The sequence below is a fragment of the Cavia porcellus genome, unplaced genomic scaffold, assembly GCF_034190915.1.
Source record: "Cavia porcellus strain 051 isolate PalLab524CR breed Dunkin Hartley unplaced genomic scaffold, mCavPor4.1 scaffold_10, whole genome shotgun sequence".
Taxonomy (NCBI): domain Eukaryota; kingdom Metazoa; phylum Chordata; class Mammalia; order Rodentia; family Caviidae; genus Cavia; species Cavia porcellus.
The window spans coordinates 8,784,774-9,843,855 of NW_026947493.1; the positions used below are offsets into that span (position 1 = coordinate 8,784,774).

At 36.1% G+C, this 1,059,082-nt stretch overlaps 2 protein-coding genes, 3 long non-coding RNA genes, 2 other non-coding genes and 2 pseudogenes across 25 annotated transcripts; 7 read left to right on the forward strand and 2 right to left on the reverse strand.

Moving 5' to 3' along the window:
- Nucleotides 1-580: 580 nt before the first annotated feature.
- On the forward strand, nt 581-21,004 carry LOC100724627 (protein S100-A10-like; annotated as a pseudogene).
- Nucleotides 21,005-53,373: 32,369 nt separating this feature from the next.
- Plcl2 (phospholipase C like 2) lies at nt 53,374-248,918 on the forward strand. 11 transcript variants are annotated; one of them, XM_063256985.1, is made up of 9 exons: nt 85,171-85,346; nt 87,061-87,226; nt 88,885-89,102; nt 170,574-173,060; nt 175,196-175,399; nt 200,897-200,972; nt 222,467-222,576; nt 230,269-230,352; nt 248,066-248,918. In XM_063256985.1, exons 3-9 carry the CDS (start codon nt 89,094-89,096, stop codon nt 248,243-248,245), a joined length of 3,150 nt encoding a protein of 1,049 aa, XP_063113055.1. In that variant the 5' UTR covers nt 85,171-85,346; nt 87,061-87,226; nt 88,885-89,093; the 3' UTR covers nt 248,246-248,918. The 11 variants fall into 11 exon arrangements, 9 of the variants coding, with proteins under 9 accessions (XP_063113058.1, XP_063113059.1, XP_063113053.1 ...); XR_010050064.1 differs by lacking the exons at nt 85,171-85,346; nt 87,061-87,226; nt 88,885-89,102 and adding exons at nt 53,376-53,831; nt 231,674-231,771 and having other exon boundaries at nt 248,066-248,229; XM_063256984.1 differs by lacking the exon at nt 87,061-87,226.
- Nucleotides 56,894-83,369, forward strand: LOC134477828 (uncharacterized). Its single transcript, XR_010050066.1, has 4 exons — nt 56,894-58,077; nt 63,850-65,283; nt 76,639-76,765; nt 77,464-83,369. It is a non-coding gene; the product is annotated as an uncharacterized LOC134477828 (long non-coding RNA).
- Nucleotides 231,384-239,591, reverse strand: LOC134477830 (uncharacterized). Its single transcript, XR_010050067.1, has 2 exons — nt 234,014-239,591; nt 231,384-233,345 (listed from the first exon to the last, which is right to left on the reverse strand). It is a non-coding gene; the product is annotated as an uncharacterized LOC134477830 (long non-coding RNA).
- Nucleotides 248,919-331,010: 82,092 nt separating the features above from the next.
- Nucleotides 331,011-946,875, reverse strand: Tbc1d5 (TBC1 domain family member 5). Of its 9 annotated transcripts, XM_063257826.1 has the most exons (25): nt 946,514-946,655; nt 909,562-909,600; nt 905,042-905,104; nt 845,867-845,918; nt 718,176-718,307; nt 629,458-629,527; nt 607,871-607,979; nt 606,325-606,414; nt 606,146-606,220; nt 604,831-604,898; nt 574,227-574,329; nt 564,402-564,490; nt 562,053-562,103; nt 561,895-561,964; nt 560,418-560,590; nt 478,269-478,411; nt 467,611-467,717; nt 429,867-429,952; nt 414,241-414,497; nt 410,206-410,271; nt 399,377-399,540; nt 369,651-369,750; nt 363,110-363,189; nt 361,544-361,687; nt 331,011-334,334 (listed from the first exon to the last, which is right to left on the reverse strand). In XM_063257826.1, exons 5-25 carry the CDS (start codon nt 718,270-718,272, stop codon nt 334,041-334,043), a joined length of 2,436 nt encoding a protein of 811 aa, XP_063113896.1. In that variant the 5' UTR covers nt 718,273-718,307; nt 845,867-845,918; nt 905,042-905,104; nt 909,562-909,600; nt 946,514-946,655; the 3' UTR covers nt 331,011-334,040. The 9 variants fall into 9 exon arrangements, with proteins under 9 accessions (XP_063113896.1, XP_063113893.1, XP_063113895.1 ...); XM_063257823.1 differs by lacking the exons at nt 845,867-845,918; nt 909,562-909,600 and adding an exon at nt 946,739-946,875 and having other exon boundaries at nt 946,514-946,627; XM_063257825.1 differs by lacking the exon at nt 909,562-909,600 and having other exon boundaries at nt 946,514-946,660.
- On the forward strand, nt 335,408-346,242 carry LOC134477963 (uncharacterized). The gene is made up of 3 exons (XR_010050303.1): nt 335,408-335,840; nt 343,981-344,018; nt 345,029-346,242. It is a non-coding gene; the product is annotated as an uncharacterized LOC134477963 (long non-coding RNA).
- LOC111754713 (U6 spliceosomal RNA) lies at nt 725,434-725,540 on the forward strand. The gene has a single exon (XR_002789382.1). It is a non-coding gene; the product is annotated as a U6 spliceosomal RNA (small nuclear RNA).
- Nucleotides 757,333-757,438, forward strand: LOC111754633 (U6 spliceosomal RNA). The gene has a single exon (XR_002789315.1). It is a non-coding gene; the product is annotated as a U6 spliceosomal RNA (small nuclear RNA).
- A 24,836-nt stretch (nt 946,876-971,711) lies between the features above and the next one.
- Nucleotides 971,712-972,154, forward strand: LOC100720675 (ubiquitin-conjugating enzyme E2 C-like; annotated as a pseudogene).
- Nucleotides 972,155-1,059,082: the final 86,928 nt, after the last annotated feature.

The window sequence follows — 1,059,082 nt, forward strand, 5'->3', positions numbered from 1 at the left end:
AAATGGATAAATGAATTCCACTAAAAAGACACATATTGACTAAAGATCAATGCCCCTAAAATCAGGGAAAAGGCCACCACAAAAAGTGGCACAAATCCTCTGGCACCTCCAATATCTTAGAGATGTATAACACAGTTTCTAGTCAGTTGATCTGAAGCCAGATCATATGACCACATGTATCTTGTATGATTTAAAGTGGCCAGGTGATCTGTAATCTATCTGTAGTCTGAGAAAATAACTTCAGGTACTTCATAGATTTTACAGATTTTGTATAACTTGTACCCACATCTATAAAGATAGTGTACGGTGAGGAACCAGATACGAATTACTTTTAAAAGTCTTACTGAATTTCTAGCAGTTTCCAGGCGTTTGAACATGGAGATCTCTCAAAGTAAAACCACTTGCACACCAACAAATATCTTTTATTCCTTTTTGACTCTTGCTGCCCAGTACAAGAGAGGAAGCTCTTGCCTGGCCACCGCCCTTGGCTTCGTGGAGGCCCGCCAGGCCCACAGTTGCTGGTTCTATCTGCAACACTCCCCCGCCCCAGCTGTCAAGATTGAAAGACATCCCCAGCTGTTCCCATCTAGCTGAGCCTCAGAGGGAGGCTCTTGGGCCTGCCTGTGTTTGTTTCTCAAGCTTTGAAAGTATCACGCTTTGTAACTGCATAACAAGCGGTTTAATTTAAATCTCTGTCACTTAAACTTAGCTCTTTCTTTTTTTCTTTTTCTTTTTACCATCTTGTTGCTCTTTCTTTTCTTGCTGGGTAGTTTTCGTTTTCTCCAGAATGCGTGGTTCCCAAAGCATCCAGCAGATCTAAGGTAATCTCAGTTTTATTTCTAATAATCTAATTTTCTGTCTTGCTCACGCTGTCCTTTGTTTTTGTACAATGTGTGTATTTATCCACATCACATGTGAAGAATTTCTTCCCAATGCTTTATTTAGTATTACTTGGACAATATATAAGAGAAAAATAGTCTTTTAGCAGTTTATATCTCTAATGTGAAATCTGATAAGTGGGTTAAGATATACAATATTACATGAAGTAGTATGGTGGGCTACTGTAATTTTGGGTTCAAGAAACAAATCATGGTGCCGGATTTTGGTAATGCTCTCCTATATTCTTAAGCAAACATCTGATAGGATAACAACTGTTATCTGCCAAAAGACTTCACATTTTAATACTTTGTACTTCCAGCATGACTACTTACGTTTTCTGGAAAAATTCTTGCCTTAATTTCATGAAGACATCCATTACTTCTTGCTATGGATACCTCAATTATGGCATAATCACTTATTCTCTGACTTTATGCTTTTCCATTCTCAAGGAGTCCTGAAACCAGCTCAATACATTAAGCTGGTTATGTTGTTTCAGCTAGATTTACTAAATTGCCCTATCAAGTACTTTGCTCTCTTTTCATGACATGCAGCTTCTATTTATAACCAGCAGATGATCAGAAGCCAGAGTCAAGCACAGTTGTTGTGTGATCAAGCCCAGCTGTTGAATGCTGATTGGCAACTGGCAAGGTGTGGCACCTGCCATCTGGCCATGCTAGGGGTCCTGATAGCACCATCAGCATTTACTTCATTCAGGCCAAAGAGGTTAAGATCAGCCCACTTCATAGAAGGAAATCTAGTTAAATGTTCTGGACACCTCAGCCAGTCAAATTGGTTTCTGAGTTTAGACACAACTGAAAATTAAAAACAGCGCTGAGTCAAAGGATCTGTGATGACACACTTGGCCTCCCTGCCCTGTTTAGGATTCAGGGGCAAAAGTGTGTGAATCTCAATTCCTTTCTGACAGAAAGCACTTAGTGCTTTTGCAGAACATGAATGAGAAAACCAATTTCTGTAGCTCAGAAGGATGAATATTTTCATATCTCTTTAGGTACTAGAAGAGAGAGATATATTAAATCAATTATATGGATTAATGTGGCAAAATGGATCCATACTTCTAAGAAGTTGGGTTAATCCTAAAAAAAAAAATCAGGCCATGAATAAGTTAAATATATGTTTCAAGGGGAAAATGGAGCTCAAGTCATTGTCTTTAAGTGAAGGACTATAGGTAACACTATTGAACAGTTTGGGATTGTAGGGACTGAGAGATTGGTGGAGGAAAGATGCCTGCTCTAGGAGTTAAAATTTTATTGGGACTGATGTTCAGAACCCTTGGCAAGATTTATGCAGATCCTTCTTTGTGCTTGCTAATTACTTTCACAATGATTTCAGTCATCATTAATCAGCAAGCATTGTGTGAATGACAGATGCTATACATTCTCTATAAAACATTCCTCATCACTGATAGTCTGCAGTCATTTTCTTCTTCCAAGGACCAGCAAAGTGGTGTACCTTCACTCTCTTTCTGAGAAAGGGTAGTGTCTTCAATTCAATTAGAGAAAGTTGAGCTATGGGAATAATAAATGCCTCTCTAGGAGGCAGGATAATCCCTGACTTTAGTTTCTGTCTTGGAAGTGAATGATCTAAGCAAGTAGTCTGCCAGGGATTCCTCCATCCTTCCCGGGAGGAGGTCATGGGGAAACATGGCTCCTTCCATGCAGCCAGCAGCATCCACCCTTGGGCCAAAGCCCAAGACTGAATCTGAGTTGTGCTACTTATGCTGTGACAGTATGCCAGCTGGGAGAATTGAGTGTGTCATCTTGGAGTCCTGAGCTTCTCTCTGCCTCTGGCTCATATTTTTACTTGGGGGTGTGTGCCACCAGGATAGGATGTGGGTTATGTGCACTGACTACGTTCTGCTGTAGTGCACCATTTCTCTCTCACTCATTCTGGACAGAATCTGTGGTAAGAATCATTATATGATTATATGTAGTGGGTCTTTGCCAAATATTTATTAATTATGTGACTAATCTTAAAGACAGATCTACCAAAATGCCAAACAGGCTTCCTGTTAACCTTTCCAGCTGTGTGTAGAAAGCGATTGTATTTCTGATGAATTTGTATATGCGAGATATCATTTAAAAAGAGGACCCAAACTATTAGAGTATCTGGTTGATAAAACATGTCACTGTAAGAATCACAAAGAGATATTCATAGAAGAGTCAATACACAAAGTATCAAATGAATAGCCAAATATTTTTATTTTTTATTAACTGTTAAAAATACAAATTCAATGATGATATTTAATCTTAATCCATAAGTTTGAAAATTTAAAAACAGGACTTACTGCTAGTAAAAATGCAGAAAAACAACAATCATAATCATTCTTTATCGGAGGTTTGATACAATTTCTGGGTAGTTGTCAATATATAACAAAAAATACTTTAAAATGTTCACATCCTTCAATGTAGCCATCCATTTCAAAGAAATAATCATTTTAAACATGAACAGAAAGTTATATTCAAAAATATCTACAGCAGTTCTATTCTTTTAAATAGGTAAAATTATAAACACTCAGTCAGGCATGTAGCACATACCTGTAATCCCCACACTCAGGAAGCTGATGCAGGAGGATTGCAGTGAGTTCAAGGCCAGTCTGGGCTACACAAGTGAGTTCAAGATCAGCCTGCAATATATAGCAAGATTCTATCTCAAATAAACAGACAAAAGCAAGCTCAGCAAAATAAAGAGGCAGTTAAATATACTACTTAGAATGAAATATTATGCTGGCATTAAAATGAAATTTTACTACTAATCTATGACCTCTTATGAAGTGTTTACTATATGTTGAGCCCCTGGCTAAGAGCTTTGAACAACATGTATTATTTCAATTAAACCTTACTATGATAGATTAGTAACTGCCTAGGTTCCCAACAATTTATTATCTTATTTAAACACATTTGAAAAATTAGAAATTGAGAGTAAAGTTAAAGTGCTATTCTTTTAAGCCAAAAAAATGAGGCAGACAAAATTGACTTAGTTTTAGCTCAACTACATAAGCACAATATACTTACCCATTGTTCTAAGGAGAAGTGGATGCTCCAAAGTGCATAAAATGTTTGTATTACAAGGTTTCTGAAGCAGAATGGGGACTGGAAGAGAGATGGCAGCCAGTCCCTTGTCCTGGTTTATGGAAAACCACACTATTCTAGGACTGGGGACTAGTGAGAAATACACCAAAATGTTAAAAGTAGTTTTCCTCGTGTTGTGACATTATGGGTGCTTTTCTGTGTCTTCTCCAATCAGCAGGTGGAAGTATTACATAAAAAACAAAACCTTTCTAAAGTAAAAAAAAAACCTTAAAATGTAATGTGGGAATTTCCTCTAATTCTTGATTCTCCCTTTAGATCTGATAGCTCAATAAATGAGACAGGAAAGGGGAAAGACAAAACCCAGGGGTCAGAGGGAAAGGAGAGACGCCCCGCCCCCACCTCTGCGAGGGAGTCACGTGACACCCGGCGGTGGCTGTGGTCACACGTTGCATGTGAAAAATATCCCGACAGGTTTTGCAAACTCTGGGGCATTGCTCAAGCTCGTGTAACTACTGACAACACTAGAAAAGAGAGACACTGTTGAGGAGTGCAGTGTTTCTCCTGTGTCCTCCAGGCGGCAGGGAGCTTAGTGGGAACAGCCCCTCTGAGCAGAGGTGAGGAGGAGGCTCAGCCTGCAGCTGCTGCAGAGTTAACTGTGCGGCCGGTAACCTGCAGGTTCTGAAACTGCCCCCATGGAGGTGTGTTGTCAGCTCTTGCAGAAGCCCAACCACGCAAGGAAGGTGTTGGGGAAACCCCGGCGGGTGGAGTGGCAGGCCTAGCACAGGGCCCCACAGGAAGCACCCAGCTTTGTTGAGGGAGCTGTGCCGGGGAGCACAGGCCCGCCCTTGTTGTTGGGCTCTGTGACGAAGTGGCTAAAAGCAGAAGGCTGAGAGAACTGCCAGGCCTGCTGCAGGCTTGAAAGCTCAAGTCAGTGTGCTCAGAGAAGTCACTGTGGGCCCAGCAGGGTGACCCCAAGCAGCTGGGAGCACAGTGTTTCAGGTGGGCTTCTGGTAAGGCAAGGCTAGCTTTCCAAAGAGCGCTCTTGCCTGTTTTCAAAGATTGTCATACAGATTGTTTCTCAAGATTGTCATAGAGAGGGGAGAAGCCGAGAGAAATAAGACCCTGTTGCTGCCCTGTTGGCTGTCAGGCAGGACACAGAGAACCATGGGACATATTTCAATGCGGTGCGTGCCTTCGGGGGCAGAAAACTAGGGGACTCTGGGCCGTCTCTGTGGAAGAGTAATGCCCAAATGGGCCCAAGGAAGTAACATGTTAAGCTATGAGGTTTGTCACACTACAAACGGTGCAAGACTCACCAGAGGATCTCGTACAATATAGGCTCGGATTCAGCAGATCCAGATGGAGCCTGAGATTCTGTGTTTCTAAGTCCTAAAGGATTCAGGGGTTGCTATTCTGAGAGTCGCACTCTTAAGTGCCAGAGTCCTAAGTGATGTCTAAGAGTAGTAGCTGAGTAGACGAGTGAGACACGGTATTTGTATGAAAAGGCACATCGTACCATTTAAAGGAGAAGAGAAAGTTAAATCTTGAGAAAAATTGGAGTTTTTCTGGGTAGCCCAGAAATTACCCTGGGTTTGCCTCTTTGCTTTATTAGGGATTTATTTCATTCTTTAAAACTCACCCTTGAACCTGATACTCTGAAACACTTCTTCCTAACTTCTTCCTTTTTCACCTGACACATGTCCTTAATGGTACTGATTTCCTTAGTGATCTTTTCCTGTCATTTAGATGAGAGGTCCTCAGCAAACCCGGGGTGGTGACTGGTAAACTCCACTGACTTCTCTGAGTCCTGGGCTGTAGCTCTATAAGAGAAATCATTGCCTTTGTGTCCCATGGGTAGCATAATTCCTGATTAGCATAAGCAGCTAATGATTATTACATACTGACTTTGAAATGAATCAGTGAATGAATGACTACCTTAGATTAGGCTTAGCAGAAGAATAGCAGAGTAGTCAAAATATAAGGACCAGAACTAGAAAGCCTGACTGCAAATCCTGGCTCCAGCTACATTAACTTGCGTATATTGTACATTTCTGTGCCTCAGTTTCCTCATCTGCAAAATGAAGAGCAAAGTAAAAAATAGACAATAGAAAGTAGAATAGATTTTCCTTAAATGGAAAGGACATCAAGAAATGAAAGAGAGGAGGGAAAGGGGTTCAAAAAATTATTATGTGTTACGTACATATATGAACTCCACACAAGGAATGCAAACATAAAAACTATATGAAAAAATGAGGATGAGAAATAATGATTCCTTGCTTTAAATGGTTGTTTTATGAGTCACATAATGTAATATATTACTTCCACCAATCATAAAAATTCAATAAATTTGATCTAATTTTTAAGGGCTGAAGTTGACATTAGCCAACTCAACCACATTTTAACTGGTATTATTTGGTAATGATGGAGAGATGTTTGTCTAAAGTAAGGCTTACGAGTAAACTTGTTTATATCTTCCATACCTGCCTCTGTTTAACATACATCTATTTTATTCTATTCATAAAATGTTTCTTTGAAGATAAAACAGGAAATGCATGTAAGGACAGAAGCCATGATCTTGGCAGGATACTTCAAGTGGGAGCCTGAGGTCCGAGTTGGGTTATGAGATAACCTCTAATTATTAGGTAGTGCTATCTGGAAGAATTTCATGTTGTCTCCCTGTGAGATCACCTGAGCTGGGCTTCTGAAATTCTAGAAGAGATCATAAAAATAGGAATGTTCGATCAGCAGATATGCAGTAGTTATAGACTTAACTGAAACTGATATGTGGTGAGAAGGGTGTGGAACCTGGTGACACTGCTTAATAATGTTGCAAGTTATATTTCACAAAAGCTCTGAGATTAGTGTTATCTGTCTTCTTTTCTTTATCAGTGTATACTTAAAAGTGTACTGTTGCATACAATTGCCACTACCCATGTGTGGCTAATTAATTAATTAATTAAAATTAAATTTAAAAAATTCAGTCACCCTAGACAACGTTCAAATGCTCGATGGCTACATCCTCCTAAGTGTTACTAAACTGAATAGCACAGGTATAGATTTAGAATTCTCCATTAGATGGGACTAATTTGAAGTGTAATTTTTAGACTTTCAGAGTTGCAGATTGTAACATACACAACTCATACAATGAGGCTGTTGCAGAATTGAATATAAAAATAAGGAAATGTAAAGGACAATTTTGTATTGCTTTTAGGCAATTAAGTTTGCAGTTTTTTGTTCAATGGCTGTTGGATAACCACTTACTCTATGTAAGCTCTGAGCTAATGTTCTTGCAAAAGAAAGCAATGTGTCAGATGGAACTGCTGATCCCAGTCTGTTTGCTGTTGAGTAGGAAAGATACTTCTTGGGCAGAAGGGCATTAAACAGCATTGTCTATGGAGGTGTGTGAATACAACCCAATAAAGTCCTGGGAGGTCATGATTTTTTTTTTAAATTTAAAAAAAAGAATTAAGATAAAAGAGAACATAACAAAACAAGTCAGGACAGAACAATTTAAGCAACATAGTGTTTCACCACAAGACAACCCGACATAACAGTAGTTGCCATAGTGTCTCTTTCCTTGAAATATTTGAGTATACCTTCATATATTATACTATCAAACATAAAAAGACAGTGGATTTCAAGAGAATGAAAGTATTACAGGGTATTCGGAACCAACTAACAGAAAACGAACAAAGGTTTCTGTATTATCTCCTTGTCTATAAAAATTTTTGTTTATATTATCACATATAATAAAATCCAATAAGATACAACATGATAAAACCAGTGGAGACAGAAGAACAAAAGCTTGGTGGGACTTCAAAACAAGATGATATTAAATCATCACTAGCTATTATAATGTCTTGTTTTCTTCAAAATAGCTGTAAATACCATCACAGACAATAAAATCAAACAATGCAGAATAAAACCATTCCAATTAATGAATGAAAACATTGTAAGGGTTCAAAGCAATATAATGGGGAATCATGATTACCACATACTTTTATGTATTCTTACCATTTCTCACACTAGGGAAACTATTCAGTATTTATACATGTGAGGCCGTGATTTTGATAAAGAAGGTGCTGTTTGACTTGACGTGACAAAGAGGCTTGCTGCAAGTCTAGGAGAAGGAAATAGGGATAGCATGCTGGGAATAAGAAAGAGGTAACTTGAAGAACTAAAAATATTTTTAAGAAGTCATATTGGAAATTGGGCTGAAATCAGATTTTTGAAAGAAATCAAATGCTAATTTAAAACGAATAGACTTTCTCCTAAAGACAGTGGGAGCCACAGAAGGTTAGGCAAAAAGGACTGCTTCTAACCACAAAGACAAGTGGCAGAAATACAAAACAAAGATGGCTTACCTATTTTGAATGTTTGCAAGATTCAAGAAATACCTGTTAATTTGGAATTTGAGAGCTGGCCCCCTTCCTAAAACTTCACTGATTCCTCTCACGCACCTCCTTGAACTGCTACCTGATGTTCAATGCACTGGGATCCATCTAACTCTAGATCAAGTGATTTGAGGTTATATTCAACAGGTTTGCTTCTTTCTCCAGAGCTCTTGGTTTAGTCCACGCGTGGAAAAAGTACTGTTTCTTATGTTTCTAAACAGAATGACGTCAGTTTACATCTTGCCCCTCAATTCATATCATAAGAGCTCTGTGACACTTCAAAATCCTAACCCTCCAATTTTTTCCAGTTTTTGTTTTTAATCGTACATGTTTTCATTGCATAATGATTGCATTCCTTGTGGGGAATTGGTACACGTACATAACACATCTTAAATCTTTTTATCATCCCATTCCCCACCCATCCCTACATCTCCTGATTCCCTTCATATTTGAACAAAATCTACCTCCCTACTTTGTATCATCTATCTTTTGTTTCATTCTTTATTTATATTTTGAGTTTCTCGTATAAGACAAATCATGTGATATTCATGCATGTGTGTCTGGTTTATTTCAATTAACATTATGGTCTCAAGATACATCCATTTTCCTGAAAATAACTCAAGTTAATCTTTCTTTATAATAGGGTAGTACTCCATTGTGTGTAAATAGCAATTTTCCTTATTCATTTATCTGTTGATGGATGTATAGGCCACTTCCAATGTCTAGCTATTATGAACTGTGCTGCTCTAAACATGGGTGTGGATATATCACTGTAATATGATGTCTTTAGTCCTTCAGGAAGATACCCATAAGAGGATAGCTGGGTCATATAGAATTTCTCATTTTAGTTTTTTGTGGAATCTCTCTACTGATTTCCAAAATAACCTCATTTGACCACATTGCAAAGATTTCCATCTTTTCCCTCCTCCCTCCACTTAGTCCCAACTTAGGCTTCTATCAGGCACTAATTTTTAGATGTTTTACATATTGAGTACCTCAGTCATGTGTTTGAAGAATAGGTTCCTTAGTTAAACTTGAGACTGCAGGTCCCAGGCTGTGAAGAATGAAAGTGAGCTGTTGAGGTAGAGCATTCTCAATTGACCCCTTCTCATTCGTGAGCATCTGGAAGCTGCCATATGCTTGGGAGAAGTACAGAATAGTACATACCTGGGGAGACCCATCTCTCCACACAGAAAAAGTAATTTTCTCCTTGTCATGCAATTGGAAATTTAGAAAAGTGTGAAGAAAATAACAATCACCTTTAATTTCACCACTCAGTGCATCATTGATCTTTGTATATTTTTCAGTTTTCCAATCATACATAATCACATACATATAATATCTCAGTCGAAAGCATCTTCTATGTTGAGTTCTGTGTCCTTTTAATATTTATATCATAATTAAATAACATTTAATTGTATCATTATCACTAAAAGTTCTCTTAAATGGGTTTGTGAGGGCTCATTATTACAGGTGATTTCCCCTGAAAGCAGACCAGGAGGTTGGATATTGGCAGGTAGGATATTTATGAGAGAATGCACTCCGAATTAATAGCTGCTAAAAGGAAGAAGAGGAAGCAGGGTTAAATAGAAGAGGGTGAGGTGTATGTAGGCACAGAGAAGACCTTGGCCAACTACACGGGCAATCTCTGGCACTGTGGTGGCCCTTCCCAACGTCCTAGACTGGAGCAAAGGAGCAGAAACTCTACCACTGAGAAGGAACACTCACTGGTTTCAAGCTACTCCTAGAAGAATGCATCATCTGGGCAAGACAGTCTCCAAAGAGGGCTCATAACCAAAGACTGTCTTGGACCACCAATTCTAGCAGCTGTGAGAATAACCCCTTTATTCTTCAAAGGGGATCCTGACAGCACATCACAGCCTCTACTACAATCGTAATAGTATATGATATGGCCTAGGATTGTTGAAATCAACTCTGCCATATGGCAGCTTTTTACTAGCTCATTTTAGACATACCAACTGTCCGTCTGGGTGTTTATTAATGGTATCCCCTGTAAGATAGATGAGGAAGTAAGACCAGACACTGAGTCTCATCTCTGATAAGTAGGGAATTAAGGATATGAACTCTAAGTCTTTACTTTGTTTGTTTTGGTCGGTACCTAGAAGAGTGTAGACAGGTAAAAATTTCAAGTTTCCAAGCAAAAATGTTAGCACATATTGAGATGAAAAAGGTATACACTACATTTTCCTCTCATCTTCAGGGTGGACTTGTAAGCATGATTTTCAGAAATGGTAAAAATGATCACTACTAACCTGAGTAAATTAGGAACACTTGCATCATGAGGACACATTTTTAAAAACTATGAATAAATGACAATAGGGACTTGAAAGTTACTTGTAGCATGATTCAAATTGTTTCATATGAAACAACAGCGGCTCTCTCACGTGAAACAGACTGGACTGTCCCCCTTGTCTCCCCTCTGCAGATGAATTATTATTCATGTGGGATGGCAGAGGAATGGGGGGGCTCTGTGTGGCCTTCTATATGTATTATATTTAGTGTTATTTTTGAAAAGCTATTCCAATGAAAAAGTGATCACAATGAACATTTTATTCTCTATAGTATTACAGATTGTAAGGTTTTTGTTGTTAAATTCACTTTCTATGCTTACCTTCATAAAATCATTTTATTAATTTTCTTCAGCCAACATACCCATTTCTTTATGTTCTTTAAATAAAGTATTCTAAAAGAAAGGAAGGTCTCACCACGTTTTGTATCGCTCTATTTGACATTATATTATCTTCTAAATATACAGCTTATTAGTCAAAATGAATTCTATTTCAGGGTGATTTTATTTATTTAGCCCACTTAAGCATTAATTTAAGAAAAATTAAAATTCATGATCAATTACTGCTGGAGAGTATTTTCAGCAATGTAATTTGGTTGTTAAGCAACCTGTGGGAGGGCATTAGCAAGAGGAAGGAAAAGTTCCTCAGAGACCCTGCAATATTGGTATTGGCTTTCATTTCAAACACACTCAATAATAGGACCCTACAATTTTCCTCTCCTAGCCCAAGTTGCTTGCTTTTCTTCTTGAATGGAAAATTAATCTGGTTTAGTGCTGGTAATATCTGCAACCATACTTTCTCTGCCAAGCATTAAAAAAAAGTGTTTCCAACTTTGGTAAATAAAAAAATTGTGTCTTCCTTTATGTTTTATCCTATCTGCCCCTTTTCTTTCTCTTTCCTTTCCTTCCCTTCCTCCTCTCGCCCATCCTTCTTCTCCTTCTCCTCCTTCTCCTCCTCCCTCTCCTTCTCCTTCTTCTCCTCCTCTTCCTCTTCCCCTTCCTCCTCCTCCTCCTCCTTCTTTCTCTTTCTTGTTAGGAAAATGCATCATTTATAGTCCATTAGCAAGGATCAAGGAAAAAGATGAAAGAGCTCAGGAGAGAGTTCTGGGTCACAGGGTGGAGTTGAGGCAATCCTGACAAGCTTGAGAAGATTAGAGAACCGACCTGGGCAATAGGCAGTACTTGGGGAACTAGGCAGGAGACAAAACGGAACCACATTTCTACTATCAGCTTCGGGCCACCACTTCCTCTACTTGACTCTTGTTCAGATGAAAGGCTGAACACAGACCTATCATAGCACCTTGCACAGAGCGAGTGCTCAGTAACAGTACGTGGGTGATGTATAAACCCTAACATACTAAGGCCAAATGCAGGAAATTCTACTGGATCAGCCGCCCTCAGCCATTGAGTTGTAGGGAAGTATATCTGGGGCCTCATACAATTTCCTGTCTTAGGACAAAAAAAGAGGACTAGCAGCCAAGGCTAGCAAGCTGTTCCTGACTAAATGTGCCCAGGTTTCATCCTGAGTTTCCAAACATTCTCCTAAGCCTTTTTACCCTTCAAGCAAATTAGTTTCCATTTTCCTACTGTAAGTTTGCAAGAACTATTCAGAGTCTTCAGGGTAAGATGATACCTTGAGAAGAGATTTCACACTTTTGCAATTTTATAAAACCTGCTCTAGGCTAAGAATTCAGAGATTCCGACTTGAGGCTCTTTAGAAATATTTTTCCTTTCCCTTTTTTCTCCTGCTGCAAAGAATTTAGATTCTTGTTGTTTTAGGGCTGGAACCCACCTGGTCTACTTACTTGGCCTCTTACTGGGAGACTGTAGCTTCTGCAATCTCCCATGATGTTCTTGCAGTCTTTTCCTTAAGATACAGTTCAAAATCTTCTCTTGTTGTTCTCTCTGGAACACCATGTGCACCCACTATTGCTCTGCACAAACATATTAGCTACTGTCACAGCCACAGACAACACAACTGTCAGGTCAGCATGTCTACAATGGAAGCCAAGCCACCTTGGCCATCTTTGGAGGTTTTCTCTAAGATCTAGAAGCTGTAAGTGTGAGAAACAGTAGCCTTACAACTTTCTGCCTAAAGAGCTCACCTTGCATGCTGGAACTTTTGAACCAAAGATAATGTTGTGCATTGATCTAGTAATGGGCAATGACAGGGTTGAGTTACTACCAAGCGCAAGAAGGAAGAGAAAATCAAGGGTTCAGTTTTTAGGGGCGAGTATCCAAGGAGAGGGGGAGGAGAAGTGAAGATGGAGCCATAAATATCAAAATGAGAAAAAATAGGAATAAAGGAGACCAATTAGGGCCCCCAAGAGGGGACTTAGTGATTTTAGAGCACAAAACAAGTATTCATTTGCTTAAGAGGTAACGGGCAACAGAATAAAGCACTTGGGAAGGCCCCGAAGAGGTGAATCCCAGAGCAGCTGAACGTGGTCAGCTTCTGGGGGAGACGTGCACATTAGGAGCAATGGACCTTGGTCAGGGCAAGACAGATTATAGGATTGGGGTCTTGCTTTTTTCTGTTTCTCTCACTTCTAACATTTTCCCTTTCTTTCTTGACTATCTTATGTTTCTTCTTATTTTTCCTGAGATCAAATCATTTTTCTCCCTGATTTTCTTTGTACTTGCAAAGTGTTTTGTAGCCTGTAAGTCTTGACCTATTAATCATTGATGAGGTCAATGTTGTGGGTTGCAACAAGCATTTTTAAAAACACTGCAATAGAATATATAGAATAATATGCAACCAAATGGAAAGCATTACAGCACATCATCACAAGCATCATTCCACCCGCGTGTGTGGATATGGATATGTGTGTATAACATTTTTGTATTATACACTGCAGTTTTAAAAAAAGTTTGAAGACTTCTAGGATATAGTTTATAACTAAAGAAGTCTCTTTCTTATTTAATATAATTAATAATGTTTTTTCTGATAGTGACTTTTAAGAGGATAATTTTTTTTTACTTTTTTTTTGTACCCGGGATCAAACTCACGACCATGCCCTTACAAGGCAGATGCTTATGCCACTGAACTAAATCCCCAGTCCCTTAAGAGGAAAATTTTGATAAAATTTTAATGATTTTAGCTCTTTAATTCTGGCTCCCCTAAAATAATGTGGAATTTTCACATTATTTTTCCAGAACTTTTTTCTTTGTAGATTAGCTTCCCTAGAAAGGAAAGTATGTTCTTCAGTCAAAAAACATAGGAACGCTCAATTTTCATAAAACATAGGCTTCAGTTAAACATAGGCAATCTCTATTTACTGGGTGGAAATTAATCTAGAAGGTAAGGTTGTTGGCTTGGAGAAAGTGAGTTTCATTAAACACTCTTGGATGCTGTAATAGCAGGTAACAGCATTTTGAGACAACTGGTTAATTAATTTTTTATAAAATATGGTAGACATTCCCTGGCTAGAGAGGTAAGAACAGAGGAACTAAACCTACTGCAAGAAAAGTTCCTCCTTGACTGTAAGTCTGTTCTGCTTTTGGTTTACCTGATATGCTCTCCACTAAACATTAGAATTATATAGGCCAATGTTGCTAAAATTTTAATGTGCACATGAGTCACATGGAATCTTGTTAACTGCAAGTTGTGATTCTGAAGGTCTGGAGTCAGAGGGCCTCACTTAGACTCACATTTCTAACTGATGTGGATGTTGCTGGTTTAGAGACCAGACTTTGAATAATAAGGAACTGGACTATAGCACTGTTCAAAATAGTAGCCATTTACCACATATGGCTATTTACATTTTAATTACTTGAAAAGGGACAGAAAATATTCTTTTACAGAATCTCTGATTTTTCCTGATTAAATCATGTATCTTACTTTTAATCTCCCTGAAGAATTTTATTTTATTTAATTTATACAGTAGCGGATAATGGTGGCAAGGGATGTTAAAGCTAGGTATGATTTTGGGGGGTGTACCTGATGAAATGTTTATTTATAGTGAGAGAAGGATGAGGATCTGCTTATTTATTCACTTCCTTGTTCATTCAACACCATTTGTTAGATACTTTCTACGATCCAAACAAAACACAAGCCTCAGTGCCAAAGTACTTTCAAATTGTTAATTGAGAACACAGAATTTTTAGCTAATCTTCTCCAAATCAGTAGAACTGTCCACAAACAAACCATGACTAATAATTGACTATCCTTTTTAAAAGATACGCATGCGTGCATGTGCGTGGACACACACACACACACAACACACACACACACACACACACACACACACGCACGCACGCACGCGTGCGCAATAAAATCCCATAGTCTAACAAAGATAAATTGAACTTAAACTCATGTAAATTTACCTGGATACCACATCCTGATATATACTCAGGCAAACTCACTTTAACTTGCTTTTTGAATGTTTCTTTTTTAGACAGAGCCTCACTCTGTAGTTCAGGCTGGCCTTAAACTCACACCCAGGCTGACCTTGAATTTATAGCAATCCTCCTGCCCCAGCCTTCTGAGTTCTGGGATTGTAGACATGTGCCACCATGCCTGGCAACTTTGCTTTTATGAAGGGAATGTTCTTGCTGGTTTTGATTTGGAAAGTGATGCACATTTTCTTCTGAGAAAGGGAATATTTTTAATTGTCATTAATTGATTCATTTACAGTAAAATGCACATATTTAAGGTATACTATTTGATGAGTTTTGACAAGAATAGACACTACTCATCATGATGTTGAATATTTTTATCATTCAAGGTAGTTCCACTCCACATTTTTGCACTCAGACATGCTTTTCATCTCGGCCCTAGACAACCACTGTTCTGATTTTTATAATTATCGATAAGTTTTGCAGGATTTAAAACTTTATATAAATGGGATGATTATACCAGTGTATTCTTTTGTGTCATTCAGCATAATGAACTGAGAGTTACCCATGTTTTAATGTATTTCTCTCCTATTTGCGTATCCACACATCTGCGTTGAACCTTTGGTTAGCTTCAAAGCGGAAGCTGAAATGAACAAAGCCACTATGCACATTCACATGTTAAAATGTTTTTACACCTCTCAGATAAATATCGAGGAGTACAATTGTAAGTCATAGGTTAGGTAAACATTTAGCTTTGGAAGAAACTACCAAAGTGCTTTATACCACTGGCTATGTACCACAGCACCAGCTTTTCCACGTCCTAAGCAACATTAGCCATTGCCAGTCATTTTAATTTTATCAGTACTGGTTAGTGTATAATGGTATTATGTGATTTTAATTTGAATTTCCTCGATAATCAATAGTATGGAGTCCCTTTTATTTCTGAGCTGTTTGACTATATGTATAACTTTCTTTGGAAATGGCAACGTCAGTGTTTTGCTCTTCACCCCCATATTGCCTCTGTTGTACTGCTTCTTATTGGTTTTTAAGAGTTTTTAACTTAATTTGGATGAGATATATGTGACATACATGTATTGCTAATTATCTCCATTTGTACCTTATTTTTTCATTTTCTTAATGGTGTGTTTTGAAGAGAATACTTTCTTAATTTTAGTGGAGGATGATTTATCATTTTTTTTCTTTTGTGGCTAAAGCTTGCTATTTTAAAAGAAATCTTTGCATACTCCAAACAGCAAAGATTCTCCTGGAGATCTTCTAGATGTTTCATAGCTTCAATTTTTACAGGTGTAAAATTCATTTTGAGTTAATACCATGCTGTGGTGTGAGGTAAGGATTGAGATTCAGTTTCTTCCTCATGGCTAGCCAGTAGCTCCAGCACCATGTATACAACTATCCTTATCCTTTCCCTATTGAATTATCTTAGTACATTTGTAAAAAAGTAATTGATTGTATAATGTGGCTTAATAAGTGTAGCTGGTCATTGGAATATTTAAGCACTGCTAAGCTTTTGTATTGTTTTGAAACTAGATGTGTAGCAAGATTTTAAAAAAAGAAAGCAAGATTGTTTTTTTAGTAGTGAAAGGAAGTTGAAGTGAAAATCTTGACGATTCATCTCCAGTTGAACTGGCTGACCCTGAGTATTTGTGGGATTTCTTGCTCTGCTAAAAAGACTAAAAAGACAACAGGCATAAGCCATGACATTCAAATAGTTACATACTGTGTATTTGTACGCTTACAAATAAATTCTGCAGATTTTTATTTAATAATGAATCTTTTGAAACAACATAAATATGTATTTTTTGCATAAGCTGTTTTTTTCCTTAAAATATAGATTTAGCCAAGTCATCCAGAAAACACAGACCAGGATTATTGCTTCTGTCTTGAATATATGGAAGTCTGAAATGGGGATAGGAACTGATCCACAAAGTGATAGGTAGCTCAGCAGTTTGCATTGCGGCACATTCCCTACCAAATTCTCCCTTCTGTCACATTCTTCAGTGTATCCACGTGAATATTCCACAAGAGACACTGCTCTCTGAGCCTAGTCTGAGAGTGACTTCCTAAAACCTGGTAGTCCCACCCCCTCAGCATTTAGCCTATTCTGCACCCCCCCAAGTCATGAGAGATTTGGAAGATAAGCTCCCTCATGCTTTGAGGCAGAACTCAAAACACTGGTGATAATAGTCTGCATGGAAACTTTTTCTTGGACCTGTAGACCTCCACCTGAAACCTCTGAGTGGCACTTTCTGGGGCCAAGAATATAGGAGAAAGTAGGGGTGCATTTGAACGCTGTGACAGACAATTGTTTCAGTTGCTCTACTCATGTTTAAAATACTTACTTATTCCCTTCAGTAAGGTGGAATGATCCAAAGAAAGAAGGAGACCCAAACTTAGAGGTGGATTCCAAGGCTTGTGTCAGAATCCCAGTTCTTTAACTTGTCTATGATGTACTTTAAATATAAAGAAGAAATTCTATTAGTGATATACACAGTTACTGTGAATATCAAATAAGATCACTATAGCAACTGTGTATTTAAATAATATGTATCTTCCCTTTAGTATCTTCAAACTTTGCTATATTCAACTGTCATTACTTAAATATGTTGTAGAAACCAAGTGCCTGACTTGTAGTCTTTTGCAGAATTCCCTCTTCTAAAAACTTAATAGCAAACATTTGTTTGCTAAATGGTTCCCTTGTAACCTTGAAATATGGGATGTGTGATGAAAAAATACTGTGAATATCCCTGCTAAATGTCAGCCAATGGAAAGGCAGGGATTTTCAATGAAGAAGCAGCTCACTGAAACTTTAAGTGTGTAATAAGTTTCAGCTTGTTTGAGGTAGTCATTTGTGAGCTGCAGCTGACAGAACATGTATTTTAAAGTGTGCTGTTAAGTCGTGGATCATAAGCAACACAGTAATATGAAATCTTGTCAGTTTCATTGGAGTTGCAAGATCCTGCCACTTCTGATTCTAGATTTTTAAGAAATGTCATCAAAGGAGATTAAATTGAGATATCTTGTTGTGATCTGAGACTAAAGTTCAGAGTTCCAACGGAAATCACCCAGTTTTCCTTGTGCTGATTGTGTTTTTTTACCTTGATGGAACTATGTGAGTTGAGTTTGTACTCATAAACACTACGGCAAATACTCAATATTATAAGCGCTTATAGAACATTTAAGCAATGATGTGGGTAAGAAAATAGCCTGAGAAATGGGCGACCAGTTTTATCCTCCTTCATGACAAGACTCCATATCACATGTGGCTTCTGGTACAGCAATTTCTGTTGGATGAACACATTTTAGTGAGTCCTCACCTACCTTATTCACTGGATCTGGCACTAAGCAGCTTCCAACTCTTTCTCAAAGTAAAAATGAGCATAAAAGCTAAACAGTTTTAGTGAATCCGGAACATCAAGGCAGCCTGACAGGACAACTAAAGATATTCATTGAAGACTTCCGTAACTGCTTTAGAAAGTGGCCAGAACGACAGGATAAGTCTGTTTGAAGTGAGGGGAATTTTGAGGGGAATTAATGGCAATGTGTCTTTTACTTTAATATATCATTTTAAAAATTAAACATTTACCATATTTTTGATCATATGTGAAACACTGGGGTTCTATAGAAAGATAATGTCTAGCAGCCTGGGTCATAGTCAACTTGGGATTTATTAAGGATTAATACTTTATCCTTGCCAAGTGTGGTAGTGCACTCCTGTAATTCCAGCACTAGAGAGGTTGAGGCAGGAGGATCAAACCAATTCAAGGTCTGCCTGGTCTATATAGTAAATTCAAGGCTAACCTGAATCACATAGCAAGACCCTATATCACAAAAATCTATATCCTTTATTCCCTTCATGTATTGAGGGAACATATACTGGTGTAACCACTATGAAAATCAGTATGAATACTCTTCAAAAAACTAAAAATAGCAATGCCACATGACCCAGCTATTCCCTTTCTAGCGATCTTCCTGAAGGGTTAAAGATCATATTACAGTGATTCATGCTTACCCATGTTTAGGGCAGCTCAATTCATAATAGCTAATCTTGGAAGCTGACTGTACTTCTATCAATAAAGGAATGGCTAAAGAAAATGTGGTATTTACATATAATGGAATAGTATTCTGTTATAAAGAAGGATAAACTTAAATCATTTACAGAAAAATGAATGCACTTGAAACCATAATGTAGGGCTGGGGATTTAGCTCAGCGGCAAAAGTGCCTGCCTTGCAAGCAGGCAGTCGTGAGTTCGATCCCCGGTACCAATAAAAAGGAAAAAGACAAAAAAAAAAAAAAAGAAACCATAATGTTAAGTAAAATAAATCAGACACACAAGCTTAAATACTACATAGTTTCTATTATGAGAAAATCAAAATATAAATAAAGAACAAATTAAAGAATAGATGGTTGGAAATAAGGAGATAGAGCTTTCTCAAAGTAAAAAGTAATCAAGAGGAGGATGAAGGAAGGAGGAGAGAGAAAAGGATTGAAAAAACCCGGAATTACTATGTATTATGCACTTTTACCAACTTTCCACAAGGAATGTAATCAGTAGGTAATGCAAACATGTAATAAATAAATAAAAATTTTAAAAAATGCTTTAATTTTAACCTCGATCTGCTGGCCACTGCTCTGCAGGCCTCAGCGCCAAGGTTTCAACACATCTCAGCAAAATGCCCTCCCAGATGGAACATGCCATGGAAACCACGATGTTTACATTTCACAAATTTGCTGGAGACAAATGCTACTTAACAAAGGAGGACTTGCGATTACTCATGGAAAAGGAGTTCCCTGGATTTTTGGAAAATCAAAAAGAACCTCTGGCTGTGGACAAAATCATGAAGGACCTGGACCAGTGCTGAGACGGCAAAGTGGGCTTTCAGAGCTTCTTTTCACTAATTGCAGTCCTCACCATTGCGTGCAATGATTATTTCGTAGTACACATGAAGAAATGCAAGAAGTAGGCAGACATGAACATTAACTCCTGTCCTGATGACAGGTCTCCCGAAGGGCCACCTAAGGCATCTGCTCCTCAGTTTACCCTTCTATAAAAATTTCATGAGCAGATCAAGACCCTTAGAAAATGTACAAATAACATTCAGCTCCCACTGGACAAGTAGAGAATGGAAAGTTAATTAAATGTTAAGTAAGCTTTTGATTTTTATATTGTTTGCATCCTTTTGCTCTCAATAAAGTCTTTTTTTAGTTCCAATTTTTTTTTTAATTTTAAAGAGTGTAAAACAGAATAAAACCCATCAAAACAAATCAGTGTAAGAGGTACAGGCCTAAAAGCATTATGAAATCGACAATAGTTACCATAATGCCTTTTGATGGCTTCAAAATAGCTGCAGATAATTTCAGAGATAGTAAAAATCAAACAGAACACAACAGACTAGAAACAATAAAAACAAGACAATGAATGCAATAAAGGACTTCAAAACAAGCCAATAGTAAATCCAAAATTGCTACCATAGTATAGCTTGCTGTCTTTGAAATAGCTGTTTCTGCCATTGGATTTGACATAATCAAACAAAACAAAAGAGAATAAACCCCAACCCAACAAAACAATGGAAACAATATAGCACTTCAAAACAAGACCATAGGGAATCATCAATGGCTGCAACCTTCAAGAGGAGATCCTCCCTAGATGTCACACTGTACATCACTATCCTCTGAACCTATGATCAGACCACTGGCCCTAGACCCGCAATGTTAGTGAAACACCGAAGCACCACAGGTGTCCAGTTGCATTTCACCTCCATAGCTATTATCACAGCCTGTGTTTCTCCGGATCAGACTGTTGCTTGGGAGCGGGGTGGGCTGTAGGATGGCCCTTCCAGCCTATGCACTGGAAGGAGCTGGGGTCTGGCTATTCCAGTCTGATGGGGCTCTGTGCCTGGTGCTGCTTTCCAGAACTGGGTTTGCTCTCTGATGTGTCCTTTGTTTTCTCTACCCCCAGTCAGGGCATGGTGCTGACTGAATAAATTACTCTTAAGTTAAACTCCTAAAAATAAATTTTAACTGCTTAACTTCTTATCTGGTAAATTTGTTAAACTAATTTTAAATTCTTTTTACAAAATGAAAAATAAAAAGTATACACTCAAATACACACATGAATTTTAAAGGTAGACTGAGTTTTAAAGGTGAGAGTGATAATGCTCAAAGAGGGGTACAAAGTAGTTCTGGGTGGGAAAAAAACACTTTTCTATAGATATACATATACTACATAAACATTTATAGTGTTTCAGTAGTATTAAAATTTCTTGGGTTTTTTTGGGGGGGGCACGCTCACGCGCGCGCATGTACCCACACACACGCAGGGAATGACTTTGCACTTGCCAGGCAGATGAGTATGCCACTGACCTAAAACTGCGGCCCCTAAAATTTCTTGAGTGAAAGGGGTGATTAGGAAACAATTGTCTCAAAAATATGACTTAAGACATGATAAAAATAGATTGATAAATGCTTAGATAATCTGACAGAGTTGAAATCTTGCTGGGCAATTTAATAGTTTTAAACCTAAGCTTATTTCTTCTCTTTTCTTTCTTTCTTTCTTTTCTTTTTTTTTTTTTTTTGTACCAGGGATTTAACTCATGATCTTGCGCTTGCCAGACAGGCACTTATGCCACTGAGCTAAACCCTCAGCCAACCTAAGCTTATTTCAAAGAAATGAGTTTTCTCTCTAACCTACAGATTCTTCTGATGTAATATAAATCCTGGTACTAAGTTGTTATTTGTGTTTGAGTATGAGATACAGAGGGAAGTTATGTTGCGTAAAGCAATAACATTGCTTACAAAACTGTTCATTGTAAAACTATTCATTTCACTGCACCCTAAAACTCAAGAATTAATCATTTACCTCTTAAAAGAAAGGATAAATTACCTACTTTGTGTTTTAATTTGACAAACTTCACTGATTTTCCAATAGGATCGATTTCTCTTTCATACACAGGTGTAATCATTGGAAAGACACCATCATCACAAGAACAAAAATGGTAGCAAATGTATTTATTTTATTTTTATAACACTACTCACATCCATAGCATTCACCCTTCTGGAGTATAATTCAGTGGTGTATATCTTTGCATCACACAGTTATTAACACTGTCTAGTTCCAAAAACTGCTCAGCACTTGAAAAAGAAAGCTCACTCGTTACCACTCAGTTCCCCTTTTCCACAGCCCCTGCCCTGATCAGTCTATTTTCTGTCTCTAAAGACTTTCCATATAAATGGGATCATACAATGTGTATCCACCTTTGTGTCTGGCTTCTTTCACTTAGCATAATATTTTTAAGGTTCATTCATGGTGTAGCAAGTGTCTGCACTTCATCTGTTTTTATTCTTTAGTAATGTTCCTCTGTATGTGTATGCCACGTTTTGTTTATTTGCCAGTTGAACATTTGGTCTATTTCCACATTTTAGCTATTATGAATAATGCTGTCATGAATATTCAAGTGTTAGTTTCTCCATGGATGTATATTTTCATTTTTCTTGAGTATACACATGGAAGTGAATTCAGAGTTGTATTGTAACTCAGTGTTAATATGTTGAGAAACTGTGAAACTGTTTTCTCCAAAGCAGTTACACCATTTTACAATCTTTTACCAATGTGTGAGGGTTCCAAATTCTCTATATCCTTGTCAGAATTTGTTATATTCTTTTTTATTCCAATCATTCTCCTGGGATTAAAGTTTATCTCGTTATGGGTTTAATTTACATTCTCCCAATGAATGACAATGTTGATCATCTTTTCACATCATTTTTATGTAGATTGTAGAGAAATTTCCATTCAAGTCCTTTTCTTGTTTTTCAATTGGATTGTATCATTGAATTGTGGGAATTTTTGTAATTTGTGAATTCAAGTTCTCCATCACATAAGTGATGTAGATGTATTTTCTCTCATTCCCTTGATTATCTTCCAACCTTTTTTTATGAAGTCCTTTGAAGCACAGAAGTTTATAACTCTGGTAAAGTCCAACTTATTGTTTTCGTTACCATTTATGTCTTTAGTGTTATATCTAAGAAAAGATTATATAACTGGTTCACAGAGATTTACTTCTACATTTTATTATAATAATTTGATAGATTTGCTATTATATTTAGACTTTTAATTCATTCTGAGTAAATATTCATAACTCATAAGGTAAAGATCCAATTTTATTCTTTTTCATGTGAACATTCAATTTTTATAACAGTAGTTGCTAAATGACTTGAGTTTAGAATCAAGAAACAGTAATGTTTGATTACAGATTAAGATCTTTGTCTAGAGCATTCTTTTTCCTATTCTATCCCCTCTTTTTTCCCTTTCCTTCTTTGTAAAGTAGTATGAATTATAGTGATGATATCTGGAAGTAATGATTTTTACTGAGGACTGCATTATTGTAAGTGGAGCATTCTGGCAGGTTGTATCACCAGTCATAAAATACAGCACTTAGAACTAGACTGTTGAGGTCTCTAGGATTTTGGTTAATGGGAATTTGACATATATCTCATCAGTGTATTTTCACTTTTAAAGTAATTTGTATTTCACGGTGTTAAGATTGTTCTCAAGTATTACCATATTTTATTTAAAACTGGAAAGAGCATTTAATACAAATAGAGTTGCCTATATACTGCTGAGAGAGTTTTTAAGAAGGAGAGGAATAAACTCTCTGCACTGGATTTAGCAGCCAGGCTACTGCTGGTGACCTATGAAGAAAATTTCAATAATTGCTAAATGTAACAATTTTATGTGTTGTGCAAATTGGTTTTAGTTGTCAACTTGACTGTATTAAGAGATAGATGGATCACGGGCTATCTTGAGAATTCAAAGAGTTATCTAGATCATGGGTACTACATACTCATCAGGTGTTAAAGCACCCATCTTCATCGCTGAATGAGCTGTTAGGAGATGAAGCCCATTTGGAGGAGAGCTATTGGATCATGCCTCAGGAGTACATATCCTTGCTGGAGTTCCGCCTCTGTGTTGTGCTTTTGGTCACTGTGAAGTGAGCAGCTTTGCTCTTCCATGTTTTCCACCATGCTGTTTCTACATTACAGCAAACCAACCATGCACTGAAATATCTGAAATCATGAGCCAAATCTGCTTCTCCTCCTCTGAGTTCTGGGTACCAGGTATTTTGTTTAGCAACAGGGAAAACTGACTAATACGGAAAACTGATACCAGATAAGTGGAATTATTGCTATAACTGTACCTGACCATGTAGTTCAGAAGCCTTTGGAACTTGTTTACAACTTCATGAACATACAAGCATCAATCCTGGCCATTTTAAATGAAGTGACTTCCATCTTTCTAAAGTTTTAGGTATGATGTGTCATGCTTACTCCTTAGTATAAGATCCTTTGTTAGGAAGATGATTATAATGAAGTGCATAGAAGCCTTCGGCTGATTTTAAAATTTGTAGAAAAAAACCACCAATTTAGTTGGACTATATAATTACCATTCACAGTAATCTGATATCTGTACTGTCATTTTCTACAGTAAGCATCATACAAGTCACTAAATAATATACATTACAGTTAGCTGAGAGGTTAATGCCTACTTAGGTTCCATCCTACTTGTCTCAGTGTAACTGTTTTATGTTTTATATGCTTTTGATATGTTGTTCTGGCAATTAATCTGTGTTTATGACAATTATCTTGCTAAAGATTTAAAAATGAATAAATCTTATACTGGCAAAAAAAATGTAGGATTTCTCCTTTGGGAGGACACATTAAATATTCTTTATAGAAGCCCTTTAGAAGGAATGACTCCCATTGTTACTGTTAGATGTATTAGATTTTAACAGAATAAATTTTGTTGCTACTTGATATTTTTTAATTGTGAAAATTGGTATGAAAATACATATGGTCTCCAATTTATGACAGTTCAATGTATGATTGTTTAATGAAATGAGAGCAAGATCAGTTGAGTAGAAATTCATACTTGGAATTTTGGCTTTTGATACTTGCAGTGTGATATTCTCTTAGAGTGCTGAAAAGTGACAATGAGCCTATGCATTCAGGACAGGAAACAACCAGGATCCTGTAGGAAGTTGTATTGCTAAAATATGGTTATCAGTAAGTTAGATATGTTAGATGCATTTCTAATATATTTTTTAGTTAAGAAAGGTTTTTGAAGACGTAACACTTGTGAATCTAAGAGCACAATAAATAATATAAAATTCACAAAATTATATTAAAACATAAATGTTTAATCACTCACCAGGAAAATTCTTTACTGGAGGGTTTCTAGCTTATTTACTGGTTTTGGCCACTGATAGCACAGAGAATGTTACATAATATGAATTTGAAAATGTTTGATGAATCAGTCAATTAATTGGAATAATTGTTGATGAATTTTTATTATGACTTAACATCTAAGTTTTTAATAAGTTGATGAATTATATGACCTCTGGCCTTCAACTATATAACTAAATATACTCTTGACTTCAAAGTTCATATCCAAATTTAATCTGACAGAAACTTAAAGACTAGTTATGAGGTGGTGAGAATAACACATTTAAGAATTAGTGTGTCTTTTTAGCTTTTGGTTGGTACCTGTTATGATTTGGTACTAAAATATCCTCCCCAAATCTCATGTGTTCAGAGGATGGATTTTTGAAAAGTTATTGTACCATGAGGGACTAACCCATCCATGACACTGATTTGATGACATTGTTGGCAAGTGATGGAAACAGGAGGTAAGGCCTAACTGAGGGAAGTGGGTCCCTGAGCGTGCTCTTCACGGCTGTATGTGGTTCCAGGCTTTGTCTTCTCTGTCTCCTTCTGTCTTTCTCTCTGATTTCTGGCTAGTATGACATGAATAGCTTTGCTCTCCCATACGTTTCCACCAAGATGTTCTGCGTAAAGTCATGGAGGTAGCTAACAATAGTCTGAAGTCTCTCAAACTGAGAACCAAGATGAATCTTTTCTCTTTTAAGCTGTTTATGTTACCTGATTTTTTCACAGTGAGGAAAAAGTGACTAATTCAATAAGTCATTGAAGGGAAATTGCCCAATTTTTAGTTACAGTAGACCTAAAATTCCAAAACTTGCCTCAGATATGTTTGTCTAAAAGCTGTTTAGTTTTGCTCTTCTCTTGCATGGGAAACCTAAATTATAAATAAAGAGCAAAATAAAGAATAAGTATAGAAAGTAGGGAGGTCTTTCTTTCTCAAAGAGAAATGAGATCAAGAGATGGAGAGATTTTGTTGTCTCCTACTGTAATCCCAAATATTGAGTATGGTAATCCAAGTATTGTAATCTCTTTCTTTGTCTTCCTCACAAGCCCAGAAATTATATTTATAATCCCATTGAGATGTTATTGGAACCCCAGCAAGTTAATTCAAATTTACCACCTCCAGTGCACTCACGGAGAGAGTAAAGACAGCAAGACATATTCCAAGTTAAGGGCAGCAAAGGAGTCCTAAAGCCAATCTCTATGAGGATGTGTGGACAAAGGCCCTCATCCTATGCCTCTCCCAGAATTTATTATCTTTTTTTTTTCTTTTGTACCAGGTATTGAACTCATAATCTCATGCTTGCCAGGCAGGCACTTGTACCACTGAGTTAAATCTCTGGCCAGAAGTTGTTATTTTGTGAAGAAGCGGGTGGCTCAAGGATGATAACAATGAGGATGGCAGGAACTACATGAGTAACTTGAGCTGGCTGGCCAGGTGAGGAGAAAAACATCTTTGCAAAATGCAGAGAGAGTGATATGGAGAAGGATCAATCTACATCCTTCTTAAGATAACATTTGAATGGTTTTAGGAGGCTGTTGCTTCAGTTTCTGTGAACTCTTGTGTCCTAGGGAGTCAGAGCCTCTTGCTTTGAGGCTTCTACCCAGCTGACATTCCTAAGCTGAGTAGCCCTACCATCCTGCTGAGCTCATTCTTTTATAAAGAGTACTATGATAGGAAACAGAAGATTGTCTGATGGCTTTGGAGATTATATATCAATACGTTGGCTAGGTTTATTTGCAATGCTTAGTACCAATTGGAGAGAGAAGGAAATACCACAGTCAACTCTGAAGTATATGGACATAAGCTTTGATATAATCAATGTTGCAGCAAATGTTCTGTATTCAAGGGAAGTCACTCAAATTGCCTCCTGTAGTCTCCTATAGTAATTATCTTAAGTTATTTTTCTCTCATTGCTGAGACAAACACTCAAAGTTAAAGGGAGAAATGTTTATTTAGCTCACAATTTGTGGAGATTTCAGTTCATAATCAACTGGCTCCAAGGCAGGTTGGCACATGGCAGAGGAGTAACAGTTCATGGCAGTGAAAGACAGAAAAAGCAATAATCGAAAGTGAGAATGAGGAAATAAGGCTCTTCGTCACTTTATGCTCATCGCTGAGACAAAATACCTGAAGCCCAAGCACTAGACAATGAATGAATAACAAATGCACAATTCAAACTCATGAGGCCTGGGGGACACAGACATGACATTCCACCCCTGGCCCCCAGGACTCATGTATATCCTTTATACAAAAGACATTTAGTCCACCTCCAAGAGTTGCCAAAGTCCTAACAGCTTCAGCATTGCTGAAAAGTCCAAGTCCAAAGTCTCCTCCAAGATCTATGGCAAACTCTTAACTGTAACCCCTGTACAAATGAAACAAGGTTAAACATTTCTGAAATGCAAAGGCACAAGATAAACATTACCATTCCAAAAGTTACAAACAGGGGAATATAAAGTATTGGAAACAAAGCAAGTCCAACATCCAGCAGGGCAAACATTAAGTCCTAGAGTTCCACACTCAGCATCTGAAGCAGTCTGGTTGCAAGCTCCAGAAGGCTTGGGTGATTCCACCCCCAGGGCACTTCCAGGGGTTTCAGCTCCTGCAGCTTTTCTCTTAAATCCTCTCTGCTCACTTTTTGCAGCTTTCCTTGGATCACCCACATTCCTGGCTTTTCCAAACTTCTGGGGTCTTTGCTGCACCTTTGGCTTCACCTTTTCATCTTCACAAATTGCCCTCCCAGGGGCACACCGCTTGGCCTCCCAGGCCCTTTGCAATCGAGGTGGAAGCCCTCTTACCCTGAGAATACAGGCATTTTCCTTGCACCTAAAATCAGCACCTTGTGGATGCTGCCAAGTTTGCTGCTAGTTGGAGCAGTAACCAGGCTTTTCTCTCTCTTGGCTGTAGGGGTCAGTTGCCTGGATCGCAGGGCTCTGTTTACCTGATTGTGAGAAAAACTTCTGTGTGTTGCCGCCATTCTGGAACCTCATGTGGTCGCTGTTGCCATTCTGGAACATGGCGTTCTGCAGCTTTTCCCTCTGAGCAAATTTTTTCACCTTTGCTATGAAGCTGCACAGGGTGGGGATGGTTTCCTGGGATGCCCTGGGACCATCTTTTTTATCTCTTTGTTTCTCCTCAGGAATCAAAATCTCAACTCTGTCTTTACAATCCACAGCCTTCCCAGAATTTTCCTTCTGGCCAAACTCACAGCATTGTAAATTATCCTCCTGGGCTCTTTGCTTTCCATTTGAAACATAAAACTGGCCAAAAGCCCCTAACAATAGCCATGCCACAGCCTCAATGTTTGATTGCTTTTTAATTTCTTTTTCAAGATTAATCAGTCCATTGCTCTTTGTCTCAGTCTCAGGCAAAGTCTCTGGGCAGGAGCAAAATACAGACAAACTTTCTGCCAATGTAGTCCTTCCCAGCAGAAACCTCCCAAGCCTGTTTTTTTCCATCTGACTTTCTACCAGCCTTCTGATCTCCTGAGCTCTGACCAGAATCTCCTCTACAGAACAGCCTAAACTGTTCCAGCTCTATGCATCCAGGTGACATGTCCAAACCTTTCCAAACTCTGCCCACAAGCCATTTCCAAAGCCTCTTGAAAAATATGGCCAGGTATAGTCACAGCAAACGACCCCACGCCTCGGTACCAAATTCTGTATTAGTCACGTTATGCTTGTCACTGAGACAAAATACCTGAAGCCCAAGTTGGGAAAGGAAAGGTTTATTTCTTAGAATTTTTGGAGGTTTCAGTCCACACTCAGTTGGCTCCCAGGCAGGCGGGCATGGCTGGGCCGCCTTTCATGGCAGCTGCAAACAGCAAACAAGAACCAGCAAATAGCAAGACACACCTTCTTCCTGCCATTACCTCATGTCCTGGCTCCACCCCTTTGTGGGTGGAGCACTGACACCACCAATCCAAGCACTAGACAATGAATGAATAACAAATGCACAATTCAAACTCATGAGGCCTGGGGGACATAAACTATGACAGACTCTTTCTGCCCTTATATTGTATCTAGTCTGCCAGGATTAGGGTGGTACCAATCCAATCAGCAATTATCCACTCTTAGTCCCAGCACCCTTATTTCCAGCCTTGAACCATGGATCAGTTACAAACTCTGATTCAACTACTTCTGAAAAAGTCCAATCTAACAGTACATGAGGCTTTGGGGGGAACATTGAGACACAAATCATAACATTCTGCCTGTGGCTCACAAAGACTCATGTATATTCCTTTACACAAAAGACATTTAGTCTGTCTCTAAGAGTTGCCAAAGTCCTAACAGTTTCAGTATTGCTGAAAAGTAGAAATCCCAAGTCTCCTCTGTAAGTTAAGGCAAATTCTTAGCTGTGAACCTCTGCATAAATAAAAAAATTAAACACTTCCAACATTCAATGGTACAAGATAGATATTTCCATTCCAAAAGGTAAAAATAGGGGGATACAAAGGTATGTCACCAAAGCAAGTCCAAAATCCAGTAGGGTAAACATTAAATCTTGTAGTTCCATGTGCATCATCTAAGCAATCTTTGGCAAGATGTGAATTCCAAAGGGCTTGGGTGGCTCTGGCCCTCTGGGACTGCTGGTGGTCATGGGTCCCATGGCTTCTATCTGGGGCCTGCTCTGTTCTCTCCTTGCAGTTTTCCTCACAAGATTCATGCTCCAGTATTATTTGAAACCTGGGGTCTCCACTGCACCTTTAGATTCACACTCACAGCTTCACACACTGCCCCTAATGCACACAACTGCCTGGCCTCCGAGGCCTTCTTCTAAAATCTGGGTGGAAGCCTTCTTAACTCCACAACTCTTGCATTCTGCATGTACCTAAAACCAGTGCCACATGGATGATGCCAATGTCTGCTCTCAACTGGAGCAGTAACCAGGCTTTCCTCTCTTGTGGCTATAGGGATTGGGCACCTGGATCACTGAGCACTCTGAATCCAATTCCAAGAAACACATTCTCTAGGACATGGAACATGGTGCTCTGTGACTTTATTCTCAAAGCAAAGTCTTGGGGCTGGGGATATAGCTCAGTGGCAAACCTGAGATCTTGAGCTCAATTCCTGATACAAAAAAACAGTTAAAAAAAAAAAAAGAGAAAAAGAAACCAAAGTCTTTCATTTTCACAGTTTTGAGGCTGCCAAAGATGGAAGCCTACTGCTCCTTGTGATGCCCTCAAGCCATCTTTTCTATTCTCCTATTCCTTCTTAGCAATTAAGATCTACTAGGATAGGGTGGTGCTAACCCAGGCAGTGGACTGATCGAGCAATCACCCACCCTTAACCCTAGCACCTTTAATTGCAGCATTGAATCATGAATCAATCATAAACTCTAAATTTAGCAACTTCTGACAGTCCATGAGGCTTTTGGGGGACATCAAGACAAAACCATAGCTGTAATATTTGCAAAATAAGCAAAGTGTAGTTCCAGTATACCAAAATTAATCTGTGGTAATAATGATCCACTTTTCAAAAAAATGTAATTTTTATTTGGTCTTTCAATTCACAGGTACAAATAGCAAATGTGTTTGACTAAGTCCAGAAGGAAATACAAAGTACAGAATTACCTCAGTTCACAAACACTTTCATTTGCATACAATGTGGTTCTCAAACAGAAGCATTTGGCAAAATTTCACTTTTGTTTACAAACTCTGCAACCCATGACAAACACAATTGCAGCCATCTTTCCCACACAAACACAAACATAGCCATCTTTCCTATAATCATGGAACAAATTAGGTTCATTAACCACTGTATAAGGAATAGTTTTTATTATTAAGGAATTAAGACTTGATTGATTTCTCTTACCTTTGAGAAATTGGGATAATTTCATTGTTGACAATTTATTTTGGCAAAGACTATCAAAGACATATAATTCAAATTTGAAAATATGATTTGCAAGGAGAAAATGGGGAATAATTTAAGGATATTTGTAATTGCTAATTTACATTATTGTAGAATTCTAAGCCAATGTAATAACATAAGAAATAATATAACAGTGTGATTTGTAATAACTAAATCATAGAAGCAACCTATAATATGTACATCAACAGATGAGTGGATAAATAAAATGTGGTCTTTATACACAATGAAGTACTACTCTGCCATAAAAATAGATATACTTGAGTCATTTGTAGGAAAATGTACTTCAAGACCATAATGTGAAGTGAAATATATTGGACATACAAGCTTAAATATCACATGGTTTCTCTTATATGGACAACCTAAGTTCTAAATAAAGAGCAAAATAAAAAATCAGTAGTAGAAAGTAGGGAGACAGATCTTCCTTAAAGGCGAATGGGATCAAGAGATGGGAAGGAAGGGGAGGAAAAAGGGATGGAAGGGAATTGGCACACATACCTACTCCACACAAAGAATGTAAACATTATGGTTCTGCAACACACAGGCTAGTAAAAATTGTAAGAAAGAAATAATATAGTTTTTAAAATGAGAAAAATAGAAATGTACCTATAACGTTGAACATGGATAGGAAAATATCTGAATGGATACATGCTAAATGATCAAAAGTAGTTGCTTTGAGAAGTAGGACTATGAAGTGAAGAAGTTAACCTTTATTTGTTCTTCTCTCCCTGCTTCAGTGTAACTTGAATTTATATTTTATCATAAATATATATTGATCTGTTGCATTTTAAAGTTAAAAATACCAAGGAATCTGTATAATAATGAAACAGCTTCTTAGCAAGCCAGGAAGAGAAAGTAGATGAGTCAAAACAGAAGCCAAATCAAAAGCAGATTTTAATAGTTGTAGGGTGGATTAAAAGATTGAAGAGTAAGAAATTATGTATAAAATGGAAAAACTGTTCAACCTCTTGTGACAATGAATTATTACATTCACTGTGAAGTCTGGAGTGTCTGTCTGCTTAAATGGTCAGCATAGGCCTGAAAATATGAATGTGTCTGAGTAACATCTTTTTAGCATTTAAGCAAGAAAATTACCCAATTTGACTTATTTTTTTTCTTCACCTTTTTATTTTTAAAAACTCATCTATGACAAATTTGAAAAATATAGAATCAACATCTATACATACTTCATCTAATTTTGCCAATGTTAACATTTTGTTCACGTTACATATTTTTATCAACAATTTAAAGGTCAGTCTCAAGATCCAGGGCTGTAGCTCAGTGGTAGTGTATGTGAGACCTTGGGTTCAGTTCCCAACACACACACACACACACACACACACACACACACACACACACACAGCAGATATCAAGACACTTCATGTCTAAATGCTTCACTTTGTATATAACATACAACTATCAAATTGTAATAATACCTATTATTTTTAGACCATACCATGAGCCTGGCTATGTAGGAAATGTTTTGCTTACATTAGTTAATCAGTCCTTATAACAATCCTTGGAAAAAGACCAGATTGATGCCCATTTTATTGATAAGACCTTATATGGAAGTGTTATCAAGCTTCCCTATGGGAGTCAAGCTTACCTCTGACTGATCCAAAGGCCATAAAACACAAAATGGATATAGTTTAGGGTACGAATAAGTGAAGCAATGCTAACTTTCCGTTGAACTTCAGAGCAGGGAGCAATCATGGAAAACTGGGCCAGTTTAGAAATGTTTCCCAGAAATCGATACTTTTGAGCAGGACTGATGGAGATGGTTTCTCTTCTGTATTGATGTCGTGGACACAGCTCCTAAAATCACTACCATTTGCACAGCCATTTTTCTTTTTTTATTTTCAGAAACAATATTAACTTAGCAGCTTTTCCTTATGCCTACTAAAAGTTGTTATAATGTGTAAAATTTATTTTACCTTGACAGCATTAAGTATTTTTCCAGTGGAAGAAATAGATTAATATAAAACATTCTATGTCTGGCTATACAGAGACTTTTAAAATCATAGGATCTGTCATAGCGGGCCTATTTCTAATGCATGGAAAGATGTTGCATGTGCAAATAGATCACCCGAAATGCACAATATCGAAAGTGAGAAACTAAACATGGCTCATAACTCAACAAAACAAGGGTGCAGTTATGCCAAAACAATCTTGTTCTTCACTCTTCCCAGTGCAGCACCATTTAAATAAGGATTATTTCTGAAAATGTACATGAGTCAGAAGCAGGGAATGAGTAATATTGTGCTTTGGACTTTATTAATGTTTCGCTGCTGAAAGGACATTATGTAGTGCTTTTTTTCTTCCATCAGTGAGGTGTGAGTTACTATTTCATCTGCAAATTCCTAACTGGCTTCTTTCTAAAACCTTGAAGATAATTTCAACAACCCAGTTCTTCACTTGCCACTGAACTTTCCTAACATGTTCTAATTCTGTGAACAATAATCTCATTTTTACCTGGGTGGAAATGACCACCCAGAACTGAGGGTTATAATAACCTTAGAGCAGGTCAATGCCATTCTTAAGCAAATAAAACACAAAGTTAGGTTGACTCATTCTCAGTCAGAATATACATGAAAATATATTAAATGACTTGTTAACATTTCAACTTTTTTGGTGGCTTCAAAAAGTCTATCATGATGAAAAGGTCAGTGAAAATATCCATGAGGCTCACAGAGAGGATGAATATTATATTTCATAATTTGTACATTCTAAACAGATTTGCAGGTCTCTAAGTTTCATTCTTCTGGATATTGCTTATCCCCATTCCAAGATTTTCCTCATACAGTATAACTTTTTTGACTCTCATTATGGAATTTTTGAAAAATCTCACTCTAAATTCTATGTTTGTTATCATTTGTGTTTGGACGCCCCTCTCCAAGTCTCATACAATCATGGACACAGCTGAATCTAGCATTTGTGACTGGTCCGTTGTCTAGCCCTGGAACTGGTGGTGTGAGTGCTGCACTCACCCAGGGGCAGAGCTGACCCGGAATGCTGGACTTGTTGCTTTCCCTCTTTTGCCATGTTTGCTCTTACTGTTTGCTGCTGCCATGAACAGCTGCCCCTCAGCCATACCATCCTGCCTTGGAGCCAGCTGAGCATGGACTGAAACCTCCAAAAACAAAACAAAACAAAACTGTAAGATTAATAAACCTTTCCTTCCCTAATTTTGAGCAGCAGGTATTTTGTCTCAGCAATGAGAGAAAAGTAACCAAGACAGTCTTTTAAGCTACCAGGATGATTTTATTTTAATTTCACTAAACACATTACTGAGTAGCAGTTTCCAACAATGGAACTGGAAAAGGAGTACAAATCAGTTGTTCTCCAATTTTACCACCTCCTGCCTTTTACTTCTGAAGTCTTCCAATTGAAACCTGTTTTCCCACTTGACATGCTGACACTTCAGTACAGTGATCTTGTTTTAGACATAGCAATGGAGGACCTCACTTTTAAGCTGCTGAAAGAAAATAAGGATGTGTATGTGTTAGAACAAGAAGCTTACTCTAAATTGCATGCAAGAGTGAGATTTAATATAAGCCTTGTTTTTGTTATGAGGGGAACTAACTCCCCCAAACCTATCTTTTTTAGTAATATTAAGAAAAGCATGTTTTCTCTTCATTTGTACAACTTATGAAAGCTGGAGTGGGACAGGGGTGCTCATACATCACAGAGATCTGCTGTTGAGACAGAAGAGCTTGTTCCCCAGCTGTTGGGACTGCTATGAGTATCTGGCTCTCAAATCTCTTCAGAATTTGGAGAAAGCCACCTCTCTTAGTAGTGCCTTCTTTCTGTGCATCAACTAATAACTGGTTAATGGAGGAGTGCAAAACCTGGTTCCATTTGCTTGCCTCAACTTTGGACAACTCTTCAGGGCTAGGCCAGCTGCTAACTTCTTCACAGGGCTGGCTGAGGCCTATCTTGTGACTGCATCAAAGTCAAACGTTTACCTCTCCCAAGTCTGCTGGTTTCTCTTATTGTTAAGTGTTGATCTCAAGAACATTTCTAATAAACCTTCTACGCATTAATCCCAGCTCAAAGTCATTTTCCCTGGGAATACCATAAAAATGAAAATTCACTCAATTTTCAAAGAATTGTGTAGAATGATAGTAATGGATTCTTGGCTATCAACCACTTTGATAAATACTTTGTCATTCAACTTTTTTGCCCTGAACATTTTCATTTTACTCAAGTTGAATGTGCATGTGAATGTGAATGTGAATCTTCCTGAAGTAATGCTGTCACCACCTCTATCTCCTATCTCCCATTTTCTTACATTTTTCAAAATGTTAAATACTGTTTGATGCAAGAGGCAAGGCTGAACTTCCAGACTATGTGATAATTTGGAACATGATTTACTGCTCTTTGGTCCCTTGCTTTGTTTCCATTTGATTTCAGAGACTGATTAATCTTCCTAGGAAAGCCTCCCAGGGGTCTGTGGTGCTATGGTCCTTCACTGTTAAAAGCAAAATTATTCATATATTTATGTATCTTCCCCTTCTGACAATCTTTATTCTGTTAATGTCCCAAAATGTGGCAGTATTTAGGAGGAGAAAAAGAACACTGGAGGGTAGGAACATGATTGACTGAGGCTTACCAAAACTATGTCTCTGGGTCTGTGAGTGGTTTGTTGGTAAGATGATATGGAGTCTTACTGACAGATGGTGACCTGAGGCTAGGAAAAGACACTTCTCAGCGGGTACTGCACTTGCTTCTCATCTAGCAGACCTCGCAGCCTGTGGCCCTCAGACTGTTGATGTGCAGGCCCTGGAATCATACTGGTGCCCCTCTAGGCTTTGTCCGCAGAGATACTTTTACACTTGGACATGACCAGAAATATCTAGAGACTGGAGACTGGGAACCAGGAATAAACCAGTATGCTTTGAATAGTTAATGGAAATTTGTAGACATGACAAAATAATGTAGCAAGAAGAACATTCAGTATGGAGATGAGGTCATTAGCCCTAGCTCTAGCAACAAGTCCAGAAGTCTCCACTGACAGACTCTGACAACAAAATACAATATATATTGAATGTGGGCCTAAATATTCAAAATTCCTGTAGTAGTTTTAATAAAATAGGACTCCAAGAAATAATTCAAGTGGAATGGTGGATGTGTGGAGCACACTAATGTTGGCAAAATGGCTAAATTTATGTGATAGTAAAGTTAGACTTTAAGAAACAAAAAATGATGACACCAAAAATATGAATTTTCAAGACTACTAAAAAGACCAATAGACAGTGACTAAGTTTAATGTATGTCAAGTTTATCTTATACTAGTGGTAGCAAACTTGCGGCACACATGCTATAGCAGCCATTGGTGTAATTGAAACCTCTGTGATTGTGTTTTTCTTTTAATGTATGATAAGCTTTTTAAAACTAAAACCTCAGTATTCAGATTTAATTGAAGTATTGTCACTTTGTGATAAATAATTGAGCTTTGGGTTGCAGTTTGGTTGCTCAGTCTCTGAAAGTTTTTGCTATGACTGCCTTACATACTCTTGTTAATGGTGTGAGTATCATGGTGCCATTTACCTAGCAAGTAAACAATCAGTAGTCTCATCTGGTACAGCTGACCTGGATGGATATATGAATATATTTCATATATGTGCACCTGTAACATTTTTAGACAAAGAAAGGAAAATGAAGCACACATTTTTTTCTCCTTTTCAAACCATCATTTAAGCAAAACTCAGAATACTCCATTTTGGGGATTATAATGTATAAACATGGCAAAATATGTTGGCAAATATATATTTCTGACAATAAATCTCCAGAAAGATGTTAGTGTCTGCCCATGTTATCCTTCTTGCCTACTGAAAGGACTATATTTAAAATTATTGAAACAGAACATATGATGAATGGTGCTATGTTAAGGTTCATGTTAAAATACAAATAAAATATGGACAGCAGTCTAGAAATAATAGCAAATGAAGAGACCTCTATGGTCAAGTCAGGCCTGAAACCTGAATATTCCCTGTGTGCTGTGAGAGGGCCCCACTCCTCATCATATTAACTATGTTAAAAACAAATTCAGTAATTATAGCTTTTTTTCTGTTGAGAACAAAGAGGATTTTTAATCAAGTTTCTATGAAAATTTCATTGATTTTTGTCTTTTTCTTTTTGAATTTTTGAACCAATGCTTTGTTTGTTTTCTGTAGCCTTTAAGAAGCCCCCAGGGTTTGCACTTTGAACCTATGGAGCCTAAGTAATAAAATTACATAGCAATTAAGTTATTTGGGGGTCTCATTTTCCTCAGCTGTAAAGGAAGTGCTTCCCAACCTGAAATACAAAGCAACTGATGGAATTTAAATTCTCTCTCATGGGCTCTTGATGAGGTGTGGGTAGGGATGAAAAAGAGTTGAATTGGAGTTTGGCTTCTAAGGGACAGTAAGGGGACCTCAGTTTTCGTCTGGGGAAGTCATTGTCTCTAAGATTCCACTATAGCCAATATTTTCCTGAAAGGATTTCCAGGAGGTTGACTCATCCCTTGTGAGTATTTTTGGTGCATCTCATGATAATTCTCTGTGGCCACACTATCCAAGACAGTAGCCACTGGACACATGTGTTTATTTAAGCTTAATTAAAATCAAATCAGATAAGAAATTCAGCTCCTCGATTACACTTGGCAAGTTTCATTTGGCAAATAAGCAGCCGGTGTCACTTAGGTAACCACTGTCTACAGTATTAGATAATGCAAATAAAGAACATTTCTATCACTGTAAAATATTTTATTGGACAACAATAAACAAAACCTAGAATATGTTAGAGAACGTACAACGATCAACTGCAAGAAAGAGTTTCATATGTGCATGCGTTGGTGTCTGTTTTTCTTTCAAAGGAAGCCACTTGCTTTTCCAATAGCCAGTGTTTTGGTTTAAAAGAGTAACTTCACTGAAGTATATTTACACACCCTAACATCCATCTATTTTAAATGTACAATTCAACGATTTTAAAAACTATATTAACAAGGATTCCTCTTCTGAACCACAGAGCACAAAAATGATTGGAGTGATTGTTCTCTTAATTTTTCCAAAGATGGTACACACCTAACAAATTCCAGATGCCAGGGGGAGAAATTAATGCATCACAGTCTACAAATGAATGCTTAGTGAATTGGGACTAAATTTCTTCCAGAACTTCAAGTGAGAAAGACAAAACATTATTTGGGAGTATTTTTAACTGCATCAAAGAAAGTTGAAGTCTAGCTGAATTTCCTTAAGTCAAACACATGGTACAATTGCAATGTATAACCAAAATTTTGTAATTATTGTGGTCATGTTGCAATACAGTAGAGCATTTCCTTTCTTTTCTTCAAAGACAAGAGTATATAAGAAATCCTAAATCCATTAAAACATGAATGTAAAACTTCTCTAAAACATTTGATTAATGTAATAGTATAGTAGTCTACACTATAGTTCATTTCTATAACCAAGTACAATTTTACTTCAAGTAATTTTACAACTTTGTGTGTGTGCATATATATATATTGGTGTGTGTGTGTGTGTGTGTGGTGAGTGAATGTGCGGTACTGAGTATTGCCATGGTCTTATGCATGCTAGACCAGTACTCTACCACTGAGCTGTATCTCCAACCCTTCATGTATGTGTTAACAATATCTCTACTTGTTGTTGAAATTTACATTATTAATTACACGTTTTTCTTGCTTGACCTCTAGTTAGTGCTATTTGGATTAATATTATAAATAATACTACAATGATAATACTTGTACTCATATCTTTCTTTAGTCATTTACATCTATGTATGTGTATATATATTTTCTGTATATAAATATATAAACAATTTTTCAATATTTTTATTACCTATTTTGCATTGTTTAGTATGCCAGCAACTAACCACACATAATGTGGGAACTCTCATTAAATATGTACTGTATATATAAAATGCATTTTGAATTTTGAAGATTAGTATGATCAAAGGAATATAAAATATTAATAATTTTGTTGTTTATATGTTGAAATGATATTTTTGATACATTGGATTAAAAATAAATCCATTGGTTTCTGTGTGCTTCCAATGTGTGATTACTAGAAAATTTTAAATTACCTATATGGCTCATGTTATATTTCTTTTGGACAGTACTAATCTAATTCCCTTTATTTTTTCCTAAATGTTTTATTCAACTAATTATTTTTCCTAATTGTTTGTGCCTAATTCCTGTGTTTTTGACAGTTAATAATATAAAATATACTGGAAATATTGCATGAATATAATTATGTGTCTAAGTAAAATTGATTTCTTAAAAATTCAAATGATATGTGTAATCCATATATAAATTTCTATTTATTATGTTATGGGAACTTTATTTAATAATATGTTGCATATTTTTATTAATTTAAAAATATTGTCATTGTACTTTTAGGCTTTCTAGATGCCTGATTTCTGCTTTATTTATTATATAGTCCTTTGTTTTTCCAACTAGGTTTTACAGTTTTAAAAAAATGTTCTGAGTCATTAATGTTTTCTTCTCGTTTTAATAGGGACTCTATTTTTCAATGTTATGTCATCTGTATAAAGCATTGTCATTGAATTTTGCAACTCTTAAATCCTCTGATCTTTTCTAAACTCAATGGCTTATTTTATTTTTCATATCTGGATATAGCCACCTTAATTTTCTAAGAAACAGCATTTTAAATTTCCTTCTGCTTTGTGTTTCATCCCTCTTCCTTCTAGAACACATTGTGCTAGAATTTATATGTGGCTTTTACTGTTAAGTACCTGTGCTTATTTTGTGTATTGCTTTAATTAATTCTATTACATGGTTTTTAGAAAATATATTAACCTTGTATTCCTTGAATAAATCCTGCTTCTTCCATGCTGGACAATCTTTTACTCTATTGTGTTTTGCTTGCTAAAATTTTCTAATGTCTTTGGGTCTAAGTACGATTGCCTAGCCATGACAAGTCTGAGGGCTCAGCAAATTGACTTTGGAAATGAAGTTCCTGTAGGAAACACATCATACTTAAAATAAATTTTGGGAGCAATTTAAGTAGTACAAGGAGCCATTTATTTTTTTCAAGCTTAGATAAATCTCCAGTTAATGCCATAGGGTCATAATGCTTAATCTTTCTGTTTATATGTCAGGCATTAATAATATTTTTGAGTATATATTTTTACTACATATTTGTGGGAAATTAGCTAAACACAAATATTAAATAAGTTAGCCACACCCTTACAGCTAAGAACAATGCTCTTTACACAACAAAAATCTATGGTATTTTTGTCTTTCCCAGATTACATTAATTTGTAATTTCTCTTTTTCAGTTAGTCAATAATTTACCCATTTGGTCAAAAAGAAAACTACTGTTACGTTGTTTTATTTTAATACTTGTTTTATTTTCCTACTTTAATTTAGCTTATTACTTCCATTTTAGGGATTTTTAGGTACAAAATTCATTTCTATTTCTATTTTCATTTTCATATATATATATATATATATATATATATTTACAATACATAGATTGCTGCCAGAATCTTATGCAATTTAAAATTTTGTTACTATAGTTTTTCTCTATGTAAATTAGGATGTAATTTTTAATTTATTTGTGTCTGTAAAGTTCTATTTTCATTACTTAGTTATACTTGTTATGTTGTGGTGTGAGAATTTATTTTCATAGATTTCATGACACAGCTTCTTGCAGTAACTCAAGTGCATTTTTTGCTGCAATATATGATTAACTGTACAATTAAAATGAATCTTTATAATTCCTTACCCAATGATTCCATACTTTTCATATATCTATGTTTATGCTCATGCCTTATATTTTTGAGCTGTACAATTTCCATCTTGGTTGTCTAAACACTCTGCCATATATCTTTAGAGCTGAGCTCTAGAATTATACTTTTGTTTTTATGAGAGTCTTTCTGTATTAGGTCAGCTCCTCCTGTTTGTGCCTTGATGGAGGACAGGTTTCAAGAATGTGATGACCATTGCAGTCGCACAGGCTTCTGCTCTCAGAACTTGGTTTAGTGCCCTGCTGTTGCTGTCCTAAAATTCTTAATAGTTTCTGAACAAGGAGCCCCACTTTTCCATTTTGTAAAGAACCCTTACCAATTAGATAGCTGGCCTTGCTTATTTTTTACATTCTGTGGAGGTTTTGATGAACTCAATTTTTTTTTAAACCACGACTGATTGGAGATGATATGTTGAAATTTTTAGATAAATTATTCCACCATCTGAATGAGATTCTCTTCCAGCCAGGAAGTTTCATGAAAGTCTTCTGGTCAGCTTGTCCTTCTTTTCCCTCCAGGATGGGATCACTGTAAAAACTCTTTCGTGTGTCTCCTTCACTTAATGTCAAATGTTCTTCTATAAATTCTAGAGGAGCTTAAAGCCAGGTGTTCAATGGATGGGACTCAGCTCAGTCCTCACCAGGGCTTTTGTCTGGAGCAGCAGCAGGAGCAAAAGTAAGGTCTACTTGTAGTGTCCCTTTGTCCCCTCCCTTAGCCACACCTCTTACGATCCTGGGATACAAGACTCAATCTTTTTAGAGGAGTGAAGAAGGTAGTAAACATCAGTGCATACTGGGGAACAGAGCTGCCACAGGCCGGGCGGGGCTAAAACACACAGGAACATCTTTGACAGCTTGACTGTGAGACTGGTTTGTCTCTCACTTGTGGTTTCACGTTGGGTAAGTCACTTCACCTTTCTGAGCCTTCATAGTGCTCCCATTTGTAAAATGGAGAAAATAGCAGTGGTAATGTATGAGAGTTTCTGTGAGGGCCAAGGGAAGTGGGGTACAAGAAGCCTTGAAAATAGAACCTAATGCACAATAAGTGCTCACCAGTTTTCCTCGGAGCCGCATGACTAATGCACACAGTGGACCAAGATAGTGGTGTTGTTTGAACATTCTGAGATACTGTCTGTATGAGATCTTGGGAAAGGAGAGAGTAGAGCTTGGCCTGGGGAGGGTGATTTCTAAGCCTTCGGTACCTCTGCAAAGAATGGCTAACCAGGTGACTGACCTGGGTCTCGATCTGTCGGAAACAAGAGCAATACAGGTTTCCCCATACCTAGCCATTCTCTTAGTCTATACTTTTGAGGAGGGCACCCCTGTCACCTCAATGTATATTGCAGTAATTTGGTTAATGGACTTTGGAGCTGCACTAAGTCCTTGATGTGCCATACAATTTTTGGTTGTGCCTTAGTGTCTGACCTGCAAAATGAGAATAAATGTGTGCTAACTTCCCCTCCTCCTGCTCTTACCATCTTTCTCTTTTACTGACTGAGGAAGGGTATTGGTTCACGAGATGAATATGTTTTGTTATCTGCCTATGGACTCTAATTCTGTGGTGGTCCAGTTGACCCTTCTTTTTTAGTACAGCTAGTGCTGTACTAAACATTCTGTAGTCAGAATCTTTTTTTTTTTTCTTTTTGAGACAGAGTTTTCCTATGTAATTCAAGCTAGCCTTGGACTCACTATGAGCCCAAGCTGGCCTTGAACTTGCAGTATTCTTTCTGCCTTAGGATACTGAGTACTGGAGTTACAGGTATACACCACCATGCCTAACTTGGAGGCAGAATCTTGATGATTAAATCCATAAACCCCGGATCTCAAAGATCCTCCCCAGAGATCTGTGTGCCCTATTTTGAAGGGTCTGTGTTCAGACCTTGGCAGAGAAATGAGCCACTCTCAGATACTCTGCTTAGCCCACGATGCCTGTATATCTCATACTGAGGCCTGGAGTTATATGGACTTGCCATGGAAAATGAACTAGAAAGTACTTATTAGTTTTCCCCCAGTGTCTTATTTGAAATACCAGAAGCAAGCAAGTCATTTGAACTAGTCACAAAGGAAAGCTCTAATTCTGCTCATGCTTTCTTTCATTTTGGTACTTGGGAACAATCCTCTTTGCAATTTATAAGCTACATTACTTGCTCACCTTTCTGGTTTTATGAATGGATTTCCCCCGTCTTTGGTTGCTGAGATAGCCCCTTTTTTCAGTGAAATCCCAGTTTACATGCTGTGCTCTCAATGCTTCGTGTTTTCTTTCTTCAGAATTATCACCTTATATTTAGAAAAACTAACAAGTTTTTATAACATGTTGTGCGTTGATGGATGAGTGGGTGTACAATTTCCAAGTCAGTATAATATGGAGAGATGGGTTGCTAATAGCTCTGCAAAAGGGATGTATATTCCAACAAATATCCAGATTTTATGATTCAACTGACATTTTATTATATTCAGTGTGGAAATAAGGGAGAGAATGGCTGGGACTGGAATTTGAGTCCATGGAAATATTTATCACAGAATATTTATTGCATTTTAAACTCACTTATTTTAAGGGAATCAGTGAGAAAGGGGGTATATTAATGTATAGATGAGATTAGGCTTCCTATATGTGTCAGAGATGTCTTGTGGATTATGGGGGAAATTATTTACGTATTGTTACCTTTGAAATCAGTATTCATACTATTCTTTAAGTCTTGCAGGTGTTGCTGTCCTACCTACCCTGGAAGCCAGATAGGAAGGCCTGTCACCTTTTTTATCTTTGTGTGACCATGGAGGAAAATGAAGTCCTCAAAGCTTAAAGGATTTGTTTTACATCAAGAGGTGACCAAACACCAAGGATTCTGGTTCACACTCTGAGCCAGAATATCTCAGATCTGGGGGCTGAGTCACACTGCCCAAATTAGACAGGAGGTTCAACTTCCCCTTCAAGTAAAAGTGGGAACAGTAGACGCTTGGGCTGAAATATTTACACAGTACCGCAGAGAAAAGGGCTTATAAAAGATCTGCGAATTAAACTGAGTGATTAAAAGGAAAAGAGAGACATAGCAGAAATGTTTGGACCATTTTTATGACTGAAATGTCAGTGCAGATTAATAAGGTCTTTGTAGAAAGACAAATGGATAAAAGAACATAAAGATGGTTCAGTTTACGAAGTGCAATAAAGCTGAGCTGGACACTGGAGAATACGGTGGTAAAACAAATCAACACAAACAAAAGCCAAAACTTTATTTTGTGTACAACATGAAATTAAAACCCCAAGGTACCCATTTCCAGAACTGAAGATTGAGAGTAATTTAAAATTACACCATGTACTGGAATCATATTAACATTGTACTCTACTGGACGCTTTAATTACCTCTGTTACAAACAGCAAGTACACAGCATCAAAGAAGTTACCATGTTAGGGAAAAAAAAGGCCATTTTAAATTTACCAAATGAAGTCTCCTTTCAGAGGAGGGAATGTCCCGGGATAGCTGAGTCAGTGATAAAGAGAAAAAGGCAATGTTTAAAAGGTAGGGGAAAATGGACCAGTGAAATATTTGAATCAAACTATAGAAATATATGATGATAAAGAGATTCAATTATGGGACAGACAATGATAGGCAACTGATCATTCAGGTGAGAAATATATGTGTTTGGAAGAGGATTTAAGCATTTCACTGAATCACAACAAATTATAATTTCACTAAAATAGAGACAAGGAAGTACTGAAAACAAAACAAAACAAAATTTAAAAAGTTGAACACCAGGAATGAGCAGGTCAAAGGGAATCATTTATTATGACCTTTTACCTTCAAGACTGCTCAGAACATCCTGGTAGATAATTGCCTACTCTATTCTGCATGTTCTTATGAGAAGGAAATTCCAAGGCCCGGTTTTAATGCATCCCAGTGCCTGATGACAGAACAAGGGAGATTTCTTTTCTGTGTAGCCTAAAATTCCTGTGGCCAAGGCTTTTCTATTTTTTGTTCTTGTGCTTGTCTGGATCATGCTCAAGATCTTCAATTTACATGTCACATGATTTTAAAATATCATTTGAGGTTTCTTCCACATTTGTATTTTAGCAAATGTTTAACAGTACAAGAAACATTTGCAGGAGAACTGGTGACCGGAAAGGAACTTGGACATGTCTTCTTAGCTTGTGCTGTCCGCTCTCCCCAGAATGACCTTCTGATCTCCATGTAGCAAGCCAGCCCCATCATTTCCTCCAAGGTGTAGATTCACTCCAGTCTTACTGCCTTTCCGAATCTCTTTTTGGTGTTTCTCTGTCTTTAGGCAGACACTGAATTAGATGATAAAAACCACACTGGTGGCTTTCAATCTGTCCTTATTTGGCCTAACTTCCTATCCTCCAGACTCCAGTCCTCACAAATATCACAGGGGTGGGAAGGCAGTGTATTAAGCCTTCTCTGTCACCTTCTGAGTAACAAGATTAACCTGCCTTTTCTCTTTTGTGTGGGTTCCATATGTTTCTGCCAAAAAAGGACAAAGTGACATTTGGCTAATTTTTGCTAATGTGCCTAAGTGGGAATGTCTAGGGAAGCTTCCCTTTGCCAGGTAATTTGTACATATTAACAGCAGCCTTTTGGAGATTTTGTCCTCTCTTGTGTTGTGTATTGTTAATGGTAGGAATTTGTTATTAATTAAGAAAGGAGCTGGGCGGCTTGCCAGGCTGAAGAGGTGATACTTTTGGTCTGGTAGGGTTTTGCTACATCCTACCTCTCAGAGCTAGATCATAATTTTTACCTACCCATGACAAGCCAAAGAATGCTCCCTTAATTTAAAAAACTGGAACTATAATGCATACACAATGGAAAATAAACTTTTTTATCCTAAACTCCCAGTCCATATCAGGTAGTAAGGAAAAATAGGAACAAATATAAATTAAGTCATATATAGCATACCCAAGCAAAGAAAATTTATGACATAGTAAAAGGGTTTTTAACTGTAAGGAAAAAAGATAGATTTTAAAATAATTTTATTAAATAATATCTACAAATTTATTGAGGATCTATGATATGTTGAGTCCTGAGCTATTACAGAAAGGTTAAAGATGAATCCTAGATAGTGTCAACATCTGACTAACTCACTTGGTATGGAGAAAAGACTTCAAAATGTACCCTATTGAACTTCAATGCATTGGGGCAAAAGATTTATAAATAAATGATTGCAATGTATTTTGAGGACCATTATAGAGGTAGATACTAAGTGTTTTAAGAGCCCAGAGGAGTAATTAATTATGTTTTTTGGCATTAAGAACATATTATGAAAGAAGGAAACATTTGTGCTTTCTTGAAGGATGCCTCTTAGTCTTTCTAATGCAGGGAGGAAAAAGGAATCTACGAACATCATAAGCAGAAGAGGCAAAAGTGCATGGCCTTTCAGGGATGCAGGCCACGTGACCAGCATTTAGGAAACATCCAGCAAAAAGGTGACGCTAGAGAGGCAGCTGAGGGTTAGGCTGCAATGGGCATTTATGTCTCCTAAAGATAATGATGTTTGTCAAAAAGTGAAATGGTGTGAGATTTAAAGGTTGATCAGTGACCCCCTCAGGACAATTGTGATGGTAGTCTGAGGAACAGATTGAAGCTGAGAGGAACCCAGGCAGGCAGGGATAGGAGGCAACTACAGAAGTCCAAGCGAAATGAGCTAGGACAGTAAATAAGCTATTTTGGTGACAGTGGGTTTGAAACACGTTTCTAGGTTGATTTACAATGCCTGAGTAATTACTGGAATAAGGAAGACTTGATTGAGGCTGATGCTGAGCACCTTAGTAAAGGTTACCATGTGGGTAAAGTGCTACTAAAAGAAATACTGAATATTGGGAAACAGATGCATGGAATTTGTGATCAGTGAATTAAAGTCAAGGCAAACTGAATTTGAAATTCTTGTGGTACAGTCGGTCCAAGAATCTCAGCATGGGAACAGAGAGTTTCACCAGTGGAAGGAGAGTCAGCAGTATCATATGTTCCACTAAGGTCAAGAAAGATAAAAACTAAAAACTAGCCAGAGTGCATTAATTAGGATGTCAACCAGGATCTTTGGGAGAAAGACAGTTTTAGTAGAAGCCAGTAAACATAGACTGTTAAAAGAAAGAGAATCAGAATTGGAAGATAAATTTTTTTTAAGACAGAAAAGTTTGGTGAGATGGTAAGAAGAGCAAGCAGGTGTAATTTAAAAAGATGGTTGAGGGATGTCAGGAACATATTTGTGTGTGGAAGGAAAGTAGCTAGTGGGGGAGAGAAATGGACCACATGGTATGACAAAGCAAGGCAGAGGAGATGAAAAAATGTCCCAGTTCTGCAGCATCTACAAAAACAAGAGTTGTTCCCTGTGGGAGAACCACCCTACCTCTTCAGATTAGCGAGTTAGGACATACTGGCTATGGGGGTGGTGGAAGAGTACTCTTAGACCACCTTTTTATCTGTGATGGTGTGCTGGAGGTAGCTTAATGCCTAAATCCCCTCCATCCCTGCTTTATGAAAAGACTGAGGGAATTATAACACAGAGTAATTTTAAGATGGGTGTGCAAGGTTCTTATCTTTATAGGCCTAGCCTCATAGTGTTTCTGATGAGGGCAGCATAGAACCCAGAACCTTGTACATGCTATGTAGGTGCCAACCACTTAGCTGCTCCCACAGCCTCTTTTGAAGCACCTGTTCTCCATGCCTTGATACACTAGACCCAAGATGGTCTAAGGCTGCCCTTTAAACTTCTAATTCCTTTCTGTTTTTGAGTGGCTGATATTGGGACCAGTCACTCATTCAGGGAAGATTATACTTTGCCTTCTACCCATAAGAAGGCAAAAAATAAAACAAAACAAAAACCAACTCTTGGGTCTCCGAAGATCAATCATGTTAGAATAGAAGAGACCAGTGATATATACTACAGCATACACCGAGTGTTTCTGATTTGAGGTTAGCCATAGACAGCAGAGGTGGTGAGTGAGATATGGATCAGCCAAATAGAGGAAGAATTAAAGAGGTTTATTTTGGACAGCTTATTTTCTGTAGAGTAGAACCCTAAGATTGAGGCTGGGGATTTAGCTCAGTGGCATAAGTGCCTGCCTTGGAAGCATGTGATCATGAGTTTGAGCCTCATAAAAAACAAAAAAAAAAAAACCCTAGGCTTGAGAGCTGGTGGATCATTGGATGAATAATAGTTTGGAGAAGATTAATGCCATTTAGCAACAGATAAAATATTGTATAAGAACACCAAAGATCCCCTGAAGACAGAAATTATATACAGAACCTGTAATACAACTTAGCTATATGATTTTTTTCTAGCAGAGTGGTAGCCTAGGGTCCTATGTAGGGAAAGCCAGGGTTGGATACATGCAGTCCTAGATTGGAAAGGTGAATACCAAGCAACAAGGATGAGAATGGTTTAGATGCTGGTTGCAATGTGTTTTAAAGTCTTGGTTAAGGGGCTCAGGCTAGTTGGGGGAAAAATGCATAGGCAGGCTGATGGACTGAAAGAGTGGGATGGGGCTCAGGAAGCACAGATTGGACTAAGACTGGAAGGCAAGTTTCAGGGAAGAAAATTTCTAGAACTGATGAAATATTAGTTTTTTAGAGAGCGGGTCTATGAGTTTTAGATTTAGAGATGAAATAGTTCTAGGGTTGGATTGTGGTATCGTAGATAAAAGGAAGTAGGTTTGAACAATACTTTATATACTGGGATATGTGAAATGATATGGTTATCAGATACTTGATTTCTAAAACTCATAAAAATAAGGCTGTAAAAGTAGTGTGTTCCTGTAATCCCAGCATTTAGGAGGCTGAGGTAGGAGGACTGTTGTGAGTATGAAGCCATTCTGAGCTATATAGTGAGTTTAAGGCAGCCTAAAGTACATGGCAAGACCCTGTCTTGAAGTAAAAACAAAACAAAAACCAATAACCTCATAAAAATAAATCTGTCCTTTAAAATGGATTGACAAGATCCAAAGAAAGGCAGAATTTAGAAGCAGTTTGCTAATCTTTGCTTAACATGTAGTTTGCAGGAAGAATAGGCCTTTCTGAAAACTTTATGAAGAATAATACCTGATCTTCTCATCTTGTGGCTTTCTATGAATATAATGAACTAATAAAATAGCAAGTTTTATACTCTAGGCTTCTTGTTTTTCTGGGAAAATAAAATGACCCAGGCAGCACTGGGCTAGTGGTCCTTGTTGGAAGCAGCAAGATGCCTCATCAGTTTATTCAGTCCCCTACCACATTGCTTCCCTACACAGCTGAATGTCAGCTGTCAAGTTCACACATTTTTCTTAGAGTTAAGAGGAACATGAAGTGTTTCTTTAACAAATATTATTAAAATTAGAAAACCAAAGATGAATCAGAAATTATATTCCTCTGTATCTGATGTACAGAGCATATCACTGTTAGAAAATAACACCTTTAAATTTTAATGTTATTTTGAAACAAATTGCTTTAGCTTCTTATCACCTACCTGGACCCCAAGTGCATTTGAGTTTGTAATGACCAAGGCTTCCTGTCAATATAATAATGCTATAAATATACACAAATCCATGAGAGAGACTTCACAAAAGCAGTGTGATAAATAAGTTATTTTTAGAACAAATCTTATTAGTCTACCACATTACTACTTTTGCTGATTGAATAATGTTATTGGACCCCTAATAATTAATAGATTTCCTCAAAGTGCTAATTCAATATTTACTGAGAAAATTTAATGAATTGATGAAGTGGTTCCTCACTAAGCTGGAACACACTGATGTAATTCTCTGAGCGCCTCACTTCTTGGCAGCCATATACACTTGTGGAAGATGGATCCAAGAAAATCGGTGAAGGATCTTTAGTGCCAAAGGAGATTCAGAGTATGGAAAAGAAAGTTTTTGGCAAATCTAGGTTGCCGTATTAGTACCCAGAAAGAAAGATGATCACTTCTTCTTAAGGACCATTATAAAAATAAACAATCTAATCTGTAGGAACATAGTAAATTAAAATTGACATCATGTATTGACACAGGGCCACTACATTTATATAAAATCTGCTATTTCCTTAAGTCATCTTGACCTAAATTGTTATAGTCAGCTCTCACATTAAGCACATGGAGAGCAGTCAAATACGAAGTCTCAGAGATTGAACTGTCTCTTTAGGGAAATACAGGAAATAAGATGAGATTGAGGCTTGGGAAATGAAAATTGTCATACTACATGAGGGAAAAAATAATCTGAAGGCCAAGCTCCCAGTGGTTCAAAAAATTTGGAAAGCTGTACTAGTAGAGAGTGTTTGTGAAGTAGAAAATAGATATGAATTCATAACCTACAAGGGTATAAATGACGGCAAGAATTCAGTAAACTGTGTCAGTGTTATTTTGGAAGGCTGAAAGGTTAATATGGAACAGAGAGCCCGAATAACAAAGTTCTAGGCATCAAATTAATGATGCAAACAAATGGAAGACTGGTTTAGGGTGGCAACAATGATGAAAAACAAAGATGAATTGACACATGAAGAATGACTAACAGAGATAAAGTTATATATTACTGACATGATTATAAATATATCTATCGACATGAAAAAATTACTCATAAAACCCAACAGTTAGTATACAATGGAATAAATTGGCTTAGGCTCGGTGGATTGTTCAGAGAGACATTTTATTGATGTCTTACATACCTTTTATTGCCCTGCTCTGAATATTAGTCTGAAGGAACAATTAAATGGTATTTGCTAAGGAATGACTATATTTGGCTCTTTTTCTGATTCTAACTTCTATGAATTTTACAATGCTACCAAAACACTTCGGCAAGAATTTTGGTAATTTATAATTTCTTTAATAACATTGCTCATGAAATAGGACAAATGCAAAGCTGCAGAGACACAGAAGAAGAAAAAGTTGCTTACTATGCAGTTTTTCATGAAAAAAAAAAAAAATCCAAGTTTCACTTATTAAAAAGGCTGCCGGGTGCCTTCTGCACATGTCGGAGGAACATGCTGCCTATCACCAGATCCCAGAAGTGGTAACTACCATTCTGGTGTTTGTGATAAAGAAGTACATGCAGCTATCTCACCAGTAGGCGTGTGACCAGCCGCTTGTGGGAGACAAGCACTTAGGAGGATAAAAAGGAACCTGGCACAGGCCTTGGGCTTCTGGCATCATTAGTTACAGGTCTGCCAAGATGCTTTGGGAAATGTTTTAATTTAAATGCCACATCTATTTCAACGAAATCTCCTTGGTTTGACTTGTTGCCAGTCTACAGTGAGATGGAGAGGTGTTTGCCTTGGAGGACATTGGTGAATTAGATAACAGTTAAATAAAAACCACAGTGGGTGTTTAAATCTCAATATATTCCTACTCAGCCTAGGGACCTCATGAGGAAAGTTGTAGGATCTGTCACAGCAGTTCCTTACTGACTTGATAAATGCAGAGATTAGATACTACCACAGAAAGGCAGAGATCTCATCAGATGACTTTCAAAATACTGTACCAAAATTAGAAAACTTCAAGAATAAAGGCCACAGCATGCTTGCTTTCGTTCCTCACATCACACTCAGATATTTGGATTACAAATTTGATAAAGCAAAGGAACTGGATTTGAATTATGAGAGTGTATCCAGGTCAAAGAAAATACTATTTTGAAACAAAACTAGAAAAGCAAAAAAAAGAAAGAAAAAGGATGAGACTGAACAACATATTACATACTGTAGTAAATCAACATGAAAATATTTGTTAGTGTATGCTCAGGTTGGCAAGAGATGTATAAAAGCTTGTCTGATGATTTGTAAAAACACTAATCCAGAGGATCAGAATTTAAACACCCCAAGAAAAACACAAAAGTATTTCATGTTGTTTTAGGGTAAGGACCAGTACATGCAGGTATGTAAAACCCATTTCCTTAGTGGCTTGTTGGCAGTGTGTTATGACCCAGTCCTAATGAACGCAAAGTCTTTAGTTCATCCCCTTGGGAATCTTTCTCCCTCCCTCCCGGCAAGGAGAGAACTCACAGAAAAGGAAGCACAAGGAGGGAGGAAGAGCTGGGTACAGAAGAAGGACAGGGGGCAGGCGCCCTTAGAGCCAGGACTGGAGAGCTGGGGCCCCTGGAACCAAGTTGTGGAGTTCAGGCTCTGGTTCCAGGGATGGAGGTCCAAGGAGGTGTCTTGCATAGGGGTGCAATACCATCATCCTTGATTCTTAGGCCCATCACTTTGCCAGAGACGGTATAGGAGGACCAGAGAAAGGTGAGACCAGATGTGGCACTGCAAGTAGGAGCCTGCACTGGATCTAGGATGGGGTCCGTGGGGTGCCTGACCAGCCAGCATACCTGTGGGTGAAACCAGGAAAGATACTGAAAGAGAAGCACGACAGTGAGGAATCAGCGGGAATCAGCAGGGCACGACTTGGAGGGCACAGAACAGCCTCTGGCTTTTTTACCCCTGAAAGCTCGCCAGATACACCACTTCTCACCCCCTGAGTCAATTTACTGTTCAGGAGCCCAAGGGAAGAGAACGGATTGGTTTCCGTGTGTAAAATGTGCCTGGCCCGCTGGGGAAGTCCAGAGGGAGCTTCCTGCAGGCCGGAGCGGCCTGGGTGGGAAAGGAACGAGTTCCGCGTGTAGGGCTGGGGGTAGAAGCCGGGCGCTGGGCCCTGGGACGTCCGCTCCCCTCCTCACGGCAGGCGATCGGCGCCCCTGGGTCTCTTAGCGGATAATAAGCAGCTGTGCGTGTGTATATCCCACGAGCTGCGGACGCCGAGGTTACGGTCCGCAAGGCTGTGAGGTCCCTGAGGCCAGATGACCTGGCCGCAGCCTCTACCGCCGCGACGCCGGCGACTTCGAGCGCGAGCCGAGCAGCTCGCGGTGGGTCCGGGGGCGGCCGAGAAGGGTCCCGGCGGCCTGTAGGGGGCAGAGCCAGGCTGCAGCGGAGACAGCCGCTGGAGGGGTGGTGGTGGGCCTGGGTTGCCCCCGCCTGCAGCCACTCCCGGGTCCCGCGGCCACTGTCGCGGCCCGGCCGCCCATTCCCGCGGTGCGCTTCCCCCCCTGCGGGCCTCGGCGGGGCCTGAGGGAACATGACGGCCGGAGCCGGGCGCGGCGGCCGCGAGGGAGTCCGCAGCGCGCTAGCCCCAGGCGAGGCGCTTCCGCGTGGCCCGCGAGCCCTGGGGCGCCGCTCCCCTCAGCCCTGCTCCGGAGGCGGGCGCGGGTCCCCGCGCGCCCTCCCCGCGCGGCGGGTGCTCGACCCCCGGAGAGCGCCGCAGCCCGGGCCGCCGAGGTGGGCGCGCGGTGCCCAGGGTGGGCGCCCGGCCCGCGCGGTTATTTTTGGCGCCCGCAGCGGCGCGTGTACCGGGGCGTGTTTTACTTCCCCAGGTGCCGGCAGCCGGGGCTCCGCCACCGCCAAGCTGACTGTGTTCTCTCCTATCCTCCCTGCAGGGACCTTCCGATAATTCTGCCATCACGACTTCAATCGTGCGCCAGGCGAGCTCGAAACAAACATCACAGATAAATTAAAAAAAAAAAAAAAAAAAAAAAGCAAGAAAAAAAAAAAAAAAAGAAAAGCGGAAGAAGCGGCCGAGGCGGCGGCGGCGGCGGCGGCGGCGGGAGGAGGCGAGGAGGAGGGGCCGCGCGCGGCGGTCCGAGGCGGCGGCGGGGACGCGAGGACGCGAGGACGCGGCTTTGTGCAGGCGGGTCGCGGGGCGCCCATGGCGGAGTGCGGCCGGGGGGGCTCCGCCGGCGGGGCCCTGCCCACCTCCCCGAGCCCGGCCCTCGGCGCCAAGGGCGCCCTGAAAGCCGGAGCTGGGGAAGGCGGTGGCGGCGGGGGAGGTCGCCTGGTCCACGGGCGGGCGCGCTATGACAGCGGCGGGGTTTCCAACGGAGACTGCAGCCTCGGCGTGTCCGGGGACGAAGCTCCGGCCAGCCCTGCCCGGGGACCTCGCGGCGTTGCGCTCGCCCCGACCCCCAACCCGGCCGCCTGTCCCTTTCCCCGGGAGAGCAAGCCTGGCGGCCTGCCCCGCCGGAGCAGCATCATCAAGGTAGGTGGGAGAGGGGGGCTCATGGCCCACCCCCATTCTTTCCTGGGGTCTGCTTCTCTCCTGAGAAGCGGTAGTGGAAGGAAGGGACGCTATTGCTAATGGGGGTCATTGGTGCACGGTTGTTCGGAGTGGTTGAGCGGGGACTGGGTGCAGATGACATTTGGGAAGAATGGAGAGGTGAACCCGAGTGTGCAGGAGAGCTGGGCTCAGGCATTTCCAGTGCAACTTGGGGCTGTCACCTCTTCCAGGATTGGTTTGGAATTAGGGCTTGTACCTACCTGGGCAGGGCATGGTTTTCAGTGGTAACCTAGACTGGCAACCGATTTCTATTGTATTTTAAAGATAGGAATCCTGTGAAAAAGATAGGAATCCTGTTTTCTTAAAAACCCCAGGCAACTAGCTGAGATTCTTTAATAGATATCTTTCAATCTGATCTTTCTTGTTTTTGCAAATGATTGTACTTAGAGGGTACAAAATCTCCACTCAATTACAGGGAGAAATGGAGTAGGTTTCTGAACATGCAGATTTCCGCTTTCTTAGGCTCAAAAGCTCTGAGAGATTACAGTTCCGCACGATTTAATCTTTTCCTTTCTGCAGGAGGCAGGCCTCCAGATATGTGGAAGTTCTTTCGGACAGTTTGTTTGATTTTGGTATGTTTTGCATGGTGTTACTTAGCAGAAGAAAGCCAACAATTGTGTTTTGTGTTTTAAACTCAAGAAGTACCATTAAGAGTTTGTGGTGGTTTCATTCTAATCCTACAGTTAAGTCTGCAGTGTAAAAGTGTTTCTCATGACACAAAGTGGAAAAATAATACTTGATGATCTAAGAAGGGCAGCGCCTTAGGCAAGACTATCCTATTTGGCTTGTTGAGTTCAGAGCAAATTCGAAAATATGCTTTCTGAAAATCAAGGGGTTATCAGGACAGTGAGCAGCAAAGCACGATGACAGGGCTGCATCCACCCTTCCTGTGGCAGATAACCCTTGAGAGGTCAGAGCGAGCCGTAGTGAAGAGAGTTGGCACTGTTGGCATTTGAAATTAAATGGGACTGAAATCTTACCATGCTGTGAAAATGTCACGTGTATATCAACTTCTATAGTAATATAATGAAATGTACCACCTTGCTGCTCTATCTAAGAGGCAGTTGTGAAACTGAATTTCGCTTTGTCATCTGTTTGTACAGTTTAGGTCTGGGCAGGGGCACAGTGAAGGGTTTAAAGATCAAGTGTATAGCTACCAACAGTTCGCTTTTAGACTGAGGAAAATAAAGTGTCTTTTTGCTGCATGTGTAGCCTTTACTGACATATATGTCCTTTTATTTTGTAGTTAGTGTTACTGAAAGTTACTTTCAACTGTGGGAGAGAATCGTGTTGACAGAGTTAGGTGACATTTCTGGGTTTCTTTGGTCACCAAATATTTGTGGTGATTTTTCATTGGGATGTTAATGAATTCTGAGGTGAAAATTTGAGACACGTAACAACCTACCTAATTTTAACAACTCTTTCCATTGTTACAAGGGCTTTTAAGCGTTTTAAAAAAGGTTGCGTTTATTAGTGTCCATCTTTGGATTCACAATGTAGTTTAATGAATGACAGCAGCTTTTGTTTTACACTGAGAGATAAGAAAGAAGGATGATTTGTCAATATTCATGGGTGGAGTTGAGAACTTATTGGTAGATATTATTTCTTTGTTGAAGGCTGTTGAAGCACTTGGGGAAATGAATTGTTCAAAAAGCACGGGTTTTGGAAATGCTGTCGATACACTAAAATTTTAAACTTTCAGAGATTTAAAAATTTTTTCTTTATAGTAAAGGCAATTGGTTTCTTGTTTACTACTGTGCCTATCCATAAACAGTGACACAAACTTAGTAGGTATATAATATTTTATTGCATAAATGGAAAAATGATAAAGAAGCACATGTTCTCTTTAAGTTCTTTTTGAGTTTACTACTTTCATATTTATTTAGTTTTTTGTTTGTTTGGCACCTGGGATCGAACTCATGACCTAGCGCTTGCCAGACAGGTGCTTATGCCACTGAGCCAAATCCCTGGCCCCTTATTTAGTTTTTTTGTACCTCCTAAGATAAGTTGACAGACTCCCTTTCTTGCCTTTATTTTCAGCTTACATTTCTTAACCACTCTTGAAGATTATGGAAGTTGTGTTGAAATTTGATCAGGTCTGAGTTATAACAAAGAGAGGATGCTATATTTTAGGTGGTAACTACTTGGTATGTTTCTCCTTGAATTAGTGCCTTAAAAGGCAAGATTTTAGGAATTTAGCTTGATGTTTTCTAAAGACATAATATACAGCTGCAAGATAATATCTTAAAAAGAAGTCTTTTCTTTAATGTCGTTTTATAAGCAGTGAATACTGCACAGATATTTTTGTCACATGAATGGCAGAAATTATATTTCACTTTTGTTAAGAAATAACAAAAAGCTGAAGCAGAATCTCAAGTAGAAAAGCAATAACTACATCTTTCCTTGTTTTTTTTTTTCTAAAGGGTTTTAAGGAGTGAATATAGTCAGATGGTTCCTCTATGCATAGAGGTAGGAATAGGTGGTAGTTGAGGATTTGAGGGACTAGCGTGTAGTGAATGCTAGAAAAGAGAGGGCAGTATTTATGGATGTATTAGTTGAGGAAAATTAGGCTCATACATTTTTTTCCCTCTGGTTTCAGTCTTCATTACAATCTTGACATCCCTGTTGGGTAGCGATTCCTATGTTAGAGGAAGGAATAAGGGCCTAAATGTGATAAGTGGGAGGTAGAGAAAGGGGACTGTTGTTAGTATGCAGGACAGATGCAGAAATCCACTGTAGGCTGACCAGAATTATGTTTCTTGTTTAAAATCATTTCTTTGGTACTCCCATCTGTTTTGCAAATATGGTATTGATAAGAAATTGTTGTAAAACTACATTTTTCTACCAAAACAGATGCATAGGTCTATGTTAAAAGAGCTCCTTGGTTACACAGTGTTGATGAAAATTTGGAGTGAGCAGCCTCGTAGAAACTTTTACAGATACCTTGAGGTAAATAAGTTATGGAAATAATAACCAGACTTTTCTACATTTCCTTAGCTTATTGAACATAACAATGTACTTCTGACATTATTCACAAAAGCCCATTACTTGATTTTGGGGAAGAAGCTATTATGATTTTTATCTTAAGTAATCTAGTAAGTGAAAATAGCACTTTCATTTTCTCTTTCCATTATTTCATCATACTATTCAGTATAATCTATGCTTTATTTTAAAACAGTTAATTTGGTTAATTGTTCAGATGGCTTCCTATGCACCTTTTTCCAAATAGCATCTTTTAAACTTGGTCTAAAAATATGAAGTAGCATTTTAGGCCTTAGATTTCTTCTTAGTTTCAGAAATAAATGACATTTAAAATGTCTATAGTAGTTTGTATGGTGTATTTTAATCAGAAGTAATTAAATGTTGATACTTTCAAAAATGGTTGGATTTCATACAGTAAGATTCACCCTTAGTGTCCAGTTTAGTGAGCTTTGACAAACATAGAGTCACATGGTCACTACCTCAGTCAAGATACTAAGCAGTATTACCACCTCCAAACCTCTACTTTCCAATCTCTGTTTAGTCTTCCCTTCCCCACTTTCCCAAATGATGTTATCTATTGATCTTGGACCTTTTTTTGGTATTTCTAAATTTCAAAACAAGCTAATTAGATGGTAACAATGGTTAATACATCGTGTATTGTTATCTTTAAATTAGTTACTCGGAGTACCAGATACCTGCATTTACTTGTCTTGGGCTATTTTTAGAGGTCGGAAATAAAGCTATTATTGTAGTAAGAATGTCTGATACTTACTAAGTACTCCCTATGTGCAAAATGTGTGAAGAGTACTTACCATAATTCTCTGACTTGGTCTTGTACAGCCACAGAAGCTGTGGGAAACCAGAGCTCAGAGAGTTCAGCCATGCATCCGAGGTACTGGGGCTGGTTGCTGTACCTCACTTGACTATGGCTAAACTTCCCCCTCCCCCAAGTTACACTGACCTCTTAAATGTTCTGTGTAAGTAAAGGAGAATTGATGACTTGGAAGCCCTGATTTGATCTTCTCCTTTGAATGTGAAGAATGTTGGAGGGGGAAAGAGAACCTTTACTTCTGCTGGCAGAAGAAACTGACAGATAATACAGCTCTGCAGCTGTCTCATCACCTGTTATGACTGCTTGCCCAGGCCTTCCAGCTTCACAGTGACTAATAGTCTGACCTTGTCCAAGGTGAAACTCCTGATCTTTTTGAATATCATTCTCATTATTATGGTGGCATCGTGTTGTGTAGGAGAAACACTATCTTTATGCCAACATACATGTTGATGCTGAGCTCCCCAACATAAACAGCAGATAGGATTTTCATATCTACTATATAATCAAACAAAGTAATGAGAACATGCACTTGCATATTATATTGCTGCATGGTTTAAATAAAGTAGACTCTTTGTGGGCAAAAACTGGTATGCACTTACCAGTTCTACACAGGTATCAAGTACAGTGGCACTTTGGTTCACGAATGCTTTGTTTGAAAAAATTTGGTTTACAAACAGAAGTGTTGGGCAAATTTTGTTTTTCTTTGCATTGGGTGTCAAACATAAACATGGCCATCTTTTCCAGAATCTTGCAATGAATTAAATTTGTGAACTGAAGTAGCACCCAATAACTATTTTTTGTATGGTTACTTTAAAATATATTAAAATGAATTTTTAAGAAATGTTCGTATTCTCCTTTAGTCTTTCTTTTGATGGGAATAAATAAAGACAACTGTGTGTTCAGTAAACTCATGGTTATGTGATATATATTACACATATAGTAACTGGATTAAAATAAGTATGTTTAGATAGACAGGTGCATCCTAATGGTTATTTAGGTTGGGAGAGTCTAATGGTCAATCGGTAGCTTCACATTTTACTTCATACTAATGCATTTTAGAACGCACATGATAAGCGTTGAAAGATCAAGGCATAGTTGCTTATTTTAGTCCACTCAAACAGCTCTGTCACAATTTAGGGTTCAGGTTTTAAAAGTAATCACAGTGTATTAATTCTTATGTACTAAAATTATTTGATGCTTTTTGTTTTTCTCTTCCTCTTTTCCATCCTCTCCTTCCCCCAATAGTAGTATTTGACTTGTATTGTTTTTCACCAAATCCATACAGCACATAGGAAATTGTTCTACTAATTACTGCTATCAGCTGCTTAAGTTATTTTCTTAGAGTGCTGTCTCCTAGAGTCAGTTCACTTCCTTTTAGAGTTCTGTTGCTCTGTTAGGAGTCTAAACTAGACTTTTTATACTTAAATTATTCATTCCTTTATATTTAACAAAATAGGACCCTGTTCTTTGAAACAAATACAAGTGAAATATCATAGTTTCTCTTCCAATGTCATACATGCATACCCCAAAATAGGTTCTGTATTTCTTATTAGTACTAAATTTTGTGTGTCATAGTGGGATTCAGATTTTTTTTTTTTTTAAACCAGTGGGCCATAGAATTTGGAACTGTTTGCAACTGACAAACTTTTCTTTACTGGTAATAATGGTGACTCAGGAGGGCTGTGCTTGGCATAGGAGTGTCAGTCACAGTGGAGGCATGAAACTTTTAGTTAGATTTATTTTCCTTGTTAGAAGAATTCCATAGCTTTTAGGTGCCTAAAGCATATAAATGATTACATTGAGCTTCACACAGTGATGAGAATAGTTCAGTCTTCTAGCAGGGTATTTGTCACCTGTGTATTCTAAAATGGTAGCTGGACTCCCTGGCCACTAGCATTTGGTTATATGGCAGGGTTAGTCAAGTAAAATGTGTTCTAACTAATTCTTGGTTTCACTGTTCTCTGGAGTTGAGGGCTGTATGCAGGCCACACATTGCGTATTATTCAAGAGGCAGCTATGCTCACCACTATACCATCAATGCCGCATAATGTATGCTCCTCTTTAATAGATCCTGTCATGAAGTTTTTCTAACTAGTTAGATCAACTTAAGTAACCATCAAGTAATGTGAATTTCAGTTGCTATAAATGCACATATTTGGTGTTTTCAGAGGTGTTTTTTGTTGTAACCAATTTCGATGGCTCTTGATGTCACCTAACTGAGGCTTCGGAGATGGATTTTCCTGATAACTGATGATATTGAGCACCTTTGCATATGTTTTGTAGCCATGTGGATGCTGTCTTGTAGAAATTCCTGTTCAAGTCTTTTTCTCACTTAGAAAAGTTTGTTAAAAATTGATTTGGATGACTTCTTTACATTTTCTAGATAATGTCTTTTGGGTGTTATGACTTTGAAGATGTGTCGTGGTACCACTTCACCCTCTTAAAGAGTACTTTTTAATGAATAACTGTTTCTAGTTTTAGTGAAGACCATTATATCAGTATTTCCCTTTATGGTTATTATTTTTGTGTCCTGTTTAAGAAATTTCTACTTAAGATGATGAAATACTCTTTTATTAGTTTTACTGATCACATTCAGAGCTACAATCTACCTGCATTTTACAATATACCTGCACCTGTATAGCCTAAGATAGGAGTCAAGATTTTATTTCTTTTTTTTTTTTTTACCAGTACCGGGGATCGAACTCACGACTGCCTGCTTGCAAGGCAGACGCTTATGCCACTGAGCTAAATCCCCAGCCCCCAAGATTTTATTTCTATATAGATATTTGATCAATTAATTCAGCACCATTTAATTGAAAATATGTTCATTTTCCTACTGTACTACATCAGCCCTTTGTTATGAGTTAAGTGACTGCATATGTGTGTGTTTGTGTTGGTTGTCTGTTTTGTTACATCTGTTTGCCTGTCCTGTGTTTGTACCACAGTCCTTCCTTCTACTAGGTGTATACCAACAGAAATTATTCTAGATGTACATTGAAAGACAGGCACAGACTCCTTAAGGATTACTTACTGTAAAAGTCCCAAGTTGGAAACAACAACCCAACTTATAGAATAACACATTGTAAGAAAAATTCTGTGAGAAGAAGAAAACAAAAAAAAAAAAAAAGAGAGAGAGAGAGAGAGAGAGAGAGAAAGGAAAGGAGGAGGGATCTAGGAAGGAAACAAAGAAAGGAGGAAGGAAATAGAAGTAAAGAAAGCTAAATGGGTAGGTGACTATTATGTGTACCACTGAAGTCTGTTAAGTATAATGTTGAGGGAAAGAAACTCTACACAAAAGAATATATATTTTAAATTCATTTATGTAAAGTTTAAATGCAGGTAAACTGATTTGGGTGATAGAAGTCCAAGCAGTGGTAATATTGGGGCTGATGACTGAAAGGGGGAACAGAGAAGCCAGTAGTGCTTGGTTTCTGGATCTGAATTCCAAGCATGAATTTGCTTTGTGAAAGTCTATCAAACTACACACTTTTGGTTTTTCTGGAGGGACAGCATGCTTTGGCATATAAGATGACCTAAACAGTTAAATTACGGACATTAATCAAATTCAAGTATTTATCAGTTATTTCTCCCCCAACTACTCAGGGCAAACAGCTTTTACGGCTTGCTGCTGCCTGCAGGTCCGCAGTGGACGGTGCTGGTGTGTGGTGAGAGACTTTGAGACGTCGCAGATGTGGAGGGAGGGAGAGGGGCTTGCTGACAGCACATGAAGATAGGACCTTTCCTGGGGTTTACTGAGGACATAGAAGGAGCTGGGTCTGGTTGGAAGTTTGGCACTTGATCATTGTAGTTATTGGACACTGTCATTGCAATTGCTTGGAGGTTTATTTTTAATTTTTTTTAATGATGTAGTTAGGATAGTTCTGAGCATTCTAATCCTTTCAAGTGTGCTCATAGTCTTAATATTAAAAAATATGTTGCTTATACAGAAATTTTGCCAAGTTCTCTAGGCCTATGGACAAAAGTAAGAGTTGTTGGATCACCACCGAACGGCAGTATTTCTTGGATCTCATGTGGTCAGCAGAGTGTTAGTAAGTTCTCTCTGCATATTTTGTCCCATCTAAATATTCTTTCAGGTAGGGAAGCAGGGAAGGAAAATGTGATAATTCAGCTGAGTCATTTCAGGACATACTTGAATTACTTGTATTTTAAAATATACTAATGTGCAGATACTACCCCAGTCCATTAAATCAACCCTTTTCCCCCCTAAAGCAGCTGAGGAGCGGTCAGAGGGTCCCAAGTGTTTTTTTTTTTGTCTTCTTCCTTTTTATCGGTACCAAGGATCAAACTCATGACTGCCTGCTTGCAAGGCAGGCGCTATATGCCGCTGAACTAAATCCCCAGCCCTGGGTCCCAAGTGTTAAGAACAGCTCTGAAGTCTTTTTACACGTGTTGGGGTCCTTGAGCACTCCTGAGGGCTCGTTTTATATGTGGCAGGGACTAGTAGTCTAGCTTTAGGCTTTTTGCTCTCTCTGAAGAACAGACCTCTGAGGTCTTACCTAAAAACAGCAAAAGACCGTTATATATGCAAGGAGACGGAACTTTCTGCATTTCTGTGCAGAGGTTCAAACCACAGACCTAGACATCAGTTCTGGTGCCTGGGGAGCTCTGTGTTAAGGGGTGTACCTCTGCTTGGCTAAAGCGTTAAATACGTTCTCTTTGTTGTAAAAATTGTGTGAAATTCTTATCTGCAAGATTTTTAATGTGTCTTTTGGGTATCTGAGCAAGTGCTTTTTGCATGACTGATGTGTTAAGTAAAACTTGTATAGACTTTGGGAGGGGCATGTTGTCTGAATGATGGCATTTCTGCGATGCTATTGTTGATTAGATTCTTTGCATCAGAAAGATCTGTGCTATATTTGTCAGTTTGCTAATAAAATCATTAACTACTCAGTCTCCCACCAAAACTTTTTTGGTAGTCACATCTAATTTTTCCCCACCTCTTAATCTATAATTCAGTATTCCTACATTCCTCTTAATTGAATATCATGTTTTGGTTTGTTATTTTTTATTTCTGTTCACTATGGCTTAGGTTTACTTATCATTTCCGGTAAAAGCAAATCACTACGGGCTCCATGTGTTCTCTCCTAGTCCATAACTTTTATTAATTTTCAGCACTGTACACTAGTTGGTTGGCATAATTGCTTTAGTTACTATATCACTAAACTCTTCATCTCAGAGTCTTGAAAGATTCTGTTACTGAGGTAGCAGTGACCATGACACTAATGAAAATAATCAATTTCTGACACAGAAATTTAGAGAAAAATTCAGGAATTCTGTTAAAGAAATTAAAATAATTGTGTATGGTTTATATTTTTAGTGGACTTGAAAAGTCAGTAAAAATTTTAATAGATGAAATTACAAATTATATTGTTTCTCAGACAGAATATCAAATTTAGAAGACAAATTTAGATGATCTACACTTTACGTATGATATATTTTGATTTCTAAGAAAACAGCCTAATATTTTACTATAGTCTCCATAAATCAAAATAAAGCCTTATGTTGATTTGTTCATTCCATAAAGATGATTATCCTGAAGCAAAATGTTGAGAATGTAAAGTGGCAGCTACACTACTTTATAATCACAAAAATCTATGAAAGTTCATTTGTGTGCTAAGTGTACATAGTTCTTTTATCTCTACCAGCTACTTTTAACATCAGTTTAGCATGCTGTCACAGTGATCCTGTGGTCACCACAGTATTGGTGACCCCCACTTTAGAGATGAAAATTTTGAGGCATGTGCATACAGAATTATACAAATTGGTTATGCAAATTTTCAATAGGGTTGGCCGTGCCAACCATGACTTTTATATCAAGGTGGCATTTTATACTTCATCTGCTTGAAACATACAAAAATAGAAACCAAGTGTCATAAAAAGGTAATCTTAAGGCAACACCCATTTGAGGTAGTGAACTCTTTGTTTGAAAAACCAAAAAGTTGTTTTTCTGCTGTAAAAGGAACTGAAGTTTAACGCCTTGGTTGTGTGTCCCTATTCCACCGTTATTTAGAAAAATTAACTGCTCCACTGCTTGTTCTGATAAGGCAGAACATTTATGTGTTCTTGAAGTTTAAAACGTTCCATATTTCCACCAAATTTATTTAGGTGCCTACCTGCTTGTTCCAAGACTGTGATAGTATGTTGCAAGCCACTCTGGAAGCTACCTGCAGCTGTAAGAGTTGTGCGAAAGATCCTGTTCCTGGGTGACTAAAGACTCTTCAGAATGTGAGAGGTTCATGCTGGGGCAGTTCACTGGACCACAGGATCAGGCTGAGATAACAGGCTGCCCTAGTATCAGCAGAGAGAAGGATTTCACTCTGCATACAGTTAACTCCTAACATCCCTGACTTGGGCAGTATCTGCCTCCACAAATGGGGTGACTTCTGGCAAGGGAGTAGACAGAAGTCCAGCCTGTCACTTTCCTTGCTATCCTTAGTAGGTCATCTTAGCTCTTGCTTTTGAAAAGTGCTTGAGCCCTTACCTGAGACTTGTAGAGTTGTCCTCCTGGTACGGTGTTGGGCTGCCTCTCCTCCTTCTTGTCCTTGTACTGTGAATGCCACCCTCTCCACTCTTTTACATCTTTTACTTTCTCCACCCGTTTGTGTCCCCCATCAGCATATAAACATGCTTAGGTTCTTAAAACCTAAGAAAGATAGCACACACTTTCAGCTCTCTGCTCAACTTGCTCCTCACATTCTCTCCATTTGCAGCTGTATCTTGAAAGCAGAGCTATAAGCCCCCTTTTCATCTCCTTTCCTTCCTTTTATTCTTTACCCTCTCCTTCTAGTGGATAGCATCAAAGCTCTCTTGCCACAGTTATAGGCCACCTTCTCCATTCTGCGTCTGGTCCTTGATAGCCTTTCCTTAGTCATGGCTATATTATCCACGGATTCTTGATGATTTGGAAGTTGATGTCTCCTACTCAGATTTACTTGCACTGCCTGAGGTTCAGGTGTTTACTCAGTGTCCCTTCTAACATGTCACCTGAACACTTCCCTGAAACATGTTCAAATCTGGCCTTTTATCCTGATCCTACCTCCTAGCCAGTCCTTTTTTGGAGTTAGTTTTGCAACTGGCTTTCTCCTTTGTTTGTGACCTTTGCATTGATCTGTATGAAAGAGTATTCTTTAAAAGGAGTGACAAGCTCTTATTTTGTAAGAAAAATTTACGTATTTATCTTTTTAAAGTAGTATGATTAGTTCTGATATGTGCTTCTTGCTAGAGTTTAGATGATGAATGTCTCCCCAAGATATTAAAATCAGCATTACTTCAGTACTGCTGTTGGGAGGTGAGATAACCTTTAAGAGGTGGGGCCCCGTGGGAGATATTTAGGTCATGGAGGGTGTTCCTCTGAAGGGCATTGTGGACTCAGCCTCTTCTCCCTTTTTTACTTGCCTTGAAATGAGCAGTTTGCTCTGCCAGGATGCGTACCTGCTGTTGCCATTGAAGTATGGCCACCGGAATCTCAAAGCATTGGATTCTCCTGATCTTGAATTGGAACCTCCAGAAATAAGAGCAGAAAAACTTTAGTTATATCAGGTATTTTGTTTTAGTGATGAAGAGCTGACTAATGTACTATTATTTAAATCAAACAAGTCAATGGTTTCTATAGTGAGAACACGAGATGAATTAAGTTAGTGTAACTTTCAGTCTAAAATGGCTGAAAGAAATCGTACAAATGTCTAGGTGCTGATCGCCTCTAGCCTCAATCTCCATTAATCTTTGAGAGCCTCTTGTAATCATTTTTCATGTATTTTTTCCACTTTAGATTACAAAGCAAAATTTAATTGGGATCTAGCTCAGTAACATCTGTTTATGTGGAAGGTGTTATAAGTTAGTGTTTTCATGCCAGAGAGGGACACTTGAGCATTTGAAAAGGAGTAGTCCCAAGAATTTATTTTCTTTTAAGTTTCTATTTTAAGTTACACCTGTAAACTGAGACAGCAGTTCTTATCTAGGGACCTGTGAATTATAGCCCCTTTTTTCCCCCATTGATTTTTTTTCTTGTTACTTTGAAATTTATTTCTTAGAAAAAAATTATCTTTTATGCCAAAGATGTTACTAACAAAGATGTTACTAACCCTTTTTGCTACAGGCGTTAGGTGGAACATGGTAATGTTATGTGTGGTCTGGAAGTCAGCAATGGGAATGTACCTTCATGTTACGATCTAGTTTAGTTTTCCTTAATAAGCATTGAGGCAGGCCTGCCCTATAGATATCTGTCACTTCTTATATTGGAAAAGAAAGCAAAGTATACCGGACGTTCTACCCTTTAATTTTTACTTTTTATTGTTGAATATGGTGATATACAAAGCCTCTGTGGTGTTTTTGTTTTTGTTTTTCTTGGTGGTAATGGGGATTGAACCCAAGGCCTTTGCACTGGGTTACATCCTCAGCTGTTTGGTTTTTTGATACAGCGTCTTGTTAAATTGCCCCGTCTAGGCTTGAACTTGCTATCTTCCTGCCTCCTCACACTCTCAGAGCTAGGATTATAGGTGTGCACCATCACACCTGCCTCCCTGTGCTGGTTTTACAGAAGAGGTCGAGTTTGACCATTCAGCAAGATTGTTTTGTGAAACAGTGGGAGAAGCTACACCTTGTCAGAGAGACCCTGTATCGTTTTATTTCTTGGAAACAATCAAATTGAGTTTGTTGGCTCAATGTAAAAGGAAAGAGTTAAAGCAGCATTTCTAACATGACACGATACACTCAAGATTGCTGATATTTCTTCTAGTACTCTTAAGCAGTGTTTTGCCAGGACAGGTCTCTTCAGGCTGCACCTGCATGACCCAAATGGGTGTTCTTTGTTATAACCAGTTGGCGGTTTTCACCTTTTATGTGCATGCAGAGAGTATCAAAGAAGTATCTATTGTACTCTGTTTTGGGAGAGTACTGTGTCCACAGACACCTTTAAGCTGTAGAACTGTGATGGCAGAAAAACACTTATTCTGTGAAAGAGGTAACACCTAGATATGAGGCAACCAAGCTGGCTTTGCATGAAAGAGTCCCTTGTATCCTGAACACTTGCACCTGTCTAATGTTCCTGCTCAATTTTCTCAAGCCTACTGGATAAGCTTATTTGTTAGCTTTATGTCTTTCTGATGAAGTCTTTTATTTATTTTGAGTCTTACCATTATTACCATTACCATAGATGATGGAATGCCCAAGTCCTATCCTGGAAGCAGAGCACCTCCTGACAAGTTAGGCAGGGTACTACACCGGCAGCGTTTTTGCAACCAGAAGCCTGTAGATTCCAAGAAAGACTATTGAACACTTTAGAAGGTTATTTTGGTTCTGACAGCTTCCGTTGAAGTTCAGACTGAATCTCCTCCTTCATGACACACAGAGAGTATGGTGTGATCCTAGCCACAGAAGGCCCTGGTGTGTGTGGGTGTAGGTAGTGATGCAAGAGACTGTAACCAGAAGTTTGAGGGATTTTCACACTCTTTCACACATGTTGTCCTATCCTACCCAAGAGATCTGTGACTCTCCACTTAGTACCACCAATCTCTCTTTTGTCATTGACACAAAAACTAGAAGTCAAAGACCAGGCCCCAAATTCAACTTCTAAATTAAACCAAAGTAATAGGCTTCTATGGAAATTCCTTTTTTTGTTTACAGTATACTTTCTCTTTTATTTGCACAATTTTGATTTATTGTATCTGAGAAGCAGCCAGTTTATTACAGATTTTAAAGAATTCTATGTGAAGGAGACGGATTTTCATCTATGCAATTGTGTGCTAAAAAAATTACTTTTGTGCAAACCTTTTTTGGTGCATGTGTATATTTCTGAAAAGTTTTCATTTGAATTTCAGAGGAATTTAAATCCAAACAGTTGATTTAAGTAAATTTCTGTAGTTGTGGCAGCTCCAGCTCAATGTTTAAGTCTCTTTTGAGTATCAACAACATGCAGGGAGCCTCTTGGTTTTATACCCCTGTCTTTAGAGAGACTGGAGGAAGGTGAGAAGGGTAGGGCCCTGAAAATGGAGGGAGGCACGGATGGATGCCCATAACTCACCAGGTTCAGCCAGATTACCCCGAGCTGTTACTCTGGTGAGACTAATCCAATCCACCTAGAAAAGCTTCTGAGATAAGGACTCTATATGTAGCAGGGCTGTATAATGACTTTCATAAAACAGTGCCTTTTTCTTTTAGTGAATCTTTTCATGCATTAAAAAATTGTATGATTTGGCATAGAGTCACATCTATTAATGTTACATATTAAAACACTGTATTTACTTCAAAGTCCCAGTTTTGTTCTTCTAATTTGAAAAGGAGTTAAAAAATTTTCGTTGACTCTTAAAAATATTGTGGGCTTTCACTTAGTATTGTGTCAGCAGTGCTGATGGATAGGTAGGCCCTGATGTGTGCAAACCATCCTTTCATTTTTGTTCTAAAATGTATGGGGAATATGTGAAATATATATATATGAGTATGTACCTTTTACTTGTATATTTTCAAATAAAGTTGAGAAATATCATTAAGCTACTGGGAATTTAAATTTTAAGAGAGATAATTTTGTAGTCAGTAACATGTAACTTTATTTTCAATTTAGATGTATTCTTAATTTATGCCAATACATTAATTTTCAAAATTTTAATTATATTTAATTTTGTAAAGTTAAAATTCATTGTATTAACTTCAGTTATGACTAGCTGATAAAGTTTGAGATTTATTCTTCTAACTGCATTTCCAATGGCAAGTATTTTAATTACTTTACTTTATGAGTATGTGTTTTTTACACATAATTATTTTCTAAAATAAATTAGCTTCATGCAAGAACTTATGTATATCTCTTCTTGATTCAGAGATGATTTCTATGAATTCTTTGAGTAAAAATCTATTTTAACAGGTAGACCATAATTTGTGACTAGGAAATTTCAGAGTAGCAAGGAAAGGATGCTAAGAATAGACTCTGTTTATTTACTCTGCTCCACCCAGTCTAAAACATAGCCTCATGGCTGCAAACATTGAGAAGGCCAGTAGTGATTAGGAAAGTGGTTCCCTCCTCTCCACCTTCACGCACACCCACATCCCAAACCTCTATACTCCTGTCCCCAACTGCAGAGTTGAAGAGATCATTCTTATAGTTTGTGATCTGGTTTCCTTTCTTTAGCAACTTAGATAAATAATCGTTATAAGCTGTTATCTGAACAGGAGTTTGACTACACTATTTTAGTTTTCAGTTCTTACCATCTTTTTACTTTGATCTTTAAGCTTTGTCTCATGGAAGGAAGGCTGGATGTTGTGGATTTTACTAATAACTATACTCCCCAATACTTGTCAGTTTATAATTTTCAGTTTTCCTGTATTTTTCATGATAGTCTAAAAAATGGCTGCTAATTAGTTTGTGCTTTAGAAAAAGAGTCTGAGTTATGAGTTAGTTTAGTTATTGGATAGGCCTGTCACCTAAGAAAGATGTAACTTTCACAGGAATGAATATTAATGAGACAGGCCTGTCATCCCTGAGAATCCTGGAGAGGAGGTGCACAGCTAATACAAAGTGGTGACCACCAGAAAGGCAGCCCACTGATACCAGTTTGAGTCATCTGCATATTTTATTAGGTGCTTGAAGCCTCAGTCACTATTCAGACCCCTTCTCCATGCCCTGCTGCTTTAACCTCTGTTGTGTTAGATTAGGTGCAGTGGGGCCCTGTGGCACACATGTTACTTGCTTTTCGTTCAATACAAAAGATGTTAATGTATGAGTTGCTTTTTCTAGACTGAAACCTCACTATTTGGGTTTAATTAATTTGCTGTATTGTATTTCAGTTCATTTTACTTCAGTACCAATATAATGAATCTTTACTACATTTTTTTTATCCTGACTTCTATTTGTTTCAGTATTTTATTCCAAATTATATTTAAGGAAATGTAAGTAAATATTTAATATTGTGGGCTGATTTGGTACTCTCAGATTGTTATTCCTATTGTGTTTGGTTCTCTTCCCTTTTTTGATATTCTTTCCCTTTTTAAATTATGGAAAATAAATGATACAAGTAGAGAGAACAGTGTAGTGAACCTATGCATACCCATCACTCAGCTTCAGCAATTTTCAGGTCAGGACCAATCTTGTTTCCTCTGTACTCCTATCCACTTACGCTTGTCCTGTGTTACTTTAAAGCAAATTTCAAGCAGTGTGTTATCCATAAATATATTTATAAATGTGACATTATCATTTTATCTAAAATTAACAACAGTTCCTAAATATCATCAAATATCCAGTTTTAAATTATCTTTAAAAGTCATAGCTTTAAAAGATTAAAGTTTATTTAATTCAGGATCCAGAAGATCCCATACATTTCTGCTGGTTGATGTCTCTTACATGCGTTTTGAGCTACTTGGGTATCAGTCGTTGCCTGTGGGGAGGAGGATATCAGATCCCTGGGTTAGTTGAAAACTGTTATTAGCCAACACTCAGGGCAAGTTGAGATTGGGCAGGGCAACATTATTGCTGTGGGAGTTGGATGGGAAACTTCCAGGCAGGGGGAAAAGAGTGACCCTTCCCCGGCACAGAGCAGCATGGGTCTTTCCAAAGACCCTTCCCTGGCACAGAGCAGCATGGGTCGTGACTCGTTTGGGGGAAGGAAACCTTAGGGGAGGATGTTGAGGCTATGTCCCATGCTGTGGTTTATTATGTTTGACGATGGCTTTAAAAATAGTTTGTTTATTTATGTGTAGGTGACATTAATAAACAAACTATAGGAATGACATAGTATATCAAGTTATATTTATTTTCTGATAGTGTCTGATTTGGAAAATTATGATAATGTGTGTGAAACATTGTAGCATCTTAAGTTTACTAGAAATCTGAGCAAAGTATGTATCTGTTTTTCATTTTATTATCAAAGTAGTGTTAGTATATGATGACATCCCAGGGGAAGACCACAGTGTTCACCAGGTCCCAGGGTAATACGGGAAGGCTTATGCTTGCTGTACTTGGAGTAAGAGTAGAAATATTTTTTTAATTCTAGAGATAAGTATGTCAGCCTTTTATTCCTAATACATTTAAAATATTTGAAGAATTGTTATAATTAGTTGATGTTCTTGGGATGAGTTCTTTGTGTGGTAGCTTAAAATATATACCTCAATGTACAGAGTGTTGCTGTTTCTTGATGGCTCGGGCCTGGTGTCGTCAGTTACTGTTTATTAGTGAAGCCATGTAAGTTCTTGCAGCTTCCCTATCTACGGAAAAGGGATGAGTAGTGTTCCTTCAGAGTGCTGCTGTGCTGAGTAAATGGGAACAAGTACAGGCATACTGCAAGAGTTTGGCATACCAAAGCACTCAGTGGCTTTACATATCATTGTTTGTATTTTTACTGATGTTTTCATGCTTATTAAATATTCTTGAACTCAAGTACTCTGAGCAGACCGTGACTAATGAAGAAGAATTAGGAAATATTGTGTCCTGGGCTTGAAATCGATACACTACAACTCTGATGTTCTTCTTTTATGTTCTTTAACTTTCTTTATATTATCTAACAAATTTAATGTTGCTATGGACTCTCCATTCCTGCAAAGCCAAGAGTGTGTCTAAAATAATTCTATCTTTTCTGGTTTGAAATAGCCTATACTGGGTTAAATGTTATTTCTTTTTGATAATTAGGAAACTCAAAGTTAGGATAGCTCATTTCTTCTTTAATGAAACTTCTCATTCTTTCTTTTCATCTGTAAGAGACAGTAGAATTGGTCTGACTCGTTCCTGTTACTGTTATTGGCCATGGCCCACTATGATTTGTACTGACCCATCAGCACTGCCTTCCCTCCTGTTCCAAGATGCACTAGCCTGGTTCCCACCTAAAGCCAGTTTTTCCTTTCAACCAGACGTCTCATCCTCACTTGCCTAAATGGCTAATATACTCAGCATTTTTCGACACCTCCCTGGATTGTTCCCATCAGCATTCTGATGTTTCTTCTTTGTTCTTAGTGCTGTTTCTTCCTTTGGCTCTTGCCCAAATTCTTAGCCTTACTTTGCAGCAAGAATAACTTGACTCAGCTAGGTTCACTATTTTCAATTCCTTGTTTTTGCTTTTCTTATAGTTACTCTATTTAGATTCTCACCACCATTATTTACCAGAACTGGTCTTGTCAAGATTGCCAATATCCTCCAGATTCTGAAATTCATCATTCAGTTCCCCTATAAGGAGCATCAGCATCCACATCAGCATCAGCATGATATGGCTGATCATTAACCATCTCGGTTCTCTTACTTGGTTTTCAGGGGTTCCTCTCTTTCCCAGTCTCCCTCCTATCTCATTCATTGACTTTTTTCATTCCCTTTTGCTGATTCCTCTTTTATTTCTTGACCTTGTGATGTTGCAGTGCTTCTGTCTGGCTTCCTTCCTGCCTCCCGGCCTCTGCCTCTGCCTCTGTCTCTGCCTCTGTCTCTGTCTCTCTCTATCTCTGTCTCGGTCTTTGCCTCTGCCACTTTTTCTGTTTTTAATGGTCTCGTCCTGTCTCAAGGCTTTAAGGGCCCTTCATATGCCCACCACTTCTAAATGTGTACCTCAACTCCTAATTCTCTTTTGTGGTTCTTGCATGTGTATCCAACTGCCTACTAATCTTCCAGTTTTCATGTCTGAAACCTACTTCTCCTTTTCCACACCCAGCCTGCTGCATCTGTAGCCTTCCTTATCTTAATTTGATGACATCCTTCTAATTGTTCAGCCCTTAGAGTCATCCCTGACTCTTCTTTCCCTCAGATCCCACATTCAGTTTATCAACAAGTCCTTTTGGCTTTTTCTTTACAATATACCTAGAATCTGACCCTGATAGTATTATCCTTAACGTTGGGTAAAGATGCAAAGGGAATTTAGAATCTCTGTCCCCAATTAGCTAATAACCTATAAACTTCACTTTTGTTATACATAGATGCAGGACTTCCAGAGTTCATGTAGTTGCCGCTTGGACAGAAGAAAACCTGAGCTCTCTCCAGAGACTGATAGATTTTCCTTCTGAGCAAGTTTCATGAAAAATGCACATTATCACTTGTTTATTGCTTTGCTTTTATAAATAGCACATGGATGCCTTGCTTCACAGGCAGCCTGCCCAGTGGTTAAGTACAACAACTAAATTATTTTGTTTTTAAATACTTGGTCTTGCTTTGAATTTATGGAAATATTTTGCTTGTCAGTTTTTAAAAATAGCCATATGCCATTTAAAATTGTATCAAGACTGTGATTGATCTTCAACCTTAGAAGCAAAAAAGCAGACATGGAAAGATTTATAATGATGAATTTTGGTATTGATATGTTTGGACATCTGCATCCTCATCAAAACAAAAAAATGCATCCAGTTGAGTAAAGTCGAAGGTCCATCTGGTATCATTTTGAAACTATTACTTGTTAGTGGTTTAATGTTTGTGTAGTGACTTTGTTCTCACGTGCTTTATTTCACAGATTTGTGTTTGTTTGTTTCTCCCTAAATAGCATGTCATAGGTTGTATCTGTTTACTTTACCATTTTTCTTTGAAGAGCTCTGAGACCTTTTCTGTTGTACAAAGTGATGAGCAGCATTGCTCAAAATGTCAAAAATAGATTTGCAGGCTTCTGACAGTGAGACCAGGTGCTCTCTCCACAGAGTTATTTGGCTTTTTTTTGAGTTATTCTGCTGTCTTCGTTTTTAAAAATATTAACACAGGGGCTTGAAGTATAGCTAGCATATGTGAGGCCTTAGGTTTCGTCTCTAGTACGATGGAGAAAATAAATAACAATAAAAATGTAGCAAATATAATATATAATTGTGTTGACTTCTAGATGAATCCTACTTAAATCTGTAAATAGTTAGCTTCCTAATCGAACCAGACCAGACCAGAATAAGCCAAAGGAACCAAAAAAACAAGCTTCTTGAGACAATGGTGTCCCCACCAGCCAATGGTGTTTTCGTTGTCTCTCACATCTATCCCATCATTTCTGGTTTTTGTTTTTGTTTTTTGAGACAGGGTCTCACTATCTAGTCCAGGCTGGCCTGAAACTCATGAGGATCTTTCTGCCTCAGCTTCCCAGGTGCTGGAGTTACAAGTATGCACCACTACACATTATCCCATTGTTTTTGGTGCTGCTACCAGGTTTCTGCAACTACCAGATGCTCAGATCATTACAAGAATTAACCTTCCCCCGCTTCTCTTTTCCCCACATTTTCTCCTTTTGAAAATTTTTAAAATTTTCTTTTACATTTTCAGTGTTAGTACCCCTGTTGGCACTACTTTACACTATTCTTTACTTAGCAGTTCTGTGCTGCCTTTTGCCCTGAGGCTGAGCCTGGAGCTTCATTTTGGTCTCCAGAATATGTACGCTTGTCTTTCCTCGCTAATCCTCCAGGATCCTCTCCTGTTTCTTACCACCCCTTGTCCTGGTGAGACTAACCCTGCAGCTCTATTAGTCCCTTAGTCGTGTACAGTAATTTGATGCACTATTCCAGAAATGCTTTTTTCCTCCTGCTAACTTGCAAGTCCTGCCCATCTCTGGAGGCACTTCTTATTAGCTAGACTTTTGGTTGTAGGGGTGCCCTGTCTCCTTTGTCTGGGAAGATACTTCTGTGAATTTATAAACACTTTCACTTAGAAGTAGGATTGTGTGAGATATAGTGTAAAGTTTTTCATAATCCTCTATCAGATTATTGCTAGAGTTCTATTATAAGCAAGTAAATGAATATTTTAATGCTTGATGTGTTTACTTCAAATAATGTTGGCTGTAAAGAAAATCTATATTTAAATGTAGTCAAAGATTTTAGGAAATAGAAAGTAACCTTGTTTTGAGAAAGGAGAATGAAATCCAATTATTGAATAGAAATGTGTAAATGTATTTGTGAATATATACATAAAATGCCTTTTCCGTAGTCATTTTTTGTATCATACTGTATTGCTTTAAAGAAAGAAAACCTATAATCATTTAGAACAGAGTGTCTGAGGTGCTGGATTTTAGATGCTTATGACTTTGTGTAAGAAAGAGCTCCGTATGCATTTTGTTCCTATTATGGAAAAGTAAAGGGAGATTCCTACTTCAAATTATTAAAATATAGTCTTAGTGTAATATTTGCCTTGGTGTTTTTGTTTTTAAATTGTTTTCTTCAACACTCTGATATATGTTAACTTGCCAGATTTCTCTGATACTAGGAACTTTTAGCATCCAAAGTATGTGTTGTCATAATGTTTTCAATTTTACAACTGTGCAGTGTAGTTCAATTATATTTAGCCAGTGCTGAGTTTTTTTTCTTTTTTCTTGTTTAAGGTAGAACTTTTAGGGTATGCTATTGCTTATTAGAAACTGTTTTAGTGTGAGTTGAGGAAAGAGAGCAGAATCAGAGCAAAAATTAAGGTACTCAAACATAGACCTTAACATATTGAATAAAATTTTCATGAGATTAAAGTAAATTTTATATATGGAGAAATTGTATAATAATGAGCAGAGGAAGGAGTCATGGCACAATATATTCAGTTTATTTTCTTAAACATTAATATTTTCGGCCAGGGATTTAGCTCAGTGGCATAAGCGCCTGCCTTGTAAGCGTGCGGTCGTGAGTAGGATTCCTGGTACAAAAAACAAAACAAAACAAAAACGTTAAGATTATCTAGAAGAAAGATTAGCTTTTAAAAAGTACATTTCTTAAATTCATTCATCTTTAAAATTAGTAATTTGAATTGGATTCTGAGCTTATGAATGAAATACTAATAATATGAAATATTAATATTTCTGATAGTAAAATATTATCAATACTTTAAATTGAATTTAAAAATCAAAAGTCTTTTCTCATTCCTATCCAATTTAACTAGATTAAAAATGTGTGGATATCTCTTTTTTTGGTATGAATTTGGTAAAATTTGGTTCTCAGGAAGTTACACTGTAGTAAAAACAAATGCTAGAGTCTTAATAGGATTTAGGGACCATGTGTGTTTTAAGAATTTAAAGGTAATTTCAGAAAATATCACTACATTTTAAAACAACACCTTCAGTTTAGGGGAATAAAGATTTGATTTGCTTGTAAAGATGTCTTAGTGTGGATTGTAGAGCAAATCAGTTAAAACATCTTTTGTAAAGTGATAAAGAACAGTGACTAAATTAAACAATGCTTGTAACATTATGCATTCTTTTTTTTGTGACATTAATGTTTTTGATTTAAGGCCTAGATTTTGCTTCAGCCTTCACATTGATTCTGACCTTGACTTTTTTATTTTTAAAATGAGAGATTCTGATATGATTGTATACTTTGCTAAAACCTCATTTAAACCAGAATATCTTTGCTGTTAGAATTAAAATGTTCAATATGTACTTCCTGTTGGAGTCACTCATGTTCCATAGTTCATAAGTTTTCTTGACACTGGAAGTAGTTACTTCCCTGTGGTTTAGATCTATTCTCTTGTTGTTTATGAAGGATTCTTTGCTGCTCTTGTATTTTTCCTTTTAATTTTATGGTTTTTTTTCTCTTTTTACGTAGATGGTATTTCATCAGTGTCATTGGGAAAGCACTTGTTGATTTATTTTTTGTGGCATTCTCTCTTACAAATTCATCATTTGAACAACTGGAAATTCTGATTATTTCCAAAAAGGTTATTTTGGAATTATTTATATAATTCCAAGGTTTGATGTAGGGAAAAGGACGATGGCCTTCCAGTGTCTGCCCATGTACTACTTAACAGCTTTGTGAAAGGAAGAAACAAGATAGGAGAAAAGGTTAGAGTGAAGAGGAGAGCCATTACATTTCAGAAGCTGGTAACACTATAGTATATAACATGAAGACAACCCACGCACAACTTGCTCACAACTCAGGAATTGATTCATGAGCATCTAAATAAGTCTGCATATTCTTAATGAAATCAAAGCATACTTAGTAAAGACCTATAATCTTGAAAAGCATTCTTCGTTTTGATCGAACTGAAAGTATTTTCACGTTTTGCAGATGACAGTCTAAACTGTGGAACTAACTTTAGGAGAGGTACAGTTGACTCAATAAACCTGTCATGCTGAGGACAGACCTGAGGAAGGAAGAGAAATGTGGTTAAAGGTTATTCAGCTTTTTAAAACAGGTATTCTCTTTGATAACCAGGTATTCTCTTTTTAAACTGGTAGTTTCTCACATATTTTGATCAAGAAAATTTAATATTCTTTGTTGAGTGCTGGATTTTGGTGGAGCCAAAGAGTTTTTAAGTGAACTAATTCCTTTGTCTGCTAAAGTTTTTATTGCAGTGTTGGAAAGGGGATATTTAGTGACCTGTAAGGTGAAAAAATGGTCAAGGGGGAAAGCTGCCTCTTAAATTATTTCTGATGGAAAAATGTACTGTATTTGAGAGCTTGGCATTTGAACTTGTTACTATCAAAACTTAAGGGATAGCTACCTTCAAAACATCCAGTATATTAAAGAAAATCAATACTATTCACATAAGTAGTTAGTGGTATTGAGGCATCAAATGTTATGTGCTTTGTGTAACTGCAATGACACCTTCCTCAGTTTAGAGGAAGAATTAAAGTTGATGATGAATATTTGGAATTATTTTGACATCTACTTAAAATGCACATGTATTAGCAATCTAATTTAAAGGATGAAATTAAAATGCTTGATGTTTCCCCCCACATTGATATTGAAAGCTATATGGTAATTTATATCTTAGGCTTTCTTCTCTTTTTTGTGGTCATTGTTATCTGTGTGTCATCAGCTAGTGAAAGAATGACTTCTGCATTCTTTATTTCCTCCCCCCTTTTTCCTTACTTGTGTTCTTTGTGTTAGGAGCCCCTTGGAGACTTACAGTTTCCTCAGTAGATTGCCTGGAAGTAACTGAAGAGTGAGATAGGTATGCTATAAAAGGCTCTTCCTTCCCTGGCCCAGCCTTTTCCTGGTGCGTAACCTCTCTCTGTCCTTCTCAATCCGGATATGCATACAGCATGGTCCTATTTTGTTAAGAGCATACATCCTTTGTGTACTAATGGATTTATCTTCTTTTCAGTTAGAGTCATGTCTGAAGGGTCTTTTAAGTTTTTTGCTCTATCTAGCTACATAGCCAATAGATACAAGAATTTCTTTTACTAGGCACAGCAGTAATACAGAGTTTTAATGCCCCCTCTTTTTGGTTATTGTTTGTTTTTGGTCACAACGCGCTCTTCTGATGGTATAAAAATGTAAAAACATCTCTAAATTAGTGGCATAAACAATGGCTATTTTATTATGAGTGGATTCTGTGGGTTGGCAGTTTGGACAGGCATATTAGAGATGACTGATCTCTATTTGCCAATGCCTGGGGCCTCATCTGAGAAAATTTGAATAGGTAGAGTGACTCAAATGCCTGGGAAAGGGGCTGGAGGGTCCACTTCCAAGATGGTTTTGTCATTTATTTATTGGCACCTCTGCGGGGATAATGGAAAGGTTGGATTCAGCTGGGAAGCAGAGTGCCTGTATGTGGTTCTCCAACATGATGATCCCAGGTATTTGAATGTCCCCTATTGTGAGCCTCTCAAAAAAAAAAAAAAACAAAAAAACAAAAAAACAAAAAAAACAGATGAAGGCTGCCTGGCCTTTTCTAACCTACCCTTAGAAGTCACACTGAGTCACCTCCACTGGTTCTTTACTTAGGCGTAAGTCGTCGCCCAGTCCCAATTAGAGGAGAGGAGAGTAGGACCCCCTTTGATGAGGGAGTGGTAAGTTCACACTGAAAAAGATCATGTGGGATGGGGGGACAGTATAGTGTTCATCTTGGAAACTTACATAAAAAGGAAATTGCAGGCATCTTGATTTTCAATTTCATAGCAACTGATTGCTCTTTTCTTATGTGAATCATTCAGATGTTTCATTGTTTAAAATTTAGCATTAGGTAGAAAAAATAATTGGATGAGCACTGGAATAGTCCACTCTTTACCTGAGTGTATTTCTACCTAACATAACTTATATAACTATTTGAGTCAAAGGCGAACTGTTCATCTCAGACTTAGTTCAGATCCTTAGCCAGAGAAACTAAAATAAAACTGTAAGATTATAGCAGAGTACTGTTAAGAAGAACAAATTGTCATCATGAACTTTGCAATCAACAAGATATTTAAACTAGGAATATGTGTAGTATGACAATCTCATCAATTAAGTAGTTTGCTTGAAAAGTTGTATATTGATAATTAGAGAAGACTTTGCTAGTCACAAAATTTAATTTTGGGGCATAGTGATGAAATAATTTCTTCCTTTCCTATTTGTGACAGATCACTCTTATGAAAATGCAGTTGATTTACAAGAATAATAGATAAATCTAACAACTAAATGGATTAGATAATATATGAAATTGCCCTTTAACATTAACAACTGTACTGACTCTAAATAGTATTTCACAGAGAGAGATGCTTATTGAGTTCTGAACAACAACTCTGTATTACTTTAGTGAAAGGGAATGTCCACAGGGTAAAAGTTACATAGCTTTGAGTTGGAGGAAAAAGACTGAGGTATTATTACTACCCAGGCAAATTATTTCACCTTGTTAGGTCTCAGTTTCTTCATATGTAAAGCTCAGGGTTTGAATCTCTTCTACCTCTATAATAATTCTTTGACAGTTGCTCTTTGTACTCTGTGTTGCACTGGAATAAGGCCGTTATATGGCAGCTCAGAGTTAATATTAAATATGGGAATACAAGGGTCATTTGGTTAAGTTCCAGAAAGTTTATAAATCCTGATCACTTTATGTTTGGTGGCATATTAACCAAAAGTTAAATGGAAATACTTAAGAAAACTGAATTAAATAAATTACTTAAAAAGTCTACATATTTAGAGTATTTACCAATGATCACACTTAGAAATGTTTTAGTTAAAATTGTTAGCTTTATTCATTTGAACTCTAAAACTATATTCCACTCATTTGGATCCAGCATCTAAATTACTAAGTGATAATTGAGTAAGAAATAGTATAATTGCAGTTCTGAGGCTTAAGCTTTTCTGAGCTTTAGTGATGCTTCTGCATACCAGAAGTCTGGAGTCTAGACAGTGCATTATTTTTGTATAGTGTGGCCGTAAGATTCTAAGAACTTGTGCGTTTTGCCTCAGTTTTCAAATTTACTGTCATCGTCTTGGTCATATTCTCTGACTTTTTTCAATCCACTGCGTATATAGTCATGTTTCTGTTTTCATTAATAGTGTTACTTGTTTTCTTTTGTTGTTGTTAAGGTGTGTCAGACTCTTAACAGTTTCATAACCTTTTTAAAGAACCAGTTTGTGGTTTTGTTGATCTTACATATTGTTCTACTCTGTTCCTTATCTGTTTCATCAGTTTCTGGTTTTATCTTTATTATTTCCTTTATCCTTTTTCTTTCTTTTTTTATTTTAAAGAGGATAAAACAGAATAAAACCAATCAAAACAAACCAGTTTAAGAGATACAGAACTTCAAAACATTATGAAGTCAACAATAGTTACCATAATGCCTTTTGATGTCTTTGAAATAGCTGCAAGTAACTTTGGACGTAGTAAAAATCAAACAGAATAGAATAGAAACAATAAAAGCAAACAATGAATACAATAAAGGATTTCTAACAAGTCAATAGTAATTCCAAAATGGCTACCATACTATATCTTGCCATCTTTAAGATAGCTTCTCCTGCTATCAGATTTACCATAATCAAACAAAACAAAGAGAATAAAACTCAATCCAACAAAACAATGGAAATGATTGAGGACCTCAAAACAAGACCATAGGGAATCAACAATGGCTGCAACCCTCAGAAGGAGATCCTACTAGATGCCACACTGTGTACCGGTATCTTCTGAATCTATGATCAGACCACTGGCCCTAGACCCGCAATATTAGTGAAACATCAAAGCACCACAGGCGTCCAATTGCATTTCACCTCCATAGCTATTATCACAGCCTGTGTTTCTCCAGATAAGTTGGTCACTTATGATGGGGTGGGAGTGGGGATTGGTACTTCTTGTTTGCCAGCCGGCACTGGAAGGGCTGGGATCTAGCTGTTCCCAGTCCTGTGGTGGCCTGCACGTGGTGTTGGTTTCCAGATTGGGCTTGCTTGTTGGTGTGGCGTTGTTCTCTCTCCCCCTAGTCCTCCAGTGGTACAGACTCACGGGGAGAGGGACTTAAGTCTAGCTGTTTGCAGTCCTGCGGTGCCCCGTGCGTGGTGCTGGTTTCTAGTTTGGGTTTGTTAGCTGGTGTTCTCTGCCCCCCAAGTTGGCCACTGGTGCTGACTCACGGAGAGAGGCTTGGCTCTAGCTGTTTACAGTCTGGTGGTGGCCTGCATATCTTTTTTCCTTTTTCTTTGGTTTATTATTTCTGCTAATTTTTTTGACTTTTTAAGTTTTATGCTTAGCTCTTTAATATTTAAGGCTTTTTAAAGGTTATACTGCCCCTCATACGTTTGCCTTAAAGGAAGTGTACATTTTTATAACTGACTTTTACTGGCATCTGCTTGAGGGGGAACCAACTTACTCTTGTATGTATTTTCCTCACAATGAAAAAGAATCATCTCAGGTAATGATTGTTTCCTGGGACTCCTTATCAAAAAGATTCTGTGGATATAGATTTTAGAAGTCTGTTTTAGAAGCTGTGAAGGCAGAGCTAGCAAAGCAATTGAAAATTCATGCAGGCAAATTATAAAATAATGAGCATCCATTTTTCACCCATCTATAGTATCAGTCTAGGGTAAAATCATTAGAATATATTCTTGTTAACCCAGCCCTCTACTCCTGCCCCTGAAGAGGCATGAAAACCATGCAACTGTTTTGTGTTTTTAAACAAATAAAGTGATGTGTTCATAATATTTTAACTCTGCCATTTGTAGTTGAGTTACTTTGTTATCTGTGAAAGATCTTCCACAAAGTAGCCTGTGAATGTGACAATAGGATTGTGAATCATTAGGTTATGGGTTCCAAATTCTAGAGAGGCATTTCAATTCCCAGTACTACCATCACAGCAAAAAATAAAATAAAGTCATCCATGAGACAGTTACTTCTTATTGATTGGATTGCTTCAGAATATCATTTAACTTATTAATACATTTATTACATGTAATATTAATCTTTACATGTTTTTCTTTTAGTGATGATATATTATGGCATTACATTACATTAACTACTACAGGCCTTCCACATAAATTACTTTTGTTTATGTGTAAATACAAATTGATTTTTACTTACTATGATTATATGATTAATTGAGAAGCCAAATAACTGCAAAGGTCAATAAAATATTTAAAAGTAGATATGAAAACTAGATAGAGAGAAAGAGAGAGAGAGAGCACATGTGCAAGAGTTGATCCTCTGAGTGCTGCAAGTGGCTGTCACCACATGCTGTTTTGGCTATTGCTGAGGGTAGAGAGGACTGACATGCAGGGAAGGCATGCTCACAGTATGTAGAAATGGCAGTGCTCATATGAATTTTGTTTTGCAGTACTGGAGAATTGAAACCAGGGGTGCACTATCACTGAGCTACATCCTCAGCCCTTTTCATAATATTTTTTATATTGAGATCTGCTAAGTTCCCAGTTTGAACGTGAACTTGAGGTCATCCTGCCTTAGCCTCCTAATATGCTGGAGTTACAGATGTACAGCACCATGCCCAGCCTTGTATGATACTTTTATTAATGTTTAAAAACAGATTTACTTCTCATTTAACAGGAGGCCATACATTACATATAAATAGAAATTTACTGTATAATAAAACCACTGTATCATAACTACTACTAAATGGCAGTCTATAGATGTGTTTTGATAATCCATTATTGATAATTTGCTTTTATCCTGGCCCTTTTGAAGAAGTTTGTGGTGGAAAGTGACACTAGAGTTATATTACATGTTTAGTTGAGTTAGAAAATGTATCTGGATCAACAGATCAAGGCCGTTTTTAAAGAAGCACTTAGTATTTTGACTTACCATCTCCTTTGTGTGCGTGCGTGTGTGCCTGATGCTAGGCATTAACCCAGTTCCTTGAAGTTTTTTTAACCAACCCTAGATCTTTAAAGCATCTTTAATTATTATATGTTTTTTCTTATTAGTGGGTCTATCCATACAGTAAGTTTTCCCAAGGGAAGGGGCTAGCGATCTCTGCTTCTTGAGTGTGTATTTATAGTAACCAATGCTTGCTGTATGACAAATTAAGGGAAATGCTAGTCAGATGTTTAGTTTTATCTTCTAAAATGGATTGTTTCAATTAAAGTATCTTGAAGGGAATCTCTCTTTTAAATAATACAGGCCAAGCAGATTGTTTTATTTTAATTTAGTCATCTGCCTTTGTAATGTAAGAAGCCTTAGCTGTATTGAAAATGTGACTTGCCTGCCCAGTTGTACCAGACAGTTTGAGAACTGTGTCCTGGGGAGTCTCATACCTATTCTTGGCAAACTGATAGAATATCTAGTAAAGGGTAAAATCTTCAAACACAGGAACTGGGAATAATCTTTTGAGGAAATAGCATCTGGATGTCTCTGAGAGGGGATCCTGTTTCACCAGGCTTTCTTCAAAAGCTGGGTCACAATGAAGAGACAAACAGGAGATGAACTGCTCCCTCTATCTTCGAAAAATGCAAATCAGAATTGTTGCATGTTTTGAGAGAACAGGCTCCAAATTTTTAGAATATTTTTACTTTTAATTTTAATATGCAAACACAAGATTTTTTCCTCCAAGGATGTACATCATCTTGACCTTATTATTAACCACTGCCCCTTTCTGTTAGTCATCAAGAAAGAATTTGATTATGAAGTGTCCAGATAGAACTATTCTCTAATTACGACACAAGAAATATTAAAATAACTTGGTGGAAGACTGTCATCCAAGAAACTGTTTGGACGTTGTAAGAAAAATAAAGTTGAAGATGTTTTGATTTTTTTTTTAGTAAGTTGATGTTATATATGTCTTTAACAGGAAAAGAAAAAATAAATTGTTTGCAGCTATTTAAAAGAGATGTAATCACTTTTAATCTATGTCACTTTTAATCTATGTCAAGGTAGGAATAAAATTTATACTTTTCAATATTTATAATTTTTAAAAATTTAATTCCTATGAAGCAGAATCTTTACTGCTAGAAGAATTTGGCTCTGCAGATTTTTGTAGTATTGAAACTTAGGAATTTTAGGATTCAACATTTGGTTCTACAGTTGAGAGTTTGTAATAGAAATACTACACAAAGCGTATTTTAAGCATGTAGTATCCCTCAAAGCTTTCAGACAATTCTGGAACTTTATAAAGATCTAAAAAGTGGTAGCTCTACAGACTTGAAATCTCTTTATACTGTTCCAAGTGGGTAGAAGTTTCTTTGATAACTCATTGTGTCTTTGTTGAGAGAAATGATTTCAAAGGTATCATATTCCACAGTGAAGCTTTTTAGGAATCCTGTCTATGCATCTGTTTATAGTCTACTGGGTTCAGCAGAGGGCTCAGAAGTGATATTAGGTGCCAATTCAATAATTCCCATAGTTAACACTTTTGCCATTGTATCAAACATCAAAATTGACAGTGGGCAAATGAGATGGTCTCTTAATGGTTGCAGAATCCTTTCCTAGCCCACCATAATTAAAATGAAAATGTTAATGTTTTACGGAAAAGCAGTCTTTGACAAATCTAAATACGCTACCTTAACAGAGAGTAGCCAAAGTGTAGTGTTGAGTGAAAAGCAGCCCTTGCCTCACCTGCCCTCCATCAAGACATCCATTAATATTTTGAACAAAGAAAAATGCTTCTGGAGGCAAACTATTGCATATTGAAACCCAATGTTCCTATTAATGCCATTGTAAAAGTGAAAAAAAATTGGAGAAAACATTAACCTTTCTATACTAAATATTTATAGTATAGAAGTCTCTAAGAATGAGTAATACAATTATAAGTATAATAAGTATAAGAAAATATTTTAAATGTCAAAATAAGTTTATCCCCTTCCCATCCCTACTACCACTGATTGTGGTGGACTTTCAGAGCAGATTAGACTCTGCAGTACCTGTGATGCCATTCTTAGCCCTCAGTCTCCTGCTGGAGAGAGAAGAATCTGCAGTACCTGTGATAGAATTCTCAGCCCTCTGTCTCCTGCTGGAGAGAGAAGGCAGCAATCAGTCCATGTGACAGCTCCTTACTACCCTGGTGATTGAAAGGCAGTGGGGGCGGGAAGATGGAGGGCACCATGTCGGGTGTGCTGGTAGGAAGTGGGGAAGACCAGGGAGGACACACAGCTGTGAAAGGGGCAGGAGAGCAGCCGAAGGCAGGAAACTGCATACCACCAAGAGTTCCAGGCTTGCACAGCTGAAAGCCTGGATTTCTGCCTGCTGTGTCTTCTTTTCATGTTATGTGTCTTTGGCACATAGTCCTATTAATTTTGCCACAGTACCCATTTCTTATGGACTTTTATTCACAGTGAATTCTGTTGGGCTTTATGTTTGTATGATAGCATCCCACAAATTTCTTATATTGTGTTCATTTTTCTTCTTCTTCTTCTTCTTTGTCGTCGTCTTCATCTTCTTCTTTTTTTTTTTCTCTACAGACCGGATAAACTCAGTCAACCTATCTTCCAGTTAGTTGATTCTTTTTTCTGCATGTTCAAATCTGCTGTTGCTGCTTATAGTGATGGCGAACCTATGGCACGTGCACCACAGTGGGTTGTTTGTATCATGGAAAGCCCTAAAAGGTTCAACATCACTATTCTAATGAAACTTTCAGGTATTCTGATTTCAACTCTATAATTTCTATTAAACTCCTTTTTAAGAAATCATTTTTCTCTGTATATGTTCTCTATTTGATGAGACAGCATTCTCATTATTTAACTTAGTTCTTTGTTTTATCACTTTTAGCACATTTAAAATAGTTTTGTTTAGTAAATCTGATGTATAGGCTTCATCAGGCATAGTTTTTTTTGTTTTGTTTTTTTGTCTTTTTCCTTTTTATCGGTACCTGGGATCGAACTCACGAATGCCTGCTTGCAAGGCAGGCACTTATGCTGCTGAGCTAAATCCCCAGCCCCATCAGGGATAGTTTTATTAGTTTCATTTTGGGGGGGGGGCAATACTTTTTTTTGGCACAGTAAATTTTTTTTTGTGGTTGAAAATGATATTTCTAAAGCTAAAAGGCAGCCAAAATTTTTAGTGTCACAGTAAATATAAGTGATATGTAAAAAATTAAGTCTATAGGAAAAATACTGTGTAAACAAATGGTTAGTGTCATTTTTAAAAATGTCTTTGTTTACTTTGTACTATCTCTCTGAATTTGCCTATTCTGAATATTTCATGTAAGTGGAATTCTTCAATATATGGCCTTTCTACCTGGTTTCTTTCATTTTTAATGCTTTGAAACTTATCCATGTTGTAGTGTGCACCAGTACTTTAAATTCGTTTTTGTAGCTGAATAATATACTATTGTATGGATACACCAAAGCTTATTCATTCATCGTTAATGAACATGCAGGTTATTTATACTTTTTGGTTATTATAAAGTTTCTATGAATATTTGTACACAAAAAGTTTTTATTTGGACATATGTTTTCATTTGATTTCATTTGACTTTCTTAGAATTAGGAATTTATATGTTATATGGTAACTGTTTAATTTTTAAAAAACTGCCCAGTATGCTTTTGAGGCAGCTGCTTCACAATCACGGAGCAAAGGAGTAGGCTTTATAAATTCACATTTCTGTAAATGAAGTATTTTACATGCTAACAGTTTGCAGAGAAAGTGTCTACATGAAAACAGTTAAAATTATTTTCTTTTGATTACCCTCTTAGGGCCTCTGATTGTTACTGCTATGCTCAGCAAAATTAAGTCTTTTGCTGATTCTTCATGATAAATGGGATTTCTGTTTAATCAGCTTTAATTTGCTCTCAAACAAACAGAAAAACCCATTATTCATAATCAAATACTACAGAACAGACAGATCCATGGGCTGACTCTGCTGTTTCCTGGTTTAGAAGTGTCATTTTGGGGACTAACTTCCTTTTTTGAAAAACTTTAGTTTCTTCCTCTGTAAAATGTGTTTAATAATACTATCTAACTCAAGGTGTTCCTCAGAGAGATCATGTATGCCCGGCACTTCCCAGCTGCTCTACAAGTGTTAACTGTTGTTGTCATTATTATTACTATGACTCTAATGTTTTAAAGTAGTCTGATACTACTTGGAGATGAAACTTGTATTAATATAGCAATCAGTTTTTTGCTGTAGCAAAAAATAATTTTTAAGGTAAAGGAAGAATGCGGGTGACTGAAAAAATCAATTTGAAATTGCTCTTTGGTAGTTATTCATCTTTTCCTTGATATGTATTAAAACTGAAGCAGGTTTTCTTTTTCTTAATCAAGGGAAATAAAATTTAAACAGACTATTTTTTGCTAAAATGAAATATTTTAAAACATCATTATCCCTTTTTGTGCTTTTTTTTTTTTTAAAGGAAGAACTGTTACCCTTCACAAAATACTTGCAAGACATTTGGTTGTACATTGGTGTCAGCTGTCACACTTTTGTTGTTGTTGTTGTTTGCCAAACTATGTACTGCATCAGGCGCCACTCATCTTGGAGGGCCTGGGGTACTCCAGGAATTGAAGATTCTGTAGTCAGTAAGTTTAGGAAACCTTATTCAAATAACAGCAGTACTGTCAGAACTTTAAATATACTGTTAATGTGAATTACCAAGAGGAGAATATGAAACGTGTCTCAGCTTATTGATCACAGACCTTTTTTTAAAATCACAGGTTGCAGAATGAAACAAATTCCATTCCAACTGTCCCTTTCTGAGTGGGGAAACTGAGGACTAGTGAGGTTATGTAGCCAACCAAAGACTCTGCATTACTTAATTTTACAATTGCCAAGCATCTACCTCATGCTAGTTGCTGTGTTAGGTACTGGGAAAACAATGACAATTCACTAGATATGCAGGAAAAGATCAAGTAACTACAACACAGTGTGGTTAGTGCCATAGGATTCTGAGACAACACTGATTTTCAGTTAGGTAGATGAGCTGTGTCCATGTTGGAACTGCTGAAGCTGAGATGGCTATGGAGGCATCAGTAGCCATCAGTAGCACACTAGCTGGAGAGGTTGATTTTACATTCTATTGCACAATAACTTAGGCCAGGGACTGGATGAGAGCATCTCTGGGGTAACGAATGAGTCAAGGATAGAACTTGGGAATATCTGTGTAAGGTTTCACCAAGGAAGAGCAGTCCCAAATAGGAGGTAGAGCTGGTGTAAGGCTTCAGTCTAATGCTGTGAAGAGGAAGCAGAAGCTGTACTGGTTGAGGGTTTTGGCTGAGGAGCTGAGCTTGTGTTTGAATTGTCTCTGCTTAGCTTATAGGTTATGTGGCACTGGGCACATGTTACCTTACTTCTCAAATGCCCAATTTATAAAACAAATTTAACTGTTAAACCTACTCTATCAACTTGTGAAGCCTAACCACAGTGTGCAAAGTAACAAAGTGTGCAAAGTAACAACGATGGTGGAGTGCCATCGTTGTTACAGAAGTGCTCAGTAAATACTGGGTGATACTAGCATATATAATGAGGATTCAGAAATATCCATTGCAGTGAATATCATGGAGGTTGTGGATGATCATGGCAAAAATCCATGGATGGATGACTTGAGAAGTGAATAGGAGGTGCAGTAGTGGAGGCTGTGAGTTCAGAAAGTTTCTTAATTAGTTATGAATGGCATGGGGAGGTTTGTTGCTTAAGAAATTTGAAGTTTTTGAGTGTGCAGGTTTAAAGGAAAAAGGAGAGGCGTGAGGTTAATTGTTAAGAGTAGGAGATCAGGAGAGATGGAGGTGGTGAAGCCAAGCAAGAGGTGGGAATTGAAGAGGAATTGGGAAGGCCAACAGGTAGGGATGAGAGTTGGAGACCAGGAAGGAGACTACTCTGCTCTAGGATTTGCCTTGGAGAGTACAAGGACTGATGGAATTGAGATTTGTAGTTTTCTGGAAATTGGTTTCACTCTAGTGTTGTCTCCATAAAGATAACATTTTCCAGTCTCAAAAGACAAGAAGAGAGGAGTTTCCAAGGAGCACAGGCAAGAATCAGAGTATGTTTATAAAATTAACAAACACCATGGGAGTCACCTTGAAATGCAAGTTCACTTGGCAGTCATAAAAAAAAAAATTCCCCAATCTAACTGTATTGAGCTGTAGCTACTGACTCTTGCCCTCATATCTCTGTGCACAGATATATCTGGTAACTTTTCTTCCTTTTCTACTGGTCATTGATATGTTGTTTTTCTGATCAGGAGTAGCAAAACCCTTCTTTCCCAGATACCTATATCAGCAAGAGGAATTTTTACCATTCTCAAATCTTGGAGGCCTAAGGAAGGAAAATGCTAAACTTGAAGAGAAGAAAGTGCTGACTTCTATCTGACATGGGAGCTGAGTAAGAGATGGTACTCTATGCATGAGCCTAAGAGAGCCGAGGGACAACTGATGGGCACTTTGATACTGCATGGGACCTGTAAGTAACTATGAGTCCTTGGGGCCTCTATGCCAACTTCTTAGACCCTTTAACTACATTATGTTACCTTTTTACAGGCTCCCAGTGACCTCTGGAAGGCAGAATCCACTCTATAGATGGAGAAGTATCATGGGCAATGACTTGTCAATGGACACAGTTGAATCATATGACTCTTTAATTTAGAGTGGTATTTGTATGGACAGAATTTGCCAGGAATGTCTTTTTTCTCTTGAGACCTAGAGCAGTGCTTCTCAGCAGTAAATTTTCATAGTTTATTTTCTTTCTTTCTGTCCAAAAACTATTTAATGTGGGTGAGAGTAAGCTTTGGATTATTTCTCCATTGAATTTGAGGAAGTACCCTCCCTGGGTTCCTATTTTTGTTTCCTTCATTTTGAAGACAAACAAGATTTCGTAAATAAATGGAAGAACACCCCAATATGAGGGAGTGCTCCAAGTATATAAGTGCTTTGGCAGAGAGGAAACAATGGCCCTCCCTTGACTACTTCAGGAAGAGCCAAAGAGTGTTTGAGTCTCCTAATTGTTATTTATTCTGTCTGTGGATCTATAGTTCAACAATTGTATGAATAGGACCTTTGCTGATCATATCTCTGTTTTGATCAGAATTGCTATAAACAAAGGAGCTGTAGTGTACTGTTTTTTAAAACTCCTAGGGCTTTTAGCACAACGTACTGTTCCTTTATACAGCTTTCTTGAGCCTCTGTTCCTTTCTAAGAAGTTGAATTGAAAGTAGTAAACAAATGATACTTCTGTAAACTCTCAGAGACTATTCAGATCTGTGAACCTTATCATCTCTCTAAAATGCAGCTCACTGTTTTCCTTAGATCTTATTGAGCTCTTCTACAACCTAACATCCAGCATGTATCAAGTGTTTTCTTGATTTTTCCTGGAGTATTTCCTGTGTCAGTTAATGATACTCTTTATCATGCTCACAAGAGACCCTGTAGAGCAATCTTTATCCTTTTTTTTTCTTGCTTCCAATGTCTACATGATTGCTCCATTGTGAGATTAGATATTCTAGGAAAGTTGGTCTACTAGTTTCTCTGTACATGTAGATGGTACAGGGTAGTTACTTCTGATGCCTTCTGCCTGGAATGCTCTTCCTGCTGCCAGGTTTCCATTTCTTACTCTTTTTTTCTAGTAAGTTGTGTTTACTTCTTCATCTAGATTGCTTTTTTTTTTTAAACACTAATACTCATGAGATTATTTAGTGATTTTCTTTTTAATTAAGTCTGGCTATTCTGGTAGATGAGAGTGGGAATCATTAGGTCTGTGTCTGGCACATATGTAAACAAAAATTCAGCCTAATTTAGTTGACTTGAAATATGGAATAATTTATGCAGAATAGAAAAGTAACTATTAAACAATGTTAATTAATTTTTTGTTTGATTTCTTTTTAGGCTTTTTTCTGTTTCTGCTTTGATTTTCTTAGAAAAAAGTACATGAAGGTTCTGTTCCTATAAGAACAATTTAAACATAGATTTTCTGTTTTAGCAGATAGAATAAACTGGTTGTGTTATCTATCAGTGTTCTGCCTAAATGCAGTATAATTTCTGTTGATATTGAAGAATAAAAAAGAAAATCTTACAAATACTATTTAAGGCTCAAAAAATTTAACTTTGGTGTTCGAGAGTCTAGGTTTCAATCCTGTTCCTGTCATTTTTTACCCAAGTGAACCCAAACATTGGATATGAACACATCTTATATAGTGTAAAATATCGAGTAAGTATTGACATGTAATACTTACTTTTGTGGAAGGTTGAATATTTACATCTTTTCAAATTGAGAGGTTGAAATCTAATCCCCATTGTGGTGACTTTGAGGTAATTAAGTCATGAATGAAATTAGCACCCTTACAAGAAGAGGCCACTTGGTAGCTTGGTCTCTTGGAGGAAGAGAGGCCTCACCAAAATCCAACCGTGGAAGTACTCTGAAGTTGGAATTCACAACTGTGAGAAATAAATTTCTGTTGTTTAAGCCACCTAGTCTGTGGTTATAGCCACCAGAAGTCTCAATTAATGTTTAGTTGAATCTAAATTTGTATATGTGTGTTAGGCCTGGATTTGAAAGTCATTATTCTAAGTGGTTTGTGGTTCATCTGCTTTGAGCAGATATGATATCAAAAGACTGGGTTTCCAGAACATATCTTTATTTCAAGTTAGTAACCTCCTTCTTTGCCAATAACTTCTGAATATTTTAGTTAATGATTTTTTAAGATGACTACATTTTTTTTCTCTTTAAAAAGTTTGGAATACTCATTAACCCTATCCTGTATTTTGAGAAATAATAAAGTTTCTTTTTTAAAAACTTGGTAATTAGATTTAGTGGTTTTGTTTTGGAGATATTCTATTCACTTTAGGCTTAAGGCAAGTAATAGGATGTTTTAGTTCTCATTATTTTGTTTGAAACATCTGCTGGGATTTGCTGTCTCTGTGGTGATTCTCCTTTGGGAAAGGACCTTCCTATATATCCTGTACTAGCTTAGATGGGGAAAGGATGATGTGTGATACCTGGGCAGCACTAGAAAATGTAAAGATTCATATTACCACTTTGCACACACTTTTAAGACATGGCAAAAACAAACCTCAGGCATACATTATAACATGGTGGTTATGGATGAAGCCCAGTGCTAATCAAGAGGAAAAGAGTTCCACCAACATGGCCACTCCAAGTCAAAACCAAGGAGAAGCCCCACAAGAGTGAAGTTCTCTCTTTTGTTTTTATTTCTTGTTTCCTTTAGTTCATCCATTTTTTAAAATGATGATTTTAGCCATAAAAATATAATTTGTAGTTAGTGTATTTTCCTGTATAAATCCAGTTTTGCTTTTCCTGTAAGGCTGATTCCAGCACCACTTTCTGAGAAGAGGCAATCCTAGTTTCATAGTGCCTCCAGAAAGATAGAATGTACTAGGTATTGTTAGACAGCAGGAGTATTTTACAGTGTCCTCTGCTCTGGACATTGTGGCGAGGACTGAGAAGGAGAAGCAAAGCATACCCAAGAGAGAAGGAAGCAGTGCCCCATGAGATACTTTAAATCAGCTGGCAGATAAGATGGCACCACTGCAACCACTTGGCAGCCTTATTCAAGAGCACTGGGAATTGTAGGATTTGTGTTTGCTGTTGGAAGGAGAGGATTATCCTTTGTGCTTTTCATCTAGAGAACTTTATTAAACATTTAAGGCTTCTCAAATAAAAAAGTAAGCTATTGTTGAATTATGTAGTACACTAACAAGACTGGTGAAAGATTATGCAGAGGAGGTGGGCAAGATAAGTGGGTCAGCATCTGTATAACTTTTCACAGTTGTTAAAGAGTTTGGACTTAGGACTTTTTACCAGAAATGTAAGGTTATTTAACTTGTGTTTTTAAAATCTTACCCTGATGGCCAGTTAGAAAATGAACTAACAAGGGATAGGGTGCTATTTAGAAGGCTGCAGTAACCCGTGGTCCATAGTGGCCTGAATCGATGATGGCAGTGTGGGTGGAAAGAAGTAAGCGTTGAAGAGCCATTAAGAGAGTGGAATCATCAAGAGTTAGCATTGTGGATTGTTACCCAAGCTTTATGTCAAAAACTCCACTCGGGGGTTCTGCCTGACCAGGCTTGGTCAGTCACCCATCCCCTAATGCCAGTCAAGGAGATGAGCAGTAGTGGAAGGTGGGAAAGGAGCTTCAGGCAGTACAGCCATGCAGGAAAGTACAGACAGACGTTCTAGATCTGTCTTCAAGGAACTAACTGAAGCTTTGGGGGTTTACAGAAAAGGGAATCAAAAGCAAGGGTTGGGAGTTTGCATGGCTGGGGAATCTACATAGCTGGCAGTGTTGGTAATAGTAGCTAACCCATGATCTGATTGATCAGTATCTCAGTACTGCTACTGCGAGGGTTCTAGGAGACTCATCAGTGCTTGAGGAGGCAGATTGGCCCCCATCATAAGACAGTGGTTCCAGTTTAGCGGAGCAGCCTTAGTTCTCATCATGAAATAATTGCTTCTGCTGCCTGGGTGACCTCATCATGAGATGATCTGTGAAGTACTACTTTTGCTAAACTCTGAAATGGCTGCAGGTTTAAGATAATGATTTCGGACTTCTAGACATTGCTCCAGGGGCTCTGGAACTGGATGTCATAAAAACTGGCTCTTGAATGTCCCTGCAAATCTTGAAAATTAGTTACCCTATCTTGGTATCCCCAGCAGTACAGACACCGTAAGTCAATGGTGGCAAACCTATGGCAAGTGCACTCCAGCAGGCATGCAGAGCCCTCTCTGTTGCTACGTAAGCCAAATGTATGAGTTGTTTTTTTCTAAAGTAATGTCAGTGTTGGTGTGCTTTGTGATAAATAAGTGGGCTTTGGATTGCAGTGTGGATCCTGGTTACCATCACTGACTTAAGTGATTAGCATACCTGAATGAAGAGCTGAAGAGGGATCTGACATAAAGGTTTAAGATCATAAAGGAGAAATATAAAATAATGACAGAGATGCCAACCTTAATCCTGCATAGCAACTCAGACATTTGCAAGCCCAGCCTCTTGTTCCCTGTTACAGAATGATAATATAGACAAAGAATCTCAGTCCTTATGGTATTCACTTTTAAAACAAATATTATAAGTAATGTATATGGCATTAGTATTCATGCATGTTTATGAGGCTTTTCTGTTATTTCTTCGGGATAAACTCTGAAGGTGGATTTTTTGAGTCAAAACACATTTTGAAATCTTTTTTTAAAATGACATATATAAAATTATTTTAAAAACAAAGCAAAAAGGTAACAGTGCAGAATTTCAAAACAAAATAATAGGATACTAACACTAGTTAATGTATTACATGTTGTTATCTTCAAAATAGTTGTTCAATTTATAAGATTTAGGCATGAAAAAATGATTGAACAGTCAAATAGTGAAAATACAAACAGTGAAATAATGCAATACAAAAATAGTGAAAATATGTTCTTTTTGATGAACTAATAGATATTAGTAGTATAGTTATCAGTGTTATATATCATCTTTTCCCTTTTTCTCCTTTCTACTGTCCCATTTGCTTTCTTTCCCTTTCATTTTCACAATGAAAATGTACGTTTTGTATTTTATTTACTCTTTCATTGTTTTTTATTAAACTAGGGAGACAATGTGATATTTACACATGTGAGTCTGATTTATTTCACTTATGAGTATGCTTTCAAGTTGCACCTCTTTCCCTATAAAAGCCTCAAGTTTATCCTTCTTTGTAACTGAGTAATACTCCATTGAATAAAAACCCCACATCTTTTTAATTTTCTTATTTTAAAAATAATAAAATCCAACAAAACAAGACAGAACAAAGCTAATCAAAACAAAGCAAAATTGGTACAGAATTTCAAAGGGGATACTAGGAAAACACCAATAACTACCCTTGTATATCTTGTTATCTTCCCATTAGCAAAATCAAACCAAAACAAAACAGTAAAATCCCACATCCTTTTAATCCTTTTTGTGGTTAATGGGCATTTGGGTTGTTTCCAAGATTTAGCTGTTACAAATTGTGCTGCTATAAACATGGATGCACATATATTGCTGTGGCATGATGTTTTCAGTTCTTTTGGGAAAACATTCAGAAGGGGAATAGTTGGCTTGACTAGAATTTAAAATCCTAGTTTTCTAAGGAATCTCCACACTGATTTCCACAGTGGTGTAACAGTCTACACTCCTATCAACAGTGGAGAAGCGTTTTTTTTGCATAGCCCTGCCAATATTTGTTATTGGTTGATTTCTTGATGATAGCCGTTCTTTCTGGAGTGAGAAGGAATGTTGTTTTAATTGCATTTCTTGAATGACCAGTGATGTATTTTCTTCATGTATTTATTTGCCATTTGTATTTTTTTTTTATCTGAGAAGTGCATATTTATTTCAGATGCTCATTTTTCAGTTGGGTCTTTGAATTTGACAGGCCTGGTATTTTTCAATTCTTCATATGTTCTACATATAAGTACTTTGTCTGAGGGACAGTTGACTAAACTTTTTCCCATTCTGTGGGTTTTCTTTTTGTTCTGTTGGTAATTTCTTTTGAGGTAAAAAAATTTTTTTAATAAGATGAGATCTCAGTTGTTGATTCTTTGAAGTACTTCCCATGTGATTTGCATTTTGTTCATAAATTCTTTGCCTACCCCTGTGTCTTCAAGATTTCTACCTACCTTGTTTTCCAGTCGATTTAGTGTTTCTGTTTTAATATTTGACTTTAGTGTATGGTGATAGACGTATGTCTAGTTTTAGTCTTTGATACATGGAAAGTGAATTTTTCCAGCATCATTTATTAAAAAGGCCATTTTCCAGGGAACATGCTTGACCCGTTTATCAAAGAGATGATGACCGAGTGTCTTTGTAGTTGTATCTGTGTCTTCTAATCTATAACACTGTTGCTCAGGTCTGTTCCTTTGCCAGTACCATGCTGATTTTTATCACAGTCACTTTGTAGTATAATTTCAAGTCAGGGATTGTGATGCCTCCGGCCTTGCCTTTGTGGCCCAGATTGCCTTTGCTATTCTAGGTCACTCCTGTTTCCAAATGTATTTTAGGAATGTTTTCTCTAGATCTTTGAGATATATTAAAGGCATCTTGATTAGCATTGCATTAAATCTATAGAACAGTTTTGAGAGTAATGGCCATTTTCACAGTTTTAATTTTTCCTATCCAAAAACAAGGGATATCTTTTGATTTTCTGATAGCTGCTTTACTCTCATTATTCAGCATACTATAGTTTTCAATGTAGATCTTTTACATCCTTTGTTAAATTGATTCCTAAATATTTCATGTTTTTGGATGCTATTGTGAAAGATGTTAGTTATTTCCATAATTTTTCTCTCACTGAGTTTGTTATTTGTTTACAAGAATGCTATTGATTTTTGAGTATCAATTTTATATCCAGCTATGCTGCTGAACTTGCTTATTAACTCTGGTAATCTTTTGGTGGAGGTTTTGGGGTCTTTTTAAAGTATCATGTTGTCTACAAATAATGATAATTTTTTTCTTTCTTGTCTATTATTCCTTTTATTACTCTCTCTGGCTTTACTCTGGCTAATTTTTCCAGAACTATATCGAGTAGGGGTAGTGACAGTGGACATCCTTGTCTTGTTTCTGATTTTAGAGTGAAAGGTTTCAGTTTTGTCCATGTAGTATGATGTTGGCTATTGGTTTGTCATACATGGCTTGTATCAGATTGAGGTAGACTGTCTATTCCAATTTTCTGTAGGTTTTTGTTTTAACATGAATGAGCATTTGACTTTATCAAAGCTTTTTCTGCATCTATTGCAATGACCATGTGATTTTTGTCTTTGGCTCTGTTGATATGGCGTATTGCATTTATTGATTTGCATATGAACCATCCCTGCATTCATGGGATAAACCTCATTTGGTCATGGTGTATAATATTTTTGGTAATTTGCTACATTCTATTTGCTTGTATTTTATTGAGTTTTTTTTTTTTTTTTTGGTTGTTTGTTTGTTTTGTTGCTGGGACTTGAACTCATGACCTTGCGCTTGCCAGGCAGGCGCTTATGCCAATCCTCAGCCCCTTTACTGAGAATTTTTGCATTTATGTTCATTAGAGAGACTGGCCTGTAGCGCTCATTCTTGGTGGGATCTTTCTCTGGCTTTGGTATTAGAGTAATACTTGCCTCTAGGAACAAGTTAGGGAGAATTGCGTTCTTTTCAGTTTCATTAAAGAGTTTGAGGTGTATTGGCATTAAATATTCTCTAAATTTCTTTTAGAATTCAGCTGTGAATCTGTCAGGACCTAGACTTTTCTTTGTTAGTAAGTTTTTTATTACATTTTCAATTTCAGTAATTGATACTGGGTTATAAAAAAATTTGTCTTCTTGATTCAGCTTTGGTAATTCATGTTTTTAGGAATCTGTCTATTTCGTCTGTGTTTTCCAGCCTATGCGAGTAAAGATTTTCGAAGCAGGTATTGATGATGTTCTGAATTTCCACAGGATCTATAGTAACGTACCCTTTTCATTCCTTATTGCATGAATTTGAGTTTTTTCCTTTCCTTTTCTTGATAAGGTTGGCAAGGTGTTTATCAATTTTGTTTATTCTTTCAAAGAACCAACTCTTTGATCCATTAATTCTTTGTATTCTTAGTTTTCTTAGTCTCAATTGTGTTAATTTCTGCTTTAATCTTTATAATTTTTTACCTTCTATTAGCTTTGTGCTTGACTTGTTCTTCTTTTTCTAGAAGTTTGAGGTGCAACATGAGGTAGTTTGTGTTTGCTTGTTCTATTTTCCTGATGTGAGAATTCATTGCAATATATATTTTTCTTTTAAGATTACTTTCAGTGCATCCCACAGGTTCCAGTATGTTGTATCTACATTTTCACTGAATTGTAAATACTGTTTAATTTTTTAAAAATTTCATCTGTGACCCATTGGTTGTTCAGGAGGCTGTTACTTAATTTCCATGTGTTTATGTAGTTTTTGCAGTTTATTTTTCTATTAATTGCCAATTTCAGTGCACTATGGTCAGATAATATGCATGGGATAATTTTAGTTCCTTTGCATTTACTTAAACATGTTCTGTGGGCTAGTTTGTGGTCTGTTTTAGAGAATGTCCCATGTGCAGTTGAGAAAAATGTGTAATCTGATGTTGTTGGGTGTAAATGTCTAGTAAGTCCATTTGTACACATGTTTGATTCAGTTCTGTTCTTTGGTGACTTTTTGTCTAGTTGATCTATTTCTTTGTGACAAGGGGTTATTAAGGTTCCCCATTACAGCTGTGTTATTGCATATTTGATTTTTTTATGTGTATTAGTGTTTGTCTTATATAGTTGGGTACTCCTATATTTGGTGCCTATATATTTATGATTGTTATCTCTTTCTCTTGAATTTTTACCCTAACAAGTGTGTAGTGACTTTCTTTATCTCTTTTGATCATTTTTGGTTTGAGGTTCACATTGTCTGCAAGTAAAATAGCAACCCCTGCTTTTTTCTGGGTTCCAGGTTCATGGAGTGTTGTTTTCCATCCTTTTACTTTCAGTCTTATGAATTTCTTTTTGAGTAAAATGTGTTTCTTGTGTACAGCACATTGTTGGATCTTTTTTCTTGATCCATTCTGCCAATCTATTTCTTTTAATTGGTGAATTGAGGCCATTTATATTGATGGTTCTAACTGATAGGTATTGGCTCATCTTTGTCATGTTGTTTCCTGTTGTCAGTTCCCTGCTTTTCCCGTTTAGTTTCTTGCCTTGTCTGATGTCTGTTTCTGTTGATGTTCTGGGAATTGTGGGCATTTTCATCTATATCTCTGAAATCTTTTAATAATATAGTCAGATTTTCTGTAGAAAGACCAGTTTATCAGCTTACTAGCCTACTAGCAATTAGGACACTACTTCACATTTTAAAAATTGTTATATGTATTTTTGTATGTACTGGTTTGGTTGGGATTTTTCATGTATTTCTGTGTCTCTGAAAATTGTATATTTTTGCTTTTCAGGTTTAATTTTCTCTTGAGCTATTTGTCTTTTTTATTTTGAAAGACTCTGTGAATATTTAGTTGCCTCATCCTTTGTCATTTTTTTTTGCAACAGTGCTTTGCTTTGTTCCTTGTGCTTTCATTTTTGTTATTTTATTGATCAGAAAGATTTTGAAGTGTAGTAAAATGTTTTGCTGATGCTTCCTGCCCTTAGTGTCAAAAGTTCTTCTTCAACACCTTGCTTATAAATGTTAGGAAGTATATAAATATTCATTTATTTTCATCTTTTACCTTTAAATATTTAATTCATCAGTTTTGTGATACAATCAAATCAGGGCAACTTAACCTAACAAAAAACTTTTATGCAATTTCTATGGAGAAAGCAGACTCTAAGTTAGTTTTCTGAGACATATGATATTGTATATGGTCAAAAGGATAGGATGTTTGAAATCCAGGATATTTGAGAAAGTCCAGGTCATAAATATTGTCAGTGGTTTATGTGGTTGCAACCTGTATTTCACTTTAAGTTCAAAGTTATTGTTGTGGGTTAAGAACTGGTGGTCAACTTAATGCCAGCTGGATTACATCAGCATGGCATTGAGTGAAGATGCTCCACCTGAGGAAAGTTGCCAGGATAAATAGGTGGAGAAGAAGGGAGGTGTTGAGGGTTGAGGCATTAAGGAGGCATTGTGGGTTCTCCTATGAATTGCTGTCTGAGCTGTTGGTTCTCCTGGAGAAGCTTTGGTCCTCACATCGAGCATTGCTTCCTGGCTCTGGAGGGGAAGACGTATGCTGCTTGGTCTCCAGGATGAACTCGTCATGCTGCTTCCTGGCATGTACCCGACTATGCTTGTCGGAGGAGGAGCTCGGGGCCTCTGTGTCGCTGAGGACAGCTGTGGTGCCTTTCAGGACGGCCCTGGTCTTTGTTGTGAGTGTGACTTCTTGGCTCCAGCATAGAACCCTCATCCCACTAGCACAGCTCCTTCATCCTGCTGGCATAGACTTTCTGGCTTCCACCACTGACCCTTGGGTCTTCCTGGCACGGAGCTGTAGAAGAGACTGGCGTGAGTCCTTCTTGTGGGCTCTGGACCTCCAGGTGCACTCGTGGGAGGCATTGTCCTGAGCTCTGGGTTTTTATCTGGATCATGTGGGACATTGCTGTGGGGTTTAGGCTCTTGACTAGTCTGTATCTTTGGTGTTGTGGATAGATTTCCTATATTTTCCTGTGTTAACTCCCGGTGACCATTATAAAAAATATAAACTCTATGTCATGATCCTAATTGTTCTCTGTGTACAACCCCTGACTACAATAGTTATCTTTCATGTTTGAAACATAAATTATCACTGAAATGACCTTTCAGGTCCATGGTGGCTATAAGCTTTGCATGTTCAAAGATTCTTTTCTATGCAGAAGATTCAAGACAACCTTCTCTTGACTAGATGGAGGCAATCAGAACAAGACCAAAGATTGTGAATCTTGACCCATGTTATGCAAGCAAAACCTCAAAAGTACTTAAGAAATCTTAGGAAATAAAATGCCCCAGTCTCTCATGTTTATCATTTTGGCAGAAAGAAAAACATTTCTTAAGCTTTTAGAAATAATTTAGAATAATGGGATTCTTTGCTTTCTTTTAAATTATAGAACTTTATTGACTTTTCCTGAGAGAAAGCATTGCCCCTTTTTGCCTATTTATGAGAAGTTTAGAGATTGGTGTCCAATGATAGGACCTTTGCATGAGCATGATTCAGAGGGGCTGTCTTGTGTGTACTGTTGGCTCTTCTTTTTTAAAATTTTTATTTTTCCTAGTATATATGTACAGTACATAATGGTCACATTCATCCGCAGGAGTTAGTACATAACATATAACACATCTTAATTCATTTTTCATTCCTTTTCTCTTCTCTCTTTATACCTTCCCTCCATCTCTTGGTTCCATTCCCTTTTGCAAAAGAACTTTCTCCCTGTTTCCTATTATCGACCTTGCATTTTGTTCTCTATTTGTACTTTGAGTTTCTCATAATGTGGTAGTCTCTTGAATGAACCTTGGTTCCTAGTATAGGCTGATTGCAAGAAGAGGGTGGAGCTGTGTGGCTTTCAGTCCACCCAGTGTGCCTTGTTTATGTTTGATAAACTCTGTGGTTTGTTTGTTCTGTGTTTTTGCCAGCTCATTTAAAAATTTTTAAGAGTGAAAAGAAAGAAAAGCAAGCAAGCATGATGTGTTAAATGTTTACCTTTTTACATGAAATTTTGGGAAATTTAAGTGTATTTTCGCTCCTGAAAGAACCAAAGAACAAAAGGTGTTTTCCTGGAGAAGTGTTTTTTGGGGGATGTAGATTTTTAAAAATAAGATTATTGGTTAACCACGAAAATGAATATATTACTTTGTAAGTACATTTTTCTCAGCAGACTAATCATATTTTTTCAAAAAGCAAGTTGATAATTACTCTTGGTGTACAGAGATCAGGAAAATAAGTTTGTTGGGAATCATTGTCTTTTTGATGACGCAAGTTTTCTCTGATGTTATTCCAGAGGACTTCATCCTTAGGCTTCTTAACATTTTGGGCTGAATAATTGTTTTTGTGGGGCACTGTCCTTTGTATTAGTAACATCCCTTGTTTCTACCTATCAGTGAATCCACATCCAAGCTATGGCAATAAAAAAAAAATGCCTCCAAATACTTCTGAGTGTCCCCTGAGAGACAGTCAGAACCAATTGAAAACCTCTGGTATAATGAATGCAGAAGAGGTAAGACTGGTCAGATCAGAATTTATCTTTGGCTTTCATATGATCTACCTTCGAGTCAGATAATTTTATTGAAGGCAAGATAGAAACACTTTACTTAAATTTCAGTGAAAATACAATTACATTTCATAGCACTCATTGTCACTAAATTTGTTAAATATGAAATCAGTGAACTGAGACCTGAGGATAGGTTGAGAGTCTAGGAGGAGGTGATTTTCTAAAATGACTGATCTTAGTTGATTCCGAGCGAAGGAAAAGAATCCTATGTCACTTCTATGGTGAACCGGTTATGGTTGGTACATTTAGCTATTTGCTGTCTAATGGTATAAATCAAAGAACAGGAAGTTTCTTTCCTAAAATATCCACCTGCCATTCTAGACTCTGTTAGCTGTGTGAGATTTGTTGGTTGTGGATGGTTGACCTCTTCAAATGAAACACCCTCCACCTGCTGTGGAAAATCTGGAAAATCAACCAAAGTCTATAATGAAAAACTTAATTACTACATGTTCTAATGACTACAAGTTATACACTTGACTAGAAATTACTGGTGTGCATTTTCCTTACTTGCATTTCAATTTCCTCCTCACTGTTCCTGCTTTTAAAAATTTGCTATCTTTTTGTTAACAGTAGCAGTACAGATCAAACAAAACCCAAAAGAGCCATGTCAATGCATTTTTTAAGGGCTATAAAAATAATTAGGATTTAAATTATAGTCAATCTCCAGTGATAATTTCAGTGATTACTGTTAAAAAGGAAGAAGAGTTATTATAGAAAAAAATAAAGCATTGGGAAAAATATATAAGAAATTTTAGCTGTCTCCTGTCTATCTACCTTAATATTTCACTTGCAGGAGGAGTGGACTAGCCCTGTAGGAAGGGAAAGCCTTAGGCTTTAAAGGGAAGGCAATACACATTGGATAGTTGTATATAAACAATTATTTTTCTAACACATTTTCATTTCAATTCTTTTTCTAACACATTTGTTTGAATGCCTTTCTAATGCAGCTAGGAAGTAGTAGTCCATTATTGCATAATAGCACGAGGCCTGTAGATGCATCTTGATGGGATAGACACAAGATATATTATAGTAAGCTGACTCTTTAGAAATGCTTGCAACAAAACTATGTTTTGTCTTGGCTTCATAAAGGTCATTGGAAGCCCATACATTTTGTACAAGTGTTGATGTAGATAGCTATATGTGAGTAGGTGATTACATATTCTTGCTTGTCATGTTCTTTTAGAGCAAAAATCTAATAGTTGTTGGGATTTGGTTGGATCCATACTAGTAGTGTTTACTTTTCCAGAGATTCTAGATCTGTTGATTTAAAAACAAATATAAATCTTTAGCCTTTGAATTTTTATTTTTAAATGCTTATTTTAGAAAAGTCTGTTGATTCAGTTTATTGGTATATGCAACTAATGAGGTCAAAGTCATGAATTTGAGCTCAGCTTTGTCTACTCAGCTTTGCCACATTACATGATTACAGTGTATTGCCTAAGAAGAGATGGTCTCCAGGACCCAGGTCCAAAGAGAGCATTTTTGCATTCAGTGATTACTTGTATCTATTGTGTGTTGGGCAGATACCAGTGAACAAGAGAGATCACAAATACATAAATTAAATAAGGAATCAAATGAGTGCATGCAGAGAATTAGGACAGAGTAAAGCAAACAAAAAGTAGTTATTTCTAGAATAGTCAATAAAATGGATTGGATTAAGCCTTAATGAAACACAAATTATGATAGAATTTTAGAACCTCTGAATACAAAAACGTCCAAGGTCTCATTCTATTCACATTATGTGAAATATGGGAACAGCTTTCATTGAGGTGATTCTTTCATTGTTTTCACTCCATCTGTTTTTCTGCAAAGTAATGTACCTTAGAAAAACCTCTGCAGAATAATTGCTATCAGGAAGTATACAGGGAGAAGAAACAGACATTTATTGCCATTCCATAGCGGAGGAGGGTGCACAGGGAATACAGAAGCAGTGGGTTGTGGGCAGAATCTGAGGCCTTTACATCTGTAAGAAAAAGATTCATTCTTTAAAAAAAAAAACTTTAAAAATCATATCTGAAACATTAGCAATCAGATTTCAAATGAGTGGGATTTGGAAGAGGAAAATATAAGAAAAGGACTCATTAAATGAAGAAACGGGAGATAGCTGAATTATTCTCCTGTGCATGATATCTAGACAGTGCACTGCTTCCTTCCCTTCCCTCCCACCTCCTGACAGGTCAGCACCTCCGTCTGGGTTCTGCCCCTTGTCTGACCTCTTCATGTCTTTGCGCGTTGCTTGAGTCTTTGAGTGTGTTTGCTTGCTTACATCCTAAACCAGCCCACTCCTCTGTTTAGCTTCTCTCCTGTCATTTTTATTGAAAAAAGGCCAACTATCTCCTTATTGTCTCTCTTCCTGTGTCCTCATGACTGCCACAGTGTATTTGCTTTTGCAAAGGCCACAACTAAGCATCATGATGTAAAACTCAGTCCTTTAAAAATAGATCTTAGCTTGAGATCAATGGGAGATTGAATCTTGTCTGTGCTACAAAGCTAATTGAGTGACATGAGGTAAATTATTTCACTTCTGTACGCCTTACATTAAGAAAACGGGATAATAGCTTTTTAAAATAAAAATCAAATATGATAAAGGATATAACTGTGTATAGTAAGTACAGATTAAAGAGTATAATGCATTTAGCATTATACCAGTCCGCAAGATGTGCTTTAGGAGGGATGGCTGTGCTGTTTTTCTGATGGTGCTCTCACTGCCCCTATTGCTGGGCAGATCTTGCTTTTGACTTTGTAGGCTGCCAGCCTTGCCATATTCCAGTCCCTTGCTCAGTGTGTTGTATAGATTTGTTTATAATCCCATCCGTATCTTACTGTCCACTCTGACCTCAGCCTTTTCTTATTGCTGAGAAGAGGAGCCTCCTGTAGTTTCAGTGCTTGGCCTCCCGTTCTCTTTACTTTGTCATCACAGTTTTAACTATTCACTCTGTGCTCATTCCTCAGTTTCTCTCTGTTATATGTTGATCTCGTTAACTGGGATGCTCAGTGTCTCCTTAACTGCATTAAAAATCTTGTCACCTCTCAGTTCTGTAATGGAATGAATTCTTTTTTTAAACTTTTTATTAATTTTTATAAGTTAAAAGGACCAATTAAGCTATTAGATCTATTTGTAACATTAATGATATGAGCCACTCAATAGGATATATATATATATGTAATATATATATATGTAATATATATATATATTACATATATATATATATGTATATGTGGTTTGAGCCAGTGGAAATGTGTTAATCTTCTGGATTTCTAGTTGGAGCCCTTTTATGGACTCTAATGGTTTTCTTTTTTCTTTAATACTTATTTTTTAAAATTTAAGTTTATTGGTACAATTTGAGTATATACAGTGATCACTTTAATCATAGGGCATTTGTATCTGTACATGATTGTCTTGGTTACTTTTCTTTTGTTGCTGAGACAAAACCACCGGACATTCACTGTTTGTGGAGGTTTCAGTCCATAGTCAGCTGGCTTCAAAGCAGGGTCGTGTGGTACTGGGGTAACACTTAAAGACAGAAAGCTGCAAAGGCAGCAAGAGCATAAAAAGAGAACAAGCCTCTTCTCCTCCTTTATACTGTACACAGGCCACCATCCTCCCTCCAGTGTGGGTGTAGTACTCACAAAATCTCTGTGCCTTCCTCCTGCACAGGATGAGGATATTTACAAAGTAAAGGTGCTGGCTCCCTGCTGAGTCTGTCAGTTAAACTTCTAAAGTTCTGAAGTTGACACAGTTTATCAACTATAACAATGGTATACCTTGATTTGTCATTTTTTTTCCTTCCCATTCCCTTCCTCTCCCTATAACTCCTCTTGTCCTCTTATTTACAAAGATCTGTTTCAACTTTGGTCCTTTTCTCATTTTTGATTTTCCCCCTGGTCCTCCTTCCTTCTCCCTAGTTCTCCTTTCCCTTTGAACAGTTTCTTCCCATCTTACAATATGTATTGTACAGTTTTTTCTGCTTATACTTTGTTTCTCACACTTTGGAGACAATGCAATATTTAAACTTGTGTGCAATTTATTGCACTTGAAAGTGTGGTCTCAGAGTCCATCCATTTAGCAATAAATGTCTCAAGTTTATACTTCTTTATGACCAAGTAGTACTCCCATTTTATTTTAAAAAAACTTTTTTTTATCTATTACTTGGTTAATAGGCATTTGAATTGTTTCCAGTTCAATTCAGCTGTTACAAATTGTGCTATTCTAAACAGATATCACTGTGGTATGATACTTTTAATTCTTTTGGGAAGATACCGAGAAACAGAATAGCTGGGTCAAATAAAACTTCTAGTCCTGATTTTTTGAGAAATTTCCAAACAGATTTCCACAGTGGTTGCACCAGTCTGCAACCATCAACAGTGGAGAAGGGTTCAATTTTTCTCCCTGCCAACATTTCTTTTTGGTTGTTTTTTGATAATAGCCATTCTTTCTGAAGTAAGATGGAACCTTTTGCATCTCTCAGATAATGTCATTTTTTCATGTATTTGTTTTCCATTTGTATTTCTTTATCTGAGAATTGTGTATTCATTTCATATGGGCATTTTTGGATTGGGTCTTTGAATTTAGGGAATCTGATTTTTTTCTCACTTCTTTATATGTTTTAGATGTTAGACTTAAGTCGAAGTAGTAACTGGCTAAAATTTTTTCCCACTTGGTGAGCTGTGCCTTTTCCCACTCTGTTTGGTGATTTCTTTTGTTGTGCAAAAGCTTTTTAGTAAGACAGGATCCCAATTGTTGATTCTTTTATACTGTTTCCTAAGCAGTTGGGTTTTTGATCATGCCTACAACTATGTCTTCAAAATTTCTACCTACTTTTTCTTCCAGTTTAGTGTTTAATATTTAGATCTTTGATCCGTTTTGATTTTAGTTTAGTGCATAGTGATAGACATATGTCTAGATCTAGTCTTTGGCATGTGGAAAGCCAGTTTTTCCCAACTAAAGCCATTTATTTAAGAGACTTTCTCCCAGTGAACATGTTTGGTTCATTTGTCAAAGATAAGATGACTTGTGTGTATTTGGAGTTGCTTCTGTATCTTCCAAGCTGTTTTGCTTATCCTCAGTTCTGTTTTTTGCCAGTACAATGCTTTTTTTTTTTTTTTTTTTTTTAATCATAGTAGCTCTGTATTGTGATTTCAAGTCAGGAATTGTGATGCTTCCTGACTTGCATTTGTTGCCTAGATTGCTTTTGCTGTTCTAGGTCTCTTCTAGGTCCAAATGAATTTTAGGATTATTTTCTCTAATTCTATGAGGTATGTTAATAGTATTTTGACTGGGATTACATTAAATATGTATAACAATTTTGGGAATGTGACCATTTTCACTATGTTGGTTCTTCCTATCCACAAGCAAGATATATGTTTCCATTTTCAGACATCTTAAATCTCTTTTTTCACAACACTGAAGTAGATCTTCAATGTAGAGAGAGATCTTTTACTTCCTTTGTTAGATTGATTCCTAAGTGTTTCATTCTTTTGATACAATTGTGAAAGGTGTTGTTTCCCTAATTTCTCCCTCAGTTAGTTTGTTATTTGTGTACAGGAATGATATTGATTTTTGAGTGTTGATTTTGTATCCAACTACATAGCTGAATTTCGTTATTAAATCTGTAAGTCTTTTCATGGAGTTTTTGGGGTCTTCTATGTAGAGTATTGTGTCACCGGCAAATAATGGTAATTTAAGTTCTCTTTTCCCTATCCTTATTCCTTTTATTTCTCTCTCTTGTCTAATTACTCTGGCTAATGTTTCTAGAACCATATTGGATAGGAATAGTGATAGTGGACATCCTTGACTTGTTCCTGATTGTAGAGTGACAGCTTTCAGTTGTTGACTTTTAAATTTTGTTACCTGTTGGTTTGTTATAGATAGCTTTTCTCAGATTGAGATAAAGACCATTTATTCCAATTTTCTGTAGAGATTTTATCATCAATGGGTGTTGGACTTTGTCAAACAGTTTTTCTGCATCTATTGAGATGATCATGCTTGTCTTTGACTCTGTTGATATGGTATGTTCGTGTATGTTGGACAATCTCTGTATTCTTGGGATGAGTCTCATTTGGTCATGGTGTATAATCTTGGTAATTTGCTGCATTCTGTTTGTTATTATCTTATTGAGGATTTTTGTGTCTGTGTTCATTAGGGAGATTGGCCTGTAGTTGTGTTTCTTGGTTCTTTACTGGTTTTGGTAATACTTGCCTCCAGGAATAACTTAGAGAACACTGCTTCCATTTAGTTTGAGGAGTAATGGCATTAGTTTATGCTTAGTCAGGGGTTGTGAGGAGAACAATTAAAATCAGGACATGGAGTTTATAATATTATTTTATGATGGTCAACCAGTATTAACACAAGAGATTGCTGGAAATCTATCCACAGCACTAAAGACATAGAATATTTAGCCAAGGGCCTGAATCCCACAGCAATGTCCCACATGAGTCCAGATGAAGACCAGAGCTCATCACGAATCCAACTGGAGGTCTAAAGCCCACAAGAAGAGCCAGTCTCTTTTACGGATCCGTGCAGGGAAGCCTCAAAGTGCCAGCGGGGTGAAGGAGTTGTGCCAGTAAGTTGAGGGTTCTGCGCTGGTGCTGAGAAGTCACACTCAAAACAAAGATCAGGGCTGTCCTGAAAAGCACCACAGCCATCCTCAGTGTCATAGAGGTCCTTAGCTCCTCCAACAACAAGCACAGTCGAGTACATGCCAGGAAGCCAGTGTGACAAGTTCATCCTGGAGACCAAGCAGCACACATCTTCCCCTCCAGAGCCAGGAAGCAATGCTCCATGTGAGAACCAGAGCTTCTCCAGGAGAACCAATGGCTCAGACAGCAACACGTAGGAGAACCCACAATGCCTCAATTCCTTAATGTCTCCTTTCTTCTTCTCCAAGTCTCTGTTTATGCTAGCAACTTTCCTCAGATGGAACATATACGCTCAGCACTATGGTGATGTAACCCAGCTGGCATTAGGTTGGCCATCAGTTTTTAATCCGTAACAGTTTCTCTCTAAATTTCTTGTATAATTCAACAGTGACTCTATTATGACATTGGCTTTTCTTTGTTGGTAAGTTCTTAATTACATTTTCAATTGCATTTGCTGATACTGGATTATTTAGAATTTTTACATCTTCTTGATTCAACTTTGGTAATTCATAAGTATCTGGGTATCTCTCCATTTTGTTTGTGTTTTCTTATTAGAGATTCTCAAAGTAGGTGATCTTGTGGATTTTCTCAGAATCCATAGTGACTTCACAGTTTTCATTCCTAATTGTATAAATGTGAATCTTGCATTTACTTTTTTTGATAAGGTTGGCCAAGAGTTTATCACTTTTATTTAATCTTTCAAAAAGCTGACTATTCAATTCATTAACTCTGTGTTGTTTTCTTAGTCTCAGTTGCATTAATTTCTGCTTTGATCTTTATACTTTTCTTCCTTGAATGGACTTTGGGCTTGCTTGTTCTTGCTTATTTGAGTTTGTTCTGTTTTGCTGGTAGGAGAATTTACCACTATAAATTTGCCTCTTGAGGCTGCTTTTATTGTGTCCCATAAGTTCCAGTGTGTTATACTGGCATTATTATTTAATTGTAGATATTGTTTAACTGCTTTAATTTCATTTGTGACCCTTTGGTTATTTAGGAGGGTGTTGTTAATTTTCATGTGCTTATGGAGTTTTTGAGGTTTCTTTTGCCATTGATTTCCAATTTCGTTGCACACATATAATATGCATAGGATAATTTCAGTTCCTTTTCATGTACTTAAGCATATTCTATGAGCTTATATATGGTCTGTTTTGGACAACATCCCATGTTTAGCTGAGAAGAATGTGTCTTCTGATGTTGGGTGGAACATTATGTGAACATCTTAAGTCAACTTGTTCCCAGGTTTGATTCACTTCTGATATTTGTTTGCTAATATTTGTCTGATTAATCTGTCTGTGACATTGCTTATTAAGGTCCCCCATTACAGTTGTGGTAATTGCATATTTGATTTTCCATGCCCATTAATTTGTTTTATATAGTTGAGTGCTCCTGTATTGATGCATATATATTTATGATTTTTATCTCTTCTTGAAGTTTTTCCTTAATCAGTATGTACTGACCTTTTTTAAAAATCTATTTTGATCAGTTTTGTTTAGAAGTTGACATTGTCTACAAATAAGAGTAGCTATCCCTGAGTTTCTGTTGCATGGAGTATTGTTTTGTATCCTTTGACTTTGAGTCTGTGAATTTATTTTGAGTTAAATGTGATTTTTGTATACAGTATATTATTTATCTATTCTGCCTGTTGGTTTCTTTTGATTGGTGAATCAAAACCACTTACATTGGTGGTTATAACTGATATGTAATGGCTTATCTTTGCCATATTATTTTTTAGCTGTAGGCTCCCTGTCTTTTTCCTCTGTTTAATTGCTTTCCTTTCCTGGTAGTTTCTCTGTTTTGGTTGTTCTTAGAAATAACATGTTTGTCTCTTTCTAGAATATCTTTCAGTACACATTGTAGAGATGGTTTGATGCTTATGAATTTCTTCATTTGTTCTTTGTAATGGAAGTATCCTATTTATTCATTAATTTTGAAAGATAGTTTAAGGATACATCAATCTGGATTAGAAGTTGTTTTCTTTTAGGACTTTTACCTCTTATTGATTTGAGTGTTTATGTTGAGAAGGCTGCTGTGATTCTGATGGGCTTTGCTTTATATGTGATGTTTTTCTTTAACAACTTTCAATATTGTGTTCTAAGGCTAAATGTCTGGATCTTGATTATTATATGCCTTGCTATAGATTTTACACTTATCTATATTTAAAATTGTTTGTCCATGCTTTTGAAGTTTTCTGCTATTATTTCTTGTGGTGATTCTTGTTTTTTTTTCATTGATTCCAATTAATCTTACATTATTCTTTGCATTATCTAGCATCTGCTGAATTGTTTTTTCCTGTTCTCTTATTTTTTTATTTTAAAAAGAATAAAACCAAACAAAATAAAACAGAGTACAGCCAATCAAAGTATAACAATGAAAGTGATACAGGACTTCAAAACAAGACGATGGGAAATCAACAATGACTACCATAATATATCTTTTTTATCTTCAAAATAGCTGCCCATGAAAGCAATATAGGTCTTTACAACAAGATAATAGGAAATTGGCAATGGCTAGCATAATACATCTTGTTATCGCCAAAATAGCTGCCCATACTTGCAGGCATAATAAAATCAAACAAAACAAAACAATAAAATTAAACAAAACAAACCAGTGAATATTATAATGAACTTCAAAATGATATAGTAGAAAATTAACAGTGGCTACCACAATACTTCTTGTTATCTCCAGACTAGTTGTCCAGATCATCAGACATAGGCATGCAAAATTAACCAGTTGATGCAGTTTAGATTTTATATCAATCTAAACTGCATCTGAACCTCAGTTGTTATTTATTCAGAAGTTTCAGGTATGTGATTTCTAATTTCTACCTTGTTTGTGTCTCTTGACCTTGTTGTGTGTGTCCTAGAGGTCTGAGGTTATATTTTGGTTCTTTGTCTTGACATTTGCATGTGTTGCTCCAAATCAGCTCATTGTTGCATCCTGGGTGCTTCCTGCCTTTACTGCCACTTCCTCATTGTAGGTGATTTGGCTAGGCATCTGGGTTCCTCTTACCTGGTAGTGGAGATACACAGGGTGGTGGTTCACTGGTACTTTCCTGATGGCTGTGGGACCTTGAGGTGTGGCTTCTTCTCTGGGCTCACTGAATCTTTTTGTGCTGCTGGCATGGGGCCTTGTGGTATGGCTTCTTCATATTAAGTCTAGATTTGGTTTGGTTCTGACCTGATATTTCTATGCTCATTTTCTATCTAGTTGGTCTTTCTCTCAGTGACAATGAAGTATTGAGGTCTCCTGTTACAATTATGTTAATGCTTATGTTATTTTCCATGTCTACCAATAACTGTCATATAGTTGTATGCTCCTGTATTAGGTGCATATATATTTATAGTTGTTATGGCATTTATGCTGTCTCTAATTGTCTCATTAATCATTGATTGCAATCAATCTTTTGTTATTCTTTGCTTTGTTTTGTAGATGTTGGATTGATTTTTCATAATCCCTTGCTATTTTTAGGATATCTTTCTTTTCAGGATCACTAGCTGTAATTCTGTGTAAGACCTGAAATTCTATCCTTTCCTTCAATCTGTTGCATATACTTTCAGTGGAGCTTTTAATTTCCTGGACCCTTTTTTGTATTTGTTTCATGGAATCTATTCTCTCCTTTATTAGACATTTTTTGTTTCCATCTTTTTCTAAGCTCATTTTTATTTATGCCTTCTCTAGTATCTTTAATTTTAAGGAACGTTTCTTTTTGTACCTGAGAGATTATTTTCTCTGTACCCTTTTCCATTTGTTTTTTCACTTCTGTTATCATTTCAGAAAGTTCTGCAGTTTGACTTTCACCTTCTTCTGTCTTACTGAGTTCCAGGCTGTACTAGATGGGCTGGGGTCTGGGACTGCCCCCCCACCCATCTTGCCATTCTCCCCCTTCTGTTTTTTCTTTTGCCTTTTATGTTGATGCCCACACCCTCCCATGATATATAAAAATCTACCACTAGCACTGAGACCTCTCTCAAGGAAGAAGGGAAATGTCTGTTCCTCAGGGATAGTCTCCAGATGCAATTGGTTCTTTATATCTATCCCAAGAACCTACTTTCTTCTGGTCTTTATAGTTCTGTGATAAAGTTCATGTTGCATCCCAGAGATGTGCTAGGTATGAAGCCAATCTTGGCCTCCGCATATAGGGGCTAGGACTATTTTGTTGGTGGAATTCTCTAGAATCCAACTGCTGTCTCCTCGCTGCTGCTTCAGATGATTCCACGTTACTGGGCCCTGATTACTTTGCCTTCCAGAGGTGTGTGTCATTTGTGTGCTGGGCTGTTGTCCTGAGTCTTGGGGTTCCCATCAGTCTTACATTCTTCTAGGTGGCCCGACTTCCAGGATACAGTGGAGGAGGCCCTGATTGTAAAGTCACTGACTTTTAGCTAACCCCAAACTCCAGGATGTGGTGGAGGGGTGCAGAGCACAGACAGTGCCTTCTAGGCTGCCTGCCCTCCAGGATGTAATGGAGGGTACAAAGCATGGACTCACTGTCTTCTAGCCATCCTGCCCTCGAGGATATCTCCATTGTTATTTTTAAGAGATCTTTCCTTTTGTGATTGCTAGTTGTGATCTGTCTTCTAGGTCTGATATTCTAGCTTCACTTTCATGCATGCAGTTTTATAAAGTTTCAATGGAATTTTTAATTTTCTGGATTTCTATTTGAATCTGTTTCATGCATTGCATTTCTTTTCCATGTTAGGCATTCACTGTTTCCATCATTTTCATGTCTCTTCTATTTTTTTTAATGTTTATGTCTACATTTGCTGAACAAGTCCTTCGTTGTGGTTGTCATCTCTTCTTTTTTATCTAAGAGATTATTTCTGATATGATTTCCTCTATAGCCTCATGGATTTGTTTCTTCTCTTGCTATTATTTCAGAAACTTTCCGTGTGTGCCTTCTATTTTCTTCTATCTCATTGTCTTAACTTTTTCTGTGTGGGCTGTAGGTTTGGGGTTCTGTTTTGCCTTTGTGACTTATCATTTTCTATTTCTTAAATTTTATTTTGTTTTCTGTGTTTATTCTTGTTATTTTTTATAATAGATAGCTTTATTGACAGTATCAAGGCCTCCCGAGGCCATGTCTGTTCTCAGAGATACTTTCTAGTTGTTAGAAGTTCTTAGTTTTTGTATCTGTCCCAAGATCTTACCTTCCCAATTTATTAAAGGTGAGATGTTGGTATCTATTTGACTCATTTCACAGTCCTTTGGTACTGTACTGTGGTGATAGTTATTACCCTAGATCTTGCCAGTGTTGTTATATTAGAGAGAACAACTGATTACAACAGGTATGACATCCCAGCTAAAGTAGCAGTTTGCAATAATAATAGCATCAAGCCTAGTTTAGAAATTGACAGACTGTCATAACTATTAATTTGGTACCTTTAACCACAGGAGCAAGATCTACAGTTAATAGCAGAACCTAACATAAATTGTGAACTTGTATGCAAAGTGTTTTCCCTTGGTAGAGTGGTTTCACCCTGTGGTAGGGAAATTTAAGACGGATAGCGAGTAAAACAGAGATAAATTAAGAGAATCTATAGTAGTAAAAGCAAGGCTGGAGGACAGATGATGATTTGAGCTTTCAGAAGCTAGACAGGGGAGACAAGGAAGAATAAAGGAGTAAGGAAAGTATTATTGAAGCTAATCAGAATGACTAGAGAGAATGCTCATTCATGTGAAAATATCATTAAATCAAGAGAGATAATTGAGGAAAGATGAATAGAATCAAAATATAGATCAAAAAGCCTAATGAAAACCCCAGCAAAGAAGAAGAAAAAAAAATGTAAATATACAATTTCTCTGGCAGGGAGTCAAAATTACTGCGCAACTCCACCAAGCTTGCAGCAGAACTAGTGCTTGATGTGGGGGCTGGGGCCAGAGGCTTAACCCTGCATCACTCTCAAGTTGTCGTGCCACCCTCACACAGAGACAAGAGCTGCTCCTGTCCCTGTGTCCTTGGCTCCTCTGAGTCCTTGCACAGCCTCTTGTGTTCCTCTACCACTGCTATGTCTCCATCCTCTCAGGTCACTTGTTGCAGAGTAGGCGCTGTGATGTGGGCTCACCCTCTGCTCCTGCAGCTGCTGTCCACGGTTGCTCAGTCCCAATTCTGTGTTCTGTCCCAAGAGGAGGAGTGCTAACCCTCTCACTTGTTATGTAGCACACAGTGCCTGTTAAGTCCCGCAGCTCTCCAGCTACTGACGGCAGGGAGGGAGGGGTCAAACTTTTCCTTTCCATGCTTTCCCCTCTGCCTGCCTCTGCAGTCACCACCACCATTTGTGCTGAGGTTAGTAGCCTTGTTCACTCACTGCTCCTGCCACTGCTCCTGCATGTAGCAGTATAGGTGGGGTGAGGTGCTCTGGACTGACTTTCTGCTCCTGCTACTGCTGTGGGGACATCCCAGGGTTGCTCAGTCCGAAGGCTGCTTAAGTCCACATCCCTCTTGCTGCTGGTTGCGAGGCAGGACAAGTTGTGCTGTGCCATTCACTGCATGTCCCTTCAATCTCTAATCTTGTCCCATTTAGCCTTGTGGTGGTGGAAAGGGAAGGAAAGGAAATGGGAAGAGGAAGGGGAGGAAAATGCGAAGCACATCTGGCCCCTTGTCAGGCGGGAGCTGTTCACTCACTCCTGCGTGTTCAGTGGAATTTGCCACCAGGTTGCAGTGTCATCTCTTTGGAAGAGGTCAAAAGAAACAGAGGACCTTATATCCCGGGTCTATCCTGTATGGCTTGATTTAGCTGTATTCTTTTAGTCTATCCATTTTTTTTTTTCTTCTTTAAAACTTCCTAGTATGGTGGTCCTGTTCCACCTGCGATTGGGTGACCTGCCAGTAGCCCTGTGGGCTAGATTGCCATTTTACTGAGTCTTGTATCTGTGTTTTGTTTGATATACAAGTCTCTTATTTTTTATTGATCTGGACTTCAGGATGTATGTCCCTGTCTTTCTTCCAATTACCTGTGTTTTTAGTGGATTTTCTCTGTGTCACTGATTCTGGCTTCTCCTCTATTTGACCATGTTTTCTTTGCATTTTTTTTTTTTTTTTACTTTTTTTTTTCTTTCTTAAATGTAGCCACCATATAGCCAGACTGGATTCTAGAAAAGGCAAATCAGATGATTCTCTGTTAAAAATTCCGTTAGCTAAGCATCTGTCTCCTCTATGCCCTGCAGTATTGGTTACAGCACCTCTCCATGACAACACCTCTGCATGCAGCTCAGCACAGTTCCACACCTTTGCTGTGTCACAGTATGTGTTCTAGAAATATATAGTGCCAGTAGATTCACTAAGTGGGTTGCATGCTTTTTCCTCTGAGTTTCATGATATTTTCTCTACCTGAAATGTCTTTCCTCCTCCCTCCACGTAGATTCCTCTCAGCACAGACTTCATCTCCAGAATACTATCCTGAATCCCAGCAGGCTCTGCCCTACTCCTTCAGTCTCTCACAGCACTGAGTGTGTCTCAGGCTTGCCTGTGACCTATTTAAAAAAAAAAACAAAAACTGAACCAAATGCACTAGCAGAAAGAATTGTTGTACATGAATGTATATAGAGAGTAAACTCTTATATTTTACCCAGATTAGAAAAAGAATAGGTCTATAAAACATGGATTTGCCATTCTATACTGAAATGATCTCTTTGTAGTTCCTCATGTATTTTAAAGTGCTCAGGAGAAAGGACTTTTCTCACCTTTACCTTTAGTATTTAGCGAAGTAATTAGTCAAGAAAAACTTGTTAAATGGAATCTGCTCATTCTTGAAAAAGCAAAGTCATGAGGAAATGATGTAATTCATAAATTCCTATTATGAATTAAGCGAGTACATGAAAAGGTGCTTTTCTGAGTCTCCATTAATTACTGTGGGTCCCAGTCTGAAGCTTCATTGTCCTTTGGTCCAATTGAGTCCCATATAGGAAATCTTGAGCAAGAATATACCAAGGAGAGTACCTTGTTCTCTTTTGTTCAAATGTCTATGAGCAGATTCTGCCAACTAGGGGAAAGCTGCTCTCTTTTAATTTTGGAGACTGAGCTCTTATTATTAGACTGTCAATGGCTTTCCTGCAGTCAGGGTAGCAAACAAAGGAAAAGCCTGCCGGGATGGTGCAAGGTTATGTTTCCCTTACATTTTGGCTGCTGGCAGGCCAGAAAAGAACACTGAAGAAAGAGGCGTGTCCTTCCTTGCCAGGGTCACTGATGTCGCTCTCAGAACGAAAGCAGAGCTGGACATCAAGATGGTCCTTCGTCAAGTCCCCATGTTTCCTGTTGCCTTCCTTTGTTGTTTGCCAGGCCGCTAGACAAGACTTTATTATTGATGCCAGTTTTACATTTTCTGGGTTGTTCTGCCTTTTTCAAGGTCAGTATTTATTTTCAGTACTTGTATTGCTTTTACTCATATTTTCACAGATTTTTTCTCACTATGCCTTTTGCTTCCTCTTTTCATTCCATCTCTCCTCTTGATTTTCCCAAAAGCAAAGAAGAAAACTGTAAATAAAACTGGTAAAGAGAAATTATGCCCTCTTCATTTGGGTATGTCTACTTAATAAAGAGAAGAGTTATAGTATTATAGACCATTCATTAAAAAATGAGAGTGGTCCTGAAGGGATCTTGCCTTACTTATCTTCATCAGGAGTTAGCATGGCATAATGAGCACAGTAATGGCTTGCTGTCCAGCTAGATTGAATTAGTAAGAATAAGTAAGTATGATGCTGCAGCTACTTTTTAGTTGGTTTGCCCTTAAGCATTTACTCTGCTCTCTCTCATTCATGTCCATATCTGTTCCCTTCTTTCAAACATTATTATTGATACTTTATTTTATATTCGAAACATGTTGACAGAAATGACAATCCTGACAAATGTGATATTGTTACTGAATAATATTCTTGTACTTCTTGAGGTCAGATACTTCATTTGTGAAAACTTGATTCTCTGGGTCTCAGTGGGTTATTAACTGTGAGAACAGTTAAAATCTGAGCCAGCCTTAAAGCTCTGCCATTGGCAGAAGCCTTATGAGTGTTATATGGGATGCCACTGCAGCTGCTTGAAAGAAATATCTCTAAGAATGCTTCAATGTCAGCTGATCTTGAGAGCCCTAAACTTGACAGGAGTTTGAACAGAAAGTGATAAAGGAAATTGCTTTAAGAAACTTATTAGATTGGCAATAATGTTATTTTTCAGACTTTAGAAAGAATGTATAGGTACTATAAAAATATAACAGTGCAGAAAATAAAAGGGCTGGGGTTGTAGGATTGGGTGTATAGCTAGCATTCATACCCTGGGCCCTGGGCTCAATTCCTAGTACCAAGAAAAAAATTTTAAAAGAAAATAAAAATTACTTTCTGTACTTTTTGCATTAACATATACAGTTGAAGGATTGTTTGAAAATCTTATTTTGTCACTTGCTTTAAAAATTTAGCACAGATATCTCTGTGTGTATTCAGAGTAGCTGAACATCATTGTTTTAAGACTTGCATAGGATTTTTATAAGATTAATCTGTAATCTAATCAGTGGTGTTTAGGTTTGTTTTATTTTAATAATATAAAATAAAATAACTTCTAATTAAGATCTGTTCCATGTATCTTGAATTGGACAGATAATTACCTTTTAGATCTATGCCTCTTTCTATAAAATCATGACTATTATTGCTTGATGATCTCTTGGGTATCAGACTTGAGGTCAGTTTTGACTATAATTATGGTTTTGTGCCTTCAACCCTGACTTTGTCTCAGAATCCATGCTGTCACTTAAGTGGATGACTACTGCAATCAAAATGTTTGGATCCAAATTTTACTTGTTCCACTAAACTACTTATGGGACTGTGGGCAAATTGTATAACCTTGTTAAGCCTCAGCTTTCTGATCTGTAAATTCTGATCTGTAAGTTAGATAATACTGACGTTACGGTGATCCTATAAGGATTAAATGAAGTAATCCAACATAAAATGCTTAGTATGATGTCTTAATGCACAATAACTCAATACGTGTTAGCTGATCTTCCTAGTGTTATGATTTCTTTTTTGATGTCCTCCTTGCATCAGCACTCTATCTGTCATTTAAAAGTAGGCTCAGATAGCTTTCCCTCCTTCCAGGTGGCCAGGAATATAGATTTATAGACCTAATCTTCAGTGCCTCAAAATTTGACTGTATTTAGAGTTAGGCCTTTGAAGACATAAATAGATAACTGAGGTAACTGCAGTAGATCCTAATCTAATATGATTGGTGTCCTGTAAGAAGAGATTAAGACAGAACAAAAATGTCATATGAAGACATGGAAAGAAGATAGTCATCTGCAAGCCAAGAAGAGATGCCTAAGAAGAAAACAACCTGCCAACACGTAGATGTTGATGTTGCAGTTTAGCTTTCAGAACCATGAGACATTACAGTTCTCTTGTTTAGACTACTCAGACTTTTTTTTACAGCAGTCTGGGAAAACTAACACAGCACCTCATGTGCTCTTGCATCTTATGTCCTGTACACTAGAAAATACTATCAACTCTCTTTTCAAAATATATTCAATCTTGCTATTTCTTATCATCTTCCACTGCTATCACCTTGATCTAAGCCCATGTTATTTGTAACCTGGATAGAGGCCAGATGGTGTGGTGCGTGTAAGTCAGATTATATTAGTTTCTTTAATTTATACTGTGGTCCATCAGTCATTATATCACCTGCCCACTTGTTACTTTCAAACTTTTCTCTACCGATTTGTACTATCTCAGTCTGCTCTGCCACCCATGCCTTTCTGGCTATTCCCGCACACTGCCTTGTGCTGGCCAACTCCCTGTGCCAGAAACAGGCTGCCTGCAGATGTCCATGGTTCTGTCTCAACTTCTTCCAGGTCTTTACTCAGTATTCGTATTAGTGAAGCTTTACATGATCACCCTGTTTAAAATCATACTCACAGAGACACACAATTTGGCTATGCCTTTCTTGCTTCATTTTTTCCATAGTATTTTTATCATATCTTGTACTTTATTGTATATCTAAGTTAATTTGTAAAGTTACAACTCCCATGAGAATTAAAGTTTTCAGTGTATCCGTAGATTCTAGAACTTTGGCTAGCATATACTAGATGTTCCAAAAATAGCTTTGGATGAATGGATTTTTTTGGCTCCCTTCCAATCTCTTTAATATCTCTTGTATATCTTGTGACTATTAATATGTTCTGGATTTACTGCTGTTTGTCTGTTGATTCTCCCCCCATTGGCTGTTATAGAGAACTCTTTCCCATCCTCATCACAGTCTGGGAAGTTTGTATTTGTAATCCCATGGAAAAGTTATTGGAATTATAGTGAGTTAATTTCAGTCTACCACTTCTAGTGTGACCCACTGTGAGAATAAAGACACTAAGACGTATCTATAATTATGGGGAGCCAAGGGGTCCTAAGTCTGGTCAGGATGAATGTTCATCAGAGCAAAGGCCTCGACCCAGGGCCTAACCTAGATTTATTAATTTGTGAAGAAGGAAGTGGCTTGAGCATGTGAGAATGGTGGAAAACATGGGAGTATTTTGAGCAGGGCTGTGTAGAAGACCTGAAAGCACCTCTGCATTATGCAGAGGGAGAAGGAAATACAGAAAGACTAATCTGAATAATGCAATTGAGATAGAATTTAATATTTAGTGGGTGATGCTTTAGCTCTAATGTGCAAACGTTTCTGCCCTGGGAAATTATAGCCTCATATTTCAAGGCTAGAATCCAAATGACAGCCCTGGAGCTGGGGGCTCTGCTATACTGCCTGGACTCCACCATATTTTGGGAGTCATGGGTTAGGGAAACAGTGACTGTCACCTGGCTTCAAAGATTAACCATCAGCGCTTCAGCTAACCTCAGCTAGCTATATTTACATTGCTTAGAGCAGGTTGAAGGGCTTAGCCAGCTCTGTACATATCATATGTGGAGACAGGGCCAGGTTTAGTCAAAGTGGAGGTAATTGCTCTTTGTTCAAGAAAAGTCATTCAAGTGTTCCTTCACAGGCTGTACAATCCTTAAGCAGAAAAATTCCTCAAATCCTTTCTTTTGTCCAAGGGTACATGGTCTAAGGTAGATGCTCACAAATGAATGTGTGTTGATATTAACATTAACAACATTTGTGTAGCCATCCTGGCTACTTAAAAATTACCAGCCAGGCATGGTGGTGCACACCTCCTAGCACTCTGGGAAGCTAAGGCAGAAGGATCCCACGTTTGAATCCTCAAAAATGAGAAAAAGACTGAAGATACAGATCAGAGCAAAGGCGCGGACTTCAGTTCCCAGTAGCGCACCTCCCCCAAGTTATTGGTTTTTTTTTTCCTACTCAGCCTTTTAATTGGCTAACAATCTGCTAGAGCCCCTTTTATATTAATGTTTCCACATAAGAATTAAAAAATGAGCGTAAGATTAAAGTTTTTATATTTTGTATGGGATCTCAACCAGCTTTGCTAACATAGCAGTAGATAAAGATGTTCCTAAACACTCGTGTTTGTGGGGTTGAACTGTATAAAACATGAGTACCAAAGGAGAAGTGATGCTCTTGTCCTGTCTGGCAGCCTTGGACTGCTGTGTCCTGTCCGCCTGGCATTTGTGTGCTTGTGGAAGGCATTTCATTTCATCAATGGGGAAGACGTGTGTATAAACAAACTAGTCTCTGCTGTTTGATAGTTTGTCTCCAATTATTTATTCCAAATAATTATAAAAATTAATTCTGAGTATCTTCACTCCTAAAATGTTCATAATTATCCTAGTTATTGGCAAGATTTTAGTGTTTCTTTCCCTTACTTCCTAACCCTTTTTTTCCTTTCTCTTCAAAAACTCTAATGAAAACCTAGTTGCTAATTTTTCAGTTGCAGAAATTTATTTCTTAAATTTGGTAGTTAAGAGGTTAATTTGGAAGTAAATTATGATTAGAATATCAATGATTTACTTCTTAATATCTATAAAATAAATCATTTGATTCATTGAAGATTATTTGTTACGGGATGAATAAAGAAAAGCATATTTTAATTTTTCTACTTTGCAAATGCATTTATGTAGAATTGTTCAGTATTTCCTAAGCATTTTAAAGCAAGGGCATGGAGGTGCCATTCCTATAATCCCAGCACTCGAAGAGGCTGAGACAGAAATATCACAGGTAAAAGCCTAGTCTGGACAATTTAGAGATTTAGTGAGAGACCCTGTCAAAAAGGAAGGAAGGAAGAAAGAAAGAATGAACGAGCAAGCAACAGACAGAAAGAGAAAGAGAAAGAAAGGGAGCAAGCAACTGGAAATGCAGCTTTGTGGAAAAGCCCGTAGTCTCCAATATGGGGGGTGGGGAGGGCATTTGCCATATGTGGAAGAGTCTATGGCAGTATTACACATAATATCCTCAAAGTAAAAACAAATCCAAATATCCATCAGCTGATGAGTGGATAGATAAAATGGAGTAGAGCCATCCTGGGGACTATTTGACAATGAAAAGAAGTATTGATACGTACTAAAGCATGGAAGAACCTTCAAACATTATACTGAATGAAAGAAGCCATACACAGAAGAGTGCATATTTATGGTTTCATTGGTATTAAATGCTCAGAGGAGGACAAATCTATGAAGACAGAAAGTATACTGGTGGTTGCCTGGGGCTATAGTGAAGGTTGGAGTCTTTGCTAAGAGTTTAGGATTATTTTCAGGGTGTTAAAAATGTTCTGAAATTGAACTGTGATGATGATGATAATAGGACTGAATGAGTATACTAAAAGTCATTAATTTTAAACTTTAAGTAATTGAATTATGTAACTTGTGAATTGTACCTCAAAAAAGCTGTTGTTAAAAAATTGTTAGTATTCATTTAATGTAATGAAAGAGACATTAGAGATATATGCCATGTTAGAGAGAAATATAGTCTCTAGCAAGTAAATGAATTTATTACCAACCGGGGAAATTCTCTTTGTGTCTTTGAAACTATTCAAGTGAAAATGAAAAGAGAACAGATTCCCTTTTCCATAAATTTGAAGTATCATTGTATTTGCATACTGGGAATCAAATGCTGCTGGTTGATTTAGAGATGAGATGATCTTGCTAAGCAATGTCCAGACTAACTCTGTAATGGTTTGCCATAAATCATACCAGGCAATTCAGGCAATGCAACTATTGGATGGATTTGTGATATTCAAGTCACTTGATAGTTCTGCTTATATGGAGAGGGAATGAGAAATAATCATACTACAAAAGACTTCTTTAGAGGTCTCAAAAAACAAGTATTTCAGCTGCTTTTCCTCTCTGAAATGGACAGCCTTGCCTTGGCATAAGAGAATTGAAAATGTTTAGTGCTGTATTAGCACAAAACTCATCTTCGGAATAAGCCATTTCATGCTTACATACTTTAAAAGACAGTTTAGTTATGTAATTTGTGAATATATGTCATTATAAAAAATCACATTACAGACTGTGCTAAAATTCCCTTTGACTGCCAACCACTCATATTTCTCTCCAGAGTAGGTTTGGTGGGTGTTGTGCTAGGCCTTGTACAGCTTCTATGTCATTTGTACGTATATGTTCCTAGGAAAACAGAGTATGTAGTTTTTCAAAGAAAATCTTAGTAACATATTCTGTTTTTCTGTGCTGTTTTTTTCTTTTTAAAATATGACTTGGAAAGCTTTTCGTGCCAGTTTGAATAGGAGTCTACATCATTCTTTTATTTATTTGTCTTTTTGAGATAGGGTTTCACTACGCGGTTCAGGCTGGCCTGGAACTCATGTTCTAGCCCAGGCTGGCCTTGGATTTACAGCAGTCCTCCTGCCTCAGCCTCCTGAGTGCTAGACACCAGGCCTTACATCATTGTTTTTAACTGCTAAGAACATTTGTCATATTCATGTATTGCAAACATAGCTTTTATATTGGTGTTTGCTGTTAAAAACAGTTAAGCAGTAGAATGCCAGCATATGTCTTTTTGTAAACATTTATGTGAAAGTCTTTTACTAGGCTAGAAAGCAAGAGTGTGAATTGAGAAGTAGAAAGGTGTGTTTTAATATTGCTCGGTTGTCCCCTCAGGTGTGCCGTTATGTCCTGCCCCAAGCAATTTCTCTGTGCATTGCCAAAACTTGGTATTGTTAGTTTTATCTGGTTAGAATGTCTCTTTTGGCTGGGCTTGCAGTTCTGTGATAGCATACTTGCCTAGACCGAGTAAGCCTTTGGGTTTGATGGTGGGATGGTGTTGGGGGGGGGGGGGAGATTGTGTTTTGCTTTGCATTTGCTTTTGCATGAGTATTAGTGAGCTCAACCAGAGTTTTCCTATTCAATGACACTTTAATTTCTTCTTCTGCAGGTTAACCTTGGAATCCTTCATTTATTTTAAAATATTGAATGTTTCTTTTTTCTTATTTATTAGTAGACATTCTTTATATTTTTGAGATGTTAATCTTCCATCTCTTGGGTTGTGGAGGTAGTCATAGTCTTTTAACTTTGGTTTTGGTGTCTTTTGTCCGGCAGATGTTTTAAACTTAGATGTGGTCAAACTTAATTTTTCTCTTACTAAGAAGCTCCATCATCTTCCTCTACAGTTTAATTCTCTGCCATTGCCCTCTTAGAAGTCTTGAATTTTCATGTTATGCTACATTGTTCGAATAATTTAGTCAGGCCTGTTTTTCCATTATTTTAGGTTCAGGTCTTTAGTTATAAGGAATATTTTAGGAATATTTAGTTTAGGAATATTTTATGAGTGTGAGATATGTGTGAAGAGACATTTTTTGTATTTTTTAGTTTTCACAAATGGCTGCAAGCTACCTTATTGAGTAGTTCCAACTTTTGGGGATGCTCGACTTTTGTCATATTTTGAATTCCCTTGTATTTATTGAACTATTTCTGGAGTTTCTACTTTGGTCATCTATCTTGCACTAGTACTGTGCTATTTGAATTACATCTTCACACATGTTTTGTTTTTGGAGAGGGTTTGTTGGTTTTTGTTTTATTTTGTTCACTATCTATTTGAGCTTTCTTTTTAATACTGACTCAACTATTTTATATTCATTTGCTTTAATTTTTATATTAGCTTCTCAAATTCCTTGCAAGTTGCACTGAGATTTTATTAGAGACTACTTAAAAATTTAATTTAAGGAAAATTATTTATTGCAAGTTAATAAATTATTATAAAATAAATTATAATATAAAATAAATTTACTATAAATCATAAATTTGTTATAAAATATTTATGTTGAATCATCATATATAGCAAAAAGCTTATCTCTTCCTTAATTTATATCCTTCAGAAAAATTATATAGATTTTTTTTCATGACAAGATTGCATATTAGGGGTATTTTGTTTTTTGGGGTTTGTTTTTGGTACCACAACTGCATGCTTGCAAGGCAGGTGCTTATGCTGCTAAACTAAATCCCTGGCCTTTATATTAGGTATTTTAAATTATTGTTCTTGAATAGGATTTATTTCTATCTAATTTTTTTCTAATTGGTTATTGCTGATATGTGTAAGAATTAGTAATTCTGGTTTCAAACCTTGTTAAATTATTATTCATGTGCTCTCATTACTAATGAAATCATGTGCCTTTACCATTTGCTATGTACCTTGAGCTCATACCAAAAATGATGGAAACTTTAGGACTTAGGACTTAGTATTGCAATATATTTGTTCATTATTTAAAGAACTAGTTCTAACCACTTTTATGAATCTCTTTGACCATAAAAAAATTTAAATATAACCAGTGTTGCATTATTTGTAATAATGACGTCAGAAGTAAATTTCCAGTATTATCAGCTAAATAAAAAGCCTTTTTTTTCCAATGACAAAATTTATTTGAAAAAGTAAATGTGAAGAGTGAAGGAGAAACTGGCTCTGCAACAGTGAGCGTGGACTGAGTGAAAGAGGAAAAAGCAAGATAAAAGTACACTCTGGAGGAAACAGGGCAGGCTATCATGAGGAAAGCTGTGATAGCCAAAAATCATGATTTAAAAAGAGTATTTAATGAGCAAAATTATTCCTGCTATTTTTATTCAATAAAGCAGAAATATAAAGTTGCATGTGGTATGATCACATTCTGAGACATTTTAACACATCTATATTAAATAGAATAAAAGATTACATTATCACTTCAAAGATGGTATGTGTTAATTTTTTTTTCTTTACATTGGCTGTTTCCTAAATTTTTACAGCAAGCCTTTGTTTTATAACGAAGTGTATATCTTTGGGAGCATCTTTTGCCTGATAGTTTTTATGTGTGTTGTACAGATCCTAAAAGCAAATTATGTTCTAATGTGGGATATCTAATTATAGGGGCAAAAGTGCTTTAAACTAATAAAGCAGATTTAATCAAATTTAAATAATGTAAAATGGACAAAGTTTTAAAATACTAATACATTTTGTGTGGGAGAATGCAAGGGGTATTAGGTGTTCCTACTGATTGTCAGTAGTGGTATTAGATAATTTACTAAGGGCAGTTTAGCAATGTGTAGGACATTTGTGAATATATTGATCTTTTGTCTCAGAATGTACTTTGATATTCCTAATTCTTTAAAAATATAAAAAGATTTCACTGAATCATGTTTAAAGACTGGAAAAATTGAGAAACAGTAAACTCAGTATCCACTGATATTGAGCTGGTCAACTGCATTGCAGTATATCTAAAAAATTAACATCAAAAAACCCTGAAAAGAAAAGTGACCTTTATGAGTAAGGAAATGAAAAATTGTCCAAGATAAAATATTGAATAAATAAAGCAAATTGCCAAACACTATGTGTACTGTATGATCCTACTTCTGTAAAAAAGAAGAGTGATTTGTGTGTACATGTATATTCACACACAATGCTTTACAGTTTTTCTTGGAGAAATATATATGTAATAGTTAACAGTATTTACCTGTGATCAAAAGATAGAACATGGATGATTTCACTTCATGTATTACTATCTTTTTAAACTTTTACAGTACACATGATAATATAATGGTTTAGATCTAGGACATCCCTTCAAAGTTCCATGTGTTTGGAAACTGATTAGGATGATATACTCCCTGATAGAGTAATACTGTTAGGAGGTGGGGACTGGTCAAAAGGGTTGGGTCACTGAGGGGAGGTGACCTAGCAGGGTATATTCTTCTTCTCAACTGCTCCCTGTCTCTCTACTTCTGGCTGTCCTGGGGTAGCACTTTTCTCTCACTGTGTTCTTCTGCCTACCGTTTCTACCTTGGAGCCAACCAGCCATGAACTGAATGCTCTAAAAACTGTGAGCCAAAATAAAACTCTCCATCTTTAAACTCTGAGTTTCAGGTATTTTGTCCTAGCCTTGGTAAATCTAACTGACACATACTTTACATAAATTTTAATAAAAACAAAAATTTAAAGGTAGAAAATAGAATCAGTCTAACCTGGCATTACTTATATAATTTCTTTCTGTGTGTGGTATTATGCCCAGTTGGATAATAAGCATGTAAAATGGATAAGATCTGTGCCCAGGAGATTATTGTCTGAAATTGTTTCTCTTCAGTTATGTGACATTATTTTTAATGGATGGTATCATAATTAATTTGCCAGAAGTCAAATATTTGGAATTTATTCATTTATGACTTTAGTGAATTAGTGCTAATTTCATTGAAATTTATCCCAATAGTGAGTGTTGAACTTGTCTAACCAAAGAATTCTGTGGGAGAATTAATAACATTAGAGCTAACTTGAAAAAAACAGCATTTCTTATGGTATGTAATGAAACTTGTGATGTTTGCACCATTGTATCTTTCACAGTAGATATTTAAATAAGTTTTAGGAGAATTTGATATTTATGATGGTTCATGAAAGTATTTAACATTGGAAAGATTTAGTATAAATAGTTAAATTTTAAATTGGTTTCTCATTTTTATGCAATATACTGATGTATATTATATTTCATGTAATAGATTTTAAAATAACTGTTACATGAACTTTAAAGTACCTGTTACTTCATGCAATTTTAAACTATAATTTTCATTTAGTGGCATTTACATTTCTTGAGTAATTTCTGTTACCTCTTAATACTTAGCTACTATAAACTTTAAAATCCAAGCTGAGAAAAGAATGAGCAAGTCATTAATTATATATAATCATGCAGCTAGATCTTTAAACAATGTTTATAGAAATGTCATATCAATTCAAATTTTATACTCTGTTTTCATGTTTCTACATTTTATTTCTGGTTTCTGAAAATGTACTGTGTGTACTATAAATGTGAATGCAGCATTCAAAATATGATTATAGTAAAGCAAATTAAAAGTGTAAGCAAAATAATTCTATCTGCAATTTATTACCTGAAACTTAGTAAATAGTTTAATACACTGGTTTCCTTTTTAAAAAGTACTGTATTTTCACATTCCTTGTGGGGAGTTGGTACAGATATGTAGCACATCTTAATTCTCTTTTCTTCCCCTTCCCCTCATCTCTCCCTATACTCTGGATTCCATTCCCCGTTCAGAAAGATCTGTCTCCCTGCTTTCTATTATCTTTTATTTTGCTCTTTATATTTTGCATTTCTCATATAAGAGAAATCGTGAGGTATTTAAACTTATGTGTCTGATTTATTTCAGTTAACATGCTCTGAAGGTAATCCATTTTCCTACAAAAATCTCTTTTATCTTTCTTTATGGTAGAGTAGTGTACTGTGTATAAAAGACCACATTTTCTTTATCCATTTATCCGTTAATGACGGACGTACAAGCTGCTTCCAAAAGTTAGCTATTATGGAGTGTAAAGCATTATTTTCTTTACAATCAGTAGCATGTAATAAAAATAAGTGACATTTTGAATAATTGAGCTAAATTCGTGATATAAAGATTAGAAAGAAGAAAGAATGCCTGCTGGCCTATAATAGTATGTCATACTCATTTTAAAAAACATAAAGTCACTGTGGCAACTTCACCATTTCAATCACTTTTCAACTCATAGATAGGTTTTGCCTTATATGTGTCAGTATTTTGTTTTTAATATGTGTTTGCTTATTGAGTTCAGAATTCTTATCTGTGCCAGGACCCATGAAAGCCAAGTTTTTCAAAGTGCCAGACAAGGAAGGCCCTTTAGCATTCTCCGTGGAGCTTGATACTTCTTGGACTGGAAATTTAGCTCAGCGGCATAAGTGCCTGCCTGGCAAGCATGAGTTTGCAAGTTCAATCCTGGTACCAAAAAGAAAAAAGAAAAGAAAAAAAAGAAAAAGAAAATGAAAATATTCTAGCTTGCTTTCTTTATTAGGTAAAGACAAATTAGGTATCTTTGTACTCTTGTTTTTTTCTACTACTAGATCTTATTTTACTTCTCCACTTAGCTTCATCAACACCTTAGGTCATCTTTGCTTCATCAGAACCTCCAAGTTCTTTTTTTTTTTTTAAGAAATTTTATTTCTTTTTTATTTAAAGGAAAAAAAAAACAGTATAAGGGTACAAGTAATATAGAATTACAAAAAAAGGTAAGAAATCATTAGTCAATAGATTACATATTGTCATCTTAGAAATAGTTGTTCAAGTTACAGAATTAAATCATACAAAGTGGACATGCAGACAGTGAGACTGCAAACAGTTTTGTTCAGTGATCCAACAAAAACTCAGTAATATGGCCATCTATCCTAACACACCTAAACACTTGCATTTGTATCCTTTAGAGCATATTTTTTTCCTCTCTTTTTTACAACAAAATTTACACATTTTGGGTTTTATTACTCCCATAGTTCTTATTACTTTTTTTTTGAAGAGAATAAAACCAAATATGACAAAACAAAGCAGTCAGTCAAAACAAAGGATAGACGTAGCACATGATGTAAAACCAGAATACAGGATTATCAACAATGGTTACCATAGTGCCTCTTGCTTCCTTAAAAAGAATTGCCTATATCATTAGGTATAATAAAATTGAACAAACAGTACAGAACAAGACCAATAAAACCTAAACATTGGAAACATTACAGGACTTCCAAAGAAGATAATAGTCAAACCAGAATGGGCATCCTAGTGAATCTTATTGCCTTCAAAGTAGTTGCCTATACCCTCAAACTTGATGCTATCAAACAGAACAGAACAGATCTAATCAGTCAATATAAGATAGTGGGAGTAATACAGGGCTTCAAATCAAGTTAATAGGAAATCAAAAAAGTTACTAGAATATATCCTGCTAATTTTTTTTTACTTTTCCCTTAATTAAAAAAATAATAAATAAATAAATTTTTTATGAATAAGGGGGAGATTGAGATAAAAGAGGACATAACAACATAACAATACGGGTCAAAGCATGACAATTTCAGCAACCTAATGCTTCACCACAAGATAACCCGACTTAATAGTAGTTACCAAAGTGTCTCTTTCCTTGCAATATTTGAATATAACTTTGTATACTATAGCATTAAACATATCAAGACAGTGTGAAACCATTCAAGTGGATGAAAGTATTACAGGGTATTTAGAACCAGCTAACAGAAAATGAACAATGGTTTTTGTATTATCTCTTTGCCTATAAAAATTTTTGTTTATATTATCACATATAATAAAATCCAGTAAGATACAACATGATAAAACCAATAGAGCAGAAGAGCAGTTTGGTGGGATTTCAAAACAAGATGATATTAAATCAGCACTAGCTATTATGATGTCTTATTTTCTTCAAAATAGCTGTTCATTTCATCACAGGCAATAATACCAAACAGCCCAGAATAAAGCCATAACCAATTAATGAGTGAAAACTTTATAAGGCTTCAAAGCCACGTACTGTGGAATCATGATTACCACATGCTTTTATATAGTCAAATCATTTCGTACAATAGGGAACCGATTCAGTATTCATACATCTGAGTTTGATTTATTTCACTTATGAGTATGGTCTCAAGCTGCATCCATTTATTTATAAATATCTCAATGTGATCCTTCTTTATAGCTGAGTAGTACTCCATTGTATAAAAACACCACAACTCTTTTATCCAATCCTGTGTTGATGGACACTTAGGTTATTTCCAAGATCTGGGGATTACAAAATGTGCTGCTATAAACATAGATGTACATAGATCACTGTGGTATAATGCTTTCAGTTCTTCTGGGAATATGCCTAGAAGTGGCATATCTAGAACAAATGGGACTTCCAATCCCCAGGTTTTTGAAAAATCTCCAGACTGACCTCCACAATGGTTTCACCAGACTATACTCCCACCAACAGTGCAGGAGATTTCCTTTTTCCCCACAGCCTCTCCAGCATTTGTTGTTGGTGGTTTTCTTGATCCTGGCCATTCTTTCAGGAATGAGATGGAATCTCAATGTGGTTTTAATTTGCATTTCTCTAATGACTAATGATGAACATTTTTTCATATATTTATTTGCCATTTGTGTTTCTTCATCTGAGAAGTGTGTATTCATTTCAGATACCCATTTTTGGACTGGATCTTTGAATTTTGAGGGTATGATTTTTTTTAACTCTTTGTATACTTTAGACAGAAGTCCTTTGTCTGAGGGAGAGTTCACTAAGATTTTTTCCCAGTTTGTGTGTTTTCTTCTCATTATGCTGGAGATTTCTTTTGACATGCAGAAACTTTTTAATAAGAGGTGGTCCCAGTTATTGATTCTGGGAAATATTTCCTGTGCGATTTGAGTCCTGTTCATGAATTCTCTACCTACCCCTATGTCTTCAAGGTTTCTACCCAATTTGTCTTCCAATAGATTTAGTGATTCTGTTTTAATATTCAGGTCTTTGATCCATTTAGATTTTAATTTAGTACATGGTGATAGGCTTGGATCTAGTTTAGTTTTCCGCAAATGGAGAGCCAGTTTTTCCAACACCATTTATTAAAGAGACTGTCGTTCTTCCAGTGCATGTTTGGCTCCTTTATCAAAGATAAGGTGGTTGAGTGTGTTTGTAGTTGTGGTTTTATCTTCTAATCTATTCCATTGATCTTCAGCTCTGTTTTGATTCCAGTACCATGTTGATTTTACTACTGTTGCTTTGTAGTATAACTTGAAGTCAGGGATTGTGATGCCTCCTGCCTTGTCTTTGCTGCTTAGAACTGTCTTTGCTGCTTAGCACTGTCTTTGCTATTCTAGGTCTCTTCTGGTTCCAGATTAATTTTAGGAGTGATTTCTCTAGATCTAGGAAGTATATTGATGGTATTTTTATTGGGATTGCATTGAATCTGTATAAGAGTTTTGGGAGAATGGCCATTTTCACAATATTTATTCTTCCTATCCATGAGCAAGGGATGTCTTTCCATTGTCTGAGAGCATCTTCAATTCCTTTTTTCAGGTATTATAATTTTCCCTTTATAGGTCTTTCACTTCTTTTGTAAGAGTAATTCCTAAATATTTCATTTTTTTGGTTGCTAGTATGAAGGGTGTGGCTTCTCTATGATTTTGTTGTTAGTGTATAGGAATGCTATTGATTTTTGAATATTGATTTTGTATCCATCTACGTTGCTGAATTTATTTATTATATCTAAGAGTCTTTCAATGGAGTTAGGGGATCTTCTATGTAGAGTATCATGTCATCTGCAAACAATGATAATTTAACTTCTTTTCCTATCTTTACCCCTTTTATTTCTCTCTCTTATCTAATTGCTCTGGCTAGTATTTCCAGTACTATATTAAATAGGATTGGTGATAAAGGACATTCTTGTCTTGTGCCTGATTTTAAAGTAAAGGCCTTCAGTTTTTGGCCATTTAGTATGATACTGGCTGTTGGTTTTTCATAGATGGCCTTTATTATATTGAGGTAAAGACCTTCTATTCCAATTTTGTGTAAAGTTCTTATCATGAATGAATGTTGGACCTTATCGAAAGCTTTTTCTGCATCTATAGAAATGATCATGTGATTCTTACTTTTGGCTTTATTGATATAGTGGATTACATTTATTGATTTACGTATATTGAACCATCCCTGCATGCCTGGGATGAATCCACTTGGTCATGGTATATAATCTTGATGATTTGCTGCATCCTATTTGCCAATATTTTATGGAGGATTTTTGCATCTGTGTTCATTAGGGAGATTGGCCTGTAGTTCTCTTTTTCAGTTGGGTCTTTCTCCGGTTTTGGTACTAGAGTAATATTTGCTTCCAGGAATGACTAAGAAGGATTGCTTCCCTTTCAATTACATTGAAGAGTTTGAGGAGTGTCGGCATTAGGTCTTCTTTGTATTTCTTGTAGAATTCTGCAGTGAATCCATCTGGGCCTGGGTTCCTCTTTGTAGATAAGACTTAATTACATTTTCAATTTCATTAATAGAAATTGGGTTATTCAGCAGTTTTACATCCTCTTGACCTAGCTTTGGGACTTCATATGTTTCTAGGAATCTGTCTATTTCTTCTGTGTTACCAAACCTTTGAGAGTAGAGGTTTTCGAAATAGGTGTTGATGATCTTCTGTATTTCTAAAGAGTCTGTAGTGATTTCACCTTTTTCATTTCTTATTGCATGAATTTGAGCTTTTTCTTCCCTTTTTAAAATAAGGTTGGCTAGGGGCTTATCAATTTTATTTATTCTTTCAAAGAACCAACTCTTTGATTCATTGATTCTTTGGATTGTTTTCTTAGTCTCTATTGCATTGATTTCTGCTCTGATTTTTATAATTTCCTCTCTTCTTTTAGCTTTGAGCTTGACTTGCTCTTCTTTTTCTAGCTTTTTGAGGTGTAGCATCAGGTTATTTATTTGTATTTGTTCTGTTTTCCTGATGTGGGAACTCAGTGCAATAAATTTTCCTCTCAGGACGGCTTTCATTGCATCCCACAGATTCCAGTAAGTTGTATCTCTATTATCATTTTCTTGTAGGTATTGTTAAGCTCCTCTTTAATTTCCCCTGTGACCCACTGATTACTCAAGAGTGTGTTATTCAGTTTCCATGTGTTTGTGGGGTTTTTTTCAGTATCTTTTATCATTAATTTCTAATTTCAAAGCGCTATGATCCGATAACATGCAAAGGATAATTTCAACTCTTTTGCATTTATTTAACTATGTTCTGTGAGCTAATATATAGTCTGTTTTAGAGAATGATCCATGTACTGCTGAGAAGAATGTGTATTCTGATGTTGTTGGGTGGAACATTCTGTATATGTCTATCAAGCCCATTTGTTCACATGTATGATTCAGTTTTGTTATTTCTTTGCTGCTTTTCTGTCTGGTTGATCTGTCCTTTGGTGTCAGTGGTGTGTTAAGGTCTCCTGTTACAATTGTTTTACTGATAATTTGATTTTTCATTTCTGTTAATACTTGTTTCATATAATTGGGTGCTCTGGAATTTGGTGCATATATATTTAAGATAGTTATCTCTTCCTCTTGAAGTTTTCCCCTAACTAGTATGTAGTGACCTTCTTTGTCTCTTCTGATCATTATTGATTTAAAGTTCACAGTGTCTGAAAACAGAATGACTACTCCTGCTTTTTTGGGGGGTTCCTGTTGCATGAAGTTTTGTTTTCCATCCTTTGACTTTCAGTCTGTGAGTATCCTTCTGGGTTAGATGGGTTTCTTGTAGACAGCATATGGTTGGATTTTGTTTCTTGATTCATTCTGCCAGTCTGTTTCTTTTAATTTGTGCATTGAGACCATTTACATTAATGGTTATAACTGTTATATATTGGTTTATTGTTGACATATTATCTTTCTGCTGTTGCATATTTATCTTTCTGTTCTGTTTAATTATCTGCTTTGCTTAGTGGTTTTTTCCTAAGTGTATCTAAACTGTCTTTCAATATTTTTTGCAGGGTTGGCTTGGTGATCATGAAGTTCTTCAGCTGTTCTTTGCCATGGAAGTATCTTATTTCACCATCGATTTTGAAGGATAGTTTTGCAGGGTACATCAGTCTAGTTTGGAAATCATTTTCCTTTAGGATGTGGAATACTTCACTCCATGCTCTTCTTGACTTTATTGTTTGTGCTGAGAAGTCTGCTGTGATTCTGATAGGTTTTCCTTTATAAGTGATCTTTCTTTTCTCTCTGACAGATTTTAATAATCTATTCTTGTGTTGGATTTATGGGATGGTGATTATGTCTGGATGTAGTTTTATTTTGGTTATGACTATTTGGAGTTCTATATGCTTCGCTGAACCTGATGTCGGTTTCCAATCTCATGCTTGAGAAATTTTCAGCTATTACTTCTGTAAATATCCTCTTGACATCCTTTATGTCACCCCCTTCTTTTTTTATTTATCCCTATCAATCTTATGTTGTTTCTCTTTGCGTTATCTTGCAGTTGTTGAATTGTTATTTTCTGATTCCTTGTATTTTTAAAAGATTTTTCCTTTCCTGTTCACTAGCTGCAATCTTGTCTTCAAGGTCTGAAATTCTATCTTCACTTTCACTGAGGTGGTTTTTACAGCTTTCAGTGGAATTTTTGATTTCCTGTGTATCTCTGTGCATCTGCTTTATATATTCTGTTTGTTTCTTATATTGATCATCTAGGGATTCTATCTTTTTGTTTGTTCCTCCAATTTTTTAACTGTGTTTTTTTTTAGATATGTTCAGCATCTCTTTCATTTCTTTTATCATTTCTTCTTTTACCTGGGAGATTATTTCTAGTTTGAATTCCTTTAAAGCTTCCTGGAGTTGCTTGTTTATTTCAGTAGCTATTATGTCTGATATTTGAGGCATATGGCGTGTATTTTCTTCTATATACATCGCTCCTAAGGTTTCTTGGGATGGGCTGGAGGTTTGAGATTGTAATTTGGTCTTTCATTTTGTCATTTTCCTATATTTCTGTGTTTCAAGTGTTATTTAAAAGCTTCCTCAGTGTCTGCTGGAAATCCACTTCTAAGCCTGTAGCTCCTGGCACTCTGGCACCCAGTTCCCCCAGGCCACCGGGCCTCTGGAACCGGTGGCGCTTGCCTATTTGCTTGGAACTCCACAGTCCCAAACAATCTGGGCTTCAGGGAAAGTGGGTGCCACGGGGAGGCACCCGCCTATGTCTTCCAGTGCACCTGGAAGGCTCGAGGGTCTCAAACAAACTTGGCTCAGTGGAAAGTGTGGGGGGCACTTACGCCAGGTCGCCTGGCCTCTGGAACCAGTGGAGCTCGCCTGTCTGCTTAGAACTCCACAGTTGTCCAAACACAGCCTGACCTCGAGGCGAATGCAGGCACCTCAGACCCGCCTAGCTCTTCCAGTCTCAATTAGATTTTCAATGCCTAGTGGTGGGTGGATTTCACCAGGCTGCAGCCTCCACACAGCTTTTCTTTTGCTGTACTACAGAGGCGCCATCTTCTCAGTCTTAATCTTCACGCTACTCAATCCTTTTCTCTATACCCTCCAGCGCCCGAGCCATCCAGGCGGTCAGTGGAAGCAGTGCCAAACTAGGCAGCATCACTACCCTCGCGCCGGGCACTGAGTGTGCTGGCTGCAATATGAATGCGATCCAGAACCTCCAAGTTCTTATCTAAGATGTAGAGAAAAACATTCCCCTGCTCTGCCCTATTGCTAATTTTTGGCTCTTACCCATCCACCTTTTGCATCAGTGTTTGTCTTTATTGTCTCCAGAATATTTGGTGGTTCTCCCTAAATTCAAACTCCCTACCCTATTTTTCAGTGGCTTTTGACTCCTATTCTTTTTGTAACTGTTTACTACATAATTTGTAGTAAAATTATGTAGTAAATTATGTTGAATAAGTAGGTCATTCCCACTGTCTCCAGGCTTTCCAAATGATCTTTTTTTCTACTAGTCTGCTATACAACTCCTTTCTTCACTGTTGCCTTGATCTTTAAACTCAAAAGTCTCTTTTTCATTATTTCTTAAATTGGCCTTTCTGTGAGAATTGTTTTCTTTGCTGATTTTCCTCACATTGTCCATCTTAATTCTCTTCGTAGCTCATTCTTCCCAGCTTCCCAGCTTCCCAGCTCACCCCGCTCGTTACTTTTCCTTCTGCTCTCTAGCTGTAAGCTTTTATCACATGTTGGTATTCATGCTCATACTCTTCTCTGTGGGTATTTTTCCCTTAGACAGTTCTTATAGGCAGCCGTTATCACCTTCTTCATTGTGGTCCTAGCCTTGTGTACTTAGTTTGCCTGTCTTTACTGTGTCCCATCTGTGTTCTGAATTTTTAAAATTAGCTGTCCACTACAATCTTCTGTCTTGAGCATCTGTGATTCTTCAGGTGAAAGAAAGTCATCTCCTCCATAAAACTAGCCTATTAGATTCCTTTGCTTCAACAAATCACCATCATCATTGTGATCTCTGTAAATAATGTCAAATGTAAATAGTGATTTAGCTGAAACATCTAGATATTGCCTGTAAATCAATCCAACATGTTAACATTTAAGAGTCATGTGCTGTTTTATGTTAGCTCACCCAGAACAGTGTCACCACTCTAGTCCATCTCTGCTTTGCTGGACTTCTGGCTCCTCTTATCCTAGTCCCTCAGATAGTACTGTCTCATGACACTTCCTGAACACCAATGTACTGAACCATTAATCATCCAGCTATTCCTTGTTTGCTTTAATACTGTTTGTAGCTCCTGTACTTGACTCTCAGGACTCCTGAGAGCTTTTCTTTCCTTTTGTTTCCCACTCACTCATTTCCAGCTGCCTGAGATCCAGTCAGCTGCACATCTTCAGTTCCAAAAGTCCTTGTGTTGGCTGCTCACTCCATTCTAAGTCCTGCTTCACTTTCGGGGACCACTAGTCTTTGAATTAATGACTTGGAAAGTCAGTGTCCCACAGCTTAATTGAATACTATATATACATTTATCTCTTGTGTGTGGATAAATAAGTAATCATCTGGCATAAGACTCATCTTCCCATAAAAGCTTTTGCTGCAGCTTTTCAATTTTCTACCATTTCTTAACATATTTTAATCTTAGTTTCTTAACTGTACTTTAAGCTTCCCGAGTCTGAAAATCTATCTCACTCCCTTCTCTGTTCCTTCTGAAGCTAATATACAGAGGATAGTTTCAATAAATACTTATTAGTTAGTAATTTTGGGGCATTACAGTTTGGATACTTACCAAGTTGAGAAAAATTAAAAGGAAATAAGATTTCAGACCATTTAATCATCTATATTAAACAAATCAATCTAGGGTTTCTGCTAATGACATTCACCAGGACCTAATGTTCTTGGAATTATAAAGAGAAAATTAGGTTTTCTGAATAAAATATATGCCATTAAAGTATATGGTGTTCTGTTTCATTCAGTGGAGGTGAGAGCCTGCCACTATCCTTAGGATACCTTCCAACAGTTTCAACCTAATGTTTCATGTCATGAAGTTCTGGAGTCACTGAGTATTAATGCTAAGGGGACCTTGGAGATAACCCTGGCAGAACTTCTGACACTTCACAACTGACACTAACAGGAAATTATGGACTGTTTATACTCCTAGTAAATCTTGAGACTGGGAGTAGCAGCTGGTGTTATTATAACAAATCCCTTCCACTCCACATTTCCATATATTCTACTCAAATGAGTAGAATAAATATTCAGTACTAATTTATACAAGTGTGGGCCATGCTAGGCAATGAGATATGACAAGGAATAAGACAGTCACTAATCTTCTGAGAGCTTAGTTTACTATGGAAACAGGTCAATATAAAGTTGAAATGTGGGCCATGAAGTCAAAGAAACTTTGTTCAAGTGGAAAAAAGATTGGAGGAAGTTTAATGTTGAAGGAAAGTGCTGGTGGCAAGGTAGAAGATAAGGACTTGGAAAATTGAGTGTCAAAAATACTTGACTGAGTGATGTTTCTTTGAAGGCTGTGTGAAGGGAACGATGTCCAGAGCACAAATAGGGTATTAGCTTCAGACTACTGTTGGGCTAGAGATTTAGCTCAGTGGCTTAAGCGCCTGCCTGGTGCAAGGAGCTCCATCCCCAGCACCAAAAAGAAAAAGAAAGAAAGAAAGCATTCCTGTCAAGTAAGAAAGTCATCAGGTGACATCGAGGGTGGTAAGATGGGGAAGGAGGTAGAGAAAAATAAAGAATACATGAAGCGCAGTGTAGGAATTTGAAGAGTCTTGGCCTTCTTGGGAGTATAGGAAACAGTTATCTGTGGCTCAAGACAAATAAGGTGGCTGGGAAAGACAGTGCTGGTGGCACACAGCCGAGGAGCAGCACTTGGTTCAGATGGGCTTTGTTTGCTTGCCATCTTGGTAGTACTGTAGGGTGTGCCTGACAGGCGAATCTGGGACTGGTGAGCAGGGTAAATGGCAGTCAGCAATGATCCAGGGTCCACAGGCTGTGGGATTCTCAGGTCACATGGAAGCCTGGGGCAGATAAGGGTCGCAGTTCCCTTGGGGGTGAGTGTACGTGTTCCTCTTGGTGTATAAGGAATGGAAGGTTTGTTGTTTAAAAAGGAAGGGCTTATTACAGAAAATATCATTTTAAAGAAGATTTATTTTGAAAGATTATTCCCTGGATTTAGTCTTGAAATGGAGTGTGGGGCTAGCAGAGATATGAGGCAGCTCTCTTCTTAAATGATGGCTGACCTGAGCTGCTCCATATGCTAGCAGTTGTCTGCAGTTAGGAGCCCCGTCCGAGAACTTTCTGTTTTCCCAAGTTTCTTTCATGTTTATGTCTTATGTTTTATAGTTCCTCAGTGTTAATAATTCAGTCAATTGTTTTTAGTAATCTACCATAAGTGATTAGTAGAAGACAAAGGAGCAGGTCTATTCATTGATATTTTTATTACCCTTACCCTGCCTGGTGGCATTGCATATTACTGATGAAACTTGATATTGTAAAAATTTTATGTAATGAAGTTCTAATGTGAAGAGAGCAAACATAATTAAAACTGTTCTAAAAAATAAAAAGAAAAACTGGTGTGAAAAAGAATTACAGGGCTATTTCTAAATAAAAAGAAGTTCAACCTGAGTCACTGCTGCAGTCACTATTGTAACTTTGGGCTTGTAACTTTCATATATGGATTCATTCAGCAAATTTTATTTAGTTCCTGCCAAGTATCCTACTCTGCAGAAATTGTCCTGATCTTGCTGTCAAGGAGATTATAGCTTGGTGGGAGGGACAAAAATCTATCACATAATAAGAGAAGTAAATGTAAAATTGCAACAATGTTAAATGTCAGATAGGACTGATACATAGTATTGTGAAAACATGTAAACCTTCCTATAAATACACAGGTTTTGACAATTGATCTGAACCTAAGCAAAGTGAGGAAAAGGAGAAAAGATATTCTAGACAAACAGAACAACATAGACAAAGGGCCAGTAGATGATGAAGTTTGGAAAGTACCAGAGTGAGTGTTGGTGGGGAGGATGAGGCAGGACATGAGGTACGAAGCAGTGGGGAACAGTCTTCACAGACCTAGAGAGGGAAGGGCTTTAAGCAGACAGGCATCAAGATCAGATCCCATGGCTATAGTGGAGATGGATTGCAGAATAGGGCTGGTTCTTGGAGAAACCCCAATATGTTGATGGTGGTGGAAAGGAAGAAGTGGGTAAGTTTGAGCTTTAGGAGCAGCATCATTGGAAGGATGTGTTAGAAATGTTCCTGGGCTTCTGGCAAATGCATAATGGCACTTTTACTGAACCAAAATAAATCTTTCACTTAAGTTACAAGTATCAGATATTGAGTTCCAGTGACAAGAAAGTAACTAAGACAGAGGGCATAGTCCAGTTCACAGTTACATTAGGTTTCTCCAGAGAGAAACAGAATGGGTGTGTGTGTGAGTGTTAGTGTATACGGAGATTTTTTTGCTTTTGTTTTATTTTAAAGAGGGTAGAATTGAACACAACAAAACAGAACATAAGAAAGCAATGTAAGAGACATAAATTTCAAAGTAAGAATAATCAGAAATCTTCACTATCATATTGTCCGTTTTCTTCCAAATAGTTGACTATATCTTCACATACAGAGAATTCACATGAAACAACATAGTATAGAACTGATCTGAACAAGATGAGAAAGGCGTTTTAGGTCTTCAAGATCAGACAACAGGGAAGTCAACAATGGCTGTCATTGTGTCTCATTCTCTTCAAAATAGCTGTTCATACTTTCATGTATGCTAAGATTAAACAAAACAAAACAGGCTAAAATCACTCTGAACAAATAATAATAATATTGCTGGATTTTACATCTTGACACTACAGGATCAGCACTGGGTATAATTTGTGTCTGTTCATCTTGGTAGATCCATGGTATCTCAGACTTTAGTACCAAATTTGTTACATTATAGACATTATTCATTCAAAAAATACTAAAGTCTTCACAGATACACTGTGGTAGGTGTTGGACAAGCCACTGACTGTGTATTTTTTGAGAGAATTGTTTCACACTGTTTTATATTATGATTTGTAACCTTCCCCCCAGCTCAGGATTAAAGGGAAATGATTTCAAATTAGCTCACCGTAAGACATAGTCCTTTAAGTGCTTACTCCCGCTGGCATTCAGAGTTCCTGTGATCAGTTGTCGCTTACCTTATTTATACCACCTTACCTTTATTTATACCACCTTAGTTCTCTCTGTTCTCCTCCCACAGCCTGCACTGAAGCTGCACTTTATAGGATGTTTTTACTCCAATGATGTTCCTACCAGAAATGTCCTTTCTTGTCAGTTCCTTCCATTTTTACCCATTTGGATCCATTATTCCATAGACTTTCTCTGTGTTCAGAATAGCACAGGCCTCCAGTAAACCTCTCTTCAGACTCAGCGTTTGTATATTTCTTATAACCTCAGTCTGTGAACTGAGAATGGAGACTACGTCTCATTCCAGATTATATCCCTGCTTAGGTCTTCACAGGCTGTCATGAAGTAAAATTTGTGTTGTGTTTGGTCCATAACTTAATCCATTTGGGCTCCTATAACAAAGTGCCATAATCTGAATGACTTCCATACTTTCAAATTTTATTTTTCATAGTCTGAAGGCATGGAAATCCAGGATCAAAGCATCAGCAGATTTGGTGTCTGATAAAGGGCTTCTTTGAGTTTCAGAAATAATACTGTTTTTTGGCTGCTTACTCAAATTTAGAAGAGCCTTTCATGATTCCCTTGGTTTCTTTTATGTGTACACACACACACACACACTTTGTAAGGGCACTAATCATATCCTCAGAATGTTTCATTGGGGATTAGGATTCAGCATCTGAATTTTGGTTAAACGTATTCAGTGACAAAGCCATGCAGGTGTTAGAAATTTATTCAGCCAATGAATTATTCTGAGCTGATTATCCAGTTTCTGGATGATCTTAGGCTTTGAAGTTAGAGGACAGATCTTTACTTATTAAGAGAACAGTTTTGAAAAAATGGAATTGAAGGTTTAAAATGAGTGACTGCAAGACAGATTAAAAATTATTCAAGCATACAGTGTTTACCTGTGAGTCCTATTTTCATCAATACAAACTGGTTAAAGTTTTTTTGTTTGTTTGTTTTGTTTTTGCTCTGATATCCAATAGCCATCTGAAACTTTATTATTTTTCCTGTTATTCACAGTTCTATTTAGGTGAGCTTTCACTTTGGAACTCCTAGTCACAGAGGATGAGAGCAAGACAGAAGTAGAAAAGACATAATGGGCAGAATAGAGACCTGGAGCCTGCCTTTGTTTGTTTTGCAGTTCAGTGAGTTTGGGTCTAGACTTTACTATCACCTCTGAAAGGGAAAAGAATGTTCTGACTGTGGAGAGTACTGGCAGCTACAGTGTTCTTGGGGATATAATGATGTAAAGACATTCTTATAAGCTCATTAGTTTTTCTCACCATAGAGGCATTGGCATGCTCAGATGCCAGAAGACATTGTGTCAGTGCAACAAGCCCAGAATCCTAGCAACAAATGTAAATGATAGAGACTTAATGAAAATGAGTCTTTCACATTAGGGAAGTTTTGTTGGCGATGAGCAAGAAGGCGTTTTGCCCTTTGCCAATACATAAGAAGCTCGTGTGCAATTTTCTTTTAATCGACCCTTTTTGTTTTTTAGAATTTTCAGTAGAGGCAGAAATATTTGCCAAAAGAGCGTAATTGTCAAGAAAAATAATTCTAAAGAATAGTGAAGTCTTAATTTTGAAATCTTTTCACATTCACAGCCCTAGCAGTTTGTTTTGTTATCTTCCTGCCTCTTCCTGCTGAGCTCAGGGATTATAGGCATACAGTGACACACTTGGCTTTGGGACGTGATTTCTTGACAGTACTGAACATACCTGCTCCATCCTCAAACTTCTTTTTCCTTTACTCAATGGAGAGAAGTTGTTCTACAGCTGTAGATTTTATTTTAAAAAGAAAGAAAGAAGCTCACATTCTTGGAGGTTTCTAGAAGTGAAATTTGTTTTTCGTTAATGACAAAAATAAACTTTACTTTGTGGGTATATTTTTTTTCAGTTTTACTATGGCTCCACACAAATCTTCTTCTAGTTTATATAAATAACAATTGGTTAACGTACTATTAGAAAGCTCTAGCTTTACTTGTTCTTCCTTAGTAGCAGTATATTTTTGTCTTTAAATTTTTAGTACATCAAAGAACATTTTGTATATGTGCTGCCCAAGTGAGCACTCAAAGAACATTTTGAGAAAGCTCTCACTCTCATCCCTTGCACCTAGCCTTAGTACATATAGTTTTTTCCCTTCGAACATGTATCTAGCAGAGCTAATGTTAAAGGACTATTTTTGGGTTCTTCAGGGTTCAACTTGTCATCATTTACCCAGTGTCTAATCTGTTCTCTTTTGGATTTATAAAATGACTAACCAATTTGAAAAGTCTATAATTTGTAGCCATGGTTCCAAGCAGAGCCAAGTGATTTGTAGAAATGAAGCCCATATGGGCTAAGAGCATCAGTGTCTATGCTCTAATCACATATGGTAGCAAGAATTCTGCACTGCTAAATTTACTAGCTTTATAAAGCTAATTATGATGATTTGAAATTCAAGGGATTTTAACAGAAGTGTTCTCATGTGAAGATCTATTCTACTTTATCCAGGAAAGTATCCTGAAACATTGACGACATTTGAGCAGATTCTTGTTCCTTATTTAATGGGGACATGACTAAGGCCTTAGTTTTTATAGTCATATTTTCAAGTGTAATGATTTTGTATTTCAATGTGGGTCAGTAGCGAACTATACAGAAAAATACTGTATGCTTAGTCAAATATGAAAGCTATTTATTTGCAGCTGTTTAAGTAAATTATTATTTATACCTAGGACAGGACATGAGATCATTCTATTATTCTGCCAGCTTTTTGGGGAATTACACTTTTGGTTCTTGAATATGTAGAGTATATCTCATTTCTTAAGATGGAAAGCTTAAATAACCAGCCTCTTCAGACAAGTACTGATTCCTGTTTTAGTAAAAGGTAGTTTCTCTAAGTAGACCTAATTTTTTAAAAATAATGATGTGTTTAAAGATGAAATAAGAACCTAACAATTTTTAGACTAGAAATAACTTACCACTAGCTATTTTTATGATTTTGTCATCTCTTCACTTAGTGATTCTATGTAGTAGACTTGACCTTCTAGACTTTAAGAGAAGTAAAATATTAAGTAATAAATAATTTCTGGGCTTCTTTGGTTACGAGGTTTTCATTGTGAGTAGGAGTGTTAATTTTTGTTTTTATGTGGATTTTCTCAGGATTTCCCTCTTTCAGTTAATCTACTTGGCTTCTGATCTCCATAAAATAGAAAATGAGATTAATTGATAGTTTATAATTGATGTGGAGGATATCACCAGTAAAATACAATAAAGGTTTCAATTTGAGATTTACTACTTAAGAATCAGACCCATCCCTATTAATTTTAGGGATAAATAGATTACAGGTACTTAAAAGAAGTTAAGATTAACTTTTCCTGAAGTACAAATGCAAGAGGGTTAATTTCTCTGATTTCTAAACATAATTGCATGGTTTGCAGAAAACTTTTTATGAGAGTCATCTCATAACTTCTCTTTGTTAGAGGGTGTAATAACTTGACCTCTGTATAATAAATCTCAAGAATTCATGACGATTTCTATGAACCTCTAGGCTGGGAATTCTGGCTTTACTCAAGATGTCCGTAGCTACCTGGTCACACTCCTGTATCAACTTCTAATCATGTAGTTTTGAAACTGTTTATTTCTGCCATCTCTGCTCTATACTAAGCTTTTTTGGAACAGTACTTTCATAGTATCTGGCTCCCAATGCTTAATAACTGTTTTTTGAATTAAAACTAAACACTACAGTAGAAAACATAGAATAGGGCTTGGAATTTAGCTCAGCAGCATAAGCACCTGCGTGGTAAGTGCACTGTTGTGAGTTTGATCCCCGTACCAAAAAAAAAAAAAAAAAAAAAAAGCATAGAATAGGCTGTTGTAGCTCTGAGGTAAACAGTATACTTGGCCAGTGCTGGCAATGTTGAGCTCTTATCTTTGTTACTGTGGGCAACTTCCCTAGCCTCCCCAGTGCTGGGTGCCTTTGTAGCAGATGGGAATTAAGGCCTACAGGGAAGTGGCATGGGATTCAGACAAGGTAATGCATGTGATCACCTTTACCTGGGCCTGACATGTTCAATAGGTCACTCTGCTGGTTCCTTCCTCTGGGAACCCCAGCAGATGAAAAGGCCTCATCCCTGGGCTTTAGCTCCTGTTTTGAGGACAGTTCTACTGGTGGAAAAAGAACAAATGATAACCTGATATTTGACTAAAAAAGGCTCACCTGTCAGAAAAAGTCAGAATGGTGGCTCAAGCTGACGATGGCCCCTCAGGTTACCAAGATCCCTTATTATACAGAAGTGCTGAATATTTGGTAAATCTAACACATGTTTAGGATTTGAGGTTATCTGTATCTTTTAGAAATAGAATGGTAGTTTACCTTAGAAAACTGTCTGTTTTTAAGAGGAATGAGAGGAAGAAGTCTGAACATTTATGAAGCCTGCTTGACAGATTTTTTCCCTTTACCTTCATTATTTAATTTGACTCTCACAGAATCCCTGCAGAATAAATTACTACCATATGTTAAAGAAGATATTAATAACCCCAGCAGGCAAATCTAGTAGTCTAAAGTCATATGCTTCTAGCGGGCAGAGCTGGCATTAAGGCTGGTCTATTAGACAGGTGTGGCCCTGCTCCTTGTCTTCCTGTGTTCATTTATTCAAATGCAGAAAGGCTGCCCTAGGAGGCTCCTGGCACTGTGATGCCAGAGGCATGAGATAAGTTCTGCTCAGTAACTTTAGGCCTTATAACATCGGGTATGTGGCAATTAGTCAATAAACATTTGCAAAATGAATGAAAATTATGTGTTAAGGTAGAACTTAATTATTTTGGCAAGTGGAAGGTTGTCAGCAATATGAGATTTGTCATTTTTATTACTGCTAAATTACTGAAAAACATTTATTAATACAGACTTCACTCAAGTGGCTACATGGTAGCTTAAGTATCTGTGATTAGAATTAGACAATATGTGAAAAACTGACACAAAATGTAACTTAAAATATATCAATAAATTTTAAAAGACTAAAAGGACAAATGCTACCTCCAGAGAAAAGTAAACTGATTGTTAGTATCTTTTAAAAAGTAATAATATAAACTTTGACTCATGTACACTGTATTTCTTTTTCCCCAAAGCCTAAATGTTCATAATTACCAATGTGAAAAGTTTCTAAAGCACTATTTAGCATCGTGTAAAGGACAGCACAAACAGCTTTCATTCAGATTGAAAATTAAATATAGTAATTTTGCAAGCAAGCAACATAGTATGCCAGTTGACACTATTAGCTGTGTTTCATAAGGATTTTGATGATAAAAATGTAAAAGAGTAGCAGAATGTTGATATTTTATTATTAACCCACAGGACCATGTCTTTATCAGGCCTGGGATCTAACAGAAGTTCCACAAGGTTGAAGAAATCAAGTTTTAGTGAAATAAGGATTTTTCATTAAAGGCAAAAAGATAACTACTGCTATTGTGTCTCCTTTCTGCACTATGTTGGAATTGATTGAACTTAGTTCCCCATTTCTTCAGTACACAGAGCTTGCGCAGCAGATTCAGGCACACTGAAGAGGAAAAGGTGCTTTTTTCTTTTAATCCATTTGGCCACAGTAAATTTAAAACTAACAAAAAGCCAATCTGATCATGGAGGAGAAAGCTCTCCCTGCCCCACCCACCCCTAAATCCCCTCTTAAATAAGAACCTTTAGGACAACTTGACTTCCTTAGAAGATAATTTCACAACCTTAATGAACACATGCCAAGTATTTTGCAACTTCATACAGTTTTTGTTGAGGGTGACCATTTCCTTTTCTTGAGAAGAATGGACTGCCTTTTGATTTTCATGAGCTATCCTTGATGGGTAAGTGTTGTTTGGTGGTCTCTCAGTAAATAGCAGCCTCCACTGCCCCAGTAAACTTAGTATTTATTATTTCTGTTACATAGGTTGAAAGGAGCTACCATCTGTCCTTTGCCTTTGCCTGTAATATAGTTCTACAAACAGTATAATTTTGTGGGTTTCAAAACTATAAATTATTTTCAAGTAGTTATCCTGACTCACCAAGCTGATTTGTATCAACTAGGTAAAAGCAAAATGTAATTTGCATTTGCTTAGCCTTTAAAGTTTCAAGCACTGTAGTAACACTGAAGGAAAAAAAAGATATCACCTTCATAAACTACCTACTTGTGATACTAGTTTTTGACTTCTTTCCAAGTTATGTCAGTGCCCTAGCATACGTTATAGCTTCTTACATAATATCAGACATCTGAGGTCACTTAAATATAGAATATGATAATTTATTATGGTCATTAGTAAAGTAGAAATGAATCCTTTTTTTATTTTTTCCTCTCTCTTTTTTTTTTGAAGATCGGCCTTACTTTCTCTTTACAGATGATGTGACTTTGGAGGGTGATTTGTGGAGTGTGAGATTTTAGCAGTGGTGTCCACTTATAATTTTTTGAAATGTAAGACTCACAAAAATGTTATTTTTTAAAAAAATGTAGATTTGCCTTATAGCTCTTCCAAACTCTTCTTACTGAGTTCAGTGAGTTTTTACTGGGTTCTTGCTTTGGGCTAAGCATGGTACTAGAAACAAGGAGAATTTGGAATTAAAATGTTGTAAGTTCTGCCCCTAAAGAGCTTATCATCTAGACCTGCACTAGCTGACACATTAGCCACCCCTAGGGTGAAGTGTGATTGGTCCAAATTGAGATATGCTAGGGCCTGAGAAGGTAACTCAGTATACAGCACCTGCCTGGCAAGCACAAGGCCCTAAATTTGATTCCTAGTACCAAAAAAAAAAAAAATTGTTTTAATTAAAAAATCAAATTGAAGTATACTGTAAATGTGAACTATTGTGGATTTCAAAACCTTAATATCAAAAGAAAATATCTCCACTGAATATGGGTCTGGGGATTTAGCTCAGCAGCACAAGCGCCTGCCTTGCAAGCAGGCAGTCGTGAGTTCGATCCCTGGTACCGATAAAAACGAAAAAGACCAAAAAAAAAACCTGAATATTTTTAATGTTGATTATATTTTGGAATGATAGTATTTTGGCTTTTTGGGGTAATAAATTATTAAAATTCATTTCACCAGCTTTTTAAAATAATCTCTTTAAAAACGTGGATACTAGAAAATTTTAAATTACTTATTAGTTCTTATACTTTTTTGGATACAACTGATCTACAAGGGTATCTGAGTATTGTCACTAAGGGAAAGTATTTACTCTAAGATAAATCAGTGTTTTCTCCATAAATACATATGTTAAAACAACATTAAGAGATCATCTCAATTAGAGTATAATGAGATAGAAGATCAGAGCTTAGAATTTCTTAATAGCTCTCTAATTATTCCCCTATTAGGTAAATACATGGCTACATAGTACAAGTTTTCCTTTCACAGTTTGATTTAACAGAAAGTTGTAGTGATGCTAAAACCAAGATTCCTAGGTTCTCAGACAGGATAGAAGTCAGGAAAGAAAGAGGCTATAAGAAAAGAGAGCCATCCCAATGTAGTAATGATTGCTTAGTGTGTAAAGCAGTCAGGGAAACATATCTGAAGTTGTCATTTGTGGGCATGACATAGTCAGAAGAGATAGCTTGAAATACATTAAAGGAGAAGATGATAATAAATAATAGTAATAATAAATGCACATTAACTACATTTGATGTTTATTAGGAGAATCATGACCTTCAGTAGGCATTTCTATATTATCTTGTTTAGTACTCCACACCAATTCTAGGAAGCTAGTCTGCATTTAGGGCTAGTCAACTGGTAAGTGGTGGTGCCACAGTCAGAGTAGAGCTGGGAGCTGAGTCTTTTTCTCAAGGTCCGTGCTAAAGGGCTGCCTGAGCTCACTCAGCGTAGCTTCTGCTGTGGTGGTCAGATGTGCTCCTACGCAGCGTTACAGATCATCACCAACTTCCCTTTTGTTGTGAGAGAACAAAGTAAACTTGCAAGGAGCCCTTAACAAGCAGCTTTATGTGGTTTCTGCACAACGATCTTTGCGATTAGATTGAGGGTTAATTTCAGGTAAACATCTTTTTCACTGCCCAGTAATTATAGTAAGTGAGACTTGAGGATTTGTAATATGAACACTTTAGTAAAGGGAGACTTTCTGTTACTTTCACATTTATCTTCATATCTTACCGAACCCGTGAAGGCAAGTAGTTACTGTCCTTATTTTACACAATTAGACCCTGAGGTTGTAGGATGTTTGTTAACTTCCTGAGGGTACACATCCAGTAACTAAGGATCTGGAAGGACTGAGGTCTGGGTGGTGGTGGGGAGGCCTGCATTGTGGGATGGACCAAGCTGTACTTGCTTGAGAACCTGACTTGGCTTGTGGCATCTACAGTGTTGATCACCAAATTGCTGAGGATCCAACAAGAAAAGTGGTACTGAAAACAAAGAGGTCTTAGTTAAAGGAATCAGTGGAGCAGAAGCAGTGGATGCACCAGGAGACCATATGGGGTTACTATAGTCATCAGAAGTTGTCAACAGCAAAATCTTTACCCAAACCAAGGTAGGCACACGAGAGTTGGGAGGCCCTTTGTTAGGGCTCACTTCTGGATATCCCCTCAAAGCCTCCTATGTGGGGCTTCTCAGAGCTGGTTGGACCTAGGGTGTGTGATAGTGAGATTGAGGGTGTGTGGTACTAAATTAGTTCTCTGATTGGAATTAGCATAATTTTGGGTATGGCTGAGTGGATTTACTGAAAACAGAAGCCCCACCCTGGCTGTGAGTGGCACCGCCCAAAAGGTCTGTAGCCTGGATGAGATAAAAGGAAAAAGCAGCCTCACTGCTCTTGCCAATTCTACCTGTCTTGCTGTGGACTGTTTTTGCTCTGCCATGTCCCTGTGCCAGGCTGCCCTTCCTTGAAACTGTGCGACTGTGGACTGAAATCTCTGCAAACGGTGAAATAAACCTTTTCTCCTTTAACTTTGGGTGTCACTTTTGTCTCAACAATAAGAACTAAGAAACCGTGGGAAGCTCAGAGAGAAGCTGCTGAGAGACATTCTCTTTCTTGCTCTGCTGGGGTTGAGGGCCTATACTGTGTCACTCATTCCCCTGCCTAGGCCTCAGTCCCCTGCTAGAACCTCATGGACAGCACCCAGCAGGCATCCTTTGGACTTGGGAGCTGAGGAAGTCTGCTCAAGGTCCAGCTTCTGCCATACAGAGCAGAGAGGGGAGGACTGGAGGATATAATCTCCATGAGCAAACCAGTCTCTGAAATGGGGTCAGATGGTGGAGCCTCTTTCTCAGAGATAAGGACTCAAATACTTATAAAGCGCTAGGATGTAAAAATAGCTCAAAAAAACATTAGCCCACCCCCCTTTCCATGGGAACAACTACAGTTAAGCAGACAGTAGTTACCAAGTAGCTTGAAACACATAAGCTATAATGCGACCTGTCCTACTTGTCTGTCTCTCCAGGAGCAATCATGAGTTTCTCTTAGACTTTCTTTTTAAATGTATTCATAAAAAAATTAATTTATAAAGAAAATCTATTACATTTTCTAAATTGAGAAACCTGATTTTGTCAGAAGATAGTAGACTTAAGAGCTAGGACTTCTCAGAAAGAATTGTTACAGGCCTTATGTAAGGTTGATTTTTCTCGTATTTCTAGTCCTATCTTATTTTTAAAAGTCCTTGGTCTCAAGTTTAATCTTATTAAATTAAAAACTGCTATACTGTAACACTTTGAAAAGTACAACTAAATTACTTTAAAAACAAATTTATAATTGAAATAAAACAAGGTTTAGGTAAAACTTCAGCTCTTTCTAGAGAACAACATGTGATTTCTATGTTGCCATTCTAAATAAATCTGAGTGAATTTTATATTCTATTTGGCTTGGAGGAGAAAGGAAGATGCATGAAATTAAATTAAAAGATAAACTTTTTGTTATTCTAACTTTAGATGCATTTCTTAAATGCCATAAGCCACAGACTCAATGTAGAAATCTTTCAAAGATTTCTGAACTTGGGAGTGTTGAATTTTGAGGTGACTGAAGGTTATAGTAGAGTCCTAGATTGTCAGGAGTTACATGGCAGTAATAATACCACACATACATAATGTTTTTACATTTTGATTTAGAACAGAGCTACAACACACATATATGACCAGAACAGGAAGGTGAGAGCTGGTTATGGACTTGATTTGATCTGTAGAAAAACTCACCAATTATAGGGTCAAGAAGACCAATTGGAACAGTCCAGCCAGTAGTTCTTTGATCCTGTCTGACATTGCACTTTCTTGCTTCAGTTTCAAGAACTCATATATGGCCTCCAACATCCAGCTCCTAACAACTGGGTCCTTTTGTGTAGGGCTTCCCTGCATAACCTTCACAGTGTTCATATATGCCTCTATTATCACAACTAGCAGATCCTAACTCCCCATTTATGAACCATCCAGGCAAAACTTCACTGAGATATTTGGGAAGATCAGATTGTGGGAGAGTTATGAGTTTAGAATAGAGGATCTAAATTATAATGTTCAGGGGTGTCCAGTGTACCCAGTGTCTGCCAGGCTGTATTTCACGGGAGCCATTCAAAAGCAGGACTGCTGTGCCAACCAGCTAATCACAGTGTGCTACCCATATGACCCATTCCAATCATAAGAGAATTACAGAAAGGAGGTGGGTAAGGACTCTATTCTAGCCAGGCAGGTCAGAATTTAGTTAAGGGTCCATACTACACAGGGACAGAGCAAATAACTGTAACAACCTCAGGAAACAAACAAAAAACAAGACATAGAGTTACCTTAATACTTAGTTTAAGGCAGCAAGACTGAGCCAGGCCTTGTGAGCAGATGTAGGTTGGTTACTGACCTGAGTGGGATGAGCTTCCAGATCATACACTATGTGATCTGCAAGTTGCAAGTGTCCAGATAGACCAGAACTGCTGGCCTGCCAATCAGGGAACATCCCTGTAGTGGAGATTACACTTAGATTGCACCTGAACTTCCTATGGTTGGTGCTTAGTAAGGACTTACTTATATTATTAATAATGTCACTTTCAAGTAGGATGTCCATTCATTTCAATTTTCCAAGAACAGTACCTCTTACGACATATTGTTAATATCCATTTGAATTCACATCACCATTGCTGATGGTCCCAGCATCCCCATGGGTGCTCAGGACCTTGTGTGTCCTCCACCTGTAGAGCCTTCTGCTGGTGCACTATTTGATTTCCAGTGCTCTTTATAAAAGCTTGCACTCTAGTGAGGTAGTGTAGAGTTGCATGATAACCAAATGCTCAACAAACTTGAGGGATCAAAGACCTACTTAGGGTCAGTAGATGGAAATGATAATCTGATACTTAGAGTAAGGATGGCATTCTGCTTACTAAGGGGTTTTGGTTATTAGTTTTGTACATGAACTTAGAATTTGCTTTTACTTCTGGGAAGTTCAGTTAGTTGAAAGTAAAATACACCATAGTTAAATGTGGCATTTTAAACTCACATTATAGTATCTTTATGTAAAATCTAAGCAAATCTTATACATCCTGATATTTTGTTTTCACCCAGCTTCTTGAAGCATATTAATGCAAAGCTCTTAATACTATAATCCTAACTCTTAAAAGTTTGTAGTTTTTCTGAACTGCTTGGTTTTATATATCAAATGGTATGGAAACCTTATTAAATTGCGTTATGTGTTACAGTATTTAAAACATGAAACATATATAGGAAGATGTATTTAGAATGAATTATGAATTTTGTATCTGCTCCATGGAATTAATTGTGCAATTTTGATAAGAGATTTTCTTTCAGAAATTGGGACTTCTAGCAACAAGGGCTGGAAATGATGGCACAAGATTCATTGAAGCAGTTAAATTGCTTTACTCATTGTCAGCATATGCCATTGAAAATGCATTAATGATGAGATTTTGCTGGTCTTTAAAACTGCTTTTTGTTTTAGTTTGATGAAGCTAATTAATTTGGAAGAGACTCGTGGTTTTGAAAAGGTATATGATGATTCAGAAAAATGGCAGAACTAGACCTTGCATAATCCAAATTGGCATTGCTTTATTTTGCAAATGCTTGGGATTGTTTGAGTCTTCTGAATTTCTGCCATGTAAGCATTGACATTTTTATTGATTTCTTAACTGAAGTGATGCTTTTAGTTTTACTAACAAAACAAAACACCTGGGCTTACTGTGGGCATGATATCAAATGTATTTGATGACTTAGCCAAGTAGATAAACACAGTGAAGGCATGTCTGGGCCACTTTAGTAGATAAATTGTGATAAGAAATCTTTTTTTTGCACATAACACCTGTAAATAAACAGTGAATTTAAACTACATTACATTAGATTTACTGTAATTTTTAATTTTTTAATAGGGAAATTATATTGTAACTATATATTATAACATTTCCAGAATTTGCAATTTTTTAAAACTATTTCAAAAGTATATAGATTTCTCTGGTGTTTTAAGTGATGATCCTTCAAGTAGTAATCTTTGATTTCAGTCATTCAAGGGGGGTGACACACTGTATAACATTTAAATACCATACATCCTTTCCTTCAGTTTCTTTTTTGAGCCCTTTAAGACAGAAATAAAGTGTCTAGAGTAATGGGATGTTGATTCTTGAAGCTATAAAAAGAATGGGGATTTATGCATTTGTTGAGTTTTTAAAATAAGTGAAGAGTGTTACTTGTACACTTTTGGAAAATGTCACATTATCATCAGTTTTATACATATTCGCGTTTGTTCTGTCTGTGGCATAGGAACATGTGCTCCAGGCCTCAGAGGCCTTCTCTGGGGCAGTGCTGACTCCTCTCCCACAGAGCTTGTCTGTCGGGGTCTATGTGTAGTGTGTCCTGAGCTCACATCCAGCCTCCACTCTCCTGCCCATCCTCTTCTTATCCTGCCCCAGGCTTTTGAGCTTCTTTAAATATCAGAGTCCTTTTTCTTATCTCCTATATTTGCATTTGCTGTTCCATCTGATTGTTTTTTTATATTCCCATTAGGATCCATCTCAAAAGTCACCCTTTGGGAAAGGCTAAAGGTCTTTCTGTTAGCTTGCACAGGAACTTCATTCCTTCAGAGATAATCCTTTTCCTACATCTTTCTGTTTCCTTTTTTTGAGGGGAGGAGGGGACTCAAACTGAGGACCTTAGGCTTGCCAGGTGGGTACTGAGCTTTATATCCAGCCCCTTTTTCCCATCTGTACTGGGTAAATATCTTCAACATAGTGATCTCCATTATCTCTAATTTAAACAAAGAGTCTCTCTCTCTCTTTCTCAGCGACCCTTCTTTGTGCAAGGAGTGATCTGTACTCAGCTGTCTTCACCCCCATACTCCTTTTCAATCTTCAGCTTTCCCTGTCACCCCAAACTCCATGCTGTTAGATTTCAAGCACACCTAACTTAGTATAAAAGACAGCCTGAAAGGAAATCAAAGGAACAAAAGAACATGAGATATACAGAAAAGAGAAAGTGAAATGGCAGATGTGAATCCTGTTATATCAATAATATTAAAGATGAATGGATTAAATAATCTAATCAAAGATAAAATTCAGAATAGATTTAAACAGAAAAGTTTCAGTTACAGTATACACTAAGATATGTTGTGTGTTTATGTTTTAATACTGCTGGGGATTTAGTTCAGTGGCACAAGCACCTGCCTGGCAAGTGTGAGGTCGTGAGTTCAATCCCCTGAACCAAAAAAAAAAAAAAGCAAAATGTTTTAATACTGTGTATTTTACCATTAAAATTATTTTAAGTTGTTATGACTGTATGCCACATAATACACTGAAGTCAAGAATTGAACTTTTGTATTTTTAAATCACTTTGTTGTAGACTTTGACAGAAAGGTCATGTTACTAAATTGGACTCTTTCAGCCAGTAAGCATAACTTTGTTCTTTCTGTGATATATTAGACAACTGTATGTATAGTATGGCATTAGGTTCAGTAAAGGACTAAATGAGGAAATAAATGATTTAAAAGTAAATTCCGCTTCTTAGAGGTAGATGTTTCCATTGGAGAAGGAAAGTTTACAGATTTTATAAACAAGATTTGTATTTAGTTACAAAGATACAAGCTACTAAGAAGGGTCTAGAAAGCACGATAAAAAGTCAATACACAAGAAGTTGCATGAGATGTAGGTGTGGATTTTTGACAAAGTTACTGTTGAAGCGAAGCTCTGGCTGCTGGATTCTGGGACTGTGAGCAGCTGGAAGCAGCAACATGTTGGGGCAGCAGTGTTACAGTACAATTGAAGGCCTTTGGGGTTGCACAAACTTGGGTGTGTTTGCATTCTTTACTCTGCTTCTCAGACCCATGGTTCCCTCACCTGTGGCATAATAGCAACCTCACTACTTCCAATTTGTCCTGAGAATTAGAATTAAGACAGGGCAGTGCTTACTACATGAAAAACCCTCAGTAACTGGCAGAATAGCAGTTGACATACTTGAATGTGGTTGGAGTTACTGCTTAAGATACGGAGATTTAAGCTTTCCTGTGGATGTGTCAGTACCCAGATCTGCCTGGATTCCACACTTTCCTGATTAACTGCTCTTCTAGCCCACCCTCCCTGCCTCTCTCTGAATACCCATAGGCAAGTTCCTCCCCCTCTGTGGGTAGAGGCCATGATAATAATGCTATAAGGACTGCTGAGTACATAGCTACTGTGTAATTAATAGACTTGAGCTATGTATAAGTGATGAAAAATTCCTAGGCCAGTTCAGATAGTGGAACCACAGGTGGAAATGGACCAGAGAAGTCAGGAAGCTGATCAAGGAAACAGTGAATTTGGTTTTAGAGGAATTTGATGAATTCGATAGAGAGCTACTTTATAAATTAAAGCACAGAGGGTGTGTTATGAAAAATAAGTTTCCTTAACAGTTTTTCTCTTCATTGTAACCTTTTGGTAGTCAGTGAGCATTTTGTTACTTGCTAAAAGTAGTTGTTTAGATACGGACTAGTGCTGTTGTACTACTGTAGTTACTTGATTTCTCAACAAATTTTATAGGTGAAATTTTAATAGTAAAAGCTAAAACATCTTACATCATTGACCTCTTGTATACTTTAAACTTCACTGTCTGTTTTGCATCCCAAAGACTTTTTGTACTGAGATTTTTGAAAAATTCCTTTTTGAGATGTTTGACGTAAAGGTATATTATGTGTATATATACCTTTATATTTGTATATTTTTTGTGGAACTTTTTTTTGATACAGAATCTTGTTCTATTCCAGGCTGTCTTTGGATTTGCTATGTAGCCCAGGCTGGCCTTGAATGCTTGATCCTCTTGCTTCGGCCTCTCAGAGTGCTGGGATTACAGGTGTGCGTCACCCACCACAATCTCTGATTTCACATTTTTAAATTGAAGAAACAACAAAATGAGATCTACTTTTTGCGAAAGTGCACCTAACATGAACTCATTTTGATTAAACTAACTATATAACTATGTTAACTGTCTTGTGTATAAATATATTTTTTTCTTTTTCCCTTCCTTCTTTTCCCTTTTCATAGTTTGTCTTTTCTTTTGAACAATTTCTTCCCTACTCACAGTATCTGTTGTACATTTTGGATCTTATTTACTTATTCAGTTTCTCACATTAGTGAGACAATATGATTTTTATACTACGGGTCTGATTTATTTCGTTTATGAATATAGTCTCAAGTTGTATCTATTTACCTATAAAAGTCTCCAATTTATCCTTCTTTATAATTGAGTAGTGCACAAGTGTATAAAAAATACATCTTTTTATCTATTTCTCAATTGAGACATTTGGGTTGTTTCCAAGATTTAGCTATTACAAACTGTGCTGCTATAAACATGTGTACATATATATCATTGTGGTATGATGTTTTTAATTTTCTTTTTTTGTACCTGAGATCAAACTCACAACCTAGCACTTGTAAGGCAGGCATTTATGCTGCTGAGCTAAATTCCCGGCTTGTTTTTAATTATTTTGTGAAGATACCCAGAAGGAGGCTAGCTAAGTTGAATGGATTCTCTAATCCTAGTTTTTTTGAGGAATCTCCGCACTGATTTCCACAGTTTACACTCCCACTAACAGCGGCGAAGAGTTACTTTTTCCCCACAGCCCCATCAGCATTTGTTCTTCGTTGTTGTTTTTTTTTTTTTTTTTATAATAGCCATTTTTTTCCTGGAGTAAGATGGAATCTCTATGTTGTTTTATTTTGCATCTTTGGGAAGACCAATGATGTTGAACATTTTTTCATGTGTTTATTTGTCCTTAATGTTTCTTCATCTGAGATGTGTGTATTCATCTCAGATACCCATTTTTGAATTACATCTTTGTATTTGGGAAGGTTTGACTTTTTTCAATTCTTTATATATTCTAGATATAAATCCTCTGGCTGAAGGAAAGCTGGCTATAAATTTTTGTCATTCTGTGGGTTGTCTTTTCACTCTTGGTGATTTCTTTTGTTGTGCAAAATCCTTTTAGTAAAGTGAGATCCCACTTGTTGATTCTTTGTAGTATTTCCTTTGCAGTGTGGGTTTTACTTCATGAAGTCTTTGCCCATATTTGTGTCTTCAAGAGTTCTGTTTTCTATTTTAGTAAATTTAGTGTTTCTGGGTGTTTTTTGAAATTTTTTAAAAATTGTTTTAAAGAAATTAAGACAAAAGAGGACAGAACAAAGCAGATCAGAACAGAACAATGTAAGCAGCACAGTACTTCCCCACAAGACAACCAGATATTAACAGTAACTATCATAATGTCTCTTTCTTTGAACTAGTTGAGCATCCCTTCACATACAATAGTATCAAACATAACAAAAATAGTATAAAACTATTCAAGAGAATGAAAGTATTACATGGCTTTTGGAACCAAATAACAGAAAATGAACAAAGGCTGCTATAATGTCTTATTTTCCATAAAAAATTTGTTTATACTATCACACATATTAAAATCCAGTGAGACACAACATGATAGAACCAATGGAAACAAACAAAAGCATGGAAGGACTTCAAAGCAAGATGATTTTAAATCAGCAATGGCTGCCATAATGTCTTGTTTTCTTCAATATAGCTGTTCATACCATCACACACAATAAAATCAAACAAAACAGAATAAAACCATTTCAACTAATGAATGAAAACATTGTAAGGCTTCAAAGCAATGTAATGGGGAATCATGATTACCATAAAATCTTATGTATTCTTACTATTTCTTATACTAGGGAGATTATACGGTATTTATATATGTGAGCTTGATTTATTTCGCTTATAAGTATGGTCTCAAGTTGCGTCCATTTATTTATAAATATCTCAATGTGATCATTCTTTATAGCTGAGTAGTACTCCATTGTATAAAAATACCACAACTTTTTTATCCATTCCTCAGTTGATGGACACTTAGGTTGCTTTCAAGATCTGGCTATTACACATTGTGCTGCTATAAACATGGGTTCACATATATAACTGTGGCACGATGTCTTCAGTTCTGGGAATATGCTCAGAAGTGGAATACACGGATCAAATGGGACTTCCAATCCCAGCTCTTTGAGGAATCTCCAGACTGACCTCCACAATGGTTGCACTAGTCTACACTCGCACCAACAGTGCAGGAAAGTTCCTTTTTCCCCACATCCTCTCCAGCATTTGTTGTTGGTAGTTTTCTTGATCCTGGCCATTCTTTCTGGACTGAGATGGAATCTCAGTGTTGTTTTAATTTGCATTTCTCTAATGATGAACATTCTCTAATGATGAATCTAATGAGTAATGATGATGAACATTTTTTCATGTATTTATTTGCCGTTTGTATTTCTTCGTCTGAGAATTGTGTATTTATCTCAGATGCCCAGTTTTGAATTGGGTCTTTGAATTTCAGGGGTCTGATTTTTTTTTTTTAATTCTTTATATGTTTTCGACAGAAGTCTTTTGTCTGGGGGACAGTTCACTAAGATTTTTTTCCCAGTTTGTGGGTTTTCTGTTCACTGTGCTGGAGATTTCTTTTGACATGCAGGAACTTTTTAAAAAGACATGATCCCAGTTATTGATTCTGGGAAATAGTTCCCATGCAGTTTGATTCCTGTTCATGAATTTGCAACCTACCCCAATGTCTTCAAATTTTTACCTAATTTGTTTTCCAACAGATTTAGTGTTTCTGTTTTAATATTCAGATATTTGATCCATTTAGATTTTACTTTAGAACACAGTGAAAGGCATGGGTCTAGTTTTAGTTTTTGGCATATGGAGAGCCAATTTTTCCAGCACCATTTATTAAAGAGACTATCGTTCTTCGATTGAACATATTTGTCTCCTTTATCAAAGATAAGGTGGTTAAGTGTGTTTGTAGTTGTGGTTGTATCTTCTAATCTATTCCATTGATCTTCAGATCTGTTTTTATTCCAGTACCATGTTGATTTTATTATAGTAGCTTTGTAGTATAACTTCAAGTCAAGGATTGTGTTTCCTTCTACCTTGCCTAGGTCTCATCTGGTTCCAGATGGATTTTAGGAGTGATTTCTCTAGTCTATGGGATATGTTAATGGTATTTTCATTGGGATTACATTGAATTTGTGTAACAGTTTTGGAAGAATGGCCATTTTCACAATATTTATTCTTCCTGTCCATGAGCAAGGGATGTCTTTCCACTTTCTGAGATTGTCTTAAATTTCTTTTTTCAATGTATTATAATTTTCCATGTATAGGTCTTTCACTTCTTTCATGAGAGTAATTCCTAAGTATTTCATTTTTTTGCTAAGTATTTCCTAAGTATTTCATTTTGCTAGTGTGAAGGGTGTGGCTTCTCTTATTTCTCTGTCAGGGATTTTGTTGTTAGTGTATATGAATGCTATTGATTTTTGAGTATTGATTTTGTATCCATCTACATTACTGAATTTCTTTATTATATCTGAGTCAATGGAGTTTTAGGAATCTTCTATATAGAGTATGATGTCATCTGCAAACAATGATAATTTAACTTTTCCTTTTCTTATCTTTACTTTTTTTTTGGGGGGGGGGGCTTTTTTCGTTTTTATCGGTACCAGGGATCAAACTCACGACTGTCTGCTTTCAAGGCAGGCGCTTATGCCACTGAGCTAAATCCCCAGCCCCTCTTTTCCTATCTTTACTTCTTTTATGTCTCTCTCTTATCTAATTGCTCTGGCTAGTATTTTCACTACTGTATTAAATAGTGGTGATAAGGGACATCCTTGTCTTGTGCCTGATTTTAAGGTAAAGGCCTTCAGTTTTTGGCCATTTAGTATGATACTGGCTGTTGGTTTGTCATAGCTAGCCTTTATCATAGCTTACCTTTATTGAGGTAAAGACCATCTATTCCAGTTTCTAATTTCATGGCGCTATGATCCGATAACATGCATGGGATAATTTCAAACCTTTTACATTTATTTAAATGTGTTCTGTGGGCTATTATATGATCTATTTTAGAGAATGTCCCTTGTACTTCTTAGAAGAATGTATATTCTGATGTTGTTGAATGGAACACTCTGTAACATCTATCAAGTCCATGTGTTCACAGATGTGATTCAGTTCTGTTATTTCTTTGCTGATTTTCTGTCTGGTTGATCTGTCCCTTGGTGTCAGTGGTGTGTTGAGGTCTCCTGTTGTAATCGTGTTATTGCTTATTTGATTTTTTATTTCTGTTAGTACTTGCTTTGTATAGCTGGGTGCTCTGGAATTTGGTGCATATATATTTAAGATGGTTATGTTTTCCTCTTGAAGTTTTCCCCTAAATAGTATGTAGTGACCTTCTTTATCTCTTCTGATCATTCTTGGTTTGAAGTTCACGTTATCTGCAAACAGAATAGCTACCCCCGCTTTTTGGGGGGGGGTTCCTTTTGCATGAAGTATTGTTTTGCATCCTTGACTTTTAGTCTATGAGTTTCTTTTTGGGTTAGATGGATTTCTTGTAGACAGCATATGGTTGGATGTTGTTTCTTGATCCATTCTGCTAGTCTATTCCTTTTAATTGGTGAATAGAGACCATTTACATTAATGGTTATAACTGTTATATATTGGTTTATTGTTGAGATGTTATCTTTCTGCTATTGCTTCTTTATCTTTCCTTTCTGTTTGTCTGCTTTGCTTAGTGGTTTTTTCCTATGTCTATCTAGAATGTCTTTCAGTATTCTTTGCAGGGTTGGCTTGGTGTTCATGAAGTTCTTTAGCTGTTCTTTGTCATGGAAGCATCTTATTTTTCCATCCATTTTGAAGGACAGTTTTGCAGGGCACATTAGTCTAGGTTGGAAGTCGTTTTACTATAGGATCTGAAATACTTTGCTCCAGGCTCTTCTTAACTTCATTATTTGTGTTGAGAAATCTGCTGTGATTCTGATAGATTTTCCTTTATAGGTAATCTGTCTTTTTTCTTTAGCAGCTTTTAATATTCTATTCTTATGTTGGATTTCTAGGATGGTGATTATTATATGTGTGGTTGTCGTTTTATTTTGGTTATGGATATTTGGAGTTTTATATGCTTCACTAATGCTAATGTCAGTTTCTATTCTCATGTTTGGGAAATTTTCAGCTGTTACTTCTGTAAATAACCTTTTGATATCATTTGTGTTGTCCCCTTCTTTTTCATTTATCCCTATCAATCTTATGTTGTTTTTCTTTGAATCATCTTGCAGCTGTTATTTCCTGATTCCTTGTTATTTTTAAAATATCTTTCCTTTCCTGTTTACTAACCTCAATCTTGTCTTCGAGGTCTGATATTCTATCTTCATTTTCGTTGAGGCAGTTTTGACAACTTTCAATGAAATTTTTGATTGCTTGTATATCTCTTTGAATCTGCTTCATGTGTTCTGTTGGTTTCTTATGTTGTTCATCCAGAGATTCTATCTTTTTGCTTGTTCCTCTAAATTTTTAACTGTGTCTTCTTTAAATGTGTTCAGCATTTCTTTCATTACTTTTATCATTTCTTCTTTTACCTGGAATATTATTTCTAACTTGAATTCCTTTTAGCTTCCCAGAGTTGCTTCTTTATTTCAGTTGCTATTTTTTCAGGTATTTCAGGTGTATGGCGTATATTTTCTTCTACGTACATGGCTCCTAGGCTTTCTTGGGATGGGCTGAAGGTTTGAGATTGCATTTTGGTCTTTTGTCTTGTCATTTTCCTATATTTCTATGTTTCAAGTTAGGTTCCAAGGCTTCTCCTGGGCGTATTGGAAATCGCCTTCTACACCTTTGGCTCCTGGGACTGAATGGAGGTTGCTGAGTGTGGTCCAGTCAGGCCCGCAGGACCTCTGGTGTTCCAGGAACCTGGGCAGGCTCGTAACCACTGTGGGTGATGGTTCAAAGCTCACCCTGGGCTAGCACTGATGCACTAGAACTCACCTCATGTGCCCTCAGCTCTCTTGATTGAAGAAGCTCTCTGGGCATGGTCTAGTGAGCTGGGAAACCTCCTGAGCCTATTCTAGTGTGGCTGGAAGCTGGGCGGGCACTTAACGCCCTGGGAGTGATGATCTTAAACTCTTCGCGGGCCCACATCAGTGTGCTGGAACTCACCTCTTGCAGCCCCAGTTCCCTGGATTGAAAGAAGGTCACTGGACATAGCCCAGTTAGGCCTGCAAAACCTGTAAATCCCAGTCTAGTGTGGCTGGAAGCTTCACAGGCATTTAACCACTGGGAGCGATGATCTTAAACACTCCCTAGACCCAAGCTGTTTTGTTTTGTTTTTTGGCAGTGCCATGCTGATTTTATCACAGTAGCTTTATAGTATAATTTCAGGTCAGGGATTGTGGTTTCCTCTGACATGCCTTTGTTTCCCAGAACTGCTTTTGCTATTCTAGGTCTCTTCTGTTTCCAAATGAATTTTAGGAATGTTTTCTTTAGGTCTGTGAAGTACACTAATGGTATTTTGATTGGGTCTGCAATAATTCTGTATAGCAGTTTTGGGAGTAGGGCCATTTTTATTATGTTGGTTTTTACTTCCATGAGCAAGCGATATCTTTGCATTTTCTGGTATCCTCTTTAATCTGTTTTTATAGGGTATTATAATTTTGTTGTCCAGTTACATCCTTTCTTACATTGATTCCAAGTATTTTTTTATACTACTGTAAAGTGTGTGATTTCCCTTAAGTTCTCAGTGAGTTTGTTGCTTCTATTGGAATAGGAATGCTATTGATTTTTGAGTGCTGACTTTGTATCTTCCACTATACTACTGAATTTGGATATTAAATCTACAAGTCTTTTGGTGGAGTTTTTGGGATCTTCTGTGTAAAGTATCATGTCACCTGCAAATAATGATCATTTAACTTTTTCCTTTCCTATCTTTATTCTTTTTTCTTTTCTAATTGCACTGGCTAATGTTTCTGAAAATATATTGAATAAGAATGATGATAATCCTTGTCTTGTTCCTGATTTTAGAGTGAAAGCTTCCAGTTTTTGACCATTTAATATGATGTTAGTTATTAGTTTGTCATAGATAGCTTTTATCAGATTGAGGTAAAGACCATCTATTCCAATTTTCTGTAGGGTTTTTATCGTGAATGGGTGCTGGACTTTGTCAAATGCTTTTTCTGCATCTATTGAGATGATCATGTCATTTTTGTCTTTGGCTCTATTGATAAGATGTATTACATTTATTGGTTTGCATATGTTGAACCATCCCTGAGTCCTGAGGATAAATCCTACTTGGTCATGATGTACAATCTTCTTGATGATTTACTGCATTTGGTTTGCCAATATTGTGTTGAGGATATTTACATATCTGTTCATTAGGGAGATTGGCCTGTAGTTTTCTTTTTTGTTGGATCCTTTCTTGTCTTCGGTATCAGGGTATTACTTCCAAGAATGATTTTGGAAGTACTGTTTCCTTTTCAATTTCCTTAAAGAGTTTCAGCATTAATGGCATTAGTTCTTCTTTGAATTTCTGATAGAATTCAACAGTGAATCTATCAGGGCCTGCACATTCCTTTGCTGGTAAATTTTTAATTGTATTTTCAATGTCGTTGACCTTGTTGGGTTATTTAGAATTTTTGTATTTTCATGATTTAGTTTTGGCAGTTCAATTATGTCCAGGAATCTATTTCTTCCATGTTTTCCATCTTATTAGAATATGGATCTTCTGAATTTCTGTGGGATCCTTCATGGTCTCCCCCTTTTCATTCTGAATTGCTTGAATTTGTTTTTTTCTCTTTTTGTTGAGAAAGGGTAATGGTTTATCAATTTTATTTATGCTTTCAAAAATCCAACTTTTTGATTCATTGATTCTTTTTTCTTATCTCTTAGTCTTAGTTTTCTTAGTCTCTTTTGCCTAATTTCTGCTCTTTATAATTTCTTCCCTCATAGAGTTTATGGTTTGATTTGTGAATCTTTTTCTAGAATTTTAAAATTCAACTTTAGATCATTCAGTTGAACGTGTTCTGTTTTTGCTATGTGTGAGCTTACTGCTCTAAACTTCCCTTGTAGGATTGCTTTCATTGTGCCCCGTAAGTTTCAGTATGTTGTATGGGGATATCATTTATATACTGTTTAATTTCATCTTTCATTTCCTCTGTGACCCATTGGTTGTTTAATTTCCGTGTTTATGTAGTTTCTGTGATTTCTTTTGTTGTTGGTTTCTTTTGTTGTTGTATTGCATTATGGTCAAGTAGTATTATGGGGTGATTTCAGTTCCTTTACATTTACTTAAACATATCTCATCAGCTAATATGATCTGTTTTGGAGACCATCCCATGTGCAGTTGAGAAGAATGTTCATTCTGCCATTTTGGGGTGGAACACTGTAGACATCTACCAAGTCCATTTGTTCACAGGCTTGGTTTAATTCTAATATTGCTTTGTTGATTTTTTTTTTTGTCTAGTTGATCTATTTGTGAGAGTAGGATATTAAGATCTCCCACTAGAATTGTGTTAGTGCTTATTTTAGTTCACTTTTTTTGCCCTCTGGAGATGTGGTAATGCAGTCTTCTGAAGCTTTATTTATGTCGCAGTATATGAGCATGGGCAGTGTGGAGGATGCGAAGATTACCTGCAGACGGACTTCCTTAGTTCACTCACCAAGAGGTCCAGAGGGCTATCTCACCACTGAGAGCACCAAGGCATCAAGGATACTGAGAGAAGAAAAATTCTCTGACTTTTGTTTAGAATATTACTGTAAAAGAAAAAAGCAGGGGGGGAACTTTGGGCATAGAGCTTTCTCAAGGACAGGCTATTTTGCTTGGCAATAGAAGGACAACAGCCAGACACAACATACTGTACTAATCTAAACGTAGTGTTGTTTAACCATGTAGTTTTCACACCGCCTGTGTGCTTTTGTCCCATGGTTTAATTCTTCGTTCCTCACTGCGCCTGTGCGCCTTCTGCCCCACGGTTTAAGTATTTATTTTCACAGAGCCTGCGTGCCTTTTGCCTTGTGCTTTATATGCTTTTGCCCCATATTTTAACCATTCACTCCTCACAGAGCCTGTGCACAGTAGTCCCACAATTCAGTCATTTAATTTAATCACTCACTCCTAGCCATGTCCCCCACATATTTGGGGAGGTATCTGATTATCCTGGACAGTTTCATATCTTGGGCATCACATTCATTTGGATGTGCTTAGAAGATCTATGGTTACATTAAGTAGTAACTTTAAAGATCTAGGGGCTGGGGATTTAGCTCAGCGGCATAAGTGCCTGCCTTGTAAGTGTGTGGTTGTGATTTCGATCCCTGGTACTGATAAAAAAAAAAAAAAAAAAGCAAAAGACACACAAAAAAAATATAGGAAGTAAAGATCTAGAAGTGACATTCATTCTCTTTGTTTTGAGACTCATTAACCAATCAACAAATCCTGAGCCATCTGTATATTGTTTTCATTTTTTGCGTTGTGACAGATAAAAAACTGTGAAGCAATAGAAAAAAGAAGTCCTAAAAAATAAAGTTCTCAAGCCATGAGTAGACTTGTATCCTCTTAAGACTCCTTGCCAAACATCCATGGGTATGAGCTTTTGGAATACAGTAGATGATATTGCAGAATAGGAGGACTAGTTGTGGAGAGACATCTATGGGCCCAGTAGCTTTTTATTACTTGTGGAAAAAGACCTTGCCACATGAGCCAGAGCAGCATTTGACCATATATAGCATTTTACAAATTATTCTTCTTTAGTTCGTCTTGTTTTATAAATTTGCCTTGACAGTATCTATTTTGCTTTTGGTCCTTTTCTTTTCTCATCTTGGAAAGCACATCAAAGTTGTAAAGATGTATGAAAAGCCTTGTAATGTAACGCTGATGTGGCCAGCACGACTTATACTTTCAATTCACAATTGTCTCTGAACTAAAGAGAGGTCAGGGCGTGTTGTACTTGTTTAACGAATCCCAATTTCTTCCTTGGGATTTTTAATTTTGTTTTATAAAACACAGAAATTTATTTAATCCAGTGTTTCTTAACTTGCTTTAATGTTATACCCCCGATAAATATATAGGATCTATACCTTCATTTAATGTTATTTATAACTCATCTAAAACAGCTTGACTCAAAATAAAATGAAGACTAAAGGGCTGCTTTATTTGCATGCTACAGCTCTCTCTTCATTCAGTTGTCTCCCCAGCGCCGCCATCTACATCCCTGAACTGCTGCCTAGACTCGCTCACTGTTTTGCCAGGACATTGAATCTGAATATTGGCCCATCATTTCCTCATGATATTTATTAAGGAATACTGACCAGCAAAGGGAAACTATAAATAGATTTGAAATATGAGAGAAACTCTGTAAGCAACAAGATGTAGCTGTTTCTTCCAGCAAGACAGAAACTGTTTGTGTGCCTTCAGACAAGACTGCTACCCTGCAGATTGGTCTAGTCTCCAGAGTGACCTAGATCAAATGGATCTATGCCAAGCACACTCTTGTCAGAAACAGCAATGAGACTTACCTGTGTGTCACTTCATTTCAGGATGAGTATATGTAAAATTGTCTATGCCCATTTGTGAAATTAGTGCTGCTAAAATTCCCAAGTGGCCTTCTATTTTTAGTGATGTCTTAGTTAATTGTCTTGTTGCTGAAACAAAATAACTGATACCCACAAATTAAAAGAAGAAAGGTTTATTTAGCTCACAGTTCATAGAAGTTTCAATTCATAGTCAATGGGCTCCAAAGCAGGTGGCACAGGAGAGGAGCATCACAGTGCAGAAATAGTTCATGGCATGACAGGCAGAAAGTAGCAGGCAGCAAGGCAGCAAGCAGTAACTGCAGTAGCACAAGTGGTCTCCCTTCCTCTCTCCCTTTATATTCTTATCCGGGTTATAAGTCTTTTGATTAGGCCATCCACCAGCAGGGACTCGCATTATCCATACCCAAAACTATGCTAATTCTAGTCAGTAAACTAATTTAGTGCTATACACATGTAATCCCAGTACCTATCCCTAAATCCAGCCAGCTCAGAAAAGCCCAACCTATGAGCACACGAGGGTTGTGGGAACATCTAGATATAAGACATAACAAGTGATAACCTTTGGTTAAAGAAAGTAGTTTTATTAGAAAGACATTCATTTCCAATAGTACATGATACGACTATTTCTACTATTAGTGCTAAATATGAGTCCTATTAACATTTTTATCCTTCCTGAATTTTCTGTGGTACAGAAAGTTTTCTGAGCCCTTTTCTAGTTGATTACTTTATCTAAAATAATTCCTTGCATAAAATTGTTATTTTGTAAATAAGTGTTGATTAATGTATATTCAATGTGAATCATTAAGCCTCTTTTTCATCTCTAAATTTTATGATTTTTTTAATCAAGAAAGACAAAATTTTGCCCAGCATGATGGTGCACACCTGTAATTTCAGCACTCTGGAGACAAAGGCAGGAGAATCTCTGTGAGTTTGAGGCCAACCTGGGCTGCTGGGCTACAGAGTGAGTTCAAGGCCTGCCTGAACAACATAGCAAGACCTTTCCTTAAACCAAAAGAAAGAAAGAAAGAAAGAAAGAAAGAAAGAAAGAAAGAAAGAAAGAAAGAAAGAAAGAAAGAAAGGCATCCAGCCAGCAAGGATGGATGGAAGGAAGGAAGGAAGGAAGGAAAGAAGGAAGGAAGGAAGGAAAGAAGAAAGGAAGGAAGGAAGGAAAATGAAAAGGAAAGGAAAGGAAAGAAGAAGGGGGGAAAGAAGAAAATTTCAAGGTTGATATGGAGATATTTCTTTTGGAAGATAGTTTTCTTCCACTCTGAATTTTTGGTGTGTGTGTGTGTGTTCTTTCTCTTAGTGTTAGTGCTGTGGGGCAGCAGGATTGCACTAAGAGTCCAAATTAAGTTTTTTTAAAAATCTATTTTGAGACAACTCAATCTCAGCAAAACCTATGTTTTACTCTCCAGTTTTAGGTGATTAATGCATATTACTTGGATACATTTAGTTTCTTTTTAGTTGAAAAAATCCTGAATATACAGCACATATAGTTTAAGTACTTTTCTGTGTTAAATTTAAACTGGTATTGCCAGGCAACACAGAAGGAAATTGTGGGCTGATCGGCTGCTTAACCAGGCAAGTGTTTTATCACTGCTGGGCTGAAGAATGAAAGCCAGATTGAAATGAGTAGGAGTGGAATAAAGTTTCCACAAGTTACTTAGTTCAGGACCCAAAGTCCTGCCATTAAACCCTGATTTTGCTTCCTTCCCACACAAATGTTTCTGTCCTCCCTTCCTTTGCTCTTGTTTGTGGGGGATCAGATTGCTTCCCATGTAAACATACCCACCTGTTGGTCCCTGTCAAAGTTCTGGTCCATCCTGTCATATGAGTACAAGCTCACACCTGTTCTCCTCATTTGTCTCTAAGCAAGGACACTCTTCCATCTTTGTTTCCGTAGATTTTTCTTCTAAAGAGGAAGGAGATTCACATCTTTTAATCGAGGCCTTGGTGTGCTATGTAGAGGATAGAATAGTTATAGATAGCAGCAGATAGAGAGGGAAGAGAGATAGGAAGTCTGGTACACAGTGTCGTGTCATCCCATTAGCCTGTACTTGTGTGTGTGTGTATAGTCAGCGACCAGAAATCACCACAGTTTGGGCTGGTTTGTGCAAAGGAAGGCTGGCAGTGTTTATGAAGCCAGTATGTTACAGGCTGCTGCCTGGTCCCAGGACACTTGAGTGTGGCGCATTTGTGTGTTATATGTGTGCTGTTAACCTACATTGCTATTTGGCCTTTTCCCTCTCAATAACAAAGAAACCTATGATTTTGAAATGTAACATTTCAAACAAATTAGGAAACAGTGCTAGAATATTAATCATTATATAAAATGGCAGAATAAAAGATTACAATGCTAAAAAGTGCTGTATATTTCTAATGGATTGTGGCCTAAAATCCATTTATTTTTCTGACTCCATTTTAGCAATGGCATATTGAGGTAAAATTTATAAAGATTATGATATTCCCTTAGTGAGTTAGTATATTGTCTTTATTAAAGGTAGATGTGTCTTTTTAGACGTAAAGACTTCATTCTGAAAAATAGGACACAAATGATTACAAATTTAATTTCATGCCAACATGCTTGAATAGATGGAATACAATCTGTGCTTCAGGGAGAACACTGAATATCGTATGTCTTACAGATGAAGTTATCACAGTTTTTGCCTGTTTTGCACTTTATCACTCCAGGGATACAATTATAAAGAAACTGCCTGGTGGCTTTTATGCTTTATTTTGGCACTCAGATCACAAAAATCTCTATGGTTCATTTTGAAATTTTGAGGAGAATAATACACATCTGAGTTAAAGTTTAGATTTAATTATCTTTTGTAAATTCCTTTGGAAGTAAAAGTCAAAAAGTACCCATTGCTTTAAATTTCAGACATAGAATAGCATAGAAATTTTTTAAAATTTGGAGATTTTATCCTAAGTAGATTGTATCCAGAACAGGAAAATCAGAAGTGCTTTTGTATAAAATTTTACATTCTCTTTATTATCATGAAAGTTAGATAATGCCAAGTCCCCATCCCTGTTCCTTACTTATAAACACAGTGATTTAGCAGAGATTTTTAAAACTTCCTGAAAGGCAATGTGTGTTTTAACTCTAAAAGATATTTGGATGTCATTTTAGCATTTCTCTTTTAATAATAAAGGTATCTTTAGAGAGGAGGTTTTAAATATACATGTAAATGTGTTTGTCAGCCCTTCAGGTGGGAATACTGTTACATTCTGCAGAAAAACTGAGGAATAAAGTATTGATAATGTTAAATTCTCTAGAAGTAGACACTACCTGAAGTTTTTCACTTGAGTAGTATTAATAATTCATTTATATTGAAAGCATTTAGGTGACATTGTTCTCAGTATCAACCTTGTATGCAACAATGGTTTTAATAAATCTAACTATAATTTTAGTAACACGCTTAGCTAGCCTCTAGATCTCCCCCTGAGACTTAATACAGTTGCAGCAATGAAGCCATTGTCTGTATCTGAAGTGTTTAGGACCATGACTGATTTATTGTGAGACTTTGAAGAGCCAAGAATTTCTGCTAAAATTCCAGCATCTACCCATTTAACACTCTGTTTAACGGTTCATACATAGTGGTTTCTGTTCATTTGGTATGTAGTCTAGAAATAGTTTAGTAAGCTCGGGTAGCCAGGAAATGTGTTTTGGGGACTTCAGAGTACATCCCTACTATATGGGGGGGGGGCTGTCTGAAATGCCAATTCCTGGCCACCATTTTTAGAGATCTGACTCCATGGGCCTAAATTATGTATTTTAACTAGATGACCCAGGGGATTTTGAGGCAGATGGTCTGGTGACAAGTCTTTAGAAACACTGATGCACATTTTGGTGTTGTTTTCAGTTTCTGTCAACCTGCATTTCATTGAACGCTGTGGCTGAAAAAGTAAAATAAAATGAGATACTTATTAAAAAAAAAAAGAAACTGATGTATGTACTACAGAATGTGTATACACACATAGAACCTGCTATTTTATAGAGGTGCTACTTGTATAGCTACACAAGCCTCACATTCCAAAGACTTGGGCTTGGCTTAATACTCTTCATCTATTGTCTTAAAATTATTAGTAACTTTTTTCTTTTTTTTCTTTTTTTTAATTTTGTTTTGTTTTGTTTGGTACCTAGGATCAAACTGACGACCTCACGCTTGCCAGGCCCCAGGTGCTTGTGCTGCTGAGCTAAATCCCCAGCCCTATGAGTAATTTTTGACTGAGGAGTCTTGTATTTTCATTCTTCCTGGGCCCTGAAAATTATGTAGCCAGTTCTCTACATAAGATTTTATCATATGTTTTGAAATTCCATTCTTTGACAAACATGAGTTCAATGATTTCTTACCTATTAGTATCAGGCTGTAAACTCCAAGGCCAGTTTTGAGCTTTAGAGATGAATGAGTATCATTCATTTTAAAATCAGAATAGGAAATCTCCAGAGTATATTTTTTCAGGGAACTTAAATTTTAATTCCTAGTCATGTACACCTGTGCTTATATTTTTCTAATAATTATTTTGTTTTTTCCCAGGATGGTACAAAACAGAAAAGGGAACGAAAGAAGACAGTGTCCTTCAGCAGCATGCCTACGGAGAAGAAGATCAGCAGCGCTAGTGATTGCATCAACTCAATGGTGGAGGGTTCAGAACTCAAAAAGGTCCGCTCCAACTCTAGAATATACCATAGGTATTTTTTACTAGATGCTGACATGCAAAGCCTGAGGTGGGAGCCATCTAAGAAGGATTCTGAGAAAGCCAAGATTGATATTAAATCCATCAAGGAAGTGAGAACAGGAAAGAATACAGACATATTTCGTAGCAATGGCATTTCAGACCAGATATCTGAAGATTGTGCGTTTTCAGTAATATACGGAGAGAATTATGAGTCACTTGATTTGGTTGCCAACTCTGCAGATATTGCGAACATCTGGGTTACAGGACTTCGGTACCTAATTTCTTATGGGAAACATACACTCGATATGTTAGAAAGCAGCCAAGACAACATGAGGACTTCTTGGGTTTCACAAATGTTTAGTGAAATTGATGTAGATAGCATTGGACATATAACTCTGTGTAATGCTGTGCAGTGTATCAGAAACCTCAATCCTGGCTTAAAAACAAACAAAATTGAGCTTAAGTTCAAAGAATTGCATAAATCCAAGGACAAAGATGGTACAGAAGTCACAAAGGAAGAATTTATTGAGGTTTTCCATGAGCTTTGTACTAGACCTGAAATTTATTTCCTTTTAGTTCAGTTTTCAAGCAATAAAGAATTCCTTGATACTAAGGATCTTATGATGTTTCTTGAGGCAGAACAGGGTGTGGCACATATAAATGAGGAAATAAGCCTTGAAATTATTCACAAATACGAGCCATCCAAAGAGGGCCGGGAAAAGGGCTGGCTCTCCATAGATGGGTTCACTAATTACCTTATGTCACCTGACTGTTACATATTTGATCCAGAACATAAGAAGGTCTGTCAGGATATGAAACAACCTCTGTCTCATTACTTTATAAACTCTTCTCATAATACGTACTTAATAGAGGATCAGTTCCGGGGTCCCTCTGATATCACAGGATATATCCGAGCTCTTAAAATGGGTTGCCGGAGTGTTGAATTAGATGTATGGGATGGGCCAGATAATGAACCGGTAATTTACACAGGCCACACCATGACCTCTCAGATAGTCTTCCGCAGTGTCATTGATATTATTAATAAGTATGCATTCTTTGCTTCAGAGTATCCTCTTATCTTATGTTTAGAAAATCATTGTTCTATCAAACAACAAAAGGTAATGGTTCAACACATGAAGAAAATTTTAGGAGAGAAGCTCTATACAACATCACCCAATGTTGAGGAATCTTATCTACCATCCCCAGATGTCCTGAAAGGGAAAATACTAATTAAAGCAAAGAAGCTATCTTCAAATTGCTCTGGAGTAGAAGGAGATGTTACTGATGAAGATGAAGGAGCAGAAATGTCTCAGAGGATGGGAAAAGATAATGTGGAGCAACCCAACAGTGTGCCTGTGAAACGATTTCAGCTTTGCAAAGAACTGTCTGAACTAGTCAGCATCTGTAAGTCGGTTCAGTTCAAAGAATTTCAGGTGTCATTTCAGGTCCAGAAGTACTGGGAAGTCTGCTCATTTAATGAAGTGCTTGCCAGCAAATATGCCAATGAAAATCCAGGAGACTTTGTAAATTACAACAAGCGTTTTCTTGCTCGGGTCTTTCCTAGTCCAATGAGAATTGACTCTAGTAACATGAACCCTCAAGATTTTTGGAAATGTGGTTGTCAAATTGTGGCCATGAACTTCCAGACACCAGGACTGATGATGGATCTAAATATTGGCTGGTTTAGGCAGAATGGAAACTGTGGCTATGTCCTTCGGCCAGCCATCATGAGGGAAGAAGTCTCCTTCTTCAGTGCCAATACAAAAGACTCTGTCCCAGGAGTTTCACCTCAGCTTCTTCACATTAAAATCATCAGTGGGCAGAACTTCCCCAAGCCCAAAGGCTCAGGTGCCAAAGGTGATGTGGTGGATCCTTATGTCTATGTGGAAATCCATGGAATCCCTGCTGACTGTGCAGAACAAAGGACAAAAACAGTGCACCAGAATGGAGATGCTCCCATTTTTGATGAAAGCTTTGAATTTCAAATCAACCTGCCTGAACTGGCCATGGTGCGCTTTGTAGTGCTAGACGATGACTACATTGGGGATGAATTTATTGGTCAGTACACAATTCCCTTTGAGTGTTTACAAACAGGCTACCGCCATGTCCCTCTGCAATCTTTGACTGGAGAGGTTCTCACACATGCTTCTTTGTTTGTCCATGTGGCTATAACTAACCGAAGAGGAGGAGGGAAACCTCATAAAAGGGGCCTTTCTGTGAGAAAAGGGAAGAAATCCAGGGAATATGCATCTCTGAGAACACTGTGGATTAAAACTGTGGATGAAGTGTTTAAGAATGCCCAGCCACTGATACGGGATGCCACAGATCTGAGAGACAACATGCAGGTACTTGTTTGTATTTAAATATCACTCAACAGTTTCTCTCTACTTAGTCCCTGTCAATAGTTTATGAATATGTTGGAGGTTTTTTTTTTTTTTTTTAAAAAAAACAACGGTATACTTGTGGGTAATTAGTAACTTTCAATTGATTATTGAATGTTTACCAGTGGTCATATTTCTTATTTAAATTTCTAAAACTGCAGTTGTTGAAAATTTTGATTGCATGTTAGAATAAACTAGTCTTGTCACTGCCTTACATATTGCTCATTAGAGTTCCTGTTAAATGGTGACTTAAAATTCACCATTTTTCCTGGTAATGTACAAGGGAATCTCTGATATTACAAATATTCCTTAACTTGAACATAAATTGATGACTTACCATAACAGAGGGGTTATCCACTAAAGTAAAAGGCACATTTTCCAGACCTTGCTTACATAGCTATAGTGCTGGGAAGAAACTAGGTCCTCAAATGACCCAATGTGTTTGTACATTGATCCTTCTCTTGAGAGGCTAGCTCATTTTTACAGTAAAAGACATGAGGTGCCTGTTTATTAGTGTTTAAAATAATAGTTATCTCTGAAATGTATAGTAGCTGAAAATAATCAGTTAGAAATTGAGTGTTTATTTAAAAACCATCTGTGTACCTAGCTGTGTGTTAGGGCTCATGAGTAGTATAGAGCTGGACAGCAGAGGCCTGCCCCCCAAGGTAACTTACCCCATCTCTGTATGTGAGAATGGGCTAATGACACCAGCAGTAAAATCTGACCCAGAAAAACGTACTTTCAACACATTTTTCTTATGTACTGATTATGTGGATATCTCACGAATAAAAAGACCTTCCCATAGTAGGGACATTATTTTCTGTCTTTCAAGGTAAAAACTAAACTGAAATATAAGAGACTTCCCCATTCTGTGGGTACAAATGGTTTGGTAACCCTTCATTCCAAACAGGCTGCATTGTTGCTTCTTGGCTGTTGATGTAAATGTGACTGAATTTCCCTTGGGGACCTGCCAGAGGTCGAGCATCATCATTTCTAGAGCCCTTATGTGCCTGGAACCCAAGAGAACAGTGGGTGGTGATGCTCAGTGAATGCCTGCTGTGCACAGGCAGTCTGGCCATGAGTGTGCAGCAGTGACCAAACAGATGGACCATGTGCCCTCAAGGGGTTTGTACAGTAGTTGGAGGTGGTCCATGGGAAGACAGAAAAAGCAGTACAAGGAGGAATAAACAAGTAGGATAACTGCAGATTCAGGTAAATGCTGTGAATGAAGAAAATAAAACAGAGAAATGTGACAGTGATTGAGAGACTCCACTTTAGATGTTTCAATAATTTATTTCTATATGTAACCAATTATTTCAATACAGAATATTCATGAAATCTAATGCTCAATTTCCTCATCCGTAATAAAGTTGTTGAGAGGGTTAAATAAGCTAATGTGTAATAAATATGCGGAGTACCACTTAGCACTTGGTAAGTACTTGCCAGCTCAAGGAATTTTGTACTCCTGAGTATTTTCTTTAATTTTAATGACATACTTCTGGTAATTAGAATAAAGAGAGAAAAAGTGAACCATTGAGATCAGTGGAGATGCTAACAGAGGAAGACCAGTGGGAACCGAGGCTCTGTGGGCAGACTCACCCATGGACAGCAGAAGTCCTTTAGGTTTGGAACCAGTGGCATAAACAGATGACAGAGACTCAGGTGTCTTCCTTACAAAAATCTGTTTCCTTTTTTGGATGACTGGCATATTTGATAGTTATCTTAAATCCAATTTGACTTTTTTTCCTTATTTTTTTTGGAATGGAGAAGCTATTCTTTTGGTATACTTATAGTTACATGTCAACATTGATTCTACCATGTTTTTTGCTCTGAAAGGAGCATTTTACTCATTTGCATTTTCAGTACTTTTGATAAATTGACATTACAAATATATGTGTGTGTATATATATATGTATATAGTATTTACTTTGCGAAATTTTTTCCGAGGTTAAAGTAATCATTAGCTAATTCTGTTGTACCACTGCCAATAACTGTTGTACCAAGCAGTTCCAGCATAACAGGTATGTCAAGTTTAATGTCCATGAGATATTACAACCCCTGCTTAATTACCAAGTGCTTCCTTTATTTCCATTTAACAGAATGCAGTGGTGTCCTTCAAGGAGTTATGTGGCCTCTCCTCAGTGGCCAATCTCATGCAGTGCATGTTGGCAGTGTCCCCTCGATTCCTGGGGCCTGATAACATACCCCTGGTCGTCCTAAATCTCAGCGAGCCATATCCCACGATGGAGTTACAGGGAATTGTGCCAGAGGTTCTGAAGAAAATCGTGACAACTTATGACATGGTAAGTCGTATTTGTCTTTTCATCTTGCCACGGGAGAGAACTGTATTAAGACAGTATGCCAGGTGTACTCAGGAGCATTTCCTGAAGTGTGCTGTCCAATTTTATACTTTGTATACCTATGTTAGAAAAATAATTGCCCTGACCTTGCTGTATTTAAAACAGTTTAGTTATTTGTTATTGTTGTAGAAGCAAGATTCAAAGACAATTCTAAGTAACATTAAACATTGATTAGTGTTCTCAAGAGCTATATTTGAATTGATTTCTAAAGGGTGCCCTATTTTCCATTCATATGTAGTTATCTCCTCTTGTAACCAACCAGCTACTGACTTATTTTGTTTTTGTTTCTCAAAATGGTAAAGGCAGAAAATTTAATCAAAAAAATTTTTTGAAATGCTACAAGGGGCAGATGCTGCTTCTGTCGTGTGACTTTACTGTGTGATGGTTTTCTTCGTCACAGCAGCTGCTCTCAAACACCTGCACTGGTAGTCAGCTTAACGTTAATGACTGTGTCCTCAGGAGACCTATAATATTACATTTTTGCACTTATGATTTATCTTGCATTTTCTTAATCTTGATCTTATTGTACTTTATGATGTATCATAATGCTAGGGGGAGAGTTTCATAGGTGAACAAAACTCTTTTAGGCTCCAGTTGGAGCTGTCAGAACTGACTGTGTGAACTTGTAGGAGTGACTCTTTAGCCTGGCCAGGTCAAGGATGGTGCAGAACACTCCCCTCCCAGATAGTCCAGGCTGTCATCCTCTATCACCAGGGTATATAGGTACATTGAACATCTCCTCCAATAGGAAAGCACAAGCTCAAGCCATATAACATTTGAATTTCTCTGATGGAGCTTGCTGTGCTCAAGGACAAAACAAGATTGCTCTTACACACTTGAACAGAAACATTTTTTGATTGTTTTATAAATTGGTCTGAAACCTGCAATTTGGAGGATTTATGCACCTTGAGGAAAATAAAAAACACATGAGACCAGCATTGCCCATACTAAGTTCTGAGGAACTTTACTTTTTTTAGATATTTGTATGTATCACCTGAGAGGAAGGTTCTATTTCACCTGAGAAATAATTGGGGGAAATGTTGGTCTGAAGAAAACTGATCAGATGTCATCACTGCAGAATTCTTGGGACCTTTTATTTGCTGGCACAGTGAGTGCATGCCAAAAGGGTGGTCAGTAGCATAGTCCCTGTTTTACACACTGACTTGACCAGTGGGCTCCTAATTCACAAACTCAAAACCTGAAGAATACATGTTAGGAAATGCTTCTTTCCTCTTTGAATAAGTCTGAAAGTATAAGCCAGAAGCTTGTAATGCTTTAAGCAACATATCAGTTCAGTATTTTTAAAAGCAAAGTTATTTTTTTATCTGTTTCCCAGGTTCCTGTGAAGTAGCCGCATCTTTCAGTGGATGCTTACTATTCTCTCCTGTTTCCATTTTAGAGTCTATGGTAACAAAAGAGATACAAAAGATTACACACTGGATACTGCAGACAAACTACAGAGAGTGGCACACTTCCTGCAGAAAGTAGGAAAGCCAGGGTCAAGTGTATCTGTTAAACCCTCAGTGACACATTACTGGGTGCCAGAGGGACCACAAAAACAAGCATGAATGTCCCTTGTCCTGGGGAGCCATCAGTCCACTAGAGCATCAGAGGTGGGGTGATCAACACAGGAAGTGTCTACCAGGATTCTCTTTGGGGAGAGAGGAGTGGAAATAAAATAGGAAAAGGGGGTAGAAGTAGAGAAGTTTGGCATGCTTTTCCACCCTGTGAGCTGGACTACTCAGTTCTTGACACTAAATTTCATGGGAAGAAGACAAAAGAGGTAGCTGATATTTAGAATATTTTAAAGCTTAACCCACATATAAAATCCCAGCACTACATCATTAATTAAAATCTGATTACCTTCTTAGATATTTTAATGATTTCCATGGCAGGGATGCAGCATTTCTTCATGGTAAGCTTTTAAACGGGGACATCCTGAGAGTTGGGTTGTAGTTTCCATGTAGGTGAAAACATAACAGACTGAGGCTAAGTGCTGTGTTCAGCAGAGTTTGATCCTGGTTCTCTTGGTTTCATTGAAGCTCCCCAAGGACACCAGAAACCTTTATAGCACCCACAACTGTATTTGGCACAATAATTGCTCAGTGGCCCTTCTTTGCCCCTTCCTCTTCCTGGACTGATAGGTGATAACATTTATTAGGTAACTCATATTTGCATCTGCCTTTATTTGTGGTATTATGGAAGTGATAAGATAGAAGGTATTAGCTTAGGAAAGTTTTAAATTATAAAATTGCTCTTTCTCTAATGTGCAGTTGAAATAGCTGTATTTATCGATTTATTCTCTTAATTCCATCTGGTAAACTCAAGTTATAAAATACTTAAAATTAAATTTAAATTGTTGCAGCAGTATTATAACTCCAACAGTACTTTACAGTGACCTTTTTTAGTCACTAAATGGTTTCTTGTCTTGTAATAATTAAAAGCTAGTTGTTAAAAGCTAGTCAAAAGAATAAACATTAATGGGAAATGTACTAACGTCTTGGACAATGTTACTTTAATTATCATTCTTATTTTTATAATGTTATGTTGAGCTTGACTCAAAACCTAACCTTAGAAGTAAGATCCTACTTCATTTTATAAACTTCCCATTATAATTTGTGGACTAAAATTGAGAAGCAAGAGTAGTTTGAGAAATCCTTGTCTCACACACCCGCCTCATTGCCCATCTACATTGCTGAGGTTCATCCTCCTGTGAGGATGGCACTGTGGTACTTCCTGAGATGTACATATATGTGTTATCTATCAAGACTGTGATTACTCTTACAGTCTTCAGTGTCTAGACACTAACCAGTAAAATAATACCTCAGAATCATGCTAATTTCTTATGAAAGGGAGAAGTATGATGATGGACTGAGTAGTATGTCAGCCAGCATGGGGGCCCTGTCCACATACCTGTGGTCCTAGCAGAATTGTTAATAGTTTTCTCTTTTGACTCCTAAAAGTATTGCTATTCAGAGACAGACAGACAGATATAGAGAGAAGATGGAGAGGAAAGAGAAAGGGGGGTGGTGACAAAGAGGAGGAGGAAAGAAAGATCTTTTTGTCTTTTTTTTTTTCTTTCTTTTTTTTTTTACCGGTACTGGGGATCGAACTCACGACTGCCTGCTTGCAAGGCAGGTACTTATGCCGCTGAGCTAAATCCCCAGCCCCAAGAAAGATCTTTTTAAAAAATCTGAAAGTATCCCTGTTTAGCTAGTTGATTGTACTGTCCACCCAAGGGTCCTGGATTGTCAAAATTGCTTCTGTGATTACCACCAACAGACAGACTTTCAAAATTACCCTGGTTGTGACTACACCCTAGTTGTGGTACCCTCATAGGTCTTGCAAAAGGTAAGATGAAAGGGACCTAGCTCAGGAAGGTACTGTAAGATCGTTAGGAAGGAGAGAGACTGAGTTATCTTCTTTTACTAGGCAGACTATAGGAATTTAAGAAAAAGAGACTGGACCAAGATGGAAAATGGGAATATCCAGGTGTTGTCAGCAGAGCTGGAGTCTGGACATTCTTGTCTGGGATAGAAGGCACCAGCACTTGTGCCTACAACCATGGTGCAGGCATCTGACTCTTCTTCCTGATGGTGAATGAGGGCCCTAGAGCTACCTCCCCCAAACCTAGAACACAGAAGTAACATGTGGTGACCCTAAGTAGAGAAAGCGCAATGCAAGTGAAAGGGGACTTCTTGCTAGTGAAGGCTTACTGGCCAGCCTGGACATTTACGTGAGGCTTCCTGGTCTCTCTGAGCCAAATGCCCATACGTTCTCCATTTCATTTCTGAGAGACTCTTCCTTTGAGGGCTTGTCTCATTCTTCTCCTAGTCATCCATCCCCATCAGCTTACTCTCTCTGACTCAGAAATGATCCTTGAGGTCCTTTGTTTTTTTATCTACCCAATATTTTTTGGCATATTGTGGCTGGCCACCATTTTTAATCCATGTCAGTGGCTCTTACCCTACTCCATATTTATGTATTGCCTTACATAATATATATTACTGTATCATACATTATAGTTATAGAGTCATGGCTTGTATTTTTTTACTTATCTGCTTTAGTTTAGAGGTAATGTTGTGTTCTTCAGAAGTAGCATATAGTAAAAACTTAATTGGCCTATTTCAAAAAACAAATAATAAAATAAATAACAGGATTTTGTATTACCATTGAGGAAGTCAACTATTTATAAGCTTGTACCATGTGCAAGGAAATTCTCACTTACTCAACAGCAGTTATTTACTGAGTATCTACTCTGTGCCAGTGACTATTCTGGGTATCATAAGGTAGTATAAAAACTAATAAAACCTTTTCTGTCTCTGAGTTTACAGTATAACTGAAGAGGCAATATATGTCCTTAGATAGCTAGTAAGATGATTAGTAATATTTAGGTAAGTAGTACACAGATATTTTAAAACATTCAGACAAATTGTTTGAATGTACAAGGGAGGAAATGGTCAGTGTCAGGGTCCAGGACTTGGAAGATAGGAAGAGGACATTGGCCACCGATCTGGCTTTTGGGAATGAATTGAATGCTAACTGGCAAAGGCAAGCTAAATGCACAAAGTGGGAAGCACAGGTTCTGAGGAATCCACTTCCATAGTAGGGAGTCCTTAAACAGTTTATGGCTCTGAGAGGATTGGAGTAAAAGAGAACCCGGAGACCATCTGTTCAGCACCTTTATATTACAGGTCAGAAGCTGGAAACTACTGGTCCTTCAAGTTAATCATAGAACTAGGATTAAAGCCCAAGTAGCTCTTTGTCCATTGTTTTTTTTTTTTGTTTTTTTTTTTTTTTTTTTTTTTGGTATAAGCCTGATCAGAAAGAATCAACTCTGGAATGTATGTAGATAAAAGATCAAATACTAATAAATTCTAAGTATCCTCAAAAATAATAATCTAGAGTTGTTAGTGTGGAACTTTTGAAGTCAGTTACCTTTTTTGACTGAAAGTGGAAAATAATTGATTTTGTTTATGTTACCGTATACTAAAAGGAGCTTGAATTAAATAAGAAAGATGTCAATAAGGAAACCACGTTCCACTCAAATAAATTTGATTACAGATATTTTAACATCTTTTATATTATTATTTCAAAAAACAGAAACTTAAATATTTTACTTAAAATTTACTTAAATAATTTTCGTAAAATTTTTACATTTAATTATTTGAAAAGCAATTAAAACAAATTACTTACAATTTGTGTAAATAAACTTGAATATATCCACTAATTGTAATCAAATGTCACATTGAGTCTGTTTTCTTACGTAACTAAAAGCTGATGGGAGAAAAGTACAGATTACATGACCTGATCTTAAGATTTTTCTAGTGAGCACCTCTGGATAGTCTTTGTAATGAAGTGTTCTTAAGGATTGATCTGCACTAGAGTTTCAAAGCATCTCCCTTCCTCCATTGAGTGCATCATCTTTCAAACCCAACTGCTTTTTACCACCCTTTCCCTATGAGAATGATAATTCAGCTCTCTACCTTTGTCATTAGACTCAGATTTACTATCTGTTTAGACTTGAATTACAAAACTTTTGATGAGTTTCTTGCTAACATACCGAGATTAAAGAGAATATTCTTCCTTTATGAAGAGAAAATACTAGAAATATAAATATTTTATATAAAGTATTGCATAAAAACGAGCTTTTGGAAAAAATTTGTAACTTTTGTTGATTTTGTTAGTTTTCCTGTTATGTGAAATGTTTCAATCATTGTAATTAAACTTAAGATAAAGTTGTAGAGAGTGAAAAAGAAAGGAGGGAAATGTAAGCAGGAGAACGCCCAACCCTTTGTTAACAGGCTTTAATTATGGTTGTTCATACACACAGATGCAGACTCTTGGGTAGCTCCTACCTATTGAGAAATTTTTACAGGCGTTCTTTTTCACTGTAATTCTTTTGTCTGTTTTTCATTTGAAATTAGTTTCTATCTTTTTCTCGCACTTCACAAAATCTTGATTTTAATTACCTTCAGGTTTAATTAAGAAGGCATACGCTGAGGAATCCATTTGTCTAGATGAGAATAGTATTTTTTAAGGGAAGAAGAATATGCTTTGACTAGTAACATATAGTTTGTGTTTTTATATAAGTTGCTGAGTAATCTAACATGAGACTTTTAAGTATTTCTTAAAAGGAGAGTTTTAAAAATATGTGAAACAAAAAGCTTTCTTTTACACAGAAATACTGGCAATGGGTATGCAGCATCAGGAGCAGTCTGTCTTATGTTGCTGGTGTTCTTACTGTACTGTATTTTTTCTTAGCACTGCTGAATGCAGTGAGTAGATAAATCACACTTCATAATTAATGGAGCCTCCCTGTCTGATCCGTGCCAGAGATGATCTGTAATAAGATTACTATTGATCTTTTTCTCCTTTGTGACTCCTTTTATCATTCTTCTGCCTCACAACTTGACGTTAAAAGCTTCTTTCAACTGGAGGTGTCAATTTTGCCAATTTTTATAACTGTAGAAAAAAGGTCAGGTAGACTAGTATGTTTCAGGATAAGATGGAGCTAAAAAAGAAAGAAGAGAGGGAGAGAAAGAGCATCTCTGCACCCTGCAAGAAAGATTAGAAAGTCAAAGGCTATAGTTTATTTTGATGTCTGGAGAGGTTCAGGGAATGATGTTTCTAGGAGCACGCTCTCTGAAATCATGAAAAACATGCAGCTGAGCCACTCCAGAATAGTTTGAATAGATAATGGAAAGGAAAAGAAATAGTTAAAAAATCCCGTGTGATGGTGTTCCACACGTGTCAGCAGACCAGATGGAGTCAGCCGCCGCTGCAGAGTAACCAGGCCTTGAAACCTCTTAACTTTAGTGAAGTTCAGCATGTTGAAGTTCAGATAATGTTTTCAGACAAGATACGATAAATGATGCAGGTTGAACATCCCTGATTTGAAAATCCAAAGTTTGTTCCAGAATCTATCATGTCAGTGCTCAAGAAGTTTTAGATTTTGAAGCATTTCAGATTTTGATGCTTAAACAGTAAAATCTGTGTAAATATTTTAAAACCTGCAATTTGAAATATTTCTGGTTTTAGACATATTGGGTAAAAGATTTTTACTTGTGTGAAGTAAATCCCTGTATCATGTGACATACCATAGTAGTAGCCTGATTTAGATGTCTTAAGTAAATAGGAACCAATAGCTGAGTCCTCTCCAGCTGTATTGGTGCAGAGGTAGGAGCCTGCTGGTGGCACTTCATTTTGTTGGGAGCTTTGAACCAGTGCTCTTTTTGCATCCTTGCTGAAGAATGCCCGCCTAAGGCCTGCTATCTCTGCTTCTCACCCTCTTTGTTTAGCTATGAAGTGGGGGTTTTCCTAGCTCCAACATCTGCAACAGTACAAATGAACTTGCAACTTTTCTTTCCCAGCTTCTTCCCTCTTCCTGTCTTAAAGCTGCAAACTGCTTGCCCTGCCTTTGGAGGGGAAGGAAAATCTCCATCATACAGGATAAAACTCCATGATCTGTGGTCTGTTTCTTGAAGTGCTTAGATAATTAAGAAAATAATTTTTCCTTGACAAATCTTGACTGCCAGCCCCTTCATTTTGGTAGAAACCTAGTAGAAAATCTAGTTTAATCTATAAAATTAAGAAATGTCTTTGTGTTAACAACTTAGTTGCTCTCCACCTAAGCTTCAAAATTTAGCCTTTTACCAAGTGGAAAGCCACAAGGTAACATGCTTCATGAACCATGGCAGTGTGTGTGAAAATAAATAGATTTTTTTTACTCTATGCTGAAGCCACCCACCTGTCAGCCTTCCCCTCCGCATTGTAGTTTCTGGATTCTTCGTGAAATATCCCTGAGGAAGACCTACATGTTCGGGGGGAGCCAGGCAGAAGAGTGGAAAGTAAGAGATGCAAGATTGTGGCTAGCTAGAAGGATTACATCATCATTGAGAGAAATAGAGCCAAATTGCTGTTACCTGACTGTTGGCAGGTGAATAGCATCTTCCATAGATCGTCTTGAAAAAGTGGTAACTTTTTGGTGTATTTAGATTGATGAAGACTTTGTCATAGGTCTAATAATTGTCAAAATTTTTATAAAAAAATAATGGAGGAGATAACTTTTAAGATCATGTACCTCAAGCATATAACATATTCTAGCAGTTGAATCTTTCCTGAAAAAAACAATATATATCATTTGCTATTGGAACAATCACCAAACACCACAAACCTTCTTTATAAAAAAATTTTTTACAACATCAAGAATTGGTGTGATATCTTGAAATTTATAATTATTCTTGTAGTCTTTCAAACTGGTATTGTCTCTACATACAGTTTGTAGATTATGATTGTCCTCCTTATGGGAATTCTTTTCAGACAGAAAAGCAATAATCAGAGAAACAAAGAACCTAATTGCCTTTTAGTGTATGGTAATTTGTGTATCTGTGTGGTTTGTGAGCTTGGCATCTTTTCAGAATGACACAAATAAAGACTAGCTGACCCGGAGCATGCAGTTCCTAGCTCTGTGATGCATTCAGCTTGCCTTTTCATTTGGGTTTGGGGACTGCCTGGCTGCTTGTTACACTGAACCCAGAAGAGAGTTCAGTCTTTCTGTGATCCTCTGACTTGCACTATTGACTCACAGAGGCCTGTAATAAAAACATTAGGGATTAAGTGGCTCCACCTTACAACACTCACCACTCCTGGAGCTACAACCCAGGTAGAACCCAGGAAATGCACCTTTGTTATTTAACTTACTTAGGTGTCCTAAGGGCAATTTCTGCGCAGATGCAAAGCCTGTGGCGGTTTGGTTTTTCGTGCACCTGAGCCTGCCATTGATGCTTGTGAACAAGGTGGAGTTCTGGATGTTCTCAAGCCAGTTAATAGAGCTGTTTTGCCTCAATGATTATTTTAGCACTGTTGACATTAAAGTGTGACTTACAGTTCATGAGTAATAATTATACATGGAAATTTCTTTTTAGAAATACTTTACTTTTGTCAAACATTCATCAAAATGGTGAGCCATTTACTATTACATCCTTGTCCATATTCAGGTTAGAGTTGAGAAATCATGAAAATTGCATTTATGATATAATTCTATTATTTAAAATCTTGATTGTTGCTCATACCATTCCCTGACCTTACACATTCACGGTCCTTTTATTGGGGATTAACATGATCTGTTGTTACGTGTCATATAGTTTACAGTGAAATGCAGCAGTATTGGAAAGATTGAAATTATTTCAGTTCTATAAAATTTGTTAGTGTAATACATAGATTGTTTGTAAATATAATAATGATGGATTCTCTATTCATGGATGTGTACTTTTTAGATTGAAATCACATTTTGGAAGACAACTTTAAGGAATGGAATAATTTGGATGGATTCTACTATATAAAAATGAAGCTGTTGAATTAACAAAAAGTATAGTCCAGAATTGGCTTATTTTGTTGTAATTGTTGGTATCTACTTGAGGTACCTTTTAGCATCTCTTCATAGACAGTAAGGTATACTCATTTCTGATTTTTTTCTGTCTTATGTCACTAGTTACAATCTGGAAAACAATTTTAAAGGTGCTTTTCCACTGCCTTTTGAATAATGTGACGATTATTTTTTCCCACAGTCAGATGTATTTCTATAAATAACTTCTGACACTTTAATAAAGCTCTGAAGCCCATATTTTATTGATGTGCTACATTTGAACTCAAGGTCACAAGTGAAGTAAAATTTGGCCTGGCCTATGGATTCCTTATTTCTTGATTTTGCTTAGTTGGAAATACTCCTCCTCTTTCTGCCCAGACCTCGGAGCAGTGTGCTTCAGTCTGATGACTTCTCTCTGCAGCCAGTGAGGACTGCAGTGCAGGAGCCAGCACTGTTACAAGTGCTACAGCACCTGCCTTACTGTTTTCACTTATATTTCTCCCTTATTACTGTGAAACAATTAGTGGTACCCCCCCCCACCTAAATAATCACTTTTAATTCCACCAGGCTGATTTTACTACCAGATGAATTTATCAGGCACAAAAATAGCATTTAATAATGGTCTTACAATCTTTTCTAACTTAATTAGAGCATTTTAAATTCTGAATCATAGGAAAATTACTCTTCCAGTAAACTCAGTGGGTGGACAATATGATGTATTAAGAGTTAAGTTTAACTCTACAAGCTTAATTACTAATCAGCTTTAAAATAACATGTTTAGTAGTTGAAGACATTTATTTCCTTGCCATATTAGTATTAATGAAATCTTTGGGGCTAAATGTTACACACACACACATTTTTTTTTAATATAGAGGCTTTACATAGGAGATCCTTTATCTAATAGAAATCCTTAATTTATATATTTTCTTTAAAATCAATGTAGATTTTTCTAGTTTTCTTTATAATTATTACACTCTGATATTAGAAAGAAAAATGAAATTATGCCATCATTTGTGTCATTATATGGTGCCTTCATCACTTTTCTTGTTGCTGAAATTAAATACACCATTTCAAAGTAAGGAAGGAAAGATTTATATAGCTCACAGTTTGTAGAGGTTTCAGTCTACACTCTGCTGGCTCCAAGGCCCCTGCACATGGCAAGGGGCAGTGGTTCATGGCAATGAAAGACAGCAAAAGCAGCAAGAGACCTTAACAGGATCTTTCTGCCCCTTTCATCTTATCCAGACTACTAGAATTAGGGTGGTACCAAACCAATCATTGGACTGGTTTAGATCACACATCCTTAATCCCAGCATCACACACTGTAGAATCAGCCATCTTGAAAAAAGCCCTAGGACTGCATTAGGCTTTGGGGGAACATCTAGACACAAATAATTTTGTCATGAAATAATTTTAGTTTTCAATCATTTGTGTGACACCAAAATAAAAGAAATTCTATCCTTTTGACCAGAAATGGCTCTTTGACCGTGTAGCTTACTATAAATGGGATGATACTTAATTTTTAGTTGACCCAGTATAATTGTTGTTATATGTTATAATTCTCCATAACTAAAATCTACTTTTCCTTACATATATCATAGGAAAACTATTTTAAAACTATTAACTTTTTTTATTTTTCATACTGTTTTCAAAATGTGCATGCAGCATATTTAGATTACTTATAGTTGATTTTCACCAAATGATACATCACCTAACACTTAAATCAAGAGCTGGGCAAGTTGTGGGAGTGCACAGTTGTATTCCCAGTTACTTTGGAGGATCACAAGTTTGAAGCCAACTTTGAAACTTAGCTAGAACCTGTCTCAAAATTAAAAAGAAAAAGGGAATGTAGCTTGCTGGTGGAGCACTTGTCTGTATGTGGCCCTGGATTAATACATACATATATACTCACACAAACACATAGCAAGAGATGGGAAAGCCCCATTTTTGTATGACCTGCAAAGTAAGAATAATTTGTACATTTTTAAATGATTCAAAATGCATGAAGTAAAAATTCCATGAAATTCAAAATACAGTCAATAAACAGTCAATAAACAAAGTTTTATTGGAATACAACTGCATTCCTTATGACTACTTTCTCCTTACTAGAGTAGTGTTAAATAGATGCAACAGAAAGTAAGCCTAAAATATTCATTCTCTGGGCCTTTACAGATGAAGTTTGTTAACCCATCAAAAAGTGGATCTAGAGACAGTCCTTAAATGTACTTGGTACATTTTGATTTTGGATCCAGAAGAACATGATTCCAGTTGTTGATCTAGTGAGAGGAGACGAATGACCTGAATACTTCTCTCTTGGAAAAAATCATCAGTCTCCATTGTTATGGTCAGAAACCTGGAAACACAAGAGGGGGAAATTAGCTGAGGAAAGGGAACAGAAGTTAACATTTGCTCTTTTTTTTTTTTTTCTTCTAATAGTATCCATGAAACAGGTGTGCTAGGTCAGCAGAAAATGGTAACACTCAAGCAGAGTTGCATGTTCTAATCCAATAAAATTTGTAACTAATTTAACTTCACATATATTTAGTGGTATGTATGACCATGATTGTGCTACTTGGTAATGAGGCATTAAAATAAGTTTATCAAAGAATTGCATTTAGTGCTTCTTTTCTCAGTTGCACCAAGCACTTTTAGGAGTGGATGGGAAGAGTGGAGAAAGAGAAATTGGCTGGAAACAGAAACACTTGGCAGTGTCTCTGAAAACCCTTAGTTTCCTTGCACCCCATTAAGGCAAGAAGGCCTCTCTCTCAAAGTATTAAAATCAGGCTTTCCTAATCATGCTCAGTATAAAGGTACAGGTGAAGGAAAGGAAACCTAGAGCAATCTGGTAAAGCCAGATTCCTCCCACCAGGAGGAATGGGAAGCAGCCTTAGAGTCCCTCCCTCTGCCATTGTTTATGTTATTCATTTCCCTCTAGTTTGTAAAGTACCTTCTATCCCTCCCTAAACTGAGCTTCAGGAGTGTAGAGCTGTGTGTGTTTTATTACCACTGCCTACTCAGCACCTAAGGATAGCAGAGTCTGGCCCAAAGCAGGCACTAAAAACGTATTTTTAATAATTGAATGAGAATGACCTTGATTTCCAGGATGCAGAGATGCCCTCCATCTCTGTCCCAAATAGGCCAGCATTTTCTCAACTCTTGGTTTTCATTTCTGTGCACACAAAAAGCTGTTCTCAGGAGGGGTAGGTTTGAGGGCTGCCAAGGAGTTCTCCAGTCTTAAAACTAGATAGTGGCATTCATGTCCTGAGCCGTGAGAGTCGTCCTTACTGTTCCAGGAAGAGGGCAGTTTGGGCAGCTCCAGATGTTTATCAGGAGGGTGGACTCAGTTCTCAGAAGGAAGCATGACAATCCTGAATCTCCCAACTTCCAGATTACTTACCTCTTATTCACACCCTTGAAGTCACCTCTACCCTTTGCCAGTGAATTCTGTGTCCTAAAAGGTTTTTCTCTTAAAGGTTCATATGCCTTTAAAAGAAAATAATGGAAGATCAAGGATATAGGGAGGAGAAAAGGAAAAAACAAGGACTCTTGCAGTATGAACCTGGCTAGAATATAGGAGAGCATGATTTAGTGAAGCCTCCCCAAGGTAGAAGACATCTTGATACATGTACAGTCTTTTGTGATTTTCCAAGTGTGAATTGATGAATTGATTATTTAACAGTGATGGCAAACCTTTTTAAAGCACTCAGTGATAGACAGCTGCAGTACACATGCCATAAGTTCACTACCACTACCACTGAATTATTATATGAGCTGATTATCAGACACTCTGGTATATGGTCACGTTAGTACCTGAACTGGGGGTGAACAAGAAAAGAAAAACCTTGGGTAGGCATGGACTCCTGTTGGGCAGAGTAATCCTTGAAAACCAGACAACCACCTTCCCTTGTGACAGCCACCATACTACTGGGCTTCTGGGGAAGAAATACACACCCTTCCCCCACACCCCCAACAATGTACACCAGGTCCAGCCCACCCTGGGAAGTCCTTGTCTTTATCTCACTTTTACTGTGAGCTGACTGCCAGGGAATAGATCTTCCCTAGCAGGTCTGGAGAGAATACACTCTAATAAATATAGCATTGAATTCATAGACCACCCATGTGGGTGTAGTATACTTGGGCTATCAACAACATGTTACATACACAAAATTATTCTTATACAGGGACACAAATGTGATAAGAAGTTAAGAGCATGAGAGAGGAATCTTCATATACTCTAGGAAGTCAATAAGTCATTTCTTTTTAATTTGGGGATAATACAACAGAGAAGATGAGCCTTGATCATGAGGATAGCTATAGTGCTTACTTCTCTGTGGACAATTCCATTTCTTTATAAAATGAACATGAGACCACCACCTCTAAGGATTCTGAGATTACATGTAAACATCCTAGAGCATGAGAAATCCTCAGTAAATAGTAGTCATTGTCATTATCATTATCAGTTTTCAAAGGCCAGAAGCTTCCATCCCTGGAAGCTTTAAAACTTGTACATATATATATCAGCAACCAAACTCCAGAGCAGCAGTCATTAATCAAGTTGTGCTTTGCTGCATGGAGGGCCTGGTAACTCAGTTTCATAGAGGCATATTTAAAGTTCAAAGTGAAAAGCAGAAGGTAAGTCTTCCCACTGCCTTACTAGGCCTGTAGTTTGTGTAATCTGAAGGAGGAAGATAAGGGGACATGTGGGCTATGTGATTAACACTAAGAGTGCCTGGGTTGGGTTTTTCTTTTTTCTTTTTTTTTTTTTTTTTAATCCAGCATATGACCCACCACTCTGATGCATTTGTACCTTCCTTCTACCCTGGGAATCTGTGGACATTCTTAAGATATCTGTGTTATATCTTAACTGTTTTTTTGTTTGTTTGTTTGTTTGTTTGTTTGTTTTTGTAGTTCTGTATTACTTGTACCCTTACACTGTTTTGTTTTGTTGTTTTTTTTTCTCTTTTTCCTTTTAAATAAAAAAAAGTATTGCTTTTATTTAGAGAAATCTCTGTTGCCTTTCTTTAACTAACATCTATGCCTGCTTGTCACAGACTTGAGAGAAGATAATGATACTTTCCAGTAAGACAGTGATTGAATTACTGCCTGTTAATTAGATGTTTCTAAATCACCCTGATTTCCTTAGAGATAAAATGATATAAATAGTAATAACAGTGGTACTATGTTTAATTCAAATTGTCTTTTGAAATTTAATTAATTGGTTAATAGTTTTACACCAGCATGTCAGAACTCTAAATTTGTCCTTAATGACTTGAAAGAGTTAACAACATCACTTCCAAAACTTCCCAAGTACTCTCCAGGGTAGCCAGCTCTCTGAATAACTGGGTGTAAGCAGCTCAAATTCCTCAAGTTTCCCTTTCCTCTTGCAGGAATGATGCAGGCCAGGTTTGACCAGGCTCACTTGTTTTTTGGAGATACTACTCTCTGTACAAGATGGAACCTCTGGGGCTGGGGATTTAGCTCAACGGCATAAGCACCTGCCTTGCAAGCAGGCAGTCGTGAGTTCCATCCCTGGTACCGGTAAAAAGGAAAAAGACAAAAAAAAAAAAAAAGATGGAACCTCTGAACCATCTGCAAGGGGGGAGGTGAGACAGAGGGAGGCTGACCAGTGTTTTCCCAGTTCCCAGGTGTGTACTGGAGGCAAAAGTGAGTGGATCCTTACCTGTAAAAACCCTTCGCTTATTCACAGCCTGTCCTGCTCCCATGACCACAGAGGGTATTTGAGCATACTGTGCACTTACATGTTATGTTGTCTGGAATAGTATAAGGATATTGTGTAAGCATGTCATTATTATACGCGTGGTTTGGAAAAACAGAAGTGTCGTATAGCGTTAAGAGGCTGACATGACTAAAGGCCCAGGGGAGGATGGGGTTTGTGTGTATACATCCTTGAGGTAACCATGGTGCAAGACAGTTCTTCATATTTTGCAGATCGTTTAATGTGGGAATGTTGCATAAGATGTGCCACAGTAATCATGTACCCCAGAACTACTGCACACCAAGTTCTTCTCTAACAAGATAGCGGGTCATATAAATTTATAAAATACAGATAAAGGTATTATTATAATTTAAATACACCTGAGTTTACTGTACAGATACTTTCCATATAGAAAAGTACATTGTGTTAAGTTAGTACTGTATATGAACTGTTAGAAATTACATAGCTTTTCTGGATAGTTTTATAACTGCAGTGGACTTCCTTTTTTTTTTTTTTTTTTAAACTAGAGATCAAACTCAGGACCTCATGCTTGCAAGATAGGCACTGTGCCACTGAGCTATATCCCCAGCCCTGGAGTTTCTTTTTAGAAGTTTAGGTTTTGTTTCATTGCTTAAATTTCAGCTTTTTTTGTTTTTCCTATGAATATCATACTGTACCAGACCAAAAACAGTACAAAATCAAATCTAGAACTCTTTGGGATTTTCGGTGGGGGGGGGGGGAGTTTAATGCCTGGTAGAACTCTGTTTTTTGAAATTATGTTTAAACCAGGCACAATGGCACCCACCTATAATCCCAGCATGCAAGAGGCTGAGGTAGGAGAATTGATGTGAACCTGAAGCCAGCCTGGGCTACATAGTGAGTTAAGGGTCAGCGTAAACTACATATTGAGACCCTGTGACAGAGAGAGAGAGAGTGAGGGGAGAGAGAGGAGAGATAAGAAAGAGAAAGAATATTTATTTCCCAAAATACAATTAAATAACTTGCATTCCTCTAAAATTTTTGGTTAAACCTGAACTAAAATTTGAAATCCAAATATCAGGATAAGCATCCATTGACCTTATAACTGATATTTTAGTAAAGTTGGAACCAGTGGTTTTCTCAGAACACTTTTCAGTTTTCTTCAAGCTGTTTTGCACAGTAGAGCTTTGCCAGCTCCTGATCTATTTAGGTAAGTTTGAGACCACAGAGAGACTTTTAGTAATTCCAAGTCCTGATTAAGCTAGAAATAAGAGAGAATTTCTTTTAAATCAAAATATGGTCGTCATTTCATAGTTCACTCAGTTTCTTGCATAAAGGTTCTCTTATAATTTAAGATACAGTTGTTGGTAAAAATAACTCACCTTAGTGAGTTGTAAATTATGTCTCTTAATTCTCCTAAATTCTAGCTCTGAGATTTTTTTCCCCATTTATTCCTCTAGAAGTACATTTTCTGCCAGCTTCCTTATTGTGCTGTTTTTCTCCCTTTGTTCCCTTCTCCCCTCCCTTCCTAACAAATGTGTGGTACTAAGGACTTCTAGTGGCTGAGTTTGGAACTGTCTCAGAGTTATCCACAAGTCACAACAATTGGTCTTTCTAGTGTGTGCTGGATGCCAAAGCAGCCAAGAGGAAGTAGGACCCTAGAGCAACAAATCAGGTTTCATTTTGTTTTATATTATTTATTTTCATGAATTTTATGCTGAATCCAAATGGTTGAGAAGAAAAGGAAAGCCTGTATTGAACTGTGTATAATAAATATGTACATTTGATTCAGTTTAGATTCAGTTTAGAGACTGCTTGAAATTTCATATAGGAAATTCAGCCTTTTATGAGTTTATGAATGTAGTTACATATTAATTTATGGTGAGAAGTGATAGACACATTAATTATGGTTCAGGAGGATGGATTGATTGGTTGGTTGAGATGGCATCTTGCTAAGTCACTAATTGTCCAGGCTGGGTTCAACTTGCTGTCCTCCTGCCTCAGCTTCAGAGTGCTGGGAATACAGGTATGCATTACTACACCTGGTTCATGAGGTATTTTATAATGTGAAAATTTCAACCAGAGAAAATGGGGTGTTGATACTTTACAGGATTTTATCTGAAATGTAGTGTATAAAAAATTCAGGTTGTTCTGGTGTTTAGATAAAAGCTATATATTGGCATTGTTCTCTGGGGACCATCCACGCCCTGAAATGAACTATATGAAATGTTCAAGCACATTGAGAAGTTAGAGAATTCCTGGCTTTCTGAGTGACGATGCTAGGTCAGTTGTAACCCCTAGTTCACTTCAGATTTATGTAACATTTGGCACTTATTCTTTGGAAAGAAATATTGTTGAAATAGTTGAAAACAGTGATGAGGCATAATTATATGATGTCCAAGCCATTTGCTGTTTGAACATGATACAAACCTTCTAAATTTGACTTATTTTTCATAATAAAATTGCATAGAATTTTGAAAGAGTTTTTCAAATATGGTCAATAATTGGGATAGCACTGGTTTTGAAAATGTGAATTTGTTTGCATGTATGATCATACACTGGGAAACAATTTGAACATAACTTGAATTTCATTTACATGTGTAAAATTTTTTTCCATGAAAACAGCCCAGCTGAACTAAAGGTAATATGCTATATTTATATTTATATTTATATTTATTCACCAAGGTTGTGTTTTTAGGAACTACACTCATCCATATTTTGTACTAAAACTTTCCATTTGATTTCAGAGAAGCTTCCTACCACTTCACAGTAGCTCAAAAACTGTACTCTTTCATGGCCCATTTCCTCAGAAACTTTCAGGTTTTTTTTTTTTTTAGATAAAGTGCCACATTGATTGCAGTATTATTCCCTATTTAACCATTTAATATGCTGAACTGTGATATTGGTTTTGATTCCTGCCTTTTTTAAAATACTATTTTGAAATTTTTGCATGTTTTGCTTTTACCCCTATTTTCTCCATAAGCCCTGTGATTTTATGGCACAGTGTTTTGTAAAATACAGTGATTTTTTGTAAATGTGTATGTAGCATTATTACAGAGCTGTTGTACTGTAGTTATACTCTCCACAGTTACTCAAGATCACCAAATACCTAAATACAGGATCCCAACATTATGGACTTCACAAGATTTTATCACCTTCTAGAACCTCTCTCCTCATGCAACTATGCACATTTAATGTACTTGCTCTTTTCTTTCCTCTGGCCACTCCTTCATCTCTTGTACTCATTCCTCAGTCTGTTAATTTGAGCAATTCTGGAGCATCACTGGGGTTATCATTTATTTTTAAAATCCTTCCCCTCGAAATGTAGACATTCTTTCATTTTAGCTGCTACTGGTGTACAGAAAAACCCAATTTTTCAAATGCCAGAGCCAAGCATTACTTGGTTTCTGGTTTCTACTAGAAATGTCTCCTTCTTCCCTATTGTAACCACAAGCTTAATTCGGTTAAGGTGGAAGTCCACATCCTCAGTGAGTTAACACTTAAAGAACACTTTGGAACTAGAGGGTCTCTCTTAGTTCACCAGTCTGCCATTTGTGTCACCTTGGCTCTTCCTTCTTTGCCCACAGCAGCCCAGTCGTGGAGTCCTACTCTGCTCTTCCCTCTAACCTCTTTATTTGCTCCTTCCTTTTTTAGCATATTACTAGAAAGCAGTAGCCCCATCTACCTCCTGTTGTCCCCACTTTTGTGCTTCTGTCTCTGATGGCTTCCTTCTTACTGATTATTCGTGGCTCTAAAATTCCACTTTTTTCACAGTGTATTTCTGCTTAAAAAAAATTGTCAAGGTTTTTTAAGGAAATCCAAACTTCACAGTGTAGAATTTTGTATCTCAGCCGGTGGGGCTCTTTGTTCCTTTTATAGTCAAATTTCCCTAATCTCCCCTAACATGAATTGAAACTCCCAGAGAGTGGAACAGTGTTTTGCATTGTTTTAAACCATGCCCACCCCTGTTTTATCTGCAACAGGTCTTACATTTGGTAAGGTGTTCCTTTCAGTGTTTGCCTTCAGGCAAATCTTTAGGTTCTTCCTATACTTCTTTATAATTTGTTTAGTAAAAACTGTAGAGGTGACGTTTCACAAGAAAACCAGGACAAGCTACTCTAAAAATGGTTTGTTATGTAGAAGTGTTTTCATAGTGACCTTGCTGGGAGGGAAGGTGACTTCAGCTCCTAGTTACATAGCAAACCTCAGCCTCTGAAAGATAACCAGTTGCTGCCCTTGCCACACAGCAGGGAGTTGCCACAACCCTACATGGGCCATGGGAGTGAGATAAAAAGGCAGGCTGAGTCTCATTCTGCAGTAAAAACCTTTTGTACCCGTTATAATATATGGTTATATTTTGTTCAGGTATTAAAAGCTGTGTTGTCTTTTTCTCATCATAATTTGGTCATTCCATTCATTCAATTGTGACCTTTTCTGTACTTTAAGCGTTAGTGAAAGAAAATTTTACCTCTGAATTTCAGTCTAGAAGTTCTAGCAACCAGTGTTTCCCCATTTGATTTTAAAATTCCTCATCCACAAAAATAAATTACATACACTGTTAAAAAGAAAAAGTTATGTCGTTAACTCAGATGTTTCTTTCAAGAGTGCTAACACGAAAGTTGGAAGATTCTGGAGGGCTTTCTTCTCTTCCTTTCCATCCATTCACAGCCAACTGATTCACTTGGGGCTCTCAGCAGGAGGCTGGCCATGCACCAACAATGGTAGACTTACAGACCATCTGAGTCCACTTCTGCTGCTGTCACAGGGTTCCACATAACGGGTAGTTTTTACTAAGAATCAAAATTCATTTCCTCACAGTTATAGAGACTGAGAAGACTAATATCAGTGCTCTGGCATCTGATGAGAGCCTTCTTGCTGCATTATACCATGGGTGAAAGCAGAAGGTTGAACTCCTGAACACTGTGTGTCACCTCTTTTTAATCCCATTTACCGAGGAGGAGCTCTGGTGACTGAGTCACCTCTCAAAGGCTCTACCTCTCAGTGCTATCACATTGACAACGCCTGAATTGAGAAAGGTGACACATTCAAGCTGTGGCACAGGCATTTAGATAATTCTGATAGAAGTAAAATGTTGTTTGTGATTGAATTAGTTTCTGTCTTCTAAAGTCTTCATCTTTAATTCATATTTGTTTTGTTACTTATTTATGGAGTCCTGAGGAAAGCCCTGCTTTGGCCTAGACTACACAGGGTATTTCCTGAACTTGGTGGTATCTGAAGCTGAGATGCCACCCGACCTAAAATGGAGCTTGAGATGGCATCAGCAGCCTGAAAGTGTTCAATGCTGAGAGCCAGGTGCACTGTATCAGCCTGTTTGAAAGTAATGGCTTTTAAACTATTTGAGTGTCACAAAACATTTATCTGCTATGTGTCAGACTGTCATGGGATCCATCATGTTAATGAACAAACCTGCTTCCTAGTCTTCCTCCTAGACCTGTCTAACTGTGCAGCCTCATTAAAAACAGTAGCCAGTGCAGCATCTGTGTGCTTGGTGTGAGGTCAGGCAGGGAGAGGTCTAAAGAGGTGTGGGCTTGTGTCTGAAGCTATGGTTGAAAACAATATAAAGGGGAAAAGATCTAGCACTCAGGTGTTACCACTAAAACTTCTCTCACCTAAGGACTAAAAATTATTGGCAAACTACTTTTGTAATTATTAACAAAATCTGTGTTCCTGAGATTAAAGGAATTGTCTAAAATCAGAATTAAGATCTTTATATAAAATCACAAACTTGCTTATTCTGAAAACATTATTTTCCTAATTGGTAACAAGTTTCAAAATAGAAAAAAAGGAGCAGTCTATAGAAAGATATTAATATATAATATTATAATGATAATTTTTCTCACAGTTCTACTTATAATCAGAGAAGTTTGCCTTACACTACCATGAGGAGATGCTTTCAAAATGTAGCACTCTTATGAAAACTTCTCTGGTTTTCTTACCAGCTTAATAAAATACAATTAAAATTTGTTTGAGTCCTATATTAAAACCTTATGTTAGAGCTGACCAAATTTATGAAATGGGTTTCTGGGCTGTGTTAAATCCCTGGATTTCATTTGTTCTAGAAATTTAAGAGGTACTGATAACAGGTCATTAATGTAAAACCCATTGGCAACAACTGAGTAAACAATGTACACATCCATGTTTTAAATGACACTGATAGCTACATGTATAATTGCTTTGTCAAAATTTACACCTACATGCTTATGGGGTTGATTAATTTATCTGCATTAATGTTTATAAAATCAACCACTCTACTTAGTTTTGCATTCTTTGGGCATGTTAATAGAACAGATACAGAGGAAACAGAATAACTTAAAGCAGTTTATTCCATTGGTGCATCTCTTGACATTGTTCCCCACATATCTGTGTCTGTTAGTAGTAGCTTCACATTAAATACAAATTACTTCCTTCTTTATAATGATGAATTGTTAAGTGGAGCCAACTAATTAATTTGGGTATTGCCATAATTTTTTAAAATGTGTTCCTGAAGTGCTATGTAGAAATGTTATTTGAAAGAAATGAAACTAGGGGTGAAGCTCAGTGATAAAGCATTTGCCTACCGTGCACAAGATGAGTTCAATCCCTCATAGCACAAAATAAATAAATTAAGAAAAAAAGAAGAAAAAATGACTTTGGACCAATGCTGGTACTTGAGGTGATACTACCATTCTATGTATAGTACCTATCAAGAGTTAAAAACAATTTTCCTCTGCTCTTGTTTGTCCTGTTCGAATGCCTTTTCCTCTTGTGCAGTTGCTCCTTGTGTCAGAACCTGTCATAGTATTATGGAAAAGCAGAGGCCTTGAGATCAAATAAAATACCACTTCCATTATTTATTAATTACAGTCCCTTTGCCTATCATGCCAGATGACCTTGAGAATATGATTTGCCTCTCAGGTCTTCTGTCTTCGCATCTGTAAACTAACCTCTTCAATATCCACCTCACATACATAATGTGAGCATTAAATAGAAAGCACTGTGCACATGGGTACAAGGTGTCTAATTACTTTCATCTAGATTCATTCAACCAATACTTGTATTATTTGTAACTGCAGCTTGGTATCAAGTGGGAGACCTGGCTCCCTACTGGGTGAACCATCCCCTTGTTTCCCCTGTGGTATCCTCAGTGCAAAACTGTGCTCTGCACTCCATCATAACTGTCAGTGGAAGGAAAGAAAACTCTTAGGAAGGTCCATTGCCTGCCCAGCCTCCCACCTGCTTCAGGAGCCCACACACTCAAGCTCCCTCCAGAGCACCTCAAGGCTCTGTGCTCAGGGAAGATTTCTAAATGCTGTGTAAGCTAAAGGTGAGTGGACTTGTGCTGTGAACAAGAGAAATTAGTGAACTAATTTCATTACAAATATGTGCTGTAACTGTAAATAGGTACCCTAGAACTGTGAAAGATGTAAGTTGGCATTTCCAAAGGAAATGGTACAGATATTTATTAAAAGTGTAACAAAATGAATCATCTCTACTAAACACTTCCAGAAGTGTTTTCTTCCTACCTTGCTTTGCCGATTGTAATTGTGGGCCTCACTTCTCTTGACTGGTTCCCTCTGGAATTCCCCTGCAGCACCATCTGTAAATGACTGCTGCTATTTTCTTCCAAACCTTACTCTGTGTTCCCCACACTGATGTGTTAGCCACCTTCATATTTTATGCACTGTCTTATGAGAAGGAGGTGGGACACATACTCACTTTTGTATCAGAAGAGAAGCATCCATATTGAAATCTAAGCCACAGATGGATCCTTCTTTGCCATTAACATGGATCCACATTTGAACCATGAGTACCTCACCATTAAATATCCCACAGAAGGGCTGTGACTAGAGAACACCTAACTTGGTCACACCCAGGAGCTCACTGGCTATAACAACAATGCCACATTTTATTATATTATTTTTTATTTATCTATCTTCTTTCCTACCACTGTCTCAGAGTCACCAACGTTTTATTCTTCCTCTGCACTTACCTCAGAGTTCCACGCAGAGATCTGCCCTGAATAATGACTGTCCCAAGAACAATGATTTTCCACATGTTACAGATCAGAAAAAGCACATATGCTTCTCTATTCACATCTTTGAGATGTACATTTCTTCAGTTTTGCATGTATTTTACAGCTGCAGGGTGCATAATTATTTAACCTTTTGTGATTCTTTCCCCTGAAAGATGCTTCTGTGCATAATTATTTGTTGTTTCTCTAAGCTTCATCACAGCAGGCTTTCCAAGTAAAACTAAAATTAGTAATGAGTGTTGGAAATGATGCCAGTGAACATATGAAAGGAAAGCACACTCATTCAACTAATTTTGGACCACCAGAAAATGCTTTGCCAGGCCTCTGGGTGAATGGGCAGTCAACCATGACATCTATCATTTGCAAGTGTCTTCGTTGAGCCAAGAAGATGTCTCCTCATGCATCCTTTCACTTAATCCTCATATTTATAAGGTGCAGTGTCTTTAATAAGCTCATTTTGCAAGCAGGAAATTATAGCTCTGTGAAGTTAAATATTATCTTAGATGACAAAGCTAATAGACAGGAGAATTAGGATTGGAACTCAAATAAGTTTGTGCTCTTTTTGCTGCCTTCTCTCTGGACCCCAACCCCAGGATGCCTGTGTTAACCAATCCTCCTGCCAGATGATCTGTGTATGTGTGAGCCTGTGTCCACTGCTGCTTTGTATTCCTTATTCCTTCTATATCAGTCCTGCCCTGCTTTCTTGCTTCATAACTGGGTTCATTTTATTGCTTGTATTTTTTTTTTCCTGTTTGAATGATGGAGGCTCGATTAACCAGTTCTTTGATTTTGAGCTGTGACAGCTATCAACCTTGCTTGAGAAGTCCTTGCTTCTTTGTATCTCTCATTTGGCTTGACATCAAAGCTGGAAAAGGTTACTGATGATGGTATGAACCTTTTTAGTATGCAAGTTTATAATGGCACAAATGACTTTATTCAGTGTAATAGAGTTCTTAAGTATTCATTTTTATCACTGCCTGTTAAATATGTCAAAGTGGAATATTTTAATTTAAAGGAATGACTCAGATCTTGAAAAAATAAATATGAAAATACTTAATTCCAAAGTGCGAGCTCTATCACTAGGCTGTGGATTTTTTGAAGATAGGGCCTTTGTCCCAGTTTCTATGCAGAGCTCTTTATGAATAATGAAGATTTATTAAAATTTTGATGTTTAGTATGGCTTTTTTTAACAACAGAAGTAGTTATTGAATGGTGTTTAACTTTTGGAACCTAGTGCACTTGCTAAGTAGCATTTTGGGTTGCAAATAATTATAGTAAAAATATGATGTTTTGCTAGTCTATAATCCCAGCCCTCTGACAGCTGAGGCAGAAAGATTTACAAGTTCAAGCCCAACCAGGGCAACTTAGTGAAACCCTGAATAAAAAATGAAAAGGACTGGAGATGCATAGGCCCTCGGTTCAATCCCTACTACGACACCAAAAAAGTGTCATTTGAGTTCTACAAATAATCCAAACTATCTATATATACTTAGTGATTTTAAAATAATTACTATGCCAGCTAGTATTAAATGCTTTGAGGCAGATTTTTTTATTTAAAATACAATAGCTATGAAAAATATGTTTAATATTATAAGAAAATATTTGGACACTTCATTACAAAATATTAGAATCAACACTAAGATAGGCACCATTAGAATTGAATCTAGCTATTCCGTTTCATAGAGATTTTAGAACCAACAGGATTCTTCAGGCAGGTTTTCCTGGCTTTTTGGTGAGTGAAATCATTGGTCCACAGTGACCTGATCCTTTTTTTTTCTGAGCTTGGACTCTTAAAGCAAGTTCATACAGTTTGGAATAAGAAATAAAAATTGAGTATTTTTAAAAGCCATTGATAAAAACATTTAAAAATACCAGGCATTGTCAATATCATTTGTGATCAATAGCATTACCTAAATGCTGCTTTTAAATTTGTACTGTATGTTTTAAAGTAATTTTCAGATAAAGATGTGTGGGCTGAAATGAGTAAAAGTGTAGGCATTAGAACTCTGAGGTGGAATGTGTTAAAAAAGTGAGTACATGTGTGATTTAAAACACAGATCAGAGGAGCACACAGACTTACTCATAACTTTTCATAGTGACTCCTACTCAGTGCAAGGCTCAAGGGTTATACTGGCCTAATCACACCTGGAACATACTACTACTCAGTCTTGCTTAAACTGTTGTGTGAGGAGGCATGATTTTTTCACCTACACAAGTTGGAGTCATGGGAAGTCAGATAAAAGGTGCTTTGCATCAACACTGTCGCTTGTTTAAAAGGGCCAGTGCATGAGGCATCAGGGTGCCTGGCTGCCATGTGTAATCTCCTGTCTGAATATTCCCTTGCAGATGATTCAGTCCCTCAAGGCACTGATTGAAAATGCAGACACTGTATATGAAAAGATCGTGCACTGTCAGAAGTCCGGTAAGTGAAAGTTTCTTTTCTTTAAAAAAGCATTAACAACATCATATTTTCTCTAAACTTTGTCATCTTTTTCATACTCACCAGAAATCAGATAAAATTATTTTTCCATGGCTAAAGAAAATATTGATTCAGTGGGGATTAAAAAAAAACTCACCTGGAGGGAGCTTTCAAAATACATCAGCATTGGTCTGGGGTGTTAACTGGGAATTAGTAGGTGTTAAAACTTCCCAAGTGGGGCTGGGGATTTAGCTCAGCTGCATAAGCACCTGCCTTGCAAGCAGGCAGTCGTGAGTTCGATCCCTGGTACCGATAAAAATGAAAAAGACAAAAAAAAAAAAAAAATTAAAAAAAAAATAAAGTCAAGTTTAAAAAAAAAAAAAAACTTCCCAAGCGGTGCTTCTAATGCACAGCCAAGCCTAAGAACCTCAATGTTGCATGTGTTGCAGACCTCTGAACCTTCCAGGCAACTGTGAGTTTCCAGTACACAGTAGGGTGGTGTGGTTTGAACAGAAAAAGAATGATTTCTTAGAAAACATAGATGGGCTCCAGTTAGGGTGTTTAATGCACTGACATTTGTGCTGTTAAATTACTAATTTAATATATAAATGTCACACTGTATTATAAAATTCAGCTATATGAACCACCAGATGTTCGTTGACTTTCAGTGGAGTTATGTCTCAACCTGTCGCCAAGTTGAAAATGTCATAGGTCAAAATGTATTGATCCACCTCACCTGCTGAACACTAGTGCAGCAGCACAGTGCACTGTAGAGCATGTGTTGTTGACAATAATAATCACACAGCTGACTGGGAGCCTTGGCCCACTGCTGCTCCCCAGTCTTGTGTGAGAGCGCAGAACTCATGAGCCAGAGAAAAGATCACAATTCAAAATTCAAACAATGGATTCCACTGAGTGCGTATCATTTTTGCACCATCATGAAGCAAAAGTAGAATTTAAAACTTCAATATCCTACATTGTAATAAAATACATAGAATGGAGGGATTTTGGTTCAAGTTTGAGTGTTAGTTTGGAAAATTCTAATGTGGAGAGTATTTTTAAGTTTTAAATAAGGATATCTGCTCTTGTTTTCCAGGGTTTTGGTTGCTGTCTTAATCAAAAGACTATATTACTAGGCTTAAAAAATCATCTATTTCAGAAATAACTAGCTTAAAACAGATTGAAGACAAAGATATAAGTGACCATTTTCCTTTTCATATGTATCAAAAGATCATTCATATTAGTGACTAATCCGTACACTCCAAAATCCTCATCTTTTTTTCATTGTATGAGCAAAATGCTGTTAGCAAAATGGTCTTCCTACTTCTAGTCCTTTCCAAGCTAATTTTCCCTATAATCTACAGGTAAAAAAAAGTTTCAAACACCACTTTTATCATATCACTACCCTACACAAAATCACCCAGTGGCTTATCAGGATGTCTGGGATCAAATCTAAGGTCCTAACTTTACCTATGAGATTGCCAACCCACTGGCCTACACTTCCCCATCTATTTATTCATTAAATAGATATGTTTTGAATTTTATTTGGATAAATCATGTGGTAGCTCTTGCACACCAAAGTAAGAAAAAAATAATATCTGGTTTTTCCCATATAGAACCTTCAAATTAAACAAGACATACAGCAGTAAATGCAGCCAGTACACTGAAAATTTACTGTGTGTTTCTCAGGGGCCTCTGCTAGTTTCTGAGGCAGTGGGAAGAAGCCTGAGTTTTGAGCAGAACAGGAGGGGCACTGAACTGTAAAGTAATGGGCGAATGTGTGCAGAGAATTTTAAAAGTCAGAAGCTGACTAATGGTAAGAGGCCGTTGGCAGTAGTTGAAGATGGTGCTTGTAGAAGCAGCGAGGAAGGAGAGGGAGTATTGGAAAACCATTTCCCTTCCCCTTTGGGCTGCCCTCTGCATTTCTTATTGCTTATGTGTTTCTACTTCATCAGATTTTCATAAATCATCCCTGTGGTGAGACTTCCTTCTCTGCCCTCTGTTAATCTGTAATACTTCTCTCCTTTTAAACTTGTCTTGGTCTTGCGAGAGACCTTTGCATGATCCCAAGATCTGTTCCTAACCATTCTGTTCAACCCTTCAAATCATTTATTTGCTGGCAGTTGATGGAGCTTATTCAGTTATTCTGTATTTTATTAATGCCATCCATCTTTTAAAAAGGATGCTAACTTCCTATGACACCAAGATTATATATTAAGTTATTTTCTGTGTCTTAATGATATCTATTCCAACATTCTGTGCATTCTTGAATATTAACTAACTAAATGTGATTTGACATTATTTAATTGTGCTAAATATACATATAAGAATTGTGGACTTTGTGGAATTCAAAAACAGGACTGTTTATTAGATGAAAGAACTGTTTATTAAAAGAACTATCAGATAAAAGAACTGTTCATTCAGTTATTATTCTGGGTTATTCTTTGCAAATTCACTGCTTGATAATTTCTCTTAAAATTACTTCATGTTATTCTTTAGTTTAATTTTGGTAAGAGATGTGTTTCCTTGTACTTAACTGAAAAGGCTGTCTATCAAGGATTTTGGAGCTATAGAATAAAAATAGTCTACTGTGTGACAGTTTCAGGTGCCCTGCGTGAAAGCATCTTTAGAAGCAGGTTAGTTTGTTAAGGCCTGCATAGCTCTTCTGTTATCTCAAGTAGTGATTTTATGCTCCTTTGGTTTTTTGTTTCTGATACAGCCATTATAAGGCTATATAATCATCAGTCATAAGAAGAAACACTAATGTATATTGTGTACAAAAGACATTTGCATAGTTTTACTTTTGATAAATGATTATTCTGCTTTCAGAATTTAATCTTGCAAAAGAAGATATAGGTCCCCAAAGTGTGCTCCCCAAGAAAATGATTGTTTTAGAAGCATTTTTAACTTTTGAAACACAAATTTAGAGTTTGATTAGATAAAAATAATTTCAGCAATTGCTATTAATAAGGAGTCAGATCTCCAGTCACTTGTCAAAAGTAGATCCAGTTAGGACAGGTTCATGCTCATGACTATGTTGTTGAGTTTTTAAGGAAGGGAAATGGGAATGCTGTTGTGAAAGGTGAGAAGACTGGGACTCTCGAGAGGTATGCTGGCCAGGGAAGACTTTCAGCCAGTCCAGCCAGCAGCTACAGGCCAGGAGGCAGATGGCAGACAGGAACCTGGAGAGAACAGTGGGAATGACTGTGAGGAATGGGCAAAGCAGAATGTTAGGAAAGTACTCCTCTTCTGAGATAATAAGAAAACTGATGTTGAGAGAAAGTCTGAGACACAAAGGAACGTTTTCCACCGAGGGAGTGGACAAGGAAGTGGTGCTTAGGAGAATACCTGCTTTGTAGAGAGGGACAAGCATGGGCACATTTGTTCAGAATTAGAGGTCAGCAGTGCTAGTCAAAGAGACCAATTAAATATTGGATCATGATGGGGTGATAAAAGAGTCTGGGCTACCATTTTTGTTACTGGGTTTAGGGGTGTTAGAGTCTGGTTTCTAGATTTTTTTCTGTCCTAAACAAAGATTTAGTCAAGATAAGTGAAATTGGTAGCAGTGTTTTACATTAAAGGTAGGGAAAGAAACTGGCTTTGCAGAATGAGTTCGGGCCAAGGAAAAGTAAGAGAAGGAGTATATTGCACAGTATGAGAGTAGACTTCTATGAAGAGACACAGAGCAAAGACTTCATTGTCCTTTGTTTTTTTTTTTTTTTTTTTTTTTTTTTGTCACCCATTCCTCAAGCTGATACCAGGTATAGGCCATCCTATCAAAACCTGCTGTAGTTCTCAGGAGAAGTCCATGTGCAGGCTTTGCAGACTGTTCTGCTTACCTGTCCTGGGCTTTTGTAATTAACAGATCATACTTCCTCAACTAGTCTGCCACACCCTTCCAGGATTTTACAATTAGCAGGTTCCATCTACTTTCCAATTATTTTTAGCCAACACTCTAGCCTCCTGCCTTACTCTCTGTGACCAAGAAAGCCATAAATGACAGAGCTATCCAAGAAGAGCTGTGTAAATTAACATGGCTGGATAAACATACTCCACATCTTCTCACATGCGGCAGATAAGTGGTAAGAAACATAGAAGAGGAAGCATGACGGTTCATTTTATGAAAATCTGTAATCATGGAAAATTTCTCAGTTCTGTCAGGGAGACATGTTTTTCACTTTCTAGTATCTCTCTAAGTGTCCCTAAACAATAGCATCTCTTAGAATTACATTTTTTCCTCATCACTGAATGGATCTGCTTCATAAGGGAAAGGAAGATGGTCTAGAAGCAAACCCATGCTACACTGCTATAGTCAGTTGAGTGTTTCATTTTGTTTTGTTTTGTTTTGTTTTGTTTTTGTTTTTTTGTTTTTTTTTTCTTTTGTCTTTTTCGTTTTTACTGGTACCGGGGATCGAACTCACGACTGCCTGCTTGCAAGGCAGGCACTTATGCTGCTGAGCTAAATCCCCAGCCCTGAGTTGAGTGTTTTTATCAGGTGATTTTAAATGAAAAAAAAAAAAATTTCTGGAAGAGAATAAAAAGAAATCAGTGTTACATTTCCTGAAAATTAACACATACCTTTAATTTTCACTCCCATTTAAAGCCCATTAAAATGACAAGAGTTCTTTAAAGGCACAAATTCATAAGGACAAAGCACAGGAGCAACAAAACTTTGGAAACTGAAAAACAGCTGAGCAAGTGATAATTGACCAAGTGATAATTGGCTTAGTTGCTGGCTTGAGAAAGCTAGAAGTGGTGGTGTCCAGGGAGACGGGAGCAGTCTGATTTGCACCGCAGGGTACCAGCTCAGAACATGGTGATGCCAGGTGCCTCCTGAAACCTGGACAAAATAGACCTAAAAGAGAACTATTATCTAAAAACCAAATTAGGAGGAAGCCATTAGACCCTTGTCCTGACAATGGGGAAGTTAAAAAGAGCAAAATTTTCATCTTTCGTAAGGGAAATTTAATAGGCAATGCTTGAAAATAAGAAACATGAATATAAATACCTAAAAAGGGAAACAAAATCAGTTCAAGGATTTGAAATTTGGCTGTACCTGGAGAGAACTGGTAACGATTAATTGGCTCTTTTGGTACTTACATAACTGATCAAAACAAACCTAAATTGCAAGGAAAAAAGAAGGAAGGAATCAAAGGACAGAAGCTGCCTCAGGAACTGAAGGTGTCCCTAAGGGTGGGTGCACACCCCCAAGTCTCAAAGATACATGATGTGCAGAGGCTGGTGTTGCCTCCCGTAGGTTCATGGGCGCTTTGAGGACAGCTGACGTCGTTATTGGGTGGGCAGGTGTGAGCTCTTCCTGCACAGGAGTAGATTCTGCACTTTCAGAATGACTGTGACCAGAAAAGTTTGAGCTTTAAATGAAGGAGAAACTCAGCCCACCCCAAGCTTCCATAAATATAAGCTGCTTTCTAAAAACTCTGAGAGATACTCAGGCATAGCTGTGGTTGTATAATTTATGAAGAAAGTGCAGCATAAAGTAATTTTCCAAATAATGAAAGCTTTAATTACCTTTCATTTAAATCAGATGAATGTAAATTTTTCTATAATAGGTCCTATCCCTGCTTTCTTAAATTTGATTGGCAAAAGTTATTTGAACATTTGTAGTGTTGGTGACTGAGGATCTTCTTGAGATGCAGTAGTGTCTAGGCTGCAATTTAATGCAGTGATTCCCCAGAAGCCTTTGAGTGTGGAGGTCCCTTAACCTATGAGCATGTTAGGCCAGCCCTGAAAGATCTGAATTTGATCAGCTCATTTACTTTTTTGTAAATGCCTTGCTTCCGAGAGGTTTCTGAGGAGCTGAGGCTACCAGATAAGTAACCTGTAACCAGCATCATTTGGTTCACTCACATCATTATTAGCCCAATGCGGTCAACATAAAATCACCTGTGAGATTCACTCTGATGGCTGTGGATTTAGCTCAGCAGCACAAGCACCTGCATGGTATGTACAAGGTCTTTAAGTTCAATCCCCAGTACCAAAAAAACAAGGTTCACTCTGAAAGCGTTTCACAAGTGAGGTGTTCAAAAAGATTTGCAAAGGGAAAATGGGAAACATTTTAACTTTTGTATTTTGTTTATGCCAGAGTGTTGCTAAGCTCTGTTTTCCAGAAATAAAAGCTGCTTCTCTGGGAAACCAGAGACTTGTGATATCGTGACCTCTTTACATTGTCCTGCATTGTGACTTTAGATTAGTCACTTGACCTGTCTGCTTCATTTTCCTCCTTCTAAGTGGTATGTGATTCCTTGATGATTCTAAAGTGCAGGGACCTAAGGTCAGTGGCATAGGCAGCAACTTTTTAATGGCTTCCTTGCAGTTTAAAAGATTAAACAGGTTACTGTTAGGTCTGAGGAGGGGAAGAAGGGAAGGATTGGTCGGCGGTGGTGGCTGAAAAGATAAGAAATACAAAATATAAGTAACCTTTATTTCAGGAATGCGGGGAGAGACACCCCCGGCCCCCAGGGCGCAGCATCTCCACCCTGGGGCCGGCGATCTCTCCCTGGAACACTCTCTCTGGAACATGTGGAGTGAGGCACATAAGTAGCCTTGGCCTGGGGTGGAACCTAATGGGTTTTAGGGATGCACAGGTATTCCATTGGTCTTAGTTTGGCGCCAGAGGTAGGTTTGTAAGGGTGGGGGTATAGGGTCACAGGTAAATCTCTAGGGGCGGGGGAGGCAGGAGCTCCCTAATTCCAGCTGAGGCTTTTCCTGGCTAAAGTGTCCGGTCTGGGCCAGCAACCCTTTCAGTTACTGCATACATAGAATGTGTATGTGTCGCAGAATACATAATTTGCAGCCCATCAATATGCGTTTGAGAGGAAAGTTAACTCTTGACTTTGAAGGTAAGGAGTGACCATCTCTGAAGGCTGAAACTGTGAGAGCCCAAGCCAGAATCCCAGGCTTCTCTGGGAAACCTAATAGATGTCCTCAGATAAAGTAAATGAGCCTCACTGAGCTCACTTTCGTCTTAAAGACTGGATGCTGACTCTCTGCCTCCTTTCCCACACATGTATTAATTAATTAACTAATAATTAATGAAATCATGGGAAGCTAAAAGGTAGCCAGGTCGTCAGTGGCTCATCCTCCGTCCCCCAGCTTCTCCCTCCTTCAATCCCTGCTCAGAATGACCATCCTCACTGATAAGAGAGCCTAGAGAAAATGATCACAAAGGTGACAATTCATTTCTGTGTCAACTCATAGAAACTTCAACATAAGTAACTACTCTCCTGTCTCATCACACTCTATCTCATGTACTAATCCCTTTCCCTATGTTAAGATGCCCCCCTACACTAATACTCTTTTTACACTAATACTCTTCTTCCTCAGTGTGGTCACAGTCTCTGAGGAATGCTTTGCATTACCCCCAAATACTGACTATTTCAGGATGAGGCTCAAGAATTTGCATTTTGATGAGCATGTTCTAGTTTTGAGAACCTCTTTTTTCAGGATGGGGAAGCACAGGCTCCTTTCCAGGCTGTATGCTTTAACCAGATGCCTTTTCCTCTGTCTTCATAGGGATATTGACTGCTCAAACTCAAGACACACCCTGGCTGTGTCACTAACAGCCAGATTTTCTTTCTAGAATAATGGACTTTTCTTTGTAACAAGCTTTCATCTGTGAAATTTTCCCTGTGTACCCAGTGAAGGGGAAGGGAAGTTACGAGGATGCTTGCCCTTCCCGGAGTATGTGTTCTGTGATCAGATCCCAGACTTGCACTATCCTATCACATTTTCTTCCTCTTTCCTTTATAAGCCCACAGTTTCTAAACGTGTCTTTTCCATGTGAGTAGTAGTGCTCAGGTTCTTCCATCAGATGCTGTGCTGGGAGTCAGGAGGGCCTCCTTGGATAGCTGTTTTCACCTGTAGCATCTGCATAAAAAAGTGCTACTGTTATCGTTGCCCACTATAGTGGAAAAGAACCACAGTAAAAGTGAAGTCCGCTAAACAAATCCTTTCTCATTCAAATCTTAGTTTTAGACAGCTGTCCTACCAGATCTCTTATTGTGTATTCTCACATCTAAGATAAACCTAGTGCTATACTTATCCTCAGATCTAAAATAATGCAGATTAGTTTTAAATGATCCCTAAGGCCTTTTCAGGTCTCAACTGCTATTGTCTGCCTATCCTATCAGTATAAAAGGGATTGTAAAAGGGAATATATGAGATTAAGTGAAGGTAAAAATGCATGCTAAGGATAATTTAACAGTATTTTACAGGTAAATCTTCTTATAACAAGGGATTTAAAGCAGCTGTAAATTAAATGATTTCATCCTGAGTCACTAGACATTAAGTACCTGACTTACAGAGGTTTGAGTTGCAAACTTTCACAGACGTAAACAGACTTCACATTACAAACACTTGCAAATGCAAGCAAATCATGAAGTAGCTCAGTGTCTGCCAGGTGTTGTCACAGAGCCCAGGAGGTCCGGAAGCAAGAGGAAAAGCAGTGGTGATGTATGGACTGCTAGGAAACGCAAAGCAGTGCACATGTGTGTGTGTTAAAGGTGCATGAGTCTCACCTTATGGGGCTTACAAACAAACCCGACTTACAGAGGTTCTCCCAGAATGGAACTCATTTGTAACTACTATACTGTACTATTCATAACATAGTAAAGGAGAAACGTAGTCATGGGTTTGTGACTGTGCCTGTGTTCTATCACGAGGTATTACATTAATTGTTCATCGAAGATTTTTTTTAAAAGATGAGAGGCCTTTTTTAAAAAAGATGTGTGGAAAACACAGCTGAGCCCCTGACATGGATAACAGGTGTAAGAGAAGCATACAGGGAGAAGCCACCCTTTCCCAGAGGTTTGTTGGTGGCAAGGAGGTTGAGCTTGAGCTCAGGGCTTAAGAGTGTGCAGGATTCACGCCTGTGAAACAGGAGAAGCTGGTCATTTAAAGTGAGCAGAATTTAGAAGGTTTAATTACCAATGTTTGTTGGCAGTTTTTGCATGAAATATGCTATTCTGGCTGAAGGAAAACACTTGATCAGGAAATGGGGGAAGTTAGGATGGAATCTCTGCTTGGGTCTAATGATGCAAGCCTTTTTATTCGAGGTGAAAGCATCATTTTGGGTTGACTTCTAGGCCAGCATTTCCCGAAACCTAATTCAAGGAATACTAGTCATTCTCTATGGGCCAGTGATTCATCATCAGATTCTCACAACACAGCTTGTACTCTTTAAGATCTTAGAGCACATTGGCATGCTAAATAAATATCCTTCGCTTTTGTAGTGCAGCATGTTCTAAGCTTATTTTGTTATAAAGCCATTGTTTCGAGTTCTGTCAGTATCTGGAACACATCAGGAAACTAAGGCAATGAAGTCACTAAACAGAGGCCCACTCAGAGACTCACTGGTTGGTTCAGCTCTTTCCTGTGTGCTCCATGTTCCAATACTACTACCAGTAATAGAAAATAGATGCCTGGAGTGTTAGCACAGGAAGAAGTCAGTGGTGAAGTCTCTCTCAGTCATGGTAGGCTGGTCAAATGGAAACAGCTGGTAAGGTATCAGAGCAGCTGTACTGAAGTGTGAGATCAGGCTACAGATACAATTGACTCTTACCCAAATGGGTAAGTTGTCTGAGTGGCTAAGTTCTCTAAGGAAGAAAGAACTGGGGGAAAATAGAAAAAATTCTTGAGTGCGATTATGAGATTGATTTAGAACTGGTTATTTTCACCCTCAAACCTTAAAAGTATACCCTCCACATGGACACCTGATTCCTTATTCTGCTCTACTGTATCTTTTTCTATAACAATTATTATCCTTCCACGTCTGATTAACCAGGCATGGTAACTCACACCCATAATCCCAAGACTTGGGAGGCTGAGGCAGGAAGATCACTGTGAGTTCAAAGCCAGCCTAGGCTACATAATGAGTTCAAGGCCACCCTGAACTACATAAGGAGACCCTGTCTCAAAAAAATGAAATAACAGCATAAATAAATAAATAAAAGAACAAACACTTGATTAACCCTTGTTTTTAGATTATTTTCGATCTTCTTAAACTCTGAGGCAGACAATTCATTATTCATAACATATCCCAAATGCCTAGAATAGTGCCTGACACACATCTAGCATTTGGTAAATATTTGTTGTATTAAATTGAGCCAGGATGCTATACTTATTTGTTCATTTATTCCATGGATATTGCTTAGGTCTTTATTCTGAGTCTTCCTAGAAGATGGAGACTCTGCAGATGAACAGGATACAGGTTCTATCTTGGGAAGGGTCCAGTCCAGTGTTGGAATGGGCATGGGGGCCACTCATCACTGCCTAGGTGAAAAAAAGGGTAGTACATGAGAACTTCGCTGCAGCTTTGACCACACAGAAAAGGTCACAGGAAAGGGGCGATGCTTGAACCAGATTTTAAGATAGACATTGCATCGTGAAGGTGATTTGTCTAGGAACCAAGGCAGGGGGCAAAGACTTTGAGCAGAGAGAGGAGCATTCATAGGGCAAGAAGACCCAGGCTAGCAATAGCAGTGGGCCACTTGGAGCACCACTTGGCAAAGACAAGAGTAGCAAATGAGGCAAAGACAAAGAGCAGTAACCCAAAATCTTATATTGGCCTGCATTGAAGGAATTCTGTATGATCAAAATCAGCATTCTGAAGGCTGTGCTAATAGCTTTTCTTGATGGGTTGGATGTGTGGTAGGAGGAAAAAAGGACAGGAAGAGATTTTGGGTCTGTCTCAGAGGGATGGAGTTGCTGTTTACCAAGATGAAAAAGATGGGCTGGTATAGGTTTAAGAAGGAAAATCAGGAGATAAGTAAAATCTGATATCCCTAGTGACTTCCAAGGGGAAAATTCAGGGCAGAGATCCAGACTGAAGGAATGAGCACATCAACATGACGATGGTCTTTCATCCAAGATTCTGAACTCATTTGAGAAGCGATGTGGATGGAGAATATGAAACCCTAGCCTCCAACATGTAGCTGTTGGGGACATGCAGAGAGTAAGCAGAGCAGTTGAGATGCAGCAGCCAGAGAGGAAGGATGAGAGTGCTGCTCTTCTGGAGTGGCGTGAATGAAGTGCTCTGGAGATATACAACTTTTTCTTCAACAGATCCAGATTGTGTTAGCAATCTCAGTGTTCATAGTACTCATCAGGATGAGGATACAAGGTGACGATGCAAGGGAACTAATAACTGTCACTTTGTTGGGAGCATGAAAATGATGAGGAGGGCCTTATGGTGGTTGTGCCTAACTGTGGGAAAGAAGAGAAAAAGCAATATGAAAGTTGGGATCTTATCAAAAATATTCTATATTAAAAAGCCTATTGGGGGGAAGGGCTGGGGACTGAACTCGCAAGCACTTTATTAAAAAACAAGTGAACAGAAAACTTTAATCATGGTTAAGAGGGCCTCTGTATTTCTCAGTGAAACAAAATGAGAAGGGTCTTGCTTACTGCAGGGTTCCCTGTATTATTCTGCCAAATAAGTCACAGGGCCTTGTGTTTAGAATGGTAGCATGAAATTAGATTCCACAAAGAACTAAGAGTATGCAACTTCATCTCACCTAGATTTACCCAGATGGGAAAGACTGGCAGAGAAAGAAAAACTTCCTTCGTATACTCCATTCACAAATTGTACTATTACAATAGATTTGGCACCCCAGGAACCTTGCCATCCATCTGGGTTTCAGGGATATATTTAAGAGACCTGATTCTATTCTATCTCTTGTGAAATAGGATTTAATAGCTCAAACCATCTTAAAATAATTTTGCTTTTGTTAATGCCAAGATTATTTGGGAAGAAGACCAAGAAAAAGAGACTACCACCTGGAACTTAGTAATCAGGCATTTCCACATCTCCATGAGTACTAGTTTGAAACACACACGTCAGTGGTATACCCACACCCCATCCCTGGAGTTCAGTGTATATTGCATTATTCTTGGAGGCTTCATATTTTAACAGGTACTGTGTGCAAATTAGTGGGACAAAATGATCCCGTAATCACATTTTGTTCTTAGGGCATTATGATGTTGTACCACAATATGTGTGCAGATCATATATTATTGGCACTTTAATGTTGCTGAGCCTTGAATGAGGACACACATATACCTGTATTCTATGGAATTTTATATCCCACTATAACCAATGTGGGGAATTTGAAATAGAATTTCAAATTGAATTTGAAATTTACCAGTGATGAAATTCACGACCTTGTGCTTGCCAGGCAGGCACTATGCTGTTGAGCTAAATCCTCAGCCTCATAGAATTGTATTTATCTATTAATCTGTCACCATTTAAAAGATCTTAACCTTTGTTTTCAGTTTCCATTTTCCAACACACACACACACAAATATTTTTACACTAATTATGTTTGTGATAAAAGCACTTTATAGGTCAGCAAAATTTTCAATTGTAAAAATAATCTTTTTAAGTATATTAGTTTAAGATCAATGTCCCATGAGTGTTTTTTTAAATTATATTACTTCTAAGAAAAGTTTAAGCATGTGCTACCTGCTGTATTTTAGATTCATGTAATTTAGTGTAGTAGAAAAAATCCTAACCAGAATTATTTGAAAGGTATTCTGCTTCATGCTTGGCATGCTTGATCCCTCCTTTTGAATGAAACAGCTTCTTTATATCTATACCTATATTACCATTTTTATGTTTAGATTTGATTGACTTTCATACAAGTTTGTTATCTATTACAGAAAGCAGCAAACTAAGTAGAAATGAAAATTTCTCCTCAGTAAATTCCTATATAGTTGTATGAGTTGCACTAATGATCTGAACAAGTATGTCACTGTGAAAATTTTGTACCCATTTATTAATTTGCATAAAAAATCATACTTAATTTTTCAGCAATACATTTCATTTTTATCATTAATTTTAAGCTCCTTAAGCCTTTAAAATAAAATATTTAAATTGTAAACTATTTTCAAATAATAATTGGATAATTATGTGAAACACCTTGGTGAATCAAAGATTTGAACTGTTTAGTTCTAAAGAAATGACATGGAAAGAAATAGTAACTTCCCAAAATGTATTTCTGCACATAAAAATATAATATACTTTCATGTGGCAGTACTAATTTTTCAAATTTAACTTTACAATTGTAAATCAGAATGCAGTCCCTACTGCAGACTGATAGACTTACCTTGCTGTTTATCATGTGGTCCCTTTAGACCAGAACAGAATTAAATTCTCATCAACATCATCTAACTATGGGTTTTCCATTTTTTTCTTCTTTCCCTGCTATTTGACAACCTACTATTTATTTCCTTGGGTTCTCAGGTTCATTACCACAAAGGAATCTGAGCAGGTTTTATCTTTGATTAACATCCCAGAAGAAAAACAGTCCACTGCTTTTCCCTCATAAGAGAAGTTTAGGATCATAGAGTCAAAAGAGCCTAATTGTAGTTTTTTAGAACTGAGCAAACGAGGCATACAGACAATCTTTTTTTCAAAAGTGCACCCACCCCAGGCCCAGCCAGGTTTATATGTCAGATGTTGAAAACTTACTGATTTCTGAATTTATCTCTGAGCATGAATCTCTGTTTCGCTGGATTTGTGTAACATGCTTACACCTTCAAACTTTAATACATTTAAACACAATGTATGTTTTGACTCTTAAACGATGTAGGACATCACAGATGTGTCACATTTTGAAAGGCCATTTTCCTTGTTTTGGTTTTCAACTAAAATTAATAGTACAATAATACAGTTTCTCTTCCTTAAAAATAACTGCTACCTCTCCTCTTGCACTCATGTCAACATAGCTGCAGAACTAAGAATTCTGGGTGCTTGCCCCTACCTCGCTGAAAAGGGTCCCAAAGTGTTTTGCATTGTACTTCTAAAGAAAACATGGACAAGTATGTGCTTTTTGAGACTGGTAATACCATCTAGTTTTAATGGGATAAAAGCTAATAGAAAAGAAAAGGAAGTGATTTTGTCAAACAGTCAACTTGAAGATAAAGTGAAGGATACATGGCAATAAAGTATACAAATTTATGATTAAAAATGCTAGGTGTACTTGGAAGACATGAGTAACCTACAGGAAATTAGATCTTGTTTCTGAGAGAATCATACCCAGCATCTCCTTCCTCAGTATTATTGGCCTGGTTTCTGCTTCTGAGCCTGAAGATTGCTTTCACCGTGGGACTCCATCACCATCTCTACCCAGCAACAGCAGCAGCATTGCTGGAACAGAGAATGTGCCTGTTGCTCTCTCCATGTCTGCCTGGTGGCTTTCCTTAAGTCCATCAGGCAAAGTTCATGCCATGTAAACTAAGCCATGTTCAGTACGAATATTAGGACTTTTCAGCTTAAACCCATAATTTAGAAACTTCTAAATACTGACTTTGCAGATGATCATCACAAAAGTAGTTTCTCAGCATCAATAAAATTCCGGGTTTTACAGTTATGTAGGCTTAGCTATAGTTTATTTATAGAAAAAAACTTGTGCTTTTAGGGACTGTAAAGGCTCTACTTGATAAGCATAATTACAGTGAAACTTGCATGGGAAGGTTGCTGGTATACATTGCATTGGTATAACCCCACAGTCCCCTGCTCAGAGCAGCACAACTGTCGCTACAAAAATACTGGCAATCTAGATAGGCTGATGCAAGATACATGGGTAACTGGTAAACATGGAATATACAAAAGTTCTCACATAGTTAATAAGAAGGCAGAAGGTAAAACTGACTTCTGTGGGCTGACCAAAGTAGTAAAAGGTTCAGACATCGTGCAGTGACCAAGCTGTGCTGTCTACCCCTGTGCCCTGTATCCCAGGCTCTGGCTGGTACATGGTTGAGGACAGGAGCTAAGGGAGTGTCTTCTCTAGTCAGAGTTTACATTCTTACTATTTCTTTTAGGATGCCAAGCCTACAAAGATTAATGATGGAGAATGGTAAAGGACTCTAACTTCTTTCTTGTTATGTAGCTTTCTGGTCTAGTTACTTAAAATTTTATAATAGGTGTGTTAGTGAACTGTGCATCACTGTGGCAAAATGCCCAAGGGAAGATTTACTTTGGCTCACCATTTCAGAGGTTTCAGTGCGTGATCATGTGATTTCACTGCATTGGGCCCAAAGTAACTATCATGGCAGAAAGGTATGGCAGCCAGGGAGCTGAGAGATGAAGAAAGAGCCAGAGAGGAAGAGACTGAGACCGATAGCTTCCCCAGGGTCATGCCCCATGACCTTTTCCCTTCAGCTAGGCCCCACTTCCTGTTCCTATCACCTCCCAATAATGGCTTCAAATTATGATCTCACCAGTGGATTAATCCACTTGACAGAGTTAGAGACCTACATGAACCCAAAAGTCACTTCCCAAAAGCCCATCACTGGCAACCAAACCTTTAGCACATATACCTCCTTAGATTTTCAGAAATTTAAACTTCTGTAATTAATTACTTTTAGTTTTTTATAACATTAAATAAATTTAAATGTCCCATTATTTGCAATTCATCTGTAAAGTTTTACATTATACTTAATTATCTTAATTACTTTACTCATTGCAGAGACAAAATAACTGACACCCAAAGTTAAAGTTATTGTACCTCAAAGTTTGCAGAGGTTTCAGTTCATAGGCAGGGCAGCATGGCAGAGACATTGCAGAGGGGAAGCTGTTCATGGCGGGCAGAAGGCAGCAACACAGTGAAATACCAAACCACATCTGCCCTCTTTCTGTCCCTTATTTTCTATCTAAGCTACCTGCTCTTACGGCACTCGCACCCAGAATAAGGCACCCTTAATTCTACACAGAACTGTGCTAAATCAGTCAGTGGACTGATGTAGTAATCACACACTCTAGATACAGCCACCTCTGAAAAGTTCCACCTATGACTGCATAAGGCTTTGACAGGACATCTGTACCAAAGTCACAACAGTAATCTTCATAAATCTTCCATATTTAGCAACTTTTCTCATATACTGCCAAACCTCTAATTTGTTATTATAGCTACAGAATGTATTTTGGTATTGATTTTTAAAACACAGTTGTTACTTATCTTCACATCATTATTTTAATACTATTACCATCTTAGCTTTTTCTCCTCTAAAATACATAGTACTTTTTTTTTTTTTAATAATTAGGCTGGACCAAGAAATCTACAGAGTTTATTTTGGTATTGATTTTTAAAACACAATTGTTATGTATCCTGACATCATTATTTGAATACTATTACCATCTTAGCTTTTTCTCCTCTAAAATACATAGTGCTTTTTTTTCTTAATTAGGCTGGACTAAGAAAACCATCTTTCTCTTCCAACACCCTGATAAACACATCCCAAAGACTTAGTAAGGTGAATCAGTTATCATGCTTCTTGGGGAAGGAAACGTGTACAATTGTATTTCAGAGTAAGTTTAAAGGTTTCTTTATGAAAGAGCTACATTGATAACATAAGCACTAGTTGGCTACCCATACTTCCAGATATCTGCAGCTTTTTACAAAGTGGTTGTCATATTTCAATAATGGGTTTTAGTGGAATTCAACCCAGCACAGAATCAAATGACCTGCACATGGTCTGTGATCAGTAAATATTACTGACTGACCAATTACTTCAAGAATCAAGAATTGCTCTCATTATGCAAAATAATTAGATCTTTTGTATCTCAAAATTATGGGTATTAACTACTAATTACAGAACCAGAAGTGTCCTAGGAAATCTCCATGGCAAAGAAATCTTAGATAGGGGCCGCCTGGCAAGCACAAGGTCGTGAGTTCGATCCCCAGTACCAAAAAAAAAAAAAAAAAAAGAAATCCTAAATAGTATGACAGTTTTACTTCTTGACATAAACATTCCTCATTAAATTTCATGTTGGAGTTCTTTTAAATAGAAGTAAAACAAGAAAACATTAAAAAAAAACTTAAGATAATTTAAAAATAAATATATATGAGAACTGAGCAGTTATTACAGTGAAAAAAGTAATCTCTCTTCACACACACACACTACTGTGGAATGGAGATGACATTCTCAATTCCTAGATTTTCAGCAATACTACTCTGATCCTGACTCCACCTTCCTTTCACATATTTGTCTTTCCCACAATTAAAGAACAAGGGGTTTTAAAATAAAACAACTGTTCTTCTTTGGGGTCAGGGTGTATGACATGATCTTAAAATTTTTGCTTATCTGATTTTCATCAGCTGCTTTAAAGCTCTCCTCTCTGTAAACAAAACATACAATACGCCTAAGGAGAAAAAATCTTGCTTTTAAGTTATCCATTATGATAAGGACCTTTTCCCTGGGCAGATTCTTTGCTGTAAATAATTTGGAGAATATGGAAGAGGCTATTTAACATCTAAGCCAGATAAGTTCTTTGTATTTACTATTGGTTTAAAGGCCCCAGGAGACCTTCTTCTTATAACATTTTAGGGTAGATGTCCTGATGGTTTAGTACCAAAAAGATAATGCAATTTATATCGTAGATGTATTATTGGATTTCTATCATTACATGTGTGGACTGTTTCTATTCAAATATGTAATCTCATTGTCTCTACCTCTGTATTCCCTTAAAATGGGGCCAGTGCCTGTCCAAAAGCCCTTACATCATTTTACCTTACATAACCACATAATGAACTCCTATTAAGGGCTGGGATGCTTTTGTCTAGAAATAATACTTGGTGGTTGAAAAGCGCTGGGGCTGTTGGGTAAAATGGGCAAAGATTTAAATCTTTTTTACTATTTCTTTGGAAGCTCTGTAGGTTGTCTCTATATTTCTTGCATAGTGTGTGAATGTGCCTGGCCAGTTCCTTTGTGCTCTATTTGGCTGTGCATCCTTGGTCCTTACACTGACTTTGCCTGTCGCAGGGGAAAGGAAAACATGCAGTCTTGCTATATAGATCAAGATGAGAATCCTTTCCTTTCCTTGAAAAATAAAAACGGATGCTTCATAGCAGTGGATTAGTAGAACTCACACCCGTAGATTTGCAAAGACAGGCTAAAAATATAGACATCTTTCCTGAGAAATAAGTATGTTTCACCAGCAGATCATATGATATAAACAACAGAGGGACCAATAGTCTTGGTCACTTTTTAAATTGTGTTTTATATTTTTAATATAATTGCTCTATATCAATTTATCACCTTTCTCATGCCCAATTTAAAAAAAAAATTAAAGTACACTTTACACTTCCCTGTGAATTGTTACTGGACAACAGATATTTTAAGAGATACAAACTAAGGGGGAATTGTTTCAACTCTTTTTTCATAAATAATAAAAATATATGAATTTTGTAAGATAGCAGGCTCTATGCATCTGTGTTCATTTTTTAGTGTTTGTATATTACATCTTTATCAATAGCTTTTTTTATAATTTCAAATGCTTCTTGTTCAAGTCTCAATCCTCAAACCATCCTCTTTTTTTACTGCCGCTTACCCTGGATTCTTATCTTTTGAACTTTCTGAAAGGTGCTTTCTTAAAATCTGCGGTATCGGGGCTGGGGATTTAGCTCAGTGGCATAAGCGCCTGCCTTGCAAGCAGGCAGTCGTGAGTTCGATCCCTGGTACCGATAAAAACGAAAAAGACAAAAAAAAAAAAAAAAATCTGCGGTATGTAAGAATATAAACTCAGCATTCTCTTTGTGTCACATTGTCTTTAGGTTCTTGTTAGTTGGAATGAAGCCCAGTGTAGCAGTTCCTATGATTGCTTCATTACTTTGCAGCTGATGAAGTGTTCAGCAGGACAACATAAGTAGCCCCCAATAGAATGAAGCTTCCAACAGATACCTGGGTGGTTGAAGACTATTGTTGTGTTCACTGGTGTGCTAGTCTTTAAATATATACCAAGAAAACATCATCAAGGTCCACATCTGGTCAGGCAGTTGTAGTCAGTAGTACCATAGTAATAGTGCTTCCATTTCCCTTCCCACCCTGCACCATGTAGTCCATGTAGCTGTGTTTTTTCTTGTTAGTAGAAAGCTACTTCTGCCACTTTGTTTCTCCCCTTTTCTATATACTAGTCACAGATTCCATCTATTAGGTCTCAGTAATATGTATGAGATTATGATGCCTCTTGACTGATAGAAATAGAAACATTATGAGGACTAAGGATTCATGTAAAATCCATTTCCCCTGAAGAAGTAGTGCCTTATCTTTAGGTCCTACCTGAGTGTGAGTCTGCAGAGAGCCTCACAGATTCAAAGTTGGTGCGGGAGACCTGAGGGCTCTTCCCAAAACCCTGAGTTTTAGGACACAATCACTGTCTATTCGTGGTTGTTCTTTTCATTTGGTGGGGGGTCATTTTGTTTTTCTTCAGTCTGTTAAGCCCAGCATGTCTAGTGAAAGGAAGAACTAATCATAAGGGATGCACCCCACTGCGAGAGGCCACCTGCTGCCTGGGCTGGATCACCAACCCCATGGTGGAGAATTTAATCAGTTAAATTGGGATATGCTTAGGCTCCATCATTAGCAAAAGAGAAATGGAGAAGGGGTTCCTCAGCATGCTGGTTCGTTAGACAATAGGATGTTTTTCTACTGTTGTTCTGTTTTGAGATCAGTAAGATTTGCATGCTTTACTAGCATGGCAGGAAGTTGCAATATAGCTTCTATTAGGTGGGAGAAAAATAGAGAAGAAAAATGACTAGACTGGCAGCTTATTATTTTTATCACATGTGTGTCAGCTTTTGCTTGATGTTTAAAGTGATGCCAGACACTGTAGCAAGTTGCTTTGAGATGGTGTCATACAGAAAAGGAATTAGAAACTAGAAGGCCCAAAGAGTAAACATACAAAAAAGATGCAGACAATGCCTTGTAAAATTCACAGGGGTTGCACATTACTCACAATAGCAAAAAATTTTGAAACATCTCGGCATCCATCAGTATGGTCTGGCTATCTAATGTTGGCTCAACTATACAGCAGTCTCTTTAGCTGTCACAATGAGCAGTGACTCCATACTGATCTAGAGCAGTTATATGAGAAAAAAAAAATACCTAGACAGAGAACAGTAACACAGTACGATACATTTTGTGCAAGAAAGGGAAAATTGTGAATATTTTTATTTGTATACATTTACTTGTATTTGAAAAGAGAAACAATGTAATAGAAAGATAATTTTAAAAAGTGTAAGAGGAGGGGAGAACAAGGTAGAGACACATCTTGATATGTAGTTTAACTGAGGAATCCTGTTAAGTTCTATTATACGTACCACTGAACAGATGACATCCAGGGGCTCAGCAGCACAAGCAAGTGCAAGGTTATGAGTTCAGTTCCCAGTACAAAAAAAAAGACATCCAAAAAGAGCACGCTTGCCCACACATGCACACATGAAAAGTCAGAAAACAAAAAATTACATAATCACATGGGAAAATATGAAAAAAAAGAAAACAAATTAACCTAACTATACTTTGTTAGTGGTCTAACCACATAGGTGAATTATTTCAACTGACCTTGGAACACAGTATTTTTACCATTCATTCTTGGTAAGATGTTCTCTGAAGATAAAAGAACATGAAGTTGGCTCCAACAGTTTTACTTTTAATAATCAGATCAGTATGGTCAGTGATTAACATTTCTCCACCTAAGAGGATTTTAAAAAGCATAAAATTTAGGTCATGTAAATACCCTGAATTAAGTTTGAATTAGAAATTTTATGTTTCTTTTTTTTAAAAAAATTGTATTCTCAGTCTGTCTGGATCATAATCTGGGACCCCCCCCCCCAACCACCATACAGTTTCCTTGAAGAAATAGCTCCAGGTCTGACATGTGGAAGGTATTTTGGTGAGTCTAGAATACCTTGTACCAGGAAACAAAGGACGTATCAAGAGCTAATTGGTCTTATCAGAATGGTGCAGAACCAGTTTGAAGGACTTTCATTGCCAGAGATTCAATGATTGACTATAAGGGAATATGTAAAAATCTATAAATCATAATAACCACTAATGAAGGGCCATCACAGTACCCTGAATTACCAGAGTGCACATCCTCTTAGTCTTTTCTGAAGAATAATGGGAATCATTTGATTAGGTAACTCCTGGTAAGGACTGTGAGGGGTCATAACACTTGTATAGTGTGATGTTAAAGTGCATGTCTTTCTGCCAGTTCCCCCCAACCCCGCTTTACAGTGGTCTTGGAATCTGACCTCACTCTGACCCTTACTGTGATAGAAAGTACATGGTTTTACCTCCTTTTCATCCCCAGTCACCAACATCATGTCCTTGGCAGAACTGAACTCTGCCTTGTGAGATTCCAGAGATTTGAATTCTAGTCCCAGCTCCTCTTCCTGTTCCCTCAGCACCTTCATCTCTGAAGTGTGCCGAGCATCACTTCTCTAAAATGAGATCATATAATCATAATCTTCTGGCCGTGGCTACCTTTCAAACTCTAAGGAACTGTCATTGACCCTAGTGTACGTTCTGCCTGTTGATATGGTGGGTTTCAATGTTTCCTCTGCATCACTACATTCTTAAATGGGCATGTATGAAATCCCATTAGAGAGTGGAATGGTTTCAGCAGTACTGAAAAAAGTACAGTAATCATTGCCTCAGACTGAATGGAGAAGTAACAGTTTGTCTCTTTTTTCTTCTAGCCATGGAATTCCATGAACATTTGCACAGCATAGGCACCAAGGAGGGTCTGAAAGAACGAAAACTACAAAAAGCAGTGGAGAGTTTTACCTGGAATATTACCATCCTAAAGGTATCCAGAATTGTTCCTGAGCACAGTGATGTTTAATGCATTTTCCACTCACTTTTTTCCCTTAGGATCACATTCCTTGTGCTGTATGCCATCGGCCAGTGATGTTCCAGCACAGTCACTGAAATCCGGCATCAAGCTCTGCCCTCTAGAAAGAGTGCAGGCATGACAGCATGCCATTTGGGTCTGGGGGACTTGTACAGTGGGCACAGCAGAGTTGGTAGACAAACGGACCTTCTCATTTTATCCTGGAAGCATTTTAAACTTCATAAATGCCACTTGGAGATAGTATATGGGAAATACGTTGTAAGGATTGTAGTTACTTCCATGTTATTTAACACTTCAGTACATAACCACAGCCTCAGCATGATAACACCATATTTTTTTTTATTTAAGGAGAAAAAGGGAAAAAAAGCAGAAAAAGGGTACAAGTTATACAGAATTTCAGAAAAAAAAATAAACAGTAGGAAATCACTAGTTAATGGATTACATATTGTCATCTTAGAAATATTTGTTTAGGTTACAAGATTAAAGAATATAAAGTGGACATTCAAACAGTGAGACTGCAAACAGATCTGTTCAATGATCCAACAAAACTTAGTAATATCATTGTCTATCTTATACACTTAAATTTACATGTAGTTATACCATTTAGAACACTTTCTTTTCCTCTCTTTTGTACAATGACTATTACACATTTTGGGTTTTATTTCTCCCACAGTTCTTATTACTTTTTTTGGAAGAGAGTAAAACCAAATGTGACTTAACAGAACAGAGTCGGTTAAATCAAAAGGGTGGACATAATAGATAATGTAAAAACATAATACAAGGTGATCAACAATGGTTACCATAATGCCTCCCACTATCTCAAATAGAATTGCCTATATCATCAGTTATAATAAAATTGAACAAAACAGTAAAGAACGAAACGAACAAAACCAAAACATTGGAGACATTACAGGTCTTCAAAAGTAGATAATAGTCAACCAGTATGGGCGTCATAATGAATCCCACTATCTTCACAGCTGTTGCCTAAACTTTCGAACCTGGTACTATCAAGCAAAGCAGAATAGGGAGACATCAGTCAAAACAAGATGGTGAGAGCAATACAGGGTTTCAAATCAAGTTAATAGAATATCAAAGTGGGTTACTATAATATATCCTGCTTTTTTTAAATTTATTTTTCCTTTAATTAAAAGGATAAAAATAAAAAGTAAATAATAAAATGGAGATTGAGATAAAAGAGGGCATAACAACTAAACAGTGCAGATCAAAACATAACCATTTAAGCAAATTAGTGTTTCACCACAAGGTAATCCCAACATAAAAGTAGTTACCATATTGTCTCTTTCCTTGAGATCTTTGAGTATAACTTCGTATACTGTAGCATCAAATATATCAACACAATGTAAAACCATTCAAGAGAAGGACAGTATTACAGGGTATTTAGAATCAACTAACAGATAATGAACTATGGTTTCTGTATAATCTTCTTGTCTATAAAAGTTTTTGTTTGTACTATCACATATAATAAAATCCAATAAGGTACAACATGTTAAGACCTATGGAGACAGAAGAACAAAAGCTTGATGGGACTTCAAAACAAGATGATACCATATCAGCATTACCTATTATGACGTCATTTTCTCCAAGATAGTGTTCCTATCATCCAATCTTCTCTGCCTCATTTCTCTTGAGCTCTTTTTCTGTCATTAGTTGTCAGTTTGTCTTCTTCATTTTGTAGAAAACATTCATTGTGGCCTCTGCCACTATTTCTGGATTCTTTGTATTTTTCTTTTTTAGAATATCCTGCAGTATTCTCTGTAGAGTTAAATTGGTGGTTGCATATTCCCCTAGTTCCTCTTTATCCTGAAAGCACCTTGTTTTTCCATCAATTTCCAGGGATAGTTGTGCAAGATATCTCAATCTTGGCTGGAGGTTATTATCTTTCAAAGCTTGAATTATTTCCCCCCACGCTCTTCGTGTTTTAATGGTTTGTGCCAAGAAGTCTGCTCTAATTCTGATGGGTGTTCTCTTGTAAGTTATTTGTTTCTTGTCTCTGACAGCTTTTAATATTCTGTTCTTATATTGGATTTCTGGAATTTTGATTATTATATGCCTGGGTGTAGCTCTATTTGGGTTGTAGGTAGCTGAAGTGTGTATGCCTCATATATGTGAGTATCTTTACCGTTTGCTAAATTAGGGAAATTCTCTTGGATTATTTCTGTGAATAGCTTTTGTAGTCCATTTGTTTGTGTCCCCACTTCTTCTCTTATGTTCTTAATTCTTAAGTTATAGATTGTCTTATCATCTTCTAGTTTTTGTATTGTTGCTGTTTGGTTTTTTTTTTGTTGTTGTTATTTTTAAGAAGTTTTTCATTTCATGCTCCCATATTAATCTGTCCTTAGTTTCTTTCCAGCTATTATGCCAGTTTTCGATAGAGTTTTTAGTTTCCTGGTAATCTCTTTGCTTCATGTATTCTACATGTTCTCTATTTCCTCCATCAAATAATTCTCCCCTGTTTTTCTTTTCTTCCATTCCACCATCTGCTTTTTTTGGGGTGGTACTTAGCATTTCTTTGACTATTCTGCTTATGTCTTGCTTCAGGTCATTAATAACTTCATTCCTGAACTCATCTATGAGGCTCTGGAGATAGCCTTTTATGTCTATTGGTGGCATGTCTGCTGTTGCCTGTTTCTCAGGATTGGGGGCTGAGGAGCCTTTCTTGTTGCTCCCTGTTTCCCATATTCTTTGTTCCTTATATGTGCAAGCATATATAGGAGGCCCAGCTTCCTTCCCTGTCGGCCACAGTCTGACTGAATTGTGCCGGCTAGGTGCTCCCGCCCACCGCAGTGCACCAGGGAGTTACGGACCGGGCAGCCTATGCAGGGCCCCCCTTCCAGGTCAACCTACCAAAAGGCTTCACCGCTAAGGTGCACCTCCAGGCGCTGGGACCTGGGTTGTGCTAGCCTACTGGGTCTCAGCCAGCAGCGTCACATAGGCTAGGCACTGCTCACCAATCCCGCTTGAGAGGGGAATATGTTACTGAAGTCACTATAGCTCCCTGTTCCAGCGAGTCTGCCTGGTCCCAGAGTGTCCTCTGTTGGGGCCTCCTAGACCATGGGAGAGTCCCAGTTTCCCTCACTCGGGAGGTCGATGCATGGCTCCCCACCCGCCCAGCTCTTAACTCCGTTCACTGATTCCTGTTCTCAGGGCTTTTGCGCATTTCTTTCCCTGCCGAGCTGATTCAGATGCAGAGTGGCGGCAGGAAACCCAAATCGCGGCTTTCAATGGCGCGGGCTCCAGCTTCCATGCTCAGGCTTTGTCTGTTCCTGTTATAGCACCAGGATTGCATTCCCAGTTGGTATCTCTCACCACAGTTCATTCTTGGGTGCAGGGTATATCTCCTCTTGCTTAGGATTCCTCCCTCCACACGATTTCTGGATTCTAAGCTGGGTCTCACAGAGAGCCTGTATAGCTGCTGCTATCTGTCCACCATGTTCTCTGGATCTTGATAACAACATAATTAAAGGGGATGTGTGAAGGATTGCCATCTGAAAGAAACTTTCTTTCAAAGGAAAGATGCCCATTTTTATATCTACCTCAGCATGGCTGCTTTTAAAAACTAACTTGTATTATTTTATTATAAAAATAATACATTTCAATATAGAAAAATTTTAAAAGCAATAAACACAGGTGCACATAATTCCACAATCCAGTGACAATTACTGTTTTTTTTTGCAAGGTAGCCTTTTAGTCTTTTTTTTTTGTTATGTATAATATGACATGATTTTTAAAATAATACTGTGTTCCTACTTTCAAACTTTGTTTTATCCCAGGGGTTCTTAAATTCTTTCCAGTGACTAATAACAACATGGAGAAGCTATTTCATTCTGGATCTTGGACAACTAAATGTAGAAATACTTTTTGATATTCACCCTCCAAACTTTATGCTCCATTGAGATTAAGATTGTGAAAACATTATCTTTTAGTTTCTTCTTTCCATTAAGTTAAAAAAAAAATCCTTCTCTACAGCTGAAAACAGTTTTCTGATTTAATAAGTTCCCCCTTGCAAAACTAGCCAATTTGCATTTTCTCACATAAACCTTTACTCATTTTCATAATTAAAATCATTTTCTTGACTCCCTCAAACACTTCCCTTCCTATACATATACTTTATTTTGTATATCTGTAGATCAGCTTAAAAGTTCACTGGTTGACAGTTCAGTAAATAGGCATAAGAATTTACAGTGAAAAGAGGTTTCACTTGACAACTTGCTGACTCATTCCCCCTCCAAGGCGGGGGACATACCACACATTTCCTGCGGACCTCAGGAAAAAGGAACACATTAGTTTAGGCCCTGTGGAAGGTATAAGTGCTCATTTTGCTTCAGAGTTCAACAGAGCAACTATCCTTGCTACTCAAGTGTGGTCCAGGAGCCAGCAACCTGGGCACTCTTTGGAAGCTTCTTGGTAAAGACACTTAAAGAAAAAGTTTTCCTTTCACCCTCTGAAGGTTCTGTGAATTAACCAACTATAGATGGACCCACAGGAAAAAAGATACACAAAGTCACTTTAGTCCATGGGGGACAGTCATAGAAGTGTGATTACCTAATCCAGGGAGGTCCAGATGCTTTCTAGGGGAGACGGAGATGGAGACTGTGACAGTTCTGAGAAGTAACAAGTAATTCTAGGTTAATGAATGGACCCAATGTTCAAATGATAGTTGATAAATAACTCTTTGAGAATTGAATGGGCCTAGGCCAGTGGGGGTGAACTTATGGTACATGTGCCACACTGGGCTGTTTATCATTGAAAGCTCTGAGTGGCTCACCATCACTGGCTTAAGTGATGAACAGAGCTCGTTCCAAATTCTGTCTGTTGCGGCTACATTCTTCAACCTTCTTCATATACACGAGTTTAGATCATGAAAACTCAGGCAAGGGACCAAGGATAAGTGTGTTATTCATTAGAAGATCGAGTTGTTAGGCACATGCAGGAACAGTTAAAGCCTTTTCCAGAATCTGCTGCTCTCCAAGGGCATTAATTTTAATATCAGCATACTTGGATACCCTATTTTGGAGTGAAATTCCCTGGACTCCTTCATTAGAAAGGCAGAATCACAAGTCTCACTCCAAACCTGCTGAATCCTGCTCTGCATGTTTACAAGATCCACAGGTGACTCTGGGACATTGGAGTTCGAGAAGTACTGGGCCACTTTTGAAAATGGGAGCTCTGATGTGTCAGTGAAGAACAACCAATATAAAACAGTGTGCCGTATTTTAAAAGGAGGTAATTAAACCAAAAACCTACAATTAGGACACCTGTTTCTTTTGAATTACATTCAGAAAAGAGGATTAACACCTCAGATTTGAGTTTATATGGAAATAAATGTGTAGAGTGGGATAATAGGCCTTTTAAAACATTACAGGATATTTCCTACAGCTGGTCATTTGAATATAGTAAAATTTAAGGAATGGCAAGAATTGACAAGATCTGTGTGTCCTTTCTGTATATTAGAATGGCTTTTTCCATTTCTGTATTTCAAAGCCTTTTAAACTTTATTTAGAAGAATGTATCTTATAGTCCATGGCATCTCCACATTGTGTAGTTGTTATAGTGGCAGTGATTTTTCTTTCTTCATAGTAAAATACTGGTGCATCTCCTAAGCCCTCGTCTTGCCAATACTAACGAGGTATGTCAGTAAGTAAAATTCCACTCTAACTGCTCTTTTTAATTTTTAGAAAAGTACTTAATTTTATTTTACTTAATTTAACAGAAGAAAAGTAAAACATAAAAAGGTTAAATGAATTGTCAAGCAATTTTTACTATAAAAGGTACTTCTTTCCTACAGAATCTCTCTGAGGATAAGAAAAGAGATTGTTAACTCAGATGTCATGGCATAACTTACGTAAAATCAACACAAGAAGACTGAGGAGGAAGGATTATAAATTGGGGCCCATCCTGGGGAACTTAGGAACTTAGATCTTATCTCAAATGTTTAAAAAAGGACTGAGGCTGTAGCTTAATGGGAAAGCCCTTTATTAAACTCCTAGTAGTGGGATAAAGAGAAAGAGATGATGACACATGCTAGGAGTTATTTTGTTGAATTTTTAAAGAGCTGCATATATCAGTTAGAAGCAGTTAGCTTACCTCCTACTGTGAAAGATGAGACTAGTACCACGCTAATATTTCTAGGTAGGAAACATTGTTATTTTCCCTGTTATCCAAATTTAAAATGTTCCCAAGACAATAATTCCATATTTTTTGGTATTAAATTGGTTCACTATCACCACTAGTCTAAGCAGCCATCTCTGCCTTCCTGTGGCCAAAGGGAATAGTAATGAGAAAGCATAAAGCTCAGCTGGGATTTTGGACATGCTCCTTTGAGGACCTGGACTCAACTTTTCTTCTCAGCATTTATAAAATGTCCTCTTGTCAGATTTCTCCTGCATAACTGGGGGAGGGTGAAATCCATTCCCATAGATTTCCAATTTTTTTTTTTTTGTCTAATCCTCAAGATCTTCTAGTAGATAGCCAGCATTGTTCTTTTTTTTTTCTTTGCAAACCTTACTGAGCTATAATTTATGAAAAATAAAATTTACCAATTTTAACCATACAACTCAGTGAATTTTCATAAATACATATATTTATATAGCACCACCATAATGATGATAAAGTCTACCATTCACAAGAATTTCTTTGCATCTCTTTGGCCACTGTTGATCTGAGCTCTGTATTTTCACCTGTTTCAGAAAGTAATATAAATGGAATTATATAGTATATAGTCTTCTGTGCCTGACTTCTTTCATACAGTGTAACGCTTTTTCATTTCATGTAAAGTTGATTGTTTCAGGAATCTGTTTGTTTTTATTGCTAAATAATGTTCCATTCTACAGATGTAATACATTTTGATTATACTTGTACCAGTTAATAGATATTCGAGTTATTTCCAGTTTTTAGCTATTATGAATACAGCTACATTGAACACTCATGTAAAGTTCTTTGTTTGGATGTGAGTTCTTACTCTTCTTGGGTGGATACCTATGAGTGGAAGAACTAACTGCATTATATGGTACACATATGTCAAACTATAAGAAACTGCTAAATTGCTTCACAAAAAAAAATATTTCTGGTTTGTATTCCTCTTAGGAGTGTTTATGAGAGTTATCAGAACACCTTGATAACACTTAGAACTGTGGGTTTAGCCATTCTTGTAAGTGTTTGGAGGTTGAATGTATTTTTTTTCTGTGTTTTTTAAGATATGGTGGGTCTTGATGTGATTTTCTTTGTGTCTTTAGCTTGGAATTCGTTAAAAAATTGACTATGTGGGTTTATAATTTGCAGCAAATTTAGAAATTTTTTAATTGTCATTTCCTTAAATAAGTCTAGTTATACATATATACTGCTTGATACTATCTCGTAATACATGGGAGCTTATTCATTTGGTTTTTTCTTGCATTTAAAATTTTTCTGTAGTTTTTACTGTGTCTTCAAGTAATATTGCTATCTCCAAGCAATACTACTATCTTCTGTAGTATCTAATCTACTTTAATTCTGCCTAGTGTTTTTTATTTCAAATTGCTCATGTCTGTTTTCTTCATGGTCATCATCTGGTCTACCTTCTTGAACAATCGCGGTGTATTTACAGTAGCTGTTTTACAGTTCTCCCCTCTCCACTACTCTACCATTCAGGTTCTAGCCACTGTGACCTCCCTAACTCCAAAACGAGTGGCCCTCTTGGGTTCTGCTGCCAGGCTGCCCTTGGAGCTTGACGAGGTGAGCTGGACTCTGATTGGTCCTTCTCTCAAGCACTACTCCCCGGTACTAACTGAATGCTCTTGTTTCACTTCTCATCTCATTGTGTTGCAGCTCCATTCCTAGCTTTTCCAGTGTTCCTTTTTCTTCCTTTCTTCTGTCGCATCATTTCTTCTGCTCCACCAAACAGGAAGAAAGGAGTAGAACACTCAGTTTTATAGCTGTCCTGCAGTTTGAATGAGTGTTAGAATTTCGTGGATCATTATGACCTGCCAGTGTAGCTACTGTTAATTTTAGAAGTTATTCAGTTGTGTTATACTCTTAGTGTAGTTGCTGCCTGTGGTTTTTTGCTTGATTGTGTTTTACTATTTGTCTCTCATTTTATTAGTAATGTCCACCAGCATAATAATGGAGCCCTCTATCTTTATTTTTCATTTGCTAAATTATTCTGTATCCTGGTAATAATGTTTACCTTGTCAATCATTGCCACTCCTAAAATGGTAGAGTCTTATATAGTAAAAGAGTCTTGTCTTAACTGGTCTGTTTTGGTTACCAGAGCAAAAATTCAGAGGAGCTTATAGGGTGAAGCAAGAGATGCTGAGTTAAACAGGACATTATGAGGGGCAGGACCTAAAGGAACTCTGAGACCAGAAATTGCAGTACAGTCTCGTGGGGTTGGGAAGCTGTCAGAAAAAATGAGGGCCCCAGAACAGATGTGTCTCTCCTAGAGCCAGTGCCCTGCCAGCTTATCTTGGATATCTAGTCCATTCTCACTCACTCTCAGCTGGCTCTTTCTGTTCTTCCAGTTTCTGGCACTTTATAACTGGGTCCTGGCTTAGCTTGCCCCTGACTGTGCCTTATGAGCTTTTATTTCAAGCTTTTATTTTTGTTCAAACTGTTTGTGTTTCTCAGACCAGCAGTCCCAAAGTTACACGCCTTGTCTTACTTTAGATCTCTCTGGATTAGTTCTCTTCCTGCTGCAGGACACCCTGTGTCCAAGAAAAGTATTCTCAGGCACCACAAAAGATGTCTACCTTAAGTAGCTGATTCCGTTCCTTACCATTGCATAACAAACCACTTTCAAACTAGTGGCTTAAAACAACTGCCTTTTCTCCATGACATTGTGTCAGTTGAGCTCAGCTAGGTGGTTTTTCTGTTGCACGCGGCATTGTCTTCAATTGCCCAAAGACTTTGTTCTGCTGAGTACTCAGTTGAACTGAAACCACCAGCAGGTTTCACTCACATTATTGGCATGTCACCTGGGTGACAGAGATGGCTGGACTTTTATAGCATCTGTATCACTTCTGAAAGTAAACTGATCATAGCCCTACATGTCTTCCAGGTGAGCGGCTGCTAAAACGGCTCTCCCTATCCTGGGCCACTCTGCTCTCAGAAAAAGAAACCTGAAAGTAATTGGAGATTTGTTCTTCCGTTCCTAAAGTAAGACTTCTGTCAAAAGTAAATCAGTAAAGCAGAGAGTATATTTACTGACAATAATCTTGATTCCCTTCACTTTTACCGGAGGTTCAGTGCTTACCTGGATAATTTGAGAACTGGTATCTATTCCTTTTCTGAAGATTATTGTGATGATCCCTGGATGACTCTTAGACTTATGGACCCTCATATATTTTAGTTATTTTATTTGTAATTGGTGATACAGTATGTTGTTGACATGCCTGAAAAGCTATTATTGACTGAAAGTCATTTTTCTATAGTATGTGAAAACTCAGAGTGGCTCAGAAATCATACTAAAGTAGTATTCTTCACTGTTGTGGAATTTGTGATTACTTAGCTAGTGTTTGTGCAAAAATTATGCTTACAAGATTAATTGTGCACAGGAAGTGCTTAGTGTATGCTGTTTTTCCTAATGTGTTCAGGGATGTTCATGGTCTTGGACCTGCACCTCCTCAGGATCCCTTCTTGGTCTACTTTATCATCTCTGGCCCTGGTCCCTCTGTCTGGGAATCGTGTCCTCACCTCCTGCCTTCTGTGCTTATGTTATTGCTTCCTTATGCTATCTGAGGACTCTGGTGACTGCTCTTGAAACCTCACCCCACCTCTGTTGCCAGAATAGCCAGCTCTGGACCTGGCAGTGTCTCTCTCCCACCATGGTGAACCTCGATCCTCCTCATGAAGCAGGCCTGTAATAGAGGGAGATCCATCCAACGTGAGAGCTTATCAAGCTGTGTAGTCTAGATACCATGCTACTAAATGGTAGGCACCAAAGGCATCATTTCCCGGAGTCATGTTCATTCACTCCCACAAGAACACATCCTCCACGACCACGAGGCCGACTGAAATACTGCCCTTCTTTAAGGCCCGGCTCAGAAACCACCCCTCCAGGAGGCGAAGCAGAAGCTCTGCTACCTTCCCCCTTGGCTGAAGGAAACATAAGATTATTTCTGAGGAGAATCATATTCTTTCTTAATTTAAATTACAGTAAATTGAATCTTAAGCAATACGTCCCTGGCTTTTGAATGTGTTCCATTCCAAGAGCATGTTTGTAAGTTGGATTCATTCATAAGTTTGACAAAGTGAGTCTTATACAACTTTGACACAAATATACAATGTAAAACACAGAAAAACAACAATAAATAAGTAAATGCATGCAAGGTCCATTATTATCTGTGAAAGTTCACAACTCAAATGTTTAAATACTTTCTGTATTTGAAATTCAAAATTATTAATGTTTATACAAACCTTTGTGTGTAAAATATTGGTAAATAAGAGAATAATTGTAGATATGAGTCCAGAGGAGGGCAAAAGCATGAGAGAAATAAAGATGTGAGGATCGTCCTTAGATCCTAACATAGCTGACTATGTTAGGATCTATCCTAACTCTTTCAATTTAAGGGGGGAAATCAAGGGCCAGGAGCCGTGTTTACGGTGTAATCTCCCACTCAGTCCTCATCCACCCAGTATCTGAACGCACTGACCAGGGTTGGTGGCGGGAAAGCACCTGCTTCTGTGGTGAGATGAGTTCATTTGCAGCTCACTCTGCAGCTCCCTCTTACCTGTAAATGAGAATGAAGTCACAGGACAGAAGAAATAATAGTGCACTGAAAAAGCTGTCACATCCTGTAGAAAAGCACATGCCCTGTTGCTGCAGCTCTCGGTTACTCTGATGGTTGGGATCTTTTTTCAAAAGTAAGGTTTATTGAGACTACAATGGGATTAGGCCTGCCCAAGCCAAGAGGCCTTGTTTAATTCTGATTAATGCCTAGGTCTTAGCCTGCCACAAAAGGTGTCTTGCAAGGGAAGCTGCCAAAGAATAAGGGGTGATTTACACTCCTTAGTCAAGACTCTTGCAACCCCTTCACTCCCCATGCACTAAGTCTGAGTTGAAAGCCCATTTCTGTTGCTTATGCTTAATCACAGGAAGAACAAATTGTCTGTGGTTGTTGGCATGCCTAGAACTTTAAAGATATAGTGTAAGGTCTGCTTTACTTGCTGTAAGATGCCACATACAGCACATAGAGTTCAGCTCACTTTGGTTGAAGGCCTATAGTGTAGTTTATCCAGAAGGAAAACTAAGCACACATAATAAAGCTGTGTGTGTTTCAATGTAAGTGGTTGTTTAGACTGTGCCTTTGGTAAAGTCCCTGTCTTAGTTACTTTTAACTCGTTGCTGAGACAAAATACCTGATGACCAAAGTTGGGAAAGGAAAGGTTTATTTCTTACAGTTTTTGGAGGTTTCAGTCCATACTTAGTTGGCTCCAAGGCAGGCAGGCATGGTGGGGCCGCAGTTCATGGCAGCTGCAAACAGCAAGGCGGAAACCCGCAAGAGAGAGACACACGCCTTTTTCCTGCCATAACATCACATCCTGGCTCCACCCCTAGGCCTGTGTAGCACTCACACCCCCAATCCAAGCCCTAGACAATGAACCAGTCATAAATGCACAATGCAAATGCATGAGGCCTGGGGGCCACCAACATAAACCATGACTGTCCCTATTCTCTCTAAATTCAGTTCCTTTGTTATATAAAACAGACAGTAACAGCATCTCTCTTACTGAAGTGAGAGTCTGTCATACGATAGTCTTTGTGAATTTATTAATAGAACACATGGCACAATGTATTCACTCAGTAAAAATGGTAACCAGTGTTCCCCGGAAGGCTTTGCTGGTATATTTTCTTTTTGTATATTTCATATATTGTAGGCTCTGTGGTTTCAAACCTGGAACCATAATTATATTCACAAGGCTTCTGCACCAGTTTGAATTGCAGTTAAGAAATGTATTAAATCATTTCCATAGTACTCTCTTACTTAAAAAGGACTTTTGTTTTCCTAGAGTTGTTACAGTTTGATGTAACAACTGAAAGGAAGGTGTAGATCTTTTCTGTATTCTGCCCCTACACAGCATTTCATTTCCCATTGTTAACGTCCCCCAACAGCGTGTCACTTTTATTATAACTGATGAACCAATATTGACACATTATTGCTCAAAAACCATAATTTATGTTAGAATTCACTTTTAGTGTTGTATATTAAATGAAGCTGAACAAATCTGTAATGCCATATGTCTATCTACTTTTTTTTTCTTGTATTGCTAGGAATTGAACCCAGGATTTTATGCATATTGTATAAGCACTTTACCACTGGAGTACAATCCCAGCCCACCATTTTTTAAAATTTACTTTTTATTGTGCATACCTAATGTGTACAACTTGATATTTTGATTGAATCTATTATTATAATATACAGAGTACTATCCCTTCTTAGGGATAATTCTGTGTGTTGTCTATTCATCTTCTCTTCCCCTAACCTCTGGAATCCACCTATCAGTTAACTGTCTCCATAGTTTTGTCCCTAGCATTCTTTTTTCCCGCCTAGTAAAAATTGAGTTCATTGCCTTATGCTAAGCTGTGTTCTCAGTCCTTTTTATCTTCTGAGACAGGCTCTCACTGAGTTGCCCACCTCAGCTCAGATTTACCCCAGCCTCCCGGAGTGCTAAGGTTATGGTGCCCACCACCATACCCGGATTTTCTTATCAGTTTGAAGGAGGTTTGAGCATTTGACTTATGACTCAGAATACTTATGAAATGCTAATTAAAATGTATTCAATTTGTATATGAGTCTCTCTTCACATTAAACAGTGACTAACCATAAAATGTTTACTAGAAGGCAGATTGTTTATGACTGAATATTATTAATATGATAACCAGTGAAGAAAATGTTAACTTCCTGTTTACCTGGCTTTTACTTCCTGTCGTGAGGTTTGTGTTAGAGTTTTTCAGGTCAGTTATCCGGTTACAGAAGACAGTCAGATAAGCGACAGGAATGGTACATTGACCTGCATGCCACCACTTCAGAGTGACACTGAGGGAACCTAAGGCCTCATAAAGACTTACAGGGAAGATAAAACATTATGGTTCACTTGGGGAGATTAGATTGTCGTCCAGCAGAGGCCGACAGATAGGTTGGAGTTAGGCTCACTCAGGAGGATGTACTTCATCCTGGCCCTTGGCACTGCTCAGGCATTTGCCCAGTAGTTCTGTCTCTTTGGGGAGTAGGTGGTGTCAGTGGAGGATGGGGGTGTACCTGAATTCTGCTGTGCTTTTCCCTGTGACTCCAGATGGGATAAGAAAGCCTTGAACAAGACAACCTAGGCTGTAATTGTCCAGGTAAACAAGTTAGAGTCTTTGGCCCCATAACAACCCTCAAGTTATTGTGGGCTTCAGGCATGTGGAGGTCAAAACCATACACTCGTGATTTACATTCCTGTTTTTATTAGAGCAAAAATACTTGTGTACGTTTGTGCTTCCCTCAGATTCCTAAATGATATGTATCCTCTTCTTTTTCTCCTTCCTACTGTGTGATTTGGAACCAACTTCTGGTCCCCAGGGAATAGCAGGCATCCATCTTTGTCTCTCCAGGTTCCCGCCCCGTGCCTGTTGGCAGGCCAGGGGCAGGGGCAGGGGCAGGGCAGGTCCATGTGGCCGTACTGGATTCCTTACCTTAGAAGTAAGACAGCTGTTTTTCTCTAGTTTGACAAAGGGACTCTGAAAAACTTAATGAGAATCTAGATTCCCTGTTGTTTTACCTCTGCATCTGGATAAAAGCAACGGCATGGGAACCCTGCTGCAGCAAACACTACCACTGCCTTCAGAATTTTCTTTACTCATACTAGTTGTCTTAACTTAAAACTCATAAAACATAAAATTTCAGGTACCCCTGCCACTAAATGGTGATTAATTTTGATTTCAAGGCAGATGTACCTTGAAATATTCTTCATATATTAAAGACTGGGACATATTGGGACATATTTGATTGTCATGCAAAGTCTGGTGACTACCAAGTGTTGACTGTAGCTGTGATGCTGGTTTGGGCATTTAGCATCTACTGTCCTTCCTTTCCTGATTGCTCCCAGCCTCTGATCCAGCCCCAGGTTACCCGTGGACTCAGCCAAGCTCTCAGAAAGAGCCACTCTCCTGCCACCGCCCTCAGCAATGTCATTTAAAGATCACTCTCTGAGCCAGAATAGGAACATTAAATATTTTGACCTAAGGTCAAAATAACTCATTCAAAATGAAAATCAAATAGGATGCGGTCTAAGATTCAAAGCAGAGTTGTGAAACTAAGTTTTTTCAACTGGAAACATTGCAAAGCCAGCTTCATAACAAATCTTTTTCGAGCTAGACACCCTGTGTCAGTGGGTGGCAGCATTTTAAATAACCTTTGTTCTTTCATTGTCTTTTGAAGCAGTGACATGGGAACAGAGCTGCAGAAAACCTGACTACTGCCTTCAGAATTGTTCTTCACTCACTCTAATTGTTTTAACTCACAACACATAAAGCAAAATAAGTGGCAGGGACCAAGTACAGTGGCTGACTAAGCCCCAGTGTGTTTACTATGACAGGTATTGTATGAAAACCTGCCTGGTCTGTTCAAGATGCCATAACAACTTGTCTAAGCTGGGGAAACATAAAATTTAACCAGACAAAAAACTCTTATTATTCCATTAGCCATGCTGCCCCATGTGGGGGTGTCTGTTTTTTAAATACCCCATCTTTACGTGGTAGATCAGCTTATGCTGAAATAGACAGATCACCAAGACATGACTTCTGGCCATAATAAAGCAAATCAAAGAACAAGACAGATCATTTAATCTCATTTACAAGACTTTAAAATACAGCATCTGCTTATATATAGGTACAAAAAGACAACATCGCTTGGGGAACAGCTGTGGATATTAAAGACAGGACTTTCACATGTTTTCATTACATTCATTTAGCAGATGCTTACTGATCCCTTACTGTGTAGCTAGCACTGTTCTGTGCTCCAGAGATTTAGCGATGATCAGGAAACAAAAATCTCTGCTATCAGGAAGCTCACATTTATTATTAAACACAAATTTATTTATTTTTAAATTTAAAATTATTAAATTTTAAAATTATTTATTATTAAACACAAATAATATACAAAACAACATACCATGTCAGGGGTAATGAGTGTTGTAAAATGCAAAGCAGAGGGCTGGGGATTTAGCTCAGCGGCATAAGCACCTGCCTTGCAAGCAGGCGGTCGTGAGTTCAATCCCCGGTACCGATAAAAAAAAAAAAAAAAAGCAAAGCAGAAAAGAAGGGTGAGGAAAATTGCGGGACAGGGTCACATTTTAGACACACAGGGGCGAGCCCTGTGTCTTTCAGGCCTGAGAGCCTTCTGCACAGATGGAAAGAAAATTTCATAAATGAAGCCACTGGAGGACTCTAAGCAGAGGGAAGATGTGTTCTGAGTGTGATTCAATGATAGTTTTCTGGCTGTCCAGTTGAAAAGAGAAAATAAGGGAGACCAGCCAGAAGGGACTGTTATAACCCCAGGGGTAGCTGATGGTTTAGACTACAGTGGCAGTGAATGTGACAAGAAATGACAAGTGTGTGTGTGTAGAAAAGATCAAGACAAGTGGATTTAAAACAGGTTGTCTGGGGAATATGACAACAACAGAGAAGTCGGTGAAGGCCTGAAAATCATGGGTAAAAGTGACTGCCAGAAGAGAGCTCCTTTAAGAGAGGAAAGGCTGCTGTGGAAAGAGCAGCAGGATATCAGGAGCTCAGTCTGGGATGTGTGAAGTCCAGGAGAATATTCAGGTAGGCAGTTTCAATGAAGAACCACTGATTTTCATTCATAAAGGTAATATTAGAGAATAAATCAATGGAACTTAATAGAGAAAAATCAACAAAACCAAAGCTGTCTTTAAAAAAAAAAAACAATAAAATCAATAAACCTATAGCCAAGCTGAGAAAAAAAAAAAGAGAGATAATATGAATTACTAGTGTCTACAATGAAAGAGAAGACTACAGATCCTTTGGACAATAGAAGGATAATACAGTTATATCAAGAACCATTCCCTGCCAGAAAACTTGATGACCTACATCGAGTAGAACAATTCCTTGAAAGACACAGTCTGTCAAAACTTACACTAAGAAGAAATACATTATCTGAATAGGCTTACATCTAATAAAGAAATTGGATCAGTAATTCAAAACAGAGTATATTAGCCAAATGGGTTCACTGGTGGCGTCTTTGTATTTAAGGAAGAAATTATACTAGCTGCAATGTTATCCAGATGATAGAAGCAGAATGAGTATCTCTGACTCCTTCTACAAGGCCAGCATTACCCCAGTGCCAGCATCAAAGAAACTGCAAACCAGTATCTCTCACCAACATAGATGCAAAAATCTTCACGAAATACTTTCTTCTCAATTTTTTGTTTTTATTAGTACACATTCGTAGCATATAATGATCACATTCCTCATAGGGAGTTGATGCATGTGCATAACACATTCTATTTCTGTTTTTATTCTCTTCCTCACTTTCCTTCCTCTGCTCCTTCCATCTCTTGGTCCACTTTCCATTTGCAAAAGATCTGTCTCCCTACTTCTAATGATCTTTTATTTTGAACCTTATTTTATTTTGAGTTCCTTGTATAAGAGAAACCATGTGATCATTAAGCTTGTGTGTCTGATTTATTTCACTTAGTATCATGTTCTCAAGGCTCATTCATTTTCCTACAAATGACTCAAGCTTATCTTTACAATATAGTACTCCATTATGTATATTCCTGCATCCCTAGGATGAATTATACTTGGTCATCATGTATGATTGTGCATGTGTGGGTGTGTGTCTGTGTGTGTGTGTGTGTGTGTGTGTGTGTGTGTGTGTGTGTATTGGGAATCAAACTCAGGACCTCCTGCATGCCAGGCAAGTGCTGCACCACTGAGCTATATCCTTGGCCCATGATGTATTGATAATTGTTTGCATTCTGTTTGCCAGTATCTTGTTGAGGATTTTTGCATCTGTGTTCATTGGCCTGTAGTCTTTTTTAGTTGGTCCCTTTTTGGTTTTTGGAATCAGAGTAATGAATGCTAGCTTCCAGGAATGAACTTGGCAGTACTTCCTCCCTTTTGATTTCATTGAAGAGTTTGAGGAGTATTTAAGTTTTTGTGGTGTTCACAGTAAATCCATCAAGACTTAAGAGTTTTCATAATTGTTTGTTACTGCTTTGGTTTCATTGTCTAGTATTAGATTATTTGGGACTTCTAAAATTTTGGTTTAGCTTTGGTAACTCATATATACCTCAGAGTATATTCATTTTATCTGAATATCCCAATTTATTAGAGTATAGGTTCTCAAGATGTTACCAGTAATTTTCTGGATTCCATCAATGTCCATTGTGATTTTTGCCATTTTTTTTCGTGTTGCATCAATTTGGGTTTTTCTGTCCTTTCTTTGATAAGATTGACTACAGAATTGCCTATTTTCCATATTCCTTCAAAGAATCAACTCTTCATTGACTCTGAATTATTTTTTGTCTCAAACTCTGCCCTGATATAATAAGTTCATCCATTGTATTAGCTTAAGATTTAGATTGTTCTTATTTTTCTAAGACCTTGAGATGTATTATTAGATTATTTTTTATACTGTTTTTATAATATGGGCATTTGAGCTATAAAACTCCTTATGACACATTTTAGTGTATCCTATATATTGTCATTTGATTCTAGAAAAGTGTCCGATTCCTTTGCTTTGTTCTGTGATCCATTGATTATTCAAAAGGGTATTGTTTAATTTCCATATATTTGCCTAATTTCTTTGGGGTTTTTGCCATTAATTTCTAGTTGCATTATATTTTGATCAACAATATGCATGGGATAATTTTAGTTGTTTGGCATTTATGTAAGCTTTCTGGGCTAGCACATGGTCTGTTTTGAAAAAGGTTCTATGTGCTGTTTAGAAGAATGTGTATTCTGCTTTTGTTGGGTGGAGCACTATAAATACCTACGAGTGGAACACTCTGGAGATAGGTATTAAGTTCCTTTATTTGAACGTGTGGTTCAACTCTGATAGTCTATTGATTTTTAGTTGATCTGTTTGCGATACTGAGGTATTGAGATCCCCTTAGTATAATTATGTTGATGTTTACCTGAGCTTTTGTGTCCAATAATGTTTGTTTTATGAAGTAGGGAACATCAGTGTTTGGTAAATATATATTTATGTACCTGTAAAACTGTTTTCTTAGCCAATTTGTAGTGACCTTCTTTGCCTGTTCTGAACAGATTAGGCTTAAAGTTTATTTTTGTCTGAAAATCGAGTAGCTATTCTTGCTTTTTTCTGGTTCCCATTGCATGGAGTAATTGTTTTTAATCATTTACTTTTTAATGTGTGAGTATCTTTTTGGATTAATATGTTTAGCATATTATTGGGTTTTGTTTCTTGATCTATTCTGTCACTCTGTGTCTCTTGATTGAGGAATTAAGAATAGTCACATTGAAAGTTATTATTAAAAGGTATTGACTTATTCTTGTCATTACATAATTTTTCTGTTCTAGATTCCTCACCCATTTTTGGAACGGTTAGCTTCATTTTCTCTTTGTAGGATATCCTGGAGAACTACTTGTAATGCTGTTTTGGTGCTCATGAATTTATTAATGTGTTCTTTGGCATGGAAAGACCTTATTTCTCCATCAATTTTGAGAGAAGTTTTTGCAGAATATATCAGTTTGGGTTAGAAATTCCTTTAGGGCTTGAAACACTTCACTCCAAGCTCTCCTGACCTTTAACATTTGTGTTGAAATATGTGTTATAATCCTAATAGGTTTATCTTTATAACTGATTCATTGCTTTTTTTTTTTTTTTTTTTTTTTTTTTTTGTCTTTTTCGTTTTTATCGGTACCAGGGATCGAACTCACGACTGCCTGCTTGCAAGGCAGGCGCTTATGCCGCTGAGCTAAATCCCCAGCCCCTGATTCATTGCTTTTCTCTTAACATTTTTTAAAATTCTGTCCCTGTGTTGGGCTTCTGGGTTTTTACTATGATAGGTTGTGGAGAAGTTCTTTCTGATTGTGATTATTTGAGATTCTATATGCCTCATGTATGTTTAATTCTTTTCCTTTATTTGTAAGGTTTTCTATAATTATTTTTCTGTAAGCAGGTTTTTTAATGCCATTTTGTTGTCTTCTGATTTTTTCACTAATTCCAGTTCATCTTAGATTAGTCTTTGTGCCATTTAGCAGCTGTTGGATTGATTTTTCATGTCCTTTTCTTGTTTTTAAGGCATCTGTAAATAATTTCTGGCAGCAGCCATAATTCCTACTTTTTACACTCCTGTCTTCAAAGTGGTCACTTTTGCTGCCCATACTTTTAATAAAAATTGTTATTTCCTGTATTTCTGCTTGGAACCTTTTCATGGACTAATTCTTCCATAAACTAGTCACTCATGTTTTGTGTCATTTTGTTTAGCTCATCTAGTTTTTATTACTGTCTTCTGTAAACTTGCAATCATTTTATAATGTCCATTATCTGTTTAATTATACTTTCTTTGAGCTCACTGGGCTCCTTATTGACCCATGTTTTAATCTGTTGTGTTATTTCTTTAATAACATGCCCTGTGGATCAGCATCATGAAAATTGAGGGTTTTGAGAGGTATTTTGCTACCTCATTTTCTCATGTTTCCATTGTTTTTGTTTTATTTTGTGCTGAGGTTTGTAGCCCTTACTGTAGTAAGGCTTTATTACTAGTATGGAGATCTCTTATTTTGTATCTGCTTTTCAGTGATGTACTCTTGGCTTAGGTGACTGTATGCGTTTTCCTGTGTCCCAGGATCTAGCCACCTCCATTGATTTAGGAGGGAAGGATGCAGTATAATTGGCCTAACACCCAGTTCTTCGGAAATGATCATGACACAAAGGTAATACAGATATTCGCACACAGAAAAACCTATTAAAAGTAACAATTGGGTCACCCTAGCAGTAGCAAGTAAATAAGCAACAATAATAGCGTCAAAGACAAGCTGGATATCGCCATACCATGACAATAATGTGCCAACCTTGACAGTTATAAAAAGAATTATATATTGATATACAATGATTACCTGTTAGATAGGACAACTGTACCTCCACTGACAACAAAAAGAATTCAACATAGAGTTAACTAAAGATTAATAAAGCCAAATGGTTATACTAGTAGAAAAGGAAGGCATAAGGAATGAGAGAATGAAAGAAAAAAATTTGAAAGGTTAAGTAATAGAAGAATATAATAAAAATAATAGAAAATGAGAAGGAGAAAAATGAGATAAAGGATCCTATTATGGAGTAGATAGAAATTAATAAAATTAGATAGAGGTAACAGAAAAGAATAAATAAGAGAAAGATGGAAAAAGGGGAAAGAGGAAAAATAAGAAAAATTGAAAAGAAAAAAAAAAAGGAAAAACAGTTCCTCAAACCCCTACAAACCAATAAAGAAGAAAGAAAAAGAGAAAAACTAACCGCCCCCCAAAAAAGAAAAATATTTGTCTATTTTTAAATGGATGGTTTCTTTACAAGTTCTACAGTTTTAGAATCCAACAAGTTACCATTTTCTCTGTCTGGTTTTATGGCCAGTGCATTTGTGAAGTGCACCCCTGTTCCAGAGGCCCCTCTAGTAGATTGAAAAGCGATCACACTCTGATCTGTGCTGGGTATAGACAGCAGGCAGGGCAAGGGCTTCCAGTTGTGCACTGAGCTTAATGCCTGCAATTTTAGACCCAGCCACTTCTAAGAGCTACATGCTAGTCTGGCTTCTCACCACAGAGGGCAGTGCTCTGTTCCTTCCTGACCTGGGCTTACACTTCTCAGGGGGTGTATATGTAGCCCACACCCTTGCTGCAACTGTCTCCCATGGCAGTCACTTACAAATCACTGTAGATGGGTTACACAGGAAACCCTAAATGGAAGGTGAGTTTTTGTTGTTGTTGTTGTTTGTTTGTTTGTTTTCAGTTGTTACAAGTCTCAGTCTTTAAATATTCCACCCTTCCAAAATGGTGCCTAATAAAACCCTCACTGAACTGTATGTCTTCTCCAGCTGTTACCTGCCGTGTGGAAGTCAGTTAGCGTAAACCCGATGCTGTTTTTGCAGTTTACAATAGCCATGGAGTTTTCTTGTGTGTAGCACTACTTGCCTGGTCCACTGTTTCTCTGTGGAGCTCCTGAGCCCGGGAGCTTACCTTACATAGGAGGAGACAGAGCCCCCTTCCCAGGAGCCAGCATCCAACTTCTCTCTAGTTTCTAATTTTCCTGTCAGTCCTTTCCCAACTCCCATAGATGATGATCTCCCTCTTCCTCCTTTCCTCCTCCTCCTCTTCGTCCTCTTCCTCCTCTTTCTCTTTCTGCTCTTCTCCTTGCCTCCTGTCCTCCTCCTGCTGCCCTCCTCCTTTTTTTTTTTTTTTTTTTTGTCCTGCCTCTTCAAGTTGTTATTCTCCAGGCAGATGGATTTCCAATTTCTAAGAGACTGAATTTTGCTGCCAATCACTACTCTGTCATTTTTCAACAAAATGTTAGCAGTTAGAATCCAACAACATACAAAAAAAGTTATGAAAAAAAGTAAAAGAATTATGCACCATAACTCTTAGGGCTTGTGCTTCGAGGTCGGCCCAAAGCCTCATGCACTCATAGGTGGACCTTTTGGATCATGGGTGTGTGATGCTGGATTAGGGTATGTGAACCTGGAATTAAAGATATGTGAAAACGAAATTGGTTAAGCACAGTTCTGGTTGTGGATAACGGAAGCTCCATCCTGGGCGTGGGTGGCATCAATTCATAGGCTTGTATCCTGAGTGGAATGTAAGGGTTTGGAAAGAAGGAAGCAAGCAGCAAGGCAGGAAGCAGCTTGCCATTTACATTAACACTTCCAAAAATGAAGTTCTTAGGCATAAATATACCAATATGTATATAAGAATTATGTGAGGAACACTATGAAACTGACAGAAGAACTAAATAAATGGAGAAGAGATGGTCCATGCTCAAGGCCATAAAGATTCTATATTGTCAAGATGTCAGCTCTTCCCAACTTTAGATTCAGTGAAATCTCAGCATCTTATTTCCTGGACAAGGACAAGAAACTTCTATAAAGAGGTAAAAGAACCAGAATAGCCAAAGTAGGACTAAAAGAGAAAACAAAAGTCAAAGGACCGTTTAAGAGGTGCTACAAAGATATATTAACCAGAATGCTGTAGTATTGGCAGAAGACTAGAAAAACAGAGGAATAAGACAGAAATCCCAGAAATTATATATATATATATAAATTTTTTTAACAAAGCCAATACTGTGGAGCAAAGAGTCTTTTAAATGATGCTGGAACAACTGGACATCTATATGCAAAAAAATGAGTCAAAAAACAGACCTCCTCAAGAATTAACTCAAAATGGATCCTAGATCTAAAGGTAAAATACAAAGCAGTAGGACTAGGAGATAGTAGAAAATCTGGGTGATCCTGGGCATGGCAATGACATTTTTTTTTAGGTATTCCACTGAAAAGGCAACCCATGAAAGAATTGATAATCTTGATTTCATTAAAACTGAAAACTGAATTGAGAAAGAATTTTAAGAGAATGAGAAAAGAAGCCACAGATGAGAAAATATTTGCAAAAGACACATCTGGTAAAGAACTGCTTTCCAAAATATTCAAAGAATTTTTGTAACATAATAAGGAGACAGACAACCTGAATAAAAATGGTCAAAGCTGGCACAGACACCTCACTAAAGAATGTATACAAAATAAGTAAGCATAGGCAAAGATGTAGAAAGCCATGTATCACGAGAAAAAAAAAAAAAAGGAAAAAGAAAATGAGTTACTACTACATAGCTATCAGAATAGCCAAAATCCAAAACTCTGACAAGAAATACTGACTAGGGTTCAGAGTAACAGGAACTCTCACTGCTAGTGGGAATTCAAAATGTACCAGCACCTCGGATGACAGTTTGGCAGTTGCTTATAAATCTAAACCTGTTTTTCCATGTGATATAGATGTGATTGTCTTTGTACCCAAATGAGTTGAAAACTCATGTCTAAAGACATTGATAGCAGCTTTTTTATAATTGTCAAAACTGGGAAGTAATCAAGATGTATGTTGGTTGCTAAATGAACAATTGGTGGTAGATCACAGTAAAGAAATATTTAGCAATGAAAAGAAATGAACCCTCAACCTATGAAAACCATGGGAATGTCAAATCCATAGGACCAAGTGAAAGAAACCCACTTGAAAAGGCTATATATGCTATAAAATTCCAACTGTGTAACATTCTGGAAAAACTAAAACTAGAGACAGTAGAAAGATTAGTGGTTGCCAGGGATTTGGGTTGGAGAGATGCAGGGAGAGGTGACTTGGCAGAACATAGAGGACATTTAGAGTGATAAAACTATTTCATATGACACTGTAATGATGATGCCTGTCGTACATTTGTACAAACCTATAATATACCAAGAATGAACTCTAGTTCAGACAATTAGACTTCAAATTATACTGGTCATTGGTGTAGGTTCGTCAGTGATAGAGAACTTAGCACTGTAGTTTGGGCTGCTGATGCTAGAGGATGTTGTATGTAGAATCTGGGTTGGTATATGGAAATTCTCTGGGCTTTCTGCTCTGTTTTGCTATAACTCAAAAACTGCTCTAAAAAAATTAAAAGGGTTTGACTTAAAAATAATATTTATAATTTTAAGATACAAATGGAATATCTAGTTATGATCTATTAAAACCATGAATGTATGTAATAATTCTGCTTGTGAAAGTAAACTTTAATAAGAAATTATATTCCTGATAAAGTATGGTATGGTCAGTCATATGCAAAAGCCTTGTAACTCGTATTTTTTCAACATATGAGTTCAGTGGCAATGAAGAATGAGTAAAAATGAAACTCCTTCAGTCAAACTCAGCAATAGAACGTCTATTTCTAGTTCCTAATTAAAGTTCTCTATAAAGTCGGAAAATCAGAATTAGTAAGGGGAAGCAGCCAAATCATTCTGTAAATTTGGGCCTCGTGGTGATTTAAAACTCCATTGCAACATGGTCTCACCAGTGGCTAAAGTTTGATTATAGTCCATTTGCTTCTCAAGGTAAGTTCTTACTCACTATCCTCTGTAGCCAGTGTCAAGTCTGCTTGCATAGAAATCAGAAATGCCTTAAAGGCACTGTGCATTTGGAGACTTTAAAAAAAAAAAAAGGATGTTAAGTGTGACAAGCAATGGAGGAATCATAAAGAAAATAAGTGAAGTAATGGAATAAGTCAAGAACCTGAGGGAAAGGAAAAAATAGTGAACCAGGAGACTAGCGGGCTTGAAGGGAGGGTAAGGGAATAGAAGAAAAATGTCAAGTTGTATCATGTACAAGTACAAATTCCCTATGTGATCGTTATGTTTACCTAAAGTGTACCAGTAAACTTAACTAATAGAAAAGGAAAGGAAAGTGTAAGTAGCAAGAATCATTAAATAGGATGTTTGAAAAGAAAAATAGAACAAAATGACAAAGAGGAAGTGTTGGGATCTGCACAGTGGAGCAACACCCTGTTTTCTCTAAGTAACCTTAGAATCCCTGGTTCATGCATTAGCTCAGTGGTTCTCAACCAGGGGCACTTTCATCCCCCAGGAGACATTTGGCAATGTCTGAAGACATTTTTGGTATCAACAATTGAGGTGGTCCTGGAGCGAGTAAAAGCCAAGGGTGCTGTTAAATGTCAGGTTACCTGGAACTGTGACATGCACTGCATCACTGTGTCTTTTTAAGACACTATACTATAGTTGTGAGATATAATCATTGGAAAATTATCTTAAAGGCACAGAAGAAAAATACTATCTTTGTATCCTTCTATAAATGGGTATTCCAGAATAAAATGTTAAAAGGACAAAACAGGATTGGACAGTGAAAAATATCTTAACCAAGATATATAGGAATAGTACACAGTTGTGTATGCCTGTGCACACTCACAGCTTGATTCAGATTTATAAGTGAAAAGGACTGAAAGAACATCATATGTTTAGACTGGGAAAACAAGCGTGGTTTTTTTTAATAGTTAATATTGGCCTGTCCATGGTGCCGGGGATTTAGCTTAGTAGCTTAAGTGCCTGCCTGATAAGCACAAGGTCATGAGTTCAATCTCTGGTACAAAAAAAAAAATGTTCTGTCCAGTTGCAGTACTAATGAAAAATGTCTTCTTTTTTTTAAGAGAAAGCATAGAACAATCAAAAAGCAATCAAACAAAAAACAGCAACAAAAGTCAAGTGATGACAATAACAAAAAACAATAGTGATACAGGATTTTAAAACAAGATGATAAGAATTTAAACAATAGTTATTATGTTGCATAAAATATGTCTTCTTTCAGAAATAAAATACTTCTATCCCAGCCAAAGACCTATACTGTAAAGTCTTAATGTTAAAATATGTCATACCTAATACTGTTTAATTGCATGTTTTGTTACAGGGACAAGCAGATCTTTTGAAATATGCTAAGAATGAGACATTGGAGAACCTAAAACAAATCCATTATGCTGCTGTTTCATGTGGACTGAATAAGCCAGGAACTGAAAACACTGAGGTCCAAAAGCCACGCCGGAGCCTAGAAGTCATACCTGAAAAAACAAATGATGAAACTGGAGAATAGGAGAACTTTCTATAAATCATTATGGAGTTTATAACTCTAGGACCAGTCGTCAAATGAGACATTTGCACTCGTTTATGAGAATAATATTTGGAATTTTTAAAGCACAACTGGAATAGCTAATTACAGTCTATCAAAACTGTGAATGTATGTAGCAATCCTGTGTGTAAAGGCAAATAAACTCATTAACAAGAAATTATATTCATGGCCAAAACATGCTATATTTGTATACAGAAAACTCCTAACTCAGTTCTAGTACAAAGAACAGATTAGTTACCTTAGTTCCATTGAGAAACAGATATTTTCCTAAGTGAAAATAATTTCTTAAGGTTGGAAATGGATTGGACTGTCAAATTTGTATTTATTGGTAATAAGACCTTATCTGCTCATTTTATATATGTGTGGTTGCTAAAGTCTCTGGGTTATAGATGACTTTGGTGTCATGCTTGCTGAGCCATAATTACAAGGAAAATTAAGTGGACAAGTTCCCTGAACCCCCAGGAACCATCAAGGAAGAGAAGGACATGCAATTGGACTGAAGCTCCCTGGTTGAAGACTTGTTGTTTCAGCACATGGGGAGACGGACGGAGCAACAGCAGCAGTCTTTAAGGGGTGCCTTGTAAATAGTTTTTCATTGTATGAAGTAGTGTTCACATTAAAGAGATGTTTTATGATATTTCTTCAGTTGCACTACATGGTTTTAATGAAACTTTGACTCTTAAAAATTCAAATTCAAAATAGTCTACTGTGAAGAATAGCTAGTTACTTATAAAATGGCTTTGTTAAAAATAAGTTGAAAGCAGCCAGAAAACACAGAACAGATACATTTTACCAACAGATCTAGTAGTGACAAATCTCTGCGGTTTTTGTTTGTCTGAGAAGGTATTCATTACTCCTTCACCTTTGAAGGATGCTTATGTACCAACCAGATTTTTAATCTAAGCTTTTATTTTCAAAACCGGTGACATTTTTGAAGATTTTTTTTAAAAAGCTTCTAAACGCTGCAGCCTAATTATTGCTTCTTCCAAATTAAAACTACTTTCAAATTTTGGAGGAACAAATGCTCTAAGCAGTCAACAACTTCTCTTTTATATTGTATTTTCAGGTGTGTGAGCCAGATAGATATATGTCATCTTCAGCTGGGTATCTCATTATCTGTTTCCTCCCAGTTAAGGAGATGCTCAAGTGAGCACAGTTCATTTACTTTTCCCAGGCTCCTGGACATCCCTTTAAAAATAATTTCTTTGCTTAGTACCTGCCATTCTGTTCTAATAGTGTACTTAAATTGCCGTCTCCACTTAAAGTGCCATATTCTGTAGATAAATCCTAGTTAGAATATGAATCCTGCTTGTTGCTTAAATAATAGTGTGACCTAACCACCAGCCAGTAACTTAAGACTTTTAACTCAGAAACTCTTCATAAGGAGGGGAAAAATGAATAGAAAATAATAGAAAATAAACAGACTTATGAAAAAATAACACATTATCAGGAATTCTTGAACTTAATACATAAACACCAATGTTCAAAGTTAAATTTCAGAAATCATAAAAAACAGTGAAAAGGAAAGAAATGGCTATATTTGTGATAATGCCAGACATCATCTAATTTGTGAGTTAAATGACTAATAGCAAGACATAGGTAATTTGTGGTAGTTTATACAGGCCTAGAATCAGAGATCTTAAAACTGAAGGATTCAGTGCGATCATTCAGTCTGACATCTTTCCCATGTTCAGAATTTGTGGCTAGAAAAATAAAGTGCATTGCCTGATGTTCTAGTCTGTTCATGGTGGTTCTGGATCCAGCCCAGGGCTTGCCCCACCTTTATTATTAAAAAATCCACTTCCTTTTGACCCATGTCTTTAAAAAAGGAAGCCAAATGATGAAGAAAAGCAGAAACAGCAGTTCAGAAGAGTTTCCCAAAGCTGTGGTCTTTCTCTGGTTTCTCTGTATTCTGCCCTAGCAAATGTACCATCCATTGGTGAAGTTTATGACCCAAGCCAGCAGCCACAAATTTATAGTGAATTAAAGTACTACACCCTTTGGCTCATTCGTATGGAAGCAGAAAGCATTTATCAAACTGACGGGCACATATATGATTTATGGAACTCTAAAGTTTTTTCTTGCAAGGGACTACGTTGCCCTCGGAGTTGAACCTGTGTATACCCTCATCAGCCTGACCCTGGGTTTCTAACTTAATGGAGACAGGGTAACATGGGGGCTTCCTTTCACTATCTACATTCCTTAAATGGTAAGCACCCATTTAAATTACCTGTAAATACAAATAATTTCCTGACATTTTGATTAACACATCAGAGTATACATGTACCCATGGTGCATCACTTCCATTTGGGGAGAATGATCAGAAGTAACAAAAACAGCTGGTAGAACCTGGGGCAGTAGCACATACCTATAATCCTGGTACTCTGGGATTAGAAGGCAGGAGGATTGCAAATTTGAGCCCAGTTTAAGTAGATTAGAGATTAGCAACACCCTGTCTCAAAAAAAAAAAAAAAAATTAAGGGGCTTGAGATGTAATTCAGTGTGAAGGCCCTGAATTCAATTCCCAATACAATTTGTTGTTTTTAAAGGTAAATTTCTGCAAAAACAGGAAAATGAAGAGTGAGACAAAAAATCCATAAAAGCTGGCAAACACCTGGTCAGTTCTCTGAGAAATTGAAAGGCTAAGCATGGTGGCACACACCTGTAATCTCAACTAATCAGGAACCTGAGCTAAGAGGATGGCAAGTTCAAGGCCAGCCTGTGTAACTTAGCAAGACCTCATCTCAAAAATTAAAAAGAGCTGAGAATGTATCTCAGCCCTTCCTGGTGTTAAGCCTAGTATTAGGAAGAAAAAATGTCACACTAGTCCCATATGCATGACACTAGGGGCAGGTTTCCAGCAGTCGGTGTAAACCTCAAAATATTTGCAAACACACTACCCATGTTCAGCCTCTTGTGTTCTCCTACTTAGGAAATGTATTCTCTCAGCCATGTGTCGGTCTACTTTTCTCTCTTCTGCAGGTACAGCTTCTAAATAGGAAAGAAATAGTCCAATACCAGATCCTCACCTCCTCCATTTGAGTGCAGGTGTGGCCCAGGAACCAGGGCAAGGGTTTGGAGTTCCTAGGCTGGAGGTAAAGAAGGGTACCCTCCTTTACCTCCCACTCAACAGAGGTTTCCAGCAAGCAGTCTTCATCAGGAGGCCTCGTTTGCTATGATAAGACACTTTGTTGATAATCTTCAGTCAGCTGCAGCAGACCCTGGAGTTACAACTGCCCTGACAGACATACAAACAGCTTGGGTTATGACCAGAATATTAGTTTTAACTTAAAACCAAAGTCCTGACCCAAATGCCAGCCTCCTGTGCATCCAGAAGTTCTCAGATACAGATTTAACCCTTAGAGTTCTGGCAGGAACAGTACATCTTTTCCTGTGTGGGACTGAGAAGTCCTGCGCCAGTGTCTCTCTAAGAACACTGAGATCTGCCTGTATACAGGAGTGAGACTTCAAAGGATGTGTAGTGTAGAGGAGCCTGAATCTTCAGCTCACAACTGGAGTTGCAAGCAGCCCTCGCGGGAACAAGTCACGTATGTAAATCAAGGTTCCACGGTATTTTAAATAGTCATAAATACAAATTTATGTAATTTATGTATCCATTGAGTGAAAATTTCCAAGGTGGATACATCTGTTTCCCATTTGCTGTTTACAACCTTTTAAGGTTGTTGCTCTTATTACTTAATTAATGTTTACACTTTATCTTAGCCAAAAGGCTGAGAAGCGATTTCTTAGCTAATATTTAGTACAAGTTAATGTTAATATGCAAACACTTGCTGTCAGCTGTAAGAATTTTCTACTGGTTCAGACCAGGGATATAGCTCAGTGGCACAGCACCTGTGGGGCAAACAGGTCATGAGTTCAATTTCTGATAGCATAAAAAAAGCCAAGAATTTTCTACTGGTTGTGTTTCACAGTGACTCTTTGTTGGAGCTGTATGCAGGGGATGTGTCACTTTGCTATGTTTTGGATCTTAAATGCCCCATAGACCTATGTCCTAAAGGCTTGGTCCCTAGATGATGCCACTGGGAGGTGGTAGAAACTGTAAGATGTGGGCCCAAATGGAAGGTTTTGTATCATTGAAGGTGCACCCTTGAAGGGATATTGGGATCCTGGCCTTTCCTCTTCCTGGCTTCACTTCCTGGTCACCATGAGGTGGGCAGTTTCCTCTGCCACATATTCCTGCCAGGGTGCCCTGCCTTGCCACAGGCCCAAAAGCATTGGGGACTGGAAGAGTTTTGGCCCAGACAGGACACCGTAGCTGGTAAAGCCTCAGGCAGAACCAAGGAGCTCCATCTTCCCCACCCCTAGGAATATACCTGTGACTCTATCTTCCCCACCCCTAGGGATCTGCCCCTGGCACCAAAAGAATACCAATGGGCTACCTGTGCATCCCTAATGCCCCTCAGGCACCACCCCAACCTAAGCTACATGTATGCCCCACTCCACGTGTTCCACGGAGAGATTGCCAACCCCGGGGGGAGATGCCACACCCCAGGGTGTCGGGGTGTCTCTCCCGCATTCTCAAAATAAAGGTCATTTATATTTCATACTTCTTATCTTTTCAGCCACGCCGCCAGTCCCCCACAGTTCTATTATATGGTTCCCTGACCAGGAACAGCAGACGAGAGACTCCTGGGGCCCTCCCAGTTTGAGTCCCCTGCCGTTCAGGACCAGGACTGGACTACATCCTGCATTAATTCCTTACTTCTATACTCTGGAGCTGTAAACTTGTCGCTACCACAGGTGAGCAACCCCTGGAGATTGCTGCTGGGCTAAGCCCCAAGTGGGTTTTCTCTCCCTTTCCGTGGGTTCGTGTGATGCTCTCACATCCTTAGATAGCCCAGGGCAGAGTTTTTCTGGGCCAACCTGTGTCCACACTGGGAGACTCTCATGTCCTTTGGGTTCGGATAGCCCAAGGCAGAGTTTTCCGGGGCCAGCCTGTGTCCACACTGAAAGACTCTCACATCCTTCAGAGCTTTTTAAGTTCTCATGGGCAGAGCTGTTACTAAAACCCATGAGAAATCCACTTGTATATACTGGTGACAGCCAATTATTACGAGCTTTGGAACCATATAATACTGATTGGTCTAAAATAAGTAAAAAGTGATGACTTACACTTAGTAGACCACAGTCACCCCACACCAGATTTTATCTTGGGGATCACATCCTGTCCCCCCCCACAAAACCATACCTATCTATGGCTTATCACACTGATGACAAGTTTACAAAACTATCTTTAAGCCTTTGTTTTGAGAATGTGTGTCCTTTCCTGGCCAGCATCCCCTTTGTCTCCTCACCACTTCCCCTTTCCCACCACGCACTGAGCCCAAACAGTGTTGAGAGATCTGCACAGGCTGCTTTAAGCTCTCATGCTGCACTCCAGCCCAAACAGTGCTAAGAGATAAGAGCAGGTTGCTTTAAGCTTTCATGGGCTGCTTTAAGCTTTCACGCCACACCCCAACTCCACGCAGTATCGTGGCTCTAATGTCGCGCCCTAATCTGCACCCCTCACAAGCAGTTCTGGCTCCACGTGGCAGCTCAGCTCCACATTGGTCCACCAGCGTATAAGGTCCCAGCTTCATGCTGCGTCCCAGCTCCACATCTCAGCTCCGTGCCACCCCCCACCCAATCCCCCATGCGCTGCGCGCTCTCTGCCCCCGCCGCCGCCACCACTCCCCCACCTTGCGCATTTCCGGGGCAGTCCCAGCCTGCCTGCACCCTACATCCCGGCGCTCACCCCCCCTTCACTCTGCGTGCACCGCCCCCATGCTGGGCGTGCTCTGCGCATACGCCAGACCAGTCCCCACCCCCAAACTCAAGCGTGGCTCTGTCTGCCAGTGCACACAGGCACAGCAGATAACTCATTATATTGCTGATCTGATGCTGTATTCGTGTTTTCAGATATAAAATTCAGATTGTTTCTGCTACCTTTTTTTGTGTTCCAGCCATGACAAATGTTTTCTTTCAGATCCAGATATATTCTTAGAGATGTTTAACAACTAAAATTAAGAGGTAATTATAAATTCCTTTTGCTGGGAACCACTAGCTCTTTTCCAAGACAAGGGTTGTATGCTATATGCAAAACAACAAGACCAACAGTGCAGCAAAAGCCAACTTAAACCTTTCCCAGCCTATCTGCCTGCCCTGGCTCAGCCCTCCACCAAGCCATAATTAACTATATTCAACTGATATTAAATAACACCATAGCTGATTTCTCTCCTAAATAAAAAGGTAAAAATTAATAAAACAGTCCATCCTCTAAAAATCAGATGGCATTAGACATTTTAATAACATAAAGAGATACTTATATATATGACATAAATAACATGTCAGTTCCTAAAATTCTCTGGACCTGTCCTCCTTATGAGAAGCCATTACTAAAATTATAAATACCCTGTTAATTATATTTGACTCCTGCATACTTACTTAATTCTACAGATACCTTCTACTGTGATCCAAATCCCAAAAAAAGGCAAAACTTGACCTTCAAACCTCATAGAGACCTTAATATGGCTTTTCATATTTTCAAGAACAGAGATAACAGTGACACTTGGAGTTCTGAGACAAGTAAACTGACACAAGGTGGAGCTTCCTGGCCCCCCTTCCCCATGGACCATGCCTCAAATGCAGCAGAAGACACTGGGCAAGAGAGTGCCCCATCCTTGTGTTCCTTTGAGACCTTACCCCAGGTCTACTGGACTGTCCTAGCCACCAGAGAGTGGGTAAGCCATCCTAACTTCCAGCCCTCACAGGAAATGCCAACACTGCCAGATTCATCGCTGACAGATCTCCTTAAACTTGCTGCTGAAGACTGACGGGGCTCAGGGCCAACAGCAGCCCACTTTATGGGTGTCCGTCTCAGAGTCCAAGTCCCACTAAAAGTCTCAGGTAAGACATTCTCTATATTTGTGGACATAGAGGCCATATATACAGAGTTCTTCCTGAGTTTTCAGGCTACTAAGTCCTCAATCTCTGAGAGGTATTGAGGGTAAACCTATGCCATTTACAAACAGGGCCTGTTTCATGCAGTTCCAGACTGCTTCTTCCCAATCCACCCAGTGGTGCCAAATCTTCCCTCCACCACTCACTCTACAGTCCTAAATCTTAAAAAATGCTTTTTATTCCCTTGTGTTTATACAGACTGACTTAGACACACTAAGGCCTCAACAGCTTACACCTTTTATCACTAGTAAACCTCTCCTCAGTGATACAAACCACCCCCTTCCTTTCTTATTCACCAATTTCTCAGACAACCCTGGTCAAGACTGACAGATACATTTTGTCTTCTCACTTTGTTTATACTTTTCAGGATACATAAAAGCCTTTCCCATAACCAGGGAAACTGCTGATATACTTACTAAAGTCCTGTTGCAGCAAATCATTCCAAGGACTACAACCGGGTTACAGCGACCCATACCTGATATTCTTGGCAACCTCAACAGTGATCAAAGTTGCTAGACTGCCATCCTGGTTTCACATAACTAGGCTAAGTGGTGCCCTTCCATCCCTAGATCTAATCATCCTTTTGCCTACTCATCTCCATTTCACCAAGGCCTCACAACCACAACTCTCAGGCTGTCATGTTTTGTTATCCAATTTGGTTTCTAATTTCTTACTCTTTTTACAGCAGGACTCTTAACAATATTTCCTAAAGACTCAACGTCATACATACCAGAGACAAGCCTTACCTACCTACCCTCTTAACTTTTACCCTTTCAGATGGGGGAATAATCACCTCTCATAACTTCACTCCTCCTAACCCCACATTTATTTTCACAATTCTGCCCTTCCGTAGAAATGTTTCTACCTCAACACGGTCCTGATATAATGACATATCAAAATCAAAGGCACCTTTCCTTCTACCTCACCTGGGTCCTTAAATATGACAGTGCCATGTCTCCTCATAACATCTTGTCTCTTTGTTTTTCCAGTCTAACATACATGCATTCACTAGTGAAGTTGTCCTGGCTAAAACACCTGGCACCAGCTTCCACCTGGGCATCAACCGTCATCCCATCGACTCCCCTAGACCCCAGTACAGAGCCCTCTGCCAGCAGGAAGCAGTAAAGAAAGAAATCTTCACCCCTTTTCATAATAATAATCATAAGACGGGATATGAAAGACTTTTGGCCCAGGCAGGACACTGTAGCCAGTAAAGCCTCAGGCAGAACCAAGGAGCTCCATCTTCCCCACTCCTAGGAATTTACCTGTGACTCTATCTTCCCCACCCCTAGGAATTTGCCCCTAGCACCAAAAGAATTCCAATGGGCCACCTGTGCATCCCTAAGGCCCCTCAGGCACCACCCTCAACCTAAGCTACATGCAACCCCTGAGGTAGATGCTGCACCCCAGGATATTGGAGTGTCTCTCCCGCATTCTCAAAATAAAGGTCATTTATATTTCATACTTCTTATCTTTCCAGCCACGCCGCCGGTGCCCCACAGTTCTATCAGGGACCACCTATCATGGACTTTAGTCTCCAAAGCTCTGAGCCAAAGTACTTTTCTCCTTTTTAAATTGATTACCCGAGGTATTTTATTATAATACAAAGCTAGCTAATGTACATGTTGTTTGCTCAACAACTGGCAAGGCATCTTCATGATATTATAGATTAAGAAACAAAGACTTTAAGCAGGTTATTAATTTGACCAAGGTTATGCTCAAGTTAGGATTTGAACCCTGATCTGCCTTCTCCAAAGCCTATATTCCCAAGTACTTTGCGATGTTATGCTGTTTTGAAATCCAAATATGTATTTCACCTACAAACTACAAATTTGATACTGTCTTGTAAAGAACTATTAAGCAGCTGGCAATTTTTTCCTTCTTTTATGCTGAATGAGATTTACTTACTCTGATTTTATGAGTAGAAATCAGGTATTCACTCTGAATAAACACTGACATGATCTTAACCAGACCCCATGGAGCTCACAGTGTAGTGTGGAAGAGAAACATTTATCCGAGTATTACAAGGATACATGTGCAATTGCATACCAGTGGTGGTACAATGAAGAATCCCTGCTTAGAGACCGCCTGGTTCACACCCAAGCTGAACTCTGAGGCCAGATGCTTAACCTGTGTTGCTTTGCCTCCTGGGTTTCTGGGAGGACAGAATAATTTGGTGTTTGTAAAGCACTTAAACAGGTGCTTTGCTCCTGTGGGAGACAACTCCAGTGACTCCCTTTGAATGCAAAACAATTACTGTGACTTTGATTATTTGGAGACTCATTTCCTTATACTGATATGTTAAAAGCTGGCTAGGGTATTTCCTCTCTCTTCAGTTGGCTCTAAGCATTGCAAATAAGGCTAGCAGAGGTGCTAATATGTAATCTCTAGCCAATGGACAGTCCTGTTTCCTGGAATAGTATGTACAATACAGATATGTAAATAGCTCCCATGAATGTCAACTAGGTAAGAGCCTCAAAATAAGAAGCTATGACTCCCCAGGGCACAAGAGTTTGCATATCAGAAACCAAAGCAGTAGCCCCAAAACAATTCCACTGCTACCTTAATTGGATTATGCAAATTGATCTTTCTGCATATCTTTATCTCTGCAATTTACAGAGATGCCAATCTTGCACCTGGCCAGCCAGCTCAAGTTACTCACATAATTCCTCCCCCCCCCCCCCCATCTTCACTGTCACTCATTCCTGAGCCACGTCCCTTCTTCACAAGATAATGAATTCTGGGAGAGGCCTAGGATCAAGGCCTTTGTCCGCATGTCCTCATATAGGATTGGACTTAGGACCCTTGGCTGCCTTTAACTTGGAACATGTCTTGGTGTCTTTATTCTTGCCATGGGTTGCATTGGTGGTGGTAGATTGGAATTAACTTGCTGGAATTCCAATAATGTCTCAATGGGATTACAAATATAATTTTTTGGATTGTGAGGAAAACTAGGAAGAGAATTACAATACTTGAATGACTGAACTCGATATTTGCATTTACAATAGCTCCCAGTGCACTGATTGTGCTATTATCATTTGTTGTTACTGAAAAATGGGGTGGTAAGGGCATCTTAACAGGGACCTCTCCTCACCATGTAACTAGTATAGTGTAACTATTGCTCTATAATTCAGTCTCCCAAATCCAAGACAGTCATGGCTCTGTGGGTGGACTGGGCTCACCTTGTAAATTTTTCTTTCTTTATTTCTCATTTCATTGAGGCTCTAGGGATCAGACTCTGGCCTCATTCATCCTAGGTAAATGTTCTACCACTGAGCTACCCTAAAACTTCCTCATGGTTCTTGCTTGGGGTCTTAGGAAAGCTGGGACTTCAGTCATCTGCCTGGGCTGGACTTACCAGATGGCTTACTCAGCAGCTGCTATGGAGACCTCAGCTGGGGCAGTCAATCAGAGCATCTGCACATGGCCTCTCCACGTGGCTAGGACTTCTCACAGCAAGGCGCTGAGTTCCAAGAGGGACCATCCCAACACAGAGCATTTCAAAAGGCCTAAGTGGAAGCTGCTAGTCCTTTGAGCCTTGCTAAGGCTATTCTGGGAGAGCTCAGAATGTCCCTTGTGCTGCATTCCATTGTTCATGTGACCAAAGCCTGCCCAGGTCAAAGGAGTAGAGAATTTGATTCCTTCGCTTGACAGGGGAGTGGCTGGCCATGTTGCAGAAGAGATAGGATAGCAGTCTTCATTCTGAAGACTGTCATGGAAAATAGGCTGCCACATAAGTTTTACAAATATGATATTTGAGCTGGGATTTGAAGGCAAACACCCTCCCTGCCTGCTTCCCACTCCCAAAGAAAGGGTCAGGGAAGGGTGAGCAGTACAGACAAGTTAGAGAGAGAAATCGGGGTAATGCAAAGGACGGTGGTGATGGGACGTGGTGAAGGACCCAGAAGAAGGACTGCACAACTGCTCAGTGACAGAGCAGGACAGGCAGAAGGTGGGGAGGGCTGGACAGACGTGTCAAGGACTTTGTTCTTATTTTCCAAAGAGTAATACAAAGCAATTTCATTCTATGTCATTCACCTTTTATTGGTCTTATTTAATTACAAAATATAATACTTGTTAACCAAAAAGCCAAATGCTGACAAATGTAAATAAAAAGTGCTGTGCCCCTCACAATCCCTTCTGCCACTCCCTCCCACAGGAAATGGCACCTCGGCCTTGCATGGCAATGTTCAGTTGCCACCTCCTCCTTTCTGGAGAAGTCCTGGTTTTACTGTGTCAAGGAAGCTGTAATTCTGGAAGGCCAGAACAGTCAAAGCACTGGATATTTAAGATGTAGAGCTATGAACTGGAAAATGCTTAGCAATTCAGTTTCACCAAATAAAGTAATTTTTTTTTACTTTATCAAAAACACAGATAACAGTAGAAAGTTGAGAATAACAACTGGACAATTTTTAATTCTATCATCTTTTGTAAAAACCAATATTAGTTCTCAAGTCTCACACAAACTAAACCAAAAAACCTGGTAAAATTCCTTTGAGAATGGACGTCTGTGGACATTGAGGTGACAGGTTGAATTGATCATTCTGAACATATACCAAAACACAGTGTAGATAATCAAGGCATAGCGGCGGAATGAGGTTAGGAATAACCCCACTCCATTTCCCCAAGTCTCAGAAGAATTTATTATGCTTGATCATTTCTGACTTTGATTCCTGAGTTTTAGACCAGTGCTATCCTATGGAACTTTCTATGATGGTAGAAACATCTATACCTTGATAGAACTGTGGGGGACCAGCGGTGACTGAAAAGATAAGAAGTATGAAATATAAATGACTTTTATTTTGGGAATGCGGGGAGAGACACCCCCAACCCCCCGGGGCATGCCATCTCCACCGGGGGTCAGCGATCTCTCTGTGGAACACTTGGAGTGAGGCACATAAGTAGCCTCGGTTTGGGGTGGAACCTAAGGGGGCGTTAGGGATGCACAGGTAGCCCACTGGTCTTTGTTTGGCGCCATAAATAGATTCCTAGGGGTAGGGCAGATAGGAACTCCTTGGCTTTACTGGCTACAGTGTCCTGTCTGGGCCAAAACTCTTTCATATCTGACTACTTGTAGCTGTACATTTTTATTTTAATTAATAAAACTTGGATAAAAAATTCAGTTCCTCAAGTTACATTGGCCACATTTCAGCTGTCAGTGGTCACATGTGGCTAGAGGCTATCTTAATGGACATGGCAGCAATAGAAAGCATACTTGTGTAATTCTGCTTTCTGCTTGTGTCACATTTTAAAAGACTTACATTCTTCACACTAACCAAGAGGTGAAACACGGTTCATTTCAGTATTGCTTCTGCTTGTTCCCCTTCTAGTCCTGGACCCTAATAGGAACATATCAGTGGGAGTTCTGTTGGTTCACCTCTCTAGCTTTTAGTAATATATTTGAAACTTTCTTGATGCAATAATAGTCAGCTTTAATACTTGGATCCACCACACATTGGGTCTGAAAAGTAAGGCTCTCTGCTGCTCCCAAGCACCACTACTTAGCACCCCACTCCCTACTTGCCACATTGGCCAGGTCTCTAGGTATCATTCACACATTCTGTTCTGCAACTATAAATATTCTTTGCTTTCATAAGTTTGGTTCTAAAATTAGACAGTCATAATGAGCCTTTGTAACAGTATATGGTTGCCTAAGATTTAATATGGTACCCAGTGTGACCAGACCTGCCCTGAAGGAAACATTTGTGACCCATAAATCTGTGCCAGCCAAAAGTGCATAAAGACAACTTGCACTTCTGCCCAAAACAGAAGACAGATTTCCCTCCTACACAAAACCACTAAAACCAGATAATATAGATAATACAAAGTTTAGGTAAAAACATTTATTGTAGTACAATATACATTGTCATTTCTTCTCAGAATATTCCTCCTCTCTTCAACATACTTATCCTATCATTCTTGCTACTTTTTGAAAAAGTTCTAAAGTCCTCTTTTGTGAGGGTGTTTATGAAATGTGATCAAAAATATGGTGAATGCTATAGTCAAGTGCCATCCAATGGAAAAGAGGGGCCATAAAAACATCACAGCCAGGGGAGGGACCAAGGGAAAGAAAACATTACAGCACCTTATTCCCTGGATCTGGCACTGTGCAACTTCTGATTCTTCTGCAAAGTCAAAATGACCATGAAAGGTAAATGTTTTTAATTAATTTAGGGTATCAAGGCTGCCATGATGGGGCAACTGAAGATAGTTACAAAAGAGGACTTCCAGAGCTGCTTCGAAATGTGACAAGATGATCACCTGAGTGTGTTTAAAGTGAGAGAAGTATTATGAGGGAGAATTCATAGTGTTGTGTCTTTTACTGTAATATTGTTAAATATTTAAACAGTCACTGTATTTTTCTTCCACACCGAGTATGGATGAAACTATGGTTTCCAGGACAATGGACAGGAGACAGAAATAGCTCTGATACCTTAACAAAGGCAGCAATGAGGTGACCCCAGAACTGCCACACTTATTACCTTGTAAGATTCCCAGGGTGGTGCAAGAAGGAGAAACCCAGGAGTGTTCAGATGACCCCCGAGCCAGGGGACCAAGTGGCTGAAGTTTTCAGGACAGCGTACTCAAGAGGAGAAAGCTGCGTGGCCAAAGGCAGCACCTTCAGAAGCCCTGTGCTGTGCTGTGCACAGGGGACTGGTCACCTTGACATGATAACACTATGTGAGAAGAGAAAAGGACCACCCAATGATCACAGCAGCAATCAACCTGTTAAAGTTATCACGCACTGAGGTCATTTTAGCCACTTTATAGCTCTCGCATGAAACTGTAACACTAATGATATTAATGTATCTGTGATACAGCATATAAATTATATAAATATGATATAGTTACTGTATGTGTTTCTGCTTTTGCTATTCAAAAGACATTAAGAAATTAAAAGTCAAGCTCCAACTGGGAGAAAATATTTGTAACACTACATTCAACAAAGGAAGACTTGTCTCCAGAATATATACAAAACTCTTAAAAGTCGATAGAAAGTGAGACAATAAAATAAAACTACAGGTTAGAATAATTAATAGAACAAAATATAACAAAGGCCAAGAAACATTTGTAATGACATGCAACATGGTCAGTTAATAGGGAAATGCAAACTAAAACCACAATGTATGCTAAACACACTAACTAAAATGGCTAAACTTTAAAAGTTGGGCAGTACTACATACTTGTGAAAATGTGGAGAACTCTTGGAACATAAAATGGTACAACTACTTTGAAAAACAGTTGGACATTCAAAAAATATAGTTAAACATGCACCTAACCTATGAACTCACAATTGTAATCCTAGGTTTTTTGGAAAAGAAAGAAAAATATATACACATATAAGATTCACATAAGAACATTCAGAGAATCAGGATGTCTGTAGTCTGGAAGAGGGCCCTTTTGAGAACCACCCTGGCACCCTAGTCTCACACTTCCCACAGCAGAACTGTGAGAGATGTCTGTGACTTATCAAATACCCCACCTGAGGCACGTTATTTAGCAACCTGAACTGACTAGGACAATGGAATACCAGTCAGCAATGAAAAGGCACAAGCTATGGTCATCCTGGCAAAAGTTGAGCAAAAAAACGGTACATAAAAGTACATACTGTGAGACTGTGTTGATGTGAAGCTTTACAACAGGCCAGATAAACTGATGATACAGATAAGAATTGTGACTGCCTCTGAAAGATAAGGAAAAACTGCATGTGACCTAAGGGAACGTTCTGGGACTATGGATCTGTGCTAACTTGAATAAGAAGGTGGTGGCACTGGTGTATTCATTTGAAAAAGCCTCAAATCACATGCCTAAAGAGACTTAAACTTCAGTTTTAAAAACCAAATGTATAAAAAGAAAATGTGGAAGGCTTGCCTTCCAGATAAAGAAATTTAGGCCTTAAAGAGGTCATGCGACTGCCCATAGTGACAGGGCAGGATTGCACCTCCGCCTGGCTTCCCTCTGCCTAATTGTTCTCATGGCCTCACACTTCCCCAGAAGCTCAGCATTATTCTTTTCTTCCTGGGAAACATACTACTCAGACATTTAACCAGCGTTTTGGTCAGAATTTATTTTTCTTGTGCTGGTCCCCAATTCCCACCGTCCATTGTGAACTTGGACAGAAATCTAAATGAAACATCTTTGTGACTGAGAAACCAGGTCATGTGACTGCTGGGATTAGCCAGGAAGGCTCACAGTGCCACAGGCAGTAGCTGACCTAGCTGGGCTAAAGTCTGTGATGGAGATGGCTGAGTGCTGTGAGTGCACAGCACTCTTGCAGGTGACCTGGTATGTCAAGCTCCAAAAGGCTGTGGCATGCACAGCCACTTCCCTTGGTATCTGCCCAAGAGCTTTCTGTTTTGGTCAACCAAGTGTTTTTTGGAGCCCTCTCTCCTTAGATAGTTCTTTGGCCCATAATGTAATACTGATGTGGAACACACACGGCAATGAGAAAAGTCCTGTAGGTAAGTTATGCCTCATACAGTAAGTAAATGAATGCTTTTGGTAGGATCCTTTGTTTTTTTTAATCAATAAGTGAAAAAATGGTACAGTCTGCATTCATTCTATACTTATTTATTGAGCTACTTTATGTGCCACACACTGTTCTAGAGCAGGAGAAAGAAGACTCTGGCTAAATAAGGAAACTCTTGAAAAACAGACATACACTGTTGTCCCTTGGTTGCTAGGGGAGATTTTAGACCTCCTTGGACACCAAAACCTCAGAAACTCAAGTCTTTTTTGTAGAATGATATGGTATTTGCATGTAGTCTGCACAAATCTCAGATACTTCAAATCACCTATAGATTACTTATAATCCCCACCAAAATGTGATACTATGTAAGTATTTGTTACAGTATTCTAAACTGTTTATTGGCACATGTATCAGTATATAATGATTACATTTATTATGAGGAATTGGTGTGTATATCTTATTTAACCCATCTTATTTCTTTTTACTTACCTTTACCTTCTTATCCTTTCTTGACTTCCTACCTAGGTTCCCTTCCCATTTGCAAAAGATCCACCTCCATATTTGTATTATCTTTCATTTTGCTACATAAATTATTTGTACTTTGGGTTTCACATATAAGAGAAATCATGTGATATTTAAGCTTGGTGTCTATTTCACATGACATTATGGTCTCAGGGTACATCTATTTTCCAACAAATAGTTCAAATTTATTCTTCTTTATGAGACACATTGTAAGTAAGCATTTTCTTTATCCATTCACCTGTTGATGAACATATGGGCTACTTCCATTATTTAGCTATTATGAATTGTGGTGCTGTAACCATGGGTATGCATGTATATCATTATAATAAGATGCCTGTTTTAGTCAGGAGTACAATTACATACCAGACACAGAATTTATAATACTATTTTATGATGGTCATCCAGAGTTAAATACAAGAAAGTGCAGGAAATTTGTCTACAATACTAAAGACCTAGAAAATTCAGCCAAGGATCTAGATCCTACAGTAATGTCCTCATGAGTCCTGCTGAAGACCTAGAGCTCATGAAAGTGCCTCCCACAAGTCCAACTGGAGGCCTAGAGCCCATGACAACTCATGCAAGACTGTTTTATTAGATCTGCACTGGGAAGGCCCAAAGGTGAGCAGTGTAAGCTAGAAAGTCTATGCCAGCAGGGATGAAGGAGTTGTGCTTGTAGGTTAAGGATTCTACACTGGAGCCAAGAAGCAACACTTAGGATAAGGACCAGGGCTCCCCTGAAAAGCACCACAGCCATCCTCAGCAACAATGAGGTCCTGAGCTCCTCTGACAATGATAACAGTCGAGTACATGTCAGAAAGCCAGCATGACAAGCTTCTCCAGGAGAACCAAACACCACCACTTAGGAGAACCCCCAACACCTCAATCTTCCTCTCTGCATCTCATTTTATGTTGGCAACTTTCCTCAGGTAGGCCATCTCCACTCAGCACCATGCTGACTTAATTCAGCTGGTGTTAAGTTTGCCACCAGTTTTTAATCCACAACAATGCATTTAACATATCAGGAAGACACCTAGAAGGGGAATAAGTACATCTAATGGAATTTCTGTTTTTACTTTCCTGAGGAATCTCCATACTGATTCCCATAGTGGTTGTACTAATTTACTTTTTCACCAATAATATAGACTCATTAGCATTTGTTATTTTTTATTTCTCAATGATACCTATTCTTTCTGGAGTAAGATGGAATCTTCATGTTGTTTTAGTATGCATTTTGGTAGTGACCAGAGATATTAAATATTTTTTCATGTAATTATTGGCTTTTTGTACTTCTGAGATATTAAATATTTTTTCATGTAATTATTGGCTTTTTGTACTTCTGAGAAATGTTCATTCATTTGAGTTGCCTATTTCTTTATTGGATTTTTTATTCTGGAAGATATATTTTTTGAGCTCTTTATGTATTCCATATATGTAGTCCTTGGTCTGAGGAATATCTGTGAATTTTTTTGATTGTATAAGTGCCCTTTGCACTTTCTTGGTTGTTTCTTTTGTTGTTCAGAAGCTTTTAAATTTTATTTCATCATATTGGTTGATTTTTTAAAATGTTATTTCATGTATACTTGAAATTCTTATTCTGAAAGTGCTTTCCTATACATATGTCCTCAAGAGTTTTACCTTGAAGCAGATTCTTTCTCTTTTAATATTTATATCTTTGATCTATTTTTATTTTATTTTAGTATGTAGTGAAAGATAGGAGTCTACATTCAATCTTCTGCATGTATTCAACCAGTTTTCCCAGCATTATTTGTTAAAGAGGCTATCTTTCCTCCAGCATATTTTTTAACCCCTTTATCAAAGAACAGATAGCTGAATATTTCTGGATTATCTTTTCCTCCACTATTCTGTTCTGTTGACCCACGTCTGTTTTTGTGCCAGTACTATGCTGTTTTTATTTCTGTGCTTTGTACTATAATTTACAGTTCAAGATTGCAATTTGCTATTATTACTCAGTATTGCTTTTGCTATCTGAATCTCTTTTGGTTCCATATGAATTTTAGCATTGTTTTTCCTAGTTCTGCAAGGAATGCTGTTGGCATCTTGATTGGAATTGCTTTAGATTTATATACCACTTTTAGTAGAATACCATTTTGACAATATTGCTTCTCCCTACCTGGTAACAGGGGATCTTTCCATTTTCTAATGCCTTCTTTGCTCTCCTATTTTGAGGTATTATAGTTTTCATTATATAGACATTTTTCTTTCTTTGTTAGTTTAATTCTTAAATATTTAATTTTCTTGAAGATATTGTGAATGCTATTGTTTACTTAATTTCTTTCTTGGAGGGTTTATTTATTGGCACACTAGAAAGCTGTTGATTTTGTGTGCTTATTTTGTATTCTGCTCCACTGCCGAATTTAATTATTAATGTTAGAGTGTTCTGGTGCAACAGAGAAGCAAAAGTACAAAGTGAACAGTTTTTTTGAGTTAAAAATGTGGAAAGGAGCCCACAACCCATGCTGGCTGGGCTGTCTCCTTCAATAAGGTACAGAGAGGCAGGGGGTTATATGACCTCTAATTCAAGTGGTGCATGGGGCGGATATTGATAACGTGAGGAACCAGTTGGAATTCTTTGTGCATGCAAACAGAAAGGGGAGTTGCAATAAGGGCTAAGGAAGAAGCAGGAAGTGGTAGGGTTTCCTGCTTTGTCCTCCCACCACATTAGACCATCACCATAACTGTACAGTAATTTATTCTAGGGCAAAACTCTCATTCCCATATTTTTATTGTTAAGAAAAGGGCAAAGTCTCTCTCTTACTAATTCCTGCTGAAAGGGAGTGCTGTATTGGGGTTTAGGAAGGTTGACAGGATGATAGTTGATGCCCATGTAGAAGCTGGTATCAGGTGTTTTAGCCAGGACAAGGAATTAATCATTGTTGACTGCTCTCATCCTAGACTGGAGAAATAAAAAACACAAGGTGCTATGAGGAGGCAGATCACTGTGATAATTAAAGGACCCAGGAAATGTATAAGGAAAAAGTGCCCTTGATCCAAATGCGGCATTCTATCAGGGCCATGGTGAGGAAGAATCTGAAAAATAAGCATGGAGTTAGGAGGGCTGGAGTTATGAGAGGTAATTATTCCCCCATCTGAAAGCATAGAAGTTAAAAGTGTTGGTAGGACTTGTCCTTGTTTTGGGAGTTGAGCTGGAAAGAATAAGGAGCATGAGAAATATAAGGCCTGATGACTGAATCATGTTTGGGAAATTATAGAGTAGGGGTGGGGAGGGCCGTGGCCGTGTCACTATAAGTGACACGAGATCTTAGACCTACAGGAGTCTCATTTTTAACTAAACAGCTGAGGGCAGAGAGAACTAAGATAGTTATAGTGAAAAAAATTAACTAATAGAAAGTAAGGGATCAGGAACCAAATAGGATAACAAAACATGACCTAGCCTGAAAATCGTGGCTGTGGGGCCTTGGTGAAATGGAGACGAGATGACCTCTCAGAATGTTTAGAGTCAGGGGTTAGGGTTAGGAGGACATGTTTAGCTTGAATGATATGGAATCAGGATGGCAGTCCAGTGACCTTGGCCACCGCTGAAGCTCCGAGGAAGACCAGGTAGGGCCCACTCCATTTTAGTTGTAGTCCTGTTGAGAGATCTGAGAAATAAAGGCTAGACCATTATCTGACTGAATACTCTGAGGTAAACCAAACCTTGGGATGATTTCCTGTAACAGAAGACTACATCAGCAGTCTCCCTGGTTTTGGGAAAGGCTTTTATCCATTCGGAAAAAGTACAAACAAAGGTGAGAAGATATTTGAGTTTTGTGGCAGGCATATGTGTAAAGTCTACCTGTCAGTCCTGACCAGGGATATGTCTGTGAAATTGATGAATAGGAATGGAAAGGGGTGGTCCTTGAGGAGAGGTTTTACTATAGAGATGACAGGTATAGGTTATTGAGACCTCAGAGAGTCCAAATCAGTCTACATAAACACAAAGGAATCTTGACAATCAGGGTGTAAGGGGGTTGGAAAAAAAGAGGCATTTTTAAGGTCTAGTATTATGAAGTGAGTAGTGGAGGGAGGGATACGAGAGAACAGAGTACAAGGATTTGGCACCACTGGGTGAATTGGGTAACAGCATCATTGATTACCTTATGGTCTTGTATCAGGTTATAGAACCTGTTAGGCTTCAGTACCAGGAGAATGGGAGTATTGTAGGGTGAATGGGTAGGTTTAAGAAAACCGTTGTCTAAAAGAGTCTTGATTATGGTTTAAGTCCCTGTAAATGTTTGGGAGCTATAGGATATTGGGGAATGCAAGGAAAAACTGAAAGATCCCTGAGGCATGGTATGAGTAGCACAGTTGGGGTTGGAGGTATCTCAAACTATGGGATTGACTAGAGAAGAAGGGAGAGGAGGGGAAGGCTTTGCAGTGCATTGTGAGGGTGTTTAGCGGGCTAGAGCTGTGGGGAGACAGAAGATATGGAGAAGTTAAGCTTTTGAAGACGATCTCCACCTCAAAGGGGTGTGGGACATGTTGGAATTACTAGAAAGCTATGGGTAAAGAAGAGAGTCTGGAACCTGTGTGGAATTGGCCCTGTCTGTAGAGGCTGTGTAGGTTGGCTGTCAACACCCACTATAGAGACTGAGGACTTAATACAACAGCCTGAAAACTCAGGAAGTACACTATATATGCCCTCTAGGTCTACAAGTACAGATAGTGTCTTACCTGAGACCTCCAGTGGGACTTGAGGCTCTGATAAGGATACCTTAATGGGGGCTGTGGGCCCTGAGCCCCATCAATCTTCAGCAGCAAGTCCAAGTAGATCAGCCAGGGATGAATGCAGTGATGATAAGATCACCTATGAAGGCAAGGATTTAGAGAATGGATTACCTGCTCTCTGGTGGCTAGGACAGTCACTCTCCCAATGGCCCTCAAGATTGCAGAAGGGGCAATCTCTTACTCAGCATCCTTTTTGTTGCAGTTGAAGCATGGTCCTAGAGGGGCTCTGGCAGCTCCATTATATCTCAGTTTATCTGTCTTAGATCTCCAAGTATCACTGCTAAAAGATCAGATTATTATCTTTCCTTCTTTTTATTTTTATTTCTGTCATTGAAAACATGAAAAGCCATTAAGAAAGTCTCCTTGTGGGGTTTGAGGGCCAAGGTTAGCCTTTTGTCTTGGGATCTGGCCCACAGTGGGAAGTATCTGTCTCCTCCACAGTCACAAGACATCTGGCCCTCTTTGCTGGCTACTTTGAGGTCTTAGCCCTGTCTAACTGCCTATAATATTTTTAACTGGCTTAGCTGCCTGTACCATTTTTTCTCTGAAGAAGTAACCCAAACTGCCATGAGGGGTAGTGGGTGATTACCCATCTGGCTTTTTCAGGCTAAAGGGGTTGAAGTTGTTGAACGGCAGTCAGGGATACTCTGCAGAGCTCTTAATTAGTGGTCCTCAGTAGATAGCAGGCATTTTTATCTTGGGTAGGTGTACAGCTTTAAGTCTAAAGGAGACAAAGGCAAAGAATCAATTAAGTATGCTGGAGTCAAATAATAGAATCAACAGGGTATTTATGAGTATAATTTTAGTAATGGCTTCCTATAAGGAGGATAAGGATAAGGTCCAGGGAATTTTAGAAACTGACATGTCATTCATTTGTCATACACACAGTTAGATTTTACAGTTGTATAAATACCTCCTGTGCTGTTAGAATGTCTGCTGTCATTTGATTTTGGAGGATAGTCTGCTTTTTTGTTTTTTGTTTGTTTGGGGTTTTTTGTTACTGGGGATTGAACTCATGACTGTGCACTTGCAAGGCAGGTGCTTATACTGCTGAGCTAAATTCCCAGTCCCAGAATATCCTGTTTTATTAATTTCACCTTTTTTTATTTAGCAGAGAGTTGAACTGTGGTGTGATTTAAGGCCAGTTGAGTATAGTTAATTATGGCCCCCAATATACATGATATAACCTTTTTCTGGAAAAGATCTGATGGATCTCAATAGAAGGAATCTAAAAAGAATTTAGTATATTTGTTGTGATGCCATGGGCTTTGGCACCTTTTAGGCAAGAATAAACTTTAATCAAAGCATGTATAGTCAAAGAATAAAGCATGTATAATCAAAGCATGAGCAGTAGGGTTGACAGTTAAGTTTAGAAACTGCTTTTAGGTTCTAGCAATTGTAACTTATTGGTTCTTAGGTTCTTTTGTTTATGGACATTACATAAATTTTTGTTTAAAAATTATCATTTGACTGATGACCTTATGTTGATTTGATTTGAATCTCTTGGCTGGAGCACAAAAAAAGGCAAATGTGTGGATCTGAAAGAAAATATTTATCATCATAAACAATCCCAATTTTATATTTGAAGGCATGAATATACCATCAGATCAGCAACAATGAACTGTCTTAGTTATATGAGCTTTAGTTGGGATATCTCCCCTAAGGCTATGGAGATTATTGGGGACTCTGATTAATGAATAAGAGCTGGTTAAAGTTACCAGGTGGCCACTTTCTTATTCATCTATTGAAGTCTTGCCAATGTCTCCTCACCACAAGGGATCTTATTTAACCAGTTTTAGCATCATTTTGACCAGCTGGTAACCTAGGTGGAAGCATGTCCTTTAATTCTGCAACCCAAATAAACCTTGATTAAATGATCTGAAATTGCAAAAGAAAAAGGAAAAAAGATTATTAAGCTCAAATAAAAAGGAACAGCTGTTTACAAAGCAGACAAATGGACAAACATGGACAGACAATCTGTATATTGGACAGATAACAGATACATAGACTGAAAACATCTTACAAACTCAGAGAGAATTATAATAAACAGACTAATGTGAACCTTTTTGTAGATTAATTAATAGAGATCTCTTGAAATAAGAATAGCAGAAAAGGAGCCTATGGTTACTCTGAGATAGGTCAGTGAGGGGAAAAAAGAACATGAATATAAACTAGTCCCTCGGGAGCAGCCTGTTCCTGAAGTGGGAATGGGGACTGAGGCTGAGAAGGCTTTAGAGTGGGAGGTATAGATGGCCACTGAGCAGCCAACTGTCTAGCAGGTGTCGGTGGGCAATTATCAGGTGATTGACTATAAAACAGCTGCTTGTCACAGCTCATCACAGGGAAACACAAGATGGCAACTGATTACCATGAGACTCATGTGGTGGTCCATTTCCTGAGGTATGAAGGAGCCAGAGAAAATAATTTGGAAAGAAAAAAATTATTTATTAAAGCACAGGCCTGGCGATGCAGCCTCCAGTAACCAATATGGAAGACTGCGTGCCTAACAGCTAAAGGGCAGGGTTTTTATCCTGTAAAATCACAAACATCTGCTGGTCTCACAATGCAGGGAGGCAGGGTTTGTGGTGCACTATAGAACAGGAACATGGTGGTTACATTTCTTGGGCAGAGCAAGGTTCAGGTAATGGTTGGGCTAAGGAGCAAGTTTAGATTAGGCAAACATCCTCTGGGGAAGGCACATACTGCAAACAAGCAAGTTATCCTGCAAACAAGCAAGTTACCCTGCAAACAAGCAAGTTAGATTAGGAAGACATCGTGTTCTTCTCTAAGAGTTACCTTTGATCTTTCTCTTGCCTCTGAAGAGACTTATGAGGGCATATATATATATGTTACAACACTCACCACGGTGGCTGGTCCCATGATGAGGGACTGCAAGATGGCAGTGCACTGTCATATGGCTGAGGGCCACAAGATGTCGGCTGTTCTCCCCATGAGCTGCAGCAAGATGGCTTCTGAGAACCATGCGGCCTGCTAGGTGACTGAAACACACAAAACCAAGTATGGTGAGCCAACGCAGAAAATGGCGAAGCAGGAGTAGGGGACAAAGAGAGCCGTCTGATGGAATATATGGTACATGGTAGAGGGGATTGAGAAATTTGAGACTAGGGAGAGAAACTAAGGGAAGGATTAGAGGCCTCTGGGGGTGAGGAAGAGGGAGTGGACAACCTCTGGCTGAGAAAGATGTAGGGTTTGGTATGGGAGATACAGGGGAGGAGCTGTAACGACAGGAGATGCATCATCTAAGGGTTCTGGTGGGGAGGGAGGAAGAGTTCCTGGTGGAGCAGAGTGAGCCAGAAGTATTTGGGCCATCATTACAAGACAGAATGAGAGAAGGACACATCCTCAAAGTGAAAAAGGCTTAGAAATGAAGGGTTTCGGTCAAATTGTCACCATTTTGACAAAACCATAAATAAAATATCTGCTTTTTTTTTTTTAATAGTGTCCTTGAGACCAAGAGCACCAAGATTATGAACCAGGCACCAAAAAGTTTTTTTTGGTTTTTTTTTTTTTTTTGTGGGGGTGGACAGGAAATGGTCCCCATGACCGAATTAATAAGTGAGCTAAGAGAACAACTTCACCTCAGGATGTAAGAGCTTTAGCTCCCCACCAAAGGAATGTGGAAGCTGTCCTGGATCACACCTATCAAAAGAGGTCATCACCTGTTTTGAAAGTGTGACATGAAGGTCTCAACACCCTTTTTATCCTGGCCTACCAAAGAGTATGGGCAGGGTTCCAGGGAACAAAAAAATAACAGTTTTGCCTCAGGCTGTATGGCCTAAGGAGTATGAAAACTGTTATCTCTGTCCACGGATGACAATGGATAGGTTTTCTGATGCAAGCTTGTGAATTTTAGGAATGGAAACAGAAAACCCCAGAAGGCAGCTCACTTGGGATGAGTTAGAAAGGTCACTGTTGCATGTTGGTTAGCAGTGGCAAGTAAACAGTCCCAGAGGAAAATATAGGTGATTCATATGCAGGGTAGCTGGATCTGGGAGTGGCTCCCAGGAGCCAACGCACTCTGCCATCTGAGTCTCAAAGCACCATAATGTTAGAGTATTCTGGTGCAATAGAGAAGCAAAAGTACAAAATGAACAGGTTTACTGAGCTGAGGATGTGAAAAGGAGCACACGACCCATGGTGGCTGGGCTGTCTCCTTTGACCAGATGCAGAGAGGCAGACGGTTATATGACCTCTGATTGAAGTGGCGCATGGGACAGATATTGATGACATGTGAGGAACTGACTGGAATTCTCTGCGTGTGCAAACAGGAAGGGCAGTTGCAATTAGGGCTGAGGAAGAAGCAGGAAGTGGTAGGGGTTCCTGCTTTGGCCTTCCGCCACATTAGACCACTTCCGTAACTATACAGTAACTTATTCTTGGGCAAAATTCCTTCAATTAATTCTAGAGATATTTTAATGGAATTTTGGGGCCATCTATATAAAGAACCACGATATTTGCAAATAATGGAATCTAACTTTCCCTTTCCTATACAGATCATTTTTATTTCTCTCTTGTCTGATTGCTGTGGCTAAAGTTTTGAATACTATGGTAAACAGTGGTGGTAATAGCAGATATCTTTGTCTCATGCCTGATTTAAGTGAAATGTTTTCAACTTATTACCATTTACTATGATACTGGCAGTGGGTTTGCCATAAATGGGTTTTATCAGATTGACATAAGGTCCTTCTATTCCCATTTTCTTCAAAGATTTTATCATCAACAGATGTTGGATTTTGTAACAGACATTTTCTGCATCTATTAAAATAATCATGTGATTTTTTGTCCTTGGTTCTATTTATGTAGTGCATTGTGTTTACTGATTTGTGTATATTAAACTATCTTGCATCTATGAGTTGAAGCCTATTTGGTCATAATATATGATATTTTTAATGACTTGCTACATGCTCTTTGCCAGTACTGTTGAAGATTTTTATATTTATATTCATTGAAGAGATTAGCTGCAGTTTTATTTTTTACTTAAGATTTTTGTCTGGTTCTGGAATCAAGGTAATGCTAGTTTCCAGGAATGAGTTTGGCAATACTTCTTCCCTTTTGATTTCATTAAAGAGTTTAATGAGTATTAGTGATAAATCTTCTTTGAAGTTCTTGTGGAATTCTACAGTGAATCCAGTGGGTCCTGTACTTTCATTAGCTGGTGGTATTATTTTTATTAGTGCCTCAGTTTCACTGCCTGTTATTGGGTTATTTGGGATTTTTATATCTTCTTGGCTCAGTTTTGATAATTAATACATACTTAGGAATTTATCCATTTCTTCTAGAGTCTGCAATTTACTGGAGTTCAGATTTTTGAACTAGTTAATCTTCTGCATTTCAACTGTATCCATTTTGATTTTGCCTTTTGCATTTCTAATTATGTTGATATGGGTCTTTTATATCTTTCTTTTGCTAATTTGCCTAAGGATTTGTCAATTTTGTTTATTCTTTCAAATAATTGACTCTTCAGTTCATTGATTCCTTATATTGATTTTTTAGTCTCAATTTCACTAATTTCTTCTCTGACCTTTATAATTTCCTTCCTTGTATGGTTTCAGATTTGGATCGTTCTTCTTTTTCTAGGAATTTGAGATACATTATTAGATTATTTATTTAGCCTCACTGTTTTTCTGATATGAGCCTTCATAGCTACAAATAACCCTCTCAGAACAGATTTCATTGTGTCAAATTCTGTTGTACTGCCATTATCATTTGATTCTAGAGACTAATTTCTTCTGTGATCCATTGATTAGTCAACAGTGTTTTGTTTGTCATGTATTTGCATAATCTCTGTGGTTTCTTTTGTTATTAATCTAGTTTCTACTTCCATTACACTATTACCTGATAATATGCTTGGGATAATTTTGATTCTTTTTTATTTGTCTAATCATGTTTTGTGGGATAGTCTATTTTGGAGAAATTTCTATGTGTTACTGAGAAGAATATGTATTCTGTTGCTGGTGCGGCATTCTCTAGATAGATATCTATCTATTAGGTCCATTTGTTCAAAGGTGCTGTTTAATTCTGATACTTATATGTTGCTTTTTAGTTGGTTGGTGTTTATGACAGTGTGGTATTAAGGTCCCCCACTATTATAGTTTGTTGCTTATCTAATTGTTTTATGTCCAGTAGTTTGATGAAATTATGTACACTGGTATTCAGTGCATAAATATCTATAATTAGCATCTCTCCCCATTGAATTTTTGCCTTAATCAACATACAGTGGTGGAAACTGCATCCAAACAGAAGGGAGAACATTTGAAAAGGCATTTAATCTGTTTGAAATGAGGGTAAATAAGCAAGGACAACAGCAATACTAAATGAATCTGAAATGAAAAGCAGAGGACAGATAATTTAGGACCTTGTGAGTCAAAGATGATGACAGGGTTCAGTTTTATTTTAAATATTATTGGGTAGCTGCTGAACTGACATTCAGGTCATGACTCAAGCTTTGTTTTAAGATTTCTTTCTGTGGAAGAAACAAAGATTTGCAAGCATAATCTGTAGCAGAAGGTGATGGTGACCATTACAAAGGGTGCAATGGTGGTGAGGAGAAAAGGGTGAATTCAACACAGATACTGGCAATAAAGTCTTTCTAAAAAACTGAATGAGCATAAGAAGAAAGAATGGAGGATAATTTCTAAGATCAGAGCTTAAGAATCAGTCTATGGAGAACACAGAAAGAAGACTTTCTGGGGAGATCAAGAGTTCTTTTTTGGATCCGTTGAGACTGAGATCCTATAAAACATCTGCCTGGTAATGTTGGGGAGCTGGAAGAATGAGTCTGGAATAGAACAGATGAGATGGAAGGGTAAATTGGGAACCATTAGCATATATGTTTGACATCTGCAGCCAAAGGAATTGATGGAAATGTCAGGGCAGAGGGTGTTGATAACTGAGGATGAAGGGTGGATTTGTGAGGAACCCAACATTTAGGGCTGACAAGCATCATGGTGTTTGGAATTCTGTCACTGAGCTAGCTGTGCTTTCTTATAGTGTTGGCTGATGTTACTTGGAGTGAAGTTTCATGTGCATGAAAAATATTGTACATGGAGAAACCAAAGGCATCCTTTGGGAGGCTGTGTGGGGGCAGAAAGAGGTCTCACCGCAGAGGGTCACTATTGATCCCTTTGTGTTCTTGATCACCTTCCTCACCGACACCTCTGTATGAAAGGAAATGTCTGAGTCAGGGAACTCACCCTGGAGTGTGGCAGTAATGTAACAGCAACATTAAGCAGTGCATGTATGTGTCATCCTCGGAGAAAGCCCAGATACTTCTGAAGGCCTGTCCTCTAGGAAGGGCCTCCCTGTCTAGGATCCCACCCCTTCCCTCCAATCCCTGTCCCTCCAGCCACACTGGTAGAGGACCGGCTCACCTGGTATCTCCCGAGTGGGGCTGCCCGACACCCTCTCCATGCTCTTCACCCACCTCCAGCATCCTCTCCTTGAGGAACACTTTCATCCTTTTGCTCCCCACATCTTATCCCACCGGCTGGAGGTTCTTTCTGCCCCAGTATGACACTTTGCATTGAGTTCTTGCATTGAGTAGGACCCTGCATTGAGGTGCAACTCATCTTGCACCTTGCATTGAGTAGAAGGACATATTTGAGATCCCAACATGATACTGTTGTCCCTGTCACTACTTCCATTTCCCACTGACCCTTGACCAAAAAGCTTGTGTGACCTGTGTCATTGCCTGAATATGGTGAGGAGTTTGGTGGCTGAGAAAGCAGATCTAGCCTGTGGATCTTGTTTGTTGTTTTTGTCAATGAAGTTTTACTGGCACACAACATGCCCAGTCTTTGTACTTATTCTAAGATGGCTTTCAGTTACTATGGGACAGTTCAGTGCAATGGTTGTGACAGGGATCATAAAGCCTATGAAGCCCATAACATTTCTTTCTATAAAAGATGTTGGCTGATTTCTGATTTGAGAAGCCCACACAATATGTTCCTACCTGCCCTTCTTGCATGTCTCTTGGCCCATCTCCTCCCTCATGGATTCCAACCAAGCATGCATTCAGTGTTCCCTTGGGCTTGTCCACTGGTTGCTTCTCTTCCAGGAAGGCTCTGACCAGCTTTTTACAAGGCTGCCCTCCTCATCACTCCAGTGTTACCCCCGAGCCCCTGACATCACACTGGCTTCCACCTTCCACATCTCTCTAACTCATCCACTTACTTGATTCCTTCCAACGTTTGTTTACTCCTCTAATGACAGTCTCCTCTGACAAAACATAAACACCATCAGGATTAGGATTTGGTCAGTTGGCACCATGACTAGGTGCTCAGGAACTAATATCTATCAGGTGAAGAAAAGAACAAGGCATTGAGCCCTCATAAATGACAGTGCTGTACCATGAAGCACAGTGTGAGTAGGAAATGTTCTCACCAGTAACCATTACCCACAGGACATTTGCCTCCCTTTAACTGCCTGTGTAGTAGGTAATACTTTGCCCATCTAAAAGATGAAGAAACAGAAGCTCAGCATGGCGGTGATCTCCCTCACAGTCACACAGTGGAAATGGCATTAGCCCTGCCTGAATTCTGAATACCACAATTGCCTGCTCTTGAACCCAGCCTGATGGCTTTGATTCTCGCTAAAACTTAAAAGTCACTGTTCCCAGGAAATATCTCCCTGCAGGAGAACAGAGGAACCCATATCCCACCTGGCAGACAGGGTCTTAGGGTTTGAGTCCAGGCTACACATACGCTATTGGTCGGCTACTCTCATTCACTTTTTAAAAATCCCAAATAAAAAATGAAGCCCAGCAGTTAATCTGAATTAATTAGCCTTCCTGGCAGCTACCATCTGAGAATTAGGATTTACACTGAGCCAGTAAATTCTAACTGATTCTTTTTTTGTGGTGTCAGATTGGATTAAAGGAAATGTTGTGGGTAAAATTAAATGCTATGCCTTTCTTATTGCTTCAGTTGCCTGAAGATAAATGCTTTTCATGATGATAAATATGCCATAAATTCTCATAACAATAACTGAAATTCAAATAAATAGGCTGTATAACCCCATGTGATTGTAATTTTCCTTTTATAGTTAGCTTGTTTACTGCTCATTAAAGGGAATGTCTGGTCCTTGCCTTTGAGCAGTTTTAAATCTGGGCTTGTGCTGCATCTCTTAAGGAAATCACCATACTGAGCACCTGTTTATATAGTTGGCCATCTGCATTTTATTAAAAGATTACTAGGACACAAAGTTCTTAACCCAGAAGGTTGGAATGGGCACAGGAGTGAAGTGAAAAAGAAGAAACAGGCTGGCCAGAGGTCAGGAATCCTGGGCTCTGGCATTTTGGCCTTGGCTAAATTGATTCATCTCATTAAGCCCGTATGTTCTTCTCTGTTGAGTAAGGATGTTTGGTCCTGCCCTGCATACATCATAAAATATTTGGTACTTAGGGGGCTGGGGATTTAGCTCAGTGGCATAAGCACCTGCCTTGCAAGCAGGCAGTCATGAGTTCGATCCCTGGTACCGATAAAAATGAAAAAGACAAAAAAAAATTGGTACTCCTGGGATGGCAAGCACAGCCACTTTTAAAAGTATAGAAGTTACTTCGTGGCATCATAAGAGATGACTAGCTTTGTACAGTGTCCTACGGCCACTCTATGATAGATGCCAGATCCACAAGTTAAAGCAGCAGTAAGGAGAGACAGCATGAAGTAAATGGATAAGTTTAACCAGAAAACACATTTCTAGATAGGTGCCAGCATGCAGAGTTGGAAGTTTTACATATATAATAACCAAATCTCCATAGTGAAAAAGTCCAGACTCCAAATAAGGTATCACAGAACTAGTTAGTTAGACTTCTTACATATCACTGGAAAGATTTAAAATGATTGAAAGATTTAAAAAAAAGAGAGGATTCATGAAAAAGTGTTCCTGGGGGAAGCTGCAATAGGGTTAGGTGTCTCACTCCGTTTCTCTGCAAAGAAGAGCGGTTCAGTCTGAAGCCAAGGAAGATGACATGTATCAGTCAACTATTGCTGCTAAACAATTATTCCAAAACAAGAATTTATTTAGCTCACAAGCCTGAGATTGGCTGAGGATTAGCTGGTCTAGGTTGACCCCTACAACCTAGGTGATCATGCCTGGGCTTGCCCATGGGTATGGGACAAAGAGCTGACTCAGTTTCTTTTCCATGTTTTTTTCTCATCCCCAAGCAGGAAAGACTGGATTCACTCACATAACAGTAGCAAGAGTCCAAAACGGCAAGTAACAGTACACAAGAACTTTTCAGGTGTAGGCTTTGAGAAGGTACATTAGTTCCAATGCATTTTGTTGGTCAAAACAGATCCCAAGCCCAGCCCACATGAAAGAATTTTTTTCTATCAAAAAGATATTGAATGGGTGTGGGTACAGAAGGAAATGTGTCCAATTTTACAAGAAGCTATGATGAACTAGAAATGGTGCAATTATGGGATTTGTTAAATTTAATTTTTTGCTCATGACTGTGGAATACTAAGAGATTAGGGCTACCAAGCAGGGGAGAATAGACAAAGACTGAATTTGAGAAGTAGCAACACTGCCATCAAGAACCACATAAAAAATGTACATAAGTGTCCCATGAACTTGGAGTGGCCACCTAAGACAGAGAAAGAGAGAGAGAGGGAGGGAGGGAGAGAGAGAGAGAGAGAGAGAGAGAGAGAGAGAGAGAGAGAGAGAGAGAAATGGTCAGGAGGGCTAAATACACTAAGAGAGAGCATTCTGTGCTGCATAAACCACTGAAGAACCAAGACAGTGGCTGCAGGACCTGGCTTTTCTTTTCCCTTAAGAGCTCTAGTTGGGGCAGCCCCAAAGAAATCATCTGAGATTGGGGGAAGGGAAGACAATTCTAAATGTAGCTGGGAGTTTTGACAACTCTTCAATTCTGTGCAATCTAATTGGCACATTAGGCACTCTAGTTAATGAAGTGATTATAGATTTCCTGAGAATGAGTAGAAGCTACACCACAGTTTTCAACTCACACCAGGGTAAAACTCCCCCCCAATGAATACATATTGTAGAGATGAGGGGAGAAGAAAAGATGAAGTTGTATGTGTGTTGTAAATTATATACCAACAACTTGTTCAATGACTCTTACAAGTATTTGCATTTTCTTTGCTTCTTCACTCTGACTGTTGATTACGATTGTCAATTTGACTCAATTAAGACTTCTAAGATAGAAAAATGGCGGCTTGCTAGGGGATCGAGCGAAGAGTCTCTCCGGAGAATTCATACTAGAAGCTAAAAAATGACAACATGGAGAGGGCCAGACAAATCGATAGCGATTCTTATTAACCAAGACAGTACAGCTGGAGGATTTAAAGTCGTGCTGAGACCGTGAACGCTGATAATGGGAGGCTGTAAATCCCGCGCCTTTAAATCAACAAACTGACCCGTGGACCCAGCAGGAAAAGCTGAGTTGCTTTTGGGGACTGCGGGAAACTGAGACCCGGACCAGGACTCCAAGTAGCAGCCAGGACTGCACCGCTGCACCAGAGCGGATGTACAAAGCTCTGGCGTTTCAAATCTAAACGGTGCACAGATATCTGACCATTCAGCGCTGTGCCGGGAGCGCACGCTGTGCACCATTCCGCGCTGTGCCGGGAGTGCGGGAAAGATGGGCAGCTTGGTGTGCGGTGGTCCCGGAATGAGGACCTGCGCCGGACTCTGGTGAGTACTGGGAACCCCGCGGCTGCTGGGGTTGGCCAGAGAACAGCTGGCCCACCACCACGGGGAAATCAATAACACAGAGTCTGGTGCAGACATTTTAGCCTGGCGGCAGAAACTTCAGCGTGGTGACATCACCAGGTCCCCCGTAGGGAGGGCTGGTGGAAGACATCTTGAATCCTGGCAGAGCCTGATTACGTGCTGGCTTCAGCTCCACACAGAGAACTTAGTGGGAGACATCTTGGTTTTGGGTGGATCTGCTATTCTGGTGCTCCTGTCACAGAGAGGTTTGGAAGAGAATGGCTGGGATTTGGGCAGAACCCTGTGCCATAGTGACATTACTCAGCTGCTTCTGGTACAAAGAGAACTGGCAGGAGCTACTGGGGCTAAACCAAGCCTCTGCTTGGGGCCCAATAAGCGGATACAAAATAGTCACAACTCAGTGACAACCAGAAAGTACAGCCTAATTTAGGAACTAACTAACACAGAGGCTAGAGACTAGCCTGTACCACCCCTGCATCCCAGCCTACCCCAGGTAACAGTAAATTGGGGAGGACAGCAAAAACTCAAGCCAGCACGCTTCTGAAAGGCCCTAAGCAATTTGGAGAGGGCCAGAGAACTCCAGGACAGTCTGAAAGAAACCAGAAACATGACAAGAGATAAAAATAAAAAAAATCTCCAGCTGCCTAACAGGAGAAAATAAGCCCAGGAGAACTAAACACTGAAGAGAACAAGCACAGTAACCATCCACTACTCAACACAGCATCAGCCAAAATTAAAAAGTACCTACATGATCTCATAGAGGAATTTAAAGCTGTACTCCTGATCCAAGTGAGGCAAGATATAAAGAGATTAATTAAAGAAATGACAAGCCCCACCCAAGAGAACACAGATGGAAGAACTGAGGAAATCAGAAAAGAAAGAGAAGCATCTGAAGAAGAATTTAAGCATAACTTAGAATACATGAAACAGATCCAAAGAGAATATCAGGAAACTAAAAACTCCACTGAACATTGGCAAAATGCCTTGACAGAAACTAAAGACAGCCTTCTGAAACTTGAAGAGAGATTTAGGGCATATGAATGTGAAAGAAAAAGCCTCTTAAAAATAACAAGGAACCAGAAAGAAGCAATTCTAAAACTGGAAGATGACAAAAAGATACATAACCTAAGAATAAAGAATGTGAGTGAGGAAGCAGGAACATCCAAAAATGAAATACAAAAAATATTCACAGATATATTAAAGCAAAATTTCCCATGTATAGCAAAAAGAAATGATATCCAGATAAAAGAAGCATACAGAACACCAGCTACCTACAACCAAAACAGATCTACGCCTAGACATATAATAATCGAGATCCCAGAAATCCACCAAAAAAACAGATTATTAAAAGCAGCCAGAGAAAAGATGCAGGTTACCTATAACGGGAAATCTATCAAAATAACAGCAGACTTATCAACACAAACTCTTAAGTCAAGAAGGGAGTGGGGAGAAATATTCCAAGTCCTGAAAGAAAAAAATATGCAACCAAAGTTCATATATCCATCAAAACTCTCTCTAAAAATTAATGAAGAAATAAGATACTTTCAAGACAAGGAGGAACTGTGGGAGTTCGTGGCCACCAATCCAACCCTACAGAGAGTGCTGAAGGACATTACAGAGAAAGAGAGGAAGAGATATCAGGATTCCAGCAACAGTGGCAGAGAGGCCTCAGTGAACGGGGCAGACAATGGAATGAGGGAATAAGGTGGACAAATTATAGCAGAAAAGTGGAGTAGCAGACATGAGGCAGAGACAGTAAGCTAGTCTTTAGTATAGACAGCTCTGAAACTATATTTTTAAAAAAAGCAGAAGTCATTGCTAATGGTGTATAATGATTTAAAAGACACAGTAACCCTAGTGCCATATTTAGATTGAATTTAATTTGTTCTGGTCTGTCCACTCATGTCAGATTTGAGGACACAGACCTCTAGAACCAAAAATAGCAGGTTATACCATGGTAACTATCCTTACTTTCCTATTGACTTAGGCTGAAATCCTGTATTACTTACATTGTCTTATTATGACTGATCTTAATTATATCTGAATCATAAGACTATTGGTTGGCCTTGACTGATTCTATTTGAAATTGGTATGCTTGTTAGAATCAACCCTAAAAGTAGAGGAAACTACTCTGAGCATGACAAGATGTAAAGGATATCCATACTGGTATGAATCAGTAACAGCTCTCAAATCCTACAATGCAGTCAAAGTTAAGTTTTTATAAAAATAGGTGATAGTATGTTTAACTATAATAAGCCAGTGTTGTGGACAAATCTATTGAAAATAACAAGAGAAAACATAGTAGCTACGGAAGATCATTTATATTGTAGTTTTATATGTCTTATCCATTGCATGTTTTTCTAGGAAATTGTTTTGCTGTCTTGCTATGACTTGGTTTTCCCTATGATACAGAGAGGATAGATATATAGGTAGAAATTCACACATGGGTTTTTTTTTTTCTTAAATTATTTACGGGAACAGATTATATAATGCAAGATGTAAGGAACAAATACTCTGAGGAAGAGACGCTGAGAAACCTGAGGCTTATTTTGTAGCATTATAATATAAATTCTAGCAATCTATTGTTTGCTGATTAGAAGGACATTGGACTGGTTTCTTCAGTTCAACTTCAGCATATGCAGAGATGGGGACGGCTATCACAAAGAGAATGAGAGATGCGATGGTAGTTGCTATTGTCTTCCCTAATTTGGAACTTGAGGGCCTAAAAAGACTTCATCATCCTGTAATGATTTGATTAGTTCTATAATATGCAATAGGTATATAAAGTGGGTGAAGATAGGGACAACTATTTGTAAGAAGCTAGAGACAGATAATGAAGATCTCCAGTGGACTTGCTTTGAAATCTGTATTTCTTTAAATTGTTTTTTATTTTTTTTAAATGTTCTGTTCTGTTTTGATATGGTTAATCTTACCCTCTTTGAGATGTAAAACAAATAGGTGGGACTGATAATCATATTACTGAGCTTTTGTTCGATCATAGAGCAGAATGGTTTGTAGGGTCATTTTTTTGAATGTCATTCTAAATACTTTAATTCTATAACCTGAACAGCTATTTCGAAGATGACAATGTGTAACTTATCAACCGCAATCTCTTACCTTTTGTTTGTCTGTAATTTTGTATTATTTCTACCCTTTTTTTTATCTGCATGTATTTTTTTTCATTTCCTTTTCTTTAAATAAAAAAAAGACTTCTAAGATAACAATATGTAATTTATCAACTAGTGATTTCTTACTATTTTTTAAATTCAGTATTATTTCTATACTTTTTTTCTGTTTTTTATCTAAATTTTAAAAAAGGAGGTGCTTGGCTAGCAGATTAGTAAATCACACTCTGGGTATGTCTGGATGAGTCATGAAGGTGTGACCTTGAAAACTATATCTGGTTCCTAACTTTCCTCTATGAATCTCTTTCCAACCTGGTGTGTTTTCTGGCTACCACGAAGAGGATCGCTTTATCCTACCAAGCATTTCCACCATGATGTGTGTATGCCTTGGAGTCAACTTACCATGGACTGCACCCTCTGAAACCATAAACCAAATAAACCATTTCCTCTTTAAATTAGGTGTGTTAGGAGTTGTTCCCAGCAATGAGAAAGCTAACCGATACATCTGTTATGACTGAAATTATAGAATGTCTCATAACCCTGAATTTAGTGCCATTAGTAGTATACATATTTCTGTTACTAGTATTTTTGTGTTGTAACTGTAATTTTCATCCATCAGACTCTTTTCTTTCAGAATACTGACCTACATATTATCTATGAAATGCAGGAACAGTAAAAGAAGCACAAATCCCTAAACTTGTTAAATCTGGTCTCTGCTGTAACTCAGATGTGATTGATACTTGCTAGTTTAATTCCCAATCATGCAGGCATTATTTTCTTGCTTTTCTTATGTTTTATTTCATGGTTCTGAGCTATTTATGAACTAGTACATTGTTCACAGTTGCTGTGCAGGCAGCTGAGGAGCACTATCAGCTTAACCAGCCAACACCCTTCCTAAACTTGCATATATGTAAGTGTTAGTCAGGATTTCTCAGTCTCGATGCTTGTGACATTGTGGACAAGGTGTTCTGCAAGTCTTTCCTGATGTTATAGAATGTTTAGCCTGGCGTCTTTCACCAGACATTAGTGAGATCACCATCTTTAGTTAGACAATCAAAACTGCCCCTAGACGTTGCCAAATGTTTCTTGGCCAACAAATTTGCTCCTTGTTGAGAGCTACCGGTCAAGATGTAATAAGCATGTTATGGGATGCTAGTTCTTTACAAAACAGTGCTCATTAGAGGCTAGAGGGTGGACATTTAATTTATTAAAGGATTTCATAAGATTCCTTAAGCTTTTTATTTGTCTTTTTGTTTTTTCTTTTTGAGACAGGGTTTTTGCTATACAGTTCAGTTTGGCCTTGAACTTACTTTGCAGCCCCAGCTGGCCTCAGACTTGCAGTGATCTTCTCCCTCAGCCTCCCAAGTGCTGGGGTTACAAGTGTGTACCACCACATCCAGCCCCATCATTAATTTTTTAAAAATTAAATTTAAATTCCTTGACTTTCATTCAATAATTTTGATAAGAATTTTCATACTCAACATATAATGTTAACTAATAGATCATTTTGAATCTTCCAAAAGAAAATGTTTTGAAAACATACTTAAAGGTTGTTTTATTTTTTAACTTACATTTGCTTTTATTTAAAATTTTGATAAAGTTTAGTAACATTATGTATACCCTGAATATATTTTTAATTCTTTTATTTTAATAAAATTTTATGAAAATCTTGATTAGAATATCATAGTGATTCTGTTAAAATGAGGCAACAAAAATAACTTCTACAGGATAAATACATAATCATTTAGGAATTATTTTGTCATTATTTTACTACTTAAATACTACTGGCCCATTGGCAGAACATATAATTGTGCAAATTGGTATTAGTAATTCAGTATTTTTGATATTTTGGTGACTCTCAGTCATATAAAAATTGTACCTTTATCCTTATTTGCAACATTGTCAACATCAGGGTGTATGTATTTGTTAAAGCAAGAAGACAGCAGGGCTGGGATTTAGCTCAGAGGCACAGGGACCTGCCTGGCAAGTGTGAGGTCATGAGTTTGATTCCCAGTACCAAAAAACAAAACAGTTTTGCAAGTATGATGGAGGGTATTTAAATATTTAACTTTAATATTTAATATCCATTTAACTAAGATCTAAGACTAATAAGTTCACTAGATTTAACAGTTCACTTTAGAACTGCATTCAGCCTTAGGTTCCACTCCTGCCTAAACCTCATAGCAGTAGACATGGCTCTTCCTACCTGAATTTGCTCTCTATGGTGACTATCATATTTGAGCTCCTTCTTATTGGTTTATGGGTCATCTGGGTTTCTTCTTTTGAGATATGTGTGGTCAAGATGTTTGCATATTTTACCATTGGGTCTTCTGATTTTTTTCTTCTTGGTTTGTAGGGTTTATATACCTCCCATCCTGTGGTTTGAATTTTCTTAACAATGCAGTATGGAGTGCTGACATTCTTCATTTTAACGCAGTCCTCTTCGTCATTCTTTTACCTCATCATTAGTCTTTCTTTGGGTTCAGTTTAAGATCTTGCAGCAAGACCAGCCAGATTTTTTCCTATGCTACCTTTCATAAATTGGAGATTGTGAGCCTAAATGAACCCTTTCTCTTGTTAAATTGATTGCCTTGTTTGTTACAATAATGCAGAGCTGACTAACACAAAAACTTGGTGCCAAGAAATGGAGGCATTGCTTTGACTATCCCTGAGAAAATGGGGAAAGCCTTTGTAATTGGCCTGTGGGAGGAGTTTGGAAAAATTTAGAAAGTGAGTTAGAGAAAGCCTAGAATACTATTAGCAGAGCTTACCAGTGATTCTGGTGAGGACTCAGATCCGAAAGTTGGTAGAAAGGTGTAAAGGCCAGGCTTATAAAATTTCAGATGGAAATAAGGACTCTATTGGTAAGCTGGACTGGAGGCTATCTTTGTTATACCTTGTCAATTTGGCTATATTTTGTCCATGTGCTGAGACTTTATGGGAAGCTGAATACTTGTAGTTTGTGCAGAAAAGGAGCATTTGTAAAGTATTGGCCAACGAAGTTGCAGTTAGCACCACTAAGAAGATTTGCATACAGACAGAGCAATGATGCCTTTAAGGCATCTCAGGAATCCACAGATTCCTACACTATAGGCACAAAGGCGGAAAAAGTATAAACTAGTGTGCACTCTCAGAGATTTTTCTTTGAGGAGAGAATCTCCGTACATCCTGTTTGCACAGGATTACCTAGGGAACTATTATCCTGGGATTCATTTGCCCATATTCAACCATCAAGGCACTCAGAGGTTACCTCAGCAATGGTTCAGGTAGATAAATTTGCTGTCATCTGCATAGTGCTGGTTTTACAGGCATGTAAATTACCTTAGTTACTTTTCTCATTGCTGAGACAAAATACCCAACACCCAAAGTTAAAGGATGAAAGGTTTATTGTAACTCATGGTTTGTAGCAGTTTCCATTCATATTGGGTGGCTCTAAGGCAGAGTTGCATGGCAGAGGGGCATCACAGAGAAGAAACAGTTCATGGTGGGCAGAATTCAGCAAAGCAGTGAAGTAGCAAAGAAGCAGCAAAAGAAAATGAGAGCAGAGCCTTCTTTCTGTCTCTATATTCCGTCCAGGAGACCCACCCTTAAGGCACGTAGCACTCACCCAGTGACACTCAGGTAGGGCACCCCTAGTTCCAGCATCGTACCCTTACTCCCAGCATCACACATCCTGGATCTAGCCACTCTGAAAGAATCCCATCTATAACTGCAGAGGACCTTGGGGGAACATCAACATATAATCCATAACACAGAATGTAAAAGTCATGGGTTCACAGAGGCTTCTACCAATATTTCAAAGTAAGGCCTGGGAGACCAGGCTGTGGGCCATGGGGTTCCCTTCAGCAGCCCCTGAGAGGATACTTGGTGAAGCTGCAGCTGCTGGTGGAGACCTCAGGAAGTTAGAGATGCTAAGGATATTAGACACCTACCAAAGGAAGCTGTATGCAGCAGGCAAAGCCAGCCAGAGAGGGGCAATGGTCTGGAGCCAGCGGCTATAGAACGCGTCTGCTCAAACTCTTTGGTGGTTGCTTCATTCTCCATGTGCCCTGGATGCCAGACATGGAGAAACAGGATGTAGTATTTACTCTTCTGGATTTCAGCCTTGTCTTGACCAATTTCCTGTTATTTTTCCATTTCTCCCTTCAGAAATGGGAATGTTTATTTTGTGCCATTGTTTTTTAGAGTATGCAGCTTGTTTTAATTTTATCTTCACAAGGACTCACAGGTAAAAGTTTGCTTTGCACCCCACAGGAGACTTTGAACTTGGAGTTTGGAGCAATTCTGGAACTTTAGAGATTTTGGGAACTCTTGGAGCAAGAACAATACAGTTTGCATTGCGAAGTAGTCATGAGCCTTTGAGGTCTGGGATGGGATATTGTGGTCTGGTTCTAAAATGTACCCTAAATGTATGTGTTAAATGTGTGGTCACCAGCCCATGACATTGTTGGGAGAGAGTGGAACCTTTAAAAGATAAGGTGTAGTGGGAGGAAATCAGTCACTCTGGGACATGCTCTTGAAGGTGATATCGAGATTATGACCTCATCCTGTCATTCTTTGTTTTTCTGATGTCATGAGGTAAGCAGGCCCTGTAACACAAGCTCTCTGACATGATGATTATAACTCACCACAGGTCCAAAAGCCATCACACCATGCAATCATGGGCTGAAACATCTGAAACTGTAAACCAAAACAAATCTCTTCTTGAAATGAAGCACTAAGAGTGAAATATGGTTATGATGACTAGTTCTTGAGCTATCAGGTTCTGGTACTAGTTCTGGTACTATCAGGGAGACAATAGATTTTGAATGTGATTGACCAGAAGGACACCATCAGTCACATGCTTTTTCTTTGTATATCATTTGCCTGGCATAAAATTGACCACTATTTTATTTAAATTTCTGGTGTTTGATTAGTAGCATTGGTACCTTCTGAGGATTTGTTGGGAATGCAGAATGTTGATCTCTGTCTCAGACTTTCCTAATCAAGATGCATTTTAACAAGATCTACAGGTTTGATTTGTGTAGAAAATGAAGTTTGAGAAGCATTGATTTGAGCTGTTGTTGCAGGCAGGATTATCACTCACAGCGGAACTCAGGCCTGCCTACTGTGCTATCCTGGTAGGGCGGACAGAGGTAATTAAAAGGAAATAATGGCAGGATGGTCATCCATGCTCTAGCCCAAAGTGTCCCCTAACTCATTGTGTAATCTTGGATCCAGAAGAAAAAGTGTAGTATTTGTTGAGGACTTGAGATGTTTTGCAGAAGGCAGTGATTAGGGACCAGGGGAAGGACAGGTCTGAGCACGGCCTTTCAGAGCTTGCCTCATGCCTTAATCCCAAATGGTGCAGGCCTTGGAGGGGTGTGGGCTTTAGATCTCTCTTTCCAGAGTCGTTTACATGGGGGTGGTGAGAGATACAAAGGACTCCTTTATATTAGTGCTCATGTGAGAACAGCCAAGCCAGTCTCTCAAGGTTGTGTCCTGGCTGCAGAGGGAGGAACCTGCCCATGGGAATCAGCTCTGCTGCAGTGCTTTGCCTCAATTTTCCAGCTGGCCAAGCTTCATCCTTCCTGTTCTGTGATTGACAGGTTCTCCACAGCTCCTCTCTTTATGGTCTGAAAGACACTATGGCCTAGTTTTGGTGGGATGCGGAGGGCCTGACAGTGCAGGGGCCAGAGCCCTTAGTGGGGACAGGAATGGAGAAGGGGATTTTTGCAGAAGGTCTGAGTGATGGTCCAGAGGCCAGGAGCCTTGCAGGAACAGCTGTGATTAGCTCAGAAAGAGAGGGTTCTAGAGGTAGATCAGAGTGAGAACTCAAGTGGACTGCAGATATCCTTTGTACCTAATCCAGCTGCCCCACCTGGTGTCTAGCAGCAGAAAGTGGCTACACCCTCACAGCCCTGTTGAACTGAGAGGGTGCCTTGGGGTGGCTGGCAGGGCTGTGTGTCTGTCTGCATCCTCTGGATTCCCTGGTACCCAGAAGCAGAATCACATAGCCATGAAGTGGCCTCTGAGGCCACATTGCCTGTGTGTTATTCAAACCCTGGGTCCAGCTGTTTGCTCATTGAGGAATTGCTTCCCTTTGCTGAGATCTGTGACAGAGGGCATAAGGTTATTGCAAGAATCCAATGAGGTACTCACAGAGGGAGCCCTCAGTAAGCCCTCATTTCTGGTTTAGCTGTGTCCAGGGCTCCCAGCTCCTGCCAGACACCCAGCTGAACTCCCTCAGGCTAAGCAGCTGCACCTGTATAGATGCAGGTGGAAGGATGCCAGCTCCGTTCGAAAGAAGAGAGGGGTGTCTGCCATAACCCATGCAGGCCATCGGGCACTCTCTTACTGCCTCTAAGATCACAGCCCCTTGGGAAAGCTTTCCCTTCAGCCATCCTTAAATTAGGAAGAACTGGTTTCATAGCTCACCAAGTGACCTTGGGAGATCTCTATCCCCCTTGAGCCTCAGTTTCCACAGGGGAAAAGTGGAGACGATGGTTGTCATCTTTGCCTATCACATGTCCCCTGCAGTTGGCTGAAACTCAGAATGAGCCTGACCCACTCAGGTCTGTGTTCTCTGTCCCACTTACAAGTGCCAGGTGCCACCATGTGTGCTCTTAGCTGCTCTAATTGTCACATTAAACCATGCTGTTTCACAGTAACCCAGCATCTGAGCAACATCTTTCTTGCTCACATAGCATGGTGAGGTCTGAGGACTCTCAGGGCAGCCATTTGCCTCTGGGGGAGCTGGTAGCACATGGACTCTTAGATGCTTTAACCCAGGAGCTTTGGGATCACTTGCACCTGCAGCCCATCTGCCTGGCTTCACAAAGACATGGGGGAGGGGCTGCCTTCTGTGTGCAAACATCTCACCAGACTGCGTCTTAACCTTCTAGTTTGTCGTCTTAGTGCCATGGGCCACTTATAGGGCCACAGGCAAAAGCAGTCCCATCCTGTCCAGCTGCAAGGGAAGAGTTAGCTGGGGTCAGCACAAGTCAAGCATTGCAAGTATAATGAGAATAAATCAAACAACATACACAAAGAATCAACTAAGCCAAGGTTGGAGCCCAGACCTTGAAACAGTAACTAGGGGCCGGCCACCAGGAAGGCAAAGGAGTCTGATGCCTTGGATGAAACTCAATGCAGGCAGCCTTGAGCAGGAAGGCAAAATGCTCCCTCATCCTTCAAGCTCATGGGACTCCTCAGGAACCCTTCTCTGGCAAAGTCCTGCCCAGGTCTTCTGTACCCTGCCTTTTGGGTTTGAACCAGAGCCTTCACATAGAGCTTTGTCCCCAGCCCTTTTTTAGAAAACAGTATTTTATTTCAAGACAATGTCTAAGTTACCCAGGCTGGGCTCGAAATTTTGATCTTCCTGTGTCAGCCTCCAGGGTGCTGGAATTACAGACATTCACCACCTGACTTTACCTCTTTTTAAATTACAATTTTCTGCTTAAGCCTGCTGTTTCCTTGTGGGCAATGCCGACATTTTAGCACAGTGATCTGTTTTTTAAAGCAGGACTTTTTAGCAGCATTTAACTGTGGGGCACAGATGGGGAAGTGGAGGCCACAGTGACCTGGGTCACAGCCCTTTACCAGGCATGGGGCAGCTGTTCCCCGTCTGAGCCAAGCCTCAGCCCATGGAGCATGAGGCTGGGAGGGTGGGGAGACCATGGCCACACACTCAGCTAGCTCAGTTTTGCCAGCTCCTCTGGAAACTCTTGTTTGGTTTCCCACAGAAGCCAACTCTTGAGACAAGAATCCAACTACAAATAGCCCAGAAGGTGGCCTCAGAGATTCTGATGGGTGGGACAAGCAAGGGGAGATATGTTTATAAGGTCTTCGCCACACATGGAGGCCATCTGCTGAACTCAGCAGCTCCTTGTTAGTCCTGATGGGAAGATGAGAGGTTGGGTGTTTATCACTGCCCACTCCTGCTTCTAGGGGTGGTAATTCCTAGGCTGGCAGCTGACCTTGGGCATGCCTGCAGGACAAAGCAGAAAGGCAGTGGCAAAAAACAGTGTGGAGAGGTAAGTACCTGAGATTTGAGCCAAACCCATCACCAGCCTTGGCGGCAGGTTGGATTCCTGGGTATCCAGGCACCTGGAGCTGGCAGCAGGGGCTCCCAGAACTTGGCTGGCTCTGGTGGGGTTGGAACAGCCCGCTTGGTTCTGGGGTGACCTGACCATTTGGTACTATGTGAGAAGAGGCTGCTTTTCAGTAAAGTCAGTTCAGAAAAGCATAGCGGAGAGATTTTGGTGGCACTGTTGGAGCGCCATACTTTTCTTGTTGTGGTGAGATACACGTGGCCTAAAATGTACCATTGAACAATTTACCCTGAGTATGTTGTTCTACGGTATTAAGTGCATTCACGTGATTGCACTGCATTTTATCACTTTGTGAGTTTTTGAATATTTATCAAATATTTATACTATTTGAGTATTAACAGTGACACTTTTCAGCTGCATCTGCTCACTTGCTTGAGTAGAAGTGCCCAAAATTCTTGAGCCAAGGAGCTAGAAGCCCTGCTGTGCCCACCACTGTCACAGGTTGCATGGTACCATGTGACCTGCACCACAGGTACCTGCTTGCACAGCCAGGTGGCCAGTGTGCAGCCACCATGGCCATCCCTGTGACACAGGAGGATGTGCAGTCCCAGGCTTGGGAAAGGCTTGGTGCTGCCAGGGCCCATCTCTGGCATAGAGCCCAAGCTCTGCTCTTACTCTGAAATGGTTCCTGCTGTTGTTTCCTATCCTGTTGGTGCTCTGGGTTTCTTCAGGTCCTTGGTGATAAGAAACCCTTTCCTGGTTTCTTCAGGGTGAGAACTGGAGGGACAGACAGATGACCAAGGCCATGATCCTTTGTCCCACACTTCTGTTTTCTCTACCTTTGCTGTTAAGCCTGCCTGTGAGAACAGCTGGGTGCTGAGAGGCAGCAGAAACTTGGATTTCCCTGGAGACTCAGGTGGAGGTGCCTGTGGCTTCTGGTTGTCCTTGGTCACCTGCTGCTTAGTTTGGGAACCCATGGGCTCCTGCTCAGTGTACATGTCTGGGGTGGGGTGTGTTCCTGGCCATAACTTTAAAGCCATCCAAGGAAACCTCTGGGGTCAGGATCTAGGGTGGGGGAAGAGCTGCCTGTGTGATCAGCTCCCAGCCATGAAGGCCTAGGAGCTCCCTGTTAGCCACCAAGGAGCTGTTGTTGTGTTCTTCTGAAAATTTTAGAAGTCTCTCTCCTTCCTAATAAGATTATATCCAAAAGATGAGAAGTATAAAACAAAAGAGGCCTTTATTCTGAGAACACAGAGAGAGAAAACCAAACCCCCGACCACTGGAGCCCAGCTTTCTCTCTTGCGGACACGTGGCGTGAGAAGTATATAAGTAGCCTAAGCTTAGGGTAGTGCCCTAGGGCCATTAGAGATGCACAGGTATCTCATTGGCACACATTTGGTGCCAGGGGCAGATTCCTAAGGGTGGGGGGAGATAGAGTCACAGGTGAATCCCTAGGGGTTGGGGACCTGGTTCCAGGTGAGGCTTTTCTGGCTACAGAGTCCTGTCTGGGCCAAAACTCTTTCATATCCTGTCTTATGATTATTATTATGAAAAGGGGCAAAGATTTCTCTCTTTAACTACTTCCTGCTGGCAGGGGGCACCATACTGGATTCTAGGGTAGTTGACGTGACGCTGGTGCCAGGTGTTTTAGCCAGGACAACTTCACTGATGAATGCACGTATGTTAGACTGGAAAAACAAAGAGACAAGATGTTATGAGGAGACATGGCACTGTCATATTTAAGAACCCAGGTGAGGTAGAAGAAAGGATGCCTTTGATTTAGACATGTCATTATATCAGGACAACTTTGAGGTACAAACATTTTCACGGTAAGGCAGAATAAATGTGGGGTTACAAGGAGTGAAGTTATGAGAGGTGATTACTCCCTGATCTGAAAGCATAAAAGTTAAGAGGGTAGGTGTGTAAAACTTGTCTCCAGTCCAGGAGTTGAACTGGAAAAAATAGGGGGAGCAGGGAAGGCGGTGGCTGTACCAGTGTAGGGAAGGTAAGGGCTTAGGCTTTCAGGGATGTCATGTTTAACCAGACAGCTGAGGGTAGAAAGAACTATGACAGTCATCACATAGAACATTATGAAGATTATCTTACACATGATGTGGTAGTCTTTAGGAAAGACTGTCAAGAGTCCTGCTGTAAAACTGATCATTAATAGAATGTAAGAAATTAGGAACCAAAATGGATAACAAAACATGACTTAGCCTGTCAACTGTGGCTGTGAGGCCTTTGTGAAACGGAGATGGGTGGGTGACAGAAGATGAGATGACCACTCAAAATAATCAGATTTAGGACCGGGAGGGCACCTCTTAGCCTGAGTGATGTGAAACCAGGATGGGAGTCCAGTAACTTTGACCAATGTAGGGGTAGCCAAGTAGACCAGATAGGGGCCCCTCAACCTTGTTGTAGTCCTGTGGATTTAGAACATTTGAGATAAATTAGATCTCCTGGGAATATGGGAGGATCTGGTTTGGCCTCTCCAGAGGGTTGTGGAAGGCAGAGATCAGCATGTTGTCACAACAGGTGTCGGGGGAAGGAGAGGACTGGGACATAGTCAGGAAGGGGAGGGAGATTTGGAGGATTAGGAAGATTGTGGAGTAAGAATGGCCTGCCATACATAAGTTCAAAAGGACTTAACAAAGTAGGAGCCCGGGGAAGTGCCCTGAGCTTGGCTAAGGCTAAGGGCAAAAGTTGAGACCACGATTGGTGTAGTTCTAAAGTGAGTTTTGTAAGGTGTGTCTTTATGAGGCCATTTGCATTTTCTACTTTCCCTGAGGATTGTGGAGGGCAGGGGATGTGTAGGTGCCAGCTGATATGTAAGCTTGAGGATACCTGTTGAGTGATCTGAGAAATAAAGGTGGGACCATTGTCTGACTGAATACTCTGAGGTAGACCAAACCTTGGAATGATTTCTTGTAATATGACTTTGGTAACTACATCAGCAGTTTCCCTGGTTGTGGGAAAGGCTTCTATCCATCCTGAAAAGGTATAATAAAGGTGAGAAGATATTTGAGAGTTTTGTGGCAGGGCATGTGTGTAAAATCTATCTGCCAGTCCTGACCAGGGGTGTGTCCTCCAAACTGATGGGTAGGAAAGGAAGGGGGTGCCATACATCTCTGAGGAGAGATCCTAGAACAGAAATAACAGGTGTGAGTAATCTTAATAATGATAGCTTTTAGAGAACGGTGTGTGACTGTTGGGGCTAAGAATTTGTATAGGGCCTGTGATCCTATATGAAAACAGTTGTGTAAGTCAGTGATGATGTCTAAGGCCTGTTGATGTGGGAGAACAAGTTTAGATCCCTGAAAAATCCATCCCTGAGTGTTTTGTGTGTAACCTGGTTTATGAAGTAGCTGTAACTGCTCTGGTGAATGATTGGGCTGAGGTAAACTGTTTGGGACTAATGGGAGAAGATGAGAAGGGCAGGGCTCTTGTGCAGCTAACTTGGCTTGTGAATCTGCAAAGGCATTGCCTTGAGCAATAGGATCTGTAGAGTTTTGGTGTCCTCTACAATGAATAACTGCTGCCTGCTTTGGAAGTTGGGCTGCCTCTAGAAGTTTGAGGATAAGGGGAGCATTAATGATGGGGGTTCCCTGAGTGGTAATAAAACCCCGTTCTTGCCAGATAGAGGCATGAGAGTGTAAAATGCTAAATGTATACTTTGAGTCAGTGTATATATTTATAATCTTGTCTTTTGCTAGTATAAGAGCCCTTTTAAGGGCAATAAGTTCTGCCCTCTGCAACGAGGTGCCAGGTGGCAGTGGATTTGCCTCTATAACTTTTGACTGGTTAACTATTGCGTATCCTGCCTTCTTTTGGTTGTCTGTGTTTGTTGAACTGCCATCTATTAACCATGTGTCAAAAGCTAAAGAGAGAGGTGTGCTACTGATGTGAGGGAAAGGGGTGGGAGTCATCTGTACTCAATACACTCATAATGAGGATGGCCCTCTGAGGTGATAAGTAAGGTTGCTACATTAAGAGGATGACTAGTTGCAATAGAGATGCAAGGGTCTTGAGAGAGAGCTAAATGTACCTGTTGAAGGTGAGAAGGGGTCATTAGGGCAGGGAGCACCTTATGTGAGATAAGCTCACATAGGTGATGAGGTGAGTGTTCTGTAATAGACTGCCCTAATGTAAACTTTTTAGCTTCCTGTGTCAGGAGGGCTGCAGCTGCAAGAGCTTGGAGACAAGGAGCCCATCGTTTTACTGTGTGATCTAACTGTTTTGACAAGTAAGCTACTGCTTGAAAAGAAGGTCCCTTTTTGTGTCCTAGTACACCTATATCATTGTGACCCTGAGAAGTAGTGTATAGGATGAAAGGTTGGGTGGGACCCAGGAAGGATAAGAGCTGGAACTTTTAGGAGAGCCTCTTTTAATTTATGAAAGGAGGCATGTATGGGCCTAGTAGGGTCCAGGGGTTCTGATAAGGGACCCTTAGCAGCCTTGTAGAGGGGTTGAGCTAGGGCTGCAAAGTTAGGAATCCAGAGACAAAAGAAATTAACTAAACCTAGGAAAGATGTAACCTGTTGTTTAGTTGTGGGCACCTGGAGATCACGAAGAATTGCCTTACAATCTGAGGTAATGGAACGAGTGGTGGGGGTGAGAGTGAGACCTAGGTATTTGACTTTTGTGGAGGCTATCTGTGCTTTAGCAGGAGAGACCCTGTATCCATGACTAGCAAGGAAATTAAGAAGACTAGCTGAATGGTGTATGGCTAACCTATGGGATGGAGAACATAATAGAAGGTCGTCTATGTATTGAAGAAGAACACTAGGTTTGAGATCAAGTTCTGTGAGGTCAGTAGTGACAGCTTGACTAAAGAAGTGGGGACTATCTCTGAACCCCTGGGGGAGCACTGTCCAAGTAAGTTGTTGAGACCTGAGAGTATCTGGGTCAGTCCATGTAAATGCAAAGAGGTTCTGGCAATCAGGGTGTAGTAAAGAAGGCATCTTTAAGGTCTATAACTGTAAAGTGAGTGGTGGGGGAGGGATATGAAAGAGCATGGTATAGGGATTTGGCACGACTGGGTGAGTTGGGGTGACAGCACTGTTAATTACCCTGAGGTCCTGTACCAGGTGATAGAACCCAACAGGCTTGAGTACTGGGAGAATGGGAGTATTGTGGGGTGAATGGGTAGGTTTAAGAAAACTGTTGTCTAAAAGGCACTTAATTATGGGCTTAAGTCCCCTTAAATGTTGCGGAGCTATGGGGTATTGGGGAACGCAGGGAAAAATTGAAGGATCCCTGAGACAGATTAAAACAGGCATAGCATGGGTAGCAAGAGTGGGATTGGATATGTTCCAAACTATGGGGTTGACCAGAGAAGGAGGAAGGGGAGGGAATGGCTTTGTGATGCATTGTGAGGCTGTTTGGAGGATTGGGGCTGTAGGGAGGGAGAAAGTGAAGGAGAAATTAAGCTTTTGAAGAAGGTCTCTACCTAAAAGGGGTGTGGGACATGTTGGGATTACTAGGAAGTTATGGGTAAAGAAAAGAATCTCAAATTGGCATGGGATAGGCCCAGTTCACAAAGGTTGAGTAGGCTGGCCTTCAATGCCCACAACAAAAATCAAGGACTTACTACAAGGTCCTGAAAATTCAGGAAGTACACTGTAAGTCGCCCCCGTATCCACAAGCAGAGATATTATCTTACCTGAGACCTCCAGTGAGACTCGGGGCTCTGACAAGTTTACCAGAGTGGGGGCTTTGAGCCCCAAGCCCTGTCAATCTTCGGCAGCAAGTCCGAGCAGAGCAGTCAGCAACAAATCTGGCCTTGATGGAGTCTCCTGTGAGGGCAAGGAATTAGAGGATGGCTTACCTGCTTGCTGGCGGCTAGGACAGTCTCTCTTCTAATGGCCCTTAATGTTGCAATAGGGACATGGCCCTAGAGGAATGCCAGGGTTGGTGCAATCTTTTGCCCAGTGTCCATGTTTGCTGAATTTAAAGCACGGTCCGGGCAGGACTCGGGCAGCCACACCTTGTTTCGGATTTCTTGTCCTGGGAGCCCCCTGAGTGCCACTACTAAGAGATCAGACTGATATGTAGCAAACTTTAATTTTTGAGCTTGCTTTTCCTCTTTTTGAATTTTGTCTCTGTTGTTGAAGACAGGGAAAGCTAATTTAAGTAGAGCCCCTTGCGGAGTTTTAGGGCCATGTTCAACCTTTTGTAATTTTGCACGAATATCAGGAGCAGACTGGGAAATGAAATAAGAGTTAACAATAAGTATCCGTTCATGAGAGTCTGGGTTCACATTAGTAAACTTAATTAAGGTTTCCTGAAGCCAATTTAGGAACACAGCTGGGTTTTCATTAGCCTCATGGACCTGTTCTAAAAGTTGGTTATAGTTTGTTTTTGAGCAATCTTACTAAGGCCCACAATCAGACACTCTTCATTTTAGGTAATTTTGTTGAACCTTCACCATTTTGATAGTTCCAGTTAGGATCTTGTTCTGGCACAGCTGTAGGCCCAGGGTCATTATCAGCAGTGTTTGCCTTATGTCTGCGATCAGCTTCTTCTCGAGCTGCCTGCCACAGCTGATTTCACTCTTGTGAAAGTGGTATTTAGAATCACATAAACATCCTTAAAATGTAAATCATAACAATTAGTTATAAATTCAAATTGCCTGATATAATTCTGTGGGTCAACAGAGAAGCTACCTAATTTATGGGTAATCTGAGATAAGTCAGAAAGGGAGAAAGGCACATGTATATTAACAAGTCCCTCGGGGCCAGCTTGCTCCCGAAGAGGTAGCAGAGATTGAGGAGAAGATTGTGGAGTAGATGGCCATTGGGCAGCCATCCATCCAGTAGGCTCGTGTGAGCAATTATCTGTAGATCGGCTACAAAGCGGCTGCCGGTTACCCTGGGGTGAGGAAACACAGGCAGATGGCATCTCACTGTGTGCCTTGCAGTGATGTAATTGCTGTCCACAACACAGGGAACCATCGTGTGGTCCGCAACGGGGTGGCTGTTGCTGATCACAAGAGTAGCCACAAAGGGGCGTCCATTGACTGTGAAATCCATCCCAAGATGGCGGCACCCTTTCACGTGGCAGAGGGCTGCAACATGGTGACTATTGCCAGCACAAGCTGCAGCAGTCACACAGCTTGCCGGAAGGAAACAGCGACTGAGACCTAGTATGGTGTGCTGGAGGTGAGAATGCTGTAGGGCACAGAGAATTCTCAGGGGAGTAAGAGGTCAGATACTGGGAGGAAGTGCTAACAGAGGGATTAGAGCCCCTCTGTTAGCGCTTCCTCGAACTCAGGAGGGTGATATGTCGAAGACTGCAGGGAAGTGCTAATAGATGGATTAGAGCCACTGGGAGAGTTACGGGCTCTGGGAGAGGGAGGGGAAGACGATCACACAGCGGGAGGTAATGGCAAGGAATGATTTTGGGGATAGGGAGACGGCAGCCGGCCGGTAAAAAACCAGGGGTGCTTCATCGAGCAGATCATGAGGGCAGGAGGGGAGAGTTTGTGGCACAGCAGAGTTAGCTAAAAGTACCTGGGCAGGGGTACAGGATTTAATGAGAGATGGGTGTGTTCTCCAAACAAGGAAAGCCTGTACATAAGGGATCTCTGTTGTTGCCAGCCTGACAGAAATCATAGAGATTTTTGAGAATACAGGGGTCAAACATCCCCTCTCTAGGCCATGGGCTGCCAAGTGGGTTGGTCGGCTAAACCTCCTGGCAGTAAAAAGTTAATTGTTTAGTTTTTATGGTGCTTTTAATCTTAAGAGTATGTAGATTGGAAATTAAGCATTGCAGCGGCGTCTTTTGGGAATTAGAAAAAGCATTTCCCATGACTAATTCAGGCAAGAAATGAACTGTGGTCCAAAGGGTGAGCTGTCACTCATTCTTTGGTACCGACAGCAGCTAGGGTACCAAAAGCTGGTATTTTCCAGTGGTCACCGAGAGATTTATGAGTGGATTCTACATGGGGTCAGTAACAGTTCTTCCTGTTAGAGCCTTCCAGTGTGGGCGGTCCAGAAAACTCTGTCTTGGGCTATCTGAGCCCAAAGGACGTGAGGGTTTTTGAGTATGGACACAGGTTGCCCAGAAAGACCCTGCCCTGGGCTGTCTTAAGGACGTGAGAGTGTCACAAACCCAAAGGGGGAGAAAACCCGCCTGGGGATGAGCCCAGCACCAAAGAATTCTCCGGAGTTTGCTCACCTGAGATTAATTGGGCCAGTGTTGTGTGCGAGCAGTTGGTGACAAATTAAGCAGGTCCCAGGAGAGGAAAAGCAGAGAAATAATCCAGGATGTAATCCAGTTCATGAATCGGCTGGTGACTCAACTGGGTGTGTGTCCCAGGAGTCAATCGCCTGTGGATCGAGTCACGGCACCAAATGATAAGATTATATCCAAAAGATGAGAAATATAAAACAAAAGAGGCCTTTATTCTGAGAATGCAGAGAGAGAAAACCAAAACCCCCGACCGCTGGAGTCCGGCTTTCTCTCTGGCGGACACATGGCATGGGGGGGGGTATATAAATAGCCTAAGCTTAGGGTAGTGCCCTAGGGCCATTAGAGATGCACAGGTATCTCATTGGCACACGTTTGGTGCCAGGGGCAGATTCCTAAGGGTGGGAGGAGATAGAGTCACAGGTAAATCCCTAGGGGTTGGGGAGATAGGAGATCCCTGGTTCCAGTTGAGGCTTTTCTGGCTACAGAGTCCTGTCTGGGCCAAAACTCTTTCACTTCCCACCTCCTTCTTCTGTTGTGGTTTATGTCCCCCAAAGCTTCATGTGATCATAGGGGGTTGAGGAGGTCACAGAGTCATGGCAGGCGGTGCTGTTCATACCCACGGGTTAGTCTAGACCCAGATAAGTTTATGCTAAATGTGCTGTGAGGAGGCAGGGCCAGGTCCAAAGAGGAGGGACAGGAATAGTACTTCCCCCCTAGCTCCTGCCTTCTCTCCTTCTCTGCTGCCATGAGCTCTCCTTCGCCAGGCCCTCTGCCGTGCTGCCCTGCCTTGGAGCTAGCTGACTGTGGGCTGTGACTGAGAGCCAAGTAAACTCACGTTTCAACTGTGGTTTTGTGGGTTATGTTCCAGAAATGAGAAAGTCACCAAGACATTCTGTTTCTGCAGCTCCCCCTCTGCCTCTGTCTCTCCCTCTGCCTTGGTCTCTCCCTCACTCTGTCATCTCTGCCTTTCTGCCTCTCACTCTCCCTCTGTCTCTCCCTCCCTACTGTCCCTGTGTGTCACTGTAAATATCACATTTCTCAATATCCCTCCATCTTTCAGGATTCTGACTCAGTATCCCAGAGTCTCTGCACTTCTGTGACCCTCTTTCTCTCTTCTGTTTTGTGCTTTTTCTGTCTCTAACTCATGAATTCCTGTCTCTTTGTCTCTGGTTCTGACTCTCCAGAACTCTGTCTCAGCCTATGGCTCAGCCCAGTGGTCTCATGGGGACATGTGTGACTCAGGGCTGCTACAGTGGGAGCCAGTCGGTGTGGCTGCCTGGGCAGCAGAGGGGGGTTGTCCAGATACTTTCTTGGGGGAGAATCTGGCCATCCAGGCTATCACAGCTCCCTCTCCCTTACCACCTCGGGGACCCCTCTGAAGTTCAACCCCCTCCCCCACAAGCCCTGCTCTTGGCTGCATCACAGGGCTATTCATGGACATCACAAAGCAGCTATAATGTCAGGCTAGGCCAGGCCAAAGGGGCAAGATAGTTTTGTGAGACATTTGGGATTTATGTGCAACTGATTAATCAAGAAAATACTGTGGTGCACGTGATTAAATTATCTTAATCCCTAAATGGCCTATGGTCATAAAATGAATCTTACTGGGAAAACCTGATGTTCAGGAGTCTCTTACAGGGTGGCACTTGTGGTTCCTTATGCACTGAGAGGTGTGGCAGTGGGCATGCCCCAGAGACTGATGACCCTGCCCCTTATGCATCAGCCTCTTCTGCTCCTCACTGTCAGCACTTCCATATCTCTTCAGGATTATAACTGCCTCCAGGCACCTGATCCAGGACTCCCCTGCCACCTGTCCCTCTGTGGGAGCTCACACAGTAGGATGGCAGAGGGAGACCAGGCCCCTCCTGGGCAGAGCCTGGGGGCTCATCCTTCCTGCTGAAGCCCCAGCAAAGGCCACAGGCTGAGGACCAGCCCGGCACATGGCTGTGGGGCAGAGGAAGTGTCAACTCATGCCCTGTGGAGTTCACACTGGGGCAGAGGGGCCAGTGAAAGCTTTTGGGGCAGTGGGTACCATGAACAAAAGGGTGTCTTGGCTGAGAAGAGAAACCTGGTCACAGCAGGCCAGGAAGTGGGGTCAGAGGAGGACAGCAGCCAGGAAGTAGACTCAGCCTTACAAAGCAGCTCCACCTGAAGAGATACTACCCAGCCCTGGACCCTGGGCCTCAGCCATGTGTGCACACTCATGTGCATCTGTGAATGTGATCTGGCTTCTGTCTTAGTAGATCTTCAGCTAAACTCTCATCTGTGGCTGCGCCCCTCCTTTTCCACCCTGTGTGAATCCTTCCATTGGACTCCACAGAAAGGGTGGGCACATTAATCAGCAGGTGCTTTTAAATTCAAATGTAACACTTATGCAGCTTTACAGGGTACACTGTGATAACTTGGTACATATATACCACATGTAACAGTTGAATCAGGGCAAGAAGCATTTCCATCTTTTAAACTAATAAATCTTTTTAAATTGCTTTTATATAATTGCGACACACAATGAGTACACTCATCATGAGGAACTGATAAATACACACACATAGCCCCCTAGCATCTAAGTCATTTTTGATTTCCCTCCCTACTTCTCTAAATTCCATTCTCATCTACAAGTGGTTCATCTCTCCATTTTCTATAATCTATTTTTATTTTCCTCTTTAAGTTATTTATGCTTTGGGTTTCTCATATATATGAGAAATTATGTAATATTTAACCTGTATGATATTTATTTCAATTATCATCATGGTCTCAAGGTGCATTGAGATGTACAAATGATTCAAATATATCCTCCTTTATGGCTAAGTAGTACCCCATTGGATATATATTCTATATTTTCTTTATCCATTCATCTGTTGGTGGACTTACAGGCTTTGTCCAAGACTGAGCAACTGTGAGTTTTGCTGCTGTAAACATGGGTATGCATGGATCACTGTAATATGATGTCTAACTATTTTGGGAGATACCAGAAGAAGGGTAGAAGAGTCCATTGGATTTTTTGTATTTTTAGTTTTTTGAGGCACATCCACACTGATTTCCATAGTGGTTGTGCCAGTTTACAATTTAATCAACAATGCCAAAAGGTTTCCTTCTCCTCACACCTTGGCCAGTGCGTGTTGCTCTTTGAGTCTGTGATGATGGACATCCGTTTCTCACAGGGTGAGGTCACTTTCAGGGCACTTTTCATTTGCAGTTCCCTAAATGATCAAAGAGGTTCAACTTTTCTTTCATGCACTTATTGGCCACTTGGACGTCTTCTGAGAACGTGTATTCATTTCAGTTGCCCATTTTGTTTTAGATCTTTTATTTGGGGGGGTCTAATGTTTTGAGGGTTGTTTTAATATATTCTAGATACTGATCTTAATGTTTGAAGAGCTGGCAAAAATTTTTCCTATTCTGTAGATTGTTTCTTCACTCTGTTATAGATTGCTGCCTTTGCTGTAGAGAAGTTTTTTAATTTGATAAAATGCAAAAGTGATTCTTGGTGTTATTTCCCATGCAATTGGAGTTCTATTCAGAAAGTCCTTATCTGCCTTCAAGGCTGCTGACTAATTTGTCTTCCATCAGGTTCCACATTTTTATACCTAGATCTCTGATCGATTTTGATTTTTAGTACATAGAGGACACATGATGACAAATAGCCAGTTTTCTCAGCCCCGTTCATTAAAGATGTTTTGTTTACTCCAGTGCACATTTTGGTTGGCTCCTTTGTCAAAGATAAGGTGGCTGAACCTGCTTGGTTGTTTCTGTTTCCTCTGTTCTGTTCCATCGACCCTTGTGTCTGCCTTTGTGCCAGTACCATGCTGCTTTTAGTCGCTATGATTTAGCAATATAACTTGAAATCTGGAATTGTGATGCCTCCTGATTTGCTCTTATTGCCCACATTGTTATTGCTATTCTGGGTCACTTATGATTCCATATAAATTTTAGGATTGTTATTTTTAGTTCTGTGCACAGTACTGTTGGATTTTGATTGGGATTGCATTAAATCTATGTATCACTTTTAGCAACGTGGTCATTTTTACAATAGTGTTTCTGCCTATCCAGGAGCAGGATGTATCTTTTCTTTTTTTAGTGTCCTCCTCCTTTTTTCAAGATACTATAGTTTTTGTTATAGAGGTTTTTTGCTTCCTTGGTTAATTCCTAAGTATTTAATTTTTTGGAAACTGTCGAGAATGGGATAGTTTTCCTAATTTCTTTCTGGGGGGGGGGTGTGTTCATTGTTAGTGTAATGGAGTGCTATTGGTATTTGTATGTTATTTGGCATCCACTACTTTGCTGAATTTATTAATCTAGAAGTCCTTTGGGCATTCTATGTAAAAGATCATGTCATCTATGAGTAAAGAAAGTCAGACTTCTTCCTTTCTTACTGATATTCCATTTCTTTCTTCCCTGACCTGACTGCTGTAGTTGCAGTGTTAAGCAGTAAATTGAAGAAGAGTGGTAAGAGTGCCTGTTCCTGAATTGTCTTGTTCCTAAATTTAGAGGAAAAGCTTTAGGTTTTCCCACTTTAATAGAATATTAGTAGTGGGTTTGTCATAAGTGGCTTTTATCAAATTGAGACAAAATGTTTTCATTAAGATTTTTATCATGAACGAATATTGGACTTTATGAATGACTTTTCCTGAGTCTGTTGAGATGATCATGTCGTTTTTGTCCTTGTGTCTGTTTATGTGATTTATTACATTTATTGATTTATATATGCTGAATGATCCTTCATCCTGGGGATGAAGCCTACTTGGTTAATGTGTGATCTTTTAATGATTTCTGTATTTTGCTCTCCAGTATCTTTTTTGAGAATGTTTGCATCTATGTTGGTTAACAAAATTAGCCTGTAGTTTTTATTTGTGTGTTAACCTCTTGTCTGGTTTTGCTATCATGGAAATGCTAGTTTTCCTTTATTCCTATAATATTGGCCTTTCAAAAATTCTGATCTCACTGTTGCCCTGTTATCTCACAGCTTGCATGATATCTTGTTTTTAGTGTGTCATTAACTTTATGACCTATATCCACCTTGTCTTCAATCTCTAATGCTCTGTCCTCAGTTTGGTCAAATCTGCCAGCCCTGATTTCCAGTGAATTTTTTGTGTCTATTTCTGTTTGCTTGTTTTTTATAATTTCTAATACTTTACCAAACTGGCCCTGCATATCTTATATTTTCTTGTTTAATTCAAAGAGTTTATTATCTATTTGTTCTTGAACTTTTTGAGACATTTTAATAGTAAAATATTTTAAACTAAAGTTCTTTCAACTTAACTTGCTAAGCATCTTACGAAATTGCTTATTTCTTTGAACTCTTCAAACATCTTGACCATGTTTTTTAGTTTTTGCCCATAACTTCTATATCAGTGGTCATGATATCAGCTCTCTCTCAAGCGGCTGAGTGCTTTTAGAGGCATCGTGTTGCCTGTTCATATTCCTATTGTTTTTGTGCTGCAAGGAGAGACTATCCCTATTGTGTACATCTCCTTAGTTAGAATCTGTCTCCCTGGGATGTGGCCTTGTGTTTGGTCATTTTTGGTGTTTATACCCCTCTTTAACCTACTCTGCATAATATCCAAGCATCGTCTTAGTGTCCCATGCTGTCTGGGGATTTGCTCCCCAAAACCATACATGTAGAAGAACCTCTGTCTTTGTTGATGACACAAAGATAGATCAGACATTAGCATGCAATAAAAACCAGTTGAAAGCAACAACTGTGTCACCACTAGAAATGGCAAAGAAATCTGCAATAATAGAGACAAACCAGAGATTGATGTACCAGAAGAACAATAAAAGCTGTGACTATGTGATCCTTATCAATAGAAAAAAGGCCTACAATAATATAGATACAAAGACAAGCAAATACTGACATACAGTAAATATCTATTAAATGCAACAATCGTGCCACCATTAACAATACAAAAGAGTCCAGCAATAACAGTATTTAGTCAACTAAATATCTACAAAATTAATAAAACCTTACTGTAATAATAATGGAGGGGTAATGCCAGGTGTGGTGGCCATGCCTATAATCCCAGCACTCAGGAGGCTGAGGCAGAAGGATTTCTGGGAGTTTGAGGCCAGCCTGGGCTAAACAATAAGTTCAAGACCAGTTTAAACTACATAGTGAAACCCTGTCAAAAAGAGAAAAAGGTGAAGGGGAGATATAAAGGAAGTGATAAATGAAAGAAAGAAAATTTGAAAAAGGGGAAATAAGATAGAGGAGACAAAGAATCCAATTGAATTCAATCCAATTGAAATTCTAAATAAAAATTAAGAATTAGGTAAAAGTAACAGAAAAATTTAAAATTAAAATAAGGAAAGAAAGAAAACAGCAAGAAAAGACAGAGAAAAATAAAACAAAACACAAACAAAAAGAAAGTTGAGTCCAAAAATTCCTCTATGATTCTGGGTATGTGTGTTCTTTCCAGGATTGGCCTCCACCACATATTTGGATGTGTGTGTGTGTGTGTGTGTGTGTGTGTGAACGCTGAGTCCTGCCTGCTTCGGGTCGGTCAGCAGCATTTTCTGCCCCATGGCTGTTTCCTCCAGCAGCTCTCAGGGTCCACATCCCTCTGTGAGTCCTGTCTGCTATCTCTGTGGAGCTGCACGGCATGTGGGCTTGGGAGGAGCCCTCCTTGCTCAGAGGCCTCTCTGTCCACACAGCCCAGTTGTGGTAGCTGTGCCAAGGCACAGCCCTGTCATGCTGGCAGCTGGGGAGAGCAAAGAGGCCACCATGCTCCGTGCTGGGCACAGGCAGTGGGAGAGGGGCCGCTCCACCAGGTTTAATGCCAGCGCTCTCAGACCCGGCACTTCAGAAAACTTTGTGTCTGGCTTTTTGCCACAGAGAAGTGGGGCCACTGTGCCCTTGCTGGCCTGAGCTCACCACTGCATAATTAGCCTACATTATCTATAATTAGTAGGTCTATAATTAGCCTACTCCCTCTCTGAAACCACCTTCCGTAGCCATCTTCTGTCCAGTGTCTGTGGTAGTGTGGTTCCCAAACCTTAAAGTGCAATTGTTTATGATTTCTCATGTCAAGAACAGCTCAGTCTTAAGCAATCAACCCCTTCCCCAAATAACTCCTGAGGAACGACTCCCAGATATACAAGGCACAGCCACGGATTCATTCTGTAACTCTAACCAGCCATGCAGAAGCAATCACTTTCAGGATAAAACCTCACCCTGGGCTTGAAAGAGCTGTTGGCCTTGATAATAGTTGTGAGCTTTTTCCTTGGGCCTAATGCTGCTGGCCGGGTTCACTGTTTCTCTCTGGGGTTGCCAGTCCTCTCCGGGCCTCCCTTGTGTTTACAGAGACAGATTCCCCCGTCTGAGAGCCAAGTTTAGTGTTCCAGACTGCTTCATTCTCTGCATTGTCTTTAGTTTCTCTGTGCTCCTTATGATTTCCAAGTGTTTGTCCTCTCTTTGATTCCTGGAGCTCCTTCTCCATTCATTAAGGTATTACTTTACAGGTGTCTGGATTCCAGGGCCGGAGAGGTTACAATATGTTACTTGTCTTTACTCCACCATTTCAAGACCAACTATTAATCACCTTTCTGTGTTATCCTCTTTGTGCACTCCTTTTTTAGTCATTTTGAAATGTAGATTATTTTGACCAATAGTTCTACTATGCTATAGCAAACCAGAAGTAATTCCTCTTCTTTGTTTTGGTGCCCTTTATCTAACTTCTTTGCAATCCCTGTCCTTGTTCTTTTAAGGCTTGAGTGACCACTATTCTACTTTGTTCTTCTATGACATTTACTTTTTAGTTTCCAGTACATGGAGGCCATCCACTCAGGGCAGGTGCAGCACTCACATTGCCAATCCCAGCATTGGACCATGATCAATCACAAACTCTAGAAGTCATCCCCATGACTGCATGAGGATTTGAGGGACATCTATACACAACCATGATACCTATTGAGTGCATTTCTGTACCTATTGAGATCATAATGGTTTTTGTCCTGCGTTCTGTTGCTGTGTTGTAATATGGGTGATGATTTGTGTACGCTGAAGCATTCTTGTATCCTTAGAATAAATCCCACTTAATCATGGTGTATACTCTTTTTGATATACTGTTAAATTCAGTTTGCAAGTATTTGGCTGAGAATTTTTGCATATATGTTCATCAAAATACAGGTGTGTAACTTTCTTTTTCTCTTGTTTCTTTGCCTGGTTTTGGATCAGTGTAATGCTGGTATCATAAAAAGAGTTTGGTAGGGGCTGGGGATTTAGCTCGGCAGTATAAGCACCTGCCTTGCAAGTGTGTGGTTGTGAGTTCGATCCCTGGTACCGATAAAAAAGAAAAAGACAAAAAAAAAAAAAAAAAGAAAGAAAGAAAAAGAGTTTGGCAGAATCCCTTCCATTTCACTTTTTAGTAATAGTTTAAGAATTGGAAGTAATTAATTTTTAAGTATTTTGTAGAATTCATCAGTATAACCATCAAATCCTAGACTCTTTAGGAGGGAAACAGTTACTGTTTAAATCTTATTACTCACTACTGGTAGGCACTGTGATTAACATAGATAGTGAGGGTTTAAAATTTTAAAATGTACTACTGAAGAAGAAATTGGTGTATTTTAAAGGGCGATCCTCTGGCTCCTCGGAGTACAATAGTTTCTGCCCTCCGTGAGCATTTTCCCCACTCTCTCTTCCAGCCCAGGACACACTTCCATATGCTAACAGGGGAGTTTCACAGTTCCCTACAGCTGCTCCCCCAGTTCCTTTGCTTGTACCACCTCATTTGTGGTACCTGTGCCAACCCTCCTCCTCTTACATTAGATTCCCTGCTTGAGTGGGCATCCAACCTGTCATTTTTGATTAACTGCCTTGGTTCGAGTTTATTTTCTCACCACAAGTTTAAAAAAGACTTTTGTGACACTATCTTCAAGGCTCAGAAGTGGGGAGGCATGAGCTTCTCTGAGCCAGGCTAGCCAAATAAAAACTTTTCTCTGCCTTTCCATAGTACACCCTTGACTCCTTAGACATCTGAAAAAGTCTGGTCTCCTGTTTCCACAACATTACAGTAAGAAATACATTGATGTTAATCCTGCTCAAAAACTCCTTGATCTGAACATATTTACCTAATTATCACTGCCACTTTCTAAAGCAGTTCTGGAAGCCCAGTGAATGTTCGTATGGAGTTTTTTAAAAAAAAATACAGCTGTTGAGTACCACCCAGTGGAAATACAGACGTGCAGGAACATTCGGGTATGTTCTTATCCACCTTATTCACCAGACCTGGTGCCACGCAATTTCTCATTACACCAGTGTCAAAACGATCATGGAAGATAAACATCTTAAATCAATTCAAGACATCAAGGTTGCCATAATAATGCAACTAAAGACACTCAGGAAAGAGGACTTCTGGACTGCTTTAGAAACTGTCACAAATGTTGAGGTAAATGTGTTCAAAGAAAGAGGGAATGCTTTGAGGAGGACTAATGGCAATGTACCTTTTACCACAATATATTTTTGAAAGTTAAACATTGACCATACATTTTGATCATACCTTATTTATATTTTCTATTTTATATTCAATTTTAGTTTGTATGTGATCAGAAACTCTAGGTTTTTTTTTCAGTTCTTGTATATAACTATTTTAATAGTTTCTTCTCCTTAGTATAGCCTTGGTATCAGTTGCAATGTTTCTCTTTTTTTCTCTGATATTATTTCTATTTTTTTTCTCCCTGGTTAGTCTAGTTAAAGGTTTTCAATGTTGCTAATCTTTTTTTATTGTGGTTGTTGTCGTTTTTCGGAACCAGGGATCGAACTCATGACCTCACATTTGTCAGGCAGGCACTTACACCGCCAAGCTGAATCCCTGGCCCAATTAATCTGTTTTTGAAAACTATAACTCTTTGCTTTATTTTTTTGATTATTCCTTTAGTTTTAATTTTATGTATTCTCTGGTGTTTATCATTTCTTTTCATGTATTAATTTTCAAGTTGGCCTTTGCTTTTTAAGCCCTTGATGTGCATTATTAGATTCCTTATTTGAAATCTACTTTTTGATGTGCATTTACTGCTACAAGTTTCTCTCTTAGTACTGCTTTTGCTATGTTGTCTTAAGTCATTTTCCTTATCATTGGGACAAAATACCTGGCACCTGCAATTTGAAGCAGGAAAGATTGTGTTTGGCTTGCAGTTTCCAAAGCTTCAGCGCATGTCTGGCAGGATTGAGCATAGAATCAGGATGGTAGAAGGGGCTGTGCAGAGAAAAGCTGTTCACATCTTGGAGCCAGGAGGCAGAGAGAGAACAGAGGAGCTGGGGAGGGACATGTTCTTTCCCTTGCCACATCCCCAGTGATCTACCCCTCAATCAGGTTCCTCCTCCTGATATACCAAGACAGCTGTAATACCTTCCAGAAACCCTGCCTCTAAGCCCATGGAAGTTTTAGGGGTCATTCTCTAGTTAACCAAACATTCTGCCCTGGCCCCAAAAGACTCATGAGTATGTCTTAATGCAAGATGCATTTAGTGTGTCTCTAAGAGTGGCTGAAGTCTTAACAGTTTCAGCATTCTGAAAAGGTCAAGTCCAAAGGCTCCTCTGAAACTGGTCAGCTATAGTTCCTCCCACCCCTCATGACCCAATCACCTTCTGAAAGTACCACTGTGAGCATATGAGAGTTCTGAGAGCCATTCCTAATGTAAACTCTAAGGTGTGTCCTATAGATTCGATATGTTGTGCTGTCACTTTCATCTTTCAGTGATTTTTATTTTCCTTTTTAATTTCTTCCATTGCCCAGTTTAACATCTTCAAAATTGGTTATTTGGAAGTATGTTATTCAGTTTCCATGTATTTGTGTATTTCCCACCTTTTGTGTGGTGATATTGGTGATTGATGCCAGAGAATGCTGACCCATGTCTTCAGCCCTTTTTTAAATTTTATATTGAGATGGAATTTTGCTAAGTTGCCCACACTAGCCTTGAACTTGAAATCCTCTTAGCTCAGCTTCCTGAGTAGCTGGAAATACAGACATGTGCTTTTATCCCTGCCCACCATGCTTGTTGATTTTTAGGTTTATACTGTGCTGGGCTGAAAAGATATATGATATAATTTCAAATTTTTAAAAATGGATTGAGACTTGATTTGTGGCTCAACATGTGATCTATTTTAGAGAATGCTCCATAAGCTGGTGAGAAAAATGTGTGTATTTTACTGCTGTTGGATGAAATGTTCTGTGAGTACATGTTAGGTCTATTTGTCTTTATACTGTAGTTCTATTCAGATGTTTGATATTCTTTTTCAGTGATCTATTCTTTGAAGAATATTGGGTGTTGAAATATTCAATATATTAATATATCAGGATATCTCTTCCTTTAGAATAATATTTGCTTTTATAGCATTTGGGTGGTCCAGTGTTGGGTGCATATCTATTTACAACTGTTAGATTCTTGCAGAACTGGTCCATTTAGAAATATATAATGACATTTTGATTCTTTTTATAGTACTTGATTTCCAAATGGATGGTTTTACTATCATTATTCCTGCTTGCTTTTGGGTTCCATATCTTTTTACAACTGCTTCTTTTCAGTCTATGTGTATCTTTATCAGGAAAATGAATTTCTTTTAGTCAACGTATAATTGGGTCTTGATTCTTATCCATTTGGCCAGCCAATGTGTTTTGATACACTTAATCCGTGTACATTCATGATTACAGATATTCTTTGTTTAATGATCTACCTGTTTAATGACTGTTCAGACTTATGGCCAAGGCACACTGTTTGGACTTATGATCTGATTTTCTTTTCGTTTTACAGTTCTGAACATCTTAACAGAGCCTCAGGGTATTTTTGTACAGTATACTTTGTTTACACAGTACTGTAACTTTTCGGTTGTATATTACAGTACTGCATGTAAGAGTTATGCAAATAGAAGCAGTCATCAAGTTGAAGTTCCATTTGACTATTTCTTTGTTCTGAATATTTAATGTATTTACTCCTCACAGCTCCTTATTTAGTGACCAATTCGTGTAATGCCCTAGTCACAGAAACAGACTGAGGAATGTCTGTTTCTATAAACGAGGAATGTCTGAATTATTGATAGATATGAACTTTCTTGTGTGATTTTGAATTTGTTTTCTTCTTGTTCTGTAGGGATTTTGGCTCCTTTTTACCTCTTACTTATTTTTGTGATTTGGTTGTTTTCTAACATGTTAAAGTTTGAGTCTCTTTCTTTTGTAGGTACCTGTTCTAGTAAGTTTTATGCGTTGGTGTATTTTGTGATGGTAGCTACCATTCTTTTGTTTCTAATATAGGATCCCCTTGAGTATTTCTTAAGGATTGGTCTTGTGGTGATGAATTCTGTTTCTGCCTATTGAAAAAAAAACCTTTATTTTTGATTTTAAATTTAAAGGACTTTTTTTTTTTTTGCTGGAGATAATATTTTTGATTGGCAGTTTGGGGTTTTTGTTTTGTTTTAGGATTTTGAATCTGTCATCCTATTCTCTTCTGGCCTGTAGCGTTTCTCCTGAGAAATCTATTATAAATCTACTGGGCATTCCCCTGTACAAGACTTGAAGCTTTTTTTAGAATTTTCTCTTTTGTACTTTTTACATTTTGACTATAATATGCCTTGAAGGATGTCTGTTTTGGTTCAATCTCATTGTGGTTCTTTGAACTTCTTGTATCTGTATGTTAATATCTCTTTGAAGACGAGACATTTTTAGTTACTATGTGAAATAGATTGCAAGGCCTTTCTCCCTTTCGTCTTCTTTTGGGATTTGTACAATTCAAGTTTTTATGTAATGGCATTCCATATGTCTTATGGGTTTTCTTCATTCTTTCAAGTTATTTTTTATTTTTTATCCAATTGTGTGAATTCAAAATACCTTTCCTCCAGTTCAGAAATTCTGTATTCTAGTTCTTCTAGTCCAATTATGGTGAACCTTTTAGAGTCCAAATGCCCAAACTATAAGTCAGAATCCTCTTACTTATCACAAATTACCAACACTGTAATTATACTTCGATATTGAGGTTTTTAGGAAAAAAATTCATATATTATCTTTTGTCTTAAAAGAAAAACACAGTAACAAAGCTTCTAATAATGCAAATAGTGTGTAACTATCTTTACCCTTCTTTTCTCCATTTCCCAAACTCGGTTTCTCTAGTTTCTCTAGTGTAGGGTTTAACTATTACAAACTGTGCTGGTATTAACACGGGTGCACATATATCACTTAAATAACTTTATTGAAAGGTGAAAGTCTGCATTTGATGTGATTTTACACAATGTGATCTTTGCTGTTTGTATGCATACTGATAATCAAGCTTTGGCTAGGCTAACTTGACTCATGACAGAGAGGGTTCTGCATGCCTGGTGTGGTAAACCTGCCTTGAATTCCACACCACTAATCCAGTCTGTTGAACATAACAATTCCTATTTCATTCATTGACATTTTTAGCTCCAACATTTCTGATCAGTTCTTTTTTGTGTGTGAATTTGTTTTGAATTCCTTCTTCATATCCTTAAATGCTTTTCTCAATTCCTATCTATCTGTATTCTCCCGTATCTCACTGAGTTTCCTTAGGATCTTTAATTTGAATTATTATTTTTAGGTGCATAGTGTTACTTTAGGAATATCATGTTTTCTTTCATATTTTTTGTGTCCTTATATTGGTGTCTGCACATTTGATATAACAGTTTCCTCTTTTAATTTTATGGATTATCTTTGGTAAGAAATAAACTTTTTATTTAGATAGGATGTAGGTCATTGAATAGTAAGGGTTTGTGTATAGGTGGATTTAAGAAGGTAGTGCATGGTATTTGTGTGTCTTTGCTGTCACCAGTATCTTTGAGTACCTCTTGAATCTACACAGGTAGCACTAGGACTGTGGAATTGGTATCTATCATCCTGGGGCTGCAGAATGTGGATATGAACATATCAGCTCATGTGAGGCTAGTGCTGATGGTGACAGTGCCACAGTTATGGTGCTGCAGGACTTGGACCGGACCCTTCCCAGGTTTCAAGAGTTAAGCACAGGTAATACCAGGGATTTGGGCTCTAGCAGTCATAGTTCCAAGGTGGTAGGCTGGGACGCTCCCTTAGTTCCTCTGTGGCAAGTACAGGTACATGGAAGGGGCTGTCCCATTTCCTGTGAGGCACATTCAAGCTCATGTCCTCTGATACTGGATGGAATCTAGCAGTGGCTGTGGTCACAGCCTGCATTGGTGAGGGAGGCCCAGTGTGAACTCCTTGCCTTTCTCCATGTTGTATATGGTTCCTTTCACTTCCTTGCTGATTTCCAGTGTTCTCCCTCAGTTACTGTTCTTCAAATACAGTTTTTCTTTGGCTTCCTGGTTCCTCTCTGTGACAGAGTTGTATAGTACACCTCTTATTCAGCCACCTTGGATTTATCAAAATAGCTAGAGTTTTTAAAGCTAGGCAAGAGGATGGGTCAGAAAGGATTAACAACAACAGGAAAAACAAACAGATGCATACTCGCTTTGTGTCTTCTGGTCGGGTTTCCCATTTCCCCTGCAGCCTAATCGCATAACAGATGTCATTGTTCAAAAGGTGTACAATTCTCTGTTCCTGCAAGCAGTTTCTTCCTCCTGATTCCTGGTGGCTTGTGTTGTGATTCACCTGCCAGGTCTTAGTATTATCTTCTCACCCATGAAAGTAGGGTTTAAGATCTCAGTAAACTGGTCAACAGCTTTATTCATCATACCCATAAACCCCTCAATGGTCCACTGAGAGGAGAGTGGGTAATAAAGTAGATGGGGCATGTCCACACCCTCATGTTCCACTAAGCAGTAAGATAGAAGGGCTGCAATTCAACAGCTCAAACCAAACTTGCAGGCAGTGTGGTTGAGTTCACAAGCGATTCTGGAGCAGGTCAAAGGGCTTTTGATGCAGAACCTAGCCAATGATTGCCTTGAGAGAGGTAACAGGGAATTCAGGGGTTTGAGAGAGTTTTCTAGGATGATAGGATTATTCTGTGTGTCTGTGGCTACACAGACATGAATGCCTGTCAAAGCTTATTGACCAGAACTTTGAATATCTACTTTACTGTCCATAAACTCTAACTCAAAACAGTAGATTTCAAGTTAGGATAAAGAAACGTAAAAACAGATGGGAGCAGAAAAATTGGATGTGTATGGGTTCTCAGGTAAAGAATGTGACCACACTGAAAAATACAGCTGGTCACACACATGTACTACCCTGTGAATGGCTCCTGGGTGGGGGGAGGCTCCCGTGGTGATGTATTCCAGGGCATGGTGGCTTACCTCTGCCCTGCCCTGCTGTGAGCCCCAAGCACAGACCTGCCCAGGAATTAAGAGAAGCCACAAATCTTGATTTTTCAAGTGAAACCTTCCTACTTTTAATGTTGGTAACTAACATTTAAAGGTCACAGTACCCAGTGGACCTCATAAAACATCTCAAGCTTTGTTGTAGTTTATCATCTTTGTCCCTGAACTGTTTCAGACAGTTGCAGGGTTGTACCACAAATTCCTGATGTTCTTTGATTAAAGTAACTCACCCAGCAGTCTGAGATGAAGTGGAAGAGATCATATCTGCCAGCTGTGAGTAGTGGCGTGTATGTTGATATCAGAAGTCTAGTGAGAGAGACTTCTTTGTGAGAGTAAAATGTTATTATTTTGCTGTGAGTTGGTAGAAAGTTTGAGGCTCAGGGTTTTCTGTCCCCCAGTGGGACAAATCATGAGGCAAGATGGACCCACAGAGGCTTCACTGGGAAACATGGTCCTTGCCTTCCCCTCAGGTGTGCAGAGGCTCTTTGCCTGTCGCCTGGACACTGTGGCCCTTGTCCCAGATATTTGATGAGCAACAGCGAAGGTCGAAGGGGCCAGCCTGGGTTCACACCTCTCCGCCAATGTACTTATCTTTTCTCTCACATGGGATAACGACTGTCCCTACCTTGAGAGAACAGCTGTGACGGTGAAACAAATTACTGATGTCAAGTATCACAAATGAAACATATAAACATCTGCTAAATAAGCCTTTTGCTGCTGTGAAGATGCCACTTGTAGATGGATGTTAATTTTTCCTGTAAGAACTTAAGAGTACCCCTTTCCATGTTGAGTCACATCAGGTAAGTATCATGGAGGTGAAAGTCCATGAGTGCTGTCCTTGGGGGAAATGTGGAGCTCCATGGAGCCCTGGCCCCTGCACTGGCTACCTGTGATGTGGGCCAGTCCTTCACTCTGTCCTTGGCACAGACCTGGGGCCAGGCAGCTTCGTGTTCTCCACTTTGGCTCAATCTAGGACTTGCTTTGGCTGATGTGTCACAGACATCGTGCAGGCAGAGGCCTGAGAGGTACACGCAGTGCTGGTTTGCCTCTGGAAAGGCTGACCTCACCATCGGGGAAAGATTACCTGTCTGCTGATCCAACGATGAGCATGTAGAGAGCTCTCACATAACCTCTCTACGTGAATTTCCCTGGCCATCTTAGGAGTGGGTATTGTCACCCTGTTCTGTAGATAGAGAAACTGAAGTCCTGTCGGGGCACCAGACTTGTCAGTCACACCTCTGGTTGGTAGCAAATCCAGGAGCCTGCACCTGTGTGACTTCACTATCTCTGTTGTAAGGCTGAGCTTGGGGTGGGAGCTTCTACCCCTGCAGCACTTTCCCCCAGATCTGTCTCCACTCCCCTTTTGGTAAACATGAGAGGTACCTGGGTCAGCCTGAAGGAGCAGCAGCCTGGTCCCCATGTCGCTTGCTCTGGCAGTGAGCCAGACTCCGAAGAAGCTGCAGTCCTCATGAGTGTAATGAAGTGCATGAGACAAGCCTTGCCTTGCTGGATATGGCTCAGCTCTCCAGACAGGAGATGCTTGTGTGCTGGTGGAGATGCCAAGGGGTGGAGGTGGCAAGGAGTCCTGGAGTCAGGGAGTTGTCAACAGCCCCAAGTCAAAGTCCTTGCCCACCAGCTCATCCCCAGGACCCAGGAGTCCCAGCAAATCCACAGCTTCTGAGGTTGGCCATAGTGGATAATGAGGGACAGAGGGGACCTGGAGAGAGGAGGTGCTGAGGACTCACTTCTTACACAGCACACTTCAAGGGAAAATGGTTTCTAATGTTCAGGCCCCAAGGCCCCGGGAGTCAGGGGCCCTCAGCCTTTTCTCATTATGAAGGAGGTTCTGTGATCCCATTTTACTGATGGGCATTGAGGCTCATTGAATGAAATGACTTGATCAAGCCAACCCCATTGAGAATAACATCTGGGTGTGTGTGACTTCAGAGCCAAGCTGTTTGGAAACCAGCTGATTCTATGCTCCTTTCTCCCCTGTTTATAAGCGTGAAACACAGATAGGCCTGGTGTGTCTTCAGTTAGTATTATTCATTAAGATTAATAAAATAACACCTATTTACCTAGCATCAGGACCTGGGGTGTTCTTTATATCAATTTGCTGAACTTATGGCCAGAGCATTTGATTGTCAACGGTATGAAGCGATTCACTGGCAGCTGCACACCAGCTGCTGTGGCTTTGTGTCCACCTCTGTAAACTACTGAGGAGCAGGAGAAAAGGCAGCTGAACATCTGAGACGTATATACATTTCATGTAAATAGCTCAGGACAGTGGGCAAGGCCTTCTACAAGGACCTGGTGACATTTACATACCTTTATTGCTATTTGGGGTGTCTTTGGCTTTCTTGGTGACTCAGTGGTATAGAAATGTGTGCTGCACCATATGTTACACCCAAAAAAGCAAGGCTTTGCCCATGATATTGGATCCATATAAGAAAAATCTGTAGTCTAGAAGTGGGCAGAAAAAAAATGGATTCCATGCATCTGGGACCTTGTAGGAACCTGAGGATGGATGTTATTAGCAGCTTTATTTGTAACTGTTAAACACTACAAATGGCCCAGATGTTCTTCTGTGGTTGAATGGATACACAAGCTGTGGTATACCCACACAGTGGAATGCTACACAGCAATAAAAAGGACAAATAATATTGACTCACACAGCTTGGATAGATCTCAAGAGCATTGGGTCAAGTGCAAAATGCCAACTCATACAGGTTACATGCTGTGTAATTCCTCCTACACAGTGTGTTCAAAGTGATGGAACAATAGCGACTAGTCACCAGTGGCAGGGCACTGAGTGGTGAATGTGATGTTGGGATGTGTGGCCTTCTGGATGAGCTGGGCTGGAACCCTGTGTGGGATAAATGCCACCAGGTTGGAACTGCTTTGTTCCTCTCAGCATGGAGCCCAGCTGACCCCTGGTTTGACCCCAGGACTGCAGCAAGAGCTCCACTCCCCCTGTGCCAGTGCCACTTGGGCAGTTGCTGCCTGCTCTGCCGGCCTCCCTATTCCCTATCCCAGAGGAGTTCATGAACCCACCAGGCCTGCTGAACCAGGTCTTGCCAGGCTCCCTGGGCAGGACCTGTGGTTAGCATTTCAGTCAGTGCAGGGACCCAGCAGACTTTCTCTGAATCTCTGAAGTGCAGGATTCTGAGAAAAATGACACAACTTTGCAACCTGCCTCCATCAGGCATGGTGAGTCACAGGTGGTCACACACCCAGGAACCTGCCTTCATAATTAGCCACCTGATGTCTTGGCCTTGGGGCTGGCCACGGTGGACAGAAACCACACAGGCTGCTATGACTTCACAGAGCTTGCCACTTCCAGAAGTTTGAGGCCACCCTCAATCCTGCCCCTCACTGCTGTGGGGCTGTCCTGCACTGGGGCTGCAGGCACAGCTTGCTGGCCACCACTTCAGTTCAGAGTTGTGCCTTCCTGGTACCCACAGCCGTAGGGTTAGGGATGCAGGAGGTGGGGTGAGGGTCAGCCAGGCAAAGTGTCTGGCATTTAAGAGACTTGACCCACTGGCAAAACCTCTAGGAATGGCCAGGCTTGGTGTCTGCCCCCGGTCCTCTCTTCACAAGGTAACTTTGTTGGAAGTTCTCATTTGACTGGGAGAGGGGGCCAGACATCTAGAGAGTGAGTCAGGGAGGTATTGTCTGATGGAAAATATCATCTCAGAATTCATTGAGAGTTGATTCAAAAAGATACTGGCTTCAATTTTCCCCAACCTATAAGCAGCCCTGGGATTTGATCAGAGTTGGTTATGGCTTTTTCCTTAGGGTTGATATGGAAATGAGAGCAGAGAATAACCAAGAGACATAGGAAAAACAAGCTTGCAATCAAAATCTGGGGAGTGGGGTTTCCCAGTCTGCTCCCCATTCTGGGCTCCCACAGTGACTCATCTTCCCCCTTCAAATGCCACTCCTGGGTCATCACTCATATCCCAGTGCCCTGAGTTCAGTTACTACAAGAGAGGCTGGTAAGTGAGGTCTGGCTGTGTTGATGCCTGGGGAAAGGGCATTGGGCTTCCTGACATGTCACTCCTGCCTAAAATTCTCATTTGCTCATCTGCTCTAAAAGTGCTCTGAGGATAGGGAGTGTCTTAGTTACTTTTTACTCATCACTGAGACAAAATACCTGATGCCCAACGTTGGGAAAGGAAAGGTTTATTTTGTACAGTTTTGGGAGATTTTAGTCTATACTTAGTTGGCTCCAAGGCAGGGTGCATGGTGGGGCCACAGTTCATGGTGGCTACAAACAGCAAGGCAAAAACCAGCGAGAGACACATGCCTTTTTTCTGCCATTACATCACATCCTGGCTCCACCCCTAGGCCTGTGTAGCACTCACACCCCCAATCTAAGCGTTAGACAATGAAGCAGTCACAAATGCATAATGCAAAGGCATGAGGCTTGGGGGCCACCAACATAAACCATAACATTCTACACCTGGCTCCCAGGACTCATGTACATCTTTTACACACACAAAAAAATTTAGTTTATTTCTAAGAGCTTCCAAGATCCTAACAGTTTTAGCATTGCTGAAAAGTCTAAGCCTCAAGTCTCCTCTAAGATCTATGGCAAACTTTTAACTGTAACCCCCTGTGCAAATGAAACAAGGTTAAACATTTCTGAACGGCAAAGGCACAAGATAACATTACTATTTCAAAAGTTATAAACAGGGAAATATAAAGCATTGGAAACAAAGCAAGTCCAACATCTAGCAGGGCAAACTTTAAGTCCTAGAGTTTTATGCTTAGCATTTGAAGCAATCTGCTTGTGTAAGCTCTAAAAGGTTTGGGTGATTCCACCCCCATGGCATTTTTAGGGGTTTTAGCTCCTGCAGCTTAAAAAAAACCACACTCTCTGCTCACTTTTCATAGCTTTTTTTGGATGATCCACGTTTTTAGCTTTTTAAAGCTTTTGGGGTCTCTATTGTACCTTTGTCTTTACCCTTACATCATTATTTTTTACTTTAAAGAGTTTAAGACAAAAGAGGACATAACAAAGCAGATCAGATCAGAGCAATGCAAGCAACACAGCATTTTACCACAAGACAACCCATAATTAACAATAACTACCACAATGTCTCTTTCTTTGAAATAGTTGAGCATAACTTCATATACAATAGTATCAAACGTAACAAAACAGTATAAAACCATTCAAGAGAATGAAAGCATTACAGGGCTTTCAGAACCAAATAACAGAGAATGAACAATGGCTACTATATTATCTCATTTTCCATAGAAAATTTGTTTATACTATCACACATAATGATATCCAATAAGATATAACATGATAGAACCAAAGGAAACAGAACAAAAGCATAGTAGGACTTCAGAGTAAGATGATATTAAATCAGAGCTGGCTATTCTAATGGCTTATTTTCTTCAAAAGAGCTGTTCATACTACCACAGATAATAAAATCAAACAAACCAGGATATAACCATTCCAACTAATGAATGCAAACACTATAAGGCTTCAAAGCAATGTAATGGGGAATCATGATTACCATAAACTCCTATGTATGCTTACCATTTCTTACACTAGGGAGACTATATGGTATTTATACATGTGAGTTTCATTTATTTTGCTTATGAGTATGGTCTCAAGTTGCGTCCATTTATTTATAAATATCTCAATGTGATCATTCTTTATACCTGAGTAGTACTCCATTGTATAAAAAAATACCACAACTTTTTTATCCACTCCTCAGTTGATGGACACTTAGGTTGTTTCCAAGATAAATTGTGCTTCTATAAACATGGGTGCACATATATCACTGTGGTATGATGTTTTCAGTTCTTCTGGGAAATGCCTAGAAGTGCAATAGTTGGGTTGAATGGGACTTCCAACTCCAGCTTTTTGAGGAGTCTCCAGACTTATCTTCACAGTAGTTGCACCAGCCTACACTCCCACCAACAGTGCAGGAATGTTCCTTTTCCCCGACAGCCTCTCCAGCATTTGTTGTTGGTAGTTTTCTTGATCCTGGCCATTCTTTCTGGACTGAGATGGAATCTCAATGTTGTTTTAATTTGCATTTCTCTAATGACCAATGATGATGAACATTTATTCATGTATTTATTTGCCACTTGTATTTCTTCATCTAAGAACTGTGTATTCATCTCACATGCCCATTTTTGGATTTGGTCTTTGAATTTCGGGGTTCTGCTTTTTTAAATTCTTCATATGTTTTAGACAGAAGTCCGGGGATCTGGGGATATATCTCAGTGGCATAAGTGCCTGCCTAGCAAACTCAAGGTCATCAGTTCAATTCCTAGTACCCAAACAAAACAAAATAAAAATGTCTAAAAAATAGACAGAGGTCCTTTGTCTGAGGGATGATAGTTCACTAAGATTTTTTCCCAGTTTGTGAGTTTTCTTTTTACTATGCTGAGGATTTCTTTTGACATGCAGAAACTTTTTAATAAGACGTGATCCCAGCTATTGATTCTGGGAAGTAGTTCCATCCGGTTTGATTCCTGTTCATGAATTCTGTACCTAGCTCTATGTCTTCAAGATTTTTACCTAATTTGTCTTTCAGCAGATTTAGTGTTTCTGTTTTAATATTCATATCTTTGATCCATTTAGATTTTATTTTAGTACGTGGTGATAGGTATGGGTCTAGTTTTAGTTTTCAGCATGTGGAGAGCCAGTTTTTCCAGCACCATTTATTAAAGAGACTGTTGTTTTTCCAGTGAACATGTTTGGCCCCTTTATCAAAGATAAGGTGGTTGAGTATGTTGGTAATTGTGGTTGTATCTTCTAATCTATTCCATTGATCTTCAGATCTGTTTTTATTCCAGTACCATGTTGATTTTACTACAGTTGCTTTGTAGTATAACTTCAAGTCAGGGATTGTGATGTCTCCTGCCTTGCCTTTGCTGCTTAGAACTGTCTTTGCTACTCTAGGTCTCTTCTGGTTCCACATGAATTTTAGGAGCGATTTTTCTAGGTCTATGAGGTATCTTGATGGTATTCTCATTGGGATTGCATTGAATCTATATAGCAATTTTGGGAGAATGGCCATTTTCACAATATTTATTCTTCCTATCCATGAGCAAGGGATGTCTTTCCATTTTCTGAGATCCTCTTCAATTTCTTTTTTCAGGATATTATAATTTTCCCTGTATAGATCTTTTACTTCTTTTGAGAGATTAATTCCTAAGTATTTCATTTTTTTGGATGGTAATATGAAGGGTATAGCTATGTGAAGGGTCTTTCATTTCTCTCTCAGTGATTTTTTTTGTTAGTGTATAGACATGCTATTGATTTTTGAGTATTGATTTTATATCCAGCTACATTGCTGAATTTATTTATTATATCTAGGAGTCTTTCAATGGAGTTTTGGGGGTCTTCTATGCAGAGTATCATGTCATCTGCAAATAATGATAATTTAACTTCCTCTTTTTTTTTTATCTTTACCCATTTTATTTCTCTCTCTTGTCTAATGCTCTGGCAAGTATTTCCAGTATTATATTAAATAGGAGCAGTGATAAGGGACATCCTTGTGTGATTTTAAGATAAAGGCTTTCAGTTTTTGGCCATTTAATATGATGCTGGCTGTTGTTTTGGGATAGATGTCCTTTATCATATTGAGGTAAAAATCATCTATTCCAATTTTCTGTATGGTTCTTATCATGAATGAATTTTGGGCCTTATCAAAAGCTTTTTCTGCATGTATAGAAATGATCATGTGATTCTTACTTTTGCCTTTATTGATATAATGGATTACATCTTTATTGTTTTACATATGTTGAACCATCCCTGCATGCCTGGGATGAATTCCACTTGGTCACGGTGTATAATCTTCTTGATGACTTGCTGCATCCTGTTTGCCAATATTTTATTGAGGATTTTCACATATGTGTTCATTAGGGAGATTGGCCTATAGTTCTCTTTTTTAGTTGCATCATTCACAGGTTTTGGTACTAGAGTAATATTTGCTTTCAGAAATGACTTAGGATGAATTGCTTCCCTTTCAATTTCATTAAAAAGTTTGAAGAGTGTCAACATTAAATCTTCTTTGCATTTCTTGTAGAATTCCACAGTGAACCCATCTGGGCCTGGGCTCTTTTTGTAGGTAGGGACTTAATTACATTTTCAGTTTCATTAATAGAAATTGGGTTATTCAGCAGTTTTAAATCTTGACCCAGCTTTGGTACTTCATAAGTTTCTAGGAATCTGTCCATTTGTCCTATGAGAGTAGAGGTTTTTGAAATAGGTGTTGATGATCTATATTTCTACAGGGTCTGTAGTGATTTCGCCTTTATCATTCCTTATTGCATGAATTTGAGCTTTTTCTTCCTTTTTTAAAATAAGTTTGGCTAGGGGCTTATTAATTTTATTTATTCTTTCAAAGAATCAACTCTTTGATTCATTGATTTTTTTTGATTGTTTCCTTAGTCTCTATTGTATTACTTTCTGCTCTGATTTTTATAATTTCCTTTTCTTTTGGCTTTGGGCTTGACTTGCTCTTCTGTTTCTAGATGTTTGAGGTATAGCATCAGGTTGTTTATTTGTATTCATTCTGTTTTCCTGATGTGGGAACTCAGTGCTATAAATTTTCCTCTGAGGACTGCTTTCATTGCATCCCACAGATTCTGGTAAGTTGTAATTGTATTTTCATTTGCTTGCAGGTATTGTTTAATTTCTTCTTTAATCTCCCCTGTGACCCACTGATTGCCTGAGTGTATTATTCAATTTCCATGTGTTTGTGGGTTTTTGCAGTTTCTTTTATCATTAATTTCTAGTTTTATGGCACTATGATCTGATAACATGCATGGGATAATTTCAATTCTTTTGCATTTATTTAAATATTTTTTGTGGATTAATACATGGTCTGTTTTAGAGAATGTCCCATGTACCACTGGGAAGAATGTATATTCTGATGATGTTGGATGGAACACTCTGTATATGTCTATCAAATCCATTTGTTCACAGGTATGATTCAGTTCTGTTATTTCTTTGCTGATTTTCTGTTTGTTGATCTGTCCCTTGGTGTCAATGGTGTGATAAGATCTCCTGTTATAATTGTGTTATTGCTAATTTAATTTTTCATTTCTATTAATACTTGCTTTGTATAACTGGGTGCCCTGGCATTTGGTGCATATATATTTAAGATAGTTATCTCTTCCTCTTGAAGTTTTCCCCTAACCATTATGTGTAGTGACTTTATCTCTTAGGATCAGTCTTGGTTTCAAGTTCACATTATCTGCAAACAAGATAGCTACCCCTGCTTTTTGGGGGGTTCCTGTTGCATGTAGTATTATTTTCCATCCTTTGACTTTCAGTCTGTGAGTTTCTTTTTGGGTTAGATGGGTTTCTTGTAGACAGCATATGATTGGATTTTGTTTCTTGATCCATTCTGCCAGCCTATTTCATTTAATTCATGAATTGAGACCATTCACATTAATAGTTATAGCTGTTATAAATTTGGTTTATTGCTGACATGTTATCTTTCTACTGTTACATGTTTATCTTTTCATTCTGTTTAATTGTCTATGTTGCTTAGTGTTTTTTTTCCTATGTGTATCTAGACTATCTTTCAGTATTCTTTGCAGGGTTGGCTTGGTGTTCATGAAGTTCTTCAGCTGTTCTTTGTCATGGAAGTATCTTATTTCTCCATCCATTTTGAAGGACAGTTTTTCAGGGTACATCAGTCTAGGTTGAAAATAATTTTTCTTTAAGATCTAAAAAACTTCACTCCATGCTCTTCTTGACTTCATTGTTTGTGTTGATAAATCTACTGTGATTCTGATAGGTTTTCCTTTTGGGTAATCTGTCTTCACTTTCATTGAGGCGGAATTTTTGATTTCCTGTATATCTCTTTGAATCTGCTTCATATATTTGTTTGTTTCTTAAATTGCTCATGCAGGGATTCTATTTTTTGTTTTGTTTCTCTAATTATTTAACTGCGTCTTCTTTAGATGTGTTCAGTATCGCTTTCATTAATTTTATCATTTCTTCTTTTACCTCGGGAAATATTTCTCATTTGAATTCCTTTAAAGCTTCCTGAAGTTGCTTCTTTATTTCAGTTGCTATTATTTTAGGTATTTCAGGTGTATGGCATATATTTTCTTCTATGTACATGGCTCCTATGCTTTCTTGGGATGGGCTATAAATTTGAGATTGCATTTTGGTCTTTCATTTTATCATTTTCCTATATTTCTGTTTCAAGTGTTGTTTCAAGGCTTTCCTGGGTATGTTGGAAATCATCTCCTATGCCCTGGGCTCCTGGGCCTTAATGGAGCTTTCTGAGCATTGTCCAGTCAGGCCCTCAGGCCTTCTGTGCCACCTTCAGTGTTCCATGTAGCTGGGCAGGCACCTAACCTATGTGGATGATGGGCTAAAGTTCTCCCTGGGCAAAGACCAATGTCCTGGAACTCACTTCACCTGCTCTCAACTCCCCCAATTGAAGAAGGTTGCTGGGTGTAATGAAGTTGGTCTGCAAAACCTCCCAAGGCTAGTCTAGTGTGTCTGGGAGTTGGGCAGGTCCTTGAGCACTGGGAGCAATGATCTTAAAGTCTCCTGGGGCTTGGGATAGCATGCAGGACTCACCTCAGCAGCCAGCTGAGTTTCCCGGGTTGAAAGAAGGTCACTGGGCATAGCCTGGGCAGGTTTGAAACCTGCTGAGTGCAGCCTAATGTGGCTAGGATCTGGGTGGGCCCTTCAGCCCTAGGAGGGATGATCTTAAAGTCTCCTGGGGCTCTGGATGGTGAGCAGGACTCATTCCAGCTGCCAGCTGAGTTTCCTGGTTTGAAAGAAGCTACCTTTACATCTTTATATATTGCCCTCTCAGGGGTACTCTGCTTAGCCTCCCAACCTTTTTGCAATCAAGGTGGAAGCCATTTTACCCTCAGAATTTGTGCATTTTTTTACACCTAAAATCAGTGCCATGTGGATGCTGCCAAGATTTTCTGCCAGCTGGAGCAGTAGCCAGGCTTTTTTTTTCCCCCCCTTGGCTGTGGGGTCAATTGCTTGGATCACTGAGCTCTGTGAACCTGATTATAAGGAAAAGCTTTTCTATGTTGCTGCCATTTTGGGACCTCATGTGGCAATCACTATTTTGGAAACTTGTGTGGCCTCTGTCGCCATTTTGGAGCATAGTGCTCTGTAACTTTTTTTTCTGAGCAAATTTTTTAATTTTGTAGTTTTGAGGCTGCAAAGGGTGGAGACCTACTGTTTTCTGGGATGCCCCATGGCCATCTTTTATTTCTCTGGTTTTAGCAAAGTCTGTTTTGTCTTTATAATCTACAACTTTATTGGAGTCTTTCCCCCCAAACACAGTGTTTTAAATTATCTCGTTGGGCTCTTTGCTCTTGATTTGCAACATGTATCTGGCTGAAAGCTCCCAACAATAGCCATGCCACAGCCTCAATATTTGACTGCCTTGAAATTTCCTTTGCCAGATTAATCAGCCGGTTACCCTTAATCTCATTCTCAAGTAAAGTGTCTGGGTATGAGCAAAATGCAGACAAACTTTCTGCCAAGCCATAACACACATTTTGGGGAGTCCAACAACCAGTGTAGTCCTTCTTCGCAGCAGAAACCTCCCAAGCTTGGTCTTTACCATCAGGCTTTCTATCAGCCCTTTGGTCTCCTGAGCTCTGACCAGAATCTCCTCTATAGAACAGCCTAAGCTGTTCCCACTCTATGCATCCAGGTGACATGTCTGAACCTTTTCAAATTCTGCCTGAAAGATATTTCCAAAGCCTCTTGAAAAACATGGTCAGATAGAGGCATAGCAAATGACCTCACTCTCTGTACCAAAATCTATATTAGTCAGGGTTTTACTGGAGAGAACAGATATAACATGAGATATACAGATGTAAAAGAAACAACAAGATTGACTTATGATGGTCGGCCACAGAGTCAGATGAGGAAGTGTGCACAAGGTGTCTACACACTGGAAGCCGAAGGATTCAATACAAGGTCTCGAGTTCACCCTAGTGTCTTGTGCATGTCCACATCATCAGGCTGATGGATCTGTGACAAAAGGCCAAAGGCTGTACAACAAAAGGCTGAATAATCTATGTCAGAAAGCTGAAGAGTCTACACTGGAAGCCAGGAGACAGGTCCAAACCAAAGGTGAAGACTGGAGCTTCTCCCAAGAATGGAATGCATTCGTCTTTCCTCCTTTTCTTTTATACCTCCAGGTGATGAGCCATGGGTTTTCTTCTACACCCTTGGGTGTAGAGGTGCTAAAGCCATTTACTTAACCTTTTAAATGTCTCAGGTTGACACAATTAATCAAACACTACAGAGACCTTATCAACAAAACAAGAAAGAACAAAGCCAACCAAGGCAATGCAGTGAAATTGGTACAGAACTTCAGAGTAGGATACTGGGATAACAATAATAGCTACCATCATATATCTTGTTATCTTCACAATAGTTGTCCACTCAATCAGGTATAATAAAATCAATCCAAAAACAGAACACTATAAAACCTATCAAAACAGAATACTGAATAAAGCAAAATAATCAGAACAAAGCAAAACAGTGAAAACAATATTTGCCTTCAAAGAGAAGATAAAATTAAATCCTCCATATTTGCTATATTGCATACAATCATCCTCCCAAGAAATGCTCAGACCTCTGGCTCCAGGTCAGCATAATCAACCCAACAATAAAAGCATTTAGCTGCTTTATGTGCCTTAGTTGATATCAACTCAGGCTGACCACAAAATCATCTGGTTGTTAACGGGGCTGGGAGCACTGGACATTTCATTCTAAGCCTGCTTGCCAGTAGGCTCATGGGAGAGGTGGACTTTTGGCTCCCTGGTGTGCCCACAGCTCATGCCCTTTTCCATGAAGGCTGGCTTGTTGCTTTCTTGGTTGGTCCCCCCAGGGACCTTATCCTTTCACTGTGCTTCCAGCTCCAAGTACAGAGCTTTGCACGTACTAAGTGCTTGGTAAATAGGAGCCAATGAGTATGACTCTGGTCTTCTTTTCAGGAAGGGAAATACACATTCTGAATGCACCTGTAAGATGGAATTTAGAGATGAATCCTGCTAGGTAGGCCATCAGAAAGAGAGTTATCCTTACTGTATAATAATCCATTCCCAAAAATTAATGGCTTAAAGCAATGAGCATTTTGTTTGCTCGTGACTGTAATTTGGAAGGGTTCAGTGAGCATTCCTTTGCCCTGCACAGCGAGGGTTGAGCTGCATGGATTCACTGCTGAGGTAGTGCTATAAGCTGTTATTGTCTTCTCCACAGAGGCCCCACAAAACTTCTTAGGCTTCCCTAAGGCCCAGTAAGCGTGAGATGGAAAGTACAAATGACTAGTCTTTTTGACACAGGGAACTGGAAATTTGTGTTGCATTGTGTCCTCCACATTATTCTGTTGGTTAGGAAGTCTCAGAGCTGAAATTCAAGGGCCTTTTTATGGGAGGAGTATCACAGTTCAGGATTACTTGATAAAAGTATCACATAAGCATTTCTGGGGGAGAGGACTGAGCAGTTCCAAAGAGCACAGCTAGAAACCCCTCTAGATCCCCTCTAGATGTTATGGCCACCCAGGGAAGCCTGCAATCAGAGCATGGTAAGGTGTGGTTCCCCAAAGTGGCCACCACAGTGCTTCTAGCTCACATGTTCTGGAGTACTGCCCTTCCCATCAAGAAAGGGAGGCCTATTATGCCTCCCTTCCCTTGGAACTGACTAGGCTTGTGACCACTGTGGTGACTAGAATATGGCAGAAATGATGGTGTGGGACCTCTGTGGCAGGTTGTAAAAGGTGAAGCAGCTCCCACCTGGGGCTTATGCATGCTTTCTCTCCTCTCCTTTCCAATATTGCTCAGGCATCTGAGTGAACAAACCAGACCTTAGCCTTTGACTCTTCCAAGGTCTGGGATAACAGAATACCAGTGAGATAACCGGACACCAGTGGCAGATCCTCCCCATTGTGTCCTGCCTGAATCCTTGACACAAGCACAGTGAATGACTGCATTCTGGCACAAAGTCTTGGGTAATTTGTTAGGTGCCCAAAGGAAGGTGGGTGAAATACAGTAGTGGGACCTCCCAAACATGGCCCTGAGGATAGGACCAGTCTGGCAGAACAGCCTGCCCAATGAGGCTGTCATGTGCTGGTATAGATTGAGGTCAGAGCATAGGAAGAAGCATGCATACAGCTTGGTGGGAAGATGGTGGTGGGGCTGGGCACAGTGAGGAAAGGGGATGATGGATAGCAAGGAGCCAACAATCATCTGTCCCAGCTGCTTCCAGGTGAGAAATGAGGTGCAGCCAGGACAGAAGCTCCAGCAGCACTGGTTAGCCTCGAGACATGGAAGCTAATGGCAGCTTCTGGTACATGTGTGGCTGTCACCAGGTGGAGAAACCCATTTCACCCTCACTAGGATGCACTGAGATAGGGACCAGACCCATCTCAGGGGTCTATGCAGGAAGTGCTGTGACCTACAGGAGGGGATACCCTTTGCTATGCATACATTCTAAGTGCTGGCAGCTTCCTGGCTCTGCCACCCTTTCTAGTTGCATTTAAGACTTGGAGTAAGACTCCTGCTGCCTCTCCTTTGTCCTCACCCTACAGATTTTCATCAAACACTACATAATTTGGGTGATAGGACAAGCATGGTACTGTGGACCATAGTGGGGGAAGGGTGGAAAGCTGCCTTTCAAAATGATCTTTAGGGTCTGTAGGCCAAGAAGGACTGCCTCAGGGTAGCATCTGGGGTCCATGACTGTCAACCAAAGAGTAGGACCCCATGACTTCCTTTAAACTGCCCTGTTCTTCACCTCCTGCCTGATAGACTCCAAGCATGTGACCTCGTGTCACTTAGCAGTATGCTCAGTTTATAGAAAGGAAAGTGAGGCCCAGGAAGTTCAGCTACTGACCTGGGTTAGAGGCAGGGAATCAGGATTTCAGGTCCCTAGCAGTGGGAGATGAAGTTGTACTGGCCTCTGGCCCAGGGCTGGTATAGTCTATGGCCTACTCAACCCTGTGCCCACCCATGCCTGGTACAAGTCATGCCACAATCTCAATTTCACATTATTTTTTATTATAACTGTACTGAATGGGATCACTTTTCCAAGAAGATAAATCATTTCTTAAATCAGAATGAGTGACAGCATAAGGATAGATAAGAAAAAGTGGCAGGATAAAAATGGCACCACTCAGTATTCCATAAATCCACTGGGCCATGCCACTCTGGGGAAAGTTATTGTAACTGTTGTATCAAAGTGGGTTCTGCCCTGTTCACATGTTATCAACACCATAAAAAGACCTTTTGAAAGTGAACACTGAAAAGGCAGTGTGTCCTGTGTGAAGGAGCCCAGCTTGCTGGCTGCTGTTCTCAGCCCAATCCGTTCTGCACCCTGCTCTCCGGCTTCCTCCCCACTGCTGCTGCTTTGGTCACACAGGCAGGGCCAGGCAGGGTACCCAGGGAAGAGCGATGGGACTGAATTTGGAGCATACATCCTCACACACGTTCTTACTCGGTAATGATCCCCCAGGGGCCAGTTTCTTAGAAAACATTAAAAGAAAAACAAAGTAAATATGGGTCAGGTGTGACAGGTTATCACTGGGAGCCAGCACAGCGGTCAGAGCGTGGTGTGTGCTCCTCACGTCTGCCACACAGAACTGGTGCTTCTGTGAAGGGCGGCACTCAGCCCCTGCAGCAGCTGCCTTGGTGCTGTGAGGACTGATACGACGCTGTCAGGTTAGAAGGCAAGTCACAGGGAAGCTCTGGCTTATTTTTAGAGCCACGTTTATTCTGCAGTGCTATTATTTCTTTCCAGATTATAGTTAGCACTGAAAACTGAGAGGTCATTTTTCCAAGAATAACTCAGTATAATTATATTTTTACAGTGTTACACAACCCTCTTAACATACACATGAAATAAGGCAAAGTAAGTATGCATTTGATTCTCTAGTAGTAATTTAGCAGATAAACTTTAACTCAGATTTCCAGTCTGATCAGTGGAATGCAAGAGAGACACAGGGACATCCATACAAAAAAAAAAAAAAGATGAAAATAGGAATTAAACTTAATTTATTTAACTGCTTAAAATGAGGCATTCCATTGATTACCATATTTGTTTTTAAAAAAGGCTTCATATATCAAAAATTATAAAAAAAGTGCACTTAAACTTAAGTACCTGATTAAAAAAACAGAAAAAAAACCACTCTTTAATAGCACTGTAACTAACAAAAATGCAAACAATAAACATGCTCACCAAAGAATAAAAAAGTCACTTAGAAAAGCAATATTAAGCCCGGCATGGTGGTGCACACCTGTAATCCCAGCACTTGGTAAACTGAGGCAGGAGGATCACCATGAGTTTGAGGCCAGCTTGGGCTCCATATTGGGTTCCAGACCAGCCTAAACTGCATAGTGAGACCCTTGCTCAAAAAAGAAACAACCCAGTATTACAGTGCTCTAACTCTATGCGAATGGGACTGGTGTATTCATGCCCCAGTTCTCCCTCCCCAAGTTCTTTCTCTGAGTGGGTGAGTTTATCGGAGGGCTAGAAGCAACACCTCTGAGTGAAACTCTCAGTTCTCATGTGGCACCAGCACAGTAATGAAGGAAGGAAGAGGACCTGCCCTGACATATGGGCAGGGCTGGGAAGTGTTTGGTGACTACTAAATGCCCAACCAATGGCAAGAAACCAGCTTATAGCCTTTTGGCCTGGTGGGTGGCTGCTGACCCTCAGATCTTGGGGCAAAGGAGATGCTGGGGTGAGCAGATGATAGTGGTCTAACTTGAAGGAGACAGCCAATTCTGTGGTTCGTCATGGTCTCTGTCCAGGGGCCCTGGCTGCTTAGTTCTACATTCACAGAACTGAGCATAGACACCTTCTGAAGGCAAATCCTTTGTGAGACAGCAACTGTGGCACAAACTGGCACTGGTACAACACAGTGTCGGGGCTTTGGACCTTACCAAGTCTCTTACTTTATAAGAACATACTCAGAGGGGTGGGGCAGGGGAGGGAAGGAGGGAAGAAGGGAGAGGGAGAGGGAGAAAGAGAGGGGGAGGGAGAGGGAGAGGGAGAGCGAGAGGGAGAGAGAGGTTAGTGTACCTGCCAAGCAACTGCCCAACTGGGGAAGGCTAGATAGCTCTGGTAGCTGGCAAAACTGGAGTGGTTATTCATCTTTAATATAATGAGATTTCTTTTGCCAGAATTTAAAAGCAGATTGAAGAACCACTTAGAACTTACTTTGCAGTAGCTGAGTCATCTCATTTCCTTGGAGATCAAGTGGGAAATGATGTTCCTGTCACATTTGTCTGTAGGAAATACATGGTGAGCAGTGGGTAGGCATAAACACTCCTATCTTTTATTTACAGGTATCACGAAGAGTACCACTGCTCAGAAGCCCCACCTTTCTCCAAGAGGCCCAGAGAGCCAGTCCTCCTTGCAAGGGCCATGACTCCCTGAAGAAGGTGGAATGGGCCCTGTGTTGATAAGCAACCCTGCCCCGTGCCTTGCCCAGGAGGTGAGGTGAGGTGCTCTTTCCAGAGTTTTCCTCATTTAAGGAGAGAGGGCAATCATGGGCTGTTTTATGTCTATCATGGCTTCCTAAGCTGCCAACTGAGGTGGGCAAAGCCTAACATCTGTGCTGAATCTCAGGAAGGCACTGCATGTCTGACCTGGTCCCAGCAGGGGTCCAGGATGCAGAATTCAAGCTAGCATAGAACCCACAATTCCTAACTGAATCTCAGAAAGGGAAAGGGCTATGTAGAAACCCTGCATCCTCTGAGCATCTGGAATGTTTTGTAGGAAGCCCTGCTTCCCTGGAAAGGGCTCTAGGTCTAATTCTCTGTCTGTTACCTTAAGGCCATGGATGGATCTACCATGGGTGTTTCTCCGTACTCCTCACTTAATAGATAAATACAGCTCTGAAACTAGAGAAACTGCCAGAAAACTGACTAAAAGTTTTTTTTAATCCCATAATCTAAGTTAGGGATAGTAATATTCTTACAACTTCTGACATCAGTGCAGCCAAGACTGGGTTTAACTGATCTTTTTTTTTTTTTTTTCCTGGCTAGGAAAGAGTCTAAAAGATAAATTACAATTATTTTAGGAAAAATGGTAATGGTTAAAGTATATTGAAGCCTGAGGACTATAAATGTGTTATTTAGCTAGTGAAAAATATTACACCAAATCATACCTAAGTATGATTCCTAAGTTTAGACCCTTCTAAAGATCATTATAACTTTGAGACATCAGTAATAGGTTTTTCCTAGCCCTGGAATCTACTTAGTCTAATTGATTGATTCCACTTGGTTTTACTATGTGGCTTCCCAAGATAGGAAAGAAATAGGCTGAGATAGATTTTCATTGAGTAATTTTTTTCTTGCTGTTAGCCAGTTTTTCTGTAGCTGATGTGCTGAGGGAGAGGAGATATGAAACTAACTTCTCCTCCTCCTAAGTATCACTGATAAGAGTGGTCAGATCCTCTTAGTTGGGGAGGAAGGAAGAGGGGAGGAGTGATACTAAGTGTGGGGTTATCTGACAGTGAGTGTGGTGCTGAGTGCTTAATCCAGCTCTCATTCAGATCAAGGGCAGTGTATGGGTCAAATGACGACCCAGAAGGCTCTGCCTACATTTTGGTGAACCCAGCAGCTCTGTGGACTCTGGCCATATTTGCTTCTCTTGAAAGGGCTCTAAAGGGCTGTAACCAATGCCAAATGCATGCTGGGAAAGAAGTGCCAATTTCAGACGCATATGCATTGGAAAAGCCTTCAGGCCACTGAGGAGTTGGGTGGATCCTGGTGGTCAGACGTCCAAAGGGCTCACAATGGTGAAGCCAGAGTCCTTGCTGCTGTCATCATCAGGGCTGGAGCTGGGGTTGCTGGAGGAAGCTGAAACTGGACCCATCAGTGGATCTGAGAATACCAGTGGGGAGCAGGCTGGGGTCTGGCTTTTCCCAGATGTGCTTCTGAGGGTGCGAAGAGGCTGAGCTTGGCCTGAGAAGGGCCTCCTGGCAGTGCCCCCTTCATCTTCCTTTGATACCAAGATGAAGTCATCCGAACTCCCTCTGTCTTTGTACTCCGTAGTTTCTGGAGAGGCCTGGGCAGTACAGAGAAAATAACAGGTGAGACAGAAAGCTGCAAAGAACTGGTAAAGGGCTCTGGATCTGGGGAACAGTCTAGGGAGTGTTGAAACACTCCCTGGGATCCACCCTGGGATCCACCTTGGGAAGAGGTGGTGTTTAGTCCTACCTCTGGAATCCCAGGCATTTACAGTGGTGCAGGATCAGCAGCACTGTGTTGAGCCCTCTGAACCTGAATGCTGACTTCCCAGCAAAACAAAGCCAGGTGCCTGCTCCATAAGCTGCAGATAGATGCTGGATTCAGGAGCCAGCCAACTGTTGGCAGGCAGTGTTCTTTTCAGTCTCATGTGGAACCTCTAGTACAATTACCCCATCCTCCAAGTGCTTTAATTTTCTGATCCATGAAACAGGGTTAAGGGGTGTATCTCCCTCTGAAAGTGTGGTCAGTGAAGTGAGGTGATATGTGCAGATGTAAACCTCACAAGACTGGCTCCCTAATGTGAGCTGCCACACCTGGGGTGCTTTTATTACCTGTTTGAAGGCTAGCTTTCAGAAAGCCTAATGTATTTTTATCTCACATGAATCTCAGAGCTAGCTCATCTTGGAACACACATAGGGTACTCTCCTGGGACACTGTTGCTAAGTATAGGTTCTGTAAGTAGGAAAAAGGCAATTAATTTCATAGTATTGAGATAGAATTGATTTATTCTTTATTTCTTTTCTTTCTAAGCAATTATGAGAGGCTTTTTATTTTTTAAGTTTAAGGATGTTAACATCCATACACACAGGTAAAGGGTTTGGTTAGCTATAATTTGATCAGGGCTGTCTGCTGCCAGTTGGCAGAAACAGCTTCCCCCATGCTGACACGCTGATGAGTGTCCACACAGCCACCCCCACCTGCCTGCTGACAGCACAGATGGAAACTGGAGCATGTTCTTAGATCTAAAGTGCCCTCTGGGTCCCCTGGCTTCCTGATTAGCACAGCGCAGGCCATCTGTGGGATGTGTACAGCAGGTTATTGTATTCAGAGCACTTCTGAGGGAAATCGAGCCTCGTTCCCTCCTTGACAGGGCACTGTGCAAATCTCATGTCTTCTTTGGTGATATGTAACAAGTGGCTAAGTAACGGCTCAGGCACACTCTACAGTTGACACTTAGCAACCATTTACACAGTCAGCCAGAAAGCAAAGAGTCTGCCTTAAGATCACAGCAGGCCCAGAGAACCCCACCTGGAACTCTGAAGCTGCTGATATTCTAGAACACATTAGTTGCTATGAAAATGAAACAGGGTGTAGCAGGAGGGCAGCAAAAGCAACTTGGCTCCTCATTGGGAGACTGAGACCTGACAGTCTTGTGCAGCTGGAGGCAGCAGTGAGACCATGAGACAGTTTCCCAAGAGGACCACCCCACAGTCATCGGTTGGTGACTGAACCAGAGAGGCATCCTGGGCACATGGTCCCAAGGAGTAGCAGCTGATGGGTGGGACTGTCATTTTATCTCAAAGTGCCTGGGGCTCCAACTCAGGTAAGAACAGCCTCAGGGTCATTTTAGTGACAACCTAAGGATGTGGAATGAGGGAAGGGCTGCCCCCTCACAGTAGACAGCTGGCAGCTGAAGCACAGACTTGGGGGAACTCAGCTGACAAGAAGGTGCTGGGACCCAAACTCTAATCCAGTGGACGCCAAAAGCCTGTCTTAGCCTTAGCTACAAAGGATTGGAAACATGCCCCTATTCTGTGATTGGGGGCACAAGCACACAAGCAGCCTTGCCTGCAGCAGGACAAGGCACCTCCCCAACATGGTTCAGAGGGACAAGCAGGCAAGAGGCTTTGGCTGGTGATGGGACAAGGACATCCCCTGCTGCCCACCCTGTGACCAGTGGTATAAGCAGACAAGCAGCCTAGGGCAGGAAAAGGGCACCACTGCCTGCCCTATGACCACCAGGTCAACAGCTCTTGCTGCTGTGTCCATAGACAAGGGCACTCCCCACCTATGATCAACTCTTATAAGGAGTCAGCAGTGTAGCCAATATTAGCCTCATACTCAGCAGTAATCCTACTGCAGACTTGGTGGAATTTCTCAGGACAGATTCTGGCTTTTATTAGGGAATTAACACTGAACTGGGGTACCAGAGGAATTTTAAAAAATATTTTTTCCTTTTTTAAATAGGTGTATGTGTGCAGGTTTTGACTTCTATTGTTTCGTTTGTTTTCTTTGTCCTGCCTCTCTGGTCCTTCAATGGTATTTCTGTATTTGCTGTTATTTACAGGTAAATGAAAGACTAGACTGTCTCTAGTCTTCTTGTTTTTGCTTTCTCCATTATTTCTCTCCTATCCTCTTCTCAGCTTCCCAAAATTTGGGTGATCATCTTTAGTCCCTTCAGTCTTGATTCTATGATATTTCTCTTCAGTTATTGCTGTTTTGACCCCTATCCCTCTTAAATTCCCCTTCCCTATAGGATAAAATCATCCAACGAAGGGGAAATCCAATACATACAAATTCCTGGTCTACATTGGATATTATATAATTATAGATTTTGCTTCTATGGTTAGACATATCAAATTAGCAGTTACTACAGATTATCAGTTTTTAGGCTGTGCTTGAAGATATTGTTATTGCTAACTGTACTACATTAGTCAAGATGCCATACTTGTTATAATCAGTTGTATGATAACACTGTGATAACTTGGGGTCACAATTATTGTTACAGCCCATTATCCTTTGGCTGGGCAAATAGCAAGATCTCATCCCTAATAAGATAGACTGTTGGGACAAAGATGAATAGACAGTTACACATATAAGACATCTTCAAGGAATAGACATTTCCTGTAGAAGCTCTGATACCAGAGACAAAGCTACCTAACATAAGAAAAATATAAACACTATCACAGAAAACAAATTTAAAAATGGAAAATGAGAAGATAATAGAAGCAAAATGCAATCCCAGACTATTTGTGGGAAGCAGCTGAGCAATGGCTGAGCTGGAGGTCAACAAATGCCTTGAGGCTAGAGCAAGGCCAACTCTGGGAACGTGAAGTTCCACAGGCAAGCCATGTAAACAAGCTGTCACGACTAGAGGAAGTTCTGTCCAGCAGGTATCTGGCCTTGGTGTTTTTCCCTGTTAACTATAGCATAGATAGCACTGAAAATGCTTTGCCTTTAGTGTTCTCAGTAAAACCCTGAGACCTTGTTCTTTTGGCTCTGTTACATCCCCCTCACCCCCATTTTACAGTACACAAATGAAGAGGCAGGTCATACTGGGTTGTAGCTGCCTCTCCATCAGTGAGGTCAGATCCCACTCAGTCCCAGATTTCCTTTTAATATATATCTACAGTTTTTTCTTAAACCTCTATTGTCCCTTTTCAGGACCCAACTCCCTGTACTGGTTGTAGCAAAGTCAAACCCACCAAGGAAGAATCGAGGGGACAAGAAGAAGAAATAAAAAATCATCCAATTGAATTCAGTGGGATGATAATAGGAGAAATAAAAATATATACATGTGAGGCTACAGAGAATATCAAAACAAAAATAATCTCACAAGTAAAAAAGGAGGTGATGACACAATGAAGGATTTGCTCAGCAAATCTAGAGCAGATAGATTTAAAAAAAAAAGTAGAGGAGCATAGGAAAATAATGGAAACCATGAATGCCCAACATAGGAAAAAAATGGAAAGCATAAAACAGATTTGGACAGATAGCTAGGAAATTAAAAATTCCATTCAAAATTTGTAAAACTGTATGAAACAAAGATAGAATGTCAGACCTAGAAGACAAGATTATGATTAGTGATTTCTCTCTTTCTCTCTCTCACACACACATACTCTCTCTCTCTCTCTTTCTCTTTCTCTCTCTCAAAAATTGCAAAGGACCATGAAAAAACTAATTGCAAGATGATGCAAAGAACAGTAACATAAGACTCACTGGAGTCAATGGAAAAATGTAGGAGTCAGCACAAACAACATAAAAAGACCTGTTTAGAGCAGAACAGAAGAAAATTTCCCAAACATGGAAAAAAAATTGACATACAGATAAGTAAGGCATAGAGAACTCCAATTAGTCATGACCAAAATAATTCTAAATCAAGCATGTAGTAAGATTTCAGAAATTCAGCCCAAGAACAGAATATTGAAAACTGTGAGAAAAATGAAATCACCAATAAAAGAAAGGCAATCAGAACCATAGACTTTTCAAAACAAACCCTTAAGTCCAGGAGAATTTGGAATGAATTTTTTTTTTTTTTTTTGGTCTTTTTGAGACAAGGTCTCACTATGCAGTTCAGGCTGGCCTTGAGCTCTCTTTGTAGCCCAGGTTGGTCTCTAACTTGCAAGGATCCTCCTGCCTCAGCCTCCCAAGTGCTCGGATTACAGGCATGTGCCACCACTCTGGCACTGGAGTGAAGTATTTTGAGCCTTGAGAGAAAACAACTTCTAATCCAGATTGATGTATCCTGCAAAATTATCTTTTAGAAGTAATGGAGAAATAGAATACTTCCATGACAAAAAACAACTGAGGAAATGACAACCAAATGAATGCTACAAAGAGTACTGAAAGATATTCTAGAAAAAGAAAACAAATCCCACAATTCCAAGAGTACCAACAAAAGAAGTCAACAGGTAGGGGAAGCAATTACCACAGAAAGGAAAGACAGGGAACCATAAACAGAAAAATTACATGACAAAGACAAGCCAATACATATTAGTTATAGTCATCAGTGCAAATTGTCTTAATTCACCAATTAAAAAAATAGACTGGCAGAATGGATCAAGAAACAACTCAAAAGAATTCACAGACAAAGTCAAAGAATGGAAAAAAAAAATACTCCATGAGACAGGAACCTGGAAAAAAGTAAGGGTAGCCATTGTATTTGCAGACAAGGTGAACTTCAAGCCAAAACTGACCAAAAGAGAAAAAGCCATATGTACTTCTGGGGAAACTACTAGAAGAAGAAATAACAATCATAAATATACATGTATGAAATACAAGGTGCATATATACCACCTAAAATAAGTATTAATGGACATGAAAAATCAAATAAGCAGTAACACAATTTTAATAGGGAACCTTAATATCTCATTGTTAGAAATAGATCAACCAGAAAACAAAATCAAAGAAATATCAGAATTGAAGCAAATCTGTGAAAAACGCACTTTGTAGATGTTTATGGAGTATTCCACTTCATAATATCAGAATGCACATTTTTTCTCAGTACATGGGATATTATCCAAGATCACATACTAACCTATAGAACATGCCTAAGTACATGCAAAGAAATTGAAATTATCCCATGTATATTATCAGACCATAGTGCAATGAGATTAGAAATCAATGGCAAAAGAACAAAAACTCCGTAAAAACATGGAAATTAATTATAAAAGCCAGTGCTGATTTAATATCATCTTACTCTGAAGTCCTACCATGCTTTTGTTCTTCTGTTTCCATTGGTTCTATCATATCGTATCATATTAGATTTTATTATATGTGATAGTATAAACAAATTTTCTATGGAAAATGAGATCATATAGTAGCCATTGTTCATTCTCTGTTATTTGATTCTGAATGCCATGTAATATTTTCATTCTCTTGAATGGTTTTATACTAGTTTGTTATGTTTGATACTATTGTATATGAAGTTATGGCTCAACTATTTCAAAGAAAGAGACATTATGGTAGTTACTGTTAATTACAAGTTGTGTTGTGGTGAAATACTATGTTGCTTACATTGTTATATTCTGATCTGTTTTGTTATGTCCTCTTTTGTCTTAATCTCTTTAAAATAAAAAGAAACATGGAAATGAACACACTCCCAAACAACCAGTGTGTAACAGATGAAATTAAAGAAATTAAACTTCTTCAATTAAATGATAATGCTGATATAACACTGGAATTTATAGGATGCAGTGGAAGCAGACATAAGAAGAAAAATTACTAGTGGTGAATTCTACCACCAGGAAAGCAGAAGGAGCTCAAATAAACTAATGTTGCATCTCAAACTTCTAGAAAAACAAAAAATCCATAAGAAATTTAGAGAAGATCTAATGCCATTACTCATCAAATTTTTTAATGAAATAGAAAGAGAAATGATACTCCCAAAGTCATTCCTAGAAGCAATTATTACCCTGACACCAAAACCAGAGAAGGACCCAACCAAAAAAGAAAACTATAGACCAATCTCCTAATGAACACAAATGTGTAAATTCTCAACAAAATACTGGCAAACCGAATGCAGTGAACCATCAATAAGATTAGGACCAATTAGGATTAATTCCAGGGATGGTTCAACATGTATAAATCAATAAATATAATATACTATATTAACCAAGGACAAAAACTATATGATCATCTCCATATTTGCAGAAAGTATCTGACAAAGTCCAACACCTACTTATGATAAAAAACCTATAGAAAGTTGGATAAAAGCCATCTGATAAAGTTATCTATATTAAATAGCCAGCATCATAGTAAACAGCAAAAACTGAAAGCTTTCTAAAATAAGGAACAACAGATATGTCCACTATCACTACTCATAGTTCATATAGTTCTAGAGGGGCTGTAGACTTAGCTCAGAGGCTCAAGCACTTGTGTGGTAGGTGAAAGGTCGTGAATTCGATCCCTAGCACCAGAAAAAAAAACAAAAACAAAAACAAAAACAAAAAAACTATAGTTCTAGAAACATTAGCTAGAGCAATTAGACAAGGGAAAGAAATAAAGTGAATAAAGATAGGAAAGAAAAAAGTTATCTTTATTTGCTGATGACATGATATTCTACATAGAAGGCCCCAAAACTGCCTCCAAAAGACTTCTAGATTTAATAACCAGATTCAGTTTAATAGTTGAATACGAAGTCAACACTCAAGTCAATAGCTGTCCTGTACACAAATGACAAACTGACTGAAAGATAAACTGTGGAAACTATATCTTTCACAATAGTACTTAAAAAAAAAATGGAAGTACTTTGGAATCAGTCCAACAAAGGAAGTAAAAGATTTCCACATTGAAAGCTATAGTACTCTGAAAGAAGTGATAGAACTAGATATTAGAAAATGGAAAGATGTTCCTTGCTCTGGGGCAGGAAGAACCAACATAGTAAAAATGGCCATACTTGCAAAATGGTTATACAGACTCAATGCAATTCCAATCAAAATACCATTAGCTTACCTCACAAAACTAGAGAAAATATTCCTAAAATTCATTTGGAAACAGAAGATTTCTAAAACAACAGAAATAATTCTGGGCAACAAACGCAAAGCAGGGAGCATCCGAATCCCTGATTTGAAATACTACAAAGGTATTATGAAAAAAAATAGCATACTACTGGCAAAAACAAAAAAACAAACCATACCGGAAGATCAATAGAACAGATTACAAGAGGCAGAAACAACTTCTAACACACTCATCCATCTTATCTTTACAAAGGGGTTAAACATGTTCACTAGAAGATAGTCTCTAATAAGTAGTGTGGGAAAACTGACTTTCCAAATGCCAAAGACTAAAACTAGACCCATGTCTATTACCATGCATTAAACCAAAATCACAATGGATCAAAGATCTAAATAATAAAACAGAACCACTAAGTCTTCTGTAAGAGAGAATTGGTAAAACTCCTGAAGACATAGGTACAGGCAAAGACTCCACGAACAAAACTCAGACTGCATAGGAAATACCACAAAGAATCAATAACTGGAATCTCACCTTATCAAAAATCTTTTGCATAGCAAAAGAAATCAACAGAGTGAAAAGACCAGCTGCAGAGTGAGAAAAAAATTTAGCTATTTGATTCTCAAAGTCCTAATATTGAAAACATTTAAAGAAATGAAAAAAAAAAAGATCCCTTAAGTTCAAAGACCCAAAAATGATTATTTGAAATGAACACACACTTCTCCGAAGAAGTACATGTGGTAAATAAATATATGAAAAAATGTTCAGCATCACTAGTCATTCAAGAGATGCAAATTAAAACAGATTTCATCTACCCCAGAAATAATGGCTACTACCAAAAAAATCAACCAGTAACAAATGATGGCAGGGCTACTATGGGGAAAAGGGCACCATTCTCCACTACTGGTGGGAGTGTAGACTTGTGCAACCACTGTAGATATCAGGGCAGAGATTCCTTAAGAAACTAGGACTAAAGGTTCCATTTGACTTGGCTATTCCCTTTCTTGGTATCTTCCTAAAGAATTAAAAGCATCATACCACAGTGATATATGCACACCCACGTTTAGAGCATCACAGACTGTAATAGTTAAATCCTGGAAACAACCCAAATGCTCATCAATTGAGGAATGATAAAGATGAGGTTTTTCTATATAATGGAGTATAATTCTGCCATAAAGGATAAACTTGAGACACTTATAGCTCAATGAGTGTAAATAAGAAGCACAATGTATAATAGACCTTGTGAAATAGAAATTTTTAAAAGAAAAGGGAAATTAGGGTGGGGGATGGAAGGGAAAGGAGAATGAGAAAAAATGGGTAAAATGGAAACAAAGCTTTGTACATAAAGAGGGGAGAGGGTTGAAGAAAGGGCAGGGGAACGAGAAAAAAGAGGAACTAAGATAGATTGTGTACAGGTACAAATTCTGTATAATGAATGTCATCATTATGTATATCTACATTGTACCAGTAAACTTAAAGAAAAAAAAAACAGTAAAACAACACAAGACTGTACAAGAGAGGAATGACAGAAAATGGTACTGACATAGGGATGTTGGATAAAATGGGTTATCTCTTATCTGAATTGGAGGGAAAGAAATCAAACCTCAATCCCATTACAGGCCCTATAAGGAGCATGGGGGACAGCCGTGCTATCTTGGGGAGTGGGATTCCTCCTCCACACAAGGAAGGACCACCTAAAGCTACTGGGAAATCAATGTAAGACCCAAGTTTTATTTCCTACTCTCAAAGTTTGCACTGCCATCAGGCACTGTAAACTGACAGCTCTGATTTCTCCTATCAGGGCTCTGCACTGTGCTAGGTCAGTATAGCTGATCTCAGGCTGAGAATGAAAGAGCACGTTTAATGATTCTTGCTTTCATAGTGGAACCTCTACTACGCAGATGTTACAGTCACTTACAGGGAGACATCGGCAAGTCTTGGGAGAGGAGAAATACTTTTCATAGCCCATACCCTGAAATAGGAACCATTCTTCCCATTACTCTGATTATCTGGCACACACCCTTCTGCTTCCCAGATAAGAGCCACAAACTGGCTTGGTCAAAGTGCTGACAGAGACTTTTGATTTTATTTTCTTCTTTTTAAACCTACATTTCTTCTTCCTTAATGCTACAGACAAGAAAGGAAGCCCACATTGGGCTGGTAGCTTGCCCAACACTACAAATTAAAGAGCTCCAGTCTTTTTGACTCTATTTAGACTTCTTTCAAGATGCAAAGACAAATTCTTTATAAATTTTTATAGCAGCCTTAACCTACCTGGCACCATTTATATAATTTACTCAAATTTTGTAAACTGAACACAGGAATCGAGTAATTAGAATGGCTATAGTATTACATATAAAGATATATAAAAGAAACCTTGAAACTGAAGTCTGAGTAAAGCATGTGATGGGTTGTATTGACTGCTGAATCCAAGGTCTGACAAAGTCCTGCCTACTATGGTGGGTGTGAATTCATTAAAAAAATCCTGAAGGATTTTTTTTTCTTCACAGAATACAGTTTCACATGTCTGCTGTTTTCAGAGCTCGAGGTAAGAATTTGTGAACCAAACAACAACATTAGTCACATCAACACCAGAACAGCAGGAAGAAGGCACAGTCTCTGAGGGGGAGGGGCACTGGCAGAGGACTATGACTCTGTCCCCACAGTAGGGCAGGACAGTCCTAAGTTACCTAATATGTGGATGTATCTTCTGAAGCCATCTCAAGAATCTGCCTACCACTGTTCCTCCCAGTCCTGGCCACCTGTAATTAGAAGCTCATGTGAGCAGAGACTATAGCCTACATCCTGAGTACTTAGCACCTGACAGAAGAGGTACTCAGAACACATTTGGAAGCTTTCAGAATTTCCACTTGGCATTCTTGAGATGGTATGGTCCTGGACAAAGCTCATCTACAGTCAGTATCTCCTACCTCTTCCCCAGTATGCCATGAGAAGGAAAATTCAGGTGACTCCAAGTCTTGGAATGCAGGGATCTGCAGGAAGAAGGTTGGTCAGGGCTTCTTGCCAGCCAGGTTCCTTATCAGTCCAGTCTAGACACTTAGGCTTTGTAGTAGAAAGCCCCATGTACTTAAATTTGTTTTTCTAATTTGTATCTGATATTTTTCTTGTCTTCCCTTCTCTGAAGGAGAGAAAGAGCACTGCTTCTTTACTTTCCCTTCCTTGGTAAAACCTTCATGAGCAACATTTTTTAAAAAATAATATGCTAAATATTATACAGAAGGAGTTATAGCAGGGACAGAAGCCCTTCTGTGATCTTCAGCCCCAGCAGGGCTATACATCAGAAATACATGCATAGATGACTGATGTGTCTGAATTAGCCCCATAAGAATAAGGGAATGGAACATTTCATCTCATATGTATCCCAGAACTAGCTCATCTTGGGTATGCATGTGGGGGTCTCCTGGAGCAGCAGGTAGAACTGGTAGGTTTGTTAGCTGCTAGGCAGGAACTGTTAGGGTGAAGTCCTTGTACTTGGGGGGGAGGTGGAGAAGCTGCTGCCTCCCATGATGATTGCTAACATCTTTCAATTTGTTTCAGATAATGCCTCCAGGAAGACCCTAAGGAACCAGTCAAACCATCAAAAGTCACTCAGCCTCCCTCCTAGGTGACTAAGAGTAAACTTTGCTCATTATAATCTTGTTATAATGTTAAATTCTCTGCCCCAGAGGTCGTCTTGCCTGCCACCTTAAATGTGCAATGTAGGAAGTATGACCTTAACTGTGCTCCCTTCTACATGTGCTAAATCTCTCTAGTATGGATATGAGTAAGTCTCTCCAATAAAACTCCATGCTTCCTTTGTTCAGGGAGACATTGCTCTGGGAGTCAACCCCAGTGCGATTCTTATTTGATGCAATAAGCCTGCTGTCCTTTCTCTATCTTGTGCTTATTGGTTTTGCACTTACACAGAGGTGAATCTACTATGTTCAGTTATATGCTGTTGACCCAAATGGGACTGCAGCAACTCTCCCAGGGTACCTCTCCTGTGTTGCTGAGGGCAGGTTCCGGGCTGATATGTAAAGGTTCCCTCTTGGCACCTGACTTGCTGGCTCTGCATTGCTGTTATCTGGACAAACTTAGCAGCCACTCTGAATCTTATTTTGAAAGTTCCTTCAGCTCAGTACATAGTACCAGACTAACTGGAGTTAGCTGAGCTCTAGTAGGGAAGTACACACAATGGTCAGATAGATCTTTGTGAAATTGTGAAACATCTTTGTTGGGCTCAAGTGAAGGCTTTTCAGGGATACCTGGCTGCCAAAATTCTCAGTACAGAAAATTTTACAGATCTACATCAAGGTAAGCAAACAAACAACAAATTCTGAAGGTCCAGAGGGAAATACGGCCTTCTGATATTGTGGAACACCCCCTACCCCAGTCATATAATTTTAGAGTTTCAATTTGCTGAAATGTTTTTATACTGGACCAAATATGAATATTACACTCAGGTAGAGTTGTGGGATTTGCATTCTTGTATTCTGTCTAGGGATTTTGGCCAGCCTTTAAGTGGCTAGTGAATGTGTCAGCTTTTCCTTGCTGGGACAAACTATATGACATAAATTAAGAGAAACAGTTGGCTCACAATTTCAAATGTTCAGGTTATGACTTGCTGGCACTAAGGAAGAAATGGCATGTCAAGAAAGCTGCTTAGCTCATGGCTGCTAAGGAGTCAAGCAAGCAGAAAGAGTTAGAGAGGGAGGAACTGGTTAGGGATAGTATATATCCTTCAGAGATATATCCCTAGTGACCTATTTCAACTGGGCCCTATTTCCTAATTGCTCATTGTCCTATGAACCCATCAATGGATTAACTCAATGGAGATTAACACTTTCAATACTTGCATCATGAGCTGGGCCAAGCTGCGGGAACCTTGCTCTGGCCTTGCTGACCACCTTCTCTTTGCCTTGGAGGGCATACCGCAGCTGCCCCACCTGGAGGAGGGAGCTGAGCCGAGCTGTGGGAACCTGCTCTGGCCTTGCCTGCGACCTTCTTTTGGCCTGGAGAGTACCAGCACTACTGCCACTGCCTGGAGGAGGGAGCAGGCCTGCGGAGGAGGCTTGAGGCCTACCTAGGCCATAGGGGGTGACCTTCTATCACCCTGGGAAGCTTTGCCACCAAAGGAGGTGGATGGTTACACAACATCCGATCCCCAGGAGAGTATGAGATCCTTGCTGTAGGTAGTTGGGGGCCTGCTGGGCTTGCAGCCACACTAGATTGGGCTTATCGGGATTTGGGCCTTCCTGGACCATGCCTGGTGGTCTTCTTTCCGTCTAGGGAGCTTTGCTGCCAGAGGGGGGAGTTGTGTGGCTTGAGGAGGCTTTAGGCCTACCTGACGGAGCCTGGCAACCTTCTTTTAATTTGGGGGCCTCGCTGCCCAAGGAGGGAGCTATACTACCAGAGGAGTTCCAGGAGCCCAGGACATAGGAGTCAATTTCCAACATGCCCAGGGGAAGTTTTAGAACAACACTTGAAACATGGAAATATAGGAAAATGACAAAATGAAAGATCAAGATGCACTCTCAAACATCCAGTCCATCCCAAGAAAGCCTAGAAGCCAATGTACATAGAAGAAAATACATGTCATATGCCTGAAGTACCTGAAATAATAGTAACTGAAAAAAGAAGCAACTCCAGGAAGCTTTAAAGGAATTCAAATGAGAAATAATCTTTCAGGTAAAAGAAGAAATGATAAAAGTAATGACAGAGATGCTGAACACATCTAAAGAAGACACAGTTAAAAAATAAGAGGAACAAAGCAAAAAGATAGAGTCCCTAGATGAACAATATAAGAAACAAACAGAATACATAAAGCAGATTCAAAGAGATATACAGGAAATCAAAAATTACATTGAAAGTTGTAAAAAACACCTCAATGAAAGTGAAAATAGAATTTCAGATCTCGAAGACAAGATTGCAGCTAATGAACAGGAAAGGAAAGATCTCTTAAAAATAGCAAGGAATCAGGAAATAACAATCCAACCACTGCAAGTTGACTCAAAGAAAAACACATAAGATTGATAGGGATAAATGAAAAAGAAGGGGACAATGATATCAAGAGACTATTTAAGGAATGAATAGCTGAAAATTTCCCAAACACGAGACCAGAAACTGACATTAGGATTAGTGAAGCATATAGAACTCCAAGTAGCTATAATCAAAGCAAAACTATACCCAGACATATAATAATCACCATCCCACAAATTCAACATAAAAATAGAAAATTAAAAACTGTCAGAGAGAAAAGACAGATCACCTATAAAGGAAAGCCTATCAGAATCACAGCAGATTTCTCAACACAAACAATGAAGTCAAGAAGAGCATGTAGTGAAGTATTTCAGATCCTAAAGAAAAATGACTTCCAACCTAGACTGATGTACCCTGAAAAACTGTCCTTCAAAATGGATGGAGAAATAAGATACTTCCATGACAAAAAACAGCTGAAGAACTTCATGAACACCAAGCCAACCTGAAAAAAAAACACTGAAAGACACTTTAGATGCACATAGGAAAAAACCAATAAACAAGACAGACAACTAAACAGTATGGACAAATAAAGATGCAACAGCAATAAGATAACATGCCAACAATAAACCAATATTTAACAGTTACAGCCATTAATGTAAATGGTCTCAATTCACCAATTAAAAGAAACAGACTAGCAGAATGGATCAAGAAACAACATTCAACCATATGCTGTCTACAAGAAACCCATCTAACCCAAAAGGATGAAAAACAATACTACATGCAACAGGAATCCCAAAAGAAGCAGGGGGTAGCTATCTTGTTTGCAGATAATGTGAACTTGAAACCAAGAATGATCCTAAGAGATCAAAAAGGTCATTACATACTGATTAGGGGAAAACTTCAAGAGGAAGAGATAACTATCTTAAATATATATGTACCGAATTCCAGAGCACCCAGTTATACAAGGCAAGTATTAATTGAAATGAAAAATCATGTTTAATAATAACACAATTATAACAGGAGATCTTCAACACTATTGACACCGAGGGACAGATCAACCAGACAGAAAATCAGCAAAGAAATAACAGAACTGAATCACACCTGTGAACAAATGGACTTGATAGACGTGTAAGAGTGATCCATCCAACAACATCAGAATATACATTCTTCTCAGCGGTACATGGGACATTCTCTAAAACAGACCATGTATTAATCCACAAAAAATATTTAAATAAATGCAAAAGAGTTGAAATTGTCCCATGCATGTTATCAGATCATAGCACCATGAAACTAGAAATTAATGATAAAAGAAACTGCAAAAACCCACAAACAAATGGAAATTGAATAACACATGCTTGAGCAATCAGTGGGTCACAGGGGAAATTAAAGAAGAAATTAAACAATACCTACAAACAAATGAAAATACAAATACAACTTACCGGAATCTGTGGGATGCAATGAAAGCAGTCCTCAGAGGAAAGTTTATTGTACTGAGCTCCCACATCAGGAAAACAGAATGAATACAAATAAACTACCTGATGCTACACCTCAAGCATCTAGAAAAAGAACAAGTCAAGTCCAAAGCCAAAAGAAGAGAAGAAATCATAAAAATCGGAGCAGAAATTAATGCAATAGAGACTAAGAAAACAATCCAAGAATCAATGAATCAAGAGTTGGTTCTTTAAAAGAATAAACAAAATTGATAAACTCCTAGCCAATCTAATTTAAAAAAGGAAAGAAAAAATCTCAAATTCATGCAATAAGGAATGAAAAAGGAGAAATCACTACAGACCCTGTAGAAATACAGAAGATCATCAACACCTATTTCAAAAACCTCTACTCTCATAGGTTCGATAACACAGACCAAATGGACAGATTCCTAGAAACTTATGAAGTACCAAAGCTGGGTCAAGAAGATGTAAAACTACTGAATAACCCAGTTTCTATTAATGAAATTGAAAATGTAATTAAGTCCTTACCTACAAAGAAGAGCCCAGGCCCACATGGATTCACTGCGGAATTTTATAAGAAATACAAAGAAGACTTAATGCTGACACTCCTCAAACTCTTCAATGAAATCAAAGGGAAACAATTCTTCCTAAGTCATTTCTGGAAGCAAATATAACTCTAGTACCAAAACCTGAGAAAGACTCAACTAAAAAGAGAACTATAGGCCAATCTCCCTAATGAACACAGATGCAAAAATCCTCAGTAAAATATTGGCAAACAGGATGTAGCAAATCATCAAGAAAATTCTACACCACGACCAAGTGGGATTCATCCAAGCATGCAGGGATGGTTCAACATAAGTAAGTCAATAAATGTAATCCATCATATCAATAAAGCCAAAAGTAAGAATCACATGATCATTTCTATAGATGCAGAAAAAGCTTTTGATAAGGTCCAACACTCATTTATGATAAGAACATTATAGAAAATTGGAATAGATGGTCTTTACCTCAATATGATAAAGGCCATCTATGACAAACCAATAGCCAGCATCATATTAAATGGCCAAAAACTGAAGGTCTTTACCTTAAAATCACACAAAATAAGGATGTCCCTTATCACTGCTCCTATTCAACACAGTATTGGAAATACTAGCCAGAGCAATTAGACAAGAGAGAGGAATAAAATGGTAAAAAGAGGAAAAGAGGAAGTTAAATTATCATTATTTGCAGATGATATGATATTCTACATAGAAGACCCCCAAACCCCCAAGACCCCCCATGAAAAGACACCTAGATATAATAAATAAATTCAGCAGTGTAGCTGGATACAAAATCAATGCTCAAAAATCAATAGCATTTCTTACACTTACAACAAAATTACATAGAGATACCTAAGAGAGGCGACATCCTTCACACTAGCATCCAAAAAAAATGAAATAGTTAGGAATTAATCTCTCGAAAGAAGTAAAAGATCTATACAGGGAAAATTATAATATCCTGAAAAAAGAAATTGAAGAGGATCTCAAAAAAATGGAAAAACATCCCTTGTTCATGGATAGGGAGAATAAATATTGTGAAAATGGCCATTCTCCCAAAATTGCTATATAGATTCAGTGCAATCCCAATGAAAATACAATCAAGATACCTCATAGACCTAGAGAAATCACTCCTAAAATTCATCTGGAACCAGAAGAGACCTAGAATAGCAAAGGCAATTCTAAGCAGCAAAGGCAAGGCAGGAGAGGCATCACAAGCCGTGACTTGAAATTATACTACAAAGCTACTGTAATAAAATCAACATGGTACTGGAATAAAAATAGATCTGAAGATCAATAGACTAGACTAGAATATACAACCATAACTACAAATACACTCAACCACCTTATCTTTGATAAAGGGGCCAAACATGTTTACTGGAAAAACGACAGTCTCTTTAATAAATGGTGCTGGAAAAACTGGCTCTCCACATGCTAAAAATTAAAACTAGACCCATGCCTATCACCATATTTAGTGATAAAAACTAAAACCTAACTAGATCAAACTAAAAAAACTAAACTAAAAAACTAAACTAAACTAAACTAAACAAACTAAAAAAAAACCTAAAACCTAAATAGATCAAAGATCTGAACATTAAAACAGAAACACTAAATCAGTTTTAAGACAAAGTACGTAAACATCTTGAAGACATAGGGGTAGGTAGACAATTCATGAATAGGAATCAAGCCATACGGGAACTACTTCCCAGAATCAATAAATGGGATCACATCTTATTAAAAAGTTTCTGCATGTCAAAAGAAATCTCCAGCAAACTGAAAATAAAACCCACAAACTGGGAAAAAATCTTAGTGAACTGTCCTTAAGACAAAAGACTTCTGTCTAAAACATATAAAGAATTAAAAAAAAAATCAGATCCCCGAAACTCAAGGACCCAATCCAAAAGTGGGCATCTGAGATGAATACACAGTTCTCAGATGAAGAAATACAAATGCCAAGTAAATACATGAAAAACTGTTCATCATTGTTAGTCATTAGAGAAATGCAAATTAAAACAACACTGAGATTCCATCTCAGGCCAGAAAGAATGGCCAGGATCAAGAAAACTACCAACAACAAATGCCAGAGAGGATGTGGGGAAAAAGGAACTCTCCTGCACTGCTGGTGGGAGTGCAAACTGGTACAACCACTATGGAGGTCAGTCTGGAGATCTAGGATTGGAGGTCCCATTAGACCCAGCTATTCCACTTCTGGGCACATACCCAGAAGAACTGAAAGCATCATACCACAGTGATATATGTACACCCATGTTTATAGCAGCACAATTTGTAATAGCCAGATCTTGGAAACAACCTAAGTGTCCATCAACTGAGGAATGGATAAAAAAGTTGTGGAATTTTTATACAATGGAGTAATACTCAGCTATAAAGAATGATCGCACTGAGATATTTACTAATAAATGGGCACAACTTGAGACCATACTCATAAGTGAAATAAATCAAATTCACATGTATAAATACTATATAGTCTCCCTAGTGTAAGAAATAGTAAGAGCACATAAGAGTTTAGGGTAATCATGATTCCCCATTACACTGTTTTAAAGCCTTATAATGACCGAAGTTGTAATATGTTTGTCTTGGTTTTTTAATTTTATTATCTGTGATGTTATGAACAGCTAATTTGAGGAAAACAAGTCATTTTGATAGCCAGTACTGATATAATATCATCTTACTCTCAAGTCCTATCATGCCCTTGCTCTTCTGTTTCCATTAGCTCTATTATGTTGTACCTTATTGGATATTATTATGTGTGAGAGTATAAACAAATTTTCTATGGAAAATGAGATAATATAGTAGCCATTGTTTGTTTTCTGTTATTTGGTTCTGAAAATCCTGTAATACTCTCATTCTCTTGAATGTTTTTATACTATTTTGTTATGTTTGATACTATTGTATATATACTCAACTATTTCAAAGAAAGAGACATCGTGGTAGTTACTGTTAATTATGTGTTGTCTTCTGGTGAAATATTGTTTTGCTTACATTGTTCTGATCTGCTCTGTTATGTCCTGTTTTGTCTTAATCTCTTTAAAATAAAAAAAATACTTGCAACATTGGGAGACACTTCATATTTAAATTATAACAGCTAGTATAGGCAAAAAGGTATCCATACTACAGGAGAGACTACTAAACTGTCTCTACCATTGGCAGATGTAAAGAAAAAGACAAATGGTCTTTTTCTTTGCAATACATTATGGCAACCATGATCTTGGAGACTAGAAGTAATGGCCTGAGGATGGGTCCCTAAAGTACAATTCTATTGTGCAATCAGATTTATTTTGTAAGAGAGAGGAAAATGGGATGAAATTCCCTATGCAATGTTTTATGGGAAGTATCAGAATGAGGGACTCCAAAAGAAATACAAGTTAACATGAATAAAGGTTAAATCTTTGACTGGAATAGAAATTCATCAATGTTTGAATCTTCTGCAAGATGACTACCTTGCTTTACCTTTCCCCCAGGTCTGGGGAAAGAAGTGTCTCTCACTGCCACTCAAGGACTTGCAAAGCCTGTTTTTGTGTCCTTCTGAGCATAATGTCTGGAGACTTTTCCCAGGGCCCTCTGCATCTAGACAGTCAAATATCTCCCTCTTTCTGAAAGCACCACTGGACATGGGACCAATTTAAAACTAGTAAATATATTTTTATCCCCTCAATAGTTCCAGATGGAGAGGAAAATCTTTTTTATGCACACATGCATCTTATCACATCTGACTTACACAACTCAAAAGGCATTAAAGCCAAGATCTGAGAGCTGAACCAGCAAAATCTGTCACTCTTAGAAGGTGATCTTTAGAACTTATAACCTATATGAGTAGATATTCAACTGATTAGACATAGTTGGCTACGTTAGTACAGACTAGAAAGGAAGGTGATAAGCAGTATGCTAATCAACCTGGCAACTAAGTTTGAGTGCTTGGTGACAGTTGGTCCCAGGTTTCAGGGCAAGCTAGATTGTAGAACTACAGAGATATGCTCCTTAGAGGGATGCAAGAAGTTAGCAAACACCCAGTAATTAGAGTCAACAGAGAAATTTAGTGGAGGCCAGATGAAAGTCCTTCAGCCCTACATAGATGGTTGAGAGAATGTCTTCAGACATATACCCCTCAGAATAGTAAGGGGAACAATTGCCACACAGACCCTAGAGACCTACCTCCTATCTCAGAACACTCCTGATATCCACAGAAACCTTCAGAACTACAGAAAACTGAGCTGGTGGACATTATCTTCAAGGTTTTCAGAGGAGAGACAGAAGGTAAAATAAAGCAGCAGGCAGTCCTGTTGACAATGGCCCTCTAGTCTACTGCAGGTAACATGAACAAAGTTACACCAGCTAAATGTCCCAAGCCCCCAATATGGGACTTACTGGCCACAAGCAAAGTGGCAGAATACATTTTACAAGCAGAAGGGATGTTAGAAAAGGGAATGTCCAAATCATCTCCAGAGAGGGAGGATACATGATTATCTTCTATTAACTTCTGCTGATAGAAAATGAAGCCTGCTGAGTGCAAAGGTTTCCTTTTGTGGAGCTACATATTTTGTTGACTACTAACAAGGGTACTCAGCTCCGGAGACAATAATATAAAAAGGACATCAAGTAATATAAAAAGGACATCAAGAAGGGGAGTAATACGGGCTGGGGATTTAACTCAGCGGCATAAGCACCTGCCTTGCAAGCAGACGGTTGTGAGTTCAATCCCCGGTACCAGGAAAAAAAAAAAAAAAAAAGAAGGGGAGTAATCAAATGGTTTCTTGAGCCTCTAGCCAGTGAAGTGGGTTTAAGGGGTTTAAAACACTCATTTCTGTATATTTCTTTGTGCTTCACTGCACTTTTAGAAAGAGAGCTGTCAGCCAAACTAGGTGCAACCATTAATCTTTAGCAAGACAGGATGAATGTCTTTTAAGATATATGAAGCTAAGCTCATAGTACTGCTCTATGAAACACTTAATACCACTTAAAACCTCTCCCTGAAAATATTCTGAGTCAAATCAAACCTGGGGTCTGGGTGAAGGAACAAGTGGGAAGAACTATTAGTACCTGATCTAGATAGGTTCTCTAAACAAGCAAGCAGCTGGCATTGAGTGAAACAGTGAACCCTGAAACTTGAAGCCATGGTTGAAATCAAGCATGTGCTTGACTAGCCACTCAATTATGGCTTTAATAAGATCCTTTAGGTCTCCCTGTAATACTCCCCTATTCCTGGCTAACAAACCAGGGACAAGAGAATACAGGTGTATGCAGGACTTATATGCAATAATGTGCAAGACACTCATCCTGTAGTTCCTAGTCCCTATATTAACTATATTACATTGTATTTCCTAGGGGTAGTAAGTGCTGCATGCTTTAGAATAAAAAGATTTCTTTTGCATTTTGTAAGACTTTGGGTTCCATGAATTGTTTGCCTTTGGATGGGAGGATCCAAAGACATTGAAAACAATATTGTTGGACTGTGCTTATGTAAAAACTCTCCAACCACTGCTAAAGAAATTGGAGGGACTTGAAGGAACTAAGTGTGGAAAGTGGGTCTGTGCCACAGTATGTGAATGATATTCTAATTGCCAGCCCAACTAAGGAAGCTTCAGATAAAAGCACCCCGTGAAGTTTTAAAATTTCTTGGTTGAAAAGGGATATGAGCTCTTTTAGGAATATTATAGATTTCCAAAGAAACAGTAAAATACCTAGATTTTGTAATTTAGTTCAAGGGCTTGGGGATCTAGCTTAGTGGCACAGTGCCTACTGGCAAGTATGAGGTCCTGAGTTCAATGTCCGGTACCCTCCTAAAAACACAACAAGCAAATAAGAAACAAACCCAAATAATATAGCTCAAGGACAATGTAGCCTTCCCCAAGAAAGTAAGCTAGCCATTTGCCACTCAGGTCCTCCAAAGACTCAGAATCAGCTATGGGAATTCCTAGGCATAGTGGGTCTTTACCTTGTTTGAAATTTCAATTTTGAGTTAATCATAAAGCCCTCTTTGACAAGCTTGAGGACAAAGAGCCCAATTCCTCAGATTGGAATGAACAGTGTAATTAAGCCCTTAACAAGCTTACAGAGCTACTGCTGAATGCCCATGCTCTAAGCATTGCAGCTGATGTATTAACTCAGATGCTGGGTTCCCTAAGAAGGGTAGTGGCCTATTTCTCTAAAAAATTAGATACTGTTGTCTCAGGGATAGCCACCATGCTCAAAGGGCAGTGCCGCAAGTTTTCTATCAGTAAAAAAGGCAACAAAACTATAGTATAGGGCAGATACTAACATTCTGGACTCACACCAAGTCTCCAGTGTTCTGGAGACAAAAGGCTATCACTAACTCACAAATGGTAAGACGCTACGGTATCAGGCTCTGTGGCTAGATTCTCCCCATATGACTCTAAAACTGCCAAATATTTAACCTAACCACTCTGCTGCATAGATCACAAGAATCTTTAGTACATGATTGCTTGGAACTACAACACTAGGAACAATGCACAGAAAAGACCTTCAGATGAGGCCCTGCTAAATGCTGAAGAAGTAGAGTTTGAAGAAGCAGTTCTGTAATTAATTGTCAGTGTTTGGCTGGATATGCAGTGCAGTGATCTCTCTCCATGAGACTACTGAGACAACCTCCCCTACCAGCAAAACTCTGGCTTGAAAAGTTGAAATAACAGCCTTTACTTGGGCATTGAAATCAAGATAAGGGAGAACATTAACTGAATATACAATTCCAGATATGCTTTCGATGGTCCATGCTCACAGACAAACTGCAGCTTTCCTCAGTGCCAACAATCAAGAAATGAAATAAAGAAAAGTCCTCAGACTACTCCAGGCAGTAAATAACCCTAAGAAAATAGCTGTTATATTCTTCATAGGGCATCAGATGGGATATTCAGAAATAATAAAAGGAAATCAAGCTGCTGACATCATAGCTAAATGTGTGGACTTGTCTTGAGAGATTTTCCAACTGCCTTGGATTCCTTTCTTGTCTCCATGAAAATGCCTTCTACACAGAAGAAGTGGAGGAAAAAGGGGCAGCTTCTGACTGTCTCCTGTCATTAGGAGTGGGTGACAGACAAGCATGAAAAGACCTGCTTGTTGAAAAGGGTGGTGTAGGTAATTAAAGATACCTGTAATTTAACTTATTATGGAAAAAGAGACTATACAATTGGTTTCCTGGAATAATAAGACTCCCAGGCTTAAAGAAGATCATCCCTAAACACAGCAATGTGTATTTTTGCCAACAAAATCACATTCAAATGAGGCTGCTTATACTCTCTTGGTGGGGTGGAGGGGCAAGTTACGCGCATATTCCCAGTAGAGGGTCCACAAGTGGATTTTACATTTGTGCTAGTGGTTCCAGGAGGATTTAAAAATCTCTTCCTGTGCATAATTTTATTAAGTGACAGAGGGTATCTCCTGAAGGACAGAAAAAGTGGAAGTTATAAGAAGACATCTAAAGAAAATCATCTGAGGTTTGGACTTAAGTCTATCCAAAGTGACAATGGACCTACTTTTGTCTCAAATAGCAGTTGAAAATCCCCAGATGCTTCAGATACAATGAGATTACATACATGTTGGAGATTTCAGTCATATGGCAAGGCTGAAAAGGCCAATCACACACTCACTATTATCTTGGCAAACTGTGCCAAGAAGCTCAAGAAAACTAGTTGAAGTTTTTATCTGCAGCTTTGACTCACATCACAAAGGGAAACTCAAGTTCAGATGTCACACGCAAGATCCTTTCTAGGGGGAGCTAGCTCTGACATGGACCCTGATAGACTTACGTAGCAATGAAACATAATCAACCTAGGGCTGGAGATGTCTGGCCTTGAAAAATATGCAAACTTCAATTTTCCTTCTACAGAGATAAAACTTTAACCCTGTGAACCAGAGGTACTGGGTATTTAAAAACCTAGAAGTCTAGGTCCCCTTAAGCTTAAAACCCAAATTAGACAACGTTAATTTCACTGCTTACTGTATTGTTAAATTGCAATTTATAACTCTTTGGAGTCATTACAACTGAGTAAAAAGGGTCCAGGAACCAGCAGACTTATGTGAGGGAGGGAGTATCTTCTATGTGAACCTGGATTGGGACTCTCACTGAACTGGATTGGGACTCTCACTGAACTGGATTGGGACTCTCACTGAACTGATAAGTACAGTGTATGTTCATGGTTTAGATCTGAAATGTTCTTCAAATCCTCATATGTTGTAGGCTTGGTCCTAAGTGTAGCAGTGTCAGAGGAAGAGTCATTGGGAAGTGAACAGAGATGTGATGGAAATGTTAGGAGACAAGTCTAAAGTACATCACTGGAGGCATGTCCTTGAAAGATGTATTTTGTCTTACACCTCAACCTTCTTCTGGATACCATGAGATAAGCAGCTTTGTTCCATCCACTATGTGCTCCCCATTGTAACGTTCTGCCTTACTACAGGCCCAAAAATAATAGAGCTAAGTAACTATGAACTTAAACCTCTGAAAATGTGAGCCAAAATAAATCTTTCCTTCTTCAACTCAATTTTCCTAGGTATTTAGTCACAGTGATGGAAACATGACCATGAAACATGAAAAAAGCTAAGCAATGAGTGACCTTTTTGTCCTATTCTCCTGGTTGGTCTGTTTGGCTGACTAACTGTATTTCAGAAGACAACGCCCTAAATTTAAATAGTGAAGACTACATGATTTCATCCATATTACTACTGCCATAATTATCTATTCTTAGCTAAATTTTGCCATTCTATTAGGAACTAACTAGTATGATTTCTGTTTACATTATTACTTTTTCCACTTGTATATTTGTATAAAAAGATAACTCTATAATTAAGATGTCTAGAACCTTGGATAAGGCAGGAAATTTGACTGCTGGATATGTCATCTATAACCTATCTGGTTTCAAAACCTATCTTCTATTTGACCTGTAACTATTTCATAGTTCATAACTTTACTAGGTGATATGATAAAAAGATCCCCACAGTAACATACTGAATAAAGAGAAAAGGTAATCCCTCAAAATACCATGTACCCTGCCCCTTGTTTTTTCTTAACTTTTTTACAGAAAAGTTAGAGTTTTGTCACATATCAAGTTATGAATTGGCATGAGCCTAATCAACAAACCATTCAAAATAGCATTTTCCAACAACAGTTTAACTAAACTCTATTTAAAGGAAAGACAACATTAGGAAGTTCCTGAAATCTCCTTTATTTTGTCTATGAACCTTTCTCTTTGTTTGGTCTATAGAAGATTCAATATTTGGGACAAAGAGTCCACACTTCTTATGTGTTATAAATATTCAGAATCTGTTTAATTAAACTGGACTCTTTTCATCTTGTTTCCCAAACCTCAGGGGTTGAATTACTTCCGGAGTTTCCCTCTAAGACTAAAAGCTTATCTTAGAATACTTGTTTGTTTGCAAGGATTTTGAAGGAGCCTCCTGGGCATAAACATGTCTGAAGAACTGGGAACATTGTCTGTTGGGCTACCTGGACATAACTGTTTCTAAACACCAGTCCCAAGAAACTGGGCATTGGGTCATCTTTCTAAAATTATTCTCAATAACTAAGAGATAGCCTTCTAACTCTATGCCTGAATACAGGAAGATAGACTTTGGTATATATTTGGTAGAATTTTCCTGCCCTTGTGGGAGGCAGGAGCCCATAGACATGATTAGAAATATGTCTAAAACCCTTAAAACTATAGCTAATTAACAAGTAGGATCCTTAGTTAAGGTATCACTTGATAACCAAACTGCCTTATGTTGTATGCAGGTGTACTGGCCTTCACAGATATCCCCAGAAGCACTAGGATAAATGACTACTGCTCTGGACTGTTTTCCTGTATACCATGTGGAATTAAATAAGTATTTTCTTGGCTACTCAAATTCAAAATGTCCATTTTACTGATGTTACTTGTGATTTATATCATAAATGCTTATATCATAAGTGCTTTAATATGCTGCAGTAAAATGACAGCAAAGGATGTTCAAACTATGGTTTTAGAGACTACCCTAGGTGGTCCTAAAATCTACCATGTTTTGACATCACAAGGGTTTTACTTCTCTAACTCAGGAGGGATATGATGAAGTCATCATTCAGCAAGAAGCAGTTATACAAAAATGACCCCCATCTCTAAACCTCTGAGCAATGAGGACTAAAATGTCTCAGGGAGAATTTTGTTAGCTGGTGGGCAAGAGAAGTTACTTGCGCTGTCGGGAGAAGCTCCTGCCTCCCATGATAGCTGCCAGCATCCCTTTAAGATTTGTTTGTTTCAGATAAGGCCTTACAGAGAAAACCATGAAGAACTTGTTTAAGCCAGATCAAGCCACCCGACTCCCCTTCTACATCACGTAGAGTAACCTTTGCTCATTATAATCTTTTATAATGATAAATTCTCTGCTTTACAGACATTCTCATATGCCATTTTAGAAAATGCAATGTATGAAGAAGCAAGATTTCTAACTGTTTTTCCATTTCTACATGTGACATGTCTTTCCAATATGAATATATATGTCTCCGTATAAAATTCCCTTCTTTTGGAGAGACACAGCTTTTGAGAGTCATATCCAATGCAGTTATCTCTTTATTTGCTTCAAGTAATAAACTTTTCTTCATTATCTTCTAGTCATGCTTACTGATCTACAGAGGTTAGGAAGGGGTCCACTATTCAGTTTTAGGCTCATATACATACGAAAACCAGGAAGTTGGCTCGGACATGGTGGTGCACATCTGGAATCCCAGCAGTCTAGAATCTACAGCAATAGAATCACTGTGAATTCGGAGGCTAACTTGGGTTACATAGTGAGCTCAAGGCCAGTATGAACTCCATAGTGAGGCACTGTCTCAAAAAACCAAAAAAAGAACAACAAAAAAATCATACCCAGGAGGTCAAAATATTTTAAAATTTTAAATTTATCAATGTTTTCAAAAGTTCTTTTTCTGTAGTATTTTTACATATTCAACTAAAAAAATCATGTTAAAGCTTTAAAAGGCCCAATTAAAAATATCTGATGAGTGGATCTACGCTCAACAATACTTGAATAAATAAGTGATTATTAAAAAGAAAACATCTGTTCAGGCAAACAGAATTTGGAAGAACTACTCAAATTAAAACTTGCAATGTCTATGTTGTATCTGTGTGGCTAAAAATGCAGACCCATAGCTTCATGACAATTTTTAACAGCTTTATAAAGAGGCTAAACAAAGTTCTGTCTTCTTCAGGAATATCCTTGCTTTCTTTAGGAATATCCTTAAAACTTAAAAACTAAAGTTCATTTCTTTAGATGAAACATTGCAAGTTTATTTTTTAAAATTAGGAGTTTAAAATATAGGTAGAAAACAAATACTCTTTTAGCCTTGTCACACACTGCCAGGCCCTTTCATCGTGCTGTTTCTGCCTTAGAGCCAGCTGAATTTGGACTGAACTCACAGGAAACCTGTGAGCCAGATAAATCTCTCCTTTCATTTGTAGGTGTTGTGTATTTTGTCTCAGTGACTGAAGAGCAACAAAGACAGGGATAACCATATGTGGCCTGCAAATTCTGAAACATTTATTAGCTGGTTCTTCATAGGAAAAGTTTACTGACCCTTGCCTTAGAGGATGGACATTAATTAGCAATTCTTTTCCATGAAGGCAAGAAAGTAACATTGGCCAAAAAAAAAAAAAAAAAAAAGTGTTCAAACCAAGTGAAATCCACTGAAGACAGCATTAGGAACTAGGAAAGCATGGATAGTGCTGCTTGTGCTAAAGGGAGGAAGACACAAGTTGGGACCAACTGATTAATAACTATGCAGAGATCTAGCTTTGAATTTCACAAAATGAGAATGGTAAGTGGCTCAGACCAATGCTGCTGCACACAGGGTTATAGGTTACAAATCAAGGATGCCTTAGTCTCATCATTACCATTGTGATTAGCACCAGCTTCCCACACTAGAGTGCATAACCTGTACAGCTGGACACAGAACCCTGGGCTTGGGCTACCTATGGTATTTCACAATTGAACTTCCCACATGATGATCTGAAGTAGTCTGGTATGGCTTTTCTCATTTATAACTTTGAAGAACTTATGTCAGTGGGCTCTGACTGAGTTTATGTAATACTCCATCAGGACTACTATACCTGTTTGGTGACCACTGGAAATTGGTTGTTGTGTCCCTGGCCACTGGAACAATAGTGGTCATCTGCGATTGTAATCTGTTCATTCTCCTCAGCCTCCAGCTGGCTTTGGTTGAAACGCAGGGAACCTTTTAGAATATCTTTGATCTATTTTTTCAAAATAGAAGACAATAAATAAAAGATAGAGGAGTTTGTGTTTTAATGCTGGCTGAATCATACATTCTAAGAATCATAAGTTTCCCTTTATTCATTGTTTAAGCTCTTTGCGGTCCAATGCAGTTAAAAAAATATCAAAGGGAAAATTCTTGAAATCAATTATTTCAATTCTGGAAATAAAAGAGTTATGTACCATCCTGAGTGGCATGATGAAACCTTTTGCTGTCCCATTTCAACCTACCTGCAATTCCTTTGTCCACAGTATCCATGCTATAAATGCTATAGTCCTAGTTATCATATCAAGTGTCACAATATCACTGTATTTGTGTTAAGGTCACCTGTGTGTAGTGGCCGAACACTACATACATGCCTATGTCATTCATCTCATTTCATCTTTTCAAGTAGTCATTCATCCATCTTATACCATCACAAGGCAGGCAAATTAAATATAATAAGAATTTTTGAGACCACATTTACAAAACTTTTATTACAGTTCGATGTTAAAATCATTCTATTGTTATTTTATTACTATGCCCAATTTATAAATTAAAGCTTATTCTAGGTTTACATATAGGAAAGATATAATACACAGAGTCCTATCCATAGTTTTAGACATGCATTAGGGGCTGTGAAATCTATGCTTTGTAGATAAGGTGGGAATACTACTGTACAAATATAATTACCATAATTTACTATAAGAAATAATGGACAACCCCTCCCACTGTTTTTATCAAGGCTAAGGACTTAGCAATGACCAACGAAAATTTCAAGGTGTTAATGGTCAGGTTCTCCCATGGTCAAACATGGGCATCATATCCCTGGCAGTTACCTTAAAGAAGCAAGCACCAGTATTCTAAAAGGCAGCCCAAGTTAGCAGCCTTATCTACTAAACTGGATCCACCAGCCTTATCTACTAAACTGGAGCTATCCATCACACAGGCAGACATTTTGGGAAAAGTATACTCCTTCTCACTGATATTTGTGTGACCTATTTAGACCTACAGGGTTTAGGTAATTTTGGTGTTTGAGGCTTTTAGACCTGCTATGGGTAGTGATTATGACCTGTACTTTAAGGATACACATGTATCTGTCAATGAATGAATGACTGAACATGATTGAGACATACCACAATAGGTCTTGATAAGTAATAAAGAGAATGGGGTTTGGTAAGAGGAAGGGGAAAATGAGAAATATAAAACTCATTTGGGCTAAAAGCTAGTCAGATATAATTATGAGAAGGAGCAAGGGGAAAAAATAAGCAGAGATTTGGGAGGGGCTCTGCCTAGGAGGATAATGAAGAGCAAAGGGACACTGGTTGTAGTATCATAGTACACATCTTCTAAGGGGCCTGACCCAGAGGAGACACCAAATGGGTGGCCTCCAAGACATATAATGTTAGAGTAATGCACATACCTGTTTTAATCCTGCCAGGGACACTAGAATTTGGTCTTCTTTTTCCAAATTTTCTTGTAAAATCACATCTTGAATATTTACTGAAAATAGAATGACATTTTATAACAAATGCTCTGAGTATAACTTACATGTCACACCAAAACTTTAGACAAGCTTGGGAATTTTTCTGCCAAATTTCATAGTAACTATCACATCAAGAGTGCTCTCTCTATAAACTGCACATGGGAAGTAGGGAAGGCAGCACTAATCATACCAGAGTATGTAGCCTTCCACTCAACATTGCAGAGATATGCTTAAATCATAACATATATGTCTTTACTTTTAGTGAGAAACTATTTGCTAATGAGTGATGTGGCCAATAGCAAGGAGCATTCATTCAATCTCAAGGAGGAAGGTTTTGTAGCTCAAGCTTCTTACACTGCCTAATAGTTCAATGGTGTTAGTTCTCTTCTGTAAAGGCTAGTTTCTCTCACATGACTCAAACTAATATAAAAATTGTCTATAAGGGGTTTGTAAGAATAAATGATGTTACCATTTCAAGATAACAGAAAAACAAAAGGACAAAAGACACCAGTGGAAATCCTTAGATGCTGAGGCCCATGGAGTTGGCATACTTTAACCCAATATATAAACAGGAGCTGTTTCTGTGTCCAGATTCTCAGGCTTGGCATCCCATTTAGTTGCACAGTGATGCACTACAAATGGCCATTACCCTCCACAATCCTGGAGGGATAGTCTTCATGGGGATCTATCTGTAAAGTCCCTTTTTCCAAATAAGATCACATCACAGGTTCTGGTTGTATATGAAATTTTGACACATAATATTCAACTCATGGCAACACCCAAACTGCCCGGTTATTAAATAGGGTAAAAGCCATAGGAATCCTCCAGTGAAAGACAAGGTACCCCAGCAATTGTTTCCTGCAAGTAGAACATTAATGCCTGGCTCTTGCTATCATGATGTGCTATCTTTCACAAGGCCTAGAGTAGAAGGGCATACCAGGGACAGAAGAATCCAGGGCCTTGGGGTTTAGCAGCTGTGTACTGTCATCTGGCAATTATTTAAATGATGTTTTGATACGTAAGGCTTGATTCTGATATGACTCTGCCGTACCCAACTTGTCTACCAGCAGAAACACTGTTTTCAGCTCAAGCACCTGGATATCTAAAAACTCCAAAGAATTTACACCAGATCCCCAAGACTTTGCCCATGAGGTATGAAACATTCAGACAACTTTGATCACTGAGGTTTATTCAAATCTTCCTGCCTAATGTCCCTTGTCTTCTTTCCAACCCTATATAAAAAAGCCTGCTTCTCTTTGTTCCCTACAGAGGGTTTTTTCACCCTCTTTCTGCCTGCACCCAGACACAATAAAGTCTATGTCATGTGGCCTTTACACAAGCTCAGTGGTCTTGGCTGGTCTCTGTTGGCATTCTTTATAGTATCAAAGATCACTTTTTAGGACTGGATAAAAGCCTGGAGCTTCTCTCTGAAAACTGATACATACATAAAATGTTTAAGAGTACACTTTTGTTTTAATTGCACTGACTTGTCTCCCAAAAAACCAAACCAAATCAAACCAAACCAAACAAAACAAAAACCAGGACAAAGAAATCCAAATTAAACCAAAAGGGAATGTTTAGAGGCTGTTAAATGTTTCCAATACAAGAATTTTCATTTTACCATGAGTACTTAACATTAAATCATTTCTCTAACTAGTCACACAATATACTGATTTAAGGTAGCATTATAAACACTACTAATATATAGCTTTCTAGTAACAAGCCTACTGTTTTATGTAACTTTATCTGCATTAAAAAATCTTTTCATGTCTTAAAATAGTAAAGGCAGAAATGCAAACTGTTTAAATTTTCAACATAATGCATGACATCACAGAAAAAGGTAGAATAAATTATATAATGAAGGCTCTGTGTTTTGTTTGTTTGTTTGTTTCTGTGTAGAAGATTGCAGTTTTATTATCTCCTGACACTAAAGTATTATAGATCAGAATTGCTGGAGCACTGAAAACTAAAGGGAAAAAAAGTCACATAATTATCTACATCTGAAGAAATTAGTCATAAAAATCTTAACCACATAACTACGTCATGGTGAATCTGCTATTTTTAATGAAATATGAAAGCCACAAGAAAAGATCTTTAGCTTTTTAAAGGTAATAGAAATAGCACAACTACATTTTTAATTTTTTAACTTTATATTTTTTTCAGAGCTAGAATAAAAAAATATTTTTTTTTAAATGTTTTAAGTGGCTGGTATAAAAGATAGCACAAGCCTTGTCAGGGGTGATGAAAATGGGCAGGAGTAGAACTTATATCTATCTATAATGGAAGTAGAGCTGGGTAGAGCATTGGTTATCCTTGTGTCTGCAAGGCAGGAAAAGTGCTTCCTTCCCCATAGGGTGGCTATATTCGAGGAGACAGCCCAAGGAATTGCCAGCACAGCACTTGGCCCAACGCAGAAGGTCAGGACTCACTGCTTTTATTTCTGTGTGGCCACATACCTTACTATCCCAGCAAGCATCTCCATGAATACTATCATCTGTGAAAGAGAAACCCTAGACTAACTTGGGTCTGAACACTTTTTGCTAGCTAGCCATGTCATTCATCTTGCTAGCTAGCTTAGGCTTTCTTATCTATGAAATACAGATTTTCTGATATGTCTTTTAGGGTCTTTCCATTTTTAATATTCTAAAATCCTATAAGCTACAGTACTCCTCACAAAAACATATTTTTGTTATCACTTATTTCTTTATTCATTGCATTTAATCCTTCCATTGTATTTATAGACCATCAGTGAAAAGACAAGCTGCTGTTAACTTAAGTGTCTAAATATCAGACAACTGATAGAAATATCTCAATTCCAACCAGACTGGTGTGGGCATGAAAGCCCAGCAGGGTGAGCAGCTTAAGTACTTTCTGTAAACAGTTTGTCATGTGGCCCAGCTGCTCATAGATCAGACAAGTATAGGATGCTCACCCACATGCAATTATGAGTGAAGTCTGGAAGAATCCAAGAATAGCCTGATCTGTCACAAAGTTAATATTGTCAGTGACATTCAACTGAACTGTCAGGATGAAAAGAAGGGTGAGTAACTATAATAACAGAAAGATGAACACATAAAAAAGTCTTCTAAAGTTGATAGAAAAAGTTTAGATTTAACAAAACACTAACTTTCAATTCTAGTCTCTAAACCTTTGGATTACTTGGTAGTAATAAAATTAGAATTTTGGTAGAGGCTTGCAAAACAAATACCGGTTCAGTTTGAGTTCTACAGCCATGAAGAAATACTCAGTCTGCCAATCTTATTATCTGTATAACTAAAGGGTCACTTGAACAAACACTATTATATTTGAGAGGTTTTTCCTCTGTATTTGTTCTAATCAGTTACAAAAAGTCTTGACTAGTACCCGATGTTTTAAGCTATTACTGCATATCTGATAAAAATATAAGGATGAAGAGAAATAACTCCTCCAATCAGCCTGAGACAGTTCTCACAGCTATGTTAGTAGACTGAGGCCCAGTGTACTTGGAGGATTAATAGTCTCCATGTCACAAAGGGATGTGATTAGGGTTACACTTGTGCTAAGATCTTATACAACTAATCTTAGGATCAACATGTCAAACTGCAGCATTTTGATAAGGGAATGAATATGTTGTACTGGTTCTAGTTCTTCAACTAACTTCTTGTGAAGCTTCAGTACTGAGCTGTATGGCCATGGACTGGGTAAGCCTCAGGTTTGTTTCTAAGAAGAAATTAAGAGAAAAGAGATGATTCCCATTGACTATGCTCTTTAGGCCAAGCCTGGTACTAAAATTTAAAAATATATTTTGAAAAAATATTGGCAGGAGAAACATTCTTATCTCCATTTCACAAATGAGAACACATTCATAAGCTACCTATGCTATGTGACAGAGCCTAGATTCCATGTCGGTCCATTTGATTTCTCATGAGGTAATTTCTTCTCAGATACTACTCCATAGCTCTTACAACTGCCTCTTTCTTGCTCTGTACAGATTGATCCCTGAGAGCTATTCATATGCACTTAAACTATCCATAAATTTAAGCAAATGTCTTACATTTTCTATGCATAAAATATTAGGTTTCTTGGGAAGTTCCTCTATAATCTTCCTTTCACAAAGACAACTGCTGTTAGTGGTTATTTTCACATTAAATAAATACTATTTGGACACTTGTTTTTAAAAACATTTAAGGTATGATGAACAGTTCCTTGTATTAAAAAAGTATGATAACTCTTATAATGACTGCATTACTATGTTATAGCAAATTCCTCACTAATGGCTATGTCAGATATTCCAATTTTGTTCCACTTTAATAATCAGAAGTACAAAAACATCACATAGGAAAATACTAGATACTGAAATCATTTTTAAGAAAGCATAAGTCAAAAAGTAAATCAACAGCTTCATGTGAATCAATCTTGCTGTTTTCCTCAAATATTTCTTTAGAATCAAAATTGCCTACCAAGTAGGAGCAATATTTAAGTCACTATTAAATTACTCAGATAAACTGAAACATGTCTGTGGGCTTTGGGGCTTGGGATTCTTTCTAGCATCCCTCAATTCCATTTTAAAAATGCAGTCATGCTATTTATTTGGGAAAAAGTTGACAATTATGTGAATGGATTTTGGTTGAATGTGAAATGTATATATAAAAACATCTAATTTTTCAGTTGAAGATTCACAGCTAGTATACCCTTTACTTAATTCAAGTATTTTCCCCCTCCCCACGCAATGAGAAAATGCTCTTTTAGTGCTGATTCAAAGACCAAAATCAGAGCAAAGCTGCTTGAAAATTCTGAACTTAAGTAAAGCTGTGTTAAAAGTTGCTGCTGTAAACCAAACAATTTGGTAATTTCCTAACAGGATTTTCTAAAATTCCAGTAATCCTTCCTCCAATCACTTGCTCTCTACTTTGGATGAAGCCAAAAATCAAATAATGCAAAGGTCACCCAATAGCCAGAAAAGTAGAAACACATGCACACATGCGCATGCACATGCACATACATATTCTCTTTTTAAAATTAAAATTGAACAACCAAATTAGTTATGTAAGTGTCATTTACATTAAACCATTTTTGATGCATTTTAAAATGTAATAATATTAGAGATTAAGAAATTCATAAAACTTACTCCTATATGCATTTTTAATTTCCAAGTCCTATATGTATTTTTAAAGTGGCTATTTACATATAAATAATGAGAATTTAGAAGGGAGTGGAATCAGATATGATGGTGGTAAAATTTTGTGCTGTGATTTGAGATATCCTGTTGATAATCTATCAGGGTTTCTTCTGCCATTTCCTTCTCTTGAACCCTTTTCCTGACAGAGTGGCTGAGACAGTAGAAATAAAGCTAAGGGTAAAACAGAACCCAACTAGTGAGAGGCAGCCAGTCAGTTAAATTACATCTTTCCAAATCCTTAGGAGAATGTTTATTACTTGCTTAAGGTTTCCACAGTTTCATCTACCTCCAGATGAAGCCATTTTGGTCACTTGTAATTGATTACTGACCTACCAGGCTGAAAGATGGCTTAATGTGTCAGAAAGTTATCTCCAGTGAAGACTCCAGAAAAGGGCTACTTCCAGAGGCTCTGCAGTGGGAAGGGCCTTGCTGGATTCACCATGATTTTTACCTCAGAGGTAGTATGCATCCTAGTTTCCTACAATACCTGATACTACCATTTCTCCACACTCCTGGTGCTGCATATTGAATAAGAATATATATTTTATATCTCTTAATTTGTTCCCAAACTACATATAGCTAGACATTGAAGTATGTATCTCCCATCTGTATTGAAAAGGTATAACAATATACCAACAAAGCCCTAACCCTTTTGCAAGCAGCACACAATACTAGAGGCAATACAACATGATCTGGCAGAGACTGTTTCTAATATAAAACATGGAATCTTTACAAAGGTAGAGTAGTGCCTAAGATTTTCTAATGTGACCTATGTATGCATGTATACATGAACTTCAAACTAGAACATTCTTTAAGAGCACAGTGAGAAGTAAGAAAAGGTCCTGAATTTATGGCAGATGATAAAAAAAATTATATTTATATAAAAATATAAAAATATAATAAAATATAAAAAATTATATTTATATTTTAAAAAATTTTTAAAAATCATTGTCAAAATAATTGTATCAGTGATTATAGACAGGCTATCACAGCAAATTTCCTGATTGATTAATCTTGAAATTTCAACATTTCACTTTGGTTAGAGGCAGACAGACATTTACAAAAGGCACTGTAGCAGCTGGGAACTGAAATCTACAATTGCTTGAATTTGAATTGCCACTTCATTCAATAATGGTGTGACCTTGGGGAATTTTACTAGTCTGTGGGCTTCTGTTTCCTCAACTGTATAATGTAGATAGTAACAGTACTTCTATTATAGTGCTGGCAATGTCAAGAGCTCAGTGCAGGACAGCACACAGTAATGCTACCAGATATTATTGTTAAAACCATTCTTTCCCAGGACCAGTGTAGCTCACTCACCAAGATGACTGTCCATCACCTTAGCGCAGTATTTGCACATGGCATCCAGATCATTCAACTGTCCTTGAAGGAAGGAAATTTGGGCTTCTAATTCTTCTTCCTAAATGAAGCAAAAAAAAAAAAAAAATTTTATATATATATATATATTCAAATAAAATCCCCCCAAATTCTCAATGATCTGGACTATTTTAAAGAAACATAACCTCCTTTCAAATCTAGATAAAATAAAGGAAATAGCAAAAAACAAAAACCTGCCACTGCCATCACCAACAAAATATAAACAGGATAAAATAGAAATTTAAGAAGAAGCCTAGACTACTAATTGAATTCTATTTTTGTGCTATGTTTGAACTTTCACACACATAACTTTGTATAAAAACGTACATAAAATATGTTTTTTTTTGTATTTTAAAGAGAAAAAACGATGAAACAAAATTTTAAAACAAGATTAATAGGAAAGTAACAATGGTTAATACATTGTATATTGTTATCTTTGAAGTAATTGGCAAAGTACAAGATACAAGCATGAAAAATTGACCAAACAATATTAACATCAATGTGTCCATAAAATATTGTCAATAAATATTGAACAACACAAACTAAAAAGGCAAACTGGATTTAAGAGGGCTATACTTCTAGGCAAATGTCACAAAAGCAATTTAATTCTTCTTCCAACACATTTAGGAAAGATTTCCTAAAGATTTACATTTATATATTGTTGAGGAAAAGGAAACTTTTCAACTCTGATGCCCCCTGCTGACAATCTCCTCTTTTTCCCATACTCTGGTCTGATAAGCAAATAGCTTCACTGTATTTTGCTGGCTCTATAGCTGGCCAAGGCCACCCAGATGTGCCCAGCTATTAACCTTTAAGGAACTGCCTTTGTTCCGCTTCTGTACCTTAGCTTGCTTGCCTTTTCTCGCCACAGGCCCTATACAAGGCTCTAATAACCCACACTGGGGCTTCAGACTTTGGAGTGCCAAACTCCTTTGGGTCTGCAAGCATAATAAAGCTTGTTTTCAACCACTTCTCCAAGTACTGCTCAGTTTCTTCACCTCTGGAAAACCTAAAATTTCTCTAACCATATAAAACAAATCTCAATTTCATAGACATAGTTTATCTCTTAAAATGCGAGATTTCCCAAAGCACTTTAGAATAAAGTTTTGTCCTAGCAGCCCCAAAATAGCTGTTGTTATTTTTCCTCCCTTGCAGTAAAATATGTCATTTGTTTCTAGAAGGAGTACTCTGAGTTGAGTAATTATCAAAGTGGTAAAAGACAATATAATTGTAAAAGGATAAAGTCTTTTTTTCTTCAAGGAAAAAATAATATATGTAAAAATATTCCCCAGAAAATGTATAAGATTATAGTAGTTTTTATTAGAGAAAGAATAATCCTTATCATTTGGGTATTTTAAAACCTATTAGTTGAAATACAAAGAAAGGATGATGCCAGAGTTGGTATAGGCCAGATAATTGATTTTCTAGTTTCAGGTGTTTGCCCATTCACATAAAAATCCTGTATGATTACCAAAAAGGGGGGGGGGGGAACCCTACTGAGGTATGCCCTCCTCATACCTTTTAAGAGAATAAGTATAGTTTGACTTGTACATGGAAATTAATAGCTGAAAAGTTATTTGTAGGTATACTTAATTTTGTCAATACATATATGCAACCTGAAAAGTACTGCTTTTAACAGCTGCCTGCAGAACCTGACCTTAGGGAGTAGGGATTGAAATGCCTAATACAAAACTCACATATAACAGTAACTCTAAAAACAAACTATTGTGAAAGGTACACTGTACGGTTACACAAGCGCTATGTTTTTCACATATCTTACAAAGTGCAGCAGCCTCTCCTCCTGTTCTCAGTAACAAATGCCATCAGAAGCAGCTCAGGCAAAGGATGATGATAGGTATCTTAGTAGTTTTCTTGTTAATGGGACAAAATATCCAATACTCACAACTTAAAAAAAAAAAAAGGTTCTGGCTCCTAGGAAGATGGTGGATTAGTAAGCAGTAGAGAAAACAGCCTCTCTGAGAGACACCATCTAGACATGGGAATATACAACTATGAAAACAAGAAGGAAGTGGGTCCGCACGACCCAAAAAGAGTCTGAAGTGTGATTCAAAGCCCACAGAGAGAGTAAAAAGAAAAACTTCAATGAAAGAGGAGGCAGTAGCTAACAGTGCCTTCCCCCAGAGCTGGATTCATTGCTTGAGGGGAGCTGTTGGAACCTGGGGGCGTGCTCACAGTGACAGTGGTGGCCAGCAACCTGGTAGGCCTCTATGGAAAGGTTCAGCAATGGAGGATAGCAGGAGACATGGAGGACTGTGCTGGCTGGTGGTGAGTACCGAGGACTTGGTTCTCCTGTGTGAGGGTGCAATTGGCCAGAGAAAAATCATTTGATTATTGCAATTGATGCAGAAATAGCTTTTGATAAAGTCCAGCAACCATTCATGATAAAAACCCTACAAAAAGCTAGAAGAGATGGTATTTATCTCAATCTGGTAAAAGCCGATCTAAGACAAACCAACAGCACTATCAAACTAAATGGACAAAAACTGAAAGCTTTCACTCTAAAATCAGGAAGAAGACAAGGATGTTCATTGTCTCCACTCCTGTTCAGCACAGTCCTGGAAACTTTAGCCAGAACAATTAGAGAAGAGAAAGAAATAAAAGGAATAAAGATAGGAAAGGAAAAAAGTTAAATTATCATTATTTGCAGATGACATGATACTCTACATAGAAGACCCTAAAGATACCCCCCCAAAATGCCTAGATTTAATAAGCAAATTTAGTAATGCACCTGGTTATAAAGTCAACACTCAAAAATCAACAGCCTTTGTGTACAAGTAACAAACTCACTGCAAGAGAAATCAGGGAAACAATACCTTTTTCAATAGAGACAAAAAAAAAAAAAAAAAAAAAAAAGAAAAGAAAAGAAATACCTAGGAGTCAATCTAATGATAGATGTAAAAGACCTCTACATTGAAAACTATATTACTCTGAAAAAGGAGATTAATGAGGATATTAGAAAATGGAGAGATATCTCATGCTCTTGGGTAGGAAGCACCAATATAGTGGAAATGGCTATACTTCTAAAACTATTATACTGGTTCAATGCAATACCAATCAAAATTCTAAAAGCATATCTTACAGAATTACAGAAAACAATCCTAAAATTCATCTGGAACCAGAAGAGACCTAGAACAGCAAAAGTGATCCTGGGCAACAAAGACAAGACAGGGTACATCACAATCCCTGACTTGAAATTATACTATAAAGTTATTGTGATTAAAAACAGTGTGGTACTGGCAACAACAACAAAAACAAAACAACAGACCTGAAGATCAATAGATTAGAAGATACAGAAATAACTGTGTAGAAACACTATGTCACCTTATCTTTGACAAAGGTGCCAAACACATTCACTGGAAGAGAGTCTCTTTAATAAATAGTGTTGGAAAAACTGGCTTTCCATATGCCAAAGATTAAAACTGGACCCATGTCTTTCACCATATACTAGGCTAAAATCAGAATGGATTAAAGATCGTAATCCATTTTGCAGAAACATTAAATGTGCTGGAAGATAGAGTTGATAAACCTCTTGAAGTTACTGGTACAGGCAAAGACTTTATGAATAATATCCACAGTGCACAGGACTTATAGTGAAGAATCAACAAATGGGGTCTCATCATACTGAATCTGTTTGCACAGCAAGAGAAAACACCAACAGAGTGAAAAAGGCAAGCTACTATGCATGAGAAAATGCTTCCCAACTGTTCCTCTATTACTATCAAGAATTTATAAAGAACTCAAAAAAAAAAATCAGTCCTCTCATATTTAAAGACCCAATCAAAAAATGGGCATCTGAGATTAACACAGACTTCTCAGATGAAAAATTATAAACAGCAAATAAATACATGAAAAAATGTTCAGCAGCACTGGTCACTCAAGAGATGCAAATGAAAATAACACTGAGATTTCAACTTACCCCAGAAAGAATGGCTAGTATTAAGAAATCAACATAACAAATGCTGGAGGGGCTGTGGGGAAAAAGAAACCCTTCTCCATTGTTGGTGGGATTGCAGACTGGTACATCCACTATAGAAATCAAGTGAGTACACAGAAGATTCCCCAAAAAACTAGGACCATAGGTCCAATTTGAACTAGCTATTCCTCTTCTGGGTATCTTCCCAAAAGAATTAAAAACATCATAGCACAGTGATATATGTGCACCCATCTTTATAGCAGCACAGTTTATAATAGCCAGATCTTGAAAACATAAATATCTATCAACTGAGGAATGGATAAAAAAGATGTGATATTTCTCTATAGTGGAATATTATTCAGCCACAAAGAATGATAAACTGGACATTTTTATAGGTAAATGCATGTACTTTGCAAACATACTAGTGAAATAAATATGTCACACATATATAAACATCATATTGTTTCAGTATGATAAAGAAAAAATATGTATTTTGTCCCAGAGAGAATAACTTTCAGTCAAGCAATGACTCAGGCCACACCTGCCTTTATTTTAACTAACTCACTGTAAGCCATTTTGAGTTGCCTTTTGGATGTCTTAAATTTTTGATGTGCTACAAGGTTGGGTTTTTTGCATGTGGATATCTAGTTGTTCCAGTATATTTATTGAAGGTACAATCCTTTCTCTACTTAATTGCTTCTGCATCTTTGCCAGAAATCAATTGTCTGTTATGTGGGTATCTATTTTGGGACCTTATTTAGGTACTTTGGTTGTCTGTCAACTTGATATCAATGCTATTTTGTCATGATTGGTATAACTTTGTGATGTCCTGGGACTGAGGAGGGTTGGAGCTCTAATTCTGTTCCTTTATCAAATGTTTTAGACTATTCTTTCTATTTTTACAGCAACGTAAGAATCAAAACATTAATCTTTATAAAAATGATGTTGGCAGTTTGATAAGCGATTGTGTTTTCTGATCTTTATTATTTTCTATTCATTTTGGTTTATTTTCTTTTATTTTTGATTTCTCAATGAAAGATATGGGGCTATTTCATGTCTTTTTCTTTCTGATAAATGTACTTGGTGCTAAAAAATTTTTAAAAAAGAAAAAAGGTTCATTTTGGTTTATGGTTATACTCAGTGGTTGCTGGTTCCTAGGCAGAATTATATGGCAGAGGGGAACAGAGGACAAAAGCTGCTTTTGTCACAGTAGTCAGGAAACAGATCATGGTTGGGAGAAATGCAGTATATAACAGGTATGAATTGGGAGGATACAATATACCATTCAAGGTCACCTGCCCAGCGACCCACCTCTTTCAACCAGACTCCACCTCCCTATAGCACTTTTAGTTATGAAATCATCAGTGCATTAGTGCATGGATGAGTGCAGTGCCCCTTGATTCAATCACCTTCCAAAACCCCAGACAATGACAAGCTTGATCCAAGCCATAACAATCAGAGACCTTGTGTAGGGTAGGTAACGCAATTTTTTGAACTCTTCAGTTGGGCACTAAGATGAAAAGGGATAAGGCATTTGCGGGCATTTTTCTGCTTCTTTGTTTTTGCACAAGTTTGAACTTTCCTCTTCTGTTGGGTAGTATGAAAACTAAAGAAAGGAATCTCTGTATGTTGGTTTACTACGGTTGCCATTAGTCTCCAAAGATGGCCATCTTTTCTCCCTCAATATGCAGGTTGCTCCAATCATGAGAGGCTGTACTGTCTTCTTACTCCCCCAACCCCAAACTGGTATTGGACTAGCCTTGTTACTTGCCTTGATGAAGATATTACAAGGCAGCTGAGTTAGTCAGAAATATTATAGGCAGTGAGACAGGGCTAGGTCCTTGAAGGAGCCAGCGCAGAAGCCCAGATATCTTGCAACTGGGGGGAAATAGATACTTCCTGCTGGGGAGTGAGGCCTCAAAGTTGAGCAAACAAATGCACCCATATTCTCAGGACTGATAGTCTAAATAGTCTCTATCACCCTAAGGAAGCCAGGAGTCACCATCCCAAATCCCTTCAGGAAGTGTCACAGCTGTTAAGAATGCTGTTTTCCCATTTGTCCCCGATTTAATCAATTTTATCTGAGCAATTAATTTTATTGGTTAACCATAGTTCTGTCCGACCCTTTGCCCATCTGCCTTGCGAGTTCCCAGTTTTCCCCATCTTGACCCCATCTCACCCCATGATTTTACTCTATAAAAGCCGCAGGAAAAGACAAGAGTCTTTGGCAACCCATCTCTCTCAGACAGAAACTTTCTTTCTCTCAATAAACACATTTTGCTTTTAACCTCCATTGTTCCTAAAATTCATTATTTGATTTGAGAACATGAACTCACACCGGACATAGGAGGTTAGGAGTTTCATTCTCCTATATCAAAGAAAACATAGCAGAAATTAATCTGTACCGACTGTGGAAAGGGTTAACAGGCCTGCTAATATTTGCTTTCTCCAGAGGAAAAGTGCTATGTAAGCTATAAAAATGTTATACTACTTTAAAAAAGAATAAATGGGGCTGGGGATTTAGCTCACCAGTGTAAGCGTCTGTCTGGCAAGTGTGAGGTCGGGAGTTTGATCCCAGTACAAAAAAAAAAAAAAAAAAAAAAAGAATAAATGGAGAGAAAAACCCTAGGTGAAACCAATACTGAGGCTATGTACATATGCATGAAGTTTCCTGGGCTGTTTAGGCCCACCAAGCTGAAGGCAGGTCAGTGACTGACCCATCAAATGCCCTACCTGAACCCTATCCAAATTCTTGACCTACAGACCTATGAGAAACAAGAATATTGTTATATTAAAGTGATACATTTTGGAGTGGTTTATTATGCAGCAATAAATAACTGAAACAGAAAGAACACTAAATTGGCATATGGCACAATGACACTTAAATGCTATTTCTGGTCTTGCTAACAAGTCATGTGACCTCCAGTCATCCTCTCTCCAATCTGGCTGAAATTCAACCCTCTGGAGGATGTACAAGTCAGATCTCTATGATCAAAGAATTTATAAACCGGTAGTTAGAAAAAGAAAGTTATATAAATTATAAGGATACGAGGTGGCGTGCACAAAAATCTCAGTGATATTAACATTGCTGTCAATCCTGGTTCTGGTCTCTTGTCCCTGCTACCAAATAAATCACCTTTTCAGTTTGTTATAGACATTAAACCAACTGGATGAGTCTATAGTGGTAATGAAAGTATGGCTTGGCAATATTTCATAAAAACAGGGTCTTGCTATTGCCCATTTCTTCTTGCATTTGGCTACTAGTAATTAGGGTGTTGACAGCTCTGAGTGTACCAAGGACACCAAGAATACAGTGCTTCCTAGTATGGAAATATGGGGCCAGGGATACATAGTTCAGCATAGAGCCTGCCTGGGAAGCTCGAGGACATGAGTCCAATTCCCAGTACCAACAACTTCCCCCAAAACCCAAAACAACAACAAAATAATACCTAGTATGACAATATCTTTGTTTATTCTAGGCATCAGTTTAAATTGAATCAACAACCACTTCTTTTAAAATGCCAAAGCCCTTGGGAGGTATACTTTCTTATACTCATTCCTACCTAAGGGCTTTATTCTACTCAATTCACTTTATTTTCTTTTCAAAAGCTATGAGAGAGGACACTTTACAGGAGGCAGGCTCAGCCTGCAGGTTAAGGCACTTGTCAGCTGAAGGGAAGTCTGTAGTTCCAAGTCTGTAGCCTTTTCCTCAAAACACTTAACTGCTGCAGTAGAAATGTTACTTTAGTGAAAACTGAGATGAGATTGGGCCTTCTAAACTGGGCAATGCATGATCTTTATATATGCATGAAGAAGCCCTGAGAGCAGCCCTGAGCACTTGCTGAGTGAATATATGGGATATAAAAACACAAATTTCCATATTTGTGTTTTTGCTCTGGATTCTGTAGCAGCAAGTGAAGTGCATCATGCAAGCCCCAAACCCAGATGAATATCATTAAGCTGGAATCTGTTTATCTTGATAGAAACACTGTAGGAACAAGAACTTTTATTCATTTAAATCATCTTTTTCACAGACAAAAACAAGAAACAACCCCAATATATGACATTAAAGAGGTGTACTCTGGTGGAAGAAGGGCCAAAAACCTCTTTCATTTGGAAGTCTGAAATCCAGAGTACTATCACTCTAGAGTAATTGATCTTAAAACATCCTGAACTTCAATTATCACTCAGAGTTTATAAATAGAAATGAAATCACTTGGAGGCAAAAAGATGGCTTGTCATTTATCCTTCACTACATTATATAATTATAGATAAAAGACTAAGAATCAAGCTTCTAAAATTATGGGAACAGACTATCCATGTCTAAGTTTCTTATGCTCCATTACATTGTTTTATACATTCACAAATAGAGTAATTTGTTTTTGTTACACTAGTCTTCTATTTAAAAAATGTTTCATTAATCATCAATATTTATGAAACAATTTTAGTAGTTATACTACTTACTTATGTGTAAATAAGTGTACTGAGGAGAAAAGCTTATCATATCTTCTATTATAAAAAGAAGTGTGATACAGCATGATGGAATTCTGCAGTAAACGAACCTGGGTTCAAATCCTGTTTTAGTCTGTTACTAGTTGCATAATCTTAGACAAGTTCCTTAATTTCTTGGTCCCCTCACTCCCACCTGGCACAAATACAGACTGACTGGAGAACAAAGTGAGAATGCACAGAGAACAATGTCTGGCACAGAGTAGGTGTTCACTAAAGTAATTCCCTTTTAAAAATTATACTCAGGTTAAAACAGTGAAATGAATTTTAAATACAAAGCTTTATGATTCATTATTGGAAAACACTAATTTCTGGTTTTAAGGTATTCATGAAGTTTAGCCCAAAAGATTAGTAAGTGCTTAACATATCAGTATTATCTTAGCTCTGTATAGCAAATTAATATTCAAGGCAAGAAACTAAAAGAGGATTATAAAGTAGGGCCACACCCAAACTATGGTGTATAACATCACCAACTGTACTTGGAATCCCTATACAGGAGAATTACAGAAGGAGGAATACTCCATCAGAAAGAAAAACAGCACCTAGCTCTTTCATAGTGAGTATAACATGCTAGACATTGAGCTTTGCATGTGGGTTTTAAATTTTTTTTATTTTTTTAAGAGAATAAAACAAAAGAGAATAGAACAAAGCAAATCAGAACAGAACAATGCAAGCAACACAGCACTTCACAACAAACAACTGACAACAAACCCTTTCAGGGTTTGAAAATACTTCACTCCAAACTCTTCTTGACTTGATGGTTTCTATTGACAAGTATTATATGTCTGGGTGTACCATAATGTCTTTTTTCTTTGAAATGGTTGAACATACCTTCACACACAATAATATCAAACATAACAAAATAGTATAAAACCATTCAAAACAATGAAAGCATTACAGGACTTCAACACCAAATAACATGAAGTGAACAATGGCTACTATAATATCTCATTTTCCTCAAAGAATTGTTTATACCATCACACATAATAAAATCAAATAAAACTCAACAGGATAGAACCAATCAAAACAGAAGAACAAAAGCATTGTAGGACTTCAAAACAAGATGAGAGTAAATCAGCAATGGCTGCTATATGTCTTGTTTTCTTCAAAATGAGCTTTGCATGTGCTAATACATTTAATTTTCATGGCAAATATATAATGTGGATTATATCCTACATGAAACATGGCCTACTTTGTAATTCAAATACTCCAGAAGTATATGCTAAGGTTTAGACAACTGTTCATGAAGCTAAGTAACTGGGCCCATTACTTCCATTTCTTCTTTGTGTATATTTTTCCTTATGCTCAAGTATGATAGCCCTCTCAACTGTATTTCAGTTTCCTTTAACAGAGATTCATCAATTGCAATGGAAAGCCCTAATTTAAACTGCTTACCACCCTGTTCTCTTTAAAAACATTCAAGTATGATTGACTCTATTGTATTTTATTGTTTGTTGATTTCCATTTTGACTTAATAAGCAGGAGAAATAATTTCTGAATTTGTTTTTTAAAAAGTGGTGTTTCTACAATTTCTCCCTCCAAATGTTGATGCATATTTTTTGAATATTACAAACTCAGTTGTTTGTAATACAGGATTTTATACATTAATTTTATTAAATGTTTCAATGTTTTTCTACTATTTCTTAAGCATAGGGTAAGTTTTTAAAATTTATTAGTCACGTATTCATCAATTTATTCATTAAATATATTCATCTGCATTGTGTCATTTATCCTTCATTACATTATATAATTATATATAATGTCCTTGAGGGAAATACAGTGAGAAGTGAGACTGACCTCTGCAAGTTTAGAGGAAGGTACAGCTTAAACATAAAACCAAGGATCCCAGTAAGAGAGGTCTATGGAAGAAATGAGATGAGGTTCTTCACAATTTTTGGAACAGAAGATGGTTTCTAACTGTAGATATGGAAATAAAAGAGGTTATATTAATGAAGGGGTCATATTTGTGAGAAATCTTGAAGGATAAGGAAGAGTTACCTCAGAAGAAATGATGAGAAAGGATGCATATGACTGGTATAAAAGGAAGTGGAGGCAGCGAAATGTGGTCTGTGGGTGAAGAACTAGGTGTGGAGCTGAGAAAAACATGAGCAGGAACTGAAGTCTGGAATAAAGGCTTTACTTTCATCCTTAATGCATTTTTCCTTTAGGTAACTATTTTGGGGGTCAGGGAATGACATGTAGGCTGCTATGGCCAATGTCCCCAAAACTCACAATGCTTATAAATTCTTGATGCATCAGGATCTCTGTCCATAGATTAATTCAAACCCCACAGGCAAAGAGGGCCTCCTGGAGTGGAACTCTGCAGTGTCCTCAGATTACAGGAGAAGCAGTCAAGGGAATCAACACTGACTGCAGACAGTCAGCTCAATATAGCAACCAGAAGACAGGAAAGACACCCTGTATTTCTTGAGCAGATGGGTGAATAAGAAGTGGGAAGTGAAGGAAACAGGATGTCTCAAGGAAAAGGAATAAGGCCACGGATGTTCTGAGAAAACTGTAGAGTATACAAGGGCAAAACACACACGGTGTGAATGAAACCCAAGCAAGAAGCATATGGCAAAAGCAGAGGAAGACATTATCAGAAAATAACATAAGAGGAACACAAATAAAACTGTTTAGGGAATATAAAAATAAGTGGCACGGATATATAAAACAGTACAGCCATACAGGAGAACGAGCAGGATCATGAATCATAAGCCCTAGTATCATTATCTGTTAGGATTACCACTTACCATCGCTCTGACCTGGACCAGAGAGTGAAGCTATTTGTACTTGTCTATAAAATGGTGATAATAGTTTCTACCACATAATGATTGTTGGAGGACTGAATTATATGAGATTTTACAGCTGAAATAATTTGTATACTGCTTGGTTAACACTATAAATGTTAATTTTGTTATTTTTGATTATAAATATAATACTACAAAGTTATTCCAGAGAATGAATGGATGTAAAAACCTAACTCCCAGAATATTCATCATATACACAAAGGTAATATGCACCGACATGTACACATGCCCATGTAAATTCCAAATGTTTAATGATACATGATATAGGGAACTCATGGTAAATTCCTAAATAGAATGCTACACAATCTTGCTGTTTAGGTAGGAGAGCCTTTAATGATAACAAATTTTATACTAATTGGGGCAACAGGTTGCAAAATACTAGGTAAACAATTACTTGAATTTTGAAACAAATGCATAAAAAAAGTGAAAAGCATATTTATTAATTATTGTTTATATGGTGGAAGTATAGATTATTTTCCTCTTCCTTTGTTTTCATATTTTCTACAATTTAATTGGATCATATTTTTTAAAATAAAAACAAATTATGCAAATAAAATAATTTTTTTCCTTTTTTGTTTTTATTGGTACCAGGGATCAAACTCACTACTGCACACTTGCAAGGCAGGCGTTTATGCTGCTGAGCTAAATCCCCAGCCCCAAATAAAATAATTTTTAAAAAGTAGAAAATGATTACCAAGGAGAACAAAAACACATTAATATTTCAAAATGACCAAAATAGAGTGCCAATCAATTTCTAAATAATACTTCATTCTTTAAACAAATCTGTACTCTAAACAATGCTAAATAATAAGACACAAGAAAAATAATGAAACAATGTAAACAATTATAGTATTTTGCCTAACATGGAAACACTGAGCAGTACTTAGTAAAGAAAGGGCTTTCTTCTACAGTGTTAAAGTAGGGATGTTAATGGACATTAGGGTTGTCTAATATGATTTTTAAAGATACTTGAAGAAAACAGATGCTTACCAAATTCCTCAGTAAAGTTCCCATTTTCAGATAAGATGTAAACAGACATGTTAAATCTGAATGAAAATGGCCTTAAAAATTCTGAACTGAAATTCAAAGCTCAAAATGTTAAATTTATGCTGTGAGATCATCATTTCTTTTCTTTTCTTTCTTTTTTTGGTACTGAGGATTGAACTCACAACCTTACGCTTGCCAACCAGACACTTATGCCACTGAGCTAAATCCCTGGCCCTGAAATCATCATTTCAAAACTGGAAAAGCCTTTAAAATAATTTATTTTAACTTATTTTTCCAAATTAAAAAACAAAACAACAACAAACTTTAATATAGATAGGTAAGTTGGATGTGGTGGCATGTACCTACCCAAGTACTTACAAGGAGGCTGACACAGCCGGGTCACTTTGACATTATCAGAGACCACTATAAGAACAAAGGACAAACTCCTGGGCCCTTAACCTTCTACTCATTAAAGCATGATTTGTGCTTTCTTCTGAAGCAGTCACAAACTTCAAAGTAATTACTGCTTAAAAACATGATTCTTCATGTAGGCCTATAAAGGCACAACATGTAACAGTGACCTTCATTTTGTAAACATGTGGGTCAAATTCCTTCTCAGCTCTCTACATATGCATGTTAGTCATTTAGGAAAGAAACATCTGCCTAAACGAAGACAAAGATTTTTTTAGTGCTAATTTACCTAGCCTATTTAATCCCTCTTAAGACTGTGGACACCAGGGTAAGAGATTTACCAAGGGGTATCACCTACACCCTGAAGTCTCCATTATCCTAAACCTTGTATTCTAGCAGAATTTCACATGATTGAGACTGCCCCAGACACAATCCTCCCATGAGAACCAAACTGCCCCTTCAGTCACAAGCTACAAAACCAGACTGAGATAATCACAAACAAGTCCCCCGCCTAAAACATAAAACTGGTCTGTATTCTTTCATAACTGGACTAGGCTGATCTATCTCTTTAAACCAATGCTCCCTTCAGTTTCTCAAAGTGAAGCCCTTTTCTATATTGTCTTACTTTCATTTGGTAGGGGACTGGCTTGATCTCTGTCAAGAGTTGGTCTTCCCTTCACTTTCTCTTTTCAGTTAAATCTTTTCCCTCTAAATTCATGTTGAATGCCTGTTTTAATTTTCATTTTCACCGCAGCAAGGCACCCGAGCTAGACAGTGACAGCTTCAGTCCTAGAATTCAAGGCCAGACTGCTAGGCAACACAGTGAGATCCTATCTCAAAGAAAACAACCTTGTCTTACTACTCCTCTCTTTCTCAGTGTGTGAGTGTGCAAGCACACACACACACACATTTATGCTGTGAAATCATCATTTCTTTTCTTTTTTTTTTTTTTTTTTTTTACAACCTTGCGCTTGCCAACCAGACACTTATGCCACTGAGCTAAATCCCTGGCCCTGAAATCATTTCAAAACTGGAAAAGCCTTTAAAATAATTTATTTTAACTTATTTTTCCAAATTAAAAAACAAAACAACAACCAACTTTAATATGGATAGGTAAGTTGGATGTGGTGGCACACAGAACTCACAACAGTAGGCTTTCTTATTTCTCAACCATGTCCAACCCTCAGAACAGCATAATCAGAGGATCCTAGAGTCTGGAAAGAACGAGTTTTTTTGACAATCACTGAGACCCAACCATAGTACTCCATGTTCTATTTTCATAGTAATGTTTCTTCCTGTCTATCTCAGTCTACAGCAAACATACTTACACTATAATAACAGCATTCTGTATGCAAGAATAAAACCACTACACTAAAGAACATTGCTCCTTATAACACAGATAAGTGGCTATCTTAATATTAGGGGGCCAGGTGTGATATAAATTAGGCTTTTGCCATCCTACCTTATCTCTGAAGTCTTTTCAGACGGCCTTAATGAGTGGAGACCATGTCAACTCCTTCTCCCCTTCTCTGCTGCAGCCCAACAAGGGCTGTACAGCAGGTCCGTAAGGTGAAGGACAGAGAGAGAACTTTGTTTTTCCATGCCAAACTAGTATCTAACTTAGAGCATATCCCTAGCATTGTTCAGTTATATATCAAGTCCACACTGTCTTCATTGACTTACATCTGAAACAGTTACAAAAATCTTTCAGAAGGGTTGTTAAAATAATTCATTCAGATAATGTGGTTTCCATAGGTTGAACATATGGGGTATTGTAGAATATGTGGGTAGAGCCATGTTTTTTAGCTCAATAACTCCTTGCCCAAGGCAGGCTATAGGAAAAATAATTTATCTTCCTCACAGCCTAAAGAAACACTGCCCCACCGTTACTTCTGTCCTGAAACTAGGCATAAAGATAGTCTCTGATCTAACCTGGTCTGAGAGTTAACTTGTAAGATCCTCCTTATTCTAGGAGGGCCCTATTCTATATACCTAAGGAAGCAATGCTCACAGAGACACCAAGAAGAATGCTGAACCACATAGGCCTTGCTGGGTTTCCCCATCCAGTCCACTAGCATTAGATATACACTAAATCCCCATAAAAACTCAGAAAGGACAGGGTATAGAAAGCTTCCAGATAGCTGGACCTGTGGAGGTTCCTGGAAAATGCCACAAACGAAGAGGGGCTCTTCTTCCATCCTTCACCCTAAGCATCTCTTCATCTGTGTCCACTGCAACATTCTTTATGATAAATCAGTATAAGTATTTCCCTAAGTTTTGTGAGGTGCTTGAGCACATTAATCAAATCCAAAGAAGAGACTGTGAGGACTTCAAGCAGAAGTACAGGTATACACAGCAGAAGCACATAAAACAACTACAGGTGTAATATCTGGGTGGTTGCAGATCAGATCTAAAGTGAGGGTAAGGTAGGACCTGACACTCTAGTTACATGACTGAAATGAACTGGTATATACCCAGCTGGTGATGCAGAACTGATTGCTTATTGGTGGGGAGAAATCCCCATACCTTTGGAGGTCATTAAAGTCTTCTATGTTGATTGTGGTGTGACAGTAGAGGAAAAAACAGACCATTTTCACTAACACATATAGGTTGTCAGTATTTTTTAAATAGAACACGTCAGGTTCATAAAATTCTAAGAAACTTTTTCTTCAGTTTCTTTTCATAATTTTTATTGAGAGAGTAAAAAAAATCTTAATTTCTTACCCCATTTTATTATTTGGTTTTGCCTGATAAAGCAGAAATTTCCCATTGCTCAATTATGACTAGAAACATTTTTTATAGATGGAGCTAATTATAGCCCCCCTGTGACTCAGTTCTCTCAATTGTAAGGAGAGGTAATTATAGCAATGACCTCACAGCGTGATTTGATGATTAAAGGACCCAACACAAGTAAAATGCTTAGCACGGAGGAAGCACATGGAAAGTTCTTGTAATCATTAACAGTTAGCCATCAGCTGCCAAGGGAATGTGTTCAATACTAGGGCAAATTTAAGCTTGCTTTATATGTAGATAATTTTCACTCCTGATTTGGTATTCAGTTACATCTGGGAGTGTTGCTAAATTGTAACATCTAACTTAATAGGTCTCAGATAGACCTGGGGCTCTGTAGTTCTAACAAGCTCCCAGGAAATGCTACATGGTCAGTGCACATACCCCAATTGCCATGACAAGAGTTAGACGATCCATCTCCTGTTTTCCTATATACTTATAGCTTCCACTCCTGGAAAGGTTGTAAAACTGCTCTAAAGCATTTTTAATGATGGCTGCATAGTAGATGTGTACCTGATAACAGTCCAAAAGACCTCAACATGGAGTAGGACACAGGAAAGAGAAAAGCAGAGTGAGAAGCTTTCAAGATAGCTTTGCAATCTCTGAATCAGTTCAGTACAGACTGGCTCCATTATTATGTACAGTTAATTCTATGACTGTTAGGTCTCAATTTATTCTACTGGAAGTACAAGCACTTAAGAAGCCAACCTCTCCCTGTAAGTCAGCTCCATGCATGGGCCACTGAGGGGAGAAGCACACACCAGCCTTTTCCCATGAGTCAGTGCCATTCACAAACGTCGGGGAGGAGAAAAGGAAGCCCACAAGAAGCCAAGCCCTTCCTGTGAGTTAGCACCACGTGCAGGCCACTGAGGAAGAACTAGATGCCAGTCCCTTTTAACACATGGGCTGGGAGACAAGAAGAGCCAAGGATGCCCCTGTTCCCATAAATGACCAGCCGATCTGTAGAAACACAGGTGTGATGATAGCTATTAAGGTAAAATACAATTTAATGCTTGTAGTATTTAGTGTTTCACTGACTTTGCAGGCCTAAAGCTGATAGTTTGATCATCTATTCAGAGAAAAATAATACATAGTGTAGCATCTATGGGGGATCTCCTTCTGAAGGTGATGGCTACTGTTAATTCCCTATTATCTTATTGCAAAGTCCTGTATTGCTTTCACTGTCTTGCTTGGTTGGGTTTTATTCTGCTGTGTCTTGTTTGATTTTATTATATCCAATGGCAGGAGCAGCTATTTCAAGATATATTATGGTAGCCCTTACATATTATATATTCCATATATAATATATAATTGTGTATTATAATAATATTATAATTATATATATTATAATAACAAGATATATTATGGTAGCCCTTTTGGATTTAGTATTATCTTGCTTTGAAGTCCTTTATTGCATTCATTGTTTTGTTTTTATTGGTTCTCTTCTGTTCTATTTTGTTTGATTTTTATTCTGTCTGAAGGTATGGGCAGCTATTTTGAAGACAAGAGGCATATGGTAGCCATTGTTGATTTCCTATTATCTTGTTTTGCAGTCTTGTATCACTTACATTGTTTTGTTTTGATTGGCTTTATCCTGTTTTGTTTTTCTTGGATTTATTCTCTTTAAAATAAAATATACAAAATATAAAAAATCAGTATAAGCATTTGTAAATGAAATGATACAAATGAATATAAATTAATTTTGTTGGATTATGTATGTTCTCTTCTATAAATTTTGATAAACAGAGGTTGTATGTAAGTATCAGAAAATAGAAGATGCTTTAAACATGAATGTAATGAATGCTCACATTGCATAGTGCTTAAATTCACCCCCGATTTTTTAAAAATACTTTTTAATAGTAATCATAATATTTATGGAGAACTTTTAGTCTTTATGTGTAGTATACTGGTGCTTTAGCACTGTGAGCTATTTTAATTTTATTTTGTCTTTCTAGACACTGCTTAAAAAAAATAAAGGAATAGCCAAGGATATAGCTCAGTGGCACAAGTGCTTGCCTGGCAAGCTTGAGGTTGTGAGTTAGATGCCTGGCAACAAATAACTAATAAACAAACACCAGAATAAAATGTGAAGACAAGAATATGTGCCAAAAAATTGGATCATGTGGTACAAATTCTAAAGTATGCTGGATAAACTAACAATCCTGAAATATACTGGAAATTAAAATAAAATCTTTAATTAGGACCAGCCTTACATAGATGTAACCAAAGGAAGAATAATATCTTACTTGCATAGTTACAAACCTTATTACTTTCCAAAATCGTTCTAAAAATAAATATGTGCATGTGGTATGTATAACATTTTAATCCTAAATTGAAGAAGTATGAAAGCATTAAGCATAGTTGTTAATTCAATTATCTACAAACATTTTGTCTTCGAAAAAAAGCTGTCTCCTAGACTGGCTTGTGAATGGGAATCTGAATGGTATTGGTAGTAAAATGTCCTCAACTTTTGGACTTTCAGACCCTTATCTCTGTTAAATTTTTATAACTAGGCAACTAAACTAACCTTTTGTAAACCCATATACTTCTCTCTTCCACCAAGCCGATTAGTACAGACATTACACTATTTAACATGAGTTTTCCTCTGCATTCACATGTGATCAGACCAATTGATGAAACCACCTAGCCAGCACCAAGGCCTCCAGCTGTTTCTCAGCTGGCCGGCCAAAATAATCAGTGAGCTTTCCCTAGCTGTTCCTGGAACCACAAGTGTATCTGCACAATGCCTGACTCAAACAGAAAGCAATTGTTTTTCTATGGCCAATCCAATTAATCAGTGTGAGGATGAAATTTGACATTTGAACTATCATTCTCTAGGCTGACTCCCATAATGTCCCAAGAGGCAAATAAAAACGTACCTTGCAGCAAATTCAACTTCAGGATCAAGCACAGTTTTAAGAAATAGTTTATAAGGGGCTGGGGGCTTAGCTCAGTGGCATAAGCACTTGCTTGGTAATTGTGAGGTGAAGAGTTTGATCTCCAGCAACGAAAAAACAAAACAAATAAAGTTTATGTTACAACTGGTAAAGGAACCAAGTAATGGAATTGCTTTGATATTTCTCTTTTTAACATAAACAATATTAATTTTGAGACTTCTAGAAAAAAAAGAAAACTATCTGTTTATTCATCTATCCATCACAGTTCTGTTAATTCTTGCCTTAAATTAATGTGTAGAAACCTATCTCTCAAAATAAAACCAACAATTCCCATAGGATTATGTAAATAGCAGGTAAATGACCCTGGCCCTAGAGAACACCTAAGGCCAGAGACATGTGAATACTTACTTGTCCAGCACACAAAATGTTCAACAGCAGTCATTTACTCCTAAATGTGTACTGAGTGCCACTAAGGACACAGGGAGAGAAAGACCAGTTCCTGTAAGAGCCTCACAAGTGAATAGAAGCAGATCTCTGCCACTTGAAGCAGAGGCAGCACCTGCAGAATACGTGGGACACTGTTATTTTTAGATGCTGCTTCTGAGGTTTGGAGAGAGGCTCTAGAATTTACAGCTAAACTAAGGTGCTGGCTACCTACTACAAGTACTACAAGGTTGTCAAGTTTATGTCAAACACAATGTACCTGGATTGTCACTGGAAAGAACTCTGAGTTTTGTGGTCATGTAAGTCATCTGAGGGGAACTTCAGTGAGTCACATGGCACGAGCTTAAGGCCTGCACCATGTACTCCATCTAGCCATGTAGCCTGTTGCATTGCTCAGAACCTGGTAAGGCCCTTCCCAGTGACCTCAAGCACTGAGGAGCTTCAGTGCACCATGTGGGGTGAGCTGAAAGCCTGCAAAGTATACTCTACCTAGCTGTGCAGCCTTGGTGTGCCACTGGAGCCTGGTAGGACTCTGCCCAGAAACCCCAAGCAGCCAGGGAGCATCGGTATGCTACATGGCACAAGCTGAAGGGCAACAAAAGTGTACTCCACCTAGCCATGCAGCCTTGGTGTGCTGCTCAGAAACTAGTAGAACACTGCCCAGCAACCCCAAGCAGCTGAGGAGCCTTGGTGTGCCATACAACATGAGCTGAAGTCCTGCACAGTGTATTCCACCTACCTGCACTGTCTTGGTGGTTCCACAGAACCTGGTAGGTGTCCAGTGACCCCAATCAGCTGGGGAGCCTTGTGCATTGCATGGGGGTGTACTGAAGATCCACCCAGCATACTCCACCATTCGAGGAGCCTCCAAGTGTCACCCAGGACCTGGTAAGGCCTGCCTAACAACACTCAGTCAGCTGGCACAATCCCTTCCAGTAAGGATAGCCATCCTCAACCAAGGAAAAAACTGAGACTTTGTTTTCGGTTGCTGCAGGGGAATACAGGAAAATGGCAAAATGAAAGAAAAAAATGCAATCTCAAACTCCCAACCCATCCCAAACAAGCCTAGGAGACATGAACATAGAAGAAAGTATAAGTCACAAAACTGAAATTTCAGAAATGATAGCAACTAAAGTAAAGGAACAACTCCATGAAGCTGTAAAGGAAGTCAGACCAGAAATAATCTCCCAGGTAAAACAAGAAATGAAAAATGTAATGAAAGAAATGCTGAACACATCTAAAGAAGACACAGTTAAAAAAATAGAGGAGCACTGCAAAATGATGGAAACCTTGAATGAGCAATATAAGAATTAGAATGTATGAAACAGATTTAAAGAGATATCCAGGAAATTAAAAATTTCATCAAAAGTTGGCAAACTGCCTGAATGGATGTGAAGACAGACTTCCAGACCATGAAGACAAGACTGCAGCTAGTGAACAGGAAAGGAAATGTCTTATTAAAAAACCCCAAGGAATCAGGAAATAATTATTCAAGTTTGCAAGACAATGCAAAGAAAAACCAATATAAGATTGATAGGTATAAACAAAAAGATGACAATACAAATTATATAAAAAGACTATTTACAGAAACAATAACAGAAAATTTCCCAAATGTGGGAAAAGAAACTGACATACAGATAAGTGAAGCATACACAACTCCATTTAGCAATAACCAAAATAAATCTATACCCAGACATACAATAACATCTCAGAAATTGAATGTAAGTAGAGAATATTAAAAGCTGATAGAGAAAAGAAACAAATAACCTATAAAGGAAAACCCATGAGAATCACAGTAGACTTCTCAACACAAACAATAAAGTCAAGAAGAGCATGGAATGAAGTATTTGAAATCCTAAAGGAAAATGACTTCCAACCAAGACTGATGTACCCTGCAAAATTATCCTTCAAAATCTATGGAGAAATAAGATACTTTCATGACAAAGAACAGCTAGAGAACTTCATGACCACTAAACTAACCCTACAAAGAATACTGAAAGATATTCTAGATAGACATAAAAATAACTATGAATTCAAGAACAGCAACAGAAAAAAACCACCAAGCAAGACAAAAATTAAACAGAGGGGAAAAATAAAGAACCAACAGCAGAAAGACAACATGACAAAAGCCGATACATATTACTTATAATCATTAATGTAAATGGCCTCAATTCACCAATTAAAAGAAAAAGACTCACAGAATGGATCAAGAAATCGCATCCAACCACATGCTGTATACAGGAAACCAATCTAATCCAAAAGGAAATTCACAGACTGAAAGTCAAAGAATGGAAAACAATACTTCATGAAACAGCAACCTCCCAAAAAGCAGGGGTATCTATTCTGTTTGCAGATAATGTGAACTTCAAGAATGATCAAAAGATGGTCACTACATACCAGTTAGGGGAAAATTTCAAGAAGAAAAGGCAACAATCTTAAATATATATGCACCAAATATGGGAGAATTCAGCTATATAAAAGAATTATTAATAGAAATAAAAAATCAAATAAGTAATAACAATTATAACAGGAGACATTAATACCCCATTGACACAAAGAGACAAATCAACTAGACAAAAAAAATTAGCAAAGAAATAACAGAACTGAATTAAACTTGTGAACAAATGGATTTAGTAGACGTGTACAGAGTATTCCACCCAATATCAGAATATACATTCTTCTGAGCTTCACATGGGACATTCTCTAAAATAGACCATATATAAGCTCATAGGACATGCATAAGTAAATACAAAAGAAATGAAATTGTCCCATGCATATTATCTGACATAATGCCATAAAATTGGAAATTAATGACAAAAGAAACTGCAAAAACTCCATAAACACATGAAAATTAAATTATACACTTCTGAACAATCAATAAATCACAGAGGAAATTAAAGAAGAAATTAAACAATATCTAAAAACAAATGAAAATACAAACACAACTTACCAAAACCTGTGGGATGCAAAAAAGCAGTGCTCAGAGGGAAATTTATTGCAGCGAATTCCCACATCAGGAAAACAGAATGAACACAAATAAATAATCTGAGGCTACACCTCAAATATCTAGAAAAAGAAGAACAAGTCAATCCTAAAGCCAAAAGGGAGGAAATTTTAAAAAATTAAAGCAGAAATTAATGCAATTGAGACTAAGAAAACAATATAATAAATTAATGAATCAAAGAATTGGTTCTTTGAAAGAATAAATAAAATTGATAAGCCCCGAGCCAATCTTATTTTTAAAAGGAAAGAAAGGATGGAGAAAAGATGGCTGGTGGTAATAGCAGGCTACAGAGGCTCCCTGAGATAGTCAACTTAGATTCCAAAAATAACACAGCATGGGGAGTCTCAAACAAAGGGAGATAGATGCACCTGACTCAGGAACAAACTAAGCTGAGAGAAACCAATTAAATATAAAGTCCCGGTGCTCCAGTCCAGAACAGCTAAAGTCTTGATGCTTCCACTGCAGTGTTTGAACTCATGCAGCCAAGACTTACTGAGCTACCCAAAAGCCCGCCGCAGTTTCAACTCACCGGAGACACACTCACACTGAGGACATCAGTTGGTGAACCAAGCGGAGAGCTGAGCTGGTGGGGAACCTGCATCGACCTGCAGTGAATGAAGGGAATAAAACCCTTCCATAGAAAAAGGGGTTCCAACAGACGACATTCTGGGACTAGGCAGCCTGGTGAGAACAAGGAACTGCAGTGACTTCAGTCAGCTGCTCCCTTCTCAAGAGGGACTGGTGGGGAGCGCTTGATCTGGGTCACACCCCAGATTGAGACCCAATAGGCTAGCCCAAACCAAGGCCCTAAGCCTGGCAGCGCACCCTAATGCAGTGAAGCCCTCAGCAGGTTGACTGACCCAGAGGGGAGGACCCAGGCTGCCCTGGTCTGTACCTCCATAGTACACCACAGTGGGTGGGAGCACCTAGTCAGCATGCTTCAGATGAACTGCAACCAACAAAGAAAGAAACCGGGGCCTCCTATATACACCTGAATGGAAGGAACACAAAATATGAGAAGAGGAAGCAACAAGAAAGGGTCCCTAGCCCCCAACCCTGAGAACATTGATCCAGCAAAGGTACATGCAAAGGAGATTGAGAATGGCAAACATGCAATATCAGACACAGAACCAATGGACATAAAGCGATATATTCCGGACCTCATAGACAAGTTCAAAAGTGAAGTATTTAACCAAGTAAAGTAAGATATAAATAGAATAATAAAAGAAATGCTAAGCATCTCACAAGAAAAAACAGATGGAAGAATAGAGGAACATAAAAAAAGGGGAGAATTGTTTGATGAAGAAAATAGAGAAAACATAGAATATATGAAGCAGGTTCAAAGAGACTACCAGGAAATTAAAAACTGCATTGAAAGCTGGCAAAACTGCTTGAAAGAAACTGAGGATACATGATCCAAACTGGAGGACAGGTTTGCAATGTGGGATCATGAAAGGAAAAATTTCTTAGAAATAACAAGGAAACAAGCAGTAACAATACAAAGGCTAGAAGATGACAAGAGGATCTATAACAAGAATAAAGAATGTGAATGAAGAAGCAAGGGTACAAACAAAGGAACTACAAAGGCTATTCACAGAAATAATTAAGGAAAACTTCCCAAACATAGGAAAAGATATTCAGATGTATGAGGCATACAGAACTCCAGCCACCTACACCCAAACCAGAACTACACCCAGGAATATAATAATCAAGATCCCAGAAATCCAATATAAGAAAAGAATATTAAAAGCTGTCAGAGACAAGAAACAGATTATTTACAAGGGAAAGCCCACCAGAATTACGGCAGACTTCTCAGCACAAACCATCAAATCGAGAAGAGCATGGAGCGAAGTATTCCAAGCCCTGAAAGAAAATAACTTCCAGCCCAGATTGATGTACTCTGAAAAATTGTCCCTAGAAATTAATGGAGAAACAAGATGCTTCCAAGATAAAGAGGTACTGGGGGAAATTTGCAACCACCAATCCAATTCTACAGAGAACCAGGATTCCAGAAACAGTGGCAGAGAGGCCACAATGAATGGAGCAGAAAGAGAAATGAAGACAAACAGATAAGAGAGGAAAAGTGCTCTAAAAGATAGAACTGCAAGTGTGTTTAGTTGTGTAAGATAGATGACCATATTACTACGTTTTTGTTGGATCATTGAACACAAACAGTTGTTTGCAGTCTCACTGTTTGAATGTCTACTTTGTATGCTTTAATCCTGTAACTTGAACAACTATTTCTAAGATGACAATATGCAATATATTAACTAGTGATTTCTTACTATGTATTTTTTTTGAAATTCTGTATTACTTGTACCCTTTTACTGTTTTGGTTTTTTTTTTTTCTTTAACTAAAATTTTTAAAAAAAGAAGCCAAACAGACAATTAATGACAGAAAAAGAGCACAACAAAAATGAGGCAGAGGTTGGATATAATTTCTAATATAGATGACCTAGATACATTAAATTAAGGAAAAAAAGAGAGAATTGCAGGCAGAGTGGATTAAGAGGTAGGGTCCACCAATATGCTCTTTATAGGAAATATAATTAACCTAAAGAAGGGTATATGGACCGAAAATCAATTATGAGGAAACAGAACTCTATGTGATAGGGAACCAGAGAGTAATAGGGGTAACTGGATCAGTATTTATGAATACGTTGTAAAGACAGGCTTTAATAGGTAAAGAAATACAACTAGAGGTCAATCTCAGGATGTAAGAAAGTTCAGAAACACTTAAATAGCAGGTTGCCCTCCCAATAAAATGGAGGGCATTGGGGAGACCCAAAAATGCACAGTACACCCTGGGGGAGTGAAAGGGGAGGAACAGTCTTAAAAAAGACAGCAGAAGATATTGCTAATAGTGTATCAGGAACTAAAACCCATATTACTTGTACCACTCTGCTTAGATAGAACTTATTCCATCCCAGTTTGTGTATAAGCACTAGATCTGAGGGCACAGCAACTATCCCAAAAATATCAGGATGTAGCACAGTAATCACCTTTAATTCCCTATTAACTTAATCTGGATCCTTGTATAACTTATACTGTTATATCATGACCTTAGTTAAATCTGATTTGTTTGATTGCTATTTGTTATTGACAGATTTTATTCAAAACTGTTAAGGTTGATAGTATCAAGTCAGAGAGTATACACAACTATACTGAAAATGACAATGATTCACTACAATACCCATTCTGGTTTGATTACTACCTGTTTTTGTAGTTCTACACAATCTACAAAGTTGTATTTCTATTAATACTGTTATGTACTGATATATTCAATTATACTGTATCTGATGATAAGGCCAATTTTATTGATGATAACAAGAGACAACACAGTAATCATGGTAGAACTCCTTGTACAGCAGTTTTATATGTCTTTTTAGTTTTATGTGTCTATAGGAATATATTTTATTCTGTTCTGCTTTGTTCTGTTTCTCCCTCTAATATAGAAGGGATAGAAATACATGTTAAGACTCATGCTTGTGCTAAACCTGTAAACAGTTTACGAGAACTGATCTTATGACACATGATGCAATGAACAAATACTTTAGAGGAAAAAAAGGCACTACAATACCCAATGCTGATTCCAGAGTGTCATGATGTGAAATCCAGCAATATTATTATTATTTGTTAAGAGTGATTTTAGCCTGCTTTGGTTTATTTAATCTCAACATAAATAAGGATATGGTTAAATGTGTGTATGTTTAAGTATATAGGATTGATAACCATATTACTAAGTTTTTATTAGATAGTTGAACAGAACTATTTGTAGTCTCTCTGTTTGAATTCCCATTTATATGTTCCACTTTTGTATCTTGAACAATTATTTGTAAGAGGACAATATGTAAATATCAACTAGTGATTTATTAGTTTATTTTTCCTTTGAAAGTATGTACTATTTCTACTTGTTTTCTGTTTTGTTTTTCTTAAAATAAATTTTTTTAAAAAAAGGAAAGAAAAAACTCAAATTCATCCAATAAGGCATGAAAAGGGTGAAATGACAGCCTCTGTGGTAATACATAAGATCATCAATACCTACTTTGAAAACCTTTACTCTCATAGGTTCAATAACACAGAATACACAGATTCCTAGAAACACATGAATTACCAAAGCTGGATCAAGAAGATGTAAAACTTCTGAATAACCCAATTTCAATTAATGAAATTGAAAATGTAATTAGAATCTTACCAACAAAGAAAAGCCCACGTCCTGACAGATTCACTGCTGAATTCTACAAGAAATTCAAGGAAGACTTTCCTCAAACTCCTCAACTCCTGAACACTCCTCAAACTCTTCAATGAAATTGAAAGGGAAGCAATTCTCCCTAGCTTATTCCTGGAAACAAGTATTACCCTAATACCCAAACCAAAAAAAGACCCAACCAAAAAAGAGGACTACAGGTCAATCTTCCTAATGAACATAAATGCAAAAATATTCAATAAAATACTAGCAAATAGAATGCAGTAAGTCATCAAGAAGACTATATACTACAACTAACTGGGATTCATCCCAGGAATGCAGACATGGTTCAACATATGCAAATCAATAAACTTAATATACCATATAATAGAACCAAAAATAAGAATTACATGATCATCTCAATAGATGTTAAAAAAGCTTTTGTTAGTTAAAGTCTAACATTCATGATAAAAAACTGTTTGGAAAATCAGAATAGATGGTCTTTACCTCAATCTGATAAAAGTATCAATGACAAACCAACAGCCAGCATCATATTAGTCAAAAACTGAAAGCTTTCACTCTAAAATCAGGAACAAGACAAGGCTGTCCACTATCCCCACTCCTATTCAATATAGTGCTGGAAATATTAGTCAGAGCAATTAGGCAAGAGAGAAATAAATGGATTAAGGAGAGAAGTTAAGGAAGAAGTTATTATTTGCAGATAACATGATACTCTATATGAAAGACCCCCAAAACTCCACTGAAAGACTTCTAGATATAACAACCAGATTCAGTAATGGAGCTGGATACAGTCAACACTCAAAAATCAATAGCATTCCTGTACACAAACAACAAACTCACTGAGAGAGAAATAAGAGAAGCCACACCCTTCACAATAGCATCCAAAACACGAAATACTTAGGAATCAATCTAACAAAGGAAGTAAAAGATCTACAGTGAAAATTATATTACTCCAAGAAAAGAAATCAAAGAGGATCTCTGAAAATGGAAAGACATTCCTTGTTCATAGATAGGAAGAACAAACAATGGGGAAAATACCCATTCTCCCAGAATTGTTATATAGATTTAATGCAACTCCAATCAAAATACCATTAGCACACCTCACGGACATAGAGAAATCATTCCTAACATTTATCAGGAACCAGAAGAGACCTAGAATAGCAAAGGCAATTCTGGACAACAAAGGCAAGGCAAGAAGCATCACACTCCTTGACTTGAAGTTATACAACAAAGCTTCTGTGATAAAATCAGCATGGTACTGGAATAAAAACAGACCTGAAGATCAGTGGAATAGATTAGAAGATATAACCACAACTACAACCATACTCAGCCACCTTTTCTTTAATAATAGGGCAAAACATGTTCATTGGGAGAAACACAGACTCTTTAATAAGTGGTGCTGGAAAAACTGGCCTTTTTTACGCTGAAAACTAAAACTAGACCCATACCTATCACCATGCACTAAACTAAGACAAAAATGGATCAGACATCTAAATATTAAAACAGAAACACTAAATCTTCTGGAAGACAAAGTAGGTAAAAATCTCGAAGACACAGGGGTAAACAGAGAATTCATGAACAAAAATCTAACTGCACGGGAAATACTTCACAAAATCAACAACTATGATTTTGTCTTATTAAAAAGATTTTCCATGTCAAAAGTAATATTTTAAAAAATTTTAAAAAATCAGATCCCCCAAATTCAAAGACCCAATCCAAAAATGGGCATCTGAGATGGATACACAGTTCTCAGATAAAGAAATACAAATGGCAAATAAATACATGAAAAAGTGTTTAGCATCACTGGTCATTAGAGAAATGCTATTAAAGTCACACTGAGATTCCATAAAGCATGGCCAGGATCAAGAAAACAATCAACAACAAATACTGGAGAGGTTATGGGAGAAAAGGAACTCTTCTGCACTGTTGGTCGGAGTGTAGACTGATATAGCCATTGTGAAAATCAGTGTGAAGTTTCCTCAAAAAGCTGGGATTGGAGATCCCATTTGACCCAGCTATCCCACTTCTGGATATATTCCCAGAAGAATTGAAAACATCATACCAAAGTGATATATGTGCACCCATGTTTATAGCAGCACCATTTGTAATAGGGAAATCTTGGAAGAAACAACCCAAATGCCCATCAACTGAGGAATGGATAAAAAAGATGTGGTGTTTTTGGTGGGATCTTTTTTGTTTTTATTTTTATTTTTATTGGTACTGGGGATTGAACTCACAACTGCCTGCTTGCAAGGCAGGCCCTTATGCCGCTGAGCTAAATCCCCAGCCCCAAGATGTGGTATTTTTATACAATGGAGTGCTACTCAGCTGTAAAGAAGGATCACACTGAAGCTTTTATAGGTAAATGGATGTGACTTGAGACCATACTCCTAAATGAAATAAATCAAACTCACATGTATCAATGCCATACTGTCTTCCTAGTGTAAGAAACTGAAAGAATAAATAAGAACCCAAATCTTCATTAAATATTGTGAAAGGGTAAGAAACTGCTCTAAGGGGAAAAAAATAGGGAAAAGCAGAAAAGAAGGACGGGAAAAGAAAAAAGATGGATTTTAAAAAAATATACACTTAAGATAGCTAAGATGATTGTACTATTAATTCTATTAGTTCTTGGAACAAAACAGTTAACACTCATAGGATTAGATCAATTTTGCTTATCCATACCTGGTAATCTGAGTAACTCTTTTGAAGATAACTAAGTAAAATATCAATCTTTGTTAAGTTCCTACAACCTTATTTTGAAAGCCTATATTGCCACTGTTTTGGGTTTTGTTATTATTGTTTCTTTCTTGCATTTGTTTTTCCCTCTTTAAAATAAAAAATATCATTTAGTCAGAAGAGACAGTGGAGGAAAGAATGCACAAATATGAGATAGCATGCTTGGTTTATGGTAATTAAATAGCACACATTCTTGAGGGGTTGGGGAGGAGCTGGAGGGAGGATTTATCATGAGGCAGGACAGAGTGCCTACAGGTCAGCCCTCAAAATTGACATGTTTAACCTAAGGAGAAGGGATTTCTGTGGAATTCTTATGGATAGTTAGAAACTGTGTGTCAGAAATATAGAGTGAGCAAGTTGGTATTGTATGTATGTGGATTAATAAAGTGAATTTATTGTACTCTAAAATTTCTAAATACATGGGACAGCTGTTTCAGACAACAATGATTTTAAAGTAGTTGATTTCTTTAGGTATGTTCTTTTAAGGAATATATACTGTACAAAGAATATTTATGGTGCAACTATCGAAACACCATATAATGAACATAGTTACACATCTTTTTAAAGTAAATGGTAAAATCATTATTTTTAATTTTCAAGAAATACTTAAAATGGAAAAATCAGCTGAGTTTCTTTTTAAGTGTCATAATTACTCACTTGTATGTTATTAGAAACTTTTAGAAAAAAATCACAGGGCTTGACCAATAGGCAGAGGACCAAAGGATTAGGATTTGGGAAGATTTGACTTAATTTAAGTTAATGCTTTTTTTTCTATTTAATACAGGCCATAGCCTTGAAATAATAAATTTTTATTATCACATTAATATACTTTTAATAAAATAATTTATTTTAGGAGCTTTAAAACACTTTAGGTGCTTTCATAAATGCAGCACTCTAGAGGAAACTGAAGACTAAGAAACTGTCTTCAAATACTTACAGATTCTTTTCGGCCCATAGTTTTGCTGTGTGAGCGAGAACGTGAAATGTTGCTAAAAAAAGAATCTTTTTTAGTAGCAGATGAAGGTGGAGAGCCTGTAAATTCTCTTCCCCCAGGCAAACTTTCAATGCTTGGAGATGAGCTGATGTTTTTAGAACTCTGTCCTATAAGAAAAATTAAGTAGCAGTTAAAACAGAGGCTTTCACTAAACTATTGAATCTACTATTTTAACCACAGTTGAAGCATGTACTAAAAAAACCAGAAGGTAAACAAAAATATTAGAAAAAATGAATGATGATCAATTATGGTATGCTTTTATACACACTATTAACATAATCATCCTGCTGTGTAAAACTGTAACAAAACTCACTGTTTTGTATCTTGTAATGAGGTATCTTTCTTTTATGACTTCTGTTTTTAGTGTCCTGTGTAGGAAGGCATTTTTATCCTAGGATGAATACTGGAATATAATTTAGGTATTTAATATAAACCTAAATTTTTCATTTTCTCCTTTCATGAATGTTTTCACTGCTCTTTGTGTGAGTCAGTGGCTTCAATTGCCTTTGGAGGTGATTAAAGATTAAAACAAGACTTTGAAATTAGTTTTAAAAGCCCACAGAATAAAAGATAAATCTAAGAAGGAATAGTACTTTGATTCACAAGAACACAAAATTCTCACAATATAAAATGAAAACAAGATTCCATGTTTTAAAAACTTTATATAATTGAATTTATCTGTCCCTTTATGATTGGGATTATCTATTTATAAAACCTGGTAGTAGTGACTTTTAAAAGACATTACTGTGATGACATTTTGGATTTTTTTTTTTTTTTGTCTACTAAGCTTCTACTATTCCCTAGATTGATTTTGATTGGATTATTTTTTTCCTTTAGAAAAAGGGAAAAAAAGTTATATGCCTGACAGAATAATGCTGATGTCTTAGTTCCCAGAGCCTATGAAAATAATACCATACATGGCTAAAGAGATTTTGCAGGTCTCATTAAGGTTAAAGATGTGGCTAAGGTTAAAGAGAATATCTAGGTAATCATCATTGGCCAGTCTCATCACTTAGCCCTCGTGGTGGAAGAGGAAGGCAGAATGGTGACGCAGAAAAGTGACTGATGCAAGAAAGGGAGACAGCTGAAGCATGAGAAGGACTTGATCTGGTGATGCTTGCTTTGTGAATGGAAAAAAGGGTCATGAGCCAACAAATCTTCTAGAAGTTGAAAAGTATCCTCAGTTAATAGCCAATAAGGAAACGGGGACCTTGATCCTACACATACAGGGAACAGAATTCTGCCAAGGTTGCAAAAAAAGCCATGAAATCTTCTCAAGAGCCTCTGAACACCTGGGCATTAGCCAGGTGAGACCCATATGTGAATTCTGACTTGTGTAACTTTTAAACAGTAGATTTGTATTGTTAAACCACAAAATTTTTTTGTAATTTTTGACAGCAACAGAAAATTGTCTAGATTTCCAACTTACAAAAGTTGTATACTGTAGTCTCTTACAATTTTTGAAAAATCATCCTTCTTCTGTATCTTTAGTTGTATTATAATTCTTATTTTATACATTTTAGCACTTTGATCAGACTTACTGAATGAGATCACTGTTTTAAAGAAGTGTATTTTATTTTACTGACAAAATCTGTGTTAATTTGTTGTTAATCTTTTATGCATCCCTCTCCTTTCTTAGGTACATTTTGATGTTTTTTTTCTAGCTTTTTGAATTGTATACTTTAGACAATTTATGGTCTTTCTTATTTTCTAGTAATTGTACTTCCTCTGAATATAATTTTATCTCAGTTTTTCAGGGTGTTGGTATCTGGAAATTTTTAAAGACAGAATTATTTTAAAAATGATTTCATACTTATTAAGTGGTAGAATATATACATAAAATATTTTCAAAGTGAGAGGAAAGTTAGGTCTGAGGTAGACCTGAATTCTTGCATGTCTCCAGATTTGAACGTTAATTTGCTTGAGAGTAAGATTATAGTTCAAAATAACTTTTTCATAGAAATTGGAAAATACACACCAATGTATACAGGCTCTCAGTTTTGCCAACAAGAAAGTTAATGATGATTTTTTTTTTTTTTTTTTTTTTTTTTTTTTGTATTGGAGATTGAGCTCACGACCTCCTGCTTGCCAGGCCACTGAGCTAAATCTCTTTTTTGTAGATGGTGTCTTGTTCTGCAATTCAGACTGGCCTTGAACTCACTCTGTAGTCCAGGTAGCCTTCAAACTGCCAGGAAACCTCCTGAATGCTAGGATTACAGGGATATGCCACCATGCCTGGCTAATGATGATTATCTTATAAACAAACATTTGTTTTTGGTCCTTTTAGGGAAAGGAGTTTCCTCCTTATCTGTAAAGTTTTGAAAGCTTTATGTGACATTCTTAGGGATGGGACTTTTTTACATTCAGCGGGCTTGTCATGTATTTTTCAATCTGGCCAATGATTTTCTTTAGCTCTGGGAAATTTTATTACTCCTTTGATTGTAGACTCTCAATATTTATCTTTATTTCAAATTCTGAATTAATCTAGAATTGAAGATAGAATCATTGAAATTTCATTACGTCCTTAGAAAAATTTCAAATTTGGGGAACTAATGTAACTATTTGAATTTTCTCCTAAATTTTAAAAAAAGTTGCCAGTGGTAATATCTATTAAATCTTATAAAATTTTAATTGCCTGGATTATTTTCTGAAATAAGACAAGGGGCATGTAGTACATATTCATGTATATCTACCACATTTGTATGAAATGTGTAACATGTAAATAAACTTTCATTACAATCTGTTAGGAAAATTTTCCAGTTAAAGAAATTTTGGCATTATCAAAGAAAAATTTCAAAAGCTATCCTTGTTCGTATATAATGTTTACATGATAAAAATACAATAAAATCAGGGGCCTTCTTATTTTAATTCTAGATTTCAGTGCAGTAGCTGGATACTATTCAATTTTTCACCAATCTTTAAATATACACATTTTTCTAGTTGGTCTAACTAAAGAGGAAATCAGAAAATTAGAATATATACAATATACATGCATTAGGTATATTTTCAGGCTTTTTCACATATTATTTCATCTAATTCTAATGACTTTGTGAGGTAGTTACCGGTGAGAAAATTGAGAGTGAGAGAATTTAATTCATTTGTCCAGTGACATAGAGTTACATATACATATAGTGGTATCAAAACCCTGATTCCTTCAAATGCAAAGGCTATGCGTATACATACAATCACATTTCCAAATCCTGGAGGGTGACTAAAAAAACAAACAACAACAACAACATAAAAAGACCTTCTAATTCATAGTGTGCTGGGGGGGCGGCAGAAGAACTGGCCATTCTACTCAATTTTTAGGATTTTTTTAGCAATAGAAAACAGGCATCCCTCTTGTAATCAGTTACAAAGGTTCCTCTTACTAAGGGCAGGGACTGTGATGGATACTAGTCTCACTTGTTGGGAAAAGATGGCCTGTGGTAGCATGTTGTGGGATACAACAAAGGTCTGCTTAAGTCCATTCTGGAATGTCTGAAGAAGGTGTGAGTGCTGCTCAATGACATATCATGTGAGCCACCTTTGGTTTTATATTGGCTAGCATTCATATTTAAGAAGTAAAGGAAGATGACATAATTTTAATACTTTATTTAATCCCATATATCTAAACTATTATTACCCCAATGTGCAGTAAAAATGCTTTTGACACAATTTACTTTCATTGTGTCACACTAAGTCTTCAAATTCAGTGTGTATTTTGTACTTGTGGTAAATATTTCAAGTGCCCAGTAGCCACGTGTAGTTAGGCAATAACATAATGAACAGTGTAAGCATAAACAAACAGTCTATATTTCCAAACACGTTTCTCGACATGAAGGTTATTCTATTTTTGTAATTATTATAACAAAATAATTATTTACTGAGAGAATATATACATAATCGACAAGAATTTGAAAGCAGTTTCCTAGAGAAGCAACAACTTCCTCAGGTTTCTTTTGCAACTATGATTGTGGTTTACTTCTGTTTTAGTAACAATGCAAGGTCAGTTCTTAATCAGAATTTATCTCTGAATTATCAACTTTCAAATTAGTGGTAGAATTAGTAAAGATCTTAACCTACATTTCACATAAAAATTCTAAAAAATATTTGGTTTCACTACAAAATTTTTTGTATTCTTTGGGAACAAGAGAGTAGACCTAGTAATTGGAACACGTTCCCAAAAGGGAAGATGGAGTACTTCCTTTGGAGACCTTTTAAAAAGCCCAAATGTCAGTACTTTTGGCTCGAGACAGAAGAATGTACTACCAGACTTCCCTGCCTGTTTTATGTCTAGCATACACAGCACATTTGTGTGGCACACAGGGGTAAATGGATGAGGCTTCCTTCATGCTTCACCTGACGGCTCTGAAGCTGAGGGGTAGTATGTGTGTGTGCATATGTGCACATTTCTTTGCAGTATTGTGCCCTGAACCTACATCCCTAGTGCAACACTGCTTCTTTCATTCTCTAGGTTCTAATCTTGAAAGTACTCACCAATAAACTTTCCAACTCACAGACTTCACACTTTGGTTCTCAGGATTTCTGACCCAAGACAAATCTTTAAAATTATATTATACTGTAAAGTGTTCTGGAATATACTAATTATAAGTCATTCTTAAACCACCTCAGTTGTGGATGTATTTTTCATGCTTTTAAAAATTAATCTGATTGGTATTCTTTTGATACACATAGTGATCAAATTCATCACAGAGAATCTGTACCTGTATATAATGTATCTTGATTCTTCTTTTTTCTCCCATGCCTGTAGTCTTTCATTTATAACCAATCATCAGGGAACAAGCCTCATGTGCAGGCTTTATGAGATGCCTATAGGAAACTCTGTCAAGCACTGAGTTGGGCACAAGACCACTTAACATGCTCCTAAGAAGTTCTCAAATTAATTTATACGGGGAATACAAACTTGTACATATACTATCTTACAATCCAAGATGATAATAAACAAAAAGGTACAGACAACATGTTTTAGGAGCACAAAATGGTAGTGTCTTTAGGATTGCAAAAAAGGAGTGTCCAACCTTGTCACAGATAATTGGAAATATAAGTAAAATCTTAAAACCTAAGGAGAGTGCGGTGGCATGGTGACTCAAGAATGGTCACTTCTGGTAGATAGATAGTGTTTACAAAGGCATTTAGATCACTAGGAAGATCTAGCTCATCCAGGGCTTCACTAAAATGTTTAGTGATCAACATGTGATTCAAACTAACACCAACACCAAATTATAAAATATGATTAAGTTCAACAGAATGACAGAATGCTTTTTATTCATTTGATATTTCAGTGGCTTGTGTGTATGTGTAGGGACCAAATATCAAATTCTTTTTATAAGTTGCTGGTATATTAAACATGAGCTCAGTCTACCCACTATGCACCTAGTCTTGGAGAAAGAAGATGAGGGATGATGAGGTTGTAAACAGGGTCAGCCAGTTCAAAAGGAACTCTTCTCAAGTTCAGAGGTTTTATTACTGTTTGTTTCCCATGGGGGTGTGGCAAAGCAAGGTGTTAGAGATACTGTACAGTGTGTTTGACACCTGCTCCTTTTAATTTTTTTGATTTAGAGTGTATTCTCACTGGTGTGACGATTCTTGCATGTATAATTTTGCTAACAACTAATTTAAAAAGCCAGGGCCAAACCTATTGTTCATGGAGTTATAAACTTATCTAGGCATTTTTAGTGCCTTGTTTTATGTATAAGCTACATTAACTTGGGAGATGTCAGTGGAAATTCATAGGGTGGGAAGTTTTGAAGGGAAAAAAGGGGTGGTGTTGAACTAACATGAGGGTAAAAGGTTTCTCTAGACACTATGAATATGGGAAGTTTTGGGCTAATTATGCTGACTTATTTTGAATATATATAATTCTGGTTTTTGGGGTTTGACAAGATTAGAATATACATTATACAAGTGTTTAACTTATGTGACAGATTAATATTTCAATGGGGGTAAGGAAGTTTGTTAATAGATATCTGATATTAAAAATCGCCTGTACACATACGTACATATGTATATGTTCAGGTTATGTTCTTCAAGCATTAAAAGAATTCCCACAGAAACAACTATCGTCCATAGCAAGAATCCTTCTTTACAAATCCAACTACAACTGAATTGACTAAGACCATGCCTTGACAGCTATGGTGAATCACTAGCATCCTCGAAATTAAAAAGATACCAAATGCATGAAACCATAGTTATGTTGGTCATGCGCTGATTAGATATTAGCCCATCAAGATATCTTATTTAAGAAGAACGAGTGGGCAATCTTAGGCTTGGCCCTGAAGTAAGATCCAAGTGTCTTTTAATAGAAACCCCCACGTTATGGGTCTGAGGTGAGCAGAGAGATCCCTGCTTAGCAGGTTGATAATTTCACAGAGGATGGTAGATTTAAGAGGTCAAACATGGGTTGTGGAAAGGCATATTGACAAGGACTGATTAGACTTAATGAACTATTGTCTAATGATGGACTGGATGTATTAGATGAAGTAGAATCATAACATTAGGTAATTAATAGTCATGTTGTTAAGGACTTACGTTGGATTAGAGAAGTGAATGGTGCATGTATGTATGAACTGTTTGTACTTGTTCAATATACATGAGGCTAAGAATTCAATGTTGATTAAATATAGAGTTATGTCTTGTACATGAATGTACTAATACATTTGTGAATGGAGAGATACATTAATGCACAATGTACATAAATGTAAAGGTAACATATAAGTAAGTGTTTCATTGATTCCAAGGAATAGTTTAATAAGAATTTCAGCTTTGGGTATTGCTATTGTAGCTGCTTGCTTCTTCCTTGAATTGTTATACACTATGGAAAATTATTTCCATTTTTGGTTTATAAAACCAAAGTAGTTGGTTATATTGTTAGGACTCTTCATTTTAGGATTTTATTTTCTATCATATTTACTAGTGGAGAAAGAATTAAGATGATAGAGAAATAAATAATTGATGGGAGTTGTCTGATGGAAAGATAGGGATATCCAACTGGTTGGCCTCCAATTCATGTAAAGATAAATAGGTTTGCTACTAGAATTTATAGAAGACATTGGCTGGAGGGGGGCAAAATAATATGCTATGTTGCTTTGATAGTTGTAAAACTGGCAATAAGGCTACAGTTAGAGTTGACAGTAGAAGGGCTAAAACTCTGAGTTTACTGGGAATGGAGAGGATTATGTACATCAAGAGGAAGTATATTTCCGGTTTAATATGTGGGGGTGTTTTTAGGGGGCTGGATGCTATGTAGTTATCTGGGTCACCAAGGAGGTTGGATCAGAACAGGACTAAAGATAGGAAGGTTAACACTGTGAATATGAATACTATGATATCTCTGATCTTATAGTAGGGGAGGAATGCGATTTTATCAGATTTTGAGTTAAATCCTGAAGGGTTGTTTGATCCAGTTTTGTAAGGAATAAAAGATGGACTATGGCTGCAATAATAAATGAAAGTATAAAGTGGAATGTGATTTTATACATACCACATACATATATGCAAAACCATATATTTTAAAGATGGTCATAGTAAGTACTTAAGAAATACAAAGTAATTTTGTTTTTGAGACAAGGTCTTGTTATGTATTTCAGGCAGGACTTAAACTTACTATATAGCCTAGGCTGACCTCGAACTCAGGGCAATCCTCCTGCCTCAACCTTCCAAGTGCTAGGATTAGAGATGTATACCACCATGCCTGACAAAAACTAATTTTATTTTTTTTTACACTTTCTTTTTCTTTTTAATCAGTACCGGGGATTGAACTCATGATCGCCTGCTTGCAGGGCAGGTGCTTATGCAGCTGAGCTAAATCCCCAGCCCCTACAAACTAATTTTAAAGAAACCTAAGAAGTTGAATCTTCAAAATTCAAAATCTGCTGTAGTACTTTTTTTTGATCATTGCAACCTATTCTAGAGATATAAAATAGAACTTTATAATACTTTTCAAAAAATTACTTATTGACCTAAATTGTGAAATCACACTTTATATTCAGGTTTTTTCCCTTGAAAAAATTAAAATCCATAGAACTATTTTCATTTTCATATTCTCATGGTATGTTAAACAACAAAGATAGAGACATAAAAGTTCATTAAAAAAATAGAGATACAGGGCTGGGCATTTAGCTTAGTGGCGTAAGTGCCACTTGGCAAGTGCAAGGTTGTGAGTTCGATCCCTGGTTCCATTAAAAAAAAAAAAAGGTACAGATATAAAAGCTCATTAACAAAGAACTGGGTTAGGGTGGAGCTCAGTGATAAAGCACTTGCCTAGTGTGTGTGAGGTCCAAGCACTGGAAAAAAAATATAATCAAAGGACTATGAAATTATTAATATTTATTTCACTTATCTTATTACTTTGAAATAAGCACTTGAACAAGTTTAAATAATAATTTCCTCAAAATAGTGGACTGTAATTGGTTTGGCATGTCTGATAAAATTCTCCAACTTTTCATATAATTGATCCTATTCAGCACACAGAGTTAGAAAATGTTTTGTTGTCAACATTTTGGATTACTTTTACTTGCTTTCTGTACGCTTTAGGAAATACATTGAGGAAAACACAAAAGGGACAAATCAGGGTAGGTATCTCATTATCCCATTGTCAGTTATCACCACAGAATGAAAACTGTTTATTTGGGACTTATATCTCAAAATAGCTGGAACTTTCCATGTCAGACTAATAGAATCCTTGTCAGAATATTGGAAATAAAGGCATTCTGAGCAGAATTCCGGAAAAAGAAGTGGTTCCTATGCAGATTTGACTGGGTCATCTAAAGCAAAGGTAATGTTCATGCAAGTTAGTGAATCTGTCTTGATTACTTTTCTGATTGCTGACACAAAATACCCACACCCAAAATTAAGGAAGAGAAGTTTATTTAGCTTACAGTTTTTGGAGGTTTCAGTCATAATCAGCTGGCTGCAAGGCAGTATGGCATGGCGTTGGGGCAACACTTCAAGGCAGCAGCCAGAGTCAAAGAGGAGAATAAGCTGCTTCTCCTCCCTTATATTGTACATGGTACCCCACCTACCCCCGCAGCTGTAGCATTCACAAAATCTGTGCCCTCCTCTTGCACAGGATGAGGATATTTACAATATTGGCTCCCTGCTCAGTCTCTCAGTGAAACTTCTAAACTTTTCAGGTTAACACAATGTATCAACCATGACAACTTGGTCATTTAAAGGAAAGGTAATGTTAAAGCAAGCTGATGAATCTGCAGGGAAAGCAAGCAACCAATGGAAACAGAGCTTAAAACATGGTATGTACTCTCAAAAATATTTGCTGAATAAAAAATGTATGAGATAATTCTACTTATATAACACAAATTATTTGAATGAAATGATATAACCTCCCTCTTCAGAGTTTAAGTAACATTTTTCATGTGGCTCTGGCCTGTGGAAAAAATAAATGAATAGAGCAACAGCACAGAAATCAGAATAAGAAAGCAAGCCCTCCATTTTCTTTTCCTATACATATAAATTAGCTCTGCAGTCTATATCTTGCAGAGAAATGCAAGTTGGGTTAACAACAAACTCATTTAAAAGTTGTCTGTGGGGCTCGTAATTTAATTTCAGGGAAGAAATTAACTCTTGTGAATTTTCTTCATATTGCATGATTCACCCAACTGATAAAGGAAAAGATAAATGATATGGAGATAGCTGTCTTTCCTATTGCTCATGCTACTACAATTCTGGGTTACATAGATCCTGTAAGAGACACCAAGAAGAGTGAAAAATTCAACATGGAATCCTGAGCTAGGAAGTCCTTAAAATTCATCCGGCTCAATTACCAGAATACAGCTAGAAACTACCTATGAATCACAGAATTAAATACAGAAGTGACAGCACACTGTTCTTTCGCCATCACTTATCTGTTAATCACAACCCACGGTATGAGGGCATACCATGATCAGTATTTTAATACTACTAGCATGGCTATATTGTGTGGATATTTTAAAGCAAGGAAAATGATATAAGTTTTAGTTAATAGACTGTAATCATTTTAGTCTGAATTTGAATGGAAGTTAGTCAAAGGTTCCATTTAGCAAGAAATCTTCTCTCTGCCATGTTTTATCTAAAAGATTGCATGTTAAAAGATTAATGCAGCAAATTTAAACTTCTGTATTTTTAAAAATTTTGCTACAAGTGCTGAAAATATTACCACTATTTTGTGTTTGCTACATTATGTTTTTCTACATTTTGGGAAAAGCTATATATGAAATTATTTTTTAGTTTAAAACATTGCGAGTTTCTGACAAGAGACATGCCATATAATATTTTAACTGTGTTAATGTAATATAAAGGCTTTACTTTAAAACATGTCAAAATCAAGCTGTAATTCTTTAGGTAAAATATAAGTACCTCACATAAGTCATAATATATAAATTGTGAAATCTCAGAACTAATTTGTCAAATGCTGTTACAGAGAACTTACACGACAAAGAGGACACCTTGGTGTCAGCTCCCTTACAAAGGATAATGTTAAATAACTATAAAATACATGGTAAATCATATTTTGTAAAAAAAAAAAAAAAAAAAGGCTTGTGCAGTTAATAGAAAACCCCTATTACCAAGGCACATAGTGCCACCCAGTGGCTGAACAATGGTAGTGGACTGATAAACACTGAAGGGAGTGTGGCAATAGGAAAAGCAGAATTGGCAATTTAACACCGTAGGGAAATGTGGAGGAAGGGAAAGGGGGAGAGACAGACACAGAGAGACACAGACTGTGAGAGAGATGAGGGGGCGGCAAATAGGCTATGTTGCTATGGTAACTATACCTTGGAGGTCAGTTAGAGTCTGGGCAGGAGCAGAAACCTGAGCATCACTTCCTGTAACTACATCTCCTGGATTTCATAAGAAAAAATGATGAGATTTTATAAGAAGGAAATAACCAACTTCTCTTTCATATTGAATCTAATACCTCCTAATACCTTTATAAAATTACTAAAAGCACAGTATAAAGAAAATGTAACATAAGATTAGAAAAATATATTTTAAAAGGAAATGTTTCCAAAGGTATTTCCCAAGAATTTTATTTTGTTTTTTTCCACAGAAAAAGTAAACACGTATCTACTAGATTAGAGTATAGGTTACTTTAGCAATCAAAAAATTTTGCTGAGATTTCATAGTGCTACAAATATTGGTGTCATTTTATATATTTTATTTTTTAAAAAAAAATGTTAAACCCAAAAGTAAGTTATTTATCATTTATTAACAGGCATTCATTTGAAATTAACTTCTTGTATTAGGCATACTGATATTTAAGTAAACTGAAAGCAACTTTTTCAGTGGTGAAGACCTGAAATAAGTTCTAGTTTCACACTAGACAATGAAAAGATTTCAAAAGTTACCACATGTACTTACAAGTGTTAACATGTAAAAATAAAGCTGTGAACTACATCCCCTTAATTAGATATACTTATTATAGTTAGGATTTCATTTATAAATTGAATCTTTAGTCAATGCTTAAAGTAGTATAAAATTTTTAAAAATTTAAAATAAAGACAAAGCAAGCAGGAATAAAAAAAGCATTTTAAGAACTCAGAAAAGACAAGAAAAGTAGCACAGGAGGAAGTCTCATGAGGAGCTTGAGGTGTTTTAGCAAGGTTCTCTGATTTCCTTCCTGAATGACAAAGTTCAATACTGAGCTTAGTCACTGTCAACAGAATTGCCTTCTGGCTATAGCATCTGAAGGCCTATCCTATTTTGAAATTAACAAATCTTTTACAAAGGTATCATATTTTCCACAAAAGATTACTTCTCCTTCAGCATTATACAATATATACAGTAGTAAAAAAAAATCAAATTTTGAATTAAATAACATGCCCTAGGTGTCCTGACCATTTGCTACAATTATGATTTAAGCATGGCCAACTCAATGGAAATCGGTACGTCCCCATCAATTAACAAGACATACATTCGCATTCTCCTATAAAGGAAAGAAAATTTATAAGTAGTAATATTTCAAATAAGTCATAAACAGCTTCCTGGGAAAATGGTCAAATTCTGAATTTTCATTATTCAGTTAACTCTAAATTCACTGATAAATGGTGGGGCCACTTCCTTTATACTTTCAGGAAATTCTATACCCGCTACCCATTTTACAGTAGGTCACCCACTAACATATATGTAGATTCTAAGTTATCTACTAGCATATACGTAGAGACTAAAACTCATTTTAATATAAATGTCACTAAAAAAGTTATGGGAAACAGCTGTGTTGCTCGTTTTCATCATTATGCCAGCCCCAACACACACATAAACTACACAATGCATTTCAACCAATACACACATGAATTTGGGTTACAAACACAACTCTCTTCTTTATAAGCACAAATAATCACAACCTATAAAAACCTTTCCACACTTTCCACTTGCCAATCATTTTTCAAAACATTCCAACGGAGTACACTAAAAAGGCTAATATATTTCCATAAAGCCAGTAGGTGGAGACTGTTGAGGATTGTTAGAAATCATATGCCAACATGACCTGAACAGGCTGCTGTGTTCACCGGCTGCAGGTGAAGTGTTTGCAGATCTGTCAGTAAACTAGCACCACAGTGTACATGTGGGAAATACTAGCACAAAGAACCAATGCTGGAGAATGTTTTTCATTTTAAAGTTCATAAATATATTTTTTCACAAAAAGAACCACAGATTTTTTTTTTTTTTTTTTAAGCTGGGAGGCTCCGTAGGAATCAGTCCAAGTGTCTCATTTTTGGTAAGGAAATGGAGGCAGACATTTTCTGCTGTTGCTCAGGACTCAGACATGGGTGAAGGGAGGAAGAGCACCAAACACACTCTTTTACTTATATAAACTGTTTGCCCTTTATTTTATTCAAGCCTTTGAATAAAATAGAGAGGAGCATTAGCAGGAATATTTATCTTTACTATAAAGATATATAGAATAGCTGTTTTAGTAGACTGACGAAGAGTGTATCAGAAATAAAATATATGAGTTGCAAAACAAGGCCAATTTCTTTCAGGAAAGGGATCAGTTATAATATGCCCTAGTGATACTCATGTTCCCATACTTTGCTTAAGAGCTTTGTTGTCTCCTTGTAACTGAGGACTTAGTTTTCATCAACTATTCATCTCTGTATTCTTCCTTTCTCACTTACTGTGATATTAATATTTGACATTTCCATAGAGACACAACTTCATATTTCTATAGTCATTTGGCTTTGTTCCTCAGAAAATTTAAGCTGCAACGTTAAGAGCTTCTGGCTCATTTGCCTGCTATCAGTTAGAATTACAACTGACTAAAGCTTGTTATCCAAGCAATATTGAAATCATATTTGTTTAGAACAATAAAAGAATACAATTAAGAAATATATAAAATAACACTCGTTTCCATTTTAGAAGTGGGCATGTCTCCTGGCATTTATGTTTACAATTTGTTAATAAACTGAAACCTCCTTTTCTTTAAATCATGAAAAATAATTTTTAAATGAGATAGTCTTACGTACTATAAGCTGAATATTCTGATAAAAATTTAAATACAATTATATAAAGTTCAGTATTTCACATAAAGAAATATAGAAAGGACAGATACATGTCAATAATGGAGAAACACAGGCACACATGCATATGCAGGTATGTGCAAACACACATCCTCATTACTGAATATTTGTTAATTTGTTTCATTGGGGAATACAGTCTATTTGTTTACAAGTTTAAATGTAAATGTGTAAATTTTTAAATAAATTTGGATACAAGCTTCTTAAGCAGAGTATATGGATCTTGAAGTGTTCTTACTAAAAATATTACAGAACACTGATGTAACACAGGGATTCTTTATGACATAAAAGAGGCTTGGATCAGGAGATCTGCTCTGACACTAAATGGTCCCAGGCTTCTTTACTTTCTGAGGCCTTAGAATTGCTCCTTGTATATTTACTTCCATCATGTTAGTGTTTCTTGTTTTCTTGCTTTCTAGCAGATTTCTATTATTAAACATAAATGTAGTTGTTTGTAGTCTGATAGGAATAGAAAGACTTAATCCATTAAGCTTCTTTTAAAATAAGAGTACTGTAAAAAAACATCCTAGGTAAGACCCTGAGGGGCTGTCTTATGAGGCAAGTGCCTGGTGAGGTGAAGCACTGGTAAGGCTCTGACCTAACAAAGAACTTCCTTGACTGCCAGCAGCAGAAGTACTTCCAGAAGCCATACAAGCAGCAGTGTCTTTACTGATCAAATAACAGACTTGAGTGGATGATCTCCCACGTTTCCCCTACTCTTAAATTCTGTGGTGCTAACTTTTAGCATATTAATTCAAACACTTACTTTGGCTGCTTGAGATTTTGTCAGTTTTTTTCTTTTTCCTTAAGAGTCTAGTATGTATTCCCTAGCGGTAAAGCAGCTAGATGAGAGACCACAAATCTTATAGCATTCTTTCTCCAAACCACTGCAATGATTTGATAAATACTATGATGAAAAAGAGCCAATGGTATTATACATTCTCAATTCAGACTCTTCTGAAAGACAGCATTATTCCCCTGGGAGCATTATTATACACAATTAGCAGAAAACATAGGCAAACTGTAATCATACATACAGGATGCCCGTGACAAAAATGCAAGTTATACTAAAATATAAACATTTTAAAAACTGGCTTCACAGAGTGCCCCATAAATATTCTTAAGAAGAATACAGTATCTGAGATTCCAACTTAAAAAAGATCAAGTGCAACAGATTTTTAAAAATCAACTCTTGCTCTAATGTTTATTTTGGGGACACTGGTTTCTTATAGGTAGATGAGGAAATCCTTGCTGTGCTGTGTGTTCTTTGGATTATTAGTATTTTTTTCCTACCTTTGTTCAATTGCACTGGCATGCTTTCAGATTTCATCAGCCTCTGCTGCTGCTGCTGCTGCTGCTGCTGCAGATGATACCTTGGAGCTTCTGTGGAGGACTTTGTGGGAATCACAGCAGAAGAGCCACCGTTGTCCTCAGGTACAGGGCTACCCACATTGCCTGGGGCCATTGCTGGGGAAATCAACTTTCTTCCAAAATTAATCAGGCTATTAGAGACTTTATTTATATTCAGGGGAGTGCCTTTTGGATTGGTCCTGTTTAAAAAAAAAAAGGTTAAGGGGACATTCATTATTTAAATTAGATTATTTCATATACTCTATTGGTATATAAATTTAGCTTTTCTTGCTTTGTAGAAGGCCTTTTACTAGATCAGTTATAAAAGTAAGAAGTGAAAACTTAAAGTATCCATAGAATAATAAAATAACAAGATTCTTAAAAACAAAACCTATGAAAACAATTTTATTCTTTTATATTCACTCATTTGTTCTTTCAACAAATAAAGCACAATATATGCCAGTACAATATTATGTTCAAAGATGCCTCAAAAAGACATAGTTCCTTTCTTGGAACTTATAGTTCAATAGAGAAAAATATGTATTAATCAAAAGTCACATAAATATATGTTTAAAATCTATGATGTGGACAATAAAGGAGAGGTACAGGGCTTGGAAAATCCTGGGGTGTTCAGAGAAGGGGGCACCTGTGAAATGAGGCTGAGAATAGAATTCCCATAAGCATAGTATTTAAAGAAAAAAACAAAACAGAAAAGAGGGTGGAAATAATACAGAATTTCAAAACAAAAACACTAAGAAATCACTAGTTAATAAATTACATATTGTCCTTTTAGAAGTAGTTCTTCAAGGTACCAAAACAAAGCATAAAGGGTGGACAATCAAACAATGATAGTACAAATTATTCCATTTGATGAATTAACAAAAACTCAGTAGTATGGTTATCTATCTTGCATGCTTAAACATATGTATAGTTATATCCTTTAGAGTACTTTCTTTCCCTTTCATTATTATAATATCTATTGTACATTTTTGGATCTTACTGCTCTTTCAGTTTTTTATTATTATTTTTATATTGTAGAGACAATATGATATAAACGTCAGTCTGATTTATTTCACTTACGAGAAATAAGTGCCTCCATTTACCTATGAATGCCTGAAGATAATCCTTTTTTATAGCTGAGTAATATTCCATTGTATAAAAATAAATACCACACCTTTTTCATCCATTCTGTGTTTGATGGGCATTTGGGTTGTTTCCAAGATTTACTATTACAAATTGTGCTGCTATAAACATTGGTGCACATATATTGCTGTGACATGACCTTTTCAACTTCTCTGGGAAAATATCTAGGAGAGGAATAGCTGGATTGAATGGAACTTCCAATCTTAGTTTTTTGAGGAAACTTCATATTGATTTCCACAGTGGTTGTGCCAGTCTACATGCCCACCAACAGCGGAGAAGTGTTCCTTTTTCCCCACAGCCTCACCAACATTTGTTATTGGTTGATTCTTGATGGCAGCCATTTTTTTTGGAGTGAAATGAAATCTCAATGCTATTTTAATTTGCATTTCTTGAATGACCAGTGATGGTGAAATTTCTTCACGTATTCATTTGCCATTTGTACATCTTCATCTGAGAAACGAGTGTTCATCTCAGATGCCAATTTTTGGAGAGGGTCTTGAGTTTGGGGGACTTGATGTTTTTCAGTTCTTTGTATGTTCTGCATGTAAGCTTTTGTCTGAGGGCCTGCTGGCTAAAATTCTTTCCCATTCTGTGGGTTTTCTTTTCACACTGTTGGTGATTTCTTTTGAAGTGTAGAAACTTTTTAGTATGATGAGGTCCCAGTTGTTGATTTTCTCAAGTACTTCCTATGCAATTTGTGGTTTGTTTGTGAAATCTTTGCCTACCCCTGAAGTCTCCAAGATTTCTACCTACCTTGTCCTCCAGTAGATTTAGTGTTTTAATATTTAGATCTCTGATCCATTTTGACTTTGACCCATCTGAGTTTGGCCAGATTTAACCTCATTTTGAAAGCATGTTTCTGAGAACTGTGAAGTAAATTTGTGGAAGTTATGTCAACTGCCTAGTGCACTAAAACTGTAACCCACGATAGGTCCCTGCCAGAGTACTCCTTGTCCTCCTTCCTCACTCCCATTTATTTTTCTTGATAGTATTTTTCATTATCTGGCATTTGTCCACCTCTTACAATTTCCATTTAAATATATGTTTCATGAGAGGAAAGACTCATTTGTCTCTCTTATTAGTATGTTTACATTGCCACTGCATAACACATCGTAGCTACTTTAAAATATTTGTTAAACAACAGCTACGTCTACCTGTAATTTAAGTCTTTCTCTTTGTTACAGAAGTCCTTGCTCTTAACTCTGACTGGTCTCTCCATTAGTGGTCTCAATCCCATCTCCTCTCTTCTTGTGAGATTGCAGCTCTTCAGCCTTCTCTGCCACATCATCACTTTCTTCCTCTTTTCTGTATCATTACTATCTTCATACAACCACAGTGGCTGTGTATAGAAGCATACCTTTTTCTCCTTTGGTCCCTCATTCCTATGTCATTCTCATTTCATTTCTTTGCCTACTCATGTTTTTTCAAAGTATCTGCACATGTTACTTTTGCTCCCTATGAACCATGAAGCTGTGGCTGTGGTCTCTTTGTTAATTGTCCTACAACCAGTCATCTAGTGATTTCTGCACTGCAGACCCAAAGATTTATTCTTCTTTGACTCTCTCACTCAGTGGCTATCAACTCACCCCGGCCCTACATTTTCTTTTCTTTTTCTATGTTTTGCCAGTACTTATGTTATAAATGCATCTGGCAAATGGGCACAAAACAAATATGTGCTAAATGAATGATTACTTCCTTCATAGTCATGCAATATATTCAAGGATTATTATCTTGAAGACCAATTATAATTACCAATTCCATGACAGTACCAAACTTTATATTTTTACTGCCTAAATCATTCATAGAAATTTGCTCTTTTCACCAAAGTATGCAAGATTCTATTTGGTTTTAGTCAACTTAAATTTTACTATCATTTTTTTCTCTCAGATCTCTGGCATCACTTATATGGTAATTCTACTTTTTATATGACAGCTAAATCTTTGACATTACTAAGTATCACTCTCTCAAACAGAACTGACCCATAGTTCCATAGGAAAAAAAAAAAAAAAGAACACTATGCTTCTTCCTTCTATAATGTTTTCTCTAATGACACTACCTAATGCTATGGGCAAAGTACTAAAAGCTTAAACTGCTTTGGAGTCAGGACAATTCAAGTTTAAATCTGGAACTCATTTTCACAAAAGAAAAATCTTCATTTATAACTCAATGGAGTGTGAAAATTTCAAAAAGGTTCCTTTTGTACTGTTTTATCTTTAATGATAATGTCTTTATAAAATTATTAAAAATAATGTTTCTTATTGGAAACAAGAATACAACATGATTATATACCGTTCACCTTCTTAGCTGCTTTTATAACTACTACAGGTTGACAACAGAAAAGGCTCTCAATATATGTTTATTGAAAAAAAAGAATGAAATAAAAAAGAACTGATAAATTCTGGATTAATTAAGCATTCACCTCTGGTATGATGTCCTACTCAGGAGTATAGGCGCATTTATTGTGACAGTGGAAAGAAGAGCTACCATGACACTGAAGTTCTATTGCATTTTTGTTTTGCTTGTTTGCAAGTCAAGATTCATAATTCATAGATATGAAGAAGTTATAATGTTGCTACCCCTTTTTATATATAAGAATGTACTAGTCAAATTCCCATATTGCCAGTTGTAAAATTTATATGTTGATAAAAGTACTAAAAAAACAGCTAGTGCGTTATCAAGAGAATATAGCTAATGCATCTTCATTAGTACTAATAACCATGAAAAACATATAGCTTAAGCTCATGCTGAGTAATTTTTCATCTGAATAGCTCTTAAAAGGAGATGAGCACTGGTTCCTGTTTTGAACTTTTTTTAAAAACCACTTTCCCCCTCTTCTACTATGCAGTGTATTTTCCAGAACCACATTTTCTTTTCAAAACAATAACTGAGGAGGACCGTATTTTTTAGGATTCAAACAATTGAAAATCGTGTAAACTGTATAGAAAGCATACTGTCTACAATTTGTTTAACACATGATGATTTTTATGCCAAAGTTACTTAATTTATGTCTAAAATATTAATAGAATCCTTTGTAAAATACTAAATAGTTTCAATAAATATTAACGGCTGTGATGTGTCACACGTGTGAAACTTAATGCAGTTTTCAGAGCTCTAATGGACAGCAGGATTTGGGTTAAAGATGAAGTATAATGTTTGGTGTTAAATAAATCACAAGGGGAATTTGGAGTTAACAGGACGCTGAGTATGAAATCTAATGAGTAACCAGTTTTGTGTAATGCAAATCTTTTATTCCTGTTGGCTATTTACTGTTATTAAATACAGTAATGCATAAAAGAGATTGTTTTAAAAATGTGCCGAAAACTTACTTTTTGGTAACCCTTCAGTCAGGTTAAAACAGGGACACTGTCTAAAAAAACAAGAATCTCTTCAAATCACCTGACTCTGACCTGACTTTATTAATGGGCTCCTTTTGTTCAGTTCCTGAAACTCTGAAAATGGATAACTCTTTCTAGTTTCTCACTACCCTGTTAATCGCTTGCAGCAGGCTTTCTGACCTCCACTCCATTGAAAGAGCTCTGAAATATATAACAGCTTCTCAAGGTCAGAGCTATGTCTTGTTTTGATTCAACTTTAAAGCCTTTCTGAAAGATTAAAAAAAATTAACACACCTCTATAAAAACTCTGGGCAACCATTTTCCCTCTGGTAGCCAAATCTTGACACAATTCTGATTTATCTCCTTTCTACCTACAGATTTTTTCAGATATGATATTATGCATTCAGTATTTATTTCATTTTCTATAATATAATTTGTTTAGATATTTGCCTATATTTTTCAAATTAAATTTATTTCAATTTAATATTTCAATTTAAATTTATTTTAAATTATTTTTCTCTATATCCTAATTTATACTTGTAATTTCTTTCCTGTGTTCTTCAAGCTTATTTTAACTGTAAGCTTGGTTTAATTGTTCCCTCATTTACTTTTTCTTCATTCTTTCTCTTTTCCAATAAAAATATTTAGAGCTACACACTTACATCTGATTACAGCATTAACGCCAAATATTTCTTCTCACTTTCTAGACAGTCTGTTGACACAATTACTTAAGTTTCATTTCAAATTTCAGGTAGTTAAGTTTGTTCTTATATATTACTTTTTATTGAATAAAAACAAATAGGAAACAAGTGGGAAAAAGTTCTGATTTTTATAAAAATTATAAAAACCACACATTAGAAAACATAATGGTTATATGCATATTTTTACTAATTATTTGGAAATAGATATAATTACAAATAGCAAGTATAGTTCACTAAAGTAATTCCAAGATAAATTTTCTGCCTGTCTCATAGTGTTTAAGGTCCATTAGATTTCATCAAGGAATGTCAATACCTACAGATATAATAAAGGATAATGCATGTCCACAGTTACAGTTGAACACCTGTACCCAACATGTACTGCTCAATGTCAGTGGTCCACTAAGATTTCTGGTATTGTTATGTGTGTTAAACTTGGTTCATAGAGTGGTCCACTTATTTTTAGGTTATCACCTCTATTATAAGCTGTGTAAATTTGGGAGTTATTTTGCCCTGCATGACTTGAGTTTCTTTCTTCCTAAAACAAGGGGGCTAACTTTTAGGCTACTTTAGATTACTTTAAGGTAAAAAATTCTATAATTTTATGACTTGAAGAAAGAAAACATGTGCTAATGGATTTCCAAAGACTACAGAGACAGCCAGTACATCAAATAAAAGAACCAAAGTTTAAAATAACAGGCTAGCATGACAGATAAGTAAAGCAGAAAAAATTAATGACAATCAATAAAAGTTCATGCAGTCACATGAAAACTTTTACAATTAGGGATTATATATAGGTCTTACATATAAAACAAGGAGGCAGGGATTAATGTGAATTCTTATTTTAAGATATCTCAGAACCTTACGGATATTAATGTTTTCTTTTGGTTTGCAAGGCTACTAGTGTACACCCACAGTGATGATACTGAAGAAAATTAAGGTTCTTCGGCTTCATTAATACTACAAAACAACCTATACTGCAGGAGATATTATGACTGACTATGGTAGTCAGCTTTTGGTGATATATTTATTTTTGGAAGAAATAAGCTGTGTTTCTGAAACACTGGGGAGGCTGAAAATTAAGTTAGAAGATGTATGACTAAAAAACCTGGGGAGTGAGTCCTCCAATGCTAAAAGAACTACCATTTTGGAATTGTACAAGTAGAAACTAGAAAATTGTCTTCAGATACATGGCTTGAGGTTTTGGCATAGGTAAGAGGTAGAGTTAAATAAAAATTCCTTGTAACACCAAGAATTTATGATCTGCAGTGCCAAATAGCATCTACTGTCACATCTGTTATATCATTCAGATGACAGGAAAAAATTTAGCAAGAGGTTTATGTACCAGCAAGGACCCTGAACACAGCCTATCTCCAAGTTTAAGGGGTTACTTTACCTATTTACCATGTCTCCTTATTTGTATACTGTTGTAGTTTCTTTCTGATTTCTGGGATACAATATCTGATACCCATAACTTCAAGGAGGAAAAGTTAATTTTGCCTAGCTGCTTGCAAATGTGTCAGTCTAGAGTCAGCGAATTCCGAGGTAGCATAATATGGCAGAGTGCATGGCAGAGGAGATTCACTCATGATTTGGCAGTAGAGAGCAGAGAGAGGGATCAAGGAAAGAGGGAAGGAAGTAGATCCTTCTAGGCCACATCCCTTGTGACCTACTTCCTCCAAACAGGTTTCACCTCCTTCACCAGATTTAGCTATAAACTCACCAGTGAACTAATGCACTTATGAATTATGTGTCATGCCCCCATAATCTAATCACCTCCTCCAAGCCCCATCTATGAGTGCATGGGGCTTTGGGGACATTTTAGATGTAAATCCCACACAACATACATTCAATTCTCTTCCATCCTTTTACCCCTTCTTCCTTTTTATTTTCCAAGGTCATTTTCTCCCTCAATTCTCTTCTCCTTTTATTTCTTATCATCCTACTATACCTTTATTATCAAATTTTAAGTGATTTTAAAATTATTTTTAAGTGTAAAGAATATAATACTAGAAAATGTACACATGCACATAGTAGCACAAACACACATACAGAACTTGGTTTTGGGATAGAAATAATACCCTCTCTCTGCACTCCTGTACATTTGTAGTTTGTCCTTACTAATCTATTCTGAGTGGATTATAGCTCATATTTATTTCTCCCAATGTTATGAACATCAGTCTATGCATAATATTAGTTTAACAAATAATAAGCAATTAAACATTAATCAGAGTATATCAAACCATTAGATAAACTTGAGATGTATAGGAATATTAAGGTTTCTATTTTTACAGTGGTAGTTTTCAAGTAATTTATTCTCTGACTTGATGTAACTTTAAATTATCAATCATTCCAATAAGGAGCTTTGGTTCATACTATCAGTCATTAGGGGTCAGAGATTCTCTGCCCTAGGAGAAAACATCAAAATGGAAGAGGATACAAATCTGAGCTATCCATCTATTGAGTTTTTCCCTCTTCACCTTTTTTCTGCTTTGAGAATCACTATGTTTCATCACAACTAACAGAAAAAAAAGGTCAAAAATAGCTGCAGCTAAACAGGTATAAAGAACTGACTGGGCTTAAGGTAGGGATATGGGAACCAATAAAATACAAAGTAAAGTGAATCCATATGACGGCTAAGCTTGCTTGCGGCAACTCGACTGGCTTGGAGTGCCTCGGGACTGGTGGACCATACTTCCGGATGTATCTGGTGGGTCACGGAGTTGTGAATGTGGGACATATGTCTAGTCCCTTACCCTTTTCTCTTCAGCACTGTTCTCCTCTGCTTTCTGGCCACTAGGAACTTTGTTCTACCATGTCATTCTGACATGCTGTTTCTGTTTTGGAGGCAGCTCACTATGGACTGAATTCTACCAAACTGTGAGCCAAATCAAACCTCTCATCTAAGTTGTAGCTACAAGGCATTGTGTCTCAGCAATGAGAAAGCTTACTAATATAATCTACGAAAAGAAATAGTCATGATTTAAAAATACAAGCAAAAGAAGGATGAACTGGATGTAGCAAAATGTAAGAAACCTTTTTCTCTTTATTTTAAAAAAATCTATAGGACCTCTATACTAAAAATTATAAAACACTGCAGAAAGAATGAAAACATCTCACAATGAAGTCATAGTCTATATTCACGAATTATTCAATAATGTTAAAGGTATTAATTTTTTTGAAATTGATTTATAGATGTCAATGTAATTCCAAACAAATCTTAATAGTTTACTTGTAAAAACTGACAAAATGACTATAAAGTTTATGTAAAAATGCAAAGGTCCTAGAATAGCCAAAATAATGACAAAGAACAAACTTGCAGGACTAGTCTACTTAGATCAATACTTGCTAGAATGTTAACACAGTTAACCTCATGTGTTAGTATATAATGGCCTGATAGTCCAGAAACTGATTCATACATAGAAAATGAATGAATTTCCAATCAAGAATTCAATTTAACTCAAAGGGGGAAAGAAAGACCTTAAACAGTGATGAACAGCCGGATATGTATCCAGAAAAAAATGAACCTCAACTTTTTACCTCACTCCACACACAAAAATTAGTTTGAGGTGGATCAGAGATATAAACACAAACATAAAACCAATACAGCTTCTAGAAAAACATTTTGTGGTAAAGGATGATCTTATAGGTAAGATCAAATCCTGCATATTCTAATGGGGTTCAGGTCTGGCCTATGATTGATTCCTGGTATATAACCTCTAAGCCTTTTTCTGATAAGAATGTTATTGAGCTGGGCATAGTGGGGTATGCCTGTAATACGAGTCTTGGGAACTTGACACAAGAGAATCTTAAGTTTGAATCCAGCCTGGGCAATTTAATGACCTAGCAAGCCACTGCCTGAAATGAATGAATGAATGGATGGATGGATGGATGAATGGATGGATGGATTGATGGTTGGGAATGTAGCTTAGTGAAGTTCCTGGGTCCAAACCCAAAAAAACATTTAAAAAAAAGTGAATACTTAGCCCTTGGGCCACACCATATGGTTTTTGCTCACAATGAGACATATAACCTAGCTCTCGAATTTATTTTATCAATTTGACCACTGGAAGGATGAAGACTAAATAGCTAAGGTTAGCTACATAGTACTCGATGCCTGTAAGAATAATTCCACAATAAAAATACATTAATGAACACCAAAAATTGGGTTAGCTTCTCTAGTTGGCAACCCTTTGTATTATCAAACATTGTTGCTGAGAGCATTAAGCATACAGGTTGAGAGGAAACCTGAAAGGATACTTGGGTTTCCTAGACTCTAATCTTTTCTTTCAATTTTGGCTTTTTTTTTTTTTTTTTTTTGTACTGGCACTCAAACTCATGACCTTGAGCTTGCCAGGTAGGTACTGATGGCATTTAGCTATATCCTTGGCCCCTTTTCAATTTTAATCTGTATTCTTTTGCTTAATATACTGTAACAATGAGTCGAACAGCTTTTTTGAATTCTAGTAAATTATTGAATTTGATTGATGGTCTTAGTTACTCTCCAATAGAGACTAAGAGCAGAAAAGATATCCTACACCAGAAACAAACATCACTACAATAAACAAACAAACAAAATATAAATTCTTACCGATTATTTTTTGTTTGTAAAAATATCATTAAGAAAATAAACAGGCAAGCCACATATTGGCAAGTGATATCTACAATATATAACACAACAAAACTTCCTATCCAGAATATATACAGTTCCTACAAGCCTAAACCAAGAAAGATACCCATTTAAAAATATACAAAATATAAAATACTTTGACAGACATTTCAAAAAAGTTATAGAAATCATGCATCTGTTATTCTATGTGAACTCAACATCGTTAGTCACTAGGAAAATGAAAATTAACCACAATAAAATACCATTTCATACCAACTAGGATGAATAAAACACAGACTGACAAGAGCAAATGTTGGCATGGGTGTGGAGCAAATCCTCGCTATGTCCCCGACATGAGCAGAAAAAGGTAATACGTACTCTGTCAAACAGTTTAGGAGTTTCTTATTTAGTTAAACATCTAGCTTTCCAATAATTTGGAATTTAAATTTCTAAGTGTTTATCCAAGATAAATAAAAACATTCATCCACAAACAACTCAAAATAGCTCCGCAAAATGTTTTTGTAACCTACTCACTGTACTACAAATCAGGATTGACCTAACATTCATCAAGAAATACACTACATAAATTGTAGTATATTTATATAATAGAATATTACTCAAAATTCCAAAGGAATGAATAAAATATATGCGAAATAATATGGATGAATCTCAAAAATGTTATTCAGAACATGAAAAAATTAAACACAAAAGAGTGTATACTATATGATCTCATTTAGGCGAAACTCAAGAATAGGCAAAATATCCAGATGGTGATAGAAATGTGATAAAGCAGCCCCCTCAAGCGTGGGGCTGAATCCAGTGCAAAGGGATATGAGGGAACCCTGGGATAAAATCAATGTTCATTTCAGACATAGTATTGTAGATGGTGTTAGAAGATATACCTGACTATTAAAATGATTAAGATTGAATCCTTAAGATCTGTATGTTTATGTAAATTTAACCTGTTTTTTTTTTTTAAAGATAAAAGATTTATTTACCCTGGGCTAAATAGGAGGTAGTGTTACTATTTTACTTAAATTAGTTATGAATTAACAATTCTCTTTAATACAACAGACATACTTCAGAAACCTATATGCTTATAATACAAATGCTTAAATAACTTAATATTAAAATATCATGAAATTACATTTACGTGGCTATCAATGTCCCTTGAGATTATTTTAGTCAACTGACTACTAATAAGCAAGGAATCCTAAACTTTATGATTTAAGGAACATTATTAGCTTATTACTTCTTTATAATAATTCAACAATAAACTACTGTATCTCTGAAAAATGAAGTCAGTTACATAAATATGGACAATAAGTCTAATTTTAAAAATCTTAATGGTCACATAAAATGGAAATTCTCCTGAAGAACTTTATATGCCTCTTAGGTTTCAAACAGTACTTATTGAGTAATTAAACTAAATATTTATCAACTACAATAAATAGTGTCAAGTACTGAATTAGGATCTGAGAATATAAAGAGTTTAACCTTGACTGACATGAAGGACATCAGACTTACGCAAGATGTCACTCTCAGACCTATGTATTACTCTATAATTGAAGCTGAAGAGCATTCATTCATTTTACAAATTTTGAGTATCTTCTCTCTACCAGATATTAAGAAACAGCAGTGAAAAGACATGATTGTTGCTCTCATAGGGGTTTTTATTAAATTATAATTGTTAGAGTCTTCATGCTGCCTGTGAACTCGCACATTTTCAGAACATTCTGATTACGTCAGGCCCAGAGTAGAGTCATATCTGGATCCCTCAGAGAAATGGGGAATTTTTAGTGTCTAAGTATTCCTGGGGTACAAATAGATGCCCTCACATGGAGTCTGAGGAAAGCGAGACATCCCTTCCTTGGATTCTGGCTTCCTCTCAGGTCCCATGCAACCATCCTGACAAGGGATCTTTGCAAAGGATCTACCTGTTGATATAATTCTGGGATCTTTCATCAATAGAATCATTTATTATTTAAACTGAACTCTGAGAGGGGACAGAGGAAACCTGAGTAGGCTAGCACAGAGAAGATATGTGATTCTACTAACACAGGATATTGCAGCCTTTAAAAAATATTAAATTCTGATCTGTGACTACTCATGATGGGCACTGGACATTTCAGTAGTTACAGATTCTTAAATAAATTAGATGGGTCTTTCTGAAGACTGGTCATAATAATTTAAATAAAAATACTTTTTATAGCAGCAACTTCTGGTTATTTAAGGACAAAATTGGAACATTTGAGTGCTAAATTGTCATTCTGAGCTCAAAAGTTGCATGAATAAGAAAATGTCAATTCCTTAAAAAGCCACGTGAAAATCAATGAAATCACAGCATAGTAGGTATTATTCATACTTGTAATGGGAAATCTACTACTGAAATACATAGGCATTTGCTTTTAAAGGCTTAATTATAGCAACTCATGTTAAAGCAGAGAAGAAAAATCAAGCTTCTTGATTTTTAGAGATATTCTTATCCATGAAATCACAAGTCTTATTTGCATCTTTGCTCCTTATTTGAATATGAAACAAACAGAAGTCCATTGCCATCTATGTAAAATGCATTGGGACCTTAATTCCCAGGTATCTGCCTGTCTCTTGTCCAGTTGCCATTTCCTCATCATTTCTATGGTTTTTTCCACAAGTTATATGTAGTCCTCTGGATCATCCCTACTTACTCTCTTGCTCCTCAGTGACAGTGCCAATGAACTAACTCTTAAAAGTAGCGGCAAGAAAAAATATGACTTAAGGGCTCAGCCTGGTAAAAACTTTCAGGTCTTAAATAGCTAAATAGAGATTTTACTAATGGCTTCAGAGCTAAAATGGCTTTTGATCACAGATAAGAGTGAACTACGATGGACCACGAATTAATATGATGATTAATAAGGTCTATACAGAAAGATAGACAAAGTATTTGACAAGATTATCAAAGCTGTCTTCATCTATACTCTCTCAATCTGTAGCTAAGGGAACCTAAGCACCTTCATCAATGCTTGGTTCAATGGTTTGTGGTTTGTAAGTATAAAAGGTAAAAATGCTACTCTATTGAAGCTTTAACTTACATTCATTTGACTAATTATATGTTTGAAATACCTACCATTTATTTGCTGGGTACAATTCTTTTACTCTGTGCCTACTACATTTTAGGCACAATTTTAGGTATTGCTGAAAACAAGCCAAATGTGGAGTTTGTTTTAGTGCAAGAAATGAACAAAATACATACAATAAATAAAAATCTTAAAAAGCATTTTGGCAGTGATTGTTGCTGTGAAAAAAACACAAAGGCAAATGGTAACAAAGTAAAGGGACAGAGGTAAAGGAGACCATTAATATTGACATAGGAGTCAGAGTGAGCCTCTCTGAAGAGATGGTATTTGAACAGACTAAATAGTGAGTGTGTCTCATTGATTCACAAGGAAAAACATTCCGAACATAAAAAAGGCAAATACAAAGTTCTGGAAAGGGTAAGTGAGCATATTTCTTTGAGGAAAATGAAGCAGGCTATCCGGAGTTGGCTCAGTGAACAAATGCAGAGTGATGGTGACAAATCAAGTTGGAGAGAGCAGGAGGCTAGATCATACAGACCACTAAAAAGGTTTTGAGTTTTGACCTAAATGTTTTGGTAAGTCACTGTAGGGCCCTGAGCAGTGCAGTGATGGAATCTGATTTATATTAATCTGGCTATTGGTTGAGGAAACAGGAGATTAGTAAAGAGACTAGTAGTGAAATGATAACAGTAAACTGGTATTAGCAGTACAAAGAAAGGAAAGTAATTTGTTTCAGGATATTCTGAAAAGGATATGCTGCCGAGCTTGTATCATTAAGAGAAAAAAGGAATTAAGGACTATTTTTAAGGCAATTGGATAGGGCTATTTACTATGGTGGAGATAATATGATCATGTGCATTGGAGATTAAAATAAAAAATCAGCCTGGAAAGTATTAGATTTGAGATGCATATAAGACATCTAAGAGGAAAAAGTAAGTAGAGTGACATATGAGTTCAAGGGGTACAATTGGAGACATAAATATGGACATTTCAGTCACATAGGGTATAAAATCACAAGATGGATTAAGATTCTCGAGGGAATGAGTACCCTAAGAGAAGAAAAGAAGCCTGAGGATTTTCAACACCTAAGAGGAAGTGATATAAGTAGTCAGAGAGAGCATAGTGTGACACAGAATGGCCACTCAGACAGAATCGTGTGTATTGTGAAAATGGATCTTGTAGGGGTTGGAGGGAAAGAAGGGACTCTAGTTAGAAGGAACCTGTATAAAAAAGAACCTAAAATATTTTGTTCTTTTTAAACATACCAGAATTAAACACTTGACACAATAGAGCAAATGTAAGTGAACCAACTGTAAAATTCTTGAGGGTGGGAATTTGTGTATGACTTGTTCACTCAGAATCTGTATTGTAGTGGCTAAAACAATCAAGAGTCTGCTACTCAATAAAATTTTGTTGAACTGAATGAACAAGTTACTACATGGAATAGCTTTTTATTTGGAAATGAGACTCAGATAAAATGAAAATACAGAAAAGAATTTCAGAAAAATCTCATGGGCTATAGAATTTGTCTCAAAGTTAGAATGCATCAAAACATCAGACAATTGATCCCCAATACCCTGCCTCACTCCCAAAAGGGACAAACATTTTGGTTAAAGCTAAACAATTTTATGACATTCTATTCTTTTTACTATTGTAGGAGGATTCAAATTTTAATTTTAAAACTTGGCTACTTTGTTATAAACTTCTTACCCCTTAGACCAGTGATAATGAAACTTGTAGAGATGAGGACCCAAAACTCACTTTGTTATAGCAGTGTCAAGTGCAACTAAATCTGAGTACTGAGTTTTGAGTTGAGAAAAAACAGTATTAACATCTTTTATCTCAAAACAAAAACAAGTAACACATGTGCTGGAGGTTTGCCAGAATTGCCTTGGACTGTAAGTTCCTTTGTGGCAGGCATTTTAGTTCCTCAGTAGCAACAAAACACAATATGCATATGCACTGCATGAATGCATATTTAGGATGCTGGAATTCTGCTGAAAGAAAGCTAGCACATAGGCAAAATGTTTAAGGAAGAAAATTTGGACAAGTTGGTAGCATTTATCATTTCTAACATTTTTTAGTCTTTCAGAGTAAACTTTGAAATTATATTATAATTTGAAATGGTTCTGATTTGACAAGTTAACTCTTGAGACATCTGAGTATGTATTATGAAAGAACAAAACTGTTCATCAACCCTTTATGCCAATGTTAATTTCTTTAAAAAGTAGGATTTTAATGTTTTTATTCCTACAGTAACCCTTAAAATTTTTGTGTATGCAATCACAAATGCACACAAAAGATGCATTTATAAGCTTATTGTGTAGCTCTAAAGACAGTTGGGAAACCCAGTTTTAATTTTGTTACTGAAATAATTTAAAATATATTATAAAACTGCCTCTTTTCAATCAACAGCAAGGATCTAGAAAGAGATTATACCAAGTAGGTACAATTTATTCAGGTTTATTATTGTTAGAGAAATGAAGTTGTCTAACTTCAAACTGGAAAAAGCACTTTTACATTTATTTAATTTTTCATGTTATCACTGACATTAAAATATACCATTTTCTTATGCCTTAAAAAAACTTAGATAATTCAACCAAGATTCATTATGCACATTAGCCTTTGATATGCTTAAATATGGAAATTTCAGCAAATGTGTAAAATTTTCTGATGCCCTCTGAGCCTATGTTTGTAACTGAAAACTACCATCTGAGAAGGGACTCACCGGCTTTTATTCATAAGGTCTGCTCCTCGTGCTTTGTAATAATCTAAATTGGGATGAAATTGGTAAGTCACTGGTCTTGGATTTCTCTAAAAAAAAAAAAAAAAGCAATAAACTGAAATGGGTAAAATCATCTAAATTATTAACATACAAAAGAAAGAAATCCTTTTTTCTTTAGAAAGTAATATACATAATGAAATCTAAGAATTCGGTTTTACTTAATTGTTTAAGTCCTTCCTTAACTGATTGTCATCCTAAGGAAAACTGAATTATTTTAATATATTTCATTTTAACCTGCTTTGTATTTGAAATAGATTTATCCCTATCATTTATTTTTGATGATTTCAATCACTTTATGACTTTCTAAAACATGAGATATAATAAAACATAGCTGAAAAATTATGTGTGGTGTACCACAACCATAAATAATGTTAAAGGGTAAGAGACACGAAGTGTTCACCAACTACATTTTGGAGTAAGACTAAATACATCACCAACTAGTTTTTGATGATAATAATGCTAAATATGACCACTAGATGGCATGCTAAGTCTTCCTACTCCTTAAATGAATGCTATTTCGAAATTCAGCAATTCTTTGAAGTTAGCAATTTTGATATCACCTATTTTTACTTATGAGTTTAATAAGTGACCAAAACACACCAGGTAGTATGAATAACAGCAGGATATACAATAAACTGACCAATAGACATTTTTATAAAAGCAGCAATAACACTGGCCTTTCTGGCATTTAATATTATTATAATATGGTAGAAATGTCCTCACATCATTAGACTGAGCATGCCCACTTAAAATTGTTGTTATATTTAACTGTATTAATTATTAAATGTATCAAGACCATCACAGGTAGGTAAAAAATTATTTTTAATATATTTACAGCATAACAAATGAATACCATCATCTCTAAAATGTTAAATTATATGCACTTTCCACTAAAAAGTTTTAAAAACTTAGAATATACTCTAATGCTTACCTAAACATATAATTCAAGTAATAATTAGGTCTTTGTATCACAGCATACACTTTCAAAGATGTATCTACACACACACAGGCTATATTTCATCTTAATGGAAAATTACTGATATGTTTAGATATCAATCTTTGCAGATATAATCCTAAAGCATTGATAGGCTTGCATGGAGGCATGGGGGAGAGAAGAGAATATAATTGCTAAGGTTAAATAGTTTGAAATTCATCAAGCTAACAAGCTGCATCTTAATGGCCATGATGGACCTTTTCTTTTTCTGCTGAAAAGAGAATATTTACACAGTTCAACCCTTTCATATCTCTTCCAAGCCAGCTCTAATCATCTGACAAAAATGACAATCCCTTGATTTAGCTCCAGCTACTACTACACTGGTTTGGTATTCAACACAGTTCTATAATAATCAAATCTGAATTGCCTTGATGAAGATAACTGATGCTTCCATGACTACCATACTATTAAGTCTAACAGTACAAGTTTTCTCTCTCTAGGAAATGCATAGGTTTCCTCATGGTAGCTGATGACAACCTGGACCCAAGCACTGTGTAACAGGAAAATAAAACTGACGTTAAAGCCACTGGTAGACTAACAGTGCATTCAAGATTTATTTTAAAAACTGATGTTTACAGGACTCATTCATGACTAATCCTGTTTATTTGCAGTACCTGAAAATATATTTTGTTTTTGTTTTCTTCTCTCACTTCCAACAAACTAATAAAGTATTGTGTTACTTTTTGCAAGAAAATAATGAAAGGGGATCACATGGAGCAGTTTCTTAAAACACCTTTATAAAGAAATGACAAGCAATTAAGATATAAGTTTTGATCTGATCTATCTAAGTACTTAAAGCAATTATTAGGAATAATGATACAACCTGAATATATGAATGAGGCTTAAGTATCGCTTTCACTGAGACCTATTTAAAGTCCTAGAAGACTTACTGATATCAAAAGGAGAGTTAAAGTACCCATGTATTAGAAGCAGCAAAGAGAATCAAAAAAGTGATACTGAAGAAAAGATCAGTTATTGTTGAAAGTCATTCAACAGGGTTTTCTGTTGAGAAGATGATGCTACAGTATTTTTAAAATGTAAGTATACAAACAGGTAATTTAAACCAGCACTCTCCAACCAAAGTATGTAAGCCATAAATAACAGTTAAAAATTTCTAGCAGCCACATTTAAAATAAAAAAGGGAAATAGATCAAATGAAATATAATTTGATTAAGTTTATTTAAAATTTTAAATTTTGAGATAGTTTACATTCTTCCTTTGGTACAAAGTCTTTGAAATTCAGTGTGTATTTCACACTGATGAAATACCTCAATTTGGACTTGCCATAGCTAAATGCTAAATAGCTACATGTGGCTTGTGTATTGGGCATCAGAGAAATACATGTCTGACCCATGTGTAAACCACTGCATAGATATAAAAATCAACATGAGGACACAAATAATAAATAAGGCATAGATATATTTATATATTAAGATTCATACTGATGATTCTCCAATCTGTGTGTAATTGTTTTCTCTTTTTTAAATAAGAATTTAAAAGGTCAGGAAATTTTAGGATACCTTCTTACACAAACAAACCAAATTAAAGTAAGTTTAGATTGTTAAGTATACATATGTACATAAATAAAAGGTAAAATAGACAATTAGGACTACGGACCAAAATGAAAACAACTGTTTCCTTAGGGGAATAAGATTAGAGAAACAAAATTTTAATGTTACATGGTTAACATATTTTAAAAAATAAAGACATGCTTGCTTTGCTTTAAGGATTTTTTTCAAATATAATTTTATAGAACTATAACAGTTTTTCTAATTTTATTTTAAAGAGAATAAAAAATAAAAATGATACAGAATTTCAAAACAAGGTGATAGGAAATTAACAATGGTTCAGAATAGTTGCTCAGATTATCAGATACAGATATGCAAAATTGATCAAATAACATAAGCACTAATGTATTAGTTCCCTTCAATGAATTAACAGGATAAGTGGTACAATTATCTTAGCTATCCTGTGTATACACATACACACATATGTATTTTTCCCTTTTTTCTTTTCTCCTTACCATATCATAGTAGTTCTTTTCTTTTGAGCAGTTTCTTTTCCTTTCACAATATCTATTGTACTTTTTGGATCTTATTTACTCTATCAGTTTCTTACACTAGGCAGACAATATGATGTTTACACATGCAAATCTGATCTCCTCACTTATGAGTATGGTCTCTATAAAAAGCCTAAAATTTATCTTTTTAATAGCTAAGTAGTACTCCACTGTATAAAAATACATCCTTTTTTATGCATTCCTTGGTTGATGGGCATTTGGGTTGTTTCTAAGATTTAGCTATTATAAACTGTGCTGCTATAAACATGGGTGTATGTATATCACTGTGGTATGATGTTTTCAGTTCTGGAAAGATACCCAGCAGAATAGTTGGGTTGAATGAGATCTCTGATCTTAGTTTTCTGAGGAATCTCCACATTGATTTCAACAGTGGCTATACCAGTCTGCACTTCCATCAACAGTGGAGAAGGACTCCTTTTTCCCCACAGCCCCTCCAGCATTTGTTATTGGTTTTTTGATGATGCTCTTCTTTCTGGGGTGAGATGATAGAATGTCAGTGTTGTTTTAATTTGCATTTCTCAAATGACCAATGATATTGAACATTTTTTCATATATTTATTTGTCATTTGTATTTTTTCATCTGAGAAGTATGTATTCATCTCAGATGCTCTGGAATTTTCTTTAAAATATGGTTCACTGGGATTATAACTGTAAAACTCTGTGCTTGAGGAAGGCTAGACCTTAACACAACTACAGTTTCTCAAGTAGAACATATTAAGTCAATACTTTCAATAACATGTCTTTTTCAATCCATTATCAAAGAGTCAAGATTTGTGACTATTATAAGAATCAATGTATACTTTAAAAAATAATTTTGTTTTGATGAATCTTCCTTTGGAAGGAAAATAGCAGAATAGTAGTCTTATTAAAGGCAGCTATATTAGATACAAATTAATGTACAATGAGACAGGGACCAGGCTGTCAAGGAAGTCAGCAGAAAAATAAAGAATCAGAATTGTGGCTGGAGGTATATCTGAAGAAGGCAAGATACAGTCACAATGGCCACACTTGTATACCTCGCTAAGGGATAAGCAGAATATGAGATTATTCTGTAATTAGTACCACTCAGTCCATTAAGTCCAGATGTGCAACAGACACCAGGTTGGATCAGACCAGAACACCTGGACTCATCCCTTCCCCAAAATGTTCCAGTTTTAGGGGTCACAGAGAAGCCAAGGTTAATGTCAGTCATATATCCATGCTATTTGCTCTGCTTCTCTATTGGATCAGTGGGTAAGTAGCAATACTTGTAATCAGATTGGCTGATTATAGTTTGATCCATGTCATATCCATATTATGATTCTGCTGTATAAACTATCCCTGACAAGGGGCCACAGTGGCAACCCACTTGGGACCCCTATGTTTCAGGAGCTATTCCTTTTTCTCAATAAACCTTTCCCACTCTTAAATCTTCTTTGTACTTTACAATTCATTCATAAATTTCAGGGGAAACAAAATTGGCACATTTGACAGCTAATAGGTTGGAGTTATATTTTTTCTGTATCATCATTTTATTGAAATTGAATTCATATTTCAATTATATTCAGTGACCACAAAATTTTCTCTCACTAGCTACTTACCTCACAAATACAGTCCACCTGGGTTTACCGTGCCTTTGAAAGGTAACTAATCAGGATGAACTCTCAATAACCTAATTAACTATCTGAATCATTTAACTCTTAAATGAAGTGTGATTGAAAAATATTGGGAGTGTTTACATTTTTGGTTTTTTGGAGACAGGATCTTGTTATGTAGATCAAAATTTGAGCTCACTATGCAGCCCAAGATGGTCTCCAACTTACATCAATCCTCCTGCCTTCTACAGGTATGTGCTACCACATTTGGCTTAAATTTTTTTTTTTAAATAGAGTGCATGGCCCATTGTCACCAATTCCCCTCAAAATACTCCTCCTTGCTTCAAAACACATTTATCCTACTGATTTTGCCACTTTTCTGAAGCAGTGTTAGTAGTCCTCTTTCATGAGTGTCTTTACTTGCATTGTCTTGGCCAACTTGACATTCTAAAACAATTTAAAACAATCTTCTTTCATGATCATTTTGACTTTGGAGAACAGAGAGAAATCCCATGGTGCCAAAGCAAAATTAACAGTGATGGAAATGAGTCCTAGAGGAAAGTATATGGAAAAATCAAACCAAAATGAAACAAAATTCACAAAGCGTATTTTTCACTTCCCAGAATTCTTTTGTGAAGACTATGATCACAAAACTATTTTCAAATAATGACAGCAATCAATTAAGAGTTAAAACTGAAATCTAATCTGTCAGTTATAATTAATCTTGTTTACTTTAGAGGTTTTTATTATGTGATGGTAACCTGCTACTAGTATAATTTCAGGCAACTCAAATGTGGTGAATAGGTCCTCTCTCCCATATCTGTAATGGAAATCTTAAGATCAGTATTTAATCCTCTTCTTCCTTCCTACCCTACCTCTTATGGCAGCATTTCTTTCTTTTTTTTTTTTTTTTGTCTTTTTCGTTTTTACTGGTACCGGGGATCGAACTCACAACTGCCTGATTGCAAGGCAGGCGCTTATGCCGCTGAACTAAATCCCCAGCCCCATGGCAGCATTTCAATATTTAAGTCAAATACATCTTGCTATGGTAGTATAATGATATTTTAATGCACATTCACACTAAGAATAACTATAAGATGTTACAAAAAATATAATTAATCACAAGATGGTACTTGACAATTTTCCTTGTTCTGAAAGTGGTGAAACTTATTCAAAAAGGTGATTATAATCATACTTCTGTATTGAGCTACTAACTCTATCACTTTCTTGAAGATGTTATATCCTTTGGAACAAACAATCATACAGAGAGACTCCAGAAGGAAGAATCTGAAGTAGTCATTCTCCTTTAAACAGTAAAATGTCTTTCAAAAGGTTGGGTATTTATATATACATGTAAGACTGAAAAGAGCAAAGGAAAAGCATTTTTAGTGATACCAATTCTAATGTATTAGTGCATCATGAGGAATTAATGTTGAGTTTCATATTGAAAACAGGTGTAACTATTGGGTCAAAGAAGGGCTCAGAAGTCAGTTTTAGGTCTTCTGCTCCATCCATTATCAGCTAAGCAACTGTGAGTGTCTAAGTTCACTTCTGGCTCTAGTTTTATCATCTGCAAAACTGCAGCAAAGATTAAAAGAGCAATGAAAATTAAATGTACAGCATAAGGCCGAGCACTTGATAAAAACACTGAAATGGAAGCTATGATTACCTCTGATATCACTGAACACAAACATTGAGAGCAGATTTCACAGTTTGACTACCTAAAAACTATGATATTAAATAAGGAAAGTGATATTTTATTTTTCTGATAATCTTATATAGATTTAGGATAAGCTCTGTCAAACATATAATTTTATAACAACATATATTTAGGGAAATAGACAACGCACACTATATTAAGGAAAGGCTCTAAAGAGAAGCACATTTATAAATTTTTAAAAAGGTAAAATAATACTCTTATTAATATATATTAGTTTACAAGGGTATAATAACCAAAATGATGTATTTTTGGCAGTATGTCCAAGATTTTAGCATTTTTATAATTTAATGGTCACGATTTTTACATTCAATTTAAAAACTTCTGATAGTACTTAACAAAATATTTTTAGTATAATGTACATGTTTGGCATGAGGAATATGTTTGACAAATGAATTATTTTTCTTACTTCTAATATCTTGCACCCAAATCTTAATTTCTATGGCATGCTAGATTAAAAAAGGAGAAAAATAATAAGGCTCAGAAAGAGAAACAGCACTGTAAAAACATGTCAAATGTTTCTTTTTGATGAAAAATGAGACTCTTATTTTAGTGAATATGTTATTGCCACAATGCTGGGGGAAAAGCAACCATCATTAGAAAAACAAATTGTTCAGCTGTTTATAAGCAAAAAACTCTGGGGGAATTTCCCAGGACCCCAAAGGCAAAGCATTACAGGGTTATGCAGACATATGTTGCAGGTGTTTTAGGGGAGACAGGTGGGAAAACCTCAGCCATGGAAGAGGAGCTAGTTAGTACGCTGTAACTGAAATGAGATAAGCTAAATGCATCCAAGTGCAGGGACGCTATGGCACAAGTGAACTGGAGCTGTAGAGCACAACTCATGAAAATAATTATCCTGTTAGTGCCAAGCAAACAATTTTTCTCTTCTTGTAGTTTTATAGAAAACAAACACTGCCAATTACTCTTTTTTTTTTTTAAACTAAAGGTATTTTAAACCTGGAACAAAGACCAGCCTGAAATAGCAATAATTATCCAAAAAGATAAGGATGAAGTATTGTTGCCTTTATTTAAACAAATATTCCTAAGGAGACAGTTTGTTGTAATATTCCCTCTTTGGTTTACTAAGCAACTCTAGATTTATCATAATTCTCCTAAAGCCTAAGATATTTCTATATTAAAATGCTAATTTTGCTTTTTCTTTTGCCTGTAATTAAAGCTGGAGAAATATATGATCTGGTACAGATTGCCAGAGATTTCACAAAGGTCTCACCATTTCTGTCTTTTATTGTCATGTACTCTCCCCTTCATTCAATAAAGATCTAGTGATACAGTAGATTAAAAAAGTAGGCATTTTAATTCTACAAACTCACAAAATTCTTCTGTTTAAAATACACATACACACCAATAAGTGTACTATTTGGATATCGTTATTAAACTCAGACTAAATATTTCTTTTTTGTCATTATCTAAAAGTTGACTTTCTTATATTATTTATGACTGAAGATAATACTCATTTTACTAAAATATATTTATATATTTATAATAGTATATTGAGCCGTTCTTTCCCAGTCTAAACGGTCGCTATTCTATTAAACAATCTATGCTATGAATTAATTTTAAATACTTAGTATAAAATACTGGCACAAAACATCAGATTTGGAAAAAAATTTAAATAATATTATGAAATACAAAATGTGCAAATATAATGCATTCATCAAGTTAACATAGACCTTCATATAAAAAAATATAAGCCCTTGCAACTTGGTTATAAATAACATTACTTCAGTACCATTCTTACATATTTTGATAGGAAATATATATTATGAATAGGAAATATTAAAATTTTACAGCAATTGACAAAAACTTAGGTAATTTTCATCTGTGCAGCTTAGATTAAAACTTTTAAAGAGAAAATTTAGAAGTTAAAAGAAAGAAGCAAAAACATCGTTATCTGGTAAAGACACAAACAAAACCTCTGAACTCATGCCAGCCTCATTTTACATACTGAATAAGCTCAAATCCCTAAAGTGACATCCCCATCTATACCCTGGCAAGCTGGGATCTCAAATGGCAGAGAAGCATTTTAAACCACCTGTGCGTTATGCTTGAGTCTAGCTTCATATAAGAAATAGACACCATTTTTTTTTCTTTTTGTAATGTATTTACAGTTTTGAATTTAGCATGCAGAAAAATGTCAGAGTAATATAACTCTTCAATACTAGCCCAATTTGCCAGTTATAGGTAGAGAAAATAGAAACTTAGGTCTACAAATCTTTGTTACTAAACTTGGATCTTAAAATATTTCTTTTAGGCAATTGGTTAGCACTTTTCAGTAGTACTCAACCCTTCATATTTTTCTTTTCTTCAGTGCCAGTAGAATAATAGCCCACAATCTTGAAAATCCATTTGTGTGATCTTAAGAATACTTTCCAATCTTTTTTCCTTTTCTTCCTCTCTTCCTACCTTTTTATTTCCTTCCTCTCCTTTTATTTTCTTCTTTCCTTGTTTAAAGGAATAAAAGAATGAAGTGACCTCAAAAAAATTCCTAAATAGCCCCCAGTTTAGGAAACAGACAATGAATTTAGATACTTGATATAAGGATTTCCATTGTGAATTTGTATTTTTAGAAATATTAGAATAATTTATTCAAATTATCATATAAGTGGAAGCAATTTAAAATAGTTTTAGAATTTTTGGCCCCCAATAATAAGACCCTGTTGGCCTCACAACTGCGGTTTGAGATACTCTGAACCAATCTTCTTTCCCTTATTATTCTCTCTTCTGTTAATCTGCTTTTCAGTTACCAAGGCAAAAAAAACCAAAAAAACAAAAAAACTAAGATCTTACACAGTTAGGCTCATTAGGATGAATCTTCCACAGCCATAATTCCCATGCAATTTTGGAAACAGTTTCAATGATAAAGTATCTTGAAATTAAAATTCATTTATTGTTAAAAAACCTCCACTCCAGTTAAAGTTACTTGTTTACACTACTTGTTTGTATGTGTTTTTACTGTTTCACTAAGCTTCAATATTAAACAATGAAATTTCTACGGGAGTGATCAGAATGCAAATGCAAATAACACAGAGATTCATGTTAAACTTTCTTGAAACTATTCCGTAGATAAGAGTGTCAAGTTGTTCTACAGGGACCACTGACTCCACATAGATGAACATTTGGTTGTTTTTATTGTTTGTTTGTTTGTTTATTTATTTATTTATTTATTGAGACAGGGTTTCACTATGCAGTTCAGGCTGACCCTGAGTTCACTTTGTAGTCCAGACTGGTTTTGAACTTGCAATGATTCTGTTGCCTCAACTTCCCAAATGCTGGGATTATAGGAATGAGTCACCACACCTAGCTTTGATTTCTTAATTATAGATTCATGAGTCATGAATAGAAAAGATGTGAACTTCTCCAGACTGTAGACTGGTAAAAAATATTTTCTTTTTAAATCAATAGCTTTGGATACAGCTAAGCTTTAAATACAAGAGTCCCAAGGAAGGAAGCTAAGACCCCGCCTGTGAAGTCAGCCTTAGGGGAGAACCAGGATGGAATCAATGCCCCTGCCTGTGAGTCAACTAAAGCATGGACCAGGGAGAACCAGGAAGGAAGCTAAGCCCCTGACTGTGAGCCTGTCTAAAGCCAGTAGTCAGAACAACTGCTTAGAGGACAACAACATGCAATAGTAAATATTATACATTTCCTACTGCCTTATCACTGTTTAATTTTATTACTTTACTCCCTTTAAAATAAGTACATAAAAAAGAATAAGATAAAAGGCTAAAACCTAAACATCTTCTATCTCTTTAGAAAATAAGCCAACTTGGAGTCACAGAACAGGGTATTCGAATGAATTCAGAATGTTTTATAGTTTCCCACTTTCCCCCCTCTTTTGATAACCCCTAAGGGTTGTCAATAAAGGTCTTACATGAAAAGAAAGAAAACACATACATATATACATGGGCCCCTCAGATGCTAAGTGATAATCACTGGTACATCAACTACAACTCATTCATTATACTCACACTACAAGTTCATAGTCCTTTTTGTACAAATAAATTTTTATGTTTTCTGGTGAAGACTTAGGCTTTTCAGAATGATATTTTTCAGTGCATAAAATAAAACATATTGTGGTTATTCAGGAAACCAATCATACTGAAAAATGGTAACTAAATATTACATGGTTTTCTAACAGTGATATATGCTTTTATATGAATTCATTAATAATGAGTCATAATCATAATGAGTCATGCTTAAACTTGGTGTAATTTTGAAGTTTTGATAAATGTAAGTAGTATTTCAAGATACTTTCATCAACTGTAATGTAATACAAAATATTGGTAATTGTTATTAGTGACAATGTTTCAGGTCCTGCTAATACTATTATAGTAATCCTAATATTTGAAAAAAATAAAATTTTTATTAAGGGCCTAGTGTATATAAAAATAAAAATTTTCCAAACTCAAGTTCTTAGATCTTTGAATTTCATTCACAGACCATTTGGTGGCCTGCAGTCTCTCTTCAGAAATCTAAAGGTTATTTTCCACTTAGGAAAGTTCAGTTTTATGAGTACTACAATACTAGTTTATTAATGCTTTTTTAAAATGAGTATCTGTAGAAGTGGTAGTCAAAATACCAAACAATTATTAGAGTGATTTAAAAGTTTGCCAGATACCAATTAGGACTGATAGTGATATAGGAGGAGATGCCTGGAAAATTATGGTGTGCCAAGCTTCAAGCTCTCTGATGATGTATACATATTTTTTTTACTTAAACATAAAGAAGTCCTTTGGCATTTTAATAATTGGTATAGTGACAATATCAGCTGCATGTCAGCTAGCCTTGATGAGGAGTACTATTTAGGACTAAAATGTGTTTAGATGTACAATTCTACCCTGGATAACATCTAGTGCTTTATTATCTTTATGAGTAAGAAGTGAGCATATAAGGGGGATGAATATGAGGATGATGAGTGAGTGCTTGGTTACAATGAAGCAAACTCTCCATTTCTGGAGAACCCATTCTTTTTTGTGCTAATCTTTTCGAGTTTCCATTGCTGATAGCAAAAGGGACTTACAGAGAGCTCTTTCATAAGTAGAACTGTCACTCTACTGAGGTAGTTAAACTTTTTCAGTCTACAGCTAAGAATACTTGGGCTGCACATATAGCTCAGTGGCACAACGCCTGCCTAGCGAGTGTGAGGTCATGAATTTGATTCCTGATACCAAAAAAAAATTTTTTTCCTCTCTTTTTAGAGGTCATTTGGGTTTTAAATCTGCTGGGCGGAACTTTGAAGTCGTGAGAAGAGCATGATTTAGAAAGACTGGGACAGACAGTGTGACTTGAAAATATAAGTAATTAATGTAGCTAGGTAAAGAATCTTTGGGGCTATTCTTTTTTTCTACTAGTTATCATCTGTGTGGGAGTATTGAGCTCTTCCTTTCTTGGGGTATTCATTTAAACCACCTTTGAAAAACATAAATTATTAAATGCCAGGGAATAAAGTATGTGTTTAGTAACATGCAAAGTATATTTTATGTATCTTTTATAAAGAAGTACTTTGTAGAAATTGAAAGGCTAATTCTAAAATTCATATGGAAACGTTAGCAACTTGAAAGAGTTAAAACAATCTTGAAAAAGTTAAACAGTACTCACGAATGCTTATGTTGGGATTTAAAAGTCTGCCATAAAGCTATAATAATCAGCACAGTGTGGTACAGATAATATGGACAGACATACAAGATCAATGGAACAGCATCAAGAGTCCAGATATAAACCATCATATTTATCAAAATCTGTTTTGATTTTGACAGAGATGAAAGGCAATTCAACAGGGATCAATCTCTTAGAGGAAAGAAAAGAAATACATCTTTGTGATCCTGAGTTAAGTGATGATTTATTTCTTATATGTGATATTAACAGCACAAATGATAAAAGAAAAAAACTGGTAAGTTAAATTGGTACAAAATTAGAAACATGTGTTTCAAAGAATACAATTAAGAAAATGAAAATATGACTCCCAGAACCAAAAAAATTTCTAAATCATATTCATGTAGCAGAAGTCTTTTTTGTTCAAATCCACTTTATTTCAAAGAGAAATTCAAAACACAACAATCATACTGTCTTGTTTTAAAGTCCTGTATCACTTTCATTGTTTGTTTTTATTCTATTTTGTTTTGTTTGATTTTATTTTGTCTGATACTATGGGCAGTTATTTTAAAGATAATTAAAGGAATTATGGTAGATATATTGATTTGCTTTTATCTTGTTTTGAAGTTTTGTATCACATTCACATTTTGTTCTGATTGACTATTCTATTTTGTTTTGTTTGATTTTATTATGTCTGATAATACAGACAGTTATTTGAAGATAACAAGATATATTATGGTAGCCACTGTTGTATTCCTATTGTCTTTTGTTTTGAAGTCCTGTACTGTTTTCATTGTTTTGTTTTGATTGGTATTATTCTGTACTGTTTGTTTGATTTTATTATGCCTGATGACATAGAAGTTATTTTAAAGATAGCAAGACATGTTAGCCACTGTTGGTTTTCTTTTATCTTGTTTTGAAGTCTTGTATCATTTTCATTGTTAAGTCTGGCATTTAAAGAAATTCTTGCAAAGAAGCAGGGTGAAGATCCTTACCTGCAAGTATGTATAAAACTGACTGAGAGAGGAGGGCATTTCTTAAATGCCCTCATGAGTCCTCCCTCCATATGAGAAATGGTAAGGCCAAAGATTTACAAGATAAACTTATCTTGGAAAGAAGTTTGAAAGGCTAATTGGTATCAAGTATGATCCCATCTGGCTCTTGAATATTTTCTGGATAAGCAGAATCTTAATTCACTACATTCAGTTATGTATTATCACGGTCACAATACCGGTAACAATACAGACAGAAGTCCATTGAGTAGTCACAGAAGCAGAATATTCTAACAAGAAATTAGTAAGCAGAGTGTACACAGCTTGGCTCTTACATCTAACTATTCCTATTTGCTAGATCATCTCACTAAGGAGAGCTGAAACAGATGTGGGACTACAGTGTTATAAAGTATAACAAAGGCAGTAGAACTTACTGTTGTTTAATTGAGGGGAACTCCTTGAAGGCAGTGAATTGCCTTTGCTTTGTTTTTGTGATATCGTTTTTTGTGCTTGGATCTTCACAGAAGTTATTACAAGGAAACTGTGAAGGTAGATATAAATCTAAAACCAAAAAAAAAATGCCATTAAAGCTGTATGAGAAGGAAGACTGTAAAATTTTCAGAAGTACAGATAGGGTAAACCAAATAGAGGGCAGAGAATACAGATGTGGGATGAAGATGATATGCAAAGAAACATCCTTTTGTTGTTCTTCCTCAATGAATCTTTCCATCCAAATATTTTCTATTTCAGGGATTGTGCTTCCTGAGAAACACTGGTGAAAAAATACTCAAGATCTTACCCTTAAGGAGCTTACTCATTAAATTAGAGGCTGTCTTCACGGAAAACAACAATCACTATCATAATGCCTCTTGTTATCTTCATTGGTTTTATTCTGTTATGTTTTGTTTGATTTTTTCATATCTGATGGAATGGGCAGTTATTTTAAAGATAACAAGAGGCATTATGATAGTCATTATTGATTTCCTTTTATCTTGTTTTGAAGTCCTGTATCGAGTTTATTGTTTTGATTGACTCTACTGTGTTTTATTTCACTTGTTTTTACTCTCTTCAAAATAAAAAAAAATTACTATTGGCAATAGAAAAAATAAATCAGGGGATGAGACAATCAAATTAAACAAAGCAATGCTCTGTCTGGTTCTGTCTGTGATGAATACTTAGGAAGAAGGTATATGATATTATAAAAAGGATACAGTAAAGATTTCATTTCATAAAGGAGAAAAATAAGGCTTCTCAGATGGAATGCTGATCTGAAGGAGTGGGTATTAATTATGTTTCTGTTTGTGGCGAGCTTCATGGAGAGAAGTGAAGTTAGTGAGAAAAGGATGAACTTAACTGCTGTTCTCTGTCATTCTCAACAGGTTCCACCAGTTATTGGGTGGCATCTTCCTCTATATTATTTAATGATGAATGATATTTAGAACCCAAGTACACAAAAGTAATGTGTAAATGTGTAACTTGAAAGAATTAATATATAACTGCATGTATATTTAAGTGTATAAGATAGAAAATGATATCACAGAGTTTTATTGGATCATTGAACAGAACTGTTTGCAGTATCATTGTTGGAATGTCCACTCTACAAGCTTTAATTTTGTGACTTGAACAATTATTTTTAAGATGGCAATATGTAATCCATTAACTAGTGATTTCCTACTGTTCATTTTTTTCTTCTGTAAATCTGTATAACTTGTACCCTTTCACTTTTTTTTCTTTTCTCCTTAAATAAAAAAAATGAAAAAAAATTAAATAAAAAAAAAAGAATTAATATATAGGGGGCTGGAGATTTAGCTCAGCGGCATAAGCGCCTGCCTTGCAAGCAGGCAGTCGTGAATTCAATCCCCGGTACCGATAAAAAGGAAAAAGACCAAAAAAAAAAAAAAAAAAAAAAAAAAAGAATATATAGCATACTACACCATTTAATCATTTAGAAGTTGTTCTATATAACTGGAAAGGTATGAAAATTGTGAAGTTTAAGAAAGAATCTGCTCATTTGTCAAGCATCAAGAAATAAACTTAAAAATATACTACAAATGTGGTCAAGTAAATTTAATCTTATTTCTTTCTCTTAGTGAAAGTACATTAATATCAGATATTACTTATTTGTACTTAGTTGATGCCACAACATATGGTCACTTTATAAATATTATTCCATAATCAACGGAATTTTAACAAACTATTTTATAAGTAAAGAATCCGGTTCAGAATGGTTGCTGCTGATTTTTTCTTTTGAGACTCCACATTATCTTCATTTCTCCTTTCTTTTTAATTTTTCAACTCCATATAATCATTTGTCTTTAATTATCATATCTCTTTCTCAGTATGAGAGAACACTTATATTCCCTTCAATGTGAACCCTAGATATGTCAGCAGCTTTCAACAAAATTATTCATTTTTAACCTCAGTTGACCTCATTACATTTGTCACTAGTCATTTCTATGTCCTTGGAGTTATGCATGCTTATGGAATCAGAATATCATCTTTTTCTGATTTCCCACATTCCAAGTCTTCTTGTACACTTTCTTCCAGAACACATCTCTTTGATACTTTCTTATGATTCTCTTCTTTTTTCTTGTTTCCCCAAAATACCATTCATGGAGATCACTTTACATCTCCTCAACTATGATTAATATGCATATTCTAAGACTCCTAAATCTGAATCTTTGGTCCAGATCTTTCCTTTGAGCTCTAGACAGATGTTCCCAGTTGGCTTGTGGACATATCTATCTGGATATCTCCTGACTTCTTAAATTAACACCTTAACTTTCTTCTTAAAAACCTAGCCACCTCTGCAAACCTGCAGATTCGCCTATTTTTTCATCAATTCAGATTCGCATACTTTTTTCATCAATTCAGTCAATAACTAGATACCTGGGAAATGGAACCAATTGTTTCCTGTCCATAGCTAATTATTCAAAGTTCCTATTTACATTAAGTGTTCCTTGAAATTATTTTCTACTTTTAAGACATACATTAGAAAGAAAAGATGGACAGAAATAAAAAAGTAAATAAATAAAATTTTCATTTATATTTTACTATTTATCATATAGCTTATACAAATTTATGATAATTTTAATAAAATATATATGTATGTAAAAACACATTGAAATATTTCAATGAAATTCTTTGTGTGTGTATGTTGTTTCTTTTTTTTTTTTTTTTCTTTTTTACTGGGAATCAAACTTAGGACCTTGCACTTGCCAGGCAGATGCTTATGCTTATGAGCTATATCCCTAGCCCTTCAGTGAAATTCTTTAGGGCACTAAACTGTGTTGTTACCTCTTTGATACTCTCCTCTTGTTTAATCAAAGACCCATTTCTTTTAAATGATCATGTCTTAAGTATATGCTAAAATTTTAGTTACTAGTGCTGTCCCAAATTCCGTTTTCTATGTAGTTCATTTCTAGAACTCAAATGCAGTTCAATAAGGGAGCTCAAATGATGTATTGTTAATGAAGTAATTGCTCTCTGATTAATAGCTAGCATTGTCAGTGGGTCCTATCATATGGTTCATTCAATTAGAACCTGTATAAGACAGTTTGCCTGGGGTTCTTCACATAATAGCTGGAAAGATAAGGGTAAACATTTTATCTCTTTCTGAGGTGTATGAAAATATTTCTAGCATTCTTTTTTCTGCATTTTTCAAATTTTTCCACTTGGTGCTGTTTCCCAAAGAACCATGCAGCAACATAGAATGCATACTTTTAGATGAAACATATTTGAGATACTCTGTATTTCTACTGATGTTATAGAAAAAATTAGAGGAAGTCACTTGTATTGCAATAAGCACCTCAAAAAAAGGCCAGGAAGAATCAAATCACTAACAGCTCCGACATGTAACATTTCAATGGACAAGCCCACAGCTGATAATTTTGTGAAACAGATTTAAACCTCTCAGTTCATAATTCTTCAACACATTTTCAGTACACACTACAAAGAACTGCCAAAGAAAACCTCAGAATGCAGGAAACAGGAAAAAAAAAAAAAAAAAAAAAAAAAAAAGAACCCCTCAACACTGAACTCTGGATTTACTGAAGCAACTATGCATAAAAAGATGTTAAAGTGTTCATATCTCTAAAAAGGTGAGAAGATAAGTATTTCCAATTTACCTCTTGACAAATTTATTAAATACTGGGAGTAAATCAGATTTGTGTACCCAGGAATTTGGCAAGAATCAAACTATAAAATTAACATAACATGTTAGTTTTCTTCAAGAAACCAGGAAGTTTGCAGGATAGTGAGAGTTACCTGCATTCCTTAATGTTTAAAATATGAGTTCACCAAAAAAACACAAACAAACAAAAAAACCCCCAAAATTGTATAGACTTCAGGAAAAGAAAAACAAATGAATATTTTAATACTAAATATTCTGAGCCATCATGGGATTAATACAAGTTTGGCCTTTACAATTACAAAGGGTGCTCAGTGTAGAGACACTAGTTCCCAGATATTTATTTGTGCAGCGAACAGATGCTTTGGTAACCCTGGTAATTCAGACTGCTGCAAATGCATTTTCAATTTTTTCTCTAAGAGCAGGAAGTATAGTGGGTTTTCTGTGACATAACACATCTTCTAAGGGCCCTTATATGAGGGCCCTTCATCATCTGTTGAAGAAATATCATAGTATTTTTCTTTTCCTGAAGTATGTATATATTTTTTTGGTGGATTTTGTATATCTAAAAGAACATGTCAACTCGAACAACCTTGCCAAGGATTATCTGTACTGTAAATTAGGGTCCAGACTTTATGTACTGTAATGTAAGTATGTTAGGATCTCTCATAAGCTGGTTTCACTAACTGTGTCTGCCCACCTGCTTCTACCTGATAGCAGGTATTTCAAGGAGATTGGTGATTTTTGTTTTTTACATAGGTCCACGTTTTTCTGGTCAGATGGAGTTAAATCACTGTTTTTTCCTCTTACTGTAAGTAATCTGATGGTGTGGCCTCCACTGTACGTTTTCAACAGTCTGGAATGCTAAACAAAATACCATAAACCTGGTGGTTTATGAAGAGTAGAAATTTATTTCCACAATTCTGAAAGCTAAAAAGCCTAAGATTAAGTAATGCACTTAAGGATTTGATGTCTGCTAATGTTCCACTTCTTGGTTCATAGACGGTGTCTTCCTGTTGCATTTTCACAAGATGAAGAAGGCAGCTAGCTGTTTGCAGCATTGATATTATTCTTAATTATAAGGTCATACTGTTCATGAACTAATAATTTCCCAAAGACTTCACTTCCCCAAAACATCACTTTGGGAGTTAGAATTTCAATATATGAATTTTGAGGGTAGGCTACATTCAGACCATAGCAGACTGCTACTACAATGTAAATGAAGGAGTCATGGGGGCATGAAAATATAAATATTGTGGCTGTTCTATGGCTCACTGAAAATTAAGGAGACATATAGTTTCCACAGGAGCCTTGTAAGCTCAGTTTTGTATCTGTCCCTTAGAGAGGACTTGTTTTTTTAAGAATGCTGACAAAATCAGATTTCTGAGATCAACACATTAGAAGTTAAAAACTTGTCCTTTGGTTTTAGCTTTTCCCTTAGGTCCTTCTCAATGAGCCAAAGACATGAAGGAACCAAGATATTTCCATTTTAAGGAAAGCTACAAGTTATTTGCTAAACCTGCTCCTTCTCCTGACAGAAGCCTGAAGAACTGTGTGACTCTGGGACACATCCCAATTACAATGTACTGTCATGGAAACATAGGATTTCACTTGCCACTAGCATCTGGTTAATTTTATTAATATACTGTAAACCCCTCTATTCCTTTCTTTTGCCCCTCCTCTAGTTTACAGTATCACTGTTAACTCCTCGACATAGCTCTCTGGACTGGTTTCCTCTTATTTTCTATTTTATTACTTTTGCTTACTATTTTTCGTAAGCAACCATTGCATCCACATGTCCACATGGTTTTAAAATAAAAGCCTTAAAAGTAATTTTCAGCCATTTGTGGACTGCAGGGGAATAGAACAAGAAGTCAACAAGAAGCAAGCCCTCCCTGCGAGTCAGTGCCATGTACAGGCTGCTGGAGAGTGAACCAGAAGCCAGCATTTTCCTATGAATTGCTGCCATTTGTGGACCGTGGGGGAGGAGAACAAGAAGTCAACAAGAAGCAAGCCCTCCCTGCATGTTTATGCCATGCACGGACTGCTAGGGGGAAGAGCCAAATGCCAGGCACAGTTGCTGGGAGACAAGAAAAGCCTCCTCTTCTACCCCTCAATACCCAGTGTAAGCAACCAGCTGATCCAGAGAAACACAGGCTGTGACGATAGCTACTGAGGTAAAGTACAGCTTAATGCTTATATAGTGTTTATGGTTTCACTGACATTGCAGGTCTAAAGCCAGTAGTGGTCTGATAATCTATTCAGATGATAACAACACAAAATGTAGCATCTTTGTGGGATCTCCTTCTGAAGGTGGTAGCCATTGTTGACTCCCTGTTGTCTTGTTTTGAAGTCCTGTGTCATTTTCATTGTTCTATTATGTTGGGTTTTATTCTGTTTTGTCTTGTTTGATTTTATTATATCCACTGGCATAAGCAGCTATTTCAAAGATTTTTTATGGTAGCCATTTTGGAATTACTATTATCTTGAAGTCCTTTATTGCATTCATTGTTTTGTTTTTATTGGTTCTTTTCTTTTCTGTTTTGCTTAATTTTTATTATGTCTGAAGGTATGAGTGGCTATTTTGATGACAATAGGAGGCATAATGTTAACCATGGTTAATTTCCTATTATCTTCTTTTGCAGTCCTGTATCACTTATATTGTTTTGATTGGCTTTATTCTTGGTATAATTCTCTTTAAAATAAAACATCATCTTCATTATAGAATAATAATTATTATTATCATCCTTATTATGTTTCCTTCATCAATTTTACTGAGTGTTAATCTTTGGGGATTTAAACTATCAGACTTGACAAACTAATTTTTGTAGTAAATAAAACAATTTTCAGATTTGGAATTCCAATCATGAATAAACAAAGTAGAAGTAAACTGTTAGGTTGGATGGGTAATCAAGTTGAAAACTGTTTTATGTTCCTTGCACAATACCAAAGAGCATATATTAACTCTTCCATGGTCATTTGGGACAATGGGATGTAATGAGAGTGAGAGTAACCAGAAAACTGTACTACAGACCTGCAAGGAGGGTAAGGCCTAAGAAGAGGGAAGAGGACAAGTGGCACCCACTGGAATAGTAACCAGAGGGATAGGACTTATATATGCCACTGAATTCTGGATGACTTTGAGTCACCCTCATCAGGCCTCAGGAGGAAATAACGTATAATTACATGATATTCAGAGTCATAGCAGGTTATAAATAAATTACAAAATGCAAGATATTCTTATAACCAATACCAGAACTTTTACACTGAGGTACATGCTGAGTCCTTTTTACTTTTATTTTTTGTTTCATGATAGGGTCTTGCTAAGTTGCCCAGGCTATCCTTGAATTTCAGATTCTTCCTCCTTATTCTCCTGGAGTACTGGAATAATAGGCATGTGCCATTCCCAGCTAGGAATTATTTTTTTAAGCATCAGAAAAATCAACAAAAAATACATAGTGAGTCCAGGTTATAAGAACATAGCTAGAGAACTAGAATGACACTAGCAGACTTCTCAGTGAAACCAGGAACTTCAGGAGACCCTAACTATCTACTGTACCAAAAGAATTCAGGTGCATTCTCTTTTCTTAAGAATAAGTGTGAATCCTATGTCTTTCCTAGTTGTTTTTACTAATATCCATGTCTACAAAATAGAGAGCTGTGTGTGTACTAGAGGCCAGGCTTAAGAATCTCACCTAACATTAGAATCACCTGGATCTGTTTTCAGGAACCAGTGATCTAGGTAGGGCAGAAGGGTCATTCAACTTCTTTTGATTATCTGTTTGCTAGTAAAACTTCATATGTGTATGTGTGTGGAGGGTAATCCTCCCAATAAATATATATTTATTTATAAGTTATATGCGTGTACCACTTGGACTGATTCTTTTTTTTTCTGTATATAGGAAAATACAGGCACAACAGGATTTGTAAATGAGATTCAAAATACAGCATATTTAATTTCCATAACACTTTACTTTTAGTAGGATTTGTGTTTTTCTTAAAAACATAGTTTTGCCAGTAATGTGACTGAATGTACCTAACTTTTTAGAAATCTACATTCAATGCTTTTTCAGAGTCAGCTTCTGTGAATGATATTCTAGAAAAAGCTACCTTATAAAGAAGCAAACGTTTGAGTGGAAGAAAGAGATTAGCTGCCTTTGCTAAACTATGGTGTTCATTTCATAACACTAATTATGTCAAAGCTCTTGTTAGTAAAATTTCTATCTTCCTTATTTTTCAGCTCTTATTATCTAAATGAAAGATGCTGCATTTTTATATTTCAAAACACTGATTCAAACTTGATTTTATCTTTTCATCTAGAAGATTATTGGCCAAGTTAAAAAATTCCATTTCCACAATTTTTAGGTGCTTTCAGAGTTTTAAAGAAGTTACACACTCAATTACTTTTGGCAAGAATATCATACAATGATGAAACATTTTTAAATACTCTGTTTTGAAATGATCTCTCCATAGCATGAATTTCTTTGAAAAAGCTCAATTTTCATTATTAAAATTTCGCCATTCCCTTGAAAAGACAAAGTAAGTGTTAGTGTTTTAAAAATATTCGCATAGTACCATATTACTGACAGTCACTTATTATTACTGGAAAGGTAAGCAGATTTGAAGTAGGTGTATTTTTTTTTCTCTCCCAAAAAAGAAAATCTATGGAGCAACTCTTTTAAGAACATTAGGAGATATCTAGTGAACCCAAAATAAATGTACATGAGTTCTGACATTTCTTTGGTGGTATGAATATGCCATCATTTAAGAAAATGTGATCCATAAATCTGGACACATGGAAGCAGGAATAAGGTACACGGTGATTGTTATGGTCTGTGTAAAAATATTCCCCCAAAGCTTCATTTGATCATGGGCAGGCTTTTTGGAGGTGGCTGAACCTAAAATTTGTCACTGTCTAATGCCAGAATTAAGGGTGTGAGTGCTACATCCATCCTAGGGCAAGAAGACTTCATACAATATAAGGAACAAAAAGAGTCTTGCTTTTCTCTTTTGCTCTTCTGGTTTCTGGTCTTCTGCTACCACGACCAGTTGGCCTTCAACCACACTATTCTGCCTTGGAGCCAGCTAAACATGGACTGAAAGTTCTACAGCCTGTGAGCTAAGTAAACCTTTATCTCTTTATTTTGGACATCAGGTATTTTGTCCCAGCAATGAGACAGAAGTAACTAAGATGATGGTGAAAGCAAATAGAAAATGAAAGGGGCTCTGCTATCAACTCTTTGCATGTGGAAGTCCTTTTCCTTTAGATGACCTGAGAGCATATTTCCCAGAAAATAAGGCCCAACTGGAAAATAAGCCCTAGCATTATTTTTTCAGAATGCTCATAATATAAGCCCTACCTTAAATTAAGTCCCAGTTAAGATCATCAGACAGACACACTTAGTATATCTATTGCAGTATGTGACAAAGTATAAAATTGTAACTATTAATATTAATATATAATTAAAGAAATAATATTGTTGATATTAATACTTAAAATAAATGATAATATAAATTATACCTAAGCATTTGTAAATACCCGAGTACCTTGGGAATAAGAGACAAATGCTTGTGTAAACAAATGAATTCAAGATCTACTGCTGAATGATGAGTAACTGGAATATAGATACAACATACAAATAACATGAGCACTTGATAATTAACAAATGTGTCTAATATTAATTTTCATAATTCAATAGTCTTGTGTTGTAATGGACATACTTAATGTACTTGCATGAAATGAAGACATGTTTTCTGAATTTTGGTGCTTTTTGGCACTTTTGTGTGAACCACCATTCTTAGCTGTCATCAATTTTGTTGACACTCCTGTCTTGTAAGTCTTTAATTAACAACTGACTTAATGGAAACTTTGTGAAGCCGCACTAAGAGGTCATGACTTGGGTGAAGAATTTATGGGATAAAATCACTGATAGCTATACTGTCAATGGACTATGTGTAGGTTACATAGACAAGAAATGGTCATTTTAGGATAGTTCTATTGCTGGACAAGAGAGATTGGGGAAATGGAGTTACAGGACACTCAGTCTGGAATTTGGGTTTGGAGAGCAATGATGATGTTCCAGAAGATGGTGTGACTGTATTTGAATACATGTAGATTTTTATACATGAATAAATGTAGACTGTTATAAAGAAATAAATGTAGCTTGTTGTACATGAAAAAATAACATATTTCTCCAAAAATAAGCCCCATTGCATCTCTAGGAACAAAAATTAATATAAAACTCAGTCTTATTTTCAGAGAATTATGATAGATGACACATGATCGGCCCACACAAAGGGCATTTGGGTACCAGTTGCTAATCTTGATGTTAAGTAATAAAACTTAGCAATATGTTTCAATGATTTTTTTGGGAAAAAAATAAGAAACTTCATGTTTTCTTCCTATATTCCTTTGAATTCTCTTTGTACAGTCACTATGTATATACATACTCCACTTTGGAGATCACTGGCTTAGTCACAGCTTCTGTTTTTAGGTGGTTAGCTTTTAAGTTTGTGTGGCTAACCAGAACTGCAGTGGACATCACAATTTCTCCCCTGGCAGAGAACCTGAAGGCTTGGCTGTAGTAACTAGTTAACTGGTCACTGTTCAGTCATTTGTTTGTTTGTTTATTTATTTATTTATTTATTTTGGTACTGGGGATTGAACTTACGAGCTTGCAAGGCAGGTGCTTATGCTACTGAGCTAAATCCCCAGCCCCTCATTCATTTTGTAAATGCTTGGCAAAGAGAAAACAAAACACAAACAAGCATTGTCTTTCTGATTTGAAGCACTTTCTGGGAAAGATAAAACAATTCAAGAGTAACAAAGAAATCAGTAAGTTATCTACTATGGGTTTAGCAACAATAGAGATGGAAAGTACTGTTTTTATGGATCTGATGTATTTTCAGAGGAAAGTTAGATGAGTCAAAGTAACATAAAAATCATTCAAGTTACCCTCTATGGAGGCAGGGAGATCTGTAGGACATAAGACTAAGCCTCAAAGAGAAGCTTAGATCTAAAAACAGAAGAGAAAATCACTCCAGTGGACAGTTCCTTCACTTTCCACAAATGCTAGTCATCTTTCTTTATGTGTTTTAACTAAGACTTCTAAGGGTTTATAAATGCCATTGGTACATGGTAGGAGCCTAGCAGATTTTGGCTAAATCAATGAAAATAGCACTTTTAGAGAGAAACTGGAAAAATGAAACTATGAAGTTCCTCTTTAAACCGGGGGGGGAGGGAGGGGGGGACTTTTCCAAACCATATTAAGACAAATGTCACTACCAGCATGTGAACCAAGCTCATACATCAAATGCTAGAGCAAAATCCTCTTCATAGAGCTCAATTGGTCTCTGATTGGAAGAACTGGAGGATCAACCCAGTGGTGTCTTCAGATTCATCTTAGTGATCCAGTTAGTACTGAAGTAAAAAAATCTTGGAAGTATGGAAACTTAACTTCCATTTACCAATATAGTAGGTATAAAAATAGTTGAGTTGGATGAAGTATACTTCAACATTTCTATTGCAAATAACATTTTGTATGTGTTTTGAGAAAGAATATAACTTCTTGTCTGTGAAGCTTTTCTGTTATGACAACATATCTTTGGTAACTAAATTACTAAGAGAAAGGTTTACTCTAGTTCACAGTTAAAAGTTCATGTCAGGGCTGGGGATTTAGCCTGGCAAGTGCAAGTGCAAGGTCGTAAATTCAATCCCTGGTACAAAAAAACCAAACCAAAACAACAACAACAACAACAAAAAAAAAAAAAAAAAAAAAAACAAAAAGAACTAAAAGTTCATGTCAGTTGGCCTACTAGTTTGGGTGTGTGGTGGTGTATCAGGGAAGGAACATGTAGTAAAGCAAAACCACTCTCTTCATAGCACCAAACAAAAAATCAAAACGAAAATAACTGGGACCCACAATTCTCTTTGAGTACAAGCCCTCAGTAACCCAAAGACCTCCCTACCAAAGTCCCACCTCTTAAGTTTCTACCATTGTGCAGCAGTGTTACACTGAGAACAAAGCCTCTAACACATGGACCTTGGGGTATATTCAACATTCACAACAAAAGATTATGCAAAAAACAGAACAAAATTAAATGATTATGGTAAAAGTTTACTACTTCCATGTACTGACTTTTCTTCCTATAAAATCAATATATTTAATGTTTTAAATTAGCAATAATATATAATTATGGGAACATAAAATATTTGTGAGGCAACAACTACTTGTAATAAAAGAAATTATGCTTTTTTTACCGTTTTGTCAGCTTTATCTTTTTTTGTCATAGTTTTTGATTTGTAACTTTAGACATATGAACAAGTTACTTCAAACACAAAAAATAAATGATTAGTGAGGTTGCCCAGCACTGAGAGCTAGAAAAGGCTTTAGACACTATAGGTAGTTAATTAAGACCGTATTAGCCATATATTAACTTTTAAAAAGGTAATGGCTTTAAAAAGTTAATGGCGAGTATGACTATATTAACTTTTATTTTAAGGTGGCAAAGACTAAATTATTTTTATGAGGCCAAAGAAGCAAGTCAGTGATAAAGCATAGAAGCCATTTCAGTCCCTGACCTCACATGAGTCATTTTAGTATGATGCATTTTATTACTTCTAACATTGGGCTTTATAGTAAATTTATGAACATACTGTTTCAGATAAACAGTTTAAAAGTTTTAGTTATCTATTTCTCCCTCAACTTCTACATATTCCTTACTTGTGACATAGTAAATAAAAGGCAGAAGATTGGTTTTCAAATTTTGATTTGTTCACTGTTAATCAGAACAGAATTAACCCATGGATCTTAAAAATTTTTTTAAGGTAGTTATCTGAAGAAACAGGCAGTTTCTCAGTAAGAAAATCACCTCCAAACATACAGAGCAATTATTTCCACTAAGTTTCATAGATCTTTTCAGTTGCCCAGAATAAAAATCAAAAAAACTTTCTGAGACTGACTAAAGAGGTCATGGTCAGTTTTGGCAAATATTGTTACCATTGCCAACTATTTACAGGCATTAATAAACATCAATAGAAAGATGGGTGCGATGATATGTATCTGTGGTCTCAGCTACTCAGAGACTGAAGCAGGAGGATCACTTGAGCTCACAAATTCAAGGCTAGCCTAAGCAACATAGTGAGAAAAAAACCCACAAGTCCCTGCAAAACAAAACAGAATAAAAAAACCCCACCAACCCCCAACTCCATATTGGAATGAAATTCTTTTTACCTTGATTTTTCACTGATACACAAATCATTTATTTATGTTAAATGATAATACAAGTTAGAAAATTATACCAATTAATATCAGACAAAATACTATAAAAATTCCCTACACATATCATGGACTTTTTTGAAATTATTGTCTGCAAATATATGAAGATTGGTGGGGGGGAGTGGTAGCTATCCTTTATATTCCTGAGGAGTCACTCTGGACAGAGAACTGCCAAGCCGGCTTGGCCATTGGTTCAGCAATCCCCAAATGCTATGCTTTTTCTGTTCCCTCAAGCTAGAATTACATCATCTATGGAAATTCTTTAAAGTCCAAGTGGAATGTCTCCTCCCCTAAGAAGCCCCTATGACTATATCTTCACTTGGCCCACTTCTATTCTTCTACTTACCATTTTAATGATGCCACTCTATTCAAATCTTCTATAACGTCAAATGATTTCCTGCTTATTTACTTACTGTAATAAGTGCCACATCTTATTTATTTATTTTTTGGTTCACAATTATATCAGCATCATCTAAACAGTGGCTGGTATATAGATTATATACAATAACAACAGCTTAACTTAATGTACTAAGAAACTATGAAAGTAATTCAAAATTATTTGAGGCACCTAAAGAACCTTTTAATATGTTTAGAGAAATGCATTATAATGTTACAAAATATTTGAAAACAAATAGTAAATACAGGATTAATAAAGATTTAAAATAATTCCTTGAAGAATGTTTTATCACTACCGTTTATTCAGAAATAAAACAAGTTTCTAAAAATGCTAATCTATGTTGATAAGTTTGTATTTCTGATTGGTTGTGAAAACATTCCTGATTAGTCATTAATACCTAAATATGAACAATAGTAAACACTCAATTGGTGGTAACCTAGTGATAATAAAGAATGACATATTAGTCATACAGCTCAGAAACAAAGAAAAAACATTTTCTTATGTCACTAATGAAATAAACATAACAATGATTCTTCAGGAATCATTAATTTAAAACAAATGCTCTGCAAATACAGGAGTAGCATAAGCAATCTATCTCTAACGTGGAAGTCATGACAAAACTGGGATTAGAAACATGCTAGAAAATCTGAAATGAAGTTCTCACAAAAACATCATGAAAAGTAAGTGGATATACTATATCCTCCTCAAATGGTAACAAATAGTTTTTAGGTTCTTTATGGCTCAAAAGATAAGATTATAGTGGAAATTACTGGAAAAGAAACTTTTCTAACATTGTCACCTGGCCAGTGGTAGGTTTCAATCTATTCACTACTTGATATGTGACATTTACCAAAGTTACTAGACAATGACAAAAATGTTGTAGATATAATGAATTTTATTTTTAAATTAAATGAGTAAAATTTTAATTACCTGCATAAAATCTAAAACTTGATGTTTGAATTTTTTATTATTAAAAATTTAAACAAAAGCCAGGTCAAAATTGGTCAAAGATAGGAAAAAATGTATATTATATATTGTTTTTATGGACAAAAATGACTATGAAATCATCCTATTTCCAGCAATTCACTACCATAAACAGCAGCAGTCATTGCTAAAAGAATGGCTTGAAAACTTACCCAAAATGTTTTTTCCAAATTTTCTAGTCTAAAAGTAAACAGTAGCTGTCAAATTTTTACTACACAATCTAAAATAGTAATCCATATACTGTATTTCATTTGTGATAAGGTTAATACTTCAACACAATATAAATCAGAGAACACCAAAAGATGAAAATTTCTTTGTGTATGTCTCTGTATTAGAATTGCATTTGCTAGAGGGGAAAAACAGATTTTCAAGATTCACAGTTAACTTAAAACAATAGTTTTAAACCTTTATTCCTAGCCCTTACTGCCTTCAGGAAGAGAGAACATCTGGTTACTTAAGGAATGCAATATGTTCACATTTTCTATGACTTTTGTTTCTAATTGGGTTTTAGTTTTATTTTTTTTTTGAATTTCAATAACTAGCTAGAACAATGTTTTTTAATCACTTCATATATTTCAGATTGTCCTCCTTCTATCCCTCCAAGTTCAGTGGATTGCTTTTGGGAATCTGCTCAGTAGTTCTAATATGATAAAGGCAAGTAGGAGTTTGATATGAAGAACTCAGTACAGAATCTGTATTTATGGTGTGCAGGTTACATAGTTTTACAAAAGGATACTTCATATGTAGTCATGTTATAATGCATACAAAAATTTTGAGGAGTTCTAGCCATATATCTAACTTTCCCTATCATTCCCATCCATTCATCCATTCAATCATCCATCCCACAGACATATAAGGCAATTTAATTGATTATAAATACAAGTAAGTGTCTATTAAAATAGAAGACTTTATATGAGAAATATATTAGCAGGAGACCACTATTTTTAAACTAACAAAGCTATTGTAGCTATTATGTGGAAAGGACACCTAAGTTCTGGCTGCATTTGCTGGTTCTGCCAGTGACAATCTGCACAACCTTCAGTAAATCTCTAAGCTCAACAAGATTCTCAATTAGTTCATCAATGAAAGGAGGAGATTGGATTAAACTGTCTAGGCCAGTGGTGGTGAAGTTATGGGACATGTACTGAAGCTAGATGGTCATTGTCACTGAAAGCTATAAACGATTCTCAACTGTTCTGAAACACTGATAGCCCAAATGAAGAACATTAACTAGATTCTTTGCTATGCCTTTTTTTATTTCATAGCATTTGAAGGCAGTATTTGTCAGATAATTCTGACAAAAGGAAATCAAAGAACTAGATCTTTTTTAAGTTCAAGTTATAGGGCTAATTCATGATCTTGATGAAAATGGTAGCTTTAAAAAATACACCATTGGCTACAGCTTTTGTGGAATGTGGGAATAGGTTCTAGAAATATGCTCAATGAATGAGGTCCACTTAGATTAAAGTCAGTATGATTTAGTGAGAAAAGGCACGGTATTTAAAACCAGATTCAATTCTACCAGTATTTGCTTAATACCAAGCACAAGCAGAACACAATGTTAAGTATTAAAAAATAACCAGGATCCAGTCCTAAGGAGAAATAACTGACAAAATGCAAACAGATAAAAATCACGGTGCTAGGTGGACTCGAAGTGGAAGAAATGCTCTAACTGCACCTTGAAATGGTTTTATGGAAAAGGCAGATTAATACCAGGTATCTGAGGAGGAAAACAGTAGACACAAAGGTCAGGAAGCCACTTTATTTAGGTTTAAAACTTGTTTTTTGACCTTGAAGAAATCACATAATCTTAACCTCTCTCTACTGAAAAAGAATGAGGAAGATAATGCCCTGAAAGACCAAATTAAGTCAAAATGCTTGCCAAACTATGAATAAGTATGATATTATTATTAATACTATGCAGCGCTATTATTTCAGTCTGTTCAAGTGAGAATTCTTTCCATAGTAAAGACTACCTCTGCTGTATGACCAAAAGGGTTTCATGTTTTAAACTTTACTTGTAAATTTGTGTTTTCAATAGAATAATCTCTACTGCAATATAGGGCTGATGGTAAGACAGAGCACATCTGAAAGAAGGCATTGAACTTATTAAGACTTAGAGTTTCTTGTTTACTTCTCCTGTATTGATTCTGTCAATAGCACTCAACCGTACTATCACACAAAGCTAGGATACGGAAAAGAGTAGCTTCATGCCTCAAGTCTCATCTTTCTACAAGTTCGCTTCCTTGACATTTGTGTATTCAGTACTTACTATTTTTTGCTTGAATCAGGAATGACTCATATTTTTAAGTGTTTCACTGTTGTTATTAAGTAGGATACATTTAAAGTATTCTGATGTCTGGATTTTTAGAAGACATGAGTTGAAGGACTAGGATAGATTATCTTTTTTTCTCCTTCAACATAAAAAATCTTCTTTTGACTACAACAGACACTAATGAAACCTTTGAATACTTGTGGATTTCTGTAATACACGTAGATCTGTTGTTTTTTTCAACAGTTCTTTGTAGTAGTGAATTGGATCTTGTTACTTTATTAGAAGTCGTCCTTCAGGAAGATGGTGGAGTGGTAAACAGCAACAAATCAGCCTCTGTGAGATTTAGAGTCCAGATGCTAGAATATAGCAACATGGGAAAAAGAATAAAGACAGAAATGGGTTCCCAGAACCCAGAAAGGAGCTGAAGTTAAAGTTGGAACTCATAGGGAGAGTAAAGAAAGAGACATCAATGCAGAAGACAGAAGTAGTAAGTGGTGCTCTTTCCCTGAATCCAAGCCCACAGTTTGAGACAGACAGCTCCAGAGGCTTCCAGAAATAAGTGCACCAGTGGAATGGAGCAGTGGGCATTGTGGTCTGCAATGGCTGGTGAGGGATTCTGGTTCAGATATCTCCATGAGAGAGTAACTGATCAGTTGCCATTTTAAAAAGGGGCCAGCTGAACCTGGGACTCAAGGCAGCTGTAGGTTGGCTCTACTCAGCAGCTCCCAGTATCAGGGTGAAGCATAATCATGGGAGACATCCCAAATCAGGAAGCTGAGTTCAAGCCCACAGAGGCACCCAGGGAATTGTGCACTAAATAGAGTGGGTCCCAGCCTCATAGACAGAAACCAACATCAACACAAGCTTTGGTGGACTTCAAAGTACAGGCTTGCTGGAATTATAACCATCCCACCAAAATCCTGCTGCATACGTTATGAGTCAATCAACATGGATCTGTACTGTGTCTGCCCACTTGATCTGCCAACGACAGCACAGATATACCCTGAAGTGGAAGTATTTTTCTTCTTCTTTTTTTGTTCCCATTGGTTGGTTATTCTTGTTTTTATTAGTGAAACTAATAAAATTATTTCTAGTTTTTGCTGCTATTGTTTTGCTCTATTCTTACTGCTTTCTTCTTTCCTTTTCTCTTTCTTTTTCACCTGTTACCCTAAAGCTTGCATTATGTTTCTTTGTCCTTCAGACTTGCATTTAATCTCTTTCTCATCTTCTACATCTATTTTTTCTCTTACCTCTTTAAATTTGAGGGTAAAACTGCTTTACTGAGGGGATATTTATTATATAAAATTTTATGATTTGCTTTAGATTTTATTTGATAACGAGTTTTGTTCATATGGTTAAAGGTGGCAAAATATTTTCCACAGCTTGTCTTTTTCTAGGCAGTGCCTTATGCTGCTGTCATTATGGACTGTACTTCTTCAGCCAAGGTGACACAGTTATTCCAATCAGTTGTTCTTCCTTGCATGCCAAGACAGAGCATCTGACAGTCATAAAAAAATACTGTAGGCCAGTGACAAACAGTCATACGCTAGGCCAAATAGGCAGCAACTAGGATGTGAGGGCAATTTGCCTACAACATTTGTCACCCCATTGATTGCCAAAATTGATTCAACTGATCTGGCAGGTTAGTTGGGTGTTCCCTTCCTCCCTCAGTGTTCCATGTGCTTCTCTCCAGAACCTGTGTGCTCAGTTGAAGAGGACGACCACCACTGATAGAAGAGAACCATTCCTTGTTCAAGGGTATATGAGTGGCTGAACTCCCCTGCTAAAACCTTCAAACAAGCTTACAAAGTCCAAATAGGCAGCAACATCTAATCCATAGTAAATTGAACATGTAAGATCTTTCAATAGACTACAAACTCAAAAGGCAGTTACACCTGGAAGACATCTCTAATGGATAGTCCTTTCCTAAGGAGTTCTCGATAAGGAGCAATAAAGCTATATTAACATAAACAATTTATAAGCATCAATTCAGACACTAACTTAAAAAAGAAAAAAAGAAAGAAAGAAAATGAGAAGATAGGGATGCAAGATGCAACTTCAAACTTCCAGCTTGACTAGGGAAAACCTGGGGCAGTGAGGTGAAATGACTTGAAAGCCACCCACTTGAACTCTCTGAAATGGAAAAAGTGAAACTAACAATGCAGATGACTGAGGCTCTGGAGAAAAAAAATCAAGTCAGAAGTAATTTCTCAGATAACTAAATAGATGATAACCATAATGCTTATCAACATGGTTAGTGTATCTAGAGTTGATACAGTTAAAAAAATAGTGGAATTTAGGAAAATCATAGAAACCATGAATCTCCAATATAGAAAAGAAATAGAATCCATGAAACAAATTAAAAATTCTATTGAAAGGATACACAGCAGAATGAACCAATGTGAGAACAAAAAATCAGATTTAAAAGACAGGTTGGCAGTTAGCGATCATGAAAATAAAAATTTTCTTTTTTGTTTTTTTTGAGACAAGGTTTTGCTATGCAGTTCAGGTTGGTCTTGAACTCACTTTGTACCCCAAGCTGGCCTTAAATTTAAAGCAATCCTCCTGCCTCAGTCTCTCAATGGTGGAATTACAAGCATGGGCAACTACATGGCCTGAAAAGAAAGATTTCTTAAAAATAGAAGGACCACAGAAAAATCAATCCAATAGCTGCAGTCTGATGCAAAGAATAATGTAAGGTTGATTGGAGTCAATGAAAAAGCATGAGATTGTACAAATGACATAAAGAATCTGCTCACGGAAGTAATGGTACACAATTTCACAAACATGGAGAAAGAATTTGATACACAGATAAATGAGACATATAGAATTCCAATTAGCCATGATTAAAAAAATCTGCAAGAAGGTATATAATAGTCAGGATTCCAGAAATTCAACATAAGAACAGAAAGCTATTAGAGAAAAGCAAAAATCTCCTGTATAGAAAAGCCTATCAGAATCACAGCAGACATTTCAATACAAATCCTTAAGTCAAGGAGAGTTGGAATGAAGTATATCCAACCCAGACTAATATACCCTACAAAACTATCTTTCGAATTGATGGAAAAATAAAGATACTTCCATGATAAAAAATACCTCAATAAATTTATGATTACCAAACCAGCACTCCAAAATATGCAGAAGGATATTAAAAAAAAAGAGATAATGACTACAATTTCATGAACCAAAACAGAAGGAAGCCATCAGGAAAGGCAAGAAATTAAGGGGGGAAAAAGGGAACAGAGATGAAAACAAAATGATGAGGATAAGTCAGTATGTACCAGTTTTAAGATCAGTGGTCTTAATTCAGAGAGAAGACACAGATTGGCAGACTAGCTCAAGAAACATGATGCCTCCCAACAAAGAAATAAGATCCAAGAAGATGCTGCATAAAAGAAACATGTTTAACTCAAAAAGAAATTCATAGATTGAAAGTCAAAGGATGGAAAGTAATACTTCACATGACAGGAACCTGGAAAAAAACAGAGGTAGCTATTCTACTGGGAGACAAAGTAAATTTTAAGCCATTCTGATCAAGAAAGACAAAGACCACTACAAATCTTTACTGGAAGAAAGATAGCTTCTTTAATAAGTGGTGCTGCAAAAACAGGTTTTCCACCTTGCTATGGTTGATACATTGTGTAAACTTCAGATGTTTCATAAATTTAACCCAGGGACTCAGCTGAGAGCCAGGATCCTTAGTTTGTAAACACCCTCATCCCGTGCAAGAAGAGTGCACAGAGATTTTGTGAGTGCTACACCAGTCCTGGAGAAAGGGATGGCCTGTGTATAATATAAGGGAGAAGAGGCTTGTTCCCCACATTTGCTCTGGCTGCTTCCTTGAAGTGTTGCCCCAGTGCCATGCCACCCTGCCTTGGAGCCAGCTGATTTTGGACTGAAACCTCCAGAAACAGTGAGCTAAATAAACTTTTCCTTCTTTCATTTTGGTGTTTTGTTGGGTGTTTTGTCCCAGCAAGAAGAGAAAAGTAACCAAGGCACATGTGCTGAAGATTAAACCTATACAGTATCCCTCACCATGCACTAAACTAAAATCAAAATGTAACACTAAATCTGTTCGAAGACAGAATAGGCAGAACTGTTGAATACATTGTTTTAGGAGAGTTTATAAACAAAAACCTGACTGCTCACAAAATATTAGAAAGAATAAGAAACTAGGATTTCATTTTATGAAACAGCTTTTGCACAGCCAAAGAAATTGACAGCAGAGTGAAGAGACAACCTACAAGGTGGGAAAAAATATTTTGCCAGCTATTCCTCAGACAAAGGGCTAATACCTATAATATAAAAAAACCTCAAAAAATACACTCCCCAAATTCAAAGATCCAGTCCAAAAATGGACATCTAAAATGAATATATACTTCTCAGATGAAGATGTAAAAATGGCAAATAAATACACGAAAACATGTTCAACATCATTGGTCATTCAAGAGATGCAAATTAAAACAACACTGAGATCCCATCTCACTCCAGAAAGTATGGCTAGTATCAAGAAATCAATAACAAACACTAGCAGGTTGTGGGGAAAAAAGGAACACTTCTGTACTCTTGGTAGGAGTATAGGCTAGTACAAACATCATGGAAGTCAGTGTGAAGATTCCTCAAAAAAATAAAACAGGATAATAAAAAATTAACAATGGTTAATATATTGTATATTGTTGTCTTCAAAGTGTTGCTCAGATTACAAGATATAGGCATGCAAAATTAATCAATGTAAGCACTAGCCGATCTTACCATTGTTTTATTTTTGTTTACAATTCTCTCTTTAAAATAAAAAAAAATAAAACTAGAGGTTATATTTGACCAAGCAATTCCCCTTCTTGGCATTTTCACAAAATAATTAAAAGTATCATATCAGAGTGATACCATACACAACCATGTTTATAGCAGCACAATTCATAATAGCTAACTCTTAGAAATTGCTCAAATGCCCATCAATAGATGAATGGATAAGAAATGTGGTTCTTTTACACAGTGGAATTACTCCAGCATAAAGGATAAACTTGAGACATTTCTAGGTAAATGGATCACCTTGAGATCATACCTCAAAGTGAAACAAATTGAAGAGATATGTTTAAATATCACATTGTTTTCTGATGTTTTAAATATCACATTGTTTCTCTCATGTGACAAACAAAAAGGGTAAATAAGGACCAAAATGTATAATAGACACTTTGAAAGTCAAAAAAAAAAAAATGTTCAAATTGGAAGTAGAATAAGGGAGGGGGGAAGGGAAAGGTAAAGAGAGAAAAAGAGAACATGTAGCCCAGGCTGGCCTCACCCTCACAGCAATCCTGCCTTAGTCTCCCAAATGCTGTGATTACAGGAGTGTGCTACCATGTCTGATAAAGTGTTTTTAAATAAGGAGGGGAAGTTGGATTGAAGAGATGGGAAGGAATGAGGAAAAAAGAATCACATACACATATAAATAAAATGATATATTTATATCTCAGGATATATTTTATTGGTACATTTTAGACATACACAATGATCACAGTCATCATAGGGAATTGATCATTACGTATATCTAAAAGGCACCAATAAAATAAACTAAAAGAAAAAAAGCTAGTCTTTACAAAGAATGTTCTGGTTGGGTGTATGAGACAATTTCATTCAATTTCCAAATGTTACAAAAAAGGAGATCAGGGCTCAGCAAACAAAATTTTTCCAAAATAATGAAGATGGCAATTCACAATTCTACCTCTACTGATTCCCTGGGGAACACTACATTGCCATGAATCTATGTTAAAACTTATGATAAGAGACCTTAGTTATTGCTTGGAATTTATGAAATGATGTCAATGGGTCAGCCATTACACACACATAAGTATAACTAAGGCTGGACAGTTTTAACTTTTCCTATTGATATAATCACTTCATGAACTTGTGGTCATGAGCCTTGTGAACACAACTTGTTAATCTTGCCCTGTTTCCTATCCCCAAATTACCAGCTTAAGGTCTCATTTGGACCATTAGCTTGAGCATGTTTTTACATGGTAAGACACTGAATGAAAGGATGGGGAATTATACTTTTTAGATAATAATACTACCATTTTTTTCTCATAAGCCTTAAAAAATATATGTTCAATGCTAATAGAATTTGGCTCACTATATTCTTGTATCAAGGATACTATTGATAAAAAGTACTCTATGAAAATCACAGTATCATGAAAGTGCAATTAGATTTTGTCAATAAATACTGATGGACTTAGTACAAAGAACTGTGAAACTAAATGAGTGATTTATAGGAAGATCAACATATTTAGCTAGGGAAAAATTAACAAGACCAATATGTTTTGTAACATATTACTTCTTCCTCCATTAAATAAAAAAAATCACACAAATAAGGAATTCATGTTGCTCTTTTGGCATTTGTTTCCTACTCTCTATAGAATTCCTAATACTGAGCTGACAGCCTTGAGTCTATAGATTGAAACTCATACTTCACTGACCAGCAACACAATCTTATTCCTTTTATAAACAGGAATCTTATTTTATTGGTAAAAGATACTCCCACAATATACACATACATATGAACACAGGAATATAAACACGGAACTCTAGATTTTCAGTAATATTCCTTTTACTCCAGAAAAAAAAATGCTTCCTTATACATTAGAGAAAATTATAATTCTGATGCTGAATGAAATTATTTTGTATTACAGAAAGGATTCAGAAGTTTGCATTTCTCTAGAAAAAATATATATGCATTGGGAGAATTCTTTAACTCAGTCGAAGAATAAATAAAGAATGTATCAAGGAAGAAGTCACCAACTTAGGAAACAACAGAAATCCTTCAGAATCAAAATTTGTATTAAACTTGGAGACTGAAGTTGATTAGAGAGAGCTTTGGCAATAGAACCCACAGACAGACTGACTGACTCACAGACAATCTGAAATCTGCCAACATGAATGTTGGGAGATTGCCAAAGAGCCAAAGGCTGGGATTACCATCCAGTGCCTGGCACTGAGATATTCATATTTGAAGCTTTTTCTCTCTTATACTTCATCCAATATTTTTGTTTGGCTCAAAAGTAGTAAGGATTCACAGATTTTTTTAGATCATTAAGTGTTCGTATTTTTAAGAAATATAACCTTAGTTGTAAAAGAGCACATTTTTTCTTATGTATAAAGAAAATTTTAATGAAGTTTGTTACATTCAAGTAGAAAAAAAATCAGTTACAAATTTTAAATCTTTATTTTATTAGGTTACTCAATTTGAAAAATAAATACATATAATATAAAATAATTCAATATTTCATTCTATCATAAACTCCCACAGACTTGATCCTTTGTATGGATGTACTTTTTTGATCTTCATAAGGCCTCTGAGGCCATATTTGAATAAAAGTCATTCCCAGTGAGATGTACAATGATAATAAAGTTTGGCTATGAGAATAGCTGCTTAACTCTTTCTTTGATAATGAAGAAGACAGAAGGGCAAAACAATCTTTTGAGGAACAAGAGTTATGTTACAGTTTCTCATGGCAAAGTTCACTTTATTTCCTTCTTCGTTGGCCAATGAGGTTTCTGATTTTGGATTTACAATAGACAAAGTCTGTCATTAGGCAAATTTTACATCAGGAATTCTTACTCAATTTAATATTGTGTATGTTTTATTGAAAAAGCTTACCTTTGGGTCTCTAAGGAACAGAGCCTTAAGAATCAGTGAGTGTATATCCCCGATGACTGGGTAATGCATCAGAAGGCCAAGACAGGTCTGGTAGTTACTAGAGATCACTAAACGAGAGGGGAAAATTATTCAGATACGGTACTACTTAAGACATTTTTTATTACTGAAAATACAAAAATAACTTTTAGTCAAAGAAAATAAAATGAAACTGCTTTGATAAAATAAAGAGATGGGATCCTTACCAAATGCTGCATAGTTAACTACAATCTAATACACTAGTAATTATGCTCAGGGGATGCTGGAAGGAAGCGCTTCAGATAAAATAATGTGTGCACTTGTTTGTGATAGAAATAAAATGTCAGAAACAAGCATAATTACTGCTATTTATATGGCTATGTTCAAATAATCTTCAGTTTTTCTGCTTCAAAATTATTTTAAAAGTTCTTATGGGAACTTATGGGAAAGGACCAGTTAATTCTCATAAAATAATATTTACCTTGATTATCCTTAATGATCTATATGTTATCTTACATATTAATAATGAAAAGTTAAAACATAATTTCTTCCAATTATCTGTCTTCCTAAAGATAATAAAGAATTTAGAGAGGATATCTATAAACAATGTCTTGGAGAAAAAGTCCAAATATATCTTAGTGAAAAAGTCAAAATCTTTATAGATAGGTCTGTGTTCCATAGACTTGTGTCACTTAATATTTTTCAGGTCAACCTAATATGAATAAAATAATTAAGCATATCTTTTTTAGGCAGGTCTATATAAACTACATAATTTTTGGCAATCTATGTGCCATGCTGTCACAGTTGGGCTCATTACTGCTACCTGTTTTGTGAGCCATCCTCACAGGGTCATAACTTTCAGTTACAAACTTCTTGTAATAATAACTGAATCTTTTTCATTACTTGAAAAAGGTTCCATGGGGGAAAGCTGATTGAAAAAAACTATGCAAATAAAAATATAAAGAATTATTGTAATCAAAAGTACCTTTGACTCTTACATATTTCCCTCCCTGTTCCCCTGTGCAATATAGAGAAGAGAGACAGGACTGGGAAAAATGAGTAATTATAATCTATGTAAAGAACTACTTTATCATCTTCATTTTTGTTGCTGATCTGATAGCTTCTAATTTCATACATCTGCTTTCATTTGTAAAGTACTTGCTTATCCTATCCTTTCTGTATCTGTTCAGATACTTATTTGTTCATTTTTTTCCATATTCACACTCAGTGACCTGTTGTCCTTTTTTCTCTATATATATTCAAAAACTAGGATAGAATGGCATAGTGTTTTCATGTATAGTTTTCTTTGAGAGCAAATGAGGAATAAAACTTAATTCTTCATATTATTTCAAATATATTTATTTTACAAAATGCTATAGTGATAATATATATTAATACCTCGACAAGGAAGAATTCTCATATGTTTCTCAAGACATCACAAGAGGGCCGGGGATACAGCTCAGCGGCACAGTGCCTGCCTTGGCAAGTGCGAGATCATGAGTTTGATTTCCAATACAAAAAAAAAGGAGGCACATTAGAGTTTCGTGGATGGGGTTTGGACTCAGCACTGTAAGAAATGGGTTGAATCCCAGGGCCCCATTTGAGCCTGTCATAAAGTTATCTAAAATGATGTAAGTGATGTGACTGATGTATAGCAGCTGTTTAAAACCCTGTGGGCAACCTCTGTGAGCTTAAGCTTTCTGTTTTGGAAAACAACTTTCTGATTGAAAATAAAAATTGCCTGTTTCATTCAGTCCAATAATTATTTCTGAGAACCTGTACATGACAAGCTCTAAGATAAGATGTAGAGATGAATGAAACAAAATCCTTGCTCTGAAGAAAAAATACAGAAAATTAGAGATAATATATTAAGCTAATATTCCTACTATTTCCACTACAATGGCAATGAATTACTTAAGACTTAAAGCCAGGTCCTACTCTAAGAAGTTTATCTATATTATTTCACTTAATTTTTATGACAATCTTATTACAAAGGTATAATTGTTACTCATATTTCATGTGACAGTTCATACTTGGCAAGATAAATTCATTTGCTCAAAGCATATACAGTGATTTCTGCTGGAGTAGGATTTGAAATTCAGAAATCTAGCTTAAGGGTACATAATCTATAAATATAAAGTTTTTTTTTGAAAGGACAATGTTTTACAAATCAAGAGATATAATGGATGTGAATGTCAGCAGTAGAGTTGCTTTGAATTATTATTATTTTGTGGTAGTTTAAAATAGCTTAGAAGGTTAATATAACCTAGTATATAGAACAACTATATATAGACAGAAAGTTATTTGGAGAAATCCGAGCAATATTACTATGTTATTAAATGTGTGAGTTTAGGCAAGCTGATTACTTCTTCTGCCATTTAATCTTTCCATTCATAAAACAGATACTGTGGAAACTGTTAGTACTAAAATGGAGTCATGTCACACTGTAAAAAAGTGCAGCTGAAGGGGCCCAAAGAAGAATTCTCTTGAATGTTTGCCTGTAACAGGAACTTCCATAGAGACCTTTCCCAAGAAGAACTTTTCAGTTAAGTCACTAGCCAGTACAACCAAAGAACAAGCACCACTGTCTTTGTTAAGTTCTGTAGCCAAGATCTTTGTTTCAAAAACAGCCTATGTGAACTTGTTTTCTTTGCTTTAAAAGCTTCCCTTTGTTACACTTTTTTCTGTAGGCCTATGATCTGCCACAGCATGCATATCCCAGATTGTAATCCTAGTTATTTTTGAATGAACTCTTTTTATTTTTCAGTGCTTTGATGTTTTTGTTAGGTTTAAACAATGTTTACTCTACCCTACCATCTCTGTAGATGATGGCACAGATGCTAAGTGATACTACTGCTTATTTTGATTAACTTTTAGTTGACAAGTATTCGTGTTTCTTAAGAGGCCTGCATCTACCCTGAAGTAGTCTGAGGGTGTTGGTTTATATAGTTTCCTCAGTAAAAACAATTTTTTTTAAAAAAAGTAAAATCAGTATAGATAAACAGAGAATGTGATTGGAGAAAGTTTATTTTTTGTTTTGACAGATTGTATACTACATTCACAGTACTGGTTACTCTTTTTATCTTAATGACACCCATTCTTTCTAAAGTGAGATGAAACTCAATGTTGTTTTAATCTGTATTTCTTGCATGACCAATGACACTGAACATATTTTCATATATTTATTTGTCAAAGTGTGGATCTCAGTTGCCCATTTTTGGATTGTGTCTTTGAATTTTGGGGGCCTTAATTTTTTCAATTAGAGAAAGTTTAAAGCAATGTGAGTTAAAATAAAAATAGCTATCACTTATTAAGCACCTATAGCAGTGATGGCAAACATTTTGGAGACAAGTGCCCGAGCTGCAACCCCAAAATCACTTATTGATCTCAAAGTGCCAACTGCAATTAAACTCAAATACTGAGGCTTTTGTTTAAACAACTCATACATTAACATTTTTTGTCCTAAAAGTAAAACGTGTGCCACAGATTCACCACCACTGACCTATAGTATGTCTTGCAACTTGCTATATATTTTGTAAACATCCCATGAATCCTCCTAAAATCCTCCAAGAAAATCCATTCTTATGACCTTCCTAATACAGATGAAGAGATCCTAAAGCAGAGTGGGTAAACAATATGGCAAAGCCATAGGGCTTCTAATGGGTAGAGAAAGGGCTGAACCCAAGATTTGTGTAAGTGAAAGCACTGCTGTTCCCCATTGAATTTTAGACATTCTTTCATTCCTAGTATAACATCACAGAGTATCTGCATACATAAGTCAAGGTAAGTACACTGAAGATGGCTTCTACACACCGAGTGGTTATAAACCACAGAGAAGACTTAACCATATACTACAAAAAGTTCTCGGCACTTAAGACTTGGAATAGCAAGTATTTATGAATAGCCATAAATTCTTATAGCTAGCTACAAATTGGTATACAGAACAAATAATATCTTAAATATTAAATAAAAATAATGAACTAAGAGCAACCCGTTTGGGACCCCTTCTGTATCTCAGGAGCGATTCTTATTCTCCAATAAATTTTCCTACGCTTAGAAAAAATAAAAATAAAAAAGCTAAAGAACTAAAACAAGGAAACTTGCCTGGCAGGTATGAGGTCCTGAGTGTGATCTTGGTTAAAAAAAAAAAAAAAGAAAGAAAGAAAGAAAGAAAGAAAGAAAGAAAGAAAGAAAAGGAAGGAAGGAAGGAAGGAAGAAGAAGAAGAAAAAGAAAAAGAAGAAGAAGAAGAGGAGGAGGAAGAAGAAGACAACGACAAAGAAGAAGAAGAAGAAAGAAGAAAGAAGACAGTAAAGCAAACCCTAAGCTTTCTCATAATTTACTGCTCTTCACTGAAAATAATGCCAATATGCAATTGCCTTGCAAGGTATCTCATATACAAAAGACATTCAATAAATATTACATGCTCTGAAAAGAAACTGTTAAGGGCCTTCAACACTCAGGAAAAAGTGTATAATTAGTACCAGTGATGTCTTCAACTATTTAAAGGCCCTTATAATTTTGATTTTCGTAATACAAAATGATAATATACAAAATAAAAATTCAAATAGGCCAGAAAATAAAGACACTAGAGAATAAATTACACATTTACAAAACCAAAATAACTTTCATTTTAATCAGTCTTAGAGAAAGCCAAATGTACAACATAGTTGTATCTTCCACAAAAACTGATTTTTAGTGTAGTGTTAGAGATCCCTGTAAGAGCCTATCATTCTTGGGTTTTCCTCCGTGGCTGCCTTCATCACAACTGCTTGAGTATCAAATCGCAAAAACAACTTCCTTGAGACCCAAGACCTATATATACTCATATGTAACACTTAGAATCTTGGATAAGTCCTTAATTGTTTGCATTTTGTTCAGAATGACACAGGACTTTAAAAATTCATTTTTAGGAAAGATGACAATTTTAAATTCAAAATGATGCATTTTTTTTTCAAAATAGGTTTCAAAAATGGTAATTCTTACAGCTTTTCAAGCTTAATACAACATATAAAGACTATTTTAATCAAAGATCCAAGGGCTAGGGATTTAGCTCAGCAGCTCAAGTAAAACAAAAACAAAAACAAAAACAATTCCTTTTTTTGAGCTAAGGTCTTGTTATGTAATTCAGGCTAGCTTTGACTTCACTGTGTAACCCAGGCTGCCCCTGAACTTGTGGTAATCCTTTTTCAGGCTTCCAAGTTTCAGGGTTACAGATGTGCACCACCATGCCCTGCTTGAAGATATATTTTTAAATAAGCAGTGTTGCCAATTACAAGGCAATAAATAACCAAGCATCCATGTGGAGAACTTCCAGTGGTTAGGATGTAAGTATAGGAGAAAGAATACTGTATTAGAAATGCCAAAACCATAGCATGTAACTCCAAGGATGCCACTGGGAGCAGTTTTGAAATTGAAAGCAAAGAAGCACAAAGGCTTCAGTTTTCTCTACTTTCTCTATCACTATCTACTGAAGGGATTAAATGAGATAATTTAATATAAAGTATTTTAATGCAAGTTATCAACACTAAGATAGTAACTTCAGGCATATTCTCAGAACTAGAGCCTATCATTAAGATTAACTTAGTTTGATTGGCTGGGTAGATAACTGGGGATTAGTAAAGCACACTTCTGGGTATGTCTGAATGGGTTGTGAAGGTATGATTTTGAGTACCATATCTGGTTTCTGGCCCCTTTGCCTTCACTACTCCTCCTGTGCTTTGCTCCCTGCAGCCATAAAGTAAGCAGTTTGCTTGAACCTTTCACTATGATGTATTTGCTTTGGAGCCAGTTGGCCATGGACTGTACCCTCTGAAACGATGAGCCAAAATTAAACCTCTCCTAAATTGTGGGTATCAAGTATCATGTTCCAGTGACAGGAAATCTGGTCAATATAGACCCCTACATCCTACTACTTTCTTATGTGGAAAATGTCATGGAAGTGAAGCCTGGAAATATTTGGTGGACATAAACACTGTTAAAGAAGAAAATGGTAAGCTTGATTCATTTTTAGTTCAAATTTGCCTCATTTTTAGTTCAAATGATAGAAATTAGATACACTTTGTTTCATTGTGGGCAGTGCATTTTGTGTGCATTTTTGTGAGATACTGAGTGCATGGCCTTGCACATGTGTGGCAAAAGTTTTGCATGAGTTACATCCTTGGTTCTTTTTTAGTTTAAATCTTGATAAATTACCCAAGCTGGCCTTAGTGAAATAAGGTTTGTTTGGAATACTGAAGCTAGCAATTGTCAATTTTTCTACAGTTATTCACCATGGCCTAATTAGTACGGGCCTCCTATTAACTCTGTTCTATGTCCTCTTTTCCTCTTGTTGCTCCCATCTGTTTTACCTTTTCTTAGGAACACTGCCTTTCTTTTCTGGCAAAATCTGAACCAGGACTAACTAATGCCCTTATACCCTCCACAGTGTAAAGTTGAGTACCATCCTCATCCCTGATTTTGCTTATAAACTATTGTTTCCTATCTTGAGTTTCCTTTGAAGTTCATGGTATGCATCTAGATATTCATCATGTCTCTTCAACACCATTATCTAGGTACCATGAGTGCTGGCAAATTGTAGGAATTCAATATATATGGTTTGAATGGTTGGTTCTTTCAATAAATGACTGAATAAAGGTTGTTGTTTACTCTTTATAGTTGTTAAAGTTTTTGGTGCTTGTCTGTTACAGCTACAGTTTAATTTTATAAATAAGAGGTATTTGTTAGTCAACAGCATAAGAGTAAGATTTCCTAAAAACAAAACTGGGCTAATTCAAAACCCATCTTGTAGTCTATTTCCTTTTATCTTTCCTGACTGCTAAGCACAGGTGGAAACAACCACAACCTTAGTTAGCAGTTATGCCAGGTTTGCCCTATGCTTGTTGGCCATATTTGCCAAGACTCCCAGTCAGTCTTTCCAAACCCCTGGATCCTAGCCTACCTCATTTACAGCAGATAATTTGGTTCTTTCTCTCTCTTCATAGAATTTCTCCATTTTTGGTATTTTCTCTCTATAATTGACCCACTTCTAAAACAAGCCCAGTGCTCTTCAATGATTGGCACCACTATTTCAAATCCCTACTCCATCACCAGTCTTGCCTCTGAGCCCTTGTTCCCAACTATCTTAACTCAAAACACACTTGCTTAAAGATTTACTACATAATTGCTCTGGCATATACAGTAGGGAAAACGAAACAGACAAGACCTTACCTCTAGCTGGAGAATGAAGGAAGGCATAGACGAAATGAAGACTAGAACAATAAACAAGTAAAACAAAACAAGATAATTCCTCTGTCCATAGACCTTAGGCAGAACAGAATGGAAAAACTAGTACTGTCACTTGAAGGAGAAACTTACAACTGATTTCAGAAATAGATCTCTTCATCAGTTCTCTACTAGTTCCGACATAGTCTTGTCTCATTCTAAAGACAATCATCCAATCTTCTGTCCCTAAATTTGCCATCTCACTACATCTTTATTATTATTCCCTCTTTCTTTCTTTTCCTTTCTTTTTTTCTTTCTTTCTATTTTGGTACTGGGGATGAAACTCATGACTGCGCACTTGCCAGGCAGGTGTTTATGCCACTGAGCTAAATCCCCAGCCGGCTTTCCCCATACTTAAAGATTACAAATATCATCACTTTTTTTGGTTCATCATTCTTTTAGTTGAACAACAAATGCACATATAATAAAGAACAAAGCTTTTATACTTTACTAATTGTTTTTATACTTATACTAATTGTCAAGTTACTCTTCAGTCCACTTTCATCTAAGGTTCTGCTCTACCACTTCATTAAGTTGGATCTGGCAAAGCACTATTCAATGATTGTCCCTTCACAGTATCAAATCTGAGTGGCTTTCTCTTGTCTTATATTACTGTATCTTTTTGCTCAGACCACACAGTTTGAGCTAATATTACAAACACTTGCTTGGCTTTTCCTCTTCCAATGCTTCTGAAATACTGGGGCTAAGGCCTGACTTCCACCATTGCCCACATTCTGCTTCTTTATATATCCACCTTCAGAAGTCTGACTATATACATTTTATGACTCTACTGTGATGCTTTTGGGAGTGAAAGTGGGTAGTATTAATAATTACTACTCTGGGAGAACACATGGAAACTAAAAAGTAAACTAGGTGGTATCACTTCATTCTTAGGAGATCACATTTACTCATGTCACTAACAAATAAATATCTGTTGTTTGTAAAATTAAATCTGTAGCTATGATATTGACATGGAGCTTTATTTTCCAAATCTTCAGGCAATTCTATAGATATATCAAATTTAGCATGACCAAAACTCAATTGTTTATCTAAAACCTGCTAATCTTTACATTTACTACAAAATGACCCAATAATTTAATGGTCCAAACAGAGGATTGTTCAAGACTTCCCATTTTACCTATAATATTAAGCTGATATTAGCTCTGAATATTGCTGTAGCTCACTATTTTTCCATTGGACTACTTTCATAAACTTTTATCTTAACTTCTTACTCCAGTATTTTTTCCTTCAAATTCATTTTCTACACTACTGCTAGAGTGATTTAAAAGTAGTCTTAGTTCTGCTTTCAACCTTTTAATAATTTCCTATTACTTTCAGGTCAAAGACTTTCACCATGATTCCACCTGTTTCACTTCTTTGGTCTCATAACCACCCCCTTCCCTCTCTCCCTTTGTATTCTGCTAATAGTACTAGTAGGTCCTAGTATGCTACACACACACACACACACACAGAGCAGCAGCAGCAGCCCTATAAGGGGCTTCTCACATCCAGGCCTTAGTCTATGCTATTCCTTCTGTATTTTCTTCTAGGATGAAAATCCCTTTATTGGGCTTGCCAATACCATAAAGTTATTTCTACTCACTTACAGCTGACCTTGATGGAGCTAGCTCTCTCCCTGAATTTTTACACTACCTGACCTCTCAACCAAAGCATCAACTACATTCATTTGAAATTATTTACAGCACTATTCTCTGCTAGTTGGTAGACTCCTTTAGGGCAGGAACAACCTTAAATACCTAAGAATAGTCACTCTACGTTAGGAGATATCCACTGTTAAAGGATTTATCCTAAATTGAAATGATAATTTCATTACTTCTGTACTTTTCCCACATTGTATTCATATGTATAAAATCATCAGTGAATAGATTAAAAATGTGTAAGGGATTTAGCTGCCAAAATTTGTCACATTTTATGGAATTAAAAGAATTGATATTAGTATAGAAGATAGGATGATTAGATATATAATGGTGATGTGCCCAAGTTATAAAAACAGAAAATTGTTCATTGTTTAAAAATCAGAGAATCAGAATATATTTCAATAGTTTGACGTGCAAAGTATAGTGAAAAAACTTTTTTTGGAGATAGTATCTTGTTAAGTTGCCTAGGCTGAGCTAGATTGCGATTTTCCAGCATCAGTATCCCAGAGTAATAGAATTACAGATGATAAGCCTCCTTTTGTATTTACTTACTTATAATTTAAAAAACTTTTAAAAAGGGATATTATTATTATTAAATATCCAAAACTCCAGTATCTATCACATCTACGCAAACATCCTTCTCTATTTTCCAGTTGTCTTCTCTCATTATTTTCATGTTCTTACATGATTAGCTTTAGTTCTGAAAAGAAGAAACATTCACTTTGTCTATCAAAATTCAAACTATACGATCTTTGAAGCACAGGGAAAAAAGTCTTACAATTTTTGGATAAAATGTGGTGACCCTGTCATTCATTTATTCCAAGTAATTTTGAGGAAATGTAAAAAGTATTATCTAAAATTTTAAATCTTAGTGTTATCAGAAGTATAACAAGAACATCTAGCACAACTGGTATTCAATGAACAAATAAAGACGCCCATGTAGCACTTTAACAGTCATGATTACGAAGGACTCCAAATAGTCTATTTTTTTTTTTTTTGTAAAGTATTGCTTTTGGAATAGTTTTCTATTGCCTAACTCAATCACAGCACTTGATGCAATCTTTCCTAATTATACTTTGGCTTACAATCTTATTTTGTGAACTGTGATTATCTTTCTGAGAAGGAAAATAATTTCAGGCATTATGAAATTTAAAATATGCTCTGGTATTTTCTTCTAGGTGAGAAATTTTAAAGTAGTAGGTACATATTAACTTTCTGGTTAGGGTGAGCACCCCAAGATAAAACTGAAATGTGAACTGTTAGACTAGCATGAGTGATAAGAGTTTGTTAAAATTTCACTGGGAGTAAGTTATACTCTGTCTGTGTGTCTCTCTATATATTCCTTAATATGTATTAAAAATACGTATTTTTTAATTGGCAAGGTTGATACATAAAAACAGCTCCAATCTCGCAATAAATACCTGTGAATACTCAGTGTATGTCAGAAGGTGGAGCTCTAAACATGTCTGAAATACTGGCTTTTTGCATGTGTTTCACAAATGTGTATAATGAGAATAAAGCAAGAGTAAAAAGTCTTCAGAAAAATGGCTTTAAAGATTATTTCAATTCTTTCGAGATAAAACATTTCACTGAAATAACTAACAAAAATGATTTATTATTTTCTTTTGAAATTTTGATACACAGTAAGTAAAAATTTAGGTATATATGAATCAGACAATAAAATATAAAGTATATCAAATGTAGGCAAAAACATAAAAACTTACAAGCATCTCGGATGTAGAGTAGCATGGCTATGAAGACATAGTCAACCAAACTCAGGCTAAGGCCATCTGCAAACAAGGCATCCCAAACCACTAGCAGATCCTGCAGAGGAAACTCTCTTCCAAACAGCAGCCGTACCCACCGTCTGCAAGAAACAAAACTAAAATTTAGGAAACAATACTTCTGAGAGTAATATGAAGAATAGTAATTTTCTCATGTAATAGAGAAAATTATGATTTATTAATTTAGCAGAGAAAATATGTATTAAAAATGTATTAGTGAATGTACTAGGTTTTGAACAAACAAAATATAGTATAGTGGAATCTAAGTTTTAAGCTTTCAAATTAATTTTATAATTTTATACCAGGTGATAGTCATTAAATTTTTGTTCTGCTTGATAAAATACAATATTATGCTTGAAAAGTATAGATTTTTTTTACTTTTAATTGAAATCACAAATCTTCAAAAGGAAAAGGGAGAATGTAGTTTAGTAGGTACATCATATGTAAGGTTATGATTTAAAAACACAATATTTTCTATGGTGTTTTTCATGATCTACTGATTTTTTTTGTTAATCTAGGCTTTTTCAATGTTTAGATAATTAATATTGCCAAACTTTGAAAACTGAATTCTCATACTTCATTCTTATTTGACATATTCATTTTAAATCAGTACTATAGACACTTATTTTTAGGTCAAGTTTAAACTGTTATTTTAAGTAAAAAAGCAGTGATACTGAATATCTTAGCTTGTATTATGGCTTGTGGTTAGATGCCCCCACTCCAAAGCCTCATGCAGTCATAGGTGGTGTTTTTTCAGAGGTGGCTGGGTCTAGAGTATTTGGTACTGGGATTCATGGTGTAATGCTAGGATCAAGGCTACTAGGATTAAGAGTGTGAGGATGGGTTGCCTGGATAAAATATAAGGGACAGAAAGAGCTACCATGCTTCCCTGCTGCTTTGTTACCTTCTTGCCACAAATTGTTTCTCCTCTGCAATGCCCGTCTGCCATGTCACCCTGCCTTGGAGCCAGCTGATTATGGACTGACAACTCTACAAACGGTAAGCTACATAAACCTTTCTTTCTTAACTGGTGAGTGTTGGGTATTTTGTCTTAGCAACAAGAAAAGTAAGACAGAATTTGGTAAAAAGACAAGTAGGTTAGTTGTTGTGACTGTACCTGACCATGTGATTCAGATGCTAGCTTATGGGAAGAGTTTGGAAAGTTTTGGAGTGTTGGCTGAAAAAACAGAGCTGGAATGCTTTAGGCTGTACTTGTGGGAGATTCTGGTCAGAGCTCAGAAGACCAGAATGACAACAGAAATGATGCTGGTAAAGAACAGGCTTGGAAGGTTTCTGCTAGAAAGAAGGACTGCATTGGCTGTTGGACTTCAGAATACATTTGTTATAGCTTGGCAGAAAGCTTGTCAGCATTTTGATTGTGTCCAGAGACTTTTCCTGAGACTGTGGTTAAGGTTGGAAGACTAATCTGGCAGAAGAAACTTTAAAGCAGTCTAATGTTGAGGCCAAGGCATGGCTACGTATCTATGCTGAGAATCAAGAGCAAAGAGCCCAGCAGAAAAATTTAAAACACTGTGAGTCTGGCCATAAAGGAAGCTGCAGCAAAGCTGGAGACTGCAAAAATAGAGCAAAGGAGATACTGATTTCTGAGAAGGAACAGAAAAATAGAAAAGATGGCCTGATGGTTACTCAAGTAACCAGTCCAGGCTGGGAGAAACAGCCAGACACACCCCATGTGCCTGCAAGCCTCCATGAGTTTCCTACAGGCAGCCAGTGTGGGCCAGGAGGAACAGCCACATAGGTTCCTGCATGTCCGCTGCCATCAGTCGAGTCCTAGTGTATGACATGGGACTGGAGAAGCTTGCCCCATACCCCATGCCTCCCCAGGAACCTGCAGGCCTCCATGGGCTTCCTATAGGCAGCTAGCGTGGGCCAGGAGGAACAGCCAAACACGCTTCTGCATGCCCGCTGCCATCAGCTGAGTCCTGGTATACTGCATGGGACTGGAGAAGCCTGCCCCATACTTCATAGTTCAGAGAATTCAGGTTCCTGGGCCGTTCTCCTACACGGAAAATGGGTAGCCAATGAGGGAAATATATGGGACCCCACAACCAGTTTACCTGATGGAATCTGGGAAACTGTCAAGATGAAGGAGCAAAAGACAGTCTTAGACCTCCAGCCCACACAGAACAAGTCTGGGAGACATAGACCGAGAACAAATTGGATTTTGCAAACCTGAAGTTTCTGAAAGGATAACAACTGAAGCAAAAAATAACTTCATGAGACTGTAAAAGTAATCAGGTCAGAAATAATACCTCAAGTGGAGCATGGTGGCTCATGCCTGTAGTCCCCAGAACTCGGGAGGCTGAGGCACGAGGATTGCTGAGTTTGAGCCAGCCTGGGCTACAAACTAAGTTCAAGGCCCCTGAACTGCATAGTGAAATATTGTCTCAAAAAAAAAAAAAAAAAAAAAACAAAACAAAACAAAACAAAAAAACTCAGGTAAAAGAAGAAATTCCAAACATAATGAAAGAATTACTGAGAATCTCTAAAAAAGATACAGATAAAAAACGAGGCACATAGAAAAATGATGGAAATTTTGAATGAAAAATATAGGAGGGAATTATAATGCATGAAACAGTTTCCATTGAAAGTTGGCAAAACCACTTGAAAGAAACAAAAGATAGACTTTCAAACCTTGAAGACAGAATTCTAGCTAGTTGTTATGAAAGTGAAAGATTTCTTGAAAATAATAAGGAAACAGGAAATAATAATTCAATGGCAGTGATAGGGCCTTATATATGCTAGACAAATACCACAGCCCTCAACCTATCTGGTTCTGGTTCATTTCAACCTTTCTGAATTTATGATGCATTTATGATGCATGTTCCTGGAGGTTCTGAAGGACACTGATGAAGAGATGCATGAGGTGAAGCTATATGGGAAGAGGCCGAGAGCTTTTGTGTCCTCTGTGTATGTGCCACCCTACAGCAACCTCTACATATTCAGCTACCCAGAAGCTCTCTGGAGCCAGCCATTCTGAAGGTTTTATGAAGGTTTCATTACTTAGGACTCTTGGATTAAATCATTAGCCATTGGCTTTTGAAATTCTGCAGTACCGACCCCCTCTCAAACAGGGGAACTGGGTAGCCAGAGGTGAATGTCCGCACCATCCCGAGCCCTGGGAGTTTGGGATCAGTGCTCCCAGCAGTCAAGGAACCTCTCAGCTTCCTGCCACACTGGATGGGCCCCACAGGTCTTGGGCCTGCCTGTACCATCCCCAGTGACCCTCTCTCAATCCGGGAAACTGGGCCGCCAGAGGTGAGTGTCTGTGCACCATCCAGAGCCTTGGGAGTTTAAGATCATTGCTCCCAGTGGTGAAAGAACTGCACAGCTTCCTGCCACACTTGACCAGCTCCGTAGGTTTCAGGCCTGCCTGGGCAATGCAGTGAACTTGTTTCAATTCAGGGAGTGGGTGGCTGGAGTCCCAGGAGCTGAAGGCATAGAAGACGATTTCCAATAGGCCCAGGGAAGCCTTGGAACACCACTTGAAACAGGGAAATATAGGAAAATGATAAAACGAAACACCAAAATGCAATCTCAAACCTGCAGCGAAGAAAGCTTAGGAGCCATGTACATAGAAGAAAATATATGCCATAAACCTGAAATACCTGAAATAATAGCAACTAAAATAAAGAAGCAACTCCGGGAAGCTTTAAAGGATTTCAAACTAGAAATAATCTCCCAGGTAAAAGAAGAAATGATAAAAGTAATAAAAGAGATTCTGAACACATCAAAAGAAGATACAGTTAAAAAAATTAGAGGAGCAAACAAAAAGATAGAATCCCTGGATGAACAATATAAGAAACAAACATAATACGTGAAGCAAATTCAAGGAGATATACAGGAAAAGCAAAAATTCCTTTGAAAGTTGTCAAAACCACATCAATGAAAGTGAAGATAGAATTTCAGACCTCGAAGACAGGAAAGGAAAGATCTCCTAAAAATAACAAGGAATCAGGAAATAACAATTCAACAGCTGCAAGATGATGCAAAGGAAAACAACATAAGATTGATAAGGATAAATGAAAAAGAAAGGAACAACGCAAATGATATCAAGAGGATATTTGGAGAATAGCTGAAAATTTCCCAAACATGAGACCAGAAACTGACATTAGGATTAGTGAAGCATATAGAACTCCAAATAGCTATAAATAAAATAAAACTACACGTAGATATATAATAATCATCATCCCAGAAATCCAACTTAAGAATAGAATATTAAAAGCTGTTAGAAAAGACAGATCACCTATAAAGGAAAACCTATCAGAATCACAGCAGACTTCTCAACACAAACAATGAAGTCAAGAAGAGCATGGAGTGAAGTATTTCAGATCCTAAAGGAAAATGATTTCCAACCTAGACTGATGTACCGTGAAAAACTGTCTTTCAGAATGGATGGAAAAATAAGGTATTTCCATGATAAAGAACAGCTGAAGAACTTCATGATCACCAGCCAACCCTGCAAAGAATACTGAAAGACACTTTAGATGCACATAGGAAAAAAAAAACAATAAACAAGACAGACAACTAAACAGTATGGAAAGATAAAGATGCAACAGCAAAAAGATAACATGTCAACAATGAAGCCATATTTAACAGTTATAACCATTAATGTAAATGGTCTCAATTAACCAATTAAAAGAAACAGACTGGCAGAATGGATCAAGAAACAACATTCAACCGTATGCTGTTTACAAGAAACCCATCTAACCCAAAAGGAAACTCACAGACTGAAAATCAAAGGATGGAAAACAATACTTCATGAAACAGGAACCCTCCAAAAATGGGGGTAGCTATTCTGTTCGCAGACAATGTGAACTTCAAACCAAGAATGATCAAAAGAGATAAACAAGATCATTACATACTAGTTAGGGGAGAACTTCAAGAAGAAGAGATAACTATCTTAAATATATATGCACCAAATTCCAGAGCATCTAGTTATACAAAGCAAGTATTAACACAAATGAAAAAACAAATAAGCAATAACATAATTATAGCAGGAGACCTTAAAACACCATTGACACCAAGGAACAGATAAACCAGACAGAAAATCAGCAAAGAAATAACACAACTGAATCACACCTGTGAAGAAAGGGACTTGATAGACATATACAGAGTGTTCCATCCAAAAACATCAGAATACACATTTTACTCAGCAATACATGAGCTACTCTCTAAAAACAGACCATATACTAGCCCACAGAACATACTTAAATAAATGCAAAAGAGTTGAAATTATCCCATGAATGTTATTGGATCATAGCAACATGAAACTAGAAATTAATGATAGAAGAAACTGCAAAAATCCCACTAACACAAGGAAATTGAATAACACACACTTGAGCAATCAGTGTGTCAAAGGGGAAATTAAAGAAGAAATTAAGCAATACCTAAAAGCAAAAAAAAAAAAAATACAAATAGAACTTACGAGAATGTGAGGGATGCAATGAAAGCGGTCCTTAGAGGAAAATTTATTGCACTGAGCTCCCACATCAGGAAAACAGAATGAATACAAATAAATAACCTGATGTTACAACCTCAAACATCTAGAAAAATAAGGGCAAGTCAAGCCCAAAGCCAAAAGAAGAGAGGAAATTATAAAAATCAGAGCAAAAATTACTGCAATAGACACTAAGAAAAAAACTCCAAAGAATCAATGAATCAAAGAGTTGGTTCTTTGAAAGAATAAATAAAATTGATAAGCCCCTATACAAACATATTAAAAAAGGAATAAAAAGCTGAAATTCCTGCAATAAATAATGAAAAAGGTGAAATCACTACAGATTGTGTGGAAATATAGATCATCAATACCTATTTCAAAAATCTTTATTCTCACAGGTTCGATAACACAGAAGAAATGGACAGATCCCTAGAAACTTATGAAGTACCAAAGCTAGGTTAAGAAGATGTAAAACTGCTGAATAACCCAATTTCTATTAATGAAATTGAAAATGTAATTAAGTCCTTACCAACAAAAAAGAGCCCAGGCCAAGATGGGTTCACTGCAGAATTTTACAAGAAATACAGACTTACAGTCAACACTTCTCAAACTCTTTAATGGAATCAAAGGGAAGCAATGCTTCCTAAGTCATTTTCAGTACTAAAACCTGAGACAGACCCAACTAAATAAGAGAACTACAGGCCAATCACCCAAAAGAACACAGATGCAAAAATCCTCAATAAAATATTGGCAAATTGGATGCAGCAAGTCATCAAGAAGATTATACACCATGACCAAGTGGAATTCATCCCAGGCATGCAGGGATGGTTCAACATCCGTAAAACAATAAATGTAATTCACCATAAAGCCAAAAATAAGAGTCACATAATCATTTCTATAGACGCAGAAAAAGCTTTTAATAGGGACCAACATTCACTCATGATAAGAACCTTACAAAAAATTGGAATAGATGGTCTTTACCTCAATATGATAAAGGCCATCTATGACAAACCAACAGCCAGTATTATATTAAATGGCCAAAAACTAAAGGCCTTTACCTTAAAATCAGGCACAAGGCAAAGATGTCCCTTATCAGCGCTCCTATTCAATTATAGTAATGGAAATACTAGCCAGAGCAATTAGACAAGAGAGAGAAATAAAAGGGATAAAGACATGAAAAGAAGAAGTTAAATTATCATTATTTGCGGATGACATGATACTCTACATAGAAGACCCCCAAAGCTCCATTGAAAGTATCCTAAATACAATAAATAAATTTAGCAATGTAGCTGGATACAAAATCAATACTCAAAAATCAATAGCATTCCTATACACTAACAATAAAATCACTTAGAAATAAGAGAAACCACATCCTTCACACTAGCATCCAAAAAAAAAATGAAATACTTAGAAATTAATCTCACAAAAGAAGTAAAAGATCTATATAGGGAAATTATCCTGAAAAAGAAATCAAAGATGATCTCAGAAAAGATCTAGAAAAAATCACTCCTAAAATTCATATGGAACCAGAAGAGACCTAGAATAGTAAAGGCAATTCTAAGCAGCAAAGGCAAGGCAGGAGGTATCACAATCCCTGACCTTAAATTATACTACAAAGAAACTGTAGTAAGATCAACATGGTACAGGAATAAAAACAGAGCTGAAGATCAATGGAACAGATCAGAAGATACAACCACAACTACAAACACACTCAATCACCTTATCTTTGATAAAGGGGCCAAACATGTTCAATGGAAGAATGACAGTCTCTTTAATAAATGGTGCTGGAAAAACTGGCTCTCCGTATGCTGAAAACTAAAACTAGACCCATGCCTATCACCATATACTAAATTAAAATCTAAATGGATCAAAGATCTGAATATTAAAACAGAAACTCTAAATCTATTGGAAGACAAATTGGGTAAAAACCTTGAAGACATAGGCGTAGGTAGAGAATTCATGAACAGGAATCCAACTGCATGGGAAATACTTCCCAGAATTCATAACTGGGATCACGTCTTACTAAAAAGTTTCTGCACGTCAAATCTCCAGCATAATGAAAAGAAAACCCACAAACTGGGAAAAAATCTTAGTGAACTATCTCTCAGACAAAGGACTTCTAAAGCATATAAAGAATTTTAAAAATCAGACCCCCAAATTCAAAGATTCAATCCAAAAATGGGCATCTGAAATGAATACACTTTTCAGATGAAGAAATTCAAATGGCAAATAAAAACATGAAAAAATGTTCATCATCATTACTCATTAGAGAAATGCAAATTAAAACAACACTGAGATTCCATCTCATTCCTGAAAGAATGGCCAGGATCAAGAAAACCAACAACAACAAATGCTGGAGAGGCTGTGGGGAAAAAGGAACTCTCCTGCACTGTTGGTGGGAGTGTAGACTGGTGCAAACATTGTGGAGGTCAGTCTGGAGATTTCTCAGAAAGCTAGGATTGGAAGTCCCATTTGGTCCAGTTATTCCACTTCTAGGCATATTTCTAGAAGAACTGAAAACATCATACCACAGTGATATATGTGCACCTATGTTTATAGCAGCACAATTTATAATAAACAGATCTTGGAAACAACCTAAATGTTCATCAACTGAGGAATGGATAAAAAAGTTGTGGTATTTTTATACAATGGAGTACTACTCAGCTACTAAGAATGATCACATTGAGATATTTATAAATAAATGGATGCAGCTTGAGACCATACTGATAAGCAAAATAAATCAAACTCACATGTATATATATCATATAGTCTCCCTAGTGTAATGGTAAGAATACATAAAAGTATATGGTAATCCTGACTCTTCACTGTATTTCTTTGAAGCCTTATTATGTTTACATTCATTAGTTGGAATGGTTTTATTCTGGATTGTTTGATTGTATTGTCTGTGATAGTATGAACAGCTATTTTGAAGAAAAAAAGACATTATAATAGCTAGTGCTGATTTAATATGATCTTATTTTGAAGTCCTACCATGCTTTTGTTCTTCTGTCTCCATCAGTTTTATCATGTTGTATCTTATTGCATTTTATTATGTGTGATAGTATAAACAATTTTTTTATGGACAAGGAGATAATATAGTAACCATTGTTTATCTTCTGTTAGTTGGTTCTGAATACCTTGTAATACTTTCATTCTCTTCAATGGTTTTATACTATTTTGTTATGTTTGATACTATGGTATATGAAAGTATTCTCAAATATTTCAAGGGAAACGACACTATGGTAGCTACTGTTATGTCTGTTTGTCTTGTGGTGAAACACTATGTTGCTTAAATTGTTCTGATCTGTTTTGTTATGTCCTCTTTTATCTTAATCTTTTTAAAATAAAAAAAATTTAAAAAAACAATTCAGTAGCTGCAAGACAACACAAAGAAAAATAATTTAAGAATGATACGTATCAGCGAAAAAGCAGGGGTCAACACCAATGACACAAAGAGAACGTTTATAGAAGTTTATAGAATAGCAAAAAACTTCCCAAATGTGGGAAAAGGAACTGATATACAGATAAGTGAGGCATCTAGAATGTCAACTAGCCATAACCAAATTAAATCTACACCCAGACATATAATAATCAAGATCTCAGAAATTCACCACAAAAACAGAATATTAAAGGTTTTAAGAGAAAAGAAACAGATCAGTTACAAAGAAATATCTATCAGAATCATGGTAGAGTTGTCAACACACACCAGTCAAGAATAGCTTGAAGTGTTTCAGTTCCTGAAAGAAAGAAAACAATTTCTAACCCAAATTGATGTTCCCTGCAAAACTATCTTTCAAAATTAATGGAGGAATAAGATACTTCCATGATAAAAAACTGAGGGAATTTATGATGGGCAAAAGGATATTCTACAGAGAAATAAAGATGACCATGTTTCCAGGAACAGCAGCAAAGGGGGATTGCTGAATAAAGCAGGCAACTGAATGGAAGAGAAAAGTGGTTGGCCAACAGCAGGAGGACAGCATGGCAGAGACGAGCCAGTGTATGTTGTAACAATTAATGTAGATGGCCTCAATTCATCAATAAAAAGAAACATAGGGAGAGTGAATCAAGAAACAAGATCCATCAATATGCTGTATACAAGAAATATATTTAACTCAAAAGGAAATTCACTGACTAAAAGTCAAAGGAGAGAAAATAATATTCCATGAGACAGGAAATAAGAAATAAGCAGGGGCAGCTTGCCCATCAACCACAGAATGGATAAGAAATACATGGGATTTTTATACAATGGAAAACTACTCAGATATAAAAAAGGACAGTCACAAGGCTCTTTTAGGTACACGGATGCAACTTGAGATCATGCTTATAGGTGTTTGGACTCACATTGGTAAATGTTGTGTTGTCTCCCTAGTATAAAAAATTGAAGTAATTAGTAGTATCCAAAATGTACAATAGCTATTGTGAAAGTGAAAGGGGAAGAAATGACTAAAAAGGGAAGATGGCAGCCATTGTTAATTTCCTAATATCCTGTTTGGAACTCCTGCATCATTTTCATTGTTTTGCTTGGTTTGGTTTTATTCTGTCTTGTTTTGTTTGATTTTATTACGTCCATGGGTAGCTATTTTAAAGATAACAAGATATAGTATGGTAGCTATTGTTGAATTTCTTTTTTTTTTTTTTTCAGTACCGGGGATCGAACTCACGACCACCTGCTTACAAGGCAGATACTTATGCCACTGAGCTAAATCCCCAGCCCCTATTGTTGAATTTTTATTATCTTGTTCTGAAGTCCTATAACACTTTTGTTATTTTTTGATTGATTTTATTGTTTTGTTTTGATTTTATTATGTCTGATGGTATGGGCAGCTATTTTAAAGATAACAAGAGGCACATGGTAGCCACTGTTGATTTTCTATTATCTTGTTTTGAAGTCTTGTATCACTTTCATTGTTCTGTTTTGATTGGCTTTATTCTATTTTGTGTGGTTTTATTCTCTTTAAAATAAAAATAAATAAAAAAGAAAAGAAATGAAAGGATGTCCTGAAGGAATCACAAGAAGCAGCAGAGCTCTACCATTGCAGCCTCAAAATTGCAAAAGCAAAAGGCTTTGCTTTGAGAAGCAAGCCCCAGAGTACCATGGTCCAGAATGATGGCAGCCTAGGGAAGTTGTTCCTTGCGATTTGATTCACAGGCACTGGAAGGTTACAGCCAAAAGAGAAGAAACCTTGGAGACTTCTCCAGATGGCAGCAAATCTTGGTGTCATCCATGCATCACTGGTTTTACGCACATGCAGAACGTATGACTAGTGGAAATCAGAAAAGCTTCCACTCAAATTTTGGAAGAAGGCCCGGGAGGCAGGTAGTATGCCTCAGAGAGGGCAGTGTGTGAAGTTGTGAACATGAAGTCAAAGATGCAGTAGAGACCCCAGAAGTTTGGACAAGCCAGAAATGTAGGTTGTCTAAGGAAAGCTTCAAGGAGTGAGCAAAGCCAGCCAAACAAAGAAGCCATGGAAGCTACAACCAAGTTCCATAGAGGCAAAGCCACCCGTATTCTTGGGAGTTCACAACTTGCTACAGATTACTGGGGATACTGGAAATGGAACTATGGGATTTAATATTTACCATGCTGGATTTTGGTCTTGCTTTTTCCTATTTTTTGCTATCTTGTTTGTAACTACTGGAATGGAAATGTCTATCTTATGCCATTGAATGTTTGCCTTAAATCTTAGACAACACTTTGGATTTGGCCTTCTCAACATTGCTGACACTGTTAGGACTTTCACAACTCTTACAGGTGGACTAAATGCCTTTTACATAAAAAGTATATATGAGTCTTTGGTGGTCAGGGGTGGAATGTTATGAATTGTGTGCATATGTCACTTCAAAGCCTCATACAGTAATAGGTGGGGCTTTTTCAGAGGTGGCAGGATCTAGAATGTGATACTGAGATTCATTCAAGGTGGATCAAAGGCATGAGGATTAAGGGTGAGTGCTACTTGCCCTAGAGGTGGGTAGTTTGGATAAGATATGAGACAGAAAGAACTAAGGTGCTCCCTTGTTGCTTTGCTACCTTCTGCTCACCATAAACTTCTTGTGCTATTCCTGTCTGCCTTGCCACTCTGCCCTGGAACCTGCTGATTATGGACTTAAACCTTAACAAACTGTGAGCTAAACAAAATTTTCTGCTTTTAACTTGTAGGTGTTGGCTATTTTGTCTCAGCAATGAGAAAAGACAGCTTGAGATGAATATATCTCACCATCAAGCTGTCTTTCTAGATTTGCTTTTGAAATTAATTTTATGGTAAGAAAAATAAATATGCCACAGAACAGATATAAGCAATAATAATAGTATTTGTATGTAACTGTATATATAAATAGTGACATGAATTTAGATAAACGTTTACTAACTCTAATGCTTACAACAAAATAATTTGCTTTGATTTGTTGTTTCTACTTCTAATTTAATATGATGTGGATACAATTTTTTTTTTACTTAAGCCTCTTTCTAGGAACTCACTCTAGAATTCTGTTTGATTATAGCACATAGCAAATAATTAAAACTTCTAAATTTCTGGTGGTAAAAAATATAGAATACAAGAAATTCTTTAAAAATTTCTGAAAAGATATTACTTCTTTGTAAAATTTGTAATCAATTATAGACATCTGTGGGGTTAAAGTAAAAAAAGAAAAGAACAATAAAATACTTTGATCTGAGAGTATATTTAAGGAAGAAACAAAGCTGTGATAAAATAATGTACAATCACACATATGTATCATAGTTTATTAGAAGTCATGTGTTTAAACACTTGACATTTTTATTTATATAACCAAATTAACCATAGAATTAATTATATTTTCAACCACATCTACTACTAAATTTTTCAGGAAAAAACTAATATGCCTAAGTAAGATTTATCTTTTAAAAATGTTACTGTAACTTGTACAATTTTTATCTGATTTTGGAATTCACTGGTAAATTCTTTCAAATTCCACTGCTAAAATGAGGGGTGATTGCCACAACATTTATGTATTTTTTGTCAAATATGCCTATATTTATATGACTTAGGAAAAATTAATTCTCCATACATTTCTAATTTTTTCAAGTCAAAAAGACTAATTTTTACTGTTCTAAGAACAAAAGTCTGTCTAAATTAAACAGGTACCTATTCTTCATTACAGAGAATTAATAATTCTTGTGATTAATATCAGGGAAACCAGAGATGGACAAAATTGATAATCTACATGTATTAAACCATTCTAAGTACCATGCAAAGGAATATCCAGAGTTTGCCAAAACACACACACAAAAGTAACATATACATATTCTAGAAAAAGTAAGATTTTTTTCAGCAAGTGTTACTCGGATATTGGTGACCTTTGAGGATGTTATCTTTCACAAAAAACCCACTACACTACCAGCTCTTAAAGAAGAAATTGAAAATTCACGTGCAACAATCTCAGTGATCAAGGTTACCCAAACAACAATTCACCATACTAATAAATGTCTAGAAGCCAATGGCCACTACATTGAGCACCTCTTGTAATTGTAGAGACTAACTGTAATTTGTATTAATTTCATGATTTCTCAATAAATTTATTATTGAACTATTTATACAAGTTTTCTTTTCCTGAAGTGTGTATACATGTTTTTTGGACTCTGTATATAATACAAAATAAGCACACCCATATATATAGAATATGTGTATAGAATATGTGTATACATATTCTATATATATATATATGTGATATCTATATATCTCTAGTTCTATCTCTGCATTCTTATGACTAAAACATTTAGAATGTGGTTATCACTCATTCATCTAACACAACTGGAATGACTAAAATGAATGAAGTGTAATACGCAACCATAAAAGAGAACACCACACAATGTTTCTCAGCCTTCCTTGTACTAGTGCAAGTTCTCATTTTTGTTACAGGAAATCATATCTTTGGTTTCATCACAGACATTGCTTCAAGAGAAAAAAGAAAACCAACTAATTTATTTTTTAGAAATTTCTATATGTATTATTTCCAGAGCAAAATGCCCAGTTGTTCCTGAAACCTCTTAAAACCTTTCTGCTGATTAGAGTTGTATTAGTTTAGTTTCCAGAACAACTTCATGAATACATGCCTATAGCAATCTTCACCAGAGTTATGTTGGGAGGGCTAACTATAAATTCTAGTAATTTATACTAATACTTATTTTTTCTGTCAAAATGTTCACATATGCAATACATTCAAAACTGCACAAAATGCAAGTATATTTAATGTATAATCCATAACACATTACTTTAGAAATGTTTCACAATTTTTCACTCTTAAGTTTTACCTTGTCAACTACATTAGTAAAAAATTCCAGAGTGAGGACCAAATACTATGTTCGAAGGGGCAGGAGAGGGGAGAGGGGGAAATCTAGAAAGTTCTTTGTAAAGACATCTATATATTTGACTAAGTGCTCTCTATGCGTTGCTTATCAAGTTCTTGTTAAATTTACCTGTCAAGCTACTGAGAAGCAAAGGTGTAGCTAAACGGAAGGTATAGGCGTTGGTTTTGCTGATGGTGGAGAAAACAAAATTTGGAAAATAGGAGAAAACTCAGGAATACACAAGAAAAATAACTTATAGGTAATTAGCATATTACTTTTAGACAGTTAATATTTTGTAAATGAAAGGTTATTAAAGTAAAACATATTTTCTGCTATTTAATTATAGAAAAATTAAGTCCAAATTCTCAAAATATTTAAGAAGAATCATATAATTAGTGGCATGCTATGGAACCACAATGACCTTTTCATTAGTAAGTTTTACTAAAATTAGGTTTATGCATACATACATTACAACACACAAAACATCTTGAGCTGTTTCAGGCTTTCATCATTGATCTTAAAAGCTCAAGAAAAAATTGTTTATGGAATAAGTCACAAGTAGATATTATTTCAGTAAGCTTTTGTATTCTTAGAAAAACTTACTCTAGGAAATGATGTCTTATAAAGAAGTCAGTCTTACAATTAATATGCTTTTATTGCAGTTAAAAATGTTTAGTGAGAGTTTAAGTTACACTTAAGGGTAACATTAAACCTTTCTTTTACTCTTAAAAGATAGCTTCCATTTAATTGCTTGATACTATTAATCTTGCTTTATGTATATTACACTGCAGACTGCAATGTTCATATATTTTATCACTTATAGTAACACAATAAATCATGTTTTATTAGACCTACTTAGTAATTAAAATTGAAACAGAAGAAACTACCTAAAGTATTAAATTTAACTATAAACCACTAGAAGGCAGGGCAGCTTCTATATTTGCATTTCTGCCATTATTCTCAATTTTAAATTTCTGTATAATTAAGCTGCTGTTACTAGGGGATCAGTATCTACTAATGATGTTATTATTTGGTGAATGATCATAGAAATGCCAAAAAAAAATCCATTTTTACCAATAAGAAAATGTTCAATATGTGGTTTAAGGAAATATTATAAACTCGACATGGCTGTAGTGGGTTATATAAGGAAAAGAAAATTTAAATCCTAGGTTTTCACTTCCTTTCCCTTTTTTTCCCAATAACCTTTTAGTGAGATACAAATACAACAACCTTAAAAAAGCAAATAATGCAAAAGAGCTTTATTCAATTTAATTTAACAAATATCACAATGTCATTTCTACTAACTTGAGATCACAAAATGATAGCACTGGGTAAGCATTTTGGAACACAAAATGAATGTTATATTTTGTTCAGCAATATTAATTTTGGGTTATGCTTTCTGTTCATTGTACTTTTCAAAGCTAGTAATTTTTAAATAATCCATGCCTGATATGGAATAAACTCAAAGTCCAAAATCTGTTAACTGGAAGAAAAAACAAAAGAAAGCCAAAAATGTTTCTCTGAGCCTGATATCTTCTTTAGATTAGGCCGTTTTTTTTTGTTTGTTTGTTTTTGTTTTTTGGTATTTCTTTTGAAAACAATTTATACTGAATATTACTTTACATCAATTCTGTGAAGAGTATCTTAAAACTAGAACCAAATATTAAATATTATAGTTAATGCAATTAGGGTCACAATTCTAACATCTTCAGGAAGCACAATAAAAGAAAAGAAGGAAGGCAAAATACCTTTCCTTCAATTTCATACTTAACTCTTCCTAAGGTTCTCCAGACTACATTATTGGAAGATGCTTAACCTTCTTAGTAAAATTTTAAATCCAGTTAGATCTTAAGTGCTGTGGAGGCTGAGGCAAATGTCATGAGTCAGAGGGCAGGTTGGGGTATGTAGTACAACCCTGTTGCAAACCACCACCGCCTACATGCCTTATGGAAAAATGTGAACCCTTTAAGCCCATTGAACTGCTTCAAAAATAAGAACCTATAAAATTCAAATTTACTCTAAAGTGGTCTTTGTAACCCATGAGTTGAACCAAGCTTGAATTTGTCTTTCTGAGAACCTAATCCCCCATAGCACATGTACTTTAAACAGTTGAAAATATTTTTTTTTAGTTGAAAATATTTTTGGTTTCAGGAAAATTCTCTGTTCCTTTCAGAGGGCAGTTCACAGTTCGTTACTGAGATGGTTTCTTACTCCAAGAATAAACTCCTAATAATTATTATCCATTCCTACTGTAATTTAGGCTCACTTGAAAGAATCTGAAGCTGTTTTGTCAAAACAAATACCCTTTGCAAAAATAGGATGGAAAGTATAATATGTGTGTGTGTGTGTGTGTGTGTGTGCGTGTATGCAATAGAAGCTTATGAAAATGATGAATATAAAATGATCACAATATGCTTTAAGGATGTATAATTCTTGAACATTCTATCATATACACCCTCTTTTTAGAAGCATGTACAGTATTTCAAAGATTTAAATTTTAGCATGTATGATTTAACAATAAATGATAATAAAGTTAATGGAAGATGGTAATCATCCAATATAGCTGTATTAAGAATGTACCATCTGAGAATTCTCTTATCACTAAAATTAGAATGCAGTTAGTCTTGATTAGAGAGGACTATCAGGATTGCTGAGAAGGAACTTGTCTACTCTATCACTTATTTGGGTAGGTTATCACCCTACCACACGTGAGATACTGGACATCTTCTGAAAATAATTAGGTAGATGCCACTACTCTTGCCAATGAGGAATTATATAAAGAATTAAAACACAATTGGTACTTATACTCAGAAAATTAATTTTAGGATTTGTTAACACTTTTTACACATATTGCAATTTTTACTTTTAAAAAGTCTGTATATAGACTGTTCTGTCATTTTTACTTTCAGTTAAAGGGAATTACAGTATGATCAAATACATTTTCTAAAGAAGCATACAGAGAACTACTGAAAATAACTATTCCTATACCCCCTAATCTGAAAATGACTTTTAAAAGAATAAAATGTGAATGACTTCATTTTTCTGCACTTTCCATAAGCTATCTCAAATGCTATTGGAATCTTAACCACAATGAGTAACATTTTTCAGTTTCCTTTCCATAAACCTAATGTATGTCTATGTAGTATTGCTAGAACTAACATTAGGTATAATACTAAGCTGAAATATATCAGAATTTATGTAAGGGTAAATGTGGGATCACTGTCATGTGGTCAAGTAATGGTGAATAGTAACTCCATCAATGACAGGAGTAACTGGATTCTTGCTACTCAAAGAGGTGGTCAAAATCTACAAACTGATCATGTTACAAAAGAGTCAGATGGAACCTATTACTAAAGGGCAGCAAGGATAGCTGATTTCCTTTGACAACTTGTTTGTAACCTGTATCTTTAGGTTTACTTTCTATTAGTCCTTTTTCTTTCCTCTCTACTTTCCTATTCCACAAGGTGCTCGATCTTGTCTGGCTACCCAATGGCTAAGATTCTGCTTCACCCATGACTGACATTTGGAAGCTCCATGCCTATTTGTGTCATTTCTTTCCAATTACATTTCCCAGAAGTAAAGGCACTGATAAATATATTTCTTCTGAAGGGTTAGTAGCTCATAATTTGTTTTGGTTATTCTTCCTTCTTTAGCAGATTATAAACATCTTGGGGTTATCTGGCATGGAGCAAAGAATAGGGTATTAACATGTTTGTTAAATTAATATGAATTTTTTCCCCAGGTAAGCTTTTCTTGATTAGGGGTTATCTTGATAATGATTTTATATTATTTGCCTTTCATACGCTTCCCAGTGCTCACCAAAATTTTTCCTGGGCTTCTCTTATCTCTGTGGGGAAATCTGAGCTGAAAGTTTAAGTAGTAAATGATTCGATTTATGTAGGAACTGTTCAAGTCTTCCTGCACTGTTTTCCTTCATTTCCTGAGCACTGTCTCCCATGTGCTCCTACCTCAGATACTCCTTGGCCCTATCTCATTACATTCACAGTATAATTCTAGGATCAGCACCACCAGCTTGGAATATGTTAGACAAGCAGACTTTCAGCCTCCCAATACAGTCCAACCGGATCCAGATCTTCATTTTAACAAGACTTTCAGGTGATGTGCATAAACACTAAAGTTTAAGAGGGACTACACTAGGTGACACATCTTGATTACTGCTCATATTTCAGCTCTGATTACCTCAGCTTCTAAAATCCACCATGTACTTCATGTAAAATGTTAATTCAGGAGAAAAAAAAGGCTTAAATGAATGAATGACTCATCTAGGTACAGTAAACTCTCAAATTTTAGCAAGTGTCAGATTTTCCTGCAGGGCTTGCTAAATTAGTGACTGCTAGGACCCATATTCTGGTGGGACCTCATAAAATGTATTTAAAGTTAATTCCAACAAGATAAATATGGTGCAGTTATTTCTGGAAAAGTAAAAAGCTAAGCTTTAAAAGATAGCTTTGGAATAATTTACTTCCAGCCCTATGATGTTCTGGAAGTTTTCCTAGAATATCTCAAATTTCAATATGCAGTAGAAGTAAATGAAGACAATCCAATTGAAAATAAGTAGAAACTATTTCTTCAGAACTTGCTATAGAAAGGCAGTCAATTTTCAACATTTGTTTGTCATAAAATTAAAAATAGGACGGTGAGAAAGTTGTATAATGAAAAAAAAAGGTTAAAGTTTAGCTGTATCTGATTTAGAAGTTGCAGGCATGAGGACTGCCTAACTAGAAATGGAGGTTATACATGAATAACCTGGGAAACATGTTACAGTTACTATGGGTGGTCTTTTGTTAGAGGTGATTTGAGAGTGGAAGCAAAAATACAGAAGCACTCACTTGATAAGTGCTGACTGTTAAGGGCCACTCTGCTGCATCAGCTGTGATTTAGCTTCCTGGGTGTGAGAGTTCTACTAATACATATGCCCCTGTGACAAGTTTGAGGGGCAGTGGTCATGGGACATTTATTTCCCTATCGTAAAAATTCCATGAAAACACAGAGTAATGAAACTTCAATTCTCTATAGAGAAGAATTATGAGTTCTATTGAGAATTTAATCAAATTTATAAATCCTTTCCCACACACATACCCATGCATACTCCTATTACACCTACTCACATGCAAACTCATTTGGGAGTTTGATCCATGGATTCTATGTGAGAAACCATGCTGTATATACTGTTTATGTTATCATGTAAAGTTCTATTCTTCTAACAGGAATACATATCGTCCTTACATTTACAAATAATAATGTATTTTTCCTTCTAAAGGGTTCCTGGGTTAAATCCTTGTCAGTGAGGAGCTGATCTTAGTGGTTCAGCTGGCTGAATAGTCTATAAATCTGGCCATATTGGGAACATGCTTATGCTTTGGCAGTAATTTTATTTACTGAGCTGTGAGTGAAAAGGCTTGGATAGGTGAAGTGAACGTTTTTCCTGCCTTCTAACTCATACCAGTGAGTGCACATAAGATCATAATAAGACTGGTATGAAAACACAATGATAATCTTCATTTAACTAATAGTTCCTAAACTTCAGGTGCATAGCAGGTACTATGCTAGGCCACAGAGTGATGTTGTTGTGACAACTCCCAATCATTAATATGGAAAATATCCAACATAGTATTTTAATTCAGTAAAAATCCTATCGATCTGGCTTTCTATAATCACTGTATTTTCGGTGTGCCCTGGCCAGCCCCACAAAGAATCTGCATTTGTGGCAATATTAGCAGAATATAATTGAGAAGGTAAAACAATCATTAAATACAGGTAAACCATCATTAAATACATTTCAAAGCCAAGTATTAATGTTTTTTGGATTATCCACCATTTTGGATTACATATACTCTAGTTCCTATTCATTACTGCAAATAATTAAAAGCTGAATGTAGGTTTGTGGTGTAGCTCAGTAGTAGAGTGCTTGTCTAGCATGTATCAGCACAGGGTTCAATCCCAGAATCTTCCTTCCCCAAGGGGCAAGGAGTAACAAGGAAACAATAAAAAGGAAACCTTGAAGAAGCCACTGAAGCCAAAGAGTAGTGAACTCTAGCACATGTATTGGGTTATATGAAATTGATTAGAAATTTAGAAGCCTAACTCCAATTATCATAAATTATTTTTTTCTACTAGTAGGAGCTAAATGGGAACAAAAGAGTTAAGAGAAGTGCACTGCTCCATTTTATCTTTAATGGATAGCTACAGTTTATGGTCCAAACTTTACAATCAATTATATGTGTGTATGCATCTTTTTAAAGGACAAATATATACTAACCAAGAAACATGTGTTTACTTATGCATGGAATATTACAACTCCATGTTTTAAAATAATCACATACAATTTTTGATAATAGAAAATATCATGCACTTACATGACTGTTTTGATTTCTAAAATAACTACTGTATTTGATCTTCAAATAAGCCTTAACATTCTAAAAGCAGTATTGCTCTGTGTAGTCTATGCCTAAGAATCATCTGAAAGAAAAGCTCAACATTTTTTCAGAGAAACAAAAGTAATTTTTTTGCTAACCTCCCACCAAGCAGAAGCATCAATAGAAGAACACTGCATAGTCTGGATCCCATCTCACCTAAAAGCTGCTACTGGTTATATGATGATACCGTAAAACTCACGAATACTATAAAAAGTCCATTTCCAAAAGGATATCTAATTTAGATATGTATAAAGAAAATCACCTCTCCATATTAATGTGGAGACTCACAGGATTCTGAACGCACAACATCTACCACTGCTATGTCATCTATGTGGTAACTAAGTTTTTCTGAGTAGAAAAAAATGAAGCTTTCTTGAAGGACTTATTTTGATGAAACACAATCTGCTATTTTATGAGTGTCCTTATTATTACAATACAGAGGTAATTATAGCTACAGGATCCTACAAAATTTAGAGTTTCCTTTCATGAAACTCAATAAGGAAACTATAAAGAACTAAGAACTGACAGAGAAAAATTAATCACCACTTTGGGCCAGCCAATTTTAGACTTATGAAGTTTAGAATTGTATATTAGGTTTACTGAGAAAACAAAAACAGTAATATTTAGCTTACTGAGCATACAATGTAGATGTTCATAAATTAATCTGCTCATAAACCTACCCAAATACGAAGCAGCAGAACACCATATAATATATTGTGAATGTATGTTCATATACAAATGTATCCGCTTTCCACCTCAGCTACTAGCTACTATGGGTTAGATGCTTCAAACCCAGGATCTCAAAATCCGAAGCATCATTTCTGACCTCAGCCTCGCATCTCACCATCTTTCTTATTTCCTTCTTTAAAACTAAATTAAATGAAGACTATGTTGGGTTATTGTTTTGCTAATTTAGAGCTTTTTTATTACAAGTAATAAAAAAGATTTTAAAGTAAACAGGACATATAGTAAGAAGAAATTTGCCTTTTCATCAGATAGCTTCTTGCCAACAAATTCACTTTCCCAAGAGCAGCCAATGTTTTTCATACTGGAGACATTTTTATGCTTGTATGCACCTTTTAAAGATACAAATGGGAACATACTTTACAGTGCATTTTTAAAATTAACAATTTAATTGTCAAAATGGGCATCATTCCAAATCAACATATTTAGAAATACTTTATTTTTTATGGCTCCATAGTATTCAATTGAGTAGATCATGATTTAACCAGTCCTTATATTTTGGGGACATTTACATTCCTTCCTTTTTATTACACATGATGCCTCACAGATTATCTTTGAACAGGTCTTTATTCTTGTTGGGAAAATCTCAGGAAGAAGTGAAACTGCATGTCATCTCAACACTTTAATTTGGGGATTCTAAATGGAAAAAAGTAGTTTTTAAAAAGCAAACACACACAAACACATACACAGAGTCAAGGATATTATATAGCAATGGTTTTCAAAATGTGGTCTCAAGACAATAGCATCAGCATCACTTGGAAATCTGGTCCAGTTGCACATTCTTAAATTTCATTTATCACATATGTACTAAAGAAATTCTGAACAGGGCCTAACAATCTGTACTTTAATAAGCTCTTTGTGATACTATGAGACACGTTCAAGTTCAAGAACCACAACTTTAAAAGTGTGTAAGAGGATATAGTTTGGGGCCTGACAGCTACCTGGGTCTAGGAAATTTTAGTGACTCCTATAAGTTTCCATTTCCTTTTAACTATCTTTTCCCAGAGAAAAAATTTCACTACAAAGCCAAATTTACCATGATTTTTCCTTATGCTTTATGGATTTGTGAATTCCCTACCCAAGAACATAAAATAACCAGTTTTGTTTATATCATCGATATATATGGTATTTTGGTGTAAAAATAGAGATATAGTTTCACAGTTTAGCTAGTTCTCTAAATTATATTATTGAGTAATTCATTGCTGCCTCCAACAAAACGGAATTTTACTTTCATCATGTATAAAGCCTGTTTTAGAATGTTTTGTTTTGCCTATGGGTCTATCATGTGGAAAATTCAAAATGTTAGTATTATACATCTTTTAACATCTATATACATTTAACATGGGGTAGGATTAAGGAACCTTTTATTTTGGACATTTCCAACATATTCAAATATATACATTTTAAAAATTATTTTTTATAATTTATTTTTAATTTAAAAATGCATAGTTTTCTATATATATTATCTTAAACCATATAATTTATGTAAAATATTATTAGTAACTATTTCAAAGGAAAAATTTCCTACATGCATTAGTTTTGTCACTTATGTTTTCCTAGGAATTTTGTTTGGAGAAGGGGAGTGACTGGGACTTGCTGAATGGCCCAGGAAACCCACACTGCAGATTTCTGGACATGGTTCTCTATATAGTTTACTATTTTGAAACTTTAGATGTCCTGCAAACTTTCTTCAGCTTCCAATTTCAGTACTCTCTGCTCAGGAAGACCAATGCATTCTATTCTGGGCCTCTCCTTCCTAGTCTGTGATCTCAAAAGTGCTTCTACGTAGAATCCAGTTATCATCAGTTTCACCTAGTTATTTTGTCCTCCCCCATTGCCAGGAATTACAGTGCTGTCCTGCTTATTTTTCAGGGTCTGCATGCTTTAATGTAGTAATCTGTCTTCTAGTGTTTGCATACTTTTGCCATGTCTAGTCTCCTGGCTGTTCACATAGTAGGTGAACGTGTGAATTATTAGTTATTTCATCCTAGTCCAAAGAGCCTGCCTCCGTCTCCTGAAAAGCTGGGATGAAGGACTAAGGACTTGTGTCTCTGTGCCCAGTCTCTTTATGTAAGCAATGCAACAGAATGCTTCTCAAACACAAATGCTTTTCAAACACCAATTTAAGAATAAACAAAGCAGTTTTAAATAGAAAAAGCTGTCGGACTCGTGCTACAAAATATGCAGAATTAATATAAAGGTAAAGAAGTCAAGACACAAGACAATATAGTGTTGGTAAAAGACACTTAGAGCACTGGAACAGGATAGAGTACGGGAATAGATCAACACATATATGGTCAACTGATTCTTACTAATGATATTAAGAAATCTGATCATGGAAGGATGGTCTTTTTTTCCACAAGTGATATTGGAACTGCACATTCACTACAAAATTATGAACCTTGTATTTGCACTTCACTATATATATATATACACACACACACATATACATACTCAAATGAATAATAGGCCTAAGGTTGACAGAATGTCTTGAAAATAAGTAGGAGAAAATCTTATGGCTCTGTTGTAATACAAAGATTTTCTAGGACATAAAAAATTCTGATAATAAAAAGAAAACTCTGATAATATAAGATTGGTAAGTTGGACTTTATTAAAATTATAGAATTTCTCATTAGATATTGCTAAAAAATAAAAACATATACAACACACTGAGAGAAAATGTTTATGCAGCAAACTGACAAGGATTTATTTCTTGAACATACAAGGAACTCTCAATATTTGATTATAATAAGGAAATACTCCAATTTTTAAAAAAATAGCCAAGATGTAAACAGACATTTTGACTTCCGGGAGAACATGGTGGATAGATAACAGCAGCTATGGAGGCTCTCTGAGATACCCAACTTAGAATCCAGGAATGGTGTGGTGCGAGGAGTACTAAGCAAGGGGAGATACACCCTGCTGACCCAGAATGAACTAAGCTGAGAGAAACCAACTGGAAATGCAAACCCAGTGCTATAATAGGAACAGATAAAATCTCAGTGCAGAAGCAGGAACCCACGCCACTGGAAGCCACAATTTGAATTTCCTGCTGCCACTGCTGCATCCAAATCGGCACAGCAGGGAGAGAGACACACAAAAGCTCTGAGAGTGGGAATCTACGAATGGAGTTGAGAGCGGGACTGGCGGGGAGCCCTGCATCGACCTGTGGTGAGTGAGAGGAACAGGGACCCTTCCATAGAGTAGGAGGCTCCAGTAATGGACATTCTGGGACCAGGCAGACTAGCCGGAACAGGATGCTGCAGTGACTTTAGTTGCATATTCCTCTCTCAAGCTGGATTGGTGTGGAGTGCATGGCCTGGGTGACGCCGCTGACTAAGACCCAGTAGGCTAGCCCAAACCAGGTCCTAGCGCCTGGTGGTGCACCCTAGCAGTGAAGCCTTCGGTAGATTGACTTGGAGGGACAGGCCCAGCAGAGGCTGTCCAGGTCTGTGTCTCCCTAGTGCACTGCAGTGGGCGGGAACACCTACTGGTGGATTCAAACAAACTGTAACCGACAAAGAAAAAAAACTGGGCCTCCTATATATGCTTGTATGGAAGGAACAAAAAGTATGGGAAGAGGGAACAACAAAAAAGGGTCCTCAGTCCCCAATGCTGAGAACACTGATCTAGGAAAGGTAAATGCAAAGAGGACAGAAAACATGCAATATCAGACAGAGCACCAATAGACATAAAGCGATATCTCCAGAGCCTCATAGACGAGTTCAAAAGTGAAGTACTTAATGAAATAAAGCAAGATATAAGTAGAACAGTTAGAAAAATGCTAAGCACCGCCCAAGAAAAAACAGATGGTGGAATGGAAGAACAGAAAAAAAGGGGAGAATTGTTTGATGGAGAAAATAGAGAAAACATAGAATACGTGAAGCAGGTTCAAAGAGATTACCAGGAAACTAAAAACTCTATCAAAAGCTGGCATCACAGCTTGAAAGAAACTCAGGATAGATTATCTGAACTGGAGAGCACATTTGTAATGTGGGAGCATGAAATGAAAAACTTCTTAAAAATAACAAGAAAACAAACAGCAATAATACAAAGACTTGAAGATGATGAGAGGATCTATAACTGAACAATTAAGAACGTAAAAGAAGAAGTAGGGACACAAACAAATGGACTACAAAAGCTATTCACAGAAATAATCCAGGAGAATTTCCCTAATTTAGCAAAATGTAAAGATACTCAGATGTATGAGGCATACAGGACCCCAGGCACCTACAACCCAAACAGAGCTACACCCAGGTATATAAGTAATCAAGATTCTAGAAATCCAATATAAGAACAGAATATTAAAAGCCATCAGACACAAGAAACAGATCACTTACAAGGGAACACCCATCAGAATTACAGCAGACTTCTTGGAACAAACCATCAAATCATGAAGAGCATGGGGGGAAATAATTCAAGCTTCGAAAGATAATAACGTCCAGCCAAGATTAATATATCCTGCACAACTGTCCCTAGAAATTGATGGAAAAACAAGGTGCTTCCAGGATAAAGAGGAACTAGGGGAATTTGCAACCACCAATTCAACTCTACAGAGAATACTGAAGGATAGTCTAAAAAAGGAAAATACCAAGATTCCAGAAACAGTGGCAGAGAGGCCACAATGAATGGAGCAGAAAGCAAAATGAAGAAGGCAAACTGACAACTAACGATAGAAAAAGATCTCAACAGAAATGAGGCAGAGAAGGTTAGATAATAGGAACAGCTATTTTGGAAAAAACAAGACATCATAATAGCTAGTGCTGATTTAGTATCACCTTGTTTTGAAGTCCCATCAAGCTTTTGTTCTTCTGTCTCCATCGGTCTTAACAGGTTGTATCTTATTGGATTTTATTATATGTGATAATATAAACAAAAACTTTTATACACAAGGAGATTATACAGAAACCATTGTTCATTTTCTGTTAGTTGGTTCTAAATGCCCTGTAATACTGTCATTCTTGTGAATGGTTTTACATTGTCTTGATATGTTTGGTGCTATAGTATACGAAGTTATACTCAAAGATTTCAAGGAAAGAGACACTACGGTAACTATTTTATGTCAGGTTATCTTGTGGTGAAACACTATTTTGCTTAAATGGTTATGTTTTGACCTGTGCTGTTTTGTTGTTATGCCCTCTTTTATCTCAATCTACTTTATAATTATTTACTTTCTATTTTTATCTTTTTAATTAAGGGAAAAATAAAAAATAGCACAACTGGATATATTATGGTATATATATTATAGGATATATTATAGTAACCGACTTTGATTTCCTATTAACTTGATTTGAAACCCTGTATTGCCCTCACCATCTTGTTTTGATTGATTTTCCCCTATTCTGCTTTGCTTGATAGTACCAAGTTCGAAAGTATAGATAACAACTGTGGAGACAATAAGATTCATTATGATGTCCATTCTGGTTAACTATTATCTTCTTTTAAACTCCTCTAATGTCTCCAATGTTTTGGTTTTATTGTTTACGGTTTTGTTCAATTTTATTATAACATGAATTAGGCAATTCTTTTTAAGATAGCAAGAGGCAGTACGGTAACCACTGTTGATCACCTTGTATTTTGTTTTTACACTATGTATTATGTCCATCCTTTTGATTTGAGTGACTCTGTTCTATTATGTCACATTTAGTTTTACTCTCTTTGAAAAAGAAAGTAATAAGAACTTTGGGAGTAATCAAACCCAAAATGTGTAATTGTCATTGTACAAAAGAAAGGAAAAGAAAGTGCTCTAAAGGATATAACTGCATGCATATTTAAGTGTGTAAGATAACCATATCACTGAGTTTTTTTGGATCATTGAACAGAACTGTTTGCAGTCTCACTGTTTGAAAGTCCACTTTATATGCTTTAATTTTGTAACTTGAACAACTATTTCTAAGAGAACAATATGTAATCTATTAACTAGTGATTTCCTACTGTTTATTTTTTCTGAAATTCTGTATAACTTGTACCCTTTCTGTTTTTTTTCTTTTTCTCCTTAAATAAAATTTAAAAAAAAAAACAGACATTTCACTAAAGAAGAACAGTAATATAAATGAGTAAAGAACAGTAAATAAATGAAAACTGTTCAATATGACTGGTTATTAGAGAAACGCAAATTAAAATTACAGTAAGATACCACTCACTACATCAGAATGCCTTTCTCTGTTTTGATTTTTGAAATAGTCTTGCTATGTTGCCCATGATGGTTTTTAACTCCTGGGCTTAAGCAGTCCTGTCTCATTGTCACACGAAAAGCTAGGACTACAGACATATAAGAACTTCTAGAAATGTCCACAGTGGTTGACAAGTATACAAAGTAACCAACATTCTCATTCCTCTATTGATGGTAACGCAAAATAGTACAGTCATCTGGGAAAGCAGTTGAAAATCATTTGGCTCTTTCTCATCAAATTAAAAATGTATTTATCAAATGACCTAGTTCTCTATCTCCTTGACATTTATCCCAGATAAGTATGTTCACACAACAACCTTCATGTGATTATAATGCTTTTACTAGTAATTGCCACAACTATCAGCATTCTCATTGCCTCAAATGTCCTTCAGCTGGTAAAGGGAAATACAAAATGTGGTATATTCAAATGTTGAAATAGTACTCAGCAATAAAAATAATGAGCTACTGATATAAACGACATGGAAAAATTGTAAATGCAATGTTACATGGAATAGAATTCTACTTATATGATATTATGGAGAACTAAAACTATAGAATAGACTAAACAGATCAATTGTAGCCAAGGATTGGGAGCTGAGGGTAGGAATGAGTACAAACCACAAGAAGGAAAAAGTCTAAACTGAAGGAACATTTCTTGGACTGTAGTACAAATGTATATATCTGTAAAATTGTACTTCTAGAAATATCAGTTAAAAAAAGACATATATAAGCAAATTAAGTCACGAATTTTGATTGCTATAAAATCACACACTGAGTAAATAAAGAAGTTTAGAGGTTAATATCAAAATATAGTGAAAAATGAATCAAAATAAGTGAAAAAAGATGAAATATAAATTCTCTGTGACTGTATCTATTCTCTTAGAGTACTAGGAATGTAGTATGTAAGGAGAAACTAGTGAAATATTTAATATCACAGAAATATAACCAGCACCAGAAATGAAAGAATACTGTATAGAATCCAGAGGAAAACTTGTCTTCAAAGTCAATATACCAATAAGGAAGCTAAAATGAAAAAAAAAATAGTGCTACATGAAAGAGAAAATTGCTATATTCATTTCAGGAAGGGAATAGTGGAGTAGGGAGAAAAGGAAAATGCATTCTCTTCTTTTCCACTATATATGCTATTATTTCTCTCAATTCTCAGAGGGTTATTTCATTTATTCTTATAAAGTTATTTAGCTTCATTCAGTCAGAAAGGCAGGGTAGAGTGTATGCATTCCATCTTACCTAGAACAAGAACTTCCATACTTGTATGTAAAAAGTCACTTTATACTCAGTCATTGTCAAATTCTTGCTCCTTTCACATTTTTAAAAAAAGGCTTTATTTGAAATGGACAGCTCTCATAACATTTTTTTTTTTTTTTGGTACTAGGAATTGAACTCACGACCTTGTGTTTGCCAGGCAGGCCCTTTGCCACTGAGCTAAATCCCCAGCCCTTCACTTACTTTCTAAACTTAGGAAACAGCAACTATAATTGTTTTGAGGCCAAAATAGTTGGAATCTTCTCTTATAGTCCACATTTGTCCATTTGCTCGGGGACCAAAAAATCTTAAAATCTTATTTTCTTCCATACCCTACGTTTAATCGCATCAGCACATTCTGTGTATTTTACCTTCAGAATATACACATGATCTAACCACTTTTTACAAATTTTAGATATACTAACACCACCAGTTACTTTGATTAATCATTAATCTAAAAATTAACTTTTCATTTAATTAAATATCTGAGACCCTAAAACACTTATTAGCCACTGCTATAAATGGTGAGATTTTGGTAGTATTGGAAACACAAATATCTCTGGCTGTCGTCTGTAATCTATTTTCCAAAGGAAATGTACTTCTCATGGAAAAGAATTATGTTTAAATGGTTTCTTAACTGATTTCCTTGCTTTTGCCTTTGTCTTACAGTCATTCTCATCATTGATCCTACAGTGGTTCTTTCAAAGGGCCAGTTAGATGACATCATGTCTCTGCTCAAATTTCACTAATGGCTTATCATTTCAGAGTATGTCTATGTCTTTACAATGGCTTTCAAAAATTCAGTTGTATCTCTGACACAGCTTCCAACTTTGTTCTTCTCACTTTCCTTCAGTCTCACTGGGTTTGAGCATGTTAAATGTTTGGAGAGCTTCCCACCAGACTCAGTGAGATCTCTTCTGATAACCAAATTAAGATCTGCAATTCTTTTTTTTTTATTTAAAGAAAAGGAAACAAAAAAATACATGGAGATAAAAAAGGGTAGAAATAATACAAAATTACAGAAAAATAAACAGTAAGAAATCGCTGGTTGATAAGTTACATATTGTCAACTTAGAAAGAGCTGTTCAGGTTACAAAATTAAAGTATTTAAAATGACATTCAAAAAGTGACACTGCAAACAGTTCTGCTCAATGATCGAACAAAAACTCTGTAATATGGTTATCAGTCCTACACACTAGTTTTACATCTCAAAGAGGGTAGGATTAAACATATAAAAACAGAACAAAAGTTAAAAACAATTTAAAGAAATACAGATTTCACAGCAAGTCCAATGGAGATCTTCACTGTCTATCTAACTGTCTCTAGTTTCTTACAAATAATTGTCCCCATCTTCACCCACATTATATACTTATTGCATATTATAGAACTAATGAAATCATTACAGGATGATTAAGGCTTTTTAGGTCTTCAAGATCCAACATTAGGGAAGACAATAATAACTACCATCGCATCTCTCATTCTCTTTGTGGTAGCCGTCCCCATCTCTACATATGCTGAAATTGAACTCAAGAGACCAGAACAATGTCATTCTAATCAGTGAACAATAGTATTGCTAGAATTTATATCATGATGCTACAAAATGAGCATTGGTTTCTTAGTGTCTCTTCTTCAGAGTATCTGTTCATTACATCTTGCATTATATAATCTGTTCCTGTAAATAATTTTTTTAAAAAAACTCATGTGTGAATTTCTACATATATATCTATCCTCTCTGTATTATAGGGAAAAACAAGTCATAACAAGACAGCAAAACAAATTCCTAGAAAAACATGCAATGGATAGGACATATAAGACCACAATATAGGTGATCTTCCGTAGTTACTATGTTTTCTCTTGTTATTTTTAATAGATTTGTCCACAACATTGGCATAATATAGTTAAACATAGTATTACCTATTTTTATAAAAACACAACTTTGAAAGCATTGTAGGATTTGAGAGCTGTTAACAATTAATACCAGTATGGATATCCTTTAAATCTTGTCATTTTCAGAGTAGTTGCCTCTACTTTTAGGGTTGATAACTAACAAGCATACCAAATACAAATAAAATCAGCCAAGGCCAACCCATGGTCTTCTGATTCAGATTCAATTAAGATCAGTCATAGTAAGATAATGTAAGTAATACAGGATTTCAGTTTAAGTTAATAGGAAAGTAAGAATAGTTACCATGGTATAACCTGCTATTTTTGGGTCAGATGTCTGTGCCCTCAAATCTGACATGAGTGGACAGACCAGAACAAATTAAATTCAAACTAAATATGGCGATAAGACTACTGTGTCTTTCAAATCCTGATACACTATTAACAATGACCTCTGTCTTTTTTTGTAGTGTTTCAGTGCTGTCTATACTAAAGACTATCGCTTACCGTCTCTGCCTCATGTCTGCTACTCCACTTTTCTGCTATAATTTGTCCACCTTATTCCCTCATTCCACTGTCTGCCCCATACGTCGAGGCCTCTCTGCCACTGTTGCTGGAATCCTGGTATCCCTTCCTTTCTCTGGAATGTACTTCAGCACTCTCTGTAGGGTTGGATTGGTGGCCACGAACTCCCACAGTTCCTCCTTGTCTTGGAAGCATCTTATTTCTCCATTAATTTTGAGAGAGAGTTTTGATGGGTATATGAGTCTTGGTTGCATATTATTTTCTTTCAGGACTTGGAATATTTCTCCCCATTCCCTTCTTGACTTAAGAGTTTGTGTTGATAAGTCTGTTGTTAATTTGATAATTTTCCTGTTGTAAGGTAATCTGCTTCTTTTCTCTGGCTGCTTTTAATATTCTGTTCTTTTGGTGGATTTCTGGAATTTGATTATTATATATCTAGGCATAGATCTGTTTTGGTTGTAGGTAGCTGGTGTTCTGTATGCCTCTTTTATCTGGATATCATTTCTTTTTGCTATACATGGGAAATTTTGCTTTAATATATCTGTGAATATTCTTTGTATTTCATTTTTGGTTGCTCCTGCTTCCTCACTCACATTCTTTATTCTTAAGTTATGTATCTTTTTGTCATCTTCTAGTGTTTGAATTGTTTCTTTCTGGTTCCTTGTTATTTTTAAGAGGTTTTTTCTTTCAAGATCATATGTCATAAATCTCTCTTCAAGTTTCAGAAGGCTGGCTTTAGTTTTTGTCAGGATATTTTGCCAGTGTTCAATGGAGTTTTTAGTTTCCTGGTAATCTCTTTGGATCTGTTTCATGTATTCTAAGTTATGTTTAAATTCTTCTTCAGAAGTTTCTCTTTCTTTTCTGATTTTCTCAGTTCTTCCATCTGTGTTCTCTTGGGCGGGGCTTGTCATTTCTTTAATTAATCTCTTTATATCTTACCTCACTTGGATCAGGAGTACAGCTTTAAATTCATCTATGAGGTCATGGAGGTATTTTTTTAATGTCGGCTGATGCTGTGTCCAGTATTGGATGGTTACTGTGCTTGTTCTCTTCAGTGTTTACTTCTCCTGGGCTTATTTTCTCATGTTGGGCAGCTGGAGATTTTTTATAATTTTTATCTCTTGTCATGTTTCTGGATTCTTTCAGACTGGAGTGTCCTGGGGGGTCTCTGGCCCTCTCTGTATTGCTTAGGGCCTTTCAGAAGTGTGCTGACTTGAGTTTTTGCTGTCCTCCCCAATTTGCTGTTATCTGGGGTAGGCAGGGATGCAGGGACGGTGCAGGCTAGCCTCCAGCCTCTGTGCCAGTCAATCCGTAAATTAGGCTGTACTTTCTGGATGTCACAGAGTTGCGACTATTTTGTATCTGCTTATTGGGCCCCAAGCAGAGGCTTGGTTCAGCCCCAGCAGATCCTGCCAGTTCTCTCTGTGCCAGAAGCAGCTGACTAATGTCACCGTGGCACAGGGTTCTGCCCAAATCCCAGCTGTTCTCTTCCAGACCTCTCTGTGCCAGGAGCACTAGTACAGCGGGCCTGCCCAATTCCAAGATGTCTTCCACTAGTTCTCTGTATGATGCTGAAGCCAACACGGCATCAGGCTCTGCCCAATTTCAAGATGTCCTCCACCAGACCTCTCTACAGGGGTGACTCGGTGATGTCACTGAGCCGCAGGTTCTGCCCAACTCTAAATGTCTTCCACCAGACTCTCTGTGTTATTGATGTCCCCATGGTGGCGGGCTCTGCCTAGTTCCAAGATGTTCTCTGGCCAACCGCAGCAGCCATGGGACCCAGTCCCCAGTACTCACCAGGGCTTGGTGCAGGTCTTCCTCTTGAGTCTACTGCACACCATGCCGTTTGCCCTCACTGTGCTCCGGCACAGCGTGGAATGGTCAGAAAACTGCACAGCGTTCGGCTTCGGAGCTCCAGAGCCTTTCACAGTCTCCTCTGGTGCAGCGGGGTTGTCCTGGCTGCTTCGCGGTGTCCTGGGTCTCAATTTCCAGCAGTCACTAAAGGCCAACACAGCTTTTCCTGTTGAGTCCAATGGTCAGTTTGCCACATTAAAGGCACAGGATTTGCAGCCTCCTGTTATCAGCCTTCGCAGTCTCAGCACGACTTTAAATCCTCCAGTCACGCTGTCTTTGTTAATAAGAATCGTTATCCATTCATCTGGCCCTCTCCATTTTGTCATTTTCTAACATCTAATATGATTTCTCTGGAGAGACTCTCCGCCCAATCCCCTAGCAAGTTGCCATTTTAGGATCGAAGAGACCTGCAATTCTTGGGTCTCCTTATACGTCACAATCTGTTACCTATTTATATTTCTTCTTTGTAATTATTGCCATGTGACATAATCTGTACTTTACATTTATGGCTATTTTCCCAATTACAAGAGAAGCCCCACACAGCATGGATTTTTCCTTGTGTTGTTTTTCCATTACTGTAAAATCAGTGCCCACAACAATGCTAGCATATGGTGGATATTTGACACAACTTCATTGAAGAAATATTTTTAGTCATTTTTATAAAACCTGTTAAAAATCAATGTATGTTAGAGTCAGATATGACTTTAAAGTCCTCTAGTCTTGTCATTCTTGTACTCACTGGGTGGGACAAGAAAATAATTTATACAATGATCACCATGATTTGCTCTCCTTCCACTTGATGACTGTTCATCAGTGTCCTCTGCCCTCTTCCTATTGATAGTATGTCCACTAGGCACTTGATATAATATTTTGGTGTGAACTGTATAACATCATTAAGTTCAAGTTAAGGAATAAGCAAACAGTAATTTTAACAAAGAAATGTTTAGTATATACCACTGAGGAAAGAGGCAAGAAGCAGGTAAGATTTCTTGATTACACAGGCTTGCCACTTACTGGGAATTGCCAAACATTCCCCAAAATACAAATACGTATTAGGGAAAGACCTTTCCTGTGGCACTAGAGGACAGAGCAGGCTGCTGCTTGCTAGAATTAAAGTATATTAATCATGGGAGACACCTTGATTAGGTCCCTTATCACACCCATAGGGGTAACTTGATTGTTTCAAAATTCATTGTTCAAAGTGTTTGTTAAGTCACCCATCATCACAAATAGTCTTACCTACAAACATACTTTATACAGAACTACTTGAGCACAAATAAGGGATGATATGCAGTCCTAATGCTCAGGGACAAAAAACAAAATAAAACAAAAAACTATGTGTATATGTTATAACTTAACATGTTAAGTAACTAAAATTGATAATTTGTAAAACATGATTCTTCATTAATTTTATAAGAATGAGTGCACAAATTTTACTTGTCATATATAGGTAATGATTGTGGAAACAGAAACAAAAGGCAAGACCCCTGAGCATGTCTTCTATTATTCACACACACACACACACACACACACACACACACACACACACACACAACTTGGAAAATGTCAGAAAATGGGCCACCAAAGTAGAGCTTAGATTTATAAACATAAAAGAGCCAGTTAATTTCACTGAAATGAATTCAGAAAAAAGGTGTCCTTACTCCCAAGACCAACGCTTTCCTGCCTGAACTGCTACCTGTAGCTTTCCTCTGTCTTCCAGTCCACAGTTGCTTGGCCTCACTTCCTAAGTGCAATCTAACCATATGCAACCTACGATCTAAGAATAAATATCTGAAAGATGAGAAGTAGAATCGGGGATTCTATCACTCATCATACCCCTACCTTGACAATTTCCAATCTTTAATAAAGCATAGCATTTATTTTCTCTATTCTTGATTATGGACACAAATATAAAACATTTTAAGAGAAGCAGGAACACCAGCAGGATATTTCTACTACAAATTAGATAGTCTTCATATTTGGTAAGACTTTTAATTTATGCAACAATGCAGTAGCACCAGGAACAGGGATATGAACAGTGCATAGCAGTGATCCAGGTTCTCCGTTATCAGACCTCAGCCATATCCTCACACAGCAATTCCATTAGACCTCTTTATAAGTTCTCATCCCTTCAGCTCAACTTCCTCTTCATCTATCAGGGCCCTTCGTATTCCTTCAGTTTCTCCCCGATTCAGTTTAGAATTTACCATCTATGCTTAAAAAACCAAACCAAACCAAACCAAACCCCTCTATTCCCTTGCATCACCACCCATTTGTTAACACTGTGCAGCAAAACTCCAAAGCTGAGTAAAGTTGTAATCAGCACCCATATGTTGGTAGCTAATGGCTGCTTAGAGTATATACCCAACACAATGATTGCCCCACGTAAAAATTTAGCTACTCATCAAAGTCAGTGGTACTTTCAACCCTACATAACATTCTCTCAAGCTATTCTTAGCTCATCCAGTTTCTTCACAATGTCTACTTCAAACTTTCTGTGATATTTTCAATCCTCTCAAACTTGCATTTAACACACTCATTCTGAACATGTGGCTATTGTTCTTGCTCAGCAATTTTCAGACAATTTTCCCAACTTCTTAACATACCTGCCCTCTTGTTTAACCATATATATTTGCCTGGTCATTAAATCTCATCATGCTAATGCCACACAAGCATCTGAAACTAAACACAGCCAATGATAAACTAATTTTTTTCCCCAACCTGTTCCTGTTTGTGCTCTTTTATCTCAGATGGCCAACCAAAAATATGAGTACTACTGAGCTTTCTCAATCTCAACTGACTTCCTCATCCTCCAATAATTCACAGCCTATGCTCACAGTCTTATGATTTATATTTTCTCTGCCCACTATCATTTCAGGCCAGGCCATAATCAGTACTACTTAATTGCACTACCATGTTTCTAGACTAGCTCTTCCTCAGGTACCTCTCTACCTCAATGGGTCCTGATACTGGGTAACCCCTGCTTATAATCTTTAGTGACATGCTATGGCCCTGAGGACAAAGTTTAAACTTTTAACTCAAATGACAAATCTCTTCCTGGCTTTTTGTTCATCTCCTTACCAATCTTCCAACCCCAAACTCCAGCATGTGTAATTACTGTTTAGGTCTAATGAAATATCAACTATTTCTTAACTCCTAAGTTGTCTCCATCAACTGAGTTTTTACTTTCTTGCATCCCTTTGCTTAATTCATTAAAGTCTGTCTTTACTGACAATATTCAACATCTGGCAATTCTGTATTTTCCTGGCCTCTGAGGTGATGAATATCTGTTTAGGTCTGTTCCTACCACTCATGTTCTTCCTTTTATCATTGACATTCTACACAATGGAGATGTTCATTATTTAATGATATTGCATGAAAGAATTTTTGAAAAGGAAACTAGGCAGGTTGGGAAGAAAAGAAGTCTAAGACTGAGTCCTGGGACAATCCAACATTTTGTAGTCAAGAAAATGAAAGAGACTGGGAAGAAATAGTTAATGTAGGGGAAAAATTAGAAGTGGGTAGTCTAGAATTCCATAGAGTATTTCAAGAAGGAAGAAGAGATCACTGGTTTTAAAGATGACAGGCTAAGAAAGAAAAAGAATGAAAACTGACTACAGACAGAGACAGGTGATAAATGAGGTTAGGGTGGAGATAAATGAAGTTAGGAGAGTGTGGGAGGTGAAACATGGACAATGAGAATTTTAGAGATAGTGGAAACTGAAGAAATTTGAAACTGCACTGTTCTCTGCCTGTGTTGTATGGAGTTGTGCTGAAAGGGTAGCAAGAAATATAAAGCAGAGGAAAATATATAGTAATTTAGGATGTCTTAATGTTTATTTCTTATTCCTTCAGAGGAGAAAGATTTCAGTGTTTTCACATGCTATCAGTAAATCTGCATAGAAACAAATGGTCTGACCTAACAGTTGACACCTGCACAAAATATCAAAAATGATGGTTAAGAGTAAACTAAGAACAAGAAGTTCAGAAATTTATTATACATGGCCAGATTTTAAAAAAAACAAACTTGAAGGATAAAACCAAAATAAAATCACTTATAACTAATCTTAAGAAGATAAACATTTTAAGTGTATTGGTCAGTTTTTCTGATGCTGGGTCAAATTATCTGAAAATTTTAACTTAAAGGAGGAGAAGCTTATCTTGGTTCATAGTTTCAAACGATTTAATCCATGGTTTTCTGGCTCCAACATAGAAACATACCAGAATGGTTCTATGAAGGAAGGCCACTTGATTCATGGCATTCAAGAAGAAAAGAACAAGGGGAGAGCCCAAGAGGAAGGGGCAAGTGATTAGACATAGACCCAGCCATACCCATATCATCCTTTTCCTCCAACTAGGCTCTATCTGCTAATTCCAATTCATTTTTTAAAACCCAACCACCTTTCCAGGCATTGTTTAGTTCAGTTAAATTGACAAATGTACACAGTAAATGATTAAAAAAAAGTTGGAACAGCATAAACTTTTGCAGATACATAAGAGGACTTGCACACTTCTCAAAGTCGTCTCCTTAAACTTCTGCAGAAGCAGCTAATTCTTCAACAGCACCACGGAACTGAACAAATTAATTTTGACAAGGCTACACGATTATTGACCCAGTTGTAATATAGCTATGATATATCAAATTTCTCCCAAAGAATAATAAATGAAATGTTTTAGATAATTAAAAGATAATACAGCATAGAGGGGAAAACTAATAATACAAGAAGAAATGGATGTAACTTTAGAACAAATCCTTTGAGTAGGAGACAGTGTCTAAAAGAGGGATAAGAGTTAGTCTTGCAAGGCAGATAGAAATGCAAGAAGCTATGAGATCAGGTTATAGGAATGTTGAGAAAAATCTATGCTCTTAGTGAAAGAAGACACAAATGAATTATTGGGTAGAGGTTGTTTGCAGGATAAGTGTTGAACATTTAATAAAAGAAGAAATGTATAAGGTGCTGATGTCCACTTCAAACTAGAGAAAATGAGTTCAATAAGGATTACATTTTACTTTTGTCACTTTCAGTTTCTCATAACCACATTGGCTTTTCTCTGTAAATAATATGTTAGAAGAAAGGATCAGTTTATTGAGGATAAATACAAGAGAAGGGTTAAAATGATGAAGCACTTAACAATCTGGGGAACTAAGGACATTAATGAAATAAATGGCAAGGAAAAAGGGGCTGGGAGTGAAGCTCAGAGACACAGTGTTTGCTTAGTATGTGTGAGGCCCTGGATTTAAATCTGAGCTGGGGCAGCAAAGGATGGAATGTAATGAGATGAGTGAAGTGGCAAGACTTCAAGTGAAGTGGCAAGTGAAATGAGTGAAGAATAGCATGCTTAAATTGCAGGGGTGGACTTGTGGGAAATAAAAGTATCTCAAATGACCATGATAGTGAGTAGTTAAAGGTTAGAAGGTCAAGGAGTAACTGTGGAGAAAGACACTACTCACTCCAAAAAGAAAACTGACTTTGAGCATCCCAGATATTAGAGAGACTGTTTCCTCTTATCTAAATCCGCTTTAGAGGAGAACAAGTCATGTCTCCCAAGATCCAGCCAAGGTGGATCCAGTCACTTTTGGGGGGATTAACAAGAAAGCAACAAGTCCTCCCTCCTGATAAGCTGTGGCACGAGTGAGCAGTGAGCAATGCCAGGAACAGGACTAGTCAGCATCTCCTGTGAGCCTATTGCATGGGCTAAGAATCAGACGTCCAATCCCCTCACCCTCATTTAGCAACTGAAAGGTGTTGAAGACAGCCAGGGTTGATAGCAACTAAGGCACATAAAGCAACTAAATGCTTGTATTGTTGGGTTGATTATGCTGACCTGAGGCCAGAGGTCTAGGTATCTTTTGGGAGGATGACGGTATGAGTATAGCAAATATGGGGGATTTCCTTCTATCTTCTCTTCGAAGGCAAATATTGTTTTCACTGTTTTGCTTTGTTCTGATCAACTCTTGTTTTATTCAATATTCTGTTTTGATAGGTTTTATAATGTTCTGTTTTTGGTTTGACTTTGGTATCCCTGATTGATTGGACAACTATTGAGAAAATAAGATATACTGTGGTACCTATTACTACGGTAGTGGTATCCTTCCTTGAAGTTCTATATCAATTTCACTGCATTGTTTCAACTGACTTTGTTCTGTTGTATTTTACTATTTATATGACTTTGTTTTGTTGTATTTTACTGCTTTCAAAATCACACAAATAAATAAATCTGCTTTAGAAATTCATATGTAAAGCATACATGCAAATCATTCCCCTACTAGCTGCTGTGAAATGTAAACAGTTGCTGCAAGCTATCTCAGTCTAATCTCTCAGTTTCTAGTTTACTAATGGAGATATAAATACAATAGATAAGTGGAGATTTGTCTGTCTGGAGCCAATTTCTACTGAAGATACTCAAGATCCTGGCCATGACCCCTTAGTTGTTCTCAGTTACTATTAGCCCACACAATCAGAGGTCAGTCTCCAGAAAGGAATCCCACCTGTCTGTCTGGTCAACATTCCATTGGCCACTGGCTTCAATGGGGATTCACCAAAGAGATGCTGGGGAAATCTATCTTCTGCTTTAAGAGCAGCAGCTGCTCTAAAAGCATTTAATTAGCTAGCAGGGTAACCACTATTTGTCAAAGTTCTATAAGGGAGAGTTAAAAGCCTGAGCAAGATCATTACCTGGCACTTTATAAGTTTACACTAAAGGTTTTTAAGTCTACAACTTATTATTGAAGTATTTTCTTATACACACAAGTGAAAGTTTGGAGAGCCTCTTTAGTCTAAATGTGTATTGGTCTGTAAATTGTACTGCTTTTGGAAATAGCCCCTTCTGGTTTCACCCAGAAGTTGGTTCTGAGGTGTCTCAGGTTCAGTTGTTCAAATGAGACCTACCAGAACACTAAGCCAGAGCATGGCTTTTATGTGTTTTCTCCTGGATTGGAAAATTCTAATGTCTCATTTGTCCCTCATCTAAGATGACTTCCCTGTCTTCTGCATTAGCAAATGCTAAATTTTCTATGAGCTTAACTTAAAGAGGAAATGGTTGGAACAGTTCAGAGTTTTTTCTTTTCTAATTTTATATGCCTCTAAAAAGGAAAGTACAAAATGGCAAGAAAAGATTAGACATAAGGCCAGAGAAAGAAAACTGAAGCATAACAGGTTTGACATTTTCTCTAGACTGTTGAGGAGGATCAGAGCAAGTCTGTCCTAGTGAAATCTGTCCTCCAAGTCTTAAGACTAGCCACTGAGTACCTAGTATCTCTTAACTGGTGCAAGGAGTTCCATGATTCATTATATAGGCATGTATATTTTCTAAGTCTGAACTGGATTTAAGAAGATCTATTTTAGAGATTATATAAAAGTCTATAGGGTATTCTAATGTTACTCACTCTGGGAGTATTGTCTAAATAAAGTCAAGCAAGGACTAACAGTAAATTTAGTAACTAGTTCAAATACAACACGTACAAGAACAAAACAGGAATCAAAATGTTCCATTAAAGAAATAGCATAACCTTATAACCTTAGATTTATCATTGGGTCCTGAGTAGGCTGCCCAGCTTTAGAAATTCAAATTGATATTACATAACGGACTATACAGACTTTGATGAAGCATAAAGGAACTAACATTAATTAAAATACTTAGGGCTAAGGGCTGGAGATTTAGCTCAGTGGCGTAAGTACCTGCCTTGCAAGCAGGCCGTTGTGAGTTCAATCCCCAGTACCGATAAAAATGAAAAAGCAAAAAAAAAAAAAAAAAAAAAAAAAAAAAAAAAAGCCCAAAACAAAACAAAAAAAAACTTAGGGCTAGGGATTTAGCTCAGCGGCATTAAGCACCTGCCTTGCAAGCAGGTGGTCATGAGTTTGATCCCCGGTACCGGTAAAAAAATAAAATAAAATAAAATACTTGGTGTGGATATTTCATATAAGTCAATTTATTTTATTCAAATATATTTAGGAGGTAATTATGTAGATGAAGCACTTGCATGTCAATGATGTATAAGTAACTTGCACAAAGTTAAGGAAGTATGAAAATGGTGGGGTCTGGATTAAAATCTAGTTAGGACTACCTGACTAGAAAAATCAATAGTCTTCCTACTTCTTAACATAACCTTCAAAGAAAGCCTGCTTCATTTTAAATATAACCCTATTGGCAAGAGGAAATATACTTTTCTAAGTCTAAGGACTGTGAGATCTGGTCTTTCACTTCCAGACAGACCGTGTGGATGTAGGTCAGTGATAGCACACTTGCCTAGATCCCCCCATCAACAGCACTACAAAAGACTTAAATAAACACAAAAGTACCTGTGTACTTGCTAATTGATTTCTGGAGGCATAAGGAATACCAGACAAAGGATAGCTAATCATAAAGCAATAAGGTAACTGATACTAACAGGTAAGTATCAAACAAATAATAAGTATCTGGACAAAATTTTCACATAAAATGTGAATGCACTATCAGATTTTATGAGTTTTTAAAGCAGCATAGTATAAAGATATGACTGTATAAACACTAAGCTATTGGTAAGTCAGCTTTTGATATAATATTGAGACAAAATTTTTTGTATCTATACAGAATTATCTCAGAACGATTCAAACAAAGTAATTGAGGCTGAGAGCCTTTTATGCTTTCCAAAGCAATCTGCTTTTGCACTAAGTAAAAAGAAATATTACATTTATTTAGGGGGTCAGGGTGGGCAGATAAAGCATAAGACAAGCCAGGCAACTTACAAGTAATACTAAAATCTTATAAAATTTACTATCCATGTACCCTTTCAAACATAAAATAGTGATTTGAATTTAAGTGTTTAAAATTAGAGTATAGAAACCCAAAGATAAGAAAAGCAATTGCTTCTTACAAGACAATCTTGAAAGCAGTAAACATCAATTTGATCATTTTAATGGACTGGTATTACTAAACATATTTTGGCAATTCTGGTCTTATCTGCAATGGGGTCTTAGACGTTTTCCTCTGTCAGACAAATAAAGAATGATCTTGTATTTACTTGAGAACAGATTTAACTATCAACAAGCTATTTAAGGGTTAAAGGTCACACTATGTATATTTAAGAGGCATATTACAAAGACCTTTTGCCCTGCTGTATTTTTCATGTTATTAGGTCTTCGTGGGGTTCAAGGCAGCACTCCAGACCTTGGAGAGAAGAAATCATCTCTGACTCTGCCAGAGCTACAACTCTCAGATTAAAAACACAAAAAGCCATTCCTTGATAACTGCTTTAACTATCAGCAGAATGTGTCACACATACCTATTTGAATGTATTACTGCTTTGAATATTGTAGAACACAAACTAAACATGTATACTTCCTATGTTTTCAGAATCTAAACAACAGCCCATAGTTTAAGAAGTCTATACAGAAGCCAGTTTGAATTTTATAGAATTCTACAGTGAGTTTTAACTACTATGTTAGAGAATATAAATGCTGGATTCCCTCAAACACAAAGAGTTAAAAGTTCAGTGTTAATCTACATAGAAGAAACGAAATGCACATTCATAATTCCTGGAGGTCTTATTTTAATACAGTGAACTTCTAAGGGCTCTGTAATACTCAAGCAAATATTATAATGAAATAAGGCTCATTCTGACTTCTTGTTTTCTATGTCCTTATTCCTATATGCTGCTGAAATCGTAATACTCAGATATGGATCAATTTCACTCAGGTTTAACAGGACATGGCCCCTGTATCTCGGAGTTTATAATGTATTAGAAATGAGGCTTGCAGTTTATATCTATTAACATATTTAATCCCTTTAGAAGTAAAATTATTGTTACTCAGATTTTAAATAGGAGAAAACCATGGCTCAGAGTACTTATATAATTTGCAAATGAGAGCTAGTAAGAAGATGTAGAGAAGTGAGACATAAGCCTAAAGCATGTAAGACACTAGGCCAAGTGCTTATTGATGATTTTAGATGGGTAAAATGTAAGGTCTAGAAAATAAAGCCAAGAATTTAGAAATATTAATACTGCATTTTCTTCATTTACTAGAATTGTGTTATGTTAATTATTAGGGTTGCATTTGTTTGCAACTAAAAGAAAACTAAGCAGTCTCTTAAATATGAAGTTTATGGTCTTTTAACTAGAAGTCTACTAGCTTTTGCTTTCTGGCTCTAAGAAATCAGGGCTGATTTCCCCATAGGTTTCTTCAGCACTCACTCATTGTAAAATGACTGCTATAACTCCAACCATCACATAAAAAAAAAAAAAAAAAGAAAAGTTAACAAACTCTAAATCAGTTATTTTATAAGGAAGAAAGGGAAAATATTAGGTGGGTAAATAGCACTGTCTGCCACACATTACTTAACAAAGGAACATTATATGTATGAGTTTTATTACAAATCATGTAGGAGGTATACTACATAATCAGGTTTGCAAAAGAGAAGATAAATTAGATTATTTTAATTTTAAAGTAGGGTAAGACTAATTGCCTAACAAGAATTCATTCTACCTTATTGCTTCCTATACTACCTACCTTTAGTGTATCTAGGGATGTCTCACCTGGTCAAAAAGAAATAAATGTTATTTATTACTCTAGAGGTCAATAGTTCTCAAACATAGCATGCACCAAAATTATATGGACAGTTTTAAACAACACAGATGACTAGACACTATCCCAGAGTCTCTGATTTCCTGGGCCTCAATGAGACTAATAACTGATATTTCTAACAGGCTTCCATTGGATGCTGATACTGCTGGTCATGTGACCACATCTTAGAAACTACCTTGTAAAGATGGATGCCCAATTAATATAAGGTAAAAATTGGAAGCTCTCTTTGGAAGCTGTTCTTGATTTGGGGTAGGTAATTTAGCCTAACTGGACAGAAAGAAGGAAACTGTTAGTAGTGAACTTGGTGAATGATTCATTCTCTCTCAGTTCCTTAGTGAAAATAAGGACATGCATAACTCCAAAATCACCATCAGCCACTTTGTAATTACAACAGAATAAGCCTTAAGAAGAAATTGGTGATGGAATTAACACAGCAGAGATGTGGAAAACAACTGGGTTGTTGACCACTTGTAGTCCTTTTAGACTTCAGTTGTGTGATATAATACAGTTCTTCAGTGTTTTAATCACATTAGGGTTTTTTGAAATCTGTAGACAAAACCTTCCTGTCTGATACCAAGGATAAACTTGAACTTTAAAGAAGATGGTTGTATTTTATTTAAAGCAAGATGTGAACAGACAGAATCTACAGACAGTCAAAGGATTTTAGGCACCAAAATTTCCTCTATCCATATTTTATCGTAACTGTTAATGAGTGTCAAAATGAATTGTTTCATTTTTTCTCTATCCAGGCTCTATCTAATGAATAGGAAAAAGTAGGAGAATGTAAAAAGCTTAAATCACTTGTCCACAGAGAATAATTATCAATTAATTGATTAAAGGGAACAATAAAATTTTATTGCTTCTCTCCAACTTCCAATTTTCCAAATATAGTACCTATCCTGTGCTACTCACTTTTATTCACAGAAAGGTAGACAGACAGAAAAGACACATTTAGGGCTGGGGATTTAGCGCAGTGGCATAAGCGCCTGCCTTGCAAGCACATGGTCGTGAGTTCAATTCCCATACTGATAAAAAAAAATTAAAATTAAAAAAAAAAGGAATGAAAGAAAAGATACATTTAAACAAAAGAAAGTGACACAATGATTTTAAGTTTTACAGAATCTGTCCTTCATTGAAACAACAATCTTTGACTTAGGCATTCTTAAGGTCATAGTGCAACTATATTTTGGAATTTGGGGATACATCTTTACTAAAGACATTGACTCCAAAACTTTAAAATCATATAACATAAATTGTCTTCATGATAGAATGCAATGGAATACAAAAGGGAAAGTCAGGCAGAAGTGGCAGAGAAGTCAAAACTATTACAAGCAATATATTAAAAATAATTACAGAAGTTGTTTAAGAATAGGTATCTATGACAGCCACTTGTCTGAGTACTCTATGTACCAGTGTGCAGGTCACCATCAATTCACCATCTTTCCTATCCAGTCACCTCTCAAAGCCCAAGAGCCTTCTTCATTTTAGCACAGTGCCGAGCAAAATAGATACCTGCTCCATTGCTAAGAAAAAGCAGTACAGACTCAAGTTAGTGTATTTTAACATTAGACATAAGAAAATGTTTCAATTGTCGTATTAAAGAGAGTAAAATTTACTTAATTGAAAGACATATTCGAAATAACTCATTTGGGGAATGTTACTATATTGTATTTGCCCAACGCATTAAGCAAATACTTAACATTTTGTAATTCTACTGTTTTCTAATTCATTTTCTTAACCAAATTAGCTAAAAGAGGAAAGATCAAAAATTGAATGTCCATATCTGGATTAGCAAACACTGAATTCATCTTTCAAACTATAAGATTCAAGATGGTCTGATTTGTATTCCTACTTTACTACTACCTATTTAAACAGATACATATGAGATTTAGTGGTCTCATTTAGAAGCTTGTGCTCCTATAGTAGCTAGTATAAAATATAGCAATGGTAAGTAGTTAATTCATTAATCAAATTATTTTTGAGGAAAAGATAGCACTTAACAATACAATACTGCAAGTGCAACTGTGGTTGTTTGAGGTCCCTGTTTGCAAAATGTGTGGTGGAGACAAGCAATGCCTATGCTGTTTCTAATTATTCCAATTATCATGGCACACTATGAAAACTTGATTAATAACACTGAAGATATTGTTGTGGCAATTAGCCATATGGTTGTGGGACTTTATTCTGTCACGATTTAGCCATTAGCATCTACTTATGTTTGTCAGAACAGTGCATCCGTGACAAGTTGAAGTTCCGCTCACCTTGCTGAGTCCCCTGTGAGTAACACTAGAGAACTGTTTATTCCTAGGAGCCTCTTGCCTGAGTAAATTTTTCATGTGGCATCCGGTCTGACGGGGACAAATGTCAAAAAGCTTATGTGACGACCCATCAAGTTAAGCTTTCTCTAAGAAACCATTTAGTGACTTGTATATCAAAAAAAAAAAAAAATACTGGAGGAAAAGATTTGACCAGTAATAACTATCTATGTTGACCCACATATTATCATAGTGAATAATTCAGAGAAACTAACTTTTATATAATGACATATAGATATTATGTTACAGGATATGTGACTGTTTCTATATAACACAACAAAACTATGCTATTTCATTTTGCCTCTGTAATGCATGACATCTGCAGTTAATTTATCCAAGAGAATCAAGGAGATAATCCATTATTGGGCAAAGAAATCATTTAAAAGAAGAAAAAAGTAAAGATGATGGTCAGTTCCTAAAGAGAAACAATGAATGCCTTCCTTTAAGTAGGTAATTAAAAATCGTTTGCATTTTTAGACAAAGTGAATGTTAATGTGAAAAAATACATCATTTTCATTTTGCCTACATAATTAACTGCTAAAATATAAAACCTTCAACTGGTCACTAATAGTAGGTATATTTCTTATGTTTATATAGCTGAAAGTTGCCCAGAGTTTCACAGATGGAATTTTGTAGGGGATATAGCAATACAAGGGGGAAGAGTTCTCTTATTCCATTCTAAGCCTTGGTTCTCTCTGTTCAGGGAATGGGACACAACATAAAGGAACTGGGCAGCAATCCAGTCCATACTAATTTCCAGTTTGAGAAACTTCCACCTAGGGACAATAGGAAACATCTATGCTCCTACAGAACTAGTAATACAGATGGGAAAATGGGATGGACAACCAAGACTATAAAAATCCCCAATACAGTAGGCTAAGATCTAATTCCAGCTGCTATGTAGGCAAAGAGATAGGAGCACCAGTAGTGGAGGAAGCTATGGTTGAAAGGCTGAGCATAGGCCAGCCTTTCAACCAAGGCCTCTTACATGACTGACATGCAAGATTTCATGAGCCAGGTCATTAGCACTTGATTTAGAGTAAGTATGGAGAAAGTATAGGTTAAGTTTGTTGCTTGTACTGAAACTAACAAAAGTGGCTCTTGTTTCATTTTAGGAAACTGAAAACAAAAAACATTCTAAAGATTTGTAAGTGTTTCCTCTGGAGTTTTAAAGCCCATATTCTACCAAGGAGAGTCCAGGATCAGTGGGAATAGAAAGAGGGACATATCAGGATAATGACGTCTGGAGTCAATTATGGAGCAGGAATAGTGGAAAACAACTTCCTTTTCAATGAGCTAAGCAATTTGGTCTAATACACATTTAGCAAATGAGTAGTGCTGGTATGTCTAGTAATATATTTCTTCTTCAATCAGTGGCCCATATCTCCAGTATTTTCCTTGCTGTTTCTTTACTAAATCAGTTACTACTGGGTCATCTCCTTGTAAATACAGTGTAAGCATTGGGCATTGAAACTTAGATAATGCTGAAAATTCCCAAAAACATTTACAAAAGTTCCTTAATTTTCCATAGTGCATACATTAAGTAAACTTTAGAAAAATGTGCAGGTAAGTATTTTCTACCTTATTCCTATTGTAAATAACAATCACTTGTTTAATGCCTTCTAATAAGTGATATTTAAGTGCAGTAAAACTTTTAGACTGCCACATTTAGATGAAGAGAAAGCTCTGGAAAGATGCTAATAAAACATTACAAATAACTGAAAATGCAGTAAGATGTGGCAATATACTCAAAACAATTTTTCTGACAAAGAACTCATGGTTTTTCTTCTCCCCTTTCCCAATGCCTCTCTCCTATGTCTGAGAGTTGAATGGTTCCTGACCCTTATTCTTTTTCTCTGAGCCAAGACCCAGAACTCTCTAACTTGTAGTTATTCTCCCCTATTCAACTCCACTACCATGACTATCATTTTCTAAAAGATGCTTCATCAGATTTCTATCTTTGTCTTCCTGCTGCCATCTCATTTAGGTCCCCAATCTGCAGCCATATATCTTTCTGAAACACAACATATGACCATGGTCTCCTGCACTGCCATTAATAAACCCCAGTACAACATCTAAAATCGTAACTCTCTCCTGAGACTCATCTGTGGCTATATGTAGTCTACGTTTTAGCCTATCCTAATTGTAGAATAGCCATGTTCTCTTCAATGCTTTTATACTTGCCAGAAATTCTCTGCTCCTTCCCTGGATTTGGGGAACTTCTCTAAAACCTTGTTGTTATGGTTTAGATCTAAAACATTTCCCAAAGGCCTTAAGTGTATGGAAAGTGATTGGACCATGGTGGTGGTGGGGTTGCTATACACATTAGTACATTAGTGTACTGATGCAATCATAGTTGAATTGATTAGGAGGTAAGACTTGGTTGGAGGTAAGTCATTGATATATGGCTTCAAAGAAGCATCTCTCTCACTCTGTCTCCTCCCTTCTCTCATCTCTTAGATATGCCAGGAATAAGGAACATCTGCTGAGGAAAGCTACAAGCAGTAAGCAGAGCCAAACTAAGAGAGAGGCCATGAGGAACACAACCAATAATGGCAAACTCATATCTCTACCAACTTACCCTAGGTGCTGGGCATGGAACTATAGATTTTATGTTTGCCATGCTAGATTTCAGTCTTGCTTAGGTCTCATTCCTTCCTAGCCCCATTTCTCCCTTGGCCACTATATGCTGTAAGTATTTAACTTACATCTGTGGATCACTCTGCTGATGAGTGCATAGCTAACGTGCTGTTAGAAATGGGTCACTAGACTATGACCTGGCTATAGGTGGGTCATTAGGGACATCACATGGAAGACTGTACCAGCTCCTTTCTTTTCCTTCTGCTTCCTGGGCACCATAGGTTAAACAATTCTTCTCTGCCATGTCCTTCCACCATGTCATTTCTGTCCTGAAGTCGGATAACTCTGGACTGAACTCACTGGCAACTGTGAGCCAAATAAACCTCTCCTTTTTATAAAATTGTAGATGTTGGGCATTTTGTCCTAGCAATTGGCAAATGGCTAAGATGCTTGCTCAGTAATTTCTTTTTGCTTCAAGGGCTTGCTGATCATCATCGTGAAATATTTGATGACCACTATTTTGAGCTATGTGCACCTTTATAACTACACAACTCTGTCAGATTACATGGCTTCTACTTACCAAAGTAACTTCTACATACACAATAAAGTCCTTCATCAGTATTTCTACAGTTATCACAGACACATAAAAGTGCCAAATTAAAAAAAGTCTAATGTACATTTACATTAATTGGATTTATGCACCTTTTACATATTAACTAATGTTAAGACTACTAAATTAAAATTTCCATACTATAAAAACAACTTGTATATGCTTCAGAAAAGTTAGAAAATAAAAACATAATGAAAAAAGAAGAAAAAAGTAGAATCTCAATGTCTAGAGTTAATTTCAGATTGTGTAGTTTTCTAATTTTGTTTCTAGGCACATATAAAAATATTTTTTAAAAATAGCATGCTTATATGCATATAATATAATCCTGTTTTCTAGGTCAGAAAATATTCATTTCTAAATAGTCACTGAAAGTGACTATGTAGTAAATGTATATTATATACAATATTGTCTATTGAACCATTTCTCTATTTTTAGATCTTTAAATTTGTAGGATTTCCAATATCATAAATATTGCCAAAATATCTTTAAAGTAAAAACATATATATCATTATTTTCTATTAATTAATTCTGAAATTAAGGAAGCAAAGGTTATAGATAGTTTATGAATAAAACTGATCTTTTCACTGAAATCTTTCCAAGACGATATGTATTATTTTGGTCTCACCAGTGTTAATCCAATAGGCAAACACTGTTGTTTTAATTAGGATGCAAAAGCATGAGTGTGTATATAAAACACATCTTAAAATGTCTGTACTACCACTCTTTTATCTATTCAATTGTCAATCCTTTTCTTAGAAGTTTGGAAAATTTTTTAGTATGTTAAAGACATCAGTCCTTTGCCATATAGTTGTAAGTATTTTTTCAAGTTTTTCTGGCCTTCAGTTGATGGCGCTTTTCTCCATACATTTAGCATTTTCATTCAATTAAACCTGTCAGTCTTCCTTTTATAACCATGTCAGGCTTAAGACCTTGTAACCACTTTAAGGCCCAGCCATACTGAAGAATGCACTAATGTTAAGAGCTAGTATTTTTTATATATTAATTCAGTTTTACTTTTTATCTTTACTATTTATACCATATGGAATTAATTTCAGCATATGAAGTGGAGTGGGAAAATGGATTTATTTAGTATAATACATAGTAACAGTAGTCACTCCATAAACATGAAGTCATGTTTAATATTAACACATGTACGCATGCAGAAGACATTCAATATGCATCCACTATTACTGTATGCCAGTTTTATGTATAGTTGAATTTGTTTAGGTACTCACAGAATGGTCTGTTAATTACTATACTAGTTTGATATTGCATATAATTTCATTAAACATTAAAATTTATCTATTTAAAATTATACACTTTCATATATATTTTACAATATAGGGTGTTGTAGTTGTATAGAGACTGACTTTTTAAAAGGATGGTATTTGGTTCAGGAGTCAAAAGATAAAGGTTTTAGACAAAGCTCTCAAGTATAGTTATATGAACTTGGGTAAGTTAATGTCTCTGACTCTAGGAATAGTATTTGTTTTAGCTACCTCTCACAGGTGCTATGAGAGAATGTGAGATCATACACATACCTGAAACCACGTGTTAAATGCTAACTTTAAGAAAAGTAGGTTAGTCTCAATTCTAAATAACTTGATCTACTGAAATGTTCCTTACGACTCAAACAGTCACTTATTTTAGTAAATACTTCTTAAATTGCCCTGCCTTTTCTTAACATGGGTAACTGAGAATGAGCTGTAATGGAATTTTTTTCAGCCCAAATTAAATTAAACATCGGGACAAGTTATCTACTATAAATTTTTTCTTCAGACGTTGTGTATATGGATATATGTGCATGCACAGGCCCAGGAGTGATAATAAACAGCCCTCATTTTGTTTTGACTTCCTGAGATGAAGAAATTGAGCTATAAAAACATAAACATATTAATATTATCTCAATATTTACCATGCTTTACAAAAAAACAAAGGAACTTTGAACACAGAATTTTTTGAGTTTTGGTTAAATCTAACTTATTCACTGGATAGAACCTCCGTTATGTTAAAGCCTCACTTTGAACTTTTGACTTGTCTTCTGGACAAGAGAAAAATAAAATTTTAAAATCATTAGCCAAACTTCCTATTTCCATAATCTATTTTAAAATCAAGATAAACTGACAAAATAATCACAAATGGAGTAGCACTGTGTACTTTTTGAAATCTCTATCACAGCCTCATGGAATTCTCCATACAAAACTGTGATATTACTTAGACACTCCTCTTTCAATCTTTGATCAAATCCTTGTCTCTCAGTATACATACTAAATCAGTGATGCTCTACTTTTAATATGCTTGCACATCTAAAAATCTTGTTAAAATGTGACTTCTCAGTGCGCTGGGCTGGGTGCGGCTGAGATGTTGCAGTTTTACCACTGAGCTTCCTGTCTGCATACCATGTACTGAGCAGCAAGAAATTAATGAATGTCTTTTAAAAAATTAACTATAATTATGAGTGGCTTTAATTCATTTTTTTTGTAAAATTCTTCCTAAATGTGGTTTTATAAAGTTCTCTTGCCATTGTTCAATTCATTCTTTAGGTTAATCTATTGCTATGGAATTTGTATCAGTAGCTAATCTTAAGGACTGCAGGCAAATAGTGCTAAGTGCTACTATTTCTCATTAATCACTGAATAGATGATCTGCTCCCACCTACCAACTTTCTTACAGATTTACTGCACTAACCCTAAAAGAAACACTTCCCTTGACTCCAAGTAGATTTTCTATAAATAGTTTTGAAATACATTTAAAATTAAAAGCGAAACAAAATAGTAATTATACGAGTGTCTCTAAATTGTAGACTAACACATTTGGTTAGTTGTAATAGTTTTGTGCCACATAATATGAAATTTACCTACAAATACTATTATTTTCAAAACTGAGAAAAATAGAGATGGAAAAAGTAGTAGTTATCCAAAACAGAGGAGCTGAAATTGACATCAACTGGATCTGATGCAAACTGTCCGAAGCTAAACGCTGTCTATTCCCTTTCAGTTCTAAACAATGTTTTGTTTTGGCCATAATGATTCTATCAGTATATCTCAATGGTTCCAAAACTTTACATCAGAATCATTTTTGAGGATAATGGTTAGAACTTTTGGACCTCTCTGTATGATTCAAAAGGTAGGGGACTAAATAAACTGTATGCCCAACAATACCCCAGGGATGTTCATTCTGCTGGTTCTGCAACTGACTTGAGAAGGACTGGCATATGTTAGTCTGAAACATGGTTTCTGGATATGCTATTTCTTTTTAAAACAACTAATGCATTAGTTTTTTTTTTTTTTAACTACACAGGCTTTTTATTGAATGGTATTTCTCATTTTTCCACACTTTTTAAACCAGCGTGTTGATTGCGATTTTTTACCTGGTACATACAAGAGAAAAAGCTTACAACACTGTTTTGTTTGATGCATCACCATGATGAAAAACTCTGGAGAGATCGTGGTTGCCAAAAATAAATAAGTGCAGAGAGAGAATCAGCAGAGAGCTGAGAGGATCCTGAATGAAAATTACTGTTTTGTCCTTTTCAGTAAATTCTTAATGCCCTCAGCTGTAACAATAACTCATTTCTGAGGTTCTTTTCAGTCTCAAGAGTTAAGCACACCAGGAGGAGTCACTTTAACTCACATGCCATTAGAAGTAATGATATGTTTAAATGATTAAAAAAACAGAAAAAAATGCACATCTCTATAATGAAAGCAGTTAGCACCTAGATTTAAGGTTTACATGAGTATCACAAGTCATTTGTAAATAACATGTTCATTTTATATATGTAAAAAGTTTTGCCATGTCCCATGAAATAAATTATATTTTATTGGTGCCTCAGTATTTCATAACTTTTATATATTGTGCAAGAGTGGAGAATTATGATAGAGTAGTTTATTTCATCAAAAGATGGACAAATGGCTCATTAGATACTTATGGAACTGAAGCTAATTATAGAATTTCTTTTTGTACTGTCACTGCCTAATGTGTTAACACTGCTGGTCACTGCCACCCATTTCTCACCAATATCCTGTGAATTACCTCAAAAAAAAAAAAAAAGAAAATAGAACTTAAATATAATGTAGACGGGAGCAGAGCATGGGAGGAGTGATAAAGAGTTAAAGTGAGGGCTTTTCCTCACAGGGATACCACTTAGACATCAATCCCTAACCCCTAACAGCATCACTATCACCTAACAGTGTGTGCCAGACAAAGTCAATGAGCCACTTTTTCACTTTTTGGATTAAATATCATTTAGAAAATATATTTTTTATTTTGCTAGAGATATAAGGCCAGAACTGACTGAATCAGTACTACCTGCATGTACTGATTTCTCATTTTTTACAAACATGTGCTAAGACTGCACAGTAATGGCCTATGGATGAAGAGACAGATGTACTAGCAGTCATTTGCTACACATTTGCATTAACAAATCATCATCTAATTGAAGCCCATCCAACAAGTTTATGCTATTTAAATAAAGTTTTCTTCAATAAAAGAGGCCGCAATGACACATGGCTGTTAACTATGAGGATAATTTTTAAAATTATATTTATTTTTGTGTCAAAGGCTTAGGTATGCACTAGGAAACCATTTAAAATTTTTAATTTTGCTGAAACAATCAACCTGACAAATAGCATTAATCTAGGCTGCTATGAAATAGGATAATTCATTTTTAGAAAAAAAAATATTCAGTAACATCATAAATTCTTGCTTCATAGATTTTGTCCCTTCCCAAGTATATTATATAAAATAGCTTACACAAAAATTAAACAAGAAACAATTGTTTTGATTGTGGTACTGGGGATTGAACTCATAACTATGCGCTTGCCAGCCAGGTGGTTATAAAATCCTGCTATTATAAAGGTATTAAAATACCACACTAACTTTCTTGGGAAAGTATCTAACATTCAAAATTTCTGTGTTTCTTTTTAGAAAAGTAAGTAGGATAGCGTAGGGCAAATACTGGTTATCAACTTGGATTCACAAATATGGCTGCTGTTCATTTCACTTTATCCTGATTAGGTATTACTATATTACCTGGTTGTTGCTTTAATAGGAAAAAAAGAAAGGAGAACAGAAAAAAAAAATCCCTCAGCAATATGTACAAAATTTCTCATTACAGTAAGTCCCTGAAATACAAACATTTGAGTTACAAACTTTCACAGATACGAATGGACGTTGCATTATGAACATCTGCAGGTGTGAACAAATTACAGAAGTGGCTCATGTGTGTAGGACATTGTCACAGTTGTACTGCTGTGTGCTTACTGCACAGGGTGATAAAAGCATTTCTGTATATATGTTTGTTTTTTATTTTTCACACTGAATTTCTGTGTCAAAGAGATGTAACATTCACTCAGACTTGTGAACAAGTACAACTTATGAACGTTCTCCTGGAGTGGAACTCATTTGAAAGTCCGGGACTCACAGTATTTTAAAGTAAGATGATTAAATATGGTAAAGGCATTCTACCTTTACCCAAAGATTTTCCTCCTTAAAGAAAGTCCTAAACAACTAGATTTATCTAGTTTAACATTTCCTCTGATATAAAAAGAAAAACATAAGTAGAAAACCTAGAACATATACACACTTACATCTTTGATTTCAAATAATCTAAAAGAGAAAAAAATCATTTTTTCTTTATACATTCTAAAAGAACAATCATTTAAAGTCAATTCCTACAAATAAATAACTTAAACTCTAAGCAGTGTATACACACACACACACAAACACACACATAAATATAAAATGTACATACATGGACTTATGTTAGCAGATGTTAAGCTTCTAAGCCAATGAGAATTTGTTCTTAATGCATTTTTTATTTTCTGAAAAAGAAAAGGACTTAGCTTCTCTCTGGATTTCCATGTATTAATGACATTTAAAACGTTCTAAAACGGAGAGAAACCTCTGAAGTATTTAAAAAAAAATCTTTCTAATTGTCTTCTGTATTACATTTTTTTAAAAAAAAGAGAGAAGCAAGACCAGAGAAAATTAAAACAATTTTCTCTTTATTCTATTACCAAACTAGGTTGCTTTGGGTTCCTTCCCAGAGACAGGTGAAATTTCACCTTGATTGCAGACTCAAACTAAATTATTGGACACAGAAATATGTCATAAATCAACTTCAAAAACTGAAAAAAAAAGATAAATAACAGAAGATTTATATTGTGACATAAAGAACGGTTTCTAACTACAAGACAAAGCAGAAACAAAACAAAACAAACTCTACTACGCTACTCCAGCAGGTTCTTTGTGCCCTTTATATATGCCTACTCAGGATAGCAATTATGGATATAGCAAGTTGACTTCTGTTTTCCAGAGCTATGAGTTGTACATAAAACACGACTTTTCATGGAAACAATTACCATTAATCAAAACACTGAGAGTTAATACCACTCAAGTCCAACCTACTGCTGTGCCCAGCAATATATCAAACTGTCTGTTGTCAAACACACTAAACAAACTTAAATTGGCTGTTTTCACTACAAATATCAACAATAAAAAAATGCTGGTTAACTAATTTTTAAATTCAAATTGCTATCTCAGTAATCCATCCTGTCACTGAATTTTAATTTTAAATACTCCAACAAAGAATCAATGGCACTGATAAATGAAGTTACCTGCAAAACAACTTGATATTACAATGGATTTGGTTAACCTCCAATAATGTAGTACAGAAGTGCACTCAGATACACAACACATTACTTTTTAGGGGATTATAAGGCTTCATTTACTAGCAAAATATATTAGGGTAAGAAAGGTTTTCTTTACTCTAGAGAGTCAGAAACAATGAATCTATTTCTAACGCAACTATGCAAGGCCTAGAAATCCATTTATGCTTTAAAAATTATTTACTGTTTAATTTTGAAATGAGACTTAGAAAAAATGACGTAAGGAATACTCTACTGAAAACAGAAATGTCTAATCTCTGTTTACCATATAACTTGTTTATATAAATATCAGATGTTTATGTCACCACATTTCAATACATATTTGTATGAAAAGCCATCATTTGTAAATAAGGACTTATTACTTATTTTAATGATCTTTGTTTTATCATACCAATTCCTGTTCTAACTTTTCCCCTTTTCTTATTAAACTAAAAAGATTCTTGTCCAAAGACAAAAAAAAAAAAAAATACATTTTGCAAACCAGAAAGCTCTGCATAACAATTTCTAAACTGAAAACGTATCTTAGTATTATATAAAAGAGGACAAGTAAAAGGACAGAAACCATGGAGTTTAACAAATAGATCAGGCATTTATTACCAGCAACCTCCATTATGGATTTCTGGGCTTTGAAAGCCAAGTTCCCCCAAGTGTAATTAAATTTTTATTCATAATGGGTTTGTGGCTGTTAACTTCATGTTGCCTATGCTTGTTTTCTACACACATGCTTATACACACCAGTGCAAAATAGCATTCCACATTTACTACTAGTTAGTACATATTGATAACGACTCTTTTCACTTAAAATATTAAAACTGAACATTAACAAAATGTATTCAATAAAACAAACAAAAAAGGATATGACATGCAGAGGCTGAGACAAAAACACATGCACACAAGCAGATTATTTCACAAGATCAAATTATTTTTCACAACCTTATGAAGTAAAGCATACTACAAATTTCATGCACAAGGATATAGGGCTGCTACATATCTAACTACATTTTATCACTAGTGTTATCCAAGATTGTAAGTATAACCAAGAAGAAGGTCTGAAGTCTACCCTAAGCCAATGTATTATTTCAGCAGTTTCTTCATTAACAAATCTCTCCTTCTGATAGAATTTATCACAATTATTTGATCATTTTGGTATGAATCTCTGTATACTTTACACCTTCCTTTAAATGCTTAATACAAGTAACCACAGGAGAATCTCTTCTCCCCTTGAAAAACTGCACATAAAGATGTCAGCTATTGAGTATATTTGTGGCATCTCCAGCAGCTGCTGTTAAATACCAGCTGGTCTAGCTGATTAAAATTACCTCTGAGTTGGTATTATAAAGATGCCTGGGCAGCGCTGCTGTATTAATGGATTATTGAGTGAGCGATGAAAACCTTGGCCAGCTGATGCATTTTATTACAGACAGGCTTTATGATGTGTAATCACTGTAATTTTTACAACTAGAAGAAATATGAAAAAAGAAGTCAAAAAAATTCCATAGAAATTGCTTTACCTAGATTATTTCTTCCATTCTAATTCCTAAAAGGAATCAAAGAACATAATTACTATGTATAAACATACAGGTATGGACTCATACATACAATTTATCCATTCATCTACATGGATATACTGTCATCAACAGAGACAAGCAGAGAATATACACAGATAAATGCAGTACACATAGAATTTGTGTGAATAGATATTTGTTGTCTGCCAAACCAACCAACTGGCTACAATGGGATAACATGACCTTAAATAGTTTCGAACTATTCACCAGCTGGGCAATAGCTGAAAATTTAAATCTGGCCAACTGGACTGTGGTTTACAATCCAAGAGATGGGATCATTTGCTCCCTTTACCATTTCCCTTTAGCTTTTTTCTTATAAGCCGAAGTTCTTATAAAATCCTATCAAATTATGTTGCAAATCCTCTTTTAACTTGTGTTTAAAAGAAAGAACACTTTACTGACTCAGCTATTTTTACGGATGCTATTTTAGCCAAGACCCTTTCTATCAGTTTCCAGTTATTCAAATGTGTAATTCTATATATGACAAACTTCCTCAGGACTCCTGTATGCTCCCAACTATTTTGTAGAAAGAACACCATTTCTCAGGAAGTCACAGTCAATTAAAATAGCCCACATGGAAAAGAAGTCTAGAAATCTAGTACTAGAAGTCTAGTAAACTGTATCTTGTAGGAAAGAATACTTGTCTCAGACTGGACTTTCCCTTTAGGTAATCCACAAGTTTAAAGTAATACTTAAGGATAAAATGTTCATTATAAAATAATATCAATCGTGATGTTTTGGTTTTTCTGTATATTTAACATAAATTTTTCATCATCATTTAATAAAACACATAGAACATATGTTTAGAAAGTTACGATTTTTAAAATTTATCCATGAAATGACATATTTAGAGGTTATGATAGGTTTTCTGGGTTTTTCTTTTTTTACTCCTTATAAGTGTCAAAGTGCTCTATTCTGAGGGTGAGCTTTACACATAAAATGATACTTCTAATTAGAGACAAATGTAAGGAATAAACATTGTGAACTATAAAATTATGGGAATGTCTTTAGAGGTTAAAACTTTTGCTATTTGATTGTACAGGATGAAACATTTCTACTGTAGCTCCTGTGTTAGTACTGAAGATAATACCAAAAAGGATCCAGGAATATTTTGAGTAATGGTGCTTCATTAAAATAAACATGCAAATTTATTAAAAGTGATCATGCTATCGAAAGAGGACTATTTTCATATAGCACTGGTATGCAGTTTATAAATTTTATCACTGTTGGTTTTAAAAGTTTGGTTTTTAAATGGGAACAAAGCTAGTAGTTTGTGTTAGATTTGAAGATGCGTAACTTGACTGGAAGGTACTTTATCCATATTATTCTTAAGGTGACAGGCAAAATTTCTTATGGCTGGGGACATTCAAGCCTTTACTTACACATCAAGGTGAAGACATGCTCACCCAATCCTAAACCATCTATTTTTTAAACTCTCTTTGATAAAAGATTCATTTCTTGACTTTATTAATGTCTCAAAGTTCTTTCTACTAGCTCTTATCTGGCCGTCTGTAAAGATAATTTCCTCTTCTAATTAATCTTCTAAATATTCAAATCATTGAGATACTAAAGCACAATGGTTTATAGCAATAGTTAACTTATTTGCTGAATAAATGTTGGATGATGGACTGAAGAGTTCCACAAAAAAACCCCACTAAATTGGAAGAAAATTACTACAAAATTAATGAACTCAAGTAAAAGGCATAAACTGAATAAAAATAATTAAACAGCTTAAATATTTTTCATGTAAGAACTTATAATCTGAGATTGTCTAGATGAAGAACAAACATCTAATTAACTAAAACAGCGTTGGCAGAAAGCAGAAGAGTTCAGCCATCAGTGGGTCAGAAGCTGGCTGAAGTTAGCCCAGTAGTTGTGGGGCACACTCTTTGGTCCTGAAGTCCCGATTCTGGGTATGCAGGGATAATCTTGCACTGTTTTAGGACTTGCCTTGGAAGACACAGCTTTGGTGGCAAGAACATGCTGAATATAGAGTGGGAACAGGCAAGTCAGTGAAAACTTTTTTCTTCAAAGTCTTTAAAAAATGTTTTAAAAAGAGGGATAGAAAGGATGCTCAGTGTTGTATGATAAAAGAGAAACAGACTACATACAATTTAAATGAATGATTAAAATGCATGGGTACATCAATTGAGGAATGGAGAAAAAGATAGCTTTAAAAAAAATACAGTGGAATACCACTCAGCCATTAAAAGGATATACTGTAGACATATATAGCTAAATGAATGTACCTTGAGACCATACCATTAAGTGAAATAAATTGGAAATGCATGTACATATCATATTCTCTCTCTGGTGTGAGAAGATGAAAATGTAAGAAAGAACCAAAACATATACAAGATATGTAAAATAGAAAGACACTATTCAAAAGGAAAGGAGAATAAAGGGGAAGAGGAGGAAAGGAAAGAAAAGAAAATCTGGTAAAAGGACAAAATGGAAACAAAGCTTTGAAAATAAGGAAGAGTAAGAGGTGAAGGGAGAAGAGAGTAATAAGGAAAAAAAAAAAGAGGCCACCAAGATATATCATGTATATGCATAAATTCCCTGTGATGAATGTGATCCATATGAATATCTCAACCGTGCCAATAAACTTAATAACAGAAAAAATTTACAAAATAAAATGCATGGCTACCTAACCATGATAAACTCTTTCCATGTTTCATTTTGCCTCCCTTTCTTTCATTTCCAGTCTCTCGGTATATTAAACACTATCAAACTGCACTAGGAAAGAGCAGTGAAGAAAGTGTGTATGAGAAGGAAAAATGGAAAGAGTTAAATAACGCACAGGCAGAAAGCCAAGGTGGAAGGAGCAGTCAGAAGGAAGTCTATCAAACATACTGTGGGCAGCACTGCACAGGAGGGAGTCCTTGCTCTTCTTGACCAGAAAACAGCTGCTGAGGAGAATGTAAGACACTGAATCACTCTCCTCTCACTTGTACTACTTTTCAGTTGGGGATTTCACTATACTGTTCATGGCCTCAAATTCCTGAACTTTCTGCCTTAGTCTCCTAAGTAGCTCAGATTACAAGTGTATACCATCATATCCAGCTAACTTACTAGTGTTTTAAAACTGCATTTTGTGCAAAGTAAAGAACAGACGTGAAAAGCCAAAGATCAGAGAAAGAAAAATATTAGGGAACAGTCTATCATGGCACCACTGTCAAAAAATGCCAAGAGGCACTGTTGTTGCTATTGTGTGTGTGTGTGTGTGTGTGTGTGTGTGTGTGTGAGTGTGTGTGTTTTGGATAGAGTTTCACTATGCAGTTTAGGTTGGCCTTGAATTAACTTTGTGGCCCAAGCTGGCCTCTAATTCCCATTAATCCTCCTGCCTCAGCCTCCCATGTGCTGAGATTATGGCCTTGATGCTACTTTCTGAAGCTGATAAAAGTGACAGACTAATCCAAGACAAAGGACTTAAGTGGTACAGACTGAGGACTCTGGAAAGAACCTCTCCTCATTAAGTTCTAGTTAGAGGGAGTGATAGTAGGGATCATTTCTACTAGTTATAGCTATGAGGTCTTAACTGGAGTGCTGTGACCCTTGGTATGATTTAACACTATTGTTTAATTTATCAAACACATGCCAGGCACAGTTTAGGTGCTTTGCAGATAGAAACGCCACATATTAACCACATGAAGAAGGCAACTGTTTACCCTCACAAAATCGTGGTTCAGAGTTCAAGGCCTCAATTTTTCACAGATTTTTCCTTAGAATCTAATTAATAATTTATTCGTGGAAATTAAAAATATCCTCTGCAACTGTTTTTGGTGGCAGGTTTGCAATTAATCAATCCAAGAGCACTATTTAGTTCTTCTTGCTGCTGCTCTGTAACCTACATCTGGCAGATGCACCAACATTCTACCTCTTCACAGGTTACCGTAGGCCTGTAGCTATCTCAAGTGTTCTTGATTTTCTTTTTCTTAAAGGCCTAAGATCCTTACGGTGCTGCCAAAATGTCTTGCCCCTCCTAAGGCTAAGTGTTTTAAAATTATATATCCATGGGAGACATATCACATTTAAGGTTTAAACTATAAAAGTAGGCATTTATAGGCATTTTTCTGACTGTATCTGAAATCAGTTTTTCATAATTTGCAGGTGCTCCAAGAACATAATCCTTGTGAATTTTGGGGCTCCACTGTACTTTTGACTTTAACTCAGTATTTTTCTTGCCACTAAGAGGTAAAACAGGTTCTATAACTGAAAGAATAGGCATAGACAACATAAATTATAAATACTTCTTGTTTTAAGTAAATATCTTAATTAAAACTGGTAATTTAAATGATCTATACTTCAAAATATACCAACAGCATGATAAAATTCTACACATTAAACTATACTTGTAGTTCTGCACCTCCTTCTTCTGTGAGATTGTGAGATTTAGAACTTTCATGTTGCAGGACCACACAACTCGATACCTGGTTTTCCTGTATGATTACCTTTGCTGAATTCTGACAATGTCCACACTATTCACTGTTTTCACTAGCACAACTTTAACTTTTTAGGCCTCATTGACTTAATTAGGTCAGTGATTCTATTTAACAAAAGCTAACCTGACAGTTATTAGACTTAATATATATTTAAATCATTATATGTGGGAAGCCCTGTAATTGGCTGCCACCTTATATCTGCAGGCCTTACCACCTTAACTCCCTGTAGGGGTTACAGTTTGATAGTTAAGCATCACCTTGCCTACCTAGCTTGTTTGGCCTGGCCTATTCAGGAATTATGCTAATCAGCCCGCCTTATGAGCCCACATGTGGGAAATTTGAAAATTTGAATTAATCTATGACCCTCAGTCTTGCCACTGTTGCTAAGTTACCTGCTGATGTCTCAGAACCCAAATCCCTCCTCCCCAATACCCTATATATTTGATACTTTTTCCTTGAATAAACCAGACTTGATCGGACTTCGTCTTGTCTCCGTTCTTTTCGTTTCTTGTTTCCTTTTCATCCCCGCTCCCCCTCTAGGGTCTCCATGGACTTACCCGCAGGCTGGGACAATTATATTTTCTAAATTAGTAAGTTTTAAAAGGTATAACATGATCTTTTCCAAAAAATTTCATGTAGTGCAATATGTACCTAAATAAAAAACATTACATTAAGAAAAAAACTAAGTATTTTTTAATCTTACATAGTTTACAGTTTAAATTATAATAAGAACATTTTAGGTATCATACTTTGGGATTAAAAAAATCACTTATTAATCAAAAAATATCTTGCAATTAATAACTGAGGCAGAGTACACACAAAAGCAAATTTTGATGAAAGGAGCTTTTAGAAGTAATATATATGCAAAACAGCAGCAGTAACATTACAAAAAACATTTCTGTTTTGCATTTAAATTCTGATACAAATCTATTTAAAGCTACCAAAATACATGACTTGCGAGGATAAATGAGCACATTATGAAGAACTCAAAGGGTTAAAAACCCAAAGGAAGAAAATAACATGCTTTCACCAATGTTTCATAGTGGAAGACAGAATTATTCCACTGCCTTCTTGGGTTACTGAAAAAAAGTGTATGAAATTATTAAACCAACTTTTAAATTATTATGATGGATAAATAGTTCTGTAGATGCTGGTATAACTGGTAATTGGTTTCCTCTAAAAGACAGCAACTACACCTGATCCTATTACACTGAGGAGGTTGAAGATGTGTACAAACACCAAAACACAACCAAAGTGAAAATTACCTTACAGGGAGGTAATTATACACCAAATTAAGATTTCTCCATGGTAATGATAGTTTTTATACCACAACTGATCTTAACTTCAGTACAAAAATAAAACAGAAACATGAGAAAAGAAGGCAACAAGACATCTCCAAAAATAAGATCTTAATCCTCTGAAAGATGATCTTAACAGCATTGAAGTAAATAGCAAACAAAGAATTAAAATAATGAAATTGCTAAAATGTTTCATGAGATAACAAAGAAGAAACACAAATCCCTAGAAAGTAAAGGTATAAAGTAATGTTTTTTGGTACTGGGATTTGAGTTCATGATTACCAGGCAGGCACTGTACCGCTGAGCTGTATCACCGATCCCAGGATCAAGTAATTAATAAAATATTGAATAAACTTAAAGACATGAAGCAAAAGCTGGTGGAATTAAATAAGACAATGCATGATGTGAATGGTCATTTAATTATAGAGATTATGGGGCTGGGGATTTAGCTCAGCAGTATAAGCACCCGCCCAGTAAGCATGAGGTCGTGAGTTTGATCCCTGGTACAAAAAAAAAAAAAAAAAAGTGTCTAAGGCCATACCACCCTGATGCATTCGATCTCATCTAATTAGAGATTATGAAAAGAAATCAAAGAAAAGCCCAGGATATGAAGATTCAATTCACAGTATGGATATCAGGAATGACCAATATGAAGAGATCATGTACTCTCTGATACACTATAAATAAAACATAATGGAAGCAGGATGAGAGAGCTGCTAGATCAGTTAAAAAAAATCCAACTTAATTATAAGAGCGTTAAAGCTTAGAAAATGACACCAAAGATGTAAAAAATTTATTCACTGAAATAATGTCAGAAAAATTTCTAAATATATATAAAGAACCCAATATGCAGGTAAATGAGGCATATGGAACCACAAAGAGCCAAAACCAGAAAAGAACCTCTCTACATCACATCATAGTCAAAGTCCCAATTTCAGCACAATGAAAGTATATAAAACCATCATGTAACATACAAAGTCTCAAGGCTATTAGAATAACAGTAGATTTCTTAACACAGACAGAATGGTTAGGAGAATGTGGAGCCAAGTTTTTCAAGCCCTAAAAGAAAATAATTGCCAACTCAAACTACTAAATCCTGAAAAACTATCCTTTAAAACTGAAGAAACACTTTTTGTGATATATAGAAACTAAATAAATTTATGACTACCAAACTAGCATTGTGTAAAGTACTTAATGGACTCCTAGACAGAGAATAAGGGAATCCTAGACAAAGACAGAGAGGCCATCAACCCCAAAGAGGCTCAAAGGAAACAGCACATCTTAACAGGATGGTAGTGAACAAAAGTAAAAAAAAAAAAAATACAGCAATTAGTACTGGAAAAAATAATGCAATGAGAGAATTCAGTAAGTATCTTTCAGTAACAATACTCAATGTTAATCAAAAGACACAGACTAACAGATTGCATGCCTCCAAAAATACCAAAATTCAATCATATGTTATCTTCAAGAGGCACACCTTACTAAAAAAAAAAAAGATAAAAACGAAAGGAAGGAAAACAATAGTCAATATAATTATAGCCAGAAAACAAGCAAGACTAGCTATCCTATTTTAGCTAGTGGACTCCAAAAATGGACTTTAAATCAAAACTACTGGGAAGGGGCCAGATTTAGCTCAGTGATACATCGCCTGTCTGACAAGCATAAGGTCTGAGTTCGATTCCTGTACCAAAACAATCAAACAAAACAAACTGCTAAGAAGAAAAAAGGTCATTCACTACATATGGCAAGACAGAATAATTCAACAGAATAAAGTTATGTCTCTGTAAATATATATGAAATGAATGTTGGTATAGCCAATTTCATAAAACATAAACTACTGGGGATAAAATGATAGGGGAATAAATCAATATAATCATACATGTAGTGAGCCAAGCAGACAACATATCAACAAACAAATAATCACAGCTGAACACAGCCACCGAATAAACGGGTTTTACATAGATCTACATAGTGTTTCATCCAACAATAAAAGAATACACATTTTTCTTAGGATACAGAATGTTCTCCAAAACATGGCATCATAGGCCATAAAGCATGCTTAAATAAATACAAAAGCATTGAAATAATCTCTTGTATACCACTGGATCATAGGCGAATGAAACTAGAATCAACGGCAAAAGAAATCACAGAAACTGTGAGATTAAATACTAAGCTCTTGAACAGTAGAATCACAAAACAAAGCCAGGAAACTAAAAAATTTCTAGGAACAAATGAAAACGGAAGCATATCATACCAAAACCTATGGCACACAACAGAAGGAACTCTAAGAGGGAAGTTTAAAGTTGTGATTATATTAAAAGAACAGAGTGATCTCAAATCAATAATCTAATGATGTATCTTAAGGCCCTAGAAAAACAAGAATAATCCAAATCTACAATTAATAGGGTGAAAGAAATCATAAAGAGTAGAAATTAATGAAATCGATACAAAAATACAAATATTAATTAAAAAGTTGATTTGAAAAGATAAACAAAATGGGTAAATAGCCAAATGTATCAAAAGAAAGACCCACATTTATGCAATTAGAAATAAGGCAAAATCACAATAAAATTTCCAAATTCCAAAAAAGTGTAAGAAAGTATTTTTTGAAAATTCAAATTCCAATATATTGGAGAATCTAGAAGAAATGAATAAATGTCTAGACACAAATGAATTATCAAAATTGAACCAAGAAGATATAAACCCTGGAAAAAGACCAAAAACAGGCAATGAAATACAGACAGTACTAAAAACACTGCCACTAAGAAAAGCTTAGTACTCCTGATACATTCATTGTCAAACTTAATCAGAACTTCACGGAAGCACAGACACCAGTACTACTTAAAACTTTTCCATGAAATTGGAGGGGCAAGAACATTGCCAAACTCATTCTTTGAACTTAGTTATTATAGATATCAAAACTGGACAAAGATTCTATAAAAAATAAAAACTATAGGCCTGTTTCCTCAATGAACATAAACACAAAAAGCCTCAACAAAATATTTGCAAACAGAATGTAACAAATCATTAAAAAGGTTATACATCATGACCACATAGGCTTCATTCCAGATACGCAAGGACAGTTCCACATGTGCAAATTAATAAATGTAACACATCACATAAACATGAAGATTTTAAAAAAGTACACATAATCATCTTAATAGATGCAGAAAAAAATATTGGACAGAATCCAGCAGTCACCAGGATAAAAAACCCTAAAGAAAATAGGTATGGAAAGACCTTACCGCAAACTGATAAATCATTTACGACAGATTCACTACTAAGCTTATACTAAATGGGAAAACAAGTAAAACCATTTCCTCTAAAACCAGGAAGAAGACAAAGGTGTCAACTGTCACTATTTAATGTTATTCAATATATTGAATATTAATTAATATTCAATATATACCCAGAGCAATCAGGCAAGAGAAAGAAATAAGAGGGACACGAATAGGAAAGAAGTCAAATATCCTTATTTGCAGATGACATGATTTTTTACATACAAGAACAAAACACTAAAAGACTATTAGAACTATTGAACAAATTCAACAGACTGGCAGGATACAAAATCAACACACAGACAACACAAAAATAGCTTTCCTATACTCTGTCAATGAATACACTGAAATAGCATTCCTATATACCAAATGAATACACTGAAAAGAAATCAGTAAAACAATTTCATTCACTATAACTTCAAAATATATCCCTAGAAATTGGCCTAAACAAGGAAGTGCATGTTCTCTAGTACTCAGAACAGCTATAGTACTCCAAGAAAACAAAACAAAGCAAAACAACAACAAAAACTCAAGAGTTCATTGAAGAGTTTAAGGAATACTGGGGTTAAATATTCTCTAAATTTCTCGTAGAATTCTGCCATGAATCCATCAGGACCTGGACTTTTCTTTGTTGGAAAATTTTAATTAAGTTTTCAATCTCAGTAATTGATATGGAGTTATTAAAAACTTTTACAACTTCTTGATTCAGCTTTACTAACTCAAATATCTGTCCATTTCTTCTATGTTTTCCAGCCTTTATGAGTAAAGATTTTCAAAGTAGGTATTAAAGAGTTTCTGAATTTCCAAAGGATCTGTAGAAATTTTACCCGTTTCATTCCTTGTGTATTTCATTGCACGAATTTGAGTTTTTTCTTTTCTTTTCTTGAAAAGACTGGCTATGGATTTATCAGTTTATTCTTTGAAAAAAATCAACTCTTCAAATTATTTGTATTATTTTATTAGTCTTAATTGTATTATAATCTTTATAATTTCCACTTTTCTATGAGCTTGGGTTTGGATTTGCTTTTCTTTTTCTAGAAGCCTGAGGTACAACACTAGGTTGCTTATTGATACTCATTCTGTTTTCCTGATGTGAGAATTCACTGGTATATATTTCCCTCTTAGGACTGCTTTCATTGTGTCCCATAATTTCCAGTATATTGAAAAATACAGAACTCTGAAAAAGGAGAGTGAAGATGATGTCAGAAAATGGACAGATAGCCCTTGCTCTTGAATAGGAAGAACCAACATTGTGAAAATGGCCACATTCCCAAAACTGTTATACAGATTTATCGCAATTCAGATCAAAATATCATTTGCATATACCTTACAGATTTAGAGAAAATTCATTTGGAAACTGAAGAAACCTAGAATAGCAAAGATGATCCTGGGAAACAAAGGCAAGGCAGAAAGCATCAAAATCCCTGACTTGAAATTAACTAAAAAGAAACTGTGATAAAATCAGCATGGTACTTGCAAAAAAATAGACCTGAAGATCAGTGGAACAGATTAGAAGATGTAGACACAACTACAAAGACCCTCAGCCAGCTTGTTTTTGACCTAGGGGCCAAACATGTTCACTGGAAGAAACATAGCCTCTTTAATAAATGGTGCTAGAAAAGTTGGCTTTCTATATGTCAGAGACTAAAAATAGGCCTGTGTCTATCACCGTGCACTAAAATAAAGTTAAAATGGATCAAAGATATTAAAACAGAAACACTAAATATACTAGGAGACAAAGTAGGTAAAAATGTTGAAGATGTAGGGGTAGGCAAAGAGTTCATGAACAAAATGTGAACTGCATGGAAAGTAAGTCAATGACTCAAAAAATGGGATCTCATCTTATTAAAAAGTTTTTGCACATCAAAAGAAATCACCAACAGAGTGAAAAGAAAATACACAGACTAGGAAAAAATTTTAGGCAACTGTCTCTCAGGAAAAGGATTTCGATCTAGAACATATAAAGCATTTTTAAAAAATCGGTTCCCCCAAATTCAAAGATTGAATCAAAAAATGGCCATCTGAGACAAACAAGCACTTTTCAAGTGAAGAAATACAAATGGCAAATGAATACATGTAGAAATGTTCAACACAACTGGTCATTTGAGAAATGCAAATTAAAACAACACTGATATCCCATCTCACTCCAGAAAGAATGGCTGTTATCAAGAAATCAACCAATAACAAATGCTGGCAGGGCTGTGGGGAAAAGAAACCCAATCTGTTTCTTTTGAATGGTGAACTGAGGCCATTTGCATTGATGGTTATACTTAATTTGTATTGCCTTATCTTTGTTATTTTTCTGCTGTTGGTTCACCGTTTCCCCCCTTTTTAATTGCTTGCCTTGCTTGTGGTTTCTTGCTACTGTTGTTCTTACTATTGTGGTCATTTTTATCTCTGTCTAGAACACCTTTTAGTATGCTTTATAGTGTTGGTTTGATGGTCATGAATTTTTAGGTTTCTCTGTGTCATGGAAGTATCTGGTTTTTCTAGTAACTTTGAAAACAGTTTTTAAGCATACATTATGTGGGTTGGCAGTTGTTTTCATTCAGAACTTGAAACATTTCATTCCTCACTCTTCTTGACTTGAGGTTTTTAACTGAGAAGTCTGTCTTGTTTCTGATGGGATTTCCTTTACAGGTGGTTTTCTTTTTCTATAATGGTTTCTGATGCTTTGTTCTTGTGCTGAACTTTTGGGATCTTATGTCTGGGTGTAGATTTCATTTGGTTATGGCTAAATGGAGTTCTATATGCCTCATTTATCCAGCTGTCACATTCTTGTACCATTCTTTGGAAATTTTCTATTATTTTTTCAAATAGTTTTTTATGTCATTTGTGTTGATTCTTGCTTTTCTATTGGCACTAATCAGTATTGTATTATTTTTCTTTACATTGTCTTGCAGCTGTTGAACTGTTATTTCTTTATCTTCTATTTTTAAGAGGCCTTTTCTTTCATGACTGCAAGAAATGATCCTGTCTTCAAGGTCTGAAAGTCTATCTTTGGTTTTATCCAAGCAAGAATTCTTTATTTCTTGGCTATGTCTTTCACTTCATTTAATGCATTGAATTTTTTCCTATACTGATCATTCACGTTTTCCATCCTTTTCCCATCATCTAATTTTAAATCTATCTCTACTCTAAATTGCTGAGCAATTCTTGTATGAATATAAGCATTTTTTTTTTATTGGTACCAGGGATCGAACTCACGACCGCCTGTTTGCAAGGCAGGTGCTTATGCCACTGAGCTAAATCCCCAGCCCAACATTTCTTTTTTTATCTGAGAGATTATTTCTGATCTGATTTCCTCTGTAACCTCATGGAATTCTTTTCTTCAGTTACTAATGTTTCAGAAATTTCAGGTGTATCTTCCATTTTCCTCTATTTCCTTTTCTCCTCGACTTGTTTTAGGGTAGAGGTCTGTGGTTGCATTTTGCTTCTGTGTCTCATCATTTTCTATTTCCAAAGATTTTACTTTATTTTCTTTGTTGATCTTTGTAAATTTTTGTAATAGACAGCTTTATCACTAGTTTCAAGGTTTCTCTAGGTAAGGTTTCTTCTCCAGGAATATCCTCTGTTTGTAGGAAGTTCTTTGTGTTTGTCCCAAGATCCTGCCTTTCCAATTAATTAACAGTGAGGTGTTGGTATGTTTGGCCCAGTCCACAGACCTTTGATGCTGGCATATAATTAGGTTAATACCCCCAGAACTTCCTAGTATTGTTACTGAAGTGAAAATAACTGATTAAAAAAGACATGAAATCTAAAGTAGTATAATTAGCAATAATAATAGCATCAAAAAACAGTTTAGAAACTGATAAACTGTGGTAAATACTGATTTTGTAACTTTAACTACAGGAGCAAATCTAGTTATGGGCCAGAACTAATCACAAATTGGCAGCTTGTATGTAAAATGTTTCCCCTTGTCGAGTGGTTTTATCCTGTAGTGGGGAAATTTAAGAAGGATAGTGGATAGAACAGAGATAACTCAAAAGAAATAAAGTAGAGGCCAGACTACCGGATGAAGGATGATCACAGAAGCTTTGGGAAACTGGAGAAGAGAGCAGAAGAGAAAGAATGAGGGAGAAAACAAGGGACTATTGAAGTTGACCAGAAAAATTAGAGTACTTACTTCTATGAAAAATATGTTTAAGTCTAGTGAGGTAAATTGAGAAAATGGAGAAAGAAAGAAATGACAACAACCAAAACAACAACAACAACAACAACAAAAAAGGGAAACAAACCAGCAAAAAAAGAAAAGAAAGAGAAATAACAAACTCCTCTAGTGTTGAGAGTCCAAAACTACTGAATAACACTGTCATACCTGCAGTAGATTTTGTGCTGGATTTGAGGTTGATCTTAGCCTCCAGATGTGGGGATCTGGGGCCAGAGTCTTCAGCCAATACTTTCTGTATGTCCTTATGTGGCCTCCTGCTCCTTGTTTCTCTTGGTGGAGTCTCTCTCCCAGTTACTGTGCTGTTTTTGGACTGAGACAGGGGTCTATTTTCAGTCCTGTGCCCTGATGTTTCCTCCTGGCCCTTGCTCAGCCTATGTTCCTCTTCCAGCAGCAAGTTTCTGTCCTCTCAGGTCATTTATTGCAGGGTAGGGTGGAAAGCTGTTACTTGATTTGGTCCACTGCTCCTGCTGTTGCAGTCCAAGAGTGCTTTGGTCCTAATTCTTATTCCTTTTCGGAGATGGGGTACTAACTTACATTGCTTTACAAGTGCCACTGTTACCCATCTCTGCTATATCTGTAACTTCCTTGTGTATCATTATGGAGTGCTATGGGGTTCCTTTCTGTTTGCACCCTTGGTGTCATGTTATCAGCCTGGGGTTGCACAGTACCAAGGTACAAGGCTGTTGAATTTTCCTGCACCTCTATGACCACAGGACATGGGGGAGAGGTTAGCTGTTCCATTTACTACATTCCCCTGTAGTCTTTAATCTTGTTCCTGGTGATTCCAGCTGGCATAATGGAGTACACAAGGAAAGGGAAGAAAAGGAAAAGAAAAAAGTAAAAGGAAAGAAAAAAAAAAAAAGGAAAATCAGCCAATTAGCAGGGAGGGAGCAGTTTGGGTTTGTAGAATTTATTGCTGGACTGTGGCATCTTGTTTGGAGGAAGGCAGAAGTGGCAGGGGACCTTATATCCCATGTCTATCTCATATGGCTTGACTTAGCCACACTATTTTAGCACACTGTCATCCTCTTCTCTTCTTCTCCCTCCCCTTTCTTCAAAGATTCCAAAAATGGCAGGCAGCTGTCCTGCTCCAGCAATCCACCAAAAGCTGGGTGGGCTGATAGGCCATTTTATTGAGTGCTTGACCTATGTTTTGCTTGATCTATTAGTCTCTTCTGTCAGATTGATTTTAGCTTCAGGGTGTATGCCCCTCTTTTTTCTTCCAATAATCTGTGTTTTAGTTGAATTTCTCTGAGTAGCTCTGAGTGTCGTTCCCCCTCTATTCACTTATGTTGTCTCTCTTGATTATGTTTATTACTGACTCTAGGAAACTTGATTTTCTTTCATATTCTTGAGCTTAGCACATGTCAAAATTCCTTAAATTAGGAGAATTTGCAGTCACATTTTTTTCTCTCATACTTCTCCCTTTAAAAACACCAGTTCAATATATGCAATGCCATCTGAAGTTGCCTGACTTACTGATAGTTTTTTACTAGCAGTCTCTTTTGTTTCATTAGTGTATATTGTGTCTTCAATTTCACTGAATTATTTTTCAATATCTGATCTGTTGATACTTCCAATGAGATCAGGATCTATTTTAAAAATTACTGATTTCACTTCTTGAAATTCAATTAGGGGTAAACACAGACACATACACACAGAAACAGACACAAGAATATATTCATTCCTTCATTCAGGGACACACATAAAAATATACTAGTTATTATTACCATTTTGAGAATATTTACCCATAACTATGAATGAAAAATGGCCCAAAACAGTTTGCAGATCTCAATGCTATGAAGCCATTCAACCACTGCAGGCAACTATTACTAGATTGTTACTCTGTAAAGAAAAATAAATCCAAATCTTATTTGTTCTGTTGCTTGCAGAAAAATATAGTCCTATTCCAGGGCTCAACTTTTATGCTCCCACCAAATGCTATATGATTTGTCATAATTACTACATGAAGTCAAAATTATTATTTACATATATATATATATATATATATAGATATATATATATTAGACTAGTCAAGATAGTAGTCATCAAGAGTACTTCATTAAGTTGAATAGAAAAGAAATAATGTCAAAGCAATAATTTAATCTAAGTCTATAATTATTCAAATCTTCTTTTTCTCCTTAAGCCATTCTGTGAGCTCCTTCCTGGCATTTACCAGGAAGAAGAGTATCTACATTACATTAAAACATTAGTGAAAACATTCATGAAATCTTGTAGACTAGACTGTTGGTTATGCTATTAGCCTTCCCAAAGAGTAATAAATTGAGATCTTATATAGATACTGTAATTTTTGTTATTGTTTCCAAGGTGATAAAACACAAGCAGTCCATCACATATCTTGAGCATCTGATGTTATATATGGGATTAAAGCATCTCAGGACTACCTAGAAGATGTGAACTTCTAACATTATGCTAGGATTCTGTGCAGGTTAATTACAAAGTTCTATGGCATGTTACAAAAGGCCTTACTCTATGCAAAAATGTACTTATCTATACTCATTGAACATGGCTGTTTCATAAAGGAGCATTATATTTCAACATAGTACCATCCAGTCCACAAACACTCCTTTATAGCAGAAAACAATTAAACAACAATAGTGAAAAATAAGTATTCAATTAAAATCTTAATTGAGCGATTTGAGGGAAAACTCAGTTTTGTTTTGTTCAAGCTACTCTAGAGAAAATATTATGTATCCATGTAATGATAATTTCCTTTTGTAAGGAATTATTACATCTATTTTATTAAAGTCCAAGTATGCTGAAAGACACTGAGACAAATGCATGTTATTAAACCCACTGAAATAGGGATTATTTTATAGCAAGCATCTTGCCATCGGTTCATTTTCCGTAATTTTTCAGAGTACTAAGTGACTCAAATGAATTACACACATTCTTATAACTCAGTTTTTGAGTGAGTATATATTTGTAGTACATGATTACATTCATTATGGTGAATTGGTAAGCTTACATAATACATCTTAATTCTTTTTATGTCCCCCCCCACCCCGCTCTTTCCTCCATCTCTTGGACCACTTCCTATTTGTAAAAGGTTTACCACCCACTTTTTATTTTCTTCTATTTTGCTCTTTACTTATACAATAGGTTTATCATATAAGAGGAATCATGCAATATTTAAGCTTTTTAACTTATAAATGGAATTTCTACTGTAAACCGTGTGATATTTAAGTTTCTATGTCTGATTTATTTCACTTAACATTATAGTCTCAAACGACATCCATTTTTCTACAAACAACTCAAATTTATCCTTCTTTATCAAAGAATAATTCACCACTGTGTGTAAATGCTACATATTTTTTATTAGTAGATATATATAGGCCACTTCCAAGATTTAACTACTATGAATTGTGCTCCTATAAATATGGATATGCATGTATTCTTGTAAGATCATTTCTTTAACTCTATTGGGAAGATACCAAGAATGGGTATATCTGGATTGAATGGAATTTGCATTTTTAGTTTTTTTGAGGAATCGCTATACTAATTTCCATAGTGATTATACTTACATTTCCACTATGTAGAATCCTTTCTTTTTCTCTGCAGCCTTGCCAGGATTAGTTATTACTTGAAGGTAGTCATTCTTTTTGGAATGAAATTTAATCTTGGAGTCTTTTTAAATTTTCATTTCTCTAGTGGCTAGAAAGATGTTTTATATTTCTTTATGTATTTATTGGCCATTGGTAACTCTTCTGAAAAGTGTCTATTCGAAATTGTCCATGTTTTCACTTTGTTTCTGACGAGTCTATAGTCTAGATATTAGTTCTCTGTCTAGAGAGCTGAGAAAAATATTTTTCCTATTCTGTATATTGTCTGTTAACTGTGTTGTTTCCTTTGTGATTCATTTTGATTTTAGTATATTATATAGTAAGAGATATGAGTCTAGATTCAACCTTGTGCATATTAATAGCCAGCATTCCCAGCACTATTTGTTAAACAGGCTGTTTTTCCTGTAGCATATTTTTTTGGTCCCTTGGTTGGAGATCAGATAGCTCAATGTGTCGGGATGTTTCTGCATCTTCTATTCTGTTGGACTGACTCATCTCATTTTTCTGTGTCAGTATCAGGCTATATGTAATCACTGTACCTTTGCAAATCCACCTGAAATCTGGAATTGTGATACGCCCTGCTTTGCTCTTATTTTTCAGAATTGCTTTTGCTATTCTGGGTAACTTCTAGTTCCATATGAATTTTAGGATTTTTAAAAATTTTGTAACAAATGCTGTTGGCATTTTAAATTTTTTGACATTTTAAATCTGTGTATCAGTTTTGGGAGCATGGACCATTTGACAATATTGGTTCTGCCTCTCTCTTTTTTTAATTTATTACTTTATTTGTTAATATTAAGAAGAAAAGGTAAAACAGATTTTCACAACAAAATAATGAAAATAACAATTGTTGATAAATTACACAACATTATCTTTAATCACTCAAGTACAAAATATGGGCATAAAAATTACTTCAATCAATATTAGCACAACCTTTCCTGTTCAGCGAACTAAGTGACACTAATGGTATAACTAACTTGCATTTTTTTTCTTTTCCCTTCTATCCTTTCTCTTTTCCCCTATCTTAGTTTCTTCTTTTTATTGAACAGTTTCCTTCCATTTCACAGTGACTATTGTATATTTTGAACCTTATGGCTTCACATATGTCACTGTGGTGTGATGGTTTTCAATCCTTCTGGGAAGATACACAGAAGGGGAATACCTGGGTTGAATGGGACCTCTAATCCTAATTTTTTGAGGAATCTCCACACTGATTTCCACAGTGTTTGTACTAGTCTACTCTCTAACCAACAGTTGTAAAGGGTTTCTTTTTCCCTATAGAACCAGGAGCATTTTTTATTGGTTGATATATTTTTTTAAAAAAAATTAAATGATTTTTTAATGAATAAGGGAGAGGATGAGATAAAAGGGGGCATAACAACATAAAAATACAGGTTACAGCATAACACTTTCAGCAACCTAGTGCTTCACCACCAAATTTCTGAGCTGTCTACAAAGACAGTTAAATCTTTGCCTTTTATTAGGTGAGCTAAACCATATATTTACAGTTCTAAAAATATTGTCTGATAGCTTTGTCATCTTTACATTTCCTTTGTAATTATTTTTGTTATTTTCTTATTAGTACCTCTTAAGTCTTATTTTAAGCAAGGTACTTTTCACTGAGCACATACAATGAGTGACAATGAACATTTATTGAATGTTTACAATGTGTCATGTATTGTGTTCCATTACACTTCACAATCTTACTGTGCATACAATTTCAGAAAAAAATTTATACAAAAACTTGATTAGAAATACCAATAATATATGATTTTTCACACATACTATTGAATCACATAAACTTTTGAATGTCCTTTCCACTTTATTCACTAGTGTTATGATTTGGATCTGAAATGTATACCCCAACCTCCCCCTACGCTGCTGCCAAGTCTCATGTGTTTTGAAGGTAAATGATTTGTGGAGTTGGTGTGCTCATAAGTAGATTTACCTATTGATGAATTCAGCAGTTGAATGTGCTTGAGGAGGTACGGTCTGGTTGGAGGTAGGTCATTGCAGGCATGACCTGGATATGTAGATTCTTATCCCCAGTTCCTTCTTTCTCTTTCTGTTCCTGGCTCCCATGGCTCAAGCACCTTTTCTGTAGCACATCCATGAGCCATGATGTTTCTGCTGTCGGAGACCTGACCACAGACTGAAACCATGAGCCAAATTAAATTCCCCCTCTTTTAAATTGTAGGTGTTGGGTACCATATCCAGTGATGCAAAAGTAATTAACACTAGGATGGAACAAATCCGAGATAAAAGTAATGTCTTAAATTTTCAGTGCTTTTCATATCATTTTTGACAATTGCATTCCGTTGTATACACTCACCATATCTAATGAGCTTTACTGATTTTCAGCAGTTGTTTTAGACACATTTTTTCCTGAATTACTTTTATTCACCTCTCAGTATTAAAACTAAATTTTTATCTGGAAAAGCATGGGTAAACTTATGAAGGTGTCACTTAGCACAACCTTCCCTAGTTGCTTTATGTCTATGATAATATATTGATTTCACCAGTAAGGATTCTGTTTTTTTGACATCATCAGTTAACTTTTTTGTAGATTAAATTTAAGATAAAGTAACGAACTTAAATACAGCTAAGGCTTGGATAGAGCCTGGGCAAAAAGATTTTAGCCTATGGCTATGGTATATTAGTTTACCGCACTTATATTGCTGGCACATTTTGTAAAAGATCCTGATTGTTTTTATTGCAGTTTTGACATGGCTATTAATTTTTTATTTTCCCAAATCAGATTAGCTCCTGATCACAATTATGAAGACCACTCTGATTCAGGACCTTCACCTGCCTGGGTCTCTGTCATTTATCTGATGGAATCTGACTAAAGTCCAATAAGACACATAGTACTTTCAGGTGATTTGGCTTCCTATTACAGTCCTACTCAAATTAGATATGTTAGCTTACGAGTTTAAAACCTAGTTCACCTTCTTGGTGGCTATTTGATCTAAATTTGCCTTTGTTAAAGCCTTCATTTCCTAACCACCAAAATGGGTATACAGTCTGTTGCAAGTATAACTAAGATTATATTTAATGTACAACAAAGGGAAAGTGTCTCAGTCACTAATTGTGTTTAGGAATTCTCTTAAGAATTATGATTTGTGGTGTTTGAAGGGGAAGTACTGAAGACTGAACTCAGCTGCCTTCACTTGGAGCTATATTCTCAGCTGTTTTTATTCTTGAGACAAGGTCACTAAGTTGCCCAGTCTGAGCATGAATGTGTGATCCTCCTGCCTCAGCCTCCCAGAAGGCAACAAAACTCCACCTGGGATGTATAACTTTGAATTATACTGATTCCAGATGAGGGAGACTTGATTTTTAACTATGTTTGTATTTCAAGTATAGGTTAAGAAACTTAGTACTTGCATAAATTATACTGAAAAACGTACTAAGATTGGTATTGTGAGACAGACATTTTGAAATTGTATTGAAAGATTAACAAATTTATCAATAACCAAGATCTCCCCAAAATAAATTACAATAAACTACACATCAAAAGAACTGCTATTCCAGAAAACCAGAAATAGACATGGATGGTATATAATAAGAATTTGGGGAATATGGAATTTATCCATGAGTAATGAGAAGAGCTTATTATTTTAGAATATCAATGCTCAAGTGTGCTATAAAAGGTTTTCCTCAAAAGTGATATCAACTGCATATCCCACAGATGCTGATTATGTACAGTACTGTTTATATCAAAGTGTAAAATGTAATCAAAAGTTTACAGATCCAATATACTTAAAGATAACAATACAAGGGCTATTCATACCTAGAAAAAATTAACTTAAACTTTGATTCTTGATCCCATTACAAAAGCATACAATAAAAGCATTAAGTGAAGTACCACTGACTATATGAACTGGCTATAATTAAGTCCTTTGGCCTCACAACATGCAATCTACAACATGCACAGTCTAATTCAAGCACTATAACATGTTTTTACACAAACATAACCCTCAACCAATTAAATTATATGAACTACCTCTACTACAAATAAAAACACTACAAAAGCAACTCTTAATAATTAACTTACAGAACTAAAAATAATGTAACTAATAATGTAAGTAAATGTTTTACTTTGTAAATTAGTATCCACTGATAGGGTCTTAGAGAATTTAATTTACAAGTCCAACATCAATTAATAATTGGCAAACAAAAGACAATGCAAGATGGAATTAAAGCAAGAGAAAATTTCATTCTAAGTGCATTTCAGAAAGTTAATAAAAAACATGGTATGAATCATTTTTAAGATTTTTTAGTGTAACTTGGTAAGCATTTATTTGCACATTAATATTATTTGCCTAAAATAATAAGCTGATTTAACAAAAATCATATTAAAATTATCCACAAGACAATGCATTTAAATATAGCATTAATAAGCCAGATATTACATAATATTTGGTATTTGAGCACTTCTTCAAAATAGGTATCATCAATTTATCTAGAATTAAGCTGATTTGGAATGACATTAAGTAATATTGTACAATTAATATTTTTACATTAATCATTAATTTTAATTTCGTTAGGTAAATGTCCTGGCTTAATATAACAAGCATGCTTATACAAGGTATATCTACCCATCTCTGAACATTTCACAATTCATATTCTTTTCTCACTTTTTTTTTTTTTTAAAGACATGGTTTCAGCATGTCTTGAACTTACTACATAGTTCAGGTTGGCCTCAAACTACGAGTGATCCTCCCCCCCCCCATTGAACAGTACAATTACAAGGGTGTGTCACCTTGCTCAGCTTCAAAGTATATTTACTTTTTAAAAATTTTTATTTAAAGAGAAAAAAAGCAAAACAGAAAAAAGGATAACAACAATACAGAATTCTACCCCCCAAATAAACACTAAGAAATCACTAGTTGATAAATTACACTGTCATCTTAGAAATAGTTGTTCAAGTTACAAAATTAAAGCATACAAAGTGGCATTCAAACAGTGAGACTGTAAAGTTTTTCTCAACGATCCAACAAAAACTTAGTAATATGGTCATCTATGTTACACACTTAAAACATGCATGCAGTTATATCCTTTAGAGCAATTCAAAATATATACTCTTACAAAACTAGTTTTTAAAAAATGGAGCAGTTGCTAAGGTGTTTTTTTTTTTTTTTTTTTTTTTTTGTCTTTTTCCTTTTTATCGGTACTGGGGATCGAACTCACGACTGCCTGCTTGCAAGGCAGACACTTATGCCGCTGAGCTAAATCTCCAGGCCCCAGTTGATAAGTTTTTTCTTAACCATTATAACCATATCGGAAAGCAGACTAAAATAATTTTAAATATATCATGTAATCACTAAAGATTGGAAAAAATTATAAACCTACATTGAGTACAAGGTGTAATTTAGTCTTGCTAAACCCTCTCCCTCCAACACAAACATATGTATGACATACTCCTTATTCTATAAAAGTTTTAGTATTAATTATAATTTGTCATTGGTTCATTATTGATACTTCTACCAAATTATTTTAAAATTTTATTGAAACATTTACCTCATAGGAAAAGATTAACTTTGTTTGAAAATCAAAATACTATAAAAGGGCTGCAATGCACAAGGATATTTTAGATGATGCAAATATAAGTTGTGATGTCCTTCTTATTAAAGTCATTTTTATTAATTGAAATTATTAAATGTACTTCCCTTGATGTAATTTACTCAAGCCACAAATGACATGTTTAAGCATTAACTTTAAATGTAAAACTTAACTTTTTCTCAACAGGAATAGATGGGAACATCAGAAATACTTATATTAATAACACTTGTATGCTATGGAACAATGTGTCAATTCATTTTTATGAAATGCAAACCTATAATATTTACTAAGTTAAAGGATATAAAATCATTGTGCAATATGAACACTTCTAAAAGTTTAACCTTAACTTCTGTAGTATTTCCTTAAAAAGCACCGGCCTAAAGAGATTATGTTTCCAGGTAAGTAAAAGCCAATATGCTTTATTATTTTTTATTAGCATATATTTGCAGTACATAGTGATTACATTCATTATGGGAGGTTGGCACATGTATGTAACATGTCTCAATTCTTTTTTGCCACCCTCCTCAATGTCTTAGTTCTCTTCCTTTTTGCAAAAGTTCTTACTCTCAAGAAACACAGAAAGCGAAAGAGAGATCCGCAAGGATTCATAAAGCATATAATACTCACCTAGCCATGATATCTGAATTAATAAACTGTAAAGACATACAATGACAATAACACACTTCCAAACATACACCAAATTCTTTCTAATTTAATTTTCTATGATTTTAAATCTCCTTTTCATAGTTAAAAAAGGCTCAAAGGGGTACAGGCAAGTTAAAACTCATGCTTCTATAGCTTTATTTTTATTTCTGAATTTCTACTAGCCAATAATACAAGACAGATGAGTTGCACAGCTTAGAGTAGCACACAAAGAAATAAGATTATTCAAGCATGTTGGTCTTTCTTGTTCCTTGTAAATAGCAATAATAAAACCATGGAATAAGTGAAATGTGTAAAGTCCTTGCACCATAAAGTGTATTATAGGCCAAACTGAAACAATGATTTATCTCATCTTCAAAAATAACAGAATATATATATAGATAGATCCTATACAAAAACAAAAGGCTGATGGGGAAGCCATGGCTACCGCATTCACTGACAGCGCTGCTGATAGGACTGAAAGAATTTAGAATAACTATGTTATAAATCTTGGAATCTTACTGGAAAGTATGAGGATATCACAGAAGCTCTATGAATTGTTATGAGCAACAGAAATTGAAAAGAAGTGAATGCTTAAGAAGATGACTAGGAAAATTGGTGATAAATTATTGTCCTCAAGCCTAGCCATCACTATTGTTATTTTACGCGCTAATTCTATCAAGGCAGCAAAAAGTTAGAAACTGGTTCAAAGGAAAGACAAACATGTTGAACATCAATTCTTAACATTAGCAAATAGTATTCTGAAGGTGTTAAAAGGCTTTTTTAATATTTGAATGAATCAATTCTTTGAGTGCACAGAAGCAAAATATACAGAATTTAACCAATGACCTTGTCATTATTTTTGAAAACAAATTTTATATCTATACCCGCACATGTTTTAATTAGACTAATATGTTCAAATAGTAATTCAATAATATCCCATAGTGCTGCCCAGTGCCCACATCACACAAAACTTTTTCATTGCTACCAAGAAAAGTGAGACTGTGTTCAATAATGCTGTCAAGGTTAAACCACAGAAACAAACACAAGCAACATTAGAGTAGTAAAGCTGACATCTTCAGTCATAGTTCAGGGCTTCAAGGGAAGAAAAGTACCTAAGATTTATTATTAGCAAATGATTGTGTATATCATGACATGTAAATAAAACATTCATTAACTTTTTTCTCTGGCATAATAAAAGAACCATAATCTAGTCTTAAACTTAGACTCATTCAAGACACCTTGCAATTCAAACAACAAATTCATTTTATTGAACATCTACTTTGGACATCAATAATATCTTAATACTCCATAAAACTGAAAATAAAACTTTGCAAAAATATCTACTAAGAAGCTACTTAACACTTCATATAAATTAATATTCTATTATTTAAATCTAATAGACTCTGTAGCATTACATAGCAAATTCAAATTATTAAAATAACTTTTAAAAACTTGTCTATATACCTTATAAGCTACTAAAAAATACAAATACACATGCACACACATGCACATTTTAGGAATCATTGGCTTCCTATTCTGTTGCTGTATAGCATGTTACAGAAGTTATATAGCAGAAGAAAATAAATATATTCACTGAGAGGGACAACTGTTACTGACAAATATCTGCCTCTGAAAGTTGAGGAAAAGAATGACTATATGAAAAAAAAGAATACAGAGGCTCCTTATGAAACTGTACAAGTTGGGGAATGGCTCTATGTATATGAGACTTACAAAAGCCTATACTTTTTGAAATGACTGATTAAATGATCTGCTGCTATCTTGAAATTATTATTTTTTTCAAAAGGGGACCTACATTTTTCTTTTGCACTGGATAATGCAGAAAATTACAAAACAAATTTTGCCTGGGTTTGAATTATGACTTCACTATTTTATTGTGTAAAGTTAGCTTTTTGCCTTAACTTTTTCATCTATAATGAAGGGATAACTCTCAGCTGATACAGTTGGTGGGAGTAAGAAATACCATTTATGAAATAATGGACACAGAGCCAGACATATAGGACTAAAAAGAGATATGAAATAAAATGGAGATGCAATACTCATTATTACTTCTAGAGATCTGAAGCATAAAATAACCATCAAACATAGATACAGTTAGAACTGAAACTGTAATACTTACAACCCATATATCTGTGGTGCAATTTCTAGCCTGTTTAAGTGCATATAGAGCTCAATATCATGCTTCTTCAGTAGATGATCCTGGATCTGGTTCACTTTAGTAACAATAGCAATTGTTGGCCCTAAGTCCTGTGGTCTGGCAAAGGGGATAGGAGTCATCAGAGTTTCTTTCCCCTATAAAGAGGAAAAATGCATTATTTCAGTATGTATGTGGATATTGCTATTAAATGGAGTTTTAGAAACAATTAAAAAAATTTGTTATTTTATAACAAATGCTTAGAATGCGTGATCTTATACTGATACACAGATGACTGCATTCATAAATGAATGATCAGGAAATTCTTTCTAAAATATTTTCTCTTGTACTACCTTGAGTATGTTCTGAATTTTGGCTAGATGTGGTGTGGATGGCCAACACAAAAAATCCATAACTGGCTTATCTGATGGGTCATGGTAAATAAATGGAAAACTTTGAAGAAAATGTATTTGCTTTTGCATAAAATATAACATGAAAAACAGCAAATGAAATCTGTTTCATTTGGAGTTTTGAGAACTGTATTTTTATTATTATTATTATTATTATTATTATTATTATTATTTTTGGTACTGGAAATTGAACTCACAACTTTGCTCTTGCCAGGCAGGCACTTATGCTGCTGAGCTAAATCCCCAGTCCTGAAAACTATATTTTAAAAAGCCAAGAAATTAATATTACAAAAATGTGTTTTCTAATTATCATTCTGTCCATTTAAATTGCTGAGTAAAATGATTTTAAACTCTCCAGACTAAAAATATAGCTGACTTACAAGTTAAAATCTGTTTTGGGCTCCATCTACAACTTCCTTTCTGGTCATCTATATCTACTCTTAAGAGATATATCATTAACTTCTACAATGTTTTCGCAAGAAATTTCAGTTTTCATGTACTCCCTCAAGTCTGAATACTTGCCCTACGCCTATAATATCCCTCCTTCCTAATGTTCAGTCCTCGATTTCTACCTCTTAATATTACCATTACTTTTTGTGATTTTTGGTCTAGCATGAATTTGTAGATTATATACATAGACATTCTTTCTGATGCTCTTGCATATAGCATTGGTATTTATTTTATTCTCTGTATGTTATCATTAGTGATTTCAACCATACACAGTGTACTTAAGTATACACACACACACACATACACATCTACACACTAGGATAGTAAAGTATATAAAATTTTATAACTATGCAACAATACTTCATGAATCATGTAAACTTCAAAGGAAGTTCCTAGTCATATGAAATCTTTATATTGTCTTTGTACTCAGCCATTAAGCAATATATTCTAGCACCTTAGCTTCCTTGTAATTCTATTACTATTTTCATAATGATAGTTGAATATATTAAAATAAAATGACTATATATTATTGTGTTGCTTACTAAAATCACTTGCTCAGTCAAATACTATATACTGAGAAAAATCTGTACTCTAAGATTTACCTTTTGACTGTCATGTTCAAAAGTAGAAAACCAAGGTTCAGCAGTTTCCATAAGTTGTGAGAACATTGCACTAAAAAGTAGAAAAATAAATAATGTTACATTTAATCTTCATGAAAGCATGATCATATAAAAAGAAAAATATAATAGCTTTTACTTACTAGGCATCATGTTCCAGATATTCAGGGTTCAAGAGAGTTTTCATTTCCTCACTTTGAAAAAGCAACACAAGCAATCAAAATGGGTTAATCTTTTAACAATTAAAGATGCATAGTTTCCCTTACTTTATCTTAATAAGAAAATTCTCATATAATGTGCAAATGAAAAAAATTAGCCTTTGAAATAAAAATAGCTACTCCATTAACAAATGAAATTTATTCTTTTTATAAAGATCAAAAATAAACCAGCTACCTTGTCTGTGCCACAATAAAGTAACTAATTATTCCAAATAACAAATCCAGAATGTGAAATATTTTCCTTGACTATGTTTGATCTAAAATAACTTATTATTCCACAATCTATCACCTGTAATACAAAAGTATTACTGTAGACATACACACACACACACACACATATAGTTACTAGTGGATTATGTAATAACAAAACATTAATTTCTTTTAATGCTTTTATTTTTACTTTATCTTCACTTAGTAAGTGATAGAATCTTTAAGAAATCTACTTTCATGTTGGTTTTACGTTATAATGGATGGAAATAGCTGAAGAAGCATGTCCTGATCATTTTAAAACTATGTTTAATCATCTATACTTTCCTGCATAGTATATTCTGCATGCAACTGTCTTCAAAAATAAATCAAAATCATGCACAAAATCATGATCCAACACTAACTTCATCCTTGTTATTTAGAATAACTAAGTGATAGCAATTTCAGTGCAGTTACCCTTATCAGAATTCAATGAAGTCCAAAAAGATGACAAAACTTAAAACTTTAGCACAGGCCCATCTACACACTTAGCAAAAAGTCAGTGTCATATTAAAAAGATTATACAGCTAGACATGTGAGATACTGTCAGTAGTTTGTTTTCTGCATATAGGTGGATAAGCCTGTGGAACACTGAACAAAGAAAATGGCTCACAATCCTGCAGTTCTCCAATCACAAAACTGTTTCTTGGTTACTTCTCTGGCCAATCGGATAGTTTCTTCTTAGTTAGAAAATGAAATTCAAAAATTACCTGGGTTAAATCCAGTTATACAGTCATTTTCAGGAAAGCATAACTGCATTTATTTGAAAAACAAGAGAACCAAACCGCACGGGAAACACTTCAAGAATCAGTAATCAGGATTTCATCTTATTAAAAAGTTTTTGTACCTCAAAATAAATCACCAAGAGTAAAAAGAAAACCCACAAAATGAAAAAATCTTTTAGCCAACTGTCCCTCAGACACAGGACTTCTATGTAGAACATAAAAGAATTAAAAGAAAATTAGACCCCTCAAAATCAAAGACCTAATCCAAAAACGGGCATCAGAGATAAATGTACACTTTCAGACGATGAAGTACAAATGGCAAATAAATGGCATATAAAAATATGTTCAACATCACTGGTCATTTGAGAAATGCAGACTAAAACAACACAGATTCCATCTCACTCCAGAAAGAATGGCTATCATAAAAAAATCATCCAATAGCAAATGCTGGCAAGGCTGTGGGGAAAAGGAACCCTTCTCCACTGTTTGTGGGAATGCAGACTGGTGTAACCACTGGGCAAATTAGTGTGGAGACTCCACAAAAAGCTAAGATTACATGTGCCCATTCAATCCAGCTATTCCTCTTCTGGGTATTTTCTTAGAAGAACTGAAAACATTCATAGCACAGTGGTATATGTGCATCCATGTTTATAACAGCACAATTTGTAATAGCTAAATCTTGGAAACAGCCCAAATGCGCATCATCTGAGGAATGGATAAAAAGATGTGGTATTTTTATACAATGGAGTACTGCTCATCTATAAATACAGATAAACTCAAGGCTTTATAGGTAAAGGGGTGAAACTAGAGACCATACTTGTAAGTGAAATAAATCAGACTTGCAGGTGGAAAGAAAAAAAAACCATTTTATTTATAGACTAAAGTTCTTTGTAATACTCTTTTATTAATGAACTAAGCTGAATCAAAGCTGGTTGGGAGACATTATTTCATAAAGTTCTCAATTCTGCTTATAATTGAGAAGTGAGAGACTAAAGGCTAGTGTACAGTATATAAATATTATTAATCATTAGCACTTTTGATATTACAGCAAACATTTCCTTTTCTTGATCTATTATATGTCCATCTTTATTTGAAACAGACCTAAGAATTTCAAATATGATATCAAATTTGTCCTACAACTAAACTGGTACTAGAACTATTAACTGGAATTAACAAATAGCCACATGAAACAAAACCAAATTTTCAGAACTTTTAAAATACCATCAATTTAAAAACTTTGAGGTTGAAAAAAACCCTAGCACATTTAGGACTAAAAAAATAGATGAAACTCATAAATACTTGCCTGGGCTGTGCAGACTCACTGGCATGTAGAAAAGCTTGATGGTCACAGTGAAGGATAAAGACTATAGGTGCTAATAGCTCATGCATTCCCTGAAACACAACAACACGAGAAATGAATAGGAAAAATACTGAGAATCCACTAATGGACAATATAGGTTAAGTTCAATCCTTTTTTTCAGGTGGATTCCTGCCACCAAGATTCCATATTACACACTGAACCATAAAAATAAGATTTTTATCTTTTAGAATTTGATTCCAATCCAACCATGGCACATATTCTTTTTTGAAACATGGAGAGAAGCTCTTTTTTAAATGACATGACAAACAATAAATTGGCATTGCAGACAACCTTACACCTGTCAGTTGCTCAAGCTTTGTACTCATAAATATGAATCTTATTTATGTAAATTATAATTATGAACTACAGTATAAGATCTGCACTAAAGAAGGGCAACTAAGAACTGTAAACCTTACGAATTACATCCAATGCTTTCATTACGTAATGGCTCCAAATTAGGATGTCTATAGATTCAGAAAGAGTTAAAGCCACCTAGCTAGGAATGCTGTATAATAAAAGAAATAATTTTTAGCAGACAGTGATAAAAACAAAGTTTTGCAAATGAAATTTTCAACATGTTTAATCATAAAACTCATTTTCCTGCCTCCTTCAATTATAAATTCTAATTTATTTAAAGAGCATATCAATAAAATGCTTTCCCTTATATTGGGGTTCAAATGTGGAATACACAATTAGGCACAGAAACAAAAAGTATAAATGTTAGTTAATACACAATCTTTAAAAATTTCTTCAAAAATTCTATTATTAACTCATTTTGTGGGGACATGAGATCTTATACAACAGTGAACAGTGTTGTAAATTTAGATTTTTCTCCTTTAAACATAAAATACCGTATTGTAGCAAGTAAACATAGATTATATTTTTTGCTACCTCTTGATGTGAGCAAATTACTGCTTTCCTTTTACTTAGTAACTACAGATGCTCTTTCATAAAAAGAGAAGAGAAAAAAATCACACTCTGAACAAATATAAAAATAAATACGGGAGCAAAGAGGAAAGAACTTTTGCAGGTATAATTTGAGAAGGCTTCCTGCAATAGAAGGACAAACTCCATAATGCTTTATGAAATCTAGTAGTACTATGTCAGTCTTAGCCACTTGACAGCACAAAGATAATATGAAATTAAAATTTATCAAGCTTCAGTTGTAAGTTATCTTAAAGTAGAATGACTTAATGGCATTTTTACAAAATAACATGATTCACTGACAATTTGCTTGTGATTTTCAATAAATTTACCATACCCACTTCAGATAACCATTTATTTATTTAACAATTCTTGAAAAGAATGTCCCTGACAAAATAGTAGACATCCAGAAAAGATGAAATCAACTGTGCTCTATTTTGAAAATTATCAAAAGTTTCTCTTCTTGGAAACAATCTCAAGTTATGCTTAAAAGGGAAACACCACAATTATAACAATCATGATAATAGCTACTTACTGTACAGAACTAGAAGAAAACAAAAACAAAGAATGAATCAAGGCAGAAAGGAAAGTAGGTAAAAAGCCAAAAGAGAAAAACTTCAAACTCTATGCTGAGGCAGGAAGTTCCTAAGTGACACGATGTTTACACCTTAGCAACATCCTGTCTCAAAACAAAATAAGCATGGTTGAGATGTAATTGGGAGGTAAAGTGCTTGCCCAGCATATGTGAAGCCTTGGGTTAAAAATTCCTAGGATTACAAAAACAAAAACAAGAAGAAAAAATGACTACCACCACCAATAACAACAGCAACAAAACTCTTAATAAAACATCTTTATGATAATTTTTTTGGCTGTTTCTGATGGTTTCCTTAGAATAAAGTCCTTTTACAGAACTTCTGGGGAAAGTACATTTGCTAGTCTGAGATGTGTACCATTAAGTTACCCACTAGAAAGAATTCACTCAATTGTAGAATATAAAATCACCATCTCGTACATCCTCATCTATATTCACAGTGGTCTTAACAAAAATCTTGTTAAATTCACAATCAAATTGTAATGAATTATACAAGTGTTACTGAGATTGAACTCAAAAATTTTATTGGAAATTTTTATTTAAAGGGTTGCCCATTTCGTCCAAATGTAGTATTTTCTTTTCTCTAATAATTTTCAATAGGTATTTATGAATTAGATGTATTAACACTTGGTCATTTTTGTTATAAGCATTTTACTCTATTATTTCTTTTAATTCTGATAAATCATTTTGAATACACTTGAATAACCAATGTAGGATCCCTTCTTTTCTTCTTCCTTCCTTCCTTCCTTCTGCTGTGAATAAAAATGATATTTCTTTTGTTAGTAGAATAATATATGTAGGGATAATTTCTTTTTCTTCAGTTAATTTTTCCGTTGCTTCATTTTAATTTTTATCATGAATAATATATGATTTTCCCAAAAACGCTTATTGAATAATCATCCAACTTCAATAAATGCAATCTATTCAACAAGTTGAATGGCCCATTTTTCTTCCAAGAATTCTGAAAGTGGTATAATACAAAGTGAATATTTAGCTCACAATTCTAAGATTTTATGTGTTCCAATGGCTTGTACATCCTTAAAAGAACTGTACAATTATAAAGACCTGACCTTAAAAATATTCATTCATTCATCCGTTCATTCATATTCTTTCTCCCTGTTTCATTCTTTCTCTATCTGTATATCTCCACCTCCACCTCCACCTCCATTAGTCTGACCACCAGGGCTTTCCACTAAGCTGCGCCCCATCTAATTTTTACTTTTGAGACAAGGTCTTGGTAAATTGCTCAGGCTGAGTTTGAACTTGCATTCCTCTTGCCTTGGCCTCCCAGAGTTCTTGGATTACAGACATGAACCACCATGCCCAGCAAGACTATGAATTGTGATAAAAATATGGCTAATATTTAATTCTTTACAAGTTATTACAGTATGAAACATTGCCAGTAATCCTTTTCAAAATGCTCTCCTTCATTCTGAATAGACGTATCTTGTTATTCTTGCCAGTTTTTGAAGTTGTTTGTGGAAGTCCCCTTTTGTGCCTTTAGCTGGAGTGTCATGGCTGCCTTGATGTCTTGAGTAGATTCCAAATGTTTACTTTTCATAGTCATCTTGATTTGGAGGAAGAGCCAGAAGTCATATAGTGTGAGATCTGTTGAATAAGGTGAGTGAGGACACACCATAATGTTTTCACAAGCCTGCCTTTAATTTGAATGATACTGGTCAGCAGCATTCAATAATTTTTCATCACTACTCATAATGAAACAGACTTCCAGACACTGATGCATGATAAAAATTGTGTGTAAAGTAAGAAAGAGTATTTTGAAGCAGATTAAGGACAATGTGCCTTTTATTATGATATTTTTCAAAATAAATGCATTCATAGTACAATTTGGTGACTGTTTATAGAAATTTTTAGGAACATAAATACTGGGTATGGTGACAGATACATACTATAGTCCCAGTATTTAGGAGTTTAGGAGAGGAAGACTGTTGATTTGAGGATATCCTGATCTACACAGGTGTGTTTAGAATATGTAGTGAGATGTTGGTCTCAAACCAAATAAAAAAAAATCAAAACTCAACAAAGAACACTGGATATGTGAATCTAAAAGTCTGTTAAACTGCAAAGTTCAGTTTGTTAGCTTATAGGTTTATTACTAAGTATTCTTTCTTTGCTGGTGGTGGTAATCTTTTGAGTTGATCTTTACCCCTGCTTTATAATTGCTTTAACAAGAAAGAATTCTTATTTAAGTGCATCCTTCTGCCTCCTTTAAATGTCCCCTTCCCTCTAGTTTCTGCAACACTACACTTTCTAGATGCTCCATTTATTCAAGTATCTTGAGTCATTTATTTATTGCAATTATTATTGGATACTTATATAAACTATGGACACAAAAATGAATGAGATGGACTGGTTCCAAACTTTTATGGAGGTTGTAGTCTAGAGAGGAGGATACACAATGATAAAATGAGAATACAAATAATTATTATAAATTTATAAACTATGATAAATAGTGCATGCATATATATATATATATATATATATATATATATATATATATATATAGTGTGTGTGTGTGTGTGTGATGCATACATGCATTTTTTCAACTCTCTGTATCCTTGGGTTCTGAATTGATGAATTTGACCATGGATCAACAATACTTGAAAAATAACTTAAAAAATGCATAACAAACATGTAAACTTTCTTGTCATTAGTCCTACATAATAAGGCTTAACAACTATCTAGCACTTATATTGTAGTAGGTAGTATTGTAGTATTGATGTATTTAAAGAATATAGGAAAATATACTTACATTATATGTAACCAATATGTAATTTTACATAAAAGAGTTGATAAAGTAGTATATTTGGATATACGCAGGGAGTCCTAGAACAGTTCCTCCAAAGATACTGAGGGACAATTGTTTATATGAACCAAAATCTTACTATTGGCCCAGCCGCAAAAAAGGATTTCATCGTACTATTGACTTATTCAGTGAACTACCATCACTTAATATACTGACACATTTAAAAAGTTGAAATATAATATAAAAAAGAACAATATATTGTATTTCAAATCAATAGAGGACATTTTTTGTTAATGTCCTAATAGAGGACATGAGTTTGTTAATACAAACTCAGTTTTGAGTTTTACTTACATGGGAACTTTCTTGATACTTTTCAGAGCCTAAAACAGGCTGAAAACTGTTTCTGCTCAAAATTCTAGACTAGTAAAACCTGATGAATGATTAATTACAATGATCTATAGTTGATTGGTAAAGTACTTGTCTAGCCTGTGTGTGGCTCTGACTCAGATACTCAGCACTGGAAAAAGTAAAAAATTACAACTAGGAACTACATAGATACTTTTAAAAGACAACAGATATTATCTAGAAAGTATATTCATAAGTTCAACAGGCTACAAATTTTATGAGACACAAATGTATACATTTTCAGTAAACTTCTTGGTTCCCAAAATATATATGTTGCTTCTGTCTACACTGTAGCATTTCTGCTTGCTGAAATCCTTCATCTGTGCTAGCCTGTTTGTAGTTACTACACTACAAACTCATGCCACTTGAAAATAAAGGTAACAAAGTTTTCTTCATCAACAGCCTGTAGGCTCACAAAATTGAACCTGCTCTTATCTGCCTATGCTCATTTAGCCCACCAAGAAGTCTTTATTAAAGCTGAGGCATCAGGCAGTCAAAGTTCATTAATACCATTTATATAATCTCTGCAGTTTCAATTAACTCAGCAAGACATTCTACTACATGATAACAGTCTCATTAATTCAATAAAATCCCATAACTATTAACAATATGGTCGATGTTAAACGGGGTGTCACCTACTACAAAATAATAGCTTTAACAGCTTGTGATGAAACTCAAGGTTTTGTCTCAGCCTTAATATGGTAAATAGTCCTTCTACAGCGAGGTATTGCTTCTTGGTAAAGATTATAGGATTTTAAACATAACAGGAATAATTAAGTCTTTTTCCATGAAATCCAGTAGTATGCTAATACCATTTTCTTATTCCATAATTGACAGGCTCTGTCTAAATTACCAATAATCTTATCTTCTGTATTTTTCATATAAAAATGTGGTGGTTCACATATATCAAAAATGGCACAGTGTGATGTTATTGTTTCCCTTGTCCCAGTAAAACTGTTTGTTAATATAAGACTTTCTTGATTTATTTTTTTCTTTTTCTAAAAAAAAAAAAAAAATAGGAAACAATGTTTAACTTGGGAAACTTAATACTGATTTAATTCCCTATCATTACAAATCTTTTACTGTAAGGAATTTTTCAAGTATTTGAAAGAAGAGTAAGAGACCTAAGGACAACAGCCAACACAATGACAAATATTCTGAGCTACTGAAATGATAAATGATGTGGAATTATTTACTCCCAGACTTCATACTATGTGAGTTAGTAACATTGCATAGTTCAAGCCATTTAGAAAGGTATCTTCTGTTACTTAGAGACTTTTTCTGCCTAATCTTTTTCATTTGCTTTCAGTCTTTTGATTTATATATGCCTTTCAGATAGTCTATTTTGTATGCAAGGACATTTTCCAACTTGAGATTATACAAGTATCTTCCTAAATCTTTTCCCACTATTTTTATCTTACATGGTTATATCATTAGTCCATCTGAAATTTACTCTCCAATAATGGTATAACCTTGTTCCTAGTTAGAAAATCAATCTTAGCAAGTAAACATCCTCATCCCTATTTTGTATTATTATATAATTGGACCTGTTTCTAGATTTTTTCCACCGATCCACAGGTCAGTTCTCTAACACTAACTGCATTATTTTGATCTCTAAAATTTCTTCTACATTTTCCCCTGATAATAGAGATCATGCCTAGGATGTTGTGCATACCAAGTATATATCCCAAAAGTGTAACAAAGAAAAAAAAAAAAACCTCAATTCCCAATCACAGAACTTCTATAGATAGAAGTTTTACAAAAATGTTGGAGAAGATGTGGAGAAAGGGAATTTTCACATGCTGCTGTTGGGCCTATAAATTAGTAAAGCTATTATGGGAAACTTATGGTAAATCCTCCAGAAAGTACAAATAGATCTATCATACAATGCGGCAATCCTAATTCTGATTATGCATCCAAAGTAAATCAACTCAGTATGTCCGAGAAACATCTGCAATCACGTTTGGTGTTACATATTCACAATAACCAAGAAATACAAACACTCTATGTGATCATCAACAATGAATACATAAAGAAAATGTAGTATATGTAGAAAATATTCAACCATAAAAATAGATGGAATTGGGAGTCACTGTGTTAAGCAAAATCAGTCTCAAGAAAATTATAAATATTTCAGCAGGAAAAAATAATTTTAGTATTTGGTAGGCACTAATTTATTTATTTATTGACTTAAGCAAGAATTGTTTCTTTTCTTCTTGTAAAAAAGAACATGGCAGCAGAGACAAGGAGCTAGAAATTGGCTTAGAGATGTTCTATATAGACAGTTGCTTGGGATATAGGCTAACTACTACCACGGTAGGGTAAGACAGAGAAAGGACTATAGGACTTTGACACCTTCTGCCCCTGACAAGAGCAGGCTAATTGGATGCACAGCTACAATTCAGAGACGGGGAGGAGAGGGCTAATGAGCCCCCATTCCAAATTTCCTGCATCAAGAGTGGGAAAAGGGAAAGGGCACAGCTGTGAAGTTACCAATGGACGTGTCCCATGAGTTGAAGAAAACCTACTCTCACTTCACTGCCTGTTCAACAGATACAGGTACTGCTAATAGGCTCAGCGGTACAAACAGCAGAACACTGTTAGGGAAGATGGGAAGAACAAAGAAGTCCCCTTTGAAGAATGGTTTAAAATCCACCTGATAAATTTTCATATTTAGAAAAATGTCTAGAATACATTTCAATCTACACAGTATTAGTATCCATTATGGCCTGGCAGTGAGTGGGGTCCTGCCTAAGAAGCACTCTCATCTCCTAGCTTGTGGGAGACCCATTGTTTTAACAAAAAGGGCAACAATGACCCCATGTCCCACTCTTCATCCCTTCAGCCTTAAGAATTTCATCATCTTATGAGGAAATGAAAAGAAGCTGCTACTGGCAGAGGAATCACCACATTTCTGCTTCACACACTCCAGGGATCATCTGTGGGAACTCTATAGGAAGGTTATCTCTGACTTTTGTTGGAGTTCTGATCTAAAACTGGCTTTAAATCATGCTGTGTGCTCTTTGTTCTTGTCTTTGTTAAAGAAAAAAGGAAAAGAATGGATATAGTTAAACACCTTATTCCCCAAAAACCCTTTGAAACAATTCCAGAGGTCTTCCTCCAGGAGCCAGAAGGAAGAAAAAAAGTGGACTGTGTGCCAGCCAGTCTGTCCTGAGGAAATTAGCAGTCTGGCTCCTGGAGAAAGATGTGCAAAGGGTGAAAAACCACAAAGTCTAACAACCCACTTCTTGCACAAATTATGGGAGTTTGAAATTCAACTTTGGAAGCCAAGGTTGGCCTGTCAAAACTCCATGCCAGCCAACTGTAAAGTGGAAGAGCTGCTGCTGTTCTCAGCTATCCAAAGCATGGTATCCACTGAGAAGACGGGGAAGAACGACTTCTTCCTCATGAAGGAGATGGAGAGCTCCCCAGCTCCATATTAAACTCCTTTTTTATTTTGTTTTTAAGAACAAGAAGAAAACTGAGCTTTCCTGGGCAAGGCTGACACTTTGATATCACAACAGAGACAGTGGGGATTTGGCTTAGGTCTTCTGAGACTTGTTGCTCATTAGGGGAACTTCTTGTCTGTAATTTCAAGCTTTTCCAAGGTTGAACTCGTATTTAGGATTTGTAAATTCTCTCCAACTACATGTGAGAAACTAGGACTAGGAACAAGTGAGTCCTCACTAACTTCCTCCACACGTGGAGTCTGAGGTAAACACTGGAATGAGCAAGCGACCTCTGGCTCCACTTCTGCCTTTGTTGTCACTTGTGCTCCATGCTCCCCACAGAGACAGCCAGCTGGTGAGTATGCAGGAGTTGGTAGGCACTAGATTTAAAATGACTCTGCCTAGTTTTCACAAAACACAGGTTTAGAATAGTACTAGATTAATACATTTCTATACTTACATGGAAAAGAAAAATATTGGTAATAAACCATGTTACTATTTTTGTATTTATTCAATTCTTGCTTTATATCTATCTATTGACAACATTTATAATGTTCTTCAGATAGCTTTCACATGTTTATGGTCAGGTTTATCTACTGACATTTTATAGTTTGTCACTAGGAGTGAGATTTTTTTTTCCTCATTTCCAAGGTAAAAGAACTATTGTCAACATGCAGTTAATATAAAGACATGATACTAGTATTTAAAATACTAATTATTTTCTTTGGTTATTTTATGTATATAATAACAAATGTATTATTTAGTATAATTATAATCTAACATGGTTTACCATTTTTAAATCTATAAGGCTTATTTTAAATTACTTTTGCCAGAGGTGCTTTCTGTTACATTAAAGTCCAGTGATCATCAATATGATATAACTTTTGATTTTTTTAAGACTTATTAATTTGGTTTGCATTTAATATATAACTGGAGGCTGGGTATATATCTTAGTGGTATAGTGCCTGCCTGGCAATAATGGGGTTGTGAGTTGGACCTCCAGTACCAATATACATATATATATATATACACACACACACACACACACACACACACACACACATACATATATATATTATATCAAATTGGGAAATAGAAATGATTCAAGTATATACCTCTTTACTGACATAGAATGAATTTTCATAGAAAACCTAGATACATCCTTACATGACATTGCTAAATTGCCCAGATTAGCTTTAAACTTAGAATCCTCTTGCATTGCTGGAATTACAGGCTTGTGCTGCCATTTCCAGCCAAAACAACCAAAACAAAAAAACAAGTTTTATTACCGGTAAGTTTTAAAAAGTATCTGATGATGTTTTACATGACATGTCACATATGCTGTAAAGTCTGAAAAATTTATTACTAGACTGGCTTTAAAGACACTATCCACAAAACAATTCCCACAAGTTGAAAATAGACTGAACATGATATAGAAGACAATTTGTGGAACATCCTATAATAAGGAAGAAGCATACTTGCTTCAGAGAACTTACTTTTGTAACCACAGAGCTGACAAGTAGCACTTGGATTACATTAGCAAATAAAGGTTGCATTATTGATTTATCATTTGTCAAGCTGTACAGAAAAATTTAAGTCAATGCATGAGAACTGTAAGATATTTTCATTACCTGTTTATAAAGTAACTGCTCATTTTCTCTAGCGTAACAGAAAAGAACATCTGTAAGAATTTTTCTCACATTGTCTTGTTGGAAAAACTGCATTTCAGGAAACCTGAAAAGAGAAAATACAGTATTGAAATGGACAGTTTTGAGGATTTCCTCAAGGGCCTGGGATTTGGCTCAGTGGTATAAGTGTCTGCCTGACAACTGTGAAGTTATCAGTTCAATCCTCGGTACAAAAAAAGAAAAAAGAAAGAAAAAAGCACCCTCAAACTCTTTCTGCTAAGAGGGCTGCTCACCTCAAGGGCTGCTTTGAACTATTTGCCATGCAATTAATACCAACAATGGAATTTTAAAAATAGGTGACATAGGGAAATGTCATATCCCAGAAGTAAATGACATCCTTCAACATTTATACATTTCAATATTTTTTACAAGTATAAGACTCTGAACATGTGAATGTAGCAGTTTTAGAAATGAATTTTAGCCTACCTATTTCGAGACAGTTTTCTTTTTTTTTCTAACTAGAAAGTGATTTTGTAAATATGCCAACTTTTTCAAGAAATCAGTCATTCCTTTTACTTGACAAAAATAATTGTGATTTAAATTATACATGACCACTCTCAGTTTTACTGAATTAAGCTACATCCCTCAAATAGAAGAAAACTTAACAAAAATTACTCGAATGTTCTCTAAATCAAAAGTTCCACCATTTTTATAAGTGCTTTGAGGTAAATGTATAACAGAAGAAAGGGCAGAGAATATGAAAATGTGAAAAGTTTTAAGAATATAAAGAATAATAAAACTGTAAGAAGTCAAAGAAGTATAAGGACACAATACACATAATGATATAATATACTAGCACTGAATAGTATAGCATTATCCCTATTGTCTAAGGGAAAACAGTTTTGTTAGGACAAAAAAGATCTGACAGAATTCTGGAAAGAGGAGAAACATGAAATATAAATGGGAAAGCTAACTAAATCAGATGAAAAGCTATGAAGATATAAAAGACAGTGAATAATTCAACTGTGCAGCAATGCAGAGTGATTAGTAATCAGAAGGAAAAGAGAATTCCATGAAGTACTGCCAGTTGGGCACAACAGTATGGAAGAAGAAAAGGTGCAGCAAATCTGGGAAGAGCTCTGAATATTGAATTTACAACCAAGGAAACAATTCAGTGTTTCTAAGTTTTTGAACAGTGAAGTGATAAACAAGAGTTTAGGATTCTAAGTAGAAGTAAGTCTGAAAGTAGAAAGTTCACAGAAAGGACATTCAATAAAATGAAGAGAAGTGAAAGATTCACAAACCCAAAGAGAAAAGCCTGACAAGTAGCAAATTCATGTGGCATTATATCAGCTATGTGTTTTTGAGCAAGATACTATAAACTGCTTCGTCTATTAAATCTGGCTAATGATACTGGTATTGTGACCAAGATGAAATTACATGAAAACAGTGAGAACAGTATCTGAAAAGTAGTGGATGTTCAGAAATAAAAGTTATTATTAAGCAATGAGTAATAGTACTTTAGGTAAATAATGAAAAGGTACATTAGTTGGCTCTAGAAATAAAAAAGTGGGGAGGGAGAGAAAATACAAGAAAACAGAAAAGACAACCTACAGCATAAAGCCAAGTGGTATTACTGAAACAGAAAAATATTCCTCACTGAAGTCCTTTAGAAAGGAATAATATGGGCCGTGAATTTAGCTCAGTGGCATAGCACCTACCTGGCAAGTGCAAGATTGTGAGTTCGATTCCAAGTACCTAAATAAATAAATATTAAAGGAATAGTACTTGCTTTACCTCCCTTTATATAGAAGGCTTCTGCTTTCTCTTTCTGGAAATCTGAAGTGCTTTCTGCTTCATTCTGATCCTGGATTGGCTCTTTATGAGAGTTTTAACTGTCTCTGTTTTAGGCTAGGTTTCTGAGTGATCATGCTAGAGACTGATGACACACATTGTCTCTGAAACTAATTCTTAAGATGAATGGAGTTCCACTTTATTTGCATTTGTTCACTTAATTTTTGCTTGAAATTCACTTTCATATGCAACTGTCACCAGACCTAGAATTTTTATCTTTTCAAAAGTAGCAAGGAAGCCTGTTTGGGGAGCCAATCAGCAATCTAAGGACTTGGTCAAGGTGACTCCACACCTCTGCACCCACCTTAATGCAATGGCCATCCAAACACTCCCTACCCAGGAATGCTAGTTCAAGTAGAAGTGCACAAATTGACTTCTTCCAAAAAAGGCAAAATTAACCTGAAGATAGTTCAAAATATACCTAATACATCATGGAAAACAAAGAAGTTCTAGAAAGATTTCAAGTGGACTAAAATAAGAATGATATACATGTAAATACATTAAATGATATGTGAAACAAAAGACATTTACCAAAGCCTTAGAAAGTCAAACATATCAAAGCAAAGTCAGAATGAAAGAAAGATAGATAAGTGGTTTCTAAACTGTTATACATAAACTAGGGGCAGGCAACTCAGCCATTAAAGTAACAATATAGTAGTACTTTTGAGAAACGAAATTTCTTCCTCTTTTTCATTTATATGACTTAAATGTATCCCTCTCTCTAAAGTTAATCACCTGGCCTACCAATCATATTTGAAAATTTTCTTTGTAAACTGATAATAAAAACAATTTAGCATTTGCAACATGAATGGATCACAATAGAAAGTTTTGCAAACTAATTTACTTGGGAACAAATACCCATGAACAATGTGGTAAGAGCTTAACATCTAACTACTAAAAATGTGAATTATATACTGATGCATACTTTCACTTAAATGCACACTAACCACATACAAATTAAAAGTTAGAGATCTACAAGAATTAAAATACAGATAATTTAAATTGCCCATTTTTAGCAAAAACCCAATCAACTAAAAATGTATATAAGGCAGACATAACATATTCATGCAAGTACACAACATCTACAATTCTACTCTATAATGCTGAAGTACTAATTTATGAAATTTCATGATATCCTTTTAAGGAAAATATTACTTGTTTCTTAAATTCTCATGAAGACTCCACAGCATCAAATAAATAAGGTAGGAAGATACTGAACAGTGCTGAAAAAGAAATGTTTTATTTGAATACTATACTTTTTTGTTTTAGTGGTATAAGGGATCAAACTTACAACCTTGTGCTTACCAGGTAAGCACTTAAGCCACTGAGCTAAATCCCAGGCCCAAGAACTGTTTTATGTGAAACAATAATAAAGAACACAGACTACTATATTGAACCAAGGTGGATCAACAATTATTGAGATTTTTGAAAACTCAACAATATTAAAAAATTTCATGCCGAAAAACTAAAAAAGATTTAAAACTTCAGAAAACACTACGTAAAGAAGAAAATCAGAAATAGAACTAGAAGTTCAGGATTCATTCAATCCAAGATACCCAACAAAAAACAAAATTTTACTATTTTCAATCACACTAACTCTGGACTAAAAAACAAGTTTTGTTATAATCATAAATAAGTAAGAAAAGCTATTTTTATGATTGGCCATCAAATGAAAATGGGATTGTGAGGTGATGATCGGACTCAGAACACAAAGGACAGCAAAAAGAAATATTCTGTGATGACACTCAGAGCCCCACCCCCACAAAGTCCTACATTTTTCTTGATGGAGAATTTTAGGATTAACTCTATTGATTAGTAGTTGCTCAGAAATGTGAAGGAATTAAAGAAATAATATATACTACAAAATAATACAAATTACCAAAAGCCCATACTGCTTCTCATCTTAATAGCATACTTGTAAAGAAGAAAAATCACATTTATATTAGTTATAAAAAACACTAAGAAATAAATGTGGAATGTCATGCTATTTACTAAAAATGGGGCATTAAATGGATGTATAACACCTGCATTTATTTTTTAGGAGTATTTCTACTGATGAATTACTTATATTTTATTATATTATGCATTTTGTACTTAAAAGGAAAATAAAATGTTTAATTTTAGAATAAACAACATTTCAATGTCAACAGTTTGTTTCCTTATAAGATCTAACAAACAAAAGAAATAAATTCCTATGTGAACTACAATGAAAATACAAACAAAATCCTACCATAAGAATAATTTTTACTTCAATTATCACACCTCCCACAGTCTTCACATATGTATTGTTTTTATACAAGTATTTCTTACACAGATAGCACGTGTGTTTTGTTTACGTATTTTTTTAGCAGGACATACTTGTCATCTCTCCGGTCTTTCTGTTTTGTCAGGAGGTTCTTATATTATATAATGGGTATTTCAAAATATCAATGAAATAGAATACTAAATAAGTACTGAGTATGTAGAAAAAAAATAAACATCAACATTTCAACATCAACTGCTTATTTGCTTACTAAATCTAGACAATAACAACAGAAATAAATTTGTATGTGAACTACAAGGAGAATACAAATATAACTCTACTGCAAAAATAATCTTTATGGAGACTGTGGGAAGATGAAGGATTGATAGGTAGCACAGTAGAGAGCCTCTCTGAGAAAAACAACTCAGAACCTAGAATCTAACACCATGGAGAAGACCAGATGAAAACAGAGGGATTCTCACAACCCAGGAAAACTGAGGAAAAAGAAAAAAGAAGGAAAGAAAGAAAAACTGTGGGTGGAAGGCTGGAGCTAGATGCATGCTCATTGGAGTGGTCTTGCATTGTGCTGGGTGCCTTGGATGACTCACGGTTGTGCTGATGTCATGGTCATGCTGAAATCAAGGCTTGGTGAGCCCAAGGCCCTTGGTGGGAGGATGCGCTGCAATAGAGCATGGAACTGGCAGGGAAATCTGCACTAACCCATGGTGAGTGCTAGGAATTCAGTCCTGCGGATGGGGTCACCAGTGGACGACATATTGGAGTTGGGCAGGAAGGGCCTGAAGCCGGAACCGCAGTGGTGTTAGCCAGCTGCTCCTGCAAAGGCGGACAGGTGGGATCTGCTTGGGCTGGGTCATGCCCCTGGTTGGGACCCAATAGCCAGGAATGAAACTGTCCCTAACCTGTGTCATCCGCAAAGAACAGACTAATGTGGTGAAGGCACTCGCTGGTTCACTGGCTTAGAGGAGAGGAGCCAGCCCACATCATCCCTGTGTGCACCTCATAGATCAACAGCAAACTGGAGAGGGCAGCAATCCCCTAGCCAACACACTTCACAAAAACCATAAGCAATACAGGAAGGACCTGAGACCTCCACCATACACCTGTCTGAAAGAAACCAGAAACATGACAAGAGAAAGAAACAAGAAAAAGTCTCCAACTGTTGACCCAGTGAAAACAAGTCCAGGAGAGGTAAATGCAGAAGAGTTGAGGGCAGCAAACATGCAATACTGGACACAGTGTCAGCAGATTTAAGGAAATACCTTTGTAACCTCATAGATGAACTTAAAACTGAAATTCTAATTCAATTTAAGCAAGATATAAGATGATTAATAAAAGAAATGCTAAGTACCTCTTAAGAAGACATAGAAGGAAGAATGGAGGAACCCATAAAAAGTAGAGAAACCTTTAATGAAGAATATAAACACAATCTAGAATACATGAAACAGATCCAAAGAGATTAACAGGAAATTAAAAATTCTATTGAAAGCTGGCAAAATTGCTTGAAAGAAACTAAAGTTAGACTTTCAAAACTTGAAGACAAATTTGCAATGTATGATTGCAAAAGGAAAGATCTCTTAAAAATAACAAGGAACCAGGAAGTAATAATACAAAGTCTAGAAGATGACAAGAGGATCTATAACTTAAGAATAAAAAATGTGAGCAAAGAAGCAGGGGTAAACACAAATGAAATACAAAGGCTATTCACAAAAATAATTAAGGAAAACTTCCCAAGCATAGGAAAAGGAAATGATTTTCGGATATATGACTCCTACAGAACTCCAGCCAGCTACAACCAAAACAGATCTACATTCAGACATATAATAATCAAGATCCCAGAAATTCATCACAAGAACAAAATATTAAAAGCAGTCAGAGAAAAAAAAATCACCTATAAAGGAAAACCCATCAAAACGGCAGACTTCTTGACACAAATCATCAAATCAAAAAGGGTTTGGAGTGAAGTATTCCGAGCCCTCAGAGAAAATAACCTCCAACTCAGATTAAAGTATCCTGCAAAACGTTCTCTCAAAATTAATGGAGAAACAAGATATTTCTATGACAGAGAGGAACTGGGGGAGTTTGTGACCACCAATCTGACCTACAAACATACTGAAAAACATTCTAAAGAGAGAGAAAAAATCACCAGGATTCCAGGAACAGTGGCAGAGAGGTCTCAATGAATGGGGAAGACAGTGTAATCAAGGAGAAAAGCAGACAACCAACGGCCAAAAAATAGCATAACAGAGATGAAGCAGAGAAAGTTGGCTATAATCTTGAACACAGATGGTCTTGATATACTAACAAAAAGAAATGCAGGCAGAGTAGATCAGGAGGTATGGTTCATCATGGGATGCTCTGAATAGGAAATATAATCAGCCTGAAAGAGGGTTAATGAACTGAAAATCAAAGATGAAAAAATAATGTACTACGTGACAGGGAACCAGAAAGAAATAGGGACGCTCATCCAGCAGCTGCAAATAGGTTGGAAAGTCATGACGCTTTTGTGCAGTGGAGAACTACTCAGCTATAAGGAAGGAATACAGCTTAAGATCAAGCTCAGGGGTAAAAAGGTTCAGAATCACTTAGGTAGATAGCGGGTTGCCACCCTAATCTAAAAACTAAAGGAGTTAGTGGGACCCAAAATGTACAAAGCACCCTGAGAAAGTGAAAAAGGAGGAATTGTCTAAAAAAAGGAAGGCAGAGGTCATTGTTAATAATGTATCAGGATTTAAAAGCTACATTATCCTTTTCACTCTGATTAGTTTGGTTTTATTCTGTTCCAGTCTATCTACTCATACTAGATTTGAGGGCACAAACAGCTATCCTAAAAATAGCAGGATATACCGCAGTAACTATCCTTAATTTCCTATTAACTTAATCTGAAGCCCTGTATTACTTACACTATTCCACTATGACTTATCTTATTTGCATCAGATTGTTAGACTGTTGTTTTGTCTTGACTGACTTTATTTGAATCTTGTATGCTTGATAGTACCATGTCTGAGAGTAGAGGCAACTACTGTGAAGACAAGATTCAATAGGATACCTACTTGGTTTGATTATTAATGCTTTTGAAGATCTATAATGTCTCCAATGTTTTGTTTTTAATCAATATCGCTATGTACTGCTATGTTTAATTATACTATGCCTGATGATACAGACAATTCTACATATAACTAATGTAGATCACCTAGTACTGTGGTTTTGTATGTCTTTTTTGTATCGTGTTTTTCTAGAAATTTTTTCTTGTCTTTTTTTTTCTTCTAATACAGAAAGGATAGGTGTACATGTAGACTCATGCATGCACAGAACTTATAGTTTACAAGAATAGATTATATAATGTATGATGTAATGAACAGATACTCTGAAGAAAAAGAGACACTAAGATATCCAGTGCTAATTCCATAGCGTCATGATATAAAATCTAGCAATGCTATTATTCTCTGTTCAGAGTGATATTAGTCTGTTTTCTTTTGTTTAATTTCAACATATGTAAAGATATGGACAGCTATTTTAAAGAAAACGAGAGACATGATGGCAGCCATTGTTGATTTCCCTATTGTCTGGTCTTGAAGACCTAAAATACTTTCATCATCCTGTTCTGATCAGTTTAACACTATTTTGTTCAGCATGAATTCACTATGTGTGAAGATATGGGCAGCTATTTGAAAGAAAACAAGAGACAATATAATAGAGAGTGAAGATCTCCAGTGGCCTTGCTTTGAAATCTGTGTTTCTTAAATTGGTTTATTATGAGCTGTTTTGTTTTAATTTTACCCTCTTTAAAAAAATCTTTAAATTATCATACATAAGACAATTTTCTCACATGCAACCAGCATGTTCCATATGCAAGTACTGTTTACCTTGATAGCATATGTGTTTAGTTTTCCTGTCTCCTTTGGTAGGTTATACTTGCATCTTGCTTGGTCTTCCTGTTTTCTTAGGAGATTCATGTAATGTTTACTGGTCCCTCTTTGTGGAGTTTTTTGAGGCAGATACATGTTGCTCTTCTGTTATAATTGATCATTTATAAATTCCAGTCCCAATCCTCTAAGAAAATTTCTCTGTGATATGTTATGCTTGTTATTTTGTTTGTAAAGTATGAAACTATTTATGGTTGACAAGTTTAGGACCCCGTAAAACATAACCATTGGTCAATGCATTGTGTTTCAAGTGACGTCATAGTAGCTGCATAACTCATCAAGGGCATCTACTCCACCTTTTGTTTAGTTGTAAAATGTGACCATTGCTGGCTTCATTTGTTGTTGAGGATTCACTATCAATTCCCTCCTCTTTCCTTTTGTTTTTGGCTTTGTTTTTTGAGAAAGGGTCTTGCTATGCAGTCCAGGCTAGTCTTGAACTCACTATGTAGTATCAGCTCTTAATGTCACAGATCTTCCTGCTGTGGCCTCGAGAGTTCCAGGATAACAGGCATGCAACACCATGTCCAGCTTCACTATGAATTTAATATCATTCTATAACACTGACAGTATCAATACTGCTTTTTTTTTCTTTGCCATATAGGAGGCCAATATTATTTTTCTGAAATCCAAAGACTGTATTATACATTTCCCTATTGTGAACTTATAATATTTTGTCAGGAATCTCTGCTCTGTTATTGCAAGTAGTTTCTGTGCTGGTCAACTGGTGTTCTGTTAGCAAATGTAACATCAACAGGTAACTACAACCAACTTTCCAATGTGAAATTTTGCTTGCTTTTTGAAATAGGTGCAACAAGTCTGTTCACAATGTTACACAGATTATTAGTGCAAGAATAAAGATCTAGTCGCTAAATTTCAGGATAAATAAGGTGTAGAATGTCTTTGTATTTATAAGGGCATATATTTTATATCGTATTTGGAAGGTTTATTTGGCATATATTGCTGAAAGCTACAAGCATGAAATCATGCAAATTGTTCATCAATTGGCACGTATTTGGATGATAGAGGAATTGCTTGTTGGGGGGGGGGGGAATACCGGGATCAAACCCATGACTTTGTGCTCACCAGGCAAGTGCTTGAGCTGTGGAGCTAAATCCCTGGCCCTGAAAGAGGAAGTGCTTAATAATTTGAAACAAGACTTTCAAAAAATGAGCAAGCAGTAGCCAGACTGTCCCATTTTTTTCTTTCTTGGTGGGTCTTTTTGTCTTCAAAATATAGGCAATTTTGAAATATAGTAAATCTCTTCAGTGTCACTATTGTTCTAAAAATCTCAATGCTGCATCTGTCACTTCTCCATAATTCTTCAGATTCTGACAATTAGAATGATAAAGTCTTGCTATGAAGACTTTTAGTTCAAATAGTAAGGTGCCAAGATAAATGTATCTTTGAGTATTACTATTGCATATAAACTATTTTACTTGTACTTCATTATTAGTGTATTTCACAACCTCTTGTAGCTTATCATCCATTAGAAACAATTTCCAAAATTGAATTGCAGTGCTGGCATTCTATCCAATAGATTTCACCCCAGGAAGAATCTAATAACATTTTCTGACATTGGATCATTGAGGTATTAGTAATCATTTTGTAGCATTTTGACTAGTGAAATATTTGCATTACTGTTTTCATCCTCATCTAAATCAAGGTCTTCATTGTGTACTTCTGTTGTATCTTTCTTGTGTCACTGCCATAACTTCTTTACTTCATGTCTTAGTTACTTTATGCTTGTCGTTGAGACAAAATATCTGATGCCCAAATTGGGAAAGGAAAGGTTTATTTCTTACAGTTTTTGGAGGTTTCAGTCCACACTCAGTTGGCTCCCAGGCAGGTGGGTATGGCTGGGCCGCCTTTCATGGTGGCTGCAAACAGCAAGCTGGAACCAGAAAAGAGCAAGACACACCTTCTTCTGCCATTACATCACATCCTGGCTCCAACCCTATGTGGGTGGAGCACTGACACCATCAATCCAAGCACTAGACAATGAACCAATCACAAATACACAATGCAAACTCATGAGACCTGGGGAACACAGACATAAACCATGACACTTCATGATCCAAGTTAATGATGAGTAGCTGAGCTACCTGATGACTCATTCTCGAACTCCTCTCAAAATTGTAAAACAGGATTTCCATGAAACATTGTACTGAGTTGGGCTAATTCTCCAAGAAAAATTAAAGGAAAACATTTAATAATAAAATGATTACACAAAATGTAACATAAAAGCATAAGGTGGGCAAAAACGCACTTCTTGTGCATACATCTGTTGTTCATCTACCAAGTTGAGAACACATACATTGATTTTTGTACTCCCCCAGCACAGCTACTGAGACACACAGCTGGCTAACCTTTTGTTAAGTAAATGTTTTCATCAGAAAATTATGATATGGGTGTCTGTTGCCGAAAAGGAGTAACTGAGGATAAACAAGGAAGAGAAAGCTCTATATGTCAAAAAATATAAAGCATTCTGAAAGAAACTATAGAGGACACAAATAAATGGAAAGGTATCCTGAACTTATGAATTGTAGGATTTTGTTAAAATGACCATCCTACTCAAAGCAACCTATATATCCAATGCAATCTATATTAAATGCCCTCATCCAAAAATTCACATGGAACCAAAAAATAACTCAGTCAAGGCAATCAGGAACAGAAAGAATAAAGTTGGAGGTATCAAACCAGTTATTTTCAAACTAAACAACAAAGCAGGATGACACTGGTATAAAAACGTACATCAACTAATGCAAGAGAACAAAAAATACAGAAAAGAACAAACATATTCATGGTCAACTGATTTTTGATAGAGATGCCAAGAATATACAAAGGATGATCAAAAGATATAGTGTGTGTTTAAATTTTTAAAAACTTTATTACAGTAAGACATATTGACATTAATTCCCTCGAAGTACTCTTCCTCACTTTAAAGACATTTATCCCACTGTTTTTCCACTTTTTGAAACAGCTCTGAAAGTCCTCTTTCGTATTTTTATAAGGTATAATTAAAAAAAAAAAATCAGTGAATGCTGCTGCTGAGTGCCCTCCAAAGAAAGACGGGTTCATAAACACATTATAGTGTGTCTTCATCTGCCTTATTCACTGTGTATGATAATCTGTAACTTCAAGTCAAAATGACGATGACTGTAAACATTTTGAATTGATTGAGGATACTGAAGTAGCCATGACAGTACAAGTAAAGCTCTCTAAGAGAAAGGATTTCTGTACTGCTTGAGAAAGTGGCAAAAACAAAGAGATAAAATGTGTTCAAAGTGAGAGGAAAGGAGGGAGGTTGAGGTAGATTGATAGCAATATGTCTTTTACAGCAATAAATGTTTTAAAATGTAAACATATCCTGTGTTTTGGTCACACCTCCTACAATGGAAAAAAAGTCTTGTCAATAAATGATGCTGGAAAAACTGGTTATCTATCTGCAAAAAAGGGGGGGGGACTCTTATGTCATGCTAAGTGACTCAAAATAGATTAGAGTTAACCTTAAAACCTGAAACCACAAAGCCACTGGAAGAGAGAAGAAAACTACACTGGAGTGGGTAATGATATTTTTAGATTTAATCCCAGAAGCATAGGCCACAACAGTGAAAACAAAAAAACAAGATTGCAACAAAATCCAAGTTTCTGGATCTGAACATGGTAGAACATGTTTTCTGAAAGCCTGATCAGGAAGCTCACAAGTCAAGTCTAGCCTGGGCAACTTAGTGAGACTTTATCTCAAGTAAACACAAAGAAACAAACAAACAAGCAAATAACGCTTTGGGAGCTTAAAGGTATAGTTTAGGGGTAGAGTTTACACTTAGTATGTATAAGGCTCTGGGTTAATTCTCAACACCTAATAAATAAATAAAATCCTTCTCATATCAAAAGAAACAGGAATATAGAGACAACATATAGAATTGTAAGTCTTACATCTGATATTCAAAATGTAGAACTCTAACAATTTGATGGAAAGAATGACTATTATAAAAAAGATTAAATGGAATACTATTCAGTCTTTAAAAGTAGGATGAAATCCTGACATTCAAAGAGACATAGATGAAACCAGTAAACGACATGCTAACTGATAAAGCAAAACAGAAAAACAAATACTGCAAGTTCTCATTTATATGTGTACTCTAAAACAATAGAACTCATAAAACCAAACTGTAGAGCAGTGATTAACACAGGCAGGGTAGGAGGAATGGGGAGATGATCATTAAGGGGTGAAAAGCCTCAAAAAAGAGTAAGTTTATTTTTAGAGCTATTACACAGTATGGTGAATATAGCTAATAATTTGAGTACCAAATATTTTAATGCCAGTAAGAGTAAATCTTAAAAGTTGTCATCATAAAAAACCTCAAATTTTGAGATAAAATAGTTGCTAATCATTCTGTACTACATTAGTATCTCATTTTACAAAGATACATAATTATAATTTGTCAACATATAATTGAAAATTAGAATATCCATGATGTAAAGGATCACAATTATATTAAAATATAATTATCAAATACATAAAAACAATATCAGATAGCACTGTACATATTATAATGTATACTGTATATCTAAAAGTTAAGAACTCTGAAAATGTAACTATAGCACCATTATAATACCATTGCTAATAAAAATAATCCATTACTTAATCTAGTCAATATTTAAATTTCAGTATTTTTATAAAAATTTTAATGATATTCAAAATCTAAGAAATAGCTGGCAATCCACTTAAATTTGTTAATGTTTCTCAATATCTATTAATGCACTGATGTGCCTTTAAGATACTTTGACTCTGTAGATTTGTCCTTTTTTTCTTGAAATGTATTTTTTAAAAAATCAGAGTTTTTAATCCTGTAGAAACTTCCAAATTCTGAATTGTATTTATCATACTTCCACTGTGTTATTTAATACTTCCTTCTCCTCTTGTATTTTCTATATATTGGTAACTAGATCTCAAGACTTAACCAGATTCTAGTTCAACTTTTCAGCAAGATTCTTCAAAAGTTAAAGTATAATGACTTGAGAATATGCTCCCAAATGCCCATAAAAAGATGGAAGAATGATTTCCATTTCTTTGAATATTTGCTAGGCTTACTGACAAGTTTGTCACAAACTAAATGCAGAAGTAATTCTATGACACAAGTTATATCTGGCTTTTTTTCTAAGCCACCCTCCAAAACAAGCAGCTGTGCTGTGAGAAAAGTTAAGCAGCTACATGGAAAAGTCTTGTGGAATGCTCTAGCCAAAAATTCAGGAAAGTACTCATCTTAGAGCCAGCCTCAACAACCAGACATGTGAGTGGGTAGCCGACAGATAATTCCATCCCCTGGTCTTCAAGATGCCCCCATCAACACTGTGTGGAACAGAGATGAGCCATCTTTGTTGAACCTTGTCAAAGTTGTAGATTAACTAACAACACAGTTATTCTTTTAAGCGCTGGGGCGGTTTAAAATGAAGTCATTCATAACCAAAGCAGTTTATGTTGTACTTTCCTCACGCAGCACATACTGTAAGCTTCTCTCTCCTTATGTGACACTAACAACTACACTTGTTGGTGCCTATATCTACTGATTGGCAGTCACAAAATGATAAAATTATAATTTTCTCCCTTTTATTATCTAAAATACTTGAATTAGAAAATTTTTTCTTCAATTTTTAAGTACTTTGAAATCCAGTTTGTGCTGATTTTAAAATTTTACTCAATTCTGTTGTTTCATGGATATTCGTGGTTACTGATGACACTAAGGTCTACTAATGATAGAATGCATGCTCCTTCTGCCACACAAGACAGTTCACAACAAATAGACCATTCTATGACATAAATTGCTTTTAGATATTTCCTCATTATGTCTGCAGTGTGTGGAAATGAATCAGGAAGTGGGAGATGAGGGGCAGATGAACACCCAATAACCTGGAACCCAGGTTCCAGGGGATAGTAGGAAAGACATTCAACTATTGATCTATCGTAATACAGACAATAAAGGGAAGTCAGACAAATATTTGGGACATCTGCAATGAAGAATTTCTCAGATTGGGGGTTGGGGATTTAGCTCAGCGGCATAAGCGCCTGCCTTGAAAGCAGGCAGTCATGAGTTCGATCCCTGGTACCGATAAAAATGAAAAAACAAAACAAAAAAAAGAGACCTTGTTGAGGGTTTATAATCAGGCACTAGAACAAAGCAGCACAAAAGGACTTGAAGAAACAATAACTGATGTTATGCCTACATTTCAAAAATAGAAAGTCAAAAGAAGCATTTATATAAAATTTAAAATGAGCTTATGACTACTCCCTCATATGAAACACCAGAAAGAATTATTTTACTATGGCTTATTGTTTTGTTAAATAAAACTAAAAAGTTAAACCTAAACTGCAGGAAGAACAATTGGACATAGATAGAAACAGGTACATAAAGTCCTTTTTCTTCCTGTGTGGATGATTTTGCCATTCTCTCTATTCAATTAAAACTGTTACCTGTTCTTTCTAGGAACCTAGTTGGATCTAATTTCCCAGTTTCCTCTTCAGTTAGCTGTGGTAACAAAGAATGAAAGTGGAAGTTATACATGAACACAAAATGTACTCACCACACACTTGGTAGGTGCCTATATACACTTTACTTTCAGTTGGATAGAATGGGAAAGATCACTGGAAAGGCACAGGAAAAGGAACATGCAGACTGTATCTGCAAATCCTTTGTTATACCTCCTTGTGAGGTTATGAAATAAAAATGATACAGCTTCTTCTTCATTCCCTTTCTTAGATTACTTTCCCTAAAGGAGGGCAGTTAGGTTGTTCCATGGAAAGATCCACATGAGTAGGAAATAGTATGAATTCTCTCCAATCCTAGTCAAACTGTCATACCTGAAACTCCAGTTTCACATCAGACTCTTAAGACAGACATTCCCTGCTAAGCTGTTTCTATGCTGTTTTGCAACAACTATGAAATAATAAATGAATATTGTTCTAAGCCACTAATTTTGGTTGATTTATTTATATACCAAAAGATAAATAATGGATGTTTTGAAATCTGAAACTAAAATGTCATTAGAAACAGTAACTTAAATGTGCTACAGAAAGGAATAGAGGACTTGGGTAGAAGAACTTTTAGGAGAGTTTCAGTTAAGGATCAAAAGGTATAAAAGAGACTGTTAGGTAAAGACAGGGCAGGAGGAAACTCCCAATGAGGGATTGTCTTAGTTACTTTTTACTCCTCGCTGAGACAAAATACCTGACACGCAAAGTTAGGGAAGGAAAGGTTTATTTCTTACAGGTTGGAGGTTTTAGTCCATACTCAGCTAGCTGCAAGAAGGGGTGGCATGGTGGTTTGCCATGAATGGTTGGCTGAAAACAGCAAGGCATGAACTGGCAAGAGAAAGACACTTTCTTCCAGTTGCATCTTACGCTGGCTCCATCCCAAGGCAGGTGTAGCCCTCACATCACCAATCTGAGCACTACACAATGAACCATTCACAAATGCTACATTTGGTTGAGTTCATAATTCATGAGGCTTGGGAGTCAAACTGACATAAACCATTACAAGGATTAAAAGAAAATGGGGAAAATATAATAAAAAAATGAAAGCAAAGGATCTGCAATATGTAGTGGTAGAAAGTCTGACAACATGGCAGCCTTTAGCTGTATAAACACTGAAAGATGTATTCCACAGACTAGGTGATCTAGCCTAGCACACATGCAGATAGAGGGTCTAAAAGTTACTATCCTGCTTTATATTCTTGTTATTTACAGTAAAATGGAAGAAGGGCAAAGCAAAGTAAAGAGCTTGATAAACATAAATGTGTTCAAACTTGGTGGACTTGAAAATGTGATTTTTCTTATTCTAAGCTTCTCCAGTTATCAAATGATGTTAATATTAAGATACTGCTTTTGAGCAAGATCAAAACTAGGACCATATAGATAAATAAGATTAAAGAGGAAATAAGGGTTATAACTGTAAAACTGTTAACATACCAGAAAGCTGAAAGGTGCTGCCTCAGAGAACCCCAGTCATACAAAAGGCCCATAGAAAGACTGAAAAGCATGGCTCTAACAGGAAAGGCTCAGTCCAGGATGCACACAACTTCTCAAAATGAAGAACTGGTTTAAAATGTCAATACTCTTGCTATGGTTTGAATAAAATCACCCTAGAAAAGGCATTATGAGACCGGGTTTTTGAAAGTAACTGACTGTAAGGATGATAATTCGTTAGTGAGTCAGTCTGTTGGTGAGTTTATAGCTGAAAGTACTCTGAGAGGGGCCTAATTTGTAGTCAGGCTGGGTCACTGGCAGTGCGATCTAGACACATGCATTCTTGTCTCCCACTCCTTCTCAGCTAGGCTCCCTTTTATTCTCTCTGGTTCTTAGCTATGCCTTTATCACACCCCTCTACCATGATGGTACTGCCTCAGAGTGAACTGACTACAAACTGAAACCTTTGAAATGATAAGCCAAATAAATCATTTCCTCCTTGAAGGTGTATGTGTCAGACATTTTGTTCCTAGAGCAAAAAACCATGAATACAACTCCAAAGTTGAGAAACACACTGCCTTAGAATATACATATCCAGAACCTGTACTCTAATAAAATGGCAAATTCAGAAGAAATGGATAAATTCCTAGATACATATGAATTACCAAAGCTAAACCAATAGGATATAAAAATCCCTAAAAACCCAGTATTAGTCAATGAAACTAAATAATAAATTATCCACTAAGAAAATCCCAGGTCCTAGTGGTATCACTGCTGAATTATACAACAACTTTCTAACATCAATATTCTACCTACAATTTAATGAAATCAAAATGGAAGATACATTCTAAAGTCATTACCATAATTCTATAAATGGAACTCAACAAAAAAGGAAAAACATAGAATAACCTCTTTAATGAGCACAGATATAAAAATCCTTCATCAAACACTGGCAAATAGAATACAGTAAATCATCAAAAAGATTATACATCATGACCACACAGAATTCATTCCAGGGTGTAATGATGGTTCAACATATGCCAATCAATAAGTGTAATGCGTCATACAAACAGCAACAAGGACAAAAATCACATGATCTTCACAATAGATGCAAAAAAGGCATTTGACAAAAACCAACATCCATTCCTACTCAATACCCTGAATAGAAATAAAAGAACTTTATTTCAATCTGAAAAAGCCATCTATGACAGACAAACCAATGGCCAACATAACACTAAACACAGAGAAACTGAAAGCTTTCCTTTTACAATCAAAAACAATAATACAAGGATGTTTGCTCTCCCTACTTTGGGCCAAGACAGTTTTCAAAACTTTTGCTACAATAATTATACATGTGGAAGAAATAAAAGGGCTATGAATAGGGAATGAAAAAGTTAAATTATTCTTTGCAGATGATATGATCCTCTACATAGTAAATAACTGCTACAACTAATAACCAAATTTGATAGTAAAACAGGATGCAATGTAAGCACCCAAAATCAAGACCACTCCTAGATGCCAATAACAAACACACCAAGCGATAAAATAGCATCATGCAAATGAAATACTCAGGAATTAACCTAATCAAGGGAGTAAAAAACTTCTACAACAAAACTATAGCATTCTGAAAAAGGAAACTGAAGAGGATATAAGAAAATAGAAAGACAACCTATGTTCATGAATAGACAAAACCAGTATGGTCAAAATGGCCACACTTCCAAAACTATTACATAGATTTAATGCAACCCCAATAAAATTATCAGTAGCATTCTTTATACAACTGGAGAAAGCAATCCTAAAACTCATATGGAACCAAAAGAAAGCTAGAACAGCAAAAGTAATTCTGGGCAAGTAATGAGGACAAGGCAAAGGTCATTACAATTTTGGATTTTAATTATACATAAAGCTCCAGTGATAAGAATGGCAAGGTATTAGCCAAAAACAAAAACAAAGACAAAAACCAGACTTCTGGATCAGTGGAACACAATAGAAGATGCAGAGAAAACTCCAGATCACTCACCTACATTATCTTTGATAAAGGGGTCAAATCTTTTCACTAGAAGACAGCCTCTTTACCAAAAGGTACTGGAAAAAGTGACTATCCACATGCTGAAGACTGAATCCAGACCCATGTCTTTCATCATACACCAAACTAAATAAAAAATCTAAACATTAGAACAGAAAAACTTAATCTATTGAAAGACAAAATAGGTAACACACTTGAACACAAGTATAGACAAAGAATTTCTGAACAAAGCCCCAGTTGCACAAGAAAAAATACCAAGAATCAACAAATGGATCACATCTATTAAGGCCTTATATCTTTACATGTCCTCCAAAGTCTTATGAGTTCATAGGTATGGGATATAATTGAATCATGGGTGGGTGATATTGGATTAAGGTTGTGTGCTATCTGGACTAGTCCTTTACTCGGATTAGCATAATCCTGGGTGTAGCTCATTGGATTTATTCAAGTGGGAAGCACTAACTAATAAACTTGTAGACTAGATGGAATATAAAGGGACAGAAAAAAGGCAGGCTCTTGGCTTCCTTCCTGCCATGCCATAGACTGTTTCTCTTCTGCCATATCACTTTGCCTTGAAGCCAGCTGGTTATAAATGTGAACTAAAATGAACCTTTTGTAATTTGTGATTCTTAGGTATTTTGTTCCAGCACTGACAAGTTAACCAAAACAACTTCAAATTAAAAAGTGGCTGCACAGCAAGGAAACAATTAACAGAGTAAAGAGACAGCCTACAGAATGGAGAAAATTTTTTGCCAGGTAGTCCTCAGCCAAAAAGGAGTGATATCTGGAACAAGAACAAAAAGAAGTAGACCCCACAAATTTAAAGATCCAACCAAATCTGAAATGAATGGACATTTCTCAGTTGCAGAAATACAGATGACCAGTAAATATATTAAAAAATGCTCAACATCCCTGGGCATTTGAGAAATGCAAATTAAAACAACACTGAGAGTCCATTTCACTAGAGAAAGAATGGCTATCACCAAGAAATCAACCAATAACAAATGCTGGCAAGGCTGTGGGAAAAAAGGAATATCTCTTCATTTTTGGTGGGAGTATAACCTGACATAATCAATATTGAAGTCAGTATGGAGATTTCTCAAAGAACTAAAAATTTAAATTCCGTTTGACCTAGCTCTTCTCCTTCCAGGTACCTTCTTAAAAGTGTTAAAGATACAATATCACAGTGACATACACATATCCATGTTTATAGCCACACAATTCACAATAGCTAATTCTCAAACAATCTACATGTCCACCAACAGACGAACAGATAAAAAAAATTTGGTATTTATATACAGTGGATTACTACTCTGCTATAAAGGATAAACTTCAGCCATCTTTGAGAAAATGAATGTACTATGACATAATAATGTTAAGTAAATCAAACAAGCTTAAATAATATATTTCTCTTATGTGAAAAATTCAATATATGAATAAAGTGTGAAATAAAGGCCTGATAATAGGAAAAAAGAAAAAATATTACAATGCAGTATGGACAATAAATATAAAAATGTACTTTGATTTAGTATTATTGTCTTATATGTCTTATTTTTTGGTCTATTAGTCTTGGTTGTTAATTTATACATATAATTAACTTTATAAGGACATATAAGATAAATGAATCTGATGCTGGCAAAATAAAAGGAAGGATAGAGGAAAAGGGAAAAATAGAATTAGGATGTGTTATTTATGTGTTCTAACTCCCTATAATTAATCACTTTGAAATGTAAAATGTACCACCAATAAAAATTAAATATTAAAAAAAATCCAGACATCATTTTAGATCTATTTGTTTAGCTTTCATTTTGTTTTGAATAAGATATAGAGACATATATTTAAGTTTCTGTGCCATCTGGTTCACCCAGTACTTTGAAAAGACAGTAGTAAATGATGGTTCTTGAACTAAGGTAGTATGAAATCTAGGCAAATGAGATCAACAAAACTTATAAAGTACCAGAGTGATCCTTTATAGGTTAGTCATCAATAAGCTATCTCATTTTTTTTTCAGTCCTAACTTTTCATGTTCAAATTGAAATGATTCAATTAAGTAACTATCATCAACTCAAATGCCCAGTATAGAATAGGGAGACACATAACATAAGAAGCTTTCAAAACACTTTTATAATAAAAATACATGTGATATATTAAAACAAATAGAAGACACAGCCTTCTATGGATCATTAATTTCTAAATTAGAATTTAGAGTTTAGAATCTTTGACTTCTAAAACAGGAGAGGAATATACAAGTTCTCAAGCAGTTGCTAAATGAGCAAATCACCCATGAATCTACCAAAAAATGGACCACTGTAAATGGAAAATTAAGTATATTAATTCAAGGACTCGGGATGAGATCAAGCAGAAGAAGAACCTAAGCAGTGTTGTTTGTCTTTAAGTTGCTTTTGCAAATAATAAAGAACAACATATAGCTCTCATAGACCTTAAAGTGGAAGGAAATACTTATTTTAGTCACTTTCCTCGTCGCTGGGATAAAATGCTCAAAAACCACAACTTAAAGAAGAGAGGCTTATTTTGGCATAGCTTTTTAGTACGTGGTATCTGGACTCAAGAAGAGCATGGCAGAAGCGCCCGGGTGGGAGGAAAGCAGGCAAGGAAGCAGAGAACCAAAGGAGCAGCTGGGGAGAACACATATCCTTCTAGGTTGTGACCCTAGTGATCCCTCCTCTTCCCACCAGGTCCTACCTCCAAACATCAAATCAGTCGTAGTGCCACCATAATCCAATCAGCTCCCAAAAATATGTGAGGATTTTTAGGGGACATCCCAAAGTTAAATCACAATAATCCTGATTTTTGAAAGTCAAAGAAAACAAAGTAGGACTCTATTTTGATTTTAAAATACATGATTCATCCCAACATGACAGCAGAAACATCTCCAAGAGTCTAACAAACAGAGCCGAAGATCAATGGAATAGATTAGAAGATACAACCACAACTACAAACACACTCAACCACCTTATCTTTGATAAAGGAGCCAAGCAGGTTCATTGGAAGAATGACAGTCTCTTTAATAAATGGTGCTGGAAAAACTGGCTCTCCATTTGCCGAAAACTAAAGCTAGACCCATGTCTATCACCATGTACTAAATTAAAATCTAAATGGGTCAAAGCTCTGAATATTAAAACAGAAACACTAAATCTATTGGAAGACAAATTGGGTAGAAACCTTGGAGACATAAGAGTAGGTAGAGAATTCATGAACAGGACTCAAACCGCATGGGAAATACTTCCCAGAATCAGTAACTGGGACCACTTCTTATTAAAAAGTTTCTGCATGTCAAAAGAAATCTCCAGCATAGTGAAAAGAAAACCCACAAACTGGGAAAAGATTTTAGTGAACTCTCTCTCAGACAAGGGACTCTTGTCTAAAACATATAAAGAATTAAAAAAAACCTCAGACCTCCAAAATTCAAAGATCCAATCCAAAAATGGGCATCTGAGATGAAGACGCAATTCTCAGATGAAGAAATGCAAATGGCAAATAAATACATGAAAAAATGTTCATCATCATTGGTCATTAGAGAAATGCAAATTAAAACCACACTGAGATACCATCTGACTCCTGAAAGAATGGCCAGGATCAAGAAAACCAACAACAACAAATGCTGGAGAGGCTGTGGGGAAAAAGGAACTCTCCTGCACTGTTGGTGGGAGTGTAGACTGGTACACCCTTTGTGGAGGTCTGTCTGGAGATTTCTCAAAAAGTTGGGATTGGAAATCCCATTTATTCCAGCTATTCCACTTTTAGGCATATTCCCAGAAGAACTGAAAGCATCATACCACAGTGATATATGTGCACCTATGTTTATAGCAGCACAATTTGTAATCGCCAGATCTTGGAAACAACCCAAGTGTCCATCAACTGAGGAATGGATAAAAAAGTTGTGGTATTTCTATACAATGGAGTATTATTCAGCTATAAAGAAGGATCACATTGAGATATCTATCAATAAATGGGCTCAGCTTGAGACCATACTCATAAGTGAAATAAATCAATCTCGCATGTGTGAATACTGAATAGTTTCCCTAATGTAAGTAATGATTCAAATATATAAAAATATGTGGTAATCATGATTCCCCATTATGTGGCCTTGAAGCCTTATAAAGTTTTCACTTATTAATTGGAAAGGCTTTATTCTGGGCTTCTTGATATGGAAATATTTGAAGCTATAGTATATGAAGTTTTATCCAAATATTTCAAGGAAAAAGACAGACACTATGGTAACTACTATTAAGTCGGGATATTTGGTGGTGAAGCACTAGATTGCTGAAACAGTCATGCATGGACCTGTATTGTTATATTGTTATGTCCTGTTTTATCTCAATCTCTCCCTTATTCTTTAAAAAAATTATTTAGTTATTTCTTATGTTTGTTTTAATTAAGGGGAAAAATTAAAAAAATTAGCAGGATATATAATAGTAACTCTTTTTGATTTCCTATTAACTTGTTTTGAAGTCCTGTAATACTCCCACGATCTTGTTTTGACTGATTAGACTCTGTTCCATTCTGTATGATAGTATCAAGTTTGAGGGTATAGGCAACTACTTTGAAGGCAATAAGATTCACTAAGATGCCCATTCTGGTTTGACTATTGTCTCCTTTGGAAGTCCTGTAATGTTTACAATGCCTAAGTTTTATTGGTCTTGTTCTCTACTGTTTTGTCCAACTTTATAATATCTAATGAGATAGACAATTCTTTTTAAGGAAACAAGAGACATCATTGATAACCTTGTACTCTTACATCATGTGCTATGTCCATCCTTGGTTTTGACTGACAGCTTTGTTTTGCCATATTTGACTTTATTCTCTCCCCCCCAAAAAAGTAATAAGAACTAAGGAGTAATAAAATCCAAAATGTGTAAATTTTGTTGTAAAAAAGAGAGGGGAAAAAAAAGAGCTCTAACGGATATAACAGGAAGTGTGTTTAGGGGTGTTAAATAGCTGACTATATTAATGTTTTTGGATCACTGAACACAGCTGTTTGCAGTCTCTCTGTTTGAATGTCCACTTTGTATTCTTTGATACTGTGATTTGAGCAACTATTTCTAAGATGATAATATGTAATCTATTAACAGGTGATTTCTTACTTTTTTTTTTTTGTAGTTCTGTATTACGTGTACCCTTACACCGCTTTGTTTTGTTTCGTGTTTTTCTCTTTTTCCTTTTAAATAAAATTAAAAAAAAAAAAGACTATGTAACACTAACAACCAGAATATGGCAAACGGCAAAATTTCAGAAAGTACTACTACTTTATCATCTATCAAACTTAACTTTTTAATCTTTTCATAACTGTATAAACACAGGACCACAAACAATACAGCACTTAATAAAAAAAAAAAAACACCCAAAACCCTGGGTTATTTAAAACAAAGAAGATATCAAAGTGAAATTCTACTAGTCAGAGGCTCAGGTAATATAACTGCTCCTTCCATGCACTACTGCTTCCCAATTTCAAAGGATGGGAGCATTGAGTGCTAATCCACACACTACAACTGTGTTCTGTGGTAAATAAACCTGTATTTCAGTCAAAACACTGAAGAAATTTAAAGGCTAAAAAGCTCATACATTAGAATAAATGCATGCTAAGAATTTGAATGCTTATATGAAACAAATGCAGTATATATTTTAAAATAAGGGCAGTATAAGAAAATATGTACTTCTAAAAAACCATTAAACACACACACACTTGGAGACTACCAAATAAATGAAAATACACTTCTGCAGTTCGCCATACTAATAAATGTCTGGAAGCTAATGACCATCACTCTGACCAACCCTTGTAGAGGCTGGCCATAACTTGTATTACATCTCATGATGTCTCAATAAATTTAGTATTAAAATATTTATGGAAGTTTTTATTTTCCTGATGTATACATTTTTTGGCGTTCTCTGTCTCTATATGTACATGTATACAAATACGTATGAAAATAATAATTTTGTTTTTACCTTAAATATGAGATGAGGAAGGAACATAGCTACTATATAGAATTATTTCTTGTATTCCTGAAAATCTGTTTTCCTCCCTCTTTAATATTTAAGAAACACACACACACAGGTTGCTGACAACCCTTAGTGAGCGGCTTGTGTTGTACTTTTCACTTTCTCGGCTGTGAACAAGTGCATATGTGAGGGCTGGTTGTGCATGTACAAGCATGTACTTTTCCTGTACTAAATAAAACCACAACACAACACCAAGTATATCCACTCATTCATGTGTGCCTGGAGTCCACCTCAAGGACACTGAAAATATAAATACAAGCTGCTATTTTGGTGTGATCACATGAATATGGCAGCTTGTATATTTTTTTTTCCTCCTTAACATTTTAACACTGGGCAGATTGTCTGCATTAATACACACCAAAATCAATTCTGCTCTAAAATAGCTTGTAAAATCCTTCTTTCCCTGAGGAATTTTTTTTTTTTTTTTACTTAAATAAAAATGGGCTTGGAGGAAATTCTGCTAACGATACCACACTTAGGACATCTTAACTTTGTAAAGTGTAATAACCAATAGACCAAATTGCTGGGAGCATTTCTACCAAAAACAGGAACTTTCTTGAAAGGAAGACTGTCTTTAAATTGACAAAAAATCAATAAATTCTATAGAATCACTTTTGTATATTGCTCATATAAAAAATTTTCAACACTAGTCTAAGTGTTGAAAGGTTTACCTATACCCTGAAATGCAACATAAGAACTACATTTCTCAAAAATTTTTAAAGAATTAGCATCATGAAAATTGTTTTCTCCAGAACTTAATGAAATCAAATGTAGATATCATATCATGTACTATACAGAAACAAAACAACAATGAATTATCTATATAGTGCTATCCAACAAAACTTTCTGTAATGATAGAAATAACACATGTACTGTCTCATACCGTAGTTATTAGCACTTTAATGTGATTAAAGTGAATGAAGGTTAACGTTTAACTTATTTAATCTTAATTTAAATTTCAATAGCCACATATGTCGGATGTCTAACAAACAGGATAGAACATATCTATAGTTTTAAAAGAGATACAGCTTAGCAGAGCTGTCCCTGCATAATAAGTGTGATGTGAGTTTGACTCCCAGTACAAAAAATACTCCCACTCACAAAAACAAAAGCAAAAATGGAAAAGATACGTTAGTAATCATTAATAAATCCTCAAAATACCATATGACAAGGTATTTTTTTTTTGTTTTTGGAAAGACAGTAAGGACGCAAAGTTTGCCTAAATAAAGGATGTCTGACTTTTGGCTTACCTGTAAACTATAAAAAAGGGATAATTAAAATGCAAAAGCTGCATCTATAAAAAACCCTAACAATATCGTGTACATTCAGGTTGGGTATAATAATCATCTAGTAATTGAGTTACCTAAAATTAATTATAATAACTAGAAATAAAAAATACTCAAAATTAAAGATGATGATGAGCATGTCAAATAGATAATCAAATTTATTTAAAACATATTTTAAATATGGTCCAAGGCACAAGGATAAAGAATTTTAATCATTTAATTTGAGAGAGAAGGAGAACACATTTAAAGATAAGACTATTTGGCAATAGCTTAATATGTTAATCCACAAATGATGTCATAGATGCTGTATATATATTTTTAAAATAGACCTTGACAGACCAAATAACATGCTTCTTTGGCATTTAATATGGAAATTATATTCCATCGTGAACTCATTATTTCCCTTCATTTTAAATAATACTGAAATTCAGTACTAATTTGTTAGAGTTTTTGAAACTTGGTATAATTTTACAGAATAGGTAATTCAATTTTTAAATTAGAAATACAATAAATTATAAGTCCCTTGATTTATCTTTTGATTACCAGAAATTTTTCAGTAATAAAAATGGGAATAGTAACAATTTTATTAAGATGTGGAACAAATAAATGAATATAAAAGCCTCTGAGCCAAAAAGGGTTAGTAGCATAAAACAGTCTTAAAACTATTTAATAGGAAGATTACATTTAACAGTGACACATTCAGATCAAATGAATTCAATAATGAGGACAAAAAACATAGCTTGTAAGATCCAATCATCTTGTTTAACCTTTAGTATAAGGTTGATCACAGGAGTATTTTTTAAAAGCCTGCTTATTTTCCTGAAGACAGAAAAGATGCTACAGAATATAACTGAAACTGAATAACACTGTAAGTGATCCATAACTAGTGGTGATTTATTAAAGCATCAATGTGGCAAAATCCAATATGACTAAAAGACTAGGCTCATGTACCACAGGGACTCACCACTAGCTGGAAAGATAAGAACTGTGCTAACAACAGAATTTATATACTCTGTTGCTACCATGTTCATAGTTATACTAACAGTTTTAAGGATTTATGTCATATTTATCTTGGTATCACCCAGTGTCTGGTATCCTCAATGGATTCATAAAAATATATTGAAAGTATTCACAGGGGTTGGGGATTTAGCTCAGTGGCATAAGCGCCTGCCTTGCAAGCAGGCAGTCATGAGTTCAATCCCTGGTACCGATAAAAAAAAAAAAAAAAAAAAAAATAGAAAGTATTCACAGATGAACCTAAGTAAAGACACATTAAAACAATTTAATAATATCATTAAAAAGATTTAAGAGGGCTGGGGATTTAACTCAGTGGTTTAAGTGCTTGCCTGGCAAGCATGAGGTCATGAGTTCAATCGCTGGTACCAAAAAAAAAAAAAAAAAGTTAAAAAAAAAACTATATAATAAGTAAAATTATTTTTAATTGTAAAGACTTGAAAATGTACCATGGACACAGTGGTGATAAATTCTACCATTAAAAATCAAGTTTATGAAGCACCCAACACGGAGCATCAGAAAAAAGCAGGGATCCAACAGAAGAGAATATGGAAAATTTCAGAGCACAGAAAATAGAAATCACAAAACTTATTTATGAAATAATGCCAGATGCACTGGTCCAAAACAGAACTGGCTATGTACGTGCTAGGGAAATGGGGTACAATCATTTCTCTTGAGGCCATAAGGAACTGAAAGTTTTGGATCATGCAAGTAGCAAGACTTATTAGTTTGTATTGACAAGAGTGACTGGGCAGTAACACATGGAATAGAGTATGTGTGAAAAAATACCAGATCTTAAAATAAGTAAGTAAGAAGGTGCAAGTAGGAGGCAAAAAGTAATGGAAACAGCAGTAAAACTGGAGTAGAACTGATGAATGTGAGAAAATTACACAGAATGACCCCTGATTTGTATTTAAAAATACAAAATATATATCCTTGGGGCCGGGGATTTAGCTCAGCGGCATATGTGCCTGCCTGGCAAGCGCGAGGTCGTGAGTTCAATCCCCAGTACTGCAGAGAGACGGGGGTGGTGGCTCATGCCTGTAATCCCAGCACTCGGGAGGCTGAGGTGGGAGGATCCTTGCCAGTTCGAGTTTGAGACCAACCTGGGCTACAAAGTGAGCTCACGGCCAGCCTGAACTGTATAGCAAGACTCCATCTCAAAAGAGACCAAAAAAAAAAAAAAAAAAAAAAAAAAAAAAAAAAAAATATATATATATATATATATATATATATACACACACACACACACACACCCTTAACTTATGTATTCTTAACTTCCTTAATTACCTTACCTGTAGTCTAACACAGTAATTTACTTAACCTAGAATACCACATTAGACTTCTAACTGCTAGCCAGCTTCCATTCTTACATCCATGTTCAACCTACTGCATAGCAGCCAAAAGAATCTTTTTAGGTGTCACATCCCTTGGTCAATATCTTCCAACAGCTTCCATTGCAATTGAAATAAAATCAAAATTACTTGCTATGGTCCAAAGGACAGTTTGGCCTTTGCCACCTTCTTAGATTTCTGTCTTGAATCACTTAGTTCTGGCTTTTTCCACCTTCATTTGATCCTTCTCAACAGAGTTCATTTTCACTGAGGGAGTTTGCACTAGCTATTCTCTCCACCTGGAATTTTCTCCTAGATCTTCAAATGACTGGCCTTCAAAAATTTCTGTATCTCTGGTCAAATGCCATTTTCTCTGATCTCTCTTCCCAAAGTAACTTTCTGTTTATTCTATCTTACTCTTCAGAATAATTATCAACTCAACAATTGCTCTTTAACTGTGTATGCATGCTATCTCATTCTCTCCCACCAAAGGAAAATATACATGATTTGATACCTGTGTTATTTGCCATTCTATGCAGAGGCCCAGGCTGGAATACTGTAGACAATAAGTGTATGTTTTAAAAATCAAAATTCTTATCAGAGATGTTAATGAACAAGTAACACTGTGTACATTTTTCTGAGTTGTATCAGTTGCTATAAAGACTGAATTAAAAAGGTAAGATTTTTAGATCACATAATGCCTTAAAGAAATGAAGGCAGTAAAATTACTCAAGCTTTTGTGATTAAGCAATTTGGTAGCTTTAAAATACATCTAACTGCCTTACCTTACAAGCTACATTCTTTGCCATAAAATTTAGACAGCAAAGGCATGTAAACTCCCTGTAAACTAGGAGACAGCCACAAGATATTCTTCATGGGAAATGGATATGGAACTTTCTTCATCTACTATAGATGATACATCTCCTAGTTGCTATGCCTGAATCTTACACTTACAATTTAATTGAAATTAATTAGTGGAAATTAACATCAAGAAAAAAATTAGCTCTGTATGCATGTATGTATCTTGTAGTTTTATAAAAAAATATCTAGAAAATATAAAATGAAATAACTAAAGAATACAGCTTTCAAGAAGTAATTCTGTCACATAATCAAGCAAAAATATTTGAGCTAAGTAAAGAAAATGATAGGTAATCTTTTACTTGGGTTTGCTATCCAATTAATTCTCCCTTGTTTTCTATTTCTTTTAAACAATCTGGTCGTTACAGTCTGAGAGAGTAACCCTGTAGCATTTTCATTTAATAACTATGGAGAGGTAGATTATAATCAATCTTATTAAACACATCAATCTGAAGCTATCAATTCTTAAAAGTTGCTAAGTGTTTTTCAAAGAGAAAACATTACTATTTGTTAGCTATATATACCATAAGTTTTGTTTTTATAAAGGCTGTTTTACTGCCACTGACTAATGAGAAAATCCCATGTTTTATTCAAATATTTATTGTATGTCTCCTGTGTGTCACTACAGTGGTACTCTACTTTCTGAAACATTTTTTAAAGAGATAAAACATTGCCACCTGACAAGTTTGAGAGTAGCTTCCCTATAAAAAATGGGTTATTCCTGAATTAATGGGTTATGCAAGATAACCAAAAGGACTCCATATCTCCCAGCACCCTACAGTTAGCTAAAGGTTTGTTAATCTCTGAACATATGATAGTTTCTGAATCATTTTTACTTTAAAATAGCAACATTCATCTTATAGAGTATAATGTAATAGCAGTTCATATCATCTGATGATCCAGTGTTTGGGACACAAGAAAAGATGAATGTCAGAAAGTCAGAGGTCTTAACATTGCAATAGAGTTGGTACGAGTTGAACCAGCAATGGAGTACTCAGGCAAAGTTCTAAAAGATCTTCAAGTATGCCACTAGATATACTCATGACTGTGTACATACCCCATTTATCCAAATATTAATATGCATTAACATTGATATAATGTTTATAGTGTAAACTGTATACTTAGCTAATTACTGCTTTTACTATACATAGTGACTGAAGATCTTTAATATAAAAAACAAAATCTAAACTTTTGAACATCTACATGATGCTCCAAAAGTTTCTCATTTTGAAGTATTTTGAATGTTGAATTTTTAAATTAGAAATGGTCAACTGACAAGCTCTATGAAAATATTCTGAACTCTGAAAAAAAATCAGAAATCTGAAATGCTTCTGTTCCCAAGCATATCAGATAAGGAATATTTGACTTGCACTCATTAATCTATAAAAACCCTCTGAGGCCAATACTAAGTTTACTCCCATTTTATAGAACAAGAAACTAAGGAGAGATGTGCAAAATAATCTTCCCATGACTACAGTATAATTATTAAGAATTCATTCTGGGGTCTCTGACATAATTCTATGAACTTCCTACCATTTAACAGAAAGATGAGATCCAATATATAAAACCTGCAGACATTAACTATATGCTAAATAAGAAATTGCTCTTTCACAAGGTAAAAACTGAACAGCTTTAGAGAAAATCCACAAATCTGATAACTTCAAAAGAAAAACTAATGAGAAATAAAATAATAGTTGTGATTTTAAAAGGATTAAAATGAATAAAACAAGAGGCAAATTTTTCTAGTCATACCCAATGTAATGACTATACAACATAGCCTGATAGGATTCATATGACTTCAAATAAATGCTGAAAAAGGAAAAAAACAGACTGAATATTTAATATCCAAAAATTATAGAAATGATTTATTTTGAAGACAATGAAATATAGAATCATATTTTAACAATAGGATATAATCCTTTTTATCAAAATTTGGTCAAAACACTTTGGTCTTCATACAAGTATTATACAACATTCAATTAAGGCTCTTCTATAGATTTTATATTTTGCTAGAATAATGAAGAGAAGATAATAATTTGAATTAGTGCAAATAACAAATTCTACATACGTTCTTTTGACATCTTGTTCAATCATTGATCGAAGTTCTTTATCTTGGAAAAATTTGTTCCAAAGACTCTGAAATAAGAACAACCTAATTAAAATTACTTCACATATTTGCCTGATATTAGTTCAACTTAATAATTTAAGTGATTATTGTATGCTCTTCTATACCCAATTCAGGGTTCTCAGACAGGAACTCTGAGCTTGGGATAATTCTTATTAAAATCTAGTTTAATCTCAAAAATATATCTTTATTCTAACATCAATATTTCCAAATTGACATTATTACATGTATTTTTAAAATTTCTATTATCTCTATAATGATCCTTTTCACTGCTAGTAATAAGCTATTACCCTTCTAAACACAAAGATGCCTGGATTAAACAGAATTCATAGGCCAACAGGTTGCAAGTTGAACCTCATCTGAATTTCCAGTGCATTAAGAGAGATTTATGTTTTCTATAAAGCTTCATTTTACAATATAAAAGGCTTTTATGTAGGTTTTGAAATGGGAACTTAGGTAAGGTTTTAAAAATTAACATTTTAGATTGTTATACCAAACACTATATTATACAAACTACATTTAACAGGAAAAAGACATTCTAATATTATTTATTAAATATTATTAGGAAAAATGTTTTCTCTTCTCAGCTAAATAGGAATTATAGCAGCAAGAATTAAAGTTATACAAACTCATATCTCTCTCATTAATATCCCCCTCCTCTTCCCTCTTCTTTCCTTCCTTTATACCCCTCAATGGTCGGTTTGAACCTGGGGCTTCACATATGCTAGGCTGCGGTTCTACCACTGAGTTCTATCCCCAGCCTATAAATTACACAAAATTTCTAAAGTAATAATCTAGCCTTCATTGGAGTATGAGTAGAGGTAGCCTTTATTTTTTTCCTGACTTCTTTAAAAACTTCTTTACATACCATAAATAGTTACTTCCTCCTTCCTGGGAGTTAGTTCTGCTAAGTGGACCATTCTCACTTTTCTTCTCAAATGGCGGCTTGCCTTAGCTGCCCCAATCCCCACTGTTAACTGATTAAGACAGTGCAGTATGCCCTTCTATTTTACTTTTAGTTCTGACAGACTGCTGGGATTTCTGTTGTGCCCTTCTAGAGAAATAAATTATAAACTTCCTATAATACAGTACACAAATATATCACAGAATTATTTCTATCAGGTTTCAGGTAGTATTCATAGAGTAAAGAAAATACTTGGCATGAAACACATTGTTTTCTCTACAGATTTTTAACCAGCTACATAAGCATACTCTCATGGGTAAAAGAGGTTGAGATAAAAATAAAGACAAACTTTACCCCTTCATCCTGTGAAAGGGGATTGTTGATCATCAAATCTTGCTGCCCAACAACCTTCCTGGGGTTTGTGATATGCTGGTAAAGAAATAAAACACACACATACACACAAATAAGATTAGAGGCTACTTATCTGTGTACAGAAGAAAACAATTCATTAATTACATTTACTGATTACTTACTATTTCTTTAATGTTGCTATACCATGATCTTAATTCTTTAATTCTACTTATCCACTGACTTTTATCTTGAGGAAGAACACAAAGAAATAGCTGTCAAGAAAAAAAAATTTTTTTTCTTGTAAAAACTGTTAAGTAGTACAATGTGAAAGTAGGCCACGAGAATCACCAAAAGAATTGAGATGTATCATTAATGAAATTTCACAGGTATGTAATCATTTCAATTTTAATTCCTAGTAATTTTGTATTTGAAAATATTTAAGAAACATATAATAAGAAAATTCAACACTAAGCAACCAAAGGCCAAGGCTAACATCTCAAAAACTACAAACCACAGAACAAAATCAGAAATCTTTCAGATTGAAATACAGTAAAATTTCCATTTTGCATTCTGATCTTACTGGAAGTGACAGAGTTATTAAAAAGCAACAAATATGATACATAATTTCTAGATTTAAGGGTTTTTCTTAAAATAAAGTTAAAGGATAGAGAAAAACAGTTTGAGTACTGAGGACACATATAAAATAGTCATTCCTTTTATAGCACAAATGTAATTTACAACTAGCAATCAGCTAAGAAAATAACCATTCTTAAAAAGACAAATTTGATTTAATTTAGCTTAATACAACATTAAAATAAATTTGGATTCAGGTTTATTTTTAGCAAATGAAGGATACTAAAAGTTAAACAACAGGGAATGGGGGTGCGGCACAAATATTTGTATACAAATACTCTAGCAGCAGGTCTCCTGTCTTTATCGCCTGCAACTAACAGAAGAAAAATGTATTTTAATTATCAATTCTAAATTATTAAATCTACAACTGTCAAATACATCATGCATTTCTTGCTGTCTTGACTTGCACAGTCTCCATATGCTCAATTTATTCAGATAACCCTTAAAATTTCTGATAGAAGTTATTTTAAAAATGAGACCAAACCTAAATTAATTCATTTTTGGAGATCAAAAAGAGACTATTTTTCAAAGCAGTTAAAAAGATAACTGTAGATTATTACTGCTAGCTTTGGCAAGCAATGACCCTTTCCCTCAGAAGGAAACTGACCTAATTTCCTGCCATTTTTCCTTCTTACTGTCCTTCATTTTGTGTTTCTAGCAAACAAAATAAAATAATCTTCCATTTTTATTTGTAAGAAAAAAGGGAGGATGATTACATGAAAACATTTGTCATAATAGGAACATGAAAGTAATTTACCACCACCACTTCTGCCTAGCTTCAAGAATTTCTCTAAAAGCTTTTAGATAATATAATGGTGTTGCTCTGAGATTTGTATCATCAAAACAAAAGACAAGACAATTATTTCAAATGATTTCTTTTATCATCATCAGTTATTTAAGAATAAGGCAATTCAACCTTATTAATAAACATCCTATGAAAGATTAAACATGAGTAGCAAAAAAACTGGGATCAGAGTCTCTTGGTAAATTCTATTATCTACCCCTTCTCCCTCCTCCACGGGTGATCTTCCAGAGCATCAGGTAATGTGGTGATGTATTGCAACCACAAACTGTAAATAAATATTTTTTTCTTACCTTCCAGCAAATGCTGCGGAACCTGCTGCTTCTCAGCTGTCCATTAATTCCTTTCTGCTTTATTGTTGCCAAGTAATTGTTGTTTACAAATAGTTCTTCCCATTCTTTCCTATTTGAAAGAAACCAAAGCATGGGAATCCTTTTGTAAAAATCTGCTTGGAGAACAGTATAATAGAAAATTAATTTTAAATAAATCTAAGAAATGCAACTTTTAAAATGTATATACATTTAGTTATTCTCTGTTTCTAAATGCATGGCTGTCTTTTTGGATACTCTTCTTCTGTAGATTTAATGAATATGTAGATAGCTATAATTATGCCAGCTACTGAAATTCATAATGTCTATAGAGGCTATTCTGTTTCCTCTAAAATGTTGGTATTGCAATTCAGTGAAAAACAACAACAAAAATGATAAATACTAAAAATATATAACTGATATGGACATTTACAAAGATAAAGCTGCTCCAAAAATATATATTAAAAAAAAGTATGCTGTTGACTATGTTGGCTAGAAATATGTTTGAATAAAAACCATTTCTTTTTAATGTTAGGCTGGGTATTTAAGTACAACAGAAGACTACTTTTAACTTTGGTGCTATTTATTAAAATTCTTTATATATAATCAGTTTTAATATTTTAAAGGTACAGGCAAATAGGATGAAAACATCAGAAAAATAAAAAGGCCTCAGTGTAAAAACTGCTAAAAGTAAGCCTGTGTACCTGGCAATACCTATGGCAGAGTAGATAAACAACCAAAATATGCCTCCTAGGCATGCAGACACCAGGGGTCTAACACCTGTGCCTCATTAATATACAAGTAAATCTGCCGTTCTGGGAAACAATTGGAAATTAATTGTCCCTAACCATTTATTCTGTTTGAATAAAAGACTTAGACCTACATGCCCAACATTTTGTACCAAACTAAACATTAAAAATCATTTGTCAAGAGTTGAGGCTACTGAGACCAACTTCATGAAATTACTGTGAAATTCCATTATGCCACAATAAAATTAACTTGTAATTTAAAATATATTATCAAAGCTGAAAACCAATACACAATTTCTTGAGAACCTTCCTAAAGAGAAAGCCATTAAAACCTTCAGTCATCTTTCTATATACATGTAGCTGTCACTGGCCAGATCCCTCTCATTTGGAGAAAGGACAATTTTTCATATTATGCTTACAGCTATGAATATAGCCAATTTGAAATCTAAAGTTCAAAAGCCTCACCACAAGTCAACGTAGACTTTTTCCCCAGAGTTCAAGACAATGGCAAATTCCCTACTTGCAGCCTATAGCACTGGTTCCCAGGCACAGGAATCTTCCTGCCCAAAAGGAGTTGTGTCTATGGATTTCCACTACTAGTTCAGAAAAATTTTATATTCTCATCACTCTATTAGTGAAAAAAAAAATTAATTTGCATTTGTGCTGTTAGTAACATTGATAATTCTTCCTTTCCTGTTCACTGCTGAGTTTAAGCAGTTTAAGACAGCAATTAAAGAGTATAGAACCAGGGGCTGGGGATTTAGCTCAGCGGTATAAGCACCTGCCTTGCAAGCAGGCAGGCAGTCGTGAGTTCGATCCCTGGAACCAATGAAAAAAGAAAAAGACCAAAAAAAAAGTATGAAACTGAAAGCTACAATCTTGAGATCAAGAAGCCAGTTTTATAGTCAGAAACAGCACTGGGTTTACTAGCTACTTCCTGCCTACATCAGCATGAAAAAGTGCCCTAGGTCTTTTATCTGTGAAGTGGAATGACAGTTCCTAGCTTCATTCTTAAAGAATAATAAGGATTAAAGAATAAATGAAGGTTATATAACATGTAACTTTTTAAAATTTAATTACTGTTAATTTACGGTCAATAATTATAAACCATTTTATTTTAGATACTTTATTACAAATTCAAAAGAGCAATTTTTTTATATATTATAGACATTTTTGTTAGGCATGTATTTTTGAAATCCAATTAGCTTGATTTTTTCAAAGCAGTGAAGGGTTTGGTTTTGTAAATACTTTAAATCTAACATTATTTTCTCATGTTACTCTTTCCATTGGTTTGGGTATTTTGTTTTGTTTTGACCATTCAAGAATGAAGAAATACTCACTTAAATCTTCTTTGTCTTAAATTTAAATCCATTTGTAATATCTATAATATTGAAAGTATTTTTTCTTCCAAACGATTTCACACATATATTTACCTTTTATTTGTCAAAGTTTTATCTTTTTTTAAGTAACAAGTAGTTAAGTACATTAGATGAGTACAACTTAAAAAATGAATGTTTAAATGTCTTGTAGTCTGTGAACACAAAATTTCAAATGTATTTTGAACCTAAAAAATCATTTGTGAGAAACGAGGCACTTAAATGGCCTGAAAATATCAATGATTCCAGTTGAGATAAAGAAGTATAAAGCAATGGCTCTTCTAGTCTTTCACAAAAGCAGCTCCTATTCATAGGTATTAAGGAATTGTGAAAGTAAAAGCACAGCTGGTGGCTAGGTTCACTGCCATTTTGTCAAGGGAAGCATGCTTGCTTTTAAGGTCAAGTTACACACCACTTATGTAATGAAGGATAATTATTTGTTAGCTTAAATAAGACCCTGTACCTTGATTACAGTGTTGGTACAGAGAAAGGAGACTGAGGCATATGAATTAGAAACATTATCTCTGAAATTCACAATCACTTAAATTTATTCATGGGTACTTAAAGTTCTAATTAAGGCATACTATCTCAAACTGATGAAAGCTCTACCAACAGAGGTACACAAATTCCAAAGATAATCTACTAATTGTCTTTGTCTTCAATGGAATTGCCTCATCATTAAATTGTGACACAGTAAATAAAACAAATATTAAGTGCCTATTATGTAGACAGCATTCATAAAGCTTTTAAAATTTTTTATTAATACGTCTGCAATACATGATCATTACATTCATCTTTGGGTGTAAATGTATGTAGCACACTTTAATTCTTTTTTATATCCCCTCTGTTCTTCTCCCTTTCCTTTCCCACTACTGGGCCCCCTTCTTTTTGCAATAGATCTACCTACCTATTTTCTATCATCTATCATTTATTTTGCTTTTTATTTATATTTACTCATTTATCATGTATGAATGTTTATGTGTTTGATTTATTTCACTTAAAATTCTGGTCTCGGGGCTGGGGATTTAGCTCAGCGGCATAAGCGCCTGCCTTGCAAGCAGGCAGTCGTGAGTTCGATCCCCGGTATCAATTAAAAAAAAAAAATTCTGGTCTCAAGGTGCATCCATGCTTTATCTTGAAGCTACAAATGCTTCAAGTTTATCCAACTTTATGGCACTACAGTACTCCACTGGGTATAAATAACACATTTTCTTCATGAATTCACCAGTTGATGGATACAGGGGTTGCTTCCAAGATTTTGGCTATTATGAGTTACACTGCTCTAAACATGGGTTGTCAAAGATCACCATAATGATGTCCTTAACTATTTCAGGAAGATACACAGAAAAGAAGTTGCTGGGTTGAGTGGAATTTCTAGTTTTTATTTTTTGAGGAAACACCAATTCAGATTTCTATAGTGACTCTACTAATTCACATTGCCACCGGCTGATATAGTGGTTCCTTATTCTCTGCAGCCCTGCCAACATTTGTCATTGATTTATGATTACAACTATTTTTATGGGAAAAATCTCAGTGTTGTTTTGATTTGCACTGTTTTAATAATCAAAGATGTTAAACATTGTTTTTCATGTATTTATTGGTCACTTGTACTTTCTGAGAAGTGTTCATTCATTTCATTGCCTGGTTCTTTTTGAGAGGTCTAATTATTTTGAGTTCTTTATGTAGTATATATATTATATACTCTGAGGAGTAACTGGCAACATTCTGTACTTGTTTCAATTTGATATGATAGCATTTATTGATTCTTGATATTGTTTCTTGTACAACTGGGGTTCTGTTCAGAAAGTTCTTTCTTCTATCTATGATTTCAAGTTTTACTTATTTGATCTTCCAGCAGATTGTTTAAATACTTACATTTTGATTCATTTTCATTACTTTAGTATGCAGTGCAACATACTGGTTCTGCATAATAACAGCTAGAATTCTAAGCACTATTTGTTAAAAAGGCTATCTTTCTTCCAGCGTTTGGATCCTATGTCAAAGATCAGATAGCTAGATATGCCTATGCTGTTTCAACATTTTCTATTCTGTTCAACTGACCCACCTTTCTACTATGATGACAAGACCATTATGGTTTTATCACTGTAGCTTTGTCAATAAGATTTGAAATTTGGTATTGTGATGTCCTTTGCTTTGTTCTTGTTGACTAGGAATGCTTTTACTATTCTGGATCTCTTATGATTTCATAGATTTTAGATTTCAGTTATCTGAGCACTGGATTGCATTTAATCTATATCAGTTTTGGAAGTTTGAGAATACTGGTTCTGCCTATTCAAGAACTATGAACATCTTTCCATTCTCTGATGCCTTCTTCAATTTCCTACTATAGTTTTCAGTTAGCAGTCTTTTACTCTCTTGATTAGATTCCTAATTATTTACTTGAAGCTACTACTATGAATGGAATTGTTTTTATAATTTTTCAGTGAGTTTGCTGTAGCTATTCAGACACTATTGATTTTTTGTGTGATTTTTGTATCCGGCTAGATTACTAAATTTGATTATTAATTCTAGGAGTCTTTCAGTGGAATTTTTAGTTTTCTATGTAGAGGATCATATCTTCTGCAAATAATGATAATTTGACTTCTTTTCCTATACATACCATCTTTTTTGTTTTTCCGTGTCTGATTGCTCTGGCTAATGTTTCCAGTGCTATATTGAACAGAAATGCTGACAGTGGACATCCTTGCCTGGTTCTGATTTTAAAGCGAAAACCATCAGCTGTTCATTTAATATGATGTTAACAAAAGTTTGCCATATATGGCTTTTATCAGATTGAGATAAAAGTTCTTTTATACTTATTTTTTTCAGCATTTTTACCAGGAGTAGCTGTTGGATTTTGTGATTTTTGTGGGCCGGGGTGGAAAAGTGTGTCAAATGGTGTGATTTTTTTTTTTTTTTTGTCCTTACTTCTATTTCTATGACATACTACATTTATTGATTTGTGTATGTTGAACCATCCTTCTACTCCTGGGATGAAGCCTACTTGGTCATGATGTATGATCTTGACAATGATTTGTTGCATTGTTTGCCAGTATCTTCTTGAAAATTTTTACATCCATGTTCATTAAAGAGAATGGCCTGCAGTTCTTTTTCAATTTTGCCTGGTTTTGTAATCAAGTTAATGCTAGCCTCTCTAGATGACTTTGGGAGTACTCTTTTCTTTATAATTTCATTAAGCAATTTTAGCAGTATTGGCATTAGATATTCCATGAAGGCCCTGTAGAATTACGGGTAAATATACTGCATCCTATAGAGGTTTTTATTCATTAATAGAGCTTTTTAAATACTGCTTTAATTTCACTGGCTACTACCAGAATGTTCTGAATTTTTTCATATTCTTGGTTCAGTTTTGGTAATCCATAGTTAGGATTCCATCCAGTTTTTCTGGATTCTCTAATTTACTGGAGCATAGGTTTTCAAAATATTTGTTGATAATTTTCTGGATTTTGGCAGTGACTATTGTGATTTTACCCATTAAATTTCTAATTGCAATAATCTGAGTATTTCCTTTTTTAAAAGAATGATGGGCTTAGGGATTTCTTCTGTCATTCTTTCTTTCTTTGGAAGAAGTGATTTTTGATGCATTTATTTTTTATTGGTGTTTCATTTTTAGTTACTTTTCCCATTGCAGAGACAAAATATCTGACACCCAAAGTGAAAGGTTTACTATAGCTTACAGTTTATTTATTTATTTTTGGTACCAGGGATCAAACTCACGACTGTGGGCTTGCAAGGTAGGTGCTTATGCTGCTGAGCTAAATCCCTGGCTCTTAGCTTACAGTTTATATAAAGGTTTAGTTCATAGATGGCTGGTTCCATGGCAAGGTGGCGTGGCAGAGGGGCACTGCAGGGAGGAAACAGGCCAGAAGGCAGCAAAACAATGATGTAATGAAGCAGCAGCAGCGGTGGCAGCACCACTACCACCACCACCACCACAGACTCCTCCCTTTTATCCCTTCCTGGCTACCTGTTCTTTGAATGGTACCACCCACATCCAGGATGGGTCTTCTCATTATTCATATGCGGAACTATGCCAAACTAATCAGCTGACAAATCACACATCCTTAATCTCAGGATCACACACCCTAAATCCAACCACTTCTAAAAAGCCCTTCCTTAAACTGCATGAAGCTTTGAGAGGCTCTCTAGATAAAAGCAATAATAATTCTCAACTTTATTAATTTCTGCTTTGATCTTTATTATTTCCTTCTTTGGATTCCTACTATCTTTGGCTTTGGATTGTTCTTTTTTTAAGATGTTGAAGTGTATTATTTGGTTATTTATTTGTGTTCACTCATGTTTTTCTGATGTTGACACTGAGAGCTATAAACTTCCCTCCTTAGGACTGCTTTCATTGGCTCCCATAAGTTCTGGTATATTGTACTGGCATTATCCTTTCATTCTGGGGATGTTCTAATTTGTTCCTTAATTTCTTCTCAATACTCAAAAGTATAAAATTTCTATGGGTTTCTTCCCATAATTCCTGTGGTTTCCAGTTTTACTGTTCCATGATTTGATATTATGCATAGGATAATTCTGATTTTTTAAAAGTTGTTTAAGCATGCTTTATTAGCTAGTAGATAGTCTATTTTGGAGAAATTGGTTGGGTAGAATAACAGAAACATTTTTCTAACTTGTAAAGTTAAAAGAGTGGGTGAATGTGTAAATGAATAATAATAATAATGCAATTATTATAAAGTAATACGGTAATACAGTGGGGGGGGAATGGTTTTATACTTAAAAATTAACTGTCAAGGTATCAAGTAACTATCATCACAGCTGCTTAAAAATTGAGCTCTGGCACCTGGATATAGTGGTCCATATCTGTAATCCCAACAGTCATGAGGCTGGGGAAGAAAGACTTCTGAAAGTTCAAGGTTATTTTAAACTTCTCAACAAGATTCTACCTTTTAAAAAACAACAACAACAAAAAAGAGCTCTGAGGGTAAAGAAACTCCAGTTTCTTGTTGAACAGTTTAGTGCTTCTAGTGAACTAGACTAAAATCAAAGTTGTTTTTTCTTTTTCCATCATAAATATGAATAGAAGATCTCTTCCTGAACTTGAAGGAACATGGGAAATGAACAGGAAATACTGAAAAATCAGTGAGAGAATATATACAGCCTGAAAGGAAAAAATCTGATGATGATAACAATAAATGTTAAAAGTCTACTTATGAAACTGTAGGTAAAACACTTCTAAGCTCAACAACAATCCTCTTAATGGTATTTTTAAATACTGGTTATGAACGAAGAAACTAAAGTCCAGAAAGAGTAAATTACTTTCAGGAGAAAAAAAGGAATGAAAATTAGGAAAAGCATCTTTCTCAAATAATATGGAAGACAAGTAATATTAAAGCAAAAGTGACCCAATGTAATAAGGTAGGATAGAAATATGTCCTTGATTTCTTCCTGATATTTTCAGTTTGTGAATATCAAATCTAAGGATACCCAGATAAGTTTCCAACAATTAGGCTAAGAAGATATGTTAACAACTGCTTCTACAAAGATTAAGAACAATCTACTACATTTAGTGTGTAAAAGACTAGGAACTGATCAGGAGAGTCAGTACTTCTAAAACTCGCATATAAAAGCTCTAGTGCCATCTTGTGGTAACTTCTCTATCTTGCAGGCACTGGGTCCCTGAAAACAACTGACATCTAAACAGAGAGGTGTAAAGAAAGGTAAATTTCATTTTTTATGCCAATGAGAGTAAGTTAAAACTGCACATAGTATGCTGAAAAGAATTTTGAGCCTACTGTCCTGCTCATCAGATGAGGATATTGTGATATTAAAAATGGTCATGAGTGTAGCAATCATACCTCAAAAACAAAATCAACTTCTGTAGCAGCACTTGATACCTCCTCTCTAGTAAGATATGCTAAGAAAGTTTAGCCTCCTGCAATGGTTTGTTTGTTTGACATGGAAATCAATTTGAATATGCAGTGATTAAGTATAGCTGATGATTATAAAGGTATCTTTTTCTAATTATATATTTTAATGTAGTATTTTCCAATTATATACCACATAAAACTGATTTAAAACACAAGTTAATACATCTAATTTTATTAGTACACACTTGCAGTACATTATAATTACATTCATCATGGGGATTTCGTACATGAATATAACACAAATGATTTCTTTTTTCAACTTTTTCCTTCCTTAACTCTAAATTTAATTGTGTTATAACCTAAACTTTGCATAAATATCTATATTCTACACTAATTTGGACCAGGACAATTTTGAATCATTGTTCCAAATGGTGATATACTACAGAAAATTATATTCCGTGTGTATACTTATGTGTGTATTGGGGGGAAGGTTGCTAGGGATTGAATGCAGGCCTTTGTAAACAGCTGTATCCCCAGACCCCCCTTTATTCTCTCATTTTTTTTAAGGCTCTTACTAGGTTTTCCAGGGAGGATTTGAACTTGAAATCCTGTTGCTTTAGCTTCCCAGAGTACTGAGATTATAGGCATGTTCCACAACTATGGTACCCTGCATATTTTACATGACTGTTTCTACCCCATTATTTCAGTGAACAATGTCTCTATGGCAGTATTTTAGGAAACCCGAACAACTACTATAAGGGAAAAGTGTTCAGAGATTACATATGATAGAGGATAGTACTGAAGATCTCTACCACTTTGTCAAGGAGAGATACTTCAGTTTCTATGATATTAAAATCTCTGAGTGGATAAGAGAAGGAATTGCCATCATGGGGAAGTGCAAATCATAAAAAGTGAAAAAAGAAAGGGTGAAGACATGCTTCTCAATTCTGGAAGGTAGAGTGAAAGGGCAATGTAGCAGAGGGAGCTATGAGAGAAAGCCATGTAGTTTAAAGGTCTGCCAGGCAACACTGTTCACCTTATTGTGATCAGAATTGGGAGGTTACAGAAAAAAGGCAGGGTAGGATGAAGCCTCCCTTTAAGGAGTTGGGTTACATGGGTAGAATATGTGACGCTGAGGAAACAATTAATAAAGCTGCACTTAATATAAAAATCTTGATACAATTTTATAATCTTAAAGTTCACTCTGATATTTGAAAAACTGCTATATAATTATGATCACATTCGTGTTATCAAATGCAAATAGAAAATTAATTTTAAATCTGTTTCTACTCTGTACAGAAATATATTAGTGAAATATTTCCATCAGTGAGAGGACTGTACTATATTTCCAATATTCTACATAGTATCATTTTAAAGGTATGATTTTGAAAATACTATTTAAATAAAACAAGGAACATTGAACATAAAATCAATGGAAATACGAGAATTGTAAATTAGGTATGTCAGCACCAGACTGTAAAGTATGAACCAGATATGGGTAAGCTACAACATTAGGACTGCAGGTGCCAAGATCAACCAGATAAACACTGATGTTATCTATAATTACCTCATTTTTAGCTTAAATCACAGGTAATGAGGGAACTCAAAGTCTCTAAAAGGCAATTAGTAACTGTACTGGCTTTTTTCCTTCCTGTAACAGAAATTTTTTGAAACTTACTTTAAAACCTTTTTCCCCTCTATAATGAAACATCACATCATATCACTTATAAATACATATAAAAACAGAATGTACAATTACTCACAATCTTTAAAAGGAATTCCTTTATATAGCTAGGTAAAATATGTTCTCCTATGCTAAAATTCCACTGAAACAAAGTGAAAGAATAGTTCAATGCTTGGAGATTTCCTAAAATTAATTTAAAATAGTGTTCTGATTCAGATTTAATATTGAGTCTCCATCTTAAATATATCCACATAAATAGCAAAAAAAAAAAAGACTTAAAAACAGTTGAGGACCATTAATGTGTAACATTCAATAATATATTATTTTCTTCAAAACAGTGTTTAGGAGCCTTTAAATTGAGGAGCACATTAAAATAAGTTAACTCAATCATATTTTAGGAAGGAAATGAGAAAAGTTCTATCACAAAAGGTTTTTAATTTAATAAAACTTTTTGTTGTAACAATAAACATATAATAAGTCACTATGTTACTTACTTAACATTAGAAATGAGGTGAGAAAAGGAACCTGTATCAGACAATCTCTGTGAAATTATCTGCAGTGAATAATTTTATATGCTTTTTTATATAATTAGTAAGGCATGAAATCCTCTTTGAGACTTATTGCTACAGACTTGCTTCATTATTTTTCCATGCTCACTCCACTTTTACTTTGGTATTTGTGATTACTAGCAGGGATTTGATCCTTAAATTTTAAAACATAATAAAAAATTTGTCACATAGTCTGTAATGTAAACAGGACACTAAAGTACTCTAAAGGAAATGTTTAAAAAAAGAGAACACATTATTCTCCAGGATTCTAGAAATAGGCATTTATGTAGTAAAATCTGATATCCTAATTAAAAGGTAAGCCTATCAATTGTTTGTTTTATACAAGTGGGCTGATTTATAAGGTGTTAAATACATGGAAATACATATATATTTGAAATAAATACTTTCTCTAGAAAGGATTAAAATGGATTAGATGTTAACTGAACCCATCATTCACTTCACAATCTCTAGACTGGCACTATCCAATGGAACTCACTGAAGTGACAGAAATGTTCTACATCTGACTGTCTGATATGTAACCATTAATCACATATAGCTGCCAAGCAGTAGATATATGGCTAATGCAGCTGAACAACCACAAATTTTATTAATATAAATCTAAAGTTAAATACCTTCATGTGGCTAATAGTTTCTGTATTGTACAGCCAACTCAAAATAAAGATATCATTCTTCTACACATTTTGTTTTAAAATAATCATAAAGGTACAAGAAGTTTCAAGATAAATATACAATTAATAGATATTCATAGTGTAATTGGAAAAAACCCCAAACTTTAAATATTAAATAATACATGTAGTTAAATAAATGAAAGTAATTTCATGAGATTATAAAACAGTCCATAATTATTAAATGCATATTGCTACTAAAATAACTGTAAAATATGAATATAATAATTTTTTTTCTCGCCATCTCATTACTTCTCCCTGTGTTTCTGCCACTACCACTTCCCCTCACTTTCCTCCTCCCAATTCACTCTTCTTCCATATACACATGTGAGTTGGGATAGCAAATCTTTATGGATGATAGGGTTACTTTTATTACTTTACCAAATGGCCAACACTAGAATAAATTAGACTAAGTTGCAGATTGTGAGCCTAATATTACAGCACAGAGCAACAGGCTGGCTAAATGAACTAAGAAAAGTTCATTAAAAATGTAAATAAATGGGCATATGATAAACTTTTTAAAGTCAATGATGAACTTTATTTGTAGTAATGTTAACTAGAAAAAAATTTCATATGGAGCTCTAAAAAGGTAAAAAAATTCCTACCCTGAAGGGTACAAGAAAATCTCACTCAGTTATAGGTTGTGTATGTCTTATCTGAAATGACTGGGATCAAAAAGATTCAGAGTTTGGATTGTGGAATATTTGTGTAGACTACGCAGTTGAGCTTCTCACTCTGAAAACCCCAAATCTGTAATACTACCGAAATCAAAACTATTTTGTATGATTAGGAATCAAAAGAGTTTCAGATTCTACAGCATTTTAAGTTTTAGATTTCCAGAAGAGGGTTTCTCAAACAGTATATTTATAAAGAAAAACCCCACAGTCCTGGGGGTGTAGCTCAACTGCATTCCCCTGGGTTGGATTCACTGCTGTGCCAGGGAGGGAGGAAGAAAATAACAGAGGGAAGGAAAAACTTGTATTCTCAAAATCATGCTTCAATGCAATAATCATAATTCAATGCAATGTATATGCATAATTTCATATACATGATTATCAACACAACATATTGAGAACACCCAAACATTCCTAAGACTTAAAAGTTGTTCTGTCAAAATGAGGCATACATGGAAAACGCAAGGCTAATTGCCCTATATGTTAAAAGTGCTTTGCTTTACAGTTCTCCATTCTATTTTTGGTGGCATTTTTTCATGCTTTTCTTTTCTCCCAGTATTGAACCCAAGGACACCACACTGAGCTATATCCCTGGTGTTTTTGAGACAAGAGTGTTGCTAAATTGTTAAATTTCCCAAGCTGGGCTCAAACTTACCAGTCTTCCTGATCTGGCTTCCTATAATGCTGGGACTACAGGCATGCACAGCACTACCCACCTCTTTCATGTGTATTTTTTCAGACTATCACCAATTCATTGAAAATTATACAGTCAGTCACCTCCCCTTATCTGAAATTGTGCTTTCTGTGTTTTTAGTTACCCAGTGCACTGGCAATCTAAAATATTAAATGTAAAAGTCCCAAATTAAACAATTCCCAAGTTTTAAATTGTGTGCCATTATGATTAGCATAATAAAATCTCACAACATCCTACCCCATGTTGTGCAATACACGTGGCATGACTCTGTTTAGCACATCTATGCTGACTATGTCATATGCTTCTTAGTCATTCAGTATCCTCTTGCTTAGCAGATTATGTGTCTTAGTATGCAATGCTTGTGTTCAAGTAATCCTTGTTTTACATAATAATGACTGCAAAATATTTCAGTATTCAGTAAGGTTGGCAATTTGAATATGCCGAGGAGAAACTATGAAGTTCTTCCTTTAAGTGGAAAGGTAAAATTTATCAGGTTAATAAGGAAAGAAAAAAATCATATGCTGAAGTTGATCTACAGGAAGCATAAATACTTCATCTGAGAAGGAAAATGAAATTCATGTTAGCTTTACTGCAGTGCCTCAAACTGCAAATGTTACTGCCACAGTGTACATGAAAAGTATTTATTTAAAATGGAAAAGGCATTTCAATATAGAGTTTGCTATTGATTTTTTTTTTTTAAGAGTTCACTACTCTCTGCAACTTCAGATATGAATTGGCGGTCTTACAAGTAGAAACGGAAAGGTAAGAGTACTAGTATACATTAGCTTTCAGATATCTCAAATTAGTTTCCCTCTGTCATTTGCTTGGTTTGTCTTTAAAAAAAGATAAAAAATTAAATTTTATACTTAACCTACTTCAATTTCATAAACTATGGTATTTTTCAATAGAGGAGGGAACTGAGAAAGACTAAGTGGAAGAAGATTTTTAAAAAGGTAGGACTCTCCTATAACTAAGTGCACTTTAATTAATAAAGTTTTGGGCCATTCTAATACTTAATTCTTATTTCTCAGTTTCTGATTCTATTCTAGTTCATTGAATCTACTGGAATTGGACCTCCAAGTAACTGATATGTTAACATATATCCAAAAGAAAGAAGGGTCCTTTTCCTTAATGTCCCTTAGCAGACACATGTAGTCAAGGTAGGGCTTTTGAAAAGTGCTTAGCCTATGGGGCAGCACAGTTGACTGGCTGTGTGGAGGCAGGGTCTGGTTTGTGGGTGTGGTCTGTACCCACCACATTTCCCTTCTAAGATTCTTCCTAGACTCTCTCTGCTTGCTGTATGCCCTAAAGTAAGCCATTTTTTTTCTGCCTGCGGCCTTGCATAATTTGGCTGACTACCCAAAGACTGAAACTTCTAAAATGTGAGCCTAATAACCTCTCCCCCTTTAAGCATGGGTACCAAGTATCAAGGCCCAGGGATAAGAAACTAAGTCAGGGAGACATTGCATCACTTGATCTAGCAGGAAAAAATCATAAGTATAGAGACCTAATATGAATTCCTATTTTTATCATGTAGGCTATAACACCAGTGGTAGTAGTATTTTTACTAGTAAATTAAAATGATTGCCCCAAAACAAAGTGGAAGACTAATCATTTCCTCATTATCTTCTTGCCCAAATTAAACTGTTTATAAAATGTGCTGGGTTAAGCATAAGTATCCTCAACCGTTATAATTTTATATTATTTAAAGTTCACCTAACTCAGCAATATCCAAATCTAGTCTTTATAAAAAGATCTACTGGTATTTTGTATTTACTATTGTGTTATCCACAGACTCAATACTTTAGATCTCCCCAAATCGATGCCACAAAACATTATATGAACAAAGATTACTTTAAATGAACCAGAGATGTTCCAATAAAGTTATTATATAAAAACCACTATAAAACAGCAATTAGCACTAAAAGAAAATTACCATTTTTCTATCAAGCCTCTTAACATATTATAGTTAGAAATCTAGGGATTAAGGGCAGGAAAATAAATTTTCTTTCCTTAGGTCCATCGGCAGCCAGGTGGCACCGAAGAAATATAGATGGAAAGTATGGCTTTATGTATGCCCATACCTCCTACTCTCTGCCAAATTCCTCATATGGAAAAATGGTCCCTGTTCCACCTACATAAGATACAAGGGAGAGAAACCAACTGAATGTAATCCTGTGCTAAGGTTGGGGGAGGGGCAGACAAAGGACAGTGGTGACCACAGAAACTGGGAACTTATTAGCGAGGACTAAACCAAATCTAAATAAGAAGTCTGTGTGTGTAAAGCTCTGTTGTTCAAGAGAACTATAGACCTAAAGGACATTTTTTAAAAAACTGGAATCACAGTTAGGAATGTTTAACTATCTGATTTGTTTCCAATGAGTCAAGAGACTTAGATATGTCATCTGAATTAGTTTCCCAATGTGAACCAAGTAGAGTGAAATACAGATTTTGAAACTCTTTTGAGAGTATGTTGACCAGACCAAATTATTTCTATATATCAGAACACTGCATCTGTAACCATGAAATTAAAATTTCATCCATGTGTTGTGATGATATTAGGACATATTTTCAATTTCAAATTTTCTCTCATTAGGAAGCTATTTTATTCCATAGCTGCTTTCTTAACTTTCTTTGTTAGACATGTAATAATCATTTTCAATTGCACAACTATCCAACAGTTTATAATTTTAATGCAAAGATTCACATTTTCATTTCTGCGAAACTTTTGACAACTGATTGAAACATCTCAAACATCTATGCTATGCTAAATTTCAAGTCAAAATAGCATTCGTGAGAATACAATCACATATGAAGGAAGATACACCTAAATATTTATGTGAAATAGGTCACATAAACTGTATATAGCAAATTTTGTTACAAAATAAGTAAAAATCAAATCTACTCATTCTGTTACTGCAAAAGAAATCACAAGAATGCACTACTAAAGGCCAGAAGAAGAAGACTTTTTGCTCATATTGTTCACCTCCCAGAAAATTCTTGTCTCCCAGGATGCCTAACTGCAAAACTTCTACTCTCCACCCCCACTACGTTAGTCAACACATTTGGCCTCAGGGTTCTTGATAAATGCCTCCATTATTACACCAGCAATCATCTATTCTATATAACTACACATTTGTCTCTCCTTTTAGATTATTTGTGTCCCAAGAACAGGGTCAGTATTTGATTTCTCTATAGGCCATTGGAGGTTTAGCATACTGACTGCTATTCTGCACTGAATGGACAGCTAAAATATTCAAAATGATTAACCAATATGCTAGCTTTCTTCAACACACAGACACACACACACACACACACACACACACACCAGAAAAGTAAACTGAATGTAGTCCTGTGCAAAGGTTGGGGAAGAGGTGGTCAAACAACAGCAGAGATCTTGAAGACTGTGAACTTCTTTTACTGAGGATGAATAAAATCTGAAAGTCTGTTTAGTTCTAATATAGTAGAATTTTGTGCTTTTAAGAACTAAAAGCACATTTAAAAAATTGAAATTAAGTGTGTGTATATACAAATGTTAAAAAAGCACTTATAAAAACTCTGGATTAAAAAAATAAAGAAAAAAACAAAAACAGAATTGCTAGCCACTGCCACTTTCCCTCAAAGGCAAAGAATTCTGATACAAATAATGAAGCAACTATTGAATATCAATTTCTATAAAATATTCTGTGAAATTTCTCTCTTAAACGTATGTTTGATTCAGCCAGGCATGGTGCACTCCTGTAATCCCAGCACTTGGTATATGTGCTACCGGAGCAAGCACAATTCCAGCACTTGCGAGGCTGAGGCAGGATTGTTGCCAATTCGAGACCAGCCTGTTGCCAATTCAAGACCACCCCGAACTGCACAGTGAGACCTTGCCTCAAAAAGACAAAAAAAAAAAAAGACCAAAAAACAAACAAACAAACAAAAAAACTTTGATTCCTAGAAATTTCCTATGAAATAAAAAATCAGAAACTGTTACTACTGCCTGGCAAGCCTGAGGTCATGAGTTTGATACCTGGTACCAAAAAAAAAACCAAACTATTATTAGTGCTAAGGTTTGTTTTTTTTACAAATATATTGTAACTTTTCAAAAAGAATTTACCAATTTAAGTGGTCTTTAACTGGTGAATTGTGAAATATACCATGTAGAAAAAAAGAAGTAACTAGGAAGCTCTAATCTCTATCAAGAAATTAGAAATTATGAATTCGGAGACAAGGATCTTTGTCTGTCTCCCCTACAGTGATAAAGTATTACTATAAAAGGGAAATGCTCCCTTTATTTTTTCAATGAAAGTTTTTAATATATTTAATAGGGACCGGGGATTTAGCCACTGAGCATAAATTTGATCCATGGTATCAAAAAAAAAAAAAAAAAAACCTGATCAGAAATTTAATAGTATTCTTCAGAGAAAAACATAAGTATGAAAATTTTTGTTAAAAAGTAAAATGTATGCTTTAAAATATTCAAATCCTTGGATTTTTCTTTAGTCACCTCACTATGCTAGTTGTAGGATTTATTAACAAAACACACACACAGTAGTATATTGCAATCTTCTTTATATTCAAGTAACTTCTGTTTTCTAATTCAACACCAGGGATCCTAAATTATTACAATCTGTAGTGGCAATGACATGTGATGGAACAACCATTGGTTTTTATTATTGTGGGTTTCTCTTGAAATCAACATTGCTTTTGAAAATTATCCAACTGTCAAAATCCAAAAGACAATACATTTTTCCTAATAGCACAGCTTAGAAAAATATACCATAGATGGAGCTATGTGAAATTATATTTTAAAATGAAGTAAACTCGATCATTTATGAGTATATATCTAGACTCTAGGAAATGAGTGAAATATAATATATAAATTTATTTTAAAACAACAGAAAATGATTTCATTCTATCCTATGCTATTTATACAATGTCAATTGATATGTGAAAATTACGTAGTATTTTGAGTTTCTAAGAGAATGCCAAATAACTGGTCTCAGCTTTTTTTTTTTTTTAACTAAACTAACTAGTAAGCCAAATTTGACATGAAATTGACAATATACACAACTTGTGACTTAAAGGTAAAATAAAGGCAAAAACAAAAATAGTTATTTCCTATAATGGAAATTATAACATTATACTTTAAAAGTCTCTTTTAAAAAGCATTACATTGATTTCTTGTGAACTTTTGTAGAAAGTTAAAATCGATTGATCAAAAACTCTCAGAAATAAAAGTAATAAACGGAAAGATTTGTTCACCTTCAATTTATTTCATAGGTCACTGTTATACCATCTAATAAGATAATTAAAAACATGCAAGCAGCTGGTACTACAGCTAAACAGATTAATGTAATAGTTGTAGTCATATGTGCTGGCAAGAGGTTTGCTTCTTTTGGCGAGAAGAAGGTCAGCTGCCCTTGGAAAGGGGAGGAGAGTAGTAGAGAAAGAATACTTCTTTTACCATGTATCCCTTTGCTACCACCATTAAGTTAAACTGGTCATCATGAAACTATTGCTCTTCTTCATAACCAGCAAGGTTCTCTAAGTTTAACAATTAAATTAAGAAAGAAAGTTCATCAGTGACAGAAAACATTAACACTGGTCTTTAAGAAGTACAAGATTTATTTCATAGAATCAATATTTTCTCTATCTTATAAGTTGGTAGACTTACAGTCAAATTTTAACCAAAATTTTGAAAACAAGATCTGCTGTACTATTCAGGCATCATAATAATCATATTTATGCCTTATGAGTTAAATACTGTTGTGCCCTATCTATCTAAATCAAAAGTAAGTCCAAAAGCAAATCCAAAGTAAAACTGTGGGGCTGGGGATTTAGCTCAATGGCATAAGTGCCTGCGTGGCAAGTGCAAGATTGTGAGTATAATCCCTGGTAAAAAATAAACAAACAAACAAAACAACAACAAAAAAGTAAACCCTTCAAGGCTATTAAAAAATATATGTGCATAAGCATTTAGGCACATAAAGCTACAGAGAAGGGTCAACTGACTTCAAACTTCAAAATTACTTGCTACAAGTTCTAGCTATCTTTCTCTGAATTTATTAGTAAAACATCCTTCCTTCAACTTTATTAGGTATACAAATGTGCTACACAAGGCAACGTGGAATACTTTACCAGACAGAATTGTAAGCCTCCAGTTAAGCTTGTTTTAAAGCTTTAATCTCCCTTTCTGCTAACAAATTGTTTTTTCTTCTATAAGACATTTTTCCCCTTCCTTTTGGGAGCTCTACATTAGAGCACTATAAGAAATTTCTACAATACCAAAGGATTAATTTTGATGACAATGATGATTACAATACTGGCTAGATCATAAAAATGAGCATTATTCGGCATTCATCATATGATTTTTATCTTATTAAACTAATCCTTATCAGACATATTTTATTATCTGCACTTCAAAGGTAGGGAAAAGGAACCTCAAACTTGGCCCAAGTCTTTCACATATTTGAAATCAGAATTTCAGCTGACATACTATACTTAGATAAACTTGAAAACAAACATCCAGAGAACTATCTGTTCTTTAATTTGACAATCTAATACCACAATAATGTAAATAGCAGAAAGACTGTAGATGAAATACCAATTCAAGACTGAACTCAAAAGCCAGTATATGCTACAAAAGTGCACACACATTTAATGGTAAACAATGAGGAAACAATGTTATCATTTCACATGGGATGAACATAGAATAATGACTTTGCATTTGGATTTTCAAAAGGCTTTATTTAACACATTTTACCTCAGTCTTTTAAAAAGTTGTGGAAAGGAAAAGGCTTAAAGATCACAGTGCCCATTGTATAGATGGGAAACTAAAGCCAGTAGTATTCATCCTGGACTCAAACAGCTATACCTTGGTAAGCCAGTACAAGATGTAAGATATGAATTGTTGAAGTATAAAGAAAGGTTGGATTTCTGAAACAGTTTAAAACAAAGGTTGAAATGCTACACAAAAGAATGTATGAAAGTCGGAGGGCTAGAAGATGTTCATTTTTCAGATAATTTATTTCTAATTAGTTTAACAGTGCCACAATTATAATAGAGAAATAATTTTCATTTTCAAAAGTAAATTTTACTGACAATCCTGTTGTCATTTTAATGATTCTACAATAATTCATAGTTTTTCTTCAGTTAACCTTAATATGAAAATATATCCTAGACCTCTGCGTCTATGAATCCTACATTTAACCTGTGTCAAATTCACAAGTAAGCTAATTATAAGAACTACCAGCTACTAAGTAGAAAAATATTCATTTTACACCTTAAATACTATAATACTATTAAATAGCAGCACTGGCCTGTCAACTATTAAAAGCTCACTTTTACATATCTTGCCTTTTATTTATAATAATAAATTAATATCCTAACATTCCAACAGTGACAAGCATTGGTTAAAAATATTTTGTTAACATTAGTATTTATTGTATAAAAATGCATTAAGAGTTCATTTTCAACCGGGTGTGGTGGCTCATGCCTGTAATCCCAGCACTCGAGAGGCTGAGGCAGGAGGATCATTGCGAGTTTGAGACCAGCCTGAGCTACAAAGTGAGCTCAAGGACAGCCTGAACTGCATAGCGAGAACCTGTCTCAAAAAAAAGACAAAAAAAAAAAAAAAAAAAAAAAAAAAGAGTTCATTTTCAAAATAGTTATTCAAAAATACTAAGATACTTTAATCTGCAAACTACTCAAGAACAAATAAACTACAATACTGTCTTCACATTAAAATATTCTTAACATTAGCTAAAACTGTTATTCATAATATTAGCTAAAACTGTTATAAAATGTAATTTTCAAAAACCTGTATACATATAGTTAAGATTTTTCCTTCCTTTCAAATATATTTCCCTTTTGTCTTGGTTTTCACATTTATATTTAATAAGTGTATTACTATCATAGATTTCACGTATAGGATTATATTAACATTTTTCAGCTACATGCCCAATTAGTATTTATTTAGCTATCTTTTATATTCACTTTTTTAGTTGTTGTGATAACCTGTGACATGTTCAAGACGCAGGATTCTACCTTTTATTTAATATGTTAAATTTCAAGCTTTGTCTCATACTTGGAGAAGTAGAAGAAAAACTTGGAGAACTATAAAGTTTTAAGATAGGATAGATAGGATGAGCTTTACTGCTCTGATAATACCCTTTAGAACACATTGGGAACATAAGCCTTTTCTAGTACCAGTGACACTTAAAGGAGTCATTATTTACACAGCACCCAACTGATACAAAGTGAAGATGTCAAGTGTTTCAATTACTGTCTCATTTCTTAAATATATAAACTAATTTTTAAAATTTCATTTATTACATCCTTGTTAATGTCTCCTTTATACAAGGCCCTTCTCAAATGTTAAGCCTGCTGGGATCTGAAGAAACAAATGACACAGTTCTAGTTAAGGAAATAGAATATATACACAAATAAAAATATAAGCATAATCTTTACATTTAATATACAACAGGAGTTAATAATCAAATAAGTTTCCAAGTGTGCAGGAGTTCATTTTAATACTGTTATATATTTTTAGAACTAACGGATCCTAAGGACAACGCTATACTTCAACTAAAGTATTTCTTCAGTCATCTGAATTGCCAGCCCTAATCCTTACATGCACCAATGCTGAATCCGCATTTTTTTCCTAAAATGATAGTTCTTATACAATTTTCATTCAGTATATGAACTGTCATGTATTGCTGGGAGCACTTTAACCTCTTTTCTTCCTGATTTATCTGTTATAAAGGGCCAAATTGAAAACATTTACTTAAACAAAATTAAAGTTACAGTATAAGGAGAATATTAACCAAATATAAGATAAAAATATATATTCTGTTAAGTAGTAAAACCTTATAAAAACTACTAATTGAGAAACTGCTTTGTTTGCTAAAGACCCCAAATAGTAGACTAACAGACAGTATTTAATTCAACTATGAATTATATCTTCTCTACTCTTTAGCTATATACTCTTATTTTGCAGGAAATTACACGAAAGCCTTTATTTTAGTACTCGAAAAATATACTAGGAAAATAAAAAATGGGTTATAATGAATCTTAATACAATTATCCTATTATAGCACAACAATAGATATCTGTAGGAAGTCCATTTAATGAAATCTTAGATATTACATTTTCTACAATTTGTAATAATGTAATCACATATCACAATATTCTTTAAAAGTGCCACATTTTAAAAGCAGAGGTAGCAGTTCCTTAGTATTCTAAGATTATGTGCCTGTAACACTTATGTATCTTACACATTATCTTGTAAAATTATGTACTTGAGTAGTTATTACCTACCTATATGAATTAAAAGTCCCTTCAGAGTCTAAGATAGAATTTGTTCTTCTTCCATTTTTATTTGAATCTCCTGAAAAAAAAAAAGTGAAAGCACTGAAATAATGTAGATTGTAAACTGAGCATTTTAGTGTAAAAAAAAATCTATGTAATAGCTTTATAATATATAATAATCAAAAAAGCATATATATTCTCTTATACCTTCCCTTCTAAGAGTCCTTTAGGTAAAAAAAATTCATTTAGATGCCAAAATATAAAGCAAAACCATTACTCCTAAATTGGGTATTAGTAATACCAAAGTAACAACTAAAAGAATCAAAGTATGATGCAGGCAGTTTCTTCTTATGAATCACAGGCAAAGTGAAATTTATAAGCCATTTACTTAGAAGCTAATGTTATAAACAAATGAAATTTTGTTATTGTTGTTGTGACTAACCACCTCTCCTGATCACTGGCACAGACAAAAAAAGTTGTGTAGCTTAGACCAGATCTGAGGATTTTTTGGAACTCACACTTTTCTACTACTTAGAAATTTCTTCGACAGAGAGGTAAAGCAGAAAGCAGACTTGGGAAGTGGTGACTAAGGATGCATTTTAAAGGACTTTAAATATACCTTAAATTTTTTCCCCCACAACTGTATGCTTCACTTACTCTAGTAATTTAAAATGAGAGAAAAAAAAAAAAACATCAAAAGGGAGCTGTGTTTCATATAACAACATTTAGGAAAACAAACTATTTTCTCTCAAAAAAATGGTATGTTTTTAAAAATCCAAATTTAAAACAAATATATATGTAACATTTATATGCTAAAAATAAAAACTACTACAATTTTTAAAACACTAATTTTTAAAACACATATTCTTGCTTATAAAATTTTAATACCTTAATTTTTGGAAATATACTTCTTGCAAAGGCATGCTACTGTATACTATAATTAAATGTACTATTTGTTCTTCAAAATAAATTAAGACTAGAATCTTGTTATATTTTATACTCCTAATTTCTACAGTGTAACTTTCAAACTTCAGCTTATATTCATTTTTATAACAAAATTTAATAATTTAATGATTTATTCAACTATAATTATACTTTTGACCTTCTTTGAGCAATCTAAGGTATCACTGGAAAGCAGCATAGTGGTCTTGGTTAAGTCCAGTGGCAATTATGGAGCTCTCAGTTTAGAGATAAACTGAGTATAGTACTTAAGGTAGTACACTTACATAATTAAACTACATAATAAATAGTTACTTAAAGCTGAAATGTAATTTTAATGATAGCTATCCATACGTGTTAAACATTTTATAGCTTACACATTAGTCAAGAATGTTGGTTCTCTTCAGGATCTTCGCAGCTCTGACAAAATGTTCAGAATTCTGAGAACTGAACTCAGCCCAATTCTTGAACTTTTAATTCTACTCCTTTTCAAAATATAATATAGGTGTTTTATTTTAAACTTAACTAGCACCATAATGATTTATTACTCTTAAAAATGTGACAATTTAAAGAAAATAATTGACAAAACTTAAATGTTTAAAATCAGCTAGGTATATGTTGCTAATTGTTTGAAACCATGGGTAAGACAGCACATACTTCATTTTGTTTTTAAAAATCTGTAACACTATAATAAATGAAAAAGATGAAAGCAAAATTAGTCTCTATCTTGCAAAATGAAAATTTGCCATAACACATGTTATTTAACAGCTTGCAGTCATTTCCTGTGAAACATTTCATAATCAGCATAGAATAAGAACTATAGTATACATTTAAAATGTGAGACTTTCTCTTTAAAACAAAAGAGAATTTAAATATACACAATTTCACGAACAGAAACTTATTCCTTTAAGCTGATATTTACCAGATTGAATAGAAAATACTTAAAAGGAGAATTTTTTTTTAAAACAGGCAGCTTTTATCATCATAAGATATTACAAAGCTTTTCTTACGTTTTTAACTGTTAACCAAATGAGATATCACATGAAATCTAATTTTCAGGGTAATATGGGGAAAAAAAAGTTTTTCTTTTTATAAAACAAAATAAGGAGTAAGTTGACAATATTAGAGAAAAGATTTCAGATTTTGCTATATGGGGAAAAGGCAATATAGTTTTGAAGCAGGAAAAACTGCTTCATTCCTTCAGTCTTGTAATTGAAATTAATCATAACAAATGTTTATGAAAACATCTGTTCTTACAGTTATAAATTCTTAATTTCAGTACAGATAATTTCAGACTTATTTTAGAAAGAAATTATTGAAAGGTTTATAAAGGAATGACAGTATATGCAATTCTGGGAAACTGTAGAAATAACACGCTATATATTCTGTGAAACATTTGGGGAGTTTGAAACTGATAACTAGGAAAAATTAAAGGAAAACAAATCCTCATCTTTCATTTAAGCTGTAAAATGATGAAAAAACATATCTTGTAATATAAAAACAAACACTGTTACAAACTCTTTATTATTTAATTTAATTTGGAGGTTATGTATAATGAAATAATTATTAATTTTATCAGGAAGTTTAAGTAATTGTGATGACAATTCAGTAATGGGAATGTATGTGTAGTATTCCCCCAAAAGAACAACAGAGGGTGTAAGAGAGTTTAATATGATGTTTTTTAGTTGCTATTCTAATTCCTGAACTAAGATTCCTGGTACCCATAACTACAAGAATGCATAGGGTATTTTCCAATCACATATACACACACAAATATGTCATTTAAGTAATCCTACCCAAAGATTTTTAAATGGTCAAACAGCATAAGTATCTAACCTGATTTTAAGATATGTTTTCTTTTAGCTGCTTGTGAAGTAATTTGAGAAATTTTAAAATACAATTTAAATTTAAAAGGTATTCTAATGTTAAACTAATGAATATAATAATCTGATTGTATTTGTTTATGCATGTTAAATATATGCATATGCTGTTATTTTTGTATATTTTTATAGAAAATATTCATAACTTGTGATTATAAGTCTGCAATTTATGTAACATATGTGACTAACTGGTAAGCAACTAGTTTATGACAATCACAATTACAGTGGCTATTTGAAAATAGTCCACTGATAAATAGGTTGGTTTAAAAGAAGACACAAAAAGTTAGTATTTCCTCATAATTATTTCTAATATATACATATATCTTATTAAGTGAATAATATGTATAATAGTGCCTTAAATTTCAGTACAGAATGAAGTATGGATTTTCTTTTAGGTTTATCTGCACTCATATTTGGCTAAGAGCATTTATTGATTCTATTTATATACTGCTGACATCATGCTAAATGAGTTTTCACAATAGATTTTGTTGCACTTTTTATGCACAAACATCTATCTCCTTCATGAAGGGAAAGCCAGGAGATTTTGAAGTAGGTTAGGTTAAAAACAGCCAGATTAATGCCTACACATGGCACCTATGAAATGTATTACATAATTTTTAAAAAGTTTTACCACTGAATTGTTAGAGAAATATAATCAAACTGTGAAAACAAACTATGGGTTTAGTAAGGACCTGAAAGAAGCTCTTTTTTTAAAATTAAGTACAGTACACCACAAGAAGTTTTTAATTAAATTTAGTACCTCTTATAAATGATATGATTTTAAAAACTGAATAAAGTATACTCATATGTTGACACAAAGTAAAGGCAAAGCATAATAATCAGTTCAGCCATCATCACTCATAAACACAGTGGCCACTAAGTATAATACATTTTAAGGATGGAAGTAATTATCAGCCTCCCTAGGCTAAATATTAATGCTAAAAATCCATGACTGAGGGCCAGGAATTTAGCTCAGTGGCATAAGCCCCTGCCTGGCAAGTACAGGGTCATGAGTTTGATCACTGGAACCAAAACAAAAACGTTCCCATCTGTTTATAGGGAATTTAAAAAAAGAAAAATCGATGTTTGTCCCTTAGCTCTAAAAACTAGTGTTAAAGTCTATACAATAAATTCATGAATTTAATGATTTTCTATTTTCTCTATTACAGTAAATTTATGTATACTTAAGTGATTTATTTAATGGTCATATGTAGTTTTCTAATATTTTCAAATTATACAATGTAAACTCAAATGTAAAACAGAAATACACAGGCACTATTTTAAGAAAATATTTTGTTCCTCTAAAATCATTAATAATTTTCTTAAAACAACAGAAAAAAGCAGATTAGAAAACTAAGAGTATGATATTCCAAATATTCATTCATCCACAGAAACAAAGAAAAGCAAGCTAAAAATATAAGTGTTAGCAACAGTACATTAAAAATCACCCAGAAACACAGGTGAGCAAAACTAGGTGGGACGTTATTCCATCTGGGTGAGATCATGCATATCCCAGTAGTCAGGCAAAAGAGAAGTTAAATTTATACAGGCTTTGGGGATCAGATTATAATCCCAACAAATCTAGATGGCATGTTTGGGGTCAAAATTCCAAAGAGCGCAGATGTGTAGATAATACTGGAGTTTCTGGCTGGGGAGACGGTATGTCTAGTCCTAAATTTTCTTTATGGCCATCTGTTCTGTTTGCTGAGGGGAGCACTGACTGCCCTTTTAGCAGTTGCCTGTTTGTTTGCTGAGAATGGCCTTTTACTGAGAAGGTCTTGCCCAACTAGGCTGTTGAACCTCTAGAAAACAATATGACCACTGTTAAGATCAATGCAAGCTTGACTCAATACAAGTCTGTAGCAATATGATGCCAATCTGTGGACACAGGCTTTGGTTTTGGTTTCTTTGATTTTGTTCCTTTAATAGCTAATAACATTCTAGGATACTGTATCTCTGTCAATACCCTAGCTGAATACAATCTAAGAAACAAAGGATTTAGGTACCACATTTGTAAATACTTGTAAAACTTTAGTTTAACAGTTACATAATCAATTAATCCCCTAGGGAAGGGGAAAATACAATTTTAAGAGTTACCAAATTATAATATTCTAATATTCATTTTTCGGTAACAACAAAAATGCTACATTATATGCAGAGAAAGAGGAAGTAGGGCTAGTTCAAACCACTAAACAAATTATTCTCTCTAGAAATTAAAGCTATTATACAATGATTTGAAAATAAATATCTAGAGATACTCAAAGAGTAGAAAGTAAACATGAACCATGAAAGGAAATAAGGAATCTAGTATATAAACAAAATGGGGCTATCAATAAACACAAAAATTATAAAGAGAAATTCTAGAGCTGAAAAGAAACAAAAAGAAAAATTCACTAGAGAGATTAAAAATGTTAAGTGAAGACTGTCAGCAAAATATAGCCTTTCTAGAACTTGGAATGCAAACCCTTGGAAAACAATAATTCACTGAAGAGAAAATGAAGTAAGACTTCCGGGGATCAAGAAAAGGGTGAATGGAAAACTAGATACTATGGAGAAACTGGCAGGCAACACAGAGATAAGTACCAAGTTGAATGCCAATCCCAGCTGGTGGGGAAGAGGTCCCTCTCCACAAACACACGGTAAACTTGGACAGTGTCAGTAGCTCCAAGAAGAAACAACAAACTTGGTCAGCAGAATTGGACACCCGTGCTAGCTCAAGAAAAGCCCAGGGTTACTGTAAGGAGCAAATACTGTACTGAAAGGGTTTTGGCCCAGACAGGACTCTGTAGCCAGAAAAGCCTCAACCGGAACCAGGAAGCTCCTATCTCCCCTGCCCCTAGAGATTTACCTGTGACTCTATCTTCCCCCACCCTTAGGAATCTGCCCCTGGCACCAAACATGTGCCAATGAGATACCTGTGCATCTAATGGCCTTAGGACACTACCCTAATCTTAGGCTACTTATATATCCCCCACACCACCTGTCAGCCAGAGAGAAAGCGGACTCCAGCGGGGGTGGGGGGTGGGGGGCTGGTTCTCTCTCTCCGTGTTCTCAGAATAAAGGCCTCTTTCGTTTTATACTTCTCATCTTCTGGATATAATCCTATCATGTACAGCATGAGATTTTTAATGTGAAAATGACTACTTCTGCATTGCAGGCAAAAGATGGAAAAGAAATCCACTGTAGTGTATACCATATTTGGGAAACCATTTTAATAAAATCTGAAAAGTAAGAAGGGGTTTATTAAGACTAAGATATTCCAGGAATCAGAAGTCACAGAACAAGCACACTTCATGGTCTCTGGAGTCACCTTGCAAGAGTGACTAGGTGGGAGAAGACCATAAGACACTGTCACAGAAAAGAGGCAGCCTAGTTGCAGATTTTCTGATTTTAAGGAAGCAGCAAGCTTAAGCTGTGAAAAACGAAGTGGTCTCACTCCTTGAGAGAGGCCAGACCATTCTCAAGTAATGTTCTAAAGGTACTGACTGTAAAAGTGCTGACACTGAGTCTGGCAGAATGTCTGTTATTCCTGCCCCTTGCTGTCTGCATCAGTGTCTGTTTGCTTTTCCCATCTGCCAATGTGATCAAGGATATGCTTGGGTTTAGATAGTTGCTACATCTTGGGGTATACAGACAGAGACCTCAGGCGCAATGGAGGCCCCTCAAAGTTCACGGATCATAGAGCAACTCAGACATTTTCTTTAGAAAATGTTCAAATGGGAAGAAGAACAAGAAAGGAGACGGAGGAAAGGAAAGAAAGGACAAGAAAAAAAGAATAGAAATAAAAAATGGAAACAATGCTTTTGTAATAAAGGAGGGGAAGAGTTGAAGAGCAGAAAGAGAAATGGGAAAGAAAAAGCAAGATATATCATGTACAGGAAATTTGCTATGGTATTATCATTATGTATATCTAAAATGTATCAATAAGATAAAAAAATAGCTATTTGGAGATAGCAGTGACTTGGAGCAGACAAAAGGGCACAAATATTAAGAGATGTCGGAGAGGGAATACAGGCCTAAGTGAACACCGGATCACTGATTAATGGCACCTAAGGAAAGGTGGGAAAGAAGTCAACATATCCACCACAAACTGTGGGCATCAAAAGAAAATAGGCCATAGCTGTGACTCACTATCCCCCACTAATACATGGTGCATTCCACTACCACAGGCTGGGAAAGAAAGCACTGAACCAAATCCAAGGAAAGATGTTTGGACTCATTTATCTTTATCTTGATTTTCTTTTGGGAGGGGCATGTTTCTATTGAATTTTTTCCCTATCTTTTACTCTGATTTTATTTTTTTTTTTATTGGTACCAGGCATCAAACTCACGACCTTGCACTTGCCAGGCAGGTGCTTGTGCCACTGAGCTAAATCCTCGGCCTCCGTTTTTGCTCTTTTTATATTTCTTGTTTCGCTTTCTGTTACTTTTACCTTATTCTATTAACTTTCTTATATCCCTTAATTGGACTTTTAGTTAATTATTCTCTCATCATCTGTTTCATTTTCAAATTTTACTTCTTTGAGGAATTAAGAGGTATCATATACAGGTACAAATTATACATCACAAATGAGATAATTATGTATGGCAAATACATACTAAAAATAAAATTTATTTCTTTGATTTTCCCCTCTGCTATCCTCTTCATTTATTACTATTAAGCTTTATTAATCTTTAGCTATTTATTTTACTCTGCTATTACTGTTGAATTCCTTTCTGCTGTTAATCGTGGTATAATTGTTGTTTTTCATATGTGTATACAATATGGTCAACAGTTGGTTTGTTTTTGTACTACAGTATTATTGGAGGTCTTTATATTGATAAGGATGGTAGAGTTACAGCTATTATCAGTTCTTTGTATTTTTTGTCTTTTTCGTTTTTTTTTTTTTTTTTTTTTTTTTTTATCTGTACCAGGGATCGAACTCACGATTGCCTGCTTGCAAGGCAGGTGCTTATGCCGCTGAGCTAAATCCCCAGGCTATTATCAGTTCTTAGGACATGTCATGAACAGTTTTTTGACTCTACTAGTTGTTGATTTCTGTTGTTAATGATTACTACTTTCAGGTTTTAATGTATGACAATTATCCAGTATGTTTTTGCAGTGTTAACATTCTGCAGTTTGTTTTCTCCTTTTTTGAATGGTAGTGAGGATCAGGCTCTCAGAAGGTTGGACATTAAGAAAACCATCAAGTATTACACTGAATAAGTCCAAGAGGAATATAAACAGCAAAACTTAACCAAACTCAAGGATATATCACAGGGAGACAAAATTTAAAACAGATCCACATAGTGACAGATTTGCTCTACCCTAACTGATCTTCAACCAAAAGTACAAAAGCAGCAGAAACACAAGAAAAGCAAAAAGTACCCCCAACCCCTAACTCTCCCCAAACTTATCACACTGACAAAGAGAGGCAGCTATAAACGAAGATCTCAAAAACCAAATGATCAAAATGTTTGAAGATGTAAAAGAAGAAACACACAAATAAATGAGTTTAATGAACTCAAAGAAATAACAAAGGATTCTATCAATAAACTGATAAGTTTGAAGAAGAAACAATAAACTACTTGATTTAATGCAGAAAATACAAGATATAAATGATAGTTTTAGAAAAGAATTAGAAAATATGAAGAGAAAGAAAGCAGGAAGATGATGCAAAAAATGCAACAGAAAGAAGATAAATGATATGAAAAATTCAACTGTAGCACAGTTGACAATGTGTGCGGCAGAATGTTACAAACAGAAGACAAGATGAATAGGTCATAAATGTATGAAACATAAAAACTGCAAGGCATTATGCAAACTCAATCTAATAGCTGCTAGATAACTCAAAAATGAACAGAAAAAGAACCCTCAGAAATATAAGAATACAGGAACAACTGGAAGACACTTTGAAAAATATAAAAATTTTATTAATGAAGTCCTAGCAAAAAGCTTTCTAAATCTAGGGAAAGAATTCACTATTTAAGTACAAAACACACAAAAACTCCAAATATCCTTGAGCAGAAAAAACAAAAACAAAACAAAAAAATCTCTCCCAAAGACATTATAATCAAATTCCAGAACTTCAAAAAAAGGTGAGAATACTAAAAGCTGTTACAGAACACCAAGTAACTTATAAAGGCAAATTCGTCAGAATAACTGCAGATTTCTCAGCATGAAACTTATAGGTCAGGAAAGCATGCAGCAAAGTTTTTCAAGCCCTAAAAGGAAGCAAGTATCAATTAGATTTTTATATCCTACAAAAATTAGTCCTCAAAATTGACAGAGATATAAAGGCAATCCATAATAAATTCACGACCACTAAACCAGCAGAGCATGGCAGATAATACTTAAGGAAGCCCCAGAAAGAGACACGGAGAATAGCAGTACTATAAATCCCAAAGGAAATAATACACCTAACTGGGAAAGTAAATAAGAGGAGAGAAAAGAAAAAAAAAAAAAAGAATCAGCCCTGGAAGAGTGATGTAATGATAGGATTTTGTCAGTGCCTTACATTAACAACTTTGAATGTCAATGGTCTTAACTCATTGAAAAGACATAGACTGCTAGACTGGAAGAGGGGAAAAGGAACTACATACTGCCTACAAGAGACACACTTCATCCAAAAGAATATACAGATACAGTATACTGAAAGTGTAATGATGGAAAAGGATACTCCACTCAACCAGAACCCCAGAACAATCAAGAATAAGAATCTTCTGTTCAGATACAGCAGATATCAACTGATGCCAAAAGACAGTATATCACTACAAACTGGTAAAGGAAACAGTTTAACGGCAAGGGCTAACAATTCTAAACCAACACTGATAAATTCAACTGCATCAAACAAAACTACTAGATTTAAAAGGAGAGACGGACACAAACGCAATCTTAGTGGAGTCTTCATTAGCCCACTAGGACAAATTGACAGGTCAAAACAGAAAAAGTCAACAAAGACTTGTTAGTGATAAGACACACCACTGAACAAATGGGCGTAACAGATACCTACAAAACATTTCATCTAAAAACAGAATACACACTTTCTCAACAGCCCATGAAGTTTTTTCCAAAATACTCTATATTGTAGAACATAAAGAATGCTTAAATAAATAAAAAAGAATTGAAACAACTCATGGGTATATTGTCAAATCACAGTGGAATGAAGCTAGAAATAAATAGCAAAAGAAACCACGGAACTTACAAGAAGATACAGAGATTAAATAACATATTATTGAATAATCAATGTAAATTAGGGAAGAGATAAAAAGTTTCTAGAATCAAATGACAATGGAAACAACATAAAAAGCATATGGGATACAATGAAAACAGTTCTAGGAGGAAAGGTTAGAACTTTCAGTGCACACACAAAAAGAACAAAGCAATTCCAAATAAATAACCTAATGATGTGTTATAAGGTCCTAGAAAGACAAGGACAATCCAAACCTGAAATTAACTGAAGGAAAGAAATTATAAAGATCAGAGAGGAAATTAATGATAATGACTAAAAAGAACAATTCAAAGGATATATAGTTGGTTATTTGAAAGAATGGGAAAGGGATAAAGAACAGAGGGAGAAGAGGGGAAGGGAAATAAAAAGAATCAAGAATAGATAAATATGTGTACCCAGGATGATTGTATTCATTATTATATTTATTATATATATTATAGACATATACTAATAAAAACATTAAGAAAAAGAAAAATTCACTAGCAGGGTTCAAAATAGGTACATACAGGCCGAACACAGTTAGTAGATCTGAAGAAATTGTCTGGTCTGAGGAACAGAAAGAAAAAGACACAAAGAAAAGTGAACAGACTGAGATTTGTGCTATACCAAACAGATGAACCTATAAATTGGGGGACCCTTAGAAATGGGAGACAGACTCCTGAGATCCCCGCCATGTTGGAACTTAGGACTCTGGGAAGCCAAGCCAGCACCTCCCCTTCCTGGTAAGCAGAGGCAGGGTGGCAGACTGCAACCCTTTCTGGGGGAGAACTAGCAGTGTCTCCTGAAATCCACGCCATGTTGGAACTGAGGACACTGTGAAAACAAATAACCATTCTGCCTCCCTGCTTAGCAATAGTGAACCTACTGCTACATGGCCTAGAGTCAATTATCCCACTTCCCATATCCTCCTTCTCCTCTTCCTCCCCGCCCATTAGCAAGTGGGAACCAGAAATCTGAGCATCTCCTGGGAGGTTGACCATAGCAAATAAGGGGGACTTCCTTCTACCATTTCTTTGAAGGCAAATATTTTTATTACTGTTTTGCTCTTTTCTGATTAATGGTACTGCTCTATTCAATATTCTGTTTTGATAACTTCTATAGTGTTCTATATTTCATCTCATTTAGATATACGGTATTGAAAGAACAACTATTATAAAGATAACAAAATATAATGTGATACCTATTACTGTTATGCTGGTAACCTACTGTGAAGTTCTGTACCAATTTCACTGTACGATCTTAGTTGGCTTTATTCTGACTTGCTCTGTTGTATACTTTGAAAATAAAAAATAAAAAATAAGGAAATGGGAGACTGAGATATGTAGGTAAAAGAATATTTTAAGAAATAATGGCCAAAAACTTCCCAAAATGATGTCCATCAATCCAAGATCTTAAATGAACTTCAAATAAATTTTAAAAGACCTACATAAGGAAAATTTTGAAAGACTGAGATTCTTTTTTTTTTTTTTTTTTTTTGTCTTTTTCCCTTTTATCGGTACTGGGGATCGAACTCATGACCACCTGCTTGCAAGGCAGGCGCTTATGCCACTGAGCTAAATCCCCAGCCCAAGACTGAGATTCTTGAAAAGAGTCAAAGAGAAATGATTATACAAAACAAAGTATCCTCAATAAGATTAACAGATAATCTTATCATCAGAAAGCATCCAAGGTAAAAGAAAAGAGCAGGACAGCACACCGGGAAGAAAGAAAACCCATTAACCAACCATTTTCTTTAGTACAATATATTCTTTTAAAAATGAGAAGTCATTTCTGGAAACAAAAGTGAGAGAGTTGAATAGCAGTAGATAAGATAACAAGTAAACTAAAAACTTCAAGACTTAAAATTTCAGATTGGGAGGAAAGAACAGGCAGTGACTCAAAGATGTGGAAAGAAAAAATGATCTCTGAAACAGGAAAATAGGTGAGCAAATATAAAGTTAGTGTCATTCAAATTAAAGTCTGCAATCACATTATTTCAAACAAAATTCACAACATAAATGCATTCTAAAGAATTGTAAATTTGTAGGAGGACATCATAATGGAGAGAAGCAGAGAAAAACTCTCTTCAAGATTTGGAATCCAGATGCTGGAAGATAGCAATATGAAGAAGAGGAGGAGGAAGGAAGCAGCTCCCCAGGACACAGCAAAGATCTGAAGTGAGAATTAGAGCCCATATAGGGACAGTAAAGAGAGGGACTACAATGCAGAAGAGGAAGGTGAAAGTGGAGCTTTCTCCCTGAGCCCCAGCTGACATGGGAGGGGAAGCTCAAACCCATTGACACAGGGTGTCTAATGGGAGACCCTATGGAAAAACGGCACAGGAACAAAATGGTAGATACTGTGGAATCCAATGTCTGGTAAGTTATTCAGGTTCAAATGTCCCCCAGGAGAAAGCAACTGAATGGTTGTCATTTTGAAAATGGGCCAATTGAGAAAAAAATTCAGAGCATTTGCAGGTTTGGTCCATATAGCAGCTCTGTGTTAGAGTGAGAAGCAGCTGAGTTCAAGACAGCAGGAGGCAAGAGGCACTTGGAGTGTTGCAGGCTAAAAAATGTGGGTCACATGGCTCAGTGGAACAGCGCCTGCCTGGCAAGCATGAGGTCCTGAGTTCCATGCACAGTAAAAAAAAAAAAAAAAAAAAAAAAAAAATGTGGATCCTAGTCTCACACTCACAAACTGGAAGCAGTGTGGACTTCAGTGGAATGAAAGAATCAGGCTTGCTGGGAATATCGACTATAATTTCATTGTTGGCCTGCTGTGATCAAACAACACAGATATGGCTCTTTCTGTACTACCTGTCTACCAGTGACAGAAGAGACACATCCTAAAGTAGATACATTTTTTTTTTTACTTTTTTAATTTAGTTATTTTTATTTTGATTCATCTTTTCCTGACTGTTTCTTCTTGTTTTTTTGTTTTTATTATTGTTGTTTTGTTTTTTGGTACTGGGAATCAAATTTAGGACCCTGTACTTACTAGGCAGGCACTGCGTCACTGAGCTAACACTCAGGCCGCTTCTAGATATATGTAAGTGTGAACATTAGTTTTGTTGTTGTTGTTTATTTTATTTCTGCTTCTTCCTTGTTTCCCAGCTGTCTTCTGTACCAGTTCCCAAAGCTTGCATAATCTTCCTCTTTCCACAAGCCTGGCTTCTAATCTCTTTCTCTTCTATTCTTATACTTTTTTCCTCTTCTTTTAAATTTTCTCCACTCAGTATAACTGCCATAGTGAGGAGACAGCTACTGTATGCAATTTCCCCAATTGTGTCTACAAATCTTCATACAGTTAAACATGGAAAATTAATACTTCACCATTTTTAACACTGTGCTTTTTGAAGCTATTGTTATTTCTAATTGTTCTACTCTAGCAAAGGTGACATAATTGTTCTAATTATTTGTTCTTTTATGTCAAGACCAAGACTGTCTGACAATCATAAATAATACTATAAGGCAGTGTCAAAGAAATAAGAAGTAGGCCAAATAGGCAACAATTTCTCATCCCCAGTAAATTGAAAAGGTATGATCTTGCAACACATTTAAAACCCAAACACAGCTATACCTGAGAGGTATCTCTGAGAAGTAGCTGTTTCATAAGGGTTCTTGAAACTAACAATAAAGATACCTAACAGAAGTAATTTATAAACTTTCATGCAGGGATTACATTGAGGGGAGAGCATGAGAAAAGATGGAAACAAGATTCAACCCTACACTTCCAGCTTGCCAAATGCAAACCCAGGGAGCAATGAGGTGGAATAATTTGAAAGCTGCACTTCAACCTTTTGACGTGGAACAGAGGAAGTAACTAAGCAGATGAACAAGGCACTAGGAAAACTCAAATGAGAAATAATTTCTCACATAAGTTGAGAGATGATGACCATAATAAAGGGCATGATTAATGAATCTAAAGTAGATACAGGTTAAAAAAAAATAGACGAGAGCCAGGGATACACCTGAATGGCACAGTATCTATGTGGCAAAAATGAGGTCCTGAGTTCACTTCCCAACACACACACACACACACACATACACACACACACACACACACACAGAGGAGCTTAGGAAAGTTATGGAAACCATCAATGCCCAACATAGGAAAAAAATGGAATCCACGAAATAGTGTCAATCAAGAGATTAAAAGGTCTACTGAAAGTATATGCAGCAGAAGGAACCAATGTGAGGACAGAATGCCAGATTCAGAAGAGAAGTCTGAGGTTATCAATCATGGAAAAATTTCTTAAAAATACCAAGGGACCACAAAAGATCATTCCAACAGCTAACAGATAATGAAAAGAGGAATGACATAAAATTGATCAGAGTCAATGAAAAAGTAAGAGATAGACAAACGACATAAAAAAATCTATTCACAGAAGTAACTGAATTCAACTTCACAAGCACAGAAATAGAATCTGCAACTAGCTATGATTTTAAAAACCTCTAAAATAAAAACCCTATGTCAAAGTATATAACGGTCAATATTTCAGAAATTCAACACAAAAACGAAATACAATTTTTAGAGAAACCACCAATAAAAAAAGTCCATCAGATTCACAACAGACTTCTTAATACAAACCCTTAAATCAAAAAGAGCTCGGAGTGAAGTGTGTTCATCCCAAAAAGAAAACAACCTCCAATCAGACTGATATATCCCACAAAAAGATTTTATAAAACCAATGGAGAAATAGCATATTTCCATGACTAAGAACTCTTGCAAACTCCAGGAACACTACCAAAATGAATCCATCTGGCAAGGCAAGTAATTAAACCCAGTGTGTGTAGGGGGGAAAAAACAATAGGAAAATAGAATGGCAAGGATAAGTCAATATGTATGAGTTGCATAAATCAATGCAAATGACCTTGATTTAACAATAAAAAAAAGATTGGCAGAATGGATCAAAAAGGAAGATGCAACAAAATGTTGCATAAAACATATTTACTTCAAAAAGAAATTAACAGATTGAAAATCAAAGGATGTGAAACAATACTCAATGAGATAAGAACCCATAAAACAGCAGTGGTAGCTGTTCTATTTGCAGACAAGTGAATTTCCAGCCAACATTAATCATGACAGATAAAGATTACTACATACTTGTTAAGGGAACAATCCACAAAGAAGAAATAACATTCATAAATATATATGCACCAAGTATCAGCACACCCAACTGTATTAAACAAATCTAAATGGACATAAAAAAATCAAATAAGCACTAATTTAATTGCAATGGAAGACTTTAATATTCCACTGTCACAAACAGATCAAGTAGATAAAAAAAAAATCAACTGAATCAAAATTTTGAAAAAACTGACTTAGTAGATGTCTGCAAAATATTTTACACCAAAATATCAGAATATAAATTCTTAGCTACACATGGAACTTTCTCCAAAGCAGACTGCACACTAGCTCACAGAACATGCTTAAATTATTGTGAAATGAGTAAGATTATTCTATGCAAATTATCAGAACACAGTACAATGAAATTGGAAATCAATGGCAAAAAAAATCCCAGAAAATTGCATAAACACACAGAAAATGAATAAAACCCTACTGAACAACAAATTGGACACAGATGAAATTAGTTTAAACAATTAAACAATAATGTCAATACAGCATACTGGAACTTATGAGACACTAAAAACAGTTCTATGAGGGAAATTTATACTGAAGAATTCTCATAGTAGAAAAACAGAGCAAGCTCAAATAACAAACTAATGTGGAACCCTAAGCTTCTAGAAAATGAAGAACAAGTCAAGTCCAAAGCTTGTAAGAGGAGGAAGTATAAAGATCAGAGCACAAATTAATGCAGTTTAGACCAAGAAGATAATACAAAGAGTTGATTAATTGAACAGCAGGTTCTATGAAACATAAAATAAAATTGATAAACCCTAACCAAACATCAAAAAAAGGAGGGGGGGGGACTGGAGGTTTAGCTCAGCGGAATAAGCGCCTGCCTGGAAGCAGGCAGTCGTGAGTTCGATCCCCGGTACCGAAAAAGACCAAAAAAAAAGGAAAAGAAAGATTCAATCCATGCAATTAGGAATGAAAAAGGGGCAAAATCACAACAGATCCTGCAGAAATCCAGAAGATCATCTATAGCCACTTTGAGAACCTGTCTTCTAATAAGATGGAAAACACAGAAGGAATGGACAGATTTCTAGAGGTGTATGAATAACCAAAGTAAGTAAGAAATATACAAAAATTCCAAATAGCATAACATCAGTCAATGAAATTGAAGATGTAATTAAAAACTCAACAACAAGGAAAGCCCAGGTCCTGACAGATTCACTACTAAATTCTGTAAGAAATTTAGAGAAGACTTAATGCCACAATTCTTCAAACTCTTTAACTCACCTTGCTATATAAAAGTCCCTAAAAAGACAGAGTCTTTGATAACCTGTTTTATCCAGTCTTAGGATGCAAAGATAGGACACTCTTGCATCGTTCTTGGTATAAAGGAAAAACAGTCCAGTTTTTGTCTTTAAGAATGATGCTAGCTGGAAGTTACCTGAAGATGCCCTTTATAGGTTTATAAAAGTAATTCCTAGTTTTCTGCGAGTTTGTTCATTAATTGATTGTTCTTGTCAAGTGTTTTATCCTGTATTAAAATAGTTTTCTTCATTAATCTGATAAGCAGTAAATTTAATAATTTTTTAAAAATTGGCAAACATATATTTACTTCATCTTAATATACTATCCTTTGTATACACTGCAAATAGATTTTCATATTATCTTATTCATACTTTTTCATTCAAGTTGATATGAAATAGTATTATGTCATTTGGTTTCCTAGAAAATTGCTTTTCTGTTTTCAGGTAATGGTGGCCATGCACAATGAGGTGGTAAATGTTTTAATGTTTTCTAGCAGAAATCTATTTCTTCTACATTTTCTTTTAAAGATTCTTACTTACTTATAGAATTCTGGCTGGACAAGATCTTAATTTTTAAAAATTTTTATCTTATCTTTCAGCATATTAAAGGTGTGTTACTCCAATATTCTGACAACATGAATTATTTCTGAGGAGAAATCTGTTCAGGTTCTTTTTCCAGTATGTCATATTTATTAATTTTGTTGCTAAAACAATATGTAATTTTATCTATTTGAATATGATACACTGATTTTTAAAAATTCAAGATATACAAAAAAACCACAAAAACTGCATATATTTAGATCATTTTTCATATGTTTATTCTGTGTTCTGCTTCGTGTTTTCTGAAATTCTTGAATATGGGGTTGAGTATCTGTCATTGGTTTTGAAAGAATAACATTCTTGTGAGTTCTTTTCTTGTCAATCAATTTTGATGACTCTCTCTGTTACTGTGCTTTCTGTTTTTAGGACAACCATTTTGATGCAATGTTAACTTTCATCTCACTGACTGCCAAAATTATTGAGATGAACTTGTATGTTGTCCACTTTTTCCGTTATAGCATTTGTTAATCATTCAATAATATTCATGAGACAATTTCAACAATACTGCATTTTCTAGTACCAATTTGTCTTTTGAGTGTTAAGTTTTTCCTTGTTTGTTCATAGCTTTTCATCTCTTTGTTGAAGTTCTGCATTACTGCCACGAGATACACAGTAGTAGAGAATAAGGCAGTTTTTATTCGTTGGAACTGGGTAAATTTTTCTTTTGCTTTTACTTGAACACAAACGTTCCAGTCATTTTGTTTTTACTCGAACACAAAGTTCGAGTTAGGAGCTGAGTTAGGTTTTGAAGTCTACGGTTACTGTGGTAACCCTACGTGAACCACAGGATCCATTCCCTTTAGTGACACCATGTAGTAGGGCAGGGTATTGAGTATGTCAACAGACACGGTTTTTCATTCTTTTAGTAACTCTTTATCTAAATCCACTCTTTGTATTCAGCAGAGGTCTCTCATTTTTTATATATTATTTAGTAACTGTTACCCAAGGAACAAGGAAGAAGATCTGGAGGAGGTTGTTCTTTGATCTGCTTTATTCAGTCTTATAAGAGTACTGTGCATCTAGGTCTCATGTTTGATTCTCAATATTTCTCTACATTCCCATTGAGCTCTGTAGATATTTGCGTTCCACGGTTGTCTCCACTCCCCTGAAATCACAGTTCCTAAGTGCAAAGAGGTTCCACTAGCTTCCTAGTAATCGTTGCAGCTCTCTTGACAGAAGATGGCTTTGTTCCAGAAAAGTGGGAAAATTTTAGTAACTTTTTTCCTCTTCTACTGTAGCTGCTGTATGAAGCTTGTAGAATTACCCCCACCACTGTGAACATTTTGTTTGATTGGCTAATAGGGTTCATGAAAGGAAAAAAAGCAAGACAGGAGGATTTCCTTTGCATATATGGCTTCCTTCTTTCTCATCAATATACAGTTGGGCTCTACCTATGCAAGGATCACTTTTTATGGGTATCTAAGTGTATCTTATCCAAGTAAGACTTGCACCATGCAAATCTTTTGGTTGAATGGACCAAATTTCATCTTTATCATTACTTTCTTCTGATGCAGAATGAACATACTCTCTGAAATGGAGGACGGCACCATTTTAATATATCTCTTTGAGGTCATTCACTGAAAATCCACCAGTATTCTGGGCTATATCTAATAGGTGTATAGGGCTGTTTACATTTTCATTTTTCAAAATAAGATTCAGGATTGCTTCTCTTTGTTTTAAAGCAGGTTGGCTGACATGAAATCTTACAAAGTATTCTTTTCATAGCCAAGTCAAGATCCTGAGGAATCATACCATCTGTATGAACTGACAGCTATGGTCAATATATAATCTATTCTAGAGACTCATAAAATGACCTCTACCATGGCTGCAGCTTAATGGATAGAAGTAAAATTATTGCATGGAAGTAGTCTATTTCTTCTGTCAGGATGACAAAGGGATGTAACCATATAACAAGGAAAAAACCAGCAGCAGTCAAGTTCTGAGCTTCTCTACATCTCTCATCAGTCAGTGTTAAAGGCTTAAGATTAAAAATGACAGCTTGATTCTTTGATTGTAACCTTAGCAATCAATGTTTTACCATCGTGTGGAGGCTCATACAGAAGAATATGTTTTAGAAAATACAGAAACCTGGAATTCACTTCTGTTAAAGGTAATATAACTGCTCGACAACATTATCTAAAAATGTTGTTTTAACACTCAAAGCACCACGCATAACAAGTTTCAATAGGAAACCAGGAATATGCATGCATATTCTGTTCCTTTCGAATTTTCAAAGTCAATATGAAGCATTTTTCTGCACAAAATTTAGAACAAGAATATAGTTTTCAATAAAGAATTAATGATGACGAACCACTCCAATATTATACTTAATGATTATTAACCTTAATAAAGTACTTAATAATTGTATTTGGCTATGTGTTTTCTGCATTTAAGAGCTCTTGTATCTGGTCATCTACTTTTACTTTCTAGTTGAAGCAATTCCACTTACCATTCATTTAACAGTAAAACATGTAAATATACCAAATATTATCAAATGGGAAATGAAATTTTAAAAATTTCTTGGTATCTTAACATAGTTTTAATGTACATTCTCTTATGGCTAGTGATATAGAACATTTCTTCACATATTTATTGGCATCGGTACTTCTTCTGAGAGGTTTTTATTCATTTCCCTGTATTTCATCTGAGAAGTTTTTATTCATTTTGGATGCCTATTTTCTGCTTGGATCTTTTATTTGGGGAAGTTTATAATTTTTCTGAATTATTTATCTTGTAGATGTGAGTCCTTCAACTGAGGAACAGTCGGGAATTTATTTTTCCCATTTTGTAGCTTATCTCTTCAACCTCTTGAGATGCCATTTTACTCCAGAAAAACAGGCTATCATCAAAGAACTCTAATAACAAATGTTGGCAAGGCTGCAGAAAAAAAAGAGAATAGTCCTACATTGTTGGGTGACATGTAAAAACTACTATAGGAAATCAGTATGAAGATTTCTCAAAAAACTAGCAATAGGAATTACATTTAACCAACTATGCCCCTTCTAGAGATCTTCCCGAAAGAGTCAGTCACAGCATTACAGTGATAAATATATAGCCATATTTATAGGTGTACAATTTACAATAGCAAGGTCTTGGAAACAGCATATATGTCCATTAACACAAAAATGGATAAAGAAAATGTGTTATAAAGCTGCTGTAATGATGGACTGTGTCACCTTGAGTAGGAGACACTCAACTAAAGTGTCTCAGCAATTCCACACAATAGGGTGTGGAAGACCCATCCTACAGCAGCTTGTTTTCTGGATGGTAGACGGAGAAAGGAAGGATGGATCTGCTTTTGTTTCTTGGAAGGAACTCCAGTCTTCACCTTCACCTGGATATCATCTCCTGGCTTTCAAAACAGACCCTGGCATAGACCCACGGGCCTCCTGATATGGACTCACAAAGGACACTTCAGTGAGCTCCAGACCTTTGACTGAAACCCTTGGCCTCCCAAGATGCACACAGACCCTCTGCACTCTTTCTTATCTGAGTCTGTGGATTGCCACTGGAAGCCAATCTTGTAAATTCATATATATTTGTATATCTGGTATTATATCTGCATCTTTAATACTGACTGATATAGCTGCCAAAAAGAAAGATACATGTAAGGGGGTCAAAGGCAAATAGATGAAACTTGAGAACATAATATTAAGTGAAATAAGTCCAACACCATCACCTTAAAACATGCATACTTAATCTATGAGAAAATATACACATATAAAGAAGGTAGAAAAACAGTAAGTAGTGGAGCAGCTGAAATCCTCAAATTCACTATTGTTTAAAAAATATCTGAATATATGCTATATGTTAATTTGTTTCACTTACATTACTAGTTTGTTTGAGTTCAGTGAAAGTTTTATAATATTACGTTTTCTTTTTCTTTTTCCTTGTAAGAGAGTCTTTTTCATCTATGAATTGTACTCTGAATACCATTTTGCTCTCTTTTTTTGGTACCAGGGATTGAACTCTTGACCTGGAGCTTACCAGGCAAGCACTTGAGCCACTGAGCTAAATCCCTGGCCTTATTTTGGTCTTTCTTTTATGATTATGGCACATAGTTTATTAACTACTGCTATCCTCTACTTTATTATGAAATTTAATTTTAATTTTTAATAAAATGTTAATTTTTCTTTATTAACATGTACTTGTATTACATTAAAATTAAAAACCCAAAATATTTAATGTACACTCTTGTAGAGAAACTTTTGTACATGTCTACCTGAAGGCAAAGACCAAAATATTCCTGTAAGAGCAGATAAATCGTGGTAGTTACACACTTACAAAAATCACATAATCATCTCAATAGATGCAAAAAAAGTCCTTAACAAAACTCAACATCCACGTATGATAAAACCAAGAAAATAGATATACAAAAACCTTATTTCAGACTGATAAAAGTCAATTATGACAAACCTATTCAAATATATCTCGTATCATCACTCCTGTTCAAAAACGGTAGAAACATTAGCCAGCACAATCAAACAAGAGAAAGAAATGAAAAGGACATGTATAGAAAAGAGGGATATCAAATATTATTTGCAGGTTACATGATCTTTTAACACAGAAGGTGCAAAAATTCCACCAAACACTCCTAAAATTAATACCCAAATTCAGCTGCATAGCAGGATGCAAACTCAACACACAAAAATCAACAGCGGGGGCTGTAGATTTAGCTCCCTGGCATAAGCACCTGCCTGGCAAACGCAAGGTCTTGAGTTTAATCCCCTGTACTAAAAGGGGAAAAAAATAGGAAGAGACAAAAATCAATAGCATTCCTGTACACCAATAATGAACTTACCAAAAAAGAAATAATACAAACAATATCATTCAAAATAGCATCAAGAAAACTTAAATACTTTGGAATTATTGTAAGCAAGGAAGTAAAGATTTCCACAATGAAAACTACAGTATTTTGATAAAAGACATTGAAGAATATCAGAAAACAGAAAGACATCCGCTGTTCCCTAATAGAACCAACATTTTATCAAAATGGCTATACGTCAAAAATTGATATACAGATATAGTAACAGTCAAAATATCAACAGGATTCCTCACAGAACTAGATAAAATAATCCTAAAGTACATATGGGGAAAAAAAGGATATCTAAAAAGCAAAAGCAATCCTAAGCAATAAGAATAGAACAGTGATGTCACAATCCCAGACCTCAAGTTAAACAGTACTACGAAGCCACAGTGACAAATGCACTATAGTACTGGCACATAAACATGTATTTAAAACAATGGAACAGAAGAGGTAGAAACAATTTCAGGTACATTCAGCTATCTGATCTTTGACAAAATATGCAAAAATACACACTGGAGGAAATAAATAGTTAACACTCTTTAACAAAGTCCTGGGAAAAGTGACTATCTACAAGCAGGAGATTGAATCCAGACCTGTACCTCTCACTACGTACTAAAATCAAAATAGATCAAAGATACATGTGTTCAAACAGAAACAGTCTGCTGAAAGATAAACTTTAACAGCTATAACTAGTAAAGACATAAATAAAGGTAGGCAAGAACTTTCTGAACAAAACCTCAGATACACAAGAAAGAGCACCAAGAATCAACAAAGGCCACTTCACAATACAGGAAAAAGTCAACAGAATGAAGAGACAACCTAAAGAATGAGAAAAAATTGTGCCAACAACTCCTTAGGCAGAGGACTCATAGTGTGTAGACCATATAAAGAACTCAAAAAAGTGCCCCTAATATTAAAGAACCAGTCAAAATGGGTGACATAAATAGACACTTCTGTGAAGTACAAATGGTCAAAATAATACATGGAAAAATGTTCAATACTTCTATTAGAAAAATGCAAATTAAAAAACACTAAGATTCTCTCTTATTGAACAAGAGCTGGAAGGAGCATGGAGGGATGTGAAGAGTGTTGTACTCTAAGAAAATAACTTCCTTATATGTGTATTATAACAAAACCTGTAACGTGGCTTACTGAATGTGTCTGTTTTCCTTTTTCCCTTTGGATGAGCTAATTGATATGTTAAGCAATGCTCTTCTCTGTAAAGAATTGTAAAACCTTGCCTAATTGATATGTTAACCATTGTTGTCTTCTACAAACAACAGAAGTAGTGCTAAAACAAGCTAACAAGTGTTGTTAATCACTGTTAGGCGCCTCTATTCTCTGCTAAAGAGCTAAAGAAAACTAGGATGGCCCTCTAATTTACACTTGTTTGAAGTAACTTGCTTGCATGCAGGGAGATTTGGTTATTAGCATAACCCTTTACCTGACCTTGATCCCCCTCCCCAGAAAGACGGAAAAACATAACCCCGTTTTTTGTTCTGTAGCGCCCTTACTGCCTCCCCTCTCCTCTTACCTATCTATCTAGGCTAAAGATTTTGAGTTTCTGGTGACCTCTTCCCGAGCCTGTGGTGGTCTGTCATAAAATGAGCCTGCTCTGTTTTTAAGAACTGCTTAGCTTCAAAGAAATTACAGGAAAATGTTGTGGCTTAACCCTAATGCACCAAAAGGGTTAAGTTCCAAATACTTGTGAAAACTTAAGTTTCAGCTTCTTGTAACTTTCACCCCTTCCCACCTGTTAGTGTTAAGGAGCTGTCCTGACATAATTAACTTTGTACTTTCTTCTCCAAATGTTATTGCAGATAATGCTTATCTACAGGATGGGAGTAACTTGAGAGGTGCCAAAGGCTCCCGAGGTTGTCAGAACTAAGTGGACAGTTACAAGAGTTTCCAGATTCGGGTAAACAAGTTTGATGGCTCTGCGAGTTTCTTTGTTTCTCCCCCACCCCTTTTCCCCTGGCCTCTTTTTAAAGTCCTCCCTTCAGTCTCTGGCACGCAGTCTCCAAATTGGCTCCCGGAGACTCATCACCAGGCCTGGCCTAATAAAGCCTTTGCTCCCCAAACTTCAGTCTCTTGCTTCCTTGGATTTTATACAGGGGTCCAAGTTATTACAAAGAGGAGGTAGAGAGAAAAGAATTCAGATGTGTTATGTACACAGACCAACTTCCCATGATAAACATAATCACTTACTGCAAATGTATATCAAAATTTTTTAAATTAAATTTTAAAAAAGGATCCCACCTTACTCCCAATTGAATAGTTATTATCAGAAATCAAATCATAACAAATGCTTGTGAGGTTTCAGGGAAAAGGGAACTCTACATTTTGGTTGGGAATGTAAAGTACTACAAGCACTCTTGAAATCAGTATGGCAATTTCCCTCAAATAAAAAATAGACATTCCACTGAATACATCTATTGTACTTCTAGTTTGCTGGGAGCCATTGCAACTGGAAATTGAACACATGTGCAGGGCTGCTGCATGGCCAAGGGCAAGATAAGATAATGGCCAAGAACACCTGGCTCCAGCTCCAATTAACTAAATGAAGACTGTAGCTGCAGGCATTTCACCCTGTAGTGAAATGCAACGTGGAGATATTCTCCTAACGTACTTTGGCTTGTTAATGGAATTTGTTACCTGCAAAGTACTTGAGCCAATCCCAAGGTCTGTTCAGTTTCCTGTGTTGTTTGCATTAAAATAATAAATACAGGCTGCCCAGAGGCAGTCATTGTCTTAGCCAAAGAAGTCCCCAAACTCTGTAGAGGGTTTTGATACTCCTGGAGCCCTCAAATCATACCACTTATCTCATTTATTTTAAGCCTTTGCTAAACACTCATTTGGGAGACTGGGGATCTAGACCAGGCCCCCGATACTAGTTGTCTTGCTCAAACAATTCTATACATCATGTAGAATGGATACTCATGTTTGTAACAGCGCAGTTCATTATAGCTAAACCTAATAAGTGGCCTATATAACCATCAACAGATACACAGCTATAGAAAATGTAGTATTGTATTTATATACAATTGAGTACTACTCTTCTAGAATGAAGGATAAACTTGAGTCATTTGTAGGAAAATGAATGCACCTTGAGACCATAATAGTGAACTAAATCAGACACACATACAGAAATATCATATGATCCCTCTTATTTGAGACCTAAAATACAAACAGCAAAATAAAATTTAGGTAATAGGAAATAGATAAATATTTTGGAAAAGTTAAGAGATAGACTGGAGAAGATAAGTGAGGGGGAGGGGACAGAAAAAATTCAGGTGTGTTATGAATATATACCAATACTTCATGAGGGATATAATCATTATACACTGCAAATATGTCCAACTAAGAATTTAAAAGAAATTGTTTGTATATTGTTAGTACACATATATGCCCACTATCGCTTATTTTGGTATGCATTCTGAAAAGTTAAAAAATAATGGATCAGTTGGATACCATCTCTTAGGGCTATAAAGGTTTAGGAAAAAGATACCATGTAGAAATTTTGGTGAGTGCGCGATAATATTCACTTTAATATAACAGTGGTTCAGATTGTTATAAAATCATATGTATTTTAATTTTTTTAATAAAAGCACTATGTTTAGAGTTTAAAAAGCACAGAACACTGGAAACAAAGAACCTGACTGATTCAGAATTGGTGGATTATGAACCAAAATGTACCAAGCAGGTAACTTTATGATAATTATTCAAATATTACCTTGCAAATAAAGCATAGAAAGTAAGTTTCTACAGTAGGCTGATTCAAGTACAGTATAGCACAAGACATACAATTAGAAATATACAAGTTTATTGAATGTATTACTCTCTCTGGCATGTTAATGTAATAATGCAAGGAAAATTTATGTTGATTTTCACTCAGTACAATTGTTCATGTGCACTTATATACAAATACACATGCACTACTACACATACACTACTGGTATTAAGTTATTTTTCCTTATGTTCCCAATCAGTAGTAATATATTTTACACATTTACTAAAAATTTATTTCAAATCCAAATTGAAGTAATTTCTTTCATCTCTATTTTCAATAGTTACTAAATTTGCTAATTTATTGTCTCCAAGTTTTTAAAGCTACTTACATTACTTTTGCTTTTCAAAGCAAACACTCCATTCATTGGTTTCATAATGTAACCTGAGTTCAGAAGTTTAAGTATCTACTTCCACTGTTTCCCTGAACAGTTCTAAAAAATATCTGACAACATAATCACCATAAGCATAATTTTTATCAGAATAAGATGCACATCAAGGGGGCTGGGGATTTAGCTCAGCGACATAAGCACCTGCCTTGCAAGCAGGCAGTCGTGAGTTCGATCCCTGGTACCGATAAAAAGGAAAAAGACAAAAAAAAAAAAAGATGCACATCAAGGACTGTATGTGTGGGCATGTTGTTTCATTTCTGATTAATAATTCAAATGTGAATTCATTAACCAAATAATTAAGAGTCTTTGTAAACTTGCTCCCATGTTTTCCAACTCCCTTTTTATAATCTCAGTGTTTTGGAAGGGACTTGACTCTCACTATACCCTCACCTCATTTAATATAATTCTTTTAATTTATCTTTCCTCACATGCTTTAAATTTCTGCTTTATTGATTCTTGTACTGCTTCTGGATGATAAATCATTTCTGTACTCACATTTAAAATAACTGTTTTTCACTTATCTCTTCCTATATTTCAACCAAATTTCTTTAACACAATCTTTTAAGAATGTACCATACTTTATTTCAATATGACATTTTTTATTAATGAAAATAGTAAACAACCAGCCATGTTGTTGCACAACTCTGTCTTAGCAAGTGGAAAGCCAAAAATAGGAGGATCACTGAAAGTTCAAGATCAGCCTGGGCTATACAGCTACACCCTGTGTTCAAGGCCAACCTGAAATAAATAACAAGCCACTGTCTCAAAACAAAAATTATATTTTAATAACGTTTACTTTTCCTAAATTTAAGTATCTTCCAAAAATATCTTTCTCTTTTCTTGAATAAAAAAGGTTCTTATTTTAGATTTTTAGTTTTTGACTACTTATTTGTTTTTGAAAAATAAGTAAACTTCTCTTTCTTAATAAACTAGGGAAAAAGAAGATGACAATGATGAATTAATTTCCTGGTTTCCTTTATCACCCACATACCTGTATTTAAATCACTCAGATTATAAAAACCTTGGCCAAAATTATAATATTAATAGTCATTTACTTATTACAGTTCTAAAGGAAAAGGAAAAATTTCATCTATACTTCTTTACTTATCTGCCTGTACAGAATAATGATAAATACTAGATAAACTAAAGCAAATATTTTTAAATTATTTTTTTGTTTTATTTAAAAGGAAGAAAAGTCAGAAAAGAAAAACAAAAAGCATAAACAACCACCAACTCAAAACAGTAACAATATCGGTTTTCAAAACAGAATGACAGAAATTGATCAATGGTTGTTACACTGCATAGTGTTGTCTTTTTTTTCCAAAGAAAGAAAAGAAATAGAAAAACAGAAGAGTAGAATAATGATGAATTAAAAAATTTATCATCACAGAGTCACTAGCTGATTACTCATTGTTGTCTTAAAAAATAGTTGCCAAAGTCACAAATCAAAGCATAAATAGAATAAACAATCAAACATTGACAATGCAAATTTTTCTGTTTAATGTTCAACAGAAATTCAGTAATATGGTCATCTATCTTATACACTACACATTCGGACACATTTTAGAGAACTTTCCTTCCCCTTCACTTTCACAATCTTTATTATACTTTTGGATCCCATTATTCTATCAGTTTTTATTTTTTACACTAGAGAGACAATGCAATATTTACAAATGTATTTTTTATTTCACTAATGAGGATATTTTCAAGTTGCCTCCATTTACCTATAAAGGCTTCAAAATCATCCTTTTTATAGATGAGTAGTATTCCATTGTATAAAAACACATTTTTTCCATCCAAATCTGCAATTGATGGGCATTTTGGTTGTTTCCAAGATTTAGCTATCTCTGTGACATGACCTTTTCAATTTTTCTGGAAAAATACCCAGGAGGGGAATAGCTAGATTGAATGGAACTTCCAATCCTAGTTTTTGAGGAATCTCCACACTGATTTCCACAGTGTTTGCACCAGTCTGCACTCCCACCAACAGTGGAGAAGTGTTCCTTTTTCCCTGCAGCTTCGCCAACATTTGTTATCAGTTGTTTGCTTGATGGCAGCCATTCTTTCTGGGGTAGGATGAAATTTCAATGCTGTTTTAATTTGCATTTCTCAAATGGTCAGTGATGGTGAACATTATTTCATGTATTTATTTGCCATTTGTATATCTTCATTTCAGAAATGTATGTTGAGCTCTGACGCCCGATTTTGGAGAGCATCTTTGAATTTGGGGGGTTTGATGTCTTTCAGTTCTTTATATGTTCTGGATATAAGTCTTTTGTCTGAGGGATTGTTGGCTAAAATCCTTTCCCATTCTGTGGACCTTCTTTTCACTTTGTTGGTGATTTCCTTTGAAGTGCAGAAACTTTTTAGTAACATGAGCTCCCAGTTGTTGATTCTTTGAAGTATTTCCCATGCAGTTTAAATTTTATTCATGAATTTTTTGCCTACCCCTATGTCTTCAAGATTTCTGCCTACCTCGTCCTCCAATAGATTAAGTGTTTCTGTTTTAATATTTAGATCCTTGATGCATTTTGACTTTATGGTGATAGGCATGGGTCTATTTTCAGTCTTCAGCATGTGAAAAGCCAGTTTTTCCAATACCATTTATTAAAGAGCCTATCTTTTTTCCAGTGAACATGTTTGGCCCCTTTGTCAAATATAAGGTGGCTGACTGTCCCTGTAGTAGTGTTTGAATCTGTTCCACTGATCCTCAGGTCTATTTATTTGCCAGTACCATACTGATTTTATTACTGTGGCTTTGTAGTACAGTTTCAGTTCAGGAATTGAGATGCTTCCTGTCTTGCCTTTGTTGCCCAGAATTGCCTTTGCTATTCTAGATTTCTTCCATTTCCAGATGAATTTTTGGAATATTTTTTCCAGATCTGTAAGGTATGTTAATGGTATTTTGATTGGGATTGCACTGAATCTGTATAATAGTTTTGAGAGTATGGCCATTTTCACAATGTTGGTTCTTCCTAACCAACAGCAAGGAATATCCTTCCATTTCCTAATATTCTCTCCAATCTCCTTTTTTATAGTAGTATAATTTTCAGCATGTAGGTATTTTACATTCTAGGTTAGGTTGACTTCTCAGTATTTCACTTTTTAGATGCTATTGTGAAAGGTGGTATTTCCATAATTTCTCTCTCATGGGTATTCTTCTTTGTGAAAAGGAATGCGACTGATAAATTTTGAGTGTTGACTTTGTATCCATCTACGCTGCTGAATTTGTTTATTATCTCTAGTAGTCTTTTAATGGAGTTTTTGGGCTCTTCTCTATACAGTGTCATGTCATCTAGAAATAATGATAATTTAACAACTTCTTTTCCTATTTTTATTTCTTTTATTTTTCCCTCTTGTCTGATTGCTCTGGCTAATATTTCTAGAACTATATCGAATAGGAGTGATGATAGTGGACATCTTTGCCTTGTTCCTGATTTTAGAGTGAAGGTTTCAGTTTTTGTCCATTTAGTATAATGTTGGCTGTTGGACTGTCATAAATGATGTTTATAAGATTGAGGTACATACCGGGCATTCCAAGTTTCTATATGGTATTTATCATGAACAGGTGTTGGAATTTATCAAAAGCTTTTTCTGTGTCTATTGAGATGATCATATGACTTTTATTTTTGGCTCTGTTGATGTGGTGTACCACATTTATTGATTTGTGTATGCTGAACCATCCCTGCATTCCTGCATTAAATCCCACTTGTTCATGGTGTATCTTCTTGATGATTTTCTGCATTCTATTTGCCAGTATTTTATTGAGAATCTTTGCATCAATGTTACTAGTGAGATTGCTCTACAGTTCTCCTTTTAGGTTAGGTGTTTCTCTGATTTTGGTATCAAGGCAATGTTGCCTCTAAGAATGATTTAGGGAAGACTGGTTTTTTTTCAATTTCACTGAAGAGTTTGAGGAGTGTTGGCATTAAATCTTCTCTAAATTTCTCATACATTTCAGCCATGAATCCATCAGGACCTGGGCTTTTCTTTGTTGGTAAGTTTTTAATCACGTTTTCTATTTCCATAGCTGATATTGGCTTATTCAAAATTGTTATATCTTTTTGATTGAGCTTTGGTAATTCATATGTTTCTAGAAATCTATCCATTTCCTCTGTTTTCTACCCTATGTGAGTAGAGATTTTTCAAAGTATGTGTTCATGATCTTTTGAATTTCCATGGGATCTGTAATAATTTTTCTCTTTTCAGGCCTTATTGCGTGGATTTGAGTTTTTTCTTTTTTTTTTATTGATAAGGTTGGCTAGAGGCTTATCAATTTTGTTTATTCTCTCAAAAAACCAGCTCTTTGATTCATTAATTCTTTGTGTGTGTTTTTGGTTTCAATTGGATTAACTTGTGCCCCAACCTTTACTATTTTCTCTCTTCTATGAGCTTGGTTTAACTTGATCTTCCTTTTCTAGGAGCTTGAGAGGTAGCATTAGTTTATTTATTTATGCTCATTTCCTTTTCTTGACCTGAGTACTTATTGGTCCATATTTTCAAGGAAACTGAAATTGCCAAGAATGTGAAACATCTGCTATGGAAAGTCACAGACACTGCGGAGCCACCCCCAAGAGAAAGTCCATGAGGATAATTGGCAACATCGTAAGGATGGGACTGCTAAACCCCTTTAGGGCTTACATCTTGCCAGAACTTGCTGCAAGTGCTGCACAAGCATTTTCAGTCTTGTTTTGGTTCAATTCCTTTCTTTCCTATTTTTTAAAATTGGAATAGGAATCTTTATGTTGTGCCATTTTATGTTGATAGTGTTTAACTGTCTTTTAGATTTTTACAAGGGATCACAGGTAGGTGTTTGTCTTTAGTTTCACTGGAGATATTGGACTTGGGCTATTCAGCAAGGCTAAAACTGTAAATTCTTTGGTCAACTTTAGAGATGGACTAAATACACTTTCCATAAAGACACATGAGTCTTTAGACCACTAGAGATAGAATTATTAGAGGCAGAGGTTTTGGAAGGTGATTAGAAAAGGGCTATGCTATACTCATTAGTGGATTTATCCAAATGTGAGTTCACGAGCTGAGTAGGAAGTAGGGCCTCATTTCAGGTGGGTCACAAGGTATGTGATGTGGAAGGGTATATTTTCCTTTAGGTTGATAACTTCTCTCTTAGCCTTCTGATTACCATGATGTGAGCAGCATTCCTCTGTCCAAGTCCTTCCATACTATTTCTGCCATGGAGTCAGATGACTATGAATTGGAACCATGGGACCAAATAAAATACTTCTCATTTAAGTTGGGTCAAGTACTTGTGTCTTCTCCATTTATGGTTTCCATCTTTACCATATCATATAAGAATCATTTTTTCTTTATTTACATCCCTTCTTTCATTATTGATATTATGTGATTCCTTCTCAGTAAGTCCAGATGAAAGGGTCTGGAAACTACATTTTTATATGCTCCATGAGCAAGAATGGTTTCTAGATTTCACTTTTTATTATAGGTCAAAGGAATATTTTGTAACACATGATATTAAGATTTTAATGATAATAATATAAAGTTCACCAGGAAAAAGTGATGGTGCTATGCTAAAACAAAGAAAAGACTCTGGTGGCTATAGCAGAGACTACCCCATCTCTAATGTCAAACAGGAAAAAGGTCTGAAAGGAATTATCCTACTAACTGACACCAAAGTAAGCGGCTGATTAGTAAGACCCAATTTTTCACTTAAAAAAAAAAAACTCATTGATCTTCAGAAAAATTGAGTTGCTCTTCACAAACAAACACATATTTTACAATTTTTTTATACATACAAGAAATGTGGATAAATTGATTGGTCAACTTTTGCTATGGCAAACAGGAATATATATATTATTCTTAGATAGATCAAAAGGTTATATTATCATAAAAATGAAAAATGTATCAAGAAGTAGGAGATCTTGATACGTAACTGTAACTATTATTGTAATGATAACTGTTAAAAGGAAGCAGCTGAGCTCAGTATCAAAGGTATATTATTTTTTTTTCTTTTTTTTTTTTTTTTTTTTTGTCTTTTTCCTTTTTATTGGTACCGGGGATCGAACTCACGACTGCCTGCTTGCAAGGCAGGCGCTTATGCCGCTGAGCTAAATCCCCAGCCCCCAAAGGTATATTATTCAAAAAAGTTTGTTGGTAGTCACTTTCTAGTTTACAAATGGTTATTGCCAAACCCAGCTCAACAGGCAATTCCCAAGGGAACACATATTTTGCCAATTCCTTCTTCTAGGACCATCTCAAAACTGAGTTGCCTTGACACAGATAACTAACGGTATTTTTCTTCCTATCTTCCATATAAAGCTTTGCTATCTTCTGTAGCATGAAACTCTTAGTGTATGAACACATACTCTACCCAGGGACATAAGATGCTTCTTAGAAAATATTTTAGTTCTCTTGAAGCATTCCTGAAAATAAGGGGAACCTTGAATAAGCACTCATGTATTACTTGTTTATACTCAACTGCCTTAAATTGATTCTTTTTACACAGTAAATTTTGGAAGTCATGCAACTGAGTCACATATAATGAGTAATCAAAAATACAGAGTACATTTAAATTAAAATTATAGTTAAAAGGCAGGTTGTCAAGAACAGTGGAATGCAAGTGATGGGTGGTACTTTAAGGCATCTGAAGGGAATGGCAAGGTGTCTTTTATTGCAATGATCTATAACAAATTTTTAAAAACTTGAATATTCACTGTTCACTAGAACATCACACTGATAGGTAAACATTTTGAAGAAATTCAGCCTTCCTAACATTGAGAAAACAAGTCCAGATTCAATGTAGGCTTCCTCACAAACATAGTATATGCCTTTTCTGCTCTGCCTCTTCTAAATATTTGGATGCAGGTGGCCAAATATTATCGACACAAAAAGGTATATATACTCAAGACTACAGAATTAGACAATACAGTATTTTATTACAAAGTTATCTTCTTAAAAGTATACTCAAATTAACCTTTACTTAAAATTAATGATTATTACAAAATGATCCACTTGATCAATTCCTTTTGAAGTTAATCACAAAAAATACTTTGTTCCTGAGGAATGATGGGGTTTTTGTTTTTGGCATTAAAGAATAAGAACAATGCAACCCATGTTGTTAAACTTTTGTCCTAGTCAGGAGCCTAGTGCTGTATTTTGGGTATCTTTATTTCATTTAGAAATAATCACTTGCTGGTGATTCAAACATACCAAATATATAGGGAATTTGCTGTTTATTTCAAGTACTATTCTAAAAGATTTCAAAAAGAATTATTTCTCCACTTAATATATACTTTTAGTTCTAAGTAACCAAAGATATTTTAGTATGCAAAAATACTAAGCCAATCTAGAAGAAGTGGCTATATTCACTACTGTAAAAAGTCCTATTTAGCCCAATGGAACATGCCTGTAATCCCAGCACTTGGGGCCTAAAGCAGGAGGATCATTATGACTTCGAGGCCAACCTGTGTGCATAGTTCAAAGTTATGCTGTAGTTATGTAGTGAGACCCTGTCTCAAAAAATAAATAACATAAAATAAAATAAAAATGAATTTTAAAATGTCCTATTTACAAAAGAATTTGTATTACAAAATGTGCTGTGACATCATTAACAAGTCTGCAACTTCAAAAACCAATTTGTAATTACCAAAAGCCATGAGGGCATATTCCTGTAAACCCAGTTACTAAGGAAATTAAGGAAAGAAGATATTAAGTCAAAGATCAACTGGGCAACTTTGCAAGACTGTCTTAAAGTATTATGTTTAAAAAGGGGTGAAGGATGTAGCTTGGTGGTAGAATGACTGAAGGTCCTGGCTTCAGTTTCCAGGAAGAACTTTTACCAGCCAACCTTGTATTTAAACAAAGCATGACTGAAGACGGCTTTGTTAGATATGCCACATCTCTATAACATGAAATTCTAGACTGTCACTTGTATAACTATCTGGTTAAACCTAAAATCACTCTCCAGCTTTAAGGTTAACGAAATGTTGTAAGTCTCTGCAGGGCTCTACCTTTCCTAAGATGTATGTAAACGAACTGTGAAGTTTATCAGAATCAAAATGGAGTCACTTGTATCAAACCCCAACAAAAAATTGGGTCATAAAGGAAGGGATCATATATGCTTATGTGTGATAGTAATAATTATCATAAAAGACTGCCACAGCCACACTCCTTCTCAAAGAAAACCATAAGCTTATACAACCACAGGCTTATTCCTCAACAAATACTTCTGGGAGGTTGTCTGTCCAGCAACTGCCTGTCTACTTTGATGGCACCATTGTTATTGATCCTAATTGTTTCAGGGGCCAGGGATTTAACTCAGTGGCATAAGTGCCCCTGTAGGCAAGGGTGAGGTCATGAGTTTGATCCCTGGTACCAAAAAAATAGTTTCAAAACAATTTTTCTTAAAAAAATTTTTTTTCCTTAACCCTTTTCATTTTACTTATGTCTTAGTTACTTTTTACTCGTAACTGAGACAAAATACCTGAAGCCCAAGTTGGGAAAGGAAAGGTTTATTTCTTACAGTTTTTGGAGGTTTCAGTCTACATTCAGTTGGCTCCAAAGCAGGTGGGCATGGCCGGGCCGCAGTTCATGGCGGCTGCAAACAGCAAACAGGAACCAGCAAAGAGCAAGACACATCTTCTTCCTGCCATTACATTACATCCTAGCCCCACCCCTACATGGGTGTAGCACTGACACCATCAATCCAAAAACTAGACAATGAACCAATCACAAACGCACAATGCAAACTCATGAGGCCTACGAGCCACAGGCATAAACCATGACAACTTATAACAATGTTTGTCTTCTTTTGTCTGTCAAAATGTGAAAGGTTTAATAATGATCAAAATATCAGAGGTGCCCAATTGAAAGACCACTGCAAGGGCAATTCTGTCAGCCTGCATCAAGAACATAGATGCATTGGGGATTTTGCTCAGTGGCATAAGCACCTGCCTGGCAAGTGCAAGGTCATGAATTCAATCCCTAGTACCAAAAATTAAAAAATTAAAAAAGAACATAGACACTTAAGAATTCTTAAAGATGCCTAACATCCACTGAGGGTTGAAAGGAGAAGAGCATTAATTTAATTTAGAACCCCTTAACTTCGTTTGACCTACAGAATATATTTGGCAGCAGCTACCATAAGACCTGGCACTTGATATTTTCTCAGCAAGGAATGTCTTTGTCCTGCTATTTACATGGGTTATCTTTTCATTACCTTGAATTCTTGGCTCACTTTTTTCAATTAAAAACTATCCTGATATTTAATTATGTAGCTTCCCAAATCATACATTCATGGGTGATCCCCTTATATTCCAATGCATGGTTATTTTGCCGAATCAATCATTACTTTCTAAGACAGTATTTAATTCTTTATTATCTGTCTCCCTCTTAGAAAATGTAAGCTCCAAGAGGGCAGAGAATCTTATGTTTTGTTCTCTGATATATCTCAAACATCCAGAACACAGCTGTAAAGCCTACTGAACGATAAGTGCAAGCTGCGATGATCTGCAGAATGGTGAGTGCCAACTGTAAAATATCCAACCCTATTTCACCAACCAAAACCACAATTCTATTCAAACTACAGACTCATTCATGGTATAGTTTCCTCTTTATCTACAGGTATTTGTGCCAAAACTTCTAGTGGATGCCTTAACCTGAGAACAATACCCTTCATGGATATTGTATCAGTTTTCCCCTAAATTTACATTCCTACTGATAAACTTTAAATTTATAAATTAGACACAGTAAGAGATTAATAAATGATAAAGTAGAAAAGTTACAGTAATATACTCTAATAAATATTATGTGGATGCAAATGTTCTCTTTCTCTTGCTGATAGTGTTATAATCAGACTTCTGGTGATGATGTAAAGTGATACAACTCCTACTTGATGAGTTGAAGGTAAAGGGCAAAGGCAATGTGACATATTGTGATGTTAACACTGACTTTTTGCTAATTCATCAGAAGACAGATCAGCCGCTCCAGATGATAAAGAATCATCAAGCCATGACAATGTTATCAGGAAAAGATGCTGTCAATGACTGACAATCCTTGAGTTTGACAATTTACTGCCAAAACTCTTGTAGATCATGATAATATGAAATTGTTGTCTCCATGTTTTATGGCCTATTGCCTCCTTTGCACTTTTATGAATGTAGGTGATACAAGCATCTTCTAGAAATGCATGATTTAATAGAAAAATGAAACTTGTTTTGAGTGATGAACTTTCCCCTTAATCAACTTCTTCAACTCTGACAGAAACATGCCTGGAGCTTCTTTATCAGAAGATAGTAGATTCAGATTTTATATTTTTCAGTACAACTCATTTTTTAATCTATGAGACCATTTACAGTAAAAGGAATAGAATGAAATCACTCATTGCAGGAGATCTCTTGCTGAAGTCTTCATGTAGGCTTGATGCTTTCTAGCACAATACACTGTGATTAATCAGAAAACTTTTTTCTGTTTATGTTGTCCACTCACAAATTTTAATGACTTTTTCATTTTAGCTAAGCACTTATATACTATGATCATACTTTTGCAGAGATATAGCAGCAATACTACCATAAATTTCTTTTTTCTTCTTCAAATTTTACAGAAATGAACTCTTACCACAGATTTTAAGTGATCTCAATACACATTTTTTGGCAACCTGGCACTTTCTCATTTACACCTAAGGGAAGCAGTTCACAGCGCCTCTCTGGCATATCCAAATTGCTAGCATCATTCATTTGGTTTGAGGCCATTATTAAGTAAAGAATTATTTGAACACAAATACTGCAATACTGTAACAATGTGATAACCAGGACAATTACTAAGTGATGCGCAAGAAAGAATATATATGATACGGATACAATGAATACAACGTGATCCATGTCCCAGTCAGGATGGGTAGAACAGAGCAAAACAGCTGGGGATTTTATCACAGTACTCAGTGTTAGTTAAAGTAAGGATTTCTGGAATTTTTCTACTCAATATTTTCACACGGGTATCAAACAGTAGAAGCTTAATCTGTGAATAAAGACGAACTACTGTATTAAGTGAATGGTACTTTCTATTCACTAATTACTGATGGGAGACAGGAAAACACTTCCCTTTAGAGCTGGGCACTCACATCCCATAACCTCTTCAGTTAACAAGTCTCTGGACTCCTCACAGAAATAATGCCTAAGATTGTGTACCAGGAAATCAAAAGTCAAATTTCTTCTACCTACCTGAAATAACTTGAAGGTAAAGGAAGGAATTATTCAAAGTCATTCAATGAGGGAGGGGTACAGAGAACTAGAATATTCCTAATATGTAACTGTCATTTGAACACATATTTTTCAAAACATTACTACATCAGTTTATGAATTCTGATTTAGAAGAACCAGAATATGCCTATCAGAAACTGAAAAGGATTATTTAAAAGTTAATTTTAATTACGGGCTATATAGCAGTAGTAAAAAATCAGCAAAACATAAATTATTAGCTAGGCATAGTGATTTGTGCCTGTAATTTCAAGTACAGAGGTTGGCAAGTTTGAGGATAGCCTGTGTTAACTTTGTGAAACTCTGTTTCAAGATTTTAAAAAAACTGAGAAGTAGGGGCTAGGGATTTAGCTCAGCGGCATAAGCACCTGCCTTTGCAAGCAGGCGGTCGTGAGTTCAATCCCCGGTACCAATAAAAAGGAAAAAAGACAAAAAAAAAAAAAAAAAAAAATTAAAAAAAAAAAAAAAAAAAAACTGAGAAGGGCTAGAGGTGTAGCTCAGTGGTGTAGAATCTACATAGCAAGTAAATTGCCTGAATCCAATCTCATTCCTAATATTGCAGAAAGGAGGAAAAGAGGAGTGAAAAAAGGAAAGAGGCAAGAAAATTGCTTTAAGATCTAAAAAGAAGATACGAGGCATTATCTGGATCGCTGTGGTTAACTGCTGTGTCACTTTTTTATGTTCCAAAGAATTTCTCATCACCTTGAATCACTTTACAATTTAAAACAGAAATTTCCCAAAGATTCTTACACCACATACATAGCCACTCATTCACATGTTCCATCATTTACTTTCTGTACAGGCCATCCAGCCTGTAGACAATTCAATTAATCTTACAAGTGACATGCACAAGGAAAAAAAAACAGATGTGGCATTAAGATTTACAAAGTTATTGAAACTTTTTAACAAGTAAAATGCATCCTTTCTTAGCAACAGCAGAATGAGGAATAAAGGGGTTTACATATGTTCCAATTCTAAACCTATCAATCAAACCCATGTTATTCCTTTGGGAACTTATTTACATGCATATTTATCAGCCTCACATGCTAATTCCCTGCTGTTTTATGCCTGCGAGGCATGTTTATGAGTCATAATTGTTGATCTCATTTGATGTATTTCACTGTACGAAGACATTATTCAGTTATGTGGCCTAATGTCAATGAGTTACAATGACCTGGTCTTCCAAATGCAACTTGCTCTTTAATTTTTATTAGGATCCACAATTACTGTAAAGGAAAAGAAGTACACTAAACAAAAAATAAATGTTTTATTGAAGAACTCAGTTAGTCATCTCATTTTTTGGTTTGGTTTGCATCTTTACATTCAGTCTGAAATGTAGCTATAAAATGAGCTGTGTCACTCATTCACTCATAATTTCTCACTCTTCTAGATTAAACCCTAGATTCATAAGCTACCCTTTAGACTAATTTTACAGACTTCTTTCATTTCATACTAAAATAATGTGCCAGCATATTCCTTTACTGTCATTTTGTGTGTTTTTTTTTTTAACCACATTCAAGATTTACTTTTTTAGGCTGTCCTATAAAACATGATGAACCAAACTAGCTTCTTCAACTTACTTAAACTGTTACTTTCTTTAGGAATCTTCCCCCCTCAAAGACAAATTAGTGATGGAAACTTTCTGCAATCATTCAATACCTTAAATATTAAGCAATCACCATTTATTTTACATTAATTTCAATTTTTAAAAAAAGCAAAAGAACTACATGAAATTTTAACACTGATATTGGAAAAGCATTACTAAGATCTTCTGTCACTGAGAAACAGAAATGGAATATGTTGCAGTGTGCTTATATTTATAAATGTAAATCAAACATAATATTAGAATAATAGAATAAGCTTTAAACTAATGTAATGATTTAAATTATTACAAAACACATGGAGTAATATAGCTGAGCCTTCAAATTACTCTGAGAAATATGAATTAAAAGTGAAATTGATTTTTGCACCATGAATTTTGTGTGTGTGTGTGTGTGTGTGTGTGTGTGTGCGTGTCTTTTTGAGGCAGGGTCTTGCTATGCAGTTCGGGCTGGCCTTGAACTCGCTTTGTAGCCCCAGATGATCTGGAACTCCCAACAATCCTCCCTGCCTCAGCCTCCTGAGTGCTGGGATTACAGGCCTGCATCACCACGCCAGGCCGAAATTTCTTTCAGGGAAATGGTTTATGGTTTTCCCTGCCCAGAACATTTTAGCTATGAATAACATTTTACTAATGAAATGTAGCCATCCTTTCAAGGGTTACCAAGCTGGATTAGAACAGAGATTCTCATTCTGAAAGTATCAAGACATCAGGAAGCCTACTGCCACTCTTCCAAGGGATTATAACACTACAGCAACAGCAAGGAAGAACCATAATTCAGAAAATTAACTATTGGGCACAAAAGTGCATCATAATGATGATTCTCTTTTCCCTTGGCCTATACTTCAAAAAGTGAAATTTATACCTCAAATGTATTTGAAAGTATTTTAATAGCAGTATTAAAATGTAAGAATATACTGAAATGATATAGTTGTGTTTTGGTTTTTTTTTTTTTAACGTTGAAAAATTCAAAGTAAAGCTTTGGCTACATCAATAAATAAAGAAACAATAATAGCAGATTTGAGAGAAAGAATTATTTTAAGATTTTAAATAAAACTACTTAGCTTTTCAACTTCATTCATAACAATGGAAAAGATCTAGGAAAAGGTGACAAACAGTGGTACTGTATAAAAAGCCTTTTGGTTGCAGGAGGGGGGATTATTGGGAATCAAATTTGGGACCTTGAGCTTGCCAGATAGGTGCTGTTGAGGTGAGCTGTATCCCAGCCACATAGAAAGCATTTTTGAAAAAAGTCAGACTAAGGGGTGTGGGGCTGTAGGTCAGAGGTAAAGAGCTGGACAGCATGCACAAAGCTCTGGGCTTGATTCCTAGCAATAAAGGAAAAAAAAAAAAATCAAAGTAAATCAATATCCAGCACATGTATTCAACACGTACAACATATATTTACAAGACTATGGGCTTTTAAATGAATTTTGTGCATTAAAAACATGGTAAAGCGATTGATTTCCTTTTTAGGACAGATATAAATCAATCAAAATATACAGTTTCTGCTACTAGTCAGAGCATTGGTCATTACCACATGAAGCAAAATAAGTATGTCTTGAAATATAAAAATGATGCTACTTGTGGGTCAATATGAGTTTTTTAAAGTTTATATCATTTTTAATGTAAGTAGAATACTGAAATTCTACAAAAATTAAGTATGTCTTATAAATACACTGCAATTTTATGAAAGAAGATTTTTACTATTCAGGTGATACCTTTTCTGCTTCTAACTTTCTCAATGAAGACTTTGCTGGAATCATAACTAAATTGTAACAAACACCTTTATTCACTTACTGCCCTTCCTCCAATTAACTTTGTCCTTAGCATGGATCAGTATGAAAACATGTTACATTTTATTACATGTTATTAATTTTATTGTCACTTTCTCTCTAGAATAAGCTTCTTATGAGCTCAGAATATGTCTGTTTTGTTCATAACTGTATCACCAGCATAAATAACAGAGCTTGCAGTATAGCAGGCACTCAATAAATAGCTTCTCAAAGAATGAATCAGTAAATACTAAACCTTGTAACATCTGAGGGCAAATAATGTTTTTTAAAAATTATCTTCCTATAGTATCAAATCAGAACCTTAAAACAACCTCAATAGATGTCTGATAACTCACATACAACCCACACGTTAATACTAGTACCATCAGACTATGTATGGCTGAGTCACCATACCACAATAATTCAGCTACTCAGTCATCATAGTTAAGCTATTTAATCCCTGAAATACAAGAAGAAAAAATCACAAATTGCTATCCTCTTGGTCAAAAACTATATCATTCCAATATTATATCATTACTACAATAGTAACAATAATAATGGTAATTTGAATTAAAATGTAAAACAATAAGCTATTATATTAGTTAACATTCTTAAGTGTCAATACCTAAAAGCATATTTTAATCATTGGAGAATAAAAAGAATAGTTATTTCTTGTGAGCAATATTATGTACCTAACATAATTTAAAATGTATGCTTTTGGTGAAAGATGAAAATAATTTAGCACACTAATGTGAACATATGAAATCACAAGCAAAAATCTTATGACTAAATTTTGACTAAATTATGACTAAAATTTCCCAAATATTGATGCATTCATTATGCACTTAAATGTACTTCTAAAACCCAAATTAGAGACAAATATATAGCATACAAAGCTCTAAGCTATAGTGTAGTATTTATAAATGGTGTCTATAAAAGTAGCTTCTGAACATTTTCTGTATTTCTACAAAAAGTTAAATTTGGAGGTGGTTCTATAGATCAACATATTTAATTTTCTTCTCTCTCCCATTAAGCTAAACATCTGTTCCTGCCATGAGTGAGTAAATTAAGTCTGATGAAAATATATCAGAGTATGCAACAGAAATGCCCATAAGTGGACAGATATTTGGCTTGTTCTATTTAACAAAACTATTTCTTATTTTAAAATAATAAAAGTAAAGTTTTCATGAACAATACAAATGTGCTAGCTCAATATCTTAAGTTCTACTGCATCTTGCTAAAAAAAAGTTTGCATTTTACCTGTTTATAATACATAATGTTGAAACAAACATTATACTAATATCTCACTTGGAAGAAAAGGACTTCTTAAACCTCATTTTAATATCTCTCAATTAACTTTCATTTATGAAACTTTCCTCTACAATAAGTTTTCTTAATAATGCAGAAATTCACAAAATTAAGAATAAAGCAGAGAAATGCAAATAGGAAGTACTCTTCATCTATTAATATGTACATAGTAGAGTCAGTTATCATTTTGTAAAAATTCCAAATTTTAATTGATTTACTAATACAGGATAGACAGTTACAATGGCAAATATTCTAGAATATAAACTGCTTATTCATAAATCATTGGTTTCTGAGTTATAATCCAAGAAGCAGTTCATCATAATCTAAGTATATGTCTATCCTTAGAAAAGTTCAACCATATATTGGCTTTTCTGTGAGAAAAATAGAAAAATCATATCCTGCTTCCTATTTAATTCATTAAAGATGCATAGCATATAACTTATTATCAAAAGTTCAGCAACATCTGAAAAGTGGAATCAATTTTCTACTCACAAGGGAAAAAGTTTTAAAAAGCTGTTTTAGAAGTACATGTAAGATGTAAATAGTAAATATGAAAATGCAGTAAAGACTAGTCTAATTTTCAGAAGACACGTTTAGACTTAGTTTGACATGATTATGGACTTTGCATTCAACTAGTAGGTGTTCACATTTAAAAGTATTTTGATAAACCACTGACAGTGAAAGTAAAAAAAAAAAAAAAGAAAGAAAGAACAGGAGAATCACAGCTTTTAGAAAGAAGAAAGAAAACCTGGAGGGACTAACGAGAGGAACATATTAAGAATTCTGACATTCTGCATGCTTAAGAGTAATTATATCCCAATCATAACTATAAAAATGTCTCTCTGTAGATGCCACTCAATGATTAGTAGTAGTATTTTATATGGACAATTTGGTTTTTAAAAATCCTTTTTTAAAGTCATTCCTTAAAGAGCAAATGAGAAATTATTTTCCATGTAATTATAAACAGTAAATTCCTTTTGAGAAATTTGTACCACATATCCACAAACCTTTTCTAAAAATTGTATTCATTTTTCTTATTTATTTTCCTGAATTCCCAAATAGTAAGGATTTATCCTTTATTTTCCAATCTCTAATAGTTGAGTGTCTTGAGATTCTACATTACCTACTGTGTTACAACTTCTTAAATCCAACAAGACTTACATCTAAAACTCAAGACCTTTCATCTTCATGGAATTTCAGACTCATGTATGTATCTGTTTGATAAATATCTTCACAGAAATGACTATCAGACATTCCAGATACCACACAAAAGGAAAAAAAATTGGATTTCCCCTCCTACCTCTCCCTCCAAATTTAATTTTATACTGTACTAGTTTCCAACACTCAAAAATCATCTAATAGGGACTGGGGATTTAGCTCAGCAGCATAAGCGCCTGCCTTGCAAGCGTGTGGTCCTGAGTTCGATCCCCGGTACCGATAAAAAAAAAAAAAAAAAAAAAAAAAAAAATCATCTAATAGTTGTGCAATAGTGAAGTCTTGGACGTTTTTGGATTCATTTTTGTTCTTACCCTTTTGCAACAAATTTGCCTATAGTCTTCTTGGCATTCTATAAAAACATATCCTACAGTACTAATACTCCCAATCTAAAATCTAAAGTCATTATTCCCTCCTTACTGGGCATAGTATGTTTAATCCTGCCAAAATATTATCCACCAAACAACAAGAATGGGCAGCTAAAAATATGAATCACATTTCTATTAAAATTCTAAAAATTCTTTGAGGATACAGAGAAGCTGATTCAAAAATTTATATAGGAAGAATATTAAGTAAAATAAATCAGACACACAAGCTTACATATCACATTGTTTCTTATATATGAGAAATCCAGAGCAAAGGTAAAGAGCAAAATAAAAGATAGATAATGGAAAGTAGGGACACAGATCATTCTCTAATCAAGAGATAGAGGGAAGGAGGGAGAGAAAGGATAAGTCATGAAAAAACGTAACTGAGATGTGTTAAGAACATGTACCAATCCCAACCAAGGAATGTTTACATTCTATACTACATACACATACAGAATGCTTACGTTTTATATTACACACTCACAAACATAGCAATAAACTAAAATAATGATTAAAATAAAATAAAATTTATATAGGAAGACAAAAGTACTAGAACAGCCAAAATTATTTAAAATAAATAAAGTTGAATCACTATATCTGATTTTAAGATTCTCTATAGAGAATGTTTCTCAATATTTCACCATCTTTTTTTTTGGGGGGGGGGGGGAGATGATCAAATTCACAACCTTGCACTTGCCAGACAGGCACTTATACCACTCAGCTAAATCTCTATCCCTTTTCTTCTTTTCATTATCATCATCTTAAGGAATCTTGTTAAACAATTATATTCATAATCATTTCTTGTCCATGGAACTTTAGTCCTAGAGACATGCTATATACTTGTTTATATACTATGGGCTTTGAAAAGTTATAGCCATTGTTATCTAACTTTTTTCACCTCATAACAACTTTTTCCTTCCTTCAGGGAAACATCAACCTCAATGAGAATGCATGCCATATGCCACAGTAATCAAAAGTAATCTAGCACCCCAAAGACTTCAGAATAACATCACAAGTTTGAGGCTAGCCTGGGTTACACAGCTAGTTCAATGCCAGTATGTACCCTACCACATAGCAAGACCCTGTAAGAAATAAACAAAACAAAAGAAGCCTCCAAATTACACCACTACAATGGTAGAATAATAAATATACTAGTCAATGAAACAGAAAAAAGCTCAAAAATACTCCCACTTAAGTATAGCTGACTGTGACAAAGGTGCAAAGCAATGGAAGAATTTGTTTTTTTGTTTTGTTTTTTTTTTTTTTCCAAAAAATGGGACTGAAGCATTTAGAAGTTCAAAGAAACAGGGGCTAGGGGTTTAGCTCAGCGGCATAAGCACCAGCCTTGCAAGCAGGCAGTCGTGAGTTCGATCCCCAGTACCGATAAAAATGAAAAAGACAAAAAAAAAAAAAAAAAAAAAGAAAGATAAAAGATCTAAATCTAGCATAGTATTCAAAAATTAACTCAGAATAGATCATGAATCTAAGTACAAAACATAAAACTATAAAACTTTCAGAAGAAAATGTCAGAGAAAATCTTCATGAATTTGGATTAGTGGAAAGTTCTTTACCAGGAGTTCTTCAAAATGGCACAAAAGTCAAAATGCGTTTAAGAAAAATCAGTACAATCAAAATAATTTTTCTGAGCTATTTGGCTGTAAAAGTAAGCCTGAGATTTGATTTTAAAAACCCTGCAGATCACTTATCAAAGAACTTCTATCCAAAAATCAGACACACTGAACCACCCCCTAAAAAAATTCAACATTTCACCAAAAGGCAACATATAGAGCAAATGGCAAAAAAGCATATAATAAAGTTCAATATCATTAATCATTAGACAAATGTAAATTTCAACCAAAATGAAATACTATTCTACATTTGTTATAAGGGTTAAAAAATCCTTAGACTGGGGGCTGGGGATTTAGCTCAGCAGCATAAGGGCCTGCCTTGCAAGCAGGCAGTCCTGAGTTTTATCCCTGGTACCAATAAAAAGAAAAACCTTAGACTATCAAACATTAGTAACGATACTAAACTCACACACTACTAATAGAAATGTAAATACCACACTACAATTACTCTGAAAACAACAAAAACATACAACTTATAACTCAGCAATTAAAGCCCAGATATAACCATGTTAGAAAAATGAAAACCTACATCCACCCAAAATCTGCATACAAAGGTACACACAGCTTTGTTACTTTCAAAACTGTACATGAACTCACATGTCCTTCAATAGGTAAATAAACTATAGTAAATATATACAATAAACTGCTACTCAGCAATATTGTTGCAGGCAACTGAGTTAGTTAAAAATATTATAGACAGTTAGACAGAGCTAGGTCCTCAAAGGAGCCACTGCAAAAGCCCAGAAATCTTGGGACTCTGGGGGAGACAGAAAACCTCCTGCTGTGGGCCAGGCTCAAGACAAAAGATCAAACAAATGTATCCATATCCTAAGGACTGATACCCTAAATAGTTCCATATATCCCTGAGGAAGTCAGGAGTCATCATTCCAACCCCCTAGGGAAGAGTTGCTGCTTCCTAAGAATGCCCACTTTCTTCTATGTGACTCCCTCCTCCATTTGTCCCCAATTTAATTAATTTTACCTCAACTATTAATCTTATTGGCTAACTATAGTTAAGTCCCGCCTTATGCCCATCTGCCTTATGAGTTCCCAGTTTTCCCTATCTTAAAACCCTCTCACCCCATGATTTTACTTATAAAAGTCCCTGGAAAAAAGAGTCCTTGGCAACCCACTAGGAACCCCTTCTGTCTGTCTCTCAGACAGAAGCTTTCTTTCTCTCAATAAATACATTCTACTCTTAACTTCTGTTGTTCCTAAAATCCATTCTTCAATTTTAGACAACACAAACTCATACCAGACATAGTAGGTTGGGAGTTTCATTCCCCTTTATCACTATGACCTTCCCAAGTTAGCACTACAATCACTTGCTATCTCACTGTGTTTAAATTCTGTGTATAGTTCTTAGTGAAAGAGTTTTGGCCCAGGCTGGACATTGTAACTGGAAAAGCCTCAGCCAGAACCAAAGAGCTCCTATCTCCCCCACCCCTAAGAATTTACCTCTTGCTCTATCTTCCCCACCCCTAGGAATTTGTCCCTGGTGCCAAAAGAATACCAATGGGCCACCTGTGCATCCCTAATGCCCCTCAGGCACCATCCCTAACCTAAGTTACATGTATGCCCCCACTCCACGTGTTCCACAGAGAAATCACTGACCCAGGGGGGAGATGCCATGCCCCAGGGGATCAGGGGTGTCTCTCCCCACATTCTCAAAATAAAGGTCATTTATATTTCATACTTCGCATCTGAAAGGGTTTTGGCCCAGATGGAGCACTGTAGCCAGAAAAGACCTCAGCCGGAATCAGGGAGCTCCAGTCTCCCCTGCCCCTAGGGATTTACCTGTAACTCTGTATCCCTCCACACTTCAGAATCTGCCCTTGGTGCCAAACATGTGCCAATGAAATACCTGTGCACCTCTAATGGCTTTAGGGCACTGCCCTAAGCTTAGGCTACTTATATCCCCCCATGCCACATGTCCCAGAGAGAGACCACCTGACTTCAGCAGCCGGGGTGCCAGTCATCTCTCTCTGTGTTCTCAGAATAAAGGCCTCTTTTTGTTTTATACTTCTCATCTTTTGGAAATACTTTTCATCTTTTGGAAATAATGCTATCAGTATCTTTTCAGCCGCCAGTTCCCCACAGTTCTATCACTTAGTACTGTATAATTTTCTTAAATGATCCTTTTATATCAACATCTTTTCAGTCTAACTACAATTAAGCATAGTACTTAGTTATGAAAAAGATGTTTAATGAACACATGGTGAATAGTGGAATATTTATGGTAAAAATGGATTTTTCAAAAATCAGTAATTTTCCCTATGATTATTTGTTGCCATGATTAGAAAGTCTATCTTTCCCTCCACAGAGCAGATACACATTGAAAGAGTTGCTGTCACAGACCGGACACTTTAACCAGGAAAAGCCGCAGCCCTATAGATTTGCCTGTAACCCTATACCCCCATCCCTGTAACCCTGGCGCCAAAACATGTGCCAATAAAATACCTGTGCATCCCTAATTCCCCTTGGGGTCCACCCCAGACAGAGGTTACTTATGGGCCTGACTCCACCTGTTAGAGAAGAAAAAGAAGAGAAGAAGAAGAAGAGGAGGAAGAGGAGGAAGAGGAGGAAGAAGAAGGAGAAGGAGAAGGAGGAGAAGGAGAAGGAGGAGGAGGAGGAGGAGGAGGAGGAGAAGTAGAAGGAGGAGGAGGAGGAGGAGGAGGAGGAGGAGGAGGAGGAGAAGGAGAAGGAGAAGGAGAAGGAGAAGGAGAAGGAGAAGGAGGAGAAGGAGAAGGAGAAGGAGAAGGAGAAGGAGAAGGAGAAGGAGAAGGAGAAGGAGAAGGAGAAGGAGAAGGAGAAAGGGAGAGTGTGTTCCAGAGAGAGACCGCCACCCCCAGGGTGGAGATGCTGAGCCCTGGGGCCGGGGGGGGGGGGGGGGGGGGCCTCTCCCCGCATTCCCGAAATAAAGGTTACTTATATACTTATATTTTATATTTCTTATCTTTGCAGCCACCGCCGCCCACTACTTTCACGGCCGTCCACTCCACTCCTTCCACGGACCTCTTCCTCTCCCTCTTCCCATCCTCTCCCTTCTTCTCAGACCTAACACACATTAATAGATCAATCAGTTGTCCAATTATTGAATTAAAACCTACACTTTCCCATTGGTTTAAATACAAGTTTAATGTGTCCTCAACTTTAAATATATTTGGTTGTTTTTTTCACTTTTAACTACTCAGTCTTTCTATTTTCATGATTATACTGATATAGGGGAATGAAACCCCCCTTTACCAGATATGACATATCCGGTAAAGTACATATTTTATAAAATTGAAGACTGAATTTTAGGAACAGTGGAAGTCAACAGTAAAATATATTTAGAGAGAAAGCTTTTGGCTAAGAGAGAGAGACAGAAGAGATTCTGAGTGGGTTGCTGAAGACTTTTTTTCCCGAGACATTAATATAGCAAAACCTCAAGGTGAGCTGCGTCCAAGTGAGGAAAACATGGGAACTTCCCATTTGAGAATAAGACAAAGCAGAACTATGGTCAGCCAATAAGATTAACTGCTTAGGTAAAACTGATTAAATCAGGAACAAAAGGGGAAGCCAGTCACTTAGCAAGCTGGCATTCTTAAAGAGCAGTGACTCTTCCAGTAGGGGGTTGGAACAGTGACTCCTGGCTTCCTCAGGGTATTAGAGACCTATTTAAAATATCAATCCTTAGGACCTGGGTGCATTTGCCTTCTCTTTTGTCTTGAGGCCTGGTCCACAGCAGGAAGTGTCTGTCTCCTCCACAGCTGTAAAGTATCTGGTCTTCTGCAATGGCTCCTTCAAGAACCTATCCCAGTCTGTCTGCCTATAATATTTTTATCTAACTCAGTTGCCTGTAACCATACTACTTTATTTTTTATTTTTTCTTTATTTATTTTGCATACCAGGGATCAAAGTCACACGACCTCATACTTACCAGCCAAGTGTTTGAGCTGCTGAGCTTATTCCAGGCACCAATGAAACTACTTAATAATGGCTTAAGGATACATTATAGTATCAAGTAAGGCAAGTATCCCTGCCTTTTCCTCATTTAAAAAGCCAATATACATTATTTAACATGAAGTCTACTCTAAAAAAAATCATATTTTCAACAGCTATAATTTATCCTCAGAAATGAAATAGTAACAATAATACTGAAAGAGTGAGGAAACAATTCACTTAGTTATATCCTTTTCTCTGCCACCCAAAACTGCCTATACAAAATTGTTAATTGGCTGTGCTAGACACACATATATTCATAAAAAATGTAATATTTAGTTTAGAAATCTAATTAAATGCAATCATACTGCTGCAGGGAGCGAGTTAGTTACGAATATTATAGGCAGTTAGACAGGGTTAAAAGGAGCCAGTGGAGATACCTTACAACTGTGGGGGAGACAAACACCTCCTGCTGTGGGTCAGGCCTCAAGACAAAGGATCAAAGGAATGTATCCTTGTCCCTAATGTAATCAGTTTTACATGAGCTATTGATATTATTGGCTAACTATAGTTATGTCCCACCTTATGCCTATCTGCCTTGTGAGTTCCCAGTCCCCCATGTCCCCCATGCCTTTAATCCATGGTTTTACTCTATTAAAGTCCCTGGAAAAGACAGAGTGCTTGAACCCTTGTCTCTCTTCACATGGAAGCTTTCTTTCTCTCAATAAATATACCTAAAATACCCCCAAAAGTCTAATGTATCCACAGTTGGAAATTTGGGAACATGAACTATGGGAACACTATAGCTGAATGTATTATCAGGATGTAGGACCTGGCAAAAGAGGCATATCACTGGAGGCATGACCTGGAAGGGTGTATTTTTGTCATTAGTTTTTCCCTTATCTCTATCCTTCCTAGCTGCAGTGGTCTGAACAAATTTCTTCAGCCATGTCTTTCCTCAATGCAATTTCTGCCTTGGAAGCAGCCAGTGATAGACTCAGTCCTCTTAAATGGTGAGCCAAACTACAGATGGTGGCACACATCTGTAATTCCAGTACATGGGAGGCTGAAGCAGGAAAAGTGCCATAATTTCAAGGATAGCCTAGGCTACAAAGTAAGTTCAAGGCCAGCTTGAACTGCACAGTGAAAACTTGTCCCAGCACTCAGGAGGCTGAGGCAGGAGGATCATTGCGAGTTCAAGACCAGCCTAGGCTACAAAGTGAGCTCAAGACCAGCCTGAAATGCACAGAGACCCTGTCTCCAAAAGACAAAAAAAAGAAAGAAAGCAAGCAAGCAAGAAAGAAAACTTGTGTCAAAAAGATAAATATACACACACATAATGAGCCAAAATAAATGTCTCCTCCCTGAGTTGCAGGTGATGATTCTTTTATCCCAGGAATAGAAAAGTAACTAAAATACTCTGCTATTCTGATGTACACATTGATAACTACAAATTTTCCTGATACAGACAATGCAAAATTGATCTTACAAGTATTAATTGTTCTTTTCCAAGAACTAATAGAATTATAATTTAAATTTTAAAATTTCCTGTAGGTACAGATCATGCTGTATGGTACGTGTTTCACAATACTGTATAACCACTTTTGTGTCCAAACACTTTTATTTTCCTACTTGATTTCCTCCCTGATCTTCTGGCTATTCAGAACTAAGGTGTTTAATTTCCACATACCACTACTGGATAATTTCTAAGTTTTTCTTGTGATTGATTTGTAGTCTTCTTGCACTGTGATTAGAAACAATACTTGATACCATTTACATCTTTATAAAATTGTTGCCAGGCATGGAGGCACACACCTATAATTCCAGCACTCTAGTACTTGGGAGACTGAGCCAGGAGGATTTCCACAAAGATGATGCCAGCCTGGGCTATACAGTGAGTTCAAGGCCAGCCTGAAGTATATGTTAAGAACCTATCTCAAAAAACTATTTTAAAAAATCCAAAAAAATCGTGTTGAGACATGCTTTGTGGCTTATCACTGCATGGCATACCCTGAAAAACAGGGTTATTGAAAAGAAATAAAAATAAATTAAAAAAAGAAAACAAAGAGTACTCTACAGTTTTGGGGTATAATGTTCTATAGTTGTCTAGTCCATTTGGTCTACAGTGCAATTTTACTGATGTTTCTTTGGTAAGTTTCTGCCTGGATGATGTGTACATGACTGAAAATAGGTTGCTAAAGTGCTCAAATGTAATTGTGCAGGAGCTTATATCTTCTACAGATATATGACAGTTATACAATGGGTACTCCAATATCAATTATATCTTTATGTTGAATATACCATTTCACAGCCATATAATGAACTTCCATGTCTTTTCCTAATAGTATTTATGCTCATCTACCAGAATAGATTCTAATGAGTCAACGTTTTTGCATCCCCATGATGAATTAATTTGGTAAAACACACTTTTTATGCATCCTGATTTCAGCTTACTGATTTTTGTTCAATTTTTACTTTTTATTACTACATATTTGTAGTGCAAAATCATCACAATCCTTGTGGAGAAATGGTACAGGAACACAACACATCTCAGTTGTTTTTTAAACCCCTTTTCTTCCCCGCCGTTCCCCCTGCCGCCATCCTTTGGTCCCTGCGCCCCCTTGCAAAAATCTCTCTCTTTACTTCTGATTAGCTATGTTTTATTTTGCTCTTTATTTGTACTTCGAGTTTCTCATACAAGAGAAATCATACAATATTTAAGCTTTTTTGTGGTGTGTGTGTGTGTGTGTGTGTGTGTGTGTGTGTGTGTTTCTTTTCTGGTACCAGAAACTCGGGCCTTGTACTTTCCAGGCAGAACCTTGCTGCTGAGCTATATTTGTGGCCCAAAACATAATCTTGTGTGTCTAATTTATTTCACTTAATATTATTGTCTTAACTTGCATCCATTTTGTTACTAATGACACAAGTTTATTTCTCTCTATGGCAGAGTAGTACTCCATTGTGGGTAAATAACGTATTCTCTTTGTCTATTCATTCACGGATGAAAATAAGGACTAAGCCAATCATGATGGCACACACCTGCAATCCTAGTACTCAGAAGGTTGAGACAGGAGGATCACCATGAGTTTGAGCCTGTGCTACACTGAGTTCAAGACCAGCCTGAACTACATAGTGACACCGTTTCTCAAAAAGGCGGGGGGGGGGGCAGGTCCTGCTTCCAAGATATAAGTATTATGAATTGTGCTGCTACAAACATAGGTATGCAGATACCACTGCAATATGTTAACTCTTTTGGGAAGATACATAGAAAGGGAATGGCAGAGTCAAAGACAATTTCTAGTTTCAGTTTTTTGAGGAACTCTCATACTGATTTCCATAAAGTTTGTATTAGTTTATATTCCTAGCAACAATTTTCTTGAGTTTCTCTGCAACTTCACCAGCATTTTATTTGATTTCTTGATAGTAGCCATTCTGAAGTAAGATAGAGTATCACTGTTGTTTTAATTTACTTTTTCTCATGGTCATAAATACTGAACATCTTTTTATGTAGTTACAGGGCATTTGTACTTCTGAGGGATGTCTGATTGCAGATTCCCACTTTGATTCTTTTCTTTTTGGAGTCTAATGTTTTGAGTCCTTTATATATTCTAGATATTAGTCCTCTGTCCCAGGATTAGCTAGCAATTTTTCTCATTCTATAGACTCTCTCTTCATTCTTGGTTTTTTCTTTTGCTGTGCAGAGCTTTTCAACATCATGTGATCACATTTGTTGATTCTTACTTCTTGTACAATTGAAGTGCTGTTCAGAAAGTCCTTGCCTATACCTATCACAATGTTTTTATAGAAAGTGTTTGTTTCAACATTTAGATTTTGGATCATTTTAATTTTAGTTTAATACATGGTATAAGAGGTATGAATCTAGCCTAAATCTTCTGCAAGAGACTATCCAATTTTCCCACCAGTATATAATTAAGAAGCTATCTTTTGGAGCACACATCTCTGGCTCCTTTGTCAAAGATTAACTGCCTGAATGTGTCTGGAGTTGTTTCTGCTTCTGCTATTCTTTTTCACTGATCCACATGCCTATGTTTGCACCAGTACCATGCTGTTTTAAAGACAATAGCTTTGCAGTTTATCTCCATATCTGGCATTTTCATGGCTCATGATTTGCTTTTGCATGTCAGAATTACGTTTGCTAATCTAGGTCTCTTCTGGTTTCATATGAATTTTAAATTGTTGTCTTTAGTTCTCTGAAAAAAGTTGCTGGTATTTTGATTGAGATTGCATTGCATCTGTTTACTGATTTTGGAAGGATGATCATTTTGACAATATTGGTTTGCATATCCAGAAATAGGAGATATCTTTCCATTATCTGATATCCTCATGAATCTTCTTTGTGAGGACAATGTAGTTTTCACTGTAGAGGCCTTTCACTTCCTTGGTTAGGTTAATTCTTAAATATTTAATTTTTCTTGATGCTATGGTCAATGGTAATGTTTTCCCAATTTCTTTCTCAGTGAGTTCATTATAGGGAGGAAAGAATGTCATTGACTTTTGTGTGTTAATTTTGTTCCTTGGTACACTACCAAATTTCATTATTAATTCTAGGAGCCTTTTAATGAATTGTTTTGGTGTATACTTGTATCTTTTTTATCAATATATGTTTGTAGTACATAACATTTACATTCTTTGTGGGGAGCTTGTATATGTACATCATACATCTTAATGGATTTTACCCTCTTCCTCCCCATATTGTTAGCCCCTTCCTTTGTTATTTTGTTGCATGTTTGCTGTATATGATGTCTACATTCCTTCTGTGAAGTTGTTACATGTAACACATTTTTATTTCTTTTCTCATTCCCTCTTCTTACATTCTTGACCTTCTCACTCCATCTCTAGGTTTCTTACCCCTTTGAGAAAGACCTATCTCCTTACTTACTGTCTAGCTTTTATTTTGTTCTTTATTTATTTTTTTCATTTATTCTTGTTCTTTATTTATACTTTGGGTTTCTCATAGAACATAAATCATGCATGCAGTATTTAAGCTTATGTGCCTGATTCATTTCACTTAACATTATGTTCTCAAGTTGCATCCCTACAAATGACTCAAGTTTTCCTTATGGCACAGCAAAATTCCACTACGTATAATTTACATATCTTCCTTGCCCACTCTTCTTTTGATATACATATAGGCCTGCTTCCATGACATAGTTATTATGCACTGCCCTGCTATAAATATGAGTATGTGTTTACTACTATAAGGAGATGTCTTTAACTCTTTCTGAAAAATAATTTTTGTGGACTTTTTGGATCTTTTATGTAGAAGATCATGTCATCTAAAAACAAAGATAACTTGATTTTTTTCCTTTCTTATACACATCCCTTTTATTTTTCTCTTGGCCTACTTCTCTGGCTAATGTTTCCATTACTATATAGAACAGAAACAGTGATAGTGACATTCTTATTTTTTTCCTGAAGCTTTTAGCTTTTCCTTATTTAATCTGATGGTGGCAAGTTTATAAGGCTTTTATCAGATTGAGAAAAAGTTCTTCTATACCTATTTCTTTCATTTTTTTTTTTCCATTTATGGATGCTCTTTGTTTTAGGGTTTCCTAGTTTCAATCCTTTCATCTTTACAAATTTGTTTTGGGGCTAAATGTCTTTCTTATATATGGCATACCTTTGGGTTCCATCTTTTGATCCATTCTGCCAATCTGTTTTTTCCATGGGGGTATTGAGATTATTCACATTGAGAGTTGTTACTGAAAAGTACTACTGACTTACTTCTGTCACTGAATTATTTTCCTGTTTTTTGTTTTTTACTTTTTCCCTTCTATGTAATTGCTTACCCTGCCAAGTATATTTATTCTATTAGACATTTTGGAGGTGTTAGAAATATTGTCTCTTTCTAGGATATGCTTGAGACTTTTTGGGAGTGCTGGTTTGGTGGTCAGTTTACTAACTTTTTGTATTTATATACAAGCCAGGAATAAGAAGGCATATAATTTTTCATGATAACAGTACCATGATAATCAATAGTGTTATTAATGTTATATTGATTATGAGTTTTAAAACATTCCCTATTTTCAAATTTTCTTAAAGATATTTTTACTAAAGTTTTTTGTTTGTTAACTTCCCCTCTCCATCAGGGCTGGTACATTCACTGTGAAATTATTAATTCTAATGTATTAATTATTAAAGAAACACACTGAATTTTATTTCTTTTGTATTTTAACTTTTGTGATCCAACTAAACATAACTGTGTATTGTTAATAAAAATTTTACAAATAAACTTTTCACATATTTTATGTTCTTTGTAAATATGTAAGCATAGATTAGAAGCATGGTGTCAAATACAACAGCAATGAAGTTACTGAAAATAAAGTATTTGACTTAAAAATGAATCGGATTTTCTTTCTAACAATTTTAATAACTCTCTTTTTATCCATGTCTACGTTAAGTTTTCAAATTTGAGTCACAAAAATGCTCACAATATTTTCTGTTTTTCTAGACAGCTATTATTTTCCAGGTTCAAAGATTCTTTCTGGAAATTTGACTGAAATTATACTGAACTTGTTCAAATTTCTTATTCACATACAATAAAATAACTTCTTTGATCCTGACATACACTGGTAATTGAAATATAAACTAATGGGTTTTTTGTTTTGTTTTATTTTTTTCCTTATTTCCCACTAGTTACCTTTGTGGTATATTTCTTCTACTTATTTTGTGAAATTTATTCTAAGTATTTTATTCTCTTTAACAGGCTTAGAGCTTGGCATGGTGGCACTTGCCTATAGTCCCACAGCAGTAGGGGACAGAGGCAGGAGGATCACTGTGAGTTCAAGGCCAGCCTGGGCTACAAAATTAATTCAAGGCCAACCTGAACTGCATAGTGAGACACTGCTTTAAAAAGACATCACTGCTAATGTGATGAAATACAATTTTGGTACTTCTTGACTAAGGTTGGCTTTGTTACTTGCCAGGTCCAAAAAAATACGACAACAGTGACAAAACACCAATACCAACCCTGAGCCTCATGAAACCCTGAAGCTTATGTTTGTTCTCATAGACTCTTAGCATTGCCATGTAATTAGGGAGAGCTAGTCAGCTGCAAAATGAGAAATGTGGCTCAGCCACTCTATTACTTCTCTCAATAATCAGCCATTCTCTAGCACATAAGCAAGCCAGCTCAGACTAAGAGAGTATTCCACCTCACTCATGAACTCACATCGCATAATAGATGTTTACTATATTATATTACAAAGTTTTGCGATGGTTTGCTATACAACCATTATTAACTCACATACTAGTTATGATAACCAAAGAGATCCTTGGTACGGTCAACAGGGTTCATTTTATTCACTGAGCTCATTTATGTATCATTCAAAAACATCTTTAAAATATAAAGGTACAATAAATGAACAGAAGTAGATCAAGTAACATTTTACAAAATAATATATATTAAGGGTGCAGAAGTTTTGAAATGTATTTCTTTTGATAATAAGATCTCTAAGCAGATTTTAAAACATTTAATCTTTTCTGGAAATCAAAAATCAGAGGCTAATTATAAGACTACGTCACAAATTAAACATTTTCAAAAAACACAGGAAATATATATGATGTATTTTATAATTGAAATTTCTTACAAAGAAAACACATCGAATAAAAGAAAAACCTTGGTTCTCATGAGAATAACTATGTTGAAGAATAAGTACACTGTGATCCTTTTAAAAAGGATGACACTAAAATATTTCAGTATTCCTTTTTTTGTCAAAAGACTCACCATTTTTATTAAGATACAAAGCAAACGGTACATAAATATGTATCCTTAGAATATAATTGCCTGAGAGCTCTTGAGTAATGTATTTGATGTTCCATCACATATACTAAAGGCAACGTTTAAGTGGTCCCTGTAACAGGTATCATAAGACACATTTTAAAAAACGAAACAAAACAAAAACCTTCTTCAAGTTCTTTTTGAAAAAAATAAGTGATTAATAATGTCACTGTATTTTAAAATGCAAATAGAAATTATTTGCAAAGATATAGGAAGAAAAAATAACTATACAACACTTTTAGCTTCATAATTCATAAAGAAATGTTATTTACAAAAATTGAACAAGGCTGGCTTATTCTGGGGCTTCTTTGTCATCATTCAGTTATTCAGGTTTTCACAGCTGAACTATTACACTTTGAAAGGGTTTTTCATACTCACTGTTTAAACAAAGCTGTCAGTTTACCAAGATTAAACTTCAATCGAGTGTCCAGAAAATCTTTTCACAAAAAACTAAAAATAAAAATCTACATGGCCTTTATTTGCAAACAAAATAAAAGCTTTAATAGTGTATGTTTACTTTTGGAGAAAATATGGAAAAACAACAACTTTAAAGCAAAAAATAATTTTGTGTGGATATTTTGTTGCATACTGTACCTGTTTTTCAAATTGAAACAAATGATCTCCTTCTGTTTCTGTCTATCTCATTGCCTTGTCATTGCAACTAACTTGTCAGGACTGTGGAGATCTACTATATCTAAACAGAAGATGTGCAGTTTATAATCTGCTTAATTTGCCTTATGTCCTACATGCCCTCAGTATGGTCTTCATTAAAGTCTCAGCTGTTTTGCTTTACCAGTGGCAGTATAACCACAGGCTTATTTTTCTTTGTTAAAAGGCCAGATTGCACATAAATAACACACCTAGTCTCTGTGTGTGTACATATGTTTCAATAGCAAATGATTACCAAGCATATAAATGTTTCTTTTTTTTTTTTTTTTATTGGTACCGGGGATCGAACTCATGACCACCTGCTTGCAAGGCAGGTGCTTATGTCGCTGAGCTAAATCCCCAGCCCATTTTTTTTCTTTAATGTTTCTTAAATGTTCATAACTTTCCTTTAATCTGGCACCTGAATTAACTTAGTTCATTGCCCAAATGTCTATAAGAATAGCATGTGTCAGTCTTTCAAGAGAGGTTAATTACAACATTACTTTTATAAGTATCTGATCCATATAAGAACTTCCAAAGTTTACAAATGAATTCCATAGAATTCCATCAAAAATCATTTTTAGAACCCCTCCACTCTCCTATATAGAACGTTATTAAAAAACAATTCCATAGTATATCCTCTTATCCTTCCTTCTCTAAAAATGTTCCTCTTAGACTCTAGATTTTAAATTTTAACTGTTTCCATAGACTTGATCATTCAGAAGGTTTAAATTATATTTACTTTCATATCCTTGGTAGTAACATCAAATGGCTCAAGTTCTGTCTTTCCTTTTTCCTGCTTATGTAAAACATTCAAAGTTTCCTAACACAGGGTCTCATTACTAATGTTAATCTGCAAATCATTCATAGTTTATCTTAAAGACATAAGCAGAAAAAGATACGCCATACTATTTAAACACAAAATGATACGCAATTCTCAGAATGAAACCCAGCACTCTGTGTGTGTGTGTGTGTGTGTGTGTGTGTGTGTGTGTGTGTGTGGTGTGTGTGTGTGTGTGTGTGCAGGGTCTTGTTATGTAGTCCAGAGTGGTTCTAAACTCACTACATAGCTCAGGATGGCCTCAAACTTGTGACAATTCTCCTGTCTCAGCCTCCTGAGTACTGGGATTATAGACATGCAACATCTATACATGCATCACATACAGTCATGCACCATCACACCTGGCCCTGTCACACTTCTGATGTCATAACTGTGACAAACTTAATCATGAAGTGTATAAAGGATAATATAATTTAAGAGTTTACTACAATGTGAGTGAAAGTAAAGCCTTAGAAACAGTAAGAAATTTGATAACCCACAGAAGAGTCCTTAGTCACTTTTCTTGTCACTGGGACAAAGTTCTTGACATCCACATTTAAAGGAGAAGAGATTATTTTGGTTCATGTTTTAGACATTTCATCCCATATTCAGCAGGCTCAAATATAACGACGCAAGGGCTAGAAGGAAGGAAGCAGCTCAGAGCATTGCAGCCAGGAAGTAGAGAGAAATGTGAGAAGCTGGATATGTGATATCCTCTCCAGTGACCACCTTCTTTAGACCAGAGGCAGTCTCATAACAGAAAATCAGCTAGGCTGCCCTGTAATTCAATCTCCTTCCAAAGAGCCCCACTTATCATGAGGCTCTGAAAGCACATCTAAATATAAATTATAAGTCTTGTGCCCTAGGTTTAAGTAATGTCCATGTATGCCCAATAACTTTATAGTGACTTTTATAAATGAGATAACAGAATTTTCAGGAAGATAGTGAAGCAGTAAGCAGCAGGGAAAACAGTCTCTCTGAGAGTCACCATCCAGACACTGGAATATAGCATCATGAGGAAAACAAGAAGAAAGAAAGTGGGTACCCTGGAGGCGGGAAGAATCTGAAGTGTGAACTGAAGCACACAGAGTTAGTAAAAAGAAAATCTTCAAAGAAGAAGAAGAAGGTGGTAGATGGCTGCACCTACACCCAGAGCTGGACTCATTGTGTGAGAGGAGCTATTGGAACCTGGGGACCCATGGTCATGGTAATCGTAGCAGCTGGAAACTCTAGAGGCCTCTGCAAAGAGTCACAGCAGTAGAGGGGAGCAGCAGACATGGAAGACTGTACTGGCTGGGGTGAATGCAGAGGACTCAGTCCTCCCGTAAGAGAGCCACTAGCCAGGAGCCACTATGCAGTTGAACCTGATAAGCCCAGAACCAAAACTGCTGCAACTTCCTCCAGCAGCTCCTAGCTGGGCACAGACCCAGGGAAACTGCTTGGACTGTGGCGAGTTCAATGAGTCTGGTCCTGGGGCAGGCCCGCTAAGGTCATCTACAACTCTTCCATAAAGCAACAGCTGGCTTACAGGGATACACTAGCACTATTCAGGACTCTGCCTTCACAGGCTGTCTACAAGTGGACCTAAAGAGAATCCTGGAAGTGGACTGTTTTTTCTTGTTTTTTTTTTTTTTTTTTTTATTGCTGTTGTTTGTTTTGTTTTTGTTTCTCTGTTTCTTTCTTTCTTTCTTTCTTTTTTTTTTTTTTTGTAATGGGGCTGACAGTGGCTCCTAACCTCTTTGTGGGTGTGGTTCTGTTCTGTTCTATCTTTTTTCTCTTCCACCTCTCTTTACCTTCAATCTTCTGCACTAGTTTCCCCAAAGTGTCGGGATCCACCTTTGTCCTCCAATCTTACTTCTTCTTTTCCCACTTAACTACCTGCTTCTTAATCCATTTTATATTTTAATCCACCAAGGACAAAACTGGCACATTACATGTTGCATACACTTATCTGGTTTGTTTTACATTTACTTATATAATCACAAATCTAGTTCGTACAGTTAAAAGTTGCAAATTAAGGATTAGATCAGTGTTTTGTTTTCTAGGCTGCATTTGATGCTACTGGTACCACTACAGTCAAGCTTGACAAAATTGTTATAAACAGCTGTTGGCCCTGATAATTCATGACTGAGATTAACTAAGGGTCATAGCAAATACTGTGGCACAGTGCCAAAGAACCAGGGACTAGGCCAAATGAGCAACAACTTCTCCTCTCCAACAAATTGAAGATGTAAAATCTTCCAACACACTCAAAACCCAGAAAACAGCTATGCCTAGAAGATCCCTCAGAGAAGTAATCATCATGTAAGGGTGCTAAATACCACCAATAATGCAATGAACCATAGGTAGTTTACAAGCATCACCCCAGGAATTAAACTAAAATAGAAAAGAAAAGAAAAAAGATGCAACCCCAGACATCCAAAGGCAAACCCAGGGCATAATGAAGTGAGACAATCCAAAAGCCGTACCACCACATTTCTCTGAAGTAGTAACAACAAAGCAATTGAATGAAGCTCTGGAAAAAATGAGATCAGAAATAATCTCTCAATTAACTACATAGATTATCAAAATCACACCATGTTTAGCAACATTAGAACAGACACAGACAAAAAAATTCATGAGCTTAAGCAAATTATGGAAGCACAGTACAGGAAACAGATGGAATCCATAAAGCAGATTCAAGCAGATATCCAGGAGAATAAAAACTCCACTGAAAGTATTCAAAGCAGAGTAGGAGCCAATGTGAGGATGAGATCTCAGATATTGAAGACAGGCTTGCAGTTAGCTACCAGAAAAAGAAAGATTTCTCAGAACTAGCAAGGGACCATGAACAATCCAGCAGCTGCTAGATGAGACAAAGAAGAATAACTTAAGATTAACTGGAGTCAGTGAACAAGCAAGAGATACCACAAATGACATTAAAACATGTTCACAGACATCGTGACAGAAAACTTTCCTGGCAGAGAAAAAGAATTTGACATACAAATGAGGCATATAGAACTCCAATTAGCAATGATTGAGAAATCTACATCTAGGTATATCATAATCAGGATTCCAGAAATTCAACACAAAAGCAGAATGTTAAAAGCTATTAGGTAAAATAAACAAAACACATATGAACAAAAGCCCATCAGAGTTACAGCTGACTTCTCAGCACAAACTCGCAAGTCAAGGAGAACTTGGAATGAAGTGTACTAAGTTTTAAAGGAAAACAACTTTCAATCCAGATTGATGTACTTCACAAATATATATTTCAAAACTGAGGGAGAAATAAGATATTTCCATTACAAACAACATCTGAGGAAATTTATGATCACCAGACCAGCACTGAAAAATGTTCTGAGAGAGAAGAACTACAACTCCAAAAATCCCAATAAAAAGAATCCACTAGAAAAGGCAAGCAATTATAAGACAGGAAATTTAAAAAGGGGGAGTCAACAACAGGCAAATAACATGACAAGGACAAGCCAATACAAATCAGTTATAACTACCAATATTAATGGTCTCAATTCACCAATCAAAAGACACAGACTGACCGAATGGATCATGAAGCAAGATCCAACAATATGCTGTTTAGAAGAAACACAATTCAAAATGAAATTCATAGACTAAAAGGTAAAGGATGGAAAACAATACTACATACAACAAGAATCCAGAAAAAACCAGGGGTACTATTCTATTTGTAGAAAAAGTGAATTTCAAGCCAAGACTGATTAAGAGAGATAAAGAAGGTCATTACATCATTGTAAAGGGAACAATTCAAAAGGAAGAAATAACAATCATAAATATATATGCAACAAATACCAGTGCAACCAGCTACATGAAACAATTATCAAGGGACATGAAAAATGAAATAAGCTCTAATACAATTGTATTGGGAGACCACAATACCCTTCAGTCATAAAAAGACAGATCAACTAGACAAAAAAAAAAAAAAATAATGAAATATTAGAACTAAAACACACTTCTGAGCAAATGGAATTAGCAGACGTCTATAGAGTGTTCCAACCCACAACATCAGAATATATATTCTTCTCAGCTACACATGGGACACTCTCCAAAACAGACCATATACTGGCTCACAGAACATGCTTACGTAAATGTAAAGCAACTCGAATTAACCTATGCATACTATCAGACCTCAGTGCAATGAAATTGGATATCCATGCTGAAAGAAACAAGAATTTCATCAAAACATGAAATTAAATAGCACCCTACTTAACAACCAATGGGTCGCAGATCAAATTAAAGAAGAAATTAGACAGTTTTTACAGTTGAATGATAATGACAATACAATATACTGAAACTTATGGGACACAATAAAAGCAGTCTTAAGAGGGAAATTTATAAATATATAATTTATATTATATAAAATATAATTTATAAATATCCATATCAGGAAAACAGAGCAAGTACATATAAACAACTAAATGTTGAACCACAAACTTCTAGAAAAAGAAGAGCAGACTAAACCAAAAGCTCATACAATGGAGGAAACAATAAAAATCAGAGCAGAAATTAACACACTAGAGCCTAAAAATCAATACAAAGAATCAAAGATTCATTGGAAGATTGTATAAAATTGTTAAACGCTTACACAACCTTATCAAAAAAAGGAAGAAAAGACTCAAATTCATGCAATTAGGAATGAAAAGGGTGAAATCAGCAGAGACCCTGCAGAAATCCAGAAAATAATCTAAACCTACTTGGAAATTTGTATTCTAATAAGTTGGAAAATACAGAAAACACGGACAGACTCCTAGATACATATGAATTACCAAAGCTGAATCAAGAAGATATAAAAATCCTAAATACCCAATATCAATAAATGAAATTAAAAAGCTAGCTACAAAGAAGCAAATGGCCTAATGGATTCGCTGCTGAATTCTACAAGAAATTGAGTGGAGATCTAAAACCACTGCTTCTCAGATTCTTTAATGAAATGGAAAGGGGAGCAATTCTCCCAGATTCATTCCTGGAAGCAAGCATACGATTCCAAAATCAGAGAAGGACCCAACTAGGAAAGAAAATTACAGGCCAATCTCCCTAATGAACATTGATACAAAAACCCTGAATAAGATACTGACAAACAGAATGCAACAAACCATCAAAAAGACTGTACACCGTGATCAACTGAGATTCATCACAGGGTTCTTCAACATATGTAAATCCATAAATGTAATACACCATATTAACAGAGGCAAGGATAAAAATCATACAATCATCACAACAGATGCAGAAAAAGGTTTTGACAAAGTCTAGCATGTAGTCATGATAAAAACCCTACAAAAAACTGGAATAGATGGTAGTAAGTGATAAGAGCCATCTATGACAAACCAACAGCTGACATCATACTAAATGGACAAAAACTGAAAACTTTCTAACATCAGGAACAAGACAGGGATGTCCACTGTCTCCACTTATTTAACCTAGTCCTAGAAACTGTAGTCAGAGCAATTAGACGGTTTTAAAGATCCAATCCAAAAATGGGCATCTGAGATGAATACACACTTCTCATATAAATAAATATAAACCACAAATAAACAGGTGAAAAAATGTTCAACATCACTGGTCATTTGAGAGATGTAAATTAAAATGACACTGTGATTGTACCTCACCCTGGAAAGAATGCCTAGTATCAATAACAAATGCTGGAGGGGCTGTGGGGAAAAGGAACACTTCTCCACAGTTGGCTGGAATGCAGACTGGTATAAACACTGTGGAAATCAGTGTAGAGATTCCTCAAAAAACTAGGATTGGAGGTCCCATTCAAACCAGCTACTCCTCTTCTGAATATTTTTCCAAAAGAATTAAAAACATCATACCACAGTGATCTTTTGTGTATTCATGTTTATAGTAACACTGTTTATAATAGCTACATCTTGGAAACAACCTAAATGCCCATCATGTAAGGAATAGATAAAAACCATGCAGTATTTTATACAATGGAGTACTACTCAGCAAAAAAGAATTATAAACTGGAGACTTTTATAGGTAAAGAGATGTACCTTGAGAATATATTTGTTAGTGAAATAAATAAGAAATGCATAAACATCATATTGTTTCATTAGCGTGCCAAGCTGAAAGAAAAAACCTGTTTACATGTGTATGTATATGTATATAAAAAATAGTTAAGATAGTTATACTATTGATTTCTCTGAGTTTGCTGAAGAAAAAGATTTGTACTGGTATTGTTCAGACAACTGAAGGCATATGTCTTGTTCTCTAGATGAATGTTTTGGGGATGATAATGCACAAAATTTGTACCAGTGTTACCCTCTGATTGATGTACTTTGAAATTTTATTGTGGTTTTTTCTTCTTTCTTTATGTCTGAATAAAATGGATTTGAAAAAATAAATAAATGGAATAACAGATAAATACAGCTACAACCACAGGCCAGACCCTCACTGTCCATAGTGATTCTCCAGGGCCCAAGAGAAGACTTTCATATTTATATGAAGAAAGTAAAAAGAAATGGAACATCTCCAAATTTCCTCAAAACTTGAATCTTCTAAGATCAAAGACAGCAAATATTCAATTATTTACTTTTGGAAAAATGATTTTAGAAAACTTTGTATCATTTTATAGAAATATGACCAACATTAGAAATGGAAATCATATTATAAAGTATAATATCAAAATACAATTTTAAAGTATGCAACTTTTGGATATTTGGGATCTACTAAGTGTTTCTGGTGTTAATTTTTTTTTTCTTTACAAGTACTATGGGGTTTGTGGATTCTCTGTCCATATGTTTCAAAACATTATCTGATTTTCTGTTGTCTCTATACTCAATTATTTCAAAAAAGATGATTTTTATTGCAATCTTAAAATCCTCTTAAACTGTTATCCATAGGAATAACTTTGATAATGGCAGCACAAAAAACTCTAGGGTACTGTCTCTACTGAAATGACTTACAAACCAGCAAAAATGGTAAAAACCAATTTTTCCAAAATTTTGAAATCTAGTCACCTTTAAACAAATGGAAAACATTAATGACATTAGAAAATGCTCTGCTGAGGTGACACAGCAACATGGAATTTTAAATGGCTTGCTTGGCATCACTCGTCCCTAATCTAAGGGTGCATGAAGTGGGCAGCTACACTCTTGGGGGCAGAGAGAGCTATACAGACTATATTCTGAAAGAAGGAAAGTAGCTTTCTGGCAACTTCCATGAAAGGGTTTTGGCCCAGGCCGGATACTGTAGCTGAAAAGCCAAGGAGCTCCTATCTCCCCCTCCCTTAGGAATCTACCTCTGGGGCCAAATTAGGACCAATGGGCTACCTGTGCATCCCTAATGCCCCTTTAGGTTCCACCCCAAACCGAGGCTACTTATGTGCCTCACTCCATGTGTTCCATGGAGAGACCATCGACCCAGGGTAGAGATGCCGCGCCCTAGGGTGGTGGGCGTGGGGGTGTCTCTCCCCACATTCTCAAAATAAAGGTCATTTATATTTCATACTTCTGGGGCTGGGGATTTAGCTCAGTGGCATAAGCGCTTGCCTAGCAAGCAGGCAGTCGTGAGTTGGATCCCTGGTACCGATAAAAAGGAAAAAGACAAAAAAAAAAAAAAAAAAAAAAAAAAAAAAAGAAATATTTCATACTTCTTATCTTTTCAGCCGCCGCGTTCCACCCCCCCCCCAACAGTTCTATCACTGAAAACCAATGCAAAGGTTTGCTTTATTTTCACCAAACTGAGAATGTTGTTCAGGCTGAGGTAGAATCTAGTAATGTTTCCTGAAAACACTGAAAGTCATGAAGTATGGATCTTTGCAGGCTAGGGGAAGAAATACCAATCAGGACAAACAATAGACAAAATAATCTAAAAAGAAAAAGATTGAGAAAGGAGATGTATTGTGAAATAAGGACTTTGAAAAGCACCATTCATATACCACATACTTGACTCAGGACCTGGAAAGGTTTGAAAGACCCCAAACTTTCAACTCTGCTGACCTTTCTCACTACCAATAGAAATGAAACCTAAGCCAATGCTGAATTGTGGAAGAGCTGTGTAATCACTGAGGGAAGCAATGCCTGCCTCTGAAAGTATGCTCTGTCTGAGTCTTTCCTGGTGCTCCGGCTCCCTCTCCCTGTCCCTCACTCTCTTTCTCACCCTCTCTCTTTCTCAGCTTCAGGAATTTATAAAAATCCAACCTGATCACTAAGCTAGTGTAACATGGACTTCAGTGTTCATAAATGACCACACACACTTGATGGAAATTGTTTATAAAAATCTCTAAAATAGCCTGCCTGGTATGTGTAAGATCCTGAGTTTGATTCCTGGTACCAGGGGAAAAAAAGTCTCTAAAATAATAATTGCTTACAAATAAATGTAACAACAAACTCAGAGAGAAGATAAAATCTGATTTCCAGAGTTGCCATATTATAATATTCACAACATAGTTTTCAACAAAAACTAAGAGAGATGCAAAGTAATAATAAAATATGACAGACTCAGGCAGATTCATAGCAAAAATGCAACTAGCAGAAAATGTTTTTGAAGAAGCTGAGCATTACATTTTCTAGAAAAAAAGACCTAATTCAACTGTCATAAGTAAATTAGCACAACATAGGTCAACCACAGAGAAAAGAACTGCCAAATCCCAAAAGATTATTTTCTCAACAGTAGAGAACACCAATAAAAGGCAAACACTATAACAAAAAGGAAAGGTAGGACCTTAAAAAATAATAAAAATTTAAATTCTTTATATAAATTCAACAGCAAATGTAAAGCAGAAAAAGAATCAACCTGAACTTAAATCAGTTAAGATTTTCAGGTCTAGTGGCTCATGCCTATTATCATAGTAGTTAAGACATTGAGCCAAAAGAATTGCCACAAGCTCAAGGCCAATGTGGGCTATATAACAAGACCTTGTCTCAAAAAATTAAGAAATATTCAACATGAGAAACAAGAACCAAGAAGAGCAAGAAAAAGATTAGAGAAAAAACAAAAAAAACAGAGAATAAAGGTACTGTGTGGAGGCACACCCCTGCAATCCTGGAATTTGAGAGGCTAAGTGTCATGGTTTACGTTAGTGGCCCCCAAACCTCATGCAAATTATGGACTTGACCAAATTTAGCATTTGTGATTGGTTCATTGTCTAATGCTCAAATTGGTGGTGTGAGTGTTTCACCTACCCAGGGATGGAAGCAGCATATGATGTAATGGCAGGAAGAAGAGGTCTCCCTTTCTCTTGCCTGTTCTCACTTTTGCTGTTTGCAGTGGCCATAATGGCTGCCTTACCATGCTACGATGCCTGAGAGCCAATTGAATACGGACTGAAACCTCCAAGAGCTGTAAGAAATAAATCTTTCCTTCCTTAACTTAGGGCATCAGGCATTTTGTCTCAACAACTAGTAAAAATTAACCCAAGACACTGAGAAACAAAGATCACTGCAAATTTGAAACAAAGATCACTGCCCAGGCTGGGATGCATCATGAATTCCAGCCAGCTTGTAATACACAGTGAGACACTGTCCCAAAAAACAAACAGAAGACAGAATCAGTGAAACAAATAGTCAGTTGTTTTACAAGTGAAAAAAAAGGACAAACTTTAAGATAGACTTACACTGGGAAAAAAAATCTCTAATAATTAAAACCAGAAATGGCAATGGTGGCCAGATGTGGTGGTGCACACCTGTAACCTCAGTATTCAGGAGCTAAGAATGGAAGATTGCCAGGTGTTTGAGACCAGCCTGGGCTACACAGTGAATTCAGGGCCAGCCGGAACTATAATGAGAAAAAAAGAAATGTAGATAGAGTACAATACAAGCATTACAGAAATATACAGGATTATTTAAAAAATCAATAAACAACTGAAAACCAACAAATTTAACTTATATGAAGTTAATTAAAGTAGTAATCAAAATTCTAACAAATCCTGGAATTAAAGTCTTAATTGGTAAACTGTATCAAATACTACGAAGAAGATACAAAACTGTTCTCAGATGCTGCCAAAAACCAGTTTTGGTGAAACCATCCCCATGATACAGAGTGGCTAAAACATTACAAGAAAACCACAGATAAACATTTCTAATGAACACAGATATAAACACAATGCCCACAAACAAAAGCAAGTCAAATCCAAATGTATAAAGATTATTCTTGGGGCTGGGGATTTAGCTCAGTGGCATAAGCGCCTGACTTGCAAGCAGGCAGTTGTGAGTTCGATCCCCGGTACCAATAAAAAAAAAAAAGACAAAAAAAAAAAAAAAAAAAAAGATTATTCTTGGGCTGGGGATTTAGCTCAACAGCATAAGCACCTGCCTTGCAAGCAGGCGGTCATGAGTTCAATCCCCAGTACTGATAAAAAAGAAAAAAAAAAAAGAAGATTATTCTTGACAACCAAATGACCTTTAACAGAATGAAGGAAAGCCTAAATGGTCAGCTCAGTTGAGGCAGAAAAAATATCTGACATAATCCAACATGCTTTCTTGATTAAAGATAGCACTCAAAACACTGGATGCAGAGTGCCCAGTGATCCAGGAACTTGATCCCTGCAGCCAAGAAAGAAGGTAGCCTAGATACTGTACCAATTGGCAGCAGACCTCAGTATGATCCATGTGATGCTGGTTTTAGGCACATGCAGAATGCAAGAGTTCTAAGGTTAAAAAGGCTTCCCTCCCAATTTCAGAAGGCTGGGACAATTTCAGCATGTCCCCAAGAGGCCAATGTGTGAAGATGTGAGTGTGATGTCAAAGGTGCAGATGAGATCTCAGTAGTTTGGAAAAACTAGGAGCATGGATCATCTAAGAAAACCTGCAAGGAGTGCGTAAAACCAACCCAAGAGAGAAGTCATGGGAGCTACAACCGTAAGTGCTGTGGGAGTAGAGTCACTCAAGCCTTTTGGAGCTAACAACCAGACTGCTTCAGATGCTAGATGTGGAACTCCAGAATTAATGCTTGCCCTGCTGGATTTTGGACTTGCTTCTGTCCCAATTCTTTGTGTCCTTCTGTTTGTAACTTCTGTAATTAAAATGTTTATCTTGTGCAACTGAATGATAGAAATGTTTAACTTTTCATTTGTACAGGCCTCAGAGCTAAGAGAATCTTATATCCCAGAGGAGACTTGGGACTTAGACTTTTCAGTAATGCTGAAATTGTTAGGATTTTGGCAACTCTTGCAGACAGACTAAATGCCTTTTTGCATAAAGAGTGGGGCGTAAGTCTTTGGGGGTCCAGGGACAGAATGTTACAATTCTAATATAATATAATGTTGACAGACTTAATACTGGTTCTTAAGGTTTGTTAAACCTATGTCACAATGTTCAAGTTATGAAATAAGAAAAAGCAGGTCTTTGTATCTGGAGACTGGTTTAAAGGAATATGTTTGGTTGCCAAGTTGACAAGAGGTGGATTGCAGTGGTAAGTTTACAGCTTTAAGTGAGAAACTCAATAGGGGGCCAAGGACTTCACTTTGTAAACATCCTCATCCTGTACAAGTGGAGGGCAATGAGATGGTGTGAGGCACCATCTGAGGCAGGGTGGGTAGCCTGCTTATAAAGGGAGAGGAGGCTTACCCTCCTCTTTTTGCTCTTACTGCTTTTGTTGTCTTCTGCCACCTTGATCTGTTGTCCCCACACCCATACCACGCTAGCTTGGAGCCAGCTGATTACAGACTAGAAACCTCCATAAACTGTGAGCTAAATAAACTTTTCTTTCCTTCAATTTGGGTATCAGGTAAATATCTCAGCAATGAGGCAAAAGTAACTAAGACATACATACACTCTACATAAGTAAATAAATGAAAGAACGAATCGATAGGTTGAGCATGTAGCTCAGTTTAAAAGACTTGGGCTCAATTTCCAGTACTGCCAAAATTGTTTTTTAAAAATAACTTTTTTAGTACTCTTGATACTACTTCAAATAAACTAAGCATGCATTTAAAGTAGCAAGAGGAATGAAGGGGAAGAAAGGGAAAGTACAATAATGCTTGAAAATGTAAATAGTGGAAAAAGTGTCTTGGCATTTCAGTTTACAGAAAAGTTGAGCAGAAAGTAAAATATACAAAATTCTTATATACTTTTACCTTCTACTCCCAACACACATGTTCCTGTTAACACCTTGCATTGGGTATGTATTGATGCATCAATAGTGACATATCACTATTAATTAAATTCCATAGTTTATATTGGGGTTCACATTTGGTGTTGTATCTTCCATAGGTTTTGACATATATGTAGCATTATAGCATCACAGATCTGTGACAACACACCTATACTTTCTTCCTTCCTCCCAGGCTCATAGCAACCACTCCTATCTTTTTCCTATCTCTACAGTTTTTTCTTTTGTAGAATGTCATATAGTTAAAAGTCATATATGTACCCTATGTACAGTGAGTTCTTTGTCTTCTGGGTTGGTGGTAGTGGTTGTTGTTGTAACTGTTTGGTTGCCTTTTTGGGAGCAGGTGCTAAGGATCTAACCTAGGATCTCATGTATGGTAGGCAAGCATTCTATCACTTATATATATATTAGCCTCAAACTCATAATACGTTTGCCTCAGCCTTCTTTTTAAAAATTTAACTGAGTGTGGTAGCCCATGACCTTAATTCCCTCACTGCAGTGGCTGACACAGGAAGATCACTGCAAGTTCAAGGCTGTTCTGGGCTACAGAGTGAGTTCAAGGACAGACTGAACTGCAAAAGGAGATCCTTTATCAGGAAACTGAAAGAAAGAAGAGAGAGAGACAGCGAGACAGAGAGGGAGAGAGAGAAGAGAGAGAGAGAGAGAGAGAGAGAAGGGAAAGGGAAAGGGAAAGGGAAAGGGAAAGGGAAAGGGAAAGGGAAAGGGAAAGGGAAAGGGAAAGGGAAAAAATCTTTATTTATATTCTTCCAAGCTTCACTCTTTGATGTTCTACTTTCTCCTCCATCATTTTATAGCCAGTAGCTCTTCATTACAGTACATTAAAAGTTTCTTTTACAAGGAGACAAGAGTCCATTATTACATTTTCTATGTGATACACAGTATTAAACAGTAGATGTACACTAATTAAAGCAAATGTAATTGTGAGAACACATTGACATTGTTAAAGTAAATTAGTCAATTTGTTAATAGTTTCATTTCAAGTGACCCTAATTGTATTAATTGTGATACTAGCAAATTAAATTGAAGAACATTAAACACACTGTTCCAATATGTCCTAGAGCAAAAAATTCTCCATTATACCAGCAGATGGAAAATAATGACTGCACATTCTCCATACACCAAATGAACTCATACACACTCAACTGTGTGCATGCCTACATGTGAACATACACAGTGGGTCACCAGAAAAGGTCTCATTTAGCTCCATACAGTGTTACAATCTTAAAACCCTAGGACAGCATAAAACAGACACAGAACAAGCAGTTTTAGATAAATGTGAAATTATACAGCATTCTTTTATCTCACAGTAAGAAAAAATTATTTCACCATTCAATTGTTAAAATGTTGCAAGTGAGGAAACAAACTGGTATGGAGCACTGAAGCATGAATCAAATTTTAAAAATACTACAACTTTTTCAAGCATATTTCAATAATGCCCACCATCAAGCCATAGGGAGAGACAGTACAAAAAAAACTTACGGCTCTCATCCTTGACAATAAATATGAAGCTCAAAAGGGATGACAAAACAGACGTCAAACAACTCTCAGTGTTTAGAATAAAATCTATACTCCTTCGTCTAGTTTAGTAAGACCACATAATTTGGCTCCTGATTATTAGTTTCCATCCATTTTCTGCCATTCTCTTGTTACTCACAGTAGTCCGGGTACAACAATCTTCCTTCAACTTCTTGAATATTACAATTCTCTTCTTGTTTTAGGAACTACCTTTTTAAGGACCACTCTTTCTTGTGTGTGTACACACACACACACACACACACACACACACTCTCTATGCCCGGCTCTTGACAGATGGATCATGTCTATTATTTACATCTAATCAAAGCATTACCTCTCACAGGGCTTCCCTGCAATCAGAAATAACACAAAGGGAGGAAAAAATGGACGACCAGTGAGCGTCAGCAGCTCAGCTTCTTTGGAACAAAGTGTTTAAGAGTCTGGAAAACAGTAGTTTAGAGAGTTATCAAAGTTCAAAGTTATCTCAGAACTGGAAGGTAACTGGCCAAACAAAAAGGGTTAATTGATACAGAAGAAATAAAGCACAGAAGGAATTATCTACTAAACCATGTCACTACAGTGGCTCACTAGCTGCCAGGTAGGAGACAAAGTAAAATCATCAATTTTCACTCAGAATCAAACAACTGCATCGGAATTAAGAGAATCACAGGAGTTGGAATTGGCAAGCAAAATGTGGAGTACTGCTTCCAGAGTGGCTTTCCACAGTCAATAGTGGGTGAGTAACCCTAGTCCAGTGCCCAACACCACAAAGGAGGGAGAATTGGCAAGGAAGTCCCAGTGCTGAAGACTGAGTCCTAGAGCCGTACCTTGGTGCCAGGTCATACTTCACACCACCAATTCCCCCCAGTGGACCAGTGAAGAGTACCTTAGGAGATACCCAACAGTGGTAAAGCAGGCTTCAAGGAATCTCTCTGAGGGGCTGGAAATGGTGAGCATGAACTTGCTCCTGTAGTCAAAAGCCTGGTTCAGTCTGAGCTATACAAGATTGGAAGCTCACACTAGCACATGTTGTCACAGGATGCAGAGGTCTGAAAATACATCAGCATTCTGGAGACAGACTGCCACCATGGACTTTCACCATAAAAAGATACATCCAGACTTGAACTCTGCTCCTTAGTACTACACTAAGGAAAAGAACCACACATTCAAAATAACAGAAAACTGTTTTATTATTTTTTCATAATATTATAACAGTTATTCGATTTTAATAAATTTCAAGAACCAATCTAATGAAGGATATAAAAGATCTCTACACTGAAAACTACAGTACTCTGAAAAAGGAGACTGAACATGATAGAAAATGGAAAGATATCCTTTGGTTTTGGATAGGAAAAAACCAATATAGTGAAAATGGTCAAAATTCCAAAAGAGTTACCCAGATTCAATTCAATTCAGATCAAAAGTCAACAGAATATCTCATAGATTATGAGAAAAATATCCTAAAATTCACTTGGAACCAGAAAAGGCCTCGATACCAAATGCAACTCTGGGCAACAAAGGCAAGACTGGGAACACTACAATCCCTGACTTGAAATTATACTAGAAAGCTAGTGTGACAAAAAGAACATGGTACTAGCCAAAAAACAGACCTAAGGATCAATGGAACAGATTAGTAGATGCTGAAACAACTTCAAACATCCTCAATCACCTTATCTTTGACAAAGGTGCCAAACATATTCACTGGAAGAAAGATAGCCTCTGTGCTGGAAAAAATGGCTCTGCACATGCCAAATATAAAAATTGGACCCATATCTTTCACCATGCAATAAACTAAATTTGAAATGGCTCAAAGCTCTGAATACTAAAACAGAAACATTAAATTTGCTAGAAGACAGAATAGGTAAAACTCTTAAACAGATTTGTGTAGGCAAAGACTTTTTGAAAAGAACCCTCATGGCACAGGAACTACCACAAAGAATCAACTGGGATCTCAACTTGTAGAAAACCAAGTGGATGATTCTCTTTGAATGCATAACTATTACCTCTGCATTAGTTAAACCAGGACCTATCTATATGTACTGATATGTACACAGCAGTTTAAGCTGTTTTCTTCTGCCTTCATTTGGCTATTAAGCGACACAAATAAGGCTAGCTGAAGTATTGATATGTAATCCTTGAAGCCAGCAGACAGCTTCCTGTTTCCTCAGATCCTGTTCCTCATAAACAGTAGAGTACAGTGGGATGGCAAAGCCATATTGCTCTAGGAATGTTAAACTGAGCACAAGCGTCACATTTAAGAGCTGCGACTTCCCAGGGCACAAAAGCTTACATATCAGAAACTAAAGCAGCAGCCTCCTAAATCATTCAAATGCTACCCTAATTGGGTTATGCAGACCAGACTTTCTGCATATCCTTCTCCCTGCATATTGCAGACCTGCTTGCTCTCCACCTGCTTGCTCTCCACCTGGTTAGGGTGGCTCACCTTGCTCACGTAATTCCCTCCATCTTCCCTGTTACTCATCCTTGAGCCACTCCCTTCTTCACAAGATAATAAATTCTGGGGGAGGCCTTTGTTCTATGTATCCTCACCTGTACCAGACTCAGGACCTCTTGGCTGCCCATAACTCTAAATAATATAATAATAATAATATAATAATATCTTTATTCTTGCCACTGGTTACACTGGTGGTGGTAGATTGGAATTAACTTGCCAGGATTCCAATAACGTTTCAATGGGACTACAAATACAAACTTTCTGGACCACAATGAGGATGGGATAAGGGACTACAATATTTGAATTACAACAACATTTGTATTACAATATCAACTTATTAAAAAGCTTTTGCAAAGCATGAGAAACCACCAACAGAGTGAAGAGACAACTCACAATGTGGGAGAAAAAATGCTTGTCAGCTGTGTCTCAGAAAAGGTATTACTATCAAGAACATATAAAGAATTCAAAAAAATTCAAATCTCCCAAATTTAATGACTCAGTCCAAAAAAAGGCATCTGAAATGAACACATACTTCTTAGATGAAGAAATACAAGCAGCAAATAAATATGTGAAGAAAAAATGTTCAGCATTACTGGTAACTTAAGAAATGCAAATTAAAACAAAACTGACATTCCATCTCACCCCAGAAAGAATGGCTATTATCATGAAACCAACCAATGACAAATGCAGGAGGGACTATGTGGAAAAGGAACCCTTCTCTCCACTGTTGGTGGGAGTGTAGACTGGTACAACCACTGTGGAAATCAGTGTGGAGATTCCTCAAAAACTAGGATCAGAGGTTCCATTTGTACCACCTATTTCCCTTCTAGGTATCTTCCTAGAAAAATTAAAAACATTGTACCACAGCAATACATGTGCACCCATGTTTACAGCAGCATAATTTGTAAAAGCCAGATCCTGGAAACAACCCAAATGCCTATCAACTGAGGAATGGATAAAAAAAGATGTGGTCTTTCCACACAGTGGTGTACTACTCAACTATAACTAAACTGGAGACTTCTATCAGTAAATGGATGAAACAATCAGACTCACATGTGTAAACATCATATTTTCTCCCTAATGTGAGAAGCTGAAAGAGTAAATAAGATCCAAAATGTACAACAGATACTGTGAAACAGTAAGGCAGAAATGTTAAAAAGGAAAGAGAAAGTGGAATAGGGGAAAGGAGAAAAGAGAAAAGCCAAAAAAAAAAAAAAATATATATATATATATACACACACACAATATACACACACGATAGTTACACCACTAATTTCTCTTAGTTCACTGAAAAGGTTTGTGCTAATGTTGTTTGGACAATTAAATGCCTATATCTTATATTCTGAGTAACTAAAGATAATATGTAATGTATTAATCATTGTTATTCTGTTGTTTTGAAATTCTGTTTCTAAAATAAAAAAACTTTAAATTCTTTCATTTTTATTTTTTTCTTCTTTCACAGTTTACATTATTCCCCCCAATTTTTCCCATCATTTTCCCTATTTTTCTTTTATGAGCATGTCTATTTGTGTGTGGGCTTCTCTTCCTTTTGCCTTTCTCATCCTAGATTGTTTATAGAGGGTATGGAAGTCTCCTTATTCTTTTTATAACTCTTCTACCTACTTTTTTTTTTTTTTTTGGTACTGGGTATCGAACTCAGGACTGTGCACCTGCAAGTGCTTATGCCTCTGAGCTATATCCCCAGCAATCCTCCTACTTTTATCTAGAGATCCCCTGACTCCTTTCTCCTGCTTCTTATTCCTTCTCAAAATTTCCTTCCTTTCTTTCTCACCTCTTTGCCTGCTAACTTTTTTTCTAATATTTATGTCAGTCATACAATCTTTTCCCTTTCCCATTTCTCACTACTAATTCTGCACCCACTTTCCACTGTTATCCTCATCTGAAGATTAGAACACAGCTCTATCATTAGAATCCTTTGTCCCCTCTTATTTCCTCCTTCCCATACCATACACATCAGGGAACTTAAAATAAATAAACTTCTCCTCCACCCACACAGGCATTAATCATTCTGCAACCACCCAGACTTCAGACAACTGATTCCATAAAATTACAATTCAATGCTGTTTTTCACCATGGAGGAGACATAGCCATTACACTTCATGAGTATTACCGTGGATCAATACTTCAATTGTTACGATGCTTTCATTATAACCATGAATTTCTTCTCTACAATAAAGGAAGACCCAAAACAGGATTTTATGGTATGTTATGTTTCAACTTCCCCTAACAGACATCACTGTAAAAGATTTACCACTATAGCTGATTTGCCAACTGTTACCACTATAGCTGATTGGCTTGCATAGAAACAATTCTTACTCAGTGGATCATTCCACACAAGTGAAGCTATCTGTTGATTTTGAATCCTTATTCCATAAGTAATCATCTATCAGAAAGAAGTCCTGAGTCTGAGTTAGTTTAAGTATTGCATTTGATGTCTACAGGAGATACTGAGGTCTGAGTGCTCAGATTCTCTGGCAAAGAAGCTACCTAGGAACCACATATGCAACAGCTCACAGAATATTTAATATGGGTACCCACTGAACATCTTATAGGATTAAAAGTGTTTTAAATCTTGATTTATTTAGTAATGTAGGGCTACATTATGTCCTTTATGGTTACCTGTGTGTAGCAGGTTGTTATGTTTATGTATTTGTCCTTTCATTGGCCCTGAATTAATAGGTATCTAGGTTCTCTCCCTGGCCTCAGCTGTTTATCTAGTTTCTTCACACTGAATTTCATTATGAACATATTTCTTTGCCCTTTTTCTAAATTCCTCCTCCCCAAGTTTTTAAATTTCCCATACTTAGTTTACCTAATTTCTAATACTAACCTTGATTCTTCCCATCCTAAGCCTTTGATTCTTTCACATCTTACTAGCTTACTGTACTCCCCATCAGGAAGTTCTGATAACCAAGTATCTTTCCTCAAGCACAACCCCCGCATATCTCACTCTTGACTATATAAATATCCTCTGAAATCTATCAATACTAACCTTTCAATTCACCTAAAAGTATTTCAATAGAATCAGATCCCACATCCCACAGACACTTCACAGAGGAAGAAATACAAATGCACAACACATACATGAAAAAATGTCCAACGTATTTATTAGAGAAATGTCAATTAAAATAAATTAAGATTTCATCTTACTCTGGAAAGAATGCAATCATTAAGAAATTAAAGAGTAACAATCATTTTAGAAATGAGTATAGAGATCTCTCAAAGAACTGAAGTTAGAAATTCCATGTGACCCAGAAATACCCCTACTAGATATCTTCCCAAAGAACTTAAGTCACCATACTACAGAGATATATGCTTACCTACATTTACTAAGTACAAAGCATAAAAGCTAAATCCTGGAAGCACCCAGTATACCCATCAACTGATGACTAGAAAAAACAAAATGCGGTATCTGTACATAATGAAATACAACTAGGCTATAAAGAATGACAATTTTGACACATTTAAGGAAAACGGATACACCTAGAAAATACAATGTTCAATGAAATAAACTAGACACACAGCTTACATACTGCATGGTAACTCTCACTTGATGGAGGCAAAGTAAAAACAAATAGAATGATAAAAGATGCATAGGAGGAGACAAGGGGATAGATCTGTTAATGTTAGGAAAGTGGTTCAAGGTAACAAGGATGAGGCATGAGGAGGGACAGAGGAAATAAATGGAATAAAGACATGCCATGTATAAGAACCTAATAACCCAAATTAATGTAAATTTTGCATGACAAAATACCACCTAGGATTAATACTGTATAAATAAAAATGAAAAGTGGGTTGGAGGAGGGAGGATGAAGGGAGGGAAAAAAAATGGAAAGAAATATACTGTAATTAATACATATATATACGCACACTCCAAGACAACTGTAAACTGCAAAAATGTACAAATTAAAAGCTGTAGAAAAATTAAGTAACTCACTAGTCATTCAAGGCATCATCACACTACGCTCTTTGCTGAATATTAATATTATAATATTTTTCTTATTTCTATACTTTATTTTTCAATGTTTTAATATCTCCCTCACAGTTAAATGTCAATTACATGAAAATGAGCTATTGATTTGTTCGATATTATTTCTCATGATATTAGATAATCAATAAACTATTTCTACATGAATAAATGCATTTTGATTAGGTCAAATGCTCCAAAATCTTTCTCTGTATGATAAAATATTTGTGCTTCCATGATCTCTATTCATTTATAAACTATTGTTGCAATTTCTTAACTAACATGTCAACATGTCTCATTGGAAGCTTATTAACTGGGTCAGCAAAAAAACAATTTGCAATTCCAAATAAAGCTATAAATTAATAACAGTGTTTAAAGCTTGATCAAAATTAGTTAGATTTTATTAAAATTTCCAGGAAACAGAACCCTAAAAAGTAAAATATTAACTCAACATATAGAAGAAGAAGAAATGAAGAGCTAACGGAAGTAGGAGAATTATTAAAATACATGCATTCCCATAACACAAAAGATTTCTTAGGTCCTGATTCATCTACCGCCTCATCTGACTTGAGTGAGAAAAGATAAATTCTCACCATTTGTCTACTGATTAATCAAAGTTAGTTGGTATTTTTTTTTCCTGACTAAAACTGAAGATATTTTTATGGGAGAAAAACAACCTAACTTACAGAAATACGATAAATATACGTATTAGGTTACCAGATATGTTCTAAAGTAAATATTGTTAATATTAATGATGTAATAAAAGAAAATGACACTTTAAAAAGTAGATATCACAAGTTTTACTATGCATCATCAACGTTTTTTCTACTGTAAAACACCCAGTATCTTCCTAAAATGAGCAAATAAAAATGACATGAAGTTAGCATAATATTTCTGCCCTGTTCTTTCATATATATAAGATTTCTTCTGAGGACTTCTTTTTTTTTTTTTTTTTTTGATTCTGGGATGATACACTGATAGGAAAAGTAAGTTGTCCAAGTTTTTAGCAAAAATATCTTTCAAAATACAACAATGTCAGACAATAACATCAAAACTCAATTTAAACACTTAAAGCACAAAGTCACTTAAATAGAAGCACTAAACAGATGTCTTTTTTTAAAAAAAACCACAAATGACATATAATTCTTAAACCATTACAATGCACTGAAGTTCATAAAACATCTTCAAATGTAATACAAATTAAAGCTCCATACAACAAATTGACTGCTGTGTTCTCCCTATTCAAAATGATTATTGTAATTCATAATATCTTTTACATGTAATTATATATTTTTATGCTTTTTGTTGCAGGGGGAGTGAGACAGGGTTTCACTATGTAATTCAGACAGGTCTGTAACCCAGGCTGACCTTGAATTGGAAGAAATTCTCTCTCTAAAACTCACCAGTGCTGGGATTACCAATGCTAATTTCCACACCCAACTCCATGACCTTTTCAACTCTCCTAAAGAGCAATATTACAGGCTCTAATAGGTCTACAAGAAAATTTATGAATATCCAAGTACAATGGAAGTAAGATAATTTTTAAAACCCCAATTATGCAAAAACAAAATTTTACCAAAATATTGTATACCTACTATATTAAAAATATTATTGGCTATTTTATTATGTGATTGTTTTACAAAGCCAAGTAAGAGATAATTTTAAACCTAAATTTGTAAAGTCTTTAGGAACTTTTAATTGGGTAGATAGATAGGGATGAATGTAAATATGGTGAACTAGGTGGACTAATTCAGTCTTACAGTATTTTCCCAGTGCACTCTCGTCCTCTTTGGATATTCAATTCTTTCTTCTAATGGAATAAGATCAAAGTAACAAAGGCTATAAAATATTAAATCAGTTTTAAAAATTAAATCAATAAAAATTTGGTGACTACTAAGAAAGAAGTGAGAGAGGGAAAGAATTATTCTTATAAGGGACTAATTGTCCTTTTCAGTAGGAAGTCTTAAGGGAGAAATCCATTTTAACATGTAAATGAATAAAAAGGAGTTGTAATATAAAAACCCAGATGAAAACTCTGATATACCTTCCTATGTTATAAATGTACAGTTGGATATTTCATCACATAGTCCAGATTCTGGTCCCAATATCTTCTCTGGCCCAGGTAATGAATTAGCTACAAAGCAATCAATATAATTTTTTTAATAAAAATTCCAATACAAAGAAGGGCATGGTGAAGTACATTTTTAATTCTAACAGTAGGGAGCCTGAGGTGGGAAGATCACTGCAAACTGAAGGTCAGACTGACCTACATAGTGAACTCAGGGCCAGACTAAACTGCACAGAGATCTGGTTTAAAGAAAAAAAACAAAACAAAACAAAAATCCAATACAGAATATGGTTTGGTTTGGTTTTGCTTTTTTCAACTTTAAGGTAAGGTTGTCACACTAAATCTCCTGTGTTTGCTCTAGTTAGCAGACTCACACACAAAAGTCACTATCAAAAAGCCTCCTTGTGTTTAAGAGTCCAGTAAAACTCTAGTGGCTATCTAAACATGGCATGGAAAATATCTTTGCTAAAGGTGGTAACGCTAAAGGTTACTGTTTCTTTAGCCATTAATGAATGAGGTCTGCTTTGCTCCCAGGACACTGGAAATGAATAATGTCAAGCTATTTACAAGGTAGCCCAGTGACTCATTCTACAAATCCAACAATTAGATAATTCTAAAGAAGCTATTCTTCAGAAAAAGAAAAAATTGCCACACATACAAAACATTTGAAATAAAACTAAAAAATAGTCTATTAATTAGAAATGGTCAACTCAATTTTAAAAGGATCTGAACTAGCCAGGGATTTAGCTCAGTGGCATAAGCGCCTGCCTTGCAAGCGTGGTCATGAATTCGATCTCCGGTACCAAAAAAAAAGCTCTAAACTGAGACTAGAAAACTTGATTTATTTTTAGTTGAAGCATGTAGACTGTACTAACAGTAAACATCGTTGTTAACATTAAAGTGTCCAACTTGCTAAATCTGCATGCATTGTAAGAACATGAAAACAAATCCCCCAAGTATGCAAATATAATATTAAAGACTCTATTGAAATTTTTAACAATATTAGGATTTGTCATTGATGCTTAATCATGTCTTTTAATGTTATTCTCAATCCAATCTTAGGTTTACTACTCTTGTCTGTCTTAAGTGAGTTAGTACTATCTTGAAAATGGCATAATACTAAGTGCAGATGATCAGTATTATTCCAACCATCAAATCACACATTTTCTTCTTTTATAACCTCTCTAACGTAAGTGATGATCAAAAACATTACAGGTACTTGCATTGAAACTTTTAGAAACTCTGGTATCCAAGGATACTATAATTTTTTTTTTTTTTTTTTATCAGTACTGAAGATCCAACTCATGACCGCCTTTCAAGGCAGGTTCTTAGGCTGCTGAGCTAAATCCCCAGCCCCAGAGACTATAATCTTGATGATCCATGTCTTTCCCCTTCTTTCATTAATCCTTAAATTCTATTTAAATACAAGTACTGATTACTTTACAGTTTGTAATCAAAGGAATTTCTTACAAATCAATCCTCAGTTCTCTCCATTCTTTTCCTTTGGATTTATCAGCCAAACTTTCAATGAACATCTCTGGAACAGAAGATCTTCAACTCACAGTCTTTCAAACTGAATTCTCCCCTTTCCAACTTTCTTTTTAATAGTTTAACTCAGAGGAACCAGGATAGCATATTCTTCCTATTGTTCATTTCACATATCAGTTTGAGACCTTATTTACTTTTTTAGCCCTGATTCTGCATTTAAGAACTCCCAAGTCACTCTTCTACTTATTTTACAATTGTCATCAGAATGATCCAAATTATTATACAAAATGAATTAAGGTTTTGAACTGGTTTATCAGTTATCACCAAACATTAATTTTCATTTAATTTGTGTATTTATCAAACACATACAAATAGTGATAAGTGCCTCTTGCTACTATTTTCTCAGAAACTGAGCCTCCATTAATATAGAGGTATGTTTAATATAAAATACACAATATTTTAGTTTCCTAAGAATCAAAGTGAAAAGCTATCTATCACCCTTACCATACTTGTCACTCTTATACTCTAGCAAAACTTTAGCCTTCCTATTCCTATATCCCCTGCAGGATTCCCATAACCCCTAGACTCCATGTTCCTAGACTCTATTCCTTGAAGAATTTCCTATTTTTGCTAATAAACCCATTTCATGATTACAAACTTCCTTGTATTTTCAACCCATTCATTTATTCTTCAACCATCAACTTCCTTGCCTACTATCTACCTGTTATATGATATAACTATATGTGGTTTTGTTGTTAAATTCCAATTGCTTAATTGTTAGACATAATCACAAATATCCACCTATAAATATGTGATCCCAGGTTATTTCTTTACTCTAAATTTTTTCAACTCTTAAAATCTTCGAGTGTTCCATCTTGTCATTTGTTGCGTGGCTGATGTAATATTAACTCATCAAGAGATTAAAATGTCAGAGATATCCCATTTAACTCTGCTATCAAACTGATAAAAAGTTTTACGCACCTTAACTTCTTCATTCCTGTCATTACACTAAAATTAACGTACATACTTGTTTGTAAATCTTTATCTTTGCTCTAAACTGCCTCTACTCCAGACTTCCAAGACCCCAAGAACACCTCTTCCGCAGATTTTTACTTTTTTAAATACTGCTGTACTGTTCCTCTCCATTCCTTATGCCTGTTTAGCACATGATTAGTATATATGAAAGACACAGAATAGTGAACACTAAAGAATCTTAAGATTATAAAAGAGCACTGTGTCTCACAGTCATCGTGATTTTGAACATTGGGCTTTTCTATTTTCTTAACTTTCAGCTAGTCTCTGACAGTCTCTGCTCCTCTATTCACTGTGTTTTAGTCTCCTTTGTGTAACACTCTGTTTTAGTCTTGCAAAAGGACATCTGCTGCAAGCCTTTTAATTGGCTTTACTTAGATATTGTTCCTGGGTCCTAAGTGACTGCCACTATTTCTATTGTTTTTGCTACCACACTGCACCTAACAAATGTTATCTCAATCCAATTCTAACACTAAATTTCAGATTCATATACCAAAATTTTCAAGTTATCTTCGTTTGAATTTCAGAACCACATCTCAAATTGAACTTCTGTGCTCTACCTATCTCTCCTGTGCCACACAAGGTTTTCTAGGGAAAAGATTACATATATGATATATAATTGCACTACTAATCTCAGTTCATCAAAAAGAATGGCTTCCACTTTCACTGATCATTTTTTCAAGCCTGTGTCTTGTAATCTGAGCAACTACTTTGAAGTTAACAATAAATTCACCATTGTTAATATCCCATCATATTATTTTGAAATTCTGTATCATTGTTTTTGTTCTTTCATTTTAAAAATTAAAAAAAATTATCATAGACCTGACTGGTTGTTGGAGACCACTACAAAGTGGCTCTGAGCAGGATTCAAATTTTACTAATTGACTTTCTATGTTTATCGTGAGTCTGTCCTAGGTCTAGGCCCCTTACCCGGCGAAGGGAACTGATTCACAGTAAGTGAACCTCTATGAATCACTGGTTCTGGATGAGGCCTGTAGTGGCCTGTGAGGCCAGAGATACAACAAAGGGCACGATAAGACCACAGCTGAGGACACTTGGCTCTAATCCCAGTTAACAAGGTAGAGAATGCAGCTGCAAAAATTACTCCTACAGTTTCACTTCTACCATGTCTTCATAATAAGACAGTGCTACTAAATTGACTTGATTCATTACTAAGAGACATCCTTGAAGTGACTCTCAAGGGCCTGCTCATTGCCTGCACTTTCCTCAGTTTCTCCACCTTTTGTTGTTGGTCCTAATATAAGTGGACTGATCCAGAGAAGCTTTTGTCTTAACCCTCGGAGTCTCGAGCTTAATTAAAGGGTTTGACCCTCCTGGAACCTAAAAAATCATACAATTTGTCTTTTTTTATTTAACCTCCGCTGTACACTCGTTTGGGAAATCAGGGATCTAGGTCAGGACCCGATAACTGGTCATCTCAGAAAACCAGATGCCACTTCAAACTTCTTCCCCTACCAACTCCCTCAAGCTAGTCAAAAATCAAGCACTGTACTATCAGTTTTACCTCCTAAATACTTTTCTAATATTTCTACTAATTTCTATATGTGGTGTTTCTTTCCAGAGTAGTCTATTATTTCTCATCTTGGAATATTGTATACTTCTTAACCAATTATTCAGCCTGCAGTCTTGCCTCACCACTGTATTCACTTTACCACAACAATGACAATATTTATAAAATGCAAATTTGGCTGTATTATTTCTTAAAAACATAAGTAGTTTCATGATCCTAGTCTTCAATCTTAATTCTAGCCATTTCTCTTAAACTCTAGTCTTTAATCATACTGAAATTCCTTCTGTTTAACAAAGGGAAAGTACATAGCACATACTCTTGGCCAAACAGTAATTCATTCTTGATATTGAAGCTTAGAAAGTTATATCACCTTGTTTGATCTATTACTATTCCAACTTTAAGCAGGATTTCCCATAAATGCATTATCCAAAAATACTAACTCCTCTTAGAAAGCAACATCCTAAATCTTAATTGGCAGTTTACTTTCTTCTGTCTGGTATCCACAATCATGGCAATTAGCCACTTACAACAGGGCATTCAGAACTATGTATATGTTCTTCAGTATTTTATTTCCAGAACTCAGAACAATGCCTAGCACGCAGAAGACACTCAAATACTTATTGAATAACAACAAACTTTTTAAGTGTTGTAAATTTAAGAGTTGTGATAAGCCATTCATGGTGGTGCACAGGGTAACCCCAGTGACTCCAGAGGCTAAGGCAGGAGGATCACAAGCTCAACCTAGAAGAGGGAGTTGAGCAACTGCAAGATGGGGCCAAGCCCTCTAGAGCAATCTTTCTATCAAGTTTTATGTTTACAAGCCATTATACACTTAAGAACTAAGGTCATTATGCAAAAAGGAGCACTTTGCAAGAGAGGATAACCAAGTTTACAGATAGAATCCTCAGAGACAGAGACAAGATATCTACAATTAACCAATTTAAGGTGCCAACCAAGAACTCATGTGCTTAAGCATTCCAACAAATTCTCTTCCCCAAAAAATCAACTGGTCATTACATCCTTTATCCCACACCTTACAAACATATGTAAAAAGTACCGCATCTTGGTGACCTGAGAATATACTCTCACTGTGCATTCCACTCTGTTCTAATAAATTTCTCCTGGTATTCTGCCTCAGTGTGTCTACCTTTGGTTTCTTTCTTTGGAAGAACAGGACCTGTCTAGGACAAGCTAGGTCTCTGGCCTCTTCCATAACAATAATATGCAACAATGCTATTCCCAAAGACTCCTAATATATGAGAATGTTCTTTCACCATAAACAAAATTCTATACTCCCATAAAACTGCAAAAGCACAGTCATTCCAACAATATTAATCAAGTTAAATTTCTTTATACCTTGCTACTATTATTTTCAATTAAAAATAAAATTATTTTTCATTTAATCGATTATCAAGTATTTATATGCTAATAACAAAAAAAATCACAAATTCTAAAAAGTATTTTCTGGGTTTTTGTTTTCACCTGAATTAGAGGTATCAGTCAATTATTGTTCTTTGGTAAAAGCATTTGCAATTTCAGATGGTAATTTATAAATGTGATCAAACTTAATAGTGCACAGAGAATATGTCAAATTGTCTATGCTGTTCTCATATTTGAAAAATAATCTAAAGAGATTAAAATTTTTAATTCACATGGGAAAACATCATTGATGATTTTGCACATATTTCTCAGTAGTTTTTTCTACCCTATTTTCTTCAACTGCATATGAAAATAAACCAATGATATGTTTTCCCTCCCACTCTACTATCCTGTTAACTTTTACTAATCCTTTCAGAAAATCTCTCTGGTTTACTAATGGAATCTATGACAAAATTTTTAAAATTACATATGACTTCTACAGAATCCAACCATTGATCTAAGTCTCATTTTTAACTTAGAAAATGAGTCATCCATAGTCACTGAAAGGTTTTTGCCCCAGATGGGACACTGTAGCCAGTGGAAAGCTTGGAGGTGTAACCAAAGGGCTCTATCTTCCCTGCCCCTAGGAATTCACCTGTGGCGAGAAATGAATACCAACGGGCTACCTGTGCATCACTAATGCTCCTTATGCACCACCCCAAACCTAAGCTACATATATGCCCCCACATCACGTGTCTGCTGGAGAGAATGCCAGACCCCAGTGAGAATGCCAGACCCCAGAGGGTCAGGGGGTCTCTCCCCACATTCTTAAAATCAAGGTCATTTATATTTCATACTTCTTATCTTTTCAGCTGTGCCAAAATCCTATCAGCTGGTTCCCTTCCGCGCCGAAAAATTCTATCAGTCACAAATTCCCTAAAGATGTGGCAGAAATGTGAAAAAGACTTCAAAATACTTAAAGAAACCCGATGAAGACATAAATTAAACAAACACACTAGAAAGATGATTCTTGAAGTAAATATGACAATCCTTTTAAAATGCAGTACACAGTTTTGTGGGAAAAAAGAAAATCTAAGATAAAGTAGACATTTTATGTAAAATATTTACATATACAATGCACAAAACCCACTTTCTTAGCAACCTTTAAAGCTTTGAAGAGCAAGATATTTACATATCTTTCTTTCTGCAGCATGTGTGTGTGCGCGCGCACGCGTGCCTGTGTGTGTTTTATATATATTTTTAACAGTTGACAGCTGTTTTAGAGCACACAGAGATGCCAAGCTGAATGAGGGTCTTGATTACTTCAAGATTAGCTATCTAAAGTTTCTATTCATTTTAAGTGTTGTTAGTTGGAAGAGTCATTAGTCACTTCCTTGTCTCATAGAGCATCAGCATACATTTACATTGTTAATGAACATTTGGGGTAAATGAATTAATGGCACTTTTAAACATCAATTCAGTACTAATAACTTAGTATGTCACAGAAATGTTAGGCTTAGATATAAATGAAAACCCTTTTCAGTAAAGGTAACTACTCATTCCTGCAAATAATAAATGATAAAATTATTTTAAAATGTTAACCAAGTTTTTAAAGAAAAAAAACCTCAATATTTATTGAGATAGACCAAAGACAAATATTCCCTTAGAAAACAACTGAAAACTGTCCGCAAATGAGCACATAAACCAGAAACTATGAAAACGTTGTTAAAATTATATGGTTTTATCAGAAATATAGTCATTTCTTAAAACTCACAGAAACTTAACTGATTTGAGGGTTTGCCTTAAGTACTAAATCTAAGAGAAAAGTATCTCTTGGTAGCCGTGTAATGGCTACAGTATCATGCTAACCACTGGCATAACTGTAATTTTTATCATGAAAATTTTCAAAAGCATTCTTAAATCTTATGTATCAGTAAAATAAAATCACAAAACAAATTTGTAGGACATATTCTATTCCATTAAAAACATTTGAGTCATTTACATGATGTAGAATATTAAAAATACAAAAGAAGCAAACATTTCAAAATGACCATATGAGCTAAAGAAATAGCCACTTTACGAGTCAATTGTTTCTTTTTTCTAAACATAATTTAATGGCCTCAATGCGGAGGTAATAGTAATTTTACTTGAAGCATAAAACACATGAATTACATGGACTAATATATGAAGTTTTAAAAAATAGTATCACAATTCTAACATATGTACTTCATGAGTGAAATACTAAAAATGAATATTATCAAATAGTTAATAAACCATTTAACAAGAAAGTTAGTTTCAAGAAATCTCATGAATTCATTATTTCCTCTAATAAAGTGTGTTTTATTATCCTTAATTATGAAATATACACATCAGATATCTGCCTTCCATCAATGTGATTAAGTTTCAATTATTTATAAAAATAAACAAGAAAAGAAGGAGATTTAGGTAGGTTATTAATCATGGAATAATATCAATTCGTTTTGACACAAATTTCAATTATTACAAAAATTAACAAAAAAGTAAATAGGACTTTCAAGTAAATCATTTACTCTGTAATAATCTGAATTGATTTCTAGGAAGAAAATCATACAAAATCAAAACAAAAGATTTGGATTCTAAAGGCCCAGCGGTACAGTTCAATAGTATAGCACTTGCCAGACATGCTTGAGGCTCTGGGTCCGATTTCACAAAAGCTGCTTTGCATTTCAACATTCTTCAGCTAAAGTCATTATTTGTGACTTTTTAATGAGTGACAATATATTAAACAAGAGGCCGGTGTTCTTGGCTTTTCCAGGTATTTAGAAATATCAACTGCTATATATATTCTCAGGGAAGTGTTTCTAAAATGGGCCTATTCAAGTTCATAGAATTACACCCATAAAGTGGACAGAGCCAATTCACATAAAACTTACCTCCAGACTTGTTTGAATAAGTGGACAAGGGGTCAATGCCTACTTCTTGTTCTTCTGGCTGCAGAGGATGTCTTGTTTCAGACAAAGAATGATACATTGTGGGAACCAGATACTGTCACCAAAAGTAACTACCTAGGAGATAAAAACCAATACAGAGAAAAACAATAACTGAAGTATTTTTTCTTCTTGGAATGACAAGTAACACAAGACTGAAATAAATAAATGATCTTTACAGACATTAACAAGTTTTTCACAGGCTCCAGGGACTGTTACTACATCTTAGGCAGGATTATGCAAAAGAGCAAAAAAGGTGGCAAAAAATGTCCATATCAACAATTTGAACTATAATCTGAACTTAATTTATAAGCTTAACTTCAATGATGAGTCTCATTTAGTTTTGGTAAAATGTCATACAAAAAGCTGAACTGTAGGCTGCAGGTTTATCTCAGTGGCACAAGTCCTGTCTAGTAAGCATGAGGTCATGAGTTCATCCCTGTTACCCAAAAAAAAAAAAAAAGCCGAACTGCTATTTAAAAATTTATGGTATCTTTTGCTTTACTATCTAACACATTTACAATATAAACTTCCCAATACAGAAATCTATATTAATTTACTTTAAATTTTCATGAATTATTTTTTGGTCCAGTATAAGAAAAATAAGTCTGTATTTTCATCTCTTATGGATCCCTAAGATTCTGTTATATAAGTATCTCAATGTATGTACTCAATTCCTTATCTGTAAATGATTAGAAGGATCTCAGTTATTCAACACCATAAATAGGCTCATAGTAAGCATCTCAGTGTCGTATCTATATTTTCTAAGATAAATTCCCACAGATGTGGTTTGCAGTTGAACTAAAATGTCTATCTAAAAAATAAGACCTTGTAATGTTTTGTTAAGTTATGTTCCAGAAGAAATTTGTACATAATAAAACAATTCATTTTCAGGAACTTTATTACAAATGGATATTTCCTCTTTATAAACCAATGTAATAGTCAAATTTTATATTGTTTGCTTGATCCTTACTGAGATTACGAAAGGCGTCCTGTTTCTCTGAAAATTTTTTGCTGCCTTTTGTGAACTTATTGCTATTATTTGTAAGCCTCTGTCATATAATATATTGTACCCAAGACTAACTTTTAAATTGTATGACATTCGTGTGACATAAGTAACTTTTCATTTTGATGCACCAAAATACACCTGTGTATCTCCATTACATTTCTTTTTCCTCTGGTGTTATGCTTGCAAAGACAAAATTTTATAAACGACCATTTGTATTTTATTATCTGAAGGTTTCTTCCTTAATTTTTATTCCAAGTATTATTCTCAATTATTTAAAAAAAATTTTTTAACATTTAAAAAAAATTTCCAAGGTATACTAACTGCTATAAATTTTATGATAAATGCCTCCCAAAAGGTTGTCTGTTGAAAGCTTGTTCTTTAGCTAATGGCACCATTGGGAAGGTTAGAAATGTCAGAAGGTGAGGCATAGTCGGAGGAACTGAAGTCACTAAGCATATGATCCTGAACAGTACAGGAAACCCCGCCCCCATGCATTTCTTTTTTTCTCTCTGGTTCCTGGTCACCTTAAAGTCATAAGCTATTCTCCAATATATGCTTCCTGCCATAGTTTTCTGCCTCATCAGAGCTTCGAAAGCAACAGAAGAAACTGGCCCAAAACCAAACCAACCATGGACCAATACCTGTGAATCCATGATCCAAAATAAATCCTTTGTCCTGTAAATTAATTTTTGTAGGTATTTTCACAGTGATGGAAAGTTAATACATGTAATTAAACCAGGCTTATCACATAACATTTAAAACAATACAGACTTTGAAATTTAGAAGATTGTAACATGAAAACATGAGGCATAAGACATTAGGAAAAACAAGTGGGAAAAGCAAGTTGAAAGAAACTGAGCTCTAATTTTATAGAATATAATTTTCATTTATGGAAAAAACATTTGAGATTCCCATAAACACAATTCCACGATAATCTTTCTCTAGCACAAAATGTTTCTATATCCTTTTTTTTTTTTTTTTGTCTTTTTCGTTTTTACCGGTACCAGGGATCGAACTCACCAGGGATCGAACTCACGACTGCCTGCTTGCAAGGCAGGCGCTTATGCCGCTGAGCTAAATCCCCAGCCCCAATGTTTCTATATCCTATTCACTTTCCTCTAAAATGCATATCTTATAAAACACAAATATTTTCTGATTTTTTTCAAAATCTTCCAACTCCCTCACCCTCCCACAATCACAGGCAGATACTGAAAAGTCTTATCCCTTTGGGACTTGACTAAAAGAATAGAAGCAGAAGGTAAGGGAAAAAGAGAACAAGTTTTGATTGTGAACATTAAACAAGAATTACTAAACCCAGAAAATCCTAAATTTATAAATCTAAAATAATTATCACTTGTTTCTATGAGCAAATCAATAAGCATATATAGAAAGCACCATACAGAATATACTCTAGAAGAGTCAGAAAACTATAGATGATCAGTTATAACATAATACAAAATCCACTAAATTCTATTATACAAATTAATGAAAAGTCTTCCAAGTACAGTAAGTATCTACAAATTAAAATACCTAAGAAGGTCAAACAAAAAGTATTAATTGTAGTTAATACCTTATAAACAATGAATATATACTAAGAAACTCTCTGAATGCTTCATGGACATTCATCATTTTATCTTCCCTACAACCTGATGATGTATCTTCATTATTCTTATTTTCATTTTATGAAAATAAACCACTCATTTATTTTCTGGAGTCTACAAATTACAATATTCCTAAGTATTACAGCCAAACTTTATATTATGTCTTCCTTATAAGAGCTCACCTTCCTTCTACACTGCATGCAGCTCTTAAGAAAGTCAATGAAGGGGCTGGGGATTTAGCTCAGCGGCATAAGCACCTGCCTTGCAAGCAGGCATTCGTGAGTTTGATCCCCGGTATCGATAAAAAGAAAAAAAGGAAAAAAGGAAAGAAAGAAAGAAAGAAAGAGAGAGAGAAAGTCAATGAGACAAACAAAACAAGTATTAAACAAAGAGTATAAGAAGATGGGTCTTTGAAGTATTGAAACACCCTTTATCCTTTTTTTTGTTTTTGTTTTTGTACCGGGGATCGAACTCATGATTTCACACTCACCACTCAGGCACTTATACCACTGAGCTAAATCCCTAGCCTAAAACACTCTTTATTCTGCATTAACTTTTTAAACATAAATTAGTAGTCCAGAATTTTCTGTGAAATTTCCTTCACTTATGTTGCCAAATAATGTGAATTAGCAAACACTGTATGGAACAAATGTTATCATATTTCAAAAATTTAATTGATCCACAAGCAACTATTTTAAGTAACATTCCTATCCCCCATACATTTGCTATATGCTTAAAACATTTTAAAATTTTGAAAATTTCTATCTCAAATTAACTCCTAGATAGTCATAACCTCATAACTATATATATATATATATATTGGTCTTTTTCCTTTTTTAGTAGTACTGGGGTTGAAACTCACGACCACACACTTGCAAGGCAGGCGTTTATGCCGCTGAGCTAAATCCCCAGTGCCACATTATTTATTTTTATATACTATTTCCAATATTAAAGGCTTCATATACTTATAATATGCAAATACAAATATTTTAGAATGTTAAACTTTATGAAAAATAGACAACTGGTACCAAGCTGATATCAGAGTCTAATTTAAAAAGGATGTTATTCCAGGTATATTGGTACATGCCTAAATTCCCAGCTACTTGATAGGATGAAAAGAAAGAGGATCTACTACTTGAGCCCAGGATTCAAGATGAGTCCGGGTAACATACTGATAACCTATCTCAACAAAGCAAAATGAAAAGAACAATTAAAGCAAAAGTTTATATAAATGAAATAAGATGGTTTACAATATGGTAATGCTCATATTGCTCATATTCATTCAAGATGCTAAAAGATAGGATCTTTTGTTTATTTAGAAAAATTAATGTTCAAAAAGGTTTAATTCTTCAGAACTTTGATTATGGTAATACCCAATGATGGCAATACAAAATAAATAACACCACTATACAATCATTCTGTATAACACTATCTCTTATTATATCTATAGATTGAAACTGAGTCATTGAAATGATTCTATAATTAAGTAAAGCAAAAATGCTGACCAGTAATAATGAGTTATTTTCAACCAATTTGTTGAAGAAAATGTATATATGATTATCAGTAGTTTTCATTTAATTATGGATTTAAAGAACAAGTTAATTCAAAAATAATTTGTTAAATTGTTAAAAGATGATGGATAGATAACAGCTGGCTACAGAGTCTCCCTGAGATAGTCAACATAGAATTCAACATAATACAGCATGGGGAGCCCCAACAGAGGGAGATGAATTCTCTCATCCCAAGAAGAAATTAAGGTGAGAAGAACCAATCAAACATACAGTCCCGGTGCTATTATTGGAACAGCTACAGGTTCAGTGCTCCCACTGTAGCGGGCAACTTGCCAAGCCGTCCGAGGTCCCACTGCTTCAACTCATTGGAGGCACAGTCAAATGGAGGTTGGAGATCAGCCAGCTGAACAGAGAGCTGAGTTGCGAGAGGAGCCTGCACTGACCTGTGGTGAGTGATGGGAGTGGAGCCATTCCATAGCAAGGGGGGCTCCAGCAGACAACATTCTGGGACCATGCAGGACTGGCAAGTACAAGGGGCAGCAGTGACTTCAGTCAATTGTTCCCTTCTCAAATGGGATTGGTGGAGTGAGCTAGGCAATCTGGCTGAGACTCAATAGGTTATCCTAAATCAATTCCCTATGGTGGCGGCGGCGGGGCACACTAACACAGTGAAGGCCTCAAAAGTTTGACTGCCCTGGAGGGAAGACAACACACTGTAATACAGTACCCGCCTCAGCAGCTTGACTGATCTGCAGGGGAGGGAACAATGGCAGAGAGGCCTCAATGAATAGAGAAGAAAACAGAATGAAGAAGATAAGCAGACAACTCACGGCAAAAAAAGAGCATAAAAGAAATGAGGCAAAGTAGGTTGTTTATAAAAGCTAATATAGATGGCCTTGACGCACTAAATTAAAAAAAAAAAAAAAAAGAACCTCATGTGGAGTAGATCAGGAGGCAGGGTCCACTGCGATGCAATTTATAGGAAATATAATTAACATGAAAAAGAGTACATGGACTGAAAATCAAATATGAGAAAACAATGATCTATGTGACAGAGAATCAGAGAGTAACGGGGGCAACTAAACCAGTACTTGGGGTAGGTTGGAAAGACAGGCTTTAACAGGTAAAGGAATACAATCAGAGATCAAGTCCAGGAGAGAGAAGGTTTGGAACCACTTAGGTAAATAGCAGGTTGCCCACTCCCCCTGCCACCGACAATTTAAAACCAAGGGTCTTGGTGAGACCCAAAAATGCACAGTGTACCCTGGGGAAGTGAAAGGGGAGAGAGAGTCTTAAAAACGATGGCAGATACTGTTACTAGTGTATCAAGATTTAAAACCCACATTACTTGCACCATCTAATCTTACATAGATTTTACTTTTTTTTTTTTGATAGATTTTATTCTGTCCCAGTATGTCTACTTGCATTAGATTTGTGGGCACAGACAGCTATCCCAAAAACATCAAGATATGGCACAGTAATCATCTTTAATTTCCTATTATCTTAATCTGGAGCCCTGGTTTTTATCATGACTGATCTTAGTTAAACCTGGTTTGTTTGATTGCTGTTTGGTACCGACAGATTTTATTCAAAACTGGTATGATTGATAGTATCAAGTCTGAGAAAATAGGCAACTACACTGAAAATGACAAGACTCTATGATACATATTCTGGTTTGATAACTGCTTGTTTTTGAAGTTTTATACTATATACAAAGTTTTTATTAATACTGTTATGTACTGATATATTCAAATATACTATGTCTGATGATATAGCCAATTCTATTGAAGATAACAAGAGACAACACAGGAACTATGGTAGAACTCCTTGTACAACAGTCTTACATGTCATTTTCATTTCATGTGTTTATAGGAATGTGTTTTGTTTTGTCTTGCTTTGTTTTGTTTTTCCCTCTAATATAGAAAGGCTAGAAATACATGTTAAGACTCATGCATGTGTAGAATCTATAAACAGTTTATGAGAACTGATCTTATGACACATGATGAAATGAATAGATACTTTGAAGAAAAAGAGACACTAACATACCCAGTGCTGATGCTGGAGTGTCATAATATGAAACCCAGCAATAGTGTTATTCTTTGTTCTGAGTGACATTAGCCTGCTTGGGTTTTTTCAATCTCAACATAATTGAAGATATGGATAACTGCATGTATGTTTAAGTGTAGAGGATTGATAACCATATTTCTAAGTTGTTGTTGGATAGTTGAACAGAACTGGTTGCAGTCTCACTGTTTGAATCCCCACTTTTTATGCTTCACTTCAGTATCTTGAAGAACTATTTGTAAGAGGACAATCTGTAATCACAACTAGTGATTTATTACTGTTTATTTTTTTCTTTAAAAGTATGTATTATTTCTACCTATTTTCTGTTTTGTTTAGTCTCTCTTTAAATAAAATTTTTAAAAAAGACACAACAGTACCCATTGCTGATCCCGGAGTATCATGATGTAAAACCCAGCAATAGTATTATTCTTTGTTCAGACTGAATTTAGCCTGCTCTAGTTTGTTTAATCTCAACATAAATGAAGATACGGATAACTGCATGTATGTTTAAGTGTATAGGATTGACAACCATGTTACTAAGTTTTTGTTGGACAGTTGAACAGAACTGTTTGCAGTCTCGCTGCTTGAATTCCTACTTTATATGTTCGACTTTTGTATCTTGAACAACTGTTTGTAAAAGGACAGTATGTAAACATTATCTAGTGATTTCTTACTGTTTATTTTTTCTCTGAACGTATGTATTATTTCTACCCATTTTCTATTTTGTTTAGTCTTTCTTTAAATAAAATTTTAAAAAAAGAAATTGTTACCTTAAGGTATTTATTTTCAATATTATTTTAGCTTTTTAAAATATAAAAAAAAACTCAAGTATATCACCTCATTGTGATTATAAAATCACAGTGAAGACAGGCATAATGATGCATGCCTATAATTTCAGCATTTGGGGGGCTGAGATAGTAGGATCACTTTGAGTTAGAAGCCAGCCTGGGTTACACAGTGAATATGGGACCAGTCTGGATTACATGGTGAAACCCTATATCAAAAACGTAAATTAAATAGTGCTTACTTTGGTAGCACATATACTAAAATTGGGATGATACAGGGAAGATTAGCATGGCCCCTGCACAAAGATAACACATAAATTTGTGAAGTGCTATATATTTTTCCCATGTTTACAGAAGCACAACTTGTAATGGCTGAATCATTGGAAATAACCCAAATGCCTATCACCTGAGGAACATATTAAAAAGAAGTGGTATTTTTATACAATGGAATAGTATTCAGCCATAAAGAATGATAAACTCAAGGCTTGTATATGTAAATGGATGCATCTAGCTAGCAATCATACTCATAAGTGAAATAAATGAGATTTGCATGGGTAAATACATTATTGTCTCACTAGAGTAAAAAAAACTGAAAGAGTAAATAACATCCAAAAGTTATAATAGATACAAGAAAAGGGAAAGAAACTGCTCAAAGGGAAATTTTATTGTTTGATCAGTCTTACATGTCTGTATCTTACATGAGCAATTACTTTGGGGCTAACAACGTAACAACAATGTAACAACCACTGTCAAATTCCTAACATCTTGTTTTGAAACCCAATATTGCCACTATTTTTGTTATTGTTGTCATGGTTATTGCCACTTTGCTTTGTTGGTTTTTTAATTGTTTCCTTCTTGATTTTTGTTATTTTGCTCTTTAAAATACAAAATAAATCACAATGAAATGTTCCTTTTAATTGTAGAACAATTACTTAAGAGATTCTCAGTTTAAGAAATATTTGACCACTACAAAGCACAATATCAAGGCTGTAAATAAATTCACCTGTTTATTTTAATCACTATTATGAATAAATATCTTACTAGATTATTAACATATTAGATGAAAATTCCAAATGAAAAAATTTACAGTAGTTTTTGCAGTCTGAGACCCTAAATACTATAGAAGTGGATTCTGAAACTTACAATAGTCCATTACATCTTACATTTGCATCATAAACTTCAATTTCTATGCTTTCTATACTTCAATTTCTGTGCTTATACATTAATCTGCTAATTTCTACACAGAGAAAAATAAAGATGAAAGTATTCCTCTTAGTAAATTACTTCAATCCAAAATTGATAAATTTTATTTCTCTTAAACGATGCCTAGTTGTCCTTCAATTTCTTCCGAAAAAATGGTATCCAAATAATTATTGCAAATAATGATCTTGTTCTGTTTCATTAAGAGAGTATAGCAATATATTTTCTGCAGGAAGTATTATGTAAAAGGGAATAGCTTTCCTTTACTATACTCACTATAAATACCAATTTTTTCTGCTTCTCCTGAACTCAAAATTTCAAAAACTCATAGAACTAGTTTTGTTGGGGAAAACGGAATAAGATATCTATAGACAGAAGGAACCAAGCATGCACCCAAAGAAGAGGAGGAAGTCAAATCCTTTATTTGGCTCTCCTGGCTTAGAGGAGTTCATTCTCTAAAAATCTCAACATAGGGGATAGAGTTATAGAAAGTTTTATAGATTTTAAGACAGAGAAAAGGGGAAGTTAAATACAGACAGGCAGCACAACTTAGGGAGTGAAATCACTGGAGAGAGGGAAGGAGGAATGAGATAAGTTGTAAACATCAAAGCTACATAAGAGGCAGGAGGGAAGAAATTACGCTGTGGGCAGAAACTGCTGTGATCCCACAAGACATAAGACTGGGGAACTAAGTCCCAATTTGGACACTTTTCTGCCTTAGTTTTATTATGGTAGCTCAAGGACTTGATGAACTAGGTTGAAATTCCCACTTTTCAAAAGCTAATCTTCAGGGCCAGGGATTTAGCTCAGCAGCATAAGCCCCTGCCTTGCAAGTATGCAATCCTGAGTTTGATACCCAGTAACAAAAAAACAAAACAAAACAAAAAAAAAAACACAAAGCTAATCCTCAAGAGTTGTATTAGTTTCACGAGTCTATTTTTCACAACATTAAATTTTAAGATACATATGATTACTCTGGATAAAGGAAAGTTTTGTGTGAATGATGATGAATATGAAGGCAAGAATTTAGCACTAACCTTTAGAAAACACTTTTAAAGTACACTCAAAATATTTCAAAATAGTATTTTTATGTAAACAGCAGTCTCTAAGTAAAATTTTCAAATTATTAGTATTGATAAAATAGATTAGTTGAATGTTTTCTTTTAAAATGGCATCATACAAATGAACCCACAGGAAAAAATTTATATGCTCTGAATATAATATTCTATGTATTTCAGCTTCCCTGTTTCTAACAGGTACAGAACTAGAATTCAAAACTGCATCATTCATAAGATACCCATATCAAGAAAAATTCACATAAGCATACTTTTTCATTTAAATTCTTGACTAATGGTAAGCTTAAAAATTCAAACACTCAAATGACAAAATAGTATTACTTAATGTAAGATTTCTCCTATGATAAAAAGGGAGAGATATAGCATGTTACAGATAGCATACATTTACTATGATGGTATTTAACCTGAAATATGATACCATTCTATAACAATTATGCATAATCAGGTACCCACTATCTCTTATTATGTCTATAGATCGAAACTGAGTTATTGAAATGATTCTGTAATTTAGCAAAGGAAAACTGCTGACACCTTTCATTAAAGCAAGCATCTTTCATAGGAGTTCTATTTTCATAATTAAGATATAATATAATTGAATATCATAAAGCTGGCAAAAAACTTTTTTTAGAAGTACTGTCAACTAAAAATTTCAAAATGGCTGGAAACAAAGATGATCTGTTTAAACTCAGTTATATGAAAGGAAAGGAGTAAATGAAAAGAAAATATGAGAAAGCAAGAGAAATAAACTTCTATTTCTAAACTATCGATCTTTAATGGAAGAGGGTTACATTGGACTTTAAATAGGCTTATTAAGTGTTAAAAATCGATCATTTCAGTCTTAATATTTAATACTGTTAGATTGTATTTCAAAGTAGTTTTATTATTTATTTACTCCAAACCTTTAGAGAATACTTCATTTGACAACAGGGGGTCTATTTCTAACAAGATAAATGCATTTACAGTGCCAAGTAATTACATATAGAAGCATTTGTCTTAATACATGCCATTCAATATTAAATATCATCCATTGGTAAAGCTCTAAAAGCCTAACTTATTTTCACCAATCATTAAACTGTAGTGCCTAATAAATAGGTTTAGTGCTACAATAAGAATCTTCATGTAAGAACAATATTCAAAACCAAATCAAAACACATTTAATCCGTACAATTACACTGTCATGAAAAGTCATTTAGGGTAAACAATTAACTGAAAATTAAAATAATACACTCAACATGAAATATACGCAGAATTGATGAGAGGGTTCACAGGTAGACTTAAATATTTTATATTATATGAGAAAAGTGCATTTGGCCTTTTATCTTAGTCACTTTCTCCATCACTAGAACAAAAATGTCTGACATTAGCAACTTAAAAGCAAAGAGGCTTATCTTGGTTCAGGGCTACAGCCCTGGCTGTTGTATTTTCAGAAGCATCTGTTCTACTGTGGGGGATTCCTTCCAAAAGTCCTTATGGGTGGAACATTTACCTTGGGTTTTTAGTAAGTGGAAGCACTAGGAAATCTTAAGAAACTTGACTAATTAAAGAAAGCACTTTTAAATTACATGACAATAATAGCAATGAACACATCACACTTATGAGGAAGCACTATTTGAAGCATTTTATATATAATACCTTCTTTAAATGTCTAACAAATGACCTAACAAAATGTCTAACAGATGACCTAACAAAATCAAATTTAAAATTTAAGTGTCTAACAAACGACCTAACAAAAATTAAATTACATGTACAGGATAGTTTCCATTATCATTATGTTAGCTTGTGAATAAGCCACACTGAATCACTGAAGTCATCATCAAATAGCCAAAACTGTGAATTATTATTTTTCTATAAACTGTGAATTATTTAAATCCCCAAGTGCTATAGAGTCACATTATACCAGTCACTTGGGTACCATGAGATATCACCAAGGGAAGGCCTGCAGCTAACAAGCTAGTCACAGTCACAATATTCAAACCTTTCTTCCTTTTACTTTTATCAAGGCACTTTCTTCTTGAACATATCTTTCCTCTTCACTTTTCTAAACTTCATACATAATTCTAACATTTAACTTCTCCTTTATGAGCCAGCATCCAGAATAATTTATCTCAGGATTTCATAGCAAAATGTGAATGCAGATATATTCAAATGGAGTTGCAAAAGTATCCATCACATGGCCTCATACAAGCTAAGCACGTATTACTACTACTGAGCTATATCTCAATCCATACTTTTTTTCAAACTACAGCAGTTACTATTTTTATGGTTACCCACTATTTATAGTAACTGCTAATTTGTTTTCCATAAACTGTGGTCAGAAAGTTTCTTATTCAAATCAATTTACTTCAAAAAGAAAAATACATATTAAGAAAAGATATGTAGGGGGCTGGGGATTTAGCTCAGCGGCATAAGCACCTGCCTTGCAAGCAGGCAGTCGTGAGTTCGATCCCTGGTACCGATAAAAAGCAAAAAGACAAAAAAACAAACAAACAAAAAATGTAACTTAAAGAAAAGATATGTAGTGCATGACAGAGGCAGACACAGTTAAAATCTTTAAGGCATATAATAATGATTGATGCTTAGAAATTGACTCTATAGTAAACACTGTAATTCACTGACTTTAGTAGGTATCCCTTGAAATAGAACTTCTATTGCTTATGAACATTGTTACCCTTATCCTAAGTTGTTATTGGCTTATTTAGCTTATCATACATTTTCTAAAAGGTAGGCTTCGCATTACTTAAGTGTAAACTTTTTCATTTATTTGTACACCTCTCATGTAGATAATGTACTTAACTATGGTCTTCTTGTAAATCCTTACTATACAGCCCAACTGAAATTTTGTTACTTCCAGCTGAAATCTGCCTTATAAACTTCTGTTTGACACTCTGTTCCTACATAAGATCCAGTGTGATTTTTTTCCAAGACATTAAGCACAAAACTCAAAGTAAAAAGCTCTAAATTCAGGCCCATATGTAACCTTTTCACTCTACTTTGACCTCTCTCTCAGTATCCTCAGGCACAAAAGCTCCCTTATACCGAATTCCTTAAACTAAAGTATAGCTTATAGTCACCTTAGGACTTTCTACATTCTTATTTAATCCTCAGGGAACACTGACTTTCATGCCATTCAGATATCTCTCAAATTCAAGTCAGCACAAAAATAGTTATTCCTGGAGAATATCTAATTCACTAATTGATCTTAGTTCAGCCAGGCATGGTAGTGCACTGCCTGTAATCCTAAAAATTTAAATGGCTAATAGGCATGAAGATCCCTAACTCAAGCCTGGTATGGCCAATTTAGAGACTCATCAAAATCTTGTATCAAAATAAAATTTAAAAAAATAAAAGATATGAGAAAGGGATGTAGCTCTATATGAAAGCCTGGAGTTCAATTCCCACACTACAAAAGCAAATAGAATGAAATTCAAAATCTTGCCAGTTCAACTTTCAAAATATAATTCACAATCAGACAATTCCATACCAAACCCAACCTGATATGGATCACTGCCACCCCCAACAACTTCTATTTAATTGCAGCCAATAAGCTTCCTGTTTCCAACTGTGCCCTTCTACAGTACTTTAAGTGATTCATTTAACTCAGCTTGCATGCAAAATTTTACTCATCACCTGTTTTTCTTCTCAAAACTTTCCCATGGCACATCATTTCAGAATAAAATAAAAATCTTCAGAAAATCCTACAGGATCTTGTTCCTAGCTAATGCTTTAATCTTTTATCTGTAAGACTCCCTCTTTTCACTGAGTCTTTCTATAGTTTCTCAAATGTACTTGCTACAGAGAGCCTTTGTACTTTCCTCTGTTCCAAAAGCTGTCTTACTCTTCAAGGGTACGTTCTCCTCAAACGCCTGGCTCAAAAGTTGCCTTGTTTGTGAAGTCATCTATGACCACATTCCCAGATACAGCATATACTCTTCCTAGTCTTCAACTTCTTATGTAGCTTTAGGTTTCTTATTACATTTATCCCTAACATGTTACAAACTTACTTATATTTTTATTTCTATGCACCATGACTCTTTTATAAGCTCTAGGAATGTAATAGAGCTTGTCTACTTTACGCACTACTGTATTTTCCAGAAATGTTACCCTTATAATTTATTATAGCATTCCTGATAAAACTGTATATTTAAGGAGTCACAATAAAGCACAATGAGAAAACTTGTTGAATCTTATTTATTTAAATCAGCTTTCAAAGACTCTTGAGGTGCACATTAGGAGTATATATTAGCACAATATTAATATTAAGATTACAGTCAGTGATATTTGAAGACAAAACACATAAAACTGACTACATGACTAAAGATACAGCTCAGTCGAAGCATATTTGCCTAGCATAAAAGAGGCTACATTTCAATCCTACCACCAGAGAGAGAGACATGCAGACAAAGAATATAAATAGACTCAAAAATAGGTGACTAAGACCTTCAAATAATTGTTTTGAAGGAACATACATCATTCCCTCTAGGTTACAGTATTTCTTTACAGAGAATCTGAGGCAGGTTAAAGGCCAGAGTACACTGTCAGAACCAGAGGAGAGAGAAGGAGGACCCAAGTTCTCTGAAGAATAATAGATTCTAAGACCGCTCAAGGCACGTGCAGAGGTGCATGAATGACACACGCACACATTTTTGTCATCTACACTCATCTGTACTTACTCATGGCATTATTTGTATAAGATATGAAGCTGTCATCTTTAACCTTGTCCTTTGGCGAAATCATCCCCTTTCCCCTTGAAAGGAGGGAAGAATAAAGCAGCATGATATCTGTGCATTCTACTCAACCTGTTACTTATACTCCGTAAGTCAAGCCTAACTACTAGAGGAAAAAGAACTCACTCCTATTCTGGGCCTGAAACTAGGCTAGCTTTGATTTTCCCTTGAAATACCCCTTTCCACCACACACCCAAGTAACTGGGATTACGCATGTGTACCTCTATGCTCAACCAAAAGCCTGATCTTAAATCTAGCAGTACATTGGATAAAAACTGTCCAATTTTATTTCAACTTTAAGAGTTTAAGATATATTATGTAGTTATACCAACTCCTCACTATGAATGTAATCATTATGGTACAGTACTAATAAATTTTTTAAACAAATTTACATTTTCAAAAATCTCTTAGATGGTAGTAAATATTATGAATTATTTTATAATGTTCAAGGCTTACAAAGTTTATCCTTTATAAGTAAATAATAAAAGCACCAACTGCAGCTCAGTTATAAAAATATGTCATAAGGGGCTGGGGATTTAGCTCAGCGGCATAAGCGCCTGCCTTGCAAGCAGGCAGTCGTGAATTCGATCCCTGGTACCAATAAAAAGGAAAAAGACAAAAAACAAAAAATAAAAAAACAAAAAAAAGAGAAATATGTCATTAAACCAATGATTAAAATTCCAGGTTCATTAAAGATTTTAACCACTCATACTTCCAAGTATTTGTATGTATGTTACAAAAAACAGTACTTTAGCAATAAAAAAGGAGTTTGAAATTACTTAAAATAACATCTTGTTAATATTTCACATAAGTAGACAATGTCTTATGACTAATCTTTTAAGTCAATTTTATCAAAATGTACACACATATAAATATAAGGTATAACATATAAGTAAATGTACTGTTATTTTGAAACATTATTTCTTTTACTGTTATCCCAATTATTTTCTCTTAAAAATAAATTCTAGATAAAAGATATCATACTATAAAGAAGGTCAAATTGTGTCTATTTTTAATTTTATACAATACCTACTGCATGACTAATACAAAAACTAAGTAAGTCGTGTGTGGGGATATTGATAAAAGACATCAGTGTGCGATACAACATTTCTTGTTACAGTTTCCTGATAATAATAAATCTGGAAAATTCTTCAGAATACAACAGATATATAACTAGTGACATTTTTAAAAGGTTACACTGATCTCAGCTAAATAAAAGGGTAGATTGTAAATATAGTTTAGGAATAAACTAAAAGGATGGCTTAATTCCTCTTGATATAGGTAACATTGTGTGCAATAGCTTAGAGAAGACATAGTACAGATACATTCCATTCAAAGGATGAAAAGAATTTGCCTCAATTTGGTAGATAATCAGGCTCAATCTGTATAGAAAGGAACTTTACCATACAGAGTTTACAAAAACAAAGTCAAAATTTTGCATCAGAAACCAATTAATACTTTTATGTAATGGGGAAGAAATTTCCCTTGCTGCTTCCCATATTCAATCTTTCTGCATTTATTCCAAACTACATATCTTAGCATTTCCATACATGAAAGAGGTGAAAATATTTATTACAGTAAAAGGCACACTGTCATTAATTTCCCCTCAGAATTCTCCCCCTTGCTTCAAACATACTCATCCAATTATTCTTGCCACTTTCTGAAGCAGGTCTAGGATGTCCTCTTTCTTTAGTGTCTCCATTGCACTGCTGTGACTGCCTCAGTGTCCTAAATCAATTCAAAATGTTTACGTCTCATGGTCATTTTAACTTCAGGAAGTTAATAAGGTGGAGGAAGACATTTTTTACAAGACTGCCTTCCTTGAATGGCACTGGGAAGCATTCACCATATATTTTTTTTTTATCACATCTCACCTGTGAAGACAAGGAAGATTTACACAATTGCTTCAGAAAGTGACAAAAGTACTATAGTAAGTATATTTGAATCATGCAGGAATGGAAAAGTAATGTTTGAAGGGAATTCACACAATGTGACTTTCACTATAATAAATTTTAAAACTATTCACTATATGGCAGACACTAATTTTCTTATCAAATTATCACCTGTCTTTAAATCCCCTTTTCCCCAATTTGATTTGATGTACATGTAACTCCTGTGGTAAATCAGACTTAATGTTAGCCACTTACAAAAAGTTTAAAGTTTAACTTACAAAAAGTTAAAAGTTAAAATTCAAGGAAACAGAAGAATGTAGTATTTGGGGCTGGGGATTTAGCTCAGTGGCATAAGTGCCTGCCTTGCAAGCGCGTGGTTGTGAGTTCGATCCCTGGTACCAATTAAAAAAAAAAGAATGTAGTATTTGACATATAAGAAAAAGTATTCATTACTTATCTGAAAATACTGAAATACTGGGCATTTTATATTTTCTCTGCAAACTCTAGCAGTAGACAGATAAAGAGTCAAGTATCCATGGGAAAATACATGATTTGTTCATTGTCCGAGTTCCTGAATTAAGAGATCCAAACTTTCTAAGAGGAAGATTCTTAAAGAATACAACCAAAAGCAAGACAGAGTTGCTTTCCCAGAGCTGCTCATGATGACCACTAGAAAAGATCACAATGAACTACTGAAATATACTGACCAACACTAAGGGAATTTGATTTTGAATTAGCCTGACAAAAGGAACTGCAAAGAAATATAATACCAGAGATAAAGACACTGATGGCTATCAGTTGGTGGAAAAATTAAAATACCTTGAAAAAAATACAAGAGACATTGAAGACCTTGCTGAGCAGAGACAGAAAATGTAAGACTATCCTTTTTATATTAAGAGTATTATCTTTTAACCTGAAGAGGTGGGGGTATTGTTGATTTGTTGGGACTATATTCATTAAAATATATATAAATATTTTAAATTTTGTATAAATTTCAATAAATATATATGGCAGCCTACAGGATTTTATGGAATAGAAGCTTTGAGTGAGTGCATACATTTTTTAAAAAATTCAATTATGCACTATATAAAGCATGTTATATTCCATATTAAAATAAATAATTCATTGAGTGATAACTGCAAAAATGACTAGCTATTTGCTCACTGAGAAGCTTCTCTATACTTGGACATAAAAACCAAGAAGCCTCAGTATGAATGTACAAAGATTCCCATTGTAATAGGAAACCATCATTATTTCTAGAAATAAAACTACAATTCTCCAAAGGTGATGATATATAAATATATAAAGCCCTTACACAATTGAAAAGGAAAAATGATAGACGTTTTTAATATTACTCTTCCTGGTGCTATGGTTTACAAACTTATGATTTTGAGGAAGATGATCGCCATGATTGTGTTCGTCACCCCATGTAGAGTTTGCAAATGGAACCAAAATTTGTCAAGTATTTGTTTCTAAACCAAACTGTTTCCAAACAGAAACTTTAGTGAACTGAGGTATTACTAAATTATGGAATAATGAATTTTCACAAAACATACTCCTGACTTGGAGCATGTTCAGTGGTTCTTGGTTCAGGGGTACAGCCCTGGCTGTTGTATTTTCAGAAGCATCTGTTCTACTGTGGGGCAATTCTTCCAAAAGTCCTTATGGGTGGAACATTTGGGTTTTTAGTAAGTGGAAGCACTAGGAAATCTGAAGATTTTTCACGCTCACAATCTTTCACATTCATATTGACTGGAGTAGTTCCACCTTTCCCCAAAATACACTTATGTAAACATACTTCCATACGTTTTATAACACCAAGACCAATTAGGTATTGATGTGACATACAACATATATACACAGGCATAAATATAATCCCTCAACATGAGAAAAGTTATCTCATTTCATTTTTATGAGGTGTAAAATTTAAAGTACTAAAAACAGAATACACTAGGCTAACATAAAATTCTTCAAGTTACAAAACCTAAAAGCAACTATCAAAGCATTTTTCAAAACATCAATGATTAAAAAACATAATTCTATAAACTTAATGTAGAAAAGATGTAGGCATGAAAGTGTGTATGAAATTATGTCAGTAATAAAACTCAATAAATGTGTGTATATATATAAATGTATATATATATATATATATATTTACACAAATACTATCCTGCCTTATAGAGAATTTTACTATCAAAAGTACATACCTCCTCTTCCCTATACCTACATTTAGGCAGAAGATGGTAGCATACTATCTAAAATTTCACTATACAACGAAAGAAAATGTATAAAAAAATACTCTGATTTAAACAAAATCACTGGACATATAATTTCTAGAACTGTGATCATACATGCCTAAACCTCCATTAACAATTTAAATTAGAAAACAATTCAAAATGATGGAGTGATTGGCAACAGCAATTCAGCCTTACCAAGATTTAGAATCCAGATGCAGGAAAATACAATTTGGGGTTTAAAAGAAAAGGGAGACAAACGGCAGACAGAGGTAGATGCCCAGGAATTATAAATGAACTCATAAAATTTAATAGAGAAGCTGATGAGGAAAGTCACAGTGCAGAAGGGACTGAAATAGTTAAGACATGCTACAAGTCCACACTCAGCAAAGCAAGTACAGCAGAGGAGATACAAGGAGAAAAAAGTGGTGGCCTAGGCTAGAGGCTGTTGAGACATACAGGGGCAGGGCAGGGTTTTGCTTCACAAGGACTCAGTTCACAGACAGCAGCTCGAAAGAAACCCCAATGTAGGGACCCATCATATCCATGGAAAGAGCGAGGGATTGGGCACCATTCTAGATAAAAGCTGAGTGTCTGAACTTGAAACTCACAGTATCCAAGGGAAAGTTTACTTCAGGATTCCCACTCAGTCTTTTTTTTTTTTCCACTTTCTTTCTCTCCTTTTTTTTTTTTTTTTTGTACCGGGGATCCAACTCACGACCACCTGCTTGCAAGGCAGGTGCTTATGCCGCTGAGCTAAAATCCCAACCCCTCCCACTCAGTCTTACCATCCCAGAATGACTGGGGTGAGTGACAGCAAAATGAGACAGCCAAGAACAGGGAGTGAGCTGGAAAGAGACACCCTGAGGGATATGAAATCAAAAAAGGACATAGACCCCAATCTTCTATGGCCACAGGCGAGGAATGACTTCAGTTACTCTAGGTTTAAAAGTCATAGCACGGAGTAAATTCCAATCCTCACCCTACTGCCTGCATCTGCCATGACTATGAGCTCTGACTACTTTCCTATAAATCTACAGGCATGAGTAGGGATACATCTTCATTTTGACACCATGGCAGCCTGCATAAGCAGAGGGACCTCTGGAACGGAGAGTATACCTCCAAAAACTGTGGGTCTTATGGTAGGACAAACAACACTGAGAATTGGTAGACTTCAAAACTGGGATCTGAGAAGACATAGCTCCTTTTAAAAATAAAAAAAGGAGCTTTTATTTCTTTCTTTTCTCTTTGTTGTTTGATGATTTACTGGGATTTGAAGTTGTTTTCTTTAACATTTGTCATTTTATTCTTTTTATCTTTTTCTTTTTAAAATCTCTTTTTTTTTTCAATTTTTCCCATTTTAACTTTTCCTTTGTCTTCCAAATTATTTTTCTCCTTTTTAGAATTTTATCTTGTTTCACAGTTGATATTTTTGCTACCTTCAAAAATTAATAAATATACTGTTATGCCCCAATAGGCACTTTTGTTTCATTTCTCTCTTCCTTCTCATGTTCTATAGTTTACATTTTCACCCCATCACTGCCACAACCACTACCTATGAAATCAGTTTACATTTTCAAATTTTTCTTCTTGCACTCTCTTATCCCAATCCCTATTATCTTTACTAGTATAACTATAAATTCTACTGATCTTTAGTTAACTTTTATAATTGCTATTAAATTATTTTCTCCCATTAGTGGAGATATAGCTATCATATTTAGTACATGTTAGCTATATGTCAAAATCTGGGTTTACTGTTCATATCATAATTTTGGATTTCTTCTCTATATTTAAGAGTAGTAAATTAATTTCCATTCTGTGTTAGATGATACTTCTATAGCAGATTTATTTGATATTTCCAGTCTCACATAATTGTTGCCATTAATGGATTTACTACGAAGGAAAACACCCAGACCTTTGTGACATTAATAATACTAGAGTCTGTTCCTACAGAACAGCATGTTAAGCCAACTGCACTTAATTCTACCTTCTGAAATTAACATAGGTGGATATAGCATGGGGCAGAGACAAAGGAATATAGATGACCAGGTACAAAGTACAGCATTGAAAAGCTAAATAACTAAAGAGATGTTCAGATAGCCCCAGTTTTCTAGTATATAAGAGCCAACAAATCTCAGCTCAAAATAAAATAAAACACCAAATATAGAACAAACAACAATAGAAACATAAGGAAAAAGGCAATAAAATGAGCCCCAACTTCCCCAACATTAATCCAGGGCACGGACATTCAGAACAGCAACAACCACACACCTGAACTATTAGAAAGGATAACAGAGGAAGTTTAAAAAAAATGTCAAAGAGGTGTTCCATAGGTTAAAAAAAGACATAACAGAAAATACAAGTAATAGTCAAAATAATCAGGGAGCTTTTTAGACACCACTAAAAAGTTAGCTAAGTTAAACAAAACGATACCAAAATGAATGACCAGCTTAGCAGGGAGCAGATTTCAATCAGAAATCGAGTAGTTTAAAAATTATATTGAAAGAATGGGAAGCAGAAGTGACCAATGTGAGAGCAGAATATCAGATTAGAAGATAATCATCAAAAACCAACTAGTAAAACATATCTTAAAAATAACCAAAGAATTTGGAAAAAAGATCCCAAAGCTGCTAGATAATGCAAAGACAACTTACACTAACATGAAATGGATAAGTAAAAAATCAGAAAGTACAAATGGCATTAAAAGATAGATGACTGTTTAGAAAAATAACAGCAGAAAACTTCCCGAATAGAAGGAAAGAAAAGACATACAGATAAGTGAGGCACACAGCACCTCAAAACCCACACTCAAAAGTGAACCATTCCATGTAACACGATAGTTAAAATACCAGAAGCCCAACATAGGTATAAAATCTTAAAAGCTCTTAGAGAAAAACAATGATTCAGTTATTGGGGTTAAATACTAAATTACAGCGCACTTCTCAATACAATCCTTAAGACCCAGGGAGGCTTGAAATGAAGTGTTTCAAGTCCTAAAAGATAACAACTTCCTACTCCATGTTATATATGCTCAACAACTTTTCACTATAGCAAAAGAATCAAATAGAATGAACACACCTCACAGAGTGAACAATTAAGCAGAAGAGAAAAAATAAGCAAAGCAGCAACAGGAAAATAATGCAATGATAGGAGTAAGATATTATTTTTCAGTAATAACTCTAAATGTGAATGTTTCCAATTCCCCAATCAAAAGACACAGATTTTCAGATGACTCAAAGAAACAAAATACAATATGCAGGATATAAAAAATACATTTAATTAAAAACTAAATTACAAATTAACAATCAATGGATGGAAAACAATGTTCTATATATTAGGAACGCCAAAAACAACAGGAATAGCTATCATAATTTCAAGTAGATTTCAAGCCAAAACTAATCAAAAGAGATAAATGAAGGTAACTACATATTGGATAAGGGAACAGTGTAACAAAGAGATAACAATTATAAATATATAACTATATACTTAACACTATCATACCAGATTTCATTAAACACTAATCGACATAAAAAAAAAAAACAGACAAACACATCATAATGGGGGACCATAATATTCTACTATGACAAATAGATTGGCTAGATGAAAAATTCGACAAAGAAATGTCACAGCTGAATTATACCTCTTAAAAAAATCCCTGAGCAAATGCAAAACAATAGAAATTGTCCCAAGTATATTATCAAATAACAATTCAATGAAACTAGAAATCAATAACAATGAAATCACAAAAGCTATGAAAATTAGGGAAATTAAACTATACTCCCTTGAAGAATCAATGAGTCACAGGAGAAATCATGGAACAATTAAGACAATTTCTAGAATCAAATGAGCACAATATACTGGAATCTATTAGACACAATGAACACAGTCCTAAGAGGGAGGGTTAAAGTTATATATGCCTACATCAGAAAAACAGAGTAAGCACAAATAACCTAATGATCAGGGTAACAGAAAATCAAGAACAATCTATATTCAAAGACAGTATAAGGAATGACATTGTATACACCAGCAGAAATTTATGAAACAGACCAAAAAAAAAAATCAACAAATTAATTGGATTTTTGAAAGAATAAGCAAATTGGACAAAGTCCTAGCCAATCTTACAAAAAAAGGTGATCCAATTAAATTCTGTTAGAAATAAAAAAGACTAGTGATTCCACTGAAATCCAGATCATTTTTAACTGTTTTGAGAACCTGACCTATACTTTAAGAAAACAGAGAGTTCAGAAGAAATGGTTAGATTTCTAGATACATATGAACTAAAAGATAAAGCAAAAGGACATAAAAATCCTAACTAATCAAAATCATCAGTAAATCGAAGTAATTTTTAAAACTAGACTAAGAAACCCCCAGGTCTCAAGAATCTCAATAATTTTAGAGAAGATCTAATGTTAATACTCTTCAAATGCTTTAATGAAATCAAAAGGGAAGGAGTACAGGTACTACCAAAGTCAATCCTGGAAACTACCATTACCCATAAAAAGGCACAATCAAAAAGAGAACAACAGGCCAACCTCTTTAATGCACAAAGATGTAAAAAGGTTCACTATGATATTGACAAAAAGAATGCAACAAATCATCAAAAAGATCATATACCACAACCCAGTAGGATGCACTCAAGGGATGCAGAGATGGTTCAACATATACAACTCAATAAATGTCATACAACAAATAAACAGAAGAGCTGAGACCAAAATCACATGATCATTTCAACAGAGGGAGAAAAAGTCTTTGACAAAATCCAGCATCTAGTCATCATAAAAACCTGAAGAAAATAAGTCCAGATGAACCTTATCTCAATCTGATAAAAGTCATTTATGGCAAATAAACAGCCAATATCATACTAAATGAGGAGAAGCTGAAAGTTTTCCCTTTAAAATCCGGAATAAGGGAAGACATTCACTCTTATGGTTTGTGTCTAGATGTCTCCCCAAAGCCTCTTGCACTTTTAGATGGAATGGTTGTGCTGTGTGGTGCAGTGTGGTGCGGTGCAGTGTGGTACGGTGTGGTGCTTTCCCAAAGGCACCTGAATCTAGAGTTGGTGACTGATTCATAGGGTAGTGCTGGGATTAAGGGTGAGTGATTGCTCGATCCATCCACTGAGTGGATTGGCACTGCCCTAATCCTAGACCTCTGGAAAGATAAAAGGGGCAAAAAGAAGCTTGTCTCTCCTAAAAAAAAAAAAAAAGATGTTTTGCTACTTTTGCTATCTTTCACCATCATGAGCTAACTGTTGCCCCTCTGCCATATGCCTCCCTGCTTTAGAGTTAGTTGAAAATGGATTGAAACATAACAAACTGTGAGCTAAATAAACCTTTAACCTTTGGTGTCAGGTATTTTGTCTCAGCAAGGAGAGAAAAGTAAGTAAGACATCCACTGTCACCACCCCTGTTTAACGGAGTAGTCAAAACATTAGCCACAGCAATCAGACAAGAGAAAGAAATAAAAAGGATCTGGCTAAGAAAAGAAGTTAAATTGTCACTATTTGCAGATAACATAACTCCTCTGCATAGAAAACCCAAACCATTCTACCAAAAAGGCTCCTAGAGGGCCAGGGATTTAGCTCAGCAGCATAAGCACCTGCCCTGCAAGTGCAAGGTTGCAAGTTTGATCCCCAGTATGAAAAAAACAAAAGGTTCCGATTCGTAGAATTAATAACCAACTTCAACAGCATAGTAGGATACAAGGTCAAACTTGAAAATGATAGTTCCTCTACATCAATGATAAACTCACTGCAAGAGAAATTAAGAAAATAATACCTTTCCCAATAGCATCAATAAAAATGAAATAGGCTCCCAATCAAGGAAATGACAGTGAAAACTACAGTACTCTGAAGAAGATCAACAAGGACATCAGAAAACTGAAAGATATCTACTATTACCAGATAGGCAGAACCAAAATACTCAAAATGGCAACACTTTCAAATTGACACAGAGATAATTTTAATGTAATTCCAATCACATCAATATTATTTGTCATAGAACTAGGTTTTAAAAACTTCTAAAATGCATCTAGAACAAGAAGAGACCTACAATAGCAAAAGCAAGGCTGGACAACAACAAAGCCAAAGGCATCACAATTCTAGACTTCAAATTATACTACGAAGCTAGAGTGAGTCAAAACCATAGTAATGGTAAAAATAAACAAACAAACCCGACCTAAAGATCAATGGAACAGAACAGAAGCAACAGAAACAGCTATAGGCAAAACCATTTGCCTGATTTTGGTCAAACTTTCACAGAGGAAAGACAGCATTCCTCCAAAAAAATCTGTTAACTTGACTATCTAGCCACATGTATCACTCAACATGTACTATAATCTAAAGTAAAAAAGAATCAAAGATGTATATATTAAAACAGAAACAATTTGATGGAAAAAAATAGATAAAACTTTTCAAGACAGACATAGGCAAGGACTTTCTGAAACCAAATTGCACAAAAAATAATAGGAATCAACAAACAGAATCTTTTTTTTTTTTTGTCTTTTTCTTTTTTATCAGTACCAGGGATCAAACTCATGACCACACACTTGCAAAGCAGGCGCTTACCCCGCTGAGCTAAATCCCCAGCCCCAACAAGCAGCATCTTGTTCAAATTAAAGCGCTTCTAAGAACAGAAACAACCAACAGAATGAAGAGACAACCAACAGACAAGGAAAGATTTCTGCCAGGTGTTCCTCAAATAAAGGTTTAAAATCTAAAAACTATATAGAACTTTAAAAAATTACATTCCCAAAATTAAAAGACTCAATCAAAAACTGGGCAACAGAAATGACCAGAGATTTCTTAGAAGTATAAATGGCCAATAAAATGAAAAGATGTTCAATATTGCTGGTCATTTGAGAAATGCAAATTAAAACACTTGGATTCCATCTTATACCAGAAAAAAATTGCTATTCTGAAGATATCAAATAGTAACAAGGCTGGCTAAACTGAGGAGGAGTTTGGGGGCCTTCTTTGTTTTGGTGGGAGTACAAACTGGTACAACCACTATAGAAATCCATTTGGATATTCCTCAAAATACTAAAATCAAAAATTCCATTTGAGTGAAGTATTCCTTTTCTAAATATCTTCCTCATAGAGTTAAGGGTATCACTTCACAGTGATACATTCATATTCATGTTTATAGCAGCACAATTCGTAACAACTAAATCTTGGAAGTAGCCCATATGTCCACCAATACATGAATGAAAAAAGAAAATGTTATTTATACACAATTGAATACTATTTTACCATAGAGAAGCACTTTTTGAGTCATTTGTAGGAAAATGAATACTTATTGAAACATTTATTTCACTTTATACGAGGACATATATGAAACTTAAATATTACATTGTTTCTTTATATGAGAAACATAATATAAATAAAAGAGATAATAAGCTGAGCATGGTGATGCATGCCTGTAATCTAGCACATGGGAGGCTGAGGTAGGAGGACTGTCATGAGTTTGAAGCCAGCCTGGGTTACACAATGAATTCAAGGCCAGCCTAAACTTTAACATGTGGAACAGAAAGATGGAGAGAGATTAAAGAAATGAGAAAAACAGCCAGCAGGGAATCATGATGTGGTATGTGCATGCACCAAGTCCCTATAAGGAATATGACATTATGTACTACTAACATGTAGCAAAACACACAAAAAAGTATATATATGAAAAAGGATTCAAGAGATTGAGGAAAGGAGAAGGAGAAGAGGGGTGGGGATAAAAAAAGAAAATATATTTTGTATATGTATCATCTCTTCCACAATGACACCAACATTTTGAATTTCAATGTGCTTATGTTCTAGGTTGGATAAATACATATCTGAAGGTTTTGATAACTACTTAAGGTAATCTAATCTCCTACACTGGAATAAGAATAATGTCATTTAACAGTAACAAGATTAATGAAAACTGACACTATTATAAAATCTTTTTCCTATAAAAATAAGTTTTATAGTAATTCCATCCCACAAATTCACTTGCATTTACATAAACTTTTACAACTCTTGAGGTGGTAGTAGTGCTGCTGCTGTTCCTGGGTACTGCACATGCTAGGAAAGTACTCAACAACTGAGCTACATCTCTAGAGCCAAAAATGCCTTCTTAAAAATGGGGAATGTAAGTTGTAAGTAGGCAGTATTTTAAAAGTCTTAGATTCACACCTAAAAATATCAAGTAAAGGATTAAAATGACCTCTTGTTTTCAATAAAATGGTAAGACAATTTAACTTGCATTAATTTCTAAGATATTACTAACTAAAAATTTACTATTCAAAAATAGTAATTGAATACAAGTGGTCAAAATAGTAAATGCACTGATATAATCTATTGTTTCCATCTTTGATAAACAGATAAATTGCCTTCTCAACCAATATGGTTTATTTAATAATGCATGTACCCTTCTGGCCTATAGGTATTATTCCTTAGACAATTTTCTTTCTTGTTTTATTGGTACCGGGGGTTGAACTCACGACTGCGCACTTGCGAGGCAGGCACTTAGGCCACTGAGCTAAATCCCCAGCCCCGACAATTTTCTATTGAGTTATTGACAGAATAGCCTTAGCACCAAAAACCAAATGAAAATACATCTATATTCTTTATGACTGAAATTTCATATTCAACATGTCAACTAAAGTATTTGATATATTTATTTATATTATCTTCATTTCAAAATTAATTTTACTAAGTATTCGATAGAAGACTCTGTGTAACACAAAAATTATGAGCCCACCAAGCAGAACACACACACAAGCAGTTTGGTTACATATTTTCAAGATATCAATGAATATTGAAAAACAAAATAATTCTATAATGTTATCTATATGTCATGAACAGAGACTATGAAACAATTTTCATGAAAATCATTAATAGAAAAATAAATTTCAAGAAATAATAATTCCACAGTGTTATCTTATTTTGGTGTGAAATATAATAGTCGTAATCTGAAGTTGAAATGGCTGGATTATATTATTTGTCTATCTTTAATAAATATTATCTCTAATATCTCTAAAGTGACTGTACCAATTTAAATGGTTTTAAGACAAAATATCTATTTCTTAGTCTCCTCTTTAGTTCTTAATGACTTAGATACTTTAATTTTTTCCACACTGAATAGTATGAAATGGAGTCTCATAGTGTTTTGAACTGGCAATTCCCTGACTACAAATGAAGACATTTTCATCCATTGTATCAGGGTTCTCCAGAGCACACATCCAAAAGGAGAGAAAAAAGAGAAAAAGAGACAGAGACAGGTAGAGACAGAGATAGAGACAGAGAGACCTAATGAGAGACTTACACAGAACTGTCTCATATAATTACAGAACGTCAAGTCCAATCTGCAGGGCTGTTTGTTGGGTTGGTGATCTAGGGACAGGCAGTGTTCCATCTGAAGACAATGTTCCATTTGAGAGCAGACACTGCAAATGATGTCAAAGTAGGCTGCTGCAGATTTTTTTTTTTTTTTTTTTTTTTTTTTTTTGTGCAGGAGAGTTCAGTTTTTTGTTCAGTCCAGACCTTCAATTGATTGTATGAGGCGCACTTACATTATGTTGGGCAATATATAATCTGTACAGCTTTAGGCAATCAGTAGATGAGTCTAAACAGAACACCTCAAAAACATACTCAGAATAATGTTTCACAAATATACAGCATCCTATAGCACATTTTAAGTTAGCACAAAGAATTATCACATCTACCTACTGACCATTTGAGTCTCCTTTTCTGCGAGGTTATCTATTTGTATCCACTGACTAATTTTCAAACAGGCTTTAACTTAATGATACAGAGGATTTTTTAAAAAAAATTGTGAACATACAATTTTTTATTTAATTAGTACATATTTGCAGTACATAATGATTACATGCTTCATGGGGAATTGGTGCATGTATATAACATCTTAATTCTTTTTACCTGTTCCCTCATGGACATTAAATAATTTTAATAGAGCACTAAAAAATCAAAAGTAAAATGTATACAGAATTATAATTCATGAACATTTTATAAATTTCCCATGCTATGATAAATTAAATTCCAAGATGCCATCTGATAAAAACTTATTTAAAGACAAACACATTTTACCTTTGAAGACCTGGTGTAAGAACAATATGTTCCTGAATAAAACACATTATGGTGATAATTATTTAATAAGTATAATGATACTACGTTATCATTTGCTTTGGTGCTAAGAATTACTAATTATGAAAATTTTATTAAATGCTTACTAATTGCTAGACTGTGTTCTTTGTATGTCTTATCCCATTTAATCTTCTCAGCAATCTTACTAAACAGGGATCATTTTTACCTCCATTTTACATAGATGAAAATGAAGTTTAGCAGATTAAACATCTCATCCCAATGTCACAAAATAAATGGCTTAAAAATTAATTCACTCTTTAGAATATCATGGTTATTTTTGTTTTGTTGGGAGGAGTTCATTATTGTTTTTGAGACAGGTCCTTGCTATGTAGCTCAGGCCTTAAATTCTCTTATGTTGCACAGGCTGGTCTCAAACTCTCAGCAATACTTTTTTCTCAGCCTCCAAAGTGCTAGAATTACAGATTTGTGCCACCATATCTGGCTACAAATACATACCAAGACATCATGAGTCACTTCTCATTAAGTACAATGAAATTAAGAATGGAATTATCTGAGAATAAAAAGATAAGGACAGGAACAATGTTCTTCCTGTTTTGACACAATCTTTTGGAAGGTAAAACATAGAAAATACAGAGACCATATAATCAAAGACAAAATGTTATAATAAAAGAATGTTACATGAAAGAGCTCTAAGAAGTCAAAGAATAACTATACGGAACTACAAAGACTACATGGGCAAAGGGAACATCTAATAAAGGCTCTGAAGAAAGTAACATTTTGAAAGGCACAGGTGACCAGAGATACTTGATTGGGGGTCAACTGAAAAAAGACTTTCTGGGTTTTGTTTTGTTTGGTGCTGGTGCTCAGACGTCCATTTGCTAAGCAGGAACTTACATCCCTGAGCTAAACCCCCAGCCCCAACAATTCATACTCTTTTTGTTTTTGTTTTGGTACCAGGAATTGAACTCATGACCTCACATTTGCCAAGCAGGCACTTATGCCACTGAGCTAAACCCCCAGTACCTGATAAAAGATTTTTTTTAAAGGAGCAAAATGGTCATGAAAACAGTAAATGCTTAAGTTTGCAACAGAGAAATCTGTAATGAGAAAAAAGTAACCTGCAAACAGGCATAAAGTACTATATGTTATGAAACAAAAATTATTAACAATAAAGTTTTACATTTAAATACCACTTTGCAGGTTATAAAAACTTTTACATATGCTATACATTCTCAAAAGCAATGATATTGTCCCCAAAGATACAAAAATTGGTTCCTGGAGTTACAGTAAGGAATTTTAGATAACACAATGGCTTATGGCCCCCAAACAGGCCACAGTAAAGAAATCTGTAATATATCTGTAGTATTAAAATTTCATAAGAGTGGCAGATGAATTGAGGGAAATTTTTTTTTCCAGGGGAACAATTTTTTTTAAAAAAGGGGGTTCAGAAAGACAAACATTACACCTCATTTGACCATCCTAAACATCTATTGGAAATGTGAGTAAAATAGCTCACTGTTTTGGAAAAACTCAATAGAAATATGATGGAAAATATGGGCAAGGCTGGGTCACCTACGTCCTTCAAGGCCAAGAAAAAACTCTTAGTTTATATCTGAATGGTATGAAAAGAGCATAACATGATATGATCTACTCCTTAGATCACACATGAGGAAACTATTAAGCATTTTATAACTTATACTCAAGATGGCCTTCAGAAAAGAGACCTTCCTTAAAACACTAAGAACAAAAGTATGTGTTAGTCCTTGAAACAATGTCAGTTATGGTATATCAGAAAGAGCAATAACAGAAATCTAAAAAAGTTCAATAAAAAACCAAAAGGTATACTCAAAGAAGAAAAACAAAGACACACAAAAGAGATCTAGCCAGACAAAAGTGGTCAAGACACTTGCGCTATTTTTGGAGAAATAAATACACCTACCTAAAAATAAGTAAAAAAGCATACAATGTAATAAATGCAATACTAAATGTAATTTAACTTTATGTTTATAAACAAGAAATTTTAAAACTGTTTAATATTTAAATATGTATGGTCTGTTTAGAACCCTACTATGGTTTCAATGTTTGTGTCCACTCCAAACTTCATGTTGAAATTCAGTGTCCACTGAAATAGTATTAAGAGGAGGAATGTTTTAAAGCTGATTGGATCATAGAAACTCTGTCCCTATTAATATGATCAGTGCCTTATAAAAGGCCTGGAAGGAAATAGCTAGGCTCTATGAGTACTTCAGTCCTTCAGTCATGTGAGGGCACACAGACAATTCCTTCCAAGGACCATGTAAAAAGTAGAGATTTTGCCATAATCAAAGATTGAACTTGCCAGCATCTTGAACTTGGATCTCCTAGGCTTCTAGCTTTGAAAAACAAAGCTCTGTTCTTTTTAAATTTCCCAGCTTGTGGTATTTTGTTACAGCAGCACACAGATAACAAGACAATGTCTTACACAAAATTTTACAATTATACATACATACATATATAATGTGTGTGTATTTTGCTTGTTTACAATTATACATACATACATATATATGTGTGTGTAATTTGCTTGTTTTTGTTGTTTTTCCATTCCTCTTTCATCTTCCTATCTAGGCATTTGGGCAAATACAGGAAAAGGCACAGAAAACAAACTTGTTTATGCCATATACATACATACATATATATATATATATATATATATATATATATATATATATGCAGCAAAAACTAAAAAAATGACATAAGTAACAGAGAGCTTGCCCAAAAAAGTTCACATCATTAATTTATAAGTCTTTCAGTCTCCAACTTTTGGACATTTCTCTCTGTCTCTCTCCCTGCCTTCCTTTTTACTCTCCGTAATTAAAGGTACCATCATTTGGATTACTTTTGAACCCTACTGATGAGACCTCAAATTATTTCTTTCTCATTCCCTTCAAACTCAATAAAAATCACTGCATTTATACTGATCTTTAAAATAATAAATCTGATTATATTACTCTCCCTATTAAAAATCCTTACCATTCAACAGTTGAAACTTTTAAGACAATCTATTTGTATGGGTCCCCTCACTATGTATAAACTACATACTATCTATAAACTACAACAGAGTTCATTCCAGCCTCAGAGACTTTACACAAACTTTTCCTCTAGCCTGTAACACCACCATCCTATTTTGCTTAAAGAAAGAAATGTTAAGTTTTACTTCTTTTTTTACAGTCTTTTTTAACACTAACTGTCACTCCTTTAGATTACTTCTTTAGGTTACAAGACTTCTAGCAGGCTTTAGCTTTTCATCACTATATTTATCAGAAGTACATAGATGAGAGTAAGAAAGTACGAAAAGGGGCGGGAGAAGTACAGGGACAAGATGGGTTAAGGAAAGTATGAATTTCATTAACTAAATTCAAAAAGTATCAGTTTCATTAATTGAATTCAAAACTTTGTTTCCTGAGTACCAACAGCTACTGAGCATATCAACTCATGGGGAGGGAAAAAGAAAAGGAGGATGAATATGTAAAGGAACTGGGGAAAACAACCCAAATTCTGTTTAAAAGGAACAAAGGCAAAGTAAATCTTTAAGACTGATTTTTTGATTGATTAAAAACATAACTCGCCCTAAAACCTTTTTGACTCAGAAACTGCTGGTGACAAGACAGGATTAAATTTATTAACAGATGCAGTATAGAAAAGATTTTGACAAGTCAATAAGTATTTAGTGCTTAACAGGCTTCTCAGCTACATAAGCGAATTACAAAACAAAAAGTTTAGTCAGCTCTTTACAATCCTAGATTCTGGTTTCTAGTTCTAGATTTTGGTTTCTTGTAGTATCATGCACATGTCGTTATACTTTTGTTTCTAGAATAATTTACAAATTCATAATCCTAGGGAATATGATTGTCTGTTTCTATTCAATACATGTATACTTTCATTTCACTTAAATTTAAACCTTCAAAAAACAGTCCTTCTAAAACCCAATGTGATTCTCTTTTTAACCTTACATAATCAAAATCAACACAGTATTTTTTGAAATCTATGATGAGGTTCTCTGCTGCAATGGCAAGCGGAGGATGGGACAGTAGAAATATAAACCAAGTATAAAGTATTTGTAAGTATAAAAAAATAGGTCAAGAAACTAAAATAATAATTAAGTACCCTATCCTAGAATTAGTACAACTATCTACAATTAGATAACTTACATTTACAAACTTTTCAGAAAACAAAATCATTGTTTCTAATACAGATGAAAGAGTAATCTAATCACAGGTCTAAAAGCCTTGAACTGTTCAAGCATCTGTATTCTCTTCATTAATGGAAAGCCAATCAAAAATATTAAAAGATGCATCTCTGGTCAGCAAGTATTCTGCTACCTAAATCTTATTAAATCTATATGTTAGTGGATAAAAACTTTAAATTAGAAAATAAAATCTGACTTATATTCAAATTAACATCTTTTTACCCTTTCCTTTCTACAAGACCTGCAAAATCAGTAAAACAAACTATCACTTCATTATCTTCCCACAAGATACTGGATTTTCTCTAACACTTCAGAATGCTTCTGAGACAGCATATCTGAAATAACACCTCTGCTTCTATATAGCATTTAGCAAAATAAAGAAAATGCAGAAAGAAAGAAGAATGACAATGTTGGTGTTAAAAGTGTGAGAATCCAAAATTCATGAAAATTCAAACCATTTTAGCTATTTTTCCACATAGACACCTGACAAGATGTAAGTAACTATTTCCCTTTAAAGAAATTACTACACTGTAAGACCATTCATTCAGTGTTAACTGATGGCAATCATTCATTAATAGTAGGAGAAATCATCTTGTTTAAATTAAAGATACAACTAAAACCATGCATAAAAATTCAAGGACCCAAGTAATTCAAAGTTATTCTTTCAGTGATGTTTCTTCAAGAAAAAGTGAGTAATCAAATATAGTCTTGCAGAAGATTATTTCTACTTTTTTTTTAACCTAAATGGCTTGCCTTTCAAACAAACAAACAAACAAACAATGTTTTTAACGTACTCACCTACTCAGTATCAAATTTCCCTCATTATGGTAATAATATAAAGCTTAAACATTCTTCAGTGCTATTACTAGAATAAAGACAGAATTGACTCACTTGTCTACTGCTTTTGTTTTTTGGTACTGGGGATGAACTCACAACCACTGGCCAAGCAGGCACTTACTCTGCTGAGCTGCTGAGCTAAATCCTTGACCTCCCCTACTTCTTTTTTAATAATGCCTAGAACATGTACATAATAACCTACATGCAAAAACATTCAGGATTTTCAGGGTTGTATGAAAAATTAAATACAGAAAGAAGGAAATACGCATACTTCTAATCAAATTCATTCACAAAAATACCACTTATTGGATATATTCATATATTCATTACTGTCAAGAGTGTTGAGGTTATATAAACATTAAGAAGGCAGGAATCATGTGCACTTGATATGTTTTTATGGTCTCACCAAAGCTTGGTGTCTATTAAATCCCAGCTGAAAGGTATCTGACAATTTAATTGCTGAAAAATTCAATGTTCACTTGAATGTGAAATCTTATGGCTTGTACCTTATGATTTCAACAGTGCCATGTGCTCAGTGATAGTTTCAGGCTTGCCAGTGTTTCCATTATAAAACTTGGTTTTCAAGAGGTTTCTATCTTAGCCTATAAAAATAGATTCCGGTCTGTAACTTGGCATACAAAGTACTGGTATCAGCCCAAGTGAACTTTTTTTTTGTTCCAAAGATTAAAATAAAAATCTGTTTAGTAGTTTTAAGTCAAGAGTATAAAAAGAAAAGTGGAGGGGAGAAATAGTGTTTTTAACACACACACACACACACACACACACACACACACACACACACACACACCTGAAACTAATGCTTCAGATCTCACTACAATTTCATGCTAAATTTTCAGATGATTAACATGAAATAAAACAAGAAGATGGTTTGTGTAAAGGAAAAAACAAGAGTTTAAATTAAAAATGTAACAACATTTTACCCTGCTATTTTTTATTTTTGGTCTTTTTCATTTTTATCGGTACTAGGGGTCGAACTCACAACCGCCTGCTTGCAAGGGCAGGTACTTATGCTGCTGAGCTAAATCCTCAGCCCCCAACAGCATTTTACTTAAAAGTCATATTTTTAAACCACGTAAGTAGTATCTCAATAATTCCCACATTTAAGACCTGTCCATATAACCAGTAATAGTAAACGAAAATTATTTCAAAGATGTACTTTTCAACATATGTAAAGATTAATTTTTACATATAGATTTACTTCTAAGTAAATTTACTAAGTATAGATTTACTTCAGAGAAGTAATCTTTCACATATAGTACCTTTTGTTGAAAGCCATTAGCAGAAGTTTTATGTTGTTTTTCTAGCATAATATAGATATATCCTTTAAAAATATAATGCTATAATACTGTAGGATCTTTTAAAATAACACATTTTGCAACAATTTTCTATCTTAAAAGCACATAAATTTGTATAAGCTGCACAGAAGAAAATCTGGAAGTAACTGTCAAAATTATGAGTATATACAAGCTGCCAGTCCTCCACACCCATGAGTTTTGCAATTGTAGATTTCACCAACCATGGATAGCACTTACACTGAAGTAGGTATTACAAGTAATCTGGAGATGCTTTAAAGTATAAATGAGGATATGTGTAAGTTAAATGCAAATGCTACACCATTTAGAAAAAACTTGGAGGATACACAGATTTTAGTATATGCAGAAAGTACATGAACCAGTTTCATAAGGATACTAAGGGACAACTGTAATTTTTAAAAATTAGTTTCTCATACAATAAAATGCATACAAAATAAAACTCACCATTGTATCTATGTAAGTATATATTCAATGGCACTGAACAATTATGTTTTGAAACCATCACCACCAGCCATCTCTATAACAGCTTTCATATTGTAAAACTAAAATTCTCTTTTTTCCAATCACCATTCTAATTTGTCTATGATTTTGACTACTGTAAGTTCTTCATAGAAATGAAACTATATAGTATTTTTCTTTTTGTGAATGGCTTATTTGACTTAGCATAATAACTCCAGGTTAATCTGTGCTACATCATGTGTCAGAATTCCCTTCCTTTTAAAGGCTAAATAATGTTCCACTGTATATATATAATTTATTATTTATTATTCATCTATCAATGGATAGATACTTGGTTTGCTTTAAAATTTCAATGAATGTTTCCATGAACGTGGGTACACAAATTATTTCTACCAGATCCTGTTTTCTATTCTTTTGGCCATATACCCAGGATTGGAATTATTGCTTTTTATGATTTGAATATGGTTTAGTGCTACCAAAAACTCAGGTTGAAATTTGATTGCCATTGTAACAGTGTTGGGTGGCAAGTGTAACAGAGGTATCTGAATCATGAGTAGATTAACATCTTCTCTTCAAACTGGGTTCTTGCCCTCTCAGGTCTAAATTAATTCTATCTCTTCCACCATCCTCTGTAAGCCAGGTGAAATAACAGTGGCTTTTATCAAATGTAGTCACTTTTAGACTGTGCAGCATCCAGAATAAGCAAATCAAACTTTTTTAATAATGTACCCAGCCGCAGATGTTCTACAACAACAGAAAATGTCTAAAACTCTGTATGAGATAGAAACACCATTTTAATTTTTTTGAGGAAACACCATATTGCTTCCCACTGTGGAAATACTATTTTGCACCAACAGTGCATAAAAGTTCCAACTTTTCCACGTCACTGTCAATGATTATTACTGCCTTTTGTCATAATGGTAATAATAGGTGTGAAGTGGTATCTCTGTATAATAATGATTTGTATTTCCCTAATGATTACTGATGAACATCTCTTTATGTGCTTATTGCTACTTGTATATTTTCTTTGTAGAAAATTGCGACTTCTCTATATACTACACATGAGTATAACTTACTAGATATTTTAGTTTTAAATATTTCCTTCATTCTTGGACTGTATTTTACTGTCTCTAATTTCTTTTGATGGCCAAAATTCAAGCCAATTTATGTTTTTGGTTGCTCCCTGTGCCTCTGTTAATATATGCAAGAAATTATTGCACACATGATGATGTGAAGCTTTTGTCTTCTGCTTTCTTATAGCAATTTATAGCATTGTTGTATATTTAGGATTTTGATGCATTTTGAGTTAATTTTCGTATGTAATATTAGGTAAAGGTTCACCTTTATTTGCATTTGAATATCCAGTTTTTATGAGCATGCCTCATAAGAAAATATTCTCCATTCCCCATTAAATGCGTCTGATATCCTTGTCAAAAATCATTATTTACATGTAAGGGTTTCTAGGCTAATTACTAGGCTCAGGGTCTCCATGTCTGTCATTATGCTAGAAACCATACTGTTTTGATCACTGTAGCTTTGTAGTAAGTTTTGAAATTTTAAAATATGTGAGTTTTCCAGCTGTCTTTTGTAAAAATTAGTTAGCAATTTGGAGATCCCTTAAGATTCCATATGAACTGTAGAGCAACTTTTCTATTTCTACAAAAACATCACTGAGATTTTTTAAAGGGCTTGCATTCAACATACAAATTTCCTTAGGCAATATTAACATTTTATAAAGTTTTCCATGAATATGAGATGTATCCACTGCATTTATTTATGTTTTCTTTAATTCCTTTCACCAATGATTTATGGTTTCCATTATGAAAGTTTTTCTCTTCCTTAGTGAATTCTTTTTTACTTACAAGTTTGTTTGTTTGTTTAAAGAGCTGGGGATCAACACAAGCACTTGTATATACTAAACTATCCTATCATTCAGCTGAGCTATAAGCCCATGCTGCTGGAATCTGTATATTGAAATAAGATTTCTCTATGTTGTCAGGCCAGCCTCAAAATCCTACACTCAAGAAAATTTCCTGCTTCAGCCTCCTGAGTAGCTGGGACTACCGACATGATGTGTGATCTCACTGTAAACAGAATAGTTTTTTTTTTTTTTTTTTTTGGACCAGCGATCAAATTCATGACCTGATGTTTGCCAGGCAGGCATTTATGCCACTGAGCTAAATCCCTGGCCCACAGAATAGTTTCCTCTTTCAACTGTTCTTTGCTAGTGTTGGAAAAGCAAGTGATTTTTGTGCTGATATGTATACCACTGGTACAGTGATTTCACTTTCTAGGTCTAAAAGATTTTGAGGGAATCTTTAGGATTATTTTTATATCAAATCAAATCATCCACAGAGATCATTTCAGTTGTATGTATTTCAACTTGTATACCTTTTATTTCCTTTGCTTGCCTAACTGTTTTGGTTAAAGCTTCCAGTATTATGATGAATAGAAGTGGTGAAAGCAAGCATCCTTATTCTTAGAGGAAAAATGTTCAGTCTTTCACCATTGAGTATGATGTTTGCTGTGCATTTTTATATGTAGATTCTATTATGTTGAAGTATTTTTATTCTAAGCTTGTTCACAGTTTTTCTGTATCAGTTCAGATTATCATGCATTTTTCCTTCATTATATTAATATGGAACATTACTCTAATTGATATTCATATGAAAATTAACCTTATATTCCCACAATAAATTTCAATTAGTCATAATGTATAAGCCTGTTAATATGCTGACTTAAGGATTTTCACCAATGTTCATAGATGCACACACGAACATATTTAAATTATGTATTTGCACTAGAATATTTCTTAATAAATTTTTTATAATAGCAAAACTTAGTGAACCAACTTAAGTTTCCATCAACTAGAGATAGGTTAAATAAATTTTTAAACTGCCACACTACAAAATTGAAAGGATTTTGCCCTGGATGGGAAGCTGCAGTGGTGGGAGGCAAAAACACCTTTCTGCCTATCTTGAGGTCACCTTTCCTGCCCCTAGGCAATTTACCTGTGGTGCAAAACAAAGTCCAATGGACTTCCTGTGCATCAGTAATGCCCCTTAGGCATCACTCCAAACCTATATTAGATGTATGCCCCCACACCACGTGTTGGACAGAGAGAATGCCAGACTCAAGAGGTCATGGAGTCTCTCTCATTCTTAAAATAAAGGACACTTTTATTTCATATTTCTTATCTTTTTAGCTGCACTGAAAATTCTATCAAAAATTACTATATAGCTATTAAAAAGTTAAAACAGATAAAAGATTCATGTACTGATACAGAAATATTCCCAGTTTATAAATAATATGTGAAAACAGCAAGGTACTATTTTACCATTTAGAGACAGGGGAAAGATTTGTACATGCCTTTATGTACATAAAACTTTCAAGAATGATCCATAATAAATAACATAGATTGATGATTTCTCATAAACATAATGCAATAATTTGTGGTAGCATTCCTGATGGTAGCATTATCAGTATCAATTTGCAGAAAAAGAAAAACTATTGATAAAAGCAATAATTAGGATGAAATCTCAAAGGCACTAAGCTTCTTCAAGGTACCATACTGTGGCATTTCATTTCCATAATGTTCTTTTTTTTTTTTTTTTTTTTTTGGTAACGGGGATCAAACTCAGGATCTCATGCCTGCCAGGCAGGGACTTATGCTGCTAAGCTAAATCCCTGGTCCTCCAACATTCTTAGAGACAGAACTAAAGTGAAGCACAGATAAGCAGTTTTCAGGGGCTAGGAATGGGAACAAGCTGGGCCCAAAAAGGGATAGAGTTAGAGAATATGCATGATGATGGAACTGTTCTCTATGCTCCTTGTAATAGTTACAAGAATTTATGCAAATGATAAAATTTCTAGAATAGGGTTGAAGATTTAGCATAGCGGCACAAGTGCCTATCTGGCAAGCATAAGGTCATGAGTTCAATCCCTAGTACTCCCCCAAAAGAATAATAATAATAAGATAACATAAAACTTCTAGAATCGAATGTACAAAAGCCGATTTTACTATAAATCCCATTTAAAGACAAAAAAATCTCAGTATCAATGCTCACTTCAGGAGTACATATACTATAATATGAATGATACAGAGATGATTAAAATGGCCCACTGCAAGGATGTAACATGCAAATTTGCGGTGTGCAATTTTTTACAATGGATTAGTACTCTGCCGTTAGAGTCATTTCTAAGAAAATAGATGCATTTAAATATAACATGGCTTCCCTAATATGAGAAACTCAAAATACAAAGAAGAAAATAAGAGATAATAGAAAACTGCAACATAGATCTTTTGCAAACAGGAGAGAAACAAAAAGATTACGAGAAGAAGGTTGTGGGGGTAGGGGATAGAAAACAATGAGAAAAAAAAACTAGGGTATATATATAATATACATATTATATATGTATACCAATTCCACAAAATGTACCAGGAATGTAATCATTATGTACTGCAAACATGTTCTGATAAAAAAAATTGAAAAAAGAAATCCCAGTATCAAATGTTACAAAGAAAACAGTATTAAAAAGGAAAACACCACATCTATACACATAATTCTATAATTACTTGATGCTCTAAACTTAGATGCTGTTCCTATACTTAGTTCTGAAGTTACCAAACATTGGTATACACATCAGAATCTCCAAGAACTCTTATTCAGAAGGACTTTAGGAATTAACTTTGAACTTACGTTAAGTGCAGCAACCAAGTTGCTATCCTGAACTTTCTCCCAGGTAATGCCGAGCCATTAGTCCCAGAACACTCTTAGAACAACTGTTCTAGAGAAATAACTTACTTCTACAAAACTTTCCACAAAAGTCCACCAACTACAGCAATATAAATTTAATTATTTTCAATAATATTTAGATAATTATGGCTTTTCAAAACTAGTGAAGTGTGGATACTGCAGGGTCAAAAGGAGGATTTACATTATTCCAACATTGTGAAATAGGAGGAGAGATAAAGTTAAACTGTGCTTTTCAAATATAGCCTCTTATCTCCCATTCCTGCCACTAGATGGAAACCAATACAATGATTAGTTACCAAATTGTCAATACAAATTGAAAGATAATAAATTTAGGTTAAAATTATCATAACATTCATTATGAAGGCACAAATAACCATGGGTCCCCACGCTAACATGAACTATAGAATGACAGCATTTATTTTTAATTGTGTCTAGCTCTTGACCTATAAACTATACCAATTTCAGACAAAGCTTTTATAGTTTTCCCTGTTAAATTTGAACATCTTAAGTCCTAACTCCTAGTAGCTCAGAGTGTGATTTTATTGGAAGATAAGACCTTCATAGAGGTAATATGGTTAGAATAGTGTCGATACGGGTAAGACAAAATTCAAAATGAATTATTTCCTTATAAAATTTATGAATTTGGACATATACAGAGGGAAGACACTATAGAAATACAAGGAAACACAACATTTACAAACAGAGTCCTTCACAGACCATAAGAAGGATCAATACTGTGATACCATGATCTCAGATTTCTTGCCTCTAGAACTCTGGCACTCAGTTTGTGGTACTAAGTTAAAAGAATTCTAGCAAACCAATAAAGGACACATTGTGTCATACTCTGAGAAAACAAAAATACAAAGTGTTTGCCTTCAGGAAGCCCATCGTCCTACTGCTCTTAATTAAGAAAGTGAAAACATTCATTAGTCAATAAAGTTTTAGTAGCTTTTCAAAGTTAGTCACCAATAAAAGAGCCTCCAATACTAAATTCCATTTCATTTTTATTGCCACTGTCTCATGATGATCCTCCTTCAGCAGTCTCTAGAGTGCTGGGATTACAGGTGTGCACCAGCACACCTAGTACTAATAGTTATTCTTGATCTGTTAGTGTTGCATAAAACATCCTATATTGCATAAAACATCCTATCCTTGATCTGTTAGTGTTGCATAAAACAATAATCCCATAATGGAAATACTATTTTTCTTTTGTTTTTTTTTTTTTGGTACTGGGGATCGAACTCACCATCTTGCACTTGCCAGGCAGGTGCTTACTCCACTGAGCTAAATCCCTGGCCCTGGAAATAGTATTTAAAGATTACAAATTTATAAATAATCTACTCATAGGACCTTATATTTTATACAACTTCATTTTATATTGCACATTGGGTTTACAAGCAAGCATAGCCTCAATGACAAGTAAAATTCATTTTTCAAATTTCTGTCATTTTATTATCTAAGTTCTCAACTACCGAATTAACATTTTTATTGATATAGTTACCCATTTGTTTTATGTTTTAAAAAACAGCACTCAATTGCTAGGAACAATAATTGTTGAATTAATTCTTTTATTCTTTAGGATTAACGCTCTGCACTTCTCATCCTTTTCCCTTTCCTCTCTTCAGGGTCCCTGATTATTCAACCAAGATACTGGTATTCCTCTATTACATTACAAGTAAGTAAGTTTTACACCTTTAAATATCATTAAAGAATATTTCTGGTCACTCTATAAATAGTATTCTAGTGTCATTATTTGTTAGGTCCCAGATAGAACATCTCTTATTAATTCTACAATTAAATGATTCAGCAACCAGCCACACTATCTTTGCCATTTTACAGTTCCAATCAGTAGCAGATCTAGGTGTAATCAACAGCAGCAGGGGGCTTTAGGAAGCAAAACAAAACAAACACAGTAGGAATCTTTACTAGAATATAGTAATTGATACAAGGGAACATTATGAGCTATTTTAATCCAAGTCAGCCTAAAATCTTAAGAGTATGATTTTATAATCAGAAATGAAATAAGGATAACTTTTAAATATCTGAAAATACAATAAATTTCAAACAGTAAGGTTAAAATGAAAAGATTCTGTTTTCAAAATGAACCTCTTAGTCTCAGATGGGTCATTACTTCTGTTTGGGTTATTTAGCACCCATTTAGCTGACAAATTAAAGGCCTTCTTAACTCCTAATGCTACCATACCTAACCATTTTCATCCTTACATACTTATAAAAATTAAAGCATCTTGGAGAATAACTGGCAATGCTCTTACTCCTAAGAAACATTTAAAATTTCACCAGCAACATCAGGATAGTCTTAAAATGTAATTTAGCAAAATGTTCCCATTACTTTCATTTTCCTATTTTTGACTCCTCAGCCTAGGATGTATTTTGGTAGTTAAGCATTATGTCTCAAAAATATGCAGGGAGCATAGTGATTTATTTACAATTGTAGTATGATGTAATGATTACAAATTTTAACTACTCACACACACACAAATCACAAATGGAAATGTTACCATAGTAACAACCTGATCACTCTGCACAGGAAGATAGCGGATATGATATGATGTAATTTTATAGCTGTTTATTGTAATGTGGGCAATGAGATCTACAAAACAACAATTCTGTTTTCTCATTCTGCTCACAGGAACAAGATGTGAGGAATACAAGTGCAAGTTTATAATCTTGTCAATTTTTTCTTTTAGTTTTTAAAAAGCTTACAACATAAAATAAAAATTAAATTGGCTAATACTTAAAATATCTAGTTATAGAACTTCATACCTAACATATTGCAACCTAAGAGTGTTAGATTTTCATACAGCACTAAAAAACAAATGTACCTAATGGCAGTTGTAACTACGTACCTCTGAAACACTTCCAAACTTTCTTCCAATAGTCTACAGTGCTTAAAAACACAGAAAGTGGGAGGGAAAACGTGGGGAGGGAAACAGAGGGGAGAGAAGAGATGGACTGAGGAGGGTGCTCATCTTTTACAAGATAACATATGCTAATAAAATTATCTGTTTTCTGTAAATCAGTATGTTCAATATGCACTTTTGAGAATGTTGAGACTTTTTGTAGCTACTACAGAAGAAATGTATCAAATAGAAACATGACAGAGAAAAAAACAGAATGTCATTAATTTGTCCTTCCATTTAACAAACTCATATCATGCTAAAGTTTGAAATATATGAACAACTTACCCTGAAAAATCATGGCATTCATTTAAACTGATATAATACACACACACACACACACACACACACATACACACACACACAGAGTAAGCTACAAAAATACACAATTGAAATAATCATTTGGGGCCAAGCATTTAGCTCAGTGGTATAAGCGCCTGCTGGCGAGTGCAAGGTCATGAGTTCGATCCCTGGTACCAAAATAAATAAACAAAAACAAAATAAAATAAAATAATCACTTTCTCAACTCATTGAAATAATTTCCTTAAGAAAATCTAACAAGACTCTCAAAATATTTTAATTATTCTATTGAAAATTATGTTAAAAAATAATAAATTTATTAACTTTGGTTCCTAAATTTAAAACATTTCTATAAGTGATATTTTTTCATTATTACCAAATGGCAACTTCTTCTACACATCTGATTTGTGCTACTATAGAAGAGGTAGGCATTCTGGTTTTATGACTGGTCATCATGTGATGGATATGATGATCAGTCATAAAACATTTAAAAGTAAAGAATTTAAAACTAGTCCTTGAGGGCCTGGAATGGTGGTTCATGCTTGTAATACCAATACTTGGGAGAATGAGGCAGGAGGATCACCAAGAGTTTGAGACCAGCTTGGGCTGCACAGTGAATCCTGGCCAGCGTAAATTGCATAGCAAGACCTAGCCTCAAAAACAAAAAAAAACAAAAACAAAAACTATTCCTTGATGAGTTTGACTTTTCCCTACAATATATACATACAAGTAAAAATAGATACATAAACAGCTGACTGATAAGAAAAACAAACTTATAGTATATTTTTATCACAAGTTATTCTTCCAAAACCACAATATAACCATTCAACAAATCCTAAACAGGTTGCAACTTTCATTCACTCAGTTTTAGATATTTTTAAAGTGAACAATTTTCTATTTTTTTACAATATTAAAAATACAAATAATTCTACTTTCCAACTTCTACTCATTTTTCCCAAGCTTCCTATGAAATAATCTTATGTGAAGGACAATGACTTCAAGGGTATCATAGAGTAGTATTTCATTTTCATGGGCAAATGACACATTATTCTTTAATCTCTCAAATCACTGAGTTTGTTCCATTCCATGTGCTTCGGAATTATCTAAAAAAAATCAGGAAAATTTTCATACTAAATATATTTGAGAGGTAAGATTTGCTACTGAAACTGGACTATTTAAAAATATGAATTGTGGGGCTGGGGATTTAGCTCAGCGGCATAAGCACCTGCCTTGCAAGCAGGCAGTCATGAGTTCCATCCCCGGTACTGCTAAAAAGGAAAAAGACCAAAAAAAAAAAAAAAGAAGTAAGGAAAAAAAAATGAATTGCCTCATTATTTTGCTAATTGCTATATGTGTATGTTTACTTTAAGATTCTGATCCCACTGGCTATTAGGTTCGTAATTCACTCCAACATAATGTGAAACTACTAAAAAAAAAAACAGCAACATTTATCTAAACTGAAGCATCTATAAAAGCAACACAGAATTTATTAAATATTAAAGTTAAAAATGCAACTGTAGCATATAAAGTTTTTTTCAAATATAGAAATTGTCCTCGCTATCCTTATCCGATTAGGATAAGAAGCACTTTAATCTGTAATGCGTATATCATGGCCACAAACAAGTCTGTGATAAAATAAAATGTCATAAAGCAATTACAAAATTTTAAATTCAGTATAAATTATGCACATAATAAGGCATTCCATTCACCATGATTCACACAACAGTGTTTTGCCACAGAGATAGGGCACTTACCTATCTGTGGACTTCACCAAGTACTACAAACACATAAAGTTTATTTTTGAATAAAGTAAGCTATCATCTTTTGGACTTTTACAACATTGCCTGCAAGATGTGACTATAAATTTGAACATTGTTCATATGAAACTCACAGTCCCCAATTATATCCTCCCACATCTATAATTCCAATAATTATTGGGAAAACTATTAAAATTACCTAAAAGAACTTCCAAACACAAATGAGGATTAAGTAGAAAGAAAAGAGTAAAGTACTGTTACATATGTGTATAACTGCACAAACACACATACACTTTTTTTTCTCAGAGAAAAAGAGAGACACCAAGAGAAAGGGGAAACAGAAGAGACAGATAGACACACAGAGACAAAAGAGACACAGGGAAAAGGAGACAGGGAGAGGGAAAAAGGAGGAGAGGGAGGGGGAGAGAAAGAGGAAGGAGGGGAGAAAAGGAGAGAAGGATGGAGGATGAGATTTCCTCCCATGGCTACACCATTGCTTTGCAGACAACAAGCTAATTTGGGTTCCTATCATGCATCTGATCGGTCATACAGCAATACAAAACAGAAATAAGTAAAGACGACCATCTGCTTGTTAGCTGAAACTATAAAAGTATATCTTTTTAATAAACAATAAAATTAGTTTGACAGGGCAGAGACCACCTGAATAGAAAATCAAATATTTCATGTTATTTAAGGTGTATGTCTGCTGGCTATTAAAATACTCCTCTTTAATTTATTACAGCAACACACACTATACTCATGTCATCCTCATTTTCTAAATCAATAATCAGCACAGCATGCTTCATTAACAGTGACCAATCACGGATGAGCTGGGGATCTCATTTTACAACATGAGCATTCCTAAGACATAAACCATCTGCTACTTGTAGTAACAGAAAAATCAAATTAATCCATTCTTATCATGCATTCAGATTTTAAAGCAATTAAAGATGCTCTTAGTGTAATCGCAGCCACAGAAGTAGTTCTATAATGAGGGAAGCAAACTCTTCACTGAACTTTCTGTCATTCTCAATACATTTGAAAACTTTACAAGCTTTCTGCACTCCAGTGGGCCATTGTTCTCTGAACACAGATGTTGAAAACAACAAGCAATTTTTATTAAACATTTAATCTTTGCACATTTGAAGGAGTTTAAACACTGAACAGTGATCAAAACATAAAACATAAACACCAAAAATAACTGCGTATTAAAATGAAACATAATGTCTAGTTTAAAATTACAATAAGAAAAAATATAGAGGTGTGGTTTTTCTGATTTCTTAAACTCCTGCCCTTACCTCTTTTATTTTCACCACATATGGTATATGTTGATAACACCTTTAACATCTGCAGCACCTGAGCAATGGCATAAGAAGCTTTGTGTTTTTATGTAACTTTTTTCCCAGTCCCAGAGTATCTCTAATGTGAAAACCATTAAAACAACCAAAATTTGAGAACAAAGACCATCAATCTTTATAAATAATTAACACAAAATCCTATAATTTTAGGAGGAAAAGATAGATATTAGTAATCACGGAAATACCAAAGAAGCAAGTCTCTTAAAGCAAACAACATGGCTGTGCAAAGCTCCTTCCTAGTCCTAAGTTTCAAAATTGCAATCCAAGAATTTTGGAACTTTTCAAAGAATTATCAAAATAATATAGTATTCCTAATAAAATCAAATTGTACATACTGTCCTCCATAAATCAAACTATAATCAAAGATAAATAGGTGTTTAAGAGCTACACAAGGTTAAAGCTGAAGGGAAGAGCATCCTCAGAGACAGCAGAAAGCAAAAAGGTAAATAATGAAAGAAGACATTAATTTCAAGAGTACTTATTAAAAACTTAACACATGCCTGGCACTATTCTAGGACCTATGGTACAGAACTTAAGTCACAAAATCCTGAACAAATGAAGCTTAAATGCAAGTGGCAGACACAGACAATTAACAAATAAAAACACAGAAAGTGATGCAAATATATATGATGAAAAATTTTAAAGTAGATAGGATAGGAAGAGACTAAGACTACTTTAGATTGGGTATTTAGGTATCTGATGAGAGGACATTAACCTGTTAATTGAATAACCTGTCAATGGGAGCATAGAAGGAGTTTATTCAATAAAAAGAAACCACTCGTACAGACACTCAACAGCTGAAAGGAGTTTCAAGACAACTTTAAAATCATTCATCTGGAGAAATTGATATACTAATATTTAACATGAATTTTTTAAATTTATTGGCATTTTTGTTTGTTATTCATGTTCCAGCCCAAAATCCTGACTAGAAGACAAAAAATACACTTTTGTATTACACAAACTCTGTGAAAAATTAAAAAATACATAATAGGTATTACTCTTTACTGGATTAATAGATTGAGTACAAATATAACCTTGGACCACCATATCTGAGGAAAAAAGACAGATGGATAATAAAGAGAAATGGTGTCATGTATCCCTGCTACCATTTAAGGAAGTTTTCACAAAAGTAACTGTAAAGAGGTTATCAATCATATAAAGAAGTTCCTAATCAAAGCCAAATGAACTAGCATTGTTACAGCTTGTTTATAGATGTCCCCTGCAAAGTCTCAAGCCATCACAGGTGGGGCTTTTCAGAAGTGGCTGCATTTAGCACATGTGAAGCTGGGATCAAGGATGCACTGCTAGGATTAAGGGTGTGAGTGCTACCTAGCTGAGGGGTAGATAGCCTGAAAAAGATTTAAGGAACAGAAAGACACTTGCCACTTAGTGCCACAAGTGCTTCTCACTTGCTTCCCTCTGTCTGCCTGCTCAGCAATGTCACTCCACCATGCCACCCGACTTGAAGCTGGCCAACTATAGACTGAAACCTCCACAAACTGTGAGCTACAATAAACCTTTCCTCCATTAACTTTGAGTGTAGTGTATTTTGTCTCAGCAACAAAGAAAATAAGACACATTCTCATCTTTTAATATGTCCTTTGTAAAACTCAAATGAGATTCCATTTTCCACTTAAAAGGAAAACTTCCTGGAAAAATACAAAAGTTAGCAATACACTAGATAAATGTATTGCAAAAGACTAGGCATGAGGATGGCAAGGCTAGGAAAGATATTTATGGTGAGAGCAGAAAATGGTACATCTCCAAGGACTTAAATTCAGTGACATTTGACAAAGCTATAAATGTTTTCTCTTGATCCAGAAAATCAAACCAAAAGCAATATTCTAACTTAGAAGTCATCTGGAAACGAAATTTGACTTCACTAATATGAAGCTATTTGTAATCTTTATTGAGACAATAGTGTGAATAATTATACGTCTTCCATTAGAAACAATAACTTGCATGTTTACCCATGTGTCCACATTTATCACATTTCTAAACACTGCAAAATTGTGACTTCTAAAATCTATTTCCCCTACAGATTTCACATAAAGGACTGAGGACTTATATATTAAAATACAGAGGATCTAATATTTATAGAAACATAATGCTGAAAACAAAGTGTTCACCCAAAAAGGAACTGCTTGAATCAATTACAATCAACTGTTCTTACGTTCCTTTAAACTTTATCATTATCTGTTTCCTAAACACTTAACCTACTATCTGTGTAATATCATCTGTTTATATGGCACACCATTTTAACAGGCAATTTTCAGTTTATCAGATTTTAAAGAAAAAGATACAAAGATATGTGTCACATGATTCCTACTCTACCAAAAGCATAGTACATTTGGTGAGAAAAGTCCATGAAATAAACCTAAGATTTCAACAATGGCAAGGGTTTAGCCAGTAAAAATAACCTCAAAACAAAACCTGCTATACATCAATCCATCCTTTTACACGTTACACACACAGAAACATCTTTTGAAAAAAATGATAAATAACTCACACAGGAATAATATGAGTTCCTTAGCTAATGCAATCAATAGCTATCCTGTAACTAACAGCGTGAAGCTATTATACACCTTTAAAGGAAACAGAAAAGGCAAAAGAAAACATTGCTTTGGGTAGAACTTTTTATGTAGGAGAATTAGTCTGACCATATTCAGGTTTAGCAGAAGCACAGAGACACATGATACCAGGGACACGTTCTAAAAAACCAATATAGTAAGTTAGATAACCCTTCTCTTGCAAATCCAAAAACAGTTACACTCTTCTTTTCAACTATTTAACATTTATACCATGTTTTCTAATAGAAATTGATAGTGAACATATTAAATTGAATGATGTGAAATTATTGATGTAGGGCCAGGGATTTAGCTCAGTGGCATAAGTGCCTGCCTGGCAAGCACAAGATCGTGAGTTCGATCCCAGTTACAAAAAATAAATAAATAAAAATAAGAAAGAAAAAAGAAAACAAAAATTACTGATGTAGTTTTTTAGCTACATTAATTAATTAAGGAACAATTTCTTAACAGTGTAAAATTGATTTCATTATTTGTATTTTCATCATGCTCATGACTCTCATTAGCCAATTCAAGTTCTCTTTACTGCTTACTGAGACATTAAAATAGCTACTAAAATCTACCTCAACATCACCAGTATCTCCATACAATACTGAAATTATCTCCACAAGGATCGGGTGTAACTGTGGCATGCCTTATTACACACTTTTCATTCCAACTCCTAAAATCTTATTAGAATGAAATTGATCATAAGTGACATTTTAGATTTATCATTTTTAACTTATCAAATATATCATTTCTAGTTTATCAAAATGGTAACTTATTTTCAGAATTTGATTATTTTTATTAACAAACTACTTATAAATGACTCTTAAGATTATGAAACTCCATAAAACAAAATCATTATTAACTGCCACCTAAACAACTGACATTCTGAAGTGAACATTTTTTTTTTTTTTTTTTTTTTTTTTTAATCAGTACCAGGGATCGAACTCACGACCGCCTGCTTGCAAGTCAGGTGCTTATGCCGCTGAGCTAAATCCCCAGCCCTGTATTTTTTTATTTTTGTGAATACAAAAATAAGAAAAGAATGATAATCAAATAGAAGGAACATTTAAGACATTGAAAAATTACACCTAGGAAAAGACAAAGCAAATTTACATCTTTATATTATTATAAAATTTGCATCACACAAAGTTCAATCTTACCTTAATAAAAAATGAAATAAAATTTTAAAATGCTTAATATGGATAAAAACATTGCTATTGATAAGTGCTTTAAGTAACTAACCAAAGAGGAGGTTATCACTTCTAACTATTCTTTAATAGAACTAGGTTTATGTGTATCGACTGATTATAATAAAAACTAAAAATTTTCCCATGAGCAGTTGTAAAAATTAGATAATTACAAGACTTGTAGGTGCCTTATTTGGCAAAAGAACAGAGTGCATAACAAAGTTGTATTTCTTGATCTGAGTAATATTTACAAACATATTTACTTTATAATTCACCACGGGTATTTTTCCTATGGCCATTTTTATTTTGTAATTAAAATTTTGTGTAAACTAAAAGTATATCATCATACATACAAAATATACATGCAGTTTTACATGTGTGATATGTAAAAACATACAGTGATCAATGAAAAATATAGTGAAAGGAAACATCAGTTTCATACTTTTTTCAAATAAAACTTTAAAATATAGTATAAAACAAATAAGTGAGCTAGTATTTGTCTCAAGAAAATCACAAAAACTAAACAAATCTTGGCAAGGGAGTATAACTTACTAGTAAAGCAAGTGGTCCCTGAGTTTGAACTACAGCTCCAGTAAATAAATAAACAAATAAATAAATCAAATTAGCAAAGAAAAGAAACAAGCTAGTTTACTCCTTCTTTGAAAATTTCAATGAAATAGACTAAGTTTACAAAGTGAGGGGGGAAGAGGATATAGTCACAGGCCTGAATGAGATTTATTTTTTTAAACATGGGAGCTGAGGTAGGGGGATTTTTATATATGTAGCTTTATACCAACAAACTTGAAAATACAGTAATAGTTCTGTAAGAAAGACAAATTTCTATAATGAATTCAGTAAACTGCAAATAAATACAACATATCAGACATGTAGTGAAAGTTTGTCCCTCTACTATTACAGATTCCCTGCCGCAACCAAACTCACCTGTCAGGATTGCAAAGGGGCACTTTTTAACAAACTTTCAAGAAAATCATCACTTTGTAATATTTAAACTACTTCATAATTAAAAAACAAAAAAGGAAAACTGTCCCAATGCATTTTATATTGGCGTCATCCTAACTCTAAAACAAGATAAAAATAGTGCTAGACGAATGATCTCACAATACACCAAAATCAAGAAAGAACCATTCCTGCAATGGTGAAACGTAAGTGGAGTTCTCTTTCTATTCAAAAACAATCAAGGAAATTGGCTATTAATGCCAGTGCTATTAATTTATTCTATATTGTTGGGAAGATTTTAAACAATCCTATAGGTCAAGCGAAATAAGTGACATACATATAAATTTTAAAAAGGTTATAATCTACAGATGATATTATCTGCAAACCAAGATAATCATTTTCACAATTTTTGAATCATAAAATCAGTAAGACTGCATGACTTTAAAAAATACCAAAAATTCCTCAAAACAGTGAATTATATTTCACAAACTGTGAAACACCAAGCTTAAAAAAGCCGTAAGAAAAATGACATAATAGCAAAAACAAAATTGTTACACTGTGAAAAACCTACATGGAGAAGATATGGGACTTGTCTGCGGGATTTAAATGGCATTTGATTTTATTTATAACATGAGGGGAATAAATCTGTAAGGTAGAAAGCCAATAAATTTACAATTGTTTAAAGTCATAAGGTAAACAATAAACAGACCAATCATTTAAGTTTAATGCTGATCCATAACTATATCAAAATTTAGGCTATGATAAAAGGACATCTAATTGAGTATGAAGAATAAGAGAGTTGCCTGGATACACAGGTGTGCAGCGACATATTACTATCTAAAATTGGGGAAACGACAATAAGGCACAAATGAGGACAGAATGGATTGTATTTATGATTTATATTTATCTTTTTGAGAATGGGTTTCATTATGCGGTTCAGGCTGGCCTTACATTTCGTAGCCCAGATTGGCCTGGAACTCACAATGATCCTCCTGTCTCAGCCTCCAGAGTGCTGGGATTACAGTTATGTGCCACCATGACCAGCCTAATTAATTTAATTTTAATGCTGTCAAGTTTGAGGCATCCTTGTGGAGTTCAAGTAGCGAGACACAGTAGAAGCATCAGCCTGTATGTCATGCTAACAGTTTTGGTGTAGCACATTGGTAAACTAAGTTATTGACACAGCAGAGATTGCCAAGAGGAAAGTAGTGTGAAAAAAAAGAAAGATGATAAGTACAGTCAGGAAATAGAAAAGCCAAAAATCTGTGACATCATGAAAGCAAGGACAAAACACTGCCAACAGAGAAAAGGAAAACTTAAGGCCTGAAAAGGTCCACTGGACTTCTCAAAGTACACTGTGCATGACACAAAGTTGTAAAAGAGACTCACAATATAAAGGTACAAGTGAAGTATCCCAATTTCAAACCAGTATCTTTAGAAAGAATTATGTATATAAAATTCAGAATAGAAAATGAAAAATGCAACCACGTCATCATTAAAAACAACACCCAGGTGTAGTGGTGCACACTTGTAATCCTAGTACTTGGGAGGCAGAGCCAAAAAGATTGCTATTAGTTCAAGGCTAGCTAGGGAGGGGCACATAATAAGTCCAGGGTCAGCCTGAACTACATAATGAGACATTGTCGGGGGGGGGGGGGGGGGGGGAGTACTTTAGAAGGACAAATTCAAACAAGAAACAGTGGCCATCACTGGGGAAAGAACTGCAGGTAGTTTTTAATATCATACACTTTTGTATTATTTGACCACTGTAGAAAAAACACAGACTACTTACCATTAACAAAAAAATGGGCCAGGCATGGTAGCACAAGCCAGTAATCCCAGCATTCAGGATGCTGAGACCGGAGGCTCTTTGGGAGTTTAAAGCCATCCTAAACTACATAACAAAATCGTATCTCAAAAACAAAAACTAAAAGGTATCTTATTTGGAAAAGCAAATTGGAAGGAAAACATGATAGATAGGTAGATATCTTGATAGATACATAGTTTTTTTAACTTAATATTTTAAAACAAATCTTCACTGGTCTCCCTTGCAGATTGATAGCATTTTTACTCTCATTAATTAACATTTATTATGAATTAGTCACAGTGCTGTAAACTCTAAGAGTATAAATGCTATTCACACTAAAGGAGCAAACAATAATTCAACATAATGAGTACATACAAAAAAGTGCCAAGGAATGGGAGCTGGGGATTTAGCTCAGTGGCCTAAGCGCCTGCCTTACAAGCTGGCAGTCATGAGTTCAATCCCTGGTACCGATAAAAACTAAACAGACCAAAAAAAAAAAAAAAAAAAAAAAAAAAAGTGCCAAAGAATGTGTAAGTTAAAATATTTTACAAAAGAACTAAATTTGAGCTAAATCTTAAAGATGAGAAAGGAGTTCCAGTAAAGGTCAATGCATTTAAAAGGAACAAAAAAAAAAAAAAAAAAAAAAAAAAAACAAAAGCAGAGAAGCATTAAGGATATGTTTGAGAAGAGAGAATATTTCTAACAGTTAAGAATATATCCATTAGGCTAACCAACTCCGGTATAACATCATAAGCAATTATTATCTTCCTCTTATGTGCTTGGTATGGAGAAATGATTATTTTTTTCTCCTTATATGCTTTAAAAAAATTAGCTCTAAACAAAAACTTGTGAGTACTCAAGTCTTAAACATCTTGCTTATATATTTTAATTTTGAATTTGGTACACTACATAATAACACTAACTCACTAAGAGAAAAGGAAGGAAAGAAGACAAGGAGAGAGGGAGAGAAGGAGGGAAGGAAAGGAATTTAAAAATTCAATTAACACTTCGATCCCAAGTATCCCCCACTAAAAAAGTCAATTGACAGCATGTTGCTTTTCAAATTTTTGTTTAATATTCATTTAATCTTTGGTCAATTATATGAGAGAGAGAAAAATTTAGAAAACAATAAAGTTAATTTTTTAAATTGTTAAAAAAACTCCTATTCCCTAATGTTCAGAATATGTAATATTTGGTTGTTACTATATCAGTACTATACTGCCCGTGAGGCCTGTTCCTTGGGAAACTCATGTTTGAAGAACTAGATTTAACAGAGTATTTTTAAGACACTGTCTAAAAACATTGATAATAAATTGCTAGCAGCTTAACCCCACAATCATCATCTTTCCTGAAATGGTTACTACCTGGGTAAGAATTCTGAAAATTCCATTAGTTAATTTCAGTCACATTTTTTGAATTCTATATTAAAAGTCCCCAAAATTAAGGGACGAAAGGTTTGCTTAGCTTACAATTTGTAGAGGTTTCAGTACATAGTTGACTAGATCCAAGGCAGGGGGGCATGACACAGGGGCAACCGGTCATGGGAAAGGAAGATATCAAAAGTAACAAGAGAGGAGAGGGAGAGAAAGAGAGACAAGCCTCTTTCTGTCCCTTATATTACACGCAGGCTACCCTCCCTAGGACAGATACAGGACTCATACCCTTAATCTCAGCACCAGACCTTGAATCAATCACAAACTCTAGATTCACCCACATCCAAACAAGCCTAAGGAAGACTGTATGAGGTGTGGATAGGACATTTGACACAAAACCGTGACATCCTTCTCTCTCCCTTGTTTTTTTTGTTTTTGTGGGTTTTTTTTTTGGGGGGGGGAATATTACTACCCATACATACATGGACATTGGAAGGTGTCAAGCTGGTAATCAAAAATTTAAAAAATCTTTCACAAACAAACTTATAAGACTTTTACAATTAACTGACATTTACTCTTTGAAGAGGAAAATTTCTTTTGATCAACTTTACAGAGGAGACTGCTTGTAGATTATTTCAGTAAACAAGAACTTTGTCTCTCTGTTAAATTCACATGTCAAAGGAATACTTCAAAAATAAATAATGGAGGGCCAGAGGTTTAGCTCAGCAGTGTAAGTGCCTGCTTGGTAAATGCAAGGTCTTGAGTTCAATCCCGGGTACCAAAAATAAAGGAATCATCATCTTATTGTTTCACTTCCTAAATCATGATTATATGAATCATAATTCCCTATACTTTCTTTACCAATACATAAAATTCTAATTCCCTAACATTATTCTAGCAAAAAGCACTGAATTTTCTAACAACTACGTGCTTTGACAATATAGGCCCCTTAAAAATAAGCATAAAGTAATCCACTTTGATTCTAAATAGACATCACCCATCTCAGATTTTTTTATGTTTAATATTTCTTAAGAGTTCACAAAAGAATAAATGACAAAATTTGTGAAATGTTTCACAGTTCTTATTTGGGAGAATCATCTGACTAAAGTAGACCACTCACTAATAAAGTGCAACTTAATAAATCATGTGGAATCTTATTTTGTTCAAACCCTCACTAACTCCTAGCACCATCTGTTACCATCAAAACTATATGACAAGATATGATATATAATTAATAGGTAAACAACAATCTAATTAAAATGGACAAATACTCCATGTTCCTGCCATTTGGGAGCTCTAATTACAGACTAAATTTTAAGCTTGAATTAAATATTTAAGCTGGAAAATTAACTTTCCTTCTCGAGCCTTGAATACATTAATACAGATATGTGAAGCGACTTCCTGATGGGAACTTAAACATGTAATTTAGTTTCATCAAAGCAGTTACTAATTGTTAAGCAGCAGTACCTTACCATATGTACACAATAGCTATTTAGAGCTGAAAAGGTGGTTCTGAAGCACCCCTCTGCAACCCTTCCCTGACATAAATATAAAATGTATATACAGCACAGCAGTTAATATTACACACTGAAAATAAATTAGTCTTCAGCCTTCATGCTTTCAGAAGACAATTAGAAATTTGTCTAAATAAACAAAATGCTGTCTGTAAGCAGATGACAAAACGTACATATAGAAGCCCAAAAAACAATTCAAGGGGAAAAAAAATTCAAATATGAAATTCTCAGATTACACAAAACTAATTAATAAATAAATAAATAAATAACTCTTGATACACTTAATCAAAATAAAATGTTAAAAACAGTTTACTGATTTTCTTTTCCTTCCTAACTCTTAGAACATGGCAAGTTTTGAACACAAGGTTCTAAAAAACATTTTAAAAGACAGTAACTTAAATATGGGCCTTTTCCAGTGTTTTTTTGGGGATTGAGGGGGTTGATTTTTGTTTTGGTTTTGGTGGTGGTGGTGGTACTGTTGTTTTCTGCATTTTGAATGCAGAAAGAAAAAGATTCCAGAACAATAATCCTAACAGGCAACTGTTTAAGGAAACACTTCTAGGAATGTAAGAGAAACACCTTTTTTTCATTGCCATTTTACATATAGCAAGTAGACTGAAAGAGCAGGAAGGAGACAAGAATGGCTAAAGTGGGCTGAGGATTTAGCTCAGTGGCATAAGCACCTGCCTGGCAAGCACAAGGTTCTGAGTTTGATCCCCGGTACAAAACAAAAACAAACAAATAAACAAAAAATGGCTAAAATGAGTATCTTCTTCATTTTTTTGTAATAGGTTATTCTAATTATTAAACATAATTCTTAACCATAATTAATATAGGCCAACTACTGTAAGACACTTTGATTACAAGAGACCATTACCATTTTTAAGGGATTAGTAGAAACTGACTTTATTCATACATTAAATATTTTTTGCTAAGTATTAAGTAACAGAACTATTAGGTTTTACCAAAACAACAAAGTGATTTTTATAATTACATAGGAAAGTAGTACACTGTACGATTTTGCAGTCAATAACATAAACATAATACTTGCTTCCTTATACAACACATATTTGTAATTTTTACTAGACTTGAATTAAAATTTAAAATGGCATAATATCTGTATTTAAGGATAAAACTTTGTTTTTTATTTTGGCAACAGAAACATATTTTATATATTGTAAGTAATTATTCTTCTAGGTTTTGGCTCAATGACATCATTACTGGTTATTTTTCTTTCACTATTTCCTTCTCTTTGTCCTATCTTAAAATTGTCAAACTTTTACATATGCTTAAATTTTTATTCATATATTATGTAGCAATTGATATACCTGTATATTCCTGTGGTCTCCAACTAATTAATCTTAAAATGCATTTTAATTTAAAACAAAACAAAGATCTAACCTAAACACACATTAATAATGAGTAAAAGTATATCAGTTTTTCTGCAAAATATTTACAGATACATGGATTTAACAACACCTTGTAACTACCCAAAAATTTCATAAAGATTTTCAGCTAACTACTGGAAAATACAGAAAGAGAACAGAAGCATACTTTAAGTATGCTTTGAATGAAGCATACTTAAATTCTTTGAATGAAGTATTTATTTTCATATTATCCTACATCATACAAAGATGTTCAAATGAGGAAAATCAGTAAATTTTACTGACAGACAAAAACCCTGCCCTAAAAATCTGATAGATATACAAAATCTGGCTGGTTCACATTTAAACATTATGGCTTTTTTCTGATATTAAATCAATCAACTAGATGATAACAGAAGTTCCTCCATAATGCAGGCTAGAAAAGTCTATTCAATTTTATTTAAAATCTGTATGCTGTAAAAGTACATGTCATAGAATTTACTAGAATGACAACTATACAGACATGAAATTCATGACATACTGATTAAACATATTGAACTGGCTTTAAAAACCAGTTTATATAAATGGTTATAACAGTCTATATCATGTTTAGCCTGGAGGCATATGGTAGTAAATTTTAATTCAATTTTCAATAAATTTACAATAAAAAGTAATTTTTATCCACCCTGCATATGAAACAGAGAAAATTTAAAAATACAAGAGAACCATACAACTGTACTTTCAAAATGTGCTTGAGGTTCCAACTCAAACCAGAAAGCTAAGTTTATTTCTTTTACTTTTTTTTTTCTGGAAAGCAAATGTGGTTCAGGCTAACTTTGATCTCACTGTGTAGTATAAGCAGGCCTCGAATTTGTGGCAATTCTCTTGCTTCTACTTCCCAAGTGCTGGGACGTGCACTACCATGCCTAGCAAGTTTATTTCTTAAAAAATCAGCCAAGGTATGGATGAATTTTGTCAAGGAAAAAAAATTAATGATAATACTAAAAATAAAAGTAAATATATATATATTTATAAACATAAAAGTATGTTAGTATAATATATAAATATATCTTATTTAGCAGCATTTTACTCTGAAAATTTTTAAGTTTTCGAAAAAGTTACAGCAAATGTTCCAGTGAACATTCTTATACCCATTACCTAGCATCTATTACTCACATTTTACTAATCTTGTGTTTGACAACTACCTCTCCTTCTGTCCATCAATCACAGTTTAACACATTTCAAAGTTGCTACTGCAACTCTATTTTTAAAACATTTTATTGAAAATATTTTCAAATATACAGAAAAAAGAATTTTATGGTGAGCACTGATGTATCACCTAGAATTGATAATATTTTAGTATACTGCTTATCACCTCTGTCCAATTGTCATTCTACTATCAGTACATGTTATGATATTGTCTTAATCACTTAAATTATTTGTAACAACCCCTTTTGAGTTCTGCAGAGAGAACTACTGTAAAGTTATATTTCCTTAAAATTACTCTTACCTTAATTACTTTCAGTCCAAGTAATATTTAGTTATACAAACTGGATTTTTTTTCAAGTGTCAACAGTTTCAATCAGGAAATCTTCAGAGACACAAATAAATTAGGAAAATGGAACTCCTTTAGTTCTCCTTCACAAAATAAAAAAGCACAGAAATATTTCCTTGTGCTGTTAGATAAACTGAAAAAATAACCCATAAAACTAAGCTTTTAGGAAAAATCCACACTCCCTAATAACTAAATTGATTTACAAAATCAAGAAATACAGGTTCTGAAACATTATTTTGCAAAAAAGTTATGACACCCTAGCAGTTTTGGTACCTTTAAACTTCTTTCATGGTATTTACAGCCATGATTCTATTGTGCATATATGTAATTGTCATTTTCTGCTGGTAAAATTTTATTCTCAACTCATATGATGGTATTTCAAAATACTGGTATTTCCTGGAGCTTAGTTAGTATAAAGCTATATTCAACTTTATTATCAAAATTCTTTTATGTCCTTTTTCTTGCCCAACCCCAACACCCCCTCATCACTGATTTGACAAAGACTTTTTAAAGCTGCGCTGCAATCTGAGACACTTCTTTTGCATTCTTTCATCCTTCCCTCTCTCTTATTATAGGTGCTGGCCTGCATTATACAGTATGAAAGCTTTCTATGCTTTCCATGTTTGTTCCTGTTCCATCTCTCACTTTTTTCCCTAAGATTGTTCACTAGTACAACTATTATATTCTACATCCATCTTAGCATCTGCTTCCTAGAGGACCTAAAGTGTCTTGTCTTATTTCTTTTACTTTAAGCATTCTGAGTAAAAAGGGGGCAAAGTTTAGCCTTCTTCCTGCACAAAGTAGTTGCTTCATTATTACTGATCCAAATGTTTCATCTTTACATATACAGTGCTCCACATTAAACTATTTTAATCTGCTTTCTCTCTTCATGACCCCTCTCTTCCTCTTAACCCTTTTTATGTATCTCCAAAATTAAGACTAAAAAACCTCCTTCTGCCTTGTACCCTCTCAAGAGGTGGATCACAGTACAAGGTTATTTGGTCACTGAGGACACTGTCTTAAAACAGATTAATGCTCATCTTTCAACGTGAGACAGTTCTCATGAGAACAGGTTGTTTTAAAGCAAGGCCACCCCATGTAACTGGTCCCACTTTCACTTCGCAGCCATGTTACAAGGCAGCAAGGGAGCTTTCATCAGGATGCTAGCACCATGCTGTTTGGATCCTCCAACCACTAGAATCATAAGCTGCCTCAGGAATTTTATCTGGCAATAGAAAATACACTAATGTATCTGGTTTGTTGCTTACATTTTTTCTTTGCTTTTGTGGTTTTCTTTGGGGGTAGGGGTTGAAGATTGAATTCAGGCCCTCAAACATGCTAGGTGAGCACTCTACCACTGAGCTACAGCCCCAGTTCTACTTACTTTTGACAGAAAAACTCATTTCTGTTCCTTGCATCAAAGACTAGTTGCCTTATTAACATTAGTGTCACTAAAGTTGGTATATCACCCCCCCCACCCAGTGCTAAATTTGACTGGCTTTAAAAAAAAAAAAATGACTAGTTGCAAGGTAACTATGTTCCACATCCCAGATATGGCTGAATCCCTGAGGTAAACTCAAAACAAAGGTCACACTGGGAACACACTACCCAAAAAGAGACTTACACAGGAAAACAAAAACCAGAAGTAATTAACCATGGAACACCCTTCCTTGTTCCTTGTTTAATATAATTAATATACTCCATTAAATTTTCACATTAAAATTTCTGGATCATATATATCACTCAGAGTGTCTTTCTCATTTACAAATAAGTCTCTCTTGGAAGTATTTCAAATATTAATATTTTTATGTGAATTGCAGTATGATTAGGCCATCCATGTCCTACCACCTCCCTCACAGCACTGCAGGCACTGGAAGGCACTCTGAACACATGCTGCTAAGCACAAGCCTCGGCCAGTGTTTCCAGAGATACTTCCAGACAGATACAGGTAGGTAGGGACTGCTAGGAAGACAAACAGTAAGCAATAATCTGCCTGGCTAAGAATTACTAGCAAGGTTATTCCTATCATGGGAAGATTCACTCTTTAAGCCTTGAGAACATAAAAGAGAATATCATCCTCTTCTAGTTCTGTGCTTTGGAGAGAATTACATACCAACAAAGCGTAACAGTAAGTAAGACAAAGAGTGAACTGGAGGAAAAAAGAGTAACAGAAATTCTGTAAAAATAAAAATCAATTTTAAAATGTGGTAACAGTATCACTAATCGTTCAATTTCATTAAAAATGGATTTATACTTAGAAATTAAATTTCTAGCTTTATAAACAACAAATAAGCAAATATTTTGTTAACATCTTTTTTCATCAAATTTTTATTCAGTTTTGTTATTAAATTATAAGCAGTCAGGCATGATCAACAGAACCCTGTATTTTTGCTCATTTCTTTGGATACTTTTATCAATCACATCAATGGATTTTTTTTCTTGGATTTTAACCTTAACCTCCTACATTTTGATAAAGAAATATATATTTAATGTTACCATTTTTAAATTGATCTACGGGGAATGTTAATGCAAAAAGACAGTCTCAATTCAGTTATAATTTTAAACTGTCTTAATAGAGAATCTGAATGGTGACGTTTTAAACATACAACAACAATGACAAGGGGAAAAAAATACCCTCTCCTTTTGTTAAATTTATGCACTCTTACTGCAAGTGGTACTCAAGACAATATTGTAAAATATTTCTAAAACAAAATGGATAAATAAGAGCATTTATTTAAAACTCAGGCACTTTTTCAAAACTACATTTTTATTCACAGTATCCAATTATCCACAAGGTATACACAGGCTGCAATACAACTTCCAATTTTTTTAAACAAAAATGCTGCCATCTATATATACAAAATGAAACTTATTTCCAAAGTATCCATTTGGAACAGTTATACATCTCAGTTCCCCTGAAGACAATTCAAAGAGAGACATTCCAAAATACTTTGATTGATGGAACACGTGTACAACCCAAATGATTATTTCAAATTAAGTAATTCATGTTTTAAAAATAAGTTTTAATGCATTCATTAAATAATGCTTTCCTAATTTCCACTCACATACAATATAGAAAAAACACTCTGAAAGATGTAAATTTCTCTGAACAAATTAATCTATATTTGTAATGTATATATTAAAATAAATAAGGAAAAGAGGCAAGTATTATAACGTCAAACAATGTCAACAGTCTATTATATCCCTCACCTTTTGAGAATTAAGTAACTACTGGACAATAGCCTTCCAACAATCATTCTATAATGGACAGAAATAATTCACTGAAAGCAATGTTTAAATTCTGTGTGTGTGTGTGTGTGTGTGTGTGTTTAAATTCTATACCTAGAAATCTCTTAAAACTCCACAAAGCTTTACTTCATCTTTTACTTTAATTGTACATAACATATGCAGAAATCATTCCAAAGAAAAAACAGTTCACCAAAAATGAACTTATTTTGAAATACTACTTCTAGAAAAGCAAACTACCATCAATTACATTTTAACACTTTATGAAAAATAACTTTATCTGTGCAGTTTTTTCAAATATTCACAGTTTAAAACTAACTTTAATGACTCAAAATACATAGGTAAAAATCTACACAAATACTTTTAAACATATATACCTTCTTCAATTAATCCTAAACTTTAAAACATCCTGAAATAGTTGCTTTTTAAAATACAAGGCATGTAATTTAATCTTTATCATAAATGTTATAGAAAATATTTTGACCACAAACTATAGTATTCAATGCCTTAAACCAAACCACTGCAATATGAAATTCTTAGTGCAGAATATAATACCACATAAATACTATAACAGCCACGTACGGTCTAAGAAGCCATATGTTTTTTCCCATTGTTCAAAAAAAAAGGAGATGACTTCCCGTCACTTATGTTTCTGATTAGCAAGGTGATTTATGCCACAATCACTAAAAATGCCAGCAAGTGAATGAGAAAATGCATAGTGACTGCACCAGATGTGCACAATAAACAGGAATCCCATTGTAATCTCTGGTACTTAGTTTATATGAAGGTAATGTAAGAAACACTCTTGGATATGGCAAAGTCACTCTTTTTTTACATTTGACTATAAATGATATGAAATAAATTGTGTGTTTTATACTTTATGGCATGCATACATTGATAAATTAGGCACCATTTTGTATCCCGACTTATCTACAAGGCAAACCTGGCTAAGATCATGGGGATTAATTGCTTCAGAAGTGTGAAATGCAGCTTTTCCATTCTTTTCTGCACACTCAGTGAAGAAACAATGATTAATCACTGTTTAACTATTCTCTTGAGGATCTACAAGATTGCCAAAGCAGGACTTATCCTCATAAATCCAAAAAATACAGGTTTAGATTTGTTGCCAACAACTGAAAGAACATGAACTTAAACTAATTTGTTATCAGATTAAAATAATGTCAAGGTTTAGAACCCATTGGTATACAATTCTCTTTAATCAATGACTTTAATAGGAAATTAGATTAATATATACGATATGGCTCTAGCTCATATATTACACAAGCTCCTGTACTTTACTAAAGTAGTGATGCTTTTTTAAAACTTATAAAATATCCTTGGCCTAATAATCTCAAATAACATATTATTGAATTGAGCTGATAACTTATCTATATTAACTCTTCTACCTATAAAGATTAAAATTCTCATCAGTTGAAAAACATGTTCAATATAAAGTGGCTACTTATTTTAAGATGTTTAATTCCAGACAACTATAGCTGAATGCAATCTGGATAAAGTTACTTAGTTCCACTAATACAAAAAACATTTATCAATCTAAGACTGAAAATGTGAAACTCAAAACTTCCTAGTCTATACCAAAAAATGATCCTAAAGCATATGTAATTTTGTGAACAAAAGTAAGAACAGAGGTTTCAAATATATTCAAATAATTTATGCTTTCAAAACATCTGCAGCCAATGTTTATTACTATATTAAATAAACTGTACTGTTAAATTGAGGGAAAATATCTGTTTCATATAATTTATAAAATTTTCACTCGGTTCTTATAATTGAAAACTTATTCTCAGTAGTAAATATAATGTTAGTGGCAAAATTTTCAAATCATTACCAATTAGAAACTAAAATAAATTTCCTTTAAATGGGCTACCTGTTCATAAATTCCGAAGGATTCCTAAAGAATGATTTACATACAACTTCATATTTCTATGTAAAATAGAAATAGTTGATGCATATATTATTTAAAATGAAAAAAAGAAACATGGCCACCTCTCAATTATGAAGGGTTATTTTCTATTCATCTAATTATGTGTTCATATATCTTTTCCTCTCCAATTCATCAACTTTTCTCCTGCTTCTTTCAGGTCTACTAGGTATTACAGAAACTACTAGATCTTCAATGAAACTATTGGTCTATCTCAATGTACATTAAGCCCTTATACAAGTGAAAAATAAAAGGAATATGAAACAGAGTCTGTACTTTTTACATTTCACTTTTATACAGGATTGGTCGATACTGTATTATCACAAAGGTAAGTACTATATCCACTGCACATATATTATGAACCTAAAACTTTCACAATGAACTTGACAGAAATAAAAAAGAAAAAAATTTTACTCATAGTATCTAACTTAAAACGTAAAATATCTTAAAATATTATATAGGAAGTAATTCACCAGTCAAGTATCTGCCACATAGTAAACAATACATTATTTTTAGATCAACTAAAAAAATATTTCGATTGTATCACACTGGAAAAATGTACATGTAAAGCCAGGGAAGAAGACAAATTATGAAATGTTAAGTAATAAAATATTTAACAGAAAATAGGCTAAGAAGATGATAAAAGAGTAGGCCATAGTGCATGAACTTTTCCCCTGTGAAATAGAGAACCAGAGGACTCCTCAGAGTTAGGCCATGACGTGCCAGGCAGTCTCTCCATAAACAGTGCATGTATTTTACACTAGGATCATGATATAAGGACATTTCTCCTCAAAATGAGAAAAAACTTTAAGTTCTTGTTTAATGGAGAATGCAATACAATATAGTATATCCTGCATTTGGACAGAATCAAAACAAGATAAAACACATAACACATCTTATTTCTACTTATTACTGCTGTAAGGTCAGATGTCAAGGACAGAGTACTAAGGAAATGGACAGCATACTAAGTATACTAATTCTTGATAAATGACCCAAAGTAGGTGTATATACATATGGATATATAGGAAATATTCAAAATGTCTCTTAACTCAGCAACCAAGGAAATTCTGCCAGGTTGCAGAAAAGATTTGGCATTTAAAGAATTAAAATTAATTACTTAAATCCAAGAGATGAGTCACTAGAGGTGCTGTGGAGAATACTATGTACAGGGTATAAGGCTCAATTCAAACATGACTTTCCCAGTATGCAATCCATCTGCCAGCAGAGACACCATTCTCAGCTCAGCACCTGGGACTGTCCTCAGCAAACACAGGATGACTTAAAATAGATGAGATGGGACACTGACTCTTGCAAGCACTTGGACATAAAAAGACACCCAAACGTTAACAGAGGATGCCTCAAACACTTTGCCCATTGAGGGCATCCAAACAATTTTAAAACATCCAAAAAATTTTAAATCTGACCACTGAGGTTTACTAAGATGTTCCCATGCCCTCTTTGAAGCCCTATAATAAATAAATAGCTCCTTACAGATGGCCTTTGGGCCCTCTGTCTGCCTGTACCCAGGCACAATAAATTCCACATCATGTTGCCATTACACAAATCTGGTGATCCCAGCTAGCCTCTGCATTGTGCCCTTCCTGTGCCCTTACACAGGGTATTTTGGGGGTGTTTTGTTGTTGTGGTTCTTGCTGTTGTTTTTGTTTTGCTGTTATCCTGTAACTATCTCCTATCCGCTATCCTAATTGACACATTACAGTATTGGAGCACAGTGAACAAACAATTCTAGTCATGTTATAGGATACCATGAACAGTACTTTCAGACAAAAGAAAGTAATATAGAGAGTAGAAGGCCTGAGAAAAAATAGCTAAGAAAAGAATGCTGTTACAACTCAAAAGCACATGACCTCCTAGAAATCACATTTATGTCGATGTAAAAATACTTGACTTCTAATATTATTGTATTCCTTATTTGTTAAAAGTGCTCCTAGGATGAGGTCACTAAGAGATATAAATAGAAGAATAAAATGGACATTTAGCATTTGTTAACTTTTTTTTTCTTTTTCTTTTTTATCAGTACCGGGGATCGAACTCACAACCACCTGCTTGCAAGGCAGATGCTTATGCCGCTGAGTTAAATCCCCAGCCCCAGCATTTGTTAATTTTTTCATAACAATTTCACACTTGGTCCTAGACATAAAATACTTCATTCTTTTTTTGAAAAGTACACTAGAACCATAACCACCCTAAGATTCAAAGATGGCCCTGTTTCTGATCTTAATATGGCTTGGTGGTTCTCTATCACATGCTATAGAAACATTCACATACTTAAGATTCTCTTAAAACATCAAGATTCATAAACACCTACTGTGTGTCTTAAATCCACAGGCAAAAAAATTCCATCACAGAATTTCTAAACTGAAATGGTAAAGCAAAATTCATTCAGTAGAGGTAAAAACTACAGGATGAGACTAAAGATATGAACATTACACCATCAGGATGCATAACACAAGGTTTAACTCAAATATGCATCAATGCTCATATCCCTCCAGCTTCCTTCTATTATTAAGGACATCATCAATTCTGTTTAAGGATAAAGCACTCATTTTCCCCTATGAAGCATTTTCAACTCGTGCATATAGCTTTAACCTTCACTTTTTTTGCTTCATCAGTTTACTTATACTGAAGCAATCACATCATTATGATACTTCTTAGTCTAAAAAAAATCTATTTATCCATCCATCCATCCATCCATCCATTTATTTATCTATCTTAACCCAGCCTGTCCCCTTAAGCTACAACATGTTTTTGGAGTGCATCTTCAAACATTCCAGTAAAAGACCTGTTGGAGGCCACTACTCAGCAGCTCTGAGCAGGTTTTAAATTTTACTAATCGGCTTTCTATGTTCATCTGTGAGTCTGTCCTAGGCCGGACAATGGGAGCTGATTCATAGTAAGTGAGCCTCTATGAATCACTGATCCTGGATGAAGCCTGTAGTTCCTGTGAAACCAAAGATACCTCAAAGGGCAAGATAAGGCCACAGCTGAAGACACCTTGGCCCTTCCACTAATTAAGTAAATAGAGACAGCAGCTAAGGAATTTTCACTCCTGCAGTCTCAATTCTACCATAAATGTTATCTTGGAGATAAGATGGTTCTCCTAAATTGGCTTAATTTGCTACTTGGAGAAGTCTTTGAAGTGACTCCCAAGACCCTGCTCATTTCCTGTGCTTTCCTCAGTTTCCCTGCCATTTGTCCCTGGTCCTAATAAAAGTGGGCTAATCCAGAGAACGCTTTCTCTTAGCCCTCAGAGTCCTGAGCTCAACTAAAGGATTTTTACCCTCCTGGAGCCCTAAAACCATACAATTTGTCTCTTTTTATTTAACCTCCACCACACACTCCTTTGGGAGATCAGGGATCTAGGTCAGGACCTGATAAGATGCATTCCAATCAGATCTCTGTCCTATACTGAAACTTTGCAAAGGCATCAATCACCTCCCACTAGTAAAGTCAATAATTAAGTCACGGTTTATTTCAAACTTCTCTTTATCTGTAGGATTTGTCACAGATAGTCACTCCTGCTTCCTTGAAACATTTATATTACTTTGCACAATGCAAAAGACAAGGAGCTTTTTTCTTTCCTGCTAGATTTTATTTCTCTGGGCTCTTCTATGCCTCTTTGTTTCCTAATTCCTATCCCCAAGGATAGGAACTAAAATTGCCTCTAGCTATTTTTATTGTATTATTTAAATATTATACCTTCAAGTAGCCTCTACAACTAACAACTTCCACAGTTTTTCCTTCATCCCAGACTTCTCCCAGACCATTTATCCTGGTTGAACTATGAATTCTCAATCTAGACCAGTGTATGTAACAGCCTCCTTGAAGTGACAACTGCTAGACAAGGAACACAAGTCAAAGAGCAAGCAAATGATAAGGCTAGACCGGAGGTCCTATATACACTGGACCCTGAGCCTAAGAAGACTGATATGTGGAATATGTAGGAGGGTGCCCTGAAGCAGCTGCAGCTTTGCACATGGGAATGCATGCTACTGGCTGACTTTAAAATCTTTGGGTTTCACAGATTTAAAGACACCCCAGTATAAGGCATGATGCTAAAATAGGAGCTGCTGCTCAGGAAATCAGAGTCCCATTAAAACTGAATCTTGACTGTGCATGGTGGTGCATGCCTATAATCCCAACACTTGAAAGGCTGAAGCAGGATGACTGCTGCAAGCTCAAGTTCAGCCTGGGCTATATAGTGAGTTCAAGGCCGGCCAAACTGCAGTGAAACCCTGTCTCAAAAACAAAAACAAAAAACAAAAAATAACAACAACAACAACAAAAAAACCTGGATCTTTACACAAGATAAGGCTACAGGGACTACAGTCTAAACTTTGTTGCTTAAGAGCACCAACATCTATTGTTTTTGTCAAGCTGCGTTATCAGTTGAATACACTGTAAAACATACTTCACACTTCACAGTCTACAACAATGAATGGCTACTACTTTATAGAAAATATCCATCTTAAGACCCCAGCTTGCCCTCACTTATCATTCTCCCCAGAGCAAATTTAAAACAGAAATAAGATGATCAAGTCATATGTGGCTTTAAGAAATGCTCGGTGCTGGATGTGGTGGTGCGTATCTGTAAATCCTAGCACTTGGAAGGCTGAGGCAGGAAGATCACCACAAATTCCAGAGCATTCAAGGCCAGTCTGAACTACATAGTAAGATTGTCTGAGAGAGAGAGAGAGAGGGAGAGACAGACAGACAGACAGACAGACAGACAAAGAGAAAGACTAACTGGCTCAGTGAATAGCATCTGAACTTCACTCCTCCAACATTATGGATAAAAACTTGCCCTCTCTTTTACTCTGTTAATCAGGTTATGGGCTGCTCCCTCCCCATCTGTCTCTCAAGACCCTTGCCCTATAAGAGACAATGAGGTACAGTTAGCAAAACCTATAGTATTTCCAGCACCTACAGTGGTGAGGACAGGCCTCCCAAAGTCCCTCTTAGAGAACCTTGATCACAGGGCAACTCCTGTACAAGGAATCCTAAAAGCCTTACCTCAGTAGAGTCATGCTTCCAACACAGAATCAACAGCAAAGTCCTAGAAAACTACAATAGTGAATGATCTGCCAGCAAGATTTCTTGTATTCTGCCCACTGTTGAAAATGGGAAGGTTAGTTAGGCATATCATTGTCTACTGCCTAAGAGATCACTAAACCTAGACCATTATGAAAAAAAATAGAAAACCGATCCAGTCATTGCCTGGTGACTGCCATATGGTTTCTGCCACAGAAAAGCTAAACTCCAAGGCAAAAACTAATCTAGATGGCCACATGTAGTGGAAATACTAATCCCATGTGGTTTCTCCCTAGATATATGGATCACAGTTTAGGAAAAGTTAAATGGGAGAAGGTGGTTCTCAACCTTCCAGTTTCACTGAGGTTCACAGAACAATTTATCAGATTGCAAAACAGAACAGATGAACTGTCTTAATGAGAAAAGTTTAGAGAAGTTGTGATGTGTTCTTATACTGAATATACTAGATTTCATTAGTTTTGGAGAAAAAGTTAATACAAATCTATAAAGATGTGATGGTGACAAGGAAAGCATAAGAAAACTTTTACATATGTAATACTTTATGCCCATTTATATTCGGAATTTGTGGTATAAGTATGACATAGCTCCAGGTTAACTAGTAATCAATTATTTTAAGAGTAGTACATATTGAGAATAAAAAAAAGCCAGGCTGGGAATGGTTCCTGATAGACAAAAATATAGAACAAATGGAAGAAAAAATGGTATTGTTTACAGTAGAATCATAATTTTAGTAAGCTCAAAGATTTGTCACTGTTTGGTCTATTTTTTTTTTTTTTTTTTTAAGGAAAAAGGACACAAGGATGATTTAGTTGGCATTTAGATCTCAAAGAGGACAGCAGAACTAACAAATGGCCAACACTGGGCCCAAGTGTGGGCTGCAGATTTGCATGTGCTGAATATGAATACTGCCTATGCTACGAGGCACCTCTCTACCCACTGGCCTGGACTCCCGCCTCTATCTTCAGAGAAATGAGCTTCCCTCCCAAACTTTGCATCTATTTTCCTGCATCATTCTACCAGCTAGATAGAAGCTATACTTAACTAGCAGCTTCATTCAGCACCTGACTGCCTGGCACCACCTACTCAAGAGGCAGGCAACTTTGTAATCTTCTCATTCCTATAGGAGAATATACCGAGTCTTCATTGCCTTAAAAACAAAAAAGCTCACTGGGCAGTGTGCTGTGTCTAGACACTATCCCATGAAGGAGAGGTGAAAAGAGAAGAAATGGCAGTGCCTGTGCAGGTGAGCTTTTTTTGTTTCATTTATTTATGTATGCTTTACCACATCTGTATCTGCCTAGTCTCAAAATCATCTGCAGATTAATAGTTCTAGAGTTTTTTTTAAAATCTTGCTAAGATGGCAAGTTCATTTGGCAACTATATTATCCCAGTTCATTTGGCAACTATATTATCACCTGTACATGTCTCACATCCTGAAAAATGAAGAGATAAGAGAACTTGCAAGTAGTTTTTCCTTAAGACCCCTGCTGAATTGGCCCACCACAGCATGGGCATTACAGTGAGTAGGATATGTGTGAATTGTATGGAAAGCCACACTAGTCACTATTTTATAGAGTACCAGTTTTATAGTGGAGCAATAGTGACTGAAAATTACTATGTGGGGAGGTATGCTGTGTTTTTCAGGGTTTTTTTTGTTTGTTTGTTTTAAATGGCATTAATAAACAAATATAGGACAAAAATAAATAAATGTTACCTCTCTATTTAGATGTCTCTAACTTAACAAAACCAAGCTTCTTGACCTTCTCTAACAAAGGTGATCCTTTTATAATCATTTTAAATTTAAAAAAAACATGGAGGAGGGCAGTACTAGGGACTGAGCCTCCAGCCTTTACAATGAGCTACTTCCCCAGTTCTTCTTTAATTTTTATTTTAAGACAAGGTCTTACTGTGTTGCCCAGGCTGGATTCAAACTTGTGATCTCCATGCCTTAGCGGCCCAGAGTACTAAGATTACAGGTACGTAATTCATATAAAAATTTTTACAACTTTCATTTCAATTAAATTTATACCTGTTGGAACTGGCACATTAAAAACAAGACATAGTTATTTTTAGAAGTTGTGCTGGGTAGAAATTTGAAATAGAAAGCTGCCTGAAACACTTTCAACTCTAAATTTAACCACTGGAAAAAAAAAATAAAACATTTTCAAAAAAAAAAAAAAAAAAAAACCAACCCTAAGTACCTCAGACTTAATCTAACCAAGAAAGTGAAAGACTATTACTGTGGTTAGGTTTTAAAGATACTCAAGTACTTAAGATTCTTAAAATACTAGGAATACATACATGCTTATCTTCCAGAAGAACTCAGCATAAATCTGACACTCTACATGATTGAACATACAAACTGAAAAGGCATAAAGAAAGATAGAACTTGTGAATTATCTCTAATCTGAGAGGCTGAAAAAACATCTACCTCAAAAAATAAACAAAATAGTTTAAAGTCTTTCTGTTGAATTCAGAGAAGATGGTGGAGCAGTAAACAACAGAGAAAAGTCTCTCTAAGAGTTACCACCTAGATGCTGGAATATAGCATTATGAGGAAGACAAGAAAGAAGGAAGTGGGTCCCCTGGACCCAGAAAGAATCTGAAGTGCTACTAAAGACACAAAAAAGTAAAAAGAAAAACTTCAACAAAGAAGAAGGTGGAAACTGAGGGGCAATCAACTTGAGACAGGACTCACTACATGAGAGGAGCAGTTGAAATCTGGGGACACATGGTCATTGTGACACTTACAGTGACAGTGACAGGTAATAACCCCTGAAGCCTCTACAGAGAGAGCTGTCAATAGGAGAGGAGCCACTGATGTGAGGGACTGGATTGGCAGGTGTTGTTCAGTGCAAAGGACTCAGCTCTCCTGAAGGGAAGGATCAGACATTTTGGAAATGCACAGGCTAAGCTTCAAACCCATAACTACTGTTGGCCTCAGCTCCCAGCTCCCAACCAGGGATAGACCATGAAAACCGCTTACACTGCAGCAAATCCAGTGAGCCTGGTCAACAGGCAACAATGCTGATCCTGTCAGAAGGCAGCTACTGGCTGGCTGGCTCAGATACGTTGACAGGATTTGGGACTGAGTCTCCACAAGATGTCTATTACTGAAACCAGAGAAAATTCTGGAAGTGCACTGTTTTTCGTTATCATTTTTTTCTACCTTTCTCTATTGTTGTTTTTATCGGAGTGTGGGTGTAGTTCTGTTTCTACTCTGGGGGTGTAGTTCTGTTTCCTCTCTTTTGCTTAAGTCTTCTGCACTACTTTCCTCACTGCGGCATGATCCCACTTTGTCCTCTAACTCTGATTTTAAAGTCTTTCTCCTCTTCCACTTTTCATTTTGTCTTTAATCTTAAATTTTAACCTTGCAAGGCAAAATTGACATATTGCACACCTGTATATTGCACCGAATTATTTGGTTTGTTTTACATTTTGTTATATTATCACAAGTCTAGTTCATAAGGTTAAAAGTTGCAAAATAAGGGTTAGCTCAGTTTATTGTTTTCTGGGCTGTCTTTGTACTACCAGTACTACTACAGCCAAGTTTCACATAACTGTTACAAACAACTGCTGGTCCTGGTATTCGAAAATTGAGAAAATAGGGTGGCACAGTGCCACAGAACCAGGACCTAGAACAGACAAGCAATATTTCTCATCTCAAAAAACTGGAAACAAAAGATCTTCCAACAGACGCAACACAAAAGCCATCTATGATAGGAAAACACCTTAAGTGATACAGTCATCAACTAAAGGTTCTGAATACTAGTAATAAAGCAGGCCACCACAGGCAACTTACAAGCATCACCACAGGAATTAAACAGAAAAACAATAAAGAAAAAGAAAAGAAAATGAGAAGGCACTTAAACAAAGTGCAACCTCAGACATCCAGTTCACTACAGGCAGATCCAGGGGGCATTGAGGTGGGACAAAAGCCTCCCCTGGAGGCCTCTCTGAAGTGACAACAAAGCAATTGAATGAGGCAATGGAAGAAACGAAATCAGAACTCATCTCTCAGGTAACTACAGAGATTACCAAAATACATATCATCCTTAGCAGTGTTGGAGCAGACACAGACAAGAAGATAGATGAGCTGAAGAAAATTAAGGAAGCTCAGCATAGGAAAGAAACGGAACCCATAAAGCAGATTCAGGACAATAAAAACTCCACTTAAAGTATTCAAAGCAGATCAGGCCAATATGAGGATTGGATCTCAGATATTAAAGACAGGCTGGCAATTAGTGACCAGGAAAAGCAAGACTTCTCAAAAATAGCAAGTGACAATGAGAAACCATGCATCTCTGCTAGAAGAGACAAAGAAGAGTAACTTAAGATTCACTGGAGTCAATGAAAAAGCAGGAGAATCCACAAATGACATCAAGACAATGTTCACAGACATCACAGCAGAAAACTTACCTGATAGAGCAAAAGACTTTGGCATACAAATGAAAGATGCACAGAGAACTCCAATTAGCCATCCCACCCCCATAATAAAAATAAAAATAAAAATAAAAACAAAAATCAACAGCCAGGCATATTATCATAGTCAAGATTCCAGAACTTCAACACCAGCACAGAATCGTAAAAACTGTTAGGGAAAAGAAACAAATCACCTATAAAGAAAAGCCCGTCAGAATCACAGCTGACTTCTCAGCATAAACTGTCATGTCAGTGAGAGCTTGGAGTAAGTATTCCAAGAAGATGTAAACATCCTAAATAAACTAGTATCAATCAATGAAATCAAAGATGTAATTGAAAACTTAGCAACAGAGAAAAGCCCAAGCCCTGACGGATCCACTGCTGATTTCTACAAGAAATTTAGAGAAGATCTAACATCACTGCTTCTCAAACTCTTTAATGAAATTGAAAGGGAAGCAATATTCCCAGATTCATTCCTGGAAGCCAGCATTACTCGGATTCCAAAACTAGAGAAGAACCAAACTAAGAAAGAGAATTACAGACCAATTTCCCTAATGAACATTGATGTAAAAACCTTCAGTAAGATACTGACAAACAGAATGCAGCAAATTGTCGAGAAGATTATACACCATGACCAAGTGGGATTCATCCCAGCGATGCAGGCATGGTTCAGCATACATAAATCCATAAATGTAATACACCATGTTAACAGAGCCAAGGGCAAAAATCATATGAACATCTCTGTAGATGCAGAAAAAGCTTTTGACAAAGTCCAGCACCCATTCATGATAAAAACCCTACAGAAAATTGGAATAGATGGTCTTTACCTCAATCTGATAAAAGCCATCTATGACAAACCAAGAGCCAACATCATACTAAATGGACAAAAACTGAAAGCTTTCTCTCTAACATGAGGAACAAGACAGGGATGTCCACTGTCTCCACTTATTCAGCCTAGTCCTGGAAACTTCAGTCAGAGCAGTCAGTCAGACAGGAGAAAGAAATAAAAGCAATGAGACAGGAAAAGAAAAAGTTGAACAGTTGTTAACTTGCAGGTGACTCGATGCTCTGCATAGAAACCCCAAAAACTCTACCAAAAGACTACTAGATTTGATAAGCAAATTAAGTAATGTAGCTGGTTAGAAAGTTAACACTCAAAAATCGAGAGCCTTCCTTTACATGAACAACAAAGTCACAGAAAGAGAAATCAGGGAAACAACACCTTTTATAATAGCATCCCAAAAAATGAATTACCTGGGAATCAATGTAACAAAGGATGTAGGAGACCGCTACACTGAAAACTAGAGTACTCTAAAAAAGGAGATTGAAGAAGATGTTAGAAAATGGAGAGAGATCTGGTGCTCTTGGTTAGGAAGAACCAATATAGTGAAAATGTCCATACATCCAAAACTGTTATACAGATTCAACGCAATCCCAATCAAAATTCCAATAACTTATCTCACAGAATTAGAGAGGACAATCCTTAAATTTGTCTGGAATCAGTAGAATCCTAGAATAGCAAAGGCAATCCAGAGCAACAGGCAACATGGAGTATCACAATCCATGACTTGAAATTATACTGTAAAGCTACTGTGATAAAAACAACATGGTACTGTCTGAAAAACAGACCCAAAGATCAGTGAAACAGAAGATGCAGAAACAACTCCAGACACACTATGCCACCTTATCTTTGACAAAGGAACCAAACACATTCATTGGAAGAAAGATAGACTCTTTAACAAATGGTGCTGTACGAACTGGCTCTACACTTGCCGAACATTAAAACTGGACCGGTATCTTTCAGCATGTACCACCTAAAATAAGAATGGATCAAAGCTTTTTTAAAAAAAGATCTTAATATTAAAACAGAAACATTAACTCTGCTGGAAGATAGTATAGGTAAAACTCTTGAAGACATCGGTGTGGGCAAAGACTTTATGAACAAAACCTGACTACCCAAGAACTATCACAAAGAATCAACAAATGGGATCTCACTCTATTGAAAAGCTTTTGCACAGCAGAAAAAAACCTCCAACAGAGTGAAGAGACATTTTCTCCCACAATGTGGGAGAAAATGTTTGCCAGCTGTACCTCAGACAAAGGATTACTATCAACAGCATGTAAGAAGTCAAAAAAAGCAGTCCTCCCAGATTTAAAGACCCAGTCCAAAAATGGGCATCCTAGGTGAATACACTTATCAGATGAAGAAATACGAATGGCAAATAAATATGTGAAAAGAAGTTCAACTCACTGGCCATTTGAGTGATGCGAATTAAAACAACACTGAGATTCCACCTCACCCCAGAAAGAGTGGCAGTTATTAAGAAATCAAACAATAACAAATGCTGGAGGGGTTGTGAGGAAAAAGGAACTCTTCTCCGCTATTTTGTGGCAATGTAGACTGGTACATGGTACAACCACTGTGGAAATCAGTGTGGAGATTCCTAAAAAAAAACAGGATTGGAAGTCACTTTTAATCTAGCTATTCCCCTTCTAGATATCTTCCCCGAAAGAATTAAAAACATCATACCACAGTGATATATGCGACCCATGTTTATAACAGCACAGTTTGTAATAGCCAGATCTTGGAAACAACCTAAATACCCATTGACTGAGGAATGTATAAAAAAGATGTGGCATTTTTAATATGGTGGGATATTATTCAGCCATAAAGAAATATAAACTGGAGACTTTTATAGGTAAATAAGTGCAATTTGAGACCATACTCATTAGTGAAATAAATCTGACATGCATGTGTAAATATCGTAATGTCTCCCTAGTGTGAGAAGGAACTTATGTACATATGTATGTATATGTGCACAGAAAAAGTTAAGATAGTTACAATACTGATTTGTCTAAGGTTTGTGAAAAGAAATATTTGTGCTAGTATAGTTCTGACAACTGAATGCAGACGTCATGTGCTCTCAGTGAATCATGTGGGGATGACAATGAGCAGTGTAAGTACCACTGTTGCCCCTTGATTGACAGGTTCTGAAATTTAGTTTTAGTTTGTTTGATTATTTCCCTGTCTTTTTCTCCTTCTCCTTGAAATAAAAATGATTGGAAGGAGCGGAGCAATTTTTGTCTTCTCTATACTCAAATTGAAAAATCAAAATAAATAAATAAAAGTGCATCTGTTTTAACAGGCACTCTAAAACAGCATGACACAGCAAAAATTAGAGCTAAAATAATTCATGTAAAATATTTTAACCTCTTGGAGGTGGCAGTACTGATATAATCATTAATCATTCTTTCCATTACCTACTTTGCCTCCTAGAAGAAAGAGAGTGCTTTATAATATCAACAATAAAAAATACACAAACACACACAGAAACCTCAATATAAAGCAAACCACTTGTTTCATTTAACTTTTCACTGCAAAGACACTGAAGTGTTGTAATAACAAACCTATTCTGACAAATAGTTAAATACTATAACATTATAAAAATCACATAAAAATGTAAATCTGACATTTGAGAACATCAAAAAATTTCACTGCAAATGGATTTCAAAGTGTTAATCAAAAGCAAAATTAGAATATAGAAGCATCAGTAATGACGAAACGATAATCTGTGAGTTCAAAATTAACTTTCATATACTCCCCCCCCAAAAAAAATCTTATTTCACAAAGCACATTTGACACACATACAACTTAACAGAAATCTGAAAGAGTGACAGGTTTTTAAATGGGTTATACAATTTAAACAAAGAACCTCTCAATAATAAATTAAAAACATTATTACCTACCTGTAAATTCCATTCTCAATTAATCCTTATTGTGCAACAAGCCATTACAAACTTTCTGGTATCTTAGAATCCATACAAAAAGCAAAGGCAAGGTAATAAAGTGTAAGTTGTAAATAACATTCAAGTCGAAAAATACAGCAAATGTACCTGAAAATTATTGAGATTCAATTTGAATTAAGGATTCCAAACACATTGTGACATCAGGGACAACTTTTAAGCCAAATAAAAGTCACCTTTTTATAAAAAGGATGTCCCAAACTGTTTTATGCCCTTCTAGATGCTATCCATTTTATTAAATATAATTCATAGATAGTATTTTATTGCAATGATTTATTACATTCTGATATAGCACTTTCTTATTTATTTATTCATTTATTTATGATACTGGGAAGTGAACTGAGGACCTTGCACTTGCCAGACAATCACTGTGCCTCTAAGCTATATCCCTGGCAAAATTTATCATTTAAATTTTTTCTGAAAATTTACAAATAAAAATTAAATATTATATTATAATTATGGAGAATAAGTTTGGCAGGAACTGCTTGGACAGCAACACATTTATATAATCTTTCTTCTATGACTGAACTAAATATTGCTAAGCATTAAAACAATATAAGCTTCTGTATTTCATCTCTACTTTGTAAAAATATGGACTACTTTGTTCCTGTTGATGGTGCTGTATTCCAGCTGCTTTGAGATATGTATACTCTATTTGACAAATGTATATTTAAGTAACCTTAGTATATATTGTCATACTATTGTGTCATGACAGTTAAGGAATGGTGGCTATTCCTTAAGGAAGTATGAATACAATCAAAAGAAAAGAGGTAATATTACAATCAGTGTTCTTAGTAAGATCAATTTTTAAATTTGGAATTGAGTTTGAATTTTTTACAGTGCTAGAATTGTTAATTATTAACATGATATAACTAGTAAATGAACAAACTGACATAACATCAGAAAAACCCAAGAAAAAAGAAAAAAGAGAGCATTATAGAAAGAACTAGGAAACACACAGTCTTCTCTATAGTAAGATTATGCAAAATTAGACTTTTAAACGATCCATATGCAAGATTGTTATCCATACTCTCAAGCAATGATGTATCAGTTCTTTTTCCAGTTTCTGTACTTATTCCCTTAGGAATTTCATAAATATTGAGAAATCTACAAATAGATACACACATGCACATATAAAAATTGTCAGTGTATAACTTACTGCTGCCCTGAGACTGCAATAATTTATGTAACATCTGTTTCCATATTTCTCTAATTTTTTTACTAATTAACATGCATGTTTAACACTAAGTGCTCAGACCACCTCTTTTTCTGCTGACTATGCCTCTCTTTGTATTTTTCTATTTTTTTTTTTAACCTGTGTAATCCTACAGAGAATTTAGGATAGATCATAACCACAATCTCATTTAAGGCACTAATTTTAAAATATACAGGATTAAACCAATTTTTAAGAAAATACTGAAGCCATGGTTTTCACAAGTACATTTCAGTCTGTCAACAATAGTCATGTATAAATAAAGGGCTAAATACAAGGAAGCCAACATAAATGCATAATCTCAATATTAACCTTCTTGATTTCGTTTTCATAAAAGCTGAAAAATTTTATAATGTGCAATTTCCCATCTTGTCAAAGATGGTAGAACTTTAAAATTATTATGCCATACGTAACAAAAATAAATGAATACACTCCATATAGGAAACATCAAGATGTGTGTAACCAGTGATATACTTTTTAAATTGTGAACTTTAAATACTATGCAGATTCAAGGAAGAGGGAAAGTTTTTGTGTAAAGTTCAGTCAATCAAGTGCAATCAATTTTAGAAAACTCTCAACCTGTATTAAATCAAAAGTCAAAATACTGTTTATGTAAAACTAGAGGTAGATCAAACCACTGTTACAATTTTATTATCAAACAACAATACTTATGATGTCAATATTGATGCCCCATCTGTACTTATGGCAGAATTAATCACTTTTAATTATCTAGTTATATACTTCATTTTAGTCATTTAAGATTTATAATTTACTGGCAAGGATGCTCTAGGCCTTTATAAACGCTGAAATTGTTTCAGCCATCATGAAACTCAAATTTTACTTGGGAAAACAGCATCCAAGAACTACAGATACGTAAATGTAAACAGTGATAATATGAAATGAAAAATATGGGTAAAAAATACATGAGATTTTCTAAAGGGAAGTTGATTTAGTTCAGAGAGATCATCAAAGGCCTAATAAACACAGTTAAAAATGAGATCTGAAAGTTAAGGTCCAAAAGCAGGTAAGGTAGTACACACCTATAATCTCAGAACTCTAGAAGCTGAGGCAGGAAGATTGTAAATTTGAATCTGACTTGTGCAACTAGACCCTGTCTCAAAAAATAAACAGAGTCAGAGATATAGCTCAAGCAAACGTTTTAGGTTCAATGCCCAGTATTGGAGGTTTGAGGGTAGAGTTAGGCCAGGATGATCAAAGTCCATAAAGACAACCAGAGAAGATAGTCACAGTTCAAGACAGAACATATCAGTATCAAAATGAGGCAGATAAACTCAACAAAATCACTAAAGGGTTTTAAATAATGTCAAAAATGAATTCCACTCTGAAAAACTTGGGCTAATTTACAGAGAAGGCCAAGTGAGATAGCAAGAAGGAATCAGCTATGAGAAACTGGCTACTTTTTATTGTGACGATAGTAGTAGTGATAAAAAAGGCAAAAGTGAATTTGGGCATTAAAATCAGCAGATTGTACTTCTGTGCATTATGCAGATAGATAGCAATTTTATTAACTGATGTACAAAATCCTGAAAGGAAAAACAGGTGCCATGGAAAGACCTAAGTTTAGAGTCATACATATTAAGTCTTACGTTCTATGGCCATTTCAATATAAATGTCTAGAGGTAGAGTAAGTCTCTGGCCTAGAACTAAATTTACAATTTGCCAAGGTATGGGTGAAGGGAGAGTGAGGGAGGAAGGGCGGGGAGAAAGAGAGAGGGAATATGGAAAATGAAAGGAGATGAAAAAGGAAAAGGGAAGGAAAAAAGGAAAGAAGGAAGACAAGAAGAGGCATTCTTTTCTCAAATGAAAATCTCTTCATAAAACCATTGCCTTCCTGGTGTCTATCATGTCACACCAGACTTCTGGGAGAACATGGCAGACAGATAACAGATACTACGGAGGCTCTCTGAAAGGCTTGGTTCAGAAGTCAGGAAGGGTGCGGACTAAGGAGACATAAGCAGGTGGAGATATGCTCTGCTGACTCAGGAACGAACTGGGCTGAGAGAAACCAACTTGGAATGCAGTCCTGGTGCTAAAACAGGAACAGAAAAGCCTCAGTGTGGAGGCTGGTGCCCGCGCCATTGGAAGCCGCGATTTGGGTTTCCCGCCAAGCGGCAGCTGGCTGCCTCTACATCGGCTCGGCAAGAAGAGAGACACGCGGAAGCTCTGAGAACAGGGGTCTGCGAACAGAGTCGAAAACAGGACGGGCAGGGAGGCATGCACTGACTTGTGGTGAGGTGGGTGAGAGAAACTGACACTGTACCACAGTTTGACTCCAGCGGAGGACTTTCTGGATCCGGGCAGGCCTGCGGGAGCAGGGCGTGGTGGCGACTCCAGCCACACATCCCCCTCTCAGGCGGGAATGGTGAAAAGTGCCTGGCCTGCGTGACGCTGCTGGCGGACCCCGTAGGCTGGCCCAACCCAGATCCCACAGCCTGACGGTGGCGGGGAGGGGCAGGCCCTGCGTAGGCTGCCTGGTCCGTAACTCCGTGGTGCGCTGCGGTGGGCGGGAACACCTAACCGGCGCAATTCAATCAGGCTGTGGCTGACAGGGAGAGAAGCTGGGTCTCCTATATAAGCTTGCATATATAAGGTACAGAGAATATGGGAAGAGGCAGCAACAAGAAAGGCTCCTCGGCCCCCAATTCTGAGAAACAGGCAATAGCGGACACCGCACCAATAGACATAAAGTGCCATATAGAGAGCCTCATAGATCAATTCAGGAATGAAGTTATCAATGACCTGAAGCTAGAAGTATGCAGAATAGTTAGAGAAATGCTAAGCACCACCCAAGAAAAAACAGATGGTGGAATGGAAGAACAGTAAAAGAGGGGAGAATTGTTTGATGGAGAAAACAGAGAAAGCATAGAATACGTGAAGCAGGTTCAAAGGGACTACCAAGAAACTAAGAAGTCTATCGAAGACTGGCATAACAGCTTGAAAGAAACTAAGGACAGACTATCTGAACTGGAGGGCAGACTTGTAATATGGGAGAATGAAATGAAAAACTTCTTAAAAACAACAAAGAAACAAACAGCAATAATACAAAGGTAAGAAGATGATAAGAGGATCCATAACCTAAGGATTAAGAACATAAAAGAAGAAGTAGGGACACAAACAAGTGAACTACAAAAGCTACTCACAGATATAATCCAGGAGAATTTTCCTAATTTAGCAAAAGGTAAAGATACTCAGATGTATGAGGCATACAGGACGCAAGCTACCTACAACCAAACAGAGCAACACCCAGGCATATAATAATAAAAATTCCAGAAATTCAATACAAGAACAGAATATTAAAAGCTGTGAGAGACAAGAAACAGACCATTTACAAGGGAACACCCATCAGAATTACAGCAGATTTCTCGGCACAAACCATCAAATCACAAAGAGTGTGGGGGGAAATAATTCAAGCTTTGAAAGATAATAATCTCCAGCCAAGATTGACATATCCTGCACAACTGTCCCTGGAAATTGATGGAAAAACAAGGTGCTTCCAGGATAAAGAGGAACTGGGGGAATTTGCAACCACCAATTCAAGTCTACAGAGAGTATTGCAGGATATTCTAAAAAAAGAAAAATACAAAGAATCCGGAAATAGTGGCGGGGAGGCCACAACGAATGGAGCAGAAAACAAAATGAAGAAGACAAACTGACAGCTACTGACAGAAAAAGAGCTCAACAGAAATGAGACAGAGAAGATTGGATGATAGGAACAGCTATTTTGGAGAAAATGACATCTTAATAGGTAATACTGATTTAGTATCATCTTGTTTTGAAGTCTCATCTAGCTTTTGTTCTTCTGTCTCCAATGGTCTAAATACGTTGTATCTTATTGGATTTTATTATGTACGATAGTATAAGCAAAAACCTTTTAAAGACAAGGAGATTACACAGAAACCATTGTTCATTTTCTGTTAGTCGATTCTAAATACTCTGTAATGCTGTCATTCTATTAGATGGTTTTACATTGTTTTGATATACTTAATGCTACAGTATACGAAGTTGTACTCAAGGATTTCAAGGAAAGAGACAATATGGTAATTACTTTTAGGTCAGGATTATCTGGTGGTGAAACACTATTCTGCTTAAATGGTTATGTTTTGATCTGCGCTGTTTCGCTGTTATGCCCTCTTTTATCTCAATCTCCACTCCATTATTTACTTTTTTATTTTTATCCTTTTAATTAAAGGGAAAAAAATAGCAGGACATATTATAGTAACCCACTTTGACTTTCCATTATCTCGATTTAAAGCCCTGTATTGCTCTCACCATCTTGTTCCCCTATTCTGTTTTGCTGGATAGTATCAGGTTCAAAAGTTTAGGCATCAGCTGTGAAGATAATGAGATTCATTATAATGCCCATTCTCATTGACTTTTATCTACTTTTGAAGACCTACAATGTCTCCAATGTTTTGGTTTTGTCGGTTTTATTCATTACTGTTTTGTTCAATTGTATTATAACTAATGATATAGGCAATTCTATTAGAGATAGCAGGAGGCATTATGGTAACCATTGTTGAGCACCTTGTATTATGTTTTTACATCATCTATTATGTCCACCCTTTTGACTTGACCGATTCTGTTCTGTTCTGTCACATTTGGTTTTACTCTCTTCCAGAAAAGTAATAAGAACCGTGGGAGCAATGAAACCCAAAATGTGTAATAGTCATTGTACAAAAGAGAGGAAAAGAAAGTGCTCTAAACTATATAACTGCATGTATATTTAAGTGTATAAGATAGAAAATGATATCACAGAGTTTTATTGGATCATTGAACAGAACTGTTTGCAGTATCATTGTTGGAATGTCCACTTTACATGCTTTAATTTTGTGACTTGAACAATTATTTCTAAGATGACAATATGTAATCCATTAACTAGTGATTTCCTACTGTTTATTTTTTTTTCTGTAAATCTGTATAACTTGTACCCTTTCTCTGCTTTTTTTTCTTTTCTCCTTAAATAAAAATTAAAAAAATATATAAACAAATATCATGTGACACCAAAACAGGACAGTATGTGGTATTCTATATCTTGACAAACACATTTAGATTGTTACTAGTTAATGCAGTGCAACATGTTTCTATTTATGTGTTACCTCAAATTGGTATACAATATTCAGCATTCATTGGAATGCATACTTTGATAGAGAACTATTTTTGGCTCTCTGCAAAAATACTTTATGTTACTAATTCTCACAATACTCTTAGAAATACTTATCAGGACCACTTTCTCATGAGGACACTGAAGTTTAGTTTCTTAAGGTCATCTGAATACATGTCCCATGTCCCATGTTCTTTCCACTGAAAAGCAAAATAGCAAGTATAGTGTCAAGTCTGGATTTTACATTAAATTGACTTCAGTTACGGTCCTGGCCAATTGAAGACCAGTTAAGCTGTCTGACATTTCTTCAGTTGGAAATCCTCCCTTAGTAGAAAGTATTGACACTTTAGAAAATGTAAGTAACCCCTGTAGTCACTGGCCACCCAAGGTTAATATGCTCAGGTTTATTTGCTCGCTGGTGATCAAATCAAAAAGGTCACTTTCTTTGGTAAAAAGAAAAAGGACTTATTCAAAGCTAGCTCTCAAGGAGACAAAGGAGCCCATTTGCCTCAAATTATGTCATCTTGTACATGTAGGTATGAGACTTTTGTAGTAAGGAAGAGATGAGGAAGAAGGAACACAGATAATGCAGATCACCATACCTGCTTTAGCACTTCCACCCAACTTTCAGTTCATTGTTTCTTGTGAAAAGGGAACTGAGCTCCTGCCTCCTGGGAGCAGCAGCTTCATATTCTGTAATTTCCTATATGATTAGGAAAGAAAGAGGGAGGGAGGCTATGTGCTCAGTGGAAGGAACTGCTTATCTCTAAAAGGAAAATCTTAAGTTTTCAAATTCCATTTTGAGAATGGTTTACACTATGTTACTGCTTATGTCTAAATGTCCCCCCAAATCTTCATGCAGTCATAGGTGAGCTTTTTCAGAGATGGTTGAATTTACAGTGTGTGATTGATTCATGATGCAGTGCAAGGATTAAGGGTCCTGTGAATAATGGTATGTGATTTCTAAATCAGTCCACTGATTTGCTACGGCCCTAACTTCCGGTAGCCTGGATACAATATAAAGGACAGATTACCTTGTTTGCTTGTTTTGCTACCTTCTGTCTTTCATGTACTGTTTTTCCTCTGCAATATCTGTCTGCCCAGCTACCCTGCTTAGGAGCCAGCCAATTATGGCCTGAAATCTCTACAAACTCTGAGCTAAACAAACCTTTCTCTCTTAACTTTTGGGTGTTGGGTATTTTGTCTCACAAATGAGAAATGTAACACAGACACACCATAACACAGAACATAGCATTATGCATCATCATTTGTATCATACATTCCTCTGCCATAGTGGTGCCACCTGAAAAGACCTTTTGGCAGAACGGTATTCATAGAGCTCGGCTTTCTTCAATAAACAGAAGGAGCAGGTATCCGGAAGTATTCTTTGCGAGATGCAGTGGTCTCACTCAGATATTCCTTCAGGTCAACATTCCCACTTCCATGGTAAAATAGACTAAACTTTGCTCACCAGGGAGACACATAAGGATTGGCAATTTCAGTTTCTTAAGCAAAGTTTCTCACGCAACTAGTCCTGAGATGCCATGGAGAAGAACACCTTTGGGATGACATACCAGGGAAAGAATCTTCTTATTAATGCACATTTTTGGGTTCTTAATACTTTATATAAAAGACTCTAAACTGCTTTTCTGATCTTCACTGCTCTCTCTCTGTCTCTCTCTCTCTCTGTCTCCCTTTCTTACAACCAAAGAACATAATATTTTGTGTATATTACAAGTCTCTAGACATAAAGATCTTTGAAGTAAATTTTTGAGCAAGATCAACTATTGTGTACAATTTCTTATCCTGCTTTCCTGAAGGTCTGAATAGCTATGTGCCAGAACAAGGATGCTTGCTCTGGAAATGAGCAATAGATTTGTGCATGAAGAGGAGTAATGCCTGGATAGTAATGACAGAAAATAGAGCAGAGTTGCCACCACTTGGCAATTCCAATGCTGGATACATGCTGCATAGCCAACCTTAGTATAAGGTGGCTGGCAAAGGCAGCCTGACTTAGGAAGCAGAATAGGATCCTAACTTGTCTTTTTTTCTTTTTTATAATCTTTCAAGAAGCACACAGGGAATCTTAAAGGTATGAATCACATCTTAAGATGATTATAGGTAACTAAGTGTCCATGCTCAAAATGTCATCTTCAGATTATAATGTATTTTATGAACTTGTGATCCACATAAGATATAAGACAACAAAAGGGTGATTTTTCTCCCAATTAAAGAGCAAAAAGACAAGGCTGCTGTCTTAGCTACTTGTCTCATTGCTGAGTCAAAATGCTTAACACCCTAGGTTACAAGAAAAAAGATTCATTTGGCTTGTAGTTTGTGGAGGTCCCAGACCATAATCATCTGGCTCCAAGGCAGGTGGCTCGGCAGAGGGCCTCACAGAGAAAAACAGTACTTGAAGCCCACAAGACAGCAAAAGCAACAAGGGAAAGCGACTCTTTCTGTCCCTTATATTGTACACAGGATACACACCCTAAGGCAGGTGTAGCACACATAGCTTTAACTATAGCCAGACCTATGCAAAACCAATTAGGGCACTGATTTAATAGTCCCATGCCTTTAATCCTAGCATCACATACTCTAGATTCAGCTATCTTTGGTAAAACCCCACTGGTACTTCCGGGAGAACATGGCGGATAGATAGCAGCAGCTTCGGAGGCTCTCTGAGAAACCACACTTAAAATCCAGGAATGGTGCAGGGCGAGAAGTCCTAAGCAAGGGGAGATACACTCTGCCAACCCAGGAATGGACTAAACTAAGAGAAGCCAACTGGAAATGCAATTCTATGATATAACAGGAACAGATAAGGTCTCAGTGTGGAAGCTGGAGCCCATGCCACGGGCAGCTGCGATTTGAATTTCCTGCAAATGCTGCTGTGTCTCAACCAGCACGGTGAGGAGAGAGGCGCAAAAGCTCTGAGAGTGGGAAGCGATGAATGGAGTTCAGAGCGGGACTGGCCAGGAGCCCTGCATCAACCTATGGTGAGTGAGCAGATCAGGGACCCTTCCATAGAGTAGGAGGCTTCAGCAAAGGACATACTGGGACCTGGCAGACTAGCTGGAACAGGAGGCTGCAGTGTCCTTAGGTGTATATTCCCCTCTCAAGTGGGGTTGGTGGGGAGTGCCTGGCCTGGGTGATGCCATAGACTAAGACCCAGTAGGCTAGCCCAAACCAGATCCCAGCGCCTGGAGGTGCACCCTAGCAGTGAAGCCTTCGGTAGGTTGACCTGGAGGGGCAGGCCCAGCAGAGGCTGCCCAGGTCTGTGTCTCCCTTGTACACTGTAGTGGGCGGGAACACCTAGCCGGCACAATTCAAACAAACTGTAACCGACAAAGAAAGAAACTGGGCCTCCTATATACACTTGTATAACAGGAACAAAAAATATGGGAAGAGGGCAACAAGAAAGGATACTCGGCCCCCAATCCTGAGAAACATGCAATATCAGACAAAGCACCAATAGACATAAAGAGGTATCTCCAGAGCCTCATAGACGAGTTCAGGAATGAAGTTATTAACGAGCTAAAGCAAGATATAAGTAGAATAGTTAGAGAAATGCTAAGCACTGGAAGACAAGAAAAAAAAGGGGAGAATTGTTTGATGGAGAAAATAGAGAAAACATAGAATACGTGAAGCAGGTTCAAAGAGATTACCAGGAAACTAAAAACTCTATCGAAAGCTGGCATAACAGCTTGAAAGAAACTAAGGATAGATTATCTGAACTGGAGGGCAGATTCATCATATGGGAGCATGAAATGACAAACTTCTTAAAAATAAGAAAACAAACAGCAATAATAAAAGGCGAGAAGATGATAAGAGGATCTATAACTTTAGAATTAAGAACGTAAAAGAAGAAGTAGGGACACAAACAAATGGACTACAAAAACTATTCACAGAAATAACCCAAGAGAATTTCCCTAAGTTAGCAAAAGGTAAAGATACTCAGATGTATGAGGCATACAGGACGCCAGCCACCTACAACCCAAACAGAGCTACACCCAGGCTTATAATAATCAAAATTCCAGAAATTCAATATAACAACAGAATACTGAAAGCCGTCAGAGACAGGAAACAGATCACTTACAAGGGAACACCCATCAGAATTACAGCAGACTTCTCGGCACAAACCATGAAATCACGAAGAGTGCGGGTGGAAATAATTCAAGCTTTGAAAGATAATAACCTCCAGCCAAGATTGATATATCCTGCACAACTGTCCCTGGAAATTGATGGAAAAACAAGGTGCTTCCAGGATAAAGAGGAACTAGGGGAATTTGCAACCACCACTTCAACTCTACAAAGAATACTGCAGGATATTCTAAAAAAGGAAAATACCAAGATTCCAGAAATAATGGCAGAGAGGCCACAATGAATGGAGCAGAAAGCGGAATGAAGAAGACAAACTGACAACAAACGACAGAAAACGATCTCAACAGAAATGAGGCAGAGAAGATCTGATGGTAGGAAAAGCTACTTTGGAAAAAACAAGACATCATAATAGCTAGTGCTGATGTAGTATCTTGTTTTGAAGTCCCATCAAGCTTGTACTCTTCTGTCTCCATTGGTCTTAACAGGTTGTATCTTATTGGATTTTATATATGTGATAATATAAGCAAAACTTTTATAGACAAGGAGATTATACAGAAACCATGGTTCATTTTCTGTTAGCTGGTTCTAAATACCCTGTAATAATGTCATTCTCTTGAACGGTTTTACAGTGTCTTGATATGTTTGGTGCTATAGTATACGAAGTTATAGTCAAAGATTTCAAGGAAAGAGTCACTATGGTAACTACTTTTATGTCAGGATATCTTGAGTTAAAACACTATTTTGCTTAAGTGCTTATGTTTTGACCTGCGCTGTTCTGTTGTTATGCCCTCTTTTATCTCAATCCCCCCTTTTTTTCTTTTTTTTTAATTATTTACTTCTTTATTTTTATCTCTTTAATTAAGGGAAAAATAAAAAAAATAGCAGGATACATTATAGTAACATACTTTGCTTTCCTATTAGCTTGATTTGAAACCCTGTATTGCCCTCACCATCTTGCTTTGACTGATTTTCCCCTAATCTGCTTTGCTAGATAGTACCAAGTTCGAAAGTATAGGCAATAACTACGAAGACAATAAGATACATTATGACGCCCATTCTGGTTGAATATTATCTTCTTTTAAAGTCCTGTAAAATCTCCGATGTTTTGGTTGTATTCGCTACTGTTTTGTTCAATTTTATAACTGATGATATAGGCAGTTCTTAAGATAGCAAGAGGCAGTATGGTAACCATTGTTGATCACCTTGTATTTTGTTTTTACATTATCTATTATGTCCATCCTTTTGATTTGACTGAGTCTATTCTGATATGCCGCATTTGGTTTTACTCTCTTCAAAAAAAGTAATAAGAACTGGGGAAGTAATAAAACCAAAAATGTGTAATTGTCATTGTACAAAAGAAAAGAAAAGAAGGTGCTCTAAAGGTTTAAACTGCATGTATGTTTGAGTGTGTAAGATGGATAACCATATAATTGAGTTTTTTTGGATCACCGAACAAAACTGCTTGCACTCTCACTGTTTGAAAGTCCACTTTATATGCTTTAATTTTGTAACTTGAACAACTATTTCTAAGAGGAGAATATGTAATCTATTAACTAGTGATTTCTTACTGTTTATTTTTTAAATTTTGTATTACTTGTACCCTTTCTCTGTTTTTTTCTTTTTCTCCTTAAATAAAATAAATAGATAAAAGAAAGAAAGAAAGAAAGAAAAACCCCACTGCATGAGCCTTGCAAGGACATCCAGACACTTAACAGCCTAAAACTTGGTTTTACAATAAGGAAGTAAAGTAAACAAAGATTCTAGCTAGTAATTTATAGTTCTTCTCTTTGCTGTTTTGATGCTCACTGGGTCTAAGTCTAGTGTTCATTAACAGGAGAAAGCTACGCAATAGTGGTTTAAAATATTAAAAGAGGCACTGTTAAGACTTACATAGGAGGGGACCATGGATATTGCTCAATGCTTGCCTGGCAAGTGCCAGGTCATTAATTCAATTCCTGGCCTAAAAAAAAGGACTTACATAAGATAAAAAGTACTAATTCATGACCCCTAGGAAAAAGTTCTGATTGGTTTATTTATAGCCACAAACCTAAAATTAAAAATTATAATTCAGCTTAACTAAGAGTTAAATTTCTAATACATAATTTATATTAAGTAATTTCTAAGATGTCCCTTAAGTAGGAGCCCTCAGGTTGGAGAGACTAAAACTCTTCTTTGTGGCTGAAAAAACAGCTGCCTGAGTGGATCTCCTTCTGTTTATAAAGTCACTCAGGTAGGTGACTACAGCATCGCCTATCCATTCCTTTCCCAAAATACCTTTGTTCCTTCCATGTACCCTTGCTATGAGACATACTTCCCTATTGAGTAAGTGCTAGCTAGTCAGCTATATTACTTGTTATCTTACTAGTAATCTCATGATATAGTGAATACATTACTGTTTTCCAAGTGTATAGACATTCTAGGATGTAGAATTAAAAAAAAAAAAACAACAACACTGTATTATCCTGATGACCTCCAGAATGAAGCTGTTTATGATGGACTTCTTCAGTTTTATGTGGTTGTTATTTAATTGTATAATACCCAGATATGCCTAAACGTACAGTTGAGGCAGTGTCATCTGTAAATAAATATATTCTAGTTAGAAAGGTACTTCATTTAAAAAATTTAGGTAAAAGTTATGTCATTTAATATTTTATAATTGGGTAAAGGCTGGCCTCAAACTCATAGTTATCTTCTTTCTTCGCGATCGTGAGTTCCAGGATTACAGGCATGTACCACCATGCCCAGCAATTTGTGTGCTTTTAAATTCCAACTGTTTTATTGAGACAGACATTTCAAATGACATAAAGGTTAACATGAAAGACAAAAAGGTTATGTCAGTGTTACTGACTTACATCATTTGCTGGAATCACTATTCATCAATAAAATTACTACTCATTTGTGGTCTCAGCTTGTTTAACCTGATTACAAAATGAAGCTTAAGAGTCAGTAACTTGCTTTTCCAGACTATCAAAAAATGATCCTTCATCAAATCACAAGATCTATGCTTCATGTGTCTCCTCTAGATCAGTGGTAAATCTTCTGATCCCTCGTTAGACAGGAACAATGCCGCCCTCAGCCTGAAACAGCTACTGGAAGACCGAACAAGTCTGCTGCACCCCCATGAGAAGGGATCAAGATGTGCATGGTGGTGGAGAAAGTCGAAGAAATGAAAGACAGGTTAAATAGAGACAAAGGAATGTGACAAAAAATTACACTTTTAAGAAGACTATAACTTTCAGCACTCAGAATTACCCAGAGCAATCCACAGTTACCCAAAGCAATCCACATCAGCATTTCTTTGGTAAAACTTAGGCCCCCTTCCCTAGCAGACTTGCCAAGGCTGAAATTCCTCAGAAAGACATTAGTTTAACTGAGCAAATAAAGAGCAGATTGGCTAATTGAAGTTCTCTGTGCGTCTTTCATTTGTATGCCAAAGTCTTTTTCTCTATCAGGTAAGTTTTCTGCTGTGATGTCTGTGAACATTGTCTTGATGTCATTTGTGGTATCTCCTGCTTTTTCATTGACTCCAGTGAATCTTAAGTTACTCTTCTTTGTCTCTTCTAGCAGAGATGCTTGGTTTCTCATTGTCACTGCTATTTTTGAGAAATCTTGCTTTTCCTGGTCACTAATTGCCAGCCTGTCTTTAATATCTGAGATCCAATCCTCATATTGGCCTGATCTGCTTTGAATACTTTAAGTGGAGTTTTTATTGTCCTGAATCTGCTTTATGGGTTCCGTTTCTTTCCTATGCTGAGCTTCCTTAATTTTCTTCAGCTCATCTATCTTCTTGTCTGTGTCTGCTCCAACACTGCTAAGGATGGTATGTATTTTGGTAATCTCTGTAGTTACCTGAGAGATGAGTTCTGATTTCGTTTCTTCCATTGCCTCATTCAATTGCTTTGTTGTCACTTCAGAGAGGCCTCCAGGGGAGGCTTTTGTCCCACCTCAATGCCCCCTGGATCTGCCTGTAGTGAACTGGATGTCTGAGGTTGCACTTTGTTTAAGTGCCTTCTCATTTTCTTTTCTTTTTCTTTATTGTTTTTCTGTTTAATTCCTGTGGTGATGCTTGTAAGTTGCCTGTGGTGGCCTGCTTTATTACTAGTATTCAGAACCTTTAGTTGATGACTGTATCACTTAAGGTGTTTTCCAGTCATAGCTGATTTGGGGCTTTTGAGTCTGTTGTAAGATCTTACCTCTTCAGTCTGTTAGAGATGGGAAGTTGTCTGTGCAACCCCATCCCTAGGTTTTTAGCACTGTGCCTCACTCAGTATTTTCTGTAGACATTAGTCAATGTCAGTCATGGAATAGCAGCACCAATTGCTGTTTAGAAGAATTATGTCAATTTTGGCTATAGTGGTTCCAATAGCATCAAATAAGGCCTAGAAAATAACAGCCTGAGCTAACTCTTACGTTGCTACTTTTGACTGTTTAAGCTAGATTTGTGCCTATATAACATAATCTAAAAGCAGATAACTAAATGAGGTATAGAAAGTTATGTCTATTGATATGTCAATTTTTTCCCTCAGCAATTAAAATTTAATATAGTTTAAGGAGAATATAGAGAATTGGAAAAAGAGGAAGAGTTTTTAAGTAAGTTGGAGAACCAAGGAGGATCGCAGTAACTGGGAAACTGGTATAGTAAACTAGAAAGAAAAAGCAAAGGAAGAGATGAAAAGAACAGAACAGAGCTACAGGGAGGCTAAAAACCACATTTATACTTCCATAAAAATAGGACCAAACAATGGAGGAGAAACAAAGAAATGAAACTAAAAGTCAAAGACAAATATGAGAAAGAGGAAAGAGAAACAGAAAAAAAATGTACTTCTAGGTTTGTCTCTGATTTCACTGGCCGATAACTTACAGACACAGTCCTGATCCATATCAATCTGTCCCAGCAAGTCAGCAGTAGCTTTGAGGTGGAGTAGTGGACACTTTCAGTACGCCTGCTCTTTCTGGTGGAAACCAGTGAGTCACATTTATCTTACTGCCTTCAGAATACATTCCACAGGTCTGAACCTTGCTGGTAGCCACTACAGGAATCCAGCCACAGTACTGAGTTCTGATCTCTTCATCGTCTCTGGGGGCTAAATTCGTGCTTCAGATTCTTACTTGGGTCCAGGAAACCACTTTGCTTCTACTTATCTTCCTCATGTTGCTATATTCCAGTTTTTGGATGGCACCACTCAGACAGGCACTTTCTCTGCTGCTTACCACTCTGCCATCTTCCCAGAATCTTCTCAGCTTGGAATCTTACATGAGATGGGTACCCATTGGATGCCAGAATGGCAGAGGCCAAATGATAGTACCCAACTATCAAAAACAATATAGCAATGAGCAGCAGAGGGAAAGAAATAATCAGAATGGTAGATGTATACCTATGACACTGGCTAACTAAACATGATGTTCCCAGAAATAAAATAGAAAGACTACTAAATTTGTACTAGATTTATACTCACAAAAGATTTTAGAGCAAATTAACACAAATTATCTCATATCAGAAAAACAAAGGATCACATCCCCTCAGCAAATTTTTAGATTTCTGCAAGTGTATAAACCCACGACCTCTTGAATAATACAGAGACTAGTTTCCTCTTAAGGAATGCCCTGGTCTATTACCAAAAATGTTACACTGTCAGTCTTTCTCTCATCTGAACTGCACATCAGGGAAAAAGAAATGATTACGTGTTTTGGAGATTATAGGACACTGGTTTTAAACTAACACTGGTTCCAGTGTTCCAAAATGTCATGGTGGTCCTCCAATGAGAATAGTAATTTACAGAGATCACATGATCAATGAAATTTTAGCCAAAGTTCAACTTACAGAGAGTCCAGTAGGTCACCACACACATCTGATGGTCATTTCCCCAGTTCTAGAATGCATAATTAGTAAAGATATACTTGGTACTTCGCAACATCCCCATATTGGTTCCTTAGTCTGTGGTTTGTGGATTATCATGGTGAGAAATGCCAAAGGAACCCATTAAGAGTTGACCCAATTTGGAAAAAAAGTCAAAAATAATATATCTTTGGAGAGACTATGGAAATCATTACCATCCCCAACAACTTGAAAGATGCAGGGACCACATCCTCATTTAACTCTCCTATATCCTTACACAAAAGACAGACGATAGATCTCAGTGAAAAATGGTGGATTACTATAAGCTTAATCATGTGATGATTCCAACTGCAGCTGCTGTACCAGATGTGGTCTCCTCCCCTGAGGAGATTAACACATCTGGAATGTGGTATGCAGCTGCTGATTTGGCAAATGTTGGAGACCACTACAAAGAAGCTCTGAGCAGGATTTAAAATTAACTAATTGGCTTTCTATGTTTATCTGTGAGTCGGTCCTATGCCTCGGCCCTTTGCCTGGTGATGGGAGCTGATTCACAGTAAGTGAACCTCTATGAATCACTGGTCCTGGCGGAGGCCTGTAGAGGCCTGTGAGGCCAGAGATACCTCAAAGGGCAAGATAAGGCCACAGCTAAAGACACGTTGGCTCCAACACTAATTAAAAGTAAAGCTGAAGGAACTTCCTCCTGTAGTCTCAATCCTACCATAAATGTCATTTTGGAGATAAGAGATTCTCCTAAATTGGCATAATTTACTTCTTGGAGAAGTCTTTAATATGACTCCCAAGGTCCTGCTCATTTCCCAGGCTTTCCTCAGTTTCCTCGCCCTTTGTTGTTGGACCTAATAAAAGTGGGTGGTCCAGAGATGTCTTTGTCAGCCTTCAGAGTCTCAAGCTGAGCTAAAGCGTTTTGATACTCCGGAGTCCTAAAATCATACCACTTGACTCATTTTATTTAAGCGTCTGTCATACACTCGTTTGGGAGATTGGGGATCTAGGTTAGAACCCAGATAGGTAAATACCTTTTTCTTTATATCTACCCATATAGCCTACCAGAAACAATTTGTTTTTGGCTGACAAGCCCAGTAATATACCTTTACTGTCCTAACCCAGATCACTTTTCTCTTTCATAAAGTATCATGATGACTGGAACAAGTGAGCAACTGCGCTGAATTTGTTGCTAAAGCATCTGTGTCTCAAAGGATAGGAATTAATCTAACTTAAATTCAAGGATCTCTACCTCAGTGAAACTTCTAGAATCCCAATTATGTGCAGCATGCAAAAAATAATCCCTCTAAGGTAAAAGATCTGGACCTTTATATAATCAAGTAGGAATTACAACATCTAGTGGGCTTATTTGGATTTTGGAGGTAACATATTCCTCACTTAGGTAATGTTTATCTACCAAATGACTCGGCTGCTAATTTCAAAGGCCTAGAACAAGAGAAAGCTCTGCAACATGTTGGCCAAGGCTATTGTGCAGGATACTCTGCCACTTGGGCCAATATGATCTAGCAAATCCAAAGGTATTTAATATGCAAGTGACAGATAGAAATGCTAGTTAGAATCAGACTCCCATAGGTGAATCATAGCAGAGGAACTTCAGATTTTTGAAGTAAGGCTCCAACATCAGATAGTTGTGACATAGTCAAAGCATAGGATGACCTTTTCTCTGGACACCAGTCAACCTCTTCTTCCCTCAGCCACCCTATCAATGGGCTCATAGACAAAGAATAGAAGTTATGCTTGGCACAAACTTTCACTCCATAAGGATGACCTGATAACAACCACTACTGAATACCCAATCTTCTAGTAGTACAGACCAACAATGAACTCCCAATAAGGCACCATTCCCCAGGATGATCATCCTGCAACATAGGTGCCAGGTTGATTATGTTAGATTCTTGTATTACGGAAAGGACAGCACTTTGTTCTTATGAGAAAAGACACTTATTCTAAGTATAGGTTTCCCTTCTCTCCACATAATGCTTCTGCCAAAACTACCATACACAGACTTACAGAATCCACTGTCATGGTATTTGACACAGCATTGTTTCAGACCAAGAAACACACTTCACGGCCATTCACTGGTCTTACTTTGTTTCCCACAATCTAGAAGCAGTCTGACTGGTAGAAAACTATAACGGCCGTTTGAAGATACAAGTATATTGCTGGCCTAAAGACCTCAGTTCCAGAGTAGAGAAGACTTCTACCAGAAAGCAAAACAATAATTCCACTGAACTGGAAGCTAAGACTTTATTGATCATCTTGGTTTCTCACGCCTCTGAGTAAAAAAGCTGTGAAAGGAATTATGGTGTTGGTGGTTTGAGTAATCCAGACTTCTAAGAGGAAACTGGATACTAGCTCCCAGTGGAGGTTAGGAAGAGTATGTTCATGGTGCAAGAGATTGGTTAGGTCATCTCCTAATATTACCATCTCCTGTTATTAAGGTTAATACAGCAACCCAATCCAGGCAGGATAATAAATGGCCCAGAACCTTGAAGTAAAGAGCCAAGAACTGCTGAAGTACTTGATGAAAACCAAGGTAATACAGAATGGGCAGGAGGAGAAACTAGTTATAAATACCAATTACAACCACCAGTTACAAAAATGTAGTTTAGAACTCTTGTATTTCTTTCCTATTTTAAAATGCTGGTATTTATATAAATATATTAAGGAGATGCATTTGTTGATTGACTTAATATCGGTACTTAAATCCACATGATAATATTTAAGTAATAGAATGCCAGAATAAGAGTATGTATCAAAGAAAAATGCTGCCTTCTATTCAGGGGAGGGAACTAGTGCATTTGTTTGTATGCAGGGTAGTTGCATCAAGTTAGGGATAAATATAAACTTGCTATTACATTTGGACATGAAGAATAGTTTAAGGAGATATGTCTGGTTGTGAAGTTGGCAAGGGGTAGACTGTGAGCATTAATCATGTTACACAGACTTGACTGTATAAGACACATCCAGCAAATTAGTAAAACATAATTCTGCATGTCTGTACATGATTGACAGGTAGGCCAGCAATCTGAGAGGTAATGATCTAATCCAGATATGAGAGGCTCCAACCAATATGTTTGTAGCCTGAAAAGAATTAAAAAAGAAGAAATGTTTCTAATTTTTAGAAGCTCCAGTCTTTGCTGTTGCCTTTGTCCACTAGTCCCAAGTTTCTTCAGCCTTCCAATGCATACTCCAATGAGAGTCTCTAAAAAAAAACTCCCATACATTTAACCTTGCACTAATTTCCCCAAGATCTCATAGCTAGCAAATGGTAAAGGTAAGATTTAAAGCCAAGCAGTCGGACTCTAGTGTCCACTTGTTATTAATCATGGCACACTGATTTACAGGGAATTACAATATAGGCAAGTTGGTCTACCTGACCATAGCCTATTATGTTCATGAATGCTCTTCAACTTTACAATCCTTTACAAAGGCAAAGATCACAAAAGCAGTGACACAATATTAATTGTCTCCAAGTTTTTGTCATAAACACTTCCAAGGTAGTCTCATAATTCCAAAAAGACTCATTTCATATTAGGATGGGAAATATTTTTCTACCAAATATTCATACTCATTTTGCACTAATAAAAATGATGCTAAGCTAAATCCTATACTACCATAAGCTTTAGGCAATACAGAAATCAATGCATATGCAATGCAAGACAAGAATTTTTTAAAATATAAAAACTCTATCTCCCACTATTAATCTTGATGACTGCAAGATGACCTTTCTTCTACTTTTTCTAGTTCAATATAGGCTCAAATCCTGGAAAGCAACTTCAGAGTTTAATTTAGGAATAAAAAATAGATTAGAGCAGGGTAGCTGGATACAAAGTCAACACTCAAAACTCAACCGCATTCCAGTACACAAAAAAAGACTCACTGAGAAAGAAATTATGGAAATATTGCCTTTTACAGTAGCATCTAAAAAAATAAAATGATTAGGAATCAGCCTAACTAAAACTGTAAAACACCCATATGCTGAAAATTATACTACTCTAAAAAAGGAGACTGAAGGAAATATTAGAAAAATGGGTGGATATTCCTTGCTCTTGGTTAGGAAGAACCAACACTGTGAAAATAGCCATATTCCCAAAACTCTTATACAGATTTAATGCAATGCCAATCAAAATACCATTAACATACCTTACAGATCTAGAGAAAACATTCCTAAAATTCATTTGGAAACAGAAGAAACCTAGAATAGCAAAGGCAATTCTGGGCAACAAAGGCAAGGCAGGAGGCATCTCAATTCCTGACTTGAAACTATACTACAAAGCTATAGCATGGTACTGGCAAAAAAATAGACCTGAGGATCAATGGAATAGATTAGAAGATGCAAACACAACTACAAAGAAAATCAGCCACCTTATATTTTACAAAGGGGCTAAACATGTTCACTTTAAAAAGGACAGCCTCTTTAGGCTGGATAATGTTGGTAACAAGCAACAACTGCGCAAAAAAAAAAATGGCTGAATCAATTACTAAGTACTTGAAAAAGATAATATTAAGTTTGGCATAAAGCACTAAAAACCACACTATTGCATCACTGTAAAATTTGGACTCTATCTAGAGGGTGAGGCAAGAGGACTGCCATGAATCTTAGGACAGGTCAATTATATAGTGAGTTAAAGCCCAGCTTGAACAACACGGCAAGACCCTATCTCAAACAAAGGTAGGACAGATAAACAATGTGAGAAAAATGGAGGTATTAAATAGGAGAAGAATAAGAAGGAAAATAAATTTAGTAAATTTCCAGTGTACTTCATAGGAAGGTTTGTCTATGCCATGAAATGTACAAAAAAGAATATGGGGTGGGGCTGATTAGGAGAAAACAACATGCTATATCCATTCTCAGTACTTTCTTCAGTATTTTGTAACCACTAAAAACATATGCTGAGGATGAAAGGAATGAATAAATTGTTTCACTTTAATTTTAATAACTTTTATAACGTTCAGTAAAACAGTGATGAATTTAGCTACACAGCTCCTGTCATTTTTTTGCTACTTAGAATAATTAACTATATTCTTCAAAATAGTGTTAAAAGTACTTAATTTTTCCAAGAAAAACTGTGTTACAATCTCATATTGGAATCAAGTGTTTAAGAATATTGAAAATAGTGGAAGACAAATATTCCATAAAGTTAAATTAGTATACTATAAAATACAGAGGGGAAAAATCATAAGAGTGATACACTAGCCATGACTTTTGCTTTTAAAAACCAAAAGGAGTCATAAAGTTGTTTTCCAATTTTAGTTTTTCACATTTGTGATGCAAGAAGTTCACCAAGAGCTCTGAAACAATTGGTTATTAATCTTGAAGAGCAGAAGCTGGAAATATGCCGTCTTGTTCTTGCTTAGCTCTTAGAAGCTAGAATAAGGTACCTCATCTCTTAGGCTCTCAGAACATGTGATGGTTGGTAGAAGAGTATAATCACCCAAAGTCAGTATTTTAAGAAGTGATCCTAAAAACAGTTTGTCTTGACGGTTAATTCTTTATTCAAACTAAAAGGTGATAGTAAATTCATGCTCCTACAAATACCAGCTGCAGAAAGTTTAAGTGAAGGCTTCAAAAAGGTGATCCTATTCAATAGGACATCCTTATCAGTCCTACCCAACTAAATTACTCGTTGATATCTTTTTAAAATATAGTGGCCGAATATTCACTAAAATACTACCTTTCACTGAAACACTCAGAAGTATCATCAAAAGATTTGAAAATGTAAAATGGACTTTTAAAGTTAAGCTCAATGAGATTAATATCTCACCCCACTGATATATGGGGTCAAAGTGAGGGTGGGGGCAGGATACCCTAAAGAAAGACTAACTTTGTGCTTTAGAAAATGCCCTTTCATTTACTTTCCACACAACTCTATGAAAAGATTTTATTAATTTTTTCTCACTTATACAGGTGAAGAAATACAGGTATTGTTAAATAAATTTAGTATCATACAATTAAGAAATGATATACACAGTTATCACAGCACTGTCAAGTGTCTTACAACTAGGTAAATCAAAATTTGTTTTTATTTTTATCTCAGGGAAGTACCTCAGAAACCTACTATCAAGAATGAAGTTTACATTCTTTACCCCATGAGCTCATAACACTAAAAATCAGAGACTAATGCAGCTCAATGATTTTGTTTTATTCTCACTCAGAAATACATTATCCCCAGCATTCAATATAACAAAGAGAAAACCTCTCTATGAAAATGACTGGCTAAGCTCTGTACTTCAGTCAATATGATGCACATTAACATTAAATTTTTTAAACTGCAAATTCCTAGACTGTTTTCTGTATGTTACTCTTGATTAGGCCATGCATACTTATATAGACCCAAGAATCCCATTTTTTATTCCTTCTTTAATAACATTCATTCTCTAATATCCCTAAAATCAGTATATACATTGATTAGACACAGGCAAAATACATCCCAAGACTCCTTACCATAAATGTACTGTAAATACGGATAAATGCCTGAAGAAGTCTTCAAATACTAAATAACCATACTGAACTGAAACAATCACAGATCAGCAGATTATCTATTTCTACCCTCTGTGGGGCTGGGATACATCTCGGAGGCATAGCACTTGCCTAGCAAGCACAAGGTTCTGAGTTCAATTATCCATACCAATAAAAGAGCGAGAGAAGAAAAAGTAGACTGCTACAATTTACAGTAAACCCACTCAAAGTCTCACAGTTCAGAGTTCCTAGCCTCAGTCATTGCTGGATTATTTTCTTAGAATCTGACTAATAGTTATTCTCAAAAACCACAAATATTGTCTGCAATTCCTTTTTAGGCAGAGGTCTGCAAACAGCTAATCCAAGAACATTACTCCTTGTTGCTGACTGTAAACCATCTATGGCAGACGCACTAGCATTCCTTGGTCATAACAGGTTACTGTACTTCATGTAGCTATCTTGAATGTTTTTGGTTCTGTTCTTCTTAAAGCCCTAAGATCTCTAAGATGCCACCAAAACACCCTGAATTTTTTAAGGCTTTATTAATACAGTATTTTATTAAGTTAAATTTCACACTTGCAGGAGACAACATATTTAGTGTTTAAACTACAAAAAAACAGGCCTTCATAGGTATTTTTCTCACTGTATTCCAAATTTAATTTTTCACAATTCACAGGTACCCTAGGATGGTAAACCTCATGAATTTCACAGGTCCACCGTAGATATAAAAACACTCCAAAAGTGCTCCAAAACCTCGTATGTTTGGAAGGTGACTGTATTATGGGGGTGTAACAGGTGACTAGGTTAGGGTCTGGTTGGACAGGGACATCAATGGGGGCATGACCTAAAAGAGTGTATTTTCCTTCGTTCTCTACTTCTGGGTTGCCATGATGTGAGTGAGCAGCTTTACTCTGCCAAACTCTTCTACCATTTCTTTTCTACCTTGAAACCAGCCAACCATGGGCTACAACTGCAAATCAAAATAAACCCCCCTCCTTAAAGTTGTGGATGTTAGGTGTTTGTCCCAGCAAGAGTAAACTGAGTAAAACAGAGACATAAATCTATGGAAAGAGCTCCAAAGAAATCAGTAAGAATGTCTTAATGACAATTTCAATTATTTCCCTATAAGCTGTTGGTAACAAGGAGAGAGTACCTCAGTCAGAACATTTTTAAAGTGGGGTAGTAGCTACTTATGATGCCACATACCTGTAAATACAAGTACTTGGGGAGGCTGAGGCAGGAGAATTGCAAGTTCAAGTACAACCTTCTCAACTTAGCAAAACTTTCTCTCAAGTAAGAAATAAAGAGATGTTAATGTAGCTCAATGCAAAGGCCTTGGGTTCAATCCAAAGTACCACCAAAAGCAACATAGGGCACTCTTATAAGAACAATAAAAATGTAGTCCACAAAACAGAGTTCACAGGGCTCATATAGGTTCATAAGACTATCATATATATATATATATATATATATATATATATATATATATAAAACATTGTATATAAACTCAAATAGGCTGATAAATCACTTTAATCCTCAAGCATGAGAGGTTTTTTTTAACCAAGTTCAAATGGCAAGGCACTACGCTTATTTTGAGCCTCACTAATTTAGTATATTAACAGCTGAATATAGTCAAGATTTGGTGCCTATAAACCACTTAATTAATTTCATCACCATCAATTTGTTAAGATCTATATTTTGGAATTCTACATCCACAAAAATCCATCCTAAGATTTATATGCTTCTCCTCTGGGTTAATCTTCCTAAGACTGATATATTCCTCTTCTGGGTTAGTCTTCCTAAACAAATACCTCTCTTTGCAGTAATATTTCTTCCCTTGGATATAATAGTACATGCTATAATACTAGCACTTTGGAAAGCTGAGGCAAGAGCACTGCAAGTTCAAGTCCCATCTGGACAACCAATTTATCTTTTACATAAAAAATGTTAAAACATGATGGGGGGGTGAGGTTCAGTGCTAGGGGTTTCATCCTCAGTACAACACACACACAAATAAATAAAGATAAACCTTCAAAAAGCAGACTAGATGCATTTCCTAGTAGGCCAGCCTTTCTCAGATTCATGATTTAACATTTATATTTGTATGAATGAGTGACTCATTAACATGATTTTTCCCCTAAAGTACACGCTCTTATATTAGTCACACAGTATTATTAACTACTTTTACAAAACCACACAACTCAAGCAAATTTATAACACTTTTTAGCTTTCAAGTTTTTGCAGAAATCAATTTTAAGAGTAACATGTTAAATCATATGTAATAAAAATGTACAGACTTCTTGTATTTTTTGTAACTATAACTTTAACAGCAACAGAACTTAAAGTAGCATTATCAACCCTGCACTACATTAAGAGTTTCTGCATCAGAAACAAATATTTCAAGTAGAAAAAAAGATAGTATTTTAGCAACTTGAAAATCTGATCATACAGAAAAGTTTACCACACATAGATGTCATTTTTTTCAATCACTGCAATTAAAAATCAAAAAGTTAACTTCATGGTAGGAAGCAGTAAACATAGCAGAAAACATTAACATGCATATGTAAGATACTCAATTCTCACAGGTAAATCTCACCAGACTTCTACAGACTCCACAAAAAGCTTTCTTAATGTTCATAATTCAGTACAGAAGTTCTATTTATGCTTTATAATATTTGAATAGACTTGAATGTAAGATGAAGATCATTCACCATATTATTGCAACCTTTGCATAGCACTGGAATTAAAGACACATAGTGAGTCTGCTCTGTAGTCCTAGGCATATCTTACCTTGAAAATCTTCTTCTAAACTGTGATGGATTAGAATACAATAAGGCTCTTAATCTATCACTACCCAACTGCAGTTCCCTCTCTCCTCCCTTTCAAAAAATCAGAAATACACTTAAAAGAGTGTATCTTTCACCAATTTTGGTATTTTCATCTCAAGTATTTTATTTTATTCTTTACTCTAGCCTTTTGTTATTGGCAATGTACGAAAAATGAATTATAATTAACAATGCAAAATAAAAAGGGGACATATTTTTCAACAAGCAAAACTGTGAATACTAATTACTGATTTATATAATTTTACTATAATGTTTAGATTATACAAATAAATAAAAATAAGTAGCATATGAGATGTTTAATAAAATTACCATGAGAATACCCTTCAAAAGAGTAAAGTTAAATATATTATTTTGTAGTAACCTTGTAAGATTGAGTTCAAGGATTCCTTAAATTATTTTAGGATCAAAACATACACTTTAACAAAAAAGTCATTTCTATATAAAACAGAAACAACAAAAAATTAGCTAAAATATCAGAGTAAGCGATATCACAGCCCCAATGAAAGCTCCTAATACACACCAGCACCTTCAGATAAAACAAAAAGCTGGTTCTAGACATGTTGTACAATTCAGTAAGAAAGAAAAGGAAAATTGAAATTATTTAACCAAATTTCCCTTCAACAGTTAATTCAATTTTACTGAAGAAAATGATTAACCATGCAAACACTAAGATAACTTGTATTAAGATTAAAATAAGCTATTTTCCAAAATCTCTTTTGAAAAGTAGTTTATAAACAGCATCCTACAGAAGAGATCTAAAAACTCAGGTAACTACTTCCAAAATTTTTTATTTTAAAATATCACTTTTTTCTTTACTTTTTTATGTGGGGGCAAGGGTAAACTGGGATCAAACCTTGGTCTTGCAAGTACCAGAAAAGCACTAACACTGAGGTGAATCTTTAGCCTTGTACAAACTACCATTTAAAACACACCAATAACTAGTATTCACTACAAAACAATTTTACTATCCATATATGGCAGTAAGTTAAAAAAAAGTATACAAATTAAATCCATTTTTAAGTTTTACTTAATTACATGGTATCTTGCAGATCAGTATTTATGTTATAAGCTCAAAAACCCAAAATTTGCTATACTTATTATAACTTGTTCTCTTCCTGTAAAACTTGCGTAATTGTCAATTTAAGTTGCAGCTTTACAACCATAATTTCCAAAGGTGCTGTGACTGTTCTTCAATGTGGCCTTATAACTGGTTCCCGTTCTATAACCTCCTCCCTATTTCCTTGGTTCCTATAACTGCTAGTCCCACTCCCTGAAGTCAAGAGACCTACATATTCCGAGAAAAATTCAACAAATTACCTTTTATGGAACCAACCTAATGCTCAGACCCTAACCTCTCCTCTTGCAGCTTGTTGCTTTATAGCTCCCTGCAGCCCCTTGCTCAGTGTGCATTTCCCCAGGTTGCCCTTTGAGACTGTGTAGCTGCTGAGCTCAGCAAATAAAGCAATTCCTTTTTAATTTTTTGGAGCCCATCATTTTTCTAACCATCACAATTTACTTTTCTGAAAAGTTTGTTCTCAACTCTATATAAATCCATATCAGAAATTTTTCAGTACTCATTCCAATAACTTTGTACTTGAAACCTATTGTTGTCAGATAGATATTACTATGAAAGAAAAAAATTACACAGAAATGCGACAGTATACGAATCAGTAAACTGACTATAGGTCTTTAGCTTCATTTCAACTGACTTGTGAAAAGCTAAAACTCCGTCATAGCCTAAAGGATTCAGATAGAACCTACAGTAATCAAAGACGAAAGTTCTTGTTTATTTTTTTATGCAATAGGCTAACAATTTTCTTTGTTTATGACGTTACTAAAATGTTGCATAATATGCCCTGGCTCTCATTCCAAACTAAATTAAAGCATTATCTCAACAGACTCAAATAAAAAAAAATTTTTTGTAATATTCAAAGATACTCTTGATTTTAAAAATTACAACAAAATTTAAGTGCAAATTAAAAATTACCGGATAAATCCCTCCTCTCTGAGAGAGTGCACAATCATCATGGTGATGTTTCAAAAAGGGCGTCATGATAATACCTAACTCTTTCTTCCCAAAAGCCTCTAAGGCTTCTTCCTCCCAAAAGTTTTTGCCAAAGCTCATGTATGTAAATAAAGGTTTCCCCAATCCTCTGCATGCTCACAAAATAAATCAGCTCACATCAGTACCCAGAGCCTTCCCCCATCAGAGCCTATATCAGGCAGAAGCTGCCCTTTGTAGAGAGCCTCCACAGCCTTCTCTGTGAATGACTCTCCCATGCCCACTCATTAAACTCTTTTCTTATTTAGTTGCCTCCTCTCTTTTGATATTCTGTGCTGCTCTAGATTGAGCACAAAGTTTCAACTCAATCTTTTTCTTAATGTGACGAAATGACATTAAAACATATCACAAAATTTCTACAATTAAAAGTATAGTACTGATGCAAGACTAGACAGACAAATGTCACTGAACAGAAAGTATACGAAGAGCATCAGCTATAAACAGAAATACTTGATAAAGATGATACTGCAAATCTTTAGTTCATTTTAAACAAATGGGTACATTTGAGGAAGAAAAAGACAAAATTCCATGTTTCATTTGACATAAACTAAAATTAACACCAAATGGATCAAAACTCTGTGAAATAAAACAAATTACTAGGGGCTGGGGATTTAGCTCAGCGGCATAAGCGCCTGCCTTGCAAGCAGGCAGTCATGAGTTCGATCCCTGGTACCAATAAAAAGGAAAAAGACAAAAATAAAATTAAATTTAAAAAAAAATTACTGTATAAGTATTTCAGAGAATAAAGGTAAATCATTCTTATAAACTGAGATTTGATAAAAAAAAAGATTTCTAACTAGGACTAAAGTTCAAATATAAAACACCTGTATGGAAAAATATATCTGAACAAAATCAAAAGATAATAATAAAATAGAAAACATTTGTGGTATGTATCACACATAAATAGCTAATATTGGGCTGGGGATTTAGTTCAGTGGCATAATACCTGCCTGGCAATCATGAGATCATGAGTTCAATCCCTGGTACCAACAAACAAAAAAATAAAACAAAAATGTTGGGGCCAAGGGTGTAGTTCAGTACTGTATCTAGTATTTCTCTTAAAGAAATTTGAGTTTGCAGAAAAGACTAAATATACTACAGAAAGTGGCTGGCTCTTATACCTATGAAAAACATTCAATCTATCTATAAGATGAATACAAATTCAATTTTTTGTCTGCCATACTAAGAAAATACAAACATTACACAGTATACACTGTTGGAAAGCTGTAAGGAATCAGGCACTTTCATACATTATAGGTAGGTAAGCAAATGAATGGCATAACTCCCATACAACAGAACTAGGTAATATAATAAATTCAGTACATGATCCTAGACTAGGATCTGTTTGAAGATGAAAATGCTATTTTAAAAAAAAATCAGTGGGTCATTTGAAAAAAGTGGAATATGAATAATGAATTAGACGTAAGTATTTTTATACATGTAAAATGTCCTGATGCTGATGGTAGTAATATAGAAAGAGTGTATTTCTATCTTGAGAAATATGCACTAAATTATTTTTTAGGGATAAATGTCTATGATACAAGTGACCTCTACTCAAATTGTTCAGGGACCAAAAAAAGCCTCAATGTGGTATGTGTGTAATGAAATATTTTGGGTGATAAAATATTAATAGCAGATAAAGCTGAGACTATACTATTTTTATTCTTACAACTATTTCATGTTAGAAATTATTTCTAATAAAAATCTTATACTAGACATTTACTATTTTACCTACCATACTATTCTCACATTATAAGGTGAAGAAAATAGAAAGCCTAGCTTTGTTAAACCAGAAGGGATTCTCAGTACAATGCCTTGGTTCACAAATGCTTTTGTTCTTAAACATTTCAGTTCTCAGAAACTTTCAAAAAAAACCTTACTTTGGCTTACAAACTTCATATCAGGTAACAAACACAACTGAAGGCATCTTTTCCACACAATCACAAGCACGACAATCTCACGCAAAAATCATAAAACAAATTAAGTTCGTGAACCTAAGTGACACTCTGTATCATTCTCTAGACTAACACATTTTAGCTATAATATTATACACTTGTTTTTACTCTGCTTTTTCTCTTTTCTTTCGCAAGTCTTAAGATTTCTGAGCCTCTTTAGTCTCCCCAATCTTAACCTTTTGCAATTATCATAATTGTTCTTTCTTCTATTTCCCCTAACAAGAGTTCACTGTCCCTACAGTTTTATTTTTAAGCCACTTTTGGACATTACTTTTCCATAAGTGTCTTACATTCCTGAGATCACAATGAAAAATCTATGAATGCTTTCAGTTCCCCTAGTGAGGTGTCATAATAAATATTTTTTAATATGGCTGTTGGTACACACAGTATTTTGCTCGCATTTCATCCTTCATGTATTTCACAGCATTTTGTAGCATTCCATCTGTTATATTTTCAACAATGAATGGCAGTACTAGCATTCTGTCTAATACATTTCACTCTTACCAAGTCTGTATTTTCAGACCTGGTTCTAACATTTGGTTGAGTGGCCATTTTGCAACATTTCAACTACCCACGTATGTACTCACAGTGGTGTTTTTTTTGTCATACGAATCAAGGAAGTCTGCATCCCCTGTGTCTGAGTTAGTTGATTCTTGCTCCATTTCACTGTCACAGAAACTCTGGCTTACATGGCCAACTTAAAGTCATTGTTGTCGTAGTCATTGTCATCATTATCATCAAAAACCCACATCACTCTTTGGTTATAAATGTACATACATTTTACCATAATGGATCATCTTCATCATCCATGCATAAGTAATCTAATCATTTATGTTTGATTCAAAACTTGCAAATGGGTTTTTCATGTACCATTGTACTGAATCGCAAAATTTAAAAAAAAAAAATTTTTTTTTAAACAAAACCTGGAGTGGTGCAGATCTACTGGATTCCCTGTGATGTTTTGGTAAACACACACAAAATGAGTTAGATAGAGCATGTCTTGGCTACTTTTCTCTTGTTGCTGGGGTGACAAAATATCTGTCACCCCAAATTAAGGAAGAAAAGTTTTATTTAGCTTACAGTTTGAGGAGATTTCAGTCCATACTCTGCTGGCTCCAAGGTGGCTCCAACATCCCCTCCAGGTGGCATGACTGAGGAACAACCCTTCATGGCAGCTGCATCAGATACCAGAAGTGACAAGAGCACAACGGCAGAAAGGAGGAGCAAGTCTCTTTCCTTCTCTTTACTGCATGCAAGCTACCCACCCAGAGCACATGCAGCACTCACACCACCAATCCTAGCACTAGACAGTGAACCAATCATAAAAACTAGACTCAGCTTTCAAGAGCTGTCCCTACCACGACTGCATGAGGCTTTGGGAGAACATCCAGACACAAACTATGACAGAGCTAAAGGTGGGCCTAAATTTCCTTTTGACACTTTTGCAGATGTTCACACTCTTTGCCATTCATTGTACTATTGATTCCTGTATCCTTCAGGGAAAGGTACTGAGATGCACAGTCAGCTACTACTGAACTAAATACAAATTTAAGGGATTCAGGGATGGGCCCCCTGAATCCAGTCTTATGTTCTAAGTGCCTGTGTGTACTGTGATAACATGATTTTTTGAACAAAAAAACAAAGTATTCAGTGCTAAGGGATAGCCAAACTGATTTGACAATGGGACAAATGACATATCATTTCCTGCAAAAAACATAACGCAGAACACTCTTTGGGAATGCTTATTACACTATGGCTGAAGAAAGACATGAATATCAGGGAACTTCAAAAACATAACCCTGAGCATGAAAACATTCCTGCTGCATTGTAGCAAAGTAACATGATCATCCATATCTGATCCATATAAAATACAAAGTAACTTTTGATTCTAATTATAATTACTTAAAGACAGAAACATATAATATGAGTTCTAGATTAAACACCTACCCACTTCTGGGTGCCACTAAAAGGTTAGTGTTTCCACTGCCTCCTCTATCTTTTCAACTAATTAACAGACTATAATATCAGTACACAACAATTATAACTCTCATACAGGAGAAGGAGCAGAAAGATTGTGGTGAGGAGCAGCGAAATGTCCCGTTCCAGATTTGGAGTCCTGATGCTGGAACAGAGCTATGTGTAAACAAGAAGAAAGAGGGATGCAGATCTGTGAGAAGAAGCAAGAATCTGAAGCAAGAGTTGATACCCACCTGAAAGCAAAGGAAGGGAGCTTAACACAGAAGACAGAGGTAATAAGCAGCACTTTCTCCCTAAGTGCTAGGAAATTATAAAAATCAGAGCAGAAATTAATGTAATTGAGACTAAGAAAACCACACAAAGAATAAATAAATGGAAGAGTTGGTTCTCTGAAAGATTAAAATTGACAAACCCTTAGTGAACCTTATTTAAAAAAAGAAAGAAAGAAAGAAAAGATTCAAATCCTTGCAATTGGGAATGAAAAGGGGGAAAAAAAAAAAAGAATCCAGCAGAAATCTGGAAGATCAGTGATGCCTAAGTCAAGATCCTATATGCTAAAAAAATGGAAACATAAACACAATGGACAGATTCCTAGATATATATGAATAACCAAAGCTTAATCAAGAAGATATAAAAAATTTAAATAACCCAACACCAGTCAAAGAAATTGAAGGTGCAATTAAAAACCTACCAACAGGCTGGGGATATAGCTCAATGATGTAAGCACCTGCCGGGCAAACACAACATCCTGAATTTGATCCCTCGCCCCCCACACCAAAAAAAAAAAAAAACCCTACCAACAAAGAAAATAATTCTCTAAAAAAATTTAGAGAAGATTTAATGCTACAACTCCTTAAACTCTTTAATCAAATTGAAAGGGAAGCAATACTTCCACATTCACTCCTACAAGCAAGTAAATTTAGTATTACTCCATACCAAAATCAGAGGATTCATTAAAAAAAAAAAAAACTATAAACCAATCAACCCTAATGAATAGAGATGCAAAAGGACTCCATAAGAGACTGGCAAACAAAATGCAAAAAATGATCAAGGTGATTATACATCATGACCAAGTAGGATTCATCCCAGGGATACAGGGATGCTCCAACATATGCAAATCAGTAAATGTAATACACCTTTTTAATAGAACCAAAAATAAAAACAGCCCGATTATCTCAAGAGATGCAGAAAAAGTGTTTGACAAAGTCCAACATCCATTCATTTTTTAAAAAGGCTACACAAAATTAGAATAGATGGTCTTTATCTCATTCTAATAAAAGCCATCTATGACAAACCAAGAGCCAACATCATACTAAATGGCCAAAATCAGGAACAAGACAAGGAATGTCCACTATCACCATTCCTATTCAATACAGTTATTGAAACATTAATCACAGCAATTAGAAAAGAGAAAAAATACAAGGAATAGGGATAGGAAAAAATTAAATCATTTGTAGATGACATCATATTCTACACAGAAGATTCTACAAATTCTACTAAAAAACTCGTAGATGTAATAGCCAAATTCAGTAGCATAGCAAAATATGAAGTTAACATTGAAAAATCAGTAACATTGCTTTACACAAATAACAAACTCACAGAGAGAAAATAAAGAAATCAGACCCTCACAACAGCATCCAAAGAAAGAAACAAACAAACAAACAAGAATCAATACAAAGGAATCAATACTTGGAAAAAGGAAATCAAATAAGGTATCAATAAATGGAAAACTATCCCTTGTTTTTGAGTACAAAGAAACAATATACTGAAATTGTACATACTCCCAAAATTTTTATAGAGGTTTAATGTAATCCCAATCAAATTATCAATAGCAATCCTCACAGAATTAGAGGAAACAATCCAAAAATTCATTTGGAACCAGAAGAAACATAGAAAAACAAGTGCAATTCTGGACAACAAAGGCAAGACATAGTATCAGTATCCCTTACTTGAAATTATACTAACTGGCACAAAAACAGATTGGTGGATCAATATAACAGATTATAAAATGCAAAAACAATTGTAAGCACACTCAGCAAACTTATCTTTGACAGAGGTGCCAAACAGTCTTTAAAAACTGGCTTTCCACATGCTGAAAATGAAACCTAGACCCCTATCTTTCACCATGCACTAAAGTAAAATTGAAATGGATCAAAGATATAAATATTAAAACAAACACTAAATCTGCTGGAAGATACAATAGGTAGAACTCGAACATACAGGTGTAGGCAAAGATTTTATGAACACAACAATGATTGTACAGGAAATGTTACAAAGAAAGAGCTACTAGGAATTCATGAAAAAGCTTTTGCACAGCAAAAGAAATGATTAACAATGTGATGAGACAATTCAGAGTAGCAAAAGTTTTCCATGCCTGTTCCTCAGACAAAGGACTAGTATCTAGAATATATAAAGAACTTTTAAAAAATTACAATACCCGAATTTAAAGATTCAATCAAAAATGAGCATCTAAAATGAACAAACATTTCTCAGATAAAGAAGTAAAAATGACAAAGACATGAAAAATGTTCCACATCACTGGTCATTTAACAGATGCAAATTAAAGCAACACTGATTATATATCTCACTCCAGAAAAAGTGGTTGTTATCAAGAAATCAACTGATAACAAATGTTAGCAGAGCTGTAGGAAAAGAGGAATCCTTTTGAACCGCTGGTGGGAGCATGGGCTAGTGTAATCACTGTAGAAATCCATGTAGAAATTCCTGAAAAAACTAAAACTACAGGTTCCATATGACCCAGGTAGTCCCCTTCTTGATATCTTCCTACAAGAATTAAAAGTGAAATACCACAGTAATATATACACATCCATGTTTACAGCAGCACAATTTGTAATAGCTAAACCTGGAAACAGCTCAATGCTCAACAATGAATGAATTCATAAAGAAAATGTGGCTTGTTATATACAATGGAGTTACTCGGCGATAAAGGATAAATCTGAGACATTTCCAGATAAATGGATACACCCTGAGACCATACTCTTAAGTGAAATAAGTCAGACACACTTTTTTAAATATAGCATTGTCTCTTGGGGTTGAGAAACGTAAAGGGCAAGTAACAATCACAATGTATAAACAGATGTTGGGAAGTGGGAAGAGAATGTTCAAGTGGGAAGCAGAAAAGGAGAGGGAGAAGGGGAAAAGAAGGATGAGAAAATAAAAAGAGAAGAAAAAGAAAAACCTGGAAACAATTTTTTTGTGAATAAGGAGGGGAAGAGGTGTTGATAGGAAGAATGGAAAAAATATATATATTAAATACAGGTACAAATTCCCTATAATGAATGTGATTATTATGTACACCTAAAATGTAACAAATTTCTTTAAAAATCCACTCAGACATGCAAAGCAAATGAAAAGTGTGAGAAGCATTATGGCACTGTTTCTCACATTTTAATGCTCATGTGAATTACGTGGAAATTTTGACAAAATGCAGCCTTTAAGTTAGTAGGTATAGGATTAGGCTCAAGATTATATATTTCTTCAGACCTTTCAGGCTATACCAATACTGTTACTCTATGGATCACATGGATACAAGGGTGTAGCACACATCGGAACAACAAGTTGAGGCCTCTAATTTATATTAATGGCTTTTACCTTTTGATCTGATTTCAAGAGATTTAACTGTTCTATTGGAAAACAATTAATTTTCACTCATTTATTAAAACAGAAACTGCACACAAAACTGAAGCCATTCAAATCATGTGTTCACTAGTTTTCATTAGAAATAGTAGTTCCCCACAGCAACCCACAAAATTTCATTTATACAAAATCAGTTTTTAGTCTAAATCTACATTCTGCTTCTACTTCCAAATACCCACTGACAATAAAGAAAAACTGACTTTCACGGCAGTCAACAGTTGCAACCTATTTTACTGACTTAGACGAATGCAATTGTAAACCCTGACATCACCTTAAAAAGAAATGAATAAAACCAGCATCTTTCCCAATGATTTACTGAAAGCAGCAGCTGATTTTAATAAAACCATCCCAAAACATAAAATTGATTGAACCAACTGCTGTGCTGGGCATATACAACAGCTGATTAAAATCATTCAAGAGTTTTATTCTTACAGATTTTCTTTCAAGTTCTAAAAATTTTCTTTCCTTCTATACTTTTATCTGTGTACTAAAATCACTGAAATAAAAATGGATCTTTAAATCAAAGAAATTAGGTTTTAAACTACAAAAGCAGGCTAAAAGAATACTATAATAAGTTAGAACACATATACCTTTATAATTATGTATACTAAGACTAAAAATCATTTCTCTAGAATGAATTTGTAAAATAAAAGTATGAGCTTATAAACTTACTGTAATGTCAAACACTATAGTTTTTCTAGAAACAGCACTATCATTTAATAAAGTATGACATTATTATACTCTAATTCCTTATAAATGAATTTCATAAAATCAAAAATTGTTTCTCCACATAACATGATTTCTTGATGATAATTATTTTAATGTGTATTTCACTAAAAAATGGTATTTCTCTACATGTCATTTGATGGCCATATAAACTGTCTATAATAAAATAATTTTATGGCATTTTTGTCTAAGTGGAGGACAAAGATAAGCTAACTATTTAGATTCATCTTCTTTATGTTGTCTTTGATCACTAACAATGCTGTGAACAGTCAACAGAAGGCTGACATTTCATAAAATATGCAGTGATAAAAACTAATACTGTAGCATCTGGGAGCAATATATAAAATGCAGAAATACACCTAATAACTGTGATCTTAAATTATAAGCTACTAAAAGCTAAATAAAAAACCATACCTTAGAATTTTTTAAATGGCAAGATTACAAATAGTTTTTTTGCACCTCTATTTCTAAAACCAAAATTTAAAAATATTTTTAGCCTATTACACTTTTCCTACAAATCCACAATTCAAAAGCCAACTACCTTCTATGAACAGGCTATCTGTACTAAATACCTTTTAACAACTGAACACAATACAACAAAAATAACATTGAATGACTACAAAATACAGAAGAAATTTTCTTTCTCAGATACTTAACACCAGTAATTATTAATAAAGATGCAATCTTGTATCACTTTTATGGCAATATACCAGAAACATAATCAAAATAAGTTTTTAAAACTACTGTAAGAATCTAACTTGGAGTGGTGGCACACGTCTATAATTCAAGCACGGCAGCACAGGAACATGCCATCACTCCTGCATCTGAAGCAGGACTGTAAATTCAAGCTTAACCTGGGCAATTTAGTGACTTAGGGAGACACTGTTTCAAAAAAACAAATAGTTCAGTGCAAAGGCCTTTTGTTTAGCGGAACCACAAATAATAACAGTAAATTAATAATTAAAACTATAATAATCTAAACAAATAGCCAATATTCTTAATGCCAGCACTAATAAACCTTACCACAATCTAAGCCTATAGTCCTCTTTGTAGAACACAGCAAGTAAAATACGTTCAAGTATGTTTAAGTAATTTTAACTATCACTAAACATTTCTTTGTTTTATTTTTTAAGAATAGGAGCAGGTAAGGCACACTGGGAAGCAGGTAAAGCACACAATAAAGACAATCCAAGAGTAATCATGTGAATTATCTACATAGTATTTTTTAATATTCCACCAATACCCATCAAAATCACAGTCCAGCTGAAATGTTTACTGTTTTTCTAATACATATGCTAAGAGGAAATAAAATGACAGCTATATTTGGACTTCAAGAAATCTAAATTGTAATCTGACTAAAAAATACACAAGTGTATGGAGCCAATTGTCCTTACCATTAGCACTTGAATTTAGTGATTTTATCCCTTAATACATATACACCATCCTGTTATTCCTATCATGGCTTTTCATGTCACTTAACGGAAATAAATACTTTGTCTTTCCTCAGACTTACATCAATGCTATTTAATTTTTTTAAAAAAAGGTTACTATAGGTTAAACACTTGGTATTAGTCTTCATTTCTCACTAAAAAAAGAATGGTATTACAGCCAGGACTAAAAATACAGAAAGCATATTTACATGCATAATGTCGTAAACTACAATATTTATGTATATTATGGTTTCACATTTACAAATATACTAATTCTTGTTTCAGTGGAAACTCAGATATTCCTTTAACCTTAACCTCTAAGATTATTATAACCTCAAAAACCTCTACATATGAAATATGTGAGACTGTTAAAATCACTAAAGGAAACTTTTTTTTGGTGGAGGGGAGACCAGGGATAGAACTCATGACCTCACACTTGCCATGCAGGTGCTTAAATTGCTGAACTAAAGCCCAGAGCCAAAATGCTTTCTTTTCTTTTTTTTTGGTACCGGAGATCAAACTCACAACCTCGCAACTTGCTAGGCAGGCACTTATGCCACTGAGCTAAATCCCTGGCCCCTAAAAGAAACATTAAAGCTAAAATAATAATGATCTAAAAATGTATCTAGGTTTATTGAATATCATATGACAATGTGTCTTAGTATATTAACTATGAAGATCTAACCATTTTAATTAAGAATTTATCTGTTTGAAAATAGTTTTATCATCTCAATTATTTCACGAGTTTATACATCACAAAAATAACATTCACATTTAATTGTTTTAATATAAATTTATTAATCATTCTTTCCACTATTTTGCACAGACAGAGCATTATTAGGGTCATGAATATTTAGAAATTTGACAATTTGAAAAATCAGTTTTAAGAGTAGTTTTGATCTATTAAAATTTATTACTTAAGTTAAAAAAATGTAAATTTTGATGAAAGCCAGTGGGGAGAAAAAAGACAATTTCCTGGGTCTTCCTTATCACTGAAATAATAAACCATGTTTGTTAACTGTAACAAGTAATTTAATTAGCTATACAATATATATGTCTTCCTTCTCCAATATAAAGGTTTAACCCTAAATGGTGCTGAGTAGAGGCAATCAGTATTTATGGAGAAAAAATTGAAGCATTTTTAATAAATTGTACTTAGCCTAAGAAAGATGCAAAGAAACAAGGGACTTGGTCTTGTGACAAAGTACGGTTCCCAATATAGCTCCTAGACTCAAACAAAAATAAGTAATGATAAAAACACCAAACAGAACATGCCTGTGTATAGCAACAATGCAAACAATAATTCAAAAGAATACCATTCTTTTTTCAGTGAGAAACGAAGACTAATACCAAGACTAGTGTTTAACCTATAGTAACAATTTTTTAAAATTGTGTGAAATCATAGTGGAGCTTACTAATCAGAAAAATTTCACATATCCTACCCCAAGGTGCAGGAAAAAAGCATGTAAACTGTAAATGGACAGCAAGAAAACAGAAAAGATACAATAAGAAAAAAAGAGAAAATACATAAAATACTGTGACATGAATAAGGATATAGCAATATTTTCATTATGATGGGACAACAATGTGAAAGCTTTTTATTGACCAGTAGATAAAATAGCTAAGTAGTGAATTGGGATAAATTTATAAGAGAACTTTAAATATTAAGCTAGGGTTTCAAATTTCAATAAATAAATAAAAAGTGGGACCACTGAAAGTTCTACGCAAGACAGTAAAGAACAGGATAAAAGCAATTCTCATTAGTTACTTTTCTCATTGCTGAGACAAAATACATGATACGCAAAATTAAGAGGAAAGGTTTATTTGGCTCACAGTTTATAGAAGTTTCAATCTGGTTCCAAGGCAAGATGGCATGGCAGACAAGCGTCACAGAGGAAAAACAACTCATGGTGGGCAGCAGGTAGAAAGGAAGCAAGGGACCTTAGCAACTTCTTTCTGTCTCTTTTATACTCTTATCTAAGCTACTAAAATTATGGTGCTACTAAACCAATCAGTAGACTGATTTAGTAATCACACACCCTGAATCCCAGCATCATACATTTAATCCCAGCATCACACACTCTACATTTATCCGCCTCAGAAAAAGTCCCACCTATGACTATGTGAGGCTTTTTGAGGACATCTAGCCACAAACCACAGCAGTAATGCTTTTAAGAAGGTTAATATGACAGCAATATTTAGCAGACTTCTGAAGTATTCCAGGAGTAATGTTGTAGACAAACAGACTAGGCTTTGAGAATAGTACTCAAGTGGCAGGAATAAAAACTGAGACTAATTAAATATAACAGGAGAAGGAAATAATGAATACCTAGGTATGAGACAGATTCTAAACAATAATGAGAGAGAAATTAAGAATAGTTGTTTTTAGGAGCTGGACATGGTGCCATATGCCTATAATCCCAGGTGACTGAGACAGCAGGATTCTGCATTCAAGGATACCTTGCATTACCCAGGAAGTTAAGGACCAGCCTAGAACATGTAGGAAGACCCTGTCTCAGGAAAAAAAAAAGGGGGGGGCAGGATGTGAGAGAAAGGAGGGCAGGATAGGAAAGGGGAGGGAAGAAGAAGGGAAAAAGGAAAAGGAAAAAAGGACAAACCAAACTAGACCAAATCTGTGTTTGGTTGGTGAGAACAGCTGACAAGAAAGATGATGCTTTCACTTCTAAACAGTCACTTTGAGGGGGAAGAAAGGTATTTTAAATAACAGGAAATGGAAAGATGGAAACTTTAAAGCTACAGAACTGAGTACTCAAAGAAGACGTAATAGTTAAAAATCTTGGGAGAAGAGTAAAGAACAGAGTCTGAAGATTCTACTATACTGTTCAATAAATTCTTCAAATACACTTGTGGAAATTAACTAAAACAAAGTTAAATGGAATGATTCTTTGTAAGATAGTACCCGTTCAGACACCATGACTCAAGAAAGGAAGACAAAATGCACACAGAAGTCTTTAAAAAAAAAAAAAAAATCTTACCTAAAATAAGTTGTTAGAAAGTACTGTAGGGAATTATGACACTGTGAATGTTTTTATGTTTTAGTTTTTAAACTCTGAAAAAAACAGGAAATGTTAGAATATAAACCGGAGAAGGAAAAATATCTAAGGAAACTAAAATACTTTTGAAAAACTTATTGTTTGCTTCCACAAGGAAACAGCTAGGATGTTTTTCTTGTAAGATACGCTAATTCTGGAATGCATGCCAAGTAGATGCCCCTAAAAGATGAAAGGAAAAACTATATTCATGTATTCTATATGCTTTGTACCAATAGCATTCATTTTCTCTATTTTCTTCATGTTAATTATTACTTCAAGTTTAGGCAACTTAGGTTGGTATGCTTGTAAGTGTAAACACTAGGTTTTGATGTTTTTTAACATCAGAAAAATAGTTCAATAAAAAAGAAGTCTAAAAAGTATTTTTAAAAGACACAATATAACCAATTTGAGCCTAAATTACAGGGTAGATCTTACAACAGAACTTAAGATCTCATAAATGAAAACAGAAACCAAAATCCCCACAGCCCAACTCCATCATGGGCAGACTAAAGACTGGGGAATAACAGTAGAAACGTCAAGAAAGAGACTCAGAATACCAAACCTCGATACATAACAAGGTTTTAAAAAGTGTTTTCCAGAATGCACTTTATCTCAAGAACCCAGGGAATAATCTGCGTCAAGATTTAGAGATTCCAATGAAAAGGGAAAGCTTTATAATGTTTGATCTTCACCATAATACATAAAAAGGAGATAAGTTCATTCAGCACAAGAAGCATTTGTTTGAAAAGTGACAATATGCACTCTACATGAGTGTCTTACTCCACTAAAACTTAAAAATTTAAGTTAATCAATAAATCAGATATGTTCTTTAAAAAGCTAAGTAGTTGTTTATGCATGTTAGATTTTCAGTATAGCATACTAATGTATTTTTCCTGTATGATACAGTGAACTCAGTGATGATAAATATATGGTGTGTCTGCCACCTACATTTTCAGTGACAGCAAATGGGGTGTAAAACTGGCATTGTAAACTGAATGAAAAGAAATTAAGTTTAGTGGTACAGAGCATGTTTTATGTTATGCATTACTTAATAAATCTAAGCTCTTCTGGCTTTATTATTAAAGACCAAGGTATATATAAATTACCAAGTAGCAAATATCTATTCAGATTGTTAAAATATAGGATTAAAAATCATAAATTGATCTTTTTCTAGGCTGTCCAAGGAATAAGTTTATCCATTTGAATACAAACCCCACTCTGTGCTCTGGGAAAAATTCCAAACTACAAATTTAAGTTGGAGAGTACACATACATGGTAATTCAATCTTTAAATATACATAAAATACATATGTTTGCTTCAATTAATTATTTTAATAAAAAATTTTAAAAACATGAAACATTCAAATAATTTATTAAAAGGCAGCTGTTAGTAAAATTATTTGTTTCTGTAACAGCTGCTTAAATAAATTCACTGCTCAGCTAATCTTTAATATAAAATAAAATGCAAAAACGGGTCTGACTTAATTTCTCTCCCTCAGATATATCAGTCTAAAGATACAGCCAAGCATAATCTGCAGCAAAATTTAATATGCTACAACCTTCTCACCCATCACTGAAGAATATGACAATGACAACCTTAAAGAATAAGGAGTAAAAGAATGATGTAAGCAAACTATAAAATATGACTTATCAAAAATAAATCAAAAAAGAAAAATCAAACACTCTACTTCCTGACTTACAGCAAGTAAGTCAAGAGTACTACACATAACTTTTGCAAAGGTGTTAAAAGGAAACAGAAAAGGGAAGAACTCAAATATAAGTTTGAAAGAGATAAAGACAGATGCCTGGATTTAGAGTTTTGTTCATGTTTTAAATAATTCAACTGGCTATTCAAAACTTCCCTATATAATCAATGCCCAACCAAAAACATTTCTGAGAGTTCAACGAAACTGTGGAAAGCAGGAAATGCCACCACACATACACGCACACACACACACACACACACACTCAGTGCCTCCCCAAAGATGCCCATTATTTACTCCTAGAGACTGTGTTCATTACTTTACATGGTAAAGAAATCTGTGGACCATGAAATGGAGAGATCATCTAAAATTATTCTAGTATCCTCCATCCAGGCATAACAGTAGATAGAAGATATAAAGAAAAAAGTGTCAGAGAAATGCACAAGATTGAACAGGATACTGTTGGCTTCGTACATAGAAATGATAGGAAAAGCTGTACAAGTGAAATTGTTTCTTTTAAATATGTTCTTTGAAATTGCCTAGCTCTGTAACTACTTTATGGCTTTATAATTACTTTCTTGACCTTTGTACCCACAAGAGTGTAACGAAACATACAAATTGCCTGATTGTACCACTGTACCAAGCTTCATGAACTGATGATCATTAATCTACTCTTGTAACTGATGACCTCACCCTGCTAGCTGTAAGAACTGTCTGTCTCTCCTTTGCATCTGCTTTGTACCTTCTGATTGTGTATCATATAAAAACTCTAGATCACCAGAGAGTGGGGCCTGATAATTCTGGGCATATCCTGATCAGTGCCCATTGATGTAAGTAACTCTGCCTGTAAATCCTAGGTGTCGTTTCAGTGTTTCTGCTTGCCACTGCAGGAGTTCATGAGCCAAATGCAGTTGCCTCTAGAACCTGGGAAAGATCTTGGGTTTATAGGGGAAAAATAGAAGAGGATTTATGTCCTACAGTCACAAGGAACTGAATTATGCCAACAAACTGAATGTAAAAGATTTTCTGATATTCTGATGTTGGCCTGGTATGACTCATACTGGACTTCTGACCAACAAAATGTTTGTGTTTTGGGGGTCATGGAATGTTGCTGTTTGTTTTTGTCTTTTTGTGACAAGGTTTCACTACTCAGTTCAGACTGGTCTTGAACTCACTTTCTAGCCCAAACTGGCCCCAAATTTACAATGATCCTTCTGCCTCAGCCTCCTGAGTGCTAGGATTTCAGGTGTGTACCACCAAATTTGGCTTTTGCATTGTTTTAAATCATTAAATTTCTTGATAATTTGCATAAAAGCAACAGAAAACTTAAAAGCGCCAGAAAAATTCAGGAGAAAATACAGGCAAGCAAAGGGACTATTCCAATCAAGCAGAGAATTCAAATCTTTGTCTTCACAACAGAAAGTTTTAATCCAAGATATTTCTTTCATCTTAGTACATATCTAAAATCCTATAAGCAAATTGCATTCATCTTGTTTTCCACGACAAAACATTGTTCAAAGTATTGATAATAGTGATTTGCATCGTATCCTTTCCTTTTTCTTATTAAAATGCTTCACCACACATAAAAATTCAAAAAATATATATAAAAGATCCAACACTCTCCAAGAAAGATGAATTTAAAAGAGACAGGGGTGAGAGGAGATAGGACTAGAAACATCACAATCAATCCCTCAAAGTTTTACTGTTAGAAGAGAAAATTGAGAACATAGTTGGCAGGGAACTAGAATAAAAACAAAAGTCTTTATTTTTTGTATCAGGAATCAAACTCAGGACCTTCTACTTTCCAGGTAGGCACTGTGCCACTGAGCTATATCTTCTGCCACAACTGTAAGTGGAAAAAGTATCACATTTGTCTAGTTAAGGCAAGGATCTAATAATATGGGAAAAGCTTCTGAAGCACGACAATATGCCTTGATCCTATAACCTTACTGAAATATTCATTTCCACAATGAACTGAGGGAAGCTTTAAAATGCCAAATTAAACTTGTGAAAGGTCATGTAATAAACTAGTAAAACTTTAAATCCCTTAGCTTTAATCTCTGTACAATGCTCTTTCTTCATAATAAAATTAATTTCACCATTAAATTTATTATTTATTTTAATGTACATTTGTGTTATACAATATTTACATTCCTTCTATAGAATTGGTACATGCACATAATGTATCAATTACTTTTATCACCTCCTTTGCCTACTTTCCCTCTTCATCCATTATTTGACCCATTTCTTTTTTTCTTTTTTGGTATATGTATTTTACAATATATAATATTTATATCCCTTGAATGGAATTGATGCATAGACATAACACATATGAATTTTTTTTATCTCCACCACCATCTCTTGACCTCCTATCCTTTAGAAAAGATCTACTCCTTACTTCCTATTGCCTTCTCTTCTCCTTTTATTTATAATTGGGTTTCTCATAAGACGAACCATATTTAAATTGTGTATCTGATTTACTTAACATCATGGCCTCCATTTTTATACAATGACTCAAACTTATTTTTCCTTATGCCAGAGTAGCACTCCATTGTGTATAAATATCACATCACCTTTATCTATCCATCTGCTGACAGACATACTGGCCAAGCCCAAGAATTAGTTATTATGATTTGTGCTGCTATAAATATAAGTATACATAGATCACTGTAATATGATGTCTTTAATGCTTTCAAGAAAGATATCTAAAAGGGGAAGAGCTGGGTCAAATGAAATTTTGAGGTTTGGTTATTTAAGGGGGCCACCATAGTGATTTCCATAGGGGTTATACTAGCTTACATTTCCAACAGTGTAGAAAAATTCCATTTTTACCTACACCCGGCCAGTATTTGTTACTATTTGATTTTTTTTAATGACAGCCATTCTTATTGGGTTAAGATGTAATCTTGGTATTAATTTGCATATCCCAAAGGCTCAGTGATGTTGAGCATTTTCAGATATTAGTCATTTGTAATTCTTCTGAGAAGCACCTAATCATTTCAGTTGCCCATTTTGGGCTGGGTATTTGATTTTGGAAGATCAAATTTATCTGAGTTCTTTGTATGTTCTAGATATTAAACCTCTGGGGTACAATACGCAAAAAAAATTTTTTTTCCCAATTCTATGGATTGTCTTTTCACTTTATTGGTTGTTTCTTTTGGTATGCAGAAGCCTTTTAATTTGATGTGATCCCATTTGTTGATTTTCATTACTATTTCCTATGCACCTGGGGATCTGTTCAGAAAGTGTTTATCTGTGCCTATGCCTTTAAGTGTTGTATTTAACTTGTGTTCCTGTAGGTTAAGTGTTTCAGTTTTAACATTTAGTTCTTTGATATAGTAAGGCATGATTCAATATTCAGCATGCAAAGAGCCGTATTTCTCCCAAAACTTTATTCAGAGGGCTATCTTTTCTCCAGTGTATGTATTTGACCTTTTTGTCACAGCTCAATAGTTGAATGCACTTATGGTTGTTTTGTCTTCTATTCTGTTCCACTGATCCTCAGGTCTGTTTTTGTGTCAAACTATGAGGTTTTTATCATTATGGCTTTACACTGTAAGTAGAAATTGTGATGCTTCTACTTTCCTTTCTTACCCAACCAAGATCGCTTTTACTATTTTAGGTCTCTTCTAATTCAGTATGAATTTTAGGATTATTTTCTCTAGTTCTATAAAGAACACTGTTGGAATTTTTATTGCATTTACATAAAATCTATAGATTCGATAATCTATAATCACATGCCATTTTAACTATGTTGGCTTTGTCTAGGAACAAGTGATACAATCCCTCAATTTCCATTTTCAAAGTGCTGTCATTTTTTTTTATAGTGGTCTTTCACTTCCTTGAATAAATTCCTAAGTACTTATTTTTCTTTGGAGCTATTTCTGCATGAATGGTATATGTTTCCTAATTTCTTTTTCAGTAGGTTCAATATTGTTATACATGAATGTTATGGATTTTTGTATGATTTTTGAATGCTGCTACATCACTGAATTTGGTTATTAATTCTCCATGTGTTTTGGTGGACTTCTTGGGGTCTTCTATGTAGAGGATCACATCATCTGAAAATAGTGATAGTATGAATTCTAGTTTCCCCTTTACACAGGTGTTTTACTTCCACTGCTTGCCTAATTGCCCTTGCTAATGTTTTGAGTGCCACGTGAACAGGAGTGGTGTCAGCTACTCAACATCTCACTAACTGAAGGCTGAGTACATTTAACAATAAAACAGGGCTGCGGCTCCTTAGTCAGCGGCGGCTGCTGCTGCCTGTGGCCTGGGCAGCTGGGAGAAGCAGAGTGTTGGCCAGTGACTGGGCGGAGGTGTAGTTTGATGCGGTGTGTTACATGGGAGAAGAGAATAAAACTCCAGCAAGATCCAGGCCGCGAACGAAAGCAATGACTGAGGCGTTTGTACCACCTCCTGCGGGAACTTCCTCCCTGACTTGGGGGACCAGACCAGCTCCCCACCGAAGGGTAAGAGTAACAGCTGTGGCTGGGAGCTCTGCCCAGCCTACAAGAACTCTCGCCCTGACCTGGGGACCCAGGCTGGTTTCCCACCAGACCCTGGGACCAGCCCAGTTCAGAGACTATAGCAGCTGCAGCTGGGAGCTCCGCCCAGACTGCAGGAACATTCTCCCTGACTTGGGGGACCAGACCGGCTCCCCACCGGACCAGAGACTAGGCCTGAAGGGTAAGAGTAACAACTGCGGCTGGGAGCTCCGCCCAGCCTGTGGGAACTTACGCCCTGACCTGGGGACCCAGGCCAACCCAAGAACCAGGCCAGATCAGAGACTGTGGCAGCAGCTGCTGGGAGCTCCGCCCAGCCTGAGGAGACCCTCTTCCTGGCCTGAGGAGCAGGCCATAGTTCCCTGCTGGGTCCAGTGAGTGGGGCCATCGCAGGGTACCCCATCCCAGACTGGTGGATCTCTCTCCCACACCTGGAACAACACTTGAAGCTTCCAAATACAGGAAAATGACAAAAAGAAAGTCTAAAATGCAATCTCAAACATCCAGCCCATCCCAAGAAAGTCCAGAAGCCATGCGCATAGAAGAAAATACATTCCACATGACTGAAATACCTGAAATAATGGTAAGCAAAATAAAGAAGCAAGTATGGGAAGCCTTGAAGGAATTCAAACTAGAAATATTCTCTCAGATGAAAGAAGAATTGATAAAAGAAATGAAGCAGATGCTAAACATAGCTAAAAAAGAGGCAGTTAAAAAATTAGAGGAACTAAACTGAAGGATAGAATCCCTCGATGAACAGTATAGGAAGCAAACAGAATACATAAAACAGATGCAAAGAGATATACAGGAAATCAAAAACTCCATTGAAAGTTGTAAAAACCGCCTCAATGAATGTGAAGATAGAATCTCAGACCTCGAAGACAAGATTGCAACAAGTGAACAGGAAAGAAAAGATCTTTTAACAATAACAAGAAATCAGGAAACAACAACTCAACACCTACAGGATGACGCAAAGAGAAACAACATAAGATTGATAGGGATAAATGAAAACAAAGGGGACAACATAAAGGATGTCAAGAGGATATTTAGAGAAGTAATAGCTGAAAATTTCCCAAACGTGAGATTGGAAACTGATATCAAGATTAATGAAGCATATAGATCTCCAAATAGTCACAACAAAAATAAATCTACACCCAGACATATAATAATGACCATCTCAGAAATGAACAAAATAGAATATTAAAGGCTGTCAGAGAGAAAAGACAGCTCACCTATAAAGGAAAACCTATCAAAATTACAGCAGACTTCTCAGCACAAACAATAAAGTCAAGAAGAGCATGGAGTGATGTATTTCAGATTCTAAAAGAAAATGATTTTCAACCTAGGCTGATGTACCCTGCAAAACTGTCCTTCAAATTTGATGGAAAATACGATACTTCCATGACAAAGATCAGCTGAAAAACTTCATGATCACCAAGCCAACCCTGCAAAGAATACTGAAAGACAGCCTAGATACATTTAGGAAAAAACCACTAAACAAAGCAGACAGTTGAACAGAGCAGAAAGATAAACATGCAACGCCAGAAAGATAATATGTCAACAATAAACCAATTTATAACAGTTCTTACTATGAATGTAAATGGTCTCAATACACCAATTAAAAGAAACAGACTAGCAGAATGGATCAAGAAACAAAATCCAACCATATGCTATCTACAAGAAACCCACTTAACTCAAAAGGATACTCACAGGCTCAAAGTCAAAGGATGGAAAACAATATTCCATGCAACAGGACCCCAAAAAGAAGCTGGGGTAGCTATTCTGTTTGCAGACAAAGTCAACTTCAAGCCAATAATGATTAGAAAGGATAAAGAAGGTCACTACATACTGGTTAGGGGAAAACTCCAAGAGGAAGATGTAACTATCTTAAATATATATGCACCAAACTCCAGAGCACCCAGTTATATAAAACAAGTACTAACAGAAATGAAAAACCAAATCAGTAGTAATACAATTCTGAAAGGAGATCTTAACACACCAATGACACCAATGGACAGATCAACCAAAAAGAAAATCAACAAAGAAATAAAAGAACTGAATTGCACCTGTGAACCAATGGACTTAATAGGTATATACAGAGTATTCCACCCAACAACAGAATACACATTCTTCTCAGCAGCACATGGGTCATTCTCTAAAATAGACCATATATTAATTCACAGAACATATTTAAATAAATGCAAAAGGCCTAAAATTACCCCTTGCATGCTATGGGACCATAGCGCCATGAAATTAGTAATCAACGATAAAAGATATTGCAAAAATCCCACAAACATAATGGAAACTGAATAACACACTCTTGAGTTATCAGTGGGTCACAGAGGAAATTAAAAAAGAAATTAAGGAATACCTACAAACAAAAGAAAATACAGATACAACTTCCCGGAATCTATGGGAGGCAATGAAAGCCGTCCTCAGAGGAAAATTTATTGCACTGAGCTCCCACATCAGGAAAACAGAACAAATACAAATAAATAACATGATGCTACACATCAAAGAGCTAGAAAAAGAAGAGCAAGTCAAGCCTAAAGCCAAAAGAAGAGAGGAAATTATAAAAATAAGAGCAGAAATCAACACAATAGAGACTAAGAAAACAATCCAAAGAATCAACGAATCAAAAAGTTGGTTCTTTGAAAGAAAAAATAAAATCAATAAGCATCTAGCCAACCTTATTAAAAGAAGGGAAGAAAGAGCTCAAATCCATGCAATAAGAAATGAAAAAGGTGAAGTCACTACAGACTCAATAGAAATACAGAAGATCATCAACACCTATTTCGAAAACCTCTACTCTCAAAGGTTTGATAACACAGAAGAAATAGACAGATTCTTAGAAACATATGAAGTACCAAAGCTAGATCAAGAGGATGTAAAACTGCGGAATAACCCAATCTCTATCAATGAAATTGAACATGTAATTAATTGCTTACCTACAAAGAAGAGCCCAGGCCCAGACGGATTTAATGCAGAATTCTACAAGAAATATAAACAAGACCTAATACCGACACTCCTTAAACTCTTCAATGAAATTGAAAGGGGAGCAATTCTTCCCAAGTCATTCCTGGAAGCAAATATTACTCTAGTACCAAAACCCAGGAAAGACCCAACCGAAAAAGAGAACTACAGACCAATCTCCCTAATGAACACAGATGCAAAAATCCTCAATAAAATATTGGCAAATAGGATGCAGCAAATCATCAAGAAGATTATACACCATGTCCAAGTGGGATTCATCCCAGGCATGCAGGGATGGTTCAACATACGTAAATCAATAAATGTAATCCACCATATCAATAAAGCCAAAAGTAAGAATCGCATGATCATTTCCATAGATGCAGAAAAAGCCTTCGATAAGGTCCAACATTCATTCATGATAAGAACTCTACAGAAAATTGGAATAGATGGTCTTTACCTCAATATAATAAAGGCTGTCTATGACAAACCAACAGCCAGTATAATACTAAATGGCCAAAAATTGAAAGCCTTTACTTTAAAATCAGGCACAAGAAAAGGATGTCCTTTATCACCTCTCCTATTCAATATAGTACTGGAAGTACTAGCCAGAGCAATTAGACAAGAGAGAAAAATAAAAGGGTAAAGATAGGAAAAGAAGAAGTTAAATTGTCATTATTTGCAGATGACGTGATACTCTACATAGAAGATCCCCTAAACTCCATTGAAAGACTCTTAGATATAATAAATAAATTCAGTAATGTAGCTGGGTACAAAATCAATACTCAGAAATCAATAGCATTCTTATACACGAACAACAAAATCACAGAGAGAGAAATAAGACAAGCCACACTCTTCACACTGGCAACCAATAAAATGAAATATTTAGGAATTACTCTTACAAAAGAAGTGAAAGACCTATACAGAGAAAATACATCCCATGTTCATGGATAGGAAGAATAAACATTGTGAAAATGGCCATTCTCCCAAAACTATTATAAGGATTCAATGCAATCCCAATAAAAAATACCATCAACATACCTTATAGATCTAGAGAAATCACTCCTAAGGTTCATCTGGAACCAGAAGAGACCTAGAATATCAAAGGCAATTTTAAGCAATAAAGGCAAGGCAGGAGACATCACAATCTCTGACTTGAAGTTATACTACAAAGCAACAGTAGTAAAATCAACATGGTACTGGAATCAAAACAGAGCAGAGCATCAATGGAATAGATTAGAAGATACAAACACAACTACAAACACACTCAACCACCTTATCTTCGATAAAGGAGCCAAGCAGGTTCACTGGAAGAACAACAGTCTTTTTAATAAATGGTGCCGGAAAAACTGGCTCTACATTTGCCGAAAACCAAAACTCGACCCAAGCCTATCACCATGTACTAAATTAAAATCTAAATGGATTAAAGATCTGAATATTAAAACAGAAACATTAAATCTATTGGAAGACAAATTAGGTAGAAACCTTGAAGACATAGGGGTAGGTAGAGAATATATGAACAGGATTCAAACTGCACGGGAAATACTTCCCAGAATCAATAACTGGGACTACCTTTTATTAAAAAAGTTTCTGTAAGTAAAAAAAAATCTCCAGCATAGTGAAAAGAAAACCCACAAATTGGGAAAAGATCTTAGTGAGCTCCCCCTCAGACAAAGGACTTTTGTCTAAAATATATAAAGAATTAAAAAAATCAGACCCCCAAAATTCAAAGACCCAATCCAAAAATGGGCATCTGAGATGAATACACACTTCTCAGAGGAAGAAATACAAATGGCAAATAAATACATGAAAAAATGTTCATCATCATTGGTTATTAGGGAAATACGAATTAAAACCACACTGAGATTCCATTTCACTCCTGAAAGGATGGCCAGGATCAAGAAGACCAACAACAACAAGTGCTGGAGAGGCTGTGGGGAAAAAGGAACTCTCCTACACTGTTGGTGGGAGTGTCAACTGGTATAACCTTTGTGGAGGTCAGTCTGGAGATTTCTCAAAAAGCTGGGATTGAAAGTCCCATTTGTTCCAGCTATTCCACTACTAGGCATCTTCCCAGAAGAACTGAAAGCATCATACCAAAGTGATATATGCGCACCTATTTTTACAGCAGCACAATTTGTAATTGCCAGGTCATGGAAACAACCCAAATGTCCATCAACCGAGGAATGGATAAAAAAGCTGTGGTACTTCTATACAATGGAGTACTATTCAGCTGTAAAGAAGGATCACATTGAGGTATTTATCAATAAATAGGCGCAGCTTGGAACCATACTCATAAGTGAACTAAATCAAACTCGCATCTGTGAACTCCAAATAGTTTCTCTAGTGTAGGAAATGATTCAAATATATAAAAGTACGTGATAACCATGATTCCCCATTATATGGCCTTGAAGCCTTATAAAATTTTCACTCATTAATTGGAATGGCTTTATTCTGGGCTGTTGGATATCATGGCCAATGATGCAATGAACAGCCACTTTGAAGAAAATAAGACATAATAACAGCTAGTGCCGATTTAATAATATCTTGTCTTAAAGCCACACCAAACTATGGTTCTTCTGTCTCCACTGATTTTATCATGTTGTAACTTGCTGGATTTTATCGTATGTGATAGTATAAACAAAAATTGTTATAGGCAAAGAGATAATATTGAAACCATTGATCATTTTTTCTGTTAGTTGGTTCTAAATACTCTACAATGCTTTCATCCACTTGAATGGTGTTACACAGTCTTGATATGTTTGATGCTATAGCATATGAAGTTTTATTCAAATATTTCAAAGAAAAAGACACTATGGTAACTACTATTAAGTTGGTTTATTTGGTGGTAAAGCACTAGGTTGCTGAAAGTGTTATGCTGTAACCTGTATTGTTATGTTGTTATGCCCCCTTTTATCTCATCCTCTCCCTTATTCATTAAAAAATTACTTAATTTAAAAAAATATATCAACCAATAAAAAATGTTCCTGGATCTGTAGGGAAAAAGAAACCCTTTACAACTGTTGGTTAGAGAGTATATTAGTACAAACACTGTGGAAATCAGTGTGGAGATTCCTCAAAAAATTAGGATTAGAGGTCCATTCAACCCAGGTATTCCCCTTCTATGTATCTTCCCAGAAGGATTGAAAAACATCACACCACAGTGACATATGTGAAACCATAAGGTTCAAAATATACAATAGTCACTGTGAAATGGGAGGAAACTGTTCAATAAAAAGAAGAAACTAAGATAGGGGAAAAGAGAAAGGATAGAAGGGAAAAGAAAAAAATGCAAGTTAGTTATACCATTAGTGTCACTTACTTCACTGAACAGGAAAGGTTGTGCTAATATTGATTGAAGAAATTTTTATGCCCATATTTTGTACTTGAGTAACTAAAGATAATGATGTATAATTTATCAACAATTGTTACTTTTTCATTATTTTGTTGTGAAATTTGTTTTACCTTTTCTTCTTAATATTAACAAATAAAGTAATTTAATAAATTTTAAAAAAGAAAAAAAAAAACAGGAGTGGTGTCTTGTTCTTAACTTTATAGGGAAAGCTTTTAGTTTCTCCCCATTAAATAAAATATGGCAGTAAGTTTCACATAAATGGCTTTTATCTGAATAAAGTCCTTCAATACATAGTCAGTGCTTTTAGCTTGAAGGCATGTTGATTTTGTCAAAGGCATTTTCTGACTTAAGTTGATCATATGATTTTTGTCCTTTCTTCAGTTTATGTGACACTTTAAACTTGTTAATTTATAAATGTTGAATCATCCTTGAATCCCCAGCATAAAGCCTAATTGATGATAAAGCACATTTTTGATTTATTGCATTCTGTTTGCTAGTATATTGTTGAGGATTTTTGCATCTATATTCACTAAAGAGACTAGTTTATAGTTCTCTTTTGTGGTTGGATTTTTGTCTAGTTTTGGAATCAGGGAAATGGTAGCTTTGAGAAATGAATTTAGTAGTATTCATCTTCTTTCAATTTCATTAAAAAGCTTGATAAGAATTCCCCTAAAGTTCTTGCATAATTGAGCAGTGAACCCATCCAGACTTGGACTTTGCTTACTTGCTAGGCTTATTGTTACTGTTTCAATTTAATTGTCCATTAGTGGATTCTTCAGAAACTTTGTAATACTCTTGGCTCACTTTTAGTAAGTCATAGGTATCCAGGAATTGACCCATTTCTTGTGTTGGTTACTTTTCTCTCATTGCTAAGACAAAATACCTAACACAGAAAATTAAGGAAGGAAAGGTTCATTTGGCTCAGTTGTTAAAGGTTTCAGTCCGTAATCAGCTGGCTCCAAGGCAACAGTTCAAGGTGGTAGGAGACAGCAAAAGCAACAAGAGCAAAAGGGCAGGGTAAAACAAGTCTCTTTTCCACCCTTATATTGTATACAGATCACCCACCCTCGGGTGAGTGCAGCACTCACACCATCTCCACATCCTCTCTTGAACAGGCTCAGGATGTTTACAAAGGACAGACCCTGATCCCCTGCTTAGTCACTTAAACTTCTAAACTTCCCAAGCCTACACAACGAAAAATACCTAGAGTTTTAAGGGCATGTTCTCTTTACACCCTAGGATGTAGAGTAGCTCACTTAAGTTAAGCTTCTAGATTTCTCAAGTTGACACAATGTATCAACTATCACACCTTGTGAATTCTCAGCTTTATTGGCATACATGTTTGCAAAGTGGTTGTTAATCATCTTTTGATTATGGCAGTGTCCACTGGGATGTCCCCTTTTTCATCTTCTTGATATGTAAGGTATAATTTTTAATTCTTTTCCATTCACTTAACCTTGCTTTACTGCTTAGTATGTACTCTATTTTGGAGAAAGTTCCATTTGCTGTTGAAAACAATGTATATTCTGTTGTTGGGTAGAGCAGTCCCTAGATATTTATTAAGTTGATTTGTTTAAAGGTTTTATTCTTTATATTTCTTTCATCTACTTGTGGTAGTAGTGTATCAACCAGTCTTTCACCTCCTACATTATCTTTTCATAAAGTTGGGTGCACTATTGTTTGTTACATGTATGTCAGTAATTGGATCCTTGGACTGTTCTACGAGCCAGAGTGAACTTTTGAACTTCTTTCACTCTTTTGATCAGTTTCAGCGTGAAGTCTATAAAGGAAACTGACACCTATTTTTCCCCAGGTTTCTGTTACACAGAACATTGTTTTTCATCCTTTGAATTTGGTCTATGTGTTTCCTTTCAGGTTAAATGTGTTTGTTGTATACAATACACCACTAGATTTTGTTTCTTGACTTTGACAATCTATGTTTTTTTAATGGAGAATATACTGCTCACATTGAAAGTTATTTCTCATAGGTAATGACTTGTTCCTCTCGTGGCATTATTTTCTATTGCTCATATCTTATCTCTCTCTTCCATTTAATAGCTCATTCTATTAGATCTTTTATCTTTGTGTCTTTTTTATGTTTTTTAAATTTTTAATTTTTCCCTTAATTAAAAAATAATAAAAAAATAAATTTTAAAAAGGGGGGAAGATTTGAGATAAAAGAGGACATAACAACATAACAATACAGGTCAGAACAGAACAATTTAAGCAACATAGTGTTTCACCACAAGATAACCCGACTTAATAGTAGTTACCATAGTGTCTTGTTCCTTGAAATATTTGAGTATAACTTAATATACCATAGCATCAAACACATCAAGACAGTGTGAAATCATTCAAAAGGATGAAACTATTACAGGGCATTTAGAAACAGCTAACAGAAAACAAACAATTGTTTCTATATTATCTCTGCCTATAAAAATTTTGTTTATACAATCACATATAATAAAATCCAATAACATACAACTTGATAAAAACCAATGGAGACAGAAGGACAGTTTGATGGGACTTCAAAACAAGATGATATTAAATCAGCACTATTATGTCTTTTCTTAAAAATAGCTGTTCATATCATCACAGACAATAATGTCAAACAGCCCAGAATAAAACCATAAAAAGTAATGAGTGAAAACTTTATAAAGCTTCAAAGCCATATAATAAGAAATCATGATTATCACATACTTTTATGTATTTGTATCATTTCTTACACTAGGGAAACTATTTGGTATTCATATATGTGAGTTTGATTTATTTCACTTATGAGTATGGTCTCAAGCTGTGCCACTTACAAATATCTCAATGTGATTCATCCTTGTAGCTGAGTAGTACTCCATTGTATAAAAATACCACAACTTTTTTATCCATTCCTCAATTGATGGACACTTAGGTTGTTTCCAAGATCTGGCTATTACAAATTGTGCTGTTATAAACATGAGTGCACATCTACCACTGTGGTATAATGTTTTCAGTTCTGGGAACATGCCTAGAAGTGGAATAGCTGGAACAAATGGGACTTCCAATCACAGCTTTTTGAGAAATCTCCACACTGACCTCCACAATGGTTGCACTAGTCTATACTCCCACCAACAGAGCAAGAGAATTCCTTTTCCCCAGAGCCTCTCCAGCATTTGTTGTTGGTGGTTTTCTTCATCCTTGCTATTCTTTCAGGAGTGAGATGGAATCTGAGTGTGGTTTTAATTTGATTTTCTCTAATGAGTAATGATGATGAACATTTTTTCATGTATTTTTTTTTGCCATTTGTATTTCTTCATCTGAGAAGTATGTATTCATCTCAGATGCCCATTTTTGGATTGGATCTTTGAATTTTGGGGTCTGATTTTTTTAAATTCTTTAAATGTTTTAGACAGAAGTCCTTTATCTGAGGGAGATTTTTTTCCCAGTTTTTAAGTTTTCTTATCACTATGCTGGAGATTTCTTTTGACCTGCAGAAATTTTTTAATCAGAGGTGATCCCAGTTATTGATTCTGGACAGTATTTCCTGTGTGGTTTGAGCCCTATTCATGAATTCTCTACCTACCCCTATGTGTTTAAGGTTTTTACCCAATTTTTCTTCCAATAGATTTAGTGTTTCTATTTTAATATTCAGATATTTGATCCATTTAGATTTTAATTTAGTACATGGTGATAGGCATGGGTCTAGTTTTAGTTTTCGGCATATGGAGAGCCAGTGGGTGATATTAAACGGACTATTCTTCTTCCAGTAAACCTGTTTGGCCACAAAGATAAGATGGTTCAGTGTGTTTGTAGTTGTATCTTCTAATCTATTCCATTGATCTTTGGCTCTGTGTTTATTCCAGTAACATGTTGATTTTATTACACTTGCTTTGTAGTATAACTTCAAGTCACAGATTGTGATGCCTCCTGCCTTGTCTTTGCTGCTTAGAATTGCTTTTGCATTCTAGGTCTCTTCTGGTTCCAGATGAATGTTAAGAGTGATTTCTCAAGATCTTTGAGGTATGTTGATGGTATTTTTATTTGGATTGCATTGAATCTGTATAACAGTTTTGGGAGAATGGCCATTTTCACAATATTTATTCTGTCTATCCATGAGCAAGGGATGTCTTTCCATTGTCTGAGAGCATCTTCAATTCCTTTTTTCAGGTATTATAATTTTCCCTTTATAGGTCTTTCACTTCTTTTGTAAGAGTAATTCCTAAGTATTTCATTTTTTTTGGTTGCTAGTATAAAGGGTGAGGCTTCTCTTATTTCTCTGCCAGGGATTTTGTTGTTAGTGTATAGGAATGCTATTGATTTTTCAGTACTGATTTTGTATCCAGCTACATTACTGAATTGATTTATTATATCTGAGTCTTTCAATGGAGTTTTGGGAATCTTCTTTGTAGAATATCATGACATCTGCAAACAATGATAATTTAACTTCTTCTTTTCCTATCTTTACTCCTTTTATTTCTCGCTCTTGTCTAATTGCTCTGCCTAGTACTTCCACTACTATATTAAATAGCAGTGGTGATAAGGGACATCCTTGTCTTGTGCCTGATTTTGAAGTGAAGGCCTTCAATTTTTGGCCAGTTAGTATGATACTGGCTGTTGGTTTGTCATAGATGGTCTTTATTATATTGAGGTAAACACCATCCAATTTTCTGTAAAGTTCTTATCATAAATGAATGTTGGACCTTATCACAAGATTTTTCTGCATCTTTACAAATCATCATGTGATTCTTTTGGCTTTATTGATATGGTGGATTACATTTATTGATTTACGTATGTTGAACCATCACTGCATGCCTGGGATGAATCCTAGTTGGTCATGGTGTATAATCTTTTTGATGATTTGCTGCATCCTATTTGCCAATATTTTATTGAAGATTTTTGCATCTGTGTTCATTAGGGAGATTGATCTATAGTATTCTTTTTTAGTTGGATCTTTCTCAGGTTTTGATACTACCGTAATATTTGCTTCCAGGAATGACTTAAGAAGGACTGCTTCCCTTTCAATTTCATTGAAGAGTTTGAGGAGTGTTGGCTATAAGTCTTCTTTGTATTTCTTGTAGATTTCTGCAGTGAATCAGTCTGGGCTTGGGTTCTTCTTTGTAGGTAAGGACTTAATTACATTTTCATTTTCATTAATAGACATTGGGTTATTCAGCAGTTTCACATCTTCTTGACCTAGCTTTGGTACTTCGTATGTTTCTAGGAATCTGTCTCTTTTGTGTTATCAAACCTTTGAGAGTAGAGGTTTTCAAAACAGGTGTTGATGATCTTCTGTATTTCTATAGAGTCTGTCGTGATTTGCCTTTTTCATTTCTTTTTGTGTGAATTTGAGCTTTTATTCCCTTTTAATAAGGTTGGCTAGGGGGTTACCAATTTTATTTATTCTTTCAAAGAACCAACTCTTTGATTCACTGATTCTTTGGATTGTTTTCTTAGTCTCTATTGCATTGATTTTTGCTCTGATTTTTATAGTTTCCGCTCTTCTTTTGGCTTTGGGCTTGACTTGCTCTTCTTTTTCTAGATGTTTGAGGTGTAACATCAGGTTATTTATTTATATTTGTTCTGTTTTCCTGATGTGGGAACTCAGTGCAATAAATTTTCCTCTCAGGACGGCTTTCATTGCATCCCACAGATTCTGGTAAGTTGTATTTGTATTTTCGTTTGCTTATAGGTATTGTTTAATTTCTTCTTTAATTTCCCCTGTGACCCACTGATTATTCAAGAGTGTGTTATTCAGTTTCCATGTGTTTGTGGGAATTTTGCAGTATCTTTTATCATTAATTTCTAGTTTCATGGTGCTATGATCCGATAACATGCATGGGATAATTTCAACTCTTTTGCATTTATTTAAATATGTTCTGTGAGTTAATATATGGTCTATTTTAGAGAATGTCCCATGTACTGCTGAGAAGAATGTGTATTCTGATGTTGTTGGATGGAACACTCTGTATTTGTCTATCAAGTCCATTTGTTCACAAGTGTGATTCTGTTATTTCTTTGCTGATTTTCTGTCTGGTTCATCTGTCCCTTTGTGTCAATGGTGTGTTAAGGTCTCCTGTTATAATTTTGTTACTGATAATTTGGTTTTTCATTTCTGTTAATACTTGTTTTATAAAACTGGGTGCTCTGGAATTTGGTGCATATATATTTAAGATAGTTATCTCTTCCTCTTGAAGTTTTCCCCTAACAAGTATGTAGTACTTCCTTAATCTCTTCTGATCATTATTGGTTTAAAGTTCACATTGTCTGCAAACAGAATGGCTACTCCCGTTTTTTTTGTGTGTGTGGAGGGGGTTCCTGTTGCGTGAAATATTGTTTTCCATCCTTTGACTTTCAATCTGTGACTATCTTTTGGGTTAAATGGGTTTCTTGTAGACAGTATATGGTTGGATTTTTGTTTCTTGATGCATTCTGCCAGTCTGTTTAATTGGTAAAAATGGTTGTAACTGTTATATGTTGGTTTATTGTCGTTATTGTTGTTATATACATGTTATCTTTCTACTGTTGCATCTTTATCATTCTGTTCTGTTTAATTGTCTGCTTTGCTTATTGGTTTTTTCCTACGTGTATCTAAACTGTCTTTCAATATCCTTTGCAGGGTTGGCTTGATGATCATGAAGTTCTTCAGCTGTTCTTTGTCATGGAAGTATCTTATTTCTCCATCAATTTTGAAGGACAGTTTTGCAGGGTACATCAATCTAGGTTGGAAATCATTTTCCTTTAGAATCTGGGATACTTCACTCCATGCTCTTAACTTTATTGTTTGTGCTGAGAAGTCTGCTGTGATTCTGATAGGTTTCCCTTTATAAGTGATCTGTCTTTTCTCTCTGACAGCTTTTAACATTCTATTGTTATGTTGGATTTCTGGGATGGTGATTATTATATGACTGGGTGTAGTTTTATTTTGATTATGACTATTTGGAGTTCTATATGCGTCACTGATCCTGATGTCAGTTTCTGATCTCACGTTTGGGAAATTTTCAGCTATTACTTCTCTAAATATCCTTGTGACATCATTTATGTTGTCCCTTTCTTTTTCATTAATCCCTATCCATCCTATGTTGTTTTTCTTTGCGTCATCTTGCAGTTGTTGAATTGTTGTTTCCTGATTCCTTGTTATTTTTAAAAGATCTTTCCATTCCTGTTCACTAGCTGCAATCTTCAAGGTACGAAATTTTATCTTCACTTTCTTTGAGGCAGTTTTTACAGTTTGCAATAGAATTTTTGATTTCCCATATATCTCTTTGCATCTGCTTTATGTATTGTTTGTTTCTTATATTTCTCATCTAGGGATTCTTTTTGTTTAGTTCCTCCAATTTTTTAACTGTGTCTTCTTTAGATATGTTCAGCATGTCCTTCATTTCTTTTATCATTTCTTCTTTTACCTGGGAGATTATTTCTAGTTTGAATTACTTTAATGCTTCCCAGAGTTGCTTCTTTATTTCATTTGCTATTATGTCCAATTTTTCAGGTGTATGGCATATATTTTCTTCTATGTATATCGCTCCTAAGATTTCTTGGGATGGGCCAGAGATTTGAGATTGTAATTTGGTCTTTCATTTTATCACTTTTCTATATTTCTGTGTTTCAAGTGTTATTACAAGGCTTCCCCATGGTCTGTTGGAAATCTTCTTTTATGCCCTCAGCTCCTGGGACTCTGGCCACCCAGTTCCCTGGATTGAGAGAGGGTCACTGGGGGTGGGGCAGACCGCCTCAAGGCCAATCTCTCTAATGGATGGTGCTCGCTTGCTTGCTTAGAACTCCCAAGTCTGCCAAGCATTGCCAGGAGCAGGGAGGCCACTGGAGGCCCACTCAGGACCGGCCGTGCTGGTCCAGTGCACACGGAAGCTGCAAAGTTCCCTGCCCAGGGCCAAACGAGGGACCCAAACTAGCTGGACTTGGGAAAGTGCGGGGGGGTGGGGAGGCTTACCCCAGGCTGCTCAGCCTCTGGAATTGATGGCGCCCACTTGCTTAGAACTCCAGAGTCCGCCAAGCACAGCCAGTAGTCTGGTCATGAATTTATTTAGGTGCTCTTTACCATGTAAGTACTTTACTTCTACAATGATTTTGAAAGATAGTTTTGTAGACTATATTAGCTTGGGTTGGAAATTATTTTCTCGTAGGGTTTGAAACACTTCCAAGTTCCCTTGGACTTTGAGGTTTGTATTGAGAAGTGTGCTGTAAGTCTAATGGCTTTTCCATTATAAGTGATTCACTGCTTTTCTCTACTCACTTTTCAGATTGTTTTCTTATGTTGGACTTCCAAGAATTTGACTGTGATGTATAGTGGTAAAGTTCTTTTCTGACTACAACTCTTTGGGCCTCTATATGTCACACTTCTCTGTAATTAGTTTTTTCCTTTACTGGGAAAGTTTTCTATTATTTCAGTAAGCAGGTGGGGTTTTTTAATGCCATCTGTGCTTTCCTTAGATTTTTCATTAATTCTAATCGATCTAAGTCTTCTTTTTCATCATCCTTTTCTATTTTTGAGAAATCTTTCTTTTACTGGTCACTAACTGCAAGCCTGTCTTCAATATCTGAGATCCAATCCTCATATTGACCTGATCTGCTTTGCTATTTTTTTTTTTTTTTTAATGGGTACCGGGGATCGACTCACGACCACGCCCTTGCAAGGCAGGCACTTATGCGGCTGAGCTAAATCCCCAGCCCTCAATAAAGTTTTTTTTTTTTATCGGTACCAGGGATCAAACTCATGATTGCCTGCTTGCAAGGCAGGGGCTTATGCCACTGACCTAAATCCCCAGCCCCAGCCTGATCTGCTTTGAATACTTTCAGTGGAGTTTTTATTGCCCTGGAGATCTGCCTGAATCTGCTTGATGGATTCTGTTTCTTTCCTATGCTGAGCTTCCATAATTTTCTTCAGCTTCTTGTCTGTGTCTGCTCCAACATTGCTAAGCCCGGTATGTATTTTGTAATCTCTGTAGTTATCTGAGAGATGAGTTCTGACTTCATTTTTTCCACTGCCTCATTCAATTGCTTTTTTGATAGCACATCAGAGAGACCTGGTGGGGAGCTTTCAGATTGTCCCACCTCATTGCCCCCTGGATTTGCCTATGATGAACTGGATGTCTGGGGTTTAATTTTGCTTAAGTGTTTTCTCATTTTGACTTTTTTAAATGTTTAATACCTGTGGTGATTCTTGTAAGTTGCCTATGATAGGTTGCTTTATTGGTAGTATTTAGGACCCTTAGGAGATGACTACTTCTCAGAGGTATCTTCCAGATGTAGCTGGTTTTTGGGTTGAGTCTGTTGGAAGATCTGTGTCCCTAGGTTTTTCAAGATGAGAAATTGTTGTTTGTCTGGCCTACTTCCTGGTTCTTTGGCACTATGCCACCATATTTTCTGTTACCCTTAGTTAATTCTCACGTCTTGGAATACCAGGACCAACAGGTGTTTATAACAGTTATGTGAAGCTTGGCTGTATTGATACCAGTAATATCAAAGACAGCCTAGAAAACAACAAACTGAGCTAACCATTAGTTTGCAACTTTTAACCTTATGAACTAGATTTGTGATTCTATAACAAAATGTAAAACAAATCATAATTATTTAAGTCTGTAATGTGTCAATTTTGCCTTTAAGGGTTAAAATTTAAAATAGACTCAAGAGAAAATAGAGAAGCGGAAGAAGAGTAAGAGATTAGAAGTAGGGTTGGAGGACAAAGTGGGATCAAGTCACCTTGGGAAAACTGGTACAGAGACTTAATGAAAAGAGAGATGGAAGATTCCATCCGGGAGGGTGGGCCAGAAGGAAAATAGTGAATCCATACTCTGTGCCCTTCCATTCCATCCTGGAGGGCACATCTACTTGACATCAGTGAGTCTGTGATCTGGGCTACAACCATTGCAGAAGAAAAAGTTACTGAGTTCTAAATGAGTGGTTTCTTAACAACATCTTTAGTCTTTAGATACAGCTGGAACCAATTTTCTATGTCCGGCTTTAGGGCCAATGGGTTTTTGATGTGCCCTCCCTGCATCAGGGGCCCCTCTCCACTTCCCCAGACTGTGATTACTGCCAACCCCAGCAGTGCCCTAGGTTGGGGAATGAGATCAACCCTCTGCTCTTTCCTGTAGGTAAGTTACAGGGTGGGAGGTCAACTGGGTTGGACTTAATGTTTGTAGCTGTGGTATCTGGTCACTCCCTTCTCTCCCCAGTTGTTGTCCTCAATCAGAATCGAGTCAGTCTTCATCTACTGCTGCATGCTGTGGGGAACAAAAAACTACAACTAGCTCGGAGCTAGGTGGTCACCTCCTCACAGCAAGAGGCACCTCACATCCTGTTCATCCAGAAGTGTTCACTCAGGGGAGGGGTGCTGCTTGTGTACTGGGAGTCTACTTGTTTGTGTGGGGGTTAAAGGCATTATTTAAAGCTGTACTAATTTTTAAAGTATGATAGTGGCATTAGAATAAACTTACCAAGATTATGGGTTCATTAATAATTTAGCATCTGATAATAATATAAATTCATGAAAGAGTAATGTGGATCTCTCTCAGTTTTTGATTTTGGTTTTTGTTTTTCAGTGCTAGGCCTTGAACCCTGGGCCTCACACATGCTAGACAAGTGATTGACCACTGAGCTATATTTCTTTTTCTCTTCTTGTACTATTTTAAATAAATGTAAAATTAAAGTAATTTAAACATGTAAAGTGAAACCTTCTTTATAAAATATTTTTATAACTGCATTACACACCCAAGTTACTGAAGATATTTTTAAGCAATAAATATTTTCACATTACACACAAAAAATGTTAAATTGGTGTAGGGAAAATATGAAACAAAAATAAAATATGAAATATAAAGAAACTGGAAATAGACCACAAGTAAGTATTATTAACATAAAAACACTTTCTACATACCAAAATAAAAATACAGAAGAGATTTTTACCCTAATTTTTAAAGAGAGGTACAACAAAAACTTTGCAAAAGGTTAGAGACAAGTTGTACAATGAAATGCTAAGTAAGAATGAATTAATATCTTTGTAATCAGTATATACCAAAACCATGCAGTGTTGTTATGTTGTTATGTTGTTATCTAACCATTTAGATGGTATTACGGTATTATGGTATTCTCATGGTATTATGTACCATGTGGAAAGGACACATTGGAGCATGTTAATGCAAAGCAATTTAAAAATACAATTCAAAATTTTAAATGCATTTAATCTTTGAACTGACTTCAGCTTTAGAATTTACCATGAAACGACAACTGTACAAAAATACATGTATTATGATCTTACTGACAGCAGCCTAACTGTCCCATTATGAAGAAATTAAATTATTATATATCCACTCAATGAAAATTAGACTGTTACCTAAAATGATGCTCTATCTCCACATAATAATTAACATAGGAATAGCTAGGATATGGATTACTTTTTACTTTCTTCTCTGTAATTTTTATTGTAGTGACACTTTCTACAAAGTATAATACCATACATAGCTTTAAGATATAATGCAAAAATATTTTATAGTATCTCACAATTCATCAATTTGTACATCCATTTGAAGCATTATAATTCAGTGTTTTATGCTACAACACAGTTATACAAAAAATCTTAGAATATCTACCCCATAAATTATATTTTAAAAATATGTAAAATACAAATACAAACAATAACAAATGTTGGCAAGAACATGTAAATAAGAATCCTCAAATATTGCTGATGGACTCATACAATGATGCAGTTGCTGTGGAAAATACCACTAAGTTCAAGCCCCAGTCTAGGCAACTCAACAAAACTCTGTCTCCAAATTTTTAAAAATTTAAATTAAAAAATAAAAGCCCAGGATATATAGCTCAGTGTGAAGACCGTAAGTTCATTTCCCCGCACTGGGTGGGAAACGGGGTGATATATAATTCTACACCCATTCTTTACCTTTTCTGCTGTTTCCTTACATCTCCTTACATACTTTGACAATTGCATATTAAGAGTTAGAAGTACATATGTGAAATTATCATATGTGATAATATATTTTACACAGATGTGGTATGTTTTTTTAAAAATCCATCTGGGAAAGCAGTGTGCTAACCACTGATGTATTCTTTAGTTATTATTATTTCAATACACCAGGGGTCCTATGGGTTTAAAAAAAAAAAGAAAAGGTTAAGTCATACCCTTGGTCCAACAGAATCCCAAAAAGTATTCAGGAAACAACAGACAAACAACAGTTCTCTGCATGAGTAGATGATGGCTAGTGGTTTCATGGAAGCAGTGTACATGCATTCTAAGCCAGAAATTCTGTTTGAATTTTGCCTTGCAGATCTTGCAAAAACTAGTTAATCTCACTGAGCCTCAGTTACTTGATCTGTAAAGTGTAGTTCTAAAAGAGTATCACATGCGTGGTGGATTAACCAATGGTCAAATTTTAAGACTCAGCTAAACTGAATCAGCATGGTGCTGGATATGGAAGGTCAACCTGAGGATTGTGGCCAACAATACAAAAAGGAGAACTGGAAGCAAAGATGGTGTGCTGTTGATTCTCTTGGAAAAGCCTGTCATGCAGGTTTCTTGATAGGAACGTGCCTGTTTTACAGTATTTAGTTTGCCTGGCTGTAGTTCTTTTAAAGAGAGTTCAGGTCTTTACCTTGAATATCACTTTCTGGCTCCAGTACAGATCCCTCAGCCTGCTGACACAGATCCTTCATGTTGCTGCTGAAGACTTCCTAGCTTCCACCACTGACCTCTGGGCCTTCCCAGTGTAGATCCTTAATACAGACATGCAAGAGACATTGTCATGGGCTCTCAACCTCCAGCTGGACTTGTGGAGGACACTGCTGTGGGGTCCAGGTCTTCAGCTGGACTCATGCAGGACTTTGCCACGGGATCTAGGCCCTGAGTTGTATTCTTTAGGTCTCTAGCAACAGATCAAGTGCACTCTTCCACATTTGATTTTTTGGGTGACTATTATAAAATAATTGTATAAATTATGTGTCCTGCATTAAATCTATTGCCTTATAAACCCTAACTACAACAGTATGCATAAAGTGCTTAGAAAAGTGTGTAACACTTAGTAAGTGCTCATACAATACCATTTGCTGCCTATCTTTCTCCCACCTTAACTATATTCTTTTCTCTACAATGTAATAAGAGCACCTATGTAACATTTCCTGGCATCTGCTTCACAGAGCACTTATTTTTTTCTTAAATACTTTGCTGAATATTTTTATTTGTGGCTGGCTCTGACTTTGTTAATTTAGCTTTTTGTTTCCTGCAAAAATGCAGTGCCTAACTACAGCTGTATTTAGAATTGTAAATTTCAAAAATCTATAAATAAAAAGTTAAAATAAATAATTTTACAGGAAGTTAGTCCTGATTATAAATGCAGACTAAAGACTTTTTTCCCTATACAAAAATAAAAAGAAATGATTTGAAATAGCCTAAAATCTGTTGCTCTCAAATAGTATTATACAGTAGTGATTTTTTTATTGGTCCAAATTCAGGTAGTATTAACTTACTGAATAGTTCAGTGTACCAATTTTGGGGCTGCCATAGGAAAATCCTAAAAACTGCATAATTTGATTAACAATGTTTTAATATTTATATATTTTTAAAACTTTTTTTTCTAGTATATCAACTCAACACATTTTCAGAGGCATTTAATCAGAGCCAACTATCTTACGGTGGCCATCATGTTCCCAGCAGGATGGTCCAGGAGCTACCAAACACAGTAAGATCATTTTTTTGGTTGGGGAAGGGAGTTGAGACAGGGTCTCACTGTGGAGTTCAGCTGGTCTTCAACTCACAATATAGCCCAAGATGTTTTCAAATTTCTGGAGATCCTCCTGCCTCAGTTTCCCAAGTGCTGGGATTATAGGTACGCACCATTGCACCCTGCACACTCACAATAAATCTCCAATGGGGAAACCTGCCCCACTGCTAGATGCTAATGTGCTGTACACTCTCTTGTTTTTTAATGTAATCCTTATACCTCACATGAGGTAAAGAATTATTCTTATTATGAATATTTTATAGATTAGAAAAAGATTGTAAGAAGAAAGATTGTAAAAAGAAAGTAAGACAAACTGACTTCTCAAGGTCACAGAGTTAGTAATCTGGCAATGCTAGCACCCAAATCCTTAGGGTTGTTTTTATACTTTGTAACACTAAAACTACATATTTCTTAATATGAAGCTAAATTACTCACAGAAAATAAATAAAATTTTAATTTCTCCATTTAGTATTTCTGGTTTTAGAAACAAAAAAGAAAAAAAAAACCCAGCAAAATAATAAAAGAATTCTTTTAGGTCACATACACATTCTTAAGTACTCAATAATTCTTAGGTACTTAAACACGGAAAAAGTTAATCTTCCCCTATTTGCAACAAACTGCACATGGCTACTTCTATAAAGTAAGCTATCCAAATCTACTTTTTTTAAAGGCTAGAGGATTGTAGCTATCTACATTTTTAATATATATAGAAATCCATCTTATACTGTCTCTACTATTTATTCATTAAGAAAATTATTCATTACCAGGCACAATTCAATATGGAAAATTAAAAAAAACAAAACCACTGACTTTGATATGCACAATTCAGCTGTGATGTTTGCAGGTATACTGGCATAAATATTTGCTGTATAAACAAGTGTTACCTTGATTTACAAACTTATTTTATGATTTTGGGGAAGACAGTCATGACCATGGCCATATTTGTCACCCAACCCATAGTTTGCAAAGGAAAATAAAATTTTGCCCAATGTTTTTGTTTGAGAACTGGACTGTTTGAGAAAAAAAGCACTCATGAACCAAGGCATTACTGTACTGTACAACTACTGGTTTCCATATACAAATAGTAGTACTATAGACAGAAAGATTACAAATGGGTTTAACTTCTAGTCAGTAAAGGTGGCATGCTAGGTATTTATCAAAATAAAACAAAAACTCACTTTTGTGGGCCAGGTCCCCCCAGAGCTTCCTTAATAGCTAAAACTCATCTAAAATAAGCTTGTACAAAAAAGACAAAATTTTTATAACAGTGTAAAATTTGTATTAAACATCATCAGTAACACAGTTACACTGTTTTGTAAAATCATGATGGAATACATTCCTGATACTTCATTTTATTCATTCTTATTTTGGATGTAATCTATTTCTAATCCTCAAATACTTTCATACACTATTCCACAAACTGCACTAGAGATCAATCAACATCTCCACAAACAACACTACTCAGGTATCTCCACAGTTAATATTAAAGAGATGACTGGGAAATGAAATAACAAATAGTGGTCAGAAACAAAATACTAAGCAAAATTTGTTGAAATAGGAATGAAATAGGATATTTCTAAAACCAGACAGTAATTTTAATAGGGAAGAACTTTTATAGTAGCACAGAAATAATGTGAGAATACATTACAGTTCCCGAATAGAGATTAATTTTTTATTTAGAAATAATTTCATACTTATGGAGAAGCTGAAATACTAGTAAAAAATTCCTACATACTCTTCAACTATGTACTCTAATGATAACATCATATATAACTATACTAGTTATTAAAACCATAAAATCAGCATTGATTCAAACTATTAAATAAATTGCAAATCTTACTCAAATGTCACCAGTTGCACTAATACCTTTATTTTCCTATTTGAAAACTGCATCTAGGATCCCACATTACTGTACCCTTAGTTGTCATATCTCCTTAGTCTCCTATAATCTACAACAAATACTTGTCTTTGATGAGCATGATATTTTTGAAGCATACTAATGAGTTATTTTGCAAAAGGCCCATTGATTTGACTTGGTCAAATGTTTTCTGACAAAAAAGTGAGGTCATACATTTCAGCAACAACATCACATAAATAATATCATACCTTCTTTGGTAGATCACATTATATCAGAAGTTAATGCCTTATTACTAGTGATACTAATCTTTATCACTTAGTGTCTGTCATGTTTCTTCACCACAAAGTTACTATTTTTCCCACTGTGAAACTCAGAAAGATAGTTTTATACTATGTATATGTAACACTCAAACTTTCACAACATTTTTGCCATCAATTGATAACTTCCTTGCCTGCAACAATTATTACTGTACTATCTGCCTTGTGATTTTCTATTTCCCAAATTCCTTTAAATTTGTTCATTATAAAGCAGAAGAAATAAAACAGAAGACTGGTTTTTAAACTATACAAAATACTAAACACTTTTTTTAAAGAAGTTTAAAAAAATACTGGACTACAATATTTTATCTCCAGCTATCATGATTTAACTCTCTAAATCAAATGTCTAGCAGTTTCTTTTTGAAGGATCTATGTTTCAGTAAGTTGCTAATGACATCTGTCAGCAGCTGTAGTGTTTCATTTTATATATAATTGTAGCCAAGTTTTTTATTGCAAGTCAAGCATCATGATGCATATTTAAGGTTTTCCAAATAAAGAATCTTGGGCAATCTATTTTAAAGTAGCTAATATCACAGCATATTTGAGGCTAAGGGGTAAGCATCTTTCAGGAAATAAAACAAGGACAGGAAATATTCCTCTCGAAATTTAATTCATTTCTCAACCTGAAACTTTGCCACAGGAGCTTAAAATTACACTAGTAATAGTAAGTACTAGAACAGGAAGTTCTACTATTTTTTGAAGATTCTGTTTTGAAGATTCTACTATTCTCATGATAGGGTGAGACCCTGAAAACATGAAATACAATTTTAAATTATTCACTTTTTTTTTCACAAAACAAAAACCTGTCAATCTAATGCCAACAGATTTCTAAAGCTTTCAAGAAAATGTCTTATTCATGAAAACGTTATTTTGTGTTTATTAAGTACTTCAGTCTTACACAAATGTAAGAGACAGTGATTCAATTATTATGTAAGAGAACTCTTAATATTTAAAGCTACCCAAAACACACATAATTATTTCAATAGGCAACCTGAACATTATTTATTCCCCAGTATATTTCAAATAGCATACATGAAATCTTGGTAATGTAATCTAACTCTTCCAACCAAACCTCAGTAAACAGTAATGAATTCAGAACCTGGCACACAACCAATACTCTAAGCATTTATTAATGCATGCATGATGAACAATACATATTTAATGGATTATTGACACAAGTCCATCATTTCTTCTGAACTACTACTACTGCAGACTAAAAGTTCAACTTTTCTTCTGCATATTCAGAAATTAATATATTTTAATTACTTATGAAAGACTGAAAGTTAATTAGAACTTAGAAGTTAATTCAAATGACATGAAAAGATATTCTTGAAGTTTGTTATCCTAAAGTTAGAATACTTCTGTAAAGGATATCAAGTAATTTTAAAAAATGATTTTCATAATAGGTACTTGGGTGATAAACTAGATGAGAAAATAGAATCTTCCACTCACATTCCTGATCTTATTGTTGCGATGATAAATCCTAGAAAATACCGCAGGATTTACTGACAAAGGCATGGCCATACACAAGACTTTAAGACACAAGACTTTTTTTTTTTTTTTTTTTTTTAAGACTTTAACAGAAGACTGGGTAAGCTATGGTGGTCATTTTCTGGCAGCTGCATAGAGAGTTTACAGTGTGCTTAATTTGCATTTGCATATTCCTTGAAAATAAAAATACTGTTGGCCATCCTTTAACACATTTCTTACTACTGGAATGTATTTTACAGTAGACCGGAAAGGCAAGGCAGAAATGTAGCTTAAAAAAGAAAACCACAGTTACCAGTTTTCCTAATTTTCCAGATCCCAATGAGTAAAGAATAATTCTAACCAGCAGAGGGAGATAAAAAGGAGAGCAGCAAGACAAAGAACAGACTACAGAGAAGAAAAGCAGTTATAATTATAGCTGGGAACATGGAATTTGTTAAAGGAAGTCTACTGTATAATTATATTTGAAAATTTAGCAAGATGCCCAGAGGCTGACTTGCAGCTGTCAGGAACTGGTAACTCTACTTCTGTTCACGCAACGACCACTTTGGCAAATAAATCCACCATCCAGACATTACTAGAACTGACATTTAGAGTAAAGGAACAGAGCTCTTCTCATGAAACTTTTTTTCAATAATGGATGAAGACATCCATTTCAACAAAGTAACCTCCTTTCCCTTAGCTTGCTTCTTCCTTTTGCCTTAGCTCTCCTGTAACTATTCTCTCCTCCCTGAAAGAACCCAAAGATTCTCATAGCAAAGCTATTGTCTAGATTCAAAACTTTCTAATTCTTATCACATACAATTCCAAATTCAGCAATCTTGAAAAAAAAACTATTTCCCTCTACCTTTACTTTCTCTCCAAACTGTCTGCTGTTCCTCCCCTATGTTATTATTCCTTTCACTCTTACCAGCATTCTCTGTTAAACTTTAAAAACTAAAGATTTACCTTTGCTCCTTCCTCTTCCTCATCTCCTTTACTAATTCAGGCAATCAAATCCTATTATTTTTTTCTTAACACTCATCATTCTTCATGAGCTGAACATGGTGATGGCATGTGCCTGCAACTCCAGCACTTGGGACTGAGGCAGAAAGACCTCAAATTTAAGGCTACTCTGACTTGACCTAGCAAACCCTGTCTCAAAACTATGTAAGATGAGATTTTAACCTAAACATGATTTTCTTTCAAATCATTTGTATGAAGATGCTGTACTATTTCTTTGGAAAATATTGTTTATTCTTTTCGATTTTTAAAATGTAACAAAATTAAATAACTTCAACAATGAAAAAAACACATGACAATAAAAAACTTTTTACAATATCATTCCTTAATGAAAGTTAAATTTAAGTCCTAACCCCTACTCCTGCAGAACATAACTCTATTTGGAAACAGGGTCTTAACAGAAAATGTCATTAAAGTGGGGCTACGACTTGACATGATTAATGCCCTCACAGAAAGGAGAAATTTGGACACTCAAAGAGACAATCACGTATAAACACACTTGCACATAGGAAAAAGATGGCCATGTGACTGAAGTAGTCCATTCACAAGCCAAGGAACACCAAGAACTCTGCAAACAACACAATCTGAGATTCTGTTGTCTATTCTTCAACCAGCACTTTTGCTCTTTTCTTTCTTTTTTTCTTTGAGACAGGATCTCACTATGCAGTTCAGGCTGGCCTTGAGCTCATTTTGTAGCCTCGAACTCACAACGATCCTCCCTCCTCAGTCTCTTGGTAGTCAACTTTTAATACTGGATGTCCGGCCTCTAAAACTATGACACATTTGTTACTTAAGCCATCAGTTTTGGGCACTTTATTACCACTGCTGTCTATTATGTGTTGCTATAACAGAATACCAAAGACTAAGCAATTTATAAGCAAAGAAAATTATTTGGCTCACAGTTCCAGAAGCTAGGATCTCTGAGAATATATTTGCTAGCACCTGATGAAGGCCTTTGTGCTGTGTCAAAACACGGTGAAGACAGAAAGGCAAGAGAAAACATATGCCAGTACATGAAAGGAGGAAGAAAAAAGGAGTAGTCACACCCACTCTTTTATCATATTGCACTTCATGACCTAATCATCTCTTAAAAGACCCACTTCTCAACACCTTGCCCTGGAGATTGTTTCCAATATATGAGTATCTGCAGGCACATTCAAAGCACAGTACAGCCCTAGAAAAAGCATGCAGCACCCAAAATCATTCTGAACTCAATTTTCCATCATCAATCCTATCAGCAAAATATCAAATTCATTCCATATCTTGTAGCACCACATTCACATAGCTGGCCTTAGCAGATTTTTACACATTATTCTTACTCTGCTGTCAAATATTGAGGCATGGTTTCTAAATACTATTCATGGAGGGTGGGGCAGCAAAACTGATCCCAGGGATCCCATACTCAACTACACCCAAACCCCATCTTACCCACCTTTTTTTTTTTTTTTTTTGGTCTTCTTCGTTTTTATCAGTACCAGGGATCAAACTCATGACCGCACACTTGCAAGGAAGGTGCTTATGCCGCTGAGCTAAATCCCCAGCCCCCTTACCCACCATTTTAAAAAAAGTTTTGTCACAGCACTTTGCTAAGACACAAAATTGCCCAGGCTGAGCTTGGACTTGCAATCCTTTCTCATCAGCAGCCCCAAATGTTGGGACTACAGGTACACACCACCACACAAAGCTGTTTATCTCTTTAATCCATCTAAGCTCCCATTCTCAATACTATTAAACTGATTCAAACACCACTATGGCCCAGGACAGCTGCTTCCAAATTAATTACCATGTCTAGAGTATTTTTCTTCTCTAATTAATTTATTCTTTGCACTAGACTTTTTCTGAAATTCAAACCCAACCTCACTTTCAGTGAACCATACAATTAGTAATGTCAAAAAAATTAGTTATATCCATGGACTCTCCTACAAAAGTCCAATTCTTCTTATCATAGTTAACTAACTCTACACATCATGGCCTCTAAGAATACAAAGGAAAATCAATGCTCTCATCTTAAATACACAAAGAAATATTTTCAGTTATTTAAATACATCAATGCTATTCACACTGACCTAGACCTTTCTTTCTTATCATTTATGCTTTCAAAATATATGGAAAGAAAAAATGAGCTTCCAAGAACAGAAAAGAGAATGTTTATAACATTTAAGTATTTGATTTTATCATTGATAGGCATCCTAGAATATATTCTAAGCCCTGTACTTAGGGCACAATATTTAACTCTCAGTAAGTCCAGGTACCAAAAATCTCAGCAACAGTCTGACACCCATTTTTGAAGCAAAACACCAAAATAGCTTAGTAGTGAAGGAAAGAAAAGGAAAACGACTGGCAAGAGACAGTATGAAGAAATAATTGCTTTCATAGTCTGTATGCTAGTAGAAACGTAGTGATACTAAACTAAAAGGTAACATCTTACCACTTATTCTTCTGGGTTATCTAAAATAATTTACACAATAAAAGTTATTAATCTAGGACTTTGCGGTATTGCTTAATTTTTCAGAATTGCTAACAGAAACAAAAAGTTCCTGCATTCCTTCTAATTTGTTGTCCAATATTTTGTTCATTAATTTATTCCTCTGCATAAAAATTCCAAAGTTTTCTTCCAACTGTAACAGAGGTGATTAAGCTACAGTATAACATATACATATATATATATATATATATATATATTATATAAAATATCTACTGTTAGATCAGAACAAGGTCAAGGGTGTGTTCCAGAACTTAAAGCTCATAAAAAATGCATGCGTTGAAACTCTGACCAAACCCCTGGATCAAGGCCCCACTGACTGTATAAAATTCCCAAAATAAGAATGAAATAATGAGGAGGATTATCAGGCCTGCAGGAGAATCTGACTACATAGGTAAAGGAGAAGTCCCTGGGTCAATAAGATATCAGTGCACTAGAAACTTGCCTTTTTGAAGTAAGATATAACCAAGACCAAACAGGTGATTTTGAACCACTGAAGAATCAATTCATGTTTTTATTTGGTAAAAACATATTCAAGAATGTCACACAAATGTCTTTGTCTATCAAGATTAAGAACAACTAAATTTATGAAAAGTCTTTGTAGATTTGACTTAGGTAGAGGACTTTCTATTCTCATTTGCCATCACATTACAAGTTTGTAATAGAATTATTGCCCCTCTTTTCTTTACTACATGAAAAAGTATAAGCATTCTTTCAAAATCAACCCTTCTAGTTAGGACAGTTATAGAGCTAGTTTCTCTTAGTTCATGGAAAAGAAAAATTTGTGCTAATATTGCTTGGACAGCATTTCAGGCCTGTATCTTGTATTCTGAATAGCTACTATGAAGATAATAATACACAATATATTAATTATTGTTACTCTCCTACTAGACTGTTTTTAAACTGTTTTGTTATTTTTATTTTTTCTTTAAAATAAAATGAAATTAATACATTTATCATATGAAATTATAAACAAAGTTTTAAAGTTATAACCAAGAATCTCAAATCTGAAATAAAAGATTTTTAAAGTATAAAAATTTTTCTTTAAATGTTCTTCAATATTTATTTTAGATATTTCCTTATATTAGTAAGTTTCCCTGTATTGCAAGATAAACTCTCCCAAATAAAGACAGTGGGAAACAGCATCAATTGACAACACAAAAGAATACAACAAAAAAGTGGATGCTAGCACTGTGTCTTACCATTTTAAGCAGAAAACCAGTACAATCTTGTCAACAATCAAGTCTACCAAAAAGATCAAAATGACAAATATTTCCAGTTTTTAAAACATTACTCACCTATGACATTCAAAATCTACAAAGAATATTTTTAGTATGATCATTGTGATACCGTGCTTATTTGGTAACAATGTCAGTTTTTCATTCAAATGAAAACCAGTGGAATACCTGAACCAAAAAGTTTGTGCAAGAATTACCAAACATTTGTTAGAACTTTTTATTAAATACTGAATAAAGTTTGTTAGAATTACATATGACCCAGCAATTCAACAAATAAATGCACCTACATGCTCATAGTGACACTACACCCAAAAGACAAAAAAAGCCCAAATGTCTAGCAAGGAACACACAGATTTAAGATGACATATTACTGGGCAGGGCGTGGTAATCCCAGAACTCTAGTGGCTGAGGTGGGAGACTCACTGTGAGCTCAAGGCCAGTGTGGGTTACATAAGTGAGTACAAGGTCAGCCTGGCCAACATTCTACAAGAAATTTAGAGATCTAACACAACTGCTTCTCAGATTCTTTAATGACACTGAAAGGGAAGCAGTACTCCCAGATTCATTCCTAGACTCAAGCATTACTCTGATTCCAAAACTAGAGAAGGACCAAACTAAGAGAGAATTACAGGCCAATTTCCCTAATGAACTTGAATGCCAAAACTCTCAATAAGATACTGGCAAACAGAATGCAGCAAATTGTCAAGAAGATTATACACCATAACCAAGTGGGATTCATCCCAGGGATGCAGGGATGATTCAACATACATAAATCCATAAATGTAATATACAGCACATATTAATAGAGCCAAGGACAAACATCATATGATCATCTCAATAGATGCAGAAAAAGCTTTTGACAAAGTCCAGCACCCATTCATGATTAAGGAAAAAACCCTACAGAAAAATGGAATAGATGGTCTTTACCTCAATCTGATAAAAGCCATCTATGACAAACCAACAGCCAACATCATACTAAATGGACAAAAACTGAAATCTTCTTCTCTAACATGACAAGGATTTTTCGCTGTCACTAGCCTTATTCAATCCAGTTCTGGAAACTTTTAGACAAGAAATTAGACAAGAGAAAGAAATAAAAAGAATAAAGATAAGACAGGAACAAGTTAAATTATCATTATTTGTAGATGACATGACCCCAAAAACTCCACTAAAAAGCTAGTAGATTTAATAAGCAAATTCAGTAGCGTAACTGGATACAAAGTCAATACTCAAAAATCAATAACCTTCCTGTGTATGAATAACAATGAATTTGTCTCTTGCTGAGAGACAAATCACAGAAACACCTTTTACAATAGTATCCAAAAAAAAAAAAAAATGAAATACCTAGGAAGCAATGTAATAAAGGATATAAAAGACCTCTACATTGAAAACTACGACACTCTGAAAGAGGTAATTTAAGAGACTATTAGAAAACAGAGAGACATCACTTGCTCTTAAGTAGGAAGAACCAATATAGTGAAAATGGCTGTACTTCCAAAATGGTTCACAGATTTAATGCAATTCTGATCAAATTTCCAATAGCATATCTCACAGAATAAGAGAAAATAATCCTAAAATTAGCTGGGAATTTAGCTCAGTGGCAGAAGCGCCTGCCAGGCAAGCACAAGGTTTTGAGTTTGATCTCTGATACAAAAAAAAAAAAAAAATCCTAAAATTCATCTTGAACTAGAAGAAACCTAGAATAGCATGGGCGATCCTGGGCAACAAAGGCAAGACAGGGTACATCACAGTCCCTGACTTGAAATTATGCTAGAAAGCTACTGTGATGATAATAATAATAATAATAAACAAACAAACAACTTGGTATCACCAAAAACGCACCCAGACATCAATGAAACAGATTACAAGGTACAGAAATAACTCCAGACATATTAAGTCATCTTATCTTTGACAAAGGCGCCAAATATTCACTGGAAGAAAGATAACCTTTTGGGCCAGGGGTTTTGCAGCACAAGTGCCTACCTGGCAAGGGGAGGTCGTGAGTTCAAAAAGAAAGCAAGCCAGTCAGCCTTTTAACAAATGGTGATGGACAAACTGGTTCTACACATACGAACGATTAAAACTGGACTGTATCTTTCACCATATACTAAATTCAGCATGGATCAAAGATCTAAATACTAAAACGTGTATGGGCTAGGTAAAACCCTTGAAGACATTGGTATAGGCCACGACTTTATGAACAAAACCCCAATCACATAGGAACTATCACAAAGAATCAACAATTGGGATCTCATCTTATTAAAAAACTTTTACACAAGAGAAACCACCAACAGAATGAAGAGACAACTCACAATGTGGAAAAAACGTTTGCCAACTGTTCCTCAGCCAAAGAGTTACTACAAGTACATATAAAGAACAACAACAAAAACAACAACAAAAAAATCAGACCTCCCAAATTTAAAAACTCAATGCAAAAATGGGCATCTTAGATGAATACACACTTCTCAGATGGAAGAAATGCAAATGGAAAATAAATATATGAAAAGATGTTCAACATCACGGGCCATTTGAGAGATGCAAATTAAAACAACACTTAACATTCCACCTCACCTTGAAAGAATGGCTATTATCAAGAAATCAACCAATAAAAAATGCTGGTGGAACTGTGGGGGAAAAGGAACCCTTCTCCACTGTTGGTGGGAGTGTAGAGAGCGGTAACCACTGTGGAAATCAGTGTGGAGATTCCTAAAAAGACTAGGATTGGAGGTCCCACTTGACCCAGCAATTGCCCTTCTTGGTATCTTCCCAGATGAATTAAAAACATCCTACCATAGCAATATATGTGTACAAATATTTATAGCAGCACAATTTGTAATAATAGATAGATCTTGGAAACAAAATGCCCATCAACTGAAGAATGGATAAAAAAGATGTGGTATTTTCTGTGATGGAGTACTACTTAGCATAAAGAAGGATAGACTGTATCCTTTTATAAGTAAATGGATACAGCTATAGACCATACTTAAAAGTGAAATAAATCAGAATCACATCAAAGAAATTTTATGTGTAAAAGACAATTACACTGCTAATTTCTCTTAGTTCACTGAAAAGAAAGGTTTGTACTGATATTGTTTGGACAATTAAATGCAGGTATCTTGTGTATTCTGAGTTACTAATTTTAAGATAACAATACACAATGTATTAACTATTGCTATCTTCTATCTTGTTTTGAAATTTTTTTCTCTTTAAAATAAAAATAACTAAAAAAAAAAGAATAAAAAAATGAAACTAATACAATTATCAGGAAGCAGAACAAAACAACATATTCCTGTATTTACTTAACAGACTTTTCCTGGAACAGCATTCAGATTGAAAGCAAGCTACTTTTCAGACCCAACAAACCTAATACTTTACTGAAACTCTCAGCCCAAGTATCTTCTAAAATACATACACTGCCTAGACCCCAGCCTCTGTGGTGTGGCCGCCTAGTTACACACTACACCAGCAGCCATGAATTGGACTTTGGGTGGGTACCTGGCTCAACTCATCAGTAACCTAGGGTCTTGTACCACTAGCTGCAGATTCTCTGTGCTTCTCAAACAATGTGAACTAATAATCTCTGGGAAAAACTTCCTTCTCCTTTGATTGCTGCAGCAAAAAGTAACAATGCAAGCCAAACTGAAAAGAAACAGAAACTCCTATAGGTAGCCAGAAAAAAAGGGTAAGGTACAGTTTGATATACTGCCTTAAAACCAAAACCTCTTCCTACAATCTTAAATCCATGTTCTTCAATTATAATCTGAACTATTTGTTTTCCAGCTATATAAAAACCTTTTAATATCTAAGCTAACTTCAGATGCCTCTTGCAAAGACAATTCAAAGTAAAACAGAAATAAAGATGATCCAGATTACCCTTTAAGATCATATCCCAACATACATCAAATACCACTTTTTTTAATGAAACTATTTTCTTGTATTTTCATACATTTTTTCCAATAGAAAAGGACAAGCTGAGCATTTAGTTACGTAAAACATAAAGATACGGTACACACACACACACACACACACACACACACACATACACACAGATATGTTCAAACAGTGGAACAGTTCAACTGCTCATGGTTCTGCTGGATTGATACATGATTGTTAAAAGGTGACAGGATACTGGTTCTCAAAAGGTATCACAGCATGGTGGCACAAACGTGTAATCCCAGCACTCAGGAGGTTGATGCAAAAGGATCACTGTGAGTTCAAAGCCAGCCTGGGCTACATGGTAAATTCAAGGCCAGCCTGCACCAATTAATGAAAGCCTGCCTCAAAACACACACACACACACACACACACACACACACACACACACACACACAAAGGGGTGTCATGGGAAGGCAGTCATTACCACAAGGATTTTATAACCTCCAGGTTTGGCCTTCAGTCACACTGATTAGAAATTAAATTCTGATAGAAATTTGCCCACAGACACACACTTAACAAATAACATGATCAAAATTTGAATTTAATCTGCTCAAGTCTGTCTCTTAGTCACTATTCTACTGCAAAGAAAATCCAGAGTATTAATAGCAACTCCCTGCATATAGCTCCTTTAAGAGAGAGAAATAAAATTTTATTCTTCCAATAAAATCTGAGATCGGTAGTACCAGTCTCAACTTTTGGGCCTCTCCTTTAACAAGAATGGCAGATCAATCCACTCCCTACCCACAATAGACATAGACATTCTTTAGCTGCATCAATATCATTAATAAAGTAAATGGCCAAGATTTGCAAACCTAATAGTAATTCTCTCTTTAGAGATGTATCTTTCTTCTGCTGCTCTTCGCTGTTGTAGATTTTAAACTCTCAAGAACTACTTTATTTCCCTGAAAGTCTTTCTGTCATTTACCACCATTAACAACAACAAAATTTGACTATTTCATGTAAAAACATAAATATACTTAGTATCTACAGTAATTCCACTAAAATCCATACATTTAATCAAATAATTTCCTAATACGTGTAGCACTATTATGCACATGGTTTATATGCTAAAAATAAACATTTTTAACTCCACTCTGTATGCAAGCAGCTCAATAATATAATACAAGGAAGTTTACAAGAAATTACAGATATTCTTAGTAAACAGCCCACCAGAACAGAAAAAAACCTCATGGGATAAAACTTTAGGATGAAAAAAACAAAAAGAAAAAAGTATTAAAGGCAAAATAAAAAACATGTCAATGAAGAGAAGAAAAAGATAAAACAGAAGATTCCCACCCAAGGAAAAGATAAACTGTTCAAAATTATTTTATATATATATATATATATATATATATATATATATATATAAAATTATATTATATATAAAAATTATTATATATAGAGAGAGGGCAAGGCAGTAGATAATGAGGAAATTTATAATCCATCTGAGACAGTTACAGTTCCTACAAGAGAAATCCTCAACCAGGAAAGTATGCTAAAGGGGAAGAATAGAATTTTTAAAGGTTCGTGCTAGATTCAGATCCTTAGGAAATGAATGTTTCCTATTGGAACTTAAAACTAGCCACCTGACAGGAGGGAAACCTTAACAAGTACAATAACATGGTTAATACTTACCACTGGCAAAGAATTTTAGAGTCCACCCTACTGCTCCCTAAGTCTTTTATTCTATAAAGCTCTAAAAATGAATGGTTCTTTATGCTCAGATAAAAAGCTAAGCTCAAAGAGAAGAGGCTAAGGTGCAGAATAATACATATTATTGAGAATGTTCTGACACTGAAATAGGGAGGCCAAAAAAAAAGTCTAAACCAGAATACGGAAACTAATTCTAGAAGCAAGTGTCATGAAAAATCAACAAGACTTGTTAAATATAGGAAAGAAACTACAATGTCTTGTTTTTCTTAACCTTAAAAGGTAAAGAGATTCCTTCTTTATTCTGCTAATTGCTTATCCAGCTGCTTAATGTCTTAAAATTATTCCAGTCAATTTATAACAAATTCTAAATTGGTGATATTTTCAAGAGTGCATATCTGACACTTGACGAAAATAAATTTTACAATACTAAGTGATGCTGGGTACAGCGGCACATGCCTGTAACTGCAGCACTTGGGTCTGAGACAGAAAAACTGCATGCATTCAAACACCAGTCTGGTCTACATAGTTAAGTTCAAAGCCAGGAAAAATGTCCCTTCACCCTTCTGGAAACTTGCATATAAGTATTACACCAGACAGAGATAAATAGGATCCAGGCCTAATATTTACATCTGAGAATTCTCCTTGAGAATTTTTTCTTTTACATTCTATTATCTTTAGTGCTTTCTAACTTAAATCTAGGATAAGATCTTTCTGCCATAAATTTAGAACTTTTTATTTTAAGTACTTAGTCACTACAGCTGAACATTCTGCTGTAAGTAAACTCTAGTTCAATTTAAAAAAAAGTTCACCTACCAATGCCAAGGCAGGGTATGGGTCCATGAAATTATACTGCCTTCTCTTTAGGAATAAATTTCAGTGGTGATGTATATGATGTTTACCTCAGAAAATGTTACTAACATTTATTTCATCTCTGTGTCCAAAACACAGATTACAAATCATATTACTAATAAAAATTCAAAGAAAGAATTTAAACTCTTAATCAAAAAATTGTATTCAACATTTATAATTTGTTCCTTTATCCATTTTTAGCTTCTTCCTCCCATAAATCAGGAGACCTTGTCCCCAGACCACTTCCCAGTTTTAGAATAGGCTCTGTACCATCAACCATTAGAATACACATCGGAATACCATCCTGCCTGTTGGGGACTGGGTCAGAAACCTAGATTACTAACAATGATTGCTGTTGATCTAAAGATGGACATGAGGTTTAAATAGGGCCAATAAATCAATGAAAATGACACTTTAGTTTACCAAGAGGAGAAAAATTCTTGTTTCTCTACTGGAATTAAGGCATGTTTGCTGCTCCAGTTACTACTAAAAAATGTTTATAGGTGGCCATCCTGTAAACATGAAAGACACCAGCCTAAAGACAAAAATCAGAAAACCCAAGCTGGATCAAGAGTATTTTAAAGGCCAAGCCCTACATCTTCTACCTCTTCTTTAGAGGTAATTTCCAGTAGAGAAGAAAGTAAACTTCATTCTAAAACAAGGCAAACTATTTGAGGGTTTCTATTATTCAAAGATGAAACCACCATAATTTTTTAAATGGTCTCACAAAAGCTTTGTGAAAGTTATTTGAAACTAGGAAATAACTTCATATTTTATAAACAAATTATTATCTTTTGAAGTTTAAATAAAGCGCTCTTAAATCCATTAAGACTTCAAACACAAAAAAGTTAGTATATTAATAGACAGTTGGTTTAGGTTTTTACTTGATTGCATAAAACTGTATAATACATTTCTCAATAAAGTAATATTGAATTGTAATCCAAGAATGGATTAATATATATAAATCTTGAATAATATCATTCATATTTCTAAAACAGATGGTTAGATACTCTACAAAGACACTCTGCTCAATGAGAAGCCAGATTAAAAATCCACCTGCAGTCCAATGATTCCATGGTTCTATTACAATTGTCCAAGTCACCAAAGTGAGCCTTAATGGTATACATCACAGAATCTTCAGAGGTACATACAATCTTATCCCTAAACTTGGAAAATAAAACAAGTTTGTGTATGTATATCCAGATGCTGAAGATTCACAAGGCATCCAAAAAACTGCTGGCATTTTCTCATTAAACTTTTTCTATATCATCTTTCATCAATATGCTCTGTTTACAAACCATTGCTAGAATACTGTATCATGACCTTAGCTTGACAAGAAAAAGAATAGGTTCATTTTCTCCTTGTAATTATCCTTCAAAGTTAAGTCAGACACCTAGGGTACTCTTTCAGAGTTCTCTTTCTCAGGTCCTATCACAAGCATATTTTAAACTCAATTTAACCTCTCCTAGTAAATAACCCAATATTTTTAGAAACAACTAATAAAACTAATTTTTACAGGGAATTTTCTCATGTGATTACTTTCTTTAATCAAGAAAAAAACAAAATCAGGCTAGAGATCCAACTCAGTGGTAAGAGTGCTTTGACTAGAGCATACAAAGATTTAGGTTTAACCCCCAGTATCACCAAAAGAAGAAAAGAAATAACAAAAATTATCAAAAAAAAAAAGAGAAAAAAGAAAAAGGGAGGAAGGAAAGGAGAGAGGGAGGGGGAAATGCAGAAGCAGACAGACAAGCAAGTAACCAGAACTAAATGTAGGAAAATTTCACCACAAAGTTATGTATGGTGTTCTAGTATCACTTTCTTTGGAAATAACTAAAAAATTTTAACAAACTTTTCTGACACATAAAATACAGCCTTTCGGTATCTATGCACTGACCAAAGGCACTGGCCAAAAACCTCGTTTTCACCCTTTGTACATTTTTTTGGAAAGTGAAGACACAATTCATATAAGCCTACCCCTTTACTCAGGAAATGACCAGAAATAGCCAACAATAGCACGACCCCATATAAGATAATGACAGTATCTCTGGGCTGGATAAGAGGGTCCCCAAGGCTAAAATAAGGAATAAACTCATCCTTTTAAAATAAATGTGTAGGTTCACTGACTCATACTGCAGAAAAAGAATTTTTAGAACAAGTCCATAAAAGAGGCATAAGAAGAATTTATTATAAAGGTAGATACAGGACATACTCAAGAACGGAATGTGGAGTACTCAAAGAAAAGAGGTTACATCTCAGATACACATTTTCACCTTGTGCCAAGTTACAGTGCAAGCCATCTGTATGAGTTTCAAGTGGAGATAGGCGTTGAGATCCCATTTAGACATGCAGTACCCCAAAGTAGCTACTTTCTAAGCAGGCAATTTGCAGGTGAAAAAGCACACGTATGATGAATTTACATGTTACTAAAGTTAACATACGTTTTCCCCAGTGGAACTGCTTTCTGGGCTGTAGAAAAAGGAAATTTGCAGGTCAAAAGGATCTAATCCCCGGGATTAACGGAATTTAAGAATTTAACACTATTATGTCAGGTTAAAAGAAGAAGGATCCCATGTTACGGTGGGCTCTAGAAAAAGGACAAGAGCTTGTCTTGACGCTCCAATGTTTTTTTGTTTTTTGTTTTTGTTCTTTTGAGACAGGGTCTCACTAGAAGCCCTACCTTACCCTTCTGATTGCTGGGATTACAGGCATGTATCAACATGTCTGGCTGTGGATTTTCTTAAAGGTACAATTTTAAAATCTCAATTTCCTGGTCTCCTTTCTACCTAATTTTATTTTTATGCCACCTCAAGAATATTATTAGAAGCCAAAAAAAAAAAAAAAAAAAAGAAGCCAGTACAATTCAATTGCAAATAGCACATGCATACTCTCCTGCCCGAGGGGAACAAACTTGAATACAGACCAGGAACATAAACTAAACTTCTCTAGGGAGCCCAAGGAAGTAAAACTCTTAACTAGATTTCATTTCTGATTCTAAATGGACCATCATTCTACCTTGCAGACATCCAGATTAGTCTTAACTGGTCTGGCATATTAACTGCAGTGTTTAATTATCCTCTTAGTATTTCAGCCCTATATCTGTTGTTAAAAAAAAAAAATAATTATATATATATATATATATATATATATATATATATATATATATATCTGCTCATAAGTCTCTTTGGAGGCAAGAGAAAGATCAAAGGTAACTCTATGAGCAAAATAGGATGTCTTCCTAATCTAAACTTGCTTGTTTGCAGGGTAATTTACTTGTTTGCAGGATAACTTGCATGTTTCCAGAATGTGCCTTCCCCAGAGGATGTTTGCCTAATCTAAACTTGCTCATTAGCCCAACCCTTACCTGAACCCTGCTCTTCCCAAGAAATGTAACTGCCTTGTTCCTGTTCTGTAGTGGACCGCAAACCCACCCCTCTGCATTGTGAGACCAGAAAATGTTTGCGGTTTTACGGGATAAAAACCCTGCCCTTTAGCTGTTAGGCGCGCAATCTTCCATATTGGCTACTGGAGGCTGCGTCACCAGGCCTGTGCTTTAATAATTTTTTTCTTTCCAAATTATTTTCTCTGGCTCCTTTATACCCCGGTAAGCGGACCACCACAATATCCATTGCTCTCTTTCTTATGTGTATATAATGCAGGAGAAAAATACAAGATACACTATTTATTCTATTTTACAAAGATCTCAATTACTTTAAATGTTACAGTTTAAAATTTCAACTATCTGTAAATCACATCATTAAAACAGTTAATTTCCTAAATATACTGATTTTCTTTACTGTAACAACATGGCACAGGCAAGTCTAACCATGCATCATAACAAAGATACATCCCTAAATTACATGAGCCTTTTACTTTCACTGAAACACATTAACCAAAATTTCAAAGAATCATTTAAGTGCTTAAATATGTTCTTCATAAGAATAATCTCTCAAAAGGTAGGGCATGCACTAATGCCATGATTCACATAGGTATTAAGGCAGAATAAGAGTTCAGACAACCTATGTGTATGGGAGTAACAGGTTCAGAACAACTGCCTAATAGAATGGTTCCACTTCACTAACAGGAATGATGAAAAGGTCCCCAAGACAAAATCTTGCTTATTTCTAATTCTTTCCAGGGAATAGTCCTGTATACTGATTTCTAAAACAAAGACATTTTCTTCTTTCCCATTGTACTCAGCATGTGAATGTGCTTGAAGCATCTATATACTGAACCAACAGTATAACTAAAATAAGTCAATATGATATGTGAAAAATGGGAAAACTACTACTCAAAACATTGTTTTATGTGATAAAAATAAATTGTACATATTAGTTCTCAACTCACAAGCTCAAAACATAATTCAAAATTACTAATCAGAAGTTTTTCCCAAAATTCCATTCAATAAATATTCATTAATCAACAGTAAGATAAAAGTAATGATAAAGAAACCAGAAACTCTGAGAAAGTACTCCTCATTCTATCATCTATCATGCGTGTCCTAAGGAAATTATCAATTTGGTGAATTTAAGTTTCTACAAAAATAAAATGAGAAAATATTTAGATGTATTTCATATAAAGAAATTAAAATATCCTTCTTAAAAATACACTAGACATCAAAGGTGATTTTTTTAACAGTGACACTATTCAACTATATGGATAAAATTAAGTTTTATAGAATTATAGATGATGATGGTTCAAATTCTTGCTTCTCTTTTCAGAGAAAGACTGAGATTTATATTTTGGCTTTCTTTTCATAAAAAAAAAGTTACCTATAAGACCCTGCCCCAAAAAATACAAACACATTATAGGATGATAACGACAACAAAAGAACCGATTAAGGCCTGATTATAAAAAAGAAACATGCTCTGGTTAATAGAAATTAAAGGGAAATTTATTGCTTAGAAACTGGACAGCCAAAAATACTGAGACAAGGCTGGAGAATCAAGCTTGGACAGAAATCAAGGATGGCAAATCAGAAAAATTCCTGCCTGTATAGCCCATAAAACAGCATTACACCACCAGCTCTTAGGTCCCACGCCCACGGTGTCTGGCCACCAAGATGGCAGTGCTCAAGCTTCACAAGGACCTCATACAAGCCTTTAAGTTGGCTTAGCCTTGAGAGGTGAGAGACAAATTTCTAACTAAAACACAAGGCTTTAGGCATGAAAACCACAGATGTCTTCCACTAAGACCTACTTTTGACAGTGGACAGGCCTAAAGTACCTTTACTTTGATTCAGTGTCTTGCTCATATCTACAAAAATTTTCAAATTGAAAAGTTCTTACGCTGTATACATCTCTAGCATTATTAGATTTGTCTTATACACTTGCTAGTACAAGGCATAAATTTACTCTTTCTAAAAGCAGTTCTATCAACCAATACTAGACTAATTTGGATGGAGTCTAGCAAGTTTCTTAATACACTCTAAGTATTGCCTCTTGCTTTATATTCCATCCGTCTGCTAATTTGGTTTCTTGCTTGCCTTTTTTTCTGCAGCTGTGCACCGGGTTAACTGTTTCAATGGTTTTCCCACAATAACTCACAAATTTTTTCCTGATCAGTGTGCTGTATGATTGGTTCTTTGTTCCTAAGATAATTATTTTACATTTGTCTACACTGAACTGCATTTGCCATCTGCTGGCCCAATCACCTAAACAATCCAAATCTTTTTGAATCTGATTGCATTGTTCCTCATTATTTCCCCTAGCTCCAATTTTAGGATCATCTGCAAACTCTGATATCTTTTCTTTAAAGCTTGGACGCATTTTATAGAGGAGGGTTTTTTTTGTTTTTTTTTTTTTTGGTTTTTGTTTTGTTTTGTTCTTTTAGTGACTCTTTAGACACTACAGCTGAAATCTTCTTTGAACTTAAAAAGTTTCCATAAAGCTTAATCAAAGATACCTTCCAATTATACAGTCAAAGCGTTTCATGAAACAAAGCTAAGTAGAATCTATTCTATTTCATCTTTCCTTAAATTACCAAATTTTAAAAAGTATTATGTCTTCTAATCCCTTGTCTTCAAATCACAATTTTTTAAGGAATATAAAAATTCTGTTTTCTAATACAGACATTCATGGTTTTCTTTGGTTATAACTCTCCTAAGATGTACACAGAAAAATTTCCAACAATTCACTATATGTCTTTTCATTACTCATAAAAATACTTATTAAGCACATGTCAATAATTAGCATTGAATACATTGCTGCCTTATTGCCTTGGTCCAAGGATTGATCTCCTAAACGTCAGTAACCTAGTGACAAAGATGTTAGAGGATGACTTCTATAAACCCATCAAACCTCTAGCACTCTGAATTACCTTTCATCTACTGAGTAATATACTACCTTCCACTAAAATTCTAAAATTTTACCACTTCAGATTTCCCAGGTTTCATTTAATTGATTGTAAAACAATTTTAAACCTTCTTATAGTTTACTGTCTCTTTTACAGAATTTTAATACAGGATAGAGGCAGCCATTAGGCAGAATTCAACATTCAAATTAGATTTGCTTAATAAATCTGAATATAGTAAATCTTTGTTACATCTTCCACAGATGTAGGGGACCAGGTACATCTTTAGAGCTAGGAAAATAATACATTCACATACTGTAATAATTTGCTTATATTATCAAATCTGCACAAAAGCCTTATTTGTGTAACTCACTAAAATCATAAAAATTGTGTATTTGTTGCCATCTTACTATTTCAAGCGGCAGGTGCAGAAGACAAACTGAGTTTGAAATTTTCATTTATTCATTCAAAAGATAGTGGATGTTACAAAACACATATAAGATACTATTTGCCCTCCAGAAATTAAGAAAGATACACATAAATGGAAATAAACTATTATACAAGGATGTAAGTACAAGGCAGAACATATTTTTGGATATTAGATAAGAGGCTCTGAGAAGGACTCATAATTCAATGCTACTAAATACTCTCTTTCAAAACAAATTCACTAAACTATGAGTATTATTATAGAAAAGAAACAGAAAATGTTAACCAAAGGGAAAAGTTTTTTTTAAAAAAAAAGGCATCTGCTGTTTTTTCTGTATGGTAGTATCGTGTAATTTTCGTCCTTTTAATATTTCTTGTAATGACTACACATTGTACTTATAAGAAAGAAATACTAAAGGACTCTATGGATTTTCAAAGCTGTATTTTGACAAACTGAATAGTATTACATGAAACTATACAGGTCAAAAACTTTTAATGTAGAACAGACAAGTTACGTAGGCAGCAAGGAATTTATATATTAAATACTATATAAAGGATCTAAAAGATACACTAAAAACTTTATGATATATTAAGCCCTGTTTGTGAAACAGCAATTAATTTAGGGAGAATAACTTTCATTATAAAGTAGGATTTGAAACTTCATAAAGAGTAATTCCTACCTAATAACATTATCAGTTGAGGTCATTCACCTAGGTTCATGGAAAAATACTCTAACAATTCATTAATTAAATTAAGAAGATTCTTAAATCTTCTTTCTAAAGACTGATCAAATGACACTAAAATTCTCTCCCAGGAATACTTTTATTTATATATTAACATATTTAATAAATCTATAAACTTCCACTGACTTATTTCAAAGATTTCCTCATTAACTAAAACTGTGATTTTTATATTAAATTCTAAATTAAGTCACAACATTGATTTAAATTTATCTGTAATCTGATAAAGGCATTTCAATTAAAAAACTGTATGTATGTTAAATTTCCCACATGATGCAAAACATAAGAAAAGAAATGTGGATATATGAGGATAAAACAAAATAAGGACCTGAAATCAACAGCAAAACACTGAGGGGAGTGTCAATAAAAATTTACATAATGTAACATCTGCTTACATTCTCAGAATTCTAGTTTGAATTTTATGCTCTATTCTACATAGACTATAGTTGAATTAGTAGTATCCTAAAATCAAATAGCAACTGAAATTTTGATATCTCTTTTGAAGTGTCTTTGAAGCATATTATGATTATGAAAATAAATGCTTCATCTAGTCTGAAAATTTCTCTAAAAGAAGGAAACATGCAGAAGTTTCAAACTGACATCTACAAGCCACTTCCAATGGACAAACTATACTCTTCATAAATTGCCAAGATTTAAAACCTGGATATTTCACATAAAAAACTAGGTTTTTAAATTAACTCAAAAAAATGAATATTAAAAAAAATTTGATTTGATACTTCTGAGCCCACTTTTCAGCAAAGCTCTATAGAGGTTAGCCAGGTTTGTAACAAACTACTTTCCTCCACTGGAACTAGAGTTTGGAACCTTTAGCAGACTATGGAGGCAGGCAGATCTTGATTCAAGTCCTAGCTTTTGTACCACCAAGCTGCAATAACCCTAGGAACCTCTTTAAGATTAACATATACTCATCATAACAAAATAATGGTCATTTACTGAATCGACATATATAATACCAAACCCAAAATTAAATGTTCAAGAAATTATAGCTATTACTAAGCCTATTTAACTTAGACTAACTATAAACATTTGTTTCCTTTCATAGGCTACAGAATAAAGAAAAAAACCTAAACACTGTTGCAGATCATTCCAAAAACTCCTTTATAAAATAAGTATAACAATACAAACAGCAATGTTGGTTTATCCTATTAAATGAATTAATATTTGGGAAATGTTACAACCTAGTATAAGGCACATACTAACTCTAAGTAGAAAAAGTTTTACAAGTAACAGTATTAATTGTAGTTTGCAGAGGACTGGCACACATGAGTTTTAATTTTTGATTAAACAAGTCATGAGCCAAAATGCATCTGAAAAAAATGAACACAAGCCCACTTACCACAATTATTCCTTTGCATAATCTTAAGAATACTCTCAGGGCTGGAGGGTTAGCTCAGTGGCATAAGCACCTGCCTTGAAAGCAGGGACTCGTGAGTTCGATCCCCGGTACCGGTAAAAAGGAAAAAGACAAAAGGGAAAAAGACAAAAAAAAAAAAAGAATACTCTCAACTACACCATATTTTTATGCTAAAGTTGAAAGTCTCAGAAAACAAGTCCTCTTAAATATATAGAAACAAACCTCATGAATTGGGCTGGATCACAAACTAAACTCTGACACAAAATAGTTAATGCCAAGCATAACGCAGGCACACTGTATGTGTTTATAATTTATTCCTCAAGAAGTTTTAGAGTGACCTTGTTTCATGACCAGTAGGGCTAGATCTGTCTGTGTTGCACTTGCCAATTCTTTGGTCCCTGCTATAACCTCAGCAGCTAAATTAGGACAAATACAAAGAAGAATCTTCGAAGGGTAATAGTTCCAACCCTCAGTCAGCAATGAAGAGAGATGGTCAAGCAGCAGCAGTGGTTCTCCATTAAAATATACTAAAAAAGATGATTTGATCTATAGCACTGTAATCATGTCAACTGAAGCAGTTTTCAATTAGTCTGAGAATAATAATTTTTACAAAGCTTAACTCCTCAAGTATTTCATCTAAAACAAAAGGTAAAGACAGTCTTTCCTGGCTAAAGTAATAAGCATATTCCAGACTCCCTGTCATGTCAGGGAAATTCTTCCAGGACACTCAAAACAATGAGAAAAAAACAACAAAATTTACTTTTAAAAAGTAATTTATTTTCAAACCTAAATAAAACTTTATACAAACTTGCCATTGATAGTCAACTAAACAAGCTACACCAGCATCAAGGGAAGATGTGTGGCTATCTAGCAGGTGCTGCAGTTTATCACAAAACTATCTAAAATAATTGGAAGTGACAACTAGCACTACCACAAATGATTTATTAGTCTTTCACTCAGCTATTCAGCTTCCTGGGACCAGAATAAATAATTTACCAGCTTTCTATCTTCCAATTATTAATTCTTCCCTCTGTATCCAAACTACATTTAACTCTGCTAGGTTCAGTGAAATAAAACATACAATAGGAACATTTTTCTAAATATAGAATTATTTGACTACACGTAAAGGCAAATTTGTCAATCAAGATGTAAAATTCAGATCCAGAAATAGTTAAGGTTCAAAGTCAGTAACTGCTGTCAAGTTTAAAGTTGCTGACAGAATAAAAAAAATGAATCGGAAAAGAAACACAAAAGTTAGCAATATTTCTTATAGGTAACATAAGTTTGCAGGGACTGCTGTGTATAGAAACCATAGGGGCAACCTAAATACACTATAATACAGTGACTTTAACACCAGAGTCATCATCTCACAGAATTTCATTCACTGTAACTTGTAATACTGTCCTATAATGATAGAAAATATTCATTGCTGTCCCTCAAGGAAAGGAAGAACTTTAAAACCTGAACATACCAAATTTTTGTGAGGCAAAGACAAAGGCTCATTTTCTTTAAAAGATAATACTATTTTAAATGGTTTTGAAACACTACTAATTCCAGTAAATTCAGGAAAAAAGTGTAAAAATCAAAGAAAAAAAAACCAAAAATCTGATAATGTAGTTAAAAGTATTAATTATATATTTAAAAAACCACACAGGAAACAAAAATCACATCCTAAATCCACTTTTGATATAAAGTAGTCTTGTCTCACCAAGTCAACATCTATGATTAAAACAAATAATTTCTGATACATAATATATTAAGAGCAGCATCTGCTTATTACATAGCACAAACATTTTTCAGGTTTCTAAAACTACTGCAAAAACTCAGCAATTCATTTAATTGCTTTTAATTTTAAAAAATAATACTTAAAAAGGCTAGTAATATTAATAGCTAACTAATATTTGACATTCTGTGAGGAAGCTTAAAGGTACTGGACAAAGAATTTCATTAATTGACAATTTCTCTTCAATGTTTCAAGAGTATTCCACAATCCAAATCTTAAGTGCACATGTTTAAATATAATTTTAGATAGGATTTCTGGCAAATACACAATTTTTCTAAAATAAAAGTGCATTAAATAAACTGAACTAATAAAAAATTATTATTATGATATAGCTGGGCATGTGCCACCATGCTAAGGCAGGAGGATAGTTGCAAGTTCAAGACCAGCCTGGGCTACAAAGTGAGCTCAGGGCCAGCCTGAATTGCATAGCAAGACCTTATCTCAAAAAAAAAGTAATAATAATAATAATATAAATTTGAATGTAAAGAACAAAATTTACATTATAACATTCTTAAATTCTCTTTACAAATTCCAAAATGTTCATAAAAGTGCTTATTTCCCAGTAATCAGTAACTAGGAGCTACCTAACCACTTGAACAAAAAAAAAAAAAAAAAAAAAATCACACTACTCACATTAAGTAAAATCAGATCTTATGTACTAACCAGGCACATAATAAAACAAAACAAACAGCACCCTAACTTTCTACAGATTTAAATAAAGTAAAAACGTCAAAACTGGGTAAGGTATTTTTAAAAAACATCTCCGCGAACAAATTTTTAATAAACAGCAGTTTTCTTATCTTTAACACTCAGAGATGGGAAGGATAGAAAGACAGGTTTTATGGGGAGGAGGACAACTTGATAAGGTTGTCTATAGTATTTTTGCCTCACATAAAATCAGTAGATTACCTTGCAAGGACAGAGGAAATGTAGCAAGAGAAGAGAGAGCATGACTGGTACCAAACTGCTCGACAATGCTACCTACAGCTAGAATATGGGCTCAGTCCTCAGTGGTTGATGGCAGCTTGTCCTGCTCACTCAAAATACTGAGCCAAGCAGAACCCCATGAATATGTGTGAAGAAGTCTGTGCAAAGTCTCCTGACAATGCAATGCCTAGGAAAAGAGAAACGGATATAAAATTATAGTGTTGACACTGTCACACTATGAATAACAGTAAAAATTAAGCCAAATGTCAAACGGCAGCAAGAAACAAGTTCAGAAAAAATACTAGGGAAAAGGAAAAGGGAAGAGAAAACTGCATAAAAGCTAATAGAGTATTAGGTAAAATTATGAATTAAAAAAGTATAACCAGGCGTGATGGTGCACACCTGTAATCCCAGCACTCAGGAAGCTGAGGCAAGAGGATCACTGAGTTTAAAGCCAGCGTTGGCTACAAAGTGAACTCAAGGCCAGCCTAAACTATACAGCAGGACTCTGTCTCTAAATAAACAGAAACAAAGAAAGAAAGGATATAAACTAATTTCAGGATGGTGGTTATCTCTGAGAAGAGGATTTTCAAAAAAATTTTTAAATATATATGGCAAATGTTAATGTGCTAACTCTCCATAATTAAAAGCAAAATGTTGCCTGTTACACACATCCTCTAAATTTTCTAAATTTTACTAAATGTAAGCCAGAATATACTTTCTGAAAAAAATTAAAAGATTTTCCAGTATCAATATCTGAAACATTAAAGACCTATCATCTTAAAAAGTACTGATTTGTCTAGTCTCCATATTCTAAAAATTAAATAATTTTAACCTAAGAAATTAAAAAGGTCCATCCTCTTTTTTGATTTAGCAATGATTTCAGATCAAGTCCTCAAGAGATTTTCCACACTTTGCATCTGACAGTGGAACTAACAGTTTCCACTATGTGGGCCTCCTGAATGAAGTTAAGAACTGACTCAACAGAAGCTTTTAATAAAATGGTTCTGTCATTTACTATGAGAACAGGCTTGACAGTCCAACTCTCAACTTCTTGGCTCTAAAAATCTAGGAGTACTTATCACTCTGTTATGTTCTTTTCCTTTTTCTTTGTATTTGAGGTAGTAAACTTCTACCTGTTTAAAAAACAAACAAAAATTTCCTAGTTATTTAATAATATCTTAATTTTAAAAATGCAGTACCTCAAGAATAAGTTTTTCATCTTTTATTAAATTTTTCTGCAGTCAAATCTCTTTTAAATTCAAGACCATTTCTTTATAGGGTTTTGGAAATGACAGATCATCTACAGCTAAACAGAAATACTGTAAGAGTTTTTAATGAACAGTTACACAAAACAGAAGTTCAATATACTTTTTGTAACCATGAAGAAAGTATCAAAAACACTGTTAATTTTTACAAACTAATAAATATTCTCTCAGAGTCTCAGCCATCTGATTTTTAAAATTACTCCCTTGTTATCTTAAACTAGAAATCATATGCAACTTACACCGATGTTTTCTATCTGAAGTATGTCATGCAATATTGTAATTTATCTCATAAATCTACTAGAATGCGATCAAATCCTATCAACTCTGATTGGCACAAATTTGAAACAATGAGGCAATCACATCTGTTAAGCACTTGTGGCGTCCTAAAAATGTCTTAAAACTTTGTACAATAATATAATTATAGTATTTTTTCTGTGAGATCTTCTTTCACTTCAGTTGTGCTTTTCATAACATTTTTTGGAGTACACTGAACTCAGTGTTATCTACTTTGGGAAACAAAGTACAAAATAAAGAGATGGAGCAATTGGGGGAGACTGAGTGATAAAGGCATAAACATGGTACATTATAAAGAAAGTACTTCAGTAAACTTTACACGAAAGACACAATTGCTAGACAGTAACTTAACTGAATGAACAAATGGAGTAGTGATCTAATTTCGTCCTGAAACTGTTAAAAACAATATAAATTTTTAAATAAAAATACATGGGCAGAGAACAAAGAATTTAAAACATCAGTAGAAAGCAGAAGATTAGAATATCTCATTAAATAAATCTGTTTCTGAAGTACAAGCTCTAATTTTTAAACCTTGAAGTAGCAATATAATGAAAACGTATTTCATATAAATCAACATATGAAAACCACAATATCCTAGAAATAACTCTATTTTTAATAAAGAAACTCAACCATAAAAATGGTTAGGGCTTAAAGATACTGGGACGATGGCTAAAAAGAGTGAGAGATATAAAATTTAGAACAACGCTAAGTAATTTCATTAAGACATTAGTCCTTACTACTTTTGGTATACATCATATCTAAGACATTACTTAAGACTAGGCAAACAATCTATTAAAGATAGCTAAACTACTATAAACCCCATCTGGCTTATTCACTAGTAATTAATCATATAAAATTTTGAGACATTTTTATTCTACTGACCCCTTCATCTTATAAGGTACAGATTATACTTTTCATCTGCCATTCTTTACATAAAAGTTTAAATTGTATTCCAGATTAAATTAAACTAAACAAAACGTTATGATGAAAGGAAAAATCTCCAAAAGGAGACAATGGTTTATTACAGTTATGGAACTGATGCAATTGTGACACAGTTAGGGACCAGCGCATGAATGGCAAATAAGCAAATCTGGATCTCTTACTTGCTGCTTATTAAAAGCATTATTTGTGTTTTCTTCTGGGACAGCCAAGGAATGAAAAGTCATTTCTGCTATGAACCATGACCCTGTACTTGGGCCCACATATGCCCAACAGCAACTCAAAGCAAAATAAAGTTTGACTTTTTAAACTTTTTTTTTAACTTTTATTTTATATCTTTTGTGACTACAAATCTTGGGTCAAATCTCTTCTCGGCTTTGTATTACGATATGTTGATCATTTTAGGGTATGTTGATCATTTAGAGAATGTCTACCTAGGAGCTGACCCAGACAGGATTGATTAGGCTGAATTTATAGACCTTAATCCCCCTTCAAGAGTAAAGAGGCCAAAAGATTTACAGGGACATTCACCTATACCTAGCAGCCTCCAACTATTCTCCTAAACCTGTAATTATATAAATTCAAAAAAAGTGAAGCCTCTCATGACTGAAACCATCCTAAAGAGGCACAATCCTTTTTCTGCAGCCATAAAGATTCCACAACTGACAGCAGGACTGAGGAAATGATCCCAGCCCACCAGCCAACCCTTAAAAGCCAGTTTCCTGCCTTTGTGACTGTAGCCGTTCCTCTGTGTGCCCCTCCAACTTCCTAAACTGGAATCCCTTTCTATATTTCCTTTAAATTGCTAATTAAAGATTCTTCTATAAATTTGTGCTTCAGTTTTAATTTCCATTATTACTACAAGCAATAATTTCCATTATTACTACAAGGAAACATGCTGGCAACAAAACTTCAACTTAAAACTGTAACAAAGATCTTTCAACAAAGTGTAGTGCTTAAACGGGGCATGGTGGCACACACTTGTAAACCCAACACTCAGGAGGCTGAGGCCGGAGAACTGACATGACTTCAAGGCCAGCCTAAATTATACAATGCATTTCAGGCCAACCGGAACTGCATAGCAAGGCCCTGTCTCAAAGGAGGAAAAAAAAAAAAAATCTAGTGCTTAATTTAAAAGTATATTTCATCAAGTCTTTATTATTATGTTTGTGGATATGACAATAAATATACATAGTACAACTGGAGCTACTTATCTACTTCTTCCCAGTAACATAAACGTGGGCAATCTGGGTCACATATTTGTTCCAAAGGCTTACTAACTGAAGGGAGAAAGAGGAAAAGCAAAGGTCCCTGATCCTGCAGTAGAAAATTCAAAAATCCTACACCAGGATACATGCCTGCCAGCTCCTCCTGCATGACCCATAGTAATCTTTCTTCATTTGGAACCCATTAAAGGCTTGTCCATATGTACTGCATTTCTTACATCTAATTATAACAGAGTGAATAAAATAGGAAAGGACATGTACCCTAGATACAGGTGACATCACTCAGCACCCTGACAACCACATTATCAGTCATGCTCTGGAAGACTCAATGGGAGGCACCCTAGAGTCAATATAGCATGTTAAATCCCTACACCCAGTGCTCTCGGTGCTTATGCCATTCATCAGGAAAAGCCTGCTCACTCAAAGCATACCACGGCCTAATCAAACTTTACTGCTGTTTCTCACCATTGTATGACATGCCCAAATGTTTGCAGAACACAAGAACCTAAAAAATCAATCTAGGTTTCCATTACCTATGGCAGTAAGTTTTCATAAAACGAAAAGATCATTTTTGATAAAACATTTTATCTTATAGTTGGAATTAACTGGAATACTATAGTAACAAAAGAAGACAAGACTTTTCTCCACCCCTTTCCTTTTGCTATGATTGAGCTGTATTCTCTCTCATACATAAAAATGACTAGTTTATCTGGTTTTTTTTTTCAGTATCTTGTAGCTTCTTTCCTAATCAAAAGCATCCTTGTATTAGTCCATTTTATGATGCTGTAACAAAATAGCTGATACTTTGTAAAGAATAGAAATTTATTTGGCTTATGGTTCTGAAGGCTAAAAGCCCAAGATCCAATGTCCAAGTCCAAGGGAAAATGACTGGGTTAGAGCCTTCTTTACTTCCTACAATGATAACATGAAGATGAGCAAGAGGCAAAACTTGATTGTACAAGAAACCCATTCCTATGACAAAGAACGTAACTCAGTGATACTGCCTTTCGCTGAAAATAAGGCCTAACTATAAAGTAAGTCCTACTCTGTTTTACAGGATATTTTTAAGCCCTATCCCCAAAATAAGTCACAGTTAAGATTGTCAGACAGATGTATGCATTTAGTATGTCTGATGCAAAACACAATGGATGCACTGAATTATAAAATAATGCATAATTAAATATAAATACTGACACTAATACTTAAATTATAATATAAACATAATTAAGTATTTGTAAATACTCAAGCAGGTGCCTTTGGACAAGAGGTAAATACCTATGGGAACAGATGAACTCCAGACCTATTGCCAAATAACCAGAGTTTAGCATGACACATAAAGTGTGCACTTTTTAACAAATGGACATGGCTGTGTCTAAAATCTTCAGAATTCAATAATGTGTGTTGTAATGAACATATTTAATGTACCTGTATGAAATAAAAAATGTTTTCTGAGTTTTGGTGATTGCAATTTTTCATTGCTTCTGTGTGGACCATCATTCTTAACTGTCATTATTATTTTTGTTACCACGCCTGTCTCATAAGTCTGCAATTAACATTTAATTTAATGAAAACTTTGTGGCGCCTACCCTACAAGAGGTCATGACTTGGGTGAAGAATTCATGGGATCAAAATCACTGAAAGCTTGTTGTCAATGCACTACAAGCAGGCTACATGGACAAGAACTGCTCATTTAAGGGCATCTATTGCTGGATGTGAGAGCCTGGGGCCAAAGATTCTAAAGGAAATGCAACTGCAAGAAACTCAGTCTGGAATTTCAAATTTGTAGAGTTCTGATGATTTTCCAAAAGATGACGACCTGACTGATTTGAATCAATGTAGATTTTCTGTTGTTTTGCAACAAGGTTTCTGAGGTTCAGGCTGACCGTGTGTTTACTATATATCCCAGGCTGGCCTCAAACTCACAGCAATCCTTGCCTCAGACTACAGAGTGCTGGAATTACACACATATACCACTATGCCAGCTGAATGCAAATTTTTGTACATGAATAAATGTAGATTTTTCATACATAAATAAATACAGAATGCTACACATGAGAAAAATAAGACATCCTCTGAAAACAAGCCCGACTATGTCTTTTAGAGCAAACATTAATAAAGAGTCTTATTTTCAGGGAAACAGGTAATGACTAACCCCAGTTCACAAAGGCAGAACATCTCACCAGGCACCTGTTGTTAGGTCCAACCTCTCAACATTAGTGCATTGGGGATTACACTTCTAACAAAGAAACTTTGAGGGAAACATTTAAACCACAGTACCCGTAAACCTGAACCTCGTCATTACTTAACAATTTAGCTTTGACATAAAGTCATTTCTTGGATTACCACAGGACATTTTATAAATGCACCAACATTTTATAAAAAATAAACCACCAATAAGTTTTTTTTAATTTATCAAATGCTAATTGAAACTGTCTAAAATATTAATCCATCTGACTCAAGTATTCAACCGCTATCCATCTTCTATCTTTCCTGTATGTTTTCATTTATTTAAGAAATGTTGTGTTACAGAGATATCAATAAAAATAAAACAATTCCTCTTCTTACTATAAGCAATAAACTAATGATTACAATTGGTATAATATGGCTTCAAACAATGTATGTTAGAGGTGTGGCAAGATTACAGAAGTGTCAGGGAAAGCTTTCAAGAGCTGCTTCTTGAGATGGATAAGCCAGGCATGGTGGCACACACTTGTAATCCTAGTAGTTGGGAGGCTGAGGCAAGAGATTATCATGAGTTTGAGCCAGCCTGGGCTATACAGTGAAATTATGGCCAAACTGAACTGCATATGGAAACCCTGGCTCAAAAAAAAACAAAACAACAACATAAATCAAAAGCAAGGTAAGGAGTAAAGAGTACATAACACACTGGTTCAACTACACAGGTTTCTTTCTTCTTCCCCCCAAACCTTGATAGGACAATTCTTATTTTACCAGTGCAAAAGAAGCAGTAGTAGTGACAATGGGGGAAAAATGACAGATTCTTGGAAGCAAACAAATAACTTGTCAAAGGAAGTTACTCAACATACTATATATTTTATACTTTACATGTCATCCACAGTCAATGTCCCTATGTTTCACATCCTACCTCCACTGTCCTATGAATCTACAACTAAGAAAAATGAAAGAAAAAAGAGGAGGAAAGAAAAATAGAAGAAACTCAAGATAACATCCCAAAACTAAAATATGCTTGCTTTCAGAATGAAGAGGTCTTTTGAAGATACAGCAAGTGTTCTTTCTCTGGGAAAAGGTATTTGTGAGATTGGAGAGAAACTTCATGACCATGGCTGTGGTATTCTTCTGACAAACTCTACATTAAAGCAGTATCAAATCACTGCCAAAATGTTACACATCTCCCTCACATACAATACAATGTCAATTTGAAGATGAACCAAATCATTTTTCTATGCTTAAGTGCACATATATAAATATATGATATATTTACAGATACATTAATTTTTATATATTTTATACAAGTTTTTTTTCTCACATTACAGTGTAATAGTTTGAGATATTCTATAATTAAGTCTCATTTAAGAACTCAGCAGGACTGGGAATGTAGTTCAGTGGCAAAGTACCTGCCTGGCAAGCACAAGGCCCTGACTTTGATTCCCAGTACCAAAAAAAAAAAAAAAAAAAAAAAAAAAAAAGAAAGAAAGAAAGAAAGAGAAAACCAGCAACATAAGTCCCTCAAGTTTATTCTTCATGACAGAATGGTATTCCACTATAAGTAGATGATGGGTTTTTCCCATGTGCAAGTTAACATGGTGCTGGACAGCGCTCCATTCCCCCCCCACACACACACCTTGGGAACTACCTCCTGCATTCTCTTGAGCTCATAAGGTCAAACTCCCACTTTTCATGCATGCAACATTCTTCCAATCAGCTGTCCATACGACATTCTGCCTACCCCTTTAGCTCCACTCCCATCAATTCCAAATAAAGTCCATCATTTTTTCCATGAACCTTCCAGAGGGTGCTTGCTGCTCTTCAGTAGCTCTCCTGTATGGGTAACAAAGGAGATTAGCCCACTGGTTGGTTAGCAGTATTCTGGATGTGGGTAATGAGAAGTCTCACTCTGGGTTGGGTGACACTACTATGTCTTGCGTCCAGATGTCCCCCAAAGCCTCATGCAGTCATAAGTGGGGCTTTTTCACAGTGGCAGTTATCTAGAGTTTATAATCCTTGAATTAGGGGGTGTGATTACTGAATCAGGTCACTGGTTTGACACCCACCCTCCACTTAGTAGTCTAGGTAGAATATAAAAGCAATAGAAAGTAGCTGCTAAAGCAGTGGGCTAATCTCCTTTCTTTCTCTCTCTGTTTTCTCCTTTTGAGAAATGGTCTCTCAAAATGGAGGACAGAACATTAAGTACTACATTTTCCTTATCCATTTATTTATGGATGGGCAGCAAGGGATGAAAGGAATAGGGGATTTTAAATAGTAAGTAGTACTTAAGTTTTAAGTAGTAAGATATGTTATGTATATGTACCAATTTGCCACAATAAATGATCATGCAATGCAAATACATATCAATAGTAAAAAAAAGAAACCAGTAACAAAACATAACAGATAGTTTTCACCAAACAAAAAGGAGCTTTAGACATACAAAATAACATTTCAAAATGGTTGGCAAAGATCACAAAGATCACATAAAAAATAACTTAATTAGCCTTAGTTATTTTTCAAAGTTTAGTTGAAACACTAAACACTTGGTTATTTTTCTCATTGCTGAGAAAAAAACACCTAACACCCACAAGTTAAAAGAGGAAAGAGGTTCCTCTTTGAGGAGGTTCCAATTTGAAGAGGTTTCAGACCATAGTCAGGTGTATGTGGGGCAGGGTGCCATGTCAGAGGGCCATCACAGAGAAAAAACAGTCCATGGGAGGGTCAGCAGAAAGCAGCAAGTCTGTCTTCTTTCTGTCCTTTTATATTCTATCCAGAATACAAGCCTATTGGTTGGTATTGGTTGCTGAGACAAAACACTCAACACCCAAAGTTAAAATAGTAAAGATTTATTTGGTTCACAGTTTGTAGAAATTTCAGTCCATAGTAACTGCCTCTAAGGCAGAGGGGAATCACAGAGGGGAAATAGTTCACAGTAAGCAGGTGATGAGAGAAGGTAGCAAGCAGCAAATCCAGACTTTAGCAGCTACTTTCTATTGCTTTTATATTCTAACTAGACTACTAAGTGGAGGGTGGGTATCAAACCACCTGATTCAGTAATCACACCCCCTAATTCAAGGATTATAAACTCTAGATAACTGCCACTGTGAAAAAGCCCCACTTATAACTGCATGAGGCTTTGGGGGGACATCTAGACACAAGACATAATAGTGCCACCCAACCCAGAGTGGGACTTCTCATTACCCACATCCAGAATACTGCTAAACCAACCAGTGGGCTAATCCAATTATCACACCCTTAATCCATATTCATACCTCCTTAATCTACATTCATACCCCATTAATCCACAGTCACACATGCTTAATCCATATTCATATACCTAGTCCAGTCAACCTAAAAAGCACCACTTTTGAGCACGAGACTTTGGAGGGACATCTACATACAAACCATAACAAATACATACTACATTTGACTGCCTTTTGGACAAAATAAACTCTCATCCTTCAATTCCACCATTACATACTCTTCATATGCAGTTTTCATTTCTAAAACATCAAAGGATGACAGATGTGGTGGTGTTTACCTATAATCCCAGCACTGTAGGAGACTTAAGCAGGAGGATCACAAATTCAAGCCCACACTAGGCAACTTAGTAACTTAGGAAGTTCTGTCTCAAAATAAAAACTTTTTTAAAAGTCTAAGTATAGCTCCGTATAAGGCCCTAAATTCAACCTCCAGTACTAAGCAAACAAAATACCAAACAAATTATAGAAAGGCCCTATACGCCTAACTAGAAAAGTATTTATGCTGCGATGATATGTAATTCTACATGAACTACTTGCTTCAGTATTTTTCCAAATTGTGTAAGACACTCCAATTCAATTTTGAAGTATCTTTAAAGCTGAGGAGTTAAAAGAACTATCAGGAATTAAGCAAACATCTCTAGAATAATGGTTCTTAGTTCTGTCAGCTAACTGTCCTTTTCCTTCCCTGTATTATTTTGAAATAAATTTTAGAGATAATAAAGCCTAATTATATCCTATATTTCTAAAAATCAATACAAACTCATCATAAAATTAATGAAAAATAAAAGCAATTTATAATGAAATACTTGTTTCACTATGTAAATACTTAAGCACAGCTACTTTTGTGAATAAAAGAATCACTTATCTGCATCTATATATAATGAGTAAGTCTGGACCTGAGAGAAGAAAAAAGGCCACAAGTAATTCTTGTACAAAAGTACAAGAAAATGAAACAAAAGTAGTATAGGAGGACACTAGAATAGACATTAGTGTTGAGATAGGGACACCAAGCAAAATAAATTCAACTTCAAGAAACATATACAAGTTTAAATTAGAGATTAAAACACCAAGAGACATTATGGACTGCTAAAATGAAACATGGTTTTCATCCAACCAACCTGATTTTACTTCTAAGTGCAGTGTGAAAATAATTAGCTATGCCATGAGGTAGGATAGTGTGGCTACAAACTATCCCAGAAATCCTACCATTAATATCAAGACATATAACAATGCTTTATGCATTAAATCTCTATTATTTAAAAATATAATAGATACCATATCTTTCTAAAATAGAAAGCAGAATGGAGCTGGTAAAGAAACACAACACAGGTAGTTTACAGAGGCATTGTACATAGATTGGACATAGTTCTCAATAATACTGAAGACTAAGCAACATAAAATGAATAAATGTGATTTTAAGAATGCATTTTTGGGGAGTCAGGGATTTAGCTCCATAGTAGAGCACCTGCCTGGCAAGCATGAGGTTCTGAGTGTGATCCGCAGGAAACACAAACAAAAGATTGCATTTTAATTCTTCCAATAAATGAAATTCTTGTGTATAACATATCATGAAATATTTTAAGCAATTCTTGTTAATAAAATTAAATCCCATACACTAATTTAAAATAAAACCTGTTGCTGCTTAAATATCCTTTGTTATGTATTTGCAATGTCTGAGCTTCTAGTAATTGCATTACAGAACTGAAAATTTTCAAGTACATATCTAGTTGGAAATGCCATAAATTAGGAAGTGGAAAGCATTTGTGAAGTAAATTCCAGAATGATTTTGAGATGATTTATTTTACTTAAGCTTCCCTGCACATAAACTGCCCCTAAATTATCAAATTCTCCATGCAATATTTTATAAAAACTTGCCAATACTATGGTACACTCAAATATTACTGACTTATCTTTGAACAGAAATTCAAAGCTTGTGCAGCACTCAGGACAATCTCTATTCTGAGCCTATCTCCTGCATACTTAGAATCCCTGATCCACATCCACTGAATGCCAAAAACTCTCCCACAATCATTTGTACAAATGGAAACACCACAAAATTCCTTTATGGGGCAACACTATCTTGTTTAAAAACCACTAATATATATGCCTGACAGTTAAGAAAATTAATGCTAGAATGCGGAAACACTTCGTCTTGCTTTTTGTTTTGTTTTGTTTTGTTTTGTTGAGATAACGTATCATTATGCAGTGCAGGCTGGCCTTGAACTCACTCTGTAGCCCAGGCTGGCCTGCAATTCAGTGATCCTCCTGCTTCAGCCTCCAGAGTGCTGAGATTACAGGGATGCACCACCATGCCCAGCCAGAAACACTTTAAAGAAATAAAAAAGGAAACATTTTTTATCAGTTATAGTAGAAGTCATGGTTGCCAGTTTTGTTCTCTTTTAAATATTCTTTCTTAACCTGTAATTTCTGGTTCTACATACTGAGAATGACACAGTGATTGAATAACCACTCTCAAACATGTGTGTATTCTCTTTTACGATTTTAATAGAAACCTTTCCCATAGATGTTATTACTCTAACCTTTATTTAGATAGCCAAAGTCAAATATTCTAATCAATAGATTATATACCAATAAGCACGTCATATTTAAACAATGTGTAATGCTAATACTAATAACTACTAAGACTTCATCCAGGCAGTACATATTTGATATTACTAAGGACTCTCATACATCACTATTACTTAATGCCCTAAAAAAGCCTTGAAGTATACTGAGATCTTCCTTTTACAAACTTTATATTCAATAAAGTTCTATTTAATTAGTCCAAAATTCAAATATATATTCATGCCAGATATTTTAGCCACAGGGGAGGAGTGAAAAAGATACCTGAGACACTCCTGTGAGAACAACCTTGGTTTTTCTCCCAAAACGTGAGTATGAGGACCCAAAGTATTTCACATGCTATCCATAAAGTGGACAAGGTATGAAAGAAATCTTACGTTTAAGATGACTTTTGGCTGTACTTTTACTTGTCATAATGTAGCTACTCTCAGAGCCAATACATAAGCCACATTATGATTCTTAAAACTATAGCAGTATTTTGGGAAATGTTTCACACTGTGACAAACTTAACGGATAATATATACGTAGCTCTTTATTAACTGGTATGATAGCCTCTTCTGAACAAAAAGAGTTCTGATATTATACATAGTTATGAGTTAAAAATTAGTGCGTAAGAATTCTGATTTTTAATGCACAAATATGTTACTGTTCAACATACCAGCTTTCTTATGTTCTAAATACAAATGAACCAGAATTTAAAATTTTATAATAGTAAGAACAATGATGATGATGATGATGTAATTTGCTGTGATGGATAAATACACAAGAGGAAACTAAAAAAAAAAAAAAAAAAAAAAAAACTACACAAAAAGAAAATATTTAAGCTAACCATCCTAGAGATTTGTATTTCATACACAGAATTTTCACTAAGGAAACACAGTCAGTTGTATTCAAACTGTTTCAGCAAAACTGAAATTTTGTCAACACATGTTGACCTGTGATACAGCTTAAAAAAAAAAAAAAAAAATACTGGATGAGAGCTGGGGGTTTGGCTCAGTAGAGTAAGTGCTTGCTTGGCAAGTGCCAGGTCATGAGTGTGATCCCTGGAACCCAAAAAAAAAAACCACTAAATCACTCATGAAATTATAAATTCTGAAGGCTAACCAAATAGGACTTTCTGTACAATGTTAAATATGCAGACACTAATGTTTACAATGTAAAACAAGCAAAAAATCCTATAATATTTGATATAAGGAAAAACTTCAGAACTTTCTACTATAGTATGACCAATTTTACTAATCTTTCTGTTTCTAATAGTAATACCTTTTTACTTTAACCTTGAAAATAGCCTCCAAACCTATACACTACCAGAGAGCCTTTATTAGAGAACTTGTAGCAATAAACTGGCCTGATTTAATCAACAAAAAGACATACACACTGGCCATTAAGAGTTTATCATTAAAGAAAACATTCTTAAAGATAGTATATGTGAATTAAGATTTCTGTTAAAGGGCCAGGCATAGTTGCACAAATCTGTAATCCCAGCAGGTTGAAGAAAGAGGATCACTGTTCCAAACCAGCCTAGGCTACAAAGTGAGTGCAAGGTCAGCCTGAACTGCATAACAGAAACCTTGTCTCTAAAGAAAGAAAGAAAGAAACATACATTTCTGCTCAATATACATTATCCATGACTATTAAGAATTACTCATCAAAAATTGAAATATCACTAGGGTTACCGAAAGGTCACCAAAAGAACAGTGGAACCCATTTCTCCAAAGGCCCCACTTTACAACCTACTGTCCTAACAAATTATAATAATATACCCTTTCACTTTTTCACTTTTAAAAATGACATGGCTTACAAGATAAGTTATACAATAATCTTAGCCATTACAATATTTTACTAAATCACATGTTTTAAAGATTTTATGAATATTATTATTTGAAAATCTTTTTTTTTTTTTTTTGAGACAAGGTCTCACTATGTAATGCAGGCTGGTCTTGAACTCACTTATGTAACCTGGACTGGCCTCAAATTCAGGGCAATCCTCCTGCCTCAGCCTCCTGAGTGCTGGCACTACAGACATGCACTACTACACCTGATTCTGAAAAAAACCTTCCTAATTTAGAAATTTTGGCTGATTTTCACAGTATCTTGTACCCTGTCAGTTATGCCACTTATACCAATATCACCCAAATTCTATTGTTCTTTAATTTATTTGTTTTCTGGTGTGGTGTTTTATGCATTTAAGACCCAGGATGGAGGTTTTCCTCTGTATTTACATAGCAAACAGGCTTGGAAAGATCCTTTTATTTTAGTTTCATATCAAATTCACATTTTTTTAACTCCCCAGTTAAAATACTGTAATTATATTTATTTAAAAATCACAATTGGCTACTTTCTTGTCCTTTTTATGCCCATGTTAAAATATCAAACTATGTATTAAACACCATATTTAGGATTAACTTAGTAGTAGTAGACATTTCTAAGTAACAGACAATCATTCTTTTATCCGATTTATCCCGAGGTCTGGAAACAGCTCTGGGTTTAAGTAAGAGTCAAAAGATCTGATCTGAGTGTTAGTCATCACCAGGCAAAGGCACCAGTTTTAACTCTGTATGCAATTTTGCTCAGTCATACATACAGGACCACAAGAATCACATCAGAAAAGTCAAGAAACTCAAGTACTTGCCTACTGTTTAAGAAAAATGACTAAGTCTAACACAAAGTAAATATACTGTGCAAGTTAAAGTTATCAGAGAAAACAACTACTTGTCTCAGATGGGGTACTTAAAAACACACCAATTAAAAACCACATTATACTACTTACAGGCTTAGAACAAGGGCCAAGTCAAAGTAAGCATGTTCTAACCCCAGTGCCAAGACTTACTCTATGACAAGGACAAAGTTATTTAACATCTCTACATTTCCATTACCTGCTCCTGAAAATGAAGATGACAGTACTTACCTCACTGTGAAATTCAACAAACAATCCATGTAAAAGATATGAGCACTGTGCCTGCACCTAAGACCTCTATGTCTGCTATGATTGTAGCCTACCATTTATGTCTCTTTGAAAAACAGGACCTGAAAAATTATTTTGCTATCAGAAGAAAATTTCACATTTGTGTTATCTGTCTGTTTACACACAAATGTATATCATCCAAGGTAAGATTAAGTTAGATGACACTGCTAATACTATATAAATATATGTTAACAGTGTGGCCTAGGAAGATTATCACAAAAGCTAACAAACCTTATTCAACAGGACACAGACAGTTTGTTTTCTTCAAAAGAAAACCACACTGATATACTGAAGCACATTTAAAAATAAAATCTCATATTAACACTATCTATGGCTGTTCATTTGCAGAACAGCCGAGTCATAGGTATATATGTTACATTTCTAAATCCATGTATGGAAATCACTTCTTTTAAGGCAATTCATAAGAATAAACTAAAGCAACATTTATATATTCAATATTTCAAAATAAGAAATTTAGATACATGCACAATTTACAATTCTATCTACAGAGGCCATTTTCACTATATTTCAATAATATCTTAATGCAGCATTTCTCTGAACTGTTTAAATGGTAAAGTGAATAGTAACTCAATGCAAGCAAACACAAAATAAAGATGTTAAGCACATGGCATTCTTTTACCCAAATGACTGACCTATTTATTAAACCATTTAATAACAGAGTCCTAAAAATTATACTACGTTATGATATACAGAAGAAAAAAAGAAATGATATTCTTTGGTTAAAAACAGAAACTTTAAGGGGCTGGGGATTTAGCTCAGCAGCATAAGCACCTGCCTTGCAAGCAGGCGGTCATGAGTTCAATCCCCGGTACCAATACAAAGTTAAAAAAAAAGACAAAAACAGAAACTTTACATGAAAAGAACTATTAAAGTAAAAGAAACTGTATCTCACATTTATAAAGATGTTTGTCCACTCTGGTTCATTAAAATAATGTTAAAACTTATGACATACAATAAATGTCACTATGACTAATACAAAAATCTACGTAAACATCATGCTGCTTTCCAAATCCCCATATAAAAGGAATTTAAACAAAAAGTATCTCAGTCAAATTTGTATCTTAAGAGATTCAAAACTAAATTGGACTTCATTTTTATGACTCTTCCTAAAAATATTCCAGTAGTAAAACAGATTTGCCCCTAAAATAAGATTCCATCATTTATTCTAAAGCACAAAATACAGACTTATCCTTTAGATATATAAAAGACAATGTAGGTTGAAGTGTACATGTTCAATCTCAGTTTAAGATTCTAACTGATAGATTCTATCACTAGTTTGTACAAGTTTCTATAATGACTCTGCATACAACACACTGACATTTTATCACCTACCAAGTAACCTTAACAGGTAAACGTAAAGCTAAACAAAGTATAACTGAAATTTCATGGCTATTATAAATTACCAACAAAAAAAAAATCCACAGACATTTCAGTGAATATACTTTGGCCTTATAGATAACACTTGAATTTTCAAGAATCACAAAGAAAGAAAAAAAAGAAAGCAAAACTAGTCAGTAACAATGCAGCATCTAAAAGCAATAAACTCAAAATTAAGTTATAAATAATTTAAAGCATGTCATGAAGATGTATTAATAATTCATTGGATAAATAATTTACTAAATAATCAAATAAATAAATAATGAAATACATAAATAAATCAGCAAATAAATAATTCTGCAAAATAATCTAACCAATAAGCCACCCAAACAAATTGCAACTTATAAAACTACAATGATTTTTTTTTGGATTCCTATAGTTTTAAATAAGCAAATGTACATAAACTAGATCAATCCTTTTTAGAACTGGAAATATTTTTTCAATGCTATCATAAAATCATCTTAATTTATAAGAATGTATTTTCAATTTTTAAACAACTGCATAGGATTAGTTCTCATAAATTAATACCTTGATTATAGCTCCTATATTTTACATCTTTAACATTTTCTCTCAAATAGCTGGATATTTGGAATGTTCTTCACTAACGCTTTTTTTTTTTTTTTTTTTTTTTTTTTAACAAAGAGATACTTACTGTGTAGGAATGCCACAGCCTTTTTGACAGTTTTTCTATCTTCACCAATTTATTAGAAATGTTCTGCAGGGCAAGAGAACAATAGATGACATTTAATTCATTAGTGGACAATGATCCATAGTCTTACAAAATAACAACAGAAGTGCACAGCATTCATTGTAAACTGTCAAGGTCTTAGAGTGGACTAAGTTCAAGCCAACAGAGTCAAGCTTTCACTCTATTGGAGCTGACACACAAGCTATTACAATTGGCAGGATTTCAGATATGAAAACAAAAAGTTAGAAGGACAAAGTGATTAGCTGACATCTAAAGCTATCTTCAATTTGGAAAGTGCAAAGTCCTTGAAAGAATACACTGGGATCACTTAAATGCTACAATCTAGCCCACCATAAGGTATCAAAACACAAATGGCCCCAAAACAAGCCATCATTCGTTTTAAGTTTTACCTACTCAAAGTATAGTGTACTTGAAATCTGTAAGTATATCTCAAACAATGACAGCTTCTTCCATGGATATATGAACTCTGTGATAGATTTTGACACATTTAAGGTCATTCAAAGGATAAAGTACAACCTTTAACAAGAAGAAAATCAACATGAATCAAACTACTGCATTTTATATAATTTAACAAATGCTTTTCAAGTTAAATAATACTTTTCCCTATTTTACAGTCAAAGCAATTTAGCTTCAGGACAACTATGCAGACCACACACAGTATCCAAGGAGCAGGAAAGGTTCAATCTCTTATCTGTATAACTTCTATGTGAAGATCCACTGAACTGTAAATTTGGACTCAATTCAAAGCACAGAAAATTCTAACATTTACTATTCCACTTAGAGCAATGGTACTCCACTAGGGGTGATTTTGTCCCCCAAGTGACATCTAGCAATGTCTGGGGGATAATTCTGGGTGTTGTAACTGGAGATTATTTTGACATTAGTAGGAAAAGGTCTGGGATGCTCCTGTACATTCTACAATGCACAAAACAACTCTCCTTCAACAAAGCATTACCAGGTCTAAAATGTTAATAGTGTTGAGGTTAGGAAGCCCTGGGGTAGAGCAGAAAGACCCTAACAGTATATGACATTCCCAAATAATATATATATTGCTCAAGATGTAGTCTTTTTATCCATATCTAATATCATATACAGAGAGATACGTATCTTGAATAAAAAATATTGTGCATACTTAGGACAGCAGATATATGGAAACTCCAGTTTCTGCTCAAGTTTTCTATATACTTCAAACTGTCTCAAAATTAGCCTTAATTTTTAAAATGTGTATTCTTCACTTATTTAACACTAAAATTCTAATTCTCTTAGAAGCAATACTAAAACTCAGTAGCTCTATAGTCATAAAGATGTTTTTAAAACTTTCATGTATCAAATTTTTTCAACAAAGTTCATATAAGAGCATTAAAAGTTAAATTAATGATACCTATAATTCTAGGACTTAGGAAGCTGAGGCAGGAACATCACTGTAAATTCAAGGCCAGCCTTTGCTACACAGTGTATTCAAGGCCAGGTTGAACTACATTGTAAGATCTTTTCTCTGTCACTCAATGTATGCAAAACTAATGAATTCATCAAAGTGATTAGCCAAGATATTTAATAATATTAGAAAGTCACTGGTTTTGGTGGCTCATGTCTCTAATACCAGCACTCTGGGAGACTGAGGTAGAACTGCAAATTCAAATCCAGTTTCAACAATTTAGCAATCTGGCAAGGTTCTATTTTAAAAATCAAATAATTTTAAAGAGTAGAGAGGGTAGCAGAGCTAAGTATGTATGTAGGCCCCTGGGTTCAATCCCCAGTATTTCCAAAAGAAAAAAATACTTTCATGGAGCTGCAGTATTCTGATGCCACACAATGCATAATCTTCAATGTTCTGTTTTCAGAAACACAGCTTTTAGGCAAAAGCTGAAAGAAGTGTTTTCTGAAATATTTATTACAATTATCAAAAGTACTTAACAAAATTCAGCAACTTAATTGTCAGTTCCAGGAATTATGTATTCTCTGTATAATTTTAAATATTTTCCTTTTCAAAGATTATTCTCTTTAGTCTTAACATAGATTTGTTTTCAACATGATTTAGCTTTTACCATAATACAATACGTATTTCCTTACATCAGACCTTTTACATCATCATAAAAAAAGAGGAAAAGGAAGAGATACATTTATTTCTCCCATATTCATTTCTGGTACATAAAAGGTCCTGTGGCACCTCCAGATATTGACAACTCAATTTCCCCCCATTGTTTTTGCTCTACCATACATTATTTATATTCAGAGTCACCCCATATCCCAAGAAGGTTTTAAGAATTCCAAAGAGTATTCCCACGTTGCAGCAGAAAAAACAAGAAAAAAAGAGGATAAATGGCCACATTGCTCCCTTCTAACTCTAATACTAAGTTTCAGCTTACATTTCATAAACTATAACTTAGCCCTTTGGTTATACTTAACCCCCTGAAGGCAGGAAAATACATAGAAACAGAAAAAAGAATCCAACACTGCCAATAGGCCCAGCTACAAAAATATGGTCCTTTTTTTTTTTTTTTTAAACTAAGGAAGGAAGAGTAAGCTTTGTGTGGTAAATTATAAGAAGTGAACTACAATGGAAGCTTCTATAAAGAATTCTATAAAGAATATGAGAGACAGACAAAGATTCATTAAAAAGTTGAGGTAAACAAGCCCTCCCTGCTCGTAAGCAACAGCAGCACCAGTGAGCAGCAGGCATACCAGGGAGGACAAGTCAGTGTCTCCTGAGATCCAGCCATGTTGGTACTTGGGGGCCCAGCAAGAAAACAACTCACCCTCCTTCCTGGTAAGCTACCACAGCAACAGCAAGCAGGGGGGCGTGCCAGGGAAAGAACAAGTCAGTGTGTCCAATGAGACTATGGGCCAGGGCCAGCATGTGCTAAGAATCAACTGTCCCAAGTACGGCCCCCACCCCACCCTTGGCAAGTGGATGGTATCTTGGACAGCCAGAGTAGATAACAATTAAGGCACACAAAGCAACTAAATGCTTGTATTGTTGGGTTGATTATGCTGACCTGGGGCCAGAGGTCTGAGCATCTCTAGGGAGGATGACTGTATGCAATTTAGCAAATATGGGGGATTCCCTTCTGTCTTCTCTTTGAAGGCAAATACTGTTTTCACTGTTTTGCTTTGTTGTGATTAACTGTTTTGCTCTATTCAACATTCTGTTTTGCTTGGTTTTATAATGTTCTGTTTTTGGTTTGATTTTGCTATACCTGATTGAATGGACAACTATTGCGAAGATAACAAGATATACTATGTTACCTATTACTGCTATCCTGTATCCTGTACTGAAGTTCTGTACCAATTCCACTGCACTATCTCAATTGGCTTTTTTCTGTCTTGTGTTCTTGTATTTTACTACCTTCAAAATTAAAGAAAAAAAGAAGTAGTTGACATAAGCTATGTTTATATTAATAAAAGTGAATGAAAAACTACATGGCAGGATAAACCAGGAATTGAACTCAGGACCTTGTGCTTGCCAGGCAGGCACTTGTACTGCTGAGCTACATCTCAGCCCTACATTTTTAACAAATTTAAGAATACTCTCAGTAGAATGCTATGTAGTCACTATCAGGTTTAAAAATTTACTGAAAATTGTACAAACATGGAAAAAGTATAGAAGTTCTTCAAAAAATTAAAAATAGAGCATTATATGACTCATTCAATACTCAATAATAGCTCTAAAAACACAGCTATTATATGACTTATTCAATATAGATCCAAAAGAAACAAGTATGTCAAAAAAAAAAAAATACCTGCACTCCAATGTTTACTGCAGCACGGTTCACAAAAGACAAAAAATGAAAACAACCAGCGCACCCTTAATTAATGAGTGATAAGAATAGGTTGTACTATATATACAGTGAAATACTGTGTTCAAAAAAAAAAAAAGAATTAAATCCCTCATTTGCAGCACAGATGGAACTGAGGTTAGGTAAAATAAACCACACACAGAAAGAAGTTCCATATGATCTCCCTCAGATGTGGAACCCAAAAAAACTGATGTCACAGAAGTTGAGAACAGCATTGATGGTCATGAGATGATAGAAAATAGAAGAAAGGGACAGGGAAATCTTGATCCACTGATACCTATCTATTATCAGATAGGAACAAGAAGTTCTGGAATGCTGTTGCATAGTAGGGTAACTACAGATAACAATGTATTATACATTTAAAAAAGCTAGAAGGAATTTGAAACTTTTATCATAAAAAACAAATATTTGAGTAGATTTGTTTAACCAGATTTAAACATTACACAATGTACACATGTATTCAAATAACCCTACATCATTAATACGTATAAGAGTTGTGTTCTAATGTATCACTTAAAAAGATAGGGGCGTGGGCCAGGAAGGTAGAGTTTTTGCCTTGCATGCAGGCCCTGGGTTCAACCCCTAGCACCACCAAAAAGAAAAACAAACGAACAAAAAAAAAAGGTTGGAGGGCTGGGAATTTCCAGCTCAGTGTAGAACACTTACCCATAATGTGCAAGATCCTAGGTTTAACAAGCCCTAGCACTGCAAAAAAAAAACTGATGTAAGTTTTTAAGTAGCATGCATGATGATTTGAAAACAGTTTGAACAAAGGAATAAAACATTATAAAAAATGTTCTAAATGATGAGAAAAAGCGTCTCTTCAAATTAAAAGGAATACAAACATTGTATCAGAAGGACATTCTTTAGATCAATTATTCTTAAAATCTGTGATGACCTTGACAAACACAAATAGAATGGATAAAATGTTTTGCCTCTGTCCTTTTAACAAACTACAGAACATTCCAATATAAATCAAATTTTGAGAAGCACACAACTGGAGAAAAAATGCTATACAATTAAAACAAGTATCTAACATTTAACATCCATAGGAGAAATGTTCATAACATTCAATGAAAAATGTTTATAGATAAATATATAGATATGATGGCCTATTTATATATACATACTTATCTATACATAATCATAGACCATTATATATTTAAATATGGTAAAACATTGAGATTAAACAAAATTTAAGAGAATAAAATTAATTTAAAAAAATAGCTGTGCTTTGAGGAAGTATCACTTTTTTTTCCACAAATTTCATTTCCCTTTAATTTTTCTACATGAACCATATTATTCTAATGATTACTGAAAGGTTTTGGCCCAGACAGGACACTGTAGCCAGGAAAGCCACAACCGGAAGCAGGAAGCCCCGTCTTGCCCTGCCCCTAGGAAGTTACCTGTGACGCCATCTTCCCGCCCCTGGGAATTTACATATGGCGCCAAACCTAGGACCAATGGGCTACCTGTGTATCCCTAATGCCCGCCTTAGGTTCCACCCCAAACCGAGGCTATTTACAGGCCCCCATGCTGCGTGTCCGCCGGAGAGATCGCCGGACGCCAGCGGTGGGGTGCCGGTCATCTCTCTCCGTGTTCTCAGAATAAAGGCCGCTTTTTATTTTATATTTCTCATTTTTGTTAATATTTTTCATCTTTTGGAAATAACTCTATCAATTACTATTCACCAAGATCAGAAAGCAATCTGGTACTGTTGTAGTCAGGGGTTGTGTGGAGAACAATTAGGATCAGGACATGGAGTTTATAATATTTTTATAATGGTCATCACGAGCTAACACAGGGAAATGCAGGAAATCTATTCACAACACCAAAGACATAGATTATTTAGTCAAAAGCCTAAACCCCATGGCAACGTCCCACATGAGTCCAGATAAAAATCCAGAGCTCAGGACAATGCCTCCACGAGTCCAACTGGAGGTCCAGAGCCCACAAGAAGGACTCATGCCAGTCTCTTTTATGGATCCATGCCGGGAAGACCCAAGGGTCAGCGGTGGAAGCCAGAAAGTCTATGCCAGCAGGATGAAGGAGCTATACTAGTGGGATGAGGGCTCTACGCTGGAGCCGAGAAGTCACACTCACAACAAAGACCAGGGCTATCCTGAACGGCACCACAGCTGTCCTCAGCGACACAGAGGCCCCGTGCTCCTTCGAGGACAAGCAGTCGGGTACGTGCCAGGAAGCAGCATGACGAGTTCATCCTGGAGACCAAGCAGCACATGTCTTCTCCTCCGAGCCCAGGAAGCAATGCTCAATGTGAGGACCAAAGCTTCTCCAGGAGAACCAACAGCTCAGACAGCCACTCATAGGAGAACCCACAATGCCTCCTTAACGCCTCAATCCTCAACACCTCCCTTCTTCTCTCCTCCTATTTATCCTGGCAACTTTCCTCAGGTGGAGCATCTTCACTCAATGCCATGCTGATGTAATCCAGCTGGCATTAAGTTGACCACCAGTTCTTAAACCATAACAGGTACCTTTCATAAATTGATAAAATCAGCTTCAATTTACTTTCTTATTGAAATTTGCTTATTAAAAAAATGGTGTTAAGACTAATAGAGCAATATCTTTTCCAGTGAAACAAAACATACATTTTTCTTTACTTTGCAATAACAACCCAAACTCTCTGTGCTCAACTTGTATTCAACTTATTACCATTCACATATCATGTCTGTCACCTTTGTACAAATCATTCCTAACCAGACACTACATCCCTCAAACAGTTTATCAGGACATACTGATCACTTTGTTCATCAGACTCAGTGGAAATTAACATTTTTCCTTCACCTTTTCACAAACCCTTCCACTTTCTGTATTTCTCAGATATTAAGAAAGATTTTGCTGGGCATGGCCGCACACATCTGTAATCCCAGCTCTCAGGAGGCTGAGGCAGGAGGTTCATTACAAGTCCAAGGTCAGTGTGGCCTACAAAGTGAGTTCAAGGCCAGCCTAAATTGCATAGTAAAATCCTGTCTCAAAAAGATTTTTAAAAAAAGAGAAAAAGAAAAGAAAAAAATTTTGTCCTACTATACAGTTTTCTGGCTACTTGTACAATGGGCACATGTAACAGAAATTACATTTTGTATTTTTATGATTACCTAGAAATGTCTCGAATTTTCTGGAGTTCTTACTGATTACACACAAAATTACAATGTGGGTATTAATTTTATCATGCAAAAGTCTCAAAATTATTACCATTGAGTCTCATAATTTACAACACTTCAAAATTCTCCACATTTTATAATGCAATCCAATTGCCTAAAGTACTATTATACCATAAAAAATTTTAAAAATAAGAAAAAAGTAATAAATGTATTTTATACAACAAGTACATAGGGTCAACCAAAGTAGCAAGGAAAAAAAACAAGACATCAGCCTAGCCTTTGGAGCTTGCAAAGACATACACACACACACACCCCACATTCCATAGAAAATCCAGAAGGTAAAATGTCACAGTAGGCAAAGATATTCAAAGAAGGATCCTTGGCTAAAACCAAAATCACATATAGCTAGGACAGTAGTTGTCACCGCAAGAATACATTATCCCTAAGGAATGTATGGCAATGACTGGAGACAGTACTTTCACTTGTCACAAATGGGAGTTACTAGCCACGTGTGGTGCAAGTATCTGTAATCCTAGCACTCAGAAGGCTGAGGTAAGAGAATTCCCAGGAGTATAAGGATAGGCTGGGCTATATACTGAGTTGGAGCCCAGCCTGAATAGCGTAGCAAGACAGTCTCGAAAAACCAAAACAAAAAAATCTGTCTTAACAAAACAAACAAACAAACAAAGACCAAATGGGAGATATCATTTGCATCTAGTGCAATGATTGCAAACCTTTCAGAGCTTTCAATGATAACAAACAGCCTGCTGAGGCACAAGTAGCGCAGGTTCATTTGGTAGATTAACTAATGAGAATTTGTAACATCCAGCTGAATTAAATTAGTACAGTACTGGGTGTGGAAGGCCAACCTGAGGATTGCTGCCAATAGCATAAAAAAAAAAAAAAAAAAAAAAAAAAGCTGGGGCTGGGGAGTTAGCTCAGTGGTATAAGCAACTGCCTTGCAAGTGCACAGTCCTGAGTTTGATTCCCAGCACAAAAATTAAAAAAAAAAAAAAAAAACTGAAGATGATGGGGAATGCCACTGGTTCTTGAAGGAACCTGGGCTCTCACTGTTACCAAAGATCGCTGCTGTTCTTTTTGGGGGAGCTCTGGTCTTTACCTTGAACATTGCTTTCTTGCTCAAGTACAGATCCCTCAACCTATTGGCACAGATCCTTTATCCTGCTATTGCAGAACATTCTAGCTTCCACCACTGACCTTTTGGCCTTCTCAGTGCAGATCCTTGACACAGTCTTGTATAACATATTGCCATGGGCTCTAGTCCTCCAGATGGACTCATGGAGGACACTACCATGAGTTCAAGGTCTTCAGCTGGACTCACAGGATATTGCCATGGGATCCAGGTTCTCAGCTGGATTCTTTGGTCTTCTGTGTATGGACACATATCCCACACTCTTTTGCATTTAACTCTCTGGGTAAACATTATAAACTAAGCCTATGACATATGTGTTCTGTATTAAATCTTTTCCTTGGGAAACCCTGACTGTAACACTGATCTAATGGCTAGTGGCCAGGTATGATGCTACATAACCTAGCATGCACAAGACATAACTCCCCAAATGAATTCTTCAGTCTAGCAGTCAAAGGTACTAGAATATCCAGTAAGAGTTTAAAAGAAGAGACAGCATTTACATAACATGAAATATGAGTAAAACTGACTCCTGACTATTATATTTTTTAAGAAACCATAATATGGCTAGAAAAAGGTAGGAAACAAGATTACAACAATATAACTGAAAATAAATCAGAATAGACAGTAACAGAAAAATCCAAGAAGATAAAGAAAAGTATCTAAAAATAACAAAAGTATTAAAGCGTACATGCACAAAAATCATATTAGGCCAAACTGAAGACAGAAGAGAACATTAGCTTCCAGCTATATAGAAAGCTAGATACCTCCATACCACTGGCTACAATTTTAAAGGTTAGGGTGAAAAGTTGATTTAACTAATTGTTTACCTAGCAAAAAAAAATACAACATCCATATAAACTACTAGCAAACGAAAGCAGAAACTTTAAGAAAGAGTAATTAAACTAAAAAACCAGTCTTTATCCTGAGTGTATATGCCTAACATTGGTGAAACTAAACTTCTATTTTGATGAATTCACAAGGCTCAGAAACTAAAACTGTAAGGAGATTGACAAAACACCTGAATAAAAAATAGTAGTCCAGGGCTACATTTTCATGTCAACAAGAAACATACAAACACACACATAGATAATTCTTGCATTACTACTTTGTAGTTATACCCAACCTCACTACCCCTAATATTTCTAACTTGGCAACCACTAACCTGTATCAAATTTCGTAATTTCAACATTTTGAGAAGTTTCAATTCGTTTAAGATTATAACCACATAGAACTTTCCCAAAAGTTCTCAGATTAAATTCACACTGTGTGCCTGAGCCAATAAACTTTGAAGATGTAATTGAAAGTGCTGTTAAACTACAAGGCAGGAATCTGGACAAAGAATAGGCAATTTGTCTGTGAAAGAAAGTAACTTCAACCCAGACCATAGAGTAACTTCAACCTAGGCTTCAAGGAATTTAGCACTTTTCCAAAAAGCACTGCCTCAGTCCAAAATATAAATACATGAAAAACCACAGCACAAACAAAGAATACCATCTACCATGAATGAGGCCCAATATACAAGATAAAAGAATTATACATAATTTTTAAAAATTTTTAATTCAACGTAAAAGCTAAGAAAGTTGATTTAAATCAGTTTTCACATAGAAAAAGGATAAACACAAAGACTTTTTAAAGTACTATCCAGTGCTGAGGACATAGCTCAGTGGAGGAATTCTTGATTAGTTTTTACAGGGTGGGGTATCCGAAATGCAGTTCAAACAAGAAAAATGCAAACCCAGTTACCAGATACAACGAATAGAATGAGAAGGGTATAACAAAGTAAAATACATCTGTAACTTGACAAAATACCACACTTACATTATCAATGCACTCAAAAAACTTTTGTAAAAGTCAAGTGAATTTTTTTAAACTTCTATGTTTAGATGTCATGGTAATGTCAAGTTGCTATAAAAGTTTCTCAATGTACCATGGCATGGTGGTGCATGCTTATAATTCCAGCAATGAGTGAGGAGGATCACAAGTTTGAGCCCAGCAGGGGCAAAGTGACAATTCAGCAGGAAAAAATAAAGTAAAATTTCTAAATTTTTACTCTGAAATTCCATCTTTAATTTATCACAGACCAGTGCAGATAGTCTGTAAACCAGCATTAATCTCAAGACCACATTTTGAGTACTGTTGCTATAAAACACAAAAAGACCAATATGATAAAAGAAGGTAGAAAAATAACAGTGTGTACACTATTCCAATAGAAATGGTTTAAATTTTTCCGTAATAACTGAAGATGCAGAGTAAAAGTCTGAAAGGCTAGAAACAAAGACAGGAAAAATACAGGGAAATATGTAACTCATCTGTTTAGATGCTACATTCACCACAATTAGTACAACAGAATCCCAGACTAGCATTATCTATTATAACTAAGAACAAGCCTGATGTTCTCTAGATAAACAAAACATCAACAAGCTACTGAAGCACAGAAAGTAATTAGAGACCAAATTTCTAAGGCTAAGATCGCTCAATAAAAATAATCTGTCTCTACTGCCAAAATTGTGCTTAGCTTATTAAATTAGAATTATCCTTTATTGTGTAACTTATGAAATATAAAAATTAAAACTTTGTATTAGCAGGGATTCGATATACATTCACCTGTATTGAAATGAACAAGATTCCAATTCCCATTAACTATTCTTTCAGTGTGAGATGAACTACATAATACTGAGGCACATTCTGTTTGTCAATATTCTCCAAGCACAACTGATTTAAATGTATTCATTTAAAGATTCTACTTAGATTTCTAGCAGAAGTCAAATGTAAATCCAAAGCCACTTAGTAAAACAGAAATGATAGTATCGTACCTCCTAAGAGTCATAACTAATATCTGTACAAATGTTTCATCATTCTTCAACTATCTGACATATCAAATTGAAGCATCACAATAACCCCATGGGATTCTGGCTTTATGAATAGATATAATAATAGCTAAAAGCTTCAACTGAAAAAGAACATGGTGAACAGCATCAAAAAATGTATGTAAACTGAATGTAACAATATAAAAAGATATCCAAAATCTCATCAACAGCTGCTGCTTAGCACCATTACTCCTAATATGATAATGGAAAGACAATTAGTAGGTATACATAGAAAATAAACTGAATGAAAGGATGCATTAAGCGAGTTCATTCCGTGCCATCAAATTCTAACTATTCAGCAGTAATTTTTTAATATGATCACTTACAGAAGTTAGTACGATTCATATGGCATCATCTCCAAGGACATGGAAAAAAGAATAGAAAAAAATGGCCAAGTGATTAAAACTTCCACCAGGTATAAATGAAAATTGAACAAGGCAAAAACTGTCATCCATTGTTAACTATAAAGTATTAAAAATTTGAGACATTTTGAAAAGCTCAAGTGTCAAAATCCTTAAATAAAAGAATTCTTCTCTCAACTGTACTAGAGGTATACTAAGGTAAAGGTAATAGATGAACAGATAGGACACCAAGCATCTTAACTTGGTGGTTTAGAATGAAAATGGAAAAAAGAGAAAGAGAGAAGAGGAAAAAGAGGAAGAAAAGGAAGAACAGGAAGAGGAAGAAGAATAAGAGGAGGAGAAGAAAAAGGAGGAGGAAGAAGAAGACAACGAGGACTAAAACAATGACCTGGGCATGGGAGCGCATGCCTGCAATCCTAGCACTCCAGAGGCTGAGGCAGGAGGATCACTGTAAGTTCAGGTCAGCCTAGACTATATAGTGAGTTCTAAGCCAGCCTGAACCTATATAGTAAAATCTTGCCTCAGAAAGATCACACACACCCCAAATGGATTTAATGTTGAAACAAACAAATTTTTGTTTGTTTTGGGCTTTTGGCGGGGGAGGGGAGGGGCAAAGAAAGAGATTATAGCTAAAGGTAATGTTTAGGACAGAAAAATATTTTTTTCTTCTTTTAATGGTCTTTTTCTTTTATTTTAAAGAGGGAAAAACTGGATACAACAGAACAGAGCAAAACACAACATAAGAAAGCAATGTAAGAGACATAAATTTCAAAGCAAGACAATCAGAGATCTTCACTATCATATTGTGTTTTCTTCCAAATAGCTGACCATATCTTCACATTCAGAGAATTTACATGAAACAACATAGTATAGAACTGATCTGAACAAGATGAAGAAGGCATTTTAGGGTCTTCAAGATCAGACAAAAGGGAGGTCAACAATGGCTGTCATTGTGTCTCTCATTCTTTTCAAAACAGCTGTCCATATCCTCATGTATGTTAAGACTAAACAACACAAAGCAGGCTAAAATTACTCTCAGCAAAGAATAGTAGTATTGCTGGATTTTACATCATGATACTACGGGATCAGCACTGAGTACTGTAGTGTCTCTTTTTCTTCGAAGTAGATGATCATTTCATCATGCGTTACATGATCAGTTCTCTTAAACTGTTTATAGGTTCCATGCATGCATGAGTCTCAACATGGATTTCTGTCCTTTCTATATTAGAGGGAGAAACAAAACAAAGCAAGATAAAACAAAACATATTACTATAAAAACATGAAATGAAAAAGTCATACAAAACCATAATACAAGGTGTTGTACAATGGTTACTGTGTTGCCTCTTGTTATCTTCAATACAACTGTCTACATCATCAGGCATAGTATAACTGAATATAGCAGTACATAACAATATTAATTAAAAAAACATTGTGGGTAGTGTAAAACTTCAAAAGCAGATAATAATCAAACCAGAGTGGATATCTCAGTGTATCTTGTCATCTTCAGTGTAGTTGCCTATACTCTCAGACTTGATACTATCAATCGTACCAGATTTGAATAAAATCAGTCAATACAAAACTGCAATCTAACAAACCAGATTCAAAAAAGATCAGTCATGATAAAACTGTAAAGTTATACAGGGCTTCAGATTAAATTAATAGGAAATTAAAGATGATTACAATACTATATCCTGCGATTTCCGGGATAGCTGTCTGTGCCCTCAAATGTAGTGCAAATAGACAAACTGGGACAGAATATGATCTACCTAAACAGAGCAATGTGAGTAATGTGGGTTTTAAATTCTGATACACTATTAACAATATCCTCTGCCTTCTTTTTTTAGACTATTCTTCCCCTTTCACTCCCCCAGGGTACACTGTGCATTTTTGACCAACTCCCTCAGTTTTTAGATTGGGAGGGACAATCTGCAATTTACCTAAGTGGTTCCGAACCTTCTCACTCCTAGACTTGATCTCAAGTTGTATTCCCTTACCTACAAAACCTGTCTTTCCAACCTATCTGCAGGTGCTGGTTGAGTTGCCCCTATGACTCTCTGGTTCCCTGTCACAGAGTACTGTTTTCTCATATTTGATTTTCAGTCCATAAACCCTATTTCAGGTTAACTATATTTCCCATAAAGAGCATCCCATATACATCTACATCCTGATCTACTCTGCCTGTGTTTTTTTTTTTCAAGTGTATCAAGGCCATCTATATCAGAGATTATAGCCAACCTTCTCTGTGTCATTTCTGCTGTGCTATTTTTCTGCCATTAGTTGTCTGCTTTTTTCCTTCATTCCACTTTCTGTCCCATTCACTGAGGCCTCTCTGCCACTGTTCCTGAAATCCTGCTACTTTTTTTTTCTGCTAATCTTAGCTGCTCCAATGGTAGCCCCAAGACTGCATATGTGATTGGCTCTTTTCACTTTAGTTTCTTCCTGGCTCGAGACGATCCATCTCCATCTGACTGGACCTCCCCACAATGTTTTATTCAGGCATCTAAGTTGTCTGTCTCAGGAAGCCTCTGTATTCTGCTGCTTATCGATCCGCCATCTTTTGCTCCTCTGGACAGGAAAATATTTAACCTTATATCTTCAAACTTTGACAGCGTACATTATTTTAAGTACTAGTCTATTGCCTTTTGAATTACTAAAGTCATAATTATACTATACATGTTTTAGGTTGTTTCTATAGAAAGAAAAAGAGCAGGCCTTTACAAACATACATACAGGGGCTGGGGATTTAGCTCAGCGGCATAAGCACCTGCCTTGCAAGCAGGCAGTCGTGAGTTCGATCCCTTGTACCGATAAAAACGAAAAAAAACCAAAAAAAAAAAAAAAAAAAAAAATACATATACAGGCATTGTCATATATAGAAAATATCCTTCAAATTCTATTTGTTTCACTTGTACTTATCCCCAAACTAACCCTACTATAGAAATTACATGAAATTCTTAAGATAAACTAGCAATGTATTTTAAAAATAAATTTTTGAGCTGGGGATTTAGCTCAGTGGCATAAGTGCCTGCCTTGCAAGCAGGCAGTCGTGAGTTCGATCCCCGGTACCGATGAAAAGCAAAAAGACAGAAAAAATAAATAAATAAATGTTTAAATAGTAAAAGCAAGTCACAAAGATAAAATTCTTTAGCAGAACATTTGTACTGGCTTAAAATTTCAGTACCCAGGCATGGTAACATACACCTATAATCCCAAAACTTTGAGAGGCTGAGGCAGGAGAATTATAAATTCCTGGTCTGGGCAATGTAGTAACTTGTCTCAAAAAGAAAGACATTGCAAGATAATGTCTCAAAATTAAAAATACAAAATATGGAGCTGTGGATGTAGTTCAGTGTCAAAACTGTGGGTTCAGTAATCCCTGGTACCAAAAAAAAAAATTTCAGGGGTAGTAAAAAGAGCAGGTAGTAGTTTATCTCTACACCTGTCTACAGAAGATGTGAACTTGAACTTGACCCGCAGGAGAACAAAATGTGGTGAAGTTCTTGGGCTTTAATCCATGACCATTCACTTCTGCAGGTCTTAACCTTCCTTGCTAACAATGAATGGAATGTGCCCTGGCCATATCCTTCTATTCTTAGAGCAAGGACCAGGAGAGCTACAAAACCATGAGGGCACCATGAAGTCTGCAAGAATGAAAACTATTGGTCTACATATGGTATTATACAAAGAGTAGTGGTGAATCTACGGCATGTGATTTTTTTTTAAGATAAAAGATGTTAATGTATGAGTTATTTTTTCTAAATTAACACTTCAGTATTCAAGTTTAATTGCAGTGTTGACACTCTGCAACAAATAAATGGGTTTTAGGTTACAATTTGAGCACTCATCTCTAAAAAGTTATCCATCACTGTCTAGGAAGAAGCCCCTTAAAACAAGAGAAGGTTTTCTTTAAATGGCATACTCATGACTCAGTGGAAAATTACTAACTGCTAGCCCATGCCAATGGTGCCATAAAAGTTTAGGACCTTCTTTTGTTAATAAGCCCATCTGATCACCATTACAGTGGTGTCCTCTTCAGTTCTTCTCAAACTGAAGTCCCTTCCTCACTCTTCTTTCTCAAAGATTCCCCTATGAATGTGTGCTATTGCCTCTGTTTTCATTTTTATCATGAGTGAAGCAAGTGTCCACGTGCATCTGTATTGTTTACTACCGCAGACTCAATAATTAAAATCAATTATATGTGAACTAAGATCATTGGTCAAAGAATCAAGCTTTCTTGCCAAAATATCCCAAAAGACACTGAATTCATAGATACAAGGAAATAGGAACAGAATCCAAAATTGTTAAAATAAAAAGTTTTCTTCTATGAGTAAACTCCTTTCCTACTCCAGAATAACTAAAACTGATAGCTGAATAGAATGCACTATATTTACATTACTTCTCATAAATCTAACTCTAGAAATGTGACCTTAGCCCAAAATTTTATGCCTTTGTTGAAGGGTACTATAACTTTCTAAAGTTGAGTAGCTATTGTTTCCCATAAACACTAAATCCACCAAAGACTAAAACTACTTTGACTTTATACACACATATACACACTAGGCAGTCTTTTAAAAAATTTAAATAACATTTATTTTGGGGCCAGTCATACTAATGCATGTCTGTAATTCCTGCAGTCAGGAGGCTGAAATTTTTGTTGTTTTGGGTTTGGTTTTTTTTTTTTTTGGGGGGGGTGGTTTGGTACCAGGAATTGAACTCAAGACCTTGTGCTTGTCAGGCAGGCACTTATGCCGCTCAGCTATAACCCCAGCCCACTGAGGAGGTTGAGGCAGCAGAATCTGTGAGTTTGAGATCAGCGTAGCAAGGCTACATAACAAGTTCAAGATCAGCCTGAACCACGCAGTGAGACAATGTCTCCAAAAAATAAAAAATTATTTTGAAGACATATATTATAGAAAACATATATTATAGAAAAACACTTGGTAACTGTATTATAGATAACTTTTTCAGCAAGTAAGGACTAACTCTAGTATTAAATTACAAATATTATCAAGAAAATCAAATGGAAATAGTTCATGCCTTGTTCTCCCCTAATTATAAAAATTATCTTAAAAGGTTATGTGATTTATTTCAAGTTCTATATAGAGTCATAACTTCATAATTATACATTCAAATTTAAATTATATTAAATTAAATATACTGAATTTAAATTATCTTTATGAATTTTTATAATTAAGCATTCTTTTAATTTATAAGAAATCTTTTAACAAAAAATTAGATCTAATCTAAAATTTTAAGATCTTTTTAAAAAATAAACATTCATTTCAATTAGACTGACATTTACATGTAAAAACATATAGGGTATTACTTTTACATTTAAGTTCTAACAAGGGTAAATAAACATTACTAAAGGTTATTTAAAGCTTTTAAATTTAAATTAGTAGGTTTCCCAAACTTCCTGGGATAATTTTTGGTAAAGCCTTTTTGTTCAAAAATTATAAGCTGCCATATAATTATAAATGCAATTTTAATGTTACTTAATTTGAGATAATTTAAATTCAAAGACATAATGAAGTTATTATAACTTTTAATTACACTGTATTTGAGATACTGCTATTACTTTAAGAATTACAGGTCACCCACTATTTCTGCTTCATTTTATTTCCAAGATATTTTACCTCATATGAAAACTAATCCTGCGTTCTGGGGGAAAAATACTAGCTTTAATGTTACATCCACTTTTTGCTCTTCAATAACATAAGCTATGCCAAAAAAAGTTGACAAGAATGTTAAGCACATTTTATGAGTAAATATCTAAAAACCCCTTAGATACCTATATTTAATTTCCTGGATAGTTACTGAAAAGATTAAATACTATACTCATATATTTTTACAACAAAAATCAACACAACACAATATCTAAATAGGAAAGATATTCATGTTTGTACTGAAGGCCCAATTATTTCCCCATATTCTAATACAAAAAAAAAAAATCAGAGAAAACAAATAACTTAAGAGTTCTTTATAGGGCTGGGGATATAGCCCAGTAGCATAAACACCTGCCTGGCAAATGCAAGGTCATAAGTTTGAGTCTCAGCACACCTCCTCCACTCAAAAAAAGGTTCTTTATGAACAATTTTACCTGCAAATGAAGCACATATGTAATGGTTACTGCTACTCAAAATAGTTTCTTCACAATTACAAACATAAAGTAAACAATCAGTAACAGTATTTACAGTTTTTTCACAGAAAGAGTTAAAGTCTTAAGAAGAAACAAAAAAATGCAAAATATTCAACATGCTATTCTAAGTACTCTGGATAATCTGTGAATGAGCTTTATCAAGATGAGGAATTTTAACACTGCAACATAATATTGCTACAAGTATCCACATTCTTACCACTCAGAATTGGCAACACTCAGATTATGCATTCAAATTCACATAAATATGATAAACATATTTGGTTCATATTGTATTTATAAAACAATAAAACAGATAAAATGGAACTCCACTGTTCACTACCCCTTATGAAACACATTCTACTTTGCCCATTCCACAACAAATCCACAAAATTACACCTGAAATATGTATTTCCTATGTAAAACTCAACTGTAATTCCTGCTCATCATTTCTATGAGATGCCTGTGTTGTTTAGCTAATATAAATTATCATTTTGCATAAACAATCTGTATGGGCTTGTTACTGGCACACATACAACCTTGTCTAAGGCGAGAGCACACTGAAATGATTAATGAACCCGACTACAAAATCAGCGTAGACCAAAAATTGAAAGAAATCCCAGAAACAAAACAAGATCATCCTAGAGTTTAAAAAAAAAAAAAAATACAAACTGTTACAAAATAAGAGTTGCTCTAAGAGAGGTTCAAGTATGGAAAGTATATTTGAAGCTAAAGGAAGTCTGAAGATTATCAATGACATAAATACATATTATTAAGAAGATCTAGGGATGCTACACCTCAGCACGTCTCACCTGTGCTGCCGCTACCCCAGGGCCAGGCAAGCAGTTAGACAGGCATCTGTCCCCTCAAGAAAGAAACAATAACTATGAGTTCTGAGTTACAGCCAAATTATAGAAGCCTGGTACCAAACCTAAAACATATATACCTCAACATTTTGTAATAAACCATTAAAGTTCTGAGGAACTGGATACATGGCACATACCTACAGCCTGAGAGGACAATGAAGTTTAACAAGATTGCACAGTTCAAGTTTCTCCCAGACAACTGAAGAAAGAAGAGAGAGGCAACAAGAGACCACAGAGGAGAGGGAACAGAAGGGCAAAACGGTGAAAGAGCACCAGCCACAGGCACAGCCATACACAAGCGCCGGAAGGAAAATGCTTTTAAAAGATTCAGTCCCCAGTCAGGAGGGGGTACAAAAAGGTTCCTAAGGAAACATTTAGAATGATCAATCTGTGTTTTAGGAAGATTAATAAAGCATTAGCAAAAATAAACTACAGAGAGAGAAGATTATACACAGGAAGATCAGTTGGTCTGGACATAATAAAGGCTTGGAGGATTCTGAAATCCAGATAGAAACCTACAAACACAAATGAAAATTACTCTAGATATAGTAAGGAGGAAAAGATAGATTGCCTTCACTCACTTATACCTCCAAGAAGAGTTATTAAAATTATTATTATAGCCTTAAAACAGCATTATTAACTAGATTGAAAGCAAAGAGGTCAAAAATAACATTAAGGTTTTGGAACTGTGAAGGCAGTATAAGACAGAGAAGTCTGAGGAAAATACTAAATTTGAAAACTAGTGCCTATTTCAGTTTTAGAAATGCTTTCTGTTCTTTGAATTTCATTTTTATGCTAAAAAGACATTTTATAACATACATTTATAATTATTTAACTTTATAATATGAAGTACTTGATTCAAGCATAACAGATGCATTATACAGACTTACATGTTACAAAAACAATCACATGAACATGTTAATCTGTTCCTGTCACCTTGCCTTCACCACAGACACATGCATGACTATCCCACTGAGCAATTTGTACCACCAGTGGCAGTGCATGACTGTGCTACGGAGTGGCATAGGACAGTCCCATTGGGTGGGACAAGCTCCTGATGGAATAGTCATGCATTTGTGGCCCCATCATGATCATGTTAAATTCATCCCTGAACCTTAGAAGGTAGATTACCAGTATCTTCAAAATCCTGGAGTGTTCCTCAACAAATCTTTATCTTTCTGTCCCAAATAATATTTAAAAGTAAAGTAAGTCAAACCATACCCAATAGTCATTCTAATAGCAGGTGTCAGACTAACTCTAGCTATCACCTGACAGCTGTTTCTCATAATTTCTGACATTCTATATTTTATGCTTTTTGGGTTCCCTGTTCTTCATCAAATTCTCTTGCAGCGTGTGATGCAGTTAATTGTCCTAACTTCAGTTTCTCTCTTTACTTGCTTTATCTGAAGAAGTAATCTCCTGGTTCTTTTTTGACAACTTCCACAAAATGGAAGAAAATGTTTCTCAATATCTAATAAAGGACTTGTGTCTAGAATATATAATACAAAACACTTTAAACTCAATACTGGAAAGACAAATATGCCAATTAAAAATTGGGCAAAAGGTCTCAATAGAAAAACATCCAAGGAAGATATACAAATGGCCAAAAAGCACATGAAAAGATGTTTAAAATCATTAGTCATTAGGGAAATACCAAGATTACCCAAAGTGAGCCACAGATTCGATGCGATCCCAATCAATATTTCCATGTATTTTACTTATAAATAGGAAAAAGTTGTGCAAGATTTATTAGGAGAGACAATAGCAAAAATGTTATAAAATTGATTTACTGATGGCTATACAACTCTGTGAATATCCAAGGCATTAAGTTTTATACTTGCAAAGATTGTTTAGTTTGATATATGAACTGTATCTCAAAAAACTCTTTAAAGATATGGGTAGTTCACACTGGCTCTCGAATAGTCATCTTTATTCTTATTAATGACCACATCCCCTGAAATTACTCAACTATCTAAAAATAGCACCTAAATCTTTGTCATCAATACTGACCATTTTGCAGACATCCAGACCACAATTTCCTCACTTCCTGATAAATGCATGAGGACCTGTTATGGTTGTGTCTGGCTGTCCCCAAAGCCTCATGCAGTCATGGATGGCTGAATCTAGCATTTGTGATTGGTTTGTTATCTAGCATAGACATTGGCAGTGTGAGAGCTGTACCCACACAGGGGCAGGTAACTGGCATACAATACAACAGAGGAAGAAGGCATGCTTTTCCCCTTTTATTGTTTGCTTTAGTCGCTTGTAACTGCCATAAATGGCTGCCCCTTAGTCACGCTGCTGTCTTGGAGCCAGTTGAACATAGACTGAAATTTCCAAAAATTGTAAGCTAAATAAGCCTTTCCTTCCTTCATTTTGGGTGTCAGGTATTTTGTCTTGGCAGCAAGAGAAAAAGTAACCAAGACAGGACTCTCACTCACAAGATCAAATTCATTTAACTATTCCAGCACACCTGATCTCGACTACCAGGTGCCATAATCCATATTAGTATCTCTGTTTCATCACCATTTCCCTCACCTCAACAGTCAATCATCAGTTTGTCAGTTCTACCTCCATAATACCTTTGTCTTCCAATTTATATTATATAGACAGCATTATTTCAAATCAGCATAATTTTCCTTTTCTCAATTCCTCCTCTCCAATGTAGCATTTTAATCCTATAGATGAAGAAATTCAAAGTCTAAAACATACCACATTTTCCCCTTCTTGAAATCCTTCAATAGCTCCCCACACTACAAAATAAAACTTCATTTTTCCACAGCTTTAGTCATTACCCCATGAAATCAAATCAACTCACCTAACTATAGTGCCACTTCTTCTTGTCGTTCTTAAGCCTAAATTGTCTCCCAAAAATATTCCTTTAGCATGCCATTGCTTTTATGTTGGGCTGCTTTTTATTAGAATCTTCTCAATTTAACAAAAATCCTTATCTTCCAGGATCTGTAGGTCTTCATTATTCTCAAAATACAGCTTTCCTCAATTTTAAGATATCATTGAACTGTAAGATGTTTGCCAATTTTAAAGATGCTAATGTGAAAAAATACATGTCTTAGACACAGTAAAATATAAATTTCTTAATAGTGTTTATATTTTTTATCTATTTCTTATGACTTTGTATTATGACCTAATACTATCAACCTTTTTTAATTATAGACTCTTGAGGACAAAATGTCTATCACGTTCATCTGTGATACAACAGAAATCCTACTAGTTCTAGTAACACAATCTTGGTTTCAATGTGTTATAAGAGAAAGAAATGGAAAATAACACAAATAACACCTATCTCATATACATATCAGAATAATTTAGAGAATATACATTAAAATCGATTTGTAAAATGGATCCTATTCAAATGCAAGATTCTGGTATTTTAAAAGATATATTTACTGAATGTAAATGTCATACTGCAAATCTGTCACTCCTTAATATCAGAAGCTACATTAATACAGGAAATTCTTCTGAAATTTCTATAAAATTACTGTACCCATCACACTTCAGTAATACAGTAATCACTTGACTCCAGTAATACAGTAATCACTTGACTTACAAAGCATACTTCCATAAGTTGAGGAGAAAATGATTAGTGGGTTCCATTCCTGTTTCCAGAGGGCAGGTCTCTAACTCACTCCTCTTTCTATCCCTGTGACTGATTTTTCAAAGAGAAAAAGTATCAGAATATCCAAAGAGGTCTATGCAATTTGAAAACAAATAGCATTTGTCCATTATTTGTTTTAAAGTTACATCAAATCACATGGTTTCCAAATAACGTAAGAGAAGGGTGTACCAAAGTGGAGCATAGGTTGAAATGCTTGACACATAGGAGGCACAAAGATAAAATGAATAATTTAAGAACAAAATGAAAAAACCTATTTAGCTGGGTGTGGTGGCACATGCAAGTAATCCTAACACTCAGGAGGCTGAGGCAGAAGGATCACTGTGAGTTCAAGGCCAGCCTGGGCTAAAAAGTGAATACAGCATAGTAAAACTCTTATCTCAAAAAGACAAAACAAAAAAACCTATTGTGTTTATGTCCATCATTCTACTGCCTGGACAATTATAGTAACTTCTAACTATTGTCATACTTGCATCTTTCTGAACACACCTTCCACACTGTGGAAAAGTACAACTAAAACAAACTTAACCAGGCTACACTACTCTCCTTTCAAACAACTCTTCATCAAGAGTTTAAGAATAAAAATAACCTAGCCTCTTCCTAGCTCTTCAGTCCCATTTTATACTCCTGCATATTCCAAACCTGATACTCAAGTGACCTGATCAAGTGACCTGATTCAAGTTTCACACACATGCTTTAAACTCTTTTAGGCTTTTCTGCCTTTGTTCATGTTTTTCCTTCTTCTAGCAGTGTCCCCTTTTCCTAACTTTATCAGCTCCAACTAATCTCTCAAAGTTCAGTTCAATTTTTATAACTTGCTGAATTCCAAACTATAAACCCGGCCAACAGTTGCTCCCTTAAATTCTACAAAGGCACATGTCCATCTCTAACTTATCAAAACTACCTTTTAAAAATTCATTTTTCTAGTAGATTATGAATACTATAAAACTGTCACCTATAAAATGATTTTGTCTATATAGCTCTTTCATGTATTATTATAGTGCCACTATACAGTAAATATTTAAAATTAATTTAAATCCTAATATTGCTGTTAAGGAAATTTCTTTCTGTTGTTTAAAAATATAGGTCTTCCCCTCAAGTCTAAATAGCCAGCGCCACACATACACATTGGTGTAGAGATTTTAAATATTATACGTTGGCAACATACAGTAGTAGTTGAGCTGGCCGACTAAACTGCTTTCCAATCCATTTCCTAGATTGACCCTGGGATATTATAACACAGGGCACTGCATTTCCCAAGCAACACTACCCTCTGGCAAAGATTCTGGCCAGGAACATTTGGCCAATACAGACACTGGTAGGTAACTAGAAGGCAGAAGAAAGAAAAGCCAGGATTTTGCTTCTTCTCTCCCTAATTCTGTGACATCCCTGGTGCAGAAGTTGTATTCTCCCTAACTCCATTTCCCTCTAACCTATTCGCCTCTCTATTGTCCCAGCTTCTACCAAGCACCTCTATTATGACTCTCATTTCCCACACAGCCCTGGCTTCAGTTCTCTGGGTAACACTATCTTCTCTCCTAGTCCCTTCAGACCTAAAGGTAGTATGGAGATTTCCTTCTGGGGTTTCAGCACTATCTGGACTATCTTCCAGTCCCCTGTTTAGTTCCTGAGCAATTCCATTACTGTGGAACTAGTTCCTGCATTAACTTTTCTCTGCTGAATGCTCTACTATGGTTACTGTTTTCTACATGAATCTTGACTCACTTTGTTTTTAAACATAGTTTTAAAAAAAACTATCAAATAGTATAACACTTCACCACAGGAGACCATAAAAACTTTCTACTGAAGAAAGTTTATTTTACAAGTACATGTATTATTCAGAATACAGACAACACTGTACATTAATTTTTTAAAAAAATAAAGACTCTAACATTTTGTTCATATCAAAGTATTCCTCATTGGGATGAAGTCATTACTCAGCTATAATATTTGTGTGAATTAAGTCAATCACAATAAAAATGTCACTTTTTTGAAACTTATTTGGAAGAGGGAAAAATTGGAAGGATTATGGGATCTGGAGTCACTGCAGACCAAGACATCTGTTCAGAGAGGGCAAAAAAATGTTAAAGACCTCCTGTCAGTGACTTACATTCAGTCCTTTTAAAAGACAAATCTAACTAATCAGTTAAACGACATACAACCATCAAACATATGTCCCATATTTTTAAGAACATAAAATATAAAACTTGAAAAAAATCACCTTAAATGTAAGGAATAAAAATACAATTTGTAAGCAGTCTAGCATTAACACTAATCATTATACAACTTCTTTATTCCCTTTTCATGTAATTATTACATGAAATTCTTTTACAGAGTGAGACTAGTAAAATAGTAATTCATTCAATGTTCAACAATATTTCAAGAAAAGATACCTCTACAGCAGAAAGTACTTCATTCAATGTTCAACAGTATTTCAAGAAAAGATACCTCTACAGCAGAAAGTACATTTGTTGTATTTTGATTTTGTAAGTAAATCTTAATCTATGAATGCATGTCTTCTATCTTCACAAAAAGAAAATACCCCTAACAATTCCCAAATTAAAGCAAAAGCTCAATTTAAGATTACGAACTAAGAAAGAATGAGACAAAAAGGGTCTCACAATAACAAGGATTTGAAAAGCATAAAAATCAGACATTTATGCTAATTATTCCACCTTAATAAAACTATAAAGGCAATTTCACAGTGAATAAACAGAAACCTAAAAAGGTTACAAAATTTTTCTACACTACCTACTATATAAACAGTAGAAGCAGAGTTTCTCTTTAGTAGGGCTTAGCTCTAGATTGTAATTACATTAACTATTCTCATGTTGCTTTCTCTGGAATAATATCCCCTATGTGTGATTCAGAACTAAAACTCAACTAGTTAAATTACTTTGTTAAGCTAGAACAAGAACAGTCTCTAGCTAGCATTTCAGGTAATCTTTATTTAATATTAAAAACTTTCATGCATTTTGACACAAATAGATGTAGATGCTTTACTTAGCATCTACTACATTCAGACTGCATATAAATAACAAGGAAAATCTCAAAAAGTTCCTAAATACTGTATTTACCAATTAATATTCATTCTTCACTAATATAAAAAACCAAAACTGAGATCAGCATCTCCCATCTACCATCCTCTCTTATGACTTACTTATCATATGCTGATAGAGTAGCTTTGGCAGACCTTTCTGGTTAACTGCTCCTCCTAGACGTCTGATTAATGTCTGAAAATGCATTAAAATGTTATTTTCCGAGACTGTATAAATTTTGACATTTGCTTTCTAGTTAGTACACTGCCACTAATACCCTCAATAATGCACTTTAATGCACTTTCACCAAAAACAAAAACAAAAAAGCCCCAATCTAAGGAACACATTTTATCAAAACCCACTTATATTGAAGTACAACTGAAACAAAAATTTCATAATAACCATATTCATATTTACTCTGCACTATGCACTTGATATTTTCTAACTTTTTGAAATGTTGATGGCAGCTCACTAAAACCCATCTCACAAACCAGTGATTTACAATAGAAAAATGCTGCAGTAGAACCTAATCCCAAAGAGGGAATGCTGACATGACATTACTATATCTAAACATGCTCCCTTTAAGTTACTGCTTGCAATGCTGATCTTCTCAAATACTGGTATTTTGCATTAGCTCTGAAAATATTTGTACTATAGAAATACTGATATTTTTCATTAGTTCTGAAAATATTTCAATTCTCTTTTCAAATACTGCCTACTCTTTTCCCCATTACAGTGAAAATTTGGTGGTCAAACTCAATTCATTCTAAATTCATGTTTGAACACCAAAGAGTTCCAGAACTGAAGATATTTTCCCGCAATGGAAAAATCAAAGTAACTGGTTATGAGGCCCAAAAATTACACTCATAAATTCATTTTTTCCAGGACTTGACAAATTTCTTTAACCCTATCATGGTTCTCGGTTTTCTTCTTAGCTTTACTGTCAGTAACACCAACTTTCTTTGGAGTCACGATTATGTTTTATACAAATAAAACACCTGCACACGTGCACACACACATGAAGTACAATGACAAATGTTTTAACATACTAACACAAGCACTCCATGTTGTCTGGGCAAGAGCAGTGCTTAGATTTAAGTGTTGTTCCTTTGTGCCAACAGTAATGCGTAACCTGTGAGTGGCTCTCTAACCATACAAGTTATTTGAAGTTAGATTTCCAGTTTGACTCACCAGCATAGTTATGATCAAGCAAATTTTTTTCAAATTTTGTTCCTTGAGTAGTAAAAACTTCAAGTTTGAAGCCATTTAACAAAGTATCACATTTCTCTGTGTTTGGAAAACTAATGAAATAATATGTAACAACTTCTCATTCATTGTTTTACTAAAAGTTATTCTTATCTTAACTTGTTCTTGCCCATTTCCTTGTCTGTAACACATCTGAATAATGTCTTCTCTCCTACAACCAGGTCGGTCTTTCAGTTGTCATCTAATCTGCTTTAATCCATACCCACTATTTTCAATGAAATCATCATTGTATTTTTCACTTGTAGTTCTGTTAAGGTCTTTTTCAAATCTGTTAAGTTTTCTACTCCCTGCAGATATTCTATATCTTGTTTTAAACATAATAGAATTTGTTTTATAATTCCAAAGCTTAAGTTTTTAAGAATCAATGTCTGTTGTTTCTGCTGCTGCTGCTTACTCAGGTTGTTTCTTCATTTGCTTGGTTGTCTTTTATTCTGAGCTCATTCTTTAGAAAAAATTATTGATAAAAATGTGTTCTATCTAAAAGAATTCTCCCTGCTAAGGACCCAAAATCACCTTAAATTCACAGTTTAAGTTCTTTTCGTCTACCCAAGAAGCATGATTTTTGAGCTGCAAATCCAGAGGAAGGAAGAACTATGGTTGTATCTATTTAGGAAAGAGTAGATACCTTTCAACATTCAAAGACTTTTTTTTGCAGCCTCCTGTGGACAAGAACCTGAGGTTTAATCTCAGTTCACCTATACTCTGTAAGGGTAACTCACTGGAGTCTCACTTTTTTAGGAAAGGAATTCCCTATGAGAATCCTCCCTTTTGGGCCAATTTGGGCTTCAATGTTGATCTTCTGAGTCTTCTAAAGTCTTCAAAACTAAAGTGAAGCCAGCTGTGGTGCCACATATCTAAAACCCCAGCATTTGGTAAGGTGAGGCAAGAGGATCACAGCAAGTTTGAGGCCAGCCTAGGATACACAGTGAGTTCAAAGCTAGCCTGTACTATTCATAGTGAAAACAAAAAACTCAAAAAACAAAAAGCAAAGCATGAAGGTATCCCAGAATATGGCAAATGTCCTCCAAATAGAAGTAGTATTAATATTCTGCTTACTGCTTTAAAGTCATGTTTTAATTAGAACATATTTGTAGTACACAGTGATTACACGTATCATAGGGAGTTGATACACGTATATAACACATCTTAATTCTTTTTGCTTTGCCTTCTTCTCTCACCTCCCTTCCTTCATCTCTAGACCCTTTTCCCATTTGCAAAAGACCTTGTTGTTTCCTATTAGCCATCCTTTATTTTGCTCTTTATACTTTGGGTTTCTCATGTAAGAAAAACCATGTGCTAGTTAAGTTTGTGTGTTTGACTCATTTTACTAACACTATGGTCTCAAGGTACATCCATTTTCCTATGAATGATTCCAATTTATCCTTTTCTATAAAAGAGCAGTACGCCATTGTGTAAAAATAATTTTCTTTATTTATTCATTCATCTGTTGATGTACATACTGCAGAGACTGCCTCCCAAATTTTGTGATTACTGAATTCCTACTTGAGAACAGATTTTGGTCAGTAATGAGGTACCACAGAAGATACAAAGATAGGTACAAAGCAGACAAGGAAAATTGTAACATTGACATTTTACTTTTAAGTAAAACTGCAGTTCATGAAATAAGTTACTGAGGACTTTTTCCACTCCAAGAAATTCATTAGGAAAAAAAATTTTTAATGTCTTAAAGACACAGTAGGCTTCAGTTTACTAGCTTTTGACTTACAAAAGGAGCCTCTTCACCATAAAATCCTTACTGCTTTCTGCCTGTAAAAAGAACCATCACGAAGCACCATCACCTTATACTTTACACCTAAGATTAAATCTCAGGTTCTTACTTGCAGGAAGAAAAGTTGTCTTGGCTTTCCACCCGCTAAAACCATAAAACTGGATTCTGATCACAATATGTTACTCTCTCTCTGGAGCCCCCATTCTACCCTAAGTGTATGCTTTTAAAATTCTACATAATAAACTTTCATATCGCTCTTATGAAAAGTCTTAAAATTTTTTTTTCTGTGATGGAAGCCAGGAACTTACACCAAGTGGAGGTGGAGTGAGTCTATATTCCCCATCTTCACTTTAGCAAACCTTCTTGAACCCCATTCAGCGACATTAATTTCTTACCATCATGTTAATTCATAAGACATAAACATTTTTAGTATGTTTTATCAAGCATTTCTTAACTGTTTTCAGGAAATTACTTTGTCCATGTAATGTGACTGACCATATTATCCTGCTCTCAACTTCAAAGAAGTTTTGCAATTTTCTAATTCAATCAGTATTTTTCTTTTTGTAGAAAAGTTTAACATGGAAACATTACAGAACAAATTTTTATTCATCGTGATTCACTGGTACTACCTACATCACCAAATCTAACATTTCAATCCTATTACATCTTAAAACTGTTAAGATAGATATGATTTTGAAATGAATTCTTCAAATAAAAATATACATAAATGCTGTGGAATTTACTGGTCTACTGATTACCTGACTTGTCAACAAGGCGCGTCTGAGGTTGAAATAAGAAACCTATCCCACCCTTGTAAAATAAGTTTGCCGGTTCACTTACTCTCATCTGGGAAAAAGAATTTTCAGGACAGTAAGAGACACAGAAGGGCTTATTAGAGATTTTAAGAGTACAAGTGTGGGCACTCAGAGAAATAAGACACATTATGAGCCAGAGCTGGGTATATTTAAAGAAGTGTCTTCAAGATAGGTGATCTAGGATTTGTATTTCTACTATCTGTAAGGTTACCCATCTAGCAAGTTATGTAAGAGTATAAGTCACAGGGGCTGGAGATTAAGCTCAGCGGCATAGGCATAAGTACCTGCCTTGCAAGCAGGCGGTCATGAGTTCGATCCCCAGTACCGATAAAAAAAAAAAAAAAAAGAGTATAAGTCATCTACCTATGTTTGAAGTTGAGATTCTGCAAACCAATATTTCTGCTTCCTTGGAGAGGGAGGAAGCATAATGTACAGGTGAAAAGGTCAGTCCTGAGCCTAGATGTACAGGTTTATTGTCTTTAAGACCTTAAGGAAAAAAAAATTTTTTTTAATGAGTTCTCAGGAAGAAAAAAAGGCTTAAGTAACTTTTGTGTTTTGGGGCTACAGTTAAATACAATCTAAAATCTCAATTTCCTTGTTTCCTTTTTTATCTAGTTTTTTTATTTTTTGTACCATACCTCAGAACCACCAGCAGCAATATATATAAAATATACAAAAATTTTACATTTGTAACTATTGGAATCTTAGCCAGAGTTGTGAAAAAATGGCAAAGAAGAACTGAGCTCAGTATTGTTTCTAAGAAACAGAATTGTAAGGAACAACTAACTGCAAAATTAGTAATAACCAAAAAAGGGAAAGCCATGCTAGCATCTGTTAAAATGTACTAATCAACAAATCTAGATAAATTATTTTTCTTAGAAAAATAAAAATTATCCAAGAAATGAAAGAAAAGTTAAAACAAATTGCCAAGAAAAGGCTGAGAAAATAAAAAACTTGCTACTTCAACAAAAAGCACCAAACCTAGACAAAAAATAGGTAAATTCTTTATTCCTATGCTATTTAAAATGTTTTGCAGCACACAGAAAAGGGTTCTCCATTTTTTTTATAAAACTAACAATATTAACTCTAAAAGTAACAAAGAAAACACATAAATAGAACTGTATACCTGTTGTATGTATGAATATTACTGCAAGTATCCTAATGAAAGTATTAAAAGTAAAAACCCACATTATATTTAAAAAATAATATACTACAAATGAAGTTTACTTTGAAACATAATAAAAATCTGATACTAATAAAATAAATAAATAAATAAAAATTTTTAAAAATCTGATACTAATGACAGTTATAATATAATTCAACATATTAGCAAGACAAGAGAAAATATGGTACAAGTAAAAGTCAAAACAGACATTTTGTAACAATCAACATCCTTTCCTAACAGCATATATTATACATGGCTTTAAAGAGCACACAACATATATATAATTTAAATTATATTCTACAAGTAGCCAAAGAAAGTAAAGAAGTAAATAAAATAGAGGTGTACCTATTAAAAAGACAAAAACTAATGTACAATATCATCTGGTAGCAAGGTTACATGCAAATGAATCTTGCAATATGAGTATGAATGATCTTTCTATCAGGTAACTTACTATACATACCCTAACTAAATTATATATACCCTCTGATACAATAATCTCAATTTTAGAAATATAGAGTAGCAACATTGGTGCATAAGGATTTATAAAAGAGGAAATTTAGAAAACAAAACATTAAAATTAGGAGTTGGGTGCAAAATTAAGAATTAGGACTTGGATATTCATATGGACAGAAAGAAAGAACATTTTGTAAAATTGATTTTTACAAAGAGATCATTTTTTCAATTTTTACTTAATGTTGATTTTTTTGTTAATGATACACTATCATGACTCAAGAAGATAAAAGTACAGATAAGATTTAACAATTTTTGTAGTTTTTTTTTTTTAGGTGCGCATAGATTGAATATAGCTGAAAAGCTTTGTCACTCTCTCCATCAAGAGATATGAGTTTAATTCTCTTCCCCATAATCTGAGCTGCCATTTTTCTTGACCAGCAGAATGTAGCAGAAATAATGGTCTTTCAATTGTAAGCCTATTCTCTAAGAGGTCTGGCCTTTTCTACTTTCTGTCCTTATGAAATGCTCATTTTAGGACACTTTCTCAAAATCTACGAGTCATGCTCAATTCAAATGAAATGGCCTCAAGGAGCTCTAGCCAACAGCCCCTCCTAACCTGAGCTCCTGGACACAACTGCCAGCTATGCGATTTTGGAAGTAGTTACTCTAATCCTAGATCCCTATGCTAAGCTGCCACTGGCTGAAACAGAAATAAACTAGCTCCATAAATTATACAGTCATGAGTAAATAAATATTACTATTGTTTAAGCAAGTTAAATTTTGAAGTGTTTTATCATATAATAATTAATGATCAGAACAATCCCTTATTTTCTGCTATATTTCACCTAGAATAGTATCTGAGATACATCATCTACTTTTAATAGACACAATATTAGAAATATGAGAGTAAAAATGATGCCCTAGCAAAAGACCAGTTAAAAAGTCATGGACTAATGAATAAAAATAGTAATTATAATACAGAAGTATTATAGTCAAACAAAAAGAGAACACGGATTCAGTAATGTGAGCAAAATTCCTGGAGCAGTGTTATTTTATTGAAACTCACAAAAGTCAGTAAGGTGAGGTGAAAAGAATATTTCAGTATCAAGGTAAGCAAAATTACTCAATTACATAAATCAAAGAAATCAGTATTTTATAACAAAATCACAAAATGTGAGGAAGGCAAAGAGGGAGACTAAAAAACACAAACTACTGCAGAAAGTACTAAAAGGTTTTAAACTAGGATTAGGATTAGAAATGCAAAATAACAAGTCTGTTGAGAAGCTTTTTCTAAAACTAACCACTCACTTCTTCCTTTTTAATCTCCAACCAACTTTTGTAAATCTCAAGAGTGTTACTCTTCCTGTTGCCAGGACAAAACACCTGACACATAAGTTAAAGCAGAAAAGGTTTATTTCAACTCACAATTTGGGGCACGGCACAACTGAAACAGTCCACAATGGACCAGGCAGGAGGCAGCAGCAATCCTCTCTTCCCTTTTGTCCCATCCCGGATTGAAGCCTTTTGTGTAGTACCATACACACCATGGTGGGCCTTTCCCATTATTCACAACCAGAACTATGCTAAACAATCAGTGGACTAATTTAGTACCCAGTATCACATACTCTAAATTTAGCTAGCTCCAAAAAGCTCTACCTATTGAGTGCATAAGGCTTTGAGGGGCCATCGAGATACCAGCCATAACCACCCACTCAGTTACTATTATATCATTCTCTGATAATTTCACAAAGTTTAACTCACTATAATATCTGTCTCACATTTCCTTAACACTTCTATGCTATGAGAAAACAAAATATAGTCAAAATTTTACCATATTCTTTGTGCAGTAATATGGTTGTTACTGGTCAGGGCATTCTACATGGAGTTTTGTGACAAGAAAGAAGGACCTTAGAGGGAATAATTAAAACCTCTTCCCAGTCTGAAGTAAAGTATCTTGAAAAAAGAAACAAGGTGTATCTGGAAACTAAATAAAAAACACAATCACTAACAGAGCAGAGACAAAGGACTCTAACAATTGAAAATGAAGCCAGAGAAAGATGAGTTCCCATACCAGGGACTTCCCAATTCCTGCCTCTCACATTGTGTCCTACTTTTGCTAGATCCAGGTCCATTTATCTCAATGGCTACAGTACACTCAGTTTTAAAAACAACAATTTGGGCTGAAAAACTATAAGTACTCCATGACAGGAACATGACTTAAAATAAAATTCATAATAAAGAATTATTATCATCAAGCAGAAAAAAGCTTGAGATTTGATACTATAAACAAGCAATTCAATGTTACACAATCTGAATTTTTTAGTTTCAGTTTTCTCTTTTAATTTTTGCCACACTGCACAGGAAAATCTTGAGGTGCTAAGAAAATATAGTGTAAAACCTTAGAGTAATGGCTGGAGAGTGGAACTAGATGACCATAATTGCAAAGAAAGGTTGCAGGCAGTTTTAACTTAAAACTATCAGAGAAGTGTGCACGTTAACAGGAGTCTTTTGACACACAAGTACAATCACACAACTTCTAAGCTTGAAGGGTCTTCTAGTATCATTTAATAGAGTAGTTCTCCAGATATTTTAAAAACTTTTGAGAACAGGATCAAATCACAAAGTACCATATCAAAACATCTTATTTCAAGTCAATGAAATTTTAAAAATCATTCCTATACAGCTTCCTTAGGTGAAAATCACACACACAAAAAAATCTTAACACAAAAACATCTAACTCTTGATGATATGATTACCTACCTAAAAAAAAATCTAAGATCATCAACTAAAAAACCATTACATAAAACACATAAGAAATCCAGGAAACAACTGTTTAAAAATAAATATTTAAAAAATCTTTTTCTATTTATCACAAATCAGGTAAGCAAATGTTATATACTGAGTCTGCCAAAAAATGTATACACAGCAGTGTGCCATACTAATAAACATCTGGGAACTAATAACCATCACTGACTGTCTCTTGTAATTGCAGAAGCCAAATGTCATTTGTATTTATCTCATGATGTCTTAATAAACTTAATATTAAAATATTTACACAGGTTTTCCTTTTTCTGATGTATCCATTTTTTAGAAGACTGTATATACCAAATATAAACTTTGAACCTTAATAAACTTTTGAGAGAGAGAGAGTTTATTCATATCAGCTTAAAAAAAATACAGTGGGACAGAATAAGCCAACTGATAAAGTTTCTGACACCTCCTGAAAAAGAGAAAACTAGTAATGTTAAGGAAACTAGCTAATTGGAAGCTTAAAGTTTTCTTGCACCCTCTCCCTTACACTATCCAATTAAACATGTTTTGGAATAACTGAAAAGCTAAATGTTGGAAATAAAAGTATGAAAACAGAAAAAAAAACTGCTGTGTAAACATAAGGTAGGAAAGATCTACACAAGAAATAAAGGAAAAGCAAGATTTTACTATCTAAAATTAACTTAGAAGGCAAGAAATGGAATGAAATATAAAGTAATAATTAAAGCTATTAAGGAAAAATGATGACTATAATAGCAAGGTACAAGGCTTTTCAAATGGCTTCTTCTGAAGGATAAACAGTGTAAACTTTATGGTGGGCAATTTAGCCAAGAACCAAGCACAGGCATATATTTTGACCCAGTAGTTTCACTCAAAACAATTTGCCCTAAATAATGCACAGGTGTGAGCACCTGACTGGCAAGCATGAGATCATGAGTTTGACCCCTAGTACCAAACAAAAATAATGCAAAGGTACAAAGAAAGAGTAGCAAAAAAAAAAAGGAAAAAAAATCCATTGTACTACTACTTTTCAGAAAGAGCCAAAGAAATCTAGGTGTCTAAAAATAAAGGATCACTACAATGAAGTAACATCTAGTCACTAAAAGTTATATGGAACTGTATGACAAGTAACATGCTAAATGAAAAACAAATGCAAGAAACAAAACAGTATGAATCTATTTTCTGTGGGTTTAAAAAAAATAGTTATGTGTATTCACACCCTACAGGATTAAAAAAAACTAAAATTAACCCCTACCTTATTTAACAGAAATAAAGGTGGATAGGGCAGCAATGAACGTATCCAACTCTCCCTAAGCCACCCACATCTACTGATCAAAATTCTTATAAGACTCTTTAACTTATGGAAGTAAAAGAAGCCCTGTTTCATAAATGCAATAGACAAAGACAGAAAGATTGGTATCACATACCTACCTCATTTATGTCACCTCTCCAACTCTAGGTCCCAAAATCCACCAAAGATTTAGGGCAATCAATATAACATCACACCCCAACACAGGAAGAGTTGTATCATTAGTAACTCCTCTCAGATTTCTGCCAGGTGGCTGCTGGCATACTTTCAAAGGTAACTGTTCTGGGAAACCAAATAGATTTATTTTAATCTCCACTGGCCATCATCAGTTTTCACATCTCTGCATCTGGAACCTAGGATTTAGGCTTTGTTTTAGGTGTTGTTGCAACACTGTATCACCCCAATTCCATCAGAAGCACTACTACTCTCTGATGTATTTCCCACAGGGTGGTCATATCAGAAACAGGTTTACCGGGGCACAGGTGTAGCTCTCAGCGGCATAAGCGCCTGCCTGGCAAGAGCAAGGTCATGAGTTTGATCCCTGGCACCAAAAAAAAAAGAAAGAAAGATACAGGTTTACTTCTCACTAGTCTAATTATTAAGATTCTCTACCTTTTTATCTTAGAGACAAAAACTTTATTAACTCTAGGAAATAAAACACACCTGTTAATAGTTTTTACTCAACTTTCTAAACTAATATTTACAGTACAAAAAGAGCAATTGTTTTGGCATCTCTCAAGACAGAACTCAAGAGAACTTTAAGACGTTTCTAACAGTGTGTCTACAACTGTAGACAGTATTTACACAAACCTAGATGGTACAATGGTACAGGTCAGTCATTCAATATGGCCTTTTTATCAAAAGACATGCTAAACATGATGTATACAAAGCTGCTGCTGGAGTGACACACATACTGCTGTACAATAACATTTTAAATAAAAAACGTACACTAACAATAAAAAGTATAGTAAATACATATACCAGTAACATAGTTATGATTATTATCCAAGTATTTTCTACCATATATAATTTTATATACTACACTTTTATTTGACTGGCAATGCAGTATCACCACAAGCATATAAATAATGTTTTCTATTGTAACCACCATATCTCTAGGTAATAGTAATTTGTCAGCTCCATATAATCTTATGAGTCCACTGTCATATATACAGTCCACCATTAACAGAAATACTACTATTATTTGAGACAAGGTCTCCCTTTGCAGAGCAGGCGATCTTAAACTCAATATGTAACCCAGGCTATCTTTGAACTCATGGAAATCTTCCTGCCTCAGCCACTCAAATGCTGGGATTACAGGCATGTGCCATCACTCTCAGCAAGAGAAGCATTATAATGTAGCCGATCATAGTAATAATTTATCCTTTTTTATAAAATTTCCACAAAGGGTATACCTTTTATGGGGGGAGAGACTGGGTCTTGGGTAGTTTAGACTGCTTTTGAATTTGCCATGTAGTCCAGGCTGGCCTCAAACTCACAGCAATTCTCCTGCTCAGCCTCCCAAGTGCTGGAATTACAGGTATCGCCCAGCATCAGACATAACTTTTTATAATTAAAAATTTTCTTTTTTATTTTTTTCTGATAGCAGGTCATCATTCTGTGATTACAGGACTTACCACATACACCCACAACAGGTATTTCTTCAGCATGCCAAAAGTTACAGAATTAGGTTCAATCAACTGTAAAAGTAAATTATTCTTTTAAATGTAAAATTCATAGCCTTCAAGTACAGACATTCTTAACAAAAATTTATGAAAACTTGTAATCAATTATAATGCCAATTTCAAATCTCCTCAAAACTGTTTCAAAAAAGTAAGCCAGTAACTAGCTATTTTAGACAGCTAAATTGACAAAATCAACAAATCAACAACTAGTGGTTACTAGTATTTTCATAGCCACGGAAACCACATGCAACATTGAATATTGACTGAATGATAATTACCTTTAAATGTTTTTCATCCAAACTAATGCTGTGAGGGGGTGGGAGACAGCACTGGGGATCAAACCCAGGGCCTTCATATTAAAATGTATCCCCTCTCATCCATTTTGTATTTTCACTTTGAGGCAGGGTCTCCCTAAGTTACTAAATTATCCAGAATGAGCTTGAGTTTGTGAACCTCTTGCTTCAGCCTCTCAGACTATATGGAATACAGGCCAGTATCATCAGGCTCAAGTCAAACTAATGAGCACCTACTATACGCCAGTACTATCTTCCAAGAATTTTCTGTCTGATTAATGACAGAGGCACTATGATGAATATAATCATATATAAATTATAAATATATATATATATATATATACACACACACACAAACTCAATCCCTTATCTTTATCGTCAAAGATAAAAAAAAAAACCTCTGGAAATCAAAAATATCAATAAACTAAACCTGAACTGATACAAGCTTTTTATAGTCCTTGTTATACTTAATATAAATATGTATAATTTTCTGGAAAAATCCATGTGTGTATTTATGGGATAGTTGCTCCTCCCCACAGAAGCTTTTACATATGCCATATGTGCCATCTTAAGTTTTTAAATTCCAAAACATTTTACTTTTGAGACATGTAAGTTAAGGGTTTTAAATAAAGGGTCTGTAGGCCAGGTCTGAAGAACATAAAAAGAATGGTTTGAAATGTTAAAGGAGTCAGCTAAGTAAACACGTATAAACAGTATTCATAAAAAAGATAATTCTGTTTTGGGCTTCACAATATTAAGCTTGAAAATCTTAAACCAATCTTTTTATACCACTATCAAGGACATCTTTTTTAGAAGCCTTACTTCCCTGTCTTAAAAGACATGGGCTGTCAATCCATTAATTATGTACATTTAATTCTCCAAAGGGATAAAAATATTACTATACCAGTTTTATATTTTCATCCAAAAAATATAAACTCTTTTCTTGCCTGGTCCATACACCCTTCTCAAAAAAGTACAATTTCCACTCAGTACTTTCAAATGTAGTTACTCTTGATACATGATTAAAAATCAATCAACCATATTACAGACTATCTATTGTAGAACATGGTATCTAACACCTATAGTACAGTATGAAGCATTTTATAATTACACTCTCTCTCTCTCTCTCTCTCTCTCTCTCTCTCTTCTCTCTCTCATTCATTCATTCATTTAATTCTCAAAACAATCCTGTGAGGTACTGTTATGACAACCATTTTGAAGATGAGAAATAGAGGCCTTATGAGACTAACTGGAGGCATGGCATTATTACAGATACCACAGAATTTGTAAAAATAAATACTAAAATCATTATTAGTAAGTGAAAATATAAATTAAAAGATGTGTATCAGCACATCGAATAAATACGCCCTTAAGTTTACTGTAAGTATTGACTTGGCCACTGAGCTGTGAGGCTGTGGGAGCATGGTAGAACACAATCCCACTGCAGAGCAAGAGAGTAAGAAATGCAAAAGCCAGCAAGTGAGTGTACAACAAGGCTTTCCACATTACATACTGTAATACTGAAAGAATAAAATAGAATTAGGAGAATTCTGACTAAGCATAATCCCTTCATCTCTTCTTAAGGTTCAATTAATGTAATGCTTAATGTTAATAAATCATTACATGAGCACTGTTTTTAAATGTTTGACATTTGCAGAATGCTTAACGTTTTCCTAAATAATATGCTTTTGAGGAAGCATTTATCCCTGAGATCTACTGTTATTTTTTTTTTAATTTTATTTAAGGAGAAAAAGAAAAAAAAAGCAGAGAAAGGGTACAAGTTATACAGATTTACAGAAAAAAATAAACAGTAGGAAATCACTAGTTAATGGATTACATATTGTCATCTTAGAAATAATTGTTCAAGTTACAAAATTAAAGCTTATAAAGTGGACATTCCAACAGTGAGACTGCAAACAGTTCTGTTCAATGGAGATCTACTGTTATTATGACTTTCTTCCCAAACTCAATGTTAGCCAAGCAGCCCTACCCTTCCCTTCTCCCTCCCAGCTTACCTAACCTACCACTGACATTTCTCAAGTTCTGCTAAATGTCTACACGTTATCTGTCTACTAATCACTCCATACAGAGAGAAATGTTTTAGATCAGATGTACAAGCACTACTTCTCAGATTTATATAGAAATAAGATAAATTACAGGGAAAAGGTTAAGAAAGGATGACGTCCATTTTTTATGAATCATAAATTATTCAACTTAAAAATAATTCTTTATTCCAGCATTGTCCTTACTTTTTCAATATTAAAATAAGATAATGACCAATGCTTAGTTTTTATCGTCCTTACTGACCAAATAAAAGGTCAGTAATCTAGACAATCCCTAAATCAGATAACTGTTAACAAATTTAAAATAAAAATTATAGAAAAAAACCAGTGAACTCCTAGCCCTAAATATTAGTATAGCAAATACAGACTACCTCTACTATGGAGGGAGGAGTGGTGTCAGACACGAAGTATTGAGGAGGATATGAAAGACAGAAATTCAGTGAATCAAAAGTAGGTATATTTAACAGTGACACAGAAATTCAGACTGATCTAACAAATAGGTGCAAGCAAAATACAACTTTGCAGATTTCAATATCAATAACAATTAAGGGTTTCATTCTAGAACAGAAAAAAATTGCAGGAAATGAAAGAAAAAGTTTTTACTTTTAAAATGAAAAGTAAATCTTAATTTTCAACAATATTAGACAAAATAAGGATTAAAAACAGTATCACCAATTTGCTTTTAACAAGACAGCATATAGACAAAATCTGGAGTCAACAAGGCAGAATAATAGCTCTCCTTTATTTGTGTAAACCCAGGCTCGTGGACTTTCTCTGCTTCCTATTCCTGAAAGGCTGTTTTGAGGACTAAATGCGTTAAGAGACGCAAAGGTCTTAGAACAGTTCCTGGCACTTATTAAGTGCTTCAAAAAGTACTGTTACACATACAATTTAAAAATATCAAGCAACAAAGATAATGACTAGCATGAAGACCATAAAAATTTTGGAGCAGTTGTCATCTACTTCCATAAAGTTCTTAAAAACGTAAGTACTCAGCATGCCTGAGGTCCTGTTTAATCCCCATCATCATTAAAGAAAAAAAGTACAGTATTATGTACACATGAGGTTATACATGACACTATAATTAACATAACAAAAAAAATAACTTAGAAAAAAATCTGAATCTAGTTAGAACACCCTGAGAAAGTGTGACTCTCAACTGTTTCAAAATTTCCATCCAAGGCTCAAGAATACAACGGCCAACTGAGGCTGGAAGTAAAAGGTTAAGAGAAAGCACACACTCAGTATTTTTCTCAACAACAACAAATATTTCATCAACAGTATATTCAAATACATAGGGTTACTTGCCCTATATGTCTGTTGATACAAACCCAATTACCTATAGACAAACAAGTCTTTCCGTTAGAAATAAGGAAAAATCACAGCCCAGATGTCGGAAAGCTTACAGACAAGGTATCTGCAACTCTTCCTATCCTCCTTCTGCTGGTTCTACATTTCACCCACCCTGCATAATGGATTTCCCTAGGCAAGATTTCTCAGTTCACCCGGCCAACTGACCCTTTTGCCAAGTTACCTCTAAACCGAGAGTAGATTACTAAAAGGACCAGGTTCATTTACAAATACACCAAGTTATTTCTTAACACAGAAATTACCTACATTCTTGGTACTGAAGAACCTTTGCTTTTCCTCAGCATTTTAGAAATATAGAGTATCAAGGAGTAAAGCCAAACGACTGAATTAGAAGCTGCATTTTTAGCAAGAGCCAGATGATTCCCATGGGCATTAAGATTTCCATGCTCTTTTGACACTACTTCAGTTAATAACTAAAAATGTCTGTTCGCATTTCACACGGTACGAAAATGACCAACGTATGGAACTGTAAAGGCCCAGAAGATATAAACGAATTTGTCATTGATATAAAAAAATTCAAAGGTGTTTCAGCAATGCCTACATTTAATACTTCCTGACTTTATTTTGCGCAACAGCACAACACTAACACTACTTTTTTTTTAAATTGGGATTGTATTTGAAATCCGAAGGAATGACTGGGCCTAGAAAATTTCGGCGCAAACCAACCCAACGATTGCAATATACATGTTAAAATTCGAGTTTTAGTCCAACTCAGACTTGGCAAGTGAAAGTCTCGAAAAAAGTCACTCAGGCGGAAAAAAAAATAAAGGACATAAACTTTAAACATAGTTTATATTCCTGGGATTGAAACTGTTTAGTAACTAGCATCAACCAAACTCTAGGTCTCTTGTGACCAGAATCTTGTTTGGAAAGGCATGTGTGGTCCCAAGAAAGTATCTGAGGACTAAAAAAAAAAATTTTTTTTAAAGTATCAAAACTTTCACTAGCTGCAAAGTTTTTCTCCCTATAGGCCTCAAACGTGTAGTTCTCACAGGTTACACGCATTAAGTCGTCCTGTAACAAACGAAGAAGTGAAGGGAAGGGTTCTGTCTTCTAGAGGCTGCATTCATTCAGCACGATTCCGGGCCCGTTTCGCTTCCGGCCTGTGAAGGAAGCGCGCTGCCCCGGGTCGAAAGGAACGGAACTCTGGACCAAGTAGCAAGTGGAGCCCCAGCGCGGCGGCGGCCCGGCCCTCGGGCTACAGCTGGCCCAGCAGCCTAGCCCCCAACCGGGGGCGGCGGCGGGCAGGCTGGGGCGGATCCCTGCCCCGCGCCGCCCAGCCCCCACCCGCCAGGGCGGCCGCTACAGGCCCTCCGGTGGGGCGCAGTAGCCCCAGCAGCAGCAGCAGCAGCAGCAGCAGCAGCACGGGCTGCAGCGCGCGGGGAGGGAGAACCTGCCCAGGAGAGACTGAGGGGCAGGCCGGGGCGGGAGCGACTGCACGTGAGGCTGCACTGGAGGGAAGCGAGGTGCTCAGGGACCTGGGGCTTTTTTTACGATTATCATCATTATGTCGTTTTACCTGTGGCGCAGAAGGGCTCCCCAGCTCTTATTCCCTGAATCCTCCTCCTCCCCTCCTTTTTCTGTCTCCCTCAGACTGCCAGGCGCTCGCGGAACCAGCCGGGCTCGGCCCGACCTGAAAGAAAACAGGGCGGGGGGGGGGGGGTGACGGTGACCAACGGCCACGTGACCACGCTCGCGCCGTAACGACGGCCGCCTCCCGCCGCGCGCCCTACCCGCGCTGCACCTCTAATAACCCCGCGGCCTGCGCGCCTGGGAACTCGTGCGCAAGCGCTTGCTCCGGCCTGAAGACTGCGCGGGCGCGCAAGCCGCTGGTTCTCCAGCCTAGGGGCCCGAGGCCTAAAGGCGCGTAGCGGTTAGAGGTGGGGATTGAGCCCTCATCTGCGAAGTCTCCCCTCCCTCACGTACCCCCCCGCCCCCCGGTTGCTGGAGCGCATGCGCACGGGGGTTGTCACCCTCTGTTTTTGCTCCCCTCTTCTCAGCAGAACGCCGCTTGACCTGTCAGATAGAGGAGGCAGTTCAACTCTTGGGACCCTCTTGAGAGTCTGGCACTCATGCCGAAGAACTTATATTGCCTTGTAAATGAAACTTAAAGTAACACATTTCATCTGTTACTGAAATTTATCCATCTCTGCTTTATGGGATTCTCTAGCACATTGTGCCAACCTACTTTTTAATGTAGCCTGTAGAAACATCAGAGTTATTTTTTACAAGCCCACAGTGCTAACCTCGGGTTTTATTTTTCCTCAAATCTAGAACTTCAGCCTTGTAGCATCTTTCTAGAGGTCTGATGACTTACCATCAGTGTTTGAACCTCAGCCTCAGCATCTGCCTAACCATGATTTAAAGAGTCCCTTTAACCCAAAATACATGGGATGCTTCTGTTTATTTTCCCAATATGAAAACCTTTGAATAGTAATGCTAATTAGAATGATAAATGCTTCACCTATTAAAAAAGCTGTATGGGGCTGGGGATTTAGCTCAGCGGCATAAACGCCTTCCTTGCAAGCAGGCAGTCGTGAGTTCGATCCCTGGTACCGATAAAAAGGAAAAAAGACAAAAAAAAAAAAAAAAGAAAGAAAGAAAAATTGATTCTGTAAAGTACACAAAAATGAAACCAAGGCAAAGAAAGGTGAGATTTCCAAAAGTTAATCTTAAGAGGAAAGTACCTGTGTGGGAGGCCTTTGTTCTGTTCAAATGCTCAGCATCATTCAGTGATTCCTTCTTTTTCTGTTGCTCTTCTTCATGAAATTGAATGGGTTGTTAATGCATCTGGCTACATTCAATCAGAACTAATAAATAAAATTTTGAAGCTTTCAAATGAGAATGTTGATTAAACTACTCACCTTTGCCATTATTAGTAAATACTGAGATGATGGTCAAGAAACAAGACTAACAACAAAATGCTAGAAATGTTGGGGTATAGGTAGTATGTGAAGAATCAGTACAGACATCTCTCATTGTCTTTGTGGTGGTACAAAGACTGTTCAAAGACTTTGAAATTTTGAACTTTTCCCCAGCTAGTACATAATTCTGTGGATATTGATTCTTTGGATGAACAGCAAGTTGTAGCTCACAGTCAACCAAGGTAAACAAACTATATTCTACAGTACACATAAAGGGGTTTCGTCCCCAGTCCTAAAGACATTTCTCAGCTCAGATCCTCATCGTCTCTTTCCTGAACTACTAAAACTTCCATCTTCCATGGAGTAGCCAGATTACATAAAGATTTATTATCAAGCAAAAATGAGGAGATAAAGAAAACCAGCCTTATTAACTTTGTACAGGTGGTTCCTGTAGTGGGAGACCCAGATGCCCTTATAGAATACAATCGCGTTGATCTTTTAGGCCACGATGATAGTTCTAGGGACCCAGCTTCCTTCTGGCTTCTCTCTTACTCCCCAAGCTAAGGAGTATGCTAGACCATCAGTAGCATCCTGACCAGGCAAAATGGCCTTCGATCTAATCTTGAAAAAGAAACTAAAGTAATAAAGCAAAAGATTAATAACTCCATAAAATACAAACATTATGTAAGACTTCATTTAATATTATGCTACTTATAATACAATTTATGCGTTTAAGGTAGAAGAATTAAATTAGAGCCGATGTCACAGCATTGTTAGAAAAATAACAATTATGGCATTTGGTTTTGCAGCCTATATGCTAGTTGCAATTCTGCTTTGTTATCTATGTGCCTTGTTTGTCTTGGGACATGGTACCAAGAGAAGCACAAAAAATACAAAAGTTCTCCCCGAAAAGGTGGAATCTGAGAGGACAGCCCTTGACAATTATTACTGACTTTCTCCTAGGCCTTTACCTATGAGGACAGTCAGCCTAGCCCACTCTGGCCAGGCCAATATCCACATCCCTTCTTCTAGCTGTTCTCTAAGACTCTCAACTTGTGCAGATTAATTGGCCATTATCAGATCGTGAAATTAATCTGGTAAGATGTACGTCCAGCAGTGTGCTGTTGTGCAGTGGAAAGGAGTTTGTAGTAAGCACGGGCTGTGTATGGAAAAGATCTTTTCCTCAATCCCTGGTACACAAAAAAAAAAAAAAAAAAAAGAATGATCTTTTCCTTTGCAGCTAGGCTATGACTCACCTGTATATAACTCAGTGGTATAGCAATTTCCTAATATCATGAGGCTCTGGGTTCAATCCCCAGCACAATATATTTTTAAAAATCATGTATTTCCTGTTACCGTTTATGGCATCCATGGAAATACCCTACTCAGATCTCAACCAGAACTTTTAATAGCACTAAGCTGTAGATTAGGGCTTTCCTTTACCAAACTTCCATCCTTTACCTATAGTATTCCCAGGTGCCATCCTTTCCCTATAGTATTCCCAGGTGACAGATCTGCATGATGGTCTAGCTCTCCCTCCATCCATCATGTCTCCCTTTTATTCTTTGTGGTGCTTTCCTGATAAAATATTGCATGCTCAATCCCATTTTGGCTCTATTGCTTTTCCAAGAACCTAGACTAAAGTCCCCATCCTAGGACTCCCTCTGATCCATTTTCATATTATAGCTACAAATGACTATTATGTATAATATTAAGAATTCTAAATAATGGTTCCAGGTCTTCAGTTTTGAACAACTTTTCATCTTCCAGAACTGTCTATTAAAATGCAGCTAATCCCAAGTTAAAAAAAAACACACAAGCTAAAAACCTTTCACTTTTATGAAAGTAAATATTTTAAAGTAATTTTGACTATAAAGGCGATTGAGATTATAATAAAAATTAAAACTTCTGAAAGTTTTAAAGGATATCATGGCATTTAGGTACCCCACTCCCCATTCCTTGTTCTGGCAGCAGATATTCTGGGAAATGTTTGACCAGTTCATAACTAGGATTATCAACCACCATCCCCTAATTACTTCTCCTTCATCAAGAACTTGAAACAAACCATGTTGATCAGCTTCTCTTTCTGAGAAAATTGAGAATTTGGGATCAAAAGGCAAATAGTAATCTTTGTGTGATGAGCTATAAAACTCGAGAACAGGTCATTTTTTTCAGTCAAGATCTAACAAGAGAAGAGAAACATTTATTGACAACAGAGGGAATTTAAGTCAGAAAATTATTTACACATGTAATGGAATTGATGCACACCAAAAAAAGCAATGAAGATGTTGCCCACAGAGTGCTAACAGCAGGAGAGAACTGGAATAGCTCTTAGCCGACAAGACATGGGAAAATATAATGATACTGACGCTTGCAGACTGAAGTTATCCAGTGGAATCTAGACCATGGTACATACAGACTCTGAATAATTCTGTGCAGAGAGAAATACTTAAGTTAGTTTTCCTTGAAGGGAGCTATAAGCATAGCACAAACTCAAAGAGACATCCACTATTCACCACCTACTTCAAGGAGTAGAAGAGGGTCAGTTTCCTACAGAAAGGATGCAACTGTTTGGCAGTAGGGGAAGAGAAGTTTGGCAGAAAAAACACCATATGTTCACTACATTCCTTCTGTTAGTTACTAAGAATATGTATATATTTTTTTCTCATATATTCTTTCAAAATATCGTCACCTGATATAACCATTTATTAATCCAGTAATTAAAGAGTAGCTATGAATAGTACTTAACCAATCAATCAATAGAATTAGAGTTGGCTTTAAAGTAATTTTAATTCTCATCCTAGTCATGCAAAAATAAATATTCTTCAGAAAGTCTACCCACACCCCCCAAAAAAGGCTAAAACCAGAAACTAGTTTGTAGTGTCTACCTACCTATCTGATAGACTGCTGGCTCCTCCTCCCTTCCAAATGTATTTTTCTCTTCTTTCACTGGAATTAAGCTTTCATTGAGTGCAAGGCCATCCATCTGGAGGCTACATTTTTCCATTCCACCTTGTAGCTAGGTATGGCCTGACCGGCGCAGCCCCCCAATGAGACAGAGGACACTCTTGTGGGTAACAGGTAACTGCCAACTTTATTGTTGCGGGTTCTGGCTTATATATCTGACTGTGGCCAATCAGGCTGCCACGAGGGCTGCCACGAGGAGGAAAGGCTGGAATGAGATGCGGGTTCTGGCCAATATACCCAGCTGTGGTCAATCAGGGGTTGCCACAGAGTCAACACGGGGCAAATACGAAGTGAGCACGGGGTGGCTAATTTGGAGAGGGACCTAGCGCATTGCGGAAGCTGGCGTGGTCCTTAGTACCGGGTGGGGTATGGTATGTTGAGTGCCTGCGCCCAACAATGGCCTTCTGACTTAATTTACATACTTGTAAAAAAGAGCAATTTGTTCATTTTCCACATTACTTGCTTAGAAGAAAATTTCTTGCCCTGCACTGCCTCTCCTCTGCTCCTACCACCTGAAACACTGACATACTGATGACCCAGCTCCTACTATGCCCAGCTTGGCAGAAAAACCAGATGAAAGGAAGCTCTCTGGATTGCTTCATGGAAACCTGCCTCCCCAACCTGGACTGTTTCACTACACATTTTATTAGAGAAAGGGAAATATATAGAGTGGTACCTCAGTTTACCAACTTAATTTGTTTTATGATTTGGGGGGAGATTGCCATGTTTATGTTTGTGTGGGTAAGATGACCATGGTATTTCTCACCCAATGCAAAATTTGCAAATAGAAGCAAAATCATGCCACAGCTTTTGTTTGCAAACAAAATATTCATGAACTGAGCTGTTTCTGTACTATATTTCAGGCACTGACATTTTAACCATTTTTAAACCCGTGCACTTTATACCCTATCTAATAAAATACATAAAGTCTCCATTTTGTTAACTAAGGGGTATACAGATGATCTCATGAAAAATTATCTAGATCAATTTTTAAAACAAATAAATATATTTCACTGCTTTTAGAAGAAATTCTGTGACAATTTTAAATATCTGAGGACTGTCAAATGCCTTGACATTGTAACATCCATTTTTGTAACATGCTTTTGGTTATCACCAAGACAAACATGTTCTAAATTGCTCTTAACATTTCTACAATCGGGTTTCTGCTTCACCTCAGACATACTGCACTGGAGCCAGCTGATCATGGCCTGGAACCTCTGAAACAATGAGACAAAATAAACTTTTACTCCTTTAAGATTTTCCTAGGCATTTTGTCACAGCAATGGAACACTGACTAATAGGAAATTGGTACCAAGAGTTGGGTCTTTGCAATGAATACCTGGAAGATGTGTTTCAGAAGCCTCTAGAACTGTTGTAAGGGTAGGATTTGGAAACATTTGTAGAAGAAACATGTGAGAGAAAGCTTCGAACATTGTAAGTGGAATTTAATGGATAATTTTTGGAGGAAGATCACAAGACTAGAATGCTGACAGGAATGCAGACCCTAAAGACTGTACTCATGAGGTTTCAGATAGAATTGAGGACTCCATTAGCAATTGGGCTAGAAGGAATTGGTATGTAATGCAGCAAAGAACTTGTCTACATTTTTTTCCATGTATTGAGAGTTTGAACAAGGCTGAATTTAAAGGTGATGAACTAGTTAATCTAGCAGAGGAAATTTCAAAGCAGCACAACATTCAGGCTGTGGTATAGTTATTGCTGGCTGCTTTTAGTTCAGTTTACAGTGAGAACTGGAACAAAAACCAGAGTGGAAAAATATGAAAACTTGCGATTTGGCTAGGGAAAGAAAAAGCACATATGTTATTGCCATTAAATAGAAACCAAGTATTTTGCACTTGAACATTAGGAAATATGCCATCAAGGGCATTTCAGGAGCCATCAAGAGCCCACTTATCACAGGCTTAAGTCTTTAAAAGTGTAAAAATATCATTTGAGAAGACATCCTTGAGCAGGGCCATCTAGCTACTTTAGCTTTCCAGGATTCTTTTCACTCTGCTCAACTGTCCAGGCATGCAGATGCTATTGCAGCCATGGCTCAGCTACTGCTCAGGCTAGCAGTACACTTTGGCATCATGAATGTGGTGCTGGTTTTGCAGACATACAGAATATGAGAGTTACAGGGTTATGGAAGCATCTACCAAAATTTCAAAGAAAGCTCTCAGAAGCCAGGCAATATATGACAGGACTGGAGACCCTATATACCACCTATGAGACAATGATGACTAAAGCAGTGAGACTATTTCTTAACCTCTATGGCTTAAACTCCATCTCTGAAGTGGAGATAAAACAGTCCCTAATGTATTAGTTTATGATGAGCATAAAATGAGATATCTTCCTCTAACATATTTAGCACACAGTGATAATTCAATTAAAAATAGATACAGTCTTAGCTTAGGATCTTGATCAGAAAAGGCAGGATACAGGAAGAAGAAATTATCAATAATATTTGAAGTGAATAAAAGTAAAGCAAAAGAGACAAAGACAAAAGAGACAAACAACAAAAAAACCCCAAACAGTAACAATATAGGCTTTCCAAACAAGATGATAGGAATTTAACAATGGTTGTTATTTTGCATATTGTTATCTTCAAAAGTTGTACTTAGATTACCAAATACAGATATGCAAAATTGATCTAATTGTATGAGTATTAACTGCTCTGTTCCAGGAACTAATAGAATTAGTAGTATAATCATCTTAGCTATCTTATATATATGTATACAAATTAATATCTTTTTTCTTTTCCCTTCCTTCTTTTCTCCTTTTCCCTGTCCAAATTTTTTCTCCTTTGAGCACTTTCTTACCTTTCACAATATTTATTGAAGACTTTGGGTCTAATTTACTCTTTCAGTTTCATACACTTGGGAAACAATATAGTATTTACATGTCTGAGTCTGATTTATTTTACTTATGAGTATGATCTCAAGTCACATTCATTTATATAAAAGCCTTGATGCAATCCTTCTTTATACCTGAGTAGTACTCCATTGTATAAAAATACCACATCTTTGTTATCCATTCCTCATTTGATGGACATTTTGTTGTTTCCAAGATTTGGCCATTACAAATTGTGCTACTATAAATGTGGGTGTATTGTGGTATATTTACTATTTTTCTGGGAATATGTCAGGAGGAGGGATACCTCGTTAAAATAGAACCTCTAATCTAAAGTTTTGAGAAACATCCACACTGATTTCCACAGTGGTTTCACCAGTCTACACTCCCACAACAGTGCAGAAGAGTTCCTTTTCCCCACAGCCAAAGAAGAATAATGCATAAATCAGATTCAAAGAGATAGCAAGAAATCAAAAATTCCATAAAAAGTTGGCAAAACAACTTAAATGAATGTGAAGATAGACTTTCAGATCTTGAAGATGGTGGCCGCTAGTGAACAGTAAAGAAAAGATCTTTTAAAAATAACAAGGAATCAGGAAATGACAATTCAACAGTTGCAAGACAATGCAAAGAAAAACAATAGAAGATCAAACAAAAAGGACAAATGGTATAAAAAGACTATTTATAGAAGAAATGGCAGAAAATTTCCCAAACATAGGAAAAGAAACTGACATATAGATAAGAGAGACATATAGAACTCCAATTAGTCATAGCCAAAATCAATCTACACTGATATATAAAAATCAACATCCCAGAAATTCAACGTAAGAACAGAATATTAAAAGCTATTAGAGAAAAGAAACAAATAACCTATAAAGGAAAGTCTATCTGAATTACAGCAGACTTTTCAATGCAAACAATCAAATCCAGAAAAACATGGAATGAAGAATTTAAAATCCTAAAAGAAAATGACTTCTAACCTAGATTGATGTACCCTGAAAAACTATCCTTTGTGGTCATGAAGTTCTTCATTTGTTCTTCATCATGGAAGTATCTTATTTCTCTGCCAAGTTTGAAGGATAGTTTTGGGAAATTTTCTGCCCCATGTGGAATACAAATGCTCCCCAGCTGCTTAAGGTCACTGAGCAGGGCCTTACCAGGTTTGGAGCAGCACATGGAGGCTCCCTGGCTAGATGGAGCATGCTGGGCAGGTTTTCAGCAGGTTCACTGATGCTTGATGGCTATTTGGAGTCACTGGATAGGACCTTACCAGTCTATCCATATTTTAAAATTTTCCTTTTTGTAATGGCTTAGTAATGGAAGACATATATATTCATATATATCAATATTATATATTAAATATATAAGGTGAGAGGGAGTCCACCAAATAATGTATATACGCTTCAGGAAAAGAAAAATAGTATGATTTTTTTCAACAGATAAGGAGCTCTATAGGATGTTGTGTAGTGTAGGAAACTCACTACACTACTGGCCCTTAGAGAAAAATTGAAAATGCATGTGCAGCAATCACAATGACTAAGGTTATGCAAGCAAGAGTTCACCATACTAATAGACGTCTGGAGGCTAATGGCCATGACTTTGAGCACCTCTTGTAATTGAAGAGTGCAAAGGTAATTTGTATTAATCTCATGACATCTCAATAAATTTAGTGTTAAAATATTTATAAAACTTTTGTTTTCCTGAAATATGTATACATTTTTTGATGCTCTCCCCAATATTTTTCTTCCTCTCTTTATCTCTCTCTCTCTCTCTATATATATATATATATACATGTCTTTCTATATGTATTTATTTTTCTCTGTATATACAATTATCATATTAGGAAAAACCAAATAGAATTATAATCTTTATATATATATATATATATATATATATATATATATATATATATATATAATTTGAAAGTTCATTCCTGAAAGAATCTCATTGTGAATCAATAATAAAATTATATTTCCTTAATAACTGTCTTAAATAATCATCTAAATTCTTTTTAATAATAAAATGGTCATTAAAAATGCCTTTCCCAAAATATTATTTAACATTTACTTCTTTTGGGAATTGAGGCTAAATTTGGTATTTGGCTGAGTGATAGTGGCGAGATCAAGTTTTTTCTCACAGAACACCACGATTACTTTTATGCAGAATTTAAAAATTAAAAGTAAAAATATAAATATTTAAAAATTAGAAGAATTGGGGTCAGGGGTTTAGCTCTGAAGTGTAAGCTCCTGCCTGGCAAGCACAGAGTCATGGGTTCGATTCCTGGCGTCAAAAAAATTAGAAGAATTAATTCATCAATTAATTTAGCCTGGGAAAGGGCATTTTAAGCATAAAGCGGCTTAAGAAATTACAAAAGACTGAACAAGAAGCAATCCCGCTCTGCAAACCAGTGCCATTTGCGGACTACTGTCGTCTGGGGGACAGCCAGACTCTAGCCTTTTCCCATGAGTCAGCTCCACTTGTGGACTGCAGGGGAAGACAACAAAAAGTCAACAAGAAGCAAGCCTTCCCTGCAAACCAACGCCATGTGTGGGCTGCTTCCCTTGGGGGACAGCCAGACCCCAGCCCCTTCCAGCATGCAGGCTTGGAAACAAGAAGAGACAACTCCCCCTCCCCGCCCCTCTCCCCGTAAGCAATTGGCTGATCTGCAGAAACACAGGTTGTGACAATAGTTATTGATGTGAAGTGCAATTTGATGCTTATGGTACTTGGTGTTTCACTGACTTTGCAGGTCTAAGGCCCATGGTCTGATCATCTATTCAGAGGATCATGGTATGCAAAGTGGCATCCATGTAGGATCTCTTTCTGGAGGTGGTAGCCACTGTTAATTCCCTTTTATCTTGTTTTGAAGTCCTGTGTCATTTTCATTGTTTTGTTGGGTTGAGTTTATTTTCTTTTGTTTATTTTGTTACATCTGATGGCATGGGTAGCTATTTCAAAGATAGCAAGATATATTATGGTAGTCATTTTGGATTTACTATTGTCTTGTTTTGAAATCTTTTATTGCATTGTTTTATTTTTATTGGTTCTATTCTGTTCTGTTTAGTTTGATTTTTACTATGTCTGAAAGTATCTACAGCTATTTTGAAGACAACAAGAAGCATTACAGTAACCATTGTTGATTTCACATTGTTTTGAAGTCCTGTGTCACTTACACTGGTTTGTTTTGATTGGCTTTGTTCTGTTTGCTTGGTTTTATTCTCTTTAAAATAAAATTTAAAAATTAAAAAAAATTTAAAAGATTAATGAATTCAATTCCATTAAAATTTAAATGAAGATTATAAGACATTAAAAATTTTTTTTTAATTTTATTTAAGGAGAAAAGAAAAAAAAAAGCAGGGAAAGGGTACAAGTTATACAGATTTACAGAAAAAAAATGAACAGTAGGAAATCACTAGTTAATGGATTACATATTGTCATCTTAGAAATAATTGTTCAAGTCACAAAATTAAAGCTTGTAAAGTGGGCATTCCATCAATGATACTGCAAACAGTTCTGTTCATTGATCCAATAAAACTCTGTGATATCATTTTCTATCTTATACACTTAAATATACATGCAGTTATATAGTTTAGAGCACTTTCTTTTCCTCTCTTTTGTACCATGACTATTACACATTTTGGGTTTCATTGCTCCCACGGTTCTTATTACTTTTTTGGAAGAGAGTAAAACCAAATGTGACATAACAGAACAGAATCGGTCAAGTCAAAAGGGTGGACATAATAGATAATGTAAAAACATAATACAGGTGATCAACAATGGTTACCATAAAGGACATTAAAAAATTAAGGGGTCTGGGGATTTAGCTCAGTGGCATAAGTGCCTGCTTTGCAAATATGTGATCATGAGTTCGATCCCTGGTACCAAAAAAAAAAAAAAAAAAAAAAAAAGAGAAAACAGGAAAGTATTTCCAAAAAAATAATAAAGGGTTTATCTACTTAATCAGCAAAGAATTCTTACAAACTAATAAGAAAAATATTAATATTTCTGTAGAGAAAATAAGAAATAAAAATAAGACAATGCATGAAACTATATAAAGGGCCATTCAATTTATGAAAATACATATTAAAAGAAAACAAAATTATATTTTTTGCCTCACATAATAAGTGAAGAAAAATAAAAGATAATATTCCATTCTGGTAAAGATATGATGAACAGACATTCTAAATTGGTTGCAAATTTCCAGTAACTTGGCAATATATATAAATATAAAATGAGAATTACATAAATGCACACATTTGAACATAGAAGTAATTCTATTTCTAGTAATCTATACAAAAGAATTGGGATATAGATAAAATATTTTGTAGAAAGGTATCATCAGAGAATTGTCATAGATAAACCATTAAAAAAACAAGCATTAAACAATAGGGAATTGATGAATTTGTCATGATATATCTTTGAAATGGAATATGATATGGACATTACAAAGAATTACTATTATGGCTTATATCTAGGGGATTTTGGAGCTGGCCAGATCTGGGGCATATGATAGAAGGATTTAGGGTGTGTAGTATTAAATTAGTTCATTGGCTGGAATTGCCATAGCTCTAGGTGGCACCTCCCAATAGGCTGGTAGCCTGGACAGGATAAAAGAGAAGGACAGGCTGGCTGCTTGGTACTTTCTGCCGCCTTACCATCATTGCTTCTCCTCTGTGATGCCCTGTCATGCTGACTTGTCCTGGAGCCAGCCGATTATGGACTGAAATTCTATGAACTGTGTGCTGAAATGAGCCATTCTTTAACTTTGGGTGTCTGGTATTTTGTCCCATTAATAAGAAAAATAACTAAGACGAAACACTTACATACTTATGTAAATGTATATAACATAGCAAAATAGTTAGGATACGATTTTGGTAATTTATATCAGATACCTCTTAGTAGATGGGTTAGGGATAATCTTAATATTATTCTTTTTTATTTTCCAGATTTCCTGTAGTGAATATATGTTAATTTTATAATCAGAAAGCCACTCTTTCTGTAAGAATAGAGAATTCCGCCATGCAGTTATTTTGCAGGAGGTTAAAATCTGAGGTTTGCACTCTGTTTCGTCCTTGATGGTTGATAGAAGATACCTTCTTTCATTTTAGGGTTTCTTTTAGGTATTTCCTGAGGTGAATGTCTTTGTACAAGCTTTGAAAGATTACAACAGCAGTGTTATTCACAATGTCAAAGTGTGGAAGTAACCCAAGTGTCCATCTATAGATAAGTAAATAAACAAAATTTGGTATATACACAAAATGGACAATATTTCAGTTTTAAAAAAGAAAGAAATTTAGAAATAGGATATAATATGGATGAACCTAGAAGACCTTATGCTGAGTAAATAAGCCAGTCACAAAAATACTATATATTCCACTTATAAAGTAGTCAAGTTCATAGAGACAGATGATAAAGAGGCAGCTTTCAGTGAGTGGGAAGAAGAGAAAATGAGGCATTCTTTTTTTTAAAACAGATACAGTTTTGACTTTGAAAATGAGTTTTGGAGATTGATTGCATAATATGGATACAATGATACACTTGAAAAAAGTTAAAATGGTAAGCTTTGTGTATGTCTTACATTTTTTAAAAGAAAAGGTTAAAACACAGAGAGATAAAGAGGATGAAAATGAACAACAAAAGGCTCTATGTAGCACAAGTGAGGTGGTACATATTGCACCACTAGCAGAACCTTAGAACTGGGTCATTGGGACCTTACCTTTGATTACTGCAAGTCTTCATTTACTAAATTTGTTTTCTGCTTTATTAATTCTGTGAGATGAAAACTCTGCACATCAAACTGTCACAATTAATGGGTACTTAAATAACATGCAGCACACCACAAGGAAAGTTTTCTTAAAACCATATTCTTTTGAGAGGCTTTTATTTTTGGAAGCAGTACTGTGAGGAATTGGTCCAAGAATGACTTTGGGGATTTCCTTATTTTCTTGAAGCATTCTGTGTATAGCCAAATACATGTACTTTCATACACTTTGCTGTTAGTTGATTTTCAAAGAAGGTTCAAGTTTAAGAATCATTGCTAATAATGTTTCTTATATGATTTTGTCTACTAAATTTCACCACAATATATATGGCACCCACATATTTTATGTACCTAACAATATTTAATGAGATTATCTACTTAGTAATTCATGAATATAACAGATTGAGAGGCAAGGACTCTTCCTATGGAAAGCTCATGTTTTATATTTTCCTCCATCTTTATCCTGAGCATGAGTACATCAAACAAACAATAATGGTCTCAATTTTATTGTGATGAATTATAAATTTCTGTTTTCTGTCTATTCAAAGATTTTTGAGGGTCAGAGATTTAGCTCAGCAGCACAAGCACCTGCCTGGCAAGCATGAGGTCATGAGTCTGATCCCTGGTGCCTCCCCCCAACACAGAAAAAAGACTATTGATAAATTTTTGTGTCCTAAACTATTCTTATCTTGCTAGATTTTTTAAAAATCAAAATTAAGCTCTTCATTTATGATTGTTTTTGCATCTCTTCTTATGTGTATACTCAGTGTTTACTTTAAAATAATAATTTAGTGTTTTTTAACAGTAACCATTTTATATAAGGCTCTGACATATACAGATATGAAGAAATCCCCTCAAAATAATACCCTGACTACATGTGATATTCTCTGACATTTGAATTCCATCCTACTCTACTTATGAAAAGAATTACTAGTTGTGACCTTAATCAGTGAAACTCAAAATTACTTATGTATTAAAATCATTTTGGGAGTTTTAAGCATAAGGACATCTGAGTTCATCCCTCATCTGAATCTGATCTGATTAACTTGGGAAAGGACCTGGACACCAGGACATTATAAATCTCCCCTAGAAATTCTATTGTGCAGCCAATATTGAGAAACACAGATTTAAAAAAAAAAAATCCAACAGTCCTCTCTTCAGTCTCATCCCTCAATTTGAAAAACATTGCTTGAAATGGCCTCTTTATTTATTTATTTATTTATTGGCTTGGTGCTGTAACAAATTTTAAATGTTCTTGTTAAGTTTATTTTATTTGCTTTTAACAGTATCTTTCTGAATTGTGTATTTAAATGCACCTCACAAAGGCTAGGCTTATACTTGCTTCTAAAGTTTTGACTTAATAAAACTCTTTTGAAGCATGTAGATGAGACAGTCTTCTCAGACTTTTACCTCAAACTAATAGGATGAGAATAAACTGAGGTCCTTGTTATAATGAAGATTCTGATTCAGTATGTCCAGGATGGGACTTGAGATCACTGAATTCTCAGATAAAGCTGATGGTACTGGTCAATGGACCATGCTTTGTATAGCAAAGTACCTGTTATGGCTTATATCCAGATGTCTCCTCAAGGCCTTGTGTGCTCATAGGAGGGCTTTTGGGAGGTAAATGGATTATGGGTGTGTGATACTTGATTAGTCCACTGTTGGATTTAGTTAGTTGGGTGTGTTGCTCAGAGTTGAAGCCTGGTGGGAAGACTGGGGTCACTGTAGATGTGACCTGCAGGGTATGCATTCCTCATTTTACCTTGATTCCCTTCAACTGCTTTCTGCCTGCTTCGCCATGAACTCTTTCTCCTCTGCCATGCCTCCCTGCCTTGGAGTCAGCTAACTATAAACTGGAACCTCTACAAACTGAATCAAAATAAACCTTTCCTCCTTTAACTTCTGGGTGTCCAGTATTTTGTCCCAGTAGTGAGCAAGTGACTAAGACAACACTATATAAAAGTGTTTCAACTCTCCTTTCTAATCAGTTCATTCTCTAGTCAGCTGCCTCTGTTCTCTTCCCTTTGTTATTTACAGTTTTACATAAATTGTGATGGATAGAACAGTTGAAAAACAAATGACCTCCTTATTAGGGTTCAAAATGACAAGAAATCCTTCCTTCAATCTGAAATGGGCAGATACATGAACATTATGAACTTTAGGTGTTATGACCTTAGATCAATAAATCTGTACTTTATTATGGTAGTTTAAATGGGGTCTATTTGGAGAGTACTGAAGCTGAATATATGTGCAGGGCTGTGGCGTGGCCCAGGTATGATTGAACTGAGAAAGAAGAGACACCTCAGGTGGCAAGATGGGCCACAGCTGAGGCCACTTGAGACTTTCTGGATAGTTTTTCTTAATTAGCATCATCTGTTGCTCTGAGGGGTCCTTGAACTCCTCCCAAAATCCTGTTCAGGTTTCCTCCATTGTCCACTCAACACTTTTTGCTTGTTCTGATTAAATACAGGCTGCCCAGTGTCAGTCGACTGGCCAGCTAGCAGAGTTATGAGCTCTGCCAAGGATTTCATTCCTCGTGCAGCCATAAAGACCATGCCACATATCTCATTCATTTGAGTCTTTGCCGTGCACCCATTTGGGGGGCTGGGGGTCTAAGCACAGATCCCAATAGGGATGCTTCATTTTGTGCCCCATTGGGCAGGTGACACATACCCCTTTGTAATTCAATCGACTTTCACGTAAGCATTCTTTGTAATCATCAAAACTGAGTAAACATCCTTATAGCATGATATGTTTGTAGTTAGCACTACTTTACATTGTTCTTATTATCTGCAAAACTGTCTTTTTTTATTAGGTTAGAAGCATTTTGGATGCAAAGACAATTATGTCTTACTCATCCTTGCATTATCTCAGTGAATGTTTATTGGATTGAACAGTGACTGTATAAATTGTTAATTATCATAATGATGCTCAGTAATGGCCCCTGAAATCTCAATGTCTTAAAATAATCAACATTTTGGGGTGGGAATATAGCTCAGTGATAGAATACTTGCCTAGGAAACACAAATCCATGTATTTGATCTCTAACAGTGTAAATAAACAAATAAATTAGCATTTATTTAGCTCATTAGTGTCTAGATCAACAATTTAGGTTGGGTACTGAATGCTAGGGTTCACTGGGCATGTATCTTTTCAAGCACGAGTAGCTTTTCCCACTCATTTTGTCATGGTCATGATGAATATGTAGGAGTGAAAATTGACACAGTGCTTTTCAAGCTTCTGCTTGCGCCATACTAGATAATATCCTGTAGGCCCAAGTAAATCACCTGGTCAAGTGACAGTCAGTACAAAGGAAACATGGTGAAGGAGACTTAAAAAATCTAAGTCCCCTGCTTTTGTAATCAATCTACCAAACTACTTTTCCTTTCAGCCTCCATTTTCATGTCTTTGAGTCTAAAATTCCTGCAATGTCTGGAAATGGTACAATGTACTAAAGTCCTTCATGATTTTAATTTTGAAACCACTAGTTAGCTGTATCACAATAGAGGCTTGATCTGAAGTGATTTAGTCAAAGACGTGAAGATCCTGATTTTTACTGGAGTGCAGCCTGGGTTTCATTATAGTCCATTCTCACGTCAGGTGTATCAGCCACAATCCTATCCACCTGCTGGTGCATGATCCTTCCAGGCACTGGGCCAATATGCAGGGAAACAGACAGCCATGTGTTTTAATCAGCATCTGTATCTTGATTTTTTTAGGTTGCCTTTTGAGCCATGTTAAACAAAAACACAAAAATTACCTTAAAAGCACCTTGATGAAAAGACTGTTATCAACTTTCTCATCAGATGGGAGGAAAAATCTGAACAAGGGATAAGAGGCCAACTGCACTGACTTCACTGAAAACAAAATTTTAAAAAAACCCTAATAAATGCCTAGTTTAACAAAATGATCATAAAGAAACCATTGATTGTAATAACAAGAAAGACTAAATAACCGATGTTATTTTCAGTGTCCCCTTACTCGTCTACCACGAGATATATTACATGAAACATATGCACATAATTGAGAAGCAAATAAAATTGCTTAAAAAGAGATACTCAACTGACAGCAATAAAATTTAGACCAAATATCAAAAACTATTAAGCCTAGCAGTAACATTGATTAGAGCACTATTTTCTTATTTGGTTAGTCCTAGGAGGACTATTGAGTTGCTATTTTGTTCAAGCTGGTGGAAAGGTAAACTAATCTAGTTTAATGGGCAGAAGATGCAAAAGCTGTGCTTTCTCCTTTCATTTCAAGGAGTGAATGAAGGGTGGTGAAACTTCAGTAAGATTATTGGGTCCAGTACATTATTTATATCCTGGAAATATGGGGACTTTCAAAACTCAGCTCAGTGAGAATTTTTCTGCTAGTCTCATTTTGAAGCAGGTCACTTGTATCTGTAGATCTCAGTGTCAACTTTTTGCTCCAGGAGGTACTCTGTCGCAATTCATCATTCAAAATTCCACATAGAAACCTTTGGGCTGGGTGTGGTGGTGCAAAACTGTAATCCCAGCACTCAGAGGTTGAGGCAGGAGAATTGTTATGAGTTCGGGCTCAAGGCCAGCGTTAACTGCTTAGTGAAACCCAGTCTCAAAAACAAAAACAAAAATAATAACAAAAACACCTTTAGGGTTGTCTCTTCCCTATCAAGAAAAGCAAAAGTTCATTTGCATCTTGGTGTTAATGATGGCTAACATGTTAAAGGATTCCTCCCTTTATTCCTTGCAAAAAAAGAAAAAAAAGTTCTCCAAGAGAAGCTTTTGTGGTGCAAGTGTGTACACCATTTCTACCCCTAAAATGATATTCATGCATCTGTCTTTTTGGAAGACAGAACCTTGAAATTTATAGTGCGTTAATATATATACAAACGAATGAAAGAAGTATCAGGTAGAACATAAAGTTTAGGAGATTCTGTTCAAATAAAACAGGTTGAAGATCTCTAAAAGTGTCCCCAGCTGAAACTTCATCAGAAGTACAACAAAGAATAAACTCAAATGGCAAAAGCAATGTAAAGGGGAAAATAACAGATGAAGAGTTACAAGCTATGTTTTAGGAGATGACAGCAGGAAGATGCGGTAACTGACAAAGTCACTATTCTCTTCTCTGTCCAGTGTCTATGAGCTAGTAGGAATGGTGGTGGTGATAGTTATATTTAAAGTGGCGGTAGAACACATCTTTTTTCTTCACACTGCATTGCTTGAAGGCAGCAAGAACTCATCTTGTATACATAGTATAGGTCCACGAAGGTTGGTTAAGAAGTAATTTCACAGCAAAAATACTGGATGAATTCAATAGAAGCTTCTATCAAGAACTGTGAAGGTTCTAAGATTATCCTACTTGCAGACAAACAGAATAACTTGCTACAGGCATGTTGACAGAAGGCATGAGAGTTTGGGTCAGAGACAAAGGATTATATTAGTTATAGCACAATATCAGCATGAAATTCAAACTCCATATAGACACCTCTCCTCTCCAAAGAGTGATGTTGAAAAAATCAAATGAATGCATATAAAGTGGATTTGGGTCATAGATGAGGAATTATTCTCTGTTATGCCTTAGGCAAATAAGTGCAATTTCTTCTCTGGAAGGAGATTACACTGGGCAGCAAATAAACCTTGTATTTATTCCAAAATGAGATACTGTATCTTCCAAGGTATTTGTGATGTGAAGATCCTTGAAAAAAAAAAAAAAAAGTGAATAGCAAAGCTGCCGGTGTCCCCCTCTCATGAGACATGCAGAGACACAAAAGGGAAATCGATAGCAAATTGTCTCCCAGCTTGTGAGTCTCTTTTTACTATTCTGACAGCAATAACATACTTTATCCTGTGGATCACCTATGAACCAGTCCCTTTTGTCCCATACGGTTCAAGTATAAACCACTTACTTGCCTAGTTTTCTTAGCTCCAAATGTCCACGTATCTAAAGCTACTCTGAGACTCCAAAACTGCATCTTCCAGCTCATTTTCAGAGAGACTCTAGGAAATTGGAAGACAGAAAAGGGGATAATGGATCCTCTCCTGGCTTCAAGCTCAGGTTTGCCTCCCTCTAGTTGGACAAGACAGCAATAGTTACAGCTTTTTACGAGAACAGCTTTAACTATAACTTCATACTTTTGGAATTTCCAAAGCCACCTCTGTCCTTCAGAGGTACATACATAACCATTCTGTTGGACTAGCATCTTTAGTGTCTTCTCACTTACAGTATTATTTCCAGGATCCCATTTCCATTGTTTTCCAACCTTATGTGCTTGGCCACCTTGCTACACTCCCTGTACTCTCAGAGACTTGCATGAATGCATATCTTCCTATATTATAATACCAAAAAACTTTTAGAGCTGATAACACCATCCTTTTCTCTTTTCTTAGTTCTAGATTCAGTAACTTTTTCTAATATCTTCAATCTTTATGTTATTTCAGCAACACATTTTATCCTTCCAGTACTTCTGGAATGATTTTCTGTGTTAAATATTTTCTATTTGAAATACTAAGCATGGTTTATGTTTTCCTGACTTGGTCATAGTTAATCTGCTACCTGTAGTTAGAAATGATTTCATGTTCTAGTCCAGTATCTATAATTTCATATTATTTTTAGGTTTGTTTTTAATCTTTAGTTAAGGACATAGTTCAAAATATTGAATAGTACAACAGGCCCTTGCACAGTGGTATGCTGGCCAATGTTTAATAATCAGCTTTTCAGAGGGAAAAAAAGGCCTTCATTTATCATATATGTTGATTTGTATGTTGTAAATTCTCCACGATCAATTCGAAGTTACCAAGATGATGTCACTACACTTGTGAACTGGTGTGAGATAGCTTCAGAACCTTATTTATTGCCTTTTTCTATTCTTCACCTTCAGTCAACTACTTTCAAATCTTTTAGGCAGAGCTTCTAGTACTGACTTCTGTTATTTCACCTAGTGATAACTAAAAGAAATACCTCTCATTCCCCAGAGCAGTTGGAGAAAACAATTATCGCTCGCTGGTCACAATCTTTGTTTACTTTCTAATTAGTTAATTTCTTCTCCTTCATGCCTCAGTTTTAATAATATTTCCTGAAAGAGGCCTTCCCTGATCACCTCAACTTAAATTAGCTCTTACTTGCTGGTCATTCTCATTCCACTTTGTCCATTCGTGTATTTTGCAATTATAAAATTATATTTATATTTATTTACTTATCATCTGTCTCTTTCACTACTTTATATATTCTATAAGCTCAGAGACTTTGTCAGTTTTTCCCTTGCTGTATTCTTGAAAAGTATCTGAAAACTACTGTGAATAGTACCTGGTACTTTGTAGATATTCAATAAAGCTTTGTAGAATGCATGAAAGAAGGATGGAAAGAATAATAAAAAAAAATGCCTAATATATACTAGTTTCCTAATTATTTCATACACTTTATTTTGAACCAGATAGCTGTTACTATCCTCACCTAAGTGAGGAAATTTTCTTAAAAAGATAAGTAAGTAATGTTATTCAAAGTCATATAGGTAGATTTGGAACTTGAAATTAAAAATTAGGCTGTTTATTAAAAATACTATCTTTATTGTTGTTGGTGTTACAGTTATTATTGAGTCAGTGTTTACTTTCATGACTCTGCTAAGGCCTTATTCTATACCATATTCCAAGTGTACACATACTTTGGTAGTTCTTTTTCACCTGACAAAAGATCAAAACTGCCTCCAAATTATGTCTTTCACCTAAAACACAATCACTTATTGCTCTTGGTTCATCCTAGTAATCTGAAAGACACACCCTATCGTTAAGCAGTTCTGCTCCCAATCCTTTCACAGAAGAGCAAAACTAGATAAGATAATGGGGATTGGCTGTGGGTAGACCAGACTGAGAAGTTGAATTTCATTCTGTTGTCAGAATCAAGCTATTTCAGTAATCAAAGGAACTGTACAATAGTGAAAGATTTTCAAGAGAATAAAGATGGTTGCATAATATAGGGTGGATCACAATGAGAGACGCAAGAGGAAGGCAGATCATCTCAGAGTTTCTTGCATGAATCCATGTTTGAGATGCAGAATACCTGAACTGGAATACTGGCAATCCAGATAATGGTGAGGTGCTAACAATAAAGGACCTGAAAAGAACGAACTATAGAGCTCAGTAATAAAGCCACATACATTACGGAGGAGTAAGAAATGAGGAACTTTCAAACTGAATTTTGCTCCTTCCTCTGCCACTGATTAGTCATATGTCTCTTGGCCTCTGGTTCCTTATTGGAAAAACAAAGAAAAGGCTTACATTATCTTCTGTGTCTCTTCCTGTTCTAAACTTGATTAAGGCCAGTTAAAGTTATTCTAAAGACTGAGTAACTAAATGATAGTGAGTCCCACAGAAATGAGGAAAGTGGACATGTGCTGTCTGTGTATGTTTGTGTGAGCACATATACACAAGAGTAGGAGGAGAAAGATGGGGTGAGAGAAAAGGAGGAGGAGGAGTGGAAGGGGAGGAACAGCAGGTGAATTCATATTTATTTTTAAAAAATTTTATTTTTCAAATCATAAAACATTGAGATTCAAATATATGTATGTGATATCTCTCAGAAACTAAACATAATATACTGTTCATGTTTTTTAAGTGAAAGAAAAATCCTTGGTAAATAATTTTCAATAAGCAATTAGGTGCACTTTAATACTTTAATATATATTCATTTTGCCTAAAACATGTACAAAAACAAATTAATAGCAAGCAAATGTACTTACAGAGACAGAGTCTAGCCTGAATCACCTTATCCTTTAAATAAGAATTTAAGCTAATGCTAATTAATTTCATTCAATTGTTGTAACAATTGAATATCATAAATGGTTTTTAAGGATCAAATCCTTTAAATCTTTCAAAATCATATAGCTATTTTAATATCAAATGCTAGTTCAGCGTACTTCACTATCATCAGAACTGGGATTGAAGTATTTGATACGCAACTAATAATATTCAGACCTTGCTCACAATGTTTCATAAGAGTCTACCTTTTATGAAGCGAATCCTATCTCTATGAATAATTTGTTCCATAACCCAACGCACTCTGTTGGTTAAAAACTTGGGTATTGTTGCATAATCTTGCTGAGAAAAATAGAGTAACATCCTGAACAGCAAAGTAGCTCTTTTGTTCGCTTTCAATAATAATGTAAAAATGGGACCAAAAGTTGATTTATACATATGGCTCTATCTGAAATAAAAATGAAGAGATTTTCTCTTTCACAGCTTTCATGTCTTTAAGGGATTGTAGCAATTTTCTTCTTTCTATATGTTCTCCTAATTTCTGTTGGGTTTTAACCATTTTTATGCTTTTATAAAATTTTCAATGTGATTTGTCTGCTTAAAAGAGGCTTATGCTAATGCAACATATATATTACTCTAAAGGAATTCGAGGACAAGGGAAAAACACGTTAAATTGAATAATGTAATTGTTTTAATGGATAGAATAGATCATTCAGGGATGTAGCTGAACTTCACCCCAAAGTTCTTATTTCAACCTGCATTTGGGAGAGTGAATTGTTTTAGTCATAGCTTCTATATCTTTTGCTTTTGATCTCTTTCTGGCTCCTTCACTCTGCCAGAAACACACTCAGTCTTCTGTATTCTAAATTAAAACCATTCCTCTCAGGTTATTGTCCTAATGTTCTCTACTTTCTCACTAAATCATGAAAAAGCCTTGCAGAGTCCTAGCCTCCACTTTCTCACTTAACTTTTTAGAATGTAGCATTACGCAAAACATTGGGAGTGATCACTACTTCCTACAGAGAAGGATGGTATTATCAGAAAGATTCTAGATAGTTTTGATCATATTGATAATGTTCTGTTTCTTAACATCTTTTCATATGTATGAAATGTTTTATAATTTTTGAGAAATAGATTCAGTCATCATGATTATGCTACTAAAACTGTCATCAGGGATTATCTAGTTGCCAAGATCAGAAGCCTCCTACCTACAACTTTCTACAATATTTGATATTATTGATCAATGGTCTTTGCTTGAAAATTGTTTTCTGGGGCTGGGGATTTAGCTCAGCGGCATAAGCGCCTGCCTTGTAAGCAGGCAGTCGTGAGTTCGATCCCTGGTACCGGTAAAAAGGAAAAAGACAAAAAAAAAAAAAAAAAGAAAAAAAAGAAAATTGTTTTCTGTTGTAAAGTATTATATCTTCTTACTGAAAAAATACAAGCAATGCATTGAAAATGAAGAAAAAACTTCAGTCTCCATTATTTATTCTCATTATCCAGAGATAACCACTGTGAACACATTTTTTTCCCTGAAAGTGTTTGTATGCAGATTTCTACCTTGCAGACTTGTCCATTTTAGAAAATTTTCGAAGAGCAGACTTGTCAGTTTTATTTTGATCTTTCCTTTTTTGTTAAATTAAAAATATTTCTCGAGTCACTTCATTTTTGTTCAAAACACAATTTTAAATAACTGAGTCATATTCTGTCATATAAATATTTACTTAATTGTTTTTTCAACTTATCCCTAGTCATTAGAACAACCGCTGTCAATTCTCAGGACTATATTCACTGAATAGTTATCATGTTCCAGGCAGTACTCAGAATACTCTTTATTTGCTATCTTACTTTGCTCTTGACTTAACTAGTATTATTAACCCCCATTTGACTGAAGAAGAGAGATCAAAGAAACAAGGAGTGATTTCTATGTGCAAGTGCTATTTCTGTCTATTTTTTTGTTCATTCTTTCCTTACTTCCTACACTTGGTAAACTTTATTGACCTCACTGCATTCTGTCTACAGACTACTTTCAAGTCTAAACATAACATGTGAGCCTCAGGGGGACACTTATCCAAGCAATGCTGTCTTATCACTATGATCTTGTACAAGCAACTGTGCTGTAAAGAACTACTTTATGTATCCTACCAAAAAATATAAACTCCTTGAAGTTAGGAAGTACATGTTAAGCCTATTTTTGACTCTATAGCATCATACATAGTGTTTGGCACATACAGAATGCTCAGTGAATGTTTGTTGAACATGGAAACTAATGTTTGCTGACTACTATATCATTAACTGTTTCTTCTTCCTCCTCATTCTCTTTCTTCTCTTTCTTCCTCCTCTTCCTCTTCTCTTCTTTCTCCCTTTCCATCCCTCTTCCTCTCCTCTCTCTGTTCCTCTTCCTCGCCCTCCCCCTCACTCCTCCTCCTCCTCTTCTCCTCTTTCTACTTCTCCTTCTCTTTCTCCTTCTTCCTACACTGGAGATTGAACCTAGGGCTTTCACACTGAGTTATATACCCATCCCATATTTATGAATGGTTTTGACACAGAGTCTTGCTAAGTCACTAAGTTGCCAGAGCTGAGCTTAAACTCCTGATCTTCTTGACTTGGCTTCCCAGACTGTAGCTATTACAGGTTTGTGCTATCACATTTGGCTCTGCTTTTCTTTTACTTTGATTCTTTATAACCTTTCCCTGATTTTTGACATTTGTCTTTCATTTTCATGTCTCAAAAGTAACTTGCACCAACTCATAATCCAAAGCCACATTTACAAAAGCAAGCTCCAAATTGCTTGATGTTTAGTTTCCCACACAATTCCTTTCCTGGGAATGGCAATTCCAGTTTTCCAGAACTGTTTAGAAAGGTAGATTATATTGGCATAGAGTCTTTTGGTTACAAGTGACAAAAATTCAACTAAACCTAACTTGAGCCAAGAAGGAGCTTTACTTGAAGGGCAGTGTACCTCACAGAAGCAGAAGAAGAGCCAGCATGGCTTGGCAGCTATCATGCTTCTAGAGATCTCAGATCTGTCTTGGACCTCAAGGGTCTCTTTCTATAAAGATGATTCTTTCTCTTGTTTTCTATGAATTTAAGACTGCCTTGTCTTGGCTTAATTTTGTCCAACTGGATACATTTTGTCCAACTGGATACATACAGAGACTGGAGAAAAATGGAAAGGGCAAGTAAATCCAGGTAATGATGAGTCCAAATCACTAGCAAAGCATTTGTTGTTCTAATGCAGTATTTTCCCAACTACGCTAACCAAGCCATCCTGCTAGTTTGCTTAAGTCCACTTAAGTTAGTTTTTGCCATATACAATTAAGAAAGTCCTGACTAGTGCATTTAATTGATTTGGGAGTAATGAAATTGAAAGTGATTTCAAAATGGGGTTGGTCGGCAATCACAGGGCTGTTCTCTGAGTTCCTGTCTCTCTGCCAGCGGCATCCCTGGTGGCCTCCCAAAACCTCGAACTGGTTGGCACCAATGTAAAGGAGCATAAAGTAGCTGAGCCCAGTTGGGATGTTGCCCTGAGGCTCTTTGGGTAAGAGGCTACAGCAGGACCTGATGACCCCCATGATGTCTGGTGACAAAGGAATTTCTGCCTTCCCTGAGTCAGACAACCTTTTCACACGAATAGGGACCATCCATGAAGCAGATGGCACAGTATATGAAGACCTAAAGTATAAGCTTTCTCTGTAGTTCCTTGGTGGCTACCCTTACAATGTGCTCATAGTGAAGCTCCCCACTCCCTGGTACCACCCCACTGTGGACACCCAGGGTAACATCTGCCTGGATATCCTGAAGAACAAGTGGTCCACCTTGTATGACATCAGGACCATCCTACTGTCCATCCAGAGCCTGCTAGGAGAGCCCAACATCTGCAGTCCTTCAAACACACATGCTGTGGAGCTCTGGAATAACACCACAGCTTTTAAGAAGTACCTGTAAAAATCTACTCAAAGCAACTATCTGGCCAAAAACCCTGATCCAGGATGACCAGCCTGTCCTTGCAGTATCTTGTTTCTTCGTTAGTCTATCCTTTACTTGACTTCTGTGTAGGGCACTATATCTTGAGGTGTGGTGTTATTTTTATTTTGTTATTTAAATTAAGTCTCTGATTGAACCTTTGCAATGTATATTATTAAATAAACACATTTTGGTTGTTTGTAAAAAAGGGACTTAGTCTTCCATGATACTCCATAATATTAAAATGTAGAAATTGCTAGTCTGGTTTTAGGCTTCTCCAAATTTTGAAGTGATGTATAAGTGCATTTGAAGTGATGTATAAGGCATATTCCTTTTTAAAATTGTTTTTATCTTTAAACAGCCTTATTGAGCATGTAATTGATAACTAAAAGTTTTATATATATGGCACAATATATTAAGGTTTTGTTATATATATACATTGTGAAATTACTGCTGAAGTCAAATTAACATATCCACCATCTCATAGTTACCTCTGTGTGTGTGTGCTCTGAAAAAACTTAAGATCTACTCTCAGAAAATGTCAAATACACAGTGCAACATAATCAACATAAAACTCATGCTGTATGTTAGATCTCTAGAATTTATTCATCCTAGATAACTAAAACTTTAGACAACTTGGTTCTGGAAATCACCATTTTCCTTGCTACTTTTATGGGTTGAACTTTTCGAGATCCCACATATAAATGAGATCATGCAGTATTACTGGATGACAAAGTAGTTTTACTGTAAATTTTTTTAGAAACTTCCATATTTTCCACAATGGCTATATCAATAAATATTCCCACCAAAAATGTATGAGAGTTCCTTTTTATTCAAATCTTCATTAGCATTTGTTATCTATATTTGTGTTACTATCTGTGATAACGGTGTAAGGTGATCTGTCATTCTGGTTTTGGTTTCATTTTCCTGATGATTAGTGACATTTGAGCATTTGTAAAATTCAATGTACTTATTGGTTATTTTTGCGTCTTCTTTTGAGATAGTATATACGGAGTTTTTTTTTTGCATTTTTAAATCTGGTTGTTTTCTTGCTTTTGAGTTATTGCAGTTCTTTGTATATTTTGGGAAACGGCCCTGCATTAGATGTATGATTTGCAAATATTTTCTTCTGTTGCATAGTCTCTTCACTTTTGATTGTTTCAAGAAGCATTTTAGACTGATACACTAATTATTATCTTTTTGCTATTATTGCCTGTGCTTTTGAAGCCATATCAAAAACCATCACTCAGACCAAAGTCAAGAAGGATTTTCGTTTTTTGTTTGTTTTTCAGTTGGATTACAGTTTCAGGTCTTATATTTTAAGTCTTTAATTGATCTCAAGTTGATGTTTTAATTTGGTGTGAAATAAGGGCCTAACATCCTTTGTTTTGACTGATGCGTGACATCCAGTCTTTCCAACACCACTTATTGACGAGACTGCCTTTTCTCCAGTTGTATTCTTACCATCTTTTAAAAAACTGAATATAATTGCATGAGTTTATCTTGGGAATTTCTACTATTTTCCAGTGGTTTATATGTATATACATGTGCCAGTACTGTGCTGCTTTATTTATCACAGATTTGTGCTATATTTTGAAATCAAAGCTGGTGACTGGTAGCTTTTGGCAAGGTAAAGGAGAGAATACAAAATAAAAATAGCCTTTATTCTAAGGATGCGGAGAGAGCTCCAGACCACCGGGGCCTGGCTTTCTCTGCTGGAACATGGGGCATGGGATATACATATAACTTCTGATTGGAGTGGGGCTTAGGGTGGACATTGCTGACATACAAGCAGCTGGTTGGTCCTTTTTTTTTGTGCCACTGGTAGAAGGAAAAGGAAATTGTCATAGGGGAAGTGATCTCAAGGTTAACATCCCTTGGTCCCCCCTCCCACTGCCACAATATTGTATCTAGGGCAAAATCCTTCCAGTGATGCCTCTTTGTTCTAAAATTTCTTTGAAGTATAGGGTCTGTGTGTTACTATGTACATTTTGGTATTAACTTTATGTTTTTGTAAAAAGTATCATTGGCATTTTACTAGGGATTGTATTGAATCTGTAAATCACTTTGGTTGATATGGATGTTTTAATAATACAGAAGTACTCCAGTTTATGAGTGTAATTTGCTTTATGATTTTGGGAAAGATGGTTGTGTTTATGTTTTTATTTGTTGTGTGTTTGTGTTTGTTTGGGGAAGATGGATGTGGTTGCATATTGTAATCCCAAATATTGAATACGGTTATCCAAGTATCATAATCACTTTTCTAGTCTTCCTCACAATCCAAAAATCCGTATTTATAATCCCATTGAGATGTTATTGGAACCCCAGCAGGTTAATTCCAATCTACCACCTCCAATATAACCCATGGTGAGAGTAAAGACACCAAGACATATTCCAAGGTAAGAGCAGCCAAGCAGTCCTATATCCAATCCCCATGAAGATATGTGGTCAAAGGCCTTGCTCTTGTGAAGATTTTATTATCTTGTGAAGAAGGGGGTGGTTTGAGGATAAGTGACAGTGAGGATGGCGGGAACTACATGAGTAACTTGAGCTGACTAGTCAGGTAGTGAGAAAAGCATCTGCAAAAGGCAGAGATAAAGGTGTGAAGGATCAATTTGCATAATTCAATTAAGGTAGAAACTGAGTTGTTTTTGGTGGCTTTTGCTTCAGTTTCTGATATATAAACTTTTGTGCCCTAGTATGTCATAGCCTCTTTACCTTGAGGCTCATACTCAGTTGACATTCCCGGAACTAAGTGGCTCTAACCATCCTGCTGTGCTTATATATTTTAGAGCGAACACAGTGCGAGGAAACAGGAGTCTGATGGCTTTAGAGATTACATACCAGTACCTCCGGCTGGCCTTATTTACAATGCTTGGGGAGAACGAAATATCATAGCCAGCTCTGTACATATCAGTATAAGGAAATCATTCTCGATATAATCAAAATCGTAGCAGTTGTTGTGTATTCAAGGGGAATCACTCAAATTGTCTCCCACAGTTGCATTGGTTGCCCAATGTGGAATTTTCAAATGGAAGCAAAATGTTGCTCAACAATTTTGCTTGTGAACTCAACTGTTTGCAAATAAAAGTGTTCATGAACTGAGGTACAGTATTACTGTATTATTTCTTCCAATCTAAGAACATGGAATATCCTTTCACTTTTTGTATCTCCTTCAAATTTTAAATAAATACTCTTAGTTTGCAGTCTATAACTCTTTTACCTCTTTGGTTAAACTTATTCCTATGTTCAGTGAGCTTTTTGAAATGACTATACAAAGCAGTTATTTAAAATCCTTTGTTAGGCAGTTTGTAATTTTCATTTATTTAGGGTTGGTTACTGGTACTTTATTTTGTTTTTTTCTAATATTACGTTTTCCTGATTATTAATGACCCTGGTGTTTCTGCTTTGGTGTCTGTACATTTGAAAAAGTAGGCATTTCTTCTAGTCTTTGTAGACCATCTTTTGTAGGGAAAGTGTCATCATCAATTCACAGAGAGATTCTTGGAGGGCTACCTCATTGGGTCCATTTGCAAGCTTGCTGCTAGAATTGTCAGTGAGGCTGGCTTGTTTCCTGAGTTAGTGGCAAGGCTGGCAAAGGGATCTATAGGGTCCAGCTAGGTTGCCTATGTTCATGGATGTGGCCAGTATCCTAGGTCCATGGTTGTTGGCCTTATTGCAGGATCCACTGGGGCAGATTGTAGTCTATGCCTATGAGAGCTGACCTCATTCCAAAGCAAGTCTTGAGTTGAGTTAATAAGGATAAGTCTGGTTCTGTCTCTGGAGTCTATTGGGGTAGACTTCAACACTGAGTCTACTAAACTAGGTCTGGAGTCTGGATTCACTGGGACCAGCCTGGAAACTCGGGCTGCCTGAATCTGGGAAAGGTTTAAAGTTAGGGTTTACAGAAGTGAATCTGGAGTCTTAGGCCATCCATGGATGCTAACTTAGTGCTGGAGTAGGCCTAGTGCTGGAGTTGGCCTGGGATTGGGAGATGCCTGCTCTAACCTGGTGCTAAGATTCAATGGCAGGGGGCCTGGAGCTTGATTTGTAATTTTTTTCTTAATTTTTTTTTTTGTCTTTTTTGTTTTTATCGATGCCAGGGTTCGAATCTCTCAGTGGTTTTGTTGTTGGTGTATAGGAATGTTACTGATTTTTGAGTACTGACTTTGTAGTCTTTTATATAGAGTATCATGTCATCTGCAAATAATGATAATTCAACTTCCTCTTTTCCTATCTTTACTCCTTTTATTTCTCTCTCTTGTCTAATTGCTCTGGCTAGTATTTCCAGTACTATGTTGAATAGGAGTGGTGATAAGGGCCATCCCTGTCTTGTGCCTGATTTTAAGGTAAAGGCTTTCTTTCAGTTTTGGCCTTTTATTATGATGCTGGCTGTTGGTTTGTTGTAGATGGCCTTTATCATATTGAGGTAAAGACTATCTATTCCAATTCTCTGTAAGGTTTTTATCATAAATGAATGTTGGGCCTTATCAAAAGCTTTTTCTGCATCTATAGAAATGATCATGTGATTCTTATTTTTGGCTCTATTGATATAGCGGATTACATTTATTGATATACATATGTTGAACCATCCCTGCATGCCTGGGATGAATCCTACTTGGTCATGGTGTATAATCTTCTTGATGATTTGCTGTGTCCTGTTTGCCAATATTTTATTAAGAATTTTTGCATCTATGTTCATTAGGGAGATTGGCCTGTGGTTTTCTTTTTCAGCTGGGTCTTTCTCAGGTTTTGGTATTAGAGTAATATTTGTTTCCAGGAATGACTTAGGAAGAATTGCTTCCCTTTTGATTTCACTGAAGAGTTTGAGGAATGTTGGCATTAAGTCTTTTTGAATTTCTTGTAGAATTCCACAGTGAATCCATCTGGGCCTGGGCTCTTCTTTGTAGGTAAGGACTTAATTACATTTTCAGTTTCATTAATAGCAATTGGATTATTCAGCAGTTTTACATCTTCTTGACCCAGCTTTGGTAGTTTATATGTTTGTAGGAACCTGTCCATTTCTTCTGTGTTATCAAACCTATGAAAGTAGAAGTTTCTGAAATAGGTGTTGAAGATCTTCTGTATCTCCACAGAGTCTATAGTGAGTTGACCTTTTCATTCCTTATTGCATGAATTTGAGCTTTTTCTTTCTTCTTTAAAATAAGGTTGGCTAGGGGCTTATCAATTTTATGTATTCTTTCAAAGAACCAACTCTTTCATTCATTGATTCTTTGTACTATTTTCTTAGTTTCTATTGCATTAATTTCTGCTCAGATCTTTATAATTTCCTCCCTTGTTTTGGCTTTGGGCTTGACTTGCTTTTCTTTTCCTAGATGTTTGAGGTATAGCATCAAGTTATTTATTTGTATTCGTTCTGTTTTCCTGATGTGGGAACTCAGTGCAATAAATTTTTCTCTCAGGACAGCTTTCATTGTATCCCACAGATTCTGGTAAGTTGTATCTGCATTTTCATTTGGTTTGGTGGTCATGAAGTTCCTCAGCTGTTCTTTGTCATGGAAATATCTTATTTCTCCATCCATTTTGAAGGACAGTTTTTCAGGGTACATCAGTTTGGGTTGAAATTCATTTTCCTTTAGGATCTGAAATACTTCACTCCATGTTCTTCTTGACTTCATTCTTTTGTGTTGAGAAGTCTGCTGTGATTCTAATAGGTTTGCCTTTATAGGTGATCTATCTTTTCTCTCTAACAGCTTTTAATATCCTGTTCTTATGTTGGATTTCTCGGATGGTGACTCTTATATGTCTGAGTGAAGTTTTATTTTGGTTATGGCTATTTGGAGTTATATATGATTCACTAATCCATATGTCAGTTTCCATTCTCTGTTTGGGAAATTTTCAGCTATTTCTTCTATAAATAGCCTCTTGATATCAATTAGGTGTCCCCTTCTTTTTCATTTATCCCTATCAATCTTATGTTGTTTTTCTTTATCATCTTGCCCCTGTTGAATTGTTGTTTTCTGATTCTTTGTTATTTTTAAAAGATCTTTCCTTTCCTGTTCTCTAGTTGCAATCTTGTCTTTGAGGTCTGAAATTCCATCTTCACTTTTGTTGAGGCAGTTTTTCAACTTTCAATGGAATTTTTGATTTTCTGTATATTTCTTTGAATCTGCTTCATGTATTGTTTCTTATATTGTTCATCCAGTGATTCTATGTCTTTGCATTGTTCCTCTATTTTTTTTAAAAGTGCCTTCTTTAGATGTATTTAGGATTTCTTTCATTACTTTTATCATTTCTTCTTTTACCTGTGAGATTATTTCTCATTTGAATTCCTTTAAACTTCCTGGAGTTGCTTCTTATTTCTGTTGCTATTATTTCTGGTATATGGCTTATATTTTCTTCTATGTACATGGCTCTTAGGCTTTCTTTGGATGGGCTGAGTTTTGAGATTGCATTTTGGTCTTTCATCTTGTCATTTTCCTGTATTTCTGTGTTTCAAGTGATGTTCTAAAGCTTCCTCTGTGCATGTTAGAAATTGCCTCCTATGGGCTGGGGGTTTAGCTCAGCGGCATAAGTGCCTGCCTTGAAAGCAGGCAGTTGTGAGTTCGATCCCCGGTACCGATAAAAAGGAAAAAGACAAAAAAAAAAAAAAAAAGAAATTGCCTCTTACATTTTCGGCTCCTGGGACTGAATGGAGGTTGTTGAGCATGGTCCATTCAGATCTGCAAGACTTCTATGCCACCTCCAGTGTTCCAGGAACCTGGGCGGGCTCCTAACCACTGTGGGTGATGGTCCAAAACTCTCCCCAGGCTAGCACCTATGCACTGGAACTTACCTCAGGTGCTCTCAGCTCCTCTTATTGAAGAAGGCTGCTGGGCGAGGTCTAGTTGGGCTAGAAACCTCCTGAGCCTAGTCCAGTGTCTGGAAGCTGGGCAGGCACTTAACCGCTGGGAGTGGTGATCTTAAATTCTTCCTGGGCCCGCACCAGTGTGCTGGAACTCACCTCGGGCATCCCTAGACCCCTGGATTGAAAGAAGGTTGCTGGGTGTGGCCCAGCTGAACCCACGAACCTTGTGGAGCCCAATCTAGTGTGGCTGGAAGAGGCAACCCATAGGATGGGAAAATATTTTTTCTGAGACAGCTTTTCCTTAGACAAAGAACAAATATGTGGGATATATAAAGAACTAAAAACCTGACACTTTCCAAATTTAAAGACTTTATCCAAAAATGGGCATCTGAAAGGAATAGAAATTTCTCAGATGAAGAAATACAGACAGAAAAAAAATATGAAAAAATGTTCAACATCACTGATCACTTGAGTGATGCAAGTTAAAACAGGCCCAAGATTCCATCTCACTCCAGAAGAAGTTAGTTATCATCAAGAAATCACCAATGACAAGTGCTAAGAGGCTATGGGGAAAGAGGAACACTTTTCCTCTGTTGATGGCAGTATATATTGGTACAATCAATATGGAAATCAGCATGAATGTTCCTTAAAAAAAATGAAACTAGAGATTCCACTTGACCTAGTTCTTTGGCATCTTCCCCAGAGAGTGAAAAGTATAATACCACAGCAATATATGCATACCCATGTTTATGACAATACAATTTATGATAGCTTTGGAAAATACAATTTATGATAGCTTTGGAAACAGCACAGATGCCTATCATCAGATGAATTGATAAAGAAGATGTGATTTTTATTTACAATGGAGTACCTTTCTCTCCTAAAGAAGGGTTAACTTGAGACATTGTAGGTATGCACCTACAATGGATGCACCTTGAAACCATACATTTGAGTGAAATAAATTGGACAAACATGTTTGAATATCACATTGTTTCTCTTGTGTGAGAAACCAAAAGCACAAATAAGAACCAAAATGGATGACAGATATTGGGAAGTAGGAAGAAAATGTTCAAATGTGAAGGGGAACAAGGGATGGGAGAGGGGGAACAAAAGGAAGGGAAAGGAAACAAAAGATAATAGAAGGAAAAAATAGAAACAAAGCTTGTGTAATAAGGAGGGGAAGTAGGATTAAAGGGAGGTGAGGGGAATAGGAAAAAAAGAATCAAACTATATTATGTTCAAATGCAAATTTCCTATGACAAATGTGGTCATTTATGTACAGCAAAAGTGTACCAATAAAATTAAATTTTGTTTGGTACTGGGGATTGAACTCATGACCTTACACTTGCCAGGTATTTGCTTATGCTGCTGAGATAAATCCCCTGCCCAATAAAATTAATTTTAAATAAAGAAAGCCTCTTACCTCTATGAATTTTCATATTCTAAATGTTTCATATAAGTGTAATCATATAGTATCTGTCCTTTTGTATCTGGCTCATTTCACTTGGCATAATGTTTCAAGCTTTGTCACTGTTATAGCATGTAGCACTTTTTATTATGGCTGAGCAATATTCTGTTGTATAGATATTCTAATTTTTGCTATCCATTCATCTATTAGTTGGATATATATATATACATATATAGAATACATATATATGCATATGTATTCCCACCAAAAATTTATACATACTTCAGGAAAAGAAAAACTTTTATAAATATTTTAATGCTAAATTTAATGAGACAGCATAAGATTAGTACAAGTTATCTTTGGCCTCTACAATTACAAATGGTGCTCAAAATGGTAGCCATTAACTTGTAGACATTTATTAGTACTGCTGCTTGGTAATTTTGGCCAATGTGTCTATTGAGATTGCTATACATACATTTTCAATTTCTTCTCTAAGGCCTAGCAATGTAGGTTCCCACACAGATAAAAATATCCAGGTGTTAGATCAGGAGAATGTGTGGGGAACTTAGCTGCACCTCTTTGTCCGAGCCAGAACCCTTGCAGATTCTCATCCAGGTAAGCTTGTATATCTTTGGGATAGTGTGGTGGCACACTGTCTTACTGAAAGAAAAATTTATCATTTCCAAAAGTTTATGTATGGTAGGTAAGATGAATGTGCATAGCATGTTTAGGTATACCTCACCTGTAAGAGTACCTTCAAAGAGAAATAGTCTTATCAAGTCTCTCACCAACACTCTACAGCACTGACTCCTGGTAAACTGACTGCTTGGTTCACATGCACTCTAAGATCATGTGGTGCCCAGTAAGCGTAAGTATGTCACTTCACTGTCCCATTCAGCTTAAATTGTGCTTCATTAGATCACACAATCTCTCTCACAAACTCCTCATTCTTGGCTACCATGTGTTGAAACCAGCCACAAGACTGGATTCTTCAGTCAGGACCATCTTCACAGAATGCATGTAATAATCTTGGAATGTCAGTTTTCCACTGACCTCTTCTGAGAGTGCACCGATGCTTGTACCACTTACTCCTGTCTCATGTGCACGTTACGTGGCAGTCTTCTGTGGTGAGCGCATGAAGCCTTTCAGCACCATACTCAAGGAAGCAGCACTTGCTGCTGTACAGTTATGATGGATTTTCCTTTATGTATGATCACACATGGTACCATATTTTTCAAACTTACCATGAATGAAGAAATTTTCAAGTGTGCTGGAGGCTCTATTCCAAGCTCACACCTCTATCATTGTTGTACTTTACCAATGTTTTCAAATATGAAATACCACATTAAAATGGCCTTTCATTCCTCAATTGATAACTGTACCTCTGCCATTTTGTCACTTTTGTTTACGTCACTTCTGATACTACAGCCACTATCTACTGAAAAAACATAATACTATATATTTCCTGAAATGTGTGTATATTTTATCTTTTTCTCTGTCTGTCTCTCATATATATATATATATATATATATATTTTTTTTTTTTTTTTTTTTTGAGACAAGATCTCTGTAGCTCATGGGTAAATGTGTATGGGAAAAACCAGCTCTGCAGACTGAACATGGGAAGAACAAGAGAAAAAGAAGATAAAAGCAAAAAAAAAAAGTATATACTTTGGCTGGGAAACAGCATGGGCTATCATGGAAGTCACAAGAGTGGACTCCCTATGGTGTCCCTTCTCTTTTATGACATCTATATCTTATGGGAGCCTGGGAGAAGTTCCAACAAGAGGATTATTTGGTGCTGACCTAGAACCTTATAACTGACAGCCCTATTCATTTCCCCTGCCAGCTTTGCCATGCCCTATCTCCTATGTTAGACTCCTACTATGTAGCCCAGGTTGGTCTCAGACCCACGGTGACAGTCCTGCCTCAGACTCCCGAGTGCTGAGATTATGAGCATGTGCCACAAAGCCTAACTGCTATGAATATTTTCATATAAATACCTATTTGAATTTCTACTTTCAGTTTTTTTTTTTTTTTTTGTCTTTTTCCTTTTTATCGGTACCAGGGATCAAACTCACGATTGCCTGCTTGCAAGGCAGGCGCTTATGCTGCTGAGCTAAACCACCAGCCCCCTACTTTCAGTTCTTTAGAGTATATATTAGGAGGGCTGGGGATTTAGCTCAGTGGCATAAGCGCCTGCCTTGCAAGCAGGCAGTCGTGAGTTCGATCCCTGGTACTGATAAAAATGAAATAGAGTATATATTAGGAGCAGAATTCCTATGTCATGTGGTAATTCTAGGTTTAACCTTTCAAGGAATTGGTAAACTATTTTCATAGTGACAGTATTATTTTACCTTTATACCATTTTCTTAGTTATTTTCCTCATTGCTGAGTCAAAACATACAGCACTCAAAGTTAAGGGAAGAAAAGCTTATTGTAGCTCACAGTTTGCAGAGGTTTCAGTCCGTAGTCAGCAATCTCTAAAGCAGGATGTTGTGGCTGAGGGCATCGCAGAGCAGAATCACTTCATGTCCTGCCATGGCAGGACAAGCAGAAAACAGCAAAGCAGCTTCTTTCTGCCCCCTTGTGTTCCATCCAGGCTATCTGCCTTTTGGGTAGTAACACCTACATGCAAGGTGGGGCACCTTAATCCCAGCATCACATATCCTAGATTCAGCCACCTCCAGAAGAGCCCCACTTATGACTGCATGAGGGTTTGAGGAGACATCTAGATATAAGCCATAACAACTGTCAATGTTCAAAGGTCCATTGTTTTCTGCACTCTTGCTAACCCTTGTTATTTTCTGATATTTGCTTATTTATTGCCATCCTAGTAACTGAAGTGGTATATCACTGTTATCTTAATTTGTATTTTTCTGATGATATTGAATATCTTTTTATGTGTTTATCTGTAATGTCTATATCTTCTTTGAAGAAATATCTATACAAATTCCTTGCCCATTTTCTAATTGAGTTGTCTTTCTGTTATTCAGTTATAGGGTTTTTGTAAATATTCTGGATATTATTAAGTATATAATTTTGCATATTTTCTCTCATTCTGTGGGTTGTCTTTCACTCTTCTGATAGTACCTTTTGAAGCACAGATGCTTATAATTTTAATGCAGTCCATATTATCTATTTTTTCCTTTTCTGGGTACACTTTTGGTGTCATATTTAAGAAACCATTGCTGAATCTAAAATCTTGAGAAGTTGCCTCTATGTTTTTCTTCTAAGAATTTTATAATTTTACTTCTTAAATGTGATTTTAAAAAAATCCATTTGTGTTATTTTGATACACAGTGTAAGAAGTTTCATTTTTGTAAATCAATAAAAAGTTGATTTTAAAATGTTTAAACAACCAATGGTATAATCAGATAAATATTTCCAAAGTATACAGTAATAAAATGAGCATGGTCTTGGAATAAAAACAGACCTGAAGATCAATGAAATAGATTAGAAGATAGAAATACAACTACAAACACATTCAGCCACCTTATCTTTTAGAAAGGGTCCAAACATGCCCACTGGAAGAAATATAGTCTCTTTAATAAATGGTGCTGGAAAAATTTGCTCTCCATATGCTGAAAACTAAAACTAGACCCATGTCTATCACCATGTATTAAACTAAAGTCTAAATGGATCAAAGATCTAAATATTAAAGTATAAACATTAAATCTGTTGGAAGACAAAGTGGGTAAAATCTTGAAGACATAGGGGTAGGTACAGAATTCATGAACAAGAATCAAACTGCACATGAGATACTTCACAAAACCAATAATCGGGATCACATCCTGTTAAAGTTTCTGCATGTCAAAAGAAATCTCTAGCATAGTGAAAGAAAACCCACAAATTGGGAAAAAATCAGTGAACTGTCCCTCAGACAAAAGACTTCTGTCTAGAACATATGAAGAAGTAAAAAAAAAAAAATCAGATCCCCAAAATTCAAAGACCCAATCCAAAAATGGGCATCTGAGATGAATCCATAGTTCTCAGATGAAGAAATACAAATGGCAGATGAATACATGAAAAAATGTTCACCATCACTGGTCATCAGAGAAATGCAAATTAAAACAACACTGAGATTTTATCTCACTCCAGGAGGAATGGTTAGGATCAAGAAAAATACCAACAATAAATATTGGAGAAGCTGCAGGGAAAAAAGGAACTCTTCTGTGCTGTTTGTGGGAGTGTAGACTGTTGCAACTACTGTGCAGATCAGTCTGGAGATTCCTCAAAAAGCTGAGATTGGAAGTTCCATTTGACCTAGCTATTCCACTTTTGGACATATTGTCAGAAGAATTGAAAACATCATACCATAGTGATATATGTGCACCCATGTTTATAGCAGCACAATTTGTAATAGCCAGATCTTGGAAACCATCCAAATGCCCATCAGCTGAGAAATGGATAAAAAAGTTGTGATATTTTTATACAATGGAGTGCTACTTAGCTATAAAGAATGATCACATTAAGATATTTATAAGTAAGTGGATGCAACTTGAGACCATAATTATAAGTGAAATGAATCAAACTCACATGTGTAAATACCATATAGTCTCTCTAGGGGTAAGAAATGGTAAGAGTACAGAAGATACAAAAAACTATAAATATAGTGAAAGGATAAAAAATCTGCTTAAAGGGGAAAAATAATATCTCAGAAAAACGAGGAAAAAGGAAAAAGAAGGGAAAAGAAAAAATATCTAAAATTATACAAACACACTTAGGATAGCTAAGATAATGGTGCTACAAATCCTGTCAGTTCTTTGAACAAAATGGTTAACATTCATAGGATTGGAACAATTGTGCATATTATTGTATGTTGATTTGAGGAACTCTTGAAGACCATTATGTAAACTAATAACCCCAGTTATGGTCCTACCACCTTGCTTTGAAGACCTATATTGTCAATGTTCTGGGCTCTTTGCTATTGCTATTTATTATTTGTCTTTTTTGTTTTGTGTTTTTCTAGGAATTTGTTTTGTATTGTTGTGCTTTTCCCTCTGATACAGAAAGGATAGGTATACATGAAGAATCTCATACATGCACAGAACTTCCCCTAAACAGTATATCAGAATCGATTATATAGTGTATGATAAAATGAAGAGCTATGTTGAAGAAAGAGACACTAAGGTACCCAGTGCTGATTCTGTAGCATCATGCTGTGATATCCAGCAATACTATTATTCTTTCTTCAGCGTGATTTTAATCTGTTTTGTATTGTTTAGTTTCAACATACATGAAGGTGTATGCACAGCTGTTTTGAAGAGAATGAGAGACATTATGGCAGCCATTGTTGATTTCCCTATTGTCTAGTTTTGAAGGCCTGTAATGTATTCATAATTCTGTTCCAGTCAGTTTAATACTCTTTTGTTTTGTATGAATTCATTGTGTGTGAAGATATGGACAACTATTTAGAAGAAAACAAGAGACAATATGATAGACAGTGATGATCTCCTATTGTCTTGCGTTAAAATCTGCGTCTCTTACATTGTTTTCTTCTGACCTGCTTTGTCCAGTTTTGTTATGTTTAGTTTTACCCTCTTTAAAATAAAATTAAAAAAGAATCTAATTGATTTATATTTACTATGTATAAAATACAACTTCTAAGATTTTTACTCTATCAAGATAAATATATCAAAATTCCCAAGTTGTAGCTGGGGTTGGTGGTGCACACCTATAATCCCAGCACTCAGGAGACTGAGGTAGGAGTCTCATTGCAAGTTCAAAACCAGCCTGGGCTACAAAGTGAGCCCAAAGCCAACCTGAACTGCACAGTGAGACTCTTGTCTCAAAAAGACAAAAACAAAACTAAACAATAGCAGCCCCCTAAAAAACTGTTTTATATACTTTAAATGTATACAAGAAAAAGATTTTAAATATGAGGGAGGCTCCGTGAGATAGTCAACTTAAAACTCAACGTAATACAGAGTGAGGAGCCCCAAACAGAGAGAGATGGATTCTCTCATCCCAAGAAGAAATTAAGGTGACTTACTGACCATCCAAGGTCCCTCTGCTACTGGCCGATGCCATGACTTGCCAGGGTCCCACCGTGACTTGACGGAGTCCTGCTGTGACTTGCCGAGGTCCCACCATGACTGGCGTGGTCCCGTCATGACTGGCCAAGGTCCTGTCATGACTTGCCGGGGTCCCTCTGCAACTGGCTGGGGACCCACCGCAACTGCCTGGGTTCCCGCCGCGACTTGCTGAGCTGTCCCAGGTCCTGCTGCTTCGATTCACTGGCGGTGCAGTTACATTGAGTTCAGGGGTCAGTGAGCTGAACGGAGAGCTGAGTTGGTAGGGAGCCTACATTGACCTGTGGTGAGGGATGGGAGTGGAGCTATTTCATAAATAGGGGCACTCCAGTGGATGACATTCTGGGACTGGGCAGGACTGGCAAGTACAAGAGGCAGCAGTGACTTCAGTCAATTGTTCCCTTCCCGAACAGGACTGGTGGAGTGAGCTAGGCCTGGAACATGTGACATGGCTGAGACCCAATAGGTTATCCTAGGTCAAGTCTCTGCAGCGGTGGTGCACACTAACCACACTGGCCCAGTGAGGCGTAGGAGGTTTGGCTGGTCCAGAGGGGAGGCGGCATAAAGTAATACAGTAGTGCAGGCCACAGCACTGATCTGGAGGGGAGGAGCTGGCATATGCTGTCCCTGTCTGCAACTCACTAGCATACTGCAGTGTGAAGAGTCATCTAGCCAGCGTGCTTCAGAAGAATTGTAACTAATAAAGAAAGAAACTGGGGCCTCCTGGAAGAAGCCAAAAAGATGGGAAGAGGAAGCAACAACAAAAAGTCCCCAGGTCCCAACCTTGAGAACATTGACCCGGGACAGGTAAATACAAAGGAGAATGGAAACAGCAAACATGCAATATCAGACACAGTGCCAGTGGATATAAAGAGATATATTTGGGACTTCAGAGATGAGTTCAAAAGTGAAATATTTAGCCAAATAAAGCAAGATATAAGAAGATTAATAAAAGAGACACTAAGCACCCTCAAACAGACACAGATGGAAGAAGGGAGGAACTCAAACACAGGAGAGAACCATTTGGTGAAGAGTATAAAAAAATATAGAATACATGAAGCAGATTCAAAGAGATCACCAGGAAATTAAAAACTGTATGGAAAGATGGCAAATCAGCTTGAAAGAAAACTAAGGATAGATTATCCAAACTGGAGGACAATTTTGCAATGTTGGAGTATGAAAGGGAAAACTTTTTAAAAATAACAAGGAAACAAGCAGTAGTAATACAAAGGCTAGAAGACGACAAGAGGATCTACAACTTGAGAATAAAGAATGTGAATGAAGAAGCAGGAGTACAAATAAAGGAACTACAAAGGCTATATTCACAGAGACAGTTAAGGAAAACTTCCCAAACATAGGAAAAGGAAATGATATTCTGATATATGAGGCATACAGAACTCCAGCCACCTACAACCAAAACAGAGCTACACTCAGGCATATAATAATCAAGATCCCAGAAATTCAATATAAGAACAGAATATTAAAAGCTGTTAGAGACAAGAAACAGATAACCTACAGAGGAAGGCCCATTAGAATAACAGCAGACTTCTCAAAACAAACCATCAAGTCAAGAAGAGCCTCGAGCAAAATATTCCAAGCCCTGAAAGAAAATAACCACCAGCCCAGATTGTTATACCCTGCTAAACTGTCTCTAGAAATTAGAGAAACAAGATGCTTCCAAGACAAAGAGGAACTTGAGAAATTTGCAACCCCAATCCAACTCTACAGAGAATACTCCCGGGCATTCTAGAGAGAGAGAAAAGAACCAGGATTCCAGGAAGAGTGGCAGAGAGGCCTCAATGAATGGAGCAGAAAACAGAATGTAGAAGATAAGCAGATAACTGATGGCAGAAAAGAATATAACAGAAATGAGACAGAGAAGATTTTACTCAAAACTGATATGATTGATAGTATCAAGTCCAATAGTATAGGCAACTATACTGAGGATCAACCAGATACACATTCTGGTTTGATAACTGCCAGTTTTTGAAGTTCCATACTATATATAAAGTTGTGTTTTTATTAATGTTATGTACTGATATATTCAATTATACTATGTCTGATGATATAACTAATTCTATTGGAGATAACAAGAGACAACACAGGAACTATGGTAGAAGAATTTGTACAACGGTCTTATATGTTTATTTCATTTCATGTGTTTATAGGAATATGTTTTGTTTTGCCTTGCTTTGTTTTGTTTCTCCCTCTAATACAGAAAGGATAGAAATACATGTTAAGACTCATGCATGTGTAGAATCTATAAACAGTTTATGAGAACTGATCATATGACACATGATGAAATGAACAGATGCTTTGAAGAAAAAGAGACACTAAAATACCCAGCACTGATCCTGGAGTGTCATAATGTGAAACCCAGCAATAGTATTATTCTTTGTTCAGAGTGATATTAGCCTGCTTGGGTATATTCTATCTCAACATAATTGAAGATATGGATAACTGCATGTATGTTTAAGTGTACAGGGTTGATAACCATATTTCTAAGTTTTTGTTGGATAGTTGAACAGAACTGGTTGCAATCTCACTGTTTGAATCCCCACTTTATAAGCTCCACTTTAGTATCTTGAATAACTATTTATAAGAAGACAATGTGTAATCATCAACTTGTGATTTCTTAGTGTTTATTTTTTTCTTTGAAATTATGTATTATTTCTACCTGTTTTATGTTTTGTTTAGTCTTTCTTTAAATTAAATTTTAAAAAAAGACACTACAGTACCCAGTGCTGATCATGGAGTGTCATGATGTGAAATCCAGCAATATTATTATTCTTTGTTCAGAATGATTTTAACTTGCTTTAGTTTGTTTAATCTAAACATAAATGAAGATATGGATAACTGCATGTATGTTTAAGTGTATAGGATTGACAACCATTACTAAGTTTTTGTTGGACAGTTGAACAGAACTGTTTGTGCTCTCGCTGGCTGAATTCCCACTTTACATATTCCATTTTTGTGTCTTGAACAACTATTTGTAAAATGACCAACAACGGCAACAACCAACAACAACTAGTGATTTTTTACTGTTTATTTTTTTCTCTGAACGTATGTATTATTTCTATCTATTTTCTGTTTTGTTTAGTCTTTCTTTAAATACAATTTAAAAAATATGAACTTGTGCAACCATTTGCCTCTAAATTTTCTGGTTCTCATGTTCATGGGTTCTTGAATACATATTTTTTTCATCTTCAAGGGCAAATAAAAACTTCCCCAGCAGCTTTCACTAGAAAATACTCTGAAGCACAAATATTTAATAAATAAAAGCAAATGTCGCTATAACTGTGTCAGTATTGTAATGGATGAGCTATAGCCATGTGAATCTTCTAGTGAGAATCAGGAATTCATAAATAAACTCTTATTTTGGAGGAAAAGTGGAGCAGCAAGGGTTGATATCATATAATTATGCAATCTGTTTAGCTGGAATGATTTGAAGAAGTTCTTGCCTTGAGCACCTAAATACCATCTTTTGGCTTTGAAGGCACCAAATATTAGGCTTATTTTTTTCTCTTAAAATATTGTCAATTCTTGGTTGCAACAGTCAGTGCTTACTAGAGACACAGATACAATACAAGTTGTACACATACATAAGAATTTACAAGATTGGCCAACCATGACTGCCCACAGTATTGGGTCTGTCTGTGCCCCGGGAACCGAAGAATCCAGTCAAAGGCTTGGAACTCTGTGTGCTGTACTATGCAAGTTTCATGAAGGGTCTGCACTAGGAGACTGAAGGTTCAGGGCTGGACGCTGAAGAGTCTGTGCTGGAAGTCGGGAGATGATGTCCAAGGTGAAGGTGAAGGTTGGAGCTCCATGGAAGACAAAAGCAATTCTGTTTATTTCCCTTTTATAGAATTCTGGTAATAATCCTCTGCCAGCTGGGTCTTCCACACCCAGGATCATGCTGAGCCAACTTTATTGGGCTTGACTTATTCAAGTTGACACAATCAATCAACTATCACATTGGTGGAAATAAAATTTTAAAATATATTAAAATGAGATTATTAAGGCAAATTGCATCATTTATCAGGAATCACTCTTTGTGAAAATTTCTATTTTCAGAAATTTCTGGTTTCTTTTATAAAACCAATTGATTTACTTGCAGTGGGGTATCAACACTAAAGATGAAGGATGAATGTTTTTATGGGACATAACACTCTTAATGTTTAGCCACCCCAACTTCATTTAACCTTATTCTCAGTGAGACCTCTGTGTTGCCTAACTTGATTTGCTTTTTAAATTTCACATTGTCTTCATAACAAGGCTAAGGGAGGGATGAATGTTTCACAGCAAAGTTATTAAAAGCAGTGGTTCTTGATCCTAGATGTATATTGGATTCACTTGGGGAGCTAAACACACACACACACACACACACACACACACACACACACACACAGAGAGGTATTGTGTGGGTGTTTGATGATTAACTATAAATCTCATACATACTGATCATATACAGGTATAATGAGTCAGATTTAACAGGGGTCATCTTACTCCCACCAGCAAGATGGCCTTCATCTGATGTGTCTACTCCACCCTGAACTTTCCACCCTCCAGAATATAAGAAAAATTAAGCCAGTCAGTCTGTGGTATTTGGTTAGTGCAACAGAAAATGGACTGAGACCACTGTGATGTCAGCTAGCTGATCTACAAAACATAGTCTGTTCTTTGGAACTTGCAGACTCCATATGAACTAGACTTCCTCTAACCCTTCTTCAGGTGGCAATAATCATTTTACCAAAAATTGTTAGCACTCTGGTGGCATGGGCAGCAGTTTTGAAGATAACAAGAGGCATTATGGTAGCTGTTAATCAATTTCTATTATCCTGCTTTGAAGTCCTGTATCACTTTCACTGTTTTGTTTTGATTTTCTTTATTATTTTTACTTTGTTTGGCTTTATTCTCTTAAAAAAAGAAAACCATCATTAAATAAGGAGCCCTTGTCTCTGCCCCCCAAAATTAAATAACAAAAATTGAGAGCACACTTGAAACTTTTCTGCTTGAAGATTTGATACCAGGAGCATTAGATATACCTCCAAATTTCCACCTTCTTATCTGAAGACCTGCATTTTATCTAATGACTGCATGGGAGTGTTTTCTCCTTCAGAAGAGAAGTAGCCAAAGCCTTAACTATCGCAGAAAAGTCATTAGTGGTAGCTTAATATATTGCTTTTTCAAGGCCTGTTTAGAAGCAAGTACTAAAGGCCCCCAACCCATAAGGCACAAGCTTGCAGTTTCTGAACCAAACCTAATCAGGTTTGGTGATTTCTGGAAGCTCGTACTAGCAGGATTGTATTGTAAACTAAATTGGTGAAAATTGGGTTTGGCTAACTCTGCATGTGACATTTTTAACTATTTGAGAGGAACATACATTTTGTGATACACTGGTGTTCATGGTGGAGAACTGGAGTGCCTGGAAACATTGGACAGGAGAAGAGAATGAAAGAAAATTTGGAGCTTCTTGAAAAAGAAGTACAAGCCAGTATGGAAGCTGGTCATCTTACTTTTATTTCTATTTGGTGGTAGGAAACTCACGGCAGGGTGGGATTTCAGAAGGAAACCTAGGAAATATTTGTACTGAAAGACAAACCTGACAGGAAAAAGGGATTAATGACATTTTCTATGCTTTTGGCTTGATTCATCCTGAGTCCTTGGTCAAGGTTTTTTGCAGTTATTTGTGTGGGTGACTCATAACAGAAAAATTAAGCACGTTACCATATATGTGTCATTACATAAGGAATGTATTAACAGATAAACACTAAATGGGCATCCAAACGTAACTGTGACATTCCCCTTCCGAAGGTCAATTTAATTGGATACATCTTTTTCTTCTATTATGAAGAATATATCTTAAAAGAACAAAGAAAACATCACACATTGAAACATCACACAAACAGCTTTTAGATACATGTTCTGTCAGGATCCATGGGAGAAACAATATTTATGTTGACCTAGTAAATTGCTCTCTCTCTCTCTCTCTCTCTCTCTCTCTCTCTCTCTCTCTCTCTCACACACACACACACACACACACACGGAGTTGTCCAATTAGATGGTCCAGAACACATGTTCTAACTTGAGAACTGAGCCTGCAGTTAGTTACAGGTTAACCAGACCAGCCGTTAGGATGGAACAATGTAGGTAAAGACAGGGCAATCTGAAATCTCTGAAGATGAATTGGAACTTGTGTCTTACCTCTTGCTAATTCCAGCTATGGTGCTGCTGTGGATGACCGTCAGGGGATGTTGGTGCTCTTTGACATGAAGCTGCACTATACTGGGTCAGCTGAACATGGGAATAGGAATGGCAGGAACTGGTCAAGGGCTGTCCCTGGCAGATCACTGACAATGTACATGAGCTGCTTGTGTCCAGAAGCCTACACTTCTACATTTCCAATTTCATAAAAATGTCTCTCCTGGCCTGGAATTATGAAAGGAAGAGAATAATGTGAAATTTAGTTCTAGCTTTACTAAGTTAGTAAAGTATCTAGATACCACAGTGAAGTTTCCTATAGAGGTCAGAATGTTCATCACCATTGATTGGCCAGTCCACACCATTTCATTAAGTTTTTTAATGGGTATTCCTAGTCTTAATTTTTGCCACTATTGTATTTCATGTCTGGATTATTTTTCTTCTCTTTAATTTCTATCTATTGACCAGTTACCCAACCTGTTCTCCACTTTCAGTGATGTCATGTTTCTCACTGCCACTGCCTGAAGCCCTGTTTGGGTAACCTGCTTTGACACTGAGCACCATGGGAGCCGGGGATTGTGATTTTGTCAGAGGTAGAGACTTGTATATTGATTCTGAGCCTTAGCCCTGCAGCTGGAGCCTTTGCCTGTCCTGACTGTTGACTGTAGTTGTATGACCCTATTGCCTGGCTCAGTTGGATGTAGGAGAGCTTCCCTGTAGTATAAACTTAATGGCCTATATGAACAATTCAGTTGCCTTACACAGTACTACACAGAATTGTGCTTTGTGTCTTATCCATAAACTATTGTTAATCCACTGTCATTGCACTTGGTCTGTGGAGTTTCCCAAGTTCTTAGATCTCCTATATGGCCCATGAAAATGCTCTTCAAATCTCCTGACACATCTGCTTCTATAATTCCATGACTTTAATGCAACAATGTTAATTATCAAACTCCTTTATACCTCTTCAATGCCTGTAGTCATAGTAGATTGGTTTAGCACCTATCTAGTTATCCAAACATGATTTGCAGACATCTTTGATTCCTCTTTCTGCCACACATTCTTCCATGACCAAGTTCTAACTATTGTGGGTGGAAGTTTTGCTTTGCCTGCATCCTCAGCTTAATGACTTAATTGATGATGACATGTATCTTGCTCACATTACAAATACTTTGTAGGTTATATCTGCTCTGCTGTGTACAGTTTATACTCTGTAACTCAAGCTGATGTAGCTTCTTTCCAGAACATTGCTTATGATGTGGAAGAAATAACAGAATATGGTGAGCATCTTGTTGACTCTTGAATTTTCTGTTCAGAAATGCCCATGTGAAACACCCTCCTGCTCCATTTTATTGGTTAAATCAGGTCACAGAGTGAAGTATGGGTTCAATAAGTAGGGGTAGCTAGTCTTATGTCATAGAGAGGAAATGTGGTAGGAGACCCAAATAAAATATACCTCATCTGTCACTACCACTCTACTCAGGAATCCACTGTAGGCGAGGCTACTGACATACATTGGAGGCCTCGTACCTGAAAGACCTCAGCCTGATGGGAGCCTCAGCCACCTCTCCCTAGGTGACCATGTCTCACCTAGACGACCTCAGCGACCGATGGGAGCACTGGCTGCCCCTCCACTGCACCTGAAAGACCTCAGCAGACTATAGGAGCCTCAGTGATTCCTCCCCCTCCTCTGGACAACCTCAGCAGCCCAGGGAGCATCAGCCATCCCTTCCACTACCTGAAGTACCTCAGTGAGCTGGTAGGAGTCTCGGTGATCTCTTTCCCAACACGAGGACCTCTGCAGGCCAGTGAGAGGGTGGTGAGTCCCTTCCTGAGCAGATCTCAGTGGGTCAGCAGGAACCTTGGCAAAGCCTCTGCCAACCTGGAGGACGTTGGCAGGCCAACAAGAGTGTGAGTAAGCCCTTCTTCCATACAGAGAACCCCGGATGGGCTGGCGAGATGCCATGAAGGCCTTCCCATATCTGGAGGACTCACAGCAGATTTCTCAACACAAACCAAGCTCTTCTTGGCCACATAGTATATGTGGTATGGGTAGCCACCGCAGTTTGTTTGTTCATTAATCCATTGTTGGTCATGTAAGTTATTTCAGTATCCTGAAATGGCTATTGTGCATAGTGTTGCAATAAAGATGGCAGCACAGATGTCTCTTCTATAGGCTGTACTTTTGATTTTTTTCATTATTTAACTAATTAATATCTCTCATTCCACAACATTGTAAGTCTTAGAGCAAGGGACAGCATTTTTTTTCTATAATGGATCAAAGAGCAAATCCTTTATATTATTCAACCTTGCCACCAATAACAGCCACAAAATGTAAAAGAATAAATGTGGCTGTGTTTTAATAAAACTTTATTTAAAATGTAGGTGGTGGGCTGTATTTGGCTCACAGCCCTGAGTTTTGGCAACCACTAATCTAGGACATCAGACATTGTTTATTCTTTTTTGCCATTATATCACAAGTCCCTACTGTATTGCTTTATTTAGAGGCACCAAAATATAGTTGCTGAGTGAATAAATGAATTGCCATGCAAATAGACTATGGCCATCCTGTCTTTCCCATGTTTATTCAAACCATCCTATTAGGAATACCTAATCAATAAGAAAGTTTATTTTACTTCTCAAGACTCTTCTTACCATTATTTTCATAAAACTGTGATTATCTGAGGTTCTACTGTCATTAGAATTCTGGATTCTAACAGAAGTCATTTTCTGTACCAGTAACTTGACAGATTACTCTGAAATGAACTTTGACTTTACTATGTAGTAAGACAGTTTTCTCTCCCCTCCCCTCCCTTTCCCTCCCCTCTTCTCTCCTCTCCCCTCTCCTCCCCTCCTTTCCCCTCCCCTCTCCTCTCCTCTCCTCTCCCCACCCCTCCTCTCCTCTCCTCTGTCCTTGCCTCTCCCCTTGTCTCGGCTCCTCTCCTCTCTTCTCTTCTCCTCTCCTCCCCTGTCTTCTCCTTTCCCTCTGCCAATTGTTCCTTTTGAGCAGTTTCTTCCCCTTTCACTTTCACAATATCTATTATAGATTTTGGATCTTATTTACTCTTTCAGTTTTTACACCAGGGAGACAATCAGATATTTAAACATGTGAGTGTGATTTATTTCACTTATTAGTATGGTCTCAAGTTTAAGCAAAGGATCTTTGAATGGATTCTTTTCTCGAGTGGGATTTTCCATCCCATTACCTTTGACAATGTTAAGATTGAACACTAGACTGTCAGAGCAAGCTCATAGTGTATTTATTAGCACCTGTGTACTTTTCCCTCTAATTCCTTTCTCTGTAGCATCTCAGATGGTCAGGTTTTTTTTTTAATTTAAAAAAATTTTAAAATTATTTTGAAGGTAGCAAAATACAACAGAACAAGACGGAACAAAGTCAGTTGAGACAGTGCAGTGAAATTGCTACAGAACTTCACAGCAGGTTACCAGAATAACTGCAATCGATATCATAGTATATCTTGTTATCTTCACAATAGTTGTTCTTTCAGTCAGGTATAGAAAATCAAACGAAATACAGAGCATTACAGAACTTATCAAAACAGAATACTGAATAGAGCAATACCATTAATCAGAAGAGAGCAAAAACAGTGATAAAAATATTTGCCTTCAAAGAGATAGTAGAAGGAAATCCCCCTTATTTGCTATATTACATGTGGTCAACCTCCCAAGAGATGCTCAGATCTTTGGCTCTCATTTGCTAACGGGGGTGGGGTGGGGCGGGGCAGGGGATGGGATGGGATGTTTGATTCTCAGCCCCCACGCCAGTAGGCTCAGGGCTGCCTACCATGGAGGCATGCTGGTTGTTTGGTTTCTGAGCTCCCCAAGTTCCAGCGTGGTGCAGATCTTGTGGTTCTCGCCCTAGGGTGGTCATAGCTTGCCAGAGCCACAGCCGGATGGTCAGCTTTTTAAAGCAGCTCTCTGCAAGCATTAGCTAACAGCTGACTGTTTTGTTCACAGGAGTTTAGTTAATTGTCAGTAGGACAGCTGAGCATATACTCCTAGCAGGAATTACTTTCTTTTTCAGAGATCACACTGATTGAGGCAGCTGATGACCACAGGGGACCTCGACCTTGTCTTTGCTGCCTATAAGTCTATCACGGGTCTTCGTAATAACCTATTTAGGACCAGAACATACGTTATTTCTAAAGCTAACCATTTGCCTTTGCTGATGTGAAAGTGGAAATTCTTCATCCTAGTTACAACTAGATTACTATGAATGTGAAAACCACATACAATTCAACATTTTCTTCCTTTAATTATAGTTAGGCACCCAAAGGCCAACAGAAGTTAAATTACTTCTTTGGGTTCACAAAGCAGTAAGTAGTGAATAACTACCATTCACTGGGCAGTGTATTGTGTTCCTTATATAGAGAGTGTTTTTCTCATGAGATCAACTGATGAATTTGCATATTACCAGATATGCAGGAAACTGGTAGTTGCTTTATTTGTCTATACTTGCTTTGATGTGTTTCATGATCCTCCAGCACCTTAGATAGCCATGACAATGAACACTCATCAGTTTAAATTATTTTTCAGTTTAATTGTTTAGGATATTCAAAATATAGCTCCTGATTATGATTCTTTAGGGAAAGGCTATCCTTGTGGATTTCTTTCTCCACCTTCTTCCATCTCAAAGATGGATTTTGGAGGTAAGGGAGGGGCAGTGTGAAGAGATCCTTGTAGTCATACTGTCCTAGGTAGGGTTTCTCAGAAGCAGTCCTTGAGATGAGGATTCCTTAAAGAAAGTCTTCCAAGCTGTGCCTGGAGGAGAATACTCTGGGGATTTCTAAAAATCTGGTAATGGAAAAGTTCTATATCTTGATCTAGTTAGTTGTTTACTGGTGCATTCATCATGTGGAAATTCATTAAGTTGTACACATCAGAGTTCTCTGAGAACTCTCCAGACAGATTCCATGTTTTTTCGAGGTGAGATCTTGCTATGTAGTTCAGGATGGCTTTGAATTCACTGTGTAGCCCACGCCTGCTTTAAACTCTCCCAAATCTCCTGCCTCAGAGTCCCAAGTGCTGGCATTACAGACAGGTGCCACCATACCCTATAGGTATCTTTTATTTTAGGTGATCTAATTTTTTTGAGTTCTTTATATATTCTAGATTTTAATTCTCTGTATGAGGAATAGTTGGCAAAAAATTTTCCCATTCTGTAGGTTGTCTCTTCACTGTGCAGATTGTTTTCTTTGCTGTATAGAAGTTTTCTAATTTGATATAATCTCATTGGCTGATTCTTGCTGATGTTTCTTGTGCAACTGGCATTCGATTCAGAAAGTCCTTGCCCACACCTACAACTTCAAGTGTTTTACTTATTTTATGTTTATCAACATGTACTAGACTGGGCATGGTGGCACACCCATAATCACAGCACTCAAGAGGCTAAGGAAGAGGATCCTTGTGAGTTTGAGACTCACCCGGGTTACGAAATGAGCTCAAGGCTGGCCTGAACTGCCTTAGTGAGGCGCTGTGCGAAACACACACACACACACACACACACACACACACACACACACACACACTAACACACATGTACCAACCTAGAATCATAATGGATCAAATGTCTAAACATTAAAACAGAAATAATGTATGTTATATTTAAAAAAATTGATTGTATTTTTTTTGTGGTACTACTTTATTCACATTGCTAAGAATAACCAATTTTTAAATCTTTTGTGCTACAGCAATATCTTTTTTTTTTTTTTTGAGATGGGTCTTGATATGAAATTCAGTCTGGCCTCAAATTCACTATATAGCTCAGGCTGGCCTCAAACTCACAGAGATCCTCCTGGCTCAGCTTTCCTAATGCTGGTGTTACAACTTTTGTTTTTAAATAAGGATCCATTGATATATAATTCACATAGAAAAAAGTTTGATATTAAATTATAAAATTCAGTAATTCTTATAGCCACAGGGTTTCATAATCATTTCTACTACATAATTAATTTCACAGCATTTTCATCATCCCCAAGAAAAGCCTCCTACCCATTAACAATCATTTGTTCATTTCTTCCTCTCTCAAATCCTGGTGAACACTAACATACTTTCTGTATTTATGGATTTGCCTATTCTTAACATTTTCTGTAAACTGAACCATAAAATATGTAGCTCTTTGTAACAAGTATCTTTCACTTAGGTTAATGTTTTTAAGATCCATCCATATTGTAGCATATATCACTATTTCATTCTTTTTTATTGTCAAATAATTTTCTGTTTTATGAATATACCACATTTTGTTATAGTTGGTGAACAACTTTTATTGTTTCCACTTTTTGGCTATTATTAACAATGCTAATATGATATTTTCATTCATGTACAGGTTTCATGTCTCTTTTTACTTAACCTAATACTTAAAAACTTTATGCATGGGCATTATAAAACAGTGTTTCAATTTACCATTTAGGTCAAAGAGGAACTCAAGACAGCAATTACAGAACATTTAGAAACATCTGACCACATTGAACATCATGTTATAACACATAGTATTATATCATAACTATACCCACCAGAAAATTAATGAACATAATGAACTGAATAGAAATAAATAAGTGAGCATTCATTGCAGAAAGCCCCCAAGGAATAAGAAAAATAATAGTAAATACCTGGAATGGAATAATAGAATGGAAAGGAGCCAAGAAATTTTAGGCAAATCAGATGAATCTTAGCTTTCCTGGCCCTATTGGGGAAATGCTGAGATCTTATGTCCCAAAATAGTGCCAACGTGACAATTGGGTTTTTGTACTCATTCCATGTAACTTACTTCTTCACTAACACTGCACAAGGGCTGCTTCCATGATGCTTCTAGCTCTGGTTAGAAGATGGATAAAGCTGCAGCAGCAGACTGAAGATATAGCTCCAAAATACAGTTCCAGGTGCAGGTGTTGGAGTTACCTGTATACAAAGAACCAGTAACAGTGATCCAGGAGGATCTGGGCAGAGCACTGTCCACTTTGTGGTGTCTTCTAGCTCTGGTTAGATTTTCCTGCTCTTTTTGAATTTTCACTTATCTGCATGGACACCTCTTAACAAATAAGCCAGGAAAATAGAATAAATTATTCAAACTGCTATAGGCAGCAGCTCCTATGATTCCTAATCCTGTCTTTCCTGGGTTATTTAAGATTGAGAAAGTTTTACACATGTGGCTTTGCATGGTGTAACCTGTATACTGATATATATGTATACTTAACATGGTTCATATTGGCATCCCAAGTCCCTGGCACACACTCCACTTGTTATGGCTTAGACTATCCCTGCTATGCAATGACTTTTTTCTTGCAATGTGTGTCAGTAGGTCGCAGAAACCCCTTTTGGTCTCATCTCAGTTGCCTTTTCTCTTTTTCTCTTGGGAGCATTAGAATTATTTTGGATTCTCTTTGCACCTATTGGGACTAGGAAAAGTTAAACCTTGCAGTTCACTCTGCTATGAGTGCTGTTATTTGACTTTACTATTCTGTCCCTGAAGGCACAGTCAGGGCAGCCTGTGAAGCACTACCCTCTTTGCACTGAGAGCCCTCTCTGCGCTGTTCCTTTTTCTCCAACTCTGATCCTTGTGCCAGAGAGAAGCTCATCTTTTTCTTCTTTTGTTTTCCTCCCTAATCTCTTTGCATCAAAAGCAGCAAATGTTGAACTTTTTCTGCTTCTTATATCAAAAGTTCTCTTTCTGTTTGGCTAAAGGTGGCATGGGTAAATATCTTCGTTATGGAAGACACTCTGTGATTGAGTCAGTTCCTGTCTGGGTAAAGTGGAACATAGGGAATTCAGAAATACATTCTCTTTTAACAAAACCTAGTTTTGAGTCTTACTTCATATTTAGAAATCCAATTTTCTAAGTCAGAGGCCAAATTATAGCTTTCTTCTTCTTTGCATTCCTATTCAAAGATTCTAATCCTCCCAAGCCAAACTGGGTTGCCCCAGGCTGCCAGTAGAGGGTTGTCTCCAGCAGAAACAAAGAGAAAAACATTAATGTTTTCATTAAAGCAATACAATTCTGACCCAGCGTTCAGACTTTCCACTTTGAGCTTGATTTCAGGTTTCAGATTCTAAATAAAACCTGAATTGATTAGAAGAAAAAGTGTTTGAGGCCAATATCTGCTCCCATTAGTCAGTCATCAATAGATGTATAATCCACAACTTCAATGTTCTATTTAGGGTGTGGCATATACATTTATAAAAAGACAAGCAATTATATAAATTATCACTCCTTGCAATGGACCATTTTTTTTGTCACAGTAAACTGTAGTTTTAGGAAATGTAGCTTCCCAGTTAGCAGACTGTTCTAGTCACCAATCTAAATAATCTTTACAGATTTTCCCTTTATCTCAGGCTATCATATGGTTCATATGGTAATACTGTTATGGATCCAGTCTTTATTTAAAATATTGGCATTTTGTTCTTCACGAGTTTTATAAATAATCATGAGTTTTGAGTTTTAAAAAGTAATTCATCAAAATTTTATAAATATTACCTAAAACAAGTTTGTTCAGTTCCCTTTGAAATTTTGCATGAGAGCAACTGCCTTGCCTGTTTCACTTAGACCCAAAGTGTTTGTCTACAACATTCATCCCTACAAAGCCTTCGCTCATGTTACTAAGCAAATTCAAACTCAAAATTTCCTTTAAATGCACATATGACTTTATTGTTACTGTTCTCATTATCCTGATTCTCATGATTTCTGAAATCATCTACATACATGCTTAAATATTCACACACTGTCTCTGTCAGTTGTAGCCACTTAAAATTGAAGTCCTCCTTGCTTAGAAATCTGTGTTTCTTTAAATTGTTTCCTTATGAACTGTTTTGTTCTGTTTTGTCATGTTTAATCTTACCCTCTTTAAGATAAAAAACAAGTGTGTAGGACTGATAACCATATTACTAAGTTTTTGTTGGATCATTGAGCAAAACTGTTTGCCGTATCATATTTTGAGTATCACTTTTTATGCTTTAATTTTGTAACTTGAACAACTATTTCTAAGATGAAAATATGTAACTTATCAACTAGTGATTTCTTACTGTTTATTTTTCTGAAATTTTGTATTATTTCTCCCCTTTTGTTGTTTTTTTCTCTTTAAATTAAAAAAAAATTGAAGTCCTCCTTTGATTCTACCCTTTTATCTTTTGAACATTAAAGCACCTTAGAACTCTATTTTGTAATTAAGGAAAATGAAAAATATATTTTAGAGTTATACCAGAACGGTTATATATAATTTTTAAAGCCAAATGCTTGAATAACTTTTAGACTCTCTTGGAAATTAGTTGACTATATTTGTATGATACAGAATAAGTGAATTATGTAGTTCACTAAGTTTCTGTCTTTCTAACTTACCTATAACTGATGATATGCAGGAAGGTGGTAGAGAAACATAGGGGGATGCCAGGTATGATAGTGTTACCGGTTGTTTCCTAAAGTGGTTCACACAAACAGACGTTACTGCATTTTGGGTTGTTTGCCTCTGCTTCTGGAGTTGTATTCTAGGTTCTTCTCATTTTAAACAAAGAATTAAATGAAAAGAACACAAATGGTGACAAAGTTTATTTAAAAAGTGAAATTAAAGAGTGAAGGATAAACTGGCTATGCAGAATAAGCTTGGACTGAATAAAAGAGGAAAAAGCAAAATAAAAGTATATTCTGGAGAATAAAAGGTAGGCTTCCATGAGGAAATCTATGAGAGTAAGCTCTTGGTGGCATCTGTGTCTTTTTATACCATCCAATTTCAAGGAAACCCACAAGAACATATGGGTCCAGGAGGTGGTGCTGGAATCCCACGCCTCAAGCTGATGTCAGGTTCATGCATTCTGTTGAAAAGTTGCTCAAATTCTTACAAGGAATCCGTGTGCAGGGATTTGGGAACTGTTCAGTGCATATGTTTCAGGATTTTGTAATTAACAGGTCATACCTACTTCCCTGGCCAGATTTGTCATGTCCTAATCATCTATTTTAGGGTTGCATGCCTGAAATCCCAGCGTTTATGAGCTAAGGTAGGAGGAGGGTTTCTGTGAGTTCAAGGTCAACCTGAGCTCTGTAATGAGACTCTGTCTTGAAAAATAAAGAACAATAACAAAAAAAGAATGAAAGAAAGAAAGAAAAGAAGAAAAAAGAAATATATAGGAGAAAAGAGGTAGAAAGACAGATAAAAACCTGGAATTAAATATTTGCCTTTAATCATCTACAAAAAAACGATAATCCACTTCCCACAGTGCAGAGAGCTAGGAGTTGGTTGCACAATTTATCTTTAAACAATTTGATATAATATTGCCACAGGACATGACATGGTAATTTATTTCTAAAATTGTTAAGCTCTGTTAGTATTTTCAGGTCAAGCTTTTGTTTTATTCTTGATATAATTCATTATTACTTTCTTTCTCTCAATAAATATATTCTGGTCTTAACCTCCATTGTTCCTAAAACTCATAGTTCAATTTTAAAGAACACAAACTCGTACTGGACATATAGTATAGGTCAGGAGTTTCATTTCCCTATATCACATCTTGTCAGATTTTTTTACCTGATTCTAGATTCCCACACCTGAGGTCATTGACACTGAATGAAAACCCACAGTAACACATTCATCTAGAACCAGGGAATGCTTCTAACATTACCCTATTTCTGTCATGCTTACATCTATCTAATCACACACGAGCTTGATACAGGATGGATGATGTAGAGCTGATATTGTCAGGCCTGACCTAAGAGTGACCTGAAAGAGACCTGCACTGCCCACTACTGACAACAGGCTGCCCTAAGTCAAAGCAGATTAAAGGTCACAAAAGAATTTAGGACCAGACATACAGTCTTCCTGAAGCCAGCTCTATCTACACACCTGTGCTAATTGTTCTTGTAGTTTTGACTTCAAACATTCTATCTGGATTCTTTGAAACCCAAAATCCCAACCCTAAGCCCTATGTGTACTTAGCCTCCACTTCAGATAGCTGCAAATATCATTCTGATATCAGCTTGCCTATGTATAGGTAGAATAAAATCTGATCTTTCCCACAGCTTTGATCTCTGGCTGTTTCCTCATGCTGTCATTAATCCAACAGATATAAGCCCCTCCTAATAATATAAGAGAAATTTTATAACTCCCAATCTGCTACATGTTAGAAATGCCAAGTTTGTGTTCTCTAAAGTTAAAGAATGAATTCTAAAAATAGTGGAGGATAAGAGTAGGAAGAATTTATTGAGAGAAAGAAAACTTCTAAGATGGACAGAAGGGTATCCTGAATGGGCCGTTTGTTTCTTTAAGGGTGTTTTATTGATCAAAACCACGAACTGAGGTGGGTTCAAGGTGACACAAAACTATAATCAACTAATAAGATTAATAAGATTACAAGTATAGTCACTTAGGTAACATTAAGCTGTTAGAGTATTCTGACCCATTAGAGAAGCAAAAAGTACAAAACAAACAAGTTTGTTGAGGACATGGAAAGGAGCACACAACCCATGGTAGCTGGGCTATCTCCTTTGACTAAATAGAGAGAGACAGACAGTTACATGACCTTTGATCAGAAGTGGCACATAGGATGGATATTGATGATGCGTGAGGAACTGATTGGAATATTCTGTGCATGCAAACAGGAAGGAGAGTTGCAATTAGGGCTGTAGAAGAAGCAGGAAGTGGTAAGTGTTCCTGCTTTGGCTTTCTGCCATGTTAGACCACCACCATAATTGTACAGTAACTTATACTAGGGCAAGAACCTTTCATTCCCATCTTTGTATTGCTAGGAAAAGGGTGAAGACTGTTCCTTACTACTTCCTGCTGGATAGGGGCATCATGTTGGGATCTAGGATGTTGATGGGATGACAGTTGATGCCCATGTAGAAGCTGGTACCAGGTGTTTTAGTCTGGACAAGGAGTTTTTTTATTGGTAAGTGCTCACATCCTACATTTAAATAAAAACACAAGGTGCTATGAGGAGGCAGGTCACTATCATAATTAAAGGACTCAGGAAAATTAGAAGGAAACGTGCCCTTGATCCATCAGGGACATGGTGAGGAAGAATCTGAAAGACAAATGTGGAGTTGAGAGGGGTGGAGTATGAGAGGTAATTATTCCCCCATTGAAAGGGTAAAAGTAAGTGTAGGTAGGACTTGTCCTTGCTGCAGAAGTTGAGCTAGAAAGAATAAGAGGCATGAGAAATATAAGGCCTGAAAGTTGAATCATGCTTGGGAAATTATAGAGTAGGGGTGGGGAGGGGCGGTACTAGATACTTATGGTGAGAGGAGATACTAGACCTGGAGGGAGAGGATCTCATGTAAGGGATTAGGAATGAAATAGGATAACAAAACATGACCTGGCCTGAAAATTGTGGCTGCGGGGGCTTGGTGAGATGGAGAAGGGTGGGAGATAGGAGATGAGGTGACCACTCAGGATGGTTAGAGTCAGGGGAGTTAGGGTTAGGAGGGCACCACTTAGCTTGAGTGATGTGGAAACAGGATAGCAGTCCAGCAACTCTGATCACTGTTGAAGTTTCAAGGAAGACCACGTAGGAGCCACTCCATTTTGGTTGTAGTCCTGTTGAGAGATCTGAGAAATAAAGGCTGGACCATTATCTGACTGAATACTCTGAAGTAAACCAAACCTTGGAATGATTTTTTGTAACAGAAGTTTAGTAAACACGTCAGCAGTCTCCCTGGTTGTGGGAAAGGCTTTTATCCATCCTGAAAAAGGACTAACAAAGATGAGAAGATATTTGAGAGTTTTGTTGTGGGGCATGTGTGTAAAATCTACCTGTCAGTCCTGACCAGGGTTGTGTCTGTGAAATTGATGAGTAGGAAAAGAAGAGGATGATATGTGTCCCTGAGAAGCAGTTCTAATATAGAGATAATAGGTATAAGAGAATGTCTGGATCAGTCTACATAAACACCATAATCAGGGGGTAGGGGCAGATCGTAAACAGGCATCTTTAAGATGTAGGACTATGAAGTCAGTGGTGGAGGAAGGGATATGAGAGAACATAGTACAAGGGTTTGGCAGCACTGGGTGAACTGGTCATTGATTACCTTAAGGTCTTGTATCAAAGGATAGGACCCATTAGGCTTGAGTACCAGGGGAATGGGAGTATTGTAGGGTGAATGGGTAGGTTTAAGAAAAACATTGTCTAAAAGACACTTGATTATAGGTTTAAGTCCCTGTAAATGTTTAGGAGCTATAGGATACTGGGGAACTCAAGGAAAAATTGGAGGATCCCTGAGATGAATTAAAATAGGCATAAATGGCTTGGGTAGCACTGTTGGAGTTTGAGGTGTTTTAAACTATGGGATCAACCGGAGAAGAAGGGGGAGGAAGGGATGGTTTTGTGGTGCATTGTGATGGTGTCTGGAGGAGAGCTGTGGGGAGGGTGAAGGTAAAGCGGAAGTAAAACTTTTGGAGATCTCTACCTGAAATGGATGTGGAACATGTTGGAATTGCCAGAAAGCTATGGGTGAAGAAGAAAGTTTGGACCCTGCATGGAATGGGCCCTGTTTGTAGAGGCTGTGTAGGTTGGCTGTCAGTACCCACTTCAGAGACTGAGATTTAACATAATGGCCTGAAAACTCAGGAAGAACACTATATATGGCCTCCATGTCTACAAGTACAGATAGTGTCTTACCTGAGACCTCCAGTGAGACTTGAGGCTCTGAGAAGGATACCTTAATGGGGGCTGTGTACCCCCAATCTTCAGCAGCAAATCCAAGTTGATCAGCCAGTGATGAATTCAGTGGTGATGAGATCTCCTATGAGGGCAAGCAGTTAGAGGATGGCTTACCCATTCTCTGGCACTAGGACAGTTGCTCTTCCAATGGCCCTTGAGATTGTAGAAGGGGCATTCTCTTGCCCAGCATTCTTTCTGTCACACTTAAAGCATGATCCAGGAGAGGCTCAGGCAGCTCCGCCTTGTCTGTTTATCTGTTTTAGAGCTCTAAGTATTACTGCTAAAAGATCAGATTGTTATTTTTCTTTCTTTTAATTTTTATCTCTGTTGTTGAAAACACAAAAAGCCATATTAAGAAGGTCTCCCTGTGGGGTTTGAGGGCCAAGGTTAGCCTTTTGTCTTGGGATCTGGCCCACAGTGGGCGGTATCTGTCTCCTCCACAGTCACAAGACATCTGGCCCTCTGTGCTGGCTACTTTGAGGCCCTAACCCTGTCTAACTGCCTATGATATTTTTAGCTGCCTGTACCATTTTTTCTCTGAAGAAGTAACCCAAACTGCTGTGAGGGGTAGTGGGCAATTACTGATCTGGCTTTTCCAGGCTGAAGGGGATTGAAATTGTTGAATGGCAGTCAGGGATACTCTGCAGAGCTCTTAACTAGTGGTCCTCAGTAGATAGCATGCATTTTTTCCTTGGGTAGGGGTATAGCTTTAAGTCTAGAGAGCTTTAAGTCTAGACAAAGGCAAAGGATCAATTAAGTATGTAGGGGCCAAATAATAGAATCAACAGGGTATTTATGAGTATAATTTTAGCAATGCTTCCCATAAGGAGGATAAGGATAAAGTCCAGGGAATTTTAGAAACTGACATGTCATTCCTTTGTCATACACACATTAGGTTTTACAATTTTATAAGTACATCCTGTCTTGTTAAAATATCTACTTCCATCTGATTTTGGAGGATGGCCTGTTTTATTAATTTTAATAAAATTAAAATTTTTTTAAGAGAGAGCTCAGCTGTGGTGTCTCTTAAGGCCAGTTCAGTATAGCTAATTATAGCCCCCATATGTGTCATATAAGCCTTTTCTGCAAAAGATCTGGTGGAGTTCAGTAAAAGGAATCTAAAGAGAACTTGGTATATTTGTTGTTGTTTTTATCTGTATGATGCCTTAGAATTTGGTTCCTTAAAAGGCAAGAACAAACTTTACTCAAAGCATGTATAAAAGTATATACACAAAAGCATGCATAATCAAAAGCATGAGCAGTAGGGCTTACAGTTTAAGTTTAGAAACTGCTTTTAGGTTATAGCAATTGTAACCCATTGGCTGTTAGGTCCTTTTGTTGATGGACATTATACAAATTTTTGTTTAAAAAGCCTCATTTGATTGATGATCTCATGGTGGTTTGTCTTGGATCTCCTGGCTGGACCACAAGAAAAAGGCAGATTGTATGTATCAGATTGTATGTATGTATGAAAGAAAATATTTAACATCATAAATAGTCCCATTTTATATTTGAAGATGTTAATATATCATAAGATTAGTAACAATGAACTGTCTTAGTCATATGAGCTTTAGTGGGGTGTCCCCCATAAGGCTATGGAGATTATTGGGGCCTCTAATTAATGAACAAGAGCTGATTAAAGTTACTAGGTGGCCACTTTCATATTTATCAGTTGAAGTGTTGTCCAATCTCTCCTCATCCCAAGGGATTTTGTTTAACCAGTTTAACATCCTTTTGACCAGCTGGCAACCTAGGTGGAAGCATGCTTTTTAAATCTATAACCCAAATAAATCTTGATTAAATGATCTGAAAATGCAAAAGAAAAAGGAAAAAAAGATTGTTGAACTCAAATAAAAAGAACTGTTTACAGAGCAGACAAATGGACAAACATGGTCAGACAATCTGTACAGTATAAACAGACTGGACCAACAGATATATAGAATGACAAACATGTTACAAAATCAGAGTACACTCAAATATATTTGACTAATGTGAACTTTTTTGTAGGTTAATTAACAGAGATCTCTTGAAATAAGAATAGCAGAAAAGGAGCCTAACTTGTGGTTACTCTGAGATAGGCTGGTGAGGGGATAAAAGAACATGAATATGAAAGTCCCTCGGGACCAGCCTATTCCTTTAGGGGGAATAGGGACTGAGACTGAGAAGACCCCGTATGGTGAGCTGGAGGGGAAAATGGTGACACAGGAGGAGGGGACAAAGAACCGTATGATGGAATAGATGGCTCAGGTGGAAGGGGGTTGAGAAATCTGAGACCAGGGAGAGAAATTAAGGGAAGGATTACAGGCCACTGGGGTGAGTAAGGAGGAGAAGATGGCACAGGGGAACAGAAGCCTCTGGTTGAGCAAGCTGCAGGGTTTGGTCTTGGAAATACGGGGGAGGAGCTGTAAAGACAAGAGATGCATCATCTAAGGGGTCTCTGGGGAGGAAGGGAGAGTTGCTGGTGGAGCAGAGTGAGCCAGAAATATTTGGGTCATCATTACAAGACAGAATGAGAGAAGGACGCGTCCTTAAAGTGAAAAAGGCCTAAAAATGAGGCGTTTCTGCCAAATTGCCACCATTGTGAGAAAAGTATAAATAAAAGATCAGCTGTTTGGTTTTTATAGCCTTTTTGAGGTCCAGAGCACCAAGGTTATTGAACCAGGCACTCCAAGAGGGTGTTTTTCTGGGGACAGGAAATGGTCCCCATGACCTAATTACAAGTGAGCTGAGAGAACAACTTCATCTTGGGATGTAAGAGCTTTAGCTTCCCCCAAGGAATGTGGAAAGCTGTCCTGGATCACACCTATCAAAAGCTATCACCTGTTTTGAAAGTGTGAGCGGAAGGTCCCAATCTATTCTCATTGGCTGTCACTGAAAAGTGTGGGGCAGGGTCCCAGAGAACAGGAGGTAAACAGTTTTGCCTCAGGCTGTACAACCTAAGGAGTGTGAAATGCAATAGATAGGTTTTCTAACACAAGCTTGTGTATTTTAGGAATAAAACAGAAAACTGGATGGCAGCTCACTTGTGATGAATGAGGAGGGTCAGTGTTGCATGTGGATTGGCGGTGGCAAATACACAGATCCTGCAGGAAGGAAAGGTGGCTCATAGGCAGGGTAGCTGGATCTGGGAGTGGCTCCCAGGAGCTAGCGCACTCTGCCATCCAAGCCTCAAGGCACCATAATGTTAGAGTATTCTGGCTCAATAGCAAAGCAAAAAGTATAAAATGAACAGGTTTACTGAGTTGAGGATGTGGAAAGGAGCACACAACTTTCATGCTGGCTGGGCTGTCTCCTTCAACCAGGTACAGAGAGGCAGAAGGTCATATGACCTCTGATTGAAGTGGCGCATGGGGCAGATATTGATGATATGTGAGGAACCGATCAGAATTCTCTTTGTGTGTGCAAACAGGAAGGGCAGTTGCAATTAGGGCTGGAGAAGAAGCAGGAAGTGCGAAGTGTTCCCACTTTGGCCTTCTGCTGTGTTAGACAGCTGCCATAATTGTACAGTAATTTATACCAGGCAAGAATCTTTCAAGATCCTGTGGGAAATCACAAGGTGGGTGTGAGGTGAAACAAAACTGTGTTGAACCAATGAGATTTCAACAAATACAGTTGCCTAGCTAATATTATTAAATGGGAATCAAGTGAAGAAGCAAGTCTTGTAGCAAGTGTACTTGGACAGAACAAGGATTTTCTGGGAAGGAATGGGTTAGGAAGGTTTTGGTTCTCCACTCGAGGAGATTGACTGTTTAGGATATCAGTCACTGCTGTTCATCTCTAGGGGAAATATGTGGGTCTAGTTGGTCCTGTTTATCTTGAAGCCTGGCCTTTAGTGAATGTGCCTCCAGCCACTATTTTCTTCTGTGCTGTGGGCCCTGCCCTGTCTAATTGCCTGTAATATTTATAACAACTTACATGTTTATAATAACCTGACTCTGGTTATGAGCTTGTTGATCTTTACTTTTTTTTTCTCAGTTTTTGTTTTACTTTGAAAATCTTGCCCAGAAGTGTTAGGCTAGAATATGCTCTCAACGAGTCTCAGTGACTGATAGGATTAGCCACTGTGATGGTTTTGAAGTTTGTTTTGCCTCCAGGTGAAACTATTAGTTACCTATCCCTTGGAGCTTGGAGTAGAATCAAGATTTATTTGTACTAACACACTGGAGAGATTAAAACAAAAGCCAAATACAGAGGACAAGAAACCAGATGGACACCAAGGTCCAGAATTATGAATTTGGTACTACAGCTATGGTATCACAGTGGGAACAAGACCAGGAAGAAGAAATAACAACCAAAACGAACATTTATCGAGTACTCATCATGAGCCAGATAGTGTGCTAAACTGTCTTATAGATCTCATTTAATTCCATAGAAAATTATTCAACAGGTAATGAACAAACTGTAGTAAATATATATAATAAACTGCTAGTCAGCAATATTGTTGCAGGCAACAGAGTTAGTTTATCAGGCAGTCAGACAGGGCTAGGTCCTTGAAGGAGCCAGTGCAGAAGACCAGATACTTTGCAACCTTGGAGGAGACAGACACCTCTGCTGAGGGCCAGACCTCAAGATGAAAGGCAAAACAAATGCACTCACACCCAAATAATAAACATCAGATTGATATTCTAAATAGGTATGGATCACCTTCAGGAACCAGAAGTCACCGTCCCAACCCCCTATAGAAGAATCACTGGTCTGTATGCATGCCCTCTTGCTATGTGACTCCCATTTGTCCCCAGTTTGGTCAATTTTACCAGAACAATTATTCTGATTGATTGACCATAGTTCTATCTTACCTCATGCCCGCCTGTCTTGCGAGTTCCTACTTTCTTACATTTTGAAATGTCTCACCTCAGGGTTTTGCTCTATAAAAGTCCCTAGAAAAGACAGAGTCTTTGGCAACCCCCTGGAGACCCCTTCTGTCTCTTTCCCAGACAGAAGCATTCTTTCTCTCAATAAACATATTCTGCTCTTAACCCCTATTGTTCCTAAAATTCACTCTTCGATTTTAGAAAACATGAACTTGTACCACACATATAGTAGATTGGGAAGTTTATTCCCCTATATTACTATCAGTAAAAAGCCACAGAGTGTTCAGTTTGGGCTGTCTTTATCAGCTTCTGTTACACTGAGAAATTTTTTTTTGGTCTATTTTTGAGACAGGGTCTCACTATGCAGTTCAGGCTAGTCTTGAGCTAACTTTGTAGCCCAGGCTACAACTTAGAGCGATCCTCCTGCCTCAGCCTCCTGACTGAGGGGTCTTAGAGTATGAAAGGACACTGACTCTGAATAATCTTTCATCTCTTGTGCTATGCTATGGGTGGCAATGAAAAGTCTACCTTTAGACTTAATAATCTAAAGACCATACCTCTTAATACTATCACACTGGTGATCAAGTTTTACCATATAAGCTTTGGGAAGGACACACCATTCAACCTGCAGCAAATGTTTGAAGTAGATCCTGTGGCTTCATCACTTTATAGATGAAGAAAATGAGACTTCGAGAATTTATGTAATTGGCTCACAATTACACGTTGGCAAGTAGCAGAGTCAAATGCATTCTTACCTGGATCCTGCCTTTCTGTCTACTTTGCGGTCTCCTGAGTTATGGCTGAGAACACTTGTTTTTGAAGGCTCACCTTCAGGAAACTAGCATGTTTGACACTACTTGTGACTGAGGAGGCTTCAAGTGTCCATGGGACACTACATGACATCTCTTTCCATTGCCTTAATGGCTCTAAATACAACCATTGTGGGGTTACTCCTAGGAAGCTGTACCTGTTAGGAAGATTCTGAGTTAAATGAAAAGAACTCAACTTTGTCTTACATATTGTTATAAGGATCCAGAAAATTTCATGAAGTCAAGGATGGGAATGTGGCTAGAATTCATGAGCCACTGGTTTTAGCCCTTGAAAACTTCTAAGATAGCCTCTATGAATTTTATCTTTATATATCAGGCTCACTATCTGTTTCTATTGTTATAAGCAGCTGAGTTAATTAGAAATATTATAGGCAGTCAGACAGGGCTGGGCCCTTGACAGAACCAATGCAGAAGACCAGATATCTTGGAGGAGACAGACACTTCCAGAGATCTCAAAACAAAAACCAAAACAAATGCAACCACACCCTAAGTATAAACATCAGGGATTGATATTCTAAATGGGTGTCCATCACATTGAGGAAGTCAGAAGGAGACACTAACCCAACTCCTTGCCAGCAAAGATCCTATTCTATATTCATGTCCCCTTGCTACATGATTCTTCCCCATTGGATCCCAATTTAATCAATTTTACCTGAGTAGTTACACTCATAATCTTATTGGTTGACCATAGTTCTGTCCTACCTCATGTCCCCATGTTTAGTGAGTTCCCATTTCCCCCCACCATGAACTTGCCTCTCCTCATGATTTTACTCTATAAAAACCCCTGGAAATGGCAGTATTCTCAGCAACACACTTGGGACCACTTCTGTCTCTCTCTTGGACAAAAGCTTTCTTTTTCTCAAAAAATATATTCTGCTCATAACCTCCATTGTTCTTAAAATTCATTCTTCAATTTAGACAACATGAATTCTCACTGGACATCTAATAGGTTGGAAATTTCATTCTCCTATATCACTCTCTCTCTCTTCCTTCTTTTTCCCCTTTCCCCTCTATCATTATAGCTCTCTTTTATCTCCAGACACATTTTTTCACTTCTCTGGTTGTGTACTAGGAACCAAGACTTTGAGCTCTCTGACAGTTATCAATCTCAAAATATGATGCTTTCCCACACCAGCAGCATTAGTCTCACCTAGGAAGTCAATAGACATTTAAAAATGCAGGTCTCACATTGGACACAAGCAGAAACTCTGCTATGAGGCTCAGGAATTTGTATTTAATAATCCCTACAGGTGATTCTAAAGCACACCCAGTTTGAGAACCACTGGTTTCTAGCTTACTTCTTCAGCCACCTGTAGAGAGACTGTCCAGTTTGCAATTCCAAGCATTACAGACACAGTTTGACTCTGTGTGCTAATTAGCTGCAAACTATAAACTGGTTCATACTCATCCCTCCATAAAACACTGGGACAGAAGTTACAATGGAAAAAGTTTCAGAAAACAACTAGTTGGAAAAGAAAGAGTATGTTGGGGAAAGTTATGTGGACAAAAAAATAAGAAAAATGAGTTAAATTTTCTTTCAGTGAACCTAAGAACTGTTGCTGGCATGGTAAAGCTTTGGCACAAGAAGTCAGGACATTAACATGGCCTAATGCCAGCCTGGTGAGGGTCGGCAGTGGGATCAAATTTCTCTATTTGATACTGGCCTGGCCCTGAGGTCGTGGTATTAGCAGTCAGGGTTTTAGCAGTCAAGTCACACTGACTTACCTCTGACACCTTATGGCCCCCTTTCTGGAGCAGTCTACACACTGTTCACTGCCTGCTTCAGGCCTTGAGAGCTGGAGAAGGTAGAGAAGTGGCTCTTAAAGTTAGGTCCCTGAGCCCATGAGTTTTTCAGGTGTGTCACATGTCAAATTACTGCCATAAGAATTTTATTTGTTCTTTTCAGTGCATTGACATTTGCAATGATGGTATAAAAACAAGGAAGGCTAAAATTACTGGCTCCATCTCAGTATAAATCAAAGAAGTGGTACCAAAAATACTAGTAATGATTGTATTTTTCATGACCATGCATGCACAAGAAAAAGAAGCCTGCTTCATTTATGAACGTCCCAGGTAAAACAAGAGAAATTATTAGTTAAATGTAACCCTTGAATACATTTACTGTTCTGGTGGCGAAACAAGAAGCACACAGAATGGATTTCTGCATGGTGGAGTATAATGCCTCTCTCAAGAGGAAGTGTGCAATTGTTTGAACTCTGAGCTGAATTAACCGCTTTTTCATGGAAAACCATTTTTACTTTAAAGAACAACTGATAGACAGGCTATGATATTTGGCAGTTATTTCCTCAGAAATAAAGTCAAGTAAGCCTGTCACTTCAAGGAAAACAACTGACAGTATTTGTTGCCAATGAGAACATTTGAGCTTTCAAGTAAAAATTATAATTTTGGAAGATTTCTATCTACCTCCATGATCTTGACAGTTTCCCAAAATGAGAAACTTTTTATGAGATCTGTAGTGATTACATACATTATATGATGAAATATGTCAATATTTGAAAGTTTTACATAACTAAATAAACTAATATTTTCAAAATGACCAATTCATAATATTACAAAATTGTGCAGGGGTAAAAAAAAAAACCATTCAAACAAAGTCTAAGATAAAACAATGGATTTTAATGTTAATAAAAGTATTAAAAATTCATGATTTTAGACACCACATTATAACTAACTTTTAAGAAATTACTACTTGTCAAGTTTTAGTATAGTATCACAAAGAATATCCATAATTATCTAAAGTGGTTATTAAAATAACCATGGTTTTCCATCTACATATCTGTGGAGGGCTTGGATTTTCCTATACTTCAGCCAAGACAATGCAGCAAACATTGAATGCAGAAGCAGCTAAAAGAATGCAGCTGTCCTCTATTAAACCAGACACTAAAGAGATTTTTCACAAATGTGAAACAATGCCTGTTCTTCTCACTAATTTTTTTTTTGTTTTGGAAAGCAGTTATTTTTCATAAAAATGTTACTTATGTTCACATGTAATGGTTTTATTATTGTTATTTTTAATGAATTAAAGAACAAAAATAGCTTGGATTTAATTTCTTTTTTTTGGATTTAATTTCTAATATGGTAAATATTGATACATATTACCTACATAAAAGTTCTTTGAGATCATCAGTAATTCTGAGGATTTTAAAAGATTCCTAAGGCCAAACATAATTGAGAATCACTGAGTCAGAGTGCATTTCAGCTATGAAAACTAGGCGACATATACAGCAAAATAGATACAGAAAGTGGTTCAAACAATAGACATTCTCACTTTATAAAGCAATATTTAAGAAGTCAACAGGATGGGAATCCAAGGTAGGCAGATAGTTCTGTTCCATGAGTCATTTAGGCTCTCAGATTCCTTCTGTTCTGTTACCTGACATGCATGGGGGCATGGGTCCTTAATCTGGCTCCCAGGCATTTAGGATGTCTATGAACTTGGGTAGGAAACCTTTAAAGAAATAAAGCATTTCTTTTTGTTATAGGCAATGAATCTTGGTAGTGTTGTTAAGAACTAATGATTTTGTAGACGTAATGTCACAATGACTTTCATTGCATATTATAGTTATTCTATGTAACTCAAAATGTATTGTTTATACCATTACTTTAAAAGTGTTAATTGTTAGACCTCCTTACTAGATTTCACCATGTCATATATCAGTACAAAGTACATGCAAGTAATAATAGGCTTTTAAAAAATTAAATAAATATTTCATTATTGGTTTGCCTTATAAAGCATCACATTCTTATGTGATGAAAACAACATTCTGTTGATTTCCAGGGAGGTTCACCAGACTGCCAAAAGGGTATAAACATGATTAAGAAGTGCTATTCTTAGGTCATGGTCAAAGAAAGCAAGGCCACTCATGGTAAGAAATTCCTTTTTAGAGGCCAAGGATTTAGCTCAGTGACATAAGCATCTGCTTGGCAAGTGCAAGGTTGTCAGTTCAATCTCTGGAACCAGAAAAAAAAAATTCCTTTTTAATGAAACACAGTGATCATCTTCTGCTCACATGCCTTGTTGACAGCTTGGTACAGGCCTTGTCTATCTGAAAATGCAATTTTAGCTTGAAAGCCACATGTCTTGCACAAACTTGAGAGTAAGTGGAGTCTCAGCTATGAAAAGGAATACGAAGGTTTTTCACAGTGTAGTGGGAAACCTCTTTTAGGGGTTCTGCAGGGCTTTGTTTCTTTTCTGCTGAACTACTTTCACTGATCACCTCTGTTTTGTATCCACCATCCCCCCCAAAGACTGTTTATCCTTTCCCTGCAGGATAAACAGGTTTATTCTCTGACAGTCCACCCCAGCAGCCCTTGCTGAAAGAAAACAAAATGACTCTGAAGTCAGTGTCTTAAATGTCAAAGCTAAAAGCATCCCCCAACAAATATTTATTAAGAATAAATAATATTATAAAAGGCAAATGGTAACTTTACAGTAGAGAAATCTAACAGATAACACTTTGATTAAGTGATAAAATTTAATATCATGAATTATAAGACAAATGATCTGCATACATCCCTTGCCATAACGCACCAGTGAGGGCGTATCATTTCTATGGCACATCATCTTTATGGTATCCAATTAAGAAAGAAATATCCAGCAAATCCAAATTGAGGACATGTCATAGGTTGGAGATGCCTAAGAAGGCAGGAAAGCTGAAAATGTAGGATCTAGGCTCAAGTCCTAGAACACAAAAAATGGCACTAACAGGAAACTGGGAAAAATTCAAATAAAATTAGCTGTTTAATTAATAGCACTGTAGCAATGTTAATTTGAGGTTTTGGTAATGGTACAGTGGTTGTACAAGATGTTAAGATATAGGAGCACTTCATAAAGGATTTATGTGAATCTTTGTTCCCATTTATTTTTTTAGCTTTCCCCTCAACACAAAATTATTTCAAAACAAAACTATTTAAAAGGCTGACAGGTGCAGTGATAATGTTGACCTGTATGGTGGTACTTGATACTGCTTTTATTACATAGTGAAGGGCAATCTTCCCTAGCATCTCTCCCTCCTATTCAAAAGGGAAAAAGGAAACTGACCCAGGAAATCTCCAGCCTTTAGACCAGGTTAACTGGAGCTGGTAGTTTAGGCGGGGTGCAGCAGAGCATATACTTATGCTCTCTGAACCTAACTTATCTGAAAAATGGGGGTCTATAATGCTTGACTTAAAGGGTTTTGGGGGGTGTAAATACTGAGCATCTCAATGCTCAGTAAATAATTACATTTATTATACCATAAAGAGAAACCTGGGGAGAGTCTTTTTACTATTTAAACTTAAGGAAAACATCCACATAAGTATTTATAAAGTGCTTAAAATATACCACATATGCTCCAAGTCAAGTTCCTGTTAGTGATGTTAGGGTCACTGTAGTGCTACTGGCTTTAACTAAAGTTACAATACTGCTGGGGAATCTAATTTAATTGAGACACTCTAATTTGGATTGCATTTTTTCTAATTTAATTCCACATGCCTTATATTTTCACATAGTTGTTAGTCTATAAATTATTAATTTAGTCACTTTGTTTGATTATATTTTTTCTGGCATTGCTCATCAGTGCTAACATGTTTAAATATTGGTTTCAGTGGTTGCTGAAAACAAAGAGATGTAGGGGAGAAACTCTCCCATGATTCAAATCTAATAAAAGTGCTGCTTTGTTTAAAAAATTGTTTCACAATATAAGGCTTGACTGGGCCTGACCACTTTTGCCTAATGGTTTAGTACTGCCTTTGTTTTGTCTCTTAGATGGGGAAAAGAGGGGTAGTTCAAGGTGTCCTTACGGGTCTTTTTTTCCCCTGCTCTTCTGGGGTTCTTGATCTGGACCAGTGATATCTGGACAGGTGCTATTCAGAGTAGAGCCTGTGGATTTGAGCCAGTCTGCAAACTCTTACTGGTCTGTCATGGCAATTAAGAGTATGCGCTTAGAAACTTTGATAGCGATTCTGTGGAATTATTTTCAGTTTGTTGAGTGAAACTAGAGAACAGTCTTGTGCTTTGTGTTTTCATTTTATTTTCCTAATTCTTTATCATTATTATACTTGAAAAACATTTCAGTCAGCCACAAATTGGAAAAAGAAACCCCTAAAACTCATCTTTACCAATATATAACGAAGCATTGTCATAGGTATAAGAGACAAAAGACTATTCCAGGTAATGTATAATTGAGAGGGATCAATAAAAGGAATCAGTTCTGCACATTTTGTAAATAAAACTTGAGCTCACCTGGACATTGGGAGTGTCGTAGTTGGGTTGAGAATATTTGTCTGTGAAATTTCCAGTTGCTTGTGAACCCGCTGAAGGGCTGGTGTGAGGGGCGTGCCGTTTTCTGACCAAGAACTTTCTCATAGTACATATAGTAAACTGACACTAACTACCACGATTTTCTCTTCCCTGGCCACTGTTCCCATTCTGGTCAGAATTTATTCTTTGTACTCTTGTCAAAACAATAATCTCAGTTTCATCTTATTATCCTGATGTTTAAAATTTATCAGTAACTATCACATACAGGGTAATGTTCAGACTCTCTAGCCTTCTGTACTTTGTTTTTCTTGCCTATGCATCTTAGAAAGAGTACATCCCTCCTTGCCAACCTCCTTTCACCTCCCACCTTTGAAGATTCTGCTCAGTTGTTGCCTATGTAGCTTTCTCTGAACCTCTTCCTCCCACCTCACCTCTTCCCAGGTAGAAGTTAATCCTCTCTTGCTTATATTGCCTGTTTGTTTCTGAAAATGCATCAAACTTTAGTGAGATCTAGTAATAAAATTAAGCAAAATCCAGATGACTTGATGTTTAGTTGTCAGATGGATTTTGATGCTGGGCAATTCTTCTTTGGCTACTTGCCTGGAGACACAGTGAACACTGAACTTAGATGAAGCACGGGAGATGCTAGAGAGGTCTCTAGGGTGGTGCCCCTAAGCATTGTTACAGGAGATGTGTGGAGGGTGTTCTCTTTCCTCCTGCAGGTGCAACCTGGGTTGGGCACTGTCTTGGTCACTTTTCTTGCCACTAAGACATGATACACGGCACCTTCAACTTAAAGGGAAGTTTATTTTGGCTAACAGTTTGACAAGTCTTAGCCCTTGCATGATTGGCTAGACTGGACATGCTAGAAGGATCTTCAGTAGAGAAAAACTGCTCATGTCATAGTGCTCATGTCATGGTCACCAGGAGGCAAATCCTTCTAGGCTGTTTCCCCAGTGATCCATCTCTAACCAGGCCTCCTAAAAGCAAGCCAAATGTAGTTCCCATAATCCAGTCACCTTCCACAAGCCCTATTGCTAAATGGGTGAGAATTTTGGAGATCATTCTGGATTTAAATTAGGCATTTATTTGTTTACTGAATGGCATTCTAACTGGATGAATAACATCCAGTTGGTGAAGGCTAGTATTACATTTTCATATGACTTTTCTTTCTTTTTTTTTAGATAGGGTTCAGATTGGCCTTGAACTCATTATGCAGCCCGAGCTGGTCTCAAATTCCTGGCCAGACTTCTGCTTCAGCCTCTCAGGTGCTGTGATCATAGGTGTATGCCACCACACCTGGCTGCACAGGACTTTTTTTATTAAGTAACCTCCTGTATTCCCCTCAGATAATTAATTGGCTAAAGAAGCTAGTACAGGAAGAAATAATGGAGTCAAGAAAGTTACTCCCTTCTGCTCATTTAACTCTAAATAGCACCCTCCATTAATTCCATTGTTTTAAGAGAGGTAGAGAATCACACAAGAAAAACCAAGTAAATATCTAATGTTCCAGGGGAGAACACATGGGTGTTGGTTGTCCTAGCCTGACCGTCAGTAACCTTTACTTACTCCAACCATATTTGAAGGATTCAGAAATACGTATTGTGTATCATGCATGTAATTAAGAGTGAATTGTGAGAGAAGCATGTGTGTTGAGGGACCCTGAGATTGATAAACAGGAAAAAACGTAACTCTCAACTTGCTAGATGTTAGATATATTGAGTTATGTTCCCCAAAATGGAAGAATGAATTTTAAGGAATAACAGAGGTTAAGAGTAGGAAAATTTATTGGGAGATAGCTCTTGAGAGACAGCAAGGGTCCCTACTGGGTTGCCACAGAGCCCACTTTTCTGAGACTTTTATAGAGCAAATCAACCAATAAGATTACAAGTATAACTGCTTATCTAATATTGATCCAAAAGTACCAGGGCATATGGGATAACATCATTAACATTCCTCAATAATCTAGAGCATTAGTCTTGCCTTTAGTCTTAGTAGGTGTGAGAAAATGGCACACCCGTAATAAGGTAATGGTTTATATGGGAAATCTCAAAAGAGTTGTGCCAATAATCTCAAACTTTTGTTTATTCCCTAGGGAAATATGTAAATCTGGCTGGGATCATATTAATCTTCTTCAAATGCACCTCTGGTCATAGTTTAGATGTGTTTTTGTCTTCTGTACTGACTCCATTTACAGCTCAGCCCTGTATGACTGCTCATAATATTTCTACATAACTTAGCTGTCTATAACAAAGTGACTCAAGCCCCTGTCAATCACACCTGGAGACTCAGGGAAGGAACCTGGGCTGAGGTGTGTATCCTTTGGATTCCTAAAGCCTAATTTTCTGTAGGTTGTTGTGTGCTGTGTGCTATGATCTGTATACAGTGCTTTCCTGTCTCCCTGGCACCACTTTTCTGTTTTTGCTGTATCTTTTATTTACAGAGACTTGTCCTAAACACAGCTTCCCATGATCTTCAATAAAAGTATTTGCTTTCCACTTAGTGTTGAATATAAGTTTTGCAGCTTTTTTCTTCAACAACACAAGAGCCTAGATTATATCTGCTGAGTTCATCATGTGGTAACAAAGCTATGTATGAAATTTCATGTGAGTTGATTAAATATAATGTCATGGTTCTAAAAAAGATAAAGCTCTATTTAAACTCTGCTTATTCTTCAGTAGTAAACTAGGCATTTGGTTAATTAAAGTCTGTATGCATTCCAAAAAGTTCTTAAGAAAGGAAAAGACAATGAAGAAAACAATTCCATAATATTCCAATAGAATGAATCCACCAGGAAAGGCAAGCAATTAAACAGAGGGGAAAGAAAGGAAACTGAGCTGGCTGTGGTGGTGAACCCCAGTAATCCCAGCACTTGGGAAGCTGAGGCAGGAGAATTATTTGTAAATTTGAGACCAGCCTGGGCTACAAAGTGAGCCCAAAAAAACCAGCCTGAACTGCATAGCAAGACCTTGTCTCAAAAAAAAAAAAAAAAAAAAAAAAAAAAGGAACTGACAACTGACAACAGGAAAATAATGTACTTAAACCATCAGTCAAAAGAAACAGATTTAAGAATGGATTGAGAAACAAGATCTGACAATATGCTGCATACAAGAAACACATTTAACTAAAAAAGAAGTGCACAGACTGAAAGTCAAAGGATGGAAACCAATAATCCATGTGACATGAACTTTGAAAAGGCTATTATATTTGCAGACAAAGTGAATTTCAAGTCAAGACTGATTTAGAGAGAAAAAGAGTCACCACATACTTGTTATGGGAACACTTCAAGAGGAAGAGACAGCAATCATAAATATACAAGCATCAAATACCAGAGTACCCAAATATTTATGGAAAAAGTCAAATAAGCAGTAATTCATCTGTAATGGGGGACCTCAATACCCCACTGTCGCAAGTGGACAGAGCAAAAAAATCAACAAAGAAATACTAGAACTGAACCAAACTTTTGAAGAAATGGGATAAATAGATATCTATGGAGTGTTCCATTGCACAATACCACAAGACAGAATACACATTCTTTTGAGCTGCACATAAAACTTTCTCTAAAACAGACTATATACTGGACTATAGAATGTGCTTAAGTAAATGCAGAGGAATTTAAATTATACCATGCATATTATCATATCACAGTGCAATAAAATTGGAAATCAATGGCAAAGAAACCTCAAAACTATATTAAACATACAAAAATTAAATACTTCCTAAACAACAAATGGGTCACTGATGAAATTAAGGAAGAACTTAGACAGTTTCTACAGTAAAATGATAATACCAGTATAACATATGAGAACTTATGGAATGCAATGAAAGCAGTCCTGTAGGGGAAATCTATAGCAGTTAATTCCCACGTCAGAAAAAGAGACCAAGCTCAAATAAAAAATCTAACAAAAAACTAAATTCTGTATTACAGTTCTCTGGAAGACGAAAATATTCATATTCATGCAAAGGGATTTATTAAATAGTGTTAAAGGATCAGAGGAGGGAGAGTAAACAGTGACCACTTCCATGCTGGACAACTGAAGGGTCCATTAGCTGGTCAGCCTGGAAGCCACAGAGCAACAGACATCCAGGATGCAGTATCACTCAAGGTTGAAGGCCTGGAATCTTCTGGAGAGCTGCCAGCGCAAGTTTGTGTTAGAAGGTTCTTTTGTTCCCTTGTTATTCTATACAGATTACAAGCCTATTTGCTGGTGCCACCCATAATCAGGGTGGATCTTTGCTCTTTAGTTTGCTGGCCTGCTTGTTAGTTGTCCACAGACACACCCAGAACTGTGCTTTCCTAGTTGGGTAAGAGTTTCCTAATCCATTCAAGTTGAACATGATTACTGGTTAGAAAGTCTGATATATGGAAAAGATAGCTCTTATAGTAAATATTTGGATTTAAAAAAATCATTACTTGGGGCTGGGGATATAGCCCAGTGGTACAAGCACTTGCCTGGCAGGTGCTGCCTGGTGAGTGCAAAGTTGTGAGTTCAATCCTCAGTACAAAATAAATAAATAAATAAATAAATAAGTAAAAACTAAAAAATGTTTAAAAAGTTGTTGCTTGCTCAAAATTCAATCAGTGCATGCACTTATTATGGTAATTTGGTTTAGTCTTGATCCCAGAATATAATTTATTAAGTTAAAAATATGTTTAGATTGAATTAGTTTTACATTGCCACTTTTTTGCATTGAATCTTTGCTGAATGTTAAGTACCATGTGCTTTAATTTCTTGATTATTGAATGGCACAGAAGTAATGTTGGTTGGCTGAATTGGACCCAGAATCCAAATGATGACCATATTTCCTGAGTGAACATCAGAATATAGAGCTTGACAAAGCAAATTTCCTAATTTGTAATTTTATTTCTAAGAAAAATCTTTGCAGTATATTGTATTTTGTAACATATCAAGTAAACAGTTTTCACTGATGAAAAGAAAACGAGGTGAAGTCTGAACTGGAGTACTTAGTTTTTCTTGATCACCTGGACTCAATAGCATGAAAGGAGAGTGTCACTATGATTTTGGGCTGGTGTCTTCACCTTTTGTTATTTCTTCTTGATTCTATTCACCTTTCTTTTTGTCAGCAACTCTTCTCTGTTAATACCCTACCCTGATATGGACCAATTTATGCTGCCAAATTATCACTCTATGTCCTTGCTAGAGTTAGTTTAGAATTGGTGGAAGGAATGAATCTGTAATATGGAGGGTTAGCCATTCACAAAAATGTATGTACCCTCTTTTCCATTTTGACTCATGGAGAATCATTGCTGGAAATTTTCAGCCCATGAGACAGGAGATTTGGATGTGGAAAAGCTGTCTTGGGAAGTAGGTGTGACCTATTAATTACAAGATCCCAGAAAGGATGCATAGAACAGTTTCCAAAATGGACTTTTTACAAAAACTCAAGTAGGTTTTCAATAGAATGGCTTAGACCTGAACATCAGCCTGAGAAATGGAATCCCAGCACTGTACCTCCAGACCTGTATGCAGAAGTTCTTACGGTTTCCTTGAGATTTGGATGGCATAAAGCTTATGGCTTCCTCATAATAGCCAACTCTGTGTCCTCCGAGTTGCACTTTTATCTTGTTTTCTCCCTTTTTTATTCAGCCCATGCTCATTCTGCAGAGCAAGTTTCCCCCACCCCTCGCTCTTTACTTTTACTTTCTCTGATAAACCTGATCATTGCTTTTTGCTCATTTTATTCTATTCTTTGTTTGAGATGAAAAGGATCTAGAATCCAACTCCAGAGGGAGTGGCCAGCAACCCACAACCTGGTAACATTGTTTGGTGAACCCTTTTTAGAAGGAGCTACCTGGTAACATAGGTTTGAGCTACATCTTAGTTTTTCTAACTTCCCATCCTTTCCCTTTACCTCCTTCTTTGCCTTTAGATGTGACCATCTGACTAGTCCTCAGTAAGGAATGGGAGTGGGAGTGGAAATGATACAGTATTTTCAGCCCAGTGCTTTCTTCTTTCTTTCTTTTATTTCCCTTTCTGGTAGCTGTTAGTTTTTTTTTTCAGTGCAGTTGAAAGAGAGAGAAAGAGAGAGAGAGACAGAGAGAGAGAGAGAGAAAGAGAGAGAGAGAGAGAGAGAGAGAGAGAGAGACAGAGAGAGAGAGAGAGAGAGAGAGAGGCCTTTATTGGGGGCACAGGAGGGCTGCACAACAGTGCAAGATCCCCTTAAAAAGGAGAGTTGGGTGCCTGGGTGATTGTGGAGTCTTGGAATTGGAGAGGGCTCCACTGCACACACAGAAAGGGGGCAGAGGGTTTTTTTTTTTTTCCTTAGAACTAGAAGAACAACACAGAAGTTACATTTGGAGAGAGAAACTATTTTTCTGGGTCTGTGCTCACTCAAGCAGATGTCATGTTAGAGATAGCTAAACCCTGAGCTTGCAAAATCTATCAGTAGCTGGATGACTGAGGGGGTTGTAAAGTCAAAGTTGCAAGGAACTAGGTATCTGAAATACCATATTGAGGAGATCTTCCTATTAAGTAAGAAAGATTCCTTCAGACTTAGGTGACCAAAATGTACCTCGAAGGTGAACTGTGTTTCACACTTCACATGTACTTGGTTTGTTACAGCATCAAACATTTCCCTAAGTAACACAGAACCTCTAGTTCTAAAATATTTTCACTCTACTTTGAACATAAATGCTCACCTAAAAATTACCAACACGTATTTTTACAAAATATTTCATTTAATTGGAGCATGCTAAGTGTTCAGAGAGGTCTCAATTTTCCCTAAGAGATTAATAAAGCAAAATGTATTGAGATACTTGATGAAGCATCTAATAAACAAATTACTACTTGTCTAAATTTTGCTGATATCATGCTGTTCTCGTGCAAATAAATTCACTTTTAATTTTAATACCCTTGTATAGAGATGAAGGATGTTATTCTTTAGACAGAGATTGTAATTTTTAATGTTATGCTAATTATTTGCAGTTGTGTTTATTTGTATTTCACCTCTTTCCAAAATAATTTTAAATGTGTACAAAAAACAACTTGGCAACAAGTTAGTAAAATAGAGGAACAAGAAAAAAAGATGAGGAAAATACACTAACTATAGTTCTGTTGGTTGCTATGACTGAGTTTCACCCTTTTTTGGAAGACTGGATAAGAAAGGAAGCACGATAAATTACATATCAGCGTTCAGAAAGGAGGAAGTAGGCTCATGCCTCAGGGAAGGCAAAGCTTTGTGTAGCTGCAAAGTTGCAAAGAAATCGTCCTCAGTGTGTTCATCTCAGGAAAGTACTACCTACCAGGAATGAAATCAAAATGGATTTGAGTAAACTCTCCAATTTAAGTTTTGTGAAATGATTTCTTGATGAGATTGTAAAGGGAAGAAGCTGCTAGGCTAAATTAATACTGAAAGCCTTGCTTATTTTGATTTTCCACATACCTTAATTCTTAGCAACTAAGTATACTTTGCAGATGGGAATCTTTTATATTCACTGAAGAAATTTCTTTGCTGAGGATAGGTAGGCTCTGGACCAAATTGGTGCTTCTAAAGAACCTTGAACAAAGTGTGGGGTTAGTCAAGGTGAACTGATACTTAAAGGTGATTGTTTTTATTTTTCTTGGGATTTTGTTTTCTCAATGCACAAAAGAGTTCTCATGGATTGGAAGTTCTTATGTTGGAATTTCTAAGGAAATGTTCCATATTGAAGCACAAGCCATCCTAATTCTCAATACTGGCCTTTTTCAATGTGTTTCTACTATGTTTTCATATGCTCAAAGAATATTGCAGGCAGACAGTGTCTCATTAGCCATCATTTTAGAGACAAAAGGATGGAGGTCCAGACTGAGTACATGACCAGCAGCAGTCTTACATATAACAGAATGAGGAGTAAGGCAGTCTCTTGATGCTTAGCTATTTTATGGTACCCCATAGAGGATTCTTTTAGACTCTTGTTCAGTATTACTCATTTTAATTCAGGAAGAGTGTATTAAATATCAGTGATAGGAAGGAATATCCCCAAACTATTTCTGGGCCCCAGAGAATTATATATGTATATATATAATATATTTATATATTTATTTATATATAGATATATAAATTCTATATATTCTATATATAGAATTATATATATATTTGTTTTTTGAGTACAGGGAATCAAACTCAGGCCCTCGTGCTTGCCAAGCAGGCTCTGTGCTGTTGAGCTATATCCTTGGCCCTAACATATCTTTATCATTAAACTCTGGTTGTTCCCATCAAAAAACTCCAATGAAAATTAAGAAAGATCAAAGTATGAATGTTGAAATAAAATCAAGAATAGTAATATTGACCTCATATAAGATGGTATTTTATGTTCTAAATTGGTGATTCGGTGATCGTCCTTTCTGCTCACTGAGAATTTCAAAACTCTTTATATTACCTTAAAACTCATAAGCTCAGTGCTGAACCAGACATTGGATGTTATACCCTTTATTCTTATTATTTATTTAACACCATCAGAGTTAGTTCTCAGTGGAAATTGATAGCTCTAAAAGGATGCAATCATTTTTTAAATGCTCTCTAAAGGCCAATACATCTCTCCCAGAGATAATCAATGATATAGTATAGGAGAATATTGGAAAATCATCTATAAAAATCTTCATCACTATTCACTTTTCAAAACTGGAGTACTTTTGCATTTATGTTGGCAAGAGAATAAACTAATGTAATAATTTCCAAAGTCTTTGAAATTTTATATTGCCCTGATATGATATGTGCTACATCATAGGAGTAAAGAAATTTGTGAAATTTTATTAGTTAAGAAAGGAAAGAAAATGAAAATCAGTCTTTTTTTTTACCAATTAAAATGTAAAATGTCTTTGTTAATCAGGTTTCCATAATTGTAAAAAAAAAAAAAAAAACAAAAAAACCCAAGATGTACTTGAAAAGAGGAAAGTTTTATTTTAACCCAGCATTTGGGGATTTTAGTCCTTGGTCAGTTGGCCTTGTTGCTTCTGGGCTTGTGGTGAATGTGTGGCATAATGATGGAGTGTGTAGCAGGGGACAATGATTACTTTGTGGTGGCTAAGAAGCAGAAACAGAGAAAGAGGAAGGGACTGGGTTCCCAGTATCCCTTTGGAGGACACCACCCCAAGGACCTATAGCTTCTCAGTAGGCCCCACCTTGCGCATGTGTCTAGCACTACCCAGTGATGCCAAGCCTGAGACTATATCTTTTAACACATAATCCACTGGGAGACATTCAAGATCGAGGCACTTGCTCGTAAGAATTAACCATTGTTTTATAATTTGTGGGATTTATTCCTGCATTTTAGATGTAGAAACACTCTAGGTTTGTAAAGTGAATGTTGGTTTTATGTTGGCTATTGCTTTTCAAACTATATTTGTTATTCTTATGCAATATGTAGTTGCTTTTCACTTTTAAAATACTAGTATTAACATAAGCTGCTATTTTAACAAAAAATGTGGTTGCTTGTTTTCTTGGGCTGTGTTTTTCTGGACAGAAATTTTGCTACAATTTGGCTAATTTAATTAAAAATATTAATCCATTACAACATAGAGAAATAAATGGATTTTTTATTTGTCCCTGGATAACTTTAAATACAAATACTTGTTAATTATAGACTTGTGTGTACAATGTAATAGTTTTTCATATTCAAAATTAAAATTTTAACCATCTCTAAAATGACAGAGGCAAATGACATAGATGCAATTTTGGGCAATGCTAGACTAAATAGGCAAAAACCACTGTGAGCTTTTTAGGTGTGTAAGACAGGCTTACATGTGGAATGCTGATGAGCTTTTAGGTGTGTAAGACAGGCTTAAATGTGGAATGCTGATGAGCATTCTTCTAGTCTGAAATTGGAACATTAGTATATTCATCAAAGTAGCTGTAGATCCTTAAACTAAGGATTTCTGAGTCATTTCTTTGTTATTCAAATTACAGAGACTATATTAGGAGTAAAGAATTAATTGCTACTAACTAGTGATATCTGGCTTCGGATTCTACTATTGTTTATTCACTTAATAAGGAAAAAAGAAAAAAGACCAAAGAGGTCATTGAAGAGATAACCTTGGATTTATGACTTGGGCTTATTTGAGAAACAGAACCAAATAATATGAAAAAAAAAAAAAGAATAAAATAAACAGTACCACCAGATTTTATCATCAAAAGTTAACACTATTGACATTTTGCTGAGTATAGTACTTTAACACACTTAGTGCATGCTTTGTTCATATGAGGTAGGGTGTGGCAAAACTGGCTGGAGAAGTAGGCGTGACCTGTGAAAAACGAGATCCCAGACACGTGGGCAGAACAGTGCCCCAAATCCTGCATATGGATGTCTCAGAAGCAGGTTTTCAACAGGATGGCTTAGACCTGCTGTCAGTCTGGAGTGTGGGATCCCAGCACCGCCTCTCAGGACCTATTTGTAGAAGTTCTTGCAGCTTTCTTCAAGATTTGGACAGTACAAAAGGACACAGATGCAAAGAAGAACTTGCTATCATGGCTTTCCTTGCAATATTCTCTCTGTGTCCTTCAGGGTGTCCTTTTATCTTGCTTTTTCCTCAGCCCAAGCTCGCTCTGCAGAGCCATTTTTTCTCTCACTTATCACTTTTACTTTTTCAAATAAATTTTGCCAGTGGTCTCTGCTCATTTCATTCAATTCTTTGACGCAAGAAGAATCTGGAATCCAACTTGAAGAGAGGTGAGCAACTCAAAACCTAGTAACATTTAATTAGTGAGCCACTTTTAGAAGGAGCTATCCCATAATGCATATACTGTTTAAATTTTTTTCTTTCAAAAATTGGATAATGTTATATATGTCATCTTAAATTTGCCTTTTTTTTTTTAACCTCATGATTTTTCTCTCGATATATCTCTATTTTTTTTGTGGTACTGGGAATCAGATTTGACCTTGCAGGCAGGCACTTTTGCTGCTGAGCAACATCCCCTGCCCTGCATGTCCATTTGATTCTCAAGATGAACTGCTAGAAATAAAGTTGCAATATGTGAAGGTATACAATGCCTTAGTTTCCTGAAATGTTGAAAACCTTCTTATAAAATTTGTGCCAATTTACACATAGGCTGGGAGACCAGAAGAGCCAAGGCCTTCTCTGACCTCAAGCAACTGGCTGATCTGGAGAAACACAGGCTGAGATGACAGATATTAAAGTAAAATATAATTTTAGTGTTTCACTGACTTTTCCTCTAAAGCCGGTAGTAGATCATCTATTCAGAGGATAATAATACTCAATGTAGCACGTAGGGGGGGTCTCCTTCTGAAGGTGGTGGCCATTGTTAGTTCTCTATTACCTTGTTTTAAAGTATCATTTTCATTATTTGGTTTGGTTTGGTTTTGTCTGTTTTGTCTTGTTTGACTTTATTATATCTGATGGGGTGGGCCACTATTTCAAAGATAAAAAGATATGTTATGGTAACCATTTTAGATTTAGTATTTTCTTGTTTTGAAGTCCTGTGTTGCATTCATTGTTCCGCTTGTATTGGTTCTATTGTGTTTTATTTGGTTTTGCTATGTCTGATGGTATGGGTAGCTATTTTGAAGACAAGAGGCATTGTTGATTTCCTATTATCTTGTTTTGAAATTCTGTATCACTTACAATGTTTAAATTTTGATTGACTTTATTCTGTATTTTTTGTTTGCTTTTATTCTCTTTAAAATAAAAAAGAATAAAAAAATTTGTGCCAATTTATACTCCCATGGAATATATAGAGTTCCTGTTTTTTTCTAGATCTACCCTTCCTATCTCAATGTGTTTTTGAGAATTGAACCCCGGGCCTTCTTCCTGAGCTACATCTTTAGCCTTTTCAAAAAAATTTTTGTTTTAATTTTGTAAGAGTCTCACTAAGTTTCCAAGGCAGGGCTTGAATTTGTGATTCTCCTGCCTCAACCTCCCAGAGTGATGGAATTACAGGCATGTGTCACTGTGTCTGGCTTTTCCTCTAGATCTTAAAAATATCATAATTTTTCCAATCTTTGCTAACTTGAAAATCAGATTTCATTTTAATTGCTTTTTTATTTTAAAAGATTAAATGAATTAATATGTTTGTGTTTTTCTTAGAGATTTTAAAGTACTTCTGACATTGAGAATGAGAGCTCTGTATCTGTCACTTATATTATATATTGTTGTATTTCATTTGACTTTTAACTTTGCTGATGGTGATTTTTGATATGTAGACATTTTAATTTTTTTAACATAGTTAAAAATAGTCTTTGCTCTTTTGGCTTCTATTTCTGATGTCATGTTTATAAAGAATATTTAAAAATATTTCCTGTTGTTCATTTACTGTCTTCAATTTTAGTATTTAACTTGTAAATTATAAAATATTTGACACATAGAAATTGGTGTGAGGAATCATCTAAAACACTGTATATGTCATGATTAAGAGTAGAGTGAGGTGGTGGTGGCACACACCATAATCCTAGTACTCATGAGGCTGAGGTAGGAGGATCACTATAAATTCTGGGCAAGCCTGACCTACATACTGAAAAAAGCAAGACAAAACAAAAAAGCAAAATAAATAAATAAAGCAACAACAAAAATACAAAGTTTATGCATTGGTGATTTTAAAATAAATCCAGAAACACTTTTTGATACTTTCAATCTTTGTGCAGCAACCTCCAAAATGCTGAGATTACAGGTATGCACCATTCCACGCAGCTAACATGTTTGTTGTGGTATTTTAAGAGACCTGAGGGCAAAATCACCTAGTAAGAGGCTGCTTCTGTATTCCTTATTCTGATAAACTGTATTAGGTTATAGTGGATGTGTTTATTGTTTAAGCCTGCTACATTTGGGAGCAATTTATTATGTAACAATATGTAACTAATACAATAGGTATGAATTTTCAAAATGTGAGACTGTATGCCTTAATTTCCTTATTTTAAAAATGGGAAAGATATGTACATTTTTATAAATTAGTTATGAAATTCAAGTAGATTAACATGTATGTTTACTTATAAGGGTGACCTGTGATGAACTAAAATTTCTACTGTTACACAAGAAATATCCATGTGTTCCCATCCATTTTAAGAAATAAAATGTTACTAGTGGATTTTAATATCCATTTGTGTCTGCCTCAGTTGCATATAATTAACAATTTAGGGAACTAGACCTTATGCTGGTGATACAACGAGGTAAGAATCCAATAGTTCTTTCCACTAGTGAATAGCCAATCTTCTCAGCGTTATTTGATTAATCATCCATCCCATTTGAAGATCACTATTTTATGTATTAAATACTTGTATGTACTTTCTCTCTTTTTTTGTTTTCTTTGTCTTTTTCTTTGAAGCAGGGTCTTGGTATGTAGCCTAGGCTGGCCTCGATCTCATGGCAGTCCTTCTGCCTCAGCCTACTGAGTGATGGGAATACAAGTGTGTGCCACCATGCCCGGCACTTGGATATACTCTTGTTTGGCTTCCTTGTGGTTTATATCTAGATATCCCCATAAAGCTCCGTGTTCTTGTAGGCAGGGGTTATGGGAGGTGATTGAATCATGGAGCATGATACTTCTCAGTGGATTAGTCCACTGATAAGCTTATAGCTCAATGTGATTTGGGAGGTCAAGCCTAGACAGAAGAGGTGGGTCACTGGGTCGTGGTCTGAACAGGTATATTTTCCTCTTGCTTCCTTTGATCTCTGTGTCTGTCTCTCTCTCTCTCTATCTCTCTCTGCTTCCTCCTGTCACCATGACCTCCTGCCATGCTTCCCTGCCTTGGAGCCAGCCTATGGACTGAAACATCTACAAACTATGATAAACCTCTTCTTTGAGGGTATTCTTTCTTATTTATTCTGTCACATAAACATTATTTTCTCTCATTCTAAAACATTTTGGAGGATTTTTAACTGGCATTACGTAATATTTGTAAGTTATTTGGGGGTCAGTTGATACCTTTACAATGAGTTTTCTGATATCAGAGCATTGTGTTTCATTCAATTTGTACAAGATTTCTTTTACATGCCTCAAAATTTTGTATTTTCTTATTCATATTTCTTATTAGGTTTGTTCCTAGCTATTCTTGTGCTTTGTTGGTGTTATGAATGGTAATGGTTTCTACTTGATTATTGTTTGTGTGTAGGAAATTAATTGAATTTTGTACATTTTCCCAGTAATCTAATACTTAATTGAATTCTATTATTAGTTCACTGTTTTTCATTGTGTCTCTTGGGTTTCTATGTAGACAATGATTCACTATTCTTTTAAAAGCAAACTTAAAGATACTGAGCAGAGAATCAAAAACTGCATGTCTCTGTGCCCATATCATGTGCAAAGAGATGATAATGTGCAGCCAAGAGTTCATAAAGAAAAAAAATAGTTATGTTTGATTTGTCTCTTTACACCATCTAGCATAGATCTTAGGACACAAAAGTGGCTGAGTAGGTGGTATAAGAATGAATAATCTATTCCCTCCCCCAGTTTGATTCCCTAAACCCTGCTTTAACTTCCTCTTTGAGCCAGAAATTCTACCATGTCCTGAACTGAGCCTGTATTGAATATGACATCTACAAAATCCTTAGCACTCCAGTAATATAGTCTAAACGAGTACATGACTAACACTAAAAGTTAGCAATGATCCACTGGGGGAGACGTATGGGTTCACATGTAATCATTAAAGAGCAGATTAATGCTAGGCAGTGTGTTACTTTCTTGGGCCCACATGAGGCTGGCATAAGCAAAGCAAATATACTTTCTTTTGGGCAGCGTTCACACAAAAGTTTCTGGACTATTATGAGCCAGGCAGAACATGGAAAGGTGTGGTATTTGAAGGAGAGTTAAAATCACAGGTAAGAGAGAATTGTGTACCCAATGCAAAGGACAAAGAAAGGCCAAACTAGGCAGCAAATCCAAAAAGGATGGAGAGTTTTATCATGAACATGTTGAAGCAAATGTTTTAACCAAAGTGCTGGTAATAGGAGAATGTGGTACTTAGCCGATGCTTGGCACATGTCTTCAGGGGGAACTGGCTGTGGAATGTTTGAAAGAATCTAGTAGGGCTTGTCCAAATAGATTAGTTAGGTAGAGTATTCCTTTGAGGAGAGAAACTAAAGTCACCATTCGGGAGGCCAAGAAGCTAGATTTTATTGCAGATGCATGAGAATCAATAGAGGGCTTTAATCCCCTTCCCTTTTAAAAAATTCTGTCAGTCCATTGAGTGGAAACTGAGTGTGATGGGGACAAGAATGGGAATTGAAAGAATTGGTGAGAGAATGTTGCAGTGAACAGGAAAGAGGTGGTCCTGGGCTGGAGCAGTTTGGTGGCAATGGAGAGACAAGAGTATTCATAGGGGAATGCAGTCTTCGGAAGTAGAATAGGAAAGAGTGTTCTCTGGCTGGAACTTTGAGATTCCCTACCTTGACTCAGCTAAACTTCTTTGACATTCTAGTGAAGATTAAAATCCCAAAATGCATTAAAGGTGAATCTAGTATTGGCAAAAATAGTTTTTTGGCTCTGTGCATAACTTTTCAGATCTAATAAAGTCTGTTTTGAACCTTTATAGTTTATTTTATTTATTTTAATGTAGAATATATTTACTTTAATAAAATAGCTGTTCCTGCTATTTCCATGATAGCTGTTTGCAAAAATTTAAGGTAGACTTTATGTATTCCTTTTATTTATGTATGTATTTATTTATTTTTATCTTTTTGAGACAGGGTCTCACAATGCAGTTCAGGTTGTTCTTGAACTCACTTTGTAGCCCAGGCTGGCCTTGAACTCACAGTGATCCTCTTGCTTCTGCCTCTATGTATTCCTTTTATATGGTTAATCAATGTTACAGAAAATGTCTTTTAAATAAATGAATAAGCATACTTAGAAATTAAAAGTTTTATATCCTGTTTTTTTTTTTTTTTTTTTTTTTGTCTTTTTCCTTTTTATCAGTACCGGGGATCGAACTCACGACTGCCTGCTTGCAAGGCAGGCGCTTATGCTGCTGAGCTAAATCCCCTTATATCCTGTTTTTAAAAATTATTTTTCATCTTATTTTTTTCTTTTTAATTTTAATATGTTCTGCTATTTCTGTTCTTCTGCCTCTAGTTTAGCCTATTATAAATCTGATTAAATTAACGTGAAGTTAATGGCTATATTTTAGCATAACATTTCAGAATACAATAATTGTATCAGAACAAAACTATTTTTTGCCAAAATTACATGAATCTAATGAAAAATTAATTAGTTTAAAATGTTGGCTTTTATCCAAAACTTATAATTCCTATAGATCTCTTAATCTTTCTGCAAACAGTTGACAGGAAATATGAACTAAGTTTACCAGTTCAAATTTCCTAAGATTGTCAGAGTGATTTTTATTTTTGTGTGATACTGCCTTTTAACTTTTTCACAACTTTAATCTTTAAAAAATCCTGCATTTATAATTAAATTCAGGCATATTATTCCCTAAAGGGGAGTTAAAAAAGCCAAGCATAACTTAGACTTGGGACCTCTAAGCCAACACTTTTCCTTTTTTTACAGTTCGTTTTGTCATTTTTATATGTCTCTTTCTAATAAAATGTAATGATTTTTATCTTTTAAGCCGATGCCTGGGACTATGCCTTTTATCTGTTGTTTGCTGTGTTTAGGTCTGTAAATAAATCATGGAACAAAATAAATTACTCAATTCTGTGTTTTATTTGGAAACATACTAAGGGGTAGATACATAAGGAAAAATCACTTTATGTCTCTGAACTGCTTGTACTTATTTTGCATCACCTTTAAACACTATCAAGGGGTCCTATCAATAACAATTGCACGCAAGAGTCACATTTAATATTTTTAAAGTTATTGTTACCTTTTAATTAGAAAATGCTGAAATAAAAACCCTAAACTCTTCTTTGTCATCAGCATTCTCCATGACTCTACTGTTTTGATAATAATAATTCATTTTAGTGTATAATTATTTAGCAGGAACATTATTAATCTCTAGCTGCTTTTAAAAATGCAATCACGTGATTATTTCATCCCTTTGTTGAGGAGTTTTTATATTGAGGAGTTTTATATTTAGGAGTTCTTCTAGTCTTCATTTTGTAGGGGAGGCTTTGTTAACATGCTGAAAGAAAAAAAATAAAACATTAGTTAACTTAATTTGTTTATTAAGCTTTTTTAGAATGAAAGGGAAATAGTCCAAATTTTAAAATGGTTTTGGAGAGTGCGATATGAGTGTTATCGAGAAGCATTCTCCTCCACAGACTTCTCCCCTTGAAAATGTTTTTTTCATACAGAGAATGGACTCTTGTTTCTTAGGTTAATTGCTGGAATATGATGAGGTTTGGTTGCATTTTTAGTAATTTCCGGATTCTATTCCAGGACATTTGGGATAGAGCCCAAGAGCTTAGCATGTTTTCCTTTTTTCATGGTAAAATTGTGCAAATATGCATTAGAGTGTGAAAACAAACAGTCTAATACATTTTTGCAAAGCTCTTTATGTTTACTGTTTATTGCAGATACCAGATCCTAATTAAAATGCGCTAACAAAAGCCAAGATACAAAGAACAAAGATATAACAAAACTTCATCTTTATGAAATATTTGTGATTAATCCCGGAGGATCTATGCCCTCACAGCACTGCTGTGGAATTTTAAAAGACTTCTTCAGCCGTACCAGGAAGATGATGAAAGTCAGTACTGCCAGGTGGCCTAAGAAAGGCAAACCATGTTAGGGCTACTTTGAGGTGCTGCCTTCTTAGAGGGGTTCCAACAATTGTTGAGTGAAGATTCTGAGTTTTTTTCTTTAACTATACATTTGAGAATAGCAACTAACTTCAAAGGAGAAGTAAACAAAAGAAGAGACATTAAAAGCATATTTTTGGGAGAGATGGATTTAAATTTGTGCTTTTCAGTTGACATTTTCTGCATGAGTATTGGGAGAAATTACTTCCTGTTATTTGCATATTTAGGAGAATTGAAGGAGAAATAGAAATATGAAGGTTGGTGTCAATGCAAGGGATTCAGATTGGTAATCACCTGGTGGTTCAGCTTTTTACTTTTGTGGTCTGAAATATGAAGGTTGGTGTCAATGCAAAGGATTCAGATTGGTAATCACCTGGTGGTTCAGCTTTTTACTTTTATGGTCTTGGGTGGTGATTTAACTTCTTAGAGTTTGTTTCTTCATCTTTAGCATGGGTATAACAACATTAATCTTGCAGAGTATTTGTGAGAATTGAGGAAAGTTAGGTAACATACTCCTTTCCTCAAGGGGAGATACTTTGTTTCCTTAAGAAAAAAAAATTGCATGCCACAACTTGCGGAAAGTGAGGCTGAAGAGAAGAGGAGGAGGATGAGGAATCTATGGATGAGGAGCCCCTATCGCCATTCTAATCTTGTTTTATTTTGTTTGCCTTTAAAATTTTTCTCTCGAACAACTCTTCTATTATTTATTATAAAAGACCAGATTGCAGGGAAAGCAAGCGATATATATATATATAATTTTTTAAAGTGATATATTTTTAAAGATTGTGAAAAAACTCAAAGATTGAAAAATCCTTTATATATTGTAGTACTCCTCAAAATTTGGTCCTGGGAGGTTTGTCAGGCAAGAAGGGGTTAGGGCAAAAATTGCAGGGAAAGAGAACAGCACGTATAAAGACAAAACCTTGACCCAAGTTAGAGCTTGGTGCTTTGAGGAGCTGGAAGGAGGTCAGTGTGAAAGAGGAGGCTAGGCAAGTTGAAAATTTATCCTGACAGTGATGGACAGTTCTTGAGAGCTTTATGCAAAGAAGCTTCCTCCTCGTCTTTTCTTCCTCCTCCTCTTTTTCCACCTTTTCTGAGGATTCCTTAGGCAAAGGGAAAATAAATGGATTGGAGGGGACTGAAGATCCCAAAGGAGATCTGTGGTTTCGGCTATAGCCTGGGAGATATTGAATCAGAGCTTGGAAATGGTAGTGCATATGTGTGAGGCTCACAGAGCTGAAGAACTGTGGACTTGGTAAGATATGGGGTGGAAGATGAAGGATGGTATTGAGGATGTGCGCCCCAAGACCACTTCCTTCAATAAGGATCATCCAGAAGGAACACGTCAGGGGAAAGGTTATGTTTACCTAAGTATGAGAGGCTTGTGGGAGAGACTGAGTGGGCAGTTGGTTATATGACTGGACAGGCAAGGGCCGGAGATCTCTCCAATTAAGGGAATGTTGGTGTGTACAGTAACTAAATCAATGGGAATAGTTAAGGGTATGCCAGACTTTAGACAAGATCATTTAGGATTGATTCTCATAAAACATCAGCATTTACACATCATAAAGAGGAAGATCAGTCTAAAGGCAGGACAGTACAACAGAGGAGGGGGAGACTAGGCTACGTGGTTCCAGAAAGTTAGCAAATCTAAGGTAGGGTAGAGGGCACCCTGGATCTAGCAAGTTGGGAACCCAAAGGTGTTTATTTGATTTAGCTATAGAAAGGTGCTTAGGGACTCTCATGAGAGTAGTTTTTGAGGGAAAACACCTTGTGGAGTGAATGGAAAACAAATAAGAGACTCAAGTTAGATATATTTGGGTGGGTAGAAAAATAGGAGAAATAAAAGGACAATTACAGGGTGACATGAAGCTGAGGGAGGATGGTTATTTATAGAAGAGAAACCGAACGTGTTTGTGAAATAATGAAGAAAATAAGAGGAGAGGAAGTGGAAGGTACATCAAGAGGGTATGCTGATCACTGTGGGTTTTTGAGGAATCAGGATGAGCCTGGTAGAGGTGGGACCATAGCTTGAATGCAAGGTTTGGCATCAGACAATCTTAAAAAGTGTAAGTAACTCTTCTATTGTAACAGGAGTTCAGGGGGATGGGGTGGGTACAGATGCTGGTGGGTTTGTAGGTTGGTGCCGGGAAGCTGAGAGGTTTCTGTCTGGTGGCTTCTATTTTCTCTGAGAAAGAGTAGGCAAGGCCATCTGTTTAGTGTGATAGAGAAGGCGTGAAGGTTAGATATTCAAAGGAAGTGAAGATTGTTTGAAATAGTTTTTGAGGACAGAAAAAAAGAGATGATCAGAGAAATGTAGCATGGTTATGGTGCAGCTTCAAGAATCTAGATGAGATTAGGGACTGTCATGGTTTATGCCAGCGGCCCCAAGCCTCATGCAATTATGCGTTTGTGATTGGCTCATTGTCTCGCACTCGGATTGGTGGTGTGAGGGCTACACCCGCCTAGGGGTGGAGCCAAGATATGATGTAATGGCGGAAAGAAGGCGTCTCTCTCTCTCTCTCTTTTTCCCGTTCATGCCGTGCTGTTTGTAGCCATCATGAAGGGCTGCCCCACCATGCCATGCTGCCTTGGAGCCAACTGAGTATCAACTAAAACCTCCAAGAACTGGAAGAAATAAACCTTTCCTTCCTTAACTTTGGGGGTCTTGTCTCAGCGATGAGTAAAAAGTAACTAAAACAGGGACCATGATTTAAGTGGCATGTATAGTTATGAGCTGCTGCTCATGGTGAAGCTGATAGACCAGTTGGGGCTCAAACACAGGGCAGTTATTTACAACACAATGTGAGAAAGGAAGTACAGAGTATGATGAAAGTACATAGAAGGGAGGCTTCTAAGCTGGTTCATAAAGGTAAATCAGCATAAGCCAGGTGAAGAGATGGAGAACTGTAACAGCTGAGAGGGCAAATACGAACAGGGCAGGAGGTGTGGAAGAATACGGCTTGGATGGGAGCTGAAGGAAGTCCCCCAAAGAGCAGAGGGTGTCAAGTTGCAAGTAGGAGTTAGTGGTGTGGAGAGAAGCTGGAGAATAGGTGTAAGTGTGCCCTAAGCTAGTGGTTTACCAGATATGGACCAATAGAAACCAGCAGCATCAGCACCATTATCACCTGGAAACATGATGGAAATGCAAATTTTTAGGTGTTCCCAAGACCTAGCCACCACAAACTCTGGCGTGACCCCAGTGGCCTGTGTTTTACAAGCCCTCCAAGTGAAATCGATGCATACTGAAGTGTATGAACAAGTTTTCAGCAACGGAGAACCAATGGTTAAACATGCCTTTTCAGCAGGGGCAGCAATATGATCAGGTCAGGTTTTTTATAAAGATCTCTGGCCACAGTGAAGAAAATGTAGGGCTGTGTTGTGGATCCTAGCCTGAGATTTCAGCCGGACTAATTCTGCATCTGACTTCAGCCCCAGATTCTGACTCTGGGGCTGAATCTTTCTGAGGATGTCTGGAAATTGACCAGAACCACTTGACCCTGAGTGCTGCCTGATGTCTCCAGCAGCTCTCTGCTGCCCCCCTCTGTCTACAGGCTGCCCCAGCGGTTCCTCAATCCACACTTCCCAGCCCTTGACTGGCCAGCACCATCTGATTCTTTCTGTACATATAGTTTTGCAAAAGGTGTGGACTTAACTGTTGTCAAAATATTACAGGAGTTACACATTGTGATTTGAAATTCTTTAAATGGATTGTTATAGAAAGCCCAAGAAAGGATACTGCAAATTTTGAAATGAAGCTGTACCTTATATTTCTTTGCATTTGGACATGCTGTTATCTCTCCACAAAGGAACTTTCAGACTCAGAAAGTAGTCCGTATCTGACGAAAAGCATTTATCTTAGACTTTCCCCAAGACTAGTAAGAATATGACCTCAAGGATGATTCCATCAAATTCTACCACCTGTCTTCATAATTAAATGCTCTTAGAATGTTGACTAGTCTGCACTTCACTTCATTTGAACAGTGAAGCATAACTGCTAAAAGATTAGTGAGAAAGATATAGAGTATTTTTCACTGTGAAACCATGCAAAACGACAGTAGAATGACTTTTAAATGTGAGGAAAGCCTAAGTAAATGTCCAAGAGATTAGGCTGCATGGGGGAAGGAGTTGGAATCTTGGTCTCACTAATTACTGGTTGTATCTCTGGACCTTCATTTTCCTGTCTGTAAGATGAGTTATTGTGATGATAGATAACATAATCTGAGGTATTAGTAGGCAATCAATAATTGTTATTTTTCATTGTCTATTAGTATGTGAAAGAAACTTTAGCCTTCTTAAATTTTCTTAATTACTTGCCAGTTCAATTTATCAAAAATATTTGTCCTTCCTTTGAACTTATATTTTGTTTTTAGATTATTTCTTGTAATATATGCTCATCAGTACCTTTGCTATATGTCATAACATTTTGTCCACTGAAATATCTATATCCATGGCCATTCTGAGATACTTCTCTTTATCAAGGAATCGTGATGGTATTAGAATCTCCTTTTCCTCTCTTTTTTAAACTTCAAGAGAAGCACTCTTTTTTACCACGGTATATATTGAACTAAGAAATAATGTCTGAGAATGCTAAGAATTGTATGGTTGTGAATGTAAATTACAATATCTTCATTGAGTTCATGTATTAGTCAAATTTTCTGTTGCTAGGACACAATATCTTCTTTTTTTTTTTTTTTTTTTTTTGTCTTTTTGAGACAGGTTCTCCCTATGCAGTTCAGGCAGGTCCTGAGCTCACTTTGTAGCCCAGGCTGGTCTAGAATGCACAATGATCTTCCTGCCTCAGCCTCCCAAGTGCTGGGATTATAGGCATGGTTCACCACACTTGGCTCTGAGGACACAATATCTTCCACTCACTATGTATTTATTTATTTTGGTGCTTTTGAGACAGGGTCTTGCTATGCAGTTCAAGCTGGCCTTGAGTTCACTTTGTATCCCAGGCTGGTCTCAAATGTGCAATGATCCTCCTGCCTCACCTCCCAAGTGTTGGGATTACAGGTGTGTGTCACCATGCCTGGCTACGTCCACAATTTAAAAGAGAAGTTTTACTTATTTCATGGTTTCCGGGGATACAGTTTGTGGTTGGTAGGCCCCAAAGGACAACCACTATGGTGGAGCATACAGTGGAACACAACTCCTTCATTAATGGTGACTGAGAAGCAGAACAGGCAATAGCATCAGAGGGAAATGCGATTTAGTACCCAAGGTCACACTTCAATAACTCATTCAGGCACACCCAGAAATATGCGTCACTCCTGGCAGTTCCAAATCCAGTCAAGTTGACACAATCAAACATGCTATATTGTAGCTAATAATGATAAGTCACAGAGGGCAGGATAATTAGAAGTAGAATCCCAAGAAAGTTGATAGAACAGCTCCAGAATGTACTAGGGCATGGGCAAGATGGGTTATGGATTATGTTCTCCTCAGAGAACAAAAACGTGGCTCTTCAACTTTACGTTGCTTCATACTTCCTAACATTATGTATGCATAGCTATCATACTTTCTTTGTTTTTAAAATTTAAACTGTAAATTATCAGAAGTCTATGGTGTAAGTATAATAGCAGAGACTCAGAGAGTAAGGAGTGGTTCAAGAACTAGAGATAGAGGCCGCTTGGTTCCACAATGATCAAACCAAACTTTCAGATGCTTTGACCAGCCATGTCCATGGTACTCTGGCATAAACTTTAGGTCTTTGAAAGGAGACAGGACTTGTACTGAGTCAAAGAATTCTGACAAGTGGAGAGAAAGGGGAGATTTCCAAGGGAGGAAGAATATCAAGAACAAAGCTGTGAGGGGACAAATAGTGAATTGTGAGGCAGGGACAATGAATAAATGTGTTTGGCTGGAGGGGTAGAGATGGGGAAGTATTACTGGATATGGATGTTGGAGCAGACTGGGAGCAGTCATGAACATAGACGAGGAATCTGGGATCCAATGGGCTTTTTAGGTTAGAGATATAGTACAATGCGATGTAATCAGAAGTATCAACCAGTTTTCTGGGTACCAGCTGGGAAAGTAGGAAAAAAGAAGGTAGATTTCATCAGGAGGCTGTGTCAGAGTTTAGCCATGAGCTGTAAAGCAGTGTACAATAAACATGATAAAGAGAGAGAGAATGCTAGGAAGGAAGTCTCTAAGGCCTAGTCAGGCCTGGAGAGAGGATGGAGTGAAGAAGTGATCGAGAAGATCTGATAGGCAGCTTCTAAGGTGATTTCCAATGATCCCTGCCCTCTGTGTTAGATCCGTGTCTGTTTAATCATATTCTCTTGATTGTGGCCTGGAATTAGTTACCTGCATCTAATCAACAGAAAACAGAAAAAGTAATGAGATCTTAGTTCTAAGTTTAGGCCACAAAATGACTATGTCTTCTGTCTTTCTTGATTTCTTTGCATTTTTACTCACTCTGAGGAAAGACAGCTGTCATGATTGGCTGTCCTACAGAGAGAGGCTCATGTGGTCAAGGACTGAGGACTGTCTCCGGACAACACTTTTGCAGTAAGAATGAGCCCTTCAGTTCAACAATCTTTGAGTAAGTAAGTTCAGCCAATAACCCTGTGAGTGAACTTGGGAGTGGATTCTTCCCTGCTCAAGGAATTGAGTCTTGTGAAGACTGTACTCCTGGCTTATGCCTTGATTACAACCTTGTGATTGCAGCTTTGCATTGCAAAATATGTTACCCTAAAATGTAGTGACTTAACATATGTTTATTATTTCACAGTTTCCGTGGGTGAGGACTCTGGGTGAGGTTGAGCTGGGTCTCCTGGCTCACGGTCTTTCACAAAGTGACAGTTATGTCAAGGCTTGTTTGGGGACAATACACTTCCTCGCTTACTCATGTGATTGTTGGCAGAATTTGATTCCTCATGGGTTGTTGGACTGAGGTCTCAGTTCCTTGCAAAACATTGGCTGATGGCCTTTGCTGGTTCTTTGCCACTGAACATCTCCATTGAATCTCTCACAATACGATAGATTGTAAAATGCAAAGGAACAAATGAGAAGGTAAGAGAGAAAGAGAAAGAGAGAGAGAGACAGAGACAGAGAGAGACAGTGTTAGCAAGCTGGAAGCCACCGTCTTTTGTAACCTTATCTTGGAAGTGATATCCCACAACTTTTTCTGTATTCCATTCATTAGAACATGTCAGAATTCTGTTTCACTAGACCCAATGGAAGCAACCATATAGTAATGTCAATATCAGGAGGTAAAGATTTCTGTACCATGTTGGAAGCCGCCTACCACACCCATGACTATGTGCAATTTTTGTTTTCTTCCCAAAGGACTTTAACTTCCTGGAGGGAGCTACTGATTTGTGCATAAATGCTTCATAAATAGTTATTGAATTTGTATTTATAAACTAAACTATAATTTTAGACTTAGGTGTTAAGGCATTGATGGTCTTCCCAGTTGGTCAGCAATGCAATGGAGAAATAAGTAGTCCTTTCGACAGACATTTTGACCTTAAGTATCCAAGCTTAGTTTGCTTGAATGTAAGAATTTAAGACCAACCTGCACAACTGTGCTAGTCTACAAGTGCCTGGCAGAGGGGAGAAATGCGTACTTAAATTCAGTCCATATTCCATTCACTAAGCTGTGTGCCTGGACACAGGGCTGGAGTAGAAGAAGGCGTGTCTTTTTGGAATTTATCTCCCCACTGGGGAATCCTTGTTTTGTGAGCAGCACAAAGGGCCCCTCTGTGGTCCCTGAGGAGATGTTTGTCCTGCCCTCCCTCCTCCACTTGCTCTCACCTGTTTGCTCTGAATTGTATATCCTTGAGGCAGTGAGGGGCAGCGTCTCCCAGGCCACACCTGACTTCCTCTCCAGCTGCTGGGAGGATTAAATTCTGTTTGGGGAGGCCTGTGAGAGCCCAGGAGGGAAGGTGCTATACAAATGCAGACAAATTCCCTCATCCTTATCAAACTGCCAAGAAATTTCTACACACACAGTGATGCCACCTTCTCCCTGAGTGCTGGGTCTGACCTGACAATCGCAAACAAACAGCAAGCTGTGATCTGCTTTTAATTCCAAATGAAAATCCACCCCAAATAGAGCTGAGGAGAAGAGAAAGCAGCTCAGCAACAATGTGTGCTTTGGCTGAGGACCTCACGAAGCCTTGCTTCTGTTAACCTCAATGCATCTCTCTCCCTAAAATCTCAACTCACACCACTAGAATGGTTGTGTATAGAGGATAAGGATGTTGACAGTAGGGTTTAAGCTGCATAAATAACTGCAAATTGCTGTTTAGTCCAGCAACTGCCAGCAAAAGAATGAGGAAGGAGATGATATATGGAGCACAAATGGTGGTGAAGAGCGCCGGGGAGCAAGTGCATTAATGTGGAATCTGGCAGCCGGCTCTGAGTGTAAAAGACTCTCTGACAAGGTGATCATAGGCCACCCACAATTGTTACGCAGCTATAAGAAGTTATTTTGACAGGAAATGTGGCACATTTCAAATAGGGGACTCAAACCCACAAATGATTAGTAACATGTTATAGTAAAATTCTAGTTTAACGAACAAGCTCTTATATAGTGACTGAGGGACAGACTCTGTGCAACCTCTGAACATTCATCCAGTAATTTCCACTCAGTCCCATTGGTGGTGAGATGTGGAATGAAAAGGAAGGAAAGACATAAAAGTGACATATAAAAATAGTTTCTATTTTTAAAAAATTGGTGAAGGCTGCCATTTTGTGTCCTCTGGAACTGGTGTTCTTTGTCATAATTTTTAATGGGTCCTCCTACATCCTCTTCAAATGACTCTTTCAACGAATGCCATGTAGTGCAGCAAAGGTGAAGAAAAACTAGATGAGTCTCATGTGTTTCCCTTCAGTCCGTGTTTCACATGATTCAGCGTTTCACCTGAACTCTGCCTCACGCCCTCTGCAGGCTGGGTCTTACTTGGTTTTCCCATTTTCCCACTCATAATCACGAGCTCTTTGCTTAACACCATGTGGTCTTCCTCCTGTTCAGTCTTCTTTGAATATCACTATTCATAAAAAACATTTTATTAAATTGTAGCAGAGGAGTTTTAGGTGGGAAAAAAGTAAAGAATTCATTGGGTGGAGTGTATATTGAACAAAAAGATAAAACAATTGCAGATAGAGATTTTAGAATTCCAGACTCTGGTGTGTTCCTACTGATTTCTGTGCCCAGAATACTTCCTGGTCCTGCCATAAACTGCTTTTGAGAACCATTTTCCCTTCTTGTTTATGTGTATGCAGAAGAAGTTTCCTTTCACAGCAACACATCTGGTCACAGATGATTGGTGTGGTGGTGATAATTTAATAAAATGGACCTATCACTGAACTTTTGTAGCCCAACAAACTACCCAGAATTTGATGGCTTGCAATAATAGCCACTTATTTTCACTTAGTGGACTGAGGAGCAGTTAGGAGGCCCTACTTTGTGCTGTAGGTCTGCAGGTGGCCGACAGGTCTTTATTCAGTGTATTCTGAGATCCAGGCTGAAGGAGCAATAGCTATTTGGGGAAAGCATTGGTTAAAGTAACAGCCAGAGGACAAGAAAGAGAGTGGAAGCAGAGGATGATTCTCGGGGGTTAGGTGTGGAAACGATAATCTGTGACTTTTGCTCACATGCTGGTGAGCCATATAAGTCACGTGGTTGAATGTAACATTAGCTGAGGGTGGAGGGTGGTATGTTCTACTTCCTTGAGGGTCATGACAAGAACGGAAGCCAGTATATTTGGTCCATTTCTCTGAATCATTCCTAGTATCTTTTACAGTAAGCCAATTGACAGTTAAACTGGGTTGTTGGCTTGGTTGGTTTAAGACCTGTTTACGGGATTAGAAAACACTCAGCTGAGGGTGTCTGGGTGGGTCATGGAGCCATGCCCTCGCTCTGTCCCTGGCCTCTTTTTCTCTGTCACTGCTCCCCTGGTCTGCCTCCAGCTGCTGTGGGTGGGCACTTTTCCTTTGTCAGGCCCTTCTGCAATTCTGTTTCTGTTGTGCATGCCACTAACCATGGATTGAATCTTCTGGAACAATGAGCAAAAATAAGCCCTTCCTCTTCTGAGTTGTGCATGCTGTGTATTTCATGCCAGTGATGGGAAAACAGACCGACATAGAACCTGAGCACCTGAGCACATTACTGAATGCCGTAGATTTCAGATAAGAAGATATAAATGTTACTATGTTTCTTGCCATGCTGGTGCAACTTTCTGACATGACAGAGAATGAGGTGATCCATGCAAAGTAGTAAAGACAAAAGGAAAAAAGATTCCAGGTGGCTCTAAGTCTGGTTCTGGTTTTCCCTGGGACTACTCCCACCCTCCACCCATCTGTGGGTTGGTTGGTCTATGAATCATGTGAAATGTCCAGGGTTCTTTCAAAACAATTTTTGAAAGTTTCTTATATTTGATTAAATTTCTAAAATTCACAGACAAATATATCTTAATATGTACATACATGAGGTATCCATAGCAATTAGACATGCATTATTTTTAGACTACAGTGATTTCTGTGACACATGTGCATGACTCCCATCCATGTAGGGTTTTTTTGGTACTGGGAACCGAGCTCATGACCTCATGCTTTACGGGCAGGTGTCAAGCTGCTGAGTTAAATTCCCAGTTCCCATCCATGTGTTTTAATTGTTGACCATCCTCTTATTTTCCTATGGAAATTCATAGGGAAATTCAAAGGGAAAGCCCTTTGGTCGGGAAACCCTATACTTACAGCTAGAAGGATTTAAGCTTTCCTTTCTGCAGAACTTTTAGGTGGTCCCAAAGGAACCAATATGAAAGGCAGGATGGTAATGAAAAGCGATTGGTGGGTGGGCAGCTCAGAAGACCCAGGCTCTTACTAAATAGCATCTAGGCTGATCTGTTAGGCTTGTTGAGCCTCTGTTTGCTCTCTAGATACTGGAGAAAATAATATTGGCCTTACGAAGGGGTTGGAAGGCTGAAAGGGACCGAATATGAAGGCAGTTTCTATTATCATTGAGCATTATGCTAACCAAAAGAACTGTTCATTCATTTATTCATATAGCCAACAACTTATTTAGGTATACATCATAGAGAATATTCATCATAGGGAATTTGTACCTAGTTTCTCTTTTTTTCCCATTCTCCTTCCCTCCCTTCAACCACTTTTCCCTTTTTTTTTTTGGTTGTTGTTGGTACCAGGGATTGAACTCACGACCATGCACTTACAAGGCAGGCACTTATGCCGCTGAGCTAAATCCCCAGCCCCAGCTAAATCCTCAGCCCCTCCCCTTCTTACTTACAAAGTTTCATTTCTCTTTTATTCTTATTTTATCATTTTTTCTTTCTCTTCCTTTCTTTCTCCATGCCCAGTTCCTCTTTCCTTTAGAATAATTCTTCCTTTTCCACAATATCTATTGTACATTTTGGTTCTTATTTATTCTTTCTGGTTCTCATACCAGGAAAGCAATGCTATATTTACATGCATGTCCAGTTTATTTCACTTCAGAGTGTGTTATCAAGGTTCATCCATTAACCTAGAAATGTGTCGTTTATCCTTCTTTATGGCAGAGTAGTACTCATTGTATATAAAAAAATCTTTTTTAACCATTCCTCAGTTGAAGGGCATTTGGGTTGTTTCCAAGATTTAGCTATTACAAACCATGCTGCTAGGAACATGGGTGTGCATATATTACTGTGGTACAGTGTTTTTAATCCTTCTGAGGAGATATGCAGAAGGGGAATAGCTGCATCAAATGAGACCCCAATCTTACTTTTTTGGAGGGATCTCTACCCTGATTGCTATAGTGGTTGTAAAACAGTCTACGCTCCCACCAACAGTCAACAAGGATTCCTTTTCCCCCATAGCCCTCTCTAATATTTGTTACTGGTTGATTTTTTTTTTTTTTTTGATGAAAGCCATTCTTTCTGGAGTGAGATGGAATCTCAGCATTGTCTTAATACATATCTCTTGAATGACCAGTGATGTTGAACATTTTTTCATATATTTATTTGCTATTTGTTATTCTTGATCTGAGAAGCATGTGTTCATCCCAGATGCCCATTTTTGGATCAAGTCTTTAAATATGGAGGGGTATCTGATTTTTTTTTCAATTTTTTTATATGTTCTAGATGTTAGTATTTTGAGGACAATTGACTAAAATTTTTTCACACTATGTGGGTTGTCTTTTCACTGTATTGGTGATTTCTTTTGCTGTGCAAATTTTTAATGGAATGAGATCCCAATGGTTTATTCTTTGTAGTATTTCTTGTGTGATTAGAGTTTTTGTTCATGAAATGGATGCCTACACCTATGTCTTCAAGAGTTGTACCATTTCTTTCTTCCAGCAGATTTAGTGTTTCTGTTTTAATATTTAGATCATTGATCCATTTTTATTTTAGTTTAGTGTATATTAGAGATATGGGTCTAGTCTTAGTCTTCAGCATGTGAAAAGCCAGTTTTTCCAGTGCCATTTACGAAAGCAACAATCTTTCTTCCAGTGAATGTTCTTGATCCCTTTGTTAAAGATAAGGCTAAGTGTGTTTGGAGTTATTTCTGCATCTTATAATCTATTCCAGTGATCCTTGTTTATTTATTCTTTTTGTCAATACCATGCTGTTTTTATTACAGTAGCTTTGCAGTGTAATTTCAACTTAGGAGTTGTAATGCTTCCTGACTTTTCTTTGATGCCTAAAACTGTTTTTGTTATTCTAGGTCTCTTCAGTGTCCAGATGAATCTTAGAAAGTTTTTTTTCTTGTTTTGTGAGGTATGCTAATAGTATTTTGTTTGGATTTGCAGTAAGTCTGTAACAAAAAGCTATCTTTTAAGAGTATAAATATTTCAGATCCTATGTCAAATGTTGGAGGTGAGTAAAACTGACTTGGTTCTTGCTTTTATAGATTTTACAGTCTAGAGAGGATCAGAATATAAACAAGTAAGGTGATGTGATAGAGTGTGGGATTAATGACCACTGGTGTAAAACCAATGGAATGTGTCAAGCTATACCAGTGGTTAAGTATTTTGAAAATTTGGTTGCATGAATGTCATGGCAGACCCCCCCCCTTCCATCTCTTTACATTTATGGTCCTTTCCCTTATCACTGACTGGGAAATGAAGACTTTGGAGATCTGCATTTGAATGTACAGCTTGTTTTCCTGTTTTGGGCAGGAAAACACACAGGCTTGCTGTTAAGACTTTGGGGCATATCTAGGGCCTATTAAATTATTAGAAAGTCTCAAAAGTGGTGTTGCTATAAAGGATATCAAATGGATCCAGGGAACTCAGAGTTCTTTAACCAGTGTTGTGAATGGCCCGTGGATGCATCTTCCTTGAAGAAACTGTGTACGGGCAGCTCTGGCACAGCTTGAATGTTTACCTTAGGGGATGAGCTTATGAAAAGTGTGACTGATGAGTGAATTGCTTCTCAAGAATACGATATAGCAAAAGAGATGTATCATTTTTGAGATTCAGTATTGAGACATTGCAATTTCCACCTTGCTTACTTGCTTCTCCCATTTACTCTGAGGGAAGTCAGCTGCAATTTCATGTTACACAGGCACTCAAGCAGCCCTACAAGAAGATACCTGTGGTGAGAAATTGAGACCTTTGCCAAAAACTAGCACTATCTCAATAGACATGTGAGAGAGCCACCTGGAAGTTGATCCTCCAGGTAGGCCTTCAAATTGTTGAAGTCAGAGAGCCTGGAGAAGATGGCAGATTGATAAGTAGTAAGGGAAAGAGCCTCTCTGAGAGAAACAGCTCAGGTGCTAGAATTTAACACAATGGAGAAGAATAAGAAGAGGGAGTCTCATGACCCAGGAAGAGATTTAGGAAAAGCAAAAGAAAAAAAGAAAAGAAAAACGTGGACAGAAGGCTGGAGCCAGACACACTCTCACTGGAGCTGATCAGACTTTCAGTTGCGCTGAAGTTGGGAGCTGGCAAGCCTGAGAACCTTGGGGGAGGACTCATCACAATGGAGGACAGAGCCGGCGTGGAGATCTGCACTGGCCCGTGGTGAGTGCTCAGAATTTGGTTCTCCTGAGGAAGGGGGAGGGGGACCAGGTAGGCGACATTTTAGAATAGGGCAGGATGGGCCTGAACCTGGAACCATAGCAGCTTCAGTTGGCCACTCCTGGCATGGAGCAGATTGGTGGGAACTGCTTGGACTGGGTCCTACCCCTGTGTAGGATCCAATAGCCAGGGACAAAGTTGCCTCTGAAGCTGTCCTGGACCAGTTTCATCTGCATGGAATGCACTAATGTGGTAAAGACCGCCGGTGGTTGACTGGCCTGAGGGGAGGGTCCAGCCTGCACCACCCCTGTTTGTACCTCAGTGATCAACAGCAAACTGGAGGGGGCAGAAATCCCTAGCAAGCACACTTCAGAGTAATCCTAACCAATGCAGAAAGGGCCTGGGACCTCCACTATACACTTTCCAGCCACCAACCCAAATAATATGAGTCCAGGAGAGGTAAACATAGAAGGGATCCAGGGCAGCAAACCTGCAGTATCAGAAGCAGCATCAGCTGACATAAAGAAATATCTTTGTGACATTATAGAACTCAAAACAGAAATACTAATGCAAGTAAAGCAGGATATAAGAAGATTAAAAGAAATACTAAGCACCTCTCAAGAAGACACAGATGGAAGAATGAAGGAGCACAGACCAAGGAGCTAAACCTTTGATGAAGAATATAAAAAAAATCTAGAATACATGAAATAAATTCAAAGAGATTACCAGGAAATTAAAAATTCCATTAAAAGCTGGCAAAACTGCTTGAAAGAAACTAAAGATATGCTATCAAAACTTGAAGACAAGTTTGCAATGTGTGATTGTTAAAGGAAATATCCCTTAAAAATAACAAGGAACCAGGAAGTAACAATACAAAGGCTAGAAGATGACAAGAGGACCTATAACTTAAGAATAAAAAATATGAGTGAAGAAGTAGGGATAAACACAAATGAAATACAAAGGCTATTCACAGAAATAATTAAAGAAAACTTCCCAAGCATAGGAAAAGGAAATGATATTCAGATATATGAGGCAAACAGAACTCCAGTCAGCTACAACCCAAACAGATCTACATCCAGACGTATAATAATCAAGATCCCAGAAATGCAACGCAAGAACAGAATATTAAAAGCTGTCAGAGAAAAGAAACAGATCACCTTTAAAGGAAAACCCATCAAAATCATGACAGACTTCTCAACACAAGCCATCAAATCAAGAAGAGCTTGGAATGAAATATGCCAAGCCCTGAAAGAAAATAACCTCCAACCCAGATTGCCGTACCTTACAAAACTATCTCTCAGAATTAATGGAGAAACAAAATGCTTCCATGACAAAGAGGAACTGGAAAGTTTGTGACACCAATCCAACCCTACAAAAATTACTAAGGGACATTCTAGAGAGAGAGAGAGAGAGAGAGAAAAAAAACCACCAGGGTTTCAGGAACAGTGGCAGGGAGGCCTAATTGAACGGGGCAGACAGTGGAAGGAAGCAGAAAAGTAGACAACCAATGGCAGAAAAATAGCATAGCAGAGATGAGGCAGAGAAGGTGGGCTATAATCTCTAACATAGGTGGCCTTGATACACTAACAAAAAGAAACACAGGCAGAGTAGATCAGGAGATATGGTCCATTGAGATGCTCTGTACAGGAAAAATAATCAACCTGAAAGAGGGTTTATGGACCGAATGTCAAAGACAAGAAAATAATGCTCTTTGCAACAGGGAACCACAGAGAAATAGGGGTAGCTTGTCCAGCAGCTGCAGATAGGTTGGAAAGACATGACACTTTTGTGCAGTGGAGAACTACTCAGCTATATAGAAGGAAAACCTCGAGGCTTTTGTGGGTAAAGGAACACAACTTAGATCAAGTTCAGGGGTAAAAAGTTTCAGAACCACTTAGCTAAATAGTGGCTTGCCTCCCTAATCTAAAAAATAAAGGAGTTAGTAGGATACAAAATGTACAGTGTACCCTGTGAAAGTGAAAGGGGAGGAATTGTCTAAAAAAGGAAGGCAGAGGACATTGTTAATAGTGTATCATGATTTTTAAAACCCACATTGTTCTCATTGATCTGTTCAGTTTGGTTATATTCTGTTCCAATCTGTCTACTTGTACTAGATTTGAGGGCACACAGCTATTCCAAAAATAGCAGGATATACTATGGTAACCATCCTTAATTTCCTATTAACTTAATCTGAAGCCCTGTATTACTTACACTGTCTAATTATGACTGATCTTATTTGAATCTGGTTTGTTAGATCACTGTCTTGTCTTGACTACTTTTGTTCAAATCTGCTATGTTTGATATTATAAAGTCTGAGAGCATAGGCAACTACTCTGAAGATGACAAGATTCACTAGGATACCCCATACCTGCTTCTGAAGTCTTATAGTGTCTCCAATGTTTTGTTTTTATTGATATTGCTCTGTACTGCTATGTTCAATTTACTATGCCTGATGATATAGACAGTTCTATTGAAGATAACAAGAGATATCATAGTAACCATTGTAGATCACCTTGTTTTGTGGTTTTAATCATGTGCTATGTCCATCCTTTTGTTTTGAATTACCCTGTTTTGTTTTCTTTCTCATTTGGCTTTGCTTTTTTCAAAATAAAATTTAAAAATGTCAAATTATTGAAACCCCAGATATCTACTTATATATGTATATAATTTTTAAAATTATAATTACTAACTCATATTAAATTATAATTGCTAACTCATATGAATGAATTTTACTGCGCTATTTCTATATGCCCATATATTGTATTGGCTTGAGTCTATGCTCCCTACTACCCTCTTTTGCCTACTCTGTCTCTCCTTTCCCTCTGGTTCTTTTCCCCATTCGTATTAGTTCCCCCAGGCCATATTTACCTGCAAACTCATGAGAGACCCTAATCCAGAGCTACAAACCTAAGTCATCCTGGATTTCTGAGTTTAAAAAATGGGTGGGATAATAAATATTTAATGTGAAACTGTTAACTTTTGTGCTAATTTGCTAAGTAATAAGAGATGACTAATGCTGTGAGTCTGTTGTTTTTGGTTTATCAAAGGGTGCAAATGGTGGTGGTGATTGCTGTTTTGATTGTGTTATGTAAAAGGCAGGGGCATGTTGGAAACAGGGCAGGATGTCGGCATTTGGCTTCATAAGAACATTCCTAGCCACATTCTCCCCTGGGGTATAAGCCACCACTAAATGCTAATAACAGACTGCTTTTAAAAATTTTAATTTTTTTGTAATGCTGTGAATTAAACCCAAGACTTTCTATATGCTAGACAGGTGCTCTACAACTGATTTACAGCCTCAACCCAAGAGATTACTTTAATGGGTAGCTGCTACAGGCATATCACAGAATGGTAGAAACACCTGGCAGGAAAAGATTTCAATTATTAGACTCAAAGAATCTTGAGAGCAAGCACAATGCTTGTTTTGTTTATACCTGTATGATCTACCACCAAGTATAGTACTTCCACAAAGTAGGAACTAAATAAATGCTCACTGAATGAATAAATTCTTGGGAGCCAGGTATTAATATCACCAAAATACTGTTGCCTTAGTCACTGTCTTGTGGATAAGACCATACTTGACACCCACAATTTAATGGAGGAGAAGATAAGTTTATTTTGGATTATGCTTCAGGAATTTCGGTCCATGTTTGGCAGGCTCAAATATAGAAATTACAAGGTAGAAGTGTCTGGGCAGAGGAAAGTTACTCACTTCCTGGTGGTCTGGAAGGACAGAGTGAAGAGAGGAACTGGAGAAGTAGATGTACCCTTCCAGGGGACCCCAGTGATCTGCCTCTTCTGACGAGACCCTACCTCCTAACAGCAAGTTAGCTGTAGTACCCCCATGGTTCAATCATCTTTCAAAAGCCCTGCCTGTGAACTTATGAGGCTTTGGCAGATATCTAGATATAAACCATAACAACTGTAATATCCCACTATTCACAGTAAGTAAGATATGTAATCAACCTTGGTGCCAATCAGCAGATGAACCCATAAAAATATAGTGCATATGTACAATAGAATGTTAGAGATATTTAGGTACTAGCTATATAAGCTATTTTTCGGTGGTTGTGTTCTTTCTGCACTAATAGAATTTTTCAGTGTAGGAGAAATATTTCCTGATTGGAGTTTGAACCAAATACCAATGCTTTTCTATTTGGAAAGTATAATGACACATCTCCTGTAACACCATCACTGTCGCCATCATCACACATTTCCTGTATTTCCCAAACGTCACCTGAACCCATGAGCTGGTAGAATGTTAGGGCCTTAGCTTTCGATGACCATCACTGTCATGTCTTCCAAGTGTTTTAATAATGGTTTCGGATCACTTAGTAATTGAGATTGCAAACAAGTGAAATTAATTACATAATTTTGAGCTAGTTGGATTGAATTCCACTCATAATGCATCAAACTCGTGAAAGGAATAAAGGTTTGGATTAAATCTCTGCCTTTGCTGGGTTTACCTCTGATCTATGGCCAAGAGTTGTACATGGAGCATGGACTTTCTATTACTTGTCATCCAGAAATCCCTGTGTTTTGCAAATATCTGCATGTTGTATTTCTGTCCTGAAAAATATCTAGTGGGGGCTTTGTACAGAGTAGGTTCTGTGAATATTTGATACAAAATAAATGAATAAATTGAATGAATAAATAAAAACAAGGCAGGTGTTTATTTGCTAGAAATTCACTCGCTCTCAGTGACTCTGGAAGACAATAGAAAATGGATCTGGCAGTATGAACTGGGCACTGTGGTAAAGTAGGCTGAGTAAGGCCGCTTATTGCAGCTGCTGGGACCAACTTAATCACCATTCATGATAGGGTCAGTATCTACAGACTGTACTGTCAAAGTATAAAGAAAGTGAGGACTGAAACAATATGTTTAACTATTCCCTTTTGATGGACATTAATTTTATTTCCAGTCTCTTGATAGAAATGAGGCTGATTGTTACTTTTTACATACATCATTTTGTCTGGAAATGAAAATATCTATAAGATAGGTTTGGCAAGAAGCTGCTGAGTCAAACGTTCTACGATTTTGTAATTTTGAGGATAATTACCAAATTGTCCTTCAGGAGAGCTTATAACTTGCATCCCTACTAATTCTCTTTGAGCTGTCCATTTCTTTTAGGCTTATCAAGAGAGGATATTATCAAACTTAGTATTTTTTGTTGAATTGAAAGATGGAGACTTTATGTTGGAGGAATTCATATTTTTGTCATGGGAAGACTTTTATTTATTTTTTTTTTGCTATATTGTTACAAAATGCATCTGAAGGAGACTTTCGAAAAATAAAATTTCTTTTTCTTGTTAACTAATTAATTTATGTATGTGCCTCATTGTTCCAAGAAAAATCTGAAGATCTTTATAAATAAATACTAACATAATGAGACATAAAGAGACTGAGTAATTAGATAAAGAAAAGTGGGGGTGAGATTCTGATCAAAGTTTGTTTGCTACACAAATGCTTATATTATACTAGGTTCTTGAGAGTTGCTGAAGGACTATATTAAATATGATTCTGATTCTCTGGCAGGCAACATAAACGTAGAACCATAAACGTTAGTTGTAAGAGGCACAGTGAATATAATATTAATAATAAACCAGTTGTTCAGGAGAAGCATAACTTCTTTTTCAGTAGAATATCTTTTTTCTTTTCTATGTGCCTAATTCCTATAACTAAGGACTCAGGTATCAATGAGTCAGGTCTCCTTGATTAATCTGTTTATTTTGTTTTGTAGCTCCTTGTAGATCACAGTTCTAATATTTGTTATGTTGAATCAGGAATATAGCTTATTGGCTCAGGAACGGGCTTTGGAGTCAGACGCCTGAGTTCAAATTTTTGACGGACTACCAACTTTTGGTATTTTTACATAATCTATCAACATGTAATATGAGCAAGAAATAAATACCCCTGTAACTTTCTAAGCTCTTGTTTCCTCTGTTGTAAAGTGGACATACTAGTAATACCTACCTTAAAAAAGATGAAATTAGGATTAAATGAGATTATGTGGGTAAAAATGTTTACTATGTTGAAAATTTACATGGTGATTACAAATAATTGTTACATGTATTTTATGTCTATTACTCTAATAATCTAGTCAGACTTTCTGCACTCTAGGTCCTGAAAAGAGAATACAATTTTTTATAAATACATTAAAATTCTCTGAACTGCCAGTGATGGTTCCATCTGAAATCCAAAATTAAGGAAATACAAAACATAGGGCCTATATTTCCATTTGCAACCTTTCCTTGATATTAGTATTTTCACAACTGTGGCCAGATTGCAACCAGATTGCAATCAGAACACTCTGCATATCAGTTTGTTCTCAGACCCAGATATGGAAAGATGACTTTCACAACCAATACATATGTTCTACAATATAATACCAACTTCAGGTAAATTGGTTTGTTTAACAGACACAATCATTGATATCTACAGTGCCTTAGTATAATCAGCTATGATCTCACAGAAGCTAAGGGGTGCACAAGTTTGTCACTCAAATTTTAAGTTTGTTTTTAGTGATATTAATTGAAATTCTAAACACATAAGATGATGACATTTCTTAAAATTCTTTTTCTACCAAATGTTCTGGAACCTTCATGTATCAGTTAAAAGTGAGCCAGGTGATGCTGCAATAACAAATAATTCCCAAGTCTCAGTGGTTTAACAAAACACACATTTATGTTTTGCTTATGCTACATTCCTATGGATTGTCAGGCACCTCTGCTCCTTTTCTTTGCTTGGTGATTCAGACTGCCACGTACTTTCACGATTACAATGGCATGGAGAAGACAGCAGGGTGAGTGACACACTGGCTTTTTTTTTTCAAAAAAGTTTTTTTTTTTTTTTTTTTTTTTTTGGTGCTGGGGATTGAACTCACAACCTCTTGCTGGCCAGGCAGGTGCTTATCCCTGGCCCGACATACTGGCTTTTAATCCTTCTTCCCAGAAATGACATTGCTATCACGTACATTTCATTGGTCAAAGAAAGCCAAATGACTAACATTAAAAAATTCAGGGAATTGTAGTATCTTCATGTCCCTAAAAAGAGGGAGAAATAGAATGTTTGTGAAAATCTTGTAATCTAACAATACCAATAATAAATCATTACAGACATCACTGATAATCTTCTAGTGCAGTATGTCATTTACCTCATTGCAGCCCTATACTGTAGGATGATGGACTCTCCTTGCCCACTGAAATCCATTTTCCCTTTAAAAGAATAGAACTGGATACAAGGTTGTCCAGCTAGACTTCGTGTTGCTCCAACTTCCTTTGAAGAATATAAATCTGTCAGGGTCAATATATATATATAGTACAACTCATAGATCATCTTCTTCAAAGGAAATCTCTTTAGGCTAAGCCAGTGTTCTACTTCCATTCCTGGGAGTTGAAATTCTGTGTCTCAACTTCAACAAGGTGGATAAAGGCAGTAACATGAGGGAAAGTACAATACAAGATGGGGGAAGTGATCTGTGCATGTACGAGCAGAGCAGAGCCACTCCACCCCTGGGCTGCACACTGCTTTCTTATTATATAGTAAATAAATTCATTTAATTTTTGAGTCATTGAATTTTTGTGACTCTTCATTTATTCCAAGTAACTTTATGTAGGTAGATTATTATCTACATTTTACAAGTGAGAAACTGAGATTTAGGTTGTTAATTTGTCCAAGATAATACAGTTTATTATGAAGTACCCTATTTACATTTAGGCAACTTGGTCCCAGAGTTCACACTTTTAATTATCATGCTGTCTTTGGTGGCTTCATTAAATGTAAACAATTTGGGCAATGGATGTGATGCAGTTCAAATTCTCAAGTATTTGCTCTGCTTCCATTCTGTGAACTACTTATGTGTAAACAGGATGGACATGATAAGAGTGAGTTGTGTTTATCAAATTATGTTGTCTTTCCTTTTGAGAGAGAGATTTGGATTAATAATTTGATCTAGAAATGATTTTCTCTTTGTCTAAATGTTATATAATTCATAGGCCTTTGGATGATTGTCACTCTCCCCACAAACCCTGCCATTTATTCTAGAGAAGTTTTCCATAACCAGTTGTGTCAAATTATATGTGCCCTGCAGGGAAAATTTAGGAATACTGAAGTTTAAAGCACTGATTTAATGCTAACCTTCCAACCTGGCAATTGAAGGAAATTTCTTAAAACCATTTGTGGCTGACCACTGAGCTTGATTGCCTCAGGAAAGGCATCAGAAAGATTTCTGTGTCTATTAGGACTGTAACAAATTGGTATAAGAATATAGATTTCCTAGTTTCATTAAATCTGTCCAAACTCAGTCACCAAGTTGTGTACAAATATAACAAGTAGACATCTTACAGGAAAGAAAAACTGCAAAACCTAATGCAATTGCTTTAAATATTCTATAATGACCACAATATGCCTCTATATTAGCTTTATATACATTAAATGAATTTAAGAGTATTCCATAAACAATATTTTCTCTTTCAGCACGCAGAGAAAATAGAGATATCCAAATGATGGGTTTATAAATATCTTTTGAAAAAAATTACAACATTGAAGACATTTCTTGAGGAAAAAGGCAAACCCACATTTCTGTAGAAGCAGAAATACTTTGATGCTTCTGGCTGTTCATATACAAGTATGGTTGCTCTTAATATCCAAGCTATTCGAGCCTGCCAATTCAAATCTGACTTTAGAAATAATAACCATGATAACGTTCCATAAATGATGTATCTCAGTTGTCATGGTTTATGTCTGTGTCCCCCAGGCCTCATGAGTTTGCATTGTGCATTTGTGCATTTGCATTGTCTAGTGCTTGGATTGATGGTGTTAATGCTACACCCACCTAGGGGTAGAGCCGGATGTGATGTAATGGCAGGAAGAAGGTGTGTCTTGCTCTTTGCCGGTTCCTGTTTGCTGTTTGCAGCTACCATGAGCTGTGGCCCAGTCATGCCCACCTGCCTTGGAGCCAACTGAGTGTGGACTGAAACTTACAAAAACTGTAAGAAATAAACCTTTCCTTTCCCAGCTTGGCCTTCAGGTATTTGTCTCAGCTATGAGCATAAAGTAACTAAGAATTTGGTACCGAGGAGTGGGGTTGTTTGCTGTGAATATATCTAACCATGTTTTTCAAGAGGCTTTGGAAATGGCTTGTGGGCAGAGTTCAGAAAGGTTGGGACATGTTGCCTGGATGCATAGAGCTGGAGCAGCTTAGGCTGTTCTGTAGAGGAGATTCTGGTCAGAGCTCCAGAGACCAGAAGGCTGATAGAAAGCTTCATGGCAAAGACCAGGCCTGGGAGGTTTCTGCTGGGAAGAAAGACTGCACTGGTTGTTGGACTCCA

What these genes read in the sequence shown, in the direction of transcription:
- Tbc1d5 (XM_063257823.1), bottom strand. Translation starts at nt 718,272, where the DNA reads ATGTATCATTCTTTGTCTGAAACAAGACATCCTCTGCAGCCAGAAGAA. An exon ending in TGTTCCTTAGAGACCCAAAG is followed by an intron (nt 429,953 to 467,610) that starts GTAAGCTTTTTC and finishes TTTTTTTTTTAG; the next exon opens with AGAAATCCAAGACCAGTGAC. An exon ending in GACCTTATGAATAAAAGCCG is followed by an intron (nt 414,498 to 429,866) that starts GTGAGTCCCTTC and finishes TTTTTTAAACAG; the next exon opens with GACCAATCCAAAAGGCACTC.
- Plcl2 (XM_063256982.1), top strand. Translation starts at nt 53,502, where the DNA reads ATGGCGGAGTGCGGCCGGGGGGGCTCCGCCGGCGGGGCCCTGCCCACC. An exon ending in ATCTGAGAGACAACATGCAG is followed by an intron (nt 173,061 to 175,195) that starts GTACTTGTTTGT and finishes TCCATTTAACAG; the next exon opens with AATGCAGTGGTGTCCTTCAA. An exon ending in TGCCCTTGGAGCTTGACGAG is followed by an intron (nt 230,353 to 248,065) that starts GTGAGCTGGACT and finishes GTTTTGTTACAG; the next exon opens with GGACAAGCAGATCTTTTGAA.